The sequence below is a fragment of the Lissotriton vulgaris genome, chromosome 11 (assembly GCF_964263255.1).
Source record: "Lissotriton vulgaris chromosome 11, aLisVul1.2, whole genome shotgun sequence".
NCBI lineage: Eukaryota > Metazoa > Chordata > Amphibia > Caudata > Salamandridae > Lissotriton > Lissotriton vulgaris.
In genome coordinates this window covers 649,384,194-650,537,626 of record NC_141699.1, presented here as the reverse complement: position 1 = coordinate 650,537,626, position 1,153,433 = coordinate 649,384,194, and the positions used below count along the sequence as shown (strand labels likewise).

The window sequence follows — 1,153,433 nt, the reverse complement described above, 5'->3', positions numbered from 1 at the left end:
GTTCCCAAAAAAATAAAAAATGTGAAGTCACATGAAAAGTGTATACATATAAATATACTCCAAATGAGGAAAAATATATGACTTTTATTATCTTAGAGGACAGTATCCGCTTAGATGATTTGCAATATAAATATGTAAATACATGTGCATGTACTTGCACAAGGGTGGCATGACACCTCAATAAGGCAATTAAAATAACCAGTAAAGAAAATGAAAAAACGTAAAAATACCTTTCCAAATATCTAACCCCAAAGTTTGGACAGCACCGACAGTCAACAGCATTTTGTAGTTTGGGCACATGGGTCTATATTCATATAGAAGCACACATCTATTTCACACCCACCCTTCTGCAAGCCACTTGCACGAGGTCTATTATGTCTATGAGATTCAGCTATACATTTTTGGACACCTGCATCTTGCAGACATAATATTAGGTTTTCTCTTCGTATGCACTTCGAGAGCAAGATTGAGTAACATTTTCTAAGAATGTGAGTAATCAGCATTTTAGAATTGCTGTGGCAATATTAGGCCACTTCCAGAAGTTGTGTGAGGGCCACATTGTTTCAAATAATTAGTAGACACAAACTCAAAAATACTTGCACTGCTTTGTGTAAATTCACTAAAGTATGGATGGACAAATCAATTCATTTACAAAAATTAACACGTATAAAACAGTCAAAATAAAAGTAAGCTAGAAAGAAATGCCTGAACAGCCCCTTCGGGGAGTAGGAAGGTGCCAAAAGGTGTGATGGAGCAGAGATGTTATCAATCATTATTAGGAGACATTTTGCACAGAAAAAGGATTGTGAAACTATATTACATGGTTATGACAAAGTGTGTATTAGGTGACCATATTTCAAGAAACACACAAATGAAGTTCTGATTTAGATACTGTATCGTAAAAGCATGTAGAATGTTAGAAATAGATTTCCGATAACACCTACCAGTCAATAAGTTGAAGTAAAATTTGACATTTTAGTGACATGTGTTATGCATAGATGAACTTGGTAAATAAACACTAATACAGAAATGTTATATAAGAATAAAATTGCTTCATGTATTAGAAAACAGATAATAACACTAGAATGTATAACGTGTGCACTGACATTAACAAGAGAAGTAGGCATTACCCAAGGTTAGGATATGATTTGTACTTTGTAAAAGTTTATTCCAAGTGTGTTTTTAAATCCTGTATGATTTATTAACATATAACAAGCAAAAGAGACTTACAAAATTATATGTAAAATTTTAGTGAGTGTTAATATTTTATGAGTATCCTATACTTACATGAATTAATTAACATCTCTAATGAAATGATAATATACTCAGTTGAAGAATAATGCACTGTTCTATGTAATGCAAGACTCATATTTTAGCACAAATTCACCATGCATGAGCTGAGTTTTATTAAGGCTTCAAACTTTGCTTCCTTTCCTAGTATTAACAAAAGAACTGAATAGTCTGAAGCCTATGGCAACGTTTCGTAAAGTTTCCACTTGTGCACTAACACTCAATCATCTCCTTTCACGTTTGTAGCTTACTTGATTAGACTTGCAACAAAAGTGTTACTTCCTAGAGCAATGCTTGAGAATAGACTGCCAGGAGACAAGAGCATGGACTCTCCTACTTTCTAAATGCAACAAACGATCACATGACAAAACTACAGTGATCCTAAGGAAAGTGCGAGTAATGGATTACTTAATTCCACTGGATTTGTATACTTTTTACTTACTACATCATCTCATCCTATTGAGAACAACCAATGGGACAGAATGGTGTGACAAATTTGGTGATGTAAAGGGGTGTGAACCTGGAATCGATGGAGTATATTTGCCTACATTTTAAACTTACGGGCGTCTCCCCTTTACCCATATTGTGGTACAGAGACTGATGATTGGGACTCCCAGAAACAACACGAACTGTGACGAAATACTGTGTTTGCTGCCGGTTAGTATGCTATCGTAGTGGAACCTTTTCAGCTGAAAGGGTTCTTAACAGAGCAGATGTGGCATAGACCCCACAGTGCAGACAGATTCAGCTGACTCTGTCATTGAACTGGACATTCAATATTCTCTGAACTTTCCTAGAGGGTTGGTATGAGATTCAACTGATTTCCTGTTAATTCATTATTCTAGAGGCAATATAATCTCCCTAGGCTGAGGAAGATAGCTCTTTAAATCTGAATCTCGCAGAAGTTGCAAATGCTTATTAAACCGGATCTAAAGACTGTATACTAATCCTTTGATTCTTAAACAGAAATATATTATGATAAAATAATCTTCTGATTCTGTTTCATTTATTTGTTTGTGGTTAAATTCAAAATTGTTTTGATGAGTAACTAATTAAGAGTGAGTTTCACATGGGGGGTCGCTCCTAATATTGAATATTGGTGTTTATCTATTCCAGGTCGTCATATGAAATTCCCCTAAATATGCCAGTCCCTTTCAGCACAGAAGAAGCTCTATTGGAGGGCCTACGTGGTTTGCTAGGTTAGCTGAAGTTATTATGTGACTAGAGGAACTAAATCAAATAAAATAATTCACATTTACACTACAACAGTTTTTCTGGTATCGTGTCGGATGGGTTACTGTCTGACAAAATTGGGATATAAGGGGGATGTGTAATAAGGTCACTACAGACTTGACCAAACCCCAAGTTGAGTGATCATTTCTCAAATGCCAGTTCTGAATACAACATTTCCACAGAAATCCTCGATTCTTCAACCTATTCACACCCCGCAACTTCACAGGCTTTCAGAGGGGATTATCCCAAATGCAGTATTCCCCTTTTAATAACAATTGCCAATTCGTCTAGGAACAGAATCCGGAATTCCACAGGACACACAATGGGGCCTTAGTGATGTTGATTCTCATTTCTTCAGCAGGGGGCTGCCACAAAACGATCATCAACAACATTTTCTGATTACAGTGACTGATTCACATCTAGCACGAAGATTAAATATGGTGGCATGCAAATGAGACGGGAAAAATAAACAGTACATGCAGAATAAAAGAGAACACAGAGTTTGGCGGCCTGGACGAAATAAGTGGTGTATTAATAGGGTTGTGAAAATATTGCTGCTTAAATGTGTTATTAATGAGGATTGATAGAAAAATGTTTTAGTGTTTTATGTAGAATAGAGTTGTTGTATTGAGTTTTTTTTTATCAGGTCTGAAGTGGCCTAAAAACCTGTGATATACACCTAAGTGTAGTCTCAGTGTGGGATATACTGAGTACATTTGTCTGCAGTTTGGAAGGTGCTGTGCGTGAGACGTCATCGGCAGTACCACTAGAGATGGGAACTTTGTGACAGTGTGAAGATTAAAATTGTTGGGATTTTTCTCAAGTGCACGGAGATTAACCATAAGGATTTTTCAGGTAAAGTTGCGCTGGTCGAGATTTTGCTTAGGTTGAATGAATACATTCTGGTTGTATGGAGATCTATAATTTCTGTTAGTGAAGCAGACAAGAATTTTGTTATGTTTAGTGGTTTGTTTAAGATCGGAATTGAAAAGGTTGAACTGTGAAGGAGGGGTCAGTTGGTGTGAGGAGTTGCTTTGACTTCATAGAGTGTCACGCTGTGATAGAACAGTTGGTATAGAGCCGCACTGGGATTGGTTGAGAGTGTCTGAGAGTGCTGTGCAGTAATTGAGAGTTAGGACAATAATAAGGAAGTGTATTTTTGGGGGAATGCGAGTCAAATAATAGTAAAGAACAATAAAATATCCAGTTTGGAATCATGAAATTTTAAAGAGCTTGAAAACACTGATACATGGAGATGTGCCTGTACCTACTAGAGAGATAGTACAAATAGCACCTGAAGGCACACCTGCTTTGTACATGTCTTTATAGAAAGGATATCATACATGTACTTGGTTAGAAAATTGGATAAATATACTGAGCAAGATTGACCTTTAGCTTTCCCTCAATATGGTACCTTTAATGTACAAATTCTTGAAAATTTAAGGAGACAGATGAATGATATTAAGCCATCACCAAGACTTTTGGAATTTGAAGCTCTTGCAGAATGGGAACATGTAGTACATCAGAAAGAAAAGGAGAAATATCATGACAGATATAAGAATACTTTAAATAAGTATGTAGAGCATGGGTACCCATAGTACGGCCCGGAGGCCGTCAGCGGCCCGGCAAGCCTTCCCTGGTGGCCTGCGGACCTTGCAGAGGACGTGCCTGTGTTTAAAAAATATATATATTTTGTCAGGAAACATGCAGTTTGCAGCAGCCCGGACTCTCAGAGACTCTGCTCTGTGAGGGCCGGGCGATTCCAGTGATAGAGTGGAGCTGCAGGGGCCTAGGAGGTGAACAAAGCCTCATTAACATGTTAATGGTCTTTTAAAGACCTGTTAAGTACAGGGTTGCGGCTGTGCGTGTGTGTGCCACAGAGGGAGGGAGAGGGAAGTAGAGGGCTCAAAACGGATCAAAAGTTAGCCAAAAAAAGTTGGCAACACGTTGTCCCGTGCAGTGGAAAGGCTTTCGCAAAGGCTGAAAAAATCATCAGATGGGATTAATTCCTCGGAAATGTATTCATCAGAAATACTTTGGTCCCAATTACTGGTGTCTCTGGAATTCCGCATCAGTTTTCTTGCATCACACATTATATTACCAATATTACGGATACTAGTGAATTACCTTACTGGAACCGGGAATACAACATTTCCACAGAAATCCTCCATAGGCTATTCACACCCAGCAATTTCACAGGCTTTCAGAGGGGATTATCGCAAATGCAGTATTCCCCTATTAATAACAATTGCCAATTCGTCTAGGAGCAGAATCCGGAATTCCACAGGACACGCAATGGGGCCTTAGTGATGTTGATGCTCATTTCTTCAGCAGGGGCTGCCACAAAACGATCATCAACAACATTTTCTGATTACAGTGACTGATTCACATCTAGCACGAAGATTAAATATGGTGGCACGCAAATGAGATGGGAATAATAAACAATACATGCAGAATAGAAGAGAACACAGAGTTTGGCGGCCTGGAGAGATTATTTTGGTTGGAAAATATGGATGTCCATGACGCATTTTGTTTAGCAGACACTATTTAAAGAGTGTAGTCCCAGTAGGCAACAGAGACCGTTCGTTCGACAGAGGGAGGGAGACAGAGAGAGGCAGTCAGAGGGAAACAGAGAGAGGCAGTCAGGGGGAGACAGAGGAAGGGAGACAGAGGGAGGGAGAGGAAGGAAGACAGAGGATGACAGAGGGAGGGAGAGGGAGAACGAGGTAGAGGGAGAAAGAGGGAGAGGGAGGGAGTGAGGAAGGGAGGGAGGGAGAGGGAGACAGAGGTGGACAGTGGGAGGGAGACAGAGAGGGAGAGAGAGGCAGTCAGGAGGAGACAGAGGGAGGGAGACAGGGGGAGGGAGAGGGAGGTAGACAGAGGGTGAGGGAGGGAGAGGGAGACCCAGGGGAAAAGGAGAGGGAGGAAGGGAGAGAGAGGAGGGAGGGAGACAGAGGTTGACAGAGGGAGGGAGACAGAGGGTGACAAAGAGAGGGAGACCAAGAGAGGCAGTCAGGGGGAGACAGAGGGAGGGAGGCAGAGGTAGAAAGAGGGAGGGAGACAGAGGTAGGGAGGGAGAGAGACAGGGAGAGAGACAGAGGGAGGGAGAGATACAGGGAGGGAGACAGAGGGAGGGAGACAGAAGGAGACAGAGAGAGAGAGGGAGACAGAGGGAGGGAGACAGAGAGGGAGGGAGGCAGAGCGGGAGGGAGACAGACAGGGAGAGAGACAGAGGGAGGAGAGATACAGGGAGGGAGACAGAGGGAGGGAGACAGAAGGAGACAGAGAGAGAGAGGGAGACAGAGGGAGGGAGACAGAGAGGGAGGGAGGCAGAGCGGGAGGGAGACAGAGAGGGAAGGAGACAGAAGGAGGGAGAAAGAGGGAGGGAGACAGAGAGAGAGGGAGACAGAGAGTGCAACAGAGGGAGGAGGGTGACAGAGGATGGAGAGAGACAGAGGGAAGGAGACAGAGGGACAGAGACAGAGGGACGGAGAGAGGGAGACAGAGAGAGAGAGAGAGGGAGACAGAGGGAAGAGGGCGACAGAGGGAGGGCGATGGAGGGAGGGCGACGGAGGGAGACATATGGAGGGAGACAGACAGAGGGAGACAGATGGAAGGAGACAGACGGAGGGAGACAGAGGGAGAGAGAGGGAGGGAGAGAGAGGGAGAGAGATGTGTGTATGCCGGGTCTGGTGGCTCCGTGGACGAAGGCGTCTGCTGCAGGGACCTGTGTTCAACCTTATGATTACAATTTCTTTTTGCTTTAGCCCCGCCCCCTCCCCTTCTGACCCCGTCCCCACCAGTGCGGCCCTCGTCACAAACCACGCTGTAAATTTGGCCCCAGAGAGAAAGTTTTTGAGTACCCATGATGTAGAGGATAAGTGAGACACTCAACAGAAAATATGAAGAAGGGAAATTGCAGAGGGAGCACAAATGTATCCTGAAATTATCGCAGAAAAGAATGAAGGAAAAAAAATGCAAGGACAAGAAGAAACTTTTAGAAAAACAGCAAGCTCTCACGTTAGCTAATGAGAGTGGTGATGACATCGATGATGAGTTTTTGAGTGAATTATTGATGAATCGACCTCCACCATATAATGAGGAATAGTCACAGACAGGATCAAATCCATTTGTGGAAATTCAACTAGATACACCTGCATTACTAAACAGTTTAATTTCTGTAAATCCTTTCCTAACTGAAGAGCAGATGCCTAGAGGAGTAGAGTTCAATAAACCATGATACCAAAATGCTCCAGATGCTCTTTCAGTTCCAGTAACCATTGGACCAGTTGTTCCCTTGTATCAGTCAGGTATGGGAGGCCCGAAAAATACATGCCCCAACTGTTCCTACTGGAGTGGGTGGAGGATAAATAGTTTTTGAAAGGAATTGAGTAGAGATCAAATAAATATCAATTTGACATTTCCATATGTAGATACTTCTTAACAAGGAAATGAGGAGTCAGTGCAGCGACTATTCGAACAAATGTATCACATAATCAAGCAAGACCAATTCCATTATCTAATACTGCAGAAGGGATTACAGAAACTTCTAACAGAGGATCACAGGCAATGGCGGGAAAAACCTTACAAATGGGATCTTGAGGTCCAGAAATTAATGTCATACCACACATGGAGGGAGTCAGAGGAGGAACACATGAGGGTGTATCAAATCATACTGTAAGGCCTACCCCACAGGAACTCAATGGTTGGATAAAGGATATTGCATTGTCTACTTTTGACAGGGGCAGAAAAGAGCAGGAAACTCTGGGGATGAGAAAGTTAAGTGAAAATTCCCTGGATGTAACTAAGCCTAAAGTGGAATTGGAGGAAATGATTTTGGGAGCTATCAGTCCTGGAAGAATGGTCAATTATCGGGATGAAGAATTATTGTTGATGTGTAAAGATATCACCGGGAGAGCTAGAAATACCCATGAAAAATTGGTTGCGGCTGCACAGAAATATGGAGTGGACATACAGAATTTGAAAACATTACAAAAAAACGTAGCAATTGGATTTCAGTGATAAAGATCTCGAGAGTCTAAACCCATCAGGAAAAGATTACAGATTAATTAGTTACTGTTGACACTTACGAAATGGGGTGAGTTAGAAAGATGGGAAGGCAGATGGGCTAAAAAGAAGGAAATGAAAAAGGCAACCATACCAATGTATTCCATGTTTAAAGGGAAACCGAAAATTCAGTAACAAAAATATTTTCAATGCAGGAGTTGCTAGGGGGAGTATATGTTCCTGTTCCTTGGACTAGACCAGACATATTGTCCTTTACAAATCAGTCTCCAAAGTTAAGAGAGAAACGAGTTGAATGGTATAGACAGGTTGAGAGATTTGTGAAGGTTTCAAAGGTTTTGTTGGAGGATTTAGATGCCTTGTTTGACATTGTGGTCCCAAGTGATATGCGGACTGAGTGCAAGATTGCAGTAGATTGGCCAGAAACAGAACTTGCAAGAGATTCAAAACCGGTGCACAATCACCTGAAGTAATGAAAAAATGTCATCTGGGCATTATTTATTTAAAAGGAAAAATGTTTCCAAAGGAATCTGAATGGGTAAAGATTGATAGGACGACACAAGAATTGAAAGGCATTTAAACAGTATTGTGGTATGGAAAATGTGTCAGGAAACAATGATGGGACATTTTGTATATCGATTTGTGTATGAATTAAGACCTGAAATAGGTGCAATGATACAACAGAATTTGATTTTCTGGCAAAGCAAGCCCATAGATAAGATTCTTCGGTATACAAAATATTGTGGTGATGAAGTGGATTCCAAGTATAAGATGTTGAAGGAAAAATTGATGTTGGCTCAGATGGAGGCAGCAAAGAAAGGATATGTGGGAGTTGGTGCTGACTATTCTGTTTTAGGACACGGACATTTTTAGATGAATGCTGGTATGAAAGGAGTAGCAGGAGGTCAGCAATAAAGTGGGACAACTCAAGGCAGAGGAAGAGGGGCTTCCATAGAAAAGTTGAAAAAGACTAACCCATGTCACATTTGTGGCAAGTTCAGGTATTAAAAGCATGAGTGTAGGTTTAATCTATTGAATCAGATGAATAGGCAGGTAACGCAGGGTAAAACTGCACAGGCCCAAGCAGGTGATATGATGCAGAATCAGCAAACTCAAAGACAGATTTTTTTTTTATAATAATTTTTATTTGCATTTGAGAAAACCAAAACATACGAGGAAAGCATAAGATTGCAGAACGAATCAAAGTCCATCACTGACATACAAACCCAGTTTAAATATAAAGCCTTCGGGCAAGCCACTTCCTGTGCAAAACAATATAACGATATAGGAGAAGAATCAAGCACAGAACTCAAAACAATACATTTAGCCACTTGCCCCATACCTTTTCAAAATTTTCAGGAAATCCCCAGGCCTCGAAGAGGGGTTCCTCCTGGGCTGGGCACCAGTCCACCCCTCGCCGCCACTTACGTATGGTATTTATTTCTATTTCTGGATTTGGTGAAGCGCAACAGCTGCCCCAGCAATGGGGTGTCCCGGCGCTAAGAAACAGGCACACAGACTGAGGATAGAGGGGGAGGGGGGGAAGGGGAATCTAGGGAGAGGGGAAGAGGTGAGTCTTAATTGCTTTACGGAAGGCTGGGAGGGAATCAATGGAACGAATGCTAAGGGGGAGATCATTCCACAATTTGGGGCCAAGGACGCTAAAGGAACGGCCTCCAGTTCGGCAGAGTCGAATCCTAGGGATTGTCAGGAGGAGTTGGTTGGAAGAGCGCAAAGCACGGCCAGGAACGTAAGGTTGGGCAAGGCTACGAAGCAGAGGGGGATTTCCTTGTTTAACGATCTTAAAGATCGTGACTAAGGCCTTGAATTTAATTCGGAGTTCCACGGGCAGCCAGTGGAGCTTACGGATGGTAGCTCTGGCTGAACATCTGCGTGGGAGGCCGACCAGCATTCTGGCTGCCGCATTCTGGATACGTTGGAACCTAGTTGTTTCCGCTTTGTTGGCTCCCAAAAGGAGGACGTTAGCGTAGTCCAGGCGCGATAGGATGGTGGCCTGGACGATTAACTGGCGAGCCTTAGAGTCGAAGAGCCCAAGTATGGGCCTGAGGTTCCTTAGAAGGCCTATGCAGGTGGCTGCCACCTTTTTAGTGTGGGACTGGAAGCTGAGGTTTTACAAAAAGGGGTGGTGAGGGACAGAGTCTCTGAATTAAGCAGAAAGCTCTCACCCCGTCAAAAGATCAGGGCTAGATCCAACACCGTTTTTTAGCTCACTGCACCATCCCAGTTTCAGAACCTGGCTGTATGCAAATTAGTCTGTTCCTGTCCCAGTGCATGATGGGAACAGGACAAACCAAACTACAGAAGCCAATTCTTACACTGGGAAGGAAACAAGCTCCCGGGGACCGGTTTCTGGCATTACAGCCGTCTTCGGCCCGGTTTGCTTGAATCCTGATGGTGCAATGAGCAAGGGTCTCACATCTGAGAATACCCTTCCACGCTTAGGGTGGACAAAAATATTTACAAAAAGGGGTGGTGAGGGACAGAGTCTCTGAATTAAGCAGAAAGCTCTCACCCCGTCAAAAGATCAGGGCTAGATCCAACACCGTTTTTTAGCTCACTGTACCATCCCAGTTTCAGAACCTGGCTGTATGCAAATTAGTCTGTTCCTGTCCCAGTGCATGATGGGAACAGGACAAACCAAACTACAGAAGCCAATTCTTACACTGGGAAGGAAACAAGCTCCCGGGGACCGGTTTCTGGCATTACAGCCGTCTTCGGCCCGGTTTGCTTGAATCCTGATGGTGCAATGAGCAAGGGTCTCACATCTGAGAATACCCTTCCACGCTTAGGGTGGACAAAAATATTTACAAAAAGGGGAGGTGAGGGACAGAGTCTCTGAATTAAGCAGAAAGCTCTCACCCCGTCAAAAGATCAGGGCTAGATCCAACACCGTTTTTTAGCTCACTGCACCATCCCAGTTTCAGAACCTGGCTGTATGCAAATTAGTCTGTTCCTGTCCCAGTGCATGATGGGAACAGGACAAACCAAACTACAGAAGCCAATTCTTACACTGGGAAGGAAACAAGCTCCCGGGGACCGGTTTCTGGCATTACAGCCGTCTTCGGCCCGGTTTGCTTGAATCCTGATGGTGCAATGAGCAAGGGTCTCACATCTGAGAATACCCTTCCACGCTTAGGGTGGACAAAAATATTTACAAAAAGGGGTGGTGAGGGACAGAGTCTCTGAATTAAGCAGAAAGCTCTCACCCCGTCAAAAGATCAGGGCTAGATCCAACACCGTTTTTTAGCTCACTGCACCATCCCAGTTTCAGAACCTGGCTGTATGCAAATTAGTCTGTTCCTGTCCCAGTGCATGATGGGAACAGGACAAACCAAACTACAGAAGCCAATTCTTACACTGGGAAGGAAACAAGCTCCCGGGGACCGGTTTCTGGCATTACAGCCGTCTTCGGCCCGGTTTGCTTGAATCCTGATGGTGCAATGAGCAAGGGTCTCACATCTGAGAATACCCTTCCACGCTTAGGGTGGACAAAAATATTTACAAAAAGGGGTGGCTCCTTTCTGGTAAAGAATTGGCTTGGTAGTTTAGTCTGCCCTGTTCCCATGATGCACTGGGCCAGGGACAGACTGATTTGCATATAGCCAGGTTCTGAGCTGGGATGGGGCAGTGAGATAAATAACGGTGATGGATCAAGCCCTGATCTTTGGACTGGGTAAGAGTGGTCTGCTCAATTCAGACACTCTGTTCATCACCACCCCCTTTTGTAAATGGAAGCTGAGGTTGGCATCCACCCAGACTCCCAGATTTTTGACACAGTTTTTGGGGAGTGGGGTGGCGCCTAGGGATGACGGCCACCAGTGCTCGTTCCAAAGGCTGGTGTTGCGGCCTAGGAGGAGCACCTCGGTTTTTCCGGCGTTGAGTTGGAGGTAGTTGTCCGTCATCCAGCGGGCCACAGCAGTCATACCCTCTTTAAACTTGGATGCCACGGAGGACGGGCTTTCCGAGAGGGTGACAACCAGCTGGGTGTCGTCGGCGTACGAGACCAGCGTGAGCCCCCACTCTCTAGCCACGTCAGTAAGTGGCTGGACGTATAGATTAAAGAGGGAGGGGCTCAACGCTGAACCCTGGGGGACACCTTGAGCTATGGGGTGGGGTTTAGAAAGAAATGGAGGAGCCGACACCTTGAAGGATCTATCCTTGAGAAAGGATTGGAACCACGCAAGTGCGAGGCCAGTCACACCGGCCATCTCCAGACGTTTCAGAAGGATGTCATGGGATACCGTGTCAAAGGCTGCGCTGAGATCAAGGAGAATCAGCGCAGCACTTTGACCGGAGTCTAAAATCGTCCGGAGATGCTCCATAGTGGCCAGTAGGGCAGACTCCGTACTATGGCCTGCACGGAAGCCGTTTTGGGAGGGGTCCAGGATTCCGTGACGTTCCACATGTTTCGAAAGGATGCCATTAACATGGGTTTCGGCTATTTTGGAAATCCAGGGGAGAAGGGATATAGGCCGGAAATTTTCTGGTTTGGAGGGGTCGAGGGTAGGTTTTTTAATTATCGGTGATACCCATGCTTGCTTCCAAGCTATGGGTACAGATCCTGTAGTAAAAGTAGGGGGTTTGAGGCTGCAGCGATGTGTCCCTTAACCACCGCAGTGCCCAAGAAGCGTTTGTCGGTACTTGAGCCATTTATGCCATCAAATACTCCAAGAAGAAAGCAAATAGGATCATGAGGGACCTGCCATTTAAAGTTTCTGTAAGATATGATTCCACACCTGATCAGAATGAACCAAGGCCAGGGCATAGCCAGATCATGTCGTAGAAATCAGCCGGGATGTGGCCACAGAGTGTACAGTCTGGGGAGGGGTGCAGTCCTGCCCTGTGTAAGAGTGCAGGGGTGAGATATGCTGTGTGAAGTTGGATAGACATAATTTAGAGGAGGTCGTCAGAGTTTTGGGGGCCATGAGGGCGTCTTGCCAGTCTGCGTCATCCAGGGGATCCAACCATCCCTCCCAGCAAGTTCGCAACAAGTCAAAGGTGGTAAGGTCAGTGTTTTCGAGGGAGTGATATATCCACGACCCCCCCCCCCCCAAGTTTCTCATCATGACCTGGGCTTCTAGCTGGCCGAACTAAGGAAACAAGGTGCCTGGTGGAATATGTATGTTGAGGGCGTGACTGAGTTGCATTATTGTGGCATTATGGAAAAGGGGTCTATTGGTTCATAACTGTTGGATTGTGGAAAGTGGGAAAATATAAGCAATGCTGAGTTAGTAGTGTATGCCAAGGGGCATTAGACTGCGCAGTAAAGGGTTAGTGTGTGCGTATTATGTTTTCTATAGTATTGTTATGTTCTTATGTTATCTGTTCTGTATAGGCTTGTACTATTAATATATAGCATTGTGGTGCTTTCATAATATATGTGCCCTTTCGTACATTGGGAGATTTCCATCAATTGTTTATGGTAGATTTGGTTTTGTGTTTGGTAGTGTGACCGAGTCTAATGGTTTAGTGGTCTAATGATGCCACTGTAGGGGTCTCTTTGAACTCATAGTCAAAGGTTCAAATTCTGGTAAGTCCGCTCATCCTTCTGAGGTCGGTAAAATGAGTAACATTGAGTTTGTTAACAATAAACATGTGTTACTCAGGTCTGGGTGAATGTGCACTTTACAAATACATGTTATGTTGTGGTTAGTTGTGATTTCTTAAAGGTCTTGCAAGTTAAGGTTAGTTACCGTGAAACTAAAACGAGCTGATTCTACTAAAGTCCTTTCTAGTGATCAGTGTCTGTGGTGTGCTAAAGGACTTTAGTGTTTTTCATTGAGCTTCAGTTGCCTGTTGGCCAAATTGGTGATATTGTTTTCTAGGCAGCATCACTGGTCTAGTAAGAGATATGATAAAATGATGCGTGTGTGAGGGCATGGTAAATTTAGGTTAAGATTAACTAAATGCATCTATGACGTATGTTGGTGTGTTGCTTGGGTAGAGCTACTGAGCTGGCATCAGTTTGTTAACTAGATGGTTTTGGCGTTCTTGAGTGCAGTCAGGGAGGCTATATGTTGCGCTTGAGAAAAGCAGATAATTAGACTTATTGGTAGGGTGTTGTGTGGAGAGTATTGTTGGAAAAAATGAAATTTGTGTGTGATGGGAGGTAGTATCAAAGCAGGGGAGAGGGAGTGAAATAACTAAATTCAGTGTGTGTGCATTTGCATATGTGTAACCACACACTGGGCACGATTCACAGAACTAACTTAAGACAAAATCCTAAACTTACTACTTTTGGTATTCACAGAAGGCATTTAGTAGTAGTAAAGTTAGGATTTTGTCTTAAGTTTGACTTAAGTCTGTCTTAAGTTTGTCTTAAGTCTGTCTTAATTATGTCTTAAGTTTGTCTTAAGTAAAACTTAAGGCAAAATCTTAACTTTACTACTACTAAATGCCTTCTGTGAATACCAAAAGTAGTAAGTTTGGAATTTTGTCTTAAGTTAGTTCTGTGAATGGGCCCCACTATCTCTGTGGGGACAAGCACATCACTATAATCACACATTATCTCTGTGGAGACTTGAACAGGACTACACTCACATGGTTATAATAACATACTATCTCTGTGGGCATTTGAAGATAACTATAACAACACATTGTTAGAAATAGGATTTCTGGTTGCCTAGGGCATGCGCCTCAGCCAGGCAGAAACCACCACCCTAGTCAGGGCAAGGGAGTTACACACTGAAGATAACCCCTGCTCACCCCCTTGGTAGCTTGGCAGAGCAGAGCAGTCAGGCTTATCCCAGAGGAAATATGTAAAGCGTTTACGCAACACACTTACACAGCAGTGACACAATAGGCACACCACAAAAGAAACTCCTTTTTCCCCCCCAATTTTTTTTTATTAAAGACATGAGATCACAATGACAGCAAGAATGGAAGCACTTCCATAAAGCTATAAAAATAAATACATATCGAGGAAAGCAAGGGCAACATTATTTTTCAATATTGTTTTTCAATGAAAAGTTAGAAACCTATAACAAACAAATATGGCTTACTGGAAATATCCTGGCCTAGTTTTAATCATATCCCTATACAAATTCACCCCAGATTTTCTCTAGTTTATATAATGCTTTTACACCCTGAATTTTAGCTACGGTATGTTCCATTTTATATGTATCCTTTACTATAGCCCACCATTCCGCCGTTGATGGTAGATCTGTAGAAATCCATGCATGAGCAATAGTTAGAGTAGCACAAGCCACTATAACACTAGCACGTTCTCTAAATTTATGGTCACACACTTGTGGCCCAAGAAGAATGTCTATAGCTGTAAATGAAACAGATCTTTTAAGTCTCTGAGACATAATCCTTTCAATTCCACCCCAAAAAGATATTAATGATGGGCATGTATAGAACATATGCTCTAAATCTGCTGCGTATAGGTCACATTTCGGGCATCTAGTCCTATCACTATCTAAGTTATTTAAATTAGTTCCAGCCCATTTTGAAATATGTGCAGGGGTATAATAGAGAAAGCATATAGTTCTATATGATTGTAACCTTAATCTAGTGGAGTGAACTGTTTTTCTAATAGTATCCAGTGCAAGACGTATTGAATTAGCAGACATAGTAGATCCCAGCTTCTTACTCCAACGTGTAGCTAATTTCCCACAGTCACCTTCCTTTTGGTTGTAACATTTTTTATATACAGAACTGATCAATGATTTATCTTTAATTAAATAGATACATTCCCACATGCTAGAATCAATCAGTTCGGTATGTTTGAGATTACGCTGAAAGTAATCTCTAATCTGAAATATTTATATTTAAAACGCATGCTCTCGGTGGCATTATACAAAAGTTGGAGTTTGATAAATGTTAATAAACCTGTGTTATCATATAGATCCCCTAGATCTTTAATCCCACAATATACCCATTGTCTCTGTGAGAAGTTGGCCTGGTATATGATGCTCACTAGTTCTAGTGATCACCTTGTACCATGCCAAGCAACCCTTATGATGATTGGTTGTAAGTCAACCTTATAGACCAGCTATCTAGTAGCGTGGACAAAGCAGTCTTAGGCTAAACTCTGTAAAGGCATGTGAAGCAAGCTGTTTTACCATACACAATCCTCTGGAATACCAAATGAAAGGACACCACACAGATATATATTGAAAATATGTATATATTTATTTACTACAAATATCCCCTTTACTCTTTATGAGCACAGAAGCAAATGCGTTAAAACAAAACACAGTTTAAATATACAAAAGTTGTACAATATGGATGAGCCCTAGGGGCCACCTAAACCATATACTAAAATAGTGGTATAAGAACCACCTAACGGAAAGGAAGTAGGCCTAGGGGCTGGGGAATCGCTGGAGCTGTTCGGGACTAACAGTAAAGAAGTCGGGTAAGGCCCGCGGGACTCGGGTGCAGCGCTTAAAGCACACGCATGCACCAATGCAATGTCATTGGTGCGTAAAAGTTACAAAGTTATTGTTTAAGGAACCTTTCGACTGACCTAGAATGACAAAACTTTAGACATATACACTAGAGGTGTGTACCAGTGTAGGAACACCGGTGTTGCTGAGTTACCTCACCCACAGGAAGCGGGTGCACAGGTGCAAAGTAGTGTCGGGTTTCGTCACGCAGGTCGATGGTGCCTGAAGATGAAGATGCTGCAGGCGGGTCGTCGGGGAGAGTTCCGGTGGATCCAAGGGTGGATCTGAAGTGGTGAAGACCTGAAAGCAGAGGGGACAATGTTCAAAGTCACTAGCCAGTGACTACCGTGGAACCAGGATGGAACCAGGCGATGTTGGGTGCAAACAGGCGAAGAGGTGTAGCTTGTCTCCGCAGACACGTGAACACGAAGAGGTCAAGGACATCCAGGAGTCGATCACGAGCTGTCCCACGAAGGCTTTAGCTGATGGTGGTGTCGGAAACTTGATTGGAGCAAACAGGCCTTGGCTAATGCAAGCCACGTAGGAAGTGAAGAAAGCTTGTCACTCCGACCAGCAAGGTCAAAGCGGGTGCTCCTTTTCAGCGGAGTGAGCACCAGTCTGAAGCAACCAGACCAATGGTGTTGTTTGTAGGTTTCATCGCCAAGATGGCCGCTAGCCACGTGGCAATGGCCGGGATGGCACATCGAGTGGCATAGTGCAAAGGGGCCCCACGCAGATCGTGGAGATACTGGGGGACTGATCTTCTGTGCAATTGCTGCTCGGTGGTGGGCCTTCTCAAACCCCAAAGCACAGCATCGAGGGTGCCTCTGGTGCTGGGCTGTCAGCTTCTCGGGGGTCTTTCGAGATGGCCGGTCCCACGCCTCTCGGTGCCTCCACGGGTCTCTTCTTTTCAGGGACTGTGGATCGGGCTCTGAGATGTCTGGGAGTCTGGGTCTCATTGGGCTCTGGGCTCGGGCTCTGGCAGGAGGCGGCAGCAAAGCAGACATCGAGTTGCTGGATGGTGCCTGTGTTCACAGGGTGGCCACTCCTTGGCCACTAGGGAGATGCTCACCAGTCTTCTGTGCAGCAGAATGTCGAAATCCAGGCGTCTTCTTAGTTTCAAGTCGATTTCAGGATGATCTGAGGTGCTATGGCACTGCTCCCACTCTTATTCCCAATCTGAGGGGTGGATCACCTGCTAGGTCCCTCCTCTGGGTGGGACCAAGAAGGGGGGTGGTTACACGCCCTTTTTCTTTGTCCAGCTCCGTGCCAGGACTGGGGCTGGAAAGCCCCAGCACCGGTTTGGACTGGCTTATGCACAGGGACACCTTGTGTGCCCCAGCATGTCTCAATCTATTCAGCCCTGTCCTACCCAATACACAAAATCCTGTCTGGGGTAGTGCTCGCACCTCCCAAGGCAGGAAACCCGTTGTCCAAGCCTCCCTCGCTGGAAGGACTCCCAGCAGCAGGAGGTCAGACTTGTGTCTGTGGTGGCAGCATCCATTTTGTGATGCTGAGGCTCGAGTTTAACTTTAACCTGGGTTCAGGTTATGTACATGTTGTGTCCCTCTAGAAGGGTGAAATGCTACCCCCGTCGCCAGAACTGGCGAGGGGGTAGTATCCCAATTCGTATGACACCTTACTCGACATGTTTTGATAAAGCCAAACCAAAGTTAGCAAATAACCGCAAGGATTATAATGCACTTAAGAGTATACCACACTCCCTAGCGACACCATTGATATCAACACACAAACCGTTATCCTTGATCAATGGTTGACACAAGCTAGTGATGTGGTTGCCCCTGTGAAAACTATCAGAACTAAACGCCCACATGACGCTCAGCGCTGGTTTACTGATCAACTAAAACTGGACAAATTAGTCCTTAGACAAGCTGAGCGTCGGTGGAGACAAAAATATGACCCCTTACTAAGAACCACTTATATGGATCTATTAAAATTGTACAAGAAATCTATTCTATTGGCTAAATCTTCCTACTATTCCCAGAAAATTCTCAGTTCAGCTTCAAAAACCAAGTACATTTTCTCCATTGTTACTGTCCAGCCCCAACCCTCACAGGCTCTTTGCGACTCCCTCAATTTATTTTTTATTGACAAAATCACAACTATTAAAAATAATACTCCCTCCCCTTTCTCACCTAATGTCTGTGTTCTACCCCCCACGAATCCCTGCCGCTTGCACGAATTTCCCCCTATCTCTCAGTCTGAATTAATTTCTTTATTACATGTAGTAAGTTCTGGTTCCCCCAATGACTGTTGCCCCCCTCAAATTCTGAAAGATGCTTTCTTGGCCTGTCCAGGTCCCCCATTAGACCTTCTTAACTACTCTCTCGCTACAGGCTCTGTCCCCGATGCTTTCAAAAAAGCTGTTGTAGTACCCATTCTCAAAAAACCAGGCTCGGACCCAACTGTTTTGGGCAATTATCGACCAATCTCCCTCCTGCCCTATCTGGGGAAGGTGTTGGAGACTCATGTCACCCGTTGTCTGAGTGCCTTCATTGAAAAATCTCACTTCCTAGATGACCAGCAGGCCGGTTTTAGACCGGCCCATTCTACGGCAGCGGTCATTGTGGCCGTGATGGATGCGCTGAGACAGGGGGCTGACAAGAACTTGGCCCAGGCCTTGGTGCTATTAGATCTGTCGGCCGCTTTCGACACGGTCGATCATGCTATTTTGATCGACCGTGTCGGAAATGCGGGTATCCAGGGCCTTGCCTTAACTTGGATTGGGTCCTTCCTCCAACAATGTTCTCAATCGGTTCAGCTTTCTACCTTCTCTGCCCCCCAATCTTCACTTTCATGTGGTGTCCCCCAGGGTTCTGCTCTATCGCCCCTTCTGTTTAATCTTTATATGCAACCCCTTTTAGCCTCTCTCCATCACACCCCTGTCACCATCTTCAATTACAGGGACGACCTACAGCTAATCTTTCCTATTGATTCCTCTTCTTCCTCTTGCTCTAACTTTCAATCCACCATGCTCACCATCTCTGAGTGGATGAATTTCAGTCAGCTGAAGCTCAACCCCAGCAAGACTGAGTTGGTCTTAATTGGAGGGTCCTCAAATCCTTGGAGCTCCAGCTTTTGGCCCCAAGCTCTTGGCCCTCCTCCTTGCCCAGTCAAGTCCGTGAAGAGCCTTGGTGTCATCATTTCTAGTGACCTGTCGATGAGACCTCAAATCAACTCCGTTACCTCGGCCTGCTTTTACCATCTACGCAGAATTGGCAAAATCCGTAGGTTCTTATCCACAGAGGCTCTCATACTTGTCGTTATGGCCCTTGTCACCTCTCGCATTGACTATGCGAACTGCTTGTATGTGGGGATTCCTGCGTACCACCTCCATCGGCTTCAGCTAGTACAAAACCAGGCGGCCAGATTGGTTTTCCAACAGCCAAAGCACCAACATGTTATGCCCCTGTTGAAAAGATTGCATTGGCTTCCGATCGCTTACCGCTGTATTTTCAAAATGGGTTGTACTGTTTTCAAATCTCTTTTTGCTCTTGCCCCTGCCTTTACCTCTCTTAGTCTCAAACGCCACATCCCCTCGAGGCATCTTAGGTCTTCTGCACACAACCTCTTAATCACCCCCAGGTTCAAACGAAAAAAACATGGTGGCTCTTGTTTCTCTTTTCTTGCTCCTTTTACCTGGAATTCTCTCCCTCTTTCAATCAGGCTTTCTTCTGACTACACCATTTTCCGTAAATCTCTTAAAACCTATCTCTTTCAGCTAGCTTATGATTAATTTCTCTGCTCACACCCGACCGCTCTGTTTTTTCCACTTTGTCTCTGAGCGCCATGAAACCAATTGGTGTCCGTGCGCTGTAACAAATTTCTTTAACATAACATAACATAACATATGGTATGGCAATATCCCGGAACAGCTAAGGGAGTTGTTCCCGACAACTGCAGATGGGCTCAGCTCGTGCCAGAGCGTCATCTCACATGAAACCAAGCACTCTGCCTCCAGGATTGCTGAGGCCTTCCATAGGAGTGGCTTATAGGTTAACATGTGTCCAGTTAGGGTTAGATATAGGGATACTATATCTAAGTAAGAGGTGATTACACCAACTTACCCCAGCTGAGTGATCAGCCAGTTGTGTCAAATATGGAGGCCAGGCCAGGGGTGGCACAATACATGCTGCAGCCCCTGGTAGGCCTTGGATATACCTATGCACTGGGTACCTGGAGTACACTGTTACAGGGGCCTATAAGGTGAACAAGTTACAATTTGTAATGCACCTAAGGTACATGGAGTCCATTTTAAGGAGAGAGCTATTAGCCTGGGGCCCTGAATAGCAGGATCACAGGCCAACTAAGTAAAAAACCAGCTAAACACCAGGCAAAAAGTTTGGGGGTAACCATAGTCAGATATCCACCTTCCTACAGTCTCCCTGCCCTATCATGGAAAATTCCAGGGAGAATTGGGTTATCCCATAATGGTAGTTTAGGGTGATATATCAGCATTTGAAATTTACTAGCTATAGCATTCCAGATACATGCTATATCTCGTGTGATCTTAAATTTGACCCGTTTAAAATAATTTGGGTCATTAATACGGTATAAGAAAATTTTAGACTCTGTTCCTAACATAAATGTATAATAAAAAAAGAAGTTCTTTATCAGGGTGTATCAGACTGCGGATACGCCCTAAAAATGCAGACCAGAAGTATATTTTAAAAGCAGGAAAATCCAGGCCATCACTTACATATTGTAATTTAAGTGCTTCTATTGCACGGCGTGCTTTTTTATACCCCCAAATAAAGCTGCTTAGTCTGCCATCTAAGCGTTTAAAAAAAGGTTATTAATGCGAAATGGAATGGACCGGAATAGATAAATAAACTTGGGAAGAATTTTCATTTTAAATAAATTAATTTTGCCAATTAGACTAAGTGGAACCTTGTGCCACTTTTTAAAGTAATAGTTGTTCCCTTTAGCAGTATTTCATAATTCAGCGTAGTTGATTCTTCTGGGCACACAGAGATTTTAACTCCCAAGTAGATAGCATTTTTGCATACCCCCTGGATAGAGCCCTTTGGTTTGTAGTTCTTTATTATTTGAGTTTTATTAGTATTCAACCTGTAGCCTGAAACTATACCAAACTTCCGAGCTCCCGTAGTGATCTCTATCATAGCCTCTTCTATATTTGTAGAGTAGATCGCAATGTCATCTGCAAATACCGTCATCTTCAAAGTACCTAAACCAGATGAAAATGGATTTATATTTCTGTTGTTTTGTAGTGCCACTAAAAAAGGCTCAATAGCCAGGACAAATAATAAAGGTGATAGTGGACACCCTTGACGGGTGCCACGCAGGACAGAGAATATATCAGATTGTGCCCCTGCATAGCATACTTTGGCTCAAGAGTTATCATAAAGAGCCCTAATCCATTGCAGGAATAAGCCCCTGATGCCAATACTGTTCAAAACCGCCCATAGATAGTCCCAGCCCATACGGGCGAATGCTTTCTCTGCATCTAGTAGTATCATACCGGATGGGGTGGACCTAACCCTGGCAATGTCAAAAGCAGCAAAAGCTGTATTTATAGGAATTGTAGTGTCTCTACCGGGTACAAAGCCATACTGTTGTGAGGATACCAAAGTAGAAATTATTGAGGCTAAACAATTTGCCAATATTTTAGCAAATATCTTTGCATCAGTGTTTATTAATAAAATTGGTCAATACGACCCACACTCATCCGCCGTTTTGCCCTTCTTTAGAAAAAATATAATTTGCGTGATGGTCCAAGACTCTGGGGCAATACCTCCTTGTCCAGTAAATCCGATCACCTGGCTAAGTATAGGGGCTACTTCCTCATTGCAATGTTTATATGGTTCTACTGGTATCGAGTCTTCACCTGATGCTTTACCGGAAGGTAAAGAAGAAACTGCCAATCTAATTTCTGCTAGAGTAATCTCTTTATTTAACAAATCCAGCTGATCCTCACTAATACGGTTCACTACATTATTTTCTAAGTATAAATTGATATCACCAATTTCTGGGCAGCATTCAGGGGTGTATACATTTTTATAGTATTTAGCAAATTGTTCCAGAATTAGAGGAGGGGTATTAAATATGTGTTATCATGGCCTTTAATAGTTCTCACCAGCGTGTTTGCCCTATTTTCTGCTACCTTGTAGGCTAGGACTTTCTCTACAGTTTCCCCTGCCTTGTACTGAGAAAAACATATTTATGCAATTTAATCAAGCTTTTCAAAAGAAACTCCACGCAAGGTTATATAAAAATAGCCTTTGTATTATCCTTAAGAACACATTAGGACATAATCACATATACACACTGTGCCATCAGGCACTTGTCATGACTTTACAGATTACACAAATCATTAGGCCAATCGGGCCACTGTCATAAACATTTAGCGTCACCAGTAAATGCTGGCAGGATTGCACTCAGCATAGGCAAAAGTATCAGCAACAGTGCATCAAAGTAAACACTGGCAGTACAGATATCACCTCCTAGTCATAAACATCACAAAAGTACTTAGTTTATCCCAATATGCTTATTATCACCAGTGCACCTTAGCATCCTTTCCTCCGGGCACACATCATAAATACATCAAGCCCCCATTAGAAGCCTCATACCCACAGTAGGCTTAACACCACAGCCTAATTACATTCGGGACTAACACAGCTGGTATAACCATAGTCAAACTTTCGCCAGAATAACCACTGGCCCGATGCACATCTTAGAGACCTTATGCCCACTGTCACTGATTTCCTCTGCGTTGGCTCCTAGGCTCCTGCCTGCCTACCACAGGGAATCGGCACGTTTAATTTAAGGGCCTCCGTTGAGGTCTCACCCCATTCCGTGGCACAATGCCCCCAACAGAGGGGCAAGGGTGCAACTCACCCTGTCTCTGAACAGGATAATGCCCCTGATACTGCTAATGGAGCAGCGGCACAGCCTTCACAACCCCGAGAAAGGAGAAAGCAATCCTTGCTTGGGGGCCTCTGTTGAGGTCTCATCCTGTTCTCCTCTGGGACCCCTCACAAAGGGCAGTTACCTGCAATCACGCAGGACCGCTAAACAAATAGAAGGATATCCCAGGGCAGCAGCCTGCTAATTGAGCGAAGGGTGATACCATGCTGCCTCCTCGTCGGGACATCAAGTACGGCTGAGTCACTCACCCCACCAACCTCAGGCTGCGCTAGCAAGCAAAACGTTGGCAGGACATAGCGCGAAGCCTTCGTCGGCTTTGTCTCCTCCGCCCAGCCTTCTACAGCGGCGGGCTACGTCACCTGATGACGTGGCACTGCTAGACAGCAAGGGAACCCCTGGGGCCTTCCTGCAGTCACCGCAGCTTCACCTTCCGCTACCTCGGGACTGAGCCCAGTACACTCCCTCTGGAAGGCGGCCACGCCTCTAACCAGGCTAGTCAACCACGCAGGTCTCTAATCACTGGAGCCCCAGCCACAGCTAGGCATCCTCCGCCTAACTTCCGCTTCATGACTCAGCTGCTCTAGCCATGTTCGCTGTAAGAGTCCACTCCTCAGGCTCAGCAAACAGCTAGTGAAATATCTGCAATGAGCTTCTGTTGCACATTTCCAGTGTGCATCGAGAAAACGCTCCCTGCACTTGGCTAATGAGCACCTCCTCACAAGGGGAGGGTGGAAGATGCACAACGCTCCTTCAGCGCTACTTCAATCTATTTCAAAGCTAGCCACACAGCCCTGGTAAATCCAGAGACAGTGCTCAGGCAGGCCATCACACCAGTTTTCCTCAGCGGAGCAGCAGTCCCTTCAGCTGCCCAGTGGGCAGCAGGTCAGTCCCCAGTGGCGGTTCCTCCTGGCACACTGTAGTCCATGTAATGTGCTTTCCTCAGTTTCCCAAGTAAGCTCAACAAGTTAAAAAACATGGGGTCACAGCCACAGTACCTATAGGGCATACGTTTTTGTTCCCCTCTGACCCAGGGCACTGATCCCAGTCCAAACCAGTTCTGGGGGGCACCTGGCAAGTGCACAGCACTCCCCATTGTAAGTGTAAGCCCTAACCCCAGACACACCACAGTGGGGTGGAACCATCATTGTGGCAGAGAGGCACAGCCCTATTCAGGTGTAGGTTCTACTCCTCCCACAACTCCAAATGCAGACCAGGCCTATTCAGCCTACCGCTGACTCGTTCAGACTCTATAGAGCCAATAGAGCCAATGCACCTCTCCAGACCCTGTCACTCCAAGGCCAGACAGTCAGTACACAACAGGCAGACACAAAGAAAGTGGCATTTCTAAAATAGTAATAATAAATCTACGAACACCAATATGCAGTATTTATCACCACTATTCCAAACATACCAAACTTGATCACGCTACCCCTCTCATGTCAGGAATTACCACTGAAGCACATATCAGGGAATCCCCAATGCATTCCTATGAGAGGGCAGCCTCACAGCAGTGAGAAACCAAATACGCTGTTTGTCATTACCAGGACATGCCACACAGTTAAGGCACATGTCCTACCTTTTACCTACACCGCACCCTGCCCACAAGGCTATCTAAGGCCTACTTTAGGGGTAACTGATATGTAGTCACGTCACAGCGGCAGTAAATTGCGCACGCAGACCCTGCAGTGGAAGAGGCCCGAGACAGATTTGAAAGGCTACTTTGGTGGGTGGCAGAAGCAGCGCTGCGAACCCACCATTAGCATTTACTTTACTGGCCCTGGGTATATGAGATACCACTGTACAAGGGACTGACAGGTAAACTAAATATGCCAAACAGGTGTAGACCAATCTTACCAAGTTTACCATAGAGAGCACATGCATTTTAGCACTGAACAGCAGCGATATAGTGCCCAGAGTCCTAAAACCAACAAAAACAGGTCAGAAAAAATACAGGAGGGAGGCAAAAAGTTCTGGGATGACCCTGAAAAAAGGGCGAAGTCCAACACACACTATCTCTACAGAGACATTAACAACAAGAAAATCACACCCTATCTTAGCAGGGACTACAGCAGAGAAAAAGCTGCAGGTCGGACAGCGCTTGGAGGGCACTTGGAGGGCCCTGTCGAATACAGAAGTCCAGCAACTTGTGATCGGTTGGTGACCGGTTGGTGACCGGTGAGTGGCAGTAAGTGGTGAGTCTGAGTGTTTGTCGCCTCCTCGTTTCGTCCCTGGAGCTGGTGTTGGGTGGATGTAGCAGTTTTGAGGCCTACAGCCCATAGCCACAGACTACAGTCTACAGACTACAGCCTACAGCTTACAGCACGCAGAACTGGTAGCAGTGGCAGTGGTCCCTGAGGGACATAGGTGCACAGGTGCAGCCACCCACTGCACAGGGAGTGTAGGGTGTGTATCGCCCAGTAGCATACAGCATATACAGCATATAGCATGAGGTGGCCCTACAAAAAGAAGGAGGCCAGTGCAACTACGCAGGCCACACACGCTTTCCGGATACAGGGCTTTCTAAGACACCGCAAAGAGCAAAAATCCAAAAAGCAAATCTGAGGACAGGCGTTTGGTTGGGTTTGGACGAGATAGGTCGGCTTTGGTTGCCTGAAGTGGTGTCAAAAACAAAAAAAATCAAGTAGCCTTGAAATTGGGTGAACCGGACAAAAATATTTTGACATACAATCGGTACTTTCATGGAGGCAAAAGTCTATCGCAATCTCCACAGCACAGGGTGGGTGGCTAATATCAGGACTGTGGTGCTGTCAAAAATAAAAAAATGGACTTTTAAGAAACAATCAACTTTTATTTAAAAAGAAAAAAGAGGAAAAAATGCATTCCACATAAACTATGAGGTAAGGGCAAAAGAGAGCCATATTCCCATCGATAAACAGGAAAAAGAAATCTCAAGGTTCAACCGCAAAGAATAATAAAGCAAAATCAGAGGGAGCAGCGCAGCCTTCAATCTTGCTAGTGTATAGAATGTTTGCAAATTCGATCAGTATACAAAGCAAATTAAATTTTTGAAAAGACCCAGCAGACCTAATATTATCCCATCACGAGGAGCAGGAGGGATAGGACCATTATCTACCATCACCAATTCCACCATCTAGTCACATAGGGAATATAAATTTCAAAGAATGATCAAACTAATACAGGGCCACAACTCTAACTGGGTCCCAGCAGGATCAAGAACGTAAAGAACAAATGGACCAATCATGATGATCTATTATGGACCAGGAACTCCTGACGAACAGAGACCACTCATTACAACCGGATGAATATTCTATTGAATCACCTGCTAAACAAAAGTCACCTGCTAAACAAACATCACAAAAATCCCGAGAGCAATTTCAGAGCACCGGGGCTCACCAATCAATTGAGGTACAAGTAAACAGCAATAAGCATCCTTCAAGACTCACACATGTAGAAATAAGGGGTAACTGATATGTAGTCACGTCACAGCGGCAGTAAATTGCGCACGCAGACCCTGCAGTGGAAGAGGCCTGAGACAGATTTGAAAGGCTACTTTGGTGGGTGGCAGAAGCAGCGCTGCGAACCCACCATTAGCATTTACTTTACTGGCCCTGGGTATATGAGATACCACTGTACAAGGGTCTGACAGGTAAACTAAATATGCCAAACAGGTGTAGACCAATCTTACCAAGTTTACCATAGAGAGCACATGCATTTTAGCACTGATCAGCAGCGATATACAATCGGTACTTTCATGGAGGCAAAAGTCTATCGCAATCTCCACAGCACAGGGTGGGTGGCTAATATCAGGACTGTGGTGCTGTCAAAAATAAAAAAATGGACTTTTAAGAAACAATCAACTTTTATTTAAAAAGAAAAAAAAGAGGAAAAAATGCATTCCACATAAACTATGAGGTTAGGGCAAAAGAGAGCCATATTCCCATCGATAAACAGGAAAAAGAAATCTCAAGGTTCAACCGCAAAGAATAATAAAGCAAAATCAGAGGGAGCAGCGCAGCCTTCAATCTTGCTAGTGTATAGAATGTTTGCAAATTCGATCAGTATACGAAGCAAATTAAATCCCAGTATACAGCCAACGTACAAGGTGTCCTCCCGCTACCATATAATACAATAAATAAACCAATTCATGTTGTGCGGGTTTGAGTCGTAATGGTGCCCAAGTGTGCCTTATGTAATGAGTGACTGTGGCATGTAATAAGTACAATCAGTACCCCAGTGATCTGCATAAAGGACTCGTGATCTAACAACATCTCATCGCCAAAGAAAGCACCTACATCTTCTATCCCGTTGTCCGTCCAGAGACGGCCTGTCGTGTAAATCTACCTTGCGGTGTCGGAATGCCCAGTAAGGGAATATTCGCCGCATATAGCGGAACTGCAGAAGTATATGACAGGGCTTTTTTCCAGCATATTAAGGCCGTGTGCAGGAGAGGAGAGCAATCCGGAGGAATCCGGGCTCTCAATAGTAACAAGGAGTGGAGTTCCCCCGGTCTAGACGTTCTTTCGTGAAATCTATCTCATGTAGGTTCCTGCCCGCGGTCCAGTAGGAAAGCCACTGAAGTTGGCTGGCATAATAATAGCCCTTAAAATCCGGGACACCAAGTCCTCCCGACCTAGGTCCCAATTGGAGTTTACGCAGACTGATTCGCCTCCGACCTCTACCCCAGATAAGGCTGATCAAGATAGTATTTATTGCATTAAAAATAGATTGGGGAAGGAGCTCTGGGATATTCACAAAATAATACAATAGGTGGGGAAGCATAATCATTTTGGAAATAGCAATTCTGCCCATGACTGACAGGGGTAACGAAGTCCAAAATCCTACATTACCACGGAGCCGTGTAATGGCACGTTTGATGTTACCGTCTATTTGGTCCTCTTGCGACCTATATACCTGGATGCCTAAGTATTTAAAGGAGGCCTGTGCCACCGGAATCGGATGCATGCCAAAGCGTATTTTCCCGGGTTAATCGCAAGACCCGACACCAGTTCAAATTGCTGAAAGATGTTAGAAATTGCGGTGTGATCCGCCTCCAAATCCCGCAGGTACAGTAGGATATAGTCGGCGTAAATATATATCAAGTGGCGTGTGCCACCTACGGGGATGCCCATATGGCTCATGGTGCCTCTAAGTGCCAAGGCGAGTGGCTCCAAGGCCAGAACAAATAAAATCGGGGACAGGGGACACCCTGATGAGTGCCTCTGTGCACCTGGTAGCGTTCAGATATATGGCGGCCTGTGTGCGCCCTAGCCGTAGGGTTAGTTTATAGCAATCGTATCCAGCGCATGAAGGTGTCTGGGAGGCCAAAATGTTTTAAAGATTCGAACATGAAAAACCACGATAAAAAATCAAACGTTTGTTTTAAATCCAGTGCTATGCAGCCTGCCCGCGGGAACTCCGGAGGCGTGGCCGTCATTAATGCATGCAGTCTGCGCGTATTCAGTGATGTACTGCGCCCTGGAAGGAACGCGCATTGGTCTTGGTGCACAAGGGTAGTAAGATGAGACTGTAGATGCATGGCTAGGGCCTTGCTAAGGATCTTAAATTCTGTAGAGAGCAAGGAGAGGGGTCTATAATTAGCCAATTCTAACATCTCCCTGCCGGGCTTCGGTATAGATGTCACCAGCGCCTGCATGGTTGATTCCGGTAAATGGGCTACCTCAAACGCCTCCCTGTACACCATCTCAAGAACCGGCACGAGGATATCCGAGTAGGCCAAAAAAAACTCTACTGGGAACCCATCCATGCCGGGCATTTTATTATGGTTCAGGCTCTTGATCGCTGCTCGTATCTCATACTGTGTAACAGGACCATCAATCGCTTTCTGTGTGTCATCTGTCAGTACCGGAAAAGGAAGACTGTGCAAGAATTCAGCGATTTGTACTGAGTCTTCCCGGCTGGTGGGCACATAGAGAGCTCGTAAATGGTCATGGAATCCCAGATTGACCTCCGCTTGCGTACGGACCAGGGTACCCGCTGGGTTATAAATTTGAGTTATGGTCGGTGGATCCGGTTGATCTCGTATCAACTGGGCCAGTAAAGTACCGGCTTTGTCGGCCTCGGTGTGTTGAGGTCATAAATATTCCTTATAATCTATTGTTCGTAATGTTTCTAATACCTCAGCATGTTCAATGTACCCCGTCTGTAGATCTACCTTCCACCCAGGATCTAGGCTCACCTTCCATTCTAATACATTCAAACGGGCCTCCACTTTACAAAGTTTCTTATGTATCTCCTGTCTGGACCCCACCAATTGCCCTATTGCCGCTCCTCGGTTCAGGACTTTCATGGCGTTCCAGACTACCAGGTTCGAGGAGGCAGAGCCCCAATTATCTCTGAAATAATCAGTAATAGCAACCAACAATGACGTACAGAAAGGGGAGTCCTCCAGAAGCAATGGGTTAAGTCTCCAGGTAGGCACCAGGGTCAGTACCTTACCCCAGAAGAGTGTGAGAGATAAGGGCCTGTGATCGGACAATGTTTTGTCAGATATTCCGAGTTCTCTACTTTAGTGGCTATTGAGCTTGAGCAAAGGAACCAGTCAATTCTAATGTGTAAGTTTTGTAAGGGGGAATAAAAGGAATATTCCTTATGGGTGGGATATAATCCACGCCATTCATCAGACAACATCCAACCCTCCGCCCAGGAAGCAAAATGATCAGCCAACTTGGTCGCCCCAGCAGCCTGAAGAGGGGGGTGCGACCTGTCTAGTCCCAAATCCAATACCACACTCAAGTCTCCACCTAGAACCCAGGGGATCCCAACCCAGTCTGACAGTGCCAAACCTACTTTGTGTAAGAACCTGTCCTGATCATAGTTTGGGCGTATATGCTTCCTAATACTATCAGCGCCCCATCCAATGTACCTTTCACCAACACTTAACGGCCCTGATCATCCACCCTCCTCTCAGTCTCCACAAATGGTGTCCCATGACGGACCCATATAGTTGCTCCCCTAGAAAAGGCCGAATAATTTGTGGAATAAATAGTGCCTCTCCATTTTTTCCGCAATTTCTGTGATTCTGCTGTTGTGAGATGGGATTCCTGAAGGAATGCTACCTATGATACGATGCGTTTCTGAATTGCCCCCAATCCTCGCACATTCCAGGCAAGAAATTTGTATGACCCTGTAGTCTAAGCCATAATCACCATCTATCGAGTGCAGGAGGCTCTGTAGCTCCCCTGTATTATCTTCTACTGAAAGCGACCAGGAGACCCATACCCTGAAACCAAATCTGAAAACAAAACAAACTCGGCGCAGCCTGAGAACAATGCTGGGCCCAACATTAGAATTGCAAACATATAGGGCCAGATGTAGGTAATTTGTATTTTCCGATTCTTAAATATCGACTCATACCGAATCGGTGATTCAGAATCGTAAAATGGTACGTAGGTAAAAAATCGGTAAAAGTTACCGATTCGGAATGACTCAGTATCTGAATTCGGTATTTTCCGAATCGGTAAATTCCGAATCGGTAAAATCCGAATCGGTAGAACCCATTCATATCTATGGGCAAGGAAGCCCATAGGAATGAATGGGTTTTACCTAATCGGATTTTACCGAGTCAGAATTTACAGATTCGGAAAATACTGATTCGGAAAATACCGAAACGGCAGTTTGAAATTCGACATGTGAGCCTGCTAACCAATCAGGAACACCCTACACACCCCACAACCAAGGCCCAGAGAATCCAAGCAATCAGAATGAAGCACTCCTCCCCAGTACCTGGGAGTGGCCACACCCATGCAGGTGCACAGCAACTGAACAAACAATTGAGCTGTGCTGAGAGGAGCTGAGCATCCAGAGCCAAGCAGTGCTACAGAATGGAGTCCCAGGAAAGGAAATAGGATGGTGGGGAGCGTAAAAGAAAGATAAAGTTCAGCCCAGCAGAACTGGAGGTGGCTGTAGAAGAAATAGTAAGTCACTACAACCAAGTATTTGGAAGACAGTCTCTGCATGTTGCAGAGTCTGTGAAGAGGAACATATGGCTTGGCATACAGGGCAAAGTGAATGCCATTGGTGTGGCGCACCGGGAGATCGAGGACATTAAAAAGCAATGGTATGACATGCGCATCATAACCAAAAAGAAGATTGCTGCCCAAAAAAAGGATGCTGGTGTGACAGGAGGTGGTAGGAGCAAATCACCAAAACTTTCTGAGATGGAGGAGCTTGTTGAAAGAACCCTGGAGCCAGAATGCATCCATGGGATTGGAGACCTGGACAGTACAGCCAGAGCATCAAAGAAACAAGGTAAGTATGTACCCTAATCCACAACCACTACCCTGAACCCGTACCCCACTATGTAGAGTCATGACACTGCAGAACAGCTCATACTTGGGGCCAGCAATGCATCATGGGAGACGTAGTCATGAGTACATACATGCAATGCATACACCACAAGACTCAGCAAGACATGCCACACACATCTCCAAACACACAATGTACACTGGGCAAAGGTGTGTAAAGTATTTATTTAAGAAGTACACACAGGTGAACAACATTATCCACCTAGTGGAGGAAGCAGAATCTACAGGCCTCATCACAGCCAGTGAAGCGAAATTTCTCACAACCACTGAAGGCAAAACTCCATACTTCTACGTCTCCGGCATTGGATCTATCTTGGAACCACTTTCACGGTACTGTGACCACTTCCTCCAGCCAATGGTCCAATCGACTAACACGTACCTGCAGGACATGAAAGATCTACTCAGGCACCTAGACGGGATAAACTACAATCCTGACACATCCCTTCTGGTTAGCCTTGATGCGGAAAGTTTGTACACTAGTTTACCGCAAGATGACACACTTAGAGTCCTTGAAACTGCCCTCGCCAACACGGACTGGCCATATTGCACTTCCACCAAATTTGTATGGGAATGTGTAAAGTTCGCATTAAAAGAAAACTTTTTCGAATTCGAAAACAAACTATACCTACAGACATATGGCACATCTATGGGGAGCGTTTTCGCTCCCAGCATAGCAGGGCTGTATGTCCACCATTTCGAATCTGTACACCTCTTTAACAACAACATGGCCATACGTCCAGAAATCAAATTTTATAAGAGATACATTGACGACATCCTTCTGATCTGGGAGGGCAACACAGAGTCACTAAACAACTTCTGCGAATGGCTGAACACCTGTGACCAGAACCTTAAATTTACCTACAGTCATGACAAACAGAGAACCACCTTCCTGGACCTAGACATTGAGGCAACAGCTGGCACGCTCAAGAGTAAAACACATTACAAACCAACAGCTCGGAACTCACTCTTACATTTTTCTAGCTTTCATCCAAGGCCGCTGAGAGAAAATTTGCCTTACGGACAATTCCTCAGATTACGACGCAACTGCAGTGAGATATCGGACTACAAAGTGCAAGCCAAAGAATTGACCATTAAACTGAGTCAGAGAGGTTACCCTAAGCAAATCACAGAGAAAGCGCAAAAACGTGCCAAGAACCTAAATCGTGAGAGACTTATTGACACATTCCCACGTGAGACAAAACCCACACCACTGACGTGTGTGACCACTTTCAATACAGTTTCAACTCAAGTATCCAAAATCATCAAGAAACACTGGAGCATAATTAGGACAGGCAACCTGCGATGGGACCCTCCACTCATCTCTCACAAAAAAGCCAGGTCCATAAAGGATGCCATTGTCTCAACCAGACACAAAATAACGTCCAACCCCACTAACACGATCATCAATGCATGGGGTCTTCCAAAAATAACAGGCCATTTCGCCTATGGCGATTGCAGCGTCTGCCATCTGACCAGCACCACCAAAACTTTGGCACTAGAACCTGGGAAGGTGTGGGAATTACGCACCCACACAAACTGTAATAGTACCCATGTAGTTTATAGAATTACCTGCCCTTGCGATCTCTCATACATTGGCATGACCAGTAGGAAAGTCAAGACACGCATCTGTGAACACCGCAGTACCATCCGGTGCAAAAAGAATACCACCAAGTTGACAAATCACTTTCTAGAAATGGGCCATACCACGAATTATATGCACTGGGTAGTAATAGAAAGTATAAACCCCAATGTGCCCAACAGCCAAGATAAATTACTGAATAAAGAGCAGAGATGGGTTTACAGACTGGCTACCCACAAGACAGGTCTCAATGACAATATACCATGGAACAGCCTAAGTCAACACTGACACACACTGTCTATTAACCCCATTGGCCGCAGCCCGATTGCCCAAATCGCAATATCAGAACTACCAAATTGACATGAACACCCCGGTTGTTTAAACCGATAGTTCGGATATTTGGAACCATAAGTCTCTGCGGTTTCACTCTTCCCTAGTTCATTTTTTTGTAGTTCCACACTTATGCAACCCCACTGTGTACAAGCTCCCGTTTGGATACTTCCATTTAAATGCTGTATTCTTCCTCCCTTGGTCTGCAGCTTTTTCATTTCCAAACCAGTCATTTTTGCCATTATTTATCCCCACAGTTTTTATTTTGATTTTTTGGCACTATTTCACCGAGTAACCACTCCTTATTGGGAAATTCCCACAAAACCTCGGAAATTACTATTCTTAACGCAACAAGACCCCATCACAGGCCCTACTCAATGCGCCCTGTTGTTATATTTCACCATCTTAAGATGGCCGCTCCAGTTTTACACTAGTCCGGCCTCCTCTATCGCATGCGCAGACTCGCGCACTGCCTCCCAATCACGGCACCAACGGTAAAGCCCTGTACTTAACACAGACGCCACTGGCAGCAGCCCACCAGCCGGGACGCCGAGGGACCCGATCTAGGTTCCGGCGGAGGACTCACATTGATCAAGTAAGGTCTTGACCCTATAGCTGATATCTGGCCCCCATGAGCGCCAAGCTACCAGCATACTTACCTTCTCTCTCCTGAAATTTCCACAGATTGATCACGAGAGCCCCTCCCCCCCACGCCCCGATTCTCTGGAACCGAAAACTATAGCAAAGTAACTATCGGTGCTTCATCTGTAATTTTTAAATGTCTGTTTGTCTCACACTGCATCTTTACTAGAGCGGGCACCATCGGTTTAATCTGACAACGTAATTTATAAATGTTCGTATTGTCACACCATATTATGGACAACCCTTATAACTTTTGATTGTGTGTATTGTTTCACTATATCATGAGCAAACTTTGCGGCCGCACCAGCCCGCGTATATTTCACAATCGAGTCACCAACCTAGCTCCATAGCTGACTCACAAAGCACATTGATATCGATACAAACCTAGAGATATCACCGCTCCATACACTGGCATGTTAGATAAGCACATGTCTATGTCTATGTGCATGTAACGCTGCGCCGATCAATTATCACTTACCTTGGCCACTTGGCAATGGCATGCATGACGCATGACACTTCACTAATCGCCAACCGTAGTATGCTTATAAAATGTATGTCATGTTCTGCTTTCCTCCACAGGATTTTTCTCGCTAACCAGTGAGTGTCTGTAAGTATACAGACCCTTTTACTTTCACATTTCCACACACCTTAGCGCGTGTGTAGGAGACTATCACCCGTGGCACCTCTTTTTGCCACTCACTTCACCTTCTGGTCCTGACGAAAGCCCCACATAATCTCTACAGGGACTGAAACATGTAGACCACCAACACATAGACAACCTAAAAAATTTTTTTTGACTATTAATGGTTGCATCACATATTTTAATTTACCCTGAGCCGCCAAGAATAAACTCATAGGTAAGGATTCCCAGAGGTATATTTTAACATCCACCTTCATCCACATCACACTGCTGCACGACACCTGCTCCGCTGTAGTCAGGCGTTGAAGCACAACCAGGCGGCATTCGGCTGCCTGGTTGGACCCCGATGATGAAGCATGACACCAACCAGGTTGGTGTGTGAGGGGTTTATTAAAAAAGACTAACTAAGTCCAGCCACTAGGCTATCTGCCAAAAGTGACCAATTGACCAAACACAGTGGGCCAGTCCACATTGATTATACACGAACAACAACATTGACCCTATGTCAATTTCATTCCACAGGAGAGTCCTCATGCAGTTCATCACCACCAAGGGAGGAGAGGGCGCCAGCAACTAAGAGAAGTGAGAAGGAGAAACAAAGCACAGGTCATAGCGCTGTAGAAGGAGGCAACAACACAACCCAGGAAGCCTCAACACCAGAGCTAGCCTCAACACCTGTCCCGCTATCACCTCTATTGTTTGGCTCTCCTGAGGTGGAAAGCACACCACTTACACCCAAACCAACTTCCAGGTCGACCATGCAGGGAAGGATAAGTCGGGCATATGTGCCCCCTCAGAGGATCCTGCAAACCTCTGATGAGGAGGATGATGATGTTGCAGATCAGACATTTGCACCTGTGGCTGACAAGGCCAGATCACAGATCACTGCTGGTGCCGTGCGCACCAGTGTCCTTGGCAGGAGGGCACGTGAGGCTGGCGATGGGCAGGAAGGTGGGAGCGTATTCTGTGGCCTGGAGGCCACAATGGTCAAAGTACAGCGCGTGCAGGCCAAGTCACTGATGGCTGTGCATAGGCAGGTGCGCAGCATGAACAACAAAATGACAAACATTGACAAGGGAATAGGCCATATTGCCTGTAGTTTGGAGGCAATTTCCAGGGGGATTTCGGACATCTCTACCTACATGGGTGTACTGTCAGATAAGTTGGACAGGGATCAACTTGAGCGTCGCAGGGAGCAGCAGTATATGCGGCAGCAGTCCAAGGCACTAAACAGATTTGCTACATCCACATCCCTACTGTGCCGACGCTCAATTTCCATGCAGGATGCAATTGTGCACTGCTGCACAGACTTGACAAGGGGCATGCGAAGAGTGACCTCTGCGATGGAGCAGATGCTCACAACACAAACAGCCAATGCTGGTGACACGGGTGTGGAGGAGACAGAGGGGTCCACCAGCAGGAGTGGCTCCAGCACACCTGTACCAGAGGTGCGCAGGAGCGGCAGGCGCAGCAATGCTGAGTCAGGCCCCAGCCAAGATTTGGAATCCCTGTCACGTCAATCCCGGAATGTAGTGGGTGGGCGTAAGCATTGAACATTGCCAGGAATGCACAGGACTGCTCACAGTCACGGCAACTGAGCACATGCAGTCGTGCAGATGCACATTTAAGGACAATGGCTTTCCTATTATGACTCAGATGTAGTGCATATTAAACTACAATTGTCAAACACTATTCCTGTCTGTGTGTCATACATTACCTAGATATAACTACGTGTAATCTCTGTCCGTCTCAATCTTCCATCTGTCGCTGCTGCTCCTGCTGCTTTGGGGGTCTACATTTTCTTGGTCATCATCAATGTCCTCGTGATGTGTCACCTCCACCTCTGTGCCTTCTTTGGTGGCAAGATTGTGCAATATGGCACAGGTGACTATAATCTTGCAACACATGATGGGGGTGTACTGTCGTGCTCCTCCACTCTTGTGGAGGCAGCAGAACCTGCTCTTGAGGAGTCCAAATGTGCGCTCCACTACGTTGCGAGTTGACCTGTGTGCCACATTGTAACGCCTTTCGGCTCTGTTAGTTGGATTGAGGTATGGTGTGAGCACAAAGGAACGCAGGGCATATGCACTATCGCCTAGGAGAGAATGAGAGGTCCATGAGTTGCATACACATGACACATACATCACATCAGGGTGTTACACTTATTTACCTAGCAGATATCCATCACCAAAATCTCCAGCAACAAGACGTGTGTATATTCCGCTGTTCTGGAATATGTAGGAGTTGTGCGTGCTCCCTGGATATTTGGCCACTATGTCAGTGATGATGTTGGCAGCATTGCATATAACCTGAACATTGATGGAGTGTGTCGACTTACGAGTTCTGTAGATGTGTTCAGTGGCTGCAGATGGGCATAGTGGAATGTGGGTGCCATCTATGCACCCTATCACGTGTGGGAAGTGTGCCAGTCCATAGAAGTCAGTTTTAGTTTTTGCCAGTTCCGCAGGTGTGTCAGGGAACCGGATGTAATGTTCCATTCTCTGCATCATGGCATCCAGGAACTTCCTGAAGAAACGGGACAGGCAGCTCTGGGATACACCACCAACTGCAGCAATCACACTCTGGTAGCTCCCAGAGGCAAGCAGGTGTAGGCTATACAGCACCTGCACATGGGGTGGGATGGCTTGGGCCCTGGGTGTTTGGTGATCCAGGTATGGGTGGAGGTCCCTAATTAAGTCCAGGATGGTTCTGGGGTGTAGCCTGTACCTCTGCAGTATCTCAGGCTCAGTCAGTTGGAATATGGTGATCCTCTGTCTGTAGACCTGCTCCTCCCTTTGCCAGACCCTCTCTCCTGCTGCCTGTAGCCTTTGTCGCCTCGCAATCACATAGAATGCCGCCATTCTTGCAACACTGTTGCATTTTGGGCCCTTTTTTTATAGCCTGCACCGGCACCTGCTTTCACAGTCCATGGTAAATACTGACTCTTAAATACCGAATTTCATGAAATTCGGTATTTTTGGGCTTTCCTACATCTCGATGGGCCTTTTTTACCGTTTCTTAATTACCGATTCGGTAAATAAGGACTCGGTAAATACAGAATAGGTAAATACCGATTCGGTAAATATGGAATCAGTAAATACTGAATCGGATTTTTACCGATTCATATTTTCCGAATCGGTAAATTTTTGACACCTACATCTCATTTTCCAGATACCGGTCGGTAAGGGCCGAAATTACCGATTTTAAGCCGTTACCGATCGGTATTGGGCGACCTACATCGGGCCCATAGAGCAAGATTTTGGTGCATTCGCCAATGGGGGGATGGCCAAGCACTGGTGAAGTCGTTTTACCATTCACGTCCAGCACCGCTGGCTCGACGGCATACCATCCTGGGGGTAAAAATAGAGGATAAACAAGTGGCAAGGGAGTGGGGATATGTCCTCGGAGAGAGCAGGCAGCCATGTGAGGGCCGGGTTTCAGCTAGGATTGCCGTCTGCGCCCAGGGCTAAGGGACATAGCCCAGGAATGTTCCCCTCCCCGCTACAATCCGAAAAACCATTTCCCCAGTGCCTCGGATGTCGAGGAACTAGAAAGGGCAGTTACAATAATAGCCAGCCAATACTTCATAAAGGATACTATGAGTCCCAACTGTGCATGTCCGCATCATTTTGGTCCACCAGTGTCGTCAGTTGTCCAGTAGATCATAAGCAGCTCGAGGTGTAATAGTGGGAAACAGGATTGCGCTGTGGTCAGAGTCAAATGGACCGTGCTGTCTTCTGAGTCTGTCACAATTTTCCCCGGGCCCTCGCGGAAATTACCAACCATCACTACTGCTCCAAGCTGGTCCTTTTTCTGCTGTTCCCATGAAGGACCGGACCGGCCCGCCCTACCGGAGCTAGGAGATCCTCCATCCTTCTGTCCCGAATCAGCGCTCGAACCTTGGCCGGATCGCTCCTGAGTGGAGCCCTGGCTCTCGCCAATGCCCAACACCTCCAGCCATTCCTCAACATCCAAAGGACATTTGAAAAAGTGCCTTTTCTTCTCGTGGATGATCTTCAGTCGGGCAGGGAAGAGAAGTGCGTACTTGAGCTGGGCATTTTGGAGCTTCTTCTTCACCACCTGATACGATGAGCGTTGCTTCTGGACCATCATTGTATTGTACGGGTACAGGGAGACTCGATGATTTTCGTACTGAATGAGGGACTTCTCACGGGCTTTCTGGAACAAGACATCTCTATCCTGATAATTGAGGATCCTAACTATCAGCGGAAGGGGCAGTCGGCCCGGCCTAGGCCTGCCAGTCGGGATCCTATGTGCCCTCTCCACACAGAAGTACGGCGACAGTCCCTCCATGGCGACATGGTCCCGGAACCATTGTTCCATAAAGTCCGCTGCACGTGGCCCCTCGCAGCGCTCCGGTAGGCCAATGACGCGTATGTTATTGCGTCGGTTTCTTCCCTCCATATCCTCCACCCGATCCAGCAATGAAGCAACCTGTTGGTGAAGTTGTTGTATGGAGGAAGAGTGTTCGCCACCGTCGGTGTAAGATCCGCAAGGACAAGGCCCTGATCCTTTACCTTGTCCGCTAGCTTTCCAGGAGAGATAAGTTAGTAGTAAGAGCCCCCAGCTGTTGTTCCATCGCTGATCTGGACTCTCTTATCTCCTTCAGAATCAAGTCCAATTTGTCGGTCGGTAGTTTCCCAATCAGAACAGTCTCTGCAGTCCCAGGCGGGGCCCACCCGTCCCCCGCACCCATTTCAGCACGTGTCGCCTCAGAGTCCCCCTGACATTCCGTCCCCTTTGCCCCCTTCTGAACCATGTCGCCAGGAGGACAGACCCAGTCCAACACCAGGTAATAGGCACGTAGTCAGGCAAGCGACTGTCCCAGAGAGAGCCCCCCCGCCGAGGCAGCAGTCTTCCGGTATCCCCGAAGGCGCAACGCCAAAAAGAGGGGGCCAGCCATAAAGCAATCCCAACAGGAAAAGGGAGAGCCACATCACAGCAGGGTGAAAGGGGGGAGTGCAGAGGGGAGGCCACCTTTCAGGGGATCCACATGCTCCAACGTCACGGTCAATAGCATTTCGCTCCCCACTCCACGTCTTGTTACCAGCCTCTCTCCCGATTTCAATCTTCATGGCACAGGAAACGAGATATCTGCATTTCCTATAATCATCCGTGGGGAAGGGGGGGGGGGCACTCTGTAGATTTACCGGCCGTCCTTAGCTGCACAATCCACTTCACTCCTCAGTTAGTTAATACCGGGCAGTCACTCCAGTGCTACATCCACCTCAAACCATTGCATCAGGCCACAACATCATTGTCATTCACCAGCCAGAGTTGAGAGTCATGGGGGGCCTCGCAGCGCCACTCCTATCCGCTACCAACCACCTTGTCATCTGTTCCACTGCAGGCAGGCTCCCCGATAGCAGCAGTCTTTCTCCCACTGTACCTCTGTGCAATTGTCAATCAGGCCAGGAAAATATTGGCTGCCATCCGCTTTATGCACACTTCTTCCACTTACATTGCTGCTGCAATGTCCCAGCACGGGGAGGGGGGGGCCCAGGGGGGCACGCGGGCACTCACCACACACAGGATGCACAACCGTCCTCCCCGACCCCGCCGACCCCTACCAGGGCCTCAGACTGCCTCCAGGATCCTGCCGCTCACGGGCGGAAAGCAAACACTCCAGGTAGGCCATGCTGTACCTTCGAACCAGGCGACCCATAAAACTTCTTCTGCTGCGTGTCTTTTTACAGCTCGTCCGGGCTCAGCATGTTTGCAGGCGTAACGTTGTACCTTCGCTTCCCAGGGCAGAAATGTCACCGGAGCAGCCACGCGCCGGGGGCGTCGTTCAGCGACTTCCGGTAAGGCAGGTCCCGGTCACACCGGCCTCCGCCCTTTCTTCAGCACCTTGCTTCACCATGTGAGGCACCGTAGCAGGCCCCGCTCCGTTCTCCGTCGTACCGGAGTCCTCACAGGTCGGACGAGAGCGTTTCGGACCCGGACCGAGGCACCCGCTCCTCAGAACAAGTCTGGGCTCTCGCAGGCGCCCAGGAACTGGAGAATTCCCCGGGTAGGTTCCGGAGCTCTAGCAGCAGCTGACCGCCATCCTGGCTGGCTAGCCACGCCCCCCTCATCAGACCACGTTATGTAACACATGGAAAGAAAAACAAGAGTTTAATGGCAAGCGTAAAGGCAAACCAATCTAGTGTGGATAATTGGATGAGGAGGATTTGTGCTCTAAATACCACACTTATCAACAACGACAAAGTCAGCCCACATGGAACGATGATGTAAACCTCACAACATAGACATAACAGCATAAAAATAAGCACAATAATACGTAACCTGAAGAGGGCTAAAAGAGCACATAGGATTGCAGGAACCCAAGAAACAAGGGAAAAGTGTAAAGAGCTTTCCAAAAAGTGCAGACATCGGCTATGGTCTCTTAAACAAAATAAAATAGACAAAGACTGGATAACGATACACAAGCGCTCAAAACCTCACAAATAACGTCAGCTTTGGCAATTTATGGCCAGCCTGGAGAAAGGTAAAGTAGACAGGAGTAATTACGTACACGCAGATGCATGGCTGAGACACGTCTCTACGATTTATATTGAAAAGGAAGGCTCCACTGACCTTAGAAGCTACTAAAAGTAATAAAAAGGATAAGAAAAGACGGGGCACCCCGGCCCAATGGTCTTCCAGGAGCCATCTTTAGAGAAGATCCAGTATATTGGGGAAAAATCTTATCCAATCTGTTTATGGAATGTCGATTGAAAGCAAAGGTCCCCGATTCATGGCGAGGGTCATTTTTACATCCAATTTTCAAGAGAGGAGACAACACAGAGCCAAAAAATTTGAGACTAATCACCCTCTTGGACATTGAAGGAAAAGCCTATGCCAGCACCTTATTGAATGAATTAAATAGATGGATTAAAGAGAATGAAATCCTCCCCCCCTACCAGACTTGATTTCGTAAAGGCTGCTCCACAATTGACAACATCGTGGCAATGCCGTATCTAAGCCAGCAAGCAAATGGTAAAAATAATAAACCAGTCTTTGCATGCTTCGTAGACTACTCAGCTGCCTTTGAGGGGGTGCCTCGACACAAGCTTTGGCCCAAACTGCGTAACTGTCATATACCCCAGCTGGTCTTCTCAATGCGATTATCTCGTTGTACAGTAACACCTGGATCAAAGTGAAGCTAGTAGACAACACCACAATAAGGAAGTGCATGACAAATCGTGGAATAAAACAGGGATATGTACTTGCCCGCACATTGTTTAACTTATACACTGCTGATCTGGGGTAGAAGCTTTATAATGTCAGTCTTGTAACTCTGAAAATCGGAACCAACAAACTTCAAATATTACAATACGCAGATGATTTCGTGGTCATGGACCACACGAAAATCGTCTACAAAGGGGCCTAGATGCCCTCAACAATTACAACGAAAGAAATTAATTATAACAAATGCTAAAAAAACGAAAGTAGTAATTTTAGGTAATTTCCCCAAAACAGCACTATTGAAATGGCATGTGGGCTGACCCCTTCTATGCTCCTGAATTCAAGACCCTTGATAGATTACCCCATATTTAATTTATGTTTAGAAGAGAGAAGTGAAGTTTTTATTGGAACACTTGTTTGCTTTCATTAGTTTTTTTATTGTTGTGGCAATCACAATCCTGCATTTAATGTTATTGCACCTCAGTCTACTGAGATATTTCAGCTTACCCATTATATTGCTATACTTATTAACTTGATTTTCGTTTGCATATACTGGATTGTTTGATACTCCAAATAAAGTATTTGACTATATTTGGTGATTCCAGGTCCTTATTGGGGAGACATATTGGCTTAAAAATTTTGAAAATGCATTGTTGATGTCTTTTCCATTTCAATGATTCATGTCAACCAACAAAAGTCCATAGGACTATTGGGGAAAAATCTTTAATGATTTGACTAAGAGATTACGTTGTAAGGCCCCGCACTCTTTTAAATTGTAGCTTATTCGATGGTTAGTTACAGAAGCAAAAGGGAGTTAGAGTATCCCCTGTAGAAATTCTAGACTTGCCCAGACCCAGCCCTAGCCCTAGCAGCCCATGTCTCGATTTGGAGGATGAGCGGAGTTTCAGCATTTAGGAAATAATTTGTAGCAGCGGAGGATTATTCTTAATTGAGTCTGACGTTGTAATTGTGGATGTCAAGCTTGCAGTATTTTGTCGAGATAGTGATGTGTGATTTGATTATGTTTTAGTTGTGGTATAGATGTGAATGCGCTTAATGCTGAGCAGTTGAAGTCTTTATAGGGATGGGCGCAGCTTAATATCTCGGGATAGATATATAAGTGTGGAATGCGCTGTGGTGTGAGGAAAGTGCCCTGTTTGTATGGTTCCCCCCACACTATTTTCCCCAAATACTGATGGTTATGACTCTGAAAGTGCACTGGAGGTTACTAACTAGGCCACAGTGCCAGTGCTCTCTCTCTAAATATAATGTATATGAATTTGTAATCCCAATTGGCAAGGACTTTAACCCCATTATAAGTCCCTGGTAAGTGATACACAGAGCATTAGATTAAAGGGGTCACCATGGCCTGAAGCACTGATTGTGCCACCCTGAGTGACCTAAGTAAACAGATGATAGCAGTCCTGCCATTGCAGACTGCATGAGCAGTGCAAACTGTTAAAACTCGACTTTTTCCTCACTATGAGTGGCAGGGTCACAACACTATTTTAAATATATGTAAGTCACCAATTAGGTAGACCTCCTGAGCCCAGGAGGCAGGACTCATTATATTAAAGGTGACTGAAGCATATATGTTCTTATCATTAAGGGCTATTTTCAATGTTTTGGGGCCATCGGATAACATGGGCTGGCACATGGACACCCTGAGGTTGCCAACTCTATTATGGTCCCACGGAAAATGGTCTTGTTTGGTATCAAACAACTTGTCTCATCAAATTTTCCCAAAGACAGATTTAATATGACTTGTACCCATATGGCTACCTTAGAGATTGCCCATCTGGTTTCCCAGTCTTTCCTGTGCCCTGGCCAATAGTATTCTGCTGCTGCCACCAAGACAGGTATCTGACCCTCTGCCAGGAGCTGTAAACACTCCTGGGATACAGAAACAAAGGTCTGCCGGTGAAGGACGTGACATCTCCCTTCTAGACAGAATGACTAGTATAGTGGCACATCAAGTCGGTGAGCTTCAGAGCTTCCATTGCCTCTGAAATGCAACCAGGCTGCCTTCCAAAGGAGGAAACAGCCAACCCCCTGACTACAAGCACATTTTGTCCTGGGCAGGCAGGAAAATTAGGTAGTCAGGAGCAAGCAATACACCCCTGGAAGGCTAGCCACACCCCCACTGTGAGCTACCTGGTCTCTATAGCAAAGGAATGTCTCTGTCATTTAAAAGAAGTGGCAGAATAGAAGATTCTGGGTAGAAAAGGTGGCACACACCCCTGTATGTGGCCAACTCAGGGGCGGATAAGCCACTGGTGCCAGTGGTCCATTGGTTACTTGCACCCACACCCCTAACACCCCTAAATCTAGAATTTAAGGGGGACCTCTGGCACCAGAATCAAAGATCTGAATCGACTTACAACCAAGGACAAAGAAGAGATCCGGGTCTGCTAATTCGATACATGCACAAGCAAAGGCAGGATATCCTGCACCTGTGGCAACCACCCTGCAACTGCATGACTGCAACCCATCCCGGACCAGAGAGCGGTTCCAAAAGAAAGAGGAACTTCTCTGAGAACCAAAGGCAACTCTAGAGGTAATAGTCCCTTGCAGCCTGCAGGTAAAGCACATTCCCGGAACCAAAGAATCGCTGGCCATAAGGCCCCCTGAGAGATCACCCAAAAGTAAATGGTCTAGTGCATTGTGGGAATTGTAGTCCTGATCTCCAGCAAGTTTAAGGCAGCTATTGGTTTCCCCGGACTAGAACGTCAAAGTAACCCAAGGCTGAGCTTGCCACTCTATAGGCTTGTTGGTGGCCACTCCAGCTACCTTTAACTTTGTTCTATACTGTGCCTTGAGGGAACATTGCAGCACGTTCAAACCTACACCTCAGTGGCCATGTTGATCAAGATTTTGCACCTGTTTCCTCATCAGCAGTTTCTACGCCATAAAAAGCAGCTAACACACAGCTCTTGTTTCAGCACCAGGGACAGCCAGAACAACTGTGCACCCGGGCCCTGCGAGCCAGATAAAAGTCAACTGACTGTCATGGACTGGTCCTGGGACCTGCATCAACTTACCCCCCCCCCCCCCCCCCCCCCTCCCAGTGGGTTCACCTGAGCTTGACCTGCAAGTAACCAATTGTCACAAGCATTTTTCCCCATTGACTGTAACGTTAAAGTTTTGCAGTATTGAAAGGCACTGATTTATTTTTGCTGTAAAAATCCATAACTCCGGTTATACCCATCCGATGGTCTTCATTTTAGTATTTAAATTGATATAATAATCTGCTTTATTTTATAAATTGGTGTTAGATTGATTTCGAGTCATGTCAATCACTTATCCCCCATGTTGGTACTCTGAAATGCTTAACCCCTTCCACGCTCATGACGAGCCCAGCTCGTCATGTAACATGGGTTTTAGAAAATCTCAGCATACGGCCGTAATTACTATCGCGCCCATGAGGTTAACACATGTTCCTTCAGTAAAGTCTGAGTGTGCTGTACCACTCTACCAGGACTGAACTGGGGATTTATTAGTGTGAATCCAAAGGACATATTTGGGGTATTGTGAGATTATTGCATAGTGAAGCCTAAAATGAAGCCTAACTAGCCTCACTGCATAATACTCCTCTTTCCTACATTGGTGTTACAGCTGTGGGATAATGAATTTGTGTTTAGGTAGAACTACTTGGTCCTAAGTGAGTTTTGCATGAGAAATCCACCATTGACATTATACCCATATTATTGTTTCAGATTTTTCTAAAATGAAGTGTGTAGACCCCCATTCCAAAGTAAAATTAAAAAGTTAGGAAAAAGTTTAAAAGGTTTTGCAGAGGTTTAAAAAAGTTCCTAACTTTCCAATAAATAGTGCATAATGGAGGCTGGAGACCTGCCTGTCCTCCCAGCTCTGAAGATCAGTGATTTGAGAGTTTTGTCCAAAGTAAGGTGCATTGGCTTTAGAGCAACAACCAAAAGGGAGGACTTCGAAATGGCCCTCAACTCCTCTGAGAAAGAAAAGCGAAAGAGGGCAGGCCATGCCTCAGAAGAAGACCCTGATGAGGCGGAGGATGATGCCTTAGCCCAAATAGAAGATAATGGGAAAGGTGGAGACCACAACTCTCCACCCTTTCCCAGACCCCCTTCACCAGCAAGAATTGACAGATGTTACTCTACTAGGCCCCCTACTGGCAAGAGGTCAGAACGCCTTGAAGAAGAGCTTGATCTCCTCTCACTGGAGGAGAAAAAGATTAAACTTGCAGAAATTAGACTAGCCCTTGAAGAAAGAAGGGCCACAATGGGCTTAAAGCCCAAGGATGATGGTGACAGCAATTCAAATAGGGAAAAAGAGGAAACCTTTGACCCTAAGATCCCCAAAGGGATTGTCTCAAAGTTTAGTGTTTGTAATGACATCAACAAGTGGTTTGCAGCCTTTGAGAGGGCCTATAAAATGATGATAGGTCACCAGCAGCGGGGCTCCGTATTGTGGGAGTTGTTCCCATTAAGTAGCAGAAATAAATGTCTGTATCTTAATGAGGAGGTAGCTGAATCCAATCTTTGTATGGAGAATACCTTGATAAATACCTTGGGCTCACTACAGAAGAGTACAAAGTGAAGTTTAGAAAGACCCATAAAGGTCAAACTCAGTCATGTGTGGACTTTGTGGACTCTTCAGTCAAAGCACTAGGAGGATAGATAAAAGGCAATGCAGTGGACTCTTAAAATGGGCGATATAATTTAATAGTGAAGAAGCACATGTTAACTAATTGTACCACTGAGAAATTGCAAAAGCATTTGGTGGATTCTAAGTTGTCTTCTCCTAGAAAGCTGGTGAAGATAGCTGACTAATGGGTCAGAACGAGGGTGTCCAGAAAGACCCATGGTGGGAGTGACCAGAAAAAGGGTGTTCAGACTTCCCAGCATGGGAAGGAGATCAGCAACAAACAAGATAAAAAGGAGGAGGTCTCTAAAGGCTCAAAAATACTACTCAGGAGGGTAGGCCCGGGACTTCTTCCAGTCCAAAGGTAAAGGGTACCAGAGTAAGAACTGGGATTCAACAAAGGCTTCTGGGTTTGGCCATGACTGCCATCAGGCAGGTCATAAGAAAGGAGATGCAGCATGCTCAAAAAAGCACCCATAGTGGTGGACAATCCAAGGAATTGGCTAGCATAGGAGTGGCAGTAGAAATGTAATCTGGAGAGGCCAAGTGGACAGAACTAGTAGAGTTTTACTCAGTGGAGTTCTGCGTAGTTACCCAAAAACCCAGCGAGATTTTACGGAGTTCTGGGAGTGGCTGAGTTGTGGTATGTTGCACTCCTCACATTGATTTTCTAGTGCCGGAGATCTTGTCCCACGTGAACAGCACCACACATCCCGCCAGAGGGTGCTGGTTCTTTCTGCCACTCCAATCGATTTTCTACTTGAGTGGCAACTTTCACACTGCGTTTTGCACCTTTCTCAAAGTGAGCAGTAGCGAACTGCTATGACAGCCTGTGTTAAGATGTCTTGCTGGGAGGTTGGCTAGCACTTGATTTTCTCACTCACACTTGCCAACTTACCATAGGTGAGTCGCGCAGGACAAAAAACTCCACCATGCGGTGGTTGGCAGAGTTTTTCCTGAAACTCCGACCTCCAAGTGGAGCACGGAGTTGGAAAAAGTCAGCAAACTCTGCCCACCCCTAGTGGGGAGGATATTGAAACCCTGGTTTTCTTACCTCCAAGCTTGGAAAAGTATAGAAAAAGGCCAAAGGTCAATGGGACTGAGGTAGAGGCTCCGAGGATCTATGGTGGCAACTAGACCGGTTTCCCCCGACCAAATGTTGCCTGGTGTTAATCATCAGGTTACCTATGCTGAAAATAAAACTAAGCTCCATCCAATGGCCTTGGTAATCTTTGAATACAGAGGGATACTGGCACAAAGAAGGTGGTTGTGTCCCCCGCAATCCCAGTGGAGTATATGTTTGGAAATGATCTTGAGAATTCTGCATGGGCAGAGATTGAGAGGAAGGCTGGGTCTCCCTGAGTGGGTGTGTGTTACTGTCAGAGCACAGGCATCACTTTGTGGAAGTTATAGGAACTTGGATCCTGAAACAGCAGAACAAGTGACCCAAAGCAAGAGAAAGAACAAGAAGTCTGCTAAGGTAGCTTCTAAAAGATCACAGAAGGAGGGAGAGAGTTCTCCTGAGGGAGATGCCCTTGTGCCTGAGGAGGGAACTGTAGCTGATGGAGTCCGGTCTGATCTGGCAGAGCTCTTAATTGTAGGGGGACCCTCCAGAGACAGATTGTGCTAAGGGCAAAATCAATGCCCTACTCTTGAAGGTCCTAGGCAGCAGGCTGCAAGGTAAGAAGAGAGATATCAGTGGGACCCACTGGGTTTACTAGGAGGATAGGCTTCCGTACACTGAGGCCAGAGACCGCAAACCAGGGGCAGTCAGGAGATTGATGGTCTCCCAAAAAACAGAGAGTTCATCCTTATCTTAATGTGTGACATCACCCTAGCTGGTCATGTGGACAAACCAAAATCTGGGACAGTTTTGATGCCCATTTTTATTGACCGGAGATGTCTGAAAAAGTGAATGAGTTTTGTCACTCCTGTGTGACTTTTCAAGCCAGTGAAAAGACAGACACACAACCAAAGACTCCCTCAATTCCACTACCAGTGGCTGAGACTCCCTTTGAGAGGGTAGTGATTTACATTTTTGGTCCCCTTGACCCTCAAACCGCATCTGGGAATAGATGTATCCTAGTGGTAGTGTCCCATGCCACTAAATACCTAGAGACAATTCCCCTGAGAACTGATGTAAGGCAACCATAGAGTAGGAGCTGAGGACTATAGAGATGCTAATTGAGGGCAGGGCTCTAGTTGCCAGCTGACTTCCATAAATGACAGCTGAGAAGCGGGAGTGCATGTGAGTATGCACTGCAACGTGTTGAATGCATTTTTATTACTTTAACCTGCTTTTTTAATTGTTGTGTTTTTAAATTGTTTAAACTTTAACATGTACTTTTTGGGGGAACATTTGAAGGGAGTCCTATTCAAGGGAGTTCTTTAACTCTCCTAGTGTGAGGAAACTTTTAAATAGAATAGCCCCTCATAGGGGAATTAGGAAATTGTGTAAGGCAGCCAGAGAGTAGGATCCCAGGACTATAGAGACACTAATTGAGGGCTGCACTCTAGTTGCTAACTGACTTCCATAAATGTCAGCTGAGTGCAGGCACACAGTGGCCACGCCCAGTCAGTGCGCAAAAGGCAAGCCCATCTGCACCCGTTCACGTGGGGCTAGAGCCCCTGGACCAATTCCCAAAACGTTGTTGAGATACTCCGCTAATCCCCTACTCTCGTTGCGGCCCAAATCTCTCACCTAACTTTGCTCCCCACAAGGTTTTGAAGTTGGAGAACGCCATTGCTCCCTCTGTAACTTTGCACTGGATGGGATGGAGGATAATAGAAGCAATAATTGTAAAACCAAGGCATGTACCATTGGTCCTATTAATTGTAGATCCCTCCCATGTAACAAATATGAGCTTTTTGCACTAATAGAGGACGAACAGTTTGATGTTCTTTTTTTAAGTGAGACTTGTTTACACAATTGATCTACACCTGATATCAATCATGCGCTCCTCCAGGATACTACTTCTGCAGGAGAGATCGCTCACAGGAAAAGGGTGGAGGCATTGCGATCATTCTAAAAGACATTTATAAATGCTTGTACAGCCCTCCTGCCTTATCGGATTGTGAGAACTTGGACTTGACTATAAACAGGCCCGGACTGGCCGTTGACGGCACCGGGCAATCCCCCGGTGGGCCGCGTGGTTGGGGGCCGGTTTTGGGCCCCTGGGGCCGTTTTTGTTACAGGGCCGTTATGCTGCAAAAACAGCCCTGTAACAAAAACGGCCGAAAACCGGCCCGGTCACAGAGCGCGGTCGCACCTCTCCCCCCTCCCTTCTCCTCCCGGAGGGGGGAGGGGGGCCGGCCGAGCACTTTGCCAGGGCCAGTTCTGGTTCCCAGTCCGGCCCTGACTATAAATCTCGCCCCCTCCTCCTTTTTGGGAATTTTAGTGTATTACCCCGTCCCCTGGCCCATGCACAATGTTTGGGAATCCCGCCAGAGAGATGTTTCGCCACTGAAAAAGGTAATTTCACTTTGTTGGGCGACTTTAATATTCACTTTGAGGAACCGCCAAGTTTCAAATATGTTGTAAGATCTAGATGGTATACTTTTAATGCAAAGGGTGGAAGGGCCTACTCATGTAAAAAGCAGTATTCAGCAAAGATCAGTATTCAGCAAAGATCCCTAACTTACAGGTAAGAGTATTTGTCAAATGGCTTGGACCGATCATGCCCTTATATCAATAACTTCGGAGGGTCCCCATTTAGGGTTAGACGCCAAGAACCCTCAGAGCAAAGGCAGAAGATGGTCTAAACTTAACAAAGAGACCTGGCTATCAGCCCTTGCTAACACTAGATCTGTGCTAGCAAATGACGCTGCAGCAGCAAATGATACAGTAAATAATTGGATTAATCACTTCACTGATAATACTATCACCGTTTCTACTCTACATGGAAACTACTATAAGTGTTAGTGGTCCGCCATTGGCTGGCACCTGGGCATTCTCGAGGTTGACAGCTCTATTATGATACTGCTAAAATGTGTCCAGTTTGGTATCGAACAACGTGCCTTCTCACCCCTGACACTAATCTTGTGCCTGAGTGATGTTGCATGCACCCAGGTGGCTACCATAAAAGGTTACCCACCTGAATTCCCCAGCTTCTCTGTGCTCTGGCTAGCAATCCTGTGCTTTCCGCATTTGCTTCTGCTAAGATAATATTTGCACATCATTCCAGGTAGCGTGATCACTGCCAGGAATCAGGAACAAATCTTGGATGGCATTGAGTTCACACTATCCTCCTCCCAAGCAGGCTAGTGAAGTGGCACACCAATGTGGTGAGCTTCAAATGCTGCACCGCCTCTAATATGCATCAGGGATGACTCCCAGTAGAGGAAACAGCCCTTCCCCTGCACCAGGCACATTTTCACCCAGACAGGTGGAAAATGAGTTAGTCATGTTAGTACACCTCCAGAAGGCTAGCCACACCTCCAGGGTGAGCAGCCTGGTCTGTACAATAAAATTAGATTTCCGACATCTTTAGATGGGGCAGAATAGAGGGTTCTGAATAGAAACGGTGACCCACACCCCGGATATGGTTACCTCGGGGGAGGACTAGCTGTAGGTACTGGCTGCTCAATGGCTACTAGCTCCCACACCTCTAACTCACCTAATTCTAGAATTTAAGTGAACTCCCTGACGCCAGAACCTCAGTTCGGAACAACCTGCATCTAAGAGGACAGAAGAAGAGACCTGAATCATCAACCATACTTGCGCAGACCAAAGAGGGACACCCTGCACCTATGGCAACACTCTTGGAGCTGTCTAATCGAGACTCGTCCTAGGCTACCTCTCGATTTCCCCAGGTAGAGGGACCCCTGTGGATGCCAGAAGCACTCTTAGACTCCACTGGACTAGTGGCAGTGGTCCCCTGTAAACTGTAGGTAAAACAAAGCTCCAGATCTGAAGAAATGCTGGCCATCTGGTCCTCCGAGGGATCACCCCCAAATCCAGATAGTCCAGCGCATTGTGGGAACTGTAGTCCTTCCTTTAAGAAAGTTACAGGCAGCTACTGCGATCCCCTGGAGTACCAGAGGCCGAAGTTACTTTCTGCTTTACTTACAGCTGCCCAGACTTTTTGGTCGCCTGTCCGGCAACCAACTCTTTTTGTCGATGCTGCATCAAGAGGGAACTCCATCCAACCTCCGACCAACGTCAGCAACCACTCCAATGTATTTTTGCATCGTTTTCCCCGACAGCACCATTTACATGCTAAATGCAGCCCTCCCACAGCGCCTGTTCAGCACATGTGATAGCCAGGACAACTCTGCACCTTGGTTCCACAGGTTAGGTAAAAGTGAATTGATTGTCGTGGCTTGGTCCTGGGACCCACATCACCTTTACCCTGCAAGGGGACAACACAAATTAACTTACTAGTGATTGTCACTAGTGTTTTTTTCCATGACCGCTATGATAAAGTTTCATTGTATTATTCTGCACTGATTTTATATTTCTTCAAAAATCTATAACTCCGGTTACATGCATGCTATTCTGTTCCTTTTGGTGTCTAAATTAAGTTAAATACGCTGATCCAATTGCCTTCATTTGGTGTTTAACTTGATATAATAAACTGCTTTAATTTTATAAATTGGTATCAGATTTCAGTTGATTCCTCTCAATTACTTATCATCCATGTTGGTGCTCTGAAAGGCTTACACATGTTCATCTAGTAAAACCTGACTGCTCTTTGCCACACTACCAGGACTGAGCTAAGGATTTTTATTAGTGTTAATCGAAGGACCATCTTTGGGGGTTTGTGATTCCTTTCACTGTCTCTCTTTCTCTCATTCTCTTTCTCTCTCTCTCTCTCTCTGTCTCTTTCTTTCACTGTCTCTGTCTCTCTCTCTCCTCTCTCTCTCTCTCTCTCTCTCTCTCTCTATTTTTCTCTCTCTTTCTCCCTCTCTCTCCCTCTATTCCTTTCACTCTCTCTCTCCCTTTCTTTCTCTCTCTCTCTCTCTCTGTCTTTTGACAAGCGAATGACACACCTTCTTATCTTGAATTTTGTCTTGCAGGCTGTGACTTACAGATTGGCAGAGAAGACCCGCCATGACTCTTCCAAATAGTTGTTTTGAGTTTAATTTGAATAAAATAATGTGTTTGGAAATTCAAAGATGAATGAATGATTCTCCCTTTTCTGACCACACATGAATGTTAATTGTTGTAATTGTGCGACATCAGGTGAATTTTTTTGTTCATGATTTTGTAAAGTGGATGTAAAATATCTTTGTCTGGGGGGGGGAGTCCTGGGGGTGGTGGCGGTGGTCATTGTGGCCCTCTTGGGTGTCTGAGATGCATGATCAGTAGCTCCATGGCATCTGTTCTTCAAGTATGGCTCTGGGCTGGGCTCCCTTTTATGGTGCAGGTTGTTGTCCGACTTTACACCAGGTAAGAGCAGGTGTTAAATCCCTACTGCTAACGCACCTGATCGCATGTTTTGGGATCTTTTGGGCGATCTGGCTGGTTGTTGAGAATGTTGCGAAGTGGTGTTGTCTTGGCTTTTTGCATGGGAACGCCTACTGTGCATATCATTATCGTTAGTTGCCGTGTCATCTGTGGCGGTTTTCTGCGGCTGCTATTGCAGGTAAACTGACGATATTGGATGTTAGCACCAGCTTGTGAATAGGGCAATACATTTATCACCACTTTGGCTGCGATAAAGTGCAGCTAACTCGGCGATAAGTCCATGAGAATGTGCCCCACTGTATATACAGAAACAAACATACCCAAACACACGGGCATACAGTCAAGCACGTACACACACGAATGACGAGCCCACACATATGCACAGGTGACACAAAGATAGGCACACACAGGCATAAGAACAAGCACATAAACGCGGAAATTAACCCACAGACTCACAGGCACACACAAAGACAGAGGCACTCAAACACAGGCATACAAACAAGCAAATACACTCGCGAATGACAAACACACACAGACAAACCCAAACACACAAGCGTGCCAAGAACATCAAAGACCCAGATGCACTGCCTACCCACAGCGCCTGGAAGAACGTAAGCACACCCATGTACCTGCTCAGCAAGCACTGCAGTGACAACACTATGCTGGTGTGCACACACTAGTGACGACTGACCTCAACACTCCCTAACATGAAGCATACTAAAATTCACACCAGTTTTAATCACCTCTAACTTTTTAACACCGGGCTATAAGGATAGCGTCAAATATGAACATTGTTCACTCACCCGTATCTCTGATCCTACTGAACTATCACTGGATGGGAACCTCAAATATTATTGAGAAGTTGTGTATGCTCTGTGAAAGTGGCAAGTTATAAAGTCTCAAAACACATGTTGGCTAACTAGCAAAGTCTCATTTTGAAAAATAAATGTGACTGTTCATGTACTCAGGCTACTAATTTGGAATTCAGAAAACTTACACTTTAGATTAAAGATATGAAGTAAACAATTCTGAAATTCAAGGCAGCCTTGTCACGTTGTGTAATGCCAAAGCACTAGTTAATTCGTTTGTAGGCACCCACTCCCTAAAGGCAGGAGTGAAATTGATTCAGGGCACAAGGTCTCGTGCCTGTATATTACTGTGGGCGTGCATGTATGTGGCACATTATCTTGGGTGCACCAAAGGGTGTCAATGAGAGTGACAGGTTAAGTGTTCAGGGTGTGCATAGGCTGAGTGCAGCGTGAGGGACAGCACCAGCAGGTGTCTCATTGGTTGTATACGTGTGGTGTGGTGTGGTGTGGTGACAATATGTTTGGAAGGAATGTTGAATCTGCCAGTTCCTGAAGAGCCAATGAACAAAGTTGAAATGGTGAAGGGGATAGTGCTGGGAGGGTGTGATTTCTCGTAGAGTGTCTTAACCTGGGAGGGGCTCCCAGAAGTTGGGAATGGAGCAGGCTGGACTTTGTTACTTTGTTTAGAGGGGTGAGGGCGAGTCACACTTAGCATACTGCTCAACATCATGCAACAGCCCATACATTGGGGAGAAGGGTCTTGAGTCGTTTTTCAGTGGGCCCCTGAGGGACCTAGGAGGGTCACCCCTCAAGTCAGATCTATCAACCTTGCCTTTGTCTCATTTCTTTTTGTCTGTACCCTGCAGTAGCGGAGAGAACCCGTAAGTCACACTAGGGTAGGTAAAAGACAACCTAAGTACCACTGCAAAGTTTTTCAGGTCCTTCGGTGATGTGATGAGGGGGTCTAGGTTTCTTGTCTCTGAATTCTGGGACTTGTAGTTTTGTTTATTGCATTATAAAACAAGATTAAACGTCCAGGAATTCAAATGAAAAATACCTGGACTCGAGCAGCACATCCCGCATGGACCTGGGAAACGTGGCAGCTATGCCTAAGACTCACAGGAAAAATATAAGCACCCCCGAGCGACAGGCGGTAAAGATTGTTCTAGAAATTCACGGCAGTGAGATTAGAACTAGATCTGTTAGGAGTCTGGAGAAGGATGATAGAAAGGTCCTCCTGTGAATGATATATCTCCTCGGAGACTAGGCCCACCTATCAGCAGAGACGCAGTCATCGCTCCTGTATGTGATTGGATTGACATTATCTCACGGTGATTGACGAGAGACTCTCTTTTTAAAAATAATAAATACTGGAGCATGACCTAGCAGTGAGTGTGCGCACGCACCTTTGTGTATGTTTCTATGCCCCCTGTGCAAGCAATTTGTGACAATGGCCTTTTGCGGAAAATATACTTTGTTTTACACGAAGACTGAGAAACACCCTTATTTTAAATTCATGTGAAAGGTCTGCGCCTTCCCAGCAGCATCATTAGCAGAATCCTGTGAATGGAACGCCTATGACGTAACAGGACCTCCAATGTGCTGTCACGAGGTCCAGGGCATGTGCAGAGGGGAGGCCTCCGACGCAGCAGAGAGACAAGGAGAGGCAATTGATGGGGAAGAACGTTGGGTAGAATGGGATCGTCTTTTAGGTTCATCGAGGGATCACTGGTGGGATTAAACAGTTGAATTTCCTCAAGGAATTAGGTTAAACCCGTGCCTTTTCAGCTTCCCCTGTTAAACAGAAACACATGGCCTCACCCATAAAGGGATGATGTATGATTACACGTTTAAAACCATTGTGACGTGTCATTGGTATCAAATGCTGGTAACCAGGCAGCTGTAGCATTTCACTCACGGACACCGGATGGGGAGGACCACTGCGAGTGGTTTGAGCTGAAGCCAGCGAGAGGCTGAGGCTGCAACGGGCTCCAAAAAGGAAGGGAAGGGGTGGGTCTAAGAGCACAAGGTGAGTAATAAACCAAACGAAAAGTGAAATGAAAACAGAACTTGAAACCAAACTAAAAACTAACTTGAAACTGACTTAAAATTCCAATTCCCTTCCTTTTTTTCACCTCCCATTCCTTCCGATGAAACTTCCCTTCCTATTACCTTTATGTCTCTACTCTCCCAATCCCTTGGGAACCACTTTCACCTCCCTTTACTTTTCCCAGTCTTACCCTCTTTATCCTTTCCTTTCCTTTTTAATTCATTCTCCTTCTTTTCCCTTCCACCTTAACTAGTGCTTCTAGCCTCTCTACTTCCATCCCCATTCCTCTCCTATCCCATTCCCTTCACTTCCCCTCCGTTCCCTGTCCTCCTTACCGTCCCGTCCACTCCCCTTAGCTCTCCTCCCTTCATTTCCTTTTTCTTTCTTTGTCTACTTGCCTATCGCTCATCTTCTCTCTTCCCCTTATTTTTTCTTTCCATCCATTCCTTTCTTCCCTACCTCTTCTATTCTCTCCCGTACAGTCCCCCCCTCCCATCCCCTGCCCTTCCCTACATCAATCCTCTCCCCTTCCATTCTTCCCCATCCAATCTTCCCTATCTCTCCTCTTTTTGTCTCTTTCCCTCCATTTCTTTCTTTCCCACCTCTTCTATTATCTACCGTTCCGTCCCTCTCATGTCCTTGCCCTTCCCACCCTTCCCCCATTCCATTCCCTCACCTCTCCCTTTCCCTCCCATTTCTCTTCTTCCCTTCCCTTCCCCTCTCCCACCCCTTCCTCTCTTCTCCTCACTCTTCCATTCTCTTCACCTTCCTTTCCTTTCCCTTTCCCCATCCTCTTCTTTCCCTTCCCTTCCTTTTCCCATCCCTCATCCTTCCCTTGTCTTTTCTATCCTTCCCTTTCCTGTCCTCTTCCCTTCTCTTCCCCTCTCCATCCCCTCCCCCTCCTTCTTCCATTCACTGTTCCCTTCACTTTCTCATCACTCGCCCTTGCCTTCTCATCCCTTCCCTTTCTTTCCATTCCCTTACCCTCCCTCCCTCTTCCATTTTACCCTTCCCTGCCTCTTCCATGCTATCCTTTCCTATCCTGTCCTTCTCTTTCCACTCATACTCTCCCTCACTGTCCCCTTCGCTCTCACCCTCCACTCCTCTTCCTCACCCTTGCTCACCCTACCTCACCCTACTTAAAGGAATGGAAGGAAAGGAAAGATTGAAAGGGAGGTGGAAGGGAGAAGGGAAGTGAAGGAAAGGAAGGGTTAGGGATGGAGAGGGAAAGTTAAACAAAGGGAAGGCAAGCAAAGAGGAAGAGGTGGGTGAGTGGGAGGAAAGCCAAGGGAACACGGGAGAGGGAAAGGAAGTAGAGGAGGGGGAAGGAAAGGGATGGAAAAGAGTGAAGGGGAAAGGAGAGGGAAATGGGAAACAGAGGGTGAGGGATAGGTAAGGGGATAGGGAAGGGGATCGGCAAGGAAAGGAAAGAGAAGTTAATGTAATAGAAGGGAAGGGGGAGAGAAGAGAGGAGGAAAGAATGGAAGGGTGGGAAGTGAAGGTGGGTCGGGTGGGGTGGGGAGTAGAGGGAAGAGGAGGGGATGGGAAGGGAAGGGGCAGAAAAGGAAGAGGAGGTTGAAGGGAAGGGTCAAGGAATGGAAAGGAAGGGAAGGAAAGAAAATGGAAAGGAAAGGAAAGGGGGAGGAAGGAGAGGGAAGATGGTGAGGGGGTTGGGAACGGAATGGGGTAGGGTGGGGAAGAGAAGAGAACTGGATGGGGATGGGAAGGGAGATGGATAGAAGGGGATGGGAAGAGAGGTAGGGGAGGGTGCGGCGATAGGGAAGGGATAGGGATGGGAGTGCTGGGTAAGGGGAAGGGGAAGGGGAGAAGGGAAGGGATGGGGAGAAGGGAAGGGAATAGAAGGTTGGGGCATGGGGATGGAAAGGAGGCAAAGGGAAGGAGAGTAGGGGAAGGGAAGTGAAGGGATGGGAAACAGTGAAGTGGAAAAGTAAATGGGAACAGGGGGTAAGGAATAGATAAGGGGCATTGGGAAGGGAAGGGAAGGGGATGGACAAGGGAAGGAAAGGGAACGGAATGTAATGGAGGGGAAGGGTGATAAGAAGGAAGAGGAAAGAAGGAAATGGAAGGGTGGGAAGTGAAGGCAGGGGTGGGGAGAGGAGGGGAGTGGGGATGGGGATGGGAAGGGAAGGGACAGAAAGGGAAGGAAAAGGGGGAGGAAGTGAAAGGGGGAGGAAGGAGAGGGAAGAAGGTGGGGAAGGGAATGGGGTGGGTTGGAATGGAAAGAGAAGTGGTAAGGAGAGGGAGATGTGAACAGGAGGGTGAGGGAGAGAAGGGGAGGGTTAGGGGAAGGAAAAGGGGAAGGGAGAATAAAAGGGATGGGATACAGTGAAGGGGAAAGGGAACAGGAAACATAGGGTGTGGGGTGGTAAGGAACAAGGGAAGGGGTGATGAACAAGGGAAGGAAATGGAATATAATGGAAGGGAAAGGTGAGAAAAGGGAAGGGGGAGGTACAGGGATGGGAAGGGGTGGGAAAAGGGAGAAAGGAAAGGGAAAACAAAGAGGAAGGAGAGGGGCAGGGGAAGGCGGAGGGAGAGGGGAAGAGGTAGGGAAGGGAAAGTGTAGGAAGAGATAGAGAAGGGGCAGGAGAGGGGATGGGGAGGGAAGGGGTGAGGAAAGGGAAAGGGAGGGAAGGAAATAGGAGGAAGGGAAAGGGATATAGTGGAGGGGGAGGGAGTGGGAAGAGAGGGGAACAGAAGGGAATGGGAGGGAATGGGAATGTAAATAAAGGGAAGGAGAGGAAAAGAGTGAATGGAAGGTGAAGGGGAGGAAGCGGAAGGAAGAGGGGATGAGGGGGAGTGGAGGGTAAGGGGATGGTGAAAGGAACAGGATTGGGAAGGGGAGGGATAGAGAGAGGCAAAGGGGAGAGGGCAAAGGGAAGGGTAGGGTGAGTGGAAGGGGATGGATTGGAAAAGGGGTAGGAAAGGAAAAGGCAGCAAGGCTAAGGGAATGGAAAGGGTGTAGGAAAAGGTGAGGGAAAGTGGAAGGCAAGGGAAGGGAAGAAGGATGGAGAGGTGGACGGAGGGGAAAAGGGGAAGGAAAGGAAAGGGAAGTAAGGGGAAAGAGGAAAAAGTGGAAGGTAAAGGTAAAGCAGAAAAGAAAGGGAGAGGGGGAAGGGAAGGGAAAGGATAGAGGGGGATAGAGAGGGGTAAGGGAAAGGGAGAGGGGAAGAAAAGGGAAGACGGGGAGAAAAGGGAAGATGGGAAGAAGTAGGGTCTGGAAGGGAATGCGTATGGGAAGGGGAGAGAAAGAGTGAGGGAAAAGGTGATGGTGAGGGGGAGTGTGAGTGGAGAGGGAAAGGGGGGACAGGGCGGGGAAGGGATGGGTAGAGTAAAATGGAAGTGAGAGGGAGGGAAAGAGAATGGAATGAAAGGGAAGGGGTGAGAAGGCAAGGGTGAGTGATGAGAAAGGGAAGGAAACAGTGAATAGAAGGAGGGGAAGGGGACAGAGGTGAATGGAAGTGAAGGGTAGGTCAGGGTAGGGAATAGAAAGGAAGAGAAGCGAAGGGAACAGCAAAATGAGGGGAAGATGGAGAAGAGAGCAGTGAGGAGAAGAGGGGAAGGGAAAAGAAGGGTTGGTTAGGTTAGGGAAGAGAAGAGAATGAAAGGGAAGAGTAAAATGGAAGGGCAACAAAGGGGAGAAAGAGGGAAAGGGAATGGAATGAAAGGGAAGAGTTGGAAAGAGAAAGGAAGAGAAGGAAAGAAAAGGAGGAGGGAGGGGAGGGGAGTGGAACAGTGACGGCAAGAGGGAGGGGAAGGGAACAGTGAGGGGAAGAGGACGGGAAGAGGACTGGGATGGGACTGGACAGGATGGGGAGGAGAGACATCCTTAGAGTGGCAGTGACCTCCAACAGTGCGGCCTTTGGGCTATATGAAGCACGGAAACCCGACTGGGATGTGTCCAGTATTTTATTCTGCTCCACATAGTAGGAAAGATGCCGATTTAGTGTCTCCATGATTTTTGAGCAACAAGGGAGAATAGAAAAAGTTCTAAAATTCTGTAAATCAGTGGAGTCAGCTAATGCCTTTTTGAGCAGGGGTTTTATATGAGCGCTTTTCCATTTACGAGGAACAGTAGCTGTGGCAAGCGAGATTTAAAAACTTCAGCAAGCACCTCTGCTAGGACTGGGGTTAACTCAGACGTGACAGCAGGTGGCACCGGGTCTAGTGGGGACCCGGATTTCACTTGAGTTAGTAAGGAGCTTACTTGTTCACCAGTGACATTAGGAAAAAGTTCTAAGCTGGAATGACAGAAATTTTCCTGAAGGGGGGCTCTATCATGGACTCCCTCTTCAGGCCCAAAGGCACGATAAATCATGTCTATTTTATTGGTAAAGTGGCTCCCTAGGCTCTCACATAGTTCCTGAGTAGGTGGTGGGAGCGGATTGTTGGACCTCGGGTTTGTGAACTCCTTTAGAATGGTAAAGAGCTCCTGAGAAGAGTTCTTAGCTTCTATAATGCGAGAGCCTAGAAAGAATCTCCTAGCTAAGTTACAGCTATTTAAGTAATCTCTATGAGTGGCTTGATAGAGCGATTCATCCTGCTCCAATTTGGATTTCCTCCATTTTCTCTCTTTAGACTTGCGAGAAGCCTTTTCTCTCTTAAGACTGTCTGAATACCAGGAGGCGGGCGCAGCCCTCTCCTGTACTTTTTACCCTCTTGAATGGGGCAATAGAGTCGATGGCATTGATTATAGAGGCCTCAAGCTTTTCTAAGGCAGTATCACAGTCGTCGCAGTTCTTGAGTACGGGAGGGATATAGGCCTGACTAAAAGCAGCAGGAGTCACCCTTTTCCAAGGTCTGCAAAGGTCTTTACGAGTAGGTGGAGGACCGGGCAGTTTCGTAAGTGCCCAAGAGAAGCTTAGTGCCGAATGGTCTGATAATGGACGTTGGTAAAAATAGTGTCTAGCACATGACCTGCCATGTGTGTGGGACTATTAATTCTAGAGGAAAGATCAAGAGCTTCCATTGCTGCCAGCAGACAGGCAGACTCTGTGCTGGAGAGAACCTCCAAATGATAGTTAAAGTCCCCTACCAGTAGGAACTTATTTGTTTGGAGCGTATAAGGGGCCAGCTTCTCAAGAAATGCTGAACAGAACTCTCTCGTATTACCTCCAGGGGAGTGATACACTAGAGCTCCCGCCCACTCAATCGCTTGACCTTAATGTACTCTAAATATCAACAGCTCTAGGTTGGGGGAAGAAAATGTGTCTAGGGTCTTGATATGATAAGGGGGATGCTTGGCGATTGCCAGATCTCCACCCTGCTTTCCTGATCTGTCCAAGCAGACAACCAAATAGTCTGCTGGGAATGCCATTGCCAATGCTGGCATCGCTTCGTTATTCAGCCAGGTCTCAGTAAAAAGACAGATGTCTGGCTTGGCATCATCTAATAAGTCCCAAATTTCAGCCACATATATTGGGATGGATCTAACATTGAGATACAACCCTTTAAAGGGCACTACTTGCCTTCCCCTAGTGTGCCTCTCACTCCCCTCCTCCTGCCCTTTGCATTAAGGATTAGGGAAAGAGTGTAATTGTGTGTTGTGGTAGGTGGGTTTGTACTCCTCCGATACCCATCCACAGTTCGGCACTACCCTAAGGGGAAGGAATCCGCTGCTTGAAGGCTGATTCTCCCCCCCTGCACAGGGTGAGGCATGCCCGCGTTCCACCAACCTCTCTTAAGGGCAAACCAACCTGGGAGCCAGACGTCTCTGTGTGTGAACGGACAGCATTTCCTGGCAGAGTCCAGGCGCGGATGGGCTTTTTCTTAGGCACGCCTTCGCCGCAGCAGTGGCACGACCGCTGCAGGCGGCTGCTATGTGGCCGGGAGTGCAGTTGATTTATACCTGGGAGGTCTAAACACCAGAGCGCTAACCGCTACTATGGCACCCCGCGCGCTTAAAGAAACTGATGGGCGGTCTCTCTCCACTTCAATCATTCGGAATAACCGATTGCGGTGGACCGTAGAGCTGCCCGAAATGCGCTTTGGGTAGGGTAGGATCAGGCGCCCTAAACAGGTAAGATTTTTAAAAAAAGTCTTAAAAGCATCCAATAGTAAAAACGATCACCCAATGTTAAAAAAAATTCACAACAGGTACACACACTAAAATGCTTCCTTCTCCGCTGCTTGGCCGAGAGTGCAGTCGATTTATAGCTGAGAGGGCTAACCACTAGAGCGCTAACCGCTACTATGGCGCCCCAAGCACTTAAAGAAACTGATGGGCGGTCTCTCTCCACTTCAATCAATTTGAATAACCAATTGCGGTGGACCGGAGAGCTACCCGAAATGCGCGTTGGGTAGGGTAGGATCAGGCGCCCTAAACAGGTAAGATTTAAAAAATAAGTCTTAAAAGCATCCAATAGTAAAATCGATCACCCAATATTAAAAACAATTGACAAGAGGTACATACACTAAAGTGTTTCCTTCTCCACTTCTCCGCTTTGCAAATGCACATGTTATGTTATGGTTATTAGTTATTTCTTAAAGGTCTTGTATAGTGCAGTCTATTGTAAACTAAAATGAGCCGATTCTACTAAAGTCCTTTCTAGTGATCAGTGTCTGTGGTGTGCTGAAGGAGTACTGTGTTTCTGATTAAGCTGGGTGATCAGTTGCCCATTGGCCAGCCTAGGGAGATTGTCTTCTAGGCAGTATCACTAGTCTGGTAAGAGTAATGATGCAATGATGTATGTGCGAGGGTGCAGTAAATTTAGGTTAAGATTATGTGACTGGCTCTAACATGTATGTGGCGCATTGCTTGGGGAGAGCTGTTGAGCCAGCAGCACTTTGTTAACTAGATGGCTTTGGTGTTCTGTTGTGCAGTCAGGGAGGCGATCTGTTGTGTTTCTTAGGTATCACTATAATCATTTGCTGTCTCTGTGGGACTTGGACATAACAGTCATCACACACTATAACTGTGGGCACTTAAACAAATCTATTATATCACACTATCTCTCTGGGGACCTGAGCATCACAATAATCACACACTATCTTTGCAAGGACTTGAACATGTCTATCACCAGACACTTCCTCTGTGGGACTTGAACATAACTAATTGAACACTATTTCTGTGGAGACCTGAGCATGTGTATGATCTCACCCTATCTCTGCGGGGACTTAATATAACTTTGATCACACACTATCTCTGTGTTCTTGAGCAATAAGATAATCAAACGTCATCTTCAAGGGGACTCTCATTACAGAGTCATAGGAAGCAGATGCGCAGTGGTGCACTTATAGAAAATGAAATCTGGAAATCTAACCATTGCTTTCCATTATAGATGCATTGCACGTTCTATGGCTTGCCAATTAACTTGCCTATGTGTACTTAACATTTGTGAGCATTTGCAAATGGGCTATGTATCTGCGAGTCCCTTCATGTGGAAATTCTTGCCTACGTTTGTCTTATGTAAAATGGATTATCATAAAAATCCAAAAAGTCTTCATATATAAATAAACTATCATGTAATCTAGACACAGGACTGGAAAATAATCATGTACCATTCAGTGGTTTTGAAAGTATTTAATTACAAATGACAATTTCGGAGTAAGTCCTCACAAGGTTAGTGACACATGTTCAGGTCCACATAAGGATGGTTCTGGGCACGTGATTAAATTAAGCTATATTTACACATTTGAAGCAGGGGCTTGTATCCTGTTTTTTTCTAAACATTTATCTGTTATTTGTATATTTTAAAAACTTTGGAAGAGGTTAGTCCCCATAAGGCAGGTATCCACACAGAGTCCCCACAGGGATGACCCCCCACAAGGATGGTAACATATGTGTGTGTGTGTTTAGTATTGTACATGTATACAGTATAGTTTGAAACCATAAATAAAATGAGAAAATGTGCTACATGTCTCTATACTATAGAAACATTTAAGGAATGATATTAGACAAACATAGATGTAACTCTTTTTTATTATATTTTTAAACACCAACAATATTAATAAAATAGCAAAAACTATATCTAGAGGTGTGGCTCTGGGGCCAGGGTGACTGATGCTGGAATCTGGGGATCACGGTTCAATCCCTGGCGCTGGTGGCAGATTAGCCCAGCACCATGTGACTCCGGGCAATAGCTTGCTTAATCTTCCGACGGACCCCAGCGCCTAGAGACCCTCGCGGGTGATTGTTCGCGCTTTACAAATGTGACTTATTATTATTATAACTACAATTATTTCCCACACCAGTCTAACCATACTGAGGGAGGATATTGGACATGGAAGGGGGGACATTTACTATTCCTAAACCAGGCTAACCACATCAGGGAAGGTACTGGACACTAAAGGGGTGACATTTACTATTCCCACTCCAGTCTAAGCATATTGAGGAAGGTGTTGGATACTAAAGGGGTGACATTTACTATTCCCACTCCAGTCTAGCCATATTGGAGAAAAGTGTTGGATACTAAAGGGGTGACATTTAGTATTCCTACTCCAGTCTAACCATATAAGGGTAAGATGTTGGACACTGAAGGGATGACATTTACTATTCCCATTCCAGTCGAAACATATTGAGGAAGGTGTTGGACACTAAAGGGGTGACATTTACTATTCCCACTCCAATCTAACCATATTGATGAAGGTGTTGGACACTGAGGCCCTGATTATGAGTCGGGCAGTCTCCCCTCCGCCCTATTGCGAGATGGGAGGTCGGACCACCACAGCCCTGCCAGAGCCACCGTTCCCTAGCTGTGTTGCGGATATGTAGAGGTGTCCATATGCTTGGTGGGTCCTCTGCAATCTCGCTAAGCATATTAGGAGTTTCCTCTCCACCAGGAATTTCTTCCTCCATGAAAACACTGGCAGAGAGGAAACAAAGAGGACCCTACAGGGCCTCCTGGTGCCTCTGTGCATTTTGGATGCACACAGGAGGGTACAACATGTGCCTCCCTATGTGCATTCACACTAGTTCCTGCACACATTGGACTTTTCAGTCCATGCCATGAAGGAACTGTTTTTGGCGTCCACATTGCGATGCCTGTTTTTAGAAGCACCACCATGAGAATGCCAAAAAAAGGCTGCCAGACAGCAAAAAACTCCTAATCCGGCCGGCAGTCTTACCAAGGGTTTGGTCGTATGGCGGCGTGGCCGACCCGGCGCTTCACAGTCAAACTCATAATCGGGTCCTAAAGGGGTATCGTTTACTATTCCCACTCCAGTTTAACCATATTGAGAAGGTGTTGGACACTAAAGGGGTGCCATTTCCTATTCCATCTCCAGTCTAACCATATTGAGGGAGGTGTTGGACGGTAAAGGTGTCACATTTAGTGTTCCCAATCCAGTCTAACAATATTGAGGGAGGTGTTGGACTGTATAGGTGTCACATTTAGTATTCCCAATCCAGCCTAACCAAATGGGGGAAGGTGTTTGACACTGAAGGAGTGACATTTAGTATTCCCACTCCAGTCTAACCATACTGGGGGAGAAGGTTAGCTACTAAAGGGGTGACATTTATTATTCCCACTCCAGTCTGAACATATTGAATAATGTGGTGGACACTAAAGGGGTGACATGTACTATTGCCAGAACCGTCTAACAATATTGGGGAATGTGTTGGATACTAAAGGGGTGACATTTGCTATTCCCACTCCGTCTAGCCAAATTAGGGGAAGATGTTTGACAAAAAAGAGGTAACATTTATTATTACCACTCCAGTCTAAACGTATTGAGGAAGGTTTTGGACACTAAAGGGGTGACCGTTACTATTCCCACTTTAGTCTAACCACATCAGGGAAGGTATTGGACACTAAGTGGTGACATTTAGTATTCCCACTCCAATCTAACCACACCAGGGCAGGTACTGGACACTAAAGGGGTGGCATTTAGTATTCCCATTCCAATGTAAACCAACTTGAAGAAGGTGTTGGACACTAAAGGGGTGACATTTACTATTCCCACTCCAATATAAAGCAACTTGAAGAAGGTGTTGGACCCTAAAAGAGGACATTTGCTATTCCCACTCAAGTCTAACCATATTGGGGAAGGTGTTGGACACTAAAGGGGTGACATTTACTATTTCCACTTCAGTCTAACCATATTAGGGGAAGATGTTTGACACTAAACGGGTGACATTTACTATTCCCACTTCAGTCCAACCCTATTAGGGGAAGATGCTGGTAACCAAAGGGTGACATTTACTATTCCCACTCCAATCTAAACATATTGAGGAATGTGTTGTACACCGAAGGGTTGCCATTTACTATTCCCATTCCAGTCTAACCATATCGGGGGAAGGTGTTGGATACTAAGCAGGTGACATTTATTATTTCCACCCCAGTCTAACCATATTGGGAAGGTGTTGGACACTAAAGGGGTGACATTTACTAGTCCCACCGCAGTATAACCATATTGGGGGAAGGTGTTGGACAGTAAAAGGTTGCCATTTACTAATCCGAGTACAGCCTAACCATATTGGGGAAGCTGTTTGACGCTAAACAAGTTATATTTACTATTCCCAATCCAACCTAGCCATATATGGAAGGTGTTGGACCCTATATGGGTCACATTTACTATTTCCACTCCAGTCTAATCCTATTGATGAAGGTGTTGGACAGAAAAGGGGTGACATTTAGTATTCCTAGTCCAGCATAACCATATTGGGGGAAGGTGCTAAACACCAGAGGGGTTGCAATTACTATTTCCACTGCAATTTAAGGCTACTTGAAGAAGATGTTAGACAGTAAAGAGTAAAAATTAACTATATACACTTCAATAAAAAAACATTTAAATTACTCAAATACAAAATAAACATTGGATATACACAATAAATCCTCCATGCTCAAACACAATTTCTAAACTATAAAATACAATAATATTACATTTAAAACACACTATCAAAAACTACAGACTTGTATATACACATTTACATATGAAAATATTTAAAATATGTTATTAAAATTACTTATTGATATTAAAATAAAAAAATACTCATCCCTAAACTTTACACCATAAATATTGTAATAAATCAATAATCCTAAATTAAAAAAAATATACATTAAAAATATATTTTAAACCAATTTTGTATTGAAAACATTAACAAATATATTGTTAAACTGAAAAGATACATTTAAAACAAACTAAATAAAATTGTTTAATTTTGAGGACATTTTTCAAAAACAATTTATATACACATTTTTTCGAAAATGTTAACTTTTTAAAACTATATTTAAAAGTAGTTTAAATGTTTATGTTTATACCACTAATATATATATATTATTTTACATATATTTTATTTCAAATATTAAATCAGATTAAATTCCAGAAAAAAAAACTTTTTCCACTTTTAAAAATAAGTTTTACATGTTTTACTTTATTAAAATAACTGTATTATTACTTTGCAAATTATAGTAATATTTCTTATTTTGCATAAAAAAATATTTTACACTTAATGCCCTTAATATATATTTGTATTAATGTTAAATAAATTAAAACCATTTTAACACATTAAATTAACATAATAAATTATGAAAAATACCATATTAATTAGCATATCATTAAAATCTTTGCCATACTTTTTCCCCACCCTTAATCCCTAAAAACTCAAAATCTCTCTACTAAAAAAAAGTGAAAACCATTATTTATATACATAAATCCAACAAAAAATGCAAAATTCAGCAATTTCATAATGAATAAATGATCTTACTAAAAACACAAATAAAAAAATCCCAAACATATACAATTAAGCACATTACAATAAATTGCATGCAAATGAACAATTACAAAGAATATTACATACAACATTTTCTACATCAATATTTTTTATGATATTAAAAACAACGCTAAAAACGATATTTTTATCGTCAGTATTTCTGTCGATGATATTTCTGTAATCCCAATATTCTTGACACGATTCTTGTGTTTCATGATATTTGTTTTCCGATATTTCATTTAAAAGGGCTATTTAAGTGGTTGGCACAATCAATTCTGCACGTCGACTCTTAGAATTTAATTTGCAGGCCCTGAGTACATGTAGTACGACTTTACTAGGGACTTACAAGTACATTAAATGTGCCAATTGGGTGCTAGTCCATTTGACCATGTTCAAAGGACAAGGGAGACAGCACAAGCACTTTGGCTCTGATTAGCAGTGGTAAAGTGCACAGAGTCCTAAAAGCCAACAAAAAAGGGTTAAAAAAATGGGAGATTGAAGGGCAAAAAGTTGGGGGAAAACCACACTAAGGATTTCAGGTCCAACACCAACACACATACAAACGCACGCATGCACACACATGCAAACACAAATACGCGTGCACACACACACACATCATACATTTTAGTGGCCATGCATTTTCTCATCTACACAGGTACGATCTGCAGCTTCTTCATTACATTTCAATCTTGAGCAGAGTGTACTGGCTGCTTGAGTTAGCATCCCATTTGTTCAATCTTACATTTCTTTAAGTTCCAAAGCACACCCTAGAACACAAACCACCTCGATCAAATTCCACATATTTCCTTTGTCAATTTAGTCATATCCTTGATTCCTTTCCTGTTCTTACAAGCTGCCAAGGTTCTGAAAACCTCATAACTATTTCTGTACAAAATGCATCAACTCGAACCTCACCAAATTCGCGGAGTAGAATCAGTTAACCTTGCTTTTCACAACTTGTTCCTCCATGTCCTCTACTTCACCATTTCTTTCCTTTTCTTTTCAGCTAGCATCCATGTCTGCCATAGTCTGATGCACTCTTCCATTCTCCTCTTTAAGTTGAAATCAGTACTCTTATGCAATGTGGTATGATAGACCTATATAAGATTTCCTATGATACTCTTTTACACATAAGGTCAGTAAGCTATCCTTCAACACCCTATTCATCCTTTTCATCTTTCTATTGCTTTGTAGATGAAAAACACACATGCTAATTTGCCATATGTCATGCTTCATCGTTTTGCACCACCCTTGATATCAAATGAACAACATTATGAGTTACTAATGCCGAGGGATTACCTTCATAAATTTACAATTTCTACATCAACTTGAACACATCCCTCATACATATTTGCCTGAAAAATTTCCCGACCGACCAACGCAAATGATAATTCACTGCTGTGATGTCATACATGAGATAACCACGTGTCCTAAAGTCCAAACATAAAAGGTAATATTTTTTCTTATCATTTCAGGACATTTTACTAGGAGTATTCAGAATGAATTACAAAGACCATCAAGAAGTGGGTTATTGAGAAAGTTCACACTTTGGGCCACATTACGATGTCGGTCAGATTGCCACCGACAGACAGTCAGTGGCAGTGCGATCGACCAACAGCCCTTTGGTCAAACCTCTGCTTTTCAAAGCATGCGGTTGGACCCACAGCAGGTGGAGTACAGACAACTGCCTCTGATCAGTGATCCCGTCAGGGTGGTTGTCGGAATCGCAATCCCTAATGAAGGCAGTGCCGAATCAGGCACTGCCTACGGGATTACGATATCCCTTTCCGGTAGCATTTTCATGTTGGAAAGACTGCCATGAAAAGGCTGTCAGCAATGGATCTTGGGGGCCCCAAACAGGGCATCCTTCCATCATGGCCACTATAAAGTGGCCCAAGGGACTCATGTAGAGCCCACCGCACCTCCATGCTCCGTGTGCCATGCACGATGCGGTGCATGGTGGTGCAGCAATGCTCTTTTACACACCAGCTTGTACTGAAGCCCTTTTAATGGCCCGCTGCACATGCCACCATGTAAAGGAGAATTTTGCGACCACCAGCCCGGCAGTTGCATTGTAATTGGGTGGTTTGACCACTGCCTGCTTGTTGGGCGATGTCCTGACCGCCGAGATAGCGGGTAGCGATCCGACTGCCAACTGTCATAATCAGGGCTTTCTGAAGTGCAACCAAATTCAACCAAGATGGGGTTTTGCTATATCCCCTTAAATTCATTTCCCGCATCCAGACGCTCCATACAGTATGGGTGAGTTGTCAAGCTGCATGGAATTGCGTTTCCTTACTTTTGCTTCATCACCTTTTTTCTCTGCTAGCAACAGGGTAACAAGAGGTACAAATGTACAGCAAGACAATAACAATAAATGACGATTCATCTATACACAGTTGACCCTGTCGGGCAGTGCTTTTTTCCTTGCCCAACCTTTTCTTAAAAACAATAACCAGCTTTACAGCTCACATTCTGGAGGAGTTTAAAAAAAATGTATCAAAGTTGCAATGGGCAGGATTGTACAACTTCGCAGAGCCCTACTTTCTACCTTCTGTTCCAGTTACACCACTGTCCTGTGCGATTTTCCACTCATGAATATGCAACACATTGTCTACTATGCCGTCTATACATCGATGTAGACCTGGCCACCTGATGTCTGCCCTTACTCACCTTTTCAGAAGATTCATTCCCAAGTGCCCATTGGGCGTTAACTATTCAATCCTTTTGGAACAAGCAATGCCCTCACTGTTCTCATGGTATTATAATCTGCTTACAACGTCAAAGCAACATCATAGTAAGGAAGTTATGTTCTTATTTGACCACCCAGACAGCACATGCCACACTACCTCACATTTTATAGTACCTTTCTTCATACAATGTTTGAACAATTTTTTGATGTGCACCCTCTTGAGCGTTCCCAAGATACCCCTCCACACAATTATTCTCAAATTCTTGATCAGCTGAGAACAGCATTGGTGTCCTAGAAAGTCAGTTTTCCAATAGTATTGTAGTGTCTGATAGATATTGCTTCTGGAACACATTCTCCTGCTTCATAAATTGCCTTTTTTTCTAGTCTCTTTGGTTATGAAGTCTAGTAAAGGTTCGTGATACATGCACACCACACACTCTGCATTCTACAGACTGCTGTAAATATGATACACCCGACCAATAGGCCACCTTTTTTTTCTACACCAAGTAATTTAGCGTCGCCATCTCTTAATACTGTCAATGAATGCAAATGCACCATTCACAGCTTTCTCCTATGTTTCCTGCTAACACACAACCCTCACTCCACATCAGATACAATATTGTTTTCTTGCATGGGTCGAATGTGTTCATTGCTAATGATTTTGCTATTTCTTCTTTTAACTAGATAGTGTCACCTTAGCAATCACGCAACCATACATATCCATAGAATTTCTTTCATTTTACAGAAACATTTGCCCTTGCCTTCAAAAAGCATGCACTATATCTGGTCTAGCAACCTTCCCAAAACAATAACAAATGCTTTTCTGGGGGGGGGGGACATGGCGGCCGCTGAGTAGGAGCAGTCGTGAGCTCTCTCGGTGGCTGTAGGGCGTTCCCAGCATGTTTGTGGCTGAGGGGCGGGATTTCTGAGCGTTGGAGAGCAGCGAGAACAGCGAGGACTGCGGAGAGTTGTGGCAGCCGACATGCCGACACATCGGCACACCGGATTCTTTTGTTTGCGGAATTTTGCAGAGCCTTTTGAAAAAAAGTAATACACCGGCATTTTATTGTAATTCCTGAGTGGCGGAGAGCAGTGAGTACAGCGGAGAATAGCGGCAGCCATTACACTGGATATTTTCTTTTTTAGAGAAGGTGTTTTGAGGTGTTTCACAGTGCCTTTACTGTTTGGGTGTGGGCGCGTTTCCATATTTCTGAGTGGAGAGTAGTGGTGGTGTCTTCCGGTAGCTAGTATACCAGTGTTTCGTCCTGCTGGAATGGGCGTCCCTCAAAATTGTGGGTAGCCTGGAATATTAGAAAGTAATAACGGCAGTTTTGGAAGGAATCTGGGCAGTAGCAGCGACACGGTTCAGAAGGAGCCGTACTGCTGCAGCAAGAGTCGGGGATCCTCACCGAGGAGCACCAGGAGGTAACGTGCACTATCCCCGATCCCGTATAGTGACCCTAGGTCAGGAAAGAGTCGGTAATATATCACAGTTGCTTCGCTCTTTGGCACTGGACAAGTTCAATCTTCAGGAAGAGAAGAAGAATATCAGAAGGGACTCCAAGGAGAGATCTATGAGCCCAGGAAGGAGGCAAAAGAGGGGTGTATCTCAGGAATTACCGGATACACAGAAAGCTGTAGAGGGGAGGGGGATCTCCACCACCCCTAGAGATTTGGCAGGTAGAATGAGGAGTAGAGGCAGAGAAAGCAAGAAAGAAGAGGGCTCCCAAGAAAGTATAATGAAAAAGCCGGAAAAGGAGGAGGGTACTACTGCTATAAATAGATGTACGCTGAGGAGTAGAGGGATTTGGGGTACAGAGGACCCTACAGTGAGTATAAAGGGAGCAAGAGTTAAACCTGAGGTGCAGATAATTTCCCCCAAAGATTTAAAGGAATACAGAGCGGAGGTAACCTGTTCCTCGACCACCACGTCTGCATTAATAACTCAGAACAAAATAGAGCAGGATAGTACCCTAGACCGTACACAAAAACTTAATAAAAAAAAGCTGTAAAATTGGAAGGGCGAGAGAAAGGGAAAGGGAAAGAGAGAAGTAAATAAGCTAAAAGAATTAAAATCACCCCCTCTCTGCGATCATACTTTAAAGTACAGTCACAAGACCTGCTACTCAGTAATTCTGATTCTCACCCTCACAATCAAATGAATTCAACAAGTGTAGAGCCACAGGTGTCACAGATGATAGCTGGTAATAAAATGAGTCTGCCCCCATAGTCAAGCATACATGAGGATATTATTGTACAAATTCCAACTAAAAACAGTTACGATCCACTGATGGGCATGGGAGAAGATATTGGCTCAGAAACGATGGGGCCAAGTGTTTTAATTGCCCAAGGCCCTAAAAGTCCTCAAAGGGAACAAACTTCAAGTTTCCACCTTCCTCTCGTACTGAAAACAACACTGAAAAAAGCACTGTAGGAGAACCACTGTCCATACAGGAGGAACCACAAGATCTGGGGAAGCTAATGGCAGCAATGCTAACTGAGATTAGACATCGGTTGTAACCTCGGAGGAGAATCAAAAAAAGATTCAAAACTATTGTGAGTTACTGGAAGAGAAGCTCAATGGTTTAGTGGAAAGGGTTACAACTGTGGAGACTGCGTATGGGCAGATTGTGGCAAAAGTAGTGGTTAACCAGTTGGGAATTAATAAACTTCAGAAAAGTGAGCAGGAATTGAGAGACAAGATTGAACAACTTGAAAATAATACAAGACGCAACACTATTAGAATATTAAATGTCCCAGAAGGAGTGGAAGGAAGGGACATCAAATCATTTGTCACAAAGCTTATTTTGGAGCAGAATTCTTATATTGATCAAGTTTTCCTTGAGGAGGACATACAGCGAGTTCATTGCGATCCTTTTGTTGCTCGCCCTGGTAGAAAGGCTGCGAGAAGAATTCTGGTGAATTTCAAGTCATATACATTGAAAGAAATGATACTTATCGGGGCATTAAAAGCAGGCTCATATAAAAAAGACGATTGGCAGTATCGTATAAGGTCAGACATCTCGCGTACTACACTTGACCGCCAAGGGGAATTGGGTAAATTTATTTCAGAATTTAGAGACCTTGGCGCCACAGCAAAAATTAGATTCCCCGCTTCACTAAGTCATGCTGAATAATAAAATGCACAATTTTGGAGATCCTAATGAAGTGAGGATTTTTTTAGATGAGTTGAAGGCTCAGTCATAATAAAAAGTAAAGCATTATTAAAGCCCTACGGTAGAGAGAGTTCAAATGGAGGTGTAAGTATACCTCAAGAAGAACGGGAGGGTTCCCCAGGGAGGGTGGGGAGGGATGGGGGGGTCACAGGCAAAACATTAGAATGTGTGGGAAACACTAAAACTATAATTTACACTAAGGGTGGGGGAGCATTGGGGGGAAAAATACTAAAAAAAAGGTGTCCTCAATTGTTATAGCCTTATTTTCTTTTGTGGCTTAAAAGTAACAGTCAAAGTCAGAGTTTTCTTTCTTTTTTTCTTGTTCTTTTTAATTTTAAAGCATGGCATTACAAACAAGAATTAACTGCCTGAGGGTTATGACATGGAATGTCAACGGTCTGTGTTCTCTTTAAGAAGACAACAAATTTTAGAGTATCTTAAGCTTTCTTTTGCAGATGTTATATTTATACAGGAATCCCATTTAACCAAGGAAGAATGGCTAGAAACAATAAGATACCAACCATGGGTGGATCACTGTATATGCATGTCACAAACGGCTACAATAAAGGGAGTGGCAATCTTGATTAGGAAATCCTCATATGGCATATTAGAGGAAACACAGGTTGGCCCATCAGAAAGATGGGTAATCGCAAAGATAAATTTCCAGGGGAGTCGGATAGTATTTGCTGGCTACTATGGCCCCAATTTAGATGACCCGGGACCATTAAAAATTTTATTTTTACATTTAGTTGAATTTAATGCACCTATCATATTGGGGGGGATTTTAACATATCTTTAAATCCAACACAAGATTCTACATCTAAGAGGCGAACGACTGCAGTTCCAAAAATGAGGGCAGTAGCAAAGCAACTTATGACAGACTTAGGACTAGTGGATATCTGGACTATAAAAGGGGTTAAATCTGGACCTGTTGCAGATAGATATACTTTCCATAATAAAAAACATGGCCACAGGTCTAGAATAGACTAATTCTTAACATCAGCTTCAATCAGTAATCATATCAGTAAGGTCTGTCACATACCAGAACACCTCTCTGGCCATTCAGCAGTATTATTACATGTAGAATTAAGTAGGAATTCAGAGGGGAAAAGATGGACACTAAATAGATCACTTCTATTGGATGGTACAATAATAGAAAATCTAAAGAAGTCTTTCTCCGAGTTCTTTTCATATAACCTTCATTCAGCACCTCTAGATAAAGTCTGGGATGCATTTAAAGCACATTTTAGAGGAAGCATGATAGGAATTAGTGGGTTTTCTAACACAAAAGAGAAGACAGACCTAGGGGCTCTAGAAGATGCAATTAGATTGGCACAGGGAAAGTTAGCTCAAGTCCAGAATATAAACAATGAAATAGAGCTAACAAAGGCAAAAAAATAATTTAGCGGATTATTTGGAGGTTAAAGTAAGGAAAACATGGGAAGTCAGCAAATTCGCGAATCACGAGTATGGTGAAGGCTGCAGCAAAATGTTAGCCTGGAAAACAATGGCTGACTATGCAAGGAATATAATTAAAGAAGTTAAAACTCAAGACACCGGATTGGGTGTTACAGATGAACCAGGGATCAAGCAAGCATTTACGTCTTTTTTTCAAGAGTTATATACGGAAAACTTGACCCCGAGCGAGGAACAAATAGCCGCCTTCTTACATGATTTAGATCTCCCATATCTTACTGATCAGCTTAAGGAGGAGATATCAGCCCCTTTTATAATAAAGGAGGTCCATAAAGTTATCAATAATTTAAAGAAAGGGAAAGACGCAATGAAATGTATTCTGTGTTAGAACAAGAACTAATCCCGATTTTGTTAGATATGTTTAATACTATTTATATCGAGGGAAAAGACTTGCCTGAGTCTTGGCGAGCAGCAACTATAACTGTCTTGTTGAAGCCTAATAAAGATCCAAAGCTTTGTAAAACATATAGGCCGATCTCCCTCCTCAATTCAGACTATAAAATCTTCACACAATTAAATACTAAGCGGATGGAGAGGGTGATCGGTCTTCTGATTCATGAGGATCAGAAAGGTTTTATTAAAGGAAGGCACTGGCATGACCTCACACATGAATTACTTGGTACAATCGATTTGGCTACTACCAACGCTATAAAGTTAACAATAATGACATGTGATGCGGCTAAAGCGTTCGATCGCGTTAATTGGGTTTTCCTTCAAGAAATAATCCTCCGTTTTAATTTAGGTAGTTACTTTTTGCGGACAATTAAATCACTTTATAAGAATCCGGTGGCACAAGTCTTGGTAAATGGCTCCCTTTCGCCACAGATTATAATTGGGAGGGGTACCAGGCAGGGGTGCCCCCTTTCACCTTTGCTTTTCGATATGTACATCGAGGCGTTAGCCTTAAAACTGAGGCAATGTCACAATATTAGCCCCTTTCAATGTAATGGGTGGGAAAAAAACTATGTTTATATGCAGATGATTTAATGATCTTCACGGGTCATTTGCAAGATTCAATAAATGCCATCTGGGATACCTTAAAAAATGTTGGGGAGATTTCAGGTTATGCAGTTAATCAATCTAAGACAGATCCCTTAACTAGCGCCGAGACGCCCACGGGTATTCGCCGCGCTCTACAAATGTCAATAAATAAATAAATAAATAAATAAGAAGCGATGCAATGGAACACACATTATACCTGTAATCAGATCCGACAAAATATTTGATACCTGGAGATAGAAGTAGTGCAGAATATAGACTTAATTGCGAAAGTACATTTTGATAAAATAACATCTACGGTCAAGTCTCAACTTCAAAAATGGGATTCACTGCCCCTGTCCTTCCTAGGCAAATCGAATCTGCTAAAAATGGCAATTCTTCCTAAATATACTTTTATATTTATTTCTATACCCCTGGAATTCAGGAAAGAATGGATAGCCAAGATCCAAGGCCTGTTTTCAAGTTTTATATGGGCAAAAAAGAAACCCCAGATAGCTTGGCGAAAGCTCAGGGAGAGAAAGGAGGATGGGGAATAGCCACACCGGACCTTCTGCAATATCAAAGGGTATTCCACTTAAAAATCTTCAGGAAATTGTTAGGGGATTCCATCTCTTTTACATCTTTATTTAAAGCTTTGACTACAGGTTTTCAGGACCAAGCCCGGTATTTTTTGTTTAAATTTGAGGACCCAAAGTTTTTCAAGAAAGTCAAACTAAAGATTTTATTGGCAGCATGTAAAGGCTGGTATCAAGTAAGAACATCACAACGTATACACTATTATAGTATACTTGCCCTTTTTGGAGCTCATCAGGCACCCCAAGTTGTCTTCAAGATTCTCTAGCGGTTCCAATTCAAGCAAATGGCGTAGCAAGATGGGGCGAGCTGTTGGAGGGGTCGGACATAATTTCTTGGCAGAAACTTCAGGATATCACAAGAGGGACTGTTTCCAAATTTAAATACTACCAATTAGTAAGTTGGGCCAAATCTCTAAAAAATCTTGGTGAGGGCAACAAACTTTTTGAAAAGAAGGCAGCCGCCACAACAACTGGAGGTAAAGAAATAGCCGCATGGTACAGGATGTTAATTCAGCCACTGGAAGATTCTCAGCAGTGGTTTGATGCGATTTGGAGGGGAGAGATGCCAAACTGCGATCGGGAAACCATATGGCAAGTATCTTTTGCGGTTCTATGGCAGAATGTTAAGGCTGCTTCGCTAAAAAAAAATCTTTTATTTACTCTCCATAAAGCATATTGGACCCCAAGAAGATTATCTAGATGGGCTCTAAAAATGCGATTTGTCAAAAGTGTGGGGAAGCAGATGCGGATGACTTCCACATGTTCTGGCGATGTCCATCAATTCAAGGTTTTTGGAATAAAGTCGGTACAATGATTTCCAGTATTGTTGGGTTTGAAGTTAAGGTAAGTCTTTCTCAAGTAATTTTCGGTACGACCCCGGATGAGGAAATCACAATCCAGATATCTAAGAATCACAAAATTTTAATGTTTGTGCTTTTTCTACTGGCGCGCAGGGAATTATGTATCAAATGGATTTACCCTGTTTCCCCACTAGAGTGTGAATGGGTTAACTCAATACATAGATTCGCAAAATTAGATAGAGCTATAAGAAATACGAAGAAAACTGCATTTTGGAAGATCTGGGATGAATGGTGTAATAGAGATAACAACATAATTGCCTAAAAATAACTATAAGAGTAAGAGCAAGTATACCTCTAAATCTGGTTTGGTTTTCTTTCTTTCTTCTCTATATTTCTGTGGACTTCTCCCTTTCCCTTTTTTTTTTGTTGGTTTTGGAGTCCTATGATTATGTTGGTAGCTGTACAGGCAAGGAAACTCCAATTCGGGTTGGACTGAATTTCCTGGGGCAGAGATACCTGAAGGACCTGTACGAGTGGAGAATAAATAAGAGGGAGCATGCAGAGATGCGAGGCTTGGGGGGAATGAGGACCTGGTGTGTGAAGCTAATTCGCATCTCCTCTGTAAACAGAGTGATCGGGAGTCTCTACCCTGGAGTACCTGGGATTAGGCAATAAGATAACTCCGGCCATCGCTGATCTCTTGCACTGTTCTTACTTCAAATACTTCTAATTACAAAAGTGCTGGAAACAAATGAGGACAAACAAAAAAAAAAACAAATGCTATTCTGGTATATCTGCATGGTTTGGAGTTACTCTGATACTGTAGCCAAGCAGTCCTTGTTATATCCCTTCCCATAAGGATATGATGCCCAAGGTAATCACTCCCAAACTCCTATCTTCACTTTTCCTCTTAATTATTAGGCCACTGACCTTGAAGACATTCAGTACTTCATGCAAGGCTGCATTATGTTCATCTTCATTTAAAAAGAACACTTGTGTATGTTTTCTTCAGAATAAATGCAATTTCTGACATGTTTGAATAGCTAGTGCCTCGCCCTCCAGAATCCTGCAGGAATGTAGGTATAGCATGAATCTGAATGCACCCACTGGAGTCACGAAAGAGGCCAAGTGTTTCATCAAGCAGAGACATGTGGTGGTACCTTAATATTTCGATTGAACACACAGGCCACGCTCACATTTCCTGGCATTTGCTAATGTTGGGTGATAGATGCCAAGCTGTCCGAATGTAAGCATTCAGATCTCTGACAACCACAGTCATCTTAAGTTTTCGATATGATATCGTTCCAGAAACCAGAGCTAACCACTTAGATGCCTTCTCCTTTGTCTATGCTTTACTTGCATAACCTCCCCAATACTTACAAATCTAAATGGTACATTACACATGTTGTGTACATGCTGCCCTGCACTCTTCTTTAAAACAATCCAATGTACAAACCCATCCAGAACGTCCAACTGGCTTTTCTCTGAAAATCTTGAAATTCAATTCCTCTCTCAAGGTTTTTTTTTCTTCCCTCCATAAATTCGGCACATGACACTTAATCTGGATGGTCCAGATGTAATCTCATATTAAAATCCCTCTACTGTGACCAACACAAGAGGCATGCATGTTTACTGGCTACATTCACCATTCTCACTCATTTCCAACCCTTGGACTTCAGAGTTGATTCAAAATATACCATCACCTTACAAGGCTTATGCTTATAGACAATATATCAGCGTCCTCCAACGAATATATGACGTTACCACACAAACAATTACAATGCATGCCTTTACAATGCGTTTTTTACATCGCAGCATCCATTACAATGCATGATTTTACAACGCATGCCATCACAATGCATTTTTCGAAACTACATTTACAGCGCATTTCATTACAAAGCATACCATTACAACGCATACCATTACAACACATAATACTTTTAGGACAAGAGTAGGGCGAATGTCGGATAGTGTAGGGGTAAAAATTACTATTCCCACTCCAGTAAAGGCAACAGTAGGGTAAGTGTTGGATAGTGTAGGGGTAAATATACTATCCCCATGTACACCAAGACCCATACCGACCCTAAAACAAAAAATTCCCCATTATTTACCTTATAATGCACTGTAATGTCATGCGTTGTAATGGTATTTGTTGTAATGGCATGCGTTGTAGTGACATGGGTTGTAATGGCATGCGTTGTAATGGCATGCGATGTAAAGGCAGCTGCGTTGTAATGACTGCATTGTAAAGGTAGTGCTTTGTAATGGCTGCATTGTAATGGTTGTTTCCCTCCTCCAACACCACATCCTGACACTTATGAAGTGTGGCGCTCCAAAAAAAGTATAGCAGGACCCCCAATTGGCAAACATGCACACATTATGAATCTTATTTTCATATTACAGTATGGGATATCGTGAGAACCTGACACCTCACACACACAGCAAAATGTTGGTTCATGTGTACAATCCACTGGGTATAATACTGCTCTGTGGTAAGGAATGTGCCTCAATGCAGTCCAAGACAAAATAAGGAAATACATCTAATTGTCACAGTTCTCTTTGTTGATACTTACATCAATATGAATGCATGTGTTCACACTGCCAGTTCTAGTTTTACAATTGTAATGAGTGAGCAATCATCTAATGTTTTGTCCTTCTCATTGGTGTGTCTGGTGGATCTCAGAGCCTATCGTCTTTTGAGTTGGAGGCAGCTGCTCTGGGTGATTCTTCGTCTTGGGCAACATTGATATGTTAATACGATTCATTCATATGTGCAGTTGCATTTGGAGACCTTCTTAATTTGATTGTGTTTGGATCCCCCTAGCCCAATGTTTTACTGAATAAATGGAGGCATTAGTCATTCATTTGTAGGAACAGTCCCTATGTTTGTCATCTTTTGACCTCCCAGACAACTATGATTAGGCTGACAATTTGATAGGACCATACTTTTGTGTTATACAGGTATTTTAAACTTGAACGTCTCCATTTGAGCCACCACTGAGGATTGTTGTTTCAGGAGTATTTCTAGTTGTCAATTTAGCCAGCCTTGACTATCGCATCTGTTCTTTTGATTTTTTGATCAGCTCTACATTATCTTCTGTCTTATTGTCCTGATGATGACCCTTAGTCCCTTAGTCAGATCCTAGCGCTTCTACCAACATTCTGCTCAGACCTCTGATCACGCAAAGAGCATTTTCGAGTTACTAGCGTGCAACTTGGTATATTTTTAAATGACGGATTTTAAATTGTAAATTTACACTCTGCTTGCACTCAGCATACTTGGCACTCACTTGCCATCACTTTCGCCTTATTCAGACGGTCCTAGCCGATCTTAGGGCTGTAGACCGAGTGTTAGGGATAACATCCCCTACGGCGGCCATCTTGAGTGGGGGGCGAGAGCGGTGAGAGCGCTCTAGTGTCCTGTATTTAAGGAGCCCCAGGGAAAGCAGGCGCGAGATCCTAGCGCTTCTACCACCATTCTGCTCAGACCTCTGATCACGCAAGGAGCATTTTCGAGCTACTAGCGTGCAACTTGGTATATTTTTATACGACGGATTTTAAATTGTAAATTTACACTCTGCTTGCACTCAGCATACTTGGCACTCACTTGCCATCACTTTCGCCTTATTCAGACGGTCCTAGCCGATCTTAGGGCTGTAGACCGAGTGTTAGGGATAACATCCCCTACGGCGGCCATCTTGAGTGGGGGCGAGAGCGGTGAGAGTGCTCTAGTGTCCTGTATTTAAGGAGCCCCAGGGAAAGCAGGCGCGAGATCCTAGCGCTTCTACCAACATTCTGCTCAGACCTCTGATCACGCAAGGAGCATTTTCGAGCTACTAGCGTGCAACTTGGTATATTTTTAAACGACAGATTTTAAATTGTAAATTTACACTCTGCTTGCACTCAGCATACTTGGCACTCACTTGCCATCACTTTCGCCTTATTCAGACAGTCCCAGCCGATCTTAGGGCTGTAGACCGAGTGTTAGGGATAACATCCCCTACGGCGGCCATCTTGAGTGGGGGGCGAGAGCGGTGAGAGCGCTCTAGTGTCCTGTATTTAAGGAAACGGTTGCTTTCCGCGCTAGCGGTCGCATTAGCGGTCGCGCCTCATCAGCGCAGGAGCCATGCCTGAGTCAGCCCGTCCGCGCCTCGGTCGTGCCTCAGGGCCATGGCATCACCATATGGTCCAGTCACCGACATTATACAGGTACCACCTACAGCTGATGCAATAATAAATTCAATAGCCTCCTCACATATTAAATACACGTCTGCCTATTTGAAGGCTTTACAACCGGCGACACTACCCTCCTGCAGGTTGCTAAAGTTGGGGTGGGAGAAGGACACCTGTCAAACCTGCCAATTACACGTTGACCCTGTAGGAATAAAATCCACTCGGATTGAATCTAATAAGAACCATCTGAAATTAAAGTCAAAATCTTTTTCGTCCCTCAGCCTCAATAGTCGCTCTTTACCAATGCATAAAACAGAAATATTCAACTTATTACTAGATGAGGCACCCGATGCATTGTTTCTAACTGAAACATGGCTTAAAGAGAGCTCGGGTCCAGACATAGCCATGGCACTTCCGGACACTTACGCTATCACTAGACTCGATCGTGATAAGAAACCCGGTGGCGGAATAGCAATTATTTTAAAAAAAAACCTTCCGCTGCGAATTTAAACCTCTCTCATGTGGTGGCTGTGAAGCCGCGACCTTCAAACTTACGCTAACCCCTAATTTTACTCTATCCGGAGGCCTTATTTATCGGCCCCCGGGGGCACCATCCAAATGACAAATATGTCAGAACTCATTGGACCGCTAGTTATGAGAACTGCCAACTTCACAATCTTAGGTGATATAAACTTACATCTAGAGGATGAGGACTGTTCCCTGGCCAAAGATTTTACAACTGACTTAGCATCTCTTAATTTGATCCTAAAGAACTTAGGGCCATCACATCGTGCTGGTCACCTGTTAGATCCTATATTTTCTAATCTCAACAACATCGTCACGCATCCTGCCCTGCCCCTGCCCTGGTCTGACCACTACTTGGTTAAATTCACCCTTCAGGTTGATTTAACAAATAAAGACAATACACCTATACCTACTCAGTACATAAGGAAATGGAAACAACTTGACACGGAAAGTCTTAATGCTCTCTTGTAAGAGCATAGCCCTTGCACCAAGACAACAGTCCAGCAGCTTTCCTCTACAGTTCAAAATTGGCTCTTGGCAGCCATTGACTCCACCCTACCTAAAACGGTACACAGACAAAATATCGATTTTTAAATATCGATATACAAAAATATCGAAGTTTAAATATCGATGGGACAAAATATCGAAGGTAAGTAATATCGACAGTCTTAATATCGATATTGGTATGATATCATTAATATCTAAGTTGTAAATATCGATGTCAATAATATCGAAATTAATAACTTTGATGTTACTAATATCAATTTTTAAATACATTTAGTGTATATTATATTGTATTTATTATGTTTTATTATTTATTTTTAATGTAATTTAATTAAATATTGTCTTTTACTACTGTAGCGGGTTGTGGGTTTATAGGGGAATAGGGTGGGAAGTAATTTAATTATGTTAAATTAATTATTAATTAGTAGGAATTATTAATTCATTAATTGAGAAATAATTTTTAATTATTTTTAATTAATTGATTAATTGATAAATATGTTCTGTAGCGGGTTATGGGTTTATAGGGGAATAGGGTGGGAAGTAATTTAATAATAATTAATTAATTGATATATGTTTGTACATATTTTAATTATTAATTAATTGGTAATTAATTTCTATTAATTAGTTAATTATTTAATATAATTTTTGACATACTTATAATTATTAATTAGTTGGTAATTAATTAATATTAATTATTTAAATTACATTAATTATAGTAATGTTTTTTATATATAATTTATTGTTATTCTTAATTAATTAATTGGGAAAAATAATATTAATTATTAAATTAAATTAATTACAGCAAATGTGCTAATATATTTACTTTATTGTTATTGTTAATTAATAATTAATTGGTAATTAAATAATATTAATTAATTTTGGGTAAAGGAGTATTTTTAGGGTTCAGGGTCAGTTTTCAGTTTTTGGGTAAAGGGGTATTTTTAGGGTTCAGGGTCAGTTTTCAGTTTTTGGGTAAAGGGGTATTTTTAGGGTTCAGGGTCAGTTTTCAGTTCATGGGTAAAGGGGTATTTTTAGGGTTCAGGGTCAGTTTTCAGTTTTTGGGTAAAGGGGTATTTTTAGGGTTTAGGGTCAGTTTTCAGTTTTTGGGTAAAGGGGTATTTTTAGGGTTCAGGGTCAGTTTTCAGTTTTTGGGTAAAGGGGTATTTTTAGGGATAAGGGTCAGTTTTCAGTTTTTGGGGTACAGGGGTATTTTTAGGTTTCAGGGTCAGTTTTGGGTTTTTGGGGTACAGGGATATTTTTAGGGTTCAGGGTCAGTTTTGGGTTTTTGAGGTACAGGCGTACAGGGTAAAAACAAAAAAAATTACATTAAATCAAATAAATTACATGAAAAAAAATAAAATTACTTTAAATTATTACGTGTTTTATTTATTTTAAATGTATATGTATTAGTTTTAATTTTGTTTTAATATTTTTATTTAATAGTTGTAAAATTATATGTATTTTAAATTTATTTTTACATTATTATTAATACATTTAAAAAAACGATATTTTTGATTCCGATATTTTTGTACTTCGATATTATTTTTTCGATATTTTTGTACTTACCTTAATGAAGATAGGATTCCGATATTTTTGCTGTCGATATTTTTGCTCCGATATTTTTGCATATCGATATTCTGTCTGTCGATATTATGTCAGACATTCACCTAAAACAAAGCTAAAACAAAATACCCACCGCTGCCCTGCCCCCTGGTTCAATGAAACTTTAAAAAACGAAAAGACCAGATGTAAAAATTGTGAACTACAATGGAGAAGGAATTACTCACCAGCAGACAAGAAAAAATATAAAACTCAGTTAATAAACTACCAAAAGCTGTGTAGCAAAGCTAAAGCAGAATTTATCTGCACTAAAATCACGAATGCCTTAGACCAAATTAGTAAAAGTAACTAACTTCCGCCCTATCTCCTTGCTGCCCACCTTTGCAAAGATATTAGAGAAGCACGTACACCGTTGCCTTACTGATTTTATTACCATTCACGACCTGTTACCTTCCCACCAGTCTGGATTCCGCGCAGGCTTCTCCACAGAGACTACCTTGCTGGGCGTAACCGAAAATATCCGCAGTTTGATGGATCAGGGCGAAACAGTGGCACTTGTGCTGCTCGACCTCAGCGCGGCATTGAACACCGTGTCGCATGCGGTCCTCGCCCAGACACTCCACTCCATAGGCATCCGTGGTGCGGCTCTCAACTGGATCAAGTCACTACTGAAAAATCGCACGTTCCAAGTCTTCTCACAAACCGCATGTTCTGACACTATGACATTCAAACATGGAGTACCACAAGGCTCTATTCTCAACCCGTTGCTCTTCAACGTTTATATGAGTCCCCTTGCCAAAATTGTGGAGGAAACAGGACTCCTAATGTTCTCGTACGCTGATGATTCTCAGCTGCTCTTTTCTTTATCAGCTGCAGACTCCGACAACTCCTCTTCTCTACAACTCGGACTCAGTAAAATCGCTGAATGGATGCATAAAAACTTCTTAAAACTCAACGGCGAGAAAACCGAGCTCATTGTGCTGGGAAAAAATAAAGAACTCTGGGGACCCCAACATTGGCCATCTGAAATGGGCACCCCCCCTACCCCTGTCACGCACGCTCGCAATTTGGGCGTCATCATTGATGACTCGCTCAATCTGCATCAGCAAGCGGTAAAAACCTCGGCTACCTGTTTCGCCATATTAAAATGGCTAAAACAAATCTGTTGGATGCTGCCTGAAAACACCAAGAAAACTGTTGTCAATGCTCTAATAACATCGAGGCTAGACTATGGCAACGTTCTGTACCTGGGGGCAAATAAAGCTACTGTCCGCAGGCAACAGACAGTACAAAATGCAGCAGCGAGATTACTATGCAAAATTCCCATCTCCACTCCAACCACTAAATATATCAGAAAGCTACATTGGTTAAAAATTGAAAACCGAGTCAAGTTTAAAACTCTATGCTTTATGCACAGGATTGCCACAAATACCGCTCCAAAATATCTGCAAAACCTGGTGCACCCCTATCGTCCCTCCAGGATCCTCCGGTCTTCCACGGCCAACCACTTTGAAATTCCAAAGATCAAGCTGTCACGCATGGGTGGCAAGTCCTTCTCATTCCTTGGACCTTCACTTTGGAATTCAATGCCACATACACTGCGGTCTGAGCTGAGCTACATTAAATTCAGAAAGGCCTTAAAATTGTGGCTGTTTAATATCTAGTATTCTGAAGCCATATTAACAATTGGATCTACTGCGCCGGGAAACCCTTTGTTGGGTAGCTGTGCGCCCTATAAATACAAGAAATAAAATAAAATAGTCATTGGAGTTGAATCACCATTGACACTTGAGGCAGTGAATCTGGGTTTTTTCTGACTAACTACGTGATTATATTGAGTTCTACTTCATCATTGTGCTCATATATTAAGATTTCATACAAGTCTTTATTTGTATGCAACCTTTATTTTTTAATGTATTTTACATGCACTGTTCACGAGCACTGGTTCACAAGCACTAATTGTTCACTTTATACTATTCACTGCAGCCATCTTTGAATTATACTGATACTGCTTTTTCATTGCTTGGTACTTTGAGATATTCATATAAACTTAGTAATATATTTGTTACTTCCTTTTTTCGTTCTTATTAAGTAAGTGTGCAATTATTTTTGTTGTTATACCTGTTGAGACATTGTGGCAGATAACATTGATTACCCTAGTTTCATCTGGGTCTACGGGTTCTCCTGTGGTCTTGTTTTGGTGGTACATCAATACAAAAGCATGTGTTCACACAGCCAGTTCTAGTCTCACAGTTGTAAAGAGTGAGCAATCATCTAGTGTTTCGTCCTACTTATTGGTGGGTCTGGTGGGTCTTAGAGCCCCTTCTCCCCAGAAGAATCCTCAAGTTAGTAACCCTTATAATGAGTACGGAGGAAGAGCATTTCCCGTGAACTTGCATCTCGCGCCAAAACTTGAGACGATTTTCTATACAGGCAGACCTATTGGCAAAAGTCTTACATAAAGTAGTGGAAGAGCATTTGGGTGCCTATAATTACAACCTTTACTCATATGGTATACTGGTACATGCATCATAGCGGTTCATACCTAAACCCAACTGCAAAAACAATGATGCTTTACTTAAACTTTCTAGTTGTTCACAATTTAACGAAAAATAATGTAAATGTTTCTGTGTAGGTGAATCTTCTGCAGAAGACTGAAGCAAAAGTTGCGTTCAAAGTTTGTATAATATTACCTCGACTAGAACCTAAGTGAAAACGAATTCACTTTCTGTGAATACTTTTTGTTAAAAAAGTACTTTCAGCATCAACTAACTAGACAGCAATAGTAACCATATGCACGCCTCTAGCCGGCAGTGCCTCATCATGAACTTTGGGGTTACAGAAATTATTAAAACTCTCAATTTTTAATGCTTCCTGGTGGATTCTGTTTTTTTTTTTTTAAAAAAAGGCAGATTCAATAAATGTGCTACTCGAGTCCGAAGGATTAATACATTGTCAAGTTTCCTGAAAACATCTGGATTGTAGCAAAAACATCTGCTCTTCTATTTTTGAAACATTTCAACAGCGAAGGACAGTTCAAACAAGTAAAAACTCGCAAGGGAACAGTCAGAATTACAACTTGGATGTGACTGTTCTTGGCTCAAGGCGCCTGCCAGCAATCCTGCTTCATAGCTTTAGTTATGTTTCAGCGTTTAGTCACAAGGGAAGTCCCGAAGGCCGAGTCAAAATGAGGCGAAAGGTGTTCTGTTTTCTCGAGGTTTATGTGTGTGTGTGTGTGTGGGGAGGGTAGGGTAGGGACATGGACTCTGTAAACAAAGCAAATAAAGCCTCACTGCAGATCTATTTTCCGGACAATTTTTTTGAACAAGCAGAAAGAAGAGCACACTCATATCCTGTAGACAACGGCATTGGATGCGAGATGGTGTGTAGTTGCCAAGGTGATGGACTTGTAACGTCTAAATCTGGGGTTAAATCTCGCCTTAGTCATGTAGGCGAAAAATTCTCTATTCCTGGCAAACAAGTTTATATACCTTCATCTAAATCTGGTAATACCTGTGAAGGAAGTGTGCAAAAACTAGTTGTATACAGTTTGCTGACAAGTGTCTTGCGAGTTGGCAATGACAGAACCCTTTTGGTTCCTGGTGGACTCTGTAAAGCTGTGACGTAAGTGTTAGAGCGGAAGGCAATGTGGCTGTTTAGAATGTTCAGTTTGCAGTTACACGCAGACGAATAAAGATTTGTAATACTAAGCTCCGTGTGTGGCAGAGTCATTGGTGGGTACAAAGGCTGGGGAAGATGCTACACTGGCTAGTACCAGTCTAATACTATCATTCAAGTCTTGGTTTTGGTCACTGGAGCATGTATACAATACTGTTTTATGTACATTACCTGCCCAAAATGCCCCCCCTTCAGTATCTTTCTATTACGCTCTGATGCTTCATAAACATCAATGGTAGGTCAAATCATGTATATTAAAAATACTGTTAAAATGTTTTGCAAAATTGAAGTATGGATGCAGAATGGTGTGAATAGGATTGGTGGTATGCAGAATGAGAGGGAATGATGGGAGTTTTTGTTGGATCAAGGAAAGATGATTTGGTGCTTAAGTCGTCCACACCCTATTGCTTGAATTTGACTTCAAATATATTCAAATTCACGAACAGCATTTTATATGAAAATACACCTACCATGCAGCCATGGTGTTTATTTAGTGCAGGCGCAATACTGTATAAGTAATAATCGATCTAATACGTAACCAGCAGATCAGCATAGAACAGAACTCATTCAAATTGTAGTATGCAACTAATAAAAACATTCTGTCTTCTCTACATATTTTACCATTATTCACCTTTTAATTAGGAGTGTGCAAAAATAAAACTCAACTGGCGGTATTATGAGAAGTTGACAACTCTGCAAATTAGAGAAGTTGCAAGAACGACAAATTCTCTTGAAGACAAAATCGATTACTAAAAAAACATATGTAGGGGATTATTAGTCTCCTCCTAAAAGTAGATTTTACAATGGTTTCTCCAGGAAAACATACTTTTTTTGTTGAACTTTCAACTTAACAAAAAAAAACTTCGCCAACATCATGACGTTGCCAAAAATGGCATGAAAGTGTCCTATTCGTATAAAGGATCTACATTGGGTAAAGGTAGACATGCATTATGTGGTCTACTTTTCTTATGCAATTGGGGCAATAGACACAACAAATATCTAATTGGGTACTTGAATTCTCACTAAGCAGCTCTACAGGAACATTGACCATTGTCACACCATTCAGATGATGAGCATTACCTACAGGCAAGTAATTCGATTGTGATTAAATGGTCTGCCATTTACGTGTTCTTTGCCAGGCCACCAGCATCTCCTTTTGGAGACTGAATGCTATGTGTATCTCTTGTTGGCTACTAAGTGTCCCCTAGCAACAGGACAATGGAACAAGAAGCTACCTCTGCAGACCCAGATGTCAGTATGCATAACAAGTGGCTAATAGTGGCCAAATGTATGGCCTGGGTGACTGTAGTTTAGCTGGGGCAATCCCTATGGGGAATATTGAGAGATGCTGAGTTTTACATTTGGTGTTTCCAGGTTTGTTTCCACTGGAAGCACTCCATCATAGATGGGTACCTCCATGACCAGTGAAGCTGAATACAGACGCTCTATTCTTCCCTGAACCACTGGAAGGCAATCTCATGTGGACTCCTTGCCTCCTGACACTTCGGTAAGATAGATGTGGTCTTATGTGCTAATGGCAACATGGACCTGATAAGCCAAAAGAAGCCGTAAAGAGGTAACAGTTGAACCACCATATAGGAGTAGGGATCCTTAGGGTGTTGGGACCTACACCTGCTAGGCCCAGCAGTGATGGCTGATAAGAGTGAAGTAGAGAAACATCCTAGCTGTCAATAGGCACACATCACACATCTCCAAACCTGACTCTGCATCCCATATGGTAGACTAACTTCTGTATAAAAGGCACTTCATCTCTAGGGACAGATGATGTCAAAAAATGTATTTGAACACTGGTCAATTGCCACACCAGCTTCTCAAAGGGTACAGTTTTCTTATTTCTGAATGAGATCATAAGGACCACCTTCAAGCTTGCCACCCGGAAGCACCACCAGCTGATCCGCGCCGCCAAGAAAACTGCATTCAAGGACCGGCTGGACAACAACGCACACAACTGCAAGGAACTCTTCAACATCGTGAAAGAGCTTTCTAACCCCAGCGCAGGAAACAACGACATCACCCCATCGCAAGCCCTCTGCAACTCCCTCGCCTCATACTTCCACAACAAGATCGCGGACATACACAACAGCTTCAACAACCAACCAACGCACACCACGACCGAACCACCACCCCCCACCACCACCCTCCGCGCCTGGAATCCAATCACCACCGAAGACACCGTCCGCACGATGAACTCCATCCACTCAGGATCTCCGACCGACCCCTGCCCCCACCACGTCTTCAACAAGGCCGACGTTGTCATCGCACCCCACCTGCGAGACATCATCAACACATCCTTCGACACCGCCACCTTCCCTGAGAGCTGGAAGCACGCCGAACTCAGCGCTCTACTCAAGAAACCCACAGCGGACCCCACCGAACTCAAGAATTACCGCCCCATCTCGCTCCTCCCGTTTCCAGCCAAAGTCATCGAGAAGACCGTCAACAAGCAGCTGGCCGCCTTCCTGGAGACGAATGGATCCCTCGACCCCTCACAGTCTGGCTTCCGAGCCAACCGCAGCACCGAGACCGCCCTCATCGCCGCCACCGACGACATCCGAGCCCTGATGTACAACGGAGAAACAGCGGCCCTCATCCTCCTTGACCTCTCCGCGGCATTCGGCACTGTCTGCCACCGCACCCTAGTACAGCGCCTCAGCAGCGTCGGAATCCAGGAGAAGGCTCTGGAGTGGATCATCTCCTTCCTCGACGGAAGAACACAGAGAGTCCGCCTACCACCGTACAAGTCAGAGGCCACCGAAGTCATCTGCGGCGTCCCTCAAGGATCCTCGCTGAGCCCCACCCTCTTCAACGTCTACATGAGCCCCCTCGCAGCCATCGCACGCCATCACAACCTCAACATAATCTCCTACGCCGACGACACCCAGCTGATCCTCTCCCTGACCAACGACCCCGCCGCCGCCAGAGCCAATCTGCACGAAGGGATGAAAGAGGTAGCCGAGTGGATGACGACCAGCCGCCTGAAACTGAACTCAGACAAGACGGAGGTCCTCATCCTAGGCTCTTCGCCCTCCGCCTGGGACGACTCCTGGTGGCCTCCCGCCCTGGGCACCGCACCCAAGCCGACAGACCACGCACGCAACCTGGGCTTCATCCTGGACTCCTCCCTCTCCATGACCAGGCAAGTCAACACCGTCTCCTCGGCGTGCTGCAACATCCTACGCATGCTACGGAAGATCTTCTGGTGGATCCCCACCGAGACCAGGAAGACCGTCACCCAGGCCCTCGTCACCAGTCGACTGGACTACGGCAACGCCCTCTCCGCCGGTGCCACCGCCAAGCTCCAGAAGAGACTCCAGCGGATCCAGAACGCCTCAGCCAGACTCATCCTCGACATCCCACGAACCAGCCACATCTCCGGACATCTCAGAGACCTGCATTGGCTCCCCGTCAACAAAAGAATCACCTTCCGCCTCCTCACCCACGCACACAAAGCCCTACACGACCAAGGCCCGAGCTACCTCAACAACCGAATCAACTTCTACGCTCCCAAACGCCACCTGCGTTCAGCCAACCACGCCCTCGCCGCCGTCCCCCGCATCCGAAGAGCAACAACAGGAGGAAGGTCCTTCTCCTACCTGGCCGCCAAGACCTGGAACTCCCTCCCGACCGACCTGCGCCTGACCCAAGACCACCTCTCCTTCAGGAAGAAGCTGAAGACCTGGCTGTTCGAGCAGTAACGGCACACCCCTCCCCCCAGCGCCTTGAGACCCTACGGGTAAGTAGGGCGCTCTATAAATGTCCTTGATTGATTGATTGAAACGAGGCATCCCCTTTTCCTTTAAGGAAAATGGGCTGCATGAAGAAAAAAAAAACTGCTTTATTTAAAAGCAGTCCCTGACATGGTGTTCTGCTGAGCCCAGCAGGCCACCATACCTGGGAGGGCCTGCCATTCTCAATGGGGTCGCAAATTGCGAGAGGTTAATTAATATTCATGAGCCTCTTTATTTGCGACCCCATTGGGAATCGCAAAACAGTGTATTAACACTGTTGTATATGCATAATAGCGCTTCACAAATTGAGAGTCACAAAAAACTCGCAATTTGCAAAGCGCTTTTTTGCACATCGTACATCTGGCCCTATGTTTCTTACAGACAGAAAAGAAATAAGGATCAATAAGAATATACATGTCTATATCCAATGCACAATATAAATATTTATCTGGTAAGTTTTACTTTATTTACCGCATAGGATGGGTTCCTCGTTATCTGTCCATGTGCAAGTGGAATAGTGCCTCTTCCTGTGGTTAGCAGTTTCACTTAGAGGGATAGGGAGGGAGGTGCGGGCTTGCTGCATCCACAATGGCCATCCTTCTGAAGGAGCTCAGGCGGCCCTTGGAGAAACCACATTAGAATATGGTCATAGTCAACCCTCTGTGCTGTAAATATTTCAGTGAGCCAGCAGACTTCCTGTGCAGCAGTAGTAGAAATCATTGAACTGTGGAGGTGGTGGAACTTCTTTCGGTGGAAGGATAAATAGTCTGTGCAGCTCTGGCGCTGGATTCCTAGGTTCTTCATGGTTATGGCTGGACGTGCTCCCATTCTATGAGGGCCGTAGGGAACATTTAATTTTCCTGCCTTCGTATGACACCGGAGCTCACTCTGGTGGAAGCAGCACCCTGTCACCTCAAAAATGGCAAAATTATTAAGACATAATCATTGTGATGCGCACTCCCGAATTTACCAAAAAAATCGAAGTTTCTTCCACCCACCACAACATTAACGTATGGGTCTGCACAGTCATTCCAGTCTCCGTTGATAATTTTGTCATCAGTTACAACCACAATCATGTCCTGGAATTCTTTTACCATGTGTTGGTCTCTCTCCTCATCATCATTCAAAACACTATTATCTTTCAACATTCTGTTTTGACCACTCTTGCACACCTTAGCAAAGTGCCCTACATAGCCACACTTACGGCATGACACATTCTTGGCAGGACACCCTTTGCTTTCCCTGCTATGTGTTGCCACACCTAAACATATGTTGGTACGCCTAAAAAAACTTTTCATCTATGCTTTTGGTCTCCCTAAGTACAGACTGAATGTTGGGTACTGCATTAACACTCTCTTTTTACAGTAGGCAGCACATTAAGTTCTTTAAGGAATAATTGTGCTAATTCCACACTTTTAACCACTTTAATGACCTCTCTGGAACAGCCCATGGTTACAAGTTTTTGTGGAAACTGCTTATCTGAGCAGTGGCTATTAAACTGATCCTTAACCGATTGGTCATGGAATTCTCCAAATTGACATTGAGAATATAATTTCCCTCGTGCAGTAATGTAAGGCGAACCTTGTGCATTAAACGAGACATTGAGCATCACGCAGCTGAATACTTCGCATTGAGAAACTCTGGACACTTACGGGTGAGACAGCTTGTGCAGTTCTGAATTTTACGGTTTACATCGTTTGCAGACAGTCGAAGGTCACGTTTCTGCTTTGATTATACCGAGCTAGTTGAAGTTCTGTCACACCCCTCCGGTTTCTTTTTATGCACTCTGGTAATTTTAATCCCTACTATTCAGTATGAATTGTCATGTTGCCTTAGAAGATATTATTTAGTACACGACTATAGGATGTTATAAAGATGCTATATCTTGTTGTATTGTATTTTTACCATTTATGCTGTCTGTCTGCTATTCGGTTTGTACATATGCGTAGATATCTCATTAGGACACATGCAATTGTAATTGGTAAAGAAGAAATTGCACTATCGTGTCCCGCTTTACTGTTAAATGATTTTAATTGTATATATTTTTGTACATAGACTGTTTTGTACATATTTTTGTAAATAAGTATGCATCAAAGTTGTCTTATATATGTTTTGTTTATGTGTTTGTATTTAACAGCCCTGAAGAAGTCCCTAGCTGGGACGAAACGCGTCGGCTGTATGGTGCTTCATCTGTTTTTTTAAATAAAGGAAACCCATCTGAGGAATCTTAAGTATTTGTTACTCATTAAAATTGTAAATCATATGCCAAAAGTTGTGGTGCACCTTTGCTGTTATAATCAATTGATTGAGTTCCCTAGGGAACAAGCACGGTTGCAGTGGGTGCTATCCAGTGTGCACATGACCCCCCATGTAAAATATAGGGGTATTAGCTATCATACAGGGTTATCTTTTGTTAGGTGAGCTGCATTATTTTTTGGAATAGTCTCCACCTTTGAATTTTACATCTTTCTCTGATATTATTGACCTTTGATGCAACCGTTTAAAGAATTAAGCACATAGCCCGACATAATACTGTTCAAACGGTCATATAGGTTCAAAATAAGGAGGGGACTGATATGGGCATATCTTATACTGATTTAATATGTTTTATCAACTGGCCTGTTTGGGTACCTGTTAAAATGGACCTAGGAATATTAAATCCGTCTTAGGGCCACTGTAGAACTGGACCTTAGGACTAATTTAAAATATAGATAAATGAGGCATGCTCCTGTTTATTTTTGCTCTGTTTTGCTTTCTGCTCGTTTAGGAATGTGATGATTGTATATACTCCATGTTAAGATTTTGCACATGATTCCTGTATGATTTTCTATACACTATAGTGTACTATGTCTCCTCTCTTTATCACAAGTCCTGCGTCTTCTTCTGTGATCTTAAATTTATCTTAATCTTTAGTTGTACCTGATCCTATTGAGTCTATTCTAAAACTAACATTATTTGTCTTTCAACCACACCCCTCACCCTGTGTTATTTTTCTCCCCTTAAGGCATTGGTATAATTTTACCAGGATACATACCTTATTTGTTTAGTGGACATTTATCTTTTTGGTACACTTTTTTAGTTATTCCAAAATGGCCCCCATATTTGCCCACATCATTAACATCACTTTGCTAATCTACTTCGGTTTTTATTCGTGCTCCAGCAGCTCGCTAAAGCTCTCTCATTGTTCAATATTTACGCTTGCAAATAATTTGCGTTGGAGAAATCACGAATGATTATTATGAATATCGTTGTTCTTTTCTTTTTTCTTCCGATACATGGTATTGTTTTGAACTGTCGGTTTTAGAAACCCTTTCAAGATGGCAGCTACATTCGCCCACATTCCCTTATCCTTCTTTGATGTTTGCGGATATTACTCTGTTTTCCTTATTCTTTATAGCTTCTTGTAGCCCAATTACAGTGACCAGCGCTTAATCTGATATGGATTATTATGCCCTTTCACTTACAACAATTTGGTACTTAGATTATATTCCAGTACTGATGTAGTTCGTTCACGCAATTCTCTTATCAAATCTCTCGCATGTATTTCCATTTAATAGAAGATCCTTTTCTCTAGGTTAATGGAGACCTTTCTCTTTTTACTGGCGCTATGCAATATTGTTGGTCTTGTGGTTTGGTTTTTACATCGCGTTACAGACATTAACAGCCTATGGTTTCAAGAGGGCTGCCGTTCGCGCGGCCTGAACCATGTGATCCGCAGATTGCTTTACCTGTCGCAGTTCACAGGTGATTGCGCTTATTGACTTATTGACTTTTAAACCCAGTATATAAGGAGCCTGAAAATTTAGATCTCACTTGCTGCCGAGGACGCATTGCGGTAGTGACGGGGATACTATTTTTGTATGCCAGCGGTTCTATTACAAATCGGTGAGTTGCTTGGTGGTATGGGTACCTGGAGGCCACCTTTTCCTTTTTTATTTTCCGTTTCTTTTTTCTTCGTTATTTAAGGGGTTGTTGGTTTGTGTATTAGCTTTTCTAGTAACCCCATTGTTACAACATTGGGTTATAGACAGCATACATAGCCCAGTGCTTGGGTGATATTATTTTTGGACATTGGATATAGTGGACCACTTTGGTTATAGCAACTTTTCTTCCATTTTAAACATATATTTTCGGTCAAATGTATAAATCATGTTATAACTAGCATATATTTCTTTAAAACTTTCTTCTTCTTTCTTTCTTTTACAGATTGGGATATCTAACCTCTTCACTTTTCTCTAAGACTACGCTGTGATTTGGAATATATGCCTATTGTGGATATTGGATAGGTAGGCATATATGCTTACCACCAACCTGAGCTGTCCGATTGGTTAAATGCGCAGGCCTGGAATAGCCATTGTCTCTCTGGATATATTTTTTCATATGATATCTGAAATATTGCTGCTATGACGCTACACCATGTGGGCAACCATTATTCCTAAAGGGTGGCCCTTGTTTGTATTTATTACTTCCACCTCTCAGACTTGTTCAAGATACTCTATGGAGTGATTGCCCCAGTGAATTAGGTGCACCCACTTGTTCTGGACCTTAGATACGCACTTTGTTAAAATTGGTTTACTACTCTGATTTTTTAATTTAGTGTGTGATGGAGTATTTTTTTCCGCGAGTGGGACACTACTAAGAATTCCATTCTTTTCTTTTCAGATTCATAGCTACATATATTTTTGGCTTATTCGCCGGAAAAATAGAAAAATTAAAAGTTGCTTGAAAACGTACGGATTTACCCTCAGAGACATCTAGAATTCTTGCTTTATGTAAGTGATATTTTGCTTTATCCCTCAAATTTAGGCAATTTACCCCCCACCTCTCTCTTTTTCTGCATAGACTTTCTGAGCTTTGTCTTGTTTTACTTTTAGATTTATTGAGACAAGTTTTACGCAACTTTCGTGATGTTGATCCTTTAAAAGTCCATCTTGCATGCTTACAAGAAGCTTCCACTACTAACAGAAGGTACTTTCTTAACTTGGTTACTTGCATACAATTTTTGCTCCGCTCGCTCTGCTCTCTTTCCTCCTGTTTCTTTTTATGCCCTCTGGTAATTTTAATCCCTACTATTCAGTATGAATTGTCGTGTTGCCTCAGAAGATATTATTTAGTACACGACTATAGGATGTTATAAAGATGCTATATCATGTTGTATTTTACTTTCACCATTTATGCTGTCTGTCTGTCTGCTATTCGGTTTGTACAAATGTGTAGATATCTCATTAGGACACATGCAATTGTAATCGGTAAAGAAGAAATTGCACTATGGTGTCCTGCTTTACTGATAAATGATTTCAATTGTATATATCTTTGTACATACACTGTTTTATACATGTCTTTGTATATAAGTATGCATCAAAGTTGTCTTATATATGTTTTGTTGATGTGTTTGTATTTAACAGCCCTGAAAAATTCCCTAATTGGGATGAAACGCGTCGGCTGTATGGTGCTTCATCTGTTTTTTTAAATATAGGAAACCAATCTGAGGAATCTTATGTATTTGTGACTCACTAAAATTGTAAATCATATGCCAAACGTTGTGGTGCACCTTTGCTGTTATAATCAATTGATTGAGTTTCCTAGGGAACAAGCACGGTTCCAGTGGGTGCTATCCAGTGTGCACACGCCCCCTCATGTAAAATATAGGCGTATTAGCTATCATACAGGGTTATCTTTTGTTGGGTGCTGTTCTTTAGAAGGCTCCATTGTTAGGTCTCCGGTCTTTATACTTTCTCCCTTCAGTAGCACTACCAAAGCCCGTATCTGATTTAAACGTATTCAGGTTGAACCTCAGAATAGTGACACGCAACCATGTTAAGCTTTAAAGACAGACGGCAAGAACTGGCCAAAGATTTATTTACAACTGGGAAAAAACCAACTAGTATAGTTACTCCTATAACAGAGGGTTTAAAAGCAAAATTTTTAAAGTTGAAAAAATTAAAAAAACATGAAATGTCCAGATGGTGGGGGGCGAGGCTAGCAGCCGAGCATGGCGGCAGCATAGTCGGGAAGCTCCGGGAGTAAGGCAAATTCCCGCATAAATCCGCGCACTTATCCGCCACTTTGCAACCTCGGACGGGAGGACCTTAGGTCCGTGATTGAGCGGCGCCCGACCGGTCTAACTCCGGATAAAAACGCATACCGGGAAACGGAATATTGTGCGTCGGCCGGTGGCGGCCTGGTAACAATATAAAGCACTGGACTGTGGTAGCTCCAGTGGCCAGGCGGAAGTGGAGGCGGAGCGGGTTAGAGATACCGGAAACCCGCTCCGGAATAGAAACCACGCTTGCGGCGGAGATTGTGGAGACTGGGCTGAGGCACCGCTAATCCGGGCTACACGCTCGAGCACCACAGGCTGCGGGGGCCACATCCGGAGAGAACAGTAGGGCACACGGGATGCCGCCGGCCACAGAGACACGCCACTGCGCTGCATAGCGCTTTCACATACCGGCGACCCAGACACCATATAAGAACTCTGACCCACTGGAGGGGATCGGCCGCTCTCACCGGCGCTGCATCGGAGGTACAGCGCTTGCCCCCGGCACAGTGGTGAGGGGTACACTAGGTCAGCAGCAGCGCGCAGGTCTGGGGTCGTCCCCTGAGATCGAGGCATAGTGGTGGCAAGCATTTCCCCTGCCATACCTGAACCAAGGGCCTCTACCGTGCAAAAGGAAACTTCGGGGCCCCATGGCATGTACAAGTCACGAAAGGGGGCACGTTTGTGACCAGACTTGAGAGGTAGCATTAAACACACAAAGGGTCACACCTACTTTTTCGGTGATTAGATCTGGTTAAGCTGGGGAAGGTAAGCTGCGCACGTGGTGGAAAGCGCAACTTGGGGGGGCCTGCGGTCACCACGCCGGGGGACCCCGCGTCTCCATCAGCTGCCGCACGATGCCAAGGGATAGAGCAACGGTCTGGCAGCATGGGGGCGTTATCCGAAGAAACCATGGCAGGCAAGGGTACGAGACACAATTCGACCCAAGCCAAATAGGATAAATTTGCCTACAACAGGAACAACCCTCCACACGCTGAGCCACGGACTTCCACCGGGAAGACGCTAGATGGAGAGGGGGTCAAAAAGGCAACGCTGGAGGATGTAATGAAGGCTTTAGCGCAAGTACACACAACGGTGGGGTCCATCTCCACGGAGGTCACCTTAGTGCGCGCAGACCTACACAAAATGAACGAACGAGTGAAACAGGTCGAGGTGGTCACCAAGTCGTTGGTAGAAGATGTTTCAGAACTACAAATAGCGATGAAGCGCATGGAGACCGAAAACAAGTCGCTCAAGGAGAAACTGGACGATCAGGAGGGGCGCTCGAAATGGAACAACGTTCCTGAATCTGAAGGTACCCGAGTAACAGACCTCTATGTGGAAGAGCTAATCAAGTCGAAACTTCAACCCAAGGGGCTCTCTCACTTCTTTTCAGTGGAAAGGGCGCACAGAGTTCCCGGCGGGAAACCGAAGCCGGGTGCACCCCCAAGACCAATACTGGCGAGGCTCTTCAACTTCCGCGATCGGGACATCCATCTTGCAGGCAGCAAGGGTGTCTCCGCTGATCCAGATCTAGAACTCCAAGATTGCCTTTTTCCCGGACTACACAGCCGAGGTCTCCCACCGGAGAAGAACTTTTCTGGACGTTAAAAAGGTGCTAAGAGCAAAGGAACTGTCTTACTCAATGCTGTTTCCGGCCCGACTGAGAGTTGTAGCGGACGATAAAGTGTGGTTCTTTGATACGCCGGAGGCAGCCCACGACTGGCTGGAGGGTTGGCGACATGTTGTACAGCCCGAAGCTCGAACAGGAAGAACCGGAGCCAACGAGAAGACAGCCAAGCGGGATTGCAGACATCAGGCCGAGACAGTGCGGCTAGGTCACCAGCGCAGGAGCACTCTGGAGCAGACGGTGGAGTCGAATCGTGAAAACCCAGTATGCATTGGAGAATTGACAGAGGATGGACAGTCACGGTTGGGTAGTGCTTGGGCGCTGGACTGAGGGACTCCGAAGAGGGCAGGGGAGCCGCCTACTCTGGGGGGCCCTTCACCCCAGCAAGCAAGTACACTGGTTTGGGGTTGGGTAAAGCACTCTGCTAAGTTGGGGGGGTGGGCGGTTCTATGTCCGTCAAGCAGGGAGGCAGGGAGGGGGGAGGCAAGGGGGGGAAGGTTTTGTTGTTTTTCAAGTTATGCATTTAGAGGTAAGACACAAAAGGAGGCACAAACTTGGTTCAGGCGACTGGAGTGGACAGCACACACGGATGGGGGGGACACATCAGGCACTGAAGTGGGTACAAAAGCAGACATGTATGACTCTCAAACTGTGACTCCTGAGGGTGGGACGCTGATGATTTCGACCTCACCCCTCCGAATGATGTCTTGGAATGTTAGAGGATTAGGAGACAAAATCAAAACGGGGCTAGTATTGCATGCCGTAAAGAGACAGGGACCTGCATTAGTTCTTTTGCAGGAAACACATCTCAGAGGAGGGGCGTCCAAAGCACTAGACAGGAGGGGTTATAAAATGGCTGTTCACTCGGACTTCACATCAGGCTACAGAGGAACAGGTATTCTGGTTGGAAAATCATTCCCGTTCATCATCCTAAGTACTAAAACTGACGAACAGGGTTGTTTTGCAGCGGTACAAGGGCAGTGGGAGGGAAGGCTCATTAATGTGGTGTCGGTATATGTTCCTCCGGCACTCCACTCAATTACACTGCCAGCGTTGGGTGACTTTCTACTGACTCTACCTGCGGGGGACATAATCATAGGGGGTGACTTTAACGCAACAGTAGATGCCCAGATGGACAGATTCCCAGCCCGGACGACCGCCCCAGGGCCCTCCCAATTCCAGAGTTTTATATAGGCTTTGGGGCTGGTGGATATATGGAGACACACGCACCCCAATGCGAAACAATACACCTATCATTCCACGGTACACAACAGTCTGTCGCGGATTGACCACTTCCAGGCACTGGGGAACGGCCTGCAACAAGTAGATAGCATAGAAATCCAACACAGGGGGATATCAGACCACTCTCCAATACTGTTAACTCTTTCCACACAGGAGAAATCACGTAGAAGGATCTATCACATATACACATCATATCTCAAGGTCCCAAAATTAAAAAGGAACTTAGGAAAACGACTAAACACTATTTCGATGAAAACACGGCATCGGTACAATCACCCGCTGTTCTGTGGGAGGCGTACAAGAAGGTGCTACGGGGACAGGCCATAACATCCATTACGGGGTACAAGCGGGAGAGGCAGCAAGAGTTGTCTAAGTTAGAATTAGCAGTACATACGGCACACGTGGCCCATATGGCAGACCCCCCGCCGGACACATCACACGCCTTGCTTCTACGTCAACAGCAGTACAAGGAACATCTACAACACCAAACGTCAGAGCAGATCTCAGAGACCGCACACAAAATATACGATGTAGGGGATAAGGCAGGGAAAATGCTAGCCTGGCTGGACAAAAGAGGGGGAAGCACCAAGGGGATTCAACAAATATACAACGGGGAGGGAATACTCCAAACACGTCCGGAGGGGTTAGTAATAGCCCTCGCGGAACACTTTCAGGCAGTCTACACCCAAGATAGAGAAGTGACGGCAGACGTAGCACGAACATCGCTTAGTCACATCGTAACACAAACACTAACACCGGAGGCAGTCGCAGAGTTAGAGGCGGACATTACGACTGAGAAATACAACACGCCATACATGGGGTGCGCTCAGGGAAGGCACTGGGACCCAATGGCATCCCAATAGAATGGTATAAAATTATGTCTGAAAAACTCAGTGGGCCCTTATTAGCAATGTACACCGAAGGTCTGGCAACCACTGGACTCCCAATAGACCAACGGACTGCAACAATTGTGGCGATCCCTAAGCCCGGAAAGTCACCGGCAGAATGCACGTCATACCGCCCTATTTCCCTTCTTAATACGGAAGTAAACATTTTGGCAAAACTCATGGCCAGTAGACTGATTGCCCACCTCCCACAGTTGATACACCCAGACCAGTCGAGCTTTATGCACCATAGAAACACTGCCCTCAACCTTAGACGGGTGCATGGGGTGTTGGCTAGAGCAACGCCATGCTCTGATCCGGCGGTCATATTGGCATTTTGACGCGAAAATGGCCTTTGAAATGGTGGAATGGCAATCCCTTTTTGAAGTCCTGTCACACATGGGGTTTGGTCCTAACTTTATAGCATGGGTTCGACTGCTGTACACCAATCCTGTTGCCCAGGTTGTGGCGAATGGCCATATTTCCCATGCGTTCCCCCTGGCGTGAGGACCCCGTCAAGGTTGCCCCCTATCACCGCTACTCTTTGCGATAGCCTTGGAACCCCTGGCGACAATGATACACTCAACCCCCCTTTTGCGAGGGATTACATGGGTGGAGGGTTGGGAGTATCGCCTCTCACTCTACGCAGATGATATGCTAGTATACCTGAAAGACCCGAACCGTGGCATACCGGAACTTCTGGCTCTTTGTGATACGCAGGGCAAAACTTCGGGCAACACCATAAACTGGGCAAAATCTGAACTGTATGTGCTGCAGGGTCCACCCCCCGATCTTGGTGCCAACTGCCCCTTACGACTAGCAGGGTCCTCTTTTAAGCACCTTGGCATAGACATCACTGGGGACCCAGTGGAATTTTTTGACAAAAATCTGAAACCACCGCTAGAACGGTTGAAACACGATGTTAACTACTGGGCGACACTACCTTTGACACTATTGGGCAGAGCGGCGCTCTACAAAATGATGTCGCTGACGAGATTTCTCTATGTTCTAGATAACACCCCTTATCTGATTCCTCCCAGATACTTCAGGCAAGTGTCAGCGCTGGTGTCCAACCTGCTATGGAGCAATCGCCCAGCGCGTATAGCTCAAGCTAAAATGAATAGGAGTTGGTATGAAGGGGGGATTGCATTGCCGAATCTGAAATTGTATTATTGGGCGGCACAATTAAAAACCATCAACCAATGGCTCCACGCTCCCCAGGATGACCCAGCATACAAGGCCGACAGGGCGCGATTAGGTACTAACAGTATGTTAGATTCCCTTTACGACAAAAGCCTCGCAAACAAGTTACAGGAACCCACTAAACTTACAGCGATACTGTGGTATGCTTCAGAAAAGGGGGTGGTGATGAACAGAGTGTCTGAATTAGGCAGACCACTCCTACCCAGTCCAAAGATCAGGGCTTGATCCATCACCGTTTTTCAGCTCACTGCACCATCCCAGCTCAGAACTTGGCTATATGCAAATTAGTCTGACCCTGGCCCAGTGCATCATGGGAACAGGGCAGACCAAACTGTGGTATGCAGCTCAGGCTAAACTAGGATGGAAAGGACGAATCACCAAGCTTACCCCGCTGTGGGACACCAGGGCCCTGGGGCGATTGAGACAAAGTAAGAATTTTACACTATGGGACAACATCGGTGTGTCGACGGTGGGAGATTTATGGGACAAGGGAACAGTAATCCCCTTTAATCCGCTGCAGCTGCAGTACGAGTTGGGAGTGACTGAGACGTACAGATATGTGCAGATCAGGCATGCACTGCTTGCGGACATACCACCTGGCACGGAGGTCCCGGAGGCCTCCCCCCCTAGAAGACCGCCTCCTCACGGACTATATGCAACAACGAGCTACATCACTCACATACCGTAAACTGATTAACAACCTGCCAGACCCTACATTACAACTGAGAGAGAAATGGGTAGCAGAGGTAGGAGAAATGGACGATTCGGAATGGAATGAGGCACTGGCATCACCGAAAGAGGTGGGCATATCTGCCAAGTTCTGTCTGGTGCAGCTTAAAATCCTTCACAGGGTATACTATACACAAATGACTCTACACAAAATACAATGGGCACAACACCCCTATTGTTTGCGTGGGTGTGGGGAGGAAGGAACATTTCTACACACCATATGGGAATGTCCTCGTATAATGGAATATTGGAGACAAATAATGCGCACCAAATCCCAAACAATGGAGCACTCCCTCGTCCCTGAGCCACGTAAATGCCGGTTGAATATATGGGAACTGAACGATCTCACTAGACATGGGCAGATCTGGTCGACGATAGGCATGTTAATGGTGAAAAGAGATATAGCTCAGAAATGGGGCGCTGCAGAAGCGGCCACGCTCGCACAGTGGTGTACGAATATGGATAGGGTGATGATTGCAGAAAGGGTGGTCTACACGGCTAGGGCGAGCCCACGCAGATGGAACAAGATATGGACCCAATGGAATGTATTTAGGGGGGAGATCTGCGAGCCACTGCAGGAGGACGAACAATCAGATTCGGATATGGACGACGATCAAGAGTGAGACAGGCGGGGGGCGGGCAGATAGCACCAGAGTCTCGAACCAACATTAGGATACACTACACAGTAGATAGGGAGTAAGAGGCCTGCTCGCCTATAACCAATGATGCACCCAGATTGGGGTACCCACTCTAGGGTCGGACACACGCTAAATCAGAAAATGCAAGAGACTTTTGATGCCCCACAAGTGCTGGGTGTCACCTGCTTAACTAGATAGATATTGTGCACTAATTAATGTGTCGGCTGGACGGTGTGTCTTCTAATGGTCTGTAATACATTTTAACTGTTTATTCCATTAAAAGTGTATACAAAGAAACGAAAGAAAATATAGACCTATATGTATCCGAATTTAGAACTGCATGTGATGTACATACTTTATTCTACCACGCCGCCGGATCCTACGGTTGTCAGCTGAAGGGCTGTGTTCACTTGCTTGTATTGAACAGAAATTGTACCTCACGCGGCCGGCCCCTGGGGTTGTAGGCCTGGGGCTGTGTCATTTCAAAAATGTACAATTAAGGTCTTTAAAAAAAAAAATGTCCACATGGTGGGATGGTACCACCTTGGGAAAATATATAGAAAATGAAAAGATACCACGTGGGCTTAGAATCCTAATCTTCCCTACCTTTGAAGATCTTGATAAGGACCAACTTGAGGATTGGGAAGCCAATCTTCGAAATGCATCTTTTATCATGATGCGTATTCTAATAAAAAAGGCAGAGAAGAAAGGGGCTAAATTACAACAAGAAATTGAAGATTTGTAAAAAGAAATAGCATTTTATGAACTCAAGGACACTGTCAAAAAGAATTATGCCATCCTAATGGGATACTTGAGAACCATCAAACCTACCTAAGGGATAAGAAACTCCAAAAAATCAAGAGAGATGACAAAGATTATAAGGATAGGAGGGTTTATACTTTCTCCCATAGGTATGATAATGTGAAGGTTCCTGGGGAAGGCAAAAGACCAAGGGCAGACACCTGGGAACTGAGCTCAGCCAGTAGCATAACTTCAATTTCCTCTGCTGCAAGCTCCATTTCCACAGATGAGCCCACTGGGACAATAGAAACAGATAATAGATCAAACAACTTTTTATTGGAAATGGAGAGATTGAGACTAGGGGCGCGACCAATACCCAAAGACCATCAACACCCAGAAGAGGGGTTAGGAAATGGCAGGAGCGGAAACAGAAACAACAACAAACCAAACATGGAACCAGTGGGGAGATTGACCAGATCCAAGAAGACAGGGAACTAGTATATACTGAATTCTTAGGAGAAGTGGGGCTGAAAATGCCTATGATTGTGAATTTGTCGAAAAAGGTTTTGACAGGGGATGAAATGTCAGTCTTAAGTAGGGGACTAGGATTCTGTACCAACCAATTAGGAGGTGATGTTGATTTATTTGTTGGTCTTTTGAAATTTACATGATTGTTAAAACTCAAGGATCATTTTTCACGCAATCAATTGATTTGTGACAAACCTAATAATGTAATTGTCTCTACTGTACACACTGTACATGAAATAACACAATTCAAGCAATGATGTCTGTAGAATTGGAAACGTCTGTTGAAATTGAGCTGATCAGAAATGAACTTGAAATTGTTGAATATGTGACAGTTGAAAGTGGATTGAAACCTAAATCCAAATTTACCCCCATTGGTACACATCCCAATATAGACACATTCAGGGACAGAGTTACACAGGGATTTTATCAACTTTTGGAACATCCTACTCGATCAGGCTCACATAATTGTAATCTCACCAGCAAGGAAGCGTTAGCCCTAAAAAATGTACAGGCCGATCCCAACATTGTCATACGTGAGGCCAACAAGGGGGGGAACGTTGTTCTCATGGATAAAGATAGCTACATGGGAGAAATAGATCGGCAATTATCTGATACATCTTGTTACACCAGATTAGCGGGCAATCCAATTGAGGCACTCAGTGCTCACATCAACATGAGACTGGTTGAATGGCGTGAGGTCGGTCTCTTGAGTGAGGAGGAATGCAGATACTTGACAGGGACGTCCCCTAAATTTCCTTGCATATACGTGTTGCCAAAAATTCATAAGGGCGGCCCTTGTCCACCTGGCTGCCCGAATATTTCTGGGTTAATTCGCCTACGGAAAGAATCTCTGAATATGTTGACCTTTTTATACAGCCCATGGTTCAAAATCTCCCAGCCTATATAAAAGATACAAAGGACATTCTTGGCAAGTTTGAAGCTTTGCTTGGTCCGACACCCTGTCCTTTGTTACACTAGATGTCACCAGCCTTTACACCTGTATTAAAAAGGAGCTCGGAGTGAGGGCACTGGAATTCTATTTGGGAAAAGGAACTGCTGATCATCTGTCATATAATGAGGTCCTACTTGAGATGACAGAGATCATCCTATCGAAAAACTTCTTCCTTCATGATTCCAACTGGTACCACCAAATACAGGATACAGCAATGGGCTCCAGGTTTGCTTCCGCTTATGCCGGCCTGTTCATGGGCTGGTTTGAGCGGGAGCATGCCTGGGGATGACACGCGGCAGCATGGATGGAGCATGTCATTTTCTGGAGCAGGTACATGGATGATGTGATTATGCTCTGGGATGGACCTGCCCCAGATCTCCTGTCTTATTTTGCGTACCTGAATTCCAATCCATTTAATGTCCGCTTCACTATAGAGTGTGCCAGAGAGACAATTAACTTTCTGGATGTCACCTTTTTCATTCAAGATAATTGCATACATAGTCATACCCATCGCAAGATCACAGCATGGAACAGCACTTTACACTATGAAAGCTCCCATCCCAAACATGTCATTGACAATATTCCCTATGGGGAAATGGTCCGTATGCGACAGAACTGTAGCACAGAGGAGACTTTTCTCTCTAATTTGAAGGAAACTGAGGAGCGCTTTCTGAATAGAGGCTACCCAAAAGATACCTTAAAGAAAGCAAATAAAAAGGTAATGAAAGTATTAAGAACAACGGCCCTAGCTCAGGCCCCAAGGAAAGACAATACAAATAGGTCATTAGCCTTTAGTACTCAGTTCGCTGATCGCAGTAGTAGAGTGTTCAATGTCTTGAGAAAACACTGGCATTTACTCCTGGATATTTCAAGTTTACAGAGCACATTGACAATTAAGGTGTGTTACAGAAGAGGTAAAAATCTTCTTAACATCCTATGCCCCAGCTACATTGTGACCCCTAAACAACCGAGCTGGTTAGCCTCTACAACTAAAGGCTTCTTCACTTGCAATGAGTGCAATGTGCGTAAATTCGGAAGGAACCGTACAAAGAATTTCTGTTTTAACACCAAAAAAAAGTACACAATAGGTTATCTGATTAACTGCAACTCCAAATATGTACCTTATATATTGGGTTGCCCGTCTAACAAAATGTATGTAGGGAGTACTAATAGATCTCTAAAAATACGGATTCAGGAGCATGTTCGGGCAAGACACAATAGGAATCACAGATACCCACTTACATATCACATGCAGGAAAACGATACAGCGGAAGACAATTTTTGGTTCTTTGGCATTGATCATGAACCTGTGCATCCCAGGGGTGGGAACAGGGAGCTGGCCTTGAGAAGAAAGGATACGGGTTGGATATGTAGATTGCGTTGTGTAGAATTGGGTCATAACACTGAAGATGAGCTGCATTATTTTTTGGAATAGTCTCCACCTTTGAATTTTACATCTTTCTCTGATATTATTGACCTTTGATGCAACCATTTAAAGAATTAAGCACATAGCCCGACATAATACTGTTCAAACGGTCATATAGGTACGAAATCAGGAGGGGACTGATATGGGCATATCTAATACTAATCTTATATGTTTTATCAACTGGCCTGTTTGGGTACCTGTTAAAATGGACCTAGGAATATTAAATCCGTCTTAGGGCCACTGTAGAACTGGACCTTAGGACTAATTTAAAATATAGATAAATGAGGCATGCTCATGTTTATTTTGCTCTGTTTTGCTTTCTGCTCGTTCAGGAGTGTGATGATTGTATATACTCCATGTTAAGATTTTGCACATGATTCCTGTATGATTTTCTATACACTATAGTGTACTATGTCTCATCTCTCTTTTACAAATCCTGCGTCTTCTTCTGTGTATCTTAAATTTATCCTAATCTTTAGTTGTACCCGATCTTTTTGAGTCTATTCTAAAACTAATATTATTTTTCTTTCAACCACACCCCTCACCCTGTGTTATTTTTCTCCCCTTAAGGCATTGGTATAATTTTACCAGGGTACATACCTTATTGGTTTAGTGGATATTTATTTTTTTGGTACACTTTTTTAGTTATTCCAATATGGCCCCCACATTTGCCCACATCGCTAACATCACTTTGCTAACCTACTTCGGTTTTTATTCGTGCTCCAGCAGCTCGCTAATGCTCTCTCATTGTTCAAAATTTACGCTTGCAAATAATTTGCATTGGAGAAATCACAAACGATTATTATGAATATTGTTGTTCTCTTCTTTTTTCTTCCGATACATGGTATTGTTATGAACGGTCGGTTTTAGAAACCCTTTCAAGATGGCCGCTACATTCGCCCACATTCCGTTATCCTTCTTTGATGTTTGGGAATATTACGCTGTTTACCTTATTCTTTATAGCTTCTTGTAGCCCAATTACAGTGACCAGCGCTTAGTCTGATATGGATTATTATGCCCGTTCACTTCAACAATTTGGTTCTTGGGTTATATTTCAGTACTGATGTAGTTCGTTCACGCAATTCTCTTATCAAATCTCTCTCATGTATTTACATTTAATAGAAGATCCTTTTCTCTAGGTTTATGGAGACCTTTCTCTAATTACTCGCGCTATGCAATATTGTTGGTCTTACTTGTGGTTTGGTTTTTACATCGCATTACAGACATTAACAGCCTATGGTTTCAAGATGGCTGCTTTTCGCGTGGCCTGAACCATGTGATCCACAGATTGCTTTACCTGCCGCGGTTCACAGGTGATTGCGCTTATTGACTTATTGACTTTTAAACCCAGTATATAAGGAGCCTGAAACTTTAGATCTCACTTGCTGCCGAGGACGCATCGCAGTCGTGACGGGGATACAATTTTTGTATGCCAGCGGTTCTATTACAAATTGGTAAGTCCTGCTTGGAGTTGCTTGGTGGTATGGGTACCTGGAAGCCACCTTTTCCATTTTTCTTTTCTTTTCCCTTTCTTTTTTCTTCGTTATTTAAGGGGTTGTTGGTTTGTATATTAGCTTTTCTAGTAACCCAATTGTTACAACATTGGGTTATAGACAGCATATACATAGCCCAGTGCTTGGGTGATATTACTTTTGGACATTGGATATAGTGGACTACTTTGGTTATAGCAACTTTTCTTCGTTTTTAAACATATGTTTTCGGTCAAATCTATATATCATGTTATAACTAGCATATATTTCTTTAAAACTTTCTTCTCCTTTCTTTCTTTAACAGATTGGGATATCTAACCCCTTCGCTTTTCTCTAAGACTACGCTGTCAGTTGGAATATATGACTATTGTGGATATTGGATAGGTAGGCATATATGCTTACCACCAACCTGAGGTGTCCGTTTGGTTAAATGCGCAGGCCTGGCATAGCCATTGTCTCTCTTGATATATTTTTTCATATGATATCTGAAATATTGCTGCTATGACTCTACACCAGGGGTCTCCAAACCGGTCCTGGTTGGCCGGATCAATGCCAGATTTTTTGGATATCCCCACTGAGATACATGTAGTAATTTTAAAAATCTGGCATGGATCCGGCCCTCCAGGGCCGGTTTGGAGACCCCTGCTCTACACCATGTGGGCCACCATTATTCCTAAAGGGTGGCCCTTGTTTGTATTTTTTACTTCCACCTCTCAAACGTATTGTTCTAGATACTCTATGGAGTGATTGCCCCAGTTAAGTAGGTGCACCCACTCATTCTGGACCTTAGATAGGCCCTTTGTTAAAATTGGTTTACTACTCTGATTTTTTAATTTAGTGTGTGATGGAGTATTTGTTTCCGCGAGCGGGACACTACTAAGAATTCCATTCTTTTCTTCTCAGATTCATAGTTACATATATTTTTGGCTTATTCGCCGGAAATATAGAAAAATTAAAAGTTGCTTGAAAACGTACAGATTTACCCTCAGACATCTGAAATTCTTGCTTTATGTAAGTGATATTTTGCTTTATCCCTCAAAGTTAGGCAATTTACCCCCCACCTTTACCCCCCACCTCTCTCTTTTACTGTATAGACTTTCTGAGCTTTGTCTTGTTTTACTTTTAGATTTATTGAGACAAGTTTTACTCGACTTTCGTGATATTGATCCTTTAAAAGTCCATCTTGCATGCTTACAAGAAGCTTCCATTACTAACAGAAGCTACTTTCTTAATTTGTTTACTTGTATACAATTTTCGCTCCGCTCGCTCTGCTCTCTTTCCTCCAGTTTCTTTTTATGCCCTCTGGTAATTTTACTCCCTACTACTCAGTATGAATTGTCATGTTGCCTTAGAAGATATTATTTAGTACACAACTATAGGATGTTATGAAGATGCTATATCATGTTGTATTGTATTTTCAACATTTATGCTGTCTGTCTATCTGCTATTTGGTTTGTACATATGTGTAGATATCTCATTAGGACACATGCAATTGTAATTGGTAAAGAAGAAATTGCACTATCGTGTTCCGCTTTACAGTTAAATGATTTTAATTGTATATATTTTTGTACATAGACTGATTTGCACATATTTTGTATATAAGTATGCATCAAAGTTGTCTTATATATGTTTTGTTTATGTGTTTGTATTTAACAGCCCTGAAGAAGTCCCTAGTTGGGACGAAATGTGTTGGCTGTATGGTGCTTCATCTGTTTTTTGAAATAAAAGAAACCAATCTGAGGAATCTTATGTATTTGTGACTCATTAAAATTGTAAATCATATGCCAAAAGTTGTGGTGCACTTTTGCTGTTATAATCAATTGATTGAGTTCCCTAGGGAACAAGCACGGTTACAGTGGGTACTATCCAGTGTGCACACGACCCCCCATGTTAAATATAGGGGTATTAACTATCATACAGGGTTATCTTTTGTTAGGTGCTGTTCTTTAGACGGCTCCATTGTTAGGTCTCTGGTCTTTACTGTATTTGTTGTTACTGAAGTTATCTAACAATATACAAATCATGATTGTGTAAAAATATGTAACTGGACTAATAATGCGTGTGAAAGTACATACAATGTAGGAGAAAAAATTGTTTAATTTTGTTTGAACAATCAAGGTAGCTGTGCGGCCAGGTGCCAAGTGCAGTTTTACTCTTCAATATATTTATTAGTTTACTTCAGGCAGGCAACCATAGGGTAGACTAACTTCTGTATAAAAGGCACTTCATCTCTAGGGACAGATGGTGTCAAAAAATGTATTTGAAGCACTGGTCAATTGCCACACCATCTTCTTAAAGGGTACAGTTTTCTTATTTCTGAATGAGATCATAAACGAGGCATCCCCTTTTCCTTTAAGGAAAACGGGCTGCATGAAGAAAAAAAAACTGGTTAATTTAAACATGCCGCTAAATGGACAACAGTATTGACAAGCATGTGAGCAACAATATTATTGTGTAGAAATTAAGGTGTGCACAACAACTTCATTTTATGTTGATGGGAACACCCATGCAACACCCCTTGCATAACCCTCTTACGCAAAAAACTGCATCCAAGGGAACGATATTTACAAGGTCACGTTAAGCCACTCAAAGTGGATTAGAGCTTTGTTTTGAGTATGGAATAGGACACAGGGCCACTGGAGCATCGCAAAAAGTGATGATGCAGTGGTGCAGGTGCCTTGTAAATGAGGTCCCTAGTCTTTAACGCTAGAGCTTTGCAAAATAGCTCCTTTGTTTATGTAGCATAGTATGGAACACACAGTGGCCATCGTGCCCGACGATCCTGCCTGGTGATCGAGTGCAATTGATTGCATGGAACAACATAGTAAAATCTCCTGCTTCAGATATGCACATGAGTCATGTTGAGGACTGCAATTAGAGCACTTGACCTTAGATCCACTGTATGCTTTTACCCGCGACTAGATGACTAACAGTAATATATGTGAAAATGGGTGGCAACCAGATCACTGTTATATTTTGTCACAGAAGTGAAAGCATTCTTTGGACCCACTGCCACAAACCCAAACTTGCTTCAGGCAAACTGCTCATGCTGTCAGGAATCCTGGAGTTTGTGGTTTCTAGGTATCATGTCCAGTGTTGCTGGGGCACTGTCACATTCCTCAGACTCAACAATACAGACTTTCGATGGGCCAGCTTTGGAGTCTGAGCCAGATGGTCCAGTGATGCTGGTGAGGCAAGGGAGGGTGGAGTGACATGATAATAGCTATCAGGACCTCTGGAGCAAGGCAGAAAGATCTAAAACATACTGAAAGAGCAGGAAAATGTTTGAAGGAGCTGAAACGTTCCAAAAACTAACCAGTGGAACGCCAACCTCTGCCGCTCTGTAGCTTGACCAGTGGAGCGCAAACTATGATAGTGATGGAATATTTAAAATGGCAGCATAACATAACGCATGGTGTAAGGTTCTAAAAAATGAATACTGGTGCACACACCTCTACACCATAGGACAGTGTAGTAATCCAACTAGGATGGCAATTATGTGTAGCTTAGCAACAGGAATACTAGTAAGTGCTCCCTGGAATGTGTCTTACCCCCAAAAGGCAGTTCCACAGTCTAGTATTGAGAAAGGAGATCCCCCTGCAATGAATGTTCTTTGTTGAAATTAGCGGAAATTGAGACAATGCGGAAATGTTAGAAAACTTAAGCCGCACGCCATAGCTCACCTTAAACAGTCATGTTGAGGACGGCAATGAGGGTGCTTGACCTTACATACACTGTATGCTTTTACCCGCGATTAGATGACTAACAGTAATATATGGGAAAATGGGTGGGAACAAGGTGACCGTTATATTGTGTGAAAGCATTCTTTGGACCCACTGCCATAAACACAAAACTTGCCCCAGGCAAATTGCGCATGCTCTGCCATGAGTCCCGGAGTTCGTGGTCTCTGGGTATCATGTCCAATGTTGCTGGGACACAGTCACAATCCCCACACTCCAAAATACAAGCTTGCTATGGGCCGGCTTTGGAGTCTGTGCCAGATGGTGCAGAGACAGCTGGTGAGCAGAGGGAGGAGTGACAGGATAATAACTATCAAGACCTTTGGAGCAAGGTAGAAAGAGTCAGAACATTCTGAAAGAGCTGGAACATTCTATAAGGAGCTGAAAGGTTTAAAAAACTTCCAGGTCATTAAGAGCTGGAAAGGTTTAAGCATGTCACAGTATTGCGCTAAGCATGGCAAAAGCGGCTGGTGGGTTTATTGGTCACATAGTTCACACCATTTTGTTTCCCTGCAGTTTTTTGGTTTGCTCCTTCAGATGCCTAAAGCCGCTCAGATTATCCCTTCCATCTATAGATAATGAGCTCTGTTTGTTGGCATTCCGTAATCCCCTCTCCAGTTTCAACATCTGGGGGGTTGTTATGGCATCTTCACTTTCGTACCCTGGTAAGCCATTCTACTGATACTCACAAGACATTGTAGCCTATGGTATACTAGTATATTTAGATTAAAGGTCCCTTTTTTCATCGTAGTACAGGGATTACTAGTCAGTCCACTGCAGACAGAGGGTCCTTGCTGCACTCCTTCCACTAGACCAGGCTCCCTTATAGAGTTTTCCTTTTCTCTCTACAGCCCTTCCCCTTTTCCCTCCTGTACAGTCACTTCAGATTCTGGAACTCATTGCAGATCTGATTTGACTGAAAGGTGAATTTAGAGTACCTGACTTGAATTTTATTGAAATCCTGAAATGCACATTTGATCAAGACATGGGCCTACTAAGTAAACACAGGACCAGACAAGTGATAATGCTCCCGGAGTTCATGGTGCACAGAAAGAAGTTTCTGATAAGGTTTGACAACAATTGCTAAACCATTCTTAGAGTGGCAGAGTGAACAATGGCCTGACTTTAGTCATCATCACTTTTAGATACATATACGGGTAAGCAGAAACTCTGATGACAAATATAGGTCTCAGAAGCTATTGCTTAAATAGGAAAACTGAGACTTACTTAGAGCTCGGTTCGGAAATCACAGTGGGTACTTTTTATGTGGTAACTAACATTAATGAATCCACAATAGGCTAAGTCAAAGACAGCACAACAGAAAATGCAGCAGAAGTTACATCGATCATATCAGACATAGCTGTACCAACCTACACTTGATGCATAGGACAAAAGGTTTAGCGGAGAAAAGCCTGTTGAACATTACAAGCAAAAGGCCCTAGCAGGGGTTAAAAACCGTGGAGCACACACATGAAACTAATGGACTTGGAAGACTGCATTCAATGAGACAATGTTCAAATTATGGGAATTCTTGTAGGAGCTGAAGACTTAGATATGCTATTCTTCTAGTTACCACTGATTTCAGTTTGTATGATTTTCTTATATATAAATTTTTAGATTATTAATTATTACGTTTCCACCATACTCCTGTGCATATGATCCCACTAGGTTTTCTTGACGGCCTAAGTTAGCTAAAAACTTTCTGTCAAAATGTAAACAAATAGCATCAAAATGGCGTCTTATGCATGAACACCTTAAGAATTGCAACGTGTAGATATTTTGGGTTTGTTGCATATAACGTAGGGACTGAGATTTTAAGAAGCTATTTTAAGTGGCAAAACAAATGACTATTCCATTTAGAATAGCTGTACTGTATGCATGGTAACTGTATCTACAATGAGCATATGAGTAACTGAGTAAACTTTCCATGGATACTGAGTTGTTGCCAAAGGTGTAAATATTATCATAACCATTTTATCTACAAGTGCCTCACTGTTGAAATATTGAGGAAAATATTATTATTATTATTAGTGGGATTTGTATTGCACATGGCTGTCCCAGCGACGGGGCGTCCCAAAATATAAAATTAAAATTAAATAAAATAAGTTATAAAAAATACACCAATATATTATATTAGCTTCAAGTTCAGCAACACTTGCAAGTCTGAGTTTATGCAATACAACTTTAAATCTTGATGTATTATCTTCCTTATACATGTGTATTATTTCTATGTAGTTATATATCTATATATCTACTACTTTACGTCTCCAGTAGCAGGAAAAAAAAAACTTTGACTCTCTCCAATGCACTACTCTATTTCTCACCCTATACCTGTCTCAGGGGCATATTCTCAAGGATCTATCGACGAGTTATCGGCACTTTAGCGAAGCCAAAGTTGCAATAAATTTATCGCCCCATTTACAAGCTGGTGCTAACAGCCCATATCACCAATTTACCTGCGATAGCAGCCGCAAAAAACACTGCCACAGATGAGCCCGGCAACTAATACTAATGAGATGCAGAGTATGCTTTCCCGAGCAAAAACCCGCAACAACACTAATTCGCTACATTTTCAACGACCAGCCAGATCGGCGATAATATCACAAAACATGCGATAAGGCGCGGTAGCTGTAGGATTTTAACACCTGCTCTTACCTGGTGTAAAGTCAGATGACAACCAGCACCAGACAAGGGAGCCAGTTGTCGTCCCAGCCCAGAGCCACTCATGAAGAACAACAGATGCCCAGGAGCAACTGAACATGCAGCCCGGAGCCCCAATAGGGAAACAACACTCCACCCGGGGTCCTACCCCAGGCACCCCTCCTCCCCACTTTGGACAAAGATATTGCACATCAACTCCACGGAATCATGAACCACACAATTCACCTGTAGTCGCACAAATACAACACCTAATATACATGTGTGGTCAGAAAAAGGAGAATCATACATTCATCTTAGAATACCCAAATAATCAGTTTATTGTAGAATAAACCCAAAACAACAATTCGGAAGAGTCATGTCGGGTCTTCTCAGGACATTAGGTAAGTCACAGCCTGCAAGACAAAAACCTAGATAAGAAGGTGTATCATGCACTCATCAAAGTACAGAGAGAGAGAGCGAAAGAGAGAGAGAGATAATGAGAGAAAGAGAGGGAGAGAGAGTGAAAGAGGGAGAGAGAAAGAGAGGGTGAGAGAGAGATGGAGGGAGAGAGAAAGAGAGGGAGGGAGATAGAAAGAGAGGGAGAGAGGGAGAGAGAAAGAAAGGTAGAGAGAGTGCCGACACTGCGGACCCAGTCCTTACCGCTTACCTGCTGCCACCGATATGTCTCCAACCATGTGCCAGTACACACTGCAGTCCCCCAGGTCCCTCATCTGAAACAGTTTCCAGAGACATGAATGGCAGAGTTCAAACACTGGTACATACCATCATCGCTTGCCCGCCCCTGCACACACAGGCTGATGCACCCCAGCCCCTCGTGCTGCCCAGTGGTGATTGCCCGCCCCTGAGCAACCAGGCCTCACTGCTCACCTTCCGCCACCGGTGTGTCTCCAAGAGAGCCCACCACGTGCCGGTGGGAGCTGTAAGCCCGGAGCCCTCGACCATGGCACCCTCCACATCATGCAGCCCACGGACCACCAGGTCACACACTTGATTCTGGGTATTGATTTCACTATAGCAGAGAACATATCAGTGCGCAAGGCATCATCGCAGGCTGCACACCCGCTCAGTTCTAGAGGTGCCACTAACTCTCTGAACCACGAGGCGACGCCACATGTTGGTAGGCCCGCACTGCCCGCTGGCTCAGGCCTACACAGCACTCCAGCAGGGCTCACACTAATCCTACCAGTCCAGACCACCAGGACGGCGCATCATCACAGGTTGCACACCCATTCAGCACCTAAGGTGCCCCTACTTCAGTGCACCGAAAGACACTGTCCCGTGGCAGTGTGCCTGTGCCTGACGCAGTGTATCCAGTGCCACCAAGCCTGTGCACCACAAGCCATGGACCCTGTATGATTGAGTCTCATGCTACAGACACCATCATGTCCCCCCGGCACTGGGCAATGTGAGGTAGCAGGGCCCTAGGCCCTCATGCATAAATGATAATTACACTGAGACACCCAGTTATGGGGGAAATGGCATCCAGCAAGTGCACTAGGCTCTTTTTATTGGCAGGGTCACATGTCCTGTGACGGCTGTGCAGGATGGGTATGGTGTGGGTGTAAACCAGTCATGAGGGAGTTGCTGTGGCATGCTGACAACTAGGCCTGTGAGCAGCAGATCCCTACAGGGAAGACCTGGGATATGTAGCGTTGTTGTCCCCCCTGTGAGCTTAAGCGGAAAGGGCTGGCCTGGCGTCCAGTGTAAGGGTGTGAACAAAGACCCCCAGGCTCTGGGCGTGGTTCTGTTCTGGGCTGGACAAGGAAGTAACTAATTCGTGGGTCTCCTTTTTAGTGTCGGGACCACCTAGACCACAATCTGCAATGTGTAACCCTGTGACCCAAGTCCCACAACATGAGCAACATGGACGTAAGGGGGAATCATTGACCCAACATTCATCCATACTTCCACACTTGCAAGATCATAGACATGACACATCAGTGTGAAAATGAATGTTAAATGCACATTCAGTGGAGTGTTGTAGCTGGAGCAGTACAGGGCCATGCAAATCCCACCTTGCATTGTTGGCCTGTGAAGGGCCAGCCAGAGTCCTTTAGGGAATGACAAGTTCATCAGAAGAGGAGGAGTTCAGTACGCAGTCTGATAGCGGTGTCATTGGTGACCGAACAGAATATGGCAGGCCCTGATGAGATCCAATGTGAGTGTCGCAGAGTGCATCGGGGGACAGTGGAAGGTCACAACCAAGCAGAAACAGGCCATATGGTGGATATGCATGCTACTGCGTCCTTCTGACCACCGAGGCAGATTCATCTGCAACTTCCTCCTCTGCTGTTGCATGTCCTCACATGTGGGTGGTGGTGTTCTGTCTACAGCACTGTGTGGCATTGACACCTCAGGGGCCGAATGTGGAATGTCCGCAGCACTGTGTGGCACTGACACATCAGGGGCCGGAGATGTGGATGGAGTGGTAGCAGCATCATGCATCAGCGCCCGGCCTTGTGGCAGCAATGCCATGAGGATGGTCTTTAGGGCATTGAGGGATCCAGCTACCTCGCACTGGTGCGGTCATGGCAGCCGTTCTTTCCACCCGCGTCTGCTCTGTTCTCCACGAGCCTCATTATGAGTCCCAACTCCTGGGTGAGCTTCCTGGAGGTACTCTGACTAGACAGTCGTTCTTGTCTCAGAGTCAGGACTCTGGTGATGTCAGCCATGATTCGTTTAAGGGCGTGGAGTGAACTGTGGGTGTCCGTTAGAGACAGTGAGTGGTCCCTCATGGGACTTAGACACCCACGTATGGCATCTGGTTTGTCTGCCATGCGGTCGAACCCCACCTGCACCAGTTCAGCCAGCTTCTCCTTGCACCCCAACACATGGCGTTGGAAGGCCATGTGTTCGTTGTGGGGGTTCTGGGAGGTAGCCGTGGTTGTGGGTCCTGTCTGCTGTGTGTTCTGTGCAGGTGGAGGGTTCTGCTTGTAGCAGCTGGGCTGCCCTGCTCCTGGAAGTGGGCTGCGGAGGTTCTCCACAAGCTGTTGGAGGGCGTCGGAGTCGAAGTTGTGGTGGTCCTCATCTTCATCAGAGAAGAGAGCTTCGGGCTGCTCTGCAGGAGGTGTTAGATTTCCCCCTGCAATGTGAAGGGGAGATGCAGTTTAACATTGTGTTCACATGTGACGCATTGTACATGTTTACATTCAGACCGCATGACAGTGTACATTGTGACTGTTTGTGGAGCTGCCTATTTGATGCAGGACAGTGGACATTTCAACAACATCACAGATGTGTGTTTGTACTTGCACATCATCATCTCACATTTCCCTGCTATGCCAAATGTGATTGGCCAGTTTCTGCACACAAGGAGCACCAGTTATGTCCTCTGTTCTGTTGAGGGTGTGTTGCGGTTTGTACCAAATTTTTGTCAATGTTGCTGTGCTCTTCATGTTATGTGTGTATGCTGCCTTTTGGGAGAGTCGCCCCTGCAGCTCTGATTTGGATGCCCCTTATCCCTTTAATGAGGTGTGCCTTTGACTTCTGTACTTTTACAGTGCTGGGATGTTGCAGACTTGGGTACATTGGTCTCTTGGTGGGAGTTGGGACTCTTGGGCATGGTTTGTCCGTAGCTGTGCTATGCTTAATTGTGCATGTGTGCCATTGTGGCCATCTCCCCCTTTCCCAAAAGTCCCTGGTCGGTAATCACCCTGTTGCTGTAGTCTCTGGTCATGTTGAACAGTGTCCGGGCCCCCAACTCCTGCCACCATCTCCCCACTGATGACTGTGGACACCCTTTCCTCCATCTCGTCCAGTTCCTCCTTTGGCGCTGGGCTCCCACCTCCAGTCTGCATTGCTTCCTTCCGGTTGTTTGCAAGTTTCTGCTTGGTTTTGCACTTGACATCATTTCAGTGCCTCTTGACCTCTTCCATTGTCCTCTTCAGCACTCCAACTCCATTCATGATGGTCTACCATATTCCATTTTTAGTTGCCAGTGACAGTGGAGGTGACAAACAGTAGTTGATGGTGTTCTATCACCTCCGTTATCAGGATCCTGTTGTCCTGCGGACTGAACCTTTTCTTCCTACTCTTCTTGTCTTTGCCCTTCCCTGACCCCAAGGTCCCAGGCTGGCCATACGTGGGGCTTGTGGGGTTCTGGTTGTCCTCTGCACTTGCTCCGGCTACCTCCATTGTGCTTCACTGTTGTTTGGCTTTTGTAGGTATTTTTTTTCTACTTTTATAGTGCCTTTTCCCACATAACGCGTGGGGATTGCAGGCCTGTGGCTGGTTTTCGCTGATTTTCGTATTGCGATTGGCGTCATCGCTACTATTTTCGTGTTTGTGTTTTGAGTTTTTGTGGCGTTGCGATGATTTTAATGCGTTCATTTGACGCGTTATCATGGGTCTATCGCAAGGTGCCGCTGTGTTGAGAATACCACATTAACACTGAGTTATTTTCCTGCGATAGACTGAGATGTGAAGAGTTGAGTTAAGCTACTTTTGCAGTAGTTATCCCACGTTCTTGAGAATATCCCCCTCAATGTGTTGTCTACATCCACTCTCTGACTCATCCCAAACCTAATTCTTCTGCTAGGATCTCCAAAATAACCCTTTCTAGAATCTTACCTCCTCTATCCCTACTTCACTCACCACTAACCTCATTTTACTACAATGATCTCCAAAACAACCCTTTCTAGATTCTTCCCTCATGTAGTCCTCCAATGACTCATCCTAAACCTCATTTTACAAGTATGATCACCCTAATTCCTTTCTAGAAAGCTTTCCTTCCTCCATCTCTTCTTTTACTCAACCCAAACCTCATCTTAATACTATGGACTGCCAAATAACACTTTCTAGACTCTTCCCTCTTCTATCCCTCCATTATCCTATTCAATCCAACTAACAGACTTGCCTGTCCACCCCTCAAATTAAGTCATATTTCCCTATACTAATCTACCGTTAATCCTTTTTGGATTCTGGAGTAGCATGCTACTCGCTGAAAAGCACTTCAATGCCTCACCAGGTGTAGTAATTGCTATATAAATACAATTATAATTACTAAATATATATATAAGGTATATAGATGACCTTTTTGTGATCTGGGACGGTTCCACACACGAAGCTGAGGAATTCATTTTCAAATTGAATGACAACAATATGAATCTTCAATTCACTAGCCACATCAGTGATAGATCAATCTGCTTCCTGGATGTGGAGATCTATGTGAGTGGGGGTAAGCTGGAAACCAAGTTATTTAGAAAAGCAACAGCTGGTAACAGCATCCTCCACTCCGGTAGCCACCATCCTGCCCACACAATCAGGAGTATACCCTACGGAGAAATGCTCTGCATCAGGCGGATCTGTAGCACACAGGCTAGTTGCATATCAGCACAGCGTGAGTGTGGTGAGAGATTCAGACAGAGAGGCTACAGCAGGGCAGTGATAGAAAGAGCTATGAATCGCTCCAACGAGCATAATAGAACATCTCTGCTAGCAATCACACCCGCTGAGCCCACTGAGTCGCATAGCACTTCCAACTTCCAACTGCGTAGTGCAGTCTAGTGACCGTTTGGTGGAAAGTGAAACTCGCTTGATTTTCACTTTCAGTAACCAGCACCACACAATTAGAAACATCGTTAAGCGGAACTGGGCACTAATTACAAGTGATCCGGTGTTAGGCAATCAGTTTAAGGGGGCTCCCACGATTGCCTATAAGAGAGCCAGAACACTAGGCAACTGTCTTGTATCAAGCAGCCCAGAAATACGTACCAAAACTCCATGGCTAGAGACAAGTAAAGGGTTTTTGCGCTGTGCAACTTGCAAAGCCTGTAAGAATGGAGTAAGTAAGAAAGAATATGTCACGCCTTTTAATAACATACCCACTATCATCAGACACAAGCTGACCTGCCGCACCGAGTACGCAGTGTACGTGCTGGAGTGTCCCTGTGGCCTGCGCTATGTTGGTAGCACGAGGCCACAGGTGAACAAACACATACTCCAGCACCTACGTGTCATTACCAACGGCGACACTGCGTACCCGGTTGCCAGGCACTTTGGCCTTGTACATGAGAAAAAGGCTTCTGAACTGCGTTATTTCGTAATAGACACAGTGCCACCACAGAGAAGATGTGGATATCGTAATATATTGCTACGCAGATTAGAGACACGTCATATCATATTGCTTGACACAAAGAATCCCAATGGATTGAATGCAGGAGAAGACTGCCATACCTATCTTTAAATCCCCGATTTGTTGAATAAATAATGAGCATTGTAATTTCAGTAACATAGTAGTTGCCTCTGCCAAATATCACATTTTAAACTTCACATTTTAAATTTGTAATTTTTACAGATTTTATTATCACTGGGTTGCACGTATATTGCTCTTAGCCACTTTTTGATCAGCTTACAGTTGAGTCTTATGTCCGTGTGGCAAGTATATAGCTCACTTAGTGCTTCACACAATGGACAATTTGATCTTTTTTGCAGGAATGAGAACAATTCTCTATGGGCACAAGGGGTGCCCACACTGAATTAGTTAAACTTAACGATGACTGTGCATTCAGTGACATATCAATATCAAAATTTGATGACACCATTCTATATTTATATGCACATATTTATATATTTATATATTTATATGCAATATTATATGTGATTTTATGAGTATTTATTGAGAGTTTACCCCATTGCACTTTATATATTTTTTAACATCGCGAAGTTTTGCACAGTGGTTTTTATTTTGCCTATTGCTGCTTTGTTGTATATAGATGAATTTTAAATGAGTATATATACCAATGTATTTATTTATGTATCTATATTTAGTGTATATTATGGTCCTCTCAAATGGGTCATCAAGGACCAAATTTTCAAATGCACATTCCTGCTTAAGAATTGTCATCATTCATTTTCATGCATTTATGTGGTTAGTTGAATTTGCCAGTATGTTTTCTATTTTCTTTACATCTGGCATGCAATAATTGGCTAAGAGCCCTTTAAATTGAGCACACCCGCCATGTAACGGTGTCATGTGATCAAGGTGCTGTTTGCACCGAAACGCGTCGTGGTGGTTTGGTGGTGAGCAAATAAATCACTACTCACGAAAAAAACTGGGTTAGCCTCGTCTCTTATTGCTGCAAGGACGTCTTTATGCCGAATATATATATAAATATATATATATATATATAAATATATATATATATATATATATAAATTTTTTTTTTTTTTTTAGGTATGTACACATAAACGAGTGCTTATGTCATTTACAAAATAAATTATACCTGTGTGGTGAAGACCCACATTGTAAAGTATATGAAAATGGCAAATGACCTGCCTGGTACTACCTGGTATTACACTTTTTACCTTAGAAGTAGACCCAGGAGTCAGTCTCCCGACTGAGAAACAACCCACATCCAGCAAAGCAACCACAACCCTGGGCACAGCCATCTGCTTGTGGGCAACCCCCAATACCACCTAGACTTCTTCCATGCGCACAGAGCAGTGCAATGTACCACATGTCTTCCGGTCCAACCAAGGTTTGCTAATTGGTCATAGCGCCTCTACTGCTAGCACACTCAGTACTCAAGCTCCTGTGCATCACCACCCTCCTTCAATCAGCCAATTCCACATGTGCATGGTCTTCAGCCATACACACCAACAGAGTCAATATGTACACAACACCCTAAAAGCAGCCATTCCACCATTTTGCACCTTAAGCCAGGCACATTGAGAGTTAGCCAAATAATTTGCCTAAAGCTGCACCATGAACCCTATTCCCCATTTGTAATCTTAAGTGACCTTTCTGCACAGTTTCTAAAAAGTGAATCTTATTCTTTGGTAATCCTATATTCAGACCATTTTATCACATTTTCTGAACTGTGGTTCCCAGGGCTTCCACATGTATTTCTTTGTCAAGATATACAAGAGAAAAGTAAACGTTTCTCTAGATTAAATATATTTTAGAGCTCCTTGACACCTCAATCAAAAGTATACTCAGTTTGTAAAATGTGCATCTTCCCACCTCCACCTTAAACCTTGCTCTAGTCTGCTCTGTATCCTTACTTCATTTCAACCTTTCAAACATACAAACCTTTCTAAACAGACAGTGCTGTACCAACCAACATTGACCTTCTACAAACCCATTAAAAAACACTTGTTGCACTTTTTTATGTCCTATCAAAATAGCACAGTATATTACTGTATTCGCCATATGGTGATACCCTGTGCTTTTTCGCTTATACTTAAGGAATAGTAGGAGTATGTATACAAAAGTGTCTTTTTGGTTCACTCTGTTGTATTTCCTTCTCTTTTGTTATATTTTCACTGACATTACCATTTTTTCCAATCATTTCACAATCTTCATTGTATTTTCCAACTTCAGTTATCAATATGAAGAATTTAAACAAATCTTTACATTGTAATTCTATTTCAATGGAAAAGTGCATGTGAAACTGCAGAGAATGTTTCACATTCAACCAATGGTGAAACCTTTCCCCGACTACTGTACATCAGTTTCCTCTGCAACAAAGTAAGACTGGTTACAAGCCTGTCTCCAGTTCAAATGTTGCCAAGTTACCAATTATGGTCTGCTCCACAGAAGGGTCCAAATATTACAATTAGCAGTCCTCCTGCTCTTCTGATGACTTTAAAACAATAACAGCAAACACTATACTCATGACTCCCTTTTTTCAATCACCATTCCCAAAACAAATGTCATTTACGTGCTACCTAACCTACTACTCTATCTCACTAACAGCAACCTATCACAAACGTAGGACTCTAAAATACTTTTATTTCCTCCTAAAATGACATACTCTCCCAGAACACTTCTCAGCTTGCTGCAGACTCCTTCTCTGTGCTACACTAGGATACCAGCATCATGGTGTGTGTCTGGATTGTCGGCATAGGTCAAGGGTTTCTCAAAGTGGACATTACGCGGACGATGCAGTGTTGATGGCCCGCACACAATTAGGACTCCAAAGGGTACTCACTAGCTATACCGAGTACATGGAGAAGTTGGGCCTACGAAGTTAATATTACTAAAACTCTTATAATGAAGTGTGGTAAAAATAGCTCTAGGAAATATATAAATGAAACAGCATAAAGGAATGTATACAGTTCTACCTATACGTGTTCACAACACATAATTAACACAACTGTTCTTGTTAGAGCCACCCATTCTCACTGTTATATATATTATTTTCATTTAAATATGTTTGTATCAAATGTGTTGGTTCCATGGACCCCCTACTGTAATAGCAAAATGCCCACTTGGCCCATTTTCTGGGGTAGCTCATTTCCCTGTATTACAGGAGTACATCTTTATCAATCCTATGACAAAACAAAAAATAACCATCGACAGCAAGTCAGCATAGACCGAGAACGGAGAGCAGTGGGAAAGTGGCGGTGGCAGTGGCAGGAGCTGCAAGCTGATCATGGAGGGCAGTTGGAAGGGGCAGTGGCAGGAGCTGCCAGCTGATCATGGAGGGCAGGTGGAAGGGGAAGTGGTAGCAAAACAGATGATGGAGAGCAGGAGGAAGGGGGCAAGGGCATGCAAACAGAGAATGGAGGGCAGGGGGATGGGGGATTGGAGCAGGGGCAGGAGCAGCAAGCTGACAAGGGAGGGCAGGATGGAGCGAGCAGGGCATTCACAGAGAGAATAGATGGTGACTGGAAGGGGAAGGAGCAGGGGCAGCAATCTGACCGAGGAGGGCAGGTAATCTTGGGCAGGGGCAGCATAATGGAACAATGAGGGCCGGAGGGAGGGGCTGGAGCATGCAGATGGAGAACAGAGAGCAGGGACAGTAACTTGATCACAGAGGGCAGGCCTGTATGGCCTTGAGCAGCACAATCGATCACAGAGGGAGGGAAAGAGGGGACAGGGAGCGCACATGGATTTCAAAGGGCAATGGGGATGGTGGCCAGGGAACTCATAGCCAGCTGACTCCAGGGGACAGCCTGGCATGGGCAGGGGCAGCACAAGGGACCAGAGATAATAATAGGGAGAGGGCAGAGGTGGCAAACTGACAACAGAGGGCCATAGGCAGCTGAGTGTTGGCCGCAGGTTCTATTCTCTGGACAGGTGCTGAACACAACCCGCCAATGGTTGGTCAACCCCCCATGGATGCCCACCCCTCATGTATACTGGGGATTGGTCACAGGCAGGAATTACGCCATTCTCCCACCCCCATAGAATGCAATGAACTCCCCCCATCAGTAGCCGACCACCATTGCATGTAGCCCACTTCCCCCAAGGGTGACCAACCATTGCTGTGCAAGTCATGTGGCCATGCCCAACAGGGAGTTGGCTGCAGTGCCTGACCTCTGGCCACCCCACCCCCCCACAGGCAGCTAAACTCCGATTATGCTCAGCCATAAGCTGTGGCGGATTAGTTGTAGGGCCTGGCTCCAGATTAGGAACTATGCCCTACCTGCCGCTGCATGTGAACAACCCCCATGCTGGCAGGCAACCCCACTTGCATGTAGCCAATCCCAGTGCTGTGCAAAGCCTTCAGCTGTGCGCAGTGGCAGGTTTGCCACAGCACCAGGCTTCCAAATAGCCCTCTTTCCTACTCCTAGCTGTATGAGGACAACCTCCGCATGGGCAGCCAACCACCACTGTGCACTCTCAAAGGAGAGCTGGCTGCTGGGCCTGGCATCTGGCCAAGTCCTGTGGCAAACCTACTGCAGACACCAATCACCTGCACACTCCCACCCTACATTTTATGTATTTATTTGTTTTGAAAATAATTTATGGTACTGCCATCCAATGAAGATTGCACAGTACTGCCATAGCTTGAGTGGTACCGAAAGACCAACAGCACCATAAGTATTCTCAGCCAATCAGAGGGCCCTGTTGTGTTTTTACTGTATTGTGGGACTCCTGTAGGACTCCCACAGGGTCAAACTTCCAGATAATACACATTTTTAACCCCTTCATGACCACCTCTTTAAAAGCAAATTTCTCAAAAATGACAAAAATGATTTACACCAAATAATGAAAAGCACACTTTCTGACTAAAGTTCTAACTTTTTACCAAATTGGATATCATTTAATTCAGCCGTTATTTCGGTATTGGTGAGCAAAGTTTCCATGGGAAATTACCGTCGGAAATCAGTTTTAGCGACCCCCTGAAACTTTAAAACAGAGGAGCTGATGTGGATGAACTTTTTTTGGAAAGTTTCTTGAACATTCATCAAATGCTGCCAAAGTTATTAAGAAAAAAAAAACACTTTTCCAATGGAATCTCTGATCTATTTAGAACTACAAAGTGGAGACTGTTAACATATGTGTATGTGTGCGTATGTGTGATTGACAATTATGTATAATTGTTTTCTTACTTTTTTAATTTCATAATAAAGTTCATTTTAAGAAATACAATTTTAAACGTTTTTAAATTACTTTGATTATTATTTAACACACATTTAATGTAATGGGTTAATGTGATGTAACATTTTAATTTATCATTTCCAGGTCATAAAAAATAGTTTTTTATTATTAAGTTTTATGTATGAATTACATCTACATTGCATCAATACAAATCAGGTTAATAGGAAATGTTTAACTCTTTAAAAATGATTTCACATGTATCTAATACATTAAAATGTTGTATTTTTCTTTCATAGAATAGAACATAATTAAATTCCCCTATATTTTTCCATATGGCAATCACCACTGAGGGGAGTGGTGAAAAGTAAGTCTACCAATAGGTATACATTTCCATTCAAAACTTGTGAATAACAAAAAAATGGAGAGTTAAACTAGTAATAAAGCTACATGGGGGTAAAAATGCACTTGTGTTTTACCTTTGCGAATTGGTCCCACAGTCTTACTATGAGCTTGATTCACTCCCTTTGTCCATCCTAATTTACTACAAAGCAGTATATTTAATTGTGTGGAGATCTCTGCACCAAAAAGATGGGAGATAAAATTACTTTAGGCACTTCAAAATGCAAATTTGTTAATTGGGCCCGAAGTGACCAGAAGAAATGTGTGGTTTATGTTTATTTAGCAGTAAAAGCGGATTCTGCATTTGTTTCATAGTAATAAATGGTTCATTTTTTGAAAATATTCAGTTATGTGCTAGATTGATAACGTTCTGGAAACGTATGATGGAGCACCTGCCACACTGCCCAACCGTTTATGCCGAAATTTTGAATTATTTTGCACACTTTTATTGTATGAAAAATTATAAATAAGGTTTGTGTGACTTAATTTACATTTTTATTGTAACCTTTAAAATATTATTGGGAGGCCTAGAATAACATATTTTAGTTTCTGACACTGTTACTGGCTAGCATTTTGAGCTGTCTCTATCACAGCAAAGTCACTGCTCTGATATTCCAACTGTGTGAGTTTTCGAATTCCCACAGGGGGCAGTAAAACCTTCAACTTTTGGCTTATCAGGAATTTGATTCGTGTTTAGTAGAAATAGTCCCCGTAAGGGCCAGGTCTGCTGTCCTCGCGCGCTCTTCCTGTCTTTACAAGCCACATATCTCTCTCCGAGCTCTTTTGCCGCATGACTGCGCAGGCTCGTGTAATACCGCGCCCCATTTTCCGCAGCTCTGATTTACAGGTGACTCGCAACCTGTGCATTCCTCTCTGTATTTATGAAGTGTGATATTACAACTCCTCTGTGCTTTGGGACATTTAGACATTTTAATCAAGAACTTATCTGCATCTCAGGGCGCACTGAATCTACATTTACCTCATATTTTCACTGCACATGTGCTTCTAATTGAATTTTTTTTATAGTTAAGTCGTGGTAGTAAAAGTGAATATATTTCCCTGCAGCACACATTGCCTGCATTTAGGTTTGCCATATTTCCAATCGAAAAATACTGGTCATTTGTAGTTTTATGAGTGTGCAAAGACCTCGACATGATACTAAATAGGACTATAGTATAAACAAAAAGAAGGTATTCATTTATAACATGACTTTTCTGTCTGTATTTACTTTATTGATCAGCTAGGGCAGATATAGGACGCATTTAAAAATGTTTTCTGTTTATACTTGCTGATTGAAGTACTTACAGACAAGGGATAAAAATACTGGCTATAGGTGATTTTGCCTATTTTTGTGCCGGTGATGCCATTAGAAAACCGGCCAGGTGGCAACCCTACCTGCATTGCTGTTCCTTCCGTCACAGGCCTCTTATACAGAATGTGGACTTAAGTCACCAGCTTCGAATTATGTGTTAAAAAACATGCAACAACAAAAATCGCACTAAAATGTTAGACAGAAATGCCCTCTCCTAGGGCGCGTGCCTGGGTTTGGATAGGATGTGCTGTTGTGCATCCAGGCGTAGGGGATAGTGCAGGGCTTTAAGTGGACTGCAATTGTAATTAAGGGTGTGGTTTAAACTTATAAACTAAGGGGCTTATTGACAGGCCATTTGTGCTGCTGGTGCATCACTTTTTTTGATGCACTGGTGGCGTAGTGTGCTGACCCGTATTTACAAGGCTACACAAAGCCACCCTGCGTGGCATTATAAATAAGGCCCCTTTTCACGCATCAATAACTTTGTGTGAAATGACGTGCCATGGGTGTTGCTGTGGGTGTTCCCACGCAACATCCATGAATTCTGCTTCATTCATAGATTTACAACGTCCCATAAAACTGGGAAGGCGTAAGGAGGCTCAACACGAAGATATACTTTTATTTCTCCTTGTTTTTCCCTCTTTCCATGCGTGCTGAATTCTGTCGCACGCATAGAAAGAGGAAAACGCCATCAATGATTGTTTTTGTGCAATCATCCCCACAACGCAGGCACCCTTGCACCACGGTGCAAGGATGCCTGCGTTGGCGCATGGCAGCCAATTTTGCACCTGGACAGAAGAAATCACAGGGATGCATTGTAATGTTGAAGTACAACGCATTCTTGTGCTAAAAATGACACACCTTAGTGCAGCAAAATGGCTTGTAGCGCAGCGCTGTGCCAGTTTTTTGTAAATGAGGCCCCTAATTTCTGTGATTCACATAGTGTGCCACCCCACTGGTTGTTTGGAGCCTCTCTGTGCTTTCCTTTATTGCATTCAAGGGCCAGATTTATCAAGATGGGATGCAGCGCAATGCAGCTTGACAAATTCCTGTGCTGCATCAAATGGAGAGGAGAGGAGAGGACAGAAATGCACCATATTTACTAACATATGGCGCATTCCTGCTCTTGCTATCTGCACTAGTGACCTTGTGGCTGCCTAGCATCAACGCAGGCACCCGTGCACCATAGTGCAAGAGTACCTGTGTTACAACCAGGATTGTTTTTGTGTAGGAAGGGATAGCTTCCTGCACAAAAACAATCCTTAGAGGTGTTATCCTCTTTTTAAGTGTGCTGCAAAATGCAGCACACCTAGAATAAGGGGAAAACAAGGAGATATAAAGATATGTCTCCTCCTTGCGCCTCTATGGGGAAGGCGTACAGTTTTGACCCATTCCCAGGTCTACTTTTATTGGTAAATATGAAAATACACCAAAATACATGTGGGAATGCGTAGGAACACCCACACTCCACCTGTGTAATGCCCTCATAGAGCAGAGTAAATGCAAGGCTGCCTTGCATTACTCAAGATTTACGAAGCCACGCAGGGCCATGTAAGGTGGCCTTGCATGGCCTGGTAAATCTGACTTACAAATTGTATTGCCCTTGCGTCACCCTACATGACGCATGGGCAATGCACTCCTTTCATAAATCTGGGCCCTGTTCTATGACACAACTGGCATACACCTAAAACCAGCCAAGATTTCTGGCTTTATTAGGGGTTGTAAGCTGTTTTAACATAAATGAATAACAACAATGTTGTTGCAAATAACATTGAAAATGTTTTTATTCTGAAATTGTGATACTGTGAATTAAACATGACTAGGGCCGGTGAAAGGGATAGTGGCCAGTGTGTCTCAGTTATATAGGCTCACTCTGTTAGACATGTACATCCTTTTTCTGGCCACATCTCATCCAACTGCATATCTTACACCTCATCTCTTACTTCTTCAGCAGCCTCTTTTCACTGACTCTTGATAATACCTCCTCGCATCTTCTTCACTGGGCCACCCCAACCACACAACACAGTCATGCACCTGTAAGCTCTGAATTTTCTTTGACTTTTGCCTTGTCAATATTTTGACAACTGTATACCTCCTTCCTGCAGATGCACAGAATCCCCATTGCAAATGGAATACAAATGTGTAGAAAGGCCAAGGATTTGATGACCATGTATTCTGAACACCTATTTGACCCATTTAGAGGCATTGTGAGAAACTCATCCTGCCTTTAGCTTCAGCTCCAGAGCTCTCAATCGAGGCCCATTAAAAACACCAGGAGGAGACTTACTGAAAAGTATGCATTGAAGAAACACAACATCTTGGAGATAATGAACACCATTAGGAAAAAAAAATTAAGTTAAACATTTGAAATATAAACTGGAACTAAATTGCCGACATGGACCACCTTAAGGTTTTTTTACATTAATTGTTCAGCAATTGATCAGTGTTTTTGCCAGTAAATTGAAAGACATGAGTATATGGCCCGATAGAGACCAGTTTCAATGTCCGTTTTTAATTTCTACGGAGTCTGAGACCCAGGCAGGTCCATCCACTTGAAGCCCAGATGGCTCATGGCCAGTGAGAGGTCCCTCTCTATGCCAATCATTCCATATTAACAGCCCTAGAGCCATATCATGATGAGCTTTTCTTGAGGAGAACAGAGCCAAGAGAGTATTTTATGTGCCTGTTGGGCGTACAGTAAATTAGAACATTGGAATGTTGGGAGCTCCATTAAAAACAACGGAGTGCACTGGCCTTCTAATGGCGGGTAGAAGCTCGGAGCTCCGACTGTTAGAAATGGGGGTCTCTAGTTAACAAAGGTAGTTACGTTTGTCCAAATAGGGACCCTTGCTTCTAGTCAGGATAAGGGTGATACATATTTCAGATAACCCCTGCTCACCTCCTTGGTAACTTGGCACAAGCAGTTAGACTTATCCCAAAGGCAATGTGTAAAGTATTTGTGCTCAAAACACACAGTAATACAGTGATAACACCACAAATGGACACCACACTCTTTAGAAAAATAAAATATCTTTATATAAACTCAAAAAGACAAAAATGACTAAAATCCAACATACATGAAATAAGTGTATGACTTTTGAAAGGTTTCAATAACTGAGTCCGTAGAAAACTATGGATGCGTAATTCTACACAAAGTATCTGCAGATGTGTCAAAATTCACAAGGCCAAACAGCCGCAGAGAAAGGGAAGCATCGAAAACAAAGAGATGCATCAGTTCCTAAGAACAATGAAGAGGAGATGCAATGCACGCAGGAGAAATGATGCATCAAATCCGGTCTGTAGGGGGAAATGATGTATCGACTCCAAGACAATTCTGGTCTGTAGGTGATGCGTCAGGAAAACTTGCCACACAGGTGCAATACGTGGAAATGCAGGATGCGCTGGCAATCGATGCGGCGGCGTTGAGCGGCGCTGTGTCAGTTTCTTCAGCTGCAATCCCTCGGTGCATTGGTTCTTGCAGCTACGACAGGTGCTGCGTCGGTTTTGGCAGTGGCACGGCGATGCGTGGAGATTCTTCTTGCATGGCGGTGCTGCGTAGGGAAAAACAGCCACAAGAAGAGTGATGCATCGATTTCTTCAGTTCTTCTTTTCTTTCAGCTCCCAAACAGCAGGAACAACCTCCAGAGGCCCAGAACTGGAACAGGCACCTCCTGGCAGGTCAGAACTCTCAGCAGCAGAGTTCAGGGGAGTTGGGGGTGAAGTCTTTCTGTCCCTGAGACTTCAGAACTGGAGGCCAGCACACACAAGCTCTTGGAGATTCTTCTTCAAGCAGGTTCAAGCAAAGTTACAGTCTTTTTCCTTTCCTTGGCAGAAACAGCAACTGCAGGCTAACCCCACACAGCACACAGCAAAAGAACAACACTCCTCCTTACAGCTCTTCAGTTCTTCTCCTTGGCAAAAGTTCCTCTTGAGTCCAGAAGTGATCTAAAGTTCTAGGGTTTCAAGTGTAATACATATACCCCAAATGTCTTTGTTCTTTTTGTGCAAGGGCCTCTGAGCCTAGTCCAAACCAGTTCTGTCCTCACTTGTGCAGTATGACCACAGGTGGTGGAGACAGCACTGTGCAAGGAAGACAAGCCCTATTCAGGTGCAAGGAAAACTCCTCACACTACTCTAAATGCAGCCAAGGTCTATTCAGATCAGCTCTGAGTCAACCAGGAAGGGCCAGGTACACCTCGCCCCCCAGTGACTGTCTACAGTGAATGCAGATCCCCAGCCCCTGTCACTCCAAAACCAGACGGCCAATATACAAACAGGCAGAGGAACACAGAATGGTTAAACAAGAAAATGCCTACTTTCCACAAAGGGCAATTAGAAAACTTAATGCCTCTGGAGAGGGTGTACAATGTTAAATGCACCCCACGGAGTACTAACTTTCCCATGTGGCAGCAGTTCCCATAAATTTGCCTTATGTTAGGATCGTGAGGAGTTGCCAACAGTAATGTATTGCAGGTGTAATTTGATTAACTTTTTTAATTGAGTATTACTTTTGTAATACAATTGCACAGTTATATATATTTTTTTCACAATGTTGATGTATGCTATCCCTGTGTCAAGTATTTGTTATGTATTGAAACTCAGACATGAATTAAATGTCTATACTAAATATATTTTGAACATAATACAAAAGAAATGTGAATTATACATCGAAAACATAAGAACTAATCAGTCATTGCTTTTTCTGCCTAAATAAATAGCGGTTTATAATGGACAGCCAGGTTCCTTGTTTTCTCCATTAGATTTATACGTCCACACCTAGTTAGTTTAGGACGAACCCCCCCCCCTGTGTTACATACTTTCTAAAAGTGGCATTTTCAAGTACACAATTGAAAAACCATCAATTATTAAATTCTGAGTTCAGAGAGCCTAAACTGTATTTCTTTATCTTGTCCCAATGGTAAGTTATACTTTTAAGGAGTTACAAAGTATTTCCCATTCTATCCTACGGGACAGATAGCCGTTCACAAGTGAAAAACTAAATTGGCAGTATTTGACTATCAAGACATGTCACACATACCAGTACATGTCCCACCTCTCAAATACACTGCATCCTGCCCAGGGGGGGGTACCTTACACCTATCATAGAGGTACCTAACATGTAAGAAAAAGGGAAGGTTAAGGCCTGGCAAGTGGATGTACTGGACAAGTCAACATGGCAGTTAACAAACTGCGCACAAACACTGCAGTGGCAGGTCTGAGATACTTTTTCAGGTCTACTGATGCGGGTGGCAAAATCAGTGCTGCAGGCCCACTAGTAGCATCTGATTTACAGGCCCTGGCACACTCAATGCACTTTACTAGAAGCCTACCAGTAAATCAAATATGCCAATCATGGAGAACCAATTGTAATAACAATTTACATATGGAGCACTTGCACTTTGACACTGATCAGCAGTGGTAAAGTGCCCAAAGCATCTAAGCCAGCGAAAACGAAATCCAGCACAGCATCAAAAATACAGGAGGTAGATGTAAAAAGTCAGGGGAAACCATGCCAAAGATGCCAAGTCTAACACAGACATACAAATGCTTTTTCACAGATGTTGCTGTGAACAAAATGCTTTACGGAGCCTGAGTGAATTTCAATCCCCTTGGGCTCCGCGAGGCCTTTGTTTTACAAATGAGATCATTCTGCCCTCTAGGGGCGGAATGTTCGAAAGGCTTTTGAGCCCTCCATGAAGGGCTCTACCGGCCATTAAAGGCCTGCTCCCTTGTTAACACTTTAAGGCTGGAGTGGATCTTTAATGGCAGTTAGAGCCCACTATGGTAGGCTCTAAGGCTATATTAAATTAACCCATTATTTCTCAGAATTAGTGATTTAGTTTCATATAGTCCTGCTCAGAAACAGTGATCAAGGTTTATCTCTTTCTGTTTATGAGCTGTGCTGTCAAAAAAATAAAGCACTAACTCTGACAAATACTGGGCTAAAAAATAATTCACTTTACTCCCTTCAGGCACATAAAACCGGCAATCAGCTCTGCGCCGCATCAGAAAAGCCCATCATAATACAGCCCCCGGCATCTCGCGCCAAGGCCTGATGATGGTGCTTCGGTATCGCTGGCTCCATTCATCATCACATTCAGTGGCCCTCTGCCAGCTGGCACAATACCTGCATGGGGGGGCCCTTGACTCTGTGTTCATGACACAGGGAGCCTGCACAGTGAAGCGGAAGAGACATTGCACATGTTAGTTTTAATCCTGCCTCCATCTGGAGACAAGATGGGCTATATCGATTTCCCTTATACACGTTTTAAATCAAAATAATACTGGCTGTCTGTGCACAGTCATGCTCCTCCTGTTTTGTCTCCAGTACCCACTACTGATGTCAGTTCTACTGCTTAATTTAAAATAGCATGTAATAAATATTAAAACTTTTGTAGTCCTCTATCCCCTTGAAGGTATTGAGTCTTTGATTTGAAAATAGGTTAAACAAGGTGACAGAATTAACGTTCTAACATGTTGGTGGGAGTACCCTTGATTGCCGTGCCCAAATACAAGAACAAGAATTGGCAAAGCTGCCAGTTTTGATATGTACGTGAATACAGACAGGTACACAAACACACAGTATCCATGCACACCTTAGATACATTCATGCATATATTTTACAGTAGCACAATCTTATTTGTAAATAAGCACTGCCATACAGTCAGTATGAAGAACCATATTTATTAACATTTTGCTCCAAGTTTGCTTCACAAAAGTGAAGTAAATCACAGCAAATTGTAATTACTTTCCATAGTGAACTTGTTTTGCACCAGTAAATAGCTCTGAAGTAGCATAAAGTAGAACAATGCGCTGCTTTACATCAAAGGGGCATACCATGGTTTTATATGCAAATCCCAGTCTACTGAAAAAGGTAGATAGTGATCTGTGTAAATAATAACCTTCCTTGATGCAGGATGTAAAAGGAAAAATGTTTTCATTTCTCCCAACTTTTCCAACATTGCATGTGCTTTTTACTATAGGATACCCATCCATTGTGGGAAAAGTTATTAACTATGTCTGAGCATAGATCCTTTTGCACTTGAAGGGTACACTTCCAGTACAAAACCTATACTAGATATGCAGACACCTGTAGTGTAGTTCCTATAGTCCCAATAGGCTCTGCACATTGGAATAATATATCCTATAGATTTTAATTAAGTCAATAGGTCTCTATCAAATATACTGAACTTAATAGTGAGTGCCCGCTAGCTTAGAGGTCACTAGAAACTTTCTCGAATAAACAAGAAGGGATTAGTTTCTGACAACCGCATAAAACATGACAACTTGTTTCCCCAAGAATAAGAACATATCTCTCAGATCCGTGGAAACAATAGATAACTATTTTACTCAGTCAATCATGCATGCTTCGTTTCTACAGAGTAACAGAGAAATAATGAGACAGGCGTTTTCAATAAAAGGTTTATTGAACAGTCTTCTTTCTCATGCAAGAGAGGTGAACTGCTACAATCGTTAGGCAGAATGCAAAGTATAATGCGTACAGTGTAAACGGTAATATGAAATAATACTGTAAGAGCATTGTATGGTTTCTAAACAATATAAAAATACATACATAATTAACATAGACTAAAATACTCAACTGGTGCTTCTACCCCATTGTACCTAACCTAAGTCTAGTACGTGGGAAGACGTAAGTATGGTCTTTTGCATAGGTTTAGTTTTGCCAAGAATCTACCAAAGGTTGCTCTAGGTTCTAACCAGCTCCATACCTTGTTAGAATGAAGGAGGTCTGGTATCTCTGTCTCGGGACTCGATTTGGAAAAAACAAAAGTTAATCATAGAAAACGAAAAGAGTTCCAAAGTTAGAACTTTGTTTTGAAAAAATGAAGGTCAAATTCAGAATCTCTCAGAACACTGTGTGCCAATTCAAAAGTCAGTGTTATTGTTAGGAGAAAACATCAAATCTTCTAAGTCTGGAAAGAATTTGTCGACCATTGTAGGTGAGAGTTGGATTACCTCGTTAAGAAGATCAACCGCACATAGATGTGAAGCATCGCAGTCAGCATTTGTCGCATTAGCAATGTTCAAATTGGAAGGTACCTGTGTGCCCGTTTCCTCTCGTATCTCAGCAGTAGCATGTTGCATCTGTGAGATCTCAATGAATGACGTCATCAGAATTGGTAGCCGCTGGGGACAACACTGCACATGGGCCTTTACCCGGTCTAGCAAAGTATCAACATCCATTGGCATGACTGATGGGAGTGTGAGACAGGTGTCTAACACACATTCTTGTCCGCATAGCAGGCATCGTAGAACAGGTAAGATGCAATCTTGTCAAATTGGTCTGAATTATAGAAACCATGTGGTATTCAATTCTCTTAGATGAGGTAGTCCAAAATTTGGACGATGCGCTCACAACACTTCATTGCCAGTAGAGTTCTCTCTACGGTGAACTGGGTGTCGCTTGTGGATTGGCTTGCCATATCGAAGCAGTAGGAGCAAAAATACTATCCCTGCAGTGAGTCCCAAAATGAGAGGCAATCCGTCAACACACAGAGTGCACGAAGTTTGGACACATTCCTAGGACTGCTTCACAGGTTGCTAACAGTCCCGAACAAACTGCCTTAAATACAGGTACAATACCACTGGTATCAGACATGTTTAACATACTACCTAACATTTCTTGGAAATGTACAGAGCAATTTGTAGTTAATAGGGTGTGTATCTCCGCAGAAGTCCTTGGGACTTGCAGGGCATACTTTTCTTTGGCCGAGGTCAGTGGCACAGTTGTTTGTGAAAGAATGGCTTTAATTCTGCTTAAAGTATCAATTCGTATAGAAGAGATGTTCAGTGGAGGCCATAACGGCGACTCCCGGTCTGTCTTGGTTTTAGGAAACAATACTTGCTTATAGTAAGTGACTCTGGCTGACACAGTTATGACATAGGGTAAACCTGGCAACATGTCTCAGCAGCTGTGATCGTTCAACATAATGTAACTTCCATTAGAAAGTTGACTAAAAATTGGATCAATCACCGCAGCTGGTGAACCTTGCAAGTGGCAGAATAAGTTGTTAGAGGAACCATCGCAGGCCCAGTGTTAATTAATACCCTGACAAAGGACAGAACCGCTTAGTGTGTTTTCACAATTTTTACCACTAAGAAAAACTTCTCTTCCCCCACTCCAACATTTGTGTGTGTATGGTAATTCCCAGGATGTCTTGATGTATTCTTTACCCAACCTTTCATATGTGCTTGCTGGTATATGTTTTAAGCAATACTGAAAATGGAAAATTGTAACAGGCAGAATGATTGTTCCATGTATATTCCATTCAATGGCTGGCTTTTCAGTGACTGTAAATTGCAATGTTTCCAGTTTTTCAATGCTCTGCACTGTATAGTCTGCTCCCCTCTGTGCCAATTTGATCTGTATATCAGTGAGATTAAATTCTGAAAACAGTGACATAGTATTGATTAAACACCAAGGCACATAGCCTGAATGTAGGTTTTGTAACGTCCAGCCTAATAGCATGATAGAACATAATTGCGACTGACCATGTTGCAACATGACCAAGTCCTGTTCCTTTATGTCTGTGGCAGAGGATACTATGCTGTCCAAAGAATATATCTTGGATGACAGAGTTGTTAACCCATTGTCAACCACAGAGAGAGTCTTCTCTAAATTAATACGATCAATTTCTCGTATTCGTTCTGCAGTCTCTGCTTGCGTAATCTTCCATGCTTCATTATGAGCAGCATAGATACCCACCTATATAAAACGTTTATGACGCAGTTTAGCAGGTCCTTGCAAGAAGTCCCTTAGATCAGTGCCATCTTTAGGTAAAGATACGTGTTGTTTTACATCCTTTAGTGTAGATCTTTGTAGCCACTCAAGGCAAAGTTTCCCTACACTGTATGTTGTTACTATTCCTGGATGCTGTCTCTGAACATATCTTGGGTCTGGCCTAGTGAATATGAACCCATGTGTCTTATTCAGGAATCTATCTTGACAGTTGTTTGTATCTGTGGGCCAGATTAACAATTTCTTTCCAATCTGGATCTGTTCTGTTGTGAAGCAAAATAGTATGTACGTCGACCTCCCCCTCTGAAGTGCTGTCACTAAGTTGTGTAGGTGCAGGTATGGATGGTTTGTTTAGGTCTTTTATCTTGGATAACCCAAGACAAGATGTCTGTTGGACAGTGTCATTCAAAAATATGATTTGCTCAAGGATGATGCAGGCTCTAAATAAGGCTTTTAAACCTTGCACTTGCCAGTCTTTTGTGCCCCAGACAGTTTTTGTCTCAATGTTGTCTTTCCAAAAGTCGAAACCGAGCGAAGACAGCTGAGCATAAAAGGTTGCAGAATAAATCTGCTTTTCATTCCTGTCTTATTAACATTTTTAAAGTAAAATGATTCTGGATTGGATACATTAAAACCTGAAAAGTATAGAAATGTTCCCAAAAATGTTTTTGAGCTACCCTTTGGTGGCGTAGGACAATGTTCCCATTGGTTATACATCAATACATTTCTAGGCTTTGCAGATTTGTGCAAGAAATGATGACCATAGTGATTATAATAATACATTTGTTCATAATCTGATGAACCTTCTAAGTATTCATAATTTGTAAATACAGCAGACATTTCTAAGTCTGACATCATATTATTAACAGTATCGAAGTCCCAATCATCAGAAAAGGTACGAGATGAAACAAAGTCATTCAAGGAAATCTTGAACTGGTGTAGAATCTTCAACAGCTCTGCCGGGCCAAAAATGTCATAATCAGTTCTGTCCCAAGCTATACCACCAGGTATGGGAATGGCTGTGATGTTCACTGATGACAAGTCTCTTTCTTCACGATGAGATGATTTGTGTGGCTTGATTACTAAGTTGATGTTCTTACTTGCTGTGTCCTTTTTAACATATCTTCCATTCGCTGGAACCACTTGATCATGTGTTACATTTGTATAGTTGAATGCTACTTCATTGTAGTCAGGTGTTTCTTGACGAACTGTTATTTGGGTTTCAAGAGGTACAAGTTCCATAGCTTTGTTGCTTAGTCCTTCTTTTCACACTGCAGATTCTTCAAAGATGATGAGTCTCTCAGTTTGAACCTCTTGGATAGTAGCCAGATTAGGGCGTCTGCTACATTGGCGGAGTCCACTTGGCCTACTGCTTATGATCAGCCACATGATGTGGTTTGACCAGGTCGATGCACACATACCTGTTCCCCTTTTTACCAGCATGGGGCGGCAGTAATACTGTTCTTTAACCGTGGATTGCTACGACAGGTATTAGTTGTCTATAAGAAGGCCCAAATTCCTTCTTGTCCGCTATCTTCTCTCTGACTACATCCCCAAGCTTAGGAATCCAGACAGGCCTTGCTGGGACGGTCGGTTTGTCTTCAGTGGTTGATGGCTTCAGGAACGTGTTACTTTGTTTCGTTCTTATTTCAACAAACGGTCTTTAATATCAAAGGGTTTTTGGTCTACCCATGAAGTCTGACAATCGAGATCCGATATTAACATTCTGATCCCAAAAGGACTTCATATGGAGTGATACCCCAAGAGAACTTCTTGGAAGATTGTTCAGACTACGTTGGACACTTATTAGATGTTTGACCCACCCGTCACCCGAGCCTAATACCCTAGCTGGTATAGACTGCTTTATGTCCCGTTTTTTTCTCTCCACTACCGAATTTCCCTCAGGATGGAATGGACTAGAGTACCGCAATGCAACACCCAATTTGGCCAGGGCCTCCTTGTAAGCTCGAGACCTAAACGCAGGACCCTGGTCAGAATGTAGCATGCTGACTGCGTATGTGCCGATAAACAATCGCAAATCTTTTATAACAGTTTGAGCGTCAGCCGAGCACTGAGGCCACATTCAAATGAATCTTGAGCACAAATCCACTGCGACCATGATATATTCATAGTTACTGTCCCTCTGTAAGGGACCGTAGTGGTCCAGGTAAACACAAGCTAATGGTTTATCTGAAATTAACAGGGGCGTCTGCGCAGGACGTTTCACAGTAGAGACTTTCATCTTTTGGCATATTTCACCTTGCAAAACATAGTTTCTGGTTTGTTTCCTCATGCGCGGCCACCAGTATCTCTGTTTTAATAATTATACTGTGGCGAAAACACCCGCATGTACAGAGGCAAGCCCTTCATGAGCTGCTTAGATTAGTCCTAATCTATGTTTCATGTTTGGAATTACTCTATGCCCCACTACAGGGATTCGAGTAAAAGGAACGGAGTTTGCATCAATTATATATGAATATTGAGTGGAAAGTTTTGAGGTAATGCGGCACCGCTGCCTTTGCTTGTGGCATTGACAGCTAGTATTATTTTGCCGTCTATTTTCACTTTTGAACGAGTGATCGCAGCTATGGAAGCCGTTTGCACAGCCCCCTTGGCAGCTTCATCAGCCAATGAATTCCCTGCAACGTGAACGCCATCACGTTAATGACTCAGTGTATGTATCATGTGAGCATTTTGTAGTCCTTGTCGTAATGGAACTACTTGTTCCCAAAGCAATTTATGCTTCATTGTGCCACCTGTTGCATCTTTGTAACCATTTTGAATCCAGTTTTGCAAGTTTTCATTGTAAGATTGAACACAATAATACGAATCGCACACTATGAGTGTAGGAATTCGCGGTCCGTATTTTCAAGCGCCATCTTGAATGCTTGTAGTTCAGCCCGCTGAGCTGTACAATCTCCTAGAGATTGAGTTTTAGTGACCATTGGTCTGAATTTGCCATTGCGCCAGCGACCTTTAACGAATGCACACGCCGCACAATAGGCTAGCGGGTTGAGCTGATCCGTCAGTATAAATTATACATTCATACTGTTCTAGAGGCAGAATTTCAGTAGGCAGAGGACATTCTTGTTCATATTTTAGAAATGCTCATGTTTTCAAATATGTATTCAACGTCTGTTGCAGCAAGAGAATTAACCCATTGTATCCATCTTGGATGTAAAGCTTTAGCATTTGGAAGGCTCGCTTTTGTCACTGCCTCTAAGGCAGGTACAGGAGTAATGACCATAATGCGCTTACCCTGTGCAAGGGCTCTCTCTTTTGCAACTGCAGTTTGAACCGCTGTCAGAATTTTTTCTGTTGAAGTGAATTTCATTTCTACTTGTGCGTACAGGTGTGATTTGTAAGCTATTGGTACTTTTTCACCTCCATTAAAAGTTAAGTACGTGAATCCGCATTGTCCTGGAATGATGCGGATGACTAAGTTGCATACATTTACGCATGTTTGCAAATGATTTGTTGCTAACATGTCTGTTTGGAGTGAACGCAAAATTTCAGTGTGTTTTTGTGTTCAATTAACTGTTTTAAAATCAGGTTTGATTAATTCGTAGAGAGGTTTAACCCTTTCTGCGTAATTTAGAATGTAAGTTCTTCCGAAATTCAGGAAACCTAGAATTTTTGCATTTTTGGAGGATGGAGCAGCGCACATTTGTCTAGAAAGTCAGGTGCCAGGCTTTTTCCTTTACTTGATAATTCATATCCCAGGAAAAGGAAAAGGACTTGAGGTGGGAAATTCTCGATTTCTTTTTTTTTAAATATTTCTTTTTATTAAACAATTTCGACAAAAGCACATCAATTTGAATACAAGCAGGCAACTTTAGTATTCCTTTGCAACATTCTATACATTTCAAAACAGGTTACGATTATTCTATCCATTTGATTAAGGGGTATCAAGAGTCTCATCAACTAGCAGGCTAGGCGGGGGACAAATATCACCTCTGTATTGATTCCTGGCTCCCCATACCTTGCTCCACTTCCCGGGGCATCCTCTAGCTATATAAACTGACTTTTCCCTATACATGCACCAGTCCAATAGAGGCGACTGACCTGCACCCCGCAGCTGTGCGATGTTCCTTTCCGCAACCATAAATGCCAATGTGGCCCACTGCTTGGTGTACGTGTTAAGATCTGTAGGTTCCCAGACGTTTAATATGCATCTCCGTGCCTCTGGCAGTATTTCAATCCCTAGCACTGCCCGCATTATGTGGTGGATGTTTCTCCAATACTCTTCTATCCAATGACAGTTCCACAAAATGTGCATGAATGTTTCTGGTTTTCCACACCCCCGCCTACACTCTCCGCTGTCTGCACATCCCATACAAACCATTCCGCGTCCCGTCACATTAGTCCTATGCAGTATTTTAAGCTGCACTAGTCTCAACCTAGCCTGGATTGCCACCACCCTTGGGGAAGAGACGGCCTCTTGCCAGTCCTCCTTTTCGAGGTCTAGGCCCTCAACATTCCATTTTCCCTTCAGAATCTGCAATGGGTCGTCCACGTTATTAATTCGTTTTCTATAAATGAGTGAAATTGTCTTCTCTGGGATATGTCCGTCCAGTACTCTATCCTCCAAGGGGGAGGCCTCCGGAAGCGTGCTGTCACTAGGTATCTGAGTAAGTAATGCGTGGCAAATTAAGAGATAGCGGTAGAATTCAGTATCGTTCAGCCTATATTGTTTTTGGAGTGATGCAAATGGCAGAACCGTGTCCTCCCCCCAAATATCCTTGATGCGTGAGATCCCTATAAGGTCCCATTTATCAAAACCCCTGGATTTCCAGAGGCTCCCAAGTTTCTCAGAGTTCCACAACAGGGTGGCCAGTGTGAGTTTATCTTCCCATTTCAGGTATTTATGTACAGTATGCCATGTTCGGACGGCATGCGCTGTAGGAACAGTTAGCGGGAACCTACCTGGTTTGGCGTACAAAGCCCTGGTATAGTCTCCCCCCGGGAACAACCACTTATCCATTACATACCCGGGAGCATCTGGGCTGCCATAAGTTCTGTGATTGATAGCCGCCAGCTGGGACGTTCAATAATACTTTTTGAGATCGGGTAGACTGATGCCCCCATCGTACCAGCCGAGAGTCAGTTTAGAGAATGCTACGCGGGGCCTGCCGCCCCAGAGAAGTGCCCTCTGGAGACTCTCAATTTCCTTAAAGTAAGACGGTGGGACCCAGTCCATTGTATTTTGGAGGCATACAGAAAATGAGGAAGGGCCATCATCTTAAAGAGTCCCAACATGGAAAGAGGAAGAGACCTCCAGTGCGCTACATCGCTTTTGAGTCTCTGGATGGGCGTGTCTAGGTTACGGGCGAAGCGCCGTCTCGGGTCCAGAGTCACATAGATCCCGCGATATCGGAAACCCTCTGATGCAATCAGTATAGGGTAGCTCAGTGGTATGACAGTTGGGTCACCCCTAAGGATATAGACCACCGACTTGGACCAATTGACAGTGAAACCAGAGTATCTTCCGAATATAGCTAGCACGTCTAAGAAACAGATCAATGATGCCCTCGGAGTTGTGAGATATAGTAGGATATCATCTGCGAAGAGGGATACCTTGTCCTCCAAGTTGGGGGTCCATCTCAATCCTTGGATAGACCAGTTCTGCCTCACCCAGGCCGTCAGTGGCTCCAGTGCCAATGCAAAGAGCAGTGGAGACAGAGGGCAACCTTGACGAGTGCCCCTGCTCAGCCAAAAGTCAGCAGATTTTCTGTTGTTCACCACCACCCGGGCCATCCGGTTCAGAATATAAGAGACGAATTCCGGGCCAAGTCCGAACTTGTTCAGGACCGCAAATAAATAGTGCCACTCAACCAGGTCAAACGCCATGGTGGCATCCAATGAAACCAGAGCTGCCGGCTCCATTATGGTGTGTGTTCTACTCAGTACTCCATGTAGTCGGCGCAGGTTTAGGGCTGTATTGCGATGTGGCATAAAGCCGGACTGGTCCGGTTGGACCAGCGTTGTAATTACTTTGATTTTGCGAGGACTTTGGCCTCTACATTGAGAAGCGAGATCGGCCTGTAGGATCCGCAGCTCTCTCTAGGTTTGCCCTCTTTATATATGACCACTATATTGGCCACCTGCTGGTCATATGGAAGCATTCCTCGATCTCTACTCACGATCAGCATAGCACGGATGTGGGGGGCAAGCATACCAGGCTTCAGCTTGTACACTTCAAGTGGAATACCGTTGGGCCCTGTGGCTTTCCCGGAGCTCACCCCTCTGATTGCCTACGCCTCCTCATCGTCTGTCAATGGGGAATCCAGGTAGGTCCTATTTTCTTCAGTGAGTGTAGGAAGCTTTATGTCTCTGATCATCTCGCTATTTTCTTCCTCTGTATAACTGCCTTTCCTACTGTATACTAAGCGGTAGTGATCTGCAAATGCATCCGCGATGGCCTGTGGGTCAGTAGTAGGATTGGAGCCATCTCCCTGTATCTCGGTACCAGTTGTGAAGCCCACTCTCCTCTATCCAGCCACGCTATCAGCTTCCCTGCCTTGTCCGCTAGCTCATACACTCTGCCCTGGGTCATCCTACTCTGCGCCTTGGCTCTATCTTTGGCAATACTATTAAATTCGTCTTGCCTCAGTTTCAGAAGGTGAAGGTTTTCAGGGGTCACTCCCCGGGCTATCTCCTCGTCTGATTTCAACACTTCCTCCTCTGCCCTCGTTAGCTCCACCTTTCTGTCCCTTTTCTTACCGGCTATCAGAGAGATTACCTCACCTCTAACAACTGTTTTGTACGCTTCCCATAAGGTCTGCGCGGAATCGACTGTTCCCCCATTTTCCTGAAAGTAATTTTCAGTAGCCTTGATAATACTCTTGCGGGTAGTCGGGTCTTTCAAGTACCATGGGTTGATCAGGCCTCCCTGCCCACGCTTGTGTTTTCCAATTCCATTTGGAGCCACAAGGGGGAGTAATCAGAAATGCCTCTTACCAGATGGCGAATCTCGCTAATAGTGTGGGCCTGTGCCGCTGGGACCAGGATGTTGTCTATGCGTGACAAACTATGATGTGAGCTCGATACATGCGTGTATTGTGCCCTGTCAGGGTTACGCGTCCGCCACCCATCCACCATCCCCATCGTTTCTAAAAAGTCTGGTAGCAACCTTTGGGCGGGTCTAAGTTCATGTGGCGGGTGTCTGTCAATCTCACTGGCCATCACAGCGTTAAAGTTCCCCCCCATTACCAGGATACCCAGTGGGAATGTCAAAAAGATGGATCCAAGATCCTTAAATGTATCTGTTTGTAGACCAGACGGAACATAGATAGAGACAAATGTAGCTGTTTTCCCTTCCCATTGGCCCGAAACCCCAACATATCTGCCTCGAATATCTGACCACAAGGCCTTTATTTTGGAAGGGACCGAATTCTTGATTAGTATGCCTACTCCCTGTGACCCAGTAGTAAATCCTGCGTGTGCCACCAGTCTATACCCTCCTCTATGTAAGGCCATGCATTTGTTTCCGACTAGGTGCGTTTCCTGTAAGAGGATTACGTCCGGGGCGTGTCTCCTAACAAATTGACTGACCATCCCCGCTTGAGTTTATCCTCCAGTCCATTTACATTCCAACTGAGGACTCTGACCCCCGACCCCTGCTTACTGCTCATCTTTGTTACCATGCCAAAGTCGCTCTAGCTCTGCTGTCCATTTTGACGGTGTCGAAAAACTCGATACGACAATCAACTCAAGTGTAAAGAACACAACGCAACTTCCCTCTTCCCTGCACCCCTGCTCACTGGGCCCGCCCATCACAAACTGGCTGAGTGCCTGTCGCCCGATATCCTAATGCTAAGGAATAACTAAAGGTAGAAACGAGGAGGTGGCCAGTCCTCCGTCCACCCAACCCCGAAACCCCCATATCAATAGCAAAGTGTCCCCTGATTGCCTTTTAGATATCCACTGTTGTGATTTATTATAAAAATAGTTTATGCCCCTCTCTGGGGGCCATGACCCCTGTACCTGTCCATGCCAACGTTGTCCATAAGTCCATTCGCCGGTGTTCAGTCCTGCTCCTGTTGTGCTTGTTCCTCACCTCTGTTGCACCCCCCAGATCCTTGGGCAAGTCTAATGTCCAGCCAGTCGGCCGCCACTTCGGGGTTGTCAAAAAAACATGCTCTCCCCTCAATCTCCACATGTAGCCGCGCCGGAAACATCATGGCGTACCTGATCCCCTTGTCTCTGAGCTTTTTCTTGAAGGCGAGAAAGGTCCTGCGTTGCCTCTGTACCAACTGAGTGAAGTCGAGGAAGATATTGGCTTTTTGGTAGAGCAAAGGGGACGTCGTTCGGGCCGATTGCAGGATTGCGTCTCTGTCCCTAAAATTTAGGACTCGTGCAATCAGCGGGCACGGGGGCGCCCTTGGCTTGTGTCGCCCACCCGGGACCCTATGCACCCGCTCTATGGTGAAGAATTTACCTAGTCCCTTGGGCTTGAGATTATTCAAAATCAGGTTCTCCACAAGGAGGTCCGACTCGGGTCCCTCTGATTTTTCGGGTACTCCCAAAATGTGGACGTTATTGCGTCGAGACCTCCCTTCATAATCGTCCAGCTTGCGTTCGGCTGTCTCGCAGAAATTCTTAAGATCACGCACTTCCTGCTGGAGCTGCGACACATTGTCGGTCAGGCTGGCCGTCTTAATATCCAATGACTAGACCTTCTCTTTTTACCTTGGTGAGATCTGCCCGTATGAGGTTAACTTCTATGGAGACGGTGTCCAACTTGTGGTCCAGGGACTCCATTTTGTGCTCCAGGGAGGATTTAACCCCGCCTATGGTGGACATCACATCCTGTCGGGTCAGCTCCGGTGCGGGGCCCATGTTGTCTCCCCCCGCTTTCAGTTGGTGTCTCCGGTCTGTTGAGGAGCCTTTAGGCAGCGTGTAGCGGTCCAATTTATTGGTTTGGATCTGCCTGTTTCCTTTGTTGACTCTGGGCTGGGTCTTATCGGTCTCCGCCTTACTCCCCATTACTGCACCTGTGCGCTAGGCTCTCCGTTGTTTGTTCCTGTGCAACTTCGTCAGGAGATACGGTGCCCGTGGGAGCTGAGTTCCTGCCACCCACTCACCCCCCAGTGCTCGTGGAGGCAGATGGTTCAGCAGCTCACTCTTTGTGCTGCAGCCAGTGGCTCTGGCTGGTAGCATCACCTTCTGTGTGCTGCTGCAGGTGCTCACTGAGGGGCTGAGTTCCTGTCACTCACTCACCCCCTTCTTCTCATTAATGTGGATGGTGCAGCAGCTCTCTCTTTGCCCTGCAGTTTTTGGCTCTGGCTGGGTGGCGTTCCCTCCTGTATGCTGCTGCAGTTGCCCTATTGTGGCCACTCTCCCCCACACCCGCACTCGGGGGACAATGAGGAATCAGAGGCCTCCACACGCCTCCGGCCGCCGACCCCCTGGGGTTCGATATTGCTTGGCTTACGCGGGGACCTCCGCCACTGTGCTCTGTCACTGGTCTCCCAGCGCTCGGCCCCTGATGTTGTACGGGCACGCCGGAATGGGGGGGGGGGTGAAATATCTAATGTGATTTTATACTTTTTACACACAGTGTTATTCAGTAATGCTGTACTATGTGCATTTTGTACTGCAAATGTTTTGCAAAAGGAGTTTAGATGTCTGTAATCCAAAACCAGACGATATGTATTGTCTGTTTTGGAGACAGGAAACAGGATTGTTCATTGACGAGGTGCATGTTTCAATCACCCCTTGGTATTCAAGTTGATCTAAGATCTCCCTGACCTGTTTTTAAGCTTCTTGCTTAACTGGGTACTGCCTTTGTGCAGTTGGATGATTTTTAACTGGATTTTATGGTGAGGAGAATCCTCATCCCATCCTACATGATTTTTATATGATGCAGGAGCCTGGGCAACTGCCCATTTCCTGGCATAAGTATATTTTAAATTAATTGGAATGTGGTTGGAGAAAGCTGGCATAATGATTTCTTTGCCATGTGGGCACTCCCTGACAAATTCTGGTGGCCAGTCTTTTTCAGCTAGAAGAATGTCATAACCCTTAGAAAGTCGCTCCTAAAAAAGCGCTCTCACTTTTTTTGGTATGTCACCCTCCATCCGGAGTATTATGTCATATAACTTATGTGGACAACTAACCCTGGTATCTGCAGTTTCAACTTGAATGAATTCATTCAAGTCCACTGTCTCCAGATGATCCCCCAAGTTCTTGCGAGCTATGGTGACTTCTGCTGCGCTCTCCAACATTGTTTGAGCCCATTCCCCATTCTTGAGTTGTGTCCTCAAGATCCTCGGCATGTCAGATTTTTAGACCTGCTACCTTCTATTTGGTGAATTGAGGTTTCTTGATTTTCTAAACGTGTTGATCGACTTTGGACTTTACGTGTTCTTCCTTGTTTTCTGACCGTCCTCTTCTTTCGGATTTTTGTGACGAAGTCTGAAAGGTATGAGAGGAACGTGTATCAGTATCTTGATATCTATCAGGTTTTCTCAAATTATCCCTGTTCCTGAGGTTATACCACCTTTCAGAGGGCTCCTTTTGAGGAGACCTACCTCGGGATTGAGAACGCTTCACTTTAGAAGTTTGTTTGCTATTCTCCCACTTCTTCTAAACAGGAGTAGGAGTACTTTTAGTAAAGACCTTCAACTGTATAATTCTATTAGATGTTGTATATTACTAAGTAATTCTTCATTCGACATTGCTTAAATGTCAGGGTCTGGTCTGTAGTTGGCTAAAGCTAGCCATGTAGCTCCTGGTCTACCTAGTGGACCGAACCTGGTAATATGATTTATATGTTTTATAGTGATGGACCTCCTTAAATTTTGAGGAATGCTTATGGCTGCATCAACTTGATCAGCCACAGCTCCACCGTTCTCGGTGTTGTTGCAGTTATTCAACATTTTGTTGACTGAAAGTTTGCAGAGCAAGTTTCAAGGAAACAAAGATTAGGTGCACAATATTTAGGAACACTGTATCCTTCAACGTTGAACAAACCAAAAAGCTAATACATAGGATTTTTCGTCCTACTCAGCTATGGCGGATATTATCCTTTTACCCACTCCAGACGTCTATGGAGTATTACGCAAAAAAGGGTCTCTGAGAAAAGCACGGCTGAGTTACTTTAGTATCTAGCAATAAATTAGTGTCTTACCAAACGTTAGGCGCCAGGTAGTGTAGTTCCTATATTCCCAATAGGCTCTGCACATTGGAATAATATATCCTATAGATTTGGCATATGACTTAAGTCAATAGGTCTCTATTGAATATACTAAATTTAATAGTGAGCGCCAGCTAGCTCAGAGGTCACTAGAAACTTTCTCGAATAAACAAGAAGGGATTAGTTCCTGACAACCGCATATAACATTTGTTTCCCCAAAAATAAGAACATATCTCTCAGAGTTGTGGGAACAATAGATAACTATTTTACTCAGTCAATCGTGCATGCTTATTTTTACAGAGTTGCAGAGAAATAGTGAGACAGGCGTTTTCACTTATAACCCTCTTGTACCCTGTCTCTGCCCCCACAATTCCCAATCCCCACACCACAAACTACCTATACATGGTTCAGAAGTTGGCATCACAATTTCCCAAACAACAATATGCCCTGCAGCATACCATTTTGTATAATCTCATCTCACAAAACAATATGATACTTCTGCATGGCAATATACTCTCTACTGTGGATTCCACTCTTTCGCTTGCTCTCTCCTGCCTCTCCAACTCATACCGACTGTCGACATCTGTTCCCGACCACCACTTGCTCAAGAACTCACCACCACTTAAGCTTAACCTCCAAATAAAACACACCAGCTGCTTCATCCGTGGTCCCTACTATCCCTTCTCTTCTTAAATTACCACAATATTCCTTGGAATACAACCCACAGCATATCAAACAAATTCCACACCTAGAACACCACCTGCATTTACACCTTGGCACATGACTCAACACTGCGAAGACATGGTCAACAGCATCACTTAATACATCTCACCATACACCACTAGGTCACTCTTGCCTTAACTCACTTGAGCATACCACCAGCCCAACACCATCGAACATCTCGTCACGTGTGCCTAACTCATTTCAGTATACCAATCTACCATGGGAAACAACCATCACAACGCAACTTTTACCACGCACTACCATCACAACGCAACTTTTACAAGGCAAGATCCATTACAACTCATGCCATTACAACGCGTGCCATTACAACGCAGATGCTATTATAACGCATGCCTTTACAATGTAAGTATGGGTAAGTATTTAATTTAAATAATATTAATTTATTTTTAAATTAATTTTCTTAAAATAATTATGATTTAATTTTTTATAATACATTTTAATATTTTAATTACATTGTATTTAAATTAAATAATTAAAATTAAATTTATTTTAAGTAAACCCCTTTTAACCCCTACACTATCCAGCACTTACCCTACTATTATACCCCCCTGGAGTTAGAACAGTAATTTTAACCCCTACACTATCTAGCACTTACCCTAATATTACACCCTCCTGGAGTTAGAATAGTAATTTTAACACCTACACTATCCAGCAGTTACCCTACTATTACACCCCCTGGAGTTGGAATAGTAATTTTAACCCCTACACTATCCAGCACTTACCCTACTATTACACCCCCCTGGAGTTAGAATAGTAATTTTAAACCCCTACACTATCAGGCACTTACCCTACTTTTACACCCCCTGGAGTTAGAATAGTAATTTTAAACCCCTACACTATCCAGTACTTACCCTACTATTACACCCTTCTGGAGTTAGAATAGTAATTTTTACCCCTACACTATCCAACACTTACCCTACTATTACACCCCCCTGGAGTTAGAATAGTAATTTTAACCCCTACACTATCCAATACTTACGCTACTATTACACCCCCCTGGAGTTAAAATAGTAATTTAACCCCTACACTATCCAGTACTTACCCTACTTTTACACCCCCCTGGATTTAGAATAGTAATTTAAATTTTATTAAATAAAAATAAAAATTCATTTAAATAAATTATTTTAAAATATTGTAATTAAATTAAAATTAAATTAATATTAATAAAATGAAATACTTACCTATACTTGCGTTGTAATGTCATCTGTGTTGTAATGCCATGCATTGTAATGGTTTGCGTTGTAATGGATCTTGCGTTGTAAAAGTTGCGTTGTGATGGTATGCGTTGTGAATGTATGCGTTGTAACGCCATACATTCATCTACCACACCCTTTCAGTGGTCTTTTTACTGATTATACACCAATAGATAAAACACCTATGCAACAGCAGTTTTACATTAAGCAAATCTTGCCTAAGGACATAAGAGCTCTGCACCAAAGACACACACCACGTTCCATTTTTTGGCACAAAGAGATTCTCTGAGATGTGAAACTACTTCTTCATGTAGCATGGTTGGCAGCTGTCCCCACTAGGCAACATTGCCATCAACCTAGAAACATATATCTTCCCCATCTGAGGTCAATGAGATTAGTGAACTAAAACGGAAGTATGTTGAAATGCCCATCCTATATGTAGCCTAGAAAATTAGCTCATTCTCCTTGCTGTCTTGCTTAGTTAAAATCAAAAACTTTGTATAGGCCCAACCTCTATCTAAATTCATCAGCCACCACTGCAGCACATGGGCAGAGTGAAACAGTGCTGTAGCACAATAAATATGGCTGTGTTCTGCTCTCCAACTTTGACGCAGCTTAGCAAATTTGATTGATGCTCTGTGTTGCATCAAATCTTCATAAATTTGACCCATACATGGTATTCATAGTAATGGTCGAGCAGCAGAAAAAGCCTGGCTGATATTGAATGTACGGGAGCTAAAACACTCCTCTCTTTTTGTGGGATTCTTTTGTTGCTTGCAACGAGATGCAGCTTTCATTACCATCAGTGTGCATGTAGCCACCAGACATCATCAGGGTGAAGATCATTGGAAAATAATGGTGCATCTCTTACGCAAGACAGTCCTGCATGACTTGAACATGTTACCAATCCTAAATTATGATGCAGGGATTCTTCTCAGAAACAGAACTATGTATGGGACCATAGAACATCAGTGTGTATGGACTGAGTCACCATACCAAATCAGTACCTGTCAGAACACAACACTCTAGACCCTCTCAAGGATCACAGTAGCAGGTTGTCACCTTTCGTTCCCTCACTCAGACATGTTCACAATAAATGACAAAGAGATACAAGGAAAGCTTACAATATTTATTGAAACTATTGTGCTCTATTATGGAGCAACAGTGCTGCAATCAGAAAGCACATGCAGGTCACCAATGTCATTAGCATAATTAGGAGACCATACACAACAAACAGGCCTGTTATATTAGCTGACAGATTTGCCTCAACCTACCCTCAATATGGAAAACAAAGTTATAATATAGATCTCTGAGACTAATGGTGAACCCCATACCTGACTTACCTAGATAGCTGTTCTACATCTCAGCTGGTGCAGCTCTCTCCTCATAGGACCTTTGCTCTGTGAGTATGTCTTTGATCCAAGTGTTTTCAAAATGACAAGTCCCGGGTTATATGAAAAAATTGTGTGAGTGTTCTAAAAAAGCAGCTTGATTTCTTTATTATGCCTGGGTGCTGGTGTCCGACCATAGAGAATAAGAAGCCCTGTTGTTTGACCTTGCATGAGATGTTCTGACTGAATCCCAGCAGAAGAACAAAATACAAAAACATGTGCAGTCTCTTTGCAAAATGAGAATGTGGCACAAAAACAAGCATGATATTTTGTAACATTTGCAAAGCAAAAGCGTCCTACAATGTGCATAGTGAAAACCACAATAGGCTTTATAGGGAACATACAACACCCTCCCATGTCAATTTAGTGTTAATAACCAAATTAAGTTGCTTCAGAAGTGTCCAAGATGTCACTCGGAAATTCAAGGACCATAAAATCCAAAACTGATTCTGTCTCCACTGAAGACAATTGATTGATGTCCAAAGAGCAGACATAATCCTTGGTCTCAGCTGATGCTGGGAAAATAGCTAGGCAACCTGCATCCGTGTTATTATAGCCAGTATTTAGTGATCAATGTGCCGATGCACACATCACCTCTGGAAGGAGTGGCTCTTAACTTGATAATGGAGTCATCAGAAGTTCAATGTCCATGGGAGCTGCCCATCTCCAAGGCCAGGCAAATATTCAGTGCCCCTTTGAAGGGGCATCAGAGGTAGTGAAACACGGGTAGCACGCAGGTAAACCAGACAGGTCGGAATGGTAACAATCAATAAAGGTCCAACTCCTGAAGCAACAAGATTCTAAAGTATTGAAGCATACACTCACGACACTGCTGGAATGGTGGTAATTCCATTGGGCTTACAAACAAAACATCCATTCCAGAGACGCAAAAATAGAACCAAAATGCTGCAAATGAGGAATACCAGCATCGGGAATACTCTGAACATACTAGAAAAAAGGAAATGAGTAAAAGCCGGTATTACTCCAAAGACTGTTTGAAATGAACTGACTAAGGCAGAGTCCATTATCTTAATGTAATGCGAAAGAGGCCGGCAGCATTCAATGCATAAAAAACTTTGATGAACTAATTCTCCAAAATGTAGTGGGAGGTTTGTGTTCAACATGGACTGTATTTCACTGGATGTCCTTGAGACTGGCAATTCAAATATTTCTCGAGCAGATGTGAGTGCTACTTCTTTTTAAAACAATATTTCTTTGAGTTTGCATATCTTGTTGAAATCGGCCTTCTAAGTAGGAATGGAAGGCCATAATGGGCTATAACTCCTTGTGTAGGGGGAAACAGGAAGTTATTATAAAATGTGACAGTTTGAGAAACCGTTAAAATGTATGGGATGCCAGCTCGCATGTCACATCAATCTAGATCGCTGAGCATTAAATAACTTCCATTTGAAAGGACATTCATAAGTGAGAGTATTGCTGGAGCTGGGATCCCTTTTAGAAAATAGGCCACATTTACTACAGAAGCATTACATGCACTATGAACTGTCACATGTTTGCAAACGAGGGAGTTCCCAACAGAAGAGTCACATTCCTTTCCAGTAAGAAAGACCTTGTTGCTGGCACGTTCACAACAATAGTAAAAGGGGAATGATAATTCATGAATGAAGCTGCCTCTTGGGGATTCATATCTACCAACAGTGAATTGTTTCATGCAAGCTGTGTATTGAAATGGGTAAAGACATTACACTGTGTATCAACCAAACAACTGAAGATGTTTCAGCTATTGTGAATGGAAGCTATGCTAACTTCTTTAAATGGATGTTTGGATAAGTGGCTTCTTTCTTTGCCATCAGTTGTTGTTTGCATGTTGAATTAAAAGGGAATAATTAGTGTCCAGCTAAACTGCATGATATTTCTAAGCTGACTTTGCCCATGATAAAATGTTTACAGGTTATTTTGTATAATATCAATAACAGATGACACAATGTTATTCAAATTATGAATACGAGATGACGGCTTATTAATACTGTTATAAACAAAAGTAAGCCCTTTATCCCAATTATCTTGATCAATTTGTCTTAAACGTACAACAGCTAACATTTGCGATAACTTCCAAATTTCATTATAGGTAGCTAAATGGATCTTTTAGAATGAGGGGACCTAGGGCCTACTAAAAAATCTGATAAGTCTATGTCTTCGAATAGGAGAGTAAGATGTTGTTTCACTGTAGACGGTGTGGAATATTCCAACCATAGCTGACACAATTTCCTCACCGAATGGATGGTAACAATACCTGAATGTTGTGAATGGGATTATCGGGAATAAAGCCGGCTTGTCTTCAACCCCAGTGTGGAATCAAGAAAACAAGCATGACAACTATTCATGTCTAGTGGCCACAGTAACCACCTGTGTGGACCTGAAAGTGTGAAGTTAAATGTGCAATTCTGCAACATACTATTGAGTTGTTCTTCAGTGTAATTTGTCAAACGTTGCCAATTATCGAAGCAGGCAATGGAAGGAACATCCAGGGCATTCATTTCTTTAATTTTCGGCAGTCCCAGACATGTAGTCTGTTGGAAAGTGCCATTCAGGAAAATCATTTGGGTTGGAATAAAACATGCTCGAAATAGAGTTTCTGTCCCCTGAACCTGCCAAGGTTTGTTTCTCCAAATTGATTTCAGGTCAATTGTGTCCTTCCAATAATTCTAGTCTTTGAGGGCTAACTGGGTGACAAACAAAGATGTATAAATTAGCTTAGTTTGTGGAAGCATATATTTCTTTGGTGGTATAGGAACTAATTTGAAATAATATGATGTTGCATCTGAGGTGTCACATCATGTAAAATAGGCAAATTTATTTTTGTATGTTTTGGAACTCCCTTGTGGGGTTGTTGGACAATGTTCCCATTATCTGTAATTAAAAAGTGTATGCTGAACACTGGCCCAATGCAGAAAATGATGGCCATAATAGTGATAACAGAACATGTCAGCATAATTAGTAGTGTATCACACAAATAGACCGCTTCTAGAAAAAGGACCACGTTAGTGTGGATAGCCAAGCAGTACTAGGGCATCTCACAAAAAGTGATGGACTGGCATCACACACCACCAGGTGTCATGCTTCATCATCTGCCAGTCCTCGCCCTCCAGAAACCCCGTTTGGTGGAGGACGGGCATACACCTGACGACAGGGATGCACTTATCTAAAGTGAGTGGGGGCCCAAAGGGAAAAGTGAGTTAAAAAGCCATCTAGAATTCCCCCATGAAACTTTATTTAGTAGGGGAACCATGTGGGATTTAAAAGCAAGAAGTGCGGTGAATAAGAAATCAATTATTCAATTACCGCTATGTGAGTTTTCAAACACAAGGTCAACATGTTTCAGCCATAGTGTCCTGGAGGTACATGGCTTTCGTCAGGACCAATTTAGGGGGCTCCAATCTTACCCTACTGTATAGGTAGTGCCACTCTGTGGATATGACCTATATTCCTTGTCCACTCTTAAAGGTCCAGTGACCTGTAGAAATGAAAAAAACCATAAGTGTATTTGTAAACAATGCTGAATATGTGCAAGGTTAATTCAGACATACTTGGAAAAATACGTGGGGGACTCAGCTCCTTTTGGAGTTTTACCCCATTGAGAGAATGCTTATGTAAACAGACAAGGTACTGAAAACCAAGCAGTAGGGGCAGAAGAGTCTTACCCATTAGTTGGGAGCAATTAGCCCCATGGGAGGCGAGGGTTCTGGGGGTACCCCGTGGTCACATCCGCTATGGAGGGAGGATTAAACAATGGACTTTAGGCTGTGATCTGTTAAAACGCGATCACAGTGTCAATAAAAGGTGTATCTGGGCGCAAAGATCGAGACTTACTGTGTGTGGGGCCATTCCCCGTCGAATCACCTACGTAGTACCGCTCTCATTTCCTCCCCGGCGACAAAGTGCAGCACCGGGTTTGCTGTTTAAATAGTGTGAAAAGCTAGAGGCGATGAGATGCAGGTGCGGAAGCAGCCTAACTGGTGGGCGCAATCTTATGACGTGTTGTTTCCTGGGTCTGCATAGTGCTCAGCACAAAGCGTGCCTGATCGCGTTCTGGTGCCTGAGGGAGGGCGTGGCCAGAAGGCGACCCGTGTTTAGGGGTCATCGCTCTTTGATGGAAGACATCGTTCAGTTTGTAAAAGAAGTAAAATGACCGAACGGCGTATATGTTACTTCTAAGTATTAACAAAACGTTGCTCTTTAATTAAAAAGTCGTTCGGTATTTCAACACCATGAGAAGTGATGACAGGATGAAATACGGGAATGCTTCTGAGTATTTTGCAAGCACTTGTGGAAGTTGTATGACCCTTAGTATACATGAAGAGTAAAGTTAAATCAGGGAAAACTCCCGATGGGTGGAGGACGGAGGGAACGGGTAACTAAGCAACTGTTTACCTAATCTACCCAATCCGAAGAGATCACGTGGTATCCAGTGGGACAGCCTGACGTAGTGCGCTGTCATCGGCATTGCTATGGCGACCTAGCAATTGCTAAGTGAAGCCGATGTGATTCAATTTACATCCGGAGTGTTACATGGATTTCATGTATATCTTCCTACATGAAGCTCCATAAAAATGGGGCGTATCTTGTAAGCAAAGCTGTCCGCATATTGGCAGAAAGAATGCCTGTTGTGTAATTAGATCACAATGTTTTTTCGGTCAGGGTGTTATTCACACAACCATAGACAGATTCAGAAAGCCGACTATAAAGTGTTCTGTGTACGTGGAGTGTTCAACAAGAATAGTATGGTTCATATACAATTGCGTGTTGTTATATGGCCATTAGAGATTCAATAATGTTAGGTGTAATGTCTATGAAAGTGCAGAGTTTGGAATTAAATCTACATGCAGAATTCTTCTTTGGAAAAATACCAGATGCAACGTGCTTTAATCTAATCTAAGGAAAACTGGTGTTAGAAAGTTGTAGATTATAATTAATCACTGGTTCATCTGTAGCCAAGGAATATCATCATTCAGGCCGGATCTAGAGGTGTTGAGCCTGAACACCCAGCGTTGTTCCCTTACGTGGAGTGCGTGTGTGCGATTCGTAGTTGCATTGCTCATTACTTCAAGTACAGTCCATTTAAGATCTGTATCTGTGTGGTTATTTTCCAGAAAATGCCTAGTAAGCTTGGTGTTATCCTTTTGTCTTCTGAAAGTGCTCCGGTGTTCGCTGATCCGGATCTTAATCTTCCTTGTGGTCATGCCAATATATATTTTTTTGCATGGGCAAGTCAACATATATACCACACATTCAGTATTACAATTACTGAAGTTCTTAAGGATCCAAGGTCTGTCAGTACCTATATCCACCTCTTTCATAGCATTAGTTATGGCATGCAACGCAGCCACCACATGGGAAGTGGCCCACTGGTCGTTGATGACCCCACAGCATTGTTTGATTGTCTCTCATCTGTGTATTGCTTTTTGCGTGTACCAGTTCGTCTCTGATGTTACGACTTCGTTTGAAGGCAAACAGTGGCTGTTCCCATTTCATCTGGCCTGAGTTCAGAATATGCCATTTTTTCCGGATAATGTTCTGAATTTTATTAGAAGCAGGAGTGAATGTAGTTACACAGACTGGTCTGTCTGTTTTCTCTTTTTCGGTGACTTCAAGTAGAGATTCACGGTGGTTGTTTCTAGCTCTCTTTTTGGCTCTATTTATCAGCTTCTTTGGATAATGTCTATTAAGCAATTTCTTCTCCAAGTCACTTGCTTGTATCATGAAGTCTGTTACATCTGAACAATTCCTGCGAATCCTGAGGAACTGACCCACTGGAAGATTTTGTCTCAAGGCTTTATGGTGGAAACTTTCATATAGTAACAGACTATTTTAGTCTGTAGGTTTATTGTGGACCTTGGTACGTATTCCTTCAGAAGTCAGACTGATGTCCAAGTCTAGGAATATGGCATGTTTCTCTTCAATCTTGTGAGTAAACCTCAAGTGGGGGTCAGTTCCATTCACCCAATTCAGAAACAAGAGTGCTTCCTCTGTGGTGCCTTTCCACACTATGAAGACATCGTCTATAAATCTCTTCCACGTTTTCAGGTTCAAAGAGAAAGGATTGCTGTCATTGAAGATATTGTCCTCCTCAAATTGTCAAACATATAGACACGCCAGGCTGGGAGCAAATGTGCTCCCCATTGACGTGCCTTGTATCTGATGGTATATGATGTCATTGAATTCAAAGAAATTCTCTGTGAGGGCAATTTCAGCGCATTGCATCACAAAATGTTGTGGTGTAACATAGGCCCATTCCTGTTGGAGAAGTATTTGTTCAACCACTTCAAGTGTTCGTCTCTGAGGAATGCTTGTATAAAGCGCTTCTATATCCATAGTGATGAAGATGTCTTCCTCCTGATGGACTTCCATATCTCGTAAATGGCAGAGGACATCTTTGGTGTCTCGTAAATATGATCTAGATGTTTGAACTATTGGTTTCAGAAACCAATCGCAGAACTGCGAAAGAGGTTCCAGTACCGAGTTTATACCCGATACTATAGGTCGGCCAGGTGGTGGTGATCCATTTTTGTGCATCTTTGGTAGGGTATAGAACCTGGGCATCCTAGGGTCCTCTTTGATAAGGAAATCTGCCTCATTCTTTGTTATCCAGTCATTTGTGAGGGCTTCATGCACGATGATTTTGATCCGATTCAAGAGGGTATTGGTTGGATCTCTCTGGTAGATTTCGTAGCTGTTGTTATCTGCAAGAAGTCTCATGCACTCATCATGATACATGGTTGCATCCAATATGACCGTTGCTCCGCCCTTATCCGCGGGCTTTATTACAATCCCTTGATTTTGTTTGAGACTTTGTAAGGCCGCTTTTTCTCCTCTGTTGAGATTCTGAAATCCCTTCATATCACTGAAATTGATCATTTCGATCTCAGTGAGAACAGCCTGTTCAAATGCTAGGACATTACATGGTATGCTTTGGGTTGGAGGCGAGAAACAGGACTTGTTTCTAAGGTTAGTGTGTCCATCTACTTCAGTAGTGGTCGTATCTGAATCTCCAAAAAATGCCCTAAGTTTAATTTTCCGAAAAAACTGGGCTAGCTCGGCTTGAAGAGTAAACGGGTCATTCTGTGGGGTGGGGACAAAACCCAGACCCTTTTGTAAGACTGATTCCTCATCATTAGAGAGTTGATGTTTACTTAGATTGACAATATTCGTTATGTCCGGCTCGTTGAGGGGACATTGCCCCTGCCTCTGCTCCTTGTTACAGCCCCTGTAGTTTCTTCCACGGGATCCTCCCAATGTACTCTGGGACCCCTTCGTGGTTTTTGTTTGCCTCGTCCCCTCCCCCTGCCCCTGAATAAAAAAGGCTGGGGTCCTGTTGGAAAACCGAACCCAGGAGGGTAATATGGTTGCTGCCAAAAGCCATATGGGTTCATAGGTGGTACAAACATCTGTTGGTTAGGGTATTGTCCTGGTCGTCGTCCTTGATGTGGTGATGATGCACCCCCATCGTCACTGCTACCAGAGGAGCTACGATCATCCCCAGAGCTAAAGGACCAGTTCTGAGGGGTAGGTCTAGCCCGTTGTTGTTTTCTGTTCGGTTGTGGTTCTGGTGCCTTGTCATAGTACTCATCCGTCGTATACGGATAGATTATATCTCTCTTGAATTTCAAGACATCCTTTTTTAGTTTGGTGATCTTAGACTGTGTTAGAAATTCACTATACTCAGAATGATCTTTATTGATGTCATCCAACTTCTTTTTGAAGATTTTTATGTCAATACTGGTTTTAAGGGCATTCTCGCTTTGTTGAATCTCTATGAGTAGGGCGTCTGCCAGTTGTCTCGCAGTGGTAATTATCAGGACTAGCCAATCCTTAGTGCATTTCCATGCAATCCCGGACCAGTTAATACAGAACTCTTTGTTGTTTAGAAAAAGTCTCGGTTCGTTAGTGACCACAAGGCCCATTGGTGCTGCATTTTTCCTGAGATATTCAGTCATGAATGCCCCATGAAGGGCTGTGCGTATCTGTTCTTTTTTCTTTGATGTTAAAGTTTCCCATTCATCCGAGTTTCTGACCGTGTTAGATACCACTGTTTCTGCTAGTAATGATGGTGTTCTCAAGATCTCTGCATATGCGTCTTCATTGAATGCAAGCTCAGTCTCCATGGTGCAACCGAAGGGGCCTGGGCAGTAAATTCCGTTCCACTCGCGGTATTTGTGGAATTTGGGTAATTTTGCGTTCCGCGGAAAACGCAATATTGCCCAAAATTCAGCGTTCCGCAACTTCGCAAAATGTTCTGCTTGTTTGCGTTCTCAAATGCATGTTTGCGAGATATTTACCCCAGACGCAAACAGCGATTGTGAACAGTAAAAAAGCATTGCAAACAAGCAATTCCACGTGTTTGCGGAATTTCTGCGTGTTCACAGATATTTTTTACCATTTCGCGGAGATTTGCGTAACGCGATTACGAAAATTCCGCCCACCCCTAAAAATGATCAGAACTGCGGTACAAATCCTCTGATTCAAAAACGGTATAATATTCAAGCTCAGACAGCATGGAATTTACAGTTTTAACATCACAATCATCTGAATGTAACCCAGGTACCATTACAGCACCAACAGAAACATTAAACACATTTGGTATCTGCTGGCTTTCCCTAGGACCGATTATGCTGAAAGGAACTCTACCCCAAACAATCCCATCATATACTGCAACGGCTGAAATTTTCACAAGAGACAAGTCCCTTTTCAGTTTATCAGAGGAAGAGTGGGGGAGCCAACACCCCGTTGACCAGTTCTGTAGCAGAAGGGTCTGGAAGGCAATGGTCGTAAATTAGCAGGAAAAAAACGGTTACAAATCACATCCAGAGAAAAAGAAAAACCAAGGAAACTGTTATTCAAACATATATCCAAGGACGGACCAGAAAACCGTGTTTCAACCATGAAAAGAAAACACAGATCCGTAAAGGAGAAGTGTCTAAAACAGAAGTGCCAGAGAAAAAATCATCCCACTCAATGTAATACCCAGAAGCATTTAGTTGAAAAACTGGTGGCTCAGGTTCTGTAACAGGACTTGAAAAATCTAAAAGAGGTCGATCCTTATAAACGACATCAGCTGCAGAGGACGCAGTAATAACAGCCGTACAGTCGTGGTGCTAGTTGTGGACACAGGAATTCATTGTAGTGCATTCTCCGGCCCCTGAGCTGAAGAGAAACAGCTTCATTGTTGCTCACTAGCTGCAGAGGAATGTCCCATATAGTAGCAAGAGTTCCTCATGGTGTACTATTTTGAATCACCCACTTCGTTTAATTTGACATGTTGAATGGAGACAAAGCGATTGTCTTTAGAACCAGAGAGCAGTGGCAGGATAGCAGTTCTTGTTCCCTGGATGCCAAGGACTGACACTGGAACTCATTTCTGCCTGCGACCTTCTCTTGAACGAGATCACCAACATTTTGAATCCCTCTGGAAGGTTGTGATTGTTCCTCAATGCTCACAAAGGGAGATGTTTTCAAAGATTTGTTGGATTGGGCATCACAGAACTTTTGTAGATCCTGCAAGACAGCACAACGATTATCTATATCAAAGCGCAATGTCTGGACTGTCAAGGTCTGGAACATACATCTTGATACAAAAAAGTACTTCGTATGGGGTCCCCCCTCCAGAGAACTTTTATGGAGGTTATTAGGTGCTCATTGAACTCCATATGTGTGGTGGACCCAACTGAGCCCTGTGCCTAATACTCAAGCTGTTAAAGACTGCTTTAAGTCATGGTTCATCATCTCCACAACAGAATTGTCCTCTGGCGTGGATGGAGAAGAGTAATACGCCTGTATACCTACGGATACTTAGATGTGAAAGCCAGTCGCTGGCCCGAGTGAAGGGCACTGCATGCCTGTGTTTAGATAAAGGCTTGCATGTCTTTAATAAAAGTTCGAGCATCAGCTAAATACTGTGGCCCAACCCAGAGGAACCTGGAGCAAAAATCAACTGCAACTAAAATAAATTTAAATGCAGTATCATAAACAAGAGGACCATAGTGGTCAAAATAAATGCAGCCAAACGGCTAGTTGGAAATGAACAGCGGTGTCTGCTGTGAACAAGCCACATTGGAAGCTTTAATTTGTTGACAAATTTCACAACACAGTACATATTTATTGGTCTGATGATATAAGCTGTGCAACCAATAATGTTGATGTGGCAAGGAAATTGTGGCTGCCACCTTTGTGTGCAGCTGTTTCTAAAGCTAGTCTGGGGTCTTGGTTGGGAATCAAACGATCTCCAACCCCTGGAATAGTAACAAAAGGGATGTTCTGGTCACTGAAGTGATAAGACTATTTCGAAGGAAAACCTTTAGGTAAAGGGGTGCCTTATTTGTTTGCATTAACAGTAGCTAAGATATCAAAACATATACATTAACCTCGGCACTCAAATCAATGTAACATTAATTCATAAACACTTTTCAATGTAGATCAATTTGAAGCACCAGCAAACAAAAAGTTTTACTAGCTGTTCAATTTAATAAACATATGGAACATACAGATTTAGGCCATATATTTAGAAGCAATAACATTATATTTCAATGATGGAAGACTTGATACAATGATACTTCTGTCAGACGTTGGACCAGCACCCAACACGTGTTTCGTTTCAAAGAAAGTTTTTCAAGGCTTCTGTGGGTAATAGATACATTCTCAATGTCTTCCATAAAAGATTCTGGTCTTTCAGCAAAGATATTCAGTGCCTATTCGAAATAGTATTTTCATCGGAACTGGAGTAGCGCCCCATAATTTAAATTAATCTTATGTTAATCATAGATTAGCCACCCTAAACAATCGGGCTATGATATGCCCCTGTATTTAAGCATTTCGCCATACACCGAGGCCGTTCCAAGTGGGTCAAAGTTGACCCACTCGGCATGGCCTCGGTGTACGGCAGAATGCTTAACCCCTTCGATGCTCATGACGAGCTCAGCTCGTCATGAGGCACAGTTGAGCTGTGCTTATGACGAGCTGAGCTCGTCATGTATAATGGGAAAGCTCACAAAGAAGCACAGGAGGGGAAAACCCATAGCAGCCAAGGTGTTAAATACAGGCTGCCGGTCCAACGTCTGACAGAAGGATCATTGTATCAAGTCTTCCATCATTGAAATACAATGTTATTTCTTCTACATATATGGCCTCAATCTGTATGTTTTAAAACGAGTATTTGAAGCAATAGTAGTAGTCGTGACTTCAGATTTGGGTGCTTCATCAGCCAAAGATATCCCTACAATGTGTGCTCCCACACGTTGATAAACTCAATGTATGCGTGACATGAGCCAGTGGCAACCTCTCTTTGAGGTCTGCCACCTTAACACAAGGCATCTTTTGCTTGATTGTGTTGCCTTTAGAATCAATGAATCCATTATGCTGCCAATAATGTAAATTATCATTAAAGGGCTGTACACAGTAATACTAATCGCACACAATAAATGTGGGAAATCAGAATCCTTATGTTCAAGTACAAGTAGTATAGCCTTCACTTCAGCCAACTGCACAGTACAGTCACCTAATGACTGAGTGCGAGTTTTATTGTGGTTGGACGTTGTCGCCCAACATAACACCAACAACATTAGCGCATGCCACTGAATATTGCTGTTTAGCACCTAAAGCAGGCTGGGATGGACCATCAGTATAAACAATATATATATATATATACTGTTCAAGAGGTAATACTGAGCTTGACATGGGATAAACATGCTCATACTGTAAGAATTCTTGTGTGTATAAAGACGGGTCGAAGATGAAGTCTACATCAACATTTGTTAAGGATGTTGCTTACTTTATCCATATAGGATGGAGGGTTTTAGTGTTAGGAATGCTAGCCTTTGTGACCGCCTCTAAGCCTGGTACAGGAGTGATGATAATAATGTGTTTCCCTAGTGTAAGTGACTGCTCCTTAAGAATAGCCATCTGCACTGCAGTCAGTTTTTATTTCAATGGAATCAAAAAGCATTTCCACACTGGAGTATAAATGCGATTTATATGCAATTGACGCTGTTTCACCTTCATTTAAATTGATATAGGTAACTCCAATTGCACCCTGTAAAATCCGGATGACTAGATTCATGGTATTTACATGTGTTTGTAAGTGACGTGTAGCAAGCAAGTCCAATTGTAATGATCTGAGTGTATCTGTGTGTTCTGAAGCCCAATATACAGTGGAAAAATCAGTTTGAATTGATTCATAAAGTGGCTTAATGTGCTGTGGATATTCATGTATGTATGTTCTGCCAAAATTAAGAAATCCTAGCAGGGATTGCAATTTCTTTATTATATGTGGAGGTTTCAATTGTGCATACTTCTGATGGAGCAAGGTTTTACACGTAAAGTGACTTGCTCGTACTCAACCCTCTCGATAATGATATGAATGTACTAACTAACATGTTTTGTCTTATTAATATTGCATTACACGACATATTAGATATCTAGGGGAAGCTTGCCAATGTGCTTTTACTTACTATAATCCGCTTACACTAAAATGGCTGCTGCTACGCGGGATTTTCTACTGCGAATGTGTCTGTCATGCCCACGTGACATGCTTGGTGGGAAAACATTTGCTTCTGCGCAATAGAACTAAAATGGCTGTTATGTGTCCTAACATGCAAGAAGCTTACATTGCTACTTTGTTAAGCTGTTTGTTTTTGCTTAATATTTAATGCAATAGTATAAAATAAAATAATGGGAATAGAGTAGAAAGAAGTGGTATACAGTGCATTCATTTATTCTGTGTCTCTAAAACTGTTTATTTCTATTTTTTCATGTTATGAAAATGATGGGCCTAAATGCTTTGCAGAACTCCATCTTTGGAGAAACTGCGCCTGTGCGACAAATGTCCTGAAGCCACAGAAGCTGTAGCCTTGAATCATGGCCAAGACGGACATGGATGGCGGAGAAGAGTGAACTCCTTGCCTTGCTGGAGAAAGCTGAATTGATTAAATTGTTTTAAAATGATCATTGATACATTTCACTACCGGGAGGAATAAAGAACATGAGTAGATAAAGTTATGGGAGGGAACGACTTGAATACATGATTGACAAGTTGCTTCTAGAGAAATATGGTGTGATGCTTACTCCTCGTTCTTTGTCCAATAAAATTGTGGGATTCACAAATTTGCAACATTTGGGGGTGGTACACTGACCTGAAAATAGTATAACTAGGGTAGGCTTAGCTAGTTAGATTGTCCGACTTGTCCGAATAGCTGACCTGTCACTGGCCCAACGCACTCAATAGGTGATCGGGAGCTGAGTTGCTGGCGGGGCACTCTGTCAGAAGATTCGATAACCCAATCGGGGTTCGACTGTTAGCTGCAGAGAGGGTTTTACAACGCTGGCGTTTTGAACTTTAACTGTGGTGCTGGTCTTAGCCTGTGGTGGCCCTATCCTGATCCAATTTGGTCTGTAGCCTGTCCTGATTCTGGCTTGTACCTGTTCTTTTCTGCTGGCACATATACTTTGGGATCCTCATTCTTTGACTCAGCCTATGACCAGGGTTGGTCATCACACCGTTCTAGGTAACTATGAAGTGTGGGTTTGTCATTGTACTGTTTTCCCTTTTCTCTTACTCACCCTCTGTTAAAATGCGAAATGTTTATGTTTTAAAATCTGCATTAGTCTAAACAAAATAAGAAATACAATTGAGTTTTATAAGTTTTCAAAGTTTTCAAAGATCTTACTTAGATAAATATTTTAAACCTTTCCCGAGTTTGTGGTCATTTATAAAATGCTAAATGTTATTATTGCTACCTATTTTCTGTCTAACTCCCTTGATCCTTTAGGAATATAGGTATCAGCAACTTGGATTGGTAAGATAAATGGTAAAAATCAAAATGGTAAAAACCCCAATTGATTGAGTGTAGGTTTACCTGTTTATTGTATATATTAAACTTATGGGCCCAGGTGAGTATGTTGAGCAGGTGAGCCTGCACTCTATCAGTTATTTTGGTAGCAGAGGCAAGGTTAGGGATTAGTGTAGATAGGTAGCTAGTAAATATTGATTATTGATTTTATTGATTTTATGCATTAACCAAAACTGTTTGTACCTGTTTTTATGTTTTGTCTGGAAACTCCGGGGGCAGAATAACAGGTGGTAAATGGAAGCCATTCTGTAGTGAGGTCACTTGTTCGAGGAAGTAAGTGCATGGTTAGGTAAAACTGGAAGCACTGTTTTTAGGGATTTTTCTGTAAAAATGAGTGAATAATTGATAGCAAAGAGTTTGCTAGTAAAACTTTGGTGTGATATCACCTAGAAAGGGTCATACTGGAGGAGTAGCAGGTTCTTGTAAGCTTGATTGACAGCAAAGGGGTTCATTGGAGCAACTTTGGCCTTGCATAACCTAGAAAGGGTAAGCCTGAGGGAGTAACAGGTTCTCCGAAGCTTGCGTGAAAGGTAGACTGAACGGATCTACTTGTAGTGTATGAAGAGTAAACGGAAGGGAGTTACTCGCAGTGAATATAAATCATTCTTTTCTTTTGAAATATTTACTCGGACACGGTGGCAAATGTTTTTACGTTGTTAATTAATGAAAATGAACATTTAAAATAAATTTCTCGTATTACCTTGCATTGGAGGGAGTCAGTTGCGAAGCTGCGCTGACGTAACTCAGAGCCGCACTGGTATTAGTTAATACAGCGGGTGTGTAGTTGAGGTAATTTTGTAAAGGAGGGGTGAGTACAGGAGCGTGAGAACTCGTCTCACAAGAAAAAGCTTCGCAACCATTGGTTGAAAATGTTTTGGATTCTAATTGTTGATTGGTCATTGAAATTTAGAAACGTTTTGGTATTGGAGGTTTTTTGTAAACAAACTAAGTGTCATTACGAAGTAAAGCGGCATAAAATATATGTGGCATTTAGATCCAGAATTCATAGGAAATAGACCAGATAGAAAATATCTAGGTTTTGCTAAAGAACAGATGATAAGAGGGAGACCTTGTATCATGTACGGAGACAAAAGAAAAATGTCATTTTTCAAGAAAGTTAAAAATTTCTTTAAAAAAGATAAACCGATTAAAACCAGAGAAGGGATTATTATTCCACCATCAAATACACCGGCATCATACATGATGGTTGAAAGGGGCTACCATAATTGCATATGGTTAGAAAACTGGATAGAATACACAAAAGATGATGGAATTTTGGCATTTCCAGAAAATGGTACCTTTAATGGTAGAGTTTTGTACAATTTAAGAGCATGCATGAATGAATTAGATCTAAGACCTAGGTTAACTCAATATGAGGCATTGGAGGAATGGGAAACAGAAGCTTTTGAGCGAGACAGATCTGGAAGGGATAAAAGTATTAGTCAATTTTATCCTAATTTTCCTAAAGAAACAAGAGATAAGCAGATAAAACAATGGAGACAGTTTATGCTGGTGGAAGGATGATATCCTGTCCGAGCATTAGAAGAACAAACAGGGTGTAAAAGTACTGAGAAAAATAAAAATTTAATGACAAGTGCTGATCCAGAAGATGATTACTTGGAGGATTTTTTAATGAAAAATCCACCTACTTATAATGAGGAGCAGAATCAGACAAATGCTAGTGCTCCGTTTTTAAAGCCATCTTTAGTTCCACAAGTGTTACATGAGGCATAATTAGAAAATGTGCTGCAGGAAAAGGAACAAGAAGCAATAATTAAGCAAAGGAATGAGTTAATTCAGAAAACTACACAGTTAAATATCAGCCCGAAGCCTTGACAATTCCGGTGACTATAGGTCCAGTTGTTCCTTTATATGGAGAAAAACAGACTAGTCCCAGTCCTCCTGTTTTAACTACACCTGTAGTGCAGCCAAGGAAAGAAATATTAATAGTGGATGACCAAGCAAGTGAATGTGGGTCAGAAATCTCTTTGATGGATTTACCTATAGGAGAAACAGTAAGTAGCTCTGCCAGGAAAACTACACCTGTAAATACTAGAGAAGTGCAAATAGAAAAGTCTTCGGGTACGAGAAGTGCAACTGTAGTTACTCCAGAAGGAATTGAAAGATGGTCCAGAGAAATAGAAAAACCAAAATCACAGACTAAGACATTGGATATTTTGAAACTAAGAGTTGAATTAGAAAAAAATGATTGCTGGTAATGTGGGATTAGATCGATTGGATGCATTAAATGAAGATGAATTGTTGTTTATATGTTGAAGTATTACTCGAAATACAAAAACATTTCATGAAAAATTAACAAGTTTAGCAAGTGAAATGGGGATTGACATTGGTAAATCAAAAGTGTTACAGAAACCATATCGTGCTGAATTTTCTGACAAAGATTTAGAAAATATGAATGTGTCAGATCGTAAATTACAAATAAAAGAACTGTTGCAAAAATGGGGTCACATAGACAGATGGAAAGCTAGATGGTTAAAGAAAAAGGAAGAAGCACAAGGGAAAAGCACTGTATCAAAATATTTGTTGAAAGAAACAGAAAAAGTAGAAAGGTTGTCTCCAATGAGAGAAGTACCAGGTGGAGATTATGTGCATGTTCCATGGTCCCGACAAGATATATTGTCATTTACAAATGAATTTCCAAAACTCAGAGAGAAACCTGTAGATTGGTACAGACAGGTCGAGAGATTTGTTAAGGTTTCAAAAGTGTTATTAATAGATCTAAATGGGTTATTTGACATTGTTGTTCCTGTTGATTTATGGACAGAATGTAAAATTGCAGTAAACTGGCCAAATGATGAGTATCCTAGAGACCCGAAAACAGGAACACCATCAGACGATGTAATGAGGAAGTATAATCAGGTTATACTTTATTTGAAAGGGAAAGTGCCTCCAAAAGAAACAGATTGGACTAGAATAGATAGAACTACCAGAATAAAGCTGAATCTGTGCATGCATATTATAAACATTTTTTACGAGTTTTTAAATAGTATTGTGGTTTCGAAAATATTGACACCAAAAATATGACGCATTTTATCTATCGGTTTGTGTCTGGGTTAAGACCAGAAATTTCACAATGGATTAAGGATAATAAAATCTGTTGGCAGGCCAAACCTGTAGATGAAATATTCAAATATGCAAAATATTGTGAAGACGAATGGATAATAAATGAAAGAATTTAGAAGAAAAAGTGACGTGGGCACAGGTAAAATTAGCAGAGCAACAAGAACTTCAATTGAAAAACATTCAGACCCAAGGAGATGGAAATGGTAATAAACCTAGAGCTAAATTTAATAGAGAAGAAAAAATGTCCTTGTCATGGGTGAGGCAAGTTGAGGCATTGGGAGCACGAGTGAAAGGCTGTGCTAAATAATAATAATAATTTGAATCCACAGACGCAGAATGAGGTATCGAAAAAACAGCAAAAACAGGTAATACAAAATCAGTTACCATTGGCACCTATGCCAAACCCTGGGAGTCAACCAGCATACAGTATATATACCACAAGTTGGGAAGAAAGTAGTAAAAAGGGCACAGTGACACCCCAATTTCTTTTGAGCGATTCATACTTTGATGAAGATAGTTTCTGATGGTGCCTGAGGGGGGAGGGGGAGGAGTGCATACTTGGCGCATCCTTGCAGGTAGATCAGTCAGGTCCATACATTGAGGGAAAAGTTGAAGGAAATGATGTTACTTTTTTGTTGGATACTGGCGCTACCCGCTCTACTGTGAGAACAGCAGACGTTCCAAACCTACCCCTCTCGGGAGAAGCGATCCAAGTAGTGGGCGTTTCTAATAAACAAATTAGTACTCCAGTTACAGAACCAATGGAAGTCAAAATATGCAATTTTAAAAAAAATGCACACATTTGTTGTAGGTGACTCCAGTCCTGTAAATCTACTAGGCAGGGATTTGTTGTGCAAAATGAATTGCACTATCTTTTGTGCACCAAATGGAGTTGAAATTCAAACTCCAGATGAAGATGGAATTTATAAAATTATGCTAGCAAAACAAGAAACTGAAAAACAAAAGTTTACCATAGAAGACTTGCCAAAATAGTTACAACATACAGTAGATCCTAAAGTGTGGTATTTCACAGGAAAAGATGTAGGATTAATGGCAAATGTTGACCCAGTAAAAGTGATAGTAAAAGAAGGTTCAGTTTATCCAAATACTCAACAGTACAAAATTAGCCCAGAAATAAAAGCAGGAGTCGCACTAGAAATAAAACGTCTAGTGGAAGCAGGAATTTTGCAGGAAATAATGAGCAGTCCATGTAATTCACCCATAATTGTCATCAAGAAACCGAGCGGAAAATACAGGGTCATACAGGACCTCCGCAAATATAATAAAATTGTTGTCCCATGTTGTCCAGTTGTACCAAACCCTGCTGATATTTTGTATCAAATACCATGGGCAGCAGGCTGGTTCACCGTAATTGACTGTTGTCACGCATTTTTCTCAATACCACTGCACCCGTATAGTAAGTATCTTTTCTCGTTCAAATTCGATGACCATATCTATATTTGGAATCGCGTCCCTCAGGGGTACACAGAAAGTCCATTGATCTTTAAACAGATCTTGAAAAAATGTCTTGAATCTTTGATATTGCCTGGACAATCAGTCCTGGTGCAGTATATAAATGACCTATTGGTGGCATCTAAGAATCGAAAAGTTTGTGTTAATGATACAATTGCTTTGCTGAATCATTTAGTAAAAGGTGGACACAAAGTATCACCTGAAAAGTTGCAGTATTGTACTACATCATTAAAATATCTGGGACACCAGATAGAGAGAGGTGTCAGAAGGGTTCAAAACATGAATCTACCTCAAACACAGAAAGAAATCAGAATGTTTCTTGGAGTTGTAGGTTATTGCAGGCAATGGATTGGGGGATTTGCAGTCCTAGCAAAACCTTTGATACAAAGGACAAAGAAAAGAGCAAAAGTAGAATGGGATAATGAAAACATGTAATCTTTTTTTAAATTACGAGATTGTCTGTGTTCAGCTCCAGCATTAGGGATGCCTGACTATACAAAAGATTTTGCATTGTTTTGTGACACACAAGACAATTGTGCACTTTTAGTTCTGACTCAGACTCTTGGTCTAATGAGACGACCTGTGGCATATTTTTCCTCTACTCTGGATCCAGTGGCAGCAGCATTGCCAGGATGTCTGAAAGCAGTAGCAGCAATTTGTGCGAGTCTTGAGCAAAGTGAGTCCATTATCATGGGACATCCAGTAACAGTGTATGTTCCACATGCAGTTGTGATTTTATTGACCAGGACAAAAACTCAGTATTTAACACCTAGTCGGCTAACTAAGTATGAACTAATTCTTGTAGGTGCAGAGAATGTGACAATTGCTAGATGTAATATTCTGAACCCAGCAACATTGTTACCTGAATCGCAATTTGCAGAAGTCAAAAATGAAACTGAACATAATTGTATTAATCTTACAGAATATTGTACTAAACCACGACCAGACATAAGAGAAGAGCCACTAATAAATTCAGAACATGAGCTATTTGTAGATGGTTCATGTATGCGACATGAGGAAGGAGGTTTGGGTGCTGCTTATGCAGTTTGCACTCTATGGGATCCAGTTGAAGGATCATATTTACCTGGAGTAAAATCTGCACACGTAGTAGAATTAATTGCATTGACAAAAGCTTGTAAATTTGGGAAAAATCTGAAATTGACTATTTTTACTGATATATACCAACAAAAACAAGAGTGTCATATGGTTTAACAAGACCACACGAAGGAACGTAAGAAAAAGAACCGGCCCCACTCAGGTCAGTTAAGAAAGTCCTCACTCACCACCTGGTGATGACATGCTTCATCATTGGGCTCCACTAAAGAGGCAGAGTGCCTCTTTAGTGTACTTCGACGCCAGATCTATTGCAGAGCAGGACTTGTGAGTTCAGGCGTGCAGTGAGAATTAAATTATAAGGTGGTGAAAGGGTTAAAAATGTCTTTAGTGTTTCCAAAAAATGATTTATTGTTTGATCACTTAGGACATATATTTAAAATTATGTGTTGGAAAGTAGTCCACAATTAATTGTGTGGTTATTTCCAAAATTAGTTAATCGTCAGTCAACATGTTTCTGCCTTTGAAACAGTGTAAAGTTACCAGGCATTCGTCAGGACTCTAGAAGTGTACTAAACCCTGGCGGTATGGACACGCTAAGGCCCACCCTTACCTAGGGACGTGAAAGTGAATAGGAAAGTGAAAAAAGTGCAAAAAAAGGAAGAGAAATGTATCTTCCTAATAACTCCTGGTTTAGGAGGCTTTCTACATTAGGTTTCTGCACCTGTAGAGAAAGAATAACATAGACATACATAAAGGACAAGATAAATAGTTAGTGGTTGGTCTTAATCACACTGGTAGATCTATGGTGCTCCATTCGTTGTGAATAGACAGTGAGTGGCGCTGTAATGGTATGTTTATCACCACCTCTGTCCCTGGGTTAATAAGCGCTAATCACTGGGAAGTGCGGAGTGCTAAAAGTGGAGAAAGGATAAGGTAGTTGGGTGGATTTAGGCCCAGGGTACTGGGTGAATGTATGACATTGTTCTGCATTCTGTCCCTCAATCGTTCTTTTTGTATAGTGTAGCAACATGGAAAACAAAGTGGAAAATAAAAAATGCATATAGTCCTTTTTAACTTTCAAGCTTGAAAACCAAGAGAATTAGCTGCTTCCTAAACACTGTGGAGAATGAATCCCTAACACAATGGATGTCTCCGATGGCAGGTGTAAGGGTATTGTAGACACGCACATGCACTACTCAGGAGACCCGCAACTAAGTATCAGACCAAGCATTGGCAGCTCCACGTTGAAGGGATTCTGCTCAGAAACAGACCTTTGCCTGGGGTCATAGAACAGCAGTATGTAGGGACTGAGGGGCATATGATCAAGAAACAAAAACTCCAGCTAAAGCGGCGATAATGGACTTGATAATAGGCTCTTGAGAATTCCAATAGAAACCCATGTTCTGGTGCCAACATGGGCTTCTATTGGGAATTCTCAAGGGCATATTATAAAGCCCATTATCGCCGCTTTAGTGGCAGTTTTCTGCCGCTAAAGCAGCGATATTTTAACACAGTGCTTGATAATATGCCCCTCAGTCACCATACCACATCAGTTACTATGGGCCTAAATCCAACCTGCTAATAGTGCCTAACTTGTCCTTCTAACCTTTCCAGAGAGACAAGTGATTTGGCAACGCAGAGCACAACACTCTAGACCCTCTCAGGGATTGTGGTAGCAGATCATCACCTTTCTTTTCTCACTCATACATATCCACAATAAAGCTTACAATATTTATTGAAACACTTGTGCTCCATTATGTAGCAACTGCGCTGCAATCAGAAAGCATATGCCGGTTCAACATTTTGATTAGCATAATTAGGAGACCATGCAGAAGAAAAAGGCCTGTCATATTAGCTGAATGATTTGCCGAAACCTACTCTCACTTCAAACAACATTATATTATAGATCTCTGGGAGTAATAGCAAATCCCATACCTGACATACATAGATAGCTGTTCTACATCTCAGCTTACGCAGCTCTCTCCTCACTGGACCTTTGCTCTGCAAGTATGTCTTCACAGTATGTGTTTTCAAAACGACAAGTCACAGGCTTTTTGATAAAAGTGTCTGTGTGCAAAAACAGCAGCTGTATTTCTCAATTACGTCTGGGTGTTAGTGTCTGACCACAGAGAATAATAAGAAGCAATGTAGTTTGACCTTGCATGAGATGTTCCGACTGAAGAACAAAACACTAAAACATGTGCAGCCTATTTGCAAAATAAGAACGTGGCACAATAGCAAGCAATATATCTTGTAATGTGTGCAATGCAAAAGCAGCCTGCAACGTGAATAGTCAGACTAACAAAGGGAAATTGACGATGGGCTCCATAGGGAACACACGACAATTACACACCATTCATACACCAGCTCATTAGTGTGCAGGTGGTAAGGTTGAAGGAGAAATCATTTGCTCTCCCCTCCAAATTATTGGGAAATCATGTACACAGGCTAAATTCCAACATTAACAATGCATGACAATGCAAACAGCCATAGCTGACATATCAGCCTAAAAAATGTGAATGACAGCCAAATATTTAGGGTGTGTGTCCCATTTCCCCATTCTATAGGATGTGTTGTTGACTGATCCTCTTTGCAAACGACAGTTGCACTAACAATGACTGAAAAAGCTGGCATAAAACACCTTTATCCATTTGTTATTTATATATGATTAGAATAGGTTTTCCATGTTTGATATAAGCACTATTATGCTTCAAACAAGCACATTGTAGTTTCTGGCACGGATGAGAACTTTTCCTTGTGTGAATGTGCTCCTTGTGAAAGAGCAAAATGTTGTCACTCACAGTGAAGTTAGCCAAAGGCTGAAGTGAGATGCTCCACAATGTATGCTGCAGTGGTAAGACGAAAAATGTGGGTGACACAATAACAGATCAATGGATGAAGAGGACTATCTGAAACCCCTATGAGTGAGTATGTAATAGATATAATGTTAGTAAAAGCAAAAGGTCTTTGCTAACGCCAGCCCTAAGAAAGCACTTCCAATGAAAAGCCTCAAATCACCACAGCACTTTTTATCCTATGAGTTCTGCATGCCTAGGTTCGCTATGTAAGTTCACCCTTTTTTGCCTTTAACGTATCCAAGAGAAAAAAGTAACACATAATATTGCCCAAGGATAATGGGTAGATGGAACCCACAGGCACAACTGTCAAAAACAGGGCCAACTCATTTATCCTCCTTTATCTCAGCTCTTGGGCTACCAGAATTCTGGTGAGCCCACCACACTACACCTGGGGGCTATAACTTTCTCTCGACAGCCTGTGGCTCATACTCTTGGATAGAATATTTCCTGTTCCCCACAATTGCTTACACAGAGTAGCAGATATCAGGGTGCTACCTAGATGACTGTTGGATCATTCTCCAGTGGCCTTGAGTCTCTGGGTGGGTCACCGGTGATAGCAGTGGCATAACAATAGCCCCCACAGCCCCGCAGTGTGGAGGCCTCCGAGCTACAGGTGGCCCCTCCGGCACAGTGCCCGGGCGGCAGCTAAGAGATCCTGGGTACTTTTCCCTCAAGTTTAGCACACCTCTGTCATACAGCAGCAGTACCATAAGCCCCTCATGGGTGAGGCACATTTGGCCTGGGTAAGCATCCCAAAGCTCTAGCTATCAATGGGGGACAGGTCACGCCAAATGCTTCACAGATTATGCCAGGGTATCCCAGAAGACCCCACTTTACCCAGATCAAAGACCAGTTGGGTACACTACTTACGGACCCGAAAAACATAGTGTATAGTTTTGTTGCCTACTTTGAACAGGTCTATGGGGGGGGGGGGGTTTGTGGGAACACTACTGCTCCGGACTCTCTCTTCAGCGGCCCTCAAATTGATAGATGCTCTGCTAACAGGAGATCAACTTACTTCAGCCATAGCTGCTATGAATACTGGCAAAGCTACAAGGCCAAACAGGTCCTCCTGCGAATTCCGAAAAGCTTACATCCCCAGACTCAGGGATCCCCACCTGGGAGTGGTTCTGTCCCCGGCAGCTGCAGTGGTAATGCCGCCAGATTGGAGCCACACAGAGTTCGTTTTCCCAAAGCCAGGTCACCCGGCTGATGTTACTTTGTATCATCCAATTTTTTATTTAAACTGGAGGTTAGTATTTTAGCTAAGGCATTGGTGAATAGATTGATAAAACCTAACCCAGATCTGGTTCACCTCGATCAGTCTGGTTTTGTGCCCCACTAGGTAACCTGCCACAATATCCATTGAGTATATAACGTAATGGCGTTGGCGCATATGCTGACAGAGGCAGCTGTGCTCCTACTCGCAGACATAGACAAAGCATTTAACTCAGTGAGCTGGAAATATTTATTTATCCTTCTCCAGCACCTCATCTTCGGGCCACGATTCATTTCCTATCTCTGATTCTTATATACTGACCTGACCACATCCGTGAGGGTGGGGGGAACCGTGGAGGGGGCCCGGCCGGACACCTTCCCTATACAACAGGGGACATGGCAAGGATGAACTATTGGTGGTGTGGGTGAGACGGATGCACAGGTGAAGGGCTTTGAATGGGAAGGCAAACTATGAGACAGCAGAGCATTATATGCTGATGATGTCCTCTTCTTTATTACGGACCTTGACATGATGGGATCCAGGTTACTACAGATCATGCACACATTAGGGGAGACATCGAGCCTATACATGTACACATCTAGTTTTTGCAGTAGGCACTGACCCTCACAGACTTGGGGGTGGGGGTGTCCAGATTGTGGGTAGCCACTAAAAGGTTCAGATAATTGGGCATTTGCCTGTCTCCAAATGAGGCAGTGCATGGAATGCTAATGTTGAGCCGGTACTTGATTGCCTTAAAGATGATATAAAGATATGGTCGGTACTCCCACTGTCCTTGATGGGACTGTCGCAAACTTCAAAATGGTCTTGGTACCCAAGTTCCACTACCAACTAGAGAATTTTACATACGACATCCGCGACTATAGTTTAGTTAACTGAATTTGATGATGAATGTCTTTCTGTGGGATGGGAGTACACCTTGGTAGGCCTCAGTAAATGTTTTCAGTTCATGTACTGCGGGGGTATTGCAGTTGCAGATGTTGTGTCATATTATCTGGCAGCTCACCTCCTGGTTATAAATGAGTGGTGATGTGGCAAACAAGGTGACCCAGCTTATGTTCTGGATAGATAGGTAATGGGTAACACTCCACTGATAGCATACCTATATGGGGAAGGGGAATGTACTACTCTTCCCCAGTGACTGAAGTTGTCCTAAATTTGTGGCGGTGAACTCTTTGACAGATAAAGTGGTGGGGTAGCCTTACAGAGCAGACTCCAATATGGTATGGAAAATATGCTTCCACAAGTGGCCATGTTAACCGGATTTTGGAAGTGTGATCTCATTGGGATCTCCAATTTGGGGGACGTCATGTAAGCATAGTCTTTAAATCATTTCAGACCCTCTAGACTGAATTTCAATTACACTGAAGAAAATGTCACAGATATTTCCAGCGCTGTCATGCATTAACCCCTAACATAAACACTCTCTCAGAGATTCCTGAATTTAATCCCTCAGAGGAAAAACTCTGTATGGGTGACCTGGGTGACCATGAAATTGCGAAGATTTGTCAGACACTCATCTCTAATCAGCCGGATGTATTTGGTGCCCTCTGCGAAGCCTGGGAGACTGATGTTGGGGAGTTGTAAAATGAGTTGGAAAATGAAGATTGGACAGAGGTCCTGGGTTCACTGTGAAAAGCATCCAAGCGGCCATGCTTCGGCTGTTTCAGTTCTAGTACATCCACAGGGTATACCTTACATATCACTGCCTATGGCATATGGGGTTGATTGCCTCTCTAGATTTTGACAGGGGATGATTGCATGTCTGGGTGAGGTCCTGTCCTGGCAGATCCCAGATCCTCCGTTGTCTGCGGTTGGCTCTCCTCTTCAGATGACTTGGATGGGAATAGTTATAAATTGTACTTTCTTTACCTGGGACTGAGAATCACCAAACACGACATTGCCAGAGAATGGAAGGCAGCGGCTCCTCCTTCGCTGACAGTATGAAAAAAGGGCACGGACCATTGCATGGTATTGGAGACAGCGGTGTACAAGGTATGGGGGTTTCCCAAAAACACCCCAACATATGGGAGAACTGGGGAGATTACAGGGGAGTCGAACTAGAACCGGTCCATCGGAAATGCCAGTTAATTGATGAAGAAATCAAGGCATTTCAGGGAGGTGGGCAGATTGCACAAGGGTGAGCAGATACACTTCTTCTCATGGTGTATCCTTGATGTTTATCTCTGTGCCAGTAGATATGGGAGTTGAGGGAGGAGAGGGTTCGGCAGTAGCCTTTTTTTTTATTTATACTGTATCCTTGGTTGTAATTTTCTTTTACTGTATGGGCCATGTTGGCCATTCTGGAATTCACAAATGAACCTTAACAAAATGTGTTTTAAAAAACAAACTGCTATGCTTTCATAAATCAAATTTGGCTAAATCCATTTTGTAGCTCAAATTTTGGCCTTCACCAATTTTCTCTGTATTTTTTCTTTTAGAAAAAATTAATGTAACACCCTCCCCCCAGAGTGTCTGTATACATGGGGCCAATTCACAAAATAATTTATGAATGTGGTAATTAGCATTGCTTACTTTGAGCTGGTGACTGCAGACGGGGCACATCAACACTCATTTTGGGGCACCAGCGTCAACAAATTTGATCCAGAATAAGAGAGAGAAAAACACAAAAGGGGGAAGAAGGAGCAAGTGAAAGACGGAATAACAATGAAAAAGAGAGGAAGAAGGGATTAAAAAGAATGTGAAAGAGTGAGGTAAAGGTGCAGGCAGTGTTTGGTGGTGGATGAAAGATGTATGAGACTACACAGTCGTGGTGGTAAACAACCTTGGCATTCAGTAGTATGTCGGCTTCTGAGCACAATTTTAGACCCTGGCAGTTATTCGTTTTCAAATTAAGCACTGGGAAGTAGTACCCCATTAGTAAAAGTGCAAGTGTGGCACAGTTCTTTATATATTTACTAACCGTATGATTAGTGCCATTTTATTTCCATGTTAGATGGCGTGGGGGCAATACTCAAATGCATGTAACAGTATGTAAAAGATTACAACAGGAGTACTACTTTACATGCTCCAAAATGCCTTTGTAAATGGGCCCCTATGTTTAGGTTTTGGTTGACAGCATAGTTGTCACCAAATCTTATGCAGTCATCAGAAAAATAGCTTTCAGATATACCACTGAGAAAAGTGTTTAGGCTGATCTGCCCACAAGCTGGCAACCTTAAGCACAGCATTTGATTGAGCAGATGGTGTGTACTTTGACTCAAAAAGAGTGCTTGTTTTGCAATGTGAGCTTTTTGGAAAAGCTTATGCCCAATGCAACATGACTCAGTTGATTATAATGGAATCCAATGATCAAGGCCATAGCCCTAATTTGTTCATTATGAAGTTATGATACAGGCACTAGTCCAGTTGTATTGTAAAAAGCATATTTTAAAGTCAATACACATTTAAGGCTGGATTGTTATGACTCTATATTAAAGCTTACAGCGAATATTCTTGTTACATGGAATCTCACGGTTTACCATAGAAGGTAATGGTTTTGTGGCTGCTTACTCTCTCAGACAAAAATCCTTCCTAGGCCCTTTAGGAGCAACAATATTTTACTTTGCCAACTGTGATTTTGTATACATTTCTAACTTTATGACTGTATTCCTGATGGTTGCCTTGTGAGAGAGTTGATGCTTGTGGTGAAAAAACAATAATTAAGGCTGTAGTCTTCATTGGTACACTTTGCAAAGTTATGGCCAATGCCATGGGTCTGATCTATTTATTATGAAATATTATTACAAAGGCAGTAGGGTTGGCTTATTCATTATGAAAAGCATTTATTAAAGCCAATTGGCCATTAGCAGTGCATTATTATCAAACTGTAATCTAGTCAGCATGAAATCTTGCAGATTACTATAGAATGCAATTGTTTTGGTGTTGGTGACCCACTCAAACTAACTGTGGGGATAGACGAAATGCACTGGGATCATCGTTGTTAGACCTTTTTGAGAGAGTTTTTATACTGTTTTGCAAAATGTAATTTGCATATGTTTTTTATTTTAGAACTGTTTGCATGACGGTTGCCCGTTTATGCACACTTCAGTAAGGATGCGTTGGTTATGGTGGCAGGACAGTGGTGAAGGATGTAAACTTTAGTGCTTCATTTGGGAAATAAATATCAGATTCCATAAGCTTTATCTATTTATTATGATAAGTTATGACAAAGTCAGTACGTCTGAGTTTTGTAGTGTGAAAAGGATGAATTAAAGGCAATAGGCTTTTAGGAGTGCATTATTATTACACTATGTTAAAGCCTGTAAGAAAAGGAAGTCTCTGAGCTGTGTTATGGGAAAGGGAGAGAGCAGAAATTCACCATTGTTACAAAGATATTGCACAGTCTTTCCTGTGCTGAGCACAGTCCTTCCTGTGCTGTGCACTCTCTGCTGCCTTTCGCCAATGTAGGCAGCCTTGTTCAGGAAGGGAATAAAATACACATGCAAATAGAAAGCAAGGAGGAGATATACAGATATTCCTCCTCGATTCGCCAGCCTCAGCTAGGCGCATCATTTTGGCACACATCCATGTGTGCAAGTTTACGCAAATATGAGTTTGTGTCAAAATACATGGGTGGATGCACAGGAACAATGCCCCATCCATGTAACACATACCTGATGCACAATAATGTAAAGCAGAGCAAATGGTGTTTTGTGCGACTTTGTAAATCCCAAAAAGTAATTTGCCAGGGGGCTGCCCCAGAAAAGAGATGGAGCCCTGACGCAAGATCTTAGATAATCTGGGCCATCGATTGAATAAGAAGGGTGCACCAATGTTTTATACCTTTATCAGTATAATTTCTTTCTGTCAACCAAACGTTATCATCCAATTTTACCTGTATCCTGGAATTGTGATATCAAATTTGGATAATATGGGTGGAATGCCCATTTTCAATAAATTTGACCATAGTTGACCCTGATCCCTGCCATCAAAAAGAGTTATGAAGTTTGAAAGGTTGAAAGTTATGACAGCAACATTTAAAAATGTTGACTACTTTAAGGCCAACTTGAAATTGTCAGGGTGATAAAATTGTGTCCCACATTATTACTTATGACAATTCTGTGGTTGTATAACCTTTTAATGCCCCTTAACACTTCACATCACCGAACTCTTAAAATTCCAAACTACCTCTCAATGCTACTCTTCCCTGAACCCAAAATACCCTTACTACTCTTTAATATTGCAATTTGTTGAACCCTAAAAGCTCCTAATTACCCCTTAACATTACCAATCCCTGAACCCCACCAACTCCTTGCTACCCCTTAATGCTCTGTTCCCTTAACCCAAAAAACTCTTACTACCTGTACAAATACCCTTCTTTAAACCATAAAATCACTTACTACCCCTTATAACCCCTTAACCCTACCTTTACCTGAACCCTGCACACCATAACATAACATTTTTACCATTATCTGAGCCCTAAAAAACCTTTATTACCCATTAGTGCTGCCCTTCACTGGACCTTAACAACACCTCACTACGCGTTTACACTACCCGTCCCTGAAACATAAAACATCAGAACTATCCCTAAATGCTAACCTTCACTGAAGCTTCAAAACACTTACTACCCCTTACTGAAACCTTTGCTTATTGCTTAAACCCTAAAAACCCTTAGCTACCTCTTAAAATTAGCAATCCCTGAATCCTACCAATCCCTTAGTACCCCTTAATGCTACCCTTTCCTAAACCTAAGTACTAATTCGTAGAATGGGGTGCTGCCGTCATTATTTAAAATATATATATATATATTTAAGATTTTCATTAATTGTTAAGTGTTACATCGTCAGAGGCTACGTGCACATCGCGAGGCACCGGTATCAGATCAACAAACGACTACAAAACGTGCACCGTCTCACCTCGCCCCCTTCTCCCCTTTTGAGTCTGCCTCGGGGTACCACAGTATCTCTTCAGTCTCTACTGATAGCTTGATGGGCACTAGTGGTTCCTCCCATGGCTTGGCGTACTCCTACCTCATGCTGGTATTCACCACCAATGCTCTCTTTCCCTTTCTGGCTGGACTAGTCTTCCCCATGTCCCAGCTGTCCCATATTTCCCCGAACTTTTTGGGGCATCCTCAGTCAATTTGGAAGGATTAACCCTCTAAAAGTAAAGGAAAGGCACAAGAGAAATCTGCATATGGTGACTATCTGCCATTCTTTAACATGCCTGGACATTTGTTCCCATAGAGACAAATGGAAGGCAGGCAGAATTCTGGCACCAACTATGGTTCCCATTGAAGTCTTGAAGTGCAGAAACCAGTTTTAGGTGGGTGAAGCAAGGCTCAGAGGAGAAGTCATCCATACATTGGGTTGATCCCAGAATGTTGTGCACAAGAGTGGATCAGCTTGGGCGATTCCCAAAAATTGTCAGTTAGAGGCAGACAGTAGAGAATAGACTTGCTGGGGATCCTGATCGAAGAAAGGAGTACTTCTAACTCTTATGGTCCAGACAGTGGGGGGCCTGGAAGGGCTGAAGCAGGTTTTTGTGGGAAACAAAGGTACTGTGCAAGTGGCGGGAGGCCTTTACTGCTTACGGGTGCAGGCAGAGTGACTTATAGGCCTAGAAGATTGTGAAGTGCTAATGCAAGAAGACCCTAATGTCTGGACTCCCCAAAGCAGTGGGCAGGAGGGAATGCCCAGTGCGTCGGATCCAGTGCTGCTAATAAAAAGGAGCCGCAGTATCCGCGCTATGGAAAAAGCTGACAGAATGCACCCGGATACTAATACGGAAATGGCACACATGGCCCATTCAAAACAGCCCACAGAGGACAAAGATGGTCATTTCTGCAAGTCACTTCTGTGTGGTGCTGCAATTGACTGCATAGGTGCCCAGGGCTCAGGACACTGCTGCATGAAACAACATCCCAATTGGAATCTCTTAATTTGCCCTGGGTTGCCCATGTCCTGTTGAGCCCCTCTGGGAGAGGGGGGATGGGCAGCCAATCTGAACCACATTATGTCAAATTAAAACCTCTTTGAAGGTGGGGATCACTGACATTGTTACCCTGGCTAGCGAGCCCCCGCGTCTGGTCAACGCTGCAAGTGATCAGTGTAGAGTGAAGCTTGGGGGACAAGCAAAGGCGTAGGGAAGTAAGCCAAATCCCCACCATCACATGCTGGCCTTGGGCAGCTGGATGAGACCACGTGGGATTTGAGGCGCTGACATGGCCCCAGGAGATTTCACAGGAGCTCCTATTGGGCAGGAGCAACGACGTCTAAAGGTAAATGCCAGAAAGTTAGTTAAACCTCCAAAAAGATGAACACAAAATTGAAATCTTGACCAGCAGAGACCGCATAAGAGGATGTTGCAGTGCACAGAAGTAGCCCTCGCTCAGAATGGGCCTATTGTTTTGTGTGGTTACACAGCGGAGCAGAGAGCCTGTTTTTAGGAGACCCCAACTGGGATTTGCACCTGCTATTTGTACATTTGCACTTCAGTGTGTAGTGTTTCATTTTATATGAAAATGGGTACTTTTTCTGTTTCAAAGTAAAACAACTGACTGACTGACTGACTGACTGACTAGACATTATTTTATTAAATGTTGTTTGCTGCTTGCTGAGTTCTGAGTCACTGGCCCATAGTCCACTCTCCGAGGAAGCCTTGGACTGCACTGTCTTGCTACCCTGAGAGCCAAGTGCAAATAGGTGCACTTGGTTCTCGAATCAGGTGTCCACAATATGGGGGCTCCTGGACACCAGAAGTGATACACCCCAGTAGTTACAATTAGAGATGATTATTTTCTGACTAAAATGGAACTCGAAGACCCGGATTTCTCACAATGCCATTTGTAAATATTACAGTAAGGGCATATTCAAATTTTCATCCTCAACGGATTATATAATTGCCTGAATAATAGTAAATGGTACATTGCAGCAGTTAAAACCAATATTAAATCCCATTTATAAAGCGCAATATGAAAAATACTGACTTCCATTAGTGTGCTGAAGGTTCAGACCACAATGTCAAATGAGCCCCAAAGGGGCATTGCTTTGGCATGTATGTTCTTTGCAGCAGGGAGCGGTTTGGGGCACCACAGGGAAATATTTTGAAGGATAATTAAGAGTGGGTCTGCAGGATGTACACATTTCACTTTGTATGCCTTGGGCTAATTCGACTGTGTTGTAACATTTCTATGAAATGTGCGTGATTACTGGAGTCATCGTAAAAGACGCGCAAATGAACTATGTTGAAATACATAATTTTCAGGAGATAAGTGGGAAGATTCTGAAGAGATGTTTTGGAGAAAAAGTACAGGGGCAAGCTTGGGCGAGTCTATGGAGAAAAATATGAGGGTATGAAAACAATCTGTGCTGCACTATTTATTTATATAAAGTATTCTTTGAAGCATACATATAACTTTTCAACCGCTTAAAAGCGCATTGTGGCAACAGAAATGCAATACATGAACACTGAATCGGAAAGAAATGGGACTGGAACTGTGCACCCTTTACGGATCTAGGTGTGTACTTCCTAAAACCTCACACAATGCAGCGCAGCAACCAAAAGTAGTGAGTGACATGGAGAGCAGGAAATGGACATGTCTACAGAGATCATATGACACTGTCTTGTACTTTCTCAAGTACTATCGCAGAATCCTGCTGCTTAGTGCCATACAAACACCTTTGTACCATTGTGCAAGGGTGTCTGGATGAGTCTAGCATAGGTTTAGTATTGAAAGGATACCGTTCCAGTACTATATCCTCTTCGGTGCTAGTGACGAGGCCAGCTCGTCATGAGTCACAGTGGAGCTGTGCTCATGACGAGCTGGTCTCGTCATAACGGATCCGCTCTGCCCACGCGCGATTGATTCCCCGCCTGTGCGGGCAAATTAATCAGTGTGCGGGGTCGTGACGAGACCAGCTCGTCATGAGCACAGCGCCACTGTGACTCATGACAAGCTGGTCTCGTCACGAGCACAGCAGCGCCGTGCTCACCCCCCACGCCCCCTACACCGTGGGGGAATTATCCCGGCAGGGAAGGGGATAAGTATGCTTAGGCACAGAGTAACCTAACTGTCACACAATGCAGTACAGCAACCAGAGATGCTGCGTTGTGTTGCGTGACAGGGAGAGAGCAGGAAAGAAGATTCATATTGACAGAGATATCGTATTATCATGATTTCCCCTTAGCGCTGGTTTGCAATCAGCTGCCAAGCGCCACGCACAGACGGTGCACCACAGTGTAAAGGAGTCTGCGTGAGTCTAGCTTAGAATATGTACTGGAAGGGTACCCTTCCAGTAGAAAACGGCTAGACAGACTTTAAAACCTTTCCCTCTTCTAACGTGTGCTGTACAGTGCAGTAAGCAAAGATAGTCGAAAAAGTTAAAAAATAATATATTTTAGCCTTTTTTTTAAATGTTGATGCAAAACCCTGTCCTACAACCTCGACAAGGACATCAACAACTGGATCAAGAACTGCGCGGATTCCCTCATACCCATCAAACGCAACATACATAGTAGGTCATACAAGCAGGAACATTGGAACACAGAAAACCTCAGAGATACTAAAAAAAACATTGTAAACAGCTAGAGAGAAAATGAAGAGCCATCCCCGACACCACAGAAAGAACTATCTACATGGCTGCACTCAGACACTATCACCAGCTGCAAGCAGATCTCTATCATTAAGGATTTCACCTCATCTTCAGCCACTGTCACCAACATCACTGCCTACCAGCAACTTTGTGGCAACCTATACATCTTCCACAGCAAAATTACAAATATCTACAGCAACTTCACACACCAACCCAACCCGATGGCTTTTGGCTGACCTACCCGCCACCAACCATGATGGCCCCCTTGCCAGACACGACACAGCAGCAGCCATGTGGACCCTCCATTCAGGCCCCAATGGACCCAGGCCACCACCACAACTACAACCTGGGAGCATCACCAATCAGCACCACAATTGCCCACATCATCAACATCGCCATTACATCCGCTACTTCCCGGATGAATGGAAACTTGCCGAACTCAATGCCCTCCTCAAGAAGCCACAGCCGACCCAAATCAACTGAGCAACTTCCGAACAATCTACCTGCTTCCCTATACAGTTAAAGTGCTTGAGAAGACCATCAACAAGGAATTCACAACCCACCTCGAACTTCACCATCTTCTAGACAACACTCAATCTGGTTTCAGAAAAAAGCACAGTACCTGAAACCTCACTTGTCGCGGCCACCAATGACATTTGAATCATCCTAGACTGGGGAGAAACAGCAGCCCTCATCCTGCTCGACCTCTCTGTCGCCTTCAACCCTATTTTCCATAACACCCTCATCAGAAGACTCCACGAGATTGGCATACAAGGATCCACTCTCAAATAGAGCTGTTCCTTCCTCACTGGAAGAACCCAAAGGGTCAGGCTGCCACCCTTCACATCAGAGACCAAGAAATTGATATGAGGAGTTCCACAGGGATCGTTCATCAGCCCCACCATTTTAATGTAAATATGACACTGCTCGCCAACATCATCTGATTACAAGTCATCACCTTCATATCCTAAGCCGATGACTGCCAACTCTCCCTATCCCTGATGGAAAAAATAACCACTGCCAGAACCAACTTCAATAACTAGCTGACCATAGTAGCAGACTGGATACAAACCAACTGCCTGCAGCTCAACTCTGACAAAGATGAAAGCACTGGTCTTTGGCAACAAGACCTCCCCATGGGATTCCGCTTGGTGGCCCTCGGAGCTAGGACCAACATCCACACCCACAGACCATGCAAAAAATCTCTGGATCACCCTAGACGACAATCTCAACATGACGGCTAATGTTAACACAGTGTGCACCTCCTGCTTCCACATACTATGCATGCTGTGAAAAATTTTCAAATTGTTATCTTCGAAAACCAGATGGACTACCGCCACACTCTCTATGCCGGAATTTCCAAACAAATCCTAAACAGAATCCATACCATCCATAACACCCCTGCAAGATTCATACTTTACCTCCCATGCCACACCCACACCACTCCTCAGGAAGCTTCACTGGCTTCCCATTCACAAGAGCAGCCAATTCAAACTTCTCATCCACACATACAAAGCCATACACAACACAGGACCAGAACACCTGAACAGGTGCACACACTTTCACCAACCGACCAGACACCTATGCTCTGCCTCACTCTCACACGCTCACATTCCCTGCATACGCAAAAGCACAAATGGAGGTCTCTCATTCTCCTACATTGCACGCCAAGACATGGAATGATCTCTCTTGACACATAAGACCCTCCTCCTCGCTTCTTGAGTTCAACAAGACATTGAAGACCTGCCTCTTTGTAAAAGCACCTTGGGGGATCACAAACCACCACACCTGCCCAAGTGCCTGGGTACCCTTGCGGGTGATTAGTGTGCTTCACAAATCAATGTTTTTTTTCAGGAAACAAAGGTCCTTGGCCTAGAACATTATTTCAAAGCAATGTAATATAGATCACAATCGGAAACTATATACTCTTTTCTTAAACCCAGCCGGGCAAAGAATTTATTGAGAAAATATGACAAATATTCAAAATATAAGTTACAATCTGACGACAAACATTTGACGTTTGAAGTAAGGCACAAGCCTGTGCCGTACTAAGAGATAGAGGAAAGTTGTGAAGGAGGGTGCAGAGGAGGAGACAGTTTACGTCAGGCAAAGAGAGAGTTTGAGCGAAGCTGGATACTGCTTAAGATTCAAATTGGCAGTAATCCCCAGAGTAGTACATACATATATAAATGTTCATAAATCAACTGTATGTCTACAACGGCGTTTCGATCCCGCGCTCAAAATTATGGGACCATCATCAGGACTTAATAATTGCCTCGTATTACAAGGAAAATGTGCCCTCGGGACTGGAATAATCCGAGTTGCGCGTAGATTTGCTCCAAAAAGCAGAGTGGCTGGTGGCTGGTTCGTGGTAGCTAATCGGAAGTTAAACAGTGGCGAGATAATTTGAATGTCGAGGCATGCCCCATGTGGGTGCCCCGTCTGGTTGGTTTAGAGCAGCGTTCGATACAATATTCGATCCGCGCTTTGGAAGCAGCTTGTAACGCTGCTTACCAACGAGGAACCTGTGTATTGGCACACCGTCCGACTATCCATTTTAAGCGGATCGCGTAATTTACCGACCGCACCAACGGACAAGCTTCTTCCAAAGCGCGGATCGAATATTGTAGATTGGAAAATTTAAACTGCACGTGGAACTGGCGGAGTTCATGAGGAAACTAAAACTCAAGGCCTTCTTAGAGAAACCCTCGAGGGACGACCCAACTCCCACTGAAAAACCTAACATCACAGGCCTGAGGACCAAATCCACTTTCACCCCGCCACCCTCCACTGTGCCCCCAGAGATCACCACTTTTGAATTGGCTGTTCACAATGATGTCGAGAACCTAGAACCAACCAACCACTTCAACAACCTGTCGAAGGAAGACAGACAAACCATCCAGGAACTCAAAAACAATCCATCTATCATAATAAAACCTGCCGACAAGGGAGGAGGCATTGTGCTCTTGGATAAACAGGACTATGACACCGAATGTCGCCGACTACAAAGCGACCAAAGAAACTATAAGAAACTGGAACATGACCCAACCAACTCCCTACAAAGCACTATTCAGGCACTAGTGAAGACCGCCCTTCAGGCGGAACACATCTCCAAACAAGTAGCAGAGCACCTCTTCCCCCAAAAGATAAAAGTACCATACTTTTACACAGTACCTAAAATACATAAAAGTATTCTCCCCCCCCCCGGGCAGACCTATAGTGTCTGGCATCAACTCCCTTCTGGAACCCCTCTCTCGCTATTGCGATTTCTTTCTTAACCCACTGGTCCAGCAAACACCCAGTTACATCAAGGACATCAAACACTTACTACAAGTCATCAACAACAATGAATTCATCCCAGAAACCCAACTCCTGGTGGGCCTGGATATTGAAAGCCTTTTCACCAGTATCCCACAGGACGCAACCATCCAAGTCCTGAGACAGGTACTCATGGAGTCCCCATGGCCGCACCGCACACCCAGAGACTTCATCCTCCAATGTGCCACAATAGCACTAAAGGAAAACTATTTCGAGTATGAGGGAAGCCTGTACCTCCAAACCAACGGAACTTCAATGGGCAGCGTCTTCGCCCCCAGCGTGGCAGGACTCTATGTCCACCTCTTTGAGCAGACCCACATCACCCACAACACCAATTCCTATACCAGGAATATTCTCACATGGCATCGATATATAGACGACATCTTATGATCTGGCAGGGATCAGAAATAACTCTACAACTCTTCCTCACTTGGCTCAATGAAAGAGACCCATACCTGAAATTCACAAGCACCTCGAGTGCAAGCCACTTGGCATTCCTTGACCTGAACATATGGGCCAAAGATGGCCAACTGATCACTACCACCTATTACAAGCCTACCTCAAGGAACTCACTCCTCCACTACACAAGTTTCCATCCCCGCCCTTTAAGGGAAAACTTACCTTTTGGGCAGTTTCTGCGTATACGCAGAAACTGCACTCAAGTAACCGACTACAAAAATCAGTCGGCAGACCTGTCTAAGAAACTGGAGGAACGAGGCTACCCCCGGGCCATCATTAACAAAACTAAGAAAAGAGCCAGGAACCAAAATAGGGAACCCATCACGTGTGTCACCACATTCAACACAGCCTCCAATGAGGTGGCGAAGCTCATACACAGAAACTGGAAAATCCTAAACTCTGGACAACGACAATGGGAAACCTCTAGGTTTGCCTACAAAAGGTGCAACAACCTGAAAGACCAACTCGTGAGCACCCGCCCCAGACCCCTGACCAATAGAGAACCCAACACTATCCTGAATGCGTGGGGCCTGCCTAAAATCTCTGGACATTATCCATGCAATGACTGTAGCGTGTGCCATCTCACCAGCCATACAAAAACATTGATACTAGAACCAGACAAAGTGTGGACCCAACGCAGCCACACAAACTGTAATTCACGTAACGTGATCTACCTACTTACCTGCAGCTGCGGCCTCCGATACATTGGTATGACCGCCCGCAAAATAAGAACTAGAGTCACAGAACACAGGAGCACAATCAGGTGCAAGAAGAACATTAGTAAACTGACCAGTCATTTCATCACCCAGGGGCACACTCCCAATGACCTGACCTGGACCATCATCGAACAGCTACCGGAACTGGCAGTGGATAATGAGAAGAAATTACTCAGCAAGGAACAACGTTGGATATATCGCCTATCCACCCAAACCAATGGCCTCAACGACGCCATACCGTGGAATTCAGTCACACCCTAGACCTACACTATTACCTTGCCGGTGTACAGTGGTCAGTCCCCCGTGCTATAGTCCCTCTGTACATGGACATAGATCATGCTCCCCCTTGTGTGTACCACTAGGCTGCCATAATCATGGGCACATGCTTCAACCCCCCCCTAATACTGCCATGTCAACTTTAGCGCGCAGCGCCTAGTAGCGCATGTGCATTAAGCAATGATTAACGGGCCGAACCACTCTGGGAGGCGGCGCGTCCCACAGGCATGTTTCCCCAATATTAGCGCATACATAACCAACGCTGATCCCTTCGCGCCTGCGCAGATAAGACCGCGCCACACCTAACACGGGTGTTGCCCCTTTTCCCCGTACCAACGGCGGCACATTTTTGTTACATTTTTGTTGCTCCATGTACTTTAATGCAATCGCGCTATCATACTGAGCATATGCAAAAGACTAGAGTAAAAATCACCTGCATTTTAATCACGCATTCATACTGAGCATGTGCGAGAAACTAGTGTGCAAATCATGAGCATGCGCAACAACATAGCAATCGCGCTGATATACTGAGCATGCACAAGAGACTAGTGTGCAAACCACGAGCATGAGCAGCAACAACACAAAGGGATAGTCTTCCCACCCTTACAATTCCCACAGGTGCTTATCATTACCTCGTTAACCATAGTATAAAAAGCCCACACGCCGACAGGCTCATTCTACGGGAGGACGCCGGCGGGACAACAGGTACAAGGCAGGCACTGACCAGAAAGACTGTGAGCATGACAAACCTGAAAAGCCTCCAAACAACAAACAGGGTAAGCGCTTCTTTCCTCACAGGTCCCTAACCCCTACAGCCTATCTCTTTTTCTCCCATAGGGTCATCCCCTTACCGCTTCCCTCCAGGAAGCGTTGGCTAATACTCTAAGGCACTGGCTGAAGCATGTCGACCATCTGAAGGATGCAGGAGGCAGTAACTCGCCACCCTCACGCGTCCTGTAGCCTTACTTTTAACCGCTGGTGACGGCCCAGTTATTAAAATTTAATTTACCCTCGGGTACTGGGACCACCACCAAGCCGTTTTAAATCACAACTCACCCAACCTCACTGCACTCTCAGCAATATACCAGCTCCGCTGTAATCAGGCGTCGTAGCACACCCAGGACATACTAGGTGTCACTGGGTGGGCCCGATGATGAAGCATGCCACCAACTAGGTTGGTGGGTGAGGGCTTCATGAATACACCATCAAGGTGCCCGTGACAGAACTAATTTGAGTACTGTAACACTTTGTTCAACTTAAGCTAGTCCTCTTTGTTTAATCACGTCAAATTGTAACTTATATTTTGAATATTTGTCATATTTTCTCAATAAATTCTTTGCCCGGCTGGGTATAAGAAAAGAGTATATAGTTTCCGATTGTGGTCTATATTACATTGCTTTGAAATAATGTTCTAGGCTTAGGACCTTTGTTTCCTGAAAATAACTGATACCCATGGTCCCGAGCCATTCAGTGGGTCCCCCTTGTTTTTTGATAAATCAATGTAACATAACAAAGCATACTATTGTTTGTAGATGGGGGGTTGCACCAAAAACCATGGGTAATTGCATAGGAACACCCATGTATCACCCATGGAACACCTGCTTGATGCCTAGTAACACAAAATACTACTATGGGCTGTTTTGCTTTACTTTCAGGGAACTTTCCAGAAGAAAGAAAACAAGTTTGCGCTTGAAAGTTAATCCAATAAAAAAAGTGTGTGCAGGTTTGCATCACTTTTGTGATGCCAACACAGCACAAAATGTTTGTAAATCTGGCCTTCAGACTAACTCTCCAGCTTTTTTTCTGCTGTGTATGTGTGCTGACCAAAGCATTCCTCATTGATAGCACTTATGTCCAAAGGGCATTATTTTTTTAATGCAAACCCGGTCTACTTTTCGTAGTAGATAGAATTTAGCAACACAAATCATGGGTGTTTGCAAGGGAAGAACCATGTATCATCCAAGGAATGATCCTTGAAGTAAAGTAATGAAAAGCTGCACTAGGTGTTGCTTGACATTACTTTCAGATGACTTTCCAGTACAAAGCACGTTTCGCACTGGAAAGTAAATCTGAAATTAACATTTTGTGCCAACTTTTGTGATGCAAACTGGGCACAAAATGTTAGTAAATATACTTTCTAGAGTTATGATACTCAGGTGTTCAGGGGGATCAGTTTTATGCACACTCATGGGCAGATTTACTAATATTTCATGCAACACAATGAAGCAAGCAAGTTGTTGGTTCAAATTGCTTGAAGGGGATAGAGCTGAGCAGTGCCATATTTTTTAAACTATGGCACTGTTCAGCTCTCTCCCTATGCTGGCACACTTGTGGATGTCTAATTACAATGCACGCACCCTTCCTCCATTGTGCAGGGGTGCCTGCCTCGTGGGAAACATTGTTGCGCAGGATGGCATACCTTCCTGCACAAAAACCATCCTTAGAGGCGGGTTTCTATTTGTATGTGTGCAGCAAAATGACACAAAATATGCTTTGAATTTTGAAATCCTTGACCCTTATTCACCAAACTCCACTTCTGCAAGCACCTGTGTATTTAAAGAGCCTGTTCGAAACCAGGTGGCCTTTGATTAACAATATTCAAAACCTGCTGTAAAATATGTAGCAGTGCTTTACTCTGACTGGTTTGCCTAGTTCAGACTCATGCTAATGTTGCTCCTCCCCCCTTTACTCAAGTCCTTAGAAAATGTTCTATAATGTGAATGCAGGTAAGTATGATTCTGAAAAGCTGTGGACAGATTAGTCAGGAAAGGGAGAAATGGAGCTTTGCTGGAGCGGGGGTCCTAAAAATGACATTGTTCTTTACAACAACCATGAACACAGCAAATACATTTGGAAAATGTGCATAATGCCTGCACCAGAAGGTAGTCTTGACCCAACTAAAAATCCTTTTTTGGTTTGATTAATGCTCATCCATTGTTTTTTTTTGTTTTGGTTTGTTTTTTAAGAAAACAAACCAAAACAGATTACAGGTATCTAAATCTTTGTCTACACATATTTAAATTTACATCTATTTTTAAAGCCTACACAGAAAACACTGAACAAGTAGACCACTGCACTTCAACTAAACAACCTCCCAACCAATATTGTTTATTCTGGAATTCTTTTTACTTATTTTCAAACTTCGAAAATACAAAGTAAGACAGCAATCCAGGGTAATATAAAACACTACAACAGCTTTTAAACAAAGTCTTCCTTCGTTGTGTAACCAGCTGCCCGCTAAAGTGCCAACATTGTGGAGAGGGATGAAAGAGATAATTCAAAGAATGAACAAGACAGCCTCACATGTGCTTGTCTGCGTCTGTCCTGCCACCAGTACCCTCTCCTCCCTGGACTTTCCACCATCAGGTTTACAGGAAAGAGCACAGAGGCCTACGTCTCTATCTCATTCTTCGCCTGCAGCAAAGCTTTCTTTCATGGCAAAGATTCAAGGTTTATATCAAGAAAAATAAGATGTCACCTCTCACCAATCAGCACCACTATGTACCAAATGATGAGTGAAATCATTGCGGATGACCCACCTTCACCTATGTCCCGCTCAGTTTCACTGGCATCAGTCAGGACAGGCATAACAGCTTAAAGTTGTAGGAACGTGCCCCATTTGCCTAATGTTGATTTACTTTGAGTGTGCCCTGGGTTCCTGCCAATCCGGTACCCAGGGCCTATGTTCATTCCCCAAACTGTACTGTTGCAAAACCCAATTGGCAACTCCCTGGCCACATGTAAGTCCCTTATAAGAGGTACTCTATGTACCGTTAGATTTGAAATGTTATTCCCGTAATACACCGAATCGAAATGCTCCCTTTTCTATGTTCAAACTCTATTCTGTGTTAAGTTTGCATCCATGGCACCATCTTTATTGGTGCCATCTTGTTTTGTAACTAAGATCAAGTTTCTGTCTTACAATGCTTGCCTCCACAGAAAGCTGCTAGGATGCATTTGCTTCTCCAGTGTTTGGCCCCAATGAATCATGAGAAAGTTGCTTGTTAACGCATACCTTTCCCTGAGATAGAGGGTGCTCACACTATTCCAGCTGCAAGCACAGATTGAATGACCTCCCCAGTCAGACTCTTAGCTCATCTATGTGTGCCCCTTTGTTCTTCGCTACTCTGTGTGGAACGTTACTGGGTGGGCGTGTCTTGTGCTGATACTCAAATGTATTATTATTCCCTTTATGCTGGTGAAAGTCAATCCCTCATCAGCCATCTTAGGAGGCTGGTCAGACTGGACTCTGCTGCAGTGTATTTTGTTAATAAATCAGTTTGATTGCATTCTCCACTGGGTTATTGACTCTTTAGTCTTGGAAGGCTAGAGGAGGTCGAGAGGGACCTGGGTGGCCCTAGTTGGGTCACTTCCTTCAATACCAAGGGCACTGTGACCAGGGAAGGGCTCTAAGGGATGCAGCACTTATTATGCCACCCTTAGAGGCTCTGTACATTCACATACACACAAACACACTGCCATTGCAGGCTGCATGTTTTGATGCAGGACAAAGTGAAGACTTGACATCGCACCCATCCTGATGTACCATGCCTACAATCCACTGCCCCTGCATAGGTAGGCCACTCCTCTAGCTGGATGCACTATACCAGTGGTGAGGGTACAGGTGCATGAGCCCTGCACCCCTACAGTGCCTAAGCCAATTCTTAGACATTGTAAGTGCAGTAAGTGCACTAATGTCATAAAGAGTATACGGTCTGGGAGTTTGACTTTACGAACTCCACAGCACCATAATGGCTTTCCTGAAAACTGGTAAGTTTAGTATCAAACTTCTCAGCACATTAAACCCGCGCTGATGCCAGTGTGGGATTTAATGAAAAATGCACTCAGAGGGCATCTTTGAGATGCCCCCTGAAAAACGACCTAACTCTAGTGTCCTGGCTGAGTGGCTGCTCACCAGCTGCCACCCCAGACATGTTTCTGGACCCCTGGGTTGGGAACCTGTCGCTCTTGGTTCCTGAAACAAAGCATATCCTTGGGCCGAGGTGCCAAGCCTCCTCCCCAGGATGGGCTGGGTCCACTAAGGGGAAGCTTCAAAGGCTTGCCACCTTTGGGAGCTACCCCAGCCATTTGATACTCCCAGCAACTGGCCCCACCGGTTCTGACCCCCACTTTGGGTGGGAGAATCGGCGAGAAAACCAAGTTAGGAGGAGAGGTGTTCCCACCTTTGCCAACGCCACCCCTCAGGTGGGAGAGGCGAGGTGAAGCACAACTCTCAGTCCCCACCATCTTGAAGATGAGGGGACCCAGCCAACCAGAGTGAAGTTTATGCCCCACTCCCACTGGAGGGTGGCATCATAGGGGGGGTACTCACCCCAAGGAAGGGACTCATTGGTCCCAACCTGTACCTACCCATAACACCCCTAAATTTAGTATTTAAGGGCAACCCTGAACCTTGCCTCCTCAGACAAGAAGAAACAAGAAAAAGAAGGACCAAAAAGCTGTGCTGAAAAAGAAGAGGAGGATACCAACTGACTTGGCCTCAGCCCTACTGGCCTGTCCCAACTTCGGACTACTCCAGAAAGACCTTGGTGTGTCCTGCAGCCATCAACCCTCAAGAACCAGATGGACCTGCTCTACCTTCACAATCCAAAAGACTTTGTCTCCCGTGAGCAACGGACTTGCTCAAGACCAATTGACTCTGACTCCGGATGACTCCGTGAGTCTCCGACCACTCAGCACTCAACACCCTGAGTGTGAACTTGAGTTGCCCAACACCCTAAGGAGGTCCCCCTGCAATCATAGCCTGGGTTGCGGTGACCCCTGAACCCCCACAAGCTTCTAACTCAAGAATGCAGCCCCTATCAGGGAGGTCCCCTCCAACCACGACGAAGGTGACACCTCGACCATCTTTCTGACTGAAATGGCCCAAGGAGCCCAACCGCGACCACCCAACGGACTCCGTCTGTGAGCACTTGTGGCCACAAGGTTTCAACTCCCAAAGACCCTTTTCGGCCGACCCAGTCGCTGACCACCTTCCAGGAATCCCTGACCGAATCTGCTGCTTGGACGAAGACCGAAGGTCTCCATTACAAAAACCCTGGGACTCCCAATGACCGCATCCTACACCCGGCTGCCTCTGTGCTGCTGGCGATATAGTGCTTGTGCTGACCATTGGACCCTTCAGTGCTAACCTCGACACCAGGAACTTTTTGTTCAATCAACCAGGAGGCATGCTCGTCTGCAGTTCCCAAATCAATGACCGTGCATAGCCCGTTGGCTAATCTGTGGTCCCTGCACTCGGCACCCGGCCACCTCTGTGCCGCTGGCGGTGCGAACCAAGTGTCCATCTGACTGAGTCCTACTCAAGGGCCATAACATCATTTTTGTTCATTTAGGACTAAGAGGGTCTTGTGAGTAAAGCTGCAAAACTGTAATTGTACTACAAAACGCATTAACTTCTTTCCCTTCTCTTAGGAAATGTACCAGCGTGGTATCTAGGGATACCTCTTTGAGTAAGAAAGCTAACTATGAAGTAATTTTGACTGTTTATTGCCAAAGTAACAAAAAACAAGTTAATGTCAAATGCATATTAGTGATACCTTGACTTTGAGAGTACGATTTTGCCTATGATTTGGTTCTAGTATTAAAATAACACTAAATAATATTTTTATACAAAAAAATCGGTCTAAGTTCAGTCATAGAGTGTGTCACATCTTTCTTGTCTGAGTGTGTACAATAAATGCTTAGCACTATCCTCTGATAAAGCCTTTCTGCTCACCCAAACTACCACAAATAGAGAGTAAGGTATTATCTACTTTTACCTCTGCCCACCTTTGGGGTTCTACTGTACTCTGTGCACACAATACTGTACTTTGGTATAGTATATACAGAGCTTCCGCCAAATGTGATTTAGGAATTGTTGAAGCCGATAATTGTTGTCAGTCCTCTCTGCGAGGTTCCTACATGGATGTCGATTCACCAACATTCTGGGGGTTTCAGAAGTGAGATCAATCACCCCCTGATCCCTAAACCATCTCAGAGCAAACACAAAGCCAATTCATAGCTTCCTACTTATGCTTATGGGTAAGGCCAAGGAATGTTATCTACAGAAAGAAAGAAAACACTTCTCTTAGAGCAGTGTGTACTATCTCTTGTTGCCACTACCTTCCAGCAGGTCCATGCAGGTAAGAGCTGTGGGGCCCGGTTGGGGGGGGGGGGGATTTGGCAGACGATCATGAGGGAAAATAAAATAAATAAATCATTTTCCATCATCATCGTCTGTCAAAATCCCTCTCCACATTGCCCCACCACTCTTACCTTCACGGGCCACTGCTGCTACCTTTATAACGTCTGAGATCAAGGGTAGCAAGGTTAGTGCCATTGGTGGGAAAGGGAAAGCAAAGAGTAGTCTGTGATATCCCTGGCGATGCCTATTTGAAGTACTTGGATTCCAACAGTTGTTACCTTTGCCCTATATCACAACGTAGCAGGTGTCTACTCCCAGCAAATTATTCGCATGGTTTAAAAGTGGAGATTCCATCACCCAGCTGGGCATACAGCACCGGGAATCTATTCTCTCAACATGTGGGAGAGCCAATCACTCTAATCTGGTTAATGTGTCTGCTCTGCAATCTGTTGGCAAAACTACACCTAAGCTGCTGCCAGCTGAAGGACTTCTCGGCGCTTTCCAAAATTCACCCACTTCTTCCAGAGTTAAATTAGATAAGGAGGAGGAGAGGGTCACCATGCCCAGGGCGATGAGGTGCTTTCGAGGGACATCATGGGTGGAACAATGCCATGTGGTTCCATAGAAAGTGGTACTATGGAATATTAGAACATTGGAATTTTTAGAGCTCCACTGAAGATGAGGAATTGGCTCAGAGCTCATAATGACTGGTAAGAGCCTTCAGCTTCCACATTCCAATGTTTGTCTTTCTGATTTTCTCTTATAATTTAGAATATTCTACCCTCAGTGGGTGGAATGTTCTAATAGCCCCTTTAGTCCTAGCGATCAAGCTCTACAGGCCGTGTATCCTCGCTCCAACCTTCGACAACCAAAAATCACATCAAAATTCAACTTTTTGAAAGATCCACTGTCCACTATCTTTTCGTCTAGTGGAAAAATCCTGGGTCTCCAGGACTCACTACTTCCGTTGTCCCCTTGTGAAATGCAAAAAGACCAATCCCTGGGCCAAGGAAACGATGCTATGAACTGCTCCTCTACAGCAGATGGCCAACCTGTATCATGCTCATCTGTTGAGGGGAAATTAGGTCCTGCAGGTGAAGGCGAGCTTACAGTTACGGCCATCTGTAGCCCACCAGTCCCACGGTTGAGCAACAGGGGGGTCACGTCTGACCCACATTTATCTTCATCTCTTATGTACACCAACTCCCCACCGTCACCAACTACTTTACCTGTACTAGTAACCGGTCAGAACCCAAAGTATGTTTTCGCACAACCTTACAACCTGTAGCGGCAAGGACTATTCTCAATGGCAAGAAGCCCTAAGCAGTGGTAACCCACACAATCCAAACAACTCGCTGATCACCGACAAAAGCCTTCTGGACCAACTGGACAGCTTAAAACCTCACCAAACGCCAAAGGAAGGCACAGCAAAAGGTCAGATCTTCGACGACCATCTGAAGGAAGACAGGGGAAATACACCAAATCTTGGTAGTGACGGCCCTGCCAACTTAACCTACCTGGGCTCACAGGAGTGGGCCGAACTAGTTTCCTCATATATTCCGTCAACACTGGCTAAACCATCCTCGCCAAAGAGGAATAAAAAAAAAACCAGCAAATAAAAAGGGGCGTCGAACGTGAGGGTATCTTTACGGATTCAACCACCTTACCGAATTCCTCTATGTCGTCAACCCCCAACAAAAGGAAAACCCAAAAAAGTTCCCTATCAAGGTCTCAAGTATCAGACGTGGCAAACACGTGGGACATTTTGCTAAATACCATGCAACAAACTGTAGACACTCTACATTTTCAATCCGACAAAATGGACTTACAGCTGACCATACTTGACACCCTGGCTGTCTTTGTTGGGCGAATAGATGAGAAACTTGGCCAATTGAATTCGCTAATCAGCAGAGCCCAGCAAGAGGCAAAGCTAGTGTGCAGTTGTGGCCCTATCATCGATAAACTGTCAGCTCTTCCTGAAATAGTATCCTCTCTAATAGAAGGGTTGCCAAAAGGGCACAACACAAGGTCCCAGCATATCAAACCCAGTGGAATCGCCTTCCTCGGACCATCAAAAGGAGGGCCTACTACAGCCAGTCCTGCTGACAAGGGGGCATTGATGCCACCATCGGGTGATCGAGTGTTGCCAGCGGGCCCCTGAGAACATCTTCTTCTCCATCTTCAAAGAGTAACACTCCACCCCTGAACGTGAAAGGGCGGCGGCAGCAAAGGAGGAAAGGCCGCAAAAGACTGATAACTACAAGCGTGCCAGTAGTTTACCCCCTTTTTAAGCCAGGGAAAAGTCAGGAGCAGCAAGACCGAGGCCCAAGAACAGAAACTGACGCCAGCAGAGAATTTATCTCCATGGGGCAAAGAGCCTCCTCGAACGGAGCACCCGTAGTAGCTCCCAAAGGGGCATCTACACAGGAGGAGAGGTCGGCCCTGCCTGGTAGCGACACTGGAAACCAAAACACGCTGGGAAACCACGGCAAGGAAAATGAAAACGATGCCAGCCCCATTAAACCACCTTCAACATTCGGAACAAGTGGGATACAGTCAAAGCAAAGTTTGGCCTTGGCACGAGAAGGGTCTATCAGCACCTACTGCGAAGGAAACCCTGAGCTCAAGAACAGAGGACAATAGGACTCCCATGCCCCCAAACTTAGCTATATTCCACCGTAACGAGTGTCCCCACAGCTCCATCTGCTCCCGTTTTCAAGAATCTCTCCTTTGGGGGCACTCTACTAGGAAACTTACCTCAGCCCGACAATAGTGACTTAAGGACCAAAGTCTATACCCACCTGCCAACAGCTCAGTTGAATGATTCAAGTAGAACCTCTACCATTATCCTCTTCACTCCAGAGTATGAATCTTAGGGCCCATTCGATATTCTGAATAGAGGCAACTTACGACGACTACTAAGCACCATACCAGCGTTAAACAACATATCCTCAGCCGACCTTCTTTCTATAGAATTTATAAAACCTGACAGGCCAAACGGCAACGAAGCGACAAAAGCCACATGGATTTCATCTGAAATCGCAAACAAAATCTTAGAAGAGCAAAATCTCCTCAAAGAATGGGGGATTAAATCTGCCCTTTACCACAACATAGGATACCCGCTGCCCTTGCTTGAGAGACCCAAGGTTTGAGTTTTTATAACAACTTCGAAAACAAGGTCGGTGCTGAAGGGTGCATTGGGTCGATCTCCGACAACCAACCAGTCGTCTGGGGTTAATAACAGCTTAATGACCGTAAACTCTTATAGCTCGGTAGAAGATCGACTCTTCAGAATATGCAACACATCATGCAACCACCAATGACAAGGAAACCTAACGGAGTCAGGCCTACGCTCGGCCGCATCACGCTTGGAACTATGCTCGTGGAACCTAAACGGCCTCAACAACAAAACAGCTGATACAGACTTCCTACAATACGTGAAATCATTCAACATCATTCTCCTCCAAGAAACATGGCTGGAGAAGCCGGTTCACTTAGAGGGTTATACCTGTCACCATTCCCCAGCCACAAGGAAAAGCAAGTTCGGCCGGTTGGCAGGTGGCCTAGCAACTTACATCAAACTGTTGGCAATGTGCAGGTAATCACTACCAACACTCCGGCCATAAACACAGTTGGGATTGTATTAAACTTTGGGGAAAACAAAAAAGAGGTCCAGCTGATCAACATCTACATAAATCCAAAAAACAAGAAACAAGAGGCAAAGCGCTTAACGGACCATCTACATCATGTCATGACAACGCAAACCTCACCCTGTTTAATTCTTTCTGGAGACTTCAATCAACGGATCCTAGGGTCATCCTCAAACAGCGATATTCAGGCCCAATCTTACCATTGGAATATCCCAAACCAAACTTTCAGCAGCCAAGGTAAAACCCCTAAGCTTGCAAAGGAACTGCTGGAAGACTTGGAACACATGGGCTTGAGGGTTCTAAATGGAAGATGATTCTCCATCCGTGGCCTCGTTCAATTCAGGCAATGTAACCTCGACAATAGACTATACGTTGGTTTCCCTTGCTCTTTTTCATAATGTGCTGGGTTTCAACCTAGGGGATAAGGGAGACAGTGACCATCGCCCTCAGGAAATCTCCTTTTGTGCCCTTCCAGACCTAATTCTTTCAAACCCAACAGGACCACACGCCAGCCACAACATAAACTTTAAACGAATCAAAACCTCTGTCGCTAACACGCCGGAGGTACTACAAGCAGCAAAATTTCAACTAAAATGCTTAAACTATCCTTTAGGCAACCCAGTTGCAGGGTGGGAAAAATTTAAGGCCGATTTTGCAAATCAATATTCAACTATTGTACGGCATTGTCCATCTGCTGGCTCCGGTGTTCTAAGGAAGATCTCAAGCACCCAGAAATCAGTCCAAAAAATCCACAAAAAGGAGATCAATAAATTGTTAAGGCTGCTGAGAAAAAGCCCGGGGGACAGGGCTCATCTTGCAAAGCTTCATAAGCATCGGGCGGACCTCAAAAAACTAAATTGGGCAGTTAAAAGATCCAACGAAGACGACTTCTGGGCGAAACTTCATCACGACTCCAAGGGGAACAACAGCGCACAGTTTTGGTCCACAATAAACAAAATCTTAAATCCGAAGAACAGTGGAATAACGTCTCATATAACCAAATCTTCTTGGGAATCTTTCTTAGACTCACACTTCAACCAACAGGTCGCCATAGCAAGCAAGCCCCAGGTCTCCCCAGAGGGCCAGCCGCCACAAATAATAACAACGGGGGTAGAAGCCGAATTCGGAACCACTGCGGTTCTACTCAAGAATCTAATCTCGAAGGGAAGGAAAGATGGAGCTGCAGGGCCAAACGGCATTCCTCCGGCCCTTTTCAAACTTAAGTCAGAATACTGGGCAGAAACGCTGACCCCCCTCTACATGTTTGTCAGCCGATCAGGGTGCCTTCTTGCCTCATGGAGGGGCTCAATCATTTCACCAATTTATAAGGCGGGGGACAGAACACAGCCAAAAAATTACCGGCTGTTAGCACTCCAGGACATAGAGGCTAAATATTTTGCGGGCTCCTACTGACCCAACTGCGCGAATGGGCAACAAACTGCAACATACTTCCACCTAGTCAAACGAGATTCTGCAGAGGAACGGGAACAACATCAAATCTGCTGGCAATTTCGCTGCTTATCGACAAAGCAAGGGTAACCAAACAGGCTCTCCACCTTTGCTTTGTGGACTTCAAGGCGGCATTTGACAACGTTAACCAGGGCTACCTTTGGAGAAAACTGGCCTCTTGGGCCATCCCCGCGCCTCTATTAAACCTTCTGATTGAACTGCACACCAACACATGGGTTCAGGTAAAGCTCGGTAATGGCAAACACCTGACCAGGCGTATTCTGACCACAAACGGCCTAAAGCAAGGGTGCGTTTTAGCGCCGACCCGTTTCAACTTATTCACAGCCGACCTACCACCTGCCCTAGAAGCTTGCAACGCGCATGCTCCACGTTTGGGGGGCAAAGCGCTGCCCAGCATATCCTACGCAGATGATGTGGTCCTGGTTAGCCACACAAAAGTAGGTCTTCAAAATCTCATCAACACGCTGCATGGATATGCCGAAGCAAACCGACTAGAAGTAAACATCGATAAGACCAAAGTTCTGTCCATAACTGGGAATAAAAAGCTGCACACTTGGTTCCTTGGAACAAAGGTTGTCGCAAACTGCTCAGAATACAAATATCTTGGAATCTTGGTTGACAAAGGAGGTCGCTTCTCAAAGCAACTAGAGGCAATTAAGAGGAAAGGGATGCTGATAGCTACTACGCTTAAACAGCTAAAGTCTAACCTGAACGGTCCCTTCTCTTCTCCCACTCCATACAAATCGCCGGGGTTACAAGCATACTTTGGTCTGGGGTGTGGCAGGAAATCTAAAGAAGCCTTCTTAAAACATAGGCTAGGAATCCTACCATCCATTCCACATTTACAACCATGGTTGAGAAGGGACTGCGGGACAAAATGCAGGCTGTGCGGTGCAGAGAATGAAGACTTTGAACATCTATTATGCACCTGCCCGAGGCTGAAACAGGAAAGAGCAGCCCTGTTAAAAACTGCCCTTAATGAACAAAAAATCCGTACACAAGCAGGTCTCGCTTGTTTCGACCCAGGACTTCCGGCATTAAATGGGAAGTTGGTCAAATTCTTGAAACTTTTGGAACTGAAACGAAAAAATCATGAACTTGACACTGACTAGATCAATTGAACAATGGCCAAGACATGATACCATGAATATGCACCTATATCATACTGTTTTTAGCACTACTACTTTTTTAACCAAAGTTTTCTTGTTTTAAAAAAAAAAAAAAATTCCTTAAATCTTTTATCTGATGATATGAGCTATCAATGTATTTTTTGTAATGATTTTAATTAACCTAAGACAATAAAAATTTACTTACTTTACTCACAGCCAGCTGGGAACAAACTTTGAATTTACACAGTAGGCATTGGTGTATGATGTAATCTTTGCCCATGGCCAGAGTCTAAATCCCATACCACAGAACCCACTGCTTATTGCTTTTGGTTGAGTACAGTGGTCTCTTGTCCCATGGTGTGGCCTTGCCTGTGACCATTTTCCATTCCCCCACAACCCATTGTGCGTTTCCAAAGTCCAGAGACAGTGAGCTCTATGCTTAAGCCATGCTTGGCAGTTCAGAAGTGGGCTCTGTGCATTAGGGGGTCAATTATGATGGCGGCCGGATTGCCTCCGCCGGGCTGGCGGGGGCAATCCGTCCGCCATTCTCCCTGAAATGACCCCTGCCACATTAGGATGGCTGGGGGGTCCGCGGCGGACAGCAAGACCGTCCGCCGCTTTTCCGCCGGTCGCCTTCGAGACCGACGGAAAAAGTGCTCACATATGGTGGCGGTGTCTGCGAGACGCCGCCAACCATATTGCTGGCGGTCCAATGCCTTTCCACGGCGGCATTGCCGCCGTGGAAAGGCATACGGTCTTAGCTTTGGGGGCCCGTATTGGGCCCCCAGGGTGAAGGGGGGGTGGGGGGTGCACTACCCCCCTGCATTTGCATGTACAATGCGGCAGGCACCGCGTGGTGCCTGCCGCTTTGTGCATGCAAATGCACAGCATGCATTTTTAACTTTGCAGCGGGTGCTGCTGAAAGCAGCACCCGCCGCAATGTTAAATATACGGGATGTGACCGCCAGGGTGGCGGTCACATCCTAATTCTACCGGAGGGAACGCCGCTGCCCCTGCGGACGGTCCCTCCACCTCGGTGGTGGCGGACGGACGCAAGTCCGTCCGCCATCATAATCAACCCCATAGTGTGGTGTTACAGCCATGCCATATCTTTACGTGTTTGCGCCCACTCCCTGTGGCTCAACATTCTGCTGCACATGACCTACAAAGAAGTTGCCCATTTTAGGAAGTGTTTGCAAATATGTCAAGGCTTGTGAATTTGATTGATTTTGGTTTTATAGAGTCTGACAATTACCCGAGGGCATAAAGGCGCTATAGCCAGCCGTCCAGAACTAAACCACATCTATAAACCTACCAAGGAAAAATAAGACTGCCTATAGAGTAAAGAGCCAGGTTTTGAGTGCTTTTTTGAAAGGCAACAGCTCAGGGATAGCTCTCAGGCTTTGCAGAAGACTTCCAGAGTCTGCTTGCAGCAATCGAGAAAGCTCTATCTCCCCATTTCTTCTTTCGGGTCCTAGGCACAGTAAGCAGGCTATAGTGTGCCGATTAAAGGTTTCTACGGGAATATGCCACGGAAACATATCTTAAATCCCTGCCAAATCACATGAAAACTCTCTAAAACCACCACACTAAAGAAAGCATTGGATGTAATTAAAGTTTTGTCTTCCTGCAAAAATGCATAATATTTTGTTCATACGTTTTTGCTGTACTGTAAAGCAAACATTCCTATGGCATTTAAATGGGAAACTCTACTTTTCGATCGCCTTCAATAACTTTTCCATTCCTTAAAATGTATGAATGGAACTTGAACCAAAGAAACCAAGTTGACAGCGCCTAAGTAAGTTTTGAATTGATTTTGTCTTGCTGTTTTAGGTTTATGATACAAAGGGCATTTATTTTAGTTAATCCATGTTCTACACCAGTCATGGAAAAGAAATAACAGCAATGTTGGTGAAATACTAGAGTGCTAAGAGTCCATGAACAGCCACACTGACGCACCATGCAGGTTACTGACAGATCCTGTCACGCAGCAGTTTCATCTTGGACAAAATAATGTGAGTCAGAATCAGTCCTATATGCAGTACATGGCTCCAGAACCTTCATAAGTTAGCTCAGAAGGCGAATGACATGGATAAGGATCCGTAATCTTCCAGGACCGGCTCCTTAAAAACTCCTTCTAGGGGTGGTCCAGACAGAAATGTCGGGCAAGTTTTGCTTGAAGGCCAGCAAAGCTTGGACAGCATAGAGTGAGTTCCATGCCAAGTGCTTGTCTCTGGAGGGATACTGGGTTTAGGGTTTATATACATATTTATATATGCTCGGCTGCTATCTCACAATAGTGCACGAGCGATTATCAAGATGAAGCCTCCTATAGCTCCATTGTTAGCCTAAAGAGCAGAGTAGGAAACTGTGTCCTTGACAGGACAATGTTAAAAATCAGTCTGTTTCAGAAATGGTGCACCATCTTCATTCTCATCATCACCATAATTGCACTACTGAACTACTGAATACAAAAGTTATGAATATCGTGGTATAGGAATAACATGGACAAAATATTAAAGACCAGAATAGCAAAAGGTAAGTCCAAATGGATGAGTACAGATTTACCATTCCTAACTCCACAACTACATACCTTAAAGATATATATATATATATATATATATATATATATATATATATATATATATATATATATTCACTTAAAAAAACATAGGTTTCAGGCCTTATATAGTTAGGAATTAGCATTTAAAAAACCATTGAAATTGCGCCTATATAGTTAGTTGTACTAACTATATTTTGCGCACCCGCAATCCACTGCTGATGATGTCACATATTACATCATTCATGACATGGTCAGTGACATCACTGATGACATCACTGAGGACAACCTATATTTTTTTTCAATAAATTTCAAAGGTTTTGTAAATGCTAATTCTATTAGCGGATAACGTTTACATATGTTATTATCCTTCTGGGACCACCTGAGCAGCCATCTTGTTTCTCAGGAGAAGTGAGGCACAAGAGAGCACAAAACAAGAGTGGAAAACGCGAAAAGGGGGCAGGGTTGAGACCCTCTGACCCCCTAGCCCTTCTCAGGGGGTCCCAGAAGGACCACCAAGTGCAAAAATATATATATTTTTTTAAATCGCGGGGTACGCGCACGGTACGCGTACCGTACGCGTACGGTGCGCCTATCCCATGATTTTTTTGAATTTTTTTTTTTGCCCTTGGGGGTCCTTTTGGGACCCCCTGAGAAGGGCTTGAGGGTTGGGGGGTCTCTACCCTGCCCCCTTTTCGTGTTTTCCACTCTTGTTTTGGGCTCTCTGGTGCCTCAGTTCTCCTGAAAAACAAGATGGTGGCCAACACTTCCTGGTTTGGACAGTTTGGAATCTTGACAGTCGACTGCCAGCCAATCAGAAACTCGCTCGCGCACGTAAGGGTACGCGCACGTACGCGTACGGTACGTGTACGGTGAGCGCATATAGATATAGAATTTGCTCAAATTCAATTTTCTCAACAACTACTGGAGGGATTTTCACCAAATATAGAAAAGGCACTACTGCATACCTTTCCCTACCATTTTGCCAAGTTTGGTGTAATTCCGTTCAGCCGTTCGGGCTGTAGCTGTGTCTAAAGGTCCCATAGAAAATGCCATTTGAAAAATTTCAAATTCAATTTTCTCAATAACTACTGGAGGGATTTTCACCAAACTGTAGCCGTGTCTAAAGGTCCCTATGGAAATTAACATGGGGAAAACACGTTTTGGGACCCCCCTTTTTTCTCGGCCCCCGCTTGACGAATCCCCCCCTAAACTTTCAGGGGAAAAAACGGAGCGGAGCGAAGCAATTTTAAGGAAAATTACACGCAGATTCCTCAATCGGCGCCAAAGTTATTCCCAATAGAATTATGGGGATTTCCTATGGTAACTAGGTCCTAACTATATATACCTACTGGCGACCGCCAGTAGGTAATATATATATATATATATATATATATATATATATATATATATATATATATATATATTCACTGAAAAAAACATAGGTTATAGACCATATATAGTTAGGAATTTGCATTTACAAAACCTTATTTTACTCACACAAAACCATTGAAATTCCATATATAGTTAGTTGCACTAACTATATATCGCGCACCCGCAATCCACTGCTGATGATGTCACATATTACATCATTCATGACATGGTCAGTGACATCACTGATGACATCACTGATGACATCTCAAATGACATCACTGATGACATCACTGATGACATCTCATTTGACATTACTGATCACATCACTGATGATATCATTTATGTGATAATACGATGAACCTCTTCAGACTCTAATATAACCTTAGATACACTCAGTGTAAACAGACACTCACAGACTGTCACTCATCCATGGAGTTGCTCACACACCTAGTCAGTCATGCAAAGAATCAATCACACCTCCATTTCCTCAACTATACAGTTATACAAACTTTACTTATTCAAACATATACTAACACATATTTACTCTCTTATACAATCCCAGATACAAGTTCACAATGATCCATACAGCCACTCACACATTCACTGGCTCTTATGCACAGTTATTTATATATGTCAACTCTCACATGTACTGTGTTTTACATATGTACTTACTTTGACATGTAGCACTGAGATATCCATTCACTCACCAATACACTCATGCACACAGTCAACCGCCCATACAGCTGTTTCCACATGCACTTTTGAAACCATATATCTAGTGAATCAACTGCTCACACATCTATGCACAGAGTCATACACCTCCCAGCCACCCACACACACACTCAGTCTCCCATACAAATACTTGGGCAACCAATCAATAACCCATATAGTTACTCATATAGCTACTTATCAACACATGCAACAGTTTACAGAACAACAGACATAATGATGCACAAATTAAGACAGTTTAGTCACTAACCCATGCACTCAGTGAGACACATTTAATCACTCACTCATACAGTCAGTCTTGCACCTACTAAATCCTTCATCCAGACACTTATACATCCACTCATTCTTCAATATGTAAGACATATTTTAACTTTACAGAAACATACAGTCACTGGATGTTGTCATCAGTGATGTCATCGGTGATGTCATTTGAGATGTCATCAGTGATGTCATCAGTGATGTCACTGACCATGTCATGAATGATGTAATATGTGACATCATCAGCAGTGGATTGCGGGTGCGCGATATATAGTTAGTGCAACTAACTATATATGGAATTTCAATGGTTTTGTGTGAGTAAAATAAGGTTTTGTAAATGCAAATTCCTAACTATATATGGTCTATACCCTATGGTTTTTTCAGTGAATTTCAATGGTTTTTTAAAAGCTAATATCTGTAGCTGTAAAATGTATTCTTCTTTAAATCTTAAAATATATTTTACATGTTTTTTATACAATTTTTTTAAAAAAAATTTTTATGTTTCGCTCCCAGTCCGCGAACCGCTCAGCTTCCCGTTAGCTCAATTTAAAGCCGCGGCTCGATCCGCGAACCGGTAAACGTTCCTTTAGCGTAACTGTTACGTTAGCATGACGTTTTGCGTTGTCGCGTAATACGTCATTGGACGCGCCAAGTTAGCGGACACGGAAGCGGACCGGAAAGCGGAGCAAAGCGTGAAACGTAAACACAGCAGGTCATGTGACACGGTAATAACACTTTTCATTGGTTCATTTCACTTTTGGTTTCCTAATGATGTAATACTAGGTCATGTGATCTAAAATTAACACTTTTCATTGGTTTAGAACTTTTGCTTTTCCCAAATGATGAAAACCCTCCTTCTTTCCTCACTCTGACTTTCATCTTGGTGAGAGAAAGACCCTTTTTCATTGTTGAGCAATGGCTTCAGTAGTTGCTTCAGCTAGTGTACCCCCACCACCACCTCCACCTCCTCATGGGAAGAGAGGACCACCTGCTCAAGTAATCATAGAAGAAGAGGAAGATCAAGAAGAGGAGGAAGAGCAGGGAGAGCCTGAGTTTTTGCCAGAGGAGCCCAGGAGGTACAATAGAAAAGAAAACTACATCTGGCAATTTTTTTAATTCCCTGAAGGACAAAAAAAAGTGAATGCAAGATATGTGTTTTGCCGTATTTGCGACGATAGACTATCAAGGGGGACTGACAAGAAATACAGCTTCGGAAATTACACGATGCACAGGCATATGAGTAGGTGGCACCCAAACAATTATAGTGCTGCCCAGCTTCGTGATGAACAGCAAAATCCCCCTGCGATGGCAAGAAGATCTGTTGTCCAAGAAGTGTCGGGACCAGAGGCGAGGGAGGTGGTCCCGAACATTCAAATGAACTTTGGGGAAGTAAAGCAAGTGTGCGTGCGGTGTACCCAAATAATTTGCTACAGAGAAAGTAGCATTACTCTAATAGTGAAAGCTATCAATAATCATGTTTGCCCGAAACGCCCAAAAAAAAAAATTCTTCTTTTTTTCGTTGCTCCTGTTGAGCCCTTTTCAATGAATCATTTTTGTTTCCCCCCTCCCCCCAAAAAAACAAAAAAATATCAAAATGTTCAGAAAATACAAAAAAAATAAAAAAAATGTTCAGAAAAATAATTAAAAAAATTTAAAACAACAAAAACAAAAAAAAAAGTTCTTTTCAGAACTACCTCCCCATTATAAAAAAAATTGGTAGAATTTTTGAAACTCTGCCAACCTCTATTTTTTTTAGTTCGCTCCTGGTTCGCACTCCGGTACGCGAACCGGGAGCGAACCCAAAAAAATTTTTTAAAAAAAGAACAGTAAGTATAAGGGAAGGAAACAGACAGTTATGTTACAAGAAAGACAGCTATAGGGAGTAAACTCTGCCAACCTCTATTTTTTTGAGTTCGCTCCTGGTTCGCTTTCCGGTTCGCGTACTAGGCGCTCACCACGCAAAAAAAAAAATATATTTTTTTTTTTGCCCTGCTGGGCCCTTTTAAAACCTCCACATAAAACCTAGGGGGTCAAGGAGGATCTACTATGCCCCCTTATGGTAATTTCCCCCTTTGTTTTGGCCTCCTCTTGTCTCTCGATCCTACCGAGAGACAAGATGGCGGCCGCTCCAGACTGTTTAGAATGTTGACAGACACCGAAGAGCCAATCAGCTTCGCATCGCAAAGTTCCGTTACGCGAAAAGTACGCGAACCGGAGCGCTACCCGGAGCGCTGTTACAGATATATATCTTATTTTGAACGTTAATTTCTCAAAATCCACTAGAGCACATATATTGAGACCTAGCAAAGGCACATCGGGCTAACAGTCCCTACAATTTTGCCAAGTTTCGTGCAAATCCATTCAGCCGTTCGGGCTAAAAGTGAGGCCAACCGCCCTATGGAAATTAACATGGGAAAAACACGTTTTGGGACCCCCCTTTTATCTCGGCCCCCCCTTGACGAACCCCCCCCAAATTTTCAGGGGCTGCTCAGAAACAAAATGTGCCATTTTCCTGAAAATTTCAGCCAATTCCGTCCACAAACGCCAAAGTTATTAGACATAGAATTTTCAGAAATCCCATAGAGAAAAAATCCTAACTATATATACCTACTGGCGACCGCCAGTAGGTTATATATATATATATATATATATATATATATATATATATATATATATATATATATATATATATATATAATAAAATAATATATACAAACGGAAAAAAATGCTCTTTGTGTGGAAAAACAGACCAAACTTTTACTACCTAGTGGCGACTGAAACTATGTAATATATATGTCTATATATATATATATATATATATATATATATATATATATATATGTGTGTGTGTATCAAGGCACATATATGTGGTGCTAGGTATAGAAATTCTATACTTACTTGCCTTTCAATATTTTGGATTCAATACTTGGATATTTATTTCCTTCGATATTCGGGCTTCAATATTCAGGGTGCACATCTTCACCATCAGAGTTATCACAATTGCTGCCGCTAGTGGTTTACCACCATTACATTGTTATCACTGTCTGCTCAACAACCACTATTAAAATCATATTTACACCACAAATAACGCACCAGCTGCCTTCATCATATCTTTAAACTTTTTTCACCATTAATGTATGCAAGAATCCTACACTCTACCATCATTATTTCCACCATCACCACTCCTAACCATAAATGCATTAGTCCCACAACTTCCACCATCACCAACAATACTAAATCATTGACCTTATAAAATAGCTCCCTCTCCATCATCCAAACTAATGCAGTCACTATTTCAACACCAGCTCCACATTTTTCATATCACATTATCTCCACCATCCATTATATAGCAAACACTGTCACCATCATTTCGCGAGATTTTGAGCGGAATTGGTCTTTCCCGGGAAATACATTCTGTGTGTTTAAATAGAGGACGGGTGTCTGAGAAGGCAAATGGGTTGAGGAAACGTTGTTTGCAAGTGTCCCTATCGGTAAGGAGTGGGTGGTCCGAGAGCGGGTCAGCGAAGGATAGTATCCAGATACATAGGATAGTGCCTATTCGACTCTCCATAAAACGCTGATCGAGGTGTGGTTTACAATAAACCCTTTTTGAAAAAAAACAAAAAAACGCCCGAGGTGCAATAGAGATAATCAGGGGGCACAGGAAAGCAGGCGTGAAGTTACGAGCAGAATGCGTTCCTCCTAGTAATTTTTACTGCTTTTTCTAAACGCCATTCGGAGTATTCGTTGTGCATTGATCTTACAATGCCCGAGGTGTAAGAGAAGCAGGCAGGTTACAAGGGAACGCAGGCTTGAAGCTATGAGAAAAGGATCTTCCATAGATAAAGAATGTACAATTTAAGCTGCATAAAAATACGTAGAGTGCCTATCACACTTAAAGGTTTATGTAATTTTATCCCCTGCAGTGAAAATCATCGAAGGGAGCATAAGGTGACTCACATTTGGAGTCGTCTAGAAACACAGGAGGGTTTCGCCCTCTCGGCTGGTACGAGTCCAGGTGGCCAATTGAGGGTAAATAATATGGAATTGTGTACATTTGGGACCACTTATCTCTAAGCCCTTTTTCTAAGGCTTTCTATAAGGCAGGTCTATATGTGTGTTTTTATGTTTTTTTTACAGTTGTGAAGACTACGTATGTCCAATGCAGTGGCTTAAAAATGTGTGATGCCCTGAAGAAATTGCCAAAAATGTGAATGGCAATGAAACATGTCGGCAAGTAGAGTATGGTTGGATAAGGAGTAGCCAATAACCACTTTTTTTAGATTCCACAACCAACAGGAAAGAGACAGAATAAAGGCATATATCTGTGTTGTTTGTGGGGTATATGTTGTTTTGACACTATATTTGTTGTTCGTGGTTTATTTACACTGCACATTTTCACAAACACAATGTCTTGTTTGTTATTGGACACATCTTTCTTTTGAGCTTGATGGTGCCAATGATGAGATCAGGGCAATCCTGGTGAGTACCTGCCAGGTTCCCGTTGGTGGTGCGCCCGTGAGGCGCCATCTCGCTCTCACACACTTTTTTCATGTTTTGTCTGAGTGCGACACAAAGGTGTGTGATATTCGTCGTCTCACAACTGTTGTTTTATATTAAGGGATAGGGCAATCTTTTAAGATGGCACAACATGGGTGTACCTTCTACCTCAATAATTAAAATAGAGGAGTTAGTTGCAAAAGCTTTGTAACAGATGGTACAACATGAAAATAATGAATTTTTAAGTGCCTTGGTGGTCTGGGTCATACTTGTTAGAGAAATATTTTAATACCAGGTGTGTGTGTGTAGAGTCCTATAGATTTCTTACCAACCTCCAGACTCTGGACCTACTTTAAAGTTTGACACATGAGGAACATCCACCAAAAAGCAGCTGATGTCCCATTCACCCTATTTGGAGTACATAGACTTAAGACTTCTATTCATTCTAATGTGGAGAGTGCCAAGGAACATTGATTTCTCCAGAGGTCATGTGAGAAAGCATATCCTGTTAAAAAGGAAGTGGGGCGTATGTGTACACATTGTACGGCATTTCACATTCAAGTTTCTTGCGGGTTGTATCCCAAGGTAGAAAAATAGTGCCACATTTGGAATACACAGACTTCAGGCGACCTATGTTCTTATATTGTAAACACATGGGACCAGATGTATGTACGGTATGCTTTGCAATTACCAACATTTTTTAGATTTCGCAAATAGACCTACCTCATTAATATTCATGATGTAGGACTCGGTTAGGGACCCATTGGGAATCATAAAAATTACAGGGAAGGGGCCTGCTAGGGTCATCACACCACCATATCTATTATTGCTTTTCAATAAAGCCCTTTTTTTTAAAATGCTGCCCGTTTTCCTTGAAGAAAACGGGATGCATTTCAAAAAGAAAAATGAAAAGTTTTCTTTTCTTTTTTTAAGACTAGGCAGCGGTCTGTAGGACTACTGCCTGCTGTTAAAAAATGTTTTTACAAACATTCACAAAGGGGAATGGGTCCCTTGGGGACCACATGCCATTTAAGAATGGGTTACCACCTACTTGAAGTAGGTGGCAAAATGCAAATTTTTTGCCTACGCATTTCAGTTGCAAAACATTCACACATTCCACTGCAATTCCATAATAGGTTACCGGATCATAAATTGGACCTTTGTACATTGAAAAAGGCCTTTTTTTATTTGCAAATGGCCCGATTCTGCGAATTGGGACATTTGCAAACGAAACAAAACGTTGTACATCTGGCCCAAGATCATCAGTGCACTTGCTGCTGTAAGGCCACAAGAACTGAATGTTTCATTCCATTTATTTGTAAACAGATTAAATACATAAGCCTTCAGCAAAAGAAAATAGAGAAGTGCAAAGGGCCTTGTACTGAAGTATCTTATGCCACGTTCTTTCAGATAAACTCAAACTGCAGACTGGTAAAAACGTGTTTGCAATCTAAACAAAAAAGAAGGAAAGACAGCTCAAAGATTCAGCGCAGTGTGATGTCAAGGCAGTGGCACAAGACATTCCATTCTGTTGGGGTAGGGTAACACCGCCAAAGCGCTATTTCGCAGACACTGAAAGGCATGAATCTGGACTTTGCTCCATTGGCAGTAACACCCTCGTCCTGATGGTGCTCTCCTCTCCAGCCTGCAGATTCTACTGGGTTTAGAAAAGTCAATGCATGGGCTTTGGCACCTAGCATGGGTCACACGTCAGAGGTCCGAATGTTTGTGTCATCCATACTGATCATGTAGGGTGTCTCTCTTCCACGCTGGGGCTCGGACACATGTCTCAGGCGCGTCACCTGGGCTTTCACATCATCTGGGACTTTGGCCAGAGTCGCAGAGCCCTTTGAGTGCTCAAGACCGGCTTTCGCAGCCGGGTCCTTTTTTTCTGCTTGAGGCACGGGTGTCCAAGGTTGCCAAGACATGGCCTCGGATGGGCCTTTGACAAAGCTCTTTTTTTCCTCCGGCTTTTTGGCTGTGGAGATTGATGGGTTTGAGGCACTTGGGCGATTTGAGCTTCCCCGTCTGTTCAAAGAGAGTGATCTGCTGAAGGGCGCAAACTCCTGCAAAAAATAGGAGATGAAACTAAATACATTTGGAATGAACTATCTCAAACAGCAATATTTCCCTTTGACCCCTAGGAAACAGGTGAAATCTTTAATGTTCATTTCTTTTCATATAGTACACACTGCATAACCTTGCTACTATAAGAAGCTTAATAACGTCACCATCCAGAGCTGGGGGTATGCCAGTGCAATGACCAGCCCAGACTTTGGTATGGTGAACAAAATAATAGCTACATTGATACCATGGGATTGTGCCAAGTGCATATGACTAGGAGAATACAAACATTCAGCAGCTGCAGACGACATGGTAAGAGTAAGATGATTACAGTAATACAGCAGTTAAAGGCAAGTCCACAGTAGAAATTAACCACTTTCAATTATTGCAAGCGGGCATATAATCTTTTACAGGATAGAACCACCAGGGGTTGGTATGAGGGAAGAATGTTTTGTTAATTTGTGCCTGAAAAGCATGAGGGATGGAGCATTGCAGAGGTTTAAAGAAGGGTGACAGAGAGGTGGGGTGGCCCTACTGCGGATCTCTTGCCGCCCCACAATTTGTTTCTGTTTTAAGTAGGTTGTCTCCTGTGGAGTGAAGTGGAGTGGTATGTTTAGTAGTTTTTTTTGCATATGTGCTCCTGGTGAAACTAGGGGAAAGAACACTTCTTCCATTTGCTTGCCCACAACCTTAAGTTGATTATTTTCTACTCCTGAAGCCAGGTGCAATGTTTTGTTGGGGTGCCATAACTTGGCATTTTGTTTGCCAGAATATTAAGAGACTAACCGCATTGTTGGCTTTTTGCAGTCTTTTGGTATGCAGGAGGCCAGCATATAAGGTGTTGTCATAGTTGCAGTGAGAGTTGACCAATAGTCTAAACACTATTGTATGGACAGAATTGTGAAGGAGGAGTAATGAACATATTTGCCCCATCTTTTAAAATATAGAATGCACCTTTGTATTATATTTTCCTTTTAAAACCCTGCGCAGCATGACTTGTTCCAACTCCATAAAATATAATAAAGGCTTAAATCTGTACCTTTTGATTGTGCTGCCAAACTCAAATTTAAGTTTGTAAGTAATGTGGGCTGAAAAGAGAGGTGGGTAAGTCAATACACTGGTTATACCCTCCCATACAACATCACTTATACCATGCAAAATCATAGTTTTTATAACAACACTCAGGACAGCTCAATTGAGATGTTTTTTCAGAACACAGTATAAGGTGCACAACTTATAGTAATTTGAAGGTGCTGTGCTAAGTTAATATGTAAATTATAAGTAACGCTGTGTGCGTAGGTGCATGAAATAGTAATGTGAAGGTGGTGTGTATATTCTAGTATTCTAAATTTAACTTTTAGGTATAACTTTAGACTTTCTACTGTTTGTGTAGTTTAAGTATGGCTTGCATGGAAAGAATAAATAAAGTTTTCCTAACTGCAACTTATCTGTAACCTTTGATTTTTTCATGGAATGTAAATGGTTTTTATGTTATTAATGAAAATGTTTTTCAAATTGTAATACTGAGTGTTATTTCTTAAGGTATAGTTAATTGGAGTGTCGTACCGTAAAAGGAAGGAGAGTGTTGTACAGTCGAGTGTGGTAGAGTCGAATATTGCATAGTGGAATTGAGTCCAGTGTAGTAGAATGTAGTGGGGTAGAGTGGGAAACAGTGTAGTATAGTATTGTAGAGTGGAGTTGTATAGAGTACATTACTGTGTTGGGTCGGGTGGATCATTGGATAGTGGCGTAAAGCAAGGTAATGTAATGCAGAGTTCCGCAGAGTTACATAATGTAGTATAGAGTAAAGTGTAATATAGTGTATTCGTAGGTCATAGAGTAGAGTGGGGTGGAGTGAATTATAGTGTATTTGAGTAGCATATAATCATGTAAACTCTTATAAATTGGAGTGGCGGCTTATACAGTAGAATGGAGGACTGTTTTGTAGAGTATTGAAAAGTGTTGTTTAGTGGAATAGAGTGTTGTACAATGGAGTGTACCAGCATAGATTAGACTGTAGAGTTAGACAGTGGAGAGTACATGGATAGAGTGAAGTAGAGTCTTGTTAAATGCCATAAAGTGCAGGATAGTATTATGGACTGCAGTTCTAGAGAGTGGAGCAGAGTGTCGTACAGTGGAGCAGCATAGAGTGCAGTGGGATACACTCTAGTGGCGTGAAGTGGATTGCGGTATAGTGGAGTAGCTTATAATGGACTAGCGTACAGTTAAATCCCATACAGACTAATAGCGTAGAGTGGAGTGTAGAAGAGTGGATTGACGTAAAGTGGAATAGCAGACACTATAGTGTCGTAGAGTGGAGGGCAATACATAGGAATAGTGTACAGTGTAGTGAAGTACAGTGGAGTGGTGTATTCGTAGAGTAGAGTTTCAAAGATTGGAGTGGCATATAATTGAATAGCATAGAGTGGAGTAACATACGGCGGAATAGCTTATAGTGGAGTTGCGTACAGTGGAGTGGTGTACACTGCAGTGTCGTACACTGTATTAGTGTAGAGTTGAGTAGTGTATACTGCACTGCCATAAAGTGTAGTGAGTTCCGGATATAGTTGACATTTTGAAGGACTATATATAATGGTGGGTAGAGCAACACAAGAAAGTGATAAGCACTGCATTGCATTTCTGTACATGTACCAAGCAAAGCAGAGCGATGTATGGATGCTTTGTGTAGTTTTGTAAATGCTACATAAGTATTGTGTTGGCTTTGCGACACTATGCATAACACAAGGGTAACACAATAAAATCCCCAAATTGTCCCTAGTGATATATTGTGCCACGGTAAGTTAGTGGTATACGGCGGTACTTACTGATAACAATCCATTGAATAATTGGCTAACGCCTGCCTTTACAAATTTAAAGGGTAGCCATAACCCTCTTAGTAGACTTCTGGATTGTTGTGGCTTAGGGACTTAAACATAGGTAAGTAGGAGGTTTTATTGTTGTTCCCCACCTATTACCATTTTCTTAAAGTGGAAATAGGTATGGATTTAAAAAAAAAATGCTATATATTTTTGTCACCAATTTACGCAGTACTGTGGTAGTACATAGAAGGCCAGGGTTTTTTGTCACAAAATGTTCCTTTGTTTTGTAATTTTTTTAAGTAATGTGGAAATGTTAGGTATTACTGCAGTATTGTGTAGACTTTTTTGACATAATTAAAAATGTCAAAATTGGAAGACACTAGTACACTATATTTGTGAAAAAGTGTTTGTTATAGTGATTTACAATTTTTATGCACTTTTTTATTTTAATATTTTTAAGGTACCACAGAACTACATAGGTAGTGCCTAGGGAGTGCCTCAGTACTACATAGTAGCAGTCTCTGGTGTGGTTGAATAGCACAATTGGACCTTCCCTGACCTGCTGCAAGGGGAAGAGAAGGATGTCTCAGTAGAGGCAGTCAAGTGTGCCTCTGACCTGAAACCTGCACAACTGGCTGAATATAAGTGTTTGTTCACTTTGTTAAGCTTTTCTCACTAACTTAATGACCGAAAACCAAACGCTGCCCATAACACAGACAGTGTGATAATCTGCCTATGAAGAGCAAGACATACAGAATGTCAGGGAAGATCCAGAAATGCCTCAAGGCAGAGGTGACAGATATGCTGGAGATTGGTGTTGATAGGCACTCTTGCAGTTCATGGGACTGTCCAATAGTCCTGATCACGGTGTCCAATGTCCATTGTAACGCCCAACCTGATGAACAAGTTTAGTGCAGCAAAGTGCCTTTGTAATCTTGATCTGATGAGTGACTTCTGGCACATTGCCTTGACACCAACTGAAAATATGAAGTGTCAGTTAAAAGTTACACCTGCATGAACTATGGAATGCATGTATAATCTTCTCATTGCTCTTCAGAAAGGTTTTGTGTACCAGTTCTGAATGGCATACTTGTTCAACAGTTCACAGTAACACCATATGGATCACTTGGAAAATGTGTTTAGTTTTCAAGGCAATACAGTTACCATGAAGGAAAACAAGAGACAATTCTGTCACCTCTCAGTTGCCTACCTTAGGCATATGGTAGGTGGTGGGTAGCCCTGCTGGTGAAATTCAAAGCAGTGTGGAACTACGCGGCGACCCATGTGAAAGACATCTTGGGATTCACATAGTTGAATCTTTATGATAACTATGGAAACCATAGATTTGCTAAAGAAAGAAACGGGTTTTAGTGGGCAGGAAGTAGTGGCGCTCTAGCACTATTAACGTTCAATCAGTAATAGGTACAAAGTATTGGAATGGTGCTGTCAGGCAGGGGAGACCCTCAAACCCCTCAATCCATGTGGAGCAAGCCACACAATCACAAATTAGCAACAGTCCTGCGCACTCAAAGCAGAAAAACACAATGTGTAAGTAAAATATTCTGAAGATGAAGAAACCATCCAACATCGGAGTATATTCTGGAGTATTTGTTCTCCCTTTTTTTAATAGGTCATCAGGTATAGGTTACACACAGCCAGCCGACACGTGTTTCATTGTAGAAAAAGCAGTGTTCTACAACTCCTCAGGGCTCAGTGGCTGAATCCAAAGTAAGGTAGGCCCAATTCCGGTGTTAATTCCAACCCGGAAGGGTAACTGAATTCTTGGTGATCAAAGGTAGGTAAAGGTCGAGTAGAAGCCTGTTGGCAATATCATATAAAGTATAAGACGCCAGTTTCAAAACGAGTCCTGTGTAGATGTAAAAGCGAATCTTGTCCTGCACCTTGAATGTAGTGTAGCAAGGCGTATGGGGTGGAAAAACGGCTTAATCCCGGTGATGCACGGGTACGTGCTTGTAATGGCTAAAATCGTAGCCCCGCTCTCTCCGTCTGGCGTCTTGTATCTAACCCGGAACCCCCTAGTCGCAACCCGGAAGAGTATATATTGTATTGGATACCCGTGCATCGCCGGGATCAAGCCGGTTTTCCACCCCATATGCCTTGCTACACTACATTCAAGGTGCAGGACAAGATACGCTTTTACATCTACACGGGTCAGTAATTCAGCAAAACAAAACCAATTTTTGAAGTTCCGTTGGCAATTTCCAATAAATGATCCACAGAAGATGATGTATCAGGTCATACTGTTTTATTCCAATCATAGACACAAGCATGGTATCCGACACGTGTTTCGTCCTCCTGGACTTTCTCAAGGCTTTTCTCAATATCCAAAAAGGCAGTCATTCTTAATGTGCTATGTAAATAGTTTGCAAGAAATGTAGCTTGCTGAGTAAATTCTGTCTGTGAGTCTCTTGATTCAAAAGCCATATGTTATTTAAAATGGGGTAACCTTAATACCATTTGTTGAAAAAAAAGCGTTGTTCAAGTTCCAAAGACCATGTGTTGTCCACACAACGACTCTATCCATGTACATAATCTTCTGTGGATCATTTATTGGAAATTGCCAATGGAACTTCAAAAATTGTTTTTGTTTCACTGAATTACTGACTGAGGATAAAAGTGACATTGTTTTGGTGTGCTTTGGCGCATATGTTGAACTTTTAGTACTAGACTGCAATGCGCAGTTCTAGTGGACTTATACCCAAGGTGGGTGGATATTGTAGCCCCACGGGAGCACCCTTTGAAAAGATGATGTTATGAAATGGTCGTTGGAATACGAAGAACTGACATTTAGATGTGCAGATCTGAAAGCATATCCATTGATTGTATAAATGTTATTCTACGTCACTAATATTGCCCCATTGGCTATTTCTTAGAATTCAGCCCTACTTGTCCGGAACCTTTTTTCTGTATTATATTCCCCTTGTATGGTTTCCTAGGCCCTCTCTGCTGATCAAAACTTGTCACTGCCAGAAGGTGCCATTGAGTTCTGAGAATTGGTGTTACTTGCACAGAGACTCACTTAGAGTCAGTGAAAAATAAATATTCCATGCCTTATTGTGATCTCTTTCTAGTTGCAAACAGATCATTTTTCCTAGGAGCATGCAAAAAAATATGTCTTCATGGTAGCTAGTCTATTGTGCTTCTGTTTTCTACTCTGCTACTTTGTATGCTATTGCCATTTCTAATATATATTGCCCTACATATGTGTTGTCTTCCTATTTTTATTGTACAGGTGTTTCCCAGTTCCTGTGCACCCTTTAGATCCCAATCCACACCGTCCTTCTCCTGTATTCTGCCCTGCTGTTCGCCTTCCAGGTCTCATTTACTCCCTTGTATATGCTGTACACCACCAGTGAATTACCCCAAGTCATACACGTCTTCATAGCAGTCCTACTTCTAGCTTTTTGTCAATACCTGTAAAGTTTGGTAATCAACAAAAGAAGGAATACAAGAGGACGTCCCTATTTAAGTTGTCTCTGTGATGGAGGCATTAATATATATTTATATAAGAGATTTCTTCACGGGTATATTAATTCTGTTCAAGTTGCAACACAATGCCTGTCTACAGATATGAGACACCCTCATACAGTTGGGCCAGCGATGGGAGGTCAGTCGCTGCAGGTGCAGGTAAGCGTGGTGGGGAGGAGCGAGGGGGGAAGTCAACCAACTACTGAATAGGGAAAAATAAATAAATAAAAAAATACATTCTATTCCGCCGTCTATTGACTTCATCCCCCGCCCTGCCCCACAGCCCCACCATGCTTACCTGCATCGCCTGCTAATGTGTGAGGTGTCACATGGCATGGTGGGATGCTTTTGGCTTTTCTACCCTTTTGGCAAGTACAGTCATCTTTTCACTTGTTTATTGAATGCCATTCGCAGAATAAGTTTGTATCATTCTGAAAGCTTATGACTATGATACATTGTAAGTAGTCCACCAAGAGGCTATCAAAAACTGTAACTCTTAGATTTTTAGGCTGGACCAACAGGGTGGTAAAGCCCTCTTTGCTGAAATCACGCTCAACAAACAGTACTTGCAACATGAGCAAAATTTCATAAAGTGAACGCTAATAAACATACTCTGAAACACATCTTCAGGGAGTGTACCGCCGATGAGATTGCCTTTATCCAGCTGTGCATGTCTCCTGGGGTGTCTGCCTGCAAAATATGCACAAAATATGATTATTAAACTTCTCTGAGCTCCAGATGTACATAAAATCACACACATTCTAACATTCGGTGCACTTTAATCCACACCTGCTACTGGAGCTATGTCCTCACTTGATATAAGAAACACATACTATGCTTCGTCTTTCCGAAGATTCTCCTGTTGCTGGGCACACATCATTATGCATTAGAATACTATTCTAGTACCACACAAGTCCAACCTGTAGAAAGTACAGTGAATGAGGAATGTGATCTCTAATATTCAGTGAAAATAAATATTTGGCATGATTGTCTATACATCAGTCAGAACCTATCAAGCAATTTAAGAAAGGACTTTCAACACCAAAAAGGAAGGGGCTGGCATGAGTCTTGAGTGTGGAACCTTTCCCACAGAACCCCTCCCACATATTGAGACTTGCTGATTGTATGTAAAATCTCAGGGTATTTTAATATTCTTATGCTCAGTGTCACTACAAACTAGAGGTGGGCAAAGATTTAAACTTCGCTCAAAAAGCTGTAAAAGTCAGGAAACCCTAATCTATGTGAAGGTGGGCCTTGTTACACTTCATCTGAGGTGAAGCGTAAGATGACTGGCCAGCCCCAGGTCCATCTGGATGAGGCTATAGATGAACACCAGAAGATTTTCTGATGTCATATCCAAACATGGAAGGACTTCCAAATGTATGGAATTCCATTGAGCAAGGCTGGGCTGGTAATAATGTTGTGATGTAGTACATGTGTGCCTTTATCTATTTTAGCTTCCTGTTGAGGTTCTGTTCTGTCATGATCCCCTCTTGGCTTTTTAACAGCACTGTGCATGTGAGTCCATCTCACAGAGGTACTGAAATCTCTGTGTCATTGTGTGCATTCAGTGCTGGGTGGTATTTGCTTTTCTGGTACTTTCAAATGGTTTCTTACATGATTTTCACAAGTGTAGTCTGTCCTGGTTGAACTCGTAAATATTCATGGCTTTCTGTTCTATCATATAAGAGCTTTGCTATTTGCAACTGTAGTGAGAATCCTTGGCTTGTAATCATGAGCAGAAGCCTGCATAAATATGTGTGCATGAAGGGCATGGTATATGTATTTGTAAATGGCACTATCACCTGCCAGGGTATTCTGGCACTGAGCAGGTGTGTGTCCATTAATTGAAAAGCCAGGTCTTCAGCTTCTTCGGAAATTCAAGACAGAAAGAGGCTCTGATATGAAGTGGGAGGTCGTTCCACACTTTAGAAGTGATGTAAAAGAATACCCATCCTCCTGATCGGGGTCTGTTTATGTGAGGAATGTATGTGAGTAGGATCCTGCAGAGTTGAGCTATCTGGGTGAATGGTGGAAGGAGATGCAACTGTTCAGGAAGGTGGGGCCCAAGCTGTGGAGATGCGGTCTAGCTGCTTGCAGTGGCGTTTCATCCATCGGAGGATCTTTGTGTACAAGCAGAGCTGTGGCCGGTTGTGTTTGAGGGGAACCAGGATGTCTACGAAAGCAATAATCCTGTTGTTGAGGTTCCTGATGGATTTCGGAAAGTTGCTGGTGGGCTTTGGCCAGTGCGCAGAGAGGGCAAAAGCCCACTCCTTTTCTGTGATTCTTTACCAGCTTCAGCAGGCGGGTCTAGTGATGGTAGGTCTGTGGGGGTGTAGGATGTGTATGCTGAAACCAATGAGGGGGTGGTCTGTCCAGGCCATAGTTGCTGACTTGTCAACTGTGATATTGCTGATTGAGGAGAAAATTGGGTCTAATAGGCAAATAGTGTCCGGTGGTGTGGGTAAGTTCAGATAATGTGGTGGGTGAGGCCAAGTTGTCTGAGGCTTTCTAGAAGATCCATAGAGTTTGAGTCAGTGGCAATCATATAGGTGAAAATTAAGATCTCTGAGGAGGATGAAGAGGCTTCTGATGATGAGGAGAGGTGCGACAAAGTCTCGCTGGCAAAATTGGTGCTATGTACTATTGGTCTGTATACGAGAGTTCCTTACAGGGAAAAGTTGGCTTTGATGCATATCTTGAATGTGAGATGTTCCATGTAGATGGTGGGGGTCTCCATGGAGGCGGGGCAGCTGATGGTTTTGAATATGATGGCAAGCCCACCTCCAGGCTTATGCTGACCGCCCTAATGGAGATCCTTTAGCCGTAGTGGATGGCTGTTGCGGTATTCGGTGCAGAGGCTAAGTTTAGCTATGATTCCATGAGAAAGAGTAGATCCAGTGCGTGGTTGTGACATAGATCCCATTTCTCAGTGGTGTGTTTGGTGAGGAAGCAGGTATAGAAGAAAATGCATGCAAGTGTGGCGTCTTAGTCGGGTGGTGGTTGGTGTATGTGATTGGGTTTGGGTGAGCTAGAGAGGTGCTGTCTGCTGTTGGTGTGGGAGTGGTGAATGTAGGTTGTGGGAAAGTACAGGAGAACGTCCCAGGAGGAGCCTGTGAAAGTCTGTGTTGTGTGGTGAGATATGGCAGCAGTGCGTGATAGGCAGCCAGGGTTGTGAGCACGGAGGAACTGATTGTGCACAACAAAGGCAAAATATAAATATAGAACATCCTATTCGTAGACAGTGCCTCTTATCAATGTCAATTGACTGGTCCCTTCTTATTTTCCATTCCCCTCCACAATCTTATCTCAAAATGTGTTATGCCCAAGAAGATTTTGCTCATGAAATGCATGTTTAATCTCGTAAATATTATTTTCTTGTCCCATTGCACCAAAATTAATTCAGCTAAACCTATTGGCTGATATCAGTATCTTGATCAAAAGTATAACATCATCATCCTTACTGAAGCCAAAGATGTGGCTGACATGCAATGAAGAAAAAAAACAGATACAGCCAACCATGCATGTTTGAACCAATCAGTTTCAAAGAAGATTAACCAGAAGTGCCAAAATGCCTACATGATAAATCTAACTACATCCAAAAATAAATTATGGTTTGGGCCAATAGTATATGATCCTTCACTAGGCACATCCAATGCAATATTATTCACTGTCTAGCAACTACGCTCTACTCTTTCTCTCCAAATGTTAGGAATTCCTTATTGGGTTATCTGTGTTTTTATAGCATGCCAACCACTTGTGAGGGCTTTCACGTGCGCTGTGGGTATCCAGTTGCTCATTGATTTCTCTATCAGGAAAATGTCCTAAATTAGAAGCCAAATCTATTCTGCCTCTGTGCAAAATCAAATCCCTTCACCTAAAAACAATAAAAACCAGGGAAGCCTTCTTTCCCATGTAAAATGAATCTCTATCACCCATCGTAAAGAAGGTCAAATAGAAAGGTTACTACCTTGATAATCTATCTGCCATTATTATCGAAAATATGTTCTATACTTTTTAATCATTTTGCTGTGGTCTGATCCAAGCTTGCATTTCCAAAGGCACCTTTCCTGATACACTAATGACTGGTCAAATGAACCCCATTGAAAAAATCCCACCTGCCAGCTTCTGTCCAGTCTCACATCGACAATTTCTAGGGCGAGATTCGTCACTTACCAACTGAATTAATTCATCATCAGTGAACACCTGTTAGGTGATGAATGATCAAGCTTCCACCTGGGTCTCAGCTACTAATTAGCAACACTGTGGATTCTTTATATTGTGCATTGCACCCTGGACAAGGCAGATCACTTCCTTCTAAACTTAAAGTAAGCATTTGATTTGGCCAACCATGGCGCGTTTATTCAGAACCTGCACCACTCACAAAGGTTTTAGAGTTACAGTCCTAAATTGGTTCTCCTTTTTTCTAACTTAGACAACAAATAGTGCAGTTGAGAAACTGTGGATCTCAGTTAGTACTTGACAGGCAGAGTACTCCACCACTACCCTGTCTGTCAAGTTGATTGCCTTCCCACCCTATATAGCATTGGGCAGTACATCAGGTTTCCACCACTGGTGTTCCAGTGGCTCTGATTACAGAAGCCTGACACTGAAGACCCAACCGACTTGGGGCTGTCAGTGTACATACATCAGACCATCTGGCCTATTTAGAGAGCAAGGTCTGATGTTGTTTCTTTCTCTTGAGAAAAACCATTAAAAGCAGTTCCAAATAGAAAAAAAAGAAAAATGACCCAAACATCCTGGGAGAAAACTCCTAGGGTATTGGGGGCTTTGTACCTCAGAAGAGCCCTCTGTCTTTTATGTGGTTGTCCACAGCAGATGAGAACTGCAGTTAGGTGGCCACAATGAACCCCTAATGTGTCCTTCAATGTTGGCTCACTTGTGGATATTCTAAAGGCTCTCAGAATCTCTATTCTCCTGATCTACATATGTCTTCCTTGATGTGGTCAACAATTGGCAATGTTCAATCTCTCAGTGTTGTAGCAATCCCTAACAGTTAAATCTATGCACCTGCCCTCCAGCAGAGCCTCTAGAGATTTGAAGACCTGCTCAATGCCCTTCGCCCGGGTAGTGATGGCAGCATGCATCACATTTATCAGTTGACTAAACCTCTTTCACCCTCTCGTCAGCTCCAATTCCTCCTGGGTCAAGAATATCGACAGACAAACTATCGTGGTCAAGAATATCGACTTTTGGTAAGGAATATTGATGTAAAAAATATTAAAGTGTTTAATATCCTTTGCAAAAATATAGATGTTAAAAATATCGATTTTTTATTAATGTTATGTATTCTAGTATATATTTTATATGTGCATGATGCATGAAATATTTGTATTTTTATTATATGTTTTCACATTGAGTAGTTATTAAAAACAGTTTGTTTGAATTTAGCGTTTTTAGTTCCGTAGCGGGTTGTGGGTTTATAGGAGAATAGGGTGGGAAGTAAATTAATGATATAAAATGTATTGAATATTTGAAATAGGTATTATTTTCTTTAAATTGAATTTTGCGTTTTTAGTACCGTAGTGGGTGGTGGGTTCATAAGGGAAAAGGGTGGGAAATGATTTAATTATATTACATTTATAGAATTTTTTTTATTTATTAATAATTGTTGAATTGGGATGTTATAGTGTTACATGTGTAAAATATTTTTTGATTAATCATGTAATTAGTTGTTAATTAATTGCAATTAATTAACTGGCAATTAATTATGTTAATTGTGCAATTATTTTTAGGTGTGTGTTGTGGAGTTTATAGGTGAAAATGGTGGGAAGTAATTTAGTTTTTAATTGATGAATTCATAATTAGTTCGATAATTTGAAATTATTTAATTGGCAAATAATTATGTTAATTGTGTAATTATTTTAGGTGTGTGTTGTGGTGTTTATAGGTGAAAATGGTGGGAAGGTTGGGAAATAATTTATTAATTGATGAATTAATGATTAGTTGTTAATAATGAAAATGAATTAATTAGTAATCAATTATGGTGATTGTGTAATTCATTTTAGGTGTGTGTTGTGCATATTATAGGGTTAAAGAATGCGTATTCAATAAATGTTTATGAATAATTTTTATTAATAATGTTTTAAATCAATAATAATGTTAATTATGGAAATAAATGTAAATACAAATGTTGATGTTTTTTTCTTAATGGTGTGGTGTTATAGGGTGGGAAATTAAATAAATGCATTGATGTTTAAAAAAAAGTATTAATATTTAAATTTTTAAATATTTTTTTAATGAATGTATTAATTTATTTTAGATAGTAGTTGTACGTTTATGTTATATGTAATTAATATATTTAATGTTATTGTTTAATACATTTAATCTGATATTTTTTTAATATTGTTTATTCATTTGTAAGATTATTTTTTTTTAAATTGTTTAAATTTCATTATAAATTTTAGTTTCTCTGCTATCCAACACTTTCTTTACTGCTACACCCACTGGAGTGGCAATAGTAATTTTTACCCCTCCGCCATCCAGCACTTTCCCTACTGTTGCACTCATTGGAGTGGAAATAGTAATTTTTACCCCTCCGCTATCCATCACTTTCCCTACTGTTGCACTCACTGCAGTGGGAATAGTAATTTTTACCCCTCCACCATACAGAATCTTCCCTATTGTTACACTCATTGGAGTTGGAATAGTAATTTTTACCCCTTCGCTACCCAACACTTTCCTTACTGTTGCACTCACTGGAGTGGGAATAGTAATTTCTACCCCTCCGCCACCCAGCACTTTCCCTACTATTGCACTTATTAGAGTGAGAATAGTCATTTTTACCCCTCCGCTATCCAGCACTTTCCCTACTGTTGCACTCACTGGAGTGAGAATAGTATTTTTTACTCATCCGCTATCCAGCACTTTCCCTACTGTAGCACTCACTGGAATGGGAATAGTAATTTTTACCCCTCCGCTATCCAACACTTTCCCTACTGTTGCACTCACCAGAGTGGGAGTGGCAATTTTTACCCCTCGCTATCCAAATTGTCCTACTGTTGCACTCTTTGGAGTTGGAATAGTAATTTTTAGCCCTCCGCTATCTAATACTTTCCCTACTGTTGCACTCACTGGAGTGGGAATAGTGATTTTTACCCCTCCGCCATCCAGCACTTTCCCTACTATTGCACTTATTGGAGTGGGAATAGTAATTTTTACCCCTCCGCTATCCAGCACTTTCCCTACTGTTGCACTCACTGGATTTGGAATGGTATTTTTTGCCCCTACGCTATCCAAAATGTTCCTACTGTTGCACTCTTTGGAGTTGGAATAGAAACTTTTACCCTTCTGCTATCCAATACTTTCCCTACTGTTGCACTCACTGGAGTGGGAATAGTAATTTTTCCCCTTCACAATCCAGCACTTTCCCTACTATTGCACTTATTGGAGTGGAAATAGTGATTTATACCCCTTCGCTGTCCAGCACTTTCCCTACTGTTGCACTCACTGGAGTGGGAGTAGTAATTTTTACTCATCCGCTATCCAGCACTTTCCCTACTGTTGCACTCACTGGAGTGGGAATAGTAATTTTTACACTTCCACTATCCAGCACGTTCCCTACTGTTACCCTCACTGGAGTGGGAATAGTAATTTTTACCCCTCTGCTATCCAACACTTTCCCTACTGTTGCACTCACTCGAGTGGGAATAGTAATTTTTACCCTTCCGCCATCCAAAACTTTCCCTACTGTTGTACTCTTTTGAGTTGGAATAGTAATTTTTAGCCCTCTACTATCCAACACTTTCCCTACTATTACACCTATAGGAGTGGGAATAGTAATTTGTACCCCTCCGCTATCCAGCACCAGGGCCGGCTTTAGCACTGGTGGCGCCCTGGGCGACAATGTTTGTTGGCGCCCCCCTATGACCACATCTACCATGGATTCCCTCACTACCACCATTTGACAGTGCTCTTCAAGTTTCTATAACCACTCTCTCTCAAACTGATTAAGTTTTATAGCGCCACTTATACCAGGGTAAGGTATCACAGAACTTTAAATCACACACACATTGGTACAGAGACAATCATACATGTGTAAATCAGTGTACAGGAATGTTACATAAGACACAGGCTTCCAAGGTATAGGAGTCACATGTCATCTATACTGGTAGGCAGTATAGTTTAAGAGTCCTTGATCTGGAAAAGTACAAATTCAGAATTGAAAACATCACTGTTAGGGGTACTATTAAATAATAAGAATTGATATCTACCCAAATAAACCCTTTTTGCAAGGTTAGGATAATGACAGATGGGACAAAAAGACATATAGCTGTAATACATATCTTGCAGTTTGCATGCAGCGCTTAGATGACAGTCGATAGCTCACTGTGTTTTGTTAGGATGTTAACTTATAAACTGCAGGTTAACGGAAGGATCCCTGGGGCACAAGCAGTAACCCACTGACCCATTTACATTATATGCACTTTGTGATCTGCATGGAACACATTCTTTGCAACAGGCATATGAACCCACTACACTACTTCACAATGAGTTAAAACTTCCACTAGACAAACTTCCGATCTCTATCCAGCAGAAACATTATTCACTGGAGTGATCTTGATGTTTTTATTGATGGCTGAAAATTGCTGGAAGCAGGTGCTTTTAAAACGAAAATGTACTTCCAAACAGGGCGCCCCACCCCAAGTCAGTGTCCGGTGTGGTGGCACCGATCGCACCGCCCTAAAGCCGGCCCTGTCCAGCACATTCCCTACTGTTGCACTCACTGGAGTGGGAATAGTAATTTTTATCCTTCCGCTATCCAACACTTTCCCTACTGTTGCACTCACTGGATGGGAATAGTAATTTCTACTCCTCTGCTATTCAGCACTTTCCCTACTGTTGCACTAACTGGAATGGGAATAGTACATTTTACCCCTCCGCTATCCAACACTTTTCCTACTGTTGCACTCACTGAAGTGAGAATGGTAAATTTTACCTCTCCGCTATCCAAACTCTCCTACTGTTGCACTCTTTGGAGTTGGAATATTAATTTTTACCCCTCCGTTATCCAATAATTTCCCTACTGTTGCACTCACTGGAGTGAGAATAGTGATTTTTACCCCTCCGCCATCCAGCACTTTCCCTACTATTGCACTCACTGGAGTGGGAATAGTTATTTTCACCCCTCCACCATCCAGCACTTTCCCTACTGTTGCACTCACTGGAGTGGGAATAGTATTTTTTACTCATCCCCTATCCAGAACTTTCCCTACTGTTGCACTCACTGGAGTGGGAATAATAAGTTTTACCCCTCCGCTATCCAAAATGTTCCCTACTGTTGCACTCTTTGGAGTTGGAATAGTAAATTTTACCCCTCCGCTATCCAACACTTTCCCTACTATTGATTGCACTTATTGGAATGGGAATAGTAATTTTTACCCCTCCGCTATCCAGCACTTTCCCTACTGTTGCACTCACTGGAGTGGGATAGTAATTTTCACCCTTCTGCTATCCAACACTTTCCCTACTGTCTCACTCACTGGAATGGGAATAGTAGCTTTTAGCCCTCCGCTATCCAATACTTTTCCTACTGTTGCACTCACTGGAGTGGGAATTGCAATGTTTACCCCTCCGCTATCCACATTTTCCTAATGTTGCACTCTTTGGAGTTGGAATACTAATTTTTTTACCCCTCCGCTATCCAATACTTACCCTACTATTGCACTCACTGGAGTGGTAATAGTGGTTTTTATCCCACCGCCATCCAGCACTTTCCCTACTATTGCACTTATTGGAGTGGGAATAGTAATTTTTACTCCTCCGCTATCCATCACTTTCCCTACTATTGCACTCACTGGAGTGGGAATAGTAATTTTCACCCTTCCGCTATCCAGCACTTTCCCTACTGTTGCACTCACTGGAGTGGGAATAGTAATTTTTATTCATCCGCTATCCAGCACTTTCCCTTCCATCGCACTCACTGGAATGGGAATAGTAGTTTTTAGCCCTCCGCTATCCAATACTTTCGCTACTGTTGCACTCACTGGAGTGGGAGTGGTCATTTTTATCCCTCCGCTATCCGAAATGTTCCTACTGTTGCACTCTTTGGAGTTGGAATAGTATTTTTTACCCCTCCGCTATCCAATACTTTCCCTACTGTTGCATTCACTGGAGTGGGAATAGTAATTTTTACTCCCCTGCAAACCAACACTTTCCCAACTGTTGTTTTTTTTTTTTTTTTGCAAAAACCTTTATTGCACCAACAAGTTACACAGCGGAACGCCTACAACCCATCGGGCTGGCCGCTATAGCAATTTTGATCAAATGGCAGCAATGTACGTTCAATAAACACTTTACTGTATTAGAAACCACGGTACCGCTGCCGTAAGGAAAAGGTGCAGCATTGGCATAAGTCTTTCCAAGCATCATTGGTTTTCGGTATGGTTTTTGTAATTTTCTCCCCCTCCCCACCCCCCCGAACAACAGGAAAACAAAATAACTATTAGGAATGTCAAAGCGGTCACTTAAATGCCAACGTCGTGTTCATGCATTCTTCTCAACAAGACGTCCCTCACCAGAGTTCAACCCTGCCCAATATTTAAGTCCAGGTACTGTGTAAACATCATTGTGGACACCTCAACCAAGTAGAGACCCCCTGAGTTCACCTATTGTCATATAGATACTTCATTACATATATTGTGTTAAGTTAGCATGAGTGTATTACATGTCTAACAGCCATTTTTTCCTTCGGCTTCAGTTTTGCACACGACACATACTTGTTGTTGTAGCTTTCAACCTAGAAGCGGCGATGTGATTTATTTGAGAATAATATGTTATTACTATGATATCAGTTTTGCTTGATACACTGTCTGAACAGTGAGTGCTAAAATCTCTAAGAATAACTCGATACAAGGTTGCTGGGAGGTCTGATCTTCGCACCACTTTAGACATAACATAAATACAGTTGCTGCCAATATTGGGCTCTACCCGGGTTTAAGATAGAGTTACAGGAAATGCAAAACACACTTGATGCTGCGCATGAAGAGAGCTGGTAGCTGTTGATGTGATCTACTCCTACTGACATTTAGAGGTATGGGCCCGCCCTGCTAGAACCCAAATGAGACCTTCTTAGATATAATATAATATGCTAAATAGGGTGCGCAAAATATAGGTGATACAGATTTCTATAGATTTTGCATTATAACATGCTATCACCTTTTGCTTACTATGGATTAGTGACTATGCTGATAACTCTGATTTTTATAATATGTATTTTGGTATTATACAAGATACTGCGTTTGAGAACCTTGCATTGAATAATAAATATTTCAAACTTGCACGTGTGTTCTTTGACTCTCAGTTTTGGTTTTGAAATGATTATATAACAAAAGAGTGTTCATGTGTTCCACGATTCCTGAGGTATTCTAAGATCATGTTCTGGTTTGTCTAAGTCATTGGTCATTTCATAGTGATCTATGAGACACTGTAGCTAGCTCGGTAAGGGGATTTCTGACACTGAGGTGAGTTTTGGATCATCCTAACTCACTAAGGTTCTAGATCTCTATGCACAGTTCTGTGAGAGAACGGAAACCCTGCTACATGGCGCCCATACGTTGTTGGCCTTATATCATGACACTCGAGTAGTATATCATTCAAACCTTAACCCCTTCATTCCCGTTTCCGGAAAACGGTGGTGTTGGAAAACCTACCTATTTTTGAAATAGGTCTTTTCAAGCTTGAATTCTTCTAAAACGGTTTCCTTGAATTACTACCCAGTTGTGCTACAAAGTATTCTTTGTTTTTTCTTTTCCTGTGCTAACATGGCCGTGGACATCCCGCAGCATAGTCGCATTGCGGTGCGTGACCACTTGCGGGCGTATAATGTCCCTGTGGATGGCTTAGCTGTGGTTTTAGTGGTGAGTGCGGAACATGCGTACCCGTACGAATTGTTTTATTCATGGGTGACATTTCCGGCAGTGGACGCTAATTCTGGTGTGTTCCATTCATACACTGCCTCGGCTGTACCGGCGGCTTATGCTCCGTACAGAGCACTGGAAGTACCTATAGATGTTTGGCAGCACGGAGTTTGGTTTGGTGGCGCCCTACCCCATTCTTTAAACGCTCCGAGGTTAGGTCCTTTATCCATTCCGGGCGCAAATTGGCCCGCTTTGGGTGGATTTACTCCTCACCCTAATCGCGCCACTTGTAATGTGGCTGACCTGCGGCGTCTTCATGAGGTCGCGGTTGCGGTGATTAGGGCGCTTGTTCATTACATTGGTCGTAATGTTCATGGCGCAGCCCCTGCGGGTGCGCAGCTTCGAGCAGAACAGGCTGGTTTGAAAATCAGTCCTGTCCTGGTGAATTCCGTGATGGGCAAGAAGCCCCAGGATAAGGATGATTTTCCTTTCTGGCTTGCCGAGAAATTCGACCAGCTGGAGGCTGTGTTTCCTAATACGACTCCTGGTGAAAAGCACCGGATTCTTACACTTAGTTTACCGAAAGATTTAGCCCCTGAGCTTGTTAACTGTGAGACATGGGGTAAGACTTTTGCAGCGGTTTATTCGAGGTGCTTTGGCACCCCGTCTGTGTCCAACCTGTCTGCGGTCCTTAAACGTGTTCAAGATGATCACGGACCAGAGTCGGCGGTTGAATTGGGTATGCGCCTGTGTGGCTCCTTTGATGTAGTTTGCGATCTGATCCTTGCGAATGTCAAGGGGGATGCAGTAAACTTTCAGGTGGCCAACGCTCTGGCGTTAGTACCAGTGGCCGAGAAACCCCGTGAGTTGGCAAGGATTATTGTGGCGGCCTTATAAAATGGTTGGCCGCACTTCTAAGGGTGTAAAGGCTTTTTCTGAGAAGGAGAAAAAACAGCCCCAGGGACAGTCTTCGGAAACGGGTGGTCAACCCAGGTCCAAGAAACAAAATTGGCCAAAAAAGCAGAATCAGGGTAAGCAGCAACAACAACAACAACAACAAACACAGGTTTCTAGTCCTGCGCCTTCGTTGCCTGTGCAGTTGGATAGAGTTTATGATTTGCGCGATCGCGCGATGATTAAATCGCCTGAGAGGTTTCAGGCATCTGACCAACGCTCTCCTCGTTCCTTTCAGGACTCATCGGCTCCATCAACCGGTGGTGGAGGGGGCGGCAGGGGCCGGGGTGGCCAGCAAGGACGTGGTCAGCCCCGCCCGCGAAGTGAAGGAGATCAGCAGGACGGCTCTACGCCCAAGAGACCGCAGTTTGCCAAGAAGAAAGTCGCAGCCTTAACGGCGCATCGATATGCCCCGGATAGTGAGAACGCGGCTTCGGAATCTGACGTGGGCTCTGACCTTGCTGGACAGCGCGGCGGAGATTACCATAGTGAGAGAGGCCCTCCGTCCACTGTTGAAGGTGACAGCGACTGACACTTATGTTGTGATTGAAACGGCTAATACACATGTTGCTCCCCCTGAACGTCTTTTCGAAATTGTCCTGTTAATTGAAGGTGACATGCAGCGAACTGTAAAAGGGGTATTTTGGGAAAATCTTTCGTCTACGTATGACATTTTGCTTTCGGAGGCTGACTGGCCCCCACCTTTTGTTCTCGCAGCTCCGCGAGGGGAGGAGGTGATCCTCCCCAGTTTCGCGCACACTGTATCGAGAGTGGAAGCGCTGCATTTTGCAGAAGAGTGGGCTCTGGCGCTTGCGCCGGCTGTGTACCGAAATCAGTGTGGCTGGGATAAATTGTCCCCTAGCCATAAGATTCCTTTACGGTCCCAGCCGCAGCCTCAACCTCAGTATCCCATATGGCGTGAAGCTAAAGCTTCAGTCGCGGCTATCCGTGAACAATTGGAATATCAAGGTGTAATTGAAACGTGTGTGTCACCAATGAATAACCCCCTTTTTACTGTGAACAAGCCGGACGGCTCATATCGTCTGGTTTTGGATTATAGGCATTTGAACTCGCATTGCCATAACTGTGCAGTACAGAATACTCACGGCTCTGCCCTAGTGAATAGTCTTGAGCGTAAACGGTTCAAAACCACGCTTGACATTTCCAATGGTTTTTATGCCCACAGATTAGATGGTCTTAGTTCCCAATGGACCAGTTTTACTTGCGGCGGTGTACAAAAAATGTTTCGGCGTCTCCCAATGGGCTATAAGAATAGTCCTGGAGTATTTTCCGCCCGCATAGTCTCTCTTTTAGAGAGAATGGATCCAGTTGCTTGTTCTTATGTGGATGACATTTATCTCACTGATGACGAACTTTGGGAGCATCTGTGTCGAGTAAACAGCATAATTTGTAACTTTGCAGACATGGGTTACAAGTTTAACTTTGCAAAATCGCACATTGCAGAGTACACAGTGTTGTTTCTGGGTTACGAACTTAACCACGAAGGAAAGGGGTTGGCTCCTCACTTCCTGGAGAAGTGCGCGCAATTGCGATCTCCGACAACACTGAAAAAGTTACAATCTTTACTGGGCTTTTTGAATTTCGGGAGGACTTACATTCCGGAATATGCCCAGCGTATCAAGCCTTTGTATGCGTTGATACAACCATCTTTTTCCAAGTCATGCTGGCTGCCTGAGCATTCGGCGATACTGCAGGCTTTGCAGGCTGATTTGCTCACTTCTGACTACTTACAGACTCGTGATAACCAGACCAACCTGGTGATAAGAATTATCCCTGGGGCGGTGGGTTTCACGTACCTGACTTTTAATGAAGGGGATACAGTACCTATTGCTTCAAGTCACACTTGTACACTTCGGCTGAACTGCGTTTTTCCACTGTGGAGAAAGTTTTAACGGCTGTACAGATGGCAATTCTTAAGGAACGTGCCCTGTCACAAGGAAAACGCATGTTGGTTGTTACCCCGTGTCCTGCCTTGGAGGCAGTCACGAAAGCCAGTGTACCAAATTCGAAAGCTTTACACCCACGGTGGATTCAGTGGGCTACATCCTTGACGTCCCAGGATGTCACGTTTATTTTTGACGCCGCTTTACGGTCGCAGGAGTACTTACAGTATGAATTTGTTCATCCTGCTCCTTTAGCAATGCGGCCGTTGGAGGATTTCCATTGTATCATTTACACTGACGGTTCGGCGCAGGTTGCGCATGGCTCTAAACATGCCTACGTTTCCGCATGCGCCATTGTGGTCGGTGCCATGGTGAAAGACGAGTTCAAGTCCAGTGTCGTGCACACGCAGACACTTGGGGACTGCACCGCACAATTAGCAGAACTTCGTGCTCTGATGCTTGCATTGGAGTACGCTGATCCTAGTGTGACGACTTTAATCGTAAGTGACTCTTACTACTGTGTCCAGTCTTACAATGAGAACTTGTTCTTTTGGATTCAGAATGATTTTCATGATTCCAAAGGTAGTACAATAAAACATAAAATGATCTGGGTCCGAGTGGCGGAACTTAAAGAGAAGCTGCCGCTCGTGTTTGTGATTCATACTCTGGGCCATCAGCGCGTGGGGGTCCACGCTGTTGGTAACTCGCTTGCTAATGAAGCAGCGAAGACAGCGGTATCGAAATACTTAGTTGCAGCAGTCACGAGGTCCAAAAGCAAAATAGATGATGACATCTTGGCGGCCGTTGCTGCCACCGAGAAGGGAGGTAAATATCCTGCGGGATTCCCTTCGAAGTACACATACCACTTAAGTCCCGATAAGGTTCCTTATGTGAAAATTCCAGATGTTGGCGAACGTCTAGTTCCCAACTCGGATCGCAGGGCTTCTCTGATTACAGCGGCTCATGAAGGTGTGGCGTCTGCGCATGCGGGCGTCTCAGCCACCGTAACTCAGCTACAACAGAGGTTCTGGTGGCGGGGACTGTACAAACAGACGCGCGATTATGTCCTTCAATGTGACATTTGCCAGCAGATTAAGCCTTCGACTGCTGCGCGTCCGCCACAGACACAGTTGTACATCTCTAATAAACCGCTTGGGTGCGTTTATTTGGATCACTGCGGTCCTTTTTCTTCTGATACTGCGTATAAGTACATCTTATTTGCAGTTGATTCATGCACACGCTTTGTGTGGGTATGGCCACATCGGAGCGCTGATTCACGAACTGTCATTAAGGATTTGCATGTCTTTGTGGGAATTTTTGCCTGTGGTACCTTCCATTCGGACCAGGGTCCGGCTTTCGCCTCTAAGGCGTATAAGGATGCTATGGTTTCGTTGGGGGTCCAGGTCAAGTTTTCGAGTCCCTACAGGCCCGAGGGCAATAGTGTAGTTGAACGAATGAACCGCGACTTAAAGCAATCTTTGACAGCTCGAGTTATAGGCACTGGCAGAAACTGGCTGGCCCACCTCAATGGCGTATGATGCGTTGCAGATCCCGGTAGTTGGCTGGCTACCCCAAGTTGGAGAACTGGTTCGAGAGAAGATCGATAACAAGAAAGAGTTTGGTCCCTCATATCGTGCACCGGTTCGGGTTCTTGGAGTGAAGGGCACAAGAACAGTCATTTTACCACCACTTCCAGGTCGTAAGGAAAACAGATTTATCTCAATTGACAATGTCAAGACACACAGGGTGGCCGATTCTTCATAGCATGACACCGGCTGTATCCTGTCCTTCCATGGTGAGGCATTCTGTGCTGGCTATTACATCTGGTGCAGAACAGGAAGAGTCCCTCGAGATGCCTGCTATATCCAGTCCTTTATTAAATACTATTCCTGTTACTAACATTGATGAGCTGACCTACGCCTATCCTGCTGAGTTATCAATGCCTGATTTGCAGACTCGTTTGGCTAACCAGTCCAGATTCTCTTTTGACTCTGTTTCGGAACTTTCAAAAGAACCATCGACTATTGTGAAATATGCCACTTTATTTAAGAAACATTTTTTAATTCCCCCATGGACATATGTTTGGCTGATACTATTTTCATTTTATCTTTTTATGTCAATTGGTTTTGTGTTTTATTTTTTCCGTCTGATCGATGGGCATTATGTCAGAGAAAGAACAGGTATTCGGTACCTTAATGGAACATTGGCCCCTCTTTCCTCCTCACATTCAGCACACAGACTAAAACGAAACTTAAATACAGTAAATATTACTGCTTGGCCTGTCCTTGATGGGATTGTGTGGGATGCGGTTAGGTTTCAGATTCATGGCCCCACAGAAGTTATTAATGTTCCAAATGTGCTTAGAGTGAACATGGGGGATGTGATTAAACAAAATATTCGTTCTGATGATTGGGATCTTCAGGCCGTAGAAGCATTATTCTCTGATTTGAAATATTATGCGGCCTTTGATGCTGAGGATTTGTACTTAGATTCTGTTAATTATGGTGATTTGTTTTGCTTTCAACATTATGGAAATCATTTCTTACATAAAACAAATTCCAGGAGGGTTCCTGTAAATTACACACAGTGGGAACATTGCCCTGCTCCTTTACAAGGGAGCTCTAGTACGTTTCTGGGAAAATACACTTATTTTACAGACTTTAATCAATCAAATCCTGAGTCGTTTTATTTTAAAGTGACACAGAAGTTCATGTCCAAAGTTAGACTTACCGATACAAAATTACTGTATTCGAAGTCCTTTCTAGACAAGTTAGCGGTAGATGGCTACGAGCTATGGAAGGAGGTTATTGACCTTAAATCGGTTTGGGGTACCAAGGATTGGCAGGTACAAGGCACTGAGGCTTTGCATTGTGCATGTCTCATCCCGAATCACATGTTGTTTTTAAATTCTACCATTTCCCAGACAACATGCTTTGGATTGGCTACTTCTAAAAAATTGAATACACCAACTACCCCCGAATTGGAAGAATATTCAGGTTGGAGTAATTTCAGTAAATTATCCATTCGTGAGATACAAACGCTATTGCACAATTCCTCCTTTAATATTACCAGTTTAGATCCGAAGGGGTGGCTTTTGTGGCAAAGAGCTCTGATTCTTGTCAACGTCGTTTTCTGGGTTTGTCTGAAGGTTTTACACAAGTCAGGCCAGATCCCCGTTTTGAGACAGATCACACTGTTACTACTTATTCAGTGGGCAAATTGTGTCAGAACTGGTTACAACATTCCACATTGACTGCAGTTAAACTACATCTGTCCCAGTTGAATGATAATGTGGATCTAAATGATTTTATAAAAGGCCCGGCTAAGGGTAGGTCTAAATGCTGGATTTATGCTGTGTACAATGAAATTTGGAAATTTTCACAGATTGAGGCAGCTAAACGCCTGAGAGCTATTGACCAAGCAAATTTGGAAAAAGTGCTTGCAGTGGTCGATAACAGTATTAACATGCTTTCTTCCAGGATTTACACATTGGATAATATTGTTTCTTCTGTTGTTGACATTGTGCATGATGAAGTGTCTATGTTATACCATGGTCAGAATCAATTACGCTCTGTAATGCAGTTTGCATGGACCCTACAGACACTTAAGTCTGGTCGAGTTCCCTGGAGCTCATTGAACATTTCGTCCCTTTTTGCCCCTTTTAATTTGACTGAAAAGCAACGCATGCTTTCAATGCGTGATGCATCTTTTTCTATGTTACATATTGAGAGGCTAGAATCCTTACCTTTCTCTGTTGCTGAAGCCACTGCTGCTACATGGCTTATTCATGGATTAATTACATTACCGTTTCCTTTATACAAATTCACTAATTGTATGCGGTATATTGCTATAGGACGATATGAACCGCTAGGCAATGCGTTCCTCCATGAGGCGTGGTCATTACCATACACATACAGATGTCTGAAGGATGGAAAGGAAGTGAATCTTAATGGTGAAGAATGCACGCAGTCACCTGACCGCTCATTAATATGCAGACACATCCAGTTACACGGTTCTTGTAATCAGGACCGACCAAATTTAGCGTGTGTTTTGATTGGCACGACAGTTCCAGCAATAGTTCCCACATTTACATTATTGACAAATGGTAGTTATTTGCTTTTAAATAACGAGGAATGTTGTGGGTTTTTAATCGGTATCGCTTCTGTGGTAACTGTATCAGAGCGTGTGGTGTGTTGCAAGAACGTTTTATACCCACCCACGCATGGGAATTCAGATGTCTCCATCTGGCCACGAATACCAACCTTGAAAACGGAGTTCAATGGATTGAGCAGAATAAGGGCCCTTTTGTCTCAAAAACAAGTGACCCTGAGCTCGGCCCGTGAAAATTATGTCCTTCACATAGCTAACACACGCACAGAGGTGCAGGCACTTTTAAATACTGACTTGCCGTTTCATTTCTGTGAGCTGGTACACCAAATCTTTAATGCCTCCTACACGACTGGGCTCGCACATTTTTTTAAATTGGTTAGCATTGGCCTCGTGACTACATTTGAAAAGATTTTTGGTGTCATTCCCACTTTTTGCCATTCTATATTCTCAAGTTTGTTTGGCGGATTACCTGTTTTACTGGCTTTGGCTGCAGGCGTTTTGTTATTGTTTTTCTTTATAAAACATGGATGCCCATCCTGCGCAAGAAGCCGGTCAACGCCTCCTGACACTGTTTCGTAATCGGATGCTTAATTACTATGGAACATTGCCGCTTGCAGCGTTAAGCACGGCTTATAGATTATCATTTCGATTCACCAACTTCACATGTGTCCAACCTGTGTTTCATTGCCTGAGCTGCGAGTTCGACTGGGCCATTGATTTGTGTTTATGCTTGAAGACCTCTCCTGACGTCGATTTTGATCACCTAATGGGTCCCGTAGTGGCTCACGAGTTGATTTGTTCTGGCGAAAGGGTTATGGCCTTGGCAGCGATACATGGACTACTGGGTCAATGGGAGATCTCTGCAGCGGCGCATGACTTTCTGACACACAGCGTTCTGGTGAACCCACCGAGTTGTCCTCTGATGTTACAAGAGGATCCGATGCTGGAGGAGCACGTATGTTCTTTCCCATTACTGAATTGGATTGCTGAACTGTTTTCGGATGATGGCAGTGATTTCATACTGGAGGCTGTTGCTGCTTATTTTGCATATACTGTCCAATCATGAGAAGACTTGGAGGTTTTCATTGCTATGGCACGTGACTTTCCCGTTACTAAATTGGATGGTTGAACTGTGTTCGGATGATGATGATGACAATCTTTAGATGCCTTGGAGATTAACATTGATATGGCACATGACTTTGGGTATTGGATAATTGCCTCTTTTTCTTACAGACATTTGATCTCATGCGGCCTGATCCTATATCCTTGTACTTTTAAGGCCTTGAAGAAGACTTTTTGATTTCGATTTTTTTTGGCCCCTATAGGCATTCATACATATGCATTCATACATATTTTTTAGCTTAAGCTCGATATTATTGAACTCTGCTTTCATGTTATGACTCTGATTTAGTATTGCCTTTCCCTTGTATTTGACGGTGCTCGGATCATTGGGGGGGTGTCATATAGATACTTCATTACATATATTGTGTTAAGTTAGCATGAGTGTATTACATGTCTAACAGCCATTTTTTCCTTCGGCTTCAGTTTTGCACACGACACATACTTGTTGTTGTAGCTTTCAACCTAGAAGCGGCGATGTGATTTATTTGAGAATAATATGTTATTACTATGATATCAGTTTTGCTTGATACACTGTCTGAACAGTGAGTGCTAAAATCTCTAAGAATAACTCGATACAAGGTTGCTGGGAGGTCTGATCTTCGCACCACTTTAGACATAACATAAATACAGTTGCTGCCAATATTGGGCTCTACGCGGGTTTAAGATAGAGTTACAGGAAATGCAAAACACACTTGATGCTGCGCATGAAGAGAGCTGGTAGTTGTTGATGTGATCTACTCCTACTGACATTTAGAGGTATGGGCCCGCCCTGCTAGAACCCAAATGAGACCTTCTTAGATATAATATAATATGCTAAATAGGGTGCGCAAAATATAGGTGATACAGATTTCTATAGATTTTGCATTATAACATGCTATCACCTTTTGCTTACTATGGATTAGTGACTATGCTGATAACTCTGATTTTTATAATATGTATTTTGGTATTATACAAGATACTGCGTTTGAGAACCTTGCATTGAATAATAAATATTTCAAACTTGCACGTGTGTTCTTTGACTCTCAGTTTTGGTTTTGAAATGATTATATAACGAAAGAGTGTTCATGTGTTCCACGATTCCTGAGGTATTCTAAGATCATGTTCTGGTTTGTCTAAGTCATTGGTCATTTCATAGTGATCTATGAGACACTGTAGCTAGCTCGGTAAGGGGATTTCTGACACTGAGGTGAGTTTTGGATCATCCTAACTCACTAAGGTTCTAGATCTCTATGCACAGTTCTGTGAGAGAACGGAAACCCTGCTACACTATGGTCACCCTATACCCCAACAAAACTAAACAACTCCATCCCACCTTCTATACCCTCCCCCCCCGATCTGTTCGGCGGACTAGCCTTCTGCTTCTTCTTCATCTGAATCATCTTGATCGTCTTCTGGCAAAGGATCACAAATCTCTCCCCTATATACATTCCACTTGGTCCAAATTTTATTCCACTTTCCCGGGCAGGCACGATTGGAGTACACCGCCCGTTCCGTTATCATTACTTTATCCATATTCCGACACCAAACTGACTTGGTTGGTAGCTCCGCCACCCCCCATTTTTGTGCAATATCCTGCTTCGCTATAAGCAACCCCACTGTGACCCAGATTTGGTCATGTCTGGAAATATCGGTAGGCTCCCACACATTTAAGAGGCACCGTTTTGGTTCTGGCAACAAAGATGTGTCTAGTGTTTGTGATATCGTTCGCAGGATCTGTCTCCAGTATTCCTGTATCCGGGGGCAGTCCCAGATGGTGTGGAAAAAAGTACCCTCCTCCCCACACCCGCGTAGGCAATATGGATGTGGTATCCGGTGAATACGGTGTAGCATTGTTCTCGTATAATACACTCTATGTAAAATTTTTAATTGAACTAATCGCAGCCGCGCTGAGATGCCCACTTCCTTAGGAGAGGCTAATGCCTCATTCCATTCCTGCTCGTCCATCTCACTGGTGTCTCCCTCCCATTTCTCTTTCAGAGGCAATGTTGGGTCAGGTAGATTATTAAGTAATTTGCGGTATGTAAGGGATGTAGCGCGCTCGACCATAAAATCCGTAAGGAGGCGGTCCTCCAGCGGGGAAGCCTCAGGCAGATCAGTGTCCGCGGCCAAGGCTGTTAACAGCGCGTGACGAATCTGAACATATCTGTAAAGCTCCCTGTCGCTGAGTTCATATAGTTCTTGCAGTCTCCGGAAGGGTATCACTCCACCCCTCTCCCAAAGATCGCCCACCGTGGAAATCCCTATCGTGTCCCAGTGTGAGAAGCCCTTACTGTTTCTCATGTTGCCGAGAATCCGAGAGACCCATAGTGGGGTTAGTTTGGTAATCCTACCTTTCCAACCCAGGGTCGCTGTTGCTGTGTGCCATATTTCCACAGTAAGCCTGGTGGGTCCTATTAATGTGCGTGTTTTACGTCGGTCATACAACGGGGCTAGTAGACTGTTAGTGCCTAGTTGCGTTCTATCTGCCTGGAAGGCTGGTTCCGTTTGGGAAGAGTGGATCCACTGGTTGATGGGTTTGAGGTGTGCCGCCCAGTAATACAATTTTAGATTGGGCAAAGCAATACCACCATCATACCATCCTCTATGCAGTTTGGATTGCGCTATACGGGCGGGGAGATTTCCCCATAGGAGGTTGGATATAAGTGCTGCCACCTTCTGGAAGAAACCGGGGCTCACCGAGTAGGGCGTATTTTCGAGGACGTAGAGATAACGTGGCAGGGCCATCATCTTGTATAGTGCTGCTCGCCCCAACAATGTCAATGGGAGTCCCGACCAAAAATGCACGTCCCGTTTGAGTCTGTCTAGGTGGGATTTCAGGTTTTTGACCACGAACTCTGCTGGGTCTCTAGTGACATGTATGCCCAAATATTTAAACGATGTGCCGGCTATTCGTAAAGGGCAGCCCGATTCGAGGACCGGGGCCTGACCCTTTAGAACGTACAATTCGGATTTGCCCCAATTCAGTGTATACCCGGATATCTTTCCATGGGTATCACAGAGATGTAGTAAAGCGGGGATACTGGTCTCCGGGTTGGTGAGATAGACCAGCATGTCGTCCGCATAGAGGGACAGTCGATCCTCCCAGCCCTCCTTCCAGCAAATACCCTGAAGGCGGGGTGAGGTTCTAATCAAGGTTGCGAGGGGTTCTAATGAGAGAGCGAACAACAATGGTGATAGGGGGCAGCCCTGTCTCGTGCCCCTACCTAAAGGAAATTCTCGGGAGATATGACCATTTACCACCACTCGTGCCCGTGGGTCAGTGTACAGTAACTTCACCCATGCGATAAAGCGGGGGCCGAAGCCCATGCGCGATAAGGTCTCAAAGAGGTAGGCCCATTCCACAAGGTCAAAGGCCATCCTAGCATCGAGTGCCATTATCACTGCTGGAGTGTCCACTGTGTCCGCCCGTGCCAGCACTCCATGCAATCTGCGCAAGTTTAGTGCCGTGTTACGATGGGGCATGAATCCGGACTGGTCCGGGTGTATGAGGGATGACAGGTGGGGCAAGATTCTCAATGCCAGTAGTTTGGCCAAAATCTTGGCCTCTGCATTAAGCAGTGATATGGGGCGATAAGAGGAGCAATTTTCAGGCGGCTTGCCAGGTTTAGCAATGGCCACTATGGTCGCCGCTCTCTGATCTGGCGGGAGCATACCATTTTTCAAGCAGTCCTTGAACATCTCAAGTAGATGTGTACTTAGGGTCTCCGGCATCGCCTGATACCACTCCACCGGTATACCGTTAGGTCCCATTGCTTTGCCCGGATTTAAAGCACGGATCGCCAGTTGAATTTCGTCAGCGGTGATGTCCGCTTCCAACTCCTCCGAGATTTCCGGGGTTAATGTATGAACCCCAACTGGGGCCAGTACGTCTCTGGCCATCTCTGGCGTCACCGTGTGATCGGGGGTGTACACCTGTTCGAAGTGGTCTGCAAGCAATTCTACAATGTGTCTTGGGTTAGTGTGAACCTCCCCATGCTCATCTTTCAATTTTGGAATGCCTCTCGAGTCCCCATCTCTTTTGTCGAGCCATGCCAGCATTTTCCCAGCCTTATCGCCCATCTCATATACCCTGTTCTGAGTGTCGGACAGACATTCCCTGACTCGTGTGCGCAGATGATCATTATACAATTGTTGTTGTAGGGTAAGTGCATGTAGGGTGGATGGAGTGGGATGTTGTTCGTGGGTTGAAGTCAGTGTATGTAAGGTCAACTCAAGAGCATCCAGCTCCTGAGCCCGTTGTCTTTTGAAGCCCGTGACAGAATTTATAGCTTGGCCCCGTAGCACCGTTTTATACGCCTCCCAAAGCACCTCGGCTGAACGCACCGAGTGTACATTCTCAGTGTAGTATTGTGTTGTTGTCTTTTTAAGAGCTTTGCGAACTTGGGGGATCTTGAGGTACGTAGCATGTATGGGATAAATGCGTTTACGTGTTTGCGTTTGTGAGGAGAGAGTTAGAGTCAGTGGGGAGTGATCCGAAATCCCTCGCGGGTGAATCTCCATTGCGTCTACGTAATGTAGTCCATCCCCCAGGGTCAGGAAGTGATCGATTCTAGACAGACTACCATGTACTGCAGAGTGGAAAGTGTATTGCCGTACAGCGGGGTGGAGGTGTCGCCAAATATCAACCAGTCCCATGGCTGTTAAAAATTGCTGCAAGCGGGGCACCCCTCCCGCGGGGGCTGGCGTGGGGAACCTATCAAGTTGGGCATTCAGAATGGCGTTAAAGTCCCCCCCGAGAATAATTTCCCCATCCGGGAGAGATAGGAGAAAATCGCCCAATTTAGGGAGGTGTACAGAATGAAGTGCTGGTGGGATGTATACCGAAACTAAGTTGAAGAGTCTCCCCTCCCATTGTCCTTGTAGTGCTGCGAAGCAGCCCTGGTCGTCTGTTTTAGTGTGCAGGGGGAGGAATCGTGAGTTTTTTTGCATTAAGATTCCGGTACCCCTAGAACCTGACGTGAAATCTGAGTCGACCATCATCCTGTACCCTCTTCTATTCAGCCAACTGTTGTTTTTATTGTATTGTGATTTTTTTAATTAAATGTTTGAACTAATTATAAAATGGTTATTCTTTTAATTTAAAATTTTATATAATTTAAAAGTTTGAAAATTAAATAAAGATAATAGTTAATAAATTATTTTTAAATAAATATTTCAATATGTATAAATTATTATGTTTGTGTGTTTATATTTTTTATCAAGTTTATTTGTTATATTTAGTTCAAATGTATATTACATTCAATTTATATTTTTAAAAATAATAATAATATTCAATATATTTTATTTTATGCTATACATATTTAAGTCGATATTTAGTCTTTACTTCGATATTTTTTAGTCTATATTTTTGTACCTACCTGTTTAAATATAGGGAGTCAATATTTTTGCATTCTATCTTTTTTCATCAATATTTTTTACATTAATATTTTGTCAGTGATTCCCTTCTGTAATTACTGCAGTGGACATTGTGTCTGGAGGCCTGGGGATGAAAGATGTCTTTGCTTCTGTAGTTTGGCATTGCTGCACTACTTGTTGTCACCATATTGGCACAGTTTTTGAATGGGTCCTCTTCAATATATGCCACCGCATTCTAGATTGGGAAAAACATCCTCCAATTCCATATAGCTCCATCTTGTCTTTAATGATACAAATCTGAGTGATGTAAACCAGGTGTAGCTCATTCTCTCCAGAACTTATTTGTGCGGGTTGCCCCAGATTCTCTGTGCCTAGCTGTGTCTTATGCCACTTCCGGTATCTAACTCATGTGCCTCATCACCAGGGCCAGATCCAGTTTCCTTGCAACTGCAGCTCCAGTTATGCTACTTGTCACTCACTCTCTGTCCTTAGAACTGGTGTGATGTTCTGCTAGTGCTGCTGTGCTCACCCTTCCTATGCTGATCAAGGGGACCGTGGGCTCCATTTTATCACCATCTGCATTGCCATATTGATGTCTGTCAAGGTAGCCTTGCTAGTAAGGGCTAAAAGACATATAGAATTGTAGATGGGTGATAGTGTAAATTGAGGATGTTTTAACAGTGTTGTTCTGAATTACATTAGATATACAAAAGAAACCACAAGCGATGAAAACTGACGCTATAAGGTATCTCAGGATATATATATATGTATGTATCTTCACAGTTTCAGCAATATTTGAATCAAATTATTTGAGAATGAAGAGTAAAATTAAGAAACTGTTAGAGCAATGGACATTACTCCCCTTATCGATAGAGGGTAAAGTATCACTGATCAAAATGTCCATACTTCCGCTGCTAATCTTTTTATTTTCTAATGTCCCGAAAAAAATAAATCAGTCATATTTTAGGGAAATTGATACTTTATTCAGGCAATTTATTTGGGGTAAGAAAGCTTCAAGGGTCAAACTGAATGTGTTGCAGCTACCAATAGAGCAAGGGGGTTTGGCATTGCTAAATTTAAGAAAATATTATGAGGCTGCGTTTATGGATTTAGTGTCTGGCTTGATAGGATCAAATTTTACTAGAGACAGCTTTTTTAGATAAAATGATACAGGAAATTGGACCAACAACTCCAGTATGTTTAAAAACTTCAAAACTTCCAAAGAAAACACAGTATAAAATTTTAAAAGATTACTCTTTCAGACTTCAGTCCTTTTTAAAAAAGATTAGCTCGTCGGGTCTCCAGTATTTAAAAATTAGAGAATGTGTTAGTCTCGGCCTCTAGGTACAATTAAGGCACATAAATATTTGGGAAGGTTCTGGACTGTCTGAACTAAGGCATTTTATAATACAAAATAGGCCGATTTCCTGGCAGGAAGTATTGGCAAGGACGAAGAGCCATAGGAACCTGACCTTTCTTGAATATTTACGAATTGTCTCCTTGTTAAAAAAACACTAGTGGTATGCTGGATTCCCCCAATCACCTCCTGGTAGCCCTTTATGGGGCTAATATAAGAGTGATAGGAAGCTGGTATAGATTGTTACATAAATTGGGACAAGCCCCCGTGATAAACAATCCCTTGGAGAAAATAACTTGGGAGACCTGATGTAGGCTGGAAGGGAAGGAGTGGGAGTTGTTTGGCTTTTTAGGAAGTAAAGCATTACGAGCTGCCAACTATAAAAAGATGGCCTTCCTATCGCGATGGTTTTCTTATCTAACTCCGGCTTCTTTAAGTAAAAGATTCCCGGAAGTTGAAAACAAGTGTTTTCGATGCCAAACAGATGGGAAAGGTGGGTGGCATCACATCTTTTTTTCATGTCCAGGCTTAAGGATTTTCTGGGAGGCAGTCTTTTCAGATGTTGAGCATGTAATTGGAAGGAGAATTCTGATTGAGGCTGAAGTCGCTTTATTCGGAATTTGTAGACGGGAAATATTGTTATCTGAACCGGAAAAAGCCTTTATATTTATTTCGAGCTTGGTAGCTCGCTCCCTAATTTTACAACATTGGAGATCTAGGGAAGCTCCTTCCCAGCTGAAATGGTTTAATAAAATGAAAAGGACTCGAAGATTTGAAGAAGCCTACGCCATGAGGGTAGGAGCGATAAAAAAAATTGAAAAAATTGGAAGTTTTTTAAAGAATTAGAGATGATTAAAGAGAATTCATAATACTGAAAGTGGTAGACCAATGTAGCAGCTTTTTATTAGGAGACATTTGCACCTTCATTAAATTGTAGTTTAGGAGTATTAGTATATTTTTTTTATATATATTTGTTAGATTTATGTATTTTGCATTTATATGATGAGCTATTATAAATTGTTGATAAGCAGGCACTAGCACTTTATTAAAATTTGCACTTTAGGTGTAGTAGGAGTTTTTTTGCATTTTCATTTTAAACTTTTATAAATTTGCACTTTGTATGGTAAACTATTGCAGGTTTAGTTACTTTAGCAAATTACTGATTTTGCACTTTAGGTGTATTAGGAAATCTTTTTTCATTTATTGCTGCTATGTAATAAGGTAAACTTGCACTTTGTACTTTGTTTCTTGGATGACTATAAGATTAGCTGCTTTAGTTAAAAAAAACTGCCTTATTGATTATTGATTACTGTTTTTTTAGTATATAATGTATCATGAACCATATGCTCTGCTCAAATATTTTTTTTTTTTAAAAGATGTACACAAAAGAGCAAAGCACAGGGTATCTATGCTGTCAGTCGGAATCCCACGGTGAAAAACATCCCAGTTATTCACTTTTTTTCCATCTACTATATTTTGTTATATATGGCCTCTAAAATCATCTATCCATACTTTCAACAGCAGGGGAAAAGGAGTATTGGGTAAGCAGTACATAACATGACCTCTCTTTCCCTTACCAATATAAAAAAATAATACCCGGTCTCCTGTCACCCACCTTTACCACTCTCTGCATTTACACCACCCACTAAAATTGAAAAGCAACTTGGTCTCTTGCCACTCACCCACACCACCCACTCTTGAACCCTTTCTCTCCCTGCCCCAAATAAAAAATATTAATGACTTCCTGCCACCACACTCTTTGCCTTCCCTGACCCTCCATATACAAAGCTGCATTCTCTGTGCTAACACTGGAAGAAGGGAGCTGGTGCTGAGCTGATGCCTCCTACCCCACATTCTTCCAGTGGGTGAGACCGCCAGCTTCCATTATGCCTCCTTCCTCAGGTCTCTAGAGACTAAGGCCCAGATGTACGAAACGATTTAGTATTTCTTAATGGGCCGAATCGCTATTTCGGGCTGTTATGAAATGCTAAGTGCAAAACACACAAGGTGATGGTGTTGGTGAAACCCCGAAACCGGTCCTAGGATGCTTGTTTCCAGTCCAGGGAGGACCTGGCCTGGCAGTTCGGGCTGGATTGTTCTTATTGGGCACAGGGTCAAAACTGATTTGCATATGGCTGGGCCAAAACTTGAATGGGATGGTGAGCAAAAAAACAATGGATTAAGGCCCAGATTTCTGTACTGGGTGATTGTATGACATTGTTCTGCATTCTGTCCTTCAATAGTTCTTTTTGCATTTGTCACCCCGAGTTGGACGGGTATGTTCAGACGTGAGTCCTGTGCTCTCCATGCCACTGGAATCAAGCTATCCTGGCTGAAGAGTGGTCCTAGGATGCTTGTTTCCAGTCCAGGGAGGACCTGGCCTGGCAGTTCGGGCTGGACTGTTCTTATTGGGCGCAGGGTCGACTGATTTGCATATGGCTGGGTCCAAACTTGAATGGCATGGTGAGCAAAAAAATCATGGATTTATGCCCAGATCTCTGTACTGGGGTGAATGTATGACATTGTTCTGCATTCTGTCCATCAATAGTTCTTTTTGCATGAAATGCTAAATGGCCTTTTCAGATGTACAAAGGATCAAAAACGGTTGCAATTTGTGATTTCTACACAGTAGAAATCACAAATTGCGACAGTGATTTAGGAATCTCAAATGGGGATTACCTATTAGCGATTCCTTATGCACATGTACAAAGCATTTCCTAAATGCGAATTGTGCATTTAGGAAATGCAATTACCATCGACTTCAAATTGATGGTACCCAAGTGCAAAATTAAAAAAAAACAATTAAAACTGTATTTTTTATTATTGTGACATGAAGCGCACATATGCCCCTAGGGCATATGTGCACTAGGAAATTCGGGGTGCTTTCCAGGGGGGGTTTAAGCCCAGAAGCACCCTTGGCTTTGCATTTCTTAAATTGCAATTTCCTATTAGGAAATCGCAATTTAGGAAATGCAAACCATTTCCTATTTCGCCCATAGGTGAGAATGCAATGGCATTTCCTGTTTGTGATTCCCTAATAGCAATTCCTAATCTGTAGGAGTTGCAATTAGGGAATCGCAAATTTCTTACATGTCCTTTTGCATTTCTTGAATAGCGATTCCTACGGAGTCGCTGTTTAAGAAATGCAAAGAGGAACCTTAGTACATCTGACCCTAAGGCCCATATGTAAGAAGAATTTTAGCATTTCTTAACAGACTGTATTGCAATTTCGGGCCATTAAGAAATGCTTTATAGGCTTTCCATATGTAGAAAAGCTGAAATTGGTGCGCCAAATGCAATTTCTACCAAGCAGAAATTGCAATTTGTGATTCCCAAAAAGGAAATCACAAATATGGATATCCTATTTGCGATTTCCCAAGCACATGTACAAAGCATTTCCTAAATGCGAAATGGCCATTTACGAAATGCTATTAACATTGGATCCAATTCGATGGTAAACATGTGTAATTTAAAAAAATGCACCAGAAACGCAAATTTTGCAGTGGCAGGTAGCGCGCACATGCCCCTTTGGGCAGTGGAATGCTTTACGTTAGGCCCACTTTGTACTGTTTTTTAAGCGGAGCTAAGGGCCATAGGTACGAATGGTGTTGCATTTCCTAATTTGCGATTTCCTAATAGCAATTGTGACTCTGTAGGAATCGCTATTAGGAAATCGCTATTTTTCCTAAATAGAGATTACTTGAGATTCACTATTTAGAAAACGCAAAATGGAAGTTTCATACATATGGGCCCTGGTGAGGTGGCAGGAGACAAGTAAGGAGGGTAATTGCCCAGTGACATCACCACAGTTGGAAACAACTTTTGTTTCTTACTGCTGTTATTTCCTAACACTGAATAACTGGAATTAAGTCTAGTAATTCATACTAATTGCTCTTAAAATTTAGAAGAAGCAATTTGGCAACCTTAGAGCTGTAAAACAATGACACCCTATTCGTGATACCATTCCAAGATGGCCATTCAGTAAACATCACACTGGGTGACCATCTTGGAATGGTATTATGCAGTGTGTAATTGTTATACCAATCCATGTGGCTGACAAAATGCTTCTAAACATGCCAGTCATCTTGGAATTGGTAAAGCAATGAAACACTACAGTTTTCAGAATAAAAATATCAGTCTTTGTCGAAACTTTTCATTAAAAACATATTGGATGTATTAGATATATGATACCTTTTCTCAATGAACTAGTAAAGTCTGTAGACTTATGTCGCCCTCACTAACTCAGACCTAGTACAAGGTTACAGTTGGCAAAACAAAATTCAACCCTCATAAGAAGGATTAGCACAGTGTACCTTTTTTACCCACAGAGTTTGTTACAGCGAGTAGAGGGTGGCCTACTACGGTAACCTATGAGATTCCATATAGGATAATACCTCTCTACTGCGTTTAACACAGTGTAATAACAATCCAAACTTAAATGCCGATTAGATCCCCAATTTGTAAATTTTCACGTGGGCAATGTTTCTGGGATTCACAGACTTTATTGTCTAAATCGTTGTAATGATCCGTCTGTAGCCCTGACAATTAGGGCTCTGATGGTTTCTTTGACGTCAGCACATAAGAGACTGAATGCATGCAGGCACACACAAGAGTGCAACTGTAATACAAAGCATGCTTCGACATAGGGGGTAAGACCTCGCATTGGAAACAATAGTCCTCGTGCAGGATCAATATTATCAGTGATGTATTCAAGGATGCTCCCCTAAAACGAAGCAACCAATTCCATTTACCTCCAACTGAGGCCTAGAAATACACAGTTGTCACATTGCACTAGAGGTAGGGCTGGCACAGGTCTTTTTAAGCCTCTGGTTTCTCCTACAAATTGAAGTGGAGCATAGACAAAGGGTGGTGTTGAAAATCCACTACACCCTATTTTCTGACCACTTTTCTTAGGTCGTGGAGAAGTCAACAAGGTTCTGTTGGCAAGTAAAACTCAGTTGACTATGACAAAGCTGGGCCTCTCTGCTAAATGGACACAACAGATAACTGAGGTAAGCTAAACTTAAATTTTCCTATTTGCAAGAACTTCATAATTGGTATTGGATGGCAGCAAAAATGAACAAAGAAGGTTTCAGTGTTAATGATTCTTGGTAGAAATGCAAGGCCCCAAACTGCGATTTGGTGTATATATATTTTGGTCCTTGCTCGACCTGACATACTATTGGTGGACTCTCCCCTGGTAGTTAGGTTTTTCATCCAACTACCAAGCTTGCCCTGCTTCACAACACTTCTGATCTGTGAAGCCCATCATTGCACTAGTGAAGATAGATGGCTGCAGAGCTCTCCACAGAAGGCATGTGCATCCACGGGCACTGGTGATAGTTTTGGTGCCCGCATATTTTGAATGGTACTCCAAGCGTCTTAGTCTGACCTCACATTTATGCATAATTACACGAACAAGTCTGTATGCGATAGAGTGTGGGGCCCGTGCTTAGGGTGGACTACAATTAAGTAATAGGATCTATACAATACCGTCATCGGTCATGCTCTACTGAATCGGAGATGCTTCCCCCTTGGGGAAGCATCTCAGATAGCCCATAGCCCTTCCTCCTCACTTTGCAGCTTCACTACACAGCTCCTTCCATATACTTTAGGTTGGATGTCTCCATGATTGCTATGGTTGTCTGCATGCCTGTCTGTGGATGGTTACCACTGGGCGTGAACAATTGCGAAGTGTAGGGGGTTGATTATTTGTGTGAGATGCCACGTTTTCCCTCCTCCTATAGTTAAGTAATGCTCACAGAGTATTGATATGGGTGGGCCGGCTTGTGTGATGTATCATCACATTTTGTGAGAATGAATAAACAACTGTTTATAAAAAATGCTTTTTGTCTTGTACATATGCTTTTCACAATAAATGTGTGAGCCCTACAGATTGTTTTGTAATTTGTCGGAATAAACAGCTCAGACCCATGGCATCTGACATAACCTTTCCCAGTAGAACTAATCTGGTATCTAGCCCTGATAAGTGGTTTGTCGCCTTAACTTACTCATCCCTGCTCTATTGAGCATAAGCTCCCCCCACACCCAAGGCAAAAAAGTGCAATGCAGGCATCTTTTTCTGTGGAAGCATACAACGTCTGCCCAATGAAAAGCTGTAGTGAAGGTTATCAACATGTGGTCAGAGCCAAAGCCCCACTCTCAGTAGTGCTTGTTAAAGCTCTACTTCTGCTCATCACATAAGGTCACTGACCCCCGCTGTTGTGCCATATAAAAGAAAATACAGCAGTATAGTACATTACCACCCTCTTCCAGTTCCAAGGTCAGAAATGTAGGACCTTTCAATTAGGTGATAGTAACAGCACAAACTACATGTCTCGGAAATGTCAAACGCTATGATATGACCCACAAGTTAATAAAAAATATGTTTATTATAATGGGTGCGAATATGCTTCCCTAAATATGTCTCCTGTTCAGCCCAAGCCTCTCTTAAGCATCCTTAGGTGCTGTGCTAAAATGTGTCTAATATTTTAGGGTCAGTTAGATGAGTCAAGGCAGATTCTGAAAAACAAGAGCGACGCTACCACTGCCCCTCCGGACATTTCTGCTGACGTCGAGTTAGTAGCATCCACACCTGCCCTAATGGAATGTAATAAGCCATGAGAACATCTCGCAAACTGTGCAAAGCATCAGTAATTTGTGTAATAAAAAGCACTGGACTGAGCAGCATGATGTGGGTGTGGCAATCTGGTGACAAAAAGTATCCTTATTTGTACGTGTGCTAATAGGTTCATTTCTTTCATTATTTTCCATATTTTATTATTTAGCATAATGTATTAGTTACAATGTTTTAGAACGTTAGAACTCGGCCTGGGGGCGGCAAAAAGCTATAAAACATGTATGAGCAACGAGTTGTTAAAAGCATAAAATATGAGCAGTCTTAACATAGACATTAATGCTGTATAAAATTAAAAGTTATTACAGTTACGTTTGGGTTAGAATTTGCTAGATACTAATGAAAAGTTTAAAAGCATGTATTAGACAAGACAGCATGCATTGGCGCAGTTGAAGGAAAGTTAGAAGCTTCAAACATTCCTTATGGGAAGGGCCACTGGGATTATGCAGCAGGGGAGGACCAAATTATGCGGCAGGGATGAGTAAATTATGCAGATACAAAGCACAAATAATGCAGCACTTTTTTGACAGTATTACTTCGTTTCTTATCTGCAGTGTTAACACTGTTTGGGCAAAGGCTACAACTCATTAGCTCCAGATTAACACCCTAACACAGCAATATGTAATTTAAAAGGGACCATTTAATATTTACGAAAGGATTTCCTAAATAGGGCAACATCCATTGCTGCCTTTTTTAGTAACTATTGTTCCGTTTGAGCTAGAAATAAATAAAAAAAAATGTTAAAATTTGCAGAATATGGGCTTGATTGACATCTTGGCAGACAGGTTACTCAGTCACAAGGGTGACGGATATATAAATCTCATAGGATATAATGGGATTTATATTTTGGCGGACGGGATATCCGCCACCGTTGTGATGGAGCAATCCTTCCGCCATGATCTGAATCAGGCCTATAGTAATAGATGATGGATTATGTGGCAAATGCGGCTAATCCATAATTATGCAGGAAAGCGCGGCCGCAGAATCGCATATCTCCCGTGGCCCTGACCTGCTGCTCAATTGTTAGAAAAAAATATGCTTGTGGGGTGCAGCCCAACACAAACCATAACAGCAATTTACCACAGAATATTAAAGCCCGAGATTATGCTGCAGAAGCGCCCACACAAACCTCAGTACCTGTACCCCTAATTATGATTCTGCAGAAAATAGTACAGAAGAACCACTACTTGGCAGTGGGAGCAGCTTGAGGTATTTATTTTTAGGCGAAAAATAGTTCTTATTTTGAAGAGTAATGGTTAGAAACATATATATTTATTAATGCATCTTTAATGACTTTTTGGGTTAATACTGTAAAGTGTTTTGTGAAAGAAGATGTTGTTATACCAATCTTAGGAAAGTATGTTACTATGTTAAAAAAGTGAGCTGGAGAGTTTTTGCTACATCCAGTTTTATGCGGGTGTGTAATTTGCATTTTTTAATGAGCACTTATTTATAAATACATCATTTGTACATCATCATTAACTCAATAAGATATTCACTGGAAAAACACTGAGGGGCCCTCGGAGTTAGAAGACTGCTAAATTTTTTCTTTAGTAAGTACTCTGCCTCGCTATATAAACATTATAGAACTAAATTAATATGCAAGTTGTTCCTCCCCAACTTCAACCCACCATTCGTTACATCTGGGACAGCATCAACAATCATTGCTTAGACTCATCTCAACCGAAAAACGTCTGATTCCATCTTCAAGAGAATTTCTTTAAGAGAGCATTTTTGAGAGCCCACTTTGAAGTAACACTTACTCCTTACTCTTATCTTATTGGTAGATATAGGTGGGTTAAAAAAAGGGATAGACATTGTCTATGCTTAACAAGCTGAAGGCACCTTACCATCATTTTTATTTGAGCGCACTTCATCTGAAAAATGGTATTTGTTGAGTGCAAGTGACTAAGACAGACTTCTGTTGACACTTTATTTGACGTGTGTGTTGCCTTAGGTGAAGAGTTATAGAATCTGCACGCACTACTAGGATTCAATTACATATGTGCTTCATTGACGACATTTAAAGTGAAAACCAATGATTGCAGCTGGGTACCAGGAGCTATTTGAAGGGATCAATCAATCAATCAATCAAGAGTATTTGTAAAGCGCGCTACTCACCCGCTAGGGTCTCAAGGCGCTGGGGGAGGGGGGGGGGCTGCTACTGCTTGAAAAGCCAGGTCTTGAGTTGCTTCCTGAAGGAGAGATGGTCCTGGGTTAGTCGTAGGTGGGTGGGGAGGGTGTTCCAGGTCTTGGCCGCCAGGTAGGTGAAGGATCTTCCTCCGGTGGCGGTTCTGCGGATCCGTGGGAGGGTGGTGAGGGCGAGGCTTGCGGAGGGGAGCTGGCGGGTTGGCGTGTAGAACGTGAGGCGGTTGTTGAGGTATTCGGGGCCCAAGTCGTGGAGAGCCTTGTGTGCGTGGATGAATTCAATTTACATGCATTGTATTAGGTGCCATTATATTTTAGAATTATACAACAACAAGGGGCCCCAAATCAGTCAGCAGGGACCTCGGGGAACATACTTTTTTTCAAACAACATTGGTCCCATGCATGCAGGAGAGTTGAGTACAGATAAAATATAGACAGAGTCAATCTATATTTAAGAGAGACATGTCCAGCCGGACAGTGGTCTTTCAGAGTTTTTACTCAATTTTCATGTAGTTATATCACACAGAGTACCTTCCACAAGTCAGCCAGTGTGGAACACAAGCCTGTGCCAAGCACTTACAGAACGGGTACAAGGGTGGATATAGAAAGCAAAGAAGGACTTTATAAGGCAAAACAAGTTTCTCTGACATAAATGCAGTTGTACAGAGTATCACAAATAAGCACCTGAGAACACATAGTAATCACGTTTTTGTTTTTGGTGCTTAAAAGGTCGACGGCGTTTCGGACCCCTAATAAATCACGGGGACCATCATCAGGACAATTACAGTGAAAGCCTTAACAATGATTTAGCCTCTAAATGCCTAAAGGGGGGAAAAGGAAAATTTGTACATTTAATTACATGGACTAACGTTTCAAGAATAAGTGACATGTGGTAACCATTGTGCGATGTGACTGTTGTCCCTGATTAGGTACGAAGAGAATTGGTGAAATTTATAGGTGGCTGAAATTGTGACTCAAAGTAGCATACAGGTAAGAATTGCGCAATTGTAGTTTATAAGGTTGGAAGTGCAGGAAGTCATGCTAGTTGGCGCATGAGTGCTAGCGGAAAGTGAACTAAATAGGTGGAAGCTGGAGTTAGCGCCCGCCCTAAAGGATAAGGGAGGGAGGAGAAAATAAGTGGAAGGGCAATCTGATTTGGGGCACGGAAGTGAACAATTGCCAAGGGGTAAAGTCTTACCACAGACTCCTTGCTTGTGATGGAAAGCATTCTCAACACTAGACCCAGCCCCCACAGAGTTCCCACTCTGTTCATTGTACAACTTCTGGAGATCTGCCTCACCCAAAACTTTTTCATGTACGATTCTCAGTACTACCAGCAGGTGCGGGGTACATCTATGGGGGCTATTTTTGCCCCCACCCTGGCGATCCTGTATATGGACTGGTTGGAGACTAATACCATCTTGTCTCCTAGTAACCCATTCCACCAAGGGTTACACACATGGAAGAGATATATAGACGATATTTTCCATATCTGGGGTGGCACCATCCCCGAGCTCCAGGGTTTACTGCACTGGCTCAACAACAATTGTAATGGCCTAACGTTTACCATTTCCCACAACAAGAACAATATCTCATTTCTTGACCTTAATATTCAACATCAAGATGGCACTCTATATACCTCGTTGTTCCGTAAACCCACGGAAAGAAACACCTTACTGAGTTATGACAGCTGTCACACCAGGGCCCTGAGGGATAGCCTGCCATACTCTCAGTTTTTGAGACTAAGAAGGAATTGTTTTAAAAAAGAGGATTACTTCTGTGAGGCGAATACTTTTGTTTGAGAAACTCATTTTAAGAGGTTACCCAAGGCGCTTGATTAAGAACTCTATGAAAAGAGCCTGGTATTGTCCTCGCGAAACTCTTCTCGAGCCCAAACCTAAACAACCATCTGAGAAATTGGTATGTGTAACCACCTACTCACCAATCTCCAACCGTGTAAAACAATGTGTCAAAAAGAACTGGCACATTTTAAACTCAGGGTTGTTAAATTGGGATACTCCCCTCTTTGCCTTCAAGAAAAACAAAAATCTTAAAGATCAGCTAGTGAGGGCGGCATTACCAACAATAAGAAATGTTACTCTCCACGACCATTGGCAACTACCACCACTCCGTGGCCACTCTAGGTGTGGAATGTGCGTTGTGTGTGACTTCTCAGTGGATGGTAAAGAATTTGTCTACAAAGATGTGAGAAATGTATTAAGAACATTTACTAATTGTACTTTGCCAACTTCAGGAAAAGCATTAAGACCTGGCTTTTCAATAAATAATCTGGTCTCTAGTCGTTTCTGCTTTTGTACAGCTCTGGTTCCATAGGCCTGGCGCCGGGAAACCCTTTGTGGGTATCTGTGCGCCTTACAAATGCAATAAATAAATAAATAAATAAATAAATTGTAACAGTCAAAATATCGTGTATGCCATTTTTTGCCCATGCAATAAGATATATGTGGGCCAAACTAAACAGAAAATTAAGCTGAGGATATCCCAACATCGGCCCCATTGGTTGAACATTTCCTGGAAAAAGGACACACAGAGAATGATATTCGATGGACTGTAATTTCTCAGATCATCGTCCCTCCTAGGGGTGGTGACCTCACCCCCCTACTGAACAGAGAGGAGCTCAAATGGATTTTGAAGACTGATAGTCTTAACTCTGGTCTCAACCTGCAAGATGAATGGACTGCCTTGATTTAACTTTAGGTTCTGAGTCTACCACCTCCTTTTGTTACTTTATTAACTGTACGTGAATGTGATGTTTAGATGCTTCTCTTAACATGTCACTGGCACTTCACCTCTCCACTATGTCCGACGATCCGAGTCCCTCGTCTGTTCCTATGCCCTCTTTCACCAATTCACTTCCCCAACATGGCGGTTGAACAAGTCCTTTTTCTATCTTTATGCCCCACTCTATTCCTTGGACCAATCAGTGCAAATTTATATTGCCTGCTTCTCCATTCCGCATTGAGCACACCAGGAAGTGAGATCCTCAACCGACTGACCCGGTAAGCCTACCTCTTGGTTCACCAGCGTACACATCCGATGTACAGTCCTATCCATGGTTATTATCCCTGGTTCTAACGTCTACTATTGCCCCCCAGGTTCCCCTGGCTGCCGACGGATACCACCAAGTATCGCGGCTACCACCGCCCGACTGTGGAAAGACTTTACCCCTTGGCAATTGTTCACTTCCGTGTCCCAAATCCGATTGCCCTTCCACTTATTTTCTCCTCCCTCCCTTATCCTTTAGGGCGGGCGCTAACTCCAGATTCCACCTATTTTGGTATACTGGTAAGCATGATCATCCAAACGTTACCCCTCGTTCCCACTGCCCGGATTGTCTTAAGCGGTTAGTCACTTAACGCGTCCAGTCCGAATTTTAAACTCACTTTGCCGTGTCTGCCGCCAACCTCCCCCGGGCACACGATTTCCATTAGGTAGCTCGTTCGTTACGCTCGAACCCCACTAGCGCACAGTCACTAAAACGCTCTCATTGCGCATATGATCACGACGGGCTCGGCCAAGATGCATGCGGTCAGTTCGCCTTTTACTAGCACTTCGCCCCGTACTCACCTCCGTTTTAATTAAGGACAGTTCCGCTCCTCCTGCAACGTGAATGAATTAGTTCACTTTCCGCTAGCACTCATGCGCCAACTAGCATGACTTCCCGCACTTCCAACCTTATAAACTACAATTGCGCAATTCTTACATGTATGCTACTTTGAATCACAATTTCAGCCACCTATAAATTTCACCAATTCTCTTCATACCTAATCAGGGACAACAGTCACGTCGCACAATGGTTACCACATGTCACTTATTCTTGAAACGTTAGTCCATGTAATTAAATGTACAAATGTTCCTTTTCCCCCCTTTAGGCATTTAGAGGCTAAATCATTGCTAAGGCTTTCACTGTAATTGTCCTGATGATGGTCCCTGTGATTTATTAGGGGTCCGAAATGCCGTCGACCTTTTAAGCACCAAAAACAAAAACGTGATTACTATGTGTTCTCAGGTGCTTATTTGTGATACTCTGTACAACTGCATTTATGTCAGAGAAACTTGTTTTGCCTTATAAAGCCCTTCTTTGCTTTCTATATCCACCCTTGTACCCGTTCTGTAAGTGCTGGGCACAGGCTTGTGTTCCACACTGGCTGACTTGTGGAAGGTACTCTGTGTGATATAACTACATGAAAATTGAGTAAAAACTCTGAAAGACCACTGTCCGGCTGGACATGTCTCTCTTGAATATAGATTGACTCTGTCTATATTTTATCTGTACTCAACTCTCCTGCATGCATGGGACCAATGTTGTTTGAAAAAAAATTATATTTTAGAAGATAATTGCACTCAGTTGATGTTTAGAGTTAAAGACAGCTCTACCCTGGAACCAGTCTCACGCTCTAGGATTGACATTTTTTTGTTCTTTTGATATGTGTACATTCAAATTCTGCAGTGGTGTCTTCCTGAGGTTACTATCTCAATAAAATTAGCAGTCTCTCAGGGTAGTACACGAGGGAGACCCGAGTGACCCCATAAGCACAACATTGCAAGAGGATTCTTGGAGTAAAAGGGGCATATTTATGAGAGGCTTGTGTCACATTTGCACTATACAAAGTGCTTCGTGCGTGATGCAAGTCAGATTTATGAAACCATGCTAAGCCACTTTGCTTAAAAAATCTGGAGTATGGCAAATGCTGTGTTGCCTTACTCTGTGCAAGGGAGGCATTTCAAGGGCATTGCGGTGGGCGTTGCCATGCAACTCCCATGATTTTTGACGCATTCCCAGATTTACAAGGACTTGTAAACCTGGGAATGCACCAAAATCTCTTTGCTTCCCCAGGTAAGGCGTAACAAGGAGAAATATCTTTATTTCTCCATGTTTTTCCTCTTTCTACGTGTGCTGCACTTAGAAAGAGTTAAAAGCCTCTCAGGACAGTTTTTGTGGGGAAAGCGCCTCTCCATGCATAAAAACAATTCTGCATGCAACATAGGCACCCTTGCACCATGGCGCAAGGGTGCCTGCATTGGCGCTAGGCTGCCAAAATGGCGCCAGTGCAAGGAGAAAGGATAGGAATGTGCAGTGTTGGATAATTAAAGGTATTCCTGCCCTTTCCCAGTGATGCAGGGCAACACAGCAAAAGTGACTGTGCCCCTATTTTTCCAAAATATGCCCCTTGGGTTCCTGTAAATATTTTGTCACTTAATCAAGTACTGCCCCAGCTATGGAGCCGTACGTGTTACTTGCAATCGCAAAGACGGAAGATGTCATATTTAGGATTGGTGTGTAAAAGACGCTAAAGAAAACAAATATAGTAGAATGGCACATCATATATGAAGAAAATGTAGTTTAGTTGAATGTTTACATGGAAGCAGAAGGCTATGAAGCTTGAGGGAGAGTCAGTAGAGCAATTCAAAAGTCTGGATAATAGGGTCTGTTACGGCTCCGCAGGCTTCGCCTACAGGTGTGCTGGATCGTTTCCAAGTTATCACTTACCTTGTGCCTGCCCACATTGCTGTCGCAACCACCTGATCATTTTCGACTCAAAACATGGAGCCTGAGGGAGCATGTACATTAAAACTGCTGCATGTTTCTTCCTGTTTCAGCTCCACCTAGTAGATGAGTGGTCCTGCTCATCGCTCTGGGGAACAGCTATCTTGATGAATGGCGGTCTGTCCTCTACTCACGTTAAGAAGTGAAGTTCTGATAGATGAAGTGAATGTAATGTGCACTGCCATTTTTTGTAGATGGATCTTTGAAATGAAGATGATTTAGGGCGATGGTAGGAGGTTTCAAAGTTTGTCAAAGAAGGAGAGGATGTTCTGTAGTGGCCAGAGCTGCTGACTTGAGAGCTGGGGAACCAGGTTTGAGTCTCGGCATGGGCGCAACATTCTGTGATTTTGGTAAATTCACTTAATCTCCCTGTGTACATGGACAGCACCTGGATACCCTCATGGGTGATAAGCCTCACTATATAAATCTACAAACAAACATTAGGTAGAGTACTTCTTGAGGCGTTTTATGCAATTGTGGCTTGGGACATTAGTGGACAAAAGGCATTCCCACCTTATGGCGCAATAATTAATCATGATAGATTTTTTGGATAGTTTCAGTTAGCTTTCAGTGCTTTGCAGGTTTTCATGTCACGAAACCAACCATTCTATTGTTTTGATTATGTATATTAATCTTCTCCTTCCTGTTCCAGTACACACAGAGTCAGGTAGTTCCTGACCTGCAGACAGGCAAATCCTTACCCACTTTTCAGTTTCTAGTGCTTCCTCTGTCCATTTGCAATGTGTTGCCCCCTAGAGTAGTGGCCCTAAAGAAGGACCATTCCTCCTTCCATCAAATAACATCTGAATCTGTGAGGTTAAATCCTGTTTTATCTCCACCCCATATAAAATAGGAATGGTGTAAGTAGTTAAAAATGGAGAGGAGTATAAGTAATGCCAAAAAGCATTCATAATTAAAGCATTACTCCTCATCTGTTCTCCTTGTCATTAAATAATAAAGATATATTGAAGCTTCCAAATTAGCGATCCTGATAGCCAAATAACGCAGAGGTACACTATTAATTCATTACATGTTTATTGCCGGAGCTTTTCATGGCCTTTCAGACATTTACAGAACTTAAAAAAGCAGTCAGCCAAATCGTCGCCAAATTGTTGTATGATGTTTAGGACACTTCCATTTAAGTTACCAGTAGTTTTATTTGAGAGCACAGCTGAGTGCATACCTCGCCAGTTGACCAGATCATTAACTGACAAGAGTGGAACACTCCGGTACAAGTTAGAACACTCACAGGCAATGTTCCCTCTAATTTTTTTCCTCTGTGTGCGGCAGTGTAAGGTCTCTGTGCGCTGCAGCCATGGTTAGGTGCACCAGGAACCTGACCACGCGCGTGGGGGCAGCATCTAAAGAAAGGGGTGCGGCGATCTTATTTTTTTAATATCAGTAACCTTCTGAGCATCTGACAGAAAGGTAGACCATTTAGGAATATAAAGTATATCTTCAATTCTGAACCATAAATCCAACACCATGCAGCCGTTCATATATCATGTTCAGATTTTCAGCAGAGGCTGCAAATGTTTTGTATATAAAGCTTATCCATCCTTATTATATGTTATTATCAGACTGTACATGGTAGACATTCATAAAAGCCAGGCATTTCAATCTAATGGGTAAGACCGACGAGCAACCGCGCACCATAGGGGACTTTTTGAAAGGTGTAAAGGAACTGCCTAGACCATTTCAGCCACTTTACAAACACCACATCAAACTACAGTGTCTCTAGTAATCACTGAAATTATTAAAAGTCACACATAGCAATCTGAAACCATAGCAGCTGTGCAAGTCGTGCTTTTGGACTTGATGCATGTTTTTAGGTCTTGCCTAGCATTGCAGTCGAGGCATGCTCTATCAGGGTATTTTGTAGAAGTGGTGTGGAAGCCCCGCCCATATTTTTCATTGGCTGGCATCATCACCCATGGTAAATACTGGTTTCCGATTGATAATGAGGCTTCTTAGTCGCTCCTTGTTACTGTCCTGTCTCCTTTTGGGACCGCCTGTCAGGACTGGATCGTTTACTTGCGGCGTTATACTGTCTTCTTCAATTAGTATGTAAGCACTTTTCTTTATTTGCGCAATGGTGACAGCTTGTTAGGTCGCTCCTGAGCCAGCGCTTCTCTTTTTAGTGTACTGTTCCCGCCCCCCTCCCATTGTCCATGTTCTTTTTGTTCCCACCCCCTCCCGCTGTCCCTTGTCTCGCAGCTCGTGGGCCATGGACGTGATTTTGGTGACCGCTGGTCACAGCCCTCCCTGCTCTGCAACAGATTGCAGTGCCTTCTGCAGCACCCCAATGTCATGCTCCTGCGCCTCCAGATGCACTCAACCAGGCCCTCCAGCGCACCCCCACCAGCTCACCTTGCCCTGCCTAGGTCGCCATGTCCTGCCCTGGTGGGCTCCTGGCCCCTCGCCTGCCCTACTCAGGTATACCGACCCCTGCAGCTCACATCCGTGCAGATCTCACAGCACAGGCAGCTGTATGGCTCTGGCGCGCTTCCCTCTGCTGCCTCTGGTGGCTCCGGTGGGAGGGAGGAGGGAGGCCTCCGCCAGGCTGGTGTACTCTTCTTGTGTTTATCTCGGGCGCCCCGCTTTGCTTAAGCACGGCACTTGCATTTGTAGGTATAACATCCTTCAGCACAAAAGCTCCGTCCAAATGGCTGCTAAAGCTGTACCTTTTTTGTTCTACCTTGTTATTAGTGCTTTAAATGCTAATGCACTTAAAATAATGGAATTGGATATCTTTCACGCATGCCCTCAAACACCCATCAGCAACCTTTCTATCAGGCCGTTTTCTCTTTCACGTAAATCAAACGTAGTTAGTGAGCACCCTGCTGGTGCAAAAACGGTTCATAAAACACGTTTAATAGATGTCTCATAGACCATTCAAGATTGACGCAAACTCAAACATGATAACAGAAAAAATAACAATTTTTTTTACAGATAATGCTGCTCATTCATTCCATGTGTATATGGGGGAGTGGAGAATCGGTCCAGTCACAAAGTAACAAAAGCATTCATTTTCAATCACATGTAGACATGAAGATGGTCCGTATTCAGTCACTGCGCGTGAAAAATGCCCTTTATTTAGTCCCATGAAATCACAGACTAATAAGCAGAAATGCACTTAAAAGTGAGTGTACCCGGGAAGGCTCAGGCTGACACACACGAGAGGGGGGGCTGAAGCCCTTTGAGCCCAATGGGCGTTGCGCGTCTGGTGCTTAGCATAGTGTGCCGCCTGACTGGTATTTTGTTATTTCTGTCATTGTATCCAGATTATCCAGATATATAATACAAAAAGTATTTATTTATAAAGTTTTATATAGCGCGAACAACATCATACCTACAACAAGTCAGGACTATTGGCTTTGTCAATGGTTGTTAGTTGCATAAGAGAAATGAGCAGCAACTATGGCTTGTATTAATATTGAAAAAGCTTCCACTTACAGCCCTGGTGACACCACGACAGTGTTGCTGCTGCTGAGTTTCAAAAAGAGAAGGGAAATCCAGAGAGAAAATGTCTCTCTTCAAAGGATTTCCCTTCCCCTACAAAGCGTAAAAAAAACTGACCGCCTTTGCAAGGGCACCAAACAGAGCCCGATAGAGACCCGTTTCGAGGCCCCTTTAAAAAACTGCCGGTGCTCAGACCCGGTGAGACTTGGTCCAATTAAAGCCCTGGGTTCGACTTAAAAACAGATGCACCAGTTTGAAGGATTCTAAATAGCGGTGTGTAAGAACAGTGACTTTAGCAATCTGCCAAAAATAAAATGTTTTTGTGTCAAACAAAAGGAGATCAGCATTTGCGGCCAATTACAGAATTTGGCAGTGACAAATGAAAAGAACCTCCCACCACTCTAGGCATCATGACATTTGGGGTTGCTCAATAGATCCCTCAATGAGGATTAAGGCATCTGCTGAGGGTCTATAGAAGCAGAAACTCCATCACAAGGACATGGGACCCCTGTCCTTAAGTGCACAACACCACAGCATAGTGGTTGACGATATGATTTTCTATGGATGCACGTACATAGACCAATAAATGGATGACTTAATGGATTGCAGTTTTATTTATGATATGTAGCTCAACATCAAGCACAATTATTTAATGTTCGTACCCAGTGTCATTAAGAGCATCTTTTTTTCTTTCAGGACTTCTTGGGGCGCGGCTAAGGGCTGAATGAAGACCTTTGTGAAAGTATTTCTGTTGATTGCAGCACCATCATGCGCTGCAATTAACAGGAATATTTTCATAAAAGCTCACAATCAGCCCGCAGCCGCGCTCCACTAACAAAAAACAAGTCCAAAAGCACGAGGTGTAAAGCACACGTCGTGGTTTTGGACTTGCTACATTTAATTTCTTAATGGAGTGCGGCTGCCGGCTGATTGTGAGCTTTTGTGAAAATATTCCTGTTAATCGCAGCACCGTCATGCGCTGCAATTAACAGAAATATTTTCACAATGGCCCACAATCAGCCCCCAGCCGAGCCCCATTAGGAAATGAAATGCAGCAAGTGCACGAGCTTCTTACTGCTAAATGCGTGCACAGGCTGCCCTCAAAAAGCAAACATGGATACCTCCTACCACCCCCGGCGATGCGAACGCTTCAAGGGTTCTGCTGTGTGCGTGCTTTAAATAGGACGCTGCGCGCTCTGAGTGAGAGATGTGGGCGCGCGCACATGCGCGCACGTTCCTGGGAACACAGCTCACAGGTATTCTGAGAGTCTGAGGTAGTGAGAACACAAAAGAAGGCCTAATGACCACAGGTGGCCATGTTGAGAGAAGCACAAATATACAACACAGATCCTTGCCCGAGGCCACGCCATTATACTAAAATGCTAAAAGAATTCACACTACATAGGAGGCCCCTCCAGCCACCTTGCACATTTCATTCAATGGCACCCATCACTTCATATCATAAAGCAGAAACCTCCTTTGTCGGTTGCCCAAGGATGACTTCCTTGCCCCCTCTTACTTCAGAAGCCTTCCTCGCTGTCATCCATATTCTTCCACTAAGGGCTTCTGTTGCTGGTTCCAGCATCTTCTACACTTAAACTATTGTAACACAATGATCTTACCATGTGTTTAAAACTCTCACAGATGACCATGCGTTTCAACATGACCAATCTGACATTCGTGTTATGATGTAACTACCCTGGAGAGGAAGTATGGGGATAAAACATTGGTAAGAGCGGATCACAATATGAATTAGACTTAATGCACTTAATTTTAGAAACATTCTGCACTTGGCTTGAGAAAATGAAGGCACCAAGAGGAACATGAAGCAAAGGGGGGGTTGCATTCTAATGCACTAAATTCACAAAGGTGGCACACGAAAGACACTGTCAGAAGGGTTGTTTAGACGGAGCCAAGATTGCTGAAGATTAGCAGTGGGCACCTACCCAGCCTGATAAGAATCTCAGATGCTATCATCACCCTCTTAAATAGAGACAAAAGCATCCAGAAATGGTGTGATTGGCAGCTCCAACCTCTCAATATCTACAATGAAACCTTCCTTAACGCCATCCAATAAAAAAAATCTAAAATCTGCAGAAAAGTCATCTGATAGGATGAAGATCTCTTGCCAAACACCAGGTCTAAAAGGATCTGTAAATATTATCCAGAAGGATGTCCAAGTTGGTGAATGCCATAGAGGAGAAAAATAACAGCTTTAAAATTCCTGGATCCCAACTTGAATGCTTGTCTGTGATCTGGTCTTTTGGGTCAGTCACCACTTTCTCCAAATTGGGATCTCTTCCTTCCAACTCAGTGATTGTGGCTTTGCCACTATCACTGTCATCCAGTTCTCTACCACTGCCTCACACCAAACCATTTGAAAGAGAAACTATCAGCCCTATTAGGATGTCTGTCGGATAAGCATCAGACCGACACCCTAGCGTAATGGAATCCGCCAGACTATTAGTCAGCAGTTCCACCAGCAGTATTAGGATGTGAGCGCCCTATGGGCAGTTGGAAACACCCATTTTTCGATTGTAGCTTGTGTGGCAGCTGAAAAAAGTCAGAGGCAGAAGCTGCAATAGGACAATTGGCGTTCTCAAACATCCCTGCACCGTTTGGCATGCATGGTGCCTGCCACACAGGGCAGGGATGTTTAGGATGCTCCATTGCGGAGGGCCAGGGGGGAAGGGGGCATGACTAGTGGCCCCTAAAGTCACTTTCTGCTTGCTGTTTCAAGGCTCGCCGACCGCCATGAAAGGGCAGCTGGAAAGCAATAATGTAATCCCGATGGCAGAGCCAAGGCTGGCTCCACTGCCATTTTGGGATTACAATTCTGCCCACTGCCCAGCCGGGCTCCGTGAGCACATAGAAGCCGAGCAGAATTCCCTTGCGGGTTTCCCCCGACTGCCAGTATCATAACATGGCAGTTGGACGGAAAACTATGAGGTCGGACGGAAAGCCTCTGACGAGCTGTCGGATTGTGTTAGACCTGGCATCTTTTGACGTGTTTCCCATCTTTTTGCTTTCTGATCTCCTGGTTTTGACTCTGTTTTTGCTAGTTTAGTGTCTCTGTGCACTTTCTCAATGCTGTTCAGTGTTAAAGTGCAAGTGCTGCTATATTGTAAATTGTGTTATGGATTGGTGTTTCCACGATTGGATTTTTGATTTCCTAGTAAGTTCCCTAGTAAAGTGCACGGAGGGTACCAGGGCCCGTAAATCAAATGCTGCTAGTGGGCCTGCAGCCATGGTTTTGCCACTCACACAAGTTGCCCTGTGAAGGGTTCTCAACCTGCCACTGCAGTGTCTGTGCGCAGTTTGTAACTGCCATGTTGAGCTGGCAAGTGCACCCACTTGCCAGGCCCTAATCTTCCCTTTTCTTACATGTACGTCACCCCTAAGGTAGGCCCAAGGTACCCCTGTGGGCAGGGTGTCATGTACAATAAAATGTAGGACATGAACTGGTGTGTGTAGCTTGTCCTGGTAGTGAATTACAGTGTATTTTGTTTTTCACTATGGAAAGGCTATCTGCCCCATAGGATAGAATGGGAGTTTGCTTATAACATCTTATAAGCATCTTCCCATTAGGACAAGATAGTGACACAGGGTTTAGTAGGCATCTTTTATTAAAGATGATTTTTATCTTCTGTGTTTGAAAATCCCACTTTTACAAAGTAGGTATTTTCTTGCTTAGCCATGCTGGGTGCTTCTGCTGGGTTTATGATTGACTGTCTGGCTTTGGAGTGACAGGGGCCGGGGAAGTGCATTCTCTTCAGACAGCCACTGCGGGGTTTGAGGCATGTCTTGCCTTTCCTAGATGGGTCAGAGCTGGGCTGAATAGACCTGGGCCACATTTAGAGTAGTGGGAGGAGATATCCTTGCACCTGAAGGGGCCTGGTCTGCCTTGGACAATGCTGTCTCCACCTCCTGCCAGAAAGCTGGGCCAGAGAGGACATAACTGGTTTGGGCTGCGCACAGACACTCACACCGAGGGAGAACAAAAAGAAAATCAGTATAAATATTGGGGCCCAAACCCGAGATCTTTAGAATTTGCTGGAATCAAGGAACCTGCCAAGAAGAAGAGCTGGAAGAACTGCCAGGAGGAGTACTGCTCCTTTGCTGTGTTGTTGCTTTTTGGGTTGGCCGGCAGTTGCTGCTTCTACCTTGGGCAGTGAAAGGACTGGACTGCACTTTCTTTACTTGTGCTGAGTATCTCCAAGGGCTTGAACTAGAGCTTGCCTCCTGTTCTGAAGTCTCAGGGACCGCCAAACCTTCACCGACCTCTGGGTACCTTCTCTGGAACCGTGGTTTCAGTTGTCTCAGAGGGGGGAAAGGAAGCAACTCTGTCAAATGGCTCCGTGTCCTGAAGGCACCGTAGCGGGCACCGCCACATCTCGCACCGCAACCCTGGTCTCACCAATGATGACGACCACTGCTGTAACCGTTGCCACGACCATCCCACACCAACGTGATTGGTTGTAACAAAAAGGTATTGTTTACGAGTCTGACGAAACCTCGACCAACGCAGGCAGAAGGAACTGTTAGATTCTGTTGTTTCCAGCACCGGACAGAGATACCGACTTCAAGGAACTGCATTTTAAAGGTTACTCTTGCAAATTGTATATTTTCAAGTACTGTATGTTGGATTCTTATCGTTTTGGTTTTGTTTTAAATATATAAAGTACTGGATATTTTTCTAAACTGGTGTGGTGTGCAGAATTTATGATCTTGGAACATCATCCTAACTTTCTCATGAGGCTAGATGCCAAAATATTCATTTCTGCCAATTGTATATCTAACAATTGCCTTTTGTGACGTAGTGCCTGTGCTTCCGTAATGCACCCAGATGTGTCTAGTTACTGGTTCCCCGCTCATAAAAGTTGCAGCGATTACTGAATCTATCTGCCCATCAGGCATCAGCCCCTCCTATTGTCCCATCCTGCTAATTATTTCAGTTCAGTTTTCTTCCATCTGCCTCTTCACATTCGAGTCTTGGAAGTCTTTCATAAAAGACCATGCCAAATATCCAACATTATCCTCTATTGATATAGATGTTAACCCTGCCAGATTGGGCAGCAGATAATCTGCTTGGATCAACCAAAAAATATAGAAGATTTGGCTTTATCTACCTGTTATTTATTGGCTACACTATCATTTTTCTGCTCCTGAAAGGACATGAGCAGATCATATTTGCGTTATCTTCCTCCTCAACATCTTCTCCTGCTTCGGGGAAGTGGAGACCATAACTGGCATGTGCCATGCTGTCTTTTAAAACGCGTTATAGACTAGTATCAATATTATCTGTTTGATTCCTCAATCTTTTACTGATCTTACTGCTGCCTCCTATGTTCCCTTGAATCCAAAACCATTGCCACCAAGACAGCTTTCAGCAGCAAATCATCAAATTCAGCAACAATTTTTGACAGAAGAGGAGAACATCCCCTGCTCTTCTCTTCTCTTGTAGATGTCCTCCTGCTCCGGTCACTGGATGGCAAGAAGTGATGGGACATTGGACACTTCTCTCCTGGAATATCTGCCTTGGCTTGAGTTTCATGCATGGTTACTTGATGGCTTCACCTTCCTCAAAGTAGCCCTGGGGTAGTTTACTATGAAAAATGCTCTGTTCACTGTCACTTACCTTGTTCACGCAAGCCACTTATTAGCTTCATTCACCTACTGCTTAGCAGACCTGCTGGAGTCTATACCATCATCCCTATGTGTGTAAGTATTTGGGTCAATCCCCATCTGTGGTAGTCTGCCATCCTGATGCCCCCGGCCTCCCACAGAGTCGCTACTGTTGCTCTTGTCCAGGGCCAGACTGGGAACACAAACCAGCCCAAGCACTTAGGTTGGACAGCAGCAGAGGGAGGGGGGGGGGGGGGGAAGGGGGCAGCTGCTGCTTTTGGTACAGGGGCCGATATTTCAGCACTGCTGCAAAACCGGCCCCTACTGGTCCAAAACCGGCCCCCACCCTTCCGGCCAACCGGGAAAACCCCCTGTGCCCGCCATGGCCAGTTTGGCCATGCTCTTGTCCTGCTCCTGCCTCTGCCAGTCATGCAGGGTGGCAAACCTCTGTCCGCACCACCAACACAGTTAGCTATAAATCGTTGTTCTCCGCTGCAGACCTGACCAATGGTGAGTGTTCTCTCATTTCATTGGACCCCATCAAATAGCAAGGTAATCAGATCTGCATGGACAAACAAGATAAAAACAAGATAAATGGTGGGTGCTTCCGCAAAATTCTCCTGGAAAGGGGCATAGCTATGGAGGAGGAAAAGGAAAGAGAAATGATATCGTTTTTTGTGACTGTGTCAGCACAGATGAGTTGGAAACTATGTGAATCCCTGCAAAACTCGCTCCATTAGAGCATGAAGAGCCACAAAAATATGCACTTTCTTACCTGTGGTGTACCAGTCCTACTGATACCCACTTTACTGTGCTGGACAGAAAAATAGAAGAACACAATTCTAAAATACCCATTGTTTAAAAAGAATTATGGAAATACTCAAGCAAGAGAAAGCACCCCAATCACAATTTATTCTTGGATGGTGATTATGGTACGACTTATTACCATGCTGTCCCCTGCACGCTGTGCAAGTCCCACTCACATTGCTGATCAGCTGTGAGAGTTAATGAATTTGTAAAATGTTAGAAGAAAATCATTTTGAGATGAGAGATCTAATTTGCATAGATGAGTGGGTTCGAACCTGTGTCCTCTGGGCTCTATCACCTCACTATATATATTCCTTAAGAAAAGATGGCAACCCTTACTAAGTTCCTGTGGCATGCTCCCTCATTGGGTTTGTCCTTGTAAGTGACTCTCTTTTGGTGTATATACCAAGGTACACCACCCTCCACCCTGCCAATAACACCAAAGGAAGCAAGCTATGTACCACCATGATGATAGTAGTAAGGACATACCCAAAGCGCATGTCATTGGAAGTGGGTGAAAGCTAATGACCTTTTTTAAGGCATACCCTTAGCGAGGTGACAGAACCCAAAGGATATACACTTTCCACAACACATGTCCTCAAAGTGGATCATCATCTCATAATCCATCTAAGAGCCATTGTTGTAGTTAACAGATTGGGAGGATGTACCAGGGTCACTATATAAAGAATAGCAAGAACCTCTCAGCTTTACCTGTATGTAGAAGATCCTTGAACTTGTTATTATTTCAAATAGGTTGTCTCTCGTCAAGAGGTCCCTGTGAAAAGGAGAAAAAGGGATCAATGAGAGAGTGAAACATCCACACAAAATCAAGTCATTTCAACAAATGATTTGTAATGTAGTGAAAAACACCATATTTCAATGTTATTGTGCTATGTTTTCTGTCTGTTTGGCGAGGGCTCAAGAGAAACAATCAGCAAATGGGAAGAAATGCGGGGAAATTCTATCTTTTATGTTCCCAATGTGGGGAAAAAAAGAAAAATTTGACACAAGACCTGATTTGCTTCACAAATACCCAGTGCAGTGTTTACCCTAGTCCTGTCAATAACACTATGAACATTTATACAGTTTTCTGAATAGCTTGAAATGTATAGGCACCAGTGACGGCTGGCATCTATAGGGAGTGGTGCGGGCAAATGGGTGGTGGTTAAGAATAAAAAATAAAAAACACTTACCTGCAAAACATCCGACTCTGACCACTTCCTTGCTGCACGTCTTCCTCCTGCAGCGCCAGCCCTTGAGAAGTGCCTTAACCAATCCTGGTGGTGCTCTTATGCTTTGAGCGCAGCGCCCTGATTGGAGGGAGCAGTCTCACTCGCGCTCCCAAGGAGAATGGGGCCCTGCACTTACTCTAACCCAGCTGTCTTACAACAGCTGGGTTAGAGCCTTCAAAGTGTGCATGTCTGGCTGGCCGTAGCAAGACGGCCGGCCAAAAAGACATGCACACTTTGAAAAGTGCAGAGGCAGCCCACCCTCCTCCCTGCTGCTGTCACTCATTAGCGGTCCCACCCCCGTCCTGATGCGAGCATCAGGACGGGGTTATATTGAAAATAAAATGGTAATAAACCAACTTTGTTACCATTACATTTTTCAAATCTGGGGTATGGAGACACAAACGGAGGAGCCGCCCCTGATAGGCACTGACAACTGTATAGGAAAAATGACAGGATTTCGCTTTTTTAGGTGGATGCGATTTCTCCTGTACAACATTGTACAGACGACCACTGACTGACTGAAAATGTTCATGGTATGGCCTAATCGTGTTGATTTAAATGACCTGCCACAAACCTCTTCGCCAGTTCAAGCAGAGCTTAATTTGAGCCGGTGGTTGCGGTGGGGCTCACCGGCACCCATTTTTGGGGACAGCACTTATTTGTCCTCAACAGACTGACTCGGAGCAAGAGAGAAAAACACAAAAGGGGGAAAATGAGGAATAGAAACGTGGAAAAACAGTTCCAAAGACAGAAAGGCAAAATAAAAAAGAACCAGCAAAGATTGAGATCAAGAGGCAGTGGGGGGGGGGGTCTGGTGGTGGTGGATTAAAGAGGAATGAGTTTGAATCAAAAGTACGCAGCTTTGGTATTCAACACACGCACCTTTGATAGCGCCTGCTGTGGGCTTCTGAGCAAAGGTTTGGGGCCGAGCACTTATTGTTATACGAATTAAACACTGAGTTCCAGCAGTTACCTGTCAGGAGAGCTTTTTAGTATACTGACTAAGAGTGAACATAAGGTCTCATTGTCTCTTAATAGGAAATGCGTAGAATTGCCTGTCAGAGAACGAAAAAGATATTTTGACTTCCTCTTTTAGCATTCCATTTTTATCTCACTGGGCTGTATGAAAAAAGAGATTTAATTGATAGCTGCTTGATTAGTCACAGACTGTACTTAGTTGTGGATTATCGAGGTAAATACTTGACCTTTCAGAAAAAAGAAAACTTTAATAAGTAGTTCAGTGGCTGGAATACTGCTGTCGAGATCATGGGCGTAGCTTTCAGCGGTGTCACCCCCCCCTCATAAATGTATTCTCAAGAAAATAGTTTGGTACCGGCGCCTTAAATCGGGGATGGCGAGGTGTTTGTCGGATTTTACATAACATTTTTACAAACACACACACAAGTCTCTTTTTAAAGGTCTTAAAAATGGTTATCCTACAAAAACTTTTTGCTGTAAGTACCCCTAAAATCTGCACTCCTCCGTCCAATCCCTCACAGCTTCTCATATAAGGTATCATAAACCTGAGTAATTTTGGAAAAACGGAAGGTCACATCCCCTAATCTTACTGACCAAGCTATGCGCCTGATGGAGATCCTTGTGTGAAAGTTAATAACATGTTTCAATCTAACTTAGATAGATTGGCAAATTCAGACTGGCTAGCACAAGGGTATCAAACTATTGTTTTCATAAATCAATCAAAATACTTTTAGGCTTAATGAACTAGCTGCGGTGCTCCTGGTGAAACTTAAATGTTACAGTTTTGAACCTGGACAGGGACCAGTCAGCCTTTTATTCCCCAGAAATACATCAAATGAGTACCTTTGAGGGCAGTTAGATTGGCACTCACTATTAACCCGCTTTGCACAAGTTCCAACATGACAGAAAACCGTGGCTTCTAACCTGCGGCAGGTTATTGCGCCCCACATGATGCTACTCTACTGAGTGAAGATAAGCTGACATTTGACGTTTGGTGACGCCAACAGCTGCAAATTGTTTTCATGAATTAAAAAAAAAAAAGTTGAGCTTTCCTGTTCAAATGTTGCAAACGTTATGTAAAGCTTTTTAATAAGCACGTGAAACTATTGTCAATCAATTATTAGTAGTTTAAAAACCAGATAGAAATAGTTGACACAAACAAATACTTTTTTATACTTTGAAAAATCTGAGTTGTTTGGTAAAATATTATTACAAGTATGTATAACCTTTATATAACTAGTTAAAACTTTTTTTTAAAGTTGTAAAATGTATTGCGAGTTATAAAATAGTTTAGATTCTATGCTATTTAAACTTTAGCAAATGTTATACAGAAGCCAGCAACTACACTCAGTGAGCTAAGTGCTGCTAAAACCTCTAGTATGATCTGTAGTTCATGACTCAATACCAGCAAGGCCATCTCAGCCTTTCATTATTCTGAAATCAATAAGTTCAGTAACCTTACAATACTAGTTACACCCCTTACAAACAGTGGAAGCTGTGGGGCAAAGTGCTTCAGGGAAAATATATTCTTAATGATATCATGCTTAAGGATCATCCAAAGTTTCTGACGCAAAACCCAATTTACTTAAAAAAGCAGACTGGGTTTTGGGTCAAAAAGTAGCGCCCACTTCAGCCAGGCACTTTCACGAAGAAATGCTCTTATTTCTCGTTTCTTTCTTTTCTGACTTTGCATCCGTGCTGCACTTTACAGAATACATACAAGGTGGGAAACGTTTTAAAGTTTGTCTAAGCATACCAGGACACAACCTTTGCTGGACTCAGGCAGACACCCGTTCACTATGGTGCACAGGTGGTGATTGGCACACAGCTGCCTGATTGAGTGCAGGCGCTAGGGAGAGGGGAGGAGAGACCCATATTTCTGTAAGGCTGCAGGATCTTCATTATTAACCTGGCATTTCTGACTAAGGGCCCGATGTAGGTAAATGGCATGACCCGATTCGTAAATACCGAATTTTACCGATTCGGTATTTACAAATCGGTAAATGCTATGTAGGTATTTTTACCGATTTTTTTAACCGAATCTGTAACATTCGGTAATTACCGAATCTGTATTTACAGATTCGGTAATTGCCATTGATTCCTATGGGCCTTGAGGCCCATAGGAACCAATGTCAATTACCGAATCGGTAAATACCGATTCGGTAAAATTACCGAATTTACAAGGGGGACAGGGTGTCACTTTGACACCCTGTTGCACCCCTGATTCAGGCTTGTGTGCCATGTGACACACATACATGCCCTCTGGGCATGTATGTCTGCCACATGGCACAGGTGTACATGCACAGATGTGCATGTACACAGGAATTCGTTATTTACCATGCAATAGTATTACATGGTAAATAACGAATTCTTAGGGGCCTGTGGCACTGTTTCCAGTGCCACCTACATATAGATTTATTGAATCGGTAAATTTACCGATTCAGTATTTTACAGAATCGGTATTTTACAGAATCGGTAAATTTACTGAATCAGTAAATTTACTGATTCTGTAAAATATAGGCCCCCACATCTCAATCAACAAATACCGGTCGGTAACGGCCGAAATCGGCCGTTACCGACCGGTATTTGGTGACCTAAAACATCTGGCCCTAAATCTTTTAGAGATCTGCCAAGGTGGATGAGACAAGGGTATAGAAAATGTCCTTCCGTTTTGCAACACAAACAATTTATTATTGGCAAAAACCCTCAGAAACCAACAGTCTGAACCGAGGATGCCAATTCCACTGCTAGTAGATTATCTACCTCAACAATAACAGACCAACAAAAAATGAGAACCAGTTGCCCAGGCCCACGATGGCGCTGGCACTGACATAAAACATAGGTACCCTCATATCAAAAAAGAGGGACTCGGATTCCTGTGCAGTTGCTATGATTTCACATTTATCTCTCTACAACAGTTTTCAAACCCGCACTGGCCATCACCCATATATTTATTTTAGGGGCCGTCATCAAAGCATCTGCCCAGGATTGGGAAGTAGATCTTGGAACTCCAGGAGTACTGGTTCAACACAGATCATACAGATGAATGAAAGGACTTCAGACCAGGCACTACCTGACCAGAATTCAAAATATTGGATTGTGTTGAATTTCTGCCTTGACTAAGAAGGTGAGACCCTCGCCACAGGTGAAGGAAGATCTGTCTTCTATGTATACTCCCACCCAAGAAGAAAGGAAGATCATGAAAGAGACTGGGGGAAAGGTAAGAAAAATAGGGTTAGCAAGTGCGTGAAGAGGAGAGAGAAACAACCTGAGCAGGAGATAGGGGAAGTGCAAGAGCAGGGGGGCTTGGAAGAGTCTCTCATATGAATGGAATAGGGGCACAGAAGAGGCCAATGTGGAGGAGAGGAATGGATGGGATGGATGGTGAGGGGAGATATTCAGAGGCGCTCCAAATAAAAACTAAAATTGATAAAGAAAGCGCCTATAGTGAAATTTTGTCCCATGGTGTCTTCCACAGAGTTACATATAATCTACCTAACATTGAAACACACATTGGTCACCAGGGTAAACATTTGGAAGGCTGCATTTTCTGTATCACTTAAAAGACTTGCTCGTGTTTCTTTAAAGAAGAGAGTGACACCACGTGGGAGGTGGAGGATGTTGCTAAAGGTTGATTTCAGATTCAAGGAATGTGCTTGACCAGTATTGGACTCAAATTGCCAATCAAAACATCATAGATAAGAAAGTTGGCAGCTTTAGCTGCAATGCCTGACATCACTGCAGGGGCATAACACAAGCCCCTGAAGCCCCTGGCATGGGGGAGTCCCCACACTCCTGGGGGCCCCTAACCCTTCAAGGAAGCCCCCTATTCAGCCGAAGATAAGTGAATATCTCTAAGATATCAGAGACTCAGGATCTCCTCATTACATTACATTCTGTGGGTGGGGGGCATACTTTATTTTGTGTTAAACCACTGCATCACTGTAACAAACTATTGCAGTGTTAGTTGGAGGGAGGAGTCAAGGCATCTCCTTGCACTGTGCAGTGAAGGCACAGCGGATGCAGAGGTGCAGCCCCAGGGGGTGTCCTTAGGAGGCCTCTGTAGATTGGCATAGGGAAACACATTCACTTGAGTTGAATGACAAGCTGCAATACAGGATGAGTGTGTGTCTGTCTTTCTTGGCAACAGCTCTTCCTTGTAAATGAATACACCATTAAGCCCAGCATCAGCTTCTTACCCAAATCCTTTGATGCCAGATCACTTCAGACAAATGGAACAAGTATATTTTGACCCTAGTTAAGGCACAAGGGAAATCCTGGTTAATTCCCACAAGCTTGTGGTTGTATGTTCATGGCTGGTGGGGGTAACAAATGTAAACAATAGACTGAAGTCCTCCACATATGTATAGGGAAGTCAACGGCCTGTAGACTCCTAATGAGGCTAAAGGATGAGGGAGGGGATACACCACATCTATTTATAGCCCATTATACAACCTCGACGTAGCTCCTCCTGCCGCAGATGGAGGGGATAGGCAGCAGCCTTTTGCTGAGGTCCAAATTTATTTCGAATTCTAACAGAATATTAACTTTTAAGGCAATGTTTAATAGTAGTTCGTGTTTTTAAGATCCATAATATTAGTGGTTACTGATACCCAATTGAATGGTTCTCAATGTATCATCCTCATCACGATGAATAAATGAGTTACCACTACTGAGATTCAGACCTTTTGGGAATAAATATTTTCACCTGTGTTAGACCTGGCTTTTTCAGCGGCTTTATCCCTAGACTTTTTGCTTTTTGTACGTCCTGTTTTTGACCTTGTTTTGGTTGGCTTTATGACTTTACCACTGCCTATGCTCTCTGTGTGAATTGTTATGATGGATTGGTATTTCCATGTTTGGTTATTTGATTTACTACTAAGTCCCTAGTGAAGTGCACTGTGTGTGCCCAGGCCTGTAAATTAAATGCTGCTAGTTGGCTTGCAGGACTGATTGTGCCACCCACATAAGCAGTCTTGCAAAATGTAACTCAGACCTGCCACCGCAGTGACTGAGCTTAGTTTGATACTGACATGTCGACCTGGCAAGTGCACCCACTTGCTAGGCCCTAATCTTCCCTTTTCTTACATGTGAGTTACCCCCAAGGTAGGCCCAAGGTACCCCTGTGGGCAGGGTACAGTGTATGTGAAAGGTAGGATAGGCCCTGATGTGTGAGGCATGTCCTGATAGTAAAATACTGCCAATTTCGTTTTTCACTATTGAAAGGCCATAGGACAGAAATATAACTTCCCATTGGGACAAGATAGAACAATGGAGTTTAGTATGCCTGAACTCAGAATGTAAAAATGCATCTTTTAGTAAAGATGGTTTTGCTATTGTGTGTTTGAAAATACCACTTTTAGAAAGTGGGTATTTTCTTGCTTAGCCATCCTGTGTGTCTCTGCAGTTTTGTGTATTGACTGTCTGGCTGTGGAATGACAGAGGCTGAGGATGTTCATTTTCTCATACAGCCACCGGGGGAAGTTGATGTGGGGCCTGCCTTTCCTGGATGAGTCAGGGCTGGGCTGAATAGACATGGGCTGCATTCAGAGTAGGGGGAAAAGATCTCTTTCACACCTGAATGGACCTGGTCTGCCTTGGACAATGCTGTCTCCACCTCCTGTCGGGCATTTTCACCAAAGAGGACAGAACTGGGTTTGGCTGGGAAAGGAGCTTCTCTGCCACCAGAGAACAAAGGACTGTGTGCTTTAAAAAGTGGGACCCAGACCCCTGAGATTTAGACTGTTGCTGAACTAATGAACCTGCCAGGAAGAAGAAACAGGAAAGCTGGAGGAGGAGTACTGTTCTTGTGCTGTGTTCTGTAGGGGTTGGCCTGCAGTGGTTGGTTGCTTCTGTCTTGGGCAGGGAAAGGACTGGACTGTGATTTCATCATCCTGCTGTTAGAGTTTTCTCCAAGGGCTTGAAGTAGAGCCTGCCTCCTGTTGGAAGACTTAGGGATAGAAAAGACTTCATAGATCCCTTCTGGGAATCAAGAGGAACCTCTGCCAAGGAGAAGAGCTGGAGAAACTGAGGAAGAATACTGCCCCTGTGCTGTTTGCTGTCTGGGGTTGGCCTGCAGTGGCTACTTTCTGCCAAGGAAAGGGAAAAGGACTTTTCTGTGTTTTGTGTCCTCTGCTTGAAGAAGATCTCCAATTGCTTGAAACTGAGCTTTCCTCCTGTTCTGAAGTCTCAGGGACCCAAAGACTTCACCACCAGCTCCCCCGAACTTCCTTGCTGGGAGATCTGGCGTGCTAAGAGGTGCCTGCTGTTGTGTTGGACCTCTGGAGGCTGTTTGCGTGCTGGGAGCTGGAATAGTAACGCAACATTGAGAAGGGCGACACATTTGCACATGTTTCCGACATATTGCCGAAGAAACCATTGCAGCTCCAGCTTGTGGCTCGAGAAATCGCTGCACGCCGCATCGAGTGCACCGGTCTCCGAAGTCTGAAATCACTGCATCGATTCCAATGCAAGCCCTCCTGTAAGAACCCAGGCATCTTCCTGGATCGTCGCATCGTATCGAGGTGCCAAGTCTTTCACATCACTGAGGGACGCAGGAACAAACCGACACATCACCTCCCCACGCAGTAAGAAACTGACACATCACCTCCTCTTTGGTAAGGAGCAGACGCATCGACTACCCCATGCAGCAGTAAGGAACAGACACATCACCTTCCCCGGAGCAAGGAACCGATGCATCACCTTCCCTGAATGTAAGGAACTGATGCATCACCTCCCTGCAACCCTTTTTGTTTGTGTGTGCGACGCATCCAAGGTACTTTGTATGAAAAGTGCTGCATCTGCAATTTGCTTTGAACTGAACTATTTCTACCATTTAGAAGTCATATTTGTATTACTGTATTGTGGATTTTTGTCATTTTGGTCTTGTTTGGTTTAGATAAAGAGATACTTATTTTTCTAAACTGGTGTAGTGTCCATTTGTAGTATTTTCACGGTATTACTGTATGTGTTCACAAATGCTTTACACACTGCCTCAGAGATAAGCCTGTCTGCTCGTACCAAGCTACCAAGGGGGTGAGCAAGGGTGATTTTAGAAGTTTATCCCCCCTTACCCTGACTAGATCAAAAGGTCCCCCTATATAGACAAAAGTGCTTACCTCTGCCAACTAGAGACCCCCATTTCTAGCAATCTGGCTAGACGAATTAAGAGTCTCGCTGACCCATAGTAAAGGAGGAGAAAACCTTAGACTATGGTTAAACTTAGAGCTGTCATTTGGTTATAGTATCAAAGTGGCAATAAAAGATACATTTCCATCTTATTCCGTTGAACAGGCCCTCCCTTTGCTAAGGTGCTTCATCACATTGAGTTAACAGGAGCCTTGGAATTACTGACATTGAGCTACTGCTGTGTTGTCTATGCTATAGTACTGAAGAAAGAGATATTTACAATCCAAAGACTGCAAATTCAAGCTGCCAGACTCTGTTTCAATTTAAAGAAACCATCTCACATTACACATAGACCCTTACAGAACTCCACTCTCTGCCAGTGACTCAGAGAATTAAGTTAAGTAAAAAATTCTCTGGACTGTCATGGAAGCTCAGGGGGGTCTTGGTGCAAAATATCTTCAGTCTCAGACAACGAGCATAACCCCCATCAGGCTCACCAATCTGGACATAGAATCTCTTACCTTGCCACAGAACGTTAAGACCAGACAACAAGCATATCCCCCATCCAGCTCACACATCTGGACATAGAATCTGTTACCTTGCCACCGAAGGTTGAGACCTTGCATTTTGACCAATGCCCGGTGGAGCTACCTTGATAGCTATAGAGGAGATGGGCTGTGGACTTCCCCCTTAACCATCACCTACCCAGCCGGACCTTGGGCAGACTTTCCTTCGTCTCTACGCCGTATCTCCCTCCTACCCTTTTACCTTACCCCCCTACCCTCTACGCTCCATCTATCTCATCCATCTATCTCGTCATCTATCTCGACCTCTGCTTCCTAAATGTTTCTAGCGACAACTTGCTTCGTCTCTCTGTTGTATTCCCCCTCCTACCCCTTTACTCCACCCCCTTTCTCCTTTGCGATTAATTTGTCCCACCTCTTTGCTCTTTAATTCTTTTCCCGTTGAGATCTAGCTGTTTGGCTGATGCCTGGTGGAGCCACCTGATAGCTAAAGAGGAGATGGACTGTGGACATTCCCCTCAGCTGTCACCTACCCAGTCGGACTTTGGGCAGACTCTCCTTCGACTCTCCATCCTTTCTACCTCCTACCCCTTTTCCCCACCCCCTTACTCTTCTAAGCTCCATTTATTTTGTCTTCTACACTCTTAAAATGTTTTTCTACTAAATGATGTAACGTGTAACTGATGTAATTGTGTAATTTCTGTGGAACTTTATGTAAAGTGCTCTGATACCTCCGGGTCTAGCCAGCGCTATATAAAACTCTCAAAATAAATAAATTAATCTGGGCCCATTTCAAATCACAACAAATCAATGTCTTACATAGGACATACCTGACTCCTCAGAAATTGTCCAAAATGTACCATAAAATGCCCTTACTTTGACCAACTGAGGTATGTGACATACAAGAGGCTGATTTTTACCACATGGCATGGATGTACCCAAGAATTGATGGTTTTTGGTAAAAGGAGTAAACTCACTGGAATAGATCCTGGCGGAACATTACTCCTAAAGCCAAAGAAATGCCTTCTGAGTGTCTCGCTTCGCTCCAAAATAGAACATGGGGAAGAGTTTCTTTGACTTGGCCCTAGTTGTGGCAAAGAGATAAACATCTCAAACCTGGAGGTCGTTTGGGGAACCGGGGTACCACCAATGGCACAGAGGATTGGAATACTGGGTTCACATAGAGGGAAAGTCGTAGACTCACATGGGAAGAAATAATTACGTCCTTTAGATTTGTCAGCAATGACAAATTGTTGCTCTGAATCTGAAAATCAGTGATTAACTGCATGAGACCTACAAGGATAGAATACCTTAATTGCCCTTAAAAACACTACTCACTGGCTTGCCTCTCTGATCCTAAGAACATTTGTAAACCCCTTATGCAGTAAACCACAACACCAAAATCACTCTTCGCACCTATGAATAAGTACATGTATCTTATTTCACCCACTTGAGTGTTTGGTCATAAAGATGTTAGTTGTTAATTGATATGAGTGACGAAAAACTGTTATTGAAATTGTTTGCTTTTGAAGGATGGAAACATACTATGGAACAACTAAATAGGCTTCGTATCTGACTGGCCATTGATCTATCTCTGCTGTCGCAATGGTGCTAATATGTAAATGTACCAAAACTCTATAAAATATTGAAAAATAAATGTTCAGTCAATATTACGTCAAGGTTGTCACTGGCACTCAAAATGACCTGGGTTGCTGTTTTTGTGTGTTGAATGCGATTCTTTGTACCGCAAACAAAGTCGGGATAAAAAATTTGTCTGATCTAGACTTAACAAGGGGATCACACATATTCGTAGTACACAAGATTGTTTGTATCCATCACTTTAGGATTCCAAAAATATCTTTTTTATTTAAGGAAATGCATCCTGTCCCACAGGTGGCAGTGTTATTCAGGGGCACCATTGCATACTACGAAGGCTGCAAAATAGGAGTGTTTCAATTGTATTTCTTTGGTAGCAAAGAGTAACAAGCATTTGCAATCCAATAGGTCTCACATATACGAGAGTTTGATCTACTGGCCTGTAAATGATAATGCCTTTTATTTATGTGTTTTAAAAACCTGCAAGTAGTGCATAAACATGCACGTTGTACTTATAGTCCTAGTTTACGAGTAGCAAGGCTGGCAGTAAAAGAGGCGCAGTTACTGCCAGCCTTGCGTCTCATAAGCAACGACTATAAGTACAAAGTGCGTGTTTATGCACCGTTTGTAGGATTTCAAAAAACATAAATAAAAGGCATTGTAATTTACAATGCCAATACCTCAAACTCTCACAAATGTGAGACCTATGACATTCTAAATGCTTGTTGAGCTCTGAGATGGAGGAGGTAGCAGCCATAGGAAGGCAGGGGGTGACATGTTAAAAGTAAGAGGGAGGAGGAGGCAGCTGCATCCAAAACAGAACTTGGTCTTTTAATGCAGAGCAAATGTGGAAAGATAGGAGCAAGATTTACAGCCCTGTTTACAACAAAGCTCTTTAAAACAAAAGCACAGTTCTCAAGTGCTCCAGCTTTGAGAAAGAAATAGTGCGCACAGGCTCTGAGTAACAACACATTTAACAGGGGCAGTCCTTAAAAATAGGTGGAGCTTTTAAAGCCCATATCCTGAATACACCATGTCTTGCAGAGACAGCGCAAGCGCTGTCTAGACGATACCTAAAAATGAGCCTGACAACTGAGTCCTTTCAACAAAACCATAGGCAAAGAGAAAATGAATTCGCACACACTTTGACCATGTAACATTGCAATAAGTGGCAACAGATGGCCTTTGTAAATGACAGCGTGTCATTATTTATTTTTTAAAGAATACCGAAAACATGAGGTGGCAGCATGGCAATGAAAAGAGATTGAGAACAAGACCAGATAAAAAGCTGCTAACAAATAACAAGCCTATTCAATTACATGACAGTGGTTGAATAGCGGTCCGCAGGGGTGGAAAATCTCCTACATGGGAGCCAAAGAGTAGGTTGCACACATACAGGAGCACACACAAACACACACACAAAAACACACACTCACATGCCCCACACATATTTGCACAAACATACACACACAGTTATGCACACACCCACACATACAAACCAGACACAGAAAGATAATTTTACAGATGAAAATGTACTCATATGCTATTGTACTTCTGCACACAATAGTAACTTTACACATTTTGTTATTCACCACTGTGTCTACATTACTAATAGGTACAGAGTTCGGGGCATATTTAAAAAGGGATTGTGCCGCCAGAAGTCACTTTTACAGATGTTCCTGTGGCGCAATGCCCTGCACCACATTTACAAAGTGGGATTAAGCCATTTGTTGTGGCTTAACGCCTCTTTGTAAATATGGTACCCTTTCACGTATGTATCTGCCTGAAAGGAGCGTGCAATGGTTGTTGCTGTGGGTGTTCCACCGCAACACCTATTACTTTTGATGCTGTCCCATATTTACATGGAAGTGAATATCCGAGGCAGCGCCAAAAACTAATGGCGTTTAATAGCAGGCAATAGAATGGCGCAGTGAGGAGAAAACCCTCTTATTTCTCCATGTTTTTGATTTTCTATGTGTACAGCATTCTTCAACACACATAGAAAGAGCAGAACGCCATTAATGATTGTTTATGTTCAGGAAAGTAGCCCTTCCGGGAACATAAACAATCATTAAGTAACGGCAATTTGCTACTTCTATGTGTGTTGCACAATGCAACGCACATAGAAAAAGCAAATCACCATTATTGATTGATTGTATGCAGGAAGAGACACATTTCTACACATAAACATGAATTCTCTGGAACTCAGGCACCATTGTACTATGGCACAAGGGTGTCTGTGTGGGCGATAATTAAACAACAGGGGGTGGTGATGGACAGTGTTTCTGAATTAAGCAGAATACTCTCACCCAGTCAAGAGATCAGGGCTTAATCCAACACCGTTTTTTAGCTCACTGCACCATCCCAGCTCAGAACCTGGCTATATGCAAATTAGTCTGTCCCTGGCCCAGTGCATCATGGGAACAGGGCAAACCAAACTACCAAGCCAATTCTTTCACTGGGAAGGAAACAAGCTACCGGGGACCGGTTTCTGGCATTTCAGCCGTCTTCGGCCCGGCTTGCTTGAATTCTGATGGTGCAATGAGCAAGGGACTCACGTCTGAGTATACCCTTCCACGCTTATGGTGGACAAAATAATTAAACAACAGGGGGTGGTGATGGACAGAGTTTCTGAATTAAGCAGAATACTCTCACCCAGTCAAGAGATCAGGGCTTAATCCAACACCGTTTTTTAGCTCACTGGACCATCCCAGCTCAGAACCTTGCTATATGCAAATTAGTCTGTCCCTGGCCCAGTGCATCATGGGAACAGGGCAAACCAAACTACCAAGCCAATTCTTTCACTGGGAAGGAAACAAGCTACCGGGGACCGGTTTCTGGCATTTCAGCCGTCTTCGGCCCGGCTTGCTTGAATTCTGATGGTGCAATGAGCAAGGGACTCACGTCTGAGTATACCCTTCCACGCTTATGGTGGACAAAATAATTAAACAACAGGGGGTGGTGATGGACAGAGTTTCTGAATTAAGCAGAATACTCTCACCCAGTCAAGAGATCAGGGCTTAATCCAACACCGTTTTTTAGCTCACTGGACCATCCCAGCTCAGAACCTTGCTATATGCAAATTAGTCTGTCCCTGGCCCAGTGCATCATGGGAACAGGGCAAACCAAACTACTAAGCCAATTCTTTCACTGGGAAGGAAACAAGCTACCGGGGACCGGTTTCTGGCATTTCAGCCGTCTTCGGCCCGGCTTGCTTGAATCCTGATGGTGCAATGAGCAAGGGACTCACGTCTGAGTATACCCTTCCACGCTTATGGTGGACAAAATAATTAAACAACAGGGGGTGGTGATGGACAGAGTTTCTGAATTAAGCAGAATACTCTCACCCAGTCAAGAGATCAGGGCTTAATCCAACACCGTTTTTTAGCTCACTGGACCATCCCAGCTCAGAACCTTGCTATATGCAAATTAGTCTGTCCCTGGCCCAGTGCATCATGGGAACAGGGCAAACCAAACTACTAAGCCAATTCTTTCACTGGGAAGGAAACAAGCTACCGGGGACCGGTTTCTGGCATTTCAGCCGTCTTCGGCCCGGCTTGCTTGAATCCTGATGGTGCAATGAGCAAGGGACTCACGTCTGAGTATACCCTTCCACGCTTATGGTGGACAAAATAATTAAACAACATTAAGTAACGGCAATTTGCTACTTCTATGTGTGTTGCACAATGCAACGCACATAGAAAAAGCAAATCACCATTATTGATTGATTGTATGCAGGAAGAGACACATTTCTACACATAAACATGAATTCTCTGGAACTCAGGCACCATTGTACTATGGCACAAGGGTGTCTGTGTGGGCGATAGGCATCTGTTTATAGGGCTAGCAGTAGGGAAAACACAAGGGTGTGCAGTACTGTTTTAAATACAGCGGATCTCTGCATTTTGGAAATGGTGGAATGTGGTGATGCACAATTTGCTGCAGCTCCGCGATTTACCATTTCCTTGTAAATATGACCCTTCATGCCTCCACCGCCTCAAAACGGGAGTTGCTGCCAGCTAGAACTGAATTTACGTGTTTAAAGGTACTGCTAGTAACTCTAACACCGAGGCGGAGAGCTCCTTATGGTAAGGTATATGAAGAGTAATAAACTTAAAATTGTGAAAAATATCCAAATATTTTAAAATAAAATAAAAATGTACTTAAAATAATTATTACTAACCGAGAACTAAAAACAGCAAAATGTTACAGTGCAACAACACATCAAGTTAAATGTTTAATTAATATTTAAATAAATCAAGCATATGTATAACATTTATAATTATTAGTATGTAAAATAATTATTTTTAAACACCCTCGCTATCATTTTTATAATGAATTCTTATTTAGTAAATTTGAATAAAACTAATTTGTTTCATTGTAATTAATTTACATTTTCATTAAAATTTAAATGTATTTTTAAACCAAAAATTGGATTATATAAGTAATTTACATCCAATATAACTTTTAACACAATAAAGCACAATCACATTTTGTTGTACGTGAGGAGCAGTAATGTAGTATTACTAAGCGTACTAGAAAGGGCCCCACAAAATGTTTGTGCACACATACACACACACACGTGCACACGCGCACACACAGTTATGGACACACACACACACCTGCTGCTACGCCTGCAGGAATGTCAATAGCTTCCCATTTGATAAGATAAGACAGACAGCACCAGGTCTCAACCTGTCCCTCTGCACTCACTGGATCCCGCATTTCACAGTTGCCTCACAGCTATGCATGTCATCTTCGTGTGGTTGATATGCTCTAATGATGGCAACACAGAACATTCAGGGAACAGGCGTAGAAAATATTTCAGGTGATTTTTTCAATACACAAATACCTCACACTCCCATTCAAAACTATTACTTGCTGGCTGCAGTTCGAAAAGGAATAATCATTTTTGGAAGGGGTTCAGGTTTTCATTAAAAACGAACTAGAGGCCACCGTGAAGTTGCTGCAAGGGGATTTTTTCATTTATTGAAATGGGTTCAGTTGAAAACTCATGGAATTTTCACTTTCATGCTATTTTCAATTTCATGCTAAGTTAAATGAGTAAGACTGATGGGTGATGAGAGATTGGTTTTGGCTTCCGCACATTACCTTATAAGAATTTGTGGAAAGAAGGAATGTGTGGTGTTGTACTAAATTGGTGAATAAGAAAGTCCAAATAAAGTGAAGATTATTCTCGTCTTAACTACTACCTTCTTCATAGTCCCCAGTTCTGCATCTAACTCGAACCCTGGCATGGTATTGATACCACTGCCTGAAATTCTGACCGATCCTTGACCCTACTTTGCACCAACTGACTTGTACAAAATGCCCTGTCAGTACAGGGAGAGAAAAATGAGATTTAACCAGACTGTCAGACATGTTGGCATCCATGTACACCATGACAAAGAACAGGTCCTGTGTCTTAAGTACGGTCCGGCGATCGAACGCCTAACAACACAGATTGAGAGTTGGATTTGTTTGCCCCTGTCTATGGCGGGCCGCATCGCCATTGTCAAAATGGTGGTTCTCCCTCGATTTGTGTGCTTATTCTTTAATATCCATATCTCTATCACTAATTCGTTTTTTGCAATGCTGAAGAGCTTGTTGTCGAGTTTGATCTAGGCTGGCTGCTGACCGCTGTTCTCCATTTCCAACTCTACTTCCTGGTGGCCCAGTGTCACTATCCATACCACTGGTACCACAGAGATGTACGAATTCCCCGTGACAGGCTGCAACATGACCAGGCGGGAGAGATCCCGCTGCATCCACTTATCCCTCTTTCCGGCTCCATTTGGATCTTGTGGACATCCAAACTCTCTCCACCACCTGCTGGGCATGGAAAAGCTCCTCAGACTCCCAAACTCTTATACTCTACCGCCCTGCCTCTTGCGGATAATCGATGGCTGACCCCTGCATTGGAAACCCTTATCAAAATCACGCTAACGCGGCATGGACTGCACACACTTGGGGCGCTGTCCCCAGGCGGACCTGCACTCTCACATGATGATGGCACACACTTTTCTGATGCTACCCCATGGACCACTTTGTTCTGCAGTGTTTACATAGTGCACTGTGAACTCAGCTCTCCACTTATTCTCCCGCCCTGCTGAGTTTACTCCTCTCACCGCATTGATAGAACAAGCAGATGGCGCACACTTCGTTTCTGCACTCTATCGTGTCAGATTGGCCTTGCTCCGTATTAGAGAGGCCTATATCAGAGACGTATGGGAGCCTGAATTACAATATCCTCTGCCAGATACAATATGGTATTTTTTCTGTCTACAAACCTAGTTCATTTATATCAAACACAGACATAAATTGATTCACTTTAAATTCCTCAGACTCACTTACACCACACATATTTTGGCTAAACTGGATACCGCCAGGTCCTCACACTGTCCTGAGTGCCGTACTATTGATGCTGACTTTGTCCACAGGACCTGGACATGTACTCACATAAGTGAGTTTTGGATTGCTGTCTTTTCTCAACTATCCCTAATGGTGGGGTTTACGGTGATGGCTGACCCACTTCTTGTGTAATTGGGCTATGTGCACATAATGTTCCTCAGGTGGCCCATAGGTTTACCACGATGGCTCTTCTGCTGGCCAAACGCGAGATAGCGTGCAGTTCCCCTCCTCTTACCCACATGACATTTGGCAACCACTCAGTGATTACTTAGAGGCCCATGAACAACAGGGGACTGAATTATACAAATACCTAGCTGGCGTGGTGTACGTCCCTGACATAAGTGCACAGACCATTGTTCCCTGATGAACACTCACAATCTCCTGCCATGCTTGTGAGGAGCTTTACCTCTTTGCTTACCTGTTGTTTTTTTTCCTTGTGGTATGGCTTGCTCAAATGTGGAGTATGTATTGTAATGATGACAACATTATTGGGCAGGTCTTTCAGCTGTTGTCAATTTTGGATAAGTACATACTTCTTTTCCACTCCGAGGGCTATGTATGTCATATGTGTATTACAAATGGTAAACAAAGCTTTAAAAACAAATTAACCAGACTGTCAGATGGCCTCTCTTAATCTAAAATGCAGTAATGCTAAGGTGTGGCAGTGTGGGATGCTTTGGACTAAATGTTCTTCGGGTGTAGCAGGTTTTCCACCTGCACACTTTGTCCAGGGCCCTATCCATCCCAGCGAGGCTAAAATCCTCTCCTACACACTTTAACTGCTTCATCATGGAGTTCTCTCATCTAGCAACCGAGAACACCTGTGTATGACTGTGTGTCAACCTGTCATCCAACAATCTGGATTATCATGTTTAGGACTATAACTGGATGGACCAAAGATGGTGTGGTGCTACTTAAAGGGAAAATCCAGAACTGGATGCAGTGTTTAGAGTAGCTACAGAGGGTTTGTAAGCCTAAGTGTGTCATGGTTAGTTAGAAATGAAGGAGTTGAGTTGCAATGTGCTATAGATGTATGATTATACTAATTGGCCTAAGGATGGAAGGGCATTCAGGGAGCACAGCACTGTTACCAGTATGTGATCATTCCAAAGAAGGTAACGTTTGAATGGCATATTTACTAAACGTTCACACAACCCAGGGCAGCAAGCAAAGTTGTGTGAACGGGAGAGAGCTGAACAGCATCACATCTACTAAGATATGGCACTCTCCATCGCTCTGCCTGTGCTGACACACTTGAGGCTGCCTAGTGCCAACGAAGGGCCATTGCAGCATGGATCAAGGTTGCCTGAGTTACAGGCAGAATTGTTCTGTGCAGGAAGGGATACTTTTCAGCACTTTAACAATCCAGAGAGACAAGTTCCTCTCAATATGATTGATGCAGAATGCAGCACACGTAGAACGAGAAAGTAAAGAGGAGAAATACACATACTTCTCCTTGTTAATCCTCTCGGTGATAGGCCCACTATCTTGATGCATTCCCAGGTTAATATTTTGAGGAAATCTGATTTTGTGTCAAATTCTATGGGTGGATGCATGGAAACGCCCATGCCCACCCATGGAACAGCTTTCGTAACAAAATGTAAAACAACAGAGCACAAGATGCTGCGTTGTGTTACATTTCTTTACAATGTCATGCAGGGTGGCGTAAATAGCCACTTGGCTGGCTTTGCAAATCCCATTTAAGTTCTTGCGTTGCCTTGTGATGACTTGCGATATATCTGAGGCGGACTTTGCATGGCTAGTGAGGTAATTAATTACCCAATAGAACTGATATTTCCAAAGAGAGACTAAGAATTGACCACCTAAACTTTACTTTAACATTAATTCTGTCAGCAAAGGGTCTAAAGATAAGACCAGTACACAAATGGAGTGAAAGAGGAAGCCACCAGGGTACACCATCATAGTTAACACAAATATGCACATCAAGCATCCTGGCGGAAGCAGCTTACCTTGTTTAAGCTGATACAAGAGTGACACGAGACACTCCAGCAGGATCGAAAAGAATTAGGAAAGTTGCCTCGCTCACAATTTATCTTGGCATGCTTCATCATAGGTGACCTAACCACACCTGAGTAGGTAAATACAACTCTGGTGGACTCAACCTGTAGATGAGGTCGTAGATAACTGGTTTACTGGAATAGTGTAGAGGTCCAGATAGCAATGTCTCAAGGTCATACCCAAAAGATGTTTCTTTTACTATTCTGGCAACCTTAGAAAACATTAAAAACCATACATCAGGGATAAAGCTAAAACTATTATTGTTGGTTATAACTAAAGGTTAGCCAACATGTTTCAGCCGGATTTACAGTCTGTGTGGCTCTACCACCTTCTTCAGAGTTCTTATGTATCCCTGCCTACTTAATCATACTTTCTGTGTACAATAATGCTTAATTCTCTCATACCTGAAATGTTTTCCCCTTTGGGAACATCCTATTTTAGGGTGGCTCAAGATGTTTCGACAGTGTGGGAGAAGTTCCACTGTAGTCACACATTTGTCATAGGGAAAGATGCTGCCACTGCGCCTATAACCATCTTGCTGCCAGCAGGGGAACAACCCCTGCACTGTCAAGATAAGCTTGAATCCATGAATGGCACAAGCACCAAAAAATGTGAAACTGTAAAATATCCCTGAAGTCAGTCTTTCTCTCTCTCTTTCTATTGTTCTCTCTAGTATCCCCAACAAGCAACCAAGCTATGTTTCTGGTTCTGGAATGTGTGAGGTTCTGCACTGTTGCAGCAGGCACCCAGCCTCCAGATCTATTTCATTGTAATCTGCAGGTGTCGCTCTAAGGTTCAGTGGTAAGTGATCCATAAGTCAAGCTATATGTTGCCAACTTTCTCAAGCTTTTTAATGCCTTCTAAACTGTGTTCCTGTTAAGATGCATACTTAGTTGTCCGCACAGCCACTGTATGAGTGCAACGCACATGGAGGCTGAGAGTGCGTAGACACAAACCTACGAAAAATAAAGACAGCAATCAATCTCCTTGGGTTGATCTAGCCACTAAACGCCTGTGGCTTATTGCCTAATGCCCAGAGGAGCTTACATTAGAAGCGCTGGGCCCATTCTCGTGTTGGTATTGGCAGCGCCAGGTCATGCCATCACATTTCTAATTAACGTACATCAAAAGCTGGCGCCAACCATTCTGTTGATTGTACATACCGAACGATAAAAGGATTGCGGACATGTTTTCGAAAGGGTCTGATCTGTGATACATTGGCTGGCTGTCACAAGCTGGAAGCTTTAGTCTTGTGTGCGTTGCTTGATGTATTTATGATCGCATAGCCCTTTCTCCCAACACATGTTGCTATTTGGGAGTGCATCAGTACGTTACGCCGCAGCATGAGAGTACAATCTATGGTGCCTGTGCTTGGACAAATGTAGCTTATTAGACATTACAGGTTTTCCTGAATACTATTAAAAGAACTTGTACCATTACTTTTCATCTTTGAGATCAAAAAGAGAAGAGCCGAGGTGGGAAATGGAGATCAAGATGAGGTATTCTACCCTAATATTTTGTAAGTGAGTTCTTTCTTTTTTTTGTTTTAACACTTATATTAAAGCACAGAGTCATCATTCCAATGTCATATTATAGTTCGATTTTCATGCACTATAGTACATCAATATTTACAGACTACATATATTTAATGATTTGGAAGGTCACTGTTTCGATTTCTCCTCATCACCATATCCTCTGTTGGAGAAGTACAAATCTCCCCCCTAAATGCATTCCACCCTCCCCATTTCTCGTCCCACTTCTTAGGGCAGCCCCGCTGTTTGTAGACCTCCTTCTCTGCAATCATGCATCTATCCATCTCTGCCACTCATCAAGTGAGTTCTTTCTTGAGTTTATTGTTTAATACAACCCCAATATATCCCCTGGGATGAAAATTTGGAGTTTGTGCACTGTCAGAGCTGGCATAGTGCAGTGATTTGAAACCAATCTGCAGAGCTGCACATGGGGCCTCATACACGAGGCATTCTAGCAGCTCTGCTCAATAGTGATGCCTCTGGGTCTAGTGAAGCAAGGGAAATAGGACCACTATCCACTACCCTCTGGTTTGGTGGAGATAGATGGGCATTATTGGGCTGTATTGGCCCTGATGCCATTGTACCAGTTGCATCACTGATAGCCAAGACCCAACCTGTCCGCCTCGACTGATGAAAGTCTGTTGTTTCTGTTGTTTCTGTCCAGGGAGGACCTGGCCTGGCAGTGTGGGCTGAACTGTCCCCCTGAGAAACAGGGTCAAAACTGATTTACATATGGCTGGGTCCAAACTGGGGTGGCGAAGTGAGCTAAAGAATGATGATGTATTCAACTCAGATCTGTGACTTGGGGTGAGTGGTTAAAAAGTGTATATCACTCCGTCTATCATTTTGTTGTGTTTGCTATTGGTTGGCCCTCTTCAGCCTTTTACCTCTGACACCTCTTTCTTCCCAATGTCACCAGCGCCCTACAGAGGTGACAGCTCACTCTCATAGAGCACCACCAACACCCTTGATTGTGCACACAGGTGAGAAAAGTGTGCCCACAAACATTATTTTTCCTGCACGCTAACAAAAATAATTAGAGGGAACATTGTTTCCAAGAGTCATACATTGAATGTGACATTTTTTGGATAAAATCCCCTATTGGTCGTTTAATTATACATTTTCTTTGTGCTTTACGGGTCTTGTCTTCAGGCAGGCTTTAGTTGTTTGTATGGTTATTCTGAACAATAATAATACACACATGCATACAAAACATACAGTGGACTATGGGTCAGCCAATTGCTTATCATTGGTTGGCTTTCCTACAAATCTGCTTGCTTTGCTTGCTTCTAAATTGATTTTTTCCTTCTACGTCTTCTGTTTGTCCCTTTCTTGGAACATAGCTTTTTTTTACCATCCTTTTTATTTCAGCATTCCATGGGAGTGCATTCATTTATTCCTCATTCTCCAGTGATATATCTCCCCTTAAATCCTCTGCCCTGTGCTAACCCCCCAGCTCATCCGTTGCTTTAAGCAATCCTCCCTGTGGATGTTTTAAAAATTGTATTCCCTCAACCCCCTGCAAGCTCCTCTGTTGTGCTCCTGCTTTCCTACTCCGGAATGGAGGTTGTCCGGTCACTCCACTCAACAGAAAATCTGTTTCTCCTCTGCACCACACTGTTTAAAAAAACAGTTTTCTTTTGGAGGGTCTGACAGCTGCTATTATCTCCTGGGTAGCTCCTTTCTAAAAAAATAAATGCTTGGTGCTAATTTTTATGTTTTTTATTTTTATTTATTGCTCTAAGATAGGACCCAACATCTTGGAACAGTAAATTAAAACGAAAACCCCAAAATGGCTGCATCGTCATTATGCATACTCACACATGCAAGGTGACACGGGGGGTGCTGTAGCATCATGATATGTATGAGTGCATTCATGATGAACCTTGCAAAAAAGCCATCACTGCACATTATTATTATTGTATTTTCAAGGTTCTGCTGAGAATCTGAAATATGCATAGCACTTTTAGCTATTTTTGATGATGCTGAACATACTAAAAAGCATTGCCTAGGCGACTAGGTTGCCACTCTCAAATAAAGGCTAGACCTATTGGCTTTGCCAATCAATGATTCTTTTCTGGGATTGTCTAAACCCCCCGCATGTAGGGCCTTATTTTTGAGGCCCTTACGCCACTGTTGCGTCCCTTTTTGTGACGCTGTGACTCCGTGAAAAAATGCGCCACACTGTGCCATATATATAAAGTGACACGTTTAGGCAGATATGTCACTTTGTAAACCCCTGCACTACATTATACCTGCCACAGTTATGATGCATTCAGGGTGGGCATTCAAGTTCAGAAAAGGTTTGTAGAAGTGTTGCAGTGAAATCTGTGAGATTTCCCTGCAACACTTCTAGGACACCACTGCGTCAAATCTTTATATCTGCCTCAAAGCCGGCGTAAGGAGTGATGCAGGCCCTTGCACATTTGAAAGGAAACACTGCTGGAGTTTTGTCTGTTTTCAGACACACCCCAGCAATGTACCACTTGTGTGCCTACAGATACGTCAGCAATACTGACGCATCTGTAAATCCTTTCAACATGGAGTATCGTACAGTAAATACGGCGCATTCATGGTGCCGCAAGGAGGGCGCACTGAAAAGTGTTGCATCGCTGTTTTCATGCAGCGATGCAACACTTTTCTTAAATGAGGCCTCTAGTTTCCATTGTGTGCTTCACAGTAAAACAGTTCATCAGCATTATGGGTGGGGGGGGGGCGTAGCATCTTATGCAGGCTTACTCAGCACTAGAAGTTTAAGAGCCATCCAAGAGGGCACCTCTACTCTCTTCTGCTGTGTGGCTGTGGTGGGGGCCAGAGACTGGGCAGCCCACCACCAGCCCTGTCAACCAGATGATCCAGGCAGCCCCTGCTGCCCCCTGACCCTGTCAGGGACTGGGGAGGGGGGATTGGCACACCACACTGAAGGTGCCTGAGTTCACTTAAGGGGGCTCAGAGCAGGAATAGCATTTCAGTCTGAACTGCAGACATCACAGCTGCAGTCCTCTCCAGACTTGAGTCCAGAGAGAGGCGCTGAGTGATAGCCTAGGCTGTGGTTCCCTCCTGGGTGAAGGAGGGGATGATATTCTTGGAAAGACAACAGTTGAGCTTAGAAAGACCGCAGAAAATGACAGCACGTTCCAGTAAGGTGATGCTGACAGTCTTGTAAACATGAAATCCCGAATTAATTGGGACTGAAAGCCACTGCTTCAGTTTTCCATGATTAAGGGGAAGTAAAATATACATACTCACCTCCAAATTTAAAAGCACTCATCATGTCAGAGGAAAAATATTTAATTTGGCCATCTTCAAAGCTTCGCCCCTCCGTTTTCCACAAGCAGAGTAATGATGCAAATAGAACATGTCTATAAATATAGTTTCCAACCGATAGAACATGTGACACAAGTATATAAAGATGTAAATTCGGATGCAACGTGCTTGAAGCAAATAGGTTGTGCTGGCACCAAATTATACCTATCAGCAAGGAAGCCCACCTCGCCAAACGAGTCTCCTTTCTGTATTCATGTTTTACAAAAGAAATGAAGAAACACTTGCTGAGTTAGTATTAACGTATTCAGCGCCTTGAAGGAGGCAGTGCTTTGAGAGAGTACTATGTAAATGCTCTCAACCCCACAGAAGGATCATATTCTCAGATGATTCCTAGACCGTCAACGCTCATCACATACATCCCTTCTCTTCAGTTGCCTTTGGTATTTATCAGGGCCGGCCTGGTAACTGGTTACCAGCCCTGGCAATTTTGTCAGACCAGCCCTCCTGGAGAAGGGTGGGGGGTGCAAGTGTGAAGCACTGCTGATTTTGGTACTTGAGCCTAATTTGCAGCACTGCTGCAAAACTGGCCCCCAGCCTTGCAGGCTTCCGGGGAAACACCCGATGCCCACTATGGCCAGTACGGCCCTGGTATTTATGTACCAGTATCAATTGTGGGGAGGGAGATAGGTATGAGCTGACGGGTGTGTTAGTCGACTGGAGATTTTGTACATTAAGATGGGTCTTACATATTTAAATTAACCTTTCCACCAATATGAAATATAAGGCCCTTGTTAGGTCACAGAGTGAAGACATTGTACTTTCTGCACAGCGCCACAGCCTTAACCCCTTGCATGCTTGTGACGGAACCGTTCCGCCACAAGCCTCAGGTGAGCTGTGCTTGTGACGGAACGGTACCGTCACGGCCCGCTCGCCGCGCCTGCGCGGCACGAATTCCGCGCCTGCGCTGACGAATTAATGGGTGGGCGGGTTCGTGACGGAACCGTTCCGTCACAAGCACAGCTCACCCGCGAGCCGTGACGGAGCGGTTCTGTCCAAGCACGGGACCGCCGTGCGGCCGCCACACCCCCTTAGCGCTGCGGCGGAATAGCCGCCGCAGCGAAGGGGTTAAAACACCTCCTTATGGGATCTGGAGAACAGTCCGTGGTGGAACAAGAAAGAAATTACAAAGGAAAAGTTAATGCTATGAATTAGTTGCCAGTGAACACTAGAGCAGCCCAATACAACGTGTTACTGGAAACACGTACACTAGTCACCCTGGCATTCACTTGTCCACTGAATAATCTATTTCTCCCCTAGGTGGAGAACTGTTGACCCTTGGACACTGGTCAAGAGTCAAGACACTATGCCATAATTATTCAATCCAGGTTTTCCATCAACCAACTTGCAAAAGCATTTCTCTCTTTCTTCCTCTGTTTCCCCCCTTTTCCATTTCTCTCAGGTCCTCCCCCATAAAAAGGATGTGTCCTAATGGTAGAGCGGTCGACCCTGAAGCTGGCAAACCAGGTTCAAGTTTCAGCAGGGACACTCAACATCCTGTGAATTCTGGGCAAATCACTTAATCTCCCATGCCTAGCAAAATAAAAGTGTCTGTCTGCAACCCAACTGCTGCTCATATAAAGCACTCTGATAGCTTCGGTCGAGGTTGCACCGTTTAAAACTTGGGATAAGCAGACCCAAAGGGAAATGAGGAGGGTTTGACCTTGACATCTTCAGATGGTCTCATAAAACTAGTCCAAGCAATACAATGGTGAAGATTCAGACTTGGATGTCCAAGGTCTTTCTCAAATTCACTTCCACAAAAACATAATTTGACCTTATCAACACTGCTGGCTACAGAACCCAAATATAATCTTTGCTCGCTGCCATGCTGTGGTGCTGTTTTCTGTCTCTCTGTCTCCCTGCATCAAATTTCCAGTTTTAAATATTGATTTATATACTGTTCTTCAATGCCAATATATAACTTTCAAATCTTTAATGAACACCACCTTCACCCCTCTCAGAGTGGTATTCTGTCTTCTAGAGTGACACATCCATTGCGGCATAAACTTGGCACACCATTCCCACCCTCATTGATCTACATAAGCGACAGATATGAGCTGATCATGCTGATCATGTTGATATTGTTATGGGCTTATTTACGAGCTCCCTGCACCACAGGAGCATCACCGCGGATTACTAAGCTATATCTAAGAGGCTACACAAAGCCACTATATGTGTCTTTTGATGGCCCCATAGATATGGATTAACCCCTTCGCTGCGGCCGCGATTTTACCGCTGTGCGATAAACAAAAGAACAGGGCGGGGCCGTGACGAACCCCAGCCGCCATCAGCACACGCTCACCGCGGGGCGAGACGGCTGGGGTTCGTCACCAGCATGGGAGGGGTTAAGGTAAGGCAGCACAAAGTGCTCGCGAGGCATTCCATGGACGTTGCAGTGGGTTTTCCCACTTAACAACCGTAGTTGATGCTGCTCCTGATTTACAAGATCATGTAAACCTGAGGAAGCAACAAATCCTTGCGCCTTGGAGGTGCAGCGTAGCGAGGAGAAATGTCTTTATTTCTCCTCGTTTTCTCCTCCTTCTATGTGTGCTGCATTCTAGAGCACACATAGAAAGAGGAAAACATGTTTTAGGATTGTTTTTGTGCAGGAATGTGCCCCTTCCTGCACAAACACAATCCTGCCAACAACACAGGCACCCTTGCAACATGACGCAAGGGGACTTACATTGCACAAGGCAGCCGAAATGGGAGACAGAACAGGAAAGTACAGTATTGGATAAATACTGTGCATTACTGTCCTTTCACTTTGGCATAGGGTAGACAAGCAAGAGGACTACACTAACTCCCCATAAATAAGGTCCTTAGTTTACTTGCTATGTTCTATATAAAGCACCTCCCCATTCAATTGTTTATCTGTAAAATGCTACCCTGCTCCACAAAACCCGAACTGCGCTATAAATAGCTTCAATCAAGAGTTATTGGAGGGGCTGTGGGAGATTCATGGCTCAATGTGATGGGGATTTAGGGCTCACACTGGGAGGGGTGCAGGGCTCTCTGTGGAGAAGATTCATAGCTTACTGTGGGGGGACATGAAAAGATGAAGGCTCAAAAGAGAAAGACCCGAGATGGTTATAATGAGTGATTTGAGATGGCTGAAGGAGGAATTGTGCATATGGTTGCAGGATGGCAAAAGTCTATAGAGTGGGTGTGCTGGGGTGAAAAATGGGAGTAGCCACAGACACAGTTCGGGATTATCAAATAGGCAAAGTAGGTACCGGCCTATGGACCCCACTCATTTTAGGGGCCATGCAACAACGGATCAAAATAATATTGATTCGATCTTGAAAGAAAATTACAATCAAGCTTTCTTAAACAATTTAAGGAAGCATGATCTTAATTTACGATCAAGAATAAATCAATATTATTTTTTCTCCCATATCACGGGACTCCTAAAAGGAGTATTATATTTTGTGTAATAAAATTGGTTTATTAAAATTGTTGGTTGATAAAATTAAAAACGTATTAGGAGATAATTTGCGAGGGGGGCCCTGAAAGTTCAACTCCACAGGGTTTAATCCAGCACTGCACAGACAGTAAAAGACTAAAGTGTATTATGAACAAGGATCTTTGAAAGTGGAGCCTGTCCAGCATTAGGGATGGCGAAGCTTGGGGGGGCTGGAATTTGTGCAGTGTGGAAAACTCCTAGAATTGTGTAATAAGGGACTGGCCATTCTGCATCATCAGAGTGAGCTTAAATGGAGCAGCTTTAGGTGATTGGGCATGGGGCAGGCTTGGAGTGATTGAAGAGGATTAGCCTATGAGGGACCCTGGATGGAGCAGCAGCAATGCTTGAGGCATCTAGGCTGCAAAGGCATGTAAGGACTATTGATAGCAGTGGCGACTGCCAGTTATGGAGAGTGGGGGGGGGGGGGGTCAAATGGGTGGTGGGTCAGCGCAAAACTTTATAAACTAAATTGATGCCGACATGCATTCAATATCGTTTTAAAGTTAAAATGTTTAACTTCAAATGATAATGTAATGCATGTCGGAAATTTAGAACATACATGCACAAACATAAAATACAGGGAGCAGGGGAGTAGGGGGTGTGGGGGTTGGGCACGGGAAAAAATTTGAAAAAGTCCTTAGGAGCTATCTTCTCACCAGGAGGAGGAAGAATACGTATCGGGCTTGCTATGAAAGAGGGTAGTGTGACAGAATTAAATTGTCTGTCATGGAATGTAAACGGTCTACGAGTCAAGTCAAGGAGGGACCTAATTATAAAGTATTTGAGAGATCTCTCAGCCCACATTATGATCCTGCAAGAGACCCATTTAACCGGGGAAGAATGTAAGCAACTGTTGGCGCCACAACGTTGGCTGAGTCATGTTTTTTAAACACCCCAAGTGGCAGTTACGAAAGGTATTGCGGTATTAGTTAGGCAAGGGGTAGACTGTATAGTGGAGGGTGTGGTGGCGGATGTTAAGGACAGATGGTTGATTGTGAGCCTTAAGATAAAAGTTCAGCTGTATAATATTATAGGTTATTATGGTCCAAACCAAGACGATGTGGGGCCCTTAGATGAACTGGCTAGGGAATTAATGGGCCTTTCGGGAAAATTGATTTTTGCTGGTGATTTTAACACTGTATTGGATCATAAGTTAGACCGATCATCCAACAGCAGGGCGTTAGTGAATGTGAAAATGTTGAACAGAGTGAAGGATTTGATGGCCCAGCTAGGGCTTTGTGATATTTGGAGAAAGAGGTCCGGCCAGTCACTAGGGTATACCTATTATAATAAAAAGTATAGTCACAGATCACGGATTGATTATATTTTGATAGATCTCAGGTTGATGGACAACGTGACCCAGATAGCCCATGTATGGGTTCACTTATCAGATCATTCAGCAGTCACTGTGGCCCTAAAGATACAAAGCAGTAACTTGGGTTCAGTCTGGAGGTTGGATCGCACAGTTTTATATGACCATGAAGCCCTGGAGAATTTAAGTAAGGAAATTGAACTTTTTTTAGAGAAGAATGTGGGGTCAGCCAAAATTGACATTGTCTGGGAAACATGTGAGGCCTTTCTTCGGGGAAGGCTAGGAGCGTTGGGAGCAGATAAAAGGAGAGCCTATTTTAACAGAATAGATGTTTTGGAAAAGGAAATCCGCCAGCATGAGGCAGATATAATAAGCATAGGGGGCCTTGAGCCAGAGGGAAGGATTGTCCAGGAGTTGGCTGAGCTAAAAGGAGAATTGACAAGGGTGCTAAGCGGTAGGGTCAAGGAGAAATGGGAGGCCAGCCAACTGGCGCATTTTGAATATGGAGAGGGGACAGGTAAACTGTTAGCTTGGAAGGTGAGGAAGGATCGGGTTCGAATTTGGATCAGGGTAGTGAAAGTGGGGCAACAATTGGTTACGGATACCTAAGATATTGGGGGAGCCTTCCACAGGTATTTCGAGGAAGTCTATAGGGAAGACCTTGAACCAGACGCACAGGCAGTAGACCAGTGGGTCAAGGTGCTGCAACCAGTGCCATAAGAATTTCGGGATGTTTTAAATCGTGAGATCCTGCAGGGAGAAGTTGAAGCGGTAATTAAGCAGGCAAAGAAAGGGAAGGTGCCAGGTCCAGATGGGCTTCCTGCTGAGGTCTACAAGGTCTTGTTAGTGAGCTTAGCGCCTATACTGACCCAAGTGTTTAATGATGTTTTCCTGGAAAGGGATGCTCTTCCGTAATCATGGAATGAGGCGAACATTATAGTACTGCCGAAACCTGGGAAGCCGCCAAAGTATATGGAATCGTACAGGTCGATCTCACTCTTAAATTGTGATTATAAGCTTTTTGCGAAGATTATGGCGGACAGGCTTGGGAAACTTGTTTCTCACATAATACATGAAGATCAGAAGGGCTTTATTAAGGGCAGGTATTTGAAGGAGTTAACTTTCTCTCTTATAGGGAGTATAGATGTAGCCTCCACCTACAACCTTCCCTTGGCGGTTATCGCGCTGGATGCCGCCAAGGCGTTTGATCGGGTAAATTGGACATACTTAAAGGCCCAGACAAAACATCTCAACCTGGGTTCACATTTTAGCTCGGCTCTAGCATTAATATATCAATCTCCTACATCTAGGGTATTAGTGAATGGGACACTAACTCAGCCAATAAAAGTAATGAGAGGAACGAGACAAGGTTGCCCCCTCTCTCCCCTCTTGTTTGATCTCTACATATAACCCCTAGCCTGTAGGATCAGGGAGGCAGAGAGGATCCCCCCTTTCGAATTCCAGGGATGGGCAAGGAAGATCGGGTTACATGCCGACGACTTAGTCATTCTCACCTCCAATTTGCAGCAGTGGATGGGATGTTTAGAAGAAATAACTAAGGAGTTTGGGGAAGTCTCTGGATACCTTATAAATGCTGAGAAGACAGAGGTTATGTCTTGGAATTTAACAGCTGAGGGCATAGAGTGCAAATCTGAGATACTCTATTTTGGGGTGAAAATAACACATGATATAAAGCAGCTTACCAAAGCCAACGTTGTTAAGATCAGGAAAGAGGTCTCCTCTGCTTTACGGGGGTGGGCACACCTCCCGCTAACAATATACGGTCGAGCCAACCTGGTGAAAATGATGGTTCTACCCAAGATAACTTTTTTATTTTGACTCACTGCCTCTTTTATTTGAGAAGGATTGTTTTGTAAGGCTGCAGAGTGAGATAGGGTCTTTTATTTGGCGTCAAAAGGGTCCCGCCTATCATGGAAAAAGATAAGGAGAAAACTCTTGAAGGGAGGGCAGGCGGTCCCGGGTTTTCAGATCTATTCATGGGTCTTCCTGCTCAAGAACTGTAGGATGCTGCTGGCTACTCCGGGGGCTCAGATATAGGGAAAATGCTGAGTGCATTGCTTAATATGGAGAAGGTGAAGCAACAGGGATATATGTATAAATTTGCCGACCCAAATTAAAAAAAAAATTAGATTAAAAGTGCTGAAGGATCTAGCGACGGTTTGGTTCAAAATCAGGAGGGTAACAAAAATACCATATTTTAGTTTCATGGCACCGATCTGGGACACGCCAGGTGCTCTTCTCTGGTCTAAAGATGCATTGGCAACGGCACTAAAAACAGATGGACCTCAGAGGTGGGGAGAGGGGAGAATAGTTTATAGAGGGGGACTTGGTACCTTGGGGTTATTGCGAACAAAAGTGGGGCCATACATTTTCAAGGTTTAAATACTTACAGATACAAAGCTGGGCGGCCGGCAAGGTTAATTTAATCGGCCAGCAAAATGGTTTTAAAGAGAAGTTGGGGATGGAGAGACCAATAAAAAAAGAAGTCACGCTGTGGTACTGGTCAATAGTGGAGCTTGAGGATGGACCATTCACACTGCCGTAGACCCTGTGGGGAGAGTGCTTGCAGAGGATCGCGTCAGAAGACCAATGGCAAGTAACTATGTTTACTTTATATAAAGTGGTAAAACCTGCAAACCTAAGGAGAAATCACTTGTTCACCCTCCACAGGGCATATTGGTCCCCCAGAAAACTCTCGAAGTTTAAGGCCGGCGGAATGGTGGCGTGTCCCAAATGTAACAGCTTTAATGAAGATGATCTACACATGTTTGTCAGGTGTCCGGCGATAAAGATATTCCGGGACGCCGTAAGTACATGTTTGTCAGCGGTACTCGCCCAGCAGATTGAGGTAAGCCCTGAACTAGTTATGTCGGGAAGACTTGATCTACAAGGTAAGGGCTTGGACGATAAAGCAAAATTTGTTTTTTTATGCTTTACTGTTGGCCCGGAGAGAGATATGCAGAAACTGCGTGTCGGCAGACCCTCCGACAGAATTGAATTGGTTATGAGCATTGAGTGCCATTGCTAAGTTGGACATTGTGGATCGGCAAAAGAAAAAATATAGATTTTGGACTCCCTTTCTGTTATATTTTGGGTGAAGGGCTGGGAAATTAGGGTAAAGGTGTGTGAAGTCCTATGATTAAGCCTTCTCAGATCTCGGCGGGTAAAAGTCTCGAGGAAGACCGGTCAAGGTGGTAAGAGCTAAGAAACTCCACCATATGAGATGAACTGCCCCAGGGCGGCATCGCAAAATCAGGGACGAGGAGATGGCAAATGAGGACAAGAAAAAATAAATAAATAAATAAAATACATTTAAAAAAAGGAAATAAAAGTCATTTACCTTGCTGCATGTCCGCTCTGGTGCCTGTGTTCTTCTCTCCTGGGGCACAGCCGACTCCCCTAACCAATCCTGGCATTGCTCTCATGCTGTTAACCAGCCAGAATTGAATGACGCGGCCTCTCTCAGCACTCTCAAGAAGAGTTGAGACCTACGCTTTCTCTATCCCAGCTGTCTAAGGCAGCTGGGTTAGAGAGTTAAAAAAACGGGCATGTCTGGCTCGCCATCACAAGACGGCTGGTCAAGAAACATGTGGACTTTAAACTACTGCACAGGCAGCCCACCACTGCTCCCTGCTGCCACTCAGTAGGCCCCACCCCGTCCTAACACTTGGCTTGAAATGCGGGTTTGCCAAGTTAATGAAAAATAAAATGGTAATATTTATGACCATTTTGTTTTTCATCTGGGGTCATTTTAATTAGTGGGGCAACGCTTCTCTCCGCCTTAAAGGAGGAGCCGTCCCTAATTGATAGGGGCAGTACTGGACAGATGTCAGATTGGGCTGTGTAGTAAGGGATTCTGAAGTATCAACGGGGTCCAGTAGAGTACATAAAGATCCATGGTTGCTTGCTGTCCAGGTAATTGTGATAATTAATAAATAAAATGCCCTAATTTTCTTACAATGTTTCTTCTGAAATGACCTATGTGTGCAAGAAATGCCAGAATGCAGTGAAAGGCCACTATCAAACATTAGTTCTTAGTAGACTTGATCAATGCTTAACTTTCATACAAAGAAATAAGTTTAAGAACCCCCACATTCTTTTCAGGAGCCTGACCCTGGCACTGTCGAATACCGGGGTTGGTGGCCATTAAGGCTGTCTGGTCTTGAGTCGGACTGGCTTACACGACAATCAGTCAGTGCCTGATGACCTGGTCTGGCAAATCAGTGCGTGGGTCATCTTTTTAGCAGTCGTGGGACTTTCTAGATGGCTAGGTGGCCAGTTTTACTGTTGATTTATTAGATATTACCACAAACATTGCCTGCTACAAATACATATTCATGCAGTATCCCATACCTTGCAAAAAAATAAAATACAGCGTGTTTTTACAAGAGCCAAATTGAACTGATTTGCAAATGTGGACCACTTTTTCATCTACTGATTCGCTAATGTAGGCCACTTTTATTTTGGTGCCCTGACCTACTTTTTGTTCCAGTCTGACCCTCCTTCACCCACCCTACGTTTCCTGTCACTTTATCTCACTCCTACAGGTTCTTTTCGTCTCTATTTTCCTTTCTCTTCCGCCTTCATTCTCGATTTTCTTCTTTGTATTCCCTTCCTCTAAATCAAGATCTGACCATGAAAAATACGCCACAGTGCTGCCAAAAAGGAATGCTCGTGGCCATCTCTTACAACAACCACCAGCACCTATTAAATTGCAAGCTCTTTTCAAAGTATGTGTATTATCTGACAGAAGACATCGCCAATATGGTTCTCGGGGAGGCGTCTGGAAGGATTCACAGACCAGGGACTGTATTGGTGTAATACTAAAGGGTTGCATAACGAATTCACTTCAGTAAATAACTGGTCATGCAGCGCCGTCTAGCGTCTGGTCCTTTGAAGGTTTCAGTTTTTTGTTATCGACTTGTCTCGATATGCTCGCTTTGTTTATGTAGTATCATCTATCGCTTCTATGTAGCTTATGTCATGAGGAAATCAAAAAAATCCGTGCATTATTCGTTTTATTTTTTTTAACATTTAATACACCGCCACCTTTTCTCTAAGAATGTATCTGAAAGTGGTCAAGGAGCTAGTAATTTTATTGATATTTTATTTATTTTATGATATAATATCGCACTATAACTTGGTAAGCTCAGCGGCAGCAAGTGTCTGGTTTAGTAACTTTGGGCCAGATGTACTAATATGCTAATTTGCGACTCGCAAATTGCGCTCAATTGCGAGTCGCAAAATGCCATGTACAGCAGTGTCTGGGACACTGTTTGCGATTCCCAATGGAGTCGCAAATTGCATGCATCATGAATGCAATTTGCGACCCCTTTGGGAATAGCTGGCCCTCCCGGGGATGGTGGCGTGCTGGGCTCAGCAAACCTTCATGTCTGGGACTGCTTTTGAAATAAAACAGTTTTTGTTTTTTAAATTTAGCCCGTTTTTCCTTAAAGGAAACCAGGATGCATTTAAAAAAAAGATAATGATACGTTTTTGTTTCAATATTTAAGGGCAGGTTGAGGTCCCTGGGACGACTGCCTGCCCCTAAAAATATTTACTCCTTCACATTTGCTAGTGCATTACCACCCTCTTGAAGAGTGCCTTGTGACCGCTATTGCGGTTGCAAATCAATAATACATGTGGTAGGGAGTCACTATTAGGATGGGGCGCCCTTGAAATGCCCTTTCCTACTAGTGAGTCGCAATTCCAATTTAGCGAGTCTCAAATAAATTGTGACTCGCTAATTAGGAATTGTACATGGTCCTATTTGTTTGTGCATGCGCAAACGGGTTGCTAACCCGTTTTCGCATGCACCTTAGGGTCGTACATCTGGCCGTTTACGCGAAGTTCTCAGTTCCAAAGGGATATGCCTATTTGACTTGAGAAAGCAAAGTGCTTTCTATGGTGGTTCATTTTCAGAATACATTGAGCCCAAATCACTCTCTCCATTTTGTAGTACACTTATGTGTTCGTTTTTGTAGTAAATGTGAGAGTGACAACAAGAAGTGGATATAAAATTGGGAATACTACTAAATGGGAGGGGTTTATGGAAATGTAAGTTAACACTCACCCACAAAAAAGTAAGACATTTGCAATTCACATAATAGACATCTAAAGTTACTACGGGCCTAAAGGGCCCAAAACAGGTGCCTTGAAGTCAGTCAAGCACCATATAAGGTCAATCACTGGTACTGCAGCACTCTACCATACAACTTTATGGAGGCAGGGAATTTAAAGAGACACCCCATAGGAACTAATGTAAATTATATATAAGTAAAATATTTTATCTAAATTTGATAACAAATCTAATTACAAAAGTTATGTTCAACTTTTACACTGTTTAGAGAAATGTAAGAAGGCATTAAGTTATCTAAATATATAACTTTAAATAAGTGTACTAACTAGCAAATAAAAATGTTGTTGAGAGTCAATATTTTTTTAAATATTTAAAATCAATATTTATAAATACGATTACATTTTTTAAAAGAATATATTATTTAATACACATGTCATTTGATGAGTTAGTATGCTTTTACTATACATTGTATTATTTCCAGGTGAATAATAAATATTTTACATTCATTTACATATGCCCCAGAGTCTCAGCTCCGAAAAACCATAACCTTGAAAATTAGGATGGCACTGCCGAAAAAAGAATGACTGACTTGTATCAATTCACTTCTCACATTTAAGGAATATCAGAAATAGTGTTATTCATTTTGGAGGGTGATACCCCTACCAACTTAATTTTCCCACCTTGGTGAGGTCAAAACACATTCCTGAGAGAATCTCTGCTCAGCCACTGGAAGCTATGGCACAAGGACTAGGCAAATCCCAGAAAAGTGTGTGTTACATTCAAGCAATGCCAGCAATTTTAAAATAGGAAACACAACAGTATACAATCCCTGAACCAATTTTGAAAAATAGAGACAATTATGAGTGAAAAAGCACATACATCACCAAAATCAGTTGAGGGGAACCAGAGATATGAATTGTTAAAGCTTTAGGACAAAAAGCACCAAGAAAAAGTAAAGTGCCATTCAAAGTCAATCTTCATAGTTAACAGGGACCTAGGCACGATTTAAGGCTGACCATAATGGATAATAGGTCGGATACACCTAGTGGGTCATCCTGGATAAAGTTTTTACCTTCTTACTTAGGACCTTATTTAGAGTTTGGTGGATGAGTTGGTCCATCAAAACATGGCGAGTATCATGTCCACCGTACCGCATGTGCCATAGGTAATAATGCACTTGTAGTACAGCAGACAGGATATGCACCAGGTTTGTGACAGTGTATCCCATTTACCAAATTTTAAATAAGGTCTGTAGCCAGTGATATTGTTTCACGGGTGGGATAGACTGCTGCCTCACCTTAGTCCAATGTTTTCCCTTTGGACTTAGTAACTTTTTGGGAAGTCAAGCTCCTCAAGCAGGCAAAGCTGGTAACCTTAGATGGACAAGGCTCCGCAGGGTGGACACCTTCGCTACAAGGTTATGCTGGAACAATTTTCAGTGCGGCAAGAAGCTCCTAGTGGGTGAACTTGATTTCTTGCCTGCCTTAAGTGAGACCTTCCTGGGCAGCCTTGGCACATTATACCAGTCCTCTGGAGGTGGAAAAACAGTTCTAAGCCCAGATTTTTCAACGTTCTGGGAAAGATTCTCAATGATAGTCATGAAGCCCCCAGCTCCTCAGGGCAGTCCTCTAGCTTCTAGGTCTCTCTCCAGCCACATCTCCTTTAGAGTCAAGTCTTTTTTGGGGGTCAGGAGTACTTCTGCTTGTTGTGTCCCTGAAGCAGTAACACAGGAGGCCAACCACTTGGCCCTGGGAGAGTACATTTCAGTCCCTGGGTGCCAGCAGCAGTTAGGAGTCCATGAGTCCTCGTGCGAGTCCTCTTCTTTAAGCAGAAGTCAAGAGTCTTCTTCAGATGGAGTCTTCCTGAGACCAGGAATGTTCTGGGTGGGTGGTGGCTGAAGTACCAAACATATCCTGTATGAGTGATTGAAGATCTGTTATCACCCAAACCTAACTATTTTCTCACATTAACCCACCTCCTTTGCCGTATTTCCTTTTTGCTTTACTGTAAAATTGCCCAGGGGAAATGTTTCAAGATGATAAAACACAACTGTCACCAGAGAGGCCTGTCTCTTGCTCCCAAGATAAGTAATTGGAATGAATAGGAGAAGCCATCCTCTTCGCCTTCAAGTCAAAAGAGGTATTTGTTAAGCTGCCCTCTGTTCTGCCAGCAATCAACTTGCAAATAGCAAATCCCTGCTAAGTGGTCAGCAGTTAACACCCATTGGCTATTCCTAGGCCCTGAGGCAGGCCATTGTCGTGAGCCAGGATTCTTAACTTTCCCAGCTAAGTATGTGTATTCCAGCTCTGGATATGTGTTGCATGGTAGTATTGGGTTTACGCCAGTTATGGTTCAGGCTGCCTAAAGTACATTTTCATGTAGTTACTTGTTCTTATGTTATCAAAATCTGCTTTCAACATTAAACTAGATTTTAAAACCCAAGGAAGAATATGTTTGAAGCCTTTTTCTCACATTTTCCCAAGCAGAGTTATGTGATTAAAATCTTAATCCCATCTAAATTTACTTAGGTATATTCTAGGAAGGCATACACAGTGAGTTATCTTTTAGCTTTAATTTAATTGTGAGGGCACACTAACTTCAATATGTAATGTGCCCTATTTTTCTAAAGTAGCACCCTACCCTGTAAGCTAACAAGGCACACTTTCAGGGTGAATCATATAAAAGGGCTTTTCCCACAAGGCAAGACATTATCCATCTCATGTGTCTCTGCAGTGCATTTACACTGCAGTCCATCTACAGCACAGTGGTGCTCCAGACACAGATATATGAGGATGGTATAAATACACAGTGCTGTCTGCATATAACATTTAATTTCCCATGTCATAGTTGCAGCATCTTCACCATTTACAATGGACTAATAGGGAAGTTAAATAATCCAAATAGTGGGTTCCAATGCACAGGAAATTTGTTCGAGGGGAGGCACAGGCACTTTACTGCAATAGTAGAGTGCACAGAGTCCTAAAGACAGGAAACATAGGGTCTAGAAGAAGATGATACGTTTGGAGTGACCATGCAGAAAAATAGTATTTTCTAAAGTGAACTACCTTTTATCTTTTTCATTGAGCACTCCATGAGAGTGGATGTGTCTTCTAGCTCTCTCCTTCATGTGCATTTAACCCTCTCAAACCCCCAACCCCGCACTCCGTGTTCCCTCACCCTACAAGCTCATCCACTGCTTTCCTCACTACTCCCTTTTTAATGTATTTTTAATTAATTGTTTCCTCCCTTAAACCCATTGATCTTACAATGTCTGCCCCTCCTCTTTGATCCCCTGTGTCAGTCTGTAGAGAAAAAAATATATTTTTAATTTTCATGTACATCATGGCAGTTGCCTTTGCTGCTGGGCAGTTCCTGTATCCCAAGCCCCTGCCCCTGACCATCCTACGTTGATGCTCCCCTCCTCTCATTGCTCTATCACCCATCCCCTGATGGTCTTTTAAAAACAAAAGTTGCTTTCATTTTTACGTATGGATTGGCAATTGCTATTTGCTGCCTGGCTTCTCCTGCTGTGCATGTTAAAAAAATAACAATGATCGCTTCATGACTGGAGAGTTTGGAATTGAAAATAATACAAAGATATTTAATAAAATAAGAAAACAAAACGGCACATGTGTCATCCCATTTGCACATTTGTGATGACACTCATGTGTGCCTACGTCGTTTTGCTGGATGTGCATGAATCATCATGGATACACATGGATGTGTTAAGATGCATACGCATGCAAGAGTTATCACACATACGTTCACTTAAAACTAAGATTTATTTTGTTTTTTCTTTGTTTTAATTTTGCTGAAGCTGTACAGCATTGTCAAAATGTTTTTCTGAGATCCAGAAGAAAGTTTGATATTATTTATTGTTTTTCATGGATTGTTACCACACTCCTCTCACACAAGGCGTGCTTTATACAAGATTTTCTTGTTAAGATGCCTCCCTTGAAAAAAGATATCCCTTGCTACAGAAGGAGCTGTGACAGGCCTGGGAAGCACTGCCTCGGGTAACTTTTAGTACGATTTACTACAACCAGGATATACGTGCTACCTGAGAAAGGTTTTGGGGTATAATTACAAGAGGATGGTACCACCAGAATGTCCCTTTTAGTGACGTTCTGGTGGCACTATGCCATTCTCCATATTTGCAAAGCGGCGCTAAGCCACTTTAATTCGCTTAACGGCGCCTTGTAAATACGGCCCCTTTACACGCATCACTTTGTGTGAAACGGGGTGTGCAATAGGTGTTGCTATGGGCGTTCCACCGCAACACCCATTGCATTTTGATGCTGCTCCAGATTTACAAGGATGTGTAAATCTGAGGCAGCGCCAAAACCTAACGCAATGCAATAGCAGGTCTTAGAATGGCACAACGAGGAGAAATACTTTTAGTTCTTCTCATTTTCGCTTTGTCTAAGTGCATTGCATTCCGTAACAAACATAGAAAGACCAAAACGCCATTAATGATTGCTTATATGCAGGAAGGGTCACCTTAAATACATAATGACGATTATTATTTATCTGCAGGAAGGGACACTTGCCTGTACAAAAACAATCATTCCCTGCAACGCAGGCACCTTTGCTGCATTGGGGCTAGGCAGCTAATTTCAGTGCCAGCACTAGGGAAAACACAAGGGTACCTGCATTTAGGAAATGGAGCGCAGCGCTGCCAAACTTGGTGCAGCTGTGCGCTTTGGAATTTCCTTGTGAATATGACCTTAGAAGTCAAGGATCCAAAGTCTACCCTCACTGTTTGAAAATGTTATCTCCACCATATGCATGGGATAAATGGTTCCTTAGCCAGCCCTTATTTCATGCCACAGGATTACAGGCCTTGCAGACATGGCAGTACTATTTAGTCTTCTCTGCCATCTGAGGCCAGTAGAAATGGCTCCCAACACAAATTATAAGAAATGCTCTTTGCATTGTTTGTGTCTGGTGATGCCACATTGCCCAAAACACAGCATTCGGCTGGTTGATATTCATCAATTTGTATGGTGTCTTTTACAAAAATCTCCTATTTGCCTACAGCAAAGCAATCTGGGAAAACCTGCAGAGTTTTCCCATCCACCATCATGTGGCAGCTATCTCTATGGTAGCTGCTACTCAAATACATGCACAAAAATATTAAAGAAATGGCGATTACAAATGTTGCACAGAAAATAAATCACTAATAAATGCTATTTAAAAAAAAAAAATTAAATAACCATATCAACAATTCTTTAGGGTTATAAAAAGAATGATGCTTACAAACAGAAGTCAGCATTGCACATCTAACAAGAATTCTGATGGCACTTGGGCAAGCCAGTTTGTGGAGCACTCTAATGAATTTAGAGGATGATTTGCTGAAAAGTTACTGACATGTTCTCAACTGATGAATGAAATGTGCACATGCTCCATGGACAGCTGTCTTTTAGCAGAACCCCTGGTCAGCGTGTGGAGTAATACATTTGAACAATCCTACTAAGCGGACGTGTGGTGTTGTGTGGCTGCCATTTCAACACCAACTTGCAAGTGAAGTGGTCAATTGGCGTCACTTGATTGCCTTGAACTACAGACTATACTCCTCCCCCAACAGGTCTTTTGAGGGGTTGGTTGACAGAAGTATGTATGGCCAAACCACGTGTGCCTCAACAACATAGTCGCAACAACGGAAGCATCTTAACCACGCATTCCATTATCATGCACGCCTTTACAACAAATTTTGCTGTGAAGGCATGATTGATAAAGGTATATGCGTTATAAACATTACACCTCAGCCCCCCACCTGATACCTAAAACCCTGCCCCACCCCTGCAATCTACACGCCCCATCCCTAAAAACGACCCTGATCCAGCCCCCCCCCCTGAGCCCTAAAAGGGCCCACAGCCCTGATAACTGTCCCTTCTCTCCCGCCCAAGCTCTAAAACTTGGCCCCAGTCCTAAAACCTACCCCCCTCCATCCCCAAATCGGCCACAGACCCACTTAGCATACCACGTCCCGGAGCTTTCTGTCCCGATCGTTCCTGTTTCTCACCCCGCCTACCTGCACATCTAGACCGCTCCCTTCCTTAACACCTTCAGCGCGGCGCAAATGTTCGCGCTGTGCTGAAGGTTTTAAATAACGGGTGTGGCCGTGACGGAACGGTTCCGTCATAAGCACAGCCCAACCGGCGCTCGTGACGGAACCGTTCCGTCACAAGTGGTGTTCCGCTTGCTTGGAAATGGCACAAGTTGCTCAGCCTGCATTGTAAAGGACGTTTCCTCTTCTGAGGAAGGCAGGTGCTCTAACAAGGATCTGGCTTTCTCCCAACGCCCATTCAGGTCACTGGAGTACTCCAATTGGATTCAGCTTTCTATTACTGAAGGGCCTGCCCGCTGCTATTGTCTGCTAATTCGAGGAAACTGTGACTGCAAGATCCTCTCTTGCTGAGGGTGGCGGGGGTGTGTGATCATCATTTTTTTTTCTTGATTGCCATTTTTTCCATGTCTCACTAAAAGCTTTAGGACTATCAATGTATGTTCTATTTGCTGTCCCACAAAGCGTTGCTCTTTTCACATGTAATAGTCGCTCGTCTCGCCCCACTGTCAACAGGGGGCACATTCCCACAGACCTTGGCCCTCCTCATTCCAGCCCGTCCCTTCTCTATTTTCACATTATTCCACACATCTGGACACTATACCTACCACCTTTTAGGAGTTAATTTCCAATTGAAACCCTAATTCTGCTCATCTACACCTCGCTCTTCAAGTGCTAATTTTTCTCCGAATTTATACCCCCTTTCTCTTCACATACTGCAAAGTTAATTTTAATTTTAATTTAAATTACGCTAATGGCTGGGATATTTTGCCTTTGCTAAACAATGAAAGTGAAGGCTTCAAACTAGTGAAGAATGTATAACCTGCACACTTCCGAGTACCCTAATTCACCACTTCATGAAGTGTGCATAAACATTAATATACATGAAGTACTTAATTTGTAAAAAAAAAAAAAAAACATACGTGCCAAGGGCCTCATCAGGAAGACTCTTCAGCTTGCACCACTCTTTGCCCCTGCCAGTGCTGCCAATATCAGTACCAACACAACTACTACAAGAGTGACAACTGAAACTATTCCAGGTCCACAAGGGAATAAGAATGGCTGGGAGGCAGGTGTTTCTCGTTTTCAATCTATATTTAATTAATAAACGACTGTTGTTGTGCTAATCCACAAATTAGAAAAACACTGCCACCATGTGGCAGACTGTCATAACTGCCGGTGTTGACAATTAAGTATCGGTGCAGAGCACAACAAACCACCGCCTAAATTAAGCACCGTCTACTCTACCTCTTTAATAAGCACTTTATTTTTCAGGAGGATATGTGTCCAAATCGGTGGCTATATTTTATATATCACAGTTAATGCTTATCTCTAGATATTAATAATTAAATTGGTTAATCTATATCAGGACAATTCTGTAATAATATGTGTTGTTATCAACAAGGTGAATCTGTTCTCATAGTATACCTTCATAACTCAGTCATAATGGAAAGAAGGTGAACTGATTCCAAATCATTAGACATCTTAGCTGAAATGGCTGAGCATCCCACTCTATTAAAACACTCAGTAAAACAACGTGAATGGGAGCTGCAGTCTAAACTTTTTCCTTCCCATCATACTTGGGTAACAGAAAACACTGCAGAAAAATCTCACGTTCCCCTCTCTAGTCTCTCCCCTTCTAACAATGAGTATCAGAGGGCTCCATTCCGTCTCCGACCCTCTTCAACGTAAACATGGAGTCCCTCAGCTCTTTTCTAAAAAAAACTCCATCTCCTACCTTTGCAAACTGATGACACACAGCTCTATCTGAAAGTCTCATTCCATAGTGCTTTAGCATTCCTGACCAAGAATATAGAAAAAAAGTCAGTGCTGGATGACACCTGACCTCACCACCTCAACCCCCTCATCCATTGAAATCAGTCTTGTTGCTGAACTCGCTCCCCAAGTGTGCAACACAAACACAGAGCAGGGTTAGCACACTAAATACTGGATGACTCTCATCTCTACGGAAATTGTCAAATCATTCATGTTGAACAAGAATCGCAATTCCAAAGCTCACATCAATATATCAACTTAATCCCTTCACTGCGGCGGCTATTCCGCCGCAGTGCTAAGGGGGCGGGGCGGCCGCGCGGCGGCCGCATGCTGGTGACGGAACCGCTCCGTCATCAGCCGCGGTTGGGCTGTGCTCATGACAGAGCGGTTCCGTCATGGCCCCGCCCGCTCAATAAAACGCCCAGCGCAGGCGCGGCGGCAGGGCCATGACGGACCCGCTCCGTCATCAGCACGGTTAAGGTGCCTAGTTACCAATCAGAGTGTTTCCTTCAGTCAATCACTTTCCTGCAGGGGTAGCTCCTCCGTTTGAGCGGAAGAGCGTCACCCACTGGTTAAAATGCCACAGAATTGAAGAATAAAATGGTAATAACGTTGGTTTATTACCATTTTTTTCCTTCAATATAACCCCACATTGACACCCGCATCAGGGCGGGGTCGGGAAGCTGCTGAGTGACAGCAGCAGGGAGGAGGGTGGACTACTTCTGCACTTTTTGAAGTGTGCATGTCTTTTTGGCAGGCAGTCTTGCTACGACCAGCCAGAAATGCGCACTTTGAAACCTTTAACCCAGCTGTCTAAAGACAGTTGGGTTAGAGTAAGTGCAGGGCTGCAGTGTCCTTGGGAGTGGCGAGTGAGGCTGCTCCCTCCAAACCGGGTGTACTCTCACAGCATGAAAGCAGCACCAGGATTGGTTACGGTACTTCTCAAGGGCTTGTGCAGCAGGAGGGAGATGTGCAGTAAGGAAGGGGTCAGAGTGCGACGTGTTGCAGGGAACTGTTTTTTTTAATTTTTACCCGTTTACCATTTGCCCGCCTTACCACTCCCCATAGATGCCAGCCGCCACTGCTTTCCTGATGTTTACAAACAAGTAGCTGGATCTTGTCTTGTCTAGATTAGTCCATAATGCAGTTCTTGCCAGAATTACTAAATTGCGATTTAACAATAACAACTAAAAGTGCATTATTCACAAAACTCTCCAGCCAGTAATACCAAATTACCAAGCAGAGAAACTATTCCTCCCAGATGGACAATGGGAACTGAGAACCTCAGGCACCGCATGCTTCGTGCTTGCAGAAGAAAAATAACTCCTTCTCTGGAAGTGCACCTGGGTTAAGGGACTCCATCCCGCCTGTAGCAAGACGTATCTCTCTTATTAAGTCTTCATGGAAAGGATATTTTTTTTCCACCAACAAACACTTCACTACTAGACAGGCTGCACTGTATTTCTCCAAAAAGTGACATGGCACAGGGCTCGTCCCCTAGCCCTACTTTCAGCCGTGGAGACTGTATTTTGTTCTAATGCAGGATCACTAAAGCCACCCCATGCTTCTTTTTCTATGCCCTGCTTTTATATTTTTTGTACCTTTCACTTGTATGCACAACTTATTACTTTTACTCTGGTATCCTGTAATCAAAGTTTATTTAAATGTTCAACTCTGCGCTCTCTTGTTTGATAAGAATTTTTTTTTTGCTGTAAAGGGCTCCGTTAGCCAAATAGCTCTAGCCTGCCCTCCATAAAGGAACACATAAACAAACAAATAAATAAATAATATATGGTTTATGGTGTGAAACAGAAGTGATGACGCATTAATGAAGAAATTAATTCACAACTTCAGAAAATCTTGTCAATTAATATCCCCAATTAGGATCACAGTTTAAGGAAAAAGAGTCTGGTCAATATTTCTTCTTTACTAAACTGTCAGCTACCACTGAGGACAAATTCCCCTATCTCCTCGCTTACGTTAAAGCTTTCGGCACTTTGATTTCCTGGGAAGATGAACGAGTTTCCAAACTGCTCCTTCCTTCATAGGAAACGATGACATCCTCCCAACCAAATAAACACAACATTACAGCCTTTGCCAACATGAACATCACCCAAAGTGCAGATCCACCAGAAATGACCTCACGAGTACGTGGCAATATTCAAATATTTCCACTTAATTCTTTCCTCGCTCTATAATCTGTACAGCAACATCACACAGGCAAGTAAGCGGTTACACAGAACCGTAAAGCAGGAGAAAGTTGTTGTGTCCCGTCGGACACGTTCTAGTGTTCCAGGAGTGTGCTGTACATACACTCTACACCCACCCATCACAGGATTCATCGGTCAGGTGACCATGCTAATAAAAGGGGCTGGGCGCACGTGCCCTGGGGCTGGGCGCACGTGCCCTGGGCCAGTTCCAGTAACCCTAATATTGTGTCTGTGTGCATTATTCCCAACATTTACAATGGCGACAAGCAGGTCTGATCCCACGTCTTTGCTGACTGCAACTCTGCAGTTCCCTGTGCGGGAAGTGGCATTAGTCTAAGACATCCCCTGCACCTGCTGCTAGCACGACAGCCCATGGAGAGAGGGGTAACCATCTCCTCACCATGAAAAAGGAGAGAGAAGAGACTGTTTACTTCCAACAGTCCCATGCCCCCGCTGCCGTCTGCCTGCTGAGTGGCTGCATGAATTGGCAGGCAGTGATAAGGAAAGGTCAGCTCTTTTTTTCCCCCCTCATCTCACCTTTAAGCAAATTGCAATTGTTACAGCCGTTTCATGGTCCTGGGCTCCCACCGGCTGACTGCACATGCTTAAGTCTCCCGACCAACTCCTTACACTGGAGTTTTAAGGTGTAATCATAGGAACGGGAGCTTCACACTTCATTATCTACACAGTCTCAGATCTCTGCTCATAGAAATAGGAGGTTGCCAGAGGCTATTTGAGATGCTACCCACACTTGCAACATCAAGACGAGCCATTGCAAATGCAGAGTTCAACCATTCTTCCGTCCTTGGGGGGTTGGGGTCTTTCCATTTCATGCATATTTCCCTGCGCGCTAAAAAAATAAGACACAGTAAAAGTCCTCTGTCCTTCGCTACCAAGTTCTTTGTTAAGGAGCAATCATCGGCAAAAACGACTAGAGTCCCATTAACCGTGATATTTATACCAAAACTCTTACGCAAGTAGCCCCCAATCCCTTCCCAAAATGCTACAAGGTTTGCACATTCAAACAAAAACATGGATGTCATTTGCTTTAGGGGCCATGCATCTATAGCATTTCGGAAAAGGAAAAGGTCAGCTCTTTTTTTTAGTTCAACAAGATTTTATTAAAAGAAATAAGGATCCAAATAATAGCAGTCAAAATACAAAGAGGTGATACATTCCAATATGAGTAGAACGTGAAAAAACAAACATGGATATCATTCGATCAGCAACTCAATTATATGTAAATAAAATTAGAAAGAGGGGAATCAATGCGGAGTTACCAATATAAGTCAATAATGGGTATATCGTGTAGAACATGGAACATATCAGCCACTGAGATGAGGGTAGGGGCAGGGGAAGAAACAAGAGCAAAAGGAGGAAGGAAGTAAAGAAAGGAAAAAATAGCAGTAGAAAGAAAGAAGCGGGACGAGAGGACAGGAAAAAGGGAGAAAGAGAGAAGGAATCCCACATGAATAGCCCAATGCAACGTAATTAGCAGACCAAACATTACGTAGACAAACCAACAGGAAAACGAGGGACTACACCTTGCGAGGAGAGTTCCATGTATTTATCCAGGGATTCCCAAACCCCACTCGAAATGGAGGGCGATAGGTGTGCTAGATCTACTGAGGTGTGAGCACTACGTAAGAAGGAAACCCATGCCCACCACGTATGGTAAGAGACTGACGAGAAAGATTTCCAATCCATAAGGATAACCTTGACCGCAATAGATAAAAGAAGATCTAACAGCTGTAATTGTAACAAATCAAGGGGAAGGGGCGTAGGGGCAGCCCAGGGACCTAATAGGACTAGAGGGAAAGAGAGCTGGAGCTGAATGTCAAAAATAAGAGATAAATGTTGCTGAATAAGGGCCCAGAAAGGTTTAAGTAAGGAACAATTATAGAACATATGAGGGAAATCCCCCGCCTCCATGCCACAACTCCAACAGAGATCATCTTCTTTAAGGTTGAGAGAATGAAGACGTACAGGTGTCCAGTGGAGTAAGTTAATCGAGAAAAACTTGGACTGTATTAGGGAAGGAGCTATTTTGTTACGAAGCGCAAATTTGCTGATGGATTGCCAAGCTTCAGATGATAAATGATCCGTGATATTGTGATCGAAATGACGCATCCATTTTTGTTGTGCAACTGTCTGGTCAGGAAGCGAAGTAGAAGATAGAAACTTATATATGTGGGAGGCAACATGACCAGCTTTGAGCCAAATACAAAATAGCGAAATGGTAGGGGAGGAGGGGTGAAGACGAGTTTTTGAGATGGCAACCTTGATTTTAAGAAAGGTATAGAAGTCTAGATTAGTTAGAGAGTGTTTGAGCGCTAGGGTAGAAAAAGGTAGGGGTTCCCCAGAGTCACTATACAGATGTTGTACAAGAGAGACACCTTTCGTAGCCCAATATGACATGAGGGTGGGAGTGATATTAATTTTGATTTTGGAATTACGCCAAATGGAAGACCATCTAGTTTTGTGCAGAGGAAATGCTAGCTTCCTGTCCACTTTCTTAATTGCGGTAATTGTATCAATAATTATAGAGCGGGAAAACAGAATGTGCAAAGTGGAAGTAGTACAGAGAGAGGCAAGTGGTAGAGGTGCAACTAAGTCCTGTTCTATGAGTAGCCATAAAGGAATATGATGGGATGGGGGAGAAAACCATAAGGCCCCCTGAGAGGCCAAGAAAGCCGTCTGGTATTTTTCCCAGTCTGGGAAATTACAACCTCCCATATCACAGGGTCTACGTAAATATTTATATGCTAATCGAGCGCGTTTGCCATTCCAAAGAAAATTGGCGGTGATACCATCGATTTCCCGAAAAAAAGAGTCGGATAATTTCATCGGAATCATAGATGAGACAAAATTAATAATCGGCGTGATCATCATTTTTAAGGTTTGTAGTCGACCCCACCACGAAATATGTTTCGGAGACCATGTATCCAGAAGACGACGAACCTTAGTAAGAGTTTGAGATTCATTGTAGGCAACCGTGGTATGTAGCGTGGAACAGAAATAGATGCCTAGATATTTGAGATGGGTAGATTGCCACTTAAAGCCAGCCGAACCCATATGAGCAGGAAAACAGTAGGCATTTAAAGGGAACATTTCTGTCTTATCTCTGTTTAGAGTGTATCCGGATACTTTAGAGAACAAAGAAATGGTATCAGAGATAGCAGGGATGGCCAACGCTATATCGTCAGAGAAGATGAGAACATCGTCAGCGTAGGCAGCGGTTTTAAGACAATGAGTACCAAAAGAAAATCCTTTGATATCAGGATGCAAATCAATCAGCCGAAGGAGAGGATCAATAGATAACAAAAACAAGAGAGGGGATAAGGGACATCCTTGCCTCGTACCCTGGCAGAGATTAAAGGAAGAGGATGTAGCACCATTAACCCTAATATTAGCTTTAGGTTGGGAGTATAAAGACATTACCATGTTAATAAAAGAGTCTCCGAGGTTATGTGCACATAAGACAGCTCGAAGGAAAGGCCAAGAGACCTTATCGAAGGCCTTTTCCGCATCGAGGGCCAAGGCCGCGGCAGGTAGTTGGGATCGCTTAGCCGCTCCAATAATATGACAGAAAGTGCGGATATTGTCTCTTGCCAGTCTACCCTTAACAAATCCAGTTTGGGAGGGATGGACTAAATTAGGAATAAAAGATTCTAGACGTTTAGCCAAGATTTTAGCAAAGATCTTCGCTTCCATATTAAGAAGCGAAATAGGGCGGAAGTTCTTAGGATCTGAATGATCCTTACCTTCTTTCGGGATCACTACTATCGTGGCATCGGCAGCTGTACCAGAAACAGAACCATTCCGAACAAAGGTGTCAAAGACAGCTTGTAGCTTAGGAACAAGTAGCGGAAGAAAGGTTTTATAAAATAAGATCGGGTATCCGTCTGGACCAGGAGCTTTCCCCGAGCGGGTGGCCTTGATAGCAGCCGCTATTTCCTCCGGTGAGATAGGAGCATTCAAAGTAGATCGATCTCCTTCTGAGATTGATTGAATCGGAATTGATTTTAAAAAGTCTTGGCACTTGTCAAAAGAAGCCTGGTTAGAGGGGGTGTATAATTTGTTATAGAAATCGCGAAAGACTTCAAGAATTTCCTCAGTTTGGAATTTAGTAGAACCAGTGTGATCTTTGATAGAAGAGATCTGGGAGGACTTATAGGAAGAATCTTGGAATTTTAATGTGGCAGCCAAGAGTTTCCCAGCGCGATTCTTTAAAAGTAACTTCTTGGACTTTTGCGCCTGGAAACCAATATGAGCTCTTTTAGTGACAATAGTGTTATATTTGTATTTTAGGAGCTTAATTTGTTGTAGAATAGTCGGATCTTTGGTATGTCTAAAGGAGGCCTCCAGAGTTTTGATGGTAGAGGATAAGTCAGTAAGTTCCCCCTTAATCGCCAAGTTACGTTTGGACATGCACGCTATAACTTGGCCCCGAAAAGTACACTTAAAAGAGTCCCATAAAGTTATTGGAGAAGATACAGAGTCCTCATTTTCACGGAAAAAAGTGTTTATTTCCGTGGAGAATTTATCTACCTGGGCAGAGTCATGTAACACTTCCGTATTAAGTCTCCAGGAACGACCACGCGGTTTCGGCGCAAAGGACGTAAGCGTAAAAGTGACCGCGGCATGATCAGAAATGACAATGGGATGAATCAGCGGAGAGGCAGAAGCAGAGACAAGAGAGGAGTGAACCAGGAGATAATCAATACGAGAGAATGAGGAATGAGGGGAAGAAAAGAAAGAAAAGTCACTGCCAGTGGGATTATGGAGACGCCAAATATCATGCAATTGAGCAGTGGAACACATGTTAATCATCTGTTTATGTGCTTTAGGCGGACGAAACTGGAATGCAGAGTTCCTATCCAATAAAGGATCCATTGGTAAGTTAAAATCTCCACCAACAATGAGATTGCCAGCATGAGGGGTGTCATGCAATTTTTTGGAAATGGATTTCCAAAAGGCTGGATTATCAACATTCGGGGCATATATATTCATAACAAACAAGTCATGTTGTCCATCTGACAATTTAGATAGAAGCCAGCGACCCTCAGAATCATGCTCAGAAGAAATGATTGATAATCCTGAATTCCTCGAAACTAACATAAGCACACCATTGCGTTTACCAGAAGCATCAGAACAAGACACATCCGACACCCAGTCTTTCTTTAAAAATAAGGCTTCTCTACTGGTAATTTTAGATTCTTGAAAGAGGACTAAGTCTGCCGAGAGCGACTTACAGTAATCCAGGATTTTAGATCGTTTCACTGGATGATTTAATCCCTTAACATTAAGGGATAATACATTTAAACCTGGCATGGAACAAAGGGGGATACAAACGGAGACAGCATTGAAGACAGAGAAAGAACGGAGTACACACAAACAGTGGACCAGTTATTAAGCAAAATCGATGTTACGGGAGCGACCATGTGGGAAAACCAGGAAAGAAGAAAGGGCAGAAGAGAAGAAAGACAAGAAGAGAAAAAGAGAGGAGGCAGAGGGGGAGGTCTAAAAGAGACCCATATCATGCAAGGGAGAACGTGGAAAGGGCGAGTAGGGGGCCCGTATTAGAGCAAAAATTGGGAAGGAGAAACAGCCCAATATTAGAAAAGAAAAAATCTCATGAAAATAAATAATACAATATGAGAAACAGCAGAACTCAGTACACATATCATTTGAAAATGAGGAGCTGAGACGCTATAAGAGGAATAATACACTTCAGGGTAGATTAGCAATATCATAACATGAACAAGATCATATAATGAAGAACAATTGAATAAAAAATGCAAAAAGAAACTTAATTATGCAATAAAGAGCCTAAACAATATGTAACATTTCTAAATATAGTAACGAATATGCAGCGAAATCACATATCAATAATAACAACAATTACATAACTATACTATAAAGTGGAATCGTAGAAGGAAAAAAGATAAGTGTCAGAGAGGAGCATGTAGAGACAAGGCAGAGACAGAGATGGAAGAGGAAAAGGAGCAGAACCCGTAAGGAGAATTCTACACCGCCAAACTAGAACGATATCAAGCATAAGGTGAAGATGAGAAAAAGAAAAGTGCCAGCGAAAAAAGAAATAGTATATTAATTACAACCAAGAAATCTGTACCCAAGAACTACAACAAGGCAAGTACCATGTAAAGGATAGACCAGAAAAAGAGGCTCAGAGGACGAAATTGAGAAGTAAGAAGAGAATCAAGAGTAGTATGAAGAAGAGAAAGAAAAGAAAGAACATACAATAGCAGAGGAGTAAATTAGCGTGTAAACACCACTAGAAAGAAAGAAGAGGAATTCATCTTGAAAAACAGCACAACCACAAGTAGAGAGATAAACAAATCAGGTCCCTGAGGCCCCCGGAGCCTGTGTCGTTGCTCTTTGAATCTCCATCTCTATCTCCTCTTGGTTGTCTAAGAACGTTGTCAAGTCTGCCGGTTCATCGAAGATCCTGGGACGTCCTTTATAAGTGATGCGAAACTTGGATGGACCTGAAAAGGAAAAAGGAATGCCCAACTCGGTGAGACGTTTCCGAAGGTTCAAGAAGCCTTTCCGTCTTATGACTGTGTCTCTGGCAAAGTCCTGAGAAATGGAAATGCGATGACCCTCCCAGATGAGTTGTTTAATCTTGCGCATATGAGACAGAATCAGCTCAGTGTGTTGATGTCGTAAGGGCTTAAAAATGATTGCTCTTGGCTGGGTGGCTGCCTTGGAACGAAACGTTGGAACACGGTGTGCTCTTTCAATCTCAAAATCTCTGTGAAAAGATAGCTGGAGTGTATCCGGAATCCAATGAGACAGGAACTCAATCATAGAGGAGGAAGATTTCTCTGAATCCTCCGGCAGGCCAAAAATACGAAGATTGGATCTCCTGTTACGGTCTTCCTGCTCCGTGAGGTCTCTGCGCAACGCCACCATAGAACGCTCCAGTTGAGAGAGGGACCTAGATTGCTTTTGCATCCCATCCTCTGCAGAACTTATTCGTGTTTCTGTCGCTGACACACGAAGAGAAAGGGCTTTAAAGTCATTTCGGATAGCAGATACTTCAACTTGCAATAAGTCAGTGTTAGTTTTTGTTGACTGCGCAATGTCATGAACTTCATTCAGGCGCGCCAAAATGGTGTCCAATGTGGAAGCATTGTCTGCCTGAGGAGATTCAGGCGTCGGAGAGACTGACTTAAGTCTTTTTAAGGATGCGCCCAGGTCCTTGGAGTCTTTGCTGTTCAATGAGCGATTCATACTGACAGGTGACGTAGTAAGAGCCTAAGAGAAAACACTGGAATAGGCTGGAACACCACAGGTGCGCAAAATATGTAGACTCAGTGTCAAACAGTGGCAGTTTACGTTCAAAACACGCAAAGGAAGAGTAGCTGTAAAGTATGGGCAAAGTTGCGCAGGAAATCTCCTCAATAAAATAAAGCGGACACCTCCATGAAGAATGCGAGAGAAAAAATAGAAGCGAGCAGCTCAAAAAACCAGCCAAGAAGCAAGAAAGTAACATTAAAGGAAAAGCATAAATGTTACCATTTCAGCCGTCGCGTGTAGAAACCCTCAGCCGAGCGCTGAATACCGCAAGTTTGTATCCGCGGCGGCGCCTCAGAAGTCCGATGACAGGAACGTCATGCGCGACAAAATGGCGGTCGCACTTCAGGAATGCGAGCGCCTGTGAGGGATAATGCAGGAAACATCTCTTCGGTGGCTGCGAACGCGGTAAAAACAGTGTCGTGAAGGTCACTGCATGTTCCGCCGCTGGTGAGTGAGGTTGCAGGTCGAAAGGGCACGAAGAAGCGGAAAGAAACGCTCTACGGGACCAACTCTCCCCGGAGCTCAAGCGCGACACGCCATGCTACAGCGGCGCGCAAGCCACGCCCCCGGAAAAGGTCAGCTCTGACAAAAAAACGCGCCCGGACTTTCCCATCAAGGTACGACATGGCCTGTGCCTGTATATGCCCACGCCTGCCGATATCTGTCCTGGAGAGGAAGAGCGCCCTCTCAGCAAAGTGCATGAAAACCCCCTGCGAGGCAAATACCTAAGCAGCAGGACTGAGTGACTTGTATGTGGCCACCCAATAGGGGCTAAAAATTAGCAAAGATAAGCCGCACCTGCAATATCTACCCCCACCGACATCAAGTAAGACATGACCCGCAACTTGAGAGAAGGCAACCAGTAATGCCGCAGTGAGAGACTTCAGTGCGCTGTCCACACATGATGCGTGTGGAAACTGCCAGCCTGGGACACCCAATATGCCCCCAAAGTACTGTCAAGAAGGGAGATCCTTATCATGTCAGGTGGAGGCCCAGAGCAATGCCACCAGCATGAGGGGCCTGAGGGTGAGGTGAATGCGGAGCAGCAGCATCGCTATGAACGCGTCTATGCTCCCATACCTGCTCAGGTGCTTGTAAGCTGCCCTACCTGTCACCAGCTGCCTGCCATTTTGTTGCAGCAGAGGTGCTGTGATTGGAAGGCCAGCACTGGCATCTGCAGTACTTGTTGAGGCCCGCAGTCGGAGGAGAGACTGAATTGGCCTGCAAAGAATAGCACTGCATCATCACCTAGTGGCCATTTGGAGTTACTGTGCAAGGAAATCTGCATGCAGCACTCGGAAGGTTGCCATTGTCTAAAGTCAAAGTGAGGGCAGCAGGCAGCACAGCCATCAGCACCCAAATTTGCCTGAGGGAGGTTCTACCTAACTGAGCCCAGCGGCCACACTGAGCATGAGAGAGACAGACAGTCAAGGCTAAAGCCGGCAATGCCCCAACCAGTAAAACACAGACACAGGTAGAAAGGACCCACTGGGCGGCATTCATAGTGTAGTGTTTTAGTGGGCAGGACTGTGAATAACTCCAGAAAGCTACCTGGAGCCCCAAAGCTGTCAGAGTCAAGATAGTAAAGCCATTGCTGCCAAAGCAACGACGTCTAAGAAGGGGCACACCTAAGAAGAGGACAAGGAGGAGAGAAGCAGGAGTCACTGAACCACAGGCTGCAGCCTCTGTGAAGAGCAGCACAGGCCGCTACGACAGCCAGGCTGCCCCAGCCCCCCAGAAGGTGCAAGAATGGTTGTGAATAGACTGTTGAAGCCAGCAAGTTCCGCTGACACTGCATGCAACCAGAGATCTGCTTCCCCAGAGAAGGGCCACTGTGTATTGGCCAGGGAGAGGAGGCCACACAATGAAGAGGAAAAGGTCCCAGAGGAGAGAAGTGAGAGCTACATAATCCTTAGCGGCTGTCTAACGCCACTGTATTTGAAGAGGTACCGCCGCATGCCCCAGTGATGATTGACCACCACAGCAGGAGAATGGGCATGCAAAGTGTCAGCAGAGGGCGTCCATGAAGAAGGACTGAGTGCACAAAGTCAGAAGTGCGCAGAGGACTGCACCAGCAAACCTGACAGCATGGGCAGGAGCCCAGGAGAGAGATGAGCCTCTCTGAAAGGAAGAAGCAAAGCTGAACGGAAGAGGCAGCACCAGCAGCCACATCACAGCACTGAATGGCCACAGTTGGCACATCAGTGAGAGTGGCACATGGAGTGACCGACTCTGCAAGCATGACCAAACCTAGGCAGGATGGCACAGCTCGTGGTGCAAGCACTATGCCCTTGAATAAGGAAGAAGAGCAGAATGAAGGTGACCCTCCATCCAGGGGGTGGAGCACCAAGAAGACCCCTAAGGAAGGGACCAGACCTGTGAGAGGTCCACAAAAAGAGGCGCATCAAGTCCTACTGACAGTACAGACCTGTGACAGGTCCGCAGCAAAGAAAAGACACAGTCCTAAGAACCAGACACGACCAGCGAGATGACGATTTGGAGTCACAGCGTGAACAACAACCAACACAGGTCTGCAAGAGAAAAGGGAGAAGAGCAATAAGACTGAGGACTCGTGCCAATACTGGAGAGGGGGGAACATCCTTTTCAAAGCAACTTTTACGACGCATGCCTTTACATCGCAAGTTTTACAACGCATGTCATTACAACGCATTGCGATGGGGGGGGGGCGCGCTCTAGGATAGGGAATAGATTTAATTTACTATCCAACACCTTCCCTACTATCCACGGGGACTGGAGTTGGAATAGCAAATTAAACTATTCACTATCCAGCACCCCTCAACACTATGCGTTGTAACAGCATGTGCTGTAAAACTTGCGATGTAAAGGCATGCGTAGTAAAAGCATGCGTTGTAACATCATACAACCCTGGAGAGGACATCCATCAACACAAGTCAGCCACCAGGGTGCAGAGACGTCACTGGAGACAGCTCTGAGGGAGGACCAACTGTAAGTAACCATCAACCATGAACCATTCCCAGGCCACAGTGGGACTGTCCAGTCAGCTGTCACTGTCTGCTTGACATAGATGATATCCCTGCTGATAACTGCACATGTCGAAGATGAACTGTAAGCGGTTACAATGTCCCTCTAGTATCCTTACTCCAAGCAAGACATCGCCACCTGTAGCCCAAGTTGTTAGATGTTAAGATTGTTATCCTTACCAGGTGCATCATCACAACCACCTAAGGAGTATTGTACCACCAGAGTGGAGCCGTATGCTGGCAAAAAAAACACATGTTAACAAAGCTTCCCTGGCACCGTGGGAAGCTGGCCACCGAGAAACCTTCTGTGAGCTTCCTTGAACCTGAGACCTGCCAAAGAGTGCCCCTGAACCCTGATGGATGTAACACACAGACCCTGAGACAACCACCTTTTGTGGCTGAAAGAGTGACTTGGATGTGGACCTGTTGGCAGTTCCTCAGCGACGCATTCACGCAACCTACGAGGCCCGCAAAGTCCACACAGTCCTCCGGCAGCCCGGCAGAAAGAGCCTCAAGAAAATTCCTGTGAGAGGGGAGTCCTGGCACAAGAGGGAAGTCTGAAGCTGCTCCACCAACAAGCACTGGGAAACATCATGGCTTTCAAGGAAGACTCCCATTCATCAATGTCATCCACAGTCTTTGCAGGTTTACCGTCCATGGAGCCTGAGCGCCTTCAAAGAGATCTCCACAGTGGACTCCAACACAGCTCCGGAAGCACCCACATTGAACTATGTGAACAGTCTCCAACACCATGAGATCAGGCCAGTCTAAACAAGATTGCCGAGGTGGACTAAAACCTCAAGGACATGTAGTCAAGAGATCCAGTAATGCCCAGCTGATGGCCTGAAGAGACTCTGTGCTGTGGTCTGTTTGTTTGTTCTTTCCCACAGGTTACACTTGTTCATCTCTTTTTTCAAGAAAGTTTGGGAGGGATGTAGTGTCCTGCCGGACACATTGTAGTGTTCCAGGAGTGTGCTGTACATACACTCTACACTCACCTATCACAGGCGTCACGTGTCAGGTAACCCTGCTAATAAAAGAGGCCAGGTGCACGTGTCATGGGCCAGTTGCAGTAACCCCAATATTGTGCCTGTATGCATTATTCCCAAGTATGATGACCTAACCCCCATTACTTTACAAAAGTGACATAGTCAGCTACAAACCAGCAAAATGACAAACATGCCCCATAATTGTAGAAGGGTGGAAGGAGGGCCTTCTACAACTCGCGCCCACCAGAAAGATCAGGAAACATGAAATGGTACAATAGCTGTGTCACACTAACATAACTTCGCATTTCATATCATCCACCAAGTTCTAAGGAACTAAAACATATAGGAAACAGTCAAGCAGAGGTTGGGACACTTCATGGTGGCGATTTGAGTACAAGAGCAGGGGTACTGTATAATTCGAGCACGTTTGCGGTCCTAAGCTTTCCTTTTGGGAATCATTTTTTAAAGTGTGCTAATCCAATGTTTCAGGTGCGTGGTTCAACTGTAAATGTTGAGATTAACTGAATAGCTAAAAGACCACAAGAGAGGAAAGTATTTTTGTAGTGGGTAAAAGCTAGCTCTCATTAGTCAGAATGAATTTAAGACTAGGCCTCGGTGAAATTTTTTGATACATTGCGAAATGCACCCATTTTTTCACAAATTCACTAGTAACAATTTAGACTAAGAAAAGATGCCATTGTAAATTCTGCTTGTGAAGTAGAGAAACATCAGGATTATGGCCAAATCATGGGGTTCTTCTTGACAAGAAATGGTGGCTCATGGCGAACTATGAACCACACAAACTCCGTATGAAGCCCGCGCTTTGTGGTTCGCTGCAGGATTGCCAGTTGCAGTTGGTCTTGTTTTCATCTACGGCGGGGGATGAGTGTATCAGTGAAATTGTGTGGATTTGTGCCGTTTGGTACACACAATCATTATTAGGAAGGCAGAACTACAAACATCTGTATTGTATTATAATATCTAGGAATAAACGATTACCAAGAACCAGTTTTGAGACTTTACAATGTGGCTTCTCATCTACTTTTACAGACATAGTTTTTCAGACTTTATCAGTCAGACAATATCTGATATTTGTCAAAATCAAAAAAACCATAAGTCATCTGTGTGGCCCTGTAGCATCTTTGAGCGCCTGTAGGCTGTAACGTTATGTGTGCAAACGCAGCAAGATCTTTCCTTCTAAACCTGCCACAAGTCACCAGGTCCCCAGAACCTAATATGGTGGCAGGGAGCCCAGCCAACCCCACTATATACTTTGGGCTAAAATGGGCAATAAATGTAGCCCAAAACAAAATGGCAGTGCTGGACTGTGCCACCCTCCCAATCTGCCCGGGAGGCAGACCTCCCTGTGGTTGGCTGACCAACCGTGTAATTGAAGAGTGCTGAAATGGATATTTTGTCAAGTGAGAAAAAGAACATTATTCACGCAGTACGAGAATGGTCTTTTGACTTTTAAAATATTTCATACAAATGAGAAATGGGCAACATTTTCTGTATACATAAGACAATAGAGCACTGCAGGAAACCATCATGTTTCAGCCTTGGGCCAAGAGAAAACTTACATTTAGTTATAAATTCAGGTTTACTCCACGTGTGAAGTCCTTGGTAAATCTCATGGGGCGGGTAACCATAGATATGGGCTCTGCCATAATTATACGGTTTGCACTAATTCCACACCCTGGTATTTTCACTCAATACTGTAACTATGTGAATTGTAAAGGTTCCACTTGTATTCCCCATTACCTCAGACCTTGGAGTTGCCAGTACCTCGAATATCATAAACTACAGGGGTATGGAGTACAGGGCCTCACAACAAATACCCACAGGTATGATTCCAATTGTAAACTTCAGTCACATATTCACAATTAGTATTATTCGCCTAATTTTACAGCTTTAATAGTTTCTGAACCATAAATGAATGTGCCCATTCATTGGATATACGAGATGAGGTTCTACAAAAAGAGCACACTCAAAAAATCACCTGAGTTTGCATACTTGATGATCCATAATATATTAACTTTGAGAATGTATAGCAGTCATTCTTAGTTTTAAATAAACACTGTTATATGATAGAATCTCATATTGCTGGGTTATTGTCCCCATTCAACATTCTCACCCTTCCCCAGGCATTTCGAGATAAAGATCCCATCATTGGGGGAATAATGAAGAACTATATTGAACACTATAAATTAGATAGTTGGATATAAATACAATGTATACATTCTTCCTTTAGTTTAAGGTGTTCAACACGCTAGATGTCTATTCCCTTTCTGGTGAGATGCAAGACAATAAAAATAAAGTGCAATTGGGGTGCCTGCGCGAAGTTCTCGCCCATGGTGCACAGAGCATGAAACAAACCACATTTTCAATTTCTGAAAAATGGCAAGATGTGGGTCTGATGAAAGGAAAAAAATCTGGACCTAATGCATGATTTTTTTTTTAATTTTCGTAGGTAGGGCAGCGTTTATGACTTCCAGTGAGAACATAGTTTCCCCTATGGAGAAACCTCTTCCCCTGCACCCCCATCAATTTTCTGGGTACACTCTTCGGCTCCCCAGTTTCCACCCTTTCCCAGGAGTAAATCTCCAACCATATACATAGTAGAAAGGCATCTAAAAGGACTTTGAGAATATGGGTGTTTATGGGTGTTCCCTAATATTCCAGGGAAACCTCACCATGAAACAACCCCTTCCCACCACCTGAGTGAGTTTTATCCATGCACAATAATACTCCAATGTGAGGGTAAACATGCACATGAGTAAAAGTATGTTATGAGTACATGGTCACCTTTAGTGAATCTCTTCCACTCCTAGGCTGGACCATGTGTTTTATTACAGTAGGACTTGCACCTGTAAATTGCTCTGTGGATCAGGCCCTCTGTGTCAAAGATAGGGCATTGGTAATGTAATGTAATGTATGTGGTCTTGTAAAGAGCACTGCTGCCCTGAGGCGTTGTGGCGCTGTAGACCGCTGGGGAACCCGTCCTGGCTATCCCTGTGAGATGGTCCCTACTGGGTATCTCCAAGGTGAAACCAGGCATCCCCGGCGAATGTGGGGGGCCGTTGTAGAGATGAGGCAAGCTAATGCCCAGAGTTGCAGAGTGTGATCCCTGGTTAGAGTAGGCACTGAGGCGAGAATTATCTAGTCCGCTGGCCCTGGTCCATGACCCTGCCGCGTCGGGAATTGAACCCTTGCCCGGGCCGTTCTCTGCTTCTGGGTCTGCCGCCTCTAACCAGTGAGCCACACCACTCCACTAGAGGTAGAGGTAGAGAGGAACAAGGATAGGTAGGTAATATGTATCCATAGAGGTGTTGGCACAGATGCAAATATTGTTTTCTTATACCTGTGTTTGTCTAGAGTGCATCTTCAGTGGGCAGCATGTTTGAAAGCATTTAAGAAACAACTTTACAGCAAAAGAGTTAGTTACCCGGATTTCACCAGACATTCATGGGTCTTCTGTACATCTCTCAGCAATATGGATCGCAAAGGCTCCCGGTCCTATGGAGTCAAAAAAGAAGGCTGCTTAAATATGTTTCTGCTAAAAATCATGCTAAGGCAGCTTATACCATGCTTCACAGAACAAGACAACAAGTGCATGACCGGATTACTCACCGGTAATTTCAGTACTCTGATTCCCTCTTCCTCATCCTTTCTTTTTTGCTAGGTGAAATGATTCTACAGCCTTCCTCAGCCCAGTTACTTTAACTACAAAATATCCGCCACCTGTGGACAACCCTCTACATCACTCGTTTTCTCTCTGAGCAAGATATATCTGGCCTGTTTACTGCCAATCTTCCTTTGAAAGTATTCAAGCATCCCCAGCTCGCGAGCTACTGTAGCTCTCCAGCTACATCTGAGTAGCTCACCTGTGTGCAGCCCAGCTTATTTAACTAGAAACCTTTTGCTTCGTTGAATTGATATACATATAACAAAATATTAGTAGCTCTCAATGCGTTCCATTGAACATAAGTATTGCATTATATATTGTAATTGCATTTATATAGCGCTTACTACCCATGACGAGGCGTCTCTCTGTGAGACAACTTCTTCGGAAGAACTAAGATAAGTAAGACAGAACTAGATTGAAAAGAACACTTGCAAGCAATATAGTTGTTACCTCCTCAAACCTTGTCCTCATCTCAGTCCCTGCCCTCACATGAAGGTGCACCAACTAATAGGCTGACAGACAAAGAAAACAGACAATGCACATGTGACATCGCTCTTGGTAATGTAATGCCCCCTCCATCACCACCCAAGTAAAGCAGAAGGCAAAACCTTAGATCCAAACTCAAGCAACCTTAGATTTTCAACTTCCCAGTTTGCAATGTTCCACAAGGGTTGAGGGAGGCTCACAAGTAGCTGTCCTGAAGGTCTCTACAGGTAGCCATTCCTTGAGGAAACTGTCCCTTAATGTCACCCAGATGCTCTATCCGAGCCAAGTTATAGGCCAGCGGAATCATAATAAGAAGCCAACTAACCAAAGTGACAATTGAAGGCTTCAGACCATTCCTGGCAGAAGCAAAAACTCAAAAAAGGATACCACATTCACAAAACTCTTCTACCCAGTCAAAGTAAGAGATTATATCAGAGCTGATTTACAAAGAGTGCAAATGGATGCAGCCGGCCCATGTATGGAACAAAAATGGGCAACCCAATTTTGTTAAACTAGTATATTTTCAAGTGTTGCCAAATTCTGTTATGCAAAAAATTTGAAATTGGCAATACGAAAAGCATGGGTTCTGGTGCTGGGTTTGAAACCATCAGAGATATTGCTTGATGGACTGATTGTAAATTAGACTGCAGATGAAAACACAAGGATGTTTGCCCTGAGCACTCTGGCATTTCTAAAGAAATAGAACACCTCATTGTCAAACCGGCCATCAGACAGACAGTGGAGCCTACGCATCCCTATGAAAAACGCCACCTGAATGTAGGGGACCACAGGCCTAATCACAATGACACTTTAGTGGGTGATTTCACAAGCCCTCTGGAACATGCCAATCCAAATCCTTATGCATTCAGAGAATTATTGACTGTAATATGGGCATTTTAGAGATTTTTACTGATAATGTAGCTAGTGGCGCCAAAACATATAGTCAATTGTTAGATCCAATCATTAAAAATGCATTTAGAGAAATTACGAACTAAAATACCAGCCATGTACACATTCTAAAAAGTACAAATACTCACGGATTATGGGCTTGTGTACATTGATAACTACGTCACAGTTCTAGATGCATAAGTTACACCACCTGCTGAGAGTGACCATGGCCTGATTTATGGTACTTGAATCCCATGAATTGTGGCTGACTGCCTAGATAAGTGTCAAATTCTACACTCTGACAGTCCCAAACAATTTAACGTATTATCTTGCGTGGCATAGCTGGTGGAAATGCTAGGAGAAAAATAATATGAGAGCCTTCAGCCACGTAGGATAGATATTCTTTATTACCAGTTGATATTTTGCCATATGTTGTTGCAGTTGCAGAACTGGCTTCACAGGAACATTCTGCAGTCTGTTCAGTGAAGGCTGGCAGGTACCGAGGATGGGGGGTAGGGGGTGTGCGGCAATTATTTTACACAATAATAATACATTAAATAAACGTACCTTCCTGCAACGAGGCGAAGTCCTCCGTCTTCTTAGCTCTTTGAGGCAGGCTCCCAAGGCAATCCTGGCACTGCTTTCATGCTCATGGGAGCAGTTCTCTGATTGGAGGGAGCACCTCTGTCGGCACTCCAGAGGGCAAGGTATTCCTGCACTTACTCTCAACACAGCTGTCTTAAGAGGTTTAAAGTACGCATGTCTGGCTGGCCTTCCCAAGGCGGACGGCCAAAGAAACATGCGCACTTTAAACAAGTGCACAAGGCAGCCCACCCTCCTCTGTCCTGGCACCCTGTTCAGGAGGCGGTGATGGATAATAAAATGGTAATGAATTAGCTTAATTTCCTTTTTATTTTTCGTCTCTGGGGGCATCTCAGTGGGGCAACATCCTTCGCTATACCGGAGGAGCAGCCCGGCAGTCTTTTCAGGAGTGGGCGCCTGTGTGGGTGTATGGCAGTGAGTACACAGGAAGTTGTTTCCTAGGGGCAGTAAAGGTTACCTGAGCTCTCCTGGGAATCCCATTAAGCCAAGATGCCTGGTAAAAACAATTCTCATCCCTTTAGCGTGGTCTGGTAGAGAGGCTACACCAAGGACTGAGGGCCATTTGGGGGAGAGGAGGAGGATAGAGGAACTGGACAGCACATTCAGATCTCAGTAGACTTTTTGGAAGCCATGATTAGCCATAAAAGAGACAAGGCCCTCAATATGGATATGACCCCCACAAACTTTCTTAGTTTTGTTGTGGATCCAAGGCAGGCCCTGTTGATGATACTCTATAATCAAATTTTAGAATGGAACCAAGCCAAGCTACAGAAATGTGAGCTGTAAGCAGTGAGGGACTTTCTGCAACTCCCACAAAGCTTTCGTTTCACACCCTTTTTGTATTTCGGATAATTATGTCTTGTTGTTGACTGCTATTACTTAATGTTTTGAGAGACTTTGTGTACGTACATCTCGGGTGCAAATGACCGATTAAGTGTTCCCTGGGTATTTAGAGGGGCAGGTACAGACGTGCTCAGGTGTTGGAAGATAAGGAAAAAAAGATTACCAAAACCAGATTTTAGGGATGATTCAGAGAAAAATATTACCAGTACTGTTACAATGAATACAATCATTTTTTTATCTCCTTTACTCATTGTGGAGTAAGCCAGAGTGACACGGCATGTACTTCGCTTTGTGGAAAGAAGTTTCAAAATAAGTCTCCTGTGTTGGGCTGGTGATAACAGAGGTGAGCAAGATACATCCTCATTTACTTACAAAGGTGTTTGGAAGTATGTGAATAAATCAAGCTGTCCCTCAATCATAAACCTCTAATGGGTTAGGAAAACCCTAATTAATCAGATGTTGAAATGAATCTGGAATATCACAGAGCCCGAAGGACATCCCTCACTAGGTATTCAAATGACCATAATCCAAATTGGATGTGCTATCTCACTGATCACATTATCAAATTCACACAAGTTAGCATGTGCCCCTCTCATATAATTCACAGAAGACTTTGGTGGTTTTTGTCTGTTAAATACAAGCTACCATAAGTGGAAGAAGCTAAAAGTTATTTATTCAGGTAGGATTAAGCCATTTGTAACAAAATTCATGATTGTAACACTCCAGTCCCATATCCCATATCCCAGAGTCCTCCTTCCATCAGTGCCCATGTCTATATTTGCCTCACCCTGTGTCCATTTAAAGAGGTGCAATGGACAGAGCGTATGTCTCTCCAAGCCTCTGCTTCTCTGTAACATGGACCTGGTATTCTTTTTCTGGTGTTGTGTGGGATCTTACTTGTGCGACTATTCTCTGCATGAGCATTGTATTGTGTCATGGGTCGTTGGGGTTTTGTGCGACGCAGGTCGCGAGCGCTCCAATGGCGGACAGTTACAGTCGGTTGAGGAGACAGTCGTGAGCTGGCCAGGCTGGGGTGTCTGTGGGATGATGTACTCTGTGTTTACACAATTAAACACCCTAAATTAACGACTGCTTCATCGTAGTTACTAAATGTTGGTATCTCCCTGCAACTGAGTCAGTTTCTCAGTCTCACTTTTGCATTCTCATGTCCTAGAGTTTGTGTACCTCTGCCCATGTATCGTTTTCTCAGTTCCCCTGGGCCCAAGGCTTATTTTTCTCTGTCTTATTGTCTCGGTTTTCCTGCAACAGAGTCTACAATTTCCTATTTCAGTGGTTATATCTTCTTGACCCAAGGCCTTTTTGCTGCTCTATTGCAAAGTCCATCTGACCCAAGATCACCTTGTCCTGTTCTCTCCCCATTCAAATTGTCCCAGTATCTACTTTTACCATTAGATCCATGTTCCACCTTCTGGGTCTTCCTGTAACAGTGTCTGCGCCTTCCTGTTCCAGTGTCCTCCTATCCAAGTCACTTTCCAAAAAGCGCCCAGGTTTACTAAGCCTTTGTGACATTGAAAAGAGCTTCACAATGCACTGGTATTTTGAACTAGAGTTTGAACTAGAGTTGTGCCCCTTTCTGAGGACCAAAAGCCTATTTTGCTGCTTGTTTCACTTTTCATCAAGGGAGCATTAACAGGGTACTCAGACATGCCAACCATCCCGATTCAGGCGTGAGACTACCGATTTGAAGGCTAGTCTCCCGCCTCCCGATTCCTACAAGCAAAAACCTGATTCCTCGGGGGTTTCAGCTGACAGGGCTTGGTATTGTGTAAAGTGCTAACTCTTCCAGCAAAGAGTGGAGATGCAGGGGCTCTCGAAGGGGTGAAAAACCAACAAAGCGGCATTAACAAGGGAATTGTCTTTTAAAGACCTGCAAAGTACTTGGGGTGGGGGGGGGGGCTGTTTCAGCCCGGGCTGCCACAGGGAGTTGGGGGGTGCATGTACTGCCAACAACCTGCCAGGCCAGTGCCCAACACTTGCATCACCCTCTCTGCCTGCCATTGCGCTCTAGGCTTCTGAAAGGTAAGAAAAAAACGTGCATTTACGTTTCAAATGTCCGATCCTACAGCAACACACTTCCAAAGCCCATATATGACAGTAACCCGATTCAAAGCCCCATTCTCCCGATTTTTTTTTTTAAACTCCCACTTTGCTCTCCTGAAATGTTGGCATGTATGGGTACTGCTGACAAACACCCATCCATTTGGAGGCAAAGCCCAATCTACTAAAATAGCCAGACCGGGCTTTGAGTGAAAATCGAACTCCTCCATGAAGCAGATGCTAACAAGGAGAAATGCTTTCACTTCTACAAAAAACCCACCCATGCATATGTGCGGCATGGCACAGCACACCTCAAATGAGGTTGAATAGACATCTGAATTTGCACTGGAAACATATGCTTTCTGTTATAATCCTATGCAAGATGCCGCACACTCACCTCTGCGAGGCTGTACTTCATGCATGGTAGCCTTTTAGAGCACCAGCGTAGGGGATGACAGTTAAAGAAGGCCAATATGAGAATAGAGGGCCCTTGCACTTTGTTTTCCCCTTGCATGACACACTGCATTACATTTGGTTGCTGTACTGTGTTGCATGAACATTTAGTAAATTTAGTTAGTAGATAAGCTCTTCTGGCTCAGTAATTCTCGGTCCCAGTGAATTTGTGTCTGAATCTCCATCTCCCAGTGTTTATGTCCTCCTGACAGTATAATTGTCTTGCTGTTCAAGTGCCAGTGTTTATCAATACCAGTGTATAGGATTTTTTGTTGCTTTATCCATGTCTAACTGCCCTAGGGTCTGTATCTTCCTGTGTCGCTTTCCCAGTGTTCCCTGTATAGTGAAACTCAGTACTTTTGTCTCCCAAGCTTACTGTGGCCAGGTCTCAGGGTCACCCTTTCTCTATGTCTCCTATCTCTGTGTCTCAGTGCAAATGGAACAAGTGCATGCGTTTCCGTGTCCCAGTGTATCCCTGTTCAAGCATCTCCTTCTCCATAAGTCTTCCTATGCCATTATCTCCCTGACCCTGCGTATTTCTCTCCACAAATCTTCCTGTCCCAGTGTTGCTTTGACCCAGCAACTACCTCTACTCATAACTACCTATCCCAGTGTTTCTCTGTCACATTATCTCGCTACCTGTCTTCCTGTCCTTGCGCCTCCCGGGCTTAGTCAGTCCCATTGTATGTACCACCTAAGGCCATATTACAGAAATTGCCCGGGGGGGAGAGAGAGGGGGGGTGCACAACGGGCATGTCCACCATATTTCAAAAGGGGCCACAGATGCTTGTGCACAAGTAGCATCAGCACTATCTCAAGAGGGTGTGCATGGAGGTGTGGTCCTATGCAAATGAGCCATGCAAATGAGGGAATCTCCTCGCCTCTGTGCCAGCGCTGTATTATGGTCATGGGTGTAAAGTCAAAGAAGCTGTTAGGAGGCGCACTGAAAGTGTGCCACAAAAAGGTGACCCTCTGTCAATTTGCCTCTTGAGGCAGCCTTCTCGAGGGATGAAATTGGGTGCCATGGACCCCCACACACATTTTTGCAGGTGGGTGCAGTCACTCACTGCACCCACCTGCAAGGGGATCTCTAATCCCTTTTGAAAGTGCAAGCAGTTGCTGCCTGCAATGTGAAACACAGAGTGGCTCTGATCCAGCCACTCCGCATTTCACTTGAATGCGCTGCCCCCAGGGCAGCACGAGTTCGCATTCAACATAAAAGGGCACACTTTCCCTGTTTGTCGATGGCGCACCTGTTTGAAGGTGCGCTGTGGCGCCACACAGGGAAAGTGCACCCATATCATAATACAGGTCCTGGTGCGCATGGAAGTGTCTCACTTCCACATTGTCAGTGCTTCTTTTCCATGTCGGGCTATCCACTGGCCATCATAATGTCTTTTCAGAAGGGAGTAAAATGAAAACTGTTCTGGAAAATAAAATTCACCGTGTATCTGAAGAACAACATGTCCCCTCTGCAAAACTCAATTTTTCCATTTTGGCAGAAGAGCTGCGAGTCATTACTGCAGGCCAATGCCCTCATGTGAGTGTGGGTGGGTGATGGATGATTTATACAAATCTCTCCTTGGATCCCCAGCAGTACAGGAAGCTGCCGCTGTCCCCAGAGCTGTGCTGTTAAATCTGTTGACACTTTTAGATGTCATTTCTGAGGAGCTGCAGTGGCACAGCTGTACGCTGGTAAGTAATGGCTCCCAGTCCCTAACATTAGGCACTGGCAGAATTCCAAAGTGGAAGGTAAGGGGGGCACAGGAATACCGCGTCTGGAAACATCATTTCTGGCCGGTATTCTCAAACCTGTATTTTGTGTTTTTCCCAAACTCCGATCCCTTTCTGCTCGGAAAATACTACTTGCTTTGTAAATGTAAATGTATGTATGTAAATGTAGTGCAACTTATATAGCGCACGTATCACCCGAAGGCATCAAGGCGCTTGCCTTGGGAACCCGTCCTGGCTTTTTCCCTGTAAGCAACCCCTACTGGGCATCTCCAAGGTGAAAGCCAGGCATCCCGCAGCGGGTGGGCTGCCGTAGTGGAGATTAAGCAAGCTATTGCCCAGAGTTGCAGCGTGGGACCCCATGATTAGAGTAGGCACCGAGGCGACAATTATCGAGTCCGTGGACATTTTTGGGCTCAGGACCCTGCCGCGTCGGGAATTGAACCCTGGTCCCGGGCCATACCTCTGCATCAGGGTCTGCCGCTCTAATCAGTGAGCCACACTCCTCCACTTTCAGTAGAAGAAATTTCTTGTAAGCTCATAATGACGGGGGGAGGGGGAGAGAAAATGTACTGTGGAGATACCACCCTGCACAACTTGTAATCAGCTCTTAATGTTGGCCAATTGGATGGGTGTAAAAAAAATGTGGTGTAACCGAAATCATGGATGGGTCTAAAGCCCCTTGATGACCAATCTTATTTCCCTCTAATTGTCTGTGCCAAACGTCACCAGTGTGTATTATGTGAGGTTGTCCTATTTATATGCGGTTTCTAGTGCTGCTGTATTTGTTACATGTTGATATGAATATTGCTTTGTGTCAGTTACCTATTGTTATCACTTGCAATTTTAATAATGCTGATTTAATGTTTTACAGTTTTTAAACATTTCCTTAGATATTTATATATTATATACCCCCCTTACAACCCAAGACCGAGTGCATCAGAACTGGATGGAATCTCAGGATATCGGTTACCATGGATGGAGGTCAGGAGCATGAGGCCATGGTACAGACAAGAGGAAAGGGGGCTTATGAAAAATAAGCTATGGTAAATAGTAGCAGCATAGGATGGTCAGGAGTAAAAGGTGATAACACTGGAGGAGAACCTCATGGGAGAGATATGGCAAGGGATGACTAAGTGCACGATGAATGATCAGCTACCTTGTTCCCTTCACCCTTAACTAAAACACACCTTTAAATAACTTTTTTACCGCACAATTTATGCTAAAAGTATAAATCCTCTAGTATAGTGTGTGCCATGCTCTGTACTATACTAATGAAATGAATCTCTGGTACATTGAAATAGAAATGACACTTGAATTGGGATTTTCTTGACTGTACAGTGCGGCAGTTGTCATTGCAATGCACATTTTTCACAGCCATTTCTAAGGAAATCTCTGCTGCAATTACTGATACCACGTTTTGTGAACACAGAAAAAATACGAGCCGACATGTATCAAAGTTCAAGACCATAATAAGCAATACCACAGACCATAAATTTAGATATAACAGTAACTAGACCTAAAGTGGTATATGCACAAACAAGGAGCACCCTGGTGGACTGCATTGATGCCAGTTCTAACCACGGCAAAGCACTCTTCACTATTGTCAGAGACAACCAACCTCTTAGCCATCAAAAACGCCATCACCCCTTCCCAGGAACTTTGTGACACCCTCAGAGACTTCTTCCACCACAAGATCTACACCATCTACAAAAACTTTAAACCCCAATCTAGCCCCTCTGACCTCCAGAGCCTCAGAATTGATGATTCGTAAACAACTGAAAACTTACCTCTTCCCCTTGTGGTAGAGGTGGATCCTTCGGTGGGGATAAAGATACTTGGATCTCTTGACTATTGTGAGCTGTACCACAACACGGGGACACACTGGCCTTAGTGTAACCAGGCACTTTAAAAATGTCTTCTTATTATTATTATTATCTCTCCCACAGATACAAACCCCAACCACCTACTCACTACCTGGGACCAGCTCACCACACAGAACACCACAGCCATCATGAACTCTGTCCACTCAGGAGCACCCACGGATCCTTGTCCCCACCACATTTTCAAAACTCTGGAGCAAGAAGATCAGCAACAATCCATCACCATGGCCACCTACCCCAAATATTGGAAACATGCAGAAGTCAAATCCATACTCAAGAAAACATCCGCCGGCCCCTGCAACTCAAGAATGACCATCTCATCTCCCTGCTTCCCTTTGTGGGCAAAGTCCTCGTAAAAGCCAACAACCACCAAATCAAGGAACACCTGTAGAACAACAATCTTCTGGACAACTCCCATTCCGGATTCCACACCATCCACATCACCAAAACCACCCTGATCGCTGAAACCAACGAAATCAGAAAACTACTTGATCAGAGAGAAACAGTGGCCCTGATCCTCCTCAACCTATCAGCAGTGTTTGACACTGTATCCCTGATCAAGAGGCTTCATCAGATAGGAATCCAAGGAGACTTCCTTAAATGGATCACCGTATTCCTTACCAGAAGAGCCCAAAGAATCCACCTACCACCGTTCACCTCAAAACCCAAGAACACCATCTGATGTCCCTCTAGTCTCATCCATCAGCCACACACTGTTTGACACCTGTATGACCGCCTTGGTCAACATCATCAGAATCCATGGTTTAAGCATCATACCCTACTCAGACAAAACCCAGCTCATCCTCTGGCTATCAGAAGAACCCTCAACCACAAGGGCCAACTTCCACAGCTGCATGATAAGCATTCCCGACTGAATGAAAAGCAACTGCCTGAAGCTCAACACAGACAAAACAAAAGTGCTGATTTTACAGAACAACACCTCCCCATGAAATCACTCCTGGTGGCCTCCCAAACTAGGACCCTCGCCCACTCCAGAAGACTATGCCTGCAACTGTGGCATTATCCTGGACAGCAAGCTCATAGGGAAAATCTAGGTCAACGCAGTCTCATCCGCCTACTTCCTCACTCTTAGCGTGCTCTATAAAATCTTCTAAGGCTGCCCATAGAAACCAGACGAACCGTCACTCAAGCCCTAGTAACCAGCTGCCTGGACTAGAGCAATGCACTCTACATAGGAATCACTCACCACCTTCTGAAGAGACTGCAGACCATACAGAACTCCGCTGCCAGACTCATCCTCAACCTCACCAAATGGACACGCATCACACCCCACCTTAAGCAGCTCCACTGGTTCTCTATTAAGAAGAGATGTCAATTCAAGATGCTTATCCACACCTTTAAACCCTTCACAATTCAAGGAGCAGCTTACATCCACTACTGCATGAAATTCCCCCAATCCTCCAGATGCCTATGCTGCACCTCCCTCTCCCTTGCTCACATCCCCCACATCTGCCGAAGCAATAGTGGAGGACTTCTTCTCCTACCTCACTGCTAAGTCCCGAATCGACCTCCCTCTTCACCTCCCCCTCTCTTCTGGAATTCAAGAAAGGGCACAAGACCTGGCTGTTCAACTGATGTCTCCCGAACCAGCAAGGCCCTCAGCAGCTGGATACCCTTGCGTGTGAATAGCCATGCTAAATAAATCCTGTTTTATTCATTAATTGTTAAGTAGAGATTCTTGATCATAATGAAACACACATTGGACCGCTGTAAATGTATCAGTCACACCAAAGTTGGCAGTGGACCCGACAGTTCAAAAAAGACAGGGATACCATCAAAGATTGAGATGTGGTTGCAAAAACTGTACTGCAGATGGATTGACCATGTTGACATTGGTGACACAAGGTATATGAATTGAAATCTGACATGAAGCAGACGCTAACTACGCAAACAGAAGAATATAAGCAATGTATTTTATTTTGTTTTCATTCATTTTTTATAGCATGAACATGACTCTTGGAGGAATCAGAATGCTTTACAAATTTACAAAGAGCAGAACAATAATAACAATAATATTGTATTCAAGAAAAAATACAGGATAAGGTAATACCCACAAAAGGGAGGGTACACTTTGCACTGTTCAGAAAGCAGAGGAGATAAACAATAGAAACAAAAACAAAAATATCATAGTCCAGAAAACTGTAAAATATAAAAGTCTATCAGCATCGAGTGAAATCATTCTACATTTTATATTCAGAACATGCCCTTCACAGTAAAGTCCGCCCAACTACTATCCCTTTAATTAATCCTCCTTGCATCAGCTTAAGGATCAGGCCTTTGAAATAACCAGTAAGATTGTTGGAAGGTTAAGTTAGAACTTACCTTTTCACATTTGAAGTAACTTATCGAATAGTCATCAAGGACAAAGTACCGACGTTTCCAATTCTTCCGCTGCAAATATAAAAATAAATCAATATCTTATGAACTAGCTACCTGCTCTTAGATTAACAGCACTTTACGCATAGTTTTACTTTGGGGTATCATCATTACAGGCAAAGCTGATTTGTCAATACATATTTACTCAAGTAATATTGTTTAGGTCTATAAACCAAATGTGTATAATTTTTAAAAAGTCCCTCCGCCCCTAACATATGGAACATGTTTCTAAATATAATGGGAGATTTTTTAACAGAATGCAAAATTACATGGCTACTAAGTTTGAAGCTGATCAGTTCTATTGGGTGCTGGCCCATGCTTAGCTATTCACTCAGAAGTAAAAGGCTGCAGACTGAAATTTAAATAAATTCTGAAACCAAGTTCTAATTCAGTGCATATATAGCTGTGGCATTAGAAGAGCACAGTCTGTTGACAGAATTCATAGACTGTGGTCTTAAAGGGTATATACACATTTATTTTATAATAAAACATGCTACTTCTGTTTTTACTTGTTCATGATTTCCCAACCATATTCTCCTGCCATTATTTAGTTTTGCTTATTTAGTTTGTCCTGCATTTTGGGAACCGAAACAGGAAGTAACATCAGAAAATGACAGGAAGTGCAGCCAGCCGATCACGCCAAGCAGCAAATGTGACAACTAAAAAGTTACAGGTTTCTTACTTTCCAACCAACAACAAGTGTATAACCTAATATTTAAGCCATCCATCCATAGATTTACATAGTTGGTGATGGTGTATCATGGTATACTACTAACTCTCCCCAAATATCTATATCTATCCATCCATCCATCCATCCAACCAACCCTCCCTCCCTCTGTCTGTCTGTCTGTCTGTCTGTCTGTATTTCTGTCTGTCTGTCTGTCTTTCTGTCTGTCACTGTCAGTCTGTCTGTCTGTCTGTCTGTCTATCTATCTCTGTCGTTCGTCCGCCCACCCGCCCGACAGCCAGGCTATCTGTTTATTGACATACACATGTGCTTAATCATGTCAGTTAGCGTTCTATAACTACTAATATCAACTACTAATAACATTTCCAGTAGCGCACTGTAACACTAAATGGTCTTTAAGCGTGAGTCATTTGACTTCTGTTGCTTAGATTAGTAGAGACGTAAGTGTTATGGGCATGGAATTTCATGCCACATACTGTAAGGAACACCATTAGCAGAAACTGATTGGTTCTCATAACAGTGTGAGAACCAGGCATGGCAGGACGAGGTCAATTAAATATGAAGGAAAAAAATTACTGACTTCTCAAGAAAACTAGATTCCATTCCACACCGAGTCAAAGGAGGTGGTTCCTCAGTCTTCAAGGGAGATATAGGGCCACAGACATCAAAAGAAAAACCGGTCGCAAACGGGCAGATTCTTAGAATCTGCCCCTTTGCGACCAGTATTTTTGCATTTGGGATGCATCATCCCAAATGCAAAAATCACAATTTATTTAATATCTAAATTGCGATTACTTAAATTGCAATTGCATTTAAGGAATCGCAAATTGAGATTCCTTAAATTTAATGCATTAAAGTAAAAAATTTAGCGATTTCGCTAACAGGAGTCGCAAATTACCATCCATTTATACTTGGTGGTTATTTGCAAAAACTTTGAAAAATGCACTAAAGTGCATTTTTCAAAGTTCTATTTTACACACACACATGCCCTTGGGGCATGTGTGTGGGCAACATGTACTCATATGCGGATTTCAGGGGTGCAACAGGGTATCCTGTTGGAACCCTTGCACACTTGAAATTGCATTCGGTACTCACAAATTGTGAATGCAATTCCCATTCATTCCTATGGGCATCTAGGCCCCTTGGAATGAATGGGAAGAAATTCCTTAATTGCAACTCGCAGTTTGCGAGTCGCATTTAAGGAATGTTTAGAAATCGCTATTTTTTTAGCGATTTCTACATGCATAGGCTTTGGCGATTCCTTCATTGTGATTCCTTAATAATCGCAATTAAGGAATTGCAAAAGCCTACCTTGATGCACGTGCCCCTTAGCCTGCTGCAGTTTATGTGATTTACAAACTTTGCTTTTCATTCAAAAGGGAAGAGATGGGGTTTGAGTGTGAGCTCAGGAAAGTAGAAAAACACTTGGCACTGATCTCTGGTGCAAGGGCCATATTATTATGGAGGAGGAACCGTACATATTTTCCTTTTTGAAAGGCCATTGAGGTGAAAAAGGGGTGGAGAACTGATGCCTTAGCCGGCAGATTTTACTTTGATCAAAAAATATGATTTTGTTCAAATTACTATGTAGTTGTAGCAAGTTCTTTTGTATCAGTTTTTTTACTGCAACGAGACAGAGCTGCAAGGCAGTAAAGATATTGACATTGAGGACATTTCAATGAGAATTGCATGTCTTTGGCATTCAGTTGTATATTAACCCTAATGTTCAATAATATGGAAAACCAAGGGTACTAAGAAACAACCACTAGGAAGTACACAGTTATGCCCTCCTATACTTAACAAGAAAGAAAAATCCCATCTGAAACATGCAGGCCCTGATCTGGTATAACATCTGTTGACCAATGGTCAGCTGCAGGAACAGCATCTGGAAGGGCCTGATCTCTTACAGTGATAAAAGCTGCAGAGAAACAGTTTGACAGAAAGTGCCACATTGTCCTTAGCCACCATTTTAAATGCACTATTTTGGAAGGTAGACCAATACTTTCAGATCAGCAGAATCCAGATTGTTTTGGTCGAAATACTGATTCAAGATGGAGAAAGGTCTGCAGTCCATAGATCATTGTTTTCACAATCATTTTATAGAGTAATGTGTAAGGTGTGAAAGGGTCAAAGGATGGCAAGGATCAAGAGGTCCAGAGGTTTTTTTGATTTTTAGTTCTACTACACATTCTGTGGGCAAAGACTCTCAAAAGTATTGCATTGTTGGGGCAGAGAGGTCTGTATGATCTCTCAACCCACAATAGTGCTGGGTCAATTTGTGATATTACACTTCTTCAATAGGAACATGGCTGTTTCAAAGGTCAGGGTTGGTAGTTTAAATGAATGAAGACTAATTTACAAAGAGTCATCAGTAGAAGAGAGAGCATGCAAATGGGCCAAGGCTGTGGTTTAGCAATCACCTTCAATCGCTGTTTTATCTTCATGACTTTTCCCCTAAAATAATAAGTTTTAACATTTCACAAGGTTTGCTGAAGTAACCTCAACAACGACACCAGGTCCGTCGGATCGATGAAGGAAAATTACTTTAAGAGTGAACAGGATAGTTTATTGCCTTGTCTATGCTTTACTTAAATACACTTCTACAGAGGAGGTATCTTGTTTGCATCTGGATAGTATCAGCAAATTTGTACCCAGTGCAAAAAAAGTGTTACGAAATTTTTCACATTGCATTTGGCTGTAGTAGAGGAAGAACCCCCACTATTACACTATCTGGTTTGCCACTTCTAGCTTTCTTTCACTTCCCAGAGGTAACCTTTTCCCTTTCTGACACTGACAATTCCTCTACCACTGCCTTTTTTAGTGCCCTCTTTATCCTCTCTTTCTGGTCCTTCTCTTGGTCATTGCCTAACGTCTCACTATCAGGCATGTCTCTATGCCCTATTGAGACATACTTCTCTACACTCTCCTCGAGCGCTTCTACTAATCTCCTCACCAGCAACATGGCTCAATGCCATTCTTGAAGAGCTCATCCTCATCCTAACATGGCTTGACAAATTTTGATCTGTATAATTTTGCTTTTGTGAAGTATTTCATGCAGTGGTCTTTGAGAAAGTGACCCATTCTCCTACAACTTTGCTCACTACATCACTCTCCAACTCCAGAATGAGAAGTGGTTGAATTAGTGTTAAGAATTGGAACACAATAGAAGTGCTGGAATTTTTCTTTTTAAAGCCACGTCCATAGAACCATAGACATAACAGAAAGACTGCAATAGCTCGTCTGTTGCTTGTGTGGCATTGCAGATGTAATAGGTCTATATTTGCGAACATAAAACTAGTCCTGCTATTAAAAATAATATGTGATGCTTTCTACAAATTACAGCTCAAGTCCGGATACAACTGACCATAAACTACAATGTATTGCTGGAAACTATGCACCTGACTTGGTTATAGCAACTAGCTTTTCCTGGTTTTCTTCAGAGACAGCCCTTTATTTATCCCAACTAAATTAGTCTCATTAAACAATTGCTGTCAACAATAAAAAATTCAACATTAAACGAAATACTACCAGGAAAAGACGTCTTTGCTCAGTAAGTAACATTACCAGGAAGGGGTTCAGTTGATTTGTATGCACAACTACACTTTGAGATAAACAAATTATATATTTCTTCAGCAAAAGATGAACAAACTAAAAAAGAACCACAGGTTCTTCCATTTGCTACCTGTGTTGAGGTACCCCCGGATGATACCTCCTCTCTGGGAACATCACGTGAGCAATCACTTCCTTATCTACCCCCATGTCCCCTCCTCTATTTTCAGACCTCAGCTCCTATGACTGCGGAACACTGTCTCTATAATTTTCCCCAGCAACCTGACTTTCAAACCAGTCACGTGACATCATCAGCTGACTTTCCCCGGCATCAAACAGAAGCACCTCGGAGAGACGGATGTTCGCCCAGTGGAGGAAGTAACGGAGGCAGCGGAGAGAGAACGGAACGTGCAGACCTTCCTTATCAGTCCCGGAGGATTCCTGGACCCGTGGATTCCCGCTGGGACCGAGGCAGAACCCCTCAACCTAGACACCGACGACCTATTGGAGGTGGAGCCAGAAAAGAAGGAGGTGGTCCTTCTCCGGCAACGCGCTATTTCCCGCCAAGACCCTGGAGGGTCGTGGCTTAAAAAGGTACGGGGACAACCGGGGGCTGTCTGGGGCAAGGGGAGGTTGGGAGGTGAGGGGGGGCGTCCGCGAAGATTTGGAAGCAGAGCTCCTTGCACAAGACTAAGTGCCCTAGAGCGGAAGCGTCTTCACTGGTGACGGTTGGTGCTTCTTCCCCCCTCACTTCCCTAATCCCTTCAAACGTTAATATCCCCAGAGATCCTCTTTACCGATTTTACGTTTTTGTTTGTTCTTTTTTGAGTGTCGTGAGCACCTACGGGAAGCCACCCTTCGCTCTTCAGCCTCGGATAGCCTGGGACAAGGTTTCCTGACGTAAGGGAACGAAGACTGCCCCTAGGACGAGGAACTGGACCTTTGCTCGGGACAGAGTTTTGTTGTTGTTTGTTAAAAGTCTGGGAACAAGTGACTATAATAATAAACTACAGCATACTAAACATCCCTCTGTCTCCCTGTCTCCTTCTCCACCACCCCACACTACCATTCTTTCCCTTATTAAACCCTATAACTTTTACACAATACCCTTATTCTGTTCAATTACAAATAAAGTAGAAGGTTCTATCAGCAATACAGTGGATTGGTGCACAACTGAAGAAAATTAGCCCAGTAATGGTGAGGTCTACTAGATTGAGGTGTAAACTGCTTTCCCAAACATATATTTCTCCTTAGGTCTAACCAGCAATTAAGATAACAAGCAGCAATAACGTTCGTGGCAGTCAGTAATAGGAAAAGTCTAATTATATTAATCAAGTTTCCTGAAATGATACAGCTATAATAATTACAGCATTTAGACACCATACTTTGAGTTAATCTGGGTAAACTAGTTGGGGTGGTATAATTAAGTAATCAATCCAACTTCAGGTTTGTAGAAAGAACTGCTTGTTAATCTTGCAATCTAATATTCCATAATTCCAGGTCTATGCAAAGTTCCCTTTTCACATTTAATTTTACTATATCCTGCTGATTCACGTCTTCCTTAGACAATATAATGTGGCAGTAATGTAGCTGTGTGGCCTTTTTCTTAGAATTTAATGCATAACCACATATTGGATTATGTCACATTACCAAGCCGCTTGACAGACCAAAGTCTTTTTTTAAAACTCTTGGACTGCCATACAATTTTAAAAGTCTAAACCCTGCAGTGAGATATGTGTCAAATGGAGTGAAACAATCTTTCAGCAGAATATCACCTAGTGTTTGTGCTTGGTTACACCCTGCCATATTACCAGATATATTTTGTAAAGCTTCCTATAATCTTGGGTTATTCCAGAATGGTAAAAATCATAACGAGAATACAAAAAGGCAAGCCATGTCACTCCCATCATAGGAAACAGAGAGCCACTGAAACCCCTATCAATATGGGAAAATATCTGATCAAAAAATAAAAGTTCAAAATAGGAGTTACGCATAAAAATAATTGACCCTTGGGGGAATTATTAACTAATGTTTTAATTTAATATCTGTTGTATCCTGTGGTAGAAATATACACTGGTAGCCTTTAGTGAATGGTTAGATGACTATTGGTATAATTTCCATTAAAGGCGGTCTTACATGCACTCAGTGCATTAATAGACTTGCTATTCACAGATAACAGTCTTCATTAATTTCAGTAATGTTTTATCTGTTTTAAAAAAGTTTCAAACAGTTTGAGTCCTCACAATTCATCTGACATCACATGCAATACAAAAATTAAACAACACTGAAAGTAAACCTAATTTACCTCAGAGAAGCAAACTGTATGTAATACATTTAAGGTTTAATTGGTCCATAAACGTTTATATGATTACATGCAAACCTGTTTAAAAATGAGGTATTTTTTACGTTCTTGTTTGACCCGGAAATCGTTTGCATAGATTCTCTGGCACCAGGGACTTAAAATATGCCAGCCTGAGACAGATAACTTGATGGACTGCCACCTTACAACCCTTTGAGCATTACTTGAGTAAGAAGGGTTCTAGGTAACAATCAATTCTGTGAGATATCAAAGGGATAGCTAGTGGAACCCAAACCCTCTTTCAGCATGGCAAGACACGCTGAAGAACACTACGAGGACGCTCATATGTCAAATGCGGAAGTCACAAAGAGGCTGGTGTGCTTGTTCACCCGGAGTGGAGACGTGTGGAAGGAGAAGGAAGAGGAGCGGAGAGAGCGTAGGAGTGTTGCGGAGACGAGGAGAAGATCTGAGGAAGCGGAGAGCTGTGGAGGAGCGGCGCCTGAGACCGAGGTTAAGCCAGGAGGCCAACGTCCCCACGAGCCGCCCAGCCACACACCCGGGGGAGGTGTGTGGCTATCCCAGGTACGGAGTAAGATCAGGGGCTGGGTTGGAAGGAAGGGCACTTCCACCAATTAGTCCTGGGTATCCCCTTGTCCCGGTATCCTTTTCCCTGAGCACCGACCCCCCCTTATCACCGGGCGGACTTAGAGAGAGTGTGACACAGGTTTGTGCTTCCTCACTCCTTTTCCCCTGAGCACTTGTACATAAAGAGCACCTTCCTCACGACTTGCTGTGTTTGTTTCTATCGAGAGGCAAGACGGACAGCGATGGAGCCTCGACTCGACGAAGCCCCGAAAGGCATCGGAGAGGCGAGAAGGACAAACCCCGAAGTAGACGAGCCTTTCGAAGCCGCTCAACCCGTCGAACTGTCCCTACCCGAAAGACTTGTACAGATTACCTCTTTTCCACATTAAAGCCTACTAAAACTAAGACACGCCTCCTGCCCATAACTCCCGCGCCCGTTACAAATACATAACGAGTCACCCCGGTACCTTGCAATGGGAGAAATAATGCAATGCGTACCACTACAATCATGTACTGCGCAATGAAGGAGTATTACAATGTGTCACACCCCAATCACGTACTTTGCAATGAAGAAATAATGCAACAAGCTCTGCTACAATCATGTACTTTGCAATTAAGGAATTATGCAAAGTGTAGCTACAATCATGTACTTTGCAATGAAGGATTAATGCAATGCAGTCCGCTACAATCCTATACTTTGCAATGGAGAAATTATGCAAGGCTTAGCGCTACAATCGTGTACTTTGTTATGCAGAAATAGTGTCAGGCGTCATAAGACAGTCCGGCAGTTCGTTAGCAGCAATATTGGCAATGCATATTACGACAATCAGCCTCTTTGATAACAGTTGCCCCCCACACTTATCAACAATGACATAACGTACAGCTTCTCACTCTAGCCCCAGTACTGACACTCCTTTGGTCTGAGCCGAAGCAGAGGCTCACGTCGCAAGGAGGAATGAGAGGCCGAGAAAGTGTCCCTCTGAGGCTGCACCCAGCCCAGGTAGTGATCCTCGTTACCTTGAGGAGCAACCCCACTTTCCTCTCCTCCTTCAGCGAACTGGGCCTTCCATGCAGAACTTTCTCAAGGGGCCTCAGTGGATCGTCCTGGCAGCTCAGCTACTACGGGGCTGCCGGTCTGGGCCGCGACTGTTTGGAAGGTCTCAGGCAGCCGCAGGGCAAACGTTCCCTCATGCTTCTGAGATTGCGTTACTCTGGGTGCACATTCACCACAGCACCCTCCGGGTCTCCTTTGGCACGAAGCCAAATACACAACGCTTATGGGACTTCACGTCGACTTCGAGTGCACGTTCACCAGGCACTCCTTCCTGCGATCTCAGTTGTCACCAAGACACGCACACCATGCTGCAGAGACTCATTTTCTTACGGGGCTCTTTAGATGATCAGCTGATCACCTCCACAGTCCCAGGTTGCACCAAAGCACGCACACTGCTTCACTGCGAATTACTCCATCTCCGGTGCCCTGCTATCCAGGTGCTCTTCACCAACGCCTTCAGCCGCACCAGGACACGCTCACCGTGTCCAAGCCTTACTTCTCCTCCGGTGCACTCGATGACCAGGCGCTCTTCACCAGCACCTCCGGTGCACCCCGACACGCACCCTGTGCGTCCGAGACTCACTCCACTTCCGATGCACATGTTGACCAGGCGCTCCTCACTAGTGCTTGTAATGCACCACAACACCAACCCTGTACGTCCGAGTCTCCCTTTACCTCCCATGCATACGCTGACCAGGCGCTCCTCACCAATGCCTAGGGTGCACCACGACATGCACCCAGCACATCCTAGACTCATTTCACCTTCGATCCACATGTTGACCAGGCGCTCTTCACCAATTCCTCCTGTGCACCACGACACACACCCAGCATGTCTGCGCCTCACTTCTCCTCCGTGTCCAAGATCACAGGACACACCTTCCGAGGGTCTCAAGTAGCCACAAAAAGCTCCCACTGTGTCGCTTGAAACTTCTCCGGAAGCTTTTATGTTCCTGTGTTTCCTAAAAAAGGAGTCAGCTAACCTCGAGCCCTTGGAGTAACAAGACACAGCACAAAGCACAGTCTTCTTCAAGCAGGGGGAAAAGCGCACAAAACAGTCCCAACAGCGTCTTCCTTGGTTAAAACAGCAAACTGAAGACCATCCCCAGATCACAAAGCAAGGGTTGGTCCTTCACAGCAGTCTCTTCAGTTGTTCCTCCCTTAGCAGAGGTTCCTCTTGACCACAAAATAGGTACAAGCCTTTTCAGTCTCAATCCATTTCTATTCCAACGTTCAGGGGTCTCAGCTCTCATAGTTATACCCCTAAATGTCTTTGAAGTTCGTTGCGCTCAGGGGTCCATGCCTAAATCAGTTCTGGGTGTCTCACTTCCAGTGTCACCTTTCACCCTTTGATACTGGGGATCTGGATCCTTAATCACTCAGCAGGAGGTGGGTCAATTGTTTTATAGCAACAACCCAGACCTCTTCACCTCCCGGCCTTCTCCTCCCCCTACTCTCCAGATGCTGGACCACCTGGTGCCATCTCAACCCCTCCCTGGGTCAAGACCTTCACCAGCTCCTCTCACCTCTCAGATCCAGACAGCCAATCCACATTCAGCGGAGACACACAGAAATGCTTAAAACACAAAACTCAGCCACTTTCTGAAAAGAGTGGTTTCTGAACACACAGTGGCAAAACCACTTTCATAGAAAGATGTCTGTGTTATGACACTGAGTTCATACATACTAAACCTCTCCTGTCCATTTTAAACCTATGGGAAACTAGGCTAACAAACATAATACCCAGCCTCCCCCATTCTGTCCAATGGGCAGGATGACCTTTCACCAGTGAAAAATGAAATGGAGTGTTTTTCACTGTCAGGACATAGCACACCCTTCAGTATGTTTCCTGCCTTTTACTTAAACTGCACCCTGTCCAGGGGTTACCCGGGACCTACCACAGGGGTGCCCACTGTGTACGCATAAGGGAAAGTAATGCCTGACAAGTGGTTGCACTTGTCAGGGCAACATGCTAACTTAGCAAACTGTGTGCAGGCCCTACACTGCAGGCCTGAGTACTCTTCTCTGCGCACCTTTGCATTACTAGCCCTGGCACACACAGTGCACATCAGTAGGGACTTTACTAGTAAGGCAAACATACCAATCATGGCCAACCAATTACCATTACTCTTTACACAGGGAACCCTTGTAATTTGACACTGATCAGCAGTGGCAAAGTACCCAAAGCATCTAAATTGGCAACTCTATGTCAGGAAAGCGGTCTAGGGGGAAAGCAAGTTTAGGGAACTTTAGCCAAAAAGGCCTAGTCCTAGAGAGAGCATAGGTGGGGATGAGTGGGGGGGGCGTGGCTTGGGCGCCGACGGCGATGGTCGCCTGAGAGCTCGGCTCCGGGACTGAGCCCGGTATTATCCTGTAATTCGGAGGCTGCGGGGCACCCCAGACCCCGCATTCTGCTGAGCGGACCGACGAAGACCTGCCGGGGCCCCTGAAGGGGTTCGGACGAGAATTGCTCCGGAGTTAAACCGAAGTTTGCGGAGTTGCGGAGTGCGACCCAACATGGCGCCCGGACTTCTTTGTCCCCCTGGTCGGACCCACTGACTTGGAGGAGCGTCGCGAGCAGCGACTTGCTCCCAACTTTGCCATCCCCGGCTGCTCTGTGCACTGGCTGTCTACTGGATCGGACTTTTTACAACGAGTTTGCACTCGGTTGGGTGACCGGGCGGATGCCCACGTTATAGGGGACCCCGGGAGCGGACGCTCTGTGATCCAGGCGGTGGCCCGACTCACGACTCCGCACCTAGCTACGTCTTCCCGGCCAGTCCACTTCCATGGGAGGCGCGACACTTCGGCGCCACAAATCGTCCGGTGGAGTTGGTGACCCTCACCCCGGGTCTCTAGTGGGTGAGCGGGCCTGCCCGACTCGGCGACGGTTGTCTCCGCCCCCTCATCGGTGCCCTCGGACGCCGTGGCGGTGGCGTGAGCCGAAGCGGAGAAGTCTCCACGGGCCCTGGAGAAGAAGGTCTCCCACACTCGATTTGAGGACCAGTAACCGGGAGGGTCGCGATCGACATCTGCACCCGGAGACACCTACTCCGGGACCTTCACGGAGTGCCCCCGGCGACATGGGGAAACCCAGGGGAGCCAAGGGGACTACCCCGACCGCCTCGGACTCGGAAGCCCAGGACAAAGAGGAGCATGGGGACCCAAAGAGTTCTGATGGCGCGTCGATGCAACAACAGTTCGACCGCGTCCTGGAGGCGATAACGACCACGAGATCGGCCCTCCAACAGGACATTGCCCAGGTGGCGACGAGCCTGGGCCTCCTCAGAGCGGACCACGGCAAACTTTCGGACCGGGTCAAGGAAGTGGAGAGCTCGGTGAAAACCTTAGAGCCGGCGCAGCGAACCTTGGCTGCGACGATGAAGGATGCCCTATCCCGAATTGCGGCCCTGGAGCAAAGGGCGGAGGATGCGGAAGGCCGCAACAGGAGAAACAACATTCGTGTAGTGGGCCTCCCGGAAAAGATCGAGGATGGCGACATGGTGGCGTACTTAGAGACCTGGCTCTGTGACACGGTGGCCCCGGAGGGGCTATCCTCCTTCTACACTCTGGAGCGGGCCCACAGAGTCCCAGCACGGCCACCGCAACAGGGACGCACCCCGAGGCCGGTGGTGGCGCGCTTATTGCACTTTCGGGACAGGGACTTGATCCTCAATGCCGCCAGACATAATGGTCCATTCAAAGTAGCGAACAGTCAGGTGAACATCTTTCCGGACTACACCTACGAGACTCAACGCAAGCGTTTCTCCTTCCTGGCGGTCAAGCGCGAGCTCAGGAGCGAGGGCATCCAGTACTCGCTCCTCTACCCTGCAAGGCTCCGCATCATAGTCGATGACAAAACTCAGTTCTTCGACACCCCGGAGGATGTCTGTGCCTGGCTTGAACTTTACAGGTCAGGGAAAGATGGCTTCGGCTCCTCGTCCCAACAGGCAGATGAGCCGGAACAGAGACGGCGATCCAGGAGGATCAGGAATCGCCGCGGCCGCACGGGTGGGCCCTCAACTGCAGAGACGTCGTCGGAACGGAGGGGAGTGTTGGAAGTACTGTCGGAGTTGTCGGGTGCACGGGACGAAGCCGTTGAGGAGGAAGGCAACCTGGGTGAAGAGGAGGCACCATCGGACTCGGAGGACTCAGTGACTGATAGTGGCCACACACCGGTGATCACACCGAAATCGGTGGAGGACCTTTTGGATGGACAAGGGTAACGGGGTGTGCTGCCTTATTTTGGGAGGGGCCCGGCAGGGGGGAGGCGGTTGCCGTCCATTGCTGCTGATAGACAGGGAGGGAGGGGTGGGATGCCCCTGTTTCTGCCCCGAGAGGTTTTGGCACTGTTTAGGGCTTGTTATAGTCCTGGTGGCCTGGGCGTCGAGGGCCCACTGCCTCCGCCCAGCCCGCACCTGGCCCTTAAGGCCTTCCTACGGTGGCGACCGTGGGATTCGTAGGGGTTACTGGGTGGATGGAAGGCGAAGTTTGGATGGGATCTAGATGGTGCAGTTTGGGTCCTGTTCTGGGGTGGGTGGGTGAGGGTTTGGTTCGTTCTTGGGTTGTTTGGTTTTGGTTGGGGAAAATGGCCGCCATCAGTGCTGGGAGGAAGGTTGTCCTTTCTTTGTTGGGACCCGGATGGGGAGACTGTGCAAGGACAATATGGGACAATGGCTGATGTCGCTAACTTGAAATGTGTCACTTGGAACGTACGGGGGCTTCATACTATGTCCAGGCGCCACAAGGTCCACGCTTATTTGGTGCGTAGGGGAGTGCAAATGGCGCTGCTGCAGGAAACTCATTTGAACAAGGCGGAAGGGGCGGCGCTACAGCGTAGATGGCGGGGGCAGGTCTTTTCCACGTCGTACTCCGCTTATGCCAGAGGGGCGCTAATATGGATCAGGGCAGGGGTCCCTTTTCAAGTCACGAGAACAGTGATAGATCCGGAGGGGCGTTACGTGGCCATCTCGGGCACTCTAGGAGGGAGGGACTTGAACGTTTGTTGTGTGTATGCTCCTAATATGGACCAGACTGCCTTCCTTTCCAGGCTATCGGGCTCGTTGGCCCACTTTTTCTCCGGGCCCCTTCTGCTTGGAGGAGACTTCAATTCTGTAGTGGATGTGGATATTGACCGCTCGCATCCACCGCTTCCAGATTCTCCGGTTCGTCGCACGGCTAAGGGTCGTCAGGATTGGCAGACCCGCTGGGGTTTGACGGACATCTGGAGGGCGCATCACCCCGCATCTAGGGATTATTCATATTTCTCGAGCCTTCATGAGTTGCATGTCAGACTAGATGGCTTTCTTGGGTCGCCCGAACTGGTTTCGGCAGCGGTCCGGTCTGAGTACTTGTCCAGGACCATTTCGGACCATAACCCCCTCCTGCTGGACCTCCGTTGGTTACCCGGGACGCCGGCGGTGCCCACCTGGAAGCTGCAACCCGAGATCCTTGAGGACAGTGTCTTCAGGGCTGACCTGGGGGACAGGATATTGGAATATTTTGCATCCAACGGCGGCACCGCGAGTACTAGAGCGTTGGAGTGGGACGCTTTTAAGGTAGTGGTGAGGGGTTACTGTATTTCTAAGAAGGTGGGCATAAGGCGCGTTATCTTAGCTGATTTAGATGCAGCGGATCGGAGACTCCGCGAGCTTGAACTTCGCCGCCCGGGACACCCGGAATTGCAATTACGAACGGCGGAGGCGAGGGAGAAGGTGGCGGCTGAGGTCGAACGGCTCCGCTGTTTTGACTATAAGGCCTATACGGTCCGATCCATCGCAGAGGGAGACAGATCGAGCGCATTATTGGCGTGGTTGGCCAACCCTACGCGCCAGTCCCAATCGACGACAAGTATGCGTAAGGCAGACGGAACCGAGGTACACACCCAACCGGAGATTCTTAGCTGCTTCCGGCATTATTACGAATGTTTGTACCGTAGTCGCTCCGCACGAGACCCTGACCGACTTGATGATTATCTATGCCCGCTGGAGCTCCACACAGTGGAGCAGGAAGTGGCGAAAGCCCTGGGATCTGACATTAAATTGGGGGAGATAAGCGGGGCCATTAAACGGATGGCGAGAAACAAGACCCCGGGCCTGGATGGCCTGCCTGTGGAGTTTTATGCAGCTTACGCTGACCTCCTAGCCCCTCGATTATTGGTGGTCTACAGGGAGGCGAAGAGGCTGGGGCGACTCCCAAGCTCGATGTGTGAGGCGTTGGTGGTTCCTCTCCTCAAGCCGGGCCGAGACTCGTCCGACCCGGGGTCTTACCGTCCCCTATCGATGTTGACGGTGGACTATAAAATACTGAGCAGCATCTTGGCCTCGAGGCTGCTGGGACACATGAGTTCCCTGGTGCATGAAGACCAAGCTGGTTTCATCCCACGGCGGAACACGACTATGAATATTCGCAGGTTATTCCGTTTGTTAGGGGAACCATTCGTGGATGCCCCGTCCCCGGTCGTCCTGTCGGTGGACCTAGAGAAGGCTTTTGATAGCCTGGAGTGGGACTACCTCTGCACGGTGTTGCGGAGATTCGGCCTTGGGGAGGGCTTTGTCAGGTGGACCGCGGTTCTATATGCCTCTGCTTCGGCCAGGGTCCGGGCGGGGCCACTGATTTCCTCGCGATATCCGGTAGAACGAGGCACGCGGCAAGGGTGTTCATTGTCCCCACTTCTCTTTGCGCTGGCGGTGGAACCACTCGCGCTGCACCTCCGGTCAGGAGCCCACTACACGGGCTTGTGGACGCCTGCGGGCCCGCATTATGTGTCGCTGTATGCGGACGACCTGTTGCTCTTCCTGGAGGACCCGCTCGACGCTTTACATGGGGCGGCGGTGGCGCTCACAGAGTTCGGGGAGGTCTCGGGCCTCCGAGTGAATTGGTCCAAGACCTGTCTTTTTCCGGTGCGCAGGGGTACTCCCGCCCCTGCCCTCAGTGGGGAGATTAGGTGGGAACCCGACTGCTTTAAATACCTTGGGGTGTTTGTTTACCACGACCAACCCGACCTCCTAGATGGGAACATTGCCCGTGGCATTCGAGCACTCCGAGGCTGCATGGCCTTTTGGGCTACGCTGCCGCTTTCGGTGGCGGGACGGATCGCCCTGCTTAAAATGGTGGCGCTTCCCCGGCTATTATATTACTTCCGGACTCTACCAATCTGGATCCCACCGGCCACGTTTCGACTGTTACGCTCCATGGTGGTCGGATTCCTCTGGGGGACGGGCCGCCGGCGGGTGGCCCTCAAAACCCTGATGAGGCCGAAAGACGAGGGGGGGCTCGCGGTGCCGGACTTTGAAAAGTATTATCTGGCGGCGCAGCTCCAGACCTTCACCCAGGAGATCTCCAGGGAATTCCGGGGCCCGGAAGACGGGAGGGGGACGGGCATGGCCAGGCATGTTCTCTCCTTTATAGCACTGCGACAACGCTTGGCCCTGCGGGACTTGTCGATGGAGGAGCGGACTGTCCGCCTGTGTTGGAATCGGGCCCACGCCCGAGGCCAACTGAGGATACCATACGCGCCTGAAATACCGTTGGGGATGCTGACGGCCCTCCCCCATGGAGGGGATTGGTCACGCCTAGCGGCCTGGGAGGATGCCGGCTTACAGCTGGTTGGGGATCTGTACGAGGACGGAGCGCTCTTGCCCTTCCAGGATCTTATTGACCGCTTCGAGATCCCCCGTGGTGACTTCCTGCTGCACTCGGCCATTGTGCGAGCGATCCAGGCACATTGGAAGAACGGGCAGGAGGAACCCCCCTTATCTCAGGTGTGCCAGTACGTGATGATGTCGGCGGGCACGGTGAAGGCGGTCACTTGCCTCTACGGCAGGTTGATTAACGAAGGGTTGGCTCCTCTCACCACTCTAAGAAACCGCTGGGAGGAGGACATTGGTAGGGAGATCCCGGAGACGACTTGGTCCCAGTTGGTGAGACGAGCCTGGAGGGGCACACGCAACGCCCGTTTTCAGTTGGTCCACTATTACGTTCTCCATAGAGCGTACCTGACCCCGGTGAAAATCAGGCGATATTTTGCCACGAACTCGGCGGCATGCCCTAGGTGCCCAGCTCAGGAAGCGGACCTCCTACATATGTTATGGGCCTGTCCAGGTCTGTCATCTTACTGGCAGGAAGTAGAAACGACCCTGGAGGAGGTGACGGGGAGATCTTTATCATTTGATGCGGCGTTGGGGCTCCTACACTGGTTCCCCCACACCCCCAGGAATAAAATTTCTAGTAAATTTGTCGACCTAGGGCTCCTCCTTGCTAAACGAGAGGTGACCAGGAACTGGAAGGCACGAGTTGGTCCGACAGGCAGCAGATGGCGCAGTGAGCTTTTGAAGTGGGCGGCGGGGGAGAGTACGCTGAGATATCAACTAGCTTGGAGGCAGCGTAATGAGAAGGCGCAGGAGGCAGCGTTGGAGTGGGAAATGTTAGTACAGGCCCTCAGGGATTATTGTGCCCCCAGCGACTCTGAAGATGAAGAAGCGACTCGCCCCGAGTCCCGGTAAACGTTTGTACTGATGGTCCTATTGCTTTCCCCGTGGGTCCCATGGCAGATCCTGTGTCGGTAGCTCCCTGGCGCGGGTGGTGGGGTTGGGTGGGTTTCTTTTAGTTAGAAGTCCTTTGCGGGTGGGGGGTTTTCCTTTGGGTTTATAGGCTTGTTTAGAAAAGCAGATGACGGACAGTGAATCATCCGGACCAGCTCAAGCAGCCTGCTGATCCCCCATTGCATTTCGCCGCCCGACCCCAGGGTTGTGAGCCGGATGGCTGTGTACGGAACTTACGGGGGGGGGGCCAAAGGGTCTTATTCTGTTGATACTGCTTATGATACAATGCTGGTCGATATTGTAACGATTTACTAATTCCTGCAATAAAAATATATTTAAAAAAAATAAAAATAAAATAGGTGGGGATGAGTGGGTGTAGTGAACAGAAGTAGATCTGGTCCAAGTAGTTTCCATGTACGTTTATTGAAGATTGATGTTACAGCGTAGAGCCTCACCAGGAGCAGCCTTCCTGCTGCTCTGCCCATCCACCAACTGACATCCTCACTCATCCAACATTCCACTGCCACCTCTCAGTCAGTCAGTGCACTGTCGACTGGTAAAATATATTGAAGTCGCAGAAGCCAGAATCAACATAAAGAAAGAATAAATGGATAAAGAAAGCGCATTTCCAACACACCTAGAGCTAAAATACTGGGATTATACAGAGGCACAGCTGGCTCACAGGTATAAATATGGACAGACCACTAAAAAGCACTAGTATACGGGGGAAAGGACGGCCTGCCACTAAAAGGAATGTGGACTACAATGCACCCAGAAAGGGAAAGGGGGTCAGGTTAACAATAAGAAACCTCCCCAGAGGACTCGCAGAAATGACTTAGTGGCGTGCGAACATTTCTCCCTAACAATTTCTTTTAAACTTTAATTTTCAGTACTGGTTAATCGACGTTTTTAACTGCTTTTATTGCTGCTGGTTTTTGTAATGGTTTTTATTAACTGTACAATAAAATATTACTTACTTACACTCCACAGTCACACTGGCTGAGCAGCAGGTATAACAGTGTGCTCTTCAGTCACACTCACACCCACCCCAGCTGATAAAAATAGGCACAGTATATATCAAGGCAATGACAGGATTTTTGTAAACATCCTCGTCTCTGTTCCAACTACAACCGTACATGCATATGAAATGGAGGTGTCACACGGCTCATTGTATTTCGCTACAAATATGTCTTGTTTCTACGCAGGATAGGCCTGGCCTGGCATAGAACTTCATCCATCTGCAGCAATACACTTGAAGCGTGTCAGACACATCAGAAAAAAAAGAGCAATACTTTGTTGGTCTTACTGAAGTCTTTCAAAAACGATCTCAAATGCAGTTTGTATGTGGTATGTGCCATTAAAACCATATTTTGGTAACAATCTATGAATTTAGACTATCTAGCAGTCATTTCTATGTTCTCCACATTTCGGCACAGGTGCAGAAAACACTATTTGGTAAAATGGAGCAGAAATACACGCCCTTTTGTTGTAATTGCAAAGGGCCATAAACATAGCTAAGGTTCAAATAAGGCAAATAATGCATAAGGTCATGCAATACAAGACAATCTGGTGGGCTGTCTTAGAGCACCTATACGCTGTTTATGTGCACAAAGTATAAACTTTATGTATGCCTGTTGTGCATGGATAAAGCAAATTAATCATGTATGTATAAAAACATAGATTTGCTCTGTCACAAAAATATCTGTATATTGAGCCCTGTTGGCATTATTAAATAAATACGGTGGTTAGAAAATGAAAGTATAACTAAGATTCTACTAAGCCCTAGTAATAAATATATATAGACTCGTGCCACAAATGTCACATACAAGTTTCACTTTGTCATCATTTATTTTAAAAGAACATGCATTGTCTGTGCGCCAGGATCTGCAACAGTGCACGCCCAGATCTGTGATTACGTGTCTGTCTGTGAATGGCAGACTATGGTTGTGTTTGCCAGTCAGTGTCTGTGTGCGCCTCATCACAATAATGAACATGAATTAGAATCAGTACTATAATCATCCATTGTTTCCAGAGAGATAACCAGAATCTCAAACTGAAGTTGTTCTGAATATTGTGAGGTCATCTCAATTCAGTAATTGAAACAAATCTCAAAGACACTTAAAATTGCTAAAATCAACATGAAAAATACAGAATGTGTAAGCAGACCCAATATCTCTAAATCGACTCAAGTCACTGTCCCGGGTCATTTGGGTGTACATCAAACCTCAAAATGACTACTCAAAAATGTATTTTATTTATTTATTTATTCATTTGTAGAGCGCATGGTTACACCAACGGTGTACCAACCGTGACGCAGAATTTTGTACCCGTTGTAGTTTGGCTAGGTCTTTTTTTGAGGCTCCTAGGTACAATAAATTCCCATAGTCCAGTTGTGAGGTGATGACTGCGTGGACTATGGTCTTTCTAGTATTGGCAGGAAGTAGATCTATAACTTTCCTCATCTTGGCACCATAGCATTTCCCGGTTACCTTCAGGATTTGATTATCGAAGGATAGTTTGTGGTCTAACCAGATTCCAAGGTTTTTCACCTCAGCTTTGGGGAGGGGGATTTGGCCCAGCACTTCTGGCCACCAAGCAGGTGACCACATGGTGGGTGTCTTCCCTACCACTAATACCTCTGTTTTATTGCCATTTAACCGGAGGCAGTGGTTTGACATCCAGTCAGCCACTTCTTTAATACAATTAGCAAATCAAGTTGCTGCCTGGTCTTTGTTTTGGGATAGCTTTACAATTAGTTGTGTGTCGTCAGCTTAGGATACTATTGACACCTCGTGCTTCTCTACACAGTCTGCCAGAGGACCCACATACAGATTAAAGAGTGTGGGGCTTAATATTGATCCTTGTGGTACTCCTTGAGGCAGAGTGTAGCTATCAGACAGGTGTGTACCTTGGGCCACTTGGAAGCTCCGTTCCTCTAGGAATGAAGTTAGCCATTTCAGGGCTGTTCTCCTAATGCCGCAGGTCTCTAATCTCTGAAGTAGTAGTGGATGTGAGACGGTGTCAAATGCCGCGCTGAGGTCCAAAAGGATCAGCGCGGCTGTTTGTCCCTCATCCACATGTTTCCTTAGAGCCTCTGTCACCATCAACAGTGCTGATTCTGTTGAGTGTGCCATTCCAAAACCTGATTGTGAGGGATGTAATAAGTCGTTCATATTGATGTGGTCCACTAGCTGGTTATTAATGATTTTTTCTGCAATTTTAGCCACAAACAGGAGAAGCGAGATTGGGCGCAGATTGTCTAGACTGGTAGGTATAGGGTATTTAACCTTATTTTCAGACATGATCAGTACCACCAGGGCCAAAATCAAATTGTCTCTTAACCTTTATAGTGATGCTAAACTCCCTGCAATTACTAATAGAAACTGGTCAGAATTTACCCCTATTGACACAGTGGACCACACCAAAATAATACACAAATTACACCCAGCCCTGTTTACAAGGCAGATATCCTCTCTTTTGCAATATTTGGAGCGATATTCTTAAAATATATTTTTGCATATGGTATGTTCCCGATGTGCCAAACAATGGCCATTCGTAGGAAACCTTAGGTAGATGCTGAAGTCCCAGCAAACGTATGATCTATCAGTAACCTCTGAAGACAGAGTAAAACAATGAAAAATAGGTTGATTCAGCTGTCAATATTAATTAAAGATAAAAGCCTTCTTGTCAATTATCAGTTAGGCTTAATTCTCGGTTGGGACATTGAAATTGCTATAATCAAGGTATTAGATGATGTGTACTGCATTTTGAACACGTGGGTGTTGGCCTTTTTATCATACTTAATCCTTCATATCCCTTAGAGAAACCCCCAGCTTCCAGCACTTCGGGGGATAAATGCCACAAATTGGCAAAATACTTCGACGAGAAAATTCAGAAAATTCTCGCCATCCTACCCCCAGTCGACCCCAGCATCAATGTTGAGGACTGTCTCAAACCTGACCTAACTTCTAGCCCTCACCCGGATTCCCTTCCCTTCCACCTAGACACCCTCGGCCCGGTAACCATTGAAGAGGTATCAGCAATGCTCGACACAATCAAAAGTGGTTCCCCCAGCGACCCGGTGCCTATACATATCCTCAAAAAAGTGGCTCCCACTATTGTCCCGCCTCTAACCGACCTCATCAATTCTTCGCTACTTCAGGGAAAGGTCCCCCCCAGCTGGAAAGCGGCTGTTGTCAAGGCCCTTCTAAAAAAACCTCTATTAGACCCGCTGGACCTGGCCAACTACAGGCCAATCTCCCTCCTCCCTGGAATTAGTAAAATCACTGAAAAAATAGTGAATAAAAAGCTCTCCCAGTTTCTGGAGTCTAACAACTTACTCAGGAGCTCGCAGACCGGATTTCGCCCAGGCCAAGGCACGGACACCGCCCTCCTTGCGGCAGTGGAGGGGACCAGATGCATTCTGGACGAAGGAGGATCAGTGGCAGTGATCCTCCTGGACCTCAGTGCGGCCTTCGACATTGTCAACCACCAGGTTTTAATCCAGCGCCTCAGAGACAACGGGGTGGAGGGCACTGCCCTGGCTTGGCTCGCGTCATTCATAAATCACCGTTCCTTCCAGGTCTGGGAGAACGACACCCACTCCCCCGCAGTTCCCCTCCAGTGCGAAGTGCCGCAGGGCTCTTCGTTAAGCCCGACATTATTCAATGTCTACATGTTCCCACTGGAGGAGGTGGTCACCCCGTTTGGAGTGAAAATCATCAGCTACGCGGATGACACCCAGCTGGTGGTGTCCGTTTCCCATCCCACCCAAGAACCATCTAATCTCCACAGCTGCCTTTCTAAAATCCAGGGGTGGATGAATAACTCAGCGTTGAAACTCAACGGGTCTAAGAAATTTTGCTGCTTAGCCAAAAAGAGCTCTCCCTTCCCCCTAACATCTGGCCCTCCTGTCTGGGTGAACCCCCGGCCCCCAAAACCGAGATCAAGAGCCTGGGACTCTGGCTAGAGAAAGACCTGTCCTTCAAAAACCAAGCCAAAAAAACTGCTGGGATTTGTTTTGGGCTTTTAAGATCAGTCAGGAAAATCCTCCCCCTGCTCCCTCCCACTTTCAACAAATTACAAAGAATTCAGAACGCCGCGGCCCGACTTCTCACTAACACCCCGGCCAGATCATCGGCTAAACCTGCCTTGAAGCTCCTTCACTGGTTGCCAGTAAGAGAAAGAGTTACGTTCAAGGCTCTCTGTCTGGCCCATAAAATCTTACATGGCAAAGGCCCCCCCATCTTCAAAAACTTTATCAAGCCCTACAAGGCCACAAGATCCCTCCGTTCGGACCACGAACACCTCATTACAGTTCACAGAGTGAAAAAGGCCAGTACAGGCGGACGGCGATTCTCTGTGAACGCAGCCAGTTTATGGAACACCTCCCTCGGAAACTTAGGATGGAATCAGATCACCTTCGATTCAGGAAACTTCTGAAAACGCACCTCTTCCCTTGATCCCCCTCCCTCCTTGTCTCCCTGTCTACACACCCTCTCGACTGTCTTGGTTTTAGCGCTGGGATGCTTACGGGTTACTATGCGCTCTATAAAACCCTAATAATAATAACAATAATAATAATAATAATAATAATAATAATAATAATAATATTTTGGCTCCAGTGGTCACGAAACAATGATAAGGACCTTGGGGTCACACTGGCTTTCTGAGGAATAGTACTTGAATAACATGTATCCTTCCTAAATAAAAAACACCTACTGGTCGTAAATGGTATTTACTCCTTAAAATATATCAAAGTAGCATTGGGAACCAACAGGGTTCCATTCCTAGCCCCACACTTTTCATTCACTATAAGGAGCAGATGAGAACAATACTCAGAGAATGTAAGCAGTTCACCAGCTTGTAGGATAGCACTCAACTGTAGATTTGAACATCATTTATTGAAAATCTTTAATTTCCTTCCTAGTGCCTGGGCAAAATGCACATGTGGACAACCACACAAGATCGAATACTCAACTGAATACCTGTTTCTCACTCGTAAAATTAGGCTAGACCCCTCTTGGCCAAGAAAATGACTAATTGATGGTTTCACCCTATCACCACACCAGTGTGTAAATCACTGTTTCCTATCTTACATCCACATTTTCTATGATGCAGTCATATCTGCCCACTATTTCCTTTCACTACAAAAAGCAAGAACCTTTCAGCTTCACAATGTCTGCATCTCTCACGTTTAACGTCGGCAATACCCTGCACAAAGGTCAACTTCAAACTTTCAGTTTTTAATGCTGCCCCAATCTCGGCTTCCAAATTTACCACTGAGCAAACATCATTATACTTCATAATCACAGTACCTCAAAAGTTTAACTAATTTTTCCCCTGGAAATCTCATGAAATAGAGGCCTGTTTCAATTTGCATGAAGTTCAACTAAACCAACCACCTTCTCTCAAACCTTCTAACCATTTCCAGAAATTCTAGAGAGCTAAAAATCAGAAGCTTCATGTGCCTATTATCATTATCATAAACATCTGAAACAGACCTCAAAAGTTAATGGGCAGCATTATTTACATGGAATTTCCTACTGCTTAATCTACCAAGCCACAGTCTTTAATTCATGTCTTCAAGAAATTAAACAACGTCCTTTTGTATATCTTCCTCTTCTACAGCTACCCATTAAGTACTTAATTTAAACCTGGTGGTTGCCGCTGGACTCCACTGACACTTGTTTTGCTAGACTACCCCTTTTGGTTGAATTGCCCCTCTTTCACAATATGGATATGTGGGTGAGGGTGGAAGAGTCGAGCGTGACCAGGTCGTCAGCACGCAAAATCGGTTCTCGATTAAACTGAGGCTGTGTCTCCATGATGTGGCAAGCACCAAGTGTGAATGAGAATATTATAATTCTCATTATGAGTAATGAGACGCATTATGAGGTAGTTCGAAATGTACACACGGGTCATACTAACAGTGCAACGCTTATTATGGTATAGGTTACACTTAATATGTATGTGCTTTCAGGTGATACTGACGATCGCAGTCATCATTGGGATACGTGACCATTTGGCGCAGGATTCCCATAGAAGTTGTTCGCAGGTACGAAGGATGACAGCAACCACTTGTTAATTATGCAAATTTTAACGAGTGGGCTTCATAAATATTGTGAGGACATTCTAAAGCAAGGTTTTGTTTACATTTGGCACTTTCTTCTTTTTAATGTAGCCATACAAGCACAGGTCCAGTGTGATTCAAAAGTGAGGTGAAGACTGGTTTCCTCATCAGCCCTGATGAAGTTGCCTAAATAGGTTGCCAACTAAACATGTTGGACATTCGCTCTTGAAAATGGTCAAATACATGCCATTTTTTATTTGAGGATGCTAACGGCACCCAATAAAATTACGTTTTGCAAGTGAGTCGTACCCCATTTTAAACTTTGGGAACTGCATTTCTTTTTTTTTCTCACGGGGACCAGTGGGCATTGAGTGACACGAGCACTGACAGTGCATCTACACACGCTTTTTATGATTTATTCTTCTTTGTGATTTCTTACCTCAGAAATTTGAGCACACACACACTCTTTCTTCTCACGGTCAAGAAAGTCACTGATGATGATAATGTGGGCAAGCTGGTGAGTACCAACCAGCAGCCCCCCGGATGATGCTAACTTGAGGTACTTTCTGACCTTTCTCACACTTTTTCTAGTCACAACTCTTTTGTGGTTATAAATATTTTCTTTTGATGTGTGTATGGAATGTGGTGTATTGATGCTTTGTTTAAAATTGAGCTGTTGGACTAAAATGCCAGTGGCAGTGAAGCTATCCTGTGAGGAAAGTGTAAAGGTTTTTCAAACAAACCCCAGATGTCCTAAAAATACAGTTAACTGTTCAGAGCCAGTCGGGTCTTTGTTTGTTTAAATAGTTTTTATATACTTATTTAGGGACCAGGACATGTTATTTTTTTCTTACAGATGGCAGTCGCTCCCTATCTTGCCGGTAAGCAGGACATTAGACCCTTGTCCAACCGCCCAAATTACTCTGTTATACTTAGGATAAGACACTTATCCGGGTTTATATTTCAGCTGCCGGTTTGTCCTATTCAGAACCGGCAAGTGATCTACAAGTAGCCTTTCAACGAAGCTACTGAAAATAACCAATTCAGGTAATGGCTTCTTTTGTTTTTGGTTATTTATTTACCCGTTTTTGGAGTGCCATAATACTGAGGTTTTACTATTGTTTGGTCCTTCACTCCTCAGGCTCATTTATTGGTGAAGAGTTACCTGACTGATATTTCACATTGGAATTCATTTAAAGACATGTAGTGGTACATGTGCTTATGAGTAGGATAGGAACCCCATACACATTGAAGAGGTAATTATTTTATACTCTCTGTCCTTGGTGTGAACTCTGTGGAATATACATTGCTGTTACATACAGGTTCCTTATTCATTTTCCAGAACATCTGGACAATACTCTTATTGGATACGTAAGGACTGAGTTACCTTGGAGTGGAAATTACGTCCATTTCATCCTGTGAAGGGTAAGCATTCTTGGAATTCTGCCCTTCATTTTTAAATGGAATAGGCAACAGCCCCAACCCTCATGGTTGTTTGTATTTTCTGTAGGGTCATCAATGAGATCCCTTGCCCCGTCCTATCTGTCCTGAAGAAGACTCGCATGGCCCAGGCATAACCAACCGCAAGACGAGTCGAAACGTCGACACCCACTAAAAAACCTGGACCACTAATGTTATCCCCCTCTATGATATAGTGCAGACATTTATACATCTCATGTCTTATGAACAGCATGAAGGACTGCATACTGATTTATTGAAGTGGCCAGGGTATATTGTTCCGGTCTTCATTGGCTGGTGTTTTTCTGAATCATTGAGAATAATTTTTATACTCTGTGTGATTTCTTTTCCTTTCATCTTATCACGATCACGCCCTTTTTGACACTTCTTTTTTTCTCTACTGCACGCTCTTGATACGGGGCATTGTATATAAAATGTACATAATACTGTGAATTTGCTTTTCATTATGACAATAGATTAAAAATATTGCATATAATTGGAGCTTGTTGCTGTTGCCTATTTTCCCTCTTTTTGTTCTTCATTAATTGAGTAAGGCTGGTTAAGATAACATACGCCTTTAATTGAATAAGTTTTGACCTATTGCTTTCATGAAATAGATTGGTCTCGGACCATTGTCTGTTTATATTAGTTATTACCCAGGTCCAGTACCTTTAGGGTCACCCCATTACTTTAATGGGTGTATTCACAGGGGCAGTGTCTTTTACCTCAAGTGTACTGCGAATATGAGCCAGATCTAAGAAAGAGCATTGTCCTGCTCTGACACGTGTCAGCATGAGTACAATCAAGAGTGCATGAGAAGAGGAACGAAGCATGTGAGAGAGTTGAGACTGAGAGATAGGATACTCAGAGCTACTGCCAGCAAGTGCCTTGAGTACAATCCAAAGTGTCTAAAACAAAATCTCTTATTCATTGGTATCCTGGATAGGAAGACCAAATTAGTCAACAGCTTGCTAAGGTACATTTAGTAACAGATGTGGCAGTACGACAACACTGATATTAATACCAACATGTTTAATTAGGGTAACACAAGCAAGTAGTAAGTCAAAAGCCAATGACAACCAAATGGAGGCCCCCATCTAAAGACAATTTTGTAAAACCAATACCTCAGCTTTATCTGCATTCAACTTCAAAAGGTTATTGGACATCCCAAATGCAACTGAAGGAAGGCCTTTCCATAATGTAAGGGGTAAGTCAGGATTTACTGAGTTACTATTATTGTGTCATATCAGGAATTATCAACAGCATACGCCAAATCCAGAGAACTCATTGCTAACCCACCCACCACTAACCAAGATGACCACCTGACTAAATGGACAAACATCACTGGAAACAAGACAGTCGCCATCATGCGGACCATCCACTCAGGTGTCCTAATGGACCCATGCCCCCACCACATCTACAACCTGAAGAACATCACCAATCAGCCCCAGCCTGACCCAAACCATAAACACCTGCATCACATCTGCTACTTTCCCAGATGAATGGAAACTTGGAGAAATTAATGCCCTCCTCAGAAAACCCACAGCCGACCTGAATCAACTAAGCAAATTCTGACCCATCTCCCTGCTCTCCTATATAGCCAAATTGATTGAGAAGGCCATTAATAAGAAATTCACATTCCACCCCGAATTTCACCATCTTCTATACAACGCACAATCAGGATTCTGAAAGAACCACAGCAGGAAACAGCACTGATTGTGGCCACTAATGACATTCAAAACATCCTGGACTGAGGAGAAATAGCAGCCCTCATCCTGCTCGACCTCTCAGTGGACTTTGACACTGACTCCCACAATACCCTCATCAGAGGACTCCATGAGATTGGCAAGTAAGAATCCGCTCTTAAATGGATCTGTTCCTTCCTCATGGGAAGAACGCAAAGGGTCAGGCTGCCACCCTTCACATCGGAGACCAACAAACTAATATACAGTGTCCCAGAGGGATCATACCTCAGCACCTCTCTTTTCACCATTCATATGAAACAATTTGCTAACATCAACTAATCACAGGACATCACTGTCATCTGCTATGCTGATGACACCCAACTCATCCTCCCCGGACGGACTAGACAAACACCAGCAGAACCAACTTCACTTACTGCATGACCATGGTAACAGACTGGATGGGAACTAACTGCCTGAAGCTAAACTTAGACAAGGCACAAGTACTGGTCTTCAGCAACAAGACCTCCCCATGAGATCCCACCTGATGGCCATTGATACAATTACCAACACCCACAGATCATGCAACAAATATAGGGATCATCCTGGATGACAAGTTCAACATGACGGCTCGAGTCAACGCATTGTGCACTTCCACCTTCCATATCCTATGCATGCTTCGAAAGCTCTTCAAATGGTTGCCTCATAGCACCAGACATGCAAGCACTCATCACCGGCAGGCTGGACTACGATAACAAACTCTACACCAGAATGTTCAAACAACTCCTACACAGACTCCAGACCATCAAGAACACAGCCGCAAGAGTCATACTCGACCACCCACACTGTACTCACATCACACCAACCCAGTAAACTACACTGGCTCCCTATTCACAAGCACAGTCAATTTACTTCTCACGCACACATACAAAGCCCTACAAAACACAGGACTAGAATATCTGAACAGCGGCATATACTTTCACCAACAGACCAGACACCTACGCCCTGCCTCCCTCTCACTTGCACACACATGTTTTCTGTGGAAGGACACAATTTTGGCACCCTTAAAACCTGAAGGGAGGAAGATTAACAAGTGAGCAGAACTAACGCCCCTCTCTCAGTAATTCTTCTAAACTTTTGTTGTGGTTAATGAATTACAGTTTGTGTTTGCTGAGCTGTCCAGTAACAACTAAACATGGTTCAGGTATTCCAACCATCTACCCTGAATTGGCAGCCTGTAAGAGGCTTGTACCACCTTGTGGCAGAATTATAAATGACAGCTTACTAATTAGAAATATAAAGCCAGATATTATCTCTTGAAAAAATCATAGGAAGCTCCATAAAGGGTGACCAAAACCATATGGCAGTTGATTGTATTAAGTGCCCTGATGCCAGCCTCAACCTATGTACCCCTTGGACTCACAATATATGGAGGTTGTAAATTATCAGTCCGACCTGCTGGCGAAGTGGGCGCACGCCTCCTAGGAAAATGTTGGGAACTGGCACTTATTTTTAAAAATCAAGCACTGGATCTAATACGCATTTTCTTTGCCATCTAATGAATTCTGCAATTTATCTGTGAAATCCTTAATGTTCAATTAATTGGGCATCAACGTAAGGAAGGAACTGCCCCTAGCTTCTGTTAGAATTATAAAATGCACCAATCTAATAATTAGGGTTCAGTGGCACCCTCAGGACACTGGGCCAAGGTGCCATTGTACCTCCTGCGGTAGTAAAGTCTACACCTCAGATAATACTCGGGAGGAGAGGCCCTGTTAAAAACAGATAGGTAAAAAAAAAATCAACACCTTGGCCCAATTCACATACTTCTGAATGGTTTCAGATGATAAAATCAGACGATCATAGAACAAGATCAAATTATTTTGTCATGAGGTTAATGGATATCTTCAGAATGCATGTTTCATCAACTTGTATATATAAAATAATATCAATGGAAAACAAAGACCCGAGGGATAATGATGAGTGTGATGGTATAGGAAGAAGAATTTACCTCACATGGTAGACACAAACACCCAGGTTTGAAGCATTTATAGGTGTAGTATATTTCTTAGATTCCAGGCCCCTCATTTACGAGATTTTGGCGTAGGGCAGCGCAGCAAGTCAGCTTGCTGCGCCGCCCTATGCCAAAGTGAAAGGGCAGCAATGCACCGTATTTATGGAATACAGTGCAGTCCTGACCCTTCTCCCTACACCTGTGCCATTTGGGCAGCCTCAGGACAACCTTGGCACCCTTGAGCTATCCTTAGAGGCGCTTTTCTTTTTCGAAGTGCACTGCAGAATGCAGCACACATAAGAAAGAGGAAAAAACAAGGAGAAACAAACATATTTCTCCTTGTTACGCCTCACCTCAGGAGGCGTAAGGATTTGGCGCTTCCCCAGGTTTACTAAATCTGGGGCAGCTTCAAAATCCATGGATGTTGCTTGAAATACCCACTGCCATGCCCATGGAATGCCTCCTGAGCGCATAGTAAAGGGCACAGTGATTTGCGCTGTATCAACTTTCTCAAGATTAAGGAGGCCACTCAAGGGGCTTTGCATGGCTTCATAAAGCTGATTCAGATGCATGTACCACTTTACGTGGTGCAAAAGTGTTGCAAGGCTCTCATAAACAACCCCCAAGTTTTCACTCTGAAAATGGGGAATTACATGCAGAATTGGTGTTTATCGCTCTGATTTACCATGTATCGGAATTTTTCCATATCTTTTTTGAAGGCAGATTTTGGAAAACTTGACCCGCTAAAATCTAGGATGAAAATTGCAGTGGTGCAGTTTTCATTGCAAAATTCAGCTTTCGATGCATCCTCAAGCTCACATTTGCGCAGAGTTCAGAATTTACCCTACGGCTCCACATTTATAGCCAGAGCCCAGTCCTCTAGCACCCCTCACCAAATTATAAATACACGTGGGTGCATTGCTGTACAAATGTTTGTGGCACATCATCAGAAACATTCCATAAATAAAAAAAATATCAAAATTTCACGTAAATAAACAATAATAGTACTCAATATTAGTCATTCAAAAACATTGATTACCGCTCAGCATGATTTTAAAATTTGTTATAATTTGATAACATGATGGTAAGAACAATGTAATAACTTTAATAGTTTTATGCTTAGATTTTTAGCTCACTGGAACTTACCACATTGCCTTGCTTGACGCAGTATCCACTTTTGAGGATTGGGAGTCCCGCTACTGACCTATTGACTGGCATGGGAACATAACTCATAGAGCGCCTCAAGCTAGTGTGAGGGACCGGGTCACTTCCTTCTTGGCCTTCCCCATCATTCTAAATAACAAAAATGGAACAGACACAAAACATAGTTTACAGCTTTTCAAAGAAAATGAATTCTAATTGTTATTTATGTTTCTAACAGCATATTTCTGCAAGCAGCCGCTCTGTCTTTTACTATTGTGCTTCAATTTCGCATCTGCCCTGGGGCAGTGCTTTATCAGTAATTGTCTTAGTTCGCGCCTGGTGCACCAATTTGAAGGTGGTCTGTGGCGCAAACAGGGACAGTGTGGTGCACTGCAGAATAAACAGGGACAGTGTCCCCTATGTTTGTATGACGGAACCACGCATGCCTTTACCACACATCCATTACCATGCAAATGCCTTTACCACACAAATCTTTAACACACATAAATAAGCCTTTACCATGCCTGCCTCTGCAAAAAAAATGCAAGTATTTAGCAGGTAAGTTAAAAGCCTTATATATATATTCTTCAAACAGCGGCAGTGTACCAGCCTGCACCAAAACGCTGGTGGTGCACGATAGGGTGCTACCGCTAGCACCTTTTAAAATACAAAAAACAACCTCCCCAGTAAGAGAGAGCCTGCACTCAAAGACGGGAGAAGATTTCAGTTTTTATTGCATCAGGCAACTCCAGCCGTTCAAGGGAGACCTGTTTCGGCTGTGCAAGAGCCTTTATCATCGATTTTACAGAACAAAATCAAAGGCATAGAATAAATACTTTGCACTTCCACAAAAATGAAAACACAATAAAATTCCATTAATCCCATTTGGTAGAGTTAACAAATTTAAATGCGTAGAGAATGCTTAAAAAGTACATATTTATTTGTATGTGTTGTTATGATCATGCACTTTCTACTATAAACAGCATATATAATAACATGTACCACACTCTAAATAGGTACAGATAAATCCCAATATTATAAGGAGACTCAATAGTGAAGTCCTGAGGGACGGCTTCCTGCCGAGTGACCGGCTAAGCTTTCGGGCCTTTGTTTACCATAAAATCTACTCAGCTGCCCTGACGGGGGCGGGAGCACCGCCTTTTTTTAAGAGGGACTGTGACTGGAACCTTTCTGAAGTCAATCGGCGCAGGAAGCCTTAATTAAAGTGTTCTACTAAAACATCATGGATCCTGTTATGTTCCTGGAGGTCCGCCCCCGGCGCCCCGGGCGTGGGGCGTGCTGTCATGTGACTCCTGATAATAAAAAGAGGTCTCGCACGCACGCAGGCGTTCAGAGGCGCGCAGACCAAGCAACAAAGTTATTCCCAGTGTCCGACTGAGTTTATTCTAGGGCCACGTGTTAGGCCTAGTTAGGATTAGATGCCCCGGAGTGTAGGCCCCAGATTGACACCCCTAGGGCGATCACTTCCCATCTACAGGACACAACAATTGGCGACGAGGGTGGTTTCCGACCCCTCGCTACGGGCGTGTGTGTGCCCATTCTCGGGTGAGGCGGCTGCGAGCGCTCCCATTCGCTCGTGGTGCTCGTGCCTTGCTGCCTTGCTGCCACACACACCCCCACACAGCGCGCCTGGAGGGACGACGACTTCTGCCACTGGCTCTTTGGAGGTGAGCGGCGCTGCCCGACGCTACCCTGCTGCGTATCGAAGCACAATTGGTCGCGCAAGGCCATTCCCCCGCAGGATCTTCCTGCGGTGCCGCACCGTGCTCAGTGGCACGTGCGTGAATCGCACCTCGGCGCGCCTGGCGAGGCGATCTGGACGGCGTCCGGTCCTGCCTAGCTGCTCGAGGGGACGTGGTGTCTGCCCGTCCCCAAGCGCTGCATTGCCGTCCGAATCCGGAGCGCCGGTCGCACGCGCTCTGCTGCGGTCGCTGAGGGACACACAGCGGTCATCGTCCGCACTGCCGGTGGGCATTGACACGTCCGTGCAAATCCCCAGTCGTCGACGGCCTCATCGAAGTGCCTCTTCGGACTTCACCTCGGCCGGCCACGGGCCTGATCAAGCGCGTCCTGGGCGATGGCTACCATTCCGCCCATTGAACCGTTTGTGGTGGAGGGTGCGCCCTCCACTCTCGCTCCGAAATGGAAGGAGTGGGTGGAAAGGCTCCTAATATTCTTCGAGGCCACCAAGGTCCACAAGGAACAGGAGCGTGCCATGGTTCTCCACCTTGGTGGCAAAGACATTCATTCCATCGCTCGGACCCTCACAGAGGCTACCCCCAAGACTCATCACACCCTGATTAACGCTCTCAATGCACACTTTGAACCAATGGCGAACCAGGACTACGAACGATTCATCTTCCGACAAGCACGGCAACTGCCGGAAGAGTCGCTGGATGCATACCACACCAGACTTAAGAAACTGGCACTAACTTGTGGGTTCCAGGATGTAACAGAGGAGATCAGGGGACAGATAATTCAAGGGTGCGCTTCTACAAAGTTGCAAGAGAGAATCCTGGAAGAATCGGGGAAGCCTCTACCCGACATCCTCACCCTTGGCCGCACAAAGGAGCTGTCCAAGGCCAGGGCGGCCCACATGGAGGCTGCATTACAAGCCAATGTGAAGGTGGAACCGATCAATAAGATACAGGTCCAGACACCGTCCAAATGGCCCAAAAGAACGACACCCCCTCAAGGTGGGGCATCAGGACAGTCAAGCGGTTACTGTGGAGGCCCGAGACACCCGGCACCAGAGTGTCCAGCACGGGGCAAGAGATGCTCAGGATGTGGCAAGATGAACCACTTCGAAAAAGTATGTCGGTCCAAGAAGTTCCGCAAGCCACGCCAGACGGTGCACACGGTCGCAGAAGGTGAGCCCAGCAACAGCGACATGGATGACGATGACGAGGAGGAGCGGTCCGTACACAAGGTACACATGATCGGCACCGCCACCAGACGCACCAGGACACTGCCCCAATGCTCCATCCAGGTGGCGGATCAGGATATCATGGCGGTAGTAGACACCGGCGCATCCATAAACCTTATGAGTGCGTCTCTCTACAGCAACATGTCTACACCTCCGAGACTCAGCCCCACCCCCATCACGGTGTATGCCTATGGTCAAGACATTCCGCTCCGGATCCGTGGCAAGTTCAAAGCGGCAGTCCGCCATGGGGACAAAGTCACAAGAGCCAACATCTTCGTGTCGGAAGAGGGTCAAGGAATGCTCCTGAGCTGTAGAACAGCCGAAGACCTGGGGGTGGTCACATTTGCCTTTGGAGTACATGAAGAGTCGGTGCAACAGCTGATCATGAACTTTCCAGATCTATTTGAGGGAATTGGGTGTCTCAAAGGTCGTGAAATACACCTGCACGTGGACCCCACCGTGCAACCTGTGGCCCTGCGACACCGTCGCATTGCATTCCACCTTCGGCCACTAGTGGAAGAAGAACTGCAGAAGCTGGAAGCAGCCGGAATAATCGAGAAAGTATCAGGCCCCACCCCCTGGGTTTCGCCCATCGTGGTCACGCGGAAACCGAAACAGCCGGGAGCAGTCCGGATCTGCGTAGATATGCGCCTCCCAAATGCTGCCATCAAGAGGGAGCGCCATATCACCCCCACGATCGATGACTTAATCGGGGAAATGGCTGGAGCCTGTTGGTTTTCCAAACTTGACCTTCGTGCGGGGTATCACCAACTGGTGCTAGACAAAGAGTCAAGAAACATCACAACCTTCTCCACCCATATTGGACTTCGCAGATACACCAGACTTAGTTTTGGGATCTCCAGTGCGGCTGAAGTCTTCCAAAATGTCATCCAGGAGCTGATTGCTGGCATACCTGGAGGGATAAATGTCAGCGATGACATCATGGTCCATGCCCGAACAATTCCAGAACACAATCACCGGTTGGCGCAAGTATTCCGCAGGCTCCGCAGTGCGGGACTCACGCTACACCGAGACAAGTGTGAATTCTTACGGACCAAATTAGGATTCTTTGGGTATGTTTTCTCAGCTGACGGCCTCAACCCCGATCCTGACAAAGTCAAAGACATTAAGGATGCGCCACCACCCACGACGGTCACGGAAGTCAGGAGTTTTCTTGGCATGGTAAACTACTGTGGTCGTTTCATCAAGGACCTGGCCCACCTGACCTTCCCGCTGCGTGAGCTCACTAAGGACTCCACTCCGTGGAGCTGGGGACCGGAACAGGAGAAGGCGTTCCAGGACATCAAGAGCTCTCTCTCCAGCAACACCACGCTGGCGTTCTTTGACCCGCGAAACTCCACACTGCTCGCGGTAGATGCCGGACCGGCGGGGTTGGGGGCCGTACTGATGCAAAGGCCAAGAGATGAAATAGACTGGACACCAGTTGCCTTCGCCAGCAGGTCCCTCACAGACACTGAACAAAGGTACTCACAGATTGAGAAAGAACCCATCGCAATTCATTGGGGATGTCGCCACTTCCACCTGTACGTCTATGGTAAGCCATTTACGGTGGTGACCGACCATAAGCCGCTGGTGGCTCTGTTCTCAGGGACTTCATCGAAACCACCCCCAAGAATAGAAAAGTGGATATTGCAACTGCAGGAATACAACTGCAATATTGAGTATCAACCAGGAGCGAAGAACCCGGCAGATTACCTATCGCGACATCCCAGGCCTGCGACTCCCGAAGAGATGGATGAGGCGGAAGAAACAGAAGCGTACGTGAAGTGGGTAGTGGCCAGGTCATGCCCGCGTCCCATATCCCTGGAGGACGTCGTGAGCGCCACGGCTCAAGACGCCTGCATACAGCGGGCCAAGGACCTCCTTCGGACTGCCAACTGGCAGAAAGCTAAGGAGAGCTGGAAGGCGCTCACCCCGGAGGCTCAGAAAATTATGGAAAGTTTGTACCATGTCAGGGCTGAACTTAACGAAGATACAGCAGGATGCCTACTGCGAGGACATCGCCTAGTAATACCAACGGCTCTCTCGGGACAAGTGATACAACTAGCCCACATAGGTCACCAGGGGATGGTCAAGACCAAGGCCCGGCTGCGGACCAAAGTATGGTTCCCCCTCATGGACGACATGGTGGAGAGCGTGGTGAGGTCGTGCACTGCCTGCCAAGTCACGGGAGAAACATCCCGGGAAGCCCCCATCATTGTGGAGCCCCGACCACAAGGACCCTGGGAGCGGGTCAGTATGGACTTTGGCAGTCTCCCGGATGGAAGACACACTCTGGTGATGATAGATGACCATTCAAAGTACCCCGAAGTGGAAATCGTAACAAGTACCAGTGGAGACTGTGTCATACCCAAAATGGAAAAGATTGTTGCCACTCATGGTGCCATGAAGGAACTTCGAACGGACAATGGACCGCCATTTCAAGGACAGGATTTGGCTACCTATTTGTCATCTCTTGGGACACGCCAAAGGCGCATAACACCTCGGTGGCCTCAAGCCAATGGGGAAGCCGAGAGGTTTATGAGGACACTGAACAAAGTTATCCATATTGCTCACGATAAGGGACAGTCCGTGGAAATGGCCATCTTTACGTTTCTTCGAAGCTATCGCCAAACCCCTCACTCCACAACGGGGGTTGCCCCAGCACATCTTCTCCTAGGAAGAGTGATAACGGACTCCATCCCTCATCATCCACAGTGGTCACCTGAAGTGGTAAATGAAGAGGTGGTTGCGAGGAGAAGAAACACCACGTTTGCCAAAATTAGCCAAAGACGACGGGCAGTGCCACCCCAGTTCAGACGAGGAGATGTGGTGCTTATTCGCAATCGCGTCACTAGTGGCAAGTTTAGACCCAATTATGAGAAAAGGCCGTGGCGAGTGATTGGGGTGAAAGGCACCCGTCTCACAGCAATCCGAGGACGAGAGAGGGTGACTCGCAATGTGTCTCACTTCAAACTGTTTCAGTCCGCAGCCCAGGAGTCAGATCATCGGCAGGGTGGTGAACAAACTGAAACTGCAACTAATTCACCAAATGTTGAATCAACACCCAGTCACGAGGTCAGACACAGTAACGATCCACAGGCCTCCAGTGAAGAAGTGGGAGGTGACGCGGAGGCCCTTGAGGAGGCCCCAGATCCGGAGGGGGGTGACAGAGAGGCGCCAAGTCACGAGTCGGAGTCTGGAGCGGAAGCGCTGAGCCACAGGGGGTCGCAACGTCGATTAAGAGACAATCCCACCCCCTCCGGCTGGTTAAGAGACTACTTCACGTAAGACTGTTCCTATTTCAATATGCATATAGCTGAGCAGACCAGCCAGTAAGGCGGTGCTGCGCTTAAAGGACGCTGGAGGTATCGGTCCTAATGTTCCATGAGACTGGAGTGAAAATGTTTAAGTGTGGTTTTGTTTGTGTTTTGGTTTTTCCTTGTTTTAGGAGGAATGTTATGTTCCTGGAGGTCCGCCCCCGGCGCCCCGGGCGTGGGGCGCGCTAGTCATGTGACTCCTGATAATAAAAAGAGGTCTCGCACGCACGCAGGCGTTCAGAGGCGCACAGACCAAGCAACAAAGTTATTCCCAGTGTCCGACTGAGTTTATTCTAGGGCCACGTGTTAGGCCTAGTTAGGATTAGATGCCCCGGAGTGTAGGCCCCAGATTGACACCCCTAGGGCGATCACTTCCCATCTACAGGACACAACAGATCCTACCAAGGAAGGAGAAAAGCTTTAATAGATGAAAAGATAACAGAAACCTATTAAGTGAAGAGTAAATGTTCGAAGAGGGACTACAGGTCCCAAAATGCTTTGCAATAGACAATATACTGTGCCCACTGTGGGTAATGAACTAATCAAATATGCAAATACATTAAAATAAAAGTGAGCTTCTTCTGTTTCGCGTTTCAGCAAGCCTATGAACAAGATGTAAAAGACATTGAAATGCGTCAGGCGATTACACGGCTCTCTGCGATGCCGAGGAGACTGAATAGTGAAGTCCTGAGGGACGGCTTCCTGCTGAGTGACCTGCCAAACTTTCGGGCCTTTGTTACCAATTTGTCAGTCACTTCATCTGCTCTGTCTTGAAAGGTTTGGGCTGATTTTTCAAGTGGGGAATGAGAAAAAGGGGAGTCCAAAACACATTTTCCCCATGTTAATTCTCATATAGATTTTAGACATGACTACAGCCTGAACCACTGAACAGAATTACAAAAAATTTGACAGAACCCATATATCTAGGGGCCCGGATCCTCCGTGGATCTGACAGTCTCCCTGCTGTTGATCTGATTGGCTACCAAAACATCAAGCAGGAAGTGTGGTCAGTCATCTTGGGAGTCGGCTTCAGCCGAGTCTTACAAAAAACAATAAAAATATAGAAAAGGGTTAGAGTAGGAATAACCTGACCCCATAGATGCGGTGGCAGGGACTGACTGGCTGTGGGTTCAAAAAAAGTTTTTTCAATTGCACCGCAAAGACACGAGTTGATTTGCACTTGTGGGCCAGGTCCGGGGTCATGTCTCCTTTATTATATGAATGGAGGGGAGGAGCTCATACCCCCCTCCATGAGCATTTTATTACTCCAAGGACTACCAACTCCCCAGGGCTGATGTTAAAATTATGGCAGAGGGCCGCACGGACCACCACCTCCCCATGCCTATAAAGAAAACGAATGGGAGACGCGGATCTCCTGAGCCCCGGGGACATCCACCTCCCCAGGGCTTAGGCTCATTTTAATGCGGGGGGCCTCGTGGATTCCCTGGGCCCCTGTGACCATCACCTCCCAAGGTCAATATAAAGTGAATAACTGGGTCGTACAAGCCTTCCACCTGTGACCACCACCTCCCAAGGTTCACAATTAAAATTAAAAAAGGGGTCCGCACAGACCCATGGACCTGGATGCCACCTCCTCCCCAGGGCTACAATTAACACTAAAGAGGGGGATGGTGTCCCCAGGGCAGAAATCGGCCCAGTGAGGGGGACCACGTGGCCCCCCTCTCACATTCAGTTAAGGCCAGGCCCCTGGGAATGGGCTCCCCAGTGCTGAAATTATCCTAGGGAGGGGGCTGCATGGCCCCTCTCCCCCTATGAAAAATAGAGGGCTTTTAAAAAAAATAAAAACACCTGTGTTTAAATTTCACAAAAAAACACATTCACTGGATGATGTAATCAGTGATGTCATCAGTGATGTCATTTGAGATGTCATCAGTGATGTCATTTGAGATGTCATCAGTGATGTCATGAGTGATGTCACTGACCATGTCATGAGTGATGTAATATGTGACGTCATCAGCAGTGCATTGCGGGGGCGCGAGTTATAGTTAGCTGAATTGATGCGTCCAAACGGGGCCAGGTGCAGGAACCCCTGCCGGTGTTAGGAGGGACAGAATTTTTTTTAATGCGGCACAACTCTATGAACGTAGAAGAGAGGCAGACATTAAGTGTGCTCATGTTATGCTGCCAGACAGCACTAGTTCGCGTTATACAAACTGCAAATTCAACTTTCAAACTACCATTCAAACCTTAGTAGATACTCCCAATAAAAAACAGGTTAAAATGCTTCTACTTAACTGCCACTCGCTCTCTAAACATTCCACCGAAATGTATCTACTCCTTGATGAGAGAAACCCTGATGTTTTATTTCTAACGGAGACCTGGTTAAATAAAGAAACAAATTGTGCCATTGTTCAATTTCTTCCCCCAAAATATGTAATACAAAGGCTTGACCGCAATATAGGTCGTGGAGGTGGCTTGGCCATAGTCTATAAGGATAACTTAACATGTAGAACAACCGCAAACCCCATCCTCTACTGTGAAAGCATGTCCTTTGTGACTGATTTATCCCCCACGTACACCTTCTCAGGAATGCTTCTTGAGCACCCCCCAGGCCCTCTGGGACTTTTTAATAAGGACTTACCCGATGTTAAAGCAAATTTAGCTAGCGCCTCCCCCAATTCTACAATTCTGGAAGACTTTAATCTGCATTTTGACGATGATCAATACGCTTCCTCATTAGAATTAGTCGACGAATCGACAATGTTTAAACTCGCGCTAAAAGTGGGTGGTCCCACTCATATTAAAGGCCACTTGTTGGACCCAATTTTTTAAAATATAAGTAATCTTTCGGTAGATGATTCTGTTCCTATTCCTTGGTCAGATCACTTCTTATTCCCTTTCAATTGGGCATTACCAGTTGCTATTCTACCAACTGCTAGAGCTACTAAATTTGCTCGCATGTGGTCGTACCTTCCGTTAGATACCTTGATAGGCAACCTTAAGGATACTTTTCCCCTATCTCACCCAAACCCCATTGTCGCTATCGACAATTTTAACAATGGGCTTGAATACTCCCTTAACTGTGTTCTTCCAAGAAATGAAATTTCAGAAAAGGTGGGAGCAAAAAAAAATCCTTGGTATTCCTCAAAATTACGGCAACTAAAGCAGATATGTAAAAGAAGCTGGAGGAAGGACTTCTTTGCTTCCTGTAAAATCAAATATCAAAACTCTTGCCGTGAGATATTTAAAATCGCTAAATCCATTATCACACCCCCCAACCTTCCTAATGTCCTAGACCATGTTCAATCGTGGTGCGATTCCAATTGCTGATTTCTTTTCAGAAAAAATACAAACCATTTATAATTCTTTCCCTCCTAGTATAGCTCCTCAAGCGTTTGTATCCACTGATATATTCACTCATGACATCTCTATCCTGCTAGAGGAATTCCCACCTCTGGATCTTAATACCCTGCAAGGGTTATTATTATTACGTTTCTTATATAGCGCCGGAATCGACCCCCGAAGGGGTATCTCCGCGCTTGCCTTGGGAACCCGTCCTGGCTTTTCCCTGTGAGATAGCCCCTACAGGGCACCCCCAAGTGGAAAGCCAGGCATCCCGCCGCGGGGGGCCGTTGCGGAGATTAAGCAAGCTTAATGCCCAGAGTTGCAGAGTGTGAACCCATGATTAGGTCAGGCACCGAAGCGAGAAATATCGAGTCCATGGACATTTGAGCTCAATACCATGCAGCTTCGGGAATTGAACCCTGGTCCCGGGTCTGACCTCTGCTTCAGGGTTTGGGTGCTCTAACCAGTGAGCCACACTTCTCCTTGCTGAGAGAGCTCAAATCAGGTTCCCCCTCAGATCCCGCCCCTCCTACTATTCACCATCAAATCTCGGATGTGGTGTTACCAGTTATACTCGACTGTATAAATTCATCACTCAAGACAGGGATTGTGCCACCCCAAAGGAAACATGCAAGGGTTAAAGCACTCCTAAAGAAACTGAACCTAGATCCAGATAACTGGGGAAACTATCAACCAATTTCCTTACTACTAGGAGTTAGTAAATTAGCAGAGAAATACACTAATTCGATTTTATCTGCCTTCTTGGAAAATAATAATCATCTTCATCCTACGCAGACAGGATTTAGATCCCAACAAGGCACAGAGACAGCACTTCTGGCTGCGGTAGAGGAAATCCAAAAGACCCTTGACAATGGAAGCTGCGCTGCCTTTAGCCTATTGGACCTTGGCGCGGCCTTCAACACTGTAAATCATCAGCTTATGATACAAAGAATGAGGGAGGCGGGAGTGACCTGACTGGCATTAAAATGGTTACAGTCTTTCCTTCAAAACAGGGTTTTTACTGTCTTCGAAGAGGAATGCTCTTCAAAACAAATACCGTTGACTTGTGGGGTCCTACAGGTATCTTCCCTTAGCCCCACTATGTTCAATGAGTATATGATCTCGCTGGCCGAAACAGTATACCCATTTGGTGTTCAGATTATCACATATGCCGACGACACACAGTTAGTTATCTCCTTGAAGCAATCTAACCACCTTGATCCTGATCTTTCCACCTGCCTTGAGAAAGTCTTTCACTGGATGAGTGATTCCTTCTTGAAACTCAACGGGTCAAAGACCAAACTCCTTCTTTTGAGGAAGTCTGCCCCTCCTAGCTAGACCACCTCTGGCCTAGCTGCCTAGGCACCCACCTGTCCCAAAAAAACTAATCAAAAGTCAAGGAGTCTGGCTTGATTGTAATCTTGATTTTAAAGAACAATCACGCGTAGTGGCAGCGAGTTGCTATGGTCTTCTAAGAATGTTTAGAAAGTACTCCCCCTGCTCCCTTTTGCTGCTAGACGGCTGCTGGTACAAGCCCTTGTCTTATCACGACTTGATTATGCCAATGCCATATACCTGGTAGCCCCCCAGGCCACTACCAAATGACTTCAAATAGTACAGAACTGAGCTGCCCGCATGCTGCTGAACACTCCCAGACGCTCCTCGGCTAGACCTGCCCTCGCTGCCCTGCAGCGGCTCCATGTCCAGGAAAGAATTTGATTTAAGGCTCTCTGTATCACCTATAAGTTATTCTCTGGAAAAGGCCCGCCACTGATCCGCCCCAGAATCCAACCATATATACCCAACAGAGCCCTTAGATCTGATAACAAAGGTTTTTATCTTAGTTCCCAAGATTAAACGTGCACGTAGTGGAGGCCGACTGTTTACATACAATGCATCCAGACTTTGGAACAGTCTCCCCCTCCACATACGTTCTGTACCTGACTACCTCAAGTTCAGAAAACTTCTGAAAACATTTCTCTTTCCTTAATCGCCTCACAGTTTACATGGCGTCGTAGTGCTGGGATGCCCCTGGGTAACCACTCGCTTTATAAATGCTCCTTCAATTCAATTCAATTTACCTAACTATAACGGGGGAATTTCTCTGGTTTTGTATGAGTGAAATGTCCAACTAACTATAACGTCCCTGAAACCTATGGTTTTTTCATTGAATTTCTAAGGTTTTTTAAATGCTCATTTCTAACTATAGCGTGCCTGAAATATATGGTTTTTTCAGTGAATATATATATATATATCCAACGACCTCACCACTTTCAATCTCCTTTGAGGAGAATAACAAGTGCAGACTACAATTATGTGCAAATATTTATGACTCACACACATCTGCCATATATACATATCCATATATACATCTATCTATACTACTATAATAAAGGAAAAACTTTCAGCCTTTGAGGCGGGTAAACTCGGGAACCACAGCGCCAATCCACACACCCGATACACCGTTGGAATCGTCAGGGTGTGTAGATGGTTATAGGCTAAATAATTTTTTAAAAAAAACGTTATTTAAAAAGTTTACAGTAAAAAAATAAGTAGTCCCTCCGAAGTAGCGCAGGCCGCGACGTGCGTGCTCACGTCAGGAGCGCGGGGAGGAGCGGCGTCCAGGAGCGCGACGAGGAGTGGCGGACATGGCGCGGGGGAGGAGCGGTGATGTGAGGAGCAGCAGACAGGCCAGTGGCGGTGCGAGCAGCGGACAGGCTGGAGGAGCGGTGGCTGAGGTAAGGGAGCGGCGGACATGGCGCCGGGGAGGAGCGGTGACGTGAGGAGCAGCGGACAGGCCAGCGGCGGTGCGAGCAACGGACAGGCGGGAGGAGCGGCGGCTGAGGTAAAGGGACCCATGTCAGGGCAGGCGGGGGACGGGCTGGGCGGGGGCCCCGGCTGCAGGAGAAAAGAGAATGATCCTGTGTTTTTATGGTGAAACAGCAATCATTAACACACCTCTAGGCCAAAAAGATTAGCTATGATGTAAGCTTTCCCAGCCAATGTGCCTCTGTAGAACGGATTGGTCAGCTGTACACCTCTGCAAAGAAGAACAGACATATTTAAAGCAGTATATCAGCAGCGGACAGGCGGGAGTAGCGGCAGCTGAGGTAAGGAGACCCATGTCGGGGCAGGCGGGGGTCGGGGCAGGCGGGGGATGGGCCGGGCGGGGGCCCAGGCTGCTGGACAATGTTGAGGTGGGCGGGGGTCGGGGAAGCCTGTTGCTCCCGGACAAGGTCGGGACGGGCTGCTAGTACTAATATAATAAAGAAAGAGCCCAAACCTTTGAGGTGGGTAATCTCAGGATCCACAGCACCAATCGCAACACCCAATACAGCATTGGAAAGGGCAGTTGCAGCAGAAGGACATAGGCTATGCAGACACCCACCATATACATTTAAAAGGTAAAAGAACCGTGCCAGCAAAGTAGTGCCTTGTGGGCGTGTCTGCGTTGTGCTGTGGGCGTGTGCTGGGGGCGTGTGGTACGTTCCGCCCTTCATGCCATGTCTCATATTGTGTTCTAATCCCACCCTGCTTCCTTTAAATACCCCTGCACCCCATAATCATAACCCACCCTTACTCCTTAAAATACCCCAACACCCTTAAACACTAACTCATCTTAACCCTATAAAAATACCCTGTACCCCAAAACCCAAACCTATCCCTAAACCCTAAAAATACCCCTGTACCCCAAAACCCAAACCTAGCCCTGAACCCTATGCATACCCCTGTATCTCAAAACCCAAACCTACCCCTGAACCCTAAAAATACCCCTGCACCCCAAAAAACAAACATAGCTCTGAACCCAAAAAATAAACCTGTACCCCAAAACCCAAACCTACCCCTGAACCCTAAAATACCCCTGTACCCCGAAACCCAAACCTAGCCCTGAACCCTAAAAATACCCCTGTACCCCAAACCCCAAACCTAGCCTTGAACCCTTAAAATACCCCTGTACCCCAAAACCCAAACCTACCCCTGAACCCTAAAAATACCCTTATACCCCAAAACCCAAACCTAGCCCTGGACCATAAAAATACCCCTATACCCCAAACCCCATACCTAACTCTAAACCCTAAAACTACCCCTGTACCCGATAAACCAAAACTATATCTGAACCCTGAAAATACCCAAACACCCCAAAACATATACCTCAGTACCCCAAAACATATACCCCTATACCCATACTTACCTTATCCAAACATTTAAAAAAAACATGCTTTTACCATTCATGCATTTTCAACCAATTTTGTTGTAAATGTATGCGTGGTAAAAGCATATAAAATGTAACGCCATGCGTTATAATGGCATTGCAGAGTCATGGTACTTTCGTAATGAAAGAATGCAGAGTGATGGTATGCGGAAAGAAAGTTGCGGAATAATTGGTGTTTACCCTCCCCCGGTAAGTACATTGGTGGCACGGCGGCCCACATCTCCAGCAACATACTCATACTTTTTCACCACCCATTTGAAAAATGCACAGGTCTCTCTCATTGATGGCCAGCACCGACATACACTTTTAGACACACCTCCCGCCACAAGTTCTAGAATTGCGAACTTTAGAACTTGGGAGCTACGTTCGAATCTAGGCATCAGCTCAACATCCTGTGATTCCAGGCAAATCATTTGTCTCCCCGTGCCTACCACAAATGAATGTGTTCTTCTGTAATGTAAATTGTGCTCATCTATGTTGTCAAGTTCGCGCTATATAATATTGCAAGGAAAAATAAGGTAGGGAAACTCGAGTTCACACACTACTGAACGCGCACTCTTAAGGGCATCAGCAGTGCACTGTGAATCGGAGCGTTTCACAGGCCTGTCACAGATAAGAAATGCTATCGAAACGAAATTCTACAAAGCAATATACTACTGGCCGGCAGCAATTCATGCCCGGACAACGTCGGAACGGGCTGCTAGTATCCATATATATTAAAATATATATTTAATGACGGAATATATGAATTTTGCCGCTTTATAAATATGTAAATTCGTGTAAATACTGAATCCTGTGTATCGAATGAATGAAACGAGCCAATGCACTGTTTTATTATGATTAAGCCACTTCAATATGGCGACCAATACTGAATTTTAAGTCCTTTGTTTGTTTTGTTGCAAATTTGCCAATATCAACTTCGGCCTCGCAGACGCCAGCTGACACTGACGAAAGCTATGGCTGAATTGCGTCTGTAACTTATTGATTTGCGCAATAAATCCTGAATCAGATTGAACCTAACGAGAGTGCTGGTCCTTCTGTTTCCTGACAGCAGAGCGTAGTACGTTAGCGGTTTGCCACCGCTGAAACGGGCACCCGCTCGAACTGAGTGCGGGCTTCAGATGGCGACTTCTGGAGCAGAAACAAAGAAAAGGAACCCGCACCGCTGTTGCAAGTCGGGGGATCAACACCCGTCCCGAGAGAGCGGAGCAAGGAAAACAGAGCTCGCAGCGTCTCGGAAGACGGAGGTAGGAGAGCCGACGACATTACATTTATTAACGGCACGAGCGAGTTAGGAAGTGCAGCTAACTAAATTCATCAATTTTCAGTGAAACAGCATGTCGCGAGGTGGTGATCGGCATATTTAAAACACGCCCTGGGGGAAATCCACATGACCCGACCCAGACACAAGACGCTGTACAGTTAACTGTGAAAAATAAATACCAACAGTTAGAAAGACTTTACGAGAGAGAAATAAGAAAATGGTGGGAGGCCACCTCCCTTCGACATTATTTGGAGGTGAATAGAGTACCAAGTGGCCTACGCATCTATACAATACCGGCATACGAAAATCCGGACCCGGATCTATTAAGTGAATGGGCAGAGTACACGGCTCATTCGTCTGAAGGAATGTTAAAGATTCTAATTAAATTTGCCTGGAGGGATTGGGAAAAGGCCCTAAAAGATATAGAATCACTGGAAAAGGATATCCTTGAAACGGTTGAACAAGTGAAACATGATGAAGAAAAGGAGCCAATGAAAAAACGTCTAACTACATATGATAAAAAGATCCAACAAAGGAAGCAACAAAAGTTCGAACGTGATGCTCGCGACTACGAGCAGGGAAGAAAACTCACGTTCGCAAGGAAATACGACGCTTCACGTCGCAACTTGAGAACGAGAACACTTGTGATTAATAAGCACACGAACTACACGCACCAAGATGCTGAGGAAAAGCCACGCCCACTGGGGCAGGTGCGATTTAAATTTAAATTTCAGTGACGTGTGCAGCGCTAACTTTCAGTCTTGCTGCCACTGACGAAGGGATTGTTTGATCCTGAAACGCGTATGGCCTGGATGGTTTGGATGCCAGTTTCGAGAGGGTTGCTGCTGGCAAGAGTACGGAATAAATCTTTGCACCAAAATTAGAAGTTTCTTGTGTTCTTCCTCGTTTGGTGGCTAACTGCATGAATTGGCATATAAACGGCGAGCACAGCCGTTGAGGAAGAACTACTTCAGGAAAGAAGGCCCGTCCCGGCTGCATCTGAAGCCGAAAGTCGCGGGAGGAACAGGCAGACTCCATGTCAGGGTGTGAATCTGCCCGGGTGCATTCCGAACTCTACAAAGCAAGGCAGCGACCAGCTGGGAACGTGACATTTGCCCACATGGGATAATTTATTGTGTTCATTGGGACTGAACCTTAGCACCCACTTGGGATTAATTAGCACACAAACTACACGCACCAAGATGCAGAGGAAAAGCCACGCCCACTGGGGCAGGTGCGATTTAAATTTAAATTTCAGTGATGTGTACAGCGCTAACTTTCAGTCTTGCTACCATTGACGAAGGGATTGTTTGATCCTGAAACGCGTATGGCCTGGATAGTTTGGATGCCAGTTTCGAGAGGGTTGCTGCTGGCAAGAGTACGGAATAAATCTTTGCACCAAAATTAGAAGTTTCTTGTGTTCTTCCTCGTTTGGGTGCTACCTGCATGACTTGATATATATACAGGGCTGTTGCCTTCGAAATGCGTCAGGACCTTTGACGAAACAGGACAGTTCCCTGCCCTCAGGCTATCCAAGCGTGCTGTTGGGGAAATAAAGCTTTCTGACCTGGAAGCCCCGCGAGTGTGGTCTGTGTTTCCTGCACACGAGCGTCCATACATAGAATGGTCCCATCACCATTCTCTACCGCACCCGCCACGGAAGAGTGCAAGAGCGCCTTGATGGGAAATGAGCTGGGCAGCAACACTGCATAGCGCGGAGCACCGCCATGCGACTACCTGGAGGGAATCGTGAATCGACGGGCATCCAGCCGGTGGGGATTCAGATATTGATCCGTACCCTGTTCCTCTACCACGACGCCGCCTGGCTGGCGAGGGGGCACCAAGCGAACGCTTTAAATCAAAGAAAGAACAAAGAACTATAATTGCATCATGCAATAACAACGAGGCGGCAGGAATACAAGTACCATAAGGCGCTGTGACATGAGCACCGCCCATCCAGGGGCGTGTCACTTAATCATTGAAAGGCGCTTCCTGCTACCATCCTGTGAATCAGTTTGTCGACCTTTGAGAAAGAGGGCTGTTGCCTTCGAAACGCGTCAGGACCTATGACGAAACAGGACACTTCCCTGCCCTCAGGCTATCCAAGCGTGCTGTTGGGGAAATAAAGCTTTCTGACCTGGAACCCCCGCGAGTGTGGTCTGTGTTTCCTGCACACGAGCGTCCTTAAATATTATATATATATATATATATATATATATATATATATATATATATATATATACACACATACACACACACACTTATCTGGCATATACGTACATTTTCGTTGGAAAGCCATGCGTGGTGAAGACATATGCGTGTTAAAGATATGCATGGTAAAGGTATTCACATGGTAATGGATGTGTGGAAAAGATATTGTGTGATGCTGAACTCTTTGTTAAGGATGTTTCCCTGCCCTATTCATAGCAAGGTGTCACATGTATAAAAAGTAAATTTTGCACTCACTAAACAGCGAATTCTAGGTAATCGCTATTTAAGGAATGCAAAATGGTAGGTAAGAAAACAATGATTACCTAAAAGTAACACCTACAGAGTCGCAATCACTATTAAGTAATATTACTCCATTCCTATGAGCCTAAAGGCCCATAAGTACGTATGGTTTTGCACTACCTAATCTGCTATTACCTAATTGATAATCGCAAATAAGGTAATGCAAAACTAAAGTTGCTCGGGGGTCTTACAGGTACATGCATCAATCTCGGCATTTGCGATTCCTTAATTGCGATTTTTAAGGAATCGCAATTAAGGAATCGCAAATGCCTATGCATGAAGAAATCGGTAAATAAATTGCGATTTCTTACAATTCCTTAATTACGATTAGCATTTTGCGAATCGCAATTAAGGAATCCCTTATCATTCATTCCTATGGGCCTAGAGGCCCATAGGAATGAATGGGAAGACAATCTCAATTTGCGAATCGCAATTAGCTAATCGCAAATTGAGATTGCGATTTCAAGGGTGCAGGGGTGTCCAAAGGACATCCTGTTGCACCCCTGAAATCAAACAATGCACATATGTTGTGTACACACATGCCCTAAGGGCATGTGTGTGCACAACATGAAAGTTAAAAAAATGCATAAATTTGCATATTTCTAAAATTTCGCAAAATTACCATGAGGTCCAACCTCATGGTAATTTTTTCTCTCTAATTGCGAAATCGCAATTTGTTTCAGTTTCATGCATTGCTTTTAAGGAATCGCAAAATTGCGATTCCTTAAAAGCAATCGCACTTTACAAAATCGCAAAAATAGCGATTTCTTCACTTTAAGGATGATGCATCCCAAATAGTGATTTGGGAATCGCAAGCGGCCGAATTTTGCGATTTGTACCGTTTGCGATTCCTAAATCGCTTGATGCATGTGCCTGTTAGGCGCTCCTGAAGCACCTGGAAAAAATAATATTTTTGGGTGTATTTTCCAAAATTGCACATAGTTTTACCATCAACTTGTAGTCAATGGTAATGGCATTTCTTAGATGCACAGTGTACATTTAAAAAAGCTTGGTACATGAGCTTAGAGAACCGGAAATTGCGATTACCTATTTGTTGTGGAAATTTTAGGCAATCGCAAAACATTGTGATTTCCTAAAATGCACTGACAAAGCCTTTCATACATCTTGAAATGCTATTTTGTGTTCGCAAACGGTACAATTTAGCAATTCACACCGTTTGCAGATGCAAAATATGTTGATATATGTGGCCCAATGCCCCTGTTGTTAATTCAATTTCCAATGTAAAAAAATATACTAAATGACCTTATGCCACGGAGAAAAGTTCAATAACCCATGTAAGCCTACGACAAGTGCGTGCCATGGACCAACTGGATCACCATAACATGTATTTTAAGTGTGCTAGATATCTGCATGCTTCTCACAGGTGGCGGGCTCATATTCCCATAGATGAGGCAAGATTAGGCTCAGGGGGGCATCTACTGGTAGCAGCACAAATTACATTGTTTCCTGTTTGCAGGGTGCACTTGAAGCAAAATATGAGGCAATAAGTATTTCCTGAAACGCTGAATATCTTTGAATTGTTCACGAAACTTGCACCAAATTGTTTGACTAAAATGCACACGTTAATAAGTGCTGATTCCTCTTAGTTAGATACTGCTCCCCCAGGCTGAAACGAGTTCTTCACTGAGCTATGGCAACAAGAGGGGCATTTTTTTTATACCCAAAGGCAAATAAACAACGTTCTTGCCCCATTAGCAGCTCCATCTCCTGGGGCAAATGTCCTTAGCGCCTTACCCTAGCAGGATGTATGGGGAATTAAAGGTAATTGAAGGAAATATTGTAACTGTCCTCCCAAAAAAACATTTCCAGACAAAGAGCCAATATAGTGCATTAAAGCATGGAAGCTGTAGCTTTAGCCTAATGAAAATTGTAATTGATGCCAATGCCCATTCTCCTGGCCTATTGCTCTAAGCAGTAGCATACTTTAGTGGCCAGTCTCTGTGAATGACTTTCAGACATCGCAGCCTATGTGTAGGCAGTCACCAGATAAGTGACATCTCTACAAAACTAAGTGATTGTTGATGCGCATAGACTGAAAACAAAGCGACCCCCACACAGTGAAGCATATTATTCGTGCAGATAAGCGGATCAGCGCCCTCAAATGGGGCTAGCACGCGCTACACCAATGCTATAATACGATGAATTTAGTAGCAAAAAATATATCACAGTGGGGCAAGATACCTTCCCCCAGAAAAAACCTACCAACTTTGCCCTGTAGGACACCAAACATGACACTTCTATCAGTGCTCAATTTGAGCCAGTGGTTGCTGGTGGCGTCCACTGGCATTCATTTTTGGGGACAAGCACTTTTTTACCCTCATCAAACATTTTCCGAGAGCAAGAGAGGGAACAGCACACAAAGGGGGAAGTAGGAGAAAGAGAAAGATGGAAACCCGTCAAAGGCAGATGAGAGGATAAATGGACAGGAAGTGTCTAGTGGCGCTATATACAACTTTATATCTTCCTACAAAGTTTTCACCAATAGAGATGTGCCAATGCAGGCCATTCCAAAAATTAGTGATTGACCATTAATCCGAGTTTGGGGTCAGCGGCCTCCCATCCCCCCCCCCCCCCCGCCACACTTGTACCTCCGGGCGTTGTAGCGGTAAACGCAGGGGCCACCATGGGACGTAGGGGCCGCCATGGGCGGCCTGAAGTCAAGCTACGCCACTTTCTCTAACGATGGGTTCCGCCTCTTAGTCTCCCGTTCCCACTACACCCACTCGTCCCCTCTTCCCTTCCATTTCTTTTACCCCATTACTTTCTCCCATTAGTGCTGCCCTACTCCTGCAAATCCCACTATTATCTAATGAACATATACATTTTCTACAACAACATACTTCCTTTAAAAGCTATGTTTTTCCTTTTAATATTTCTCTATTATTGAGTTTCATGATCCTCATTTCCTCAGGCTGACTTTCTTCATTAGGGGTATTCATCACCATGATAGATCTCTACGTAGCAAGAAGTTCCTTGGAAGTCACCGACGAGAGCCACCATGCCCTTTGTGGAGTAGGACTCTTGATAGGGCGGGCAGTCAGGGAACACATCTTAACATTGGTGAGATCCGGTCATGCCTTGAGCTTCCCAAAAGAAGATGCTCAGTCACATTTTTAACAAGTTGGAGAAGATGACTGAGCTTCTCGGCAGACAGGTAAATTAAGTTTTCCATAATCCACTCTGGACTAAACCATGACCTTTACTACAGGTATATATATATGTTATGGATAAACAGAAGCAGCTTATTAAGGAACCTGAACTGATCAGGACATCCAAAAAACACATTGACCACCTGTGAGTCAAGTGGTAGACTGGTGTATAGGCAATTACTTAGATTGTGTACATCTTTGGACGGGGAAGAGACTTGATTAATTGATTCTGACAAGAATATATTTAGCCAGAATAAAGGGACTTGTGGGGTAAGCAGCACTTCAGTCATGTATGGATTCAGTTTAAGAAAATTGGCAGACATCCCCCAATGGTTAACATTAAGGCAAGACAGTTGGTCAAGGTATCTGATTCCTGTTTTGATGAGCTACCACGAGGCGGGTAGGACAGGCCAAATCTGACTTGGGTATTGTCTACATACATATAAAAAAAAGCCATTCGAAGATGAAGACAGTATAGTGTGCATGTATGGATGAAACAGAAAGAGGAAAATAATTGACCCTAGCATGCACTACAATTTAAATGTTTGGCTGTAGACTGAAAATGGAGTAGTGAGATAGTTTATGTGGCTAAGTGATGTGTTTTATGATTTGTTTGCCAAATCCTAAATTGCATGTAGCACCAATGCGAGGCGCCACCCCCCTTAAGGGCGTGGCGCCGTTAGTGGCAGCCAAAGGGCCGACCATCAAGGAGTCGCTTCTGGGGCATCCGACCCGGAAGCGAAAGAAAGGGGGGACCAAAGGAAGTGCGTCATAGTAACGCCCCGGACGCAGCCATAGGGCGCGAGGCTTAAAAGCCTGCAACCATCTTAGAGACCCCCTCTTTGTCTGCTGACCGCCCAGGAGTCGGATGTAGCTGGAAGAAGTCACCATAGAACCGTCGCGTGGATCGTGGTTTAGCGAAGGTCAATCCGACTCAGGGGTATGGTTAGCAGGCCTTGCAGTGTGTGCGTGTTGCTAGTAGGATTAATCAGGTGATAGTGCGTGGGAGTGGTTTGCTTGTAGTGCAAGCGTGTGCAAGGAATTTTTGCGATAGAGCATCAATTTCTCTAGGGCATAGTGGTAATAACAGAGCGCGCAGGAGCAGAGAGTTCTCGCCATCTAAGCTAATTTTTAGCATAAGGGATTGGAGGATACTCCGAATGCATGTAGCTGGTAAGCGGTACTAATGCCTAATTTTCTTTACGTGCAGAATGCCGTCGAAAAGGGTACAGAAGGGCAAGGAGCCCCCAGCCAAGAGAGATGATTACCTTGCTCTTACGGAGCTTCTGGAGTTCACAAAAGAGAGAGGCGTAGAGTGGGCCCTAAAGACTATGCGAGAAGGAGCTAGAGCCGATGCGAACCCACAGGAAGAAAGAGGGAGAGGCAAGAGAACGCGGCGTATGCCGGAAAAGCTTTAAGAGGCGGCGACGGACAAACGGCCCAAGATGGCCGAGCCCCAACCAGCATCACCAGGTGAGGAAGAGATGCTAGAGACAATTGACTTGAGCACGGTTACAGATAAAGACAAGGTCGCCCTTGAGGGACAGAATGTTGCTGCTAAGACAGCACAAGTAGGGGGGTCCTCGTCGCTAATGCGGAGGCGCCCTGTTCACAGATTGCTTTACCGCCGGTAATAGCGCAACCAGGTAGCGGAGTATCGCAGGTCTGGGTACAATCAGGAGGAGTGGCGCAATTACCGGGGATGCAGTTATATGGTTCTCATGGCCAGGCAATCGGTAATGGTCCGGTGAATACGATGATCCCGGCAAGTGGGAGGCCTGTAATGTTGAGCGCCTACCCGAGTTTAGGGGGTCCACCACAGGCCCCAATAGCTAACACCGCAGTTGATTTGTCTATGTTGCCTAATACCCAGAGTCAAGGGGGGGCTGGGGTGCAGGCGGCGGGTCATCCAATGTTAGCATATAGCCCGTTAATGTTCGGTTCGCCCTCAATGACATTGTCGCCATCTACGGGGATAACCTGGCACGTACCCGCGGATATAAAAGAGAAGATACTGAGGGGTGAATACGTGGATGTGTTTGACCTCATCAATGCAGGGGTGGCCTCGGGGAAAGCCAGGGGTGGGAAAGAAGGTGAATACAATCCAAAAAGGCGTGGGTGGATTGGTCCATGAAGAATTTGATCACGGGATTTGCCATTTATGCTGCAGTCATGCTGGAAAAATACCCCGGATTGGGCCCTCAAATGATGAGTTATATATCCTTGATACATGGGGCGGCAGCTGAGTTCCCAGGGCAGGGATGGTTGAAATACGATAATAAGTTCAGGCAAATGAAGGCGGTCCACCCAGGGATAGCATGGGATCAACGAGAAATCAATCTATGGCACGCAGTTTTTTATTCTTCCCCGTCAACGTCTAAGACTAGTCCCCCTGCCCAGAGTCAGTCCTTTCGGAGTGACAGAGGGGTCGGTGATAAGAAACAGGCCTGCTGGCAGTTTAACAAAAATGAGTGTAACAGGGGGATGTCGTGTAGGTATAAGCACTGCTGTTCGTACTGTGGGGGAACGTCTCACCCTGAAGTCAGATGTTTCAAGAAAACAGGAAACACTACTGAACAGACCGTCCATACCACTTCAAAAGGGAAGCCACCTAAAACAGCTGACAAGGCTCCCAACTCCCATTAAAAGTCATGTATTGACACACCTCCTTAGTAAGTATGATAAACTAGAGGAGGCTCAGTTCCTGCTCAATGGCTTTACTCTTGGTTTTCGCATCCCGTCTACAGCTTCCCCTACTAAGGTCCCGCCTCGCAATCAAAGTTCAGTGCTCCAGAATATGGAGGCAGCGCAAAACAAGATCATGAAAGAAGTTGCTCTGGGGCGAGTCGCGGGTCCTTTTAAAAATCTACCTAATCCTGATCTGGTCTGCTCACCTCTGGGTTTAGTTCCTAAAAAAGAAGGGGGTAAATTCTGGCTTATTCATAATCTATCAAGCCCCCCAGGGTCATCGGTCAATGATAAGCTGGATCCTGAACTGTGCACGGTGCGCTATACAACCTTCGACTCAGCAATTGAAAAACTACAGGCCATGGGCGAAGGAGCCTTGATGGCCAAGGCCGATATTGAATCAGCGTTTAGGCTACTCCCAGTCCACCCAGAAGACACCAGGCTCTTGGGTTTCACCTTTAATGACAATTATTTCATAGATCTGTGCATGCCCATGGGATGCTCTATTTCTTGTGCAGTTTTCGAGACTTTTGCCAGGTTCCTTGAATGGGCGGTAGATCAATTCCTGACCACAGACAGATCACATGCTGTGGTGCATTACTTAGACGACTTTCTCTTCATGGGCCCTAAGCGTTCTCTGTCATGCAGGAAGGCCCTGCTGGGCTTCCAGCATCTGGCTGCAGCGCTGGGGGTGCCTTTGGCACTGGAAAAAACAGAAGGTCCCACTACATGTCTGACATTTTTGGGCATTGAAATTGATACCGGAGCAGGCATGTGTAGGTTGCCAGGAACAAAGGTAGATGCCTTCAAGGCCGCAATTGATAGCTGCTTAGAAGCAAAGAAGGTTACTTTGCATCAGTTGCAGGTCCTGTTGGGTCAGCTGAACTTTGCTTTGAGGGTCATACCGATGGGCAGGGCTTTCTCCAGGGGTATAGCGAGGGCTATGTCTGGGCTTCGGGCAAGGCACCACAGAGTCAGGCTCTCAGCTGACGTGAGGAGGGACTTGTTGATTTGGAAGTGTTTTTTGCAGGAATTCAATGGCACGGTGTTGTGGCGGGCAGCCAGCACCGCAAATACCGACCTCGAGCTGTTCACTGATGCAGCAGGGAGTATTTGTTTTGGAGCAATTTTGGGGCCTAAGTGGTGCATGCAGCATTGGCCGGAAGAATGGGTACAACAAGGTTTGACCCGTAACGTCACTTTCCTAGAACTGTTCCCTATAGTGGTGGCGTTGAATTTATGGGGGGATATGCTTGCAAACAGACACATTGTTTTCTGGTCTGACAGCATGTCGGTGGTCATGGTGATCAATAACCAGAGAGCAACCTGCACATGGGTGCTCCGTCTTCTAAAGGAGTTAATATTGCAATGTTTACGTTACAATGTACATTTCACTGCGAGGTATGTCCCTGGGGTTGAGAATCAGGCGGCTGATGCGTTATCTCGTTTTAAGTTGACAGAGTTCCGTGCGCATTGGCCGCAAGCAGAGAAGACAATGACAACTTTCCCAGCGGAGCTATGGAAGTTTGGTGCCCCACAGCCTCCGAGTTGATAGCGGCATACTTGGCCCCCAAGACTAAGTGTATGTATCAGAAGTCTTGGGAATGTTATAAGATATACTTAAGGGGTGCGGGCCTAGTAGACGCTTTCATACCTCAGAGTGTGTTAGGATTTATAGTACAGCAGAAGCAGTCAGGGAAATCAGTGGCCTTTATGAAAAGACAATTATCAGCATTGGCATTTTATGCAGGGTTTAAAGGTGTCATGGACCCAACGAAAGACCATAGGGTGAGAAGAGCCGTTAAGGGGTGGGAACATTTAACGCCAGGGGCAAAGGACTCCAGGAGGCCCATAGATGTAGGGAAGTTGGTAAAGATCTTAGAGACGTTGCCGCTAGTTTGTTTTTCCCCGTACGAGACCCAACTATTTAGAGTGGCATACGTATTAGCCTTTTGTGGAGCGTTACGGATCTCAGAGTTACTCCCGGCCTGTAAGACAGATAGGGAGGGGGGTTTAAGGCTCGCGGACATTATAGAGTCTGCAGGTGTCCTGAGACTCAGGGTTCGGAAGTGGAAGACGGATCCTTTAGGGAAAGGGACCTGGCTACAACTCGGAAGAGTGGAGGGAGAGTCTTACTGCCCAGTTAGGCTGATGAGAGAGTACATGCAAGCTAGGCCTCGAATGGTTGACGATAGGGTGTTGGTTCACGAGAATGGTTTGCCCCTCACCGGGTTCCAGTTCACAAGGGTAGTAAAAATGACCTTAGAAAAGATCGGTGTTGACCCATCCGATTTCACTTCCCATTCGTTTCGGATCGGTGCAGCGACCACAGCCGCTGGACTGGGGCTTCATGAACATACGATTAAGAGATTAGGTCGCTGGAAGTCGTCATGCTATGAATGTTATGTACGCCCGCAATTAGTCTAGAGGTCTGTTACTACTTTTCCCCCATGCTTATGTCAAATATTGTGCTTACTGCTCTTTTAATGTTACCCTAGGTACACCCCCTCCGAGACCTCAAATATGTTGGTGCGGCCACTCCTTCGTTCGCAGGGCGGGTGTGCTCTTCAAGGAGACACTCGGGAAATGGGAGCACATGACACAAGGATGGGATCATCACTGGGTGGGGATAGGCGGACAGTGCTTAGCAGACGTCCCGAAAGACTTGAGGGCGGCCTTGGCCAGAGGCATGCCTTACCCCGATGTACTCGTGTTACACTGCGGAGGCAACGATATGATCCCGGCCGGGAGGAGAGGAGTGAAAGAGTCCTTGTTTACCACCTTAGCAGCGGTTAAGAATATGTTGCCTAAAGCCATTTTAATATGGTCGGAGGTCATCCAGAGACAGGTATGGTCACGGGCTGCAACCCCGAAGGCAGTAAATAGATCGGTAAAAAGGCTAAACCAGTCAGTGGAAGAAATCCTGCAGAAATCGAGCATTAGAACTGTGCGACACAAGCTGCTGCAAGTGTCTAGGCCTGAGCTATATGCGAAGGATGGAGTGCACCTATCAGAGGCGGGCACCGAGATATTTATACAGACCGTGTTAGGGGCCATTTCTGAAGCCCTGGAGTGTGGGGGGGGGAGGTCGAGTCCGCCAGTAAGCGCCTCGCCCTGTGGCGGGGTCCCGGACAAGAATATCACGGGAACTTCTTTGGGCAGTGCCAGTTTTTACCTCTGAACAGGTTTCTAAATCATCATGGGCTCCGGGCTGGCGGGAGAGTTGGGGCTGACCTGCTGGTGGCCCTAGCTTCTCTAGCCCTACCCCGGAAGCCGCTGGTTGCCACAAGTGGTGGCAGATTATTCACCTGCGGCTCTGTTGACTGGAAGGGGGTTGACTTAAGGAGAGCAGGCTATTTTGGTTGTGGCCTGCTGGCGCAACCCGAACTTTAAAACATGCCCATTGGAGAATGGGCGATAAAAGAGTACATGTATATAAGTGTGAGTTTCTTAATACTGTGATGTGTAAATAATTTGACTTTAAGAATAAAGAACTGGAGGCAATGAAGTAAATTGTCCTAAGAACTTTTAATAAATATGCACACTGCAAAAAATCATACAAGCCTCCCGAGTTTAATTGTTGAATGGGGGTCTGTTAATGCATTGGGGGGTGAGTGCACTTTGTCTGACATCTATGCGAGGCGCCACCCCCCTTAAGGGCGTGGCGCCGTTAGTGGCAGCCAAAGGGCCGACCATCAAGGAGTCGCTTCTGGGGCATCCGACCCGGAAGCGAAAGAAAGGGGGGACCAAAGGAAGTGCGTCATAGTAACGCCCCGGAAGCAGCCATAGGGCGCGAGGCTTAAAAGCCCGCGACCATCTTAGAGACCCCCTCTTTGTCTGCTGACCGCCCAGGAGTCGGACGTAGCTGGAAGAAGTCACCCACCCACCCACCCTAAGCTTAGGTATTTGGAAGGGGCGATAGCGGGGTCCCGGACAAGAATATCACGGGAACTTCTTTGGGCAGTGCCAGTTTTTACCTCTGAACAGGTTTCTAAATCATCATGGGCTCCGGGCTGGCGGGAGAGTTGGGGCTGACCTGCTGGTGGCCCTGGCTTCTCTAGCCCTACCCCGGAAGCCGCTGGTTGCCACAAGTGGTGGCAGATTATTCACCTGCGGCTCTGTTGACCGGAAGGGGGTTGACTTAAGGAGAGCAGGCTATTTTGGTTGTGGCCTGCTGGCGCAACCCAAACTTTAAAACATGCCCATTGGAGAATGGGCGGTAAAAGAGTACATGTATATAAGTGTGAGTTTCTTAATACTGTGATGTGTAAATAATTTGACTTTAAGAATAAAGAACTGGAGGCAATGAAGTAAATTGACCTAAGAACTTTTAATAAATATGCACACTGCGAAAAATCATACAAGCCTCCCGAGTTTAATTGTTGAATGGGGGTCTGTTAATGCATTGGGGGGTGAGTGCACTTTGTCTGACATCTATTAAGATGTTTTGGTTTATTGAGTTGAAGGCCACTGAGATATCTAGGAGAACTAGAGGTCCCTTTAGTCAGCAGAGGTCATCGAATACAGATAGAATCACTTAATTGATGCCCTGTCCTGACTAAAACCTGGCTCAGAAAGTACCCAGAACATTATTCTATCTGGCAAAATTTGGGAGCTGATTAAAGACCAGTTCTTCCAGATGGCAAGAGGGAGTTGTCGTGAAAGTTGTTAAGAATGTGTGACTTACTTAAAAGTAATTGTGTGAAAGCTGTTAAGAAGGTATGGCTTAACTGAAAGTAATTGTCGAGAGAGTTTGGCAATGGCTGTTTTCCAAGCCTTTGGGAAAATACCTTGCATTAATGAAGAGATTAAGGAGCTTCTAATCAAGAAGCTGATAGCCAAAAGGAGGAAGGAAGAGGCCCCGGGTCCAAACGGAATCCCACCAGCCCCGTTTAAAGCAAAAAGCGAGGACTGTGCGTACATCCTGCATCTTTTATTTCTGGAAGTTAGGCGGCTAAATAGAATAACGAAATCATGGAAAGGCTCAACTATAGTGCCTATCCACAAAAAAGGTGATAAAGCTGAGGCCAATAACTACCGCCTAATAGCTCTAATAGATAATGAAGCTAAATGTTTCTCGGACAACGTATTAGAGGAGCTGACAAACTGGGCGGAGACAAATTCTATAATACCACTGAATCAGACCGGCTTCCGTAAAATGGCAAGTACATCCACAAACATCCTCACAATCTCGCTAATAATCGATGCAGCCAAAGCCTCAAAAATCCCTTCACATTTATGTTATATTGACTTCAGCGCTGCCTTTGATAACGTTGATAGGGGCAGATTGTGGGGAAAACTGGCTCCACGGGGCATACCTCAGCACACTTTAAACATGCTAAAACATCTACTTACGGATACCTGGATGCAGGTGAAATTAGGTGGTGACACACACATCTCTGCAAAGGTTCCCACAACAAAGGGTCTGAAACAGGGCTGTGTGCTTGCCCTGACCCTGTTTAATCTGTGTATGGCTGACCTTCCAAAGGCGCTCAACGCCTGCAATTCCCACTCACCAAGGATTGGAGGGCAAACACTGTCAAATCTCATGTATGCCGATGATGTAGTTTTGCTCAGTCACACACATGTTGGTCTCCAGCGTCTACTGACGGCAATGCAGAACTACGTCTCAGTAAACAACCTAAAAATAAACTTGAACAAGACACGGACAATGTCAATAAACAATAAAAAGACCCTGTGTTACTGGGCAAGGCCAGCCTGTATGCGGCTTTTGTCGACCTGCGGGCTGCCTTTGACCTGGTTCCTAGGTCTAAGCTGTGGTCGGTATTGAAGAACTTGGGTTTACCTGAAGAACTACTGTCAATGTTAATGCGGCTGCATGAAGCAAACTTTGCCAAAATCCAGTGGGGGGGGCAGGGAGCGGTCACTGCAGACTTCCCGGTGGAGCAGGGAGTCCGGCAAGGGTGTTTGATGGCTCCCACGCTCTTTACCCTGTTTATTGACGGAGTCGTGGCTTGTATGTTATCTGTTATTGTGGATGCTTCTTCTCTAGCTGGTATAAAGACACCGATTTTAATGTTCACAGATGATACTTTGATTTTATCAAAGACTCCAAGTGGCCTACGCAAGCATTATTTATTTTCGACCAATTCTGTGGGGAGCACGGCTTAGAAGTCAATGTGGTCAAAACTAAGCTTATTGTTTTCAATCCCCATCGAAGTTTTAGATCTAAGTAATGAATGATCGCCCTCTAGAGATAGTTAACGCCTTCATGTATCTAGGTATCTATGCAACAAATGATCTTAGATGGTCCCAGCATATAGACATGGCAGTCCTACGACATAGACAATTGGCTGATGCTCTTAGTTCAGAGCATAGAAAAACTAGGACTAAACCAATTAAACTGGCATTGCAGGTCTACGAGGCCAAGGCCCTTGGCTCTGCACTATATGGTGCCGAGCTGTGGGGCTTTGAGAAGCTACAGTCATTACAAACATCGGAATATAAGTTTTTCCGGAGTATAGCTGGTCTTCCTAAATCTACTCCATTGCTCCCACTTAGGTATGATTTGGGCAGGAAGGCTGTAGTAGATCTGGCGAGGCTCCGTCCAATCTTATATTGGAGGAGGCTCTGGACTACACCCGAGCTCTCACACTATGCTGAGGGGTTTTTAGATATAATCAAAGCGGATGTGTTCCATAAAATCGGATGGTTGAATGTTCTTAGAGTAATGCTGGGTGATCTCGGCCTCCAAATGCTTTGAGATAACCCGACGGGAGCCTCATTCCCTACAAAAAAAGTCCTAAAGGAAATATATTGGGAGAATGTGGGCACTCGAAATTGGAGAGGTACTAACGCTGTGTCTATGGCTGGAGGATTTCTAGAAGCAAAATTGTATCCCTGCTTAGAACTTTATTGGGAAGCCATGACCACGCCTAGGGACAGGAAGCTCTTTTTTCAAATTAGAGCAGGTGCCCTCCCCCTTAGATCTCTAACAGGCAGGTGGGGGGGTTCAGCCAATAGCAATTGTCCAGCCTGTGGAGCACACAAGGAAACAACTGGTCATTTTTTATTTGCTTGTAAGTTTTATGCAGAACCCAGGTGTATTTAGTTATCACCAGTGTGTAAGAATTTAGGTACTACCAGTAGTGTTGTAGCTTTAAGAATCATACGTACTAGCACTTTATTGCCTTTAGTAATAGCTACAGCCAAATTTTTAGGATGGGTGTGGACTATCAGACAGAGGATTCTAGGCAGCTGATTGTCTTTTATTGTATTCAAAGTTTGTCTGTATTTTAAATATTTGAATACTTCTACTTGTAAATTCCTAATTGTAAATTTATATTTTGCTATTGCTCTTTACGTTTTAAATTATCTGATTTTCATTCAAGTCTAACTCCAATTGTAGTGCTTTTAATGATGTTTTAATATTTGTGATCGTATGTGCTTTTATGAGAAAAAACTTGAATAAAGCATTTTTGACTTGACTTGATAAAAAGACCCTCCAAAAAAGCTGGTACCTTGGTGGTACAAAACTTGTCCCAGTTCAAGAATACAAGTACCTCGGAGGGATATTTGACAAGGATGAGACGTTTAGGCATGAGAAAGAGGAAGCTAGAAGGAAAGGTTTACTGATCGCCTTAACAATGAAAAATCTTGCAAGCAAATTGATGGGGCCTACCCTGTCTCCGCTCTTGAAAGTAGTCCGGGCCAAATTACTCCCCTCAATTACTTATGGCAGTGAGGCAATGCGGGGAAGAGATGAAAAAGAGTTGAAAAGCACACAGGTCAAGGCCTATAGAATCTTGTTGAGTCTTCCATCTTACACATCACCTGCTCATATAAGGGTGGAGTTTGGTCTCCTACGGCAAGATCTAGTTAGGCATGGTGCGTATGTAATCTGCTTGCACCGGAAAATACCTTGCAATAATGAAGAGATTAAGGAGCCAAATTAATTAAATAATTCATGAACTTAGCCAGGCATAGATCTAATGGAGAACCAGTGGGGACAGTGCATGAAGGTAGGCTTCTGAAAGTGGTGAAAACGCATTAAGGTAAACAGTAGCCGGAGTGTCAGTTTGAACTGTGTGGAAAGTGTTGTGAATAGGCATTGTCCTGGCCGCCTTGTTATCAGGCACGGTTTGTATCTTGTCAGCAAAGCATAGAGTGATGTTCTCATGAGGCTGCTGGGAGTGTTGCATGTCAGTGAAAAAGCCAGTTTAAGCTGATTGTAACTCCCACATTATATGAAAACGTTTTTTTGGAGAGAATGGGAGCTTGTTTAGTGCAATCTGAAAAGTATTTTTTAACTTCGCGGATCCTGCGGGTTTGTAAAGGTTATTACCACAGCCGTATGAGAAGGCCTTTTTCCTATACTGCAATTTCTTGCCAGCAAATCTTTCTCCTGCACATCTGTAAATTGAGGGTTCCTAATCCATGTAAGTGGTTGCATCAACTTAGGTGTTAAAATTGTGTTTCTGGGTCGACACTGGCATGAGTTTATCTAAACTACATTAAAGAGCATTGTTGAACCATTGGAGCAGATGATCCAACCTTCTTCTTTACTCGGTGTGTTAAGGTAAGATCGAGCTTTTATCAGTACTGGGGCTCCCGCCTGAAGGTGAAACTGTTGACGGGTATGGGGAGGAGGGGAGTCTGATGCAAGATGTGGTTTCTTAGATAGAGGAAGAGTGATGTGGAAAGGAGATACCAAAGTGATCAGTCCAAATAAATTGAACGGGGTCTACAACATGGACGATACTGTTATTAGTAAATGGCATCTCATAGATATCCAGCCTCACGGGTCAGCTTAGCACCCTGCAGCTACAGACTGAAAACATGTAAGTCATGCATTGAACTTCAGGGCAGCCTTCTGGCATCTCCAGCCACAGTTTAAAGCCCCTAGTAGTGATTCTATTTTACAGTGCTAGTGTGTAAATATCATTTAGCAGTACACATAAACTACCCAGTGTTCAGCTGAGAGGAACATGAGATGTTCCACTAAACGTGCACAAGCTAGAGTTTCAAAGTCACCGTTGATTAGAATGGGTTGAGTCAAAACCTCTAAAACATATGATGGACCAAAGCCACTTAGCTGTCGACCTTAATGTGTCTATCGTTCTTACAAAATTTGAGGTCTGGGGTAGACCTATTTTAGATAACAACGTTCCCATACGAAACAGTAGATCAATCTTAAACTGGACGAAGAGGTCATAAATCTGGAGTTTGCATTTCATGGCAGATCTGGCAAAGTTCTTTCACGTCATTGGTTTTCACATAGGAGTAAGAGGCGACCTTGCACAAGGGGTTCAAGTGAAAAAGGTTTTCAGCTTCTAGGGTCTGTACAATATTAAGCTGCAGCATATTCAGGGTTGGATATAGAGATTGACCTAGCATGCATTGTTGTTGTAGATTTAGAGATGAAATGGAAAGTGTTGCTTCTGGGTGGCGGTGTCTGGGCAAGATTGGCCACAGATGGGGCTGCCTTTTATGTGATGGGGTTTTTGTGGCACAATGCTGCCACGTCATCAGGAAAAGAAATGAGCAGCTAGACCTCTAAAACTCAATGATGGCTGCAGTAAAAATAGGACTACAATCCTTTACCTTGTGTCCAAATTCATACAACCCCTGAAGTATTGGCAGATCAACATTCTGTCTTTAAACTTGTCTGGAGAGATATGAAAAATGAAGCTCTGTGCGCCCATCAATAAACGCAAAAATAGCACTGGTGGAGCTGCCATCTGGATATATAAATGGGTAAGCAAAGGCTCTATACCAGCCTGAAATGTGATGAAGGACAAATGAGCAAGAACAAATCTGGTCCATTTAATTTTTTATGACTCCTATCAACGTCAAACAATTGTCCATTAAAGGTCTCACCCTAGGTTAGTGGTACAAAGTACTAGGGAAATACAGGGTCAACCCAACCATTTTCCTTCATGAACGCCTTTAATTAAAAACTCACTCTGCTGAGTGATAATGCAGAGTTTACACTTCCTCTAGTGGATGGAAAGACCCAAAGATGCATGTTTTACTGGAGGTCTTCCGGAAAATACCTTGTAAATCATTTATTTTGTACTACTGGCTATGGTTGCTTAAAAGACAATTGCAAGCACAAAAATACACACACCACACATGAGTTGCAAAGGCCTTTTGAACAACAGCCAGGATGACAATGGCGCATCGAAACAGTACTATACTCTGTAGTGAAAAAGTAGACATTCTGTACAAATCTCATATCTGACTGACCTAGGGTGAGGAGAAAGATATTGCTCACAACTTTTTATCCAGTCGAGGGGCAAGGGTACAAATCAAACCACAGTCCAGGTGCTATTGGATTCTCATGATGCATGTACTTTACTGTTCAATTGAGGATATCCATAGATGATGAGACCCAAAAACCTGCAGTTTCATGATGATTGTCCACTATGGAATGAGGGAAACCGCGTAAAGTAGCCCCGAACGGGCGAATAGTGAAAACATTAATCCACATAGGTATCCTTGATTGAAACCATTAATACAAAAATTATGTGTTGATTTTGGTTGGTGATTTAATTATGGTTATTACTAAGGTATGAAGTAATGTATAATAAACATTGTGTTTAGGATAATTAACCACCTTATTAACCTACTCTTGCAATGCAGCAAAGTCTATCACCAGCCTTGTTTAAGGAAGGTAGTAATAGGAAATTCCTCAAAAAGGAGGCAAGAGTCTCAGACTAATCTCCAATGGTACAACTACCCTCTTTAGTAAATCACCAGTACTGGACATCATATTGACACAGACACCTCCAGCTGTCTGTTCTACCAAAGACCAGAGTTAACTCCTCAGACTGTTGCTTTAGCAGCATCCCAGTTTTCGAGAGAGTGGTCCACTTCCATGATTGGTGGAGTAAACACCATGGGAGAAATATCATGGAAAAACCGCCAGACTTTCAGAATGGTGTAAGTATAATGTCTCTAGCTTGCAGAAATGTTCCCTCAACTTGACAGACAAACAACTGTGTGTGAACTGACTATGTAATCCGACTTTGGCAGATATTTTCAGTACTTTTATTTATTTTTTGGCAGCATTGCTAGACATTGTGGTTTTTCGATTAAAATGATACTCGACAAAGTGGCTCCTTCCTTGGCCCATACAACTTTAGATGAGAAACCTTAGTTGCCTGGCCTGGCGACCATGGTGATTATTTAACATTTGACTTACGAGATGATGCAAATCTGGCAACATGAAGCATGGAAATTCCGCTGACCAAACTAGAAATCAGACTGAATGTGTTTTTATGCATCACCACTTGTGATAAACAGAAGCAAGTTTGATAATACTTATATCCCAGAATAAGCCTCACATCATACAATGTTCTAACACAACATCCAAAAATTACTCAAACTTCTATTTTTCCCAACTATAAACGTTTGTCATACCGGATTGATGGGAGTTTGCACCACGACCCCTCCAATGATCTCAGTCTTGTAAGCTATTTGTTTATTTTTTTCTTGGGGTACATCGCAAGTTACTTCGGGCAATGGCAAACTGCCCCCTTTTGGTACCTGAAAAACAAAGTAAAAATATGAGAACTCAAAATGTAAGTCCTTTCTGCTTTGACACCTATTTTGTTAGGATTAGAGGTAATTAACTGGATTTGTATAGTGTCATTTACAAAATAGAATTTCTCAAGATGCTCGAGGTAACATCCTAAGAAAGACACCAGAAGCCGAATCTTACCTATAACAAATGTTCTGCCTTAATTAAAAAGAGTTTACATCATGAGTGGGCTGAGTACTTTACTACTGTGATGCAGATCAAGAATACTGGAAGCAGCATATCTATCTATCTATCTATCTATCTATCTATCTATCTATCTATCTATCTATCTATCTATCTATCTATCTATCTATCTATCTATCTATCTGCCTGTTTGCTCTAGTTTAGGCACCAGGTTCAGCAGTGAGGCCTTCCGCATCCTAAAAACTTCACTGGAAGGCCCGATCGTGGTTGCAATTGCAAAGTTTTTGGGCTGGGTCTGGGTGATTAGATGGCATAAAAGAAGTTGTTCTAATTGATGATATGTTTTCTATCGAAAGAAAATGATTGAAGCATTATGCATCTCTTGTTCAGTGTACCTATTCCTGTAGCGAATTACTCACAATGTAACTATAACTTTTAAAAAACAAGGTTTTCTAATTATGGGGTTGTTTTAACTTTTTAACTGTATTTATTGACTGTTTTATGTATGATAACTGGGGTGCTAGTTTGTGCAATGGAGAAACTCGCTATTTAATTATGCTGAATTGTCCATTCTGCCTCGAATGTTTATGCTGCTATAACTTTTATGATTTTTTTAACAAATCAAAATAAAGTTTATAAACTGAAACTGAAACTATCTATCTATCTATCTATCTATCTATCTATCTATCTATCTATCTATCTATCTATCTATCTATCTATCTATCTATCTATCTATCTATCTATCTATCTATCTACACACGCAAAACAATTGTCTGCAAAGCTAACCTGCTGGTCAAATAATGCTGATCACCCTTTGTTGTAGGTATGAAGCTATTTCCCACAGAACAATCCTATTTTTTTTCATGTTTTGGCCTCTTAATTTTAGAAAATCAATAACACCTGGCTAGCACTGCCGTTTCGCCATGCCATGACTTAAACTGTTCATGCAACATGCCTGCTACTACACCCTATACATGATATAAGTAACAAGAGTGATGCTGGGCAATTTGTGTGACCGACTTGAGGGGGGGGGGGGGGCACAGGAGGAAGTCTGGGGATGCATTGCAAACTATTAGTTTAAGTTCTGCTGCACAAGCAATGCCTTGTTCTCCCCTTCTTTTATACTGAGGGTGGCATTGTTATTGTGTTTTACACACTATTGTAATCTTTATTTTGATAACTTGTTTATTTAAAATAGCAATAGCTTTGCTGACAATAAATGTATAAATCGAAGAAAAACAACATGGATAGCATGACCATAACTAGAACAAATGGGTTTTCACGAGTTCTGAAAAACCCTAATAAACTTCTCAGTGCGAAAAGCATAACATCATTGTCCCACGTTATTGGTCCTTCGATGTACAAATGACCACTCCAAGATGGCAAACCTACCTCTGAAGACGGTGGTGAAGATCTGATGAGCAGTGACTTCAATTAATGATAGTTGTTATCAATGGCACCACACAAAAAAGCCACATACTGGACCCTCAAGGAGTTTATGCACAGGGAAAAGAACTTCGTATCAAACTAAAGGGGTTATGTATCAGAATAATGAGGTCATAAATATCGACCTACAAAAATAGGAACTGCTGAATATTGATTAGAACTGCATTAAAAGAAGTCATTATATATACTTAGGTATTGATTGATTATTATTAGCTTTAAGGTACTTTATCAACCTTCCAACCAGTGAGATCTACACACTTCATTTTCTAATACTTAATGCTAGATAATGAATAAGAACCATGTTCATGCAGCAATGTTTTAGCTGTCTCTGCAGCCAGACTGACGTCTGGCCTTCACAGGCAAACTGTTAAGCTGGTTTGACCTAGCTCAGTGTGGGGCAATGGGAGTCACACAAATCCACTACTAGAGCTCAGGCTCTGCCCTCACACCTATGGCATGAGAGCAGGGGCTTCATAAGGCTTTGCCAGTATGACCATGCACTAGACATGCACCGCTGGCCTACAGAATGCATGCCTAAATCAGGCCTGACACTCAAGATTCCTGAAGTCTGAACAGGAATAAGGTAAGTGATGGGCCATATCTGAATAAGCGCTAAAGATACTGTGCGATGAGGTGTATTTAAAGTTTAACTTATGATTATGGAATAACATGCAGATGCAATTAGCAAGTAATGCTGCAAATGCCTTAGAGATTACTGAGTGATGGGTCAAATCTGAACATGCGGAATGGCTATGCTTGACATATGCCGAGCATTACTGAATTAGACTGTAAATGTTGCACAGACATAATGCTGACAATCCTTTATATACATTGTGGGCATTCTTGCACAATGGTACCCAGCCCTGTTGTACAAATTGCAGTCATTTTTGGCATTTTTGCAACACTGCTACTACTGCCTTAGGACACATCCTGTAAGACTGGTGCACAGTGACGGCCGGTGCAGGTAGGAGTGGTAGGGCGGGGGGGAGGGGGACCAGTCGACAGACGACAATGAGGGAAAATATATATATGTTTCTTAAAACACTTACCTTACACTTGTCGCTTGGCCGCTCGATGAGCGCAAAGTAAGCGGTTTTCTATTTTTTTCCAGTCTTAGTCTGTCCACTCCCCTCCCCCTGGCTCACCACTCTTACCTGCACCAGCCGTCACTGCTGGTGCAGCCTGTCTACATACATCCTTGCACTCATTCATTAATCCATTTATGATCTCACCAGCTTTCCTGGGCATTCATCGAGGCAATCACTGCCATTGATTAATTTTTAACTCATTCACATATATTCATTCATTCACTTTGTCAGTTACTGATTCATTCATCAATATACCCACAGATCCATCCAACCATTGACTCATTAGCACATTCACCCATTAAATAATTCACAACACCCCATTCAATGAAGAATCATGTGATCAACAGCAAGAGCATAACATTTTATGCGTATAAAGGGACAAAAAAACAATGCTTTCTGTGTAGAATGGGTATTACATACAATGAATCGAGTCTCATTGGTAACACAAGATTGGACTGGACATAGCATGTACCGTAATTCTGCTGGCTCTGTTCAGCGCTTCTACCCATTCCTGGAGATCCTTCTGGTCACTGGCTTGCAGGAAGTACCTCTGGGATAAAGCATTGATAACTGGAACAGAAACAATGGAATAGTACACAATTTTCAGCATCATAATACATGTGAAATTACACAGTGTGGTAAATATTCATTCTTTCTCTCTTGCATCATTTTCTTGCTTAGTTACATATACTATCCTTGCAATATTATTTTCTTTCTCCATTCATAAGAAATGTTTTGAGTGGTAAACGCGACCCACATGGGCAACAATGTCGCTCTTTGTATTTTTAATCACGAGAAAATAGAGTGGTTTACACAGCTGTCTGTCGGCGAGTTGCATGTCAACGCCACAAGAGGGCGCTTGAAGCACAACACTTCTATAATCCAACTAGAGTAGCCAATCATGTGCTGCAAAGATGAAAGTGCTCAGGCATCCTCATTGACATGATAACAGTGTGAGGGCGTTGCGAGACGGCAGGTGGGGATGGCACTGGGGTACGGGAGCCACCGAGGCTCAATAAATGCAACAGAGACACTAGACCAATGACTTTCTGCTGCCCAGTGCACTGTCAGACACAACTGACAGAGTAGGGACCATTTTAGGAGTTAAAAGAGCCCTTCGGTTTCCACCCTTTTTGTAAATGGGACAACAGAAAAGATTTCTTGAATATTTCTTTATATCGTTGCTCAATGTAATCACTTAACATAAATAATTCATCAATGTTTAATCCTTCAAAAATGTATCTTTCTTATTGTGTATTTATTTCTATTTTAAGTTCAACCTTTACACCCAAAGAGGACAACCACCAAGAAACATGTGTCTTGCATTTTTGCAATCCCTAATCTTAGAGTGGTATAAACCCACCCTACCCCCATTCTATCCACGTTTTCAACCATTTTGTTAGTAATGTTCTAATATGCTCAAAAGTTAAGGTGTTTGAATTATGTCTGTCTTTCCATGTGGATACTCAGGACCCGAATCATGAAGGTACTCATGTGTAGTAAAGTTACGAGTGCGGAGTCTCCGCCACAAAACAACTGTTTTTGCTGAGCAATGAATCTCAATGGAGACATATAAAGGTATTGTGATGGAAACACACAACAGAAATATTGAAACAGAAAAATACAGAACATTGGACCATAAACGCTCCACAATCTCCGCTCTCCCACCCAATATGTTCGCCCTCTCTTAACTCTGATAGCCTATTAGCTCTCTCCCTAATCTCTCAGTTCTTCCCTAAATTTCATCTCTCCCTATAACGGTCCCGCTGTAACCACAGGCTGCCTTCTGGCACTAACGACTAGCAGGCAAAGAGGGCGGGGGGAAGCTGAGGTGGCGGGGGGACATAACAAGAAAAAAATACCTCTTACCTCTTCAGCCGGCCATCTCTCCTGCTTCTCTGGTGAGTCCAGGAACCAGGAAGCACCCAGGCTCACCAAAGCCAATCACATTGCTGCAATGCAGCATTGTGTGGTCTGAGCGCCGTGGTTCGGCGCTGAGATGGGGGCTGGGGGACTAGGCATGTTCCCCACCAGGCTGCAATGCAGCATGCGTTGAGAACATGCTAAGAATGCATGACTGTTTGGCTGGTCCCAGACGGCCGGCCAAGCAGTCATGAGCCAATTGTGTGCACAAACCACTCCTCTCCCTGTGCCTCTAGCCCAGCCCCAATCTTGTGAAAAATAAAATGTTAATTATGTTATTATCATTCTATTTTTCCTGCTCAAAGAGCAGTGGGGAGACGCTTAGCGGAGGAGCCACCCCTGCCTTCTGGGCCTCCGAGCATATCCCCTCGCATCCCCAGCCTCTCAGTACTCTTGCATCCCCAGTCTCTTAGTTCTCCTCACCAGCTTCTCTCTCGCCATCAGCCAATCAGTCATTTGTTGAGCGCACTACTCACACGCGAGCGTCTCAAGGCACTGGGGGGGGCACTATGGGGGGACTGCTGCTGCTGGAACAGCCAGGTCTTGAGAAGTCTCCTGAAGGTCAGCAGGTCCTGGGTCTGTCACAGGTGGATGGGGAGGGTGTTCAATGTCTTGGCAGCAAGGTGGGAGAAAGATATGTCGCCGGTGGTTGTTCGGTGGATGCGTGGAACGGTGGCGAGTGTGAGGTCAGCGGAGTGGAGCTGGCGGTTGGGAGTGTACAAGGTGAGTAATTTGTTGAGGTATATTAGTCCGGCGTCGTGGAGTGCTTTGTGAGCATGGGTGAGGAGCTTTAAGGGGATCCTCTTGTTGACAGGGAGCCAGTGCAGGTCTCTCAGGTGGGCATTGATGTGGCTGCTGTGGCGGGGGATGTCGAGGACGAGGTGTGCAGAGGCGTTCTGTATGCGTTGGAAGTCTTTTCAGGAGTTTGCCCATGATTTTCGCGTAGAGGGCGTTGGCATAGTCCAGCTTGCTGGTGACGAGGGCCTGGGTGACGGCATTGACTTGCATTGAGTGATGAGTCCAGGATGAACCCCAGGTTGCGTGCGTTGTTGTTGGGTGTCGGCGCTGCTCTAAGCGAGGCCGGCCACCATGAGTCATCCCAGGTGGAAGGGGTGGATCCGAGGATGAGGACCTCCGTTTCGTCCGAGTTCAGATTCAGGTGACTGTTCTTCCTCCATTCGGCGACGGCCTTCATTCCTTTGTGGGAATTGCTTTTGGCGGTGTCGGGGTCCTTGGTGAGGGAGATGATCAGCCTCTCCCTAGTCTGCCTGCTCTCCCTCCCAGTCTCTCCACTCTCCCCCTTATGTCCCCTTTCATCCCCCTCTGCTCGTTCTCCACACCAGCCTCAGCTCTCCCCTCACTCTTTCTGCTCAACCATCGGGCGCTCCATTTTCCCTGTTGCTATGCTCTCTACAAAGACTTTTCGCCGTTGCCGCTGCTCTTCCTGCCAATATCTTACTCTCTCCTGCACTCTGCCCACTCTCACCCTGGCTGCCCCTGGTCTGTGCACTCTCACTACAGCCTCTTCCCTGAACCTCTCTGCTCTTCCTTCAAGCCTCTCCAGCATTCCCCCTCTGCCCCTTTACTCTCCCTTGACTATCTACTTTCTCCTCAATCTCTCAGGTCTCTCCATCTGTCTTTCTGCTCCCTCTAGTTTCTCACTTTCCTTTCCAATGTGCCTGCCCAAGCTATTGCCAACCCCACCGGTCTGCTCTCTTTTCCCTTCGCCACTCTGCTTTCCTTCCCAGTCTCTGAAGTCTCCTAACCTGACAGTGCTTAATTTCAGCTAGTGCTTTCCGGTGCTCGGCACAGCACCTAATGTCACCACTGGCACTTATGACAGTCTGCCACATGGTGGTATTTGTCTAATTTAGAGAAGAGCACAACAACAGTAGTTTATTAGGTCAATACAGACGAAAAATAACTAATAACTGCTGCCCGAGCCATTCTTATGACTTTGGGGGCCTGGTATTGTCTGAGGGGTCAAACTAGTAGGAGTGTGATAGTTAGTAGTTGAGTTGTTATTATCATTGGCGGCTCTAGCATGGGCAACGAGTGGTGCAACCTGCAGTGCCCTCCTGACGAGGGCCCTGGCATTAAAAATAAATTAAGCACTGCCTAACCAGCCTCTGACTCTCACTACTGCTATCACACATTTGTTCTCGTTCTCCCCCTGCAACCCTCTGACTCTGCTCTGCTCTCAATGCAATCCGTGAGAAGCAGGCCAGGTGACTTCCCCAGGCAGTCACCTGACTCGACCTGGCTTCCGAGGACGTCAAATGTTCATTCCTCTAATAGGAACTGGAGGCTGCTCTAGTTCACGTTAGAGGAATGAAAATTCGGTGTAGCATTTATCCGCTGACGAACTGAATAATAAAGTATTATCCCTGCAGTTTAGGCAGCTACCAATTAAACAGCAAATAGCAAAGATTATTTACTTCTAGGCAGGTAACCAGGTGAATAAACACTTTCAATCTGTATAGCATGTGCACTAATGTGAAGCATGCTTGCATTAAAAAAGGGGGAATAACTGGATGTTGGAGTTTGCTTGTCTTCTCTCTAAACACCATCTGTGCATGTACCCTGCACTCCTTCGTACACTAAGGGGTCTACGCCCAAAATCATTATTGAGTATGGGAAGTTGTAATGAAGTAATCGAACTACCCGTATTCGCAAATGTTATTTATTATTATTAAATTTCTTTATTCAGTATTTCAAAATAGAAATCCATAAAAGCAACATTATCCACATCAATACAAATCAGTTGATCAATTACGCAATAAAATTATGTTTCCATAAAAAATAGTTAGAAGAGAGTCTCTGCACTTTAAAAACATTATTCTGGAATTTAAACATGCTCCTTCAGAGGTGTTTCCTGTGCCTAAAAATACATTTCAGAAAATTAACCACATGATAGCAGATACATTCGGACTCTAAAAATTGGAGACGCAACATAGCTGAACGGGACTGTCTGAAACCCCACAGCTTTAACAGTGATAACAGATAAAAATCTCCGGTGAACATGATAAAATTTATTTATCAAACTACAGTCTGAGATGTCTCACTCAGCCACACCTACCCCTTCTGGGCAGAGATCTCCATTTTAGTTGTAAATGTGGGAGTGACAAGAAGGGAGTGGATGGAAAATGGAGAACCACACTCACAAAGGAGTAAGACAATTGCTATTCACAAAAAATACACCACCATCTACTACAGTATTACTACTGACAAAACAGGGTCAAAGCTACTTCAGCCAAGCTTTGAACAAAGGTATGTGGCAGTACCATGACCAATCTTTGGTACAGCAACACACTCTAATTGAAATCAGTAGTGGCAGGAAATACAACTAATACAAACACCACATAGAAAAAGGAATACATTGTAACTAATCATTTTTAATCGATATCAATGATAACATTATTTTTGCTAATTTGTTTTCTTATTGAAAATGCTTTTTAATGATATATTTTGTAATTATTTTAAATGGGAAAAAATTGCTAGAATACATTATAAAATTGCTATTTCCTTTATTTTAGTTAGTCACTTTTGTGTTCATTATATTTTTTATAGTATAAAAATAATATTATATACATTATATGGCCAAGCTCCAAACACATTCAACACACCTATTACTACAAGAGTGTGTGGGGGAGAACTATTTCTAAAAATAAAATATAATGAAAATATTTTATTTGAAAACAAAAATGTTGTAGTAATGCAATACATATGTATACTTCACATACTTACGACACATCTAATTCTGCAGGGAGGAATGGGGTTTAACAGGCATGTCTTATTCTCATCCATCAACACCTAAAAGTCATTGCAGCATATGCAGCCCACTGAGGTTCTATGGAGGCAAACTATGTAGCTCCCTGTCCTGATGATAAATAATGGTAAGACCACGGTCTGTCTACTCCTCAGTGTAGTTTCTCTTTATTGTAAGTGGGGTAGAATGAATCTTAGAGTCAAATTTACAAGGAGCTAGCGCAGCCGCAGTGTCATTTAATTTTACACAGCGTCAGTGTAATCAGTGCTCCACACAGCTCCTTATTGACAAACCGATGCATTGGGCCCAATGTGTCAGTTTGTAGATGTCAGCGCCACATTAAAACTGCACCAGGTATAATGTATGCAGTGTACGCGTTCCCATGTTAAAAGCCACATAGAACTGACACTATGAAATTTACACTTTTCACTGCGTCACTCTATGACTTGACTGCATTAAAATCCCAATGCCTTCTCAAACCGGGCATAAGGATTGACGCAGGCCTTTTATCATGAGACTCACGTCTGTGTTTTGACACATGCTGGAGTTGCGTCAGTCTTACTACGATTTCCAGCAAAATGCCAAAAGATTTGTTAGGATTTCTGATCCATTCATGGCGTTGTTAGGGTATTTAGCAGGCACAAGAAATCTGACGCATCGATTCTGGTGCTTAGATTCTAGCGCCTCTATGTTGCTTCCTCTTAGTAAGGTAGTCATACGGCGAGATGAGTTAAGCAAGGGTGTTAGTTCGAACTTTTTATTTGTTCATGGGTAATGTAAGCGAGTTGTATGAGTTTTGGGCCAGGTGTGGGGTGTTTCCCTAAACCCATCCATTCGGAGTTCTCTGCTCTCATGGTACAGAATTACATAAACAGACATAACATTCCTTTAGGAAACTTACAGTCATAATTTCAGTAGTAGGACGCTTCCTCCCCTCTTTTGACGTGGTGTACACTCATAAGCATACACCTAGGTGAAAATCTCTGCACAGAAGTGGTGTAAACCATCTGCCTGGAGATCTCTCCCTGGATGTAGGTGTAAATCTCTGTGCGCAGAGACATCTGCATGGAAATATCTGTTTATCATTATGCCCCTCACACTTTAAAGTTCAAAACAGCAATATTAGTGCCAAAATAGATACAATGCCATGTTTCCTTTATTACACCTATAATACGCAAAGGTAGGCACATTAGCCATGCACAGGGATTTGACTGGTGCATCATATGAACATTTATAAACAGACATGTGCCATGTGACATGGGGCTCTCAGTACGGTTTACTTACCAAAGCAAAACTGCGCTTTTGGTTTCTGTTTTGCAGTTGCAACGCCAACCTAGGGGAAAATAATCACAGCTTCAGAAATAATGCTGAAACTAAATTAACAAAGATTGGATATTGTCATTGAAAACACATTTCTGTAGATCCTAATAGGCTCTTCCCATCACAAAAAGTGGCTTTCACTGAGGAAATTTGGTTCGGTGATCTTCTTGAAATAAGGGCTTTTGATACTTGATAGTCTTTTGAGTCAACTCACAAGGTCCTAAAGAAGTGGGAAGGTACTTACTTATGTGGATGGCTAATGCAGATTTCACGGTTTACACACATATGTAACTTGCTGTACAGGGGTATTATTACACAACCCCATCCACAGACAGAAACAACAACACAATAAAAAGTTGGAGTTTTCTTTGCGATTAAAGTAGATTTGAGAACTTAAAATGCTAAATGCATACTAATCATCCTGAGCTTTTTATATTCTAGGGGCAGAGACATTTACAAGCTGTATGTTAATTCTACGCACATGTATTTCGAGGCAAATAATTGCTCTTCAGCTATAATGGTCTCCTGTAAACCAGAAGTAGAAGGTGCTGATCTAGACGCAAAACCATTACATATGCATGAGGTGTGATGTGCTTCTTGAACAGTTATGTGGAAATGGAAATCTGCATAGGGATAGAACACCGTTGTGCAAACTGCAGTGTTTTTGTATCTGATTTTTATAACAGTGCAAAAAACTGTGAATAATGTGTACAGTTTACTAGGCCTGGGTAGAATTTAAAATTACTCTGAAACAATTTCGGGAATCAATACATAAACAAAAGGTCTTGTTTGCATCTTCTTAATTCCCACATTCATTTACAGATTTATTCTAGGGATGAACATTCACTGAACCCTACTTTATTTTGAAATGAAAAAGGTGATACCATTCTCCTTACACTCTAGTGGGTGTAAACACTCAATACCATCCAACACCAAAGAAAAATAGCAAACACCTTACAGGACAGCAATAGTAAAAAAAAAAAAAAGGAAATATATATTTTACATTGATAAAATATACTAGGAAAGACTAATAAAAGGAATATTTTTGAAAGGTGTGCTACATTTAAAACGATGCTACGACATACTTTCACCACGCATTTTTTACATCGCACATTTATTTACAACGCATGCATTTACTAAAAAAAAACTCATCTTAAAAGTAAGTCCTTGTAAATGATTTACCTTAGTCAAGTTTAAAAAAAACATCACGCGAGGCTCGTCTTCACGTTTTCTAATATTGTATCTAAACAGTCTGTCCTTACTTTTAGAAAAAAAAAATAATAATAATAATAACTCAAGTATATTAACCAAAACAGGAGTACCATGCAATATAATTGTTTTGAATAGTGTAAGGCTGTGCCGATTTGAAAGGCAAACAGTAAAATGCCCTTCCTGCTGTGCCTAAAAGCGCCAATATAATGTTTCTGACAGAATGTTCCAAAGCTTACTGGAATATTTACAGGCTATCTTTTTTTCGAAGGTGTGCTGTACAGTATTGCACTGGATAGAAAATTGCATTTTAAACTGAAGCATGACCTGCACAAAAATGTAATATTTTACCAGTTAAATATTATAGATCCACATCGAATGAAATATTTCTTCATCTCTTCTAATCAGTGATATTTTGTAAGCAGTTAAAAAAGGAGAGGTTCGAAAGAGATCTAAGAAATACACAGCAGAGAATCCTATAATGCCTAACAATACATGTAACCGGAAGCCTCGTCACGATGTGAGATTTACCTATTCAACAGAATATCCTCAGAAGCCAAGAGGTCACAACCCTGCACACAAACACACATAAACACGATTTCTGACTGGAACAGTCCATTTCAAAATAACCTCAATACATACTGAAATAAAAATCTATTTAAAATGCATGTGCAAGGCACGCATTGTTACAGTATGCATTGTAAAATTAAATTCCTTTGTGCACCTGGGAAACTCCAAAGGCTTTGACAAATGGGACTTAATTGGCATTTCTCACATTAGGAACCTTTGGAACAAAGAGGGCGTGAAGCCTTTTGACATCCTCCAAAGCCAGTATGCACTGGCAGACTCGGAGCGTTTTCGATACCTGCAAATTCGACACGCATTGCAAGCAGTGTTGCCCCGTGACTCCTCCCCACCAGATTTCTCGCACTGGAAGACAGGCTAATAGATGGCCATTTACCTGAAAAAGCTATCTCCCTAACTTACCGAAAACTCATTAACAACATGGAAGACCCCCTGCTGTGGAGATGGCATCGAATTAGATGATGAAAACTGGCAAACGGCGGTCTCTTCCCCAAAACTGTTGCTCCCAGCGTGTCTCCGCCTGGATGCAGCTAAAGATCCTACACAGAATTTACATAACAGGAACCCACGATGTATGGTAAGGGAAAAGACAATGTACACGGCCCGGGGCTGCTCCCGAAAATGGTCCAAGATATGGGCCCCCTACAATGAATACCATGGCAATATATGTACTCCTCCCCGTAATTTTGACTGTGATGATCCCCCCTCCCTGTGATTTCCAATGCATTATCCTACTGTACCTGTTTGTATATTTGATTTCATTGTAATCTCTCCTATTGAAATTTGTGGAACTGTACCTATATGTCGAGTCAGTTTAATAAAACGATTTATAAAAAAGAAAATTAATGTTGTATATTTGATTCCTAACTAATCACTGATAACCATTTAGAAAGAGTAGGACCTGTCACAAAATGAATTAGAACATTAATGTGAAAGACTCACCTGGATAGGCAAACCATTGACTTTCTGTTTTTATTTGTTTTAGCCAATATAAATCCCCCTCAGCCGAATAGGCCTCAACCACTGCTGCAACTAGAATGGGGATGTAACAGGTGGACCCCATCTTGGTTTCAGCACACCAACGAAAATCTCTTTCTTGACTGTCTACATATCTGCCAACTCGAACAAAAATGTGCCAGTGTGAGCAGGGGGCAGGTAGTGGCATAATATAGGGCCCCACAGCCAATGTAGTGCAGGGGACCCCCATCTGCAGGGTGCCTCTCAGCACAGTACTTTAGCCCGAGAGCTCCTGATTAAATCCAGAGTGGGGGCCCTTCCATGTACCTTGCAGGGGGACCCCTCAAGTTTTGTTACGCCACTGGGGGGCGGGCCTACAAGGGGATGACCACATGCCGATAAGTATCTAAAAATTACTTTTGTCCACACCCTGCCCCCAAGCCCCCTCCTCCAAAACCCCCAAGAAAGCTTTCTGAGGCTGGTGCCAATGTCCTGGGGTGTTTTCACACCCCTTAATGGACATCAGCAGTTCAAGGCTTCTGATAAAGAGCGGGAAGTCCACTATTTACTGTGGTTTTCTGCTTGTTTTTCCTGCCACCAAGAGTTATCGGCTCCCCACTAGGTGATCGTGTGATGGGAGCCAATATCGTGTGTTACACGGTGGCACCGTGTGAGGTGGCAGGTCTGTGTTTTTTCCTTCACTGCTCCAAGAAGCCACTTGTGGTTCATGCGCAGTTTAGAAACAAAGGAGATGCGGCACAACAGCCAGAGCTGTCGACTATGGAGCTGGGGAACCAGGTTCGAGTCAAGCATCAGTTCAACATCCTGTGATTCTGGGCAAATCATTTCATACCCCGTGCCTATCAAAAATGAAGGTGTCCTTGTGTAATGTAACTGATGCTCATGTAAAGCGCTCTAATACTTTCGAGTCAAGTTTGCACTATATAAAACTGCACAGATACCGAGGGGCGTGGCTTGCGCCCGGCGAGGACGGCGGCTCTAATGTGAGCGCTCCGGGTCGACGAGGGACTTCGCTACTTCCTCACAACTCCCGGCACCTGCAAACCCCATATTCCTTCACCGGACATCGGGGACAACATTGTGCTCCCAAATGTAGCAGCACCTGAGCGGCGGAACGCCCGCTTTCTTCAATTTTTCGGCGGACACGGTTCTTTGTCAGCCGCGACCGCCATTTTGGCTTTCCACAGAGTACGCTACGGAGCCTCGGCTCGCAGGACATGCCTGTAAACCAAGAAGCCTCACCTCATGCCAACTGCTCCTGGTGAGCTATTATCTTCAGTTTAGCAATACCGCCGCATATCTATGAGGAATACTGCTTCACAGTGAGTTTTACTCGCATTTTGAGACATTATGACATCGACGGCCATTTTGTGTCATTAAGCCTTCCTCACATAACCTACATGTAAGCGCAGCATCAGCTTATTCTCTCTAACAAGCACAGTAATTTATTACGCTTTCCTGCATATATTTACTTCAAATTGGTGGCGCTCTTCTGCATTATACTGGCGCATTTACCTTTATGTGTGCAGCTTGCTTACACATTGCGCTTCGCCTGAAGGGCTTATTTTGCTTCACACTGCGCCACTTATCAGCCTGTCACCGTCATGTTGATTTCTTGCTTTACTCATACATGTGCCACCTCCTTCCGTTAACTGCATGACGGCTGCTCCGAATATTTTCTAATTCTTTGATACTCCTGAACTCAGAACAGGCAGCCTTCTCCTTCCTTCTCTTTCTATTTTCTGGAGTTTGCGTACCTTGCCTCACCCAAGAGTTCCTGTCCATACTTTGAGATATCCACGGGCACGCACTGATTACCACTGGACTTTCTTCTTCCCCAACAATATCTATTTTGTATGGAAAGAAAGGCAATCCTTCGCACTCCCAAGACTCCACGTCGTGTTTTTATTAAAAACTCGAAAGTCTTCTCGGCATTGGCGCACCTTGAGGCCTCCCAAGCGCTCGCCACCCAGATGTCACAGTCCAACGCGGAACGGCCTACCCAACCTCCAGGGAAAGTGACCACGAAACGCCTCAAAAAAGATCCTCCATCACCGACTGGATCCACATCGGCTGTCTCCATGGAGTTGCTATTAGAAGAGATCCGCGCCCTCAGGCCATTTATGGAAGAGACTAATTCTAATTTGCAGGTTCTTACTGATAATTGGTCTCAGATGGATGCTAGAGTGACTAATGTAGAACTTTCTCTCACATCTCTTCAAGAGTCATCCTCCAAGGTATCACACATGCAGACTCAGATCTCCTCTCTCCAAAAACAAGTCGAAGAATTGGAAAACCGAAACCGACGCAACAACCTCCGACTCTACGGCCTGGCGGAGAATTGTGAAGGGACTGACCCCATTGCTTTTTTCAAATCATTTCTACCCAAGCTTCTTCACCTGCCTGAAGGTACAACGCTGAATATCCAGCGTGCACATAGGCTAGGTCGCCTCCCTTCTACTTCTTCCCCCTCTTCACGGCCAAGAGGTGTCATCATGTACTTTTTAGAATATACTGACCTGCTCAAAGTCATCTCAGCGGCTCGTGCCTCACCTCGTCTTCAATGGTCAGGTTCCAACCTCTTCTTCGCGCAGGACTACGCCAAAGCCACAGCCAGTCGCCGCAAGGCCTTTTTAGGTTTTGCCTAGCGGAAGCTGCGCTCTGCGCAGCTTTTCCGCGCAGGCGAAATCCTGTTGATAACTGTAGGGTGCTTTGGTTCGGCCCTCGTCGTTGATTGGCTGGCTCCGTAAACGGAGCCTTGCCATTGGACGAGGGGCCTGTCCGTCAATGCCGGACCAGACACGGGGGCGTTCCCGACATTCTTTGGCTTTTGCCGACGTCACGCGACGCCGGGAACGCCCCCGTGTCTGGTCCGGCATTGCCGGCACCCGCCTTCCGTCGTCAGCGTCTTCCTTCGTGCTCCGTCTCTCCTCCCCCTTTCCCGCCCCCTCCCGCTTGTTTCCTCATGGCCGCCTTCCTGCTCCAAGGCCGTCGTCGGCGTCTCTCCGCCCCCTCCCGCTTTTCTTGTTATTGCCTTATGTCTTCCCGCCCCCCTCCGCGCCTGTCCGTGTGTGTCTGTTCCTGCTCCCCCCCCCCCCACCCGATTGCTCGTTGACTCTTGGGACAGTCCGTTTCAGATCTCCCGGCAGCATGGGCCTACTGGAACGTGTCCGCAAGGAATGGTTCATCCTCGGCATCGTTTTGGTGATTGGAGCCGCCAAGCTGCAGCCCGCTATCGGCGAGAAAGGGGGTGAGTGCTGCCTTCGTCCGGGCATATGGTGAGGGCTGAGGGGACCCCTGAACTCCCGCCAAGACCGTCACTAACATGCCTGTGCTACGTGCCCCCAAAGTAGGCAGGGGAGAGGCTGCAAGAAGGAAGCGATTCAGCTCTGACACTGCGAGCTTTTCATCCCTTCTGTGCCGGCGCTGATCCCTTGCCCCACTGCCCGGTGTGTCCAGCTGTCCGTCCACCCACACCACAAGCGCCCGCGCTCTCACCTCTGCGCCCCGATGGTGTCCCTCCTGTGCTGCGGGCCGAAGATGGCGGCCTGCGGGATCGTGCTCAGTATTTGGGGGGTCATCATGCTGGTGAGTGGGGGAGGATGGGGGTACGAGCTGGGGGGGGGGGGGGGTGGCGTTGGAATGACCTTTCCTCCGTGTCTCTGGAAGGGGGCGTGTGGAGGCTGTTGGATGTGTTGTTTCGGGGATGGTTTGGGTTAGGGGCCACAGGGGTAGACCAGCGACAGAGCTGTTGAATTGCATCATTGGGGAGCACTGCAGAGGGAGCTGTACCTTGTCAACCCTGAAAAGAAGGCTTCTTGAAGCTGAGGGATGTGCTGTACAGGAGCTTGGGGTGAAAGGCATATGAGGTGAGGTCAGCGCGCAGATGCAGGGTGAAAGGCATATGAGGTGAGGTCAGCGCGCAGAAGCCGCCAAGCTGCAGCCCGCTATCGTATCGGCGAGAAAGGGGGTGAGTGCTGCCTTCGTCCGGGCATATGGTGAGGGCTGAGGGGACCCCTGAACTCCCGCCAAGACCGTCACTAACATGCCTGTGCTACGTGCCCCCAAAGTAGGCAGGGGAGAGGCTGCAAGAAGGAAGCGATTCAGCTCTGACACTGCGAGCTTTTCATCCCTTCTGTGCCGGCGCTGATCCCTTGCCCCACTGCCCGGTGTGTCCAGCTGTCCGTCCACCCACACCACAAGCGCCCGCGCTCTCACCTCTGCGCCCCGATGGTGTCCCTCCTGTGCTGCGGGCCGAAGATGGCGGCCTGCGGGATCGTGCTCAGTATTTGGGGGGTCATCATGCTGGTGAGTGGGGGAGGATGGGGGTACGAGCTGGGGGGGGGGGGTGGCGTTGGAATGACCTTTCCTCCGTGTCTCTGGAAGGGGGCGTGTGGAGGCTGTTGGATGTGTTGTTTCGGGGATGGTTTGGGTTAGGGGCCACAGGGGTAGACCAGCGACAGAGCTGTTGAATTGCATCATTGGGGAGCACTGCAGAGGGAGCTGTACCTTGTCAACCCTGAAAAGAAGGCTTCTTGAAGCTGAGGGATGTGCTGTACAGGAGCTTGGGGTGAAAGGCATATGAGGTGAGGTCAGCGCGCAGATGCAGGGTGAAAGGCATATGAGGTGAGGTCAGCGCGCAGATGCAGGGTTCTGCGGTTTCCACCTAAGTGGCACAGCAAGACCTTAATATGCTGGCTGGGCAGGGCACTAGTCTGTCATTTTCAGTCCGGTGTAGCCCATGACGAATTTAGGGCTGTAAGCCATTGAAAGCAAAGCAACAACTCCAGTAGAAGAGACAATCTGGCATGGAACTGGAAAACTTGAGAGCCCTGGTGATAACGCCCTTTAAGTCCTGAGGAATGAGAGCCCTGAAGTAAGTGCTTCAAATAAGTCTGGAATTAGAAGTAAGGAAACGCGAGGGAGTGGACTGTTTCCTGTTGTATGGATGGAGCTGTGACATGACCTCCGTGGGGCGACCTGTGGGTGAGTGGAAGGCCAGTGGTGAGTTGTGGAGGAGGGGAAGACATGTGAGAGGTCCGTGGAATCGACGGGAGGGGAGTTGTGGATTAGATACAGTGGATAGTGGAACAGCGACGAAGTTGTGGACCGCTGTATATAGAGGGACCTTTGAATGACCTCTGTGGACTGAAGACCTAACTTGGGGCAGGGTTAGAAACCTGAGTCTCGGGTGATGGCATGTGGGTGAGCATTAACAGTTGGCTCCTTCTTGTGGCTTTAATATGAGCTAGACATCTGATGTCCCTACTTCTGATAGTACGTCGGGTTCCCTCATACGAATGAATGGAGTTGGTGTCCTATGATTGTCTGTAAGGTCTGATTAGTATTGGGCATGTGATCACAGGAGGGTGTGGCTTCCAGTTACTGTTTCTGCCAAACTGCATGTGTTTACCAAGGAATGGGGGCCTCTAGGTGCTGCTCATCTAAATGCTCTTCAGTGTGGGTTCATGCCTGGTGTCCTGTGATTTTAACTTCAAATAATAGACTAAAGTTTCTTATGTAAACTTCGATTCCAAGTATTTTTTTTTCGTAATCCAGACGGTAGCCTTTTAAATAACTTACAGGCAAGCAATGAAACATCGAGCCCCTCCAGTTTTAAATGTATGATGTGGGAGGAGCTGGATGTCTGCATGCATTACTTTTGTACACGCTGAACGCCGTGGATGTGGCCAATAGTTTGGATGTCTGGTCCTGGCTGGAACTTCTGCTCTTGTACAACTTTTTCACTTCCTCTTTGACTAGTGCCTGATCTCGGATTCCTCCTCTGCACTTCCCTTCTGAGTTCTGGAAATTATGACTGCTACTGTAACAAGGTGGCGTTCTGGTGTACTTCATTCTTAGTTTTCTGTGATCTCTAGAGGTGACCCCAAGGGTAACTTCTTTATGTGCTGGGCATGTATAGATGGGATCCCAAGCAGCTTGCAGCAATTGGTACCTCTTCCTCAGATAGCCTTTGAAGCTAATATTCTGAGCTGTAGGCGAGTTCTGCCCCTTTTCTGCTAGCAGTCTTTTGAGGTAGCTTTCTAGCCTCTGGAAGTTAGTTTTCTCCCTGAGGTTGATTCATTGTCACTATGTGGGTTTCAGCGCCTTCATTGCAGGCCATCTTTAGAGATGACCTCCAGCTGTATGGGTGGAATATCCTCCTCCTACTCTGGCTGCAGTCTCTGGAGGTGAACTAAGCTACGGGTACCACGGCACCACCTTCTTCTAACAGTCTCTAATCATGACTCCTGCGGGCTAGGTGGTTGTGATTCTTCTGCAGCTGGTCTCGAGATTACCTTCTGATTTGTTTGTTTCAATTCCTATGCTGCACGCAGAGTCTGTAGGTGACCTCTAAGCTCTCTGTAGTTCATCTCTATATGCCATCTCCCTGGGTGGCCTGCTAAGCTCGTAGTTCATGTTGTCATTTACCCGCACTTTCTGAAGATGCCCCTTTGCAGTCAGTGTGTTCAGGCTTTCCTGTATCTGCAGCTCAAAGTTTTAAGTGGCATGAAAAAAAAGTTGGAGGTTGGGGGGCGGGGGGTTGTATCACCCAACCAGTATTTTGGTTTTTGCTGTGCTTTCGGTTCTTGCATCCAGCTATATAAACCAACAGCTGACATGTGGGCCCCTGTTGCCTGCTTGTGCCTCTGTGTGCCCCTGTTGCCTGCTTGTGCCTCCGTCTGCCCCTGTTGCCTGCTTGTGCCTCCGTCTGCCCCTGTTGCCTGCTTGTGCTGTGTTGGTGTGTGTGGAGGGCTCTGTGTGGCTGTGTGTGTAGGAAGCTTTGTGTGGCTGTGTGTGTGGAGGGCTCTGTGTGGCTGTGTGTGTGGGGGGCTCTGTGTGGCTGTGTGTGTGGGGGCTGTGTGTGCGGGGCTCTGTGTGGGGGTGTGTGTGGGGCGGCTCTGTGTGTGTTTGTGTGTGTCATTTGCGATAGATGAAGCTAGTGGCATTGTAAATGACAATGCCATTTATTTATGTTAAAAAAACATAAATAAAAATAATGTCAAGAGCAATGCCAATAGCTCTAACTTTAACAAAGGCAAAACCATTGCATTGTAAATGCTTGTTGGATATGCGACCAGAACTTCGTGCCATCGGAGCCAGATACGGCCTTTTTCATCCTTGCCTATTCAGAGTTACCTACAACAACAAGACAACGACCTACGAGGATCTTGTTCGTCTTCGAAGCTTTTTGAAAGCAACACAAGCATCTGATATGGACCTCTCTAGTTCCTCGTCAGCTTTCCCTCCATGATTTCTGCATGATGTTGCTTCGATGCTTTAATTGATCTGCATGTTTGATACTTGTTGTTTACTGCGTTGCTGTTTGCCTTTGCTGAGTTTCCCAGCGACTTCAATTTCTATGTTCCTTTCCTCACTCTTCCCCATTTCTTATGCATCCTGGTTAGTTGGTTACGTATTGTTTACTGCTATCTTTTATACACCTTTTTGTCTTTTATTATTGTTCTGTTTTCTTCCTCCCCCATTCGTCTTACTCATTTTTGCGTTTCCTTCCTTTTCCTTGCAGGTTTCATAATATATATGGGGAAACATCACTTACAACGCATTTATTACAACGCACTACCATTACAACGCAACCATTACAACGCAAACCATTACAACGCATTGCGCTGGGGGGCGCTCTAGGATAGGGAATATATTTAATTTACTATCCAACACCTTCCCTACTATCCACGGGGACTGGAGTTGGAATAGTAAATTAAATAAATCACTATCCAGCGCTTAAAAGCACTATGCGTTGTAGTGGTATGCGATGTAAAAACCGCGTTGTAACAGCAGGCGTTGTAATAGCCTGCGTTGTAACGACACCAATCCTATATATGGCGTTTTCCCCTCGACTTGTTGGTTCGTTTGCATTGGACGCTTGCTTCCTCTGCCTGGCGCTCCCCTCTCATTCATCTTTTCCCGTCTCCTCCCCCTGGTGATCATTCCTCCCCGCCTCTACCCTCCGTAAGTATGTTTTCCCTTTCCTCCCGAATGTTCGCTTTCCTTATTGCATTTTTCTCTCTCTCAAGTTCACTAGTTTCCCTTATTCCACAGGTGTCTCCCTCTCTTATTTTTCGACAACTCTTCTACTATCAATTCCTTCCTATCATTCTTGCTACCTCTTGGTCTACCTTCTCATATTTTTTATGTCAACTGATTCTATTTCTCTCTCCTTCACTCTTTTTCCTCCTCCGTCACCCTCCTGTTTACCATTATACTGCATTGCCTTTTACTGACTTTCTTACTTTCTTTGGTTTTCTTCCTCCTCTGGGTTCTTCTTGCATCTTTTTTCTTTCTCATGACATTTTCCTCCTTTCTTATTTGATATGTCTTTGAAAGTAATCACATGGAATGTTAAGGGCGTTAATTCCCCTATCAAACGACAGAGAATTCTATCTCACCTTGCACGTTTGAATGTGGATATTGCTTTTTTGCAAGAAACCCATTTATCTGCTGAAGAATCTGTTAAATTGAAGAGAAGTTGGGTGGGTGATGTTTACTACTCTCCTGGGGATGGTAAACGTAATGGTGTGGCCATTCTATGTCATAAAGCTCTTTCTCATTCCCTGCTCGCTCAGGAATCGGATGCTGATGGCCGTTGGACGTATGCTAAACTCTCTATCAAGAATGTTCCAATCTCTCTTCTAAATGTTTATGCCCCTACTACTGGTGATCTTACTTTTTGGCACTCATTTTCCCAGCACATTACCAGATTTATTGATGATAATTTTATTTTGGCAGGAGATTGCAATCAGCCCCTAGATCCCTTTCTAGACAGAAATTCCAAGGCACACTTCATCCCTAATAAGTCTCATAAATCCTTCTCTCAAACTATCTCCCAGCATAAACTTACTGACGCTTGGCGTCTCTGTAACCCAGAACTTCAGGAATTTACTTTTTATTCTCCTTGCCATCATTCCCAATCCCGAATCGACTACATTTTTGTTACCCACAACATTGTTCAAACTCTCACCCATGCTGAGATTGGTCCAATTTTACTCTCCGACCATGCCCCCACATTAGTTCAATTGGACATCCTACCCAAATCACTTGGTCCCAAGCGTTGGCATTTCAACAACTCTCTTCTTTTAGATCCTAAATTTACCACCTCCTTCACTGCCTTCTAACAAGAATTTTCTCCTTCAATGACAACTCCCCTGTCCCCAAGCACACTATCTGGGATGCCTTTAAGGCGGCAGCAAGAGACTTCATCATTGGCTTTGTTGCAAAAAAACGGAGAGCTGCTCGTGACTTTACAAAGGCTATCCTTCTGGATATTAAGAAATTGGAGCATTCTTATTTTACTTCCCGCTCACAGGAAACTCTAACCGCCTTAGTTAACGCTAAAATGAAATTTAACAAAAAATCCACGGACGATGCATCCTTGTATTTATTGAAATCGAGTGCCAAGTTCTATGGGGGCAAAAATAAGGCTGGCAAGATCTTAGCTAATTATCTAAAAGTTAAGCAAAATAAATTAAACATTGAATCAATCTACGACGCTACTTCCACTCTCAAACACACAGACGCTGATATCCTCACTGAATTTTCTACTTTCTACAAAACCCTATACTCTTCTGAAACTCAACCCTCTTCTCACTCTCTAGACTCATTTTTCTCCACTATTCAAAAACCAGCCCACTTCCCACTTGACCTCTCTCACTTAGAGCTTGATATATCTCAACAAGAATTGCTCAAAGCACTTCAAACTCTCCAAAAAGACAAGGCTCCTGGGCCGGACGGCTTCACTGTGGAATTTTTTCTTCACTTTTCAAATCTTCTTCTCCCGAAACTCCATTCCCTCATTGGCACTTTCCTCTCCTTGGGTTCCTCCTCAGGCTCTTTTTCAGATGCTCATATTTGCCTCATACCCAAGGAGGGGAAAGATCCTCAACATTGTAAAAACTATAGACCAATCTCTTTGGTGACTATTGATTACAAAATATTTGCGAAGTCTCTTGCGGCACGTCTCGATCTTCTTCTTCCAGATCTTTTGGGAGAAGAACAGTCGGGCTTTGTTAAGGGTCGCTTCATTACTGATAACACCAGACTTCTCTTCAATATTCTCTCTAAATCTCACCTTCTACCCCATCCCCTTGCGGCCATCGCCCTCGATGCTGAAAAAGCGTTTGATAGGGTTGAATGGACCTACCTTTTTCACACCCTCCGCTGGTTTGGTTTTGGTCCTATTTTTATATCTTTAATTTCACTACTTTATTCTAACCCGCGTGCGGCGGTTTGTGCTAATGGTCAAATATCCTCTTTTTTTGATTTGAAAAGAGGTGTTCGTCAAGGATGCCCCTTATCTCCCTTTCTCTTTAATTTGGCCTTAGAACCCTTCCTTTCCGAACTCCATCAAAACCCCTCCATCCAAGGTTTCCAATTGTTAGACTCCCACATCAAACTAGCCGCTTACGCGGATGACATCCTTCTTTTTGTTTCCAATCCCACTGTCTCCATTCCCGCCTTCCTCACTGAAGTCCATGCCTACTCCCAAATATCTGGCTATAAACTTAACAATGATAAATGTGAGATCCTCCCCCTAACTAAATTCACATTCAAACCTGATTTTGCCGCTTCTAATTTTACATGGAAGTCCTCCAATATTAAATACCTCGGAATGCACATTACCCCTACCATCCCAGATACTGTTTCCCTGTGTATGTCCAAATGCATTCAAAAACTGACGGATCTTACATCCAAATGGCATCCTCTTTATTTATCCTGGTGGGGTCGCCTTGACACCGTTAAAATGATGCTTTCTCCCATTGTCCTCTATACCCTCTCTAATATTCCAGTTCCTATCCCTTCTAAATTTTTCAAAAGGATCAATTCCACTTTAACGTCCTTTCTTTGGAATAAAAAGAAACCTCGAATGTCTTTGGCACGTCTGATTCGTCCTAAGTCAGAGGGTGGGGCTAACTTTCCTGACTTTCCTGCTTACCATAAGGCGTTCCAACTGCGTCAAGCCTCTTTTTGGTTACAGGACCCTGACACCCTGTGTCCTCTATGGACTAAATTTGAACGTCTCCTTCTTTCTCCCTTCTCTTTTGCCGAATATCTCTCCTTCTCTCACAAACCCGCCTCTATCTCTACTCCGATTCATAAGTTTACTACTAAATTGCTCCTGTCTTCCACTCACCCTCCTCCCACAACCATTGCTGATTTTCTTTCCTCCCCCATATGGCATAACACTTCCTTGCTCATCCGCAACAGACCCTTCTTTTGGAAATCTTGGCATACTCGAGGTCTGCAGTGGATTTCCCAACTCTTTTCTTACTCCTCTTTTTTACCTTTTGATACTCTTCGCTCCCTTTATAACTTACCTACCTCCTTTGCTTGCAACTTTCAATTGCTAAAGGATACAGTCCTAACGAACTACAATGGCCTCTCTCAGCTCTGCCCTTCCCCTGCTTCACCCACTCTCCCTTCCTCACTTCACCCAAAACTGTGCCGCCCGACTGTTGTTCAACATCCCGCGCTGTCAATCAGCAAGGAATGCCTTAAGAGAACTCCATTGGCTCCCAGTGGCTGCCAGAACACAGTTTAAGGCCATGTGCATTTTGCACAAAACCTTCCATCGAAATGGTCCGGCAATCCTGTACCCCCTGGTGTCACCATATTTTCCATCCAGAGCCCTTCGCTCGGCTTCACTGCATCTGGCAACCATGTCTAAAATCAAGAAAGCCCGCTGGGGTGGCCGCTCTTTCACTCACGCAGCGGCAAAGCTATGGAATTCCCTGCCTTTAACTCTCAGACAAAATAACAATCTAATGTCATTTAGGAGAAACCTAAAAACTCACCTGTATTCAAAAGCGTACTAAACTTACCCAGTAGCTCGACACAGTATTCAGTCTAAAGCGCTGCGAGGCCTCCGGGTTGTTATGCGCTATATAAGTGTAATTTTTCATTTCATTTCATTTCATTTCATTTACGCACTACACCAAAGGCTGCTGCTATCTACAAGTACCTTCATACTGGTGAGTCTCCCAGACCTAAATCTAAAGTGGAAGATTTTTGGGAGCACGATTTGTCTGTCTCCTGGTCAGTTTCCTTTTGGGACAAAATCTGGACCAAGCTTCGTAAATCCTCGAGAGCAGCAACCCTCACGCAGACTTTGTTTTTTATTTACAACAGACTCCTCTTTACACCCTTTGACCTTCACAAACGCTTTCCTAACACTCCCCACACATGCTTGTCTTGTTCATCACCACAAGCTAATTTATTTCACATGTTATTTTTGTGCACTCATGTCCGTAGTTTTTGGTTACAGGTTTGGGCTCAAATTAATTTAATTTTCCACACTTCTATCCCTTTTTCTCATACACATGTTTTCATGGGTAGCCTCTCTCCTTGCTGGGACAACGTTGATATAAAACCTCAGATTGTTGACTTACTACTTGCCGCTGCCTTCCAACAAATAACGGTCAACTGGAAAGACTTCTCCACAATTTCCTTTAAGGCGTGGTGGTTTAATGTCTGCCATAACCATAGACAGTCACCTGCATACACAACTTTATTGATACTTGTTGGTGTTTAGACGGACAAACACTACCCTTCGAGAGCACCCTGAACTATTGGAACTGTTGGCCTAAACAATTTAAACTACACAGTTGTGCACCCACCAACCTCCACTGTTTTATAACCATAGACTTGACACTGCTCATGTTTTTCCGGCATGTATGGCTAATAAACGCATGGACTTATGGACTCATGTCACGCTTTATTTGGACTCATGTAGTAAACGCTTGTTCCACCCACCGCCTCCACAACAAGAAGTCCTTAAGCCTCCTTAATTGCTCGATACATTCCACTTTTTCTCCATTGTACCAATTTTTTACTCCTTTCCAATGTTTCCATGCTTCTCATGTTTATTGCTTAACATGCCTTCTCTTTACCTTTTCCTTTTCTTTTACCTAGTACCCAGATTTGTTCTCTCATAATATTTGCATTTGTATGACTGTTTTATTTTGCTCATAGTCTTTCAGTTAATATTCCACTGTACTTTGTTTTGACACCTGGTTCTTTCTTTTATTATTACCAAATAAAATTTTCTTGAACTTAAAAAAAAAACAAAAAAAAAACTGCACAGATACAAAAAAAGAGTATACATTGGTTCTGTCCCCTAATGCCAGGAATCAGCCAACAGAGTTCCCAGCATTTCCACAGGGAAGTCATGTTTATATTTCCACTGCTTCCTGGTACGTTCACTGACCGTGCTAGCACTCAGGTGCAGCAAGATCATGTCTGGGTGCCCAAAATATGCCGAAAATTACCACTATTAGGCTAGGGCTAGTAGTACCATTCGTCAACCATCATTACACAGAAGGCACAAAATACTGCTACCATTATGTAAAGACCTGCATTTTACGAGGTAAAGGCACATTTATGCAATGGTTGCGCACAGGATGGCAACAAACTACCAGGGATGTACGTTGTTACGACGCGTGGTATTACCACGCGTACTGTTACAACGCGTATTTTACAACGCAAGTCGTTACCACGACTTGCGCTGTAGGGGTGCGGACTTAGGAATAGTTTAATTTACTATTCCAACACCAGCCTACGTACAGTAGGGAAGGTGTTGGAATAGTAAATCTACTATTCCTTGTCCTTTAGCGCCCTCCAGCGCAAGTCGTGGTTACGACTTGCGTTCTAAAATACGCATTGTAACGGTACTGCGGGGTAACATCCGCGTCGTAAAGGATGTTCCCCAACTATCAGCAGTATGCCTGGGCCAGCATTTTGTCATGGACTGTCATCATCATGCCATGAATGCTCACAGCATGAAAGGAAATACCACCATTATTACCAGGCCCCGCATCATACATACATACATGCATGTACACACACATACACACACTTGCACACACAAAAACACACACATAAAACACTCAAGCATACCCACACAGCATTTGAGAGTTTTCTTAACCTCCACTGACTTCTACTGGTGTCCACTCTAGCTCCCCCACTCGACCTTGCAAGTAGGCTCTCTGTGGCATTTCCTCTGACATGGCCTGCCTTACATAACAACTATAGTATGAAGGACAGTCAGTGGTTAATTTGTAAAAAAATAAGTGCAGGGGCTCACGTCAGCAGGCAGCTTACACCAGTCCACATCTCCTGTTAGCGCTGCCTAAAACAGAACCAACTACTAACCACGAAAGTGGGTAGATGATGTGGCGCCAGAGCTGCCGACTTCGGAGCAGGTTTGAGTCTCGGCAGTCTGCTCAACATCCTGTGATCCTTAATCTCCCCTTAAATTAACGTGTCCTTAACTGGTGCTCATGAAAAGCGCTGGTGTTGACGATTAAATGCCTGTGCTGAGCACCTGATACCACTGGCTCAAATTAAGCACTGCACAGTAAGGGGCCTAAGTGGACCTTGTGCTGTCATTTGCAAAGTCAGTGTGGCACAAGCCAGTCATTGGCTTTGCTACACTGACATACAGATCTCTGAGTTGTGTTCTCAAGTGCCACCTCTCTAACAAGCCACTGTGATCAAAGCTATAAACCCACATGGTATGCATGTCTGATGGGTTGAGGGTTGGTCTGCGATCCCATCATACGTGCCCCTGTCACTCTACGGGCCTCTCAGACCTGTATCAACTGCAACACTGAAAAGGTTTAGGGAGCCCTCTGTGTGATGGGGAGGTGAGGCCAAAATGTATATCGTTTTTGTTGGTCAGTGTTCCTCTTCATATCAGTAAGTTTAATTACGTAACATTTAAGTACATTTGTCCAAGTACTCACAATACAGAAATTGTTTAATTCCCCCCTCTGAAATTTGTAGTACATCATGGAACGTTTGCTTTTTGAAGTATTAATAAATATTTACTCAATTTTCATAGTGAATCCCTTTCATTTTAACTTGCAACAGTTATTTAATTCGAACTTTTTTTTATCAAGGCATGTAATGAAGACCGTTACCAACCACTCCCACCATCCCACTCACAACTGTGAAGTCACCTGTGGCCTCAATGCACAACGACTTTAATTGGTAACAAAAGTTCAGAGCTCCTGGCTGTTTGAGTGCCCGTTTTACTTCATATTAATCTGCTTTCCCTGTGGGTTGCTTCTGAGCAGCCACATCATAAAATAAGCCAACAGAGCACATCTTAAAATAGGTCGTTGAAGAAGGGCATGTGAGAGATGACTAATTTCTGAGTTTCACTTCTCCACCATCTGGTGTATGTTTAAGGAAAGGATGTGGACTGGACTGGTATGTCAGTTGTAGTTTCACTATCCTGTTCACGCGGTTAGGCTCATTTTAGTGACGGCTGGGGCAACTGATAGACTGAGTTCTCTTTATCTTTTATTTTCTATTTCTTTTTCCCAGGATTGTACTCTCCTTTCCAGGAAGGCAGTTAAGTGATATGGTGTTAATTATTCAACAGTGTCTGTGCCTGGTGGTGGGTAGGCAGGATTTCTATACCCATGGAATATGATGATGACCACATCAGCAACATTTGGTCGAATCAAAGTTCAAAGTAAAGACCATTGTAATTGGCTGGTACTGAGTGATGGGTGCAAGGGCAGGGCAGCAAGGGCACAGATGTTAATTCCACATTTGTAAAGTGCAATTCTATCACCCCCAGGGGTGTCCAGGCCCTGGGGGGCGTCGGGGAGATTAAGGGAGGTATTGCCCAGAGTCACATGATGCTGAGCTGAGCTGTGGTCGGTTCCAGGTATCAAACCGTGAGTCCAGCGCTCTGGCCATTGCGCCACACCTCTTCCTCCCTGTTGTTTTCATGGTGGGGATAAGCTGTAAATCACGTATGTTGGGGTTAGAGTGAGTTTAGGGTGCCCAGGGAGTCCTGGGTTAAAACCCACCTGGATGGCTTGTGTTACCGTTTAGACAAGGCGTGGCCTGGCCCTTTGGCAAGACCAAGGCTAATCTGCATAAGACTGGTCTCTGGCTGAAGTGGCATAGTGGGTTAAAAGCAAAGAGCTAGAATGCAGCAAGAGCAACTGACAGAGGCTCAAGAACCGCACATAGTGTTCATGCAACAGTAAAAGATACAAGAAAGGTCTTTATGACCACCTTTTTGCTTAGCTTTAAAAGTTATAGAGACTTTATCAAAGAAAAGCGCATGAAGGGACATTTGAAGGCACGGTGAAGAGTTGCATTCAGTGCCCTACTTTTACAATATGTACAAAAACGCGGCCGTTGCTGTTCTCAGGAGCCCCACAAGTCCACGTGCATCTGCAGACAAGTACATTTATGGCGGAAACACTGTCTACTGCACATCCTGCTCACAAAGACAGCAGACCACAGTGAATAACGTCAAAAAACCGCCAGAACCGTAGCTGCCCTTCTGCCCTGCTCAGTCATCCTGTCCTATAGAAGAGGTTACACAAATACTATAGGATCATCACGGTTGCACTTGGCACACTATTGCACAGGTTTGGGGTTGGAACCCGTGCTCCAAACGGGCCGGTACTGTCCGGTACTTAATACCTGCACTTCTTTGATTTGAGAGGGAGAGTAGCAACACTTCTCAGCACTGCTGCTCTACATTTAATAGGAGATTACCAGCACTTCTCAAGAGCAAAGGGGTACTCTAAGTATTGAGCATCTGCACTTCTAGATTTCCATTTGAAACACTGGTTGGAACACTGCAAAATACATAGGGATTACAGGCGGTGCAGCCCACGTCGTTTTTCTTCTCTCTATATCTAAATTCTTTCTTTTATTTTTTTTACACGATACTTTCTTGGGTTCCTATGCTCCATTACTGCCACTCTGCTCTTTGTTCTTCATTTTGTTTTTAAAGACATGAGTCTACTGTTAATGATGTGTTCTACCGAACTGTTGGTTTTTTCCTTCTCTTTTATTTTAGTATCATTGTGATCTGTACCTACCTGCTTTTATCTTTTTTAAATCCTAATAAAATTATTGAACTAAAAAAACACTGGTTGGAACACTGCTAAATAAATAGGGACTACAGACTGTTCAGCCCACATTACCTGACTTTACCGTACCTCAGAGGGGTCGATTATAAGCTGGTTGGAGTGGTAGGAGGATATTTTACCCTGATATTGTAAGTGTTGCACCGGTTATGAATCCGCATCCATTGTCTCCCTATGTGTTTCCATGCACAGATTCAAATAGCTGCAATCAGGAAAACACGTGGCAGTGTGTCTGGTAAATCTGCCAGGAAACTCAGGAGCACGCGCAGGGGAGGATTCACAAGCCCCAGCCAGGGACTCTAGCCCTGGTCATTTTAGCCTCCCTGTGGTAGCGTTCTAGTGTTCCGTTAGACGGAACAGGAAGGGGAGTAACGGAAACGGAAGGCGGCCATTTTAGGATTATTGGCGCCGACCGTTAAACTGCATGGTTGTGTTTCCCGGCGCTCCGTGAGAATAAAAGTAACAAGTATAATCTCTCTTGTGGTCTCCATAATCTACCATCTTTACAATGGCAACGAGGCTTCGAGCTTAGAACCCTGGCTACATTTACTGCGTGCACAGCACCTTGGGCGTTGCTTTCCAGCCCAGCCGATCCACGGAGCGTGGCAGAGGGCCACAGCGAGCGCAGAACGGCGCGGAACCCAGGACTCTCGTGCGGAGCAAGTGAACTACTGGAAGAGGTAGGCCTGCTGGCCCCCCCCACGAAGTCCTCGACGTCACTGAGCACGTCCGCCCGCCCACAGGGCACCGCATGGTGTAAGAGTTAGCCGTAGGCCCACGCCGTTGGAGCCGGGACACGTGCCTGGGAGGGCGCCGCAGCCGTGGAGTTAAACGGCTCCTGCCAAGCTGGCGGAACGGCGTGACGGCGAAGGGGAGCCGGACACTACTCACCCTGGGGGAGAAGAGGGTTCGCTGGCGCTGCCTGCACCTGCAAACGCCCCACTGGAAGAGGACAGTGACGGTGACTTGGCAGCGGAAAACGAAGCGGTACAGCCCGCGCCAGGTAGCCCCCCAGGAAGGGCTGACCCCGTCCAGCCAGCCAGGTGGAGAACCGACAAAATGGCGGTACAGTCGACGTCCCTCACGCAACTGGTACCCTTCCTGACAAATTCAGGTGAACCAGAAAGACTATGGGAAGACTGGAAGAGGTATTTCCTCAACTACCTAGACGCATTCGAAGAGGAGGCGGGTGCGCCGTACTCCAGCAAAAGAAGAAAGAAGATTCTATTGCATAATCTGGGCCCAGAAAGGATCAGGGTCTATGACACTATCGTCAAAATAGAGAGAGATGCCGCAGACACAGACGTATTCAGTCACGCCATTGCCGATCTGGACGCACATTTCAGACCAGTTGTGTGCGTAGCGATTGACCGCTACAACTTTTTCCAGCGAAAACAGAAGAGCAACGAGACGGTGGATGAATATGTGGTAGCCCTGCAGAAACTGGCGCTTACATGCAAGTTTGGCGCACTACATGACGACCTGATCAGAGATCAAATAATCATGCACACGTCGAGCACCCACGTACAAGAGAAACTATGGGTTAACGGAGATGCCCCCCTCAAGGAAATCTGGGCAATGGTTAAAAAGGTGGAACTGTCCAAAGGCTGTGCCCAGGCGGCCAAGAAAGAAACGGGAGGGACGCAAACAGTGTGCAAGATAACGACGCAAGGTAAGGGGGAGCGTCCCAAGCACAGAGAACCGCAGAGACATCAAGAAGGAAGACGACCTAAACATTCCAATCCGATGGATCTAAGAACGCACAAAGGGGAACGTCAAAGCTGCTACAGATGTGGAAGTTTGGCGCACTTAGGAAATGACAAAGGGTGCCCGGCGTCCCAAGCAAAATGTTCGTATTGTGGAGTGTTCGGACACTACGAAAAGGTTTGCCGCCGCAAACCCAAGGGAACATCAGTCAAATATGTGGACCAAGAACAGCAGGAAGAAACAACCGGATCGGAGGAAACAGAAGACTTGGAGGAAATCCTGTACATAGACGTCCAAGTGCTGGAATTAGATGGGTCGGGCTCCGATAAACCCAGGTTGGACATGCACATTGGAGGCATACCATTGGAGATGATAGCGGACAGTGGTGCCCCCATCTCTATCATACAAAGGAAGGTATGGGAAGAGAAGTTTGTATCAAAGCATGGTGAGAATCTACACCCCATGGACTTGCGACCCGTCACCTACACAGGACAGAAGATCCCGATGTTGGGGTATTGTCCCTTGTCGTTTGAGTTCAAGGGCCGACAGGCCATGTGCAAATTATACATTGCGGAGAAGGGCCCCTCAGCCCTGAGTTGGAAAGATCAAGGTGCTTTAGGCATACAACTCAACCCTGGAGGCGTCGAGAAGATCCTATTGATGGATATGGACAGGAAGGATGATGCCGAATCGTGGAAACGTGCGTACCCCAAGGTCTTCAACGGCCAGATTGGGGAACTAGCGAAATACAAACATCTGATAAAACTGAGAGAAGGGGCAACCCCGGTGGTGCACAAGGTGAGGAACATCCCTTTCCGGAGCAGGGAGGCGGTACAACAAGAACTGGACAGACTGGAAAAGGAAGGCGTAATCAGAGCCATAGAAAGTGCTGAATGGCTTTCTCCCCTGGTGGTAGCCCAAAAACCGAACAGAAAGGTCCGGCTGTGCGTGGACCTTAGAGAACTCAACAAAAATATAATCATTGACAAATTTCCCCTGCCTCGAATAAACGAGATGCTAGCGAAGACGAAAAACATCAAATGGTTCTCCACAGTGGACCTATCGTCGGCCTACCATCAAGTGAAACTGCACCCATCGTGCAGCCACCTCACATCCTTTATTACACCGTTCGGCTGCTACGAATTTGTGCGGATGCCGTTTGGCCTAGCCTCGGCGGCTGCCGTTTTCCAGAAGATGATGCACAGACTACTCAAGGGCGTCGATGACGTACAGTTTTTCCAAGATGATATCTTGGTGATGGGAAAGTCTATGCACGACCACAACGAAACCTTGCAGGACAATGGACTAACGGCAGAATGGGCAAAGTGCAAATTCGGAGTGCAGTCAGTCATGTACTTGGGTCATGAGGTGAGCGAAGAGGGGATAAAACCAAAAACATCCAACATGACGGCAATCCAAGATGCTCCCGCCCCGAGCAAGAAAGAAGACGTTCGGTCGTTTCTCGGAATGGCCGAATATTACAGTAAATTTGTTCCCCACTTTGCTGCAAAAACGCATCACCTGCGCCAACTGCTCAAGGAGAAGAACAAGTTTCAATGGGGCCAGGAGGAGCAAGCCGAATTCGATTCACTGAAGAGGGAGATGAGTGCCACCATTCCACTCAAAGGATTCGACCCCAGTGCAGAGTCAATCCTTACGACTGACGCAAGTGACAAAGGCCTTGGGGCAGTTTTGATGCAACGAACAGAGAACGGCGAAACAGTGACAGGCAGTTTCGCATCCAGGTCCTTAGCACCCAACGAGGAAAAATTTAGCGTGATTGAGAAGGAGATGTTGGCGGTCGTGTGGGCCATGGAGAAATTCCGACAATACCTGTGGGGAGCTAAGTTCTTGGTAAGAACGGACCACAAGCTCCTGGTCCGGGTGTTAACCTCGAGTGGCCATGCCCACGCCACCCCAAGGATAGCGAAGATGACTCTACGACTATTAGACTTCGTATATGAGGTGGAGCACATCCCAGGGCCACAAAATAAGATAGCGGACTTCCTCAGCAGGGCGGCAGCCATGGAAGATGCCAGCGACCAAGAGGAACCCAACTGGGAAGGCTATGTGGTAGCCACCATTCAAGACACCGATAGAGTGATTAGTGCGCAGGAGTGGGAAGAAGCATACAGAGAGGACAGTGACTTGGAAGCCGTCAAGAGATATGTCATTCATGGATGGCCAGAAAAAAGGCACCTCAAGGAGGAACTTCGAAGGTACTGGGAAGTGAGGGAAGAACTGTCCCTAGCAAAGAATCCCACCTTCTTGCTGAGAGGAGACAAGGTAGTACCACCCCAAGGCGTACAAGAACACTTAATGACTTTATTACACGAAGGGCACCAGGGCATCACCAAGACCAAAACCCTAGCCAGACAAGCCTACTGGTGGCCAGCCATCGATGCACAGGTCGAACGCCACGTGAGACGGTGTGAGTCATGTGCCAAAGCAGACAAGTCACAAAGCATGATCAGACCTCCTCTAGGAAAATTCCCGATACCTGATGGACCCTGGGAGATGCTGTCAGTGGACATAATGGGGCCTGTACTAGACAAAGAAGGGACACAAAAGTATGTAGTGGCTCTCATTGACAAATACTCCAAGTGGCCGGAAATAGAGGTGAGGGAGAATATGGACACGGAAGCGGTTATAAACTTCCTACGCACCATCTTTATCAGAGAAGGAATCCCGAAAGTAATCATCAGTGACAATGGGCCGCAGTTTACATCGGCCAAGTGGATTGCCTTCACCGAGAGAAACGGAATAGAAGTAAAGCACACGCCAATCTATCACCCATCAGGTAACGGCCAAGTGGAGCGATTTAATCGCGTCATTATGGGCACCATCCAGGCAGCCATTAATGATGGGCTAGATTGGGAGAAGGAACTGGAAAAATGATATGGGCGTATCGTATCACACCGGGAAGCACTGGATACAGCCCCTTTAAGGTACTGAGAGGGAGAGAGGCATTCACCAAGGACAATGTGGCGTGGAGGAAGTTAGTGATACAAAGCAAGTGGTCTCCAGCAGTGGTAAAAAGAAACTTGGAGAGGGCTCAAGAAGTGTACACTACACATTTCAACAGAAGTCACAACGTGAAGGAAACGGAACTGGAAAAAGGGGAATGGGTGAGAGTCAAACTGGCCGTCCTCAAAAAGAAGGGGGAAAGCAAGTTCTCACCACCCTTGCAAGTCATTGAACCGTACGCCCGGTCAGCCCTACTCAGTGATGGGAAGGTGTGGTCACAGGACCGGATGGCCAGGTGCAGCAGAATCATTAAATGGGAACGTGAAGTGGAAGATGGAGCAGAGAACGTAGTGGAAGACGGAGAAGATGGAAGTAGTCGAAGGTGTAGTGAGAATGTAGAAGATGGAAAGCCGCAAGTGGAAGATGACGGAGGCGAGGCAGGTGCGAGTGAAGGAGTGAGGGGCTGGTGCAAGGAAGAAGGTTACGAGGAAGTGATGAACAATGAGAATGGAAGCACAGGGAGGCCCAGAGAAGAGGAAGAACTGAACAGCTGTGTAGGAGAGGCGAAGGTGAAGACCAGAGTTGGAAGAGAAATAAAAGTGCCAGGGAAATACAAAGACTTTAACATGGACTGGAAGTAAGAACTTTGTTCTTTTGTAATGTGTGCATAAAGGGGGGAGATATGTGGTAGCGTTCTAGTGTTCCGTTAGACGGAACAGGAAGGGGAGTAACGGAAACGGAAGGCGGCAATTTTAGGTTTATTGGCGCCGACCGTTAAACTGCATGGTTGTGTTTCCCGGCGCTCCGTGAGAATAAAAGTAACAAGTATAATCTCTCTTGTGGTCTCCATAATCTACCATCTTTAAACTCCCTTCTTTGCAATCAATCAATCAATCAATCAATCAATCAGTAATCTTATAAAACCTGTGAGGGTCGCAAGGTGCTGGGTGGGGGGTGGATCGGGGTGGGGGATCTGTCGTTCAGTCAAAGAGGCAGGTCTTGGTGTTCCTCCTAACCTGCACAACTCATAAACGGGCCCACAATTAGTTGGGACCACACCAAGGCACTGATTATCAGTGGGTTGGATTTATGTTTTTAGCTGAGACATTTTGTGTAGCTATCACATTTTACATTTAATTGGTAAGATGTAACATGTTTTTATTCTTTTCTTTTTGGTAAAAAAACGTTTATTGGCTACATCAGTGCTGCCGAATAAAGATTTGAATTGAACTGAAGTGGGTCGGATAATTTTTGAGCCACGAACAAATCCCTGTTTACGGATAGTATGATTTATGAGCGGTTTGGAACTTTCCACACCCGGTAACTACTGGGAGCGATAAAGAGCGCATGCACACAGTTTTCCCAGGTACACATCAGAACGTAAAATAATGCAATCATTTCACTCCTCAACATGCATAACATGAAATAAGACCTGTTATGTTTAGAAGGTACACCAGCAGCGCAGCCCTGGCTCCTGCAGCTGCTGGAACCAATTGACAAGGGTGCACTCAAGAGCCAACCAGAATACATTAAGAAGTAATATTCTGTGCACCCAACACCATTTACAGAAAAGAAATGCTAAGCTAAGCAAAATAAATGACACATATGAAGTACTGAAGATCACATTGCAACATAGTCCCTCTGCAGGGCTGCACCTGAACATCATTAGTAAATCAGGGTTCAGCAGCTGTTCAGCACATTGCTGCGGTTTTACCAGGGAATTGTGGTTAATGCAGATGATCCCAAAAAAACTCGCACCACCCCTTAATTTATTTCAGAGCAATACAGGCAATTGCACCCTGAGGCAGCCTAGCATCAGTGCCAAAGCAACCACAGGCATTCATCTACAGTTCTGGATGGAAACACGTACTTTATACTTCTATGTATTTGAAAAAGGCCAATGGCTTCAGGGTTGATGGTGATATTTCACATTTCTTTGTGTTTTCAGCAGAAATTAAACATACACAGCAGTAGGTTTCAGACAAACTGGTCACATTATTTAAAGTGTCCTAAATCGTAATAGAAGTTCCACTAACTAGAATAATTAAGTTCCATCCATTTATTTTTTTAAACTATCCAGATGACAGGATTCACAACGAGAAAGCGAGTTCAGGTTTTTCATATAACGTTTATTTAATTGATATATGGAACACTTTCAATATTCACTATTAGTGTATTAAGAAAATGTAGCACACTAGCAGGTAGATTCATGAAACGAAAATCGGATCGCAAAGGGCCAGATTCTGAGAATCTGGCCCTTTACGAGCGCAATTTTTGCATATGGGATTCATCATCCCAAATGCAAAAATCGCTATTAAAGAATTCGCACATTTGCGAGGAATTGCATTTAAGGAATCTCTACTTGAGATTCCTTAAATGCAATTCATGAACCATTTAAAAATTGCGAAATCGCAATTTTGGCCCGCTATTTATTGCGAGGTCAAATCTCGTGGTAATTAGCGAAAACTTGCATGTAACACACACACACATGTCCTTTGGACGTGTGTGCGCAACACCAATGTAGATTACATTTCAGGGGTGCTACAGGGTGTCCTTTGGACACCCCTGCACCCTTGAAATCGCAATTTCAAAATGCGAATCGCTAATAGCGATTCGCACATTGATATGTCTTCCCATTCATTCCTATGGGCCTTTAGGCCCATAGGAATGAATGGGGTGTTATTCCTTATTTGCAATTAGCAATTAGCTAAATCGCAAATAAGGAAGCTGTAGGAATCGCAAAATAAATTGCGATTTGTACATGTATCCCATTTTGCGAGTCTGTAATAGCGATTCCTTAATAATCGCTATTACTGACTCGCAAAACGGGCCTTTGATGAATCTAGCTGTTAGGGCCTGATTCACAAAAGTAAGCTTACACTTTTGTGTAAGTTTGCATTTGTTTTGGATTTCACAAAATTGCATTTTAAGAGTAAGTTTACGAATGCGCTAAAAGATAGGCATATTTTGAAGTCTCCACAGTCCTAAAGTTACTATTCAAAATGCAGTTTTGTGAATTCCATAACAAATGTAAACTTATGTAAAAATGCACGTTTACTTTTGGGAATCGGGCCCTTACTGGCATGGGATCATTGGTTTCAGCTTTGGTAAGTAAAACATTTTTTCAATATATGTTGTGTTTGCTTGTGGGTAAGAGTGTGTTTGCATGTGTGTTTGACTGAACGTGAGTGAGAGTCTGTGGCAGGCAGTGAGTGATATTGTGTGAGATTGAGGCCCATATTTACTATTCTTTGATGCACGGCACCGCTGTACCAAAGTTGCTGCACCGTCTTCCATCAACCGGAAAGAGAAAAAATACACCATACATACTCAGATATAGTGCATTTTTTTCTCTCCGCTATCGTTGGCACACTTTGTCAGCCAAGCGCCAAATCACGCACCCTTGAGCCATAGTGCAAGTGTGTGTGTGTGTGTGTTCACTGAAGCATAGGCTTTAGAATACAAGAGGCCCCTTCCATGACAAAAACTGTGACTTAAGGTTTTTCACACTTTGTGGTGTGCTCTACAGTGCAACACACAAGCAAAGCTGGGAAAACGAGGAGAAATGAAAACATTTCTCCTTGTTACGTTTGCCTCAAGGAAGTATACGATTTTGGTGCAATTCCTATGTACTGAAACAACCAAGTATAACAATGGGTCAAAAGAAGTGTAGCTATCAAAGTAACTGTGTGTGTATTGATTGAACACAATCCCTGGATCCAAGGTATTCCCGGTGAAAAATGTGTTCCCATCAGATACCCGTCCTGTACCGCCCTACATCATTTGGGATCCTTCACCCGAAGGAAGTGGAAACAAGTCCACTGTAGGATTAGGTAGATTGTGTCCTAATCATATGTGAAGGAATTAGTGATGTAAAAATGAAGAACTGCAGAAACATGTCGACCTAGATAAGACCCAAGTAGTTATTTGTTAACACTACTTTGCACTGTTTTTTAACCTTGGGTGTGGGTAGGATCCTAATAAAATTCTTTTTCCACTCCCACAACCCAATATTAACTTCACTTTATCACATGCTACAGAGAGCACTTTTTGCACTGCTAATTATCATTGCCCCCTGATACCATCACATAGTCTTCATTTTTACATCACTAATTCCTTCACATATGATTAGGACACAATCTACCTAATCCTACAGTGGACTTGTTTCCACTTCCTTCGGGTGAAGGATCCCAAATGATGTAGGGCGGTACAGGACGGGTATCTGATGGGAACACATTTTTCACCGGGAATACCTTGGATCCAGGGATTGTGTTCAATCAATACACACACAGTTACTTTGATAGCTACACTTCTTTTGACCCATTGTTATACTTGGTTGTTTCAGTATTTGTAGGGACTATAACAATGCTAGGTCAATAAATATTTCCCTCACACGCCCCCTCTTTGTATTAATGCAATTCCTATGTAGCAATGTTTGTAGATAGGGAAATGAGTCAAAACACATGGGTGGTTGCCCTGGAACTCCCAAGCACCAATCATGGAATGCCTCCTTGATGCTAGGTTATGCAAAGCAGCACATAGCACAACTTTGCATTACTTTGGGATGCGTTCATGATTTGCATTGGATACTAAATCCCACCTTAACACTGCCCTGGTTTGCATTACAAAAGCACTGCAAACCGGGAACAAAGGTTTTGTAAACCTGGGCCTCAGTGCCAGTAACTATGAGTGAGTGAGAATGAGTGACATTAAGAGAGAATGCAAGTGAGAGAGAATATATGAGAATGAGCGTAAGGGGTTGTAAGAGATTGAATGTGAGAGACAATAAGTGTAAGTGAGTGAATGTGTCAGCGAGAAAATGATGTAATGTGTGTGAGATTTTTATTGGCCCTGGCATACCTAACTTAAATATTACCTTATAGAGACACCAAAGGCAAAATACTGGTGCTGGCATACTTACAGTAAATCTTAACATGACAGACACCTGTGACAAAATAATGACATTGGCACACTGGGGTTAATTCTGGTTGTAGAGGGCAACAATGGTAAAATACTGGCATACTAGAGGTAATCCAGGGCACCGGTGGAAAAAGACTGAAATATTTGAGGAAATTCTTTGCATATGGGCACGAGGGGCAAAATGCTGGTACTAGCACATTGAAGGTAATTCTTGGTATAAAGGGGGACAACCTGGCATGTGGGATGGTGGAAACCATGACAAAATGCTGGACCTGACATACTGAGGTCATTTTTGACAGAGAGGGTCACCTAGGGTATATGGATGGCATAATTTATATTATTATGGTACTGCAATATTTTAAGTCATTTTAATGTAAGGGAGCACCCATTTTATAAGGGGGACACAGGACAAAATGCTGGCCCAGGCACAATGGAGGTAATTATTGACATAAGGGGCCCACATAACAACTATTGAAACAAATGGAGTCAACTCTTGGGAACATCGGGTTTCATTGGCTTGGCACAGCATGAACAGATTTGAGTATTTAATGAGTGCCCTTTCAGCACCCTTAGGATTTTAGCAAATTTATATGAAAACTGTGCTCTTTTTAACAAAATATTTTTCAACATTTTTTCTGAAGGCAAGGGGAGAAAACCCCTATAAGAGGTATGGCTTACTGACTTTGCTTGTTCACTACAATGTAGGGCCTAACAGCTAGAGAGGTCGACCTCAAAGCTGGGGAACCAAGTTTGAGCCTTGGCAAGGAAGCTCAACATCTTGTGATTCTTGGCAAATCACTTAAAAATGAATGTGTCTTTCTGTAATGTAACTGCTGCTTATGTAAAGAGCTCTGATACCTTCGGGCTGAGTTTGCGCTATATAAAACGCCAAAAACAAAAGTATTATGCCCAGACCTTTCAAAAATGAAGTCACCACCATATTATAGGTGGTATATAAAAAAGAGGTATGTCTTTATTACGCTCTTATAATATTCGTACAGTTAATATGGCACTTCAGCAATGTCAACTGTTGTGATGTTGGGCTCATGTAACATGCCTTCCTGGAAAAAATCAGGGTCATGGTCACATGATGTCACTTCCGCTCTCCCAGGCATTTTGGAGAATCAACGGCCATGGTAGTGGGTCAAGTAGTCCATAGCTTATGCAAGGCGGTGGTTTAGGAGTCTCCAGCCTTTTCAATACTGAGAGCTATTTTTGATCAGTGAAAGCCATCAGGAGTTACTACCAAACATATGGATTAAATAAAGGTACATAAAGAGACAGAGTGAGTAAAGAGAGGGAGGAAGCATGAAAAGAGAGACAGGAAGCAGAGAAAGACATGGCAGCAGAAGAGAAGAAAAGGAAGAAAGGAAAGTAAGATACAATTGAATGAAAGACAAAAATGAAGGATGGAAGGAAGCATAAATGAGGAACAGATAGAATAACAAAGGAGAGAAGAAAAAAGGATAAAGGGGAGATGAAAAGGAAAGAAGGAGATGCTGAACAAAGGAGCAAAGGAAGGAAAGCAGGAACAAAGAGAGGATAAGAAAAGGAAAAGAAACAAATGAAAAGATGAATGATGAAAAGAAAGGAGAGAAGGAAAGCAAAGAAGGATGGAGGTAGATTATCTAAAGAAAGGGAAAAGAAATGAAGGAGCAAAGAGCAGAAGGAAAGGAAAGAAGCAACAAAGCAGAGAAAAAGGGAAAGTAGGCAAGACAGAGACAAGGACAGAGGAAGGGAATAATTGCAAAGAGGAAAGAAGAAGATTAATTAAGAAATGGAGGTAAGAAGGAAAGAAGCAAAGAGAAACAGAGACTACAAGCAAGGAACAAAGGAGAGAACAAAACATCCAAGGAAAGTGGCACATAGAAAAAAGTTAAAACAGAAGGGGAGGGAGAGAACAAATATACAGCAAGGTGAGAAAAAAAGAAAGTCATTTAAATGTAGTGGTACCTTAAATAATGTATATTTGTATGTAGGTGAATAACCCTCAGGTTAGTTTACTACCATTGACTGTAATGGAATAAACTTATGACTGAGATTTATGAGAAATAGCCATTCCAATGCGGTCATAACCATGTGTGACCATTACCACAAAGCCTTTACCACGCATATGCCTTTAGCATGTATGCCTTTACCACAGATTTCGATGTAAAGGAATGAATTATTAAAACATGTGCATGGTGGGTTTAGGATTAATTTTTAGGCTTGGGTTTTAGGTTTCGTTTTTAGATTTTTGGGATATGTTTTAGGCTTTTTTTCGGCTACTTTCCATGGCTTAGGGATGGTGTGGGTTAGTGTTCCTAGGTTTTAGAACTCAGGGCATGTGTTTGTTTCGTCCATATAGACGTCTTTAGCCTAATTTGTATCATAAAGGGTGTCAAGACATGTAGTGAAGGGTCAGCTTTGTGCTTTTCTAAAATAACCACGATGACCCTGGCGAGACTGGGGAAATTTACTCATCAGATTAGGATTGCGCTAAAGGCTGCAAATGAATACAATTAAACCATGGTGTCGAGCACGGCAAATCCAGGGGGATAAAGCAGCCTCGCCCCAAACAAACACTGAGCCCTGCACCCTCTTATCCCTCCTATTGAGACTGCACCATATTACGGCTCCCCATCGAAGGGCCAAGGAGATTGGCTCACATATTGCTGAAGTAGAAAATACCCAAGGTACACTGGGGTGCCTCAGAAACTATGTGGAAGGACACATGACAATGACCACCGGCGCTGGCCGTTTGAGTGGGCGTTGTGGTGAGGGTGGGGGGTGGCATATCAACCAAATTTTATCTGAAGTTCCACTACTTTTACTGTGACCATTCTTTTATCCGCTCGCTTTTAAGTGTTTTACTGTAATGATTTTAATTAATTGTGCAGTTTAACAAAATAAATTCATTTAAATGTAGTGGTACCCTAAATAATGTATATTTGTATGTAGGTTAATAACCCTCAGGTTAGTTTACTACCATTGACTGTAATGGAATAAACTTATGACTGAGATTTATGGGAAATAGCCATTGCAACACAGTCATAACCACGTGTGACCATTACCACAAAGCCTTTACCACGCACATGCCTTAAGCATGCCTGCCTTTACCACAAATTTCATTGTAAAGGAATGAATGATAAAAACATATGCATGGTGGGCTTAGGATTAATATTTAGGGTTGGGTTTTAGGTTTAGTGTTTAGGGCTAGGTTTTAGGCTTTTTTTCGGCTACTTTCCATGGCTTAGAGATGGTGTGGGTTAGTGTTCCTGGGTTTTAGAACTCAGGGCATGTGTTTGTTACGTCCATATAGATTTCTTTAGCCCTGTTTGACACTTAAAGCAAGAGTTTTGAGGCTTTGTTAGGGTAGGCTAACACTATATAAATGTTACAATGCAGTACAAGGTATAACACAGAATGAGCACGTATTAAATATGGCCCAGGTCATGTGTTTATTCGTGGAAAGAAGGGGCCAATTTCCCCATGCATTGAAGAGGGAGGGAGTATTTTAACATGGGCAGCGAGCTGCCTCAGCCCTTTAGAATAAGTGACAGGCAGGCAAAGGTGCGGTGTGGTGCAGAGGGCAGGGGGAAGGATGAGGAGAGCTGAGGGAGAGGGCTGTGTGGCAGGTCAGGTGCTCACTGGTTCCCTCTGCTGCCACTGCTCTTCCTGGGAAAGAGCCATTGCGTTTCAGCAATTTGGAAAACCTTTGCATTTTCAGACATATCCTGGTTGTTGAAGATTGGCTCATGTGTGTGCTGCAGGACGCCCACTGGTTACTGTTGGGCAAATCACAGTCAGCGTGTGTATGTGTAGTTTATGACAGGACAGCCATCAGCTTTCACGGTGATGGTAATCACACACGCGATGTATAGACGGCGTGGTGAAGGACCATGTGGTAATTACATGTGTGGCTCCATCAAACAGCCGAGATTTATTGCCAGCAGATTATTACATTCGCTGAGAGAATACTTTTTCAAAATGGTTTTCAAAGAGGTTTACAAAACATGTGGGGCCTCATTTTCAATACTTTGACGCACAACAGTGCAGCTGCGCTAGAGTGCATCAAAAGTAAAGTACAGGAATGTGCAATATCTACAAGACACTATATCAAGTAAAAGTGCCTACAAGGGATATTATTTGAACATCAATTGTATTTCTTTAGATCATTGGTACTCACAAACTTTCTCTCGGGGGCCAAATTTACAGTGTGGTTTGTGTCCGAGGGCCGCACCGGTGGGGGCGGGGTCAGTGGGGGGGCGGGGCTAGAGCAACAAAAAAAACTGTGACCATGAGGTTGAACACAGGTCCCAGAAACCATCAAAAGAGGGAGGTATAGTATAGAAGAAGGATTCTTACTCCACAGGCACAGTTACATAATTAAAGGGAATCCTACTCGCAGTGAATGGGGAAAAGTGTCACCCACAGGAGTGTGGGAGCACTCAGTGTTTTGTAAAATACCCCTCACACACCAAAAGGCTCCTTGGTGTCATGCTTCATCATAGGGGTCTTCGCACCCCTTTAACGGGATGCGGCGTGCTACGACCTACGACTGCGCGGGAGCACTGATAGTATGGACTATGTGTGGTGCATGTGGTGTACGTGGTAGGGGTATTAATGTGAGTGGTGGGATATAGTGAAGGATTAAAAAGTACCTGGCTCTGTGGGTGTATAGGAAAAAACTTTATTCACAACCCCGGGCTGGTACTGTTAAAAGAGGTGCAGTGCCAGGTAGTACTCTGTCGTGACTATGGACAGTACCTCAGGTGTGCGTCGACATGTTTCGGAGCATATGCTCCTTCTTCAGGACGGGGGCACAACTTCCCCACCTTACTCACGTGTCTCTATTATTTTAGTGTAAATAACAAAAAGTGAAGGACTATTTTTAAGTGTTTTAATAAAAGATTATAGGCTATAATGCTCCTGCGTAGTCGTAGGTCGTAGCACGCCGCATCCCGTTAGAGGGGTGCGAAGACCCCTATGATGAAGCATGACACCAAGGGGCCTTTTGGTGTGTGAGGGGTATTTTACAAAACACTGAGTGCTCCCACACTCCTGTGGGTGACACTTTTCCACATTCACTGCGAGTAGGATTCCCTTTGTTTATGTAACTGTGCCTGTGGAGTAAGAATCCTTCTTCTATACTCTACATCCCTCTTTTGATGATTTCTTGTATCTAGGCAGCGCACAGCTGCGGGAGTTTTTCCGACACACTACATACACATAGCAACACACATCATATAAAAGAAGCCAGCGGTCATCACACAATGGAGGATGAACATGGCCTCACGTTTGGGGAAGTTGAAATTGATAAGATCTTAACGGCCATCAATCCCTTTGAAGGCCTCAGCAATCCAGAAACCGGTCCTAATATCAACGATTGGAACGAGTAACTGAATCTCAGACGGAACCAAATAAAAGCAGCCCTCCATGGTCTGCTCATGACCGAATATTTACGGAATAAAATGGCACCACCAGGGTTGATTGTTAAAAATGAACCATTAATTTTCCAGAATGACCTTGTGTTTAAAAAAGAATGGTCCTTGATCGCTTGGCACTGCTCAAGAGATTGGTTAGTCTTGATAGTCAAAACAGCAGCTAGGATCACCCAAGAGCTAAAAATTGAGATTAACAAAATAGAGGTACAGCTAAACACATACATATCCCCCGCGGATCTGAAAGCAACATTAGATGAATTAAACAAGCAAAGGACGGATTTTGAATTCACCCTAAAACAGAGCAAATTTAATAAATTGAGTAAAGACAAGGCCAAATTCACACCAGAGGGAGCATATCCCTATACGAAACCTGACTATGTTCCCAAATACTCCAACAGTGATGTTGACAGTGATGTTTCGGACAATGGGTCCTCAGGCTCTAATTCCAGTGGCAACAGAGGGTCTAGACCACGGAGAGGAGGCTGGAGACAAAGGAGACAGCAGTTTCCCAGACAACGTGGATGGAGAGGATATCAGGCCCAACCCCAATATCCACAATACATGGGCCCACCACAATTCACCCCCTTCCAGTATGGACCTCCAACTGGAGGACAGAATTACCAACAATGGAATCCCGACTACAATGAAGGCTTCTATGGTCAACAACAACCTTTTTTAGGCACACGCCCCGGAACACGGGGAAGGAACAGAAAAGGCAACAATGTCGCATGGGAAGACAAAGACCAAATCAACTCCCGAACCACCAGGAGCATGACCGGATCCCTCCCGAACCACCCATCAACAAGCAAGAGGGGGACCTAGTGGTTAACCTTACACCTTGGCCTTTATCGGATACACAAAAAAGTGTGTTGAACAAGGGACTAGGTTTTGTGCCAACACAAAACCCCGATATTTTCAAATTAAACATGGAACTACAGGACTTTACACAAAAGTTGAAATTACAAGCCTTCTTTCAGAATAAGCCGTCAACCGCAGGGACAACAGACACAGGCCTAAGGCTAAAGTCCACGTTCACTCCCCCAGACTCCTCACTACCAATTGAACTCTTAACTTTTGAAAAGGCTATCATAACTGAAGTCAACACATTGAACCTATTGGACAACAACGTTTTCCACAATACCAGCGGAGAAGAACAAAGAGCAATCAGAGAGTTGACTAACAACAAAGAGTTAATTATAAAACCGGCAGATAAAGGCGGTGCCATCGTTCTACAAACCTTGGACGCATACGACACAGAATGTATGAGGTTACTGTCAGACAGACGAAACTACAAAGTCTTATTGGAGGATCCCACTGAGAGGGTACGCACCAGAATTGGGGGCATGATTGAGGAAGGGCTTGCACACGATTGGCTGAGCAAAAAGGAAGCAGATTTTTTACAACAACCTTCACCACCTGTTCCATACTTTTACTGCATCCCCAAAATCCATAAAAACATCAATAACCCACCAGGAAGACCAATTGTATCAGGGATTGGCTCCATCCTCGAGCCACTTTCAAAATTTGCAGACGCCTTTCTACGCCCCCTGGTACAGTCCACTAACACTTACCTAAAGGACACCAAGTCAGTCCTACAACTGTTGGAGTATAGACCCTTTGACCCAACGAAGCATGTGATAATGAGCTTAGACGTGGAGAGTTTGTACACGAGTCTACCACATGATGAAACACTCCAAATCATTGAGGAAGTTCTGTTTACAACTCCATGGAAATACCAAACACCACGTGGTTTAGTCCTCGAATGCATCTCTCTGGCATTACAGCACAATTTCTTTCAATACAAACAGACAATTTACCTACAGAGCCATGGTACCAGTATGGGCAGTACTTTTGCTCCTAGTCTAGCTGGACTATATGTCCACCATCTAGAGCAAAACAGAATACTACATACAGACAACCCATACAGAAACCACATCAACACCTGGAAAAGGTATATTGACGACGTCCTCATCATCTGGGATGGGGAACAAGAGACTGCTGTTAATTTCCTGAACTGGCCAACACCCAGAATGCCTTTCTGAAATTTACAAGCACGGTCTCAAATCAATCCATGGTCTTCTTGGATCTTAACATCTACACAGAAGGGGGCAGACTCAAGAGTACCACTCATTTTAAACCGACGGCGAGAAATTGCCTCCTGAGATATGATAGTTTTCATCCTAGACATTTGAGGGAGAATTTGCCGTACGGCCAATTTTTGCGCCTGAGACGCAATTGCACGGAACTTACTGAATTCAAATCACAGGCTTGTGATTTTAAAAAAAACTGATACAGAGACAATATCCTATCAGGATTATCGACAAAGCCATGAAAAGGGCCAAAAACAACCATAGGGAGGCACTCCTGGAGGACAGACAACCAAAAAAATATGAAAATAAAAGACCAATATGCGTCACAACTTACTCCACTGTGTCCAATGAGGTGTCCAAAATTATAAACAAACACTGGACGATACTAAATTGTGGCAGTCTCAACCTTGAAAAACCAATGCATGCACATCGCCGAGGAAGGAACCTCAAATACATATTGGTCCATACCAGACCTAAACCAAACACTACGACGAGGCAAAACACAATTGGGATACAGGGACATTTCCCCTGTGGCAATTGCAGCAGCTGTCACCTCACACAGAAAAGCAGCACCCTGACATTCAGAAATGGCACCACCTGGGAACAACGACAATTCACAAATTGTAAAACAAAAATGTAGTCTACATGATTACATGCCCATGTGGTTTGGAATACGTGGGCATGACCACAAGGCCAGTCAAAACGAGAGTAAGTGAACATAAGAGCAATGTCCGCTGCAAAAAGACCACTACGAAAATGGCGACACATTATTTGGAGAAACAACACTGTGTGAACGATTTAAGATGGACGGTATTTGAACACATGCCATCTGAATTCGGTCTATTTCAAAAGGAACAGAGGTGGGTGTTCCGTCTCGAAACACACATCCAGGGTCTCAATGATGACGTTCCCTGGGGTCAACTGTCCCACTAAAAACTGCCCCTGCAGGAAAATGGTCAATAACCTTGAGACCTTTGGTGGCTGAACATATTGATTTCCCTGCATTGCATTACTGGAATGCTTCACACCCATGGGGTCCATTGTCCCGTTTTTAAAAAAAAAACTGCCAACTGCAGGAAAATGGTTAACAACCTTTAGATCTTGGGTGGTTGAACATATAGTTTTCTCTTCATTGCATTACTGTAGTGGTTTACGTAGCGACCACTTTTGTTTTTGATTTATGGATCACTAGAACATAGGATCATGCTGTGCCAGTTATCTACCATGTTAAGGAGATTGACGCTTGCGCGAAGAAAAAGGATCGCGCTATGTCAGACGCTTTCCCCAATGCGCATGCGCACCACAATGGACAACAACGCATGCGCTCTTTAGAGGAACACTACTGAGCGTGCGCTCAGCTGTAACATCAACACCGGGAACAAATAATTGCCGATTCTACCGGATGTACCTTATAAGGTGTGACAATTATCTACAAACAAGACGGATTTTCCTTTTTTGGGCATAAAAGCATATCCGCCAAATATCCCACGATGGCAAAACCAATTAGGGAAACTGAGTATAAATACCGCACGGCATGCATCCACAGTCATTACCAGTGGAGCAGCGTGTGGGGTAGTACGGAGGATAACTCGTCCCGAGTCTGTGAGTATAGGGTACAAAAACACATCATTTTCCTTCTGAAAAAGTGAGTAAAACGTACTAAAACCGATTCTTTATCCATCTAGATTGCAAAAATAGCAATCAACCCAAGACGTTCCTGAGTGCTCATGAAGCAAGCCAGCTTTTAACAATGAGTATGACCACAGTGTTTTAAACAACCTTATGTGTGTTATCTATGTTGTATGTTTTGTCTGTCACTTTCCTTTACAGGGCAAATTGCGCTAATGGTGTTCCAGGTGACTGCACCTGTCTGAGCCACCCTAACTAGGGTAACCATATCCATTTTTCTCTTTTCTTTTTTCAGGTCATGCAAATGCATGTGTCCTGAGCCAAAAACCGCTGTAGGCACATTATAGCCTATAATCTTTTATTAAAACACTTAAAAATAGTCCTTCACTTTTTGCTATTTACACTAAAATAATAGAGATACGTGAGTAAGGTGGGGAAGTTGTGCCCCCGTCCTGAAGAAGGAGCATATGCTCCAAAACATGTCGACGCACACCTGAGGTACTGTCCATAGTCACGACAGAGAACTATCTTGCACTGCACTTCTTTTAACAGTATCAGCCCGGGGTTGTGAATAAAGTTTTTTCCTATACACCCACGAGCCAGGTACTTTTTAATCCTTCACTATATCCCACCACTCACATTAATACCCCTACCACGTACACCACATGCACCACACATAGTCCATACTATCAGTGCTCCCGCGTAGTCGTAGGTCGTAGCACTCCGCATCCCGTTACAGGGGTGCGAAGACCCCTATGATGAAGCATGACACCAAGGGGCCTTTTGGTGTGTGAGGGGTATTTTACAAAACACTGAGTGCTCCCACACTCCTGTGGGTGACACTGAACACAGGTCCCTGCAGCAGATGCCTTCGTCCACTGAGCTACCAGACCCGGCATACACACCTCTCTCTCTCTCTCTCTCTCTCCCTCTCTCTGACTCCCTCCCTCTATCTATCTCTCTCTGCCTCCCTCCCTCCATCCCTCTATCTCCCTCTCTCCCTCCCCGGTCTCCCTCTGTCTCACTCACTCTGACTGTCTCACTCCCTCTCTCTCCCTCTCTCTCCCTATCTCACCCTCATTCTGACTGTCTCACTCCCTCTCCTTCTCTCCTTCCCTCTCCCTTCATCTCCTTCCCTCTCCCTCCCCTTCCTTCTCCCTCCCTCTCCATCCCTCTTCCTCCCTCTCCCTTCCCTCTCCCTTTGCTCTCCTTTCCTCTCCTTCCCTCCCTCACCCTCACTTCGCTTACCTTCCCCTCACTCCCCTTCCCCCTATTCCCCCTCTCCCTCCCTCACTCCCCTTCCCTTCCCTCACCCTCACTCCCTCCCCTTCCCTCTCCCCTTCCCTCACTCCCCTTCCCCTCACTCCCCTTCCCCTCATTCCCTCACTCCCCTTCACTCCCTCACTCCTGTTCCCTCACCCCCTCCCTCATTCCCCTTCCCTCACTCCCCCATCCCTCACTCCCTTCCCACACTCCCTTCACTCACTCCCCTCCCCTCACTCCCTCCCTCATTCCTCTTCCCTTACTCCCCCTTCCCTCACTCCCTCTCTCATTCCTCTTCCCTTACTCCCCCTTCCCTCACTCCCTCTCTCATTCCCCTTCCCTCACTCCCCCCTTCCCTCACTCCCCTTCCCTTCCCTCTCTCCCTCCCACACTCCCCTTCCCTCTCTCCCCTTCCCTCTCTCCCCTTCCCTCACTCCCCTTCCCTCATTCCCCTTCCCCCACTCCCTCACTCCCCTTCCATCACTCTCCTGCCCCCTATTCCCCCTCTCCCTCCCTTACTCCCCTTCCCTCACTCCCCTTCCCTCACTCCCCTTCCCTCACTCCCTCCCCTTCCCTCACTCCCTCCCCTTCCCTCACACCCTCACTCCCCTTCCCGCACTCCCTTCCTGCACTCCCTTCCCTCATTCCCCTTCCCTCACTCCCTTCCCTCACTCCCTCACTCCCCTTCCCTCACTCCCTCACTCCCCTTCCCTCACTCCCTCCCTCATTCCCCTTCCCTCACTCCCCCTTCCCTCACTCCCTTCCCTCACTGTGCCTCCCGCTCTCCGTCGCCCTCATCCCTCTGTCACCCTCATCCCTCTATCGCCCTCCTCCCTCTGTCTATCTCCCTTTCTCTGTCTCCCTTTCTCTGTCTCCATTTCCCTTCCTCTGTCTCTGTCCCTCTACCTCCCTCTGTCACCCCACCCTGCCTGTGTCACCCTGGCTGAGACAGCTTCCCCAGCCTGCTTTCCCAGCGCGCACCGACACACAGCCCCACCCGAGCACTTCACAGGTCTTCAAAAAGACCATTTGCATGTGAATGGGGCATTGCTGTATTTCACACCCTCTTGGCGCCCCTGCAGCTCCACTCTGGCTTCGTCTGAATAAATTGCCCGGCCCCCGACAGAGCAGAAGAGTGTTTGCAGACAGTCTTTGTAAACACGGGTACTATGTCTCATGGTCCGCGGGCCGCCACGGAAGGCTTGTCGGGCCGCTGCTGGCCCGCGGGCCGTACTATGAGTACCCGTGCTTTAGATGTTTATGAATGCCCTCAGATGGCGATGAATGAATCTTTAGAACAGAAGAAACAAAGTAGGGTGTATTTCTTTTTTTGTATGAGTTTATATATTTTTTAATATATCCCGTAAATCTCGTAAATACATGAGTGATAGAGACTGAAGATTATACACTAATTAATCCTCATCACCGATGTAATAAAGCCTATTTCAAATTCAATCCTGATGAAAACAGCCTATACATTGGGCATAGTTTTCAGAAACCTATAGGTTCATTAGTAGAATGGAAAAATGGGTTGACGTGTCAACGTGACGATCTTTTGAATAAGACAATCTTCGGGACACTGCAATTCCTATGAAGAATACAGAGCTTTTGGTAAAATTTCAGTCAGTAGTCTTATTGATGGTTATTGGCTGAAACAATTCAACTCTATTTGTTCAAAGCATATTCTCACCAGCGTGTTGTGAAAACAATCTCTGTATCGAGTGATTTCAAAATATATTAATTCTTTTAGAATGTCAACCTCGATTGACGTGTCTACATGGCGTATCGTCTGCGTCTGACTGTCCACAGTCAGACCAGAAGCCTTCGGTTTGACTGTGGGCAGCCAGATGCGGACAATATGTTTATGTTTATGTTTAAATGCTTATAAAGCGCTCGAATGCCGAGGCGTCCTGGCTCTGAGGAGTGTAGGTGGAAAAGGCACACATGAGTTAGGCCTAAAGGGCAGGAAACAGCCAGGTTTCAAGATTCCTCCTAAAAATCTGATGATTGGATTGAAGCTTCAAGAGGAGCGGCAGTTTGTTCCACAGTTTTGCTGCAAAGTGCGTGATTGCTCTCCCCCATCTCGCCCGCCTTGCTTTAGTACTTTTAATGAGGCCAGTATTAGCTGACCTAAAATCACAAGTTGGAACATACGGTGTAAAAAGATTTTGGAGATCCTCGGCACCAGTGTCATGGAATGCCTTATGCACCAAGGTTAGAGTTTTAAATTCGATGCGCTGCTTAACTGGCAGCCAATGCAGCATTTTAATGCCGGCTGAGGTTGGCTGACCTCTGGGAATACCCAGAAGAAGCCTCGCTGCCGCGTTTTGTAATGCAGGATGCCCGCGGTCCCTGTAGGGGACCCCATAGGAGGGCAGACCCCGTAGTAGGTCCGTGGGCAGCCGGCCGCCCATTCCGGGGGTGGGGAGCGGGAGTTGGGGGCGTCAACGATAAGGAGGGGGGCGGGTTGAGGGGCGGGCCCCGGGGCAGGATATAAGGGTAGCCCCTCCTACCACGCGCCCTCTTTGCTGCTGCCCCCACACCAGTTAGTTCGCTCCTCTGGCTGCTCCTCGCCAGCCGTAGGGTCGTAGGTTGCCCCGCCCCCTCCCCTTCCCCGTCGGACGCGAGGGCCGCGCTTTTTGGCGCTGATAAGGTAAGCGGAGTACACTGCCTCCCACTGGGCCCCGTCCTTGGGCAAAACCCAAGTCGACAGGGCTCCGTGACTATGCCACGGGGGGGCAGGAGATCTGTGATCGTGTTATGGGTCGGGGGCTTGTTGTGGGGGTGTGGGGTACCGAAGTGTGAGCGGCAGCCGGGTGTGAGGGCAACAACCGTGGGTGATGTAAATATGGGCCGCGCGCTCAGCCAGGCGTTTTGCCTTGTGTGGGTGCACCGGAGGTCAGGGTGTTGGCCGTAGACCGTGGAGTTGTTGAATGAGGACCGCGCACCCGGCCATGCGGCTAGCTTTGCGGTATAGGATGTTTTCAATGAGATGTCGGCCTGTAATTTATATGGTAATTTATTTACAGCGGCCAAAGCGGTAATATGCGGCTGAACGTCTAGAGCGTGGTCCCCGCCGGCATTTTGAGCGGCCGAGACTGCGATAGGCCATTAGCGTTTAAATCAGGTTATCAACCGCATGCTGGGCTCTCTATGCTTAAAAGAGCTGCTTAGCGCGTCAGGCTGCCGCTTCACTGTCGTCGAAGTCCCCTCCGGGGACGCTGATAGCGTGGCCCTCGGCAGGAGAGTCACACGGGCGGACCCGCTCTGAACGGTAGCCGGGTTGGGACTGGCTATACCATGGTACACGCTGAGCCCTCTTCGGCCCTACTTAATCACCTGTAAGGCGGGGGCTCTGCTCAGCGCGACTCCTCTGGCTCGATGGTACTGATCTTCTCTCACCGGAGTGCGGGGTGGGCTCCCGTCCGCTTCTGGTTGTTATCAGAGCACTTCCGGGGTCATTCAGTCCCTCACGCAGCCCGGGGCAGGGTTATTGAGTAAGGTCCTTCCGCCCCAGCCGCCCTAGCACGACCGCGATAACTCAGGTACCTATCTCCTCCTCTCACCGGAGCGCGGGGTGGGCTCCAGTCCGTTCCCAGTTGTTATCAGAGCACTTCCGGGGCAATCAGTCCCTCACGCAGCCCGGGTCGGGGTTATAGTGTAAGGTCCTTCCGCCCAGCCCCCCAGCCCGACCGCAATAACTGCGGCAGTGCTCATGCGTCCTCTGGCCTGGTGTGGGGGCAGGCCGAGCTAACAGCAGGGGGCTGGCTCACCGCACAGCCTCTTCCTTTAATTTAGACATGGGGTCTCTGGCGTGTTCCCTTCAAACTGGTCGCTCCTCAATTTTCTGCGCCCAAGGCAGTCTGCTCTGGGGCAGGATATGTCCACCCACATGGGCTGCAAGGGCGGCATCCACAGGTGGCTATAATTTGAATGGCTTTCAAGCATTTGTTGACCAAAAATGTGGTACACTGGCAGCAAAGCGAGGCCCCAGCAGGCAGACACAATCGTTGGCTCACAGGTTTGGGAGCTGACTGGGCATAACAATCTTAGAAAGGAGTTTTTAAATTTGCATGCGAATCACGCCTGTCGTTGTGGTTATATTGCGGCGTCCTAAGTACATGTATAATTTAAGTGTTCCCCATTGCAGGCAAGAGCGGGATAGGCAATCCATTCAGAGCAGCAAGAGCATGGTACCAACGCGCGATCATAAGGTAAGACATAATAAATGAAGGTGGCGTATCGCCACTTTTAGAAGGGGTCACAGGAGGCGACCGGGGGGATCGGTGTCCATGGTCCGGTCCCCCTGGGTCCTTTTTAGGGTACTAGAAACAGTTGAGAAATTTAAATGATGTTTATATCAACCAATACAGGAGCGAGACGCACAGTCGACATCGCCGCACCACAGTCGAAAGCTAGTGACGCACAGTTATACCAGAGGCCCTGAGGCAACAAGTAAGTAGGAATGGTCACTGGAGTGACAACAGTTGGAAGGGAGGGTAGGAGGCTATGGTCCATGGCAGGATTAGTATGGATGGTCACTACTATTTTTTTTTGCAGGAGCGTTAAGGCCACACAGGATGTCTGAAGAGAGAACAACAGCCGTAGGATCAGGGTCGGTTTCGGATGCGCAAGCGGCGCAGGCGGTGATCTTCTTACAACTTGTTAAGACTAATGGCCTGGCTTGGGCTACAAACCTGCTTAATGCCAGCACCCCGGCCCCCTGTGGTCACAATGACATTATAGCTTTGGATGATGATGACACAGGTGGCGCAGGTCACACTAGAGCGTCAAAAAGGTTGTGGGTTCCCACGAGCTAAGAATTCCCATCGCCAACAAAAAAGAAGGGCGGAGCGAATACGACAGTCGCAGTGGTACATGAGGTGCCCGGGCCATCAGGCATGCGCGATCGTGTGCACCCGCCGGCGGAATACGCCACTAAAAGCGATCTGGGTAAGATCATGTCCACACTAGAAGTGTTTATGAAGGAGATGAGGGAAAGTGTGTCAAACAGCGGTGGGAGAGGTGTAGGCCCCACGAAGGTATGGGGAAATGGTGGATCTGTTCCTTTGCCCACTGCAGCGGCCAGCCAGACGCTAGGGAGCAGCTCAGGGTTGGCACCGTTAGTTCCGGTGGGGCCGCCGCCTTTACAGGTTGACAATTTAGACCAGGAGGGTATTGTACTAACCACTCTGCCTTCCCCTCCGCCGACGCCCTTACCAGCAGTACCACCATCACCTGCCACATCTCCCGTACCCCTGGAACTGCCGGCTCCTCCAGCTCCGCCGGCGCCAAACGCATTGATCACGTTGCCTACTCCTCTGTCGCTACCGATCCCTCCCACGACAACCCCAGCATCCTCACCCGCGTTGCCGCTTACTGAGGAGGTGGTGCTGGACGCTCCCTTGCTGTCAGGGCGATCTTCCTTGTCCTGGGAGGTCCCGCTGGCGGCAAAAGAATTAATATGGAAAAGGGAGTTCATAGATATTTTCTCACTACTCATGTTAGGCCAGCAGGGTACAGACGTACGTAGAGCAGGGATAAAAGAAGACGACAAAAAAGTTAGATTTCAGCCATGGCCAGAAAAGTCTATTGACACATGGTTGGAAGCATTCGCTATATTGTCTTCCGTCATTATGGAGACATTTTCAGATCAAGGACCTACCTTGGTCCAGTACGGCAGATTAATCCATAACGAGGCAAAAAAAAGGGGGGGTGTAGGTTGGCTGAATTACGACAGGGAGTTCAGGAAGAAGATGTCCAGGTCGCCTAACATGCGCTGGGATCACAAGGAAGTGCAGCTGTGGATGGACCACATGGGGTCCAGGGCGCTTCAAGGCGTGGCGACAAACAGCAAAGGGCAGGACACGCAAATAGCAGCACCTGAAAAGGGCAACACAACGGTTCACGCAGGGCAAAGCACTCCGCCCTTTCGGGGTGGCCAAAGGGGGAGAGGTCAACGAAGAGGAGGTGGGAAGTCCCTTGCAGGATCATGCAGACTGTTTAACAGTGGGCATTGCCACTGGGGGAAATCTTGCAAGTTCACACACACATGTAGCAACTGTGGAGGGCAACATCAGGCAGGAACATGCAGGACACCCAAGGGACAGAAGCAAGGTAGTCAGTACGGGGGGAGGGGTGGGTCCTGGCAGAATAAGTAGCACAGGCGCGCCAGATGCCCCCCCCCCCACCCCCAAAACCCCCTCCATCCCTTCAACCGCTGCCAACCAAGCCTTCACTAGCCCTGAACTGCCCAAATACTGCTCCCCCCAGCCGGTTGGCTACAAAGGTCAGCGCAGTGAAGGGGCCCTCACCAATAAAATTGGATCGACTGATCACCCTGCTGAATAAATACCCGAACAGATTGGATGGGAGACTGCTCCTGGGAGGGTTTGCTGAAGCTTTTGTCATACCTTACATAGGGGCACCTCTGGCACGAGATGCAGAAAACTTGAAATCAGCTAAGGACAATCCTGAGGTGGTGAGAGCGAACGTTTTTAAAGAACTGGAACTGGGGAGGGTTGCTGGCCCCTTTTTACAGCCACCGCTTGACAACTTTGTAGTCTCTCCCCTGGGGATAGTGCCCAAGAAAGAGCCTGGGGCTTTCAGATTGATACACCACCTGTCCTACCCTGAAGGCGAGTCGGTCAACCACAACTTGGAGGAAGGGGTGTGCTCCGTTTCATACTGCTCATTCGATGTGGCCTTGGACCTCGTACGTAGGGCTGGTAAAGGAGCCTGGCTGGCCAAAGCTGACATTGAGTCGGCTTTCCGCCTCCTGCCAGTGCATCCCAGCAGCCAACACTTACTGGGTTTTAGGCTGGGTGATGAATACTACTACGACAGGTGCATGCCTATGGGCTGCTCCATCTCATGCACATTTTTTGAGGCCTTTAGCACCTTCCTCCAGTGGGTACTCCAAGAGATAGAAGGGGTTGAGAGCGTGACTCATTATCTCGATGACTTCCTGTTTATAGGTAGAGCAGAGACACAAGACTGCGCTGAGGCACTAGCAAAATTCCAGGTAATGACAGAACATCTGGGGGTGCCATTGGCCCTGGGGAAGACAGTGGGGCCAGCGCAGGTACTAGTTTTCCTAGGCGTGGAAATCGACACCAATGTAGGGGAGGCTAGGCTTCCAGCAGATAAAGTCATTGAACTGGCAGCTCAGATCCAGACATTACTGGGGCAAGATAAAGTGTCACTGGACGATATACAAAGCTTGCATGGCAGACTAAACTTCGCCACCAAGGTGATTCCAGCGGGTAGAGCCTTTGCGCGCAGGTTAGCCAAGACAGTTGCCAAAATAAAACGCAGGCACCATCAGGTGAGGTTCAGCTTGGGGGTTAAAGAGGACCTCAAGATGTGGGGGGATTCCCTTGGGCAATTGAATGGCGCCGTCATATGGAGGGATCCCTGGACCAGCAGCCAGGAGCTGAGGCTGTTTACTGACGCGTCAGGCAGGGAGGGTTTTGGCGCAATCCTCGACAGGGAGTCGTGCGCAGCGAAGTGGCCCAACGCATGGAGGAAGAAAAAGATAACTGCCAACATAACGGTATTAGAGCTTTTCCCAATTGTAGTTGCTTTCCACCTCTGGCCCGCTTTGTTAACTGCGAAAAGGGTGGTCCTGTGGTCCGACAACATGGCTGTGGTCCAAGCCATCAACACCCAGTCTGCCTCTTGCGCGCTTGTTTTATGCTTACTTAGGGAATTAGTCAAGGTATGTCTGTACAATAACGTGGAATGTAGAGCTAGGCACATTCCAGGAGTCCAGAACTCGGCTGCTGACGCACTTTCACGTTTTCATTGGCAGCGGTTCCGAGAGGCTTGGCCGAGAGCAAGAGAGGAGATGACACCTTTCCCGGCTCAGCTCTGGCACCTGCTGCGGTGGCGCAGCGCATTAGAGAGCTAGGCGAGATGTCCCTGGCACCCCGGACTATGAGAAGATATCAGACTTGCGTAAAAACATTTTGTGACATCATGGGCCCTTGGGAGCAGGAGGCTTCCATTCAGATTGACAAGGTGCAAGCATTCATGATTTGGGCGAAAGATGAGGGGAAGAGCCACTCGTGGATGGCGGGTCACCTGTCGGCCATCGGGCATCATGCCAGGCTGTTAGGTCAGAAGGACCCCACCACATTATTTACGACCAGGGCAGCGCTCAAAGGTTGGGCAAGAGTGATGCCTAAATCAGTAGACCAAAGGGCCCCCATTGATTACGAGACATTAAAAAGTATGATAGACGCCCTTCCCACGGTCACCCACTCTGCCTACGAAGCATCCCTCTTCGCAGTGACATTCAGCTTAGCGTTTTTTGGAGCCTTTAGAATAGGGGAGTTGGTGGCCCGCTCCAAGAAAGAGATGAACTCTAGGGCCCTGCTGATGAAGGACGTGCGACTTACAGCTGAATCAGTAGAGATTTACTTACAATTCTCAAAGACAGACCAAGCAGGCAGGGGTAGGAGCATCTCATTACATCGCCTGGGCAACGACAGTTACTGCCCGGTGGCCCTGCTAGCCGCCTTCTTGTCTTGCCGCCCATGTACAGAAGGGCTGCTATTGATACACTTAGACGGCTCCCCGGTTACTAAATACCATGTGGATCATGTGATGCAAGGGTGCGTATTCTTGGCTGGCTATACAACAAAAGGGGCCAAGTTCAGCTCCCACTCTTTTAGAATAGGGGCGGCCACCACAGCTTTCAAGGAAGGTCTGCCAGCCGAGGCAATTAAGAGGGTAGGGCGGTGGGACTCCAACTGCTACAAAAGATATGTGAGACCACTTACTGTAATACACCCTTTTAGCAGAAGTGAAGTAGGGAACGTGTAGGCAAAGAGAGAATATGTTTACGTATGCCACGGTCACGTGGCCTTTTCTGGTTTGTGGTGCAATGTGAATTATAGACTACAGTTGCCACGTTTTGGTGGTTGTTTTACTTTGCAGTGCTTTGAAGTGTTCAAATAAACTATAATCTTGCAACGCATTGTGTTTTATTGCAGGCACAGAGGTGTGGGTGATGGGGCACTCTTATGTCACAAGATTGGCGAGATGGGTGAATGCAAGCACGTGGAAGCATGGCTTCACCAACACTAGTATATCCTGGTTTGGCCTCCCTGGAATGCATTGGCCTGCACTCTTAGCGACGCTGCGTAAGAAATTGAGGGAGAATAGACGACCGCCAAACATCTTGGTGGTGCATCTAGGGGGGGAATGACCTGGTACCATTAGGCAAGAGACGTCTATTAGATGCAATGAGGAAGGACTTGAGCATCCTGAGCAGTGAGCTGGGACCATGCAGCATATGGTGGTCGGAAATAACTCCCAGACCTATATGGCATGGAGCGATCTCGCAGGAGGCGCTGGAAGTTACCCGCAGGCGTGTAAACGCAGCTATGCGTAAATTTGCAGATATGCGAGGGGTGGGTTTCAGCAGGCACAGCTTACTGCACGCGAAATCCATTGGTTGCTGGGAATCTGACGGGGTGCATTTGTCCAAGGTAGGCATGGCAATATTCCTACTAGATTTAGGGGAAGCACTGGAAACAGCAGGATGCAAGTAGAGGAGAATAGGGGGCTAGGTAGTGGGGGCTCTAGGCGCAGCGGGTGCCACGCCCAGGGCTGTGGAAGAGGTACAAGGCGATCCCCATACAGGACAGGCGCAGGAACAGGACCTGAAGCCCCAGTGCGAAACGCACTGTGCTGAGTCATACATAATCCAAGGGGCCCTTCTTGGGGACTTGGTTTCGACTGCGCCCCGTTAGTCCTTAGGGCGGTTGTAAGCCTGAGCAACCGGGGGCTTGCCGATAGCGCCCCGCCCGGATGGGTAAGGTGTGAGTTAACTCTCCCTTGTCCGGAGGGTGGGGTGGGTGGACGATAGGTCCGCCGGTGGGAGGAGTTTCCTCCCAGGTACCACAACGGGCTATGGCCGCTGGTGTCTGTTACTTTGGCTCAACTTCAGGCTCCCTGCAACAAGGGGTTGCGGGGTGGAGGGGGTCGCCTGTCAGTTAACTCATCCTGTTATTTGTACTACAAATAAACCTGCAACTTCTTCATCCCAACATACTTGTCTGTGTTTCATTTGGGGTTTTGGGGAGGTTGTGGGCAGAGGCGTACCGATGGAACTACTATGCAGGATGCCCGCGGTCACTGCAGGGGACCACATAGGAGGGCAGACCCCGTAGTAGATCCGTGGGCAGCCAGCCGCCCATTCTGGGGGTGGGGGACGGGAGTTGGGGGGCATCAACGATAAGGGGGGGGCGGGTTGAGGGGCGGGCCCCGGGGCAGGATATAAGGGTAGCCCCTCCTACCAGGCGCCCTCTTTGCTGCTGCCCCCACACCAGTTAGTACGCTCCTCTGGCTGCTCCTCGCCAGCCGTAGGGTCGTAGGTTGCTCCGCCCCCTCCCCTTCCTCGTCGGACGCGAGGGCCGTGCTTTTCAGCTCCCCTCCCTGCGGCTCACCCGCTGAAAAGGGGGGAAGTGGGGAGGGGGGGACAGTAATAATGTATTAATGTTTTCTCTTGTTGCAGGAGGAGTTACAAGGCGATCCCCATACAGGACAGGTGCAGGAACAGGACCTGAAGCCCCAGTGCGAAACGCACCGTGCTGAGTCATACATAATCCAAGGGGCCCTTCTTGGGGACTTGGTTTCGACGGTGCCCCGTTAGTCCTTAGGGCAGTTGTAAGCCTGAGCAACCGGGGCTTGCCGATAGCGCCCTGCCCGGATGGGTAAGGTGTGAGTTAACTCTCCCTTGTCCGGAGGGTGGGGTGGGTGGACGATAGGTCCGCCGGTGGGAGGAGTTTCCTCCCAGGTACCACACCGGGCTATGGCCGCTGGTGTCTGTTACTTTGGCTCAACTTCAGGCTCCCTGCAACAAGGGGTTGCGGGGTGGAGGGGGTCGCCTGTCAGTTAACCCATCCTGTTATTTGTACTACAAATAAACCTGCAACTTCTTCATCCCAACATACTTGTCTGTGTTTCATTTGGGGTTTTGGGGAGGTTGTAGGCAGAGGCGTACCGATGGAACTACTAAGACTGCAGTTTTTGTTGCTGATATTTATCGATTTCCAGGAATAAGGAATTGCAATAATCCAGTTTGGATAAGAAAAGAGCGACCAATACAGTCTTTTGTAACTCTCGTGGAATATAGGGAAAGATTTTTCTCATCGTTTTTAAGAGAAAGAAGCACGATGATACTAGGCTATTTATCTGAGGGCCAAAATTCAATTTGCTGTCAAAAATGACCCCCAGGTTTCTGACCTTCTGTGCTGGTGAAGGACATTCTCCAGCTTCCGAAGGCCACCAGGATCGATTCCAAAGGGGCTGGCCCGACCCAAATTCCATCACTTTGGTCTTATCTGTATTGATTTTCAGATGGTTCTGGCTCATCCAAGTCATAATCTCGATGAGGCACGCATGGAACCTGGCTGCTGTGGTCTCTGGCCGATTAAGAATGGAAATGACGAGCTGTGTGTCATCGGCGTAGGAGACCAGAGCAAAGCCATGCCTCCTGACGAGAATAGCCAGTGGAGTCACATAGAGATTGAACAGGGTCGGGGAGAGTGCGGACCCCTGAGGCACACCAAATGGGAGATGGAAATTGTCCGATTTCAAACCATCCCAGAGTAACCTCTGCTCTCTTGCTTCCAGGAAGGAGGACAGGAGAGCCCGAGCGGCCCCCCCTATCCCTATGTCCCCCAGCCGCTGCACCAAAATCGTATGATTCACGATGTCAAATGCAGCTGAGAGATCAAGTAGCACGAGGACGGCCCTCCCTCCCTCATCCACCACTCTGCTGATCTTTTCAGTTGCAAGAATTAAGGCAGATTCGGTGGAATGATGGGAACGGAAGCCATGTTGGGAATTGTCCAACAGGCTGTTGACATAGAGATATTTGTTCAATGCTGTGTTTAGATGCTTCTCTAAAACTTTAGCCGCGATTGGAAGACTGGCAATAGGTCGATAATTTTTAAGATCAGTAGGATCCAAACTTGGTTTCTTTAGAAGGGGGTGATAGATGCTGACTTCCAAATAGATGGCTGTAGGAATCTGACACATTCCCAGGTTTACAAAACCTTGTAAATCTGGGAATGTGTCAGGTTCCATGGACGTTTCGTGGGAACACCCAAAGCAAGACCCACAAAACGCCCCTTTCACACAGAGTAATGTGTGAAAGTGGGCCATATTTACAAGGTCATGAAGAGCCACATAGGGTGGCTTTACGTGGACTTGTAGCTATGAGCAGGCACACTGCGCCACTGGTGCGTCAAAAAAAGTGTTGCACTGATGGTGCAATGGGCTTGTAAATAAGCCCCCTGGTTAGAGGCATTTCTTTATTTTCAGCCTTCTTAGCAAGAAACAGGCTTGTTTAGTTAATAAGAGGCTAGGTTGTATGTTATGGTATGTTAAATTGTACAGCGCACTGATCATCTGAGAGGGTATTCAGCTCCTCCATTGCCAGCCCAGCGGCATAGAACCAAGCCCATGGGGATTTTAAGTACAGCATTTTCAGGCAGTGGAATACTTCCAAACTCCAAGAGTTAAGCTACTAGAAATCGTCCTGCAAGCTACTGGTAGCTCAGGGTCGATGTGTTGGAGAATCCTGGGTTAATCAGAGCTCAGCAACCCATGAAATAATGCCCAAGGATATGAGTGGTCAGCCAGTGATTAACTTATGCAAATAATTACTTAATTCTACATGCAACAGGCACAATATACTGCATAAATCAATAGAGCATAATACTTGGTGGAAATTGTAATGCAACAGGAACCAGACAGATCGTGCTTCACAACAGTGGCATATCGCAGGCCCCTGCAGCCCCCGAGGTGCGGTGCGGGGGGGGGGGGGGGGGGGGGGGGGGCCTTCAGCACTGTACTCTGGCCTGAGAGCTCCGTATGAAATTCGGAGCGGGCCCCGCCCAGTACCTTGCCGCCCCCCCTCGTGTTGCCTTACGCATGTGCCTCACAATCTAATAAGTGATTCAGCTTCTGCATTTCCATTGGCTCCGAGGGTAAGTTAATGATCTCTGGGTACAATCGTGTGCTATCACTCTGGGAGGCCACTCACACATTAATGAAGTAGATGAACACACTATCCCCCTTGTCCATCTAGGCCAGGCAATCAGTTTGAGCTGACAGTCAGTCCCTTTCACTAGGCGTGTCACAGATGGTGAGCCGATCATTACCGCGGAGCCTCGTTCTGGGTCCACAACTCAGTGATTCTCAACAAGCGCACGTGATTGGAATGTGCGCTCAGTCCAAAAGAATAGGATGAACTGGCAAAGCCAATGTCTGGCCTTGGCAAACTTCTGACGTAGTTATTTGTTTTCTCAATTTTATTGCAAGTACATGCAACAAAAAATATATATATATATTTTTTAAAGCAAACTGCCTCCTAAATATGTCCGCTGTATGCTTACAATACTTACTGTTTTGATAGTGATGTTTTTAAACAACATGCTTTTCAGTTGTGATATGCAGTTCATTATTATTTTTTCGAAAGAGTCAAGATTAAATCAACACTTAACCAAGCACTCACATCACACGCAGGCACAATGTTTCAGTAAGATACACTTTAATAGGGGTGTTGGCAAAATCAACAGCCTACATGTAAAGTTAATATTAAAAAAATGACATTAAAAAAATATACTCTTTGAACTAGCTTTGTCAGTAAAATTAAAGGAACCACTTTGTGCAGAAGCTTTGTGTAATCACTCAGAGGGAACGGATCCAACAGGTACAATGGTACTGATCTCAATTAAATGAAGATACGCACACATTAAATATCCTAGACGTGGATATAAGCGCATCACAAAATAGTCTCTCAAATAAATTAAAATGAATGATAACAGGTAATGCTTAAGGGAGAGGCAAGCCAAAAAACGGTCTCCCTTCCAAGATAAAGACGTGAATCAATGCTGAAAGCAAGTGTAAGAGAAAAGAGTTACAGACACTAAAACCTTCGATGATAATAATCACTTTTTTCAATAGCACCAGAATCTTTGAAAACAAGTTGAAGCAGCAGTTGATTAGCACTCAGAGGCTACATACCTATGAGATGGAAAGTACATCAGCCTCTCTTATATCGGCAACTCCAAGTTTCGTGGATCCGAGCACAGATTGGCCCATGGTCCCAAAGCAACAACTCACCTTTATCGCCAGAGATTTAGACCCATTGTAACATTTTGTGATTGTTGTTTCTGAACCACAAATATCTGCCTTTTGAGCACTTGATAGATTGGTGCTCCTGATCCCCGTGCATTTTGATTCATTGCACCATTGAGTGATTCATGTCTTTGCATTGCAAGAACAGTGCCCCATTGCACTGTTGAGTGATTTATGTCTTTGCATTGCAAGAACAGTGCCCCATTGCACTGTTGAGTGATTTATGTCTTTGCATTGCAAGAACAGTGCCCCATTGCACTGTTGAGTGATTTATGTCTTTGCATTGCAAGAACAGTGCCCCATTGCACTGTTGAGTGATTTATGTCTTTGCATTGCAAGAACAGTGCCCCATTGCACTGCTGAGTGATTTATGTCTTTGCATTGGTTTCATCTTTGAGTGATGTATGTCTTTGCATTGCAAGAGCAGTGCCCCATTGTACCTTTGAGTGATTTATGTCTTTGCATTGCAAGAACAGTGCCCAATTGCTGAGTGATGTATGTCTTTGCATGCAAAGAACAGTGCCCTATTGCACCTTTGAGTGATTTATGTCTTTGCATTGCAAGAACAGTGCCCCATTAGACCGTTGAGTGATTTTTGTCTTTGCATTGCAAGAACAGTGCCCTATTGCACCTTTGAGTGATGTATGTCTTTGCATTGCAAGAACGGTGCCGCATTGCACCTTTGAGTAATTTATGTCTTTGCATTGCAAGAACAGTGCCCCATTGCACCTTTGAGTGATGTATGTCTTTGCATTGCAAGAACGGTGCCCTATTGCACCTTTGAGTAATTTATGTCTTTGCATTGCAAGAACAGTGCCCCATTGCACCTTTGAGTGATGTATGTCTTTGCATTGCAAGAACAGTGCCCCATTGCACCTTTGAGTGATGTATGTCTTTGCATTGCAAGAACAGTGCCCCATTGCACCTTTGAGTGATTTATGTCTTTGCATTGCAAGAACAGTGCCCCATTAAACATCTGAGTGATTGGTGCCTCTGCACCACAAGAACTCTGCATCATTGTGTGATTCAGGTCACTGTTTCCCTAAAAAGCTCCCACTGTACCAATAAGACATCAGAACCTTTGCAGTCCACAGACAGCGATCCGATCAGAGTTTGTGCTCTCTTACTCAAAGCACTGTGCCACGTTTTGCTACTGAGTGTTTGGTGACACTACACCATGAGATATGTGCCCTATTGTGTCATTGAGTGATTGATCATTCACAATCTAACACATAGGGAGCATGACTCTTACCAATGAGACTTCCTCCAACACTGTGCCTTACCCCTCTCTCTATGACTGGTCTGAGAGGATACTCATGTGACCCCAACCACTTTCTTCTTTTTTTAGTGATGAGTGTCTTGAGATTTGCTCCAGTGCTTGGAAAGGAGGTAATCTCAATATGTTCTAGGCATATCCTAGTCTCCTTCGGGGGGCAATCCTTAATAACTGCTTTAAGTCAACACTTCCCCTGCGTAACCTGAACAGATCTTTAAGATATAATGTAGTCATCAAACCCAACTGCTGCTTTTGATCAACCAACATCCCAGTTGATGCTATTTCTGTGGCTTAGCAAAGGGAAGCATGTCTTACTTCCACATTCAGTTCCTCCCACAACCGTCTTTCATTTTGTACCCGAAACTCCACTCTTGGCACAGAAATCAACAAATTCTCTCTCACAAAAGATTTAATACAATCCTTTCTAAAGCCACCGGTGAAAAATGCATCTCTTAATTTAAATGTGCTCAGAAATTATATTTGTAAAAGGGCCTATAACAATTTCCCAAGATTCTGTCCCTCTACTCAAAATAGGTTGGCTAACCCTCTCTTACTTTGCCAGCTACAAATGTCTCCCTCTTCTCCTTCTATAAACTCATTGAAAAGCTTGTACTCAAAAAGCACACTTAACTCTCAAAACAGTCCCCAACCTCACCAAAGCGGGGTACTGCTAACTTCATTCCACCAAGAACATCCCTTGAATGCCTATCACTGTTTTTCCTCAACACTAATCCTCTTAAACCCCTGTCACCTTCAACAGCAGGAAACACAATACCTGTTCATTATGATGGCCCCTCTTGGCAGAACTGGCTAAGCACTATAGAATTTCATCATACAGCTATCTAACTGATTCTAATCAATCACCCGGTCCTCTGACTCATCCCCTGACAGTGAGCATCCCTAAGGCTCAGTGATTGGCACACTTCTTTTCTTTCTTTACTCCATGTCTCTCAATCGGATCATATGCTTCTTTGGCTTCTTGTACTACACATACGTTGTGACACCAAAATCATCTTCTCCTTCACACCTCTCATCCCACTTTCATCTTCTGAAAAATACGGAAAACAAGATCCAGTGGTCCAGCCTTCTCCTACATCGCTCCTAAAGTGTGGAATGACCTGCCGCTACACATAAGAGTTTCCTCCTAATTTTTTTTAATTCTGCAAGAAGCTGAAAAACCAGGATTATTGAGCAGTCCCACTAGGCCATCTGTGTGGCTAGACTCACACCTACCAGGTGATAGTGCGCTCTACAAACCTGCATAACCCACCAAAATGACCAACTGCTGCACTCTCATGCACCACTTAAATTAACTGCTTCAAACTTAGTTTCATCAAACTCACGATGATAAAGTTCCCCGCTCAACTTCACCACTCAACCACTCAGTCTCCATGTATTTTACTTCATGATGTCGCCATCCTATTCCCAGCAACCTAAAATCCCAGAGTCTCCTTCTCCTTTTAAGCTAACAAGCAACTTCCATTCCTCATTCGTACCACCACCCGCTACGACCTACGCAACATATACATGTTGAGTAAACTCCTAAAACCTGGGATGAATAGACATTTCCTCCCTCTCTCCAATGACCACCCTCAAGTCTCACCTTCAACCAGGGCTAGATAGGCAGTTCAACCTTTCCCTGCTTCCTCTAACAGTTTTGAATATCTCCTAGATGATCCAGGCATGCCCCCATAGTTAATATTGATACATTCAAAGCACAACGCAATCACAAACATTCTCCGTTATATAACGTTATCTTTATACTGTATAAGGAATATTTTGAAAGCTGTTAAGGAAACATTGATACTGTTTCCACAGATAGTATATGACTGTAATAAGGAAACCGTCATAACCATTTGTATAGATAGTGTATGATTTTAATAAGGAAACAATGATAAATATTTGTACAAATAGAGTATGGGTGTAATAAAGAAACCATAATAACCGTTTCGGTAGATAGTGTATGGTTGTACTAAGGGAAGCTTTGTAAGCATTTCTATAAATAGGGCGTGATTACAACAAGAACACATAATAACCCTTTGTATGGATGGTGCATGGTCATAATCCTTACCTTAGATATGTAGGTCAGCTGCAAAGATCCGACGGCTCCAGTTCCATCAGGCAGATTCTGCAAAAGAGTGGCATGTAGTTGAGAAACTCAACAACCATTGCACAATAAATCCAAAGCAAAACTTTATCAGTAATTCTGTCATGTGTAATATGTAGTAAGGGTGCACCAGCCAGAGCATCTCGCTGGCAATTGCATCACTTTGCTAAAGTTGCTAACCTACTACCTTGGGCATTAGAATGTTGAGCGGTGGTTGCTGCAGTGTTTGATGTTCAAAAGTATGGCATCTGTGTTATAGTTTTAGATCACATTAGACAGGTTTTTATGATGTCTTCAAAACAGTCACATCTCTTATTGCTGAAAAGATTTATCTTATTGACAAGAGGCTGGAATTTTTTGCATGCAGAGCAGAACTTTATCCTAGAGAGGCATAAGTCTAATTCTTATACTCCCATACAGACAAACAGCCACACTCAATATAATCTTATGAAATCCAATGCCTCTTCTTGAACGTAGAAGACAATACAAAGAATGAATTAACAATTGCAAGATATTTCACATCAGAATAAGAAAGAACATTGGGAAAAATAACCTGGATAGTTGTGTATATTGTGTTCATGCAGATCTTAGGCTTGGCCATAAGTTTACATGCTTTGTTTCTCTGCATTTGCATGTCACCATTTATTTGTTTGGGGCAGTTGTGGATTTTGAGGGCGTAGGTTGGAGTATATCTAGACTGGAGTTTGGCCATATATGAAAGAGATAATATATGCATACACCATAAAGAGAAGCTTCAATTGCTCGCTAGTCCATAGCGGCTTGGGACTGATTCTTACAGGATTCACACTTGTACGGGATGAGAGGCAAAAGCATGAGCACCAAGAGTCGGCCATTAAATTGTAAGAATAATAAGAAGGAAATCCATTATAGGCTAAGCAGGAGATCCCTAGAGAGTCATGAACACTTAGTAGAATCAAGTTTTAAATGCTGTTGGATGGGGTTAACAAGTACAGCATCATTACGGCAGATAATTTCTTTCAAAATATGAAACTGTTTGTCAATTACAAAAGATGCATATTTAGGTCTACCCTCAAAACAATAATAATAATATTTAAAGTTACAAGCATTGAGTCTGTGGCTTATCAAAGGCGCCTTGAAGGTCCAACATTTTGTAACTTATTGGCTTCAAAAAGGCATTGACTCCCTTGATTATAACTTCCTGTGGAATACCTAAACCCGTTGAGTGCTGATGACGGAATTTCGCGCCTGCGCTGATGTTCTATTGAGCGGGGCGGGCCATGACGGAACCGCTCCGTCACAAGCACAGGTCAACCGACGCTGGTGACGGAGCGGTTCCGTCACCAGCATGCGGCCGCCGCGCGGCCGCCCCGCCCCCTTAGCACTGCGGCGGAATAGCCGCCGCAGTGAAGGGGTTAAGAAACTTTGGGTTTGGGCTGTGCCTCATATTGTATGTGACGGTGTAATACGCTGACCCAACCGCAAAAGTATGGGTTAATGGCATACTGTCACTGACTTTCCTGATCCAGCGCAGCACCAGACAAGGGTTTCCTTTGCTGCCTCACTTTTTCGCCTCTGTGACAGAGTCACTCCCGTCCTTGGTGCGATGCAATGCCCAAGACCATGGATTCCAATGGGGGGACGGTATCAAAGATTGGCTACTTGTCCACGGCTCCTTCATATGCTGAAACTAAATGGGCAGGCCTCTGGCGTTCTGATCAATTGGTCCAAATCAATATTGGTTCCCTTGAACGGGTCCCCTATAGTTACGTCATGACACTCTCTGCTACGGAACCGCAGATTGAGATTCCCTTACCTAAGCATATATATATTTCCCTGCTCCCTAGCCTCACCTGGTCACTTAACTTGACTCCTCTGGTCCATAAAATGCGGACAGGCTAAATAGATAGGCCTTATTATGTCTTGCAGAACGTTCCCAACCTCCTGCCCAACAACAAGTTCACTGGTATACACTCTGCTGTGCACTCCTTTCTCTTGGCCGATCGGGTGCCTAGCGTTACGTTTGAAAATTGTGTACTCTCTACATTTGATGGGGGGTTAGCGGTGGCAAAATTACAGTTCTATTATTGGGCCTCTCAGTAGGTGGTCAATGACTGGCTCCATGGTGGGTAGTGCAGCCCCACAGGTAGGGGCGAACTGATGGACAGGCTGTAGGGAACTCCCATTACCCGTTCCCTACCTGACCTTACTAGAACTGTGTTCCTTATATGGAGATCGGCATTGCACTATACTGGGTAGACGGCCAGGATCACGCTGCATTCCCCAATCCTTTGGTGGGGCAATTGGTTATGCCACATGGCTAACTTGACATGTTTTGGCGCATGGTACTTTATAGGCATCTCTAGGCTGAGAGATGTGTGGCCGGGTGCACACATGCTATCCTTTCAAGATTTGCAGGCCAACTTTCATTTACACCGGTTCCAGTTCTTTAGGTTCTTGCAGCCCCGCCATGCCTTGACCTCCCACCAGGAGCTTATCGGAGAAGCACATGAGTTTAGGTCCCTAGAAGCCAAACTGCACATGAGTCTCTTGGACAGAGCGGTATTTCTAGTGTCTACCATTCCCTTGTTAACAATTCACCAAATGTATACGTCCGTTTGAAGGCCCACTGGGAATCCTAGTTTTGTGCCAGCAGATGGAGGGAGGGTCTCATGGCACCGAAAGAACTGGTGATGTTGTCTAGGTTCCACATGGTCCTCTGCAAATTCTGGACCCTTTAATCCCAGGCCGAGAGACACTGGACCTGATGAAACAGTGATGTTGTTCTGTTGACATTTCATCTGCATTCGCTAAATGTGGTAGGAATCTTTCCTTTTCCTTCTTTTTTCTTTTACTTTTTATTTATAGATGCATATAAATAACAGAAGACCAAGAATACAAATCTAAAATGTTGTCAGACATTTCCTCATAGAAAACATAAATCACTTTATGGATGATTCTTCCAAATCTTCCTTGAAAAATCCCAGAACACTACTTAATAAAGGTGCATTAAGAGTCAAAGAGGTAAAATTATTTGTTACTCAGCCTACTGATCTTAAATCTTCCTGATTTTTTGGGAACAGTATATTGACAAATTACAAATATAATTCCAATGCTCTAGCCTCCACATTCTCATGTATTTTGCCATTCTTAGAAACTTGAGGGATAGACTCATTTTCGAAATGGCTCCTATTACATATCATGCCTAAAAAGCATTGTGATGAGTACCAACTCAGATTTCCTACCATGTGTTACAAAAAGGCTCACTTTCTCCTATTTCTAAAACAACATTTTTTACCAAAGGGGCCAGTTTGACTTTTTTCCGTATTTCATATGAGCTCTGTCTAATATCTATTTAGATGATATCATTATACATGATCCTCAAATTCTGGCTCCATTTTAATAGCAGATATAGTAGGGTCAAACTCCCTAGTGTACATTGCAAAATCGTAGCATATTCTAAGTATTTAGCTGGAATTCCATTTAATACAATTATTTAAATTTCTTCAGTATTAAGCAGCCTACTTAGATAATGTTCCAAATATAGAGCAAGAAGTAAAGATGAGAAGGGCACCCGCGGGCACATACCCCGGGTACCAACAATTGGAGCAGATACAGCACCCATTAGCGCAGTACTGACAATTGGTGAGCTGTACAGTGCCTACACCACCCTTAAGAAATACTGTCCAAATCCTATGTGCAAGATCACCAACCACAGTTATTACCAAGCGACCCTATCAAAAGCCTTGTCGGCGTCCAACATTATCATCCTAAGGGGCTGTTTTTGTACCTGTGTAATATTCAAGAGAGTAATCACCCGATTACTGCACAAAGGATTATCCAATCCAGGTAAAAAAATCACTTTGAACTGAGAGAAAAATATGGATATAATTTTTGTTAATTGTATCACTACTATTGTAGCTTATATTTTGACTTCAGAATTAACTAAATATGTTGGCCAATATAATGAGCATTTCACAGCAAGCTTATCTGTTTTAAAAAATACCACAATATCGAGGGTGTGGCTTTGAAGCCAAACATGGCAGCTGCTCTTTGTTAGAGCTCTGCACATTCCCCCAGTAATCCGGAGAAGCAGCCTGCTCTTCAGCCTGTGTTGCGCGCAAATCAGCAGTGCTGCTGCGGAACCCACGTTGGTCTCGGTGTGAGTGCTTCGAGAGTCCCCGGCTCGTCATCGTCCACCTTGGAAGGTCCCGGTGCACTTGTTGCAGCCAGTTGCCTCCAAGATTGCAGGTCACCAGAGTGCCGACCATGCCCATGAGAGGCCACAGACGAGACTGCTGGCTGATTTAGGAGCTTCCGCTGAAGGACATTGGCCGACAGGTGCTCCTTAGTTTTCCTCCCTGGCAACCGCTCAGCCCCATGCCCTCACAAAATCTGGCAGCTTCCTGGATCTACGCATTGCAAGATCACAACCGCGCCTCTGGGAGGCCGCGGCTGACTGGGGCCCCCTGCTGGAGTGCACCGATGGGAGGGGGGATCCTCTGCCTTTCCCCCTAAAGATTGCCCCAACCATGGTTGAGCAGGCTTGCTGGGCCTGGGTGGGAAGCCAGCCATGCCCTGGGCCTAGAGCCTGCACTAGGGTACGTCGGAGGGCTGCTGCCTTTTGGATTCTACCCTAGCGGTTTAGACCACCTCTCCGGAGCTGTTGCATTGTGGGGCCCATTGCCAGAGCTGTGCATTCTGGGCCCCTGTTTTCATGTTTCTGTGGCTCCCCATTCCCCCTGCAGCAGGAGCTGCTGTGGATTCAAGGGCCCGACATGGGAGGCTGCATCGCCTTGGTGCTTCTCCACACAGCCATACCAGTCACAGACGGACTGACTGGGGCCCCACCCTGTCTGGCTCTGGATACAAAGAGCCGAGGGCTATGCTCACTTGCTGTCCCCCCTCTGGGGACTGGGCCTGCTGGCCTCCTAACTGTGGCCTGGGAGGTGACTCTTTCCTGTTATCCCTGAATGGTCAGCATGATTTCGCCTGTTACCTCCCCGGAGAACTAGAGGCCAATAAACAACACAGCAACATCCATTGAGCTGCCCATTGCCTGGTCATATCCAATGGCGTGGCCAGGCTGAGTGCTGCCTGGTCACTACTGGGGGACCGGCCGGGGGAGTGTGGTTTTAACTCTCGCAAAGGAGGAGTGGACATTGAGCCAGTGTGGGATTCTTTGTGGCTTCTCAGTTCAGTGTTGTTCTGGGTCATGCTCTGGGTGCAGTCATCCTGGAAGTGATGATTCTGAACAACTACGGGTGTGAAGCTTGGGGCGGATGAAGGATGACCCCTTTGAGGGCTTGAATTTGTGATGCAGCGGTGCTACTGGAGTGTGAACTGCTTCATCCGTTCAGAGCCCCTTTTCATGGTTCAGGGCTTGTACCTGCCCTTCCCCGGGGGTCCGGAAACCTGCCATGGCATAAGACAAGACTTCAAGCTCTGCATCGCAGCAAATAATTGACAAATATACAAAACAGCCGACCCCCTCATATGGCGCTGGGGCTACAGGGGTGACATACCACCAGCAGAGGGCCTCAAGACCTCTTCCATCCTGCAAGCGCTCCAAGCCCTTAAAGAAATAATGGAGGGCAAAATGGGAGAACAAAGGGTAGACAAGACTTGTTGAACACCACACAGGGTTACCAAGGTGGAGAGTAGGGTGTTTGGAACTGAAGATGCCCTTAAATCACATGAGACTTGTATCACGACCCTGTTGAGCCTGGTGGGACAACTGGAGATCTGGGTGGAAGATGCCGAGGGCAGATCGAGGCTCAACAATCTGTGCATTGTGGGTATCCCTGAGGGAGCGGAGGGGACAGCACCCGCTTCCTTCATCTCCAATTGGCTGCAGACCATGGTGCTTCTTAATACTTGAGCGGGCGCACCGGGCACTGACTGCAAGACCTCCGGTAAGGGTCCTGCCTCACCCCTTCATTGCCAGAGTGCTTAACTATGCAGATAGCAATACTGTTCTCAGAGCAGTGCGAAATTTAGACTCCTTCACATTCCAAACCCCCCTGTGAAGATTAATCTGAACTACACTCTTAAGGACCAACAGCAGTCCTGCTCCTTTCAGGAAGTGAAGCAAAAACTTACAACTATTAACATCAAGTACATGTTCCTTTTCCCAGCATGCCTGGTTCCTTTTCCCAGATTGCCTGGTCTTATTCCAGGGAAAGGTCCTTCTTTAATACTCCAGAGATGGCATGGGATTGGATGGAGGAGCACCCAGCCTTGCACATGGGGGGAGGGCCTTTCTGATCATTAGAGGGGCATAGAAGGGGCAGAGGAGGGTGTGGAGTAGGGGCCCTTTGGGTGAGTGGCGGAGTGCTCCAAGACAGGGGCAGAGCCGCAGGAATTGTAGAGCCCGCTCCTCAGTGACCTTACTCCACCCTGTGTGACATTGTTGAACTTTACTCCAACAGGTGCCTTTATAATTGTGGAACTGTCCCAAAATGTTCTGCGTCAACACATGCTTAGCCCGCTACCCTTTCATGTTGTGGGTTTTGATTGGTTTTCTTTTTCATATCTTTTCTTAAAATAGTTGGGGTGGGGCTGCATAATGGAGGGTGATTCACATCATAGTCTAGCCCAGTTGGCTACTGTCCCTAGTTGCAGCACGACCGGTACTTCCAGTTTGCGGAATATGGGCTGGGAGCTGTTGGGCGGGGTTTGTTTAGGTTCCCCCACTGATGGTACACTATATTTATACTAAACGACATATACAAAAATCATCTGCACAGAGACCACGCACCACACAGGTCCATGCACAACACTTTGCTACATTCAACTGAGGCTTAAAGGTCTGCCTCCCCAGCCAAGCTGATGCTCCTCTCTTGGAATGTCAACAGTATGCTTGATAAAATTAAGCATGGAGCAACCTTTAAGAAGGCTCATAGGTCCAACCCTGATAACCCCATGCTACAGGAAACACAGCTCATGAGGAACAATCGACCCTTTCTAGCCCGTAAGGGATATTCCCAGGTATATCACTCGGGTTTCCGCCTGGGCTCATGAGGCATGGCTATCCTGATCTGTCAACATGTTCCCCTGGCGGTGTGAAAGGCGTGGAATGACAATCTCGGCCGATACTTGGTGGGTGGAGGCCCTATACCACCATACTCTCCACCTTTCTTCACAATTTATCCTTACTCAACGTATGGTGAGCCCACCACCCATCTTCTCGCAAATATACCTTTTACTCTGAAGCCCATAAATCTTTTTCCCATGTGGATCATTTTCTCTTACCTCAACGCGATGGTCTTTGAGTGGTTGGCATGCGTAACCTGGTGAGGGACCTCTTGGACCAATCGCCAGTAATGCTAGACCTGGTGCAGGGCCAGACATGCTCCCCGGGCAGGGTGGTGGCTGAACCGCTGGTGCCTCCACGGTGTTGAGTTTCGGGACAAATTTCAGGACATGCATGAGAATCAGAAGTTGTGTCCTCTGTCGGAACCCTTTAGCAGGCCTTTAACCCTTTCGCTGCGGCGGCTATTCCGCCGCAGCGCTAAAAGGACGGGGCGGCCGCGCGGCCGCCGCATGCTGGTGACAGAACCGCTCCATCACCAGCTACAGTTGAGCTGTGCTGGTGACGGAGCGGTTCCGTCATGACCCGCCCCGCTCATTAAAACTGCCGCGCAGGCGCAAAATCAGCGCCGCGCAGGCGCGGCAGCCGGGCCATGACGGAACCGCTCCGTCATCAGCACAGCTCAACTGTAGCTGCTGACGGAGCGGTTCCGTCATCAGCAGGGGAGGGGTTAAAGCCAGCTTGCGCAGTGACAATGTTAACTACCATCAGGGACAGTAGGTGTATGCTCTATGGAAGGAGGAGGATCTTGAGGTGCATGTGTGTTGGACTGGCCCTTTTTCCTGTAATTTTTCGCTCCCCCCCATTAGACGATATCTCCCCAATGGTAGAGGAATGTATAGGCCATGTGTGGTGCGAGATGCAGTGATATATGCTGTGCAATGGTGTTCGCAGAGTGATTTTCACCTTTGCAGAAGGGTTACTTTTAAAATGGACGCCATTGATGTGTGCTTGTGCCTGTCTGCCGAAGCTGGGTTGCCAGTTTAGTTGTTTGTTTCCCAGCAACCCCAGCTTTTGGAGGGAAATATGGCAGGGTGCTGGACACCTCCCCCTAGACCAGTTAGGACCAGTTTTCCCAGATGCTTCTAGAAGCTTCTGGCATTGTCTGGTAGGTCGGGTGAGGGGCATATAAATAGCAAAGCTGGGTTGCCATGTGCTCAGACTGAGCATGGACCGGAATGTGAGGGGACACTCCGCCAGGAGGTACCACCACATGGGCCTGTGTGCTGGCCCCTGTGCCCAACTGTACCCCTCTGCTGTCCACAGGGCTGGTGAGAGCCCCGCTGCTGGAGTAAAGACTGCTGTACCAGGAGGAGTGCCCCGTTACAGAGGATGATGGTTCCTAGGAACTGTGGCCCTGTACTGATGAGTGCCCACTGGCCGCTGATCTTGCGCAGTAGTGCCTGCTGCTCCCCTACCTAGCGCATTGTGAGCGCTACAACTGTGCCCTGCCTGCTAGAAGAAGAGCGCTGTATCTGTGTTGCCCAGGAGAAGAAAGGAGCGCCAAACCTGAATTGTCTGTGCTACCCTGCCACACTTCAGCGCCATGAAGGCACCATTCCCTACATTGCCAGAATTGGAGTAGTGTCTTTTGTCCCTGAAGCGGGCGGCGCGGTCTAGAGCCTGTTGAGCGCTATCTTTCATGACCATCAGGAGGTGAGGAGGGTGGGCCTTACAGTGCGTGTTGCCTGGAGGAACTACTTATTTAAAAAGAGCAGGATCCCACCCGGCATTTGTGGTCCTTCGCGGGTGCCCACCCTGGTGTGCAGCCCTGCAACCTTGAATTGCAAGCGGGAGTCCACCCGGCTGCGGTGTGGCCCCCGAGGGAATCCCTGGTGTGGGGATCCCCCTGTGTGCAGAAGAGAGGTGGGTGCCCACCCCGCTGTGGTGTTGAGGAAGCCGGGAGCCCACCCTGCAGGTCGCTGCAAGAAGGGATCACTGCTGCGCCGCCTGCAGCAACCTGGGAAGAGATGGGAGCCTATCCGTATTGCCAACCTTCGCGCTGGGTCACCTTTCTACAGAAGGCGGATGCTCACCCCACGTTGGTGCCGCGCTGTGTCTTATTTAAATTAAGCGGCTGCCTACCCCACGTTCCAACATAATTACACACCCAGCGGGTGCCCACCCCGTAGGTTTCTTGCCAATGTAAGCGGGAGCCTACCCTGTGCTTTAAAACTGTAAGAATTCACCTCAAAACCCGGGTCGGGAACAAGGAGAGGGCCGCCGCTCTGCCTGTGGCGACCCGGAAGATCAAGGCTGGTGGTGGGTGGGGCCTAGAGGCCGATGTACGGAGCCTCGCGTGCGCCCTAGAGAAGCCCCGGGTCCCAGGATGGGGCCCGGGTGAAGCTGAGGAGGTGCTGCCTGTGCGGGGCTTCCCAGACCTGGAGAGAGCCCTGCAGCCCCCAAAGAAGCTGGAGCAGTGCGTGCTCCGTGCCAGCCACCCAGAAGAGGCCCGTGGGAGACCAGCAAGAAGAGCGGGGGGAGCTTGGAGACCGGACGAGTCCCAGAAGAGTCGGTGAGTGGGGCTTTGTGGTGGGTCAAGGGGGGGTGGTTGAGGCACATTGTCGGTGCCTTCCCCCTGTGTTCCCGCGCCCCAGAGATGGGCTCCCTCATGCTCAGTGCTAGCTGGCCTCAGTCTCTTCAGCTACACCGCCGTAGCGGGCAACTGCGGCGGCTGGGGCATTTTCTGTGAGCGCGCAGCAGCACAGAGGGGGCTTCAATGTGCCAGTTTGGCCCTTGGGTGGTTGTTTGCACAGCGGCACTGCAGCTGTGGGCTGCTGTAATATTGGCAAGTCTTGCTGGGCATTAGTTTTCAATCCAGAGTCCCATGGGGGCTCCAACGGTCCAGTGCATTCCTGCTTGATTTCCTGAACACAACTGCCCCGCTGGACAGTGGGCAGTTGCAACGATTGGGCAACTTTCTTGGTAGAGTCCCGGAGTAGGGGCTCCCAGGGCGCCGTGGGGCCAAGGATTAATCTTTGCCCCACTTGGGAAGGTAGGCAGTGTGCCCTGCGGACTATGTTTTATGCCCCATGCTAATATGATTAGGCCTAATGTTATGCTTTTACGCTACTGGTGAGGTCTTCATGCCGCATGTGTTTAGGCCCCATGTACTGCATGTTGTGATTTATGCATGTGATAATGCCTAATGCCATGCCCCATGTGTCTGATGCCCCTAATGGTGCCTAATGTGATGTTGCCTAACGATATAACCATGATGTTTTAGGGTTATGCCCACCGTTAACGATGGTTATGCAAATGTGCTTATGCTCATGGTTTATGCCCCATCTGAATATGGTAGCAGAATGCATTTGTACCTAGTATGATGCCTAATGCTTTTACCCTCAGGGTTGCAGTGTTGATTTTAAGCCTATTGTGTTCCTGCGAACGAGGTGCCACTTACTAATATGTTTCTAGGCCTAATGTTTTCATTCGAGGCCTGCGCTAATGTGTTCATGCTGATGCAGGTTCTGGGCCTAGTGTTTTCATACTACGGAGATCCTGCATGCTAGTGCTGTTCCCTCAATGATAAGGTGGTTATGCCTACCGGGATGCATAGTATGATGTATGCCTAATGATCTTGCAGTGATGCCGCTATGCTCCCATGTTAATGCATACATGGCTGGCTTTAGGTTTAGGCCTAATGGTTTCATGCTAATGTGATTTCCGCTTGCATGTTTATGCCAATGCTAATGTGATTTATGCTAAGTGCATGATCTAGCCAGTAGCTACTGGCTGTTAATCATCGAAAGCTGATGGACTTTACATTCATTCTTAACCCTTACTTTTATCCTAATTGTAATGGTTCTGGCAGCGGCCCGATTGACGCTGCCCTGTATATAGTCCCCTTTGTAAATGGCTACCGGGTACCAGTTGGCGCTGTGTTCACAACTGTGTTTGCATCCTACTGTGTTTGGTTTAATACCCAAGATATTTTTCATGCAACCTGGTGTGGAGTCTCTTTTTGTAGTGTGCCTTGTGTGTCGCCTGTGTGAGCTGCGTGGATGCTTTACACATTTCCTGCAGAGTTTGGCTGGCTCAGCACCACGCTACCCCGTTTCTAACAATGTGCTACTATCTTCAATGACAATATATTGTAACTTTGGAGGAAGCTCTCATATGTGACTCCCTCCAAACATCTTATACTTTGAATCTGATGACGGGTCCCGCATAACCAGGACATAGCAAATATGTTTGCATCTTAATACGAGGACCTTTACAGGTCCGATCCTGTTAGCTCTGGGGCATACCTTTGTCTATTTTTGATGGACATACCAATGCCACATCTCCCCTTGATGGAATGCGACTTCCTAGAGGCGGAAATCACTGGTGAAGAGCTATGGGCTGCTCTTTCACAACTTCAGTGTTACAGCAAACAAATGATGGAAGGAATGCTGACAATGCAAACATTCTCCCCCAGTCAAAAGATCTGGGTTAAATCCATCACTCTTTTGTCCACTACGCCACCACAGATTGGACCCAGACATATGCAAATCAGTCCTGCATACCCTAAAACCGGTCCAAGGATGCTTGTTTCCTGTCCATGGAGGACCTGGCCTGGCAGTTCGGTCTGGACTGTTCCCATGGGGCACAGGGTCAAAACTGATTTGCATATGGTTGGGTCCAAACTAGGGTGGCGTAGTGGCCAAAAGAACGATGGATTCAACCCAGATCTTTTGACTGGGGTAGAATGTTTGCATTGTCAGCATTCTGTCCATCATTTGTTTGCGGTAACACTTTTTGCCCTAAGTGGGATGGGTATGCCCCGACGTTGGTCCCTTGCTCACTGTGCCACTGGATTCAAGCTAACCTGGCTGAAGAAGAGTAACATACCCTGAAACCGGTTCCAGGATGCTTGTTTCCGGTCCAGAGAGGACCTAGCCTGGCAGTTCGGCCTGGACTGTTCCCATGGGGCACAGGGTCAAGACTGATTTTCATATGGTTGGGTCCAAACTGGGATGTATATAGTCCCCTTTGTAAATGGCTACCGGGTGCCAGTTGGCGCCGTGTTCACAACTGTGTTTGCATTCTACTGTGTTTGGTTTAATACACAAGTTATTTTTCATGCAGCCTGGTGTGGAGTCTCTTTTTGTAGTGTGCCTTGTGTGTCGCCTGTGTGTGCTGCATGAATGCTTTACACATTTCCTCCAGAGTTTGGCTCGCTCTGCACCATGCTATCCCGTTTCGAACAATGTGCTACTATCTTCAATGACAATATGTTGTAACTTTGGAGGAAGCTCTCATATGTGACTCCCTCCACACATCTTGTACTTTGAATCTGACGACGGGTCCCGCGTAACCAGGACATAGCAAATATGTTTGCATCTTACTACGAGGGCCTTTACAGGTCTGATCCTGTTAGCTCTGGGGCATACCTTTGTCTATTTTTGATGGACATACCAGTGCCACATCTCCCCTTGATGGAATGCAACTTCCTAGAGGCGGACGTCACTTGTGAAGAGCTATGGGCTGCTCTTTCACAACTTCAGTGTTACAGCAAACAAATGATGGAAGGTATGCTGACAATGCAAACATTCTCCCCCAGTCAAAAGATCTGGGTTAAATCCATCACTCTTTTGTCCACTTCGCCTCCACAGATTGGAACCAGCCATATGCAAATCAGTCTTGCATACCCTAAAACTGGTCCAAAGATGCTTGTTTCCGGTCCAGGGAGGACCTGGCCTGGCAGTTCGGTCTGGACTGTTCCCATAGGACACAGGGTCAAGACTGATTTGCATATGGTTGGGTCAAAACTGGGGTGGAGTAGTGGGCAAAAGAACGATGGATTTAGCCCAGATCTTTTGACTGGGGGAGAATGTATCCATTGTCAGCATTCTGTCCATCATTTGTTTGCTGTAACACTTTTCGCCCTAAGTGGGATGGGTATGCCCCGACGTGGGTCCCTTGCTCACTGTGCCACTGGATTCAAGCTAATCTGGCTGAAGAAGAGAGACATACCCTGAAACCGGTCCCAGGATGCTTGTTTCCAGTCCAGGGAGGACCTAGCCTGGCAGTTCAGCCTGGACTGTTCCCATGGGGCACAGGGTCAAGACTGATTTTCATATGGTTGGGTCCAAACTGGGATGGCGTAGTGGGCAAAATAATGATAGATTTAACCCACATCTTTTGACTGAGGGAGAATGTTTGCATTGTCAGCATTCCATCCATCATTTGTTTGCTGTAACACTTTTACAACTTCAAGCAGGCAAGATACCTGGTGCCAAAGGCTATCTGCCTACATTTTGGCACCTCCTTTGGCCCCACGTTAGCCCCTTGCTTCTTAATTTCTTTGGTGAGGCCTTGATAAGAGGTGCATTACCTCAAGACCTCCAGTCAGCCAAAATTGTGGTGATCCCAAAGCCTGGCTCTGATGGCACTCACTGCAAGGACTACTGGGCCGATTTCTCCATTGAATTCAGAGGTTAAAATCTGGGCTAAGATGATTGCTAATCCACTTACATGAGTGATCACCCATTTGGTGCTCCTGGACCAATTATGATTTCTGTCCAACACAATATACGTCACCTTCACAACACCATAGAGCTAAGTGGTCAACTACCCAGACATCAGACTTTGCTTATGGTGGAGTTTAAAAAGGCGTTTGATTCAGTTGACTGGAATTATCTCTTCACCCTCTTGAATCGCTTCAGTTTGGCCCTAAATTCATTGGTTCTTATGCCCCCTCTAACCCACCTCCATGTCCTCTGACCATGCTGAAGATCTGGGAGGAGGTTGCAAAGTCCATGGGGTGGGCTGATGGGCTTACCTTGGAAGCTCCGCTGTGGACAGGAACTCAGCTTCCTCAAGTTGTGGTCCTCTGGGGGTTCTCGGCCTTGGATACCATAGGCATCTCCTTGCTGGGTGACGTGCTCCCTAATGAGCCCCTGAAGTCCCTTCGAGACCTTCAGGTGTAGTTTCAGCTGCACCGCACTAAGTTGTTCTGATACCTTCAACTCCGGCATGCTTTGGGTTCCTACCGACAATTGGTCGCAGCCATACCTGAATTCTCTTTCTTGGAAGCTAAGGTCCCATTGACTAATATCTAGGAACATAAATTATCCTCTATTTATCTGACTCTACTTTGTGATCAACCTGATCCAATGGTGGGGTGAGGGCAGTGTGGTAGCGGGACCTGGGCCCGCTGGAGGATGAGGACTAGATTGAGGCAGTGGCCGCTCCCAGAGAGGTGATGATAGCTTCACAGTTCCGCATGATTCAACTCAGACCACCACTACCCTGCACTTATTACACTAGCTCATGCCTACTTAGTATGGGGTTAATCACTATGGGGAGCTGTTCACGCTGAGATGGCCCAATGGTGATTTGATGCACTCATTTTGGCACTGTCCAGCTCTTTTGCTTTATTAGAATTAGTGCTAGGCGCCCTCGAGTCAGCACTGTGTTGGCCAATCATTAGAGACCCAAATTGATCCTCCTACATCTCACGGATGACTTGGAGGGGAATAGGTACTAGAGGACACTACTTTGCCTGGGCCTGATTATTGCTATCTGAGACATCACACATGCTTGGAAAAGTGCGGGGGCCCCACCTGTTGATAAATGGGCCACAGCAATTGATCACTGCATGGGTTTGGAGAGCCCCATATATCTGGATAGAGGCTTCCCCCAGAAATATCATAAGATCTGGAAGGATTGAGCTGGATAGAGGGAGTTTGTGCTACTGCCTTGCCTGGTTCAACCATGGTCCTTGGATGGAGAAACCCGGTTGAGTGGTACTGATTATCATGGTGGTTGGGGTGATGGGTTCTCTAGGACTGTGTGATCGGGTCTATCTGCATATTTCGATTTCCAATGTCATGTTTTCTTTACTTTTATTGCATATTGTCAGAATTGTTCCTGATTTATATGTCTGGTCTGTACCAAATGTGGGAGATTTGTGGTTATATAAATACAAAATTATGTTTAAAAAACCCCCCACAATATTTGTTATTTTACAACTTTCTAAGATTTTTGACGCCTGTTAAATATAACACACAAGGGAGAGAAAAAGGGGTACAAGAATGTCGTAAGCACATTATAAAATGTTACTAGAATTTTATTTGCCCTAATAGATTTTCCACTCTAGAAACTAGTAATTGCTGTTTCTACTTCAGTTAAAGTTATCACTGCTTCAAGAGCAGGCAATTAATCTTGTGTCAGGCTATCAAATGTAATGCCCTGCAAGTAAATATCAATATCTTCCTTTGAGACTTTGTAAGAAAGTGAATTATTAATTAGGGTGTATGGTAGTCCACCCCAAGTATTAAAGTCATTAACCTATTTGGTCAAGATAGAGGTTTCGATAATTTAAACCTGAGCTCTTTGGTAGCTGTGGCACAGAGGAGAAAGGCTTGACTTAAAAAAATGTGTAAAGCATTTAGAAGTTTAAAAAACAAATCAAAAACACAACACAACACAATAAAAATCCCATTCCAATGTTTGAAAGTAATGGAAATGGCCCAGAATCCAATAAGGGGAACAAGAAATATGTTCTTTAAAATTTTCAGAGAAAAAACACCAAGAAAAAACTAAGCACCAGTAGAAAATACTTTTCTGAGACTGTGATCGGGGCTTGAGCTCAATTTCAAACCAACTACAATAGAGTGCAATTGGAAATGCCAATCAGGTTGGCCCCAGTCAAAGTTTTTACCTTTTGACTGAGTCTCTAAAATGTAAGTCGAAATCCTCCAATGGGCTAGGTTGCAAACTGTGTCTGAGGAAGTCCTCTTGAAGTCAGAAAACTGTTGGAGAAGGTTTCTCTGAAGCCATAGGTTTTTGCAGCTCAGACTCCTGCGGACAGACCTCAAAAACTTCAGACCCATCTCCTTCCTCACCTACCCAGACAAGGTCATCAAAAAGGCCATCAACGCCAAACTCTCAGAGTTCATCGAAGAAATCCACATCCTAGACACCTCCCAATCGGGCTTACGAAGCAACCACAACACCAAGACCACCACCGACGACATCCTCTCCCTCCTAGACCATAGAAATCTCATCCCCCATCCTACTGGACCTCTTGACCAAATGTAACACAGTCTCCAACTGCACTCTAATCCGGAGACTCCATGATGCCGGCATCCATGACAAGCCACTGGACTGGGCCCACTCCTTCCTGACCACTTGTGCACAGAGAGTCAAACAGCCCCGTTCCTCTCAGAACCTATTGAGATCAGCTGCGGAGTACCCCAGGGCTCCTCACTGAGCCCCACCATCTTTCTTTCGTAGCCATCGTCAGAAGCCATGGTCTCAAGATCGTCTCCTATGCTGACATCGCCCAGCTGGTCATCTCCCTCACCAACGAACCCACAACCACCAGAGCCAACTTTCACAACGTAATGAAGGCAGTAGCTAACTGGATGCTAGACTGCTGACTCAAGCTCAACTCAGACAAAACCGAAGTACTCATCCTCGGACCCACCCCCTCAGCCTGGGATGACTCCTGGTGGCCCGCTGCACTAGGACCCCCCCCCCCCCCCACCTACGGACCATGCATGCAACCGTGGCATCATACTGACCTCCTCGCTCTCAATGAACTGCCAAATCAATGCAGTATCCTCATCCTGTTTCCACACGTTCCACCTACTTCAAAAGACTTTCAGATGGTTCCCCACAGAATCCAGAAAAGACAGTCACCGATGCACTCATCATCAGTAGACTGGATGACAGCAATGCACTCTATGCCAGCATCACCAAGAAGCAGCCTAGAAAATTACAGAACGTCAAAAATACAGCAGTCAGACTGGTCTTCGACATCCCCCAGCGCAATCACATGACAATCACCTTCAAGCTCTTCACACATGCCTACAAAGCTCTCCACAACGCAGAACCACAATATCTGAACCACCACCACACCTTCCACACACCTGCCAGACAACTCAGCTCGGCCCAACTTGCCCTGGCCTCCGTCCCATGGATCCACAAGACGAGAACCGGAGGAAGATCCTTCTCCTACCTCGCCACCAAGACCTGGAACACCTTGCCCCTCCACCTCAGGCAATCTGCGTCATTGACACAGTTCAGGAAGGACCTCAACACCTGGCTCTTTGACTGAACCTCCACACCCAGATGGATCAGCAGCCCCCTCATCGACCCCTCAGCATCTTAAGACACTCATGAGTGAGTAGCCGTGCTCTATAAACCACTGATTGATTGATTGAATCATCCAGCAGGGCAAGTCTGCAGGGTATATCTGTGAAGGTTACACCAACGTTGGATAGGATTGCTGAAAGGGTTCACTGTTCAGTTTTTCAAGAGGCTGAAAAGTTCAGAGTTCTCCAGAGGTCTAGAAGAACAGAATTCTTAACTTTTCAGATATTGTTGGAGAACATCAGCCGGGCATAGCCAAGGAACCAAGGATCATTGGTGCTCACTTAGGGGACAAACTTTAATCCTGCAGAGGCCACCAGCAGGCCCAGTCCAGGTCCAGTTGCAACTGGTCAGGAGGGCAAATTTAAGGGAAAAAGGCTGCTTGCAGCTTGTGTCCCTATAGCTACACAGCAGGTCAGCCACTGACTCTTGGAGTCCACTGTATTGTCATGGGTACAGATGGGAGCAGGTTGAGTCCTTCAGGTTACCTCACAGGTCTCAAGTAGCGTGTGCAGTTGTTCTTCTTTTTTTCTTTTCTTCCACAGGTCCATAAAGTGTGCTGAGGAACTGAAGGTAAGGTCCTGTTTTGTATAGTTCAGTAGCCATTGGGTATGGGTGACTCCTGGACACTTCCTAAGCAATGGGAACACATTCCCAGTGATAATTGTACTCACTTTCTCAAAACCTCCTGTTTTCCTTACTGTAAACAATCCCACAGTGCTCCTTTTGCTTAACATTTCAAGACGTGAACCCTTCCTCCATTTTGCAGAGTCCTATGCCCACCTAGTGGTGTGTCTATTCCCGACTGGTTCTGGGGTAGCTTGCCTTGCACTGGATCCAGAGCCAGTCCGGCTAGTGGAAGAATGGGGAACAAAAGCTTACTCCTTCTCAAGTCTACCAATACACTGAGCTATGAATGGACAAGCTTTATCTCTGACCCTTTCAAATTAATGAAGTTCTTGGAACCTCCCCAGCTGCTCTACCAAAGGCTGATAAGTATCACTCTCTCCACACCCAACCCTAATCCATTGTTTCTGCTCTGGGAGCAGTTTTCCCACTTCATTAAGGTCAAGCAATGGCAGGGCAGACACTGTCAGGCTAATGCCTCCAGGAGCTTCAAGAAGGGAAAAGGAAACTTTCAAAAAGTTACTTTTCCTAAATCTTTATTAGAACTCCAACTTCAAGACTGAATTATATTGTTAATACATTTTTAAAATGGTGGTTGAACCATGAGCCATGTAGCTTGTTCAAAATCTGGGATAGCGGAATTAATATTTTAATCTACATTCTAGTTTTCCTTATAAAACAGCAGAGGCCTTCCATGGTGAAAATTGCTTTTGGGGGCTTGTCACTGTAGGGACATGCCACCTTTAAAATACAATGCCCATACTTTGTGGGTTACAAGGGATACATAGTGATGACTTGTCGATAGTTAAAAGAAAGGTTTTCCAAATGTCAAAGGGGTTATTTTGACAGGTTGAGCTGCACACTTAAGCTGCAGCAGTCAGGCAACAAAGATAGGCCAAAAATATGTTTTTCTATGTCACACTAGTGGATGGCACAATACGTGCTGCAGTCCACATGTGACATTTAACTTTCCCTTCAGAGCCCTAAAAGCCAACAAAAATGAGATCTGAAAACAAGAGGGTAAAGGTAAAAACTTTGGGCAGGACCCTGCAGAAAGGGCCAAGACCAACACTGTCCAGAACCGGGGTGTGGATACAAATGAACGTTGCATTTACAGTTAGATCCAGTTGTGTTTTCGGCAGTGAACACAATCTCTCAAATGTATTTTCTGGAAAATCAAAAGCAGAATCTTTGGGCAGGAAGGTGTCCCTTCCTGCACAAAGATCAATCAGCCATGCAATGCAGGCACCCATGCACCATGGTGCAAGGCTGCCTGCACTTGCACATGGCAGCCCATTATGCGCCAGTGCAGGAGAAAAGGACAGGAATGCACCGTATCTCATAAATACAGCGCATTCCTGCCCTTTAGTTTTGGTGTAGGGCAGAGCAGCAAGATTCCTTATGGCACTGCCCTGCGCCAAAACTTCACAAATGAGTCTGTGGTTCTTTAAATATGTCAATCAAATGACACTTCTGTTTAGCCTGAGCAGATTGTGTAAAGCGAGTCCACAATACCTAAAAAAAAAGTCCCAGCGTAGAACGGGCAACTTTAAATAAATTGCAAAAAACTTGAGAATGCATGATTAAAGGTTGTTGCACAGCATCCAGCACTTCTTTCTGTAAAAGTGTTTGTTAAGTGCTGATTTTCAAGCGTTCTTAGAGAGGAATCATTCCTAGTTAAAGATGGCAAAGAAAATACACAGTCCCTGTCTGCTGTAACTGATAAGGATGCTGGAAGAAAATGAATACTGACAATGACCTGAAACTGCAATGCACTCTTGGTCCAATTTCCAACTCCTACATTTGAGACAAGCTGCAGGAAGTACAAAATGGGGGCAGTTTATAATTGATTATGACGTGGTAATAATGAACCTCATCCCACTAAGTCTTGGAGGACTATTAACAGCCCTTAACTCCATACCACTGACAATTTTCTGGAGTTAAATCTCCCCAAAACTAAAATCTTGCGCATTTGCAGTGGCAGAATTAAACTGCAATGTAGAATGGGGTCAAAACCCGAACTAAATGCTTCATGTTATTATCTGGATCTGAAAGGTATTCCTCCAAGGAACTGCCTGTAACATTCATTCATACGCTTCAGAAAGAAAAACACACTGCAGCACTCTGGGTCTTAAAAGGATTAATACTGTCTTCCGAGGACTGATGTTACTGTCGTCTGGCAGGCATATCAAAACAATGTTATCCTAAGAGTTTGTTTTTGGCAAACAGGTTACTACGTGCCTGGATGTTCCTGACTCTAATTGTTTCAGGACGTTATTGCAAGCACACCAAATCCCCTACACCCACGGGTTAAGATTCCTGCTGAAATTGGCCAAAATGCAGCATGAAGCGGATCACGCTTCTCTGCTCTATTTCCTTGAAACTTAAATAAACATTCAAGAGGGATGCACATTATCAAATTTGGAATATGTAAGTAGATGAATATACCCTCCAAAACCTTTAGAAGGCTTCCGGGATTAAGAGGCTCTCAACGGCAAATTTGATTGAACCTTCTATATAAAAGCTGCACTAGTGATACAGAGAATTAAATGGCCTACTGATAAAGTAGATTTGCTTTATAAGGCTATTAGGAGCGTATTTGTGTGACCATTTCATTTTAACCCCTTGGGCGCGGCCACGATTCTGCGCCTGTGCGGCGTTTTTTGAAGGGGGCGGGTTTATGACGGCCCCCAGCTGTCATCAGCACACGCCCACCGTAGTGCATGACGGCTGGGGGCCGTCATCAGCATCAAAGGGGTTAAAATTTGTTGGTCATTTCTGCACTGTTGCCTGCATCAATCGATGGCCTTAGATGGGACTGAATGTTCAAAGGAATTTGCCCTGGATTTCAATTACAAAGAAGGCATTGAGCACGTACTACTGATAGGGCGCACTGTCCTTGTTTGTGCCACAGCGCACCTTTAAACATGTGCACCAGGTGCAAACAGAGGCAGTGTGCCCTATTACAAGAATATGCTGCTCCCCAGGCAGCTGCAAACCACTGCTATCCAGGGGTCAGTGCATTCAGTGAAATACAGAGAGGTTGCTTCAAAGTCCCTCCGTGTTTCACAGTGCAGGAGGCAAACCACCTGCACTTTGAAGAGGGATTTGAATTCCCTCAGTAAGCGGTGGAGTGAGTGACTGTTCATGCCTGAAGGCGGATATCTGTGGGGCCCATGGGACCCCTTTTCCCCCTGATGCACACAGAGAGGGACGGGGAGCCAAGGGAAAGAGAGGTCCAGTACCCTTGCTCCCAAGGTAAGACGAGTCAATCACTGGAGGGTAACTGTTTCTATAAATGATAGCTAGCCCATTCAGCAGCATGAAGTATAGGTAAAGAGGTCCCTATCGTCCTTTGTGATTGAAAGTTGGATAAAGGGAATTCCTCCGAATTGAAGAGTTGCCCTCACACAGCCATCCGGGTGTCATGCTTCATCAGTGGACATTTTGCTCCTCATGGGGATGGTGCTGCAGTTCCCCATGGGCCCCGTGAAAGGGCTCTTTAGCGGAGATAATGTTAGAGGAACGCCACAGTGGTGAGTGTGGGTTTGTGGGGATTTGTGCAGGTGGGTTAAAAATACCATACTGGTACCCTCAGAGGAATTTATTCTTGGGTCTGTACGATATAGTAAAAAACAGGCAAAGACAGAACTCATGACCCTGCTATCAATGAGGAAGGTTCATTCATTTTTGCAATTTTGAGTGAATAGTGGTGATAGATAAATAATCAGGTTGACATGTTTCACGCCTTTTAGGTCCCTAGTGGATCCTATGGCATTTCTCAGGACAGGGGAGCTTGTTGGAGTAGAAAAACGTGGCGCAGGAGTTCGAGAGAGAAATGCACGATACACCCTTTGAAGCCTCCCTGATTCAGGTATGTGGTCTATGCGGCTCTGCACCCAATCAGTATCGACCACCTTAATGTGTAAATCCAACCCCAAATGTTATCCAGGGATACCTCAACTGTGGGAGAAGTGGCTCAAGAGGTTACAGTGACCTCCTGGTAAACATCAACAATACCTGCCCTCAGCTGCTTAAGACCAGGAGGTCAATGGAACCTCTTGAGCCGCTTCTCCCACCCATACGTCACATAGAAATTAGGAACCACTGTATAAAGATAGTCCTAGTTCTGCATGTGCACTTGCAGTATGAGTATTACAGAAGGGGCTGCACTAACATCTGCAGGACCTTCTAAAGTACTATAGTGCTCTTGGGGCGAAAAAAGCCGAAACACAGACCTGTTGTGCTCCAGAGGCACTTTCTGTAATATGGCCACTGTTTTTCGAAGAAGGTGTCCACACACTAACAGAACATTGTTTATTCTTTGGCGTTTTAACTGTGTTTTCTCTAAAGTAGCATGATTTTAAAATCTAACATATAAAAAATTAACTAAAACAAATGGATAAAATATCTCATATCTGTATGGATAAATACGCTACTAATACATACTCTGTTCTACAATAAATCTAGAAGATGAGGAATAGATACATTGTTTGTAATTAGCTATTTGTTCATAACAAGGCAGGTATATATTTCATGGTTAGTGAGATAAGCCCCATCAATATTTAACAGCAATTGATGAAGTGATATTTTAGACCAATAAATTGAATGATTGTGTAATATTTAGGGCCTGATTATGAATTTGACGGAGCAGGTCGCCTCACAGCGAAACCCAGAGACAAACAGCCCAACAGATTACAAGTGTTTCTCGTGTCTGGTGCCCTCTTTTTTCACATTCCCATGACAGTGCCTCAGAAAATGGGCACCGCAATGGGAATGCCAAAAACATTTCCTGCATGGCATGGACTGTAAAGTCCATGCTCTGCAGCAACTGGGGTGTTTGCACACATGAGGTCACATGTTGTGCCCCCCTGCATGCACCCTATGACCCAGAGGCCCTGTAGGGCCCCCTTTGTTTCCTCTCCACCATGGTTTTCTTGGAGGAGGAACTACCATGAAAATCGTGGCAGAGAGTGGGGGGCGGAGCTAGCCAAGAAACGAGATGGCCGCATCATGGGCGAGCTCCTCGCTGATGTCTGCCTTAATCCCACAATAATCCTTTACATCTAGGCTTGATTAACGCGAAAGGTGCACCGAACACCAGCGAGTAGCCAGCACTGGTTAGGGCCAGCAATCGGCGAGCTTGAACACTTTGGTGAACGAAAACGGGACATCCAGGCCAAGCTGCCCGAAAACAAAACCGAAGCGGCGGGCTGAAGTACAGGCAAGCTCCGTGACGTAGAGCACGCACAACGACCCTGAATGAGGCCCTTATCAGGAATGCCAAAAATCCAGGACGGCTGATAAAGTGCTGATAAGGTGAGCCCACCGCTACGGGGAGGCAAAGTCTGTGCCCGATAGAAGCAGCTGCAGACAAGGGAAATAGATTGCTGTCGGACACAAGCGGTGCTGGCAGGACTAAGGCCGCAATAGGAGAAGTGTACATTGCGCTGCGGAGAGGTGTCGCTGGAACCTGCTGAGGACCGCTGCGGAAGGAGGGCCGGTAGCTGCTTGCGGCCCACAGCATACACAAACCTGTGGCCATCATCGAAGGGGCAGCCCTGGGAGGTGAGGAAACGTGGGCAAGAGTTGCGTGAAACCCGCAGCTTAGGGAGGCATGTACAATGGCCCAATTACACACAGCGCTTACAGAACTGCGGCCGCGGAGGACTGCGGCCCCCTGAGGAGTGTGACAGCTGGGGAGTTTATTTATTGCACACAGCCTGAATAACGAGCAAAAGAAGCGAGGTGTAAGGAGAAAGAAAGAAACTGCAGAGCTGACCGAGAAGTGAGTGCCATGCAGCGGGGAGACAAGCACTTAAAGCATGAAGAAAGCCTGATACCCGGTGCTGCCTCACTCATCAAGCATTACCATGAGGGGAACAAACAAAAAAATTAAGTAAAATAATATAATATAGCGCCATCTGCCCTGCTTGGCTGTGGACCTGGGACCTTAAAGGCAGGAGGTTCTATCAGGTTCTAATAAGAGCTGCAATATCAGGGACCCAGGCAGGCAGTTACAGACCATGAAGGCAGCGCCTGATAGCCCTGACCAGATAGTGTGCCTGGACTGAAGAACCCAACAGTGCGCAACACATTGTGAGCCACCGGAGATGCCACCTAAAGATCAGCCTCATTGATAACACGTGGGTGATTGAAAGTCAAACCCTCTTGGACGCCAGACGCGACATTAGGCAATACCAAACAGGACTTCCCTGAAAGGACATCCTTGACCTGCGCAAATTCTGGGAATAATAGTACTAGCGGGGGACAGTGCGACGCGGAACTGATCTGCGACCACTCAGGAAGTTGGCCCCACCAAACCCTGTATAAGATACCTCTGGCTACTGGACCACACAGAAGCTACAACGCCCATGGACATTTTGCAAGAGAGGAACACCAGTCACAGAACCGCCAACGGGCACCGTAAGACATCCCCGTGTTTGGCGTCGCTCATTCCCGAGAAAGCAGGAGCGATAGCGAGCCAGAAGCTACAACTATGGGTAAACTAGACAGGACCCAGCCAAAAATAACATTTGAGAACACTAAAAAACAAACGGACCGAGGAACAGAAGACCAGTCACAGCAATAGGAGGAGGCTGGAGCATCTAGTGGAGTCACAAATGCCGAAGTGCAAACCATGTTCACAACGATACAAGCTGCACTCACCAATGTAGATGGGATAATTTACTCTCTCACCTACCGACTGGACAGAATATCGGAGCGCCAGGACAAGCATACCGAATGGCTGGACATGGCTGAGCGTAGAATCTCCGAAACTGAGGATGTGCAGGTGCAGATGGATGCAAAGCAGTCAAGAATGGACAAACAAAGGCGTCCATATCAGCAAAGGCAGAAGATTTGGAAGTGAGATCTCACAGAAATAACATCTGCCTAATGGGCATATCGGAGACAACAAACACGGGCCCCACGGAACGGTACGTGGAACAATTGCTCCTAACAATGTTGGGACGGGAAACCTTCCCTGAGATCTTTATGGTCGAACAAGCACACAGATCCTTGGTGCCAAAACCACCGACTGGCTCACCACCTCGGCCAATTATAGCGCAGATGTTAAACTACAGGGATCGGGACGCAGCGCTCCGAAAGGCCAGGGCATTGGGAAAGCGGACTAATGAGGGAATGGACATATCACTGTACCCTGTTTTCACGGTAACAATACAGGAGGCAAGAAAAAAGTTTGGGCAGGTGAAGCAGAAACTGAGAGACCTCAATATTCCTTATGCAATGCAGTACCCCGCAAGGCTCAGGATCACAGACGGAGGGAAGGTAAAAATATATACAGAACCAAAGGATGTGCTAAAATTTCTGCAACAGAAAGGCCACACGAGACCAAAACGGAGATCACCAGAAAGGGAGATAGAGGAACAATCTACAACTTCAGACGTCGAATAGCAGGACGCCACAGAGGTTCACAGTCACCATGGCCCGCCTGACAGATATGACGCGCTCGAGGTGGCAAAGAGTAGATAAATAATGGCCACGACTGCTGGAGGACTGATGCTACTATTACCGACCCGAGGATGGTGAACGACAGGAAGCTAGCTCTGGAGGTTCACTGGAATGTTGAGCGAAAGGACAGAAGCAGGCCGCACTCCGGAGGGAAAAACACCCAATGCAGATAATTGAACTTTGCACAAATCAGCATATTGTTGTGTTATGTATTGTACTTATATATTTTTGGACTCAACTCCCTTCCAAAGACATTGTTTCACTATTCAGGACTTACTGGAAGCACCTTTATTAACATAATATGTTATGCAGAGTCTAGATGAACATGCTTACGGGGCATTGCCCATGTGGAGACAACTCACAGGAAATGGGCCGGCAGACAACGCCCTCACGTGTATACCACACTAGATTACTGGAGGGGTTTTCTTCCCACTTTTTTTTTGTAGGTTTTGTTACATGGTTAACCGAATTGGGAATGACTCAGCAATTGGGGACAGGGCGGAATGGGTGGGGGTGGGGGTAGGGGTAGGGGAAATTAGAAAATGTCTGGTCGACACAAAGGGAATTTTCACACAGCTGATGTTTTACACATATCACTTACGAAGAACACGGCAATCCCAGGAAAGGCTATACATATATGGCTGATACGGGAACAAAGACTCGAAAATGTATCTTTCTGACATGGAACGTACGGGGCTTGCAAAACCCACAGAAAATACGTAAAGTACTTACATATTTAGACAGACACAGTGTTGATGTGGCATGTATTCAAGAAACACACCTTACCTCAACAACTGAAATGAGGGTGTGCACCAAATGGGCTACATACCGAATAGCCTTATCATACTCCACATATGCAAGAGGGGTATTACTGTTAATTAGACGGAGTACTCTATTCCAGCTACTCCACACACTGAACGATGACCAAGGCCGCTATGTTGGGTTACAGGGTAATTTTGGAGGAACTGTACTAACAATCATCACTTCATATGGCCCAAGCACAGACGACTTAGAGATTTTCTGAGCCTGTTTTGATCCGGCACTAGACAGATCGACAGGTAATGAACGATACGGTAAACAAGCAGCCAAAACTCTAAAGGAAGGTATGGCAACGTTGGGAATGAGATGTGTGGAGGATGAGACACGAGAGTCATAAGGAGGACACATGTACATCTACAACACACAACACGTGCAAATAGACTACTGGCTGCTTACGGCACAGGCATGTACGTGGACACATGCGGTTGAACACCTACCCAAGACATTTTCAAACCACTCCCCGTTAGCCTCACAGTGGACATTCCCATACACATACCCCGGCATTTCACATGGAGATTACAGGGAGTTGCCCTATTAAACCAGGTATTCCAAACCGAGCTGCGATAGGCGATAACCGATTATTTTGAGCGAAACGAAGGCTCAGTGGAAAGTGCGGGGACACTGTGGAAAGCATTTAATGTAACAATTCGGGGTCACTGTATTAACAAGCATGCCGGGATCATGAAGGATATCCAACAACAATTAACTATAACAGAAAAGGACATCAGTAAGCTGGAAGCGGAACACACACAGACACATCCAGCCCTACTAGCTCAAATTAGGGAAAGAATAGATGATTATCAGAGATATGCAGCGGATGAGATAAAATACAGATCAAGACAATACATATGGCAAAACTACGGGGAGGGTGGTAGGCCGGGAGAGCTTTGTCGAGCAAGATCAGACTCTTGTACACGACATCATACATAACACAGATCAGGGATGACGCAGGACAAATGGAGTATGACACTACGTCCATATCCAACTGTTCAAAAAATTACTAAACACAGCTTTATAGCAAACGAACACACGCTACAGCGGACAAAATCAATCATTATCTTCAGAACATAACTCTTGCATGGCTCTCAGGTACACACCGAAAGTTTCTAAGCCACCACATTACCAAAGATGAACTCACAGACGCAATCAACTCATTACCGGACAACAAAGCTCCTGGGTTAGACGGACTTCCCGGGGAGTTCTATAAAATATATAAGGACCTATTAATACCTACATACCACATTTAGCAGAAATGTTTGAGGAAGCATATGAAGAAGGCAGACTCCCCATGTCACTGAGGGAAGCACTTTTAGTGGTGCTCCCCAAACCAGATAAAGATCCGTCAAGATGCGAATCGTATCGTCCTCTGTTGTTGATAAATATGGATACAAAGATTCTAGCCAAAGTCATTGCAACTAGAATACAGCTCTTGCAGAAAAATCTGGTATTGCCTGACCAAGCAGGATTTGTACCCACCAGGTCGAAGACCCAAAACATACGCACCATTTTTGCTTTGTACCATCATTTGGACCCAGAATTGCAGGCAGCGGCAGCACTGCTGGACGCTGCAAAGGCTTTTCATTCGGTAGAATGGCCATTTATGTTTTTGGTACTACAAAGGATGGGGCTCCCGAAACGTTTTCTGAGATGGATAGGGATCTTATCCTTGCCCCAACAGCTAGGATTAGACTGAATAGACAAGTGTCAGACCCTATTGACGTGAACAGAGACAGGGCTGCCCGCTATCGCCAATCTTGTTCACCTTGATTCTGGAGCCTCTTGCCTGTAGGATCCGCCAGTGTTACAGGGAAGCTCCTCTACAGTTCAGCCTACGGCCCCTAAGCATCTCCTTATATGCCGACAACATGGTATTATTTACCCGTCACCCTAATACACACTTAAACAATCTTATCAGAGAATACATCAGATTTGAAAAATATGCAGGGTTAAGAATTAACTGGGACAAATCGGTGGTTATACCACTAACGCCTGCTACGACCCAACCAGAACTAGATTACCCTCTGAAATGGCAAATTGACCCGGTGAAATATTTGGGTGTATGGACACATAGAGACCCAGACATCGTCATTAGGGAAAACTATGGCAGGGCAATGACTAAGCTAGATGAACAAATAACTAGATGGATACAGAGGCCCCTGACGTTGGCAGATAGAATAGCGCTACAAAAGATGATTGTACTGCCCCATTTCTTATACCTATTTATTAATATCCCAATCTGGCTGATACAAGCTTACTTCGTAGAGCTGCGGTCGGCGATACAGAAACTGACGTGGGCGGATAAACAAGCTAGGATCAGCTGGACTATATTGACGAAACCATATCATATGGTCGGTTTTCGGGCACCGGACCTGCAGCTATATTTCTACTGCGCACAAGCACAACACTCTCACTACTGAACTAAACCGCATGCGTACGGTTCGCACGTTGCAGTGGAAAGAGACAGTGTACAGCCCAGTCCACTGATGTAGTTTGTGGTGAACACGAGGCCTTACACACATAGGGGGAAAAAGCAACACTGGGTGTGGGCTTCCCACAGTAAGGCCAAGCCTCCTTAGCACTACCAAACAACACCAAAGCCAGTACTGTGACTCCTATTTGACTTAAATTACCTACGCGCAAAGAATTAAACTAAGTGCGGGATGAAAGCAAATTTCACAGATTTAATCACTTTTTTTTTTTTTTAATAAATTCGTTGGTTGACATTCACCAGAAATTCAAAACAATTAGAAAGCTCAAACAATACAGGATACAAATATTCATAAAAATGACAATTTCATAAAAGACATACATTCGAATAACTCACACAAGTCCCATCTCTTCCCCCACAGAGTACCTGTCCACAATACAATCTGAATACATGTAAGTAGACTATTGTTAGTTTGGTTTGCTCTCGTGCATTTGCCTGCATATATATAGGTTGGCTGACACAGGTTCCCTTCCATTTGTTTTCCAGTTGGCCCTCGTCCGGTTTTACATTGATAGTGTATGCTCTCATTCAAGGTAAGACGTGCAATCCCAGTGGTGCTAGCTAGGTACCCCCCTCAAGTTTTCACATTAGTGACACTGATCTCATTTCTCTCTTTTTCAGTTATGAGGTCCTGATGAGAACCCCCCCCCCCATTTGCCAGGGGTTCGAAATGCGTAGACCGCTTGTTCCAACACCATAAGATTTTGACTTCCTAATAGTACCTCACAAATTTTCAAAAAAATAGGTCATTTAATCTAAAGAAAGCTTCTATGGTGTTCTTCTCCATTTAAAAACTCATTTTGTGACATTGTAAATTGTAAATATTGATGTTTGTATGTGTGGTTTGTATGAGAGTGTGAGTCTTTGAATGTAATTGTTGATCAACTAGGTATGATTGTTTGGTTTTCCCACTAATATGTCTTTTATGAAAATGCCATTTTTATGAATATTTGTATCCTGTATTGTTTGTGCTTTCTAATTGTTTTGAATTTCTGGTGAATGTCAACCAACAAATTTATTCAAAAATACTTTCATAAAAATAAAAGTGATAAAATCTGTGAAATTTGCTTTCATCCCACACTTAGTTTAATTCTTTGCGTGTAGGTAATTTAAGTCAAATAGGAGTCACAGTACTGGCTTTGGTGTTGTTTGGTATTACACACATAGGGACACGATACAGCCTGTGCGCTGGCATGCATTAGCACAAAGAGCCAATAAACTGCCAATATACGCACCTGCGCTTCCCATTGCCAATCATCCGAAGTTATCAGTCACACAAGAAAGGGGCATGACGGTACTGCTAGAAGATATGAAACTTTCCACTCTGAAAGATGTTTTCCCAAATGGCAGATTCATCCAAAGAAATGACCCGGCGCTAAGCACACACAACACACCAATGAAGGCATTTGCCCTCCAACATGTGCAAGCAGCAATTCGGGAATTATATAACACCTACCTGGAGGAACCGCCATCGTTACAAACCTTACAGGCACTATTCATTACGCCATCAGTTAGTCACTCGCTTATACAATACGTCACAATCGGAACAAAATGATGGGGCAAATAGATCGTTAGCTAGATGGGATACAATGCTAGGAGACAAAATAGAGGAGCAGGACCGGGAATACAGCTGCACACAACTACAATTAGTAACGTCCAACTGTAATGTACGGATAATACATTTCAAATCACCCCAACCCAACTTCACAGATAAGGCCTCAGAACACACGACAGGTGTCAGAGATGTAACGCTTTGAATGCAGATTTCCTACACTTGGCGTGGGCATGTCCACAGATACATAAATATTGGCACGACATCATGGGAGCGATAAAGGAAATGTTAGCTGAACAGGTACCAAACACGCCTCTTGTGTGCTTATTGAGGATATATAATTTAACGCCGACAAAAAGGCGGAGGTTTCTGTCTGTGGCACTGCTACTTGCAAAACGACGAGTAGCTATTAGATGGGGAAGTAAACGCCCCCCTAGATTCAAAGACTGGCTTATGGACATGTTATATTGCAGGGAAACTATGGAGACATACACGGAAGAACTACCGCTTTCATCGAGATCCCGTGATTTTTGGGACCCACTGAAACAATACCTGTTAACGCTACAAGAGGATGAGTAATGTTTATATGTGGTCGACAAATTTGAAAATAGATGAAGATCTGTCATAACTTTTTCTATCTTTTGGAATTCAGGGGAAGATGGAAGGATTAATGTCTCATTTCATGTGTAATGGAATATAGTATCTATTGAGGTCAGATGGGCTGTAAGCCTAGGGCACTAAGTTTTTTATCGCTGTATTATGATGGGATGAGAATTTTAATTGTCAGTTATACCTATACGAATTCACAAGATTTGTTGATGTAAACCAAAGCTTACAAATGTTATGATACATACCTTTATAAATGAAAATGACTCAGTGTGTATAAAATGTAATGCTGACCAGAGGAAATAAATAAAATATTTTTTAAAAAAAGAAAACCGTGGCAGAGAGGAAACTTGTAATATGCTTGCCAACTCCTTGGCAGTCCCGCCAAGCATTTTGCTGCCTCTACACCACCGCACCACTGCCAGAGAACAGCGGTTCTCTTGCGGCTGTGGCGGGGCAATGGTTGTCCAACCACCCTAATTGTAATCGGGCAATCAGAAGACTGCCACAGCCTTGCCCCTTTGAGAATGGCAGTCCGCGGACCACCTGACTCATAATCAAGCCATTTGTTTCTATCGATGCATGAGTGTACTGGAATCCTCCAAAGAAATATCTTTGTTTGGTGCATTTGGTTAGTGAGAAATAGGGTTGCTGGTTGACTGGGGTGTGAGCCCTGAGCAAGCATCAACCACAATCCATGTTAAGGTGAGGCACAAGCCTACCCTAAATTAACCAGTGCTGCTCCATCTGGTAGGTTGGCGCAGATCAGTCAGGCTTACGTTAGAGGCAAGGTGTACAGTACTTGTACAATACTTCAAGCAGTAATAAAGTAAAACCCCCAAACCAAAAGGATCCCCCACCAAGTTAGAAATATTGAGCAAACTTGTATAAATAAAACAAGATCAACACAACATAAATCCAATCTGTAGATCTGGTGTTATGAATTTGTAAGTATTTTAGATTAAAATAGCACAAACAATCTTAAAGCGCCAACTGGGGAAATCTGGTTGTGTAGGGCCAGGTCAAAGTCACACTTGCAGGCTGACCACAATAGAGAGCAGATCAGATCAGCTACAGCCACTAGGTTAGGCCAGCTGAAGTTTACCATCTCAAAACCTGTCGCAAGAGTCCCATTCTCACTGTAGGTGACGCCTTGTAGCAGGGAGAACTTCCCAGGAGGCTGTCTACATAGAGGCAAGAGCAGGTCAGGTGTTGTGGACGGGCATTGCTGGAGCTTGGCGTGGAGGTCTCTGTGAATGGTTGATGCTGAAATGTGAGGATTTGGGCTGACAGAGCACCGTGCTGATTCGCAGGGAGGTCTCAGAGCGAACAGTCCCATTTGTGGTTGTAAAGAGCCCAATAGCTTGATTTAATCTCCCTGGGCCACAGCAACAGTCCAGGACCAGAAGGGCACCACTTGGGGGGGGGGGGGGGGTCAGAAACTCAATTTAGATAGGTCTAGGTGCTGGTGCAGCATATTGGGGACCCTTTATTGTCCCTGAGGCTCAAATCAGTAAGCCAAGAGATTAGCCCTTGGAGTAACTCTGGTAGCCAAGGATTCAAGATGAAGTTGCAGGTCCAGTTCTTTGACCCCAGCAAGAGGGCAGCAGGTCAACACAGCAGGGCAGCAGTTCCTTCAGAGCAACAGTCCAGCAGAGTGGCAGTGCTTTCAGCAGCACACAGTCAGAGGTGGCTCATCCACTATGGCGGAGGAGCGCTGCCCAACTGCTTTTAATCAGTGTCAAGTAGAAACATAGAATGATAATAACTTAGCGTTATTATCATTTTATGCTTCGTTTCCTGCTGCTTTGTGGGCGGGGGGGTGCGTGGGGCTGTTCTGCTCATGAACAGGGCAGGGTAGGAGTGATTTGTCCACTCCTAAGTGAGAAATGATTGTTTGGTGGGCTTTCTCAGGCTTCCCAAACCAGTCATGAGCAATTTCCCCGTTCTCCATGCAGGCTGCAATACAGCCTGCGTAAAGAACATGTACACCACTCCATCCCCTGACTGAGCACGGGGTCACAGCACTCAGACCAGTCAGGACCATTGGCTTAGGGGAGGGAGCCTGGCTGTCTGCTTCCTGTTCCTGGAGTCAGAGGCAGGACAGCAGGAACAGAGACGTGGGACCCAGCGGCAAGGTAACTTAATTTATTTTTATTCCCCCCCGCGTGACACCCCCGCGAAATCCCCGGTGCCACCCTACATGCCCGTTCACCACCCGCAAGCCATGCTGGCTGCCACTGGGAGCAGTTCTTCTTCCTGGTGGACTATCAGGTGTAATGAGGAGTTGGTGTCTGAGGTCCAGTATTTATACACAATTGTGACTTTCAAGTAGGGAGAAGCTTCCAGAGGTATGCCTTTGAAGTGAACAGGTTCCCTACCTTCCTGGCCCTGGTTCGAGGCTAACTACAGGGAGTATGCAACTCTTTGTGTAGAGACAAGACACAGCCTATTATTTGCAAGTGGGGTTGGCACAGCTCCCTCCTTCCATTCTGCCAGTGATGGGCAATATAGTGACAAATACAAAAATAACCCAGTGGCATGGAGAGCATGGTCCCATGTCTGGGCATACCCGTCCCACTCGGGTGACAAATACAAAAATAACTCAGTGGGATGGAGAGCAGGGGAAACCACGTCTGGGCATACCTGTCCCACTCGGAGTGAAAAATATAAAAAGAACTATCTAGTGACACCTAAGCTCCTTGTTGTGTGTGAATGTCTAGGAGTAATGAACAAAGCCCAAATGTTTGCTACACCCAGCCATATCACCCCAATATATGCAGCAGGCACCAAATGGCCCGGCCATATGCTTGAATCCAATGGCAATTCAGGCTGGAATGTTCCCATGAGGAACAGGGCCAAGACTGATTTGCATATAGCTGGGTCTGAACTGGGGTGGAAAAGTGAGCTAAAGGACGATGATGTATTCAACCCAGGTCTGTGACTGGGGCCCAGGGTCTGAAAAGTTTCAGCATTCCATCCATACTCTCCTTGTGTTTGCTTTGTCATCATTTTAGAGGCAGTTCGACTGTTAGCCACCAATGAGAAAGGAGACTGGTTAAAATTAAAACATTAGGTGGTTCATTAGTAAAGAATAAAATCAGGATGGTCTGATGATTTCTCTGTGGAAAATGTCTCAGTAAGAATGTTTGGCTAAGTTGGTAACAAACCTAAAAACTCCTGGTATTCAGTCAAAATATCGAGTTGGAAATGTCAACTTACACTAATATCGAGTTTTAAATATCGTGACAGAAATATCGACAGCAAGAATATCATGGTCAAGAATTTCGACTTTAAGGTAAGAAATATTGATTTTAAAAATATAGAAGTCATTAATATAGTTTGCAAAAATATAGCTGTTTAAAATATCAATTGTTTAATTAGTGGTTTGTATTTAATAATAATAGACTGAGCTTTTACAGCGCCTGGTTACACTAACCAGTGTGTCCCTGCGCTAAAGTAATGGCCGCCCAGCTTCCTAAGCCATCTTGACCGCCCACCCCGATAACCTCACTAGACCTATCCCCTGGGAAATAAGTATGTTTTCAGCTCTTTGTGGAAAACCACCTTGAGGCTTCCACACAGAGCCTGAGGGGTAGGTTATTCCACAGTTGGGCTGCCAGAAACAGAAAGGACCGCCCTCCCATTCTTGCTTTTCTAATTTTGGGAACCTGTACTAGACCTGCCCCATGAGATCTCAATTGACGAGTCGGGGAATATGGTGTTTGGAGGTTGAGAAGAAAGTGGGGTCCTTTCCCCTGTGTAATCCGATGACTTACACAGAGGGCTTTGAACTGTACACGCTCCCTGACTGGCAGCCAATGTAGCGTCTCCAAGGCTTTTTTTAGAGGAGGCTCTTTTAGGCAGCATCAACACCAGGCGGGCGGCAGCATTCTGAATACGCTGCAGTCTCTGGAGACATCTCACATTAGCTCCCAGATAAAGGGCATACCCATAGTCCAGCTATGAAGTAACCAAGGCATGGACTAAGGCTTTCCTAGCTGTTACAGCGAGTAAATCCTGAGTCTTTCTGAGGCCACGCAAAATGCCAAAACACGTGCCATCAACACGTCTAGTGTGATACTCAAATAAGATTTTGGATTCAATCCAAACCCACAGGTTTCTGACTTGTTCATTTGGTATAGGAAGTGGCCCAAGCATCTGTGGCCACCATGCTAAGGTCCAGTCTGACGGTGCTTTACCGACAATCAGCACCTCAGTTTTATTGCTGTTTATCTGAGGCAATTACTAGCCATCCAGGCCGCAAGATCTTGAAGACAGGACGTAAACTTGCTGGCTGCACTCTCAGCTGGTTGCGCTAGGGCCACAACCAGCTGAGTGTCATCGGCGTAGGTCACCACTTCCACCCCATATTGCTCAGTAATTGCAGCCACAGGCGCTACATATAGATTAAAAAGGGTCGGGCTGAGGCTAGATCCTTGAGGAGCCCTTTGGTTCAAGTTTATGGCCTTTCGCCTTTAGGCCCCTTGTGCAACTTGAAAGCTGCGGTCTTGGAGAAATGATTCGAGCCAGTCCCACGCCTTCCCTGCCACTCCACCCTTCCTTAGACACTGCAGCAGGGTGTGATGAGCCACAGTGTCAAACGCGGCACTTAGATCAAGAAGAATCAGTGCCGCTGTATGCCCCTCATCCACGTGTCTCCGAAGAGTCTCTGTGGAGAAAAGCAAAGCTGACTCCATAGAGTGGAAAGAATGGAAGCCAGATTGTGAGGGGTGGAGCAGCTTATGGGTTTCAATGTGGGCAGTCAGTTGTTGATTGCCATCTTTTCAGCAATCTTAGCAAAATAGGGGAGGAGTGAGATGGGGCGCAGATTGTTTAGCTGTTCTATACTAATATACAGGTTTTTTTTCAGAGGGAGAACCACAGCTTCCTTCCAGGTTTTCGGCATTGTACCTGAGCTAATAGAGAGCTCTACCAGATATCTAATAAAAGGCTCAAGAGTCTCAATGTTTCCTCGCAAAATTTTAGCCAGTGCAGGGTCCTTAGGTGAGCCGGACTTGACGCTATTAGCTATTTTACTCCGCGTATCACCGCCTGGAACCCTGAACACAGTCAGGCACTCTGTCTCAATTAACCCACCACTAGGCACCCCCTCTCTCCTAAACCCGTCCCTGGCTTCCACCGGGAAGGTAGAGTAAATTCTCTTCACCTTAGTGGCAAATAACTCTGCTATCTGATTATATGATGCAACTGATCCAACCTCAGATACCTCTATGGTCGAGAGCGAGGATATCTCTTTATACACAAGGAACAACTCCTTAGCTGAGCTGTCCGCCTTATCAATCCTGTCTGCGTAATAGGAAGAACGTGCTTTCCTAATCAGGACATGATAGTCTTTGAGACTAGATTTGTATTCAATCCCATGAATAGGTATGTAACCGCTTCTCCAGCGTCTCTCAAGACGCTTACACGCTGTCTTTGCCTCTCTTAACTCAGCATTGAACCAAGGGGCAGATTTTGTTTGCCTCACGGACCCTTTACTAGACCAAGGCGCCGTACTATCAAGGGCCTTCAGAATGCACCGGTCCAAGGCCTCACAAGCTGAGTCTATCTCTAGCCCTAGCCCCCCCCCCGGAGGTCCGCCCTGAACCAGGGCCAAGCGAAAGTTCTCAGGGGAGAAATTTGCCCATTTCCTCTGGCTCCTCTTTACTCCAGTCTTCACCAGTATATATTTTAAATGTATGTGATGTATTTCTTTGTATAATTATTGTTTATGTTTTTAATATATGTGGTACATTTTTTGTAGTTATTCATTTTATTTTAAATACATTTTGTGTTTTTTAGATCTGTAGCGGGTTGTGGGTTTAAAGAGGACTAGGGTGGGAAGTAATTCAAATATAATAAATTAATGAATACATTTATTTATTAATATTTTTTAATTGAGATTTAATAATGGTAATAGTGTTTTTATTTTTGGGGAGTAAATATTAGTAATAGGTTGTGGGCTTGATAGGGGAAAAGGGAGGAAAATATTGTATTTTTAATTAATTAATAATTAGTTGTTAATAGTAATTAATTGATTGACAATTGATTATGGTAATTGTGTAATTCATTTGAAGTGCAGGTTGTGGGGTTTATAGGGGTAAAGGGTGGGAAGCAATTTATTTTTAATTGATTAATAATTAGTTGTAAATTATTAATTAATTAATTGACAATTAAATATGGAAATTGTGAAATTAATTTTAGCTGTGGGTTGTGGGGTTTTTAGGGGAAAACGGTGGGAAGTAATTAAGGTTTGATTGAGTAATGATTAGTTTATTATTAAATCATTAATTGATAATTAAGTAGTGTAATTGTTTAATAATTATTTTGTGTGTGCGTTTTAGCTTTATGGGGTGAAGGGTGAGGAGTAAATTAATTTTACTTACTTTGTAATTAGTTCATTGATTGAAATGTTCTTTAATTGTGTAATACTTTTTTTTCTGTTTAATTTTAGGTGTGTGCTGTGGGGATTATAGATGTAAAGGGTGGGAAGTTAATTAAATTGAATATGTTTTAATTTGTTTTTAATCAATAATATTTGTTTATTTGATAATTATGTTAATTATGCAAATACATTCTTTTTTTCCATGTGGGTTTTGAGTTGTATGGTGTTGTAGGGTCAGAAGTAAATATATTACATTTATGTAATAATTAATGTTTTTGTTCATAAATACTTTCTAAATAAAAATATTAATTTGTTTGAAAATATTTATTTTATTCGACTTTACTTAATATAATATTTGTAGGTATTTGTGATATGTATTTAACATTTCAATATGCTTTTATTTTTTATATAAAATATATTTATATTTTAATGTTTAACACATTTATATTTTTTTATTTACTTTTTTGGGCAAATATTTTTATTTTGTTGATGATATTTTGTTTGTTTTTAATTTTGAACTGACTGGGGTGAGACTATTATATTTTACCCCTCCGCATCCAACACTTTCCCTATTATTGCACTGACTGGAGTGGGAATAGTACATTTTGTCCCTCCGCTACCCCACACTTTCCCTTTTGATGCACTGACTGGAGTGGGAATAGTACAATTTATCCCTCAGCTATCCAACACTTTCCCTATTGTAGCACTCATTCGAGTGTGGATAGTAATTTTTACTCCTCCGCTACCCAACACTTTCCTTACTGTTGCACTCACTGGAGTGGGAAATTGAAGTTTAAAGATTTTTAAACAGTTTAATGTTTTAATTTATACTAGAATATTCTTTTTAAATATATTTAATGTTATTGGTATGTGTATATATATATATATATATATATATATATATATATATATAAATATATATATATTTATTTGTTACATTTTTATATCATTTTAAAATGATAAAATACATTAATTATGAGTTTAATAATTGTTTTAAGTAAAACAATATATAAAATAATAAATATATGTGTGTGTTTAACTTATTTTAATTATGTTTATTTTTTATATTTGTTAAAATGTATATTAAATCTAATTTTGTATTTGTATTATTTGTATTCTTTATTAATGTATTATATATATATATATATATATATATATATATATATATATATATATATATATATATATATATATATATATATATATATATATATATATATATTCAATGAAAAAAACATAGGTTATAGACCATATATAGTTAGGGATTAGCATTTACAAAACCTTATTTTACTCGCACAAAACCATTGAAATTCGCATATATAGTTAGTTGCACTAACTATATATCGCGCACCCGCAATCCACTGCTGATGATGTCACATATTACATCATTCATGACATGGTCAGTGACATCACTGATGATGTCACTGACCATGCCATGCTGAATGCTAATCCCTAACTATATATGGTCTATAACCTATGTTTTTTTCATTGAATTTTAAAGGTTTTGTAAATGCTAATTCCTAATTATATATGGTCTATAACCTATGGTTTTTTCAGTGAATTTCAATGGTTTTTTAATAGTAAATATCAAAAGCTGTAAAAAGTATTTTTATTTTAATTCAAAAATATATTTTATATGTTTTTAATTTATTATTTATTTATTTTATTTTTAGAGTTTTCTATAGCGCGAACTTGAACCGATAAGGTTATCAGAGCGCTTTACATAGCACCAGTTTCGTTACATGTTGTCACAACAGTTTACATAGAATCAGTTACGTTGCACATTTCAAGATCTTGAACCGTTTAGGTTATCAGAGCGCTTTACATAAGCCAGCATTCGATGTCCAGTGCCCTCCTCCGCCGTGTAGCGGGGGACCTCATCCAGCCCTCCGAAAGTCATCGAGCTGTCGGGACTAGGCTCCTGGAATTTCAGCTGACTTAGGAATACACGCGTTACAAAAGGTGCAAATAGAAGAGAAAAAAAAAATTGCAAATGTACAAGAGATAGAGTCACAAGAGGAGGAGATATAGATGGATATACTCTAGGCCTATACTGGTCAGAGGCAATAGGAGAGACAGTAGGAAAGTCAAAAGGAGGGGCACATTTCTGGCCTCGGGCCCAGGCCCGTCTGTTGCGGGCGGAAACAGCGAACAGCCAGCGATCCTACCTCCCGGGATGTTGTCGTCGGGTGGCAGACCGCAGAGGCAGATGCAGGCGAGGGTCACCGCCAAGGGATCCATGAGGAGGGCTCACCCCCGCAGGCAAGAGCCACAGAGAGAGCCTGCGGAGTCGCCCCAATAAAAAAAATGTATGCATCTGCCAAACCCTGACCTCTTAATAGTGCACTGTGGTGGATATGATTTGGGCACTATGACTGGGGTTGGTCTTGAAATGCTTTTAAAGAACACCTTTCTTCAATTGATGACACTTTTTCCCCAAACTGCCTTGGTATATTCAAATATATATCAAAGACAGAAATGTAAGTGGTTCAACCAATTTTTTCCACAATTTGAGAAAGAACGGAAACATGTGAATAAATCTGTTTCTGCTTACATGAGAGACTATGGAATGGGTTTAATATACAACAATAACTTGCGTTACAACATTCAAGACATCTACAGAAGAGATGGTGTGCACTTCCCCGATGAAGGGAATAGAATATTCGTCCTTTATTTAAAAGTGTGCATTGGAACATACTTGTAGGTACCTAAATTAGCCACAGAACCCAATAGCTCTTTTCAGAGCTACCCTACCTCTGATCATTCAAAACGTTTATCTTTTTCTTACTTTTTTTTTTTCACCAAAGTACACTCAGCGGTTCGCTTACCGGTGCGCGCACCGGGCGCTCCCCCGCGAAAATTTTTAAATTTTTATTTTTTTTATTTTTGCATGTATCAGCGTCCTAATCCCCCCTCCGAAAACCTAGAGGGTCACAAAGTGTCTACCGTGCCCCCTACCCATTCCGAACATTGTTTGTCCTCCATCTTGTGTCTCAATTCTACCGATACTCAAAATGGAGGACTCCTGTTACGCTGCCGGTTCGCATACCGGGGCGCGCACCGGTGAGTGCTAGCTAAAAAAAAGGTGGGAAAGTAATTTACAGAAAAACCACTAGAGACACTTTCATCAAATATAGAATAGCCCCTACTACATAGCAGTCCCTACCATTTACCCAAATTTGATGGAATTCCATTGAGAAAATTATGCTGTAAGCCTGACTAAATATCCTGAGGTAAATTACCTAACAAAAACACTTTTGAAGTGTTACAATTGACAACCAATCAAAATACTACTTTCAAAATCTTCTATTATTTCATGACATTTGATTGGTTATGTACCTGAATATATATAAAGAAAGAGAGAGAAACACGGCCATTTTGACTACTACTTCCTGAAGTACATATCAAGTGCATTTCAACTGAGAACTTAAACTTCTTTTTGAAAGGTAAGATGTTATTTTAAAAACTGAAGTATGTTCTGCACTTTTAGTTAATTAGGAAAACATTTTCTGATAGTTATATACTATCCCTCTGTAATACTTATAGAATAAGATAGACTTCTCTGTTTTAGTTATGGATGGAGTTAGGCTTGTCTTGTATAATTAAGAATTGACTTAGGCTTTATCACATACATTTTTTTATATTTCTACTTCCAGTCTGATACCATACACTGCCCAAAGATAAAATCACTGTTTAAAAAACCAAACTACCTGTCTGTACTTAAACCCAACAGTGCCCTATCTGTACTGATATATTTTTTTTAATTCATTTTACAGCACAAAAATGGAAGGAGAGAAAAAAATAACTTGGAAATTGTTGCAGAATGCAACAAAGATACAGAAAATGAATCAGAATTCTTTGATGAATCACAGGACTTTGAACTTCTGCAATGTGTTGAATCTGTGGATTTCCTAATTGAAAATGAGACAAATTCTGACAAAGAATTATTAGAAGTTCTTTTTAATTTTGAAAACAAATCAGAAAAATAAATTTATATATAATAATTCAAAAATTGTTTGAGACATTATTCATTTTTATATGTATTTTTTAAACTAGTAGCAAATTGATTATAATGTAAAATTAGACTTTAAATATACTGTGCAACTTTAAGTTTGCTCATAGTTACTTCCTTTCTTCCACTATATCATCTCCAATGTGTATTTAACATCTCTTTATCATCTCCTGCCTCCATGGTGTTTCTGCTTTCCTGACAGACTACGCTATGAATTCCATATACCACAATAACTTCTGAAACAACAGGCAAGATATCTACAAAGGAAACAATGTATTTTTATTTTTAGACTCTGCATTGGTAGTTAAATGTTGGTACTTAAATAAAAAAATTTTTTTAAAAACAAAAAGAACAATCAATAAACATACAATATTTGAACATTCTTTCATCCTACTTTCCCAATATTACGCTTCCTGGACCGCTTTCCGGTGCGCGTACCGAGCGCTCCCCCCGCAAAAAAAAACGATATAAAAATTATTATTTTTCAACCCCGCGAGGCCCTTTTAAAGCCCCCTCATCAAACCTAGGGGGTCAGGGAGGATGTACTCTGTCCCCTTATGCTCATTTCCCCCTTTGTTTTTGCCACATCTTGTGTCTCGATCCTACCGAAACACAAGATGGCGGCCGCTCCGGATTGTTTAGAATGTTCAGTCACCGGGGAGCCAATCCGCTTCTCCTAGCGAAGTTCCGTTACGCGTAAGGTACGCGAACCGGGGCGCTAACCGGGATGCTGTCACAGATATATCTGTTTTTTAAAACGTTAATTTCTCAAAATCCACTGGAGCACATATATTGAGACATAGCAAAGGCACGTCGGGCAAACCATATCTACAATTTTGCCAAGTTTTGTGTAAATCCATTCAGCCGTTCGAGCTAAAAGTGAGTCCAACCGCCCTACGGAAAACTCAATGTTAAAAACATGTTTTGGGACCCCCCTTTTTTCTCGGCCCCCACTTCACAAAACCCCCCCAAACTTTCAGAGAACGCTCAGACACAAAATGTGCCATTTTCCTGAAAATTTCAGCCAATTCCGTCCACAAACGCTAAAATTATTCGACATAGAATTTTCAGAAATCCCATAGGAAAAAAATCCTAACTATATATACCTACTGGCGACCGCCAGTAGGTAATATATATAGATATATATATATATATATACCCAATTTCCACTCCGGTGCTAGTACCACCCCAAGGAGAAAAACACGAACACGAAAATTTCTTTGATCACTGCTGGCTACAGTGACTTTTTATTCTGCCAGGTGTGAAATATCTACAGTCAGGATGACGCGTTTCGTAGCCTTGCTCACATATATATATGTATGTATATATATATAAAATATTTTGTACAACTCTATTTATAACAACTATCCTTTTTTCTCGATATTTTTGTACTTACCATTACAAGTATAGGATGTAGATATTTTTGACATCGATATACTGTAATTGTGTTATTTACTTTAAAAGGCTAATGATGGTAAGAAATCTATTGCAACGATTGAACCACCTGGATTAGTTACCAGGGAAAGTTCCGGCCCACCCACTGGGATATTTTTACAGACGACACCTGAAGAGCTTTTGATATGGTTGTGATTCTGTACTGTGTCCCTGTTTGGGGAGGAGTAATCAGGCCATATACAATATTTAAACAAAAAAGGCTTTGTACCCCTTGAGTCTGCCCAAGACATTGAATGACTTCAACCTAAAGATCACTCCAAGGTCTACCATAGCCTGCTGACTTTATGTACATATGATGCTAGAGGGGATTTCAGAGACCTGACTGTATCAGTCCGCTACATTCGTATGATTGAGTCCTCTTATTGGTGGTGGGACTTCAGACATCTCTCATGGAATTTAGCAAGAGTTCACTCTATATTATTAAATGCTGATTAGTTGGCTTTTTTGGGCGACTACCAGCTAAAATGGTGTCAAGAGAGTTTGATGATAATATTTATTGTAACCCAGCAACTGCTTCCTCAGTAGCTTAGGCAGTGAAGGTGAATAGCAGTCTTTATTTCTGTCAAAATGTCTTGTACTAATGTGGAACTACTTTGTTATACTGCTTAGTTTCAAATATTACACTTGTCTTTCTTTGGTTCCTTTGATTTGATGCTCATGAATGTCTATTATAACATTTTTGATAAACAGTACTCTGCAGTTATAGACCAACTGGACAAGTCACTATTGATATACATTACGATAAGCAAGCGTTTTATTTTAGTATTTTAATATTTTAATATTTCTGCATGCAAGTTTAGTGGGCAGCCAGTCTGTGGCCTTGTGGTTGGGATTGGTCAGGATAGTGTACACCCCCTGTGGGGAAGCATTAAATTGACTTTTAGTTAAAAAATAATTTGTCATTTTCCTGTGATATTGTTCCCATTGCCAGTTTTCAGGTCTCGACCTACACCAGTACTAGTCATTCTAAATTCCATGGACATTTGCCCCTTGCTCATGAACTTTAGCGGTGTTGTCAATTGTGCCTGTGACACCCTCTTTCTGCCAATTAATCTAAATCTGAGGAATGACAGTAGAACCAATGAAGTGAGGGTTACTGCTGACACTATTATTAAGGGAGTGAGCATTAAATGGATAACATTGACCCATGTAATTTTATTAGTGAGTCATTAAATAATAAAGTAGCTTTAAGGGCATGCTTGTTGTTTGAGACAGACACAAGTACCATAATAAAGAATGTTGGCACATCATGCTATACTATATAATGAATGCTTATAGCTAATAAATCTGTTTACTCAATCCCTCAACATAAATGGTTTCTTTCAGCGTGTACTGCTGCAGATAAGCAACTCAAGATAGCCCTTAAATCCCTTCCAAGATATATTGAGGCCATCAAACATGCTCACCAGGCATATAAAGTTGCTTTAGAGACTTGGAAAGATGAGATTAAAACAGCCTGAGAACACCCTGAAGCTACAGGAAGTGCTAAGGACAGCAAAAGATTCAGAGAGTTTGTGAATTGTCCCTTTTTTACAGACTATGCTGCTCCAAAGTTTGGGTGTCATATTTCGGCTGGCAGTTGAGTAACTCATTTTATCAAGATGTTTGACTCAGAAATGTTAAACTGCCAACCATTAGAGAGGAAGGAAACCGAATACCTGATCCTTTGGCAAACATGCTTTGAGGAGATTGTTGTGCTGGGGATGCCACTAATAATGAATATATTAAATGTTGGTCCAATCCTGGCAAGATGCAATTATTGTACCCATTTCCAAAAAAGGGGATAGAAATCAGCCCAGCTTTTATTATCCAATTTTGTTACTGTGTTTTACCAACAAAATGCTGGGTCAGGTCCTCCTTAGATTAGGTGATTGGGCTGAAAGAAACAATATTTTGTCTGATATTCAATTTGGATTTCCACCAGGCATTAGTACAGTAGAGCAATGTTTAAATCTGTCCCTTTTAATAGAGAAGTATATCAAAGCCAGGAGTAGTGCCAAATTTATGGACCTCTCCTGTGCTTTTGACACAATAAGCCGCTCCAAAATGTGGAGCCTGATGGAAAATTTGGAGGCAGAATGGGCACTTGTCACTTTACTCAGGGCCTCACACTGGGACATGTTTGTAAAGATAAAACACATCAGTCAGGAGCCGTAACCGACCGACCTGCTGTGGTCGGTTACGACCCTGCTAGTACGATGCGACCCAACCCTGTTCGGTTGCATTCGTATGGTTCACAAGGCAAGCATGCTTTCCAAGCGGAATGCATGCCTGCATTGAGAAAAGCAGGGGTGCAGTCCATCCTGAATCCTGTAGTCGGCACCCCAAGGTGCCTGCCACCGGGTGCAGGAATCCACAGTCTGCCATTCGGCGGCCTTGCACCCATGGGGGCCCTGCTGGGGGCCCCCAAAGACAGTTTCCGACTGCCTTTTCGTGCCGGACAGACCGGCACGAAAGGCAGTGAAAAACTGCCATTGTACTCCCTTGGTCGTAAAGAGGTGACCAGGGGAGTACTGGAGGATTTCCGGATGGCAGACGGGCTCTCCGAGCCCGTTGTAGACCATCCGGAAATCCGAGTCGGATTCCTTTCCAACCGAGCCCATGGGAATGGCTCGGTCGGAAAGGAATCAGTCCGACATGAACCGATTCGGCCGGAAGGGCTCCGAACATGGTTCGAAGCCATTCCGACCGGAATCGGCCCCTTAATGGGGTAATGTTCTGCATCGATAAACTCCAATCATGGAGTGTAGCGGAACTGTATCTTGTCTCAGTTTTTGCTTATAATTTATAATAATTGTTTGGACAGATATCTCTCGTTTAAATGTAAAGACATCCACAGGTTGGGATATGCCCAAACCCAATTCGCTCCTTTGCAGAGGATGCAGTTGTCATTATTAGAAACCTAATACCTGATCCCATGTCTGCCATACTTTAAGGAGATCGATTGACACCAAAAATGTTATGCAGGCCATCAGACAGAGCCCCTTGAGGATCGTGCCAGGTCCTGATAGTGTCTCGATGGACATTTTCAAAGAGAACATTGTGCTGGGGGTGCCAATAATAATGAATGTATTGAATGTTGGTCCAATCCTTGGGTAATGGAAAGAGGCAATTATACTTACCATTTCAAAGAAAGGGGATCGAAATTAGCTAAACTGTTATTGTCCAATTTGGAGTTGGCCCTCCTTAGATTAGACTATTGGGCTGAAAGAAACAATATTTTGCCTGATATCCAATTCAGAATTCCCCCAGGCATAAGTATAATAGAGCAATGTTTAAATGTGTCCCTTTTAATAGGGAAGTACATCAAAGCCAGGAGTAGTGCCATACACATGACATCTATTTACCTCTCCTGTTCTTTCGACACAGTAAGCTGCACTGAAATGTGAACCCTGATGATATAGGGGAGAGGATGTAGCCTAATGGCTAGGGTAGTCGATCTCAAGTCTGGGGAACCAGGCTTTATTTTTTTTACAGAGTTTCATATATTGCAAACATGACCCGAAGGTATAGGGTATCAGAGCGCTTTACATAGCACCAGTTGCGTTACATAAGGACACATTCATTTTTGTTAGGCACAGGGAGATTAAGTGATTTGCCCAGAAGCACAAGATGTTCAGCGTCATTGCCGAGACTCGAACCCAGTTCCCCAGATTTGAGGTCGACCGCCCTAGCCGTTAGGCCAACTCCTCTCCCGAGTCTCAACAATGATGCTCAACATCCTGTGATTCTGGGCAAATCCTTTAATCTCCCCGTACCTAACAAAAATGAATGTATCCTTGTGTAACGTAACTGGTGCTCATGTACAGGGCACTGACACCTGATTCCATCGAGTCAAGATTGCACTATATAAAACTCTGCTACATATGGGGGAAGAATGGGCATTTGTCACTTTACTCAGGCCCTTACACTGGGGCACGTCATTAATGATACGATATGGACCTAATGGGGGAATGTTTTTTATCGTTAAGTTCCAATCATGGAGTACAGCAGAACTGTATCTTGGCTCCTATTTTGCTTATGATTTATATTAAGTGTTTGGACATGCCACAGGTTGGGATACACCCCATTCCAATTCTTTTATAGGCAGAGGATGCAGTTCTCATAGCGAGAACTGCAAACGGGCTGCAAATTTGACGGAATGCATTTATTACCTTCATGAATGATTTATATTTAAAAGTAAACCTCACTATATCATTCCTTATGATCAGTAGGCCGTAAACACAATAAATCTAAGTCTTTTTCGTTTGGGGAGCGTTCCCAGTTGGCAAGGGGAAAAATCGTAATTGTTTAGGAATCACCTTTGACTCAGTGCAAAACGGGGGGCATTTACTTAATTTAAGATCACAGCAATTTGCTAGGGTAATAGAAGCAGTTTTTCACTTTGCATCCAGGTTAGGACATAAGCCTGTGAGAGAGTTCTTACAGTTTAACAAGAGTAACTGTACACTGGTGGGAATTTAAAAGGATGGAGTCTGGGGATATACCAATTCAAAAACTCTACAAAGGGTAGAAGAGTACACAGACTACTTTCTGTTCCTCAGGGCATTGTCCTCTATATCTATTATACTGAGAAAGGGCTGAGCTACCTGGTGGATGCGATAGGAACAGCCTCTTTGATGCTATGGTCCAACATTTGGCGCACCCCTGAGGCAAGCTTCTCTAGATCAATTCTCAAGGACTGTATGGACCTAGATAACATGGTCAAAATCTCCTGGCTTACTTATGTGAAACCAGCTCTCAAGGTTGGCAGTCCCAAAGCTTTTCCTTAAGTCAGAATCCATTGATGGCAACTCTAAAGAGCAATTGAAAACTTTGTTTTTTTTAAACTGTCTCAAGGTACGTAATGTAAACATGCAATCCATGCAGACGGCTGTTGCGTACACTGCTTTGATTGTCACATCAAGTTTGGAGCCATATCTTGTTTTAATACATAACCCGCAGCACAGATTAAATCTTATGCGTTTATGAGAAAGCAAATTGCACTTTCTCCTACCCTTTCCTGGCACCTGTGTTCCGAATCCCCCATAAAGTTCCTGGGATAACATGTCTCCCTACAGCATTACTCACTTTATGCTTTTCTGCACTTTATATAGATCCCTGCTCACTTATTTTCTTTTACCGATTTTGCAAGCTGGCAAAACCAGGCACTATAAGATAGGCATGCTTTGTCTACAGCAGTTAGAGTCTCAGGAAATGTGTCTTGCAATGATTAACTAAATCCAAGGCCCTTTAACTGTTAGGATAAGATATGGAGTTTATATTTAAATGAAATTTGTCATTGCAATATAATGATTACTTTTGACCATTTTAATTGATTGCTCTATGGAGTTGTCAACTATGTTTTGTGATTGCCTAATTGTATATGTTCTTACAATAATATTACCTGCTGTATTATGTGCTTCAATACGGTCTGTTTTTAATGGCTATTCAGTTGAAGAGTAGTTTGATTCATTTATTTTGCCTGAGTTGCCTTGTAATTTTATAGCACGCTTTAACTTGTCTTCATGGATGTCGGTTCACCAAAATGCTCGAGGAAGCGGAAGTTTACATCATATTCCTTTGACCTTAAGATGTCACAGGAAGTGATATCATACAACATTTGACCCTATATCGTCCCAAGAAGCGATGGCAGACAACTTTAATCCTGATGACGTCACAATAGTTTACATTGCTGAAGTTACATAACTGCATAATTAATATTATAATTCTTTTAGGGGAGAACAAAAGATGGGGGGCTTTCTTCACTGAGAATATTTTTTTAAAAGGGTATTACTAGTGCATTTTAATCTACCGTTTTTCACATACATTTGTTAAAAAGCCATGGGCTCTAGAAAACACTCACTAAACATCCAGGTCATTTCATGGTGTGCCAAGCTACTGATATCTGACAGTCCCCATCAGTTCACCCATTTATGTTTTTAAAATGTCCTATGGGTGCCCCCTTATGTTAAAAATTGCCTTCATTGCTAGGTGGCCCCTTTTGCCCAAACATTACATACAATATGCCAGTGCCTGAATGTTCCTAATACTGTTACTCTTGCACTATGGAGGTCCCTTGTGTCAAAGTTTACATCTAATATGTCAAGGACCACATTTCTCATGGATTTGCCCCATAACCTTGCCAAAGTTGTCTTCCCATATGCCAAGAATGTCCTACAATGTGTAATCACCAGCAATGTGCCACAGGTGGCAACTATGCCACGAATTTCCTCCAGGAGGATAATGATGGCATGTTTTCATCGGTGCGCCATGCCAACATTTACCTACAGAGTGCCAGCAGTAGCATTTTGCCAAGAGTATCCCATAAGCAAGTATTGACTTCAGTATTCCAGTGCCAAAATGTTGTCAAGGGTGCTTCTATAAGCCAAGAAGCATGCCAGGTCCAACAACCGATCTGCAAGCATACCAACACATGCTCACGTAAATTCACTTATTCACACTCATTTTATCAGTAGAACTGACTTGCACTCATTCATTTTCACCTACTCTTGTGCACTCACTCTCACCCTGAATCACTCATCACACTCTCTCACTCGCTCTTTCTCTGACTCACTTATACTTACTCACTCTTTTTGACACACACACACCAACGATCTCATATACAAACATACATGCTCACACACATACACGCTCTCACCCAAAATCACTCTTATCCACATGCACGAACACACCATACATTAAAACAATTTTATTTTCCTTATCTAAGATGCCAGTGAAGGTCCAGATCTTGCTGCTCTACTTTTATTTACACTAATAGTGACAAATAAACTATTATTCAATATTAATCTAATAAAAATTAGCAGAAAACGAGGTTAGAGCCTGACTCTGATAATGCGAGACACCCCTATTTTCTTGGCACTGATTTTACCACCTCTGAGGCCTAGGGGCGCAAAGGCAGTGCCAGGGGTAGCAAGGGGAAAGCTAGGAGTCACAACTGCGATCCCTGGTGAAACCTAAAAGACATCCATGCTTGAGTTATATACAGATTTATCTACTGTTATCGTCTTAATGCATATTGCTTTACAAGCCTGTATGGCTTATTAACTGAATAAAAGAATATTGACTGACTGACTTACTAGATCATATTAGGTCTTGTTGAGTTTACTAAAGTTTCAGATTCCACACTCTACTTAATGATGCTCTATACCAGACAAGGTAATACAACGCATCTCAGAGGTTAAGATATATCTACTCTTTATCGAAATGATTTGCAGAAACATAGTCTCAGGGAAGATAACTTGGTGTGAACACAGGGGGATCAAAACAAAATACAAATTTCCACTATTCAAAAATCTAGTGGGTATTTCAAATAAATGAAGGGGGGTTATTGGCTGTCATAGAAAACTAGGCCATAATTTATTGAAAGGGTGCCAAGTGTACCAGTCCCTCCAGACTCAAGAACTGGTAATTGGGGGTACAGGAAACAGGTTAAGGGGACCAATAGGGACTCCAAATGGTCCCAGTCCAAGTCTAAGTTGCAACAGGTGCCAGAAAATAGACTGGCAGTGGCGGTTTCTTCATGAGGGCGAGGGGACATCCCCTCGCTCATTGCATTGCCACTAAAAGTGAAAAATAAAATGACAATCATTGCCATTTTGTTTTCCAACTTTAGCGTTCAGCAGCCTCCAGCAGGGATAAATGGGGGCATGTCCTCCTCTGCTGCCAATTGGCAGCATAGTGGACTGGATGAGTATGCATGTCAGTTTGCCAACTCTCTTGAGCTGGCCAAAGTGATCTTAGACAGCTGGGTGGAGACCAAGCACAGGCCTATAGGGCTTGAAGGTGCGTCCAGCCAGGACGCTCCATTCAATCCTGACGCTGCTCTCATGCTGGTGAGAGTTGCACCCGGATTGGTTAGTGGAATTTCCAGGAGGCTGGAGCCCGTGGAGCCGACAGAGGAGGGACCGAGGAGGCCGTCAGACGTGCAGCAGGCAAGGTACGTTTAAAAAAATAATTATTTGCCACTCTCCTTGCCTGCATACACATGCTGAACCACCCACCACTTAGTTACCTGCCCCCCCCACCGGAGCATATACATGCCCCAGAAGTCTGGCACCAACGGCTGACACTGAAGCATGTTTATAGACTTGAAAATGGCACTCGCATTTCATTGTAGTTGTTTGGTACTGTGGGGGCACCAACAGAACAAGTGATACACAGCAAAAAACTGGGTACTATTGTTTAGCATTAGGTGACAACAAAATGTATAATCCTAATTACTTACAAATTGTAAGTCATGTCAGAACGGTTTTAATGGCTCTCAATTGCCCACAGAACAAAAAGCTCCCGAGAAGCCTGTGTTGATGGGGATAGTGCCCCTCCATGGCAGAAGAAGAAAAGATACATACACACCGCAAAGTCCTATCACTTACAGAGAACTGCCAAGGATACTTCCTGCCTAATCCTCGGCCATGAGTCCATGCACAGATTACTGGACTGCAAAGTGTCTCCGGCATGCCTCTTCTGATGACGTCCACTCTCGTTTATCCAGCCTTGAGGGACTAGAGACCCCCATGTCTCCTGGGCGTCTCTCTTTTTTGTTTGTCCTCCACACAACTCACAGTCTAGTAGGTTTTGCACCAATCTGCAAACCATTTTCTAAAGCACCAAAAAAAGATTCACACATTTCCTTACCCATTTATGCTGCCCTTTAGAAGTGTAGTCATTGTGAAATGCTACTTGAAACTGTTTGCTAATACCTTGCAAGTTTGACATTGTTCACCAATTTTGCATTGCCCACTGCAATGATATTCCCAAAGCAAAACTAATTTCACCAGCCCTTCAAAGCACTTACAAATGTGTATAAACCGAAAGTGTTCCAGAATGATTGCCAATGGAAATGCAATCTTCACACATGAATAGTCTCAGATCAGGATTATATGAGTCAGGACCTTTGACTTCTGGGGGGAGATTTCACATTTTGCACTTCTGAGGTACACTTAAGTGCACACTAATATTTTTGAAGATGCCTTTTCAGCTACAAGAACTAATAGGTAGCAAGAGGACATTTGATAGGTACAGGCTTCCCATTGCCACAAAGCGCAAATAAAAGCAAATAGGATTGAAAAGGAGCGATTCAAAATGTTTATGTTAGTATAAGGCACTGAAAAAAGAAGACAATGTCTCTCAGAAAAAAAATCAAGATGGGAGACATCTACACTGTAGGAGCAGCCAAAGGAAGAGAAATAATTTCTATAGCTAAATGTGTTTAAAAATATAAATAGCACAGATGCAAAAGTCACCGAGCAACAATGGATAGAGCAATTCAGTGCAGAATTTTACGACCCAAGAATTTCTATCAAAAGACTTAAAATAGAGCCACATTGGATTGAAAATACACTTTCCACTGAGCTCAGGTGACATTCAGGACTTGGCAAAGAATAGAAACATAATGAAGAAACTCTCCTTCCAACAATTGTATCATTTATCAGCAGTTTGTTGATAACGTGTTGCACCTTGTGTGGTTAAAGCACTTTACACAAAAACGGATTCATACATATGTTATGTATTCAGAACAGAAGTTGAGGACCTCCAGACCAGCCAATCCACAGATTAAATATGTCCAAACAAGTATTTTGGAGCGGGTTATAATAGATATGCAGGGTAACAAAGAAAACCTTCACAAACTTTGCCAGAAGGATCAACTTTTCAGACTCCTGACACGCTCATTTTAAAATTCCTATTGATAAGGGCTCTCAGTTAACACAACATATTTTATAGGCAATAACCTCAGTGATTTTTAAGACAGTCTGATCCATATTATATTGCGGCTTTCATAAGAATAAATGGGAGACCCCTACTCAGTTTTCTTTATGACATGCTAGCTGTTGCCATTGTAAGAAATTGGCTTTCTGGTTGGCAGAGGTATGCAACCTTTCCAGGCAGGAACCACAAGCCCAGTGAGGGTAAGTCAGTAACACATTTTAAATTAACCTGTGCTCACCCTCTGGTAACTTGGCACAGAGCAGTGAGGCTTAACCTAAGAGGCAATTTGTAAAGTATTTGTGCAACACATCAAACAGTAACACAGTGAAAACACCACAAAAAGACTCTACACAGTTCGGATAAATAGAGAATGATTTTATAAATAAAAAAAAACAAAATGTCAAAAATCAAATTAGTAGAAATCAAGACATGAATTTTTAGAGATTAAATACAAAAATGGCGCTTAGAAGCAAATAGTGCTTGAAGAGTTAAATGGTCGCGGTGGACCAGGGCACACTCAAGAATTCAGGCAGCCTGCAATGGAGCACAGGCCCGCAACAGGACCAACGCAGGGCCTGCTGAGCAAAAATACCTAATTCCTTGACGCAAGCACGAGATGGTGGGTCTGTCGAGTCATGATTTTGGTGATCCCCACGCTGTTGGGATGTTGCGGCAGATTTCTTCACACAACTGTGGGGATGCGTCAGTTCTGTGAGCGAAGAGCAGTGGTTCTGAGTGTATTGCACTGGGTTGATCCACGCTGGAGAGGCAATGCGTTGATCTTCTCCACGCAGTGGCGGCAAAGCGTTGGTTCCGAAGCAGTGGTTTCGAGAGCGATGCACCGATCTGGTCCCTGCAACAGCATTGATGTGTGATCCTGATCTCGCAGGAGTAGTTGCGCCAGTCCCGATCAGCACAATGGTGTTGATGCGCAGGTTCTGGCAGATGCAGCACTTTATACTCACTTCCAAGGGCCGTGGACTGGATTGTCACCACTTGGCAGAGCAAGACTTGTATTAAGCAAAGTCCAGGTGCTGTCTGAAGATTGAAATGAAGTCGTTCATATATTTTCTGAGGCTTCAGAATCAGAAGACAAGCCAATAAGTCTTTGGAGATGACTTCTGGGATGTAGAGATGCAGGTCCAGTCTTTCTCACACCCAGGCCAGAAGCAGCAGGCAGCAGGACAACAAGACAAAGCAGTTCAGCAAAGTGGCAGTCCCTTCTGCAGCACAGCAGTCCTTCTTCCTGGTTGAATGTCGTCAGTTCCAGAAGTGCTCTGATGAGGTGGTGTCATAGGTCCAGTACTTAAACCTAGTTGGGCCTTTGAAGTGGGGGAGACCTCAAAGAGATGCTTTGAAGTACACAGGGTCCCTTTCTATCCTGCCCTGGCTCCAGACTCACTACAGGAGGGTATGCAACCCTCTGAGTGGGGATAGGACATAGCCCTTTCAGATGTAAGTGTTAGCTCTTCTCTCCCATCCTTTTCAGCTTGCATATGGCCGCTTAGTCACCCTTACCCTTCCTTTGTGTGTGGCTGTCTTGAGGGAATGCAGGAAGCAAGCTATCACCCACTCCAGATGTGTATTCCAGACACAGGCAGAAGGCACCAAATGGTTACGTTAAGAAAATGCTCACTTTCTAAAAGTTTGGGCATAAGTAATGAGTCATTTTTTGCTGCAAGTTTTGATCTTGACCTTTATTTTAACGTGTTACTGTGAAAAGCCTTTTGAGCACTCCGTGAACATATGAAAAAATCAATAAAGAAACAGGATGGAACTTCGCTGTCTCTGCAGTGATTTATGGAGCTCCGCGGAGTGATGTAACAAGGAACTGCACATTTTGTGTCCGAATATGTTTTAAAAAAATTGTGAGAATGAATAAGTGAACAGTAAGTGTTTAACATGAGGGAAGTTTCCCATATAGCAGTGCAACAGGATGGTGCGCCAGCTGGTGCCCAAGTTTTCTACTTTCTAAAAGTAGCATTTTCAGAATTGCAATTTAAAAATCAACTTCACCATAAGTTGTGTTTTTAAATTGTAAATCCACAGGCACAAAATTTGGGAGTCCCTTCTTTTCCCAATTCGAAATTACACCTATAAAATATTAATAAGGCAATCCCAATGTTATCCTATTGTAGAAATAGGCCTTACGGTATTTCACTACTAGGACATGTAAGACTGAAAAGTACATGTTCCACTCTTTAAATACACTGAACCCTTCCCATGGGATGTCCAGGGCCTAGGTTAGGTCTTACCTATATGAAATAAAAAGGAAGGTTTGAGCCTGGCAAGTAGGTTAACTTGCCGGATTGAAATGGCAGTTTAAAACTGCACACGCAGGCTCTGCAGTGGCAGGCCGAAGACATGTTTAAAGGGCTGTTTATGTAGGTGGCACAATCAGTGCTGCAGGTCCACTGGTAGCATTTGATTTACAGGCTCTGGGCACGTGTAGTGTACTTTACTAGTGACTTACAAGTGAATCAAATATGCCAATTGTGGATAAATCAATGTTACCATGTTTCAAGTAAAGAGCACATGCACTTTAGCACTGGTTAGCAGTGGTAAAGTGCTCAAATGCCTAAAGCCAGCAAAAACGAAGTCCACGAAACAGTCAAAAAAAGGAGGCCAGAAGGCAACAAGTCAGGGGAAACCACACCAAGGATGCTAGGTCTAACACCAGTCCTTCTGTAGACTCCAAGATTGCATACAATGTAAATACCCCTCCTTGTCTATGCAGAATATTCTTCTGTACTAGCCCAAGGCTTTCCAACATTTGGTCACCATGGCAGACTCCTAGGACTAGAAAAGAGCAAAGCAAATAGAATCTACTTAAGTTGAAATCGAATCTACTTCAATTGAAGAGACTGACAAGGTTTGTGGATATCTTGAAAATATCTTGAAAATCTGACATCGCTCCTTCCCTCATGGACCACTATTGGACACTGCCATGAGACCTTTCCCTTAACCGTATTCAAAATTACTAATGGAAAACGAACAAGCAGAGTTCAAAATGAGTGTATTACAAATAAGATAAAGTCAAGGTGATGTTTAGTGTCTAAAACTGCATGATTGCTTAAGGCCATACCTACTTCTCAAAATTGAGGGGCTAATCTTATTTAAAATCAATGGCTCCCAAGGTAAATCATTTTTGTTGTAAAGTTATGTTTTATTTAACAAATGTTAAGTGAAACAGTTATTTAATTACTGTCCTTCAGTGCCCTGCCATGAGATAACTTCTTTGAATGCGAAAACTGCTGAATTGACTTTCTTTGCTATTCTAACAATGCAGCTCTCATTCAACTAAATGTGGACCCAGTTACCAACACCCAAACTACAGAAGGTATTTTTTCTGATTACATCTGTAAAATAAATTCATTGGGGTAGATGTTCACTTTTCCTATGAAGATGAGAGTTATACAAATTTCATCTTAGGAACTGTTAGAATTGACGGTCTGGAGTTGGCACAGGTAGGTACTTGTGACACATAGGGACCCTCTTCTCTAGTTAGGATAAGGGGATTACACTCCTACAATAACCCCTGCTCACCCCCTTGGTAGCTTGGCACGAGCAGCAAGGCTTTATCTCAGAGGCGTTGTAAGTTAAGCATTTGTGACCACACACAGTAACCCAGTGACAACACTACAAATGGACACCACACAAGGTTGTATATCAAAAATAAGTATATTTTATATAAAGTTACCACAAGACCAATAAACGACAAAAAGAATCCACAGTACTATTAGATTTCAAGAGTTCTGGTTAAAAGGCTTAAATCAAGGTTCTGTGCGAGTCGGTAGCCTGGTCTGGCTACAGCGTTGTTGAAATAACACAGAGTCTAGCAAATCCAGCGGACCATGTCGGTACGGGCCCACTCACATTTCGACAGACTCAGTCACAGTACCTTTTACTTGAGGCAGCCGGCAAGGATGTGCAAGCCGGTTCTGGTGTTCGTCACGGTGCAAAAAGGAAGCGTTGCAGGACGCGTTGTCCCTCGATGCGGTCCAGGCAGCGGCCTGCTGACAGAGTCGGTGGATCCAAGGCATGCGTTGCAGGGCGAGACGGTGCTTCGTTGCAGTGCTTGCTGCTTGCAGTGCAGTGACAGAGCCGGAGTTCGGGAGCTGGTGTCGATCAGTCCGGACAGCGGTGTGAGTTGGGCGGTGCGTCGCAAAGTGTGCGAGGCGGTGCCCAACTCTGGCGCGTTCACAGGACTCGGAGATTGCAGCAGCAGTGACGCGTTGGTCAGACCAGTACGAGTCGGTGTAGTGAGGCGTTGCACGTCGCTGTGTCCTCCAGTCGCGGTGCAGGCAACGGCTCGGTGACGGCGTCAGGATGGAGTCGGTGAGCTCAGAGCTTGTGTTGTTTGCGGCGGACGAATGCTTGATGCGGTGCCTACAGGACACCGGCAGGTCGTGAGAGTCGGTGAGAGCTCCCTGTCTCTGTAGCCACTGAAACAGCATTTCCAGCAGCAATCCACAAAGGCTGGTGAAGTCCACTGGTCCTGGGACTTCGGTCAGGGGCAAGCTCTCTTCCAAGCCCTTGGAGATCTTTTGCACAAGTTGAAAGTAAAGTCCACAAAGTTCTTTCCCCTCTCATTGACAGTCAATCAACCACTGCAGGCCAATCCCCCAAGCAGCACTTCAGCTTGGGAATAGTCTCTCCTCAGTTTCTTCAGGATCCTCTCCTCAGCAGAGGTTTTGTCTTGTAAGTCCAGAAGTGATCTAATTTCTTGGGATCAGGGTCCTAATATTTATACCCCAAAATCTTTTGTTCTCTGAGGGGAGAGAGACCTGTGCCCAGTCCAAACCAGTTCTGAAGCACTCTGTTTACCAGACTTCTCCTTTCCTTTCACAGCACAGGGCAGACACATCAGACGCCCCACAGGAGCTGGATCCAGCATTGTGGAAGGCAAGTACAACCTTGGAGCACTTTGTTGACAGTCTTCCTTCTCTTCTTTCAGTGTGCAGGGCAGAGACATCAGATGCACCACAGGGGGTGAAGCCAGCACTGTGGGGGGCGGGCACAGTCCTATTCAGGTCCCAGGTGCAACTCCCCCCTCCCATCTAGATGCAGATCTCTCTATTCATCACTGGGTTGACTCATTCTGTCTCCTGGAATCCCCCAGCCCTGTCACTCAAACTCCAGACAAAGGAATACACAACCTCGCAGAGGCAGGCTTAAATGGTTAGGCAAGCAAATACCTACTTTCTAAAAGTGGTATTTGCAAACAAAGAATATTAAAATAAAGTTCACTAAGATATTTATTTTATTATTCTGAGTCCAGGCATACTAAACTCGAATTTCTACCATGTTCTCTGAGTCTGTTAGGATTATAAAATGTAATAATTCTACAGCCCATTCTGGACTATGGATAACAGGTAGCTTTACAATGGTGAAAACCGAAAATGGCTGTAATTCACTATTAGGACATGCCACACACATCAGGGCTTGTCCTACTTTATACTTACAATGCACCCTGCCCTTGGGCCTATCATAGAGGTGACTAATATGAAGACAAGGGAAGGTTTAGGGACTGTAAAGTGGGTGCACTTGCCCAGTCAGCATAACAGTACCAGACTGCATGCAGTCTCTGCAATGGCAGACCTTAGACACGTTTTACAAGGCCGCTTCTGTGGGTGGCACAACCAGTGCTGCAAGCCCACTAGCAGCATTTGTTAACACACCCTAGGCACACTCAGTGCACTGTACTAGGGTCTGACAAGTAAACCAAATAGTCAATCATGGAATCACCAATTAATACATTCATTTACAGTAGGGAGAGCATATGTGCTTTAGCAATGATCAGCAGTGGTAAAGTACCCAGAGTCATAAAATAGCCAACAACAGGTCAGAAAAAATTATATGAGGAAGGGATGACCCTGCAAAAAGGGCCAAGTCCAACAGAAACCAGGGCCATGTGAAACATGAAGAAGGTCTCTACTAAGGAGGCACCCAGCAGATGAGGCAAGTCGGGGGCACAGAGCCCTGGTTCCACAGATGTAGTTCATTTCAGGTAAACAGCAATGGGTGATAAAAATATATTGTTGTTCTCTACAATGCTGTTTATGTTAGAATCAGAATAGAAATTGAAGCACTTTAAAATTAAATAAATATTTCTGTGTGGCTAGAAATCAGGACAAAATATTATGTTTCCTTCCATTTGTACAGTGTGTTACTAACACAGGAGTGAAGATTCATCTCTGTTACCTTATCTGGGGGCAGCTGTTTGTGTGATTCCACATTTGAGAGATTTATTTAGTGCAAGCTAGACCAGAGGGCATCAGAGTGCTTTACAAGATGTGTGAACAGGTTCCAAACAGCGATAAGAGGGTTTTTACGGGCTGACATAGTATAGCCAGAGTGAATATAACAGTACATTATAGGTAGATCAGAGAGTAAAGGATAATGTAGTGATATAGATCAAAGATCAGTGGCGTTAACAAATGTAGCCGTTGAGTGGGTCAAGAGACTTTAACAAGTGACCCTGTCTGCGTGGTGGGAGCATGGATATGACGAATCAGATAGGTAGCAATTTGAAGTATTTGTTCCTCAATAGAGATTTGAGGTTCTGTTTGAAACAAGTATAGGAGGTATTACAACAGAGATCGTTAGGAAGTGAGTTCCAAATCCTTGAGGCGTTTCCTGGGAACAAATGCTTCTGGGATGTTTATTTTTTCAGTTTGGGCGGAAGAGGAGAATGGAGTTGGAGCTTCTCAGGGCCCGGCTTCTTCCTCTCTCGAAAGCTTGTTCTACGGCTAATTCGGATTAGCAGTGTGAAGGGCTTTGTGGGTGATACAAGCTGTTTTGAAAAAGCATCTTCCTTCTATTGGAAGACAATTGAGACTCTTGAAAGTAGGTGAGATGTGGTCAACCTGTTTGTTCCTGTGAGGAGTCTGGGCGGCTGCTTTAACCCCTTCCATGCTGCCGTCGGCAGCACTACCTCGCTGGTGCTGCCATCGGCCAATGGCTGACGCGGGCCCGCCCGTTTTTTAAAACGACCGCACTGCCGCGAAATTGCGGAAGCAGCCAACGGGTTAAGACTTGTATTTAGAGGTGCATGTGGCTGGATTGCTGTGCGTGAGATGGATGTCCTATCATGTGTGATACATAATGGCTGAAGATGTGTCCCTATCAGGCCACAGCAGTCTTGTCACTGGTGCTAAGTATGCTCGTGAGCATATGTGGACATTCTTTAAAAGGTTCCTTTCAATTACAATAGAGCCCTCAATGGCAGGTACTGCCTCACTGGAGTTATGGGAGCTGTGGGTACACCATCAATCTGTTTTGTTTCTCCCTACGATTGCAGCTGCTGAATACTGCTGAAATCACCCAGAGGTAAATCAAGATTTACAAAGAGAATCAGAATATATTCCCTGATTGCTTTCTCTCTACATTCACCCTCCCTCCATCTCTTTCTCTCTCTTGAAGCCTCACTCTGCCTGCTGCATTTATCCTCTGGGTGATGGGGAAAGTGACAGAGACAACCATGAGCGGCCCTGGGCCTATCAAAACCGGCCTCCAAGGGCACAAGCCAACCTGGGAAATGCTCGGCGGAGGCTCCTCCTACTGATATGCAACACATTTACCAGGAAGGAGAATTGTCATTATAGGAGCAGCACAGCAGGCGCCATAGATAGTTTTAGAATGCATTGTGGGTTTTGTGCACACCCATACTCCATGTTAGGGCTGTGTTTAGCTTATACCATGAGCATAAGTAGATCACTCAAGGCTCCTACAAGCTCCATATTCTGAATATCCTGTTTAACTTTTTCTCTGCACTCGACTTTTTTATTTCTTTCCTAATTCTATTCTCTTGTACTCTAAATTATTCATCAGGCCAATGTGTCCTCCACAAAAGACAGATTTCGAGCACAAAGCGTCTCTTTCTGCACAGGATGTGTTACAAATTAACACGGACAGCAGTTTGTCACAAACTAAACATTAGATGCCATGTTCAAGTTGTTGCTCAGGTTACTAACAAAACAGCCATTGTGCTCTGAAGCATCTCTCATTTAAAACAACACGCTGATGTAATGATAACTCCTGGTGTGCCTCTTGGCGATTGACACAATGGAGGTTTGAAATGTGAACACAAGACAAGACAAAAACACCCTTGCAAACACACACCATTGTAAATACTGCTGCCTGCTCTCTGCCTGAGGTACAGAGCCGCACCAATGCCTCTTTATAAAACATCGCGCAGCAAGGGCTTAATCTATACAATAAAATCAGTGCATGGGCACAAAGTTTTTCTTAGAAGCCCTGACACTTATCTCTTAGACTCGAGCCTTTTAAAGGCATGAGAAAAATGAGCAATTACGCAGGGACCCCACTTTTAGAGAGGGCCATAGTAAAGTGCTAACTGTGTGCATTAAACCAGTTGGTGACACCTCCTCGAAGCTAATTCCTCTCTTTACCTCTATTTTTCTCTCTACCTGTCTCTGCACTTCTTCTTTCACTTGCTCAACTCTCTACCTCACCTATATCTACCTTCTCTCCCTCTCTCTCTCAATATACTTCTCTTCTCCCACCTCCCTCTCTCACACCCTCCCCTCTCCTTCTACTTCTCTGCAACTACCTCCATATCTCTTCCTTTTTTATTGCAATCTGAGCACTCGCAGAATAGTTACCAGTTACATACGTTGTAATGCTGTAAACATTACTTTGCAACAGAAGCAGTGAAGAGTGTCATCACATGAGGACCTCTTGTCCAAAAACACATAGCTTCCAATTTGCAACAAGTTCTGAGTACTTCTTAAATCTTGCAATGGCAGTTGCTAGGTGTAGGAAGCTGACTCTCTATAAAGTGCACCAAAATGAGTTACACTGTGCAGTGTCCAGGCAAGCCCCAAAGGAATTACAGAGGCACAAATGACACCACAAATGGCTCTCTTTTGTGGTAGTGTGGGTGAGCAGTTGGCCATATCAGAGGGTAGTGCTAAGCATTATTACACACACAAAGCCAGTAAATGAGACAAACATTCAATAAAATAATTGAACACCAATGTATACAATTAACACATACTATTATATAAACGTAGATACCAAGATCATCAGAATCGGGTAGGTACTTTTCGAGTTATGAATTTTTATAGTTTTTAGAAATGGACACAGTGCATTTTCTGGACCGGCAATGTTATCCTATGGAGGAAACACATGTATTGCATTCAGGCACTTGTCAGCGCCTTAATAGACTGTTCTTCTGAACTTAAGGTGAGTATGGGGAAAGGTCCAAGGCCACACAAATAGGTCACCTATGGGAGCTCTGAGGCGGCTGGGTGCAGAGGTGTGTCAGGCCGTCAGGTGTCCCATTCCCTTCCGTTTACAATGATGCTGAAAGCTGGGGGACCAGTCAGTGGGAGTGCACAGGCGGAGCTCGACTCTTGAGATCCACTTGCACACAGAGACACGCTTGGTCCACCTCTCCTTGGGCTGTGGTGCTTGGATGCAGTGGTGTCTGTTGGTGTCGGAGTCTGGTGCAGGAGTCTCTTTCAGTTGGAGGGGGCTTGCAGGAAGATGCTACAAGCAGCGACATGGAAATCTAATCTGGAAAACACAAGCATGGGCTTACCTCTTGTGGGTCTGGGGAGCTCATTGGGACTGTGACCTCTCTTGCACTTGGGGTCTGGAGTGCAGGTGCAAAGGTGCTTTGAGGCATCGAGTGGCAGTGGTGACAGACTCACTTCTTTGTCTTCGTTTTCTGCAGGAGGGGCAAACAACAGGACAGCTGGGCCACTCATGATGTGGGTCTAACTGTCCCTGAAGTTCCTCGATTTGCAGGTCGGTCTTCCTCAGAGATGGTGCCCGGACTTGACACAACAATCTGTAGCTGCTGCAAGGCGTCCGGTGCCCGGGTATTGATCCTGTGCGGCTTCGGATGGTCCAGTTGTACTCCCATTCGGTGGAGAGACAGATCTGACTTTCAGGCGCACAGGGTCCTCTCCTGGGGAGATACTGCATCAGGCTGGCTGGGGAGAGGCAACTCGGTGGTATGCACCTTGCATCTTTGGTACCTACAGGTGCAGGGGAGTACCTACTCTACTCCAAGGTAGTTTCTTTAGGCAATTTGTGAAGCACTGGCAGTCCTCTGGGTTTGTTGGAGACTGCACAGAGGCAGGCAGAGACTGCTTCTTCCATGGTTGTTGGGGGCAGTAGACAGGCTGGCAGGGTTGATGTCAAGTCAGGCGTTGCTCCTTGGATCTCATGACAGGACTCTTCTTTGTCCACTCCGTCTCTTGATCCATCAGAATCTGCAGATCCGGTATCAGGAAGTCCCCTAAATATTCAATTTAGGGGCGTTAAGGGGAGTGAGGGGTAGTAGCCAATGGGCTACTTAACTCGCCCCCTATATGACCACTTCGTGGGGGAAGTGGGCAATCTCAGTCCCAGAATCCCTATGTTTGAAAATACAAAGATGGCTAGCTTTGAAAAGTTGTGTCCACCTCACATTAGGCCACTTTAGGTGTGGCACTAACCTGCGGGTGGGCACACCTACCTGACTAGCTGATTTTCCACCTGTTTGGGTGCCAAAGGACTCTGGACAAAGGGTGTTGGCTTCCTCTCATGTGAGGGAAGCCAGACTCGCATTTCAAGGGCAGTAGCTTCTTTCACACTCCCCTGCCTTGGCATGCTAATCAGCAAATCATCCTGAGGGGGAGTTATCACCCTCACCCCAAGCAGGCTTTGTTTCTGACCTCCTGTGAGCAAAGGTTCCCACCCTTGAGGGTTAGACACTTGTCTCTGGTGGCAGGTAGGCAACAACCAGTCAACGAATACACTAGTGGTTAGTAGGTTTTCAGGGGGTACCTATAAAGTGCCCAATGTGTGCATCTGGCATCAGTTTTTATTAATTAATATGAGATGTTGGATTCTAAACATCCCTACTTTCAGTGAAGCCATCATGTAACTGGGGAACTCGTTTTCACCAGTGTCCAGCACATCCTTTTAAAATTGCTTTTCTGATGACTTGCAATATATAGTACTGGAACGTAACATTACAGGGGAAGATCTGTTCATGCAGATATGTACTCACATAAAATATAATGCACCCTGTCTTAGAGTTCAAAGACCTGCTTTAGGGGTGACTTACATATATTAGATGAAGTGACTTTGGCATGACACACAGGAGTGTGTCATGTTTTCACTCATGGTTTGCACCATGTCGCGCTGCCTGCAGTGGCAGTCTGTGTGGAATTGGTATATGGGTCCCTTAGAGTGGCATAAGATGTGGTGCGGCCCTTTGTGACCCTCTTTAGTACCTATGCCCTAGGTACTTGGAGTACCATTTACTAGGGACTTACAGGGGTGCTAACGTCCTTAGCCAATTATAGCACAATTAGACTTTACCTTGTTTTAGGGAAGGAGCACTGGTACAGAGATCTGATTTGTCTGCCTTGGTGCACTGTCAGAGTCGAAAATCAGCATCTAGTAGCTAAAAAAAAGGGGGCGAAAAGTGGAAGCGGGCAACTGCAACAACAGCCAAGTTCCCTAAACTAGGCACAGAGGCATGTCTCTCTGATGTCATTTTTTGCTCAAGACAAATCCCCTGCCAAAGCAGTCAACTATAACATATATGATAGAAAATTATAGCGCTACAATTTCCACTGCTGAATTACCTCTTGGGTTGGTGTATTGGGTCTGATGTACTAGGGAACAGTTTACAAAAAAAGGTCACAAGTTTTGTAAGAACTGTTTGCGACATGTCTCTGATTTTCTGATGCAACCTATGTACTAATAGATTGCATTGCAAAATCTCCAGTCATGGGTAGGATTGCCTAATAAATATTAATTAGGCAGATTGCTATTTCCTCTTAGGAATACAAAGGTAGGAGCAGTCAGTGTTCTATGGACAATTGTCTGCTTTCCCTGAGGTCACCTGACAGGACTCACGAAGAGTAAGGTGCCCGAAGAGGACACCTTCCCCTTTGTGAAACTTACCTTCTCCTGACTGATCAGTGGTCTGTGACTATAGTTGTGGTAATTAATGTTGTATTTATTTTATTGTAAATGGTCAGTTATTAAAAACTGTTGCATACAGTTACATAAAAAGCAAATCCTCCGCATAAAACTCATCATTAAAATCTTTGTGTTTAACAATATTTCATAAGTTCAAATCAATGGGTTTTGAAATATTACTAAAAAGGAGGGCAAGCGTTTTTGGATATTCATGCTATTGTCATAAAATATTGTCAGAATAATTGTCCAATTGATGGGCTTGTCAGGCTCACAATCCTTGTGTGGCATGCTGAGAAAACTCTGTTGGTTGAGCATTACATTTCTTCACCTCTCAGGCCAAGAGTTTTACAAAGAGTGCAGTGAATCTATAGTCAGAGGCGTGTAGGGACTCGATATCAGCGCTTCTGCAGATAAGGTAACCCTCTTGTTATGAAGGTGGATTTTACCCAATATCTGCGTACTATTTGCAGGGCTGGACAAGTGCATGTTGTATGTTCAATTGACGCTCATTGGTAATTGCATAACCTGCATCACTTCCTGCCATCCTGATTTGCACCTGCTGGGAGCCAGGTCAAGGGCCGTAAGGTCACCAAACTGATACCCAATGAGCTCCCATTTAATTGTGGTGGACAGGCCAGCACCAGGGAGGGTTGCAGGCCCAGATCTTTTGGCTGGGTGAATGTGTGACATTGATCCACATTCGGTCCATCACTTGTTGTTTTTTGCAATTGCCGCCCTAAGTGCGCTGGGGATGCCCAGACGTGGGTCCCAGGCACTCCACACCACTTGGAGTCAAGCTAGCCAGGCTGATGAGAGGTGTTACCTCGAAACCGGTCCGGTCCTCGGATGCTTGATTCCGTTCTGGGAAGGACATGGCTTTTGTAGTTCAGACTGGACTGTTCCCATGGGGCAACAGGGTCAGAGCTGATTTGCATATCGCCATTGTCTAACCCAGGGTGGTGTGGAGTGCAAAAAAACGATGGATTTGGGCCCAGATCTTTTGACTGGGTGAATGTGTGACATTGATCCACATTCGGTCCATCACTTGTTGTTTTTTGCAATTGGCACAGAGCTTTATAGCTGTTGTTTTCGACGTGACCATGAGATTGCTGTGCTAACATGTTCTTATCCATGATGGCGGACAGCCGCTGCACAGCTTTGTAAGTTGCAGCTTTGAAGGTTGTGAGGGAGACTGGTAAGGACCAAAGGTCCGCTAGTTGTGAGTTGTTATTGACTGATCAAGGTAGGCACAGGCTGGAGATGATGAGCCTTGGTTGAAGATTTCTAACCATAGAAGCTGGTTCAGAGTGTCAGGCTTTGAATTGAGGAGTTTGAGGCAGAGTTTTGATCTCTGGCGCATTACATTTTGGCTGATAAGCCAGAATTACAACCGTATTCGGGCCAGGGTGCACTTTTGTTTTTTAGGCCAGGATGAACTTTGTGGTAAACTGAAGGCCTTCCTTTTTGTACTTGAAACCAGGTTGTCACTAAGCGGGGCATCCCTGCCACGCAGGGCTTCGGATCCATATGAAAGGGTTGTGATCAGATTTGCCTTGATTACTTCTATTAGTGGCATCAATGAGGGGCAAACATGTGGTTTGCCAGTTTTCTAAAGGCGTTTTGGAGAGCTCCAGCCCTATTGTTGAGGTATGTCATCTGGAGCAAGAATGAGCCACGACTGTCTATTTGAACGGCTAAATACATATAAGTGTTGCCTTTGGAAATTAAAGGGAATTGAAAACATTTCTCCTCGTACCACCTACATCAAGGAACCATTGAACTTTGGCACAAATCCATGTCGGCAATTCGTTGTAAATAGCAATTAGTGTCACAACCCAAGGGTGGTTGCATGGGAATGCCCATGAACCATCTATGGAATGCCCCATTAACACAAGGCAAAGCGTTGCACAACTTTGTGCTACTTTGAGTTACTATCCAAGCAAATCAAGATTTGCATTGAATAGTACATTTTACCCCTAACACTTTGCTTCAGATTTGCGTTAGAAAATTAACACCAATATGACAAACAGAATTTGCAAATCTGGGACACAGTTCTTAGATGCTTAAAACTAAGACCTATTTGAGTAGAATGGGTTGAGTGGTCAGGTCACAAATTTACTTATTTATTTTCTCTTTCTACCACTTCATTAGCCACCTGCAGTCAATCAGAAAAACAGAAATGCACAAAAAAATCATTATTTCTTTGCTCATTCTCATGGGCCATTCAGATTGAAACCAGTTGCCATCTCCACCCAGGCTGTGCAATACAGCCGGTGGAGAACATGCAAGAAGATGGTTTTGGCCAGCCCAAGACGGCCGGCCAAACCGTCATACGAACTTAATCCCTTCGCTGCTCGTCATCAGCCATGGTGGTCGTGTGCGGATGACGAGCTGAGCTCGTCATGTAACCCGGGTTTTTGTAAATTGCCACACAGCGGAAAAATAACCGCCACAGCGATGCGGTTAAGAGAGTGCCCAGCACTCCTCCCTCTGCTCTGTGGGCAGCACAGCCCCACCCCACCTGCACATTTCCAGTGCCAATAGTGAAAAATAAAATGATAATAACCTTGTGAGTATCATTCTATTTTCCCTATGGGCACGCTTCCCCGCCTTAGCGTAGGAGCCACCACCGGGCAACACCATGCTCTAGAAAGCAGGCTGAAGATAAAACTGGGTTGCTTACAATGCATTTCTTGTCTGTCTTGACCTCTTTATATTTAATTCCTAAGCTAGCCTCACTTTGCTAGTTTCTGGTAGGCCTTTAGCGTACCTGGTCTCAGTGCTAGTCCGCTCAAAGGATTGGTGAACTTTGTACTGTGGCTGACTATGGCAGCTATTAATACTTCCAGCAGCAGCACAAGATAAGGGCTGGGAGATAGAAACAGCGCTGTGCGCAGGAGTAGCTCACTGTGCTTTGTTGTAGAAATTCGAATATATTTAAGATCAGGTCTTTCCCAGGAGAGCAGGAGTTGCATGGACTGGAGATCTACGAGCTAGATCCAAAAACATTTTGCTGTGACATACTCTTGTAATACTGGCTTGCTCCTAAATTCATGTGTAGAGCAGGAGAAGAAGAAGATGTGAATCGCATCCTCTGTGGGCAATATAAGGCAACGCGGCAAAAGATACTGATGGCACTACACTCAGGGGCATATTTAGAAGCTCCTAACGCCACCGGAGCTTCACTGTTTCTGACGATCCAGTGGAGTTGCTCTCAGCCCCATATCTACAAGGTGGCGTTATGCACTTAACATGGCTCAAAGCCACCTTGTAAATATGCCCCTTTCCACATCATTCCTCTGCTGCAAAGAGGCATGCGATGGGTGTTAGAGTGGGCGTGCCACTGCAACACCCATTGCTTTTCAATGCTGCCCCAGGCTGGGGCAGCGCCAAAAACTAAGGCCAGGTAAAACCTGGTTTTAGAATGGCAATACAAGGAGAAATTATTAATTTCTCCTCATGTTTTGCACTTGCTATGTGGGCTGCAGACAGAGCAAATCGCCTTGAGAGATTGTTTACGTGCAGGAAGGTGTGCCTTTCTGCAGATAAACAATTGCTCGTGCAGCACAGGCACCCTTGAAACATTACGCAAGGGTGCCTGCACTGGTGCTATGCAGATTTTTTAGCGCCAGCGCTAGGCTAAATGAGGGGTGCGCCAAATTTTTGTAAATATAGCACATCCCTGTTTTTTTTTAAAATGTCTGAGCGTGTTGTTGCCAGATTTGGCATTACGCCCGCTCCAACACTTTCTTGTACATATCCCCCATAGTGACTCTGGAACAAATTCTGATATACTAGTTCCCAGTTTTTTCCTGATCCCTTTGCAAACACTTCTTAGTCATGGCCACACATCATTTTAAAAATCAGTAAATGAGAGTAGGGATCAGGTAGTTAAAAAAATCCCATACTAACTAAAGTGCCAGTGTTGATTATATGAAGCATGACAGTAAGTGTGTGCTTGTTTGCTTGTGCATGTGTTTTTGCTATGGTCTGGTGCCGCTGTTGCCCAGCTTTCATCAGTGGTCATTTTTGAGTTAGACAAGATCTTTTTTATTTTACTGAAATTATATGTATAAAACTCACAGTAGAGAGTGACCACTTCCCCCAGCAGGTCGAGCTTCTAATACATCCGCAAAGAATCCCTCAAAGCAACGACCTAATGGTCCACCCTTGTGCTTACAATCAAAACACTTGGCTTGGGATGAAAGGATGTCAGCTGCAGTAATGAATTACAGAAGCACGTTCATTTTCCAATTAACTGCAACTCAACAGGGGACATGGACTAACTGGGACATAGCAGGACTCGTTACCAACTGGCCAGCCAATCAACCACAATCTCTCAACTTATCAATTAATGGAGCACTCTGGTTTACCGCAGCCCTTCAGAAAAAAAGAGCTACCAACAAGGAAATTCGGAAGCTGCAATAAAAACATTCAATACCTAGCCACTCCTCCGCAGACCAAATTGCGGCACTGAGGCGTTCTTACAAAAAGGCAATCTGGTCAGCCAAAAAACACACCAGGAAAACATATGGATAAAACTCCTGCATACAAGTAAAACAAAAATCAGTACACAGTTCTGGTCAGAAATAAATGCACTTGCAAACTGTAGTTTTTGCCATCATAACACCAGAATTTCAGAATCAGACTGGATTACATACATCGAAGAAGCCCGCCCAGGGCAGTTATCAATAGTGCAATTGGGAAAGGCATAACCACAAAGGGTTCAATGCCTACAGTGAGCCCGCCAGAGGGAAACTGGCTGAAGGAATCGCAGCTTAGGCAATCCTTGAAGAAAGTGAGAACAGAGAGGGCGCCAGGACCGAAAGGTCTTCCCAATGCCATATTCAAGTATGATCAGGCCTTTTGGGATTCGTATCTTACTCCCTTATTTAATTTAGCATTTACCACCAATACAATTCCAGCATCATGGAGAGGTAGTGCTCTCCACCCCATCTCCAATTCAGGCTCACGGTCAAACTCAGAAAACTATGGGATTAATCGCCCTGATTGATTGTAATGCTAAACTTTACGCCGCTAAACTTTTAACAGATCTGGAAGCATGGGCATCAGCCGAAAACATCATCCCGGCTACTCAAACGGGGTTTAGGTCCGGCATGAGCACAACTACCAACCTCCTGGCTCTTACTCTCCTGATCAAAAAAGCAAACCACAAGGCCTCCAACTTATATACCTGCTTCGTCAATTTAAAAGCAGCATTCAAAACGGTCTCATGGACAATCTATGGGAAAAGATGGCTAGATGGGGTGTACCTCCAAACCTCCTCAAGACCATAATTGAACAATACTGAGATACCTGAGTACAAATTAAAATATATATGGATAATAGAACAACCAAAAAGATCTCCACATGTATAGGCCTAAAACAAGGATGTGTCCTTGCCCCTTGTCTCTTCAACATATATATAGGAGACTTGGAAGCCCTGTTATCAGAAGTTTCGAGTGATCCACCGAAATTCGCAAACAGACCAGTGCGCAGTTTAAAATATGCAGACAACATTGTTTTATGCAGCCAGACTCCCATCGTCTAGAAGCGCCAAATAACTACCCTCCTTAGTGTTGCTGAATCTTCAGGCCCGAAGCTAAATCACAGCAAAACTAAAGTCATCTGTTTTCTGCCCAAAAATAGACGGCAAAATACAAATTTTGAATGGAAAGCTGCTGGGAACAAGATCGACCGGGTCAGCACCTATAAATATCAAGGGTTGGAAATAAACTCCAGATCAAATTTAAAAAAGCATCTTGCACGAATAAGGGAACTAGCTAATAAGCTATTCTAAGCTTTCAATCTAATACAAAAATGATGGGGAGCTCGTCTTAATCATACTTACTGAAAATCCTCGGAGCAAAATTTCTACCTTCGCTGACCTACGGTTCAGAACTTCCTAAGGGCAAAGATGTAACGACTCTCAATCATCTACAGTCTGCCCTGTTCAAACGTATCTTTCACCTACCACAACACACTTCTCAAGCACAAGTGCATCTGGAATTCAGGCTTTTTCAACAGCTTCCGGTGATGATAGCCGCTATAATTAAACTGTGCTGGAAGATGAGAGCCACCCCACCCGAGCCTTTGGCTGCTTTGTGTTGGATTGAAATGGAAAGCCAACATACTAATAAAAATGGCTGGCCAACAGTGCTCCGTCAAGCTTTTTATTTCTTAACTTTTATGAGGCCTGGGAGCTGAACATCAGCTTTACAGCATTTTAAAAAAATCACAGACAAAGGCTGAGGCTTCCAACCATATCTCACATGCCATGTCTCTCACACCATCCAGCATTTATTTTTAATTATCCGAATGGGAGATTTTCCTTCAAAATATCAGGTCCTACCCTGGAAACAAATATGGCCAAACTCTCTTTGCTGCTAATGTGGGCGATTCGATGAAAGCCCATTTAATTTCCTTTGCATTTGCTCTGTAGTTCACCAACTAAGACATACATTACTTTACCCTGCCTTTCGGGCTCTCAAGATAAGATCATGCCCCTGTGCAGTGCTGACATTACTGAATAGCAAATCAATCCAGCCTTCATGCAGGGCTAATAAGTTCCTACTACAAGTGAATAAATTATTAACAGTACATTCTCCCATGTTAAACAACAAATTGCCCCGCCCCCCTGGGCTTGAACACTATAGACAAAGTAACTGGAACTTGTTAGTTGATCTAGGCGGTTATATCCTTTTGCCACCCAATATATAACCCTTATCAATCAAGAGGTCCCAGTGTCTTAACCTCGTCCGGACAATCCTACCTTCACCTAGCCTGCTAATGTTTTTAGGCCTCTCAAGCAGAAGTTGGTAAAAATTCACCTGCAAATACCAGAACTAACTGGCTACATGGCTAACGAAAATTGGTCTGACTTGGTTCTGGGAAGAACCACCAAAGACTCGAAAAAACAACTAAAAACTGTATTTTGGTCATATATTTATAGCAGTATTGCCAATGATCAAACTGGTGGAACATTGACAAATAGCTTCCTTGTATTTGAAGACACTCTTTACTTTGAACAGTTTCTAGACGAGGTTCAACCACCTTTGGCTAAAACTCTATTTATGAAGTTAAGATACGGGAACTTGAAAATAAACCAGACTGTTGCCAGGTGGACTAGTTCCAGTAAGGAAAAGACATGTGATGTATGTACTTTATGTCTGAGTAACACAAAAGAAGACGTTGCACATATACTGTTCTTTTGTCCTTTTTATAAGGCAGCAAGAAAAAAGGGGATTATACCAGTATGTCTAACTTTGGGTGTACACTCTTACAAGGATGCTGAAAGGATTCTTATGACTGATACTAGGCAGGTGATAGTGTTTGTTGTCAGCAGATTTTTATTGACAATAAGCTTTTCACGTAAAAAAATGGGCTTGACTCTATAATGAAATCAGTGCTGCAAGGACTCAACTAACATAGAAATCAATGATGGGGGCATTGGAATTGTTTATAAACTGTTACTGCTATTGTATTCATGAATTCCTGATATCAAATGTATTCTGTAATAGGAAATGATCTGAAACTATTTTTATTCGTAGGATTCTACATGTTTTGATTATATGCCTTTTTAGATTATTTATAACTTTTTAATGTTACAATTTCCAAACTTCCGTGCTATCTGTATGAATGTAACTATTTTTGCGAAGTGATTGTATGTATGTTTTTATGTATCTTTTATGGCTCAATTGGGCCGAAATAAAGATTATAATAATAATAATAATAAATGGGCATGATCCCCTTTAATGGACTATTGGTCGTAATGTATAAGGTATCCCTTTTGGTACAGCATGATGTTTTTATTAAACATTAGTCCCTTTTAACACCTTCAGCGTGGCGTGAATTTTCACGCTGTGCTGAAGGTTCTAAGAAACGGGCGTGGCCGTGACGGAATGGTTCCGTCATAAGCACAGCCCAACCGGCGCTTGTGACAGAACCGTTCCATCACAAGCATCGAAGGGGTTAATACACAATGTTTTTAGTAATAGCCTTCCAAGAGGAAGCTGGTAGAAATTCACCTGCAAATACCGGGAGTACCTGGGCACAGTGCACTTTCATGGACTATTGCTTATAATGTATGAGGTCATCCTTCTGGTACAGCATGATGCTTTTAACAAATGAGTTCCTTTTTATTCGCAACTTTTTTTTAGTAATAACCTCTATCTAATTTCCTTGTGTGGCTTAAATTTCTAATGATGTTAATTCATCCGCAAATAAATTACTTACTTACATATGTATAAGTTATCAGGGCTATCAGCCAGCCCTGTTCATACATTGGTCTATTGTGTCATTCATATGTCTCTTCTGCCCAGAACAGCACACAGCATGAGGTAATAGGTTAGCTAACTTCCTGGAGAGTGATGTCATTCTGCTTCTTAACAAGGCACACATCCAAACATAAAATGTACATTTTGCGACCAAAAACATATTTTTTATTTTAAACTATTCTTTTTTTAACATTGATGAGACCCAAGAAGCTCCCAAACTATAAAGTTTGCAGAAACTACGACAAAACAAATTAAACATTGACAAGCTAAAATGTTAGTGGACAAAGCCAAATGTTTTGGCTTTCCCATTGGTTGTTTATGTGTGTTTATTGGCTAATTCTATTCCCTGCGTTTGTCACCTTGGTACAGACACCCTTTGAAAACCAAGTGGCCTAAGTTCTCAGGATTTGTGGTTGGGCTTCGAAGCAGTGGTGCATGAACTACTGGTGGATATGGTTACCACCTGCCTGTTTTCTACCAGCATCCCCAGTATTTTAAGGTTTCAGCTGGTACAAAAATAAGGAAAACCATCTACAGCCGGTATTATTAGTCCTTAGCTGGACATACTTCAACCAGCAAATAAAAATAGAAAACACTTTTAAATGTGTTCTAGAGGTGAGTTAATGATCAATGACCAATAATTAAAGTAAACAAAGACAAAAGAGTCATGGTACAAACGAATATAGACGATTTGTTTAAAGTCCAATTTAGTATTGTGAATAGGCATTTTACAGACCCTTAAAACAACAATAAATGGACTGTATTTTTCTCTTGTAAGGTGGCAACCATAGAGGTGGATGGGCCATGCCCCATGATGAATATGAAAGCCAGTGAGTACTTAGTTGGTCTGTGTGTGGTGTGGGCATAGTTTGTTCTTACCATTGCTCACTCTCATTTCTGCTTTACTTCCTCAGCCTTCCCTTTTCTGATGAATCTCTCTCGTTTTATTTTCTTGTGGTGTTTGACTGTTCTCATTGTCAATATTTTCTGATTGATGTTTAAGGAGTGATTATACTCACTGATATGATCTATACTTGGTTGACTAAATAGGGACTGTAGGTGTGCTGCTTGAGGCCTTTCTTTTGTTTTTTGAAATTCACTGTTGTTGGCCTTAATCTTCTTTTGCTTATGTTGCTGTCATTGAATCTGGTGAATATTTTAAGGGGATTAGGGGCTGTTTTAACTTTGCCTTCACAATTCCTTTGTGAATGAGGTACTCACTTTGACCATTCCCAGACTGCATGTCACAAACTATGTTGCTTCTTAAATGGGCTTATATTAGGAACTAGCAGCCCGCCCCAGCGTTGCCTGGGGGCAATGAGGCTTCAGAGCCAACCGGGCAAGTTGCACAAATCCTTTCTCTCATAACTGTCTCCCTCCCGCCCCCCTCCCGCCCGACTCACTCCCGCGCTCCGTGCTTCTGTCGCCTGGCCTCCTGCATGGAAACGGACACGGACACGGACCAGGCCCGCCCGACTCACTTCCGCGCTCCGCGTAAACTTTCCCTTTCCTTACCTGTGCCGCTCAGCCGCTGGTCACTGCACCGCCTCTCCCCCTTCATCGTCATCACGTCGCGGTCAGCGCTAGGTCCCGGCCGGCGCTACTTTCAGGGGACTACTTTGTTTTCTAAATTAATTTTTTTAATGTACTTTTTTATTTTTATTTATATAGCCTATGTCCATCTACACACCTTGACATTTTCATAGATGTATTGGGTGTGTAGATTGGCGCTGTGGTTCCCGAGTTTACCTTGCCTAAAGGTGCAAGTTCTCTCTTTATAATAGTAGTATAGATTTGACAATGTAGTGAAGTATTAGGTATTCTAAGAAGTGACATGCATGTTGTGACATCACTTGACTGTTGTCACTGCATGTGGTAGAACGTGTGCTCTTTTGGAGCGAACATCAATCTTACAGTTTGGATCTTTTTGCGTAGAAAGGTTCGCGACTGCTGGACCTCAGTGTAGATTTGACAAAATTCTTAAGAGATAAACACCACACATTTGTTCATCAGTTTGTGGTCCTTGAAGGGCCAGGCAGTGGAACTTGCATTTCAGAGGAGACAATTTACCTGTGTTTATAGTTACCATGTTTCTGCTACTTATGTTTGTTGTAGGTTAGATACGGTTGGACAGACCAGGACTTGTATACTGAAGGATCTCTGAAGCAGTGATTGCTATGTTGTGTCTGCGGAATATTGGAAGATCCTAAATATTATCACTCTGTCAACCCAAAAAATTGCATTGCTAATCTTTTTGGCAAGTTGCCGCTTAAGCATTTATATATATATCGGCTAATGGGTAGGCATTGTATCTGATGTGAAGCTCGGTCTCAAAGAGGGGTTCCCTGCTGTGGAACAGTGCACTAATTGGTACCTGCTGAGTAATGAATACCGCTCTTGTGAAACTAGGAACCTTCTATATCGGACTTATCAACCTATGGTAGTCTTTTCATGGCATGGAAATATTTGTCTTGCATACAACCATGCATTACATGGAGGTTTGCCGCGAAATCGTCACTTTTGAAAAAATGCCGCGATTTTTACAAAAGTGCCCCAAAAATCTGCACTTCTGTAAAAATCGCTGCATTTTTACAAAAGTACCCGCGAAATCAGCACTTTTGAAAAAATCCGCTCACAGGGCATTAACATCTCGATGGCAGAGCCAGCCCCTGACAGCCTATGGCCCAGACGTGCATCTGCGCCAGGAATGCTGGCCTTCGGGCCGGGAAGCCCCTCCCGAGGAAGAGACTGTGACCTGAGGACGCAGCCATAGAGGAGGGAGCACCAGGCACGTGAGGTATGAAAGGAGGGACGCTAAATCCAGCACGGGGCACCCCAAGCGGCACTATAGCCAGACTCTTAAAATAGAGGAGAGGCTGAAAATTTTAATACATTAATGATACAGTTCTTTAAAAGGCCCAGCTGCTTCTAAGAGTACCCCAGCGCCATTAAATTTGGATGCATGAAGTGAGCGTTACACCCCTGCACATGAGACCCTAAATTCTACTCCAGTGAGAAAGAAAGTCAAGCAAACAGGCTTCAGGAAGGTAGGAGGGATGACACCTGTCACATAAACCATTTTTATGGAAATATTCCTTTTAAAAAAAAGAGTAGAATAATCCCCCAATAAAGCCGCCCACTCCTGGTTGCTCTTCTAGACAGACCGATCCTGCATCTATTCACAATAGGAGAGTAGGTGAATATAGGCTAGGTTAACCGAAGACTGAATTCAAATATGTGGTCTGATAGTTACAGTCAAATAGCATTTGTAAACCGCAACACTGTCACCTGTAGGGGTATCTGGGCACATGATCTCTATTGAAGAGCCAGGTCTTAAGTCTCTTACTGAAGTCTGGCAGGCGAGGGGACTGTAGAGAGCTGGGCGGGGGGGGGGGTCTTTTCAGGTCTTGGCAGCAACTAGATCATGGGCGTCAATTCACTAAAATGCTAGGGGTTCGTGGAAGGGACATCACAGGAAATAACATCACATCAGGGCCTATTTCAAAGTGGAATACTCTGCTAAAACAGTTTCCATTGTTTTAAAGCTGCAAATGAATGATTATGAGTAAAATAAAGTGCGCAAAAATGCCGCACTTCTAGAAGAATATTTCCCTTGGTGTAAGGCTCTTGGGTTGGAAGAAGATATTCAGAGGGTACATCGAGATCTGTTTGGGAAAAGCAAAGAAAAGAGAAACCCGAGGAAAATATTAATCAATTTCAAAACGTACACTTTGAAAGAGAGGCTTCTAAGTGAAGCCCTGAAAATTGGGTCTTATAATAAAGATGACTGGTCTTTCAGAATACGCTCAGACATTGCCAAAGCTACTCAAGAGAGACAGTGGGAGCTGGGGCAGCTGATGCCAGAATTAAAATCCTTAGGGGCCTCGGTCCAGGTGAAATTTCCGGCCTCCCTCATGATCATGGTGAGGAATAAGATGTATAATATCCGCGACCCGAAAAAGGTCGAAGTATTCCTGGAACAAATGCGTGATCAAACACGAGATTGAACGCAGGAATAAGAATACATAAGTAGATTGTTTTAAATTTAATGCAAACACGGAGCTCAAAGTGGGCTATCAACAAAGCCCATAGAAGAAAAAGGGAGTCTTCTCCAGGGGGGGGATATTTATATTTTCTTTTAAAAACAAAGACTCTCACAGAATAAAATAAAAAAAAGAATAAGAAAGAGAAAATAAAATATGCACCGGAGATGGGAGCAAGTTGGGGAAAAAAATATGTCCTCAATACAATACAAGAAAGAGAAGAGAATTGGGGACAGCAGCTGGAGTTGGGAAGGTCAAATAAAAAATAAAACGAAATGAAAAAAGATCTAAAATATGTGAAAATAACATCATGGAACGTCAACGGCTTACAAACAAAAAGTAGGAGGAGTAGAATATTAGAATATTTGAAGACAATAGATAGTGAAATTATAATTCTCCAAGAGACTCATTTGTTAAAAAAATAATAGGAAGAGATCATAAAAAACTACACTGGGTTGATACATATATATGTACAGATCAAGACTGTGTTATTAAAGGGGTTGCCATTCTATTTAAAAAATCACTAAAAGCAAGGGTGGAGCTAGCGAAAACGGACCCAAAGGGTAGATGGGCAATAGTCAAAGTAAGGATACTTAGCAGCATTTTTACGGTTGCAGGATATTACGGTCCAAATATAGACGATCCAACTCCCCTACAATCTTTATATACACAATTACTCTCAGCATCCACCCAAATAATTGTAGGAGGGGATTTTAATATTATCCTTGACCCTAAGGTGGACCGGCTCCCTCGAGGAAGACAAACTAGCCTGCCAAAGATGAGGGACTGGCTAGGGCTATGCATGAAGGATCTAAGTCTAGCTGATATATGGAAGGAGAAGGGAGATAAGCAACACAGTTTTACATTCAAGAATAAAAAACTGGGTATAAAATTAAGGATTGACTATTTTCTGGTTGATCAAGGTCTAGTTGATAGAACACTGAAGGTGGTACACATTCCAGCACATCTCTCGGATCATTCTGCTGTCCAGGTCATAATACAAGTGAGGGATAGTACCCTAGGCACAAGGTGGACAATAGACTGTACCATCCTATCAGACTCTGAGATCATTAAACAGCTTAAGCAAGAAACTGACCTATATTTTGAAAATAATAAGGAGGGCGTCTCAGTACAGATCACATGGGATGCATATAAAGCAGTGATTAGGGGAAACATCCTTAGCTTGGCAGCATATAAAGCTAAAGGGGTTAAACAGAAGATCTATAATTTAGAAACTAACATCAAAACACTTGATTCACAGCTTCTAGCCGAAACAATTCCTTCCAATAGAAAGTGCTTGGAGGAGGATAGACTAACACAAAAAGGATATCTAACAGAAATTTTGGAAGAAATAGTAAGAGCAAAATGGGAGGCTAGTAAACTGGCCCATTATGAATATGGGTAAGGATGCAGAAAAATGCTACCATGGAAAATCAAGACTGATCAATCCAGGAATAAAATAGCTAGCATTGACCCTCGAAAGGCCAGTAGTCCCAGCTCAGAAGAAGCTGTAATAAGACAAGAGTTTACAGCCTACTTCGCAGATCTTTATACGAAAGATTATAATCCTAAAAATGATGAAATAAAACTATTTTGGGACGCCCAGAACCTTCCAGCCTTAACCAGTGAGGGGAGAGAAGAATTAAACGTGAAAATAACAAAAGACGAAGTGGAGGAAGCGATAAAAAATCTTAAGAGAGGCAAAGCTGCTGGTCCGGATGCCTTCCCAAATGAGTTTTTCATAAATCTGAAACAATCACTACTTACCCCGTTAACAGCTCTTCTGAATAAAATTTTCTTGGAAAAAGGTGATCTACCAGATTCATGGAATGATGCTACAATCTCCATTCTTTTAAAACCAGGTAAAGGGCCCAGAAAATGTGAATCATATCGCCCAATCTCCATCCTGAATTGCGACTATAAAATCATACGCAAATGATGGCAAAAAGATTGAGGAAAATAGCAGGCTCACTGATCAACATTAATCAAAAGGGCTTTGTGGCAGGAAGACATCTACAAGATCTACCACCTGAATTAATCGGGGCAATTGATCTAGCAAATAATGAAAATCTTCCGCTATCCATAAATCCTCCGCTAAAGTGTTTGATAGAGTTAACTGGGCATATCTAAATAAAGTACTGGAAAAATGTAATCTGGGGGAAAATTTTCAGAGTATGGTAAGATTTATAGTTCTCCTAGGGCAAAAGTTTTAATAAATGGCAACCTTACAGAAAACATCAAAATAAAGAGAGGAACAAGACAGGGGTGTCCCCTTTCCCCCCTTCTTTTCAAACTATACATTGAACCTGTGGCAGAAAGTCTTAGAAAACACCTGTTAATACCCTCCTTTTCTTACCAGGGCTGGGATAAAAAGGTGCTCTTTATGCAGATGATCTTATGATCTTCACCAGGGAGTGAGTCCCTTAAGGCAATAGAAGAGTCTCTCTACAACTTTGGGAAAATCTCAGGTTACCAAATTAATCAATCTAAAACCGAGGCTATGAGCTGAAATGAAATCACAGCTAGCCCTTACAACAAGGATAAAATAAGATATCTAGGGATGATCTTGTTAAGGACTTGGAGAAAGTAGCACAAACTAATCTCCATAGAATTGGAGGGGAGGTAAGAAAGTTGCTAAAAGTTTGGGGAGGTTTACCTTTTACGTTATTGGGTAAGTCCGACATAGTAAAAATGTCTATCATCCCGAAATTCATCATTGCGTTTAGCGCTATTCCGTTGGAATTTAAGAGAGATACAATTAAAAAAATCCAGGGAGAACTTATATATTTTATTTGTTCATCAAAAGGATCTCGAATTGCATGGTGTAAAATAGGAAGGAGAAAAGAGCAAGGGGGAATTGCCAGCCCCGATCTTATGGAGTATTGTAGAGCCTTCCAATTTAAAGCTAGCAGAACATAATTAAACACGTACGACAATTACCCACCATATCTTCAAGCAATGACCAAAAAAACAGCCATTTCTTATATAAATTCGGTCATCCGAAATACTTTAAAAAAGTGAAGCTAAAGACTTTGAAATCTGCCTCAATATTATGGTATCACATAAGATGCATTATGGATATTCCTTATTATAGTGACTTGGCTCCGATATGGGATTCGCCGGGAACACCAGAGTGCCTTGAAGACAAACTCGCACTCCCCCTCAAAGCGACCAAAATAAAAAAGTGGGGACAACTGCTGCCACAGAACAAAATAATTGATTGGGAATTATTATCCTCAATAACAAATACATCATTAGCTACATTAAAATATTATCAACTCTCAAGCTGGGTAAAATCGTTCAAAGAAACCAGAAGAGGAAACCTAACTTTGGAGACTGATATGCAAAAAAAAGAACCCTTTCATGAGGAAATTTCCCACTGGTATTGGGCCCTAATTGCAGCATGGGAGGTGAATTTCCAGATTCCTGAGAAAACTTGGGGGAACGAACTGCCGACGCTGGATATTCACAACTCATGGCAAGTATCTATGAATAAATGTTGGTCAATTGTAACATCTGCCGCTTTAAAGAGGAACCATCTATTCACTGTCCATAGAGCCTACTGGACCCCAAAAAGACTATCCAAATTTAACGGGGCCACAGTGAAGAGTTGCCCAAAGTGTGGACTCCATAAAGTTGATGACCTACACATGTTTCGGCAGTGTCCTCTTCTGGATGGTTTCTGGAATGATGTGGGTAAGATGTTAAATGAAGTATTAGGAAGACATCTGAATTTAAGTATTGACTTTGTTATTTTTGGGGTAATGGATTCCAATATTTCAGAAAGGTTATCCAATTGACATGAAAACATACTATTCTTCTTGATATTATTGGCCAGAAGAGAAATCTGTGTGAAGTGGGTAGGTTCAGCCCCTCCTCTTCATGGAGAATGGCTGGCCTCAATATTAAAAATGTATAAATTGGATAAAAGGAAACTGCCCAGTAAAAAGTAAAAATTTTGGGAAAACTATAAAGTAAGTTAATATTGTCTAAATGGTTTGGCAAATATAAAATAAGAATGGTCGGCTCAACTCTCTTTCAGTCCAATGATTATGCGATAGCAATAAGAAATCTGTTGAAGGTTTGTTTAGAGTAGCCAGGATGGCTAGCTCAATCCTCCACTCGGTAACACCTTCAGAATAGTATTGGAAATAAGGGGTGTCCCTCTTCTTTAAAATCACAGGGGAACTGCCTAATTCCAGACACAATGATAGAGACAGATCAGGACTAAGAAGAAATGGGCCCCAGACAACTCCTTTACTAATACTATTGCTAAATGAGGACAAAAAAAAAAGAAAATTATGTGGCATGTTCAATTTAAATCATGTTATGTGATAAACGCAGTAAATGCTTAATTATGTGGGGGGAAAACACTGGGCGCAGAATCTTAAAATTTCAGTGGCCCTGCAATTGAGCTGTCTTTGCAGCTGTCTAAATGAGATCGGATGTCTTTGATGGCATTGTTAAGGTTGACAGGTGCTGACCTTGCTACTTTTAACACAAATGTACACTTTGTGATCTAATTTTGATTTGCAGACTGATGTAATAAATTGTGTGCTACAGCTACCTTTTTAAGTTTTGTGCTTAAAAGAAGATTAAATACTATAATTTACTGATCTATTCACTTTTCTTTTAACACACAGTCCCCAGGGACACAACAGTAGCGTGACAGGCAGGCAGGAGCAGATCAGCGAGCTGTGTGAAGCTGGTTTGAGTCTGAAATTATTTGTGTTGGAGCGGTGCCAGGTAAGAGAAGGATCAATGCGGGCTGGCTCTGGAGGCGTTATGACTGTATTTGCCATGCCTTTATTGTCTGTGTTGTTAAACTGTCTAAACTGTAATGTAATCTGCAACCCAGATGGATGGAGCTATATTGTCTGAGCTCATCTCATGAGTCTGCACAATCTACTCTGGATATGGAGTGCAAAACCCATGTTTTTTTGGTTCTAATGCTTTCAATTAATAGAATTAAGTGAACTCTGCAAGTTAGCGAAGGTTTCGATTATAATAAAGACATGGAGACAAACATTAACCTCAATCACTCACTCATGTGCAAAGAAAAACTTGAAAAGTTTCAATTCATTTCTATTAAAGAAAAACTATTCACTGATAAAAACAAAACTAAAAAAACAGCATGTCCCTTTTGACACTTAGCATAGCTTAATGGCATCCTACCAGGAATACTGCTATGTGTGACCCAGTGTTTCCGGACCCAAATATACTGCTGAAGGAACCAAATATTGTTTTCAAAACGTGTTGGTGCAACAATAGTGTGCCAAACATATTGTCCAGTCAAAAATATTTAAGGTCAGGATATAGAAGGTAAGACTTTCACTTTCTTAGATATATAATATTGTTTTTCTTTTTTAATATCATTGTATATAACATGTTTACTTTAATATAGTTGTATTGAATATCATTTTTAACTGATATAGTATATATTAGGTAAGAAATTATTTTTGGGGATGAGCATTGTTTTAATGATGATTTTATATTTTTTGTACAGTTTTTTAGTTTTACTATGCAATAATTGTATTTTTAAATTTCAATCTTAATGTATAATTTAGTGCCGGGTTGTTGGGTTTGTATGGGGATAGGGTAGAAGGCTATGTATATTATAAAGCAGTGTTTTTATTCTAAAATATTTTATGTTAAATACATATTTAATTGCTAATTATGTACACTATTTAATTGAGTAATTGAATTTGTAGTTATCTATACTACTATTATAAAGAGAGAACTTACACCTTTAGGCAAGGTAAACTCGGGAACTACAGCGCCAATCCACACACCCAAGACATCTTAGAAAACCTCAGGGCAAGCAGAAGGACATAGGCTACATAAAAATAAAAATAAAACGTTTTTTAAAATATTAATAAATTAAAAAAAGTAGTCCCTTGCAACTAGCGCCGGCCGCGACGTCTGCGTGAGGGGAGGAGCGGCGATGACATGAGCGACGTGAGGGGAGGAGCGGCGTTGACCAGAACCAAGAAGAGCGGGGGACAACAGCGCCGGTAGGAGCTGCGAGAACCGGAGGAGCAGTGGCAGTGAGAGGTACGTTGCTGGGCCGGGAGGCGGGAGGGAGTCGGCGGGTGCCCAGCGCGGGCTTTAATGTTTATGGAGTCCGGACGGGAGGCGGGAGGCTGGAGGCTGGAGGAGGGGCGGGGGCTGCTACTTCTTAACTTAATTCGAGTCCGGGCGGGCGGCGGCGGGGGGGGGGGGTAAGTCGGAGAACATGCTGCCCCGGCCACCTTCTGCCCCGGGGTAAAAATGCAGCCCCCAGCCCCCTTCTGCCCCAGGCAACGCTGGGGTGGGCTGCTAGTGTAATTATATTTTGTGATTTGTAATGTATAATTTACTTTTTATATAGTTTTAATACTAATTTATAATTTGGTAGAGCGTTGGGTTTGTAAGGCAATAGGGTGAGAAGCTATTCAACTTATACATTTCAATTAACATTTTTTTCTTTGTTCTATTTTAATAATTGTTGATTCTTGTATTGAAAAGTAACCTTATATAAATGTTATATTTATTATTTGTTTTATTTAATGTCATTACGATTGCAATGATATTAATCTTTTGGATACATGTTCATTGTGGTATGGTATTTATAGGGAGGAATGTGCATTTATTTTAAATATTTGTTTTGTTTTACTTTTGTTAAATAATGTTTTTATTATTAGATTACATATTTAATAATAATATACAGTTAAATGTATTTGTATTTATTTATAAAATATATCTATTTTTGATTTTAAATATGTTAATATTTTTATGATTTTTAAATGATTAGAAATTGGAATGGTACATTTAAGACATTCAAAGGTCAAAGTGTAAGTTGGAGCAGGAAAAGTAAATCCAGCACCTCCAAGTTCCAATACCTTCCTTACTGTTGCTTAGATTGGAGTGGGATTAATAAATCTAACTCTTCCACTCATTTTGTTTACATTGGAGAGGGAATAGTAAATGTAACCCCTTCAAGGTCAAACATGTTCCCTGCTTTTGATGTAGTTGGAGTGGAAAAGGTAAATGTAACCACTCCAAATTTCAGCAGTTTTGCTGATTTTGATTATGTTGGATTGGGAATAGTAAATTTAACCTCTCCCGTCAGTTTTCCAACATTTGCTTGGATTAGAGTTAGATCACTTAATATGACTCATTTAAAGTCCAACACTTTTGCTCGAGTCGTTTATTTTTGATTGTTGTTTTTTTCATAATATTGTGTATATTTTAATGTTTACATCATTTTCAAACAAATATGTATTTTGTAATTTAATCTGTACATTTTATATCTTTTTTTGTGTGTAAAACTTACTTTGGTATATGTGTTGTTTTAATATATGTTTGTTAATTTTATTTTTTAAGTTATTGCTGATATAAATAATATAATTTTTTTATTTCAATGTGTATATATATATAATATATTTAATTCACAGTTTTGAGTAAAACTATTTTTTTACATTTATTTTAAAATCAGGTTACATATCTGTTAGTTAATTTTTACTGTTAAGTATTGTATATAGATATATATATATATATATCGACTCCACACTTCCCCAGTGCCTTGGTGCACAAAACAGGAACACAAACTCAAGATTTATATATATATATATATATTTATAAATATAAACAAACAACCTTTCCCGGCTGTTCCTCGTCTCTTATCACGGCGAGCCTGTGTGGGTGCCGGACACCCTTAATTTTATGAACAGAGTTTCTCCCAATCCGAAGAAAGGCACAGGCTACTTCTGGATGCTTCAAAGTGTATTTATTAGAGGCACGAAATCAGCAGCTCCCTACCGACGCGTTTCGCCACTAAGGCTTGGTCACGGTGAATGTGATTTAATTAAGTTTAGCCCACTGGGGCAAGATTTATTTTATTTTGTTGGAGATTGTTTGAAAATGTAAAATGTAAAATGTGACAATATATGTTTATCAATTCACACCACTCTAAAATGGCGGTTATAACAGGTTGGGTGGATCGATTGTAGTCCTTTTTCCATGCACCTTGTTTTACTATGTAAATAGCACTCTGCATTGATCACATTCACCGTGACCAAGCCTTAGTGGCGAAACGCATCGGTAGGGAGCTGCTGATTTCGTGCCTCTAATAAATACACTTTGAAGCATCCAGAAGTAGCCTGTGCCGTTCTTCGGATTGGGAGAAACTCTGTTCATATTTATAAATATATATATATTTATAAATTATAAAGGTGGAACGGTGCATGCCTCATATATACAAGTGCGGGGTCTCAATATACATATATATATATATATTTTAAATTTGTGTTTTATAGAGCGGGAACGTGACACGTTAGGGTATCAGAGTGCTTTACAGGGATAACACGTTGTATACAAGTATGAAATAGTCAAAGAAAAAAATAATACCATAAGTAGGAGTAGAAGGAGGTGAAACATTTGGGGAATAATAGGGTATATACACTGCTCAGATCATAATGCAGAGTAATCCAGCAAATACATTTGTGGGAGTACAAGGTCAGTACAAGATTGATAGCGGCCTGTCAGTCCAAACTCTAGTGGCAACAAAAATAAGCAAAGCCACTCTCTTTTTGTTTAAAGATCAACTATTCAGGAAAATCTCTGGCACAGCGATGGGCACCTGCTTTGCCCGCAGCTACGCACATTTATTCGTTGGCTGGTGGTAGGAGCAGGTGCCCAGGTCGCATGAAAGCGATGAAGGGTGTGGAGAAGTGATTGCCTGGCATCGATGATATCGATGATTTATTCATCATATGGCAAGGGACAATGGAATCGGCTAAGGAATACATCAAAATCTTGAATAGCAACTCTTTGAATTTACATTTTTTAGGTACAGTAAGTCCAGTGGCAGTGGACTATCTGGCGCTGAAAGTGTTTATAGCCAATAATAAATTTGAGACAGCCCTGTATCGAAAATCCACGGCTGGTAACTCCACATTGTTTGCCACCAGCAATCACCCACCAAAACTCGTACAAACCATACCTTGTGGTGAGCTTTTGCAAATAAAAAGGAACAGCACCAGACATAATGACTTTGAAATAGCAGCTAGAGAATGCCTTGTCAGATTTGGGCTTAAAGGATATACAAGGAAAACTTTAGAAAGTGCATACAACAAGGTAAAAAATATCCGAAGAGAACAGCTGTTGATACAAAAGAATAAAAGCAAAAAAGAAATTGAAAGTGAGGGAAAGTTCAGAATGGTAACCACCTATTCGGCAGAGGCAAACTTTTTGAAACATATGCGAAGAAAAAACTGGCATATTTAAAAATCCGATAACGTTCTCTGTGAGGACCTTCCGCCTTATCCATTGGTAACTTTCAAAAAGGCAAGATTGATATGGGACATGTTAGTTAGGAGCCATCTAGACCCGGTACGCAAGCAGGTTTGCACGCTGAGAGAAATGAAAGGGTTCTTTCCTTGCAGTAAATGCATGGCGTGCTCTAAGAGTAAAAGAGTGTTGACATATAACATACCAGAAACAGGCATAAATCGGAAGATAACCAAATTCATTACTTGCAGTACAACCTATGCAGTATACTGTCTGATATGCCCATGCGGGCTGCGTTATATAGGCAGTACTATCAACCCCTTAAAAATGTGAATACTCGAACATCTGAGGGCGATAGATAAAAAAGACGCAGCATATCCAGTTGCACGTCATTTTGCAGAAAAACATTCTAGTGACCCGAACAAATTAACAGATTTTTGGTTTGGATTGTGTTTCCTCAAATTTAAGAGGAGGGGACAGAACCTGCAAAGTGCGCAGATTAGAGTTGCGATATATAATAGATCTGCAGACTAAATTTCCGAAGGGATTGAATTGCGGGGAGGAATTGGCCTCACATTTGGGTGTATGAATTGCTTTTATGAATTGCTCATAAAATCTGTAGGATGATAGACAGCATGATGAAGTCAGTATGCTCCTATAGAAAGAATACATTGTATGACAACTGTATGATAATGTTTGTGATGGATGCTTAGCTGTAAATCAATGAATAGTTCTTTGAAAGTGCATTCACAAGATGATGAGAATTGAAGGGACCTTTGCCGATCCACGGCAAGATAAACGAAGTACATTGTATACTGCTCTTGTTTTCAAATGATTAATTTATGATCATGGAATGTAATAGATATATCTAGAAAATAATGCAGAAGAATGTACTGGTTGTGCTACGGCACTTGTCCCTTTTCTATTGTGAAATGCACTGACTAATGAATTTAAACATGTCGGCTTCCGGTGTGATGGTAAAACTGAGGAAGGCTGACTGCTGAAACGTGTGTCTGTTAACTGCTTGAAAATAAAGGTTCTTCAAGCGCCCCGAGAGTGCGGACTTTCTTTACAAGTTAAGAAAGTGGAGCGTTAATTTAGTGCGGAGTCCACAGCCGCATATCCGCACCTGTCCGAGAATGCTTCCAGAGAAAGTGGAAGGGGAGCGTGAATATATATATATATATATATATATATATATATATATATATATATATATATATATATATATATATATATATATTATTTTTATATTTAGTGTTTTATAGAGCGGGAACATGACCAGTTAGGGTATCAGAGTGCTTTACAGGGATAACACGTTGTATAAAAGTATGAAATAGTCAAAGAAAAAAATAATACCATAAGTAGAAGTAGAAGGAGGTGACCCATTTGGGGAATAACAGGGTATATACACTGCTCAGATCATAATGCAGAGAAATCCAGCAAATACATTTGTGGGAGTACAAGGTCAGAACAAGATTGATAGCGGCCTGTCAGTCCAAACTCTAGTGGCAATAAAAATAAGCAAAGCCACTCAGCGGTGTGTGCAATGCATGATTTATGGGAAAAAATTGCCCATTATTAAGGTTTTGGCTTCCTTTTTAAATATTGACAGAGAGGGATTTTTTCTGATGAAATACGGCAGCGAGTTCAGATTCTTGGTGCGGCCTCAGAGCAAGCATGATTGTAAGTTTTTTCCTTTCAGAAGTGGGTTGGCTGGAAAACAAAGTCTCTGGTGGACCTGGAGTTTCTGACTCCTCCAGAAACCATAATTTTCTGGGCGAGATATGCTGGGGATTTCCAGTGTAGTGCTTTGTGGGTGATACATGTCAGTTTGAGTTGGATTCTGGCTTCAAGAGGAAGCCAGTTCAGTGCCTCCAGATGCGATGAGATGTGGTGGAATTTTTTTTCGCCTGTTAAGAGTCTGGCGGCGGCGTGAAGGCAAGCTTTTTTTTTATTTGAGGATGTTCCTGTTGTAAGCATTTCTAGTCCATTGAAGAGATTTAGTTTTAGTTTTAATCTAATTTAAACATTGTTAAATCATAGTTTTTTTTATATTTTAAGGCATATACATTAAATATTTCCATGCATTTTATTTACATTACTTGATAAAATAATTTATTTTATTTATCTTAATATTTTCTAATTCAAATGTTACATAAATTACTTGCATGCTATATATCTTCAGATTACAATATGCCTACTTTTTTTGGGAGATCTTCTGATCCACTGTATTTTTGACCTTATATTTTGGTAGTTTACATAACAGTATTTAACAAAGCAAGTATTTAGACTCGATATTTTCGTAGACGTATTTTTTGACACAATATTCTTGTGACATAATATTTTGTCATACACCCATTGTCAGACTTATTTTAAGATCTCAACAAGCCACTAATACAACATCACCTAGTATTAATTTCACTTTCATGGCTACTAATCAAAGCTCAATGTTTTTGTAAGGCAACCTGCCTCATTTACAAAACTATTTACCTAGGCACACCACAATACTTACCAAGCAAGTTCTCCCTCCAAGAGTCTTGTTAAGAGTCAGCCTGAAAACTCTGAATCCTGTGTAAACTGGAGCAGGCACAGAGATTGGAAATAAAACATGTGTAATAATCATAACATTGTCGCAGTTTGTCTTTGAAATATTTTGGCAGGAAAAACCTGGCACATTATATCGAGGGAAAATGCCTGGAAAAGAAAATAAATATGCAGATTTTGCTGCATTTCCATGTTTTCATTTATTGACAGGGCAGAAATATGTAGGATGTAATTGTGGCAACGGGTAAATATATAACCCTGTGGTACTTGCCTATACCTGGTACCTCTCCAGCCCCCCTCCTTTGCTCCGAGATTCACCGAACTCGTAATCAGACCCTAAAATAATATGTATCCCATGCAGCAGCTAAGTTTGGAAATCCTTAATTGAAAGAAACAACAGACTTTCAAACAATCTGTCTAAGACGGTATCCTGACCATCTGAAACATGCTGCCTTCTGAGAACCACCTGGCACCATCTTTCACCAACTCGCCGGAAAGCATGTGAAGCTGTCAGGTTGAAGACAATTCACATACATGGCTAGGAGAAATCCCATCTGTAGCTTGACAGGTGACTCTTAGGCTCTCTCTCTCTCTCTCCCTCTCTCTGTAATACACTATAGTCACACTACTACAGCATTTTTGCCTATATTGATTCCTATTCTGTGAGATAATGCTTAAGAAACAAATTCTATATGCCACCATGTAAATTGCACTAGTGCTGAGCAGGTGGCAGGTAATAATTTTGCACTGCTGCCGCACAAGTTTCCCTAGTTTGGAGTCAACATTTTAATGGACGAACTCATCCAAAATGTTTTGCACAAGTCAGTCATGTTTTGTGGCACAAGGCATCTTGTTAACATGAACTGGTACGCCTGGCCCTATCTGAGACACAGAAGTTGCGTAAAAATAACTCATAAAAGACACTTGTAATTCAATTAATAAAATACACACATATAGTTTGCTGTACAAGTACGGCACATGCGTGGACTATTGGAGTTTGCATAGGGGCAGGTGGAGACCATAGATCCAGATTTCATATGAAATTTGACAGTACATTTTCAATGGTGAAATTGACTCAAAAATATTTTATCACTTTATTTAACATTCAGGGCCTTATTACGATGTCGGGTGGTCTGAAGTCTGCCCACCACGGTCTCGTCCTGGGACCGACTGCCTAATTAGGATGCAACAGAATGCTGTTCATTCCCATTCTTACATTTCCCTATGGGATCATGCATTACGGCCATAAACCGGCCGTGATACATGCTCCCATAGGGAAATGGGTGGTGCTGTTCCTCGCAGTTTAAAGACTGCATGATCCACATAGATGACTGGATGAGCACCAACCATCTACAACTAAATGGGAGCAAGACCGAGATCATTCTTTTTGATAGGGCGCACGAAGTTTGATCAGAGGACTGGTGGCCTCTCAAACTAGATGCCTGTCCATCACCAAAAACAGTAGTGCGAAATTTGAGTGTGTTGATTGATAACCAACTATCAATGAAAAATCATGTAGCTCACCTAATAGGTACTTGTTATGGAATCCTGCGTAGGTTAAGAAAAATCTTCCAGTGGATCCCAATTGATTCAAGGAAGCCACTGATCCAAAGCTTGATCATAGGTCGTATTGATTACGGCAATGCCTTGTTGGCCTCAATCAATGAAGAACTCTTTTCCAGGCTACAAGTCCTGCAGAACACTGCGGCCAGACTGGTATTGAATCTCCCTTCCAGGGCTTCAACAGCCCCTAGCCTGAAACACCGCCATTGGCTTCCCGTAAGGAAACGTACCAGTTTAAAAATCCTCTGTCTAGTACATAAAACTATGCACGGAAGAGGACCCAGCTATCTGACAAAAACACTTAGCTGGTACAGGCCCACGAGGATACTCAGATGTAGTGCTAAATCCTTACTTACTTCACTTAGAGTGTTCACCGCAAAAAATGGCGGGAGATCATTTTCCTTCCTTGCCCCCACTCTCTGGAACAAACTTCCATGCCATCTGCTCTCTATCACAGAGCACAACCGATTAGGCAGAGAATTAAAAACATGGTTGTTTGATCCTTCTCTTTCTCAGCAGGATCTGGAGCTGAGCGCTGTCGCCATGAGACCCTCAGGTGATATGTGCACTCAATAAATATACCTGACTTGACTTGACTGCCACCGCGTGCAGTGATCAACAGCGGGGCCCCCAACCAGAGGCTGCACATACAAGGGGGCCCCCAAACACGCTTACTGATATGGCTTCCATGTCGGACAGGCCGGCATGGAAACCATGCATCATAATCCCAAGGGCAGAAAGGCCTGCTCTTTGGGATTATGAGCTGGTTCCAACTGGCCGACGGGCTACTTGAGCCCACCGGAAGCCAGCCAGAATGACCAGACGGTTTCCCTTTCGACCACCAGAATTGTAATGCGGTGGTCGGAAAGTACACAGAGGGGCCGATTACGATGCAGCCCAGAAGTCTCTCTAAGATCTCACTCTTGCTTTCCAGCCATTTTGCCGCTCATTACAGCTGTGCTGCTAGATAGCTCCATGTCTGGAAACTCAAGCCCTCCCTCTGAGAATGGAATGTGTCATTTGGCCAATGCCACCCTAGGAGTGTTCCAGAAGGATGCCATTGATTTATTTGGTATTTGGACAAAATGTTAAGTTGTAAATATCGGGAAAAAATATTGTAATACAAAACTATTGTGGTGCAGATTTTTTTTCAGGTAAGTAATATTGTTAAGAATATTGTTGTTACTATCGTTTTCAATAATATTGTTGTAAAAAATATTCTTTTTTTATCATCTTAATGTGTTTTAGTTCATGTATACATTATATGTGCTATTATTGTTTCAATAATTGTTAATAATATTTTTAAATATAGTTTGCAATTTTATATATAATTTTCAATTGAATTGTCAATAGTAATTTATAATGTTGTAACGGATTGCTAGATTTGTAGGGGTATAGGATAGGAAGTTAAGAAATACATTTCTAACAATTCATTATTGATCTATTATACATAATGTAATGTATTATTAAGTATGTAAATTGTGTAATAGTTATATTTATTTTATATGTTAGGTCCAAGCTGCTAGGTTTGTAAAGGCATAGAGTGGGAAGTTAATTAAGTAATAACTAATTAGCAATTAGTTATTAATTTATTATTAATAATTGTATTGATTAATTAAGTACATAGTGTAATAATTTTATATTTAGGTATAGGATGTTGGGTTTGCAGGGATATAGGGCAGGAAGTTAATTAAGTAATAAGTAATTAACAATTATTTGTATTCATTATTTAATTGGTAATTTTTGTAATACTGATTTATTTTAGTTATATTTTAGTTGTGGGCTGCTAGGTTGTAGGGGTATAGAGTGGGGCGGTTATTAAATAATAAACATCCTCAAATAATTAATTGTTAATTAATTAGGTAATTGATTTTCGATTATTTACACTGTATTATACTTATTTTAGCAATATCTTAAGTGTTGGCTACTAGGTTTGCAGGGTATAGTATGTGAAGTTAATTAAGTTATAAATAAATAACATTTTCTTTAGTTGATAATGAACTATTACACTGTTTCATAATCATGTAAATTGTTTAATTATTTTTTGTTTTTTATATACATACAAGTTTTGGCTTAATGAATAATGTTCATATTAAGAACCAGGTTTATTCAAACATGTTATGTGTTTGATGTTAAGTACTTTCCCTACTGTTGCTTAGACATGAGTGGGGATAGTAAATGTAACCCCTCCGAAGTTCAACGCTTTCCCTACAGCTGCACAGACTGGACTGGGAATGGTAAATGTAACCCCTTGGAAATCCGAAGCTTTCACTACTGTTGCACAGGCTGGAGTGGGAATAGTAAATCTTTCCTTACTGTTGCACAGATTGTGGTGGAAATGTAAATCTTACCCTCCTAAGGCCAATACTTTCTCCACTGATGCACAGATGGGAGTGGGAAGAGTAAATTGAATTCACCCGAGGTCCAGGGGTTTTCCTATTGTTGCACAGACCGGAGTGGAAATAGTAAATCTTACCCCTCAGAAGTTCATCGCTTTCCCCTCTTTTGCACAGACTGGAGTGGGAATAGTAAATTTAACCTCTTGGAAGTCCAACGTTTTCACTACTTTAGCAATTACTGGAGTGAGAATAGTAAATTTAACCTCACCGAAGTCCAATGCTTTCCCTACTGTTACACAGACTGGAGTGGGAATTGAAATACTTTATTATCTAGGTAACACCAGCATTTCTATTACAGCTAGCTTCCCCACTACTGACAGTTATTGTGTGATCCAGAGTTTTATACTAGTCCTGATCAGTCTATTGATATTTTAATGTTCCACTCTATTAAGCCTTCTTCTGCTCTCTAGACTCCCACTCCTAAATAGTTTAGCACCGCATGTTCCCTGTGAAGTCGTAGGATCCAGTTGGTGGTCTCCCATTGTGTAAGGGACATTTAAGTAAAAGGGCACTGGATTTACGTTAATTTACTTTTAGCTCGGAAACTTCTGAATTTAGCTATTGCTCTCATAAGCCCTTCTATTTCAGTTTTCCTGTCTTCCTAAATCTAACAGTCTGTTGTCATCATATAATGGAATACAAATATCTAAATTTGTATTTGTTGTGCCTTTGCATTGCTTCCTTGTCTTATTGTGCATGCCAATGGTTCAACTGCTATAGCAAACAGTATAACAGGATTGGTGGCAGGGTACACTCATGTCTAATTCCCTTGCCCATTGTATGTATCTCTGAGATTAATTTGCCTGTTGTCACTCGAGCATTGGAATTTCATATACAATAATGCCGTCCATTTCTTAAATCCCTCACCTAGACCCATCCCACCCATTATCCTATATACCCATAACCCTGTATAAATAGTTCCCTTATCACGTGTCAAGCAATTTATCAACATCTATTGAAAGAATCAAGGCATTCAGTTGAATATCCATGGATAGGACATGTATCAGTCGAAGCACGTTTGCTCTATATTCTTGTTGGGTATCAACCCCTCTGACCTGTGTGTATCATTCTCCACAGTTTTTGTAACTGCTCATTAGCTAGTAATTTACCTAAAATCTTGTAATGTACATTAAGCATGGAAAGAGGGCTGTATGCAGCATGGTCAAGTTGATCTTTCCCAGTTTAGATAATGAAATTATTATGGGCTCTCACCCTATTTGGAAGTTCTTGTACTGCCTTGTTGTGTTAGACATTTGGAAGAATGGTGCTAGATGGGCTACATACAAATCATAGATTTCTACGGGTACTTCATTTAAACCTTGGGGTTTCTCCATTGCCATGGGCTTGATTGTTCTCCTACTTCCTGTACTGTAATATTGCTGGCCTGTTCCTCTGACAGCTCAGCTCTCAGTGTTAGTATCACTGCCTATTCAATATATTGCCATTGCTGGTGTTATGTTATGTTATGTTAACACGTTCTTCTATAGCGCAACAGCTACTCCAAAAGGAGTGTCCCGGCGCTTTGGCGAAGAGGTCCTTCGGGGGCAGCAACATAACTGAACAGTAAGGAAAGGCAGGGGCCCTATCTGGTGAAAAGCCAAGTTTTTACAGCCTTTCTGAAGGACATAAGGCTGGGGGTCTGTCTAAGAGAAAGGGGAAGCTCGTTCCAAGCATGAGGAGCCAAGTGGTGAAAAGAGCGGCCGCCTTGTCTGGCGCGTTTAATGGTCGGAACTACCATTTTAGCCAAAGAGGCGGACCGTAAAGCTCTATTAGGCTTATAAAAAACAAGACGTTTCCTGATGTAACTAGGGCCAATGTCATGAAGGGCTTTGAAGGTCAACGTCAGACTTTTGAAAAGAACTCTCTTGGCTATAGGAAGCCAGTGCAGTTCTTTTAACAGGTCTGAGGCACTAGCGCGTCTGGGGAGCCCGTAGATGGCACGGGCAGCTGAATATTGGACTACTTGAAGTCGCCTCACAAGGTATTTAGGGAGTCCTAGGTACAGGGCGTTTGCGTAGTCTAATCTAGACCCAACAAGTGATTGAACAATAACCCTTCTATGGTTGATTGAAATCATGGGGAGAAATTTTCTGAGCATCCGAAGGATGCCGAAGCATTTCCCCGAGAGGCAAGATATTTGGGGCCCAAAAGCTAATCATTATCGACGATGATTCCTAAATTTTTAGCTTTGATACTTGCATTTGCAGGTGGATGCAAGTCTTGCGGCCACCAGCTTTTCCAGTTTGGTTCAGTAGCGCAGCCAAAGAAAAGCAGCTCCGACTTGTCGGAGTTGCATTTTAAACCGTGCCTTCTGAACCAACCAAAGACTGCCTCTAAGCAGCTTCTGATGAGAGTCCCGTCAAACACCTCATTCTTGTTATATGTAAACAAGAGTTGGGTGTCGTCAGCGTAGGACACGATCTGAGCGCCGAAAGACTCCGCCACCTCTGCAAGGGGGGCCAAAAAGATGTTAAAGAGCAGGGGGCTAAGAATAGACCCCTGTTGGACCCCTACTTCCAGAGGTGCCATAACGGCGGAGTGTGGGGGCGCCCAGATCGTTTGTCGACGGTCGGCTAGAAAGGATTTAAGCCAGTTCCACACCGTCCCCCGAAGGCCACATTCCCAGAGTCGTGTTAGAAGGGTGTCATGGGGAACGGTGTCGAACGCCGCCGACAAGTCCAACATGACCAACATGGCCTTTCCTCCAGCATCCAACGCCTCTCTAATAGCGACAGTGACTTCTAGTAGCGCGGTCTCCGTGCTGTAATTAGCACGAAAACCAGATTGAGTGTTGTGCAACAGATGGTTCTCATCGATGAAATTAGAGATTGATCTGTGCACATGTCTTTCTGCCACTTTCGCCAGAGCGGGGAGGAGAGAGATTGGCCTGTAGTTGGCATGGACGGTGGGATCTAGGGCTGGTTTTTTTAGAAGTGGAAGAATGAGAGCACACTTCCAAGCCCGAGGGACTACACCAGAAGACAGTGAGGAGTTGAGGATGGAATTGATGAGACCATTTAGGGCTGGGGCTATTTTGTTGAGACATGGAACTGGGCAAGGATCAAGAGGGGAGCCCGACTTTAGCCCAGTCAGATGGTCTAACGAGGAATCAAGACTCAGCGGGGGGAATTCCCAGAGAGTGGGAGCCAAAACAGGTTTAGAGGAGGAAAGGGCACCTGGTAAATCAACCTTAGTTTGTTTGGAGTAGACAGCAAGGGAAGCTTGGATGGACGTTATCTTATCGACAAAGTAATGCGCCAATTCGGTCAGCCATGGTTTTGAATGGGACTGGACCGGGGTGCCTAGGGACGGTGAAGTAAAGTCTTTGACAATTTTAAAGATTTCCTTACATGTGTTTCCCGAATCATCGATGCGACGTTCAAGATAGGATTTTTTCTCATTCCACAGCAACTTGTGGTAGGATATAGTCAGATTTTTAAGTTTTACTTTCTTCAAGGGATTGTAATCCTTCCTCCAAGCTCTTTCAGCTCTCTTACAATTTTGGCGAGCTTCCCTGAGCTGCGAGGTGAACCAAGGGGCAGAGGGCCGTTTGTTCCCAGACTTAGCTATTTTCTCGGGGACAAGAATTGCCAGTCTTGCCGTAAGCCACTCAACAAAGTAGGCTAGGTCATCTTCCACGTTGCCTGACAAAGTACAGGGTACGCATTCCATAGCCTGCAGTAGCATCTCATTAGAGAGAAGGTGGAAAGGTCTGGAAGTTCGCTTGGGAGGGATAGTAAGTTTCATTCTAGAAGGTGGGGCACATGAAAGGAAGAAGGTAATTAAATAATGATCCGACCATAACACCGGCTGCGGAGCTTGAAAGTCAATAGGGATGGTAGAGTAGACTTGGTCCAGGGTGTGACCCTTGTTATGCGTAGGTTCGTGAATGAGCGGTAGCAGTCCTAATGTAGTAGTCATATCCATAAGTTTCATAGTATCTGGATTAGTGGCATCATCCATATGTATATTTAGGTCGCCAAGGAGTAAGCAGTGCTCCGATATAAGACAAGGGACTGAGAGTGCTACCTGTAATTCGTCCAACAAAGGGCCTAGAGGGCCGGGGGCTCGGTATAAGAGAATGCCGGTACATGCCTGAGAGGAGGAAAGATGGAGTGTGAAGCCAAGGGCCTCAGTCTCCTGGATGTTGTCAACCGGAAAAGTGGTGCAGTGCAGCTGTTTATTAACTATGATAGCCACACCGTCCCCACGCCCAGATGATCCAATGATGGAATAGTTGGGAGGGATGGCATTAACTAAGTCAGGGATCGAGGAGTCATTAAGCCAGGTTTCTGTCAAAAAAAGACAGGATACATTAGAGTTGTAAAGCAGGTTCCAAATGTCCAGCGCGTGACAGCCCAAGGAACGAGTGTTAAGAAGTAGGCAGACGACTGGAGCTGGTTGGTTAATCAATATGGGTTTCTCATATTTAGGAAGACGCCAGCCGCAGTCTGTACAACCTTTCCTTAGGGCACGACTATCGGGAAAAACATAATGACAGCAACCTACAGGAGGACGAAGTTTTAAAAGGGTCTCTGATGTGTAGGAAAGCAACATGATCAGAGTGGGTAAGAATAGTGCACCTACCAGAAATAAGAGCCAGCCAGCCGTCCTGCCCCGTCTGCTGCCGGAACGCTGACGGGCGCAGACGGGCAGGACTCTGGCACGACTCTGGCACGACTCAGGCACAGTGAAGGCGCCACCCTGCGCGTCACCGCTGCACGTTGAAAAGGGTGGAGCTTTAAGTAGGCCGGCGTGACCTCAAATTCCAGGCGCCAAGACCCGCATCAATATGGCGGCGTCTGGCTTCAGCAGCCTGAACAAGTATGGCGCTCCCTCACCACCCCAGAACCGGACCCGCAAAGTAGCGGTGCTTTGGTCAATTTTATGTGTGAGTGAGGGGCCAGAGAACGGCGCTAATGCAAGCGAGGTAAAATACAGAATAATTCTATTCACAAAGTAAAGTAAAAGCGCTGAAACAGCAGTATTAAAATCACCGCGAGAGCGCGAGCGCGCAGTCCTTAGCAGCGCTATGCAGCCTATCCTCTAAGGCACCTTTGCCAGGGAGATCCCAGATTCGGTTCCGCCTTAAGTAGGCCGGCGTGACATCAAATTCCAGGCGCCAAGACCCGCATCAATATGGCGGCGTCTGGCTTCAGCAGCCTGAACAAGTATGGCGCTCCCTCACCACCCCAGAACCAGACCCGCAAAGTAGCGGTGCTTTGGTCAATTTTACGTGTGAGTGAGGGGCCAGAGAACGGCGCTAATGCAAGCGAGGTAAAATACAGAATAATTCTATTCACAAAGTAAAGTAAAAGCGCTGAAACAGCAGTATTAAAATCACCGCCAGAGCGCGAGCGCGCGGTCCTTAGCAGCGCTATGCAGCCTATCCTCTAAGGCACCTTTGCCAGGGAGATCCCAGATTCGGTTCCGCCTTAAGTAGGCCGGCGTGACATCAAATTCCAGGCGCCAAGACCCGCATCAATATGGCGGCGTCTGGCTTCAGCAGCCTGAACAAGTATGGCGCTCCCTCACCACCCCAGAACCGGACCCGCAAAGTAGCGGTGCTTTGGTCAATTTTACGTGTGAGTGAGGGGCCAGAGAACGGCACTAATGCAAGCGAGGTAAAATATTATATATATTAATATAATATTAATATATTAGTCAATAAAACCTTGTTAATCTCCTCTTTAGTCTATACAATGTTTCCTTCCTGTGTACTGATTCTCAGTGTGGGCGCACCTCTTTTCTCCGGGCTCGGTCTCCACGCTAATTGTTGGCCCCCTTTGCCTCGGTATTAAAGGAGGATGCAGAGGACAGAAGCTCTGTAGAAACGCTGCTCACCACATGATGTCCTAGCAACGCCTCAATGACATACTTGGACACAAAAAGGCAATGCCTGGCATATATTCATTTATTTAAACTAAGAGTGATTTGTTGATATTTTTTGTCTCTTTATTAAAGCTGGTGCTTTGGAACAAAATAACAGTATGTTCAGGAAATGCAGAGCACATATGTGGAACCAATACCTTGAACAACTTTGTTGACTTGTATTATGAAATATAAAAGGATCCTGTTCTGTAATTATTAATAACAGAAATATATAATAGATGTTAGATTTTTAACACTAATCTGTAGCTTGGGATAATGGGACCATGTTTTTTTATTGTGAAGATATTCATATCTTTTGCACAAACTATGTATTTGTATATAATTATACATATTTATATAACAGGTATATATTTATACAATAGGCACTGTAAAGTGGCAGTAAATAGAGAACAATACCAATGGAAGGTAAGTGCACACTCTTGCTGTAGTTAGGAGGTTCAACAATTGACTATGTTTTGTGTGCGACTGGGGTATCGTTGTCTGATCAATCCGCGTGACGGTACAATGACGGAGAAGTGTTGCCCTGCTGGGTAATGTCCCCCAATGGCACAGCTGGTCTACAATAAGGAGGTTAACCCATTCGCTGCGCGCGTCAGCCAACGGCCATCGCGAGCACTACCTCCGTAGTGCAGCGCACGTCCGTTGGCCGACACGGCCCCACCCGCGCACGGAAATGCCCGCACTGCGGCAGATTTTACGCTGCGGTTAACGGGTTAATCCACTTCTAAATAATAATAAATGAGCAACAGTTCAACATGGAAATGAAGTTTTATTCCACAGTCAGTAGGAGTTTCCAATAGGTCCTTCCAAAGAGATATGGTTTAGACCCAATGGTTCATCAAACCTAATGCATTTAGAGTAAAACCCTTCGTCAGGGGGAATTCATGTCTACAAAACAATAAAAATGGAGATGGCAAATGTAAAGAGTACTGCCATCATGATAATCTCAGAAGTGCAAAGTAAGCCTTGAGTACCCCGGTGAGATGGTGAGAAAATCAAAAGCGTATTGTAAGCCTTGTGTGAGCAGGCTGTCGGTAAAAACGATAGGTGCCCCAGAAATAGCGTGAACGGAATGATAAATAAAGAATAACTCTCATAGTGAGGCGTAAAGGTTCAACTGATAGGAATAAATGCTGTGCCATGATAGGGAAGTGAATGAGCATGCCGAAGATACTGTCATGCTACGCAGGTGGAACGTAATCGTTGTATATACCATGCTACGAGTGAGCATGCAGGATGAAAAATAACAGTTCAACTGGTGGAAAAAATGGGGCCTTGCTGTGTGTGTGGAACGCAATCAGAAACATATCTGAATTCTAATATATAAAGGTATGTCATGTGGCGTGATACCATGCTATGAGTAAACATACTAGATGAAAGATGACGGTTCAACTATAGTTAAGAAAGTGAACAGACATGAAATTAATGTGGCTGTTCTGTGCGTGTGGAACGCTGTGAGGTACCATTTTTATCAAGAGACTTATGGGAATGCTGGGTGGAAAGAAATGTATGGCTCCCCGTAGATTCCAGAACTTTCCATCACAGAAATGTGAGGAAAATGTTAGTTCTTTTAATCAACGTTGGAGGTTTGCAAGGGATTCTTATTAAAAAATACTGATGAGAGTCACACAAGTCACCCCACCCTAGATTTCCCTAGGTGTCTAGGTTTAAAAAAATCTACAGATTTGCTAGGCTCCCTAGGTGCTGGCTGAATTCACAGCAACCCACCTTGTAAATATAATGTATTCATGTTCGTTTTGGGCTGTTTCCTTTTGTGGGCACTAGACCTACCCAAACAAGTGAGATACCATTTTTATCGGAGACCTATTGGAATGCTGGGTGGAAGGGAATTTGTGGCTTTTCACAGATTCCAGAACTTTACATCACAGAAATGTGAAAAAAATTGTTTTTTTAAGTCAATGTTTGAGGTTTGCAAGGGATTCTGAGTAAAAAAAACGGGTGAGAGCCACACAAGTCACCCACATTGGATTTCTCTAGGTGTCTATTTTTTCAAATTTACCGGTTTGCTAGGTTTCCCTTTGTGGCAGCTGAGCTAGGGCCCAAAATCCATATCGGGAAAAGAAGTAAATTTTGAGTGAAAAATTGGGAGGCGTCCATGTTGTGTTTTGGCCATTTTCCTGTCTCTGGCACTATGCCTACCCACACAAGTGAGGTACCATTTTTATTGGAAGACATGTGGAAGCATAGAATAGTCGAATATTTGTTATTACCTAAAGCATTTTACTGCATTTGTCCCTTCCAAATTGTGCCAGTATATAAGAAAGAAGACATTTTGAAAGATTCCCTCTAAATCTTATGCTAGTACAGGTACCCACAATTTCAGTCATACAAATACCTACTGCTCCCAAACTCCACATCTTATGCCCATTTTAGAAATGCATCGGATTCCTTGATAGCCATTTGTCACTCTACATGTTTCACCATCTGAATCGGTCTATACTCGGTATACAATGAAAAATCATTGTATCGTGCAGCTCCACTGCTGGCTCTGGGTGCTTTGGGTTATTTGAGAACCTACAAACCCTGAATATCCCCACTATAGTAGGTGCTACTGGATGAAATGGTATATTGGTTTTGTAAATCGGCAATTGTGACAAAAATCTACAGATTAAAACGTTGTCACAAAGGGCCTTTTCTTCCTACTCATTTTCAATATTTCTTTATTTCAACAGTTACTTTATTTTTGAAAACCTTGAGGGATCTACTCATATGACCACTTGCTGGATTCAGAATTATGTCTACCTTTCAGAAATTCATATCTTACCTGGATCACCCATTGGTTTCACACTAGTTTTAACCACAAACTGGAAGTAGGTTAAAAAATAGTGAAAATGGCCTACTTCTTTGAAAAATGCCAACACTGTGGTAAAAAATTATATTTATTTTTTCAGTATTGCATGTTCCTGAAAGTTGGGAAGATGATGACTTTAACTCAGCAAATCGTTCACTGTTGCTGTTTTTAGGAAAAAACAGACACTTTTATCCAGAGCTCTTGTTTCTACCCCAAACCTCAACATTTAGCTATATTTTGCCTATTTTCTTGGTTCCCTCCTGGGCAATGCAAACACTTTGAGTACCTTTAGAGTTCCCAGAATGTTGGAAAAAAGGACACACATTTGGTGTGGATACCTTATGTGGAATAAAAGTAATAGAACCTTAACCGCAAACTACCACAAATAGCCAAAAAAGGGCTCAGCACTGGGGTAGGGGAGGCTTAGCTGTTAAGGGGTTAATGTACTTAAATTAATTGCAGAAAATATTCACATAAAGTGATATATTTTTTTAATACTAGATGCAAAGAATGCATTCTAGATTCCTGGGATCATCCTTGTTTCACAACAAAATTAATCATTTTTCACAACCTTTTGAAAATGTGATTGTAGATGTGGTTTATGATAACATGCACGATACAAACTTTGATATTTTGGTATTTGTTATTAAGTACATTTATTATAACATTTATTATATGAAAAAACCATACTTGTTTTGGGGGGGAAAATTAGTTTAGTTACTTAAAGAAATACGTTTAGTTACTTAAACTTCATGTGAAATTTATGGTATACTGAGTGTATTTTCTGAAAAATGAAATTTGATTTTTGGGCGTTGGAAAAATCTGCATATTTATCAAAACAATTTGAACATAATTAGCTCTGTTTCAAATTATTTCCAGCTGGTAGTCAATTTCTTATTCATGCAGATTTCTAGACACTTACTGTAGGTGTTATGGCATTAATTCTTTTGCCACAAAAAGCAACTTCTTGGCACTTACGCAGTTATTAGTAACCACACCTTAACACCTCCCAAACAATTATGTAATTCTTTAATTGATTCCGCCCAGGGCCTCAGGGTCATGGTGCTCACAGTCCTAAGACACTACAACTCCCTCCTTGTTAAATAAAAGGGAATAAATAACAACAACATCATATTTCTTCAATAAGACATTGAGGTGCTTGCACAGTTCGGCCAGGCTGCATGGTATGAGGTATGACATAAATTGACAACAAGGCTACAGCATCTAATGTCCCATCTGTGTTTTCATGTGGGCAAGCCTCATCTGGAATTACAGGGACTCATGATTGTTGAGACAAATGTCTGAAATACTTTAAGATGGATTTACTGTGATGTTGCGCTTTCATAATGTGCCACTTGTGTCTCGCAACTTTCAGAGGTTTGATAGAAAACTGGGGATCTGTTTTTCACTTCCATTTTTTGTTTGACAAGAACCCAGTCACCTTCGTCGAGGCCAATCCCCTGAGTTTGCCGATGTTGATCAGCATACGTCTTCATCTGTCGTTTTTGAGCAGCATCTGTGGCACAAACCTCTTAATCATTCTGAGTCTGTGCAGTAGTCCACTGTGGTAGTTTGGTTCTTATAGCTCTCCCAAACATCAGGGTGGCAGGAATGTTACCGGTGGTGGAGTGAGGAGTTGAATGATAAGCATGAAGGGCTTGACACAAGGTCTGACTCAGTTCGATTCCCTCCATTGATGGATCACTCATTTCATTAAACGTTCCATGATACCATTAGCCTGAAGCCACCCGAGTGTACATTTTTGTTGATTGACAGTGACTCTGGTCAGAAACTCCTTAAACTCCCTGGTATTGTACAGAGGACCATTGTTAGACTTGAAAATGTCGGGTATGCCCCAGACTGAAAATATGTTCTCCAGTCGCTCAGTGACTTTGACATGGGTTGTTGATAACATTTCCTCCACCAGCGGAAAACTAGAATACTTGTTAATGATCACTATGAGGTGATGACCATTCGCTCAGGGCCCCTAGGAAGACTACAGCCACTCTTTCCCATGCACATGCAGGAAGATCAGTCATGGTTAGTGGCTGCGCGGTCACTTTAGAGGAAAGTCAATTGCATAAGTGACACTCCTCTAATTCCTTCCCAAGTCTCTTGTTCATGCGAGGGAACCACACTCGATATTTCAGGGCGATTTTGGTGGTTACAATGCCACAATGTCCTTCATGAGCGAGTACAATTACTTGCTGTCGCAGACTCTCGGGTATGAAAATCCTGGAGCCACTTAGCACAATGCCTTTTTTAGTGACAGACAGTTCATTTTACACATTTGGATATTTTTTTAAATTAAACATCATCACTCAGAGGTCGCTCACTCTGTCTCCATGACTATACTGAAATAATGCTTTTAAGGGCACTTATGACTTTATCTATGACTTTATTGGCACTACCACTATGAGCAACACCAATTGTGTGGAACCAGTAGAGCGCTCAATGATGTTGTGTTTGAAAAGTGGTTCTAGTTCATTTTCGACCTCTTCTTATAGGTGAAATGCTGTTCTGTGGTGCTGCTGTGCAAAAGGCTGGATGTTTTCGTTAATGTGAAGTTGCGCCTTCATTGTCTTGAGCCTTCCTAGGCCATGAAATAGCGACGGGATCAGATTCACAATTTCAGATTGCATATTTATGTTGTAATTGATAAAGATCAGTCCCATGTCAGCAGCAAAAGTAAGTAGACATGCACTGGACGAAGTACCTTGGAGAACGTGGATTGGGGCTGGCACAAACATCTTTTTAGGCCGCAAGGTCACTGTGGATGATCCTTTTACTCTGCAACAGTTTGTAAGCAGACCATGTGTACACATTTGTGTTTGAGGCTTTAAGTCGCGGTACGGGTGACAGTCTGTTAAAATATTCAATGGGCAATGATATTGTTTGATGGACTGCTGTTGATTACAAAGGTTATGGGGCAACCATTGACTTTTAGTGTGATCTTGGGGAAATGTCCTCATGAATTCTTTTGTTTTGTTGTCTCACTTGTTTTTGTCATTCGATTGTCTTCTTTGCAAGTGGCAAGACCCACGTATGTATGTCGTTTTTTAAAATATATTTATTGTACACTCACACTCTTGACTGACGCTTGATGGTGATGGTGAGGAACCCTTGCAAGATGAACTTGATGACAATTGACTCTGTTTAGCTTCTACCTGTCACAGTTGAGGTTGCTTCTTTCCTTTGTGGGCATTGGGAGAATGTTTCTGGAACCTTCCGGCGTCCATTTTCTCAACTCGCCGTGAGGCAATTGGTTTTTCTTTTGCTTTGCAAACTGTTATGAAGTGGTTTTCCGTTCATTTACTATTGCACATCTGTCCGATGGCTGAACATTTACTTTCATGTGGAAATGAAAATCCACATCTGAAACACAGTTTTTCATCTTTTTAGGATGTTGCTTTCATGCTTCTACTTAGTGCTTGTGTTTGCTCTTCATGATTAACGCTAATTCACTTTTTGCTGATCCAGCTTCCATGTCGGCAGCTTACCAATCTGCACCATCCTCCGCTCCTGCAGCAAATAGTACTCTTTTTAAATTGAGCTTCTCTCTCAACATGCGTCTTGTGAACGAGTCTGTTAGACAGCCATCAATGACTCTAAAGTGCATGGCTTCTTTCTCATTAATTTCACTAAACTTACAGTGTTTGATAAGCACATCAAGTACCTCAAAAAACGTATCCATCATTTCACTAACTTGTCGTCTTGCTTGGTTTAAAATGTTCCTCTCATATTCAACGTTTGGCATCAGATCGAACTTGGCTCTTAATGCTTCTTTGATATGACAGTAAAACATTATCTCCGTCTCTGCGATTTTCTTTATTACTTCCTTTACTCCATCACCAGCAAGATTCTTTAAGCATTTAATGATTTTCTCATCATTTACTTCTTCCAGAGCATCGAAGACGTAATCAAAAGTCTCGATCCTTGTCATCTGGTGTCAATATTCAGATTTTTGGTGGTATCAAATGGTGTTGGAGGTTTCAAAAATGCAGCATCACTAAACTCCATGTCTCTTGCAGTCGACAGAAAAATTTCACTATCCCGAAGGTGTATTCTGTTGCTTCTATGGGAGTGCCTCACCTGATTTTAAGGTCCCAAGTCTGGTGAGTAGATTTTACTACCCCATAAATGGTTGTTGCTGCCTTTTCGTGCTATATTCGGTTGTCACTGCCTTTAGCATTTTCTTTGCATGAATGATGGCTCAGTGCTGTAGCACAGCTCTGTATTCTTCTTCAGCCTGGCTGAAAAGTCTAGGCGGGCTTTTCCAACTGTGCTCCTCTGCCAGGCCTTCAACTTCTCCACATGGCCTTTGTTTGGGCTGTAGTGGAGCTTTCTCTCCACATATGCCAATTGCAGGCTCCTTTGCACCAGCTTGGGGCTCACTTGGTATGCATGAGGAGTTTGCTTTATCCTTTCAAGTTCTCAGGGAAAGCAGTCTTGTTTCATTGGGGCACATATCCCTTACTCATCACCAGTTGTCGCGTCCTCCCCAAACCAGGAGCATACACAAGAACACATCAAGCACGGAGCACGTAACCAAATTCATCAGCATACAAAATTCAAACTGTAACTTCTTATTATCTCATAACTGTTAATAACCACAAAGTAACACCTCTCAAATGATTCCGTAATTCTTGCAATGCAACCAACCAGGACTGCTGGGTCTGGTACTCGCAGTCCTAAGACATTACACATTCCTTCTAATGAGATTAGAGTTTGGAATTAATGACCATTCCTTTTCTGCTAATAATATTAGTGTACAAATAGGCAGAACCCTCCTTGTGACTTTGTAATATCTCTCTTCAAAGGAGAAAGTTTCTTTTGGCAATACTGAGGTCTCTGCAGTTCATTATGTGTGAATCGGTGTATCTATTTCTACAAATGCTACTGTCTAAATTTGTATTTTATGCACTCTGCAAATTCATAACAACTGCACTTTGGTACAAAGTAAGTCTGTCAAAACTTTAAGTGGTGCTGTGTACTATATTGTGTAATCACTGTCACTGTCTAATAGTCATTAAACCCTACCTTGGCTTGCACACTTGGAACGCCAACACTGCCAGGAGTCACGAGGGGCTCCAGTGAAGCGCCGGACATTTGCCGCCACCGCCCGAGAGTCAGCTCATCCATCCACCGCGCCACCGCCCCGGGACCGCAACTCCCGGCAGCCTCAGCCGCGGCGCGCACCGCTGACGACGCGCCTGCACCAGGAGGTGCATAAAGATGGCGCAGAGGTCGGCGGAGGGGGTAATAGTCATTAAACCCTACCTTGGCTTGCACACTTGGAACGCCGACACTGCCAGGAGTCACGAGGGGCTCCAGTGAAGCGCCGGACATTTGCCGCCACCGCCGAGAGTCAGCTCAGCCATCCACCGCGCCGCCGCCCCGGGACCACAACTCCCGGCAGCCTCAGCGGTGGCGCGCACCGCTGACGACGCGCCTGCACCAGGAGGTGCATAAAGACGGCGTAGAGGCCCGCATCGCGGGGGCGCCCGGGGCTAAGCCCGGGCAAAGGGCGGGCCCTCTGTGGCCCTCAGTGGCTGAAGTAGGCTGGGCTGGGCCCACATATTTACATTTTTTATTTTTATCGTTTTCTTCTTGTTTAGCTTGATGGATGTCTATTAACCATTCATGCTTACATAGACATTGACTTGTTGACTAATGCAGGAACTCTGACTCACATTCTTTAATTTCCTTATTTTATATATTTTAAGCTGCTAATTATTGTTTCTCTTATTGGTATTGCGCTCTGCCTTCGCTTTTCTCTTCTTGCATATAAGTCTAAAGATGACTGCTAAAAAGTTACGTTCTGGGAGACTCTTGGGGGGAAGGTCTTGTGCTAAGACAAGATCCAACCCCCCTGCGAAACAAGGATTAAAAAAATCTCCAATTAAAGGGTCAATGCCAGCTATTCCAGTTATGGGAAAAGACAACGGATAAGGACTTGGCGAAGGAGGCTGACCCTGAAGAAATTGCTATAAATAAGAACATAGGGGTAGCTCCCTCACTTGGCGTAGAACCTGCGTTTGTAAAGAAGGGGCCTGTTTTGGTAGAAAAATCGATTCCTGCCTTACAGTCCTGTGAGGGGCTTAATCCAAACCCCGTAGAAGGCTCCGGTAGTGTTAATTTGCTCGCTTCTAGAATAGAGAATGTGCATCAAAATAATGTCCACCCAAAGCCTGAAATGTGTTTGACTAATGATTTAGTAGGAAGTACCCAGGCAAAGGAGATATGTAAGGGTGACTCTCAAGGGTTAGATATTGACCTAGAGTTGTGTGGTCGTTACTTAGCAGATGGTTCATTGAAATTATTTGAAGCCACTAAGACCCCGATTGGCGCTACTCCCTCTGGCTTGCAGCTTTATAGTAGCACCCCCTCCCTTAAATCTCAAGATTCATCTATGCAGTCTAACCTTTCAAAAAGCCCTGTGCTCAACATATCAGGTATCGATCCTATTATACCACTAGGCTTGGATAGACATGAAAAGCCTATTTCGGAGTCATTGATTGCTTTGGAACATTTGTTGTCTTCGATATTACTGTTATTGAGTAAATTTGTGGGGAGCTCTGACTGTGTTCTGGAATCTGTCACTCAGATATTAAAGGTTTTATTACTTAGATTTCCAGAGAAGACATTGGAACTAGATCCTAGTGTCATATGGATACTTCATTACATATATTGCGTTATGTTAGCATGAGTGTATTACATGTTTAAACAGCCGGTTTGCCTTCGGCTTCAGTTTTGCACACGACACATACTTGTTGTTGTAGCTTTCACCCTAGAAGCGGTGAGGTGGTTTAGTTGAGAATAATATGTTATTTCTATGCTATCAGCTTTGCCTGGTGCACTTGGTACAACTGTCTGCACACTGAGAGCTGCACACTCTAAGATTAACCTAACACAAGGTTGCTGAGAGGCCTGATCCTCGCACCACATTAGACATAACATAAATAATGTTGATGCCAACATTTTGGGCTCTACGCGGGTTTAAGATAGAGTTACACGGAATGAACGTGGACACTTGGTACTGCGCATGGAGAGAGCTGGTAGCTGTTGATGTGAACTGCTCCTACTGACATTGAGAGGTATGGGGCCGCCCTGCTAAAGCCCGAATGAGACCTTCTTAGATATAAAATAATATACTAGATAGGGTGCGCGAAATATAGGTGATATCGATTCTATAGGTTTTTGCATTATAACATGCTAGCACCTTTTGCTTACTATGGATTAGTGACTATGCTGCTAACTCTGATTTTTATAATCTGCATTTTGGTATTATACAAGATACTGCGTTTGAGAACTTTGCATTGAATAATAAATATTTCAAACTTGCATGTGTGTTCTTTGACTCCCAGTTTTGGTTTGAAATGATTGTATAACGAAAGAGTGTTCATGTGTTCCACGACTCCTGAGGTATTCTAAAGATCATGTTCTGGTTTGTCTAATACATGTATCATTTCATAATGATCCATGAGACACTGTAGCTAGCTAGGTAACGAGATTTCTGACACTGAGATGAGTTTTGGATCATCCTAACTCACTGAGGTTCTAGATCTCTATGCACAGTTCTGTGGGAGAACGGAAACCCTGCTACATGGCGCCCAACGGATTGGTTGGCCGTATTTCATGACACTCGAGTAGTATATCATTCAAACCTTAACACCTTCATTCCCGTTTCCGGTAAACGGTGGTGTCGGAAAAACCTACCTATTTTTGAAATAGGTCTTTTCAAGCTTGAATTCTACTTTAAACGGTTTCTTTGAATTACTACCCAGTTGTGCTACAAAGTGTTCTTTGTCCTTTTTTCACTTCCGGTGCTACCATGGCCGTGGAAATAGCGCAGCATAGCCGCGTCGCGGTTCGCGACCACTTGAGGGCATATAATGTCCCTGCGGAAGGTTTGGCTGTGGTTCTAGTGGTGAGTGCGGAACATGCGTACCCGTACGAATTGTTTTATTCCTGGGTGACGTTTCCGGAAGTAAACGCTAATTCGGGCGTCTACCACTCGTACACTGCCTCGGCTGTTCCGGCGGCTTATGCTCCGTACAGAGCACTGGAAGTACCTATCGATGCTTGGCAGCACGGAGTTTGGTTTGGTGGCGTCCTACCCCACTCTTTAACGGCTCCGAGGTTAGGTCCGTTGTCCATTCCGGGGACAGCCTGGCCCGCCTTGGGCGGATTTACTCCTCATCCTAATCGCGCCACTTGTAATGTGGGTGATTTGCGGCGTCTGCATGATGTCGCGGTTGACGTGATTAGAGCGCTTGTTCATTACATTGGTCGTAATATACATGGCGTAGCCCCCGCAGGTGCGCAGCTTCGAGCGGAACAGGCTGGTTTGAAAATCAGTCCTGTCTTGGTGAATTCCGTAATGGGCAGAAAGCCAGACAATAAGGATGATTTTCCTTACTGGCTTGCCGAGAAATTCGACCAGCTGGAGGCTGTGTTTCCTAATACGACTCCGGGTGAAAAACACCGGATTCTTACGCTTAGTTTACCGAAGGATTTAGCCCCTGAACTTGCTGACTGTGAAACATGGGGTAAGACTTTTGCAGCGGTTTACTCGAGGTGCTTTGGCACACCGACAGTGTCGAACCTGTCTGCGATCCTCAAACGTGTTCAAGATGATCACGGACCTGAGTCGGCGGTTGAGTTGGGTATGCGCCTGAACGGTTCATTTGAGACAGTTTGCGGTATTATCCTTGCCAATGTAAAAGGGGATGCTGTGAACTTTCAAGTGGCCAATGGTCTGGCGTTAATTCCCGATGCCGAGAAACCCCGTCAGCTGGCAAAAATTATTGTGGCAGCTTATAAAACGGTTGGCCGCAATTCTAAGGGCGCAAAGGTTTTTCTTGAAAAAGAAAGGAAGCAGCCCCAGGGACAGTCTTCGGAAACAGGTGGACAGCCCAAGTCCAAAAAACAAAATTGGCCTAAAAAGCAGAATCAGGGTAAGCAACAACAACAACAGACACAGGTTTCGAGTCCGGCGCCTTCACAACCTGCGCAGTCAGAGCGAGTTTATGAATTGCGCGATCGCGCTACGATTAAATCGCCTGATAGATATCAGGCAACTGACCAACGCTCTCCTCGTTCCTTTCAGGACTCATCGGCTCCATCAACCGGTGGTGGAGGGGGCGGCAGGGGCAGGGGTGGCCAGCAAGGACGTGGCCAGCCCCGCACACGAAGTGAAGGGGATCAGCGGGACGACTCTACGCCAAAGAGACCGCAGTTTGCCAAGAAGAAAGTCGCTGCCTTAACGGCGCATCGATATGCCCCAGATAGTGAGAACGCGGCTTCGGAATCTGACGTGGGCTCTGACCTTGCTGGACAGCGCGGCGGAGATTACCATAGTGAGAGAGGCCCTCCGTCCACTGTTGAAGGTGACAGCGACTGAGACTTTTATTGTGATTGAAACAGCTGATACACATGTTGCTCCCCCTGAAAGACTTTTTGAAATTGTCCTGTTAATTGAAGGTGACATGCAGCGAACTGTAAAAGGGGTATTTTGGGAAAATCTTTCGGATACGTATGATATTTTGCTTTCGGAGGCTGACTGGCCCCCACCTTTTGTTCTCGCAGCTCCGCGAGGGGAGGAGGTAATCCTCCCCAGTTTCGCGCACACTGTGCCAAGAATGGAAGCTCTGCATTTTGCAGAAGAGTGGGCTCTGGCGCTTGCGCCGGCTGTGTACCGGAATCAGTGTGGCTGGGATAAATTGTCCCCGAGCCATGAGATTCCGTTACGGTCACAGCCGCAGCCACAACCCCAATATCCCATACGGCGTGAAGCTAAGGCTTCGGTCGCGGATATCCTTGAACAATTGGAATATCAAGGTGTAATTGAAACGTGTGTGTCACCGATGAATAATCCCCTTTTTACTGTTAACAAGCCGGACGGATCATATCGTCTGGTTTTGGATTACCGGCATTTGAACTCGCATTGCCGTAACTGTGCAGTACAGAATACTCACGGCTCTGCCCTAGTGAATAGTCTTGAGCGTAAACGGTTCAAAACCACGCTTGACATTTCCAATGGTTTTTATGCACATAGATTAGATGGTCTAAGTTCCCAATGGACCAGTTTTACATGCGGCGGCGTACAAAAAATGTTTAAACGACTCCCAATGGGATATAAAAATAGTCCTGGGGTGTTTTCCGCCCGCATAGTCTCTCTTTTGGAGAGTTTCGATCCAGTTGCATGTTCGTATGTGGATGACATTTATCTCACAGACGACGAACTTTGGGTGCATCTGTGTCGTGTAAACAGCATCATTTGTAACTTTGCAGACATGGGTTACAAGTTTAACTTTGCAAAATCACACATTGCGGAGTACACAGTGTTGTTTCTAGGTTATGAACTTAACCATGAAGGAAAGGGATTGGCTCCTCACTTCCTGGAGAAGTGCGCGCAGTTGCGCTCTCCAACAACGCTGAAAAAATTACAGTCTTTACTGGGTTTTTTAAATTTCGGGAGGACATACATTCCGGAATATGCCCAGCGTATCAAGCCTTTATATGCCTTGGTACAACCATCTTTTTCCAAATCATGCTGGCTGCCTGAGCATTCAGCCATTCTGCAGTCCTTGCAGGCTGATTTGCTCACTTCTGACTACTTACAGACCCGTGATAACCAAACCAACCTGGTGATAAGAATTATCCCTGGGACGGTGGGTTTCACGTACCTGACTTTTAATGAGGGGGATACTGTACCTATTGCTTACAAGTCACACTTGTACACTTCGGCTGAATTGCGATTTTCCACTGTGGAGAAAGTTTTGACGGCTGTGCAGATGGCAATTCTTAAGGAACGTGCCCTGTCGCAGGGAAAGCGCATGTTGGTTGTTACCCCGTGTCCGGCCTTGGAGGCGGTCACGAAAGCCAGTGTACCAAATTCTAAAGCTTTGCACCCTCGGTGGATTCAGTGGGCTACATCCTTGACATCTCAGGATGTCACGTTTATTTTTGACGCCGCTTTACGGTCGCAGGAGTATTTACAGTATGAATTTGTTCATCCTGCGCCTTTAGCAATGCGGCCGTTGGAGGATTTCCACTGTATCATTTACACGGATGGTTCGGCGCAGGTTGCGCATGGCTCTAAACATGCCTACGTTTCCGCTTGCGCCATTGTGGTCGGTGCCATGGTGAACGATGAGTTCGAGTCCAGCGTCGTGCACACGCAGACGCTTGGGGACTGCACCGCACAATTAGCTGAGCTGCGTGCTCTAATGCTTGCATTGGAGTACGCTGATCCTTGTGTGACGACTTTAATCGTAAGTGATTCTTACTACTGTGTCCAGTCTTACAATGAGAACTTGTTCTTTTGGATTCAGAATGATTTTCGTGATTCCAAAGGTAGCACAATAAAACATAAAATGATCTGGGTCCGAGTGGCGGAACTTAAAGAGAAACTGCCGCTCGTGTTTGTGATTCATACTCTCGGCCACCAGCGCGTGGGAGTCCACGCTGTTGGCAACTCGCTTGCTGATGAAGCAGCGAAGTCAGCGGTATCAAAATACTTAGTTGCAGCGGTCACGAGGTCCAAAAGCAAAATAGATGATGACATCTTGGCGGCTGTTGCTGCCACAGCGAAGGGAGGTAAATATCCTGCGGGGTTCCCTTCGAAGTACACATACCACTTAAGTCCCGATAAGGTTCCTTATGTGAAAATTCCTGAAGTTGGAGAGCGTTTAGTTCCCAACTCGGATCGCAGAGCTTCTCTGATTACAGCGGCTCATGAAGGTGTGGCGTCTGCGCATGCGGGCGTCTCAGCCACTGTATCTCAGCTACAACAGAGGTTCTGGTGGCGGGGACTGTACAAACAGACGCGCGATTATGTCCTTATGTGTGACATTTGTCAGCAGATTAAGCCTTCTACTGCTGCGCGTCCGCCTCAGACACAGTTGTGCATCTCTAATAAACCGCTTGGTTGCGTTTATTTGGATCACTGCGGTCCTTTTTCTTCTGATACTGCTTGTAAATACATCTTAGTAGCAGTTGACTCATGCACACGCTTTGTGTGGGTATGGCCGCATCGAAGCGCTGATTCGCGAACTGTCATTAAGGATTTGCGTGTCTTTGTGGGAATCTTTGCTTGTGGTACTTTCCACTCGGACCAGGGTCCGGCTTTCGCCTCTAAGGCGTATAAGGATGCTATGGTTTCGTTGGGAGTACAGGTGAAGTTTTCAAGTCCCTACAGGCCTGAGGGCAATTCTGTAGTAGAGAGAATGAACCGCGACTTAAAGCAATCTTTGACAGCACGTGTTATAGGCACTGGTAGAAACTGGCTGACCCACCTCTATGGCGTGCAGCGTGCGCTTAATAATCTCCCTAGAAGGTCTCTGGGTGGGCGGACCCCATACGAAATGCTCTTTGGTATCAAGATGTACGTCCCTGACCTTGATGGTGCAGACTGCCAGGCCCAGGCCGCGGCCTTTGACGTAGATGAACATTGCAATGTTTTACAGGATCTACAAAAGACCAGAGACAGTCTTGCAAAGGAACACTTGCCCTCCACATCGGATGATGCGTTGCAGATCCCGGTAGTTGGCTGGCTACCCCAAGTTGGAGAACTGGTTCGAGAGAAGATCGATAACAAGAAAGAGTTTGGTCCCTCATATCGACCGCCGGTTCGAGTCCTTGGAGTGAAGGGCACAAGAACAGTCATTTTACCACCACTTCCAGGTCGTAAAGAAAACAGATTTATTTCTATTGACAATGTCAAGACACACAGGGTGGCCGATTCTTCATAGCATGACACCGGCTGCATCCTGTCCTTCCATGGTGAGGAACTCTGTGCTGGCTATTACATCTGGTGCAGATCAGGAGGTGTCCCTCGAGATGCCTGCTTTATCCAATCCTTTATTAAATACAATTCCTCTTGCCAACATTGATGAGCGGACATATGCAGATCCTGCTGATTTATCTATGTCTGATCTAAATGCTCGTTTGGCCAACCAGTCCAGATTCTCTTTTGACTCTGTTTCGGAACTTTCAAAGAAACCATCGACTATTGCAAAATATGCCACGTTATTTAAAAAACATTTTTTAATTCCCCCTTGGACCTACGTTTGGCTGATACTATTTTCATTTTATCTTTTTATGTCAATTGGTTTTGTGTTTTATTTTTTCCGCTTGATTGATGGCCATTATGTGAAAGAAAGAACAGGAATTCGGTACCTTAATGGAACATTGGCCCCTCTATCCTCCTCACATTCAGCACACAGGCTAAGGAGAGACTTGAAAACAGTACAAATTACTGCTTGGCCTGTCCTTGATGGGATTGTGTGGGATGCAGTTAGGTTTCAGATACATGGCCCCACAGAAGTTATTAATGTTCCTAATGTGCTTAGAGTAAACATGGGAGATGTGATTAAGCAAAATGTTCATTCTGATGACTGGGATCTTCAGGCTGTAGAAGCATTGTTCTCTGATTTGAAATATTATGCGGCCTTTGATGCTGAGGATTTGTACTTAGATTCTGTCAATTATGGTGATTTATTTTGCTATCAACATTATGGGAATCATTTCCTACACAAGACAAGTTCCAGGAGGGTTCCTGTGAATTACACTCAGTGGGAACATTGCCCTGCTCCTTTACAGGGGAGCTCGAGTACATTTCTGGGAAAATACTCTTATTTTACAGACTTTAATCAATCAAATCCTGAGTCGTTTTATTTTAAAGTGAACCAGAAATTCATGCCCAAAGTCAGACTTACTGATACAAAATTGCTGTATTCAAAGTCCTTTCTAGAAAGGTTATCTGTAGATGGCTATGAGTTATGGAAGGATACTATTGACCTTAAATCGGTTTGGGGTACCAAAGATTGGCAGGTACAAGGCACTGAGGCTTTGCATCGTGCATGTCTCATCCCGAATCACATGTTGTTTTTAAATTCAACTATTTCCCAAACAACATGTTTTGGATTGGCTACATCTAAAAAATTAAATACCCCTACTATCCCTGATTTAGAAGAATATTCAGGTTGGAGTAATTTCACTACATTATCCATCAGTGAGATACAAGCACTTTTGCAGAACTCCTCCTTAAATGTTTCCCATTTCGACCCGGAGGGGTGGCTCTTGTGGCAAAGAAGCTCTGATGCTTGCCAACGTCGTTTTTTGGGTTTGTCTGAAGGGTTTACGCACATCAGGCCAGATCCCAGGTTTGAAACAGATCACACTGTTACTACTTATTCAGTAGGAAAATTGTGTCAGAACTGGTTACAACATTCCACTTTGGCTGCAGTTAAACTGCATCTGTCCCAGTTGAATGAAAATATAGACCTAAATGATTTTATAAAAGGCCCAGCTAGGGGTAGATCTAAACGCTTTCTTTATGCTATATACAATGAGATTTGGAAATCTTCACAAGTTGAGGCAGCAAAGCGCCTGAGAGCTATTGATCAAGCAAATTTGGAAAAAGTGCTTGCAGTGGTCGATAACAGTATTAACATGCTTTCTTCCAGAATTTACACATTGGATAATATTGTTTCTTCTGTTGTTGATATTGTACATGATGAAGTGTCCACGTTATACCATGGTCAAAATCAATTGCGTTCTGTGATGCAGTTTGCATGGACGCTACAGACTCTTAAGGCTGGTCGAGTTCCCTGGACCTCATTGAACGTTTCATCCCTTTTTGCTCCTTTTAATCTTACTGAGAAACAGCGCATGCTTTCAATGCGTGATGCTTCATTTTCTATGCTACATATTGAAAAGCTAGAGTCCTTGCCTTTCTCTGTTGCTGAAACCACTACTGCCACGTGGCTTATTCATGGATTAATTACATTACCATTCCCTTTATATAAATTTACTAACTGTATGCGTTATATTGCTATAGGACGATATGAACCGCTAGGCAATGCATTCCTACATGAGGCATGGTCATTACCATACACATACAGATGTCTGAAAGATGGAAAAGAGGTTAATCTTAATGGTGAGGAATGCACACAGTCACCTGACCATTCATTAATATGCAGACACATTCAGTTACACGGTTCTTGTAATCAGGACCGCCCAAATTTAGCATGTGTTTTAAAAGGCACGCCAGTTCCAGCAGTAGTGCCCACATTTACATTATTAGCTAATGGGAGTTATTTGCTTTTAAACAACGAATTATGTTGTGGTTTATTAATTGGTGTGGCTTATATAGTTACTGTATCAGAGCGTGTAGTGTGCTGCAAGAACGTGCTATACCCACCCACGCATGGCTCTTCAGATGTCTCCATCTGGCCACGGATCCCAACCTTGGAAGCGAAATTCAATGGTTTAAGCAGAATAAGGGCCCTTTTGTCTCAAAAACAAGTGACCCTGAGTTCGGCCCGGGAAACTTATGTCCTTCACATAGCCAACACCCGCACAGAGGTGCAGGCGCTCTTAAACACTGATTTGCCATTTCATTTCTGCGAGCTGGTACACCAGATTTTTAATGCTTCTTCAACGACTGGCCTTGCACATTTTTTTAAACTAGTAAGCAGTGGCCTCGTGACTACGTTTGAAAAAGTTTTTGGTATCATTCCCACGTTTTTCCACACTATTTTTTCGAGTTTGTTTGGTGGACTACCTGTTTTGCTGGCTGTGGCCGCAGGCTTTCTGTTGGTGTTTTTCTTCATAAAACATGGATGCCCATCCTGCGCAAGACGCCGTTCAACGCCTCCTGACCCTGTGTCGTAATCGGATGCTCAATTACTATGGAACATTGCCGCTTGCAGCATTAAGCACGGCCTATAGATTGTCATTTCGGTTCACCGACTTCACGTGTGTCCAACCTGTGTTTCACTGCCTGAGCTGCGAGTTCGATTGGGCCATTGATTTATGCCTATGCTTGAGGACTGCTCCTGACGTCGATTTTGATCAGCTAATGCGTCCCGTGGTGGCTCACGAGCTGATCTGTTCTGGCGAGAGAGTTATGGCCTTGGCAGCGATAAATGGAGTTCTGGGCCAATGGGAGATCTCTGCAGCGGCGGATGCCTTTCTGACACACAGCGATCTGGTGAACCCACCGAGTTGTCCTCTGACGTTGCAGGAGGATCCGATGCTGGAGGAGCACGTATGTTCTTTCCCATTGCTAAATTGGATGGCTGAACTATTTTCGGATGATGGCAGTGATTTCATACTGGAGGCTGTTGCAACTTTCTTTGCATATACTTTCCAATCGTGAGATGCCTGGAGGGAATGCTTTGTTGTGAAATATAACTTTCGCCTCGCTGAATTGGAGGGATGGACTAAGTTCAACTGATGGAAAGTTCACTCACGTGATGTCGCTGGAGATAACGTCTGGGTGGCACATGACTTTGGATATCGGATAAGTGCCTTGGTTTTTTCTCTTACAAACATTTGAAAGGATGCGACCTGGTCATACATTTCATAATTTTTGGACCTGGCGGAAGACTTTTGGTTCAAGACTTTTGTTCTTTTTTAGCTTTGAGGCCACTGTAGGCATTCATACATACTCATTCATACATATTTTTAGCTTATTTTAGCTCAATATTATTGAATTTTGCTTTCAATTTTTGTATCTGATTTAGTATTGCCTTTTCCCTTATGATTGGCGGTGCTCGGACCAATGGGGGGGTGTCATATGGATACTTCATTACATATATTGCGTTATGTTAGCATGAGTGTATTACATGTTTAAACAGCCGGTTTGCCTTCGGCTTCAGTTTTGCACACGACACATACTTGTTGTTGTAGCTTTCACCCTAGAAGCGGTGAGGTGGTTTAGTTGAGAATAATATGTTATTTCTATGCTATCAGCTTTGCCTGGTGCACTTGGTACAACTGTCTGCACACTGAGAGCTGCACACTCTAAGATTAACCTAACACAAGGTTGCTGAGAGGCCTGATCCTCGCACCACATTAGACATAACATAAATAATGTTGATGCCAACATTTTGGGCTCTACGCGGGTTTAAGATAGAGTTACACGGAATGAACGTGGACACTTGGTACTGCGCATGGAGAGAGCTGGTAGCTGTTGATGTGAACTGCTCCTACTGACATTGAGAGGTATGGGGCCGCCCTGCTAAAGCCCGAATGAGACCTTCTTAGATATAAAATAATATACTAGATAGGGTGCGCGAAATATAGGTGATATCGATTCTATAGGTTTTTGCATTATAACATGCTAGCACCTTTTGCTTACTATGGATTAGTGACTATGCTGCTAACTCTGATTTTTATAATCTGCATTTTGGTATTATACAAGATACTGCGTTTGAGAACTTTGCATTGAATAATAAATATTTCAAACTTGCATGTGTGTTCTTTGACTCCCAGTTTTGGTTTGAAATGATTGTATAACGAAAGAGTGTTCATGTGTTCCACGACTCCTGAGGTATTCTAAAGATCATGTTCTGGTTTGTCTAATACATGTATCATTTCATAATGATCCATGAGACACTGTAGCTAGCTAGGTAACGAGATTTCTGACACTGAGATGAGTTTTGGATCATCCTAACTCACTGAGGTTCTAGATCTCTATGCACAGTTCTGTGGGAGAACGGAAACCCTGCTACACTAGAGTGGGTTCGCAGGAACCGGTGTCCCCTGGTGCTTCTCCTTCCGGAAATAATCCTGTGTTCACGCCTTATAATCCTGATCAAATTATTCTGGGGGTCCCAGCCAGAAGCGAGCTTTCTCCAGTCCCTAAATCTTCTGCTTATAATTGTATAAGGGATTCTGATCTTGAAATTGTAGAAGAAGATGGGGTTTCCGCAGATTGTAAACTTGATAAAGCGCTCTTCCCAATTTTCATCCCAGAATCCAAGGGGACAGAGGAAGAAGAAAAAGAAATAATAGGGAAGCACAAAAGGTGTAGAGGAAAAAAGAGAAAACCAATTCGCAGACATTGGAAAAAAAGGCTGAGACAAATAATATTTCTCAAGATCAGCCAAATGATCAGCCTATTACAGAAGAGCCAGTTAATGGGTTCTTGAAGCAGGATTCAAATACTTGTATCCAACTACCCTTTGCAGATTGCAATAAAATTATCCCTAATTGTTCTATTTTGTCTACAGGAGGAGCTCCCCTTGATGTGGGGAGATCTACTATTCTCTTTCCTAAAATAGAAGTGACAAAGTCAGCCCCTTCTGTCTCAGTTGTCCTCAATCCCGCTGCTCCTATTTTTCATTCCCTGGTTGAAGGTACAGCCTGTTCACAAGAACCTCCTAGAAAAATTACGGAAGATTCTGTAGATACACTGATCCTAGACTTTCTTCCGTTGTTTGACCATGATTTGGCATTAAATAGAACATTGTTACTTAAATGTTTTAGAGATATAGAGAGCCTAAAATTAATTCAATGAAATGATATTGATTTGGTTTCTTTGTCAAGAACTGATAATACATCTCACATTAGGGTAACATTCTATTCCAAACTAATAGTGAACCTTATTTTGAATCAAGCTGAAAATTTTCAAAGTCGAGGAATTGATGTGATACCTGTTTTGGCGAATTGTGGAGATAGATTTTGTGAAAATAGACCTATTCAACGGGGCTTGGGTCAAGCAGGTCACCCTCCCTTCTTCGAGGACTTAAAGATATGTGTATTAAAAACTAAACGGCTAGTGTCCCATGTAATTCCTGCCCCGCAAAAAACTTACAGCATTCCTTGAGAGGATAACCCACAATGGAATTGGCTTCCTGGGGCTTTGTTAAGTAAATCAAAAGATAACCCAAAGCTATTTCCCATCTTTAGCACTAGCTTAAAAATTCTTTCCTGGAATGCCGCGGGGATTAACAATAGTCCTGAAAAATTACAGTATCTTCTCTCGTTGAACCCCGGTGTGATCTGTATCCAAGAGACCTGCTGTATAGACAGAATGGGCGTGGGGAGGGACTATTTTGTTCTTGAGGTCGCAGCCTCCCCTTCGAAGAGAGGGCATGCAAAAGGAGGAATTGTGTGCCTTCTTTCTAATAGAATAAAGTGGAACTACTCCCATTATGTGGATCAGAGTAACCTTTTTCAGGCGGTCACTCTTAGTAGCTTCGGTAGTTGGGAAAATAAAAACCCACTGGTTATAATAAATGCTTATATCCCCCCTGATGAATGTTACAATAGTGTATTAAAGCAGGTTTTTATTTTTATTAAAAAGATTAAGGAGACAATACTTACTCCCCAGGTGCTGTTAGTGGGGGATTTCAATTGCAGAGTTTCTAATTAAAGCTTAGAGCTTTTTAGAAATAAGCCCAAAGAGGAAGCTCTTTTGATTCCTGAAGCCCTCTTCCCCGATAAAATCAAAACCAATAAAAGAGGGAAAATGTTGCTGGAAGAATTGTTTCTTAATGAGGGGCTAATAGTGAATGGTAGGCTCCCTTCTGATGTCCCAGCAAAATATACCCATAAATCCAGCACAAGTGAGTCCATTTTGGATTATGTAATCACAGACCACCGCTCCTTCTCTTTATTGAGAGGTCTGGCGGCCTCAGAGAATATATTTAGTGATCATATGTTGATAACTTTAACCCTTTCAATACACCCTCCTAAATCTGACCCTTGGTCACTCAATGGTGATGCGGTAAATTTTCATAAGAAGTCTGGAAGATGTTTCTGGGACTTTAAAGCCATTAAGGGCCTGAGGCGTATCCTTGATAAAACTATATTAGAGTTAAATAATTGGAAAGGGTCTGAATTAATCCATTTTGAGGATCTTATGAAGAAGATCATTTTGGATGTTAAAAAATCAAATTTGGCGCCAAAAAAGATTTTCCTCCCAAGATCGATTATTCTCCTCAATAAGGAAATAAATAAGCTAGTGCGGGAGCAATACTTGTGCAGATCAACTGAAAGACTCCACAAAATTGATCGTTTAAAAAGAAGGAGAGGTAGGATTAAGAAAAACATAAAAAAAGAAAAAGAAGATTCCCTATGGATAAGTCTACGGGAGGCAGTGGTTCATGGCAAAGTTAGACAGTTTTGGTCTCTTATTGGGGAGGGTTGTGGTGCAAGAGTTGGTCCCCTCCCAATTCCTATTCCTGAATCGTTATGGGTCAATTATAGCTCCACTTTATACGCTATGAATGGGCAGTTGGTGGAGCTTAGGGGCCTTAGCATTGAGCTTGATTCCCCAATAGAGCCCCCTTCAGAAAGAGCTATTGAACAGGCGATTACGGACATGCGTACTTCAGGAGCCATGGGGCCAGATGAACTCCCGATATCTGTCTTGAAACAGGAACCAGTTTTATGGAGCACAATACTGTTTCCTGTTTTCAGATTTTGCTTCATTAAGAAAATTGTCCCTTCCTCTTGGAAAGGGAGCATACTGGTGCCACTGTTCAAGAAGGGCGATAGGGATATACCGAAGTACTATCGTCAAATAGCCCTCCTTGACGCAATTGGAAAAGTTTTCACCAAATGTTTGTTATTCTTAATAAATGATTGGGTTGATGCGAACCACATTTTACCCCTAGAACAGACTGGCTTCCGCAAAGGGCACGGCACCCTAGATAACCTTACCGCACTTCAGATCATTTCTGATAAATATGTAAGGGTTCGTGGGGGATATGTGTATGCGGCATTTATAGACTTCTCCACAGCATTCGATAAAGTGGATCGCCCCCTGCTGTGGAGAAAGCTATCTGCCATGGGCATGCCTCCTCACTTGCTAGATCTGGTGCAGGTTTTACATACTGATACATGGTGTCGCGTCCTGCAATGTGGAGAAAGGGGGTTATCACATGTCATTCCGTCAATTAATGGATTAAAACAGGGTTGTCTTCTTGCTCCACTGCTCTTTTCCCTGTATATTGCGGATCTTCCTGCATCTCTCTCCCCAAGTGACGGTATAGCCCCGGTTGTAGGGGGAACCCCTATCTCCTGCTTGTTATATGCAGATGATATTATAATACTGGATTTAACACCTAAAGGGTTGGCCAATCGTCTTCGTGCATTACATCTTTTTGCTGAAGCCCATTACTTGAGGATAAATGCAACAAAAAGCAAAATTATGTGTATCGCAGGGAGAAAAAAGTTAAAGTGTAAGAACTTTGTTTGGACAGTTGGTGGCCATAAATTGGAGGTGGTAAAGACTTATGTCTTTTTAGGAAAAATAATTTCCAATAATTTGAGTGACAAGCCCCACACCGATAACAACACCCGCAAAGCTTTGTCTCAGGGAAAAGGCTTGAGTGCATTATATTCAGCCACGGGGAGAAGACATTTCGATTGCCTACTGGAAGTCTTTAGGGCAAAAATCCCATCTTCCCTTTTGTATGGAATGGAATTGGTTGATTTAAGGCAATGGGATTTTTTACATTCTGTAGAAGGGAAGTTGTTAAGATCTATATCCTCTCTTAACACCGCTTGCTCAGCAGCTGCCTGCAGACTTGAATATGGCCTTCGCAGTAGCTGGGGGCAGGGCCTAGCAGCTGTAGTACGGTGGGTTGCCAGTTTGGCTAGAGGAGAAATGGGTTCATTAAGAAATCTTATGAAGGTTGAACTGTTGGGCAGCTTAAAGGAGTACTCGCAAATTGTTAAGAATTTCAGAAAGGCGGCCGCCCTTCTCCAATTGGAAGAGAGCACTCTTTTTATTGTTTCCGCTGCACAGTTAAAATCACTTTTGAAAGAGGCATCTTGGGATCTTAGCTTTAAAATGGACAAGGAGGCTATTTATTTTAAGAAGGGAGCTAACCATCTTACTGACTCGTATGTTAGGAAAGCTATGCAACCTTATGTCGCCTGGAATCTACCACATGGCATTCGGCGATTTTGGTTTCTCCTAAGACAGGATTTGTTGCCATTAAACAATCTATTGGCAAAGTGGTATGGTGCTCCTGCAATTTGTAATTTTTGCAACTTGTCCACCCAGGATCGCTTGCACGTTCTCTTCATATGCCCTGTGTTGCGCCCATTTCGGCGTAAGTGGTTAAGATATGTATGTTTGCAATTGGGTATTTTAAATGCTAACTCTTTCTTACTTGCATTGTATAATCCCCCAAATGAAATCTTCTGTTTTAATATTTTTAACTTTTTAAAATGTTTTTTAGCTATTTATTAATGGCTTTTGTAGTATGTGAATCTGATTACTCTGTATTTTTGTAAACATTGTAGATGTCTTTCTTGCATTGAATGGGTCTTGTATTGCGCATGGTTTTTATGTGGATCTCCTCGGAGTTCCAAATCATAACAAAGAATTGAATTGAATAATCACTGTCACATTCCCTTTGGCATTTTTAGGTACTTTCAGTACTGCTTTATATTTTATTTCACTGTTACAAAACATGCTACTTGCATAATCTCTCTTGCTCCTTGAAAGATTTGGGGGTACAAGTAAATTAAGAATACAAACTTTGTGGAAAGGGCAGAATGGGAAATTGAAAAGAAATGCATAAGGCTGAAATGAATGACAATGCTTTATACTTTTTGGAAAATTATATTTGGTCTTGACCAACTAACCTATGTAATTTGAACTGGCTGTAAAGCCAACATCTTTTTAGGATTTTTTTTTTATGTTGTGTTGTAAAAAAACACAATTTAGTCCTATTTTCTTCAAACTTTTCCAAGGTGCAGAACCCCAACAGAATCTGGTGCGGGGATCAAGTTCACTCTAAAACTGGAAACAATCAGATTATTTCATGATTGTACTTTCAGATCAGACTCTAAAACATATAGCTATTTATTAATATTTATTTATAAACCTGTGTTACTTAATATACCGTTTGGCTAGATATTATTCAACATTTTCAAATGGGAAAAATGTTGGGTCCTTAATTTTGGTAGGTGGGGGCGGTTGGCAGTAATTCATCATTTGCTCTCTGCAGTTTCATCAAGGTGTTTACGCCCAATCATTTGAAGTTCCATTAACCCCCACAGCACAGTGAGCCAAACACTGTTCATGTCATTCAGCTAGGCTTATTCCTTTTGTTTGTAGCCACATCCTCAATATTTTTTTATCTTTACAATCTCTTTTTTGTGTTCTATTTAATTATATCATTTTGTGAAGCTTATTGGCACACCTTTGCGTGAGTGTTTGTTTTATTTAAGAAAATTAACATGGTGGTTATGTTGAATTATAGCTACAGGCAGTCCAGTTAGGGCTGTTCTGGATGGTCATGGTACTCACTACATTTTATGGTCTGTTTGGGTAAAACTGTGCTACACATAGAGAGAAAAACATGTCCCTTACCTATGATCACAGTCTTTTTGGCGGATTCTCTATTAAACCCTGCTGATTCTCCACTTTGGAAATACTCCCAGGAACAAGACTGGTTCCAGGGAATTAATTTTCAATGCAAAATTCCCTAGCGCATCAGTAGGTAACATCGTGTGGCTCTGTGTCAGATCCATCCCACCCCGGAAGTAATGTTTTGGCACTTACAAAGTCGCCACCTCTGCTGAAGTTAGTTTTTTTTCTGATATTCGCCTACGCTGTAGCTGCAGAACCTTAGTAATCTGATTGTGACAATGTACAGATCTTTTTAGTGGAATCTTATTAACATGGACATGTAGAGTCTGTTCCACAGAAGGGGGGAGAAGGATGGGTTACTGAGGAATCTGCAGAGATAGAGTATCCACCCAAGGTAAGTAACTTGTTCTTCCGATAAATACTTCTAAGAGCAGATGACATCGTGTGAATAGTTACCTAATCAGTACCTCTCCCAGCTAGTGGGGCTGTGTAATGACTCATGACAGAAAATCTTGCTGGACAGAATGGGTAAAGTGCCCCTCCTGCATTACCTGGTTATCCATGCAGTAGTGCTTAGTGAATATATGAAGTGACATCCACCTGTCTTCCGTATTTTAGCCTGGCCAATATCCAGGACTAGCACACCACGCACCAGTGCAGTGGTTGCTACTTTAGCTCTAGTAGCAGGAACACATAGTCTTCCAGAGAGTGTTTCTTAGCCAACTCGTTGCAGATTTTAATACACAGGACCACCATTTGCTTGTTTTCCGACATAGAACACAAAGCAGCACACCTAAAACCACCTTACATGCATCCACCTATCAACTGTGGAACATACTCAGTTTTGAGCACTTTAAAACACAACTAACATCCAGTACAGATCTAGACACAATAAATTTAGTTAAAAAACGATACAAATGACTAATGGAAGATTTTGATATCGTAATACTACTAAGAACAACGCAACAGAGCAAAATAAAACAGGCACCTTGGAGAAACACTGAGATATAAGAGATAAAACAGAAAATTAGAAAGCTACAACATACCTGGCTCAAAATAAACACCAATCAAGACAAATTTCACCTAAAGAAACGTAACAGATTTTGCAAGTCAGCAATCAAAAAAGCTAATTAAATATACTAATAACACAGAATTCAAAATGCTAAATGTGCCCATTTACGAATTCTATAAAATTCTCATTGAATTTCGTAAACCAAATTGCCTAGAAGGAGCTCATCCCATCACTCAAGATTTTGGAGACAAACTGGCTAATCATTACACAACTAAAGCATACACGTTGGACTCCTATTTAAAGCAATGAAAAAACACCAGCACCAACCCTCAAAAAGTAGGCTAACCCAGCCTCGGCATTCCTTCCAATAAATATCAAACAATTACTATATGGACCTGGTCAAACCAAGCAGGCATGCTGGTACTCCTTCTGACCAGTGTCCACCACAAACCTTCAAGAACCCTCTTCTAACTAACTCTACTGCCACACCAGTAAGAAGAATCACCAAGAATCCCTTAACTAAGGGAATAATCCCAGAAGTTCTAAAAAGTCATACATACGTCCATTATAAAAAAAAAACTGACAACTACAGACCGATTAGAAATGGATCTTTCCTGGGCAAACTGATAGAAAGATCAGCATTTGCCCAGATGTCACAATTCATTGAAGATAATGCCATATTTTGAGACTTCCAAACAGGATTCCGTCCTGGAAGAGACACAGAATCGGCCCTCATTGCCATCGAGGATGACCGTAAGAACACAATTGAACGGAATGGGGTTGCTGCACTACTTCTCTTGGACCTCTCGGCTGCCTTTGACACAGTTGACCATTACACTCTAATACAAAGACACTATGAAGCCGGCATAGAGGGGACTGCTCTTGACTGGATCTCATCTCACCTTCAAAAGAGAACTAATGTTACCCATACCCCCCTTTTTCATCCAAACCATACTTAAAAAAGCAGGGCCCCTCAAGGCTCTATCATCGCACCAATGCTTTCCAACATCTACATGAAGTCATTACCGGCACTGATCAATCAATTTCACCTTGCATGTTATAACAATGCTGATGACACACAAATACTCATTAAACTGGAAACCCCCAAAGACATTGGAAACTCACAAATTTTCAGTTGCCTCAGAGCCATGGATTACTGGATGACATGGAGCCATCTCAATTTGAAAGCTTCCATAATGGAAATACTCAAATGTGGCGAATGGACAAATTATTACTCATTCACTGCTTGGCCTGACAACCTGGGAACACTACCTACAGTATCAAAGGAAGTAGAAACCTTGGAATTACCATGGCCTCCAAGCAATCAATGAATTCCCAAGTCAGGCAAACAAGCAAGATCAAGCTTCATTACTATAAAAACTCTGTGACACACCTTTTCCCACCTGGGATTTCCACACAAGGTGATCCAGGCTACTATCTCTCTTGTTCTATCTAAACTCGATTACGCCAATAACCTTTACCATGGATCATCTTTAACAATTATGAAAATCCTACAAAGGAATCAGAACTCTGCTGCCAGACTACTTTTACATATGAAGCCACAAGTCCATATCTCCCCTGCCTTGAGGGCCCTACATTGGTTACCAGTTGGCAGAAGATCCACATTCAAACTGCTTTGTATCACCCACAAAGTGATACATGGAACAGGACCGCTCTTCATCAGGATTAAAATCACAAAATACATCTACAAAGGAACCTCCACTCTAGATTGGCACCTCACCTCAAAATCCCACCATACAAGAAAAAAAAACAATTGGTGGCACTTCCTTCCCTGTTCAAGCAGCCAAACTATGGAACTCTATATCCCCAAATATAAGATCCAGGGATAACTACCTTATCTTCAGAAGACTACTCAAGGGTTGGCACTGACCCACATAACAACCATAGTCAAACATAAATATACATCATATCCCTGTGTATATACCATTTATTCGGATTATACAGGTGTACCTAGATATGTGCATTGCTTTGAAAAACGTGTATAATATTTATGTTTATAAAAATATTGGTATTTGTTAGTTCTGCTTAACAAATGTACATATTATTTGTAGTTATAATATTCTATGTTTAACATGTTTATAGATGACTGCATAAATAAGTAAAGAGGTATCAAAACTATTTATCTACAATTGCTTCACTATTGAATTACAAAACAAATATATAAACAAGTAAATTAACTTAAAATACAGCATACTTGAAAGTCTGAGTTTATTAAATACTACTTAAATCTACATATATTACCTTCCTAACACATATATACCTTCCATATACTTATGTATCTTTATATTCTTTTCTGTACTTCAAATTTAGCATCCCCAATGCACTACCCAATATCTCACCCTATACCTCTCTCAATATAACCTCTACCTCCACTCTCTGATTCATCTCAAACCTCATTGTACTACTCTCTCCAATGCACTACCATATTTCTCAACCTATCCCTCAATATATTCTCTGTCTCCACTTGCTGACTAATCCCTAACCCCATTCTACTACTATGATCCACAAAATAACCCTTTCTAGACTCTTCCCTCTTTTTCCCCTCCTTGCGTCATCTCATGCCTCTTTTACTATTGAGATCTTCCAAACAAGCCTTTCTGAACCCCTCCCTCTGACTCTTCCCCCCTCGACCTCCCCTTCACTCATCCCAAACCTCCTCCTATTGCTATGAGCTCCAAAAAAGACTTTTTAGACCCTTCCATCTTCTACCCCTCCACTATCCTTTTCAATCCAACGAACAGACTAACATTTCCGCCGCTCAAATTAATTTCAAATTTACCATTACAAATTCCCTACTAGTCCTGTTTGAGTTCCGGAGTAGCTTGCTGCTGCCAAAAAGCATTTCGACGCCTGATCAGGGATAGTAAGCACTATATAAATATAATTACAATTACAATCTGGAGTTTCTATTTATTTATTTATTTTCTTTTCTTTATTGAGCATTTCCATAGCACATATCATATACATCATCAAAGAGTCACCAGACATTGAAAAGTGGCACTCATTAAACTATCAAACAGTGCAAAGCAACAAAAAGTCCCCGCATCCTCTCCAGGAACACAGGAACAAAAAAAATAAAACACAGGTACCCTTGTGATCAGTGGCTAACATACGTATTTAAAGCTCTACCCCACCCAGTCTCCCCCATGCATAGTCCAGCAGCAATTAAGTACAGCCTGCCCTTTTCAACTGCCAGATCACTCATCTGTTTGTTCGTTTTTGGCCAATGAGTATTCCTGTAGGGGAGCCCAGATATCTTTGTGGCGAGAGGACATAGGCAGTTCTTCTGCATATAAGTCTAATTGCTCCCGGCAGTAAGCCATGTCCTTAATCCACAGGTCAGGCTTTGGGTGTAGCTTACCATCCCATGTAAACATAATCCGGCATTTTGCCAGCAACAAAGCTACCCTCACAAAACGCCCCACTGTGCTTTTTAATCCCGGTACATAGCCCAAAAAACATTCTAAGGACGTACAATGAACTGTCTGCCCTGTCATTATGTTTATTCGATTGACAACCTCCTCCCAGTATTGGTTCACCCACCTGCAGCTCCATGCCAAGTGAAGAAAGTCAGCATCTTCATGGCCACATCTTCTACAGCGACTCGACTCCCTCAATCCCATTTTGTGGAGCTTAGCTGGTGTGTGATAAACCTGATGTATGAATTTTATATGAATGATTCGTAAATTGCTGTTGGATTTCAGCCTACCAGTTAACATACAAATCTGACCCCATATTTTGACTGTGATCGGAGGGGGGTGGGGTCCAAAGCCCTATTCCAACGATCCATGCTTCTATCTGCCTCATAAACCGTTCCTCCCAGCACTGTCTTATACAATCTCGTAGCAGCTTCTTTCTAGAGGGAGCTACCAACAACATCTGCAGCGCTTGTAGCATGTCTGGTTCGATTAAGCCTGTAGCAGGTGAATAGAAAGAGCGGCGTGGGATTTTGTATATAACTCAAGTCAGTCCCCGAAATATATTTACCTTCAATGTACAGATCACCCATGAGCAGTAGGCCAACCTCCCTAAGGGCCGTAGTAGCGCCCGATTCACCCGCCACTGAGAACGTAGCTTGCCCCTCAATGGGTAATGCAGGAGCATATAAAGGAAGTTTATGAGCTCGCCTCCCAATCTCTTGCCACTCCTGTATAGTAACATCCAGGGGATTGATCTCCAATTTGGTGTATGTCTATTTGTATTTTAGATTATACTTTTCAGATGAACAGGGTGCGCATCCCCCTCCTCCATCGCCACATGCGGGATAAAGTCATGAGATCGGTACCAGAAATAAGTAGTAGTAGTTGTGTCTGGACTGTCTTAAAGAAGTGTTTTGTCAATTTGATGGGAATATTACAAAATAAGTATAAGAACTTTGGGAGGATGACCATCTTTATGACCACAATTCAATCTGCTAACGAAAGGGGCAGGCAGGACCAGCGATCAATCTGCTGTACCAGCGCCGTATCTGCCCGCCTGTAATTTTCTCTAACCACAACCTCCGGATCCCGATGTATCCAAACCCCAAGATACTTAACCGGGTCCAATGACCACACAAGTGGATACTCCACCTGTGGTGGGGACGTTGCAGTCATCAAGGGAACAAGCACTGATTTTTCCCAATTTATCTGAAGGTCGGAGAATAGACCAAATTTAATATATTCCTGTAGGATCGGAGATAAGAAACGCTGTGGTTCGCGGAAATAAAGGATCATGTCGTCCGCATGTAGAGAGATTCCGACCAGACTATGGTTACAATTCAGCGCAGCGGCTCTGTGAGACTGTCTGATCTTGCATGCTAAGGGTTCCAGCACTATAGCAAAAATAAAAGGGGACAGGGGGCATCCCTGACGTGTCCCCCATGCGATGGCTATCGGATCTGAAGTGGGTCCCCCCCATCCACACCCTTGCAGAAGCATCTGTATACAAGACCTAAATCCAGGGAATAAAAGCCAGGGGGAACCCTATTCTACCCAGAATGTAAAACATGTACTTCCATTCTATAGAATCGAACACTTTTGCAGCGTCTAAAAGAATCGCTGTGGCCAGTAGAGTTGGGTTAAGCACGTGGAACATAGCAAATATCGTGCGAAGATTAAGGGAGGTAGAGCGCTCCGGAATAAAGCTAGATTGATCTGGAAGCACGAAAAGTGGAAACAGGGGCTGTAGTTTAGTGGCAAGGATTCTCACAAGTATTTTTGCATGCAAATTAATCAAAGACAGCGGGCGATTAGAATAGCACCGAGTCGGGGGTTTGCCTTTTTTCAATAGGGTGATTATCAACGCCTGTCGCAGGGATGGGGGAAGATAACCCGTATCATGGACCTCTGCATACATTTCCAAAATATGCGGTATTAAAATGTCGGCAAATGCTTTATAAAACTTCGCCGTCAGACCATCAGGGCCCAGAGCTTTATTATTCGGAAGTGAAAAAATGGCCTCCTTAACGTCCCCTTCCTCTATGGGCAGACTCAGGTATTTCCTATGTACATCCGACAACCACTCACAAGCGGTGTCCTCCAGATGCTTATCCATAGCCGCCTCAGGCATTCTACCCCTAGACGTATATATAGGCTCATAGAATGATCAAAACTGTTCTACGATATCCTGCTGTCTATGGTGCACTTTTCCCGAGTCATCCATTATCTGTTGAACCTGAGGGTTATCAGCTCTATCTCGCAATATAGCAGCCAAAACTTTGCCTGGCCCACCACCTTCTCCATAGGCCCTAGCCCCATACCGCCGAGACAAATATTTCACTTCTGAGGCCGCCACAGTGTTATATTCTGTCACGTACCCCTGAATATGTGCCAGCGTGACCATCGTAGGTACCCTGTCATATTGAGTCTCTAAGTCCCGTATCCGCTCTGCAAGTTCACTCAATTGCCCCCTGAAATCCCGATGAATGCCCGCCGAGGTGCTGATGCACACCCCCCTGATCGTCACTTTAAAAGATTCCCAAAGGGTCACCTGGCTGTCAACTGAGCCCTAATTCAAGTCGAAATATTGGCCAATGGCAGTTCGAATAGTCTCGACGTAGACTGGGTCAGTCAAGGCGTCCACCCTAAAGCGGCAAGTGAGCGGGCGGTGCGGGTTGGCAGGTATAGCTATGTCAAGGACTACCAAATTTGGTCAGATAAGGTTCTCAGGAGCACTTGCACTCTCTCCACCCACCCATTCGCTTCTCCACTTAATAATCAGTAATCCAACATTGACCAGCTATTAAAGGTGGGTGTGATGTGTGTCCCCTCCCTAACATCTACATTCCGGCTCCTCCATACATCGATCAAATCAACCTCAATCATGAAATCTCGGATGCCCTACGCAATCTTTTTTTTTTCATATTTCTTTTTATTGAACAGAAGTCAGAAAAATTACAATACAGAGGAAGCATCATAACTCCAGCAGCACTTCAGGGGGAATAGGGAAAGTACTAAACGACATGATAAAGGACATTATGGGGAAGAGGGCACATCAAAATCAATAGTTCTCGGTGGCACACAAATATCTCCTCTGTAATGATTCCAAAGTCCCCATACCAATGACAATTTTTTAGGGCGCCCCTAGCTACATAAACAGTTTTTTCCGTGAACATACACCAGTCTAAATTGTTTTCCCATACTTCCAGAGTGGGAGGTTGTGCAACTCCCCATAACTGGGCAATGTTTCTTTTCGCTATCGTAAAGCCCAGTGTAGCCTGTATCTGCGCGGAGTTTAGGTCAAATGCCCTCCCATAGTAGACTGCGCTGCAGCCCCTCAACCCCAGCAGTATTGATTTGTATTGGATAGTTACAAGACAGGACCGGAGGGTCACCCCTCAACATAAACAACAGGGACTTCTCCCAGTTAATGAAGAGTCCAGACTTTCTGCCAAAAGAGGTCAAGACATCAAAAACAACAATAAGAGACTTCCGGGGAGAGGTCAGATAAAGCAAAATATCATCTGCGTACAAAGATATTCGGTCCTCCCACTCCGAGGACTACCGCATACCCCGAATCGACGGTTCCGACAGTGTCAAAGGCCATGGTTGCACCAAGGGAGGCAATCACGGCTGGATTATTCAGTGTGTGGGCTCTAGCCATCATCCCATGTAGTCTGCGTAAATTTAGGGCCGTGTTTCTGTGGGGCATGAAGCCCGACTGATCTGGATGAATCAAGCCGCTTACCACTTTCACCAGTCTGTTCGATAAAAGCTTAGCTAAAATCTTAGGCTCCACATTTAGTAAGGAAATGGGCCTGTAAGAGGAACAGTTAGTCTTAGCGTTACCCTCTTTGTGGATTACCACCACTGACGCCACCCTTTGATCCACAGGCAAGACACCTCTGTCCCGTGCCTCAACATACATGTCTTTCAGGTAGGGAGCTAGTCTATCCGGCTTGACCTTGTAGAGTTCATTTGGGAACGTATTTGGGCCCTGTGCTTTACCGGAGTTCAAGGAAAGAATGGCTTGAGCGATCTCATCAGAAGTTAGGGCACTATCCATAAAGTCCCAATCCTCCACATATAGACACAGGAGCTGGATATCTTAGAGCAACAAATGAGAGTCCTCCTCTGACCGAGCAGAGACTGCAGTGTAAACCGTCTGAAAATGAGCCGCAAACCTGTCAACCACATCTTGAGGGTCTGTAAGCAAAGTTCCATCCTCCGCGAGGAGCCCCGGGACAAGACGGCTAGCCCAGTCTTTTTTATCTAATCATGCAATGAGCTTCCCCGCTTTATCACCCGGGTCATATACCCTACCCTGCTGCTCCCTACCCAATATCTTGGCCCTATAATTTGTCAACAAATTATATTTGTGTTGCTTAAGCCTCAGAAGATGTAGTTTAGCCTGTGTAACACTGAGTTCCAATTCCCTTTCCAGCAGACTAATCTAAGTTTCCAGATGATCAACCAACTCCCTATTCCTTTCCTTCCTTCCTTGAACCCGCTATAAGGGGGAGGGCCTGACCCCTGATGACTGTTTTAAAGGCCTCCCAGAGGGACAGTGAAGAGGATACCGATCCCTCATTGTTGAGGAAATAGTCATCTAATGTCTTAAGGAGGTCTTTATGAATTTTGAGATTGCGCAAGTACCAAGGATTAATGGGGTCAATACTGCCGGCCCTACCCTGAGTAATGGTCATGTGGGCCCAAAGCGGAGAATGGTCCGAAATGCCCCTAGCCAGGTGTGTGACTTCAGTTATGTAGGAGGCTTGTGCAGCCGGTACTAAACAATAATCAGTCCGGACAGGCTGTGTGCCCCCGACTGAAATGTGTACGGCCGTTGATCAGGGTGAAGTTGCCGCAAGCCATCCACCAGCCCCAGAGCATCCATAAAATCAGGCAGCCACTGCACAGCTCCCCCCAGGTCCTGTGGAGGATGTCTGTCAAGAAAGCCAGAGACGACTGCATTAAAGTCGCCCCCCAAGAACAGTAGTCTCTCCGGGAGAGTAAGCAGAAGCCTACCTAAGTCTGCAAATGTGGTGCCCTGCAACCCCGGAGGAACATATACCGACAAACGGGTGACGTATCTACCCCTGTCATCTTCCCAAACAGCAGTAATTGCCAATGGGAAGGCCCTACGGACCAGTATGCCCACCCCTCTGGAGCCTGATGTGAAACCTGAGTGTGCAACACGTCTATATCTCAGTCTATGCAGGGCTTTGCATGAATTCCCCACTAAATGTGTCTCCTGGAGCAGGGCCACATCCGGCGACCTCCTCCTGAGATACTGAAGGACGACACTTCGCTTAATCTTGTCCCCCAACCCATTCACGTTCCAACTTAAAAACTTAATCTCCCTACACCCATCACCTTTGCAGAAAATCCGACAATCCTCTGTATATGTAATGTGCTGACAGAACTAACCAACCACGCAATAGGTGAAACAAAGCGCCCTCCCCAAAACCCCCCCACCCCGCTGCCCTGCCCAATAGGCTTAGAACTGCCCTTTGAAAACTGCAGAGTGTCTGTCGCCCTAAACATTCAAAAGAAAGAACAAAAAACTACTTAGTGGGAATACGTCCACGAGCCCCAGTCAGCACCCAATCCAGCACAATAGAAGTTCCGGAGTACTAAACCCTGTGCAAATCGACATAGTAACCTGCCCCCGCCAATCAAAAGTATGAGTGTAGGGGGGGTGGGACATTCTATTAGTCTTCTTCACCTCCGGCTGGAGGTTGTTGGTAAGACCTTTTAATTTAATCTGTATATAGGTCTTTTCTTAAGGTTGTTTGGCACTTTGATTTATGGTGTTAATGGTTTATAAACTGGCACTTTGGTTGATTTATCTGTATATAGGTCTTTTCATAAGGTTGTCCTGCACTTTCATTTATGGTGACAGTGGCTTATAAACTGACACTTTGGTTGTATGTTGTTTTTGCTCTTCCCTTTGGGTGATTAGACGATACCTAGAAGGCAAGGATAATGGGTTTAATGTCTGTATCTATTTTTAGATATATATGTGCAACTGGTCCTGATGATGGTCCTATGGATTTGTCTTAACCAACGAGGGACCGAAACGTCGATGCACGACATCACTTCATTTATATCATTGTTTGAATATTTGTCACAATGAATGAATTATGTTGTAACTTCATCCCTTTCACATGGTAGTGTGATTCCCCATGTAAAAAAACATAAGGTGTCTTATACTACAAGAAAACAAAGTGTATATTTTGTGTAGTATTTTTTGTTGCCATAAAAAACTTTTGATAAAAACAAAATAAAATAACAGTATCATACTGTAATCTCCTTGCTGCTTTATAAGTATAAGATCACTGTGGTGACTGATATTTATTGAAGAATATTGTGTAAACAATTCCTACGGGGACAATTTGTTATTGTGTTACCTCTGAATGTAGCCAGCATTTTGATCCACTAGGCATTGCTGACTGAGTTCATTCTCCCCGTGTTTATAGGTCCTGCCAGGTGCAGCATGACCAGGGATCTGCTCCTATGATTCAATCAGTTCAAGAGGCACAGGGTATCCTGGCACAGGAAGAATGACCTCACTTAGCTTTACTTTTTGCAGTACCTCATGACGGTGGCGTTGTCTGTGAGAACCTCCACCGGGTACCTCTTTATGGGCAGAGGGGACCCTTTGGCTGCAAATTGAATCACCTGTTACTCCAAAAGATTGATGTGGAGACGGGTTTCCAACAGAACAACGATCTATACATCATGACTGTAAGCCAAGGGTGGAGAAGGGTCTGATACCTGCCTAACTGTAGTCCATCAGCCAACACTGCAGATCTCTAGCACTGTTCTCTGACACCTGGTTAGAGGCTGAAATGTTTCCTTGGTGCTGAGACGACTGAAACTTCGGAACCCTTTGCAGAGAATGCATGTGCCACCTGGTATGGCCCAGAAGCAAGATGCAGGGGGTCAAGAATCCTCGGGCCACTCTCACTGAGACCCAGGTCAAGGGCTGAAACAAAAGGATCACAGCCTGAATGTCCTGGACTTATTGAGGCGGAGGGAAGGCTCAGAAGAGCACCAAGTCAGAGATGGCACCACTGATGGGGTGTTTCAGTGAAGGAGCCAGATGTGGCTTTGGTACATTCATGGAAAATCCTAGTGATGTCAACATTTTGGCAGTCACCTGGAGGTGATCCACAACCATGTGAAGCGAGCCCCCCTTCAACAACTAGTCCTAGAGGTAAGGGAAGGCTGGTACTCCCAACCAAAGATGTACCGTTACCACCACCATCACTTTTATGAACACCCGAGTGAGAGCACTGAGAACTGAATGTACTAATGCCATACCTAAAACCACAGGTAGCGTATGTGGGTCTGCAGGATGGGAATGCGGAAATATTGAGTACTGAAGATCCAAGGTCACCTTCCAGTCTCTTGGAACCAGGGCAGTCATAACTTGGACAAGGGTGAGCTTTTTAAACTACTTGTTCCTGAGGAAGAAGTACAGAGGACAAACATGAAGGATGGGAGAAAGGCCTCTGTCCTTCTTCTGCAACAGATATTGAAAGGAGTAACAGCCAGTCACAACTTCCAATGCTGGAACTCTCACTATTACTCCCTTGTCTAAAAGAAATTCCCCTTGCAAAATAGGTAATTGGTTATCAGGAAGTCAATATTGTTTAGAATGCATGTTTGGAGGGATGGAGAGGAAAGTGAGAGTGCATCCATTTTGAAACATTTAGAGTACAAATCTGCCTAATGTGATGCTTTGTCATCTGTGGAGATATTAATTCATCTGACCTCCTACTGGGTAACTGTGCATTGTTGAATGTACCTTAAAGTGGTTTTGCAGCACAGGGAATTAAATACTTCATTGCCCCTATTCATTTTATTTATTTATAAAGTTTGATATAGCTCAAACATGACCTGTGTGGGGAGCAGAGCGCTTTACAGGTGATATGAAATTAGTAAAAAGTAAGAAACAAGAGAACAGCCACATACGTTAGAGAAGTACAAACTGTGCAAGATAGCAAATTGAGAAAGGTAGCTTCCATGGGACAGGTCAATAGTAAAATATCCATAATACAACAGACGAATAATATTCATGGGTAAAGATCAAGAGTCAAAATGTGTGAACCCAGAGCAAAAATGTGTTCATAGGCAGTGATTTCACTTCTTTTTTGCAGGATGCAGTAAAAAGGGATCAGTCTGAGTTCCAGAGGCAGGGAGTGTTTGGGGCAATGCCCAAGAAGGCTCAGTTGCAAAAAAAATGTTTGTGGAATATCTGTGGTTTCAGCAAAAAGGTACTGGTGCTTCTAGAGGATGGGCATCTACCAGATAATGTACATTTTTGTGCCCAGTATCTTGGTGTGCTGTAGTGTATGGCCTTGTGAGTCATGCAATCAATTTTTAGTTGCATTCTTCCCTCATATGGTAGCCAGTTCAAGGATTTTAGACCTGGGGTGATGTGTTTGTTTCCTTTTGTTCCTTGGTGTGGCAGCAGCGTTAAGGGAGGCCCTTAGAGGTGCCAACTTGGATCTAGGAAGGCCACAAAGGGTTGCACTTCCATAGTCTAACCTGGGAATAACTAGAGCTTGGACCGCTGATTTGAGGTAATCATGGGAAAGGAAGGATTTTAACTTCCATAAAATATTAATTTGATAATTTTCTCCTTTGGTGGCAGTACTGATGTGCTTCCGCATGTTCAGGTAGTTGTCAAGTGTTATTCCCAGAGATCTTGTGCAGTCCATAGTGGGTGGTGAGCAGTTGAGGGAACTGCTGTGTAGGTGGTACCAGTCTAACTGAGTATGCTGTTACTTTACTCTCCTTAAAGAACCCCAGGGATGAGTCTGCCTTTTCTCATATGAGATGGTGCCATCTAATGCCATTGAACGCGAAGGTCCATTAGAGTTTGTGGGAAAAACCCAGTAAAGTTAAATCCAAACATGCTCAAGAAGCGCCACGCTAGTAAAGACTGGCCTACCAAAGCAGTCAGTAGTGTCCATGCCAAAGAGATGGCATATTTAGGAGTTCTGTATAATCGGTTGTAGGTTGGTCTGAAGGTCATCTGAGACCGCTGGCAAGATGTCAGCCACCATGTTCCACAACAGATACGAATAGCATTCCAGTAGGCAACTGGAGTCAACAGATCTGACGGCGAGGCTGGTTGAGGAGAACATGATTTTGTTAAACGCCTCCTCGCATTTTTGTCTAACAGAGTTGAGTTCTGCAAAGGAAAAGCTGGGTCTCCTTGGGAAGGCCTCTGCCTTCGGGCTATTGGTCAGTTGAGTGGTGGGCAAGATCCTAGCACTACCCAGGTGCCCAACAGTGTGTCCATTAGGGCCTCATTAAATCACAGGAGTGGTGCCTATGAGATCCACACTGGCTGCAGGACCTTAGCTGGAACGTTTGTTTTGAGCTACATTGTATGTAGTCGTAGGTCTAAAATATCTGCTGCTCTCCCTATGACTGCTGCAAATGAGGCATAGGGCTTGAAGGTACTCCAAAAGGGGCCTAAAATTTACAGCATAGCCTCTTGGAAAGCCTGGACTTGCCACAGTGTCTCAGATGAGCCCATAAAAATCAGGTTGAATCGAGAATCAAAGTCAGGAACAGTTCCGAGGTTGAAGGACGAGACTGCGACTAGGAAGGATCACTGACAGAATATCTGAGTCAAAAATATTGTGTGGACGGAATATTGTGTCAAAAATATTGAGAACCAAAATATCGAGAAGGTACGTGTAAATAGGTAAGTATATATTTACTTTACATAATTCCATATCTATGTACTTTAAAGATATATATATATATATATATATATATATATATATATATATATATATATATATATACATATACATATACATATATGTACCTTGATGCTATATATATCGTCAAGGTACATATATGTTGAATTATAAACAGTAAAACTTTGCTTACCTATAGAAACTTACCTTCACAATATTTATGTCCTCGATATTTCTGACACAAATCTTTAGTCCACAAAATTTTTGTCTGAATACCGATTATGGAAGAACAGTAAGAAATGTATTTATTTATTTATTTATTTATTGGTTTATATCGCGCTTGAATCCACTCCCGGAGGAGTATCTCTGCGCCCAAAGAAAAACGCCAGTAATAGATAGAAAAAGGGGGGATAGCCAATCATAAAAGAAAGAGGATCCTAGTGGAAAAATTCAAAGCCGTATCAAATTTGAAATAAGAAAGTTTTCAGCCTTTTTCTAAAGGTCAGGTGGTCCGGACACTGCCTCAGCAAAAGTGGAAGCTTGTTCCATAATACAGGCCCAACCACTGATAGGGTTTTGCCTCCTTGCCTTGCCTTTCTAATCCTAGGAACTCGCAGGAGCAGCTGATCGCTCGACTTAAGGGTAGGGGCAGGAACATATGGGGTAAATTTCTCTGCTAGGTAGGAGGGTCCAAGTCCATGTAAACCCTTGTGGACCACACAACAGGTCTTAAACTTCACTCTTTGGCGGACTGACAACCAGTGCAGTTTTTCCAAGAGGGGTTTTGAAGGAGATCTGGAGGGTGCATGAAGGACCAATCTGGCGGCAGTGTTCTGGACTAGTTGACATTTGCCCAATACTTCTTCATTTGCGGGTGCCAATAGTCCATTACAATAGTCGAGCCGACTGAGCATCAAGGCCTGCACCAAAGTTTTTCTTGTAGAGTCGGGGAGTAGCGGAAATACTTTGCGGAGGAGTCCTATCACATGGAAACATGATCCTACTATACTATTTCCGTGTTGCTTTAGGGATTGCTCCTGATCTAAGCGGACCCCTAGGTTCTTTACCACCTGTTTTGGTTCGGGAACCGGGCCAAGATCTGACGGCCACCAATCTGGGGCCCATAGTAACTTGGCTTCTCCGAACAGCATGACCTCCGTCTTGCCTACATTGCACTGAAGGAAGTTCGAAGACATCCATTGGGAGACCGCCTTCATACCTTCGGAGAAAGATTATTTCAGCTCTGAGGTAAGAGATTTGAACGGGAAAAGAAGCTGAGTGTCATCCGCATAGGACACTGGTATGAAACCGAAGGTTCTCATAATCCTCGCCAGGGGGGCCACATCGATGTTAAAAAGAGTTGGGCTCAAACATGAGCTCTGTGGCACCCCCTTGGTGATTTTTACCTCTGCTGACCGAAACGCCCCCATGTTCACACATTGGGTGCGTTCGGAAAGAAAACTCTTCAGCCAGGCCAGTGCCCTATTTTTCAGCCCAATCTCTGCAAGACATCCAATCAAGATGTTATGTGATATTGTATTGAACGCTGCCGATAAATCTAGCAGTACCAGGACAACCAAAAAACCATTGTCCTGGTACATGCGGCGATCGTCTGTTACCGACAGCAGGGCAGATTCAGTGCTATAATTCGGCCTAAAGCCGGATTGAGAGTATTCTAGGCTCCCAGATTGTTCTATATAGTTCGAAAGATGTTTATTCATATGCTTCTCCATGATCTTGCCCAGGAAAGGAAGCAGGTATATGGGTCTAAGATTGGAAAAATCAGTCCAAGGGACGGAAGTATTTTTCCGAATCGGTCTTACCAGTGCCTTTTTCCACCTGCGCGGGACACAGCCCTCAGCAAGCGAGAGGTTGACAAGGCCCTGGATCTCAGGACCGAGCACCTTGCCAACCACGGCATAATTCTGGCTGGAATCTGATCAGATGGGCAACCACTTTTAATTTGGTTCACCAGGTTTTCCACCTCCTTCAAAGAGATATCCGGAAATTTAGAGAGCATGCCAATACTTGTTCCCTCTCTAACATGGATTGGAGCTTTAGACTGGCAGGTAGATAGGTTAGAATCTATAATTTTTTCATAAATCCTATCTATTTTCTCTGTGAAAAAGCATGAAATATCATCACATAGCCGTTGAGATGATATATCTATGCTTTCGCAGGCAGCAGGTTTTTACAAAGGTCTGAAAAATCTGATATAGTACCTTAGGGGCACCGCCGGCAGCTAAAAGTTGAGATGCAATGTAGTTCTTGCGAGCAGCTCTGATCGCTTTATGATAGGAGCTTAGTGCTGTCTGGTAACACGTTTTATCAGCTTCCTTATGTGAGGATCGCCAGGCCTTCTCAAGTTTCCTAGCTGCTCGTTTGAGACCTCGCAGATCCTCTGAGAACCAAACTTCCTGCTTTTGAGCTGATCGTGGTTTATAAGATTTCATAGGGGCAATATGTTCCACTGTTAAATGAATAGCTAACTCATATTTCCGTAAGGCCACCTCAATATTTTCAGTAGGCAGGATGTTAGGCATTACAAAAGCCTCTTTAAAAACTTCTTGAGACACTTTATGCCATTATCTTCGCTTCTCTGGTAGCGGCAATGGATTATTGAGGGGTTTACAAGGATTGGGCATAGTGAATTCTAAAATGGAATGATCAGTCCAGCTAACCTGTTTTGGTGTATGACATGCAATCACAGGTGAGTTAGAGAGCACAAGGTCTAAAGTATGACCCACCTGGTGCGTGGGTCCAATGTTATGTTGTGTAAGACCTAATAGTGAGAGGTCCGTCAATAACAATTGAGCCTCCACATTATCTTTAAACTATGGATATTGAAATTCCCTACCAGTAGGAAATCTCCGCCTGTACTAACATGTGGAACCAATGCCTCTATCAAGGAGGTCGAAAATTTCATACAAGGGCCTAGGGGGCGGTATACTAAAGCCCCTTTCTAGCTAATCTTTGCTGAAGTACCGATCTTAAAAATCATCAATTCTAGATCCGTAGTGAAGTACTGATCTAGAATAGAAATAGCTATACTATCTCTATGCACTATGGCTATGCCACCTCCTACCTTAATAGGGCGGTCTAATCTAACTATTTTGTATCCCACAGGGATCCCGAGAGCAATGGCAGGGACCGAATGGGGTTTGAGCCACGTCTCTGTCAAAAAACAGAGATCCGGTTGGTAAGTTGAAATAAGATCCCAAACCTCAGTGTGATGCTTAGGCAATGATCTTATATTACAAAGTAGATTTCTCCACTCTAATTGCCTGTGAGATACTACCCTTGTTGTCATTTTATGGTGGAGGCCTACATCATCATGGTCGTACAGTGATTGAAACCTGCAGTGGCGGCATGAGAAAGATCCCTCTGGGGGAAAACCCCCTCTCTTGCACAGCCAATCAATGGACCTCCCTGTATGTCTATGAGTGCTCTGGAAGAATAACTCACCAGTTTCTGAGAGTGCCCTTTTAGCTTAGGGAAGGAAGTTAGAGCCATGGCCCCTGGCCCAGTCCAGTCGTGGACGGGTGCAGGCGGGTTACTCTTTGGCTAGTCTTAGGCGCGTCCTTAGGCGCTCCCCTGCGCGCGACCGCTGCGCGCTTGTTGCGACGAGAGGGCTAAATAGCCCTTCCTATCTGAGAGCTAGAGCGCTAACCGCTGGTGTGGTTCGAAGTCCCTGGCTCTTCCTGTCCCGCCCTCCGCTCAACGGTACTGGTTACCAAGTCGGAACGGGGCGGGCAGGCTGTAAGATCGAGCACAGGCTTCCCCAGGAGAGTGTGGGCTCCCCAGTTACCACTGTGACATCAGAGATGTTAAATGTACAAAACAGACAGTGAACACAGTTAAAAATCAATGCAGCAGTAATATTATTAAAATCAAGAGCTTCGGTTTTTTTAAAAATTATTTTAACATTTGATCAGGATTCAATATTTCCAACAGGCATCAATCAAGTCACATTAGACTGGCTAGTGCTCACAAAAATGCTTACTGGACGCAAAGCGAGTCGGGGAGACTCTGCCACCGTCCTCCCCACCGTGCTGCACTCACAGCTCCTTGCCATCCATCAGCCAAAACTGAGGTAATACACACAGTTTTATGGACTGAGAACTGGGTGGGTGTGATTTTTGCCTTGTTTGTCTAGGGAGAGAACCTTCTATACAAGAATTTATCAATGACCGGGAACTATCTCACTAGTAGAGGCTAGTGACTGGGTTTGCATACACCTTTCATCGAAGTTTTTCCACGTTCAATTTATGTTAATTGACAAATGTTCCTTTCCTTTTTCATGAAACAGTACTTTTCCACGTTGCCTTTTTGCATGAGAACTCTTTAGGTAGGTCTGACCTGCTGACCCTGGGACTCTGGAACTTAAATGCTCGGTAATGTTTTACCTTGCACACATCCTGTTTCAGGACTTCCCTCGCTTGTTCTGCATGCAAAGCACTGTTGGTAGGCAAGACTGAGAACACGAATACTGTTAAACAATCTGATCGTTCATATATTGTGAAAACAAAAACAACTGCAAGACAAACAATAAATATCCCAGCATGTATGGAGCCCATAGTATGCAACACCAGAAAATATCTATACTGCACAGGTGCAGATTTCCACAACACTGTAAAACCGTGCTGTAACATTTGCACAACACCAAAAACATATGAATGAGACATATGGAGAATATTCAGCTCTTAAGACACTTAATGAAACAGAGCATGAGGCTGATTTAGAGTATGGTGCCGATGCAATGGCCACAAAGTACCCTCTACTACAGGCTTACAGTCCGCCCACCTGATTTAGAGGTGGGCGGACCATCAGGTGAACGCTGATGGAGTAAACCTTACGCTCTCAGGCCATTGGCGGCAAGCCATCTATTCGCCCGCCATGTATAAAGTGGGCAGTCGGATGGCTGGTTTTTACTGTCAGTCACTGCCAGGTATATACTGGTGGTGAGGGACAGAAAAATATATTACCCACACACCTTGAGAGAAAACTTTTGTGGGATCATTAGTTTTTAATGCTTCAAAAACAAACTCTTGGTTTGTTTGATGGAGCTGATTGTCAAACGTTACCTTAATTGGCAGGAACCACCATGACAGCGTTTGCAGCCATTGTATGGAGATGTCCGCTGGACGGACAGACATTTTTACATTTGGCTGGTGGAGTAAAGGTAAGGCTGGCAGACTTAAAATCCTCTCCCACTCTATCTGCCTTTATTCCGTCAACCAAACCCATAAATCAGACAACATACATTAGGGTCCTTTTTTCAACATATTCTCAGGCATGAGATTATCCTACAATACACCATCCAAGCCTTTTGATAGGGGAAGGGAGAGAGCCACGCTCACTGGCTTTGCTTGATCACTGTATGCAGTTTGGGGCGCATGTATACCCTTCTCTTAAAGGAATCATGAGTCATCAATGAATGAGGCAACATCCTCAAACACTGATGTCAAACGACGAGAAAATGCCAAAAAAGCCTTAAGTAACGCATGTGCAAAAAAGTTGGAAGTAGCCTTCAATTTCTTTAATATGCCAGTAGTCCACTGAAAACAAAGTTGTCTATATTTTTTTTTTTTTGTGAACCTTTATTAGTAGTACAAGCATTTACAAGTATGGGCCCACAACCATCCCGGCCGGCCGCTAAGCAGAGCAAGAGTACAGCAAGCAATATGAAAAGTTATAGCGGTTCGAGATCCGGGGTCATAAAAGTACCAGGAGAGATCTTGTAATCAAATGCACAAACATGAAATCAGGATTTGAGAGGTTCATTTTCAAATAAGGAAATAAGAAAAAAGGGTTGCCGCACAATCGAACACAGTCCTACAATACAGCGCGCGAATCAGGATATCCAACAGTACAGATACAAAGGAAATTTCGGGGGTAAGACACACAAAGCAGGAGAAATGCAGGCACAACCCCGGCGCGTAGCGAGTCTAAACCCCACCCCTCGAAACTAAACATATTGCAAAAACCATGAACGACGACGACACTAGAAAGAGAAGAAAGACTAAAGGGCCATAGAAACAAATACCGAACAAACACCCACCCCCCAACCCCCAACCCTGCACACCCGCAGAAGGCCATGGCCTACCCCCCCAGCAGCGTGCCTGTCGCCCTAATGGAGACCCGAAATAAAGAAAGAAAGAGAAGAGAGAGAAAAAAGATAAGCGGAGGAGGGCCCTCGGTCCTGCTGCCCGACCCCACCCTTCACCCAGGAAAATCCCAGAAACGAAGTAGTACAGTAATGAAGAACATCAAGTCCCGGTCACAACGGCGATGAAATCCCGGTCAAACATACCCACTGCCCCGTCTGCCAACAATAAAGCCAATATACTGTGAACCACATCATCCTTGACCCTGTCTGGCAATGGCACCGCCAGAAGTCCACTCGTCAATCGGTTTACAGAACAGCCTGGAAGGTCCAAATGAACTGGGCGGGTCAGGTCGGAGCGTAGCCATAGGAAAGTACAACAATCCAAACCCATCCAAGTATCGACAGTGGAGATCCGGTAATATCGATGTTGACCCCGGGAACTTCCCAGAGTACACACACAGTAGTACCATCCAGGAAAGGAGAGTCACACAGTCCGGCAAGCGCCACAACATCGCTGGGACAGTCCAATAAGGAAAATAGCGTTTTATCACCAGCCTCCAGTTGAACATGTGTCCCGAAGAGACACCCACGTGTAGAACCATGTCGGCCCGAGCGGTCACGGGAACCGGGTCTTTCGGCGGCTCCCGGTACCTAAGCGGATCCAGGACTCCCTCCGTGGACATAGCTGCGGGTTCGTTGGCAGTCCCTTGGGATTGGACTGTGGCCGCTATAGACGGCAAGACAGCAATGGCGGCCATTCTTCTATCCAGGTCCCGAGCATGACAAATCAGGGTCTCGTGCAAAACCGTTAGGGCAGCCAGTACGTCCTTGAATGTGGGCTCCTGCGTACGTTGCCAGCATCCCGGCCCCAACCGTTTGTCAGCCGTCCGACATGGACAAGGATCGTGGAGGAGGGCACCAGCCGCCATCTTAGTCAATTTGGCCCCGTCCCTCTTCACCTCACTTAGGGACCAGGCCCCAGTGCGGGGCGCCACGGGATGCTCAACCGGGGCTCAAAACTGCGAGGCGGGTTCTCCGGGGGAGAGTCACCAAAAGGCTAAAATCCCTGCCGCACCCCGGGAGTCGCCCGCCTATATCGGGGGCAATCCTTGTTTATGCCCGGGCGAAGAGTTTGGGGAGGGGGCAGGAGCCCCCTCTGATACTGTTTCGCCACACTGCCCCTCAAGGGTCACCGCCAAGTGGACCGGGCCTTCACCGCTATCAGCGGCCCTTCAAGTCAACGGCACCCTCCGGCCGGCTCCTCATCGCCACCAACGGCCGTTGTTGATGCAGTCGCGGCCGGATGCACGTCCAAGTCAATGCCCCGGTCTCATCACCACGTGGGCCGCAGAGCAGTCGGGGACAGTTCTCAGGGCCTGCCGCACGCAGGAGCCTCAGGAGCAGATGGTAAGTGCTCGTTCTCCTTCTCCTATTAAAGCACGCCTTCGTGGCTCAGGATAAACGCCAGGATATACGTGTGGGGCGAAAGGGCTCACGGAGCCGAGCTACTATGCGGCCATTTCGGATGCCTGCTTGGCTCCTCCAAAGTTGTCTATATTTAAGGTTTTATCAACCACCAATGGACATTAAATGTCACGAGCTGTAGATGTAACTATGGTGCACACATTGGTGCACACATTGTCTTGCAATCAGTGAGAGACTGGGTGATGGTCAGCAAACAGCTGTATCAATCCTTCCAGTTCAACTTGTCCTACAGTACTGATCAACGTTTACAACCAAAATGACCTTTGACTTCCAATGGCAAGATTGCTTATGAAGAACTTACTTTCCACAGGCAAGAATTCTACTTATGTTAACTTCACATGGGTTTGGAAAAAAGGTGCAATTTGTTTCGGATGGACTGATAACACCTTGATCTACCACATCACACCTCTTATGTTCAGGTATGTGAATCTTGTAGGATATAGACTAGCAAACTGAGCATCTTCTGCACAGCTGCACGATAATGTGAATGAGGAGTTAAAAGGAGCTAAATTACCTTTTTTACAGAAATTTGTAAATGTGTTAAAAAAAGATTAAAAAAGGAATGTGTAAACAGTTTACAACAAATTACAACAAGTATTTATAACTATGTACCAACCACTCACACCATTTTATTATTAATTTAAAAAAATTGGTACGCATTTTTAAACATTAGGATTGACTGGTTTACAGCAACTAAACATATTTAAAACTTTTGCACACCAGAGCATAATTTCATTGGTTAATATGTACATTGTTGAAATCAGTGTACCTACAATCTGCAAGTCACACATTCCAATCCCAGCAGGTATGCCTTTCTACTACTGACTTGGTAACACTAATATTAATTATAAACCTTTAGAAGTCATTTTCAAATGTCAGGCCAGACTGCAATTTTCTTTTACCCACATTTGATGGATTGCTTTTCAGCTCGGTAGTAAATAAACTGTTTACTCACTAGCACCTCACAGGTTCGAAACTGGATTGTAAGATTTAATCATTTCTAGTTACAGAATAAGCATTAAATGATAAGAAAACAATGTGCTACTGGATGATAGGGCAGGGGAGTCGGAAAGCACAATATCATAAATGTGAGCCCACAAGCCCTGTATAAAATTTGTCTCTAATGTTCTTAATACAAGGGTGTTGGGAAATGACGTAGACGCTCAAATGTAATAATTTATAATGGATGAGTTTTGACATCACAATGCCTGCTGCCTGAACTAGCAAATCAGGGGAAAGGCAAGTCCCAGAGCATAATAAAAGCTGCACTTTAGAAAGCGAAAACAAACTTTTTTTTCCCTTCTTCTACACGAACAGTGCCAAGCAGAAAGGAGGTCTTTTTCCACACTTTAGGTAATTATAGGAAAGATAGCCTCTCGCTGCATTATGGTTGCCACCTGGCTTTTCTGTACCAGTATGAACACTATTTTAATGTCCCACCTGATACAAAAATTAGGAAAATCCCCTAAAGCCGGTATTTTCTTCCCTTATCTGTACATAGTTAAAATAGTTATGATAGGGAGAAAGTATTTTAACATGGGTTCCAGAGCTGTCTTAATGGCCCATGATTGATAATTTAAGTAAACAAAGACAGAATGGCCATGTTGAAAATGAAAGCAGATTTTTTTTAAAGTTCTATATAAGTATTGTGTCTTGGCCTATGCAGAAGCCTAAAATGGTAACAAATGGCAGTTATATTCTCTAGTAATAATGGCAATCCTACTTTCTACAAATTCTGACTACAGCGTTTTTCAAATCTGATTCATATTCAACCGGTTCTGATATCTTTTTGCAAGACATATCTACTGCTTTTTTGGTGTGTTAAATTTAGCACTAGAGATTCCAATTTTAATCTTCATTGTAACAAGCATCCTATCCTATTTATGTTGTTTGTGGGAAGGTTTATGGTGTGACAGTGCATTTAAAAAAATATTATTATGAAGATACTGCAAGTCACTTGGAAGTTTCATGACCTTTTAAAGGCACCTCTTCCTCTATATGGCCAGGGAACCCATTGCTGACTTTCCAACATCCTTTTAATGTACAGCAGGGGGTACTCTATCCCATACATTACGCAGAATGAAGAAAATCAACACTTCACTTCTGTCTCAACTAGACAAGAAACTCCCAAAAACTCTGATATGAGGTAAAAAGGATGGCCATACAGACTTTTAATACACTTGCTAAAAAAGACTACCCTACTCCATACACCAACAGAATGAGTATCAACAGAGTTCTGACCAGGCAGCACATTAATGCACAGCAAAACATTGGAAAGGAATGCAAAATATCGCTCTATTTTTCAACACATTTGGTTTGCCTCTCCTGAGGTCTCACCTGGGGGTTGTCCATGTACCATAGGAGGAAGTTGGCCCTGGTGTCCAGGATGAAGTACCTACGGAGAAACCTGCCACAGGCTTCATTGTCCTCTATGTCCAGGAACCCACAGATTCGGTTTTGCCGATCCACGTAAGGCATTCCTGTTTCCTTCTAGCATTACACTGTGGAAAAGAACATATCACACGAATTAGCATTGCCTTTTCCAAAATGCAGACTGTGTACATACTGAACTAGGTTTAAAGGACTATATGTCAATTATGCAAATTACTCTCAGATCTGAAAATTGCCATATATTGTTTCACATGAAAATCAAAAACTCAGCAGTAAAGCTAACAATGGCATCGGGGCCAAATCTTGATCAGGATTGGGCATCAGCAAACTTTATTACTGCAGTTCATGCTTGTATTAGGGTTCTTAGCCTGAACTAATTTCAAACCCCCAGCTTCACCCCAACACCATCTTCAACTTTCATGATACAAACCAGCTCTCTCACTCCAGCACCAGGCTGGCTGTCTTACTCTGAGGAGTTACTAACACTAGGCTTCCTATTGCTCCTCACTTTACTACTATTCCTAATTATTTTATCTTGCCATTTCAACAGATTTATGCATGCCCTTGTACATATACCGTTTTAGTTACAAATCTCCAACTGAAGAGGGCGGAAGTGAGAATGCTCCACAAATGTGGTGAATGTCTCAAGTGGCCTTCAGGGACCTTGGGATTTTCTGCCACTTAGCTATTTTTGCATTGAGGTTTTTGGAGGCAGAATGGTTCTCCTGATGTGAAATTGAGGTTCCATCAGGGAGTCTTGTAGGTGGGCATGGACTTCACATTGTGCTGTTTCTTTGTGGCAATGTGCTCTACATGTATTAAAGCCTTAGTAATTAACGTTAAGCCAGTGATATGAAGCGGCTAGCAGAGACAAAGTCCTTATCATTTTTGTTTGGTGGGTCTAGCTTCCTGTACAAAAGACATCAGGAAGTACACATAGCAGCAAACACTGCACTATATAGGTTGCAGCTCTGAGCTCAGTGGCAATGGAAGATTGAAGTCAGAATGTGACTTCTCGAAAGATAGACAACGGCACTATCTCTGGTAAATCCTCAGAGTCGGCACTTCATGAAGAAGGCTCTAGTCAGACAAAGCAAAGCTCATTTTGAGGATCCTGGGCCAGTACAGGCCATACCTTAAAAGCAACATGCTTCCGGCTTCTCTCTTCTCGAATATCTGTTGAGGGACCAAAGGCTCACTCCACAAGACCCTGCCTTAGTATCCAAGGCAGAGCACACATTAAAAGAGTTAATGAACAATCCCAGCACACATACAATCAATATTTGCAAAAGAGTCAAATGAGTTGGGGCAAGACAAACAATTTAAGACATGTATATTGTAGATTTAATCTTCTTGAAGCTCCAGCCAACATGTGTTTCGTCGATTGGGAGTAGAACTTGCGACTTCCTCAGGGCTGGAAAATATATACATGACATAGTGTAAGCCCATAGGTATGGGCAGGTTGATACATACTGGATAGGTGAATAGTATGTGGCCCCAAATGTGACATTGGATATCAATTTTAATCATATTCAGGCCTATAATAGTGCGTCCATCAGTTTATCACGTATGTGCTTAATCTGCACAGGACAAGCATCATTGTTTTTAACAGGCAATTGCAAATGCGTAATCAAATATATCAAATTTGTGCTCAATCTGTGCAGTACAAGCATCATAATAATGGGAGGTGAGTAATTTAGACCGTTGTCATCTGAGGGTGTCTGGCGTGGTGAGCAAAACAACATCCACACCAGTCCTGGACCGGGGGCAATTTGGACGAAGGTGCGCATAACACTATTTTAGTAGTGAGGTCAATACCAAAAGGAATACTAGGCGCAGGCCCAGACCTACCTTTATATGTTCTGGAAGAGATGTTGTGCCTAAAATGAAGTATATCAATTTAGCCATTGTATATCGCTGCCATTCACATATACAGAAAGACCATTACTGAGTTTTTTAGTTACAAAGTGGGACATGCATTCATGCCAGTTATAATTCTGTCCCGGCCTTATTATGGCTAGGAAAGTATACAAGGTCACCACTTCTGTCTCGTAAGATGTCCTGTAAGTTATGTGCTGGGTTATCACATTGGAGATATCACCTTTTTTAATTTTGTATTCTGATAGACTCCTGTACTTACAGCGCTACAGGGTCTGACAGCAATGCGCATAGTTCTGTAATACTCACATAGGATGTAGATATCACACCTACTTCTTTTACTTAACTTACAGGACATCTGGAGCTCCAAGAAGATTACATCTACAATATACATGTCTTAATTGTTTGTCTTGCCACAAATCATTTCACTCTTTTGTAAACATTGATGGTATGTGTGCTGGGATTGTTCATTAATTCGTACAGATCTTCGGATCTGAATTCTGGGGTGTTGGATGACCACCCCCTCCCTGGGACCCATACACTTACATAGCTATAGCATCTAAGAGACCTATATTAGGGAGCGCCACTACCACACAGAGCACTATCATCCCAACTAGTACTACACATTAAAAGAGATGGTACAGACTGATCTGTTTCAGATATTGTCATACTAAGCATGAAGGTCAGAGGAATGAAGTAACAATAAATCATATTTCCTCACTCAAAAACTGCAGATAATTGTTCTAGATTCCAGTTACAAATGCTCCTGGATGGGGCAAACAAAATAACAGGGGGGGGGGGGGGGGGGGGGGGGGGGAGTCACTAGGAGGAAAGTAAGCAAGATTAAAACAACACATTCAATCATGAGCAAGGGGGCGCCCCAAAGGTCACTCTACGTTTACTGGAAACAATAGGTCTGACCAGCAGAACGCTAAAACTGTCTGTAGACTAAAATGGGAAGATTCATAGAAAGCAGTTGATTTACAATCCCTGCACCTCTGGCAGAAGTAGATCATAAATGGGGGTGTTGGGAAGCGGTTACACACCTGAATTTGTCCATGCGACTTCAAAGGTCTGGAATTGTGGGGCATCGCCTAATAGAGGTACTATCCCACAGGTATATTTCTATTTCAATTTTCAAGTATTTATATTGCGCATGGCTACCCAACGGGCTCCCAGCAGTGGAAAGGACCTTGGTTCTGAAAAAGGATATCTGTGTGTCGCTAGAATAGATGGGTTTTCAGTAGTTTCCTAAAGGAGATTTCTGATTCCTCCCATCTAATGTGGGAAGGGAGCTCATTCCAGAGCTTGAGATCTAGAAATCTGAAGGAGCCTCCACCTCCCCTTGCCTTCTAATTCCTGGGAACCAGAAGAAAGCCTTGACCATCACAACATAGGGTTCATATGTGGGCATAGGGAGAGATTAGATGCTGGATTGGGAGGACTCATTTTCAATGTACAGCTCGATGGACCAAGCAGAGGGACTTGAATTGTATTCTTTTTTGGACTGTCTGCCAGTGAAGGTCTGCCAGAGCAGGAGCAGCTGAGGTGTGCTTTGGAATTCTGAATAGTGTGCGCATGCTGCTGCTTTCTGTATTATTTTGTAGTTGTAGATGGAATTTCTGTAGTCCAAGCATGAGTTGAAGAGCCCCAGAACTACTAGTTTGCACAAGCCGTTCGGAGTCAAGATACTCAGAGTAATTTAGAAAAAAAAACAACTACAAATGTGTGATGGGCCAGTGGCCTAAAATTGCCATTCACACATGGACATTTTGTTTTAAATTTTGAGCACAGAAGCAACAGCGTTCTTCAACACAGTGTTGTGTATCAGGCCAATAGGATAGCAGCACAATTGTGGTAACTCAGTCAATCATCATCCGACGCAAGCTGCCTTATGTTTGCCTTTATTACAGTAAAAAGCTGGAACCATAAGGCAAGCAGGAATCAGAAAAGTGCAATCTAGGCAAGGTACAGAAGGCAACCACAGTGGGGCATGCTTCAATGTAAAAAATCTTGATTGGCTGTGTCTGTGAGTTAGCAAGTGTGTGTTTTTTTGTGCAAAGAACTGTATTTGTTTGTGTATATGTGTTTGTGCAATGGTCACTGTCTGTTGGGAGCTCCCTTGCTATAAGGCTGGCCGTGGCATAGTGGTAGTAATTTTCAGCTAAAGATGGCAAGATGGTGCTAAACCCTGGTATAATGCTGCCCCCTTGTATAATGGTGGTAATGCTTGCCATAATGTGTATTTGTGCTAAACTCCCAGGCTGTAGAACATTTTCAATCTTGGGGATGTTCAAACTGAGGCTGAAAAGCCAGAATGGTCATAGTTCTTTGACCCAGAAAGCACAGAGTCACTTTGCAAAACTTTCAGAAATGCAGCAGCCGCACTACTGCAGCACCCCCCCCCCCCCCGACCTCATAAGTGTTTTTTGCAATCTGATTTCCTTAGAGAAAGTTCAAGCACACAGTAGAATGGGCTAAGCTGAAGGCGCCACAAAAATATATTGGTTTCAACTGGTTAATTATAATAGTACACACGGAAATAAAAAGGCATGAAATAATCATTTTTTAAGGGATTATAAACGGCAGATACATTATTTTACAACCAACCAAATAAATCAATATTACTAGTTCAAAAGAAAATAAGGGTTTTTATTAACTCTTTTTCCCAACAAGATGTAAACTGAAAATGCTTTCTTCGTATTTTTCCCTGAATGTGCAAACAAGGAAAAGCTAATTACAGGCCATCCATCTCATTCAAGGATAAGAGGTAGGCAAACAATGAATTAACGAGTTTGCTTATGTGTTTTGTCATGTCCCCCACAAAAATCAAACACAAAAAGAATTACAATTAGTCTGAGTCACAAAGTGCTAAGCAAAGACTGCAAACATCATCAGCAGGCCAAGGCAAATGTATATCTCTCTTTAGTTCATCAATCATTTCTCTGCCAAATGAGCATGATAAAATATTTACTGAATGATTCCCATTTGGAGCATTGAGAATCAAATAAAAGCGAGCAAATCATTTGTCCTCTCTTGGCCCCTGCAGTGTGGGGATAGCTCATGGGCCTGTGAAACGGGGAAAACAGACAAGGATCTAATTGACCCAGCTGATGGCTCCAGCACAGTACAGGTGAGAATGGGTAGGTGTGACCCCCCCTCTTTTGCCCTCTGACGTCATGGAACATAACAATTTGTTACAACTTTTTTTTTTTATTCATTATGTGTGTTTAGCAAAAATGCCAAGCAGATATTGCAATGAAAATAAGTGCATTGGCAAATAATTAAAGAGTAAATGAAAATAAAAGTCCTAACATGTTCTATAAAAACAATATATCTGTTTTTGTTTAACGTTGTGTAAAAAATGTACTGTTTGGATGGAAACGGTCCCATTCAAGGCTCTTCAGAAAGTGCAACCCTGCCCTGAGTTTTCTACAGGGAGTTTCTACATAATTTTGATTCCCGGCCTCAGTGCACAAGACAATCAAGCATGAATGCTGAAGTTCAATGCAACGTGGAATCCTACCCAGTGGTCCGGTGGGGCACAGCATGTGCACTCATATCCTAAATGTGAAAACCGTCAGCTCCCAGGTAGTGGAAGACTGATAGCGATGACAGCAACAGATTCAACTTACAGCATAGTTTTTATTTTTTTCCACTGAGTTTTGTATCGCGCGAACTGGACCCGAAGGTATCAGAGCGCTTTACATAAGCACCAGATATGGGACACAACCATTACAACACAGTCATTACAATGCACTACCTTTACAACACAGTCATTACAACACAATATCCTTTACATCGCATGCCATTAAAACGCAGCCATTACAACGCATGTCATTACAACACAGGCCATTACAATGCATTATAAGGTAAGTATTGGGAAATAGTAATTTTTACCCTTACACTATCCAACACTCACCCTACTGTTGCAATCACTGGACTGGGAATAGTAATTTTTACCTCTACACTATCCAACACTTACCCTGCTGTGCATTCACTGGAGTGGGAATAGTAATTGTTACCCCTACACTATCTATCACTTATACTACTGTTGCAATAAAAGTATTATGCGTTGTAATGGAATACGTTGTAATGCTATGCATCGTAATGGAATGCATTGTAAGTGTAGTTTCTAAAAATGCGCTGTGATGGAATGCGTTGTAAAATCATGTGTTGTAATGGATGTTGCGATGCAAAAAGGCATGCGTTGTAAAGGGTTGCGTTGTATCATGTCCTATTGACCAGATACATTACACAATGACACATTCATTTTGTTAGGAACTGGGAGATTAAGTGATTTGCCCAAAATCACAGGCTGTTGAGCTTCATTGCCGAGACACGAACCCGGTTCCCCAGATTTGAGATAGACCGCCCTAGCTGTTAGGCTACATCCTCCCCCCTAGTTCTTTCCACCCTTTGCCTACAGAGAGTAAGTTCCATATTGGCCTTTCCTGCTTACGTGTTTTTGACGGTACCTTGGAATCTTATCCTTTGTTTCATATATATGGGACATGCATAGCAAATTAATGTTTACTGTATGTATGTGTTGTAGCAACTTGTAGGATGCTGTGTGTATATCATAGCATAATCATGGCAAGTAGTAGGGAAGGGTAATTGCGAAAAGGAATCACAAATTCAATTAGATACAAAAAACTGTATATCATTTAATAAGTGTTCATATTAAAACCAAATATCACATACATCAATATTACATACAATTAGACAAAAACCAAGAAAAAACAAAATATACAATTTTACAGCAATATAATCACATAATATTTAAAAAAAAACAAGGAGTGGCAATCAATGTTTTCTCTTGTGTTGTAGGATGTCCATGAAGAGTATGTGCCGTGCTGTTGCGGTCCAAGAATCTTTGCTGGATTACCAATAAGCGGACGGTGGCTGGCGAGAGACTACCTGGCAGCAATGTGCTACAACGCATTCCTCTCATCCTTTGGACTGGAGCAGACTCTAGGGTGTGGAGGACAGGAGAATGATGGCCACTTTAAAGTATGAGGACAGACGTTGCCCCTTCCTGATATTCTTTCCCAGAGGTGTTACCCTCAATAGGTTCAGAGGTAGCTGACTGAGGAAGCCTCTCCCTCTTTTGTGCCTCCATTTTGGGTCCCTCTAACAGGGAGCACTCAGTCCCATCCCTCTTACCCACAATAGTTGACAAAGACTGTGTTTTGATCTGTCTGGAAGGAATATGAACCAATGATAAGCAAAAATTCTGTTTGCAAACTTGGTAAAAGTGTGGGGCACTAACTCCTAGCCAGTGTGCCTGGATTTTTCATTGATCCGTGCCAGTGGAAACACAGCAGTGGAGATTGGAAAAGACGTCTGAGCTCCACGGTTGGGGTCACTAACTGCTAAATATCCTTTGCTAGATTTGGAATCAGGAACCAGGGAGTTGTATAGCCTGCAATGCAGAGTTACCTTCGCATCACCTTAAAGGATTGGACTCACATACAGCTGAGGAAGGATATTGGAGGTACCCATGATTGAAGGGAAGGTGGCCTACAAGAGGAGGGCCATGAGATTCCTGGTCTACAGGAAGTAGGGACAGCTAATCACTGCTGACCAAGGTGGGATCTGCACCACCAGGCCATATGGTAAGGCCTTGTGACTCAGGACTACCTGTAGTGTGCTGTGGAGGGAGTCCACTCATTCCTCAAATCTGTGTTTGTGTGTGGGCAACATGACCACCCCATTCATGGAAGTGGGCACTTGTAAATGACTTTTGAAGACATACTCAAAGAAGTGCCTTTGATGATATAGGGGGAGTTTTACTAAGATTTCGCTCCGTGTTTGCGTCAAAAGTGATGCAAAACAGCGCAAAATCTTTTTTTCCTAATTAACTTTCTAGCGCTAAACTTGTTTAGAGCAGGAAAAAACGTAAAAGTAATGTGAATCAGCGCATTGCGATGTTTCACGTTACTTTGCGCCATGGGGGCGTACCAAGGGTGGGACATAGGCATTCCCATGCTCCGAGAATTTATGACCATGTTCACCAATTTTTTTGTAACCAAAGACTAAGCAACTGACACGGCTTGGCACTACAAGAAACACAACTGCAGTTTATGTTGTTCATTGCAGGCCCTTCACGAGGATCACTGTTGCAACCTCGGGTGGGCTCATCACTCATTGTGTGGAGGGCTTCAGTTTGTGTCCAAGAAAGATTGAGCAACCAAAATGTCCTTTACGGCATTGAGGGTCAACAAGCAGACAATTTGCAGAGCTGTGCCCACAAAGCACTACCTCTACAGATATGAAGATGAGCTTCTGTGCACGGCTGCATCATTCAGGTCTACAGCTAGATTGAGGAGGTCAGAGCAGACTCAGTGCTGTTATTCTCCACAACCTTTGTACAAGCATGCACCATAGCAGGAATGGTGCCTCTTCTCAGTCGGCCACGTGGGCAAAATTAACACAGTGTCACAACCTTTCAAAATACTGTGTTCAAGATAAGTTGCTGGGCACCATCATTTTAATGAACCTGGAGCAGCTACATGAGTGGTGTAAGGATAGTGAAAACTCAGTCTTAGCACTGACATATAACTAGCCTTCAGAGAGGAAAAAGGAGAATATATACATAAGCCCCAGGGTGGCTTAAATGTATCATGCATTGACTTTCTCTTACAGCTTGTAACAACTATAGATTAGCCTACAATCAGAAGTTACTTGTAGCAAAGTGCACTTTTTGGATGGTCACCCCCCACATTTTCTCCCAATACTGATGGTTGTGACTCTGAAAGTCCACGTTCCTTGTTCGTGCCAGGAGGCGCATTTAAGCTGCTCGGGCTCCCACAGCACGGGAGCCAGTCATCGCACAGAGCACTTTGTGGGGAGACTACAGCCCCTGCCAGGCAATGCGGCAGGAGCCGCCCATGTTCCTTGTTTGTGCCAGGAGGCGCATTTAAGCTGCTTGGGGCTCCCGCGGCACAGGAGCCCGTCATTGCACACAGCACTTTATGGGGGGGGACTACAGCCCCCACCAGGCAACGCGGCAGGAGCTGCACATGTTCCTTGTTCATTCCAGGAGGCGCATTTAAGCTGCTTGGAGCTCCTGCCGCGCGGGAAGTGTGTGGGCGGGCAAGGATAAGATATGATAGTGCTTGATCACTCTTGGTGAGCTGAGAGGGGACATCGGGGCGATCGTGCTGGGCTAATTGATGTTGGGAACATTGTAGCACGTAAATCCCTTCTCACAGATAGAATTTTTAAATTGTGTGCTTTTATTAAAAACCTTTGTTATTCTTTTTTCGCATACCCGCATTTTAAAAAGAATTTACACACCTGCTGTTTGAGCGGGATCTGTGGCTGTTGCTCACTTGACTAGCGCCATTTTGGGTGAGGACTTGTCACAGTGGGGCGCCATTTTGGTGAGAGCACTAGTGGCAAGGGGGGACACGCCTGCTTGCCTATATAACCTTGGTCAATGCAAGCGCACAGCGCGCGCGCATGCAGCGGGCACGCCAGAGGCAAGCCCGTCTGCACCCGTCCGCGCCTCGGATGTGCCTAGTGCCAGTCACGCTGCTCGTTTGAGAGATGGACACCGCTACGCCTATACAAGGAAACAGCTATTTGAAATAGGTAAGAGGGCAGACCTTGACATCACTTATCAGGGATTCTCTGGGAAGGAAGTAAGAATTGTTAGAAACAACACTTTGAGCTGCAGGCTGAATAATAGTCGGTCGCTGGTTAAGCACCATGCGGAAATTTCCATGCTGATTGAAGACATGGATTTGGATGCACTGTTCTTAACAGAAACCTGCATCACAGCTGAGTCCGTAGTAGAAATAGGACTTGCCTGCCCTTCAGGGTTTAAAATTCTGCACAAACCTAGAACAGAGGGTAGAGGAGTCGGAGTCGGAGTGATATATAGAGAGGAGCTGAATTTTGTTCCTCTAAAAGTCAACGAGGTAGAAGGGATGGAACGTATAGGATTCTCGCTGCAGGAACCCGAAGGCAGCCAATTCACAGGTTTGTTTTGTTACAGATCCCCAGGGAGTGTCACTCAGTTCAATCCTTGTTAGACACTATCATCAATCTTTCCTTGGCACACTCCAGAATGATTATCCTGGGTGATTTTAACCTGTGGGAGAATGCTACCCTGAGTAATCACTTGAGAGACCTGAACGACACCTGTTCTAACTTTAGCCTTAAACAATTTGTTAATTTCTCAACCCATCGAGAAGGACACATTCTTGACCTGCTATTTGCTAATGGCACAGATACGAAGGTATTGAATATTATACCTCAACACTGGACAGACCATTATTTAGTTCATTTTCGGATAACAACACCTGGCCTGAGGGACCAACTTAACAGGCCTGCGGTCTATCGGGTAGGTATGGAATGGGCGAAATTAGGCAGATCAGGTGCCCTACTAACACCACCAACTGATGATCTCTTCTGTGCCTCTGCCATGGTAGAGGAGAATTACAATATCTACCAGGAATATATCATGGATGCTTTGGATCAATTAATCCAGATAAAAAAAATTAGAACTAGAAATAAAATCTCAGCACCATGGTATAATGAGGAATTGTAACATCTTTGCCTGTTATGCAAAAAGGCTGAAACAAAGTGGAGGAGGAGATATTCAGAGGGGGATAAGCTGGAGCTGAGGTTGGCACAGGCCAAAAACAAACTACGGATCCTACATTGTAAGGCAAATTTCTATGCCAACTCGATCCTAAATGCCTCTAACGGGACCAAGGAACTGTTTAAAATAGTCAGGGATATTTTGGCTCTAACCTGTTTGAATATAAAAGTGGTGGCCTCCCAGGAATTGTGCGATAAAATTGCTTCGCACTTCCTGGATAAAGTGGGAAAGATTGTCAGTTCATTTGTGGAGAATAATACGGGTGCCCAGTTTCAAGATTTACAGGAGAGGGAAGGGAACCTGTGTCAGCTATACACTTTGGATAGCTTCCAGGCTCTTACTGCCCCTGCATTTAACATCGTAGTGCAAAGTATATCTTCAGGATCCCCACTTGACCCACTACATCAGAAAGTGTGGAAGACCTATGGACAAACGACATTCTCTTGGCTTCGCCAGATTTGTAATCAGTCCCTGGAAGAGGTTACCGTCCCTGCGGGATGGAAACAGGCGGTGGTAACACCCCTGATAAAGAAGCCTTCCTTGGACCTGACAAATTCGGCTAATTTTCGACTGATCTCTCTGCTCCCATTTCCAGTTAAAATCTTGGAAAAAGTTGTAAGCAAATCGCTATCCAGCTTTTTAGAGGAACATCTTTTGCTGGATAAGGACCAGTTCGGGTTTCGGCCTGGACATGGGACGGAGTCAGCTTTGTCGACTATGTTGGACAATGTACGAATGCGGGCCGACAACGGGAACGGCACGGTTTTAGTGCTTCTTGATATGTCGGCCGCGTTCAACACAGTGAGCCACTCAATCCTTCTGGAGAGACTGGAGAGAATAGGTGTGAAGGGACGGGCGTTACAATGGTTACGGTCCTACTTAATAGGGAGAGAACAGACAGTTACCATGGTGCCTTTTACATCCTGTAAGTCACCCATTGCATATGGGTTCCCTCAGGGCTCTGCCATTAGCCCCATCCTTTTTAATGTCTATCTGCAGCCACTCTTCCCTATTATCAAGTTGTTCGGGGTTGACTTGGTCAACTACACGGACGATAAGCAGCTGGCTTTCTCCTTGGAAGGAAAACAGGCAGTTTCCATGGACCGCTTCCAAGAGTGCATGCGTCTGACCCCAGATTGGCTGCAGAGAAATTCTCTGCAGTTCAATGGAGGGAAGACAGAGGTGCTATACTGCGCACCGGTGAGATTGTCCTTGTATAACCTGACGGAGTTTAGGCTTACACCTGAGGAGGATCCACTGACTCCGGCCAGTACGGTACACAATTTCGGGGTTCTAATACACAAGAACCTCCAGATGGAGTCTCAGGCAATTAAGACAGCTAGCGTGTGCTTTGGCCTGCTACGTCTGCTTCGCCGGATACTACCAACCTTACCAAAGGATTTGCGCTCCTTGGTAGTAAGCAGGACAGTGATGAACAGGCTGGACTATTGCAACTCCTTGTATTTAGGGGCTCCTCAGTACATTTTCCAGGGGTTGCAAAGAGTTCAGTCTGCCGCGGCAAAACTAGTGCTGAATCTGCGGCGTAACGCGTCATCTACTCGTGCCCTGAGACAGTTCCATTGGTTACCAATCAAGGAAAGGGTTCTCTTTAAATCACTCTGTCAGGTGTATAGAGCATCACACAAGACGGGCTCAATCCCCTTACAAGAAAGGTTTTCTTGGTACCTTCCGCAGAGACAGCTCTGGTCTTCTGGTGCTAGCTTACTAGCAACCACGAAATTTAAACGCTTATGGATGGGAGGGAGGGCCTTCAGTGTGGTAGGAGCTCAGCTGTGGAATGAGCTGCCGCAGAGGATCAGACAGGCTGCCTCTATTATTGAATTCAGGAAGAGCCTGAAAACTTGGCTCTTCCCGAAAGTCTGATCAGTACGCTCCTTGCTCTGCTCATCATCACTCTGATTGGGTGCTATTATATCTGAGCGCCAGGATACCCGTAGGGTGGCAGTTGCGCTATGCTGGGCTGGGTCGACACTCTTGGCGGTTATCTTCGAAGGGGTTACAGTTCGTGGGACCCAGCGTCCTATGTGCACATCGCAGAGAAATTACTACAGCGACGTGGTTGGTTAGTGTATCTCTAGTTAGCTGTAATGTTGGTGAATACTGTTTTGCTGCAGAGGCCATTTATTACATAATAACAGGTGGAGTTGTTTGTACAAACTAACCATGTGGAAGAGAAAGACTGCGCACACCACCCATCTTAGTAGGAATAAGAGAACAACTACTGACTCCTTTTTGGCAATAGCAGTTGGAGCCACCTCAAAGGAGATTGATAAAGCTGAGAAGAGACTCTCTATGGGCGCTGGTGGTCTCCCTGCACCTGTACTTACGCCCGGAGAAGTAATTGACATGCCAGAAGGGAATACCCAGGCTACTAATTCTGACAATTTGCATGCACCGGTCATATGTGTTATAATGGAGGAGGAGGAGGGGAAGGTGCTAGCTCTTCCGCAGCTTTCAATAAAGAAGGGTCTGAGCCAGTTGTTTCCCTGGCTCCCAAAAGACTGGGCAAATCAAGAAAGAAAAATGAGCCCACATGCAGAGTAGAAGCACCACCATTACAATCTAGTGTGACAGATATGGGAGATCTTTTGAACAAGATATGTTTTACAGATGTGGTGACTGATTTAATACACCAGCTGTGGGATAAATTGGACAAAGTGGTAACAGATACCAGGGAAACATTTAACAAAGTAGAGTGTATGTTGAAATCAGTTCCCAAAATACCACCTCCTTCAATTGTGCAACTACAGGCAGCCTGTAGTATAAATATAGATGGAGGGGCACATAAGAAGCTGCAGGTAGAGAAAGGGTCACTGAATCGAGGGACGGACCCAAACAAGCTGCCCCAGGGTAATTTCATTCCCCATATGGGTAGTTTGACAGGAGGCACCGGAGGTAGGGGAGACCAACACACTAAAGCAGGTGAGCCCGAGCAAGCAAGGCCTTTCAAAGTATTACAAACAGTGTGGGTCTGCCAATAATTGATCTGCCTCCAGAGTGCTGCCCATACACTGTGGTCTTGGTGGGGGTCAAAGGTCTGGATGTGCACACAATGGAGAAACCAATGAAAATCTGATTAATAAGGTGGTATGTTAGCTGGTGACACATAGCAGGTTTAACGTCTCAGACCTCACTAATATTTTGATGGCAAGAAGGGTTGTGTGGATTAGTCGTTTGAAAAAAAAATTTGTGGCTGATGCTGTGATAGTCACTTTTAGATTTCCTGCATTGGTGAATAACATCTTAAGACACTCTGCTAATTTTCTTTTCTATGCCTCAGAGATCAAACCTCTTCCTTTAGGTTTTTTTTATGGACCTCCTTCAAATATCCCTGTAAATATTCCAACAAGGAAGCCTGCCTATGGGCAGGAGGGGGGTGGGGGGGGGGGTCATATTCAAGGGTATAGAGACTTCATCAAATTTGTATGCCCCTCTGTCGTATCTAAATGGTTTGGATTGACTTGTTGAGGGCACAGAACATAGTCCATCGCAGACAACCCCAACTGATCCCAAAAATCAGGACATTAAGCCTAGTGAACTCCATACTAGAGAAATGGTAGTTCAACCTTTCGATAGTATTAGCCATTCTAGTCTGACAGACCAGCGGGGGGAGAGATAGCTCCTGCAATATCATATAGTGACCTTTGTGGGGGAAATATTAGTCTGATAACCTGGAACGTGGCTGATCTAGATCCCAAATTTTAAGACGAGAGATGGAATAATTGTATATCCTTATATAAGATCATATGCTTGCAGGAGACCTGCAGAGGAAAAATACATTTTTCCTGGAAGGTTATAAGACCTTTTTTTCTCCCAGCAGAAGGTTCATCCTCTGGCCGTGCTAAAGGGGGGTCTAATTATTTTTATTGCACTTGACCTCGGTTCATCAATGAAATTGCTGAAGTGGAATTCTAAAGTGGCACAAGGTCTAAATGTATCCGTGGGGAGAACACTACGGTTTATTCTAATAAACTTTTATAACATAAAGAATAAGATTCAGGGTATCTCAAGCTTGATGGAGTTGTCTGGGCCGTTGGAATTGCTACATAGCGATGATTTTCTACAGTCAAATCTTGTTCTGCTTGGTGATTTTAACTGTCATCTGTGCCCCAAAATTGATCAAAGATCGAGAGACACCCTCATATGTCAAGCTTCAGAAGTATGACACATAGAGCATTCTCCAGATGGTCGTGAGTTAAATATCCTTTTAAACATTTATGATCTACCCTTTACATTGAAAAATGCACCTAAGCCCCCTAATAGTATTTATCCATATTCTTATAAAGGACAGGGACATGCCACAATTAATGATTTTATTTTGTTTCGGCGTCTCTGGGTCATATTGTACATTGCTCAAGGATTTTGTCCAGTCCCTTTAGTGATCATAATCCCGTGATCTTGGGGATGTGGACACAGGGCCCGATGGCAGTTGAGTATAAGAAGAGGGCAGGGGCTTTAATGGCAACTGATCAGGGGAGACGATTGCGGTGGGTGCAGGTGGACACTACCCCTCTTAATAGTTCCCTTTTTAAATTAAGACCAAAAGAGTTGATGAAGTGCCTCAAATCATTCCCCTCTGACGAGGATGTAACTAGTTACTTTGTTGTCATTGCACAGTATGTGGCGGGGTTGTTAACTGTGCCGACAGTTCCTTCCGGCTCGGATAACCCAAGATGGTTTGACATTGGGTGCTCTAAGGCTCACAGGAATCTAATAGCAGCTCTGAAAGAGATCCAGCATAATAAAGATAGGGTAGCTTCTTGTCGCAAAAACTATAAATGTGCGCTAAAAGAGCCAAGGGCATTGTTACAGAAACAGGCCTGGGAAGAGCTAGTGAAATAAAGGACAGCTCCCTTTTCTGGAAGGTTATCAATAGTCCTTGTTTCTCTGAACCAGACAAACTGAGTACGGTACATCATATAACCTCGGACCTATGGAAGGCACACTTCGAGACAGTCTATAATCATGGTTAAGTAGAACAAGATATTGTTGATCAGATGCCCCTCCCAAGTGATGCACGGATTAACTTCCTCATAGAAGAGTGTAAAAATGCCATTGAGGGATTGTCGTGTAATAAGGCATTAGGTCCGGATGGGATTCCCCCAAACCTATTACGGAGTAACATAGACCCCTGGGCCCCGATTTCGACCAGGGTTCTTAATGCAGCAGCACGGACGTCAATGCCTCAGTCGTGGTCCTTCGCTATCATTGTCCCCATCTACAAAAATGGTGACAGGGATAACCCACAGTGTTACCGTCCCATATCCCTGATAGATTCCACTGTTAAGATTATGGGTAGGGTTCTTTTAAATAGGCTATCAGAATGGGCAGATAGTAACCAGATTATTTCAGACACGCAATATGGGTTTAGATACTAGATGAGATAGATGTTGAGTGTGCAATAATAAATGTTTTAATGTCACTATATGCTAACACATCAGCCGTAGTGGTTTTACTCAGGAGGGAGGGCTTACTGATAATTGTACATGTTCAAGAGGTGTGCATGAAGGGTGCATTCTTCCCCTTTTTCTATTCACACTGTACATGAATGGGCTAGAATCCCATTTGATTTCATTACATGTTGACATCCCGAGAATAGGCATTAGACCAGTACCAGTCCTCTTATACATTGATGACGCAGTGCTTATACCACGAACACCCAGAGCATTGCAAGTGTTAATTTATGGATTCGTCTCCTTCATGAATAAGTTGGATTTATCACCCAATTTTACCAAATCATTTGTTATGGAAATAGGTTGCCGGGGGACTCATACAAAAACCTAGAAGACAGGCACTGCTAATTTAGCCAAAGTTTCGACTTTTAGTTATTTGGGTGTGTTATTTGACGATAAATTAAATTGGAACAACCTGAAGAAGGAAAAGGCAAAAGCTGTGAATAAAGCCCTGGGAGCTATTGCAAATTATGCACATACACTAGGTACATGGTCCCCGGGGGTGTTTCAAAAATTGTATCAGCCATTATGTATTTCCAAAGCCACATATGGGAGTGCGATCTGGGGTTATAAGGCAGTTGAAAAATAGCAAACCACACAAAATACATTTTTATGGCGGATTCTGAAAGTGCCAAAGGAAACACCCACATATGATGTACACAAGGAACTGGGGTTCAAATATATCACAGACTTAGTTGCAGTCAAGCTCCTGCTCTGCTGGGTAAATGTATAGTCCAACGTAGAGGCTTCTTTTAACCAAGCGGTAATTGTGGACTATCTTTCCATGGATCATACATTGAAAATCCCTTGGCTAAGATACATCAAAGATCATTTAGTGCTCTTGGAAAACCAGATATATGCATGAATTATGAGAAAGTGAAGAGGGTGGATAAAAAGTTAATCAAAGATCTATTCTTTAGAACAATCACTGCTGAGCGTGAAGGTAATTAACTTAATAAGCCTACGGTAAGAGCTCAGACGTTAGTTAAATCAACGCCAGGTATGGAGCCTTATCTCTCAATTTTACCTAATCATCATGAGTGTTTTTTAATTACCCATTTTAGATTCAATATGTTTCACCACTTAGTTGCCTCTCCTCCATGTTTTGTAGCATGTATTGAGGATAGGGAGCCCAGAGGCTGTGAGAATAGGTCTCCACAGAATATTTAACATTTTGTCTTTTTATGTAAATATTTTTCCCATCCGAGACGACAATTTCTTAAACCCTATTTAAAAGAAATGGGCTTCAGGAAAGCACAGTTGCCCTTTTGCAAATGCAACTATTATAACTGATTGTACAGTGTATGTTGTTACCCATTTTTTAAGTGCGATTCTAAGATCTAGGAAATCCAGATTTGACTTAGATGGAGAGGGATATCATGGATTTATGCATGAGCGATAGTGGAAGTAAATGCACAGGACAGTTTTAAAAGATTTTATGACTGTATTTATGCTATAGGAACCTACGTTATCATTTAATGCTGTTTTGATGTACTATTAAGAGTTATTGTAAAGATCATGACTGTTTAGATTTTCAGGAGAATGATAGTGACCTTTGTATGATTATTGCACAATGAAATAATATGCCTTTTATTGTATTTGATTCTGTTAATAATGTACCATCGCTTTTATGGCGGAGTTACTGCTGAAAAAAGTTTGCATAAAGCTAAAGTTGGTGCCAATGGGAATCTAAACGAAGAGGAAGGCAGTATTGTGGTTAAGTCTGATGGCTTATAAAGCACAAATGAAGCTTTGTAGGATTTTCAAGCGCTAGTAAAGAGAACTGAGAACATCCAACTGCCAACGAAAGCGGCCATGCCCTAAAGAAGCTGCAGGAAGGATGCAAGAGTATTCGCAGACTATGGTTCTAGGTGTGACGCAGAGCGAACGCTGCCGCGAACACCTTAAAGAGATGTGCTTGAGGCCACAAACCCACCAAGAGCAGGATTTCCTGACTTGGTACATCACGTGTCGGTCCTAAACGTTTAAAAAAAACATATTTAACCAGATAAAAGTACACGCTTGCTTGGGCGTTTCTTCATGCACATGTGTGCATTTATATGTGCGCGAGCTTGCATGAGCATGTAATAGCATGTACTGCTTGTGTAGAGATCTTAGTATAACGCATACAATTTTGCAATGTCATTTCCCTCTTTGATCTAAATAGTTTTCATCCAATAAGGCTCACCAGGACCAGAGAGCTTGCACAGACCTCATTTGATACCTAGCATGTCTTTTAATGTATTACTACTGATAAACCACAGAGCTCATGTGCTCTCTAGCATGTCTCTTACATTCCCAACACTAAAGGCAATGGGGTCAGATGTACAAAGCCTGTTTACTGTCGTAAATACTCTAGCTAGGAATCTGTAACTTCCTTTCCACTCCTCATTGCGGCTGATAGCCAGAAACCAGCCCTAGGATGCTTGATTCCGGTCCAGGGAAGACATGGCTTGGCAGTTCGGGCTGGACTGTTCCCTATGAGGCACAGTGTCAGACTGATTTGCATATGGCCATGTCTGAACTGGGGTGGTGGAGTGAGCTAAAGAATGATGATGGATTAAACCCAGATCAGTTGACTGGGGGTGAGTGTTCGATTTGCTCAAACTCTGCGTCCATCATCCCCTTTGGTAATGCATATCTTGTCTGACTGATTTCCATATGGCCATGATTGAACTGGGGTGGCATGGTGAGTAAAATAACGATGGATTAAACTCAGATCTGTGACTGGGGGAGAATGTTTTGCCAATGTGCAACATTCCGTCCATCCTCTTGTGTGTTTTGCTAAGACAAGATATACAGCACACAGAACAACTAAAAATCCAAGAAACAAACAGGTGCATATACTCATGATAAGCAACGGGAATAGTAATTATAATAGGTTTTTGAGTAGATACAAATTTCCATTATCCAGTTATTGCTTTGCTCTATCACAATAGTTTTCTTTACACCCTTCCCTTCTTGTGGAATCAAGAAGCGGAACATTCCTACACATTAATTTACATAGTGGCTTGTAATGGGTCACCAAGTTGTTGTAAGTAGGTTGGAACATTCCCATCAGCTGCCCTCTACAGCAGGCAGTCAGCCTTTTACACAAAACTAAACATGTTAAAGTTTTACCCAGTGTATCGTAGTGCTATTTTTAGTGTGTTATTCATTTACAAAAGAATGTTTGGAGTTCTTTTCTCTCCCTGTACACATCTTGGAAAACTAACTATGACAAGAAAGCATCACCCTCGCAGTATTGCTTGGCGGGTTGTGTATGGGTACAGTCCAACTTGATTTCTGAATGTGTTGATGCATTGGAAAAAGTCCTTGCACCAGGGCATTAGAAATCCAACACCTGCGGCTCTGGTTGGGGGGCCCCAGTTGGTGACACTTTGTGTTGGATGGTAAACCTTGAGGCAAGGGTCTCAGCATATTTTTTCATACATGAAGGCAGCCCAGCTCACCCACAACTTTTTCTCTGATACTGTAGTGATTATGATTAGCTGAAGGCTAGTTTAAACAGTCCAGTTTGATTGGATCCTGAGGAGTAAGCAGCTAGGTTTAACTCTAAGGTGAGGACTTCATGTTTGGATTATCTGCAATCTTTAGGGGGAGTGGAGTTGGAAATTGCTTGTATTAGGACTTTTGTAGAGACATAATGAGGTGCCTGTTTCTGAAGAATATTCCCTGCTAGTCCTTTCTGATTCGTCCAAAAAGGGTTACATTTATTTATTTCTTACTTCAACCTACATCCTGTAGAGTGATGTCAGTGTAGGGTTTACATGATCTCGGTTTATGAGATTATGAATTTGGCCTTATTAGCTGTTTGGTCGGTGTAGTGCCATCCCATCGACTCAGCAGAGGGTTGTCCTCTGTTTGATGGCCATGGACTGCCTTCAATATGTGGAGTTCTCCGCCTAGCTGGTGGGGATCTCTCTGTTGTGAAGGGATCAGCCAAGGCTTTATTCACATCAGTGAAAAGAAACATGGAACATTTATATAGGTAGAGAGAGATGTATGACAAGGTTTGGGGAATGATGGGTCTGCCTATCAAAGAGGTGTCTAGGAGTGCATGTTAAATTAATAGCGTTCATGTACTTAAAGAGAGAGGAAATAACTCCTAAAGTATTTGGTAATATAAATTCAGACAGTGATTGAGAAGAAAAATATCCCAGGTGTACTATGAGATGTTTTCGCTTATATGTTAATGCCAGGTATGTGGAGAAACTTGTTTAATGCACCCGCTCGTTAAACTTATTTGTTCTCAAAGTAGAAGTTTGTTTTATCGGAACAAAAAAATAAATGTCCCAATGCACAGAGAGATTTTTCCATGCATGTGAGAGAAACGTAATATTTTCCGTGCTCTTTTTCACCATGTCTCACATGATGGATACAGGCAGGGAAAATGAGCATCCAACCCAACCAACCAACCAGAGTGCTGCCTTTAATAGGGTTGGATGCAGTGGCGTAACGACACCTTCGGGGGCACTTCTGCAAGGTAAGTTGAGGTAGCCCCCATTATGTTTTATTTGTTTACAGCTGGCCAGCACAAGGGAGCCCCCTTTGAGGTGAATGGTGTGGGCCCCACTGCACCACGGGGCTGCAGGGGCCTCCGTTACGTTCCTGGTTGGCTAAGACATAATTTTAGGCTAATGGTACTGTGGTGGTTGGGCCACTGGGTGAGAGGTTGCTTTCAGTGAGGGAACCGGGGGTTTGGTGCAATGCTGCTTTATGGCATTCTTCCCACACTGCCAAACCCTAAAGGAGCCACAAAGTCTTGTGGCCAGGTTATAAACTCTCTGCAGCCTGTCTATAAATGTATTTTCCAGCGTATATGTTACAGCAATTCATTCTTTTGATTCTTTCGAACATACTGCTAGGCCACATGATTGCCAGCAGTGCTTAATTTGAGCCGGTGCTTTCTGGTGCTCAGCACCGGCACTTAATTGGTTTCCGGTGCTCCGCACCTGCACCTTAGTGTCAACACCATACTTAGAACAGTCCTCCACATGGTGGCGCTGCTCATCTAATTTAGGGATGAGCAGAACAATGGTAGTTTATGACTACATTATACATTAAAATTGCTAATATCTGCCTCCCCAGCCATTCCTTTAGTTTTGGGGACCTGGAATAATCTGAACTGTCACATTCACATGCGAGAGAGATGGTTAGTAGTTATTTTGGCAGCAATGACAAGGGCGATGGGTGGTGCAAGCTAGAGTGGCCTCCTGTTCAGAGCCCTGGCACTTAATATTTTACAAATTAAGCAGGGCTGTTTGGACAATAAGTTAGTTAATTTTAGTTAAAATTGGTTAATCTAGACATCGTACCAACAACCCAAAGAATTGACAATACATTGGGGACATTCCACTATGTCTAGAGTCGTTATGTGTTACAACGGTTTTTGAAGATACTTCGGTTTAGTTTGGCATCTGTGAAATATTCTTTGGTGAGGTGAAGCACCTATTGTAATATATGTTCTATTGATTGCATTGTACTTATCCCTTTCAGTTGAATCATTGGAGCTTCACTGTTTATTTATGAAAATTAGTAGTCAATGTGAGCTTTGGGCTTAACTGATTTTGAGGCTGATGATATAGTAGGTCAGGCAGGCGGAGAGTGCTGCCGCGGCCGGCGAGGGGGGGGGGGTGCTGGCGAGAGATTTCTCCATGTGCCGCATTAAGGAGCAGGAGGTTGCTATTGCCGCCCGAGACGGGGTAGGTAAGAGCAGGGGAAGGCCACCGCCCCCAAATCTCATCCTGCCCGGGTTGACGCCCCCTTAGCTAAGCCACTGTGATTAGTGCTTGATTTCATCACATTGCGGGGTCAATTAAGGGACTTAAGTAATCAATGTTGCAAGCAAAAGCTAGGCTGAGAGTGTTTCAAGGCTTGTGAGTTAGGCTGCTGACTGTTTGTTTAAAATCCAAGCCCTCCATATTTTCTAGAAGTTCTGATTTTACTTTGATATTGGGAAGGTCGAGCCACATACTGAAATCTCCCTTCAAAAGCTGTTTCTTGGATAGAGATGGTAGGTATAATGCCAGCTCATGTAGATTATTGAGGACTGGTTATCTCAACTTTGTAATCAGTAAATTATAGATATAATGTAAGAGGTGTATGGAGTGATACGGCACCTGTAGTTTATGCATTCAAAAGTGCAGCATTGCATTCCAGACTTTCCAGTGCATCATAGGTCTTGACAGAACACTAGCTATACACTACTGCCCCTCTTGAGTTCTGTATTTGTGTAGATTATTTTGAAATCTGATGGACTGTGTATAGGAGGCTTTTGTGTTCTGTACAAATCAGGTCTCAGTCAAACCTACTAAATTAAATGTATCTTTGGTAAACAGATAATGTTTTTCATAGGTGAGATGTTTGACCAGGTGAGTGTTGGCCAGTTGCCAAGCAAAACCTACAAGATGGGACACTCGTTTAGGCTGATTTATTGCGGGATGAAGCTTTGTGAAGGGGGAATATTTCTTATTTCTTGAAGGACTGGAGGTGGTGCATGTAAAGTCGTCTTTGTGAGCATTCACTTCTGGTGTGTTAATAGTTGAGTGAGTCAGTGAACTACATATTGGTGGGTGGTTGTAAGGCAGTCTCACTCAGAATATCCATATCAAGGACATTCACTATGTACTAGGTTGTAAGTTAGGTGGTGGGAGGAATGTCACCTGATTTTAGACGTGGTGCAAATTTTCAGTTCTTTTTTTGAGATCATGAGTCTTTGTCAGTTTTGGGCAGTGCAAGATTTTCTCAAAAGCGTTTATGTGATTTGCTTAAATCATTACAGGGCGGGTTGTGGAAATGTATATTGTGAGTATTCAGTGCATGTTAGATGTACCAGTTGCAATAATTCCAAGGCTTCCTTGTTTTTTTTTTTTCATTTTACAATGAAGAATTCTCCAAGAATAATACCTGCAATGAGTGGAGAAAAGAGATCAGATCTGTTTGTATATGTTCTTGTGTAAATCCCCCAACTAACAACGCGCCATGGGGCTCATTTGCAGAGTGGTGCAGGGAGGGGGAAGGGCCTGATAAAAAAAGTGTGCAAACAATTCCCCTGGTGCGTTGTAAATTGGGGAATTAAGTCCCCTTCAATCCTGAGGGTCCCTGGGGGCCAACTGGCCAACCAGTTACCTTCAGTAAGCGCCACAGAGCTGCGTTGCAGAGAGGTGGTCCAAGGCCATGCCCCTTTTTACTCCACTCTGGGAACACTGCTTCTGGTGCACTGCTGGTGGGGCAATGAGATCCTCTTTTGTCCTGAAAGCATGGCATGCACGCGCACCACTCGCAGCTTTGTTTTCCACAAAGGCGATCGCGAAAGTGATCGCCTTTCTCCTCCCTCCCCACTCCCCTTTGGTCCCCTCCCCTCTGCCCCCTCATTGGGAAGGTTATGCTGCTGTCTTGAGTTGTTCATTGTGGGGATTTGTGGCCGCTGTCTCTGTGGCACTGACTGCACATCGTCAATACTTAACATGGACGCGAGGTGGCGCGCAAGGACCGTGCTCCTCACACGCGCGGTAGTCTTGCTTTGCCCGTAATGCACCATCACGCTTCGACTTATCGCAGTGACCGCAGCGCTAGGCTAGTGACTGGAGGTTTCAAGCCGGTGATTGGTTCAGCATGTTCGAGGCATGCGGCCTGGTCAGCAGCCCCGGGCTCCGCTTCCTGGTGCTTTCAACACCAGGGTGACGCACTGCTTGCACTCCCGGAGGGGATTGAAAGTGGTTAGATTGGCACAGCATGTGCCTCGCGGGCTGCAGCGATGCCAGGCGCTGCCGAGCAGTCACTGTGACGAGGCACTCTCTGGCGGAAGCTGGAGTCGGATATCTGCAGGTAGGGGGTTACCCGGGGTGAACTCATGTCAACTCAGAGAGCTACAGCCAGCTCTTGGCAAGCACCATCGGCAGATGGTAGAGGGGGCACTTACATAGGCTCTTGGGGGAGATGCACTGTTGGGCAGTTGAGGGGGCTTCTGGAGGTAAATTAGTGAGCACATATGCGGTCACGGGCACCCCCGGGGTACAATGATGAGGGTCATTTGAGGGGCACACCTGAGAGTGCACTGACGTTAATTGGCTGCGCTTGTTCCCTGAAATATACGCCGGGGTCACACCTGGAGAGTGCATTAAATGGAAATATAGAAGTGCATGTACTTACTATTCAGAGTACCTATTTACTCCCGAGAAGTGCCGGTACTTTCTAACTAAATGTATTGCAGGCGCAGCAGTGCCGAGAAGTGCAGGTACTTTCCCTTCCAAATTAAAGAAGTGCAGGCACTCAGTTGAGGACAGTACCAGTACCCTCCCCACTTCCCTCTGCCCCCTCCTCTCTGCCGCTGTGTAGAATCAAATCTTGTGCAGACTTTTACAATATGCATTTATTTGCTTACAAAAATGTAAGCAGACTACCCAAAAATAAAGACGCCGCCCACAATTATTATTTAGAGCGCTGATTTGACAGTTTTATTCATATTTAATGTCGTTTAGTAGCCTGCATCACTTTGACATAAAAAAACATACAAACTGAAAACCTCGTAACAAGCGCTTAAACTACCACGGGGGTTAGGCGCTATGATCAGCATACGAATGGAGGAGCTAGGGAGAGGTAGAAATGTACTACAGCTAAGGATAGCTTTACTATGTCTGCCTAAGTATCACTGTGTAACCCAGAATGGAAGTTTGTTTGTTTTTTAACTGACCGTTTCCACTAGGGGGCACTGGCCCCTCCCTTCTTTATTTCTCTACCTCACCATAATTAATCCATCTTCCATTGTCAGACCTGTTACTGGGGCCTCTAACGATCATTGCATCTCGCCTAATAGCTGTGCTATTTTATTGCCTGCTTGCTTTTTTTTATCCTTTACGTTTCTGTTGGGTCAATATAGTAAGGGGTTGTGTGTTCCCAAAGGCTCTATCAGGGCCGGACTGGACGTTGCGGGCACCGGGCAATCCCCCGGTGCGTCCCCCCACCCGGTGCGCCCCCGGGTGGGGGGATGGTTTTGGGCCCCTGGGGGCCAATTTTGTTACAGGTCCGTTTTTGCAGCAGCCCTGTAACAAAATCGGCAGAAAACAGGCCCTGGGAAAGAGCTTGGCGGCACCCCCAACACCCCTGGGGAGGGGGAGGGGGGGGGGGGGGGGGCGGGGCCGAGCACTTTGCCAGGGCGGTTTGGGTTCCCAGTCAGGCCCTGGGCTCTATCTAATATTTGAGTCAACTCGTGATCTTCTCTCTCACTCGAAATAGATAGCATTTTAAATACCATATAATTAAATTATATTTCAAATAAGATAGGATTTGCCGATGGTTTTACTGAATTTAAGGATTGTAGTGCATGTTCATACCTTTAAAGGATCGCTGTGTCAAACCGTTTGTTGTTGCTTTCTACCTTGTCTGGGAATGCTTCTGAATAGACACCTTTTTAGTTCTTGCTCCTAGCACAGCTGTCGAGTGACCTTTTGTAGTCAAAGTAAAAAACAGAATTCATAATAACTATTCAGAGGGGCTTAGGCGTCACCCACATACATGCTGGTTGCCTTGAGGAGCAGGACATTGTTGCTTGTGGTCTCAAGCCAGTGATCTTGGCTGTGTGCCGGATCCGTTTATGTAAAGTTACGTTAATGGCAGTAGGCCTGAGATATTTGTTGTGAAAATGTTTCTTTCAAGATTGTCATACACGTAAATTCTTGCGGCCTAGTGGACGTTGGTAAACCACTGTCAATCTGGTCCTGTACGGAAAGCAAAGCAGGCTTAAGGTGCAAACTCTTCTATTTTGTAGGGGAGAGGATGTAGCCTTATGGTTAGAGCAATGCAATTGGTCTCGCATTATTGAAGTTTGGGCTATTGGCATTGTAAATGACAATGCCTTTTATTCATTTGCATCGGTGCGTAAACAAGCACTTTGCACTTATAGTCCATGCTTATGAGAAGCAACGCTGGCAGTCTCTTTTACTGCCAGCCTTGCTCATCGTAAGCAAGGACTATACGTTCAAAGTGCGTGTTAATGCACCGATTGCAGGTTTTAAAAACAAATGAATAAAAGGCATTGATTGTCCTTTACAATGCCAATAGCTCAAACTTTAATAATGCGAGACCTATTGCATTGTAAATGCTTGTTTAAGAATGCTGCCTCGGTCATTTGTTTGCTAACTCCTTTTGGAGATAGGAGGAAAGGATAACCTTTTAATGTAAGTGCAGCTGCTGGCCTTGTGACTGGTTTAGCTGCCAGCATCATGTTTAAGAAATTAAGTTTTGCTTCTAAAATAGACCATTCATAAGTCAGCTGACATTTTCACCGCTGCTCCAAGCATTCGGGTCTGCATCGAAATCATTCAAGTCAGACAGTACATTACATGACCAAGGATCAGTGGCACACTTACTGCCTTGATAGGTAGGTAATCATATACTCTGAAAAGAACTGTGCAAATGAGATAAAGAGAAATTGTTAACTAAGATACTTACTACTACTAAAAATATAGAAATTTAAAGTGGCAAATCAAAAAAGCGGAATTTTCAACTTTGTAAAGAGTAATTTTATATGTTACATATACTTTCCATTCATCCATCCAATTAAGTAGCTGGCAAGTGCCCCATGTCATTTGGGACTCCATCAGCAAGTTCTAACTTCGCCTCCAGGGAACAGTGCACTGAGATCTTTTAGTTTTGCTTTTGCCAATATGCCTAAAAGAATCACTATATATTTATTGTATTTATTTATTTACCAGCAGTAGCACAACATTACTACCAGAAATGTTTTTGCCATAGACGTAATATTGTAGATTGCGTCTTAAGCTAGTAGGTGGCTAAGCAAACCCATGTTTACAGCACCAGGTGAACCCATATTTAAAGTCCATGATGAGTGTAGTGAGTCTAGTTCTCTCTGTGTGTGAGTATGCACAGTGAGAACAGACCTATATACAGATGCATGCAAAACACTCCCCGACACATACACACATGCACACACACACACGCTGTTTTGCATTTCCGTATAGAGAGGCAAGACTTGATGAATAGCAAAAGTGAGTTCCAGCGGATGGATCTAAGTAGATTACAGGGCAGGAAACACGATGAAAAGAGGGCAGTTTGGGTCATGCCACAATATGCTGGCATAGTTTGTAGGTGGTTATAGGTGGTTAGAGTAGCAGTGAGCTTGTCAGGTGCTAAGCCTTGAGTAGATTTAAATGCAAATGTTCTTAACTTGTAGAGTGCTCTGTTTCTTGCTCAGAACCAGTCAACCTACTGGCGATTTTAAAAGACAGGAGTTTGCCTGGGAACATTTTAAAGTGTTCTTGGGCAAAAGATCACAACTTTGTTCAATGAGGCACAGAGGCGCAACTAGAGCCAAATTTCGGGGGGGCTAAGAAAAAAATTCGGGGGGGGGGGGGCTGAACCTTTAATCAGTAGGCAGAGTGGAGCTGCAGGCGCTCCTAGAAGGGGTGAAACAACTGCAAGGTCTAATTAACATTCAAATGGTCTTTTAAAGACCTGTGAAACGTTCGGGTGCGGCTATGTGTGTGCCCGGGATCTGTCTCATCTCGGGCTGCCACACACGAGGGGGGGGCTGAAGCCCGGTGAGTCCAATGGGTGTTGCGCGCCTGATAAGGCAACAGAGTAGTACGGGACGCTTAGAAGCAAACTATTCATTTAATCGAGATTACTGAGATAAAAGGGAATGCATAATCGCTTGGGTTGGAGGTATAAAGACAATACAAAGATTTCTAGCAGATCAGCTAGTGCCCCCAATTCACATAGTCTTGTTCCCCTAAATGACACTTTATACTGTGACCTCCTACTGCATAGCACACAGTCTTCACATAAGACACAAATTCCTCTGCAGCTGTAAAGCACATTACCCAGAGCTCCTGAAGTTTATCACCCGCTAATGGGTCGTGGAAGGAGAAGTGAATGTTCAGGAAGGTAGAGCCTGTATTGTATAGGGCCCTAAATGTGTGAGTGAGGAGTCTGAACTGTACACGTTTGTGTATGGGAGCCAGTGAAGTTCCCTGAGGTGTAGGTTGAGCAATGTGATGTTTATCACCTGATGATACCAACTACAGAAGCATAAAAACATAATGTAAAAAAAAACTGGTTATTGTGGTTATTATTAACAGCTGCATTGGTGGTTCTGCAACCTTATTTTTCCTGGCCATGCACCCAGCTGAACCCCTGCCAACTCTTGATCGGTGCTGCGGTACCAACACGGGAGTTTTTCTCCTGAGTCAGGTCAAAAGAAGTAAGAATAAATTGTTTTTACGTAGCGCCACTGGCGTAACAAAACTTGAGAGGGCCCCCCTGCAAGACATGTGGAGGGCCCTCTCTGGACTCATTCAGGAGCTCTCCAGACAGAGCGACTGTGCTAAGGGGCCCCTTGGAGCTTGGGGGCTCCCCCCTTCACCACGGGGGCTGCGGGGGCCTGTGTTACGCCACCGCCCGATATTTGCGTGTCTCTTGACATAGTGTTCCCCCTGGGTGTATCAACCTGTGCTCCTGTACTACAGCTCACTCTGTGCTCCCCAGATCTACAATGGTATGTGTTAATTTCAGTGTGTCATTTGTTCTGTTGACATTGGCTGTCTATTTCTGCTGACCTTTGGGGAAATGGATGTGGGTTAGATGCATCCTTTGCGTATGGCTGTTCCACATCTCAACCATCTCCAAGGAGGACTTTTTGATTAATCCAGCAACTTCAATGGAGGCTGTTCTGTGCACCCAGCAGCCATGCTGACTACTGTTTCAGGTGCTTAGTAACTCTGCCAGGGGCTGTTCCATATATCAGCCAAGACATCTGAAAGCTGATCAATGAATTCTATTCTCGACTTGCTTCCATCATTCAATGAATTATTCAATTTTCTCTAATGGAGCTTGTTGTGTGCACCCCCAACCAGTGCTCTTGCTTATTCAATGTATCCAGCAGACTGGGCCTACAAGGCAACCATTCTGCAATGAAAACCTTCTAACTCACATCTGCTGCAGATCTGTTGATTGTAAAAGCAACATTTTTAAAAAGGAACTGCTTGTGTGTGATGTGTAGATTGTCAAGGTGGCTCTTTCTTTTCTACTGCATTTAACAGAGTAATTTCTTTATTTTATTTTATTTACACCCAAAGTCAGAACTTTGAAGTTGACAGATGAATCGGAAAAAATAAGTTTTGTGATAAATATCACAACCTTTCAGTATTCCTCAGTAAATTCCGGCTAGTCTAACTTGCCAAAATGTAAGGGTGACAAAGGCTAGTACAAAAAGGTGAAACATGCATAATTTGATATGATTTCGCACGTAATGCCTCATTTTATATTTGAAAGCTAAGAATAGGTGGTATTCGCCACCCTGGTAAATACTTCACTGTAGAGAAATGGTATTTACCACTAATCATTATCTCTATTAACTAACTTTGGCAGTATATATGTTCATTCTTCCATTTGTATGTTTTAAATACAGATGCACAATTGCCAAAGTTGTTACAATATTTGTTTCAGTTCAATGTACTAATTCAGCTTGCTCATATTATATTGATTTATGTTTGTTATAGCATAGCTTAAATACCTTGATTTTATAATTATTATCTCTAAAGAGTCAACAAGGTATCACAGAATCAGATTTTCTGATCTCTCAGTTATCCATTCAAACCAGTAAACAATGTTATTATTATTATTATATTCTTATATAGCGCCAGATTCGACCCCCAAAGGGGTATCTCCGCGCTTGCCTTGGGAACCCGTCCTGGCTTTTCCCTGTGAGATAGCCCCTACAGGGCATCCCCAAGGCGAAAGCCAGGCATCCTGCCACGGGGGGGGGGGGTGCGTTGTGGAGATTAAGCAAGCTTAATGCCCAGAGTTGCAGAGTGTGAACCCATGATGATTAGGTCAGGCATCGAAGCGAGAATTATCGAGTCCATGGACATTTGAGCTCAAGACCCTGCCGCGTCGGGAATTGTCGGGAATTGAACCCTGGTCCCGGGTCTGACCTCTGCTTCAGGGTCTGCCTGCTCTAACCAGTGAGCCACACTTCTCCATGTTCGCAGAATAAGGGTAAGTGAACGGCTTGAGGGGCTTCTATATTCAATCATTATTTTAAAAACAGTCAACAGTGTTCAGACAGAATATATGATCTGCATTGGATCACTGCTAGATAGAAAGGAACTTCAGTCCAGGAATTAGAATCAGAGGGCCATGCAAATGCGAGCTTTGGCTGTTAACACCTTTCCTTGTGCAAGGATATAGAAACCGCACATTGAATCTTGCGATAGGCTTATCTGCTTGTCCGAGCACAATACAGCCACTGTGGCACAAAGATAAAATATCAGCTCTCTATCTATTTAACACTACTTCTCTTGTTCTAAAAAGGTATACAGATGTGGGCGAGGCCATTTAGCAAACTTGGGAAGGGGTCCTTTTCGTGGGAAAATCAGTTTAGTCAAGCCAAGGAAAATGAGGCGTTGGGAAACCAATGCAGAAAAATCCCAAATTAAAGTCATAATGTTACAGCATTTTCTGTTCTTCTGTTTGTTGACAAATATCATTATGTCAATCTTGTTTGGTTTCATAGTAACCACTATTCATATTGTGTGCACTTGGTCAGTTTTATTATTTTAATAAAACATAGAAATACATTCAGAGTGTGAATTCTTGAATATGTACATTCATGTTGAAATAGGTTTTTGCGTCCACTAATAAGAACTATTCTTAAGAATCTCACGATCTTGATTGTTACCTAATAGACACCTTACTCATGTAATGCTCAGTGGGTTGCAGGTGGTGGCAGTCCATTAGGTTCTCTGTCTCATGTTGGTACATTGACTAAACCTTTGGTGCGATAGGGTCGATAAAAATCTTTCTTGGACAGTGTTCCGGAAAGAATTAGAGAAAGCATTTCACGACATGCAGTAAATACCCCACCTTCTTCTGCCCAACTTTTCACAAGGACCCTACATCTGAAAGGAAGGCATGTTGAGCTATTAATTCCAGGTATTAATCACAGAGGAACTAAATTGATTTTTTTTTAATACAAATAATTTTTATTGATTTATTGACTAAATTGAATTTTGGTCAGCTGGTATGCAGCACAGAGATTTCAGAGATATATTTCAGACTGGGGCCCCTTCATTCATTGGGTATACTTATTTATTCCTTTTCAGGTGACATGAAGTGACAATTCATAGCCATCAGCATGTTATGAGTTATGGTAATGCAGTTTATAACTGAGTGAGTAGACGAGCTCATATATTTATCATTCTTTTGCCAGATAAACTGCTTCTAGGCACTTGCCAATGAGCAATTCAGGCTAGTTGGAAGGAAGGCAATATGAAACCCTTGGCTACGCTACATGCAGGGGCTGATTTTTTTTAAATTATTTTTTATTAGATTTTCACATCTTTGTGTAAAAGAATAAAATAGTGCAAGAAACCATGCAAGCACAATTATACTTGGTAAACATAATTACAAGACATCCACATTAGTACACAGCATTGCATTACATAGTTTTACGGAGTTTGCACATATCCCTAGTGCATGACAACTTTACTGGTGCTCTTCCATCATTGGGAATTTGGGCACTATCACTATCTGGGAAGTTGTTAAAGTAACTTTCCCAACAACCCCAAATTCTGCTATGTTTACAGGGGCAGCCCCTGGCCTTGATTATGGGCACCTCAAGCAGTTGGCATCTTTCCACGTCATGTCCCCACTTCCTCACACTAGGGGGGTTTCTTTCCTCCAATTCTGTGCTGTATCTCGTTTCCCCAGCATTAACCCGAGATGTAGCATTGTTTCAGTATAGCTTTCATCTTCAAGCACATTTAGGAGTGTGATCGTGGGGGAGAAATCTAATGGCCTCCGAAATGCGCAATAAATGTTTGGAAAATGTCCTCGCATAAGGGTCTCAATTGGGAGCATAACCAGGCAGTGTGAATAAAGTCATCCAATTCTGACCCACATCTAAAAACACTCCGGCCCAAAGCCCTACTTGAAGCATCATAATCGTGCCGGTGTCAGGTAGATTCAGTGTAAGTATATACAATGAATAAGGTGTAATCTATTGGTAATCACCACCTCCTGTATAGCCATGAGGGCAAACAGCCCTTCCTCAGCCTCCAATAAGCCAATGTTCCACCACTTCTCCCTTATTTCATGCAGGGGTTAATTTGAGCTGGTGATTGCAGTTGGTGGTCACAGAAGCCCACTCTAGGAGACTGGGACTTTTCTCCATAAGACCCAGAGCAAGAGAGTGATCGATAGAAAAGGGGGAAACACAAAGGAAGATAGGAAAAGAGTGACAAAGGGAGAATGGGAAAAATCTAGAATGAAAAATAAAATGCAAGAGTCAAATAAAGAGATAGGAAGTGCAGGCTGAATTGAAGAATGAATTAATCAAGTGGTATCTAGTCTCATCAGCTTTGATATACGGCAACAATGGCATTCTGCTGTGCGAGAAGAGGTTCCTAAGAATGTTTTTAGCCCCCAGCATTTATAGTTTTTACAAATGAAGGATTGGCTCCACCTAGAGTATAATGGGAAGGCATGAAAATGAAAGACCAGAGGAAAAGTAAAATAGAAAACAGGAAAACCAAGCTTCTTTTGGAAGCCTTATAATGTCAACATCCAGAGGGATTCTAGCCATAGACTAACCGAGTTCGGAAGCTTGGTTAATCAGGTTCATCACCAGTGGCACACAGAGAAATCAGTGTTTTGAGAATCAACCTGTCAACTACATGTAGCAAGCAAAATCGTTTCATGTGGCCAAAGTACTTACTGTTTCCCCAACCTTACTTCCAGTCTTACTGTTGGATTTTATGCCCCTTTGCTTTCCTTTTATCACAACATAATTTGTTTCCATTTACTTATTTTTATAGGTGTTTTCTGTAGGTTTTGGTGCTCTATACAATATATGAAACTAGATATGGACCATCCTGGTTACAGTGAATATTAATACAGTACAATGAAGAAAGGGTTTACTTAGAAGTGGAAAATAGCAGTGCTTAATGTAAGCTGGTTGTTGCAAGTGGGGCAGACCGGTACTCATTTCTGGGGACCAGGACTTATATTTCCCCAACATACTTGATCCAGAGCAAGAGAGAGAGAACTCTACATAAAAGGGGGATAGATGCAAGAATAGAAATAATGAAAAATCAAGCCAAAGGGAGGAAGCAGGGATGAAAAAAACCTTAAAGATTGAGATAAAGAGGCAGGAAGCAAGAGTTGTCTGGTGGTGGACTGAAGAAGAATGAGGTAGACTCAAGACTATATCACTTGTATTTGGCACCTTGATCTTCAATAGCACCGGCTGCGAGCTTCTAAGCAAAACCTTGTGCCCCAGCAGATATTCATTTGTAAACTAGGCTCTGGGAAGTGTACAAAGTGGAACAGAAAACATTGTTCAAGCTCTAATTGGGCAAAGAAGAGATCTACAGCAGAATCCGAAGAGAAACAAAAAGATTGACCACATATATGAAACAATGGCATTATTCAAATGCTCCAGTAACATCTTTACACATTGAACATGTTGCCTATGTTCAAATGGCAGGGTAGATATCCTAATGACCAGTACATTAGTTCAGCACGTCTTAAATCAGGAAGTGAGGAATTTATCAGGAGAAGACCTATTTTTGTCAATTACTTCAGGATTTTCAATTCTAGAATATACTATTAGTAGAGATGTACTCTAATAAGGCTGGCAACACCCATCTACCTATGATTAAATGTAATTAATTCTAGTATTATTCTATTCTTACTGTATAACTGGAAAGAGAACGTTTTAACTACTTGAGTAATCGGGAGAATCTTAGAGATTGTTGGGTTGAACATGAACCCGTAGAACTTGATTATGGTTAACAAGGGTAGTTTTCACTATATGTGGTAGAAGGTAGTAAGAATCCACTCATATGATGTTGAACTGTAGACTGCTTGATAAAAATGTCCTCTGTTTTAGAAAATGATTAATTGCAATATTCTCCGCCCCATCTGGGTTTAGGCTTGATTAGACATCTGTTTAGATCCATTTTTGTCTGGGGCTTCACATCAGCAGGATCCACACCATATTTTCAGGATAGCAAGTTAATATGTAAACGAATTCCATTGAGATTGCTTGTTTGTAAACTTGTTTTATGGTGAAATCCTGGATCAGACTTTCCCAACCCTAGGTAATGCTACCCTGAATTAAAGGAGGAATACTAGGGCCAGCTCGTAACCTTTGCCACCATGGATAAGGGCGGGACTTGTGAAATCTTTAGCCAGTGGAACATAATTGTTTGTTTTCATTTACTTTTACAAATTACATTGGGTAACTTCGACTGCAAATTTCAAAATCCAGCAGTGATTCATGCTGACTGGTGAGGCTTGAATTTAATGGTAAACTATTCTAGAGATTAGAGAAGACGCACAGGCATGTGAAGCCTATCTATCACTAGTGACTAAAATAGATTCATTGGTATTTTGGATTGTTGGTACATGTTTTATTCCTGCGATTTCATAACCGCCTGCTAGAGCATTTGTCACTCATCTTCTAAAAATTATATTTACAGTGAGATAAGAGGAGGATCACTCTCTCACACCATGCTATTGCCTTTCTGGTGTATCACTTGGTCACACATTGCATGTGTCCATTGTAATGCATAGGGAACAAATTTACATTTCAAAAATAAAATAGATCTCACTTTTTGTAGCATTTAATTCTTCATGTAGCATATGGATTCAACACCCAAAGTGATTTTTTATTTCACTACATAACATGAAACAATGAACATTTTTCATTTTTCAAGATACATACATACTGTTCGTAGCAAGGGCCCTTATTGCAGATTAAAGGGAAGTCAAAGCCTCTACCCAAACTCGAAGCTGCACCCCAATAAATTGTTATCGAACAAGATCCAACCCTACAGCGGTCATCCGTAGAAAAAAGATACAACACTTCAGGAAGCAGGCTGACTATCGACAACAATTTGGAGACAAGAGATTTAATTAGAACAGGGGTACCACTGACCTCATTGCTGTTTTGTCGCTTATTAACAGCAAAGGTCTGGTCCTTAAGCCTAACAAAGGGGAACTAATATCGGCCTCACTAATAAAGAAAGATGTTGGCACACACCAATGCAAAAGCGCCCTCTCTGCCCCCTTCAGGAATTAACTCACTCAGAATCAATTAAACATCTGATTTATCCATACATGGAGCAACAACATTCAAACACAATATTTTAAGGAGCAACTCTAAAACTCTCATATCGAACTGCTATTTTTGCTTCTCAAACAGAGTCATTAAAACCAATCTGATCTTCCCCAAAAGACGGACAGCAAAATGCATTTTACTCCCTCATGGCAGTCAATGTCACAAAGAACATTCTCTATAGTCTCAAACTCCAAATATCCCCCTCGCTGAAAGTGAAAGCTACCATCTGAATTTACAAAAATTGCAAAATCCTTATTCAAGCACTGGACAATGACCTACAAGCATTTGATTAACTTTTTAGTGACCTAAAAGGCAAGTTGCAGCCCCAACAAAACCCTCTAGTTACATGTCTCACACTTCATCTCCTAACCATCACTATAAACCTGCTAACTCCGACCAAACTAAACCCAACAACAATTGAAGCCCGGCAGCCCACACAGCCCCACAAAGACCCCAACTAGACCCTTCGACTAACAACTCTCTCAACTCGAAGAGCAACTACTCAACAACAGGAAGTATGTTAGTACCCTACAAACATTCCCTGTCTCCTAACCCTTATCTTAAACTGACTAATTCCAGCCAAAGGACTACACCCAATGGCAATCATATCCCTGCAGTCTACAAAGCCCCAGAGATACCAAAACTAGACCCTCATACAAACAGCACTTTCAACTCGAGGATCAACTACTCAACAACAGGAAGTGGGTCAGTGCCCAAGAAACATCTTCCAGACAAGGAATAGGCAATAGAAACAAAAAGGCAGACCGGTCACAACAATTCGTAAATATTCACACAGATCAATAATGTTATTTCTCAGTGCCCACCACACTAACTCCCCACAAACCAAATCAACGATAACTTACAACTACTCAGAAAGACATAGAATGGGTCAAGAAGAAAGCCAACACACTTCTACTCACACTAGTGTAGATGTAAATAGCCACTAGCAAGCACACTGACACTCCATCTAGCAGAACACATTCCTACAACAGTAGATTCACAACTCCCTGAGACAACAAGCTTCAGAGACCCAGAGGAACAAACAATCACTCATAAGAAGAGAGAAACACCCTGCTAGAATACTATTGGGGTTTACAGAAATCCTCACTTGACACAACATCCCGATCATAAAGACATGCAAGTTTAAAAACCATAGACACAATCCTCTTCAAGCCAATCTCAACAACCTGATCCCGATTGCAACAAACACGATATCCACCACAGTAACTAACAGAAAAGTAACAAACTGAAATGAATGTTGTACAATTCATTTCAGCTGCAAATCATGCAACTGCTATAGCAGATGTGATCTTAGCGCATGACCTGGACATTCTTTTCTTAACAGAAACCTGACTCAACCCAAGAGTGGCTCCAACACTGGACCTTTTCCTTCCCCTGGATTTTGTCATTTTACGTCCAGACTGCACATTGAAGCCGGGGGGAGGTCTCGCTATAATTTACAGAAACTCCCTAACCTTAAACATACTTTCACTAGAAGATACACCATAGTTTTCAACTCTTGGGAGCTGAAATCAAGCCTAAAAAGAAACTGCTATCATAGACACTCCTTTTATACCATCCACAGGGTAACAACACAGTCTTTGTACAGCAACTTATGGAAACAATCACAACCAATGCTACTTCACTATTTAACCCGTTAACCGCGGTGGTAATTCTGCCGCTGTGCGGGCGTTTCCGTGTGCTGGTGGGTCGGCCGTTGGACGTGCGCAGCACTACGAAGGTAGTGCTCACGACGGCCAACGGCAGTAGGGAAGGGGTTAATATGATATTATTAGGAGATTTTAACCTGCACTGGAATAATGACGAAGACCCCACAGTGGCAGCAATCTGTAACCTGCTCAAGGATCTCAGCATGATTCAAGCGTTCAGTGGTCCAACCCATAACAACGCTGCCACACATGACCTCATTATTGCTAATCTGGGATCAGTAAACATGCTAGACAACACCTCAATAGACTAATCAGGCCACCTTCAAATTCTTTTCGAAATCTCTGCACAAGAAACTAAAATCAAGGGTCAAACGAGTAGGGAAAAAATGTAGGTGAGGGACTACAGCCACGTGAGAAGATCAGAACTGGAAGGTCAATGTCAAACCTCCTTGGCACCTCGGACTAACCAAACATCAGTTTAAGAACTGACACTCCTCTACAATAGCAGCATGGCTGACATAGATCAGAAGGCTCTCCATTACATCTAAAAAGGCAAAAGAAAAAACCTGCAGTACCATGGTTCAACCGAAATTTAAACAATGAAAGAAGACAACTAAGACATCTAGAACAACTCTGGAGAAAGGGCCCAAACATTACCTGCCTCGAACAGTTGAGAATGCACAGAATCTCATATAAAAAGGCTATCTTGAATGCCAAAACAACAGCAATCACATCTCAAATAGTAAGAGGGAAGAACAAGCCTAGAAAACTCTTGTGACATAATAAAACAATAATCAGAAAAACTTGCAGAACCCACAATTGCAAAGACCTCGACAGACACCTGTAATGGCTTCTCCACTTTGTTAAAGATAAAATCGGAACTATTAGCAACTCTATTCCCTGCCAAGCTAGCAAACAAACTAGGGAATCCATCAATACCTCTCCAACAGTACACAGCAAGAATACTGACCAACCCACCAAACTGCCCGTGAAAAAACGGAGCCTTCTGGAACAGTTTCAGATCTCTGTCTGAGAGGGAAATCTAGATCTCTCCAACAAGGAACCCTCCAAGAATGCGCCAAGTATCTGTCCTACTAAAAAAAAAAATGGGCACGGACCAGAAAGACTTAGACAACTTTCGACCAGTATCCAGTCTGCCTTTCCTGGCCTAATTGGGAGAAAAATGCGCCCTCAGTCAACTATGCAAAAATATTAAGAATTTTGACCTATTAGAGAAACAAACAATCAGGTTTCAGGCATGGACACAATACCAAGGTCACCATTCTCAACATCCCAAATGATATACAAACATCACTAGACCAAAATGAATCCTTTCTCCTAATACTTCTCGATTTATAAGTGGCGTTTGACACAGTCAGACACAAACGCGTCAGAGAAACTCTTGAACTCAGAATGGACCTATATGGAGCTGGCCTTATCTGGTTCATCTCCTTCTTGCAGAACCGATAATAAAGAGTCAAAATAGGCACCACCCTATTGGATGTAGCAGACATCGACAGGGGTGGTTCACAGGGTTCCATAATTTCATCAACGCTCTTCAATCTATGCATGGTACCACTCGCTGAAATCAGTATACAATAAAAAATCTCATACCAGATGTATGCGTATGATACTCAGCTCTACATCAGACTCTCTTCTCAAGAGAATATCCAGAGACTGGAGGACACCCGGAGGAAAATACAGGACTGGCTGGCACCATACCATCTTAAACGAAATCCACTGGAAAACTTAATTCAGGTTTTTTGCCCTACCCTTAGATCACAACAACCACAACCTCACTCTCTCAGCATCAAATTGGTGAACTGCACCCCAACCATCTCCAGCTCCATAAAATCACCAGGCATCACACTAGACTCAAATCCAAACATGCGAACTCACATACAAAATGCAACCAGAAGCACTAACCTACATCTGCATCTTCTAAAAAACCTAAAACCCTTCATACCCCTAGGAGGCCTCAAAACAGCGGTACAATCTGTTGTGCTCTCAAAACTGGACTATGGGAATCCCACGCTCATGAATCTACCTAAGTCAGCCTAGCCCCAAAGAAACCTACAATAAATGCAGCAGCAAAACCTTTAACATTCACACGTTGTTATGATTGCGCTTGCCCATCACTCACAATCCTCAAACGGCCCCCAGTTAAAGTTAGGATCCAACTGAAGGTTGCATGCAAAACACACAAAGCTGTACACAACTCTGGTCCTAAATACATGGAGAATAGGATCAAGCTATCAGGATGCGAAAGAGATTCTAGAAGCGAAAAATCATCATACTAGGACCACCCAGATTTAAAAAAAGGAAACCGCCTTGGTTTTGCCAGATCTGCCCCAAAAATGAGGAACTCTTACCACCCTTAATGAGAGTAATTACCTCACACAGGCTTTTCAAGAAGGAAGTAAAAGCTGTATTACTAAAAAAACTAGTGCCATAAGAGAACTATTTTGAAACTATCATTTCACCCTATTTGATATTGTATCCTATTGTGTTATACCTATGCTCTTTAAATTCTATGTACAGTGTAGCTTAAGTGACAGGTGTCAGCTCTCGTGTACAGTGCTCTGATACCATGTTGCCAATGTTTACACTTTATGAAACACAATAAATAAATGTATTGATCTAACTTAAATGTGAGCATAGTAATCACATTGGGACAGATGTACTAATATTCTTGTCATAAAAAATGGTTACTAAATTTGAGTGTACATTTAGCACCCAGTAACTTTCCCTGCACATGAACTATTTACTAATCCTGAATCATAGTGGGCCACAGACCAATTGCCTATTGAATATTACTTATGTAGGTTGCAATTGAAACTAACTGCATTTAGCTACGATGACATGGATGGTGGTCTGCAAGGGTCAGCAATTCTCCAACCCTGTGATTGATTTTAAAAATTAAAAACATTATTTCTTAAAGAAAACATGGCTGCTTTTGAGAAAAAGAGTTATATTTTGAAAAACTTCAGTGACAGTTTCCATGGGTCCTCTTGACCACTGCCTTCTCCCTCTGAGGCTGCCATCCAAATTCACAAAGGCTAAGGGCGCCTTTTCCTTTTGCAAATGAGTTGCCAGTTCAACTAAAAAGCATGAGACTTATCAATGCTTTATAACTGGAATCCTAGTTGTAAACTCGTGATACAGAGAGTACTGATTTTGGAAGGGATGTCTGCAAGATGTCCCTTCCAAATTGCAATCCATTATCCATTTCTAGACCAGTTTTAGGAGTTGGCAAACATTTACTGACTCTTAAAATGGGTCTAGTACAAATTGGTCACAAACCCTTTGATTTTGCAAATCTAAGTTATTGCAACTTTTAAAATGTTAGGTACATCTTGCCCATGGTACCTCAATTGCTTGCTCTGTTAACATATTTCCATATTTGAAGACAATGCCATTCACATTGCCCAGTACTTAACTGAGCGGTTATAAATACCTTCTGATGGTTCTTCATATCAAACCAATTAAAAAGAAACAGGTGAGCTGTTTCTTTCCAAGGACCATCCTTGTGGAATCTACACCCATAGGAGCTCTACCCTTAACAAGCATTAACAACAGCAGTAGGGCTGAATTACATTTTTTTCTTTCAATAACTTTATTTCGGCCACAACGGACCATAAAAGTGCAGAGTAAAATACACAGGAACACTATATACAGGGAATAAATAACATGAAACAAACCAAGTCAATCACAATCATATATATACACCTACATTACAAATTTAAGACCTCATATTAAAATCAAATTAAACCATGAAAAAAGTTATCGGAAGTATACATTAGATTTCCTACAAATACATAAATCGTCAATTTATTTCATTAAAATATTCATATGCTTAAGCCACATCCCATTTAAAAAATGGGATACGGCGAAAATGATAGGGGGGTGCGTATCATATTTTAATACTCTCAAGGCCTTCTAAAATTCTCTGAAGCCAATGTTCCTACAGATTGGTTTCATCCAGCAATTGCTAACAGTCTGGTATTTAGGACAACAAAAAGGACATGGATCTAATTTTCCAGATGATATTTACATGCTGGGCACTCAGTATTTTTATTCAGGTCCCATTTACTAGTAAATGACATGAGCGGCAGACTACCCATCCTTAATTGCATGTACAGTTTCCTTGCCGAAGCTGGATAAATCAGGTCAAGGAAGTCCTCCTTTTTATGATCCTCTTTTACTTGGAGGAACTGTGATGTCAGTCTACCAACAGTAGAGCTCGCATGAAGGGAAAAAAGATTGTAGTGCCTATAGTGATATAAAAGATCAACCCTGGATATTACCAGGGACACTACTTCTGGTGTTCCCCAAAGCTCAGGTAGGCCAATCCTACTACAAAGTTCCTTAATATGAGTTAGCCGCAGGATTTTCTTGGTTCTAATTTCAGCCCACACATCCATGAACTCATTTCTGAAATGAGCTAGTTGAGGAATTGACCATAGTCTTCTCCAGTAAGTAAGTGGTCTTAAGGCCACTTCTTCCTCAATAGGGAGGAGCCCTAGGTCCAGCCGAAGAAGTACTAATGGGGTGCTAACTGGCAATCCCATCAGGTTCCTCATAAATGAATGCTCCACCCTTGAAAGGCTTGTGGGTCTGTAGTGCCCTCAGAGTTCCGCCCCGTACGTAGATGCTTCTCTAGCTTGTACTTTATAGATTTCTATAACTGGAGCAGCAGGCTTGTAGACAGATACTCTGTGCATTTTAGATATCCCACTCACCGTTTGAGTAAACTTTAGGGCAGCCTTTGCTACTTGGGCATCCCATTCCAAATGTTCCACAAGGATAATGCCCAAATACTCAAAAGTTTTTACTCTTTCCAAAGGTATGCCATTCAATACTGGATTTGGGAGGGTCTGCCCGGGTGGATTAAAAATCATAAATTTAGTTTTTGATAGATTTATCTCCAGGCCTCTTGCTGCAGAGAAATCGGCGAAGCCGTCCAAAGTACGTTGGATATCCATTGATGTCTTGGACGACAACAAAGTGTCGTCCGCGAACCTCAATGCGGGTACTCGGCCTGAGGCTAACCTTGGGGCATCAATGTCCGTTATGCCTAATAAATCATCTATGAGCCCGTTTATGTATAGACTAAAAAGGGTAGGCTCCAGGACACAACCCTGGCGCACCCCCTTTTTTACCGGGAAGCGGGCTGACAATTCTCCATGCTTCCCGCATCTAACTTGGGCATAGGTTTCTGTATGGAGCCTTATAAACACGTCCAGGAGGTATATTGGGATGCCAAGATCTAAAAGAACGGTCCACAGTTTTCCCCTAGGGACCAGATCAAAAGCAGACCTCAGGTCCACAAAAATGAGGTATAGGCTGCCACCCTCCACACTCACTGTTTTCCAATACAGGTCCTGAAGTCTGAATATCTGGTCGATAGTTGACGTGCTCATCCTGAAGCCGGCCTGAAGAGTACTCAAGATCTTGTTTTCCTCAACCCAGGCCTGGACTCTTTCCAGGATTATTCGTCCCATCAACTTCTGGGTATTGTCTATCAGGCTAATAGGCCAGTAGTTGGACGGTAGCAGAGGGCAACCTTTTTTGTGAATAGGAACTATCTCTGCACCTCGCCAGGTGTCTGGTGCGTCAGTTCCCATTAAGATGGAATTAAACAAGACACAGAGATAAGGGGCCCATATTTTTGGTTCCAACCGAAATAGGTCCCCTGGAAGCTTATCGAGACCGGGTGCTTCGTTAGGTAATAACTTGGAGATAGCAGATTCAACTTCAACGATAGTGATCTCCTGTACCCCCCCCCCGATCGATACTCATGGAGGGGGCCTAAAGTTGAAGGTGCTAAATCGTCATTGCCCGAATATGCATACAGGGTTCCAAAATGGGCTTCCCATACTGCTGGTGCTATGTTTGGTACTATCGCTGATTCACCTTTCCTCCCACCATCACTAACTATTGCCCAGAAGGATTTCAAGTCCTTACACTGAAGAGCAGTTCTCAAATCCTCCCATTTATTTGCTTCCCAGGCCTTCTTGTCAGATTGAATAACCCGCTTGTACTGCAACCGAAGTACCTTTATCCTCGGCTTGTCTTTGGCCTTTATAGCTTCTAATAAATCTCTTTTTGTTTTGCGGCAGGAGGCATTATACCAGCGATGAGATAGGACCGGCTTTTCTTTAATGCTTACTCCGGGATGGAACACCCCAAGCATCTCGGAGGTCAAATAATTGTGTATTTCTACCGGCCTATCGTCCTTCCCTACTTGAGTGCCCAATGGCCCAACCCCAACCATTTCACTAAGATACGGCACAACCTGCCGGTATATGTGTGCTAACTTGTTTGGGGAACCCAGTATGTAGGGCCATTTTACTCTCCGCCTGTTGTTATGTGGCAGGAGAAGTTGTTGAACTAAAGTGGGCACTTCTGAGCAATTGGACAGGCCCCAACTCCCTGGCTTAAGTGTCATCACCAGAGCATTGTGATCACTGTCTTTCCGCTGATAAATCTGGAAATCCAAGACCCTATCCCAAAATCAGGATTCGACTATAATATAGTGTGTGGTCGAAGTTTGCCCTTCTCTATTAAATATTTGTAGGCCCGGTCTGTCCGATTTTAATCTCCCATTACAAGCCCTCAGAGAAAGAGAGAGGATAAACGAATTTATTTGAAGAACTAACAGTGTCCATGCTCTAACGGGTGAGATCAGGGGTTCCGGGATATTCCAGTACTGGTTCTCACTATCTGAATCATCTAGGTTCACATTAGTAAGGGGCTCAAACTGACAATTAAAATCACCCCCTATTATTAGAATTTTCTCTGGGTCGAGAGTCAATATAAAGTCTCTCAACTCTTCAATGACTCTAGACTTTTGCCCACTCTGCTTTGGCCTTGAATAGATATTAATTAGGGCAATTTGTTTGTTAGATGGGAGGGATAGGAGGACACATTACATATCGTGGGAATTTGTTGGTAGCTGCTTTGCTTTAGCACCCAGGTGCGTGCCCACCCAGATGCTTAGCCCCCCAGATGGTCTGCCCCACCCCTTGTTGTGGCTGGTATATTAAAAGTGGTAAAACCTCTCCATTGATTATCATCCAGGGCTCACGTCTCCTGCATTAAGCAGATGTTGTGTTTTTCTACAAACAGGCCCCAATCTGGACATGATAATTTATTCTTGACCCCAGCCAGATTCCATGAGAGAATTTTAATGTTACTGTTTCCCTCTTGTACTTTAGGATTCTTATGTGTCCTGCTACAACTAGCTACCCCAGGTGGTAAGTCATCCATTTCCAATCCCCCCATCCCCGGGTCGGGCCCAATCTCCCTCGGTGCTCTGTCTCGAGCCCCTCCCATAACTGTACTAATTCCCGTACTACTTACACCCCCCTGGATTACTGAGGACGGAGTTACTAAAGACGGGGTACCAGCATGCTTGCCAGTATTACCCCCCCTGTCGTTACATCTAAATGCCACAAAAGTACTCTCACCCCCCAGAGGACCATATTCGGAAATGCTATTTCCATTTCAGGGCCATTTCCAGCTGCTAAAGGACTCATTTTATCAACTTTGGCGAGTGGGGGCGAACTGTACCTCGAGTCTACTTGATCCAGAATGCTAAATCTGTTAATGTGATGGAACATAGCCAGTCCGGGGGAACAGTTTTGGGGACCCTTCCAGTTAGTATATTCTGGCTGAGAATTATAACCCAGATTTTCCCAATTACCCCAAGGCTGCCTTCTTCTAATAGAATCAATATGTAAGTTAGTAGGCGCAGCCGGATAGAAATAGGTTAGGCGAAAATATTTTATTTGCGTTGCTGATCTACCTGCCACCCAATTACAGATGTGCTCGACGGCCCATCTATTCCTAAAGTTAATTAAAACACAGTCACCCCGAATGTTTTTAGTCCGGTGCCCCACCCAGTCCACGCGTCTAACAAAAATAATTTCACTAGACACATGGTTAGGGAGAGGCCTGTTGTAATTTAACCAGTGGATACATTTGTTTTTAAGCTCACTATAGACCTCTTGTTTTCCCTGGCTTAAAACAGGAACCCCTGCTAGAACCACCACATAAGGCATAGATTCAGGAGGGAGACCTATATGTGGTAACACACTCTTTCATACATCAGAGGTCTCAACCATGTTACTGGTCGATCATAGCTTACTGCCCCTGTGTCCCCCCCACCCTCCGCATTAGTAGGATTTGCAGGATCATTGGACACAACAAGATCATTAGATTGAATGGGGTGTTCATCGATTACAACAATTGGGGCAAATACATCCACTAGGTCATTTGTGGCTAGCGGGGTTACATGTTGGCAAACTGCATTCGTTGTCCCAGGCAACCCCTCTATATTACCGGTACCAACTTCAGCCCGCATACCACCCTCTGTCTGTACGGGGGTAAACAATGATTCAAGATGTGAGAGTCTATGTTCAATTGAGTTCAATCTGTCATAGATAGGAAGACAAGTCTCAGTAAATATATGTTCCAATTTAGCCCAAAAGTCTTCCCTGGACTCAGTGGAAAAGATGTCGCCATTACTAAGTGAGGTCGAAGACCCATGTACAGCAGGCTGGGGTATATCAAGTTCAGCTACAGATCCTATTATCGGATTTGTCCCCAAGTTTCCACATTTCTGGATTTTTGCTTTTTTATTCTTCAGTGTAACTCCACCACGCTTTCTTTTGACTGCTGGGTCTGGCGCCTGATAAATAGTCCCCAATTTAGACCTAGATGCAGACCGGGTAAGCAATCTCGATCTGGTTGCTCCTGAAAGCTCCTGGTTTTGTGGGGGGATGGCTTGACCAGCTACTACCAAGTCCACAGTAGCTGGAGAACTTGACAAGCTACCAACTACTTTTAATGACTGTTTTCCCTCACTAGTTTGACCAGAGTGCACGATATCAACTGTCAATTGTGGCACTGGTGAGGATGCCTGGCGCAGCCTACCCATTGACGACTGCTTATCCAAAATCGGCTCCATAGATAGCCTCTTTTCAGTCATTTCAATTTCATGTTGTAGCACAGAAGATGCCCTGGTTAGAAATTGATCAAGTGTACTCACAATAGATCCTCCCGATAGCGACTTTCTCCCCTTGGCCATGGCCATTTTCAACTTTTGTTACAATGCAGCTGCTTCAATGGTTCGTAACAAAAAGAGTAAAGAGAATAAAGAGAGAGCTAAGGGCGATCTTAATAGTCCGGCAAGGGTGTACTAACCTTCGTATCTTGCTCAGATGCAGGATTAAAGAGAGGGGCCCCGTCCCGTCCTCGTTCGTGCTCGGACGGGCTGAGACGGACGAAGCGGGGGCCGCGAGCCGTGAAGTAGCGCTGTGGGCGGGATTAGCGTAAAGCCCAGGTGAGCGTCGTTATGGGGCTGCTGGTCTCTGTAGTCCAGTACTTAACTGAGCAGTTATAAATACCTTCTGATGGTTCTTCATATCAAACCAATAAAAAAAAAAACAGGTTAACTTTTTCTTTCCAAGGACCATCCTTGTGGAATCTACACCCATAGGAGCTCTACCCTTAACAAGCAATAACAACAGCAGTAGGTATGAATTACATTTTCAGTTCTAAGACAATATTTATGGTTTTGCCACTGCTGGAAAACGGAAGCAGCTTTTCTTTCAATCGGCAAGTTGGTCCCTATCTAAGTCCACCATAAATTTTAGGAAGGAAATCAAGTTCAGCAGTCCTTTATTTGTGATGATTGGTAATTTTCATAGTTTTAAGCAGGTAATCATCTTCTCAAACTGCAGAAATATATTTTTTACAGCAGTATAATCTGTGGACCAAACCTTCATGGTTCGTTGGATTAGGGAAAGCATGTTCTTTGAAAATATTTGCAATATATCACCAAATTTTTCTCACAAACCTAAGCATAGGGGAGAATGTTTGTGTGTAGGATGTATTGGGCTTCCAATAAACACCCTCAAGAGAGAGGGAGAGTGGCATAGGGAGATTAAGCGTGGTCCCTCACAAATCCTCCCATAATAATTATCACATGACAACAAATGCAACGTTCCACAAAGTCAGTCCATGTCTACCAGTTAGAGATACAGGCTAAAATATGTCCTCTAACTTCACATTAGTTAACTTACATGGAGCAGGCAAATACAACCTTGATCTTGACCTAGCTCTCCTGCAGGAGAAAGGGACACAGTACTCATAGGCATAAAAACTACATGAAATTCAGTAAGCTATGTCTAGCTCAAAAACAGGGAATTCCACAGAATTGTACTTGTATCATAAAAAGTGTGAATGACCTTGCTGTCAAACATTACAGGAGAAATTTATTTAATAAAGGTGAAGGGAATGATTTTTTTTTTAAATGGGCATACTTCTATTCAATAATGTCAGATTGCTTTTTGACAACATCCTTTTGATGTATCTGTGGTTTGTGAAACTAAACAGAGGGGGCATTTGGGGGCTTTTAGATAGCCATATCCATTACTTAAGAGAAATTAAAGCTTCTCGTGCTCTGGACTCACTAAGGATTTGTCTATATTTATATTATGGGTTGACTATTTGGGTTTAGCTCTAACTTGGAAAGCTAAAGTGAATAAGCCTACTTCAGTGATCACATGATCCACCCGTCACCTGTTATATCTCCAAATACATTCCTTCAAAATTATTGGTTCCATTTACTCCACATGTAAAACGAAATAATTATTTTGGTTGTCTTTGATATCTCATTTTGGAAACTCCGTGGCGAAGGATTGTACCGCATAAAGCAACCAAATTCAAAACATCATCTTTTCCCAGTCAAATGGTCCTTGCTAGGACACCTCCAATGTAACCCGGTGGTTTGGATCCTTCTGTTGTGTTGTAACCAGTGAGAGCTGGTTACACAGACCCGAAGATAATCAATGCAAATTTTCTCCAACTGACAGCAATTTTTCTCTTGGATAGAATAGTGATCTGTTGCAATCACCTGTAATGTAATCCTGGAAAAATCTAATATCACTTCCTCATTAGGAATACATCAGTGAAAGTACAGAACACTTTGGCCTTTGGGGATTCTCTTGCCTGTAGCTAGGCCTCACAGCTTTGTTGTAACAAAGATATTTGTGGAGCTTATCACTCTCAAATAAACCACCACTCATAACACTTAAGTATAAGTTTTGAAGGTAACATTTATTTATTATAGTCTAAAATCTACGTTGTCATAAAATGGCAGTTTGTGATTACAGGACAATTCAGGCAAAGCACCTTTGAGGACAGGTTAACATGGATATGTGGATGTTATGCGTAAGGTGCATTATATTTGCTATGTGTGGCATTAAGCGCATTGCTGTCTCTAGTGCATCACTCCTAAGCGATTTCCTACCCTGACAAACCCTGCTATATAGCGCAGAACTACTCACCTCCGTAATTATCTTGTCTAAGCATGCTGACACAAAGTGTACTTGGGAGGAGTGTTATTTATTTTAATGTTTCTCTCCCTCTTCTATCGCCAGGAGAGCTCATTATCTCTGCTTGCATATCTCCTCTTGTTCTCATTGTCTGAGTCCCTTATTTATAGTCACCAACAATATGACTGTCACAGTAAGAATGATTGTGCTCTAAAAATGCAGCGCAGTAAAATGACAATGCTGTAAAAAAAAATTACAGAGCAGTAAAATGCAGTGCCGTAAAATGGCAGTGCAGTACAAAATACAATAGTGGCCTCAATTATGGGTGACCCGGTGTCAGATGCGATGATTATCGCACTGACAAAACCAGAAAAACCAAGGGGCATATTTACAAGGTCACTGCGCCACCGAGTGTCACTGTGAATGACGCTCCAGTGGCACAATGCCCTACTCCATATATACAAAGTAGTATTAAGTCACTTTGCATTGCTTAATGCCGCTTTGTAAACATTGTCCCCTTTCCCGCAGGTATCTGCGTGAAAGGGGCGTGCAATGGGTGTTGCTGTGGGCATTACACCGCAACATTCATTGCTTTTTTACGCTGCCCAGATTTACAAGGCTCCGTGAATCTGAGGCAGAGTCAAAAACTAACTCCACTGAAAAGCAGGCGTTAGAGTGGAGCAACGAGAAGAAGTACTTTTATTTTTTCTCATTTTTGCTGGCTCTATGTGTGCTACATATAGAAGGGGCATAGCGGGGGACTACATTACCCAACACGCATAGCGGCGGACACGCCAGGGACGCGCCAGGAGGCGCCTGAAAACAGCGTCATTACCCGCGTCGCGGGAGCGCGCGGGAGCGCCCGGGGCTAAGCCCGGGCAAAGGGCGGGCCCTCTGTGGCCCTCAGTGACCGAGGTAGGCCGGGCTGGGCCCGGTCCCTTAAATTTATCTTTTACACTGTTATTATCTATTTGCATCTGTGCCCACTTGAGTAGGAGGGTAATTCGATGCAAGTACTGTGATAGCTATACTGCACCCTGGTCCTACCTGCTCCGCCAGGGTCTGACTTTATTCCAGACTTTTATACGTTTTATATTGCTACATTTCTATTTTATTACTGTGGAAAATGTCTAAACCTCTACGATCAGGAAGGGTAGTGGGAGAAAAACCTGCCCGGAAATTAACTACTATCCGCACAAGAAACAAGTCAGTAAACAACCCACCTCTGAAAGGACAATGTCAGTTATCTGAACTCTGGGATCTATCTGGTATAAAAAAACCTAAATGTGCGACTCTACATAATCCAGATACTAAAGCCCTGGAAGTACACTTACCAACTACCTCTGAGTCCCGATCTCCCCAGGTCCAGCAGGGGGCCCCCCAAACTATGGTAGGAGGGTCTCCCTTTCGGGACCCTACAGTCGGGAAGCTGATGACTATAAGTGAGCCAGTGCACATACCATCGATCCCTCAGTTACCCATGAATGACAGGCCGGGGGATGACCTGTCTGCACTATCCATTGATCTGGAACTATGGGGACGCTACGTAAGCCCTGCTAAAGTGGAATCTCTGGAGCAATTTAAAGTTCAGGGGGGAGCCACCCCATCAGGGTTAATGCTGTATAGTAGCACCCCGTCGCTAAATAGACATGAAATATCTGACTTGCTAAACTCCTCCAAGAGCCCTGACCTCAATCTCCTGGATAATATTTGTACTGCGGAAGCACGAGAAAAGCCGATCTCTGAGTCCATGATCGCGCTGGAACAACTTCTTGCTTCAATTTTGCTGCTTTTAGGGAAATTTGTAGGCAGCTCGGACTGTATCCTTGAATCAGTTACCCAAATCCTAAAGTTATTGCTGCAGAAAGTGCCGGATTCGAGTAAGGCCTCCCCCCCTAAGCCTGAACAATCTGTATCTGAGGGGAAAGTCAAAGCCATTAGAAGTGAACTAGTTAGGAAAAATGAAGAGCCTTCTATGGTCCCTCATAAGGAGGTGTCTCATACTGCAGCATCTAACTGTATCAAGAACATAGTCCTGGAGATAGAGGAGGAGGATAAAGTCTTGCCTGGCCCCAAAACGGTCCAGGAGTTATTTCCTATCTTTGTCCCGGATGGCGGAAAAGATCTCCTGGCCGATAAACCCGAGGTCAATGAAGAAAAGAGAAAATATGGCAAACAAAAAAGTACCAAAGCCAGTAAGAGGAAACCAATTCGAAAATATAGAAAGAAGAAGCAACGGAGGATCATTTTCCAAAACTGCACAGAGGCAAGGGAGAATGAAACAAGGAATGGGGAATCCTTATCTACTTCCTTAAAAGTGGACATGGATGTGAACTTAACCACTTCAACCTCAGTGGAGGAGGAAAATGAACAAGGCAGCCTGCCTTCCCAGGAAGATTTTCCACAAATTGGGGGCTCTCTCCCAGGCTCACCTTCTCGGAGTGCACTGGGAGGTCCAATTACTTATCCATCCGGGACTTTAAACCCTTTGGCCCCCCCCTTTGTGGTAACAATTGACTCTGAAAATTCTCGCCCTCCGGCCCGGCCTGTAAGTATGTCAAAGGCCCCTGTGGATGTGCGTGTACTAGATTTTGTTCCACTATTTGATACTGACCTCTTATTAAATAGAGCCTGGCTTCTCAAGCGTTTCAGTGAGGTCGAATGTCTCTACCACATTCAGTCTAGAGACATAGAACTGGTGACTCGGTTGGGTGGAAGTCGGGTTTTGAGTATTCGGGTGAAATTTTATTCCCCTATCATAACAAATTTGATACTAGAACAGGCTGAAAATTTCCAACGCCTAGGTATTGATATTCTCCCTATCTCTACTCTAGGCAAGCCCAACTCTTTTGATAAGCAGGGGTTGAGGGGTGGTGAGCAAAACGGGGTAACCTCTCCTCTGAGAGACCTGAAAATTTGGGTTTCCAGGGGAAAACGCTCAGTATCGCACGTGAAGCCTCTTCCACTAGTTGAGAATTCCACACTCAATGATGACAATAACCGGTGGAATTGGCTCCATAGTGCATTATCAACAAAAAATAAGGATAACCCCAAATTGTTCCACCATCTTTAACCCAGCCTTAAACATAATTTCCTGGAACGCGGCCGGTTTCCATAGCAGCCCGGAGAAAATGACCTTTTTATCCACTCTGGAGGCTGATATATTGTGCATCCAGGAAACATGGTGCATAGATAGGTTAACGCCTTTAAAAGATTTCTATGTTTTGGAAGTTCCGGCTGCGCCCTCTAAGAAAGGGCATGCTAGGGGGGGCCTCGCCTGTTTACTGTCAAATAAGTTTCAATGGAGATTTTCCCATTACATTGATTCCAGTAGACTTTTCCACACAATAACATTAGAAAATATGTTCCTTGACAATGTAAAATACCCCATGGTAATTTTTAATGTGTATATTCCGCCTGAGGAATGTTTTAATGATAAATTGCAGCGGGTTCTCCAGTATATGGATAAGATAAAAAATTCACCTCCTTTTCCTGTAATTTTGCTTATTGGTGATTTGAATTGTAAAGTTTCAAACGCTAGTCTAAAACTCTTCAGGGATAAAGCTAAGGAGGAAGCACATTGCATCCCCCAGACGCTTTTCCCTGAAAACTTAAGGACAAATAAAAGGGGGAAGATCTTGTTAAAAGAACTAGCGATCGGGGATGGTATTATCTTAAATGGAAGATTTCCATCTGACGTCCCCGCAAATTATACCCACAAATCCCCCTTTGGGTCATCAATTTTGGACTATGCTATCGCCAGCTACAGTCTGTTTCCCCAGATTCTTGACTTAAAGATCACACCCACGACTCTGAGCGACCATAGTATATTGTTACTATCAATTTCGTTAAATTCTCTGAATACGGCATCCTGGTCGCTAAACGGCAAGGAGGCTACCTTCCACTCGACATCTGGAAGATGCTTCTGGAATAATGCTGCCATTAATGGGGTGCAGGAGCTACTGACCGATACCCTTAGGGAAATAGAAGAGTGGAACGGAAATGAAATAGTTTGTTTTGAGGAATTCATGTTAAAGATTCTATTGAATGCAAAAAAAACTGTCCCCCCTAGGAAAAAAGGAGAGGTAGTTCCTCTGACTCTCCGTAATCTGAATAGGGAATTAAACAAACTAATCCGTACACAGTACGTTGAAAGGGTACCGGAACGTGGGAAAGATATCGCTAGGTTAAAAAGAAAGAGAAGCAGACTCAAGCTAAAAATTAAAAGGGACAGGGAGGATGAAGTATGGACTAAATTAAGGGAATCTGCTGCTTATGGCAACATTAAAGATTTTTGGGCAATAATCGGGAAAGGATGTGGTACACGCCACTCCCCTACTCCCATAGCTATACCTGAAGATATATGGTCCTCCCATATCCGAGAATTATATGCAGGGAACGGGATCACAGGTGTGGATAACTTTATGTATGCTACCCCTGATGACTCGGTCTTCTCTCCCTCTGAGAAGGAAATCGAGTTGGCTATAAAAAATATGCGATCCTCTGGGGCCATGGGACCGGATGAGCTTCCGATGACGGTCCTAAAACAAGACCCTTTAACCTGGAGCAAAATCTTGTACCCCCTGTTTAGGGCATGCCATCTTTCCAAATGTGTCCCTGCATCGTGGAGAGGAAGCATTCTGGTCCCTATCTTCAAAAAGGGGGCAAGGGACAGCCCCAGTAACTATCGCATGATCGCGCTCCTCGACTCCATCGGAAAGGTCTTTGCGAAATGCCTCCTGAGTTCTCTTTCTGATTGGGTCGAGGAGCGAAACATCTTGCCGTTGGAACAGACTGGTTTCCGAAGGGAACATGGCACTCTGGACAACCTGACTGCCCTTCAGGTTATTACTGATAAATATGTCCAGGTGAGAGGGGGTGTCGTATACGCCGCCTTCATCGATTTCTCCACAGCGTTCGATAAAGTAGATCGGGGAACGCTGTGGAGAAAATTGGCGACGCTGGGTGTCCCTACTCCCCTGTTGGAATTGGTGCGGGCTCTGCACACTGAGACCTGGTGCAGGGTCTTAATGGGGGGTGAAAGGGGGCTTTCGGCCAAAATACCATCTCAGAATGGCCTTAAACAGGGCTGCTTATTGGCGCCCCTGTTGTTTTCCCTATATACAACTGACCTCCCTGCTGCTGTGTCCCACAGTGAGGGGATCGCACCGTTGATAGGAGGGGTGCCAATAGCCTGTCTGATGTATGCCGATGATGTGCTATTGCTTGACTTAACTCCCGTGGGTCTGGCAAATCGGCTTCAGGCTCTTCAGGACTTTGCTGGGGAGCATCATATGAAGATCAATATTAATAAAAGTAAAGTGATGTGTATTGCTGGTAGGAAGAAATGCCGCTCGACAAATTTTGGTTGGGCTATTGGAGGGCATAGATTGGAGGTCGTAACTTGTTATACCTTTTTAGGGAAAATATTCTCGGCCAATATGAGCGAGAATCTCCATATAGAGCATTGCTCTCGCAAAGCTCTTGCCCATGGCAATGGGTTAAAGTCCCTTTACCTGGCAACGGGGAAAAGACATTTTTCTAGCCTTCTGGAAGTATTTAGAGCTAAAATCCCCGCAACCATCTTGTATGGTATAGAAATAATAGAGATAAAACATTGGGACTTTTGCCACAAGATTGAGGGCAAACTCCTAAGATCCCTCTCGACTCTTAACAATGCCTGTCCACTGGCCGCCTGCAGGCTGGATTTTGGACTCAGGAGTGCCTGGGTTCAGGGGCTGTGCGCCTTAATAAGGTGGGTAGCCAGTTTGGCCAGAGCAAGAGAAGGAACCCTGCGAGTTTTACTCAAAAATGAACTTTTGGGCAATTTTAAGGAGTTCTCCAAACTTGTCAGTAATTTTAGAGGGGCTGTGAAAATCCTTAGACTGGATGAAAGCGCTCTTTTCTCCTACTCTCCCATGCAGTTAAAGCAGGTCCTTAAGGAGGCTTCGTGGGAGTATTGTTTTCTATCCGACAAAAAAACAGTTGGAGATAAAAGGAATGTGGAGCCGCTCATCTCCTCCTATAGGTTGAAACAGCCTCAACCGTATGCCCTGTGGAACTTACCACATGGGATACGTAGGTTTTGGTTTTTATTACGTTATGACTTAATCCCTCTTAACGTGTTGCTGTCCAAATGGCATGGCACTTCACCGTTGTGCAATTTATGTAAATTGAATAACCAGGACTGTATGCATGTACTTTTGATTTGTCCTATGTTACGTAGCTTGCGCAATCGATGGCTTAAAGTAATCTGTCTACGCCTCAGCATTGTCACTTTACAGGATTTTCTTCATGCACTTTATTGCCCACCAAATGAAATGTTTTGTGCTTATGTTTTTAACTTTTTTAAATGATTTTTAGCTATTTATTAATGTTTCTGGAAGATTGTGCCGGCCCGGCCTTGTGGGACTGATGGCTTGCAGTGTAGCTATTACGGTTCGAATACTATGTTTTATAACTCTTGCACTTTTGATGACTTTGTTGCTTTGTCTGTACATGTTTATGTGGCCCTCTTTGAGAGCCAAAACATAATAAATAAATTTGAATTTGAATTTAGAAGGGGCATGTTGCCTTTAATTATTGTTTATGTGCAGAAAGGTGTCCCTTCCCACGCATAAACAATCATTCCTGCAACACAGCCACCCTTGCAAAATGGGACAAGCGTGTCTCTTCCATCATTAATTAGTGTAGCAGCTCATATGTCATCATATCATACATGGACCCTGTCACTCATCCTTCCACTCATACACAAGGCCGGTATGTGTGTATTTACGCAGGAGGCTGGATGCGTGAGGGTCCTGCTTTATTCATGGGGGCCTGTTTTGTAGCATTGCAGCAGTTCTAAAAGCCCTGCACAGTTCCTGTATATCCAGCAGTTTTCAGGCAACAATAAAAGTGTCAAGATAACACTAATGATTAATGAACCTTCTAGAGAGAGATGGGAGTTTTGTCTAGTGACAGTTTTGGCTCATCTAAGGGGTTAATATGCCTGCTGCAAAGAACGTGTTCCATGCATATCAAAGAACAGCATTTTATATGCATAGCTCAGTGGGTTACTGCTTTTGTGAAAGAAATTATTTTGTTATTGTACAGTTCATAAATTACAATCATAATCTAGCACAGTGAGATATGAACTGATATCTAAGATCCGCATGCAAACTGCACGGTACATGTTATAAAGTTATGTTTTTCCCCAGTCTTTTCTTATTCTTACGTTGCTAAAAATGGTTTATTTGGGTCGAAATACATTCTTCTTATTAAAGTCAACTCCAACCACTGTCTTATGTTCTGAATCCTAAATTTGTGCATCTTAAAACCTGGGTCCTGGGTCTGCATAGTTAGTCTCCATTCTGGGAAGTATAGTTGATAATGGTAAGTTTAGGTGCGGAGATACCAAGCCCCTGGTGTTACAGCTCCTAAATCTAGCTATCTCGCAATGAAGGCCCTACGATCATGCACCTAAACATTTCAAAAACACGTGAGAAACATTGCAATACAAATGTACCCCAGTCGACCGCTTAATTTACTAATCCTGAATCATAGTGGGCCACAGACTAGCTGCCTATTGAATATTACTTATGTAGGTCACAATTGAAACTAACTGCATTTAGCTACGATGACATGGATGGTGGTCTGCAAGGGTCAGCAATTCCCCAACCCTGTGATTGATTTTCAAAATTAAAAACGTTATTCCTTAAAGGAAACATGGCTTCTTTTGAGCGGAGCATGATGGCGCAAGACAGCTCAGTTAATTATTCCAAAGTAAATATCCCAAACTGCTCTCCCCTGTATCTAGGGTTACAACTTTTTTTTTTTACATACCAGGCCTAGATTGTTAATTCCAGGCTAGTAAAAATATTAGGAAAAGCATTTTTTCCCTTTTGAAACACAATCTTAAAACAGCAAACACATAAAGAAATCAGTTAAAAGTATTGGAGAGCAGTGGAATAGCGAACATTGAGACCTGCCCCTCTGCAAGGTAACAAAACTTGAGGGCCCCCCCTGCAAGGTGCATGGAGGGGGCGCACCCACGCTCCGGACCCAGTCAGGAGGTCTCACAGACCAGCCCATGCCAGTGCCGGAATGGGAACCAAAACCGGCCCTAGAAAAGTGCTCGGCCTGCCCCCCTTCCTCCCCCCCAGGGGGGGGGGGGGGGGGATGCCGCCGAGCTCTTTGCCAGGGCCTGTTTTCGGCCGATTTTGTTACAGGGCCTGCCCGGTGCCTGCTACGGCCAGTCTGGCCCTGGCCCATGCTCAGTACTCGGGAGACCCCCTGTAGCCAGTGCCCATGCCCATACCCCCGCACTGCAGGGCCTGCGGAGGCTATTGTTATGTCACTGTTTGAGAGCTGTGCAAATTGTTTCTGAAGGATTATTAGAACAGAGGGCTAATTGCCATGTTACAAAAGAATCCTGGCAATTATAAAGGAATTCTGTGTAACCTGTCACTTCTTGCCCGTTCCAGCAAAATGTAAACAAATGGCTGGCATGTTTTTTTCCTAGGAAAATTGGCAACCCTACCTGTCTCCAGTTTAACAATGTATAAGCATTACTGCTTACAGTGGAGAGGTATCCAAACAAGATCAAAGTGTCACTGATCTATGATAGTTTTTCATGAAATGTATTTGCATGCAGTGAACATGAATGCAAGTTGTTTACTTCATCAGTGTTTAGCCTAGATCTAACCTCCCATATCTGTACGTGATAGCCCTGAGTGTCAAATAACATATCCTGTTCTGAATGCTTTAAAGGAACAGTTTTAGGTATGAGCACCTCTCCAGTTTAGGGACAGTGCATCCACAAAATAGGTTAAGGCGGAAACCTTGTGCTGCCACCAAATAACAAGAAAGACCGTAAAACAACCTTTTTTTTTTAATAGGGAGTGAGCAAGAAGCAAAATGCCATTTTGCTTACAGCACTCCTACTCCACTGCCCTCAAGCCCTATCCATAGTATTTTTTCGTTATCCAATGAAACAACGGTTAAGTTTGGCAACAAAGATGCAGTGATGTGTATCCCTTGGAAGCACAGATTTCTCATGTAGTACAGTACAGATAACATAATACAAGCAGTGAACATGTTTTGCTGGATTAAAAGGAGTGGGCTGGTTAGTTTCTGTTCCCAGGGAGTGCCTTGGAATAGTAAAATTGCCATTCAGGGGGTGAAATTGGTGGATAATCCTGAATGCAATCTTAAAGTGAAGCTATTCGGGTTACACCTAACGTTCTGGGACAACAAAGGGGGGCGAGGCGAGGTAATTTCTTAAGTTACACTCACGCCTTAATCATATCTGTGAAAGAGGCCTTTGTGCAGTTAAAGAATGCACAACACTTGGTAATGGAGTGCAAATGCACGCGCATATTTATAGACCGGCCTGGCAGGGCCCTGGAGCGAAGGTTGCAGCACAGGTCTGAGAGACATGAAAACAGGTTTCAGTCGCAGCCCTGCCTGGTGCTCACAGGGAAAAGAGCATTTCTGGAAGCTGGCACGTTAACCCCTCTGATGCAGATTTCTCTTCCTGCTTTTCCACGATTTAACGGATATGACCATTCTGCACGTTCTAGGGTTTTGAATGCCACACAACACAAAATGTTAGAATCATTCTATACTTTTTTCCCCCAAGCTAAATTCTGACAATTGTGTCCACCTTTAACTTCCAAAGTTTAACACTTTGCAGCCACCATATTTCTTACCTCTTGCTATTTCAAATGGAAAGGAGACACCTGTTACTTTTTTTTGCTGTTTTACTTCATGTTGATTACTCACACCGAAGTAGCCACATGAAGGTTACATGATAAAACCACATTTTTTTTTTAAATGACCGAATGTTTCCTAGTTTTACCATCGTGACTTTTCATATGGCAACCCAATTCCTTGTTTTAACCTCCCTGCCTTTGTTTTGGAAAATCAAAGTTGACTTGCAACGTTTTTGGGGTCCTATTGATTAAACTACTCCTATTACCTGCCGGCAATTTACACTCACCTGCTACATTGGCAAAGAGTGAGGGCCAATTGGACAAGAGGGTGAGCCCTGCCTTTCCTTGTTCCTTCTTCATCAACTGAATCTGCGTCAGTTAGTGCCCTCACACTAATATTCCTGAGCTGCATAGCATACATTGAACGATTATTCTGTAGCCGTTCCCCTCCTATCACCCCCCCCCCCCTCCATGGGAGTCGTACTTCACAATATCAGTAGTAGCTCGCACAGGTAAGAGGGGTGGGGTGGGGTGGGGCGGGGCGGGCGGGGTTGGTGGAAGTCGACTGTCGCCGATGCGGCGAGCTCAAAGTGGTTATATTTATTTATTTAATATTACTTATCCTGTCGTCTGTCAACAACCACCACCCCGCCCTGCCCACCGCTCTTAACTGTGCGAGCTGCCACTGCACAATATTGTTGACAGAAATATCGAGAGCAGAAAGATAGACTCCACAATACTTACTTCTAGAGGCATAGCGTGGGTTGCCAGCGCCCAGGGCATGGCAAGTATCCTTCCTTTTAAAATGTTGCACCCCTATTAAAATTTTGCACCCCTTAAAAGGCCCCTAAGAATTTAGCACCCAGGGCAACCGCACCTGTGCCCCCCCGCCACGCTCCACCACTGCCTACTTCTACTGTATTCTAAAACGATTCGAGAAGACTACCAAATCATACATCCAAGATAAAACAGGCTTCACAAAACACATTGATGGCATACCATTTGACACCAAAGCATACATTTGGGAGTGTGTGAAGAGGTTTTACTTTACACAATTACCCCTCAGAAAGAAGCCCTCAAATTCCCCAACTCTACCTTGACAAAAGAGAAAGACCCGAATAGCTACCAACAGAGTTCATTCTAACTGTGGCAAAGATCGTCGTGACCAAAAACTTTTTTATTTTTCTATAGTGTCCCTTACCTTCAAGCAAAAGGGTGATACTTTGCACCGCAGATAGCAATGCTCTATATGGCAGAATATGACGAAAGTTTAACTTGCCATAACAATAGTTAGATAAACATGGTAACCACGTGGTACCACTGATATGTTTTGCATCTGGACCAGCTGAATGACTGAGCTAGAAAAATTCATTGAATTGCTTTACAACAGATCTCTGGACTTTAAATTCAATAAGACAAGAGATCTTAACAGGATCAATTTTCTGGATGTCTCAGAAATAATATAGCCTTATAGCCCGCTGTAGAGGGCTATACCGGCTATTAAAGGCCCTCTCCAGCGTTAAAGGCCCCGAGCCGAAGGCGAGGGCCTTTAACAAGGGAGAGGGACTTTAATAGCGGTATAGCCCATCTACGAAGGGCTATAAGGCTATTAGAACATTCTGTCACTAGAGGACAGAATGTTCTACCAAAAAAACAAAGCCTTTTGGAAGCGTGAGGGGATTGGAATCCCCCCAGGCTCCCTGAAGCCTTTGTTCACAGCCAGAGCTGTGAACAAAGAAACATTGGAATGTTGGAGCTCCAGGCTTATACCAGCCATTATAAGCCCAGAGCACTATATTGTTTTAAATGGATCTCCCAACATTCCACTGTTCTAATAGAGGATCATATTCTAATGACACGCCACCTGATAAGAACGGATTATTAAGGTTGTGGGAGGTACCATCTCGGGAGTTTGAGACAATTTAACTTATGGTCAGTCCTCAGAATCCACAGGAACTGTATTCGTATGTTCGGAACACCTAAAAGAAAAGTTCCTTGAGAGACATACAGCTATAAGGGGCCATTTGCCAGGCAAGCCTCTTTAGACATTCATGCATACAGTGTGGTGCTTTCTGTTCCCCTCTCTTTAAAACAGTCTGCTACTAATAATACTGTCAACTTTGCTAGTCCCAACTGTATATAACATGCAAAATCCTATATAGTAAAATGTATGTTGACCACACATCGGGTGAATATTACTACACATATATTGAGCAATTACTGCTTCACTGAACTTGCCATTATGTCACACACAAACAGGTCCCTTAAAGCAAAAAGAGGACCCCAAATCCACACAGCTCACTAAAAAGAAGGCAGTGCTTAATTTGAGACGGTGGTTGCAGATTGGGCCCACCAGCTCTTAATTTAAGGGGCTGGCACTTATCTTTCCACAACAGACTTTGAGCCAGAGCAAGAGGGAGATACACACAATAGGGAGGAAGAGAAAAATGGAAACACAGTGACAAAGGGAGAAAGCACAGATGAATAAATATCTGCAAGAATGAAACAAAGAGGCAGGGAGTGTTTGGATGGAAGGGGCATCAGGTGGAATTGAGACTGCACAGCCGGGTATTTGGCACCTGACCTTCGATAGCACCATAGCGGGTTTCTTTGCAAAACTAAGAGCACTGGAACTTACTATTTTACAAATAAATCACTGGGCACAAGAGAGATTTTCTCTGATCTAAGTAAGTGTGATACTCCAGTCAAACTGCTTCAAAACAGTATAGAATTCATGAAATAATTGCAATTTCCATCTTTTTTAGATAAACAACACTAGTACCTTTACCTGGAGACCCCAAAACCATTAAAGGTCTAAAGGTGTTGCTTTCCTCCGAGGAGAAAGGACCCTTATCAAATTATCCATGCTCTAGAACATCCATCAACCATAAGATTATGAAAATGGAGCTTACATCAGATGTGGTCCTCTCCAGTGGAAAATGTATTTCGAATAGGGTTGAAGGTGGTGCAGACTGGCAAGGGGAGCCACGGGAGGTCCATCAGGATGGCAGTGATATCATCATATTCCTCAGGCCCTAGATGAGACAATCTGCTGCATGTAGGATGCCCTTAAGGGGTGGCAGTGTGGAGTATAGGAAGTCATGGAGTAGGGTGTTACCACCACCCAGATCTGAGAGTACAAGGCCTTGAACAGCAGCTCTCAAGTCATTTTCTGGGAGAAACGTTTTTACTTTCTTTAGAAGAAACAACTGGCACCAAGCTGCATTTGGTTTTTTGGCAAAGTGTTCCTTGAAGGTAAGGTTGGAGCCTAAGGTGAATTCAAGTGACTTGGCATTTTGTGAAAGGTGGGTTCAACGCTGTTCAGGTTAATGTCATCGTGCCAGGTTTGTGCTGTTTCCTGTTCGTTGTTCTTGGAAAATAACAGGAATTCGGTCTTAGTTGGGTTGAGTAACATCATCGGCAACCTTGAGCTTCACTCTTGCTTTCTATTAGATGTCACTCAGGACTCCTTGGTAAAATACATCCCCATTTTTCACTGTTAGCCATTTATAATTCTATATATTGTACATAATTGATATAACTATGATGTGCAATTGGACATATAGTTTAGGCTAATACGCTTTAAATGTAAAGGACATGAAGATAATTCATTCACACAATCACTTATATCTGTCCATATCACATCACACAAGGAAACAGTGAAATGCGTCCCAGAATCACAATATCGGAGCTTGAAGAGCTTTTCAAAGGGCCAGACAGCAACTATTACAAGCATTGCAACCTACATCTACACCAGAAACCTGGTCATCTTATTTGCAGAGAGATAGTTGATGGGTTTCTCTCTAGACGCTGGAAAGACTATCTACTACCTTTGATTTTAGCAGGCCACTTCCTGGGGTAGCCCACTCACCCACAAATTTAACAGTCTTACTGTCCCCTAATTCCCCTGCTTCTAGATTCCATTTAGTTTGTGTGAGCAGCCAAGGATATAAACCACCTTTATTGATCAAGGTCTGTTGGGGTATGCAACTCCTCAGAGTTATCCTTACGATATATAATGATATCCTAAGTTTGACCCTAAGCTCACAAAATAGAGAGTATTTGCTTTCAAATGGTTTACATATTTCCACTCATCATGTAACGCACACCCACACCATTGTCTATTTGATCCTTGTGGTTTCACCCTTCCTGCTGGGTGTCTACCTTTCTGAGTTTGCAAAGTGCTTATCTTGATCAAATGCCCAAGCAGCATGTCACGAAATAGCAAAAAACAAGTTATCATAGATGTCTTCCCACCCATTCTGAGTTTAGGGTGTAACCTGGCACATCCAGCTTTTGTAAGATAAGGTTTATTAGCTGTTAAATGTGTTACTTATTTCACCATGTTTGAACTTACCTTTCTGCCCAGAAGCAAACATTTATCCCTTTGGCCCACATTGGCCTTCATTGTCTTTCCCTCAACTCAGGTGCATTCAATTCCACGTGGGTCTATGTATAGTAGGCACAACTAAGGTGCATCCTTTGCAACACCATCAAAATCCGACTAGGCACCAATCAATTAAGCGACCTAAAACATGCGTTCCACAATCAGCACTCACCCCACAACACCACAAGTCTTCACAGTCCAATTTACGTGCTTGCCTTTTTCTCCTAAGTCCACACACCAAATTGAATCATAATATATAACAGTTTGAAAATCCTCAAATCATTTTATCCCCCTTACCTAAATTTCCCTCCTTGGTATTGAACCCGACTGCACATCGTCTTATAACTATTGCCAAAGTTATGGCTAAAAATGGCTCACACATTGTGCACTTCTGGGCAAACAAGCCATTGATAGCCATCCATATCCTGTTCCAACAGAGGCTTGCCAAAGACAATGGTCGAGTAATTTCTGACAGATAGTTCCATAATCATGCAGACATATGCTACAGAGGGGAAGGGTAGCGTTAGCTCAGTTTACTTCATGATCCTTGCTATAGCAAAGCTTCTGCGCCTACTTGCACAATATTCTGTCACCCATCTTTGACACTGGTTAATTTTCATGGCCCCAAAGGCCTATTGTCTCTTGAAAAGGCTGCAGGCTTTAAAGCCACAATGTCCCTTTCCTGGGTGCACCTGTTGATTGTTGGAGAATTCAATTCCTGAGACGAAAGCGCATTACATCCTGCGATCCAGAGCTCATTACTTCCTTTTATCATTAGGTGTGTGGATAATTCTGGCACGCTGGCCCTAAATCCACTGTTGCCAAAACCCACCAATCATTTAGGCAACATTGTTTACTTCTGATTAATCCTCAGCTTAACCCTCTTCCTACCCTTTGACCTAGTCCTACAGTCTTGCAGGACCATACCATCTGTCCTTCCACATCACATACTGCACATCATGACCAGAGCTTGGGATCAGTTTACTAAATTTGCCTTTGCCACAGATTGTTAGTCCCCACACACCACCTTTCACTTGCAGGTCTTGACTCATGTGGTGCAACGCACCCACAGAGCTATGTCAATACTGGTAGAAATGTGTACCCAAGGACCTCTGGGTCAGATGTAGCAGGTCATAAATCAGTCATAAACTGTAGGATGACCACTAAATATGGTGTTATTGTAGAAAAACATAATTGCTACTGGTCAAATTGCAAGTAAAAAATACCATCAAGTGAAAGCAGGTGACAACGAGGTGAAAACTATAACAGAAGGCCCACAATGCATTGCAAACTTTCACAATGACTACACACTGTGCTATAGAGAAGAAGATGCAGATTCTTTGAACTCAAAAGAGGAGGAGTAGGACAAAAAAGAGGATTTTCTAACAGAGGGTGACTCTATTTGACCAGATGAGAAGGTTTATGCCAGTTATATGTGTAGCAAAGAGGTAACTCTCAGCTTGATTAAAGAGTTGCACCTTGTTAAATGCAGGTCTACCCAACCCAGCAGAGCACATCCTACCCACATTAAGGTTTGGCATAGCTTACACTTTTCAGCATCTGGAAGCTATCAACACACAACCGCAGTTACAGGAGGGATATCCCAGAGTGCCTGTCAAAGATTTTTAGGAATTTTCTAGATGCAATGTAGGGAAGAATTAATTCTCATATTTAAATTCCAAGTAGTCCTGCGGTGATGAAAGATACAAAAATCCACTATGTGCAACAGCTCATCTTCCACAAGTGACTGGATGTGTGGATGGTACTTATTTTATAATATGTCTCCCTCTGAAACGGAGTGCATGTGTTGAACTAGTCACCACTCCTTACTTATACAGGCTGTGTGCAATTCCACACGCCTGATCAAAGATCTAGTTGATCATGACCCAGGGAGCACTCATGACTTTATATCTTAACCCACGAATACCTAGACAAAGGAGATTCAATTCTGCTCCTAAACAAGTTCCATTATAGATTGGACATTTGCCTTATTAATAAGAGGAGTCCAGTGTCTGCATAAAAATATGAGTTAGCTATATGCTGCTAAATCATAGCAACCTGTGCAATGCTACATAATTTAGCCATACGAAAAGACTTCCAATGAACCTTGCAAGAGATTAATAAAATGAAGATCATTTTGAAAATATCCCTTGAATAACCACCCCCAGGAAAAAAGAGGCTGCATCAGCTGCAGAGGGATGAGCGCCAAGGGATATTGGGATTGATAACTTGTTTTAAGCTACACATCACATACATACTCTTAATTAATGAGCAAACAAAACATATAGATTAGTTAACAAATGTTTTTTCTTTTCATTCACAGATTAAATTCATGATTGAGAACCTTATAATTCTGAACATATTAATCCGGATTTGGAAATAACTTGTGTCAAAAACAATTTAAAAAACTGTTAAATTTCAAGAAATAAGCCAAATTATCTTTATTTCTATTTAAGTCCTTTTCATCCAGTAGTTGGAGTTTTGGCGAACCCTGCGCCTGATTGGGGCCAGTCAGCTATTTTATATATTTAAGAAACATTATAACCCTTTAAAAAATGATAACCTTGTATCTGAGTCTCTACCATCTTCTCCTCATAGATATTTTGGCAAAATTCATTGTTATTTGTTATGCAATACTTGAAGACTGTAGCCAAGGTATCATCCTGCTCAATGAGTAGAAGATAATGCATGATTCCAAGTTGGCTGCTAATGGCCTGGATGAGGCTCATCCCCTCTAACTTTTGATGCTCTGTACGTTCGTTGATGCCGACGCCCTGCAGCGGAGGAGCACTTACTGATACAAGCCTCTTAATAGTCCTAGAGTAGGTAACTGATGAGCAGGAAAGCTGTGTTTGGTACTGTACTCAGGGAGAAGTCAGTGGCATATTCTACCCCATTCTCAATTTTTGCTGGTGGCCACACCTCTCCCACCAAGAATGACAGCCCAAACAAGAGATGGCCCACAGCGCATCATTCAGTCCTTAGATTCTGGCTTCCTTACAATCCATCTTCACCCTGCCCATCTCTGTGCTGCTTGACTTTGGTCTGAGGACCATGCTAGTCCTGGTGAATGCTTTGGCTTGGTGCTAAGACCAAGCTTTCCAACCATTGAGTCCATCAGGGTGGCTCCTCCGCTAAGGCGGAGGAGTGTCGTCCCAATACTATTCAGCAATTAAGAAAGGAAAAAGTAAAATGATAATAAAATAATATTATAATTGTATAATGTCCTCCTGCAGCTTTGCGTAAGGGGGAGGGGTGGGGCTGTAGAGCAGGGGTGGAGTGGTTTGTCCACTCAAAAGTGACCAATTACTGTTTAGTCAGCCCTCTCAGCCTTCAGGGAGAACATGCCCACCCCTCCAGACCCTGGCTGAGCACAGTGTCACGGCACTCCGATCAATCACAACACTGTATTGCAGCATTGTGATTACCTTAGGGGAGGAACCTGGCTGTCTGCTTCCTGTTCCTGGAGTCGGATGCAGGAAAGTAGGAGCAGAGACGAGGGACACGACGACAAGGTAAGTGTTATTTAAAAAAAAAAAAAAAATCATTGCAGCCTGCACCCTCCCCCTTCCCCCTTCCTCCTCCCCCAACCCCTGCGTGCCTACCCCACCTCCCACCAGCCATGCCAACCACCACTGGAGTCCATGCTCTTGCTTTGACTCATCCCGTGCCCCCTGAGCCCCCTAAGCCCCCTGAGCTAGGCACACAGGGGCAAAGTCCTGCAAATCTGTACTGCTTTAGGGTCCACTATACCTCAGAGTCTCTCTGCTAATTAGACAATACCCAGTACACCAAAGTCAATCATACACATGTAGCCATGGTCACTCATTCGATAATCTGGGTAAGTATTTGCATAAAAAGGTAACAAGATGTTTGAGATAGGAACCCTGCTTGTTGTCATTTCAATGTCAGACTCTCACAATGCAATTTATAGTTTCTGGTTCATCTGCTAAACCCAAGTTCACCCTATATTTATATGGGCTGGCAAATAGTCTCTATTAACCCAGTGTGATGTGTGGAACAGAGAGATCTAGGCCAGTGATCAGAGGTTATATTGTTTCTTCATGGGTTGCTGGAGCAAATCTGGTATGTCTGTAGAACACTTCTACTGGCAGGTCTGGACCTAATTGCTGATGGCAGGTAACCTTCCTCAGATATAGGATGGCTGAAATTAGCTTATCGCTGAATAGGCCATTAGGGGTTAGCTAATTCTTTAACCCCTTCGCTGCGGCGGCTATTCCGCCGCAGTGCTAAAGGGGCGGGGCGGCGGCGCGGCGGCCGCATGCTGGTGACGGAGCCGCTCCGTCACCAGCCGCGGTTGAGCTATGCTGGTGATGGAGCGGTTCTGTCATGACCCGCCCCGCTCATTAGAACGCCGCGCAGGCGCGAAATCAGCGCCGCGCAGGCGCGGCGGCTGGGCCATGACGGAACCGCTCCGTCATCAGCACAGCTCAACTGCAGCTGAGGATGGAGCGGTTCCGTCATCAGCATGGGAGGGGTTAAGAGAGTCATTTTGTGTTGTGTTTCATCAAACAGGATGCCATGACGTACCACGGGAGGCACTGAGACCATTGATGTCAGGCTCGATGTACCAAGGAATTCTTTAATCCATATTGCGGCACACCGATTCACTGGTAGGATTATCACCTAGTCTCTGCGGGCTCTCTTCATCACCTCAGCTTAGCTCTTTGGTGTAAAGCATAAGAACACTTGTACATAATGACCAAGGATCAAATCAAATTCCAGTGGCTCTGGATTGGTTTGTGTCCTGGATTTTGAGATTTCTATGATGAACTAAAGAGCTAATTCTAGCAGTCCAGGGCAGATACCAGGATCCTATTTTCATGAGCAGTGGGTTTGCTTTTTTAAGATGGGCTATGACAGATTGAGAACGATCATGATAGGATTCGTGTCATATCTATCATTTCTTTGTTTCGCTGCTGCCAACAGTCTCTCATATGTTTCTTTAGTCTTCAAGTTGTATGTTGTGGATTTACCTTCAGAGCAACAACGTTTGCCCCTCAAGGTGATGAGGTTATGGTCAAACTATCAGTGGTTTGCTTTGTTATTCTGTGTTATTGTTGGTAACTTTATTTGGGTATTAATGTCAAGATTATCTGACCAAGAATGAATTATTTTGCTTCCGGCGACCTAAAAACATCACTTCCAGAAGCAGAGACTGTCTCTATAGGGTGTGCCCGCTTGGTGTTTCTACAATTTGACACAGTTCCATTGTAGTTCATCATTGTCCTGGGACCTTAACACCATATTATGTCTGTGATGCGCTTCCATGTGCCCAGGACAGAGAAGGTGCTGATTCCTCTATTACCAGTTGTGGGTGCACCACATGGATATCAAAACAATTAAGTGGCACATCAGGGTTTTTTAGTTTGTTTTACAGGACTGTAAGGGCACCATATGCCCCTACATGGTCACTTCTGAGTGCTGAGCTGTTGCAATACAAGTGATATTTTGCTTTGGTTCAGATGGTGCTAGTAGAAGATACAGACATCAGTATAGAATGTTAAAGAAGGATATGTTTACTGTGATTGGGCTTGGAAGAAAGAGCACATTCCATTTAGTCAGTTTCCATTTTTAACTGGGGCCAGAGTGCTTTCCTATCTTGTAAGCTCTTTCTTTCCAACATTGTCTCTCTCCAAATCTAGAGATTCTTTGATTGACATTTGTTATGTTGTTGTTATGTTATGTTATGTTAAATCAATTTGTTAAGCGCGCTAACACCATTAGGTTTCTTGGCGCTGTACAGAGGGAGTCGGGAGCAGAGGCAGAAAATAACATAACAGAGGATGAGACTAGTGGTAGGCTACCGTAAACAGATGCGTTTTGAGGAAGGATCTGAACGTGGAGTAGGGGGAGAGCAACCTAAGAGAAAGAGGTAAGGAATTCCAAAAAGACGGGGCTAAGAAAGAAAACCTAAGACCACCGTGTTTCTTCCGCTTGAATCTGGGGACAGAAAGTAAAGCCAATTGGGAAGACCGAAGGGTACGGGAAGGGACATAAGGATGAAGCAAGGAAGAAATGAAGGAGGGGCCAAGACCAGTGAGAGATTTGAAAATGATGCAACCAAGCTTAAATTTACAGCGGGCAGAGACCGGGAGCCAGTGGAGACTTTTTAGGAGAGGTTGGACATGCTGATCTCTAGGTTGATGGTAGATCAAGCGAGCAGCTTGATTTTGGATCAGCTGGAGTCTCCTGAGTTGGTATGCAGGAATGCCTACATATAGCGCGTTTGCGTAGTCAAGCCTAGACATGACTAGCGCAAGCAGGGCCAAAGTAAGGGCATCGATGGTAAGTAGGCGGGAGATTTTACGTATTTTCCTGAGCTGGAAATGGCTGGAGGAAACTACAGCGCTGATCTGGGGTGTCATAGATAGGTCGTTACTTATGACAACTCCCAGACTTTTTGCAGAGTTGACGGGACAGGGGGGGCTGCCAAGACTGGCAGGCCAGAAAGAAGAGTTCCAGGGATTGGAGGGCCCCCCGACAAGAACCAGCTCAGTCTTGTCGGGGTTGAGTTTCAGGTGGTTTGTGCCCATCCAATCACTGATAGAGCAGAGGGTGTTTTGAAAAGTGAAGATAGATTGATCGCTGGAGTCAATGGTGAAAACCAGTTGGATGTCATCCGCGTAATTAAACGCGGAGACATTGAATCGGCGGAGGGAGCGGATAAGCGGGGCCAGGTATAAATTAAAAAGGAGAGGGGATAAAGAGGAGCCTTGCGGGACACCACAAGACAACTCGACTTGGGAGGCAGAGAACTGGGACAGCCTGACAGCTTGATGGCGATGGGTCAGGAAAGAGCGCACCCAGTCCAGAGCTGTGCCCTGGATGCCAGCCTCTCTGACACGGTCGACCAAAATGTCATGGTCGACCGTGTCAAAAGCGGCCGACAGGTCCAAGAGAACCAGGGCCTGATAGGTGTTAGAGTCGGCGCCCCTGCGTAGTTCGTGATTTTTGTGAATAAAATTTGTGATTTTATTGGATGGGTAATATCTTTATTCACTTGTGGAATGGATCCTGAACAGTCTACCCCTACATGGAGCATATGGTGACCAAATAGCTGTACATATTATGCAGATGAGATAATAGTATAAAAGCGTTTAATTCCTTTTTGGAGCACTGAAAGGCTCCATGGCCAGTTTTGCATAGTCCATGATTTTGCTGGTCCTTGGAATAGGCTAAAAATGCCAACTATTAACAAAGGACGTATTATTCACTCATAACTGCCCTCTGAAATGACTTGACAACAACAGAAAAAGGTCTCATTTAGAGTTTGGCGGATGGGTTACTCTGTCACAAACATGATAGCTACTGTTCGGTGCATTATAAGTCCCATTGGATATAATGTACTTATAATAAGGCAGACAGGATGTCTGTCGCGTCCTCCGAACTCTAAATCAGGCCCAAAGTGTGTTTTTGTTTGCCACAGTATTTCTACAATTCTAATTTTAGCATCAAAAATGTACAAAATGTTAATGAAGAATTCTTCGAATTCCAAAGACTAGTAAATGATCTCGGCCATACCTCAGTCTGTAAGGAAGTCCCACATTACACATTTTCCCTTTTTTATGTACGGTTAGCTCAAGCCCATCCGGTACCAACAAACAAAAATCAGAGAAAACAATGAAAAGATATTTAAGAAATATGCTGCCCCTTCATTCTCCTGTATGCTTTCAATGACATCCTGAGCTTTCCTACAATTAAATGACCATCTACCTTTTCCATCGATCCTATAAAGGAGTTTTGGATTACAGACGGTACCATTTTTACCACCATTTTGATGTCAATTATGTTCTGCTGACTATTACCAGCATGCTATAATCAGACCTATTTTACAGACCCTCTAATGACCCCATTAAGTATTAATTTAGTATTGGTCCATTAATAATCTACATTTGCCCTCAAAACCTAAATATGCAGCTCATTGCCAAACCTTTTCTTGATCCTGTTCTTAACGCGCATGTCCCACAGATACAGGGTGCTATCTTTTGCCCTGTACACCTTTATTGAACCCTTACCTCTCATGCACTCATACAAATCCTTAAGCTGTATTGGCCCCACGTAACTCAACAACTTCACAAACTTCCACAAACCTACCAGACACCTCCTCTCAGCTCCTATCCGCACACACCTCCACATATCAGGAACCAGATCGGATGTTCGAGCAGTAGCAGCACCTCCCCCCCCCCCCTTTTCTCCTCAGCGCCTTGAGACCCTCACGGGTAAGTAGTGCACTCTACAAATGTAATGATTGATTGATTCCCCTATCTCACTTCTAAAGGCAGAAACAACCTGCTCTGCACATCAGAGCCACCTTCTCAGTTCTTGAATTCCGCAAGAAACTGAAGAACTGACACTTCACATACACCTGGCTCAGGCCATACAGCTCCTGCTTCAGCGCCAAGATACCCACCTGGGTGAGTCATGCTCTATACAAACACAAATGACATAACATATAACATAACATAACATATCTGCTACAGCCTGCTGATCAGTGAGCAGGTTTCAATACAACCTCTCATCAAGGAACCCTAGATCCAGTTATGTGTTAGCAGACAAGCTCCACTGCTCTTCATGTTTTTAATGTTCACATCTTTCAATCACAAGATAAATATCCAAGCAGTTTGCATTGAAAAACTGCATCTCCACGACCTATCTCAAAATATTGGCACCTACCTACCGACACCCACCGTGCCACCATGTGACACACAATATCAGCTCCCATCACAAGGTCTCCTGGTGAGGAGCCAATATCACGTGGTGACAGGGAAAACAAGCTAAAAACCACTGTAGATAGTGGTTTTCCAGCTCGTTTTCCGAGGTTTTGAACTGCCGACATCCATTAAGGGGTGTGAAAACACTCCAGGACATGGGCACCAGCCTCAGCAAGCTTTTTTTGTTAGTGGGGGAGGAGGGAGTTTGAGGGCTGGATGGGGTTTAATAGTGACTCATAAATACTTCTCGGCACTAGGCCCTGCCGCCTTCAAGTCCCCTCCCCCTCCTCACACAGTGAGATTGTTCTTCAAGTTGACAGGTATGTTGGTACCTACAGTACTCAATAGTTAGCCCATTTGTTGGATTCATCCGGCTCATGTGTACATGATACTTTATACATCAATTTTTGCGGAATTACTGCCCTGTACTAAGATACTGGTTGGATTGTTGGGTTGGCGTCTCCAAGATACAGGAGTTCTCTAATTGCTATGACAAAAGACAGAGACTATAATGTAATTGACAGTCACAAATGATGGGTGAAGAGACCTTGGAAACTTCACAGAGTAGTTATTTATCTCTCAGTATAGTAAAGGATGGATTATTATTTAACTCTTGTCAAGACCAGTGAAATTCTCAATATAGACTGTTAGGATATAATACATGTAACATGCCGAGGCAGCGTATTGAACAAAACTCATAACCTGAATCATGCATGACTGGACTGTCACCCCAAAAATACAACTCGCCATGACAACGCGGGACCCCAAACAAAAGCAAAACACACCCAAGTGCCTCACAATATTCCTGAAAACTCCACTACCCAGAGTTTCTCAACTATACAGTAAATCCAATGCCAACATTCCAAATCAATAGACAAAGGTAATACTCTAAGCATTTGCACTGGATTCAAATACCAACAAGCAGACAACGTGGCATGGCCCTGCTTAGCGCATCAAGGAAAGTAACAGGAATCCCACTGAAAGCAAGCATACAACAGAAAGCAGAACCTTTAAGGAACAAATATGTCTCTAGAGATCACACATTTATGTAGGTGGTTTGGTTCCACAATGATGCCCTTCGTTTTCAAGGCTCATCGGGTGTAGAGTGTAGAGCAGCCCATGGGAACCGCAAGGTTAGGCATGCTCCTTTTCCCATGGTGCTACAAAGCCAAAATTACAATAGTGTGCAAGCACTGCCCAGATGCTCAGTCAGGCCTGCAGTACCAGTAGTGGTCTCTAGTACAGGCAAGTAGCAGGGGCCATCAATCACTGGGTGAGGTCTCCTCCAAGGACATCACCAGAAGTTCAAGTAGGCTGATTGTGGTCACAGGATGTAAGCACCATGGGAAATATAATAGGGGGAGTTTGATTGTTTCTCAAAGGGGATGGAAAATGACAGCCTATAGAAAACGTATCAAAAAGGCGACCAAGACAGTTCATGGGGTTGTCAGAGTGGATGTGGCCTACCAACCGAGATGATGCACTATGGAAACTGGAACAAGGAGCATTTCGATGGCCTCTAACCTTTCCAAATCAATAAGATACTTCTGGACTCTTCAGAACATGATGAATCAAGAATCCATTACACATCCTAGTCAAATTCTTCCCAACTCGATCACCGAAGGGAGCATTAAATGTCTGCTCTGCGGACCAACATTGTTAAGTAACGAAAGGTGAAAAAACACATTGCTATTCTACTGTTGTGGATAAGGGAGTAACCACTGCAGTCATGAGCTGCTTAATCAAATCCAGGCCAGCAAAGTGAACAAGCATTGGCAAAGGAAAAAGGCAGAGTCTTGGCTTTGCCAATGCTTGTGTTGGTAACATGAGATGCCATTGCTGATAAATAAGTATTTTACAAGTATTCAAAGATCTCTGCCAGCGCATAAACACATATGGGCAGCCAAGGCTGAGTATTTTCGATACATGTTATAATTGTTACTGTTCCTGGATGGGCAACACATTGAAATCACTTGAAGAATGATTACGTATTATAAACATTCTAAGATGGTCGCCTGTGCATCAGCACACAAGCGTATGTATGGGTAGGCATCTTGAAAAATATTTTGTTATATTTATGGTATGTCTAAAATACTGCATGGTGCAGGAAATATCAAACTTGGTATTCTTCGTAGGATCATGGATACAATGAGTTCCCAATCGAAGGTGGAGCATGACCACATAAAGAGTCCAGTCCAAGACAGTGGTATTTCCGCTGGGAATGACATGAACTTCCCAGTCCCAGAAGTGGCACAATCTCTTCCACTGAGCTCAGATCCTGTTTTAGGTATATTGCGTTCCCTAATTTTTTGACCCACTCAATACCTCTTTGCTTTACAGGTTTGTTACTGATTGTTCCCGGTAGATTTGGATCTTTCCTTATGAAGTTTTCATTTTCTCTAGCATTGTGCAGCATTTGCTTTTTTTTTGTTATTTTCCCACTTATCATTTCTGGATCGCCTTCTTTGTGGGTCATCGGACTCTGGGCTTATTATCCAGCTTGGCTCTTGTTTTATCCCTCCTGGTGTCAGGGGAGTTTAATGCCATGCTGGTTACCAACAAAGCAATTTGCATCATCAATAGAGATCTACACAGATTGCCAAAATAGTTTTTTTTCTTGTGGGGTTTACCTCCTTCTTGGCTGGGACTCTCCAAGGGAGGCACAATTCATCTTTTCACATATGTATTTCTGTGCAGGTTGTCACCATGGCTACTGGGACGAGTTGACCTTTTCTCTGGCAGTCTCAAAGTATTTACTCAGGCAGTCCCAAAGGGCACTCAATAGATCTACATCATATCCAGTCATTGATACATGGTGATTCGGAATATTTCTTTATACTTATTGCAAAAAACTTTCCAAGATGGCTACTGTGCAAATGCAAGCACAGGTCGGCTTGGAATGATTCTTGGTATACGTTTTCCTTATTTTGCAATTCAAAAGATGGCTCACCGCCATTTTGGAATTGTAAAATAAAAACAGACACATGATGCAACAGACATCGAGAATCGCAAGTCGTCCAATAGCAGTGTGGATAGATTCACCAGTTTCTTGTAAAACAAACAAACAAAAATGAAAATAAGGAAACATGAAGAGAACTTTGTTCCACAAGCCTCAGCTCTTATGTAAACTTAGGTTGATGGCCAAATGGTGCAGCAGCAAAATACTGTCACTCACAGAAGAGAGCCTTTGGCTTAAGTAGGCAGACTTATTTTGCTGTGCTCTATGCTGTGTGGGCGGAAGCGAAGTCATGAATCAGACTGCCAAAAAGCCACCATATATATGTAAATTATTCGTTACTTTTTTTGACGAATCAGGAGTCTGGTCAGATAGCTAAAGCTGTCTCCGAAGGCAGACCCAAACAGAAGCCTTAAAGTAAAAGTACCGTGCTGGAAAGACAAAAAGACCTTATCTGTCAGGGCAGACAGCAGAGTAGTCCACAAATATATATCTGCATATGCTTTGCATGTCAGTTTAATTTGATTTAGATGTGCCAGTGTTCTGCTTGGTTAGTTGGTAGTTATATTCACCACTAATAAGTGTCTCAAAGACCCTACCTCTAGGAATCTCAATGACATATTTGTGAGGCATTAAGTGCCGTGAGCATCCATTGGGTGAAGCACACAACCAGGCCTTGTTTCTTTGGTTGTATTCACCATCTGCACTAATGGGATGCATGACATAGCAGCATGCTTGCTTTAATGCCACCAGTGCCAGCGTGGTGGTAGCTCTAGTGTCTAGTGTTTTCCTGGATGGCCTCACAATTTAGTAGCGTTTTTACATCTGTTTTGAGTTGGTTGATGGATCAGACTTCGTGATAGGGCAAGTCGCCCTTCATCGTGTAGAGACAAGGAGTTGCCTTCGAGCAATTTCCAGATTCTAGTTTGTAACTGAGATGGCCTCAGCTGCCTGTGATGTTATTAAGGATTGCTGGCATGATTTTTCACTAACAGTATTAGCTTGTCGCTGCAAGTAGGAATTGCTCATTTACACAGGTGTTGCAAACATATCGGTTGCATCCTATTGTGTCTGCTCCTCGTGTTACCCTATACTCTATGCATTGCACAATGGTTGCATGTCAGATAGACGGCTACAAGAATATTGAGCCACATAAAACTAATAGCAAAAATAACAGCAACCCAAATATGAACAAGGTAAGAGGATATAGGTACATAGGGGTTTACTATTCTTAACTCGACATCTACCGCGCTATCTTGAAGGTATGTAAATAATCAAGGTGTATTATATATTTTGAGTTAAGAATGGTAAACCTATACTTACCTACACATTCTTGTACATATTTTTGATACCATTTTTTTGTAGTACTATCTCTAGTACTCGATGTTCTGGTACTGTACCTTTAAAATAATGTGCTGATGTGACAATGCAAATGGGCTAACACTTACCACGTCTAAGCCATATCTCCAAGCAGTGGCTTACGTTGCTAGACATTTTGTCGCCCGTGGCGGTCCCTATGGCGCCCGTATTTAGGGGGGGGGGCTGTTGGTAGCGATTCATGCAGTGGCTGCACCCCGTGACAGCTGCAGGTAAGAAGGGGGTGGGGAATATATGCCACCATGCCCAAAACCCATGACATGAAATGAAGTGAAATTAAATGAAATGAAATGAAGAAAGTTCTTAATAAAGCACACTGCGACCAAGCGGCTTTCTGGCGCTGAGTCGGACCTTCCCCCCACCCCCCACCCCTCCCACATTGCTATGCTACTGTCTGCATGATTTCTGTGCTTATCTCAAACTTCAGAAGTCATTCCCACCACAACATCAGTAAATATTTCTCAAGCTACATTCAACACCATGAATAAACATTATTTTGAACTTTTTATTTCTTGACTCGCTGTTTTTATGTGTACAAAGGTTTTCGAAGATGCCACATTTCAACACATAAAGAATGCTAATTTTCACTTTGATATGTTTCCCAGTATGGATTGTGAAACATTTAAAAATCGCACAAGATTACCGAGCTCTGTTGCTGAACATCATCTATTTCGCCGCATTTCCTGGGATTACACAGCAGCGTTTCCTTAACCGGTGTTAGGCAATCATTTGCAAAGTATGTGCTGCGGATGTATCTTCGTGGTCAGCAGATCTGACTTTCAAAGTGCATTACGTATACGCAGAACGTTTGCATAGCTGCAAAAACTCAGGGCACATTCATGTGCACCATGTTTGCGGCTTTGCAATGTAGATTGGAGCTCACAGAATTCCAAATCAACACAACATGAGGCAAATTTATTTCAGCTAATTCAAATGTTTCATATTTGAAGTAGGGGACTATATTTGACACACAAATATATTGGGTCAGATTTATCAACCCTTTGCACTGGTGCAAAGTAAGAAAAAAAAATGATTGAAACTGGCACAAAGTGTTGATAAAATATTTTCTTTCCAGTACAAAACGTTTCTTTTGTGTGCTGGAAAGCGGTGCTAAAAGTAACACAAGTGGGGCTTTGCTCTGCTGTCCCATAGATGGCACTTGGGTATTCACATGCTACCAACCGCGGTTTGTAACACTAATCCCTTTTTACTGAAATTGGTTGACAGGGCTTTGCACCACAACATGACACATCCTTGAGGCAGGTGCTAACAAGGAGAAGCATTTGTATTTCTCCTACTGTTTCTCACATTGTATGGGCGCTGCACTGCACCTCACGCACCCAAAGTGAGAAAAGGTTCAAAGTTAGTTTAAGATTAATATTTTGTGCTGGAAGTATATCATTCCTGTACAGAAAAACGCTAGATATCATGCACACACCTTTGCACTATGGTGGAAAATGTATGTGCATGACTCTTGGCAGATTGTTATTACACCAGTGGTGAGAAAAAAAGCAACAGCAACCTATCTTAGTAGATATGTCTCTAGGATGCACTCTTTTGCTTATAGAAACCAGACTGGGTCACCAACTAAAGAATGACTGAGGCCTCACATGCTTGCATGTGCTCGCAGTCATTGCTCCTGCACCAGCAGTTCTGAATGGCTTCATGGATATCAGTCTGAGGAAATCACGATGAATTGTTTGGAATAAGTTCTCTTACAGGCCCTCCTAGTATTGCAACAGGGGATGTATTAGTGCTAATATGCAGGGCATTACAACAATGTCATAGAAATGCGTACATGGTTATTGTCTATTTCAGCAATTCACATCACTTTGTTGATGTTTCACATGAATCTCTCTTCTTACCCGTTTTATAAGGGCCACCAGGATGTAATCTTCCTGAGCTTTATGCTGACTGAGTTGAAAAAGGCTGCCATTACTTGGCCTTGGAAGGGCAGCCCATTGTCTACTTATCACTTGGCCTAGGATGGGGCAGCCCATTGTCTACTTTGACTTGTAATTGGAGACCATGCATGGTGTGGTATTGGTTCGTAAGTGTGTGTTGTGCGCGTGGATTGTCTTGTGTGTATGTTAGTGTTTTTTGTGTGCACGTGTGGAGTGTGTGGAATGCATGGGATGTGAGAATGTTGATGTTGTAGGGAAGTCAGTTGCTGAAGGAGGAGGGTTGGAGGTTGGAGTCGTGTTCGGTGCCGCTGTATTTATACTTCGTGAATTAAAGAATTAAGAAGCTGGATTGGCCTGCGTCTTCCTTTCAACACATGGCAAATAACATTTCGAGTTTTTATAGTATTTCTTCAGCTGTTGTGGATGGTACTCATTCTACCTGAAAACTAAATTGCAGTCGCCTATAACAAGGAGGCCGTGACCACCGGGTAGAGTAAAGTCAGTGCTCAGTTGGGCCCACAGTGACGGGGGCATCTTAGGATATTATTGGCTCTGGCAGGTTAGGTTGCTCCACCACTTGGCTTGACAGGAAAATAGCTTCAGTCTCTTCAACGTGGGAGTCTAGATCTGGAAAGTAGACCATACCTTTCGCCTGAGTCTCATTTCGGGCTTGACAACTGCTTGCTATGTAAGATGGATGTCCTGCATGAGTTCGAGTACCAATCAAACAGGGATTGCTAGGCGGTTTCCCCTGAGAATTAGGCCATTCTCTGCTAGCAAAGGCTCACCGCAGATGTAATGTATTGTTTGGATTTGCCTTTGGGCTTCAGTCCTCCAATTTGCTTGCTCCTTCATGACCAGCCATCAATTATTTTGCTTAATAGCCTTTGATATGTATTGGAAAAGCTCATCTTCCTGTACAGGACATTTTCGCACATTTTAATCACTGTAAGTCGCTTCGGTCATGAGCAGTCAATCACCATATGGACCTATACCTCCACCGCCTTGGCCATTTCATCAGCAGTCACAGGCCTATGGAGGTGGGGGAGATACTCAGTGGAATTGTCCTGCCAAGATCACAAACAAGTATCCATGGAGTTTCAGGATCCACCTTTCAATCTGCAGTGGTGGTTTAGACTTGGACCGTTGAAACAGTGGTATCAAGGGTTTGTGCCCCAGAACATGGCAATGGCTTCCTGCTCTATCTGGGAGTACCTTTGCTGCCTGTTTGTGAGTGCAAAGTTGGCATGGGAAACAAAAGCCCACTCATAATTGTGTTGTTTTTGCATTAGGAGGTCTCCCAACCCAGTGGGCCTAGCAATAATCACATTCCTTTGGTTTAGTGGGGTCTCAATATTTCATGGAGGTCTCTGCCAACAGGACTTCTTTTTTCCTTGAATGATCACTATTGGTTTGATTTCCTTACCCAAGAGGAATCTGTCTTGAGGAAACTGTGCAGCATCTTTGTCAATGTTGTGAGGTTTGGCTACCTAATTAAGTAACTATACCTAGGAAGCTTCTCACTTCCAAAATATGGTTGGAGGGTGTGAGTTTGGATATCACCCACCTTCTTGGGGCCTGGCAATACACCTTTTTTCTGAGAAGAGGTATAAGAGGAATGCAGATTTCTCTTTCTGAAGAGACAGGCAGTTTTTTCCAATTCTGTCAAATAAAGCTTGCAAACAATCCAGGTGTTGTTCAATGGGAATGATAGAAACTAAAATGCAGTCGGTGACATGCAACACTCCACTTAGGCCCATCAGCATTTCCTGGATGCAGTTTTGAAACACTTTTCTGGCACTGGAGATACTAATGTTCAACCAGCAGTAATGCTATAGTCTTGGGTGTGTCAACCACGTTTTAATGTGCCTCTTTACGGAGCTTGCTGTAGTGGTAACAACACTACAGGTCACATTTCGAGAACCACTTGGCTCCGTTCATTTCTGTTTTGATGCTGTCAACTGTATGGAGTAGTTTGCACTCCCTTTTTATGGCTTTATTTGGCATCTGCATGTCAACACAAATGTAGATAGCTCTGTATTGCTTCGGGTTCCAGTCTATGAGATTAAGAGACGCCCATGAGGTAGGGCCATTGAGCTACTCCATTATTCATGCAGCTTCCAGTATTTCGAGCCTGTGTTCTATTTGTGTTCAAACATGGCATAGGATCATGCCCTATGGTGATGGAGAGCTACTGGTTGGAATGTGGAGTTACTGTGGAGCTTTTCATGCTTTCCTTTACAGAAGCCGATACCTTGGAAAACATCCACGAACGCCTCTAGAATGAGCGCCTTTGACTGTTGATGAACCCCATTGCAAAGAGCTTTAGAGCCTCTGCTGCACAGCAGCTGATCAATGCCGTGCCTTTGGTCTTAGTTACGAGGAACTGTGCTGTTAAGTTCTCCGCTTGTTGCGTGACTTTAGTAGTGAGAATATCTGCCTGGTCAATCGCGGTGGATTTTCCAGAAGCATATATTTTGGTGGCAGTTGCTATGAAGACTTGGGCGGTGTATAGTTTTTTATAATCTGTCCTTGACATCACACATACTGTGGTGCCAGTGTGGCACCATATCGGGGAAAGGTTTCGCTTTGCCATAGATGGAGCATGTTTTCCCTTTGCAGGGCACCTGAGATATTGGTGGAAGTGTTGCAATAGTATTCACTTGTTTGTCTTGTCCTTTTCTCTATGTTTTTTTAGATGGTGTGAGCTGCTTTGCTTGTTTCACCGAGTTCGGTTTTGATCAGTTTGGATGCTAGAGGTAAATCGATGTGGGTAGGTCTTCTGTCCTCCAGTTCATGGACACGTCCTAGGGTGAGCATCGTAGCTAGTGCTATCTTGGCAGTCTTTAGAATTTTTTTTCGCAGGACAAAAGAGGGACAACCTTGAATGATTTAGGTGTGTAGTTCTCTTTCAGATTTGGAAATTCGTACATGCTCGCTAGGCCTCTTGATCACCATAGAAGGCATCTATTATTTGATTTCAGCGTTGCTTCACAAATGTAGGACACACTTCTCGAAGTCTGGATTTGCTTATGTGCTAAAATGAAGTTCAGTGCCAGCAGCACTGCATCATAATCATGGTCAGGACTAATGTCTGGGAGTGTTAGGAACATTTTGAGCCTGATTCACAAGGGTAAACGTAGACCTGAAGTCAAACTTTAGATCTTTAGACCTTAAGTGGTATTCACACAGGTAAGTTACTATTAGTAAACTTACTAGTAGCAACATGACTACTAGTAAGTTTACTAGTAGTGCAATTCTAGTAGTAACTTACCTTTGTGAGTTCCAAAAAGTAGTAAACTTGCACCCTGGTCTGCATCAGCTGAAGTGCCCTCTTCCAAACATAAAGCAGCATGGTTATCAGAACCCCACCTTCTAGCCCACCTGGAAAGCATGACGGGGTCAACAGCAGTCCTGGCACCTTTCTCCCTGGGTGGGCGTCTGGACTATTATCTTGACAGTCCCTCCCAATAATATTCGATCCAGCAAGCCGTGCATTGTAACTGTGCCACTAAATAATACAGCTCGAAATCCGGTACCATCAGACGACCTTCTGAGGTGGGAAGTTTCAGTTTTGCCAGAGATAACCATTTCCATCCTTTGCCCCATATAGGTGTGAGGAGAAATGCATCAATAGTTAGAAACACTGCCCTAGGGACTGCTATGGGGAGTACTAGAGCAATCCAGAAATGGTTACCATCTTGATCAATGCTATTCGGTCCATAACTGACAGGGGCAGTGTCACCCAGAATCAAACTACCGGTCTCAATGAGGCCACTGCTATGACATTCATGTCCAGGAGTTTTTGCGGTGTGCGATAGATACAGACACCCAGGTACGTTATCATGTCTGACACACACTGCAGTGAGCACCCTGTGCTAACCAGTGCTAAAGTGATTGGGCGCACTCCCAAAACACGGTAAAATTGGCTTAAAACTGATTGACATCTTTATTTTATTCATACGTCCCTAGTAAAGTGGTATACCACATACCCAGAGTTGTTAAATGAATTGCTACAAGTGGGACTGAAGTGCTTATTGTGCCACGCATTCAAACATGTCAGTGAAGCCTGTGAGCAGTTTTAATCTGACTATTCGACCTGGTAGAATAAATCACATTTTAAAACATATGTCACACCTAGGGTAGGCCCTAAACATGCCAATTGTGCAACTGTGCAGTTTATGTGAAACATTGGACATGTACTTTTAAGTTTTACATTTCCTGGTAGTGGAAGGTTCCTAAATTAGTTTTTCACTACTCTGGCTCTAATAAGAGGCCTGGGCGAGTTCATTACTGCCACTGGATGGATGTGGGCCTGATTTAAATTGCTTTAATGTCTGATGAAAACCCTTTTTTTAAACAAACTCAAAAGCATACTTATCAAAAACTCAGGCCCACCAACCAATCAGTTTTGAAGTATTACAAGAGTCTGCAGATTAAATTCCTAATTGTTCTTTATGTCAATTTAAAGAAACTAGGGGCATATTTACAAGCCCCTAGCACCACTGAGTATCGTTTTTTTGACGCTCCGGTGGCTCTATGTGCTGGCCCACGCAAACCCACTGTGTGGCTTTTCTTGGCTTTGTATGTTTGACCCCTTTTCACTCATCACTTTGCTTGAAAGGGACGATCAATGGGTGTTGCTGTGGATGTTCCACAACTCCCCTTGCTTTTTCACATAGCCCCAGATTTACAAGGATGTGTAAACCTGAGTAAGCACCAAAAACCAACGCCATTGAAAAGCAGGCGATAGAGTGGCACAACAAGGAGAAATACTGGCGGACTAGTAATGTCTGCCTGAGCTCCTGCCGGAGTTTCATAAATCCAACATTATCCTGACATTTCCGGAAACGGGAATACCGTGGACAAGCAGCGGAGCCTTGTGGGACCCCGCTGGCCGTGGTGGTGGTGCCGTAGCTGCAACTCCGTGGCCGGCGCTAGCCCCGAAGGTTGCGGAGGTACTTGAGGCGGGCCTGGCCTGGCCTAGGTGAGCTGGTGGCCCTGGTAACACGAATACAGACAGAAGGCACCACAGAAATCAGTACGAACGAGGGCCTGTGCAGTCGAAGAGTATCGCAGGGAGGCTGGTGGCGGGACCCGAGGCTGGGAAAGCGTGTCACCGAGCCTGACTCGTAGGCACAGCTTGCTGCATCATTTGCGGTGCGGGCAGCTGCTGGTGCTACCGGAGGCCGCTGAGAAGTGGAGGTCCTGGCCAGTAATCGACACGGGAATCGGAACAAAGATGAAGCATAGCTGGGAGAAGAAGATGTGGAGTAAAACCGCACCCCCCCCCCCCCCACCGCCCCCAAAAAATTGGAACTGATCGGCTTTGTGCGAGCAGCGATAGTGGAGAACAGACTCAAAGACGAGGTGAATGGGGGATGAGATGAGACATCGGAGGAAACCCCTCTCTCTCCCATACAGAAAGTTCTTCACAGGGCAGACGGAGCACTACTGAGGGTCAGGAAAGGGCCTGTGGCCCCGTTAATGTGAAGTTGTAGAGGGGGCAAATTGAGGAGCTATCCGGCAACGCCCTATAGGAAGTGGAGAGTACACAGCCAGACACCGACATGGCTTGGAAGGAAGCAGAGCCTGAATCTTTTTGCCTCACATAGAAGTAGGTGCACGGGCAGGGAACCATGGTCTGGTGTTCGGGGGCCTAGATACAGTGCACCGGGAGCACCACCCTGCAGGCCTCATATGTTGGACTTGCAAGCACAAGTAAGAACAGAATATGAAAATAAAAATAAGAAAAGCCCGGGCCATGGTTAATGTAAGGAGCTAAAGCAGTTTCTGCAGGAGTGCCAGGAACCGAAGTCTAGCCCAACCCGTCCCCCCTACACCACTTGCGGCTATCAAACACTAGAACGCAATGGTGATCGGGAGAGAAAAGAGGGAACAAAACAAGGTAAGAGGGGAAAAGACACTGGACTTCTTGGATGGCTCTCTCTCTGGATGCAGCGGGTGCTGGTAATGGAATGGTAATTAGTACATACAAAAGCAACAAACATTACTCATATTATGCTGTATATACTTTACTGGTTACCTGATAAGGAATGGGAGAGTACTGGGATACTTGGAATAAATCTGTCCTCCTAAATGTCCACAGTGAATAGGTACCACGAAATGCCAGTCATGGATAAAAGTTTGTAACTAGGGAATGTGCCACTGGTCAATAAACTATTTTATGTAGTGCTGTATATTCTTACCCCTGCAAGCAATGGGCTTAACAATGTGGTTGACTTATGGAGCTGACTAAGATAACAGCTATAGTATTTCTGGAAGAGCAAATACAGTTGGCATGTCAATCATCAGAACCCTTATGAAAGAAAATGGTAAATCATAAAGGTGCGCTACAAGCGCGTTACCAGGTTGTCTTTTCCCAGTACTGTGACGAATGCCAACATCCAGGAAGTGAAGCAAACTCCAAGTAACAGGGACTGGGATAAATAACAAAATAATAAAGGAGAGTCCCTCCAGGCGGACCACAACTCCCAGAATCCAACAGTGGACACCAACAACTTGCACCTCGCAAGGCCGGCCGTCTGACGGAACAAAGTCCGGCCAGAAGGCAGATCCGCAAGTAATGCAGCCGAGTGAGCCCTCTCCAGAACCCTGAGAGGAGACAGCCGGCACTGGGGACAAAGAATGGGTATCAAAACAAGTAAGGGAAAATCAGAAAGGTACCGCGAATAAAGCTAAGTGGTAATTCCGAAGCTTTAACCTCTAACATCGAGGTTCAGGAAAGCGATTATAGCAACAACAGCGGACTTCACAAAAAGTCTAAGGTAGCTAAGGTCAAAAGGAAATCTTCCGGGAAACGGTACGGGACAGAATAGCCATAAGCTACATCAGGAACCAAGGAGGGAGACGGGCGAGGTGGAAGTGACGCGCCGCAAGGAGCGACGTGAAAACTAGAGCGCGAAGCCCAGAGCAGCGGGGAGATCAAGCTTTAGTATCCGGCCCGATCTCCTCGCACATGCGCAGAACCTCGCGGCCATCTTGGATTGGTCTCGCGTTGTCTGCTTGGTCTGCGGCTTCATGGAAGGGTTGGCAGGCGTGACAGTTAAAGGACGCAGACCAGGCCGCATAGGCTCACAATAAGTCTAGCCTGAAGGCCCACTTGATAACACACTTATACAGGGCAATTAGGGAGGACCTGCTAAATAATCCACTTCCATTGCAGCAGAAATGGGAGGAAGCGATGGGAGGACAAATCACGGAGAGAGAATGGGAGAAGATAGAGGGGTAAAACTGGGATGCTCAAATGCACTTTTTAAACTCATACAATATAATTACATTCATCAGGCTTCCCTCACACCGAAAGTCCTCAGCAAAATATACCCAGAGCGGTCCGGCGAATGCCATAGACATAGGCAAACGGAGACCGACTTCGTATATGTACTGTTGGCATGCCCACATGTGACAAAATTCTAGGATGAAGTGCTGCAAAAATTTTTAAAAAAACAGCATTATGGTGGGAGATCCCGAGAGAGATACGTGTAGTGCTACTAGGTCTGCTCCCTAAACCTAAAAATAAGAAGTTGAGTAGGAAATTTGTCTTGCTTGGATTGAATATAGCGAAAAGACGGTACAAGAACGCAAAGGTGCACCACACAATTTTTTTTCTCAAAATACAATACTAATGATCACAGACATGGATTATCTTAGTTGTGATTTTCTTTATTCCGAAATGGTGAACAATCAAAAACACGGGTTTTCGCAGCCGACGCGCTTGGTCCTCTAGGGACTTCTTCCCTCAATGAGTTCTGTAACCCGTGCAACCACACGCTTTTGTAACGCTTCTCTTTCCTTGTTTTTAAAGAAAAGGGACCTTCCTAGTCCCCATGGAAACATAAACAGTCTTTGACTCTGTTTCCCGGCAGAAATGAAATCATCCGAGTGACCCACCCCTAACTTTAACCGGATTGGCCTATTACGACCCACGTGATCATACCACGTGACGAAGCCACGCCCAACCAGGAACTATTCCGGGTTTACTTTACCGGCATTGAGAACAAGCCGGTCACTCCTCGGGGCGCCGCCGGTCGAACCAAGTAGGTTTACGGTCTGAAGATCAGAAGCTGCAAGTAAGTAATGCGCAGCCAAGTCTGAGTGAGGACACTCTCTTCTCTTTATGCGCTCGCCGCTCGATCCGTTGGCAACACAAAAAACCTTTTTAAACAAGCCAGCAAACTAAAACCGGGCATTTGCTTTTGTTTTGCTCTTTACCCACTTTCAGGAGACGGACTCTTGCCGTCTTGGAAGCGCTGGTGCCCATGAAGCGGTAATTCCGCAAGGAAGTGTAAGCAATCAGCCATATACCAGTCGCAATTCTTAAGCGGCTTCACGAGTGCTCACAACTCTGTGCATCCGTTCACCCCGTAGCACCAGTATGATCACTGGCCCATAGTACGTCGCCCCCTTTTTTCACTAGTCATTTTCAGATGCCAAACCCAGATCGTCACCACTCCTTTGGCACTGATTCATGGCTCATTAGTCACAGTTCGGTAAAAGCACTGAAGTACTGTCGCATAGCAGATGGTTTCTACTGTCTGACTGAAATATGGGCATTATCCCATGTATTGACTCATGGAAAATACTGGCTATATATGTTAAATGTATTACACGTGTGTAGTCAACCCCTGTATGTGATCCCTTCCTGTCTTTTTGTTTTTTTCCCTGTTTCCTTACAGGTTTTTTCTTTGAATAAAAGAAAATGCACCAATTTTACACGAGTTCACAATTTGTGTACTCCAACTTGGACTAGGGCAGGACGCACCTTAGCGTGTGCGGACCACCCAGTTCAATATCACGGTCCTGACGAAAACCAATGAATAAATACAATGGTTGAAACATGTAGACCTTTTTAATCAATAGCATTAATCACACTTCACATAGCACACTTAGCTATTTTTAATGACACTTCTTTTTTTACACCGAAGTCTACCTAATTAGGCATAGGTGTTACACATTTTTATTAGGGTTCAAGCACTCAAGAATAAAAACTTGCAGTGAGTAGTGTTGGCCCTTTTTAAATACAATTATTTGATCGCCTTGAACACATAAAAGAAAAACAACCCGCTCCACTGTAATCAGGTGTCGCAGCACACCCTATAGGCACTCGGCCTATGAAGTGGGACCCCGATGATGAAGCATGTCACCAACTAGGTTGGTGAGTGAGGGGTCTTCTACAAGGATATGCATTATCCACTGACAGGTTGGGACAGACTGTGCTAAATTGAGCACGTTAACCCACTGTGAGAGAATCTCTTTTCTCCATTTTTTGAAGGGTAACTCCTCCATTGTTTTTGTAATTTATCCCGGGGACCAGGAGTTCCCAACTCACATAGATTTGTGCAAATTCCCTAACTCTCTCTTTTGTTATTTAAGATTTAGGCAGCGCACAGCTGCGAGAGTAATAACACAATAGATACCACCTCACAACACCGGTAATATCCATTGTAAACATGAGCGAAAATCAGGGCCTCTCGTATACCTCGGCTGAGGTTGACGAGATAATGAGTGATCTATCGGTGTTTGCGGATGTGAACATAGCACAGAGCATTTCCTCAACTAAAGACTGGGAAAACCTGACAGAACTAAAGAGGAACAGAATCAGAACCATCTTACACGGGACAATACTCAAGCAGTATTTGAATAACAACATGGCACCTAAAGGGCTATTAGTTTCCAATGCACCTCGTATCTTCCTTGAAGACGAAGCATTTCGAAAAGACTGGGCAGCCATAGCGTGGCATTGCACGCATGACTGGATAGTCTTAATCCTGAAAACAGCCATAAGACTCTCAGAGAAAATCCAGGTAGAGATCCAGATAGCGGAAGGAAATATGAAATCAACCATCACAGGCTTCAAGAAGAAGCTTGATGAATTAAACAAGGAGATGACAGATTATAAGGATAATCTGTCACAACAGAAAGTGCAGAAATTCCAAAAAGATTTGAAGAGGTTCTCGATGACAAAAGCATACCCGTACTCAGACCCAGAGTTTGTACCACCATCAAAAGGAGAAGACAACTCAGATGCCTCCAGTAATGCATCCAGCAATACATCCAACTCTAGTGTCAACTCAAGTGGAGGGAACACAAAACAAAAGGGACGAGGACGTGGGAGAGGACAGGGAAACTGGCCATCCTTTAACCCAGTACCAATGCAAGGGTTTGCTGACCCCTATTATCATCCACAGAACATGGGGATGTATGGTTAGCAACCACCATTCCAACCACCTTTCTTTCAACCAAATGCCTACAGGCCGCCTTTTTTATACCGGGGCGGCAAGGGACGGGGAAGAAGAAAAACCCAGAACCAAGGGGGCCAAGTGCATTGGGCACCGGAGGATCAGAGTGCGAACATGAACAGGCACAACCCCCAGCAAGCAGGACCAAGCAACCGGAGAACTTAGTTACTAATCTCTCAAGCAGACCCCTAAGCACAACTGAAGATTCAGTGTTGAATAAGGGTCTGGGCTTTGTACCCACTGCCAATTTGGACAAATTCAAATTGCATTGTGGGCTCTCATCTTTCTTTCGCAAGCTACGACTGAAAGCTTTCTTTGAAAAAAGAACCAGCACAGAAGAAAATCTGGATCCAAATGAAACAGGGCTTAGGAGTAAGTCCACGTTCACGCCACCGCCACATATGATTCCGGTGGAAATTTCTACCTTTGAGCAAGCTGTGTTCAATGAAATCGAAAATACGACCCCCAAAAAACCTTTCATGAACCTGACTAAACAGGAGAGGATTGCCCTGGATAACCTACGAAATTGTGAAACCATTGTGATCAAGCCTGCAGATAAAGGCGGAGGCATCGTTGTGCAAGATCGCACAGCGTATCAAACTGAGTGTCTACGACTTTTAGCAGATCAGGACAGCTATCGCAGATTACCAGAGGATCCAACAGAAGATCTGAAAAGTGAGATAAAGTCACTAGTGGAACATGGTGAATCTGAAGGCTTTATATCAAAGCAAGAAGCGGAGTTCCTGAGTAGAAGTGAAGGAAAGATTCCCTACTTCTATACCCTGCCTAAGATGCATAAGAACAAATTACCACCACCTGGCAGACCGATTGTCTCCGGAATAGGATCAGTCCTAGAACCACTCTCCCAATTTTGCGATGTATTTTTAAAAAAAATGGTACAAAAGACCAGCAGGTATCTTCAAGATACCAAGAGTCTACTGCAGATCCTGGACCAACTCACAGTGGAGAATGACACCATACTGGTGAGTTTTGACATTGAGAGCCTGTACACCAGTATCCCACAGGATGCTACACTGGATGTATTAGGACGAGCACTAGACAAGGAAGAGTGGACATCGAGAACCCCCAAGCAATTCATCTTGGAATGTGCCAGACTGGCACTCAAAAGGAATTACTTTGAATTTGAAGACAAAATCTTTTTACAGACAGGGGGAACATCCATGGGGAGTTCCTTTGCGCCGAGCATAGCGGGACTGTATGTCTATGACTTTGAAGAAAAATACATCCTCAGTCAAACAAACCCCTATAGCTAAAACATCCTAATATGGCGCAGATACATCGACGATGTGCTGGCAATATGGAAAGGTACAGAGGAGGCTCTAACTTCCTTCTTTAATTGGATTAACACCTGTGATGAACATCTACGGTTTACCTATGAAAAGAACCAAGAAACACTAGTATTCTTGGACGTAACAATCACAAAAAAGGAAGGTAGATTGACAACTGTCACTCACTATAAACCTACCTCCAAAAACAACTTACTGCGATTTGAAAGCTTCCACCCCAGACCTCTACGTGAGAACCTACCTTATGGACAATACCTGAGGATTCGTAGAAACTGCAGTGAGCTGGGAGATTATAAGAACCAAGCCCAAGATCTCACCGAAAAGCTGCAGAATCGGGGATATCCAAACAAAATTCTCCAAAAAAGTCAAAAGCGTGCACGAAACCAACCCCGCTCAGCTTTATTGGAACAAACTAACAAAACAATAGAAGGAATCCCCTTGACATGTGTTACCACCTATAACACCATATCCAATGATGTCTCTAGAATAATAAAAAAGCACTGGAGCATCTTGAATACAGGCAATCTGAGGTGGGAAAAACCATTGTTCTCCTTCAAAAAAGCACAGAGCATAAGAGACAAAGTAGTCAACACAAGACCAATAAAAACAACCCCAGAAAAAGAAACACAAACAAATTTATGGGGTTTACCAAAAGTAACTGGCCACTATAAATGTGGGAATTGCAGCGTCTGCCCATTCACTGTAAATACCAAAACACTACAGTTGGAACCCAATAAAACCTGGACAATTAGAGGGCAGACAAATTGCAACAGTGAAAATGTTATCTACATGCTTACATGCCCGTGCGACTTGCACTATATAGGAATGACAAGCCGCAAGATCAAATTGCGGATTGGTGAACATAGAAGCACCATTAGGTGTAAGAAAACCAACACCAGACTTACGGAACATTTTTTGTCCGCAGGCCATACACCAGATGACCTCCACTGGACGATTATCGAACAATTAAAGCCTGGAGCCAATCTGATACAACGACTCTTTGAAAAAGAACAAAGGTGGGTTTATAGATTATCCACCCACAAGTCGGGCTTAAACGATAATATTCCGTGGAACAGTGTAATGACTTGAAAGCCTCACCTTATATGCTAAATAAAGGAACTTGATTATCAGCATCTAACCCCGTTGGCTATGAATCCTGAATCTGTCCTCTATGCCATCTATAATCCCTCAATGAGTTCTGTAACCCGTGCAACCACACGCTTTTGTAACGCTTCTCTTTCCTTGTTTTTAAAGAAAAGGGACCTTCCTAGTCCCCATGGAAACATAAACAGTCTTTGACTCTGTTTCCCGGCAGAAATGAAATCATCCGAGTGACCCACCCCTAACTTTAACCGGATTGGCCTATTACGACCCACGTGATCATACCACGTGACGAAGCCACGCCCAACCAGGAACTATTCCGGGTTTACTTTACCGGCATTGAGAACAAGCCGGTCACTCCTCGGGGCGCCGCCGGTCGAACCAAGTAGGTTTACGGTCTGAAGATCAGAAGCTGCAAGTAAGTAATGCGCGGCCAAGTCTGAGTGAGGACACTCTCTTCTCTTTATGCGCTCGCCGCTCGATCCGTTGGCAACACAAAAAACCTTTTTAAACAAGCCAGCAAACTAAAACCGGGCATTTGCTTTTGTTTTGCTCTTTACCCACTTTCAGGAGACGGACTCTTGCCGTCTTGGAAGCGCTGGTGCCCATGAAGCGGTAATTCCGCAAGGAAGTGTAAGCAATCAGCCATATACCAGTCGCAATTCTTAAGCGCCTTCACGAGTGCTCACAACTCTGTGCATCCGTTCACCCCGTAGCACCAGTATGATCACTGGCCCATAGTACGTCGCCCCCTTTTTTCACTAGTCATTTTCAGATGCCAAACCCAGATCGTCACCACTCCTTTGGCACTGATTCATGGCTCATTAGTCACAGTTCGGTAAAAGCACTGAAGTACTGTCGCATAGCAGATGGTTTCTCCTGTCTGACTGAAATATGGGCATTATCCCATGTATTGACTCATGGAAAATACTGGCTATATATGTTAAATGTATTACACGTGTGTAGTCAACCCCTGTATGTGATCCCTTCCTGTCTTTTTGTTTTTTCCCTGTTTCCTTACAGGTTTTTTCTTTGAATAAAAGAAAATGCACCAATTTTACACGAGTTCACAATTTGTGTACTCCAACTTGGACTAGGGCAGGACGCACCTTAGCGTGTGCGGACCACCCAGTTCAATATCACGGTCCTGACGAAAACCAATGAATAAATACAATGGTTGAAACATGTAGACCTTTTTAATCAATAGCATTAATCACACTTCACATAGCACACTTAGCTATTTTTAATGACACTTCTTTTTTTACACCGAAGTCTACCTAATTAGGCATAGGTGTTACAAATTTTTATTAGGGTTCAAGCACTCAAGAATAAAAACTTGCAGTGAGTAGTGTTGGCCCTTTTTAAATTCAATTATTTTATCGCCTTGAACACATAAAAGAAAAACAACCCGCTCCACTGTAATCAGGTGTCGCAGCACACCCTATAGGCACTCGGCCTATGGGGTGGGACCCCGATGATGAAGCATGTCACCAACTAGGTTGGTGAGTGAGGGTTCTTCTACAAGGATATGCATTATCCACTGACAGGTTGGGACAGACTGTGCTAAATTGAGCACGTTAACCCACTGTGAGAGAATCTCTTTTCTCCATTTTTTGAAGGGTAACTCCTCCATTGTTTTTGTAATTTATCCCGGGGACCAGGAGTTCCCAACTCACATAGATTTGTGCAAATTCCCTAACTCTCTCTTTTGTTATTTAAAACTTCTTCAGGGCTGCCATAAAAACAAACATACAAACATACAATTAAAATCTACATTTAAAAATGACTTTAGTCATCGAAAAGAGCCAGGCTATGTTATAGTAACGACATGTCGGTTATGTTATTACAATCAACCATTATGGTCACGCTCATTGGAACCTGTGCAAACAATTTCATCACTCTTTATATAAGCTAATTTACAGACAAAATAGGAGAGCAAAAATTAGATAATAAATTCATCATCATAAAGGCTTTTAATGGGATAAACAATTTAATCAATATTGCTTGGAGTCAACAATGCGGAACGGACACTACTATCCGTGTTCAAAAGAATTCGGTATGTGAGCGCCCTTTCCCTAGCATGTGCATGACAAGAAATAATTTATTGACATCCTCCTCAGCACATCTACTTGCTCCCTTTTTTGGGACTTTTTCCCTCCACTGATTTCACCTTTGAACTTTCTCCCTTTCTCTCTCTTCTTATTTTTCATTTAATTAGTGTCCCTTCCGCATTGTTGACTCCAAGCGACATGTCGTTACTATAACATAGCCTGGCTCTTTTCGATGACTAAAGTCATTTTTAAATGTAGATTTTAAATTGTATGTTTGTTTTTATGGCAGCCCTGAAGAAGTCCCTAGAGGACGAAACGCGTCGGCTGTGAAAACCCGTGTTTTTGATTGTACACCATTTTGGAATAAAGAAAATCACAACTAAAATAATCCATGCCTGTGATCATTAGTATTGTATTTTGAGAAACAAAATTGAGTGGTACACCTTTGCGTTCTTGTACTGACCATTTGAGCTCTTTGATGAGCTAACACTGTGACAGTGGGTGTCAACCAGAGTGCACACACTTGGCCCATACAAATTATTGGGGCTACTTGTAATTGGGAGTTACTTGGTATAGGTGCTATAAATTAGGAAGGTTCCACTGTCTTTTTCTTTGAAATAGCGAAAAGACGCATTGAAATTGAATGGCAAAGACCGACCCCCACCTCCCAAGGCTAGACAGATTGTTAAAAGATATGTGTGAATGGGCCACGGCTGAGCGAGTAAGAATGAAACTAGTTAGGAAGGATGAAAGATTGGCAGACGACCTCCTAGCATTATGAGTGATGATGAACGACTTGCAGTCTGAGCCAAACACGAACTTACAGACCGTGACAATTGACTCACAAAATTCATATAACACACAAGAATAGGGACTATATACCTGGTAACTGTAGTAGCGCGCTCTAGTGTATGCACGCCACGTAGGCCACGTGACGTGCCACGCCCGCGTAAGGCTGCGCGCGCTGCGTGAACCATTGGCGCGAAGAGCGGGTACGGGCAGTAGAGGCTCGGCGCTCTTTAGGAAGAGACGTATCTAATAAAGCACGGTTAACCAGCACCAAGGTTGCAGCGTCATCATTGGGGGGGGGAAATCGAGAACATTACAATGGCGACGAGGATGGGATAGCCGATCCCCAAACCCCCCACAGCAAGAAAACCACGCAGAGGGACACAGCAAAACACCGGCGGCAGGAGACGCTCTACGCCAAACAGCACCACCGCGAATCAGAGAGCCAAGCAGAACAACGGCTACCAAACAGGTACCCTAAAGAGCGCGGCAGAGCCAAGCAGCCCTGAGTATCCCAAGAGGTCGAACAACGGCCTGGGAAGGGGACAGACCCGAGGAAGATACTGCAAGAAGCGCGCCATATCGGGCCAGCGTCCACCTAGTCAAAGGAACGAGCTGGATACCCTAGTAAAGAGCGATGGGGCTGACGCAGGTAGTCCCCAGAGCCACGCAGACAAGGAAGAACAAGACAGCGTGCCGGGGAGCCCCAGGGGCCAAACGAGCCACCAGCCCACGGTCAAGAGCGAAAGGATGAGTGCGCAAACAGGATATGCGATGGCGCCGGTGCAGTTTCTACCCAGACCGGGAGAACCGCTGATGAAGTGGGAGGACTGGAGAGAGTATATTGACAATTTCATCGGGGTTCTAGAAGATGAGAATGAAGAGATATTTAAACCATCAAGGAAGAAACGCATCTTGCTTTTGAACTTAGGCCCCGAAGGGTTGAGGGTCTACAAAAGTTTGGTGCCAAAGCAAACAACCAGCACAGACGACGACGTGTACGCCCATGCGATCGACGACCTCAATGAACACTTCAGACCGGCTGTGTGCGTGTCGGTGGATAGATTTAACTTTCAACAAAGAAAGCAACGCCCAGGAGAGACAGTAGAAGAGTATGTGGCAGCATTGAAACGTCTTGCAGCCATGTGCAAGTACGACAATTGGGAGGAAGAGTTCATAAAAGACCAAGTGGTGATGCACACCACATGCACATCCGTACAAGACAAGCTGTGGGCCAGCGGAGACACCACCTTGAAAGACGTAATGGTCATCGTTAAGAGGGCAGAACTGGCAAGGAGGTGTGCGGATGCAACAAAGAAAGAGACAGCGTCCAGCGCCATGATAAACAAAGTGGACGATGAGGAGCCCCGTAAGGATCACCAGAACAAGAAGACAGAGGACAGAGGACACACCAGGTGGAATAGCAATGGGAGTCCACAAGGAAAGCAAGCGGGAAACAACCAGAAGCCATGTTACAGGTGCGGAAACTGGGCACACGAAGCACACAATAGAAAATGCCCGGTGTTTCGCGCCAAATGCATGTACTGTGGAATAATCGGACACTATGAGAAGGTGTGCAGAAAAAAGGCCTCCAAAGGCACAGTGAGATACATTGGCCAGGACAGCGACACCCTGGAGGAGGCAACGGAGGAAGATGTGGTCACGGTACTATGCATTTATGACCAGGTACTGGGTGTGGATGGGCAAATCATGAGCATCGACGGCAAAAGAACTATGAAACCCGTCTTGGAGATGGCCATAGGAGGCATCACGATCAGCGTGGTGGCCGACACCGGCTCACCGTACACCATCGTCCAGAGGGCAGTATGGGAGGAGAAATTCGCACCACACTTAGGTCCGGAACTGGAAAGACTAGACATCCGCCCGGTCACATACAACGGGGACCGCATTCCTATGGCGGGCTTTCGACCGTTGAGATTCGAGTTCCGGGGCCGATCCGCCTACTGCAAACTCTATGTGTCGGAGAAAGGTCCCTCTGTGCTGGGGTGGCTGGACCAGGGCGACCTAGGCATCAAGTTGGACCCAGGAGGCAAGGAACAGATCTTGCTAACAGAACAAGGAACATGGCCAGACCTGGACAAATGGAGAAACGCATTTCCCAAGGTGTTCGGAGGCACGGTGGGGAGGTTGGAAAAATTCTCACACAAAATAATCCTGAAAGACAAGGCGGTGCCGGTGGCACACAAGGCCAGGAATATCCCCATTGCAGTATGGGAGGCAGTCCTGGAAGAACTCCAGGACCTGGAAAGGAAAGGGATCATCGAGCCCATCACATGCGCGGAATGGCTGGCGCCCTTGGTGGTAGTTAAGAAACCTAGCGACAAGGTCAGGCAGTGCGTTGACCTCAGGGAGCTCAATAAGAACATCATGGTGGAAAAGTTCCCCCTACCGAGAATTGAGGAGATGCTGGCCAGCACCCGGGGCATCAAATGGTACTCCACCATCGATCTGACTTCCGCCTACCACCAGATTGCCCTACATCCGGAGAGCCGCCATCTCACATCGTTTATTACCCCATTTGGATGTTATCAATTCCGTCGCATGCCATTTGGGTTGGCCTCAGCGGCAGCGGTCTTCCAGAAGTTAATGCACCAGCTCTTTCAGAAAACTACCGGAGTCCAATACTTCCAGGACGACATCCTGGTGATGGGCCGAGATAAGCTGGACCACGACGCAAAACTCGAGAAGGTGCTACAGATCTTGGAAGGGAAAGGCCTCACGGCGGAATGGTCCAAGTGCCGCATAGGAATGGAATCAGTGACATACCTGGGTCACGAAATAGGGGTGGAAGGAGTGACCCAAAGGCTGAAAATGCCAAGGCAATATGCGAAGCACCCTCACCTACCAACAAAGATGAAGTCAGATCGTTTATCGGCATGGCAGAGTATTACAGCAAGTTTGTGCAACATTTCGCCTCGAAGACGCACCACATGAGGCAACTGACACGAGATAACACAGAGTTCCAATGGTCAGAAGAGGCACAAGGTGAATTTGAGGCAGTCAAAAAGGCAATTGCTGAGGCCATTCCACTCCAAGGGTACGACCCCCAAGGAAGAAGAGTGCTGACCATGGATGCCAGCGATAAAGGACTAGAGGCGGTCCTCATGCAGGACAGGGGACAAGGTCAAATGGACACCATAAGCTTCGCATCCCGCACCCTGTCTGACACCGAGAAGAGGTACAGCGTGATAGAAAAGGAGATGTTGGCAGTGGTGTGGGCCACCTCGAGGTTCAGACAATTTCTGTGGGGCACACGGTTTCTACTCAGAACGGATCATAAACCTCTGCTGAAGGTGCTAACGTCGAGTGGGCACGCAGATGCAACACCCAGGATCTCCAAGATGTCACTAAAACTACTAGAGTTCGGGTACGACGTGGAGCACATACCCGGAAACAAGAACAGAGTGGAGGACTATCTAAGCAGGGCGGCCGCCATGGAACCAAGCGAGGAGAACAATGCAGGAATTGAAGAATGGGTGGCACTCACCGAAGATCAGGAGGCGTCCATCAGCCTCCAAGAATGGAGACAGGCATATGAGGAGGACGTGGCGTTGAAGGAGGTAAAGAAGTTCGTCACCCAAGGATAGCCGGAGAAGAGACTAATCGAAGCAGAACTCAAACCCTACTTTGAAATCAGAGAAGAACTGTCAACGGACGACAAGGGGGTGTTTGTGCACAGGGGGGAGAAAGTAATTCCTCCAATGAGCATCATCAACAAGCTGTTAGACATACTCCACGAAGGGCATCTTGGAATCTGCAAACTGAGATTGAGGGCCAGACAAGACTACTGGTGGCCGGGAATGGACTTGAGAGCGGAAAGGCACGTAAGGAACTGCAGTAGATGCCAAGGGGCCGACAAAGCCCTCAAACCACTCCGTCCAGAACTGGGAAAATTTGAGCTGCCGAGGAACCCATGGGAGGAGTTGAGTGTGGACATTCTGGGCCCAATTCTGGACATACGAGGAATCCAAAAGTATGTGTGTGTCATGGTGGACCGGTACTCGAAATGGCCTGAACTAATGATAGGAGAGACCATGGACGCAGAAACCATCATCAAATTCCTGGCAGAAACGTTTGTGAGGGAAGGTATCCCAAAGACTGTGCTCAGTGACAATGGACCCCAGTTCAAGTCAGAGAGGTGGAATAACTTCATGCACAGGAACGGCATTATAGCCAAACACACAGCCATATACCACCCCGCCGGGAACGGCCTAGTAGAGCGGTTTAACAGGGTGGTGATGGGGTCGATCCAAGCGGCCATATCCGACGACAAGGACTGGGAAGTGGAAATCTGGCACATGGTCTGGGCCTACAGGATCACTCCCACAAGCACGGGCTACAGCCCGTTCCAGATATTGAGAGGACGTGAACCGTTTACCCAAGACAACAGAGTGTGGAAAGAAAAAACAGTCATGAGCGAATGGTCCCCCGCCGTGGTGCGAGCCAACCTTGAGAAAGCTCAGGCAGTCTACACGAAACACTACGACAACAGAAGAAATGTAAGGAGCACTGGCCTGGAGAAAGGAGAATGGGTACGGGTAAGGTTAGCCACTGCGCAGAGGAAGGGGGAGAGCAAATATAGCAAGCCCATTCAAGTGAAAGAAGTCCTGGGCAGAGCAGCCTTACTGAGCGACGGGAACGTGTGGTCGCAGGACCGCATGGCAAAATGCAACAAGATCTTAAATTGGAACCAAAGCACTACAGACTTCGGAGATGAAGGGACTGAAGCAGCTGAGCAGGAGCCCCCAGAGACCATGGCTGCGGGGGGCGGAGAAGGCCCACAAGAACTAGAGACAGTAGTGAATGAGCAGGAGCGGATAGCAGGAGGATGCCGGAATGAGAGAGAAGGAGGCGCGGCTGCGCAGGCGAGTGAAGGAAGCTACGAAAGTGAGACCACCAACACCCCGGTAAGACTGACCCGCAGGGGTAGGGTGGTAGTCAAACCAGCCAGATTCAGACACTATGAAATGAACAGTGGACTGTGAGTTATTGCTGTTGCGTTGGAAAAAAGGGGAGATATTTAGTAGCGCGCTCTAGTGTATGCACGCCACGTAGGCGACGTGACGTGCCACGCCCGCGTAAGGCTGCGCGCGCTGCGTGAACCATTGGCGAGAAGAGCCGGTACGGGCAGTAGAGGCTCGGCGCTCTTTAGGAGGAGACGCATCTAATAAAGCACGGTTAACCAGCACCAAGGTTGCAGCGTCATCATTGGGGGGGGGCTCTTTAGGAGGAGACGTATCTAATAAAGCACGGTTAACCAGCACCAAGGTTGCAGCGTCATCATTGGGGGGGGGGAAATCGAGAACATTACAGTAACATTGATATTCAACAAAGAATCCAAGCAATGTCCAGCGTGGAGGGAAGGGGGGGGGGTGTTGAGGGAGTTATGTTGCGATAAAAGGCATGTTCAAGTATCTAGTCAAGTCATATCGTAAATATTTGTGCAATAAGATGTAAAGCCCTGTATATGATAATGTTGTAAAAGATAGTTGAGCAGCTATATAATGGTTGAAATAAGTCTAATGCATTTACGTATACCACAGCTGCTGTATAATTGCCTTAACATCTTTTGTGAAATGCCAATTTAAAAAAAATAACCATGGAGAAATACTTTTATTTCTCCTCGTTTTCTGCGCTTTTTATGAGCACACATAGAAGGAGCAAATCATGTTTAATGGTGGTTTATGTGCAGGAAGGTGTCCCTCCTTGTACATAACAAATCATCCCTGCAATGCAGGCACCCTTGCACCATGGCGCAAGAGTGCCTGCGTGGCGCTCAGCAGCTTTTTTAGCACTGGTGCAAAGGACAACACATGGGTGCGCCATATTCTTCTAGAAACGGTGCACCCCAGCGTTTTTAAAAAGCCGCAGTGCGGCGCTGCTAAATTGTTTGCAGCGCCCCTCTGCCTAATTTCTTTGTAAATATGCACCCATGTGGTTTTATTCAGAACAGTCTTTAAAATGGAAAAGGGCGACTGCAGTCTTTACAGTGAGGTAGCATTTGAAACCTGTCACTGTAGAGTCTTGCTAATTACATATTTACCATATTTGCCTTTGCACATTATGCACCCAGGCCACATGGGTATAAAGCACTTCCTATGGGATAACACGCTATATCAGAAAATCATCGGGCATACACAATTAGCTCTGGTGTGCTTTAAGGATGCTTACCAGAGCAGCATCTGTTAGAGCTCCTGGGAGAGTGACTATCACTTGTCTAGATGATGACCACGGAAGTGGTTCCCAACATAAGCAGACCATGCTCAAGAAGGCAGCAGCTCGCCCATTACTCCCCTGCACATACATTTTTATGTCATTATAAAGAGGGTGTATGTATCTCTCTCTATTCATGCTACTGCGCCTCCCTTGAATGTTTGTCAAGAAATGATGTCTTTCCCAGGACCTCAGAAAGATGAATAAAATGTCATCTATGGGAACTGGGACAGATAATGTGTTTAGCCCAAAAAAATAAGATGGAAGTATTCAAAACCAGGGAGAGTGTTTATTGCGATAGTGCAGCCAGGCACAGAGCACTCTCTGCATGGACCTTTGGCCAGTGCTTTTAACTGTGTCTCTTCATTTGTGTTTCAGAAGCAGAAATATGAAATTCAAATGAGAAACCAATGGTCTCCTGAATAATGCAACTATTTGCATATCTACTCTCACTGGCGAACAGACTGCATAGACCAAGTTAACTCAAACAACATGCCTCACTATTAAGTGCACCTCATCAGCCTGAGAACAACATTCCTAAGAGATTTTTCATCCACCTCAATGGACACTTGTAACCAGCAGATGGGTGTGAGAATCACCCTGCTCCGCACCCATGGACCATTGCACTCGCCAAATGTTAGACTGTGAACCGTAGTATTTTGGGTCTTAAGGTCTTGCTGTGTTCCTATGTGTACCTGGCTCTACACAACGACACATAGTTGACACCTGAGATACAAAATCATCACTTTACAGTAGAATCACTGAGGTTGTCCATTAATTATTCTTGACAATAGTGCTCAGGATTGTAATCTATCCAGCAAGTACATATTATTTCAGGGGCTCATCACAAATGCCCTACAGTGATCCTTGATGCAGGACAGTGGACTTTGCCACAATGTGGATAAAAACCCAAAGTGAACAAATTTTGATTGTCTAGAACTACTATTAGTCCCTCCTTGCTTTGGGGAAGAGGCAGGTCAGAATATTGATAACAAAACTATCATCCGGGATAAATAGTGTGACCTAAATTTTGTTGACAAAGTTATTGCTCCTTTGGCTGAAGGTGTTCTATTACTAGCTTCACCAGGGTGGTAAATTTGTATACCATATTTAGGACACAATGCTGTTATTTAGGCCCTGATATTCTGCTGCCATATCCAGGGGAGACCTATGGGTGCCCTACATCTGTCACATTGTCTTTCAAGCTTCAAACCAATCCAGTGGCTCGCAATATGAACCAGTCTCAATCATAGGCATGAAGTCATTTCGAGCCAGTGATGTTGCAGTTGTAATACTCTATGGCAGTGCATATAGGCAACCAAGAAATATTGCAAAAAAATTGCAAACAGTCTAAAATCGGATCAACTGCTTCTTCATTGAACTCAAAAACACTGGTCTGTGCTCGCAACAGAATTAAGGTGGCTCTCAACTAAAGATCAAAGTGATTAAGGGGCTCAGGTCCAACCTATCTGACTCACCTTGCAGATCCCTATAGAGTGTTATGTTCGCTGTGTGGTCAGGTCATTCATCCTTTAAAAGGAAAACACGTGCGAGGAAGTGCCGAAAATCTGCTTGAGGTCAACAATGAAATACATTTCCAGAAGACCTGAAAAAGCTCACACATCGGCAGATTTTAAACACTAGTATTCTCAGCATATTTGCTGAGTATTTAAACTGTAGGAGCAGGTTTTAAAGCCTCTAATCTATGATTGCACTTGAAATTTTTGATGGGTGGCCTTTAATAATGTTTTTCATCCTCAGAGGCGTTTCAAGTGCAGTGCTTAATTTGTTAAAAAAAAAAAGAATCTAGGAGTTCAGGGCCTCAAAGTTTGTCAAAAGAGCTTGCTTTGGCATTCGAGAATGTTGAGTTTGCTGAATCCCAAATTTGACTAGTCTTGATTCCACATCAAGGCCCAAATTTATTAAGCCTTTGTGTTATCCTTACCCAGATATGATTTCATGTTCATTTCATTTCTTACTGATGTGCACGCCGCAGTGTGCCTGAGCTGAGAGACATGCAAGGCATGTCCTCTTATGCCGATTAGCAACATAGAGGACCGGGGCAGTGGGTGGCTGCGCGCTCCAAAGTATGCATGTCAGTTTGGTCGGCTGTCTTGTGATGGCCATTCTGACATGCACACTTTGAAGCTCTCCATCAAAAGCTGTCTTAGACTGCTGGGTGGAGAGCGAGCACAGCCCTGCATGGCCTAAAGGAGCACGTGGCCAACCCACTGCATCCAATCCTGGCGCTTCTGCCCAATTCTGGTTAATAGCATGAGAGCAGCGTCTGAATTGGTTAGGGGAGCTCCACAGCAAAATGCAGATTCAGAACAACAAGGAGGACGTGCAGCAGAGGGTAGGTACCATTTTTGTTTATTTTATTTATTTTAAATGTTAGTGTATTTGTCTTATTTGGGGCTTTTGGAGGGAGCGGTTGTTCAATTATGAGCTTTTAGAAGGAGGGGGTGTTTTATTTTGGGCTTTTGGAGTGAGGGAATTTTTATTTTGGGATTTTGGAGGGAGGGGGTGTTTGATTTTGTTTTTTGGGATGCTGTGGGGCACCTCACTCTCAACACAACTTTCAAATGTTACTAGCCACCGCTGTCCTTACTTCACTCAAGGTCAACACAAAGGCTGCAGTAAGATTTACAAAATAATGCAAAGGGCGCATTTGTGCCTCCTTACATGACTTTGTAAAGAAAAATAATGCAAGGCAGAGGCTTGTGCATTACGTTACATTTCAAGCTCATATGTGTTACTTCAGTGGAGCTTGGGCATTCCTGTGCATCCACTCATGGATTTTACCAAATTTAAGATTTGCAAAGGTCTGTAAACCTGGCATTGCGTCAAATCGGTATTCCTTCCAGAGGATGGCATAATGAGGAGAAAAATAGGTTTTCTCCTTGTTAATTCCTCTTTCTATGCGTGTATATTGTGCATCATGCACAGAAAGAGGAAAATACCTCTTTGGATTGTTTTTGTGCAGGTATTCCTTTCTGCAAAAAAAAATAATCGTGCCAATAATTCTGCTCTCTTCGTTTCATGTAACGCAGCACAGCAGCTTTGCTTGCTGCCCAACGTCACACACAATATTCGTAAATAGGCCCTAAGCCTTTTTCTTCCCACATTCTGCATTTTAGGTTCTTTTTCATCCCCGCTGTCTCCCTTTGCCTATATGTACCTTTCTTGCTCCTCCTCCTTATTCCCCCTTTTCCCGCCTTTCTGTCGGTTGTTCTGGGTGGAAGTCTGCTGATGAAAATTGATGAACGTGTAGCAGCAACGACCTCCATGCTTAAGGACCAAGCACGCTGTCGAAGTTGAATGTAATGTCACTCACTCATTTTGTTTCGCGTGTTTGTTACTAGTTCGTAATTTTGACTTAGTTATAGAGCCTTATTGCACATATAGGGGTTTTGTGGCGCTAACACACAGACCAAAAAGAAAACCCAAGAGCACTGATGAAACAACATGAAAGCAACCACCCTGCCTGAAACCTTCTACAATCACTTCCGTTGCTGATGTAAATTCAGGAAGTAGACTCAGGTTCTGAAAAAAAGCTGACCGTGAAATTTCGATACATATGCAACCCTGATGAAATTTACACGAGGAATACCTGGTAGAAACGGGAAACTGTTCATTTGTTGCAGAAATGTCGTTTTTTTCTGAGGAAACCTGTGAATGAGAAAAACCTAACACACATGTCATTTAGGGTCGCCAGGGGTCACAGCTGCGACCCCTGACTTGCCCTTTGCTACCCCTAGCACTGTCTTTGTGACCCCTGGACTCAGATGTGGCAGATTCAGTGCCAGAAAGCCAGGGGCAGGTGGGCCTCCACTCTATTTTCTGTCAATTCTTTATTATACTAATAGTACATAAATTAAATATATTGTTCACTAACAGCGTTATAAAAGTGGAGTACAATAAGCTGTAATATGCCTTTCTATGGCGGCTGAGGTAAGTAAAAAATGCTTTAAAATGTATGTTGTGTGCTTGCTTGCGGGTGGGAGTGTTTATGTGTGAGCTAGTGTATATGTGTGAAGTTGTGTGTATCTGTAAGTATGGGTGTGTGTGTGTGTGTGAAAGTGGAGGTCAAAACACATATGATGTCACTTCCGTTACCCCTGGCATTTCGATGAATTAACGTCCATGCTAACACACCTGGGAAATACTGCAAAACAGGGCATCGATATTTGTTTGATGCGGAAAAAACACGACCTCATCCGGCCCAACTGTAATCAGGGTCTGTGACCAGTGCTTGATTTGTAAAAGAACAAGTTTTGTGGCTAAAATGTTGCTCAGAAACTCAGGGCCAGGACTATTGAATGTCGGGGACAAATACCAAGGAGGCTGCTTAGTTTTGATTCCACCTCATGCCTCTTCAAACCACCACCAGGCTCTCCCTACCCCTTTAACCCACTCCAGTAGCAGCTTTTTTTTTATCTCTGCTCTCTCTCTTTATCACTGATTTCAGTCTTTCTCTACCTCATTCCCCCAACCTTTGGTATTTTCTCTTTCGTTCTCGGTTTCTAGTCTGAAAATAAAGTGCTGGTCCCCAAAAATGAGTTCCGGTGGACTCCACCTGCAACCACCTGCTCAAATTAAGCACTGTCTTAGACTAAAAAACGTAGTGCACACACCCAATCATGCTTGCCTAGGTTTGTTACAGGAACAGAACCGTCCTGTAAAAGGAAAGGAAATAGAATGTATTGGTTTAAGCAGTCATCATTATAATGTAATACGAATGATAACAGTCAAGGCAATGTAAAACAGCCTGAGAGTGAAAGAAGATCGCAACACCTTAGAGGTATGTATGTGTCAGCAACAGTGAGCTAGGGCTGTGTGGGTTTAAGATCACACTTCCTCGCCTTAACGTATTATGGTCCTACATCTGGATTAACTAAACTATATAGTCGAATGAACTTACAGGCTCAAGTGATTATGCTTGATTATATGGTTGGCTTAACATAACTCTTCAGTCATGCTGACTTAACGCTATTATTATATTAACTCAGCTCTAAAGCAGAGCTCACTTAATCATCACAGATCAAACTAACCAGAGCGTACGCGAGTAAAGGAAGATAAATAAAAGTAGGCAACATTAAATGAATTTCAACATGAATGTGGTCAGGTTATCTTGAGAGTATATCTTTTGCCGGTTTTCTTCCAGCATTGCTTTGCTTAATTGATTTTGACATGAAGGCATATACCACATTTTACTCACATGGTTACTTTTTTATTCTGTTTCTTTTCTCAGCCCTTTTATCCTCACTTTCCTCGAAATGTGGTAATTTCTTTATCAAATATCTGTCGCTTTGACTGAACACGTTTCCTTTACTCTGACTACTCTTGAATGTCTTTAGTCCGCCCCCTCACTTGTTTTTCATCACTCCTTATCGATCTCCTGAACGTTCAAGAAAATATACTTTTGTAAACCCTTCTACTGTGCAGAACTATCCACATTCTAAGTCACACCTTTTAAATGTAATTTGAGGAGCTCTGGTACCTCAAAAATCAAATTTGCAATCTTGTCAATGTCCTATAATGAACATACCTAACAACATCAGATTAAAGTTTAGTCTCATTGGGGAAGATGGTATAATACTGGTGGCTAGAATGAAGGACCTAGGGAGATTTGCATAAGGCTGGGTCTAATTTGAAGTGGTATGGTGTAAAAAAAAATTGACTGGATTTTGACTGAGTAATTACCAGTGAATGAGATTAATTCAAGCATTTCATTCACAATTTTTTGTTTACTTCAGTGCAACGCCCTAAGTGCAACGGTATGCCCAGAAAGAGGTCCCTTGCTCAATGTGCCACTAAAACCAAGCTCCACCCAACTGAAGTCCCAAGTAGGGAGAAACAGTCTTGGGTTGTATGTGCTTCGGTTCAGAAAGGAACTGGCTTCGGAGTTCAGGCGGGACAATTCATAACGGAGCAGGACCAAATGTAATTTGCATATGGCTGGATCTAATCCGAAGTGAACTAGAGCAAAACCGGTCGTGGTTTGCTTATGTTCCAATTCAAAGAGGATATCGCTTGGCAGTTGGGGCTGGACTGTTCCTATTGGAGCTGGAGCAAGTATGATTTGCTTATGCCTAGGTCCAATCCGAAGTGGCATGGTGTGGACTGGAATGTGTCCCCAAGTAATTACCAGTGCCTGAGATTAATTCAAGGATTCCATTCATCACTTTTTTCATTACTTTAGAATGCATGTGTGCCATTGCTTGGCAGGTGTAATGAAACAGCCAAATAAGTTAAACATGCTCTTTAAAGGTTGCCAAAAATATTTGATTGAATTCAAAATAGGTGAAATACACCCATTTTTTAGGTTGAGTATCAGCCCGCATGCACTGTCTGCAAGACCTGTAGCATTCAATAAAGCCACTTTATTCTCGCCTGCTGCTTACCGTCCATTGACCTCTGTATCGCTCTTCTCTGCTGGCTGCTAACTGGTTTCAAAAGCAAACACATGAGTTCTGTTGAAGGCTAAGGAGCATCAGTCAAGTACAGTTTCCTTACACATTCACTGTTCATCTGTTCTTGGGAGGACTCTTTCTTCTGCTGCCCTTCATCCCAGATCGGGACTATTGAAATGTGTGTTTTGCTTCAATATTACAATCGCATTTGCCATTGAAACATGTGTTTTGCTTCATTATTACAATCGTATCTGTTGCATGCAGTAAAAAAGGTGAAGTTACAGCCAGCCGTGCTTCGTGGTAAGCAACGACTATAAGTACAAAGTGCGTGTTTACGCACCGCTTGCAGGTTTTCAAAACACATAAATAAAAGGCATTTACAATGCCAATAGCTCAAACTCTTGCAAATGCGAGACCTATTGCATTGCGAATGCACTGGCGTAACGAAAAGTGAGGGGGCCTCCCTGCACGGTACTTAGGGGGGCCCCCTCTAGGCTCAATTAGGAGCTCTCCCGGCCAGAGTTCAGTGCCGAGGGGGCCGCTTGGAGCTAGGGCCCCCCCGCACCACGTGGGCAGCGGGGGCCTGTGTTACGCCCCTGTGCAAATGCATGTTTGATTTGCCAGCAGAGAGAACTTGCGGCCACATGCATCAAGGTATTTAGGAGTCGCAAACGGTGCGATTCGGTAAAATCGGCCGTTTGCGATTCCTAAATATCTTTTTAGTATGCATCAATCATTTTTGGCAAAATCGCTATTTTTAGCGATTTCCAAAAATGCGATTGCTTCTAAGGAATCGCAAATTTGCGATTCCCTAAAAGCAATGCATGATTGTCTTTAAAATTGCGAATTCGCAATTATGGGGTGCAAATTACCACGAGGGTGAACCTCGTGGTAATGTGCAAAAAAGAATTAAAATGCTCAAATTAGCATTTTAAACACTGTCATGTTACAGACACACATGTCCTTAGGACATGTGGGTGTGAAACATCCACTTTAAAATACATTTCAGGGGTGCAGGGGGGGGGGTCCTTTGGACCCCCCCCCTGCACCCATGGAATGCATTAACATTTTGCGAATTCTAATTTGCGAATTCGCAATTCCCATTGATTCCTATGGGCCTTTTGGCCCATAGGAATCAATGGAAAATGCGAAATCGCAAATTAGAATTCGCATAATATTTGCGATTCGGTAAAAATTTCGATTTTTACCGAATCGCAAATATTATGCGAAAATATACATGCATCCCATTTTGCGAATTCCAAATTGCGATTCCCTATTTTTCGCAATTTGGAATTCGCAAACGGCCGGGATGATGCATATGACCTTTGGTCTCAAAAAACGCTCAAAGTCAGTTAGTTCTTAGATTAAGGGTCTTTTTTTCTTCTTCCATGTCAGGCAGTGAATTTAGCTCTAATACTCTTAACAATATAAATAATAACCATGTATATGTAAAATAAATTAAAAGTTACACTATCAGAATCCTTGTATATTTTTTTTATCTAACATTGCATCAATACTTTATCTAATTGTAAATTTCTTTATTCATGAAGAGTTTTCATAACGCAGAGAAGGCTCAAAAAGGATGTCAAATCACACTATGTGATAAGGTATTAATAAAGAACAACATAAAAACAACATGTAGATAATGCCACTTAGGTGGTTGTTTGTTAATGAACCCCTCCTTCAGTACACAGCAGCAGATGAGGCGCTAAGGTAGAGAGGGGAAGGCTGAAGTGAGTTATTATGGTTTGCCCTTAAGTACATGTACTGCTCAAACAGCTGAAACTATACAAACCTCTCCCATATCACCCCCCTTTGGCCTATTCAGTAAGTAAGCAGCATGCAATACAAATACATTGCAGTCTTCAGCAAATTTATTCCACACACCAATCCACACATCCCACTCAGACCTATGTGCAAAGGCTATAATTTTGTAGTCAATAGCTGGAAAATTGTGAGAATTCATCATCCCAGAATTACTGATTGATCAACACAAAGCGCTGGGTGGGGCAGCTTGTCTGGGGGTGTTAGTAGCGCACAGTGACATTTTTTGTGAATTTAAACAGCTGCATTACTTGCAGGTCTCCCCACAATTTTGTGATTCGTTGCAAAGATCAAGGCCTAGCTTTACACAGAACTAAGATAAAGCGGGATAGCAACTTTACTTGCTGCACTAAACTCTGGTGCATCAAAGGAAGAGAACAAAACTGCACCATATCAACTAAGACGTGGAGCTGTTTTGATATCTTGCTGCACTGGTGCGATTTATTCTTCTGCAATGCACTAACACAGACACCCCTGTGTCATAGTGCACGGCTCCCTGTCTTGTGGGAATCATAGGTTTTATGCTTGAAGGACTCACACACATTACAAAAAGTTCAGCTTTAAGGTGCTTCCCACTTATGCCTGCCACAAGGAGGAGCAACATTTTGACACACATCCCTGTCTACAATTCTTTGCAGATAGAGATTTTCATCATAATCCATGGGTGGTTGCATGGGAACATTCCAAATATATCATTCACCTTCAACGCTCATTCAGGCACATGCCATAAATCTCCCTCCTCAACTACCTCTCAGACCCGCCCTTACACTTACAGACAATACATACTCATACTTATGCCCTCACACTTTAGACACACATACAAAGTTTAACCTAAACATAATCGTTATATCTCTCAGATATTTGACGCTCACTGTTCAAATTCTCAATTCCCTGAGGAAAACCAGAAATACAACCACAATGACAAGGAACAGTTGCAGGATGCCTGAAATGCTGGATCAAGAACCTTCAGATTGCTCTGATGATCCAGAATTAACTTCCACACCATAACTGTCAATTTTCAAAAACACATTATCATCCACAGACATCCCCTCTTTAATTACTTTGCCATCCTCATTATTATGATACACTGAAATTCTTCTGTTCCATACCTAAACATTCTTCATCCTAACACCAGGTTTAATTACTTAAACTTAAACCGCCATTTGAAGCCCCAGGTTTCCTAATTCGCACTATTTGGTACACCATAACATCTCATCAAACTCTTCTCATATTACCTCTCCTCTAATCCAGTTGTTGTCTCTCCTTCATTTCTACATTTTGCACGTAATTTAGATTTTTCTCTTGTAAAGAATTAACCTAGAGTGTGTCATGTCGTGGCAGCAATAACGACTGACAAAGTATGTTTGTTATAAGAGCTTTATTCTTGCTTCTGCTCTTGACCCTGTCCCTACTCTAACTGCCCCTTTCCTGTCGTTGCCCCTCCTCTTCCCTCAACACCGAAACTCCTCCCATCCCAGCTACTAGACTGCATACAAAATTACAGAGTGCATCAATTTAGTAATTGTTTCCGTCCCCATAAAAGTTTGATATGTGACTTGCCAGTCATTATATTGAGTATTACTCTACAGAATAACAATGTGGCTTGTAGTGAGTTCCTCCAACACAAACCTGATTCCAATACCAAATGTACAGATTCTTTGACCACCCTTTAAAATTGTGGCATTACCGTTCCTTTCCAGGTTACAGAGCACTACTTTAATCTACTTCAGACACAGTAATCTCAGAAATTCAATGTATCAGATGTAAACTGTACCATATTATATGATACGAAATCTTTAGGAATAGCCTCACATTAAAATACATTTTCCAGGACCAGAAACTGTAGCTGAAGCAGAAACCTTTAAAAAACAGTGTGTCACAAATGGAAGTCAGTTTCTAAAGCACAACAAGATCAGAGGAACTATGGCTCAGTCTTTTGAGCCCAATTATAGGATCGTTGTAACTTTTTAGCACAATCTGGATTCTAAAAGCAGAATGCTTGTAATGTAGGAATTCTACATGTATCCTCAGTCTGAAAATTAATTTCAAGTAGGCTCATTCGAATATGTCAATTTCAATTTACCATCTGGACAAGGTTACAATTACAGATGCAATGTTTTCCCTTAAACATTTTTCACCATGAAACATAAGCCATATTGGTGGCAAATCAATAACCACAGTAGGATCACAGTTTCAAGGGGAGCATACAGTATCAGTGTGGGATTATTTCCTCCACCACAATTCGAGCTGGGGTGACCAGCCACCATTTTATAAGCCTGGCTCTTGTAATACTTCAGACTATAGCTTATTCTGTGTTCGAGAACCAGGTCCCAGATTTAAAAAAAACACACAATGCAGCACAGCAGCCACGTTTGCTACACTGCTTTGTGCAAGAGGATAAATATAGCACAGAGCACCCCCCCATTAGACTGGTCTGATGGTCCCGTCATCTCCTGCACTTGTGCAAAATTAGGGTGCCTTGCATGATTAACAGCCACACAACATAGCACAGTGGCGACTGTGTGCTGTTTAGTATAGGATTTGTACTGGAAAGGAGAAGCATACACGCAAGTGTGAATTTCAATTCTATCCATACACACTCATAAGGTGTTCATTTGGAGACATTCACACATTGTTTAAGAATGGTTCCAGTCGACGTTAGTTTTTTATTCTTAGCCCTGTCTGGCTTCATTAGCAGAGCAGGCTTGGTGTCACAATCTATGGGCATTTGCATTTATCCAGTGCAACACAAAGCAATGCAAACCGACGCAAATAAAGGAAAAGAGGAACAAAGCAACACAAAACATTTTGTTTTCGCTGAGGAAGGGCACATTTCAAGCACAAACTCCTTTTGCATTAGATAGTTCATACCATGGGAGAAACTGAGTCACTCACCACAGAGCAAAGCCTTAGTAAATCTGGAGCCAGATTTCATACCCAGGGACAGCTGGCCACGGGAAGGTCCCACATCGGGCACCTCGTGGACACAACTTGGCCCCCCCTCGGAACTTGAATAAGTTTACCGGCTTGTCCATGTTGGGGCATCATTTCCTTACTCTTCCGGTGCTACCTTTTTCCTGAAGATATTATTGTACTTTACTTATGATTTGTTTTTTCACACACTAGGACTACTAAGGAATTCTGACATAAGGGATGTGATTTTGACGTCCTCTTTCTTCCCTTACACTATTTGCCGCCACCTTTTGAGTAGATGGGATTATAGGTCCTGATGAATTGCAGAGATCCTTACAGACTTTTTCATAGGCAAGAAACATGTTGACCCTTTGCACAACCAACTAGAACTGGCACGAGTCTAAATTTCCCCTCTCAGTTCACAACTTTTCAGTCTGTTTTTACTTATGGTCCAGGTACTCCTTGAATAAACTCTTTCTGGAGAATCCAGGAGCCATTTTTACACCACATCCACACAGCCCCACCTCTACTCATTCCACATAGGTCTCCCCTCACAAAACACCATCTAGCTTCACAACGGCAAAAACCGAGAAGACCTCCGGCAAAGAGCCCCCCGCGGGGCCCGTTGGGCATTGCAGCGCCAGACCAACGAGGAGCTGCCCTATGATAAAGCATGACACCTCGGGTGTGCGAGGGCTCTTGCTCCTCATTGGAGCTATCCCTGGATGAGCACTAACTACCCTGTCCAGCCTAGCACCAACTAACAACTGCCATTACTGACAGGGTCTGACACCCTTTTCCTCCCTCCAACTCCCTAAAAACAGAATACCTTTTGTCTTTAGCCAGATTTCATATGACACCATGTATAAAGGGTTATTGTGGACATTCACAACATAGGCCCTCCTTTTGAAGTTTATTACAAAGAACAATGGTCCCTATATAGAAGTAGTATACAAAGAACACAATGATCATACACTTGATAAGTTGTTTGTCTTCTGTCCGTCCGGACAGGATTTTTATTTTCTATTTAAGTGAAATTTTTAGGTTTCTAAAAGATGTCAAGCGGGCACAGCCGTGACCTTTAACATACAAGACACAACAACAAGAAAAGTGGAAAAAGCAGGAAATCTGTCAGTACACTTGTATTTCAGTGAAACAGACTTGGGATGTTCAAATAAACCACACCATTGCATTATTCAGTGTTACATAGAAAGTTTGCATATGGGGTTAGGGGTCGACGCTTCGATGCCTTTCCTAAAATATAGGCATCATCATCAGGACATTTGATGACATTATTGTTGTCTTGGACATCATTAATAACATTTTTGAAGCCTTTTCATCACATTTAGCAGTATATGTAAGGCGATCAATCACAGGTTCAAGGAGGGTAAATACCGCTAGGACAGGTAATCTGCAAAGTCGGGTTTTGGCTGTTTACTTGTCCGGTTACTGAAATAATCCGGAGCGGGTGAACACAGCTCGTTCGTATTCAATGATACGCGAGGAGCACAATGGCTATTGTAAGGATGACTCAGCGCTGCCACGGGTCTGGCGATCTGGTGCACCAATATTGTTGTCTTGGACATCATTAATAAAATTGCCTTTTCATCACATTTAGCAGTATATGTAAGGCAATCAATCACAGGTTCAAGGAGGGTAAATACTGCTAGGACAGGTAATCTGCAAAGTCGGGTTTTGGCTGTTTACTTGTCCGGTTACTGAAATAATCCGGAGCGGGTGAACACGGCTCGTTCGTATTCAATGATACGCGAGGAGCACCATGGCTATTGTAAGGATGACTCAGCGCTGCCACGGGTCTGGCGATCTGGTGCACCAGATCGCCAGACCCGTGGCAGCGCTGAGTCATCCTTACAATAGCCATTGTGCTCCTCGCGTATCATTGAATACGAACGAGCCGTGTTCACCCGCTCCGGATTATTTCAGTAACCGGACAAGTAAACAGCCAAAACCCGACTTTGCAGATTACCTGTCCTAGCGGTATTTACCCTCCTTGAACCTGTGATTGATCGCCTTACATATACTGCTAAATGTGATGAAAAGGCAATTTTATTAATGATGTCCAAGACAACAATAATGTCATCAAATGTCCCGATGATGATGCCTATATTTTAGGAAAGGCATCGAAATGTCGACCCTTAACCCCATATGCAAACTTTCTATGTAACACTGAATAATGCAATGGTGTGGTTTATTTGAACATCCCAAGTCTGTTTCACTGAAATACAAGTGTGCAGACAGATTTCCTGCTTTTTCCACTTTTCTTGTTGTTGTGTCTTGTATGTTAAAAGTCACGGCTGTGCCCGCTTGACATCTTTTAGAAACCTAAAAATTTCACTTAAATAGAAAATAAAAATCCTGTCCGGACGGACAGAAGACATACGACTTATCAAGTGTATGATCATTGTGTTCTTTGTATACTACTTCTATATAGGGACCATTGTTCTTTGTAATATGTAATGCCCAAGGTCCCTATGCTATACCTTAAGGGTTCCCTTGTTCTGTTGAAACTCCTTTTGAAGTTGGCAGAACTTCTGATGTGGTACTTTGGCATCAGGTAATACAATGCCATGGAGTTTGGCAATTTCCGTATGGGAAATTGCAGTCATTCTGAGGCCGAAATATTGTTTCCAAAAAATAGCTCCATGGATTTTTGAATTTTTGTTAATAACCCTAAAGGGTCAATATTTCTGTAAATGATATTTAGGCCACAATATTCTAGTACAATATAGTCAAAGGGTCTAATTGATTTGGATATGTATTTCACTGGTCCCTGTGAACTATGGTAAATGTTTCAGAGATCAGAGTGAAATATGGTTGCATTATAAGACAGCCCCAAATCACTCTGCAGAACTTTCACATTGCCATCATTTAAACAACATTAAGTTCCTGAAAAGTGCAAAAAAACAGTACCTATTGATAGCTTCACTTTGCAGAGAGCAGTTTAAACTCTCTCTCTCTCTCTTCTATAGAAATAATGTGCTTTTTAACAAAGCAAAAGGTGCCTTTTTCTAAAAATTCCGTATTCTGAACTATATAATTGCATAGTTTCTCCATTACTCCATCACTTACTGCTTTCAATAAACATTTACATGTTAAAAAAACAACACAGTTTATAGGTTAACTGCTTTAAAATAAATATGTAATATTAAATTACATAACTGGTAATATGTGTAATGTGGCTATATACTGGCGTATCAGGGATCTGGTGGCAATTACAAACTACTCAGCTTTCCACATTGAGGTTTATTGATGTTTTCTAGCAGAACCCCTCAATGCAACCATGGACTGCATTACATAATGAACTGTTAAGTATTTTCTCTATACACAAACACTACCTGTATCCAAATAAACTCAATTCGAACTACACGTGTTTCTCTCAAATCATCTTTGTAATTCCAAACAAAACATGAAGGACATGTGTTTTGAAGGATTAATCCCCCTGGATTATTGCTTTTTACTACCCAGTGTTGCACTTTTACTGTGAGTGAGTCACACCAGATATGATTCACTCAAAATAAATTTGGTGGCAATGGACCAGAGAGTGGTAACAGACAGAGACTGCCTTTTAAGATAAGGCTACTGAGGCACACTAAGGTAGGAGGCTCTGTGCTCGGTACATGTAAACACACGAGCACACATGTGTAGATGTGTGTGGGCAAAGTGTGTAAGACTACCAACTAGCTCAGAAAACACAGAGTGCCCATGGGTCTAGAGTAAGTAAACCTTGGTACGACATGAACCAACAAAATAAACACAATAGAAGTGTAAAAAGAGGATTTTAAGGTATACCTGATGAAATGGGAGTACCCCTTAGTGAATAAGGATAACCATCAGTCACTGTCCGATACCGCCCTAGTCATCATCTGGGCTTCCTTTTACCCCTCATAAAGTGGAACATACGAGCCATACACAAGGACTAGATGTATGTGTCCAATAGCTCAGAATGTATGAGGAGGTGTGATGTCAGGGAGTCAAATGATATGTGACAAATGAATTGCAGTGCATAAAAGTGTGTGGAAAAATAAGTGCAATAAAAAAGATCCTCTTTTTACACTTCTATTGTGTTTATTTTGTTGGTGCCCTTCCAGGCGCTACAGGAGAGGTATGGCATCCCAGAAGGTAACTTCCTGTTACATGCAGCGGTAATAGCGGCAATTCGGAGGCATCGGAAAGAAGGGCAAGCAGAGCCACTGACTACACTGGCTTGCCAATATGTTGTAATGGCCGCGGGAACTTTTAAAGCAGTCACATGTCTCAAATCTCAGATGCTACATGAGGGGTTGCGGCCACTAGATAACCTGAAATTAAAATGGGAGACGAACATAGGCCGGCCAATACCAGATGCAGCATGGGGCCACATCCTTAGGAGGGCATGGAAAGGGAATCGGAATGCACGATTCCGGCAGGCGCAATTTTTCATATTGCACCGAGCCTATCTGACCCCAGGGAAGATCCGGAAATATTTCCAAGTGCATGATGCAGCGTGCCCTAGGTGTTCGGAACAGGGCGTGGAACTAGAACATATGCTCTGGAATTGTCCGATCTTGGGGCAGTACTGGGTAGAGATAGGGGAACTCCTGAACGGCAGAACGGATAGACATTTAGACAACGATATGGCTGTATGCTTGTTGCATTGGTTTCCACACACAGCTAAAACCAAAATAACTAGCAAATTCATTGACTTGGGGTTGTTACTGGCAAAACGGGAAATAACCTGGCACTGGAAATCAAAAGAAGGGCCATCGAGTAAGAGATGGAGGACAGAACTATATAAATGGACTAGCAGCAACAGCACCATTAGATTTCAACAGGCTAAATGAACAGCAAATGAAAAGGCTCTGGAGTTGGCAAAAGCTTAGGGAAGCACTAGTACAGGCTCTGCTGGACTCGCAAAGGGGAGATGAGGATTAATGTATAGGGGTCGTACATGTGATTATTGATATGCGAATTACGTTGTGAATAATGTCCTTATAGCTTGAACTATGCTGTGCTATGTATATATTTGAAATGTGTCCACACCAACTGAAACGGGGGGAACTATCCGGAGCAATGTATTATTTCCCAATTGTCTGTCTTCCTGCAAATTTAATAATGCCATCATGCAAACCATTGACCCAATTTCGACTCCTTGGTACCCTTACAATGCCACATCTGATTAAATAAATTCCTGCCCATGCCATGCTGCATCTAAGATCCTCTTTGGTATTATGGGGTATAAGGAGCATGTATCCACCATCAAAGTTACAATTTTTCAATTGACCTCAAAGTCTGCCGTTGGACGACTTCTCTTTTTAGGTTTCGACCTGGCGAGGGGCACGCAGTGCCCCTCCCAGATAGAAAACTTTTGTTTTCAGTAGGGATGTTTGGACCGCCTCTGTTTCCAATTGGCTAGCTCCATAAATGGAGACTAGCCATTGGGAGACAGAGGCTGTCAATCACGCTTTCTGGTGAAAACGCGATTCAGGGGCGTTTCTCGTTCTTTTTTTAAGCCCCGCCCCTTTGTCCTGGGCCGCGCTGTGATTGGCTGCCGGCCCGGGACACCCCCGTGACGTCATTCCCGGGCCGCGCTGTGATTGGCTGGCCGGCCCGGGACCTGACTTGTTTTCATTTGTAAGTGTCTTGTGCAGGAGTCGGCTGCAAGATTTAACTTGCTTGCGATCAGGTAAGCAGCTTTATTTGTCTTTCTATCTTCTCCCGCTGTCCGAGTGCCGTTCCCGCCCCCTCCTCCCGCTGTCCGTGTGCCCGACCCCCCCACCCCCTCCCGCTGTCCGTGTGCCCGACCCCCCCACCCCCTCCCGCTGTCCGTGTCCGCGCCCATTTACAGTTGTATGATACGCAAGTAAACAGGAGATTCATTAAACCACAGCATCAACTGGTGATATTGCACAGATGTGAGTAAATCGATATTCACGTATTAAAGCATCGGCAGTCGTCTACTCACACACAAACTGTAGCCAGTTAACTAAATCACTTGATATGTAACTCATTTAAACACATTGTCGACACAATCCCTATCCAAGATGGCTACTATCTTCTAGTACGAACAAAGACCGGGTGCCGTAATTAGATCATATCCATTTCAACATGAAGCGCCACACAGGAGATTCATTTTACTTCCATACCTGTCCCTCTGATGTACGGGAGGAGACAGGTGGTGGCAGCGTTTCCATGTGTGCTGATCACAGCGCTCCTTTGCACCTACGATAGACTTCCAACAAAGGTCGGGACATATTAAAAGATTTTAAGAGACTAGACAAGGAAAAAAGACTGTTCTTGTGCGTTCGACTTTGAAACGTGCCTGCCATGTTGGATTGGAATGTTTTATTTATTTATTTTAAAATCAATGGAAATTGTTGGACCATCTTGCACTGAGAATGGCTCCATTAGTTTAAGTACTTTTTTCTTTCAGATATGAAGCCTAACTTGTGTTCTGTGCGTTTTAACTAGTAGCATCAGGCCCACGTTCATATACATTTAATGTCTTCTGGCGCCCATGTGCTCTTTGTAGGGAAAAGCCTCTGATCACAAACTCACACTTCGAATGTATTTGACCATACCACAAAAAGGCATCTGACCTCCCTCCTGTGGCCTGTCCATACACTTCCCCCACGTTTCCATTGATTTGTTTCAGTTCCGACACTTGACAGCAGCAGCACTTGAATGTTTCCTGAGTTGCTACAATTGCAGGCCTCTATAGGATATTTGTAGCAGTTGGAGGGATTTGCTTCCACCAGCATTGCTGCCTACATGTCTCCAAAATGAACCAGTTTGCTTCCACTTAACTTTGAGGGGGAAGTGATAAGCTCTCTGTCAGGAGGCTCTTTAAGGCTATTATTTAAAATTGGGGACAGCACATTTCTTGGAATAGTCTGGCCCGATTGCCGTTGTGACTGAAGAGTTTTTCCCCCACCCTTGATAAAATGAGATACCTCGGGGAATCGGAATTTATTAAGTCCGATTTTTAAAGGCAACAATAACGAGTGTTGCCTGAATAATGGGGCATACTAACTTGCAGATGTTTTTTGGTGCTTTCCATCACACAATTTGCATTTTACTTTACATACTGTGCATTTTATCCATGGTAAATATTGGCAATACTGACATGCCTAAATTTACCTGGGGACAATTGTGAGTGTTTGCTGGGTAGGTAACCTTTTCAAGTCTTGCTTAATCCATTAATGCCTGTGCGAATGTGTGGTGCAATCTGCTTTTTCTGTGATAGGGTTATTTCTCACTTCGGTGCAGGGCAGTTTGGGCTTCACCCTCTAGGAAAGTGCAAGGCGTTCACATGGATCCTTGTGTGGCTCTGGGTGTGTGGGTGTGTGTGTGGCTCTGGGTGTGTGTGTGGCTCTGGGTGTGTGGGTGTGTGTGGCTCTGGGTGTGTGGGTGTGTGTGGCTCTGGGTGTGTGGGGTGTGTGTGGCTCTGGGTGTGTGGGGTGTGTGTGGCTCTGGGTGGGTGTGTGTGTGGCGGTGGGTGGGTGTGTGTGTGTGGCTCTGGGTGTGTGGGTGTGTGTGTGGCTCTAGGTGTGTGTGTGGCTCTAGGTGTGTGTGTGTGTGGCTCTGGGTGTGCGTGTGTGTGTGGCTCTGGGTGGGTGGGTGTGTGTGGCTCTGGGTGGGTGGGTGTGTGTGGCTCTGGGTGGGTGTGTGTGTGTGGCTCTGGGGGGTGGGTGTGTGGCTCTGGGTGGGTGGGTGTGTGTGTGGCTCTGGGTGGGTATGTGTGTGTGTGGCTCTGGGTGGGTGTGTGTGTGGCTCTTGGTGGGTGGGTGTGTGTGTGGCTCTGTGTGGGTGGGTGTGTGGGTGGCTCTGTGTGGGTGGGTGTGTGGGTGGCTCTGTGTGGGTGGGTGTGTGTGTGGCTCCGTGTGGGTGTGTGTGTGTGTGGCTCTGTGTGGGTGGGTGTGTGTGTGTGACTCTGTGTGGGTGGGTGTGTGTGTGTGGCTCTGGGTGCGTGGGTGGGTGTGTGGCTATGTGTGGGGGTGTGTGTGTGTGTGGCTCTGTGTGGGTGTGTGTGGCTCTGTGTGGGTGGGTGTGTGTGTGTGGCTCTGGGTGTGTGGGTGTGTGTGGCTCTGGGTGTGTGTGTGGCTCTGGGTGTGTGTGTGGCTCTGGGTGTGGCTCTGGGTGGGTGTGTGTGTGTGTGGCTCTGTGTGGGTATGTGTGTGTGTGTGTGTGGCTGTGGGTGTGTGTGTGGCTCTGGGTGTGTGGGTGTGTGTGTAGCTCTGGGTATGTGGGTGTGTGTGTGGCTCTGGATATGTGGGTGTGTGTGGCTCTGGGTGTGTGTGTGTGTGTGGCTGTGTGTGTGTGTGTGTGGCTCTGGGTGTGTGTGTGGCTCTGGTTGTGGCTCTGGGTGTGTGTGGCTCTGGGTGTGTGTGTGTGGCTCTGTGTGTGTGTGTGTGTGGCTCTGAGTGTGTGTGTGTGGCTCTTGGTGTGTGTGTGAGGCACTGGGTGTGTGTGTATGGCTCTGGGTGGGTGTGTGTGGCTGTGGGTGGGTGTGTGTGGCTCTGGGTGTGTGTGTGTGACTCTGGGTGTGTGTGACTCTGGGTGTGTGTGGCTGGCTCTGGGTGTGTGTGTGTGGCTGGCTCTGGGTGTGTGTGTGTGTGGTAGTAATTGCTGTCTGCTGAGCTCGTCCAGTAGGGTACAATAGGTCTTACATTTGCGAGAGATTAAGCTGTTGGCAATGTAAATGACAATGCCATTTATTTATCTGTTTTCAAAACCAACACATAAATAAGAATTGTCATTTACAATGCCAATAGCTCTAACTTTTGCAAAGGCGAAACCGTTGCATTGTAAATGCTTGTTTCCTGTTGGCTCCCAGAATCCTCCTCCTTGATTACTAATACAGGGTGATTAGACTCCTCCTTTTCCACCAGAGCTATTTTTTTACTGAGGGTTTTGCACGTGTGTGAAAAATGTCCTTTCTTGCCACACGTGTGACATTCTTTTCATTCTGCAAAACATTTTTTGAATACGATAGATGGAAAGTATTGGCACACCTGTGACCTGTGTTTTCAAAACCAACACATAAATAAGAATTGTCATTTACAATGCCAATAGCTCTAACTTTTGCAAAGGCGAAACCGTTGCATTGTAAATGCTTGTTTCCTGTTGGCTCCCAGAATCCTCCTCCTTGATTACTAATACAGGGTGATTAGACTCCTCCTTTTCCACCAGAGCTATTTTTTTACTGAGGGTTTTGCACGTGTGTGAAAAATGTCCTTTCTTGCCACACGTGTGACATTCTTTTCATTCTGCAAAACATTTTTTGAATACGATAGATGGAAAGTATTGGCACACCTGTGACAAACCCTAGATATATTCTTTAAAAAAAAAAGTTTTACCCTTTTTACTTTTAATCTTTTTTTATTATTTTCTGGCAGTACCACCGACAATTTGAGATTTACTTTTCACCACATTGACCGAGGCATACTCACAATGCATCACAGCCACATCTGAAACCTTTTCTTGTGTAAGATTCTTCATCTCCATTAGACTCTTCCACCACTTAAAGACTAGTTATTGCTTCCTTCAGAGTGTGAAAACCTGCAGCCCACAGCCTTTCCTGTGCCTTCTTATTATTCCTTACCACAATCAGCTGATCTCTTATCATCTTGTCAGTCATTCGCCCAAACTGACATTAGGCAGATAGTGCACACAAATTCATCTATAATTTCTGACCACCCTTTGTGGCTGAGTGTAGACTTTTTGTCACTACATCACCACATTTTCTTGCTTAGCAAACCTTGTTCTTATTTTCAAAACAGCATCTTTATACACATCTTCTACATCTTCCCTTGTTGCTGGAAAATACTTGAATATTTGTTGTCCTTCTTTTCCTAACGCTCCCACCAATATTGCTTTCTTCCTTTGAGCTCTGCGGGTGGGTCCCCTGCTATCATTAAAGATGGCGTTGGTATGGTATTGCATTGCTGGCATTCATTGTGCTTCCCCTGCATATATGTTTTGAAAAAAAAAATAAACACTCTCCTTATGCTTGCCTTTGTGGATAAATCCTAGTTGTAGTTCAACTTGTGATATAATTTGAAACTGTTTTTCCCTTATCCACCAGCAGGTTTAAAAGCATCACCTAAATCCTCTACTTGTGTGCTTGCTTGTCGTTCATGCATAAACCAAGGAGAGGCAACGCTCTCTAATTCCAACCCCCAAACTCCGGTCTGATTCACTACTCCATCTCTTGGAAGAAAGGCATACGGCTTTAGAGCTCCTCACCAATGGCTTTTCCCGGTGCTAACAGGTAACCTTTGTGCTGCGTGTTGTCTGTGTGCATTACTGCTCCAAACCTAGTGCCTTTCTTACATGTGTGAGGTTCTCTTCGTGCTACGTCTCAGTCATTTGCACGGTTGCTTCAGGCCTCAGGCTCCTACTGTCTACTGCGCGCTCTGGTTCTGGTCTCACGCACTCCCTGTGGCACTGACTCAAGTTCACAGGATGCTTTGTTTTAAACGTATATACGACTAGCGATGTATCCTATAATGAGTTTACACATCTCAAAACATCTTTAATTCAATTAACATACCAACTTCAGGATTGCAGATACAGCGCAGTGTACGCCTCACACCATCTTCACTGTTGCTAAGATTGCATAGCCACCATTTCCAGACGCGTATGTACGTTTGTACTCTTGACTGCCCCTGATCTCATATGCTCTTGAATCACAGCACAGAGCATGGAACAGAAGTGAATACCTCAGACGTGACTTTCATATGTGTACAACCAACACACATACCCACTTCCTGTAGTCGTGTAGGTTTTTTAAGTGTGTCTCCAACTCCTGAACGCTTTTAGATGCCTGGCATAGTTAATCGCCACCAAAATTGACGTGCTATAAAAGATGCCACTACGACTAAACAAATGTTCCAGTAAGTGTAATTTCTCAGAGAACAGAGACACCCAGCTCCATCACAGCCAGGCACAGTTCCAACTGACAATCCCTGCATTCAAAACTTGGAATCCCACTATGTCATTTATGGATTGCTGTCAAATCACATCAATCTCAGCCTGGCAGAGATTGGCTATGCGCAATAAGGCACATGCCTCTTAAAGCTCTTCTTCTGGTGATCATATGCTAAACAGCAACAACAGACCTATCATGCCAGACCTAAAAATTATCTTGAGAGTTGTCTATTGTTTTTCAGTCCAGAAGGTCAGCAATACGAAATGCTACCTGGAGAAAACTCTTGGTTTTCAGGATACTCTCACCGGTCCAGGCTATTATGGCAAACTAAAGTCCATTAAGTATGAGTAGAATATTAGGAAAAACACTGTCTTACATTTTTATTGTCTGTATAACAGACCACAGAGACTCTAGTGGCTGGGTTATACAGATTTCAGTAAAAGAAATAATAAAGGTAAACTAAACTAAAAGTAAACTAAATTTGGGCTAAACTGAATACTGAAATTAAGTACCCGGAAAGCCAGCCTGACTTAGCAGTCTTAATCAGTTTATTGAACACGTCTGTATGGTCAATCCATGAATTATCTGGCTAAGTACATGAGTGACAGCAGAACTTAAAAGATTTAGAGCCTGATATGAGTCCAGCGGAGCGAAATCACCACATAGATATTTGTTTTGCCTTATTCAGATATGGTAGGTTTTTCTACACCTGATTTTACAGGTCGTGGGAGAACAATCTTTGATTATTTCAGACAGTAATTCTGACTTTAAAAATCACATGAAGCTTTGGCTGCAGCATCAGCCATTACCCAACCATAAAAAATCTACATCCAACAGAAAAAAACTTAACCTTCTCTCCTTTACCTCCCTACTCCACCCATAGGCCGCACACGCAGTTACCATCTGCTCAGAGCAAAGTTTTAAATAATGTATACGGTAAAACCCCATAGAATGGCACATTTGCTAGAGTTTTATGACCAGAAATATCAGTCCCACATAGCAAGACCTCATTCCATGGGGTTTTACTTGTTTACAAATCATTGTTTGAGCAGAAAAGTAGGAAAAACAGGAAAGTAGATAAGATTTTGACGTATGGCCTCTTAAACACCAGATCGCTTCAGAAAAATAATTTAGAAATCTTTACACTATTACAAGATGGGGAGATAGACATCTTGCGGGTCACAGAGACATGGCTGGAAGACTCATCTACGCCAGATGTGGTGGCCTCCCTCCCTCCCAATTATATGGCTATTTGTCAGAATCGAGCAAATGCCAAGGGAGGATGGGTGGTCGCTTTCCTCTTTAACAGCTACTGGAAGGCTGAAAAAGTCTGTGCTGAAAGTTTGGGCGGTGCAGATGTCTTAGGGGTTAAATTCGAGGTGGGTACGGACTGTTTGGTCATCCTACTGGTGTACCGTCCACCTCGGGCTGCTCCAGACTTTATGGATGGTTTTGTTGAGTTGGTCTATGACCTTAGGTCTTGGTAGAAGGACCTGCTGGTCATGGGAGATTTTAACTTCCATTGGGAGATATCTCCCAAAGAGGGGCAGGCAAGTCATCTAGAGGAAGCAATAACAGCGCTTGGAGTGATACAACATGTAGAAGGTCCCACCCATGACAAGGGCCACATGCTGGATCTGGTGTAGTCGACTGACCCCGGGGTCAGACCGGTAGTTAGTAGACCATGTGTATGGTCTGACCATTATTTCATCAGGGGACAGAAGGTGGCACTAAAATGTGGAGGGAAATCCAGGGTAGCCTGGAAAACGGTGAGGAAATGAAACTCTATAAACGAGGAAGAATTGGTGGGAAACTTACTAAATTCCGCCGCACCAACCACATGTGACGATAATATAGAGGTCACTTGTCAGAAGCTAGTGGACAAATTAAAATTATCCATCAAAGTGGTGGCACCGGCTGAAAAGGTGAAAATGGTGGACAAAGGAGCAGGAGCGCCTTGGTTTAATGACTCGCTGAGGTTAAGGAAACAGGCCCTTCGGAAGGCTGAAAGAGCCTGGAGGAGGGACTATAATACAACAGCACAGAACCTATATCTGCAAGAGCTTGCCGCGTATAAAAAGGCTATCTTAGCACGAAAATCGGAGTGTTTTGAGAGTAGGATTGCAACAGCCCGAAATCCGCAGAAAGAAGTCTTCGAGGTGCTCTCTGAATTGAGGAAGAACAGGGAGCAGAGGCCTGAATTTGTGCTGCAAGGTGCTGCTCTCTCACCGCTCCTATTTAACATTTACCTGCAGCCATTGATTTCAGCTCTTAATCAGATGGAATGTCAGATCTATAATTACGCTGACGACACGCAGATCGTCATCCAAATAAAGGATTCTCCAGGAGCACAAGCCAGGTTGCATAACATCTTGGGGTACACGGTAAACTGGATGTCTGCCAACTCCTTGAAGATTAACCCTGCCAAAACCGAGGTGCTGCCTATAACCATCTCAGGCAGCCCTTGGAATGATGGGTTTTGGCCCAAGGAGTTGGGTAGGACGCCGGTACCAGCAACCGTGGTGAAAAGCTTGGGAACCCACATTGACAGCAATCTGTCTATGAAGAAGCAGGTGTCTGTAGTTGTAGGCACGTGTGTTGGCCTTCTGAGACAGCTTCGTAAGATCTCCCAATTGCTGTCGTTTACCACCCTAAGAAGCGCTGTGTCAGCTATGATTCTGGGGCGATTGGATTACGGCAATGCGCTGTATATAGGGATGCCCCAGCAACAATTCTTGAGGCTTCAGACAGTAATGAATGACGCAGCGAGATTGATCTTTAAGAAGCCCAGGAAGACGCATGCCTCACCTCTCCTGCGTCAGTTACACTGGCTCCCTGTTAGACAGAGGGCATTGTTTAAAGGATTGTGTATCTCCCACAAGGCACTCTACGGTAACGTGCCCAGTTACATTAAAACTAGACTATCTGGCTATACCCCTGGTAGGGTGCTGCGGTCTTCTGAAGCCACTCTCCTGGTCAATCCATGTTTCCGCCTGTCTACTTTGGGCGGGCGTGCTTTCTCCACTTTGCTTCCTGCAGCATGGAATAAACTACCACTTAATCTCCGCAAGGAGCCTAATCTTCTGCCATTCCGCCGAATGTTAAAAACCATACTCTTCCGAGAAGCATGGGGAGTGTTGTAAGTTGGCTACCTGTTTTTTGTAGAGTAGTTTTTTTCTCTTGTACAAGCGCTTAGAGACCCCGGGGTGATAATGCGCTATACAAATTAAAATAAATAAATAAATAAAATAAATAAATGCATGGTAGAGGTGAGAAACTGCTGCATGGTAATTGTAAAATTCCATGGAATTGTACCCTTGCTCCAGTACTGTGGAACTTTTAGTCAGGGCCTTACCCTTGTCAAGAAGATGAAAATGTATTATGTTTTGATCTAAGCAACTAGCATTTTGTGTGACACCTGGGTCGTAAAACAATATCCGAAAGCAAACAAGAAGGTGCAAATACTACAGCTCTTGCAATGTGAACATGGTTGGAATTGTACAGTTTGCAAGTATACCGCAAGTGTCTTACTTTCTCATGCAAATATTAGTACATATTTAGATACCTATATATTTTTGTAAATAATCGCGCAACCGAGAGATATGGAGCAGTATCAAAAGTCTGGATTGTGCTGAAGAGTAAACAAATATTAGATTGGTCTGCAAATAAATGAGTTAGGGAGTGAGTACAACTGCAAAAAGGTTGAAAGCGCAATATGTAGAAATAATTTTAGCTAATTTTAAAAAGTTTGAGTTTTCTGGCTATAAAGAAAAATTGCAGTAGGTATTGTAGTACTACGTTACAGCAAAAAAAAAAGTGGCACTGGAAATCGCTGATTTATATTGCTTTTCTTATGATGTGATGCTGGTATTTTCTTATAATGTGATGCTGCGCCTCAAACTGAGGAGTCTATTAAAGCAGTGGATAAAGGTGGTCCAATAAGTGGTTTGTGTGTACAACAAACCTATGGATATTGAGAGACAGTCTTATCCAATACTTTTAGGTTTCTACATTGTGAGCCAAAACTCAAGATATAATCTTGCATCTCAAGTTGAGGTTCCCCTTAGATATCAAATCAAATATATTGTGTGATCATAATTTCTCGGACAACTGTTGTTACTACAAAGATTTTGTGGACAAAAATATTGAAGGCTAGTATATAGTTTTTTAGCATTTTACAATCATATTGATGTTTTACATATAGTTTACTTTAATACTTTTTTATGTATATTGAATCATATGAGTATATTTCATGTTTAATGTTATTGTGGAGTTCATAAAATAGTTTAAAAACAATATTATAGTACTGTATAATTTGTTTGGGTTGTTGGGTTTGTGGATTATTAAATGGCTTGTGTTTTTTCACATTATTTATATAGTAATTACTTTTTAATTGATTGTTTTGATTTTTTATTTCTTTGTTTAAATATTTAATAAATGCCTACATTGTGTATTGCATTTTAATTTTGTTGACATTTCTGGGAGTTTATCTAGGCAGACTATTTTAAAATTATTTACTGGCTAATTCTGATGTTTTTTAAATGTATTTATTTGTATACATATTTAATAAAGTTTTACATTATTTGATACATTTTATTTTGAGTTTGGGTATTAAAGTGAAATACATTTAAAGTGAACATAATTGAGTCATTCATTAATTCTGCTTACTTTACATTATTTTATATTTTTTTATGTTATACAAATGTCACATATATGTTTCTGTAAACTATCTTACATGGTATTTGTTTGAGCATAGTACTGTTCTCTGGGGTTTGATGTATTGTTATTTTTAAAGCGAATATGAATTATTGTTACGTGTTTAATATTTTGTATTTTTAAAGAATATTAAACTTGAACCCCACCACAATATGTGCATTTTCCCCAGTGTTTCCCAGGCTGGAGGAAGTATTGTAAAACCAACCTCCCCCACCACCAATGTATCCTCTTCCCCAATGTTTGAAAGATTGGAGTTCGAAAAATAAATCAGTCCCCACCCCCATGTATGCCCTTTCCTCAATGTATATTATATTGGAGTTAGAATAATAAATATGCCCCATGTATGCATTTTCCCCAGTGTTTGATAGACTGATAGAGTATTAAATATGCTCTCCATATGTGTACCTCCCCAATGTTTTTTAGATTTCAGTTATAATATTAAATCTAGCCCACCTCAAACGGGCGTAGGTGCTTTCCTTAATGGTTTTTATTATAGAATTGTAAACTTGACCATCCCAATGTTTGCCTACCACCCTATGTATTCAGTTTTTTCAATTTCTTTTTAGAATTAAGTTAGAATATAAAATAAGATATCTTCAAAGTATGCATTACTCCCTGTGTCTGATTGATTGGAGATAGAATAGCAAATGTGGCTCCATCCATTTATGGAATTACCACAATGTTTGTTAGAATAGTAAATCTGCACATCATTGTAGAGGGTATGCACTTTTCTCATTGTATACAATACTGGAGTTTGAATAGTAAATCTGTCACCCTCCCTGCAATGTATGCAACTTCCCCAATGCTTCTTTGTGTGGATTTGGAATAATAAATTGAACCCTCACAATGCATGCACTTTCCTCGGTGTTTGGTGGAATGGAGTTAGAATAGTAAATCTGAACATCACAATGTGAGCATTTTCCTCAGTGGCTGTCAAACTTGAGTTAGAAAATTAAATCTGACCCTCCCAATGTTTTCACTTTCCTCAATGTTTAATATAATGAAGCCAGAATAGTAAATCTGACTCTGCCTATGTATGCAGATCCTAAGACCCTTACCAAAGGTTAACTGATGATCATTCAGTTGCAGATTGCTGTATTCAGGTGTGAAGCTTGCTCACACAATATTAATTGGGGTTTAAATGATAAAATAACAAAACAAATACTAACAAAGACTATGGTACATTATGCCCATAATTAGGCCTTGGCGGACTTTTCAATTTCGCTGGCAGAATCAGAGGAATTTTGAAAATTCCATGCTACTCTTGTAATGTGAAATTACTGATAAATTGAAATTTGGCTGCTTCGTCGGCAGAATAAAGATTATGCTGTGCATATGCCACTTGGCGTCCATGCATACTCTGCAGTGAGTGAAACTTTTAATCACAGCAGAGCATGCAAGGGTGCAGGATGGTATTTGGCGGCGCCTTTTCCTTAGGCGAAAAGCATCCATTTTTAGATGTGAGGTTGCATTTTGCACTAAGAGAATAGCACCAAATGCCCACTGCACCCATCGTGGAACTACATGGAATCTAGCTGAATTTTAATGTTATTCCGCAGAATCAAATCCTACGAATTCCACCCAACCCAACCCATAATCGGACTTTTCTTACTGCACAATTTTCTCAACCCTGTAGCATAATTTGACTATACTTGCTACGCACTTCTAGTGGCTCTGAGTACAACTAATTGGTGTTTTTATTCCCTACATCTATGATAGGCTGTGCAGTATGCAGAGAAGCGTCGCCCCACTGCTCTCAGGGCAGTCCAAGAAGCAAAAATAAAATGATAATAATACTACATTATTATTATTTAAATGTTCCTACTGCATTGGCTCAGTTGGTTATGTGAGGACAGAGCAGATCTCCTTGACAACAGAGCACTGTAGAGGAAGGAGAGGTGGGCACTCTCTGTAAGTCCTTATGACACTTTGGCCGGCTGGAGATGAAAAGAACGGAGTGGAGGCGGTGGCTGTCTGACCACCGTAGCCGGTAAGTGTGGATTTAAAAACAAGTCTTTTTCATCCCCCTGCATCACCACTCCTGTCTGGTAGTAGCTGCTACTGGCAGTATATGCAGATATAGCTTATAAAAAGGTAAAACGTGATGTATTAACACGCAAAGGTATTTTTAGTAAACCAGAAGAGTACTGTAATGTTTTTATTTTGCAACAGATATAATTTGTATGAAGAAATGACACTTTTTTCAGGGGTTTGTGGAAAAACCATTTGTATGGATTAAGTTATGCGTGATTTTAGAAATGAGGCATCAGCATTTCATCATACTGATGTTTCTTGAAGGAGTGCGTTGAACAATAAATCATTCAGATGGAGTTGTGTCGCAAGAGAGTTACACAACGAGTAATGTAAGATGCTTATTCAACATTAAATTAATGAATTCTGAATTGATGCAATAGGGCTTCTGATGCAAGATTGTCACTGCAAATACCGCAGGAGGTCTTAAGGAAATCACTAAAGAAGGAACAGAAACAACAGTACACAAAATGAAACAATTGCAAAGGATCTGTACAAATTCTATGGGGAAGTATTATATTTTTTAACTAATCACATTAAGTACCAACGTGTTAAACCTACTGTATGTGACTGAATGTGAAATAAATTTTACTTAGTGAATGACCTTATGTAAATTAAATTGGAGACATGTATTCTAGCTATAATGATCTGGGAATAACACAGTGCAATTAGCAAAGCACTACACCCCCTATCAAGAAAACACATTAATTTGTCAGTTCGTCTGGAATGTCTACTTGTTATTTTATAATCAAAGCTTACAAATTGTCATTGTGATGCCTTGCATATCGCACAAGTTGACTGAGGATTATTTTTTTCTGATTATACAGACGGAAATACAAATGTTTTTGTCTTATGTGAGCTGGCTACCGGATCTGGTGCATGGAACTCTCCAGTGACACCTTCACATACTGCTCAAAGAAAGCTTACCAACTTCCTACACAAACAGCCTTGGAAAAAAGCAGACTTACATTACAAATATACATACATTTGATTGTTTTGTGTATTGGAGGCAGGTAGTCCCATAACCCCCTAAGAAAAAGGCCACTTTGGAGCCTGAAGCACGTATTAGCAGGGAACATAAAAATACTGTGAGAAACTATGTTGAATGGTAGGTAGTATACTGCTATGAAAAACTGAGTTTGATACAAATTAATAAAAAAAGATGTATTTTGAGTATCTTTTTTTAAGAGTCTATTAGTAACCAAAGCAAAAATCTTTTTGGGGAGCTCCAGTGAGGAGTTGCTTTTTGGTGAACTTTTTCATTGCTGTTTTGGAAGTTTGTTAGCAGTTGTTGTTACTGATTAACAAGCCAACACATCAGATCTATTTCGCCGCTGTGCACTGAATTGGGAGGTACTGAGTATCAACTTGGAAGCAGTCTTGCTAAAAGGATACATACATTGCAATACAAAGGTTTCAGGGGCTAATTATTACACAAAACATTGTATTGACTATTCACACTGACTTACCAAAAATCTAGTACAAAGTTACATTGTCCTTTCTTAAATTTTAAAAGCGAGAAACAATAGACTCTGAGAAAGCCCATTGTTCATCTGACACTTAAGGCAAGAGGAGCAAAGGGACATTTCCACTTAGGCTCTAATTATGAACTATGCAGAACGGAATTCCCGTATGGAATTCCACTCCACTTAATCATGCAGCAAAATATTCTCGCTTAATTTTATCGATTTGTAACAACAGAATGAAATAAAAAGATCTTTTAAATCAGACAGCGTTTAAAACGTCATGTGGTTAAAAAAGTCCTGGGGGTTTAATGCTGGGTGCAGTTATTAACAGGACAAATTGTGTTCCTGGTGTTTGGTAGGTCACGCAGTAGAAGTAAAATGCAAAGATCCTGGCTGCATCTGGCCTAAGTACTACAAGATGGAGGATATACTAGATATGCAGAAAAGAGATTTGCAAATGTTCTTAGCATTTTATAGAGAACCTGACAAATTCCTCTACTTTGATTCTGTTTGATTGAAATTGATGCATGCATTGAGCGCTCCATTTTCCAGTCCTCACCTTTTACCAATAATTTTAGTAAGTTACCGTAAACTCTCCATTTTTCCAGTCCGCGCCTTTTACAAATCATTTTATTAAGTTGCCAACAGCCCCATGTACTAAGCCAAAGATGCAAACAGAGTAGCGCATTCCAGCAAATAATTAGGGTAAATTGAGCCAGAGCCGAACCAAGGGTCTGATATGACTCTAAGAGACCATGCACGAGCCAAACAATGAAAACATGTGTCATGGACATCGTGTAACAAATATAATCTAAAACATGAAGAGTCTCTTCAAAATTCATAAAAGTGTATTTCTTAAACATGCTGAAGCGTTTCACCTTAGTACATCAGATAATATCATTACACAGACAGACATTTTTTTTAAAGTGATAGCATTTAAATGTGCACATAGTAAAATTAATTGCTCAACCCCCAATGATAATGCCATTCGTCAACTAAGAGGCAAGTCAGTAGCCATGTAAACCCTAAACATAGCCTGGATTCTTTTATATAAATGAGCACTGTTATAGTCTGTTAAATCAAATATGAGAGATGCTTATATAGCGCACATCCTGAACTCGTTTTTAAAAGTGCTCTCATATGTAATAATAAAGGAAAAAGAGGCTCTCTGAAATGAAATGTCTGGCTAGGAACATACAATTTGAACAAGTAGGGAAGCCATTATTGATTCAAGGTTATCTACTTTCACATTTTAAAATTCTGCTACCATATATCTCTGTCTCCCCTGCTTTACATCAAAAGCCACTGCTTGTCTGTTATTCTTGGTGCACAATGAGCAAAACCAACACAATTCTAGCAGACCCAAATCAGGGCCCTCAGATTAAATTAACAAGCCAAGAATGCATTTATTTAGGAGGTGACACACCCCAAAAACCTCCCCGAAGCTATCCCACTGTGCGGCTGCGTAACCAGGGTTCTACCATACACAAATTGGGCCTGATAAGTCACTTCTAGTACATAGTGGGAGGCAAGGCATTCTTATCCACTTTGCCAAATCAACATGTTTGGCCTTAACCTGATTTCTGGCTACAGGCAAGTTAGAATCTGTGGATGTGGTTATAACTTTCTCAAAATCACTGTGAAACACAAATGAAATTAGTTGTTTCAGATTAAAGGTGATGACATTTTCCAATACTATCAGTACAAGTACAGGGATGTTTCAAAGAAGGTACCAAAGATGGTGGGGGAGCCTCTAAAGATTTCACACAATGTGAACAAAATGGCAATCCCTACTGATGCTCTTGATTGGTTTATGAAACCTAGCCACAAATTAGACAAGAAAGAGGCATATGTTGTGAGAATGGCATCAGGCATAATTCAAGGCCTGCCTTGAACTTGACCTCTTGCCTTGAGAAGCCTTAGCAATCAAGATCTGGCTATGCAAGCACTTTGACCTTAAACAAATGCTATCCAGCACGGTTGGGTTGTTGAAAATGAGCCTTTTTCGATACAAGCTTTTTGCCTCAACTTCAAATGGTCTAGTGTAAGGCTGGATCAACAAGGCTGTTAAGATTTAGGCACTTAATAGAAATCCTACTGCTTTGATGAATAATCACTCTTGGTATGCGTAAATCTGCTTCTGTTCAAAGGCAGCAGTAAAAACAGACATGACAGAATTACATTCTCCCATCTCAAGATGGAAGTTAATAAGCTTTCCACTGGACCAGACTTTGGTCTAGTAGCACACGCACATCCTGCAATCTCAATAGTGATATTCAATGCATCTTGTTAACGGGATACAACATAATCACCAGACTGTCCCGTGGAAAATGAACGAAGTGAATGGTGTTCTCCCTTTATGAGATACTGTGCCAAAAACACCTAAAAACATGTAATTCATTGCAATGAGATGTACCAAATACCATTTAGTCCCAAGAGCTACACAAGCAACAATATCATCAGCCCACACTAACTGCAAACATCCCTTGTCTTAACGACCAGGAGACGTGTAGAGATTATCAAGTCAAACAGCAGGGCCTGAGGTTGAGGTACACCACACCAAGGTTGAGGTACACCACACCAAGATGTAAAACGTCAGGACAGTACCACTTATGCATTACCAATTAAACTAGTCCCACTGGCTGCAAGCCACAACTAGGAACACTGGCAGAAAGACCCATGTGCATGTCTACAAGATACATGATTTCACCAAATTTGAAAGCACAGTCTTGCAAAAGAGAGGTGCTCATATGGGAAGCTGCTCTACTATTCTGACAAACTTTAGACAACTCCCACACAAATCCGAATGGGAGGCCATCTATAGGTAATTTCGCACTCATGCTCAACACAGTCCGACAGGGCCATAGCTCAATATCAAACACTGGCAGATAGGACTACTAATCAATTGAATTGACATCTACTAAACACATCTACTAAACACAGAAATTTTGATAACAGCAACTGGGACTCCAAGCCAAACTTACAGCGGAAAGAAGTGGTGGCATCCAGACTTGCAAGAGAACAGATCATTGGAGTTCCCAAGGCCGACTCCAATGTATAGAAAAAACAGACAGAGGGGACAAAACCTTTTTATTTCCACACCAGTAGAAGAGATTCAACAGGGTGGGCACATCCACTTTATCACTGGTAGAGGTCACACTGAAACCCCTTGCAATGCCAAAGTGTAACTGCGCCGGATGACTACATGGAACATTTACGGTTTAGCACAAGTGTGTCACGTTACAAACACATAGTGCACAGCTACCTGGTAGACTGGGCATAGTTCAATTTATATTAGTGTTTTATGAAAGTAGAATTCCAATGGTATAGAGATAAGAACTAATGTTTGAAAACTAAAACCCTCTGAAATTCGTCAGTTATAGCTGGGTAAACTAGCTATGACTTGCACTCCCGTCATTTACTGCTTATGACCTAATATATTACATCACTCATGACAAGTTAAATAGCATCATTTATGACATCACTAATGACATCTCATCTAGCTTATGAATGGTGGTGAAGCCCTGCTCTATGGTCTCTCAGACTCCAGTTTGGCACCCCTTAAAGGTATCGTAAAATGCAGCAACACATCTCATCCAGTAACCGAAGAAATAGGATCATGTCAACTACAAATATAAAAAATACAAAAACAAGGCTGCAGGCCTATTTCATCTATGCACCCAGTATCTAGGACATTTTCCTTTTATCCCTCAAGACCACCTCAATGCTGCTCCAATTTAGGAAAGAGTTGAAGCCTGAATACATCACAATGTATTAGCAGTCCACAATCCAGTTGACTGTCCTATCATTCATTGAGTTCATGCTTGTCTTTGAACCTGTACAGCACTCCTCTGCCTTTTGTGTAGTTGCGATTCAGATATACCACTTACATATGTACCTAGTAAAAACACATATTTAATGACCTTTGAAGATTGTGCGTAATAACATCCAGGTCTCTAAGATGTCTAATAAGCTGAAGAATCTCAAGATAACAAAGGATGAGTAATCCAAGTAATATACCTCCTCATTGTTTATATTAAAGGGGATTTATTTCAGCACTGTGTTACACCTGGTTATAGAGTCTTGCACGTGCATATATGCTCTTCATGGTGTACTTGCAATACAATAATTACAAACGGGTGGGTTGAGGGTCCTAGGGAATATTTAACGACCACACAGTTACTGCCCGCTAAACACAATATGTACTACAAAAAGAACAACTGTGGGTCTACAGTAAATCTATGTGTGTCAAGATGACTCTATGTGTACTCCAAGCGTGTTAGTAGAGCACACAACATGATATCGCACTATGTGAGAAGATATCCATCAGTTACTCTTACTTTGCCGCCCTTTAATCATCTAGACCACTTCCCAAAGTGGAGAGTCTTTGTTGTTGCCACCTCACTTAGTGTTGAATGGAAATGGCTAATTCTGTAAGGTAAGGGGCACAAAGAACTGGTGGCTGGTATGTGTTAGTAACTGAAAGCAGTGCATGAAAAAGATGTGAAAAAGGAAAAGTGCTCTATTAAAATTGTAGATTGAGTGCAAAATATTTTATTCTGGTGCCGTCCACTTCCAAATGGATAAAACCAATTCAGTGCAAAAAAAGGCCAGTAGGTTCAACAAATAGCTACTGACTGGATGTATTGGTCGACATGTTTCTGCAGTTAATTAAAGATCCAAAAGTTATCTACCGCTTCTTTAGGACCTGTGTGTTTGCTACTGCTTGAAAATGAAATAAAGAAAAATTGATACAAATATCACCTGTTCAATCCTGGTAGTCCTCCTATGTATGCAGGGGATGTCCCAGTGCGCAATTCATCAAGACACAGACAACATAGATAAAAAGACACATACAAAAATAGAATAACAGCACTACAATTAGTATAAGTCATCTAATATCATACATTTTATGCGAAACAATTACTCGTTGTGTGGGTTCTATTCGGCCCATTTCCAACATGTCCTCTAGCTCACCTCGGATTCAAGAGGAACGTGCTTCTCCTCACCTGGCAACAGCTCACGAAAATAATGCACTGCTCTATTATATAGAGAAATAAGTATGTAGAGTCATAATAAAAACCTTCGCGAAAGCTAGACAAGAAAGTGCTCCATTTGATAAACAAAATGACAAGTCTCTTTTCCTTGCAAAAGGATTTCTTACGGTAAGTTGTGTACTTTCCTACTTGTTATATCACCATCACACGTTTCCTCAGTGTGTTTAATAAGAGGCTTTGTTAACTCTGCAGTCTCATGTTTTACCGTGAAATGCTCTCTTTCCCCTTAATGAATCTATATGGAAAAGACCGGGACCTTACTTATATTCCTGTTTCTTCCAATGCTTGTAAAAATGTATGCCATTTCTCTTGTTTTGATTCTGTTTTATAGCACCCAAGCGCTGCAAAACGCTATGGAACATGGCGGTACCATTCTGTGTTAGCCTCTGGTGTTTATTTGTATACACAGTTCATATGTTAAAACGCTTGATGTGGGTAAGAAACCCAGTAACCCAATGTGTTCTTTATTGTGTTTTCTTAATCGAGTTTCCCAGATTGTAAAACGCTATGGAACATGGGCGGTACCAGTCTTTGTAAAGACTTATAGGGGCCTGGCGATCATGCGAGTGGAAGCCTCTCCCTGCATTGTGGTTGGGCATCTCACTCCGCAGGCTCTGTGTCGAGTCCCTAATATGTTTTGCGGAAGCAGCGAGGTCCCGACGTGGCGGTCCTCGGAGATATACAGCGATAAACAATCGGGCATCAGTCTTAGAGTGGCCACGTTAATCTTTTACGCGCTGGTGTATTAGTGCTATATTAACGATCTGTTAACTGGTAGCAGCGTCCACTTACCTGCCCATCGGTACACCTAGCAGCCATCTGGGCTGTATGGGGAGGTGCCGGGGCCGCGTAAGTGGGCATTTTTTGTTTCTTACAAGTTGGCGTGGGATTGGTTGATCAGAGCGTCAACACACCGCGACTAGGCATGATGGGGATTGTAGTCTGCTAGTCCCTTATCCGCGAGTTTGGCGCGAAGGATTGGTTGATCAGAGCGTCAACACACCGCGACTAGGCATCATGGGGATTGTAGTCTGCTAGTCCCTTATCCGCGATTTAGGCGCGTCAACAGAAGGAGAAGGTCTAAGACTCATGGGAAACGTAGTTTTCATACCGTCCGTGATCTCTGAAATTTTGTATATATTTATTTAACCCCGTCCCTGTTTCCCGGTTTGTTAAGGCTAGATATCAGGGGCATAGCATTCTTTTGAGACAAAGAGTCATAATTTTGTAGAAGAAACCATGTGTCAATTTGTTTGGCCCTTCATTCTACTATCTCTATCTTTGTCTAGCGCGGATCTTAGACTTTCTGCATCATGTGATATGGCACGTCTCTAGTACTCTTTTGTCACATGTAACTTCTGGCATGTCTGTGTTTTCATATGAATGGCATTTAATGGGGTGAATTAGGCAAATCGTATTTGGGTCTTTTCAGGGACTCATTGGTTACGTTCGGCTCAGAGCCTCATTTCATCGCATTTAATAGTGTATAGGGGCAAATGGAGCTCATATAGTAGATGTTATAGAGCAGAGTGACAATTCAATCTAGGCATCATCGTATTTATAAGACAGATGGCATATTGCCTGTTATAATCCCTCGCAAGCTGCTGGTATGTTTTGTTGGTATGTAGTGGTGGTAAGCGGTTAATGTATGGTAATATTATCCAGGGATACGTTATAATGACATCCATGGAATATCCTCGTTGAGGCCGGCCTTATCAGTGTTTAACCCCTTCGATGCTCATGACGAGCTCAGCTCGTCATGAGGCACAGTGGAGCTGTGCTGATGACGAGCTGAGCTCGTCATGAAACATGGAGTAAATGAAAAGTCAGCACAGTGGGGGAAAATGCACAGCATCGATGTGGTTAATCTGTAAACCCACTTCTGCTCTATTGTGAAGAGGTGTTTTGATACATCTGTGATGTGGGCTGGGATGAGTGGTTGTTCCAGCACTGTCCATTGGAAGTCTGTTGGTTTATGTCCCACCTCTAGAAAGTGGTTGGTTAGTCGGGTTGCCTGTTTTCTGCAACGTATTGTGCTTTTATGTTCAGAAATCCGGGTTCTGATCTTCCGTGTTGTCATCCCAACATATCTTAGGAGGCATGGGCAGGTAATCAGGTAGATTAAATTGCTGCTATTACAGTTTGTAAAGAGTCTCTGCTCCCATGCTCTACTTGTCCCTATGTCAATGCTGGTTTATTTTTTTGTTTGGGGGCAGGCCGCACAGTTCCCACAGGGGTGGTGTCCTGTCACTGCTGGCATGTCCCAGAGTGTGCCCACTTGATGGATGTTTCCAGCACGGGGTCCTGTGTGTATCAGCTGTTCTCTGATGCTCGTACCTCTTTTAAATGCAAATAGAGGTTGCTCTAGTGTGTCAGGACCAGTATTCAGGATCTTCCAGTGTTTGCGGATTATCCGTTGGATTGCATTTGATCTGGTACTAAAGGTGTTGATACAGGTCATCTGTTCGTTTTGTCTCTTTGGTAGAGCAGGTTCCAGTAATGCTTCCCAATTATTGTTGGACGCCCTATTTTTTGACATGCGAACCAGTTTCTTAGGGTAATGTCTTTCTATTAGCTGTTCTTCTAGGTCTTTAGCATGCTTGTTGAAGCTCTCTTTTGTGGAGCAGTTCCGTTGTACGCGCAAAAATTGCCCAAAGGGCAAATTATCACGGAGTGATTTAGGATGGCAACTTCCGTACTGTAAAAGTGAGTTGCGAGACATGGGCTTCCTGTAAAGCTCAGATCTCAATCCTTCTGGTGCTACAGTAATTAGAAGGTCGAGGAAAGCGAGTGAATGTTGGTCATATTCCACAGTAAACCATAAGAAGTTGTTCCGGTTGTTCAACCATTTGTGGAAGATCATAAGGTTTGGCACACTGCCTCGCCATACCACCAAGATGTCGTCAATGTACCTTTTCCAAACCAGTACTGATGTTAGATACGGGTTTGTTGCATGTAGTACATGGTCCTGCTCAAATTTATGCATGTAAAGGTTCGCCAGGCTTGGGGCAAAAATACTGCCCATGCTGGTACCAGATGTCTGTAGATAATACCTCTCCTCATATTGAAAGAAGTTCTCTTTCATGGCTATTGATGCTAAATCCATTATTAGAGAGACGGGCGTAATGGAATCCAAGTCACGTGCACCTAGAAGTTCTTCAATCACCTCCAGGGTCTCATCCTGGGGGATGGAGGTGTAAAATGACTCCACGTCAAATGACACGAGTAGATCTAACGAGGCATCAAAGTCAATCTCTGGAAGTAGCCTCAGCAGGTTTTTGGTGTCTTGCAAATAGGTTGGCGTAAGTCGCACCATGGGTCTCAAGAATACATCGACAAAAGTCGAGAGCGGTTCCAGTAGAGAGCCAATTCCCAAAATTATAGGGCGGCCAGGAGGCGGCCGCTGTGCTTTGTGAATTTTGGGAAGTATGTAAAAGTATGGCATTACCGGATGCGTTGTGCATAGAAAAATGGATTCATTTGCAGTTCTCCAGCCTTCAGAAAGAGCTTCTTCCACCAGATGGCCGATCGTCATAGTCAATCTTGGTGTTGGATTTTCTGTCAGGAGTCGATACGACCACGTGTCACCAAGTTCTCGTAGGCATTCATTCCTGTAGGCGATAGTATCCATCAGGACTGTTGCTCCGCCTTTGTCTGCAGGTTTGATCGTAACTAAAGAGTCTTTCGTCAGTTCTTGTAATGCCTTCTGTTCGGCTTTGGTAATGTTGACAAAAAGTTTCTGCGTTTGTTTGAACAGATTTTGTACGTCATGTTGGACTGGTTCTTCGAACGTTGTTACTTTAGCTGGAACAGTGGCAGCAAGAGGAGTAAAGGTAGATGGACTCTTGAGCCCTGTATTCTGTTCGCTTATTCCTCGTTCGTCATTTTTTTAAAACAAAAAGTGGAGTCGTACTTTTCTGAAGAATTTTGAAATCTCAATCTGGGGTTGGAAAGCATCTCCTGAGGTCGTAGCCACAAAACCCAAGCCTTGGTTGAGCACTTTCTCTTCAATTGGCGTAAATATCCGTGAACTCAGATTGACTATGAGCCCATCCCCCTGCCTGCTTGATCTTGGGGTATCTTCCTCCCGCTCCGTAGGTCCATCGACTGTGGAGGCAGATTCCACTGTACTTGGTCTAGCGGTGCCCGCCGTCTGCCGCGCGGTCTCCCTTGGCCAAACCCTAAAAATGGAGGCAGATTCTGGCCTGGCTGGAAAGGTGCAGGGCCGTATGGTCCCATCTGTTGAGGAAATGGAAATTGGCCTGGGAGCCAAGGATTCGGAGTCCACCAGGGATTGAATTGTCCTTGGTTTTGATTATAACCTCTCCTTTGTCTTCGATTTCCCCTCCCTCTGTTGTAATTCATAGAGGACCCCTGATTGGAAGAATCAGAATCACTGGAGGGGTCTTCTGATGTAGAGGTCTCATAGGTGGAACCCCCCTTCCTGCTATTTCTATTAAAAGGTGTGGGAACATATGTGGCACTCGTGTAGGGATAAATTCTTTCCTTAGAAAATTTGGCCAAGTCCTTTTTACATTTTTCTAGCTTTGAGAACAAGATCGAGTCTTTAAACTCTTTGTTGGTCTTGTTGCTCTCTTCTTGATGTTTAGTAAACAGTTTTGCCGAAATCGTGGTTTTAATTTGGCCCTCTAGCATCTGGATCTCTATCAGGATCTTGTCCGCTGCTTTCTTTGCTGTTTTGATAATTAAGATGAGCCAATCGCGCGTGCATTTCCATGCAATAAGATACCAGTCTCATATGAACTCGTTATCGTCTAAGAAGAGTCTCTGGCATTGTTGACTATCAAGCCTGTGGGGGCACCGTCGCCTCTCAGATATTCAGCCGTGGTGATCCCATGGATGCATATGAGAGAGTAGCTTTTTTTCAGTATCAGTATTTTAGACCAACCCTCCTCCCTGGTATCTTGAGGCTTAGGCATGAGGTCTAGCATGCTCGGATTGTCATCCAAGATAGATTGTATATCGGCCTCGTCATAGGCCAGGCCTAGATTGGCTGCCATTATAGGTGATTGATGTGAAACTTTTTGGTCACCAATGGATGGATAAACAAGTAGTTATAACAGAATCGAAGGAAGAACTTGTTTGTAAGTCTCCTCAGAGACACCGTCACTGAATAGCTCTCAAGCGAAGTGCATTATGACTACATATACCTTCTTCACATGAACAGAATTGTGAAGGCAAAATTCACACTAGAACTAAAAAGTGTAGGGACCCGCAGCCTTGGCTGCACTAGAACAATAATTACAAACGGGTGGCTTGAGGGTCCTAGGGAATATTTAACGACCAAACAGTTACTGCCCCCTAAACACAATATGTACTACAAAAAGAATAACTGTGGGTCTACAGTAAATCTATGTGTGTCCAGATGACTCTATGTGTACTCCAAGTGTGTTAGTAGAGCACGCAACAGGATATCGCACTATGTGAGAAGATACCCATCAGTTACTCTTACTTTGCTGCCCTTTCATCATTTGGACCACTTCCCAAAGTGGAGAGTCTTTGTTGTTGCCACCTCACTTAGTGTTGAATGGAAATGGCTAATTCTGTAAGGTAAGGGACACAAAGAACTGGTGGCTGGTATGTGTTAGTAACTGAAAGCAGTGAATGAAAAAATTTGAAAAAGGAAAAGTGCTCTATTAAAATTGGAGAGTGAGCGCAAAATATTTATTCTGGTGCCGTCCAATTCCAAATGGATAACAACAATTCAGTGCAATTGGCCTTTTTTGCACTGAATTGTTTTTATCCATTTGGAAGTGGACGGCACCAGAATAAAATATTTTAGCCACCAGTTCTTTGTGTCCCTTACCGGGAAGGAGGGTTGGTCTAAAATACTGATACTGGAAAAAAGCCACACTTGCATATGCATCCATGGGATCACCATGGCCTAATATCCGAGAGACGACGGTGCCCCCACAGGCTTGATAAGAATAAAGGGGTCCCAGTAAAGGAGGGAAGCGTATTGTCACAACTAATTGGTTAAATCAAACATAAATTACATCCATAATGTTTTATTCACATTATAGGAAACAAGCAACAAACATGTATTCACACATTGCAGTTGTATTGGTGCCCCTGAGGGTATGGGGGACGTGCAGTCGTGAGGGTAGTGTGGGAAGGGATTGTGACAAATAAAAACACGTATCTATCAAACATTAGTACAAATTCAATGTAAGCTAAGTAGAAAAGCGGTCACAGTTTAAACCAATAATTCAAGTTACACATGCCCCATTGTCCTTAATGTACAGGAGTAGTGGGTAGGAGGAGGCTGTGTTATAGGTCAGGGAGTATGTCGACGTTTCGATCCAGATAAAGCAGGAATTAATGGAATCCTTGCATGGGGGTCTTCTTCAGGACGGAGGAGGGGTAGTGGGGCAAACAACCTAGTTTGGAAAATAATAAATCCAATTTAGTGCCATATTTAACGTTGTCTGAATTTAGTTTAAATTATAGTTCTAATTAGTTTGTTCGCGATTTTTCTCAGGATTGAATACTTCCCATTGATTCCTGTTCTGATCTCTAACCAGAAATACTGATTGATTCAGGTATGCCTTTTCTTACATGTGTCTTACCCTCATAATCCCCTTTGCGATTCAGACAACGTTAAATATGGCACTAAATTGAATTTATTATTTTCCAAACTAGGTTGTTTGCCCCACTACCCCTCCTCCATCCTGAAGAAGACCCCCATGCAAGGACCCCCTTAGGATACGATTCCAGAATAATACGGACGTTATCCTCTGAGACTCGGGGACACTGTGAATTTATCTACGCTATTCGGTAAGCCTTTCTACCCACTGAATTCTCACCCTGAGTAACTACACCTTGACTGGCCATAGCTGAATAATCTTCCCTTTACACAGATACGTAGAGTGGTCCCCTCGTGCCCAGTGTTCTGATCCTATCGCCCTACCCTATCGGGATATCGGACTTTACTTATCAAGTAAGTCTGATCTATTTCTTGTTACTATGATGTCCTTTTTTAAAATAAATTTAGTTTAAATTATAGTTCTAATTAGTTTGTTCGCGATTTTTCTCAGGATTGAATACTTCCCATTGATTCCTGTTCTGATCTCTAACCAGAAATACTGATTGATTCAGGTATGCCTTTTCTTACATGTGTCTTACCCTCATAATCCCCTTTGCGATTCAGACAACGTTAAATATGGCACTAAATTGGATTTATTATTTTCCAAACTAGGTTGTTTGCCCCACTACCCCTCCTCCGTCCTGAAGAAGACCCCCATGCAAGGATTCCATTAATTCCTGCTTTATCTGGGTCGAAACGTCGACATACTCCCTGACCTATAACACAGCCTCCTCCTACCCACTACTCCTGTACATTAAGGACAATGGGGCATGTGTAACTTGAATTATTGGTTTAAACTGTGACCGCTTTTCTACTTATCTTACATTGAATTTGTACTAATGTTTGATAGATACGTGTTTTTATTTGTCACAATCCCTTCCCACACTACCCTCACGACTGCACGTCCCCCATACCCTCAGGGGCACCAATACAACTGCAATGTGTGAATACATGTTTGTTGCTTGTTTCCTATAATGTGAATAAAACATTATGGATGTAATTTATGTTTGATTTAACCAATTAGTTGCGACAATACGCTTCCCTCCTTTACTGGGACCCCTTTATTCTTAACGCTATACTACCCAGGTCCCCGTGACTCTATTGGGTTAACCCTCTCCTGTTATACCCCACAGGCTTGATAGTCAACAATGTCCCGTGACTCTTCTTAGATGATAACGAGTTCATAAGAGACTGGTATCATATCGCATGGAAATGCACGCGCGATTGGCTCGTCTTAATTATCAAAACAGCAAAGAAAGCAGCGGACAAGATCCTGAAAGAGATCCAGACGCTAGAGGGCCAAATTAAAAGCACGATTTCGGCAAAACTCTTTACTAAACATCAAGAAGAGAGCAACAAGACCAACAAAGAGTTTAAAGACTCGATCTTGTTCTCAAAGCTAGAAAAATGCAAAAAGGACTTGGCCAAATTTTCTAAGGAAAGAATTTATCCCTACACGAGTGCCACATATGTTCCCACACCTTTTAATAGAAATGGCAGGAAGGGGGGTTCCACTTATGGGACCTCTACATCAGAAGACCCCTCCAGTGATTCTGATTCTTCCAATCAGGAGGTCCTCTATGAATTACAACAGAGGGAGGGGTAATCGAAGACAAAGGAGAGGTTATAATCAAAACCAAGGACAATTCAATCCCTGGTGGACTCCGAATCCTTGGCTCCCAGGCCAATTTCCATTTCCTCAACAGATGGGACCATATGGCCCTGCACCTTTCCAGCTAGGCCAAAATCTGCCTCCTTTTTTAGGGTTTGGCCAAGGGAGACCGTGCGGCAGACGGCAGGCACCGCAAGGCCAAGTACAGTGGAATCTGCCCCCACAGTCGATGGACCTACGGAGCGGGAGGAAGATACCCCAAGATCAAGCAGGCACGAGTACGGGGATGGGCTCGTAGTCAATCTGAGTTCACGGATATTGACGCCAATTGAAGAGAAAGTGCTCAACCGAGGCTTGGGTTTTGTGGCTACGACCTCAGGAGATGCTTTCCAAACCCAGATTGAGATTTCAAAATTCTTCAGAAAAGTACGACTCCACTTTTTCTTTTCAAAAAATGACGAACGAAGAATAAGCAAACAGAATACAGGGCTCAAGAGTCCATCTACCTTTACTCCTCTTGCTGCCACTGTTCCAGCTAAAGTAACAACGTTCGAAGAAGCAGTCCAACATGACGTACAAAATCTGTTCAAACAAACGCAGAAACCTTTTGTCAACATTACCAAAGCTGAACAGAAGGCATTACAAGAACTGACGAAAGACTCTTCAGTTACGATCAAACCCGCAGACAAAGGCAGAGCAACATTCCTGATGGATACTACCGCCTACAGGAATGAATGCCTACGACAACTTGGTGACACGCGGTCGTATCGACTCCTGACAGAAGATCCAACACCAAGATTGACTATGAAGACAACGCATCCAGTAATGCCATACTTTTACATACTTCCTAAAATTCACAAAGCACAGCGGCCGCCTCCTAGCTGCCCTATAATTTCGGGAATTGGCTCTCTACTGGAACCGCTCTCGACTTTTGTTGATGTATTCTTGAGACCCATGGTGCGACTTATGCCAACCTATTTGCAAGACACCAAAGACCTGCTGAGGCTACTTCCAGCGACTGACTTTGATGCCTCGTTAGATCTACTCGTGTCATTTGACGTGGAGTCATTGTACACCTCCATCCCCCAAGGATGAGACCCTGGAGGTGATTGAAGAACTTCTAGGTGCACGTGACTTGGATTCCATTACGCCCGTCTCTCTAATAATGGATTTAGCATCAATAGCCATGAAAGAGAACTTCTTTCAATATGAGGAGAGGTATTATCTACAGACATCTGGTACCAGCATGGGCAGTATTTTTGCCACAAGCCTGGCGAACCTTTAGATGCATAAATTTGAGCAGGACCATGTACTACATGCAACAAACCCGTATCTAACATCAGTACGGGTTTGGAAAAGGTACATTGACGACATCTTGGTGGTATGGCGAGGCAGTGTGCCAAACCTTATGATCTTCCACGAATGGTTGAACAACCGGAACAACTTCTTACGGTTTACTGTGGAATAAGACCAACATTCACTCGCTTTCCTCAATCTTCTAATTACTGTAGCACCAGAAGGGTTGAGATCGGAGCTTTACAGGAAGCCCATGTCTCGCAACTCACTTTTACAGTAGGGAAGTTGCCATCCTAAATCACTCCGTGATAATTTGCCCTTTGGGTAATTTTTGCGCGTACAATGGAACTGCTCCACAAAAGAGAGCTTCAACAAGCATGCTAAGGACCTGGAAGAACAGCTATTAGAAAGACATTACCCTAAGAAACTGGTCCGCATGTCAAAAAAGAGGGCGTCCAACAATAATCGGGAAGCATTACTGGAACCTGCTCCACCAAAGAGACAAAACGAACGGATGACCTGTATCAACACCTTTAGTACCAGATCAAATGCAATCCAACGGATAATCCGCAAACACTGGAAGATCCTGAATACTGGTCCTGACAAACTAGAGCAACCTCTATTTGCATTTAAAAGAGGTACGAGCATCAGATATCAGCTGATACACACAAGACCCCGTGCTGGAGACATCCATCAACTGGGCACACTCTGGGACATGCCAGCAGTGACAGGACACCACCCCTGTGGGAACTGTGCGGCCTGCCCCCAAACAAAAAAATCAACCAGCATTGACATAGGGACAAGTAAAGCATGGGAGCAGAGACGCTTTACAAACTGTAATAGCAGCAATTTAATCTACCTGATTACCAGCCCATGCCTACTAAAATATGTCGGGATGACAACACAGAAGATCAGAACCCAATTTCTGAACATAAAAGCACAATACGTTGCTGAAAACAGGCGACCCGACTAGCCAACCACCTTCTAGAGGTGGGACATAAACCAACAGACTTCCAATGGACAGTGCTGGAACAACCACTCATCCCAGCCCACATCACAGATGTATCAAAATACCTCTTCAAAATAGAGCAGAAGTGGGTGTAGAGATTAAACACTGATAAGGCCAGCCTCAACGAGGATATTCCATGGATGCCATTATAACGTATCCCTGGATAATAATACTATACATTAACAGCTTACCACCACTACATACCAGCAAAACATACCAGCAGCTTGCGAGGGATTATAACAGGCAATATGCCATCTGTCTTATAAATACAATGATGCCTAGATTGAATTGTCACTCTGCTCTATAACATCTACTATATGAGCTCTATTTGCCCCTATGCATTATTAAATGCGATGAAATGAGGCTCTGAGCCGAACGTAACCAATGAGTCCCTGAAACGACCCAAATACGATTTGCCTAATTCACCCCATTAAATGCCATTCATATGAAAACACAGACATGCCAGAAGTTACATGTGACAAAAGAGTACTAGAGACGTGCCATATTACATGATGCAGAAAGTCTAAGATCCGCGCTAGACAAGGATAGAGATAGTAGAATGAAGCGCCAAACAAATTGACACATGGTTTCTTCTACAAAATTAGGACTCTTTGTCTCAAAAGAATGCTATGCCCCTGATATCTAGCCTTAACAAACCGGGAAACAGGGACGGGGTTAAATAAATATATACAAAATATCAGAGATCGCGGACGGTATGAAAACTAGGTTTCCCATGAGTCTTAGACCTTCTCCTTCTGTTGACGCGCCTAAATTGCGGATAAGGGACTAGCAGACTAAAATCCCCATCATGCCTAGTCGCGGTGTGTTGACGCTCTGATCAACCAATCCTACGCGCCAAACTCGCGGATAAGGGACTAGCAGACTACAATCCCCATCATGCCTAGTCGCGGTGTGTTGACGCTCTGATCAACCAATCCCACGCCAACTTGTAAGAAACAAAAAACGCCCACTTACGCGGCCCCGGCACCTCCCCATACAGCCCAGATGGCTGCTAGGTGTACCGACGGGCAGGTAAGTGGACGCTGCTACCAGTTAACAGATCGTTAATATAGCACTAATACAACAACGCGTAAAAGATTAACGTGGCCACTCTAAGACTGATGCCCGATTGTTTATCGCTGTATATCGACGAGGACCGCCACGTCGAGACCTCGCTGCTTCCGCATAACATATTAGGGACTCGACACGGAGCCTGCAGAGTGAGATGCCCAACCACAATCCAGGGAGAGGCTTCCACTCGCACGATCGCCAGGCCCCTATAAGTCTTTAAACAGACTGGTACCGCCCATGTTCCATAGCGTTTTACAATCTGGGAAACTCGATTAAGAAAACACATTAAAGAACACATTGGGTTACTGGGTTTCTTACCCACATCAAGCGTTTTAACATATGAACTGTGTATACAAATAGACACCAGAGGCTAACACAGACTGGTACCGCCCATGTTCCATAGCGTTTTGCAGCGCTTGGGTGCTATAAAATAGAATCAAAACAAGAGAAATGGCATACATTTTTACAAGCAACGGAAGAAACTGGAATATAAGTAAGGTCCCGGTCTTTTCCATATAGAAAGAGAGCATTTCACGGTAAAACATGAGACTGTAGAGATGACAAAGCCTCTTATTAAACACACTGAGGCAACGTGTGATGTTGATATAACAAGTAGGAAAGTACACAACTTACCGTAAGAAATCCTTTTGGAAGGAAAAGAGACTTGTCATTTTGTTTATCAAATGGAGAACTTTCTTGTCTAGCTTTCGCGAAGGTTTTTATTATGACTCTACATACTTATTTCTCTATATCATAGAGCGGTGCATTATCTTCCTGAGCTGTTGCCAGGTGAGGAGAAGCACGTTCCTCTTGAAACCGAGGTGAGCTAAAGGATATGTTGGAAATGGACCGAATAGAACCCACACAACGAGTAATTGTTTTGCATAAAATTTATGATATTAGATGACTTATACTAATTGTAGTACTGTTAGTCTATTTTTGTATGTGTCTTTTTATCTATGTTGTCTGTGTCTTGAAGACTTGTACACTGGGACATCCCCTGCATACATAGGAGGACTACCAGGATTGAACAGGTGATATCTGTATCAATTTTTCTTTATTTCATTTTCAAGCAGTAGCAAACACACAGGTCCTGAAGTAGCGGTAGATACCTTTTGGATCTTTAAATAACCACAGAAACATGTCAACCAATACATCCAGTCAGTAGCTACTTGTTGAACCTACTGGCCTTTTTTGCACTGAATTGTTTTTATCCATTTGGAAGTGGAACCACCAGAATAAAATATTTTGTGCTCACTCTCCAATTTTAATAGAGCACTTTTCCTTTTTCACATCTTTTTCATGCACTGCTTTCAGTTACTAACACATACCAGCCACCATTTCTTTGTGTCCCTTACCTTACAGAATTAGCCATTTCCATTCAACACTAAGTGAGGTGGCAACAGCAAAGACTCTTCACTTTGGGAAGTGGTCCAAATGATGAAAGGGCGGCAAAGTAAGAGTAACTGATGGATATCTTCTCACATAGTGCGATATCCTGTTGTGTGCTCTACTAACACACTTGGAGTACACATAGAGTCATCTTGACACACATAGATTTACTGTAGACTCACAGTTATTCTTTTTGTAGGACGTACTTGCAATACATCCTAGCCCTACTGTTTCTCACACTATCTGTACAATATCCTATTTCCTTCTTTATCGAGAACTTGTGAGTCACAGATCTTTCTTCGTACTTTGCATAGCACTGTTCCCTTTTTTACTCATCATATGTCTCTCAAACTGCCTACCTAACCCCATTGCAATCCATTGCTCATCTAAAGGGTTTTAATGGGTCCCACAAAGCACACTTTGATCATGGTCATATCTTGTAAACGTAATCTGCAGTGACATCTTTCCTGGGAGCTCTTTCATCATTACAGCTTACATAACATTCTCAAAAAAACATGTTAATGTGTCCTCATTCTGGTATTGCTCATTGTTATGAAATATGCAGACACAATCTTAACACACAACCTCGACCTTCACTTTCTTGCTGAACCCCAATTCCCACTTGCTTCCACAGACATTTTAAATATTCTCATCCCAAAGAGACATTTTCCAGAAAGACAGACAAAATTAAACTGAAGGAAGGCTTGCATGGAGCCCCAACAAATTTTTCTTCATTGACGCATTCACTCAATTAATACTCACACAGTGTATTTCCTATGCTGAAAACCCCTACCTTGTTGACGTTTTCACTGAAGCAGGCACACTAATCCAGAGAAGGAATGAGAAACATGCTGTGCCTTATGACTGAACATATAGACCACCGCACCTACTCAATGTAACATCATGATCCCATCTGTGACCATGAAGGAACCCTTGTTGTAGACCAACTTATTGTACTGAACTGCAATATTCAGACAAACACATTTTTCACTTTATGATGACCCACACAAAGTCATGACAACTTAAATATCTTGAAAATATCTCACATGAAGCAGCTACACATCCACTTTTCTCTTACTCAAGGTGAACTATATACCTGACCATGACTGCACTATCGCAATGAAGACCATGGATAAAAGTGATCAACTAAAATTAAAGAAATTAAAATTTGTGCCCACCAGTACATTCAGAAACTTAAAGCAAGGATTTCAGAAAAACCTACAAAATCGAGACATCTGAAATACAGGTTTTAATTAATGAATTGGAACCACAAACTCTTAATAAGGAGCATTACAGCACATTAGCACAACCTTAAAATCAATGGTAATTCATCAATTCAAGAGCATTATTTGTTAAAATCAAGCACTGTGCCAACCATATATGATGGCCCTATGATTAGTCAGTTCTCTGAAATGGAGTCCATATTGCTTTCTTTTTCCCTTCAGAAAATACGAACAATAAAATGTCTCATTCCTCTAAACCTTCCATCATTCAATTTTCCACAAATCTACCCTTTGCATTTCTTCACTCCGACTCTGTTCTTTGTTAAACTCTCCCTGTATTCAATGACAAGTCTACACCAATTTCAATAAGATGCCAGCTCTGCTCTGCATATTTTCTCAAAATACTAAATGCTTCCCTCGTCACTGAAATGCGAACAAGTCACATCACTGATTAAGAAACATATTCTAGACCTCAGGTACATTCAGAAGTCGAGACCAGTCACCAAACTGCCTTTCTTAGGAAACCATATCAAAAAGTTAATTTTCTAACAGCTTTACTCACATTGCCAAAAAAGACACTCTAATGTGTTACAAATTTGACTTTCACATTCAAAACAAGCATTGGTAATCTAGCACTCTAATAGAGGAAAGGCACTCCTGGTTTGTCTACCTAAATCCACCTTATCACCAGCAAAATATTATGTAGCAAGCCAAAAAGAGTACTCACAATATTCCACGCCACCTTGCTCTACACTAGCTCCATCTGGAAGTAAGAATCATATAACTTAAGTATCGTACAAATCAATTGTTCTTCAACATCTTTTGCTATCAGTGGCTGGAAGTTCATGCGAAACCAGAAGCTAGTCACCCATACCTTTGTAGGTACCTTTAATCATGAAGAGCTACATAAACAAGCATTTACAATGCAACAGTCTTGCCTTTGCAAAAGTTAGAGCTATTGGCATTGTAAATGACAACATTTTTATTTATGTGTTGTTTTTGAAAACAGATAAATAAATGGCATTGTCATTTACAATATAATAGCTTAATCTCTCGCAAATGCGAGACTTATTGTTTTGGTGTTGTCATTAGTAAAGTTTAAGCAAATCTGTTTGTAATTAGGACGCCCCCCCAGAAGTGGATGGAGGTGAGCCATGTTTACAAGAGTGGTGTGTGCAGCGAGAACAACCCCCTAGAAGTGGATGGAGGTGAGCCATGTTTACAAAAGTGATGTGTGCAACGAGGACAGGCACATATAAGGGGATGGAGGTGAGCCATGTTTTAAGGGTGATGTCTGCAGCGAGGACAGGCCCATAGAAGTGGATGGAGGTGAGTCATGTTTACAAGAGTGATGTGTGCAGCGAGGACAGGGCCATAGAAGGGGATGGAGGTGAGCCATGTTTTAAAACAAATTAAACAGGAAGGGGCCGCGTGGGCCCCCCTCCTGTGGCCAATTCCAGCCCCGGGGACCCCCTCCCTCGGGGTATGGCCACATACATATATATTTTTTTTATGGAGGGGGCTGCGTGGCACCCCTCCTGGGGCTGCGTGGCACCCCTCCTGGGGCCTCTATTGGCCCCATGGACCCCATCCCCTGGGGCCGGCCTTTATTTATTTTTTTGGGGCCACTTCTAGCCCAGGGGACCCCATCCCCCGGGGATGCCGCTCGTCGTTTGGGACGGTAGAGGGAGCTCTAATGCCCCCACGGTCCAGCGGCTCCTTGCGAACTGCGGAAGCCGGCATTGCTCTTCCACATGCTGCTGACATGCAGCTCCCCATGTGGAAAAGCAATCTGCTTTGCTTACTTAAAGCGAGAGCAGGTTTCCCTGCTCTCGCTTCAGCGAAGCAAAGCACAGTTTGCTATGACAGGGCTAGAGCCGCACAGCTCCCGCCCTGCCATATCAAACAGCAGTATCCCGGGGGGTTGGCACCATTGGACACTGCAGGAGGCCCTAGGTGGTGGCAGTCCCCAGGGCCCCCCTCCCAATGTTTGCACAGCAAACATACAAAAGTAGGTGGTGGTCCCCTGGGCTCGGGGGTCCGTTACAGACGCCCAAATTTCAATATTAGTGCCCCGGGGAGGTGGCAGTCCCCGGGGCCTGTGGAGGAGCTTGAGCCCCCCCACACAGGTGTATGTTCTTTTTTTAAAAAAGCCCTGGGGTTGGCAGTCCCCGGGGCAGCGGGAGGGCCGTGTGCCCCCGCAAAATAATTAATGAAAGCCCCGGGGTGGCAGTCCCCGGGGCTAGGGGGGCCTTGGAGGCCCTCCCACACATAATAAAAACAAAAGCTCCAGGAGGTGGTGGTCCCCGGGGCTGCAGGGGGGCAGTGAGCCCCCAGCAAATATTTAATGAAAGCCCCGGGGGTGGAGGTCCCGGGGGCTGCAGGGGCCTGCCTGGGCCCCCGCAATTTCAATTTGTCATGCCCCCAGGACTTGGCCCACCCGGAGGCTAAATAATAACGAAGCGCGAGAGCCCATGCTTCGTCTTTTATCATTTTTGGCCGAAATTCGCGCTGGGTGCACAAATGTTGCCGATTATTTGCTTTTTTTGGCCCTGGGGGTCGTTGTGGGATACCCTGAGCAGGCCTAGGGGTCCGGGTGTTTCTACCCTGCCCCCTCTTCTTTTTCTTTCACATTTGTTTTCTTGTGCCTCAGTTACCGAGGTACAAGATGGCTGCCAATACTTCCTGGTTTGGAGTGTTGAGAGCCAATTAGCATAAATCTCGTGGTCGGGAGGGTACCTCTATATATCAAAACATTTGTTTTTTAATTTTCTTAGCAACTACTGAATGGATTTACACCATTTCAGAAAAAGAGTGCTTTCTGAACCAAGCACTACCTTTTTGACAAATTTGGTGTAATTCCGTTCAGCAGTTCGAGCTGTAGTCGTGTCTAAAGTTTTCTATGGGAAAATAATTTTCTGACCTCTTTTGTTTTAATTTCTCAGAAACTACTGAACGGATTTACAACATTTAACATAAAGAGTTCTTTCTGAAACAAGGGCTACCTTTTTGCCAAATTTGGTGTAATTTCGTTCAGCAGTTCGGACTGTAGCCGTGTCTAAAGTTTCCTATGGAAAATAATGGAGTAAACACGTTTTGGGACCCCCCTTTTATTCTCAGCTCTCGCTTGGCGAATCACCCCCACACTTTCAGGATAGGAGCTGACTGGAGCGGGCCACAAGTTATGAAAATTTTGTGAAGATTTGTCAACCAGCGCTAAAGTTATTGGGAAAAGAAAAAATGCATTTCCTACGAAAACTAGGTCCTAACTATAACTATCTACTGGCGACCGCCAGTAGATGAGATAGATATATATATATATATATATATATATATATATATATATATATATATATTTCCACACAAAGTGATCCTTTGCTCGATGAGCGCTCGCCAGCGTGTGCTCTGCCCAGGGGCCGTATCCAGGCCCAATTAATTAATTTTTGCACAACGAATGAGGCGGCACAACCAGGTCAATTCCAAGCTTTTAATTCAGTGTATTTTCACCCTACCAATGCATTTCAGCCAAACTCTGCTTTGATCAAGGTTGGTAAGTCCTTCTACCATTTTCACATTTATACTGCCCAACATTAACCGTTAAGTGGTATTGTGGGATATGTAGTTTTACACAAATACTTAACATTTTAGCAAACAAAAAAGAAAGACAAGTGTGCTTGCGTGTCATTATTGTTCACATCATATTTGGCTTTCTATGTTTATCACCATGGGGAATGTTAATGGAGTTCATCTTTAGCTAATGTCTAGATGTAGTACCTAAGTTCATTGAATGAAGGAGGTTTCAAAGTCTGTTGGGGTCTGTATTGGGTATGGTACGATGCTGTTCTCATCGCCCGGACGGGCATTGGGCTACAGACCCTTTTGGAACTTTTTGGCTCTTTTATGGCCAAACTGGATCTAAAAATCAATGTGACTAAATCGCACACAATGATTGTGGGTCCACAAAAAAATAAATCTCATACAAAAACCTTTTTTTGCAATGGCGAGGTTCTCTCCAGGGTCCCGGTTTTTCCTTACTTAGGGGTCCTGTTTGATGAGAAGGGCTCCTGGGTCCCGCAAATTAAGGCCAAACGTATTGCTTTAGCCCGGTCCACAGCAGCTCTGTTGGATTTTACTAAAAGACTAGGGGCTAAACCAATGGATGCTGTGTTAAAAGTTTACAAAAGTAAATGCATCTCGATAGCCTCATATGGTGCAGCATTGTGGGGTTATACTAACCTGGATAGTATGCAGACAGTAGAGAATAAACTTATCAGACGAATTTTGTCGGTCCCAAACTCAACACCTACCTACTCCATACATGAGGAAGTTGGCCTACCCTATATTATAGATGGACTGAAAATGGCACCTTTACTTTTTTGGGCCAATATCTGGATAAATACTGAGCTGTCTTTAAACCACACAATTCTTAAAGACGTGACTGCAAGGGAGGGGGCAATGAAAATAGCTTGGCTAAGATATATAAAATCATCATTCACTGCCCTCGGGAGACCTGATCTATATACAACTCCGTCAAATATCAGGAAAGCGGACGTTGTATGGATTAAGAAGGAATTCCAGGGGAGGACACGCTTAGAGAGAGAGGAGTCTGAAATTAATAAACCGTTAGTAAGAGCACACCTGGTTTTGTCCTCTTCCCCCTCGATGGAACCTTACCTGCAATACGTCTCCAAACCCTTGCATAGATTTTTGTTAACCAGATTCAGAATGAATTTAATCCACTATTCACTAGGCATCTTTCCTGTGTGGGGTAAACCGGAACATTCACCCCCCTGTGAGTGTGACCAATTCTCTGATCAGGACACTCTCCATTTCCTGTTTTTTTGTGCACTTTACAATACTGAGAGGAGAAAATATCTAATTCCCCTCCTGAAAACACTGGGCTTTTTACAAGTGAGACCTGCCTTGCTTTACCTCCAAAGATTGCCGGACGCACATGTCACTTTTTGTGTTGCGAGTTTTTTAACAGCCGCATACAGAGGCAGAAACAAAAGGACCCCTAGAACTGTACTGTTTAAAAACTGAAAATTGTTATATTAACTGTTACTTTATTGCATCTATTATGGTGACTAATTAAGTGATTCTTTTTTGGACACTATGTAAAAACAAAATGAATTGTGGGTATTTTTAAAATGTCTTTTTTAAATATATGTATGCTTTGCCTTTTATGATTTTAACAAAAATCGAATAAAGTGTATTTGACTGACTGACTGACTGACTGACTGGGTATGGTACCCTTTTCGTAACTGTTCTTCATAATTTACAGATATGGAGATGTTGTTACTAATTTAGTCCAGATGTACATGAAGTTCTTCGTCATTGTTGATGCCCCTCGGGCTTTTCGTCCGGAGTCTGATAATGAGACGTGGATTTCATTTGGCGTAATTTCCTTACGCGATCTCCCCCTCTTTCCATTGATGGCAGTATTTTGATTTCATAAAAGTTTATTGATCTCCAATCACCTTTTTGGCATGTACTTAAGTGCTTGGCAGTTACATAGGTCATGTTTGCATTTTTTACTGCACGTATATTTAAAACATCCATTTACACACTTATTTAAACATTTATTCTTCCATCGACCTTTACAAATACATATATAAAACAAATTTATTTTTCAGAAAGACACACATTCACTGGATGGTGTCATCAGTGATGTCATGAGTGATGTCACTGACCATGTCATGAGTGATGTAATATGTGACGTCATCAGCAGTGCATTACAGGCGCGCAAGTTATAGTGAGTCCAACTAACTATAACGTGGGAATTTCAATGGTTTTATGTCAGTAAAATTTCCAGCTAACTATAAATGGTGTGAAATCTATGGTTTTGTCAGTGAATTTAATAGGTTTTTTAAATGCTAATTCCTAACTATAACTGGTGTGAAACCTATGGTTTTTTCAGTGAATTTCAAAGGTTTTTTAAATGCTAATTCCTAACTATAACTGGTGTGAAACCTATGGTTTTTTCAGTGAATTTCAAAGGTTTTTTTAATGCTAATTCCTAACTATATAAGACCTGAAAGCCCACCAGGAATCTCCAGTATGCGCCAGGGGACTGCATTGCAGAGAGGTGTAATGAAGCCACAACCCTTTTTACACCTCTCTGCAACGCAGCCCCCGTGCATGTTTGAAGAGGGGGAACTAATTCCCCTTGCATACTGGGGGCCCCTGGGGGCCAATTAGCCCACCTGGAACCTCCAGTATGCGCCAGGGGCTGCATTGCAGAGGTGTAATGAGACTATGCCCCTTGTTACACCTCTCTGCAACGCAGCCCACTGCCGCGTTTGCAGAGGGGGAACTAATTCCCCTTGCATACTGGGGGTCCCTGGGGTCAACTGGTCCACCAGGAGCCTCCAGTATGCGCGAGGGAGCTGCATTGCAGAGAAGTGTAATGAGGCCACACCCTTGTTACACCTCTCTGCAATGCAGGCCACTGGCGCGTTTGTAGAGGGGGGACTAATTCCCCTTGCATACTGGGGGTCCCTGGATCATATCTGCCCAAACACCGATATTCCGAACGATTGTAAATTACTTTTCTTGAGAAACATTTGGATTTGGATTATCATGTCCTATACTTTGGAATTTTTGAAAGACTGACTTTGAGGATGCTATAAATTACTCAAGTCTGCCCGAATTGTGTGGGTAAAATTGATACCTAGTCACTTTGAATAAGAATATACTTATGTCTCGTCTAACATTTGGAAGAAATATCTAGTTATATGACAACTGGATACCGACATAACTTGAAGGAAATAAGAACGCCCTGAAGAAGTTCTGTTGTACAGAACGAAACCTTTCGGCTGGCTGTGGTACATAAACTTAAGGAAAATAAAAGCATTTGAATATACACCAAGATTCAGCGCTTCAATAAGGACTCTAAGTGATATGATTTGATTGGACTCATTGTGAAAGTGGTGCTGTGCCAAACTTTGGAATATTCTCCACTACTCTCTACTACTTACTCTCTCCTACTCCACTACTCTCAAATACTCACTGTCTACTACTCATTCTCTACTACTCTACTACTCTCTACTACTCTCTCTCTACTACTCACTCCCTACTACTCGCTACTCACTACTCCCTACTACTCACTATCTACTACTCTCTACTACTCACTCTCTACTACTCTCTCTACTACTCACTCTTTACTACTCACTACTACTCTCTACTACTCACTCTCTACTTCTCACTCTCTACTACTGTCTACTACTCACTCTCTACTACTCTCTCTCTACTAGTCTCTACTACTCACTCTACTACTCACTCTCTACTACTCACTACTATTCTCTCTGCTACTCATTCTCTACTACTCTCTACTACTCACTCTCTACTACTCACTCTCTACTACTCACTCTTTACTACTCTCTACTACTCACTTTCTACTGCTCTCTACTACTCACTCTACTACTTACTCTCTACTACTGTCTACTACTCACTCTCTACTACTCACTCTCTACTACTCTCTACTACTCACTCTACTATTCACTCTACTACTCTCTACTACTCACTCTCTGCTACTCTCTCTACTGCTCTCTACTACTCTCTACTACTCACTCTCTACTCTCTACCTCTCTACCTCTCTCTTCTTCTCTCTCTACTAATCTCTACCTCTCTACCGCTACCTCTCTACCTCTCTACCTCTACACCTCTACCTCTCTCTACACGCACACATATACACATATATGCATATATATATATGCATATGCATTTATATATATATGTATGTGTATGTATAAAAAAAAACAACAAAACATTTTTTTTTAAACAGCTACTTTTAAAACTGTCATTCTTTTTCCTCATGGTACGCTCCCCGGTACGCTTACCGGTGCGCGTACCGGTGCGCGTACCGGGCGCTCACCCCGCGAAAATCAAAAAATTTTTTAATTTTTTTTTTGCTCCGCGGGGCCCTTTTATGGCCCCCACATCAAACCTAGGGGGTCAAGGGGGGTCTACTCTGCCCCCTTATGGTCATTTCCCTCTTTGTTTTGGCCACCTCTCGTGTCTCGATCCTACCGAGACACAAGATGGCGGCCGCTCCGGACTGTTTAGAATGTTTACAGACATCCCAGAGCCAATCAGCTTTCTGCGCGCAAGTCGCGGTAAGCGCCCGGTGCGCGTACCGGTGCGCGTACCGGAGCGCGGCTATAGATATATATATTTTTTTGAACCTTAATTACTCAAAATCCACTGGAGCACATATCTTGAGACATAGCAAAGGCACATCGGGCTACCAGTCCCTACAATTTTGCCAAGTTTGGTGGAAATCCATTCAGCCGTTCGGGCTAAAAGTGAAATCGACCGCCCTATGGAAATTAACATGGGGAAAAAGCGTTTTGGGACCCCCCTTTTATCTCGGCCCCCGCTTGACGAATCCCCCCCAAACTTTCAGGGAAGGACCGGAACGCCGCGAGGCCATTTTGAGGAAATTTTCAGGCAGATTCGTCAACCGGCGCCAAAGTTATTTCAAATAGAATTTTCAGATTTAACATTGAAAAAAATCCTAACTATAACTACCTACTGGCGACCGCCAGTAGGTAATATATATATATATATATATATATAAATTCAAACAAGAGTCACCTCATGAGGAAGAGCCACTTAGGTAGGTAACTCACTTCTTTATTATGCATGAAGGCTGCAATCAGGGGATCAAAGGTGTCATCAGAAATCATGCACGAACATGCCAGACGCGTTTCAAGTCGAGGAGACTTTTCTTCAGTGGCAACGGCTGCAATGAAACACAAAGCCGGTCTGGTGGGACTACTTAAAGTTAATTTGTACCGCCCCAGTGGGCGTGGCCACCTCTCGGGCCTTCTAGTCTCTGTAGTCTCACCCTAATATTCTCCAGTGAGTCCGCTTTTGTGTAACATAATCCATTAGATTAAAACCACAGTGGGGTGATGAGCATCTTCGAACCCTCCTGCTGCATGCTCATTCCTTCGTGACAGAAAACTAGCTCCTTTGCAGGCGTCGTTGAGTAGCTTCGCCTTAGGATGCTGCTTTCCACAGCTGGGCTCTCCCGCAACCGAGGCAGGCCGCTTACATCAAATTCAAACAAGAGTCACCTCATGAGGAAGAGCCACTTAGGTAGGTAACTCACTTCTTTATTATGCACGAAGGCTGCAATCAGGGGATCAGAGGTGTCATCAGAAATCATGCACAAACATGCCAGACGCGTTTCAAGTCGAGGAGACTATTCTTCAGTGGCAACGGCTGCAATGAAACACAAAGCCGGTCTGGTGGGACTACTTAAAGTTAATTTGTACCGCCCCAGTGGGCGTGGCCACCTCCCGGGCCTTCTGGTCTCTGTAGTCTCACCCTAATATTCTCCAGTGAGTCCGCTTTTGTGTAACATAAACCATTAGATTAAAACCACAGTGGGGTGATGAGCATCTTCGAACCCTCCTGCTGCATGCTCATTCCTTCGTGACAGAAAACTACCTCCTTTGCAGGCGTAGTTGAGTAGCTTCGCCTTAGGACGCTGCTTTCCATAGCTGGGCTATATACATACAAACAATTGCGCTCACTGATCTATGACGAGTTCATTATAAATCTGAATAGTTCAGTAGTTTCCTAAATACTAAGGACCAGATTAACAAAATTTGAGTAGAGTTTGAGTTACTTTTTTAACTCAGACCAGATGCACAATGCTTTTTGGTATTAACAAGCAACACAAATGGCTGTAAAAAAGAAAGGGGACAGCAACACAGCGTAATGTGTTCCTTTGTGGTAAATTGTGTCAGGGAGATGTTCCATGGGTGGTATATAGGTGTTCCAGTTCATCATCTTATGTTTTTTAAAGCAAATACACAAAGACACGTATTCATGGATTTGCATCAAAATTGTGTGCCTGCTTTAGGCAGGCATAATGAGGCAAAATATATTTATTTATGTTTGTTATTTCTTAGTTTCATATGTGCTGTATTATGCAACACTCGTACAAAGAGGAAATCACCCATTTAACATAGTTTTTGTGCAGGAAGGAGTACATTTTCTCTGAAATCGACGTAGGTACACCTGCATTGGTGCTAGGTAGCACAAAGTGCATCAACGTTGCTTACTTCCTTGCATTGCATGAACTCTTGGCAAATTTACCAAGTGTGAATTTCAAGAAGTAACCGAGTACACTTCATAATGCACACCATAGCCTTTGTTGAAGGATCAGATGGGTGACCAATGAGCTGAGATTTCTTTATAGGGTGTGGAGGCAGTTTTCTGCAGATATTCTATTCTGTGTCTCAGTGTGTCTGCCTAAGTAGATGTGTATGTATGCTTGTGTGTGGTTCAGGGTTATCGGAGGTGTGACTGTTTAGGGTGCTGATGGAGTGTAGGAGTGTGTCTAGGCTTATATTTGCTAATCTTGCTATTTGATCATTAGTGATAATATTGCATAACAAGAGAGGAGCACATTCACAGAAGAGGCGGGCGAGTGGCATGCATATTAAGGAGCCGTATATAGTAGGGGAGTGCATACAAATAAATGATAGTAGGTGGAAAAATTCCTTTTGGCTACTGTGTCCAAATACACTGCACTGGCCTTGATTGCTTGCAATTACCTCACTCAGGTCAAACATTTAGGAAGCTAAAAAATGTAACTCACAGGCAAAAGGAAACAGGCCAGAACACTGGACCGACACTGGACCAAGAAGAATCAGCCCATGTAAATAGGAGGTCACGACAAGGGGAAAAGGTATAAATCCCTTCAGGTATAAATCCCTTCACGAGGAGTCTCCCTAGAGCAGGGGTACTAGCAACATTTTACCAGGTGCCAAAAAGTTTGGTCTTATTGTGTGACCGAGGGCCGCACTGATGCCAGCAGATTTGTTGTGGGAGTGGTTGGGGGCCTATCGTGGGTGTAGAGGTAGCAAAGCATGTACATCTAGTAGATGAATTGAAATGCACAATGTGGAACCAGAAAACCTGGGATACATCCCAGCATCCTCACTTGACCAATTTGTGCGATCCTGAGCAATTGTTTTGTTCCAGATTTCCTCCTTTTTCTTCATATGATCCCCAAATACATGACTTTAGCATGTGTGCTGTACAAAACCAGCTCCTGTGTTTGGATGTAATCACTAATGGCATTATCAGGGTGGGCAAGGGAGCATGAACGTTTCTTAAATCATGTTTGAAAACTATCACTATAAAAAAAAAAGACTTCTGCATATATATTTGCTTTCATGTGTTTAAACAGTCTACACTTTCATGAACATATTTGAGAAACCACATCTAAAAGAAGTGGTAAATGCTGAACTCTAAACCAAGTATGCCATCTTTACTTGATCATCCTATCTCGCAGACAAACGTTAATGATTCTTTGTTGCTAAAAAAACGAATAGCCACTACAAGATTGGGTGTCACAAATGAGAAACCGACCTGCCACTGTGTGAGGGTACAGCGTTTAAAACTAGATAACACATTTTGATTTTGAGGATCACATTATAGGTTTAATGAAAGTGCTAAGAGTTGCACATATCTCTAGTTTAAGAAGTCCTGCATGACTCAGCAAGAACCTCAGAATTCTTCTTCGACCTCCAATAGCTCCAACGAACAGTCTTTCAATTGAATATATTAATGGACATGTACAAGGAGTGTTGAATGGCTGTCAATTGAAAACTCGTTTGCCAGCATATTCTTTTTATTTTTATTTTATTTTATTTGTGGTGATTGTTACAAAACAACAATGATATGTCACCTGTGTTTGTTCCCTTACACGCATAGAAAAGAATGATACTGTACATTTCAAGAAATGTAGTACACAGCCAGTTAGCCCACATCCCGGGGGTCGGGCAGCGTATAAGTGGAGTAAATCAGCAATTCAGGTAAATAGCATTCTGTATTGGGAGCAGAAAAAAAGAAACACATATCTGCACCGCTTTTGTTTAACAGACCTTCTATCTAACCACATTTATAGACTTGTCTGATAAAAGTCTTATACCCAGCTATTGAAGGTCATATTGATGTGAACATAACAACAAACCATAGAAACAAGCTAAGTTGGCATCAGTCAGTACTATAGGAGCAAAAGGTTTACGGATGTAGTGTCGTACCCATCCAGACCTCATATTATCAATTCAATATCCGGCGTTGGCAAACAATTTGTGTAAAATAGGATTGTTCAGGTTACCACGCGTGGCGCGTTCAACTGGGGGGCCCAGCATACTCTATTGGCATCCAGGATGCACGCAGCTTGGCTTAAGTTATGTACTAAAGAGCAAAAGGAGGGCCAGATAACCTGAAGGCAGCTCCCTGGATCTCTTGGGAATTCCCTCTCAAACAGGCAATCCCAACACGGTGTGCCTCCCAGGTGACACCTCGTCCGATGCCGGTGAGTCTGCTCTAGCACAGGCCCATTGAATAAACGGTTCCCAGATATCCCAGGGTCTGGGTGCAGCTGGCATTGACTCCCAGTAGACACCCAGCTGCGTATGCCCATACGTCACATCAGTTAACCAAGCGGAAAAAGTAGGCAACCTCCTCCTACCACATCTAATTGCAATCTGTCGTCTAGCATACAGCAGAAGCATGGCATGTAGCTTTCTCACTTTGGGTGCGGTATCGCAGACTATTCCCAGCAGGCCTAGATGTGGGGATGGGTCATCTGACCGATCGACAATTTGGTTTACCGCTTCAAATATTTCTTTCCAGAAGGCGGCAATTTTAGGGCAATGCCAAGCTATGTGTATAAAAGTAGCTTCATCGAACCCACACCTCCAACATCTGGCATCGTCCCGCAAGTTCATGTGGTAGAGGCTAACCGGAGTTCTGTAATAGCGATGTAAAAATTTTAAATGCAAGAGTCGCAACTTATAATTGGGAGATAGCTCAAGCAGCTGCTTACAACAAAAGGACCACTGATCATCAGTTAGTGGGGGGTCAAGCTCCACATTCCACAGTGTCATAGATTTAGGCGTTACTATTGGGGCTTGGTCTTGCATCTCGTTATATAGTCTAGTAACTAGTTTCTTCTGGGAGGCGCGGGCCAGTATGTTTTGTAAGGCATTTAACCTGGGTGGGGGGACAGTGGGAAAAATCCTTTCCGAGGGAGCGACATGCTCCTCTCAGCTGGTGGTAAGTAAATAGCTCCTGAAAGGAGGGTGCCTGGCCTACCTCCACCACCTGCAGATCGCGGAACATGCCATCTGGGTATAAATCAGCAAATGTGTGAATTTGAGCGCCTCCCAGAACTATCTCCCCTCCACGAGTCTCTAAGCAGGCTAGCATCGGGTTATGCTTTATTGGGATGGCAGGCGTATAGAGCAGCAGGAGTCAGGCTCGCTTCTGCAGTTGTCACCACGCCCAGCGCAACGTGTTGGCAGAGTCCACATCAGTAGTGGGGCAAGTGCGTTTTTGATAAAGAGCTACCGCCAGGTAGGTGGGTGGGTGCTAACGAGTCCTGCTCAACCGCTACATGTGGTTGGTACGGCGTCGGGTACACCCAGAAATGCAGAAATTGAGCCTGCGCGCATAGTGCATACAAAGGCATATCTGGGGCTCCCAGTCTGCCCTGACATAGTGGTAGTGTCAGCAGAGCCCAGGATACTCTGGCCTGGCCTCTGGCCCAGGCCAGAGAAAGCAAGTGCAAGCGGAGACATGTAAAGAAATGCTTTGTGAGCAGAATTGGAATATTAGCAAATAGATAGAGGAACTTGAGCAAGATCACCATTTTGGTTTATTCCACTCTTCCCGCAATAGAGAGAGACAATTTCGACCAAATCGCCACCTTTCTTTCAAGCCAGTCTATCGTGCGCCCAAAGTTTAGGGACCAAATGTCCTGAAGAGTCCGACTGACCCATATACCCAGGTATTTGACTTTGTCTGCCGACCAGCATAGGGGAAACTCCGACCTCACCTCGGGAGTGCTGTCTGTCAGGGGGAATATTACAGATTTGGTCCAATTAATTGCTATACCTGACAACCCGCCAAAGTTCATGAATTCTCGTAATAGGGGGTCCAGATTATCTGAGGGGTTCAATACGTATAAAGTGACATCATCAGCGTATATAGATATCAGTAGACTGCGAGAGGTGAATCCTATCCCCCTCGCCATATGGTGTTGCCTTATCTTGGATGCGAGAGGCTCCATCGCAAAAGCGAACAGCTGGGGGGAAAGGGGACAACCTTGTCTCGTGCTCCGGGTCACCGCGAATAGCTCAGATATCATGCCATTCACTCGCACTCGCGTCGTTGGACTGGTGTACAGTAGTTTCACCTGGTTCACAAATAATGGGCTGAAGCCCATACGCTCAAATATACGAAACATATACGGCCATTCAAGGGAATCAAATGCCTTGGTGACGTCTAGAAAAATGGCGTCAGCGTGCACTGTGGGGTGGAGGTAGTGTAGCACCAAGAATAGCGTCCTGAGGTTATGGGATGTGGAACGACCCGGTATAAACCCGGACTGGTCCGGAAGAGCCACCATCGGGAGGAGGGGTTGTAGCCGGTCCGCCGGGATCTTGGCGTATATTTTTAAGTCGATGTTTATTAGGGACAATGGCCTATAAGAATCCAGCGATGTCTCATCTTTATCAGGTTTTAGTAGCGTCATTATTAATGCCTCCCTCATGGATGCCGGGAGCACACCCGTCTCCAGTGACTCCGCATACACTGCGTTTAGTTTCGGTGCCAGTTCCTCTGAGTAGGCCTTATAGAATGCCGTAGTAAGGCCGTTCGGACCAGGGGCTTTGCTGAGCTGAAGGCTATTTATAGTTTTTCTAATGTCTTTCACTGTGACCGGAAGATCCATATATTTGCGGTGTGTGTCATTAAACCACACCAGTGCTATGGATTCTAGAAATTCTTGTAAGTGATTGGGGACTTAGGTTGCGCAGTGCTGTAGAGTTTGGAATAAAAGTCCCTGAACTCGCTCAGTATCGCCGCCTGACCTGTGACTGCATTTCCCTCGGGATCATTAATCGTGTGAATAAAGGGTGTGGTTTTAGTTTTCCTAATTAGACCTGCCAGTGTGCGACTCAGCCTGTCACCCTCCCCATATCTTCTAGCTTCCGCCTGTTTGCCTAAAAATTTTTGCTCACGCTGTGCCTCCTCTGCAAAGACCAGCAGTTTCTCTTTAATCTCCGCTGCTATTTCTGAGCTGGGTGTAGTGCAGAAAGTACTTTCAAGGTCCTTTATACTCCCCTCTAGTTTACTCAGTGTGCCTCGTATGGCCTTTAACCCTTTCGATGCTGATGACGAGCTCAGCTCGTCATCACCCACGGGTGGCGTGTGCTGATGACGAGCTGAGCTCGTCATGTAACGCGACTTTTAAAAAAAAGCCGCACAGCGCAAAAATCGCCGCTGCAGCGATGCGGTTAATACGCCTGCCTGTGTTGCTATACATTGCCCACGGATCACCACTTTAAACGCCTCCTAGAGTGTCGACTCTGTGGACACAGAGCCTGTGTTCAAAGTAAAGTAATCTACAATGTCCTTTCGTATTTCTTCCTTAAATGCATCATCCATCAGGGCATGTGGGGGAAGTCGCCAGCTAAAGGCCTGTGTGTGCGTATCCGGGGGAGTCAACTCTAGGAGGCACGGTGCGTGGTCTGACAGTGAACGTGCCAGGTGCCCAACCCCCACTGTCCAAGTAGCAATATCAGGTGATACTAGCCAGAAATCTAATCTTGACCAGGCCGCGTGATGACTTGACAAACACGCGCCTTCCCTGGACTCGGGGTGGCGCACCCTCCATATGTCAATGAGGCCACCTTCCATCACTATGTCGTTAAGAGCCTGTGGGGAGTGTGGGTGTAACTGTCTGGAGGACCCTTTGCGGTCTAATGTGTCATTCATTACTACATTAAAGTCACCCCCCCAGATGATTGTGGGGCAGCTTACTGCGTCAATATGAGCCCAAATGTCCCTGAAAAACTCTGGTGTATCCGTATTCGGACCATATATAGTGATCAGCACCACAGGTTTATCACATAGTCTCCCCTGCACCACTATGTACCTCCCTTCAGGGTCTACGTCCAGCCTGAGGTGCACTAGGATCGCCACCCCTCTCGCATAGTTAGAGTAGATGGCAGAGTAGGTGTGGCCCCATCTACTGTGTTTCAGCTTAGCTGATGGCTGTGAGTTAAGATGAGTTTCTTGTAGGAGGCAAATATCTATCTTGTGTCTCTGTAAATAAGCATGCATCAGCCTTGCCTTTCTGTTGTCGTTTAACCCCCGTATGTTCCATGTAGTGATTATAATTACATTTCTGGCCGCGCCCATGGATAATCTGTAAGCAGCTTACAACGCCCATCAAAGTGATGTCCACCTATTTGGTGGTATAGCCCAGACGAGAACTGAATGAGTATTGACTGATGCAACAACGACCCCCAAAGTAAACACCTCTCCCCCCTCCCACTCCAACCCCCCAATTAGGTTGTGTAGAACCCCCCCTGTAACCACAAAGAGCGTGGCTAGAACTAAACATTGGGAAACACCCCAGGAGGCTGAGGATCCCCAGACATACACCCCTGTTTGCACAGGGTGGCCATGGGGAAGGCATGTAAAGCCCCGGCTGCCCAAGCCAGTGCCCACTAACAGTAAGTACTGTCATGCCGCCGGCCCCTGCCCAGCAAGCTCAGAAAAGGCCTATCGTTAGTTGAGCCTCTCAACCACCGTATCCCAGAGTCACAATCCCAACATGAATCTTTTCGTTAGCATCAACACCCTGTCAGACATCAACCTCACGCCAACCCTTTAGCGTAATCATGCATACCACAACATTTCAATCATTGTCACTGAGGTTACCCTCTTCTCGACCCGGTGATGTATTTGGAGTCTTCTTCCTATTGCCGCTGATGTGTTCAGCAAATTTGAGGGCAGATTTGGCGTCTGTGAAGAAATGCGCCGAACCGTCATGTGTCACTTTAAGTTTGGCAGGGTAAAGGAGAGCATATGGAATCTGCGCCATCAGTAACAAACGCTTGGCAGGTAGGAATTCTCTACGTGCGGCCTGCACCAACGGTGTGAAGTCCGGATAGAAGGAAATCTTATTGCCTTTGTGTGAAATTTGTCCCTTTTCCCTGTGCTAGCCTCAGGATGAGGTACCTAACCTGAAAATTGAGTAGCTTTGCTAGAATAGGCCGTGGTGTGCCGTCCACCGGTGGTTTCGGGCCCAACGGTCTGTGCGCCTGTTCCACCACAAACATTGGGAATAAGTTTGGATCAAAAAGTTCGTGGAGCAGGTCCGTCACATATGCCTCCATCTTCCCTATGTTTGTCGCCTCCGTAATTCCCGTAATTCGGAGGTTGTTCCACCGAGAGCGAGCCTCCAAGTCATCATTCTTTGCCTTGATGATCATAAGCAGTTTGTCCATATGCAGGAGTTGTTCCTTCGTATCACGCTGGAACTCAAGGCATTCCGTGTGTCTATTTTCAAGTCCATCTATCCTTGTTTCGTGTGTGGACAATTGCGTTTTCACCGGATCAAGTTGGGCGGTCAGCGTGTCCAGTTTTGCATCAATGTTTCGGAGACTGGACCTCATTTCAAGCATTAAAGTGCAGATGTCTTCGTCTTGGTTGTCTGCAGCTATTTCTGCTCTGGAAGTTGTGGCACTCGCTGGTGACAGGCCTTTGGATTTTGTAGCACGAGCATTATCAAAAATTACTTTTGCTTGCCTCGTGTCATTTTTCCCCCTGGTGACCGTTGCGTCAGGCCTCCAGCATCTGAAGCCAGAGAGGGCCCAGGTCAGCATTTTGCGGTACCTGGATCGGGTACGGCACGTCGTACTCGGAGTAGGCACAATCTGGTAAGCTGACCCGGTGCGGTCACACCACCTCCCGTTACTGTCACCCTTTTTTTTTGGTTTTACCCTCTGGGCCCCTTAGCGACGTGGGGGGGGAGAACAGAACAACTGAGTCAGCTACTAATTGATAAGTGTGCCCCCCACCATCAGCCACGGCCCGCCGAGAAGATGACTGTGCCGGCCTATGAACAGCGTCAAAGCAGGCAAAATGGCGGTCTTTTGTCCCAGCGCAAGAGGGGGAAATGAGTTTGGCAAGATGGCCGCTTGAGTAACAGGCCATAGAGAGGGGGTCTAGCAGTCCCACAGGATACTCGCTTGTCTGTGCTCCTAAAGACACCTCCGGTGTTCGTTAATTATCGTGTGCAAAATTTCGGGATTTTCATATTGTCCTGTGCAGTGCTTGACTGATCCCCGATCTCCGCCCGGTCAGAGCAACTCGCCGCCCTCAGGGTAGTGCATGCGGGGGGGATTCAGCATGATGACTCGCTCACCTCTTGTGGAGATTCGTGCACACACCTGGCTGCGTAGCGGCTCACCTCGGATGCGATACCCCGTCAGGCCCGCATGTCAGGAGCCAGCATGGCGCCGTTCGATTCCCTAGACGCCTGTGTCCCACGTTCTATGGCTGGCCACTTCTTGTGTCGGGAGGTACACCGCACTTTCAGTAAGGATCGGCAGTCCCCGCGTTGATGGTTCTGCAGCTCGGCGAAAGCTTCCTGGGGTTCCGCACGCACATCGGTCCGTCGGCCCACTCGACCCCGGTCTCTGGTGATTCACTCCGCGGGGGCGGGGACCTAACGCCGTCAGTGGTCGGCAGGAGCGAAAGCCCGGTCAACACCAACCGGAGTAGTACAGCCGCAGGGCACCACTGATGGAATCGGCACCTAGCGTGTCACATGCACCAGATCAGCAGGATTCTCGGATGCTAGCAATCGGCACCCGAGTCAGCGTTTTGGTAGGATGATGGCAGGATTTTCCCCATGGCCGGTGGAGCTCGCTCAGAAGGCGGCCATCTCGCAGTCTGGCTAGCCACGCCCCCCCTCGTTTCCCATCATATTCAACATCAGTTACAACCATTTGGTATAGTGGACTTCACTCATGTTTTTCAAAGAAACTATTTCCCGCACCTATTGGGAATATATTTTGGCATTCAATATGTTTAGCACCAGAAATCTGGGTTGTCAAATGGGGGGGAATCATCTGTTGTCCTATCATTATATCTCATATGCAGCTGTCTGACAGAGACAATAGCGTGATGGGCTGGTACATATTTGATGACCTTGCCAGCTTTGCAGCAAAATGCCTCGTTTCAAGGATCCAAATACTTCAAAAACCAATGTCCTCAAAAGGCAAGGTGATAGTCCTTATCATTTAAACTGCTAGAGTTAAATATGCAGATCCTAATGCTCTGACCCACTAAGCACTAAACACACTTTAACCACTAGAGAAAAAGATGGAGTTCGTCTACAGAATTAGAGATATCAATATTATATATTAGAGCTTTGAATGCAGAAAAACACCAGTAAATTATACTGATTGTCACTATGATTAACCGTTTTAAAGCAACTCCTAATAAGTTTTAGAACAGAAACTGAACATTCATCAGCCACGCAGTTTGTCTGCTCTGAGGGACATACTAGAACACATGATCCTATATTTCCAAAAACTTACATTTTTCAGACCTTTGGTTATACAGCTCAAAGTATTCCATCTAAATCTAACCCAGACTACAAATGTCCCGAAGAAATGGGTTTCTGAGCCTGAAACATATCCCAGTTTGTGCCAAATTTGACTAGAATTAAGATCAGTTCTAGTTTTAATAAACAGTTTGACAATAATCAGACATCTAGATTCTGCTAAGTAGAACATCAACTTGTATACATCTGAAACTCATGCATACAACTCAAACAGCCAAATTCTAAATAAAGGACTGTAGTGCTGAATATCGACATGAAGACTATCATGGTACAACAATATCGAGGAGATAATATCGAGGAACAAAATATAAAAAGTAAAGCAGATATAGCAAAGTGTAGATTTTCTTATTCCTAACTCCACATTACATACCTTTAAAAAACATGTACCGCGTAGGTACATAAAAATCTAGACTTATTTACCTGTCGTGTATTCAAAGATTGTATGAATAATAAATCGTACATCTCCTCGCTCATGAGAGAAAGTTCAGTCTTGACACAGAATTTCTCTTTTAACTGTCTTTACTGGTTGGGTATCTGCATGTACCATTAGATTTTTAATTAGCATTGTTTTTCATTAAAACACATTTGCAAACTGATTTCTGTGAAACTGTTTAACTTAATTTACCATAGTTGCCAGATGGAGGACTAGATCAAATATGTTATGAGTACAGCGTAAGGTATAATTATGCACCACATTGGACTAATCTAGTGAAACCAATCAATGTAAATGTCTTTATTTGCTCAAAGTTGGTCACGATTTACTTAACTGAAAAATGTGTTAATTGACTAGAAGCACCCTCAACAACTTCACACAAATATCAGGCCTTCCTTTTCTGACCAACGAGGCATAAAAAAAATCTGGCATCAGAATGGAATGAATTTAATGATTTGTTGAACATTTTAATTTTGTGTGCAAGGCTTATTATTGCCAGAGCTTGGATTCAGAAAAATACGCCAACTGTTATGGAATGGTGGAGCTTTGTTAAAGAAATCTATGCTATGGAGACCACTCTTGCCAACTCAAAGGGCCTTCGGGCTAAACAAAAAACGGACAAAATCTGGGGAACATTTATGTCTTAAACTACTGGCATCTTTTCTTTCTTTTTCTTCTCTTTCTTTTCTTTTTACATGACCGTATTTTCGTTTGGGATTAATGTAATGCCTAAATGTGACTTTTGTATATTTTTGATTTGTTTTCTTGGTTTTTGTGTACTTTTGATGCAAATAAAAAATACTTTAAAAAAAAAAAAAAAATGGAATGCTGTACAGAATCGGCCTTAATTTGGTGATCGGTAATAATTTATGTGTATTTGGCAATAGTAACTCTTCTCTACTTATTCTACTTGATCTCTTGCCTGCTTTCAACATGGTTAATGACAAAATACTTACAGAAATACTTAAAGAAGACATGAACATTAGCAGAAAAGTAATAACCTGGTTTACATCATATCTCTAAATCATAAAGTATCACAAACCTGTGCAAAAACCTATTTAACAAGCCCTGGCAAAGCCTATGCACAATCTATTGACTTTGTCAATTGTTTTTTTAAATATTACACAGAAGTTGATCTGTTGTGCAACATGGCTTAAAGTTCAAAAAAGCACTATGACAAGGTCAATGACGCTGTGGCATAGTGCTTCAAACTGCATTACAGCGCTTTATCTAACTTTAAGACATGTTGCACAGCAGCCTAAATGCTGTGCAACCTGTAAAAAATCGTTGCCAAAGCCAATAGATTTCGCATAGGCAAAACCTTTGTTTAAAAAAACATTGACAAAACCAATAGCTTTCATAGAGGCAAAACTCATTGGCTTTGACAGTGCTGTTTTTTTCTAGAAGGCTGTCTTGCCTGGGATATGACCCTCTCTTGGAACAGGCCAGCACTGACTGCGCCCACATATACAGTAGAAAGTGCTGAAGAAGTTGTGTGTCCTTGCCTGATCCCTGAACTATGTCCTTATTTACTTTGCAGTTACACTAAGTTGTGTTTTCCTACAAGAACCAACTGGCTGTGAACAGCCGTCTGTGTGTTCAGCATCAATCACTTCCATGTTTTGGCAAGCAGGCTGCGGGCTGGAGTCATGGGACTGCTTGCTTGTTGCTGGCAACAATTGAAGCTGTCGGTGTGAAACTGTTAAGATGGCTCAGTGGTTTGGAGATGTGCTGTGGAGATCTGTTTGTACAGTACAGGCACCATTATCAATCCTGGGGGACTGTCATTTACATAAGATTGATAAAGTAGTAGTCTTGACTTGAGTGGGACAAAATTTCTAAGGCAGTCCTGATTGTTGATAAACGTATTATTCTAAATGACGACTCTTTGTATAAATGTTTACATGGACATAGTGAAAACAGTAAATATTGCCCTGTTGGTGGAATCAAGATCTTAATACCAACTCTCGATGTCACTGCACCATACAACACAAACATAATGGTCATGTTGTAAGGAATTCGCTGCCTGTAGCACACACTTCTTGGCACGCTACAGAAACGCTTATAACACCCTGTTTCTGTTTAGAGTGCTTGACCTGTCACTGTGGTGTTCAAGCTCTTACTAATTACAGAAAAACGGTTCTCCTTCACATCAAAATTACATAAGGGCTGAGAAGAACCTGCTTTGACTCAAATATTTTACTCTCAAAGCAAGCATGCCAAACTGTGAAACATGTGCACCACTGACTGAGCTATCTCAGCGCATCTTCAATGCCCCTATGCATGGGATGTGAAGTGTCACTGCAAGCCCTCCTGGATATTAGAAATACTACTTGGTAACCAGGCAAGAAACCAAAGCGCAGGCCCTCAACCAAAGTATTGGGCAATGTAAAGATACACAATGAGTAGAAGTTGTTTCTCAAAGGGGGAGAGTGGTTGGTTACCAATTCAACCTCATGAGTTCCCTCAAGAGAACGAATGTAACAAGAACAAAGGGTCTACCCCAAGCACACTCAAAATGAATGTACAATATAGTTAAGAGAGTCTTTATGTGTTGTTCCAAGTTCTGATTCTTTATTCAGGTATCCAGTATTCACAATTTAAACAAGTCATATTTCCAAGACACAGCTTGATGCAATGGTACAATCACAGAAAACAGCCAACACGTGTTTCCTTATGGACTGAAGCACACAAAAGACTTCTTTAGAGTTGCGAACCCAATGACAAACAAACTATTATACAACGAATCTGTAATAGAAAATAAAAAATAAAAAACGTTGAGTGAACCTCGAAGAGTGTCCGTCACCAAGATTTGACGAAAGTAAGAAAAAATAGGATCAGAACCAGCATAACACCGAATTCGTAGTGAATCTAAAGAAAAGGGATTTAGAGGGGGGATGTTGAATTATGTATCATGGAGGACAAAATATATAGTAGAATTTACCATAAGAGTACTAGTTGCAATGCTTTACTTCATGCAGAAAGCTGTCACCCTAAGTGTCAAATAAATTCTATCCCATATGGAGACATGGTGAGGGCCCATAGAAATTGCTCTGAAAAGAGGGAATTTGAAGAGACCATGGTAAATATAAGGAATGGATGTGAAGCAAGGGGCTACAATAGTAATGTTGTGGAGAATGCTGGTAATAAGGCACACAAACTGCACAGGAGTAATACACTGAAGCAGGCCCCTAATAAGAAATACTCACATGATACCAACAAAATCAGACTAGTAACAAATTACAGCATTGAGAGTAAAAAAAAATATAGGGCCCTTAAAAAACATTGGTACATACTGAAATCTGATAAATCATTACTGCCATACCTGTCATCGACACCAAGCATGACATTCAGGAAATGGCTAACACTTGCCAATATAGTTATCCCAGCTATTCCCGATCACCAGCCAGAGAAAATTGGTTGAGTGATCTACTAAAAGGATTTCACAAATGTGGACGGTGCAGGACATGCAGCACTGGTTGACAGGGCGAACCATTTTAATTTTAATAATACTGGAGATTACACAATTAGGATGTTTATTAATTGTGACACAAACATTTTAATTTACATTATTATAGGTATGTTTAGGAAAATTTACATTGGAAGTACTATCAGATGTTTGCTTGAAAGAATTGTTGAGCATTTTAGGGCACTAAAAAGGGTGACAATAGATATCTAATTGTTTCTCACATAGTACAAAATAAGCAAAATCAACATAAACATAAGTTCAGTTTCCATGGGATCGTCCATGTGAAGAATGATCCATGAGGAGGTAATAGGGAATTACAGCTTAGGCGCAGAGAAGCGCTGTGGATTATGAGACTTACAGCAGTAGAACTTGGTTTGAACGTAGATAGTGAATTACAGTACATTCTTGGTCATTGAATTCACATGTACTTTTATCTTGTTATGATTTGGTTTTCCATAAAAAAAAAAATTGGAGGGAGTCTACAAACAATAGGTATGTGTTAATACTATGTTAGAAGACTTGATACTGATAACGATCAGATAACATACTATACTGTGTAGATACTGTGTTAATGGTGATTACTTAGTTGACAAATAATAATTTTGTCCATTAGTACTTGGAAGTTGAGTAAGGCACTTTAGAAGTGACAAGCTGTAAATATATGATTATATTATGATGAACTACAGAATTAGTGTCTGTGATGTAATGAATACGTTACTGTGATGTAATGAATTGCTATAGCAGATACTCTGATGTTTCTCTCATATCTCGAATTTAAAAATCGTAGGCCCACATGCATCAAGCATTTTTGGAGTCGCAAACGGTGCGATTCCTTAAAATCGGCCGTTTGCGATTCCAAAAATGCTTTTTTGGATGCATCAAGCAATTTTAGAAATCGCAACATTTTTGCGATTTCTAAAATTGCGATTGCTTTTAAGAAATCGCAAATTTGCGATTTCTTAAAAGCAATGCATGATTACTTTTAAAATTGCGAAATCGCAATTAGGGGGTCAAATGTACCGAGTGGTTGAACCACTCGGTAAATTTAAAAGTGTTTAAAACGCTGAAAATGCATTTTTTTCAACATTCATGTTACGGACACACATGTGTATGAAACATGATGCGAAAAATAAATTTCAGGGGTGCATAGGGGGGTCCTTTGGAAATCGCAATTTGCTAATGCCTTCCCATTGCTTCCTATGGGCCTTTTGGCCCATAGGAACCAATGGGAATAGCGAATTCGCAAATTGTATTTCGGTAATTTATGCGATTTGGTAAAAATTGCGATTTTTACCGAATCGCATAAATTTACCGAAAATAATCATGCATCCCGTTTTGGGAATTCTAAAATGCGAATCGCTATTTTTCGCACTTTAGAAATCGCAAAAACCCGGGATGATGCATGTGGGCCTAAAAGTAATTCTGCCCCATGTTAGCTTTTTGTAAATGGCTTATTTTCTCTTTGACTGTGACTTTCTATCAGATCTTTTCCACTGTTCCTCTGATCCTACAAAAAAAAAATCCTGCATGTATCTTTTAGGAGAATCCTACCATAACGATCATGGAGGTGTTAATGGCTGATTTTCCTAAACCTCTGAATCATGCAAGAGATGAGCTCAGTTTTTGATATTTGTAACAACTATTTTGCTTTTAATAAATACGAGTTATGTACTATTGCTTGGTTACGTTGATTAGGGAGTATATTTTGGTATTTCATAGGGGATACGTACAGATTTCTCATGTGAACTTCCCTACTTCAAGATGGCGGTCTTTTACGGTTTTAGTTACAGGAGCTCGTCACGGTTTGTCACTTAGAGATTTCGCTGGTCCGAGTAATTTTATATTTATATTTTAAAAAATTTACTCACCCTTTAAACGAGTAAGAAACAGTACAGTACGGAGTACTAAGTAAAATTATATGTTGCTTAACAACACTGTTGACTGAGTGTTTGTTGCTCGTATGTGATTGCCATTGAGAAAATAGAATACAGCTACTTGTAAACTGCGATAGGGGGAATCCCATTACATGATAAAAGACTGGATATTGTTGCATATTGTCTTTTAAATCTTAAAGGCTTGTTGAACTGAATACGTGAGAATTAGATTTATCCTCAAGTACTATATTTGTATCTTACCACTCTAAGATGGCGAATACGAGTATGTTGGGCACTGTGTGATTTTTCATCAGGTGATAGAGTAGTGGGTATAAATTCTCACGTCAACTGAGGGGATTTCCTACATATGGAACCCTTGCAGGTACGATAGGTAGTTATACTTCTTTACAGATGGGTTAATGCTTAACGGATGGCAGCTTTCAGATTGATGGTGGGGTGAAACTATGGTTCCCCCCTCTTTTCTATTGTTGGACTTAGAACTCTCCAAACTGGACGGTTTTTCGTACTGTAATGAAAATATTTAATCATATTTGTCAGAGTGGGAATCAAGCGGGACAAGCTTTAAGAGCCCCGCCTGTATATATTGTGTATCTTACTCGCTGCTATATATATATACATGTAATTTTTCAGATTGTGAAATGGCTGTTGGATACGAGTGAGTCCAGATAAAGGGTTTATGATAGCACTATAAATACCCTCTGAATATTGAATAATGTTATCTTCCACTGTAATGTAGGAGCCTGTCCCTTATACTACAATTGCAGGGTGGGTCCATTAGAGATGTAGCAAGTATTTGATCACACTCTGTTTTGTGTCTGACAATGGTATCATTCTTTGTTTTAGGTCATGAACTCGTGATCTACCCTACTACCTTATAACTCTATAACTATACGCTACCTACACCTCTACTTCTATGAGTGTGTCGCATGCAAATCTGTATATAATTATAATGATATAATTAGTGCTGTACCGTGTACATCAAAGGTGAGCATGAACGCTCTCAATAATACGATGTTTAACTGTGGCTCTTGTACTATTGTTAAGTCCTGGTGGCTATAATAAAAATATATATTTTTTATATTTGTTTATGATTAGAGTAAGTGGAAGATTAGAAAATTTGAAATTATCCTCACGAACTTCGGTTATGTTCCTCACTTGCAAGGATTACCTCAGCAAGTTAGAAGGTGATTCCTTCTGTTTGGTATTATTTATAAATAACTTCGGGCATGAGCCCTCTTGGAAGTGAATAATGGGTTATATTTATACCTACAGAATTTCTAAACATTTTTCAAGTTGGCCTATCCAGATTGACTAGTGTATTAAACTGGCAAATTTATCAGGTGATGTTTCATAGACTGCTAATGTGTTCAGAGAATTGGGTGCTTCACAGTCTCTTGACTCCCTCCTCTGAAACCCTTTTCTTTGGATTCACTACGAATTTGGTGTGGTGCTGGTTCTGCTCCTATTTTTTCCTACTTTGGTCAAATCTTGGTGACGGGCACTCTTCAAGGTTCGCTCACTGGATTGGATTTTTGTTCTCTGTTACAGATTCGTTGTGTAATTGTTTGCTTTCTCTTTGGGTTTGCAGCCCTGAAGAAGTCTTTTGTGTGCTACAGCACATGACCAAACACATGATGGCTGTTTTCTGTGATTGTACCATTGCATCAAGCTGTGTTTTGGAAATATTACCTTTTTGAATTGTAAATACTAGATACCTGAATAAAGAATCGGAACTTGGAACAACACGTAAACTCTCTTAACTATATTGGACTATAAACATTCATTTTGAGTGTGCTTGGGGTAAACCCTTTGCACTCCTGGATATTGATTGAGATAAATGCATGTCTCTATAAATCAATCATCTCTCTACAACCCCTTTGAAACATCCCTTCTACATTAACCATTCACTTGGACTGATGACTTTTGTTTTACCTGAGGTCCGAGGTAAAGGTTAGTGGCTTCTATAATATTCTAATGTACCCGCGCCAATAAAAAGGCGAAACAATGAAGATCTGATTGTTAAGGAGCCACAAATGAAAGAGAAAAAACAATGAGAGTGTTAAAATGTTCATTTTGTTTTATTTTAGTTTTGGAACTTGCCATCGTCCACACAGTTACTGAGCTAGCTCTATGGGTAAATGGACGGTCTGCTCTGATAAACATGTGTGATACCTGCAGTCTTCAAATTCTAAGCCTAGGTACACTGACTTAGCATTTAACCGTAAATGGGCTGATGAAAGGAGTGCTTTTGAACTAGGTAATTGTAACACCTGCTGTTTACAGTGCCAAAAAGTCTCAAGACCATTACAGCAGGGCTGTGTAAACATTCTGTTGTAATATATCTCAAATTTCAGGCGATAAATGTTTCATTTAAGTAAACATAATTATAATCCAAACATTGCATGGCCTGTGGGCTTGTTTTGGGCAAAGAGACTGTGTGAAGAACTTTGGTCACATAGCCTAAGAGAAGCTCTAATGGCAATGGCATGGAGAGAGCAAAGAGAGTGCCTGCAGGAACATGCAGAGAAAGGACACCGACAACAGAAAGCAGTACTTGGTCCATGCTCCATGGCACGATGAAGACTGGAAACTCAGGAGGAAGAAAGAGTCAGCGAGGAGGTGCTGACCAATAAGAAACAAGGAAAGGAGAGTGACATGGGAGTCACGTAAGAGACATCCAATGGTAGGTAAAGTAACATGGGAGCCACTTGTGAGTCAGCCAATAGCAAGTAAAGGTAAGTAAGGGGGGGCTCTAAGCCTCTTTTAACCCCTCCCATGCTCGTGACGGAACAGTTCCCTCACGAGCCTCGGGTGGGCTGTGCTAGTGACGGAACGGTTCTGTCACGGCCCGCTCGCCACGCCTGCGCGGCGCGAATTCCGCGCCTGCGCTGACGTTCTGAAGAGCGGGCGGGGCCGTTACGGAACCCTTCCGTCACAAGCACAGCTCACCCGCAGGCCGTGACGGAGTGGTTCCGTCACGAGCACTGGACCGCCGCACGGCACGCCTCCTCCTTAGCGCTGCGGCGGAATAGCAGCCGCAGCGAAGGCGTTAATGTTCAATACAAGACAGGTACACAAACAAAATGCAAGAGATGTGCAGGCAAAACTTAGTAAAGGATACAAAAAGTGTGACATGATCAGCATGGTCAAACTCAAACTTTTTGTGTCTTTATTATTTTTTGCCTGCACAGTGCTTACCACTCTTCACCAGGTGTATTGAGCATAGGGTTGAGATACCTTTTTTTGTGTAGGTTAGCTGGGAGCTGTATCCACAGACCATTCCGGATCCTCTGATCAATCCTAGCTGATTAGATCATTTAATACCTAACCAATAGAACTCTGAAGGTATAAGTAGGAACGCTCACACTAGCCCAGTTCTTCTCTCCCAAGTGGGTTCTCAAGGTTTTATTCAGCACTAATCCCATTTAACCTTTCCTCTGAACATCTTGGAGACATAGTCATAGGCTCAGGCATTTCTTATTAGAAATATACTGACCAAACTCAGTGATACAATTCGTTGTTAGTGCAGACTTTCCCTTTTACACAGAGTTGTCCCCAGGTAAGACTGGACAGCTTCCGAAGCAAGTCGGGGCAGCCCTCTTCTTGCATGACCGGGAGATCACGTCTGCCCTGGTGGGGTAGTAAGGGTGAATAGAGGAGAGGACAATGAGTTTGACGAGCCAAGTCCTGCCAGGCGCTAGTAGTGCATTTAACAGTGGTGGAGGCCAGATATCTTGGGACCGCAGGGGTGCTCAAATATGCTGAACATGATGTGGGGGTCATGTATCCGTCCTCTATCGCTAGGTGAGGCATGTAAGGGGAGATTTATCCAGTAGGCTTCGAAGTGAGCCTGAGTGCAGATGAAATAAAGTTCTATATCAGGTACCTCAAATCCTCTGGCCGCAAAGGGTCATGTGAGAGTGTCCCAAGTCAGCCTGGCTTATTTTCAGCCCCAAACAAGATGAATCAATTGGGTTTTGATATCTTTAAAAAAATGGCAGCTGGGAGCTCAGGCAATATACTGACCAAACTCAGTGATATCTAAAATTTCAAAATCTGACAGCAATTCTCACCTATTAAAAAATTCACAAAAATATTAAGGGCTGGATGATATGTAACCTGTTTGAGACTGAATTTCTAATAATTTCTCCACCAGAAGCCATCATCCTAGTTCAGTCTTAACTGTAGTCTTGCACCATGCCAGAATTTAACCTTGAAAACATAGTCTGCATTGTGTCATTGGGCTTCAATCTCTACAATTAATTGAATCACCAATTGCACGTAAACATGACACCGACAAAGTCTACTATGTGGAATCATACCTCATATCCCAAAACGAAAGCTCGATACTAGAGTCTAGTCCTGGGTTCTACCAACCCTTAATTATGGCAACTGTTACATCTTAATCGCGTTCCAAAAGTAGAGTTAACGCCATTAAGGAGTGCTTCCCATACAGCAGCACCTTTTGTTTCTAGAAGTCAACATATTATTCAAACGACACAAGAGGTATACAAGAAATCAACATAAATGCATAAAGGGCCATCTTGCGACAATTCTGAAGCGATAACTGCAGCTGAACCTCTCATTTTAGGACCAATGAATTTCATAAAAACACAATACCTTTCTTGTAGCACTTCCAAAATATAAAATTCTGTTTCTCCTTCTCTGAACACAATCTCATTACACTGTTCTTTTTTCAACTCAAACAATATTTACAAACTAAATTCGAATAAGCACTGTACAATTTCTACAAAAATACTATACGCTTTAATCAAGTAGTGGCTAATAATATGCCAACCTAATTTGTCCTCGTACTGATTCCAAGACAATTTGGGCTAAGCTTTAACTCTCTTCAAAACTACTATTGCGTATATTTAATTGAATTTAATATTGTATCTTTAGCTTATATTTTCAAATATCTAACCCATTGGTCAAATATTACCTTTTTACATATACTTGCAATGAAACATTCCTAACACTGTGATGTAAACTATTTAATTTGTGTTTTCTTTCCAGTATCGTTACATGTTGTTTGTCAACTTTCCCACATGGTAAAGCTCTCTGAAACAAACAGATAATTTTTACACTATGTAAAACTGTGTAAATATAATGATCAATATACTCACGGTGTTTACCGTTGATATGTTTGTGTCATCCCAGTTTATGAACTAGCTTCTTGTTCTGTTATTTGATATTATCTTTATATTAAATAGAAGGCAACTGGAGTGCTAATCTACACAAAGAATAAATCTGCTATTCAGTTGCTGATAGCCTCAGGTAATGTACTTAATGAATCCACAATGACAGACATGGATTAAAGTAAATGTATTTAAGACAACAGAGTCCCCCAACTACGCTTGTTCCCTCACCTGCCAAACTGCCACCATCATCAACATTCTAAAGCCAACTTCATATCAACATTCCACTTGGAGGAAGGAGCTATATATTACAGGTAAGGAGGGTGGGAAGTTCTAGGATGGATATAGACAAAGTTAAAACATACCAATTTGTCTTAGATTACAACACATCTCCTTTTATAAAAAAAATGTAAAGAAGATTAGTTTTAGGATATCTAGTACCCTGCATAATCTGATTGCCAACTCAGTGGTTGGTGACATCTGATCGACCTTGGGTTTGTGCTTTCAGTAGGTGTAATGGGGTTCACATTTTTGCCTGTCTTAGAAATTAGAAACTCTGCACACATGACCGTTCTGTCCATACTCCAAGTGTGTCCACCATACAGAATGACAGAATGTTGTTTGATATATGTTATCCTCACTGGTTCAGAGAAAGACATGAATTTAGTTTGCACAGAGGAAGGTCGCTTGACAACAACCAATTGTCCTATATGCCAATCACGTTGTAGAGCTTCCCACTTGTCATTATACCATTTTTCAATTTTGCTTTGATGCTTTTCGAATTTACCTTTTACCTTAATTCTGTCAACCCAAACAGGATCTCCGCAATTAAGCCAATTAGGTGTTAGCATTAAATCAGGATTCCTTCCTTTCCAAGAAATAAAAGAAGATATACCAGACACAGCATTAGGGGATGTTTGGTAAGACCACAAAATTTTTGTTCACAAATTTGTCCACAGATTTCCCCATTGTATGGGCCAATTGTTTGGCCTCCTTCACAATTTTATTTACTCTCTCTAATAGTCTGTTTGCTTTTGGACAATATAGAGAGGTTTAATGTGATAAATAGACAATTTATTTAGGATAATGTGCGATTTCTTCCTGGGTGAATTGTACCACATTATCAGTCACCATGGTACTGGGAACACCTTCATTAGAAAATGTGTCTGACAAAAACTCAATCAAGGTGAAGGTGTTAATGTTGTTTATTATTATAAATATTATTATTACTATTAAGGGAAGCTTGTAAAGCGCCCTGGTTACGCCCACTGTCGTGTCTCCGCGCTGTAGTAAGTGGGAGATCCTAGAGCCCCATACCCAGACCAAAATGCCCAGGCCCATTAATGAAGGAACAAGAATGTTTTAAGCTCTCTTCTGAACCTGGTCTCAGAAGGTTCTAACCGAAGCTCAAGAGGGAGTGTATTCCAGCTCCTGGCCGCCAAGAGCCGGAATGATCTGCCACCCATTCGGGCTCTCTTGACTATAGGGATCCCCATCAGGCCAGTCCCAGTGGATCTAAGGGACCGGATAAGCCTGTAGACAGTAATGAGATTCTGCTGGTACCTAGGCCCAATGCCTTGAGTGATGCGATGGCACGTACAGAGGGCCTTAAACACAATTCTCTTCCTGACAGGAAGCCAGTGAAGAGCGTCCAAGGCCCTTTTGGACTCGGCCCTTCTTGGAAGCCTAAGGACCAACCGAGCCGCCGCATTTTGCAACACCTGAAGCCGGTCAAGACTCTTGACCGTTGCACCTAGATACAGTATATTGCTATAATCTAATTGCGAGGTGACAAGAGCATGCACCAACGTCCTCCTAGCTTCTATAGGAAGTAGGTCCATAGTTTTGCGTAGACCTTTGAGGACACCAAAACAAGTCCCCACCGCACGTCTGATCTGATGTGCGAATGTAAGATCCGAATCTACCCATACACCCAGGTTCTTAGCCTGGGCGCATGGCATCGGGGCTGGTCCTAAGCAGGACGCCACCATGCCGATGACCACACAGATGGCCCCCCCCCCACAATGAGCACCTCTGTCTTGCTACCGTTCAACTTCAGGCAGTTGTTGGCCATCCAGGAGGCAAGTTCCTGAATGCATGCTCTGAAGTTGGAGGCAGCCAGATCCGGTGCCTGTGATAGCGAGATAACCAGCTGCGTGTCATCGGAACATGACACAGTCCGGATTCCAAAATCCTCCACAATACTCGCCACTGGGGATACATATAGATTAAATAAGGTGGGGCTCAGGGCAGAGCCCTGCGGCACACCCTGATCCAGTTTCACAGCTTTAGAATAATGGGCGCCCTGTCTGACATGGAAACTACGTTCCGTCAGAAATGATTGTATCCATTTTAGCTTTTTTGCTTTAGTAGTGACCCAATGAGAATGGTAATCTAACATTACAAACATGTATTTGTTTATTTTAGGCAGATTTAAGGGCCCTTTGATGTCTAAGCCTAGTTTATACTGAGGAACAACACGTCTCCCTACCAGGGAGACGTCCCCTTGGTGCTTCGCTATTGATCCAATAAAATTGGACTGATTTAATTTGTATTGAGACCTAAATTCTTTTAAAAAAGTTTAAATCCACAAGATTTTCTTTATGGTAGAACAGCGCAGGATTTATTTCATCATCCTGGAATACGTTCAGAAATACATTCCATGTATTAAATCATATGATAATGCAAAACATTTACTTTATCCATAACCCAATGCATTTCGGGCTAGTTTAGCCTTTCATCAGGGGGAGTTCAATTCTCTCCCGTGATTCGTATAGAGCTCGTATCTTAACTGTGCAGGGTCCAAGCCTAGTTTATCCCATGGTTTGGGTGGTACTTACACAGGGGGAAAAGGAACCTTCTGAATGTCCTTGAATTTGTCTCTGGAGCTGCATGCCAGAGAGTCCCTCACTTTATTCTCCACCATAGCATCCATACGGGTGAACGAGTAATTGTTTCTGATCTTGCTCTTGGTCATGCTCCTCCCCAAATGACATTCAGGGGCAATTTCAATAATGTGGTCATGCATATTATTTGGTGGTACAATTTTATTGGACCTCAAAATCAAATTCCCTGTGATTGACAACTCCTCCTTCACATTACAATACAGTTGGAGTTTCTCTTGTAAATCTTTACATTTGTCAGGCTAACCATTAATTATTGTATCTTTGACTGAAACTAAAGTCCCATCATACTTGTCACTCTTTTCCCACTCTTCCTTTTGACTGGCAGGTACTTCTATGGAAAGAACAATGTCTCCTGGAGGGTTAATTCCCTTAACTTCTCCTTCTACAGGCATACCGGACAAACAATCAGTCACTTTTTTATCACTCCAGGAACATATCCTATACTAAAAATAGTGCCCTTGCAATCCTAATACCCATATACTCACCCACGGATACTCATGAGTATCCGTGCGCGCTACAAGTGGACTTAACATATGGGTACGGGAGAGGTGTCGATCTCAATATATTTAGTGAAGAACATGGGAATCAGACTTTGTGATTTGTTCTAAGGGTAAAAGGTAGACCCCACAGGTATAATGTAATTGTGATTTATGGTCTAATAGCATGCCAATGTTTATTTTTCAATGGCGGAGTAGTTTAATTCAGTGTCCTTTTCAAAAAAGCTCAAATTATTTCTTTCCCATCAGTCATTTGGGATAATGTGGCTCCTACACAATTTTTACTAGCATCAGTGGTCAATACTGATTTTAATTTTAGTATCCTAAATGTGGTGCATTAACAATTGCTTCCTTAATTTTGTTGAAAATGGTTTGGCATTCCTCAGTCCACTCAAAACTAATTATTTTCTTAAGTGTATTTCTTAAAGGATGCCACCTGGTCTGCAAAGATTTTTTATATATTTTGCCATATATTCCACCATACCTAGGAAAAACGTCAGTTCTTCCTTGCATGTAGGAGATGGTGCCAAGCTAACTGAATCTACCAAACTGTTTTTTGGTTTGATACCGTCTTCAGATAGGGTGTGTCCCAAATATTCTACCAACTTTAAACCTATCTTACACTTCTCCATCCTTATTGTGAATCCAATCTTCATTAAATCATACAAGACCTCCTTGAGTGTGGTAATGTGTTTGCTTTCAGACTTTCCATAGATTAGTATTTTGTCTTGGAACCAAAGACTTTTTGCATCCCTTGTAATATATGCTGCATAATGTGTTGAAACACTGCCGCTGAGGATGCCAGGCTGAATGGCATTCTGCAGAATCGGTAAGCCCTGAATGGAGTTATGAATGATGTGAGAGCTTTAGAGTCAGAGGGTAGAGTTACCTGATGATAGGCAGACGAAAGATCTAAAACACTAAAGTAACTAGCATCTTGGATGAGACTCAGTATTTCAATATTATTAGGCAGGGGGTGTCGTCTAGCCATATATTTGCATATAAGTATCTAAGATCAGCACACAACCGCATACTTTACCTCCTTCCTTTGAGTAAATCACAACTGGGGACAGCCATTCTGAACATTCAATCTTTTCAATTACTCCTAGATCTTCCAGATTGTCAAGTTCTTTTCTAAAGGGTTCTCACATAATCAAGAGGACTGGATGTGCCTTGTGTACCACTGGCCCAGTATTAGGTTTCAATTTTATTTTATGAAGAAAATATATCAGTAAACCTAAGTCCTCGGCAAATACTTCTGGGAATTCCTGACATTCAACCATTCCTTTGATAGATCTATTTATTATTCCTCCGCATTAGGGTCTAGCTTCATTCCTAAGTCTTTCTGGTGCTTCCAACCTAAAAATGTGGACCCTTGTTTGGCAATATACACCTTTCCTAGTGTTAATCTACCCTTGAAGGTATTGTGCATTATCAACATAACTGCCAAAGGCATATGATCTTTGTTGTGCTCTCCTGGGTTAATATCAGGATGTTACTGTCTATTCTTTAGCATCACATTTTGCTTTGAATGTTAACTCATCAATTGAAGTATACAGGGAACATTAATCTGCAAAAACCTTGAAAGGAACACAGTCAATGTCCACATTACAAGTAGGGTATACTATCTCTGAATTTGAACTCATATTAGAAACTTGGAAGATGATTTTCTTCCCTTCACAATCCTCATCATTAATCATGTTTCCTTGCAAACCTTCCCAAAGTGTACCTTCTTATTGCAGTCCCCTAACTATGCTTGTTCCTTCACTTGTCAAACTGCCACTGTTATCAACTTTATAAAGCTAGCTTCATATGAACATTCCATTTGGAGGAAAGAACAATACCTTACAGGTATGTAGGGGAGTTCTAGGAATAATAGAGACAAGGTCAGAACATACCAATTTGTCTTAGATTATAACAGTACTCCATTATAAATATGAAATGATAACAGGCTCAATTCACAGTGATGTTTCTGTGAATGGGTGTGACTTAATCTTGATATATGTATGACTTACTCTTGTATTTCCAGGATGAAGTGATACCTAGTTATGGGCGAAAGATTTGCAATCATGGTCTCATGATCAAGAACAATGGCAAGTCCTAACATTATATGCGCTGTTAGAAAACAAACCTCTCTACTACACCTGCCCTGTCCACTATTTCCATATCCTTATAATTAAGCATGTGCTGAAAATTCGTTCCGCTCGCGGAATTTGCAGATTTTCCACGATTTCGCGATCCGCGAATCTCGCGAAATCGCGGTAAAATCTGCGAATCAGCAGGACGAATTTTCTGCCAAGCACTTACAGGGTTACAGCAGCAGGTGCAGAAGTTGAAGCTAATTTTTTGTAACCTTTTACAAAAGGGTTACAAAGAAATTAACTTCAACTTGGGCACCTGCTGCTGTAAGCCTGTAAGTGCTTCCTGGTGCCCCGTTGCCTACTTGCAACTATTCTCTGACCCTGCTCTGACCCTTGAAGCAGGGTCAGAGAATATTTACAAGTAGGCAATGAGGCACCTGTCACGAAAATTAAACCTCAACAGGAAGCACTGACAGATATAAAAACAAGCATTTGCAATGCAATAGGTCTCGCATTAGAAAAGTTTGAGCTATTGGTATTGTAAATGACAATTTTTTTTATTTATGTGTTGGTTTTGAAAATAGCTAAATTAATAGCTTTGTCATTTACAATGCCAATAGTTATAACTTTCGCAAATGTGACACCTATAGCATTTGTAATGCAACATGTTTTGTATTTACGTGACTTAGATGTATTGATATTACAAATTACAATGGCTTTCAATTTTTTTAAATAATTAATACTTAAATAAAAGTGATTTTAATTTATAATGGCAATAGCTTAAACTTTTGTAAAGATTATGTTCAGTGTATTTTATTGTGACGAAAATCCAAGAACAGAAGTGAAATATTAACATCTTTTTGTGACATTTGTAATAAAGCTTGAAACATTGAGAGAACATATTTGAACCAGTTGTTGTTGAATGGTTGCGCAGATTGATGCTGGTGTGGCGCTGAGTGATGCTGGGGTGGTGCTGAGTGGTGCTGTGGTGGTGCTGAGTGGTGCTGTGGTGGTGCTGAGTGATACTGGGATGATGCTGAGTGATACTGGGATGATGCTGAGTGATGCTGGGGTGGTGCTGAGTGGTGCTGTGGTGGTGCTGAGTGATGCTGTGGTGGTGCTGAGTGATGCTGTGGTGGTACTGAGTGATGCTGTGGTGGTGGTACTGAGTGATGCTGTGGTGGTGGTACTGAGTGATGCTGTGGTGGTACTGAGTGATGCTGTGGTGGTGCTGAGTGGTGCAGTGGTGGTCCTGAGCGATAATGTGGTGGTGCTGAGTGATGCTGTGGTGGTGCTGAGTGGTGCTGTGGTGGTGCTGAGTGGTGCTGTGGTGGTGCTGAGTGGTGCTGTGGTGGTGCTGAGTGGTGCTGTGGTGGTGCTGAGTGATGCTGTGGTGGTGCTGAGTGATGCTGTGGAGGTGTTGAGTGGTGCTGCTGAGTGATAATGTGGTGGCACTGAGTGATGCTGTGGGCACGCTGGGTGGTGCTGAGTGATGCTGTGGTGGTGCTGAGTGATGCTGTGGTGGTGCTGTAGTGGTGCTGAGTGATGCTGTGGTGGTGCTGAGTGATGCTGTGGTGGTGCTGAGTGATGCTGTGGTGGTGCTGAGTGTTAATATGGTGGTGCTGAGTGATAATGTGGTGGTGCTGAGTGATGCTGGGGTAGCGCTGAGTGATGATGTGGTGATGCAGAGGGCAGAAAGGCACAAAAAGCAGTCTAACAAAGGCCAGAAGGGCAGAAAAACAAGGCAAAAACGAGTCTAACAGAGGGCAGAAGGGCACAAAAAAACAGTCTAACAGAGGACAGAAGGGCAGAAAAACAAGGGAAAAACGAGTCTAACCGAGGGCAGAAGGGCACAAAAAACGAGTCTAACAGAGGGCAGAATGGCAGAAAAGCAAGGGAATAACAGAGGGCAGAAGGGCACAAAAAACGAGTCTAACAGAGGGCAGAAGGGCAGAAAAACAAGGGAAAAATTAGTCTGGCAGAAGGGCAGAAAAACAAGGGAAAAACGAGTCTAACAGAGGGCAAAAGGGCACCAAAACAAGGGAAAAACGAGTCTAACAGAGGGCAGAAGGGCACAAAAAACGAGTCTAACAGGGGGCAGAATGAATCCCGCCCTGCGTGTTTGTCGACGAAGATGCCACCGTTTTGTGCAATACCTCTACTCAACTGGAGTACTTTCTACTGTCTAATCAGTAAGTGCTCCCTCGTTGGCTAAATGTATAGGGGCAGATTTACAATAACTGGCGCATCCCCAGGGCTCACAATAGTAAAGAATGAAACAAAAAGATTAATAAACGTGAAATTCAAGCAGATGAAAATTAAAGATTATGTGTTTCTTCTCAATTTAAAATGTCTCAATAAATTGCAGAAGTAATTTTAAGGCTTACTGGGCTGTTATGAGATATTATCTTGGTGGAAACCTTTATGTCAAACATCGAATCCAAATATCTATATATTAAGAAACAACCATACAATAGAAAGATAGAAGATTCTGTACAACATCTAATTCTGTGTTTGTATTATACCATATTTATTGTGATTTTAAAATTACCCAGTTCAGCAAACGATCTTCTTCAGGAAATGCTAATACACAGCAGACTTCAATGCTAGAAAATTGTATATCTTTCATAGAAAGGTGTGCCAAAGTTCCCAGATGTCTCACTAGCCCTGTCATTCTGGTGCCTCTTTCAATACCGCCTACTATTGATTAAGTTATACAAACAAATGTATTATCTTGCCTTTCTTTTAATTATGAGATATGTGATGAATTATCTATATTAATGCATTGGTACTATTCATAATTTTGTTATTATTTGGTATTGTTTGTATCCTTAACCATAACATTTAATACAAATTAACACAAATACAATCATAAATAATGATGGGAAAATTAATCATCAAAGCTTGTCTTAGACTATTGTATGTAATATATAGAAAACAATTGTGCACAGTTATAATATGTACTTAAAGGTATGTGTTAATACCACACTTACCAATGTAGAGTAAACAATTTCCAGTGAAGATCTGAAACACCACGAAATGCAATGGATCCAAGAACAGCTGGTGAATCCAAGAATCAAGAACTGCCAATAATAGTCTTTATAAATGTTTTGAGCTGGACAGCAAACATTAGCCCCAGATCATTTTGCACATAGAGGTACATAGCCAATTGATCTGCTTACTGGATGTACATCCTTTACAAGTTGGGTTAACCTGTCAATCAAAGAATTTAAGTCAATTAATGAAATTGTGCACCAACAAAATGAACACTTGCAATAAAACTATTTTTAACACTAGTGCATTTATATGCTAGCACTTTCAGATGTAAAAGGGGATTAGAATATTTATTCACTCACAAAATGTATTGAATCTTTCCAGATTTTAAAGTATCTGACACGTCTTACAAGTTCTATGTAAGACTAGAGACAGGCGATGAAAAATATATTTCAAACAAGCAAAGTGTAATTTTAAATATTTTCCTTTGTATCACTTAATCCACATATCTAGATCCATAGGATTGAATGCTTCAGAGTGGATAAGTAGAGTATGCTAAACAATATTTCCAGTTCAAGGAATGGAAAATGTTCAAGGTCTGCAGCTTTTTTGTCCATAAAACCTACTAAATCTTCATTGGTTTTGGGATGCAAAATATATTTTACATGTTCCAATGAGAAACCATCCAAAATGCACTATTTACTCAAACTAATATTCTTGTCACACTGGCTTCCCCATTTGTGAAGTAGTCAAAGAAGCCTAGTAGTTGGACAACACTGTTTTTCTTATGAAATGTGCGTTAAAAGATGTGAGGATTCCAGCCAAATCAGCAGAATGAAGTCCATACACTACAATACAGTTCCATCGGGATGCAGTTGGATTAGCTACAGGGTGTACACATGTCAAGCTCTGTGGCTGTTTATGATTTATGTTGATCTGTGAGATGAACATGAAGCATTGTTTGTGGAGCCTGCTTATTGCATTTTCTGTCTGTGCATCTACCCTTCTTTTATCCCTGTTCAGTGTGGTGCTAAAAGAGTCACATTATTTATTTGCGCTCCTTTTAGCACAAACTTATACATCACCACAAAGTTTTACTTGGTGACGGTTGCCTTTTCAAACCTGTGCAGCTGATAATATATTCAAAATGTGGGTAATTTTTGTTTGTACACATTATGTTCTATTATTTTTACACATAGCTGTAACTCAAGCTCACCTGCAGCACAGCATAAATAGTAGTTGTATTGTGGTATTTTTGTCCCTGGTATTAGCACTTCTGTGTAAATACTTACTACTACTTGCTTACGGTCCATTATGTCGACTGGCATGTAGGGCAGCAACAAAGGACCTCCATTTCCGTCTGTTTTGGGCAAATTTATGTATCTTGCCTAGTTGTGGTTCAGGGTCATCATTTCTCTTTTCACAGTGTAAATGACCAGTATTTATTTACATACCGGAAATGTATGTTCAAATACATATTCTAGAACGGATAAGTGTATCGGATTTAGGCAGGCCATTAAATGCTTGTTGGTGGTATTTACTAGAGCAGGAGATGGCACAATGCACTGCGTTTTATTGTTTCCATATTTACAGAGCGTAGTGTTTACTGCAAGTCTACATGGGACACTGTTGTGTACTTTGTGATTGTTCTGGATACTACAATACAAGTACTAGTAGACTTAGAAACTGAGTATCTCTACTAAAGTAGGTCAGTATTCCTTTTGTAAGGCAGTCATGTCTGGACCCAGTTTTAATAACATTTTGAATTGTGGCTATACCACTCTTTTGGCGCAGCCACAACACAAAATGTTAGTAGGTATTTACTAAGCCACGCAAGAGCTGACTTACATTATCTTACGTGGCTTGGTAAAGAAAATATAACTCACACAGCCCCTTCAGCTGCATTGAATTACCCTGCACATGGGAGGCATTGCATGGGTGAAGCAAGGGTATTCCCATGCATCCACCAATGGATTCTGGCACATTCGCAGATTTACTAAAGCTAGAAAACCTGGGAATCTGTCAAAATGCTGCGCCTTTCCCAGTGAAGTGTAACAAGGATAAATATCTGTATTTCTCCTAGTTACTTCCTCTTTCTATTTGTGAAACATTTTGCATCACACACAGAAAGAGGAACTTGACTTACAAGATTGTTTTTGTGCAGGAAAGTATGCCTTCTTGCACAAAAACAATCCTGCCCATAACGCAGGCATTCTTTAAGCAAGGCGCAAGGGTGCCTGCATTGGCGCAAGGCCGCCACAAGTGCACCAGCACTAGTAGGGAGCTGAAGAGTACCATATTTTAGTGGATATGGCACTTTTCAGCTCTCTCCTGTTCATGCAACGTAGTGCATCAACTTTGCTTGTTGAACTGCATGAACATTTGATAAATATGTTCCTTGACACTTACTATCCTTAGTGTGTTGTATATGGCTCTGTGATTGCGCCAGAAGATGAAAGCTGTGGTCCTACGCTTTAGTAGCAGGTCAATATGTTTTTTGCATCTCGCTTTCTTTTCTACTTGCCTCATCTTAATTGGCAAATAGTATTTCTTCAGGAGTATTGCAGTGATTGGTAAAAATGTATTTATTATTGCCATTCATATAGGGCACACTCCGTCACAGGCACTTGTCTAATTTTCATATTAAAGTTTGTATATTTTGGTTAATGATTTTCAAGAGTAGGATATGAGACTGGAGAGGTTTACCACCCCATGTCATATGGAATGCCCACTGTTCAGCAGATGGTGCTCAGGATATGCTGTTTTCTTGGTGGCGTGCACTTGTGTCTACTAAGATAGCCATTTATTGGTATTATCAAGGCAATGTTGTATTTGTTAGATATCTCTTTATTGTGTTCCTTGGATGATGTTGTGTGTCAAATAATGCTGGGAATGCTGTTGGGACTATATTTAGATTCAAATGTAAGTCATATTTGCCCCGTGTTGGATGTGTATGAAGATTTCAATCTAATCTGTTATATTCAATGTTTTATATGGGCAGGTCTTAATTCTGAGAAGTGCTGCTGTGATATGCCAGTCTACTGTATAGCATACATGAACTCTGTTGAGCGTAGGAAGGATTTAGTCTCATATTTGTCGCATAATGATTATGACAGTTGTTTTTCAGAGGAAGGAGCATTTGTGACATAAGTGATAGGCAGGTTTTTAGAAACTCTGGACCAAGTTGGGAGTATGAAAAGTGTTAATGTGTCTTGAGTGTTATTTGTGGGCGTAGTGCCTCTCTTTGGTAAGTGCTGTTGGGAGATTCAATATTGCTGGTGACTGGCAGGTGTGGGCTCTGTTAGAATCATGTATTGTGTACTGTTGGTGTGTTCTGCTGGATGTTTAGATGATCTGCCACAAATTACCCTTGGTATTTATTACTTTGCATAGTTGATATGGCTAATATGAAGTTGTGAAAAAGTAAGAGAATTGCAATTAGATACCGTGTCTCCAATCACCTATCTTGAAGGATATTGTGTGATGTGGGAAGTTGCAACAATTTCCTGCCACATGTTACAAAGTTATGGAAATAAATGTGAACAAACCTTCACATTTAGGGAAATAATTCTCTCTCAAAAAGTTCTTTCCCAAAATATCCTTTGCAAGTGTAGCCAGAAAACTTTGCAATCTAATCATGTTATGTTAGACATGAATATTTTTTACAAAATGTAATATTTTGGGATTTATAGTATGCATTATATTACAACTGTATGTAACAAATTAATTTGATTTTTAACCCCCCGAGAATAACACGCCCTAGCCCAGTGATTGGAGGTGCTCGGCTGGAAAGAGTCCAGACGTTTGAGTATCTGGGTCTAACTCTCAACGAGAGTATGACCTGGGCTCAACATCAAATTAAATTGCAATTAAAGCTCACTCAAAAGGTGGGGGGCATTCTTAAACTTTTGAGTAGGGCTACAGTTAAGCCAGTTGGACCACCATTGGAAATTTATGAATTGCAGGCATGAGGGGCGGTAGTTTACAATGGCGAATTGTGGGGTTACAACTGCTCTACCGCGATATTCGCCACTGAAAACAAATTCCTTAGAAAGCTGGTCTCACTTCCACCTAGTACGCCACTGCTACCTCTAAGGCTAGACCTGGGCCTCAGACCTCTTAATGAGGAATTGGGCCTTAAACCTCTGACTTTCTGGAGGTGACTCTGGGTAACCCCAGAGCTTAATAACTACCGGCAAGAGCTCACTGAGATTTTAAACTGCCCAATGCAGGGAAACTCCCCTGGTTAAAGTACATAAGACAGGAATTTGAAAGACTGAGCCTCCCTCTTATGTGGAGTGACCCTGAGCAAGCTTGCACTAACATTTCACGCAAGCAGCTGGCTAACCTGTACTTTGAACACAATCTATCTGCCCGCCTGTCTAATCCTAAATTAGGAACCTTGACCAACACCTTTTTAATGAACAAGGACTATTATAAACTAGAGCCTGTTCTGAATGACATTAGTCCCCCTGGTCTTAGGAAATGTTATCTCCAATGGAGACATGGCTCTCTGCTACTCAGAACCCTCACAAGTAAATGGTCTCCCCCTACCCCAAAAAATTGTCTGGGATGCTTGGCGGAGTTAGAAAATGAATTGCATGTTGTGTTTTTCTGCTCTGGTTATCAGATTCCAAGAAAAAAGCGGATAGTTCCGATCTGTAAAAACTTGGGGATTAGACACTGTCATGAAGCCTTTCGAATACTAAAGACTGATCTCTCCCCCCCTATTGTATTTGCTGTATCTAAATTTCTAGCAGCAATGTGGTGCATGAGACGGAACTATCTGAATGCTCAGTCTAGTGGGAGTGGGTAGACGCATGTATATAGTTTTAGGGAGTCTAATTGCAAATCATATAAGTGCAGGGTCCCATGATGAACATGTTTTAATTCTCTTTTTTTAATGATTTTATTCCATTGTGTTTTTTATAGCGTAAATGAATTTCCTCTGATGGTAGTTTTTATGGCAATGAATTGATTTACATGTATTGAAATTTCTTTTATGACAATATAGTCGCAATAAAGAAAAGAAAGAATTTGGAAAGCAGTCTGTTCATATCTGGTATTGCAGAAAGACATATTTATATTTTTAGTAATACCTCTCGCTAGGTAAGAGTCCTTTTGTACTAGTCTCATTTGGTAGGTAAAATTATGTTTCCATTATCTTTACTGGAGGATGGAAAATGTATAGGACTGTAGGAAATACTAAATTGAAGGGGTGGTACTGAAGAGCAATTTTTAAGTAGGCAACTGAGTAGTGTAAATCTTAGTTTTTAAAATAAAAGTGAAGGGAATCAGATACATGAAATATGTGAGAGGACGTTATATACAGCAGAAGGCAAAACAAGAGATGGTGCTACATTTCTTTAAATGAAGTGCTTTTCAATGTGGATTACAGAATGTAGAGAACACACTATTGGGTAGAGTGTATTAATGAAGTCTAGACATGAGCGATATTAAAAACTTAGGGTCTGATTTAGAGTTTGGTAGAGACGTTACTCTATCACAAACACAGAGGAGTACCCTGCGATCCAGACTGTCAACGGAATATGGAAAGGATGGGCCGTAGGAGGAAGCAAACTGCACTGTCCATCCTATTTCGGCTGGGTGTACTAATGTCTTTTTTTCCTTTCCATCGGGATAGGAAGAAAACAAAATGAAAAACACACCTTAGGGAGGGGCGGACTTGGCCACGAAACATAGCGGACATCCTCTGATGAACGCCAGCCCGGGCTTGAACATCCATCATGACACTGGGTGGCAGGGGTCACCTGGCAGATGAGAGAGCCGGCAAGCTGGAAGAAGCAGTAGCTCCTGTGGGCTGGCAGGGGCCTTGGTACCAGGTGGGAAAGCGGTGCCAGGGCAGCCACCTCGAGAGGGTGAACCGAGGGGCAAATGGACAGAAAAAGAGGCGAGGGTACCAACAAAGGGGACATGGACCTAGCATGGCTGCAGAGCCCAACAAGCCACTCACTCACCAGGTTATTCTGCGGGCCTGAGGGACACGTGGAGGCCTGGTTGCCCTTACTGCAAACATAGCATTGCAAGCTGCAGATAGCCAGTTCGGGGAAATGAAGGTAAAGAAGCCCCATGAATAAAGCTGGCCCCGGAGTGACAAACATACAGCAGGACGACCTTGGGGACCATACCCGAGCTTGCTTGTGGCCATGTTGCAGAGGTCAGGGAGAGGCCCTAGTGTGAAAATTGTTGAAGCTCTTCTTCGCCAGCACAGCGGGACCAGGAGAGGACCAGTCAAAGCAGTTTGGGGAGTTGTGGGTCAAGGACCAAGGAGACCTAAGCCATTTGCTACGCTGCTGGGTGCGGATTGGGTCCAGCATAACTGTGAACAACTAGAATAAAATAAACATTTCTACCATGGTTAAAATGTTAACTAAAAATCTAATATCCCAAGGACCTGCTTCTCTGTGCTAAGCTAGGAGAGCATCAAAAGTAGAATAACTTACAACTAGATATTCTTGGGAAGAATGATCACGTTGCATACCTTGATTATAGCAAAAAGCTACAATTATCAGGAGTCGGGGAGGCCATGTTCCCTGTGAAAGGCAAACACTTGTTCAGCATCAGGGATTCAGCACATATACGTTCCTGACTTAAAACATCGGGGCGATGTCCACAACTATTAAGAGATACAAGGTGCACTCCAATTTGAGGCATTTTGGTGTACAGATCACTAAGCAGCAGGAGACACACTTGACACACAAGGAAGGACTGAAACTGTAAACTAAAGGATGAGGTCACTTAGTAGCCACAGAATGCTCTTCCAATGCTAGAGGGCTTTGATTTGGATTAGCTCAGTGGTCCTCTTTGACATTATCAACACGTTGGTGTATGACAATGAATTTTACGTCTTTATACAGGGGTATGCTAAGTTGGCAAATCACTCATATTAGGCAGTATGCATTCACCAAAAAACTCATCTGGCTTCTATGCATCCCTATCCCCAGTTTTTGCAACATGCCCGAACATACCAGTAATGCTAGGGGCAAATTTAATGGGATCCTCAATATAAATCTGGACTGCTCACATCACACCTCCCCCTTCTTGCAGCACCAATACATATGATAGTGAAAGCACTGAGGGAATAGCTACACTATTGGGAGTTGACTGAAGAGTGCCAACACAAGTGGCCCAAGGTCTGAGAACATGCGTACTACTCAAGGGTGCATGACATGCATGTCCACTTAGAGTTCCTACACAAGTCAACCTACTCCTTGGGGAATGCATAGTCGAGTATCTAGGCAGCACCATATCTGATAATAACCCTCTGTTAATCCACATTGACTGGGGGCAGAACATTACGCCAATCCCTATGTGGAAATTACAAAGTGCTATAATTAAGGATTCGGCTTTCAGAGAGACGTGCAGGGAGACAACAGACTCTTTTTTTAAAGGACAGCAAGGACGATTTCATCCCTCAGTCCGCCATAGGGGAAGTACTTAAGGTAACAATCCAAAAGCACTGCATTCAGTCCTCTGTAGGGGGTAAGAAATATCTGAGCTGACAGCAGGAACTCTGGATACATGCATCTGAATCTTGGAGAACACAGTAGACGCAAATTAGGCTACCCCAAACTCCATACACAAAGCCAGAAAAGAACATTTGGCAATGATGGAGACACAGCACGGCCTAGTTTATGATACCACCATACTCACCCACACAGTAGACACAGAAGGAGCCCTGCAACAATCTCAGTCAAATGTGTACAAAGCATTTTATCCATACTACTGCACACGATTATACGCCAATATCGACTCGAGAAGTGAATTGCACATTGGCGCATATCTGGAGCCAGTTAGTTTCCTTACAGTTCTACATCTGGCCTTAACTGAATTGGGCAACTGATTTTGCTCCAAGAGGTCAGGGACACTATCTCCTACGAGCTTGGAGGGAAGGTCTCGAGAATAGATGGATTGCCTCTCAAATTCTATACCACTTCAATAGATCAATTAGCGTCAACGCTTGTTGAACTCTATAATGAGTCCGCCTACCACACAAGAGGCACTGGTAACTGCTCCTCACATGCCTGGCAAACACCCAGAGCAACTCTCTACCCTATAGCCCTCTCTCTAACATAAAAGTTGATTATAAGATTTGGCACACATAAACCAGCTCTTTCACAGGGACCAGAATGGGTTATACTGAGAGCAGCACAGCCCAAAATATTCATAGACTTCTGCAAATAATGGAGGCTGCTCCATCGGCTTAAGCCCAGTTGGCCGTGGTAGCCGTGGACACAGAAAAAGCCTTTGACTCACTGAGTGGGACATATCTTGATAAAGTACTGGGGCGCTTAAGTCTGGGGAGGGCCTTTTGGAACTAGATCACACTTGTATTCATTACGCACGGGACCAGTATATACCGGGCGGGTGGTGTCGGTGGAATTTCGGGTCTTTAGAGGCACTAGACAAGGATCTGCCATCTCTCCTCTATTTTTAGCAATTGCAATTGAACCATTCGCAATCAGACTCTGCTCTGGGATAGAGGATTGGAGGATCCCTAAAAACAGACACTCCAATGTAATTTCATTCTTTGCTGATAACCTGCTTCCCTCTCTTGGGAATGTGGAGGCCAACCTGATTGAGGTCATTGGAGAGTTGGACATCTGCGGCAGGGCCGGCTTTACCACTGGTGGCGCCCTGTGCGACAATGTTTGTAGGTGCCCCCAATGACCACCTCTGTCAGGGATTCCATCACCACTACCCTTCAACAGTGCCCCTCAAGTCTCCATAACTAATCTCTCAGAGATGCATTAAATTAGTTTTATAGCACCACTCATACAAGTGTAGGGTGTCAGAGCCTTTTACATCACACATATTACACAGAGACAATCAATACAGTGGCGTAGCTAGCCCTTTGGCTAACTGTAGCGGTCACTGCATTTGCCACACGCAAGGGCCAATTGAAGAGTGGGGGGGATTGCCGCCCGAGACGGCAGGTAAGAGTGAAGGAAGGCCGCTGCCACCACAACTCATACCTCCTGAGGTGGACCCACTACCTCCCCCCTTGATACGTCACTGAATCAATTATACTTGTGTAAATCAGTGTATGGGAAACGTTACATAGGACAGAGGACTACAATAGGAGTCATGTCATCTACACTTGTGGGCAGTAGCTTAGGAATGCTTGGTCTGGTGATGCACAAATTTAGAATGTACAATATAACACTGTGGTTGGGGTTCTCTTTAATAGTAATTGATTTCTGCCCAAATGAACCCATTTTACAACATTAGGATAACGAAAGACTGGGGATATAGTCATAACGCTCTAACCTATACCATACAGTTTTCATGCAGCTCTTTGATGACAGTTAATTGCTCACCATTCTATATTAGGATTTTAGCTTGTAAACTGAAAGTAACAATAAGATCCCTCTGACAAAAGCACTAACCTACTGACTTATTTACATTATATGCACTTTGTGATTTGCATCATACACGTTCTTTGCAGCAATCATATTAACCCTCTGTGCTACCTTACAATGAATCAAAACTTCCATTAGGCAATGCTCCTGATCTTTCTCTCCAGTAAGAGCATTAATCACTGGAGTTATCGTGACATGTTAATTGTTCTCTGAAAATTGCTGGAGGCAAAGAATGCAGCAGCAGGTGCTTTTAAAACAATAATATATGTTGCACGCCACAGAGCTGGCCCTGCCTAAAACTTATTTTGTTTCAATTCACAAACTGAAAGCGAATTACACAAAATTGAGCTGGGTAGAATGTCTCTAGTAATCAAGGCGGTAAGAAGACATACTGACATACAGCAAACCATTTATTTTATTTTATAATTCATAAGCTAAGCAAACATTGTACTGCAGCGCATGGGTGGGCATAAAAGCGTGCCTCCTGATCTGTTATCTCTCTGCTATTTCTTCGAAAATTCAACAGTGCATGCTTTTAGGAAATGCAACTGGCGTCAATTTCAGAGCACAAATGGCGTCCACTTGACCTTGGCACCAGGTGGGGTGGTACTGCTCCCTCCGCCAAAAGCCGGCACTGATCTTCTGTGACATATTGGGACTGCAGGTAAATTGGAGTACGTTTAATATTTTCCCACTGCAACAGCGGCCCCTTCTATATGGAACTCTACCTCACAGTTCCTGCCTTGGTTGGAATCCACTACCTTTTTTTGGTAGTATCATTGACTTCACACTGGCACCTCTTAAGGGATTCCTGCATATAGCATCATATCTCATCCAGGGCTAGAATAAATATAATAATATCAGCCCCTGTCTTGATGAATTTCTACTGGCTGCCCTTGCCAACCCTCACAGCTTCAATACCATCTGCAACATTCACAAAGCCATCATGACCAGCATTCCTCATTGTCTTGCGGACAATATCACCATGTCCGGGGGCTCCAGGGATGCCGACAGCCAGGCCAACATCAGACTGGAGATTAAGAGGTGTAAAAAAGAAAAACATAGAAGATCTTTTCCATCTAATCAACCAGAATCTGGAACAACATCTGCATATTCATAAAGACCGCGCCAGTGCTTCACAAATTTGGGGAAGATTTGAAGATACATTTCTTTAAAGAACACTACATCCCAATGCAGAGCCAATCAAGTAACTTAGGTACCTCCCTTGTTACTCTGTGATTTTATGCTTGCCTATGGCCCTGTACAGTGCTCCACTGCCTTTATGGCTAGATTCACACTATACAAATACCACATGCATACATAAATACATACATAACATGTTTTAGAAGTTCATCAAGCATTGAACATTTAACAAAAATGCTGCCTCATTCACAAACCAATCTGCGCACCTAACTTGAACTTAGGTCTGTAAATGGTGTGTTTTCTCAGCATGCATTCATTTTTTACTATCACAAAGGTGAAAATGTTCAATTTTATTTCTGAACTGGACTCATAAAAAGTTACTATGACCCAAAAAATTGTGCAGAGCGATTTCTAAGAAATGTAGACAGGTACTGCGTTCCCGGGAGATATATGTGAAATCTCTGTAATATTATAATTGTTCTGTTTTGATCAGAATAAGAAACCTCTTTGGTATTATGACCCCATTGCTCATTTCTTGAGGTGTAAACACTAAACAATGTCAGTGTCTTGAGTGGAGTGCTAATCCTGTGGTAGCAGCAACGATTTGGTTCCAGTTCATTTATTTAATCTGGAGTACCCACAAATGTGTACTAGAAAGAGTTAAGAGTAAAGGTACCAGCCTGACAGGGCTAGGATGAGTTCTGGCATTTGTGAACCACTAAGATCAGGGTACGTAGAAATATTGGTTGATATGGGGCAATGATAACAGAGATGGTTGTAATAGTTTATAATGGCCACTGCCTCGGATGCAGAAAACAAAATATCAGTTACATTGACACAATTATGGCAGAAGAATGGATTAAAGACAGTAGGCAACTCATATTTATTAAAAAGTTCATCGCCTGAAAAGAAAGAAAAAGCAGCAACACATTACTCAAAATAATTCACATCTTTATAAACAGCTGTTGAAAACAGTTAAGGACAGTCTTCTTAGGACTCTACTTGCTTACTGGAAATGTACACTCCATTTACTATAGGGGTCCTATCATTTGTAGGTGCACTTTACGACTGAAAGGCCATTTTAGTGGGCCCTGGAGCGGGTATGTGGCTTACACCCTCCTGGGCACAGGGAAAACTTTGGAGGCCCAAAGGGAGAGCATCTTTGAAAAGCAGATCGAGATGGCATTGGTGTCCCATGGGGCATGCTGGACCACATCGAGAAGGTTCAAGAGCAGTTGCCAAGGAACCCGGACTTTCTCTTGCTCACCATGACGAACTAAAGTCTTGGGAGAGAAAGAACGGCATGCTCAAGATCACACTGTATGTGTATGATTAAGTAGGTGCAAAGCCAGTCTGAATCATTCTGCCCAGAGTGCAGCAGCTGGAGGCCTTCAATGGAGCAGGATTCCACACTGCACTTAAGTGATTAATAGTATAGCTACATCCTAATGGCGGACTATCCTGGAGTATTTGCTGGGATTGTAAAGCTAGTAGAGATGTACACACACACGCGTTGGTGGAGCCTGGGAGGCTCAGAGCAGTGAGCGCACTGGAAAGGACTAAGACAAAATGGGGAAGCACTGAGCACATCTAATGAAGTAAAAGAAATGTGAAGGCATTTAATATAGGGAAATTTACCTTAGACTATAATATTGGATTTTTAAACATAACTTTTTGGACAAGGCCTTTTAATAGGTATTTGCTATTATATTAATTATTCTTTTAAGATAATTTGTAAGGTTTTGATATCCGACCATCCAGCCATCTGCTCTTCCATTTTTTCGAAATTTAAATAGTATCTTACATAATCCTGCAACATATAACCACTTTTCTGTTTCCTCACCATCCACATCCTACCCTCCAATATATAAATTCTTATAGCGTTTACAAAAGATATCCAAGATTTTCTACAGAGGTTTCCCTCATGTAATGTTTGTCTTCACAAATTCCCTTGATTAGGATGTAGACGTTGAATTCTGGAATCTTTCTCTTTAAACAGTTCTGCTTTCCAATAGGCAAGTATTGTATTATGTCTTAACATTCATATACTATTTTCAAATATATAATATCTCATATCTTTACAAAAGAAATGCCTCATTTAACACATGGGTTTATCCATGCGTAATTTCAGCCTTCACAAATTCCCTTGTGCATGCTGATTTCATTTTCTTGAAATGTTAGCAAGGCCTGCATAACTACCAGTTTTATTTGCTCTCTTTTGTACTGCTGTTTTTGCTTGGGAAGCTTACAGCAAAACACCATCCAGTTTCTGACATAAGTACAAATCTTCAATATAGCTGGGGCAAACTAACATCACCTCATATCTATGACTGAAGCCCTTACTCCTCTGTGCCCATATCTAGACCACCCAGAATCTGGAACCCTACATATTATTACAATGGCCCATCGAAAAGCCAGTTTGGTTTTGGTATTAATTGTTTTATATGATAGTCGCTCATCATACTGGACAATTTCAAGGATGCTTCCCAAAGACACCAAAACTACACTCAAACTCATCAGGGTAAAGACTGGCAAGGTAAATTGAGGACCTTGGCGGATTCAAGATGGAACATCCATAAAAGCATAAGAAGCTAAAAAATAGAATTAGAAAGTTTCCTGGACAATAGCCGGCCACTCTGGAACAAGACGAATGTTCAATTCAGATTACGCATGTTGTGAATTTCTACATTAACATGCACCTGGAGGCCAGGCGACGAGATTACACTGGAAAGGTGTCCACCCTATATAACCCATACAGAAGAAATGCACCCTTACTTTTCCTCTGCCCTTGTATAAGTAGTGAAATGGTAATTTTTCAGGCAGGTTCTCTGTAACAACCAGATTAGAGTGATATCTCCACTGTAAATTGACAACTGATCTATGTGCAGTTAACTTCATTCTCAACATTTATAGGTAAACAAAAACGTGATTCATGGAGTGCTGGGATTTATCTCAGCTACTGGTAATTCTTCAAAGCCATATCCCAGTTCTTCGTATTTTTGCCCACCATGCCATCTCAGGTTATTGGGACAGCCTAGAAAAGGAGAAATTAGCTTACTAGACCAGCAGAGTCAATATCTGGTCTGACGATGACTCCTTAGAAAAGCCGCATTCCAAAGTATTCTAGGATTTGATGAAGATTTTGTAAGTTTTTTTAAGTACAATGTAATAGTTTGTGAATAGCCTAAAATGTGAAGGTTTAACTGTTTGTCATTTCTTCTGAGCTTCTGAATTGGTTTTCGAATGCATCAGAAAATTGCACATATATTCTTAATGTTTTATTATTTCTTATCTAGCATGTGTATTTTAATCAAATGCTCTTATGTTCAATATAATCTTTTGATGGCTCTCACAATCCAAACGAAAATACATAATGATGATGATGTGATCAGTGTAGCATTCCTAATTGCAATCATCACTATAAACATCATTATTAGATATTTGAAACTTATTATCATCCTTATTTACTCAGATACTATGTATGTATGATTGTATGTATGTGGGTATTCCTATAGGGAGACCCTAGCAAATGGAAGGGAGCAGTATACAGGATCACTGGCTATAAACGATCCACAATGACGTACACGGTGGAGGGAACGGGTGTTGCTCGAGTCATGGGGGTTCCTATAGTCAGTGAATTCAAAGGAGCTTTCTTAGGTGTGCAGAAATAGTGTTCTATGAACAGGTGAGTCTTGAGCTTTTCTTAATTACCAAAATGAAATATTACTTTATCCTTCTTTGATTTCTTGAGATCCATGGGGTCATTTTACCATCAATCCCTGTGTTTTGAAAGCCTCCTAAACTATACAAATATCCCCATAGCTGACATTTACTTCTTAAATTCCTTTATTTAACCTCAGAATATGAAACAAAATTTGAATGTCCAAACCAACTATCTACTGTCCACCATGTTATTCAATGCTGGGATATAATTTGCTCCACACTATTTACGCCCTGATTTAGTTATGGGGATCTCCATGCTCCAAGCACTTACCCAGCACCTGCACAAGATATAAATACCAGGCCATCCCCCTGTGAACCTGACATCAGATTGTTCTTGTTTCCTTCAAGCCAACTACCATCTCTTCAAGGAGGCAGGAGGTGGACCTCCTGCCTTTCAGAAGTTTGGAACCTGGGCCTCCAAGGATCCACTTGGGAAGAGGACTTTTCTTCCATTAACTGATTCTGGGAAAAGTAAAAGCTGCCACATTCTAAAGCAAGCCCTATATCATTGCAGTAAAGCCATATACTCCAACTTTTTCTGAAATAAATCTTGCTGAAATCTGCCTCGTGATCTAACACCTCGGTTGCATTTGTTTTGGGAAATATCACCTTAGCAGTTTACATCATTCAGTTGTCAATTTGTAGAAAGATCAGCATGCACTTCAGCCTTTTACTTACTGTAAAAAAAGGAGTCTTTACACACTATGAAACAAAGTAACAATGATTTATGAATGCAGGGTTCTGTAGAAAAGGTCAGCTGAACTCAGGCTGTGCACTTTGCTCTACAGGTGGAAGGAGCAATAGAGAGGGGGTGTGGCCTAACGGCTAGAGCGGTCGACCTCAAAGTTGGGGAATTGAGTTTGAGTCTGGGCAGGGACGCTCAATATAATGTGATTCTGGGCAAATCACTTAGGGACAGATGAACGACATTTCCATTTTGTGATCCACAATTTGCAACTCGCAAAATGGAATGTACAGCAGTGTCTCAGACACTGTGTGCGATTCCAAATGGGGTCGCAAACGACCTGACTCATTAATATTTATGAGGCAGGTCACAATTTGCAACGATACTGGGAATGGCCATCACTCACAGGAATGGTGGCCTACTGGGGTCAGCAGACCACCATGTCTGTGACTGCTTTTTAAATAATATTTATACAAAACAAGGGGACCCAAAAAGGTAATCAAGGACCTTGGGTATCAATATTTTTAGGAACAGTGGTCCTTGACAGAAACTTAGTGCAAAGAAAACAATCAATATAGACTTGAATCAGTGCTATTGTCCAGCTGGACAGTGACATTTTAATAATTACATAAACTATGAATCTGTGAGAACAAATAAAGTGGGACACAGTCCGGCATCCTGCACATTTATTTTATTTATTTTTTATTTAATTTAAACAGTTTTATATAGCGCTGGCAAGACCCAAGGGTATCAGAGCGCTTTACAGGCGAAGGACAATATCGAATAATATAATAATCAGCTCAAACATAAAGGAAAGGCAAGTTATGAGAACAAAAAGTAAAGGAACAATAGATATAAATCAAAGGTATAGGCAGTAACATTAAGAACCAGTCAGGGCATTGGATGAAAGAGTAAGTGGGAAAGGTCAGAGTAGATGGGACAGGGAATAGGGGTAAGGTAAGGTGGGGTTAGGCGGAAGTAAGGCGAGAAGAGAACATGAAGGGGAATGAAGTGAGTACAAGTTAACAGGAGGAAGGAGGAAGGAGGTAGATGTGGGGAGAAAAGCGGGGGTGGTGGGTCAGGTAAGAAGCAGAGAGGAAACAAGGTAATATAAGGGGAAGGTTAGGAAACACCTGGGAGGTAAACAGGATTAAGGACCCCAATATTTGAGGAGAAGGTGTTGTTTGAGATCTTTTTTGAAGCTGAAGTATGGGGGTTGCAACGTAGATCATTGGGGAGAGAGTTCCAAATGTTATAGGAGAAAGAGCGTGCTTGAGTTGATTTCTTTTCAACCAAGGGAGGGACCAGCATGAGGGCATTGGAGCCTCTCAATTCTCTGGAGCAGCCGGCTTTGTGAAGTTTTTGGGAGAGATACAGTGGGGTTTGAGATTGTAAGATTTTATGCGTAATGCAGGTGCTCTTGTAGATGAATCCGCCATCCAGGGGAAGCCATTGGAGATCTTTGAGGATGGGAGAGATGTGATTCCGCCTCTTAGAATCCGAGATAACTCTGGCCACAAGGTTAAAGACTGACTTGATTGGGGCTAGATGAACTTTAGGAGTACCTAAGAGCAAAGGGTTGCCGTATTCGAGTCTGGAGAGTACTAATCATTGTACGACAGATTTAAAGTCATCAACAAGAATGAAGGGTTTGTTTTTTTTGAGGTGAAGAAAAGAAAAGAGTGATCCTTTGGCAGCACTTTTTATGTGAGGGGAACTTCCATCTCACTCGCCCTTCAACCACGCAAAACCGAACAAACAAAGCGTCCGAAACCGACGACCGAAGGCATCCACCGGGTTCCACGGTATCGGCAGGGGCCCTCAGAAGGTCCCAGGGGGTGAAGAAGAATGCCACTACAGTCCGGACCGGCGCCTCAACCAGTCTTCGGCAGCAGGGGGCCGAGGGGGACCGGGCGGGGGTGCAGTCTGTCCCGCAGGGCCTCAAATCGGGACAAATTGAGTCACAGAGGATTGGTCCTCAGAAACGAGCTAACAGTGTCTCCAGCGATAAGCAGCAGTCCGCCGCTAGTAGGGAGAAGTAGAAAAGCCAACACTCACCTCTCCTTCCGGAGCCCCAACGAAGCTGACATGTCCCGTGGGGGCCTCCGATCAGGATGCGAGGGACCAAAACCATTCAAGCAAGGCAGACAAGCTGGTATGCGGTGAAATCAGTGAAACAAGCAGAAAAAGAACAGACACCATTACACTTATATTTCTAAATAAAATGGTGTTTGCAGTGTAAAGTGAGTCGATGAAGTTTCGATCCTTTTATGGAAATAGTAGGATCATCATCAGGACAAAATTAATGGATGCCTGAGATACATATGGCCACAGAACAATGGAGGTAATGGTGGGCCAGCTGTGATTTTTTTATTTGTGGCGTAAAGGTGAGCCTCCAGGAGGATAATTAAAGGAGGTCCAGTGCTGGCAATGGGGATGGACTTCAGCTGGAGTTCAAGGTTGAGCGAACTTGGATCACTAGGAGGCAGTGTGCGCCAGGTGATGGCAGTTTGGTACCTACGTTGCAAGGGGGAGAGAAATAACCTGGTCCGCTCTTGCATGACCGGTAGAAGAACTTAGTAGACTGCAGTGTGGTGCAGAGCCTTGTGGTTCGGTGTCCGGGTGTTTCCTTAACGGGAAACGGGATGCATTTAAAAAAGAAAAATTAAACGTTTCTGTTTCATTTTTTCAAAAGTAGGCAGACCACTGCCTGCTCTTAAAAAATATTTTTGCTGCCATTCGCAAAGAAGAAGGGGGTCCCCTGGGGCCCCCTTCCCGTTTGCAAGTGGCTTAACACCTACCTGAAGTAGGTGGTAAGCTGCAAGTGTTTTGCGACCGCATAATAATCGTATGTAGAAGTGCAACTCGCTATTAGGAAGGGACGCCCTTGGCACGCCCTTTCCTAATAGCGAGTCACAAACCCTATTTTGTGAATCGTAATAGATTAACGACTCGCAAAATAGGGTTTGTACATTGCACAGACCTATTTAGTGGTTGTAAACGGGACGATTTCCGATTTGCGATGCTGAAAAAAGTTGTACCTCTGGCCCTTAATATCCTCGTGCCTAACAAAAATGAATGTGTCGGTCTGTAATGCAACTAGTCCTCATGTAAAGCACTCTGATACCTTCTGGCCAAGTTTACGCTATATAAAACAAAAACAAAAAAGGCGAAGGTGACGGTGCTTAGAACACAGGGACAGTGCTTATTGTGTGGGTCAAAGGCACTTATTTGTAGGTGCTGGCACTTATTTTTCCACACCAGATGTTTCCAGAGAGCAAGAGAGGGAAAACAAACAAATTGGAAATATGGAGGATGACAAAATGGAACAACCGTCACAAAGAGAGAAAGTGGGAACCTGTACAAGTGAGATAAAGGGGCAGTGAGTGTCTGGTAGTCAATTAGAGAGGCATGAGGTGGATTCTAAACAAAGCAATCTTGGAATTCAGCGCATTGGCATTTAACTGCATAGAATCAGAAGCTTCGGGCACAGGCACTCTTTCTTTTTCAAATTAGGCACTGCACAGTGAGTCACAAAGCCCAAGAGCCTGAGGTTGTGGGGTTCTGCGTTCTGGGTGAGGTGCTAGAGCAGAGGCTAGGGGACAAGAAGTCTATAGAGTTAGGACTCTATGGAACTCTGGGGCTTTGTGTACCCAGGGCTCTCCAATGCATGGAAGGACAAGCTTTGGATGCTAATAATATGGACTCTGAGGCTCACGGAATGGGCAGCTAATGCACTTGGGGGCTGGGTTTCTGTGCGTCTCTGTGTTCGTATTTCTTTCTGGTTCAGGGCCTTTAAAGCAGTAGGACTCAAGGCTTGGAGGACCTGCCACTTGGGGAGTCTCAGACTCAGTAGCTGTAGGACTTAGAACTAGTGAGGCTCAAAGGTGCTTGAGCATGTGGACCCTCAAACTCTTCGACTGCAAGCATTGACGGCTTGTGGATTGTTTACAGGTCTAAATCACGGCTTTACAATAGTTGTACTTTCAGGATTGCATATTGTTTTTACAATGACTAGTTGGTAATGCATTAAACATATAGAATTTGTGTTCAGTTGGAATCAGTGCAGTTGAAATAGCGCATTACTAATAAAACAATAAATAATTTTTTTGTATGAACTTGAAGCCTCATCATTTTCAAACAACTTGACCAAAGGTCACACAATCCAAAGTATTTCGCAATCTGCCCCATGCTGTATGTAGCGTCCTACCCAGCCTGGTTACTCACCAATGTCTACACCACACACTGAGCTTTATTCTTCTGTATGTAACCAAAAACTCAATGATCTAAATCTGCAAATCACTTCGCCCCGCTCTAAAGCCTACGTCAAAGTTCTATGGAGTACATCAGGAGCCACAAGGGTTCCATCTTTGCAAACTCACACCACATTACATCTCTCCCACTGTTAATTAAAAAATAAAATGTTTACAAATATATACACAATCATATCTCTTCAATGAGTCTTTGTGGTGCTTTGATCACACATCCCAACTGTGTCTTTGGAAACTGGGGATAGGCAGTAACAGTGTCCATTACCGGAGTTGGTGATGGAGGAACAGCAAGTCAGGGGGACTTCACTGGTCTTTTCAGGCCCAGTCTCTACATCAACATCAGTGCCTGACAAGTGATTGGCCACACATCAGAAATGCGAGGAATTTAGCGTAATGGACTTCCCAGGATGTTGGGCAGTCACAATGTGTCCTTTGCTAGTCAACACATGAAATGGTTCAGCATTGAAAGGAGCATCAGACTTTTGTTTTCTTTGCTGATGAACAAGCACTCAATCTCTTCTGGTGACCGTAATCTTTTTTGCATGTTGAAGCTTGCCGGCACTGGCCTTCATTTTCTTTTTACCCTCCAAGACTTTTATGCAGGTTTCTTCCTCAGTATTTGATCTTCGGTCCATCCATTGAGGTTACTTGGTCATCATGGCTGTCTTGAACATTAAGGTTGCACAGCTTTCCCCTGTGGTCAAATGAGGGGTTGAATGGTATGTTCGAAGAGTCATATTTGAGACAGTTTTAAGATCGTGATTTTCTAGTACAGCACGCTGAACAGCTTTCTTAAGAGTGCTTATGAAACGTTCGACAAGGCCTTTGGGCTGCAGCCAAAGAGGTGTGCTCTTCTGATGCTTCACATTAAGATGACTGAGAAAGTCTCTGAACTATCGACGTTTGAAAGGTGGGCCGTTGCCAGATTTTAAGATCGCAGGCACACCCCATATTGAGGAGATGCCATCTAATCTCTCAATGGCTCTTTCTTGAGTGACAGATGAGAGATCTTCTGTTGATGGAAAACAGGAGTATTAACCAGCAATCACCATTAGGTGATGTCCATTGTCAAGAAGACTTAAAAAGTCAACAGCAATTCATTCCCATGCATGTGTTGCCAACTCTGACATGTTTAAGGTGTGTTGAGTGGATTTAAATGACAAGCAATTGCATAGATGATAGGCCTTGAATTTTGTTCAACTCTCTTGTCAAGATGTAGAAACCAGACTCGGTCTCAGAGAGCTAGTTTGAGTCAATAATTCCATGATGTCCTTCTCGGGCCACTTCAAATATTTGCTGTAGCAGAGTCTCTGGATTGAAAATACTCAAACTTCTTGGAAAAATGCATTCCCGGGTAATGGACACTTCTTCTTTGACAATTTTAAATTTCTAGTATTTACTGTCACTGGTAAGACGTCAAGAGTGCTGATATTATGACTGATGTGTAATAATGTCTTTCCGTTTTAGCATGTCACTATTTTGACTCATGGCCGTGACAATTTGTTCCAATAAAATTGCAACTGGGGTGCTTGATTCTGCAATGAAATGTATGTATACTTTAGCCATCTTGGAAGGATTGTCAGGGCACTATAGACACACTCGTGAGAAGTAGTCAGCATGATTTCCCTGGACGATGCACAATGATGTTTTATTTTTGCAATCGTAGGCCCCAATGTTCAATGTGAGGAGGCATTGCCAAAGATGGTTAACAATACTTGATGATCTGTTACAAGCGTGTAGGGCTTCCCATACAATAATACATGGAAATGCTCACATGCCCACACCACTGCTAAACTTTAATTCTCGGTTTGTGAATAAACATGTTCAGTGTGGGACAAACTTCTGCTTGCATATGCTACAATATGTCTTTTAGAATTTGAGTGTCTGCTGTGCTGTGCAAGGATGACACTTAACCCGACATGTCTAGCATCAACAACAATCTCAGTATGAAGTTTTGGTTCAAAGTATGCCATTTCAGTAGTGTTTCAAATCTTGGTTGAGTTTCCGAAAGCTTTGCTCGCATTCATGTAACCAGTGAAAAAAAACATTTTTTTTCGTCAAGTCTCTTACTGGCAAGCTGACGGTGGCAAATTCTTGTATGTATCCAGAGCAATAGCTGAAGCAATAGTGAATGTAACATGTACACATCTTGTCGGGGACTGGCAGTTGAGAGCACTTCTACTTTAACTGGATTGGGTGTCATGCTGCCATCAGAAAAGATATGGCCTAGGTATTTTAACTTTGTGTAATGGAATTCATATTTTTCAGCATTCAAAGTTAAACCTGCTTCAGAGAGCAAATGACATACTTGTGTGAGAGCTTTATCATGCTCCAGCTGTGTTGCTCTAAAAACAATATGACATCACTCTATAATTGATAGCATTCATGACAGGTTGTATGATACGTTGAATGACATCTTGAAACGGTTCGGTAGATGACACACCATAGCTTATTCTTTTGTAACAGAACGGACCAATATGTGTAGAAAAGGTTGTAATGCACCTGTTATTCTCCTCAAGTTCTAAATGAAGATATCCTTTATTCAGATCAAGGTGAGAGTATGCTTTGGCACCATTTAATTGTATTATCATGTTTGCAATATGTAGACCTAGATGTCGTTCTCTTTTGATTGACCTGTTCACTTGACGCATGTCCACGCAAATGTATACAGCTCCTTCACTTTCCTTTTTGGGTGCTACCACTATGGGAGAAACCCATGGAGTTGGACCAGTGGAACGCTGAATGATGTCATGTTTAAGGATTCAAGTTCTTTTTCAACATATTCCTTATCTCAGCATTCGTCGTCTAAACGAATATGACAAGCATCTGTCAATCACTCTAAAGGGTATAGCTGCCTTATTATTAATTTCAGTGTTTGATGAGCATATCCAGTCTCTCAACAAATTTGTTGATTGTCTCACCAACTTTCTGTCTTTTTTGATTGAAAGTGTACCTTGTGGAATTAACATTCGGCTTTGGATTGAACTTTAGATTCAAGGTTGCTTTGATTTGATTATATGCCATTTCGTCAGCTCACAGCAATTTTTTTACACCTTCACCATCAAGATTATTAAGGGACTTGATAAGGTTCTTGCTATCTGCTTCCTCAATTGCATCAATTAAATCATCAAAAGTCCCTATCCAGGCAGTCCATCGGTCACCAATATTCAGCTTTTGCAGGTATCAAATGGAGGTGGTGGTTTCAAGAAGGCATTGGCATTGTAACCAGTTATGAGATGTGCTGGCACGAATGGCATCTGGCATCTCTCTAAGGCCCTGCGACATGGTGGCCTCTGGGTCATCTTGGACACTCTCCGGAACCTTGACCTCCTTCATGGTCTCCATGGGAGTCCTGTGCTTTCAGGCAACTTTTGGAGTTGTTTTGAACCACCACTCAGCAGCTTTGGTGGTGTTCCGCTTCAGGTATGGACAGTTCTGCAAACACAACCCCAGGTGCTTCCTCTGGAGTCACTTCCCCCAGTATTATGGTACAATGATTCTCTTTGCACTAATTCTGGGAATTAGATGACTGTTTCTTGTAAGTGTGTCTATGTAATGCCTAAAACCTGTTTGATCTCTGCCTCGCATCTCTTCGGTTTGCAGTGTTATCTTGCAATTTGCTGTCACTATTTGCTCCTCTTTCAAACCTGGGTGTATCCACCTATAGCATTATCATTCTGTGTGATGTATTTCTTTTAGTTGCTTAGAAGTGCAGTAGCTCTATTTTTGGCCTTTCCAGCAGGTTTTTGGCTAACGATGTGTAGACGTCTTAGTAATACTTTAGTTATTGTCAAATGCTTTACATGGACTGGTGTTGCACTTTGGCTCCACATATACCAAATGTAGATTCTGCACTTTGACGGAGGCACACATGGCATGCATGAGCAGTTTGCTGGACCACTGCAAACTCTCTGGGAGAGCAGTGCTGATCTTTGGGTTACTTATCCCCTATCTCATATTCAATTGTAGCGTCCTACCCAACCCGGGTACTCGCTAATGACTATGCCATTGATCTCAAATCCTCCATATTGAATTTCATATCAAGCAAATTAGAACCTATTTATGCCTGCCTGGGGGCTATCGAACTGAAATGAAAGAATTTGACCCCCTCCTCACACCCTACCACGGCAAACCAGGGAATCACCCAACCCAACATATTTGGAAATAAGACCAGGGCACCTCTCCCCATAACTGAAAGCTGCCAAACCCTGGAAACGGCTGGCTCTAACCTCTCTCTCCCAACTTATTCGTACACCTGCTCTAGAGTTGTAAAAGAGACCGAGAAGGAGATGAGGCCTTCAGTTGAACCAGGTTTAGATGGACCTGCAAGAAATGTGCCAAGAAATGATCTTTCAAAACCTGTAGATAATCCCGATATTTATCCACAACTACCACCTATGTCCTAGTATAACAAAAAAGCATCCCAAATATCTCTACCTCAGTTCAAGAGAACACTATGGCCCTAAAAAATAAAACAATACACTGGCTTAAAAGTACGGTGGGATGGATACTTGATCTATCTCCCGAAATCAGGATGGCCAGGAGAACCCCAGGTTAGGCCCTGGTAGAAAAGAGTCAAAGGGGGGACTGTGTGATTGTTAATTTCAGAACACCTTTTGTGGTAAAATTCTCTTAGACTCACTGGGAAACCAACCCCATTCACCAGGGCCATCCAGGTATTACCTCTGAGCTACTTTTATTGCCCTGCTGTCTTGAGCAAGGCAAAGAGTGCTGTAGCCATTGATCGCCCAATTAGTCATAGGTACAATATACCCATAAGAAATGTATTTGAACCGCTGGCCGAACTTCAAGACATTGATTGATGCCATACTAATGGTCCCCCTCATAACGGAAAATCAGTACCTTTGCAGGACACATCCCACCATTTGGCCAAAATGGAATAACACTCTACAAATAATTCCCAGCCTGAAAGAAGACCTTGCATTTCTACCCCCACCACTGCCGGACGCAATCTCCTTGGAAACCCGTAAATTAACCTTGATCGAGAATGCCCACAGCATTGCTTCGTGGAACATCGCTGTAGCACACACAAAAATTGTGAACACAGATTGGATTAATTTTATAAATACCCATGAAGTAATATACTGTCAAGAAATTGGATGACGTCAGACTTTTATATTGATGGGTATCAGGTTTTTCTTCTGCAACCCTATCTAGGCAGGCAGAGCAAGTGGGAGACAGGCTAGCTTTCTTTCCGTTAAAGTCACTGATGTTAAAACCACAAAATGTTTGCCCTCTCCTCATTTCCTTGTCTCCCTTCTATCTTTCCCTGCTGAATTTGACATTTTACTAATAATTTTTATTGCAACATTTTTAATCATTCAGTTCTGGACACCATTGATCAACTTGAGGAACTCTTACAGGACTTTTATTATAAAACCAAATGCACTGTCTACATTATTTGGGCTGGGGATTTTAATATTTTGAATTGTACATTTTAAGATTCAAGGGTCTATGCTTTTAGCAACACTCAATCCGACAATGCTATGCATTTTTCCCACTCTGTTTAGGTTGAGGCACTAAATGAATTACTGTTAAAATACAATTTAGCTTTCGCTAATGATTGCTGTGGTTTAAAAAATGCACACACTCCAACTTTTATAAGTAACCAAGTAGGAAGCACAATAGACTACATCCTTCGTTCATCTAAGTTAGCATCTCACCTAATTGATTTTGTGGTATCTCCTAGCTGTGTGAGCGATCACAACCCTCTCTATATTAAATAGGATTTCCTTATTAAAGAAAATAGAAACTAATTGGCCTGATAACATTGAGCTTACCAGAAACAAAGGTTTAAAATTAAAATGGGAGAAGGTTGACCCTGCCGCATTGAACCAAACAATTATTGAAGATTCTATGGTGTCCATCATGACTAGCTTAGCTGATGATCTACGATCCGCTGTGATCCAATTGGAATTTGCTTCTCATTGGTTTAACACAGCATGTTCAACTGTCCATAGGAACCTGATTGTTGCACTGAAGAAACACCAACGGGCAGCGTGTGAGGTTAAGAAGGCCAGAGAAAACTCAAAACATGTTCTTCTTGAGGAAAGAAAATCCAAGATCAGAAACAAAGTTTGGGATGATTTGAAATTGGCTGGAGAATTGAGGGACAGCTCAAACCTCTGGGAAGCAGCCAATTAGCCTTTCTTTAGGGAGTCGGATGCTCCCAGCATTGACTTCATAATACCGGTGGAAGCATGGGTATCACATTTCACTAAATTCTTCAATTCAATTTCGAAACTTTATTCGGTTATTAAAAGAGAAAAACCATAAAAGTACAATAAAAGAAGAAAAAGATTCTTACAATACAATTGATTACAGTACACAAAAGTTGTTTCCACACAGTTCAGATTACAATTGATTTTCGTGATTTAAAAACATTTTTAAGGAATGAGGAAATAAATACGACACTTAAAATACTATTGAGCTTCTGTATGGCTAAAAAATCAGGGCGACAGCGATTAATTCCCATGGTCTTCAGAAGTGGGATAACCCACGTTCGTCTAGGTACAGAATAAAATTTACAAAAGAATAGTATATGTATATCCGTTTGTACTGACAGTTCATCACAGGGACATTTTATCAAAGTTTTGGACCAATCATTTATTACTGGGAAACTAAGTAGCCGAAACAGCAAATTCAATCTAAAACGGATTAATAAAAACCTTTCATGGTCACTCATTGGTAAGCTCAAATAAGGTTGTACATCCCTAGAAAACACAATTTGTTCGTGGGCTACTACAGTTATTTTCTTCATTTCAATCATAGTTCTATTCTCGTGCAGATACGTCATACACTTTTCTTTTAAAGATTTTCTAGAAATGTTACATAAGGAAGATGGTTCTGTGAAATAATACCCCATGCCCCATACCCAATGCAGTGGGGAATTTCCTCACATAACACAGCCATCTAAGTTTATCACTTTTCTCTAGGCCAACCGCATTGGTCATTATTGTGCGGTTTAATTTACATTTGTCAGCTGTCCATATTCTGTGCCATAGTAGAATTGGAGCCGTTTTTATAGTATCTTCCAAGTAGGGCTCCCCTAATTCTACATGACAAACATATGTTGAAGCACTCTGTTGGACTGCTAGAAGGTATTTCAAAAAGAGATTTTCAATGACCTGTAGTGAGCTCACATTGGCATGTCCCCATAACCCTGCGCCATATGTTACAATCGCTAAACAAGTAGCTTTATATATGGTTAGCATTTCCTTGATTGGTCTCTTCCCAATTTTACGGCTAAAATTCTTTAAGGCCATAATTGATTTACAGAACAGTGCTGATAGTGGTATTCCATAGGCCCTTGCAATCAATTAAAACTCCTAGGTAACAAAATGTTGGGGTAACATCAACAGGGATAGAGTCTATATAAAGTGCCCTTCTCCTATTTTTAGATCCCGATCCACAAGACATAGTGAAGGTCTTGGAACAATTAATACGCACATCTAACCTTGTTATGAAATCACAGAATGAGGTAACCAACCTCTGCATACCCTGTGGTGTTCTGGCCATGAGGAACGCGTCATCGGCATATAGCAGGGTTGGTATTGGCCTTTCACCTGCCATTGGGAGGTCCCTGCACTCAGTGAGTAGTGTGCGCTCCACATCGTTAATATAGAGTGTGAAAAGAAATGGTTTCATGTAGAACAAGCGGGACAGTGGGCCACTTTCCTTCCTTCAATGCACCAACCCATATATCACCAGTATTTAAATGAGACAATTCTTTCAAACGGTGTGCAGTTTCGAGTACTCCCTGTCCCAGGGGTACATCCCAGATACAACCTGGGAAAAGTACAATTTTCAAACCAATTTCGAAAAGCACCACCCCAATAGAGATAAAATGCCACTAGGCTTGATTAGTAAAGTTCATGGACAAACAGTCGTTCCAAATGGACAACGCTGAATCCGTGGTTGCAAGAGAATTTCTTTAATGTGCCAAGAGAAACCAGCCAACGCGTTTCGTCCCGTCAAGCGGAACTTCTTCAGGGCTGTAAATTATAAAGTGAAACATACAAAAAACCCGTGTAAGTAGCTTACAACAAAAAATGTGTACCATCAAAATTATGTACAAAGACATACCATGACCTACAGTTAAAACACGATTAAAAACATGCTCCAAGTTAAAAACAACAGCATTCTCCTCCCCACATTGCAGTTTATGTACACTTCCCAAAGGCAATGTGTTTAGAACACTATATCTAGTGCAGGTCTCTTCATAGACCCACGACGGGACCTGACCATCGGGGTAATTTCATCATGCAACAGTCATTTGTTTTATAGTCCTCTTAATTTTGTACAGTCTCTTATGTACAATTGCAACCAACAAGACCAGCATCGTCCTAGTTATACTTAGTAGTCAACAATTCCAACCTTAAAACTCGTTGAAGCACCAAGCAACCTTTTGTTATACAAACCAAGTCATTTCGCATCTCATCATCAAAGAATCCTGGTATGCATACCCCCCACGTCAATGGCGCAAGACTATGCCCCACCCTGCCGCAACCGTGAACCCACTCCAGAGTGGAAACTCATGGGCACACTCTCAGAGGGTTCACACCGGTGCTATGACGCTATTTAGTCTCAAGCAATCAATAAAATGTTCAAAGAATGTTAATGAAATTCCTACCGCAATTATGTATTCGAGGGTAGAGATATATTCCCATTCACAAAGTGAGTATTGAAGCGGGAGCCGAGTCCTTCTATTTGGGCATCAAGTAACTGTAATCTTCATCTAAAAATGTGTGCAAAAGATGCCTGCCTGAAAATAATAGATATTAGAAATGTCCTAAATTACTTTTGCAGGGAATAACAACCCCTATCACGTCTCGATTTAAGATAATGGAACGTACACATATAGATTCGTACCTTTTGTGTTCATGGAGTATCGTTATCAAAGGGCGCTCGTTTGTCCTTAAATCCAATGTTTTAGTGTATTGTGTGTTCCACTGGGCCCAAGTCTTGGCCTGCAACAGTTCCGAAAATTTAAAAATAACAAACGAGAGAAATCAGTTATTGGGATTTGTTAAACCTGTCCTGATTCTATAATGTCGCTAATTCAGTGTAAATCTAGTTACACCCGTCCAATTGATAGCCTACCTTCAGTTGTTCTGACGTGCACTCTGTTGGCACCGTCGTTTTCTTACTTTCAATGAATTATAATCGGCTCCAAATGTGTAGTCGCATTGAGGTAGTAACCTGCAAATTAATGCGAGTTTATATATTATTATCTACAGGTTTGCACAACCAGTAGTGTTATGCGCGTTATCTAAATAACGGAAAGGTAAATTCCATAGTGTAGCATCTTCAATAACCCTTATATTTGTTACAATTGCGGTTTCATACAAAGTTATGTCTCGCTACAGTATCACCCGTTTATACTGCACATGTTTGTATCTGATTCCCGACCCGTTGTGGACCCCTATTGCCGCAATAGTTAAGGGCTGCCACATGGGACTATTGAGAAGGGACCTAGTCTAACAGGAAAGTCTCCTGTCGGTCTTACCTCTTGGGGTCGTATCTCTCTCCCCAGTTGGCGCGTTCGCAATCCACGCGCCAAACAGTTCCCGGCAGGTTAACGGGGACCGCTATGGGGAGCAAATTTGCACCGTCATACGCGGGACTCTTCATGGGGTGGTGGGAACGTGAACACGCATGGGGCAAATATGCCTCCCCCTGGATGGACATGATCATCTTTTGGGGGAGGTATATCGACGACATCATCATGCTTTGGAAAGGGAATGATATACAACTATCTGAATACTTCAAGTACCTGAACGATAATCCCTACAATATACAATTGACAGTGAAGTCTGATTATAATCAAATAGAATTCCTAGATATACTGTTTTTTATTGAGAACAACACCATTCAGAGTAACCTGTTCCGCAAAAGCACCTCCTGTAATAGCGTACTACACGCCACCAGTGCGCACCCTAGTTCTACCATCCATAATATTCCATATGGAGAGATGGTACGCATAAGGCGGAACTGTAGTAAAGAAGAGAACTTCAAACAGGCGATACGAGACAGCAAAATCAGGTTTACCAATAGAGGATATAATAGCAAAACCCTAGACAAGGCTGAAAAGAGAATTCTAACTGTCACACGTGGTGATACTCTCATCAAAAAGGCAAAGAATAACAAAAAATCCAGGGTGTCTTTTACTACCCAATACACACAAAATGGCACAGAAGTATTCAAGGTCCTCAAAAGACATTGGAAACTATTATGTGATGTTCCTAATCTGAAAGAGGTAATCAATGAGACACCTAGCATTACCTTTAGGCGAGGCAAAACCCTCCGTAATATTCTATGTCCCAGTTACCCGATCAAGAAAAAGACGGGAACATGGATGCAGACAAAACCGAAGGGTTTCTACACATGTGGAGGATGCAATATTTGCCCCCTGGCTTTGAACAAAATCAAGAAATTCAAATACAACACAGAGAGAGAATATGAAATAAGACATTACATCAATTGCAACACTAGCCACGTGATCTACATCATTGGCTGTGGTTGCAACATGATTTATGTTGGGAGTACTGTGCGGCCCCTGAAACTGAGGATTCAGGAACATACTCGAGCCATGAAGAACTATGATTTGAAGTACCCCATGACTTATCACATGCAGGAACACCACAAAGACAATGGGACCATATGGTTTCATGGTATTGACTACATACCACCACACCCCAGAGGAGGGAATCGCGAACTTATCCTCAGGAAAAGGGAAGCAGCTTGGATATGTCGTTTGCGATGTGTGGAGAGGGGGCATAATACAGAGGATGAAATGCACTATTTTTTGAGCTGAAATATGATGAAATGCTTATTTCTAACAGTTTACAGAATGTCGACTATCCATCTTGTAAAGTATGCCCATATTGACTATGATCCTTTTGGATTGGGCCATTACTAAACTGATGCCCGTGTTTCCCTCTCTTTCCCCCCACCCACCAACCCCCCCCCCCCGATGCCTTATCTCTAATCATTGGACTATATTGTGATCTAGTTTCCTTTCCGTTCTCACCATCAGGCTGAAATATTTCCAACAATCTAACTTTTTTCAACTATAAAGTAACAGTTGCACATACAATAGTCACATCTGTATATAGGACTTTATGAATATGAAATTACATTTTGTCCTCCGTTTTCTCCCAAATTGAACATTGGGTAACATCATTATAGGGGGTCGGGTTATGCATGCCCTTTTGTCCTGGCGTATGTCTGTGCCTCACATAAAGCAGGCGGGGATAATCTCTGCCTACCGACATAATGTATTCCACGCAATAGGATGCACTACGGTTAGTTTGGCAACATGGGCACATTATTTACCTGAATGCCAATTTATATATTTCCGATATGGACAATGAAAAGGTTTAAATATGTCCTTAACGTTTGGAGTGTATACATAATAACAAATATTGGCCTATTTAAATGTAATAGATTTTTCTGGGTTTGACGTTGCTACTACCTGAAGTTTTCCAGGAATCAACTCACACATGTTTTAAAATACCACCTCCCGTCTCTTCTCCGCCACGCGCTACAATTTCTTAAGTATAAATAATCAATAAATAGTGTGGTATACCACCACTGACTAGTTTAAAATGGCGGCCGTATTAGACCGGGAAGTCGTGGTTTAGGTAGCGCGACTTTCCCCCATCCACACGTGATTCAAGGGGTGGTTAGATTATAACCAATCGAAAGAGGGCCGGCCCCGTTAACCTGCCGGGAACTGTTTGGCGCGTGGATTGCGAACGCGCCAACTGGGGAGAGAGATACGACCCCAAGAGGTAAGACCGACAGGAGACTTTCCTGTTAGACTAGGTCCCTTCTCAATAGTCCCATGTGGCAGCCCTTAACTATTGCGGCAATAGGGGTCCACAACGGGTCGGGAATCAGATACAAACATGTGCAGTATAAACGGGTGATACTGTAGCGAGACATAACTTTGTATGAAACCGCAATTGTAACAAATATAAGGGTTATTGAAGATGCTACACTAGGGAATTTACCTTTCCGTTATTTAGATAACGCGCATAACACTACTGGTTGTGCAAACCTGTAGATAATAATATATAAACTCGCATTAATTTGCAGGTTACTACCTCAATGCGACTACACATTTGGAGCCGATTATAATTCATTGAAAGTAAGAAAACGACGGTGCCAACAGAGTGCACGTCAGAACAACTGAAGGTAGGCTATCAATTGGACGGGTGTAACTAGATTTACACTGAATTAGCGACATTATAGAATCAGGACAGGTTTAACAAATCCCAATAACTGATTTCTCTCGTTTGTTATTTTTAAATTTTCGGAACTGTTGCAGGCCAAGACTTGGGCCCAGTGGAACACACAATACACTAAAACATTGGATTTAAGGACAAACGAGCGCCCTTTGATAACGATACTCCATGAACACAAAAGGTACGAATCTATATGTGTACGTTCCATTATCTTAAATCGAGACGTGATAGGGGTTGTTATTCCCTGCAAAAGTAATTTAGGACATTTCTAATATCTATTATTTTCAGGCAGGCATCTTTTGCACACATTTTTAGATGAAGATTACAGTTACTTGATGCCCAAATAGAAGGACTCGGCTCCCGCTTCAATACTCACTTTGTGAATGGGAATATATCTCTACCCTCGAATACATAATTGCGGTAGGAATTTCATTAACATTCTTTGAACATTTTATTGATTGCTTGAGACTAAATAGCGTCATAGCACCGGTGTGAACCCTCTGAGAGTGTGCCCATGAGTTTCCACTCTGGAGTGGGTTCACGGTTGCGGCAGGGTGGGGCATAGTCTTGCGCCATTGACGTGGGGGGTATGCATACCAGGATTCTTTGATGATGAGATGCGAAATGACTTGGTTTGTATAACAAAAGGTTGCTTGGTGCTTCAACGAGTTTTAAGGTTGGAATTGTTGACTACTAAGTATAACTAGGACGATGCTGGTCTTGTTGGTTGCAATTGTACATAAGAGACTGTACAAAATTAAGAGGACTATAAAACAAATGACTGTTGCATGATGAAATTACCCCGATGGTCAGGTCCCGTCGTGGGTCTATGAAGAGACCTGCACTAGATATAGTGTTCTAAACACATTGCCTTTGGGAAGTGTACATAAACTGCAATGTGGGGAGGAGAATGCTGTTGTTTTTAACTTGGAGCATGTTTTTAATCGTGTTTTAACTGTAGGTCATGGTATGTCTTTGTACATAATTTTGATGGTACACATTTTTTGTTGTAAGCTACTTACACGGGTTTTTTGTATGTTTCACTTTATAATTTACAGCCCTGAAGAAGTTCCGCTTGACGGGACGAAACGCGTTGGCTGGTTTCTCTTGGCACATTAAAGAAATTCTCTTGCAACCACGGATTCAGCGTTGTCCATTTGGAACGACTGTTTGTCCATGAACTTTACTAATCAAGCCTAGTGGCATTTTATCTCTATTGGGGTGGTGCTTTTCGAAATTGGTTTGAAAATTGTACTTTTCCCAGGTTGTATCTGGGATGTACCCCTGGGACAGGGAGTACTCGAAACTGCACACCGTTTGAAAGAATTGTCTCATTTAAATACTGGTGATATATGGGTTGGTGCATTGAAGGAAGGAAAGTGGCCCACTGTCCCGCTTGTTCTACATGAAACTTTATCGTTTGGGCCCATTTGATTGCACAATCCAAACCATTCTAAAATTGCATTATTGGTATGTTTGTTTGATTTGCAAATAGAACATCTAAGATTGGAACATATTGTTTTTGCACCTTAAAGCACAACCAAGGTTCACTTTTGTAACATCATGTCTAACTTTAAAGATACTAGGGAGGAGATGGCATCGAGCCTGTTTGGTAACAGCCAAGCCGCAGGAGCCACGAAGGCCCAAGAACCCAGTACAGAAGGCCTTCGTGCAAAATTTCTCAAACTAGAGAGGTTAAAAAAGTTGGAGATGTCCAGATGGTGGGATGGAATAACACTACAAAAGTATTTAGATAATCAGAAAATTCCAAGGGGTCTGCGGATCTTGATCTTCCCAACTTTTGAGGACTTGGATGACGATGCCCTCAGAGATTGGGAAGAGAATTTGAAACAGTCCTCATACACGATGATGAAAATACTAATCCGCCATTCTGAAAAGAAAGTTGCAGCTCTCAAACAGGAAATCCTGGATCTAGAACGAGATATTGACACATCCAGTTTAAAGGACAGCATAAAAAAGAACTATGAAATTTTTGATGATGTCATAAGTAGATATCAGATCTATTTACGGGATAAGAAATTACGCAAAATAAAGCGCGACGATAATGATTACAGGACAGGGCGTATCTATACGTTTGCCCACAAATTTGATAATGTCAAACAGGGAGGTGATGGCAAACGACCTAGGGAAGAATCATTGAACGCTAGCAGTAGCTCAATTTCCTCTATGGGAAGCTCATCCTCGAAAAACGGGGGGGCATGTCAGGCTGCATCTCCAAGACGTAATGATTTTTTATGGGAGATGGAACGCATCCGCCAAGGCACCAAACTACCCAATACCAACCCAGACCCAAAATCAGGAGGGGGGGAAAAAGGTGGAAAAGCAAAACAGCCCAGGAGCGAAACAGTGCATCCAATGGACACCAGGTCCAAGAGAACCTAGAAGAGGTGACTCCCGCCTCTAATATTGAACTGGGTAATGACCACATTATTTCTGCTGATAACGCCCTGTCCATTGTTAATCTATCAGACCGCGAACTTACAGATGTGGAGACAAACATCTTGAAAAGAGGTCTAAGTTTCTGTCCGTCTCAGGCTGGGGACCCAACCTTATTAATGGTGGATCTATTTAAGTTTACAAGACTTTTGAAATTAAAAGACCATTTTGAAAATTATCCTGGAACTCCTGTTTGTGATTTAAATACTAAATCTGAATGCACCACTACTATCTCTGACCTTCAAAATGCACAACTGTTATTATCAATTGAGACTGGAGACAATCCCTCACTACAGGAAATCCGTTCTGATTTAAACATTGATGAAGATACTACTATAAACAGCGGTCTCAAGATTCGCTCTAAATACATTCCCGTGAATACACATAAAAACATTGATCTGTTTAAAGAAAGAGTCTCACAAGACTTTTGCAGAATGATTGACTCCCCTAACAAATACACATGTAAACAAAACAATTTGACAAAGACAGAAAGACTGGCTCTCGAAGGGCTGGCAGCAGATAATACCATCACAATAAAGGAGGCTGACAAGGGCGGGAATGTGGTCGTGATGAACACTGTGGACTATGATAGTGAAATCGCTCGACAACTAAGTGACACTAGCTGCTACAAAAGACTACAGGACAGTCCCATTCCATCCCTTGTCATACATATTAACAATCGAATTAAGGATTGGGGAGAAGTTGGTCTCCTGTCAGAGGAGGAATGTCGATACCTTAAGGTCACGCATCCAATGGCACCTTGTATCTATGTATTGCCTAAGATACACAAGGGGGGCAATTTCCCACCGGGACGTCCCATCATTTCGGGAATTGACTCTCCGACGGAACGTCTCTCGCAATATGTCGATGGATTCTTACAACCCCTAGTGGCTAATTTACCATCCTATATACAGGATTCAGGAGACATTTTGAAGAAATTGGATGGGCTGGAATGGTCTGCGGATTTGATGTTCGTCACGCTAGACGTAACGGGGCTCTACACATGTATACCACAACACTTTGGCATTAGAGCACTCTCGTCATTTCTATCAATGAGGACAGCAGATCATGTTGACCACAATGAGATGTTGATTGAAATGACGGAGCTAATTTTATCCAGAAACTTTTTCCTATACAAAGACACCTGGTACCACCAAATAAGGGGGACCGCTATGGGGAGCAAATTTGCACCGTCATACGCGGGACTCTTCATGGGGTGGTGGGAACGTGAACACGCATGGGGCAAATATGCCTCCCCCTGGATGGACATGATCATCTTTTGGGGGAGGTATATCGACGACATCATCATGCTTTGGAAAGGGAATGATATACAACTATCTGAATACTTCAAGTACCTGAACGATAATCCCTACAATATACAATTGACAGTGAAGTCTGATTATAATCAAATAGAATTCCTAGATATACTGTTTTTTATTGAGAACAACACCATTCAGAGTAACCTGTTCCGCAAAAGCACCTCCTGTAATAGCGTACTACACGCCACCAGTGCGCACCCTAGTTCTACCATCCATAATATTCCATATGGAGAGATGGTACGCATAAGGCGGAACTGTAGTAAAGAAGAGAACTTCAAACAGGCGATACGAGACAGCAAAATCAGGTTTACCAATAGAGGATATAATAGCAAAACCCTAGACAAGGCTGAAAAGAGAATTCTAACTGTCACACGTGGTGATACTCTCATCAAAAAGGCAAAGAATAACAAAAAATCCAGGGTGTCTTTTACTACCCAATACACACAAAATGGCACAGAAGTATTCAAGGTCCTCAAAAGACATTGGAAACTATTATGTGATGTTCCTAATCTGAAAGAGGTAATCAATGAGACACCTAGCATTACCTTTAGGCGAGGCAAAACCCTCCGTAATATTCTATGTCCCAGTTACCCGATCAAGAAAAAGACGGGAACATGGATGCAGACAAAACCGAAGGGTTTCTACACATGTGGAGGATGCAATATTTGCCCCCTGGCTTTGAACAAAATCAAGAAATTCAAATACAACACAGAGAGAGAATATGAAATAAGACATTACATCAATTGCAACACTAGCCACGTGATCTACATCATTGGCTGTGGTTGCAACATGATTTATGTTGGGAGTACTGTGCGGCCCCTGAAACTGAGGATTCAGGAACATACTCGAGCCATGAAGAACTATGATTTGAAGTACCCCATGACTTATCACATGCAGGAACACCACAAAGACAATGGGACCATATGGTTTCATGGTATTGACTACATACCACCACACCCCAGAGGAGGGAATCGCGAACTTATCCTCAGGAAAAGGGAAGCAGCTTGGATATGTCGTTTGCGATGTGTGGAGAGGGGGCATAATACAGAGGATGAAATGCACTATTTTTTGAGCTGAAATATGATGAAATGCTTATTTCTAACAGTTTACAGAATGTCGACTATCCATCTTGTAAAGTATGCCCATATTGACTATGATCCTTTTGGATTGGGCCATTACTAAACTGATGCCCGTGTTTCCCTCTCTTTCCCCCCACCCACCAACCCCCCCCCCCCCGATGCCTTATCTCTAATCATTGGACTATATTGTGATCTAGTTTCCTTTCCGTTCTCACCATCAGGCTGAAATATTTCCAACAATCTAACTTTTTTCAACTATAAAGTAACAGTTGCACATACAATAGTCACATCTGTATATAGGACTTTATGAATATGAAATTACATTTTGTCCTCCGTTTTCTCCCAAATTGAACATTGGGTAACATCATTATAGGGGGTCGGGTTATGCATGCCCTTTTGTCCTGGCGTATGTCTGTGCCTCACATAAAGCAGGCGGGGATAATCTCTGCCTACCGACATAATGTATTCCACGCAATAGGATGCACTACGGTTAGTTTGGCAACATGGGCACATTATTTACCTGAATGCCAATTTATATATTTCCGATATGGACAATGAAAAGGTTTAAATATGTCCTTAACGTTTGGAGTGTATACATAATAACAAATATTGGCCTATTTAAATGTAATAGATTTTTCTGGGTTTGACGTTGCTACTACCTGAAGTTTTCCAGGAATCAACTCACACATGTTTTAAAATACCACCTCCCGTCTCTTCTCCGCCACGCGCTACAATTTCTTAAGTATAAATAATCAATAAATAGTGTGGTATACCACCACTGACTAGTTTAAAATGGCGGCCGTATTAGACCGGGAAGTCGTGGTTTAGGTAGCGCGACTTTCCCCCATCCACACGTGATTCAAGGGGTGGTTAGATTATAACCAATCGAAAGAGGGCCGGCCCCGTTAACCTGCCGGGAACTGTTTGGCGCGTGGATTGCGAACGCGCCAACTGGGGAGAGAGATACGACCCCAAGAGGTAAGACCGACAGGAGACTTTCCTGTTAGACTAGGTCCCTTCTCAATAGTCCCATGTGGCAGCCCTTAACTATTGCGGCAATAGGGGTCCACAACGGGTCGGGAATCAGATACAAACATGTGCAGTATAAACGGGTGATACTGTAGCGAGACATAACTTTGTATGAAACCGCAATTGTAACAAATATAAGGGTTATTGAAGATGCTACACTAGGGAATTTACCTTTCCGTTATTTAGATAACGCGCATAACACTACTGGTTGTGCAAACCTGTAGATAATAATATATAAACTCGCATTAATTTGCAGGTTACTACCTCAATGCGACTACACATTTGGAGCCGATTATAATTCATTGAAAGTAAGAAAACGACGGTGCCAACAGAGTGCACGTCAGAACAACTGAAGGTAGGCTATCAATTGGACGGGTGTAACTAGATTTACACTGAATTAGCGACATTATAGAATCAGGACAGGTTTAACAAATCCCAATAACTGATTTCTCTCGTTTGTTATTTTTAAATTTTCGGAACTGTTGCAGGCCAAGACTTGGGCCCAGTGGAACACACAATACACTAAAACATTGGATTTAAGGACAAACGAGCGCCCTTTGATAACGATACTCCATGAACACAAAAGGTACGAATCTATATGTGTACGTTCCATTATCTTAAATCGAGACGTGATAGGGGTTGTTATTCCCTGCAGAAGTAATTTAGGACATTTCTAATATCTATTATTTTCAGGCAGGCATCTTTTGCACACATTTTTAGATGAAGATTACAGTTACTTGATGCCCAAATAGAAGGACTCGGCTCCCGCTTCAATACTCACTTTGTGAATGGGAATATATCTCTACCCTCGAATACATAATTGCGGTAGGAATTTCATTAACATTCTTTGAACATTTTATTGATTGCTTGAGACTAAATAGCGTCATAGCACCGGTGTGAACCCTCTGAGAGTGTGCCCATGAGTTTCCACTCTGGAGTGGGTTCACGGTTGCGGCAGGGTGGGGCATAGTCTTGCGCCATTGACGTGGGGGGTATGCATACCAGGATTCTTTGATGATGAGATGCGAAATGACTTGGTTTGTATAACAAAAGGTTGCTTGGTGCTTCAACGAGTTTTAAGGTTGGAATTGTTGACTACTAAGTATAACTAGGACGATGCTGGTCTTGTTGGTTGCAATTGTACATAAGAGACTGTACAAAATTAGGAGGACTATAAAACAAATGACTGTTGCATGATGAAATTACCCCGATGGTCAGGTCCCGTCGTGGGTCTATGAAGAGACCTGCACTAGATATAGTGTTCTAAACACATTGCCTTTGGGAAGTGTACATAAACTGCAATGTGGGGAGGAGAATGCTGTTGTTTTTAACTTGGAGCATGTTTTTAATCGTGTTTTAACTGTAGGTCATGGTATGTCTTTGTACATAATTTTGATGGTACACATTTTTTGTTGTAAGCTACTTACACGGGTTTTTTGTATGTTTCACTTTATAATTTACAGCCCTGAAGAAGTTCCGCTTGACGGGACGAAACGCGTTGGCTGGTTTCTCTTGGCACATTAAAGAAATTCTCTTGCAACCACGGATTCAGCGTTGTCCATTTGGAACGACTGTTTGTCCATGAACTTTACTAATCAAGCCTAGTGGCATTTTATCTCTATTGGGGTGGTGCTTTTCGAAATTGGTTTGAAAAATGTGAAAAGAAATGGAGCTAGGACGCAGCCTTGGCGTACCCCTCTCTGAATTCCAAAAGATTTGGTGCATTCCCCATTTTTCCCAAATCTAACTTTTGCAGATGCTCCAGCATAAAGTTCCCGAAGAAAGTTTACGATAGAGCAATCTACACCCATGTTGCCCATAACCAGCCAACGTTTACTGCGGGAGACACAGTCAAATGCAGAGTTAAGATCTACAAATGTTAGAAATATTCGACCCTCCTTGGCTTTGGTATACTTTTCAGTTAAAATATGCAGGTTCAGGCATTGCTCAATTGTTCCTAGCCCTTTCCTGAAGCCATACTGTAAATCGCTTATAATTTTATTCTCGTCAGCCCATATTTGGAGTCTGTTTAAAATTACTCTTCCTAGAATCTTGACAGTGGAGTCCAATAATGATATTGGGAGATAGCACTTACAGCTGTCTCGATCGCCCTTTTTAAAAGTTGGTACTATAAGAGATTGGCATCACGAAGGAAGTAAGCCTTCATGTAGAGTTGCATTAAAAAGGCGTGCAAGAATCGGGGCCCATAGTTGCCTATTGTTTTTGTACAGGTCGACCGGGACCCCATTGGGACCTAGTGCCTTCCCACCCAAGGATGCATTAATACATTCATGGACCTCTGCTACAGTAATTTCTGGGGATAAAACGCTACAGGGGTAAATGGAGGCTTCCATCTGGATGTTCTCAGTCGCACCATCCTTATTGTCGTGTTCATCAGAGTACAGTCCTATAAAGTACTCAACCCACTCTCTTTCTGATATTGCCACCTCTAGCGAGTCTGTTTTATTATAATTTAAGAGAGGTGCATTTACAATTTTCCAAAATAATGCGGGATCTTTGCTCAGTGAGGCCACGCACAAGGCCTCCCAGGGCTCTTTTTTGAGGGCATTTTTCCTGCTTTTAAGAGTTTGCTTATAGATGTTCCTACATTCTCTAATTAGACCGCTATCCTTTACAGAGGCATGTAGTGCTTGCTTTAAGTTTGAATACGCCTTTGTACATGCGGAATCAAACCACTCCTTTTCAACCCTACATCTACCTTTAGTATCAACCCATAGCAACTTTCTTCATTCCAGGAGATATGTCCACACCATCAGATTGCGAACATACCCCAAATTTGTAGGCGCTATGTGCTCTTCAAAAGCTCTTTGAAGTGCATGAGGAAATAAGAGCCAATAAAAAGTGTATCCCAGGAAAAGCTCCAGGACCGGATGGGGTCCCAGCAGACATACGTAAATCACGCATTGACCTATGGGCCCCATTGTTCACAAATGTGTTCAGATCAATAGTCCAAGGGCCCATCCCAAAGTCCTGGAAGACTGCAACTGTAATGCCTGTATTTAAAGAAGGGGACTTGTCCCAGCTGACTTGTGATTGACTGATCTCATTAATAGACTTGAATGGCAAGAATGGGCCCTGGCAAATAACGTCCTTTCAGAAATTCACTTCAGCTTCAGTCCTGGCATAGGGACAATTGAACAATGCCTAAATCTCCATTAAATAGTAGGTTAGTATGGTAAAGCAAAAAAGGGCTCCGTGCACTTGTCGTTTATTGACCTATAAAGTGTGTTTGACCTTGTAAACTGCTCTAAATTGTGGGAATTCATGGGTAATTTGGGAGTGGAGCCAGAACTGCTAACTCTCATCAGACGACTCCGTCAAGACCTCGCATTAAGAGAGCACTTTGGCCCTCTGGGAGAGTGTTCACCCACATTAGTTTCTTAAGTGGTGTTAGACAGGGATGCATCGTGGCCCATTCGTCTTCCTGCTCTATTTCAATGGGTTTAGTAATTTCCTGGTGGAACGAGGAAAGGATGTGCCCATTATGGGAAATACGTTTAATCCCATTATATTATATGCAGACGATGGTGTTTTTTTTTTTTTTTTTTTTTTAGCAACTTGTAAAGCGCCTGGTGACCCGAGGGCATCCCCGCGCTATAAAGATTAAATCCTGCTGAGGGGGATAAGGGCGAAGGGTTTATTTAGGAAACAGGAGGGTTTTAAGTTTTTTCCTGAACGTCAGGTAACTAGGCTCCAGTCTGAGGGAGCGTGGGAGGGAGTTCCATCCAGTGGACGCTTTTACAGAGAAACGTCGACCTCCGGTGCGTGTCCTCTTAAATTTGGGGATATTGGCCAGGTGCTCGTTCCCAGACCGTAGAGCTCTGGGTGCTTTGTAAGGGGTGACCAAGCCGCTGAGGATCGCAGGTCCCGAGCCATTGAGTAGTTTATAGGCCGTGCACATGGCTTTAAATTCCACCCTTTGGCGGACTGGGAGCCAGTGCAGAGCCTTAATAGCGGGTTTGGCAGATACTCTTGGAGGTACGCTCATGATTAGGCGAGCTGCTGCATTCTGGGCTCTTTGCAGTCTCGCTAAGGTAGCTTCCGGCGCACCCAGGTAGACCATATTGCTATAGTCTAACCGTGACATTATAAGGCCCTGAACTAGTAGTTTCCTGGACACGGGCGGTAGAAGGGGGAAGATTCTGCGGATAGTCCGCAGAAGCCCAAGACAGGTCCCGGCCGTTTTGGCCGCTTGAGTCTTCATTGAGAGGTCGGGTTCTAGCCAGACTCCGAGGGTCTTGATTTCGTGTTTCGGGGTAGGGGTTTCCCCGAACACGTCTGGCCAGATCGCCGGGGGGATAGTCGCCCATTGTTTACCCATGAGCATCACTTCGGTTTTGGAACCGTTGAGTTTCAATGACGATTCGCACATCCACCCGTGAATTTCGGTGAGACAGTTTGGTAATTTGTCTGGGTGGTCGTCTAGTTGGGATAGGGAGACGACCAATTGTGTGTCGTCAGCGTAGCTCACGATTTTTATCCCGAATGGTGATACCACATCTTCCAAAGGGGCCATATACACGTTAAAAAGCGTGGGGCTCAGGGAGGAGCCCTGAGGCACCCCGCTGGTGAGTGGAAGTGTGGACGAGTGGTATTCACCGCCCCAGACCTGGAACGTGCGTCCGGTGAGAAAGGACTCTATCCAGCTGAGTGCCATCCCGGTGAGCCCTGCTGTCGCCAACCGATGGAGGAGGACACGGTGGTTGACCGTGTCGAAGGCGGCACTCAGATCCAGGAGGATCACTGCCACTGATCCTCCTGAGTCTAGAATGCGCCTTGCTTCCTCGATGACGGCAAGAAGGGCGGTGTCTGTACCGTGTCCCGGACGGAACCCGGTTTGGGATTGCCGTAGGATGTTATTTGTCTCGAGGAATCGGGAGAGTTGACTATTCACCAGTTTCTCGGTAATCTTGCTAATCCCCGGGAGGAGGGATATGGGTCGGTAGTTTGCCATATCAGTTGGATCAAGCTGAGGCTTTTTAAGGAGTGCCTTCACCACTGCACTTTTCCAGCTGTCGGGGACTGATCCTTGTGCAAGTGAGCAGTTGATAAGCTCCGTGAGTGTAGGGGTGATAGCGGGGGCCACGTTTTTGAGAAATCTCATGGGTGCAGGGTCTAAAGGAGATCCGCTTTTTTTTTTATTCAGGGTTGCTTCCACCTCGTTAGGCGTTACTGGCCTGAATGCCTCAAGTTGGGGACGTATTCCCGTCTGACCGGGGGGCTGAGTAATGTTCCTGTGGGTGGGGGAGCTAGGAGGGGGAGGGATGTAAGGATACGGGCAATTTTATTGTTAAAATATGTGGCTAGGTCATTGCTTCTGTCTACCTGGGGGGTGGTGGACGAGGGAGAGATGGGAACTTTCAATAGCTCCTTCGCGATGAGGTAGGATTCCCTAGAGGAATTTGAGGCTTCCTTTATCCGGGTGTCATAGTGGGAGGCTTTGGAGAGCTTAATTGCAGTTTTGTAGATTTTGACTAAGGAGTGGTAGGCCTCTTTGCTGGCATTATGCCAGTCTTTTCTCCAAAGCCGTTCGGCTCTTTTACAGTTTTTGCGGAGCTGACGAAGTTCTGGGGTGTACCACGGTGCAGAGCCCGTGTTGTTGGTTTTGTCTTCGCGCATTCTGAGTGGGAGCACGGAGTCAAGGGAGGTCGTGATCCAATTTCTGAAGTTACTATCGGCGTTGTCCGGGATATCTTCATGAATTGGGGTAGTAGATATCAGGGTATTGGCCCATTCTTCAATGGGAAGTTTGGACCAAGTCCTGCCTCTGGTGAAGGTGGGCAATTTCTGAGGTTTCCTAAGGGATCCTGGAAGTTGGAATAGGACCAAGAAGTGGTCCGTCCAAGGAAGAGGGATGGAGTCTATTGCTTGCATCGCGGGGGTGCTGGTGAACACTGGGTCCAGCAGGTGGCCTTTGATGTGAGTGGCTCCTGAGTTAAGGAGACGGAGGTCCGAGGCCGCTAGTTCAGTGATCAAGTCGACTGCTCCAGAATCTGAAGTGTCTTCGAAGTGAATGTTCAAGTCTCCCACTAAAATAAAATTCGTGACGGAGTGAACCTGTGTTGCTACAGTGTCTAAGAGGGCATTGGGAAAAGAACCAGGGTGGCCGGGGGGACGGTAGACTAGAATCTCTGAGAGGGAATTTGTAGGGTCTAGTTTGATTGAGAATTGAAGGCTTTCAGAGTCTGGAATTTGTGCATCGCTGGAATTACAGATGAAAGAGTCTCGGTAGATGATGGCAATGCCTCCACCTCTACCTAGTGGTCGAGGGAGAGACTGGATGAGAAATCCCGATGGTGTGGCTAGCACTATGTCCGAGTCAGAGTGTGGGGTGAGCCACGTTTCCGTTAGGAAGAGAATGTCAATCTCGTAGTCTTCTATTAAGTGGTGGATTGGTGTCGCATGTTTAGGGAGGGAGCGGCAGTTCAGCGAGGCAAATTTGAGGATTGCGGGCTTCAGCACTCGTGTGGGGAGTTTGAGTTGGGCTGGCTGGCAGTTCGTGCAGCTGATAAAGGGTCCATTCATGGCGTGGATATATCTGCATGAGGGGGCGATGGAAGGTCTGAGGCTTAAAAGGTCCCGACGGGAATAGGTGGTCTTGGTGGAGGCTCTGTGTGCCAGGGGGTCTGGCCCTAGGCCCGGTCGTGCGCGGACGGGCGCGGACGGGCGCAGACGGGCTTGCCTTAGGCGCGCCTTCGGCGCGCAAACGGCGCTCCCGCTGCGCTCGTCCGCTGCGCTGGAATGGCCGACACATTAGTAGTAGGTATTATGGGCGTGGCCTCGCAGTGGGCGTGGCTTCGCCTTTGACCGCGCTGGCGGTGTGGGCGTTTTCCCCCTCTGACAGCGGGGACTCGCTGTGTTTGGAGGGTCTGGGAGGGCAGGCTGAGCGCGTGAGTACGGCGCTTTTGCTCAGGTGAGCTTCGTGGTCAGTTACAGTTTTTAAAATCAACAGTAAGTGAAAACAACAGTGACAGAGTTTAAAATACAATTCAGGTGCAGCGTGCTAACCTCCGGCTTTCCGCCTCAGAGGGAAATTAATCAGGAATGAGTCTTGCGCTATTTCGAGCGTTTAAGTAGTCCGGTGGGCGTGGCCTCGCAGTGGGCGTGGCTTCGCCTTTGACCGCGCTGGCGGTGTGGGCGTTTTCCCCCTCTGACAGCGGGGACTCGCTGTGTTTGGAGGGTCTGGGAGGGCAGGCTGAGCACGTGAGTACGGCGCTTTTGCTCAGGTGAGCTTCGTGGTCAGTTACAGTTTTTAAAATCAACAGTAAGTGAAAACAACAGTGACAGAGTTTAAAATACAATTCAGGTGCAGCGTGCTAACCTCCGGCTTTCCGCCTCAGAGGGAAATTAATCAGGAATGAGTCTTGCGCTATTTGGAGCGTTTAAGTAGTCCGGTGGGCGTGGCCTCGCAGTGGGCGTGGCTTCGCCTTTGACCGCGCTGGCGGTGTGGGCGTTTTCCCCCTCTGACAGCGGGGACTCGCTGTGTTTGGAGGGTCTGGGAGGGCAGGCTGAGCGCGTGAGTACGGCGCTTTTGCTCAGGTGAGCTTCGTGGTCAGTTACAGTTTTTAAAATCAACAGTAAGTGAAAACAACAGTGACAGAGTTTAAAATACAATTCAGGTGCAGCGTGCTAACCTCCGGCTTTCCGCCTCAGAGGGAAATTAATCAGGAATGAGTCTTGCGCTATTTCGAGCGTTTAAGTAGTCCGGTGGGCGTGGCCTCGCAGTGGGCGTGGCTTCGCCTTTGACCGCGCTGGCGGTGTGGGCGTTTTCCCCCTCTGACAGCGGGAACTCGCTGTGTTTGAAGGGTCTGGGAGGGCAGGCTGAGCGCGTGAGAACGGCGCTTTTGCTCAGGTGAGCTTCGTGGTCAGTTACAGTTTTTAAAATCAACAGTAAGTGAAAACAACAGTGACAGAGTTTAAAATACAATTCAGGTGCAGCGTGCTAACCTCCGGCTTTCCGCCTCAGAGGGAAATTAATCAGGAATGAGTCTTGCGCTATTTCGAGCGTTTAAGTAGTCCGGTGGGCGTGGCCTCGCAGTGGGCGTGGCTTCGGCTTTGACCGCGCTGGCGGTGTGGGCGTTTTCCCCCTCTGACAGCGGGGACTCGCTGTGTTTGGAGGGTCTGGGAGGGCAGGCTGAGCGCGTGAGTACGGCGCTTTTGCTCAGGTGAGCTTCGTGGTCAGTTACAGTTTTTAAAATCAACAGTAAGTGAAAACAACAGTGACAGAGTTTAAAATACAATTCAGGTGCAGCGTGCTAACCTCCGGCTTTCCGCCTCAGAGGGAAATTAATCAGGAATGAGTCTTGCGCAATTTCGAGCGTTTAAGTAGTCCGGTGGGCGTGGCCTCGCAGTGGGCGTGGCTTCGCCTTTGACCGCGCTGGCGGTGTGGGCGTTTTCCCCCTCTGAAAGCGGGGACTCGCTGTGTTTGGAGGGTCTGGGAGGGCAGGCTGAGCGCGTGAGTACGGCGCTTTTGCTCAGGTGAGCTTCGTGGTCAGTTACAGTTTTTAAAATCAACAGTAAGTGAAAACAACAGTGACAGAGTTTAAAATACAATTCAGGTGCAGCGTGCTAACCTCCGGCTTTCCGCCTCAGAGGGAAATTAAACAGGAATCAGGTGTACTGATCGCTCACTCTACAAATAGCCTCCAGACCCTTTTAGACTTGTTCTTTACATACATGAAGGACCTAGATCTCCAAGTAAACTATTCCAAGCCATATACTATGACATGCGGCCTACCTAGCAGTAAGACAAAGCACTTTAAGATGGGGCTCAAGCCTAGCAAAGCTGAAGAATTTGAATTACCTAGGGATCCTTTTTAATCAGTCCCTTAGCTGGACTTCTCTTTTAACACTCAGACATCAGACCTTTTGCAGGAACATTGAGGCCATATTTAGATTCGCTCATAAACTAGGAAACAAACCCACTACAGATATGTTGAACCTGTACAAGAGTAAGTGCATCACAATGGGAGCTTATTGTTCAGGCCTTTGGGGATATAACAACGTGAGCATCCTCCAATGAGCAGAAAATTGCTTCATTCGTAGACTGCTGTCAGCCCCTCGAGGTACAACCACCTTAATTTGCCATGAGGAACTCGGAATGCCTTACCTGGAAGACTTGATCAGGCTAGCCCCTGTATTACTTTGGATCAGAATTTGGAGTACATCCGAAGCTGGCCTATCCAGAATCTGCATTTCCGACTGCCTGTCACTTGATGGGACTGATCAAATCCCTTGGCTCTTTAACTTGAACAATTTGCTCAATAGTTTGGGTTTTTGGACCAGAATTAAAACCCTCTCTCAATCAGTCCAGATTTCAAATTGCATATCAAAATATGATACAAGAAACACTGTATGAACAAGTGCCTTGAACTGGCCCAGGAAAAATAAACAATTTTGAACTATGTTTAAGTGTCAACAACATTCGGTATGGAGCCCTACTTACAGTGGATTATAAATCCTATGCAACACCATTGACCAGTGACTCTTTCTTTTAAGACTGCGGACATTGCGCTTCACACTTGCCTTTTCTGCGGCCAGAAATGGATGTCTGCATTTACCACAGAAGTACATTTTTGTTCAATTACTGTGTACTACACATCTCAGTTTTGATATGTGCTTTGGCATCTTGTGTTTATCAAAAGGGACTTTGTTTTTTATTTGTTGTTTGTGCTATATTGTTCTCTGTTATGTGTCATGTGTTTTAAAAGTTTATTCAAACACATATGAGCTGATGTTTTATTGTATTAGGCTACTTTTTCGATCTTTGGGCTTTTATGGCTGTGGCCAAAAAAAACTTGTTTGACTTGATTACTGCTCACATGGAGCTTAGTATAACACATCTTTATTCTTCTACATGTAACCGCAAACTCAGCATTTTAAACCTGCATTCATTTCGATCCCCTCTAACGCCTACGTCACAGTTCTACAGAGTATATCAGGAAGCAGAAGGGCTCCGTCATTTGTGTTGTATTCCTATTTGATGTCATTCTCAGAATGTATTATGCCTTCTAGAATTCTGGGTGTGTGACATTCACTTTGCTGTGACTCTCACTGGTGACTACTGCTCTTCGCTCCCTGTGGATGTTAAGTTGTCATTTCTGGAAATAAACCTGTTTCTACTTAACCAACGTTTGGACCTCGTTTCTACATAATTTCTGGCGACGACTGGGAACTACAGCTACTCCTACTGTTGGAAGGATCTCCTAGATGACAACGTTCACTTCTCTTGCCTATTTAAAATTACTGAGGCTACTTTCCTATCAGTTCTACCGACGTGCTACCTTTTTCTCCATGAAATCGTCATTTCAGAAGAGCTAACCGTGAGTTTTCACCTTTTATTTGACTTTAAAGATTTTCAACAGACTAAGCCTTACTGTCCGTTGAACGCGTCCTTTGAACGCGTGGAATCCCTGCACCCGCCTCGTCTGCGCTCGCTGCATCCAGGCAACACTCAAGAACTTCCATTTTGCCTGGCAACGCCGAGGATCTTCTGTCTTCTCTCCGATCCCGGAAACCCAGTGCATTCTGGGTATCAACCTCTCAACTTCGTGACGTCTGACGTCACAACGTGCCGCCATCTTGGTTGGGGATCGAAATACAACCTTCACGAAGCTGCTTTTCTTTTCTTCGTAACTTCGTCATTTTTACTCGTTTTTTCACCGGATTTGCTGTCTAGGTGTCCGCTAACCTCAAGGTACTGGAATCTTTACTTTTATTTATTTTTTTTATTTTTCTGATTTTAGTCAAAAAAAAAAAAAAAAAAATTATTTTACAAACATGTCCAATATTTCAGCTCCACCTCATTTTCTACAAACTGCTGGTGATCCCAATATTGAATGGGATTTATGGCACCCTATGTTCCTAGCCTACGTTGATGTTCTTGAGAAGGATGGTTGTTCTGCTAAACGCAAATTAGCCCTTCTCAGACACTGCCTTGGTGGAGCTGGCATTAAAGAGTTTGACAATCTTCCTGCAATTGATGATGCAGGAGATATGGATGTGTTCGAGAAGGCCTGTGCTCAAATGAAAATCCGTTTTGGAAGAAAAATAAATACTGTCATGGAACGCTTCAAATTTTATTCACGTGTTCAAAAACAGGATGAATCCATTGAGGATTATGTTTCTGCTCTACGTTCCCTAGCTTGTTCTTGCGCTTTTGAAACAATCTCTTATGAACAGGTTCTTAGAGATCAAATAATGATGCGCACTAAAAGCAAGAAAATTCAGGAGAGACTTTGGTTAGGCACAGAATCTTCATTGAGCTCTGTCATCAATATCGCTAAAGGCATTGAGCAATCCGAATTGTTTGTCTCGGAAATCAGAGGCCAAGTCTCTAAACCTCAAGTTCCTGAAACTGAAGTCTCTTTAGTAAAAACCCAAAACACATCTTCTAATTTCAATAGGTTACCTCCCAGAAAGGACTATGAAAAGAAAACTCCTGAAAATAAGAACGTTATTGAAAACAAGCCTTCCTACAGGAGAAATGTTTATTGTTATAGATGTGGTAGTTCTAGTCATTTGGGTAATTATAGAGGGTGTCCAGCTTGGGATAGAGTGTGTGTTAAGTGTAAAAGGAAAGGACATTTTGCCAATGTTTGTCGTTCTTCTCAAAGGGTCAATTACATTTCACAAGAAGAGGAGGAAGTTTTACAAAGTTTCAACTGTATTCTATCTGTGGATGATTGTGAACAGAAAGAGTTTCCCTCTTACACCATTTTAGTAGATAATCAGCCCATTCTCTTAATGATGGATTCATGTTCGTGGTATTCCATCATTGGTTTGAATCTTTTTAAAAATCTCTGGGGTAACAGAGAACTTCTGACCTCTGACATTTCTCCAGGTGGCTACACTGGAACAAAAATAAACATGGAGGGTTTCTTTTGGGCTGATATTCAGGTTGCCGATAGGTTCGCAAGAGGGAAAGTTTATGTTGCCACCAAAGGTGTCGCCATCTTAAGTTGGCCACATCAACGTTTACTTGGCATTAAACTTGACCCCAATGCCAATCCCCCCGTTTATTTAGGCGAACCTTATGTGTTGAGTATTGGTGATGTGGAAGACAATTCCCTATTTGTAGAATACACTAAGAAAATGTTCCCTGATGTTTTCAGAGATACTTTAGGTAAATTTGTTGATTTTCAACACAAGATCATCCTGAATGATAATGCCATTCCAGTTAAACACAGGGTCAGGAATGTCCCATTGGCCTATCGTGAGAAACTAAAGGACATTTTGAGCGATCTTGTTTCTAAACATATCATTGAGCCCATCGAGTCATCCCCTTGGGTTTCTCCCATTGTTTTGTCGCTCAAAAGTTCTGGGGAACTCCGTCTGTGTGTGGATCTCCGCAGTTTAAATAAGGAGATTTGGGTAGATAAACATCCTCTCCCTAATATCCATGAACTAATTTCCTCTCTCACAGGTGCTACAGTTTTTTCAACCATTGATTTGGCTAGCGCCTATCATCAGGTTGAGTTGCACGAAGATTCCAAAAAGCTTACAGCTTTTGTGACTCCTGAAGGCATGTTCCAGTATTTGCGTATGCCTTTTGGACTTGCTAGCGCGGCTTCTGTGTTCCAACGTCTGATGAAAGAAGTTCTTCTAGACTGCAAAGGAGCTATCGCGTTCCAAGATGACATTTTGATTTTTGGGGCTGATGTCATGGAACATGATCAGAATTTACATTGTGTGTTGTCTCATGTGCAAAAAAAGGGTCTTACTTTAAAGTTTAATAAATGTAAATTTAGGCAATCTAAAGTTGAATATTTGGGACATGAGATCTCAAAAGATGGCATAAAACCTAAACTTAATCACGTAAAAAGTATCACAGATGCTCCCATTCCTTCCTCAAAGGAACAACTTTTGTCTTTCTTAGGACTCACCGAGTTCTATGGGAAATTTGTTAAAGATTATTCCACTATTGTACACCCTTTGCGATCTTTACTCAAAAAACAGGCTAAGTTTGTTTGGGGTACAGAGCAACAAACCTCTTTTGATTCCTTAAAAAGCAAAATTGTCAATGCTCCCTTTCTCAAACCTTTCTCTGTCCACAAAAACTGCATTGTTTGTGTAGATGCCAGTAATGTAGGGCTTGGTGCCGTACTTATGCAAAAGGACCGTTTTGGCGAATATGTTGTGTCCTATGCTTCCAGGACTTTACGGGACGCTGAGTTTAATTACTCTACTATAGAGAAGGAGCTTCTTGCTTGCACTTGGGCTACTCAGCATTTTCGACAATTTATCTGGGGCACGAAATTTATCCTCAGGACCGACCATAAGCCGCTTGTTAACATGTTATCTGCTGGTGGAGGTCGAACTCTCACTGCTCGCCTGGCTCGCCTTGCTGCTAAGTTGCAAGAGTACCGGTGCGAGGTTGTTTACGTCCCTGGACGGTTGAATGTACATGCTGACTGTATGTCACGCTTTCCCGTTAGCGATACTTCCAATTCTTCTCCTGATGAATGTGATGTTGCTTTCTCTCTAAGTGATATTAACCTAATTGGTGGCAAGGATGTAGGAAATTTTATCACTGAAAGTGTTTGGTCTGATGCTATGAGTCATGATGTGGTTCTTGCCAAGGTCAAAACCTTCCTGAGCACTGGTTGGCCTGAGGAGAGGAAGTTGGACGGTGATTTAGCATCTTTCTTCAAAGTTAAAGATGAATTGTCAGTAATTGATGGAATGGTCTATAGAGATGACAAAATTGTTCCTCCCCTCAATGTCCGCGAATCCATTTGCATGCTAGCTCATGAAGGTCACATGGGAATGTCCACCACTAAGAGGAGAATCAGAGAGTACTATTGGTGGCCTAGTATGGATGCCATGATTGACAGGTGGGTAAGGAATTGTTCTCCTTGTTCCTTGAGTGACAAATCTGTCAAACCTATTTCTTCAGGGTTTTCCCCTATAGAATTTGTGTGTGGACCTTGGAGGAAGTTAGGGATTGACATCATCGGTCCTTTCAATTACCAGTCTGGAAAAGACATGTTTGCCGTGGTTCTCGTAGACTACTTCTCCAAGTGGCCAGAACTAAAAATAGTTGAGAAAGTTAATTCTGAGGTTGTAGTTGAATTTTTAAATGAAGTTTTTTGCAGAGAGGGCTTACCAGAAGAAATTGTCTCTGACAATGGCCCTCAATTTTTAAGCGAAGTTTTTTCTGCTTTTCTAGGAACTTGTGGTATTATCCACAAAAGGGTTTCGAACTATTCTCCACAATCCAATGGCCAGGTGGAACGTTTTAACAGAGTGATTAAGAAGTCCTGCCAGTTGGCTCTGCGGAGTGGATTGAAGTGGAAAAAAGCTCTGCAGGCCACTTTGTTCACCTATCGTATGTCCCCCAATTCTGTTACTGGTTTGTCTCCCTTTGAAATGTTACGTTGCAGGAAACCCGGTACCAAGATCTTTCCTTGGTGGCTGAAGACGAAAGATTCTGGATATTTAGAGCTGGACATGAATAGTGTTAGAGACCGCATTAGTAAATACCAAGACAGAATGGTTAAGAATTCCCCGAAATTTGTCTCGCCCAAAATTTCTGTTGGTGATTTGGTCAGGGTGAAATTTGGAGGTATCATTCCCAAAGGCATTTCTAGGTGGTCTTCGCCTGTCAAAGTCATTGAAGTCTTCAGCAAAGCTGTTAGAGTTGAGGGTGGTAAGATCTGGAACTTCAGGCGTATTTCAGCTTGCAGATCAAATGTCATAGATGAAAAGCATGTCCATTCCGATCCCATTGCCTCTGATTCTGGTTTTCATGGGTCCCATGAGGTTTTTGATCATCTTCATTCTTCTCAAGTACCTCTGTCTCGAATTTGTCCTAACAATATTCCTTTTCAGGCGGTTCCGTCCAATGCTCACCATGTTGTTTCTCAAAACACTTTACCTCAAGATGTTGTTTCTCAAAATGTAATTGCTCAGGCGTGCTCTTCTCCGCCTGTCAGCTTACGCAGTAGTTCTCGTGTAAAACATGTTCCCGTTAAGCTTAAGGATTATATTTGCTCTTAATTTTGTTTTGCTTTCTCCTTTCCCCTTTCCCTCCCTTTCTTCCCCTTAGGGTTTATCGTTTTTTTTTTTTTTTGTTTTTCGGTGGGAGGTGTGTTGTATTCCTATTTGATGTCATTCTCAGAATGTATTATGCCTTCTAGAATTCTGGGTGTGTGACATTCACTTTGCTGTGACTCTCACTGGTGATTACTGCTCTTCGCTCCCTGTGGATGTTAAGTTGTCATTTCTGGAAATAAACCTGTTTCTACTTAACCAACGTTTGGACCTCGTTTCTACAATTTGCAACTCACATGACACTGTATTGTAGTTTCAGCATATCCCAGTTTTGACTATGTTTTCAGGTTTCTAATACAAAATTAGCATCACTACATACAACAGGCTATTAGGGGCCTGAATTGGTCAGTTTTAAAGACATGGAGCACATTGCTGGTCTCCTTGTATGCCTATGAGAAACCAGTTAAGGGAGCAGGATTGCAACTCTGTGGTGAAATGTGGTGTTTCCTTCAGATATAAAGAAAAAGCCATGGTCTTGAGTGCAGCCTGGACGTGGCTGCGGGCCCCTTGGCCTGGGACGCTGTTTCCTGGGGGTGCGTAGCGTGTGCACCGTGCTATCAACGACACACAGCTGCCAGGATGGACCATTGCGTGGATACCGGAGGGGCCCATGTGGACTTGGACTGTGGAGGCATGCCGCCATCTCTGTGATTCAACTGAGCAGTTGCGGCCTTGCAAGAGACTTGCCGTGATACTCCCTGCTGGGGGCGCCTTAGACCCAGTATAGGCCAGACAGCCCTATTGGCTTCGTGTAGTGGCTGTTCGGAGTAGGTGGACTCAGTTGGTGCGCCTGCTGTGACATCCGGACCGGGAGAGCTGCAGTCTGCTTGCGAGGGCCCCCAACCTCAGTCTGTGTGCCGGGGTCCCTGGCAGATAGCGCCAGACAGGAGTGGTGCCATGTCGGGGACTGGGTGGCGGCCCCATCTGCAGGAGGGGACGCCAAGATGAAACTGGAAAGGGCCCCGGCTGTATCGCAATCGAACAAACTGGACAAATATACTGTCCCATGTCACCAGCACTCCGAGGAGGTGGCGCCAGCGACGCACCGACCAGAGAGGAACCCTCCCTTAGCTCCATTATGGCAGCGATCCCATCTGTGGGCATGAACCTGGAAACTAAAATTGATACAGTCACAATAGAAATGAACCTTATGATGGCAGATACACGTAAAACCTCTGAAAAGGTTATAGTGACCGAGGAGAGCATTGGGGAGCTCCAATCTGCGATGCGCAAACTAGAGGAACATGTGCAGAAATTAACACTCTGTAGCTGGATGACCAATAAGGGAGGGTCCTCCGCAATAACATCCTTGTGGTGGGAGTGCCCGAGGGAGCGGAGGGGCCCAGCATGGACATCTTCATTGAAGACCTCATCATGAATCACCTCAAGCCAAAGAGGTTGTCTCTTCTGTTCTCCGTTAAAAGGGTGCACAGAGCCCCGATCCCTAAGCCAAAACTGGGCCCCCCGTGCACGATCATTGTGCTTATACTGAACTTTCGTGACCGGAACGCCATTTTGCAAACATCCAGGGTGAAGGACGATCTCCCATATGAAAATGTAATGGTGCGGTTCTTCCCAGACTTCACCTTGAAAGTGCAACAGGAGAGGCACACATTCAATGGGGTCAAATGGGCCCTCAGGGAGAAAGGGATCAAGTATATAATGTTCTTCCCAGTGAAGCTCAAGGTCATAGAGGGCGACAAATCTTGGATCTTCACTTTGCCTGCAGAAGTCCAACCGTGGTTGGACAGCGGTCCTCCCCTGGCCCATCAGCGGAGGGAGGTGACGAATTGCCATGGGAGTCATTACCGCAACCTTGAATCCCCAGACCGAAGCAAGGGAGGGGCAAGATTGAACTCCAAATCCAGAAGCTCCTGGTCGGGGAGCCCCATGAGTGAAGCGAGACATCCAAAGAAATGATGGACTGAACTCCTCTCCATGGCTTGGCATGTGGATGACACCGGACTCCTGGTATTGCTAGCTTTTGTACAGTCATGTAGGAGGGCTGCATTTGATTCTTCATGGCACCGACGCACTGATACATCAGTAACGTATAATGTTTGGTATTGTGACAAGGGGTCAGTATCCGCTGCAAGGGGTTGGCGTTACGGGACTGTTGGCGCATCACAAAGACACTCTCCTGATGCGGGCTGGGGTTGGGCCCCGGGTGGCCAGTGGCAGTGACACCCTTTACCCCGTAATTGTTGATTAGTTCACTGGGTGACAGGCCCGCTGCTAGTTGGGGATGTGGGTAGTTTCAAACCTACGTAGCAGGGTAGCAGGGAGGGGGGAATGGTTTACGGGGAAGTTTCATTGATAATTCTAGTTTCTTTTTCATTGGGATTCTGGGTGGAGGGTTGTTGGGATGGCAATCAATGGTCACCTCTCACTCGCTTTCAAGTGTTAGGACTGAGTTGCATATCGCGAGCGCTTAGCACATACCTCCTTCCTACGAAAGAGTACGCACTGGGACAAGTGCCTTAAGCTCCTTAGTTGAAACGTCAATGGGCTAGGGGACAAGGTAAAGCGGAGTATTGTGCTCCAGTATATAAAGCTGCCTGCTACAGACATAGCGCTACTCCAAGAGACACACCTAGTTGGAAACACCTGTAAGGCTTTGAATAGATGGGGGTACAAATTCGTGGCACACTCCGGTTTCACGTCAGGATCTAGAAGGCTTGGCATTCTCCTCGAGCAATCCTTCCCGCTCAGCATACAGCACACTTGGGCTGATGCACCGGGGCGTTACTCAGCGGTCTCGGGGCAATGGGAGGGACGTACCATTACGGTGATAGCAGTTTATGTACCACCGGGTCTGCAGAACCAGACCTTTAAGGAACTGGGGACTTTAACGCTCTCGCTTCCAGAGGGCCACTTGATGGTGGGAGGAGGCTTTAATTCAGTTGTCTCGAGGCACCTTGACCGATATCCGCCCGAGACATTGGCACTGCAAGCAGCTGGCTCACACACTTTCTAGAAGCATTAGGCCTCACGGACCAGAATGCATGCAATACAAGTTCTACTCGGGATCACACTGCACCTTCTCCAGAATAGACTCCATGGTCATGCTTGTGTCACAGACAATGAAAGTACGCAAAATAAGGCACATGATAGGAGGAATTTTGGATCACTCCCCGATATAGACACTCTTGGCACTGAGCCACAAGAGATTGGGTAGTGTAGCGCCCCTTAACCCTTGGTATCTCCGCAATCTCACAATTACAACTGCACTCACAAGAGCTCTTGACCACTACTTTCAGGAAAAAGAAGGGTCGGTGGGTTCTTCCACAACAGTAATCAGAGGGAAAGCATTGTTGGCCATTGCCAGATCCTATAAAGAAAGGTTTAAGGACATGGCTCGCCTTGAAAATGATCTCCTCCGCCTGGAGGAAGAAGTGGGTGAAGGGAAAGGGCAGGACACTCCACCAATTACAACTGATAAAAATGTAGTATAGAGCTGTTGCAACAGACATGGCCAAAACCCTAGCGAGGGATAGAGACGGCAGACTGTATGATCAAGGAGACAAAGCGGGTAAATTAATAGCTTGGTTAGACTGGAAAGAGAGAGCGGATAGGCTGGTCCCGGAGATTAAAAGTAGCTCTGGCGCTGTGTTAACGGATCCCCGGGATATAGTCAACGAGTTCGCAGACCACTACAAAGTGGTTTACCAGAGCAGCTCGAACTTGCCGGATTAGGACTCAACTGCACTCCTCGCAGACATCGCTCTGCCTACCCTTACAGCCAAAGAATGGCAAACAGTAGACAGCGCCCTAACAAATGATGAAATAGCACTGGCAATTAGGAACCTCCAACCAGGGAAAGCCCTGGGTCCTAATGGAGTACCAATCAAGCTGTACAAGCTCAAAGCTGAAAAATTGGCTCCCCACCTTAAAAATATGATTGAGAGTAGACACTGTGACCAACTTCCACACGACCAAAGAATAGCAACGTTAGTCACCATACACAAGGAAGAGAAACCAAGAGACAAATGCTCATCCTATAGGCCCATCTCCCTTTTAAACGCAGAACCCAGAATCCTAGCTAAGTTATTGGCAAGCCGGCTAAATCAGGTTATATGTAAACTGGTACACCCCGATCAATCCGGCTTTATGCCTCATCGAAACACAGCCTTAAATCTACGACCGTTGCACGGCGTACTGGGGCGATTGGCCACAATCCGAGAAGACACAATAGTAGTTTCACTGGAGCCACCATGGTGTTCGACACAGTCGAATGGCCGTACCTATTTGCAGTCTCAAAAAGTTGGGCTTCGGCCCCAGCTTCATTAGGTGGGTAAAAATCCTCTATTCAGAACCACTGGCACAAGTAGTAGTAAACAACAATAAATCTGATGCATTCACTCTTAGCCAAGGCTGTCCACTCTCGCCCTTGCTCTTCACTCTCTCCCTTGAACCTTTGGCAGCCTGGATACATAAAGACGATCCATCAGGGGACTCAAGTGGCCGGAGGGTTGGAAGGACCGCATCTCCTTGTATGCGGACGACATTCTCCTATATCTTGCCTCTCCCCAAAAGTTGCTCCATATCGTTCTCAATATTTTCACAAGCTTTGGGAAAAACTCTGGGTATAGAATTAACTGGAGTAAGTTGTTGCTTTACATTCTCCGTGGAGACCCTCCCTCCCCACCTTAGGGATCCCCCACACAAGTTGCTCCAGAGGGATTTAAATACTTGGGCATTTCCATTACCTCTGACGCCAACCTCCGCTATGAGCGCAGCCTCCTCCCCCCATTACAAAGATTAAAGCTAGACGCCGTGACCTGGAAGACACTGCCGCTGTCACTGTTGGCACTCTTCAAAATGATGTCCCTTCCTATATGTCCGGCAGAACTCCCCAGCCCTGGTCCCAACTAGGTTCTTCAAAGAAATAGAGAGCATCCAAAGAAACCTGCTGTGGGATGGTAGACCACGAATTGCATTACACAAATGCACACTCGGGTGGTACAGCGGAGGCATAGGGCTCCCAGATATAAAAAAATACTACTGGGCGGCCCATTTGGCAGCCGTAAACCACAGCACATATCATCTCGGTGACGACCATGGATAGAGGATGGACAGATGGCTCCTCCCCGAGGGGAACTTCAACAGAGCACTCTACTCCAGACCCAACAAATATTCATTAACGGGGCACACAAATCACTCTGTCCAACTCTGGCACATGGTGAAGGGTACACTAGAATGAGACCAAAAACTCACACTAGCCACTCCACTATGGGACGCGGAACAACTAGGCACCCTTGGGAGAACAAAAGAGTTTGATAAACAGGACCTCATTGGGTTGTCGCAAATTGGGGACCTCTGGGAGGCTGGCAAGGTGGTGTCATTTGCGGAATATTTCAGATACTTGCAAGTCTGACACTCCCTCCAAACTAACCTTTCAGAGGGGTCCTTCCCACCAGAATCCTCTCCACAGGAGGACAGATTGCTTGATGGCTACTTGCCAGATAAGGTTATCTCTCACACATATAAAAAACGCATCAACAACAGTCCAGATCCTCTAATACCCCTAAGGGAGCGATGGGAAAGGGATGGGTTAGAACTAGACGATGAAGAGTGGCAGGAGGCAGTTGAATCCCCACGGGAGCTTGCAATTTCGTCAAGACTTCCCCTCGTTCATCTTAAAATTCTCTACATAATCTATGTCTCTGGACCCAGACTGGTACACACGGGTAGGGCGACAGATGGGCTATGCAGGAGAGAGCGTGGCCTTGAGGGCTCCTTTCTACACATTATATGGGAGTGTGGGTGGATTTAGGAATATTGGAAAAAGGTGCATGAGTACAGTTTTGGCACTTGTATTCAGGCCTCAAGCCAAGAGGTGTCTCTTGAACGTGTGGGAACTCACTGACTTCAACAGTAAGGACAAACTGTGGGCCACATTTGGGTCAAATGGTGGCCAAGAGAAACATTGCACGATTATGGGGAGAGACAGCACCACCTACACTAGAAGCTTGGAAGGCAGACATGGACTGGTGTATGGTCAGGGACAAAGCTGTTATGTTGCCTCTGGTTGCCCCCAAAAGTGGATTGTAGTTTGGGACAGATGGAATGTATATCATGGAAATATATGTGAACCCCCTGTTCTTCAGTCCCTAGAGGATCCAGCATCTCCATAATCATACAACTATCATGTCTCGCTGTGTATAGAGTTCTATGATGTGTAACAGTCAAATCTCCAGAACTGTGCAATTGGGGCTAATGTGTCTATGTAAAGAAGTGACCAAAACGTTCAATAAAAAAGAATAAAAAAAAAAAAGCCATGGCGTTTCCCTCTTCTGGCCCTACGACTTGAACGTTGCCATGGAATTAGTCACACACACATTGCTAGTTGTATTTGGGACCTGATCGGATCTGTCCTTCATTCCTGTCCTCAGATCAGCCAGTGTTTTAGCAAGACTATCATGGTCCCTAATGTAAGCAAGGGAAATAGTCCCCTCTGCTCCTTTGTTGACTGGTAAATGACAGCCATAATTAGAGTTCACTGGGCCCTCAACAACCTGAGACCTGGATTCACTGCATACGCTGCAATATTGATAGCTATGCCCTTGCTATCAGCACTAAGCTGCGTTCCGACAAACCCAGGCCCTGCTCTTCAGGCAGGGCCAGATGGGCCATATGGGACACAAGGAAGACACCAGGTAGGCAGAGGACCAAGGAGATGCTTTTAGGGATGTGAACTACTGGGAACATTAACTACCTAGCTAGGCAAACAGCCTAGAGAGAACATTCAAACTTTCCCTGTAGAAACATATATATATTTAGACCCCAGATATTCTTATACTGATGGTGTGACTCGCTCGCCACACTCACGCAGTACACATAGGCATAAGACAAAATGATGGGGCACTTCCTACAGAATGCTGTGAGGGGCCCTTAATACTCCAATATCTCAAAGATATTCATAGGCCTTGTGTTCAATCAGAGGCTGCCCTGAGGGAGGGGCCACTGTGCACTGTAGGGGCCGTCGTTCCCGTACGCCTCTAACAATGCACTGGAGGGCTGGTATAAACACATTTTCCGGGGCTGAAGTTTTGAATATGCAAGACATGGAAGTGTTGGAGAGCAAGGATTCTATCCACAAGACGTGTGCAAATGCATTTCTTTTTGCAGCAGCTTCAACACTGAAATCTCCAGACGCCTCTAACTCCTGCAAAATGTACAAAATGTTTACATGCGGGCACTAGACACACTGGACACAGCTTCCTATTGTCATCTCTTTAACCCCTTCGCTTCGGCGGGAATTCCGCCGCAGCGCTAAGGGGGCGGGGGGGCCGAGCGGCGCTCGCATGCTCGTGACGGAGCCGCTCCGTCACGAGCCGCGGTTTGCTGTGCTTATGACGGAGCGGTTCCGTCATGGCCCCGCCCGCTCAATGGAACGTTTAGCGCAGGCGCGGAATTCGCGTCGCGCAGGCGCGCCAAGCGGGCCATGACGGAACCGCTCCGCCATGAGCACAGCTCAACCGAGGCTCATGACGGAGCGGCTCCGTCATGAGCATAGAAGGGGTTAATGGATAATAGAAGAAAGAAGTTATGTTTCCTGAAATAGTTCTCTTTCATGTTGATACTAAATAAATATTCTGAGCCTGATTTTCAAAGGTAACTTACACTTTTGAGTAATTTACACTTTTCAGTAAGTTTACTACTTTTGCTTAATCACAAAATCCAAGTGTAAGTTACTACTGAAAAAAAACAATAGCCAGTCCAGCAGCACACATGGCCAACTACCTCTACTATAGCACCCTCCCATTGAAAATATTTGAAGGTAATTAAAGTAAAACTCCATAGGAAATCTGTGTTGAATTACATTCAAATATTTAAAATATTTAAAACTGCTGAAAATATAAATAACTATAATTCAATATTACATTTAAAATAAATATATACAATGTATTTAGATTAATATTTAATATAAAATATTCTGAATCTTTATTTTTGAGTTAAATAAATGTTTTTAACTTTTCCTATAGTTTGCGTTAGGAAGACTCCACAGTTTAATCTAATTTACTATTATTTATATGGGGTTTTATTTTAATTCCCTACCTCTATTATTTTCTATGAGAAGGTGTTGCCGTCAGAGGTTGGCCATGTGTGGTGCTTGACTTGCTATTTTTTTTATTGAGTAATTTAGAAACTTACACCCAGATTTTCTGAATAAGCAAAAAGTAGTAAGGCCTGATTCACAAAGCTAAATTACACTTTTGAGATATTTACACTTTTGAGTAAGTATATTGTTGCATTCATTTTTATATTCAAAATAGGGTATTAAAATGGTTTATAATTAATATGTACACTCTCTACACATTTTTAGTTTAGAAAGTAAGTTTATTAAGAAAACAAGTGATGCAGTACAATACCATATATGGGGGTAGGGAAACAGAAAAAGGGAAACATAAAATGTAATTGTATCATATAAACCTATTTAGGTTGGAATGAGACAGCATTAAAATATCCATATAAATATAAGTAACATCAAGTCTCTACACATTTGACATTACATTATATTTATTTTTAACTGTTTTGAATAGTTTCATTTGATTTAACATTATATCCTGCCTGGTTTTATTTGAATTCCCTACCTCCATTATTTTCTATGGGAGGATGTTGCAGTCCCAGTGGCTTGCCATGTGCAGTGCTGGAATTACTATTGTTTTTTTTAGTAACTTACACACTGAGGCACTCATTTATGGGATTTTGGTGTAGGGCAGCACAGCAATGCACCTTGCTATACTGCCCTACGCCAAAGTGAATGGGCAGGAATGCAATGTACTTATAAAATACGGTGCACTCCTGTCATTTCTCCCCGCACTGGTACCGTTTTGGCAACCTAGTGCCAACGTAGGCACTATTGCACCGTAGTGCAATAGTGCCTCCGTTGCATGCAGGACTGTTTTTGTGTAGGAAGGGACACCTTCCTGCACAAAAATAATCTGAAGAGGCGTTTTGCTCTTTCTATGTGTACTGCAACATGCAGCACGCACAAAAAAAGAAAAAACAGAGGCAAAATAAACGTAATTTTCCATGTTACGCCTCAACTTGGAAGGTGTACAGATATGGCACTTTCCCAGGTTTACATGATTTTAGCTATGGGTTTTGCATGGGAAAACCCACTGCAACACCCATGGAACGCCTCCCAGGCACAGAGTAAGGTGACGCAGCGATTGCGCTGCGTTGCGTTATTCAAGATTTATAAGGCCTTTCAAACAACGCAGAGTGGCTTCATGTGGCTTTCATAAATCAGATTAAGAGCCCTGTGCCATGCAAGTACCACTTTACATGGTGCACAAGTGACGTAGGGCTCTCATAAATAAGCCCCTGATTTTCTTAATAGGCAAAAAAGAAAAAAACTTACTCAAAAGTGAAAATGACTCAAAAATGTAAATTAGCTTGGTGAATCAGGCCCATTGGCTTTTTATACAGTGTTTCATACCACGGTTATGCCATTTGAAAGTGCTCTTATTGGAAGGCTTTGCTACATTCCACTGAAAGAACAGGGAAAGAATGGAAACTGATTTGGCCCCACTGGGATTCGAACAAAAAAACTAGAGATTGCAACAGAGAAGAGCAGAGACAGGACTCGATTCACTGGGCCAGCTCATTGACTTGATTTTCAGAACTTGTAGGCTGGACAGCATAATACAAAAATAAGAGTGGATGAAATACATGGATGAATCCGTGATCTCTGGAGACATGGATGAATACACAAGAGTGTGAATACATGAGTGAAAGAATGGGTACACATGTTGGGATGTGTGACAGTTTGAGGATGGATGAAGATGGGTGGGTGGCTAGTTCGATATATGAATGGATTGATAGATTAATGTAAATGTGTATACTTGTAAAGCGCACTGTGTCTCCATCTCCGAGTGTCCTGGCGCTGTATACCGCTGGGGAACCCTTCCTGGCTTTCCCTGTGAGATGGTCCCTTTTGGACACCCCAAGGTGAAGCCAGGCATCCCCGGCGCTGAAGGGGCCGTTGTGGAGATTAAGCAAGCTATTGCCCAGAGTTGCAGAGTGGAACCAATGGTTAGAGTAGGCACCGAGGCGAGAATGATCGAGTCTGCGGACATTGACCCAAGACCATTCCCGTCGGGAATTGAACACTGATCCAGGGCCGACCACTGCTTCCGGGCCTGCCGCTTCTAACTAGTGAGCCACACTTCTCCTAATGTATGGGGTAGGTAAGTTTATGATTGGATAAATGGGAGGATGATCTAATGGGTGAATGAATTGATTGAAGGATGCGTGAGAGTGCATTGATTGACTGTCCATGGTGTATCTATTCAGAAAAAGAACTATTCTGCATTGAATGATGTGTAGACAGAAAGCCAGAGAGTCAAAGGTCATGTATTACGTACATATTACGACATATAACTCTGTTCATATTGTGAAAAATGTTGCATGAAACCACGCTTTATTTTTATTTGTTCTCTGCTTGTTTTTTCACCCATATATATTAAAAAAAAGTAAGGCGCACGGCAGAGGAGAAAAGGGGAAGGACCGCAGCGGTGTCATCTATTGGTTCTTCAGAGGAGCATGTCTCTGATCATAGCAATGCATATGGGGGGGCAGCCTTCAGAGCACTTCATCTGAGTTTCTGGCGGGCTCCAGCTCCTCTGCTGTTTGTGGCAGGTACTGCTATGTCACGGGGCGGCCCGGTAGAGATGGCGGGCTCAAGCTGCCAGAGTAAAACCAGACTTTGCTGAGATGAGAACCTATGACTCACACCCTCTGCCTCCGCAGAGAGAACCTGATGACACCTTTCTGGCAGCGGCAGTGATGTGTGTGGGAAGCAGGACGCACCAATACGAGCCATGACTGCATTGATCATGCATAAGGGCACGTCGCCAGGCGCCAGGGCATCATCATGCCAACACATGTACTCTACACTCACTACGACCAAAGTTCATGTTGGTGTACGCTAAGTTCGTCCCAGGTGCCTTCCTCACAGATTCAAAATGTTCCTGAGAAACATGTAAACATCTCTGAAATGCCGTGGGCTGACACCAAAATATGACAGACATCTCAACAAGTCAATGCTTGAAAGAGGTTTGTCCAGAGAAGCGATTTCCTGAAGGGAGCTGACCCAAAGCCCATCCCTGTATGATGTATATTTTGATGACATGAACTCTGGCCAACAGATAAAGCTATCCGCTGCCGGACATAAAAACTTACTGTAATAGACAGCAAGTGCTTATATTACATTTGGCTATTGATTCAAACTCGCCCTTAAACCTCATTGCCCTAAGGCGTTTTGGAGTGGCAGGATTTATTCTGTTGCTCACACCACTAATGTCTCTTTCTTGCAATTGTGGGGAATCAGGAAAATCAGCTGCTGTGAAGGAGACCACATAGGAATGTTGAGATGGGCTGAAGAATGCAAATTCATTCAAAAAAACTCAAATGCTCATTGTATTCTTACCTTTTCACCACATATTATTTTGCATTCCCTACTTTATACATACCTAGAGGCATTCATAAACTAAGATATACTTTTATATTCACTGAAAAAAGGTTAAAGAACTGTTATAGTTAAATGTGATAAAAGATCTAACCCTAGAAATTCACTGAAAACCAAAGGTTAAAGTAACCTTATAGTTAGGTGAATTTGTCAGTCACCACAGTAACGTTTTGTACTATAAAAACATACAGAAATTCTTCAGTTATAGTTGGCAGCATAGCCCCCGTCCCTGAGCTTTGCTAGGCCCTGGAGATTACATACTCCAGGGCACCTCCTGTAAATAAAGGGGAGGAAGGAAATGCATAGCTGCCTCCCCAGGCTAATTCCGGCCCAGGGACCACTTACCCCAGGGCCTGGTGACGTGATTATCAAGGAGAGGGGGGCACATGGCCCCTCTCCCCAGGCCTATTTTGGCCACAGGGACTCCAGGACCCAGTATTATTATCAGGGAGAGAGGGGAATGTGGTCCCATCCCCAGGCCGATTTCAGCCCTAGAGACCCTATCTACCAAAGCTCGGCATGCTTGTAGGGGAAGAGGGCATGCACCCCCCCCCCCTCTCCAGACCGATTCGGGCTCCCGGGTCATTCATGGTTCCGGGAGGGGGGCGTCGCAGCCTCCTTCCCCATGAAAAGTATTTTCGGCCCTGGGAGTGGGATCTCTGGTGCCTCTCAAGGCTTGGGGCATGCATTCACCCTCCCCTTACACAATATGTTCGCCCTGATGGTGGCCTCTCCGGGGTCTCCAATGGCTTGGAGAGGAGATTTGTACATCCTCTCTTCCCATAAACATTGTTTTTTGGCCCCAGGTGTGGGATCCCTAGGGCCTCCTGAGGTTCATGGATGGAGGCTACACAGCCCACCTCCCCATTATGAATGCAGCCCAAGGGGTGGGCTTCCAGGCGCTTACAGTTTATAATTGCAGCCCGGACCCCATTTTATTTTTAGATCTTGCAAGAGTCTCACATGATCGCAGCATTTTTTGACAATTTATTTATTTTTGGGTCTCAGGGAGGTCTCTCTGGGTCCCCCCATAAGACACAGGGAGTCAGGGTATCCCGACCATGCTCCTTATACTATTTTTATTTTATTTCAGTACAAGGTCTAAGTCCCCAAGACCTGTAATTGATGCCAGTCAAATGTGGTTCATGTTGTTGGCAGCTAATCAGAGCGCTCACTCACTAGGGGAGTCTGACTACCGTGGAACTGAGAAGGCCCTGGGGGAAAAAAGCTCCCTGGGCCAATTATAATGCTCCATTTTTAAATTGTAGCCCCCACAGCAGTCTCTCGAGCCTTTTGTGGACCCAACCGCCCAGATATACAATTATATTATACCTTTAATTTCTCAAAAGTTACTGAATAGATGTACGGAAAAAGTACGATCTGCGGACCAAGATCTAGTTTCCTGCCAAATCTGGTGTATTTCCATTCAGCAGTTTTTACTGTAACCCATCTCGAAGATGTCAGTTATTTTTTCTCTACCTCCGCTTGATGCACCACCTTTGAACTTTCCAGGAAAGAGCTGAGGTGGCTAAACTTTTTTTTGGACAGTTTTGTGAAGATTTGTCAAACTGGATCAAAGTTATTAGCATTTTAACAGCAAACCAAAAAAATACCTTTCTATGGAACAGCAGACCTGACTATAACTACCTAGTGGCACCTACAGGCAATAGCCAGTATGTAGTTATAGTTAGGATCAACTTTTCCAATACACAAATTAGTTTTGGTTTTGCTAATAACTTTGGCGCCGTTTGACAAATCTTCATGAAATTTTCTCAAAATGTGGTGTACTGTGCCTAGTTCTGCATGGAACGTTTTGAGGTGATTCATTAAGCCGAGGCAGAGAAAAAGGGGGGGCTCAATACAATTTTTCCCAATGCCATGTCTATGGGGATTTTGCCATTTTTAGACATGACTACAGGCCAAACCGCTGAGCACATTTACACCAAATTGAGCAGAAAACTTGGTCTTGGTCCAGAAAGAGCCCTTTTTGTAATTTGGTGTAAATCTGTTGAGGTGTTTTGGAGCTATCAAAGAAATAAAATGTTGTATATCTAGGGGTGGACATCCTCTGCGGTTCTGCCGCAACACAGTTATATATTACTTTACATTAAAAAAAATACAAATTCACACAAAAAAATAAAAGTTACAGGAATGTTATAGTTAGGTTCATGTTTTACCCACACAAAATCATAAAAGATTCAGCTTGTAATTATACTTATAGTTATACCTGTCTAATTCTAACTAACTCGTGCCATTAAGTAACTTTAGGCCACAAGATGTATCTTCTTAATATAAATATAACTATAAGTATAACTATAACTTCTGAATTTCTGTGGGTAAAATGTGAACCTAACTATAAGGCCTCTGTAACCTTTATTTTTTTCAGTGAATGTTTATATAACTACATATGTACCAGTTCTTCCCCACTCACATACTTACAATGTGTCTGAAAATGTAAGATCCAGGGGCATAGCTATCATTGATATAGCTGGTACAGTGGCACCAGGGCTGTTAGGGGTAAGGGTGCTCAGCTTGCCCTGCTCTGGCTGCAATTATTCTATCATTCACACGCTCAGACTTTATTTGCAGAGCTTTCCTGGACCTCCCTGCGGCCAGGCATGATGCTTTACACTTGAGATTAGAGGTTGGACTGAAGGTATGAGTTCAGTGTGTACGAAGTTCGGGATGATTACAACTTGGCACTACACACAACCTGTATGTCAGTTTTCACCGCCGTGACCCAGGTGTCAGTACACACTAAGTCATCAGGTGTGTATGTGCTGCTCTCGGTTCGACCTTAAGGTTGAAGGCTGTCGTCTCTTGCAGCAGGCGCTAGCTTCTGGTGAGTGCACTTTAAATGGTGACCGAAAGAACATGTCTAGGGACTTGGGGCCATATGTATCAAGCTAATTAGCATTCGCAAAGGCCGAAATTCTGCGAATTTTGGCGTTTGCGAATGCTAATTACCTAAATGGTATGTATCAAACATTTTTACATCAAAATAAGGAATCGCAAAATTTGCTATTCCTTATTTTGCGATTGCACTTAAGGAATCGCAAATTTTGCGATTCCTTAAATGCAATGTATCAAAGAAAAAAAATGCAAAAAATGCCATTAAGGAATCGCAAATTACCACCAACTTCTAGTTGGTGGTAAGTTGCGAATTCTTTTAATAATGCTTTTTTCCAAAAAACCAAAGGTGCCATATGACGCCCGCCATATGCCCCCAAATGTCTTTTTCAGGGGTGCAGCAGGGTGTTCTTGAGACACCCCTGCACCCTTGAAAAAAATTCCTAATTTGCGATTAGCAAATTGCTAATCGCAAATTGCCCCTTCATTCCTATAGGCCTCCTGGCCCATAGAAATGAATGGGTAATTTGCGATTAGCAATTTGCTAATTGCAAATTAGGGCCTAGATGTATCAAGCCTTTTGCGATTCCTTAAGGCCGAAATTCTGCGAATTTCGGCCTTAAGGAATCGCAAACGGACATTTAGCATCTTTTGGGATGTATCACACATTAGCAAAATAAGGAATCGCAAAAAATTGCGATTCCTTATTTTGCTTATGCATTTAAGGAATCGCAATTTTGCTATTCCTTAAATGGCATGTATGAAACTTTTTTAAATTGCGAATTCGGGTTAAGGAATCGCAAATTAACACCAATTTGAGGTTCGTGTTAATTTGCGAAATCCTTTTAAAAAACAAAATATGACTATTTTGAAGGTGGCATGTGACACACATACATGCCCATAGGGCATGTATGTGTGCCATATGCACACACATGTAAGTTTCAGGGGTGCAGCAGGGTGTCCATGAGACACCCCTGCACCCTTGAAATAATTCTCAAATTGCGATTAGCAAATTGCGAATTCGCAATTTGAGAATTACTGCACAATCATTCCTATGGGCTTCCTGGCCCATAGAAATGAATTGGAAAATTATTCCTTAATTGCGATTAGCAATTTGCTAATCGCAATTAAGGAATTTTAAGGAATCGCTAAAAAATAGCGAAATTCTACATACATACCATTTTGCACTTCTCAAATAGCGATTCCTTAACAATCGCTATTTGAGAAGTGCAAAATGGTTTCTTGATACATCTGCCCCTAGGAATGGTAAGGAATCGCTATAAAATAGCGATTTTGTTCATACATACCATTTTGCATTTCCTAAATAGCGATTCCTTAAAATTCGCTATTTAGGAAATGCAAAATGGTTTGATGATGCATATGGCCCTTAGTATTTGAAATATCATCAAGCCTTGGGGGTGTTATTGCCATTACCCATCATATTAGGCAGCCCATGGAAATCAAAAAGCAACATTACCATTTAAGATTTCTTCCTGGACCAATGTGGGAAAGAATAGTACTGGTGTAGGTGTGACATGCCCACCAGCACTTAGAGGGGTTTCTCTATGGTATTCTGATGTATTTTCATGCATATCCCCTTGCACTTTGGTAAATGCAGTTTTAGTTATCTGAATATAAAAAGTACTTTGTAACATAAGCAAGAAAGCCAGGTTTGGCTGAAGACTTCCAAAATGATAGGCCTGTACACACAAATCAGCTCCCAGAGCCCACACCGCCCCACCCACCGCACAGGCTGTCGCAGAGAGCCCACAATGGAAACAATGGGAACCCGAAGGCCATTCTACAGAAGCCAACCCCCAGTGTGCTATTTGCCGAGTCATTTCAGACAAGTGATGGTTACATCCTCCTGGGCATTTCAGGTAGGTCACAGTGGAATCAAACAGCTCTTTCTAGAATTCCACCTGATAATTACAGCCATAACACAGTGCAGTTTTTCCAGGCTATTCAAGAATGGAAATTAAGTGCTACAGATAAATACGTACTGTTGTTTTATTTAGTCAATCTTTCCACTTGAAACTTTGGGGCATATTTACGAGGGCCTTGCGCCACGCTTGCACCATGCACCGTGGTAACTGCCCAAAGCAAAGCTCCAAGTCATACTTATGAAGGTAGGCAAAGCCACTTTGCGTGGCATTGAACGGCTTCATAAATATGGAGTCATTCAATGCAGCACAAATCGCTGCCTTGCATTACTCTGCGCAAGGGAGGCCTTCAAAGGGCCTGCAAAAACCTGGTAAACCTGGGAATGCACCAAAAAGATACACCTACCAAGTTGAGGCATAACAAGGAGAAATATCTTTTTTTCCTCTTTCTATGTGTTCTGCATTCTGAAGCACACATTGAAAGAGGAAAACACCTCCATGGATTGGTTTTATGCAGGACGCTGTCCCTTCCTGCACAAAAACAATCCTGCCTCCAACGCAGCACGGTGCAAGGGTGCCTACATTGGTGTTAGGCTGCCAAAACGGTGCCAGGGCAGGGGGAAAGGACAGGAATGCACTGCAATGGATAAATACAGTGCATCCCTGTCCTTTCCTGGTGCTGCTTGGCAGCGCAGCAAGGTAACTTGTTGCACTGCCCTGCAGCACAATTCCCATGATTATGCCCCTTTGTAACTCAAAATACTTCAAATAATTGTAATATTTTTGCTGGAACAGCTTTGAAATTAATCAATTAATGAGTATCCAATAGTAAGTGAGTGAACGCATGAGAAATGGAGGGAGTGAATGAGCGAGTGGGTGATGGAATTTCTGCGTGAATTTCCAAGCGAGTAAGAGAATGAGCAAGTGAGTAGGTAAGTGAAACAGTGGTTGAGTGGTTAAAAGGGTTGATGACAAAGTGAATGAGTGATTCAATGAGTGGAAAGTAGCTGAAAGTGCAACTGAGTGAGTGAGTGACTGGAGGGCAAGTAGTAAATTAGGGAGTGAATGAGCAAGTGAGCAAATTAATTAAATGGCGGACAACAAGTGAGTGGGAAAGCAAGTGTGAGAACATGTGGATGGAAGTAGGTGACAGAATGATTATGCAAGTGAGTGATCATGTGAATGAAGGACTGAGCAAATGAGTAAGCATGTGATAGTGTCTTGGTGAGTGAGTGTGAGTGTGAGTGTACTAGTTAATGAAAAAGCTAGTGAGTGAGTGAAGCATGAAGAAATTGAGTGAATAAGTGACAACCAAGAGATTGCAGTGGTGACTCGGGAAATGAGCAAGGGTTTGTGCCAGCGATCAAGTGAGTGAATGAGTAGTTGAGTGAGTTAGTGCAGAAGTATTAGTGAATAATGAAATCAGCAAGTAAAAAAAGCAACCTGCAGAAGAGAGAATAGGCACTGTGCTGTACCACAGTGAGTCTCTTAGCCAGGCAACTTTGACCCCAAACACGAAATATGATGCAGGATATTCTTCAAAGGAAAGAAAAAAAAGAATTGCCTAGAAACACAATCTCTTTATTCATTATGTCCCACCTTATTTTGCATTGGAAACTTTTGGTGAATAAATTGTGCAGCACAGCTCCTAGATGCCCTAAAAACACACACACACACACACACACATATAAATATGAAGTACTAGTATTAAAATACAGTGTAGTAAAATTTAGGGGTGTGTGAAATTTGCACAGTTTGCTTTTGTGCTATTAAACAAAATCTCAGACAGATTAACACGTAATTAAGTAAAATGAAAATCTGGCAGTTAGCAATATATTTTAGTCTTAATTGCATCCTTTCATCCATTTTGGACATAAGGACATATTTCTCTTACAAAAAAAAAATTGCAAAAAATACAAGTGCTGCAAACAACAGCTACTTGACTGCTGGTTGTTCACAAAGTTCCGGTAGAATTTTGGTGTAAATATCGCTTTATTATTCAATGTGGCATATTGATGTAATTTCAGCTATTTTGTGTAACAAGCATAACACTGGGGGACATATTTACAAGGGCATTGCTCCACTGGAGCGATACTTTTTACGATGCTCCAGTGGCGCTGTGCTCTGCTGAATATTTACAAGGAAGCGCTAAGCCAGTTTGCGTGGCTTAACGCCGCCTTGTAAATTTGGTAGTACTCGACACAGTTTTCTGTGGCAAAGGGGCGTACAATGAGTTTTGCTGTGGTCATTCGCACAGAATATCCATTGCTTTTTGAGACTGCTCCATATTTACAAGGATCAGTACATGTGAGGCAATTCCAAAAACAAACACCTCCCCAAAGGAGGCGTAAGAGTGGCGCAATGAGGAGCAATATTTTTGCTTCTCCTCGTTTTTTGCTCTTTCTATGTGTACAACACACATATTGGGACCAAAACGCTATTGATAATTGTTTTTGGGCAGGAAGGTGTCCCTTTCTGCACAACAACAATCATCCCTGCAACTCAGGCACCCTTGTAGCTTGGTGCAAGGTGTCTGCGCTGAGGCTAGGTTGTTTTTTTTTCACCGGCGAAGGGGTGAGTACAGGAATGTGCCATATTGTTGTAGATACAGTGCATTCATGTATTTAGAGAAAATGATGCAGCTAGGAGCAGCTAAATGGCTTGTGGCACCACTCTGCGCCATTTTCTTGTAAATAGGCCCCACAATTACACAAGATTAGGTCATCGTAGAGGGACTATTGTCCAAGGCCAAAAAAGTTACACTTTCTTAAAAATGTTTCTTCTGCGCTGAGCTTGAACTTTTCACTGTTAGGCGCTGGTTCTAAGTTGTGAGGAGCTACAGTACAGTAATATTGCATGTGGAGAACATATTGCACCACACAATTTTACCTCAGAACGATACTTCTACCCATGCCTAACAGAGGTTGAATGAATGATAACTTGTGGAATGTTATTTTGGTACCCCATTAGTACACATTTTCTTACTTTCAGACTCCGTTTCCCATGTACTTGCACAGTTCATTTCTGGGAAAATTCACATGAGGAAAAATTACAGAGTGCAAAATTACAACACATCTCAAAATAAGGGGAAAAGGTGCAAACAGCATTTTTCGATTGGTGACGGTTTTTCCTTAGAACTCGAAATAAGGGCCTGTATCCAAAGGAAAGAAGGCCCACAGGCCCAATTACCTCGACACGTCCATAGTCTAGAAAAAATAATGTTTGCAGTCTTATGAGTATTCCATGGAGAGGCAGAAACACTAACTCCGAAAGTTAAAAAAGAAGGAAAGGAATGGACATATTCAGAGAAGCTTAAAGATCCGTCAAATAAGGTACTGGTAATTGACGGGTAAGGGCAGGACGATTGACTGGAGACACAGACACACATGGTTATTATATTAAAAAATGGAGTCAAGGCAAGCCTCTGCCACACTTCTTGCTGTACAAGTATGTAGTTCACTGCTTTACTGGAGCCTGCACTCAAATAGCTGGCCCAGCGCCGGACTGAGACATAAAGCAGCCCTGACAATCCTATTGGACCGGCCCCTGGGGGAGGGCCGGGTGCAGGGCTCGAGTCAGGGTACCACGCGGGTGGACAGCATCCCCCCCCCCACTTATTTTACCGGGTGGACGCCGTCCCCCCGCTCAAAAGTGCAATAAAGTATTCAAGAAGTACACAACGCTTTTACTTTCAGGGTACGGTAATAACAACCAAGTGTTCCATTTACATTTTGCACTTGACTTGATGTCTGCCACCATATTGCAATGCAAAGTTGCTAGCCGCCAGGTTATATCAGGTGCCAAGTGAAGCGGGACTTCCTGTAATAAGAGGGGACTACCTTTCGTGATGTCACTTCCGGTAGGGACGTCACTTCTATGACACCACCTAACTTAGGCGTCCCCCCACTTCTTTTTTTAGGACTTGTGCCCTGGCCGGGGGGGTATAGGGGGTGGTGCTATTGTGAAGCACTGCTGCTGTTTTTGTTACAAGAGCCGGATATTGCAGCACTGCTGCAAAATAGGCCCTCAGAAACAAAATCGGCCCCACCACTCCAAAACCGGACTCCACCCTTCCAGCCCACAGGGAAAATGCCCAATGCCCACTAGGGCCAGTCCGGCCCTGAGGCACCCCAACGACACATTTTAGGCACTGGCACTTATTTTTCCTTTTCAGAAATTGACCAAGTGCAACAGAGAGTAAAATAGACACTGTGGGAGGAAGGAGAAAGATGGGAAACCCATAGCAAAGGATAAAAGGTGGAAGCTGCATGAGAGAGGTAAAGGTCTGGCGAGTGTCTGGTAGTGGAATAAAGAGAGGCGAGGTAGAGTGCCAGTATTTAATAGCATCGGCCGCCGGATTCTGAGCGGAGGTGCCACTCAGTCTTTTACAAATCATGCACTGGTGTAGTTATCAGTAATGCAGGAGGTGAAAAGTCAATGGGCCCAAAAATTTTGGGGGGGGGCTGAACACTAAAACAATGCTGTCTCTTACTACCATACAACCAAGGTGGCAGAGGGGTTCATTGTAATACGCTAAGGCCCAAGGTATTCTATCTACGCAACTGAATTGAGTGATATATACAACCGTATTTGTAAAATGTGAATCACTTAATAGTTTTCTTGCTTAAAACAATAAAATAAGTGTTTATGAAGCCTGTAGGCTGAGTTGCTCAGATCCGCTGTCTATTTTGGTCAGTTCAGTACCGACATACCACTGTTCCACCTCAAAACCTTGCATGCCACTTACGCCCATGCATATAATTCATGCTAACCAGTGCTTTAAATAGGGAAAAACAAGGGCAGGTACTCATTAAAATGAGCTAGAGGTGTGGCGAATGGGCAGGGCTAGGGCGGAGCTAAGGGCAAGTCATGATGATACTAAGGGCCTGAATCTGAGTTTGGCGGACTGGCTACTCCATGACAAACATGACGGATATCACGTCCGCCGTATTACAAGTTCCATTATATTCCATTGGATATAATGGAAACCGTAATACTGCGGACGGGATATCCGTCACGTTTGCGATGGAGTAACGTTTAATGACTTCTATATTAGTTGCAAGACATACTAAAACACATGAGAAATGGGTTTATATAAACAAAACAGGCTAACTCATTACACAAAATGATGGCCAAATGAGATGATATGTAAAAACATTTCCTTGTTTTGTAATAGTTGCACCTTCTTAATGCCATACTGATAATTGCTGTTGTTTGCGCAATACTATATATTTTTGAGCATGGAGTAATCAGAAAAGGAAAATCCCCTCACTTCGAACTAAAGCTCTTATGGCACTAAGCAAATGAAGCAACTTATCACAACCCTTACCAGACGAGATCGCTTGTCTCTTCCATCGATCTATCCATCCATCCAAACATTTACCTGCTGATGTCCACCATTTAACCTTTACATTTTATGATCTGTTCAGTCTTTCATCCATCAATCAGTTTTTCACTATTCAGTCTGCCACCCTTCCATATCTAAACCTATTTATCCATCTCCAAACCCATCTATCCATCCATCCGTTTACTCATCCATTATTTTATCCACCCTTTCACTCATCCATCAACACTTTTGCTCATCCATCCATCAACCTGTTTACTCCTTCGTTCCGTCCACCCTTCAATTCATCCATCTACCCACCCTTTCATCCATCCTCCCTCCCTTTCATTCTCCCATCCATTCTTTCCCTCATCCATCCATCCACCCTTTTATATATCCATCCATCCATCCACCCTCTCTTTCACTCATTCACTCATACTTTCATTCACTCGTTCATCCATCCATCTATAGGTCCACCCTTTCACTTGCCCATCCATCCTTTCACTCGCACACCCATCCATCCTCTCTTTTACTCATCCATCCATTTTTTCACTCATCCTTTCATTCATTCATTCATTCATCCATCAATCTATAGGTCCACCCTTTCACTCACATATCCATCCTTTCAATCGCACACCCATCCATCCACTCTATCACTCCCTCACCAACCCTCCCTTTTACGTTATTTATGAAACTTTGACATGCACACACAAAGCGCCAGGCATTTTCTTTAAAATTCCTTTTAAGAGTGTCTTGATTCGCTCCCTCTTTCTCTCGCTTTTCTTGCACAAAAAAACAGGCATACACATGCAGGCAAACACACGGACATACGCTGACACACAAAATACTCAGGTATGATTAAAGCCATTTTAAACTCTTTACCTCCCATTACTTTCTAAAGTGATGCTGTCAGCTGACTGCCTTGATCCCTGTGTTTGCACAAATACACAGGATAGTGTGAATGTGATTGACAGCCCCAGGCATGAATGGACCCTGCTCTGTCAAACACAGCATGATGGTGAGCACCCAACATTATGCAAATGAGCCCTGCTGAATAGCACAGCTGTGGCTCAGATCAGGGCTACAGAAGCAGGCCATGGCTGCCAGAGACAGGTTCCACTCCTGTCACCAGCACTCACAGTCAATCATGAATACCCGTTCACTCCTTGACAGTAGAGAAGTGCCGTACTCAGAGTGATAAAACTAAGAAGTGCTAGTACTTGTAACCGGTGAGTACCGGTCCCATTTAAAGCACTACCCAACACCAATTCTTATGTCTGGCATAACATTTGCATGGTGCAGGTGGGATATTCTTTTTTTATTTCAAGTGAATTTTACTGAGAAAAAAGTTTTATATACATTCTTACGTTTTAACAAGGCAAGGAAAAGAGAGACAAAGAGAGACATTCGATAACACAGGAATGAAACATGAAACTCAAATATGTGTTGAGACGCAGGAAGCACCCACCACCACTTCAGTAGCCTTAAGTAAACTGCGCTTGCCCGAGGCCATGCAGTGGCCATCAGGAGGGCGGGCTCCTAGTCACGGAGGGCTGCCCCCGCCCACCTTGTGACCAGCCACTCCTCTCCTGGGCAGGTATCGCCCAGTAGTGGTAGGCGGGTCACTGATGCACGTCCGAGGCGGCTGGGAGGTGCCTCAGAGGGTTTATTATTCCCTTGCCCCTTCGGGGAGGCCTCTTTGCCGCTCCGGACGTCGCGATATTACTTTGGGACACTCTTTTGTCTCGCCTCTGGTCGCGTCCAGAGGTCCGGTCTTGCGTCGAGACAATGTATTTTCCGGTGTTTTATGGTTCGCGTTGCCTGCGGTGAGTGGGGAGGATTTGGGTGGGCCACGTTCCCACGGAGAAGCGGTGCAAGCATTTTCCTTTGTCCGGGGGCATGCCGGGTCACTGGTGCGGCCTTGGTGGGTAGCCTCCCGGCACCCATCCCCCCCCTCCCCCGTCGCCTCGTCCGTCCCCCCTCCTCGTAGGGTTACCCCAGTGGCTCATTTGGTTTGGGTGTCGGGCCGCTGTGGAGGTGGGGGTTGCAATTCTGCTACTTTTCCCGCACTCTCTCTCGGGGTGCGGGCGGGTCCGGGGAGCCCCACGTGGTGGGCCTGTCTGTGGGGTATTGGTTTTCCTTGCAGCCTGATGCCGCTCCCCCGGCCGATCCTCCCCGGCCATCACGGCTGTGACCGCAGAGTAGGGTAAGCGGGTTTCCCTCGTGTACGCTTAGCCATGCACTTTGCATCTGGCGCATCTGCAATTCCGCTGATTTTCCCGCACTCTCCCTCGGGGTGCGGGCGGGTCCGGAGAGCCCCACGTGGTGGGCCTGTCTTTGGGGTATTGGTTTTCCTTGCAGCCTGATGCCGCTCCCCCAGCGGTTCATCCCCGGCCATCACGGCTGTGGCGGCAGGGTAGGGTAAGCGGGTTTCCCTCGTGTACGCTTAGCCATGCACTTTGCATCTGGCGCATCTGATTGCTTCGACCAGGGGCCTGAGCTGGATGTTTATTCCCGTCGTCCACTCGGGCTGGGTTGGGGATCGTGGTTGATTTATGATTCGCTCTTTTTGCCCCCCGTTGACCACGTGCGTGCCTGGGCGCAGTGCCCTCGAGTACTACGCGGTAGTGTGGTATTCCAATTACAACGTGGGAATTCATGTCGAGTGGAATAGGATGCAAAGGGTTACGGCATGCTTTGTGGTGCGCGGGCTTTCAGGCGAATGCTAAGACACTTTCTATAGATGTATTCATGTTGATGGGGGGAGATGTGAGTGATCAGCCATTTTATCGGCATCGTCATTAAGCACGTACTGTGTATTCTTGCTTTTAACAGAAATGCTATCGTTCATTCTAAGTGTTTTCATATCTTGCGATTATGGGTGGTTTTAAGGTGATGCTGTGTGGGAATTCGCTGCGTTTTGCACGCTATGTTGCTCGCTTCTGACTAGGGTTCGAGAAGGCATAATATGGGCCCCAGAGTGGGGCGGCATTTGTGACTGGGGCTTGCTGAGATATGAGTGTGCTGTCCTCATATACACCAGTTCTGCTGAGCTGACCGGCGGTCGTGGCGCCCATCTCAGGCATCTGTGGGCTAAGAGGCGTTTTGCTCGCTTGAGCGCTAGGTTTCTTTGCCCTTTCTTGGTTTCAGGGCCCAGATGTCTGTTGTGGCTTGCTATAATTATGCTTGATTATTAGGTTTTATGGATTATTGGGGTTTCATGGCGCCTCATCGGTGCCTCAGGGCCCAGATGCCCGTTGTTGCCTGCTATGATTATTGGGCGCGATTACTAATGCAGCCGATTGTTTCTAGTGTCCGCCGCTACTCTATGCCTTCTGACGGAAATCATTAAGCCTTTCTACTTAATCGGGATATCCGTACGTCGGAGTGTTAGCGTGCACTCGCTGTTTATGGGAGCAAATGTGTAAAACCGTCAATGTTTAATGTGAATCGCTGCCTCCCGGTTCTTGTTTGCTTGCCTGTGCGATGTTTGTGAGACTACCATGCAATCGAATAAGGTTTTGATGTTGATGCGGCGCTCGTGGGGGGTTTTCTTTCATATGTCCGAGACAATTATGTTTAAGCAAAGGTTACATAAGTTCTTCGGAAGTGGGTAAGTTATGTCTGACTGAGGTATGTAGCACAGTGACAGCATAGGGGGCCTCGAGGGGCTCATCTCCGGTCTCGGCGCAGCTCTGGGATTCGGCTTTGGTTTCGCAATATGTTCGGCGGGCATACCGGTGCCTCAGCGGGGCACTTGTTCTTGCAACATTCCCGACGCACATGGTGTTTTACAGCCCTGCTCCTGGCCCATCCTCTGCGCGCCCGTCCTGGTGGTCGAACCCCCCCCTCCCCCCAGCAGTATCAGTATTTCGTTGGGGAATGTTTACGCGGCTGTGTCGTCGTTGTGCTATGGAGGTGTGGTGTATTCGGTGTGCTGCTTTCATCCGGCTTGGGTGGTCCTTTCAGACCTTGTCATAATTTGCGCATGTGCCGCTACGCACACTTGTTAGTATTATCAGATGGGGTCATAGTCATGTTTAGTCTTCTTCCTTTGCAAGTACAGCGCTAATTTTGTCTTCTGGCTTCTGTTATATTTAGTCTCACCATATTTATATTGTCACAGACAAGCAGTGTTTATGGGTAGGTATTGTATCGTACGGAGTACAGTATCGTTGTGTAATTTGAAAGGGAGTTACCTGCAATTTCAGTACTGCTGCAAATCATTTAGGGAGATTGCCGCACCTCTAAGGAGCATTCGGGTACTCAGTAGTTTGAGTACCTGTACTTGCTTATTTCTTTATGCACGATATATATGTACGGATGCATGTCTGATTACGCCTCCCTGCTAAAAAATTGACTCGCCCGCAGTCTTTAGAATTTTGCTGCGAGGCTTTTGGAGAGCGAAAATATATTATCTCAAAAGGGCGGTCCGAATCTCTGTAAACTTCCTGGTCTACACCTTCATTGCGCATCCAAGTCTTTGTATTCTCACATCTGCTGATGCACGCGTCTAATCCATACACAAGTACCTTCTTCAGCCTCTCGTGCGTGCAGGTCGACTTTACGGTATAATTATGGGTTGAGTAATTGCAGTTGTTAGAAACGACGTCCGGGAACACTAGTTTGTGCCGGATACATAGATTGTCTTCTTGCTGGATTATTTATTCCTAACGAAGCAGGTTGTTAGTGTACCGGAGCTGTATCAAGCTTTGGCTGTGGGTGGGAGAATGCGATGTCTGTATGAAATCTTTGGCGTGTTTTCATATGTTCGGCAAGCGTCTTCAGTGTCATCAACGCCCTCGGTAGCAATGGGATGGAAATTAATGAGAAACCCACGTGCTACATTCACAAATGCTGAATCTTCGAGCTCTCGGCATGAATATTCATGGGCCTGAGCAAGTTCCCCCTTTTATTAAGTTATAGTTGGCTGGACATGTTTGTTCTATTCGGTGTGCATGTTTTTCTATTGCACATACGTAGGGGTCACCGCCGCACTCCCATAACGACGATTGTCCTTGTACTTAGGCGACAGATGGCGGTACATGATTATTTATTCTGTGCATGTGATTACTGGTTTTGTCAATTGGCCAATTGTAGGTGTACCTTCACATTCGCATAACGCGCTTCCCTGTCAGGGCAGGGCATCATAAAGTCCCGGAGCAGACCCTACTAGCCGTGGCGCCGTTCCCGCCCGCGCCTAAAGCGGCAGGTGTCGCGAGGGTGCGCCTTCGTATTCTCATAACGCGCTTCCCTGTCAGGGCAGGGCATCATAAAGTCCCGGAGCAGACCCTAGTAGCCGCGGCGCCGTTCCCGCCCGCGCCTAAAGCGGCAGGTGTCGCGAAGATCTTTCCATTGTATTTTGCGAGCTTAGGCGGCGCGGACTTTGCCCGATGGGGTCTGTGCACTTCAGTAGAAGTCAGGTCTGACACACGTGAACATTACACGCGCACTGTGTAAGACGGGTAGGTGCAGGCATGGCGTGCTTGTTCCCTTTCTATCTCAGCAGGTCTGCGGTACACGATGCGCTAGCCATCCAGACGGGAGCTTCCTTGTTATTAAAATTATATAATGATATGCGTTTATGTGTCAGGTGTATCCTAGTTCCCGTGACACAGCCAGAATGAAACCTTAGCCTGGACATGTCTGCTGCACCAAGGGCTGCACACTGAAGTATGCCAAATAATGAGGGGTGGGCATCCCATCAGTCTGGCTCTGTCTTCAGTAGTTTTGTACTTCTTGTATGTTTTCTAGTCAAAAAAAACTACAGTAGTCCATGTGCTGCTGTCTCTCAGTCTTTTGTGTGTCAACTAGTCGCGTCGCACCTGTTCCATGTATGACAGAGAATGGTGTTGTGTCCTTTCGGCTATTGTCAGGATTAAAAAGGCAAGTAACCCTCTAACCATATGGGACCTGGGTAAGTCACAATATTTGAACAAAGGGGTTCCCTTGGTGGATCTGTATTTAACTGCTCTGAAGATAGTTTACTTGACCCAATCATTTCACTCCACATTCCAGCGTAGCTTTGCTGGGATAATACTCTAGTGCCCTTATCATCCCAGTGTTATTCTGGTATAAAGAGACACTAAGTCACAGACATTAATAGTACTCATGTTTCCGTTCAAAGTTGTTCATTTGTCAAGAAGTCGCTGGTGTCTCTAATTAAGTTGACTGTTCTGTGCCGAAATGACTGGACGACCAGGTGGGTTACAATCTTGGTGGGGGTTCCACTATGCTTCCCTCTCCATCATACACCAACAGTGCAGTGCCTCTCACTTTTCCATAGCCCTTCTCTCAAATGCAATTTTGTGTTTGATGGTTCCTCTCATACATGTGTAGGGTGTCGGGGCACTTTACTCCACAGGTGGGGGAAGGCACTGTCAAACTGTGCGTTCTGTACAGTCACTTGAGGATTCGGATACCCTGCACCCACTATTTTAATTTCCACCAGATTGGGCCGCTGTGTCGAGCTATGTACAGACCTGTTTCCCTGAGCATAAATCAGGAGTGAGTTTATGGGCCCTTACAGGAGGAAAGGGTCTGGTATGCATGCTGCATGAGTATACTATGTGCAGGTAGTGGGGTGTTTTAAGAGAAGTGCGCAGCTTCAGTAGTGGCCCTAGCTCAGAGAGAAGATAACATGCTGCTTATCAGGATTGTTGGGGCAGACTTACACACCAACTGATCTCCCTGGGAGGAACTTCCTGAGCCAGGGGAATTTAATAGCCTATATTAAGGGGCTCCTTACAAACTATAGCAAGGGCATGTCTATGCGGGAGAAAAGTAGCAGTGCAGCAGTCACCCTGAATTACTCTTAGAATAAGTAATTTAGTTTCCACCTGTCCCACTTATTTGTGTATGTAGGTGGTCTTCTAGTCACTGTTATCAGGCTTGACCGTGGTTGTGTATGACATTTAGGGCCTTGCCTATCACAGGTACGCATATTTTTATGTGGGGGGGACTGGCCATTGGGAGCGTGTCGGGACTCCATTTATCGTTATCCCAAAATAAGTTAGTGCTGCGATGGGCAGAACAGTGGTATGTAGACCTCTACAGGGTGGAATCAGTGTGCAAAAGGTGTTAATTTACAGTCACTTTTCTTGTATTTTACATCTTGGGTCTGTTCTAATACAGTGGAATAGGCACTGCATAGAATCACACGTCTAGTGCGCTTTGGGAGCCCCGAGCCGCGTCATGTGACCCCCCTTTTTGGCGGTGTGGAAATTTGTGTTGGCACCTTATTATTCACACACATTACATTTTGCTGCTGCGCTTTCTCCTGTGACGCTCTATTGGGAAGGGCCCTCACATCTAGTTTTCTATCTGACTGTGTCATGGCAAGGTCTGGCTGTATGGGAGACAGTCGAGGATGTGCCATAGTAGGATTATTAGCAAGTCCTAGGCCCAGCCTTAAACTAATGGGAATATACCCTGGCGCATATCATCTCCTGGGGCCTTAACCAAGAGGGGTAACTAGTCCTGTTTCCTGTACCCCCCTGGGACCGGTATTGGGTTAATCTTCCTATGAGTAGGGAAGGTCACATGTCAATAGTCATTTCGCCCCTTCCATTTGGTGCTGTTGTCTGTCTGTTCATCCAAGGCTCAGGTATCCGAAGGCAGCCCACCCGCGGCTGCAGCCTGCAGTGTTACACCCATTTCAGGTATAAGTAGAGCAACTGTGGCAACCTCAGCCTGAGCCTGGACTGCCAATAATCCCTAAGAGGTGGGCCCCTAGAGGACTTATATGGAACAATCTATCTGGTATCTTAACCCCCCCTTTTGCTCGTTTCACTTTTGGGGTTGTGGTTTTGCACGTTGGGCTCCTTTCAGGGTGGACACACGGCCTCTCTATCATGGTTTGTTTGCAGGGGCTCCCTGGGCTTGCGTTGAACAGCCGCATGAAGGAACCTGAGTATTCAGGCCCCTCCCAAAGTGAGAAGCTGGCCTGACGTTTATGTCGCCAACCTTGGTCCACCCCCTCCCCCCCCCCCGGTTCAGTTTTCATATCCCTTAGGGGGGGTCATAAGTCAACCTTAAAGACGAGCTATCCAGTGGTAGCATAGAATTGCAGCCTACAGGCTAAACTAGGGGGCATGTGAGTCCGGCTGTCACCTTGGCTTTACTGTATTTCACATGTAAGTCCATGTCGCAAGTTTTATACCAATATATGCATTTGCGCACTGCAGTAGACTTCTGTATCCTTTGTGGGTTTAGTTGCACAAGCGTAAACTTGCGGTTACAATTGAATTTTGTGAACTGCGCTTGTATGATTAGGGAGGGATATCAGCAGGAGAGGCCCTCCTCTTCACCTGGTCTCTTGCCTGGGATAGTCTACACTATTGCTGTAGAGGGATTGTACCCGGGTGGTTATGCTGATTGGTCAGAGTGGCGTTGGTTTCTACAGGCGTGCCTCTATGCAGGTCAGGAGCTGAAGGGGCTCTTGGTTTCAGTCTCAGCTATCCCTTGGTGGTGGTCGTAAGTCATCTTACAGACTAGCTATCTTAGTGGTAGCATGGCCTAAGCTGCTTCCGGACTAAAACCCAAGCGGGCAGGTGATGCCGGCTGTAATTCCTGTATATCCTGTATTTAGCATACGATGGGACTCGCCCAAGTTATATAGTCTATGTATTTATCCCTCCAATTCCCCTGTCCTCTTTTGAGGTTAGCAGCACAAGCGTTCAATGTAAGCACACTTTCTTGAGGATTGTGCAGAAGACGGCGTTGCAGCAGTAGCTGTAACTTCACCAAGGTGTAGTTTTCTGACGCTTAGTGTGAGGTGTAGGTTTGTGTTCCAGCGGCATGTGCTGGACAGCCTAATTTATGATACAAAGGGCATTCAGTAGTAGGGACCCCTCCTCTCCCTTTGGTTTCTCTTATTTGGTGAAAGGACCCGGGGGGATCTGCAGATTAGTGGCAGAGGGGTCTTTCTTTCCTTCAGGCATGTAAGGTTCATGTCAGGAGCTATGGTCTCTTCGAGGTGGATAGGGTCCCCGCACCTGTCGTTTGGTCTTGTTCCCGGGACTGACGAGAAGCTCTGCCGAGCTAAGGTTGTAGGTCAGGGTTATTGGTGGCAGATGGTGTCATCCCACGCCTATGGGCGTTGTCCTGTTCCTCCTCTAACTGAAGGAAGCAATTCTGTGTGAAGGTTGCAGGTAAAGAGCAGTAGCAATGGTGGGGGGCCCGTGAGGCAGCGGGAGCCACCGCACGGGCTGTGGCGGAGTTACTGGGCGATCCGGAAGAAGAGAGGCGCAAACGCTGGACGTCAGCGGGCACATAGGGGTGCCAGAGCATTACCTCAGAGCCTAACCTGTAACCTCATGGGAGGTGCAGGAACTCGTGTCGGCGCCCCAGTAGTCCTTCAGGCGGTTGTGGGCCTGTGCAGCCGGGGGTTTGCCAAGTCACGCCCGCAAAGGGGCGTGGGTAGTATAATTATAATAATTATAATATTTGTGCAGCAGTTGGGTGGTTCGCCACTGTGTTGTTTGGCTCAACAGGCGGGCAGGTGGCGAGAATGCGGCCTGCCCTTGGATCGCCCGTAAGTTAACCCACCATCATTACATATGTTGTATGTAATAAACCTGCAGCAATTTTTCCCAAACTCAACACTTGTGTCTGTGTGTTATTTGCGAGTTTGGGCATCACGGGGGCGGGGGGTGCTGTGGCCCTGATGTGATTATGCGCTTGCCCGAGGCCACGCAGTGGCCATCAGGAGGGTGGGCTCCTAGTCACGGAGGGCTGCCCCAGCCCACCTTGTGACCAGCCACTCCTCTCCTGGGCAGGTATCGCCCAGTAGTGGTAGGCGGGTCACTGACGCACGTCTGGGGCGGCTGGGAGGTGCCTCAGAGGGTTTATTATTCCCTTGCCCCTTCGGGGAGGCCTTTTTGCCGCTCCGGACGTCGCGATACTACTTTGGGACACTCTTTTCCCGCCCTTCCTCGAACCCAGAGTGTCTGCTTGAGGGGGTTTCCGGGGGGAGCTTTAATGTGTTCCTTTTTTCGTTGCAGGTGGAGTTACTGGGCGATCCGGAAGAAGAGAGGTGCAAACGCTGGACGTCAGCGGGCACATAGGCACAAAAAAACAGGCATACACATGCAGACAAAAACACGGACATACGCTGACACACAAAATACTCAGGTATGATTAAAGCCATTTTAAACTCTTTACCTCCCATTACTTTCTAAAGTGATGCTGTCAGCTGACTGCCTTGATCCCTGTGTTTGCACAAAAACACAGGATAGTGTGAATGTGATTGACAGCCCCAGGCATGAATGGACCCTGCTCTGTCAAACACAGCATGATGGTGAGCACCCAACATTATGCAAATGAGCCCTGCTGAATAGCACAGCTGTGGCTCAGATCAGGGCTACAGAAGCAGGCCATGGCTGCCAGAGACAGGTTCAACTCCTGTCACCAGCACTCACAGTCAATCATGAATACCCGTTCACTCCTTGACAGTAGAGAAGTGCCGTACTCAGAGTGATAAAACTAAGAAGTGCTAGTACTTATAACCGGTGAGTACCGGTCCCATTTAAAGCACTACCCAACACCAATTCTTATGTCTGGCGTAACATTTGCATGGTGCAGGTGGGATATTCTATTCTTACGTTTTAACAAGGCAAGGAAAAGAGAGACATTCGATAACACAGGAATGAAACATGAAACCCAAATTTGTGTTGAGAGGCAGGAAGCACCCACCACCACTTCAGTAGCCTTAAGTAAACTGCGGTTTGGCTTTCACTGTCAAATTACCAAGCGAGTAAGCTCAAGTCATTTAAATATGTGACAGTATATAAACAGGTTGCAATATGGGAAGTTGCAATATGCAAAACTTCGCGCAACCACCCATGTCTTTCACCCCACAACACCTGCAGGCTTTCAAACCATCCAGGCACTAATGCAAACTACGCACCAACTGAAAAGTCCTATATGAAGCCTCAAAACATATATAACCCCAAGGGGGCAGATGCGCAAACGGTTTTGCCGTGGTGTCAAGGAGAAACATACAGTTCATGAACAGCATTGACATAGAATTGGAGTTTGTGAAAAAATAAGAGTTGAATTCGTAAAAAAGGTAGATGGCAACGTGTATGTGTTGTACGTTTTATTTTATAAACACATCATGCATTTAACGTACATATAGAATATAAAGAAATGATAGTGACAAACAATGGGATGAATAAGTGCATTTTTCAGCTGTGATATAGTTCCTCGCGTATTCCGACAGAAGAGAACATTCGGGAAGGCTGAATATGACACCACAGCACAGGGCGAGGCATATGCCTACTCTAGATAGACTTAAAAGAATGAATAACAATATGTCTTGTAGACAGCTGCCCTGCCAAGCCCGAACAAAAAATACACTGTACAGTGTCCCTCAGGATTTGCACAATCATAGCAACACCGTGACAATCGCTTGCTGCATGTTTTCTTTGCCAAAAGAAGCATTAGTTCACAGGCGCCCTTGCACAGCACCATTGAAATATAACAAAAAGTGGCAAAAGGGTACACGAGAGACAAGCCCGCACAATTTCTAAAGCCAAGCACGTCAGCGGCAGCCCTTAAATACTCTTCAGAGGGCACATGAGGCCTACCGCGTACTGAGGAAAACAACACAGGACCAAATGGTGCCCACACTGCACCCAGCCTCAGGACAAATGGCTGTTGCATGTTTACACAGTGTCATGGCAAGCTGTAAACTACCAATAAATGCCCTGTCCCTACAACTCCTGCACAGCACTAGGGCAGAGACCCTTCATGCAGTATCATTTCTTCTTTGTGTAGGTGACAGAAGAAATATAAAAAAAGGCCTGCACACAACAATAAGCAATGTATCTGAGCACTAGGGGATTATTTACAAGCCCCATGCACCGCCGGTGGATCATTTGTTATGACGCACCAGCGGCGCAACCTGCTGTCCCATATTTACAAGGACCCTGCGTGGCTTTGCGTGTCCTTGTAAATAAGGCCTCTTTACACGCTACACTTTGCGTGAAAGGGAGTTTCATGGTTGTTGCTGTGTTCGTTCCCACGTAACACCCATGGAACCTGACACATTTCCAGATTTACGAGAAATCGTACACCTAGAAATACGTCTGGAATGCTATGCCTCCCCAGGGGAGGCATAGGGAGGCGCAACGAGGAGAAATGCTTTCATTTCTCCTCGTTTCGTTCCTCTTTCTATGCGTGCTGCATTCTGCAGCACACATAGAACGAGGAAATAACCTATTGCGATTGTTTATGTGTAGGAAGGTAAAATGTAAAATGATACTTGTATAGCGCGCTACTCACCCGCAAGGGTCTCAAGGCGCTTGTACGAATACCGCTGTGGAACCCATCCTGGCATTCCCCGTGAGGCGTCCACTCCTGGGCACCCCCAAGGTGGAGGCCAGGCATCCTTAACGTTGTGGGGGCCGTTGTGGAGATTAAGCAAGCTATTGCCCAGAGTTGCAGAGTGGGACTCCACGATTGGAATAGGCTCCGAGGCGAGAATTATCAGGTCCGTGGAATTTTGAGCCCAAGACCCGCCGAGGCGGGGAATTGAACCCTGGTGCCGGGCTAGACCTCTGCATCAAGGTCTGCCGCTCGAACCATTGAGCCACACTTCTCCAGGTCGGGGTCTGCCGCTCGAACCATTGAGCCACACTTCTCCAAGGTGCAACTTCTATGTGTGCTAATGCAGCACACATAAAAGTTTCAAAAACGCTATTCCAGATTGTTAATGTGCAGGAAGGGACACCTTACTACACATAAACAATCATCTCCATGACGCAGGCATCCTTGCACCATGGTGCAAAGGTGCCTGCATCAGTGCATAACAGCTAATTCTGAGCTAGCACAGAGGGGAGCAGAGGGATCCGTCATATCCTTGTAGATATTAGAATTAATGCCTCAGAATGAACGCATCGTGGCGCAGCCAAATGGCTTGTGGCACGGCGCTGCGTTAATTCTTTCTCCAACCTGGGTGCAGGTGACGTACATGTTTTCCTTTTACATAATAGCAGCGAAGAAGCACCAGATGTGTTGTAGAATTCTCCAACTCATTAACAAATACACTCCCTATTCATAGGCCGATGCTTTCAGTCTGCACAGGAACCAATCCAGGAACAACAGCAGCCCCTGTGCAGGCGCCAGCTACATGTTTTCTTTGTACAAGGAAGCAAGCGGGAGCAGGCACAACTCTAGCTGGTGGGAGGCATTAAAGTACAAGGCACAGTTCATTACAACACCAGTGATCTGTGTTGCTTTTTGAGTCTTGACGTATATTTAAAAGAAACCCTGATGCAGTTTGAAAACATAGCAAAATGTTTTCTGTATACAGTGAGATTAAAAAAATCAACCGGTGATGATTCAGTGTACGTTTGACCTGTAAAATAGTCCCTTGGTATTACAAAGCAGGGCCTATATGAGGGGCGGAATGATACACCGAGCAGCCAATTGCATTCACCAAGGAGACAATATCACGGCATGAGACAGAAATACCTCTCTGGGCGGAGGTACAGCCCACATGCTAGGTATATTTGAAAGCAAGGGCAACAACAGATTAGCCTAAAAGCCACTATTATGCCAAACCTAGAAATAGGCATAGTACATTGACAACAACACTGCCTACCCAAACACCAATCTCACACATGGGGCTCATACATGATTTTATTTGTGAAGGCTACAGAACAGGTTACGCTGCATCACACTGCAGCCAACAAACACACTCCCTCTCGACTTAGCTAGATCCAAGGCATAGACAACAATAGCAGAATATATACATTTTTTCTTTTGACCAGATGGCTGATAGGATGTACCTGAGCCACGCACAAAACAACATTACACCATAAACCCAGTATATCAGGCCTAGCACAGTAACATCAACCCCTTGATACCTTTCAAAGAGGCATCACCAATGGAATGCCAACAAAAATCAATAATCGGATGCTGTAACATTCAAAGTATATGTGTAATCATTGAAGTTGAGAAGTCAATTATGTACCCCAATTAGAATCCCAGAACACCTCCCTGTGCCCCAAAGACAGGTGCATCCCACCAACCAACTCAGCAGTCCATTGAAGGAGTAAAACACAACTCTGGTTGTCCAATAGCTGAGGACAATATATGGACAAAATGCAACCTGAACACCTGCCTACAGTATATTTTCTGTGCACGAGTTTGGCAGGAATCTGCTTTAGAGTTTGGTATTATTTCATTCTCTTTACATTTTTTAATAAATTTCACTGACTGATGCTACTTTCTGTGCTGTTATCCGTGTCAAAGATATGTGACAGCACTTTCTGTGATGTCATCACAGATGTTTTTTTAGTACTCACTCCTATGATTGTTCAAAACCCGAGAGCTTTAGTGTTTGGTGTTATTTAATTCTCTTTACATTTTTTAATAGCAATTTCACTGACTAATGCTACTTTCTGTGTTGCTATCCGTGTCAAAGATATGTGACACCACTTTCTTTTTGAGTTTGGATCCAATACTTACCGCCAGATCAAAGGTGTAAGTATGGGCGCTTCGGTGGCACCATCCATTGCAAATATATTTATGGCAGCATTCGAGGATAGGTACATCGATAACATTATAGCCCCCTTCTTTGAGTCCGTCTCCCATTGGTCCAGATACATAGGTGATACCTTCTTTGTCTGGACCGATGGGAGGGAGACCCTAAATGAGTTCATCCTATGGATGAATGCAGCGGACCCCAATCTGCGTTTCACATCGCATATTAGTTGTGACAAAGTTGAATTCCTGGACATAGAAATAATAAATGATAGAGGCAGTCTGATTGTTGATCTACATGTCAAACCTACAGCCAGGAATACTCTTTTACACTACAATAGCTTTCATCCAAGATCACAAAAAGACAGCATCCCTTTCTCCCAATTCCTGAGAGTTAGGCGCAATTGTACCAATATAGCTGATTTTGACCTACAAGCTTTAATCATGAGAAGTAAATTTATTGAGAGAGGCTACCCTCACCGGCTGGTGAGACATTCTTACAAGCGTGCCCGTTACTACGATCGGGACTGTTTACTTATAACCAACCGTCCGAATCCAAAAGATCAGATTGTTTGTATAACAAAACATTCCACCATTGATGCCAAAATTAAACAAGTAATAAATTCAAATTGGCATATTTTAAACAGCAATTGCCCCTCTGAACAGAAACTGGCCAAACCTCTCTTCACTCATAAGAGAAACAAAAACATAAAAGAATATATTGTCCACTCTTGCTTTAATAAAACTACAAATGGAAGAAACTTGATGCAAAGGTCAATTGTGACAAATAATCCAATCAAAGGAACTTTTCCTTGTTCCTCTTGCTCCACTTGTACCAACATTTTGAGAGGAGAAGACTTTATACACAATGGACACAAAACATCTGCAAAGGAAATGTCCAATTGCAGATCTTCGAACCTGATCTATTTTATACAATGCCCTGTCTCCTGGGGTATGTAGGAGAAACCTCCCGTATGATTCAGACACGTTTAAATGAACATCGCTCTGCAATTAGAACTAGAAAACTTGCTGCCCCTATGGTAAAACACTTTTTAGAGAAAGGGCACAATGCTGAAGACTTCTCTTGGCGAGTCTTAGAAAAAATCCACACCTCTGACACGAATGGAGGATCAGTAATAAGAAAGAAAAGGGAGGTGTTTTGGATTTTTGTCTTTAACACCTTCCGCCAGGGGTTAAATAGCGAAATACCATGGGAACATGCCATATGCAAAGTTACCCTCTGTCTGTTAGGTATATCCGCTGATAATAGAATTTTCCCTTGATGCAAATTATATATTCCATATAGTAGCCATTTCCCTATGTTTCATTCATTTTATTATTTTTCCCATTATGAGCTGTATAGTTTAAGTTGAGACTAAAGAATATATTATCCTAATAATTGAAAATTATATTCCTATAGGGCCTGTATTTATTTTCATTATATATTTTTTTCTCCCCCCCCCTTTTCGAATTCCACCAATAATGAGCCTTTTTAAATCTTACCTCGCCTTACAAACTGTTCAAGCAAGAGTAACTCTGGCCCTCCTTTGAATTTTATCAATAATGAGTCTTTTCCAATTCTTGCTTGCTTTACAAGCTGTTTAAGCAAGAGAACCTCCGGCCCCCCAATAATCCCAACCCACATCTCACAAGAAATAACCTTACTAGACACCTGCCAGTGGTTATAGTCTCCGTTCCACTGTTAAGCAGAAGAACCCCTTTCCTTTTCCCGTGTTATATTAAATATATCTTGTTCGTAATTGCCCTCCATTCATTTCCATATATCATTGTATATTACTAGGTCTTTTTCCTATTAAATGCCCATTCCAATATTAGCGAATTACTTTTGAAAATTTCTTTTGTTTTTATTTCAAAAATCTCATCTCTAAATCGCTACTCGATAGAAATGCTGGCACTGAAATATACTTTTTCAGTTCCTTTCCTACCCTGTTAACACATGAAACAGCAATATGGAGTCTTTTCTCAGCGGCAGTAGTCTGCCCTCCACTTCTATCTCTTCAGCGGCTCCAGTCCGCTTTCTACTCCCATGTAAAGCACACCTGAGCCACATCTAATCCCCTCCCAACACTATATAAACACCCGCACAGACACATTCAGTCACTTTCTGCTTGTGCACGCTTGCACAAACCTCGAGTTCCGCCGCCGGAAGTAGAGAGCCCTGTTGGGTAAGTACACCTTTAGATTAAATAGCACAATCCTAACTCTTAAATTTACCTATTAGCTACATCTCCCTTTTCTTTTATTTTCCAGACAGGGAGTTATTTTAACCTTTAACTAATCATCTCAATTGGAAGGATGAACCACCTTATTAGAGGTAAAACAACAAGAGTTCTCATACAATAATATGTATGTATAGTGATATCCTTTCTTAGGAATATTAAAATAACAGAACCTCAATCGCTTTCTTTGCGCTCCCCTCTTTTTAAATAAATTAAAATTACCCTTTTCTAATTATACAGGGGTTTTGCTCTACCCAATATCTCCACATCAGGAGGATCTCGCTATTTTAAATTACCAAGTATATCCTTCACTTGAATGAATAAGAGGTTCCGGCCGGCGGGATCAGTTATTACCCCTTTTTTTCATACAGGTAACTCACTGAAATTTTCCTTAGAACAACATAATTAGAATAACACAAATTTCCAAATAGATTAATTATAATGATAGGTTGGTAGTTTATGCATATTCTCAAATTGAGATCAATTTATCTAACCGATCATTACACTAACTACAATAATATGGATTCTATCACTCGCTATCTCGCTTAATTTCCTTAGAATAAGATAAGGGTGATATATGAAAAAACTCCAATACCTGCATCTCCTGGATTTAAATGAGTTGTAGACTGATTACCTAACAATACTAACCAGCAATAAATCTTTCAGATAATCTGTCTAGGAACCCTTTCATAAAATCACCCTTAAAATACAAAAAGATAACTTAACTATGATGATATGGCTAGAATAAGATAACAAACCTGGCCTTTTTTCTAAATATCATTTTTATCCCTTGTGATTTTACAGCGTGATATTTTCTTGTTTGGAATCCGTCCATCTAGGAAATAAAATACTAATGTCCTATCTTGACTAGACGTCGCCATTGAGCTTTACACGCTATATCTACATATCATGTAAGTGTCTTATAATTGCTAAAATATATATATATATATACCAATGTCGCATAAAGCTAGGATTAATATAGAAAATACATTTTTCTTTAGACTCTTGTTACCAGACAGCTAGAACCGCTCTCTAAAGAAACTAAGAAAGAAAAGTATTTTCCTTACATCATTACAACAACTTTTTGTAAGTATAGATTATCATTCTAATCTTTTTCTGCCAGTTTTGTTAAAAGGCCATCAATATCTACATGGTCTTAAAGAGGGTTCATTGCCCCTATCTATTTTCTACCACAGGGTCTATTCAAGTAAATTTGTATTACTTTTCCATATTGGTCAGTATTACAAGGAAATGAAAACTATGATAAGATTTGTCATTATTTTGTGACTATCTTAAATAGGAAGGTTCAATTTTTAAGCTACTGTAAAATCTGTAAACTGTTCTCTTGTTGTAAAGTCATTTACCTATGTGTGTAATCCTTATTTCTGTCTATATTTATTTATATTTTTTTAGAAACTTTTTGTGGCTACTCCAGAAGAAGGCGCTGGCCGCCGAAACGCGCGTAGAGTACCAATCTGCCACTTCCAGTGTTTTTTAACTTTATATATGTTCTCATTTGCATTGTGATTCATGCCATGTGATTTATAGATTGTTGTTTTAAGTCTAGTTTGTTTAAACTACACTCTTTTAACGTACATATCAAATCTGTGAATGTGATATTGTTCTTTTTAACTCTTAATAAATTGTTTTCTTTACAAACATTTTGTAGCTTAATTCCCTTCCATTTATTAAAATTTCTTTGATTGTCTCTTATGGTTGCCTAGATTGTTAAATATCAAATGACCACTTTCTGTGATGTCATCACAGATGAGGAGAAGTGTGGCTCACTGGTTAGAAGCGGCAGACCCTGATGCAGAGGTTGACCCGGGACTAGGGTTCAATTCCCGACGCGGCAGGGTCTTGGCCTCAATGTCCACGGACTCGATAATTCTCGCCTCGGTGCCTACTCTAATCATTTGGTCCCACTCTGCAACTCTGGCAATAGCTTGCTTAATCTCAACAACGGCCCCGAAAGCGCTGGGATGCCTGGCTTCACCTTGGGGGTGCCCAGTAGGGGGCATCTCACAGGGGAAGCCAGGAAGGGTTCCACAGCGATATAAAGTGCCAGGATGCCTGAAAGGTAATAGTGCGCTTTACAAGTATACATACATTTACATGTTATTTAGTACTCACTCCTATGATTGTTCATTTCTGAGAGCTCTGGCATTAGTGCAGGTTGAACAGTTTCTGAAGCTCCATGAATGTACCTTCAGTGAAACAGCCCAGCCTAGGGCGAAACTTCCTGTTACTCCTGGGACGATGATCCACCGCTGTGGTCACCGCACACACCTGTGAGACTCCTGCTCAATCTTTGGACCTTTCAATGTAGGCATTGGACTGCCCAATGTACCACAATGTGAGGAATGGTCATCTCAAGATGCAAATATAGGACGTGATTTGGCCAGCAAGGTATTTTACTCAATTCAGCAGCATCAGTGGTTTATTCAGGCACTTCTGTCAATCTCAGCATCAGGGTAATGCGCATCATAAAGTGAAACATGGAAAAAGCACATTATTTAGAGTTAAAAGAAAAAAAAACTTGCTTTCCTCATCTAACAAACCTGTGTTTAATTGTTTTTTTTTGCTGATTCTGACCGTAGTCTGATTTAGCATGTAATTATGTATTATGGGTATTGTTTTCTGGACAAATTCTGTTTTGGGTGGCTATTTCTTGTGCACTGACCTTTTGGTATATGAATGCGGGGCTCACGCGTTAAGGCCTGAAGGCTTAGTCAATTACTTACACACTTCCATGTCCATAGATGTGCCCAGTTCCTGTTGACTGGAGAAATGTGTTTGGTGTTTTATGGCAAATTTTATTTTGGTTATTTTTGAGATACCTTATGGTGGTCTGCTTTGATACGTTTGCACGTTACCACTTATATATTTTTAATGTTACATGTTTATTTTATTGTAGTTAACTTTCAAAAAGGAAAAACACTGGCAAAACAAAGTATTGGGCTTCCAGCCTCAGCATTGAATAGCACCTCTCTTTAAGCAGATGTGCACACAAGATCAAGCGAAATGCTGTCACTCACTGTGCAAGAGAGTCAATGGCTGAGATGGGCAGACCCACTGCTGTAAGCCCTGGTGGGTGGAAGCAAAAGGTCAATGACAAATTAACAGACCAGTGAGTAAAGAGAACTCACCCCATGCTCCTCTGTTCTCAAGATTCCTTGCAGTGATGAATTTCCAAGGTACGCCATTCGCTGGTTCTCAACTTTGAAGAGCAAATAGTGACTCCTCACTGCTTTTCAGACATATAAACCCCTAGATGGCTTTTGTGAAAACTTTTCTCCAGGGTATGAGGCAGTCAATGCTTACTGAGCAGCACCTGGGGATATTTCTGTTTATTACTGGTGTCTGAGAGCCAGCCTTGGATACTATTGAACTTGTATTGAAATGAATGACCAAATACATCCTTTGCATTTCTGGCTCTCCAAAGGCAGCTTGAAGATGGACACAAGGTTTACTTCAGAAGAGGGTGGTACATTTTGAACTAAGATACTGTGTAACATAGTAATTACAAGCTATAAATCAATGTCCAATTTCAAGTATAGTTTAGCAAAAAAGGGTCTCAACTTGGAGAAAAAAAATGTAGGTCAGCACAGAATATTCTAATGCCCTAGTAGCTTCTTGTGAGAGTTATGACTTCCAAATTCACTCTAGCGCTTTGAAAATTATGGCATAAGGGACCAAAATCTCCACAGAGTGAACAGTTAAGGGGTGTATACACTGATCTTGTACAGAAATGTCTCCAAGTGGACTTTGCTGTCCTCAGACACCCTGAAGGCCTTCTAGCCCATTGCAAGCAGGTGTAATACTCCAGTAAGAAAATGTCTAAAATGTGTCACCATGTCTAGATCTGTGATCAGTTTGTCTTAGGTTCTCCTGCACAGTGGCGGCCGCTATTTATCGGGAGTGGCGGGGGGATGGGGAGGGTTGTAAATGGCAAACAACACACACAAAAAACACTTACCTTCGGGCCGGCCACTCGGTCCTTTCCCCACCTCCGCCACCCCTAGCTCCTGGAAGCAAGAACAAGAAGCTCAAGACTCTCCTAGTCAATCACAACGCTGCAATGCAGCACTGTGATTGGTCTGAGTGCTGTGGATCGGCGCTCAGGCAGGAAATGGGAGCCTGGGGCATGTTCTGCACCCAGGCTGTAATGCAGCCTGGGTGCAGAATATGCAAAGTGCGCATGACGGTTTGGCCGGCCTGTCATTGCACACCTCGGGAGTGGGCAAACCACTCCTCCCCTGCCCTGCTCTGGCAGTGCAGCCCCGCCCACACCAGGAAAGGAAAACTACAAAGATAATAACACTAGTTATTATCATTTTAGTTTTCTTTAGCTTCTGTTCACAGAGCAGTGGGATGGTGCTCCTCCACCTTAGCGGAGCAGTCACCACTGCTCCTGCTGCTTTGGGTGCCAGAGAGACCCGTCATCTGCTTCACGGTGCGGAGCTTACTTTAAATATCCTGGGAAGTCTATTTTAGAAGAAATTTACATTTATGTTGCACAGGCAGAATCCTACTGGTCAACTTGTCAGCTATTGCATGTGGAAAATGACTCACAAATGACAAAGTTTACCAAAACATAACTTAATTTTATAGTGTGATTTGCGAACACTGTTGCTTCCCTGCAAAAGTCCATTTATAAATCAGTCAGTGACTCCTGTGGCAGAAGAGAGAAGTAGAGGGGGGATGTAGGGGAATAATAGGGTATGGTGGCCTGAGAAGCCCATAGAAGATAGTTTTAAAAAATCATACATGCAACTTTGGATTCATGTAGACCTCAGCTCTCCGCATGCCTCATACTACAAAAGGTTGTGTGGCAGAATATCAAGGACAAAAATATCACAGGAGCAAAATATCATGACCTAAATATTGAGAATGTAAGTGCAAATAAGTAAGTATAGATGCACAATTCTTTTTTTTTTTTAAACAAATGTTATTGTTTTTTCCAGTTTATACAGTAACGAAACAGTCGACAGACCGCCATTAGGGACTATATGCATCACAGTAAAGTAATCCATGAAAAACATCAGAAATGGTATAACTCTAAACCATACTGCACCAGCCATTTCCCCGAGACCCTCTCATGTTTTTGGATGCACCCTCTGGAGATATAAAGCAGTGCCCCAAGTTTGGTACACCAGTCCATCGCCGCTTCGAAATCGCCAAGGGTGGGTAGCAGGGGGAGTGCCACTGTTTAGCAATATTTCTTTTAGAGGGTATTTTCCCAATGCCCAGATCAGTATGATCTCCTCTTAACTCCCAACCCCGGTCCTCTACAATACCAAGCAAGTCCACTCTTGGGGAGGGCTCCACAGACTTCCCAGTCACATGTGAAAGTGTGGTAAATATACCCATGTCATGTGGTAAAAGTGAGTCTCTACTATCTGACAACGGATGCATGTCGGTGCTGCTGGCTTGTTAGCCCGCCATAATCTTAGGGGTGTAAAATAGGCCAAAGGAGTTAGTTGGATTTGGATGAGTTGGAGTCAGGAAGGAATCACCAAGACCCTGGGGAATATGCATGTATCTCTCCAGTCTGACTCGTAGCGAGGTCTCTGCCATTGTTCTTAGCATAGTTATAAATCTGTGAAAGGGTTTGGGGAGTAAATGATGAGGGTTTTGTATACCCGGGAGAAACTTTCCTTGCCCATGGGACCCATTGTGAGGGGGAAACAGACTTTACAACGCAGTCATTACATCGCACTACCTTTACACAGCAGTCATTGCATCGCAGCATCCTTTACATCACATGTCATTACAACGCAGCCATTACATTGCATGTCACTACAACACATGTAATTACAATGCATGTCACTACAATGCAGGCATTACATTGCATGTTATTACAATGCATACCATTACAACGCATAGCACCCTTACACTATCCGACACTTACCCTACTGTTGTACTCACTGGAGTTAGAATAGTAATTTTTACCCCTACACTATCGAACACTTACCCTACTGTTGCACTCACTGGAGTTAGAATAGTAATTATTACCCCTATACTATCCAACACTTACCTTAAATGCAATGTAATGGTAATGGTTTGCATTGTAAAGGTATAATGCGGTGTTGGAATGCGTTGTAAAGGTAGTTTCTGAAAATGTGATATAATGGCATGCTATGTAAAAGAATGCATTGTAAAGGATGTTGCTATGTAAAAACTGTGTTGTAAAGGCATGCATTGTAAATGTATACGTTGTAACGTCATACATTCATTGTGAGGTATTGATTTACTATTCTTAACGTCACAACCATGTAACTTGAAGATATATATATATCATCAAGGTACAAATATGTAGCATTAATTGTAGCATGGTTGGACAGATCTATAGGGCAATCAGTCAGTGCCAGATGGGCTGTAGTCTGAGGTCAGTGTGTGGGCCAATTTTCTGGCTGTTTGTGGGTCTGTTTTACCCCTTTCTGCGCTGCACGAATTTTCACGCTGTGCAGGGGTTTTAGTGAGTGGGCGGGATTAGGACGGCCCCTGGCCATTGTCAGCACACTTCCACCATGACGTTGGATGGCCGGGGGCCAACCGAAGCACACAAGGGGTTAAAATCTGCTGGGCCGTTTTTTTGTCGTCCATACCTTGCAAAACGCTTATACAGTGAGACTTTACAAATTCAAAACTGCTACAATTTAAAAGCATGGACCACTTTATAGCTTTCCAATAAACTAATGTCTCTCTGTATATCATCATCCCAGGGTTTCTGTGACTGTCTCTGACTGTACCAGGTTCTGCTGACAGTCCCGCACTGTTACACCTCTCTTGAGTGGCATCTCGAGACATGATTTTAGGTGGGGCACAAAAGGGGCAGCGGATAAACGTGCCGCTGCCACATACAACGTGCGATCATGAAGATTAATTTAAACTTTTAAGTGGATGCTGTATTGAACATTACTTTAGTCTGTGGAAGGGACAAGGTTTTTGGAGTGTCTACGTCAAACCAGTTCTCTTCACACCACTCTCTTCCAATGTATCTTTGTTAGCTTTTTACTCTCTTTTTGTACTCATAGCTTTCTGAAACGCTCAATCTGCATTTCTCACATCTCTTCTCTTTCCTCTTCAGCACCCTCTCTTCACTTTCTCCTGCACATATGTCCTTGAATCTCCTTCACTTCACCAATTAGACACTTGTCATTTGGTGCCTGGGCCTATTTTCTGTACAATTCCGACTCTGAAGTATTTGTAACATGCACTTACCTATATAAAGTTACCTTCACAATACTTTGGACCTCAATATTTTTGCCACAATATTTTGGCCCAATGATATTCTGTAGTCGATATTCTGGTGAAATACCACCACAAGGTAAGGAGGAAGTGCCTGGCTCTGGGATCATAGCTACCCAATGCTCAAATGCTGATATGAAAGAGAGAGCTATACACAGGGGGCCTCATTTAATGGTTTTTTGCTGTACGGAAGTGCAACAGGCCTTGCTGCTGCACTGCCAGGGCCAGATTGGCCGTTGCGGGCACCGGGCAATCCCCCGGTGTGCCGCAAGGGCGGAGGCCGGTTTTGGGCCCCTGGGGGCCGTTTTCTTACAGGACCGTTTCGGCCCTGTAACAAAATCGGCCAAAAAGCGGCCCCGGCAAAGAGCTCGGGCGCACCCCCAGGCGGCGGCCGAGCACTTTGCCAGGGCCGGTTTTTGTTCCCAGTGCGGCCCTGTGCACTGCCCTACGACAAAAGAAAAGGGCAGGAATGTGGCATATCTATTAGATATGGCGCATTCCTGTCCTTTTCCCCCGTGCCGGTGCACGATAGGCTGCCATGCACCAAGGCAGGCACCTTTGCACCATGGTGCAGAGAGTGTCTGTGTTCCGGGATGATGATTTTTGTGCAGGGAGGGAAACTTTCCTGCACAAAAATAATCACAATAGGCTTTTTGCTCTTTCTATGTGTGGTGCAGAATGCAGCACACATAGAAAGAGTAAAAACTAGGAGAAATAAAGATATTTCTCCTCGTTGTGCCTCATTTACGTGGCCTTAAAAATATGCCCGTGGCACATTGTGCCTCCGGAAGGTAAATAAAGTGACGTTCCAGTGGCGCAATCATGTTGGAAGGGCCACATAAATGAGGCCCCGGATTCCATAAAGCTACTTCTGTTTATTATAAAATAACCTCTAGAAATAAGCATTGACAAATTCAATCATTTTGACTTTCATATGGTAAAAGGTGGTTCTCAGATGACATGGATACACATATGCAGAGGGGAGAGAAGCGAGGGCGGCAGCAGGTGGGTGGAGATGCTTTGGTAAGACAGAAACAATGAAACTGTAGCACATTTAGAGCATACTAAGACTGTTTCCAACTATTTTTAGCTTGGCAAAGAAGTTGTTTTATGAACAGAAAATTGAAGTGATGTGCTCAGGCTGTATTTAATGCCTGTGGAGTGTTAAGATGTGTCACAAAAAAGAATAACAGGTCGCCAGCTGTGGCAGTGTGCCAAGCAACTTTAACAGAGCATGTGTAATTCAGAATTGCTTTCACCATCAGGAAACCACAAATGAAAGGGTACCTGAAGAAATAATGAAGCTGCACTGCTATATTTCACTTATATGCTCAAAGGTCAGATCAGGTAACCACGCTGGGTGCAAAGACATATAATAACACATGGAGGACGCTACATCTAATGAGAGCACCAGCATGATCGGAAGGAACATCAAAATAATAATAGCTTTTATATGGTCACAGATGACCTTTATCATTTTGCAGTTTTGTACGTAACAAGTATTATTACCGAACTCATTTTATCATCCGCTGAAGGACAAAGACAGAGAGATCCAACTTTAACCTGCAGTTTACACAGATATCTCCAACACAGCACCCTCTGGTACATTTATGCAGGTCAAAGGTGTTGGAATTTAATGGGGGCCAATATGTACCGAAATATGTGGATTTCTGTGTAGTATGCACAAACTCTTTATGTTATTCCCCATTAAAGTAACAAGCTCTGAATAGCTGCTATTTATTGCAGCCAATAAATTCCAAACCCTGGGGAGTCGGATTGTATCTGATATCCCCCCAGAACTTTCCTAATGACACCATCAGTCATAGCTGCCAGATCTACTTGAATGGTACACAGAGATCTTAATCACAGTACTCTATACCATGCTCTATCCATCACTAGAACATGAGAACAAAATAACAAGATTATAGAAGTTGAACTAAACACAGTCCACGACTGCCATGGGCTGGGTTATGGGACACTGGATAGGGCATTTGCCCCTACGGATGCGGCCAAACTGGTGAGGCAAAGGAAGAGTGTGAGACACAGGAGACAGATATAGGTTGGGGAGACAAGGCCAAGGTACCTTAGGCAGCCAAAGACTGGGGCAGGGGTAAAAAAGCATCCAGGATTATAGGGGAAGAGAGGCTGATGCGCAAAAGAGCAGAAATAACCAGGGACAGTGCCAGAGAGGGAGGGGCAAGAAGACAGCTAGAGAGCCTCTGGTGGTGCTGAGGTGGGGCTTGGTGGGGCTGGTGTCCCGGGCTTGGTGGGGCTGGTGTCCCGTCTGTATATATCCTGCCCCAACCACCACCCTTGTGCCCCATCACCGGTGACACCTGCAGCCTGCAAAAGGGAGCAGCGATGTTATTCCTGTTTACATTTCACATTTGACTTACTCTTGCCTTCCTTCAGAGTATTTGCATTTCGCAGGATGTTGTGTTTCTGTCGTTTTTTCATGCAACGTATACTCATGCATAGTGAGAACAAAGTTGCTGCTATGTATCGTGGCGAGGGTAAGTGGACCACGACTGACAGCTGTGGAGTTCAGGCTGAACGCAGTGCACATTTCTCACAGTGCCTGTCAGCTGTTCATAAAGGGGTTTGGAATACATGATCATCCAATGCTTGGTCTCCCTGTAGAGTGCATAGAGCAATAGGCAGGTGTGCCAACTGTTACTGTGATTATGTGCAAAAGTGTGTGAAGGAGGTACACTGCTGTTAAAATACTGGCAGTGAGAAGGTTAAACAAAATGCAGTGCATACAGGGGAGTGGGTGGACTGTGTGGGGGTACCTGCTGAAGTGAAGGAGAATTGGAAAACACACACAATCCTAGCTAGATAGAAACAGAGATGCCGCAATGTGCCAATGACTGGCTAGGACTGAAGCTGCTTTAAGGAAGCCCAGACTGCAGACAGTGCTCATATCATTCATTCATTCATTAATTCATTCATTCAATACTTTATTTCGGTCTGCTTTGGACCATAAAAGTGCAGAAAATAAAATACAACACATTAAATTTAAAAATCATCATTACAGGAATTTACAAAGAATTGAGCAGTCCTAGTGGATATACCAAATAATAGGGATGGGGGAGTTATTTCCATATTTCATCAGTAATTTACATATAAAATCAATTCTGTTTAAAAAATACAATAATTATATAAATAAGTAAAAAAATGAACAGGGGTGTTGGAGTGGAAAACTAACATTCCATTTAAAATTTAAATAGTTAATAAACAGTCAATCATTCATTGTTAAACTACTCTGGCATAATATTGTAAAAGAATGGACAAACAACATTTAAAAAAAAAGAAATTAGTTAATTTTCATCCTTGTAACAATCTAGATAAAGTGCCGCTGCAATTACAATTTTAACCCATTTTTGGCTCTAAGAAGCATTACGTTTATAAGAAACCTAGACACGCAGAATACTACCAATCGAGTTGTGTCAGATCGTAAAATCCGTTCTGCCTGTCTACAGTGCTCATATCTAAAACACCATGAAACCAGTGCTCTGAATACCTTAAGCACCTACTTCATTCTTGTCAGTTGTCAGCCAGCAACTTCCTCTTTAAATAAACAGCCACCAACATTTAAAACAGGAGTAAGAAGTCTATGCTGTGCCTCATCTTATTCCAACTCTCACTCTACCACTCGCTGTTCCAGTATAGGCTAGTACTCGAAGCGCCAGCGGCACCTGGTTGCATTTCAATGTGTCAGTGTACCATTTCATCTGGGACCCATACTGTCACCCTGTTCAACACCTACCTACAATGGTACTGGTGTACCATAAGAAATTGTAAACTAATGATGAGCTCACTTGTCAAAAGTAAATGCATTCCGGTTGCTATTTTTGTTTACTTTTAAGTTACTGCTTAATAGCCCGCACTGCTGTCCTGCATCGGCTGCTCAGTCTTCGTTGGGCATCTGATGCAATACAACAGGCTGTGTGTGGGCACTTTATTTATTACCTTGCACTTCATGAAAGAAATGCTGTATTGATCTCTGCTTGGCTCCCGAAGTTTATGCAACAGGTACTCCCCACAAAGTCCGATTAAACTTTATACTCCAGTGAACTTGGTGCCACATAGACATAGCAAAAGCATCTTTTTGCAAGATGCCCTCTAGGGTGCCTACATTTTGAAAGTAAAATGTAATTGTCCTAGCATTAGCTCCCAATCCTGGTCCCATCAGCATTAACAGAATGCCGGTAATAAACCTGTAATAGAAAAAAAGGAGACTTGATCACTGAGAAGTTTACAAGTGATCAAAATCAGGCTCCTATTGTGTCACAGAGACTTGACCTAATCAACTTTCTTTTAGAAAACTCAAATATTTTTTGGTTTTCTGAGGGAATATTTAGGCTCTCATTACAAACAGGAAATTGCAGAGGATCAGAATTACGAGTTGTGTGATATTTATCACACCCTCACAGCTTTCTCCCGTTTGATTCCAGTACATCAAACAGATTAAATTAATCAGAGGGAAAAGCCCTAAAAAGCAAAATGTGCGTCATTTGGTGTGTTAGATACAGATTCTGCATGTTATGCATCATTTGCAAGTTGACCTTTTAGAGTAGGAGCGATTAATCCCATCTAGTAAATATTTTACCCTAGAGAAATGGTATTTACTAGGTGTGAGAAATACTCCACTCTGTATTAGCTAACTTGTAATGAAGGCCTTAATAGCATATATAATTTGTAAGGTTCCAGAGTAAACTGAGTAAATTAGTCCGTCGTCCTGACGGACATCCCATCCCCAAAATTTAGCGATATTTGCCAGCACCTTTGACATCTCTTAACACTGGCACGAGCGATCACAACAGCGGTTCCATTCAAGTTGTAAAAGTTTGATGGATGGCTCCGTCCAACTTTTACAAAGTTTTGCTTTTTTTTAAGCACAAACAAAAAGAGGAAACATAGTGTTTTTTTTGAGTGAAACTAATGACCATGGAAGTTTTCTACAATAGTGTGTGGGATTCTTTTTTTTTTTACTGTCCCTCTCTGCCAAGTTTAACCTTGCAATGACAGACAGTGAAAAAAAGCAATCTGATCATCAACTCTAAATTGGCCAAATAGCTAAGCTCTGACAACTGTACTCTGCCCGGTCATTGAAGGATGTCAGCGACGGAAACGGAGTCTGACCCGTCTCAGACATACTGTTGGTTCAGCCACCTCTAAATCAGGTGGGCAGACCATGAGTTTGGCAGAGTTGCTTTTGTGAGTGTGTACCATTGATTTATTATACACAACTAATCTTTAAGACACTAATGGCTTGATTTCGAGTTTGGTCGACAGAGAACTCCATCACAAACACAACTGAGTACCCTGTCTGCCAAATTCTTGTCTGGCAGACTCATGTAGAGACAAGTGGCCCTTATATTTTCCATCTACAGAGCCCCTGTTGTCTCCATTGACTGAAAACTTACTTCAATTAGGTAGGGCCCATCAGAGAAAGAACATTACACGTCCTGTCCTATTTAGGGTGGATGGTATAAGGTCTTTTTTTGCTGTCTGTAACCTGGTGGTGAAGGACAGAAAAAAAAATAAACCCCACACCCTGGACAAAAACTCCTAGGTTGTGGGGGGCATTCATTTTTGTGTTTTTTATAAACAAATTCCTGCTTTGGGAAATTATTTGTGAAAAGCAAAACATTTTAAAAAATTTGATGAAAGACTATCAAAGGCGACAGCAATAGTCCTCCAAATTTTCTTTTTTGTCATTGAAAAGAACCACCATGATGGCTGTTCCTTCAATGTAAAGACATGTGAAGGACTGGGTTATTTAAGACCCAGCGGTGCCAGGGGACAACACCTGAAACCTTCGTGGGTAACCTGCTCCGGCGTACGAATGACAGAGACATGGGACACTTCCTTCGGCGTCAAAGATTCGAGGTTTATTACTGCAGGGAACACAGAAGTCACAGCAAGTACAACACGTGCAACTTGGGGAGACTGCTTCAAATTGCTGCAAGTGGGTCGCTCCTTTTATACATGTTTCTCCCATAGGGTTACATGGTACACAAAGGTTTACAACTTGGTTCCCATAATTATCCCCGAGAGGGGTCGCTTTGGTCACTTTGATACATTCAGAGTCCGAAACATAAGTGCGGAAACATTTGGCGGTTCCCACCCATCTTCCCACCATTAGTACATTCCAATCAGCAGTAAAACAGATCGAAGAAGGAACAGGGACAGGTGCAGAGGAAGATGGAAACAGTGGGGAGATCGGAAAGGGTGTAAAAGAGGAGGTATCGGGAAACACGAGCTACAGGCATCAAAGGGACGTGCCTAATGAGATGCACGGCTGAGACAATAAACCGGCATGGCAAGATGAGCCTCGAGCGGGGCCATCTGCCTTACAGTATCATCCCCCTCATCATAAAGACACTTTCAAAGGACATGTGTCTTCCGCAGATATCTTGGGAATCCCAGGGTCGCGAAGCGGACAACGTCCGTCCGCTGGCTACTTGAGGGCAAGGGACAAAATGGATGCCGTATGTAAGATGGAACCCGTGGGTGCAGATAGAAAAACCCACGAAACAGACGAACGGTTTAGGTTAATACAGCGAAACTGCGTACACCCACTAAACTCGTCATTTGCGGTTCATAGATACCAGACTCGAACATATTCGTGCGAGTCCAAATCACCACTTACAATTGTCACGGAACCTCAGACGCTCCTTTTGCCCTCACGTAGGCAAGCACTAGTCGGATTCATACTCGATATTCATCATACCATCTAGATGTTGCTGTAACATAGCTCTGTCCAACCGGGCTCCTTTGGTAACAGGCGGCTGTCTTATACACGTTGTAGCACAGAGGCCACATAAGGCAGGACCACACTGTACACAAAGGCAACACGTGAACAGGAACACCACAACAACTCCGATAATCATCAGAATCTTCCAACCCCAAGTCGACATCAGGCCCCAAAACCACCCAAGCAGCGTCCAATCCCCTACGTCCACGTGTATGGACTCAGAGATCTTATGCAACTTTGAGATGGCTTGATAAACAGTCGGAGCATTATCTGGAATGAAAATACAGCAGCTCGAATGGATCACCTTACATACCCCACCTCGATCTGCTAAGATCACGTCTAAAACCATACGGGTTTGTGACGTCATAAGTCTATCCGCCTGAAGTTCTGTGGTGATATTACCAAGGGCACTGGCAGTAATATTAGCTGTCGATTCCACCACCCGAGTCAACTGTCTCAGGTTCCTACTATTAGCCATAGGCCCCCAAAACGGGAGGAAACCCTTGAAAAAGTCTCCTGCCTCTTGACCGGCAGTGTCCTCTTCGCTAATTACGCCTCTCACAACTCTAGTTTTGTGATAATCTGCATCTACAGTGAACGTCGGAGGCAACAAATTTGCGATAAAACATGAGCCCACAAAGTCGGAGGGCAACCATGCATACGCACGATCATGGCAGATAAAGTATGTACCCTTGGCAGCCAGAAACACAGGGGACGAGACCATCGGCAGAATGTAATTCTCGGTGCAAGCACTCTCTCCAAGTCGAGCCTTAGATCTTCGGCCACGACCCATTAGACAAAAATTACCAATGTGGGGTACGACCCATATGGGAGGCGAGCTTCTAAGCTGTTTTTCACTCGTGAGCGCACTATACTCGACCTTACTCAGGACCCTATAGGCTTGTACCTCTTCCTCCGGGATGAGCGATGGCTCATAGATATCTCTATCCAAATCTTCTATCGCTATCGACAAAGGCTTATGATACGAGCCAGGGCCAAAGTAGGGAGATCGTGGCTCTCGACTGGGGTAAGAATCTAGTGCGCTTCGAAACATTGTTTGAAATGCTCGAGCTGAACCCTGAGAACTATACGGTAAGACCAGATATGGAATTCCCTTATCCGTGGTATGTGGCATCAACCCACACACCCAACAATTAGTAGTGTTAACCACTAACTGGTGCTGGTGAAGGAGCTGAATAAAGGAATTATTACGGAATTCTGCACGTCTAGCCTGCTCGTGTTCGGGTAAGATATGGAAAGAATGAGGGGATGCAGTGGAGGTAAGTTTAGGGTCAGAAGTAGGAGTAGGTATGGCAGAAGGTAAGAAGTACGACATCATGTAATACACCCCACCCGCCAATAGTGCAGAAAAAGCAACACGAATATTTGAAACATAAAACATTTGGTACGACTAAGTTGTTGCAGTTTGAATCTTTGTGCCTGAGCTTCTTCCAAGTCCATCAGCTTCGAAAACGCCATCCCCTATGACCGTCCGCAACGTTTCTTGACGCACTTCGTTCTGTGTAGCAGTAGTCAATCCCTAGGAGTTCCCAGGAACCGACGGTCTTTAACCTAGCGTCAAGACCTACTAACCAGAAGGAAGTACACGCGCGGCCCTACGGCCTTTATTCACAATGTATATGCAAAAATGTCTATCAGCTGTGGAAGCAAAAATACATGTGGAACGAAACTTCAATATATATATATACAAAAAATAATTACAATGATACGGATATTCAGACTGATCGTGGTAAACGGGATAATACAATTGTCAAGGGACAGAACGAAATCTTTTTATTTGTCCTTAGTGCTGGATCGCAAAAAGTATTGAGTTTTCCCAGCACGTGTCTGTTCATCAAACAAAGGATCTGTTGAGGGAACAGAGTTCTGCTGATCAGTCGAATGTTCTGGTCTTGAGTCTTTTGGTAACAAATGTTCAACAGTGTCTTTCTGCTGCACTGAGGATTCTCCGACAGGTTGTGCGTCGCTAAAAGGTACAAAAGCCGGCAATCCTTCGGATTCAGCTGAAGCAATGCCACTCCTCACCCACGAGTCTGCCGGTAACGGTATAGGAACTTTCTTCGTATGGGTGGCATGCACCCAATTTTTCCGGCCCTCTAGACGAACGGCAGTTCTCGTGGCTAGGAGAACCTGGTAGGGTCCAGTGAAGCGGGGTTCCAAATTCTTCTTACGGGCAGAATTGCGCGTCACCACCCAATCTCCGGGCTGGAGCTGGTGGCCTGGACCCTCCGTCTGCGTCGGCAATGATTCGTAAACCTGTTGGTGAATTAACCTCAGTTTAGCAGTCAGATCATGAAGATAGTCAATCAACATTGGGTACTCAAGATTACAGAACACACCCGGTCTAGGGACCCCCCAAACATTTGCAGGACGACCGAACACTATCTCGTAGGGACTGAGCCCTACTCGGGAGTGTACTGTTGCCCTTGTTGACAATAAAGCTATGGGTAAAGCGTCAGGCCACGAAAGACCAGTCGTAGCCTGAATCTTCGCTAGCTTTAGTTTAAGGGTGCCGTTATACCCTTCAACCAAACCAGCTGATTGGGGATGATTGGCGCTATGGAATTTTTGATTAATTCCAAGGCCCTTACACACATTCTTCATCACACTCCCCACAAACTCACTTCCGTTATCAGACCACACAATCCGAGGCATTCCATACCGAGGAAAGTATTCCTTCAGTAGGATTTTCGCAGTTGACAAAGCAGTGTTGTCTTTGAGAGGATAGGCTTCAATCCATCGGGAAAATGCGCAAACCACAACTAAAACGTATTTCAGGTTATTGCATCGCTCCATATGGATGAAGTCTAATTGAATCACCTCAAAAGGACATGAAGGGGGAGCAAAACTACCAGGGGGTGTTGGGGTTCCCTTACCAGGATTGTATAACATACATACCATACAATTCTTAACCAGACGTTCAGCACATTTCATGATACCATCATTCTTCCACACAGGGGACAGCAACTTACAAATACCTTTCATGCTAATATGTGCTGACCCATGTGCCATTGTCACAACAGCCAGCACATACGCATCTGGCAACATCCATCTCTTATGTTCCGACAAATCAATCCAACAACCATTCGCATCCAACTTTCCCGTACTTTCTTTCCACTTCGCCTTTTCAGTCTCGGTGGCCTCATTCTGTATCGCTTTCACACTCTCGATAGTATCCTCACACATACTCGTCTCTGTAGGCCACCTAACCGAACTCGTCAGATACATTCGGGTGCTAAGGTTCCGGGCAGTCTCCTTAGCAGTCTCATCCGCAAATGCATTACCACGACCAACATCATCCGTCACCTTACGATGCGCGCTACATTTAACAATCGCTACCTGCTTAGGCAGCGTAAGTGCATCCAAAAGATCATTCACAAGCTGACCATGCTGAATCTTCGTACCATGTGACGTCATAAAACCTCTCTCTCTCCACAACCGTCCAAAGCTATGGGCGACGCCAAATGCATATTGGCTGTCGGTAAACACATTCACACGTTTCCCTTTCGCTAACACAAACGCTCTAGTGAGAGCAATCAGTTCTGCAGCCTGGGCAGAATTCTGATTCAATCTCGCAGCTTCCACAACAGTATTCAAAGTTACAACAGCATATGCAGTAGTCACATCACCATTCGGCCATCCACATACAAAGTTCCATCCGGGTTTTCCAAAGGAGTGTTTTTAAGGTCCACGCGACCTTTCGTTTCTTCTTCAGTCCTCAAATAGCAGTCATGCTCTGCTATTTCATCTGACTCTGTGCTAATTGGTAACAAAGTTGCCGGGTTCAGGACATTGCAACGTTTTATCTGAATATGACTTGACAACAGCGTCAGCTCGTATCCAGACAACCTCGCACTCGTCAAGTGCTGAGTTTTTGTACGATTCAAAAGAGTATCGACTGCATGCGGAACCATCACCGTAAGCATATTATCCATGACCAACCCTGCTGATTGCCGGATGGACACCGCAGCTGCCGCTGTTGCTCTCAAACAACTTGGCAATGCTCTAGCTACCGCGTCCAAGGTCGAGGAAAAATATGCACATGGACGTTGCTTTCCACCAAAAGGTTGCGTTAAGACACTCAAAGCACAACCTTCCCTCTCGTGAACATATAATGTAAACGGCTTACTGTAGTCAGGGGTACCTAACACAGGAGCCGAACACAATGAATCACGCAATTCAGAAAAACTCTTCTGACATTCTTCCGTCCATGGTAAAGGAGTTGAAACATCCTTGCACGTAAGAGCCACCAATGGTTTCGCTAACAGTGAAAAATTTGGAATCCACTGTCTGCAGTATGACGTGATACCTAGAAAGGCACGCACATCTCTTTGGGTTGTTGGCACAGTCATTCGCGCAATTGCTGCAATTCTCTCTGGGGTCAACCGCCTTCCCTCCTTTGACAATAAGTGACCTAGATAGGTTACTTCTTGACAACAATATTGGAGTTTAGAAGGTGACACCTTGTGATGTAAGTCACAGAGATGTTGCAGCAATGATACTGTAGCAATTTTGCAAATGTCCTGAGTATCTGCAGCTACCAATAAGTCATCGACATATTGGATCAGGGCCGCACCAGCCGGCAACGTAAACGCATCCAGTTGACCCTTCAAGGCTTGACTGTAAATCGATGGACTCTCACAGTAGCCCTGAGGAGCACGTTTAAACCGGAAGCTGCGACCACCAAGAGAGAAACCGAAAAGGTCTCTGCTTTCTTCGGCAATCGGAATACTAAAGAACGCATTCTTCAGATCGATCACCGAAAACCAAGACGCTGAAGCTGGAATCAGAGTCAGTAGCGCCGTGATGTCAGGCACAACGGGAAACTGAGGAATCACAATTTTATTTACCTCCCGTAAATCGATAACAAAACGATAAACAGGCGGTTTCGAAGGATCAGTACATTTTAGAATGGGCAGTACAGGGCTGTTGCACACGTTTCCCCAAGTTTCTTCAATAACATCTTTCTCGATCAGATCATAACTAATCGCTAACAATGCCCGTTCACCATCAAGAGAGATACGATACTGGGGAATACGTGGCAATCGCACGTTAGATTTCAGTTGAACAACGTAAGGGGAGATGTCAAGCAGGCCCACATCATTGGGACCTGTTGCCCACAAAGATGTAGGAAGAGAACTCAATTCCGGCGGAAGCTTATCGAGACACAAGTACATAGGAGAGACAACCCTCTCTCCTAGCGTAAGCTTTACTCCTGCAGGAGAACAATACAAAGTTGCATACAAACGTTTTAGCAAATCCAGACCCAAAAGATTTTCACCACAACCAGTAGTCAAAATCAACGGAGCTTCAAGCTCACAAGGCCCAATTGTAAGAGGCAAAGGGCGCGAAACTGGATTGCTAACGGGGGCGCCAGAGAATCCAACGGAAACATTTGTTAAGCCAGACAAAGGTGCGCCAGGGAGTTTCGAATGCATTATGGAACTTTTCGCTGCACCAGTGTCCAACAGAAAAGGCTCAACGACGCCCGATGTAGCAACTGCGACGTAAGGCCCTCTCTGATCAACCGGAACTGATACCACTCCCTCTCCTTGTCTATGGCTGTCCTAGTAATTACTGTCGTCAGTTCCCTGATCGACGTAATAGTCGTCTACATTGTACTGCGCAGATCGTCCTTGCGATGATCCACGTTGATCAAAACAGTTATTGGAATTCGATGAATTGTCTGAACGATCGTTTTGAGCACCACGACCTCTACCACGTGATGTCTGCTGAGAACCACCACGACCTCCCCTAGAGGAGTTACCACTATTACGATCATTTAGAACAGGACAATTGAATTTTAAGTGACCCTCCTGTCTACAATAGGCACACTGATTGTATCCTAACGAAGACCTTTGGGAGGAGGAGTCATTTCGAGATTGCGATCTATTCGATTGTGGCTGCGATCGATTTTGCTGTGAAGCATTCTGATTCGAACGCGGAGGATAGGCCTGCTGCAACAACACTTTTGTTTTGAGTTCTTTCGTCTTTTTATCAGCGCGGTCGTTCTCCTCTTTTTCTCTGTTCTCATAATACTGTGCCGTAGCCAGTATTTGAGCCGAGGTAGAAACGGCCCACGCACTCTCAGAGTTTTTCAATTTATTGCTCAAGTCGGGCAGTAAGTTAGAGACAAATTTATCCACAAACAACCGTTGACCACCCTCAGTGCCCATATCCTGACCACTATGATCGATGAATGCCTCCTCAAATCTCGTAAAGAAATCAGAGACACTCTCGTCCTTTTTCTGTTTGCAAGCTGACAATTTGTCCCAGTTCACCCTCATAGCTGGCATAAGTGTTTTCATTAGCGTAATTATTCTCTGTGGGAGAGCCGTAATGAGCTGCTCGGGCTTAGCCCCACCAATTTGTCGTGTATCTGCCGCCGTAAGGGCAGCCCAATCACCACCCAATTCGTTCGCATGATCTTCCTGACGAATCTTAGCCCATACCGGTTGCGGTACAACATTGCCAAACAGCATATCGATATCGGCAAGATTCATTATCGTAGCGTCTACGAGCTGCGATAATTCCTTATAATATCCTGCAGGATTTTTGCGAGGATCAGGCAAAGATTGCTTCACCTGTAAAACTTCCGATCGTTTCCATGGGAGATGTATCCATACTCTCTGGAAATGTGGCAGAATAATAGGAACAGCATTAGCATCGCCTGGCATCCACACTGGTGGAACTTCCCGCATGGGAAACTGACCAGACGCATCTAACTGTCTCTCAACGTCCTCAACAAACAAAGCTTGAGGTATAGGAGTGGGACAAAAAGATAACAACCGTTCAACAGCGCGTCGAACGTTGGTATCCACTATCAGTCCGTTCGAGAACTGAAGCTGTAGATCAGACAAAGCGGTCAACACATCGTCAGGTGCATCGGCCGATATCTGATCGCGCAAAACCTTGCACATTTCCTCGAAAACGTACCTCTGTGTCGGAATATTAAATTGACAGAACGTTTCAAGCACAGCACGTGGAGGATTTCTCAGAGGATATGTCATCCAACCCATCGCCATATTATACAACGCGGCACGCTCCCTATTACCGGGAAGCTGGCTACGCCTTTGAGGACCGTCCGAACCAGCGGACCCAAGAACAGGTCCGAGAGAATTAAAGAAGCTAGCCGCAACAGGAGGTGTACGACTTCGAGTAGATGGAGAAGTATAGCACAAAGGACTAACAAGAGAAGGGGTAGAAACAGAAGAAGCAACAGGAGTAAGTAGAGCAGGAACAGTAGCGGGAGCAGGAGTATGTGGACGTGGAGGAGCAGTGGGAATAGCAGTAGGCAAAGGAGCAGGAACTGTCGGAAGAACGGGTGCAGGTTGAGGAACAGGTTGAGGAGCAGGTACAGGGGGAACCACAGGGGCTGCGGTACCCTGTACATACGGAGGTGGCGACTTCATAAGAGAAGACATTAAAGGATCCTCAACAGATTCTTCCTTCTTATCCGACTCCGTAGGCAAAGCAGGATAGCATTTATCTATGGACATACGCTGTAGCCTATCAAACACTTCCTTTTCCTTATCCTCCTTGTCACGCTGAAACTGCTCTGCTTTCTTTACAATGGTAGCCACACCATCTCTCTGATTACGTTTAGTCTGCCTGATCTCTCTCTGTCGGGCTTCTTTACGCCACAACCGAAAAGCATCAAACATGGCCGGCCTTGACTTTTTCTTAAACAATTTAGCCTCGAGGTTATCTAAAATCGGGGTCTCAAAACTACCATGAGGTGGCCAACTAAGGACACCATCTTTTTTAGTGTAACGAATCCAGTATTCATTAAAAGTAATAGGACCTAGTCCGTGCTTACTGTAGAGCTCATAAGTGGGAGTTCCAACCGGAGGTATCGGACAAGAACCCTCCAGTCGGGAATCCGTACCACAATGTCTGAAACAACTAAACAAAGTACAGCGACCAGGCATCTTGCACACTAGCCGTGTTTCACAAACTTAAAGGGTTACGGGATTTTACCAAGTCCCAGCAAAGAGCAAAAACCCTCTGTTTTTGGCGGCTGCAGTCGTCAAATAACACAACAAAGTACCAAGAACCACAAATGCAATGGAACCATGCAACAACTAAGCAACCAGAACCAAGAACTCTGGGAGCGACCCACAAATACTTAAGTCAAAGATCGATGGCGTCACCAGGAAGGCCCGTCAATGGTCTCGCTATACCAAGGTCTACGCCAGGCGCCAAAACAGGTCTACAGTCAGGGCAGCAGTCCGTCGCAGCCGTCAGGAGGCGGGAATCTTCGCAGGGAAAGTCTTCGGGCCACTTGTTTCGGCAACAGGATCGATGAAGCGGAGTGCACCTTCCCTTGGAGATTTCACACGAAGTTCCTCACGATCGTCGGGCTTGGACCGGTACCACTGATGCAGCCCCACGTTGGGCGCCAACTGAAGGACTGGGTTATTTAAGACCCAGCGGTGCCAGGGGACAACACCTGAAACCTTCGTGGGTAACCTGCTCCGGCGTACGAATGACAGAGACACGGGACACTTCCTTCGGCGTCAAAGATTCGAGGTTTATTACTGCAGGGAACACAGAAGTCACAGCAAGTACAACACGTGCAACTTGGGGAGACTGCTTCAAATTGCTGCAAGTGGGTCGCTCCTTTTATACATGTTTCTCCCATAGGGTTACACGGTACACAAAGGTTTACAACTTGGTTCCCATAATTATCCCCGAGAGGGGTCGCTTTGGTCACTTTGATACATTCAGAGTCCGAAACATAAGTGCGGAAACATTTGGCGGTTCCCAACTGTAAAAACCCACCTTCCCACCATTAGTACATTCCAATCAGCAGTAAAACAGATCGAAGAAGGAACAGGGACAGGTGCAGAGGAAGATGGAAACAGTGGGGAGATCGGAAAGGGTGTAAAAGAGGAGGTATCGTGAAACACGAGCTACAGGCATCAAAGGGACGTGCCTAATGAGATGCACGGCTGAGACAATAAACCGGCACGGCAAGATGAGCCTCGAGCGGGGCCATCTGCCTTGCAGTATCATCCCCCTCATCATAAAGACACTTTCAAAGGACATGTGTCTTCCGCAGATATCTTGGGAATCCCAGGGTCGCGAAGCGGACAACGTCCGTCCGCTGGCTACTTGAGGGCAAGGGACAAAATGGATGCCGTATCTAAGATGGAACCCGTGGGTACAGATAGAAAAACCCACGAAACAGACGAACGGTTTAGGTTAATACAGCGGAACTGCGTACACCCACTAAACTCGTCATTTGCGGTTCATAGATACCAGACTCGAACATATTCGTGCGAGTCCAAATCACCACTTACAATTGTCACGGAACCTCACATGACCACTGTAAAGATCAACTTTCCTTACTGCCAGTGGTTTTAGTATAAAGTTGTGTGTATTTGCCACATTTAACAATCTGAGCAACTTATAATACTCCAAGTATGTTAGCTTATTATAAGCAAATACTTGGAAAAGCACTGTAGTAAGATTGGTGATTTATTGCTCTCTAAACAAAATGTACACAAAAAAAATTGCAACTTGAAAAATAAACATTTGCTAAACCATTCTGAGTAAGATAGAAAGAGGGGCCCCTTCTGAACCAAAAGGGATTAGGGCACTAGTACAGTGAAACAAAAGGCGGGAAATCCCTTGGAAAACAATATGATCATATAAACTTTACTTCAGCAGACTCATCATTCACTTATATCACCACACTCACTCAAAGTATCAGCTCATTACAAGATTAAGCAACAAATGTAAAGGAGAAATACTCCACCACTAAATAAAAAGCATATGACATAATTTTATTTTGCCTAATACAAATTCTTCTCAAGGTAAAAACACAACGAAATCCCATCCGTTGATGCACAATATTAAAAATTACAATTCATAAAAATACAATAAACAGTACGCATGAAAATATAAAAAGAGTGAAAAAACAAAATTTAGACCCGACAATTTTCTTACCTCCTCCTTTCTCCTTCTTATATTACGAAGGTTATCGCATGAAAAAGAAATTATCAGAGTGTATATTGATACAGTCTTGAAAAAGATGGACCTATAAAGATTTCTCCATCGAAACGCGTCAACGCCACATTTATGTACACAATCTGACTAGGGAACAGTGGTGCCTGATAAGCAAAGTACAGAATGCTTTAGCCCATGTTCCTGTGAGAATACCAAAACGGATGTGTAGTTTGTTAAGACAATGTGTAGGAAAAGTCCGCTGCACTCCAAAGGTAAATCGGTGAGCTTAATTGGTAAACGGTGAAAGTACAGTCTTTTAGGGTGCTCAGGGTGAACCCCTACTGTCCAGGAGGGGAAGAAATATGAATGCACGAAAAACCTTACAGGCGTAAGGTGGGTTAACTGGAGCACTCCTGGGTGCTACAACAGCAAGTTGATACGGGGGTATTTTAATGTTCAAAGTGTTATTCACTTTGCAACATAGTTCATGTCGTTTTTTTTAAACATTTTTTCATGTTAAAGAAATGTTCACGTGGCTGAACGAAATTTGGATACAATATTACAACATGATTCCAAAGGTAGAAGAAATCTTTTTCATTGCATCTTGATTGTAGTAAAGAGATGGCGTGTATCAATGTTAAGACAAAATTGTCTGGTCTAACTTTTGTTTTTTCACTCTTTTTATATTTTCATGCGTACTGGTTAATGTATTTTTATGAATTGTAATTTTTAATATTGTGCACCAATGGATAGGATTTTGCTGTGTTTTTACCTTGAGTAGATTTTGTATTAGGCAAAATAAAATTATGTCATATGCTTTTTATTTAGTGGTGGAGTATTTTTCCTTTACATTTGTGGCTTAATCTTGTAATGAGCTGATACTTTGAGTGAGTGGGGTGATGTAAGTGAATGATGAGTCTTCTGAAGTAAAGTTTATTTGATCACATTGCTTTCCAAGGGATTTCCTGCCTTTTGTTTCACTAAACCATTCTGCAACTTTGCCATTTCTCAGAGGCATCATTTAGCAAAATGTGCTAAATATACGCCAATACCTAAAACATATTATTGAAACAATTAATAATGTAGAATCAGTTTCAAACCATTTTGGGCAACATGAAAATAAATCTGGGGCCCAGACGATAAATGCACAAAAGTGCCCCACTGGTTTAGGCCCTTGAATTGGGGCAGATGTACCTTCAGGAATGAGGCCAGGAAATCGTACTCCTAGTAAACCTTTTTTATTCGATTTTTGCATGACCAATTCTGTATATTCTCTTATGCGAAAATCTACGCAATAATTGCAAATTTACTTTCTCCACATTCTTCTTTTGTCCATGCCTTAAAAAGGTTTTACTTTTGCCTTTGTCTGATTGGAATGAAGTTTGTGAATACTAATAAATATGTGCATTTGTGGTTGTACACAGGCTCCTAGGGCATGTCAACCCTGAATCGACCCCTTCTTGCCAATTTCCAGCCCTTGCATACAGATTTGCAGAAAGGTGGTCGGATCATACCACTCTAGAATCCAAACCATTAAATAATAATGTGCCCTGGCATAATCAAAGAGGGTATTATCACTAAGGGTGGGTGGAGTATGCGTAGTGAAGCTCCGCGTAGCTCCACGTAGTAGAAGAAAAAACCTCTGTGGAACTACGCGAGGCTCCGATCCCCCCCGGGGTCATTCAGCAATATAATAAAAGAACATTTTAAAAACACTTACCTTGTCTTCTGCCTTACCTGCTCCTCGCCGTGGTGTCTCCATTCTTCCTGTGTCCTCCTCCGCACGTCCCTGTAAGCATTACGTCTTCCGTGAACTGTGCATGCACAGTTCACGCATGATGTAATGCCTACAGGTCAGCAAATTTACTTTCTCCACATTCTTCTTTTGTCCATGCCTTAAAAAGGTTTTACTTTTGCCTTTGTCTGATTGGAATGAAGTTTGTGAATACTAATAAATATGTGCATTTGTGGTTGTACACAGGCTCCTAGGGCATGTCAACCCTGAATCGACCCCTTCTTGCCAATTTCCAGCCCTTGCATACAGATTTGCAGAAAGGTGGTCGGATCATACCACTCTAGAATCCAAACCATTAAATAATATGTGCCCTGGCATAATCAAAGAGGGTATTATCACTAAGGGTGGGTGGAGTATGCGTAGTGAAGCTCCGCGTAGCTCCACGTAGTAGAAGAAAAAACCTCTGTGGAACTACGCGAGGCTCCGATCCCCCCCGGGGTCATTCAGCAATATAATAAAAGAACATTTTAAAAACACTTACCTTGTCTTCTGCCTTCCCTGCTCCTCGCCGTGGTGTCTCCATTCTTCCTGTGTCCTCCTCCGCACGTCCCTGTAAGCATTACGTCTTCCGTGAACTGTGCATGCACAGTTCACGCATGATGTAATGCCTACAGGTCAGCGAAGAGGAGGACATCTGAAGAAGGGAGACACAGTGGCAAAGAGGAAGGAAGGCAGAAGACAAGGTAAGTGGTGTTTTTTAAATTTTTATATGGGGGGCTAGCCTTGTACTCCGTTCCCCCACAGAGGCGGAGATTTGTCCAACTTCGCGTTCCCCGTGGAACGCAGAGTTGGTAAATTGCCGTAAGCTCCGCTGGCGGAGCGGAGTACAACGACGCCCAGGGTTAATGATCACAGCTCTAGTATAATGAAAATGGTGCTATAATTTGTCAATTCACTGCATGGCAACAAAGGCAAAAGTGGATTTCTTTACAGAACAAGTAAGTTTCTGAACCATCCAATCCCTTGGACAAGTAGATGTTTTATACAATCCAATAGACGTGTTGGGAAGCATCTACCCAGGTCAGTGACTGTTTGCATGACTCCACAGACCTGGAAAATGATGCTGCAGCACATATAATGTAGTAGAGTATGAAGGAAAATGTGCTACATACCAACACAGAAAAGGATAGTGTTGTAAAATGTGAATTAAAGCTATCCTGAATACCTGAAAGGATTCCTTGTGGGCTTAGAACCATCTTACATCAAATACCATCAAACGCAATTCTTATGTCCAGATACAACATATAGAACCCTATATCCAAACCTCACTGGCGTGCCACAGCCAAGGTGTATTCCTAGGTCTGAGATATATGAACTGCATACCTGCCTAAACCACACACGCCATCCTTTCAGATCTACGATGGTGGCTTGTCTGACCCTGCCAGCCTGCCCCAGCTACATATTTTATCATAATGGCAATGACAACAAATTCCACCTACTCTTTCTAGCCTCTTGACTGCCTGTCCTCTTAACTCATTTGTCACAAAAATGACACATCTCCACTGAAACTTACCAGCTCTCCATTGTCTTAGTTAGTACCTCCCTCTTCCTTACTTTGAAAAATATGCCGTTATGGTCATTGTGTGGGTTTTTTCTTTTAAGTTTTATAAAGCATGAACTTAGCCTGAGGGCATCAGGGTGCTTTATGAAAGGAAATGACATATGTGTTTGTCAGAGGGAGATAAAGTGTTCTGAGTAGAATCATAGGATGTTGAGTTAAGGCTATGATGTGAACCTGGTTCCTGGGTTGGCAGCTCTAGCCACTAGACCACATCCCCTCATATTTGCTATTATCTTTGTGGCTCACAAGCAGACCATAGGAACAATAAACACAACTCTAGAAACACTTGACCATGAGATAAATTCAAAGCATGCATGGGGAGAAAGAATGACGAGCTATAGTTATTGAGAGTAGGTGATTTATGCAAATGACTCCCAAACATGCTGGAGAGAAATGGGAAGAGCTCTGAGACCTGCATATTCCACTGCATTCTTGAAGTACTTGGAATATGTATCACAACACTGGACAGGCTACTGTTTTGTTTAGATCTAGACAACTGGGGCATCACCATAGCAGGCATCCCAATAGCTAAAAGTAAGAGTCAGAGCACTCACAGCATAAGGCAGACTGCCATGGGTTAATCATGTGCAAGGATCTTTCCATTAGCATCCTGGAACAGGTTTCGTCAAAAAACTCTAATGGCCTTCTCTTTCTATAGCTTCTTCTTACTCTTTCTCCAATGCTCGGCTAGCAGATAAAATATCTAATAAAGATAGGATCAAGGAAGTGCCCTCCAGGTCAAACACTTGATTATTGACATTTATATTTTTTTAATGTGATGTCAAGCTTAGGTTTTATGCTGGAGGGTACACATCCAGGGCGCAAATCTATGCTTTGCCAAAGTTCATCACTTTAACACTTTGAATATGTCCTGTCTGGTGCAGCACACATGCAAAGATGGAAAGGTTTGTAGAAAAGAAATATTTCCTGTAACTTTACACCTGCCTTGTGAAGGTGTCATTTCCTGATGTAAATTGCTTTCTACCAGAGTTAATAAATAGGGATTGGCATCAAAATCCAAGGTGAGTCCATGTACAACCCATGGTATGCCTCCTTGACATAAAGTAGTGCATAGTGTTACTTTAGGGCTACTGTCCAATGGAATTCAGGATTTGCGCTGGAAAGTAAGCCTCAAAACAACACTTCTCACCAGATTTGCATCACTTTTGTAATGCAAACCAGGTGCAAAGTGTTAGTAAATCTGTCCCATAAACGTAACACAATGATTAGGGTGTCATAATAATAGAACTGGAATGCTACCCAAAGGAACACTTTTTTAGAAACATTCGAATAACGATAGACTGTGAGGAAAAAGGAATAAGGTTCCAATTTGCATACATCCCTTCAATGCCAGTTCATAGCTCAATGTGCTATTTTAGGATTTTTACTTATGAACTCTAAGTAACAAAAAGATCTCAATGACAAATGCAATAACCCACTTAGCTATCTACATAAAATATCAATCTGGGGTCCGCTTATCAAACATTGTGTTTAGCAGCTTGACCATTAACCTTCTATGCTACTATATCATGAGTCAAAACTGTGACTAGACAAATCGCATGTCTGTCCCTCAAGTGTATTAACCACCAGTTATCATGCCGTTGTAATTATACCATAAAAATTCTACGCACACAAAGATATCTGCAGGCTGTTCTTATCTGGGTTCAGTCTATCAAGCAGAGGCTGCCCCTTGGCCTTGGCACCCAGTGCGACCATACCGGTCGCACTGCTCTAAAGCCAGCACTGGCAAATAGCACGACCTAAGTGACTAACCGAAGCCTGCATGAAAGGTTTCTCCAGACCGTAACCCACCAAAGAAACATAAGATATTTGCAGCTATGATGACTACAGCTGACCAGAGAACCTGAGGATCATCCTGTGGTTGAACACTGCACCATCCCTGCCCAATGAATGTTCCCTTTCGCCCCAGATCTTAGGGAATACGCATTTGGTTGAGGTCCACCCCTTCTACGCTGGAGTTGTAGCATTTTCAAGCAAAACTTTACAGTCCTGGAGTTATTGCAAATAGAAGTTGTGGAAGAGCCTGATGCTAAATGCCTCTTTGCCTGCCCTACCGGCAAACCAGTGGGTCCAGTGGGGTGTTCGCTTCACCTGCATGCTGAAAATCTTCACCATGAGAGGCCTATTTTTAGTTGTGGGTTTGGGACATTTTGGTAGTCCTGTGGGACATATATTTGGTACTAGTCTTGCACCAGCAACCTTAGCACAGCTGCTTTGAGCTGTGTTTCTATGCCCAGGTTTGACCCTACCGGATCTCTAGTGGAAAGGTGTCCTGTTCTTGGACCCCGACTACTGGATCCTATGTAGTCAATTTAACCGGACATGGCGAACTTGCCCTTTGACACCTTACAATATCACAACTGACTTGGGTGGGAACTACTTTTCATTCTTGGTAGTGGAGTTTTGAGCTGTAGTGGTATCTGGACTGTCTTTGTTGGATTCTCAGTCACCTGGGCTCGAATCCACTGAGTTGCCAAGCCTTGCACATAGAGGTGTTGACAAACAACTAGGCGGTATTATCGTGTAGGCAGTTGAATCAAAATTCTTAATTCACTTTTGGAACAGGAATGTGTTATGTTATTAAAAGGCAGTGTTGGGGAATAAAGCCCCTTTTGTCCCCAAAACCTTTGATGATATCCCTACAGAATGGGTTGAGGAACCTATTTGCAGGTGGCAGACAGAAGTTCGGACAACTGGGAGTGCAGAATGATGTGAAGTTTGGGAGAGTCAGGACAACATAAGACATGGAGGAGGAAAGATGTGGATAAAATGGAGCGCAATCGAACACATAGGAAGTGAGTGGGGAATACTGGATGGTATGAGGGAAAGAATAGCTGCAGGGTAAAATGGGGAAAATCAAAAACACACAACTCCTTTATTCTCTTTTAATTCCTCCCCCGCACCCCCTTCCTTCGTTTTCATCCCCCCTCACCCCCGCATGACCATGTTTGTGTTTGGGGGGACTATAAGTCAGACACGTAGGAGGGTGGATTGAAATAAAATGAGAAGAGCAGGACAGCGGCCGTGGCATGTAAATGGTGCAGTCAAAGAAGTGCTTATTTTGAGGCCTGATCTTTGGGAACCAGCATTTATTTTTTCCTCATAATTTATTTACTTAGAGAAAGAGAGGGAAAAACACGCAAAGGAGAAACAAGAAGGAAGAGGGCGACAGAAAACCCCTCACAAAGGGAGAAAGCAGAGACCTGGAAGAGTGAGATAAAGAGGCAGGGAGTGTCTGGTTGTGGATTAAAGAGAAGGGAAATGGATTAAAGACTACGCAGCCTTGCTATTCGGTGCACTGACATTTAATAGCACCGGCCTCCGGCTTCCAAGCGCAGCTTTGGGCGCTGGCACTCATTCTTTTACAAATAAAGCGCTGAGTAGAAGTCTTCAAACATACTGGAGGAAGTAGGTGCAAATTAGTGCTTCCTGGAGTAGAGGAGGTGAAGAAAGAAAGTCACAGCGGGGTGGATCAGACTGATGAAAGTTGGCTGTGGGCAGGATGGGGTGTGATCGGAAGGATGGAACTGGTGGGACACATGGGGCAAGAGAGGGTGTGACAGCTGAGGTTCATGAGAGTATATTTGGAGAACAAGAAACAGGCAGCCTCCCTCCCCTCGCCTAAGCAAATCATAACGCTGCAATGGCAGCAATGTGATTGGTGGGAACAGCGTCCAGCCGGGCTTCTAGGGGAGGCCATTTCTCAATGTAGGCTGCATACAGCTTACATAAAGAAAATGCAGAGTGCGCATGACTGGTTTGGTCGGCACCAGAGGGCCGACCAGTCAGGGCCCACAGCATTGGGCAAGCCACTCCTCCCGACCCGCCCACCCCCCTGCCCCAACCAGTGATACCCTCCTGCTTTCTCACAGCGCGAAAAGCAGAAACATAACATTTTATTTAAAATACCATTTTATGTTTCTGGTTCTCGCTCTGCAAGAAAGCAGTGGGGCGACTCTCCTCCGCCCTAATGGAGGAGCCACACCTGTAGATGAGAGAAAGCTCTGGAACACAAATGCACTGGGATAGAAATCTGTGAGAAGGCGGAGGTCAATAGAGCAAACATGAAAGTGTGGCATGGAAGAGAACAAACACGCAATGGCAGGCTGGATGCAGTGACATGCTAAGTGTAGCAAATAATACCATTAGACAAGGATGAAATATAGGTGGGTAACTGATGGTAGGCCTGAGGCCCATTAGGCTAAAAGTGGTTGTCTGCATCCCCAAAATTAGATACCCCTATTTAGCTGTTAAACGTGACAGTCACTTCGGCAACACTATTCATATTGCCAGCATTGGAAAAAAACATGTTTTTGCTCCAAACTTCAGACAAAATGCAGCAGAGAAGCAGCTTTCTGCTGCAGAAAGGGGAACTTCAGCTAAATGTGGAATTTTATGTGGAAAGTTTCGAGCCACATGATCTCTCCGAAATTGATTACTCAGCGTTTTGGAGTCGTGCAGCCATTTAACATAAATGTTGAGAGGATGATGGTGCAAAGTAGCAGGGTTATATACTTTTCAGGGCTCTATCAATCGGCCCTTAAAAGAAGACAATGTGGGGCATACTCAATTTAGCTTGCTTTTAATTTCACCAGTTAGTTTAAGGTTGGTTCTTCATACAATAAATTAATGTGTCTCCACTTCTTGTAAGGGTTTTTGAGTTTGGACTGCTGTTTACATTAATTGTGTCTCTAAGCACAGAGCAATTGCTTTTAGGTGACTTTCTAATCCTCCTTTTAGAACTGTTATTATTATTTTTATGTTTGTATTGATTATTTATTCTTACGGGTCACTGTTTACTGATGCTGTAACTGTCATGTTCCTTGCCGGTCCATATTCGCGGATTGGAGGATCTGCTTGCCTTCCGGAAATCCATTAAAACCTTCCTCTTTCCGTTAACATAGTGTTTGCGACCATGGTAGGCTACTTTTCAGTTGATTCTGTACCATTTAGATTTAGCAGCGCCGGGACGCCTCTTTGCTGGGGCAGCTGTTGCACTTTAGAAAACACTTTAACATAACATAACATTTGAGGATTTTTGCCCAATTGATGTTTTGTAAAGCGTTTTTATACTTTTATGGTCTAATTAGACCGAATACAGTTTATTGAAATGAGAGTTTGGACCAGGGTGCAGTGGAAATACCTTTGGAGACTGAAAGTCCTGCGGGACATGTGGTTCAATACCAAATGCAAGAGCACCCGCGCATTACCCACGTTTCCCTGCCTTCCAACCTCACTGCGATGAGATGGTGTCTGAGGGCAAGTGGAGAGCAGCACAAGTTGTGGGAGCACGGGTTCGAATGTTTGTGTGGGCACAGGCACACAGGCACAGGTCTCCATGGTTGTTTGCTGACCATGTAAGTATGTGGCATGGATGTGCTGATGTAATCAATGGTTTCCTGAAGTGTGATCAGTTGAAAACTGATAACATCCCTTAGGGCACTCCAGATTATGGTGAAATCCTATGTTGACATTCCCGCGAGCTTGCCGACCAGATTATGGTGAAATCCTATGTTGACATTCCCGCGAGCTTGCCGACCATGCTATCTTCCATTGAATACTCCAATGCTCCCCGACGAAGGGCATACCCCGAAATGCATTGGAGCTGATTAGATCATGTATGAAATGGAATCGAATACATGTTTTCAATGGAAACTTTATTGATCTTTGGACATACAGTGTTTATACTCAAAAAGGAGAAAATAAACTCTTCAAAAACCATTGAAACTATTTTTGAATAACAGAGGAGGATTTCACCATAATCTTGAGTGCCCTAAGGGATGTTATCAGTTTTCAACTGATCACACTTCTGTTCACATTTCAATTCACTCGCCCAAGGGTGGCGGGCGACACCATAGGAGCACCTATTTGAATGCGCAGAAAGTACTATTGAACTTTATATAAAGACAGGCAGTGCACGAGCCAAACACATTTCATTGTATCAATGGTTTCCTGCCAGTACCTCTGATGCACAGGGCAACAGAAACAGTCTACAGAGGGCAAAAACATTATGAAGAAAGAAAATTGCTTAAAAAAAGGGGTGAATTTCCCACAGAGAATTCTGATCATGTATGGACTGTTGTTAGGGAGAGTGGATATTATTGTGGCTTTATGGCAATGTAAAGGCAAGTGTGTGGGATTAGTCCCATCTTTGTCTCAATTCTCTTCTGCAAGGTTAAGCACTTTACAGGAGTACTAGGACAAAGAAGAGGCCCAGGAATTGCTTAGATCCAGAGCAGCACCCACATCATGGTTGATGGGACAGAAGCTGGGACCACAAAGGGACAACTGGAAATTGTCCATCTCCCTCAGCCTAGCTCCAAGGATGATATGCAGCTAACTGGGTGCTAATTGTCTAAAGGAAGGTAATATGCTATCTGAGGACATATGCGAATTTCCCAGCTGCACTACCTGTAGGCCTGGATTAAAACTTACCCTCCCACTGGTAATATTCTGAATGTTCCCCTTTGGAAGAGGATGATGCTGAATCATTGAAGACTCTATTTAGGGATTCTGGTCATGGCAGTAGATGGTATGCCACTACTTGATGGAACAGACAGAATGATGCAGCAGCCTTAAAGAATATGTATTATGCATGCAATCTTTCTTTGTGGGCTAGGATGTTCAGCCTACGTTGTTAGGTAACTCATAAGAGACTTCCAAATATAACATTTTGGGCAAAATACAACTTGTTTTGAGATGGTATACATTCTCTCATTTCATTATGTTAAAGACACACCTTTTTGAGGGGGTGCCTTGGTAGTGGCATTCTAAAACATAGCAATGGGTGAGAGAGTGGAATCCGAAGACTTACACTTCCCTATACCTTTCTCCAGGGGGAAGCTGTTTAGGCCCTAAGACAAGGATGTGGTAAAGAAGGCAATATATAAAATAAAACCTGCATAGTTTTGAAAGGGTGTACCCATCAAATGCATGGTTCACAGACAGTTGAGGTAACTCCTGCAGGATCTCGTCTTCCAGGTGGGACTCAGAAAGTATAAGCGTGCAGACTTCATCAACAGCAGTGACCTTTCCTTTGATGTAAAGCCACAGAACTTGTGGCAATTCTGGGATGCCAATCTCACATTTGCATTTCAGTTGCAGAATTTAGGATTGTCAACACCACTGGCTTATTTTAGGAACTGACCCGCATGACGTCTGTGGATTGCCTGCATATTGGACAGAATCCCACACGTTCCCCAAATCAGGAGTAGTGCCAACGGTATGTCCCAAAGATGCAGAGTAAAGAGAGGTGTTGGTCATTGGAACAGATGGTAATGTTTGTTCTCCCCCACAGAGGTGGGATCTAGCTCTGCTGTACAATTGTTTGGTGCCAAAAACATAGGGATTTTTCTGCTTCATTCTCATTCTAAAAAGCTTGAATACATGAACCCCCGTGGTTCTTTCCAAAATGGACATTTGTGGGCACATCGCTCTAATGGCCAAGTCAGGAGACTTTCCGCATTAGGCACCTTATTGGGTACATAATGTCACATACCTATTCTCCATAAAACACACAAAAGGTGGTGGGAGAAATGCCTGCAAATAGTATAGCCACTGGTAATTGTTTGGTCAAGTGTTCCATTGCATCGGTTGTCGCCTACTGTGCCCCTCCAGACAAAAGCCTGGCTTTATGGAAACCAGTACTGACCATGCTCCTCATGGAAACAGTCCATCCAGAATGCTAGGCAAGGCCTCTCCAGATGAGACCGCCAGCAACCCCAGATCAGTTACTGCCTTGTTAGGCCTTGCCAGTGAGTTGGAGCTTTGATGTTATGGCACAGTGAACAAGGGAACCATGTCTGGGCATGCCCTTGATTTCTTAGTGCATTAAATGAAACACACAAAAGGTGACTGAAAGAGTGCTTGCTAAAACCGGTCTTGGGTTACTTGTGTTCTGGTTCAGAGAGGACCTAGCTAGCAGTTTGGGGTGGACTGTTCATATTGGAGCAGACCCAAGGCTGATTTCCATATGGCTGGGTCTAAGCTGAGGTGGAATATTGGGTTTAAGAACGATGGGGCAAAATGTCACGCACACAGTTTTAAGGCTATTCACAAGCATTCCTCTCTTCAACTTTTGTGTGTTTGACCTGCCTATTTTGCCTCATTACCAGAAGTGGGTCAAATTCTCTGCGTGAGAACTGCATACCTAGTTTGCATCCTTCCTCAAGACTTGAGTCAGCCCCACAGTTCACAAATCTGTTGGATCCTTTAACTAGGTTATGGCATACAAATAAGAAAATTATGCAGCTGTATGTATTGGTATTTATATAGTGCAAACCTGCATAGGCAGCAATAGAGTGCTGGGACATTATATGGGGTGGGGCTTGGTACACAAGATTCAAGACCATGTACATCAAGTGGGAATTTCACAAATACATTTCAAATTTTTTTAAGCACAAGAAGAATAAATGATTTGACTAAGCTCCAAGGTCTGGATTCAAACTGGGTGTCTAGGTTCTAAAGTCTGCAGTGCTAGCCACTAAGCCACATCTTCTCTAGCTTGCTGTCTTCGCAGGTGTCTGATCTACGATGCCCGCGCTACAGAGTCACAGAGAGCTTTTGGGCAGTGATTCAACATAAAGGCCTGTTAATGGTTGTGAAACAATTTCACCTGGAAAATTCACAGGAGCTGTTTAATCGCTCTATTTTTAAAAAAATGTAATTAAATACAAAATGAAAGTTATTGAAATACGGAGTTTAGTACGGAGTGCAATACACTAATTCGTGTACTTCTCCAATATTGCACTGTTTCATCTTCCTCAAAAAAACACCAGAAGCTGACAGCAGACCATTTTTACTCATCTTGTAAAAATTGATCCTGGTGATTGCCCCAGTTGACAAACTCTGAGGCAGCTTGAGACCTGCCAAAGGAAGAAGAGCATAAGCTATCGAACATGACTTTGGTTTATGCACACTGAAGTTTATCTTTACACCAATCAAAACCCCAGGTTCAACAAATGGTGGGACGCTTGAGAGACTTGTATCTTGGGATGTATCAGGACAAAAAAGCAGTATTCTTATCTTAGGATAGTTTTAGGACTGCATGAAACCAAAAAAGATCCCTAATTTTACATAGGTTTGTCACTCGCTTAAGATAGTCAAGCCAGGGGAAAGACAGTGTTGATCCTGAGTTCAGCCATGACAACACCTCAGTATTTCAGGATGATCTGTCCAAATACAATCATAAGACGGTATTAAGTCAAGAGCCTTTAGTCAGGAACAATTCTTAAAAACTCAGAAAGTGCAATTTTACTAACTTCGGGGAATTTCACGGCGGTGTTTGTTTCCAAGAAACTTGGGGTTAGATGTACAAAGCCATTTTTCTGTCACAAATCCTCTGATTCACAACATGGCATGGGTTGCAGCTGCTAAAGGGCTCATCAAAGTGTTCAACCCCCCTTTTACAAAGGAAAACAGTACTTTCAAAGCAAGAAGGGCTTCTTTGTCCATTTCCAAACTGCAAATAGCAGGGAGTGTGAAAAAGGCTTCCCCTTCTGTCAGACCCCATTCAGGAGGCCAAGGACAGGCAGTAGTTACTGGGCCAATACTTTGGGGAATTTGCTAATTCTGTCCTGAGACCTGTCTTACTATGGCTCAGCAGACTGGGCCAAGCACAACCCTTCCGCACTTGACTCTCAGTGGTATTGAGGAAACGGTCACAGACTTCTCATAGCAGTCAGTGAGTAGACACTCAGGATCAAGAATCAATACCACCCCCTTGAACACCTCTAAGCAGCACAATAAGATCAATGTCCAGCCCACTGCTTCTCTTTGTAGAAAAGACAATTATTGAATTACACCTAAGACGTACATGTCCACCACACATTCAATAATGAATAATTGATTTACATGTGAGAGGCTATGGCTTTCCGAGCCTCTGCCAACTAATCCAATTACCCCTCCGGCTATCCCTTCATGAGTGTCCTCTTCCTTTGGGTTCCCTGCCCCCTTCGACTTCAGAGTTCCAGGAAAGCGATAAAGTAGCTCATGCTCTAGTCCTCCCTTGATTGTAGCACTGAGTCTCTTGGAGCGAGTACCCCTCAGTCCTCAGTCTCTCACTCAGGTAATAGCAGCAGCACCAGTCTATGTTCAGCCCTCCCACAGTAGTGGGATCTCACCGGTCAGAGGGAGCTCCAGGCAGGACACAGCAGTCTTCCTGAGATCTGCTTACAGTGCTGCATGCTTATCGGGAGGTACAGGCAGGAGCGAAGTCTTGTCAGTGGCCCTTTTCTGGGTGTCTGGCTGTGAATCGTGGGTCACTCTGACATTCTAGTGAGTTCTTGACTCACAGTGCAGCTCCCTCCATCTCTCCAGAGAGTACTTGCCACTTCTATTTGAGTGCTATGGGCACAAGATTGCTGGAGTCTGATCGCTGGCTTGGCAGTAACAAGACGCTGTCTTCAGCTGAAGTGCCTCAAGGAGGCAACCTTGATTCTTCACGAGGCAACCATAAGGCACTCTCTGATCACTTGGCCTTCTGGACTGGTCCTAGCCGAATGGCAGAGTGTGGCGGGTCCTGGTCATGCACTCCACAACTGGAGCACACGGGCCACCAGCTGGCACTTATCCCAGCTTCGGTCAGGCTTACCACTTGGACACACAGCTCAGGTGTCTTGGTAGCTATGACGGAGGTATGTGGTGGCAATTGCATTGCCCGCTAGCAGTACCGCAATTCTGTCAGCACAGCTTTTAGAGAGGCTTTGTCAAATTGACCCTATGTAAGGGTCAATAACTGCAGTCGTTTACATGGTCCACACCTCCTGCTGGGTTGACACTTCCTTTCATTTAAAGGGAGGATGTCTTGACACCGAGGACACGCCTGTAATTCCTCTTTCAGATCAGACTCCAGGTGATTTTCCCTCGTATCCAGAGAGATGCTGTCAGTGTAAAACCAGCCTGCATAGCAGTCGCTGGTATTCTTTGAGGTAGCCCCCCCCCACTCCCCCCCTCGCCATTGGTAGAAGAGACTACAATAACAAACGATGGGTGTTGGACTCCCATCTTTGTACCAATAGCGCAGATCGAGGATGAGTATTACAAGGCTGCTTCCATGGAACCGGTTTGGGTCTGTTCCCCTTTCATGAGTAACTGCCAGGCCACCTTCCAGACCGGCCTTTCTCTGCAATGCTAGTCTGCCCAGTAGGACAGTCTGCAAATGGAGTGCCCACCACAGAATTAGAAAGAGGTACAAGAAAGCTGAGACAAGATTCTGTGTTCCTTCAAACAACTCCTTTCCCTAACAACAGATACTGTAGGCATCACCTTTACACCTCTAGCCATCTAGCTAACACCAGCTGCAGTCAGAGCCATTTACAACTACACGTATCAGCAGGGGCCCTGACACTGCTAAAGAAAACCTGTCTCCTTTTTCCTTACTAAAGCATTTTGTGTACCCTTCTCCCATATAGGAGATACCAGCAACCCACATATGCTGTTTGGGGAAAGCAACCTCTTCTCCATCTTGTACTCTAGTCCAGGCTGTGGGCTTTCATAACCGAACTCGCAGGCCTGTATCACTTGTGTATTGCACACTATTAATTCTAGCACGCATGCACATGCACAATGTTATGTTATGTTATGTTATGTTATTTATACTTATAGAGCGCATGGTTACCCTGACGTGTCCTGGCGCTAAATACTGGTTACCTGGGATGTCGGCATACATGATGCAGGCTCATAGGGAATTGTGGTTCTTTTGAGAAGAATGGGCCTGTAAGTGCACATTCATGTCTCACAGGTAAAAGGGCATTTTCTTATAATTCAGTAACACGGTATTTTGCAACCACTGTGCTCTATGCATGACAGGGACGACAGTTCCTGTCACAATGAGAGCACACTTGGGACCCGATTACGAGTTTAATGGTGCAGCGGCAGGACCGCTCCGCTGCCACACTGCCAAACCCGTGTGAACAGTGACCAATCGCCTTACCACATCCAAAAGCTATAGGAATCAGGCATAAAAGGGAAAAACTGTACTCACCTACTTTGAAGAAATAGCATGATGTAAGTATTTCCACCTATAGAATATGATGGCAGCTTGTCAAATCTACACACAGCAGAGAAAGAGATGATCTTTGCTAAGGTCTGATGGCCTAGGTACTGTGATGTTTAAAAGCCTTTATCAAATGGTGGCCTGGCACTCTTTCAAGACTATTTATTGATTGCCTCATGCACATAGGTATTGAAAAGTCTTGGAAAGGCACCTTCATAAAACCAATTCACACAATTAACAGCCTAACATTGTGCCCTGCAATATCTCTCTGAATCACGCTGAAGATATATTTCCTGGTTGATTCTGCTTCGTGGAAAAATAAAAGCATCTCCTCTTTGAGGTTCAACTTCGATTCCCTCTCTGTAGGGTGCTCATTTCACTTCCAAGAACTCATTTTGGAACAGTTGGTTAGAAAATACACAACGAAAGTACAAATGTTAGTACTGATTGGTCTTTGATCAAATGGGTAGAAATAGGCTCTGGCCTAAAATGTGGGCATGGAATACCCATGGCATCTTCTTCTAGTCAGCAGCCGAATTATATTTGGCTATGTGGACACGACTACATATAGGGAATCAAAAAGCACACAAAAAGCAATCTGTGATCAGCCTGAAATGGTGTGTATTGTGGCTTTTTTATTTTTAATATACAAGATTGGAGCATCCTTTATTTTGAAGGAAACTTGGGGCTCTTTCTCCCTGAATCGTTGCCTCTCTTCATCCAGTGGTATTTTACGTTTAGGATTTTGTTTCAATTTCACAATTTGTGTTTAAAAAAGTAATTTAAGCAGTGTATAAGTATGCTAGTAGCAATTAGTTGTTTATTAACCTAGAGAAAGTGGAAACATTAAAGTTGACATACGTCCCTATTAAATATAAGTGTCACTTGCAGAACAAAAATCTAAAGGTTGCAGGAGAACATTTGCAACACAAATTTCTGCTGTTCTCCGGGCGGTTTGTGGAAACTAGCCCCAATAATACAAGGTTTCAAAGCGTATAATTGAGGACACCTGTTATTAAAATTATTTTTTTCATAAAAAAAGGTTTTGACTTCTCTCTGTAAACGAAGAGTACCTGAGGAAGGAGCTGTTGGTTTTATGAAGCATTACTTTGAGGTTTGATGGATAATACTAAAAAACTCAGATTTAAAGCAGCAAAAACCTGAGGTTACCTTTTGGTGGGCTGGTCAAGATTTAAGGCTTGTAGCACAATGTGTGAAGTGGCAGGGGCAGGTCTCCAACCTTTTCTGCATTGAGAGCTACTCATGTTCAATGAAAGGTATTGACAGCTACAAATATTATTAGTGCTGTATAATTTCAATTTATTTTTATGTAATATATTTCAACCTAGCAAACACTTTCTAATTTAATAAACTGGGCTGCACACAGGTGTGGACCGTCCAGTAACAGATTAGCGTGGCCTTAATATTGTCTGGCAAAACTAATTTTGCCCTATTTATCGTTTGCAAAACAGAACATCTATACCTAATGGAGTGATATTTATATAAATGATAGATAGTCCAAGATAGCTATGTCAGTCGAAAATTTTGATCTGGATATTTCTACCATACAACTAACACTAGGCCTAAGCAATTTTTCAAGCAAAAAAAAACAATATATGAAATTAAGTTGTATGCTAAAAACATGTTTGTAGCGCATGGTAGCCTAGACCTAGAAGGTTTTGCTGAACAAATATTGAAATTGAGAAAGTATACTAAGACCTTGCAAGAACATGTTAAAGGTTGAATGACCAAAATAAGATGCAGAGTGACACGTCATTGAAAACCATCAGGTTGATAAAGCAGTTGCCTTCACCTTGATAGTAAGGGACATAATATACTTTGATGATGACGTTAAAAATGAAGATTTTGGATCACTTTGACGTTGTCTTGGTATCATAGCTAAGCTCTACTCTATCAGGTCACTTGCTGGCAGGAATAGTTAAACTTTATTAATCTACGGTTAATACAATGGTTTATGTTACTGCGGTTAGATCAAGTTACAATGTCAATCCTGGCCAGATCAGTGCTTTATTTGAGCCGGTGGTTTCCGGTGCATATCACCGGCACTTGATTGGCAGCACCAGCACTTATGATAGTCTGTTACATGGCGGGAGTTTGCCCCATTTAAAGTGAGCACAACAACAGTTGTTTACTAATTCAGTACACGGTATAAATGACTAATGCTTGAGACTAATCTTATAGCTTAGGGGGCATGGAATAGTCTGAATTGTCACATTTGTAGATGTGTGATGGTTATTAGCTGGTTTGGTACTGTCATTGGTAGCGCTAGCAGGGGCAATGGGTGGTGTATGCTGCATGGCCTCTTGATGAAGGCCCTGGCACGTAACCCTTTACAAATTAAGCACAGGGCTAGAAACTGAAATGGTCTCAACAGCTTGAGGGGGCAGTGTCCCTGTGTGGACAGATTTCAGAAGAATGATTACTCCATGGTTTTCTAGCTTATCCTTTATACCACCAAAAATGTGCTTTATTTGTGATGAGATAGTTGTGGATTTACTGTTATATTTTGATAAGGTGACTCCTAGCTCCTACCAGCCCCTTGTGTCCAGAGCGGAAGAGAATCTACCACACCACACCTCTCCCAACTTGACGTACACTCTCTCTGGATGTACCACAGCTTTTCCACTGAGTTAGCTGGATATAAAAACCAACATAATCAAAAATGCATACAATTGTTACCACGTTAGTCCAAGCAGAGTACAAATATTCCTCAAAATGGATACAGGGGAGCATCGAATTATTTGGCAGGGTTGACTAAATTATGCAGTAAGAAAAGGTCAACTATGCAGCATAATGCAGCACATTTTTTTTATAGTACTACTTCATTGTTTTGTAATTTTTATACATTGCAATGCTTTCTGTGCAAAGATTTCACCTCATTAGCACCAGTTTAGCAACCAAATACAGAAATAAGCAACTGAAAGCTGGCCAGTCAGCCTTTGCGAAGGGCCTGTCATTGCACATGAACATGTGTCGCAACGTTTTTAGTAACTTTTCATCCGAGTGAGCTAGAAACTACAATTTGCAGCAGTAGATAGATTATGTGGCAAGTCCATAATTATGCAATAAAGCCATGGCCGCAGAACCGTAACATGTTAGTGTCTCTCCCTATGATTTCAAGTTTGAATACATATCAAACCCCTTTTAAATATTTGCTGGGGAAAATTGCTGCTTGCTTTTATCTAGCTTTGGTAATAGAGATTCTTTAAAAGCTGGTATGCAAATGATATGTGGCTGAAATGTTTCTCTCATTACATCCCTGCAGAAAAGCTACAGCAGAAAAAAATGTAGCTCACTGGGACCCCACTACTGCGTTGATATTTCGTTTTAAAAAAATAGGTTTATTCTTCACTTTCACATATATTGCATGGCTGCTCACTGAATCCTACCTCATTAAAACTTTTTCTAAAGGTATTCACTAACGCCCTGCAAGCGTCCTTACTATCAAGCTTCACAATTGGTCCTGGAGCTCTTGCAGCTTCCAGCTGTCACAAAAAAAGCCTACTTATTCCTCTGAAGCAATACAGCTCTTCATGTTTTAAAAATATTGTATGTCCAATGTACACTTCAACGTACTAGAAATATTGATTTGAGATTGAAAGAAAATTATAATCAAGCTTTCTTACATGTTTTCAAAAGATTAAAAAAAATGAATCAACTCAAAGAAACGAAAACTTAACTTTAAAGACTCTATAGAGAAAATACTGTATAAATGTAATTTACCCATTGAAAATTAAAAGTTTTGTTGGTTTATTACATATTTTTAAAAGTTAAAGTTTTTGTTTACTAACATTAATATTTGTCGATGTTTCGTTTTATATGTTGATTGGTAAAATTAAAAACGTATTAGGAGATAAGTTGAGATGGGGGCCTGAAATTTCGACTGCATAGGGGCCTCCACAGGGTTTAATTCAGCACTGTGAAGGTGTGTGTGTGTGTGTGTGGGGGGGGGGTAATGTGGGGGGGGTGCAATCTGTTGCACCAATTGTGGCTAATCAAAAATTTCAAATATTAGATTTGACGTCCCTGGCTGTCAATAATACTGGTACCTTGGCTAGCAACATTTTATGATGAACCTGTGTCAACGAAGATTTATGTACATCTACACCTGGAAATTGTGCTAGGCCGCTTGATTTTCAATAGTGTTGATGTACACTCTAAATGATGTGAGCCTTTTCTATTTGCAACTTTAGCACACGGAAGTAGCTGAAAAGGGGGAAGCAAATTGGTAAATACAGCACCTCAATGAGGGGATGATCACGGGACAAGTCAAAAAAGTCTCCCGGGATGCAGTGAATAGACTGACATCCTTAGAACATCGCTCTCTTATACCCCAGCAACTTCCCAGTGTGACACTCATACTATGAGAGCACCATTCACCTAAAGCACAGCGAGCAGCGGAACTAGCGCTGACTCGTAGGCAAACAAATCTTTGACAAAAACGCCAATCTCGGCGAGGACTGAGGCCACGCCCCCTGAAGGCCACGCCCCCCTGTCGCAGTACTTAAAGCGCTGATCACGAGCGCCTAAGTCAGACTATCGCGCACTCCTGAGGCGGAAGCCGGGAGCTTTTAGAACTGTTAAATCTTATTTGCGTCACCTGAATTACTTGTGTTTTTAAAAACTCACCACGCGCTAGCAAAGCGCCAGGGCACTCGCTTTTTTTTTTTTTTAATATTTTTATTGCAGGAATTAGCCAAAATTACATGTCGGACCAGCAATACAGTTACAGGAATAAAATAGTAGGTGTATCCGATCCCCAGTTAGAAAACGTCATGGATACACAGCCATTCAGCCCACAACCCAAGGGTCGGGCGGCGAACACAAGTGGGGATAGAAGGTCGAAGTTGGTCCGGATAATTCCCCGGGCTTCGTCTGCTTTTCTAGATCAACCTAACAAAAGGGCAAAAGAAACTCCCCCCCAACAGCCCAATGATTCAACTTATTCCCCCCCCCAACCCCGCCATCAGTGTGTGGTAGTGTGTGTAGGAGGAGCCTATGGGAAAAACCCCAGATGACTATATTCATATCCGTATCTTGAACGGTCATCGGGACTCAGATTGTGCTGCATCTTCCCCCTCGGAATCGCTGGAAGCGCAATAATCTCTAAGGGCCTGCACTAACGTCTCCCATTCCAGTGCTGATTCTAGCGCTCTCTCGTTGTGCTGCCGTCTAGCCAGTTGATATCGCAGAGTGCTCTCCCCCGCAGCCCACTTCAGAAGCTCGCCGTGCCACCTAACTCCCGTTGGACCAGCTCTTGCCTTCCAATTCCTGGTCACCTCCCGTTTAGCGAGGACAAGCCCCAAATCAATAAATTTACTCGAAATCTTATTTTTAGGGGTATGCAGGAACCAGTGTAAAAGCCCCACCGCCGCGTTGACCGATAAAGATCTCCCTGTTACCCTATTCAGAGTCTCTTCTATCACAAGCCAATATGAGGACAGCGCCGGGCAGGACCACAACATATGAAGGAGGTCCGCCTCCAGTGCTCTGCATCTGGGGCACTCCGCTGATTCCGTGGCGAAGTACTGCTGAATCTTCGCCGGGGTCAAATAGGCTCTGTGGAGAATGTAAAAATGAACTAGTTGGAATCGGGCATGACGTGCGCCCTTCCAGGCTCGGCGCATGAGTTGTGACCAGGTCGTCTCCGGTATCTCTTTCCCTATGTCGGCCTCCCAACGAGTCCGCAGAGAGGTGAGGGGGGGCAAGCCCTCGTTAACCAGTCTGCTATACAGGCACGTGACTGTCTTGACCGTCCCCGCGGACATCATAACATATTGGCACACCGGAGACGTAGGCGGTTCCTCTAACCCACTTTTCCAGTGCGCCTGAATCGCTCGGACCAGAGTCGTGTGTAAGAGGAAGTCGCCTCGGGAACATCAAAACGGTCTAGGATCTCCTGAAAGGGCAGTAACACCCCGTCCTCATAGAGGTCCCCCACCAGTTGCAATCCTGCGTCCTCCCACTGACCTAGGTGTGACCAGTCTCCCCCGTGAGGCAGGGCCGTCAGCATCCCCAGCGGTATTTCTGGTGCATACGGAAGCTTTAACTGTCCCCGGGGGTGGGCTCGATTCCAGCATAATCGAATGGTCTTTTCTTCGAGCGTCAGGTCCTGCAGGGCCAAGCGTTGCCGTAGTGTGATGAAGGAGATAATGTGCCTGGGCATCCCCGTGCCCCTCCCAATCTCCGGTCCACGAAACTCCCTCGCGACCTCCTGGGTGAAGGTCTGCAATTGCGCCGCCAGGTAATATTTCTCAAAATCCGGCACCGCAAGTCCTCCCTCAGACTTTGACCTCATCAGGGTCTTGAGAGTCACTCTCCGGCGGCCCGAACCCCAGAGGAATCCCACCACCATGGATCGGAATAGCCTGAAGGTGGCCGACGGGATCCAAATCGGAAGCGCTCGAAAGAAGTTGAGCAACCGGGGGAGTGCCACCATTTTCAGTAAAGCAATCTGCCCTGCCACTGAAAGCGGCAGGGTGGCCCAAAAGTCCATACTACCGCGCAACGCGCGAGTACAGCGGGCTATGTTCCCATCCAGGAGGTCGGTGGGTTCATGGTATATATACACCCCCAGGTACTTGAAACAGCTGGGTTCCCACCTAATTTCCCCACTGATGTCAGGTCTGGGCGTTCCCTTGCGAACCGGGAACAGACAGGTCTTGGCCCAATTCACCCGAAGGCCCGAGACCTCCCCGAAAGACGTTAGTGCCATCGCAGCCCCTTTTCAAAGCGGCATTCGGGTCCTCGAGGAAGAGCAGCAGGTCATCCGCATACAGCTAGATATAATGCGGGCCGGATGGTGTCCGCAAACCGCTGAAAGAGACCCCGGACCTGATCAACATCGCCAGTGGCTCCACCGCTAGCGCGAAGAGCAGTGGGGACAGTGAACAGCCCTGTCTTGTGCCCCGCTCTACCGGATATTGTTGGGAAATCAGCGGGCCTGCTCTCACCCTGGCCGACGCCGAGGCATATAGCACCGCGGTCCACCTGACAAAGCCCTCCCCTAGTCCAAAACGCTGCAGCACTCTGCGCAGGTAGTCCCATTCCAAACTATCGAAGGCCTTTTCAAGATCAACCGAAAGAACCACCGGGCACGGGGCCCCTATGTGCGGTTCCCCCAGTAAGCGAAACAGCCTGCGAATATTCATGGTTGTGTTCCGCTTGGGAATGAATCCTGCCTGGTCCTCGTGCACTAAAGAGCGCATATGCTCTAGCAGCCTCGATGCCAGTATGCTGCTTAGGATCTTATAATCGACTGTCAGCATTGATAATGGTCGGTAGGACGCCGGGCCAGTCGACTCTCTACCCGGTTTGAGGAGGGGAACTACTAAGGCCTCACACATCGAGCCTGGGAGGCGACCCAAGCGCTTCGCCTCTCTGTAGACTATCAACAGTCGGGGCGCTAAGAGGTCAGCGTAAGTGGAGTAGAATTCAACCGGAAGGCCATCCAGTCCCGGGGTCTTATTCTTCGCCATCCCTTTAATGGCACTACGGATTTCTCCTAGTTCGATGTCGGAGCCCAGAGCCTTCGCCATGTCGGGCTCCAGCGTAGGCATCTCTAAGGGCTGCAAGTACTCATCAATCAAGGCGGGGTCTCTGGCCGGGTTACTGCGGTACAGCTGTTCATAGTAGCGCTGGTAGCAGCCTAAAATCTCCGGCTGGGTGTGCACCTCAGACCCCTCCGTCGTGCGCGTGGACGTCGTTAGAGAGGTCCGGCGTGTGGGATTGGCCAACCACGCTAACAGCGCGTCCAACCTATCCCCCTCCGCGAGCGACCTAGTGGTGTAGGCCTTATAATCGAAGCAGCGCAGTCTTTCGACCTCCGCCGCCACCGCCTCTCTTGCCGCCGCCGTTCGCTCCTGGAGTTCAGGGTGACCGGGGCGGCGAAGCTCCATCTCACGGAGCTTCCGGTCGGCCGTGGCCAAGTCATCAAGGATGACTCGTCGCATGCCCACTTTTTTAGAAATACAGTAGCCCCTGACCACTACCTTGAAGGCGTCCCACTCCGACGCTCTCGATCCAGCGGTGCCCCCATTGGACGCAAAATAATCCGAGATTTTGTCCCCCAGGTCCGCCTTAAAGACTATGTCCTCCAAGATCTCCGGGCGCAATTTCCAGGTGGGCACACTAGGGACCCCGGGAAACCAACGTAAGTCCACTAGGAGGGGATTGTGGTCCGAAATGGTCCTGGTCAAGTATTCAGAGCACCGCTGCGGACACCAACTCCGCTGATCCCAGAAACCCATCCAGTCGCACGTGCAATTCATGTAGGCCAGAAAAATAGGAGTAGTCCCTAGAGTCGGGGTGCTGCGCCCTCCAGATATCCGTGAGCCCCCAGTGCGTCTGCCATTCCTTCCTCCCTTTAGCCACTCGGCGGACCGGAGAGTCCGGGAGGGGGGGTGCGATCGGTCGGTCTCCACATCTACCACTGAATTAAAATCACCACCTAGCAAGAGGGTTCCCGAGAGAAAGTGGGCCAATGAACCCGATAACCCGGAGAGGAAGGCAAGCTGGTCCACATTGGGCGCATATATACAGCAAATATTCAAGTCCCTGCCCCCCAGCGTGCCTGAGATAGCCACATAGCGGCCCTCCGGGTCCACCACCGATTTCGCAACCTGAAAGGGGACCCCAGCCCTGATCCATATCAGCGCCCCCCTTGCATAAGCTGAGTATGAGGTGTAGAAGACCTGCCCTCTCCATCTACGCTGTAGCACCGCCCCTTCCGCCCCGGTGAGATGAGTCTCCTGCAGCAGCGCTATCTGCACCCCTCTACGCACTAGATAAGCGTGAACCTTGTGACGTCTAGACATTGTGTGAAGCCCTCGTACATTCCAAGTGATGCATTTCACATTAGCGATTTCAGCCATTGTCCCATATTGTCCGTCCCGGGCTTTCCCACCAAGGCTCAAACAAAGAACAAGCGAAAGTCAAGTCAACACTGATGGCGGCCATCTTCCCCAACAAAAACCCAACAACCGTCTGAAACAAACCCCCTCCCACCCACCCCAGAACAGGACCCAAATAGCTCCATCTAGTTCCCATCCAAACCGTGTCTCCTACAACCCCCCAATCCCCGACTAATCCTGCGGTCGCCACCGCAGGGAGCCTTAAGGGCTAGGTGCGGGCTGGGCGCCAGTAATGGGCCTTCGAGTCTCGTACTACCGAGACTAATTTGAGCCCAAGTCAAAACAAAAGGGACAGCCCGACCGGGGCCCCCCCCACCCCCCCATCGGATCATGTCACCAATCGCCTCCCCTACCACCTCCGCCGCGAACCCCCACCCAAATGGAAGTAGCTCACCCAGTCATCCCTGCCCATCCAGCATGCCCTCAGCCGAGTCTGGAGTAACCTCAGGCAGGTGAACACTATCGGTCTCTGATTCCTCTGTGTCCGTTTGCCCCCCCTCGCCACCGGGTTCCGATTCTTCGACAATGGGGCCGCTTTGTGAACCAGAAAGATTAGACACCATCTCCAGTACTCCTCGTCGCTCCGCCATTGTTTCCACAGTCGAAGGTTTGCCTGGTTTGCCACGGCGGCTGCGGAGTCTTTTGGAACGACGTTGTTGACCAGGTTCCACAGCCAGCTGGGATGACGAGCCAAACCCATCTTTCCCGGCTCTATAGAGTTCGAGCCAATTACAGACTTCCTCCCGAGAATCAAAGAACTGGGTTTTGTCGTCAATGATAATACGGAGCCTTGCAGGAAAAAGGAGTGAGTACTGGATACCCTCGCTCCGAAGCTCGCGCTTGATCGCCAGGAAAGAGGTCCGTTTACGTTGGGTCTCATACGTGTAGTCCGGGAAAATGTTCACCTGGCTATTCTCCACCTGATATGGTCCGTTATGCCTGGCGGCATTGAGGATAAGGTCTCTGTCCTGAAAATGCAATAAACGCGCCACCACCGGACGTGGGGCGCGGCCCTGTTGCGGCGGCCTCGCCGGCACCCTATGTGCCCGTTCCAGGGTGTAGAAGGAGGACAGACCCTCCGGAGCTACCGCCTCTTGGAGCCAAGCTTCCAAGTAGGCCACCATGTCGCCATTCTCGATCTTCTCCGGTAGGCCCACCACCCGAATATTGTTCCGCCTGTTACGCCCTTCAGCGTCCTCCGCCCGTTTTTCCAAGGCCTCAATCCGGGACAGGGCATCCTTCATTGTCGCGGCCAGGGTTTTCTGCGCCGGCTCCAGATCCTTCACTGAGCTCTCTACCACCTTAACTCTGTCCGAGAGCTTGCCGTGGTCTGCCCTGAGGAGGCCCAAGCTCGTCGCAACCTGGGCGATGTCTTGCTGTAGAGCCGATCGGGTGGTTGCGATCGCTTCCAGGACCCGGTCAAATTGTTGTTGTAGGTGGGGGCCACCAGAACTCTCCGGGTCACCTCGGTCCTCCTTGTCCGGCTCCTCCGTGTCCGAGGCGGCCGGGGTGGTCCCTTTGGGTCCCCTCGGTTGGATCCCGTGGAGGAAAGTTCTTCAGAGGCACTACCAAGTGCGGGCGTTGACTATGGCGCTCCTGGCACGCAGTCGATGTGCAGAGGGCCCTCGATCGTCGTCGCCAGGGCCCACCACTCCTCCGACTCTTCGGGCTTTGCCACCGCCGTGCCACTGGAGGCCAACGGGGGGGAGGCGGGGACGATCGGCGCCAGTCCGGGTAGGTCCGCCTGGCCGATGAAGACCTCGAGCGAGAAACACCAGAGCTGCCGGAAATTCTGTGGCGCCAGGTCACTGTGCTGCCCATGAAGTGCACAGGGCTTCGGCGAGTTCAGGCACTCAGTGGGGGACAGCCGGGTGTGTCTCGTGGCATCGTCTTCCCACTCAGGGCCTCCGGTCATCCGTGAGCTGCTCCCGTCGAAAATTCGACCTACAGTCCGTCTGGGGTTGACCACAGTGTTCAGATCCTTCCAAACCATCAACCAGACTAACGTTTCTCGGGGAGATAGGATGCAGAGAAGATGCGCGGAGCTCTGCTAGGCATCCACGGGTTTGGGGTCTCGGCAAAGCCATCGAGAAGGTCCGGACGCCATCTTGGTTTCCGCTCCGCGGTCTCCGCCACTTCGCTTTTTCGTCGGAACAACCAGTTTTCGAGTGTCACCGGGCGTCCCAGCAGGTCCCCTCAGACCCGATCTTCGGTTTGTGGGGGTCGGGGTGCCCCGCGGTCTCCGATCTGCAGGATCAATGCGGGCTCAGTCCCGGAGCCGAGCTCTCAGGCGACCATCGCCATCGGCGTCCAAGCCACGCCCCTTCGCGCCAGGGCACTCACCTTCTCCTAAAGCACAGCGAGCAGCGGAACTAGCGCTGACTCGTAGGCGAACAAATCTTTGACAAAAACGCCAATCTCGGCGAGGACTGAGGCCACGCCCCCTTGTCGCAGTACTTAAAGCGCTGATCACGAGCACCTAAGTCAGACTATCGCGCACTCATGAGGCGGAAGCCGGGAGCTTTTAGAACTGTTAAATCTTATTTGCGTCACCTGAATAACTTGTGTTTTTAAAAACTCACCACGCGCTAGCAAAGCGCCAGGGCACTCACCTTCACCTAAAGCACAGCGAGCAGCGGAACTAGCGCTGACTCGTAGGCGAACAAATCTTTGACAAAAACGCCAATCTCGGCGAGGACTGAGGCCACGCCCCCTGAAGGCCACGCCCCCCTACCCCCTACATCATGTGCTGTCACCGGAAGCGCAGCGGGAGCGCCGTTTGCGCGCCGAAGGCGCGCCTAAGGCAAGCCCGTCTGCGCCCGTCATCGCCACGACATCGCCAGTCGCCAGTCCCCCTGGTCCAACCGGGCCCCACATGCCCATACGGTACGACCGTGAAGAACTCCTTGCCATGAATCTTAGTCAAAGATGTCCTGATGCTACAGGTGTCCTTGGCCACTCGCAACTCCATTGCAACCTCTGCCATTTTTCTACCGACAATCCAACCCGCGTTCGGGGATACCGTGGCATAACCACCACCCCGCCCCTGACGATACTTCAACTCAATGTCAGATCACTCTCTAAACACCATCTAGAGGTAAACTCGCTCATACTGGATGAAAACCCAGACATCCTCTTCCTCTGCGAAACATGGTTACGAGATGGCGCATCTACCATCCCCAACCTTACGCTCCCAGATGAGTATCACCTGGCCACCATAAACCGCGAAACTCGAGGCGGTGGCATCGCAGTAATTTATAAGAAGCACTTCACCTGCTCTTTTACTAAAGAAACTCTCCCTGACTGTGAATGCGCCCAATTTAAAATTAGCACTAGCCCTCTATTCACAATGTCGGGTCTATATATCTACCGCCCACCTGGCCCTGCTTCCAGGTTCATTGACGCCCTCCTGGAGACGTCTACTGCACTCATTACCAAATCCGCCAACTTCACTATCCTGGGCGATCTCAACCTGCATTTTGATCTAACTAATGATCACACTATTGCTAATCTCCTCACCGACCTCTCGGCTTTGCAGCTTAACTCTCTCATTCACGCTCCCACCCATTTAGCCGGCCATACTCTAGACCCGGTTTTCACCAACATCCAAGAGGCAGTCACAGAAGTCCCCACCCCTATGGGATGGACGGACCACTACCTCATCAAGCTAACTGTCCCAGCTCCAGGACGGCAGTATAAAACTGAATCCAACCGTCGCCTTAAAAGACCATGGCACAAACTCTCCACCCCTACTCTTCATGAAACCCTAGGAGGATTCCATTGGGAAGCCAATCAGAATATAGATACGACCTATACCTCCTTCACTACCTGGATCACAGGTGGGCTTGATACTCTCATTCCAGCCAAACTAACCAAAGGACGAGCCACACCTTCTAATCCCTGGTATGACAACACCCTTAAAGCCATGCGCAAAGACTGCAAAAGAGCCGAGCGTCAATGGAGAAAAAACTTTGACGGTCAGGATAAGGCTAACTACCTATCCAAGCTTAAAATTTATCACAAAGCCATCAGCACTGCCCGCGCAGCTTTCTATGCTGACAAAATCAGCTCCAACCCGAACCCATCTAAAATGATTTTTAAACTTGTCAAAGAACTACAAAATCCCAGGTCACCCTCTCCCAAAATTGCATCCAATGAACAATGCGAGCAGCTGGCCGCATACTTTGTAGAGAAAGTCCAGAACATCTACAGAACTTTTCCGCAGAACTCTCCTCACTCTGGGGAACCCAAGAACCCAACCTCCACCATCACCCCTCTTACCCAAATCCCTGTCATCACGGCTATTGACCTGATTAAACTTTGCAAGAAAGTGAAATCTGGCTCCCCGGCGGACCCTATGAGCCCTTCTCACTTCCTGGATTCGCTTGACTTCTTCCTATCCCCCATGATCGACATCCTCAATCTCTCTTTCACTTCTGCTACTGTACCCATAGCCTGGAAGCAAGCTTGGGTATCACCCATAATCAAAAAACCCACCCTGGACCCTTCGAAGCCAGAAAACTTCCGACCAATATCCCTCCTCCCCTGGATATCTAAAATAGCAGAAGCTCACGTCAACGGCATTCTCTCCAAACATGTGGACCTAAATGGAATTCTGGACCCATCCCAAAATGGCTTCAGACCGGGCCACAGCTCTGAATCTGCCCTATTGGCCACCACTGAATATCTCCGGACGATTTTAGACTCTGGTCAAAGTGCTGCGCTGAATCTTTTAGATCTCAGCGCAGCCTTTGATACGGTATCTCATGACATTCTTCTGAACCGTCTGGAGATGGCTGGTGTGTCTGGCCTCGCTCTAACCTGGTTCCACTCCTTTCTTAAGGACAGATCCTTCAGGGTATCAGCCCCCCCTTTTCTCTCAAAACCTCATCCAATAGCACAGGGAGTTCCCCAGGGTTCAGCGCTGAGCCCCTCCCTCTTCAACCTATATGTCCAGCCTCTTGCGGAAGTGGCCAAAGAGTGGGGGCTCACGCTGGTATCGTACGCCGACGACACCCAGCGGGTCGTCACCCTCACTGAAAGCCCTTCCATCGCGGCATCCAAGTTCAGAGAGGGCCTGGCAGCAGTGGCACAAAGGATGACGGACAACTATCTCCAACTGAACGCCGGAAAAACCGAGGTGCTCCTCCTTGGCAGAAACACCAGCCAATGGAACAAGCACTGGTGGCTGTCATCCCTTGGTACCACCCCACTCCCTAAAAACAGCGTAAAAAACCTGGGCGTTTGGATGGATGCCAATCTCAGCTTCCAGACACACACCAAAAAGGTGGCAGCCACCTGTATAGGTCTTCTAAGAAATCTCAGGCCTATACTCTGCTTTTTTGACTCAAAGGTTCGCCAGCTGATTGTCCAGGCAACCATCTTATCACGCCTGGACTATGCGAACGTCCTCCTCCTAGGCGCAAAAAAAGCAGAAACTGCTAGGTTCCAACGAGTCCAGAATGCGGCAGCTAGAACGCTGGTCGGTCTTCCCCGCAGATGCTCAGCCAGAGCCACCATCCGCAAACTCCACTGGCTGCCCGTGGAACACAGAATTAAATTTAAAGCTCTCATTACGATCTTTAAAATTGTCAAACAGGGAAACCCCCCTCTGCTACGAAACCTGGCCTGCCCCTATGTCCCTAGCCGTGGGCTACGCTCCTCCAACCAACTTCTTCTGAAAGTACCCAGAATAAAGCTCTGTCTTTCTGGAGGCCGCTCATTCAAGGTTCTGGGTCCCAAGCTATGGAACGATCTTCCTCTCCACATACGTTCCATAGAATGCCTCTCTGTCTTCCGTAAGGCAATCAAGACCCTCCTTTTCCCTGCCCCCTAGTGTATTTCTTAAATCCCCCCTCTCCCCCGTCTGGTAGGGTGTGTGTTTGTCTATCAGCGCCGGGACGCCCCATTGCTGGGGTAGCTGTTGCGCTTTACCAAACCCAGAATAGAATAGAATAGAATAGAATTAAGCAATTGAAAGCTGCAAGGTTTTAGAAGCAGGTGTCTATATTAAGCCCATTGAGATCATTTTATGGTATTGTATGGTATGCAGTACTTGATTTGTAAAAGAAAAAAGTTTCAGGGCCCTCGTCAGGGGTCCACGGCAGCTTGCGCCACACATTGTCACTGTCAGCTCTGCCAACGGCATTACCTACACAACTTTTAACTATCACGCTGCTACAAGTGTGACAATTCAGACTGTACCAGGCCCCCAAAGCTATAAGAAAGGCTTGGGAGGAAGGTATTAGTTGTTTACAATGTATATTGAATTAGTAAACAACTGTTTCTGTATTCATTTTTAAATTACACAAACAGCGCCACCAAGTGGCAGTTGTCATAAGTGCCGGTGCTGACAATTAAGTGCCAGTGCCCAGCACCGGAAACCACTGGCTCAAATGAAGCACTGATGTGATGGTATGTGTCCTTGTGGAACGCACTATCACCCGCAAGAACATCCAGGCGGTGTGTATGCCTAGTCGAGTCTAGGGAGGGGAGTTAATCAAAAAGCAAGGTCTTCAGCTTCTTGTGGAACTCAAGAAGAGAGGAAAAGGCTCTGATGTGAAGTGAGAGGTCGTTACACGCTTTAGGATAGATGTACAAGAAGGCCCTGCCTCCGGATCTGTTTCAGTGTATTCATTGGATGTGTGTGCATAGGAGTCCGGCAGAGCGGAGGTGTATGGTGGGTCGGTGGAAGGAGAAGTGAATGTTCAGGAAGGTAGAGCCCGTATTGTATAGGGCCCTAAATGTGTGAGTGAGGAGTCTGAACTGTACACGTTTGTGTATGGGAGCAAGTGAAGTTCCCTGAGGTGTGGGTTGAGCAATGTGATGTTTATCACCTGATGATACCAACTACAGAAGCATAAAAACATAATGTAAAAAAAACCTGGTTATTGTGGTTATTATGCCGCTGGCCGCGCGACACGAAGGGGAGATAACGCGAGACAGGGTCTTAGTTCCACATGCCGCGCGAAGCAGAACAATAGCGCGCCGCCCCCTTTGCAACAGCCAATGAGTGGCGAGACTTGCGAGCGAGAGGCGGGCTCACGGGACGACCTATAACTAGCAGGGCTAGCATTGCTCGGTCTTTTCCGGTCATGTTTCCTGGGCTGCTCTGCGCTGTTGTTCCTGTTGTGCCCGTCGTGCGCCTGCCGGCCTCGCGGGTCTTGCGTCGGGTATTCCCTCGTCGGGTTTTGCGGTGAGTGCTAGTTTGGGGGTTTTGTGTTCAGCTTGCGGGGGCTGCGTTGGAGGGGCATAGAGCGGGAGGAGGTGAGGAGCACGAGCGGCGGTTTGTGTGGCCTGGGGGGACCGAGGGAGAGCGGGCTGGGCAGGGTCTGTTCCGTGCGAGTTCACGTGGGTCCTGCTGCAGCGCTTTCTTTTGAACTTGGAAAATAAATTAAAGTTAGTGGTTGAGGTTCCGTCTTCTTTTCGGTCTTTGCTACTGCAAGCTAGAAACGGGGTTCTGCGTTCAGCTTGCGGGGGCCGCGTCGGAAGGGCACAGAGCGGCAGGAGGCGAGGAACGCGAGCGGCGGTTTGTGTGGCCTGGGGGGACCGAGGGGGAGCGGGCCGGGCAGTGTCTGTTCCATGCGGGTTCACACGGGTCCTGCTGCCTGCAGTGACTGTGCATACTTAGAGCTCAAATAAAATAAATACACGAAGTGCTCGGAAGCGATTTAAGGAATGGAGTTTGCTTCCGGTGAATTTGGAAACTTAGTCTGCCCGGATTGCCACGCGGGGGTTGCAGCGGCAGCCGGTGATGGGCCTTTGTATTGTAGATTCGTTTTGTGCAGAGTTGTTGTGCAGCACACTGTGTCCAGGCAGGAGGAAGCGTCCGCCTCACATCTCCATCACCACAAGGACGGTGCGTCCCCGGCCCTGTTTATTGTTGCTTAGGATAAGGTGCCCGCTGCCTTTCAAGTACGACTTGCAAGCCTCAGTCCAGAACCAAAACCTACCCAAGCCGAGTTGGGGGTGGGGGCTTGGCAGCGACCAAATGTGAATGAACGTCATGGGGCTCTGTCATCGACGGGGGCCTCCTCCAGAGCTGTGGCGGAGTACAGGGCGATCTGGAAGCAGATGGACAGTAAGGGTACCTCTGCGGCAGAATACCTCTGCCTGGCACAGTAGGGGTGCCTGAGCCAAGAACCTGGAGCCGAGGGGGTTCCAGGAAACAGCGTCGGCACCCCGTTAGTCCTTCGGGCGGTCGGGGGGCCTGAACCGACCGGGGGTGTGCCTCATCGCTCCGCCCTGACAGGGGGGGCGGGAGTAGAACGAAATAAAGTATTAACGTATTGCACCGTCAAGAGCATCGACTTACCGTGCAAAATGGCTAATTAGGCATGCGGGTCAGCGAGGGGCTGCCGCATTGGATCGCCTGTAAGATGACCCACCTTATCTGCTACTTGTTATGCAAAATAAACCTGCACCAACGTTTCCCACACTTATGTCTCATGAGTCTCCTTGGTATGAAAGTGGTATGGGGCTCAAGGTGGAGCGAGCGCTGGCAGTGTGGGCACTATGCCGCTGGCCGCGTGACACGAAGGGGAGATAACGCGAGACAGCGTCTTAGTTCCACATGCCGCGCGAAGCAGAACAATAGCGCGCCGCCCCCTTTGCAACAGCCAATGAGTGGCGAGACTTGCGAGCGAGAGGCGGGCTCACGGGACGACCTATAACTAGCAGGGCTAGCATTGCTCGGTCTTTTCCGGTCATGTTTCCTGGGCTGCTCTGCGCTGTTCCCAACCTGGCCCTGACCCAGCAGCAGAGCGGCAGGCGAATTGTGAACGACTAATGGTCTGTTTTGTGTTGCAGGCGGAGTCACAGGGCGATCTGGAAGCAGATGGACAGTAAGGGTACCTCTGCGGCAGAATACCTCTGCCTGGCACAGTAGGGGTGCCTGAGCCAAGAACCTGGAGCCGAGGGGGTTCCAGGAAACAGCGTCGGCGCCCCGTTAGTCCTTCGGGCGGTCGGGGGGCCTGAACCGACCGGGGGTGTGCCTCATCGCTCCGCCCTGACAGGGGGGGCGGGAGTAGAACGAAATAAAGTATTAACGTATTGCACCGTCAAGAGCATCGACTTACCGTGCAAAATGGCTAATTAGGCATGCGGGTCAGCGAGGGGCTGCCGCATTGGATCGCCTGTAAGATGACCCACCTTATCTGCTACTTGTTATGCAAAATAAACCTGCACCAACGTTTCCCACACTTATGTCTCATGAGTCTCCTTGGTATGAAAGTGGTATGGGGCTCAAGGTGGAGCGAGCGCTGGCAGTGTGGGCACTATTAACAGCTGCATTGGTGGTTCTGCAACCTTATTTTTCCTGGCCATGCACCCGGCTGAACCCCTGCCAACTCTTCCTCGGTGCTGCGGTACCAACACAGGAGTTTTTCTCCTGAGTCAGGTCAAGTAAGAATAAATTGTTTTTACGTAGCGCTTCACAATACACTTCTACCTTTTAAGAGCACTCCTAACTGCCCGTGTTACTATTAGCCCATTTAGTGGTGCTAAATATACCGCCATCGAAAGGATGAAAGGAGGAGCGGCCTTCAAGGGATTCCGATTCCTAATCTGCAGATTAGAGAAACACGGTCTAGCATTAATTTACTGAGCCATCTGTGGAATAATTATCTTCCGGGTAGGATGGAAAGGCACCTTCTTCCCAGGTCAACCGGCCCACTAGGGTGAACATAAGTGAACATATCTCTCTGCACCGAACACTGCACACTGACATTCGACACTTACGCTCCCCTATAGCAAGAATGTGCCGACGGCTGCGGGGGTGTGACAGCGTCCAAACGTACCATAAAAAGCAATCAATGAGTCGTAAAACGTGACACTAGAAAATGCGCTAAAATACGCACATACTTATTGCAAAGCGCGTTCCCACAGTTTCACTGAGAATCCGAAGCAGGGAGTGGGGCTGAACAGGTGTGAGCTGCGCACATGCTGCTGCCTGTCACCCGCCGGAGTGGGGCAGTGGGTGGATAGGGCCCCATCAAACCCCACCACGATAATGAATGGGCAGAGTCCGGAGACAGGTGCACGCACAGCCGCCACCCGCAGCCCACTCACGTCCTCACCCACTCTGTCTTGTAGTTATCTGGTTCCGCCCCTGAGAACAAATCCTGTCCAGGCACAGCACAACGCAGCTACCACTTTTTGGAAGTTAAGTTTCGGACCGGGCCACACTAAAGCATTCACTTGAAACGATGGTCAGAACTGTGTTTGTATGTAGGGGGAGGGGGGGGGGGGGGGGGTTGAGGCTAATAAAGCCACGCCTCACAAACACTTATCCGTGGAGAACTTGAAACGGGCAGGGGAAAGTGGAACAATTCGACAATAAGCTCTCAGAAATATTATCAAGCCAGACGGAATCCACAAAAATAAGTTAAGAAAGTTACCTGTAAGTGAGAAGAGGCTGCTGGGGGCGTGTGAAGGGCGCGCCCTAGGGTCCCCGTGCAGTCGGTGCCCTTGCACAGGTAGGGGCTGTCATCCCCATTGTCGCGGTGTGACGGTGACTCCCCTGGAAAAAGTACCACCTGCTTCAGCACATCTCGTTCAATTCCCCCAGCTCGTCCGTCCGCTTTGCTAAACGCATCTCTTTTTTTCCGGGTCCATTACGTTTTCAGATGAGCAAACCCAGCCCCGGATGTGAGTGCAATAATAGGAGAAGTGAACGTCTCAGGCTGGCACCGTGCGGGGGGTGGCAGGGCAGGAACTCAGTGGAACCGGTGACGGGGCGAGGGGGTCTGTGAAACAAGTCTGCATGCCAACCAGAAACTGCGCACCCCTGAACAATCACTCACTGAAAACGGCGCAGAGACCAGCCAACTGTCTGTATCAGAACTGAAGACAGATAACGAGCACAGTGCCTGCTGCCCTGGCCCGCCACCCTTCTGGGTCCTAGTGCTGTGATGTTGTGGCATTTGCTTCTGCACCTCCTCCCTCGGTAACGCCCTCCTTTTACAACCTGCTATTAACAGCGTCAGCTTAAAACATTTTGCGAACCTCAGTACATGTTTTATCTTTTTTAACCCGCCTCCGTATGTTTATAGTTAAAAAAAACTGCCATGGAGTGACACAATGGAATAAAAGGTACCCATCTTTTAATGTGAATATTTTACTACTTTTTTCTAACTTGCTCCTTGTGATAAGTGTCATGTTTTCTCCAGTTTCGCACTGAAGGACAGCTGAGAAAAAATATTCTCTTTCGGAGTGCGACAGACTATTGTGTGAGTGTATCTCCGGAAAGCAGTTAAAAAATAAAATACAAAAAATCGGACCCTAGAAAAGAGATGTAAAATATGTGGGCCTCTTCATAGCAGGCGGGGGTCTATAACGAAGGAGAGGGCCCTTAATAACAAGTATATCACAAGGCAGAAAGAAGGGCAATAAGGCTATTTGAACATTCCACCTACTAAGGTTAGAATGTCCTAAAATAAAAAGGGAGAACATTAAGACAAACATTGGAATGGCGGAACTCTGAGTTTATCCAGTTATTATAAGCTCAGAGCTACTCTATTGTCTTCAATGGAGCTCTCAACATTCAAATGTTCTAATGGCCGTTAAAGGCCCTCTTCCTCATTATAGACCCTTGTCAACGACTCAGACCTATAACTCTGATTCGGGGCCTTTAAAAACTGGTATATTGCTACAGTATTCATTGTTATCTACTTCTAAGGCACTATTCTTCAAACTGCGGGTGGGTCTATTTTGGGGGTGCAAAGGAATGACAAGGGCAGGGTCGTACTGGCCGTAGCGGGCACCGGGCAATAGCCCTGTGCGCCGCACGGGTGGGGACCGGTTTGGGGCCTCTGCGGGCCGTTTTTGTTACAGGGCCATTTTTGCAGCTTAGCACCAAATGGAAAGGTACCTCACTCAGAGATGCCACTTTGTCCAACTCATAACCAGGATCTAACGACTCCCTTACTTTCAACATATTCTTTATTTCCCACACATGAATTTATGCAAGAGCAAAGTAAAAGAGCACACGTTTTGGATTTTTCCTTCAAAGTGCCTTTTGCCTTGTTGTTTGTAAATGTCACCAGAACTCCTTTATGATAATACTAGCAGCCCGTCCCGATGTTGTACGGGTATGAATTGCTGCTGGCCAGTAGTATATTGTTTTGTAGGATTTCGTTTTGATAGCATTTCTTATCAGTGACAGGCCTGTGAAACGCTCCGATTCACAGTGCCTGCTGATGCACTTAAGAGTGCGCGTTCAGTAGTGTGTGAACTTGAGTTTCCCTACTTTATTTTTCCTTGCAATATTATATAGCGCGAACAACATGGCATGAGCACAATTTATATTACAGAAGAACACATTCATTTGTGGGCTAGGTTTGGGTTTTGGGGCACAGGGGTATTTTAGGGTTCAGGGGTAGGTTTGGGTTTTGTGGTACAGTGGTATTTTTAGGGTTCAGGCCTAGGCTTGGGTTTTGGGGTACAGGGGTATTTTTAGGGTTCAGGGCTAGGTTTGGGTTTTGGGGTACAGTGGTATTTTAGAGTTCAGGGCTAGGTTTGGGTTTTGGGGTACAGGGGTATTTTTAGGGTTCAGGGGTAGGGTTGGGTTTTGGGGTACAGGGGTATTTTAAGGGTTCAGGCCTAGGTTTGGGTTTTGGGGTACAGGGGTATTTTTAGGGTTCAGGGCTAGGTTTGGGTTTTGGGGTACAGGGGTATTTTAGGGTTCAGGGGTAGGTTTGGGTTTTGGGGTACATGGTTATTTTTAGGGTTCAGGGCTGGGTTTTGGGGTACAGGGTTATTTTTAGGGTTCAGGGGTAGGTTTGGGTTTTGGGATACAGGGGTATTTTAAGGGTTCAGGGCTAGGTTTGGGTTTTGGTGCACAGGGGTATTTTAGGGTTCTGGGGTAGGTTTGGGTTTTTGGGTACAGGGGTATTTTAAGGGTTCAGGCCTAGGTTTGGGTTTTGGGGTACAGGGGTATTTTTAGGGTTCAGGGCTAGGTTTGGGGGTACAGGGGTATTTTAGGGTTCAGGGCTGGGTTTGGGTTTTGGGGTACAGGGGTATTTTTAGGGGTCACGGGTAGGTTTGGGTTTTGAGGTACAGGCAGGGCCGGACTGGGAACCAGAACCGGCCCTGGCAAAGTGCTCGGCCGGCCCCCCTCCCCCCTCCGGGAGGAGAGGGGAGGGGGGAGAGGTGCGACCGCACTCTGTGCCCGGGCCGGTTTTCGGCCGTTTTTGTTACGGGGCCGTTTTTGCAGCATAACGGCCCTGTAACAAAAACGGCCCCAGGTGCCCAAAATCGGCCCCCAACCATGCAGCCCACCGGGGAATTGCCCGGTGCCCTCAACGGCCAGTCCGGGCCTGGGTACAGGGGTATTTATAGGGTTCAGGGCTAGGTTTGGGTTTTGGCATACAGGGGTATTTTTAGGGTTTAGGGATAGGTTTGGGATTTGGGGTACAGGGTATATTTATAGGGTTAAGATGGGTTAGTGTTTAAGGGTGTTGGGGTACTTTAAGGAGTAAGGGTGGGTTATGATTATGGGGTGCAGGGGTATTTAAAGGGAGCAGGGTGGGATTAGCACACAATATGAGACATGGCATGAAGGGCGGAATGTACCACACCCCCCCAGCGTTTGTCACACGCCCACAGCACAACACAGACACGCCCACAAGGGACTACTTTGCTGGCACAGTTCTTTTACCTTTTAAATGTATATGGTGAGCGTCTGCATAGCCTATGTCCTTCTGCTGCAACTGCCCTTTCCAACGCTGTATTGCGTGTTGTGATTGGTCCTGTGGTTCCTGAGATTACCCGCCTCAAAGGGTTGGGCTCTCTCTTTATTATATTAGTATAGATGTAGCCAGATATTACACAGCATTTACTCATCATGGATTTTTAGTAATCTCACATATATATAAATATATATATATATATATATATATATATATATATATATATATATATATATATATATATATTCCAGTACTCTATCTTTAAGAATCCACTCGACAACAGGACTCGGATAGACAAGCGCGGACCCAGTATTTCGTGCTTTCTTCAAAGATTTATTGAAAGAAAAGTTTCGCCTGCATCCGTTTGCCGCCATGACGCGTTTCGGTCCGACCTGGACCTTGATCACATGACGGGGTATTTTAGGGTTCAGGGGTAGGTTTGGGTTTTGTGGTACAGTGGTATTTTTAGGGTTCAGGCCTAGGCTTGGGTTTTGGGGTACAGGGGTATTTTTAGGGTTCAGGGCTAGGTTTGGGTTTTGGGGTACAGTGGTATTTTAGAGTTCAGGGCTAGGTTTGGGTTTTGGGGTACAGGGGTATTTTTAGGGTTCAGGGGTAGGGTTGGGTTTTGGGGTACAGGGGTATTTTAAGGGTTCAGGCCTAGGTTTGGGTTTTGGGGTACAGGGGTATTTTTAGGGTTCAGGGCTAGGTTTGGGTTTTGGGGTACAGGGGTATTTTAGGGTTCAGGGGTAGGTTTGGGTTTTGGGGTACATGGTTATTTTTAGGGTTCAGGGCTGGGTTTTGGGGTACAGGGTTATTTTTAGGGTTCAGGGGTAGGTTTGGGTTTTGGGATACAGGGGTATTTTAAGGGTTCAGGGCTAGGTTTGGGTTTTGGTGCACAGGGGTATTTTAGGGTTCTGGGGTAGGTTTGGGTTTTTGGGTACAGGGGTATTTTAAGGGTTCAGGCCTAGGTTTGGGTTTTGGGGTACAGGGGTATTTTTAGGGTTCAGGGCTAGGTTTGGGGGTACAGGGGTATTTTAGGGTTCAGGGCTGGGTTTGGGTTTTGGGGTACAGGGGTATTTTTAGGGGTCACGGGTAGGTTTGGGTTTTGAGGTACAGGCGGGGCCGGACTGGGAACCAGAACCGGCCCTGGCAAAGTGCTCGGCCGGCCCCCCTCCCCCCTCCGGGAGGAGAGGGGAGGGGGGAGAGGTGCGACCGCACTCTGTGCCCGGGCCGGTTTTCGGCCGTTTTTGTTACGGGGCCGTTTTTGCAGCATAACGGCCCTGTAACAAAAACGGCCCCAGGTGCCCAAAATCGGCCCCCAACCATGCAGCCCACCGGGGAATTTCCCGGTGCCCTCAACGGCCAGTCCGGGCCTGGGTACAGGGGTATTTATAGGGTTCAGGGCTAGGTTTGGGTTTTGGCATACAGGGGTATTTTTAGGGTTTAGGGATAGGTTTGGGATTTGGGGTACAGGGTATATTTATAGGGTTAAGATGGGTTAGTGTTTAAGGGTGTTGGGGTACTTTAAGGAGTAAGGGTGGGTTATGATTATGGGGTGCAGGGGTATTTAAAGGGAGCAGGGTGGGATTAGCACACAATATGAGACATGGCATGAAGGGCGGAATGTACCACACCCCCCCAGCGTTTGTCACACGCCCACAGCACAACACAGACACGCCCACAAGGGACTACTTTGCTGGCACAGTTCTTTTACCTTTTAAATGTATATGGTGAGCGTCTGCATAGCCTATGTCCTTCTGCTGCAACTGCCCTTTCCAACGCTGTATTGCGTGTTGTGATTGGTCCTGTGGTTCCTGAGATTACCCGCCTCAAAGGGTTGGGCTCTCTCTTTATTATATTAGTATAGATGTAGCCAGATATTACACAGCATTTACTCATCATGGATTTTTAGTAATCTCACATATATATAAATATATATATATATATATATATATATATATATATATATATATATATATATATATATATATATATATATATATATATATATATATATATCAGCTCCAAGGAATTCCCTCAAAAAAGGAATTGGCCGCACTCTTGTGGTCTTTTCAAAAGGTTTATTAACGCTTTAACAGGACGCGTTTCGGCGGATTGCCTTTTTCCCCTGTGTTGCAAACAAACAAAATCGCTTCCCGCCATTTAAAGCAAACAGCTGAGGTACATTTTTTTCTTTTTTCCTCATTACTACGTTAATGGACATAAAGAGCAGACAAATTCATCGCTCCCACTCCGGGGGCCATCTTGAAATGTGTCCATAATCATTATTTACATAGCATATCTCAAAGTAAAAGAGAATACCGAAAGCAAAAATAACATTTCAGTGCATTGATAATTGCCAATTAATATGTTTCGCTCTTTGTCCTTTTAAGTAAATCATTTGTATGGGGGCGTGGCTTGGCGCCCAACGGCAATGGCAGCACTCGGGTGAAGCTCCGCTGAGGCTTTCGGAGACCCGCTGTGTATGGACAATCTTTTCCTGGCTGGACAGTATGGTGCGCTGTCTGAACACTTCAGGGCACCTTCGAGGCATCTACAATTGCTTTTCCTGCCTCCAAAGCAGAACATTCCGACGCAGTAAGTTCTCGGTTTGCGCTCCGAGTGCAGCCGCCATTTTGCAATGTCGGAAGCGCTCCACCTTCCTTGTTCACGTAACAAGCTTCAAATCTGACGGAGCTTTCTCCTCAACTGCGCTTCACTTCCTTTTGCAAGGCTCTGTCTCATAATTGTGTTAGCACCTCCTACATTTACTCCCCGCTTTAGAAATACGGCGATTTGTCACTGTTTCCTCACCATTTACATCCGCCATTTTACATTTCCTCAAGCAACCTCTGACTCTGTTCTCGATGATGGCGCACAAGTTTGAACACTAGCGAGAACTGTTTCCTGTCCAAATACTGTTGGCTCACGCTGTTTTTGACCCTACTAGCGTCGTGGTGAGTGAAGACTTCGACTATAGGCATGGTGGTACGCCTTTACTTCGGCATTCATGTTGGATAAGAATATGGGATCCAGTTCGTGTTTTGCGAGGAGCTGAGGAATTGCAGAGGATTCACGGAACGAGGAGCGAGCGATGCACAGGGAAGGCTCCAGGGAAGGCTCCAGCGGTAGGTGCGTGTGGTGAGCGAGGGTTGCCGGGGCTGGCACACGTCGGCATTGACGCCTCGCATCCTTGTGACATCTTCTCGGTGCCGTTCAGAGCCGCCGCGTTGGACCGCTGAGCCGCTGAAACGCCGAGCCGCTGAAACGCCGAGCCGCTGAACGCCGCCGCCCGCCTTCCTTCTTCCACCATCCGCTGTCCCTCTGAAGGTGAGGGTGAGCGGGGAGCAGGGGCGAGCACGGGGGATTGGGCTGCTTGGGCTTCATTGCTCTGTTGCTCCGCTGCCCCGTAGTTTCTGCGCTCCTGGCCCAGTGTGGTCGGCGGTGGTGGTGGACGGCATGGAGCATCCCGGGACTAGTGCATGAGTGCAGGTTACACGATACAGGAAAAAAAACGACGTTCACGAGAGACGTACTATTTAGACGTACTATTGAAACCACTGAAACACCCTCGCTCCTGCCACCTGTCCTGCCCCCCGTCTTCTGCTCCCCAACATCGGAGGGAGCCACGGCGGTGTAGCAAGCAGGGGCTAGTGGGAGCGGCAAGGCTCACTTTTTACCGGACCTCCCACTGATTCCCCTGCTGGACTGCCCGTGTGTGTTTTGTTTCATGCTTCGCGCCGCAGGTACGGGAGAGCCCGAGTGTGGCTGGACCGGACTGAGAAGAGCGGGCAGAGCCGTAGTGTGCAGGCGAGCAGGCGGGTGAGAGTGAGAAGGTGCGGGCACTGCGCTGCCGAGTCTAAGGCTAAGCGCTGAGACAACAGCACCCCTTCGCCTCCGTCTGCATCTGTGTCTGTGCCAGTGCTAGTGTGGTTAAGCTCTATGGCAACGCGCAACCTGGAGCATGTATCATGTAGCCTGCAGCCTGTAGCCTTGAATTTCTAAGAACTGCGTATTTATAAAAAGGACCATTTAGAACCATTTAGAACCTCATGAACCTGCTGCTTCCTGTTGGCTGGCTGATGTGAGTGCTCTTCAAAACAACACTGCCGAGCAGGGTAGGGAGTCTGCCATTTTTGCCTTACACCAGGAGCACATCAAGGACTGCAGTGCTGCCCTTGACGGCAGCTGCTCCTTGCTCCGTTTAACCTGCAGTGTGGATCAGCAAGCGGTAGGTTCCAGAGCTATATGGAGTAGACAGGCTTGGGAGAGCACTGAGGAGTTTGGCATTTCTTACGTTTAACTAAGTGCCGATAAGAGTAGGCGGCAGGTCTACGTAGGAGGGCTACAATCGTACCAGAATCTTACCCACAAGGAGCAAAAGCAAATATATAATCAAAAGCACAGTCCTAGACATGAGATCAGGTAAGGTAAGGACTGTGGGAACAGCAATTAAACGTACAAAAAAACTACAGCAATCAAATGTGGTAAAAAAATTAAAAATAAATACTCCAGGTCAGAACCAATCTCCTATATGCCCGATTGCTCCGATGTTCGAGAAATCTCTTAAAATACTAGACAAATTTCAATTTCTGAAGGATCCTGTGGGTGGTATGTTGTCATTGACAATGGAAACAAATAAAGACAAAGACAAATTGCAAACACCAATGAAACCCTTTAATACTAATACTAATACTGATGCCCTAAATCAGTCACAAAACAGCAAAGAAATAAAAGATTTGGACCAAATTGAATTTGTCTGGAATGAAAATGAATCTGTGGATCTAGAAATACAAACTGCAGCCCAACAGCTGGGGAAAACTCAAGAACAACCCTCAAAAGATATGAGAAATTGCTATACGACGAAAGAAAACAATATAGCTGTAACATCTAACCTGGCTGTCACTACCGCAAACAAACTGCTGTCGCAATCTATGGGATCTAACCAACAAGATTGCCACGATATAACTGACCAAGCTGAGCAGACAGTACAAAGGGTCCGTCTTGAAGTCAAGGTTGAGATTACAAAAAGGTCGGGCATAATCTCTGAGGTAACTGAAATACCCCTAGACCATCAACAGGAATCCCAAAGGAGCATTCGGACTGTCAATATATCCAATGAAGTGGCTGACAACAGTGTAAACAAGGTTGAAATTAGGGAGCAAACACTAGACTCCGTGGGAGCTGAAGAATCCAAAGATGAAACTTTAGAAACTGGAGCAAAACACCAGGGTGTAGTCAAACCCTGGGATATTTTCTACCAAACATCAACCCTTACGCTGGAAGCCCTTCACTATCAATCAGATAAAATGGATATACAAATTGACCTTCTAAAAATGATGGCAAATAATGTGGCAGGGATTGACAACAAACTGGCCCAATTAAATGACCTGATAACCAGAGTACAAAGAGATAATGAAAAAACATCCTCTGACAGCATCTATGTGCCTATCATTGATAAGCTTTCAGCCTTACCTGCGGTATTAACAAGCATAATAGATGATGCCAAAAGAACCATCCATCACAGTAAGGATAATCCTAAAACAAACATCACAAGTACCATGGGAATGGAAAAAAATTACACCTGGGGATGGTACGGACAACTCTATTCCCGTAGGGTCACAACAATTAATAAGTCAATTTAATGATTCAGTTAACATACACATTCTACAGGCAAAGGATTATCTGGACAATGAAATCCCGTGTGAAGCTCCGCGTAAACTCTCCAAAAACGATTAAAATTCGATTGATACCGAGCCGGATGGATTCTCAACAATGACAAAACGCCAAAAGAAAAAACTCAGCAAAGCAAGAAAAAATGAGAAACAGAAGGTGAATACTACAAGTATTCCACCTAAGGACCTTAAATCATCTAACTCAGGACCTAACAACTTCTTCCCTATCTTTGGAAAAAAATCAGTAAACGTTCATGGTTTGATAAAAACTAATGAATTACAAAACCAGGAATGGGAAGAAGATAGAGAAGTGGAAGTGGAAGTACGAGTAATAAACAGTATGCCAGAGAGTCTACAAATGGGATCTAACCAGGATAAAACCTAAACAAGAAAGAAAGAGATCAAACTACTTTTAACTCTGATACAATGAATGGAAGCATTGCTACTAAAGAGACAGAAACAATGAATTCTCATCTCAAAGCATGTATGAAGGAAAATACAAAAAAAGACATTGTCCTAACTGAGAGAAGGGCAGAAAGTAGCCACGACATAATATCTGAATGAGACCACTTGCAGATTAAATGCGTGAATGGGAATAAAACAGTAACCTGTACAACGAAACATACTAAAAAAACGGAGGCTGCAAATCAACACAATACTGAAACTAATGAGAAACTCAAATTTACACCAGAATTCCGCTCTAGAGGTAGACATGATATTCTTAATCGAGGTAATTTACTGCGACTTTTCAAATCCATACCTTCCCTCAACAACATTGTATCTAATGACATTATATCTGTTCAATTTAAGGAGGATGACCGGAATAGCCAGACCCCAACCTTAATCTCACTATCTTCAATATCTATAGCTGATCAGATAATGAAGGAGCAAAAGGCCTCCGGGCAGTTATGCGCTATATAAGTGGAATTTTTCATTTCATTTCATTTCAAAAGATATTCAAAACCTGGGGTATAATACTTACCAAACAAACTCCAGAAGTTTACCCTAGTCCTTTTATAGGAGATGAAACTCCACTGAAACATAAGAAGGTAGGGACGAAGACTGTACCAGTCCTAAGAAATGCACTTGCTAGATCTCCAGAAAAAAATGAATGTACCACCTTGCAAAAAGAGGTAGAAAGAAACACAGAAATAAATGTAAAATCGATCAACTTGGCACTGCATAGTAATCAGAGTCAATGAAATAGAAGTCCACTACAAATTGGAGCTAAAAGGCACACACAAAGAAATAATAAGTCTATGTTGCAAAATGCTTACTTGGAATGTGGCTGGACTAAGCCAAAAAACTTCTGATCCTTTATGGCAGGGCTTTGTTAAGCAGTATGATATTTTGGCCTTTCAAGAGACATGGGATATATCACCCAGTTTTTCATTAGATGGCTTTCTTAGTTTCTCAACCCCAGCAGTACCGGGGCTGAGAGGAAGAGCTAAAGGGGGCTTGCTTACACTGTTCTCACTTACCTTGGTTGGGGTATTTCACAAAAAATAGATCCTACCCCTCTGAATTCATTAATAATTGAATGGACCATTTCGGACCAACAAAGACTTCTAATTGTTAATTTTTATAATTCCAGAGCGGGCTCATCTGAGAATGAGCATTTGACTGACCTGGCAGATTTTCTGTCAGTCTACAAACATGATCGCACTTCTGTCCCAGAGATGGTTATTATGGGAGATTTTAATATTCACCCCTGTGAGGGATATTGTTATAATGATGTATACGGAGGATCACCTATGGAGGGGGTCCCCCATTTTGAACATAGTAAGGAGGGTGATGCCCTTGAGAGTCTCCTTGCCAACTCAAACTTATTCGAACCAGGCTTAGGTAATGACGAGATTAGAGCACCTACATTTATTGGGAGGGACGCAAACACAGTTATCGACTATATTTTTGTTTCCCCTGGGGTGTTAGCAAAAACGCAGGAGTACAGTGTAGTGACCGCAATTTTTAGTGACCACAACCCCGTCTTATTGGCTATAGATCTTGAGAGTTTCTTGCATAGGAGGAAATCAAGTGTGGTGGCCTCAAAAGACTTGTCAACTGGAGGGCAGGGCAGGAGGGTAAAATGGGAGAGGGTTATTCCAGAAACCTTTTTTAAAACACTTGCACAGGAAACCGAGGACAATATGGCTGTCTGCTTAGACTCCACTGCATCAGGGGCTGCTGTTGTGGATGCCTATGTAGAGATATGCTCACGGATTTCCAAGAATTTGGAGTCTAGAAACGGCTCACATTGTGAGAAGGTGTTTAAATGGTTTGACAAAAAGTGCTCACTCGCCCATAGTGCCCTACTTAAAGCGCTGAAACGTAGACCCAGGGATAGGCTAATTGTGGCGAACCTTCGTAAGGAATACAAACTGGCTCTTGCAAATCGCAAGAACCAAATTAAGGAAGAATCTTGGGGTTTACACCTTGATACAGTTATTAGTCATGCTTATAGTATGTAATATATATCTTTTTTTCTCTCTCTTTCATGTTCTTCCTTTTTCTTTTTCTTCTTCTCTCTTTTCTTTTTTCTGTTTGTTTCTCTCTCCTTTTTTTTCTTTCCTCCTTTTAGAATTCTATACACCTTTTTCTTTTCATTCTAGTATTTAAGCTCATTATTATGTACTTGTTTTGCAGATGTATTTTGCTTATTTTGTCTATAATTATTCCAATAAAATTTCTTGAACTTAAAGGAAGAATCTTGGGGTCATCTACAATCTGTTGATGTGTTGAGAGACAGCAAAAAATGTTGGGCTATCATCAATCAGTCGATTTTCACTGAGGAGGGGAAATCAGATATGGACTGCGTAATTGAAGATGAGAGTTGGCTTAATCACTTTAGAAACATCTATGATATTGAGCTTGGGGTTCCTACTCCCCCAGATTCAGTTGTACCTCGAAACAATATGTCCATTAAGTTTAACACCTCTGAAGTGGAAAAGGCGATTAAAGATACTAGCAAACATAAGGCCTCTGGCCCGGATGGGGTCCCTGCAGATCTTTACATTTTGTACCCACAATTTTGGTCCAAAATTCTAACAAATGTTTTCAACGCAATACTCACCGCAGGCTCCCCATCCTCTGGGTCAACCTCTATTATCGTTCCGATTTTCAAGAAAGGGAACAGGGGAGACCCCGCTTACTACAGGTCAATCTCCCTGCTGGACTCTGCTGTAAAGATCCTAAGCAGAGTTATCTTACAGAGATTGGGATATTGGCTTGAGGGGAGTGGGATTCTCTCTGATCTCCAGTACGGTTTTAGGGCACATAGGGGGACCATGGATCAATGCCTAAACCTTCATTTCATTATTAGCAAGTACACAGTGGTGAAGGAGGGGCTTCTATATTTGGGTTTTATGGATCTTTCTTCCGCATTTGATTTGGTCAATCGTTCTAAATTATGGTTCATTTTGCGGGATATGGGTTTGGACATTACGTTGGTTAATTTTTTAAATGATCTTCACCAGAACTTGTCGGCTTCTGTTAGGGTAACAAGGGAGGGCAGATGTACCGAGCAATTTAGATCAAGAAGAGGGGTCAGACAAGGTTGCATTCTAGCCCCTCTCCTATTTATGCTCTACATTAACTCTTTGGGTAAATCCTTAGATCTGGCCACCCTGGACGTCCCGCGTATGGGAGGGTCGGCTATACCGGTCCTCCTGTACTCGGACAACGCTGTCCTACTTGCTCGAACTGGTACTGGATTACAAAGATTGTTAGATCATTTTGGCTCCTTTATGGAGGCCTTAGACTTAAAAATCAACACCTCGAAATCCCACGTAATGGTGGCTGGTTTACGCAGGAAAACCATGAAGATCAAAACCTTTAGATGCAATGGAACGCCAATCTCAAGGGTACCTTCCTTTTGATACTTAGGAGTTTTATTTGATGAAAGAGGGAATTGGGGACCCCAGTTGAAACTCAAGGGTAATGTGGTTGCAAGATCTACCACAGCGCTCATGAATTTTTCAAAAAGATTGGGTGCAAGACCCATGGAGGCTATGATCCGCATTTATAAATCAAAGTGCATAGCAATTGCCTCATATGGGGCTGATATATGGGGCTATGTCCCAACAGCAGGGATCCAAATCATAGAAAATAAGTTCATACGATCCCTTCTGTCACTCCCTCAATCATCCCCTACATATTCCATCCACTGTGAAGTAGGCTTGGGGTATATTTCTGATCACTTAAAAATGGCCCCTTTATTGCGATGGGTTAAAACCTGGCTAAATGAGGAGTTCACGCTGAACCACCTAATACTCAAGGATTGTATGGCCCTGGATAGAGTAGATAGAATACCCTGGCTTGCGTATGTCAGAGAGGCATGCGTGAGGCTGGGGCATCCGGAAATGTATCTATCACCACAGGGTCTCAGGAATGAGGATGTAGGGTGGATCAAGAGCAACTTCCTCAATTTACTTGAGTCGGAAAGGGAGGAAGTTGTACTCAGGAAACCTATGGTGAGATCAATCTATCAACTTGTGATCTCCCCAGTCATGGAACCCTATCTGAAGTACGTGACCAACTCTTACCATCGTTTCCTTTTAGTTAGATTCAGGTTCAACCTCATCCACCTCACACTAGGTACCTATCTGAAGTGGGGGACCCCTGAAGATACTCCACCCTGCACCTGTGATAGTTTCTCTACACAGGACACGCTCCACTTGGTGATGTTTTGCGAGCACTTCCTGGTAGCCCGTAAAACATTTTTATACTCTGTTCTGAAGGAACTAAAATTCGTCCAGGTGAGGCCTGCCCTCCTACATTTACAAATGCTTGATTCTATGCAGGTTACGCATAGTGTAGCCAGTTTTTTGGTAGCTGCAGTGCGTATAAATAAAATCAGACTCACCCTAATGAATTCACTATCAGGAGGACACATAACTGAATGAGGATTGTATGAAAATAGGGTTGGGCCTTTATGTTCATGATACAGATTTTGTCTCTTTTCTCTTTGCATCAAAGATTTTAACTGTTTTAGATTGTTTGACCTTCAATCATGTGTATATCTTATTTCTGTACAAATTTTAATGTGTATATAATGTGTATATAATGAATTTTTGTATTGCATTGCTTTTATGGTTTTTATTAACCGAAATAAAGATTTATTGACTGACTGGTGCTTTTCATTGTGTGACTGGCTGCTACTGTAACTTTTTTCGCATTTTGACTGTAATTTTGGGTGTTTTGCGTCTTAATGCCAGAAGCACCTTTTGACCTGCTTACTTATCTCCAGCTTCCTGGCGAATTATGCATTTACTGCCTCAGAGTCGCCAGTTCCCTTCATTGTGTGTGTGGTTTTTTTTGCATTTACTTAAGCGTGTTTAATTCTGGACATGCACCTACCAACAGCGTCATTTGGTTCATAGTGATGGCATAACTTTCCTCTCTTGGATTCAGCTCTCATCCTGTCCGCTGCATGTCTACAATCTGTGCCTGATACCTCTAAAGGGTGATTTCCCTCAGCGACAATAGTCCTTTCCTCCTCCCTTTGGGGGTCCTCTTCACAGCTCTCTCACGCCTCCCTGAGACTTTTTCCATCCTTTTGCGCAGACAGCGTCCGTTGTGTGGCTGTTACATCCTAGTCTGCTCCTATATGGGACGGCTTAAATCTATGTCGCGCTTACCCTCTACAGCTCCAACAAAGGTTGCCTTTGTGAAAAATTCCAAAGTATTTTCTGTTTTTTCTAAATTAGAGGACTCTCTCACCTCGTCTGGCTCGGACACAGCCATGGATCCTTCTCAACCGGCACCGGGGAAAACTGACATCAAAAGACTGAAAAAAGATCCCCCCTCGCCACTCAAACAGTCTCCGCCTGTCTCAATGGAGCTCTTGCTGGAAAAGATAAGATCTTTTCGCCCCCTATCTAGAGGAAATCAGGACCCTACCTCCTTTTATGGAGGAAACTAATGTCAAGCTCTTACGAACAATTGGTCACAAATTGAAACAAGAGTCTCCTCAGTTGAGCAGTCTGTTGCATCATTTCAGGAAACTAGCTCCACGGTCTCTCATTTAACCTCGCAGGTAGGCGCACTCCAGAAGCAGGTGGAGGAGTTGGAAAATAGGAACAGGCGGAATAACCTCCGCGTTTACGGCCTGGCGGAAGGTCTTGAGGGCACGGACTCACTAGCTTTCTTCAAATCTTTCCTCCCTAAATTGCTCCATTTACCAGATGGTACGAATCTAAACATTCATCGTGCCTATCGACTAGGCTGCCCACCTACTTCTGCTTCCACATCATATCAACCAAGGGGTGTCATCCTCTATTTTCTGGAGTACACTGACCTTCTGAAGGTTCTAACGGCTGCCAAGTCTTCTCCAAAATTAACCTGGTCTGGCTCTTCTCTGTTCTTCGCACAGGATTATGCCAAGGCGACTGCGAATCGTCGGAAGGCTTTCCTAGGCATGAGAGAAGACCTCCATTCCATGGGTGCTAGATATGGCCTATGTCATCCCTATTTGTTTAAGGTCACCTACAACAACAAGACGACTGCCTACGAGGATCCAGTACGACTGCAGAGCTTTATCAACGCACATAAGACTACCGCCATGGACTCCTCTGGTCCTTCCTCATCTTGTCCTGGCTGAACGTAGACCTGCTTGTTTTCATAATGTTCTTGCTCTTGTTCACGTTTTACATTCTACAATGTTTTCTTCTTTCGATTGTTACTTCCCTTATGATGCACTATGGTTGGTTGTTCCATGTTCTCCTCCGACCTATGTTTGTAGTTTAATCTCGTGTCTCCCCTCCTTGCCTCCACAGGAACCTTCCCCCATCTGATGATGTCTCCCTGGCTTCATGCTCAGCTGACCTTGGATGTGTTGCCTTGCCCATGTGGTCCCATCCCCCCTCGGCTCCTTCTCGTTTTCTCCTTCTGTAGATATGTTCTTCCTTTGTATCTTCCTCCTTTCCCATTTTTTTTTTTTACCCTTCCTCTTGTATTTCATGTTCCTTGTTTGTACAGCAATGATAAATTCTTTTTTTCATGTTGTATTTCCCTTTCTGCCCTCTCTCTTCTCACTTTGACCCTTTGGGCTTATTTCTTATTGTCACCTTGCTCTATCTCCCTGTCTTCTATTGTGCTTTCTTTGCCCTTCTCTTTCTCTTTCTTTTCCTACTCTCTACTACGTATTTCTCTTCTCTTCTACATTCTCATTCAAGGGTTCTTTATTCTGACTTTACCTATTATATTTCCTCTGGATTATTTTGTATCATATGTCATTGAATATAGTTTCATGGAATGTTAAGGGTATCAATTCTCCAATTAAGCGCCAAAGAATTTTGTCACACCTAGCCAAATTAAATGCTGATGTGACGTTTCTCCAGGAAACCCACCTTTCAGACACAGAGTCTGCAAAGCTTAAGAGAGGTTGGGTGGGTGAAGTTTTTTATTCACAGGGTGATGGTAAATGTAATGGTGTAGCAATTTTATGTTGCAGATCTCTTCCTCTCACAATCATCTCTCACGAGTCGGATACCAACGGCAGATGGACACATGTCAGACTGTCTCTTAGAGATGTTCCAATCTCTCTCCTTAATGTCTATGCCCCCACCAATTGTGAACCTCTTTTTGGGCTGAGTTCTCTCAGTGTATCACACAATTTATGGATGAAAATTTCATCCTTGCTGGTGACTGCAACCAAACTCTAGATCCCTTTGTTGACAGGAAATCTGATGCCACTTATATTCCTAACAAATCGCACAGACTTTTTACTCAGGCCATCTCCCAACACAAGCTTATTGACTCCTGGCGAATTTGTAATCCGACCTTGCGAGAGTTTACTTTTTACTCTCCTTCACACAGGTCCCAGTCGCGGCTTGACTATATTTTTGTTTCTCATAATCTCGCTCAAGCACTTACTATTGCCGAAATCGGTCCGATTTTATTATGGGATCATGCCCCTGTTTCAATCAATGTTGACGTGCTTCCTAAAATTACTGGGCCCTAACGATGGCGCTTTAACAATACTCTCCTCCTGAATCCCAAATTTACTGCTTCCTTCACTGACTTTTTTGATGAATTTTTCTTGTTCAATGATGCCCCTTCCATCCCGAAACATACCATTTGGGATGCTTTAAAGGCAGCAGCTCGCAACTTTCTTATTGGTTATGTCGCAAAGAAACGTAGAACTGCACGTCAACTCACTAAAAATCTTCTTTGTGACATTAAGAGATTGGAACACGCCTACATCACTTCGCATTCAAAAGACAGTCTGATGGCTCTTGTCACTGCCAAGATGAAATTTAATGAACAATCTACAGAAGATGCCTCCTTGTATTTGCTAAAGTCAAGTGCTAAGTTTTATGGTGGCAGGAATAAGGCTGGGAAAATCCTTGCCAACTATTTGAAGGTCAAGCACAACAAACTGAACATTGAATACATCTATGACACCAATCTAATCTGCAGCACAAAGATGCCGACATACTCACTGAGTTTTCCCGTTTCTACCAAACTCTTTACACCTCTGAAACCCAACCCTCTCTTCACTCCCTCATGCACTTCTTCTCTACTATTCAAAAGCCTGAACACTTCCCTCTCGATCTTTCCCTCTTGGAGACTGACATTTCCCAGAAGGAATTGCTTACCTCGCTCAAACATCTCAAACTTAACAAAGCCCCTGCACCAGAAGGTTTTACCGTTGAGTTTTATCTGCACTTCTCGAAGTTGTTGATTCCAAAACTCCACTCTCTCCTAGACACCTTTGTTGTTCTAGGCAACTCCTCAGGGACCTTCTCAGATGCACACAATTGTTTGATACCCAAAGAAGGAAAGGATCCGCAGCATTGCAAAAATTACAGGCCTATTTCCCTTGTGAACATTGACTATAAAATCTTCGCCAAATCGCTGGCGAAGCGGCTGGACCATTTGCTTCCTGGTCTTTTAGGCGAAGAGCAGTCTGGTTTTGCTAAGGGGCGGTATATTACTGATAACACTAGACTTTTATTTAACACATTATCGAAATCGTCGCGTTCACAGCACTCCATTGCAGCGATCGCCCTTGATACCGAGAAGGCATTTGATAGGGTAGAATGGCCATATCTCTTCCACACTCTCCAATGGTTCGGCTTCCCCCTGCAATGTGGTTTTAAATTGTGCATGCCTATGTTTACTTTTTCATTTATAACTGTCACTTAATTGTGCATTGTAGCTTGCTTTGTTTAATTCCTGCGAGTCTGTTTACCATTTCACTCATGTCATGTGACCGTATATAATGCACTAAGTCACTCTCACTCACGCTCGTGACCAAGAGGAAAACCTCCTCGAAACGCGTCGAGTGGAGCTAACAATTAAAGCTTGTTAAACTGCATAAGCTTGCCCGGACATTCCTTCTTCATTTAGTTGTGAAAATCTTTTGATTTATTGGGGACTCGCTACCCTGTCTGGGCCCTCCGCTGTAAGGGGCAGGGTTTCAGAGCGATACTTAAGTTTTGGATTCTTCACGGTGTTTGACCCCCGCCCGCCATCCTCGGCACTTATTGAGTGCTTTCATTAACCCTGCTTGGAGCCGCAGTCTGCTGATTGAAAGCAGTGCACACCTTTGGATTTCCTATGTGGCTTCAGAAGACCTCGAATCCACACGGAGGGGGAGGCAGAACAGCTGAAGCACACGCACAAAGGTAAGCGTGATCGACTGTTGTGGCTGAACTTTCTCTTCTTCACCGGAGCACAGCGCACAAGGGGTTTCTCACGTAAAGGAAGGCAAGCGGATTAATCACACGCGAGCAACACTTGCAGCGTGTCGATTTCTCTGTTTAACAAGAGCAGGCGCAGATTGACCGTGCGCCTCTACAACATAAACTGTAAATATAATCATCCATGGCTTCAACCAGAAACCAAAAAAGAGCCGAAATGGCAGACACCATGTTCCGTGGTGAAGGCGAAAACACACCGCAGAGCAGCAATGCAACCCGGGGGGCGGCTGAAGGGACGACAACAAACAAACAAACAATATGGAACAAACTGTGGAAGGCTCTGAAAAACGAGCAGAATAAATGGTGGGAGGCGAGAGCACTTCAAAAATACATTGAAGACAACAGAATCCCGAGGGGTCTTCGAATTTACACCACCCCCACATTCAATGAGCCTGACCCCCAGTTAGTGGAAGAATGGGCTGAAAATAGCCACGGCTGTTCCATAGTTATGTTGAAACTATTGGTGAAATATGCCTCAAGGGAAGTTGATAAATATTCAAAGGAAATTGATGAACTTACAACTCAACTCAAGGGACTGTATGATAATATGACCGAGTATGACACGGAATATAAGAAAATGGAAACCAGACTTGATAAAATTGAAAAGGAAATACGGAAGAAAAAAGAGAGAAAGTTTAACAGAGACCGGATTGACTTTGAGAACGGTCAGGTTCTAACTTTTGCAAAAAAATATGATCACCTGAGAGCCAAAACTAAAGTCCCAGGACCTTATGCGACAGCGACGACTAGTTCTCCCTCAAACATCAATGACCAATCAACACATAATGGCGCAATGGGGAATGGTGATGAAGTAGAGGGGCCGGACCCCACAAGGAGCCCGGGCCTGCTGAGCCCAAAAGACTTAATTTTAAAGGAGTTCGCGATGATGGCGCAAGGGAGATTGGAATCCCAGAACAAAGGCAACTCCAACGCTCAAAGAGGACGTGGTCGAGGAGGGAGAGGTGCCGCAAGAACAAAATTAATCGCAACAGACAAAAGCAACGTTTCAAGCCCGGTGGGATCAATAACGAGGGGCCAACAAAAGAGAAAATGATGGAAACCAAGACAATAATTAACCTGTCGGAGCGTGAGTTAAGCGAAGCCGAAAACGAGGTACTGTCCCTTGGTCTTTCTTTTTGTCCATCCTCAACTTTTGACTATGCTAGAAGCAGAGTGGATCTTTTTCATTTTACCCGGAAACTCAGACTACGTAAATGGTTCAGTAGCAAAGTAAATACTGATATGGGAAATAATGAAAAAGAACCAAGCAATATTTGTGTAGAGGATCTGGAGTTTTTAAGAACTATGTATGAAGTGGGTGACAATTCAGACCCAGTAGTTCATCCGATCCTTGAGTTCATTAATGATGACACTGACATTAACCAGAGTATACGTAGCGGGTTCAAACCTAAGTCTGTTTTCCTTCCTCAAATTGTTAATGATTCGATTGATGTGTTTGAGAGAGGTGTGATCAGTGAATTTGATAAACTGTCTAAAAAAGTCAGATTTGGCAGGAAGAACCTTACTAAGGCACAGTTTGATGCGATTGAAATGCTGGGCAATGATAGAAGTATAATTATCAAGAAATCTGACAAGGGCGGGAACATAGTGATTCTGCCACTCCAAATGTACATTGATGAAGGTCTCTCCCAACTAGGGGATACACAGAAATATGAGAAAAGCAACAGAGTGTCTTACAGGACTAGCTGCAATAAATATCAAGATCAATTGGGTGAGTGGAAAGACAGAGGTTTGATTGAGAAGGAAGAATTTAATTTCCTCCAATGCAAGAACCCCAAATTACCTGCACTTTACCTTTTACCCAAGGTGCACAAATGTCTCACTAAACCCCCTGGCAGACCCATCGTAGCGTCCAGGGGCAGTTGTTGGGAGAATACCTCAAGGTATGTAGATTTCTTTCTGCAGCCATTGGTGCAAAGTCTACCCTCATACCTCAAAGACTCGGGAGATTTCCTGAGAAAGATTGAGCAGATTCAATGGACGCAAGGGTGGCAACTGGTAAACCTTGATGTTAACAGCCTGTACACTTGCATCCCACATCATTTGGGAATACAGGCGTGCAGACACGTCTTACAGGTGAGATCGATATCATACCTTCTACACACTGAAATGATTCTGGACATGGCCCTGACATGCCTCACCCAGAATTTTTTCACGTTCAATGGGGAGATCTTCCATCAACTCCTTGGGACCGCGATGGGATCTTGCTTCGCTCCCAGCTTTGCCGGACTGTTCTTAGGCTGGTGGGAGGAGCAAGTAGTTCAAAGGTCCCAGGAGTTCCAATCCAAGGTCATCACATGGCTGAGGTATATTGATGACATTTTTGTTATCTGGAATGGCACCAGTGAAGAGGCTATGGATTTCGTGGAATCCCTTAATACAAATGAGTTTAACTTATCCTTCACCTGCCATGTCAATAGCCAAGAAGTTGATTTCCTTGACCTTAAAGTACTGGTGGTTGATATTGCACTCACCACCATTCTCTACAGGAAAGAGACTGCGGGCAACATTCTCCTCCATGCCAGTAGTTGTCATCACAAGACCCTGATCAATTCAATTCCGGTGGGTGAATTCCTGCGAGCTAAACGAAACTGCTCCAGTGAAGGTGACTATACCAAAGAAATAAAGGTCATGACCCAAAGGTTCAAAGCAAGGGGATACAGCGAAAAAAGCATCAAGACAGCAATCACCAAAGCCAATACTCTTGACAGAAAAAACCTCCTTAAAGAAAAAAGCCACACTAGCAGTGACTCCCCCCCCCACCACCAGATTTATCACAGACTATCATGGTCAAACTAGGGAGGTGAGGAAAGCGCTCGACAAATTTTGGAATGTCCTCAAATTGGTCAAAGATCTTGCCATAGGGATAAGTCCACATCCCCAGATCACTTATAGAAGGGCTAAATCACTCAAGGACATTGTATGCACCACTTTAGTTCCTAAGAGAGTGACCACTAATCCAGTGATGGGATTTTACGTGTGTGGGAAATGTAAAGCCTGCAAAAATAGTGTGAGTACTAAAACCATCAAATTGTCAAAAAATCTTGACCCATTCAAAACCCGTACGCACACATCATGTCACACTGACCATGCTGTGTACGCACTGACATGCCCTTGCAAATTGAACTACATAGGCAGCACCAAACCTCCCGCCAAAGACAGAGTGTTACAGCACATGAGGGCCATCAACAAGAAAGATAAGAACTATCCCATAGCCAGACATTTTGAATCCTTCCACAAGAGCAATGCCAATCTCTTGTCTTTTTGTGTGCTGGCATCAGTCCCTTTGAGAGAGAGGGGGGGGTGACAGAATTCAGGAACTCCGGAGGCTTGAATCCATACTCATCATCAAATATCACACCATGCAGCCAGAAGGGCACAACCACGATGAGGAGTTGGAAGTACACTTGGGTTAGCTGCCTATATTTAGCACCATATAGGAATTAACATGTAAATGACTGTCATTTCAGCTTGTAACATCTGTTTGGATTGTGAGATACATGTGTTGTTGCAACATTGCAATTGATTTATGCCACTTCTGCACATTAAGTCACTGTATTTTATATTTTTTTACCAGATCTCTGTGAGGAGTAACAAGAGATTGCAATGCACGGTCATTTGACCATTTTTCACGTATGGCAGTTGTGCACGTATGAATTGGAGCACGGGCGGCGGCTGCCCAGCACGTTTATGATGGTACCACCGGCTGCCCACTAGCGGGATACATGCAAGAACTTGGCCACGTTTGCCCACTTGGGCACGATTGAGACTCTGATTTGATTTGTGTCAATCCCCACTGGGGCGGTATTGAGTCTTTTTTGATTATGCTATTCCAACCTGCAGTTAAAGTTGTTTTCAGCCAGACAAGGTTGCACAGTATCGGGTGATACTTTACCCTAATTCACGCGCGACTTAAGAACTAGCAACATAGTTATTCACGCGCGATGTAGGAGAAGCAACACTGTAATTTAAGTGTTTTCTCCAGAAGTTCAATGCATGGTTTAAGCCATACGCTCAGTAATGCGTCTTCATTTTCATTTCATTTTTTTACCAATCTCCCGCTGCAATGTGGTTTTAAATTGTGCATGCCTATGTTTACTTTTTCATTTATAACTGTCACTTAATTGTGCATTGTAGCTTGCTTTGTTTAAATCCTGCGAGTCTGTTTACCATTTCACTCATGTCATGTGACCGTATATAATGTACTAAGTCACTCTCACTCACGCTCGTGACCAAGAGGAAAACCTCCTCGAAACGCGTCGAGTGGAGCTAACAATTAAAGCTCGTTAAACTGCATAAGCTGGCCCGGACATTCCTTCTTCATTTAGTTGTGAAAATCTTTTGATTTATTGGGGACTCGCTACCCCGTCTGGGCCCTCCGCTGTAAGGGGCAGGGGTTCAGAGCGATACTTAAGTTTTGGATATATATATATATATTTCAACATAAAATGAATCGGTTAAAACACATACAATGGTATAACAACTAAGGGTTAACAGGGGTAGGCTATGACCATCTGGCGCCACCTTTTTTTTAGGCTCAATAAGTACCCTCATCACTTGCAGCAATGTATCATGTGATCAAGCCTCTGGCTAGAGGCGAAACGCGTCATGTGGGCTTGCTGGGTGTTATTCTGTTAAAAGGAATAAAACACTGATTACGCACCAGAACTGGGTTTGACTTGTTCGTCTTGAAGATCTAAGCAGAGTGACTGTGATGCAGGAGCGTCGGACGGAGTGAATGGCTTCTACAGTGGAAGTCAAACCCCTGCCCTACGGATTGGCTCGGCGGCAGGAAGCAGCTGGTTCCCTAACCCAGAACCACACCACTACGCAGCTTCGGCGAGAAGCATACCGCGAAGAGCCCCTGGAAGCCGAGAGAATTACCTGCCTCGCAACGGGAGTCGAAGTCCGTCAGGGACAGGGAAATCTGATGGCAGTCAAGACAGCCCGCGAAAGGTAGGACCCATTCGGAGGTTCCAGTGGGGAGTTGTGCGGACTGCTTGAGCGCAATATAACTTGGGGATCCAAGGAGAAGGCGCCTTAGCAGTCTCAGTGTTAAAATCCAACGCTAATTACCCATAACACTATAATTGCAAGCAAAAATGTCCGCGGATATGTTGCGCAACAGGGAGGAGGCGGCGGAAACCATGTTTGATAAATCCCCGACTAAGGAGTCAAACCCGCAAGGACACTTATCCTCTACCGCAATCGCAAATCCCACACTAAAAGACTTGTTCAGAAAAATTGAAAAACTGATGAAAAAGGAGCAGTCCAAGTGGTGGAAGAATAAATCCCTATCCCGTTATTTGAAAGTCGGTAGAGTACCGAGGGGTTTGAGAATTTCACTTGCTCCAAGCTATGAAACGCCAGATCCAGCAATGCTCACTGAATGGGCTGAAACAAACCTAGAGTCCTCAAGTAAACTAATGGAAATCCTGGTTCGGTATACTGAAAGTGACCGCCTAAAGATACAGACGGAGATAGAACTGCTTGAAACCAAGATAACAGAATTGGGGGCGAGTGAGCAGGCGGACAAATTAAGAAATGAAATGATGCAGAGAGTTAATAAAGATGAGGAAATAATAAAGAAACGTAATGCGTTTAAATTTGAACGGGACCGCCTAGACTACCTAAATGGCCAAATATTTACATATGCAAAAAAATACGAAAATGTAAAAGCCCGTGCCAGGAAAATATGCCAGGCGAATATGGGGAGCAAGACTGTTTCCATTTCTCCACAGACGCAAGCTCAACAGCAGGGAGTGAAGTGGAAAACGAGATTGCAGGACCCTCCACGGTGGGGTCTGTGAAGCTCTCGCTGGCGCAGGAGGTGAGCTGCCTGTGTCAAGACCGGCGCGACACTTTAAGTCCAAGAGTCCAAGGGGTAACACAGGCAAACAGCACCGGGCTAACCAAAAGCAGCGTGCAAGGAGGAAGTGCCGCAGGTACAACACAAACCAACGTAAAACAAACAGCAAAGGGATGTTGGAAGAAAACAAACAGCAAGGCGACTGCAAGCTAAAAGAACAGTCTATTATTAAGCTCAGCAACATCAATGTCAGCTAAAGATAAAATGATCCTAGGCCTAAGATTATCATATTTTCCGCCATCGGATTTCAACTATGTGGATGCAAGAATGGACCCATACCGCTTTGTACGAAAGTTGAAATTGAATAAATTCTTTCTCCTCCAACCAAAAAGAAAAAAACAGATAGGGGCATTGAATAGTCCCTCCATGTTAGAGGCTGGGGATCGAACTGCCTTTGATGAAATTTGGGGTTTACAACAGGAAGGTGAAACATCTATGGATTTGCCATTAATTACTTCAAGAGAAGATCAATCTATGAGCAACACTCCTTTCAAACCCAAGTCAACTTTTCAACCCATTTAAACACACAACAATCTTGATATGTACCATGAGTTAGTTACCAAAGATCTTAAGCAACTATACATAACTACCAACAGGAAATACAGTGCTGCCAAAAAAAGAATCAATGTTACCAAAATCTAATAAAAAAATTAGAGACTGATAAAAATGTGATCGTCAGACAGGCCGACAAAGGCGGGAACATTGTTTTATGGCCAAGGGACATGTATGTTGCTGAAGCAGAAAGTCAGTTGTTGGATTCTTCATGCTACAGAAAAAGCAACTTAACAGTTCTAAAAGCATCATGGCAAGAACAGAACTTAAAACTGATGGCATGGAGAAGCACCAAATTATTATCCAATGACGAGTACAGTTTCATGAAAAAAGATCACCCGGTAATACCGACTTTCTATTTAATACCGAAGATACCTAAAGATGCTAATACACCATCTGGGCATCCGATCATATCGGCTATTAACAGCTCAACTGAGAATATCTCACGATACATAGACTTCTTCCTTCAGGAATGGGTGAAGCGCTTAGCATCATATGTACAGGACACTTCTGATTTTATCAGAAAACTAAACAATGTTGTTTGGAGCACAGATTGCTTATTATTAACACTTGATGTAGCTTCGCTATATACATCAATCATACACTCTGATGGTATGAAGGCAGTAGAATTTTACCTAACTAAGAGAGCAATGAATTTCTCTGCACATAAGAGGATGTTGTTGTCAATGATCCAAACATGCTTAGAACAGAACTATTTTTTGTTTAATTACCAAATATACCAGCAGGTTAGGGGGGTTGCTATGGGGGCCTGCTTCTCCCCGAGTCTGGCATGTCTTCACATGGGACTTTGGGAGGAGCAGGTCCTCGGGGGCCTCCTGCGGGCAACTATGCAGGAACAATTACCCATTTACCTAAGATATATTGACGACCTATTTATGGTATGTCGGTGGTCATTGACGGAGGCTCATGAATTTGTAGAGGAAATAAACAAGAACAGCCTCAATCTAAAATTCACGTCACATATTGACGCTAGGTCAGTGGTGTTTCTTGACACAGAGGTGTATATAAATGATACTGGTCTGGCTATGAGGATGCACAGAAAGCCCACAGCTGGGAACACTGTATTGCACGCTTCCAGTCAGCATCATCACCACCTGATCAGTAGTATTCCCTTTGGGGAAATGCTACGGATCAGGCGGATAAGTAGCACTGATGCAGATTGCCAAAAAGCTCAGGAGTAGAGTAAGGCACGTTTCTTGTCCCGAGGCTATTCTGCCAAAGTCATCCAGCGGGCAATTAACCGATCAGTATCCATAACTAGGGAAGAAGCACTCGCTGTGAAGGATAAACCTAGCGTACTGCCAGAAACAGATACAAAAATCATGCCCAGAGTTATCACTACATATAGCAAGCAACACAAGGAAACCCGGCGGATTTTCTACAAAAATTGGAATCTGATAACAGGGGATCCTGTTTTTGGCAAATACATCAAAAGTAAGCCAAATATAACATTTAGAAAATCGGTGTCCATGGCGGACTAGTTAGTAAGTAATTTACTTGAGAAGCCGGTATCGGATACTTGTTGGGCCCTTGGTGAAGGATGCAAGGCATGTAGACAGGGGGGCAATAGAACCCACTATACAGTGCCATTCAAAGATAAGCCTGTACAGATCAAAAAGTGCATGACATGTAAGACTGAATTCGCAGTCTATGTGCTGCAATGCCCCTGTGAACTCCGGCACATGGGTAGTACCCGCCTGCCGGTACACAAGTGGATATTGCAGCATATCCGGGCCATCGTGGGAAAAGACCAATCATACCCGGTGGCCCGCCACTTTGAAAGCCTACATAACAGTGATCCATCAGTTTTACAATATTATGCCATTGACTGTGTTATGCAACTTAAGAGAGGGGTGATAGAGATGCTAAACTCCGGTTATTGGAACCTCGGTATATAATAGAACTGGACAGTAAGACCCCGTGGGGTCTTAATGCAAGTGAAGATTTAAACAAGTGCCTCTAGTTCTGTATATGAAGTATACCTGATTTTAATTAATTTTTTGCACTCTAACTAAGCATCTCCAGGAAAAAAGCGATATATAAAAAACGCATAACTGTTTACTGAACATTATCGGAAAGGATGGTTTTAGCACTTTACATCTATTGTGGTGTGAGGACCAACAGAAATGAACAACAATCTCCTTCCACATCCTTCCATGATTTTATACATTTATTTTATGATTTAACAAACACATATTTGCACTATTTAGCACTTTATGGTTGGGGTTCACGATGAGTACTTTTAAACAAAATTTGAGCCTATATGAATTAGTTTGGAGAATAACTATTGCATACCCCATTATGAAACTCGTGTTTTAACTGAGCATTTAGATGAATCAATTTTTAATACAATATTTATTGAGTTTTACAGAACTATATTTATATTGTTGAAATTTGCACATAATAACTGTTGCTTAGTTGCATTTCTTAATCAGAGGTTTTTTCTGAATTCAGACACTTTGTCTTTTATTGTAAATAAGAATATATAAGTTTATACATTTTATATATATTTTTTCCCTTGATTATCAAACAGTGTAACAATTTATGTAATATGTTAAATTATTGTATTGCGTATTTTGCACAGTTTATATGTTGCACATGCCGATTGTCAATGTATTGGAATCATGGCACTGCGCCATTAATTCAACATAAAATGAACCGGTTAAAACACATACAATGGTATAACACCTAAGGGTTAACAGGGGTAGGCTATGACCATCTGGCGTCACTCCTTTTTGGGCTCAATAAGTACCCTCATCACTTGCAGCAATGTATCATGTGATCAAGCCTCTGGCTAGAGGCAAAATGCGTCATGCGGGCTTGCTGGGTGTTATTCTGTTCAAAGGAATAAAACACTGATTACGCACCAGAACTGGGTTTGACTTGTTCGTCTTGAAGGTCTAAGCAGAGTGACTGAGATGCAGGAGCGTCGGACGGAGTGAATGGAAATATATTTATATAGATATATAGATATATATATATATGAGATGTTAGTGTCTGTTTAAATGCGCCGCCGGAATGGATGTTCTGGCGAAAGAACATCAATGGATGAATATATATATTTAGGTGATGCTGTTAAAAAATCTGATAATAGATATAGAGAGTCACTATTGCCACATAATGATGACAGTGAGGTGGATACACCTGAAACTTCAAATGACATTCCACGGCTCATCATAACTTATAGTTGGCAGGAAAGGAACATTTGTGCCATAATTAACAAGCATTGGCCAATTGTATTAACAGGTAATGTGTTGTCAAATAGGCTCCCAACAAAACCAACCTTAACATTTAGAAAAACACAAAGTATGGGGTCAACATTAACTAGAAGTAATCCAGAAACAGCTGTCAAAGAAACTTGGTTGAAACCAAGACAAGGATTTTTTAAATGTGCATCATGTCGTGCATGTAAAGTTGGAATTAATACATCTCATTATAAGACTCCATTGAAAGAAAATGAGATAAAAATTAAAGGGAACTACAACTGTAGAACGGATCATGCAGTGTATGTGCTCACGTGCACTTGTGGTCTAAGGTACGTGGAAAGTACTAAGCTACAGGTGCACGTGAGAATACTGCAACATTTTCGGGTAATCGTTAATAATGATCCTACATACCCTGTCGCTCGACATTTTAAGGATGCACACAACAATGACATTACTTGCCTTACATACTTTGTGATTGATTCTGTACCGTTGCCCTAGAGAGGAGGCAATTGGGAAAAGTTAATTCGACAAAGAGAAAACAAGATTTATTTTAGATCTTGACAGTAAAACTGGTTGAAATAATACAGAGGATATGTACACATTCTTATAGGGTAACAAGAGAGATTTTTTACAAACTCTGTATAAAGATTTTTTGATATGTTATTTAAGGATAGTTTTTAGCTATTTATAGTTATAATATCTGGAATACGTAATATCTCCACAGAATCATTAGCCAATGTATTGCTTCTTTGCACATTCTGATTTCCTCAAAGCAGACGTTAGTATTAGTAATTGATATACCCGGCAGACTTGCAAGATTTGATTTAAGATTCTTTGGTTAAAGGTTATTGGCTTGTTTTATGTCCACCGGATGGATATCTGGTGTAGACAGGGCCTTTTCTAGGTGTTTTGCCGCCCTAGGCGAGAATTGAAAAATGGCGCCCCCTTCCTTTTTACTACCATCACTCTCTCCCCCTGTCATCCCGGCTAGTTAATTTAATTTAAGTTAATTTATTCTTCAGCTCACCTCTCTTGGTTTCCAAGTTCTAGGGAGTGAATGCAACGAGTTAACATTTTCTAACTAGCAGCCTAGTCTGTAAAATAATCTAACACTTGGACGTGATTCAATAATAATTCATCACTAAATACCCTCGCAAAACTGACTGGTGAAGACTTAAGGACGAACTTAAAGCACACCCCCAAAATAAAATAGAAATAAAAGTGTCCAGTTAGGAGAAAGCAACTGTACTAGAAAGTTGTGGCAGTCCCGGAGAAGGATCGCTTTTTACGAGGCTACCAGGAGGCTAACCTCTAAAGGGTGATTTCCCTCAGCGACAATAGTCCTTTCCTCCGCCCTTTGGGGGTCCTCTTCACAGCTCTCTCACGCCTGCCTGTGACTTTTTACATCCTTTTGCACAGACAGCGTTCCGTTGTGTGGCTGTTACATCCTAGTCTGCTCCTATATGGGACGGCTTAAATCTATGTCGCGCTTACCCTCTACAGAGCCAACAAAGGTTGCCTTTGTGAAAAATTCCAAAGTATTTTCTGTTTTTTCTAAATTAGAGGACTCTCTCACCTCGTCTGGCTCGGACACAGCCATGGATCCTTCTCAACCGGCACTGGGGAAAACTAACATCAAAAGACTGAAAAAAGATCCCCCCTCACCACTCAAACAGTCTCCGCGTGTCTCAATGGAACTCTTGCTGGAAGAGATAAGATCTTTTCGCCCCTATCTAGAGGAAATCAGGACCTTACGTCCTTTTATGGAGGAAACTAATGTCAAGCTCCAAGCTCTTACGAACAATTGGTCACAAATTGAAACAAGAGTCTCCTCAGTTGAGCAGTCTGTTGCATCATTTCAGGAAACTAGCTCCACGGTCTCTCATTTAACCTCGCAGGTGGGCGCACTCCAGAAGCAGGTGGAGGAGTTGGAAAATAGGAACAGGCGGAATAACCTCCGCATTTACGGCCTGGGGAAGGTCTTGAGGGCACGGACTCACTAGCTTTCTTCAAATCTTTCCTCCCTAAATTGCTTCATTTACCAGATGGTACGAATCTTAACATTCAGCGTGCCCATCGACTAGGCCGCCCACCTACTTCTGCTTCCACATCATATCGACCAAGGGGCATCATCCTCTATTTTCTGGAGTACACTGACCTTCTGAAGGTTCTAACGGCTGTCAAGGCTTGTCCAAAATTAACCTGGTCTGGCTCTTCTCTGTTCTTCGCACAAGAGTATGCCAAGGCGACTGCAAATCGTCGGAAGGCTTTCCTAGGCATGAGAGAAGATCTCCATTCCATGGGTGCTAGATATGGCCTATATCATCCGTGTTTGTTTAAGGTCACCTACAACAACAAGACGTCTGCCTACGAGGATCCAGTACGACTGCAGAGCTTTATCAACGCACATAAGACTACGCCATGGACTCCTCTGGTCCTTCCTCATCTTGTCCTGGCTGAACGTAGACCTGCTTGTTTTCATAATGTTCTTGCTCTTGCTCATGTTTTACATTCTACAATGTCTTCTTCTTTCGATTGTTACTTCCCTTATGATGCACTATGGTTGGTTGTTCCATGTACTCCTCCGACCTATGTTTGTAGTTTAATCTCGTGTCTCCCTTCCTTGCCTCCACAGGAACCTTCCCCCGTCTGATGATGTCTCCCTGGCTTCATGCTCTACTGACCTTGGATGTGTTGCCTTGCCATGTGGTCCCACCCCCCTCAGCTCCTTCTCGTTTTCTCCTTCTGTAGATATGTTCTTCCTTTGTATCTTCCTCCTTTCCCATTTTTTGTTTTTTACCCTTCCATTTGTATTTCATGTTCCTTGTTTGTACAGCAATGATAAATTCTTTTTTTCAGGTTGTATTTCCCTTTCTGCCCTCTCTCTTCTCACTTTGACCCTTTGGGCTTATTTCTTATTGTCACCTTGCTCTATCTCCCTGTCTTCTATTGTGCGTTCTTTGCCCTTCTCTTTCTCTTTCTTTTCCTACTCTCTACTAAGTATTTCTCTTCTCTTCTACATTCTCATTCATGGGTTCTTTATTCTGGCTTTACCTATTATATTTCCTCTGGATTATTTTGTATAATATGTCATTGAATATAGTTTCATGGAACGTTAAGGGTATCAATTCTCCAATTAAGCGCCAAAGAATTTTGTCACACCTATCCAAATTAAATGCTGATGTGGCGTTTCTCCAGGAAACCCACCTTTTAGACACAGAGTCTGCAAAGCTTAAGAGAGGTTGGGTGGGTGAGGTTTTTTATTCACAGGGTGATGGTAAACGTAATGGTGTAGCAATTTTATGTAGCAGATCTCTTCCTCTCACAATCAGACTGTCTCTTAGAGGTGTTCCAATCTCCTCCTTAATGTCTATGCCCCCACCAATGGTGAACCTCTTTTTTGGGCTGAGTTCTCTCAGTGTATCACCCAATTTATGGATGAAAATGTCATCCTTGCTGGTGACTGCAACCAACCTCTAGATCCCTTTGTTGACAGGAAATCTGATGCCACTTATATTCCTAACAAATCGCACAGACTTTTTACTCAGGCCATCTCCCAACAGAAGCTTGTTGACTCCTGGCGACTTTGTAATCGGACCGTGCGAGAGTTTACTTTTTACTCTCCTTCACACAGGTCCCAGTGGCGGCTTGACTATATTTTTGTTTCTCATAATCTCGCTCAAACACTTACTATTGCCGAAATCGGTCCGATTTTATTATCGGATTATGCCCCTGTTTTAAACAATGTTGACGTGCTTCCTAAAATTACTTGGTCCAAACGATGGCGCTTTAACAATACTCTCCTCCTGGATCCCAAATTTACTGCTTTCTTCACTGACTTTTTTGGTGAATTTTTCTTGTTCAATGATGCCCCTTCCATCCTGAAACATACCATTTGAGATGCTTTTAAGGCAGCAGCTCGCGACTTTATTATCGGTTATGTCGCAAAGAAATGTAGAACTGCACGTCAACTCACTAAAAATCTTCTTTGTGACATTAAGAGATTGGAACACGCCTACTTCACTTCGCATTCAAAAGACAGTCTGACGGCTCTTGTCACTGCCAAGATGAAATTTAATGAACAATCTACAGAAGATGCCTCCTTGTATTTGCTAAAATCAAGTGCTAAGTTTTATGGTGGCAGGAATAAGGCTGGGAAAATCCTTGCCAACTATTTGAAGGTCAAGCACAACTCTAATCTGCAGCACAAAGATGCCGACATACTCACTGAGTTTTCCCGTTTCTACCAAACTCTTTACACCTCTGAAACCCAACCCGCTCTTCACTCCCTCATGCACTTCTTCTCTACTATTCAAAAACCTGAACACTTCCCTCTCGATCTTTCCCTCTTGGAGACTGACATTTCCCAGAAGGAATTGCTTACCGCGGTCCAACACCTCAAACTTAACAAAGCCCCTGCACCAGATGGTTTTACCGTTGAGTTTTATCTGCACTTCTCGAAGTTGTTGATTCCAAAACTCCACACTCTCCTAGAAACCTTTGTTGTTCTAGGCAACTCCTCAGGGACCTTTTCAGATGCACACATTTGTTTGATACCCAAAGAAGGAAAGGATCCGCAGCATTGCAAAAATTACAGGTCTATTTCCCTTGTGAACATTGACTATAAAATCTTCGCCAAATCGCTGGCGACGCGGCTTGACCATTTGCTTCCTGATCTTTTAGGCGAAGAGCAGTCTGGTTTTGTTAAGGGGCGGTATATTACTGATAACACTAGACTTTTATTTAACATATTATCGAAATCGTCGCGTTCACAGCATTCCCTTGCAGCGATCGCCCTTGATGCCGAAAAGGCGTTTGATAGCGTCGAATGGCCATCTCTCTTCCACACTCTCCGATGGTTCAGCTTTGGTCCTAAATTTATCTCCTTAGTTTCACTGCTGTACTCTCATACACGCGCTGCGGTCTATGCGAATGGTCAGATTTCCTCCGATTTTGATCTTGGTAGAGGTGTTCGCCAAGGCTGCCCTCTTCCACCTTTTCTTTTTAACCTGGCTTTGGAGCCCTTCCTGTCTAGGCTTCGCCAGAATCCCAAAATACATGGTTTTCAGACCGCGGAGTCTCACATTAAACTTGCTGCCTATGCGGATGATATTTTACTCTTCATCTCCAACCCCACAGCTTCAATTCCTGCTTTCCTGGAGGAGGTGCGGACATACTCCTTAATTTCTGGATACAAGCTCAACAACGATAAATTTGAGATCTTGCCCCTGACTAATTTCACTTTTAAACCTGATTTCAAGGTTTCCAATTAAATATTTGGGTTTGCACATCATCCCCTCCATCTCTGACACCGTTTCCCTAGGTTTGAATAAGTGCACCCAAAAAATATCTGACCTAACAGCTAGGTGGCATCCCCTCTATTTGTCCTGGTGGGGTCGTCTCCACACCATTAAGATGATGCTATCCCCCATAATTCTACACACAATTTCTAATATCCCTGTATCCATGCCAGCTAAATGTTTAAAGAAAATTAATTCGGTTCTGTCCTCCTTTTTGTGGCATAACAAAAAACCTAGAATGTCTCTTATCAGATTAATCTGCCCTACTTCTGAATGAGGAGTTCATTTGCCGGACTTTCTAGCCTACCAAAAGACCTTTTTGTTACGCCAAGATTCCTTTTGGTTGCAAGATCCCACTTCCCCGTGTCCTTTATGGGCTAAGGTTGAGCGTCTCTTTCTCTCCCCGTTCTCCTTTGCTGAATATATTTATTTTTCACGCAAGCAATCCTTGATACCCACCCTCATTCATAAATTTACTGCCAAGCTCCTTTTGTCCCCCCCCCCGAGACCATTGCTGACTTCCTCTCATCCGCCATTTGGCATAATAAATATCTTTTAATCCATGACAAACCCTTTCACTGGAAATCCTGGAGGCACAGAGGATTGGTTTGGGTTTCGCAGTTATTCTCACACTCCACTTTTCTGCCCTTTCCCACTCTTTGTTCCTCCTTTGGATTGCCACCATCCTTTGCCCCCAAGTACTTTCTACTTAAAGCTGCGGTGATGGCAGTCTAAGCTCGAATCCTCCAAACGCAACCTCCCCACACCCCTCCCACCCCAGCATTCCGACTTCACTCTCTCCTACATACTACTCCCAAAGCTTTTGCTATTTACAAATACCTTCATGCCACTATATCAGTTAGCCCTAAGTCTAAGGTGGAAGAGCAGTGGGAACATGACCTCGCTACATCGTGGCCAATATCCTTATGGGATAAGATATGGACAAAGGTTCGTAAAACGTCTAGAGCGGCGTCCTTGACGCAATCTATGTTTTTCATTTACAACAGGCTTTTACACACCCCTTCTACCCTTAACAAACGGTTTCCTACTGTTTCGGACGCTTGTTGGTCCTGCTCCGTTCCTCAAGCTACTTTGTTTCATATGTTTTTCCTCTGTCCACTTGTACATGATTTTTGGCTGCAGGTTTGGGCTCAAATTAATGTAATTTTCCATACACGTATTCCCCTGTCTCACACTCATCTCTTTTTAGGGAGTCTTTCACCTTGTTGGGAGGGTACTGACCTAAATGTTTGTATTGTGGACTTGTTGTTGGCTGTTGCGTTCCAACAGATTACCGTCAATTGGAAGGCTTCATCTAACGTTTCTCTTAAAGCGTGGTGGTGCAATGTCTGTCATAATCATAGGCTTGATAATGTTTTTGTTTTTCCTGCTCAATTGGCGGCAAAACGTGCAGACTTATGGCTTCCTAGTACGATTTATCTGGATACCTTTGTGACTCCTTCATTTTGCCTACAACTTGCCCACAACCTGCCCAGCAGGAGGTCTCTAAGCCCCCTAATACCCTTTGCATTTCCTCTCTCTTTCTACATTATCACTTGATATGTTCTCATCCGCACCTGATTTTGATGTATATCCACTGTACCCCCAATATTTAATCTTATCGCCCATGATTATTTTGTATATCTCAACCCCTTGTAATGTATAACCTGATGTTTTTCTTTTTTTTTCTTTGCTCCCTTTTTCCCTTTCCCTTATTTTCCTCCATTCTTTTCATGTACCATGTATTGATGCCTTATTTTATGACTAATAAAATTCTTTTTGAACTTAAAAAATATATATAATTCAACATAAAATGAGCCGGTTAAAACACATACAATGGTATAACAACTAAGGGTTAACAGGGGTAGGCTATGACCATCTGGCGTCACCCCCTTTTTGGGCTCAATAAGTACCCTCATCACTTGCAGCAATGTATCATGTGATCAAGGCTCTTGGCTAGAGGCGAAACGTGTCATGCGGGCTTGCTGGGTGTTATTCTGCTCAAAGGAATAAAACACTGATTACGCACCAGAACTGGGTTTGACTTGTTCGTCTTGAAGGTCTAAGCAGAGTGACTGAGATGCAGGAACGCCGGATAGAGTGAATGGAATTTTAAACACCGTGACCAGCTTCTACGGTGGAAGTCAAACCCCTCCCCTACGGATTGGCTCGGCGGCAGGAAGCAGCTGGTTCCCTAACTCGGAACAAAACCACTACACAGCTTCGGCGAGAAGCATACCGCGAAGCGCCCCTGGAAGCTGAGAGAATTACCTGCCTCGCAACAGTAGTCAAAGTCCATCAGGGACAGCGAAATCTGATGGCAGTCAAGACAGCCCGAGAAAGGTAGGACCCATTCGGAGGTTCCAGTGGGGAGTTGTGCGAACTGATTGAGCGCGATATAACTTGGGGATCCAAGGAGAAGGCGCCTTAGCGGTCTCAGTGTTAAAATCCAACACTAATTACCCCTAACACTACAATTGTATAATTGCAAGCAAAAATGTCCGCGGATACGTTGCGCAACAGGGAGGAGGCGGCGGAATTTATGTTTGATAAATCCCCGGCTAGGGAGTCAAACCCCCAAGGACACTTATCCTCCACCGCAATCGCAAATCCCACACTAAAAGACTTGTTCAGAAAAATGGAAAAACAAATGAAAATGGAGCAGTCCAAGTGGTGGGAGAATAAATCCCTATTCCGTTATTTGAAAGTCGGTAGAGTACCGAGGGGTTTGAGAATTTCACTTGCTCCAAGCTATGAAACGCCAGATTCAGCAATGCTCACTGAATGGGCTGAAACAAACCTAGAGTCCTCAAGTAAACTAATGGAAATCCTGGTTCGGTATGCTGAAAGTGACCGCCTAAAGATACAGATGGAGATAGAACTGCTTAAACCGAGATAACAGAATTGGAGGCGAGTGAGCAGGCGGACAAATTAAGAAATGAAATGATGCAGAGAGTTAATAAAGATGAGGAAATAATAAAGAAACATAAAGCGTTTAAATTTGAACGGGACCGCCTAGACTAAATAAATGGCCAAATATTTACATATGCAAAAAAAAACGGAAATGTAAAAGCCTGTGCCAGAAAAATACGCCAGGCGAATATGGGGAGCAAGACTGTTTCCATTTCCTCCACAAACGCAAGCTCAACAGCAGGGAATGAAGCGGAAAACGAGATTGCAGGACCCTCCACGGTTGGGTCTGTGAAGCTCTCGCTGGCGCAGGAGGTGAGCTGCCTGTGTCAAGACCGGCGCAACACTTTAAGACCAAGAGTCCAAGGGGTAACACAGGCAAACAGCACCGGGCTAACCAAAAGCGGCGTGCAAGGAGGAAGTGCCGCAGGTACAACACAAACCAACGTAAAACAAACAGCAAAGGGATGTTGGAATAAAACGAACAGCAAGGCGACTGCAAGCTAAAAGAACAGTCTATTATTAACCTCACCAACATCTCTCTGTCAGCTAAAGATAAAATGCTCCTAGGCCTTGGATTATCATATTTTCCGCCATCGGATTTCAACTATGTGGATGCAAGAATGGACTCATACAGCTTTGTACGAAATTTGAAATTGAATAAATTCTCTCTCCTCCAACCAAAAAGAAAAAAACAGATAGGGGCATTGAATAGTCCCTCCTTGTTGGAAGCTTTGGGATCGAACTGCCATTGATGAAATTTGGGGTTTACAACAGGAAGGTGAAACATCTATGGATTTGCCATTAATTACTTCAAGAGAAGATCAATCTATGAGCAACACTCCTTTCAAACCCAAGTCATCTTTTCAACCCATTTAAACACACAACAATCTTGATGTGTACCATGAGTTAGTTACCAAAGATCTTAAGCAACTATACATAACTACCAACAGGAAATACAGTGCTGCCACTAAAAAGAATCAATGTTACCAAAATCTAATAAAAGAATTAGAGACTGACAAAAATGTGATCGTCAGACAGGCCGACAAAGGCGGGAACATTGTTTTATGGCCAAGGGCAAGGTTTTGTTAAGTGGTGGTATATTACTGATAACACTAGACTTTTATTTAACATATTATCGAAATCGTCACGTTCATAGCACTCCCTTGCAGCGATCGCCCTTGATGCTGAGAAGGCGTTTGATAGGGTCGAATGGCCATATCTCTTCCACACTCTCCGATGGTTCGGCTTTGGTCCCAAATTTATCTCCTTAGTTTCACTGCTGTACTCTCATCCACGCGCTGCGGTGTATGCGAATGGTCAGATTTCCCCCGATTTTGGTCTTGGTAGAAGTGTTCGCCAAGGCTGCCCTCTTTCACCTTTTCTTTTTAACCTGGCTTTGGAGCCCTTCCTGTCTAGGCTTCGCCATAATCCCAAAATACATGGTTTTCAGACCGCGGAGTCTCACATTAAACTTGCTGCCTATGCGGATGATATTTTACTCTTCATCTCCAACCCCACAGCTTAAATTCCTGCTTTCCTGGAGGAGGTGCGGACATACTCCTTAATTTCTGGATACAAGCTCAACAACGGTAAATGTGAGATCTTGCCCCTGACTAAGTTCACTTTTAAACCTGATTTCAAGGTTTCCAATTTTACCTGGAGTCCCTCCCATATTAAATATTTGGGTTTGCACATCACCCCCTCCATTTCTGACACCGTTTCCCTATGTTTGAATAAGTGCACCCAAAAAATATATGACCTAACAGCTAGGTGGCATCCCCTCGATTTGTCCTGGTGGGGTCGTCTCGACACCATTAAGATGATGCTATCCCCCATAATTCTATACACAATTTCTAATATCCCTGCTAAATTTTTAAAGAAAATTAATTCGGTTCTGTCCTTTTCGTGGCATAACAAAAAACCCAAAATGTCTCTTATCAGATTAATCCGCCCTACTTCTGAATGAGGAGTTAATTTTCCGGACTTTCTAGCCTACCAAAAGGCCTTTTTGTTACGCCAAGATTCCTTTTGGTTGCAAGATCCCACTTCTCCATGTCCTTTATGGGCTAAGGTTGAGCGTCTCTTTCTCTCCCTGTTCTCCTTTGCTGAATATATTTATTTTTCACGCAAGCTATCCTTGATACCCACCCTCATTCATAAATTTACTGCCAAACTTCTTTTGTCCTCTAATCCTCCCCCCCCCACCCCCGAGACCATTGCTGACTTCCTCTCATCCACCATTTGGCATACCAAATATCTTTTAATCCATGACAAACCCTTTTACTGGAAAACCAGGAGGGACGGAGGATTGGTTTGGGTTTCGCAGTTATTCTCACACTCCACTTTTCTGCCCTTTCCCACTCTTTGCTCCTCCTTTGGATTGCCCCCATCCTTTGCCCCCAAGTACTTTCTACTTAAAGCTGCTGTGATGGCAGTCTACGCTTGAATCCTTCAAACGCAACGTCCCCACACCGCTCCCACCCCAGCTTTCCGACTTCACTCTCTCCTACATACTACTCCCAAAGCTTCTGCTATTTACAAATACCTTCATGCCACTATATCAGTTAGCCCTAAGTCTAAGGTGGAAGAGCAGTGGGAACATGAACTCGCTACATCGTGGCCAATATCCTTATGGGACAAGATATGGACAAAGGTTCGTAAAACGTCTAGAGCGGCGTCCTTGACGCAATCTATGTTTTTCATTTACAACAGGCTTTTACACACCCCTTCTACCCTTAACAAACGGTTTCCTACTGTTTCGGACGCTTGTTGGTCCTGCTCCGCTCCACAAGCTACTTTATTTCATATGTTGCTCCTCTGTCCACTTGTACATGATTTTTGGCTGCAGGTTTGGGCTCCAATTAATGCAATTTTCCATACACGTATTCCCCTGTCTCACACTCATCTCTTTTTAGGGAGTCTTTCACCTTGTTGGGAGGGTACTGACCTAAATGTTCGTATTGTGAACTTGTTGTTGGCTATTGGGTTCCAACAGATTACCGTCAATTGGAAGGCTTCATCTAACATTTCTCTTAAAGCGTGGTGGTGCAATGTCTGTCATAATCATAGGCTTGATAATGCTTTTGTTTTTCCTGCTCAATTGGCGGCAAAACGTGCAGACTTATGGCTTCCTAGTACGATTTATCTGGATACCTTTGTGACTAGTTCATTTTGCCCACAACTTGCCCACAACCTGCCCAGCAGGAGGTCTCTAAGCCCCCCTAATACCCTTTGCATTTCCTTTCTCTTTCTACATTATCACTTGATATGTTCTCATCCGCATCTGATTTTGATGTATATCCACTGTACCCCAATATTTAATCTTATCGCCCATGATTATTTTGTATATCTCAACCCCTTGTAATGTATAACCTGATGTTTTTCTTTTTTTTTTCTTTGCTCCCTTTTTCCCTTTCCCTTATTTTCCTCCATTCTTTTTATGTACCATGTATTGATGCCTTATTTTATGACTAATAATATACTTTTTGAACTTAAAAAATATATATAATTAAACATAAAATGAGCCGGTTAAAACACATACAATGGTATAACAACTAAGGGTTAACAGGGGTAGGCTATGACCATCTGGCGTCACCCCCTTTTTGGGCTCAATAAGTACCCTCATCACTTGCAGCAATGTATCATGTGATCAAGGCTCTTGGCTAGAGGCGAAACGCGTCATGCGGGCTTGCTGGGTGTTATTCTGTTCAAAGGAATAAAACACGGATTACGCACCAGAACTGGGGTTGACTTGTTCGTCTTGAAGGTCTAAGCAGAGTGACTGAGATGCAGGAACGCCGGACAGAGTGAATGGAATTTTAAACACCGTGACCAGCTTCTACGGTGGAAGTCAAACCCCTCCTCTACGGATTGGCTCGGCGGCAGGAAGCAGCTGGTTCCCTAACCCGGAACAAAACCACTACACAGCTTCGGTGAGAAGCATACCGCGAAGCGCCCCTGGAAGCTGAGAGAATTACCTGCCTCGCAACGGGAGTCGAAATCCGTCAGGGACAGCGAAATCTGATGGCAGTCAAGACAGCCCGAGAAAGGTAGGACCCATTCGGAGGTTCCAGTGGGGAGTTGTGCGAACTGCTTGAGCACGATATAACTTGGGGATCCAAGGAGAAGGCGCCTTAGCGGTCTCAGTGTTAAAATCCAACGCTAATTACCCCTAACACTACAATTGTATAATTGCAAGCAAAAATGTCCGCAGATACGTTGCGCAACAGGGAGGAGGCGGCGGAAACTATGTTTGATAAATCCCCGGCTAGGGAGTCAAACCCGCAAGGACACTTATCCTCCACCGCAATCGCAAATCCCACACTAAAAGACTTGTTCAGAAAAATGGAAAAACTGATGAAAAAGGAGCAGTCCAAGTGATGGGAGAATAAATCCCTATCCCGTTATTTGAAAGTCGGTAGAGTACCGAGGGGTTTGAGAATTTCACTTGCTCCAAGCTATGAAACGCCAGATCCAGCAATGCTCACTGAATGGGCTGAAACAAACCTAGAGTCCTCAAGTAAACTAATGGAAATCCTGGTTCGGTATGCTGAAAGTGACCGCCTAAAGATACAGATGGAGATAGAACTGCTTGAAACCGACATAACAGAATTGGGGGCGAGTGAGCAGGCGGACAAATTAAGAAATGAAATGATGCAGAGAGTTAATAAAGATGAGGAAATAATAAAGAAACATAAAGCGTTTAAATTTGAATGGGACCGCCTAGACTACCTAAATGGCCAAATATTTACATATGCAAAAAAATACGGAAATGTAAAAGCCCGTGCCAGGAAAATACGCCAGGCGAATATGGGGAGCAAGACTGCTTCCATTTCCTCCACAAACGCAAGCTCAACAGCAGGGAATGAAGCGGAAAACGAGATTGCAGGACCCTCCACGGTTGGGTTTGTGAAGCTCTCGCTGGCGCAGGAGCTGAGCTGCCTGTGTCAAGACCGGCGCGACACTTTAAGACCAAGAGTCCAAGGGGTAACACAGGCAAACAGCACCGGGCTAACCAAAAGCGGCGTGCAAGGAGGAAGTGCCGCAGGTACAACACAAACCAACGTAAAACAAACAGCAAAGGGATGTTGGAAGAAAACGAACAGCAAGGCGACTGCAAGCTAAAAGAACAGTCTATTATTAACCTCACCAACATCACTCTGTCAGCTAAAGATAAAATGATCCTAGGCCTTGGATTATCATATTTTCCGCCATCGGATTTCAACTATGTGGATGCAAGAATGGACTCATACAGCTTTGTAAGAAAGTTGAAATTGAATAAATTCTTTCTCCTCCAACCAAAAAGAAAAAACAGATAGGGGCATCGAATAGTCCCTCCTTGTTGGAAGCTGGGGATCGAACTGCCATTGATGAAATTTGGGGTTTACAACAGGAAGGTGAAACATCTATGGATTTGCCATTAATTACTTCAAGAGTAGATCAATCTATGAGCAACACTCCTTTTAAACCCAAGTCATCTTTTCAACCCATTTAAACACACGACAATCTTGATGTGTACCATGAGTTAGTTACCAAAGATCTTAAGCAACTATACATAACTACCAACAGGAAATACAGTGCTTCCAATAAAAAGAATCAATGTTACCAAAATCTAATTAAAAAATTAGAGACTGACAAAAATGTGATCGTCAGACAGGCCGACAAAGGCGGGAACATTGTTTTATGGCCTAGGGACATGTATGTTGCTGAAGCAGAAAGTCAGTTGTTGGATTCTTCATGCTACAGAAAAAGCAACTTAACAGTTCTAAAAGCATCATGGCAAGAACAGAACTTAAAACTGATGGCATGGAGAAGCGTCAAATTATTATCCAATGATGAGTACAGTTTCATGAAAAAGGTTCACCCGGTAATACCGACTTTCTATCTAATACCGAAGATACATAAAGATGCTAATACACCACCTGGGCATCCGATCATACCTTCTATTAACAGATCAACTGAGAATATCTCACGATACATAGACTTCTTCCTTCAGGAATGGGTGAAGCGCTTAGAATCATATGTACAGGACACTTCTGATGTTATCAGAAAACTAAACAATGTTGTCTGGAGCACAGATTGCTTATTAATAACACTTGAGGTAGCTTCGCTATATACATCAATCAAACACTCTGATGGTATGAAGGCAGTAGAATTTTACCTAACTAAGATAGCAATGAATTTCTCTGCACATAAGAGGATGTTGTTGTCAATGATCCAAACATGCTTAGAACAGAACTATTTTCTGTTTAATAACCATATATACCAGCAGGTAAGGGGGGTTTCTATGGGGCCTGCTTCTCCCCGAGTCTGGCATGTCTTCACATGGGACTTTGGGAGGAGCAGGTCCTCGGGGGCCTCCTGCGGGCAACTGTGCAGGAACATGTACCCATGTACCTAAGATATATTGACGATCTATTTATGGTATGGCGGGGGTCATTGACGGAGGCTCATGAATTTGTAGAGGAAATAAACAAGAACAGCCTCAATCTAAAATTCACGTCACATATTGACGCTAGGTCAGTGGTGTTTCTTGACACAGAGGTGTATATAAATGATACTGGTTACGAGGATGCACAGAAAGCCCACAGCTGGGAACACTGTATTGCACGCTTCCAGCCAGCATCATCACCACCTGATAAGTAGTATTCCCTTTGGGGAAATGCTACGGATCAGGCAGATAAGTAGCACTGATGCAGACTGCCAAAAAGCTCAGGAGGAGTGTAAGGCACGTTTCTTGTCCCGAGGCTATTCTACCAAAGTCATCCAGCGGTCAATTAACCTATCAGTATCTATAACTAGGGAAGAAGCACTCGCTGTGAAGGATAAACCTAGCGTACTGCCAGAAACAGATACAAAAATCATGCCCAGAGTTATCACTACATATAGCAAGCAACACAAGGAAATCCGGTGGATTTTCTACAAAAATTGGAATCTGATAACAGGGGATCGTGATATTGGCAAATACATCAAAAGTAAGCCAAATATAACATTTAGAAAATCGGTGTCCGTGGCGGACAAGTTAGTAAGTAATTTACTTGAGAAGCCGGTATCGGATACATGGTGGGCCCTTGGTGGAGGATTTAAGAACTGCACAGTCTGCAAGGCATGTAGTCAGGGGTGCAATAGAACCCACTATACAGTGCCATTCAAAGATAAGCCTGTACAGATCAAAAAGCGCATGACATCTAAGACTGAATTCGCAGTCTATGTGCTGCAATGCCCCTGTGAACTCCGGTACATGGGTAGTACCCGCCTGCCGGTACACAAGCGGATATTGCAGCATATCCGGGCCATCGTGGGAAAAGACCAATCATACCCGGTGGTCCGCCACTTTGAAAGCCTACATAACAGTGATCCATCAGTTTTACAATATTATGCCATTGACTGTGTTATGCCACTCAAGAGAGGGGGTGATAGAGATGCTAAACTCCGGTTATTGGAAACTCGGTATATAATAGAACTGGACTGTAAGACCCCGCGGGGTCTTAATGCAAGTGAAGATTTACACACGTGCCTCTAGTTCTGTATATGAAGTATACCTGATTTTAATTAATTTTTTGCACTCTAACTAAGCATCTCCAGGAAAAAAGTTATATATAAAAAACGCATAACTGTTTACTGAACATTATCGGATAGGATGGTTTTAGCAGTTTACATCTATTGTGGTGTGAGGACCAACAGAAATGAACAACAATCTCCTTCCACATCCTTCCATGATTTTATAAATTTATTTTATGATTTAACAAACACATATTTGCACTATTTAGCACTTTATGGTTGGGGTTCACGATGAGTACTTTTAAACAAAATTTGAGCCTATATGAATTCGTTTGGAGAATAACTATTGCATACCCCATTATGAAACTCGTGTTTTAACTGGGCATTTAGATGAATCAATTTTTTAATGCAATATTTATTGAGTTTTTACAGAACTATGTTTATATTGTTGAAATTTGCACATAATAACTGTTGCTTAGTTGCATATCTTAATCAGGGGTTTTTTTCTGAATTCGGACACTTTGTCTTTTATTGTAAATAAGAATATATAAGTTTATAGATTTTATATATTTTTTCCCCTTGATCATCAAACAGTGTAACAATTTATGTAATATGTTATATTATTGTATTGCGTATTTTGCACAGTATATATGTTGCACATTCCGATTGTCAATGTATTGGAATCATGGCATTGCGCCATTAATTCAACATAAAATGAACCGGTTAAAACACATACAATGGTATAACAACTAAGGGTTAACAGGGGTAGGCTATGGCCATCTGGGGCCACCCCCTTTTGGGCTCAATAAGTACCCTCATCACTTGCAGCAATGTATCATGTGATCAAGCCTCTGGCTAGAGGCGAAACGCGTCTTTAGTGCCTCCCGTTGGGGAGAAACTGCTCCATCACCCGGACGCTGTGTACTGTGACGGTAACCCGAGCCAGACGAGGAGCGCTGGGACGGCTGTCTCTAGCTGCACCTGAAGCCTGATTCCGAGAAGCCTTCACGACCAAGGATAGAGCCGGTGAGGGAGTTTGTGCCAAGTCAGAGAGCGGAAAGTATTTCACCAAACTGCTATCGTGACTGTGAGTATGCATTGTGCGTGTTAACACCTGGGAAGCGCCATGTCGGCAGACGCATAACGTGGGAGGGAATTGGCAGCTCGTAACGCATTTGATGATTCCCTGGCCGGGGATGTGACTCTGTCCACACTGCAGAGAACTCCGGAAGCAGAAAATGCCAGCACCCGTGAAAAATTTAAAAAACGTGAAAAATTAATGAGGCGTGAACAATCATAGTGGTGGGAGCATCGCTCCCTGAGCCACTATCTGGAGATCAATAGAATACCAAGGGGGCTGCGAGTGAGGCTAGCCCCCAGCTATGAAGATCCGGACCCAGATATGCTCAGGGAGTGGGCAGAGTGTAATCTTGACTCCTCACGCCGATTGGTTCAAATATTGGTGCGCTATGCGGGGAGTGACCGTGTAAAAACTCAAGTTAAAATCGAGGAACTAAATGCGGAGATTGAAGCTATGTGCATTGAAGAAACAGCTGAATGTATTAAGCTAAGAGGTGAAATGATGTTAAGATTACAGAAAGAGGAAGAGACAATTAGGAAAAGGAAAACCTTCAAGTTTCAACGTGATAAGGCTGACTATGCTGAGGGGCGAATTTTTACGTTCGCGAAAAAATACGACGCCATAAAAGCCAGCAGAATGTTCAAGCCTGTCCTTCTTCCTCAACCATCTTCGTCTAAATCCGTGCCAGGCTCGGCACAAGAAGACAACACCTCTGAATCCAATCTGAGTTCCAGCATAAATAGTGACACGGATTCTAACACTTCACAGGTTGAACCCCAGTTGGGGTTTACCAAGCTTACGCTGGCCCAGGAGTTGGAGTGTCTACGGAAAGACAGACGCGAGACTCTTCGCCCCAGGGTTCCAGCTCTCCAAAAAACAAAATCCGCAACGCCAAGCACTACCAACGCCGAAGGGCCAACTCAAGGAACAAATCTACCAAAAAAGAAGAAATACAACAGGCGGTGGAACAAGAAGTGAGTGATCCATCGGCAACAGCAGGTACTGCCCTCTCTGTGTTAAATCTTACCAATACTGTAATCTTTGCATCTGAATTACGCATCTTCTCGATGGGAATAACCTTTTGTCCTCCTAGTGACTTCAATTATGCTAATACTAGGATAGATTTGTATAAATTTGTCCGTAAATTGAAGCTATAAAAACATTTTGCTGGGAGTAAAACACAGACAACAGGGGCACGAGCAGAAATAGATAACCAAGGGCTCTTGGCGCGGGATGCCCCGTTGTTACACGACATGGAGTCCCTCAGATCTGAACAATCAGTATCGCAGAGCACGCCTGCACAGCCTAATACCAACTTAGGGGGCCTAACTAATTTTAAACCACGTTCCACATATACTCCTGTCATGCTATATGACAATATAGACATTTTCCATGAGGCGGCTATTAAAGATATCAAGGTGCTGTATACCAAAATGCTCAGAACCAAGCAACACAAATATCAACAAAACGATCAATATCTAAAACTGGTCAGAAAGATTCAGCAAAATGACAACATCATTGTCAGGCAGTCAGAAATAGGGGGAAATATAGTATTGTGGCCAAGACAACTATATTTGGAAGAAGCCCTCCCTCAACTAAACAATCCTGACTGCTATAGACATTGTGATGTTGGGGCGGTGAGAAAAGCCCAGACAGATTTCCACTCTTTGTTGATGGGATGGCGGTCATATGGGCTCATCAGTATGGATGAACTGAAATTTCTGAAAAACAACAACCCCATCATGCCTGTTCTATACCTGATCCCAAAAATTCATAAGAATCCAGCTAAACCTCCTGGGAGACCGATTATTGCAGCCTGTGGGGGATTATTGGAAAATACAACCATCTATGTAGACTCATTTCTACAAGAACATGTGCAAAACTTACCATCCTTTGTTCAAGATTCCAATGATTTCCTCCGCAAAATTAAAGACATTGATTGGGATCCAAACTGGTGGCTAATAACGCTAGACGTGACATCATTGTACACCCGCATTGTCCACCAAGATGGTATCTGAGCTATTGAATATTACTTGGGACAGAGACCTTTAATCATGTCTGAACACAATCGAATGGTTTTATCCATGATAACTTTCCGTTTGAATCACAATTTCTTCATGTTTAACAACCGGTATTACTAGCAAGTCTGGGAGGTAGCCATGGGGGCCTGTTTCTCTCCCAGTTATGCCTGTTTGCATATGGGCTATTGGGAGAGACAGGTCCTCCATGGTGAACACTCAGACGTTGCTGTAAGGTCTATTGTTCGGTGGTATCGTTATATTGAAGATGTGTTTTTAATCTGGTGTGGTACACGTACCGAAGCTGAGCAATTTATTGATACTCTCAATTGTAACAATTTCAAACTTGCGTTTACATCAGATATTAGCCAATTGCAGGTACACTTTCTTGATATCACCATTGAGATTTGCCAGGGGAAGCTACAGACCAAACTTTACAGGAAGCCTACGGCAGGAAACACTGTGCTCCATGCCAGCAGCCATCACCCCGCCCATCTTATTCGAAGCATCCCCTATGGGGAGATGCTCCGGATTAGGCGTTTATGCAGCACTGATGCACAATACAGCCTAGCTCAGGAGGCCAGTAAAATTAGATTCTTGGGCAGGGTCTACAAGATGGGCGAAATTGAAAAGGCCATGCGCAAGGCAAATGCTTTACCTCGCAATCTAACCCTGGAACGTAAGCAAAAACCTAAACAACTGTAGAACGGATCATGCAGTGTATGTGCTCATATGCACCTGTGGTCTAAGGTACGTGGGAAGTACTAAGCTAAAGGTGCACGTGAGAATACTGCAACATTTTTGGGTAATCGTTAATAATGATCCTACGTACCCTGTCGCTCGACATTTTAAGGATGCACACAACAATGACATTACTTGCCTTAAATACTTTGTGATTGATTCTGTACCATTTCCCTAGAGAGGAGGCAATCGGGAAAAGTTAATTCGACAAAGAGAAAACAAGATTTATTTTAGATCTTGACAGTAAAATCCCGAACGGTTGAAATAATACAGAGGATATGTACACATTCTTATAGGGTAACAAGAGAGATTTTTTACAAACTCTGTATAAAGATTTTTTGATATGTTATTTAAGGATGGTTTTTAGCTATTTATAGTTATAATATCTGGAATACGTAATATCTACACAGAATCAGTATCCAATGTATTGCTTCTTTGCACATTCTGATTTCCTCAAAGCAGACTTTAGTATTAGTAATTGATATACCTGGCAGGCTTGCCGGGTTTGATTTAAGATTCTTTGGTTAAAGGTTATTGGCTCGTTTCATGTCCACCGGATGGATATCTGGTGTAGACAGGGCCGTTTCTAGGTGTTTCGCCACCCTAGGCGAGAATTGAAAAATGGCGCCCCCTTCCTTTTTACTACCATCACTCTCTCCCCCTGTCATCCCGTCTAGTTAATTTATTGTAAGTTAATTTATTCTTCAGCCCACCTCTCTTGGTTACCAAGTTCTAGGAGATCTAGAAGATTTGATTATAAAAAAAACAATCTTTCAAGAATAATGGGACTTGGCGAGAGGGTTAATGAAGATCCTGGCTGAAGTGCAATGCATTGAACCTCAGGGACTGCAAAGCGTAAAGATCTACTATAGTGTGGTGGCAGAGAAAGTACAGAAAGTGCCAAGTAGTCAAACAAGCACCAAAGCGCCTGGATACGTGTGTGATCTGCTGCAAACCTCCCATATTTACCATTTTAAGTGGGAGAGTGCCTAATTAGAGTCAGTGGTTTCCTGTCCTCGGCACGGGCACTTAAAAGTCAAAATACATAAAAACAAGCATTGAAAATGCAATAGGCCCCGCCTTTGATTAAGTTAACGTAATTTGCTTTGCTAATGGTACTGTATAGCAAAGCAAATGGCTTTAACTTAATCAAAGGCAAGATCTATTGCATTTTTAATGCTTGTTTATTTTAAGAGGGAGAGTACCTTCACTTCTCAAGAGTGATGTACAGGTACTCTGGTACAGAGTACCTGCACTTCTATTTTCTCATTTCAAGCACTGCTCACAAGTCAAAGAAATTGCAACCTCAATTCCATACCTTGAATGGAAATGGTATTCAGGCCTAACATGGACCAAGCATTTACGATACCAATGCTCAAGCCGCACATCCGCCATGCAACACAACTTGGTGTTACTCCTCATTACCTCAGCTGCTATGCCTCCAGGTACAGGCCAATGCTGTAATTGTTCTCAAAATGTACTTCCTGTGAAGCCAGCTGGCATGGCGAGTCAGCTTTCTAGCCTCTTGTGGTGTCCCTTACCTTTTAGGAACATTGTATTTTCGTTGGCGATGTTACAATTACATAAAATCGATCAATTTTGAGAGAACAGTTACCCTAAGATAGTCCTACCAGTTCTTAAACACACGTCACTGTGTAAGCAAAAACAGTTTGTCCCGAGACATTAAAGGAAAGGGATGAAAGACGGATTGTGCCGTGTTCAATATGCTTTAAAAACACATGCACCAAATACTTTAAGATGCTTTTAAGTAAGAACCTCCCTCAATTCCTTCAGCCCTTGTAAAGGTGTCTTTATATCACAGTCTCGTTCTGTCCATTGTCACTGCTGCTTTGCCTACACTTAAAAAAAAATATTTGGCTACAGCTCCTTGCACTGCAGGTCAAATCACCTTAAAAATGTGTATCACTTTCTAACCTGGATAAAGTAGTCGTTAAGCCTGATCAGTTATGACCCATGCAACTAGCTTATTGGGCTTTACAAAGGAAGATATTCATACGCACTTTGAGACATTTCCGCGTAAAGTGAAGTGCTAGAGAATGTACCATTTGTTATATTTAAAACAGGAAAAACTGGGGGGGAGGGGGGACCTTCTCATCTTTACCTTGACGCCTCGAAATTCCGCGACCCGGGGATAGTGCTCAAAGTATTAAGCAGCTATCATGCACGTTTTGGTCTGTGCCGACTGATGCACCATATTGTAACCCAGCATCTCACAGTGGCTTGTTGCCCCTGAACACTGACCGAGTAAGAGACACTGTAGGCGCTCGAAATACAAAAGCACACACGTCTGGTTGCTCGCTAGCTAGGGCTTAAAATAAACCAATTTATCTGGCCTTCCACTTTACCCCACCACATCCATTCGCCCGTGTCTTACATAATGTATAGTCTTGTTAAATATTACTTCCATAGGAAGCCTCTTATCGTGAATACTCTGATCGAAATCTGGATTTTCACTGCAGTGATGGTGCAACAGGAGTTACTAAAGTGATTAGCTTCTGTGGTGGCGTCACCCAGGGCAAGGCTGGCCTCCTTTGGTCTCCACAGACCTGGGCATGGCAGCTGGCAGTCTCACCAGAGACATGGGGCATCATCATGAGTGGCTCTGTGTCTGCACCAACCCTCTGCTCCCCCACCGGAGCAGGCCTCTGCAGCCCCACACTGAGGGGAGATAAAGCCGCGCTGACGGCGACTCGCGCTGAGCGGCTCCCAGCTGCAGGCTTGCACAGGGTGCAGATTGGGTACCCATCTACTCTCCAGTGTTGTCCGCTGCGTAGGAAACAAGGAGACGAAGAGGTGCATGCAGTCCCCAGTGATGTAGGCTGCACACGGGTGAATTTCTCTGGTTTTATATGAGTCAAATGTCCAACTAACTATAACGTCCCTGAAACCTATGGTTTTTTAGTGAATTTCAAATGTTTTTTTAAATGCTAATTCCTAACTACAACGTCTATAAAACCTATGGTTTTATCAGTAAATTTCGAAGGATTTTTAAATGTTAATTTCATATTTTAATATTTATAAAACCTATATTTTTTCTATTTATTTGTTGTAATATTTTGGAACTCTATTATCCTTTTTTTTGTAATTTTAAAAATTATGTAATATTTTATATCTTCAAAAAAAAGTATGTATATCTTTTTTTGTTGTTGTGAAAACTTGAGTCCCGTACCAGTAGTGTACCAAGCTCCATCAGCACGTGAATCCTATTCCCCATATTACTAAATTCGTAAAGGATGCACATTTCTTATCCAGCGGGTTCATGGCACCGCTTCCCGCCTAGTATTATATACGTACGAGGTTGCGCCAGCTGCTAGTTTGGTATGCGAAGGGTGCGTGGTACCAAGCCACGCGTTACGTCATATGCATATGGGGTCACGCCGGCTGTGCGTTCCGTATGCGTCAAGTGCACGCTGCCAGGCCCTGTGTTACGTCATAGACGTATGGTGTTGCACCGGGTACGCCATTCCCTCATTTTTAAGTTTCGCCTAGGCAGTGCATGCGCTGTTTTGGTGAGAGATGCTGTATACAGTATTGTGGGGAAGCTCCACCCACTTTCTGCCCATGCTTTTGATTGGCCCAAATCTGAAATGCAGCATTCTCATTGGTTGCCGGCGTATTAGTCCCGCCTCCTTACTGCCATGACGTTATTTTTATCCTCCATGGCTATCAGCTCAATTACTTCAGCAACTCTTTTGTTCCTCTGCCTCCCCCAGTTCCCTCCCAAAGTCTGTGACTTCTCTGACCACCACCACCCCCACCCACTCTTGTTCCTGCCTTCTTCGGTGCCCGCATTTTTGTTTACAATGCAATAGGAGTCGCGTAAATGCGAGTCCTATTGGATTTGTAAATGCTTTTTTTTCATATGATTGGCTGCCTGCATTCACACTGTCTTTTGCCTGACCTTTCCAGACTCTTACATGCGCGCAATGCTTGACATCATGCGCATGCACGCCAAAAGTGTTACTCTGTAGTGCGGAAGCTGCCTCCGGCTCGGCCCGCAGTGACTCAAACCACGCTCGGCTGGCTGGCTGAAGGATGCAGGTGTGTTTGCCTCACTTCTCTTCAAAGCGGGTGCCGAAGCCCTGTGAACGAGCCCCTGTATAACCAGCCGTCCTTTGACACCAGACACTCGGCCCGACGGTGCAAATAGAGGTTTCGCATGGGCAGAGGCCACTGGTGACGTATAAGAGATCTGAAAAGGTGGCTGGAGGGGTCAGTTTGGGGACAGTGATAAGAGAAGTAAATAGGTCCAGTGAAAGGGGTCGCCTCTGCAAACAAGTGTTAGCTGCCATCTCTTATTGGGGCTTCAGTTAAAGGACAGACCCCCACCTCTGAACAGAATAACAAAGTTAACAGCCCCCTTATATTTATTTATGTAATATCTTATGTAGCATCGACTCCACCCAGCGGGGCTTCATAGCGCAGTACGATGCACTCTTAAAGACGGCCGGTCAACCATTTATTGACTGCTGTAAACACGCTCCTAATGCAGTTGAAATCGGTTTTGCCTTTCTTTTAAGAAATACGTCCTAAACACTGACAGTGTGCTAGTTTTTTTATGTCTCAAAACTATATATAAATAACTTTAAAGTGTATATGAGGGCAAGCAATACTCTAAAATATTTTAAACATTTATATATTTCTAACTGTAATAAACTTATATTATGGTAAATATATTTTCTCAAAATCACGTCGGGTGCGATCTCCTTGCGCGCTGGGTGCGCGTTTGCCATGTGACCTTAAAATAAAGCATTTGATTAGTTTATAACATTTCCCATTGTAGCAGTTGGAGAACGCCACCCATTTTAGTCATTCTCTCTACAGCATTTGATGAGACACACCTCTTCTGCTTAGAGAGCTTTTTTGAAAACCTTTTGCTATGTACACATATCTTACACTACACACAACATGCAACCATCATCGTCACCAATATTCATGGTCTGGGAAGTAGCCTTCCACCTGTGATAGCCATGCACCTAAAAGTTACATACCCAAAGTTTTCCCAACTGGCAGAGGTAACATGGTTGCATACACTGTCCACAGCACAATGTAATGTGGTACAGCTCAGGGGCAGTATCATGCATTGATAATGAATACACGGACGCAGATAGATAGTGGAAGTGGGTACGGGCATGTGCGCAAGACTCCTTTTTATTACCAGGGTCCCATATCCAGTGACGTCTGTGCTGGATGTGTGTAGGGTGAGTGTAAACCAGCCCTCAGGGAATGGTTGCTGCTAGCATCAACTACAACGGTAATCATTGGATCACACATAGATATTCAATAATAAAAGGGTCAATAGTTTGTGCTACAGTAAGGTAGGGACAGTAGATGTGAAATAATACACAAAAGATTCTATCGTAAAAGAACTATCATTTGTTGTATATTGAGATACAGGCAGTATATCTGAAATAATACACAAAAAGATTGTATCATAAAGGGTCCATCAGTTCTAGTGCACTCAGATAGTTACATCAAAAGCATTCAGCATGTGCACAGCCAGCGATGATGCGTGCTGCGGGCAGGCCGTACTAGGAGCAATGTCTGTTGCCAACAGGACTGCATCATCTGCAATAGCCACTCAATCTGAATTGTGAACACTGCTGTCTGCAGTGTAGGCCAGAGAGAGTGGTCAGCAAGGGCCCACAGCCACGTGGCGTTGACTTGAGCTGCCCAGTTTGCAATACTCACAGCAACAAAAAGCGTGTGCGGTGCCTGCGATGATGCGTATGTGTGGTGCGGGCAGAGCGCACTGGAGCAATGTCTTTTGCCTACAGGACTGCATCATCTAAAATAGCGCCTTGATCTAAATTGTGAACACTGCTGTCTTCATTGTAAATTAAAGGCAGTAGTCAGCACAGACATCCATGAATACTTTTTCTCACTTCCTCTTCACAAAATACAACAACATAAATTACAAAAAACTCTGCAATAAATAAATCAAAACAATTAGAATTGCGATCTCTGCTGTCCACAGTGTGGACTATTTTTCATTGTTCTTTTCCACTACCAAGAAGAATTTGGTATATTTCGATAGACTTTGTAGTTAGTTGCCTACTAAATTCTGTAATTAAACAATCACCACTCGATCTGAATTGTGAGCCCTGCTGACCGCAGTGTAGGCCAGAGGCAGTGGTCATTAACGCCTCACAGCCACATGCCGTTGGATTCGGAAGCACAGAGTTGGTTGCACATGATCGGAGGGGATACACAGAAATCATCACAGACTTTAACTTCTGACATCCTCAATCATAGAATCAAGATCCCGTTTAACTGTTTGGACCTGCTGTACTGCGGTGTAGTCCAGGAACTGCAGTCAGCAAGCCCAATAATCATGTGCAGCAGTTAGCTACGGAAGCACAGAGTGTGATGCACCTCAACGGAGGGAGTTGTGAGAAATCGAAGCAGCAGGTAATATCGGACATCGTCCATTGCGGGATCAAGACACCGTTCCACTATTGGCACCTAGAGTTGGTTGCACCTGGTCGAAGGGAGTACCTTCATCTCCACTCTAAGATGCAGTTCTAACATCGTCCATTGTTGGATCAAGACACGGTTCCACTGTTGGGACCTAGAGTTAGTTTCACCTGGTCGAAGGGAGTACCTTCATCTCCACTCTTAGATGCAGTTCTAACATCGTCCATTGTGGGATCAAGACACCATTCCACTGTTCGTACCTGTTGGACTACTGTGTTAGTAGTAAACAGAGCACTCCACGGTGCTGGGCCTCAGGCTGGGAGCTGTGTGCCTGTGTCGCAGTAGCCAGCGTGGATCTCAGGAGACTTCTGAGCTCGCAGACCTCAGCCCAGGAGCTTCCACCGGCATGTGGTGGGCCCTCTTTCACATACGATGGTGTGGAAGGGTGAACTATGGGGCATATGTGCCTCGCAGCGGCCATGCCGGTTTCTCAGTACCAGCAGGCTGAGAGCATCATTCACGCAGCCACCTTAACTCACGGCGTGACCTTCGTGGCTGTGTAAGCTGCGCAGACCTGGCAGACACGTTCACCATTCGGGAAAAGAACCACACCCAGAGAAATGTGCCTTTTATTCATACCCCTAAGCTAGCCTTGCGTAAGCGGAGCCAGCCCACTATGCTAAAGATTTGGAGGGGGAGTGGGCACGTATGCGCTATGTTTTCATAATCTTCCCTACTGACTGTACTATCATGGTTGCGTCCACTGTCCACTTCACTCAATAGAACATCAGCGTATGTTGACAGGTACACGTCTGTGCTCTGCATACTCAAGTCTGTCCGACACATCCCCTCAACACTTTGCATTGTATACTTTTATAATCGAGAATCACTTGCCACCTACGCACATACTTTGCTCCCATCTCTCCCCACATTCTGTATTGTGTGGCAGAGGTGCCATGCCATGTTTGGTTTGTGTACATGGCTAGCCAGGGTTCCCACAGTATGTAGTGTTGTTGTTTCTGCTAGGTATACATGTTGTTTTTCATGTGGTATGTGAATATGTAAGGTAGCGCGTTTATTCACGAGCAGTGGTTTCTCCCATTTACATATCGCTCTCTTAAAAAGGATACAGAAGTTTTTCTCACAGGTGAATAGTGCGACCACAATGGCAGTCATTCATTACTATGCAAGAATGTCCAACTGCATGACGCTTCTAAGCTTACAGCCCCCAAACTTGCGCGCTTTCTTAAAGGTACACCAACTCCCACAATCAGACCAACATTCACACAGCTTTCTAACGGCAGTTATCTGCTTCTTAATAACATGGACTGCTATGGAATGTGAGCTGGCATACAGTATGTCCTTACGGTTTCAAACAGAGTAACATCCTGTGGCAAAGTCTATTCCCACCCACACAAAATGACTCCCAAAGTTCAACATGGCCTTCAATACCTACTTTGAAAACAAATGTCATTAAACTGAGCAAACTGAAGGCGCTTTTGTTTCAAACAGAAGTGTCCCTCACTACTGCAAAATAAATGTATCGACTGCAGATAGCACAAACTTCAAGTAAAATACAGTCATTTTTAAATAGAACCTCCCATTACACAATTTTCAATACATCTGACACTCAAGCTCTGGCACATTTCTTTAACACTGTCTCCTCCGGCCTTGTCACAGGCTTTCAGACTGTTTTTGGTATAATACCAGACTTCATTCATTCGATCATCTCTGGAATAACTGGAACAGAGCCCATAATTCTCGCTCTGTTTGCGGCCATCCTACTACTATTTTTGCTTGTAAACAATGGCTGCGCTCCCTGTGGTAACAAGCATGTCCGACAGACTACGCCTACACGCGAAGCTACATCAATACCGTGAAAAATGGAACAACTTTTCGGATGCCTGCCTCTATCTATTATCTGACCCAGCTACAAGATCACATTTATTTACATTACATATGCAATCTGTGTGCAACCATCTTTTTATTGCAAAACTTGCCCATTCGCTTGGCGAACGGATCTATGCCTTGCCAACATCCCAACAATCGCTCCCGATATCCAGCAGGTAATGGAGTATCTTGAAAACCATGAACTTGATTGTTCAGGCAGTGGAGCAATGGCGGTTGCAACGCAAAAAGGTATCCTGGCAGAATGGGATTTCTGCGCAGCCACGGAAGATCTCCTGCAACGTGCGACCTTTGACAACATTGCAGATTGACTGTCAAATCAAATTGTTGCTCCAACATTCGAGGAACATTACTCTCCCTTTGAGGATATGAATTAGATTGCTTTGCTTTTCTCACACTATGGCAACAATTGCGTCGTGGAACAGTATGCATCTCAAGCCGCTGAAGAACTTCCGAACTGCAATCTCCAAGACTTGTAAGAAATTCACGTTATTCTTAGATTGATTTTTTCCAACTTTTTTGACTTATTTCTATAATTTTTTTAATACACTTCAATAGAACTATTTTCATATAATAACTTTCTAAGTATGCTCAGGCATTTGAACTCTGTTTTCATTATTGCCCCTTACGTCTCCAGCCTAACCAGGGATGGGTGATGAATGGCCTATGCAAATACGCTATTTACTTGCTAAATTAGCCAAAACCCGACATCCATTTTGATACCATGTCTATTCTTTGCGCACACGTCTCTCTGCCTGCCTGTTATCCATGAAGCCCTTTCACACAAATTAGCTCTTCCTCAGCCTCTGCTCACGAGCTAGCAATCAAGATAAAAAAAAATACGACATTGTTTAGGAACTGGTTGGCACTGTGTGGTAATCGTATCCTACCTTTATTTTCATTATAGAATTTAATCATTCATGTCTAATAGCTATTGTTTATATCACATGGAACTGTAACATGTAATGTGGAATTCACTGATGCAGAAGCTTAGGTTTGAATACTGCTGAAGCGGTTGGAGTTTGCCTTTGCGTCGATGCCTTAGCACTTGCACAGGATTGTTTTTTTTGAAAGGGCTGAAGACAATAATGTATGGCTTTAAAAGAAGGGTACCGAATGTGCTTCTGAGAAGCGCAATGTTTGTGTTCCTCCTCAAAGTTCCGATGTGGGTAGAACTATTACCATTTCTGACACGTACCAGTTTGAATCTACTGTTGAAGAGATTGCTGACTGTTCTGCTGTAAATAATTTTGTGTTACAAAAAAGGAGTACCGCGGTACCTAAGAAGTTTGATGATTACATTCAGCAATATTTTTTTTTGTTTTCTTAAAGGATACATGTGGGAATTGTATCCTACCTTTATTTTCATTATGGAATGAGAGTCATTCATATCTAATAGGTATTGTTTGTGTAACATGGAACTGTAACATGTAATGTGGAATTCACTGATGAAGGAGCTTAGGTTTAAATACAGCAGAAGCGGTTAGAGTTTGCCTCAGCTGGATGCCTTAGCTCGTGCACCAGTGGGTCCATTTATGGCACTTAAATAAAGACACTTTTTATATAACTTGCAGACTCCATTGCTATATTACACACAGCAACTTTCTTAGACACACCTGAAATGAAATGAAATGAAAAATTCCACTTGTATAGCGCATAACCACCCGGAGGCCTCGCAGCGCACCTGATATCACCATTTGTATTCTGTGGCATTGCCACATTCTGCATTATATTCTTCACGATTATTTCTTTATTTCTACTTGCTAAAACACTGCATTCAAGTCTTCAGACCAGTAGGGGTGAGTAGTTCACTCCCCACTCTCTGTATAGTATAAACGCCTACTAACACTACTTACACAGGTATGCCACAGCGGCCAGTATCCTACAGCGCCCACAGCACATCACTTTACAGCAATCAGCTCATGGTTTGATCCCCGAGTCTTCAGACCGGAAGGAGTGAGTAGTGTGCTTCCCACTCCCGCTATAGTCTAAACGCATACTAACACCACTCACACAGCTATGCTACAGCGGGCAGTATGCTACAGTGCCCAGAGCACATCAGTTTACAGCAATCAGCTCACCGTTTAGGTGCACGATTTCATCCCCAAGTGTACCAGCACCTCACCACAGCACCATCTCACTCTGGGCAAAACAGCACTTTCACACTGGTAGGGGTGAATACTTCGCTTCACACTCCCTGTGGAGCACACCCTAACCACCCCAGAGAGCTCACATCGCTCCTACCCTCCTCTTTCCTACTTTTTACACCCTATGTTCCCCTTACTCACTTCAACTGAACCACAAAATGGCTGCCAACACTTCCTAGTTGCAACCGTTTGCTGCCAATATCCAGCAAGCTCATGCTCGTAATGCCTCAGCCAATCAGATGGCAGAATTCTCAAATATCGATATCTGTAAATTTGGATATTTTTTCAAAACTTCTCAGTGGATTTACACCAAATAAACAAAAGCTTGCTCTCTAGACCAAGACTCTTCTCCTTGCCAAATTTGGGGTAATTCCGTTCACCCGTTCGACCTAAAGTTTCCTATGGAAATTGCAGGGAGAAAACACGTTTTGGAACCCCCCCTTTTTCTCAGCCCACCCTTGACCAATCACCCCCAAACTTTAAACCTCTGAGCTGATATGAACAAAGAAGTAGTTTGGAAAATGTCATGAACATTCATCAAACGTCGCCTAAGTTATCAGCAAAACAAAAAATGCTCTTTCTATGGAAACTTGGTCCTTACTATAACTACCTACTAGAGCCCACGGATCGCACCACCAGCTAGAGCGCCATGGCTGCCCGCAAAATTAACCCACTGTGAGAGACTCGTGCAAACGAACAGGGTTCAGCAGGTGACACCGGAGACTGGCTTCGGGATGGTTTTCAGCAGCCCTTTAAACGGAGGAATGCGACAGAGCCAACAATGAGGCAAAAAGGACTTTTATTGAAATAAATGCATAAAGCTAAATTGTGGCATTACCCACTGGAGGGTTTTAATGTTTCATGCAGCAAAAAAACCACAAGTCCCAGCAGACCCTATAGAGACCTATTGAAGGGAGCCCACGAGGAGGCGGCAACCTCTTTAAAAGGACTTGAGAAGTTGTGGAATTCCGTTACACACGATGCCAGGGCTCATCCTTTGACAAAAGTAAAGGCTGACTGAAATCAGGAATGCCCACGGAAGCAAATAAAAGGATTTTATCCCTCATTGTCGGGAGTGCGGCTCGTGTCCTTTTCGAGGAGAAGGGAGTTGGAAATATATATTGCTATCCACATTTGTAAATATGTATTTATACACTATATTTAAGATTCGTTTTTCAGGTTAAGGACACATGGGTCTGAAATGTTGTAAGGGGTGAAACAGAGTTGTTTCATGGTATAGATCAACTCACCTTTGTAGCTTCAGAGTGGAGGGTATCACGCTTGAAGTCACTGATTATTATGTAATACAGGTCATGTAAGGTCCTAAGACAACATTATATTTATGGGAAGTGATACAGCCATATGTCAAGTGCAATGAGGTAAGGAGCAATAGCGGTGGTATATATATAACAGTACCGTATGAGGCGCAGGATTGTAGGCACGTGAAATTTCAGAAAACCAACGGCTGATCAAGTGATATGTTTTAGTGGAACTTGCATTCAAGCAGCAATATGTAAATACATTTTAAATCATGTACAATAATTGTATATATGGGATATAAAGTATGTATTTTATGTTTTTTATGTATTTGTAATCAACTTATGATCACGACAATGGAATGTCCTACAAAGTGCACTTTAGCGACATTGTTTAATATACATGTGCTTGTTAGTTGGTACTGTTAATGCATTCACGCAGGAAATAATATGTATTTTAATTAACTCCGTAACTTCATACACCCAGATAAACAACAAAATTGTGTAGGCTTGTTTGTATTATGTACTAAGTGCAATACCTAACAACATTCATATTGTTTCAAATGCGAATATGTAACGTGTAAATAGGACCAATGTAAACGAAAGTATGTTCTTTATGTTAACTACTGACCATGTGACTCACTTGAGAGGTGGAGCAACACTAAAAAAAGTATATAAAATATAAAGCTGCCCGGGTGCACGGTGTGTGAACAAGAGCACGTAATGCTCAAAACGCGTCGCCCGTTGAGAGGTAGAATATAAATCTTACCTTGCCAACAGCCTTGGGGTCCGTCTCTTCATTTCGCTGCAGCTGTAGAGGTGGTGAAGGGTGCTGGTATATATATCAATCAATGTGCTGGAGCAGCTGTTGCACCTGAACTTGCCGTGTCATGTTTCTCCTTTGATAAAGGTCCAAGTTGGGACCGAAATGCATTAGGAAATTCTACAGACTGCAAGCTGCAAATGAAAAAATGCTTTTTTTAAAAAGATCACGGAAGGTGGGCAACTCGTTTTTCCTCTGATGAGGAGCTTGGTGTATATATATATATATAGTCCGAATTCTGTGACCAGTACTAACAAACCCACTGATACACCAGGTTTCAAGTGTTGCAGATCATGTAAAGCATGTCGCAACAGCATTAATTGTAAAGAGGTAACTGTACCCAGCACTGGGAAAGTGTTCTCCATACAAAAGAATGTAACATGTAACACCATGTATTGTGTATACCGACTTATTTGCCCGTGCGATAAGTGGCAAATAGGAAGCACCACATTAAAAGCAAAAGAAAGAGTGCTACAACACCTCAGAGCCATTAAGAATCACAATGTGCAATATCCTATGGCCAGGCACTTTTTTGAACATCATTTTCAAAATGAAAATCTGCTAAGAATGGTGCTTGACAAAGTTGATCTGGGAGTACGTGGTGGGGACAGAACGACATGCCTTAGAAAAATGGAATCCAGATATATCATTGATTTTGAGACTACGTTTCCCCAGGGTTTGAATAATCGTGAGGAGCTTTCTGTACACCTTGAGAGATGAAATGTAAATTATACTAGCTTGTATATGGAATAACTGTTGCAGAACATTAGAAATATTTAGCTGTTCAGCTTAAAGTCGTCTTTTTTAAACCATTTCCTATGTTTTTAAATTCACAGAATTTGTTTCTACGATGTTGGACATTGGAACCGTAATGCACAGAAATGTCAGTGCGAATTAATAAGTTTATGTGGCACAGAAGGAACTCCACTTGGAGTATCGGATTAACAGAAAGTCTGATAGTAACCAACCATGTGATACAAGATGTCGAGAACTTTTTAATTCATAAAAACACCCTGCAAACATTGGGACCATGTGGTTAACACATTTAATATACATTATGCCCATTGGGCTCAATTTCAGATATATGTGACATTTGACAATAAGGAGGTCATTAGTAGAATTATTTGTTGATACATATACTTGTATACGGACTATGCCCACTTGGGCTTAGCTTTCCAATGTATTTACTTTCCATGACACAATGAATTTCTCATGCTCCTTCAGTACTCTTGTCCAGCGGATAAGTGGACTTCATTGTCACACCTCATATCATGCATTATATTATGTGCCCACTAGGGCAGAATTGCAGGGTAGTGGCTCATAGACATAGGCTTAACACCTAGCTTATAGACCACAGAGAGCCAACATCTATTGATATTTGTAACGATGTCCGTGGTTGGAACTATTGTGTTTTGCGTCATATATTGTTTGCGTTAAACAATGACATATTGCATATGATTGTGTATCTGTTGCCGCTTCTGATTCTAAAATTGCACTTTCAATTAGAATCTGACATACAACGATGTATTTTCTGTTCCAATATGTCCGCTATACTTTCACGTATGGGTGTATATGAATAGTCCTACTTCTATGACAAGCAACTGACAATGTAAAAGGACTAGGATTTGGAGTTCACAGCAAACGTGAACAAGCCGTGAGGTGAAACGCGTTGTTTGTTTTTGCTGCCAATTAAATTTTCAAGCACAGCAAACTCCTGGTGTGTCGTTTACGTATTTTCCTGATGGGAGAATGTTTGGAGAAATATATATATATATATATATATATATATATATATATATATATATATATATATACATATACTACTATTATAAAGAGAGAGCCCAAGAGCCCAAACCTTTGAGGCAGGTAAGCTCAAGAACTACAGCACCAATCGGAACACCCAATACAGCATTGCAAACTACAGTATCAGCAGATGGTCATAGGCTATACAGCAGCCCAACATATACATTAGTAGAGGAGAACATTTTGTGAAAAGTAGTCCGTTGTGGGATTCGGCAAAAGGGAAGCGTTCTGTGTGGGACTAGCGTTCCAATATGAATGGGCGTGTCCTTTAGCATTGTTGTGGGCATTGGACGTTGACGCGATGTTGTGCTTCTAAGTGGCGTAGGCTGGAGCGGCCAAACATGTTCGGGGATGGAGCAAACACACACGTCCACATATTGCAGTGGCGTAGGCTGGAGCGGCCAAACAAATTTGGGGATGGAGCGAACACCGGACAAACACGTTCACGGCTGGAGCGTGTTAAGGTACAGTGGTGTCGGCTACAGCATGCCCGGACAACGTCAGGATGGTGGAGCGTGTCAAGGTACAGTGGCATCGACTACAGCATGCCCGGACAACGTCGGGACGGGCTGCTAGTATATATATATATATATTCACTGACAAAACCATAGGTTTCACACCAGTTATAGTTAGCTGGAAATTTTACTGACATAAAACCATTGAAATTCCCACGTTATAGTTAGTTGGACTCACTATAACTTGCGCGCCTGCAATGCACTGCTGATGACGTCACATATTACATCACTCATGACATGGTCAGTGACATCACTCATGACATCACTGATGACACCATCCAGTGAATGTGTGTCTTTCTGAAAAATAAATTTGTTTTATATATGTATTTGTAAAGGTCGATGGAAGAATAAATGTTTAAATAAGTGTGTAAATTGATGTTTTTTTAAAAAAAATTGGTTGGTTAACTGGCTTATTAAGTGCATCTTAGTGAATACATATATTAGCGAGTATTGTTTAAATATTTAAATGTTTGTATCAGTGTTTCTCTTTGTGTATAAGTGGCTGCAGGGGTTGGTGACTGACTCACTGTTTGTATGTGTTTTGAAGACAGCATATGTGCAGGACTGTATGGGTGGATGAGTGTGTATATGTGTGTGTTAGTGAGTGAATGACTGTCTCACTAGTGTCTTCATTAGTAACGACATATGTTTTAATCTAGTATATGTGAGTATTGATGTATATAAGTGAGTATAGTATATATAGTGAGAGATTGTAGGAGTTCCTGTTTAAATAAGTATGTGTTTCTATAAGTGATTGTTTAAGAGAGTAAGTATGTGTAAGTTTCCTTAGAAGTAAGGTGGTAGTGTGTGTATAAATGTATATGCAAATAAATGGATGTTCAATAGTTTATTTGCATGTGTGAGTATGTGTGTGAGTAACTTTTGGATGACTGCTGATGTGTAACAGGATGTATAGGTGTATCACTACATATGATGAGTGAGTATATATATGAGTGACTATATAGAACTGTTGGTGAATGAGTGGATGTGTATATAGATGGTGGAATTACTGAATTGGTTGTTGTTACTGGTTTGGTATCTCCATTTTTTTGAAAATGTTTGTTTCTATTTTTGAATATGTGTTTCAAGCGTTACATTACACTGAAATTAGGTCTGTCACTCTGTCACAAGGATGGTGTCATCAGTGATGTCATGAGTGATGTCACTGACCATGTCATGAGTGATGTAATATGTGACGTCATCAGCAGTGCATTGCAGGCGCGCAAGTTATAGTGAGTCCAACTAACTATAACGTGGGAATTTCAATGGTTTTATGTCAGTAAAATTTCCAGCTAACTATAACTGGTGTGAAACCTATGGTTTTGTCAGTGAATTTAATAGGTTTTTTAAATGCTAATTCCTAACTATAACTGGTGTGAAACCTATGGTTTTTTCAGTGAATTTCAAAGGTTTTTCAAATGCTAATTCCTAACTATAACTGGTGTGAAACCTATGGTTTTTTCAGTGAATTTCAAAGGTTTTTTTAATGCTAATTCCTAACTATATAAGACCTGAAAGCCCACCAGGAATCTCCAGTATGCGCCAGGGGACTGCATTGCAGAGAGGTGTAATGAAGCCACAACCCTTTTTACACCTCTCTGCAACGCAGCCCCGTGCATGTTTGAAGAGGGGGAACTAATTCCCCTTTCATACTGGGGGCCCATGGGGGCCAATTAGCCCACCTGGAACCTCCAGTATGCGCCAGGGGCTGCATTGCAGAGGTGTAATGAGACTATGCCACTTGTTACACCTCTCTGCAACGCAGCCCACTGCCGCGTTTGCAGAGGGGGAACTAATTCCCCTTGCATACTGGGGGTCCCTGGGGTCAACTAGTCCACCAGGAGCCTCCAGTATGCGCGAGGGAGCTGCATTGCAGAGAAGTGTAATGAGGCCACACCCTTGTTACACCTCTCTGCAATGCAGGCCACTGGCGCGTTTGCAGAGGGGGGACTAATTCCCCTTGCATACTGGGGGTCCCTGGATCATATCTGCCCAAACACCGATATTCCGAACGATTGTAAATGACTTTTCTTGAGAAACATTTGGATTTGGATTATCATGCCCTATACTTTGGAATTTTTGAAAGACAGACTTTGAGGATGCTATAAATTACTCGTCTGCCCGAATTGTGTGGGTAAAATTGATACCTAGTCACTTTGAATAAGAATATACTTATGTCTCGTCTAACATTTGGAAGAAATATCTAGTTATATGACAACTGGATACCGACATAACTTGAAGGAAATAAGAACGCCCTGAAGAAGTTCTGTTGTACAGAACGAAATGTTTCGGCTGGCTGTGGTACATAAACTTAAGGAAAATAAAAGCATTTGAATATACACCAAGATTCAGCGCTTCAATAAGGACTCTAAGTGATATGATTTGATTGGACTCATTGTGAAAGTGGTGCTGTGCCAAACTTTGGAATATTCTCCACTACTCTCTACTACTTACTCTCTCCTACTCCACTACTCTCAAATACTCACTGTCTACTACTCATTCTCTACTACTCTACTACTCTCTACTACTCTCTCTCTACTACTCACTCCCTACTACTCGCTACTCACTACTCCCTACTACTCACTATCTACTACTCTCTACTACTCACTCTCTACTACTCACTCTTTACTACTCACTACTACTCTCTACTACTCACTCTCTACTTCTCACTCTCTACTACTCTCTACTACTCACTCTCTACTACTCTCCCTCTACTACACACTCTCTACTATTCTCTACTACTTACTCTCTACTACTCTCTCTACTAGTCTCTACTACTCACTCTACTACTCACTCTCTACTACTCACTACTATTCTCTCTGCTACTCATTCTCTACTACTCTCTACTACTCACTCTCTACTACTCACTCTCTACTACTCACTCTTTACTACTCTCTACTACTCACTTTCTACTGCTCTCTACTACTCACTCTACTACTTACTCTCTACTACTCTCTACTACTCACTCTCTACTACTCACTCTCTACTACTCTCTACTACTCACTCTACTATTCACTCTACTACTCTCTACTACTCACTCTCTGCTACTCTCTCTACTGCTCTCTACTACTCTCTACTACTCACTCTCTACTCTCTATTACTCACTCTCTACTCTCTACCTCTCTACCTCTGTCTTCTTCTCTCTCTACTAATCTCTACCTCTCTACCGCTACCTCTTTACCTCTCTACCTCTACCTCTCTGTACACGCACACATATACACATATATGCATATGCATTTATATATATGTATGGGTATGTATAAAAAAAACAACAAAACATTTTTTTTTTAAACAGCTACTTATAAAACTGTCATTCTTTTTCCCCATGGTACACTCCCCGGTACGCGCACCGGTGCGCGTACCGGTGCGCGTACCGGGCGCTCCCCCCGCGAAAATCAAAAAAAAAATTATTTTTTTTTTGCCCCGCGGGGCCCTTTTATGGCCCCCACATCAAACCTAGGGGGTCAAGGGGGGGTCTACTCTGCCCCCTTATGGTCATTTCCCTCTTTGTTTTGGCCACCTCTCGTGTCTCGATCCTACCGAGACACAAGATGGCGGCCGCTCCGGACTGTTTAGAATGTTTACAGACACCCCAGAGCCAATCAGCTTTCTGCGCGCAAGTCGCGGTAAGCGCCCGGTGCGCGTACCGGTGCGCGTACCGGAGCGCGGCTATAGATATATATATTTTTTTGAACCTTAATTACTCAAAATCCACTGGAGGACATATCTTGAGACATAGCAAAGGCACATCGGGCTACCAGTCCCTACAATTTTGCCAAGTTTGGTGGAAATCCATTCAGCCGTTCGGGCTAAAAGTGAAATCGACCGCCCTATGGAAATTAACATGGGGAAAACACGTTTTGGGACCCCCCTTTTATCTCAGCCCCCGCTTGACGAATCCCCCCCAAACTTTCAGGGAAGGACCGGAACGCCGCGAGGCCATTTTCAGGAAATTTTGAGGCAGATTCGTCAACCGGCGCCAAAGTTATTCCAAATAGAATTTTGAGATTTAACATTGAAAAAAATCCTAACTATAACTACCTACTGGCGACCGCCAGTAGGTAATATATATATATATATATATATATATATATATATATATATATATATATATATATATATATATATACCTACTGGCTATCGCCAGTAGGTATATATAGTTAGGATTAATTCCCTATGGGATTTCTGAAAATTCTATGTCTAATAACTTTGGCGTTTGTGGACGGAATCGGCTGAAATTTTCAGGAAAATGGCACATTTTGTTTCTGAGCAGCCCCTGAAAATTTGGTGGGGTTTCGTCAAGGGGGGGCTGAGAAAAAAGGGGGGTCCCAAAACGCGTTTTTTGCATTGAGTTTTCCATAGGGCGGTTGGACTCACTTTTAGCTCGAACGGCTGAATGGATTTGCACGAAACTTGGCAAAATTGTAGGGACTGTTAGCCCGATGTGCCTTTGCTAGGTCTCAATATATGTGCTTCAGTGGATTTTGAGAAATTAACGTTTAAATCAAGATATATATCTGTAACAGCGCTCCGGGCAGCGATCCGGTCCGCTTACTTTTCGCGTTTCGGAACTTTGCGTGCAGAAAGCTGATTGGCTCTCCGGTGTCTGTCAACAGTCTAAACAGTCCGGAGCGGCCGCCATCTTGTCTCTCGGTAGGATCGAGAGAGAAGAAGAGGTGAAAAACGAAAGGGGAATTTAATGAAAGGGGGCAAGGTATCCCCCTCTTGACCCCCTAGGAATGTTGTTGGGGTTATTAAAGGGTCCCGTGGGGAAAAGAAAAAAAAAATGATTTTTCACGGTAGAAGCGTTTCACGGGCCGCGAACTGGGCCGCAAACTGGTAGCGAAACGGGAATTCGCCATTTTGTGCTTCGTTTTAATTGTTTTGAGACAAAAATTATCGCCGCACATCGGTCACAATGCATGAATATCGTTGAAAAGTCAGCGATATTCATGCATTATCCAGCAAATGCTCTTAGCCATGTTATCCACCTTCCATTGGATAACATGGCTAAAAACTGCTCTGTGCGTGACGTTTGTTAACGTTCGATTCGATGGAAATCAGGAAGTGTTGAACACCATTTTGTCACTGCGAGTAAATATTTTGTTATAAATGAATCCTTATTGATAAACATTGTCTGCGCCATCTTGCGTTTTTGTCCAATGCCACAATTTTGTCGTGCACGGCAGCCATTTTAGATGCCTTGACCAGGGCCACTCTCTGCACGCCGCCGATTCTCAGCATGGCTCCCCACCCTCGCACGCATCTCCCCCACGCAATGGTCACCCCCGCTCTCTCTCTCATGCATGGGACATATACTTCCCCCATCTGCGCTGCTCTTCTCTGAGAATCACACCCTGTGCCCGCTCGACACCTCCCTTTCACCCTATTCACTACCGCACCCTCTGACACTCCTCTTCCTCTGTGTCCGATTGTCCAGGCCGGACCTAGGCTATCACCTAGCCCCGCTGAATATCGTTGAAAAGTCAGCGATATTCATGCATTATCCAGCAAATGCTCTTAGCCATGTTATCCACCTTCCATTGGATAACATGGCTAAAAACTGCTCTGTGCGTGACGTTTGTTATCGTTCGATTCGATGGAAATCAGGAAGTGTTGAACACCATTTTGTCACTGCGAGTAAATATTTTGTTATAAATGAATCCTTATTGATAAACATTGTCTGCGCCATCTTGCGTTTTTGTCCAATGCCACAATTTTGTCGTGCACGGCAGCCATTTTAGATGCCTTGACCAGGGCCACTCTCTGCACGCCGCCGATTCTCAGCATGGCTCCCCACCCTTGCACGCATCTCCCCCACGCAATGGTCACCCCCGCTCTCTCTCTCATGCATGGGACATATACTTCCCCCATCTGCGCTGCTCTTCTCTGAGAATCACACCCTGTGCCCGCTCGACACCTCCCTTTCACCCTATTCACTACCGCACCCTCTGACACTCCTCTTCCTCTGTGTCCGATTGTCCAGGCCGGACCTAGGCTATCACCTAGCCCTGCGGATGTAGTTTATGGCCCCAGCTGTAGAGTATCCAGACATGCCAACCCTCCCGATTCAGGCGTGAGACTACTTATTTCAGTGGTAGTCTTTCGCTTCCCGTTTCCTGCAAGGAAAAACCCGGGGGCATATTACCAAAAACTAGCGGTAATTTTTGTCTCTAACTTGTTTAGAGACAAAAATTATCGCCGCACTTCGGCGAATTTTATCGCACATAAACCTTGCTATTAGCAAGGTTTATCGCAAATGCGATAAAAAACGGCCGCAATGCATGAATATCGTTGAAAAGTCAGCGATATTCATGCATTATCCAGCAAATGCTCTTAGCCATGTTATCCACTTCCCATTGAACAAGCGCATGGTCTTTTAAAGATTTGTGAAGTACTCGGGGCGGCGGTGTGTGTGTGCCCTCTTTCAGGAGCGGGCGGGGGGGCACTGCCAGCAATTTGCAGGCCAGGCAGTGTTCAACACGTGCATCACCCTTTCTCTGCCTGCTATTGCGCTCCATGCTTCGGAAAGGTAAGAAAAAGAACGTGCATTTGAGTTTGAAATGTCCGATCTTGTAGCAGTACACTTGCAAAGCCCACACATGACAATAACCCGATTCAAGGCCCCATTCACCCGATTTTTAAAAAAAATATAGTACTCCAAGACAGTTACATTTTAAAATTTTATTAACATTTAAATATAACGAACGCAACAAAAACTGTAAATATATTTAACCATTTTTTGAAATTAACCAGAACTATAACGATAACAACAACAACAACAATAATATAACTTTTATGCCTAAATTACGCAAACATTTAGCTAATCTGCTAAAGGGGGGAGTCGCCATTTCTTTACAATAATCAATAATGAAAAATCCACATCAATAGGGTTGCCCGTTTTCTCGATGCAGCACTATAGTGCAATATACACAGCACCTGGGGTGTCAAGAGTGAACAGGTCTTTCTTTGTTCCTTAAGATGTTATCTCCGAGAATGCTGATGCATTGGTGTCTGTACACTTCTTTGTCAATTCTGTCAAGATGATAACTGCTTTATAAACAGACGATATCTTTGTTTAGTCATTATTGTTAAGTGTGTCTGAAACTACAGTGCCCTTCTGTTTTTTTTTCTTCAGGCTCTACAGAGTTTTGTGTGTTGTTCTTTTGAGCGACAATTATTCCAGAGGTTTCAGGTTCACTTGTTTTGTCCTGCAGTGAGTTAACAGCTTTAGAGACTTCATGTTTATTTGCTATGTCCTGCTGTTCGTCAACTGCTTCAGAGACGTCAGCCTCATTTTTTATGTTTCAGTAGATCCTGGACCTGCCCGGCCGCGCCCAAAATGGCGCCGGTGTAAATGGGACTCGTAACTGCTTGTTCTGTACTGGTTGCCCAACCTTGATATCACGAGATACATATGCAGTTTTGAAGCACATGGCGGAGGCTTGTCTGCTGTAGTGTGGCGCCCCTTTATCGTTTCAGTCGCCATTCCGCCCGCTTTTGCTACACTGTGCCTTTTCCGCCATTCAGCTGTTTAGCGCCCGCTCTTACGGCTACAGCGTCTCGCTCACCATGTAGTTGAGTTGTTCCCACTCTTGCGGTGCAGCGATAGGCGGCTGCCACAGGACTCTTAAAATGGCGGCCGGCTCTTTGGATTTGGGCCTGGTCCAGTAAAATGGCCCTGGGACACCTTGGAACTCGGACGCTTGTCTGCCAGGGCTTGGGTTCCATTCTCGAAAGCGTCCCCTCAGCCTTGAAGATTGTACAAAAGTCTTGGGGGCCCTCGACTCCCGCAGGCTTCCGGTGGGGAGCGGCTGCCATGATTGCTTGCGGAATGGCCATGACGGAGCTACGAGATGGTGGTGCTCTCATGGTGACGCCAGCTTCAGTCTGAAACATCCAGAAACAAGGTGGGGCTTTCATCGTTTGGGGAAAAAAAATGTTTTAATCCAATGAAAAGTGTTATTTTTAGGTCACATGACCTAGTCTTACATAATTAGGAAAAGAAAAAAGTAAAATGAACCAATGAAAAGTTTTATTAACAAGTCACATGACCTGTTATGCTTACGTTACGCGCTGCGCGGCGCGCTCTGGATCGTTTCCGGGAAGCTGCGCCTTGCGCACCGGAGCACTTCCGGGTGCGCTAACGCGTCGCGTCATATGACGCATTACGCGACAATGCAGGTGCAGAATATAGTCAAAATGTCTCCACCAACCAGCGGTCGGAATACAACCGCTTTCAGCAGTCCAAAAAGTTCGGTAAAATCTTAAGAGCGGGAGCAACTCAACTACATGGTGAGCGAGACGTTGTAGTCGCAAGAGCGAGCGGTAAACAGCTGAATGGCGGAAGAGGCACAGAGTACCAAAAGCGGGCGGAATGGCAACTAAAATGGTAAAGGGGCGCCCTACGACAGCGTGTCTTCAGGTGAAACGGATTGTGGGACAAGGTCCAGAATGAAAGATTCTTCAAAAGGGAAAAAATTCCGCTGGACCCCGGGAGCCGGCCGCCTATGCCGGGGGCGATCTCAGGCCTCACCAGGGCAACACGACTTGGGGAGGGGGCAGGAGCCAAGCGCCCCCTCTCAGTCCGCGCCATCTCACCGCCCCTCGGGGGCCTCCGTCAAGCGGTTTAGGGAGGCACCGTATCACATTGTTTTCCAATGCAGTCAGGTCCACAAATGGACCCCACTTACTTTGAATAGTGAAGCTGCAGCAGGTGCAAATAAGGTTTAAACAGTGTTACAAGAGCTGCTTAGAACTCTGAAGTATGGCACTCAACAACCAGGACTTATGCCATTTATGTAAGGCAGTGACATGGAAGCAACTCAGGGACAAAAAGCATGAACGAACATTCACGTATGAAAATCTTATTTGGAGAAGGGGTAGAATCCAAACGCCCCCTGCCAGTTCGCGCCACTATACCGTATGTGGAAAATCTGAAGCCATCATTCTACAAACTCTCAACGCTTGTTATCAGTGCATGAGTTTCATGCTCAATCGATTGAGCTAGCCGGATCGGGCAATAAAAAGTATAAAATAGTTATGTAAATAGTTATTTAATAAAATGTTTTACTCTGTTTCTTTGGTGGTGTGTTGTGTATATTTATAATATTTGCATAGGGTTTGCCGTTATTTTGGGCGGTGTGGGTGGCGGAGTCGAGCTGTTTTGCAGCCCTCATGGTGTGGAGCTCAGTTCATTTCACTATTTTCGTATTTCTCATGAAGGGTTATTCCTAATGTTTGTATTTTACCGAGGTCAAAAAGAGATCGAATTAGTGGTCTACTGATTTTGCTCGATTACTTTTATTTTTTTACACGATTTTTCACTATCTGCAAAGACTAAACAGAGTATTGCGACTTTGTGCTTGTTTGTAAATAGAGAATAATCCAAAGAGAACCAATTGTAAAACAGTAAATGCTTGGATAATAATCAATCAAATGGAGAGACAAGCAGGTACGACGGATTACAACAGGGGTAAAGGTCTGAGTTAACTACCGTTCACTATCTGCAAAGAGAGAGTACTACTAAGAGAAAAGAGGGGAGTGGGGGGGGGGGCAGCGTTCAAAGCACATCAGCGTGCATAAACACGAAAACGTTTTTACCTATCACGTACTTGACATTTGACAGCTTTTGATACTTGCTATTAAAAAACCATTGAAATTCACAGAAAAAACCATAGGTTATACTCCATATATAGTTAGGAATTTGCATTTACAAAACCTTGAAAATTCAATGAAAAAACCATTGGTTTTAGGCCATATATAGTTAGGGATTTGCATTTAGAAAACCTTATTTTACTCGCATAAAACCATTGAAATTCCATATATAGTTATAAGCGCTAACTATATATCGCGCACCCGCAATCCACTGCTGATGATGTCACATATTACATCATTCATGACATGGTTAGTGACATCACTGATGACATCTCAAATGACATCACTGATGACATCACTGATAACATCTCATTTGACATGACTGATCACATCACTGATGATATCATTCATGTGATAATACCATGAACCTCTTCAGACTCTAATATAACCTTAGATACAATCAGTGTAAACAGACAGTCACTCATCCATGGAGTTACTCACACACCTAGTCAGTTATGCCAAAAATCAATCACACCTCCATTTTCTGAACTATACAGTTATACACACCTTAGTTATTCAAACATATACTAACACATATTTACTTTACTCTCTTATACAATCTCTGATACATGTTCACAATGATCCATACAGCCACTCACACATTCACTAGCTCTTATGCACAGTTATTTATAGATGTCAACTCTCACATGTACTGTGTTTTACATATGTACTTAATTTGACATGTAGCACTGAGATATCCATTCACTCACTAATACACTCATGCACAGTCAACCGCCCATACAGCTGTTTCCACATGCAGTTGTGAATCTATACATATAGTGAATCAACTACTCACACATCTATGTACAGAGTCACACACCTCCCAGCCACCCATACACACACACTCAGTTTCCCATACAAATACTTGGACAACCAATCAATAACCCATACAGTTACTCATATAGCTACTGAACAACATATGCAGCAGTTTGTAGAACAACAGATATAATGATGCACAAATTAAAACAGTTTAGTCACTAACCCATGCACTCAGTGAGACACATTTAATCACTCACTCAATCAGTCAGTCATGCACCTAGTAAATCCTTCATCCAGACACTTATACATCCACTCATTCTTCAATATGTAAGACATATTTTAACTTTACAGAAACATACAGTCACTGGATGTTGTCATCAGTGATGTCATTTGAGATGTCATCAGTGATGTCATCAGTGATGTCACTAACCATGTCATGAATGATGTAATATGTGACATCATCAGCAGTGGATTGCGGGTGCGCGATATATAGTTAGCGCTTATAACTATATATGGAATTTCAATGGTTTTATGCGAGTAAAATAAGGTTTTCTAAATGCAAATCCCTAACTATATATGGCCTAAAACCAATGGTTTTTTCATTGAATATATATATATATATATGTATATATATATATATATATATGTGCATTCGAAACTGGCCCAAGTCGGAGGCTCCCGGGTGCTCTCAGGCGGTGCACGCGAGGCGCAGCAGGACCCGCTGCGATCAAATGAAATGCCGGTTTTCTCGTTCAGAGAAGTTTTTTTCCTCGTGCACTCCCGTGTAAACAAATAAAGTACCAGCCACACTGGTTTCAGTCGATTGTGAAGTTTAATCAGCAAACAGCAACCAGCAACACCTTACGCGTTTCGGTCTCAGCGGAGACCTTGCTCACAGGTAACTGAATTGACATTATTTTCACATTTAAATAAAGTGTTTTTTTAGGGAGTTACATCACTTCCTGTGTCTCACACAGGTATTGTGGGACATGTAGTTCCAGTTGTGATTATGTCTCAACAAATCATTATAACGCTTTGCAAAAAGTAGCACTCTTTGTAAATAAACAAATATAAACAATGTATAAAGAATTGAACCAAAATGAAGCCCTCCGGTGGGCATTTCAACACTGTGCAGTGAGTGAATACCGACTGTGCATCATTATATGTACATTCAAATTGAACTAGCTAATCATAATTGAGCCCTCTAGTGGGCGTATTAGCATTCAATGTCAAACAATAAACTTTTTGTTTCAAAGTCAGCAGTGCTAAATGTCTTATGTCAAAATTATTTTTACATGTCCATAATTTTGGTGAGGAATGGGGGTATCTAATCTAATAATATATATATATATATATATATATATATATATATATATATATATATATATATATATATATATATATATATATATTACCTACTGGCGGTAGCCAGTAGGTATATATAGTTAGGACGGTTTCCCATAGGAAATCCCCAACATTCTATTGGGAATAACTTTGGCCCTGGTTGATGAATCTTCGCAAATTTCTCAAAGAAGATGGCTCGCTCCGCTCCTTCCCTCGTTTTGGCCCCCGAGATCACCGCCCGAGCTGCCTTAAGATGGCCGCCGCCTGGTTGTGGGCGGGGCCGGCGAAGGAGCCGCGCTCCGATTGGTTAAGGAGCTCTGACGTCATCAGGGGGCTCGCCTCAGGGCCGCGCTGATATTGGCCCATCGTTCGACTAGGAAATGGGAAGGCAGGTTTTATTTTGCAGCGTATGTAAATTGTGATCGTTATGGGTCACCACTGGGGGCCTGCTGATGGTACACGAACAGATAACGGATGAAGATGTAAGACACATAGGCCTGATGAGTGAACAGTCAAAGAATAGTAATGTTTAGGCAACTGCTAAAGAGCAAATTTGAAGATGCACTGTTCTGCATAATAGTAGGCATAGTAGTAGAAAAGTTAGCTGGGCATCAGGCAACCTATGAAAGGAGTTTACTGTATTGTTTAAGACTCCATAAAGTGGTCACAACGTTTTAAAGTGATCAAACACACTGTTACAAGACAATGGGCAACTTTAGTCCCGCATTGGTCTGGCGAATGTAGCATCGGACAAAACGTTCCTATATTTTGAGTGCATGTTGCAAACTCCAGTATAGATTGCATGGATGTTAGTACGGAACACTAGCATAGCTTTGAGGCGGAAGAATACTTGGGAGCAAGCTCACTCAAACCATTCACTCCCAATTCTAAATGCGCACTGGCTGCAGTGTCTGCAGTGCCGCGCTCTCTCTGTGCCTCTGACGTCATCAGGGGGCTCGCCTCAGGGCTGCGCTGGGATTGGCCCATCGTTCGACTAGGAAATGGGAAGGCAGGTTTTATTTTGCAGCGTATGTAAATTGTGATCGTTATGGGTCACCACTGGGGGCCTGCTGATGGTACACGAACAGATAACGGATGAAGATGTAAGACACATAGGCCTGATAAGTGAACAGTCGAAGAATAGTAATGTTTAGGCAACTGCTACAGAGCAAATTTGAAGATGCACTGTTCTGCATAATAGTAGGCATAGTAGTAGAAAAGTTATCTGGGCATCAGGCAACCTATGAAAGTAGTTTACTGTATCGTTTAAGACTCCATAAAGTGGTCACAACGTTTTAAAGTGATCAAACACACTGTTACAAGACAATGGGCAACTTTAGTCCGGCATTGGTCTGGCGAATGTAGCATCGGACAAAACGTTCTTATATTTTGAGTGCATGTTGCAAACTCCAGTATAGATTGCATGGATGTTAGTACGGAACACTAGCATAGCTTTGAGGCGGAAGAATACTTAGGAGCAAGCTCACTCAAACCATTCACTCCCAATTCTAAATGCGCACTGGCTGCAGTGTCTGCAGTGCCGCGCTCTCTCTGTGCCTGAAATTAGTTGTGTGAGGCGCAATAAGCGCGCCTCGGCGCCTCACACACAGGAAATATTTTCAAAAATGTGTCCCAGTGGCTGCTACCGGAGTAACCGGACTCACCCGACCCAACGAGCGCCAGTTGTCAGTTTCTTAAGATGAATGTTGGAGTGGAGCGCGGCGCTGAGTGTTTGCACTGCCGGCTTATATGGTGCTGGTGCTGGTGCGTGCTGCAGCCTCTCTTCAAGGTGCTGCGGAGTCTGGACCGGGTTGGGGGGCCTGCTGCCGTCCTGGACCTGTTGCCTCTCAGTCCGGAGAGAAATTAATAGGTGTTTGCAGCCGTGCTTAATGAGTTCGGACCGTAACTGCCGGAGTCGAGTTTGAGGCCTGCCGCCTCTTAAATCTTGTCTGCTGTACCATGGCGCTCACTCTTGGGGCCTGAGTCTACACAGAGGTAACGTAATTCCTAATTATATTTAATTTTAAGAATGAGAGAATGATGTAATATGTGACATCATCAGCAGTGGATTGCGGGTGCGCGATATATAGTTATTGCAACTAACTATATATGGAATTTCATTGGGTTTTATGTCAATAAAATGTCCAGCTAACTATATAGGAGGAATTTCAATGGTTTTTTATATGTTAATTCCTAACTATATAAGGCCTAAAACCTATGTTTTTTTTAGTGAATTTCATTGGTTTTTTAAAGGCTAATTCCTAACTATATATAGTGTATAACCTATGGTTTTTTCAGTGAATATATATATATATATATATTTCACCAAATGCCCTGGAGCTTCGGAGAAGGCACACGCAGCAGTCCCTACCATCCGGTCTGAACCTCGAGGCTGCTTGCAGTTATTTGGATCCATTTCATTTTTACAATCGCCGACGCGTTTCAAGGTCAACGCCTCTTCTTCATGGGCTGCTGCACAGATAAAATGACGGCTCACCAGTGTTATCTTTATAGTAATTTCGGTTGATGATAACACCGCCCATAGTGGGCGTGGCACACAAGGAATGCTGGTCCCTGTAGTTCCAATGTTGAGCATTAGTAAAATGCCTTAAGTAGTTTCATATTTTCTGTGTCGTTTGAGAGCATTGTTCATCCTATAGTAGGTAGGAGCAAAGAACTGCAAGCTGTATTAGCTCTGGGGCTGCACGCTTCTGGAACGAACGTTGTTTACATTCCAAGCCTTTCCATTAAGAAATGGTGCTCTTCTTCCACGGCCCGGGCGGCCGTGGAAGAGGCGTGAAATTACTATAAAGATAACACTGGTGAGCCGTCATTTTATCTGTGCAGCAGCCCATGAAGAAGAGGCGTTGACCTCGAAACACATCGGCGATTGGAAAAATGGAATGGATCCAAATAACTGCAAGCAGCCTCGAGGTGCAGACCGGATGGTAGGGACTGCTGCGTGTGCCTTCTCCGAAGCTCCAGGGCATCAAAGAAGATGGCTCGGTCCGCTGCGCTCCTTCCCTGAAAGTTTTGGGGGGATTCGTCAAGTGGGGGCTGAGAGAAAAGGGGGGGTCCCCAAACGTGTTTTCCCCATGTTATTTTCCATAGGACATTTAGACACGGCTACAGCTCGAATGGCTGAAAGGATTTATAAGAAATTTGGCAAAAAGGTAGAGTCCGGCTCGCAGATTACGCTTTTCTTTGAATATATCTGTAAGCGCGCATGGGTGCGCGCACTAGTGCGGCTGTGCGCGAGCGGAATTTTGATTTGCTGTTTGACGTCTGTCAACATTCGATTCAGAGGAAATCAGGAAGTGTTGACCGCCATTTTGTTAGTGCGACTGAATATATTGTACAGAACAAAGGGTTAGAACATGGAAAGGGGAAAAGGTAGAGATTCTCTGGCCGCGTAGGTTTTCTCAGGGGGTGCAGTAAGGACCCTGAACGCGAAAAAAAAAAATTGAAAAATAGTTGCGGGGTGCGCGCACTCGGTCGCGCACCCCTATTTACAAGACTGTGAAAAACTATAGTGTAGAGCATGGAAAGGGAGCAGGGTGGAGACTGTTTGATCTCGTAGGTTTCCTCAGGGGTTTATTAAGGGCGCCAAAAGTCTAAAAGTAGCTTTTTTTTTGCAAAAAAGTTGCGGGGTGCGCGCACCCGGTCGCGCACTGCAAACAAAAATATAAAGAAATATGGAGATAAATCACAAGTTTGAGTGTTTAGATGTAAGGTGGCTCTTAAAAGAGCCCTTGTGTTAATTGAGTTTTTTTCTGCACTTATAAGTAAGTACCGATGCAGAGTCTCATGTTACAGAGGAAGATTCTATTTCCCTCATCCGTGAAATGAACACCATCTCTCCTATAGATGCCGTGCATGTTGTAACGCAAGTTGTTGTGGTATATAGAACCCATGCTATATTCTCTGAGGAAAGCAGAAACAGATTTATTTACACGTTTCCTTGCTTTCTCAATCTGTGGACAATGTTGATTGGACCAATTCCATTTCTGTCTTTGGCATATATTGGAATACACCAAGACAGTTTGAGGAAAAAGTGTCATCATTTGCCGAAAAGTGTCCTTTAGAAGCATTTCAAGACCTACCCCAGTCAATGTGCCTAGATCGTTCCCACCACAGTGTACAATTATAAGGTCAGGTTCTGGGAGATGCATAAAAGTTTTCACCAATGGTATCAATTGGTGACATCTCAATCCTCTCTGGCCAATCCACGTAATCTGCACATTTGGTAAATCAAGGTTGGAAATTCGTCTGTTTGCTGCATATTTTTCACTCCAGTGAATATAGTTGTGTCCTAAAAGCCAAACCTTCATTTTCAAGGCAGATGCAGTAGTACTCCGATTGGTTCTGGAAGTGGAATGGCAGTTAAAAGCTGAAAGTCAGGATAAAAAAGTGGATGAGATTTGGTGTGGTTGAAAAACTAAAAATGATTGGTTGATTCTTATACCTCAAGATTGAAGACTACGTTACACGTTAATGTTTTATTAAAACGAAAAGTACTATTGGTTGTGAAAAAAAATGAAAGGTAACAAAGCAGTGGATAGGCAGGTGTTTTTGGAGGGAAATCAGCCTTCTTGCTTTGATATAGAACATTGAGATATGAACTTTTGACTTGTGCCTTCAGCCAGGTGCAGAATGAGGTGTTACCAAGGTAACAGCCAGAGAAGGCAGAGGGTGAAGGGTGACCTTTATGTGACTTTGAAAATATTGAAAGGGACAAACAACTGAAATGTTAATTTGATTTTAAAATTGTGTGGGAACAAATATGATTGGTTGAAGAGACATATATGAGTCGCTATTGAGAGGACATCTGTGCCATTAAACTTTGGTTGCAGTGATAGAAGCATTATTGAGAGTTCCGTCAAACGAATATCTGTTTTGTGACTGTCACTGTTCTACATCTTATAAAGCATTGGTAAAGGTGAGTCTCTAACTGTTTCTTTTGTGATGTACCGGAAAATGTGGTTTAGTCACTATAATTGTTTTTTTCCCTCACAGTCTCTGAGTAACCTAATTTTTTACTTTGGCACTGTTTTGCATTTTTTCAACTATTCTTCCATTTCATTTCATCACTCTTTATATACATTATTTAGTTGCAATTATTAGGTTTAAAATTCGATTAATACATTTCATTAAGCTGGATGGTCTTCAGTCATGTTTTTATGTAATCTCTTACTGTTAGTTCTTTTTATTCACTGTCAGTCAGAGACGGAACTGGAACAAAATTTCGGGGGGGGGGGCAAATAAAACATTTTTTGTTAGGGGGACATGAATGTTTAATTAGTAGGCAGAGTAAAGCTGCAGGGGCTCTTAGAAGGGGTAAAACAACTGCAAGGCCTAATTAACATTCAAATGGTTCTTTACAGACATGTGAAACGTTCAGGTGTGGCTCTGTGTGTATCTGGGATCTATGTTATCTTGGCCTTCCACACCAGACGGGAGGGGGGGGGCTGAAGTCCTGTGAATTTAACGGGGGTTGCGCGCCCTTTCTTCACATTCTTTCAAGTGTGAATTATAGTTTTGAATATTTTTTTGGTGTACTGAAAAAATGGTATATAAAATATGTTTAAAATGAACAGTAATTATTTGAGTGATTTGGAAGCGTTTCCATATAATCTGTAAAGTTGCTTTGAAGATGAAAAAATGGTATTAGCAGAGACACAGATAATGCAGGTAGAGAGAGAAATGGTAGATTACATGTGATACCGTCGTCAAAAAGTGCTAATGCTTAAGGTATTCATAAACTTTCTGTCAGACGACAAAATTACGCAGTTGGTGTTGGCTATCAAGGGTGATGGAGGAGAAGTAGCGCAAAACTTCAAAAACGGTCTGCTCGCAATCGGAGAATGGATGGCGATTAACTGCCTCAAACTTAATTCGGAGAAGACCGAGGTAGTTATTTTTGGTCCACTTCTTCCAGCATGGTCCTCCCACTGGTGGCCAGCTGCCTTTGGTTCCCCTCCCACCCCCACATCAAAAGTCAGGAACTTGGGCGTCATTTTCGATGATGGACTCAGTTTCATGGACCACGCAAACAAAGTGGCCTCAACGGCACACTTTAGATTGAAAATGATCAGAAAGATTCGTCCCTTTCTTCCGGAGACCTTAATCAAAACCTTGGTGAGTTCCTTAGTTCTAACAGCATTGAACTATTGTAACGGTCTTTTCCTCAACGCTCAGGTTAGGGTCAAAAACAAATTACAATCAATTCAAAATGCGGCGGCACGTCTGCTCTCAGGAACTTCAAAGTTTGAATCCATATCAGCAATAATCAGGCAGTATCATTGGCTTACAATCGAAAATAGAATTAAGTTCAAGTCTTTGTGTATAGTTTACAAGGCTTTAAACAATCAAGGACCACATTCGCTTAAAAACCAACTGAAACTTTATGTACCTTCAAGGCAGCTCCGCTCCTCCTCTTTGTACCACCTAGTTATCCCACGATCAAAGAAAGTGTCCTGGGGTGACCGTCGTTTCACAGTGGCTGCCCCCAAACTTTGGAACACCCTCCCGTACAACATCAGGACGAGCTCGTCCCTTTACCAATTCCGGAAACTCTTAAAAACATGGTTATTCAACCAATGAGCCTCATGCAACGAGTGTGGACTGGTGGATTTTACTAGCGCCAAGACGCCCAAGGGTATTCGCTGCGCTTTATAAATCTCAACAAATAAATAAATAAATAAATAAACAGTGTGGTTTGTGGGCGCGGGCTGCACTGGTGGGGGTGGGGTGAGAGGGGGAGGTGGCCGAGTAAAATAAAATGAAAACTTGTGACCATGAGGTTGTACACAGGTTCGTGCAGTACATGGCTTCATACATTGAGGTAGCAGACCCAGTATACATAGATCTCTCTCCCTGCTGCCGTTTGACTCCATCTTTATCTCCCTCCTGCTTTCCATCTCCGTTGCCCTTTGTTATCTTAGTGTGTGTGTGTCTGTCTGTGTTTGCCTTCAGTCCGGGCTGAAGAAGTTTGCTCTGCAGGCACACACAGATAGTCGCGTCAAAGTACTTGGCAGGTTTCCAAAAGACTATTTATATAATTGAGATGCTTTTTTGAAGCGCTAGTGAAAGTCTACTTTCAGAATTACCGCTCGCTCGGCTCCACAGAGCAGAGGGTTTGACGTATTTCACTTCTTAGTCCGTTTGATTTTCCACTCTGTTCTCTGGTGGCTGGTGGAGAAGTGTTTGTTATAGTGGAGATGAAAGGGTGATAAGGAGTGAAATACAACATAGCGTCTGCTCTGTAGAAGTGGGGGAGCAGTGATTATCAGTGTGAGTGAAGCGCAACTGCTGCAGTGCTTGGTAACAGTAATAAATTATTTTTTTACCAGAGGTACGATTGTTTGCATGGTCCGCGACCCGCTAAGAAAGGCTTGAAGGGCCGTCACAGGCCTGCGGGTTGCAGTATGAGTAACTCAGGTCGACAAAAGAAAACATGAACTTAGTACAGCTGAGGTTACGTGGAACACATGAATACTCTTTCAGTATACAATAATTTCGGTTCAGAATATGGATTAAAAGAGGGAACGTGTACATTTGAAATGTTTATTCACTAATGCAATGCTTTCAAGCAAAGTTTCTTATCTAATACGAGTAAAGATATTGCACGAAACAAAGTAATCGGCATAGTTACTAGTCCATTGAACACAAACGGTGCAAGTATAGTATGATGTAAAATGAATAGGGTTTACCAAAACATTCTACACCCTCCTGAGGAAGTATATTAAATTATATTAAATCTAAGAAGGTGTCTTTTGACTTTAAGTTCAGCAACCATATATGAAAATGCTAGTGGTTAGACATCACCTCAATAACAATCAGCTCTCTGCATGCGAAGCACTATCAAGTTTGTGTTATGCTATTGTGTAAGGAAATAAAAAACGCGCCAAAAGCGACAAGTTGGCTGGAGCTGCATGTATGTTATCTGTAGGAACGTTCGAAAATCAGTGTTGAGAAGAACTACTGTATTGAGATATCTTTTGAAGGTTTCAGTACTCGATGTGAGATACAGCTCGATAAGCAAGGCTAATATCAGTGTAACAAGATATGTTTGTCGTATGAATCGAAAATATTTCAGTAGATAGAAAAGTAAAGCAGCAGATGTGTGTGAGGCGCAAATAAGCAGCAGAAAGTGAAAATGGCATTTAAACTTATAAAAAACTCATGGTAACTTTACACATTAATCAGGGCACATGTAACCATATATTACCCTGCCTTGCTCCGAGTATGTTTCAAATAAGTTAAGATAAGATAAACAACCGAATTGTTGAAATTAGAGTTCAATGAAAGGTTTAGTTTGAAATCGAGTAGGTGAGGAAAAAAAATTTAGTCAACATAAAACACGAAAATCTGACCAGCACGAAATTGTAATGTCCACTGTTAGTAAAGCCAATAGGACTGTTTATATAAAAAAAGAAGTCCAAAAAATGTGAGAAAGATAGGGAGGGAAAAAAAAATGAAGACGTCAATGGCTTGCATAAGAGTCATCCTACAACTGAGTAGGTGAAATAAGCAGCAACCGCTTCTAAACGGAAGCCACTGTTAACATCCGAAAACAAGTCAGCCATCCAATTGCAAAGAGGAAAAGAACATACATGCTCTTCAATTACCAGAGCCTCTAGTACCATCAGAGGACAACTCGGTGGCTTTTCTATGTAGCTGTGTGCCAAGAAATCTTGCGCCGCTGCGAATATATTCCAATGACCCAGAACTCCATGTATCGCTGCAAAGGCCATAATCCCTCAGTTGGAACAAAGCTGTTCATGTTCAATTAACGGATTCATGAGATGATTGTAATTCACTTCAGGAGATACCAAGTTGCAGAGACATATGGCTGAGATACCCGCCACCCCCTCTCAACACAATCCCCAAGAATTGGGAAACCGGAAACAGGTCTGAACTTTTGGAAGGCGGGAGGGAGTTACCCTCCCGGCCGTATTTATTAAAATATGAAACAAAATCAAAACATTAAAATAACAGTTTCATATCATGTACAATTTCATATCCACATTACGATGCTTGGCTAACCTTAACACATATCTAATACAAAGGTTCTCCTAGCCGATACTAATATCCTTACAAATGCATTTCAAATTGAAATTGTAAATCCTAACGTTAAGGGCCAACGGCAAGGTCGTAACCGGTGTCAGATCCCTAAACCAGAACTCCCCTCTCACTTGTGAGGGGCGGCCGCACAGAGGACTGCACCTCATGTGCCATACCAATTTCCCTTGTCTTGACGGGGGCCCCTGTTAACTCGACGCCATGTACGTGGTCGTCCGAGGACTCGTGTGAGGTGTCTAGAAGGTAGCGTAGACCCCCCTCCCCACCCTACACAACTTACCACATCTGCCGTCGCAGATGTCCTGGCCCCGGGAAATTCCCAGGAGGGGCCCGTAGCCCCTCCTATCCAGGGAGGGGCCTTGACCGCCTTCCCTTTCCTTTAGGCGTCCCGTCCTTTAGAAGGGACCGCCTCCCCGTTGAGGGGCCAATGGCCACCTCCCCCCGGGCGCTCCCATCCGTAATGGGTGACGCCCCCCCCTAGGGATCTTCCAATGACTGCTCACCGATCATGACCTTACCGCCCGACCAAACAATAAATACGACAAGACTAATGACTAAAGAGAAAGGACATTCCTACTAAAACAGATCAAGTATCAACCCTCTAAAACAACTAAAACATTACTAATCACTCTGATGAAAGTCTTTAATAAAGCATACTGCACAGAGTTATCCACTTTATTGCAACCGAATCACAAACTTTATTCAAAAAACAACCTGCAATAAAAAACAACTGCTACGTAAAATGACTTTATACCACGACAACTTGCTGTCTTCCGGGGATGGTGGGTGGGTTCAAAATTGGCTCTTCGTTCCGTCTCGAGCTCACGTGCAGCGAGGAGGTGCAGCTTCAGAGCACAGGAACAAGAGGATGCTTCCTTGGCTTGTTGCTCCTTTTATTCTTCTCTGGGCGGGCGTAAACCCGCCTCCTCCCGCTTCCAGGGGCGTGGCGGACGGCTTCAGTGTCTAGGACAACCCACTCTTGGGCAGGAAAAAGCGCACCCCGGCTACGCCGCTTCGGGCATACCAGCCGAGACGCGCCTCCCGCCCAAAATGGCTTCCCGGGGGAATCGGGGTACTCCACCATACGTTCGGGGGGACCGAGTGGTCGCCCCTTTCCATATGGCTGAGATACCCGCCACCCCCTCTCAACACAATCCCCAAGAATTGGGAAACCGGAAACAGGTCTGAACTTTTGGAAGGCGGGAGGGAGTTACCCTCCCGGCCGTATTTATTAAAATATGAAACAAAATCAAAACATTAAAATAACAGTTTCATATCATGTACAATTTCATATCCACATTACGATGCTTGGCTAACCTTAACACATATCTAATACAAAGGTTCTCCTAGCCGATACTAACATCCTTACAAATGCATTTCAAATTGAAATTGTACATCCTAACGTTAAGGGCCAACGGCAAGGTCGTAACCGGTGTCAGATCCCTAAACCAGAACTCCCCCCTCACTTGTGAGGGGCAGCCGCACAGAGGACTGCACCTCATGTGCCATACCAATTTCCCTTGTCTTGACGGGGGCCCCTGTTAACTCGACGCCATGTACGTGGTCGTCCGAGGACTCGTGTGAGGTGTCTAGAAGGTAGCGTAGACCCCCCTCCCCACCCTACACAACTTACCACATCTGCCGTCGCAGATGTCCTGGCCCCGGGAAATTCCCAGGAGGGGCCCGTAGCCCCTCCTATTCAGGGAGGGGCCTTGACCGCCTTCCCTTTCCTTTAGGCGTCCCGTCCTTTAGAAGGGACCGCCTCCCCGTTGAGGGGCCAATGGCCACCTCCCCCCGGGCGCTCCCATCCGTAATGGGTGAAGCCCCCCCCTAGGGATCTTCCAATGACTGCTCACTGATCATGACCTTACCGCCACAGGCCGGATAGTTGACCGGCTATCCGGACCCCCCACAAAACTCCTACCTAAAGGTCATGCTGTAAACTCCTCAACCAGGCTACGAAGTCTCCTATGAGTAAAGAATTCCCCACCCGGGACAAATGGACCCCATCCTCTAGATACATATTGTCCCCCCTGATACAACCATGAGGAATCGAATTCAATGTACTGGTACGGAACAGTCTACCCAACTTGTTATTCACCTTTTTCACAGAATGATTTATAGCAGACACTGAATTAGCCCCCCGCCATACCTTTCGTGGAATCATATGGGACCATGCAATCGTGCACCCTGGAACTCTTCTCGCCAACCAACTTACTGTGGATAGTATCGCCTCGAGAAGTAGTCGTCTACCAGTGGTCACCAAATCATTGCCCCCAAGATGTACTATGAGTATAGATGGCGGTGACCTTGTCCGCCCTAACAAACCCTCGAGAAACTGTTGAAACTGGTCAATACAGAGCCCGCCCCTTCCGTAGTGAAGTAATCAGGGTTCCCAAGGCCTACATGCTCCGAAGATAACCCACTTACATTCAAGAACTGTGGGCACGGAAACTGTAAAAGTCAAAGAACAAGTTTATTAAGACCCCATGGGGTGGTGGTACACTCATACAGCACCCTTCGGTAATGCAAGAGGTATCACACCGAACATCGGTGTGACCCTTTCTTTTATATGATTCTACAGGTAATAAAACGTACACGCGGCACAAAGTTGCAGGGCATTATGTACATATAAGGGCATATTTTGGAATACTGCCAGCTCATTGGAGGGTTTCAAACCCACTGGTCAGTTTGCGGCACATTCCTAAGGAGTGACTGGTCAATGTGAAACTGCGCATGTGTGAGCTTGACCAATACTAAAAATAGCCTGTTACTGGGCAGACTCGAGTGGTCAATGGAACGGACAAAGGACTAAAGGCCACGAGGCCGCTCATGATTTAAGATGGCCGCCAACACATACAAAATGGCGTTTCTACGTATAGCTAATATAAGCGGGAATCGTGTAGCAAAGCTAAGCGCTAACCCAGCCATCGTCAAAATACGACAGACGACCCTTTTAGCGTTTAGCTGAAGCTACCTCATAGTGGACATAATCAGGGTGTTCATCTTCTATATCAATTAGCATTATTTGTGTTACTTCTTTATGAAGCATCATTTTATCATGAGCAAGAACTCGTTTTGATGATACACAAACTGACAAGCACATAGAACAAAAAACTGGGCCACACTGGATACATAAGCAAATGGAAAACAGAATTCCCACAATAACACATAGAATCGTTAACAGTTTCCATCCCCAGGTGGTGAGTGTTGACCAGAACCATCTTGACAGAGTCCAAGTACCATTATCTGGATGTATTTCAGCCGCTATCTTATGTAGTTTAGTGATAGCATCATATACAGATGGTGAATTATCAGGTATGTAAACGCAACAGCTACTTCCGATGATTCTACATGCCCCCCCACGGTCAGCTAACACTACATCCAGAACCATCCGATTCTGAAGCGCAACAATTCTAGAAATCTGTACTTCTTCAGTGATATTTCCAAGTGCAATTGCGGTATCATTAGCCACAGCCTCAACAACACGAGTTAGTCGTCGGATCTTTCGACTGTTCAAAGCTGCCCCAACGAAAGAGAACAAACCCAAATTAAAGTCCACATATTGTTGCAAAGTAGTGTCCGTTTGATCAACATCGTCCAAGACAAGGGAACGTTTATCACGATTTAAAACAAAGTCGTGATAGAGGATGTAGTTGTTGTGATACATTGGTGGGGCAATGAATACAGGCGGCAATACAAAAGACACATAGCAAGTGCCTGACCATCCCAAAGGAAGCTGATGATAACCCTTCGTTCCACAGATGAAGTAAGTATTTCGGGAGGTGACAAACGATATACCAGTAGGACTATCAAACGTGAGTGTGGTGTTACATTCACTTCTCCCAACAGAAATTACCCCTTTATTACGTATACATAGGTCTGCTTTGGTAGCGATAACGTTGATAACATGTGCATTCGATACATTGACATTTCGCTGGTTGCTATACATTCGTGAAGCAGACACATTGTCAGGGCGGTACTCCTCATATTCAAATTGAGTACCCTCAGCTTGAGGATACCCATCCCGATCATGATGACACAATTTATTTAAACGGAAAAGCACTCCCCCTTTTGTGGGCCATCTCAAAGTAAAGAGGAGAGTATAAAATGCATTACAGGATCCATTATGTGAAAACGGGAGAGGGATGAGTGGAGTACCCCCTTTCTTCTGATGCCCAGGCAACATCCCACACACCCAGCAATTTGAAGTATTTGTCATATTGTGTGTATGATGTAGGATCTGAATAAAACTATTGTTCAGATAAGTCTGTCGGTGCCGTTCTTCATGATAAGGCAGGGTGAAATGAAAATGTTCAGATGGAGCCGGGGTAGTCGGCAGCAAATGTTCACGTGCAGGTACCACAAGTTCGACTACCCAGGCTATTACCGCAATCACTACAATAGTCAGGACAAAGAGAATGGCACCCAAGAGTCTCTTATCTCGTGCTGCTGATAGTGCCATAGTTCTGAAAACCTTTGCTGAGTCTCAAATAGTTCGATTTAGTCACAAAGTTTCACATACACATGCGTGTATACCTAAAAAAAGAAAAATGTGGTGCTGAACTCCGAGGTAGCCGTTGTTTTCTTCTCCGGGCCAAGACGGGTGTCGCTACACTGGCAGAACTGATCCCCCCCCCTTGGAATTCCCGGTTTCCGTTTCACAAACCTGGAGCGGTAACCAACCAGTCATTAAAAATACAAAAATCTTCTTATCGAGGACGCAAGTTGTAGCGTTCTCGTCCGGCAACAGTGTGGTCCGGGAAGGCTCCCTCAACTTCGGCCGACGTCACAGCTGGGCTCTTTTCTTTCTCCAAGATCTCTTTGTAGTCGGTCAGCACAGCAGGAGTCACCAGATCCGGAGAGACACGGCGGCAGTGTGTCGAGTGCACCCACCGCTTCCTGTTGGTCACTCGTACAGCGGTTCGGGTTGCAAGGAGGACCTGTTCGGGACCCTTCCACCTGGGCTCCAAACTGCTTGCTCTCTCAAATGACCGAATCATGACGTGGTCCCCAGGACGGAGATCATGGCCCTCTCCAGTAGAATTGTCAGGGAGCGCTTCTCGAACCTGTTGATGAATAGAAAGTAAATCATTTGTTAATCGTGCCAAATAATCATTCATCATAACACAGGGCACATCATGTATTAGTCGCGGCTTAGGCACCCCCCAAATGTTCATGGGGCGCCCAAACACCACCTCATAAGGCGTAAGGCCAGTTCGTGAATGGGGTACTGATCTAAGAGAGAGTAGCGCTAGCGGCAAAGCATCTGGCCACTTCAACGATGTAGACGCCACAATTTTGGCCAGTTTAAGTTTCAACGTAGCATTGTACCGCTCGACCAGACCTGCTGACTGAGGGTGGAATACAGCGTGGAACTTCTGCTGAATCCCTAACCCCTTCAGTACATATTCCACAATCTTCCCAACAAAATGAGGCCCATTATCGCTCCACAGAAATTTACAAACTCCAAAGCGAGGAAAGAATTCCTTAAGCAACACCTTAGCTGTTGTCAAAGCCGTATTGTCTTTCGTGGGGAAGGCCTCAACCCATTTGCTAAAGGCACATACCACCACTAGGACGTACTTCAGGTTGTTGCAGCGCTCGAGTTGGATGTAATCCATTTGGAGTACCTCGAATGGCGCAGAAGGTGGAACGAACCGTCCTTTCGGAGTATGGGTCCCCTTTCCAGGATTGTGTTGTAAACAAACCAGGCAGGTCTGCACTACTCTCTTCGCAGTATTAGCAATCTCGGGATGTTCCCAAACTCGTGTTAAGAGCCGAGTGATTGCAAGAGCTCCGACATGCGCCAGTCCATGTGTCATCTGGACGATCGCCTGCAAGTAAGCCGCAGGCAGTTTCCACTTCTCCATGTCTTTGCTTCTCCAACAACCCTCGTCATCTAGTACCCCATCTGCTGCCCATGCCGCAAGTTCGGATTCAGTAGCTGATTTTTGAATATCCAATATTTCTGCTCTAGCATCACTCCATCGCTCAGCCTGCGATTGTATCACGTACATGGGGGAGCTGGTTCGGGACATAGCCGTTTGTCTCGCTATGCTGTCTGCAAAGGCATTTCCTTGACCCACTTTATCCGTAATCTTTTTGTGGGCACTGCATTTTACTATCGCTACTTTCTTTGGGCCTAGCAGCGCATTTAGGAGATCACGCACTAGTTCTCCGTGCATAATGTGCTCTCCGTGAGATGTCAAAAACCCACGTTCTCTCCAGAGTAGCCCAAAGTCATGTGCCACTCCGAAGGCGTACCGGCTGTCCGTGTATATGTTCACACATAAACCAGCACTCAGTTCGCAGGCTCTTGTTAAGGCTATCAGCTCTGCTGCCTGAGCCGACTTTTGTGGTATCCTAGCTGTTTCTACCACTGTCTTAAGTGTCGTGATCGCATAGGCTGCGGAAGTCGTACCATCTGGCAGCCTTAAACACGATCCATCAACCCACAGTTCTCCATCCACATCTGTAAGGGGGACATCCTGTAAGTCGACACGACCCTTTGTCTGTTCCTCGGTCAGGAAAACACAATCATTATGTTTTTCTTCCTGACCCTCCTCGGCCGGATAGGGCAATAAAGTGGCAGGGTTCAAAGTAGCGCATCTTTTCAGTGTAATATGTGGCGCCAAAAGTGTCAGCTCATATCCTGTTAGCCGTGCACTCGTAAGGTATTGGGTCTTTGTTTGGTTTAGCAGGGCATCTACTGCGTGAGGAACTAATACCAACAGTTTGTGTGATAACACTATTCCCTCACTCTGTCGTATGGCCACTGCTGTTGCTGCTACCGCTCGAAAACACCCAGGCAACCCTCGTGCTACAGGATCCAGAATGGCAGAGAAGTATGCACATGGTCTCTGCTTATCCCCGTGTAATTGCACTAACACTGACAACGCGCACCCATCATTCTCATGCACGTACAATGTGAAAAGTTTCGTGTAGTCTGGTGTGCCTAACACGGGTGCGGAACAAAGGGCCTGCCTCAACTGTTCAAAAGCCTTCTGACATTCATCTGTCCACTCAAGGGGCATTGGTGTGGCTTTGGACAGTAACGCCAGCAACGGTTTTATGATATGTGAAAACCCCATAATCCATTGTCTGCAGAAGGACGTCAACCCTATGAAGGCACGCACATCTCTCTGCGTGCGGGGGACTGGTGTGTCTAAAATTGCTTGAATTCGATCAGATGTTAATGCACGCCCCTCCTTAGACAACAGATGACCGAGGTAGGTCACCTGAGGTCTACAGTATTGAAGCTTTTTCTTCGAAACCTTATGATTGTTCTGTGCCAAAAAGGAAAGCAACGCAAGTGTACTCTGTTCACATTGTGCATAAGAGTCAGCAGCAAGCAGAAGGTCATCCACATACTGGATGAGAGCAACGCCAGACTGCAATTTAAAGGAATCCAACTGCCTTTTCAAAGCCTGGCTATAGATGCTAGGGCTTTCAGTATATCCTTGGGGAACACGACAAAATCTATACGATTTATTATTTAGCGTAAAGCCAAACAGGTATCTGCTATCAGGATGAACAGGGATGGAAAAGAACGCATTCTTTAAATCAATTACACTAAACGTGGTGGCCGTTGGTGGAACTAAAGTAAGCAAGGTCGTAATATCGGACACCACCGGGTATTGGGGAATGGCAATTTTGTTGATCTCTCGCAAATCAATAATAAAGCGATAGACTTTGCCGTCAGTATCTCTCTTAAGGATCGGAAGAATAGGGCTGTTGCAAACATTATAAGGAACCTCCTCCACCACCCCTGCAGAAATCAAATCCTGAACAATATGTGTCAATGCAATTTCGCCTTCTCTCGAAATCTTATATTGTGGCACTCGTGGTAGAGGGGCCCCCTCCTTAACAGTAATATATATCGGTGGAATACGCATCTCTCCCACATCCGTATCTGAGGTCGCCCATAACGTATGCGGTAGAGAGGCCAAAGCTGAGATATCTGAGATAGCGTAAAACCGGTCGGGGTCAGGATAATTGTCATTCAGGATAACCCGCACTCCCTCAGGAGCGCAACGTATTGTTGCTCGAAAATATTTAAGCAAGTCAATACCCAGGATATTGTCTGGAGTATGGGGTGATAACAAGAATTGACCAAAACTAAAATATTTGTCAAGACATAGCGCAAGGGGCTTGGACAATGGGCTGGGGGAGGGTGTGCCATCAAACCCTACACATGTAATCATTTCGACAGACAGGGGAGCCCTCGGAACCAAGTTTTTCGACAAAGCGCTACGTGTAGCTCCTGTGTCAACTAGAAATTGATCAGTAGAACCCAGAATACCCGCTGTTACATATGGACCCTGCTGATCTACCGGCACTTCAACTGATTCCTTACCCCATCCTACGCAGTCCTATGCATGCACATAATCCTGGTGTTCCACATTCTCTCCCTCCGAAATCTGATATTGATTCCGCCTATCAAACATATTTCGTTCATCCTGGCCACGGCCCCTCTCCTCAACCTTTCCACGATCACTTCCGCCACCTCTCGCTCCCGTATAACCTCCTCTTGACCTTCCGCCTCCTCGACCACGCTGACTACGCTGTTCACGAAGTACCGGACTATCTTCGGCCCAATGCCCAAACTCCTTACAATAAGCACACTGATCCTCCGCTATGTCCGTACGACCATACGACGTATTTCTTCCACCCCGTCTACCTCTATCATTCCCTCTACCCTGTGTTCCCCGAACCTGCGCCAACATCACCTTCGTTTTCAATTCCTTCGCCTTTTTCTCTACACTTTCTTTAGCCTCCAATTCCTGCCGCTCATAGTACTGAGCCATAGTTAACAAAGACGCTGGGGTCGCCGTGGCCCAGGAACTTTCACTCGACTTCAATCTTTTTGCAATCTCCGGTAGGAGATTAGCCACATACTTATCTACAAACAAATGCCGACCCGTATCGTCTGTCAGAGATTGACCACTGTAATCATGAAATGCCTCCTCAAAGCGTGTAAAGAAATCTGAGACCGTTTCATCAGGTTTCTGTTTGCACGACGTCAACATAGTCCAATCAATCTTTTTAGAGGGAACAAGCGTCTTTAATTTAATCAGAATAGCTGCCGGGAGATCTAGAATTAACTGACAAGGCTTACATGCTGGTTCCCTGTCTAAATCTGCAGCATTAATTTCTTTCCAGGTGCCCTCCAATGTCGTTTCATCATTATTTTTACGAATTTGTCTCCACATATCAGGTGGTAGAATTAACCCAAAAAACAAATCTATATCCACAAGAGTCATCACACAAGATGAAATAGCCCCTTCCACCCCTTCATAAAACGCCGCCGGGTTTTTTCGAAGGTCAGGTAAAGAGTTTTTCAAAGCCATAACATCTGCTCTATTCCAAGGCGTATATACCCAGTTATATACAAAATACCCTTTCGCATCCTTCGATGATTTATCATCATCTGTACCTTCCCCTTTAGGTGGAACATACAAAAGCGCGGCTTCACGCATAGGCATAACATGCAATGCAAAACTCTTATCTGGACCCCGGAGAGAACACTCCTTAATCTGCCCATTATTTTCCGATTCGGACTCCTTTTGCCTCCTTTTCCGCTCCTCCCACAATCCAGTTGTCTCGTCTCGCAGCTGGATCAGTTGCTTGAATAGGTCGTCAACATCTGCAAGATCAAATACACCTTTAACCAAATTCTCACGATACACTGACAACGATTTAGGTTCTAACGTGTCTGAAAGTTCACGGTACGAGGCAACCACTTCATCCGCCAAACTAGACAGAAAATACATTAATTCAAGATCTGACCACGCCCTCTTCTCCACAAGCAACTGATCCTGAGAAACACATTTCTTATTCACTTTACAAGCCCAACTACGTAAATGCGCGGACCTCTCTGTGGTAAACCTAAGAGCAGTTATACCCTTCTTTTCCGACCTATCCTGCCCATCATCACCCAAATCTTCAGCTGGAGCCGTTGGCGAAACATACGGAGGCGGTGACCGATCTAGCAATGAAAAATCATCAATTTCATTATTAAGGACAGGATAAAGCGGTCGACGAATAGGGAATTGACCTGTTGTTTGCAATTTATGTTCCCGTTCCTCCCTCTCACTTTTCTCCTGAGCCTCTTTCTCCTCAAGCTGTAAAGCCTTATCCCGAGCAGCCTTGCGCTGCTCTTTGTCCGCCAAGGCAACTTCACGTTTCATTCGCTCACGCACCGCTTTCTCCCACATTCGCACACAATCAAACATGTTTTGTCTAGACCTGCGTTGAAACAAACATTGCTCTACAAACTGTACTTTACGTAAATCGAACGACCCATGTAGAGGCCATTGCAATTCAGGATCGGCCTTTGTATACTTATGCCATAATTTGCTATACATAATAGGGGGAAGGCCATGTTTAATATACATTTCGCGATTTGGTGTTCCCTCTGGGGGAGCCGGCTGTGATTCCGCTAACCTAATTGTGGTACCATTTCCAAGACAACACATCCCTCGAAGTGTGCTAAATACAGGCATGTTCAAAAAGTATCACGAAAGCGTGACACCGTATAAAAAGGCACTTACAGTACTTCACACAAATGTGCCGCTCAAAGGGAAAAAACAAAGTTAGAGAAACATCTCTACATGCCTGCCTATGTGAAGTGCACTACACATATAAGTTCAAAGTTCACAAATTCACAAATTCACAAATGTTAGCTAACTCAAATCAAAGTCATAGGTCATAATTCGGCAAGCGTCCAAGGACTACCTTACCGATCACAAATCATAGAACTCCAGTAAGCGTCCGCAGACTACCTTACCGATCACAAATCTTACCCAAATTCTCAAAGGTCCAGATTCCAACTGCCAAGGTCTTGTAAGCCAAATCAGCCTTAACGGCACTTTCTCAGCAACGCAGACACTCGGAAACTCAGTCGGAGACCGGCGCCACCTGGAAGGTCAGATCGGAAGGGAAGGAAGAAACACCGTGGCAGCCAAGACTCGGGTCACTCGTGGCAGCGCGCGTCCATGGCGAGTTTCCAAGCCTTCGTCACGACCTCTCCTTCGGGCATCCGAGTCGCCGATGGGTCCCTTCGTGGTCGCCAATTTGAAGTAATCAGGGTTCCCAAGGCCTACATGCTCCGAAGATAACCCACTTACATTCAAGAACTGTTGGCACGGAAACTGTAAAAGTCAAAGAACAAGTTTATTAAGACCCCATGGGGTGGTGGTACACTCATACAGCACCCTTCGGTAATGCAAGAGGTATCACACCGAACATCGGTGTGACCCTTTCTTTTATATGATTCTACAGGTAATAAAACGTACACGCGGCACAAAGTTGCAGGGCATTATGTACATATAAGGGCATATTTTGGAATACTGCCAGCTCATTGGAGGGTTTCAAACCCACTGGTCAGTTTGCGGCACATTCCTAAGGAGTGACTGGTCAATGTGAAACTGCGCATGTGTGAGCTTGACCAATACTAAAAATAGCCTGTTACTGGGCAGACTCGAGTGGTCAATGGAACGGACAAAGGACTAAAGGGCACGTCGGCCACGAGGCCGCTCATGATTTAAGATGGCCGCCAACACATACAAAATGGCGTTTCTACGTATAGCTAATATAAGCGGGAATCGTGTAGCAAAGCTAAGCGCTAACCCAGCCATCGTCAAAATACGACAGTAGAAGGTCACCCTGTACCCGTATTCCCCAGCTGTGTGAATCATGTCACCTGCTTTGAATACGTCCGCGGCACGCCTCACGTATGAGTGGCCCACGACCCACACCACTCTTTCCGCAGCCGGTGATCTCTGACCGCTGATTCCCAGGTGCCGGGTCGACTGCACAGTCCGCCCCGCCTCGTAGGTTTGCGAAACTGTAACCAAACAAAGACAAGAAGCGTGAGTACATGATATCAGCTTCACAACATGTGCAACCGCACATACCTTTTGTAACAATTCGAGGACCAACGCCCCAACTGTTTCACTTTTTCCACACTCAGACCCCTGGCTGTAGCCTCCGTAGCAGCCCCTATCCAGAAGGAATGAGTCCCAAACTCTCTCGGGTTCAAGCCCGCGGCCAAAATTGCCATTGCAAACACCCGCTGGAACTGAAACCTCGTCAGTGGGGTGGCATCTGCGTGCCTCAGCAATGTCCCCCCCCATGATGCCGCCCTCTGCGCCAAATATTGCTCAACGCATGCCACCGGGCACATGGGAGATCCGGGAATCCGCTGGACTACTACACTGTCCCCGATCGCCCCCTGATCGGTCTTGGACCTGACAAACGAGACAATCATCGTCTCCCCTTTTACCTGAATGTGCTTTTGGCACAAACCCCCCCCCCCGTATCCTGCTTGTTTCTCGCCACCAGTTTGCTTACCCGCGTAGCCCCATAGAATGCTAATGCAAAAGCGGCCCGGAATAACACTGTTTCCGACTGGGATGAACATGTTGCAGGGAGTACGGACAGTAACCGGGCCAACCTATCCAGACCTATCGGGTGCCTTTCATCTACTCTGCGACCCTCAAGGCGTTGCCACCCCCGCAGCGCTTTCTGTACTACGAAAGATGCTGTAGGATCCTTGATACCATGGGCCCGTGCCATGAAGGAAATGGCGGCCCGATGCCTCTGGGCCGTAGCCACCGATTTGCCTGCCCTTCGTAATGACAGTAAAAATTCTATGACAAATTCCTCCTGGCCCCAAAACTCCCTCCTAGCAGAACCCAAAAAGGACCAATAGGAACGGAACGCCCCTTCATATGCCTTCCTTGTCCTGGGTGCTAAACTCTCTCCCACGAGGTTTTGTAGTTCGGGGCACCGAGAGACCAGAGAGCTTCGGGAAATGGTGCCGCCACCGGGTCCGCTGTGGGCAGAAAACCCCAGAAGGCCTGCATACGGAAACGAGAAAGCGCATCAGCAGCCTGATTCAGCACCCCTGGCACATGCCTTGCTCTAAAGAGCACGTTCAATTGCATACATAGTAAAACAATTTCCTTGAGCAACCTCAGGATCCACTTGCATCGTGCTGCCTGACTATTGATACACTCAACCACGGTCATATTATCAGACCAGAACACCACAGAGTGATCCCTAAACCCCTCAGGCCATGTTTTCAAAGCCACCAGAATAGGGAACAGTTCAAGAAAAGCAATGTTACTTGTAAGTCCACACTCGTGCCACCATGACGGCCATGTTTGCGCCGACCAGTGATTGCCAAATATGGCGCCAAAACCTATACTCCCCGCCGAATCTGTCCACAGCCCCAGCTCTTCGGAGGACACCGCCGGCTTGGTCCAGACAACCCGACCATTGAAGTCCGCCAGGAATGCCAACCAAATGCGCATGTCCTGGCGAATCTCAGCCGAGAGCCTAGTGCGGTGGTGCCCTACTTTAAGACCGACCATGGCTTGTGCAATCGAGCGGGAAAAGGGGCGGGCCATTGGCATTATCCTAAGGGCAAAATTCAACTGACCCACAGTCTGCTGTAATTGATGCAAGTTCACCTTAGTTTCTCTCATGCATGCCTCAAGCGAAGCCCTGAATTTCCGCACCTTCTCTTCTGGCAACCGGAAACAACCTTCCTCGGAATCGAGCTCTATTCCAAGAAACTCGAGCGAAGTTGATGGCCCCACAGTTTTGCCTGGCGCCAATGGCACACCAAACCGACTCATCAGATCACAAAATTCTTTTACAGCCTGTGCACATTCTGTGTCCCCGGCAGCCCCCAGAAACAGAAAATCGTCTAGATAATGCATTACATGCTGAAAACCCGTCATCCTCGTGAATGCCCATTGCAGGAAACAACTGAATTTTTCAAAATAAGCACAAGATATGGAACAGCCCATTGGCATACATTTATCAATGTAATAGCGCCCCTGAAACATGAAGCCCAGGAGACGCTGGTCGTCCGGGTGTACCGGGAGCAACCGGAACGCGGACTCGATGTCAGATTTAGCCATCAGCGCTCCGGGCCCCAGGCGATTCAACATGGCCACTGCATCATCGAAGGATGCGTACCGCACCGAACAAAGCTCTGGGTTTATTGCATCATTAACCGACAAATCCCTCGGGGCTGACAAATTATGTATCAGTCTAAACTCACCCGGGTCCTTCTTGGGGACCACACCCAAGGGTGAACAAACAAAATTAGGAACTGGTGGCATGTTGAATGGTCCCGCCACCCGACCCCGGGCTACCTCTTTCCCAATCTTCGCTTGCACCACTGCTGTATTATGTAGGACCGATAGTTGGTTCCTACACTGTGCTTTACCCTGAAAATTCCCCACCGGGATGCGGAAACCATAAGAAAAACCGTCTCGCAACACCCCAGCGGAGACACGATCAGGGTATTCACTGAGCCAAGGAATCATTGCCATGGTATCAACTGGTGTAGGTAAAGCCGCCCCTCGGACTATGTCAGACCTGTTTGGCGCTTCCCCTACTTCCGTTATCACCCGTTTTGCCTCTGCACATGGTCTCGGGATGCGAAGACTGTCCACACCCCCCACAGTCATGCCTAAACTTGCATGACCCCTGGGGCCTCGTACACTTTCCCCTGTTAAAGTTCCAGCATACCTCTTTTTTACCTGTATTGCCGTTCGGCCTTGGGTGATGCTCATTATTTGCCCCTGTCCGAAAGGGCGCCCCGGATGGTTGGCGGGAAAACTCACCCCCGCCCCCCCCCAACAATGGCGCCTTTAACATGCCTGAGTTTTCCATTTTTTGCCAAGAAATGGAGTCGTAACAATCCCACGTCAGGCACGTGTCGAACTCTTTAGCCTTACGAAAAATATTGTCATAACAGAACCACTCATTGCCAACATATGTCTGAGAGAATTCCATAATACGTGACTGGTACACAGGTAACTCGGTCAACAAGTCAGGTCTCCGTTCCCCCATAATCGAAGTGAATATGCCAAATGCTCTACCCCAATTACCTATCGTCTCATCGACCCTAAAGGCGGCCATTTTTTGCGCGCCAAACACTTGGATGCATAAGTTCTTTCTGAACTTTCACATGCTCAATCTCATAATGATCAGTTAGCAAGGAGAACATATTTACATATTTCTCAGCCCATATCCGTTCTTTGACTTCCATCGGGATATGCTGAGCAAATTTCTCCCTTCTCGAGGGTACAGACCCTTTCCCCGCAATCGGCATTAGCTGCTTACCTGAGCCAGAAGCTGTAACCGCCGTTGCTGCCGAACTCATGCCAGCTGCGGGTTGCTCTACTGGAGCCTGCGGGGAAACAAACGGACAAGGAGGTTTCGCGGCCTCTCGTGACTGCCGCAACTGCCTCATTAATTGCTTGGCCTCCTCGGCCGTGTCCCCCGGAGCCACGGAACCCCCGCTGCTATTACCCAGCCATGCCGCCAGCTGGGCGGCCAACTCCGGGGGCATGTCACCCTCGTCCACTGGGGTAACCACAACGGGTATCCGCTGGCCCTCGGCAGTGGCCGGCGCGGGAATCTCCGCTGGACTAGGAGGGCTCGCCGAGGGAGCCTCCGGAACTGGGACCTCGTCCTCATTTGACCCATTCCTGGCCCTCTTCCTTCTTCCGGCCGGGGCCTCCGTCGGGTTGGGTCTTTTTGGCCTACCCGCACCGTCCCTGGCCGCCATTTTTCTCTTCATCTCAGCCATGTCTTTCACCAACATCCGGAGCATCTGGTCGGTGCTGACCTTCTTTGCGACTCTCTTGCCCGGCATTTTCCCCACCTCGGTGAAAGGTCCCAACGCGATTTGCAGTGCTGAAAGAGAAAAGAGAGAAATTACCAATTTCAAAATTGGCTCTTCGTTCCGTCTCGAGCTCACGTGCAGCGAGGAGGTGCAGCTTCAGAGCACAGGAACAAGAGGATGCTTCCTTGGCTTGTTGCTCCTTTTATTCTTCTCTGGGCGGGCGTAAACCCGCCTCCTCCCGCCTCCAGGGGTGTGGCGGACGGCTTCAGTGTCTAGGACAACCCACTCTTGGGCGGGAAAAAGCGCGCCCCGGCTACGCCGCTTCGGGCATACCAGCCGAGTCGCGCCTCCCGCCCAAAATGGCTTCCCGGGGGGATCGGGGTACTCCACCATACGTTCGGGGGGACCGAGTGGTCGCCCCTTTCCATAAGTCCAGGGCCCACATGAAATCACAGCTCAGGCAATGAAATACATGCTGCACACAGGTGAAATAGGAAAATCGAAATGATAATCCATATGATGCACTCAAAGTCGCGAGTGGCAGGATGCCATAGTACTCAAGCATCCTCTGGCGAAACAGTTCTAAGTGCTCCGGCTCGTTTGCGAAGACAGTACAGACATCCATTTTGTAATAAAGAAAATAGGAACACAAAAACAGCAGCCACTGGTAGTAGAACAGGAAGTCCACAAAAATAGGTCAGAGAATATGGAGTGAAGAGTAGCAGAATTACTTCAAATATTTTCTGGCAAAGAAGTCACTAAACCATTGCTTAGTACTTATAAAAAAAGTAGGCCAGCCCTGAACTGGAGGATGCGTTAAAGATTATGGGAGTTACCTCAGCAAATTGTATAGGAAGGTCACTATTTAATAAGGTATGCACTTCTCTGCGAGTGTTAGCTAAGGGAAGGAGATATGTTTGTGATCAGATGCTAGAGTAACTTGTTTTTGTGACAATAAGGCTCTTGTTCATGTCTTGTGATTGAACTTTGAATTCAGGGCCGGAATTCGCGGCCAGATGGAAACATCAAGATTCCCATGCGGGGGTGGATAAACTACATTCTTACAGGGAAGCATATGCATAGTGACTATTACAGCGTAAGCTTTGTCGTTTAATAACTCATAGCAATTCTCATTGCTTGAAAATAAATAACCACTGTTGACCAATAAGGTAAAAGTCGGCATTATAGCAGGCACCGGTGTATCTTTGAAAACACATGCAACATTACAGCGGTTGTAGTTAAATAAGTCATGCAATTGGAAGTGCCTGGATGTGAACGACTAATCCCATGTTTCAGTACACTCATCTCTATACAGATATAGGGGCAGATTTACATGCCCCGTGCGCCACTTTTGCGTCACTTTTCCCATGTTAAAAGTGAAGCAAAAGTGGCGCAAGGGGCTTGTAAATCTGCCCGATAATTTTTTGACGTCTCTAAGGCATTTGTAAGTGAAAGGGAGCGACTTGGGTTTATGCCAGTAGGAGGTACTGAGCTGCTCGTATCTATTTATGTGAAAAAAAATTATGGAATTTGAACACTGAAAAAACGCGAAAGATAGACTAATTAATTCATGGATTAGCCTTGTTGCAGCTGCGGCTTCTGATACTAAAAAGGGTAAAGTGTCTAGGCGTTGAATGTAGAACACCGAAAAAGAAGCGTGTGTCATGGAAAGCAAACGTGGTTTGAAAGTCAAATTTAAGGGTGCAAAGAGAGAGGAGACATTAACATAGTTTTAGGGCTTTAAGTTGGCCGGTTCTCTTCAGGTGTCAGCACAGGCAGTTTCTTAAAGGTAGGCTCGGTGTCTATCGGGCTCCACTTTTGAGCCCTGGCATAGGCAGACTGTTTTTTTGCCAGCCTGTAGTGACAGCCTGCTGTTGCAGTAGTGCAAGAAAAAGTGGCAGAGCAAAAAACAGAGCCCGATACAGACACGTTCAGAAACTGTAGGTAGATTATGTGTGGTATTGATATTTTTGACACTGCCTAGTTGTGACTAGTGGAGAAGTGACGCAATGATATCATAGTAGGTGAGTGTAGTAAAGGAAGGGAAATTCTTTAAAGAGAGTCATTTTTTGTGTGGATTTCCCTTCTTTTTCTGAAAGTCAGGTACAAGAATATTGTTGTGGTGTCACCCTGACTGTAAGTTGAAGTTTTCAGAAAATTATTGAGAGGTCATAATTTATGTTTATTTAACTTGTGCAGCTATGAATCTGTGTCAAAGGCAATAGTCCTCAGTTGCTGTAGGTATGATGTTACCTATTGTACCATACCTACATGCAATGATATGGAGGGCAAAATTTACAGTGTGGTTTGTGGCCGAGGGCTGCACTGGTGGGTGAGAGATCAGAGGGGAAAGGGTTGGGGCTAAAGGGAAACAAAGAGTTGTGACTATGAGGTTATGCAGAAGTTCCTGCAGCAGATGCCTTCATGCACTAAGGTAGTGGAGTCAGCATACATATATCTGTGTTCGTCCTTCCCTTTTCTTAACATCTCTGTTTTTGTGCTGCTTCCTTCATATATTTCAGTGTGTCCGGCTCGCCCTCTGTATCTCTGTTTATTGTGCAGTTTCTCTCCATGTTGCCTACCCTCTGATTTCTACCCTTCCTGTGTCTCATACATTTTCTCTCTATCCTGTTGTTGTTCTCCCTCATTCTGTGTCCTATTCTTTCTGCTTGTCTTGCTCTCCCTCTCTTTGTTGTTCTTTTTACTATTCTTTTTTTCCCTTCTGTCCTTCTTTTCCTTTCTGGCCTGAATCACGCTGTTGCCTTCCCTCTCCCTTGTGATCTCTCTCTCCTTCCCGTGCTCGTTTTGTATCTCTCTCTGTCTGCTGCTCTCAGTCTTTCTCCTGCATTGTCTCTATGGTGGTGTATCTCTCTCTCCCTCCTATTCATCCTCCTTCTCTCCATCTCTCTCTCCCTTCTACTCTGCTTGTCCATCTCTGCGTTCCTTCTGCTCTCTCTCTCTCCCTATTGTACTGTTAGCCTGCTGTCCTCTCTCTCCCTGGGCCTCCTGCTGTTTGTCTCCTTTGTGCCCTGTCTGTTGTTTCTACTCTGTGACTCCCTGTCCATGTTCATCTTTTTCTTTTTTGTACCTTTCCTCTCTTTCTTGACTTTTCTCTGCTCCTGTTATTTTTCTCTCTCTCCATTTGTGCTTTCAATGCTGGTCTCTCTCTGCATGTTCCTCTCCCTGCTACTGTCTCTCTCTCCTGTGGTCTGTGTCCATCCTGTCCTGTGTCTCTTTCCTACTCTACATCTCTCTCCATCTCTGTCATTAGTTTTGTGCAACTAGTGATTGTCAAAATGTAGACAAGAAAAAAAATCACTATAATTAGCAGAATCTAAATATAAAATTCGAAAGCAAATTATTCACCCAAAATTATATAAAAAGAGGCTTTAACCTCATAGATGCTAGTAAACATCTCTCCCCAGTGCTGCGCTGTCCCTTGGAACTAGTGCTGAATGGACGTCTAATGGTCGTGCGCAGCACTGGGGAGGTAGTGCTGCCGTCGGCCAACGCACTGAGGCAGCACTTAAGGGGTTAATCACAGTGTGATGTTGGTGTTCCATGGTGATTTATTTTGGCAAGTAAGATGGGTAACAGATATGCTAAGTAAGATTGTCTAGCAGTGCAAATCATAAATATTGCATGTAGTATCCTGGAAATGTGTGGGAGATTACACTGTAAATGAAGTTTGATTTTAAATAAATCTGGGTGAAAAATGTATTTATTTGATGTGTTTAAAAAACAATTATTGAACTTAGTTAGGCATTAGGATATCTAATGGTAGAGAATCCTAGGGAATATATCTGTCAGGCTTGTTGTTTGCTACAATGGGTGTATGTTGTGTAATAAATATGTCTGTAATATGTTAATTAAATTACAGTATTTTTCTTTTTTATAGTGTTTGGTGCTGAAAAGCAACAACCTGTTTTCTACTTGATAGACTTTTCAACAATCACATTATTTTTTACAGGTGAGTTGGTATTTTTGAAAGGCAATTTCTTTTGTGGAGATTATAATAATAAGCAAGATTTTTTAGAATATTTGCACTGTTTCTCTTTTGCTGGATGATTTAATCTTCTATTTTTGCCATGTCTGTATCTGCTTGCAATAGATATGTATTTTGACATAGTTTTCCACTCTCTGTTGGCACTATCTTTTTATGGGCCTGGTCCATGTGTTCTTTTCTATGCAGTTCTGGTTCATCTATCCTTTGACTGTAAGAGTTTGCTGTTTGCTTGGATTAATTCTTGCTAAGTCTTAATTATCTCTCTAACTCATGCTGTATCATCTGTGTGCAGTCGTTTCTCTTCATTTACAGAGGTGTATTATGATATGGCTGTTGGTGTGATGGGCATCTTTTCTGCATATCTGTGACTGTACTATCTATCTGCACCCTTTTATATACATTTACAGAGGTCTATTATGATGTGGTTCCTCATGGTTAGCATGACATTTTGTACATGCTATGAAATTCACATGCTGAGTATGCTGTTGAAACGTAAAAGCAACTGTCTCTGTGGGAAGTAGAAATCTGTTTAGTGAATTTTTTGATTTGTACATTGTGAGCCTCCCCTTCAGACTGTATATAGTTTGAATAGCAGTTTGTAGTGGTGAACTCAGAAATTCGATCCCTAAAAATAAATTATAAAGTCGATCAACAGTTGTAATATCCAGAAAACCTAAAAACAAATTTCACAGTAAGATGTCTTTTTACAGTAGTAATTATTCAAAAAAATAAAAAGGAATAATGTTAATGTCTAGGATCATAGTGTCAGTTTGTTTTCAAACAAGAGGAAGGTGCTATCTTAGTCTATGTAGTTAATGTGTTACAAAGTATGAAAATGTATGTTGTTTAAAAATTAGTAAAGGTAGTTTTTAGTTATCTATTGATGAAAAAAATATAATTTAGTCTTTATATTTTTTAAAAGGATACAGAAGAAACAAAAAAGATTCTAAAAATGGAAAATTACTCCGAGAACACTGAATTAAATTTTGAAATTGCTAATGAATTAATTGAGCAATTACTAGATGGAGTATTTGAGGAGGAAATTGAGTCAGAAAATGAGGACTTTATAGACAATAATTTGGACAGTGCTTATTTAGAACTGGTGGACGGGGAAGAGCAGAATTTGGAGGATGAAAATTTTGATTCAGAAGAAGTACCGGATGAAATTATGCTACAAGTCCTTTTAGAATATGAATTTTTAAATAAATAAAATTATTTTTGATACTAAAACATTCTTGAAGACTGTTTTCTTGTACTATTCGTCGTTGATCTGCTTTCTGAGAGTGAGAATAAATGTTTTCATGAAGTGTATAAGAGATTAAAGTCAAAAAAATTAAAAGCACTAGGATCACCTACAGTGCTTGAAAATCAGTGTACTGTTCGTATGCCTGAAAAATTAGAATCAGAAAATAGGTCTATAATGCTGACACAGCTATGGACTGTCATAAATTTAGAACCAACATTCACTACAGGATTTCCTACTCTGTTCAGAGACTGTTTTTTTGTCTTTATTCTACTTATAAAATAAACTACTGGTTATAATTTGTATGTTATATGCTAGTAGAGGTCTATAATATTTTTTATCTTTTTTCTTAACAGATTGTCATTTTTATCAGAAACATAAATCAGTATGCCGACCAGAAATGAAAAAAGAAAGCTGTATAAACGGACATACCATTTGAAGAGGAAAGAATTAGAAGAATTATCTAATCAACAAAGGACGGATAAAAAGAAGAGTGCTCCTGGTAAGAGAAGCAAGGATTTCATAAAAAAAGTTGTGTCAAAGGAAAAGTAAATTGGATAATGTTCAAAAGGAAAAACAGTTGTCAGTATCTACAAGGAGAAATGCGAGAAAAAAGAAAAATGTTTCTGAAATCAGAGGTGAGGAAAATATGTACAGTAAAAGACGTACTAATCAGTTTGCGGAAATCAGGAAGCGTATGTTTTATTACAGAGTAGTTTTGAATTTATTAAAAAAGGAAAACGTTTCTAAAAGGAAATCTGCTTTTTATAAGAAGAAAAAATATATAGTTGTTGAGCGTGCGCTTGAGACAAATATTTTTTAATTTATTTTAGTAATTAATAGAATAAATACACTGAATAAGGCAATCGAGTTTTAAAAGCTAAGAGTAAATGGAAGAGACACATAAATAGAAGTAATTTTTTTAAAGTGTTTTCTGGGAAATGGATGCAAACTTCAACTTCTGAGCCATTTTTTATGCATGCAGTTGACACCAGTGGTCGAGCATATGAGGTGAAGGATGGCTGTCCTATTGAAAAAGAGAAAATTGTGGTTAGAAATGCAGAAGAGGTGATAGCTGGAGAAGTTTTAGAGGGACATCCTAATGTTCCTGTTTACAGTTGGAATTGTAGTAGTATTTGCAGTGTAAAACAGGATTCAATTGATTTCTTTCACAATTTCTTACGTAAGTACACTAAGGAAAGTCTAAAAACAAAGATTGTAATGTTGCAAGAATTAGACCATTGCAGAGTGAGAGAAAAAATTGGTCTGCAAGGCCATTCTCTGGCTTGTCTTTCTAAAAAAATATGCCAGAGTGTTTTTCATCACTTCAGGATGTTAGCAGTGCATCATACCAAAATGAGAAAATTAGTGAGAAAGTTGTATTATGCAAAAAGTCCAGCACTTAAGCTTAAACAGTTAAATAGTGCTCTTTTGCATGGATGTGAATTAGATGTTAAGAAGATTTGTGCAGAAATTGAGGTACGTTATTTTGGTCCAGATGAAGACAATGTAGAAACTGATATAGTTATAGAAGGAAATGTGTTAGAAAATGTCGGAAATTTTAATACTGAAAATTTTGATTAGGAAATAACAAAGTTTAAGGTCATTGCAGGTGAAAAACCAAATTTTCCTTGTGTGTGTTGTCGACGCATTCATTACAAAAGTCAAACTAGGTTAGTTGATTTATATTAAAAAGTAAAGATGAAAATAATAGTCAGTGGAAAGATTTTGAGACTTGGTAGAAAACTATTTTGATTTGGGTTTTGAGCAACGTATTTGTAAGTATTGTTATAATAAATTAAATGAAAATAGAATGCCTGCTAGAGCTGTACATAATAATCTTGAGTTGATAAATATTCCATCGGAACTGATGGATTTAAATTCTTATGAGACTATTCTGATTCAATGTGTACATCCTTTTCAGGCTATTGTTCGTATGGAGCCTGAGACTGGGAAATTAAATCCTTCAGATTTACAAAGAGGATTAAAGGGTAGAGTTGTATATTTGCCACTTGATTAAAAAAAAATATGGAGACAATTGGTGTTGAAAATGTAGAAGAGGAACCTCTAGTTATTCTAGTTAATGGTGTACCTACAAAGAGTAAGAAAATCTGGCAAGATTTAGTGGATGTTAGAAAAGTCAAAAAGGCAACGTTGTATTTAGTCAAAAACAATAAATACTATAAACATGTATACGTAGAAGAAGAGGAAGTAAGTGAAGAAGAGGATAATGATTTGTCTATTGGACAAATTGAAAAAGTCGACTTGTCCAGAAGTGAAGAAATTTATGAACATTACAGTGTTCATCCACTGCATTCCAAAGAAGCAATAGGGAATGCTATTGAATTATTTCAGATGAAAAAAGCAAAAGGAAGTCCTATTAGTGTATGGGAAGAAAGTTTGGAAGGTCGTTGTTTCCCACAGTTATTCCCTACAGGTGAAGGTACACGATATGATGATCGACCTATGCAGATTCCTGCATCTGAGTACCGGACAACAAGATTATATGCAGAAGATCCGAGATTTCGTCAATGTATTCCACATTTGTTTCATCTTCTGTTTGAGAGTGAATTCTCTGGTCTTTCTTATGCAGTAAACCATATCTTAAAACGTGGAGTGCGTCTACAAAATGTTTCAGCAAAGGAATTTATGGATAAAGTGCAACAGAAAGACAGTGTTTTGGATTCACACCTAATTAATTTAATGGCATGTTAGCGTGGTACTAATGAGTATTGGTACAGTCATCATGGAGATTTGAAATGCATGCTAAGAAACTTAGGAGCACCTACATGGTTTTCAACTCTAAGCTGTGCAGAGTATGCTTGGGAAGATTTTCTTGAATTTTTTCGGGAGGCGAATGCAAATATAGAAAATATAAACTACAAGACACCTGGAGAACTGTGTTCGTTGGATCCAGTTAATGTTTGCAGATATTTTAATCATAGATTTGAAGCTATGATGTCTTTTATTACAAACAAGAAAAATCCACCTCTTGGTGAAGTTCTGGATTTCTCTTGGAGAAAAGAGTATCAAGCGAGAGGTGCTCCTCATATTCATATGCTATTATGGATCAATGATGCTCCCAAATCTGGAACAGACTCGGATGAGACTGTACTGTCTTTTATTGAACAATTTGCCACTTGTGACATACCTAATAGTAAAACTGATAAGGACTTAAGAGGAAAGGTGTTACGCTTTCAAAGCCATCGTTGTGGAAAATATTGTCGGCGAAAATTCAAATCAAAGAATAAATTTTATACCAAATGTCGTTTTGGATTTGCACGACCGGTACTTTCAAAAGGAAGAGTCAACAATTTGATGTCATCTTTGCGACATAATATCACAAGAAGATCACCTAAAAATACCTACAATTTAAGAAGAGGTGAAGAGTCCAAATATATAAATGACTATAACCCAGTCATTTTGTCCATGTGGAATGCTAACATGGATATACAATATGTTGCAGACAACTCTATTGCTGTGGCTCGATATGTAACGTCTTACATCACCAAATCTGAAAAGACGGAACTGAAGGAGATGTGGGAAGACATTTCTCATGAAAAGAGCCTAAGCAAGAAATTGTAGACGTACAGTTTGAAGATGTTATCTCACCGAGAAATTGGAGCATATGAATGTTGTGATCGATTATCATCAGCAAGTCTTTATGCGAAATCTAGAACTATCCTGTGGGTGAGTTTAGGTCTTGCAGGAACACGAAACCGTGTTTTAAAACCTGTGCAAGAAATTGAATATTTAGCACAGAAAGAACCAAACAGTACAGACATTCTGAAAACAAATATGTTGGATACATACTATCCAAATAGAAGTACTCTGCTTGAAAACATTTGTCTGTATGAAATACTTCAAAACTACAGTTTTAAAAGGAATATTACAGAGAATATTGATAAAGGTGTACACGCTGTAATTGGGCATGAAGGATGACTGGTCAAACAAAGAAAAGGACACTTGATTAATCACCGAAAACTGAGTTGCGAAACACCTGACAAAAGAGAATTTTACTATTTAGCTCTTTTGCAACTCTTTAAACCATGGCGTACAGAAGAAGAACTACTTGGTGACTTTGATAGTTATGAAGATTCATTTAACGCATCTAAAAGTAGTATAGAATGTCCTGTTTTTAGTAATTACCTCCAAATGTTGAACGACGAAATAGAGCAAGAAGCAACAATTGCAGCGGAGATTGCTAGAGACAGTTCTCAAGATAGTCAAAGTTCTGCTTTGTTGAGTCAAGATCCACTGGGACAACCAATTATCCAAAATGAAGCAGCCACTGCCATGGATGAGGTGGAAAGAGCAATGCAGCAAGGTCAAGAGGATGTAATAAACTTAGAAGAATTGGAGAAGCAACTTAATCTTGAGCAAAGACAGATATATGATGAAGTGACAGAGCACATTGAGCATGGTTTTCATCATGAGAAAAAAGAATGCTCATGCATGTCATTTGAACCTATTCGACTATATGTAAGTGGAGAAGCTGGAACTGGTAAAAGTTTCCTAATTAAAGGAATTACTACATATCTACAGCAAAGAACTCAGTCAACACTGTCTTGTGTTGTTACTGCTCCAACTGGATTGGCAGCACATAATATTAAAGGTATTATTTTACATCGTTTACTGATGCTGCTAGTGGAACATGAAAATAAATTACAATATCACAAGCTATCTGGAGAAGCTTGTTGTGAAGTTTCTAGAGTCCTTAAAAAATGAAACTTCTCATTATTGATGAGGTAAGCATGGTATCCAATATAATATGTGCTTTTGTGCATTTAAGAATGCAACAGATACTTAAAACAGAGTATGATGTGTTATTTGGAGGCAAACATGTCATAGGTTTTGGAGATCTACTGCAGCTGACTCCTGTGAAAGGATAACCTGTATTTGAAACTGTTACACATGAAGACACCAGAAAGTGCCTGGGCAGTATTGGAAATGTTAATATATGGTCACATTTCAAATATACTGAACTGATTCAAAATATGAGACAGGCAAAGGATACTAAATATGGAAATATTCTTCAAGATATAAGGATTGGAAAACTAACTGAAGATGCGAAAGAAACTCTACAAACACGATTACTTTCCAAGTTGTTTCCCAATGAAGATAATGTACCTGGGAAAATATATAGTAAAGAGGTAGCAGATAAGACAGTCATATGCTTGATGCCAACTCTAAAAGAATGTTCGGTTTTCAATGAAAAAATGTTGAAGTTAGAAAATCAAGAAATTAAGAAACTGGAAGCTGAAGATAGAATAGAGCATGAAGGAAGTACTATTGTTTTGTCTCAAAAGTTGAAGTTAAAATTGGATTCTCTTCAGAAATCTATATCTAAAACTGCTGGCTTAGAAAAGAATCTGTATGTATGTTTAAATTGTCGGATTATTTTACGGAGAAATTTACATGTAGAAAGAGGTTTGGTGAATGGAGCAATGGGTAATGCTATTGGTTTTGTGAATTACCCAAATAGAGATGAGATTGAATTTTTAAGAATCAAATTTGATGGAATTGAGGAAGTTCAACAATTCAGTCGCTGTTCAACTCGTTTTTTGCTTGTGAAAGACATATGTCCGTCGGAAGCAATTTCCAATTTGTTTGGCATATGCAGTGACTATTCACAAATCTCAAGGTTTAAGTGTAGATTGTGCTTTGGTAAATATTGGAAGCACTGTATTCAAAGAGGGTATGGCGTATGTTGCTTTATCTCGAGTTAGAACTTTATGTAGACTTTATCTAATTGATTTTGATGAGACAAAGATTAGTGCAGATTTAAATTGTGTGAAGGAGTATAATAGGTTAAGAAGAGAATATGCTCCAATTTTACCTCAATAGCCTTTAAATCAAAAGTGTATGGTTGGTCAGAAAAGGAGAAATGAGGAAAAATGTAGTGAAGTAGTAGAGAAACAAAGAAAATTTTTTTTAGCTGTCATTGGTAGCAGTAAGAAAAAGGTAAGTCTTGAAGAGATTGTTGGATTTAAATTTGAAAACAGGTCTGGTGTCAACTGCTATGCAAATGTAGTGGTTACTGTTGTTTTTTTTCTAAAACATTTACAGCAACAGATTGTACAAAATCGGGAGCAAACATTTTGTTGTTCGTTAAATTCTGTCTTTGAAAACTGTAGGAGTGGTAATAGTGAAGTAGCAAGTGTATCAGAACTAAGGAATGTTTTAGACATATGTGCAGGACTAAATCAATTTTCTCAGAATATTCAGCAAGATTGTCTGGAATTTATTATGTATATGCTTACAGTTTTGGAAGATGAAGGTGTGGATATTGATAGTCTTTTTGGCCTTTCTTATAAATGGGAACATAATTGCGATAATTGTTCATTTCCAAGTAGTACTGACATACACACAGAAAGATTTATATATTTAACATTACCGGACTGTAAAGCAGTGTCCTTTAATAAACTAGTAAAAGATGCACATCATAACATGGTCTGCTCTCAATGTAACTCAGAAATGTTATCAACATTATTTATCCACAGATAGGGCCAGTATGTAATTTTAATGTTTCAACGATGCAGAGCTGATGGGAGTAAATTGTCAACTTTAATTAAAAATGTTATGGCTTCTCAAATATCTTTTTCTAGAAGAACATTTGTAACTGTAGCAATTATCTTTCATGAAGGGCCTTCAACATCATCAGGACATTACACAGCTTCTTTGAAGTCTCCAACAGGCTGGACGCTCTGCAATGATAGTCAATTGACTTTTAAGAAACGTTTGCCTTTTGACTTACTAATTCTTATCAGCTATTTTTGCAACCCAAATTTCAGTAAAATTACTTGGTGTAGGAAGATTAATACGGTAAAGATATGAAACTCTGTTGTTTAGAAATATCATGTGACTGAGGGTGTGCAAATCTAGAAATGAAACTTGTATTTGGCATAGTGATAGTATCAGGTACAAGTTTATTTAATGTTTGATGGTACAGAACACGTTGGAATTTTTACTCGAAAGGTTGAGAAAAAAATGGATAAGACTACGATTAAGTAATTTGAGAAAATAACGAGTTAACTCATACTATTTGGCCACGCGGAAAAGTATGAGACAACAAAATGTGTACTTGAGATAAATGTTTTTAGAACATACTTGCACGGAACTTTGTTGAGAGGTATTTAAAAGTAAGAGGTATGGTTTAATTAGTTTGTAACTGTGGAATATGTACTGTGCTTACTCGAAATTGCGAATTAGAGAAAAACATTTAAGACATGTTTTTTTCAGGTATTTATATTATGTATAGAGATCTTGTACGGGTTTTTTTAAACACAATCATGTGATGATTACTATTGAAATCACTGTTTATAGTGAAACTCAATATATTCGGAGGACAGCAAAAATAAACCATGTAATATGTTGTCTAAGTTATTTTGTTACATTGGATTTAGAAATATGTATTATAACAGATTTGTTTATTGTCTTCCACAGATATTACATTTATAAGGTAAGTACAACTAATAACATCCGAGAGTTTCCTCTGCCTCTCTCTTATCCTTATTCCTTTGATCCCCTTCCTTTGTCAGTGCTGTTCAGTCACGCTTATTCCCTTTAACTCATCTACATTTTGGGTTGTTTAATTTTCTTTCTTGTTTCTCTTACATCTTTTCTGTCACTATTTCATTCAGTCTATCTATCTCTTCAGTTTGTTACTTCCGTTGTCTCATGGTGACTCACCTTTATTGACCCTGTATCACCTTTGTTTCCTGAATCTTAATTCCTGTCTTACCGTACCTTAATATTTGTTCCCTTAGTCTGCTTTCATTAATTATGCTCAATTCCCAAACTTAAATCTATAGTTTAGTTCCCTTACCCTACTTCATTTCTGTTTATCTGTCTCTTACAGTCCTTGACTGTTTCTACTCTGTTCATCTTCTGTCACTTACCCTTTTTCACTCTGTTTCTCTTACTGTTCTTCCTTTATTTTATCTATCTCCTTAAGACATTCCAGTACTCTTAGTCCATTTCTTTTAGAGACTGTTTGTTTCGTGTACTATCACTGATCATATTCTCATTTTCTCTCTCACTTTACTTTCCTTTAGACAGTCATTCCTTCAGTGCTATTATCTCTTTCAATTAATTATCTTACTCATTGATTTATATGCTACACCTTCTGTCTCTGTCTCTCTCTCAGTCTTTTTTTCTTTCACTTTCTGTTTCATTCACTTCTACTTTGTTTTGTTTTATGAAATGTACATTATAACCTTATTTTTACTTTTCTTCCACAGATACTATGTTTTTTAAAGAATTTTAGTTTTACTTTGTTACTATTTCTTAGGTAAGTATAAAAAATTAAAATACTTTTCCATTACGGTGTTATTTCTTTGTCAATCCTGGTCATACCAGTGTAATGTTTTATGTGAGCACTTCCACGCAGGATTGGCTGCACTGTCACAAGGAGCCCCTTAAAAGTGATTTTATGAAAGCAGCAACATTTCACTAAGTCAGTTCACCAACGCTGATGTGTGAAAACATTGGAGGTAAATGATGGGTGTTAAAGAACTTTGGGGCATATTATCAAGGGGGTTTATCTCCGCTTTTTTGGCTTTAAAAGCCAAGAAAGCGGAGATAAAATTATCTCTGTAGTACGTAGCTGTTGCTAACACCAGTTAGCGACATCTAGTAGGAGATAGCGACCATCTTGGGCCCCACTTTGCTTGTCAGTGATATTTATCACTAATGACATGCAAAGTGGGCGTGTCAAGATGTTAGTGACTGGAAACAGTCACTAACATTGCTATCTCCTATTACCCACTTTTGGAGATATTCGCGCTAAGCGTGAATATCTCCAAAAGCTAACACCTGCCCCTGAGCAGTTCTTAGCTATGTTATCCAATGGTAGGTGGATAATATGACTAAGAGCAGTAGCTCGGTAATGCATGAATATCGCTGACTTTACAGCAATAATCATGCATTTCGACCAATTTTTATCGCTTAGGACAGTGGTTCCCAAACTTTTTTGACCTATGGCTCCCTTGACCTAATCAGCAGTTAGCCGTGGCTCCCCACAATTTTTTTTACCGGTGGGTGGGTGGTATGTACCTCCTGTTATCTTCCTTAAAGTAATTGGGACGCATTCTTTCACTTATCCAACCATCCGTTCACTCATCCTGCCATCCGCTCTCTCATCCATCCACCCTTTCCCTTCACTCATCTATCCATCCTTTTGTCAATGTACCCCCTTTCACTAACTTATCAATCCTTACATTCACCGTTTCACTCATTCATCCATTCACCATTTCACTTATCAATTAATCCATCCACCCATTCACTTGCCCATCATCTACCCTTTCATTCATCCATCATCTATCCTTTCACACACCCATCCAGCAATTCACTCACTCATCAGGTGCCCTTTCACTCATCCTTCCATCCTTTAACACACACATCTATCCTTTTACCCATCCATCCACCGTTCGTTCCATACAGCCATCTATTTACCTTTTCTCTCATCCATACTTCCACTCATTCGCTTATCCATCCATCCTTTCTTTCATTATCTATCCACTCACCTTTTATTCATCCATTCATCCTTTCAGTAATCCATCAGCCATTCCATACTTATTTACTCACCCACCTTTCCACATTATGACCTGAGCCTTTGTCTGCAGAGTTGCAGGGAGAAGAGGCCTATCAAGAACGAACTACAGCAAGGGGTGGGGTGCGGTGGGGGAGAGTTCACTAGGCCCCTGCACATAGGCAGACTGAAAACGTAGAAGTCATGAGTCACACATGATGTACAGTGCCAGGATGTGAGGAAACTGTAAAATGGTGTTGTTTCCAGGGCTTTAAGAGGTGTTAAAAAAATGGGGGGGGTCTCTTCAAAGGGGGTGTTGGATGTAATTCAGAGGGCAGTTTAAAACACCTAGGCAAAAAATCTGCGCTTAGCATAGTGTTGCGCCCGACTGATGTAATGTTGTTTCTGTCATTCAATGCAGATATATAATCCAGCAAGTATCTTTACACCAACAACAAGCCAGGACTATAGGCTTTGTCAATGGTTGCTAGTTTCTTAAAATAAAAAAGCAGCAACCATGGCATTGTTGAATATAATATTGAAAATACTTCTGTTGAAAAATGATGAGACATTAAAAGAACGTTAACCTGTTCCTTTAAACTTATTTCACAGGCTTCTTTAAATGAAGTGTTCTCTAACATTGTAGCGTGGGCGTTTTACTTTTTTCATCTAACAGAATCCCTTCTGTACGCTGAGGGAGGTAGAGCGCCATATGCTTGAACATCCCTGACTGCCCCATTCTCATTCAGTAAGTGACAATCAGCCCGATACAGAATTTCAATGGGCGGGAGGGGCTGCTCCTGTGCTCCTGGAGGAGTGCGAGGCCGCTCCAGCAGCGGGAGTGAGGCCTCTCACAAGGGCGCAGCGCTGCTCCCTGTGATGGCCACAATTACAGATAACAGGGTAGGGACGTCCGTAGAATTTATGGACGGTTGGTCACCCTACACTGTGTGCGGCGCCCCTGGCACCTCATTACAGCGCACTGGGGAGCCGCTGTGCACAGTTTGGGAACCACAGACTTAGGAGATAAACCTTCATAATAGCAAGGCTCCTAAGCGATAAAAATCGCCGCAGCTCAGCGATAAAAATATCGCCGCTAAACCAACATAGCGATAATTATCGCTAGTGGTTGATAATATTCCCCGAAGATCGCACATTTGACTTTCGCCGGCTATCGCCGGAATTTTCTGCTGTGTTAGTGCGTTATTATCAATGCGAACACATATGTGATAGTAAATCCTGTAACAGCTGGCGGCAGTTAACATTACCGCGTGAAAACAAGCGTTGTTTTCACGCACTAATGTGTGCCTTGTAATTAGGGGACGGGGTGGATTTAGTTTTATTTTCCACACCCCCATGTTAACGCTCCTGCATCCTTGATCAGAGCAGGCCTTGGCAGTCCCACGATAAACAAGTTTATTCCAGCTCTTTCTCTCGCAACGCCTGTCTTCGTGACAGGGTCTTTTCCCCTCCAACCACATTTTGCATGTGGTTTGACGTACGCCCACTTTGCATGTCATTAACTTTCTGTGCGGCAGACATGCAAAGTGGTCTTACGGCAAGCGTTGTAATGCCATTTTCAATAAGGTGCTGGGGAATATTTACAAGGATAGGTAAAACATTATCACCGCTTTTATCGGCAGAAAACTACAGATATAGCAGCGATAACGGCCTTGATAATATGCTCTATGAATTGCAATCGAACCTAATGTTAGATATAAAGACATCTAATATAGGTTTCAATTGGAATTCATAGAACATATTATGAAGGCCATTATCGACGTATTATCGGCAGTGTCCTGCCAATGAAACCGACGATAATGTATCACGTCTCCTTCATAATATGCCCCAAGTATCGTCCCTTTTTTGAATAATTGTCCTGAAAAAAAAGCGTCGATACTTCAGCTTGTGAATAGAGCTCTTTTTGGTACAATGAGTTAGTTCTGTTTTTGTTTTGTAGTTTTTTTTTTTTTGACAAGTTTTATATTGTTTTTGATTTTTAAAACTGGAACCGAAATTTTGAACTGTAAAACTGTGAAACAGGAACAAAATGAATTGAAAAAAATCATCTTCTGTTGGAGCATTGATGATCATTCATTTTTTTTTCAATAAGAGTGAGGCTCTGCTCTCCGTACACAATCATTTCTGAACACAAGTTGCATTTCATATGCACCGATGACAAATATGGTCTCAAGTCCATCTGTGCAGTGGATGGAAATGCAGGTTGTCCTCCAGATGATGTGCTGGCCACAGCTGGTGGTAGTTGTGTTGCCTGAGCTCTTGTAGATGCCTGTGCAAATTTCTCAGGATGCACTTGTCTGACATGCCTCATCATCGTATGTATCGAAAAGGAATACTTTTTCGAAGGATTTCCTCTTGAAAGAACTGCGTTACATATTGTGCAAGTAACTTTGGGCGCATTCACTTTTTTTTGTTCCTTAGGAAAAGTAAAAAAATTGCCAGATGAAAGATTCCTTCCTTTTTGTTAAAGGTAGCCGATAATTTTCTTCAGATTCAGAAGATGAATTCTGTGCGGCAGCCATTTCACCAAAGTCTTCGGAAAAATGTAAAAGGTTCTTCTCCCTTGAGAGTAAAAAAGATAGTGAGGGAAGTGGGTGGGGTTCTGGAAAATTCCAGAACAGATACTACTATGAACCACATGACTTGACATGCGTGCATTAGGACGTGTACGCGGTGACAGTACCCGGTCACGTACGTCATTTGGAAGTATCGGTCTAATTTACTGAAGTTTCAAAACGTCAAAAGGAGGAAAGGTAGACACTCCCTGATCTTGTACACCTTCTCAGGGGGCTCCAAGAAGAATATTGATAAAGTATAAAACCTTTTTCATTCTTAAAAAAATACCGGGGTGCGCGCACCCGGTCGCGCACGAAAGTTTAAAAAGGCGTTCTGCTCCATTTAGTGAAAAGTATCAAAACGTTAAAAAGAAGGCAAGGTAGAGACTCTTTGCCCTATTACAGCTTCTATGGGGGTCTATGAAGAATGTCGATGGGTCGAAAAACCCAATGTTTTCCCCAAAAATATAGCGGGGTGCGCGCACCCGGTCGCGCACAAAAGTTCAAAAAGGCGTTCTCCTCCCTTTACTGACAAGTTTCAAAACGTTAAAAGAAGGCAAGGTAGAGACTCGCTAATCCTCTAGAGCTTTACAAGGAGTCCCTAAACAACTCTGCCAGTCAATAAAAAAAAAATTTCGGATAAAAACATTTGTCAAAAATCATTGATAAAACTATAGGTTGCAGTGTCGAAAATATTTAAAAATTAGCATTTAACAAACCTTTGAAATTCACTGAAATAACCATAGGTTTTAAACACGTTATAGTTAGGAAGTAACATTTAAAAAACCTATGAAATTCACTGAAAAAAACCATAGGTTTGACAGATGTTATAGTTAGCTGGACATTTCACTCATATAAAACCATTGAAATTCACCCGTTATAGTTACTTCAGCTAACTATAACTCGCGCGCCCGCAATGCACTGCTGATGACTTCACATATTACATCACTCATGACATGGTCAGTGACATCATTCATGACATCACTGATATCATCAAAAATTACATCACCTATGACATCATCCTTGTAGAAGAGTGGCAGACCTTTACTCACCCTAATATAACCTTTATTACACACACTCACAATAGAAAATAACGTTTTAAATACAATAAGCATACCAATGCCACTTAGAACACACCTATTTAGTAATTTGAAAATATATATATACACAACCACGTATTCATCAACAGACATATACAGTCACTCATATATTAAATACAGTGACTCATATGTGTATTCAGTCATCATATGTTCGTATACATTGATACATCCAAATCATCCTGTTACACACCGACACTGAACCATAGAGTTACTCACACATAACTTATATGTATTAGTTTAAAACATATGTACTTAGTCAGAAAAACACTATTAAAAATGTAATTTATTCACTTAGACAGTGATATATACATTCATACAGAAAAGAAAGAAATAATAACCTATATATATCTACTACCCACACACAGTTATTCACCCATACAGTCTAGGACTTATGCTGCCTACAACACATAGAAACAGTATGTCACTCATTCATGCATGTATGCTCTATGTGAGATATCCTAATGTAGCATATTAACACTAAGACACTTAGACGCTCTACTAAGAATCAAACAAACAATAACCTATATAGACATAATGTATCACTCATATAGCTACTCACCAACACATGCAGCCACTTACACAGAAACTGACAAACTGACACAGATATGTATATATTTAACCATTACTCACTAACCCATGTACTCATTAAGATATACTTAATCAGTCCGTTATACAATCTATTTTTTATCAAAAAAGCAGCCATTTATATACTTATATACTCAATTCTTGTTCCACCAACCTTCAGATATACATATATAAAATACATTTAATTTTCAGAACTAACCCATTTAATAGATGATGTCATGAGTGATGTCACTGACCATGTCATGAGTGATGTAATATGTGAAGTCATCAGCAGTGCATTGCGGGAGCGCGAGTTATAGTTAGCTGAAGTAACTATAACGGGTGAATTTCAATGGTTTTATATGAATGAAATGTCCAGCTAACTATAACATCTGTCAAACCTATGTTTTTTTTTGTGAATTTCATAGGTTTTGTAAATGCTATTTCCTAACTATAACGTGTGTAAAACCTATGTTTTCTTCAGTGAATGAAAATATATATATATATATATATATCAGACAACTGCAATCTCCCGAGCTCCGACCACAGCGACCCAGGAAATCACGCGGATCCAATAAGTATAAGCACAGTTCTTTTATTTAAAAGCTGAACCAGGCAATCTGACGCGTTTCGGGCATCCGCCCTTGCTCACAGACAGTCAGAGTTGTTAATGCATGCGTTTTAAATAGTAGTCACTGGGCAGTGAAAAAATGCATTTTTTTACTTTTTTTGCATAGTACACCACGTGATGATAAACAGTGAGGACAAACTACTGATAAATGGTAGCCTAGTCTGTTTTCCAAACAAAATTAGAATGGCAACAATTCACAAAAATCATTAACAGGTTAAAATCCATGTATCGATATGACAAAGATAAACTCCCACGATTTAAAAGTTTTTCTGAAAATGAATTTCTAGAAAAAACCTTTGTTTTATACACTGCATAAAATGCACAAGCTAAGATGGTTAATTGAGTAAAGCCCATGTATGGGTATATTATAGAAACCCACATTGATTTTTGATATTAACAGTTCCAATAGCATAATAAAGTGCAAAGTGCAAAGTGCCTAGTGCATAGTTAAGAAATGATAGTTGTATTTTAGGCCAGATGCTATTAAAAACCAATAGTAATGTTATTGGTTATGTGCAAAACATGCTAAAATGTAAACAACATTATATTACATCTGTAACTATCAATGTGCAAAATAGCATAGCATGTAAACATTTGACTGCAGCAAAATCAATTGATAAAATATGGGCTATATAGCTTCTAAGCATAGGAGTATCGTAGTCAGATAGCGAACTGTTACAAAAATATATTTATATATGGATGACAGAAAACAGCTTGTTAATGTCTATGTCCTCAATCAAATGTGTCAAGAAAATAAAAAGTTTTAATATATATAGAACACCTAAATAATGAATCACCGTGAGTAATAATGAAAATAATACGTACAACAATTCAACAAGGAGACAAGTAATGAAACCCATGGAAAGGGAGGCGGCGGTATAAGCCAAATAAACCCCACCACCTCAGGCAATACAGAGTGTGAGGTAATAAGCAGGGCAATAGTTACAGAAACACATGTAGGTCTTCTGTGTTGTTAAGACCATTCGGGGATCTACTGTCTAATTCAAGAATGAAATGAGATTCCATTCTTCTCAGCATCTTTACCCTGTCCCCGCCTCTTCTAGGTTTATCTATTGCGGAGATGACAAAGTAAGATAGGCACTCTAGGTTGTTGTTGTGAATTGCTTTGAAGTGCCTGGCTACAGGGTAGGCTGAGTCGTTGTTAACAATAGCACGTAGATGCTGGAGCACTCTAACGTGTACAGGTTGTCGAGTGCTTCCGACATACCTGAGTCCACATGTGCAGGTTAAAACATATATGGCAAATTCAGTCTTACAATTGTATTGGCCCCTAATTTGAATGGGGTCTGGACTGAATGGTGTATTATATTGTCGAGTACTTTTGCCAAATTTGCAAGCCCTGCAAGAGGAGCAACGTATAAAGCCAGATCTAGTTTTTAACCATTCCTGTTTCTTTCTTAATTCAGGAAAGTCATGGCAGACGTGGGATCTGAGAGAGGGACCTTTCCTAAAGGTGACAATGGGAGCTTCTGCTATCTGTGGTTTGAGCACAGGATCTGTTGTAAGGACTGGCCAGCTTTTTGATAGAATGGATTTTATTTGTCTGGCCTGTCTGCTATAAGGTGTAAGAAACCTGGGATTAGTGATGTCTTCATTGGAAGTGCAGGATGTATCGGCACTGCTGTCACTAATGAGTAAGGAGGCACGGGATCTAGTCTTGGCCTTGGCCATGGCTTTTGTAAGAACTGATTCACGGTACCCCCTAGCACGAAATCTCGCCAAGGCTTCATTAGTACAAGATATCAAATCAGAGTCTGTACTGCAGATTCTTTTAATTCTCAGTAGTTCACCTAGGGGAATATTGTCTACCACATGGCGCGGATGTGCACTACTAGCGTGCAAAATACTATTACCCGCGGTATTTTTGCGGTGTAGCTTGGTGGTAATCATGCCATTGTGGATCTGGATTTTAACATCCAAGAATTCAGCCTCACATTCACTGATAGAACTAGTGAATCTCAGATTTTGGTTATTCACATTGATGGAATCAATGAACATTTGTGCACTGTGTTTGTCACCCTGCCATAACAAAAAAACGTCATCGATAAAACGTAGCCAAAGCAAAACATGATCAGAATAAATTTGGGCGTGTTGTTGCCTGAGGACATGTTCCTCCCACCAACCCACGTGCAAGCACGCGTAGCTGGGGGAGAAACATGCGCCCATGGCGACCCCACGTCTTTGCAGATATAAATCACTCCCAAAAAGAAAGAAATTATTGTGGAGACACCAGGATGTTAGCTCGATCAAAACTTTGTTGTGCTGGTAGCAATTTATAGGTCTATTACCAAGAAAGAATTCTAATGCTTTAATACCACACACATGCTCTATGCTCGTATAGAGCGACTCTATGTCCAAAGTGATCAGAAGCATTTGTTCATTCCACTGGATATTTTGGATTTTGGCCAGGAAATCGCCAGTGTCTCTAACATAAGTCGGTAATTCCTGGACCAGGCTCTGCAGGAAGTAATCAATGTATTCGGTGACATGTTCAGCCACTCCTGCAATGGCCGAAATGATAGGTCGGCCGGGCACTGGTCTTGATAGTTTATGAATCTTAGGAAGTAGATAAAGTTTTGGCAAAACAGGGAATTCGACGTGGAGGAATTCAAATTCTTGTAAGGAAATCATACCTTCCCTTTTGTATTTGAAAAGTAGTTTTTTGAGTGATTGCCTTGAAGCTTCATAGTGTTTCATATTGGTGATCGAATAACAATTGTCATCACCAAGTTGTCGCTGTGCCTCCTTAATGTATTCCTCTTGGGGCCAGATGACCACATTGCCCCCTTTGTCGGCCATGGTCACTATGATGTTGTGGTCACTGCTTAGTTTTTTGACCAGGGCATAGTAGTCCATTTCCTGTTTGCTTCTATATCTCTTTTTGTGCTTGATTTGATGATGTAGTCGCTTTAGCTCATCAACTACCACGTCCTGAAATACATCAATGGAATCTCTAGGCATGGTAGGATTAAATTTAGACGTCGGTTTAAAAGGACTGGTGTTGGCTCCAATTTGAGGAATATCAGCTGCCCTCAATTCATCCTGTGTGGATGCAACTTCTTCAGTGAGAGCATTGTTACCCAAAAGATTTAATACAGTGAGTGCTGTACGAGTGTCACTAGCTGGAAGCATCAGTGGGTTAGGAAGGATGTTGGCACTCATATCCGTTCCTTGTGATATTTGATTATTAGAGCCTTCCTTAATCTCAAAGAATTTTTTAAGCTTCCATTTTCTAATGTACATGTAAACATCTATGCGGGTCTTAGCATAGTTGAAATCAGTAGTAGGACAGTATGAGAGTCCAAGACTTAAAAGTTGTTGCTCAGCCTTGGTAAGGTCAATAGAGGAAAGATTTACTACGGTATTGTCACTCACTTGTTTTTGCGCCAGTATTGCCGCTTTGATTTTTTGGGCACTTTTGTGTTTTTTCCGGCGCTGGCCCCGTCTTCTGTTGTTCCTGGCACGCTTTGCTGCTGCTGCTGCCCCTTTGTCGGCTGTTTGTTCCGGGGTCTCAGTGACTGTAGTCTCTCGTTGGATAAAAAATCCACTTCCTCACCTAAATCAAGGATGACTGAACTAGGCTCCCAGCTGCTACTGGCATCGTCATCTGAGGTGGGAGCACTTGTCAATGACTCGTTGTCGCTGTGTAGTTGGCTTGTTCCCGGTAATGCTGTACCTTGAACTTGTGCAGAGGTGGATGTCTGACCATCCGGTTTTCCCTGTTTGGCCTGCTGCGTTTGTTGTGCAAATTTAGAGCGTTTCACATTGTCAAACTTGCGCGCAAATGTAAAGATGCGCCCCTGCGCGTAGTCTTCTTTATCACGCGCAAACTTATAAATTTTACGGGCTTTAATTTTCTCCTCTTGTTTGGCAATGCGCTCATCAATTTCCTTTCTTGATTTAGTTATAAGATCGTGTGGTTCCCATTTTTTTAACTCCTCATTAATTCCCACTATTTCCTTCATTAATTCTTCTCGATCTATAACTGCATATTTTACAAGAATTTGCAACAGTTTCGCAGACGATTCCAAATTTGTTTGACCCCATTCTTTCAGCATGTTGGGGTTAGGTCTATCGTAACTCGGTGCCAATAAGATACGTAAACCCCTGGGAACTCTGTTTTCCTCTAAATACATTGTCAAAGATTTATGCTCCCACCATTTTGACATCTCGGAATACATGCATTTTTCGAGTCTTTTGAGCACTGCACGTATTTGGCTTTCAATAGTATTGGAGCCACCAGCTTGATCGGCTTTGTTACTACCTCCTCCCACACCCGCTGTTACCTTAGGTAGGTTGGAGTAAAGAGCGGCCGCCGCCGCCTCCCTGCCACGGAGAGTCTCCTCTGACATGGCGCCTGATTCAAATTGCTTGAAAATGTAGTTGCACCGAAATACCCGAGCTCGACAATCCTGCTCCCAGGGTAACGGGCAAGTGCTTAATATTCCTCTCCACCGTGCCGCTGAAGTGCTGCAGCGTATTCCGTTGGTTTTCCGGCAGATTTAGGCGTCTTTTTGGCGTTTTTGGCGCCAACGCGCCCTTTTTCAAAACTTCGAAAAGAAGGGGACGCCGCCGATATTCTCCAACGTGCAGCTAATTTCTCCGCAGGCACAGGGGCTGTCGTTGACGGATTTCCCAACACGAAAAGCTTTACTGATGATTGATGATATCATATATATATATATATATATATATATATATATATCTCGAAGCTCCTGTTTCAAAAGAAACGCCTCACTCGCGGAACACCATCATATATATATACATATCCTACTGGCGGTCGCCAGAAGGTATATATAGTTAGGACCTAGTTACCATAGGAAATCCCCAACATTCTATTGCAAATAACTTTGGCGCCGATTGAGGAATCTGCGTGTAATTTTTCTTAAAATTGCTTCGCTCCACTCCGCTCCTTCCCGGAAACTTTCGGGGGGATTTGTCAAGAGGGGGAAGAGAAAAAAGGGGGGTCCCAAAACGTGTTTTCCCCATGTTAATTTCCATTGGGACCTTTAGACACCGGCTACAGCCCGAACGGCTGAATGGAATTACACCAAACTTGGCAAAACGGTAGGGCCTGGTATGCAGATGTGCCTTTGCTATGTTTGGTGAAAATCCCTCCAGTAGTTCTTGAGAAAATTGAATTTGAAATTTTTCAAATGGCATTTTCTATGGGACCTTTAGACACGGCTACAGCCCAAACGGCTGAACTGGGGGGTCCCAAAACGTGTTTTCCCCATGTTAATTTCCATTGGGACCTTTAGACACGGCTACAGCCCGAACGGCTGAATGGAATTACACCAAACTTGGCAAAATGGTAGGGACAGGTATGCAGTAGTGCCTTTTCTATATTTGGTGAAAATCCCTCCAGTAGTTGTTGAGAAAATTGAATTTGAGTAAATTATATTTTTGCACTTGGTGGTCCTTCTGGGACCCCCTGAGAAGGGCTAGGGGGTCTCAACCCTGCCCCGTTTTCGTATTTTCCACTCTTGTTTTGTGCTCTCTTGTGCCTCACTTCTCCTGAGAAACAAGATGGCTGCTCAGGTGGTCCCAGAAGAATAATGTCATATATAAACGTTATCCGCTAATAGAATTAGCATTTACAAAACCTTTGAAATTTATTGAAAAAAACATATAGGTTTCACGCCTGATATAGTTAGGAATTAGCATTTAAAAAACCTTGCAAATTCACTGAAAAAAACCATAGGTTTCAAGCCTTATATAGTTAGGAATTAGCATTTAAAAAACCTTGCAAATTCACTTAAAAAAACATAGGTTTCAGGCCTTATATAGTTAGGAATTAGCATTTTAAAAACCTTGTATGTAGTAACTGGTATTGGTGTGTCAATGGTTTCAAGAATGGTAGTCTGTGTTTAACACTGGGTGTATCAAAGGTTATATTAGAGTGTGAAGAGGTGCATCGTATTATCACATGAATGATATCATCAGTGATGTGATCAGTGATGTTAATTGAGATGTCATCAGTGATGTCACCCCCGGAGACTTATAAACAGTATCCCGTATGGGGAATTTCTTAGGCTAAGACGTAACTGTACTCTAGCAGAAGACTTTGAAAAGGCAGCCAGTGAGAGTTTGGATAGATTCTCTGACAGAGGATATAAACGGAATCTTCTGAATGATGCATTGAACAGGGTGAGGACATTGGATCGAGGTTCTCTCTTTCAGAAGAAGTCACGTCCACATACTGATGGGAAATTTCGAATGATCACCCCCTACTCAGCCAACTCCTCTAGATTAAGATCTATCATGACAAAACACTGGCATATCTTAAAAACTGACCATATTGTTAGTCCTGATATACCGGTTGTGCCCCTTATCACCTTTAAAAAGGCGAGATCTTTACGAGATAGTGTGGTCCAAAGCCATCTAAACTCCACACGAATGATCCAAGGGACATTGAAAGATGCTAAGGGCTTCTTCCCTTGTGGAAGGTGCAAAGCCTGTGCAGAGTAAACGAACGTTAACATTTGACGTGAGGGTCTGCAAGGGTGGAAAAAGAATAAACAAATGCATGTCCTGCCACACAGACCATGCAGTTTACTGCTTGATGTGTCCATGCCAGCTAAAATACATTAGCAGCACCATCAACCCAGTGAAATTGAGAGTGCTTGAACATATGCGGGCAATAGCCAATAAAGACTTTTCATATCCTGTTGCTCGACATTTTGCAATAAAGCATAACAGCAAAAGGGATCTCATGAGATTTTTCTGCCTGGATTGTGTTCCTGAAAGGCCACGCGGTGGCAACAAGTTACAGACACTCAGGAGATTAGAGTCTTGATATATAATCGATTTAGAGACTAAGGCACCGGGAGGTCTGAATATGGGAGAAGAAATGTCATCTCATTTAGGATGAATTTGGAACATCAGTTACTGAAATGTGAATTCTGAAAAATGATGATATATGTGTGATAATCCTAGAGTAACAGTGAACTATTTCTTGAACAATTAATTGCTGAAGGGATTATTTAAAGAGTTATGTATTCAGTATGAAGGTTAAATAGCTTTTAAAGGTATTATTTGGAAGTCATATTCAGTGTCAACATAGTGTTGAGAAAATGGAATATTATAGGTCTATCTGGGAGCATTTCATTAACCTGGATTTTTGGCGGCCTAAAACGCTGCAATTGCTGATACACGGCAAGATAGTAATCATATATGGATATTATATCTGACGCTTAGTATGCGGGTAGCGATGTTTCATGAACTTTTTGACATTGTTATTCAGGAATGAGATATATCCTGTTGACCCATACACATGAGACACTGTATATGTCACAAATTTGATAATTACGTTTATTTTGCCGATACACGGCGTGATTATGGTTGGGTGGTTTTCTGAAATAACAACATGCATATTCAAAGATGGCGCTTAAACATGAAAGTTTGAAGCAGTCCTATGTTTGTTTTTACCACCTACAACGGATGTACATAATGGCGCCACGCAGCACGTTCGTTTGTAACACTGACGAAGGGAGTTTCTCACGAAACGTGTTTGTTTTGGTAATAAACCTTTTTGCTGACAACTGGAACTCCGAGAGTGCTGTATTTCTTCTAACCCCGCTGGGTATCATTTGGAGAAATTGGAGCGAATATATATATATTTGGGGCATAAATATCTGAAGCACCAATACCGGGTCTGTGTCCTGTTTGCTGGCAGCGAGTGAATGAAGACGTGGTGGCTATTCTGACAGGATTCTCGGATATATATATATATATATATATATATATATATATATATATATATATATATATATATATATATATTCACTGAAAAAACCATAGGTTAGAGACCATATATAGTTAGCTGGACATTTTATTGACAAAAAACCAATGAAATTCCATATATAGTTAGTTGCACTAACTATATATCGCGCACCCGCAATCCACTGCTGATGATGTCACATATTACATCATTCATGACATGGTCAGTGACATCACTGATGACATCACTGATGACATCTCAAATGACATCACTGATGACATCACTGATGACATCTCAAATGACATCACTGATGACATCATCTAGTGTCTGTGTGTTTTTGTAAAGTTTAAATATGTTTTACATATTGAAGAATGAGTGGATGTATGGAAGACTGAGTGTGTGTGTGGCTGGCTGGGAGGTGTGTGACTCTGTGCATATCAATGTGTACTTGTATCAGTGATTGTATAAGAGAGTAAGTATGTGTTAGTATATGTGTGAAAAGTATGGTGTTCTGTGTTTAACTGTATAGATGAGGAAATCGAAGTGTGATTGATTCTTCACAGGACTGACTAGGTGTATGAGTGCATATGATAGTGTTGTAATAATGAGTGACTGTATGTATGAGTGATTGTATGGGTGAATGAGTGAATGTGTGTGTAGACGTAGGAATCAGTGAGTGCGTATGTAGTAACTGGTATTGGTGTGTCATGATGTCATCAGTGATGTCATTTGAGATGTCATCAGTGATGTCATTTGAGATGTCATCAGTGATGTCATCAGTGATGTCACTGAAGTATGGTGTTCTGTGTTTAACTGTATAGATGAGGAAATGGAAGTGTGATTGATTCTTTACAGGACTGACTAGGTGTGTGAGTAACTCCATGGATGAGTGGCAGTGTGTGAGTGTCTGCATAGGTGTATGAGTGCATATGATAGTGTAATAATGAGTGACTGTATGTATGAGTGATTGTATGGGTGAATGAGTGAATGTGTGTGTAGACGTAGGAATCAGTGAGTGCGTATGTAGTAACTGGTATTGGTGTGTCATGATGTCATCACTGATGTCATTTGAGATGTCATCAGTGATGTCATCAGTGATGTCATTTGAGATGTCATCAGTGATGTCATCAGTGATGTCACTGACCATGTCATGAATGATGTAATATGTGACATCATCAGCAGTGGATTGCGGGTGCGCGATATATAGTTAGTGCAACTAACTATATATGGAATTTCATTGGTTTTTTGTCAATAAAATGTCCAGCTAACTATATATGGTCTCTAACCTATGGTTTTTTCAGTGAATTTTCAAGGTTTTGTAAATGCAAATTCCTAACTATATATGGTCTATAACCTATGGTTTTTTTCAGTGAATTTCATTGGTTTTTTAAAAGCTAATATCTATAGCTGTAAAATATATTCTTTATTACGTGACGTATCACGTAGCCACGTGAGACGCCTCATGACGCGTCGCATAACCGTGACGTATCGGTTCTGCAGCGCAAACAAAACCCGTAACGTAAGCGTGCCGGAGCACGCTTACAGATATATATATTTTTTTTAACCTTAATTAGACAAAATCCACACGTGCACATATCTTGAGGCCTTGCAAAGGCACATCAAACAAACAGTCCCTACAATTTTGCCAAGTTTGCTGGAAATCTATTCCCTTAATTTTTTTTTTACTGTTTCTCTTGGTTTTCCCCTTGTTACGCTTACCGGGACGCTACCCGGTACGCGAACCGGACGCTCCAAAAACACAAGATGGCGGACTCCCGTTATGCTGCCGGTTAGCTGCCCGGTTCGCGTACCAGGAAGCGCCTCTACCGCGAAAAATCACGGGGGACTTTAATATCCCCCTCATAAATCCTAGGGGGTCAGGAGGGGTTTACCTTGCCCCCTTTCCTTCATTTCCCCCTTCTTTTTTCACCACATCTTGTCTCTCGAACCTACCGAGAGACAAGATGGCGGCCGCTCCGGACTGTTTACAATGTTGACAGCTACGCTGCCGGTTAGCTGCCCGGTTAGCTGCCCGGTGAGCTGCCCGGTTCGCGTACCGGGACGCGCCTCTATGGCGTAAAATCGCAACATTTTTTGCCCCGCGGGGCACTTTAATATCCCCCTCATCAATCCTAGGGGGTCAGGAGTGGTCTACCTTGCCCCCTTTCCTTCATTTCCCCCTTCGTTTTTCACCACATCTTGTCTCTCGATCGTACCGAGAGACAAGATGGCGGCCGCTCCGGTTTGTTTAGAATGTTGACAGACACCGGAGAGCCAATCAGATTCGCTTCGCGAAGTTCCGTTACGCGTCAGGTACACGAACCGGGGCGCTAACCGGAGCGCTGTCACAGATATATATATTTTTTTAAACGTTAATTTCTCAAAATCCACTGGAGCACATATATTGAGACATAGCAAAGGCACGTCGGGCAAACCATATCTACAATTTTGCCAAGTTTCATGTAAATCTATTCAGCCGTTCGAGCTAAAAGTGAGTCCAACCGCCCTATGGAAAAATGAATGGGAAAAACGCGTTTTGGGACCCCCCTTTGTTCTCGGCCCCCCCTTGACGAAACCCCCCCAAATTTTCAGGGGCTGCTCAGAAATAAAATGTGCCATTTTCCTGAAAATTTCAGCCAATTCCGTCCACAAACGCCAAAGTTATTAGACATAGAATTTTCAGAAATCCCATAGAGAAAAAATCCTAACTATATATACCCACTGGCTATCGCCAGTAGGTAATATACATATATAAACATATGTAATCTGCATATCTATATAAATATAAATGCATGCATACATATACATATATGCATACATATGCATGTTATTTACATGAAAGTTTTAAAAACACTAATAAAAGCAAAGCTAAAAAGCCACCTCATTACAAACAGAATGGCTTTAACTTAAACGAGGGCGAGATCTATTGCATTTTCAATGCTTGTTTACTTTGGTTCTATCAAGAAGGCATTCAGATGTGTCACACATTTGCCATAAATTCTGAATGTTAGCACTCTAGTTGCTCATTAGATCACTGTAGTAAAGCTAGTGCTCACCAGGGAAGTCTGCTGCTAATCATGGTTTGCAGCCATTTTCCCGCATTTTTTATCCCGCAGACTTTCAGTCCGCATACCATTATCCCGCAAGGTCATTGAGCTCGCATACCATTATCCCGCATTTTTTCAAAACGCATGTGCATTTATCGCGCATGCCTTTACAAAGAATTACGTTTTAAAGGCATGTATGGTAAATGCATTTGCGTTGTGAAAACCACGATGACGAGAGAGGTAAGTGGGTTTGTGTTAATTTTTTCGTGGGTTAGTGATTGTGTAGTGTAGTGTAGTGTTGTGTAGTGTAGTGTTGTGTTAGTGTAGTGTAGAGTTGTGGTGGTTGTTTAGTGTAGGGTCATGCTGGGGGTAGTGTTTTAGGGTTTAGGGTTGTGTTGTAGTGTTTGCGTAGTGTAGGGTCATGCTGGGGGTAGTGTTTTAGGGTTCAGGGTAGTGTTGTAGTGTTTGCGTAGTGTAGGGTCATGCTGGGGGTAGTGTTTTAGGGTTTAGGGTTGTGTTGTAGTGTTTGCGTAGTGTAGGGTCATGCTGGGGCTAGTGTTTTAGGGTTTAGGGTAGTGTTGTAGTGTTTGCGTAGTGTAGGGTCATGCTGGGCGTAGTGTTTTAGGGTTTAGGATAGTGTTGTAGTGTTTGCGTAGTGTAGGGTCATGCTGGGGGTAGTGTTTTAGGGTTTTGGGTAGTGTTGTAGTGTTTGCGTAGTGTAGGGTCATGCTGGGTGTAGTGTTTTAGGGTTTTGGGTAGTGTTGTAGTGTTTGCGTAGTGTAGGGTCATGCTGGGGTGTAGTGTTTTAGGGTTTTGGGTAGTGTTGTAGTGTTTGCGTAGTGTAGGGTCATGCTGGGGGGTAGTGTTTTAGGGTTTTGGGTAGTGTTGTAGTGTTTGCGTAGTGTAGGGTCATGCTGGGGGTAGTGTTTTAGGGTTTTGGGTAGTGTTGTAGTGTTTGCGTAGTGTAGGGTCATGCTGAGGGTAGTGTTTTAGGGTTTAGGGTAGTGTTGTAGTGTTTGCGTAGTGTAGGGTCATGCTGGGGGTAGTGTTTTAGGGTTTAGGGTAGTGTTGTAGTGTTTGCGTAGTGTAGGGTCATGCTGGGGGTAGTGTTTTAGGGTTTAGGGTAGTGTTGTAGTGTTTGCGTAGTGTAGGGTCATGCTGGGGTGTAGTGTTTTAGGGTTTTGGGTAGTGTTGTAGTGTTTGCGTAGTGTAGGGTCATGCTGGGGGTAGTGTTTTAGGGTTTAGGGTAGTGTTGTAGTGTTTGCGTAGTGTAGGGTCATGCTGGGGTGTAGTGTTTTAGGGTTTTGGGTAGTGTTGTAGTGTTTGCGTAGTGTAGGGTCATGCTGGGGGTAGTGTTTTAGGATTTAGGGTAGTGTTGTAGTGTTTGCGTAGTGTAGGGTCATGCTGGGGGTAGTGTTTTAGGGTTTTGGGTAGTGTTGTAGTGTTTGCGTAGTGTAGGGTCATGCTGGGGGGTAGTGTTTTAGGGTTTAGGGTAGTGTTGTAGTGTTTGCGTAGTGTAGGGTCATGCTGGGGGTAGTGTTTTAGGGTTTAGGGTAGTGTTGTAGTGTTTGCGTAGTGTAGGGTCATGCTGGGGGTAGTGTTTTAGGGTTTAGGGTAGTGTTGTAGTGTTTGCGTAGTGTAGGGTCATGCTGGGGGTAGTGTTTTAGGGTTTAGGGTAGTGTTGTAGTGTTTGCGTAGTGTAGGATCATGCTGGGGGTAGTGTTTTAGGGTTTAGGGTAGTGTTGTAGTGTTTGCGTAGTGTAGGGTCATGCTGGGGTGTAGTGTTTTAGGGTTTTGGGTAGTGTTGTAGTGTTTGCGTAGTGTAGGGTCATGCTGGGGGTAGTGTTTTAGGGTTTAGGGTAGTGTTGTAGTGTTTGCGTAGTGTAGGGTCATGCTGGGGTGTAGTGTTGTAGGGTTTTGGGTAGTGTTGTAGTGTTTGCGTAGTGTAGGGTCATGCTGGGGGTAGTGTTTTAGGATTTAGGTTAGTGTTGTAGTGTTTGCGTAGTGTAGGGTCATGCTGGGGGTAGTGTTTTAGGGTTTAGGGTTGTGTTGTAGTGTTTGCGTAGTGTAGGGTCATGCTGGGGGTAGTGTTTTAGGGTTTAGGGTTGTGTTGTAGTGTTTGTGTAGTGTAGGGTCATGCTGGGGGTAGTGTTTTAGGGTTTAGGGTAGTGTTGTAGTGTTTGCGTAGTGTAGGGTCATGCTGGGGTGTAGTGTTTTAGGGTTTTGGGTAGTGTTGTAGTGTTTGCGTAGTGTAGGGTCATGCTGGGGGTAGTGTTTTAGGGTTTAGGGTAGTGTTGTAGTGTTTGTGTAGTGTAGGGTCATGCTGGGGGTAGTGTTTTAGGGTTTAGGGTAGTGTTGTAGTGTTTGTGTAGTGTAGGGTCATGCTGGGGGTAGTGTTTTAGGGTTTAGGGTAGTGTTGTAGTGTTTGTGTAGTGTAGGGTCATGCTGGGGGTAGTGTTTTAGGGTTTAGGGTAGTGTTGTACTGTTTGTGTAGTGTAGGGTCATGCTGGGGGTAGTGTTTTAGGGTTTAGGGTAGTTTAGTTGTTTAGTGTATGCTAAAGGCATATTCGTTCTAAAAGTTTTCGTTATTTTAATTTGCGGCCTAATAGTACATGCAGGATTTTTTTTGCGGACTGATGGTATGCGGGATTTCGTCATATATTCGCTAATCATACTTTCTATGGCAAAATGAACCCCCTCATTTTGTTCCTTTTTAAATTAAATGTTTTAAGAGTTACCACTTTATTCCAATCAAGATGGCTTCAGGTGTGCCATACCTTTGTAATAAGTAGGACTGTTAGCACTCTAGTTGTTCTTTAGAACACTCTGGGACAATCTGTCATTGGGCTATAGTTGGGCTACATCTGGCTGATATTTGGGCTACATTTGGTTTTTTGTCTCTGGTGGCCATCTTTGGGCTACATTGGGCTACATTGGGCTACATTGGGCTACATTTGGGCTCCAACATATATATAGCCCAATGTAGCCCAATTTATATTTTTCAAAGTTAATTTTCGTAAAAACCACTGGAGCCTATATCTTGAGACATAGCAAAGGCACATCGGGCTACCAGTCCCTACAATTTTGCCAAGTTTGGTGTAAATCCATTCAGCCGTTCAGGCTAAAAGTGAGGCCAACCGCCCTATGGAAAATTGCATGGGAAAAACACGTTTTGGGACCCCCCTTTTTTCTCGGCCCCCCCTTGACGAAAACCCCCCAAATTTCCAGGGGCTGCTCAGAAACAAAATGTTCCATTTTCCTGAAAATTTCAGCCAATTCTGTCCTCATAAGCCAAAGTTATTCGACATAGAATTTTCAAAAATCCCATAGGAAAAAAATCCTAACTATATATACCTACTGGCTATCGCCAGTAGGTAATATATATATATATATATATATATATATTTCAATCCAAAAGCCCTGAAGCAACGGGAGCGCACTCTACGGAGCTCTTTACCATCCGGTCTTTCACCTCATGCTGCTTGCCTTCACAATGCCATTAAAATTACAGCAACCCGACGCGTTTCGAGGCTCTCCGCCTCTTCTTCCTGGGCTGTGACAAGAACACACTGATAGCTCAGCTCGCTTTCATTAATTCTTTTATTGCTGGCATCCCAGTGGGCGTTCACTTAATTCACACGCAGCTAACAGAATACTTGCACAGTGCCCAACACTGACCATTCCCCATCTAATCCACAGGTGACGAAGAACTCACTGCTAAGGACAACAACAACGACCAGCAGAGCAAGTCTTCAATCCTGGTCCATGGACTCTCGGATGTAGACTCCCAGGATACTTTGAACGAAGAGCTCCAAGCCGGCCCATCTGGTGTGCCAGGGACCAACAGGTCCCAGGCCCCCATCCTCCACACCACGACGTCTGCTGCAACAACAACTGCACAGCAGACCCCTACAGTCACGGCCTGTGCCTCCACTGCAACCACCTCTACCACCACCAGTGCCACCGGCAGCACCCTCCCTGTCCCAGGGGATGACCAGCCCACACCAACATCTGTGGACGGCAGGGAGAGTGTGCGGGGACCCACAGTGGCAAGGCAACAGGTCTGTGGCAGCAGGGCAGGGGGGAGGGCCAGGGTCACCCCCAGACCTCAGGCGGTTGGCACACCATCCCTGGACCAGTTCAACAGAGTCATCGGGGCCTACAAACAAGTCCAGGGACAAAGTGGCCGGTCTGACAAACTATTACGTGAGCTCATCCCGCTGATGAGGTCCATCGACACACGTATTGGACAAATGGTGAACCTCATGGGCCAGCAAGTGGTGTTACTTAGGGACATGCCTGCGTCCCAAACAACACCTCCGCCCCCCTCTGTTGTGCTGCAGGATGACAGTGCACCATCCTCCCCTGCGGCCACAGAGAGGGGTGAGTTCTGAAACGCCGATGGCAATGCTGCAGGGTCTCCCCTAGCCAAGCAACCAAGGGGGCATCCAAAGAAGAGCCTGGGAGTCTCTGGAGGCAAAGCACCAGCCAAACGCCAGTCACAGAGCTAGCCCTGATGGCAACCCTCTTCCCCATTGCATTGACTGTTTGGACTGTCCTTCCCTACACTGCCTTGTCAATGGCACCTGTCTGCTGGACTGGGTCACCACATCCATGTGGTGTCTACTCTTACATCTCATTTACATTGACTGTCACCTCACTGCTCCATCACCACTTTTATGTAAATCTGCCCGCACCCCTCACATGTCAACTTTGTAAATAAAAAATACCTTACACTCTTCAATTGGAGCAGCTTTGTCTTTAGTGCAATATTTACAGTGTTCAAAATGTCCATGATGTATCCAAAAGATGTACAGTAGGTAGGCCTGGATAATTTTGAGGCACCTAGGGAGATACAACAGAACAACAGTCACTGGCGTGAGTGTGGAATCACCGACATAACACTACACCAACCATCTACATAAGTCAACACGCAGACAACACAATGTGCAACAAGTGTCAACAAACAGAGTTCCATAAATGTTCACCGGTGAAATGTCACTGCCACATTTCCACACACAGGTGACTCTACATGTGCCTGTCTATACAATACGTTCATAACCCTTCATGACAACATAAATCATACCAGACAATGTACAATTTGTACATCGTCACACACCTTTAAGTGAAGTAGCGGGTGATGAGCTGTTGACGCATGTCATGTCCTCCCTCCTCTTCACTGTCCTCATCACTGTCGTCAGGTCCCTGAACGGGTAGGAGCCTTGGGTCCTCACCATCATCCAGGAGCAGGGAAATCTCCTTGTGAATTGCCATGTTGTGGAGCATACAGCATGCCACAATGATCTTGCAGACCTTCCCAGGCAAGTATGACAGTGCACCTCCAGTCCTGTCAAAGCAACGGAATCTTGACTTGAGCAGGCCAAAAGTCCGCTCAATGACACGACGGGTCCTGCCATGGGCCTCATTGTACCTGATGTCAGCCGGGGTTCTGGGATTCCGTAGTGGGCTCAGCAGCCATGGATGGCAGGGATATGCAGAGTCACCTGTGAATGACAAACACACTTTGCAATGTTGCACAGGCAGAGGGCAGCAGGTCTCACACACAGCATGCCATTTCACTAGGCATACTCACCCACAATTAAAAGCATGCTCGGGCAGAAGATTTGCCATCATCCGGGGCACAATGCTGTTCCTCAGGAATATGAGTCATGGGCTGAGCTGGGGAATCTAGCACACACATGCGATATGGTCATGTCCACAAGGCACACCACCTGCACATTGATTGAGTGATAATGTTTTCAATTCCTAAAAATGTGCTCACTTGCCTGTGGTGGCACCAGACAATCATGGGTGCAATCGATGGCACCAACAACATGGGGGATGTGCCCAAGGGGATAGAAGTCTCCCTTCACAACGGCCAATTCTGCTCCCCTGGGGAAATGTATGTATCTATCCTTATAGATCATCATTGCTGCAAGAACATCCCTCAGCACCAGGCTGAACATGGGTTGCAACATCCCTGCAGCGCTGGCCACAGTCTCCTGGAAGGAACCAGTTGCAAAAAAATGGAGGGCTGCCATCACTTTGTACATTGGTGTGAAAGCTGTTGGGTAGTGGCGACAAGGCTGCAGGCAGGCTCCAACAGGTCACAAAGGGTCTACAGGGTGGGTCTGTTGAGGCGGAATTTGCGAATGATCGCAACATTCTCTATGTTCTCCAGCAGTGTCAAGTGACGTAGGAGATTAGACCTCCTCATAGTTGAGAAGAAAATGGACACATGTCAATGACAACCATCATGAGATGCCCACAGCACATCCCGCCATGGATGTCAGGGAAAAACAAAGACTGCCATGTGAAATGCGTGACACACCAGGTTACATGGGTGTACATTTGAGACACACAGAGGGTACACCTCTCCATTTACCATACACAAGGGCCTCAAACAACATATAGGTCAATGTGAATGCACACATACTGAACCCCACATTTCACATGAGCACGCCTTGTAGCGTACCATCCAGCCAATGTGTGTAAAATGAACATGACTGTCTCATACTCATCTGCTGTACCTGTCACACCTCAATGCATCATGTTAACTTGGCACACATCCACAACACAATGATCACAGTAGGGGGTGAACTGTCAGTTGTGTGAATGAGCAGATATGAAAGCACAAGTAAGTAACAACACCATACAGTGAGACAAGCCTTGCCAAGGTCAGGAATGACCCACAACACATTGATTGGTTATACATTGTTGAGTCCACTACAACACTGTCACGCATCATCAACCATCAAATGCATAATTGACATGGCAGGGACCACAGGCCAATGTACGTCACACATAGCCAACCATGACACGTGCGTCCACCTGTGGATTATATGGAATAATAGCATTGTGTGCACGATGATGTGCCTTTAACCATGGTGCCACTGTGTACTGTAGAAGTGTTCACGATGGACATTGCCATTGCATGTGTCCCAAATCGCGGTAGCTACCGCCTGGCCCCGGCGGTGTGGCACCAGCACCATCCCCTTCACAAGTGCGGTACTCATTGGCAGGGAGACAAGGGTAGATGTCGGTGGGCATGCTCCGCCACCCAAATCGCGGTAGCTACCGCCTGGCCCTTGCAGTGTGGCACTAGCACCACTCCCTTCATAAGTGCGGTTGTCATTGGCCTGGAGACATGGGTAGATGGCGGTGGGCATGCTCTGCCACCCAAATAGCGGTAGCTACCGCCTGGCCACGGCGGTGTGACACCACCATGAGGCATTGCCTACAGCCAATGGGAGGGATGATTGCAGTGACATGATGCAGTTTTGAAAATCACAGAAGGCGTTCTCCGCCACCACGAGGCGGTCATTGGATGGATTTGAAAGATGCACCATTATGGTAGCGCACCCGGGCCCCTGTGGTGCATCACCGCCATGGAGCATTGCCTACAGCCAATGGGAGCGATGATTGCGGTGGCATGATGTAGTTTTGAAAATCGCGGAAGGCGTGCTCTGCCACCGCTGAGGCGGTCATTGGATGGGTTTGAAAAAGGCAGACTTGGACAACCAGTTGTTGCAGCTTGGTACCTAAGAAACGATCCGAGGGGGCTATAAATCTGTGGGAGTGAGCTTCACATTTCCACTGCTCACAGAGCCTGCTGCCTGGGACACTCTACTGCTGCTGCCTGCAGAGCCTGCTGCCTGGGACCCTCTCCTGCTGATGTCTCCAGAGCCTGGGACCCTCTCCTGCTGCTGCCTCCAGAGCCTGCTGCCGGGGACCCTCTCCTGCTGCTGCCTCCAGAGCCTGTTGCCTGGGACACCTCTCCACCTACAGGTGTTCCATGTCCACAAGGATGGCAAGGACAGAGAAGATCTGTGCTAGTCCATTCACAAGCAAGGAGCTGGAGGTCCTTGTGGACGAGGTGCTGGCACAGTACCCAAGGCTGTATGTTGCCCCCAATGTTGTGGTAAGTCCTCGTAAAGGTAGGTGTAGGGCAGGGGAGGGTCAGAGATGTAGTTGTACTGCTGCAGTATATGCCTGAGTATGTGGGGTTGTGTCATACACTGACAAACATGCTGTCTCCAGGCCGAGGAAGTGTGTGTGTCCCAATGTCACGGTTTACCCTGCCTGTAGTTGTATGTCTCAGTGGAGTGTGTTACATTGTCAGCCATACAGAGACACAGGATGTTGGAAATGCAGGTGCCAGGACAGTAAATGCTTGGGTGATTGTCTCTGTGTGCCCCTGTTGTCTGACTCAGTGTGAACCCAGAGACTATGCCTAGTGCCCACCCATCAAGACGAGATGACATCACTGCACTTACTGGGTCCTTACTCTTGTTCCTTCACACTGAAATAAAGATATTCACCAACTCAGCCCTGTATAACTGCACACAAGCACACTTGTGTAGATGGCTATTTTGTTGGTGAGTCCATGTTCCCCGATGCCACACACATTACATACGCATATGTTCACAGGACATGCTTATTGAATGCTGCCCAGTCATGATACAGCACAAGAAGCACCCAGCAGAAGCAACCTAAGCTGACCCACCCACATACACCATCCCCACAGAAGGGCAGAGCCAGCCCAGAATGCAAAGACAAGAGCCCGTCAGGGAAGTGCAATGCCAAAAAAGCAAGGAAGCAGGCATCAAGCTCCCATGCCTAAGAGGCTTCACCAGCGAAAGTTTATCCAGGACCTAAAACTTCACGCAGAGCTAGGCGTGCAGTGTCTATACCCACTGAGGAGGTGTTGTCTGGCAAGGGTACACCTAAGAAGGGCTCAGGGCAACATTCCCCCGCCACATCAACTCCAACTCCAAGCCCAGTGAAGCAGGTGAAGGGGGCACTGTAGGGGTTATCCCTGACAAACAGGCAAAGGAGGGCACTGTAGGGGGGGGGGGAGACCTTGCAAACAGGGGAAGGTGGCCCAGAGGTGTAGCTAGACAAAGTATCCCACAGGATCCAGCACGTCACCAGAGGGAGTGCCAGTGTCTGCACCTGAAGCGGCTCTGTTGGTGTGTGTGCATGTTATGTCATCACCAGTGCCCTCCCATTAACCCCAGTACAGGAAAGCCATTTTGCATTCCCAAGAAGTGGAAAGGCAACCCTCCAACCTCTCCCACCCACACTGTGTCACAGGTCTGCATGACTCCGCCTCCACGTGCCACTACACCACCTGGTCCAAAAAAAAACTCCAGCTTGCCAAGCCACTGATAGCTCTACATCACCTGGGCCTCTGTCTCCCCAGTCAAGTGGTCCTGCTGTCCTGGACACACAGCCAGCTCCAATTCCGCCTGACCGCCAAGAGCCCCTCATACACCTGTCTCTCATACAGGTGTGCTAGTCCTGCCCATTGTTTACAAACTTGGATGTGTTGCTGGTCATGGAAGGGTACAGTCAAACACACTCACCGTGCTGCTTCTCATGTCCTGACTCTGCACTTCTCCCTGGCCGCTGTCCTTGTTGCCCTGCTGTTCTGGCCTTGCCTGTGCAGCTTCTCATGTCCTGACTGCACTTCTCCCTGCCCCCTGGCCCTGTTTCTCTGCTGTGTTGTACTCTCACCTGTACAGCCTCTCATGTATACTTGCTGTGCCACCTGTCCTGGACACTGGCCCTGTTGCTCTCCTGTGTTGTACTCTCACCTGTGCCATGGACACTGGCCCTGTTGCTCTGCTGTGTTGTACTCTCACCTGTGCCATGGACACTGGCCCTGTTGCTCTGCTGGGTTGGAGTCTCCCCTGTGCCCTGGACACTGGCCCTGTTGCTCTGCTGTGTTGTACTCTCACCTGTGCCGTCTCTCATGTACTTGCTGTGCCACCTGCCCTGGGCACTGGCCCTGTCGCTCTGCGGTGTTGTACTCACACCTGTGCCAAGGACACTGCCCCAGTTGTTCTGCTGTGTTGTACTCTCCCCTGTGCCATGGACACTGGCCCTGTTGCTCTGCTGTGTTATACTCTAATCTGTGCCATGGACACTGGTCCTGTTGCTCTGCTGTGTTGGACTCTACCCTGTGCCATAGACACTGGCCCTGTTGCTCTGCTGTGTTGGAGTCTCCCCTATGCCCTGGACACTGGCCCTGTTGCTCTGCTGTGTTGTACTCTCACCTGTTCAGCCTCCATGTACTTGCTGTGCCACCTGCCATGGACACTGGCCTACCTGTTGGGAGTTTGCCTGTACACATTATCTTGCATATGATCACCATTTTCTGCCTTGCTCTTGTCTACTGTTGTCTACTGTCACATCTTTGCAATATGTGAATAAAGACAGTTACTCCTGTTGTCTGATTTGTCAGTGTCCATGCTGATTAAAGTTATTTTGGTGTGTGCATTTTGTTGCCTGTGCCCTATGCTCTATGTGTCAATTCAACATTTCCAAGATCTTTGCCTGCATCACATTTGTATACAGGGGTGACAGGGTCTTCAGGCCATTCAGACATTGATACTAGTGTTATATGTGATGGCTCTTTTACCTGTCATGCAGATCTCTTTTTAGTGGTTTGCTATTGTTGGGTACATTGTTCACATGTCAGGTTGGGGTACACTGCCAGCACAGGGTGTGATGCTGTGCACAGGTTTGCGTGCAGGCTGGGCACTGTCATGATGTATGTGTGTTATTCCTTGCCCAGCTGTGTATGTGTATGGGCATCCTGTGTTGGCCGTTAGCCTGGTCCCATGGCCTACATGAGATGTGTGCTCTTGGGTAGTCAAGAGGTGTGCAGAGTGAAGGGTGTGACTTAGTAGTGGGTGTGGATGTGTGTGTTTCCGTGGATTGTGAAAGACACACTTGTGTTACCCAGGAGTTGTGTGCCTGTTGTTTAGATTGTTGTGCCCTGTGGATATGGTTGTATGCACATGTGTGAGTTGTCTGTTGTGCACTGTGTTGGTGTGTCCGTGCTGTTCTGTCAGGCTCCTCTTTGTTGTTTTGGGCACTCATGAGTGTGCAAAGTGTGTGACTTGCACATCAGTGTTGTGTTTGTTTGATCATCAATGTGTCTTGATTGTGTTTGTGTAGACTGTGTGGCCCTGCTGCTCCACACTGCCATTGTGGTTGTGTTTCTCATGCATTGCATGCACATGGTACCTTTTCTCCTCCTGTATGGCATGGTGTGTGTAGTGTGATGCCATCCCCTATGTGTGCCACATATGCCCACCCATTGTGGGTCTGCACTCCCTCTTTTTGTGCATAGTACACCCCTTCCATATCTACTGCTGACAAGCAAGTGAGTTCACTTTGATGTCAGCTGTCCCCTTTGCTTACATGTGTGTGTGTGTGTGTGTGTGTTCCTCCCCATCACTTCATTTGTGAGACTGTGATTTGTGGTGCAGTTCTTGGGCCAAAAGTGATGTTCCACTCTGGACATTGCCCCAATGGTTTATGTGTGCTGTTTATGTGCTATTAATGAGTCATGATTGCTCATGTGCACTTAAGCTGTGTGTGCTGCCCAGTGCTCTGGTCAAGATGGTTGTGCTCTGGTGTCCCAGAGTGGTGCATCTGCTGTTGTTGTGTTGGATGTATGTGTGTTGGCTGTGGTATTGCTTCACTTCCTGGGTGTGCTGTTGTGTTTGTGCTGTGCTGATTTGTGTTGTGTGCGTTGAATTGTGTCAGTCATGTCTGTGTGTGACTGTTCTGATTGTTGTGCACACACTGCTTGTTGTGCATACCGTGCTGTGTGTATGTGGCCTTGGCATTGCCTGATGTGCATCCCCTGATGTCCTGTGGTGTTTGTTCATTTTTTATTTCATGTGCATCTGTGGGCCATTTTGCTAAGTTGTGATATAGCATGGGACCCCGTGATATATATACACTCTTCAAATTGCTGTATTTACGCAAAGCTAAAAATAGGAAAAGATAACTTGGGGCAAGCAATGTCTTTGTTTTTGGTAAATGTGTACATACCCCCAGGGAAGGCGTCTAACCTACTGGTTGACTTGGGGGGGGCGTGGCCGAACAGCCATGATGGCGGACGGCATTTTTTGAGCTCCCGGCCCGTCCGAGAGCCTTATCCTGTAACGGCGGTGCTGCGGCCGTCATACGTGGCAGGAAAAGGGCCGGGAAGCGCTGGAGGACCTGGTTGTCGATTCCGGTCACGACCCGCGACATCCCTGCACCCCCTGGCCGCTTCTGAGGTGAAATCTGCCTCCCTGGCGGGACGGCCTGCGAAGCCGGGGAGTAGCGTGAGGAGGCGCTGTAACGACCGGGTTCTAGACCAGATGGGATCAGCTCCTGAGAGCCCCTCCAACCCAGCCGGAACGTAACCACCTCCCTCCTCAGGACCCATCTATCCAAGCACCTGGGTACCTACCTGAGGATGGGGAACTCGCAATATACAAGCTCATATCATCAGAAACACCACCAAATCTATAGGGATACTAAGAATACTCACTGATTACTAAGGACATCCATGCCCTACACCACACTCATACCTCATAGTCTCGCGACCACATGGGTCCAGACTAATCTACCCTGGGGCAGTTCTGATTATCTACCATTACACACAGATCACCATCAGTGCTCACTCGACATGCAATCCGGCGTGCCTACACACGGGCCTGCAGTCCCAGTGCTCTCTCTCTCTTATCCGGTCCACAATCCGGCGGACCTACACACCGTATCCCCCCGGTGCTCTCATTCACTTACAACATGATCCACAATCCGGCGGATCTACACACTGACTACCCTCAGTGCTCACTCAAGCCGCAATCTTGCGGGTATACACACCACAATCACTAACGCCACTTACCAATGACGACCACTTTCCTATGAATACCTTCAGCTCTCTCTATGTTGGGAAGTCTCTCTCACTATTCACTAAGGGTTCGCTACTATAATAATATTATGGGATGGCCGAATTACTTAGTATATACTTTATCCCTAAGTTCCAGGTCTCCTCTCTCTCCCTAATTATTCAGTTATCACTTACCTGATCAGGGGTAACATCTGTTCAAACAGTAATACCTGACTAGGAGACAAGGTTACCCCCACTGTGTGGGGACAAAAGATATACACACTGTATGCAGGAATAACAACACATGCACACTAGTTCACTAAGAACTGGGGTATCTTTATTACAATAATCATAAAATACACATACACAAATCTGCGGGGTCTCTATGACTAACAGGAACTTTTAACACACCGCTGAAAGAAAAGGATTAGACATACAGTATAAGGTTATCTGCGGGGTCTCTTGATTAACAGGAACTTTAACACACCGCTGGAAGAAAAGGATTAGACATACAGTATAAGGACAAGGTTAATATTTATAAAGTAAGGAACGAGGTCACCTTGGGAGTATGAAGTCTTGCTCTAGCTGTCATCTGGGCTCCTCTCTCGTCTGTGCCTTAGCTCGTCTTAGATTCTCTCCTGCACTCTTGGACACACATCTGCGCTGCACTGGATTTCTCTCCCCCACTGACTCTCTCCACCTTCCAACTTCAATCTAATGGTTCCTGCCGCTCTGATAGCCATTTGTTCCACTAGCTTTATCACTCTGTTTAAATGTCTCTGTGCCAATGTCCAATTAACTCCAGCTGCTTCCACAGGTTAATCCACGATATAACTTCAGTCTCTTCTAAAAGGCATTACTTCAGACTCCAGCTATTCACAACTCCTCCTGATAAGTAACTGCTTTTGACTGCTTCCTTCAGTTCCAGCTCACTGACTGTCTGTTTGTCTTCTCTCTGTTCCAAGCATCTTCTGTCTCTTCTCTTCCTGCAACTCCACTCCTCCTCTGTGCCAATTCAACATAAACTCTTTCTGATTCTCCACTCCTTCTGCAACTCCAGCTCAACTGCCTTCAGCTCAAACTCTTTCTGCTCCTCCAATTCAACTCAACTAACTGACTCCGCCTCTGCACTTCACTAATATAGAATGCTCTTCCCTCATGGAAATTTCCAACAGAGGGCTGCCTCCCTCCGAATTCCTGTGCCAGCTCCAGGGCCCCTTGCGCAGCCGCAGTGACCATCTGCATGTTACGTCTGGGCCCAAGAGATAAACACATTCCTCGGATAAGAACCAGTCCTGGCTGGTTTTCCTCTAGCAGTCAACAGCCTTAACTATAAACATTACCTTTCCCCTTGAAGCATCTCATCTCTGCAGGGATACTAAGCAAAATGGAGTCTATCTAGTTCTGGGCCTTGTAGGCCTGAGAAGGATGAAATAACCCTTAGCTCTGTCAGAGTACCTACATAAACCATACCAATGTATAATATAAAGTCAGGACCACAGGATCCAACCTCTACTATAGGCAAAATAATGAAAGACAAAGCCAATAGGCAATAGATGGATTAGAGTAATGGATCTATCATCATATAAAGCAGCTATCCTCTTCTAGGTCTGGAAGAAAGGGCTTAAAAGAGCCAACACAAGCTAGGAATACATATCCTAGATGTGAGCAAGCTTAAAGTCTTTATCACTCCGAAATAGAGCCAAAAAGCCTGTCAAGACAGGCGCCCACACGGGTTGCGACGCGGGCGGCGTGAGATTGACACCCAGCCCGGGCCTCAGGTACGACCCGAGCATTCTTCATGGCGGGGGGGCCCTGACTCCAGGGATCCCTTCCTCCCTCCCACAGGAGAACCGGACTGAGAGAGGACATGTGAGGAGCAGAGGCCAGCGGTTCCCCGGGAGGGTGCCCGGTTAATTTCTTCGGCGCCATTTCTGGTGTGGGGGAGACAGAGGCGGACTGGGCCCTGGGGCCCCAGGAGAGACAGTTGTGAGCGGTGTGGCAGGATGTGGCCCGAACATACTACCGAGGTGAGGTGGCTGAGGGGGAGGCGCACAGCGTGAGCTGGAGCAGCGCTACGTTTACACCGGGTCCCCCTCAGTGCCATTATCTGCGAAGCTCTGATACAGGGGAAGCGCAGAGGACCTTCAAGGAACACGGAGAGAGTGGCAGATAAAGGGGCAACGTACTACTCTTGTCCCCCTTTCCCTTCGTTTTCCCCCTCCCGCCCCAATGTCGGCCATGGGGGGCAGCTAATAGACTGTCTGGAGTTCTTGAGGGGTGAGGACTGCGTGTGAAGTGCCTGGAGGTCCCTGATCGGAGTGCATTGGAGACGTTGGAAGGCTGGATGCCACACCGGGAAGACAATAGTGAAGACCCACCGGGGGTTGATGGCCCTCTAGCATAAAGTGGTGAGACATATCGGAGGTCCCTCCTATGCGAATACCTAAGACTGACGCCTGTGAGTGTGAACTGGGCATTCGGGGGGCCCTAGCACAGCGGGAGTTATTGTTATTGTTATTGTTATAGTGGATTTGTATAGCGCCGGGTCACCTGCAGGTCTCAGGGCGCTTTGACCACAGAACATAACATCCGGGATATCGAAAAGGGGGAGTACTTAGGCTGAGCTGAGTGCTGTTCTGAACAAGTTTGTTTTCAAGGCTTTCCTGAAACGGAGTAGATTTCCCTCCTTTCGGAGTGTCTCAGGCAGGGCGTTCCAGAGGTTCGGTAGTAAAACCGAAAAGGATCTCCCTCCCATTGTGGCCAGTTTAAAACGAGGACATACAAGGAGATTGGCATCAGCGGACCTGAGATTTCTTTCCGGTCTATATATCTCGATCCGCTCCTTGATATAGGTCGGGGCCTTCCCATAGATGGCTTTGTGGGCTATACAAAGGCTTTTAAAAACGGACCTCTGTCCAATTGGCAGCCAATGTAGACTTTTTAGTAGTGGAGAGGCATGCGTTCTCCGCGGAAGGTTAAAAATAAGTCTTGCGGCGTCATTTAGGACTACCTGAAGTCTGTTTGTCAGCATTTTTGGCAGGCCTAAGTAGAGCGCATTGCCATAGTCAAGTCTAGATACTATGGTGGCTGAGACCACAGTGCGTAGCATCGACTGGGAGAGGAGAGGGCCTAATTTGCGCAACTGTCTTAGAAGACCTGTACAGGTGCCAACCACGGTAGAAACCTGATTGGTCATTGAGAGGGCACTGTCCAATTTAATACCCAGACTTTTTACCGTGGCTGCTGGCTGTGGGGTTGGGCCCAGCTCCTGGGGCCAGTACACATCACTCCAGGAGGAGCACTTGGATGGTACTACCAGCACCTCTGTCTTTTCGGGGTTAATTTTAAGCTGGTTGGTGGACATCCAGTGGACCGTGTATCTAAGAATGTCCTGAGCGTGTGACTGGGCTTGTGCTGTGTCATCTATGCCCAGCAGCAACTGTGTGTCGTCGGCATAGTTGAACACCCGGCAGCCCATCCCCGCTAGTGTATGAATCAGGGGCTGTAGATATATGTTAAACAGGAGTGGGGATAGAGCTGAACCCTGGGGGACGCCGCAAGTCAGACTTCCCACTCCTGATACATTATCTCCCATCTGGATTCTCTGGGTTCTCCCAGATAGAAATGATTCCAGCCACCGAAGGGCTAAATCCTGAATTCCAAACCCAGCCAGCCTATTCAACAGAATGGAATGGCTGACAGTATCGAACGCCGCTGATAGGTCTAACAAAATCAGGGCGCTCGGTCTTTTACTGTCAGCCATCCTTCTGAGATCGTCCAGCACCGAGAGCATGACCAACTCGGTGCTGTGATGTGCACGGAAGCCTGCCTGCCTCTCATGGAGTAGATGGTTAGACTCCAGATAGCTTGACATATATTTTAGTACATGTTGCTCGAGTACTTTAGACAGAGAGGGCAGCTGGGATATGGGTCGATAGTTTTTTAAGACATTGGGGTCCGCCCCCACCTTTTTCAGCAACGGTCTTACACGAGCTTCCTTGAAGCTAGTGGGGAGCCTGCCAGTGCTCAGCGATTTATTCAATGTAGTTAGGATATGGTCCTCTAGGATTGGACCTGCCAAGCAGAAAATACTTGGAGGGCATGGATCTGCTGGGGAGCCAGATTTTGTCTTTCTCATCAATGATTCGAGGGTTAGTGAATCTATGGGGGGAGTGAAACAGGAAGGTTCCTCCCACAGGACAATTTTGCTTGGGCCGCTCTGAGACTCCATCCATACATTATACAGGGAATAATCAACCTGCGGTCAGCTGGCAGCTCCTCCCCTGGGGGGAAGACACGGACTGCGCAGGAATACACTGGAAGTGTCTGTTGTATCCCGGAGGGGGCGAGGAAATAGCGTAACTTGCCATGGTGCGCGAAGGCACTTAAACCGTTGAAAGCCAGGGAGAGCCGGACGGTCCCGAACACCAGACCGGGACAGGAGAGGGCGGAAACCGACCGGGTACCACCGAGATGACCCAACCGGGTGTGCAACAAATGGACAAGCTTGACCTCATATTGCAGGAAATCAGAGACTCTAGGACAACGATGGAACTCCAATTGGGGGCCCTCACCACCAATTTCTCCCTCCTGAAAGCCGACCATGCCAAGCTGGCGGAGAAGGTCAAGCAACAAGGGCTGGCGGTCTCTGAGCTCACTCCAACGGTGGCGGAGCATACCACCTCTATCCAGGAGCTAAAGAATCAGGTCACCACGCTGATGGATAGGGTGGAAGATGCAGAAGGGCATAATCACCGAAATAACATACGGGTGTGATTGGTCTGCCAGAACGCTGTGAGGGGACGAAGGCTGCGGATTTCATGGAGCAGTGGTTCCGAGATCAGGTGACATCAGATGGGCTGTCCCCGCACTTCTGTGTGGAACGAGCACACAGGATCCCGACTGGCCCACCTAGGCCGGGACGCCCTTCCCGCCCTTTGATAGTCCGTATACTGAATTATTGCGACCGGTATTTCTTATTACAGAAAGCCAGAGAGAAGTCTGACATTCATTTTGAAAACCAAAGAGTGTCTCTCTACCCGGACTATACTAATATGGTGCAGAAACAGCGGGCGTCATACATGGTGGTGAGGAAAAGACTCAGAAAGGCGCAGTTACAATATGCATTACTTTTCCCAGCCCGTCTGAAAGTAATACACGGCCGGAAGACCCACTTCTTTGAGAGCCCCTCGGATGCTGATGAATGGCTGGAGGTGATGGCCATGGATGGCAGCCAGGGCAGCTCGCAGATGGCAGCTACCGATGCCTCGAAGACGGGATCGGACCACAACGACCAGGGATCCTCAGAAGTTGGGAAGAAAGGACACCGACAAGCCCCATCTCGAGACAAGCAGAAGAAAGTGCAGCGCGGGGCACTGTAGATGGCTGGCAGATTTAGAGAGGACACAACGAAAATCACCACTGACTCAGAGGACAGTACCTTGTACTTGGATTCCGAAAATAGTATGATACTTTTCCCTACGGTAACTCCCCGAGCGGTTGATGAACTGATGGACATCTGAAGAGATAGCCAGTGAAGCCTGACAGACTTTCCCATAGAGACACGTAACAGTATCCTTTTGATATGCATATGCGGGGAGATCTTTGTGGTGCCTCTGTACATTTCTGCAATTGGGGGATGGGAAATGGTCGGGAGTATGAGTAAATATTGAGGTACTGTCACTTGGAATGTACCCCATTGCTAATAGAACATTGTGGGGGCCACTTTTCCGAAGTATGGAAGGCCTCACACTGATTGACCCGCGGCAACCGCTGTTGAAATGTTTCTTATCACTTTATGTAACTTGTACTCTCTGGCTGGGTTACCGTTGAGCCAGCAGCCCCCGGTGTCAGCAACATCATGACCATGTGTGTGTTCAGCCGCCCCCCTACAGGCGAATGCACAAGACTTTGGATCTTGTTCTTCCTTTGGTTCAGGTTGGGCTCAGCTAAGTTGCACTGCTGCCCCGAGATGTTCACTTTTTTGTTTCAAATGTTGGGGTATGTCCTCTCCTGGGCGCTTCTCATGCGGAATCCTCGTATTCCAATGCTTACACTGATAGACCCGACAACGGATGACCGTGGCTGAGAAAGTAGGGTCGTACAACTTCATTACCTGGAATGTGCGGGGTCTGGGCGCAATACAGAAACAACACAGAGTCCACTCCTTCCTCTTCAGACAGCGCACACACATAGCTTTCCTACAAGAATCACACCTGACTGGGTCTGAGGCACAAAAGTTAAGGAAAAAGTGAAGAGGTACAGTTTATTCCACCTCTTACTCTGTTTTCTCCAGGGGGGCGACCATATGGGTTAGACATGGAACACCCTTCGTAGAATTGGACGAAAGACTGACGACCAGGGCAGATATATCCTTATCAAGGGCACCCTAGATGGTGCACTATTAGTACTGGGAAGCATATATGCCCCCAATTACGAACAGGACATATTCCTACAAAAGGTTGGGTTGGCGTTGTCTGACTGGGCTGGGATTCCGTGGGTCATCGGAGGAGACTGGAATGCAGTGTTGGACCTAGGGCTGGATAGGTCCCACCCCCCACTCCAGGCGACTGGGGCTGTGAAACTGACCAACACATTTACTACCTAGGCAGGAGGTTGGGGACTGAGCGATATCTGGCGAACACTACACCCCTCAAACAGGGAATATTCATTCTACTCTCCGGTTCACGACTTACATACCCGTATAGATCGATTTCTGTGCTCCGGTACCTTGGCCACGTCAGTCAGCTCCTCGGAGTACCTGGTGAAAACCTTCTCGGACCACAGACCACTAATGATCAACCTACTCTGGGGTAGAGTTCCGACCCCAGTGCCCACCTGGAGACTCAACCCACACCTCTTGGAAGATGGCCCATTTCGGACGACTTTGTCGGATGCCCTGACACATTACCTGGTAGATAACTGGGACTCTGCCTCCACTAACTTGGTGGTGTGGGACGCAATGAAGGTTGTAATATGAGGGAGGGCGATAGGCCAACAGGTGGGGGCCAGACAGGAATTACACAAGAAATTGTGTGAAGTGGAGGAACGGCTTAAGGTGCTGGAGCAGGAGGCGAGTGTGGACCCTGAAAAAAAGAAAGACCTGCGGGATAGCTGTATAGTACACACGGAAACATTAGAGTCACTGCGCAATATAGATTATAAAATGTATCTACGGAGACAACACACAGTAGCAGACCTCTCCGGAGCCCTTCTGGCCCGATTGATATGGGATAGCCCGGACCCACCGATCATTACCCAGATACGAAGCCCGGTGGGAACCTTAGTTCACACTCGGGCCGAAATCAACCTAGCATTCCATGAGCACCTGAAAGCCCTGTATGCTTCTAATGACCTGGAAGATTCTGAGCAGATAGCTGAATTCATGCGCGATCTCCCCTTCCCATCCTTAACTGCGGACATGCAGAAGAAAGTAGAGGGACCCATTACTCAACACGAGATACAGGCCGCGATTAAGCACTTAAATAGAAACAAGATGCCGGGCATGGACGGACTCCCTGCGGAGTTCTACTCTGCCTATGGGGAGACCCTGGTACCGGCCCTGGAAAAGGTCTACAAAACAGCGTTTGAGGAAGGTCGCTTACCGAGGTCGACCATGCAGGCCTTAGTGATCTCTATACCTAAATCGGGCAGGGAGACCATAGATCTGGTAAATTACAGACCTCTAACTATGCTGTCCACGGAATATAAAATATTAAGCAAGGCGATTGCCCTGCGAATTCAGCCCTACTTGACAGCCCTTATTCATCGAGACCAGTTCGTGTTTCTTACTTCCATGAGCACAAGTCGCCTGCATGCCCTGATGGCCCCGTCACCGGTGGAGTTGAGCAGGGGGGGGGGGGTGCATTGCTCTGGATTTAAAGCAGGCTTTCGACTCCCTTTCTTGGCAATTTATGTTTGAAGCCTTGACACGCTTTGGCTTTCCCACCCCCTGTTGAAATGGATACGATTACTGTACACAAACCCCACTGCCTGGGCGCGAACTGGGAATTATGTCTTGGCAGAATACCCAGTGCACAAGGGCACCCGACAGGGTTGTCCTCTGTCCCCGATGCTGTTCATCCTAGCATTGGAGCCTCTGGCCATTGCTCTCCGGACACGTACTGACGGACTGGGCATTTCAATAGAGGGGACGCCCCATCTGCTTTCCATATATGCGGATGACATATTATTATATATTCGGGATCTGGAAGCGGACCACACACTGTTGTTCGACACCTTTCGTAGATTTAAAAAGGTATCAGGATTAGCTATCAATCCAGAGAAATCGGTTGTTTTTTATTTCCGGGATGAACCTCATCCCCCTGATATAACCTTCGGAGCCTACCAAATCCCGGTGGCACAATCAACCTTTAAATATCTAGGAATCCGAATATATAGAACTACGGAAGATCAGATAGAAGGTAATATCTCTGGAGCTATCACCGCTCTCCGCAGCAGCATCGAGTTCTGGACTTCGCTTCCCCTATCGGTCATGGGCCGCGTAGCGCTTGCTAAGATGGTTATGCTCCCCCGCTTACTTTACTTCTTTGTGAATCTGCCGGTATGTCTTTCGCAACAGATATTTAACACAATAAACACCTTACTAATTACTCTCATATGGGGGTCGGGCAGAAGAAGGATTAGCCTCCGTAAACTCCAGCTTGGCACTAGACTGGGTGGCCTGGGAGCTCTGGATTTTCATAGTTACTATTATGCTAGCCAGCTCCAATGGCTGTCCTACTGGTTGGAGGGTAGGAACCTACATGAAATCGGTTTTACGGCTGACCGCGTAGGCCGAGGAGAACTACACTGTTTACTGCTCCCCAAAAGTAAGATTCCTCAAACATTTCACCCGCTGCTCCGCACCGCCCTATCCTGCTGGAGGAGGGGGCTCACATATACTGCAACAGTAACACCTTGCGCAGGGAACATCCCATTGCTAGGCATTCCTACCCCACGGGGAAGGCTCACAAGACAAATGCTGACTCGCTGGACTGAAGACGGTATAGAGGGAATAGGGAGTTTCTTCCGAGATGATACACTACTGGATATGACACCTTTGTACAGATCACTGGGACTTCAAATAGACAGTATATATTACACGCAACGGTATCCCACTACATCCGGACGACATGGGCACCACAACGTACCCAGCCTCCACAACACAAATTAGTACACCTGATGCACTATATGGGGACAGGGGGCCACTTGGTGCGATGGTTATACACCGGGATTAGGACGCACGCAGCGATACCCCTCGCTTCATTACGGGATACTTGGACACAGGATGCCGGAGAGGAACTGACTGATAAGACTTGGCAGACGATGCTCGAACACCCAAAAAAGGTCTACCGTAATGTGAAATTCAAGTTCATCCAGACCATGGTCCTCCATAGGGCATATTTAACACCGGACCAGATCCATCGAATGCTCCCAGATTCTCCCAATCACTGCCCTCGACGCCAGGCGGACGAGGCAGGTCTCCTACACATGCTTTGGGCGTGCCCACGACTGAGGGGATACTGGGGGGAGATATGTCAGACGATGAGAGAGATCACACAGGTACAAATACAGGAGACTGCCTTGTATTGTTTGGTGGGTGCTCGACACCGCTCCAAGTCGCTGAAAGCCAAAATAAGATTTATAGACTTAGCTCTAATATTAGCCATCAGAGCGATAACAATGAGGTGGAAATCTCCCAGGGTGCCTAGTGAGGAGACATGGAGAAGGGAAATGGTGAAATGGGGACAGGTGGAGGGTATCGCCCTTAAGAGAGAGGAAGACACAGGGAAAAGAAAGATCCCCATAGCGATGGACTGGGAAGTCATGATACTGAATCTAGATAGGCGGGACCCAGCACAGTCGCAGGTGAACAGGCCACACGACACTAACTGAGTAAAGACGCTTAGGATAGAGTCATACCAATGTCAGAGTAGGCAGTTATGTTTCTATTGTCGTATTAATAGAGGGCCTGTTAATATAAGCTGTAACATCATGATAAGGAGAGGTTTTTGCGCTCTGGAGATGGAGAGGGCGGGGGAGGGATAGTTGGGGTGGAGTGGGTGGGTACGGGTCTTCTTTTGTAAACACTTATGTGATGTTGGGGCGTGTACACAGTTTAAGGTGCTCCCCACTAAGTTGAGTGACCATAATATTCTGGTGGTAAATTTAGATATAAACATCGAGAAGCCTGAACTCTGGAATCAGAGGAATGAAATTGTAACTTACTCTCGAAACAACGTTCGTACGTGTTGGTCATATAAGTCACTTCCGAACTTTCAGGGGGTATTTAAGAATATCGCATTTAGGCTAAGACGGGAGAGCGCAGTTGAGAGATACGAAAGAGTTTTGGCTGCAATTATAAAATTGGGAAGAAAGAAGCAAGGTATAAGAGGCTCCTATATAGTAATAATTTCCCGGAAATTAAAAAAACTAAATAAGCAGATAAATGGACTTAACTCCAATTGGGTTACAGAGACGACTGGCGGAATTGGTTAGATACACAGAAGAATATTTTTTTTCAATAAATATTTCAATGAGCAAAGTTTTGATTTTTAGTTACCAAGGTTGTAAGGTTAGAAACAATTTGAAATGGTTTCTGGGAAATGAAAAAATGGAAGTAGTAAAACTTTACCCTTACTTAGGAAAAATATTTACTAACAGGTGCTCTGCTAATCAACACATGGACCACTGCAAAAGTAAAGCTATCTCACAAGCCTCTGCAATTAATCGCTTGTACTTGCAATGTGGGAAAATACATTTTTCCCACATTATTGTACTTTACAAAATAAAGATCCCTCCAACTTTGAATTATGCTAGCGAAACAATAGATGAATGTGAGTGGGCAAAGTTTGAGAAAGTGGAAGGAAAGATCTGGCGCCAAATATGCAATCTGAGTCATGCTGCGCCAATCGCGGCACTTGGGCTCGAATTTGGCCTTCTCTCAACATATGAGTTATCAATGGCTGCCTGCTTAAGGTGGTGCAATGCTCTGATAAATGGTCAAGACAACTTACTAAGGGTAGCATTGCACAGGGAAATATTTGTAAACATGTTGTGGAAAAGTGCAATTTTTTAAAATTATTTAAAGGCTTTAAGCATTTTTGGTTTGGATTTTGAAGGGGCAGCAGTTTTAGACAAAACATCGTTAAAGCATATAATTAAAAAAACTATATATGTGATTTCACGTGAAAGAGATCTGAAACTATGCCTAATGAATGGAAGGTTGGACTGCATTGTTGGGAGCTCCATTGTTAAAAATCCTCAGCCGTACGTTTTATGGAACCTGAATCATGGAGTTCGTAGAGTGATTTTGTTACTAAGATTGAATTTACTACCTTTGAGAATTGTAACTGGTTCCTGGGAGGGTATTCCCAAAAATGAGATATTGTCACTTATGTAATTGTGGTATACAAGATTTGAATCACGTTCTGATTGTGTGCCCTGCACTTCACTCAATATGACGCAGATACTTAAGGAATGTTTTTTTAAAGTGTAATATCTCAACAGCAGAACAGGCCCGCAATTTTCTTCTGTTCCCTCCAAACTGATGTGTTTTAAAATTTTCTGTTTTTTTTAAAGGATTCTTAAATGTTTTTAAAAAAAAGGCAATACGTTAAGGTGATCCGCATGCTTTTAATAGTATTATGTGAAACAAGTTATACTGTTGCTAAATAATCGCAAAGGGCACCTGCACTTGCGTATGACATGTTAGTTGCCTTAAGTAGATAACATTTTCATCTATACTGCTGCTAGGGGAGAGTGGAAAATATTCTTTTACAAAAATCGCACTGAGCACTTGCACTTTCTTTATCATGACATATGACTTACCATGTGTATGTCATGAGATACATTGCTGCTAGTTATTTATTGATAAAAAATGTCCTGGAGAGAATATTTAATGTATTGACACTTTTTCAAGCACTTTATAAAAATTTCCTGCTGCTAGTATTATACTCTCCTAAAAAATCCCACTGAGTACTAGCACTTTTTATGACCTTTGATTTACCACGTGTATCTCTCGAGATACATTGCAGCTAGTTAGTTATTGGTAAAAAAAATGTCCGGGAGAGGATATTTAATGCATTAGCACTTTTTCAAGCACTTTATAAAAACTTTCCTGCTGCTAATATTATATTGTGTTTATTTCCCTAAAAGAAGCTTTTTTTATTGTTTGAGTTGTTTGATATTTGTATATTGGATTACAACTGTATATATTATTTCTTCCGTGTGCCTTCTGTAAGTAGCCCATAGTGTGTTTTATCAAAAGAAGACTGTTTCAGCTGCAAGCGCATCTGCCTTGAAATTATGTCGACCACTGTAGTACCTAGACTAATGAAGAAAAGAAATGGTTTACTTTTAACTGGATGAATTTTAGTTTAAAATTGAAGTTGTAATTTTATGTTTTTTATGAAATTATGTTTTATTTTGTATATCTTATATGGAATTCTTCGGAATTCTAAATCATAATGAATTAAAAAAAATTGTGGTTGGTTTTATGTGGCAGTGTAGTTCTGTGCTGGTGCTCTTCTTGTTTGATTTGTGGTATGGTGTGTATGTTTTGTTCCTGTGTGATGAGGTTGTGCATTCCTGTTGTGTCTGTGCTCCCATTGCCTTTCCACAGTTTGGCTGACATGGTATGTCAGTTTGATGTGGTTCTGTGTGTGTTCCTGTAGTGTTTGTGTGTTGTTCTTGAGCAGGCATCTGTTCAGGCATCCCTTTGTGTGTGTTCTGTCTATGACTACACCCAGGGTGTGTGTGTGTTTGTGTGTGTATGTGCTGGCAAGTATTGGCAGCCTTCAGTGTGGCACTGGTGTTGTGTGTTCCTTGTCAGCCACTCCTGCAGTGGCTGTCTCTCTGGTTGTTTGTTGTGGTGGTGCAAGATGTGTATTGTGCTTGCTTGTTGCTGGGCATGGGGTGCACAGGATGGGCACCTGGCCTGTGACTTGATGGGGTGTGTTGATGTGTGGTTGGGGGAGGTGTGTCCCTGTGCTCTTTGTGCCTTGCCCATGCCTTGGACTAGCCCTGCCTTCTGCATTGTGCACGTGTTGACCGCGGTGGTGACGTGACCGGGATGTTGCTGCAAGTTCGCTGTAGATGTGTGTCCAGGATGCAGTGGGGTGACATGGTGGCAGGTGGATCATGTGTGGATGCCCTTATGGATGTGCTGTTGCCCCCAGCAAGGTGTCTGTTATGGTTTTGGGCCGTGTGTCAGCCCGTGTGCTGTGTGTTATGTTTGTGAATTTGCGTGTCCGCGGCGGAGCATTAGATGATAGTGCTGTAGCAGGTACAGCACCGGAAACACATGTAAAGCTGGGTCCATGGCGGTCGTGACCGGGTGGTGTGGACCGGGTCTCTACTATCGCGCTCTGCTGTTGAGTTTCCGCCGTCTCTGGTTGGGCGGTGTTTCCGCTGCGGTACGTCTGCTTGTTTGAGCCATCCTAATTTGTGGAGCGGGGCGGACGTCATTCCGCACGGCGGTGAGTCTCCAGTGGTTCCTAATGCCGTGGTGGCAAGCGCACTTTGATGGCGGTGCGCGCCGCTCCTCGGCGGATGGGGACTGACCTGTTTTGCAATACCAATATGGCGGACGTGGGTACTGCTGCTCCCGGGCGGAAAAAGGCATTTTTCCACCCCGCCAACACCACGGTGGTGCCACAGACCGACATTCTAATAGACCCCTAAATGTATTTCTTCCTTGTTTGCTTTTAGGTGCACAAGAAAAGAGACATAACCCGAAGTACTGCCAAACAGAAGGCCTCCGCAGTCAAAAGCCAGTCCTCCAATCTCTTCTGTGGTGACACTGAATGTGATGTGTCTCAAACTAGTACCCAATTGTTTTGGGAAAAAGAGCAAAGTGGACAGTAGCCCGTGCCAGCAATAGTACATTTTCTTGATACTGAAACAGAATAGGAGGATGAGCTTCCGTTCAAGCAAGAATCTCCTTCTTTAGAATCATTGGCTCCCAGATCTCCAGCAATCAAAAGGAAAGGTACTACTCCACCATCTTCTCCAAGCACCACTTCTGATGATGATGCTAGAGACATGGAGTGGACCCCGGCAGAGTCCAGGAGACGCCAGGAGCGTAGTGGAAAAAGAAAAGTTTCTGAAAGCCTTAGACTTATGGAAGGGGATGAGGAGGAGGATGACAGTGAGTAGGCAGTCATTGTGGAAGGTGTCATAGAGTAGTCCAACATTGATGTTTAACCTGTTCCAAGAGATGTGGCGCAGGTAGCACCACTAGCTCCCATATTTGCAAAGCCCCAGCAGAGACCAGCACTAGTAATCACGGCCTCAGTAGAAGCACTCACTGCCACCTACCTCTAGTTCTTCTTCAGGCTTTGGCAGTGGCACAGTAAAAAAGCACTCCTCCTCAGTACGGTTGCAAAGAGGGGGAGCACATTGCAGTATACACATTATGGTACTGGAGGGCAAAAGACCCATGAGAAAAAACACCACACAATCAAGTGGCTGAATGTGGTTGTGGTGGTGAAAGTGAAGAAGAGAGCCAGAGAACAGCTACTGCTACTGTATAAGAAATTGTTTATCGAGGTTGTTGTAAACAATATAGGTTATGACAGCATCCCTCCTAATGGTCAAGGTAGTTAGAAAGGTATTGTGTCCTGTTGTAGCAATGGCCTGCTGTCAGAGCGGGAGGGCTAACAAAGCAAATGCAAGGAGATGATGGACAGAGCGCTGAAACCTTTCAGACACTCACCCCCAGTCACTATTAGATCTGGGTATAATTCATCATCGTTCTTTAGCTCGCTTCGCCACCCCAGTTCAGACTTAGCCATATGCAAACCAGGCTTAAACTTGTTCCTCATGGGAACAGTCCAGCCTGAACTTCCAAGCCAGGTCTTCCCTGGACCGGAAACATGCATCCTGGGACCTGTTTTGGAGTAACACCCCTCATAAGCCAGGTTAGCTTGAATCCAATGGCAAAGTGAGCGAGAGACCCACGTCTGGGCAAACCCTGCCATCCGAGGGTGAGAGCAGGAGGGGGCAGCAGAAGTTGTTGTCTGCTGGGGCTGGCACTGGCGATGGGATGGCCAGGAGGCTGGAGGCTAAGGGAGACTGGCTGCACCGAGGCCTGGCTGAGAGGGCGGTATTTCCCCCTCTTCTTCTTCCAGGACCACCAGCTGCCAGTGTTCCTGCTGGTTATGGTCCAGCCTCTGCCACTGAGATAGGCCAATATCGCCTGCCTGCTGGGTGCTACAGGTGGACCAGTAGGAGCAGCTATATTGAGAAAAACAAAAAGAAAAATGACAAATTGTAAAAAATGCTCTATGAAAAAAGTGTTTTAAATTAGTGGGTGGCACAGTAGCAGTACATTGCTGTTCCCCTAGTGACATTGGAATTTGTTGTGCTTATGATTAGGAGAGTCAAAAGGCCAATTTTATGTTTTACCCACATGTGCCTCACATCGATTGTGGGGCAGAGAAGTATTAAAGCAGAATATGAATAAAACTGGATTTAAAAAACTGTGATTATTTTCTTTCTTTTAAAGGCTTTTCAAGTAACTAAACAGACACCTTGAGTGGACAAAAAATTACCTCTCCTTAATGAGTAAGGAATTATGCACCATGGAGTATAAGCTGTGTGTTGTGCTAAATGAATGAAGCCATGCTCATTGCTAGCCAGTGCGTCGAAAATGTTGCTACTGTCTACAGCTGGTGTAGCTGTAGTTGACAATTATCTATTTTTAGTTCCAATAGCCATACCCTTCTCCAAAAGCCTTTATCTTTCTACCCTGACTCCAAAGAGGCAGATGAATATTAAACAAGATATTATGTCAGCCACCTCACGTATGAAATGCGGATATTAACCTGTATGCCTTAAGTAGACATTGGGGAAAATGATGCACTGCCCTACAGGGAAAGGAACGGGCTATATAGATTATATTTGCATGATTTTCACAGCGTATCCCATTCGCCAAATTTGACATTAAATCATACAGTTATTCCCACTTAACTCACTGGCCTTACCCATCACCACATATTATTTCCAACTAATTCATTCATTGAGCAGTAAGGAAAAGAAACTTCACCTCCTCTACTGCAAGGTGGGGAGAGGGATTAGGCGGGCAAGGTAGAGCATTTGTTTTGAATATAGCCTTTTACATCGCATGCTTTTACAATGCATGCGATTACAACACGGTTGTTACAATGACTGTGTTGTTACATCGCAGTACCATTACAACGCAAGTCGTTACAATGACTTAATCTAGGGGCACGCTGGATTTAGAAATAGTAAATTTTACTATTCCAACTCCAGTATGTGCAACAGTAGGTAAGGTGATGCCTGTAGAGCCCTTGCACTGTGCTTGAGAAATCTATTGTCAAATCGGGATCCCCAGCTCTCGAGTCAGAAGCTCTGACAGCTGCCCCACATCCTCTCCCCTCCTGAGTTATTTGTCAGGGAGTTCTTTCCTTCTCCCGGACGATGATTGATAAAAACAGCTCTTTATTCATTACATAGGTGAAACCGATGCATTCACAACACAAAAAAACATACGCTATTATAGGGCTAGAGGGATGTTTAAAGACCATGCCTAAGTATTATCCCCCATTGAAACTAAAGCTATGAACAAAAACGTAGGGGTCTAAATTAGAAATCCAATAGTGATTCTATAGTATTGTACCTATGCCAACTCGTGTGCGTAGGAACAGAAAATAAGTTGAACTAACAAAACATATCACCAGAATGCGAAACACCAGCAACCGTAAGTCACCCTTAGTTGAGGATTCCCATCAAAGTCTTGTATGGATCAATATTCTCATCTGGTAATCCTTACCGTGTATTGTGTCTCTTGATCATTGAGACAGCCAGCATACCCTGATAACCGGTTCGGGGTAATGACCCACAATCACTCGGTTGTACCACATGGTGTTGATATGATGGGAATGTGCAGTGCAAAAATGATATATGTGGTGGTTAAAAAAGGATAGGGAACTTAACAAAAACCTATTTTAATAAACGTCAGCCCCTTCCAATTTAAAAACAAGAACAGTGTAACACAATCATCGCAGTACACACAAATAGCTGCGAAAACAAATCATACATCACTTTATTTCTTATTAATGCTAATGACACTCCCTTATATCCCAGTAATCTTTACAGCCTTTTATACATTATATACATTATATTTCTTCCTTCCATTTCATTATTGGCTCCCATATTTTCAATCCTAGCTTCCTCCCATTCTTTCCTCTTCTTGAATATATTGCTTTTTCCAAATTATATATACTTAAAACCTTAGCTAACCATTGCTGGAATACTGATGCAGACTGTTCTAGCCAGGCTGAGGCAATACATAATCTAAAAACTGCCATAGCAACAAAGATAAAATAGTTACCCTCTCCATACTCATTGCCCGAATCTACACCCAATAATACAATCGCAGGTGTTAAATTGATAGTTAATTTCAATGCCCTTTGAAGAAACGTTTCTATTTCGTTCAATATTGTCGATAGGCATGGGCATGTTGCAAAAATATGGATCACATCTGCCTCTAGACTTCTACATCTAGGGCAATTTATGCCAGTACTCGCCCCCCATTGTGCAAGTTTTGCTGGAGTATAGTATAACCGATAAATGGTTTTATAATGCTGAGCCTGCAAAGACGAAGAGCACAAGATGTTTTTTCCTAATTCTACTGATATACTAAAACATTCCTGCTCTATATCCAGCTTCGCCGACCAGCTTTCCCCCCACTTAACCATATCGTCCGGTTTTGATTCAATTAGCTCTGCATAAAACCTTTTGATTGTACAATCTACTCCATTATGTATTGCCTCTAGTATACAATTTTTCTCAAATCCTCTCAGTCCCCCCCTTTTATTTCAGGGGGGGAAAGGGGGGGGGGGGGGGTGAGGAACAACAAAAAAGTTGGTATTATCGCAGAGAGAAGAAGGAAGCAACCTGGAACACATGGAACACATGGATCAGTAAAATAGAGAAAATATATGAGTTGTATATGGCTGCTAGTCCACTATGCATAATTAATGAGCTGTGCATTTGTATAATTAATGATGACTTACCTGAAAATCCAGGATGAATACTCGAATAATGACGTGGAATGTCTGCGGACTAAATGATAAATTAAAGAGGCAGAAGGTTGCTATTTTGATTAAAAGTCTTAGACTAGATTTTCTAATACTGCAAGAGACACACATACAGGCATCTGAAATTCAACTACTTGATCAACTAGGTCTTACTGTGATAGCGTATTCTAGACAGGGGGCTAGGAATAGGGGGGTGGCTGTAATGGCAAGACAAAGAGACATCACTACTAGGAAAAAATGGGAGGATGCTTGGGGGAGATGGGCTTTAATAGAATGTCTGGTAGGAGAACAATGGGTAACCCTTGGCTCTATCTATGGGTCTACAGGAGATGATGCGGAAATCTTTGAACAGATTGATATTGAGTTGGCGACCTGGGCCCCATATGTAGTAATAGGAGGGGATTTTAATATTAATGGTGCAGGTGGATTGGGTTTGGGGTTAGGACCTCCAGTTAAATATAAAGGAAGGAAGAAAAGAGTGTTTCAAGCAGTTTGCTCCTTAGCTAGGAACAATGGGCTACTGGATGTCTGGGATACTCTTAAGTCAGGAGAAGATGGGTATACGTATTATTCAGCACCACACAGAGTAAGTGCAAGATTAGACTATTTTTTAATCAGCAGTCAAGGCATCGATGGTGCATGTATTGAGAGACTACCAAGACTACTGGCGGATCATAATCCTTTAATTGTTACCTTAAAGGGATTGGTAGTGGCAAGGGGGGTCTCAGTGTGGACCTTTGAAAGAGCACTGCTGGAAGATGAGGCATATATCCAACATATGAAGAGCTGGATAATTGAATTCATGACAATAAATAGAGATACAGCATCTGTAGGGACGGTATGGGACTGTTTTAAGGCAGGGGTGAGGGGAGAGACTATTAGTTTTGGAGTTAGGAGAAGGAAACAGGAGAAAGAGAGAAGTAATGCCTTAAAGAGGGAAATACTCTTAGCTGAGGAAGAAGTAAGTAATAGCTCAGATCCTTTTAACAGTAATGGAGGTGTACTATATCCTGTCTTTATGAAGCTAGCAAAATTGCGAATGGTAGCAGAAGAATATATAGCAGCGAAGGCAGCAAAACAATATGTGGTTAATAGAGAAAATTGCTATGAGATGAGTGAACGAGTTGGTAAAATGCTAGCAATCAGAGCAAGGCAAAAAGTATCACTTGGAGAGATAAAAGCAATAAAAGATAGTTCAGGAGAAGTTGTAACAAGTGTGCAACAAATTAGAGAAGTTTTTAGGAATTTCTATACGAATTTATATCACGAAAACAATGTAAAAGATCCTGAAGAGATAGCGGATTATCTGAACTATTATGAAGGGGCTGAGCTGGATGAAACAGAGAAAAAGAGGATAGATAACCCATTAGATCAAGAGGAGATAAGAGGTGCTTTGAAGAATCTTCCATCGGGGAAAGCGGCCGGGCCAGATAAGATCCCGCTAGAGTTCTATAAGGTGTCCTGGGAGGAGATAGGGGAAGATATGGTACGCACTATGAAACAAGCACAGCTGGGAATGTCAATACCAAACTCTTGGTCCGGGGCAGAAATAGTTGTTATTTTAAAGAAAGGAAAGATACCTATAGATCCGGGATCGTATAGACCAATCACGCTTATGAACACTGGCACAAAGATCTATTCAAAAGCACTGGCAATAAGATTCGCCAGCGTAATAACACCATTAGTCACTATCAGTCAACACGGATTTATACCTGGACGAGGAACTACGCACCACACACGAAAATTAATAACCCTTATGGATAAAATGGAGGTTACTGGGGAACCATTTTCGGTCTTATTGTTAGATGCTGAGAAAGCATTCGACCGTGTATCTTGGGTATATTTGTGGAGTGTTCTAGAAAGAATGGGGTTTGGAAATGGTTTCCTCACAGCAATAAAGACTTTGTATAGAGACCCAGTAGCTACGATTAGAATAAATTTGGGAACAACGGAACAAGTGAAAATTTATAGGGGTACTAGGCAGGGATGCCCGTGTTCCCCGCTACTTTTTGCAATATACTTAGATCCATTAATACACAGAATGGAAGCAAATGAGAGTATACCTCCAGTTGTCACACCTAGGGGGGATTGCAAGATACTTGCTTATGCCGATGACGTGGCTGTCGTAACACCAATACCCACAGAGGCTATTAGACATGTGGAGCTGGAGGCCATAAAATTTGGAAAAGTGTCAGGATATTCCTTGAATACCGGGAAAACACAAATTATAAAAAATAGCAAGGCTGTATGCCTGGACCTACGAGTGGTACAGACAGGAACTTATCTGGGCATAACTATAACTGCAGAATTAGAAAAACTAGTAGAGTTAAATATAGACCCCATTATACGAAAGGTGGGGAAAGATTTAGACAGACTTAATAATTTACACCTTACAATAGTTGGAGTAAACATCATAAAAATGCTAATATTGCCGAAATTTTTATATTTGTTTAGGACAATCCCGTTATGGTTTGACAACCTTTGGTTTAAAAAAATCGAAGGAATGATTAATAGATTTATCTGGTCTAAAGGTAAAACTAGGAGAGCAGCAAGATATATGGTACTCCCACGGGAGAGAGGAGGATGGGCACTACTGGATCTGAAATTATACTATTGGGCTGCAGCCTTACAATATATGGTTGGATTAATAGGTGGAGCAGAAGTGGAAGGAGAAGATGATCAGGGTTCATCAGCGATATATGGTATATTGATGGGAGAAGAAGTTAAAAATATATTTTTGAAACATTTTGACACAGCTTATTTTAAAAGAACACGATTTAAGACTATTTTGGGTGCACACAAAATTTGGAAGGTCTTTACTAAGAAATTTGGACTGGGGAAAATTAATAGATATACGAGAATAAAAGATAATACAGTATTTCCTGTAGATATATTTTCTGATTTAGTGTAAATAGAATGGTACCGGAAGGGGATAATAAAAGTGGGGGATCTGATGGCCCCACAGGGGATGAAACAATTTGCAAAATTACAGGAGAACTATGATTTGGCAACAAGGCACTTTTTCAAATATTTACAAGTAAGAAGTTTTTTGTAATCATCACTATCTGTGGTAAAGCTGACAGATACACTTCTATTGTATAAATATTTCTAAAATAAAAATAAATCACAAGGCAAGGTCACATACTTTTAGGCATAATTATATCAATATTTGTTTATTTATAGTACGTCATTGCTGATTTGAAGCTGGCACACTTAAAGAACAGGTTGATAGCATATAGTTGCCAATATCAAAGCAAAGGTAAAGTAATGAAATGAAATTGAAGGTATTGTGCACTAAAAAGATATATACTATTCACAGCTTTAGATTGATAAAATACCATCCAAGCCAACGCAAATAAACGCAACCCCGACATGTGTTATTCTAGTTAGAGCTCTTCAGAGAGGTTCAGATTTGTCCAGACACAAGGGAGCATCCAGTATTAGTCAGGAAAATACCCTTTAAGGCTTAGAGTGACACATAAATTATGCAATAAAGGGAGTAAGTAACGCTGAAATCAGTAATAGTGTGCCTGGAGTGGTAAATGTCTCTTATCAATTTCAGCTCGGTGTGGCTAGCACTGTGCTAATCCTGTGCTTACAGACTTTTCTCCAAACATGGCGAAAGGCGTTGTGACTTTCTACCTCGGCATGGATGGCACTGCCCTAACCTCTGCTTAAAAACATATGCAGATTTTGAATGATGACATTTTGTTGTGCATATTTCAGTGCAAGTCAGACAGAATGGGCATGAGAACACAAGGAACCCATATCATCATTTGTGTTTAATAACTGCCCAGACCAACGTTCCTCTGGAGACTCGGGAGTAATGATTTGTGCAGCCTGGGCCATCAGATCATCTTTTATATTTTTGCTCCCTTAGTTGATGATTCTTTTACTGCTTGCACTTCTGTGACTGCTAGGCTGCTTTTCTTTGCTGGTATTTTGTAAAACAGACCACTGTTGCAAGATTCTGTCACACACACAATAGGCACAAGCAGGCATTAGAAGTGCAAGTCCACGAACACAGAAAATGGAGCATAAGTTCAAGCTTTTTATTTGCAAAACATAGGCAGCTGGAGGTCAAACCTCACTTACGCAGAGTAAAAGCAGAGGCAGTCTGCAGCAACGCAAGCTTCCTTAACATCAAGAGAAGATAATTAATAAGATCAGCAGCTAAGAAGCCTGCCGTACAGTAAGTGTCTGAAAAAAACCAGAGCACTGTGTAATTAGTTGTAGGAATACTATATTGAAGTCAGTAATATATTGAGAGAAGAACTTCAAGTGAAGATTTGTGGCCCGGAAACTCTTATTTACATTAGGTATTCAGAAGACTTGTATCTGTAAGTTGTACTGCACTGTGGGCCAGATGTATCAAGGCTTTTGCGACTCGCAAAGCCCGAAATTCGCAGAATTTCGGCCTTTGCGACTCGCAAACGGCCTTTTAGCATTTTTTGGTATGTATTAAATAATCGCAATTTTAGTTATCGCAAAAATTCGCGATTCCTTATTTTGCCATAGCATTTAAGGAATCGCAATTTTTGCGATTCCTTAAATGATATGTATGTAACATTTTGAATTTGCGATTTTGTGTTAAGAAATCGCAAATTACAACTAACTTGTAGTTGGTGGTAATTTGCGATTTCTATAAAAAATGCCCTATTTGGCATTAGTGAGGGTGGCATGTGACACACATACATGCCCATAGGGCATGTATGTGTGCCACATGCACACACATGTAAGTTTCAGGGGTGCAGCAGGGTGTCTTTGAGACACCCCTGCACCCTTGAAATAATTCTCAAATTGCGATTAGCAAATTGCGAATTCGCAATTTGAGAATTATTGCACTGTCATTCCTATGGGCCTCCTGGCCCATAGCAATGCATTGGGAATTATTCTTTATTTGTGAATTTGCAAAATGTGAATTTGCAAATAAAGATTAATAAGGAATCGCTAAAAAATAGCGATTTTGTACATACATTCCATTTTGCGATTTCTAAATAGCGATTCGCAAAAAATCGCTATTTAGAAATCGCAATTCGGAATCTTGATACATTTGGCCGATAATGTCTTTTGATTGTTCAGTGCTACAGATCTATCTCAGTAGTGCTCTAATTCATATTGCATCTTGTAGTATGTGGTCCACTTAGTGCAGGCATTGAGTGTGTACAAAGGAAACATGTTTTATGAGTTCATCACTTGGTTAAGAAACAGACGTAAAATGGCCTAACACATGCAAACAAAATGTGTGCTTGCCATTGTTAGCACCTTTAAAGCACATTAAAGCTTGATCCATTGGTCTTGCCAATGCTTTTTAATATTTTTTAATTGTGTTCAGTATTTAGCTAGGGTGGGTTGATTAGGATGTTTGGTTGCTGTCATGACATTTTAACCCAGCATATACATTTATCTGTATCTGCTATTAAAAAGGGCTGCAAGACCAAAAATCTGAACAAAAATGAAAAGATCCACAAGTATCGCAAAACAAATTTTAGGAATCAAAACAACACATTACATGGTTTACATATTTGCATGTACACTACAAAAATATCAAGATAATAATATTGTGAACATGAATAGCATCTTAAGACAGATATATATATATATATAATTGGAAGTACAAAGCTTCCAGTAAATAAACGCATTCTGCAGCACGTAAGGGCCATCGTTAATTCTGATAGTAACTATCCGGTGGCCAGGCACTTTAAGTCTATACATGAGTTTAAGCTCAGAGACTTGGAGTATACTGTTCTTGGTTCGGTCCCTAACCCCGGACGGGGAGGGAATCGCGACAAATTACTTAGACAAAAAGAAACCCATTTTATTCTTTCATTGGACACTAGAGTTCCCAATTGATTGAATATTAATGAGGATCAGCATAATTTTCTTTAATTACTGTGCCTTTTACCTATGATATGATCCACTTGGCGGCTTCTATTCTCCATTCAATTGTTATTCAAGGAGTCCTATTTCTAATGCTGTTTTCCCCAATATTTACGAATCTAGGGTTCCCAATCTTTGAGCCTCTGTTTTGCTGCTAGTTGCCTTTATTTGTTATGCTTTTCAACAGTGATAACATTACACAGCACTTTTTGCACTTTAATGACTATCGTGGCACAATTTAGTACCAACTTGGCATTTTTCTACAAATACCCAGGGTGGTTTTTTACAATACAATGTTCTCTGCTATATGCACTTGCACTTTATTTTGACAGTTGTTGATGAACAGTACTATTCATTAATCAAAATGGTTTTTCAATATATGCACTTGCATTTTATTTAAAACATTGTTATAGACCAGCACTGTTCATGAATTATGAAATTAATCAATGGTTTTTAATTCAATTTACTATTAATAGACTTGCTGGGACTTGAGCTTTTTGTGATTTGGTGTAAATCTGTTGAGTAGTATTTTTTAGATATTATGGGTCAAAAATAATGGTATATTTTGACAGTTGAGCTCATGAGTCTCCTGTGAGAGTGGAAAATAAAAAATGGAGTCCTGCGACTAACAACTCTATGCAATACTGTGCCAGAGGCAGAGTATTGCTCTTTAGTTCCAACAGTGGGATTGGCATAATCATCAGTATAGACAATTAAGTCATACTGGCCAAGAGACAAAACATCACTGGGCACAGGATATTCTTGTTCATATTGGAGGAATACTTGTGTTTGAAGTGTAGGGTCAAAGACATAGGGCCTGATTTAGATCTTGGCAGATGGATTACTTCATCACAACAATGACAGATATCCCATCTGCCAAATTATAAATCCCATTATATCCTATGGTATTTATTTTTCAGCGGACAAGATATCTATCACCATTGTGATGGAGTAACCCATCCGCCAAGATCTAAATCAGACCCGTAGTCTACATCAGTAGCTGTTAAGGAGTTCCCCCACTATATCCATCAAGGATGTAAGGCATTCACTTTAGGAACACTAGCCTTTGTGACAGCCTCTAAGGCTGGGATGGCAGTAACCACAATTAATATAATCATTTAGTTTGTCCATAGAGAGTCCTTTATCAAGATGTTCGAAACTGTAGTGAGTATCATTATAGACTCTACTATAGTGAATATGGCTTCATAACAGTATGTATAAGTTGAACAAAAATACTGTTCACCTTTGTTTGCGGCACAATGTTGCAACTGAGCACAGCGCATAGTAAAATCAAATCTGTTAATGCAGCTTTCCTCTTCTTTTTTTTACATCCAGTTGCAAGACTAATGCTGGACGTTCTTTGTGGTGAGGTCAAAGTGGGAGTATCAAGGAAGCTGGCAAGATAGAGTCATGCAAGCCGGGAAACAGGTAAGTGGCAGGCAGAGAGGCTAAGCAAAGGGGCGTAGTGTGAATGGTCTTTAAATGAGACTGCTTTAGAATGTTCATAAAGGTCATATTCTAATTGTTTGTAATACGGAACAGGTGCAGATAATTAACTTGATGGGGCTGCCTTCTGGAAGGTGCTTTAGAATGTTCACAAAGGTCGTGTTCTAATTGCTTATAGCAAAGAACAGGTGCAGATGATTAATTTGATGAGGCTGTCTTCTAGAATATGTTTTAGAATGTTCACTAAGGTTGCATTCTAATTGCTTATGGCAAGGAACAGGTACAAGAGATTAATTTAATGAGGGCTGTATTCAAGATGGTTCACGTTGAGGCAATCTTTGCCAGTTGCTTGAAGCTTTTTGTGGTGGATTTTCTGAATGTTTCTGTGGCGCCTGAAACCTGACCTTGAATATGCATGGTGAACCATTTGTAAAAGCTATTAAGCCTTTTCAAACAAACCGGGGAACACCAGCTGCAACTAGCTATTACCATCAGCACGTAATATGGTCAAAAGTCAGGATACAGGCAGTCTGTTCATTCATGTGTTGGAAGGAATGATATGAGTCATGCTGAGATATTGTGATGTCAAGAGAGGTGAGCTGAGTAGGAATCCTGACAGTTGCACTGTGTGCATTTTATACCACAAATGTGTGAGTGTGTGATTGTTTAAACATCTGTAGTCTAAGACTAGAGGGACTGGTTTCTCTACTGGAAAACAAAGGATTGTTCATTGGTGAAATACAAGGCTCAATTCTGCCTTGTTATTCTAGCTGTGTCAGAATTTCTCTAACTGGGCATTAGCTTCATGCTTAATCTGGTATTGTGATTTCACTTGTGGGCTGGGCCATATAGGTATTATGTTGTAAGGCGAATCTTTATCCCAGCCTACATTGTTGCAGTATAATGCTAAATGTTTGGCAAGAGCCCATTACGTAGCATACGCTTTTTAACTGTTTCAGGAATGAGGACAGAGAAAGACAGTATTATTACATCTTGCCCTTATGCAACTTTCCGAACAAATTCCGGTAGCCAATTCCTTTCAGCCAAGAGAATGTCATATGTAAGTGTTAAATTTTCCCTAAAAATTACTTTAATTTAGATGTCCAAATCAAATAATCTGTCTGGAGAACTAGCCCAATCATCTGGTGTTTCCACTTAAATGTAATCATTAGTTGCTCTCGCCACCAGAAACTTTTGAAGAGTCTGGCTAACTTTTGTGACCTCTGCCACACTGTCTAGCAGTGTCAGTGCCCGTTCTTCGTGCCAAAGAAGTGTCATCATTATGTGTGGCATATTTAATGGAAATACCTGCCACTTTCTTATTTTGAATTGAGGCTTTTGTTGTAGAGGTTTCTCTTCTTTTTTATGATGATGTCAGATGAGTGTTGGGAGCCCTTTCTCGGTTTCATCTACTTCTCCGGTCTGTGCTCTGATCAACCTCCTCTGTCGGAGCATTTTTTGGGTGTGTCCTGAAGGAGACTAAAAGGACGAGTCATATCGTGACTTTGTTTTTTCTTTCTTTCTTTGTTTATCCCAGCGTTTTTTAAGACTCAAGTGCCTGTTTTGAATGATCCTTTTCAGAATTATCCTTAAGTTGTGGTTTATTTTGTATGGTCCCCACATTATTTCGACCTATAGATGAATTGGTTTCAGCAATAATTTTTGGTAATTCGTGCTCTTGATCTACGATCGGAACCTGCACAAGGCATTGGCGTACTGCCAATGCGCTGCTTCACCTTTAATGTTAATTAAAATAATTGTTGCTAGAGTGGTATATTTGCCACTAAGTTCCATTCCCAGCTCCAGAGCAGGGGCAGCCCTGTATTCATTTTGAATCTGTTTTAGTAGGTCGGGTAAAATAGCTATAGATGCTGTACCATGTGTTATTGTACATATTGTAGCAACCAAGAGAACCCTCCCTAGTGGTAGGCACATTGTGAAAATTCTGTGTTTATCTTGGGGTCCCATATAAGGAAATGCTGCTTCAAGCTGGTTTGCTTTTTGTGCAATCCTAGAACGGAATATCCTCCCGTCTGGTGGGAACCTTACCCATAATTGAGTTTATAGTCACTGGACTAATCACAGGCGTGGCCATATGTGGCTATGCAGCTTAAACATAGCTCCCTGGGTTTATTGTTCCCATAACGAATTGAGTTTGATACTCTGTATAGTCTGACTAGACCTAAGTATAGAGCTGAAAGCTCTACAGCTGTTAACTGGCCTTATGTTTGGTATGGTATATAGCTGGCTAAGACTGTTCAGGTTGCTCTCTCGTTGCTGAGTGGATATAGTTTCACCTTATTTAATACATGTGATAGGGCACCTTGAAACCAATATGTATGTTCCTGGCATGCTAATGGTATTTTTAAATCTTCATAAGCTCTGTATTGGCATGGTGTTGCACCTTCAGGGTATGTATAAAATGTTTGTGTTAGCATCTGATGCAGGAAATGTGATCCATGAATAGAATACCTCTGTTGTTTATGCTTTGTGGGCCTCCATTATAAAGGTAACATCTCCCCCTGTGAGAGGGCGCCCTTGGTGTTGTAACATTTGTGTTAATGTATGTCTGCAATTACGTGGAATAACCACTAGTACTGCTTGCACCATGTTTAATGAATGTAATTCAAAGAAGGTGAAAACTGTATTGGGTAGATAATTTAAAGGTTCAACGTACAGACAAAAATAGGGTTTCCAAATTAGCTGAGGAGGATCAATCCCTAACACCACAGACGTCTCTGTATAAGGTGTGTAAGGGCTCTGGGCACACGTAAGAACTACTCAGGAGACCCATTGAACAAGCACATGACCTAGAACATTGGTGGTGCCATTTTGAATTTGAAGCAGTGACGCTGTAGAAGTGATGCAGTGAAATCTCATAGATTTCACAGTGCCACTTCTACGTGGCTTTTCTGCATCGGAACACTGACCTTGCATAACCTGTTGCAGGTAGCGCAGGGATTTACAAAGTGGCACATCTGCCTAGATGCATCACTTTGTAAAAATGGTGCAGTGCAGTGCAGTGCAGTGCATTTTTTACGCCACCACAGCATCACAAAAAGTGACGCATCCGCGGCGCAAGGACCTCATAAATGAGGCACTAAGTAAGACTGTTTATCCAGACAACATAAAGGCCAAAATATGAGCACTCCATCCATACCATCAGAGTATCTTTCCCCAGTTGCTGGATAGCTCACAGTGCCTCATCCAGACCCCTAACTATACCAGGGTCTGCGACCTCAGAACATGATCACTCTCATTTTCTGAAGAAATAGTGGTAGCAGATCTACTCTTTCGTTATCACATAGTCATGCCCAGAGGGAGACACACGAAATGTACAAATTGACTTTTCAAACATTGATTAAAGTAATTGTATTCTTGTGAAAAAAACATACAATTATTAGCAGAAGGAAACAAACCATTGTTACCGCTGTGGCGCTGTTGAGCATCTTGTCCGTGGGCCGATCTGTTGCGTGGCGGTGCACCAGCTGGGCCTGTGTAGAGGAGCAGAGCCGGAGGCAAAGAGGGGAGCCGAGCCGGGCCGGTTTGACGGCGGGGAAAAGACCGGCGGTTTTTGACGGACCGAGCTCCATCCGAAGGCCGAGCCCACGCGTCCTCATGATCACGCCTGCAGAGAGGTAGGACAACGGCGTCTGGTCAGCGAGTGGGGCGAGGAGCAAGGAGTCTGCAGTGGCGTTCCCCCGCAGCAGCACCGCCGCAAAACCGCTGAGCTCATAAAGCTCATAAACCGCAGCCAGTGACTTTTCTTTTTTTTTCTTCTTTTTGCCATTTGCCGAGGCAGCTGCAGCAGCCTCTCCTGTCCCCTTGCCCTCCTGCCATTCTGCCCTTACTGCCTGCGAAGAGGGGAGGAGTGGTGAGATGAAGTGCACGGGAGTACGGGGTTTGTGATGGCTCACGTGCAGCCGCTCTAATAGTCCTGAAGCTCGGTGTGGCACAAACCTGCGATCAGTTCCTCAGCTTTAAGCGGCCGGAGACAAACGGCTGAGGCAGTAGCTGAAGCAGCCACAGAAGGGAGGGCAGAGGTCCCGCGCTCTTTCCTGCCCCTTCTCGCCCTCCCGCTGCATCCTGTCCATCTGGGATGAGATCAGGCAGGGTAAGGATACTGGGCCCGCAAAAGAAAAAGAAAAGCAGAGGGAAAACTGCGAGGGCAACAACGGACTCTGAGCAGGTCCCCAACCTGTTGCTGTGTGACATAGAAACCACAACAGACAGAATGTCTAATTCCACCTTGAAGGGCAAAGACAGGGCGGCCTGCAACACTTTTGGCTATCAGCCAAAGATAACATCAAAACTGTTCTACTTAAAAGACGCCGGTTCGGCGGTCTCTCAAGCAACGAGAATATCACGGGCCTTCCAACCCCTTTAAGTCCTCTAGTGACCATCATCAAGGGCAGTTCTGATGCAAACGGGGGGATTCGGACTCCTCAAAGCAGCCCCACATCAGCCACATCAGCCACCGTCACTATCAAACCCTCAGCAGGATTTCCAACTGAGCGTAGGGGCAGTCCAGTGGCCAAGTCCGCCTTAATCCAGCGAGGGCATCGGCTCAACTCGGCACCATCCCCTGCGCTATCCTCTGTTGCCATATTCAACGCCCCACATAATACACAGGATCCCCAAACAGATCCATCTGGTGAAAAATCTAGCAATTTAGAAGACTCCTATGGAATGCTACATGAACTCAGTTTCAGCATCCCGTGCAGCCAAAATGGCGAACTTCCGATCTACTCAGGAAACCACAACTCAGAAAAGGCTAGCGCTTCAGTCGCAAGGACAAAAGGAGTAGGCAACCACCATGGGGATGGTGCAATAGTCTCGGTCCAACAGGGACAACATAGAGCGAGGAAAATTGAGCCTGACCCTGAGCCTGAGCTTACAGAAGCGCTAGAGAGTGCAGAGGAAGCAGAGGGGTGTGTGAAAGAACCCTCCTACTTCGAGTCAAAGGAATGGAAAAAAATGCTGCACTCATACGGGGACACTGCTCCTGGTCACCCGCAGTTATCACCACAACTAAGGCCGGATGTAAGCGTGGACCGCCAACAAGAGAAGGCGTGGGCCACTGCCCTTGACATTCTACAAAAGTCAGCTGACGCAATGTCTTATCAGGCAGATAAAATGGATATACAAATCAGCCTCCTAAACACACTTGCCGTGTATGTAGTCAAAATTGACGACAGGATCTCAAACTTGAACAGCTTGATCAGATGTGCCCAAGAAGCGGAAGTCCACTCGCAACAAGGATGTGACTGTACACCTATAGTGGATAAGCTCAGCACACTACCAGGGATCATGGAAAAGCTTGTGGTAGACCTAAAAGAAATCGCAAAAGCAAAACCCTCCCTTGGAACTGTCAGCGATACCGACCAAGGAGATTTAAGTGAAGTTCCGGAAAAAAAACCAGCCACCAACTCAAGGCCAAGTGGGGCAGAAGGGACCAACTCCTCCCTACTCCAAGACCCATCTGGGCAAAGTTGCCCAACTACTGAACAGCAATACTCACCGGTCGTTAGCAGCGTAAACTCTTCCCCTCTCTCCTCAATCGAAAAAGAGCCGGGAGCCCCCGACGGGAAGGTGAAAAGACAAAGGAAGCGGAAAGGACGCAATAAAATGAGAAGGGGCAAACAAGATCTAAGCCTGTACCCGATGTTTAAAACCTTTAGACGTCCGGTAGCCACAGGGGACACCGATCCAAAAAACTCTTCTGAGCCTATAACCGTAGAGGAAGATCAACCAATCACGCAGGACAGTGAAAGAAGGAAGAGGGGCATCTCCCTAGCGACATCAGAAACTAAATCAGTAACGGCACCTCAAGGAAAAAGGGAGCATAGTGGGACAAATGAGCAATCCATGACTCCCCACACGCCCCCCCCAAACCCACTTAACACACAGAACCTTAAGACCCAGAGCCAAATTTCCTGCCACAAGACAAGTCAACTCAGCGGTATTACGACCTCAAATCAGGCATTCACAGTTAGCGGTGCAAATAACACACAGGGCGTAACTCCAGCGAGCAACAAAGGATCCGTGGGACATGGAAAAAATTAAAGGCTTGTCGGTGTGCCGATCGAGGATCGCTCCATGGGCCCCTTGGCAAAAACTGTATACAGGTCAAGTGTGCAACCAACTGAGGTAACCCCAAGGGCGCTCAGTGCATCACTGAGTGGGCTTGCCCTTTTTACCTACTTCTACCCAGAATACAAGTCTAAAGGCGGCCATGACGTGTTAAATCGGGGGAATATCATAAAGCTGACCCAAGCAGCAGGTCTGACAAATGTAATAACCACACAAGACATAGCATCGATAGAATTTATTGCACCGAGTCAAGGCCAAATAAATGAAACCACAAAGGTCACCTGGAGTTCGGTAGAGGCAATGAACATCATCTTAGGGCAAACTGACACCTTCAAACAATGGGGCATACAGATACAACCGGGTAGGGAAGCGGGCTACCCACACGTTCTGCAGGCAAGCCAGGATGATGAACACAGACGAGCAGGGAGGGGAGCAGTATATTCAGTCCTTAGGGGGGCACGCAATAAATCCCCCACTCCCGACCACAAACAGAGGAAATCAAGAGAAGACGGGTCCAAATCAACCAGGGGCCCGGAAGAGGCCGGTACATGGTCATGGTTGTCCGGCACTTTGAATACAACTAGACTACTACGATGACAGCCCTACAGGGAACATCGACACGAAACACCACTCCTAAAGATCTGTTCATGGAACATCAACGGTCTTACAAGTAAACTCGAGGACAACGCCACAATCACCTATCTTAGAGGATTCGACATAATACTACTTCAGGAGACATGGCTCTTCGAAGCACAGCACATAGAAGGCTTCAAAACCCATCATATTCCAGCCCAGAAACTGAATCACTTAGGTAGAGGGAGCGGCGGCCTCGTAATCTACATATCAACAAAAAACGCAGTCGCCTCTTGGGACCTTTTGGGCTCATCACACTGTCTACAGTGCGTAAGACTTTCTCACACTTCCAGTAAAGGTCCACGCTGGACAGTGATCTTAATGAACGTCTATGTCCGTCCAACCACAGCATCAAGGCAATCCTTTGTAGAAGAAGCCATAGCGACAGTAGTGAGAGTGAAAACTGGACCTCTTGATGCAGAAATACTACTATCAGGTGACTTCAACATGTGGTTAATGTCGGATCTACAAAAAAATGAGGTCACCAATTCACATGACAACATCTGGGAGATACCATCGCAGGACCGGGCAGGATGGCATAAGGACGACCCAAAGGGACGTTCCCTACAAGGCAACCTTGAAAACCTGGGCCTTAGAGCCCTTAATGGGCGTTTTTCCACAGATAAGCCTCCTCGCTTCTCCTATCTATCAAAAAAAGGCACTTCATTAATTGATTATACCTTTGTCAGCCTTTCCCTCCTCCAGCAAACAACAGGTTACAGTCTTGGGAGCAGAACAGAAAGTGACCATTCTCCCCAAGAAATACTGCTGAGGCTTAGTCTCACGCAACACGACGCAGAAAGGGCATTGCAATTTGACAGCTTCACAATCAACTTAAAACGAATTAAATGCTCCTTTAGTAATTTCCAACAAGTAGCAACAGAGGCCAAACAAATTATCGAGTGCCAAAGTGGGTGCCCGGACGACATAATAACCAATTGGTCAATATTTGCAACCGAACTCACCGACAAATATGCAAAACCAATAAAGCTCGGAAATCAGACTGTGCAAAAGCTGACACCCAGCTCGAATCGTGATATTCTATCTGCAACAAGATCCATGAATCGGACATGGCGGGCATTAAAAACTGATCCAACTGATCCTACAAAAATAACGAAATTGAGAGAGGCCCGCAGTCACCTTAAGAAAGTCAAAAGTGAGCTACGCAGAAATCAATGGAACTCGTTCTGGGCCAAACTACAGCAAGATATAAGAACGAACAACTCCGCCAGGTTTTGGCGCACAATCAATAGCATATCTGGTGGCGTACCCAAAGTTGCTTCCTCATGTATACTGGAGTCAGAGTGGGTTGATTTCCTCCAGCATCACTTCAACCACAGGGAAGCAAATTCTCCGTACCAGAGCTTCCCCTCCAAAGACAAAGCGGCTCAAAAAGGGGCTGATTGGGCACCTGACCCGAACATCTTAAATCCCCAAATGAAGGAATGTTTTAATGATGCTAAAAAAAAAATAACGGAAACAACAAAAGGTAGTTTCTCGACCGCAAGCAGCCCTGAACTTACAACAATTCAGAAGGCAGATATTGAAAAATTGATCAAAAAGGGACGGAAGGACGGTGCCCCAGGTCCAGGAGGAATCCCACAAGCCTTGTTTAAGGAAGATGCAACATTCTGGGCTGCGAAGCTAAGCACCTTATTTAATTCAGTCATGCAGAATAACATCATACCGGGCTCTTGGCGGGGATCAATCCTTGCACCAATCTTCAAAGGCGGGGACAAAAATTCCCCAAAGAATTACCGCCTCATCGCCCTTATCGACAATGAAGCAAAGTACTTTGCGGGAGTGTTGCTCAATTCACTCAGAGCATGGGCAGACGACAACTCTGTAATTCCTCCAAATCAAACCGGCTTTACAAGGAATACTGGCACCTCAGTCAATCTCATGACCCTCTCCTGCCTGATTGACCAAGCGAAGTTCAGGTCCTGCCCACTCTATATGGGATTCATTGACTTCCAAGCGGCCTTTGATAATGTGAACAGAGCTAAGCTCTGGCAGAAGCTGTCCAGACTAAACATTCCAGCTGACCTCCTAAGAGCGATACAACTCCTACATCAGGATACATGGGTCAGGATCAAGATCGGGGACGGCTCACGATTATCCCGCCCAATTCCGACGGAAAAAGGCTTAAAACAGGGTTGCGTCCTGGCCCCGACACTTTTCAACTTATTTCTATCCGACCTTCCAGAAGCCCTTAATAAGGTTAATTCTCATGCTCCCAAAGTATCTGGCTTGCTGCTGTCAAACCTTTTATATGCTGACGACGTGGTTCTCCTCAGCAAAACTAAGATCGGAATGCAAAGGCTCCTGGACGCTACCTCTGAATATTCGGAGAAGAACGAGCTCCTGATCAACAACAAGAAGACCAAAATCTTGGCGGCTCGCCCAGGGAAATCAAAGGAACTGTCTTGGACGCTGAACAAGGAAAGTATCACAGAATCCAAAAGTCAAAAGTACCTTGGAGTCATTTTTAACAATAACGACAAATACAAATCTTACTTAGAGGAACAAAAAAGGAAAGGGGCTGCACTTGCTTTCGCAATTGGTTCAATTCAAAAGAAACTACAAGGCCCAACTTTTGCACCGACAATACAGGTCGCCCAGGCAAAAATTATTCCGACCTTAACCTATGGCAGTGAAGTCCTAAAAGGGTTGGACAGTGGCCAACTGGACAAAATCATCACAAAGATCTATAGATCAGTGTTCAAGTTACCAACCCAAACATCACCGGCCCAAATTAGGTTGGAACTGGGAATTTGCCAACAATCACTCGCTAGAGCCATGACATTTCTCGTGTGCTGCCACAAATTGAGGTCATCGAAGGAAGGAAGCTTAGGACACCACCTGTGGGCAAGTCTTGATACGAACTCATGGCGAGCAGGACATGACTATTGGGCAAAAAGCCTAACAACCCTATGCCTAAATGACCTCTGGAGCATGTATGCAAGCCAGAAGGAATTCAAACGGCTGGCGAAAATAAGCACAAAACAACTTTCAATAGTGGAAGATAAGGCTTGTCTAGCAAAAAGAAGCCATGGTTGGTTGACTTTGCAATCTTACACCCTGTTGACCCCACAGCAGTACTTAACCGTATCTTTCACTGCACGAACGAAACTAAGTTTCTTAAAATTGAGACTGGGTGTCATCAACCTGCTGGTACACTTGCCAAAATGGAAAAGAGAGCACGGCCGAGACTTATGCCGCCTTTGTGGGTCTCACAAAGAAGACATCATACACATCACATGCCTCTGCCCAAGACTGCTGATCGAAAGACGGGCCCTTCTAAAGCACCTCTGGAATACAAAAACCATCAGAACCTGTAGAGCAGCTGTCTTGGCCTGTTTTGACCCTAGGAACACCAAACTAAACTGCGCTCTAGTAAGGTTTATGGATCATGCAGCTAGAAAACTCTGTGAGGGGCCCATGGCCTGTGATCTTCCATCGGCATAACATTTTGGCAGAATCCACCGGTTATCCCCACTCCTATCGGACCAACCTACTCCCTCTTTTAACGCTTTCTTGATATTTTAAATTTTGTATTTGCAACGGTTTTCTTTTAATCATGCAATAAAGTTCTACTCTAGTACAAGAATAGTGAAGAAGATGAAAAATTCAACTATCGTAACAACTTTGCGCGATTATATGATTATACATATATGAATACTCCTACCCTAATCCTACTTACATTATTGAGAGCAGAGTGATACTACCCTTTGCCAGACATCTTGGATCAACCAAAGTCCCGATAGCGGTGTATGATGTAACAGGAAGCCAGTCTGATGTAGAACAGACCGCCGTTAGGAACTGGCAGTACACTCCACTGCAGTGGTGGTGCTCGCAGAGATTTGGCCACTCCACCCTACACTTGGAGGGCAGAGTTCCAGAAAAACATTGAGAACTGCCAGTTGGCTGAGTTTTAATCAAGTGTGTTGGCGAGTGAGGAAAACTGAGTGCTAGGACAAGTCCTGGCACGATTTCTCAAGGTCACTATCGTTCATGTTGACAATGGTGCTGCTCCAGTAGAAAATCGAATACTCAAATCATATTTTAGATGCCTCCACAAGACTTGTAGAGCACTACTCTACAGGACAGAGACCTGTTGGAAAATCATTATGACGTGCCATTCTCCACAACAGTACCATGAGGAAGGGTCTTCACAACGTCAACATAGAATCAGACTCAACTTACGAGCAACCACCCTTTCAGAATCAGCAGGATGGGACACACGCAGCAGAGGGATCATGCATGATGCACAGAGATCACAAACAGCTATTTTAAGGTAAGAATGATGACACTATCTAATAAATAGCCAACATACATGATTCTAATGTTTTGCAATACTGAAAGATAACTTTTTATTCAGGTTGTAAGAAAGTATTGTTATTATGTACCATCAACTGAACCTTATAGGATGTAATTGTTTAAGCAAAGCAACAAACTTTGAAAACACAAACATAACAAACTAGTTTTGTACATCTGAGTATATACAAAAGTCACTTTTTGTGACTTCTGATGTTGGTCGTCTTCTTAGCAGGACTTGACTGTGGAATTGAGGATATATCTGTTCCAGATGTATCAGCATGTTTGCCTTGTACAGTATCCATCTGGCATAGATGCCACTAAGGCTAGATCTATTTTCACTTTCTGATGGTGGTAAATGATCTCCAGAGCTGTGATCACTTGGATCAGCCCACGTGCTACATCCTGGCGGCAGTGCCCCAAGTCATTTAGGATGTTCACAGTTATCCGGCAAGAATGGTAGTGGCTACTACCATTCGATTGATTGATTTAGTAAATGCATCATAGCTTGCCATGTGCTGCTTGTGCCTGCAGCTTTCCATACGTTGCTCCTTCTCTTCAGCAGCAATCCAAAGTTCTTGACCTTTCTGCAATTGCACATTGAACCTGAAATATATTGCAGATGCCTATTCACTGTGTTTAGTAGTGTGGCCTACAGGTGCTGTACTGTAGCGATTAAATTCTCAAGGCCACCAAACAACTGAGAACTGTCTGACATTTCATCAGAGACATTATCATTGTAAACATTTTGTTATTGGATTCTAAGTTTTCTGTGTATCCTGTGCACAGATGTTTTGTCTCTGCCTGGTGTTTGCTCCACATTGCTTTGGAATACTACCCCCTCACCAGTTCTGGTGATGGGGGTAGCATTCCACCCTTCTAGAGAGAGAAGACATGTTGTTACTGGTGATCCTGGTTAAAGTTAACCAGAGCCTCAGCATCACAAAATGGATGCTGCTGCCACAGACATAAGTCTGACCTCCTGCTGCTGGGAGTCCTTCCAGCGAGGGAGGCCTGGACAATAGGCTTCCTCTCTTGTGAGGTGCTAGCACCATCCCAGACAGGCCATAGTGTATTGGGGCAAGGAGGGCTGAATGAAATGAGACACTTCCTGGGGCATACAAGGTGCTCCATGCATAGTCCGGTTCAAACTAGTTGCTGGGGCACTCCAGCCCCAGCTCTGGCGGTAACTGGACAAAGGGAAAGGGGTGTAACCACTCCCTTCCCTGGTCCCACCCACAGGAGGGACCTAGCAGGTAATCCAGCCTCTTTAATCAGTATAAAGCTAGGAGCTGAGTCTAGAGACTTTAGATTATCTTGAAATAAAACTCTGGACCTTCAACATTCTACTGCAACTAGAAGACTGAAGAATCTCCCTTGTGGTCAAGGAGTGACTACCCTGTGCAAACAGGCACCACTAGTGATTTCAAGGTTTGCTTTGTCGATGCTCCCGCCGGAGCCCGAGCACAGAGCTAGACAGGAACTGGACTTCTCAACGTCTCTGACCCCGAGCCAGATCCACAGCAAAGCTGAGACCCATGGCGGCGACGACAGACGTGGGACCGGACACCCTGGAAATTCTGCTTATTACTAACTGCACAGCTTCTGAGGCACCCTTGAAATTGTGCATTGGGGATTGAGAAGCCCCAGCCCCGAGCCATATTTGCATTGACGCACAGCCCTCCACACTCCACGAGTGTCGCGTGGGGCCTGCTGTTGCTTTTGAGCTTTACGCGTCTTTCTGGTCACTTGCCTGTTGGCTAGTGGCCCCTCTGAAGGCGATGCATCCAATCTTCACTGCTTGCTTTGTTGCTCCAGGCTTTCTCCTGCTTCCCTGAAAAATAGAAGTGCCCCAGACCTTGTTGGTCTGACTCAAAGCCAATATTCAATTCCTGCGTGGGTTGTATTTGCCAAGGCTTGTTGGGTCCAATCCGTGTCCCGACACTGTAGACATCTAGATCCATTGTGGGACAGCTTGATTACAGTGCCTGGTTGTCGTCGATGCCTCCTGGACCTCGTGGCTGCAGAGAAAAGCTTCACAACATCACCTGATTGCTTCATGACATCGCCTGGTTCCTTCCTGGTCACTAGCTAGTGCCCCAGACTCTGTCCCCTCTGCTTTCAGGTACTCTTCATCCTCGATCCACCCTTGGATCCAACCGGTCACTTCTCTCCTGGTCGCCTGCAGCATCTTTTCACAGGTCTCCATAGGATTCAGCGACGAAACCTGACACAACTTGAAACCTATGCACCCGGCTTACATGGGTGAGGTAATGCGAGTACTCCGGTGCACCTGTGGGTATTAACTATCCAAGTGTCCTAGTTTTAAGTGGCTTTCTCCTAGTCCATCCGGAAGTGACCTAAAACAACTAGTTTCTAACTTTTACGTTCCCATTGTATCCCTATGGTAGTTCGCGTGTGTGTTTAGACATTGCACACGCTTCCCGTGGGCCTCCTGTTTCCTAACCTTTGGTAGTCCAGTGTAGCCCCAGCGATTCCCTAGGCCTACTCCCTGTTCTTGACATGGTTCTTATACCACTATTTTAGTATATGGTTTGCAAGGCCCCTAGGGCTTGACTGTATTTTGTGCAACTTATTGTGAGATAGTTAAGTAACTTGTTATGTGCTTTGGCCTCTGACCTCCTAAAGAGTTCATAGGGGTTGTGTTAGTAATAAATACATATATATTTTATATATAACCTGTGTGGTGTCCTTTCATTTAGTATTACAGGGGTTACATAAGGTAAAACAGCTGGCTTCACATGCTCTCTGAAGTTTTAGCCTAAGACTGCTTTGTCCATGTTACCACTAGGATAGCTGGTCTATAAGGTTGCCTTTACAACCATCACCATAAGGGTTGTTCGGACTGATAAAGGGTGTCCACTAGAATAGTGGACATCACATATCAGGCCAACTTCTCACAAACCCAACCCAATGAGCTGCACAGTTGCTATTATTGCTGGCAAAATGGTGCACAAGACTGCTATTGCCCAGAGGCCCTTACTGGCATGTCTCAGCTATTAAGGACCAAGAGGTCACCAGTCCTTTTTTTCATGTATCCTTGTTGTGGTCTGACTGGATCATTGCTGCAGACTTGGCTTCTTAGATCTTAAGTTATAGCCCATTTTTGTGGCTAAAGGAGCAGGTAGCTCTTCCTTTCTGGTTGTCGTCTACTGTTGCAGTTCCAGTTAACCAGTGCACTCAAGTCACTTGGAAGATCCTGCGACACCTGGAGGTGACAATAATGCAGTGCCTCTGTTAGTTTTTTGCAGTACTGTTGTCGTGGTGGGCCTCAGCAAGGCCTACCAGTGCTAGGGGTTCACCCTTCTCAGCACAAGTCCTCAGACCAATAGAATAGAAGTTGGCACAGAAACTGGAATATAAAACAAAGAGTTTATTAAACCTCATGAGGTGGAACTACATTCACACAACACCCTTCGGTAGTGTATGAAGTAGCGCACTGAACAGAAGGAACATGGACCTTTTATACCCACACAGGGGCTCAAAAGAAGGCGGTACAAGTATAGAAAGAAGGTTTTAGGTACATATAAGGTCATACAGAAAATGCACAATCAACAAGTGGGAGGAGCTAGCAGTTGCTAATTCTAGTAGACACATCCTGACAGTTACAGACTAATGACAGCTGCATGGACAGCTGCAAGCTCAACTGAGCATTTGCAGAGTAAAATAGGCTAAATATAGTTTGTTCACAGGCAGAATACAAGAGCAAACAACAGTAAGGAAGGACAGAGCACATGGTAGCACATGGCAGACAAGATGGCTGCCGAAAACAAGATGGCTTCAGCTAGATGCTAACCCCAATCGCTGCCAAATTACAACACTGTGGCAGTAGTTCATCAATCATCAGTGATGGTAAGAGGACTCATAGTGGGAACTTACATTAATAATTCAATCAGACTACATCTTATTGTCAGCAAAGTCAAGAGAAGTGCATGATTTCAAGACAATTAGACGGTTCAGTAGATGCACAATCAGTTTGTTTGCAATTTCTTGTTTTAACACTTGCTTTTTGGTCACCTTTCCACTGCACCCAATAAGGCTGGGTGATAGGCACAATGAAGCTTCTGCATCACCCCCAAACCTCTGCAGAAGCCTTGAATTGCTTGGGAAACAAAGGCAAGTTGTATGTCCAAGTTGAGTCCATTCTTTAAAGAGACATTTCCTAACAGCTAACACAGGGAGAGGTGTGGCGCAGCGACCAGGGGGGGTGACTTCGGAGCACGTGGCTCACTGTTTGCCCGCCAGCGGCAGCTCATCCCAGCACCATGTGACTCTGGGCAATAGCTCGCTCAACCTTCCCGATGGCCCACAGGGCCTTGAAACCCTTAGGAGTGATTAGTTCACGCTTTACAAATACTGTGTTATTATTATTATGCATCTCACTTCTTTTACACAGTCTCTCAGTTTGGGACGGCCATGTTAGTTCTTAAAGCGAATAGAGTCATTATTAAAATAATGTCATATGTTAGTACACCTATACCCCTCCTCTGTTTGCACACATCCACTTTGGGGTCTATAGTGGTCCTCATTTGGTGCAAACTGTCTCTAAATATTCTGCAGTATAAAAGCAATCTTACCTATATCGTTTATGTTGAAGCTGTGGGACACTACCAACCTGGAACTCAAAATGTGGAGATGTTTTTCTATGACACTAGAGCAATTGCCTAATAAGCAAATGCATTATACATGTATAGACAATGTGTCAGTTTCTCTAGGAAAGTTTTAAATGGCAATAACAGAACCGGGCGAAATTATATGAGCTATGAATGCTATATTCCGGGTACATCAAGTAATATTTTAGCATGATGGAATATATTCCAGTGCAATCAAGTATATTCAACAATGGGTAACGATGTAGCAGCATTCAAGGTGGTATGTCCATTTATGAACATCAAGAGAATGACAAAGTAAAGCAACAATTTGGGAACCGTACATAAATCAAGTGTACAATTTTTCGTTGTTTTAAACCAGATATGCAGTAGATCAGGAACCTGCAAAAATTAATGAGGTTGAGATAAAAATCAGACATATGCAACAAAGGCATAAAGGAAAATTAGAAACAATCATTAAACCCTTCGTTATCGTTCTGTGTAACATAGAATGTACATTGTTGAACAACACTTGGAAATCCACTCATAATCTATGTAAATATTGGTTACTGTTCCTGTACCCGAAAGCACATGAAATTATGTGGGCAATATATATAATAATTTGTGATGTACATTCATATCTAAACAGTTGCTTCATTATAAGCTCAATTTCTTTGTTTCCTGGAACAAATTAAATAACAAAAGGTGCAATTAGATAGCCTTGCTTTTTGTGAAAATGGAATCCTTCTTAAAAGGGAATCAGCATAAATGGCCATTGCATCATATGAGCATGTATAATTATTTGAATCTCTTTACTTGGGGGAAAATTGGAACAAATAACTAGACAGGAACACTCTGCAATGGAGCACATACTTTTGAGATAAAGAAATAATTCCAGGTGCCTGTAGTGGTAAATGCCACATGGAAGGTTAATGTTACCACTACTCTTGTCACTTGCCTTGTGTCCCACTTACAGAATTCCCTCTCTTTGACACTGCTCCAACCCTCTGTCATATGGTTATTACGTTTCCATAGGTTGTGTTAAGTTAGCATGTGCTTGTTAAAAGTTTAAACGCCATCTTTTCTTTCTGCTTCGGTTTGCACACGACACCGAATTGTTATTACAGCTTTTAACCTAGAAGAAATATGTGATTTACTTCAGAATAATATATTATTGTACTGGTATCAGTCGTGCCTGGAACACTTGGTACAACTGTCTGCACACTGAGAGCTGCACACTCTAACACAAGGTTATTGTAGGCCTGATCCTCGCACTACGTTAGTCATAACACAAATAATGTTTGTGCCAACTTTGGGCTTTACGTGAGTTCAAGATACAGTTACAGGGAATTGAATAACACACTTGATGCTGGACATGCTGAGAGCTGGTAGCTGTTGATGTGATCTCCTACTACTGAGAATTTGAGGTATGGGTTCGCCCAGCTAAAGCCCAAATGAGACCTTCTTAGATATAATATAATATGCTAATTAGGGTGCGCGAAATATAGGTGATACAGAATTCTATAGATTTTGCATCATAATATGTTATCACAGTTTGCTTACTATGGATTAGTGACTATGCTGCTGACTCTGATTTTTATAATATGTATGTTGATATTATACAAGATACTGCGTTTGAGAATGTTGCATTGAAAAAATAAACATTTCAAACTTGCACGTGTTCTCACTGCCTCCCAGTTTCGGTTTGGAATGATAATATAACGAAAGAGTGTTCATGTGTTCCACGATACCTGAGGTATTCTAAGTTCATGTTCTGGATTGTCTAAGACATCGGGAAGTCTTCACTACCGATGAGATACTGTAGCTAGCCTGGTAAGGGGATTTCTGAAACTTAGGTGAGTTGTGGGTCACCCTGACTCACCCAGGTTCTAGGTCTCTGTGCACAGTTCTGTGAGAGAACGGAAACCCTGCGACATGGCGCCCATACGTTGGTTGGCCCTATAACATGACACTCGAGTAGTATATCATTCAAACCTTAACGCCTACATTCCCGTTTCCGGAAAACGGCGGTGTCGGAAAAACCTACCTATTTTTTAAATAGGTAATTTTCAAGCTTGAATCTAACTAAAACGGTTTCTTTGAATTACTACCCAGTTGTGCTACAAAGTATAATTTGTTTTTTCTAATTCCTGTGCTGACATGGCTCAAGCCGTGGACATCCCGCAGCATAGTCGCATTGCGGTGCGTGACCATTTGCGGATGTATGATGTTCCATTGGATGGCTTGGCTGTGGTTCTGGTGGTGAGCGCGGAACATGCTTACCCGTACGAACTGTTTTATTCGTGGGTGACATTTCCGGCGGTGGACGCTAATTCTGGTGTGTTCCACACATACACTGCTTCAGATGTACCGGCTGCGTACGCTCCGTACAGAGCACTGGAGGTTCCTATTGACGCTTGGCAGCATGGAGTTTGGTTTGGTGGCGCCCTACCGCACGCTATGACCGCTCCGAGGTTAGGTCCTTTGTCCATTGCGGGCACTAGTTGGCCGGCTTTGGGTGGATTTACTCCTCACCCTAGACGTAACGCTTGTAACGTGGGCGATCTGCGGCAGCTTCATGAAGTCGCGGTGGGAGTGATTAGAGTGCTTGTTCATTACATTGGCCGTAATGTTCAGGAAGCGGCCCCTAGAGGCGCACAGCTTCGAGCAGAACATGCTGGTCTGAAAATCAACCCGGTCATGGTTAATTCCGTGATGGGTAAAAAGCCCTTAGAAAAGGACGATTTTCCGTTCTGGCTTGCTGAGAAATTCGGCCAGCTGGAGGCTGTGTTTCCTAATACGAGTCCGGGTGATAAGCACCGGATTCTTACACTGAGTTTACCGAAGGATCTGGCTCCTGACCTTGCTGACTGTGAGACCTGGGGAAAAACTTTTGCAGCGGTCTATTCGAGGTGCTATGGCTCCCCGTCTGTGACCAACCTAGGTGGGGTCCTTAAACGTGTTCAGGATGAACATGGACCGGAGGCGGCTGTTGAATTGGGCATGCGCCTGTGTGGCTCCTTTGAAGTGGTTTGCGGTGTGATCCTTGCGAATGTCAAGGGAGATGCAGTGAACTTTCAAGTTGCTAACGCGTTAGCGTTGGTTCCCGAGCCCGATCGACCCCGACAGTTAGCAAAGATTATTGTGCATGCTTACGCGATGGTGGGCCGCAATTCCAAAGGGGTTAAAACTTTTCCTGATAAAGAGAAGAAACAGCCCCAGAGTCAGACATCGGAAACTGGTGGTCAACAAAAGTCCAAGAAACAAAATTGGCCTAAAAAACAGAATCAGGGTAAGCAACAACAACAACAAACACAGGTTTCTACTCCTGCGTCTCCATTGCCTGCGCAGTCGGATCGTGTTTATGATTTGCGCGATCGCGCGATGATTAAATCGCCTGAGAGGTTTCAGGCTTCTGAACAACGCTCTCCTCGTTCCTTTCAGGACTCATCGGCTCCGTCAACCGGTGGTGGAGGGGGCGGCAAGGGCCGGGGTGGCCAGCAAGGACGTGGTCAGCCCCGCCTGCGTTCCAGTGGAGATCAGCAGGAAGGCTCTACGCCCAAGAGACCTCAGTTTGCCACGAAGAAAGTCGCTGCCCTGACCGCGCATCGTTATGCCCCAGATAGTGAGAACGCGGCTTCGGAATCTGACGTGGGCTCTGACCTTGCTGGACAGCGCTGCAGAGATTACCATAGTGAGAGAGGCCCTCCGTCCACTGTTGAAGGTGACAGCGACTGAAACTTTTGTTGTGATTGAAACTGCAGATACGCATGTTGCTCCCCCTGAAAGACTTTTTGAAATTGTCCTGTTAATTGAAGGTGACATGCAGCGAACTGTAAAAGGGGTATTTTGGGAAAATCTCTCGTCTACGTATGACATTTTGCTTTCGGAGGCTGACTGGCCCCCACCTTTTGTTCTCGCAGCTCCGCGAGGGGAGGAGGTAATCCTGCCCAGCTTCGCGCACACTGTGCCGAGGGGGGAGGCGCTGCATTTTGCAGAAGAGTGGGCTCTGGCGCTTGCGCCGGCTGTGTACCGCAATCAGTGTGGCTGGGATAAATTGTCACCAAGCCATGAGATTCCTTTACGGTCACAGCCACAGCCTCAACCCCAATATCCCATACGGCGTGAAGCGAAAGCTTCAGTCGCAGCTATCCTTGAACAATTGGAATATCAAGGTGTAATTGAAACGTGTGTGTCACCAATGAATAACCCACTTTTTACTGTTAACAAACCGGACGGGTCATATCGTTTGGTTTTGGATTATAGGCATTGCCGTAACTGTGCAGTACAGAATACGCACGGCTCTGCGTTAGTGAATAGTCTTGAGCGTAAACGGTTCAAAACCACGCTTGACATTTCCAATGGTTTTTATGCACATAGATTAGATGGTCTAAGTTCCCAATGGACCAGTTTTACGTGCGGTGGAGTGCAAAAAATGTTTAAACGACTCCCAATGGGCTACAAGAACAGTCCGGGAGTTGTTTACGCGCGCATAGTCTCTCTTTTGGAGAGCTTCGACCCAGTTGCTTGTTCGTATGTGGATGACATTTATCTCACAGACGACGATCTTTGGGAGCATCTGTGTCGAGTAAATAGCATAATTTGTAACTTTGCTGACGTAGGTTACAAGTTTAACTTTGCAAAGTCGCACATTGCAGAGTACACAGTGTTGTTTCTGGGTTACGAGCTTAACCATGAAGGGAAGGGTTTAGCACCCCATTTCCTGGAGAAATGTGCACAGTTGTGCTCTCCGACAACACTGAAAAAATTACAATCTCTTCTGGGTTTTCTGAATTTCGGGAGGACTTACATTCCGGAATATGCCCAGCGTATCAAGCCTTTGTATGCTTTGATACAACCATCTTTTTCCAAATCATGCTGGCTGCCTGAGCATTCAGCCATTCTGCAGTCTTTGCAGGCTGATTTGCTCGCTTCTGAATACTTACAGACTCGTGATAACCAGACCAACCTGGTGATAAGAATTATCCCTGGGGCGGTGGGTTTCACGTACCTGACTTTTAATGAAGGAGATACAGTACCTATTGCTTACAAGTCACACTTGTACACTTCGGCTGAATTGCGTTTTTCCACTGTGGAGAAAGTTTTAACAGCTGTGCAGATGGCAATTCTTAAGGAACGTGCCCTGTCACATGGAAAGCGCATGCTGGTTGTTACCCCGTGCCCTGCCTTGAAGGCGGTTACAAAAGCCAGAGTACCTAATTCCAAAGCTTTGCACCCTCGGTGGATTCAATGGGCTGCGTCCTTGACGTCCCAGGATGTCACGTTTATTTTTGACGCCACCTTACGGTCCCAGGAGTATTTACAGTATGAGTTTGTTCATCCTGCTCCATTAGCAATGCGGCCGTTGGAGGATTTCCATTGCATCATTTACACTGATGGTTCGGCGCAGGTTGCGCATGGCTCTAAACATGCCTACGTTTCCGCTTGCGCCATTGTGGTCGGTGCCATGGTGAACGATGAGTTCAAGTCCAGTGTCGTGCACACGCAGACGCTTGGAGACTGCACCGCACAATTGGCAGAGCTTCGTGCTCTGATGCTTGCATTGGAGTACGCAGATCCTAGTGTGACAACTTTAATAGTAAGTGATTCTTACTACTGTGTCCAGTCTTACAATGAAAACTTGTTCTTTTGGATTCAGAATGATTTTCGTGACTCCAAAGGTAGCACAATAAAACATAAAACTATCTGGGTCCGAGTGGCGGAACTTAAAGAGAAGCTGCCACTCGTGTTTGTGGTTCATACTCTCGGTCATCAGTGCGTGGGGGTTCACGCTGTTGGCAACTCGCTTGCTGATGAAGCAGCGAAGTCAGCGGTATCAAAATACTTAGTTGCAGCAGTCACGAGGTCCAAAAGCAAAATCGATGATGACATCTTGGCAGCTGTAGCTGCAACGGAGAGGGGAAGTAAATATCCTGCGGGATTCCCTTCTAAATACACATACCACTTAAGTCCCGATAAGGTTCCTTATGTGAAAATCCCTGAAGTTGGCGAGCGTTTAGTTCCCAACTCGGATCGCAGAGCTGCTTTGATTACAGCGGCACATGAAGGTGTGGCGTCTGCGCATGCGGGCGTCTCGGCCACTGTAACTCAGCTACAACAGAGATTCTGGTGGCGGGGTCTGTACAAACAGACGCGTGAATATGTTCTTCAATGTAACATTTGCCAGCAGATTAAGCCTTCTACTGCTGCGCGTCCGCCTCAGACACAGTTGTACATCTCTAATAAACCGCTTGGTTGCGTTTATTTGGATCACTGCGGTCCTTTTTCTTCTGATACTGCGTTTAAATACATCTTAGTAGCAGTTGATTCATGCACACGCTTTGTATGGGTATGGCCGCATCGAAGCGCTGATTCACGGACTGTCATTAAGGATTTGCGTGTCTTTGTGGGAATTTTTGCCTGTGGTACTTTCCATTCGGACCAGGGTCCGGCTTTCGCCTCTAAGGCATATAAGGCTGCTATGGTTTCGTTGGGAGTCCAAGTCAAATTTTCAAGCCCCTACAGACCCGAGGGTAATAGTGTAGTAGAACGAATGAACCGCGACTTAAAGCAATCTTTGACAGCCCGAGTTATAGGCACTGGTAGAAACTGGCTAGCCCACCTCATAGGCGTGCAGCGTGCGCTTAATAATCTCCCTAGAAGGTCTCTGGGTGGGCGGACCCCGTACGAAATGCTCTTTGGTATCAAGATGTATGTACCTGACCTTGATGGGCCGGACTACAAGGCCCAGGCCGGGGCCTTTGACGTAGATGAACATTGCAATGTTTTACAGAATCTACAAAAGACCAGAGACAGTCTTGCGAAGGAACATTTGCCCTCCACATCGGATGATGCGTTGCAGATCCCGGTAGTTGGCTGGCTACCCCAAGTTGGAGAACTGGTTCGAGAGAAGATCGATAACAAGAAAGAGTTTGGTCCCTCATATCGAGCACCAGTCCGAGTCCTTGGAGTGAAGGGCACAAGAACAGTCATTTTACCACCACTTCCAGGTCGTAAGGAAAACAGATTTATTTCTATTGACAATGTCAAGACACACAGGGTGGCCGATTCTTCATAGCATGACACCGGCTGTATCCTGTCCTTCCATGGTGAGGCACTCTGTGCTGGCTATTACATCTGGTGCAGAACAGGAGGTGTCCCTCGAGATGCCTGCCATATCCAGTCCTTTATTAAATACTATTCCTGATACTAACATTGATGAGCAAAACTACACTTATCCTGCTGATTTATCGATGCCGGATTTGCAGACCCGTTTGGCAGGCCAGTCCAGATTCTCTTTTGACTCTGTTTCGGAAACATCAAAGAAACCCACAAACATTGCAAGATATGCCACGTTGTTCAAAAAACATTTTTTACTTCCGCCTTGGACATACATTTGGTTGATCCTATTTTCATTCTATCTTTTTATGTCAATTGGTTTTGTGTTTTATTTTTTCCGCCTGATTGATGGTCACTACGTTAAAGAAAGAACAGGAATTCGGTACCTTAATGGAACATTGAACCCTCTCTCCTCTTCACATTCTGCTCACAGACAGAAACGAAACTTAAAGGCAGTTAACATTACAGCATGGCCTGTCCTTGATGGGATTGTGTGGGATGCGGTTAGGTTTCAGATACATGGGCCTACTGAAGTGATTAATGTTCCAAATGTGCTTAGAGTAAACATGGGAGATGTGATTAAACAAAATGTACGTTCTGATGATTGGGATATTCAGGCCGTAGAAGCATTATTCTCGGATTTGAAGTATTATGCTGCCTTCGATGCTGAGGATCTGTATACAGATTCTATTAATTATGGTGATTTGTTTTGTTTTCAACATTATGGTAATCATTTTTTACATAAGACGAATTCCAGGAGGGTTGCTGTAAATTATACACAATGGGAACATTGCCCTGCTCCATTCAGTGGCAGTTCCAATACATTTCTGAAAAAATATACATATTTTACAGACTTTGATCAGTCTAATCCCGAGTCATTTTATTTTAAAATGACACAAAAGCCCATTTCCAAAGTTAGACTTACCGATACAAAATTGCTGTATTCGAAGTCCTTTTTAGACAGGTTGGCTGTAGATGGCTACGAGTTCTGGAAGGGAACAATTGACCTTAAATCGGTTTGGGGTACCAAAGATTGGCAGGTACAAGGCACTGAGGCTTTGCACCGTGCATGTCTCATCCCGGATCACATGTTGTTTTTAAATTCAACCGTTTTCCAGACAACATGCTTTGGATTGGCTACTTCTAAAAAATTAAATACACCGACCATCCCAGATTTAAATGAATATACAGGTTGGGGTAATTTCACTGATTCCTCCATTCAAGGGTTGCAAACTCTTTTACACAATTCATCCTTTAACATTTCCAGTTTGGATTCCAAGGGATGGCTGGTATGGCAAAAAAGTGCTGATTCTTGCCAGCGCCGTTTTATGGGTTTGGATGAGGGATTCACAAAACTCAGGCCCGATCCACGTTTTGAGGGTGACTATTCTGTCACAACTTATTCTGTGGGGAAGTTATGTCAAAATTGGTTACAGCATTCTACTTTAGCTGCAGTTAAACTACATTTGTCTCAATTACATGATAATGTGGATTTAAACGATTTTATAAAAGGCCCTGCTAAAGGTAGATCTAAACGTTTCCTGTATGCAATTTACAATGAAATTTGGAAAGTTAACCAGGTTGAGGCTGCTAAACGCCTAAGGGCTATTGATCAAGCTAATTTGGAAAAAGTGCTTGCAGTGGTTGATAATAGCATTAA

General features: G+C 44.0%; 1 protein-coding gene and 1 long non-coding RNA gene across 2 annotated transcripts; one reads left to right on the top strand and one right to left on the bottom strand.

The window, feature by feature from the left end:
* Positions 1–214,101: 214,101 nt before the first annotated feature.
* On the bottom strand, positions 214,102–961,718 carry PLEKHA2 (pleckstrin homology domain containing A2). Its single transcript, XM_086943737.1, has 13 exons — positions 961,199–961,718; positions 811,800–812,019; positions 624,389–624,552; positions 476,068–476,124; positions 418,832–418,880; positions 412,328–412,425; positions 409,018–409,143; positions 374,217–374,363; positions 344,076–344,144; positions 332,548–332,618; positions 272,819–272,882; positions 221,791–221,868; positions 214,102–214,872 (listed from the first exon to the last, which is right to left on the bottom strand). The coding sequence occupies exons 3-13, from the start codon at positions 624,527–624,529 to the stop codon at positions 214,510–214,512; spliced, it is 1,263 nt and encodes a 420-aa protein (XP_086799863.1). The 5' UTR covers positions 624,530–624,552; positions 811,800–812,019; positions 961,199–961,718; the 3' UTR covers positions 214,102–214,509.
* LOC147683285 (uncharacterized) lies at positions 903,333–904,034 on the top strand. Its single transcript, XR_015301031.1, has 3 exons — positions 903,333–903,415; positions 903,520–903,590; positions 903,918–904,034. It is a non-coding gene; the product is annotated as an uncharacterized LOC147683285 (long non-coding RNA).
* Positions 961,719–1,153,433: the final 191,715 nt, after the last annotated feature.

Excerpts from the sequence above, each read along its gene's own strand:
- PLEKHA2 (XM_086943737.1), bottom strand. The coding sequence starts at position 624,529 with ATGCCTTACGTGGATCGGCAAAACCGAATCTGTGGGTTCCTGGACATA. Across the intron at positions 476,125-624,388 it reads GGTACATGGACAACCCCCAG|AATCTGCCTGATGGAACTGG; the intron begins GTGAGACCTCAG and ends ACTCTTTTGCAG. Across the intron at positions 412,426-418,831 it reads AAAAGCGCAGTTTTGCTTTG|TTATCAATGCTTTATCCCAG; the intron begins GTAAGTAAACCG and ends TTTCTGTTCCAG.